This window comes from Phalacrocorax aristotelis, chromosome 2 (assembly GCF_949628215.1).
Source record: "Phalacrocorax aristotelis chromosome 2, bGulAri2.1, whole genome shotgun sequence".
NCBI classification, from domain to species: domain Eukaryota; kingdom Metazoa; phylum Chordata; class Aves; order Suliformes; family Phalacrocoracidae; genus Phalacrocorax; species Phalacrocorax aristotelis.
This window is the reverse complement of record NC_134277.1, coordinates 87,948,102-89,094,264: the sequence shown is the minus strand read 5'-3', so window position 1 is coordinate 89,094,264 and position 1,146,163 is coordinate 87,948,102. Positions and strand designations below refer to the sequence as shown.

General features: G+C 40.5%; 10 protein-coding genes and 1 long non-coding RNA gene across 28 annotated transcripts; 3 read left to right on the top strand and 8 right to left on the bottom strand.

The window, feature by feature from the left end:
• Positions 1-20,667: 20,667 nt before the first annotated feature.
• On the bottom strand, positions 20,668-30,846 carry LOC142053132 (serine/threonine-protein kinase SBK2-like). The gene is made up of 4 exons (XM_075084292.1): positions 30,621-30,846; positions 22,778-22,973; positions 21,844-22,046; positions 20,668-21,596 (listed from the first exon to the last, which is right to left on the bottom strand). The coding sequence occupies exons 2-4, from the start codon at positions 22,962-22,964 to the stop codon at positions 21,027-21,029; spliced, it is 960 nt and encodes a 319-aa protein (XP_074940393.1). The 5' UTR covers positions 22,965-22,973; positions 30,621-30,846; the 3' UTR covers positions 20,668-21,026.
• Positions 30,847-49,880: 19,034 nt separating this feature from the next.
• LOC142053129 (carboxymethylenebutenolidase homolog) lies at positions 49,881-59,016 on the bottom strand. 3 transcript variants are annotated; one of them, XM_075084286.1, is made up of 9 exons: positions 58,842-59,016; positions 58,346-58,429; positions 57,329-57,787; positions 57,031-57,096; positions 55,078-55,300; positions 54,182-54,289; positions 52,961-53,103; positions 51,397-51,488; positions 49,881-50,384 (listed from the first exon to the last, which is right to left on the bottom strand). In XM_075084286.1, exons 5-9 carry the CDS (start codon positions 55,290-55,292, stop codon positions 50,205-50,207), a joined length of 738 nt encoding a protein of 245 aa, XP_074940387.1. In that variant the 5' UTR covers positions 55,293-55,300; positions 57,031-57,096; positions 57,329-57,787; positions 58,346-58,429; positions 58,842-59,016; the 3' UTR covers positions 49,881-50,204. The 3 variants fall into 3 exon arrangements, with proteins under 3 accessions (XP_074940387.1, XP_074940388.1, XP_074940389.1); XM_075084287.1 differs by having other exon boundaries at positions 58,346-58,534; positions 58,842-58,951; XM_075084288.1 differs by lacking the exons at positions 58,346-58,429; positions 58,842-59,016 and adding an exon at positions 55,507-55,559 and having other exon boundaries at positions 57,329-57,417.
• On the bottom strand, positions 58,976-70,943 carry LOC142053131 (carboxymethylenebutenolidase homolog). Of its 2 annotated transcripts, XM_075084290.1 has the most exons (7): positions 70,793-70,858; positions 67,676-67,851; positions 67,343-67,565; positions 64,530-64,637; positions 62,695-62,837; positions 61,553-61,644; positions 58,976-60,875 (listed from the first exon to the last, which is right to left on the bottom strand). In XM_075084290.1, the coding sequence occupies exons 3-7, from the start codon at positions 67,555-67,557 to the stop codon at positions 60,696-60,698; spliced, it is 738 nt and encodes a 245-aa protein (XP_074940391.1). In that variant the 5' UTR covers positions 67,558-67,565; positions 67,676-67,851; positions 70,793-70,858; the 3' UTR covers positions 58,976-60,695. The 2 variants fall into 2 exon arrangements, with proteins under 2 accessions (XP_074940391.1, XP_074940390.1); XM_075084289.1 differs by lacking the exon at positions 67,676-67,851 and having other exon boundaries at positions 70,793-70,943.
• A 3,359-nt stretch (positions 70,944-74,302) lies between these two features.
• On the bottom strand, positions 74,303-79,933 carry LOC142053922 (carboxymethylenebutenolidase homolog). The gene is made up of 5 exons (XM_075086151.1): positions 79,625-79,933; positions 78,874-78,981; positions 76,857-76,999; positions 76,360-76,451; positions 74,303-74,700 (listed from the first exon to the last, which is right to left on the bottom strand). The coding sequence occupies exons 1-5, from the start codon at positions 79,828-79,830 to the stop codon at positions 74,521-74,523; spliced, it is 729 nt and encodes a 242-aa protein (XP_074942252.1). The 5' UTR covers positions 79,831-79,933; the 3' UTR covers positions 74,303-74,520.
• A 20,481-nt stretch (positions 79,934-100,414) lies between these two features.
• Positions 100,415-155,918, top strand: MARCHF6 (membrane associated ring-CH-type finger 6). 4 transcript variants are annotated; one of them, XM_075084285.1, is made up of 26 exons: positions 100,415-100,491; positions 105,186-105,282; positions 106,145-106,218; positions 114,958-115,101; positions 118,230-118,302; positions 120,102-120,270; positions 121,437-121,629; positions 121,921-121,982; positions 125,626-125,658; positions 127,319-127,370; positions 130,647-130,705; positions 131,315-131,395; positions 132,593-132,661; positions 132,780-132,854; positions 133,688-133,822; positions 134,309-134,428; positions 136,610-136,710; positions 137,407-137,544; positions 139,326-139,527; positions 143,837-143,906; positions 145,074-145,255; positions 146,648-146,782; positions 148,863-148,952; positions 150,281-150,413; positions 151,362-151,497; positions 153,317-155,918. In XM_075084285.1, exons 1-26 carry the CDS (start codon positions 100,473-100,475, stop codon positions 153,405-153,407), a joined length of 2,733 nt encoding a protein of 910 aa, XP_074940386.1. In that variant the 5' UTR covers positions 100,415-100,472; the 3' UTR covers positions 153,408-155,918. The 4 variants fall into 4 exon arrangements, with proteins under 4 accessions (XP_074940386.1, XP_074940384.1, XP_074940385.1 ...); XM_075084283.1 differs by having other exon boundaries at positions 145,059-145,255; XM_075084284.1 differs by having other exon boundaries at positions 100,439-100,491; positions 105,183-105,282.
• A 4,452-nt stretch (positions 155,919-160,370) lies between these two features.
• On the top strand, positions 160,371-170,374 carry ROPN1L (rhophilin associated tail protein 1 like). 4 transcript variants are annotated; one of them, XM_075084278.1, is made up of 8 exons: positions 160,371-160,426; positions 162,589-162,746; positions 163,371-163,394; positions 164,816-164,939; positions 165,111-165,272; positions 167,580-167,755; positions 169,632-169,718; positions 170,137-170,374. In XM_075084278.1, exons 2-7 carry the CDS (start codon positions 162,616-162,618, stop codon positions 169,693-169,695), a joined length of 681 nt encoding a protein of 226 aa, XP_074940379.1. In that variant the 5' UTR covers positions 160,371-160,426; positions 162,589-162,615; the 3' UTR covers positions 169,696-169,718; positions 170,137-170,374. The 4 variants fall into 4 exon arrangements, with proteins under 4 accessions (XP_074940379.1, XP_074940380.1, XP_074940381.1 ...); XM_075084280.1 differs by lacking the exon at positions 160,371-160,426 and adding an exon at positions 160,560-160,786; XM_075084281.1 differs by lacking the exon at positions 160,371-160,426 and adding an exon at positions 160,859-160,880.
• Positions 170,375-171,416: 1,042 nt separating this feature from the next.
• SNRNP48 (small nuclear ribonucleoprotein U11/U12 subunit 48) lies at positions 171,417-180,468 on the bottom strand. 2 transcript variants are annotated; one of them, XM_075084276.1, is made up of 9 exons: positions 180,143-180,468; positions 179,955-180,068; positions 179,706-179,766; positions 178,906-178,980; positions 176,054-176,242; positions 175,011-175,132; positions 174,456-174,571; positions 173,254-173,418; positions 171,417-171,700 (listed from the first exon to the last, which is right to left on the bottom strand). In XM_075084276.1, exons 1-9 carry the CDS (start codon positions 180,176-180,178, stop codon positions 171,661-171,663), a joined length of 918 nt encoding a protein of 305 aa, XP_074940377.1. In that variant the 5' UTR covers positions 180,179-180,468; the 3' UTR covers positions 171,417-171,660. The 2 variants fall into 2 exon arrangements, with proteins under 2 accessions (XP_074940377.1, XP_074940378.1); XM_075084277.1 differs by having other exon boundaries at positions 173,254-173,415; positions 180,143-180,451.
• Positions 180,469-230,344: 49,876 nt separating this feature from the next.
• On the top strand, positions 230,345-273,456 carry ANKRD33B (ankyrin repeat domain 33B). The gene is made up of 4 exons (XM_075084275.1): positions 230,345-230,943; positions 257,385-257,514; positions 263,163-263,303; positions 270,276-273,456. Exons 1-4 carry the CDS (start codon positions 230,515-230,517, stop codon positions 271,124-271,126), a joined length of 1,551 nt encoding a protein of 516 aa, XP_074940376.1. The 5' UTR covers positions 230,345-230,514; the 3' UTR covers positions 271,127-273,456.
• Positions 273,457-291,952: 18,496 nt separating this feature from the next.
• On the bottom strand, positions 291,953-347,372 carry DAP (death associated protein). The gene is made up of 4 exons (XM_075084274.1): positions 347,198-347,372; positions 340,579-340,675; positions 296,817-296,859; positions 291,953-294,810 (listed from the first exon to the last, which is right to left on the bottom strand). Exons 1-4 carry the CDS (start codon positions 347,250-347,252, stop codon positions 294,691-294,693), a joined length of 315 nt encoding a protein of 104 aa, XP_074940375.1. The 5' UTR covers positions 347,253-347,372; the 3' UTR covers positions 291,953-294,690.
• A 93,121-nt stretch (positions 347,373-440,493) lies between these two features.
• Positions 440,494-1,127,154, bottom strand: CTNND2 (catenin delta 2). Of its 8 annotated transcripts, none has more exons than XM_075084265.1 (23): positions 1,126,793-1,127,121; positions 1,000,026-1,000,159; positions 863,999-864,111; positions 765,839-765,873; positions 765,241-765,357; positions 744,341-744,513; positions 735,315-735,882; positions 713,619-713,813; positions 695,065-695,317; positions 618,686-618,818; positions 596,521-596,734; positions 579,682-579,865; positions 544,406-544,523; positions 540,272-540,457; positions 529,733-529,906; positions 518,449-518,599; positions 481,938-482,148; positions 478,458-478,542; positions 471,962-472,087; positions 457,891-458,017; positions 452,652-452,783; positions 444,656-444,729; positions 440,494-441,685 (listed from the first exon to the last, which is right to left on the bottom strand). In XM_075084265.1, the coding sequence occupies exons 1-23, from the start codon at positions 1,126,827-1,126,829 to the stop codon at positions 441,425-441,427; spliced, it is 3,801 nt and encodes a 1,266-aa protein (XP_074940366.1). In that variant the 5' UTR covers positions 1,126,830-1,127,121; the 3' UTR covers positions 440,494-441,424. The 8 variants fall into 8 exon arrangements, with proteins under 8 accessions (XP_074940366.1, XP_074940372.1, XP_074940367.1 ...); XM_075084271.1 differs by having other exon boundaries at positions 735,315-735,447; positions 1,126,793-1,127,087; XM_075084266.1 differs by lacking the exon at positions 1,126,793-1,127,121 and adding an exon at positions 1,105,909-1,106,047.
• On the bottom strand, positions 449,195-452,645 carry LOC142053123 (uncharacterized). Its single transcript, XR_012659094.1, has 2 exons — positions 451,100-452,645; positions 449,195-450,379 (listed from the first exon to the last, which is right to left on the bottom strand). It is a non-coding gene; the product is annotated as an uncharacterized LOC142053123 (long non-coding RNA).
• Positions 1,127,155-1,146,163: the final 19,009 nt, after the last annotated feature.

The following is a 1,146,163-nucleotide window of genomic DNA, read 5'->3' as shown; positions in this document are numbered from 1 at the left end:
TTTGGGTTTTTTTTCCTCCCAAGGACAGGTTTTGACTGTAAACTGCCACCCAATTCGGAGGCCTCTAGGAACACGGGACAATTAATTTTTAAAAATGTGAAAACATGGTTTTGCTGATGTGACTTACAGAAATAAAGGGTTTGTGCTGCATGTGTAAATACTTTCTAACGTCAACCAGATCTTAGTATGCGAAGTCTGAAGCTTGGTGATGGAACTTTGATAAAATTTTAAGAAAAGGAAGTCATCTTTTTAGAGGCTCGTGCTACTGCTCTTCAACATAACAAATGCGTAGCGTTGGCATTGTCCGTAATCGTTGCATGGAGGCGGTTGGAGGACAAGCAACTTTCATCACAGCATGCAACACGCAGCTGAAAGTATTAAACAAAATCAATGAAACCAGTGCAGCTCAAACTGGTACGCTGTCACAGCTGAGTTTGCGCTCTGACAGAACAGTGGGAATACCAGCATTGTGATGTTGTGCTGTGGCCTGCCTCTGTCAAATAAAATTGAGTGAACGTATCTCAATAACAATAAGGTGGTGGGAGACAAACGGTAATACTCAAATTAATCATGGTGTGCTTGTAACCATTGGGAAATAAAAGCCTTGCCTAGCCGTGGGGGGGGGCTGTGGGGTCCATGGATCCAAGCTCTGCAGGCTCCGTGGTCCCGTCAAGTACTGCTCTGTCGCTCCAGGGAAAAAGCGAGGTTCACCGCTGGAGGGCAACGTATGCGTGTCGCTGCCTTCCCAGGCTGCATCCAGATTTTTTTAAAAGCGAGCTGAAGCAGCCCACCAGGTCTTTCCCAGCCATCAGGAGAACCTGAATCTGTCCGAATTCCTCTCAAGGGCTCAGTTATTTGACCTGGTTTTGTGACTGGCCCCGTGTACCCTCTTAAATCCACGTTTTCGCATCTTCCTAGGACCCTTACCCTGGCCGTGCCTCTTTGTCCCACTAGTTCCAGTTCCCCTGTTACCAGCCAGCTTTTCCCAGCCTCGTTTCTTTGTCTCTCCTGCTGCGTTCCTGGGCCTGGGCTCCTTCCATAGAATCATGGAGTGGTTTGGGTTGCAAGGGACCTTTACAGGTCATCTAGTCCAGCCTCCCTGTGTGAGCAGGGGCATCTTCAACTAGATCCTCCTTCGACCTCTTGCATCTCCAGGCTGACACAGTGCTTGCATCAGCTCTGCAGGCGCAGGAGGCGAGGCTGCCAGGAGGACAGCACGCAGATTCCTCTTGCTCCCTCCTGGTCACACCCGCCCACAGCAGCTGCAGGGTGCCGTGTACCCAGGTCTGGGCTTCTGACTGGGTGCACTGTAATGATTCAGAGAAATCAGCTTGGAGTGGAATTTTTTCCAGAATAGGGTTATTCCAGAACTGTGAAACAACATTCGTGTTTCCCTACAAGGTGACATTTCTCAATACAAATGTATTTTTCCTTTGCTTAGGAAAAATACTAAGCTGCTTGATCATTTCTGACTATGTTCTGCATGGGGAAAGATGCCTCATAACATGAGCAGTTCCTGTCCGAACAATCTGATCTGACAAGCTTACAGGCAACCACAGATAGGGTCTCAAGTGGAGCAAGTCAAGCAGTCTTGCTAGCGTGTGGGTCTGCTAGCTGTCTCTGTAATACCAAGACACCTGGATATTAGGATACCTAGACCCAGACCTACCTCAGCTAAGCTGACTGGCTCCAGAACCTGCCCAGGCTGTATGTCCTTATGCTAACTGGGCTGTACAGAAAAGAGGGCACCATGGGAGCTGCTCCCCTCTGTGGCAGAATGGCATGACCGTCCCTCGCACTGTTAAAGATGACTCTCATATTGGCTGTGGGGATGGTTATTACATCCCCCAGACTCTTACAATCATCCAAGGAGGGATGATTCCATTGTGAGGTTTGGGTCTGAGGGACTAGCCTTGTTTGTCCTCCCTGCACAGAAGTACTTCTCCATTTCACATCTTGGAGGGTTTCCCGGGAACTCTCTGCCAGGGAACATTTCTCACCATGTTAAAGAGCCAATTAAATGGACTGACAGTGTTTGCTTTGTAAACAACTCATCTCTGTGATACAAGAGAGACAGTTTGCTAAACTCAAAAGACTGGGGGGTAAAGCTTGAGTACGTTCTCTGTGAGACATGGACCCTGCAATACCTGCCTGGTGTACGTGTACTAGAATCCGTAGCCTCATGAGATTCCTCCCTGAGCTATTTGGGACCAGTAAGTGTGTGATGGTGAGGCTCCTGCCCCACAGTGCTGAACGGCAGCAGCATGGGCATGGAGAGAAATAGGCCTCTGCCAGCTCTCTGGTGTCTGGGAGCTCATGGAACATGGGACACTGTCAGGGCCCTGGGTGCTCTCCCCTTGCTCCCCCCAAGGGCTACCTGTGCTCAAGGCCAGCTCTGCCATGGCACACCTGTCTCACCTTGAATCAGACTGCTGGGGAAAATGCTGGGGGGTGAGAGAGAGCTCGGAGAAGCCCTCCCACTTTTGCTCCATAGCTGCATTTAAGTTCAGGCCCATGCCTTTTCTCCTTGCCTGAGCTATGTTTCAGCTATGCCTGTGCCTTGCTGATACCGATGCTGGTTTGACTTTCTTCCTGGCTTGTCCCTGTCAAGTTGGGCTTTCCTTGTGATCTTGACCCTTCACTGACCCTGGCCACCGTGGTTGGACCTGCTCTGCTTTTCTTGCAGCGATGTCGAGGAGCTCTGGAGAACAGTAGCCAGAAGTTGTCTGGAAAGAGCTCCTCAGAAGACCATTGAAGGAGCCCTTACTCTTCAGGATGGGCAGTGGGAAGTCAGCTCTCCTGCAGTGTATGAGCAAGAAGGGCTGTGCAAGCAAAGGTGGACTGAGCAAAGGAAAGGTGGGGAACTTCAAGGAAATCAGCACAACCTGATCACTTGCTTACAGTGAATGGTGGGCACTTGGGACTTCAGTCAGGGAAAGAAGAAAAAAAACATTAGAATTAGGAAAACAGATGTCAATGTAAGTAATGATATCAAGGACTGCTGCAGGCATCAGGTCTGTGGGATGGGCTACTACCATAAGCCTTCTCTCCCTCTCAGAAAGGTCGAGCAGCTGAGTAACACAGGATTATAAATGCTCTGTGTGGATTCTCTTTTTCTGTTTGCAGTAGGGTCCATAATGGGAGACAGTGTTTCCTGCCAACCTGAAAAGATCACAACTGTAGCAGCTTCATCTTCAGAGTGTCCCAATGCACTGGCCAAAGACAGAGCAGCAACAAGGAACTTCAAAATACTACGAATGAACTAAGACACTGGACTTGGTTACTCATCTGTACTGTGGTCACGTCTCAGGGATTCACATTCTATTTGTCTGGAGCTTCACTTCTTCTCTGCCTCCATCAAAATCAAGGGAGAGTTCTTTCTTCCTTCTCTGCACCAACTGGCTGTGCTGCCAAGGACTATCCATTCCCTTCCCTGAACCCCAATGTGTAGTTTGGTTCTCAAATCCATGGGGGAAAAAAATATCAAGGAGCACTAAATGCAAAGTTTCCATCTATCTGCAGGCACCTCTTAAGTCAAAATCTGTTGAAAGCTGGAAAGTGTCTTTCAGGAATGATCACCATATACTTGTCTTTATTTTTACAAAAGACAGGTCATTGGATTATGTTAGACCTTTGGTCTGATGTGGTACAGGCATTCTTATTATCTAAGTACAACTACGTTGCCACAAGCTTTTCAAACTCTGTGTTATAGATAAAACTAGCTGATTTAAAGAACGCGGAATAACTGGTTGACACTGGTGAACTGGCAGGTTGTTTCTGATTCTTATAAGGCAATTGTCAAAATGTGCTAGTTTTGACTGGCGTAGAGTTAATTTTCTTCACAGTTCACATTAGCTTGTATGGGGCTGTGTTTTGGATTTGTGCTAAAAAACAGCGTTGATAACACAGGGTTGTTTTAGTTACTGCTGAGCAGCGCTTACACAGAGTCAAGGCCTTTTCTGCTCCTCACCCCAACTGACCAGCGAGCAGGCTGGGGGGGCACAAGAAGCTGGGAGGGGGCACAGCCAGGACAGCTGACCCCAACTGACCAAAGGGATATTCCACACCATGTGATGTCATGGTCAGCTTATAGAGCTGGGAGAAGAAGGAAGGGGAGGACGTCTGAAGTGATGGCGTTTGTCTTCCCAAGTAACCATTATGCGTGATGGAGCCCTGCTTTCCTGGGGATGGCCGAACACCTGCCTGCCCATGGGGAGTCGTGAATGGATTCCTGTGTTTTGCTTTGCTTGTGCACACAGCTTTTGCCTTCCCTGTTAAACTGTTTTTATCTCAACCCACAAGTTTCCTCACTTTTACTCTTCTGATTCTCTCCCCCATCCCACAGGCAGAGAGTGAGCGAGCGGCTGCGTGGTGCTTAGTTGCCAGCTGGGGTTAAACCTTGACAGTCCCTTTTGGCACCCAATGTGGGGCTCAAAGGTTTAAAGATAACGACAGATTTGATTGAAATGTGCTAGATTGAATTTACAGCTGTTATTGCCATTTAGGTATTAATGGGCAGACTTCTGTGCTTGCCATGGGGCTTGCCTGCCTTGTTGTATATTAGAGTCTAGTGCTTGTTAGTGGCTGCTTTTTGCTTTCACTGCTTGCTGTCCTCCTGTGCTGCTGACCACCTTACTCTGCTCTGCCTGGGGACATTTTGATAACAGCCATGGCGATGCACCTGAGCTCACAGGTGGCCAGGGCATCGCCGCTGTTTCTGTGCTGCTGGACAGGCTGGAACTCCAGTGTGAACTCGAGTTGAAGGCACTGTGACCTGTGGATAAATCCACACAGGAGCAGGACACCCTGAAGCATCTGTGGCTGTGGATGAGCCCATGCCAGAGCAGGTACATCTCAAAGTGGCTGTGGCTGTGGTTATGTCTGTGCTGCAGCAGGTTTACCTCTGATGGAATTGTGTCCCAAGGATAAGTCCACGCTGGAGAAGGTGCACCTTGAAGCATCTGTGGCAGTGGATAATTCCATGCTGCACCAGGTACACCTTGAAGCATCAGTGGTTGTGCATGAGGTCATGCTGGAGCACCCCTAAGCATGTGGCCATGGATAAGCCCATGAAGAGCACATACACCCCTGGAGGGACTACAGCCATGGGCAAGGCCATGTTGGAGCAGGTTTACTTCTGAAGGGATTGTGGCTGTGGGTAAGGCCATGCTGGAGTAGGTATATCTCTGAAGGCATTGTGGCCCATGAAGAAGGCCACGCTGGAACAGGTGCACCTCAGAGCGACTGTGGCTGTGGATCAGCCTCTGCCACAGCAGATGTACCCCTGGAGAGGCTGTGGTGCACAGATAAGGCTCCAATTGGTGCAGGTACAACCCCGAGGGCCTGCAGTCTGTGGGTAAGTCCAGACCAGAGCAGGGGCAAGGGGAAGATTTCATTGCAATGTTAAACCCGATGGTCTGGTCCAAAGGGACCAGGGGTAGAGATTGTGATGGAAATACCTTTAAATGGTTGTAACCTGGGATTTGAGTTGCATGTTATGGAAATTACTATAGCAGGAACCACCCGAACCAATGGAGGACAAGCCTGACAAGAAGCTGCGCAAGTGCAGCAGTGACCTGACCTGAGCTGGCTTTGGTGCCCAGTATCTCCACATAACACCCCACCTCTCCTGTCCTGAGTGACCACCATAAGAGGTGGAGCTCAAAGTCATGGACTGAATGAACTCAGTGGACGTTTTGTGGACATTTGTGAACACTTTACAGACATTTCACAGGGGTGATCCATAGCCTGAGGGAATGATACCTGTGTATTGTGTCAAAGCAAGGGAAGGGGGTGGTGGTTAATGAGGATGTATGGGATAGTGTGGGACCTGAGCATGATCTAAGTGGTATGGAATAAGGGGTGGAGAATGCACTGGTTTTGCCTGAGGTAGAGTTAATTTTCTTCCTCTGTATAGGGGTGACTGATACCGGCACAGGTTGGTTCTCTGGTTCAGCTACAGTGATTGTCACCGGGGTTGGAGTAGCCACAGTGACTCTTGCTGGTGTTTGTAGATGTCTAAGACTTTTGAAGAGGCCTTCAAATGTACCTCTTTTGCTGGAACATAGTCCAAAGTTAGAGGAACAGTACATTCTTCCCATAGCCTAATTTCTGGCAGAAAACAAATAAAATTGGTTTATATTTGGGTCAATATTGTACCACTTCAATAAGCCAAAAAGCTTTAACTCATTAAAATTAAAAGAGATGCTACTGAAGCAGCATTGCTTTCCCTCTTTAAATCTTTTTATTAGTTGGATATTAAATGAACAGTCTTGAAAATATTTTCTTGAATTCACATTTAATTTGAACTGGTTTGTTTTTAAAAGAAAAATAAATATTACCCAAATATTTAAAAGTCTGGTTTGAATTTAGAGATTTTGTGATTTCTGATACAGTATGGTGCCTTTTTACACCATGCAAAGAAAGCCGTCTGTTTCTCTAAAACTCCTAAGTAACCAAGCTGATTCCTCAGAAATGTCATTTATTTTTTCACTCCAGATCAGGAGGGAGTGTTTTCCCTGCTGGCGCGAACAGAGCCCATGTACAAAGGGGACTATCTGGTGTCACCTCAGCTGCTCTGATCTCAGGGCATCAGGGTCTCAGACTGTCTCAGTTTCAAGAAGCTGCTTTGATTTATGTGCCTTATGGCACCTAGTTCTCAGAGTATCGTAAAAACCCTGTCCGACATTAAAATTGCTGAGCTCCCACTTTCTAACTGAACTGTCTCGTGGTGAACTTCTCTGCCAGCTGCTCGTATTCATCACTCACTGACCCTTCCCATCACCCATCTTGCAAGTGAAAAGCCCTCTGCAATCTCCTGACCTTTCTCCCACGCGTACACCACTGACTCCTCTGCTGCCTGCTGCCAGGTATGTGTCCCTGTAACCCACTGTCAGGAGCTGGTGGTCCTCACACTCAGCTGGCTTTTCCAGTGAACATAACACTTCTCCAGGGACCCCTAAACAACCTCTTGATGTGCTTGCCCCAGGTGGCCATCGATTCTCCCTGCTCTCTACTGCTGTTTGAATTTGAGTCTTGGTCCGAGCTGACATTAGCTGGTTTCCTGTTCTTCACATCCAGCTACTGTGCTGTCTGGCATTTTGCAAGTGCCTCGACTAGACGGTTAGAAATGAGGTCTTCTCATTAACACGTCTCTTGTAATTGGAAGAAGGCCAAAGTCTGGGAAAGTCAAGTTTCCAGCACTGCCTTTGACTTAAGCGCAGCACTAATAGTTCAGGTTAAGTGAGTGTGAGTGCTAGTGGCTGGGAATGAGCTTGGAGGGACAGAAGGTGATGTGTGGTGAGCACTGGGGAAGAAGGAGTGATTGAAATGACTGAAAACCCACTTAGGAAAGATCCTTTACTGAGTAACTTCAGCACAAAGTTGCAATGGCACATCCTCTTTACACTTGTTGCGCTGCCTCGCTTTTTGGCTATGTTGACTCACTCTCTAAGAAAAGCTACTGCTACAAATCCCATGGGGGCTCTCTTTCTGAATCCCTAGAAGCTGGGTCAGGCTCCCTCTCTTCTCTTGTTCCTTCATGCTGGCACCATGAAAGTGCCTAGGAGATGGACAGATCAGCACAGCCTTCTCTTCCCTCCCTTGACAAAGAAAGTTTGCAGAAACATCTTCTGTTTTGCTAATACAAAAAGTGTGTACCCTCCAGCTCCTGCTTGTTTAGGAAGAGTAGACAACATAAGCAGAGATGTGCCTTTTTCAAAACCGAGCACTGCATATTATTGCTTTTGAGTAGAAGTGCAGAAGCTAACAGGGGCAACAAAGTTCAGTGGATGTTTAGCAGTGATTTCATTTCTTGGCTGAAAATAAGCATGGGAGAAGATGAAACTCAGTTCTGGAGGGAGCAGTTTAGAGCTGGTGGAAAACAGGTCATGTTACTAAGTCCCAGGCAAATCTGGATTCCTGAGGCAGGGGTTAGTGAGTATGGGTGTTTGAAGCCTTGGCGCACTCCCAGCACTGGAAGCTTCAGCTACTGCAACTCAACAGTGAGAGCATCTGAGGGACTGAGATATGGTAATGAGAATCCGTGACATGAAACAGTCCCTTTAAGGTATTGTAAAAGCCAGATCCCACTTTGCTTCAAGAAGTTGCTCTGTGCATAAGGCAGAATGGGGACAGGACCTTTGCACACCAGCAGTAGTGCAGTGCGGGATTATAATCCTTACCTCCAAGCCTGAGCTGTAGGCTCTGCTCTAGGTCATTAAAGGAAGATGAGCTAGCTCCTATGAGGGTTTAAGTAGTGCCACAGATGACATAGGAGGGGTCTTGTTGAGCACACAGAGAAGGTAATTCAGTGGCTTTGGTGTCCTGATTATCCAAACCAGAGACCTGATCCTGTTGGTTTCTGGTCTATGTGCCAGGATTTCCATGGAAGACAGGACCTGAGTGACTTGTAGCAGTGCATGCCCAGGCTGCGCTCCATCGTGGAGCAGGGATACGGAATGGGTGTGAAAGAAGTAATTTACATGTATCCCACTTTACGTGCTGCCAAAGTTTACCAGCCCCTAATCCAGGCACATTGAGTTTATCTTGTGTACAGTTTATTCACTGACAGAAAATGCATACATTTAACCTCTCTGTATACTAACGTAACTGAATCTCATGGCAAAGACGCAGGCCTGAAAAAGTGGGTTTAAGAAGACTATAAAGCCCTTTCTCAGGAACTACTCATAGCTATTCCCTAATCATCAGCCTACTCAGCAGCACTCTAAGGAAAGAAAATGTGGGGATGTGAAGGCAATCCAATTGATTCCTCAGCTCTGAGGCTGAGAAATCTGTCTCAAGACATGTACTGGGTGAATACCTTTCTTAAATACTTCTTTTCAGCCCCAGGACACAGGCAAGAAATTATCTTCTTTAGTGACTGCCCAGACATGACTGGTGCGTTAGTGCTTGCCTGACAAGTTATGGCGAAGAGTGAGTTTTAGTCTTTTAATCTAAGTGCTATACGTCTACATAAGCTCTTCCCTTGTCTGCAGGCTGACAGGTAGTAGCCCTTGGTTCCTAATTGCAACAGAATTATCTGGCAATGAAATCGTGAGCAAATTTATCACTGAAGTAAATCCATGTTCAAATCACAAAGACAATGAAGCTAAGGCTAATGAGGGAAATTAGCAAAGCAACAGCTCTGTGAATGAGCATGGGAATTTCTCCCAGCATCCCATGGGATCCTGGAATAAAAGGAAGTGCCAGAAAAGGAAGCTGAACACTGTCCGTCCTAAAGTGGCCTGCCTTGCAAATGGTCTGGTTTTGCTCTTGTTAAGGAAAGGTTCCTCACCTCTAGCAAGGAGTTTCCCATTTCTCTTTCTTTTTCTTTGCCATCGTCTGATTAGGATTACCTATGAGAAAATAGCAAATTCCCCATGCCATTGTCCTCAGACCTTAAGAACAAGCTGAAAGTTTAGAAGCAGGGATGTGAAAACCAACCTAATCCAACCTGAGCATTGGTCCTGACCTGCTACTCTCCCCTGCATAATTCTTGCACATGGATGCTACCCAGCCATCCTCCGCTAGCAAGCCAAAAACAGCCCCAAGAGCCACTGAAGAGCAACAAAATCTGTATCAGAGCTTGGCAAAATAAGTAGCTATGGCAAAAACTGGGAACTTGGCAAAAACTTGCCCTTGGTTTCCCCAGCGTTAGGACTTTAGAGCCTATATGGATTGTGCTGAGGTATGTGCTTAACATTGTTAATATAAGGTCCAAATTGCATGACTATAGACTGGTCAATTTTAATCAGGACTTGAGAAATTAACCATTTGTGCCCCAGGAAGGAACTACTGGAGCTGTTCAGAGGAAATTGTTCTGACTAAACAGAGAGGTATTGGTTTTGGTGCATTTCTTTCATTGGGAGTACAACTCCAGCAACAGAAATGCCCCAAATATTTTGCCACTGTGGAAATACTGTGTGGGGTTGTGCAGATAGTAATCTTTGTTTGACTGCATGAATTATCAGCCAAGCAGCCGAGCAAAAATGATTGCAGCTACAGCAAAATTCTAATGTCTTTGAATGAGACCAGCTGAAACTTTCATGTCATTCTTTCTATAGTGATTTGGTCTGTAGCAAGAGATATGGAATTTAAGCTGCAAGTATGAAACTCAGATTTGTCCTAGAGTTGTAACTGTTGCGTAGCTGGGTGGCGGGGCTCTGTCTGTATCCACACCTAGCATACTTAAACCATTAATTTCCCTGGTGGTCCAGGAACTCCCTGGCTATTCAGCTGCATTGACGAGGCAGTGGACTGATCTGAGACAGTAGACTGACCTGAGACCAAGCAATCAACTGAACTCCTAGCCACCTTCACAATTAAGTCTTTGACTAATTGCTGCAGGAGTCTCCAGAAGGGAATTTTGGACTTCCCTGGAGATCCCGCCAGGCAGCTCCTGCTGTGCCCAGTCCAACTGATAACGTTTCAGTGTCTAGATTAACATCCTGGGTGGAGAATATGGCTGTCCCAGACACTTCCAGGGGGGATCTGATATAGCACTGATCAATCTGTACATAATTCCTACTTAGGGACTAAAGGAATTATCTTCCAGAGCTGTGAGACTCGCTAGAGCTCTCTATGGGAAGAGACTAACACCAGGTCTCTTCTGGATGAGCTCAGAGGGGAGCTACAGTCTCTGCTGGACTGAGGCAGTGAAACACAGAAAGCCGTATTAAAATCCTTCATATGTTGGCTGAAATCACATAGTAGTGAGAGCAAAAAAGAAATACTGTTTCTGACCTCTGGAGGCAGAAGGATGTTGGCACACACAACGGGAAAGCGATGGCGACCCCAATGCAGGCAAAGTAAGGAGTCCAGTGAATCGTAAACTGAAGACAAGGTGGAAGGAAGACAAGGCTTTTTATTCAAAGAATACAGTCCCAAGCTGAAATCCAAGGGGTGGGAGCTAATGGTAAGAAGGGAAGGAGTGGAAAGGAAAATGAGAACTCTGGGCCAGGGCTTCGATTCTTTGATTAACTCTGGGAGAGCTGTGATATGTGTGCTGGTTAAGGAGGCCTGAAGTCAGGATTACTGAAGATTGTTCCCAGCTCCTGCCTGCTGGGTGACCTCAGTTAGAGCTCAGGACTTCGCTCTGTGTCTGAATTTCTAATCAGTAAGGTTTCCACTCATTGAACCAAACTGATTCTTGGAGGTGGGTAGCCAGTTACCTTCCCCTCTTGAGGTCCCATCATTCTTTTGGTCAGTGCCACCTGGCAGCCCTCATATACCACGTGCCATAAACTCATCTCTCTCCCACAGTGATGGAAGGAAAGGAAAGGACAGGGGCGTCCTGTTACAGCCAGGTTTCTGCCAGCCCTATCCAATTCCTGACATGCCCTTGTGCAGCCAGGAACCAGTGGGAGGGTGGCAGGCTGCTCAGGGAAAGGACAGAATCGTTACCTATCATGGCTCCCACTTAATCCCCAGATTTCCATTATGGAGCAGTACGGAAGAGTCCAACCAGTTCAGCAGTCCCTGGGGTAGCCCAGCAACAGTAAACTCAAACAGAGATTGGCAATGGCTACCTTCAAAGACATGCAGAGAGTCGTCAGGAGATCCAGCTTCCCTCTGCCCTCACCTCCTCCAGCGCTGGGAATAGAAGCCGCCCAATCTGCCTGCTGAAGTCCACTCCTACCCTGCTACCAGCAGTACCCAACCAGCAGCTGCTCTTCTTGCAAGTGTTTTCATATGTTTCTAGTGGTAAACAGTCCTGGTGGCATAAAGGTGCTGTAGTCTTCTCTGAAGCACTATGAGCAGTATAGGTATGAGGGAGGGGAACCTGAGGACATAAATGCACGCCTCTTCTTGCTACAGCTCCCCAGATCAGTGGTGCAAGGAAATGAACTGATTCAAATGAGTCATGAGCGAAAGAGAGTAGCACCTCTCCCAGCCAGGTGAAAGGAGCCATTAAGATGTACACTGAGCACCCCTCTATTTATTCTTGACAGCTTAAAGTCTTCCAGGTTTTTGTATCAAGGGATACTTCTTTTGCAGCAGGTTGACCCCTATGGAGGTGAAATAGCGGATGGGCAAGTGATACAGAAACAGGGCTGAAGGAGTGAGAAAGATGGAACAAAGAGCAAGAAAGGGAGAGAAAAGAAACACTACCACACAAGGAAGATCCCTGAACGCTCCTCAGGAGCTGAAGGAGAAAAAAAAGTCCCTGTTAAGTGCCTTTCTTCAGCATGAGGGGTGCTGGGCCATAGCAGCGTGAGCACTGTAATACTACCAAAGCCTCATATACATGGAGCAGCTACCACCACCCAGCTAGGGTAATCTGTACCCTTGAGCATAACACAGCTATGACTGCCATGCCTCCATGATACACATGTGGCTGTATGCAATAACGCTATGAGCCCTGGCTAGGACAGTCTTGTGCCTGTCTGTGGTCAGAGGCATCGAGTAAATCTGGTGTATGGTGGAATCCCTGCACTCAATCTGTATAGACCAGTCCAAAGCGATGGAGGTTTATCCTCTGCTCATCTTGCTCAGTTTCAGGGGTTTGGGCATATAAGCACATCCACAGCCACGAGCCTCAGGGAACTGATCTGTAGGTGACAACAGGGCTTAGCATATCATAAAGGTACAAGCAATTAAACGTGTTTTGGTTCCTACCAAGAGGGCTGAGCAGCCAGATGTTATCCAATAGCTTCAGATTGGGGTGCAAGGTAAAGGAGAGGAAAGCTCTGCAGAGGAATTGTCAGGAGTTAAGCTTGCCCAGGATGCCCCTAAGGAAGAGGATTATGAGTTAGCTCTGTAGTTGGCAATCCCTGCAAGATTTACTGTCCTGAAGAGGAAGATGATATAGTTACTCAAGGCAGAGCATCAGCTGCAATACCTGTTAATAGCAGAACAAGGGGATGTGAAAACCGTCACTTTTTCCCTACCTGGCTTTGGAGAGAGCAGATTCAGTGGATGTCAGCCAACGTCTGCACGTTGCTGCCCTTGCTTTGCTTCCATCTCCTACTCAGCCAGTGGAAGGGAAGATAACCAGCTGAGGCAGGTGCAGAGCAGCACTGGGGACAAGGACAAGGGACTCAGCTGCCTGCTCACGCAGCCGTTCGCAGACTTCTCAGCAGCCTCTAGTCATGGTAACAGGACTGCTTTGCCTGAAGCCAGCTCTTTATAGCTAGATATCAGATACAAACTGAAAAGCAGACTATTTTATCACTTACGATAAATTTTCCCCTGAGCATCTCACTTACTTAAATAAATCTGTTTGGTCACAGATCACGTTTTTCACTATCCCCTAAGAAATCTGTCAGCAAAGTTCAGGTGGAAGCTGCACTCAGTCAAAGTTAGCACACGGAAGGTGGCTACCAGAGCCCAGAGTGGGAGCTGGAGCCTGGTGTGATTCCACCCTGAGACACAGGAGCCAGCCAGAGACATGGGTTCTTCGTGGGGTGCTGCTTGTAAACAGCAAAGAAGGGTTAGAAGTTTAATTAGTCCGTGTGACAACTGTGACCACCTTCTGTCACCACCCTGGGCCAGGCCAAATCCCCCTTCCTCCCTCTTTTGCATAAAGCTGGGCCAAGGCACAAGGCTTATAAGCATGCCCAGCTGTCTGTCAGCCCAGGGGAAAAAAAACCAAACACACCCACAGCAACAGGCAGGCCTGTATATGGGCAAGCCCAGACTACTGGCTGGCATGGCTGGCTGTCAGACCTTGGATGGGTTGTAAGTAGGGAAACCTAGGATACTGGAGAATTGTTATGGGATTTAGTAGTGGTCAGTCCTCTTGTGGTCAGCACTGATACAGATAGCCCACAACAGCACAAGAAGAATTAAAATTATAGTAATGGTAGCAAGGTACTGTGCAACCCAAGCTACAGGATGTGAAAAACACTGAGACTGTTCCTTTGATTTGTCTATGACATTTCCCTCTGGTTCATACATCTCCAGTCAGGGACGCAGGATAGAGGAAGAAGGCAGCTAGAGGTTGAAACTCCATGAGCTATTGCATGTTTCCCAGTCAGGGACCAGGTGTCTTCTGATCCAGCCACTTTCAATCCTGCAGCTCTTTGTCCTTTGGCATGACAATAGGACTTTATGACTTCTCATGGCTTCTCAGCTACAGGCAGATCTAGAAGACATCAGCTTGGTTGCAGTTGCCACCAGCATGCCCCTGCATGAGTAAAAATGAAAGGTAACAAATTCCCACCACCTTTATCCCTCAGATATTCTCTCTTTCCATCCTTGTGCTCAGAAGGACAGTTTTTCAGAATAGGGTCTTGTTTGGTGATTTTTATCAAATCTCTGTCCTGCTTTGTCTTTGAAGTGAAAGTCAAACCTTGAGAACAAGCAGTGCAGGAGGAGGCAGGCACAGGCACTTTGCAGTCTTGCATCTGCCTTATCATATTGCCTGGCCTGGGATGCTTTCCCCCACTCATTTTTGGGATCTGGTGCTCAGTCCCTCTGCAGTCTCAAGACCTGACATCTGTGTGCAGAGTGGGAAGGGTCACACAGGATGGTCAGCATCTTGTTCAGGAGACAAGGCTAAGAGGGAACTCTGAGGAATATGGAGAGTTACTCCTTCACTACCCTTCCTAAGAAACTTCAGTCACAGTCCTAGTAATGATACTTAACACAGTTTAAGTGGGAAGGGATGGAAGTAACAGTGTCAGAGTTGACAAGGCAGAAGGAAGGTTATAGACCGCAAGCTTCTAGAAATGATGCCAGACACCTAACTGGAGAGGTTCTGAAGACTGGACCTCTGCCCTGCTTCTGATCACTGGTCAGCCAGTCCAAAGGAGTGGCTTTCATTAGTCTTCCTGTAGAAGGAGGAGATTACATCAACCCCAGTATCCAACCTGGTCCTACCCTCCCTTCTATGTCCTGAGTCCAGCCAGCATCACAACATGGACTATATGTTGGGGACATTGCTGACCTGTGGTTAGCCCAAATAATTTCCCCAAGTGCTCTCTTCAACAGTCAACATTTTAATTCTGAGATGACTCATCTGTGGCACTGTTTGATCATTACCACCACCTGGGGCAATCACTTTCATATCTGCCTGCATTTTCCCATCTCTGTCTAGCGGACAGTTTCCTTCCACTTCCACTTCTTCCTACCAACAGTTCCTAATTGGAAGGAGTGTTATGACCAAGTGACCTGTCCAGTTAACAGATCCAGGCTCAACTCATCACGCTGCCCCTGCAATACCAAAGTGCTGATCTATGCCTTCCCTACACCCTGCAGGCTCCAGTCAGCATCGCAGTCCCCAGGCTGCTGCTGAGTGTGACTATTCAGGAGCCATGTGGAGTGTGTGGCAAAGAGGGAGCAGAATCCATAGTGAGGTGCACAAGGGGATCCAGAATCATAGACCATGCATCCTGCCAAAAGCTATGGGATCCATGCTCCCAGCCTGCACATGCAGTGTGCTGCGGGCACCAGGACGCTAGGGCCTGGACTGACACTTCTTGGGCCGTAGTCACTGCAGCCAGAACTCACACAGTGCAGCGAGATCTCTAGTTACCCAATTTATCTCTTCGTTCTATCCCAGAAGGAGTAAAGTACCGTGCCTTTCCCTCTCGTCTGGAGCCACCTGATGCCTTTTTGGACATGACACCAGATCCACCCCATACCTTGTGCCTACATTAGCTGAAACGTTGCCCTTTATGGCGCTGGGCGCCTGGCCAGCCCTGCTGCAGCCAGCGGCTGCGCGTGCAAAGGGCCAGCATGTTTGCACGCAGCTCCGTTCCATTCAGCCTCTCCCAGCAGCTGCTGTGGGGGTGATGGGGACAAGCAGATCTGTTTTCAGACCCCCTGGGGATAGGCTTCAACAGGTCTGTTTATGCATTGATTTAAGGAATCCAGCTGCAATTAAGATTAAGCCACTGGAAAAGGAGCCTGGGCTGGGGACTTGGCTCAGGGCAGGGCTTTTGCCACTGTGCTCACTCCTGTGCTTGCTTCATTGTAACTGTCTGTACCACCAACACAAGCAGGGTGCAGTCAGCACTGATTTCATCACTTAGCTACGTAACACAAAACTTTCTGGCAGCAGAAACCCATTCTGCCGGAGCCTCAAGGCTCTGTGATAAAGGAGGCAGAGAAACAACCCTGGTCATCACCACTGCTCACTGCCAATAGCCTCTGTCACATCATCTTTGTCACGCAGCACCAAATCCCTGATCCTCATCAGCATGATTGGCTCCTGCAAGAAACTAGCCTTGGTCTTGATGGAATTGTACAGTTTGATATGTTTCCCCAAAGATATCAGTGTCCACCAGTTCAGGTTTGCTTTAATTTGGAATAAACCCTAAAATCTTGCTAATCCTTTCTTGTCAAGCCAGTTTTGCATCTTGTGCCCAGCTCTGCTGAGGCCACTGCCTGCCTTGCTGAGCAGTTCCAGAGCAGAGCTACTGGGAGCCCCACACTTCTCCAGCTGCAGCACAGACTGTCTTCAAAATGAAAAATGTTGCAGAATCACACCATGGTTGATGCTGGACAGGACTTCTGGAGACTGCCTAGTCCAACCTCCTGCTCAAAATACAGACAGCTAGAGCACGTTGACTAGGGCCTTGTCCAATCAGCTTTTGAATATCTCCAAAGACAGAGACACTACAATCAATGTTCCAATGTTTGGCCACCATCACCATAAAGCCATCTTTCTTATGTTTAAATGGAATTTCCTGCATTTCAGTTTGTGCACATTGCCTCTTGTCCTGTCACCCAGAACCAGTGGGAAGACGCTGGCTGCATCTTTTTTATACCCTCCCATTGGTTATTTATACACATTGATTAGAATAAAAAGAAAGCTCGTTTTAAAATAACCACAGTCTAACTTTACACAGTAGCTACATCAAAAATAACACTCTCTGCTCCCGGGTGAGGTTCTAGCTCTGCAGCATGCAGGAAACAGGAAAAGGGAGCTAAATTGGGAAGGTGACCAAAGGACAACATGTCTCTCTGTTCAGTCCTGAAATACATTGCTGCCATGACCCATTCTGAAACTAGGAGTGAATATCCTCACCACCATCTTCTTTGCATGATATCTTTCCTACTCTGATGAAAATTAGAATAGAATAGAATAGAATAGAATAGAATAGAATAGAATAGAATAGAATAGAATAGAATAGAATAGAATTGAATTGAATTGAATTGAATTGAATTGAATTGAATTGAATTGAATTGAATTGAATTTCAGTTGGAAGGGACGTACAACGATCATCTAGTCCAACTGTCTAATCACTTCAGGGCTGACCAAAAGTTAAAAGCATATTATTAAGGGCATTGTCCAAATGCCTCTTAAACACTGACAGGCTTGGGGCATTGATCACCTCTCTAGGCAGCCTGTCCCAGTGTTTGACCACCCTCTCGCTAAAGAAATGCTTCCTGATGTACAGTCTGAACCTCCCCTGGAGCAGCTTTGAACTGTTCCCACGCATCCTATCACTGGATACCAGAATGAAGAGATCGGCACCTCCCTCTTCACATTCCCTCCTCAGGAAGCTGTAGAGAGCAATCAGGTAGCCCCTCAACCTCTTTTTCTCCAAACTAGGCATGTCCAAAATCCTTGGCTGCTCCTCAGAAGACATTCCTACCAGCCCTTTCACCAGCTTTGTTACCCTCCTCTGGACTCATTCAAGAACCATCACATCCTTCTTAAATGGTGGGGCCCAGCGCTGCACACAGTGCTCAAGGTGAGGCTGCACCAACACTGAATACAGGGGAATGGGCACCTCTTTTGACCGGCTGGTTGTACGATGTTCAATGCACCCCAGGATGAGATTTGACCCCTTGGCTGCCAGGGCACACTGCTCGCTCATACTGAGCCCACTGTCAGCCAGCACCCCCAGGTCCCTTTCTGCAGGGCTGCTCTCCAGGCGCTCCTCTCCCAATTTATACTTGTGTCCAGAAGTATAAAGAAGTATAAGGTCCACCCTGACCCTTCTCCAGGCTGAATAGTCCCAGCTCTCTCAGCCTCTTCTCCTATGACTGTTTCTTTCCATAGGCAAGAACCCTCCCTACTGCAATGTTGTGTTTGGCTCCAGCCTCTCATGGTTGCTCTTGGACCTTTCTCAAATTAAAGTAGGTCATTAGGAGTAGGTATTTTCTTCCCAGTATTTTATGCCATAACCAAACCCCCGTTGAGTCCTCCTGTTTCAGATAGTCTAGCTCATTACTTTCTTTAAGAAGACTTTCTTACAGCCTTAAACCACAGCCCCAGCATGGTTCTTTTCTGACCTGTGTCCAGCTTTGCAGCTTGCTTGTAAATGTGGTACCATCCCCAGGACTGCCCTGTGTGGCATCAAGCACTGATCACTCTCTCCTACTTCCCACACTCCTATTTAGGCCAGCAGGAATCTTGCTAGCAAGATTTTGCTGGATATTTGACCACCTTGAGTGTCTGCCCCTCTGTAGCTGTGCAAGGAGTCCATTAGCCTTTTTTGACAGAATAACACAATGAGAAGTGTGTTATGATCTTGTGTATCTATGATAGATATGATCTTGTGTATCTATGACTTGCAAAGTTTTTTTAGGGGTCCTTCTGTAAGGACGCCTTTTATTCCTAAGTGTTCCTACCTGAATACATTTCCCCTGCCTGTAAGAAAATGTATTTTGTTTGAATACACCCAACTTACCCAGTTATCCAGACCTCTAGGAGTGGCCTGTTCCTCTTGCTGTTTATCACCCTGTTTACATTTGTGTCATCTGCGGGGTTTTACCTGCAGTGGTTTTGTATTTACCTTCAAATCATAGGTGGAAATGTTGGCCGGTTTTCATTCAACTATGGATCCCTGCAGAAACCAACCAAACTAACCAAAGAGCATTCCCAACTGACAATTATTTCTTCTGTCCATTGAAAGTTCTCAGTTCACTTAGTGTATGCTTTATTGACCTTGCATAGTACATCTTCTTAATCAGTAAAGCATCCTGTAATTTTCTTTATGTCAACAGGTCATGCCTCAGAGAAATTGTGTACCATAACGCTATGAATTTACTTTAGCAAACACAACTATATTATCAAACAAAATGCTGAGTGTCACATTCCAAGAAGCCACATTCCTGTTCTATAATTCTCTATTAGCAAGCATCTGTATCAGATTCCCCATTATTTTTCATTGGATAGTTGTCTGCTACGTGGCCTATAGATTCATTGGTCTTAGTGCTTCTCCACTTTAAACACAGGAAGTGTGTTGATACCTTTACACTCCTCTGCTATTCCTATAGTAATCAAAGAGTAATTAAGGCCAAATCTCAGCAGGCCAGAGTTGAGCAGCATTTATTAAATTTTTGGGTAATTAAATATTCTAAGAGATGGAAGAAGACAGAAGAAAACTGTACCTTGAACAGGGTGAGCATGATGCTGGTTGATAAGGTATGTTGGGGAGTTGGAAGGAAGACACAAGAGATAAGTGATGTAGGAAGCAGGAAATGTACGAGAGAGTAGTATGGAGGTCATGTTGATGGCAGAGGAATGTGCAAAAGGTGTTTACTAGGTGATGGATAGTAGAAAAGGTAGTGGTTACAAAGTTACAAAGTTACAAAGGCACTGAGAATAGAAACTGAGCTGGAGATGCTTCCACAAAGAGGATTAGGCTAAGAGCTGGAAGGGATTACCAACAGCATAATCCTGAGGACTGGAAATAGGTACCAAAGTAAGAGCTTCTGACCCCTAATTCTCTCCTTGTTACCTCTTTCCAGGATTAAAATGTGCACCTAGAAGGACATTGGTGGTTTAGGAGAGGTGTGTTGCTTGGGAAGGGTTAAAGTGGCGATAGGAGATGGGAGATGGAATGTCTTCTAGAGGGGTAACCAGGCTCTAAAAGAGCGTGAAGAACATTCTCTTAGGACCTGAAAGCAGTAAAAGGGAGGAGGTGTGCTTGGTCTGGTGTTGGATAGACTTGTAAATGGTTCCTTGGGACAGAAGGATTCAGGAGAATAGTAGCAGGGAAGAAGTGGTAGTGGAGGCTTGTGCAGGGGTGGGGCTAGTTCTGTGAGGAGGGAGCAGTCAGTCTGGGGGAGGATGAGGAGTGAGGAGTTTAGGACTGCTGGGAGGTATCACTAGGGGAATTTTTCTGGGGTTATTTGTACAGATAAATTTATGCAACCAGTGGTTACATCTCCTCTGTTAGCCTTTCCCAGTGATGCTCAGGCTGACCACCCTCACAGTGCACAGTGCATCAGCATACATGAGGACATTTGTGGCAGTGAGCTCACTTTTCCACTTGCACCTAAGCCACTTGAGGAGAGAGAGAGGTTTACTGAGCTTCAGCAGGGCTGTCAATGTTTGTAGAAGGCCATTTTCCTGAGTGACAGGAACTAGAGGGTGACACTTGTGCAAACTGACACTAAGACTCCTGCTGCTAACAACCCTCTGCACAGAAAAGCCCCTGCATGGCAGTGGGCAGGTTACAGTGTTCCCTGTGGCTTTCTCCGACACCTCACCTCCACAGCTCCCACCACCTTCTCAACACCATTATCAGTCCCCAGCTACCATCCACAGCCACATGCTGGGGGCTCCCCAGAACATCCACCCAAATAGCCTGAAGCCACCCTCCAAGGGTCCTGGTGGAGACCCAGGCAGCATCCCAGCGTGACCCTTGCCTTGTGCAGGTTGTGCTGAGACAGCCACAGGCTGCCCCTGCTCTCCCACAGCAAGCAGGCCCCCCACATGCATTTTATTATGAGGGAAAAGAGCCACATACAGAAACACAAAAGTGCATATTTTGCTCTATTTTGAGACAAGGCAGGTACTGAGTCCCTAGAAAACACCCTGGAGTCCCTGTGGCCAGGAAGCGAGTGGGTGCTTCACAGGCAGACAGTCATTTCTCAGAGAAAAAAGAGATGTTTTCAAGCCCCAAGGGAGCACAAGGAGGTGGCACTGGGCAGCACTGAGCCATGGATGAGGACCATCAGCTGGTGAAGGAGCCTGGCTCCATAGCAGCAGGGACAGTACTGTAGAGAAGTTGCTCTCTGTGTCACCATGGCCTTTCACACATGGGTCACCATGGTGCCTCAGAGCTCGAAGCCCCTTGCAGGGTGAGACCCACCTTCCCTCCCTCCATAGGGAGTGGGCTCTAGGGCTTCACCGCAGCCTTCTCACTGCCCCCATCCTCCAGCCGCCAAGGGCAATCGACGTAGCGTAGTGCCCCACTGACGGGGCTGCGCTTGGCCGGATCTAGGGCCAGCAAGCTCCGCAGCATCAGGGCAGCCTCAGCCGTCAGGCGTTTCCAGTGGCGGGGCAGGTCCTCCTCCAGGCCCGTCTCCTGCCACAGCATAAAGTCCTCAAAGAAAGGGTCATCTGGCAGGGTCTGCTCCCAGGGGAAGTAGCCAGTCAGCAGGCAGAAAAGCAGCACACCAAAGGCCCAGGCATCCAAGCTGGTGTCGATGGGCACCCCCTGGGCATCAGCAGTGTTGCTCAGCTCGGGAGCAGTGTAGGGGATTACCCCAGCCACCAGCTTAAGTTTAGTACCCTTGGGCCGTGTAAGACCAAAGTCAGTCAGCTTGATGCGTCGACACTCAGGATCAAACAGCAGCACATTCTCAGGCTTGACGTCACGATACACGAGCCCTCGGCTGTGGATGAACTCCAGCGCGCTCACGAGCTGCTTGGCGCACTGCTTAGCAGCTGGCTCAGGGATCCCATCCTGCACAGGGAGAGAGGCGTTACAGCACACACGGAGCACCTTGGCAGCCCTGCCAGCAGGGCTATCACCTGTGTGCTCTGCGCTGGGGAAGACCTTTGCATTTCTCATCTTGCAAGCCTGAAGCTACTTCAACGCTGTAGACCCCAGAGAGACCCACAGCGCATTGCCTTTATCTCCCTCCCTCCAACCCAGCCGGCACAGGGGCCAAACACTGCAGTTCCAGTCCCCATGGCCTTGTAGCACTCACCCGGGGTTTGATGATAGAGATGAGGTCTTTGTGCAGTGCTGGTTCATAGAGGAAGCCATAGTACTGGCTGGACTCGATGGCAATTCCAAACATGCCGATGATGGCAGGGTGGGTGGCGAGGGAGAGTGCCACACAATACTCATATAGGAAGGTGTGCAGCTTGGTACTGGCTTTGGGTAGCAGCTTGAGAGCCATAGGAGTCCCTGGGGGTGGGGAGAGTGGGTTAGACTCCCCTGAAAGTCACTCACACCAAGGCCAGACAGAGAGGGCACTGAGCAGCCATGGGTCCAGACACACACAGCCACAGAGGGGTCTCTGACCTGAAGCTTCGTGTGGCTATATCATGTAGACACCAGATCTGGGACCAGGCACTGCAGCCAGATTTTTGAACCAGTGAGTTTTGAGCCAGTCAGTGCATGCACAGGAGCACTGGGCAGAGCAAGGGAAATTCAGGCTATGTAGGTCCATCAGTCTGTGTTGGGACTACTGGGGAAGAGTAGTGCCAGAGCCCTGTGGGCCCTCATTGGCCTTAACAGCCTTGGCCAACCCCACCTAGAACTTCCATTCACACCCTCTGTCCATAGGCCTTGTGGCACCATTTAAGCTCAGGCTTGGGACTTCACTGCCTGCCTGAGCTGTGTGGTGGGAGTGCTGGTTTCCAGCTATATCACATCCATGCCAGTGCCTAGCTATGAACCCTATTGTGGAATGACTTCCCAGCTTGACCTTGGACCTGCCTCATCACCATAACCCTGCCTTATGTTCCGTCCCACCCCCTGGCATCACCTGCTCCCTGGCTGGGGAGGTCCCTGCCCTGCCAGTCTCCTTGGACACCCCCCACCATGCCTGGTGCCTGGCCCCAAGGAGCCACCAGCCCACCAAGTGCCCTGGTGAATGGAGAGGAGGCCCTCATAAGGTGCAGTTGGTTCCTTACCTCTCTGCCTGTGGGTCACTAGCATCACGTGGCCATACTTGCCCCTGCCCAGCTCCCGAATAACTTCATAGTGCTCAGCCACCTCAGTGCGCACCAGGCTCTGAGCTGTGATCTCCAGGAGCTCATCTAGCACAGTTGGTGCCGCTGTCCCTGCTGCTACCTCAGCTGCAGCTGAGCTTTCGGCCATTGCTGAGTGCTGCAGAAACACCACAGCCCGAGTTAGGAACATAACAACATGCACAGAGGAAACTAGATCAGACATGACATGCAAACTTTGTCATGGCAAGGGATATTTCTGCCACTTGGAGCCTGAGCACCCTCACAGCTGTGCTAGAGTTGAGCTTGTGCTTTTATACAGCACACCTCTGGGCAAAGCCCTCCATCGTATAAAAGGCCACTGTATGGAAGGCAACATCCATCAGCCCGCTAATCCTTTCTGGCCTCCAGACAGATGCTTGACTTTCTCTAATTGTAGTCTCTGGGGCCTCTCATTTCAAAGACGTAGATCACCTTTTTGTGTCAGCTGTACTAAAGCTTGGCCTCCCAGACCTCTTCTTATTCTAGGCTCCAAGGTGTCAGGCAACAAGCAAAACAGTTACAGAGTCCCAGATTATCAAGCGTGACCAAGTCCTCTTGCTCTCCTTAGCCTACTGCAGCAAGACCATGTCCCGCTACTCAGAAACCCACCCCTACTGGTTATTGAAGAAAGTCCTTGAGGCAGCAGCAGAGACAGACTTGCCCCTTAGGCAGAGGCACAGCTAGTCCATGACAAAAAACGATTTCTAGTCAGAGGCAGTGTGCTCTGAGCAAGCCAAAGAGAGCTCAGTGTCTCACACACCTGCTGACATTTCTGACCCAAAGTCACTCATCTGTGCAGCCAAGAAACTTAGGCAGGAAGGAAGCTGGGACATCAATGGCTTTTTGAGCTACAGCCAGCTGCTTCAGACCTGTTTCAGAAAAATGCTTTTTTCAGTCCCCCCCAGCCAGCTACAAGGCAGCATTTTAAGGCACCTGTGGCAACACTCTCTCCTGACTACCCCCCTGTGCTCTGAACACAGGCACCCCAGGCCTGGGAGTCCCTCCTGGCTTTGGAGCAATGTCACAGAACCAGAGTCACAGGATGGTTGTGGTCAGAAGGCACCTCTGGAGATCACCTAGTGCAACCTTCTGCTCAGAGGAAGTTTAACTAAAGCCGGTTGCTCAGGACCCTGTCCAGTCCAGTTTTGAATATCTCCAAGGATGGAGACTCCACAACTGCTCTGGGCAACTTCTCCCAGTGTGTGATTACCTTTATGGTAAAAAAGGTTTTTCTTATGCTTAAATTGAAATTCTGTGTTTCAGGCCCACTGCCTCTGTCCTGTCACTTGATATCACTATGAATACTCTGGCTGTGTCATTTTTACAGGTATTTATGCACATTGGTAAGATGATCCCCTTGAGCCTTCTCCTCTTGAGGCTAAACAAGTCCCAGCTCTCTTAAGCTCTCTTTGTATGAGAGATGCTCCAATATCTTAATCGTCTTCATGGACTAGATTCATTCCAGCGCGTTCACATCTCTCTTCTGCTGAGAAGCCCAGAACTGGATCCACTACTCCAGATTTGGCCTCACTAGTGCTGAGTAGAGAGGAAGGATCACTTCCCTCAACCTGCTGGTAGCATTTTACCTAATGAAGCCCAGGATGCCACCCAAGAGCCTGAGGGTTGCAGATTTCTTGGATGTGTCTCAAACACTGTGCAGTGAGACAGAGCTCCAATGTAAAACCAGTGGCTCACCTCTGCACCTACAAACTCAGGATCTCTTTCCATTAACCATTCTGGCAGACATGATGCCTTTTGGGGGAGGGAATAGGACCTTATGTTGTTAAAAAGGAAGATGGCATCCTGAGAATATGGGTGGGAGCAGAAAGAATGAAGCCTTTTCCCTTCAACTTCTTCAACTTCCAGCCCCCAGTGCTGCTAGATCTGGTAATTCTTAAGAATGCCGTAATTTAGCAACAGAATTATACAAACCTAGGAAAACTGCAAAAAGGCTGGAGTTGTACAGGAGACTGGGGCTACTTGTGGGAGAGTTCCCCTTCTTCTCCCTTCCCTTCCCTCCTAGACTGCATTGCTAAGTCTTATCCAGTTCAGAAGTACCAAGTAATTGGCACTTCTTTTCTGCAAAGGCTTTGGTTTGGTGTGAGAGACAACAGCAGTCAAAGCTCATAGTCTGTAGGGAGTTCAACAATGAACAAGTGTGTGCATGGGAGGTGATTAACGGAAGGCTGGGGAGAAACTCACAGGGAAAGATGGTCTGGAAAGTATTTTAGAGGTTTTGCTTTGATGTCCTCCTCTTTGCTGACCAGCCAGCACAGCTTGTGAAATTCCACACAGCAAGGGCATCGCAGAACCCGCAAATGGACCCACTCTGTCGCTGACACTTCCAAACTGGTGGTGCCACATTTAGGTGTTAAAACAAATAGCTGAAAAAGCCTTTTAAAGAGTCCTAGCTAGGAATATAGAGGAGAAACTTAAAATGTAAGAGGCATTTGAAAGACATCGACCTCCCCGTGATATTAGATAGGCTAAAGCCACACTAAACGGGGTGGAACAACAGGAGAGATGTCTGCTTGTCTTGTGCAGAACACATTAGATTTAAATTTGTGAAAAAAATATCAAAAGACCACTTTTGTAAGATAGCGTTTCTCCTACGTCAAATTTATGGTCATATACAAGTCCTTGTCAGCAAATGGTTCACGATGTTCTCAGATAACTTAATTTCTCAAACTTGAGTTAGCTAAAATTTCTTCCTTTGTAGGCTGGCCACCTGTTAATGCTGTCTAACCCAAAGGTTAAAATCTTCTCGTTGCAGCCACTTAATGTATTATTCATTAATGATATAATTTTCAAATATCTATTTAATAATCTCTTTTTATTTGTACTGAATTATTTATTATATGATTCATTTATTCTGTTTTTTATATGATTCATTACTTTGATTTACTGTGTGAAAACTTGCTTTTGTGAATGGGAGGATATGCTTCTTTGTATATTTTTGGCTCTTACTCCAGCTTTGGGAGTCAAAACATTTGAGTCCATAAGCTTCTGCAATTAAAAAAAAACCAAAAACTCTTGTGTCCTTCCAATCCACATTTCAAGTGAACTGCAATATAGGTAGCAAGGATCCTTACTTCCATGCATGGCCCTACTGGCATGGGAGGGCAGATATTCTGAGTACAGAGTAGAGCATCAAAGTGAAATAGCCAGCTTGGAAAAATGGATCATCCAGAGGATATGGGTAGAGTGTCCTGAGGGACAGTGACAACCCTGTGGGTCGATCAGCCTCCATATGAAGGAAGCCCCAGCTGCAGTCACTCCAGAACAGTTTGCAGGCTTTGGTCCTTACTGCCCTTGAGGAATCTGATTACAGGACACAGCCCATACTTCAGGAAATAACCAAAGTTGTCAGGTCTTTCTCTGAAATACCACTGCCATTAGCTAGGAAGCTAAGCGAAGGCCAAAATTGGGTCACCGCTGAATAGAGTGTGCCTGGGTGCTCTGCACCTACCTCTGTTACCTTCTAGCATGTCATTTGCCCTCTGCAGAGTGACAGACACTGGGGAGGAGGCTACCAGAGCCCTGGCCAGGATGCACTCACCATTTGGCTGTGCTGTATTGAAGGCAGCTGGCAGGATCCTTTTCAAAACTGTTCTTTCCTCCACTATCCTTCCTGTGCTTCATCACTGCTAGAGGTCCTGTTTCCAGGCTGTCAACATGTGAGAAACCCTAATTCCCCAGAACAGTCTCTAATTACAGCAGCAAGAAATTCACATCCTTTCCACCACTGGGAGATGCTTCCCAGCTTCCTGAGGAGCTGAGGAGGTGCTAGCCTATGGAGATACAGTGTCTTAGTCCAGGTAATGTTATTCTGGTTATTCAACCCAAATGATTAATATATTTGGCCCAGAAAATAACTTCATACATGTCAAGAGCCAAAGACAGTGTAATCACTATATATCAGGGACAGATGACAGACGACAGAATCACAGAGGTGTTTAGGCTGGAAGGGACCTCTTGAGATCATCTAATACGATTCCCCTTGCTCAAGCAGTGGCAGCTGAAGCAGGTTATCTAGGAAGGTGCCCAGTCAGGTTGTCAGGTTTTTAATATCTCCACAGATGAAGACTCCACAATCTCTCTGGGCAACCCAGCAAGTTGTTTCACACCTTCACAGTAAAAAAAGAAAAATAAGAAAAAGCATTTTCCTGTGTTTAGATGGAACTCCTTGTCTTATAATTTGTGCAGTTTGCCTCTTGTCCTGTCAATGAGTGCTACTGAGAAGAGTTTGGCTCCTTTTTCTTCATTCCCTCTCATCGGGTGTTTATATACACTGATAAGATCCCCTCTGAGTCTTCTCTTTTCTAAGCTGAAGAGTTTCAGCTGTCTCAGCCTCTCCTCATATCAGAGATGCTCCATTAAAAATGGCCTTGAGCATATGGTATGTAACGTCCATTTTCTTGTCTGACCTTTTACAGAGCTTTAATCCAAAAAAAGCCCCAACAACATTTGGAGCACCTCTTAGGAAAAGTCATGCAGTGTTGGTTAACTATAAAAGACAGTGTTAACATTCTTGCTATTACATATTTATAGGATATCTTAATCTGATTTTAATATCAGATTTAAAAATCTGATATCTTAACCTAATCTGCTGCTGAAGTTTCTTGGCTAGAGAAAGGAAGTTTTAATGCCTACTGTATTTCTCCTGACTCTCACAGGGTTTATATGGACTGTGGACAGAGGTACCACCACAGCCTACAAGAACATATTTTAAGCTACTTAGGTTGAGTAAAACTAGCAGGGTACAGCCTGAAACTCAGGCTATGTATTTAAGCAATACTTTACTTAGGCTATATATTTAACCAACAGTTTACTTAGGCTTCACAAACCAGCTGGCACACTGTGCTTCTGTAGTGCTCACATCAGTTAGTTTAAAAACAGACAGGATGCTGCCAGAAATTGTAGTCACATTTTGAATAAACTCCTCCATGCTCCCTGAATAAGACACCTCTCAGTTTTCTTATTGGTTAAATGCCTGCAAACAACCTTTTGTCCAGTTCTCAGATTTGTTTTATGGTTCTTCTCTGAAGCCTCACCATTTTCTATGTCTTCAATGTTAAAACACCGACTGCTCCTGGGGGAATGCCTCCTGTGATGCATTCAGCTAGAATTACCCTCTGCCTTGTATTGTGGCCCCAAGATGTCTTTTTGCAGAAGGACCACACTGAGAAGCTGCACTCTTTTACACATCCACTATGACTCCAGACTTCTTCCAAATTACTAGGGTTTTTTTTAAGGAAAACTCCGCTTCCTCTTCACATCCTTTTCTGGGTGTTGCCTGCTTTGTTTCTATCTGAATAGTTTTGCACCACCTTTAATAAAGCACATTTTGCTCAGATGGACTTAGTGTATCAAGTAATTCAGATCACTTGGTGCCTCTGTTGTTATCAGACCATTTCTGTCTAGGGGCTGTGTAAAGATCCTACCTGTGGTGGTTTTCCATCAACCTCTAAATCATTGGTGGGAGTTCAGAGAGGTCCTCAGGATGGTATTGCCAGCTCAGTCTGGCAGGTTCGTGCAGCACCTGCCAGAAACGTCTCATTCACTGATCGTTTCCTGAAAGCTATCTGCACAAATTCATCCTGGCATTGGTCAAAATCAATAAGCCACACATTTTAAATGGATTTAAAGTAAGCCCAGTATAGTGGAAATTATTGTATTTTATTGGTGTCCACACCCTACACAATTAATTTTGTGAAATCTTGACTCTGTTACAATAGTTTTACCCTTGTCCATGGTCTAAAAGAAAGCACTGAAATCATCCAGAAAATGTTTGCAAATGACACAAATTGGGTTTGGGTAGATAATGCATTGCTTGATAAAAGTAGTGCGTGTACATACACGCATACAAAAGTGTTTCAAACGAGCAAAGAAGCCAGGAGTTTAGTCTGGCATTGAGTGACAGAAAAAAAATGAAATGTCATATTGATCAGACAAATCTAAGTTCTTCATGCTGCTTTCTAGGTAAAATGGTCACTGTGTAAACCCAGAAATGTAGGTCTGGTATAGCCTTACTTCCTTTGCAGGCCTTAGTACATGGGATGATACCGAATTACACTAGAAATAACCTACAGCAATACAGATACTCGTCTTAATGACACAGATAGAAGTCTAAGAGAATAACGGTATAAGGGTTACTGATGTTGCAAATTCCACTTTTGCATTCACTCTGCTCAGAAGAATGTCCAGAAAGCATGAGATGCAGGGAACATCAGCAGTGAGAGGCAAACTAGCATTATCCAGCTGCTGAATTAAGAAAGTAAGCTTCACTGTAAACAAAAAGATAGATACAGCCATTCAGCGTTACAGAGACTAAAATAGATTATAACAACAGAAGAGATCTGTTCTGAGATGATGTGCCTCTTACAGTGAACTCTAGTTCACTGATGCATTCACTGAACACAGATGCCCCAAGACAGCCTGAAATTTAATCTCTGAAAATCAGCTGAGTTAGGAAAGCTGTATTTCTGAAGAGCTGGCCACCTGCTAATGACTTCTGCACTAGAATTGAGAATATCGTGCACCAGTGGATTTTGTATTTTTATTAGAAATGCATTCCTTCCATTTGTTCTGCTTCGCATTCTTCTTTGTCTACTTTTTTATGATGTTTTTTGAATGTTAAAAATATACTGAAGTGAAATCCTGGCTTCTCTAGGGTAAATTTCCTGAACTCTTCTGGAGGCCAACTGATAGGTCAACAGAAATAGCTATTGGGTATTTCTATCTTTTTAATGTTATCAGTAAGACCACAGTTCAGCAAGCTAACGCTGGTGTCTGCAGTTTGACGGAAAAAGAACCAAAGAATCATGAGAATGACAACAGGGCTGACAATTGCGGGGGAAACTTCCAGGGGAGCAGTCTTGTTAACTTATCAAATAGATAGTGAAGAAGTGACTCTATCATCTGTATGTACCTTTGTGGGTACTAGAATTTCACTAAAGAGGGCTCTCCCAATTAAGTAAAAGCATTACAATAAAACCAATAGCTGAAGATGAAATGAGGCAATTTCAGACCTCAGCTGTGGTGCAGATTTTGTGAAAAAGGATATCTGTCCCTAAAAATCTCATCAACCTGTATGGAAGAATATCCTTCCATCTCTGGAACTTTTACCTCAAGAATGGTGCTTTTTTTTCCCTAAAATGTCCACTCTAGTGCAAACCACGTTTAATACACGCAAGGAATCAGAATAGATTATCGCAGTGGTTGCTTCTGGCCTTACTGCTGATAGATTTATGAGGTTCTTTCTAAAACTGGTCAGCAGGCTAGTTCGTAATCTCACTGCGGAGAACCACACAACTGCCCCCTTCGCAGAAATGTATATTGGTCTTCTTGGTCAGAAACACCTAGCAGCCTCCCTGGAGACAGCCCCATAAGCCTCTCCCCAGCAAGCAGTATACCACAGTCTCCATGCAGCAGCTTCCTCGGACAGAGATCGGCAGCAATCTTGCATGAACCAAGCCACATCACACCCTCCTCCCAGCTAACGAGCCAGCACTGGGGCATCATCCCACTGGACACAACCGGACCCAAAGCAACCTTTCAGGGCAGAGCCAGCTAACGAGCTCACCATCAACCAGATTTGGGAAATGGGTGCACTCCGCGTTGTGCCGGCAAGCTACGCCGGAGTCTCCAAAATCAGTTTGTGAGGATTGGGCGCCCTTTTATGTTTCTGTCCAGTCTCCTTCATCCTGCCACAGCTGTAACTTCTCTTCCCACACTCCCTCCCCGTCTGTACCAAGCCCCTCACCTTCTCCAGCAGCGCAGCACTGACGGCCGGCCGTGGACTGCCTCGCTTCCCCTGCTGCAGCCTCTGGGCTGGGTTCAGCCGGCGCTGAGCAGCCGGAGTGGGCTGCCAGGCATTACGGGGCTAAGCGTGACGCTCCGCCCCTTCCCCCTGTCTCTGGTCCTGGGGGCAGACTGCCTCCCTGCTGAAGGTGACCTCTGGGAGGGAAGAAAAGAGGGGTAACAGGGAGAGGAAGGGGGTTATCCATCTGTCCCATTTATAGAGGGGGGAGGTGTCACAGGGATTAGGGTGGGGTTGTTGTTTCTGCTCTAACCATACCATCATAAGCCCCAGGGACCCTTCAGCTGACCCACCCTTTTCGGCCCTTCCCTCCAGCTTGGTCTGTCATTACAGCTGAGGAAGCAAAGCAGCTCTCTAGGCTGGTGCAAGGGCCGTGGTCTGGGGCTGTGCCAATGGTGTGGCCATGATGGCAGGGCTCAGGATGACCGTGGGCTGCCAGCACTTGCTCTTGGCCACCAAAAGGGCCAAAGACACATCAGCCACAATTGCCTGTGCCAGTGAGCATTGGAGACCAGGCACAAACCATAAGTGTTTCTAGGTCCCTTCATGGGGCCTGGTGGGTCCGGCTCCTCACACACACCAGTACTACAGACCATTACAAGGAAGGAGAAATTATTAATGGAATCTACAATGACTTGCAGATGTTTCCCCTATTCTCAGTACCTCCACCCAGACTTTATTCTCACACCAGAGTCCTCTTTCTTCCACCTGAGCGTGAAAAGTAACACCCTGCAGGTCCCAGACCTTGGCTTTGAAGCACAGGGTTTTGCTCAAAAGGAGATGGACCAATTTGCGTATCAGAAGCAGTGATACATGCAGCTGTGATGCTCGTGTGTCACTGGTCTCCATGTTCCCTAGAGCTAGAGCCATGCAGGGGACCTGCAAGTCTTAAGCACCTGATGAGCCCCTGTGCTCCCTCTGGGGGCACAGTATGGAGAGCAGGACTGAGAGAGGACAGAGGTGAAAGACACTCTAGCAGAGGAAAACAGAGCAGCCCCCATAACCATAAGTACTCTGAGACTCCAGCACAGGACTGAACCTTCTTGCCTGCTCTCTGAAGGGAGGGGAATTACACCAAGGCCTTGTCTCTCAGTGCTCTGCCCCACATACAGGCAGTAAGGTGAGATCACTGCCATCACAGACCCGTGACGAGCAAGTCCGCTGCCACTCAGGGATGGTGCAAATCAGAAGGCAAGAGAAGTAGCACAGTCAGGATCCCAGCTGTCCCTGTTCTTCGGGATAAGAGGTGGGGAGTGAGGCTATGGTGCTGATGACCTAAAGGTCTGTGCCATTCAAGGCTGCCCCTTCACACTCAGTCTCGAAGGATGTTCCAGTGATTGGGAAAGGTCTTCAACATACAAAGTCCCTACAGACAGGAATATTACAGCTGAGGGTAGTGTGAGTATATAGGATAAACCTCTCCAATATCCAAGGATTCAGCACTGGGATAAATGGTGTAGTGCAACCACTGCTCTCCAGGAACATGTCCCCTGTATTTTCTGGTCTTCTAGGGGACAGAATGGGTGAGACTGTTGCCCCTACTTGAGACACAAGTCAGAAGTCAAACAGAAGTGTCTCTGGGGATTTGCTTGAAGTCACAGGTACAGGACAACGCTGGAAAAGGAGCCCAGGTGCCCTGACAGCTGAGTTCCTCTCTCCTCCATTCCAATCACTAACTCAAACCTGCTTCCAGATCTAGGAACAAAACACAGTAGTCTTCCTGATTTTCCAGCTAATTTTTTAAGAGACAGATTTCTTATGTTTTCCATTTCTACCGAGTGGGACCTGCTGAGTGGTTTGGCTCAGAGAAGAGACCTCTTTCACAGCCTTGCCTGCAGTGTGCCAACACATAGCAGTTTGGCTGAGGCCTTGCCCCCTACCTGCACTTCATCTGACACTAGATCTGCAGGGCTTATCATGCATTCCCATGACACAGGGAAAATGCCACATACTGCATAAAACATGTGTGTGAGACTCCTGGCTGTCTGTTCCCTGAGGATTGGGCACAGAGCAGCTGTTGGAGGTCCTAGGGCCTCCTGTCCTACTAGCAAAGTCAACATTTGTGCATTGCAGGACCTCTGTAATTTAACATCTACACCCATCTTACCCATGCTACACACATTTTGTCCTCCTGGCAACCAAGATATTGGTCAAAGTCGTCACTGGCAGAGCTGAAAATGTGAGGTAACCAAGGCAGCGTTTGCCTTTCGGAAAGTTGGTCCCAGGCCATGGACTTAAGAATACACTGTCTCCAGACATCCAGAACAATTTGCCTTCAGCACTTTAAGAAGACCTACAAAGCAAAAAGCAGTAAGACAGGTGGAGAAGGCTGTACTTCTGTTTCAGAGTTACCCAACCCCATGTGGCTCTTTAGTTTCCATTCTGTACTATCAAAGGTGCCAACAGCCTCTAGGGTGAATGAAGACCTGATGCCCATTTGGGCACAAGAGGCTTATCAGCAGGGACATATATGAGAGAAAGCTGCTGAAATAGGAACATGAAGCTCCTTTACCAGGACCTAAAATGGCACTGCTCTTTTCAGGTTGTAGTCTATGGCAATACTCAGGTTGTCTATGTATATTCAAGCTGACCATTAGCAGCTTTCAGAGCAGTCATGATCCCTTCATTTCCAGCACTCAGTTTTGCTCAGAACCAGCTTTGTGTCTCATGCTGAAGTGGGATTGGCTCTTTGACTTTCCCCATTGCTTTCCTACTTCTTCTTCTGTTAATAATTCTGTGAGCTGCCAACACTTTCCTCCCCTCCAGCCTCAGCAGCCAGGCAAGCAAGCCAATCTGCAGGGCCCTACAGGGTGGGGGCTGCCTCCTGGACAGAGAGCTGGGGCCCTGAGATCTCCTCAGCACAGGCAGGGTGCTCAGAGTCCACCAGCTGCACAGACCATTTGTGCTCTGAGGTCATTCAGCGCTACCCCATCGCTGAGGAATCTGCTGGCCGCCTTCCTGACAGCACCATACAATGTCCCACCTCGCCTGCCAACACAACATGCTCATGCTGAGCACAGGCCCTGCTCCCCAGAGGTGCTTCTCAACCATGCAGCCCAGCTTCGGCAGAGCCCTTCACACCTGAGACCTTTGGTCACTCACTGCCCACCATATCTGCTTCAAATCATCCAGTCCCATTTCATCCTCCTCCCTTCACATTGCTGTTGGGTGCATTGGATGCAGAGTGGTTGCAAGAGGCAGTGCTAATACACTGGTATCCATAAGCATTGATACCAGTTCCTTGAGCAATGCTGGGACGGTGCCCTTCCGCCCCAGCACAGGGACAGGGACTCACAATAGCTGTATTTTTAATCTTCTCTGTTGTGATGTCTCCCAGCCTGACATCCAGGGCTTAAAACAATATACAATACCCAGTATCCAGGATGCACATCAGCCTTCTCCCTGAAGCTCAATGACTTATTTGTCACCACAGGTACAGGTAGGGACTGTCCAGGTGGCAGCTCATCCTGCAGGACCTGCCCTAACCTGGTGAGATCGTGCCATCACAGCAGGCTGAGTTGGCTGGGGCTCTGGATGGCTAGGAGACAGATCCTGTGGAGGGAAGGGTTTCAGTGGGGCTTTCCAGGAGAAAAGGCTGAACGTGTAGAGGAAGAGCGGTGTGGCAGGGACAACATGTTTTGCTGGGAAAGCTTCCTTCTGTCAAGGCAGAGAGAGGGGCTAGCTGCTCCTAAGTGGTAGAAAACCAGGAGACATGGAAGATAACGAGACTGGCAGAGTAGGGGCTCGTCAGCCAGGGCTTGTCCCACAACATGGGAGCACAACATGGGAGCAGGGCAGGCCCAGAGATGGGAGTTGAGTTCAGCTGAGAGTCCAGATCATCATGCAAGTTCGTGATGACAAAGCAGGTGCAAGGTCCAACTGAGAAGTTGATTTGCAGCTCAAAGCCAGTCCCAGTGGTGGTGGTAGTCAGTGCCAGACACAGTCCAGTGATTGCCAAGCAGGTTTGAGGTCAAGCCAGGAAGTCAGTCCAAGTGTCAGGGTCCAGAAAAACAGCATCTATGGCCAGAAACATCCATGAAAGAGATGGAGACAGACCACACTACAGCTCAGTCAGGGACTAAAAGCCCAGGGCTGAGCTGAAATGGGGCTCCTGGTCCCATGGGCAAAGGTTGCAGTTGGAGGCCCAGGTGAGGCTGGTCAGGGCCATCAAGTGCCCTTGGGGCAAGGCAAAATGATGGTTCCTGCCTAACTCTCAGTTTTTCAGCAGCTTCATGCCTGCTGCTAGCAATGGGCTGGAAGGCAAAGGATGCTCCCACTCCCTGAGAAAGGCTGATCCCTCCTGTGCCTCACCTCATTTCTACAGCTTCATCTGCCTGAGGTACCAGGCCAGCACCCTGCAAAGCATCTTCCACTAAACACCATGCAGGGACCGCTGCTGCTGGGACATTATTCCCCGTGTCAGTGCCTCACTGCGTATGGACTTCTTCTGGGGGCATCCACAAAACTGGGAGGGAGATGCCCCCCATGGGGTGTTAGCGTCAAGCATCTGCTTTCTGACAGGTCTGGCTGGGACTGCTCATGGATGCACATTTAAGGTACACAAGTCATATCATCACAGAATCATTAAGGTTAGAAAAGACCTCTAAGATGATCACGTCCAACCAGCAACCCAACACCCCCAGGCCTCCTAAACCATGCCCTGAAGTGCCATGCTTACATGTCTTTTGAACACCTCCAGGGATGGTGATTCCACCACCTCTCTGGGCAGCCCGTTCCAATGCCTGACCACTCTTTCAGTAAATAAATTTTTCCTAATATCCAGTCTAAACCTCCCCTGATGCAACCTGAGGCCAAGTCAGCCGGGCTTTGGTGCTGGCCAAGGGCATTGCAGCATCACAGTGCCAGGAGGCCCCTCTCAAGGCCCATTCATGCTCCCCGGGCTGCTTCAGCCAAGGTCAGTCCTAGAAAAAAGTTTTGTCTGATTTTCTCTGAAAGACATCCAGCTACATGGGCTCCTGGCTGCCTGCAACACTGCCTTCTTCTCTAAAGAAAAGATGACAGAGGAGAGAAGCTGTAATAGCTATAATAAATAGGTATAATAAAACCTTGAGGGGAATAAATAAGATGAAAATAAATTACTGCTTACTGTATCTTCAAAAGACAAGACACAAGCACTAGAGGCAGGTCCAAAACAAGCACAAGACTTCCTCACGCAGCATGCCTTCAGCCATGGACACCTTGCCTCAGGAAAGCATGAGTAATAAACCCTTATGTGGTTTCATAAAATAACTGGATGGAGACACTGCAGAGGAAAAGCACAATTAAATATAAAAATTCAACATTTGTCTCAGACTGCTGGAGGCTAGCAGAATATTTGGGTGATTTACTTCGTACTTTCTTGGTCTTATACCTTCCACAAGGAATTTGCCACTGGATGGTCTCGCAGCCAGGATATAGCATTAAATGGTGTTTTATTCTGATCTAGTTCAGTAGTTGTAATTTATTACACCAATGAAATGCTATGGTGGCATGAGTATTCTGCAGCACCCTTTGGGCAAAGCTAGCAAGGCAATAAGCACCATTGCCCCACTCTGCAACCATTTCTCCCAAAACAGCCCCATGGCTGCTATTTAAATAGCTGGGGAGTGATTGTCTGTGTTGGGCTAGCTTGTCACCTTTGCAGCCTTCCCTGCTAGGGTGACAGCTTTCAGATGTGTTGAGGACATAAGATGGGAGGGAGTTTGCCTTGTGGGTGGAACAGAGACCTCACAGGACAGAGGGTTTCCAGAGAAGGAGTGGATGCCCACCCTAAGCAGTAGCATGCAAGATTATTTGTCCTTTCTCTTCAAGGGCTACCTGTGAAAGCACTGTCTGTGGAATGGTATCAGAGGACTGGGCAGTGAGCCAGCCTTTCAGAAAACATTTGATTTGGTAGCTGAGGAAAGCTCTCGGCTTCATGTTGCAGAATTTGGTGAAAGACAGATCTGCATTCACCTTATCCACCACCTTCAAGATTTTATAAACCTCACTCATAACTTCTCTCAGCCTTGCTGTCTCCAAACTGAAGAGCAGTGGCCTTTTCTGTAGTTCCTCATAAAGCAACTATTCCATTCCTTTGACTGCTGTAGCTGCCCTTCTCTGTGCCTTCTCAAACTCAACAATGTCTTTCTTGAGACCAGAACAGCCCCCACTGCTCAAGATCAAGATGCATGGAGGTTTTATATAGTGCTAAAATTGCACCCTCTACCTGAGTCTAAGTACCTGTGCCAATGCTGCTCAACAATTTTAAGGCTGCTGCTGCATAAGCACATTGTATAGGGTAATAAATTACAACTCCAGGATCTCCCTCCTGATCTGCTACTGTAGATCTGAGCTCTGAGTTCAGCATCATGTAGGAATGTGCTGTATTATTTTCCTGAAATGTATTACTTCACATGTATCTAGTTGAAGTTCATCTGATGCTTTTCTGTCCAACCACTTCATTTTGCGGGATCCTTCTGCAGTTCCTTGCCATCAGAACAGTATTTGACCACCCCAGAAAAGCTAGTATCAACCTCAAACTTGGAGATTTCACAGTTCAGTCACTTCTGTGGGTTAGCCATGAAAAGGCTGAATAAAACTAGTCCCAGGACCAATCGCTAGGCTATCCTCACTGCATATTCTTCTCCACCCTGAGAAGTGTCCCATATGCTCTACCCTTTGCCTCTTGTCCTTTACCCAGCTTTCATTCCATAAAAGGACCTTTCATCCAACCCCATAGCAACTTATTTCCTTTAGTAACTTCTAAGTTACTGTTACTAGTTACTAAGTTACTAAGTTACTGAAGAACCTGTCAATGGCTTTTTGGAAGTCTAAATGTATTATGTCTGCTGGATCCTCTCTATTCATGTGCTTATTTTGAGACCCTCACAGAACCCAGCAAAGCAGTGATGCAGGATTTTCCTTTACAGAAGCCGCACTGACTCTTTCTCAACAGATAGTTATTCACATACTCAGCAGTCTTATTCTTTATTATAGACACCAGTCTCTTACCACAATGGAAGTCAAATTCACCAGCCATTTTTTATGGTGGGGGTTACGCTGGCAATCCACCAGTGCTCTGGCACAGAGACATTAATGACAGGTGTGGCCAAAAGTCCACAGTCCCACATTTGAATTCCTTCAGGACTTTCAGGCAAATGTCATGCAGTCCTAGTGACTTATTAACATTTAAAGTATCTGTCTGAACTCACTTCAGATGAAGCTGTCTCCTCTGACCAGTCTACTGCAAATATGGCATCAGGAGTGGAAGTGTCCCCACCAAACAAGGCACTCCTCTGCTGGAACTGTATCCCAAGGCTTCTTTCCCAGACAAACATAAAAGAAAGGAGTTTTAAAGCTTCCTGGACTCCCCGGGAGAAACATCTGAAGTCTGATGTCTTGGCAAATCCACCTCTCAAGAGCTGAATTCTCTTGTCTCTTTCCCAGAAGCAGGGCTGCTGGTGTGGCTGTTGCTGCATCTGCAAGTTGATGTTATTGAGGGGCGGAGGCAAGAAATCAAGACTGGTCTGGAAAAATATAATACATAGAAACTGGAGCCAAGGGACGATAGGGGGTGATATTAAACTAAGGAAAAGTGTATTAATTGTATAGATTCATTTATCTGCTTTGAAATTCAGTTCCACAGAAGTGATCTGTTAAATCTAAGCCCTTCTCAACTGGGGACCTCCCAGGTTCTGAGCTTCAGCTTTACTTCACTGTGGTCCAATGATCCATTACTGGCATGAATGACACTAAGTAAATACCTAGATACCTGGATGACTGAGGACCCGGGACAAAAGTGAATAGGGAAAAGATGCAAATATGCAGACAGAATCAAAACAGACAGACATTATCGGATGGACAAGTGGTGTGAGGGGTATGGATTTCAATATAAACAACCCTGCTCCACAGAAAAAGGAGGAAGGACAGTCTTTGGCTGCCTTCAAGCAGCCCCTGATCCCTGCTAGCCTGGGTTTACCTTCATGCTATCCTGCCCTGTAGGAGCTGTAGAACCTGCCTCCTGCTGTGGTCCCTGGAGATTTTTCAGTTTGCGGAGCCCATCCAGGGAACAGCCCTCTGAGGGATGATCTGCTGGCATGACACAAGCCACAGGATGCCCAGCTGTGCTTCATCCCTAGAGGAGCTCTGATGCAGTTTAAGTCTTCCAAAGAGGAGATTTCATCAGCCTCTGTGACCACGTGAAAATTGAAGCTTCACTCATGGGAGGTTCAGAGTCTTCTGCCATCAGAGATTCAGAGAGAGCTGCTGGTGCTAAAATGTTAGCAGTGATTGTTCCAGAGATGAAAGGAACTGATCCTCCAGATGAGCCCTGATCTACCCCGCCTTTATATCGTGTCATAACTGGTGACTCCACCAGTTCTGAGCAACCTCACATACATGGTAAAACATTGCCACACTTTGTGGAAAGACTTTTCCTTTCTAATCCTCAGTTTCTAGTCACAGAACCAGGCAGAAAGGCTATGCCCAGGATAAACATACCCATCCTATTGTGTCCCGAAACATTCAGGTTGTCATCTTGTTCATGTTATTGTGCAATAGAAGGTTCTTCTGCAATGTTTTTTCCTTACCAGAAGGCTCAGATATTATGAGTATATTTTTCAAAGAAGCCCGTAGTTTTGGCTGCTTGAGTTGGACAGCCCAAGCGTAAGCACCAAAGCTACCAGCAAGTCACAGTGCACACTAAAGGTGAAGACAGCAAACAATGCTCAGCACTTCTCAAATTCATACTTTCCTTCTTCCTAGCTGGACCCCAAAACTGTGCTCATAGTCAGAGGTCTAAAAGCCAGAGATGTCATGTGAAGCAGTAACATATTATTTTGGACATATGGCAGTACAAACAGAAAGCTGTGAAAAGATGTACTGAACAGGTTCGGAAAACTCCTGAGTAGGCTTGGCCACTAGGAGCAGACATACGAAGATGCTAAACCAAAATGTATTATCTAACCTGTGCAAAACAGGGAACAGAAAAAGAGGTTTTGGCCTTGAGTCTGTCGTGGTTTAGCCCCAGCTGGCAACCCAGCACCATGCAGCCGCTCGCTCACTCCCCGCCTGGTGAGATGGGGGAGAGAATCGGGAGAGTAAAAGTGAGGCAACTCATGGTTTGAGATAAAGACAGTTTAATAGGGAAAGCAAAAGCTGCGTGCAGAAGCAAAGCAAAACAAGGAATTCATTCACTCCTTCCCATGGGCAGGCAGGTGTTCAGCCATGTCCAGGAAAGCAGGGCTCCGTCATGCGTGACGGTTACTTGGGAAGACAAATACCATCACTCTGAACGTCCACCCTTTCCTTCTTCTTCCCCCAGCTCCACATGCTGAGCATGACGTCATACGGTATGGAATATCTCTTTGGTGAACTGGGGCCAGCTGTCCCAGCTGTGCCCCCTCCCAGCTCTTTCTGCTCCCAGCAGAGCACGGGGAGCTGAAAAACTCCTTGACCAGTGTAAGTGCTACTTAGCAACGACTAAAACATCTCCACATTATCACCACTGTTTCCAGCAAAAATCCAAAACATAGCCCCGTACTAGCCACTACGAAGAAATTTAATTCTACCTCAGCTGAAACCAGGACAGAGTCACATCTTGTTCTTTCATATCTCCATAAATCCATAGTAACTCCACCAACTACAACAGAACTGCTTCAATTTGCAGCACATTTTGGCTCAAATCGCACTTATATTCCAAAGGAGATAAGTTCAGAATTATATTCCAACAAAATTATGTGTAGCAAGAATAGAAACTAGACCTAGAATAATTAAAAATAAAAACCCACAACCAATCAAACAAAAAACCCCACAGCCAACACAAAATAGTAAGAACTTGGATCTGCAGTTCATTTTTTAAAGGATTTTATTTCCTGGGCACTTTTAAAGATGTTTCTTTTAAAAATTGGGGGAAGAGGAGGATTGTCCACAGGCTTTCTAAAACCACAATGCCAGTAATTTCTGGAGGAACCCAGAGTACCCAAAGTGACTCTGTATCATTGCCCAACCATCTAGTTTCCTGAAATATGTGACATTGCTGCTTTTTACCACTGTGAATGTTTAGTTCAGTGTCAGCTCACTTCTGCCGAAAAAGCTCGCAGTGCAGCTGAGCTAGCAGAGATCACGGGCTTGCTCTACAGGAACCTGGCCTTCCCATGAGGCCACATCTATATAAGGTCAGTTAAGTCGTCCCTATCAACACCAGACTTTTGCTCAGATGAAATTAAAAGTGCTTTTCCCCACAGCCACTGACCCAGATTTTGAACATGGCCAGCCGTCAGGGATAAAACCAGGTCATTAAGTAGATACTTTGTTCTATTAGGAAAGATGCAGATCAAAGCCTTTTCCATATTACCCATATAAACTCTTTAAAAACTATCTATTTCTCGGGGCCCCTGCACTGTACTCCACTATTCCTTCAGATCAGGAAATGGCTAGGGCATTTGTGAGCATGAATTAGGTGCCTCTGTGTAATGTAGCCCAGTGGCTCTCAGCCACAGCTTGGAAAGCTGAAAGATCTCCAGCTAATGCACTATTTTCTTTCAGTGATCTCATGTTTAAAGCACCAGTTCCTTAGTCTTAGGCTCTCCCGTGGGGTCAGTAAATTCCACATTCAAAGAAGATTTTAATTCCTTGATGAGTGACAAGCTGGAATGGTGATTTGAGTCTTACTCCCTCTCTTGAGCGGTGAATGGAGCATCTTGTCATTAGTACATCGGACAGATGCTATCAAAGATATCATGGGAACAGGAAACACCAGAAGTTTGAGCCAGCTGGAAAAAAACAAAAATTTGTGATGGTCCCCTCTCCACCCCATCAGCCTGCAGGGATTTCCGGTGAGCCCTCCCTGACTCACTCCTACTGGTATAGCATGATACGGTGCAGACGTCTCTCTTTTCCTTTCTCTTCCAGCTCTTTTCCTTCCTTCAGACCCACCATTCCCCAGTTTGCCTGAGGGGAAGAAGGAATTAACATTTAAAACTTGTTCCACTTTATTCATTCCTGGTTTATTTCCTACTCCTTGAATTGCTTTCCAGAATCTTGTCTTTCTGCTGAAACATCCTGACATGTTCCTCTTCAGCCCCCTTTGCCTGTACCACTTGGCATCAGCCCAGCAGAATAAGTACATTTGGGGAGGCAGTGAAATTAGGGCTCAGCAAGGGAAGAAGGTGGGGAATATCCCTGAAAAATCCCAGATGCACATTTTTCGCCAAGCTGCTTTTGTCTTACTGAGGATTAACTTCCACCATCCTACCAACTTTGCTGTCTACTTCCTGCCATTATCCTGGGTTCAGCGCTTCCTGGGAATTTAGGAATTTAGAATGCGCTTTGGCATAAGATCTACAAATCACCCAGTAACAGCCACAAAGCAACACGAGACCACCTGTCTCTTTCAGTGACATTGCTCGCACCGTGATGGAGAAAGGCTTAGTGACAGCGAGGAGTGTTCATCTTCTCAAATCTGTAGGGCACCTGGAAACAGAAACGCCCCCTGCCTTGCCGATGCAGTGCTGACCCACTGCCTCTCCTTTGAAGCATATCTCCTTTTAGGTCTCTACACAGAAGGGCTCTACCTTCACTTAGTACTGCTGGCTTTTTGCTCCTCTCCAACTGAGGTACCTCTGCTAACGTTATCTACTGTTCAGCCAGAGCTGATTCTTGGCCTATTAAGTCAGGGAGATGGAGGGGAGGCATGGGATACCCATGTCTTTTTCCACCCTGACACTCCACTTCTGCCTGTCCTGCCTTATCACCTGTCCCCTACACCTTCCACTTGTCTATTTGTTTTTTAACCCCTCTGTCCTCACAGACAGACAAGACTTATTTAACAGATCCTTGGCAAGCAAAATAAATCTGCACAGGTAAGATGTATATAGACTAGTGAAGGTGGTCTTCAAGGGTCAGGCTCAAGTCTGTTTTCCTCTTGTTCACAGTGTCTCTTTCCCCTCACTTTGAGGCCCTCAAACCCTCTACTCTTTCCACAACACTGATTTTCATCAACAAGCATCACTCTCTGCTCTCTTCAGTGCCTGTCTCCCACACCTTTCCTTTCACAGCCAACCGTGTGCTCCCTCTTCATCCCACCTAGTAACTCTTTACTCTTCACCAGTCCCAGTTTCATCAGAGACTCCTGCCTCCTTCTTCCCTGCCCTACTGGAAGGACCCTAAAGCTGTGCCATCTCTTCCTATTCTTTGGTCCCTGCTGCTCTGCCTGTAGCCACCTGCCATAGGTAGCTACTTGCAGGCATTTAGTCTGCAAAAAGAGAGAAAAGTGCGAAAGTGAGGTGTTATACAGACAGATAATTAGGGCTGGCCCCTCAGCAGTATTTCACAGAAGCAAAAAAAGACAGGATTATGTGCACTCTAGCTGTGTCCTGTAGTACAAGCCCAGTCCCACTTGGAAGCTCTTTGGCTGTGAATAATAATTTTGATCTGACATAACCTGCTAAGACTGCTTAAGCAAAGCGCCCTGCTGACAAGGCTACTCAGCTTTAGCCTGGCTCAGGCTGTGAGCAGAACAAGTTCATGGCTGCTTGCAACAGCTTTGACAAAGCCAAACACAACAGTGTCGTTCTCTGCCTTGGTGTTACACAGCAAAGCGACATTAGCAGAGCGCGGGCTGGAACTGAGCTGCAAGAAACAATATTACTGCAGTGCATCGTTACTTTCATTTTCCTGGCTTTGAGCGATATTATTGATGTGATTTTGTAGTTGCATTAGCAAAGAGGGTTCCATCATTTTATTTATTTAACTTTTCTTCCACTATTTATTATATTCCACTATAAAGAGAGAACATTTCTCTGGTTATCACATCTGAAAACACAGCTGTGATACACATCCTGTATACATCAGGAGCGCACCTGAGCAAGAGGAGAGGTCTACTTTACTTTTCCCTGTGGAGCCAGAAGTTGATTTTCCCTGTCGTGGACAACAGACACAAGTGAGCCTGCCCCGTTAATTTTGACCCAGATTATCTGTGTTTCTCAGAAAGAAAAAATTCTGAGAGAAGTTGGAGTTAAACCAGCTAGGTTCAGCAAAACAGGGAAAACCTGGGACAATGGCAAGCACTCACTCTGTTCAAGCCATCTGAGAAATCACCTTACCTTGTGCGTCCTACCTATCCTGAGCTCCCAGCTGCTGCACACAGCTACTTGCAGTGACAGTCCGACTGACAGGGAGAGTTGCAGCAGCTCACTGCTCTCTAAAGCACCATCACAGAGCACTACAATGTACAGTGTTTGCAAATAAATACTACATGCAAATGACCCCTTTCCCCTGCATCTCTTTCCCATTGCAAACACCGGTGCCTAAAAATTACCTTCAGCTTTTTGCTCAAAGGAGTCAGAGGAGGTAATAATATTTTTCCTCACTTTGTTGTTCTACTGAAGGCCATGGCATTTTTACTTGTAGTTAGCTACCCATCTGCGGTATCTTGGCAACTTTCTTAATTTTCTAAGGATTCTGGAAAAAAAAAAGAAAGAACCTTAAAGAAATCTTCAACAAACTGTAAGCTCGGCACTATGAAGAAAAACTAAAGAACAGTTTAATAGTGCAATTGGTATAATTTTCAATCCCCTTAACAAATAACATTATCATAGCTTTGCTGAAGTTCATGGCAAACTACCAGCCCAGATGCAAAATTTCCTCACCAGCTCTTAATATAGCAGTGGCAGGAAGGGGAGGAAATGTATTGCCACAGGTGCCACCATCTGCTCCACGGTCTAAAAGGGGAACTTGTTTCAGAGCTTTATTAGCCCATTCCACTCCCTGCTTTCTGAAATTAAGCATTCTGCTATTTGCTGGACTTTGATAAACTTCAGTGCCAAAGATGAGAAACGGGCAAATAATTAAAATGTGCTGAGGAAGGTTTCTGAAGGCGTAAAAAGGAGACAGGCACATAACTCTCATCACTCTTCCCATGGGAGATCTGCAACAAAGCACTCTTTGTGGGTCTACTTTTATTTTTTATCCTAAATGAAATTTGATTGTTTTGTGTCCCTGTGGCAAACCTGCTTCCTTGAAATATGGTCCCCTCACTACACCTTTCTATAGGCTAAGCTACCCCTTACTGTCTGCAGTGAAACACATTGAAAAGCCATTAGCTAAAGGAACAAAGTCCAGTTTGATTAAAACCTGAGCTAGGCAGGCAACTATAGTCCTAAATAACAAGCTTAATAAGCCTGTGGATGTGGCCAAAACGAGTTACAACAAGGCCCTCAGATGGGCTGGAGCCGACTCTATGGGTGCAGTCACGTCTACCACGTTTTCCATCAATTCCCCAGTTTCCATCAAATTCAACTTCTGGTCAGTCCTCCAGCCCTGAAGCCTCACTAGTGTAGCACAGCAATCACTTGGCTCCCTCCCTAAGGTCTCCTCTGAAGAAGGCAAAGTCAAAAAACCCCTCCAAGACCTAGCAGCAGAATTCGTCGGAGCCAGAGGTTGCAGCTGACTCACATCAGCGCAGCCGAGGAAGGTGAACTGCTCCTCACACTAGTACAGCTGGCACTGTGCAGGGGGATGTATTTTTAAAGCAAGTGCACAGTCTTTTCTAATCTAGCGTAAAGCAGAGATGCCATCCTGCCTGCAGGCCAGAGATATTAGACATTTTTTTATACTGAGTGCACATTATTTTATAGGAATATTGGCACTGCTGTATGTGTGTTTGTGCGCGTGCACGTGTGCATGCGGTGGGGAGTGCTTTTCTTTGTCCTTATTCACTGTGGCCTGCACGCTGAACGGTCATTCCTGTTTGGAGTTTAGGAGTCAAAAGACCTGAGGAAAAAAAAAATTATGAAATGAGTTTCCCTTTTAGACACCACATTAAAAAAAAAAAACCAAAACGAACAAAACACACCGATAAATGCTAACTTGACAGAGGAATGCAGAAAATGGAGCAGAGTCATCAAGTTGATTAAAATTTGTTGCCATAAATATTAAACTGAAAACCCATAAAAGAGCTCCCACTCAATGTGTAAAAAAAAAAAAAAAAAAGTAAGCAAATGAAGAAGAGCTAAAAGTTAAGTCTGCTTAATATTAAACCTATTAAAGGTATCAGATGCTTCCAAAATATTTGTGCTAAATAGCAGAAATCAAGACCTGGAATTCAACTTCCAAGAAGGCAAAGGATATAGTGGTTCATATTAAAGCTGTGGTTTAGTATTTTCTTTGATATAAAGGATCTCAGTCTTCCCATGAAGAGGAGATTACCAATGGAGGACAGGATACACGCTCTTGTTCTTCAGGACTCTGATGTCACTATGGTTTTTTGCCCTATCTATCTCCAGCCCCTGGAGTTTTCCTTCGGGAGACCTCTTTCACTTCAGTCCATACAACTTTCTTCACTCAGGCATCAGGGATTCCTCACATGCAAGCTATGAGCCTTCCTCAGTTTAATACTTTCTCAGTGACCAAAATTCAGTCTAAAAAAGGTGAGATTAGGGCTCTTCTAGGTTTTCCCTTCCATTTTGTCCATATGCCATGTGACTACACCCAACGGGGTCTCAGTTCCCCATGTCCCCAGGGTTACCCTCAGCCCATTCCCTCTGTCCTCCTGCTCCCCTGCATCTCTGTTGTCCCCAACATTTCCTTAGTCCACTTCCCTGCTGTATCCTCTGGCAAGCCCTCTGCAAGTGGTTCAGGCTTTCTGTGTGCTGACCAGCAGCCTAAACAACAGAGAGAACAGATGAATCCACACCACACTATTTTGCTCAGTGCAGTGAGTCTGTCTCCCCTGCACCATCTGCATTTTCTAGAATTGTAAAAGAACTAAATAGCACTGAGGACTTCACTGTTCTATCAAATTTGTTTGGAATTGATCAAAGGGCTCTGTAGTTACTAAGAAGGAACTGGCAAGACAGCACAAAGCCCAGGGGAACAAAAGCATCTGCATGAGGTCCCCTGATCAGGCCTTAAATGTCTACTATGTCTACCCTAATGGTTTTTCTGCAGCTAATTTATCTTATATCAAGGCTGCTAAGTTCAGTAGAACCAAACATTAAAAACCTGAATTTGTCATGTCTAACCTATACACCTATACGTCAGTGCTCTCTAGACACAAAGGATATTCTCAAACGCAAGTTTTGAGAATGGGTGTGTGCGGTTTTAGTAAAGGAAATGCTAACACTGGCAAAATGTTTGAGTTTTCCGTCTTAGATGCCATATTTCTACAAGAACAAATTCTTAATAAAATACAGTACCTGTCTGACAGCAAGCCACTGAATTCTCCAAGGGCAATGACTTTTGAGAAAATGCTCCTCAGTTTCACAGTCTTCCCCCATCTCAGGAGAAATTTGGCAAAGCTTAGCCCAGCTCCCTGAAACATCTGTTCATTCACATAAAAAACCAAGCTGGAATGGTTTGCCAGCCAAGATATTACCTTCCAAGAAACCAAGGCTCTTTTATTTAAAATCCATGTGAGATAATAGTTGTAGGGAGCTCAATTTCATCACCTCTGTCTGTTCTTATAGCAACCCTGATAAATTGGGCAGGAATCCATAGCTGGGAATTGAATTCACGCATTACAGGCTATCTGTCTGAAGCAGATACCCACATTGCTTTCTTCTGGGAAGGTTTGTGTGATGTTATCCTCCCTTTACCCCAGAGCTACACAGGCACAAGCATCAGACGTGCCTGCACCAGTGAATGGAGGTGTCTGCAGTTCTCCCATGTGAAGTTTTTTCTCCTCTGTGCTGAGTCCAGAACTATGTCAGGACTGGCAGAAAGCACAGAAGTCACCACCCTGCCGTTCCCTCCGTCTGTAGGATCTGCACAGATCCAGCCCAAGGGCAAGATCAGGGAGGGCATCATGGAACTTCTCACCCCCGATGTAGATGGACTGTTTTTACCAGCATGACTCATGGCAAGAACACCCTGCAGACCTGAAGAAGCTGTCCTTGTGCGGGATAGACCCACTAAGAACAGTCTTATCTCTCCTGAAATCAAACAGCAAGGAGACAGGAACATGATGTGCGGTGCTCAAACCAAAAAACAGTACTAATCACTGACCGAGGGCATAAGCAAGGGAAGCTTCTGCACTTTTACCTCAGAGGTCTGTGTGAAATCTTTTTGAAACACATGAGCATTTCTTTAGTATCAACTCAGTGTGGTGCAGGGAGAACTATTCTTTCACGGGGTATACACGGTGCATTGCAGGAGGAAGGGAAAGGAGTGACATGAAGAAGAGGTTCAAGACGGAGGGATGACTGAAGAACTGCTGAGGATGTGGGACCTGAGGTGGGACCCACCCTGTGGGAGACTCTGAACTCTATAGCGCCTCTGCTTCAGAGAGACACGTGCGGCTGTAGCTCCATCACTGACCACTTAGGGCTGCCCTGGCATGTGCCCCTGGCTGGAGGGGAGCCAGAGGGAAGGTGACTGCGTGAGGGAGCTGCCAGGCATGGCTGGCAGAGGGGCCTACAAAAAGAAAAATATTGTGGGGCAATGGAAGCAACTGAGGGGCTGCACCTTGAAGGATAATATTCTGTGAAAGCTGTAAGGACTCCCCGGGCTCACAAGTATTTCACTGAGGGGAAACTGGGCTGTGTTCAGTACAATATTTTAACTGCATCACAGATGCAGGCAAGACCTCTCCATGTGATTATTGTGGATTACACCGAGAGAGATCAAAGGAGCAGAAATACAGTGATGTTCCCCTAGTCACTAGGGACGGGCTGTGCCTTACCAATCCTGATGCCTAATTAAGTCACAGTAGAGAGAAACCTGATGATATTGGAAGGATTTGTGGAGGTGAAGAGGTAATGTTGTCATCCAGGTTGGTTTAGATTCAACTCTGAAAAAGGGGCAGGGGGCAGGGGAGCTGTCTGAGACCATGAGAGATGACAGAGGATTTGCAGCGAGCTGATTGTGAAATGACATGATGCACTTTCCTGAAAAAAAGGGGGGAGGAGTATCAGAAACTCAGCTGGTGCTGGGGCTTCTGATGAAGATAATGTGAGGGGAAAAAGGAGTGGAGGACACTGGTGCTTAGTAAAAGAGACATTATTAAACATCAGACAATCCTCATGTGGGGGAAGGGCAGACAGCATAGCAAGAGGCCATTGCAGCTGCATGCAGATGTCTGCAAGTGTTTCAGAGTCAAAAAGGAGGCTTACAAAGGGAGGAAACACAAACATGTGTCTGCGGACAACAGTAAAGGAACAACACACCCCACAGTCAGGCTAAAGCAGTAGCGTAGCTTACAGCTATCAAGTGACACAGCACTAGTAGTAAAAGTATTTGTTAATGTATGAAAAATGAGAGAAGGGCAAAAGGAAAGTGCTGGCTGTAAGCTGGAAGGAGAAGTAATACCAGGAAGTCTGGTAAAGACTGAAATGTCCAGAGCCATTTGGTTCAATCTTCACAAAGTTATTTTTAACCATATTCTGAATGAAATTAATTTTACAGTGGAAACAGGAGTACAGGTGTATGGAGGGGGAAGAAAAAATAAAATACAATAACTAGATATGGGCAAGTTTGAAATTCAACTCGGGGAGTTTAAGCACCTCTTTGAGCCATGAGCCACGATGCCTCTGACTGCACAGGCAGGCATGCAATGTCCCTAGGGAATGGAGGAGGACAAACACAGAGGCCAGCCTTTCCGTTGAAGAAAAGCAGGCACTGGTAGCAGTTTTAGGCTACTGGTATTGCCTGAAAGATATGAAAACAGATTATCCAGAAGCCAGTTGATAGACACGGAGTAGATAATAAGATGCTAAAGAAAATTAACAAGGGGGCAGCCAACAAAAAACTCCTGCCCTTCTGAGCTCCCCCTACTAGACCAGTCTGGAAATGGAAGGGGAATAGGGATTGGAAGTCTCCACTCCTATTTTCTCTCTATGCTCTGTGCACGTCTGATGGTAGTGTACTATTCCTACTTTGTTCTTTCTCTTCTGAGTTTCCTGCACTTCATAGTCTCTTTGTGTCCTACCCTCCTCCCAGGTGTTCAGGTCCTTCTTCTCTGGTCCTGCATGTTCCTCTAGTCTCCTCTCCTCAGTCATGGTTCCCAACTTGTTGCAGCCCCCTTTCAGTCTGCATACATTTCTTCCCATTGTTCTTCCCCTTCCCTCTTTCTAGCTCTGCTTTTATGAATCCTGAATAGGATAATCTGTTTCCAAGAAAACATCCCAGCCTTCCAAACCAGAACTACCTTTATCTCAAAGCTGAAAATCTCACATCTCAACAGCTCTAAACACAGCTTTTAGGAGGGCATTTCACAAGCATGGGCAGAGTTTCAATGATTTTTTTATCATATTAACATTAATACAAAAAAGTGAAACTTTCAGGCTCTAGAAAATAGCCAACCTGATACTAATAATTTTAAGAGACATGAGATCCAATTTTAAAATCTTCTTTTATATTTATAGCTTTCAGCATTTGAAAAGCAATTTCTAATCATCAACTTAGAAAATAAATGCAGATAAGCAGTGTTACTGCAAAAGAGTTTTACAAAATAATTTGATGGGTTTAAGAACATTTTAATCAATATAGTCTGTATTATTTTTTTGATTTCCTACAACAACTGATTTTCTTGGGAGGCATTTATTTATGCTAAAGATATTTATTCAGCCAGTTGATCATATCCTTTCTTCCTTCCTCAATATAAGGTTTATCTTGAGGATTGATATCTTCTCTTTTGCGATGTACAAACCCATGCGTCTGTCCAGGGTAGATTTTAACTTCATAATCAACTTTACAGTTTTGTTTAAGCTTCTGCTCCAGTAGGGTCACCTGTAACACAGAATGTTCCATGTTGGCTGAGCATGGAGTTAACATGTTATGCATTTGCAGTCCTCAAATTGTCCTGGATTATACTTTTCTGGAAGACAGACAGTGTGTCCTTGCCATCATTTTCTTTTCTACTGATTTTATACCCAAATGCATTTCTGTTACTACACTTCATTTATTTATCTAGGCTTTTTTCTCCAGCAAATTAACAGCATCTGACTGTATAAAACTGCAAAATAAGTATATGGGTTATTGAAATAATACCTGTAAAGGTAAAAACACCTATTGCTCAGTGTCATGAGGTTAGCATGTAGTGCTCACTGTACAAGTTACTGTTGATAGACCTCACAAAAAAGAAATATGGGGCAAGATTTTGAATTAGTTTGAAATTGAGGGAGGCAAGGGACAGATACAAAATCAGCAGTTCAAAGCTACTGACATTTTTAGCAGGAAAATTAAAGCCAATGCCACTCAGTGAAAGTGTGTCTTCCTCTCTCATCCCCTTGATAGATAAACACCTTTCTCCAGTTATTCTCCACCTGTGCTCCCCAGGAAGGCTGTTGACAGACTACCAGAAAGGAGAAGCTCTGCAGGACAGTGGGAGAAGGAAAAGGATAGTCACAGGATTTTTTAATTCTCCTGCAACTTGTGATTCCACCAGCACAGGTGGGGACTTCAGCTGATTTTATGCACCATCGGTATGATTAAAGAGGGTCTCCTATCTTAAACTTGACAGAAGTCTTCCTTTGGATTCTTGCCCTTTTCCTTCTACAAACTCTCATATATAAATCATCTATATTTTGCAACAGAAACAGAAAGCATTTTTTTAGTGTCATGGTAAAACTTTTTGATTTGGGGATAAATGACATAAATTTGCTTAGAGCTACTGTAAGAGTTAGTGAAAGAAGAAGAAAAGTGCAAATTAGTTTTCTACTTTCTCTAAATTAAATATCAAATTACAAAAAAAAAGCATGAGAAGCATTAGAAAGATAAACATCTTTGATGGGAAATTCACCTGCTCCAATGGGATGTAGTCATCCTTTTCAGCAAAAATGAAGAAGGTGGGATGAAGCAAACTGGCTCTGTCCTCAAAGAACCTGATCACTCCTAGGGAAGAATGAGAGGCATATACAATGAGTCATGCTACTTAAAGTAGTTAAATCACTACCAAAGCTATACAGTTAAAATAAAAGTCATTCTGATCAGCTAGAGATATTCAGCTTGTAATGGAATTAAACACACTTTGCTCAAAAGTCCCTTTTGTTGTGAGAACTTCCTGTGATTTGGGATGTCATTAAAGATAGAAAGACCAGTTGTGTCTGAAAAAGTTAAGGAAGCATTGTTACATTTGCCCCATTCTTGTGGTTTTCTTTGGGCATCTGCTTCTAACGACTGTAGAGACAGGGTCCTGTGAAAGATGGACACTTTGAGCTGCTCGCCTGTAGCCTGGCATGGCCATTTTCAAGACAATTGTAAATATCCATCATTCCAGACACATGGTTAGGATTTCAGTGTACATATATTTATATTGATAGAAATTCAGAACAAACTAATATTGTAATTTTGACTGTGCAAATATATTTGAATTTAGGTAACAGTAAAACCAACTAGCTACCACCCTGGCCACTTTTTTCATTATTGAAATTATTACAACAGAAATGTAAAAAATTAGCAAGTAGCATTGGTGAATTGACTCAGCTGATCAGCAAATCGGTGCAGCAAAATAGTCCCCATAAACTTTCTGGAAAAAATACCTTCAACTTCCTTTCACCTCAAATGAATATAAGTTGTCCTGGGTTATATAGAAGTACAGAGTTTTATAACAAAAACATTAAAAGTAGCATAAATACTTCAAGAATGGAAGTGTGTGAGTGCAAGGAATAAAACAGAGAGCTAAAAAATTATTCATATTAGTAACAAGGGGCCACTGCCAGGAGTAACATTGAGGAATAAGGTGTTCATGTCATGACTTGAAGGTCTGCAGCCTGTGCAGCCCCCAGCCCAGAAGACTCATTGGCAAGAGACCCTGCACTTTAACAGAAGGACAGCAAAAAGGTTGCAGCGTATCACTACTGCCATGTCTTTCTCTGTTAGCCCAACAGGGAAATAGAGTACAGACATGTGTGTCAAACAGGTTTTCCAGAGCATGAAACGCAGACGGTGCGCAGCAACCTGTCCTAAGACTTATTCAGACTGAGGTAAGCAAGATACCATGGTAAAGATCCACCTCATAGTAACTGCTGGCTCCTAAAAGATATAAAAGATATGCCCAGAAACCATTTTGTCATCACCAGCCAAGAAGAACCTGAGCTGTAGTGAGGCCTTGGCATTTGGTGTCCCTTGTACGCTGTGTTGAACAGAAACGATCCTGGCCATGCCACTTGAATACATAGATCTTGCTGGTTATGATTAAGTGCAAAAATGTGAGTGTACAAAATCAAATTGCTTAAAGATTTTGTGTAATAAAATCACCTTCTTTCATAAGATGTCACACCAGCTTTGTTATAGTAATACTCCTATAGAATAAGTTCCTGCACTGGTCATGTCTGCTCAGAACGTAATAGGTATTTGAGACTTACCATAGAGGGACACCCCTGTCTTTAAAAGAGGATTTTTCAGCATCAGATGATGTACTGCTGCTCCACCCCAGCAAAACCCAATGACACCAATCTTCTTTGCACCACATCGTTCACTTAGATATTTCAGGATGACATCAGCTTCTCTGAGACATGTAAATGAAAGTGAATTAAGGCTCTACCTCTATTTCCCTGGCCTCCAAGGTGGCTGCTGCTCAGAGACTGACTGGGCATCAGTCTGCTTATGGGAGATGGTGAACGACTGTCTTTGCATCACTCCTGACTTCTGTCTTTCCTTCACTAATGAAACTGTCTTTATCTCAATCCATAAGTTTTAGTGCTTTTGTTCCTCATATTCACTCCCCTGTCCCTCCTTGGGGGGGAGTGAGTGAGTGGCAGTACAGGTGCTTGGCTGCTGGCTGGAGTCAACCCACAACACTAGTTTAGTATTAATCACTTGTAAAATACAAGAGAAAATCCAGGGGAGTAGACAAAGGAGAAAATCAGTCTTCCTAGATCACTGTTACTAGAACCTAAAGGTGATTTTATAAGCAGCAGTCCAATTAATTTCACAAATGGCAATAGCTGTCTTATGGGCTAACACCAAAGTTTGAGACACACAGCCAGTCAAGAGCATCACATTATCACAAATGTGATTATAGGTAAACTACCTCTCATCGAGGAGACAAATATTTTTCTGAAATTGTGGAAGTAAAATTGAAATTATTGCTTCAAAATCAGCAGTAACATTATGCAGTCAAGCTACATGTCAGATAAAAATGGGAAAATATAGCTAGAAGACTGGGAAAGTAGTATGCTTTGAACTATCTGGGACCGGATGGGGAGCAGGACCAATGTTCTTTAGTTAAATAGTGTTTGGTGACTACGCTTGCACCCCATCTGAAATCCATGGAAGTTGTGCCTGCCTGCGGGAACTGAATCAAACTGAAGTGGAAGGAGTGAGCTGCATTTTCTAGCCTTTGCCAGTTCTTTTCTTTTGAGTCATTCATCTCACTTCTACCATCTGCACGGCTCAACAGTGGGCACTTTTATTCTCGTTCAAAATTCTACTTTTCTCCAAAAAGCTCCCCTCACATAACTAAAAACTTGACCCATGAGCTGCATGAAATTAATAATTTAGGAACTAATCCTGCGTCTTTACTGAGGCAAAGATTCCTACGAAAGAAGGATGTCCACTTGCTTGACAAGGAACAATGATTGTACATGTCTATTTTGCTGGCATTTCGGGTCTTCAGCCAGTTATCGAAAGACGCCCAGTCATTAGAAGGCTTCCAAGCTTCTTGTCCCACAAAAAAGTCTGGGCAGATGGCTCTGCAAGAAAAAAGAAAACATTTTGATGCCCATGAAATAATATTGAGAAAGGATTAAAGAAAATTCCATGTGTACTATACAACAAATTCATTTTGTTGAATATGCATAGAATTTAATCTACATCAAAGCACTGTATAAGCAACCGTCATTATTACTCTGTGCTAATAAGGAGATTTAGCATAACTTTTGGAACATTTTGCCCTGTGAAAATTCATTCATTTATTTGACAAATTGTTAACTGCAGTTCAAAATCCTTGGTGGTTTCCTACCAAATTTCGAAAACAAACAAACAAACTACAATTTACATGGCATTACCTTCATTTGGGCTAGAAGGAATGCTAACATAGTAATACAGGAAAGGGGACATCCAATATGCTTTTCACATATTTGATGACTTGTTTCTTTCTTTGGCACAAGCTGATACACTTTATCTTCATGGAATGACTTTCAGCTTCTCTGGAATTTTTACTGTAAGAGCAAAGTTGCACAGATGCCACGTTGGGAGGGAGGAAGCAGGCTGCTTCAGGCTCATGGAGGATGAAAGACGCATAACAAGATTTTCTGTTTTCCCTCTCTTCTTCTGTGCTTGCCTACTATCTCATTACGGTAGGACTATTTAACTGTATTAGACTTCTTACACTGTTTTAACAAACAGGAAGCTCTTTAGAGAAACACCTAAGTGAAGCCTATGAAATTATTTGTGTTGGTATGGTTTGTATAAAAAAAAGGAAATGGTTCAACAAACTTTCTTATTGAAAAGACACTTCGAAAACAGTAGTATTTCTTACATGTATCCATTAGCTGCAAGCATATCAGCCATGTATCTGGTGTTTGGGAGTTGCCATCCAAATATATCATGAATCACAATCACAGCTTTGTCCACGCTGGCAGGTGGTTTGCAAACGTACGCCTTGATGTGCTCGACTTGTACTTCCTGCCCACGGCCTCCATAGTCAAACCTGTCTCCAATATCACATGGGCAGGGCCTCGATTCATTAGCCATGTGTGATACTAAAGAACAAATAACATTCAGATGTGAATATCCCAGCATACCATACTGAAAAACATTAAAACGCAGCAGTATCATAGATTATCGAATTTTTGAATCATTACAGTAGTATTGTGAACATACTGATTACTGTTAGATCTAAAATGCAACATTGGTCAATAAGCCCCATTGGGTTGTTTTGTATAAATAATAATCTTGTTGAAGTTACTTATGTTATGAACTCTTCAGCAGGGACCTGGTACATACATAGGCTTCTGCACCCTACAGTAATAGAGTAAAAATAAAGTTAAGACCAACTAGCCAGGCAACCATCGCAAGTTATTTAAATAGCGATGAAGCCAGTTATTTCACTCTTCATCGTGAGGTGCCCCTGTCAGGAATGCATAACTTTCTTTAGTATAGACTGTAACGGCTTAACACAGGACTTAGCATTTTGAAGGGGGGGGGCGGGGGGAAGAGTTACTGTGTAGAAAGATACAATTACACTTAGATTAACTGTGATATTTTCCTCCAGAGACTTAAAATATTCCATAGCTGACCTTTTCAGGTCAAGAAATTATTTTTCTAAACCAGCTTTAGCATCAGATACTGCAGACTTCTGAAGGAGGATACTAAAGGGAGGTGCCAATAAAAACATATCAGTGAAAGCCAGAGTACAAAATTATATTTATCTAATATTAAATAAGGAATACATTCAACCCCCAAGACAGGAAAAAAGAAAACTGAACATAAGGAAAGAAGCTTAAGTTGAGCCAAATATTTTATGAACAAGGTAACAGTAAGACACGGTTAATTTTTTTACAAACTATTGCTTAAACAAAAATAAACAAGTAATTCACAAAGGTCAAAAAATGCCAGCCAAATATAACACAGATTTATGTAACTCTTTGGTCTCAAGTTAATGATTTTATGCCACTGACCTTAGGTTAACCAGCTGGGTGAACTGACTTCATATTGCTGCAAAATTACTCAAATAACATATTTGAATATGCACAGAGTATCTCCAAATTATTAAAGAATGTGGAGATAGTTTAGATAAAGCTTTACTTAAACTGTCTACAGGTAAATGGTGTGCACTAAGAGAATTTTGCTAGTACAGAAACAAGGATGTTCAAACTTGACCATGCCAAACATACAGAGAGAAATGGGAAAAAAAGGGTTACTGAACAGTCCCTGCAGTAGCAGAACTTACATAATTGTGGCACTAAAGGGACAGCTTTAGGAAAACAAGCAAGCAACCAACTTTAGAGCCAGGCAATTTGCACAGATTTCCATGGACCAAGATGTTCTGGATTTGCAGGATTTAAAACTGAGAATATCCCAAGCAGTATTAGCAGGGATAGGGTTGCAGATGTCGGGAGATTTCATTTTCACAGATCAATTCAAGACAAGCTCTATCTTACATGAAAGCTGTATTAACTCTGGGAACATATTTATACTAATCCTCTACATTTTTTTTAATAAGCCACACCCACCCATAGGTGTTTTTTCCCACATGTAGTCTCGCATAGAGGACTTCTAATTTAAAATAAGTCTATCAGGAAAAAATGAATTAATAGATGAGCATATAAGACAAAATACAGTTTAAATATATAATAGGAGAGAGAAGATAACTAGTTTCCATCCACAAACATTTCCTTTCGATTAGACCAAAATATTAAAAAAACCAGCAACTGAATATTAAAGAAACATGTATTTCAGAACTCTAGAAGCAAAACCACAATTCCCTTACCAGTCAGTATATCCTTTCACTTTCAACAGACTCTCCTGAGTCCTCCTCCTGAGAGGTCTTCCTCACCTCAGGAGGGAAAAGAAAAGGTTTCTGAATCGTCATCTCAAACAATTAGGGAAGAAAGTAGCACCCTGATAGCATTTAAATGAGCATGCACTCTTCAAAAAAGCACATAGAAAAAACAAAAGTCCCCCAAATATGCCAAGTCAGACCTCAGCACGCACTTGTTTTACATTTCGCAGGAGGCAAAGCCATAAAAGTTTTTAAAAAAACAAAACAAAACAAAACCCACACATACCTGTAGCGCAGCAAGCGAGTCCGATAGCAGAGGCAAGTCGCAAGAGCTCTGCGTGGATGTTACCTCTGAATGTAATTCCAGAAGAAAGTGCTAACTCAGAACGAAAGGGGTGAGTGCAAGGATCAGGTTTCTTCAAATAAGAGTTACGTAAGTTGCTGCCTTTACCTTTGCATGTCGCAGAGCCACAAAGTTGACAGTTCACTTAAAGCCGATAATTTTATTGATGGTGTAGGCAGGGTGTGCTGCTGCGAGGAGTACTGCTATAAACCTTCCTTTTAACTTACACAAAACAGTATTAAGCATTGGAGGTCTTTTCAGGTTAGGAAACATGTTGACTTAGCTGAGCCACTCATTTAGACAAAACTTTTTTTTCTTTTAAAGGGCGTTCCTTTGTTTTCAAAGGTTGGGTTAGTATCACTTTTAAACATTACGTTGGCATTATTTCCTCAGACTATTCATCTGTTGGTAAAAGACATATCAAAAGTCATCAGTGGGGTGAAGTAGTGAAGCAGACACATCGTTTCAAAGCTCTATGCAAGACAAAGCTTATATAGCATAGGAAAAATACTTTATCTTTCAGAGTGAAAATAAACACATAAAAAGGTAACAGTTTCATAGATTGCTGTGCATGTCATTATAATAAGTGTTTAAAATGCCGATACATTATTATCCTATCACAGGACATTCGATACATTTTTTTTATTTTTGAATTAAAGTCACTGCCTGATCCTTGTAACCCTCCCATCTCTTGATTTTCTTTTTATTGGATTATTAGAATTATTCTTTAAAGAGCTTTATCTAAGGATATTAGCAATCCAAAATTCACTGTTTCCTCAGAGGCACGTCTGAAATGTAGCACTAAATGCACATTAGTCTACCACATTTTGCCTTGGGAAAGTAGCCAGCCTTACAATTTAGTCCTCATATATAATCTGTTTTCCCATATTCTAAATAACTTTGTCAATGTTATTTATTTACAATTCCTAAAATGAAGTCAAATGAATGAAAAAAACCTACCAGAGAATTCCAGAGTGAAGTCATACAGTTCAAAACCCGACCCTTTCGCTTTGGTTTGGATATTTGGCTTTTCCCACTTGTATACTACAAACAACAAATTACAGCACACAGGGGGCTTAGATACTCCATAGCAACCTCAAAGAACAGTTGTAAAATAAAAGCGAGGAAAATTGGCAGTTTAACTCATTCCTAGAAAAGAGAAATGACAGCAATGCTTGCAGAACCTCCTTTCCGCTGAAGCTGCTTAACCACATTTCCACTCCCTAGTCACAGTAATGCAGCTCCAGAATTTCTCCCATATACAGAGGACTATTCCCCTTTACGTTAATATTAACAATAAACTTTAGAAATGGCTTTTAATTTGATTTCCTGTTGATTCCATATTCCTTGCTAGGCAATCCATGGAGGTTTTTTTACTTATAAGTCAAAACTTAATTCAACACATTCATGATCTCTAAACGTGCAGTTGGTTGTGCTTTGTACTGTAAACACGTACCTCTTTTGGATCCCGCATTTCCGGCTCTCAGTGACTTAGAGTTTTATCGTGAAGATGCGGATGTACTTGTAGTAACTCGTAGCTACCATTTCACTTCAAACAAATGCTGCATCTCAGTTCGGTTTTTTCTTTTTGCTTAGTCAGGGTGTCAGTGTTACAGTACACATGCCACTCTGGTATTTATGAATGACTGCTCTTCTCTAAATAAATGACCCGATCGTCCTCTCGCACATTAGCTAACCGTCTAATGCTGATGGAACTCCATTAATGTGGAATCACCCCAGGTTCCACACTGGGGTAACTAAGGTACAATAAACTTCCAGACCTCTACCTTCTTCCCCTGGAAAAAGGTGTTATAAGAGCTGTATCACCCAGGTAACAGCTGGATCAATACATTACATATGGATGGTATCATATGAAAAGCAGCACTTAATCAGCAGCCGCAGACCAGAATTCTCTGAAGACCTCCCCACAGGGAAGAGGGGGAAGACCTCCCCACAGGGAAGGAGGACCATTAGCAGCATGTAAAGGAAGAAAACATGGATGGGAAAAAGCAAAATAAATTAAAATCCCATTGAGAGAGAGATGGTTAATACATACTGTTGACTATTTTTAAATTACACAGCACAACATATATTTCTCTGATAGCATAACAGTTTAATTTGAGAGATTGTCATTAGTAAAATTAAGGCTTTCCTAAATTCCATTTTCTTCCCATTAAATCACATAGCAGTCTTTACCAGTAGCACTGAGAAGGTCAAAAGGGACATACATTATTTTCTTTTTTCTTCTCTTGTAACTTTAGAAGTACCAGCACCCAGTGAAGACACTAGGCAGCTGGTTTCAAACCAACAAGCACGAGCCTATCTCCCCATGAGGCATAATTAAACTAACTGTGGAATTCACTGTCTTAGGGTGTGCTAGAGGTCAGTGTTTCAAGCAGGTTCAAAAAGGGACTGGCAAATTCACAGAGGTTAGGTCACTGGTGGCCATTCTACATGCTGCTCTAGTGGCAACATCCAGCTCAGGAACCCCCTGAACGGCCGGCTGCCAGGGTGCGGAGTGAGAGGGGAAATGCCCTACGCAGCCACTGCTGGCCACTGACGGAGGCTGGGTGCTGAGGTAGATGCAGTCTTGAGCTGATGCAACACAGAGATTTTTGTCATATCATCAATGGAAAAGTTACATTAAAGATACATTGCAGAAAAACATGAAACAATGCTTTAAGCAGCAACCATGGTTTGTAAGCCACATATTAAAATGCCCTGCCTCCAGATTGCATTGTACTTCTGAATTCCTAAACTGACCAGGAAATCATCTATAGAGTTGCACAGAACCAAAGCTAACCTGAGAAGGTAGTACCCCATCTGAGTAACCCTAGCCACAAGTTTTGAAAGAAGACATGCCCGCTTATGTCACCTGTTAAATGCACATCTGCCACCAGGGTAGAAGTCAAAGAAGTTTAGACTTTCAAAATGAGCTTCACCATACAATGTATTTGTCCCTGAATTTTGGGCTTGTGATTTATGCGGAACTTAGATGAACAGTGGCCTTAATACACAAAGAGATTAATTTACCATCAGCCTACCTTACTTGGAGCTTTACGATCAAGCTCAGGGAACTGGAGAATATTAAAACATCACACTACTAGGTGAAATCTGAGACTTCTTCAAAAGAAGAAACTATGAAAGTATCAGAGAAAATCTACTAACAAAAAAACATCTAAAATATTCTGTTTGCTTTTTTCTTTAATTTATATTTCAGCAAACTCCTCTCCAATTTTCTAAAATCTGTTACCAAAAATCTCCAGTGTATTACATAATTGTGTTACAAAGTAAGTTGCTTGCTCTTCTATTAAATGTATTTATTCAGCCAGTTGATCATATCCTTTCTTCCTTCCTCAATATAAGGCTTATCTTGAGGATTGATATCTTCTCTTCTGCGATGTACAAAACCATGAGTTTGTCCGGGATAAATCTTAACTTCAAAATCGACTTTACAATTGTTCTTTAGCTTCTGCTCCAGCAGAGTGATCTGTAGTATAGAGCATAGTAGTAGTTACATTAATATAGCCATATTCCATGCTGCCAGCCCTCAGCTTATTCATAGCTTACCTCCCTAATTTATCATTCATGCTAGACACTAATAACCAAGCCCCATATGGGCAAAACAGAAAGTAAAATTATATAAAGAAAAAACACCTTTGCAGTAAAGGGTCTATAAAATTTGTTAGAATATAAAGGCAGGTCCAACAACCTGCAAAGATATGTATATAACAAAAGTATTTCCTACCTGTGAAATATATGACAGTGCTAAATACACTATAACTGAACAAAAACCTTCTAACAGACATCTATGGATGCAGTTTGGCATATCCTACACAGTTTATGGGTTCCTAGGACCAACAGAAAACAGTGTCATACAGCAAAGGATAGCTCCCAGAGTAGAGTACTACAAAACAGCAGTGGGATTTTGATAAAACTTTGTTACCTGGGTTACTAGACATACTTTTACAAAAGGAAGAGACTTAAGGGAAAAAAAATCTAGTTTTCATTCTTTGTCTAGGTTACATTATCCCTTCTATCTCTTGCTCCACCTCTCTGCTTATTTTTTGACCTTCAAGCACTATTATGATGCTGAGTTTTGACTCCCAATTCAGGATGGAAATATAACCATGCCAAAATGAAAGAAGATGTAGGTTATTAGCATACCTGATGAAGGGGAATGAAGTCATCTTTTTCAGCAAAAATGAAAAATGTAGGGTTCAGGAGATTAGATACATCATCAGAATCCTTGATTAGTCCTAGAAAACATTGAAGTAACAAAGAAACTCTTCAATTTTTATCTGAAATGCAGATTCAAATACAACACACTGCTTCTGAGGTGAAGTTTTCATGTCTCATGCAATATGTAGCCATAAATATTAGCTTTACTTTCAAGCTACTGTAACCATGGCTCCTAGAAGAATAGCCTCCTAGATTAAAACTATTTAAGTCAGCTTGAATTCTTTTGAACTGACTGAGAAAGCCAATGCTTTATTAAGTAGACCAAAATTTGCATTCTGAGAACGTTAACAAATGGCAGCTTAGCTATCCCAGCTTCTTGAGCAAAGCATAAAAAGAAAGCTGGTGTTAAAGTAACCACAGTCTAACTTTACACAGTAGCTACATCAAAAATAACACTCTCTGCTCCCGGGTGAGGTTCTAGCTCTGCAGCATGCAGGAAACAGGAAAAGGGAGCTAAATTGGGAAGGTGACCAAAGGACAACATGTCTCTCTGTTCAGTCCTGAAATACATGGCTGCCATGACCCATTCTGAAACTAGGAGTGAATATCCTCACCACCATCTTCTTTGCATGATATCTTTCCTACTCTGATGAAAATTAGAATAGAATAGAATAGAATAGAATAGAATAGAATAGAATAGAATAGAATAGAATAGAATAGAATAGAATAGAATAGAATAGAATAGAATAGAATAGAATAATTTCAGTTGGAAGGGACCTACAACAATCATCTAGTCCAACTGCCCGACCATTTCAGGGCTTACCAAAAGTTAAAGCATGTCGTTAAGGTCATTGTCCAAACGCCTCTTAAACACTGACAGGCTTGGGGCATCGACGACCTCTCTAGGCAGCCTGTCCCAGTGTTCGACCACCCTCTCGCTAAAGAAATGCTTCCTCATGTCCAGTCCGAACCTCCCCTGCCTCAGCTTTGAACCATTCCCATGCAAAATATCTCTCTTCATAAGCTGACAGCCTCATTTGAAGAAATAATGCTAGATCAAATACTTAAACTACACAATATACATATGCATATGTACCTGTTTGCGTTACATCCTTGTATTTACCTACCATAGAGAGATACACCAGCTTTCAATTCTGAGTACGTCATCATCAGGTGATGTACAGCAACACCACCCCAGCAAAAACCAATGACCCCTAATTTCTTTGCACCACACTGTTCCTTTAGATATTTCAGGACAGCATCAGCTTCTCTGGAACATATAAGCAAAGGCAAATTAAGTGTCCATAGTAAAACCAGTATTTGAAAATATGAAAAGAATATGTAGAGATGCATATAAGTGTCCCTATATCATACTGCTATTATATTTTCTTTCATATACTTTTAATAAACCATTATCTCAGACAAATATGAGCAATTGCTAACCTGAAATTATGAGAAAGAGATTAAAAAAAGAACTGAATGGACTCAAATAAAAATGCGACATGAAAAACATACATCGAAGGAAACCTAAAGGGATGGAATGGAAAGTAGATGATTGATTAAACACCTACCTAAGAGTTGTAAGAGCCTAAAATTCTCTGAGAAGCTGGATGAATTTTTGCTTTGTAAACATAGATAGAAAAAGTAATAAAAACCTCTCTAGAAAATACTATTCATTAGACAGTCAAAATGCTGACAATAACTCTAAGTTAGCATCTGAAATATTTGCTGCAGGAAAGTCAATGTAACCAACATGGTAGACATTTTCAGAATTTACAATGTAGCTTGAAATACAGTTTGCCCAGATGCTCTTTTCTGAAAATACCCATTTACTCCTGAAGCAGGTAACACCATGCAGAGGCAGTAAAGAGAAAGTATTGGTGGGAGAGAGGTAGCAGTTAAGTCTTTTATATCACCTCAGGACTACATTTTCAGCCCCAGTGCCTTGACCCCTGGGACACACAAGCTGGCAAGACATCAGCCTCGCAGATAGCACATTATTTGCCAACACACAAACACACACAGAGAAGCAATTAAGTGCCAAAAAATTCTTTCTCCACTGAGCTGACACTTGAAACATGTGAATTGCCTGTAAGAAATGCCAGGCAGAGCCCAACCCCTCCTTCCCATTGCAGCAGAGAGGGGACAGATTCCAAACTAAAAAGTTTCCACAACAACTGACCCCTCTGAGACAGGAGCTTTCTGGAAATGATTCAGTTATGTCTCCCATAACCTTCTCACCAAATACCTAAGCCCAGAAACCTTCAACATAGCTACTCCCAACAGTCCAAGAAAGATATTTGCTCTCCCAGGAAGTTAATTAGTTTGGCCTCTAATTAGTCTGACCCCTTCTCAGTATTGCCGTGCCAACAGCTTCCTTCTGTGTTATTAAGGCAGCCGCTCCTTAATAGGGGCTCTGCCTTAAGGGCCCCTGGCACTGCCGCTGATACTCCTCCTGGCTCCCAGCACCCTCTCCCCTAGGGAGCTGCCAGCCCTCACTGCACCCTACGAACAGGTGATCCAGCTACTGGGGACCAGCTGCCCCATGCTGGGCAAGTACAATGGTGCAACCAAAAACTTTTTTTCTTTCCATACAACATCTTAAAGTATCAGTCTGTTACACTCAGTGGAACTTAGGATGAGAATTATGCTTTCTCCCTCCTTGTGCCACCAGTCATTTTTAAGCCATGCTTTTTGAGGCAGAGGAAGCAATTGGCAGTCTATGGTATCAACATTAGATGACAAAATGCTTCACTAAGCCACTACTGCAAGAGTTGTCCTTGAACTCTGTTCAAGGCAAACTAATAGGTCACCGATTCCATCCATTTCTAAAGAGTAATTTAAAAAGGCCACCTTCACTGGTACATTGGCTGCACCTAATCTCAAAGGAAAAAAAAAAGGAAAAAACCAAGCAATATCTGACAGCAACAGGCAATGTGATATCCAGCTTCTGACACCTTACTTGTTTATTTTCCTGGCATCTCGAGTTTTCAGCCAATCATCGAACTTGGACCAGTCATCAGAAGGCTTCCAAGCTTCTCTTCCTGCAAAAAAGTCTGGGCAGATGGCTCTGCACTCACAGACACACACACAAAAAACCCAAAATTGAATGAATTAATCAAACACTGAGATTTTTTTGGCCCTTCATGGCATGGAAAGTTTCTATCCAGGCATAACTTTGTTTTGATTCCTTTTTTCCTAAGAAAGTAATGTTTTTGAACATCATTGTTAACTAGTCTACAGAAATGCCTATTAGCTTTAGAAAACATTTATAGGTATCTATATAGGCTCTTTTCAATGAATAAACCACAAAATACAAATTGTGGTACAAACCTGGAAAATAGAAGTATTTTTATCCCTAGTATTTTATCTGTTTTGAGTACATAATTTGAAACTATACAACAGTAAAACAATCGATTATCTTTTAAAGGATGGTCAAAGTAGATCCTGATTACAACAATTTTAGATTTTGCATACAACATAATACCATTTAACATAAATCCGTCATTAATGGGTTCCATTTAAATGAAGACAATTATGTAAAATAGTTATTTACTACAGAGCACATCATAAGGCTTACTTATGGGCTAGAAAAAAAACCCACCTGATGGACTGAGGTCAGCAAAGAACAAGTGAAAGGAAAACATGTGGGAAGAAAGGGAGGAGTGTTTTACTGTGGACATCATTTGGTGACTGGGAAAAGGGAAGTACAGTAAGAGTTCAGTCAGTACTAAAGAGTTCCCACACCACAGGGGTGCCCAAACCCAGGCTCAGGACAACCTCAGCTGAAATGTGTTGTGTGACCAGGAGCAGAGCTGTGATGGTGCAGTCACTAGTGGATAATATAGTCTCCTCATGCAGAAGAAAACAAGCAGGGACTCTAGAGGCTGCTGTCACTAGGTCACACCCCCAGATGCTGCTGTGTGATCTCCCAAGCCCAGCCCACAGGGAAGCAATGGGATCCCTGGGAAACTCCTATCACCTTTCACTTATTAAATGCCTTTGGTTCTCCCCCTCCTCAGACACACAGTATGTATCACACAGTGAAATTAGTTAATCTGTTTGGCCTAAAGCAGACCAAAGTATGTTGCAAACTTTTTTTTTCCTTCTTACTGTGTTTTTGATCATTTCTGTAAAAAAAAAAACAAAACAGTGACATCCATAGCACACTTGTGTTTGGAAAGGTATGGGCAAAACTGCACAACATTTGGATACGTACCTGTCAGAAAGGGTACATATTGCTTTGAAAGTGAACCTTTCCAAGCCCACGTAGAAGAACAGGTTCTTCTCCACCCAAACTAGCCTGGTAAGAGACTACAAGCTATCAGTCTTAATGTGGTCTCTGCAATACAGCTCCCATAGCTCCTCATCCCATAGAGCACTAGGGAAAAATCCAGCTATTTTCCTCTCAATAAACACTGGTGCACCAGTTCAGCAGCATCTTGAAGCAATCAGGGAAGACACACATGGCCTCTCTTCATTCAGACACTGCTGCCTGAAAACTCTCAGCTCTCCTCCTGCCTGCAGCAATGGGGACACCACCCATCTTCCCTTGACTGCTACAATATTAACAGTACGGGCGGAGGGAAAGGAGGTATTACAAAAAGAAGTATGACATGGCATGAATCACAAGGAAAAATCACAGGAATTAAGGTAGTATGGAGAAATACCAGTTCATCAGGCACTGGGTACTTTTGACTGAGTGGACTCTTAATGTAGTAAGGAAGCGCACTCTCATACTAGCGATTTGCCAGTATTTTGCACAGCCTGAAAGGTGTACATCCAGTGTCATGCTGAGAATGATTGCATTTAGTCACAAGACAAACATAGGAGCAGAATAGGGGATGTCAAGTTCTCAGGGAAGACAGTAGAAAGGAGCAGACTACAGACCAATTCATTGTTCCAGTGTAGCCAAAACCCCTAACCCTCACAAAGGTAGTATCTTTATCTTGCAGAGACATAGAGCTCCTTTCAGCTCCACAGACAGATCTCAACCACATGGCAACTGTCTGCTGACATCTGACTTCCCTCATGCTCCATAGGCTGAGAGCATTAAAGGACTACTCTCTCAAAACTAGACCACTACAGAATTAAGTTGAGTTTTGCTTTTGGAACTGCAGGCCAGTCTCAACCCTATAGGAATGCTTGTAATGTATGCTGCAAATACAGTACCTTGCAGCATATCAATTTATTGCAAGACATTGTTGCATTTTGGAATTTAACTGCTGGAGGGCATCAAAAATGAATGTAAAAAATTTGCAGGATTGCATTGAATACCCCATGCGTACATATGAATCATTCATATGCACATATTCAATGTGCATATCCAATATCATATTCAAAATATATGACATTCATTCATATTTCTGATGGTGACAATTTTTTAAAATCCCATCATATAATTTAGCTTGAACGACTGTTTATTTTAAAAAGACTTCTAAAAACAGAATACACACTTGTGTTTCAGAACACACTAGCTTTTTAAAGCCATCTCACATGGCTGGGAAAATTATCAGAATCACTTTTTACTGCATCCTGCTTTCAATATTCTACACATCCTATGTGTGCGGTCACTCCTGTAAACAGCGAAGTATGAAAGAAGCATGCTGTACTCTGCAACATTGCACAGCAATGCTCCTTTGTGTTTTTGTATTATGGAAATATATCACTCAAGCTGCCCTGGTAAGTTTCCTCCCATATATAGGGATAACAGTTCTAATGTAAAGCTAGAAATCATTAAGAGTGGGATTTCTTGGAGAAGAAAAGATTTCTTACATGTATCCATTAGCTGCAAGCATATCAGCCATGTATCTGGTGTTTGGGAGTTGCCATCCAAATATATCATGAATCACAATCACAGCTTTGTCCACGCTGGCAGGTGGTTTGCAAACGTACGCCTTGATGTGCTCGACTTGTACTTCCTGCCCACGGCCTCCATAGTCAAACCTGTCTCCAATATCACATGGGCAGGGCCTCGATTCATTAGCCATCTAGGAATCTGCAGGAAAGCAAAAAGGACAAAGAGTAACATAATTTATTTGCATGAACAACTGTGATTATGGGTCATAATCTTCATGCAGTCCCCTCCAGACACCTAGTAATACCCACCTGACACTGCAAGGTTAGAAGTGAAAGCTCCAGCTGCTTTTTGTAAACAGGCTCTTGACACTAGCCCTCTCTGGTTGCCACAAATATTCAGGAATTCCAGGTCAGTCAGCATAACCCAGGAGTAGAGTAAGGCCAGAAGAAGGGCTTATGTCAGTCCGCCATTCCTGGCTTTGTGCCTGGAGCAATCCAGCATGTGATAACTACATTTCCATGTGATGTCCCCACACACTTTGCGTCATAACCTCCTTTCATTTGTCATACAGCTCCTCCTCACAGGCTGGCACCTGGTAACCTCTTGCTGTTACTCCTGTGAGACCCCACTCTCACCACACTGCTTTTCTGACTACTTTTTCCCCTTCAAGTTTTCATTGTGCATGTCCCCTTTCCCCTCCTCCATGGGGAATCCAAGGCTGCTGCTGCTGCCTACACACAGTTTGCTGGTTCATTATATCTGGTGCTGTGCGCAGCCCTTTCCCAGGGAGCACATCATTAACTGGCATCTCTAAAAGTTTTAATAAATCAACTTGAAGAAGCTAAATCAGCAGAGGATTTTCTCTGAGAGCTACTTACTATGTAATCTGAAGTGAGAGTGGCCAGAGGAATTCAGAGACACACACCGGTGTTATACATATAACATACCCTCATACATCACAGAAATGACACTTCTTTAGAGACACACATTTTAACAGACAAACTGGAAACTACTCCACTTCTCCCCAAGTGAAGAAAGGTTTCTGAAAACCTTATGACCTACGAGGCCTTCTCAGAAGAGTCCTTCAAGCTCAGTTCCTTTCAACTGGAGATAGGCCACTGTAGCATCTTTTGAAACTCAGGTAATTTCTGGTGCCCCCTACTCTTCCTCCTCCACCAAGCATTAGGTAGTTACACACACAGCCTTTTTTCTACCCTAGTCTGAGAAGCTGTTTAACCTAGCTCTGCTGTCACTCTTAACTGATCAAAAGGGCACTGTTTTCTTATTAACGAGAGCTAGTCTCTCTTCCCATGTAAATGCATGCACTGGAATGATATTCCTTGGTCTGGCTGCTTCCCTTACTAAACTGAAACACAGCATGCTGGCAATAAAAATCAAATGCATTCTTCAATGCTTAACCATTTTTTGCTGGGGATGTCTCTTAACCATTTATCCCCTTCTAGACTTTCTAATTAATTCAAACAGATGTCATACAAGACCTTTAATGCACTTAACACTTCCTACCCTCTCAACTTCTCTGCTACAAATGTGTGTAACATGGTAAATGGTATTAAAAACAAAACAAGAAAACACAGTGGACAACAAAACAAATTACTCCAAATCCTGCCTCTTTACACCAGTTATACTCTTTACATAGGACAGTGTGCTTTGGGGTGACACATGGAGAGGTTCCCAGCACCAAGAACTGGCCCCCTTTCAGGACGTCTCTCAACAGTACCTTTTTTGAACAAAGCTCGTCTCCTGACCTTCTGCAATCAGTCACCACATAATCTCCAAAAGATGCAGCTGGAGTTTAACTTGCCAGTTAGACTGACCAGTTAGACTTTGCCAGCATTAGAATGAGGCAGAAGTACCTTTTCCAACTCTCAGGCAAAGCAAAGCTGTGAGACTTCAAACCCACTGTGTATAATTGACCAGACTCGGAACAACTCTCCTACCATCACACTTGCCAGCTGTTTTCCTCATGAGCAGCTCATCTGAGCGGAAAGCTGACAAAAATTGATTTCTATTTAAGTAAATGTCTTGTTTCTTTTAAAATAAATCTGTGTAAAAATACGTGGTAAAACACAAGCTATGTTTAAACAAAAATAACAGTATTACCAAGGTGTAATAAACAAAACCAAGATGCTGCATCAATAAGTTTTTTTAAAAATGTAAAGACTCAAAGAATGTTTAGGAATTATTCACAGAAAGGGGAAAAATCATCCTGTACTGCTGAGGCTATCCCTACAAACATGCCAAAATTCACAGCATAACCTTTCTTTGAATAGAGTGAATGCTTGGTAAAAAATACCCATTAAAATTACATGGATGCAGATTTTCAGAAGTATGTAAGAATAGTTCACAGAAGGGACTAACAGAGATGTTGAGCAGACCATGAACAAAACAGTTTTTTCTCCCTGCACCCCGTAGAATTTATCTGGTACAGCTAAAATTAATTTACATAAAAATTGCAGGAACACAGGATGTTAAAAGTTGCTTATTTTTTTAATTCTAATTTTCACCTACATGTAATTCAATCACCACAAATTCAATGAGCAGAAGGTTGTTAGTTTAGGAATCTGACTGTATTTGCAGTTTAGATCAGCTCTTTGCACTTGTAGTTGAGATCGGCTCTTTGCATTTGTGAAACTTCAAATGAAATATAGTTCAAACTTGTCTGCGGCTGAGACACACGAAGACTTTTAACATATTAACTACTCAGATTTGTTCTCCACCTAAGAAATCAGCTGCATTGCCATCTCTTTTGACTTTTCTTTCAAAGCTCTATGAAGTATGAATTGCATCATGACTTCAAAATGTTGCACGCCTTGCCTTTTTTTTTTTCCCCCCCCAAAATTTACTTGCTATACTTCATGGTCTCACAGTTTTAGACACTTTGTAACATTTTATCAAGCCCACGCATGACCTATTTAAAGCCCAGATCTGGCACTTCCATTGCCTTGATTTACCCTTCCCATTTTCAAGATTTAGGCTATTGCATAAGCCCCCTCTATAAAATAAAACCAAATAGTGAAGCAATTTTTGTAAGACCCAGTTTAGGCAGGGAGTCCAATCTGTGAACTTCTAATACTGCGGCCATAGCACAACAGCATCTGTGCTGTTCTCCCACCCACGGTGATGAGCCTGAGCCTACAGCATCAACACAGAAATAGGCAACAAGACTCGAAACAGCTCTAGTTTGAAACACATCTGTGTCTTCCCCTTCATCCTTCTATTCTTCCCATTGCTCAGAAACACCTCATCAGCCCTTTTCCTTCTTCCTCTCTGGCATGTCATCAAGGTGGCAACTCCCCATCTTCCCAACCGGCAAGCTCTGAACCTCACGTGATAGGAGTGCCGGACATGAAACTAGAAAAAGTGGTCTCTGCAAGAGTCTATATTGTAACAGAGGCTTCTCCTACCTTTAATGAGCGCTGGTGACACTTGGATGGCAGAAGTTCAGATTTACTAGCTGCTATTCTTTGAATGCCACCCCTTCAGTGGTATGTCTTTGGATTGCTTAAGGTGTGTCCCCTCCCAGATGAGTTTTAGTTTGCTGAGTCATTTTAATGTGATTTTACACAATTTCACCAATCAAATTTAAATAACAGTGAATCACAAGGAGATTCACAGAATGACAGAATCACAGAATGGCAGGGGTTGGAAGGGACCTCTGGAGGTCATCTTGTCCAACCCCGCTGCTTGAGCAGGCACACCCGGAGCAGGGGGCACAGGAACGCGTCCAGGCGGGTTTTGAATGTCTCCAGGGAAGGAGACTCCACAGCCTCCCTGGTCAGCCTGTGCCGCTGCTCTGGCACCCTCACAGGAAAGAAGTTTTTTCTCATATTGAGGTGGAACTTCCTGTGTTCCAACTTGTGCCCATTGCCCCTGGTCCTGTCGTTGGGCACCACTGAAAAGACCATTTTGGAACTAATACTGTTTGTCATGGTTAAAATTCCCTTAAGCAGCTCAGTATACCTCTATTTATATTAGTTTGTATGACAAAAAAAATATCTTACAATGAGCAAGCATAAACAGAATACCTTCAGGGTACAATTCAAATCATGCTTCTTCCAACTCATCGGCTTATCAAGTTTTAATGATATCCCAAAGCAATCTGATTTTGCCATGTACAGGAGATAGACCGATAAACATTCAGTAGTGCAAAATCAAACACAGGGTGTGACAATGTTGTATCACAACCAGGACTCCCTCTGAAGAACTCAAAAGTCCTAAGGCGGAGGTGACATTCCACCTTTTATCATAACCCAGCAGGCTACAGTGCCTTGCTGCAGGCAGAGGCAACATTCAGCAGCTTTGCTCACTACAGCTTCCCACATACTAGGAAGCCAGGTTCCCTCTGACAGTGGAAATGGACCCATGGACCATTACCATAGGATTTGACAGGGACCATTCAGAGTGTTGATTATTTCAATTAGAGCCGAGCACCTAAAAGCCTTCTTCACGACAGCCAAGGAGAGGGGCCCCATCTTGTGGACGTTTCCTGGAGCGAGGATGGCTGTGAAGCTGTTAAACACAGCGCTTTTAATGCAGTACTGAAAAGCTAGCTATGATAGTGATCTGCATCGGTTCTCGCCTAAACTAGAGTTACGTCTGGGCTGAGCAGCTAGGGCTTATGTGCAGAACATGCCTCCTTTCTTCTGAGGCAAACCATCCTCCCCATTCCGCACGTGTGAGGAACTCTGCCTCTGTATGCCATTTAAAGACCTGGAGGAAAGTTTACGCACTGCCTGCAAACTCCTTACCTGTGCACTGAGGAGGGGGGATGAGGGCAGAGGGGAATGAACTGGGGTGAGTTCAGGGCATCCACCACCATCATGGTCAGCCAAACAAGCCTGGGAACAATTTATCAGGGGCCCCAGAAGCCATGGCACCCATGGCCACATGCTGCGAACGGCAGGAGAGCCTCGATCCCCAGCATGGCTGTAGGCACCCTGTGCCAGCCCTGACAACCCAGGGCTCAGCGCATTTGGGGAAGAGAACAGGCAGTCTTTCACACCTCTTCTGTAAAAACTGTTTACACAACTGCAGCTGCGTCCCACACGTGCTATCCCACAGCTACAGCACCCAGCTCGTTAGCTTCATTTAAGCCAGCTCCCCACTGAATGCTTAAAGAAGCTGTGTAGTACATGGGAAAACAAATGGGAGAAAGCTGTTGCGCATACAATGTGTGTTTCTAGCCCACTCCAAAGAGGTTTTTAACACCAACAACATTTTTCAGTTCAGGACAAGCTATAGCAGACACTGCCTTCCCAGCTCCCTCAAATTTATATTTTCATGATTAGCAAAAGCTTCATCATGCTCACACCTCGTCTCCTAGAAAAATATAGAGCACTGCCTTCACAAACCCACAATATTTGGAGGATTTTTCTGAGGTCATGAAGGCACGCAGGGACAGGAATGGTGCTGAGGGCCTGGAGCTCTCCTTGGGGTATGCGGGAATGCTGCAGGATAGGAACCTGGATGTTTGGCTACATGAGATACAGCCAGTGACCTGGTACAGCCATTTGGGGACATGGGCTAACACAGACTGGGGTTATCATGTAGAAAGCACCAGGTTGGCATGGGGATTTAGGGGGTCAGAGGACTTTTCAAGGCATCCCTGGAAGTCACCTCGTCCAGTCTCCCACAGTGGGCCAGGACAGCTTCTAAGCTAGACTGCACCACTCAAGGCTTCACCCTGCGGGGTTCTGAAAGTCTCCAAAGAGGGGGACCCCACCACTTCTCAGGGTGGGCTGCTCCAGAGCTTGGCTGTGAAACACCCTCCCCTCCCCAGAGCACAGCGGGAGAGAGGTATGTTCGGGCATTGTACTATTGATCTAACTATTGAACATCCTCCATCACCACATCTATAGCCATGCCTCCACTGAGGCAAAGACAGACATACTGACTGCCAGTCCAGATAGCTGAGCAACATGCAGTTTGTACAGTGCCTCTAACTTCATAACTTCTCACAGCAGTATTGTTTACCATACTCGGTCTGTTGAGGTATGCGGACAACCCACATAAGGTGACTTCATAATTGCACTGATAGTACAGTGATGTGTGAAACCGTCAAACATCCCTGGTACCAAAGGGAAAGTAATATCCATGCAGATATCTAGGCTTGATTTATGGCTACATTAACAAGGCAACAGTGTGAAGAACTGACAGATGTTGTAGAAAGTAAAAAGGGACATGGGGCCCTTAGAGCATCTCTGAGTAAACCCAAGTTGCCAAGTCATTACCAAGTCAATGAAATAAAAATGGTCAGCTTGTCAGCAAAACTGGAGCCCCTGCCAGGGTTGTTTATTGTTGTTTATATGGTGTGTACTTGTGAGGAGATAAGGATGATAAAGGGGAAGAACTTGAGAGAGGAAGAAGGGATATAATGTAAAGAGAACAATATAATCAGGACTGAGTGGGGGCATCTCCCTGTCAGCCTGTGCCTGGTTTGGACCAGGACAATAAACCCACTGTTTCCACAGTGTTCATACCTGGGTTACTTCCACAGCCAGGAGGGACTGGTTATGTTTTTCCCTGATGTTGGTGAAGGAATACTAGAAGTTCCCTTCTTAATATTGCCAAGGGAATACCTGAAGGTTGCCACTTAACAACATCATTCCTTCCTAAATCCTTAACATTGCCAAACGTTTGTTTCACACATGGGAAATTCTGCTCAGTACAGCAATATATTGGAGATAAGTGCTTTGTAGTTAATAGAAAAACAGATTAAAAAAAAGTCTGTATGCAAAACCAGGGTACTTCTGTGTTAACACCTATGATCACCAATCATCACACCAACATAAATCCTGAAACTACTCAGGTAAAGTCAGGATGAAGTCATGCTTGCTAGCATAGACAAATGGATAAACAATATCATTACTATTGATGTCATAATGCAGAATAATGAAGCAAACACAAAGCAAGATAAATGCAATCAACTTTTAATGACTAATCATCCCTCAGTCCAACTTTGATTTCACAATCTTGTTTGTTTTGTAAAAAAATAATAAAGAACTATAAATTAAATTGTTCCCATTTTTGTTTTTAAACAATTTTCAAAACCAGATGTTTTCCCTTGACCATTTTCTTCTCTAAAATATAATTAAATACAGATCTTGCAGCCTAGTGTTACTTTATGCTTTTGTCAAATAAACATTTTGATCCAATCAATCATATCCTTTCTAGCTTCTTCAATATAAGGTTTATCATGAGGTTTCATATCTTCCGGTTTCAACTGTGCAAACCCATGAACTTGTCCAGGATAAACTTTAATTTTATATGCAACTTTACAGTACTGTTTCAACTTCTCCTCCAGTAAGGTGATCTGTAAAAGAAAGCATTCTTCCATTATATTGTGGCTTTTTTTCAAGTTTGCCAAACTTGCTGTTTCTAATATCACTACATCTTTGTCTTTTCTTGACTATCACACCTGAAGCAGGCTCTGTTGCTCAACAGATGAGAAAACCCCTCCTTGGAATGCAAGACTGAAATGCTTTTTTAAAGTATGGGTGAGTCTGAGAACCTCAACAGTTACTGCAGAGATGGTTTGGTAAATCTCATTGCCATAAAGGAACGGGTGCACTTCTATTCAGAGACTTAATATGGTTTGTAATCTAATTTTAAGCTCTAATCTTGGGAGAAAATATTCCCTAAACCTCAGTGACTCAGTCTAAAATATTTTGATAGGCTTCGTAACAGAGTTTAAGAAAACACAAGGGGGGAGCTTAGTTTACTGAATAACAAAAAACCACTGCTCTCGCATAATCTTTTGATGATAAGTACACACATGCTTACACACAGAGAACTAATCACACGATTATGCACCTGTATAGGTGTAGTCACATTTTTGTGCTCATTTCTATTAAAAAGTCAGAACGTAGGAGAATGAACACTTATTCTGCCCCTGCAAGCTTAATTCTACCCATTGTGCAGATTAGAGACAGTACAGTAATTTACATCATGTTCACATTTTTTTATATAGAGCCCTTTATTGCTTAGCGCAGAAAACAGTGTATCTGAGGACATTTTTTTTTAACACAGGCATTTTTATTACAGAATCTGCACAGATAGCTCAGAGAGAAAGATTCAGGAGAAAAAGGTATGGCTTCAGTGTGTGACACACGATGGAAAAAATGTACTTATGAAAATTGTGCCCCTGGGAAAAAGCCACTTTTACCCTAAAAAGGTGCCAGGGAGTGAAGGGTTTGTTCTCCTGTGCAGGGGAGACACATATCTGATGTACAGATCAACATGCTGAATAACACAGTTAAAAGTAAATACTGATCGGCCTCTGCACTCCCAGAGCACACGGCCAGTTCCCCAGTTAGGCCCTGCTCCTACACAACAGACTATGCTAGAGGTGGTATGTCATCCTTGTCACTGAAGAGAAGGAACTTATGCACAGAAGAGGGCACCAGTTTCCTACCCATATATTTACCCAGCCTCTCAGATATGCTTACAATAGGGGTTATATCAGAATATAGATGTCAGTCAGGAGTCAAAATAGAGTCCACAAATTATAATGGTCTTAGTTAAAGTTCTGACACGGTTCATTTTGTCTTCTTGTACCAAAAGCAATTACTCATTGGTCCACATCATCAGAAAGCTCAGTTACTAGGCTGAAATTATTTTTTTCCATTCAAAGTCCAAATTCAGTGGTTTAACTACCTGTTCTCTCAACCATAGCAGTAGTCGCCAAGCCTTTGAGATGTTAGGCTCACACCAGTTGAATCTCCCTGCCCAGTTTCACACTCTGCTTGTCCAGCCACTCAGAGACAGATGACTGATCTTTACTGCATTTTTCACCTCAAAAAAGAAGCTTTGAATAACCTAAGCAAGCTATGGGGGAAGTTGCAATAGAAGGAAAACAATCCACCCTGTCTGATTTTTCATATCTGAAAATGGTTTCTAACAAGCTAGGATTTCTGTGTGGGATGAAAGAACTATGGGAGAAGAAAAAAGCATTTCCAGTAGAACATCTTACCTCATCATAAGAAATAGTGTGGTCTTTCTCACCAAAAATGAAAAATGTGGGATTTAATAAATTGTATCTTTCTTCAGAGTCTCTGATGATTCCTATAATGTTTTTGAGAAACAGTCTGTTAGTGAAGTTAACATTCTTGCAGGATAAGTGGCAAATGAAACATTTCTATTTAGGTTTACTCGTTATGTAAATTTTTAGATAAGGACAGTTTCTATTTAAATGGAGAAAAAAGCATCTGGAAAACATAATTCCCCACTTCCCAAGCACTAAAAAACATTAGAAAACCACTGTGCAAAAGGAAGCTTTTTTTTTTTTCTGGTTTACAGCATTCTTAATTTTTTATACCAATATAGCATGTTGCTGAAATAACCATAATTAAAATCTGCAACTCACCTTTGAGTTGAGCATTTACAAAAATTGTTACAAAGCAATAACTAGACTTACAAACTATGCATAGTCATGTGAGCCCATGTAAGTTTTCATGTGTTCTACACTACCATAGAGGGACACCCCAGCGGTTAATTGAGGATTTTTCAGCATCAAGTGATGTACTGCCATTCCACCCCAGGAAAACCCAACGATACCAATCTTCTTTGCACCGCATTGTTCCTTTAGATACTTCAAGACAACATCAGCTTCCCTAAGACATATAAACAAAAGTAAACTAAGGAATCTATTGCAGAAACAATACTTGACAATTTCAGAAGCAAATTAAAAGAGATACATGACTTTTTCTGCATCTGCACCCCCAATCATTTGGAACAGAAAATACTTATAAAACACATTTGAGCCCAAAGCAGTGGCTTCTGTTCTTAAATGGGAGTTAACATCTCTGATCCTAGTTTAGGGAAGTACAGGTGTAGGTAGTTAAATACTTACCTGAATCGTGACCTGCTCCTTTGTTTTCAAAAGAAGCAAATTTTTAATTGAATCACTTTGTCTAGGACAGGACAACTAAAGACAAGACATATCTGCAAGTAGAACAACACCTTGCATTATGGATTGTAGGAATAGATAACCTTCACTGTGCTATCTCTACAGAGTCCACCTGTTTAGATAAGGGTTCATCCTGAGTATGTCATTCCTTTTGCATGAGTTAATATTAAAATATCCTACCAGCCCTACATGCAATAATACTATACCAAAGCAGCAATTACTCAAAATTAAACTGTCAGTAACAATAATGTTTAAAAAACAGGTATTGCATGAGGTAAATGCAAAAAATACGCAAATTGTTTTTAACGTAGGCCAGAGCAGGTAATTTTTTTTAATTGCTAACTTCCTAGTTTTATCTTTCTTATTATCAGCAGAGTTTTAAATGAACTTTAAAGGCATACTGCATATACAAATAACTATATTTTCCAATATTCTGCACATTAGTATGGTCATTGCAGGTTTGGTTAAGCTGAAAAAAAACAGTATGAGAGTGACACGATCAGGAGATCATGTCCTAGGCTTGTAGCATGTGCACTGTGAATGGATGAGCTCTCTCAGGTGTGTTTTGTATGGAAGGATACTAAGTCATGGGCGTGTTGCATTCTTTGCGCGCTGAAAGAGCAATGGATCTGACCTTGAGAGCAACTACAAGTGAACCTTCAAAAGACAGCACAGGCATGTCCTTGAGGTCTTAATTGTCTAAGACAATGCCCGCATATCTGCTCACTCTTGGGAGTGGGATTTTTTACAGGTGTTAGTCATTCATCTTTTCAAAAAATTCAGTCACAGCTTCTGCAACTGTATAGTAAAAAGCTTTGCTGAGAGATGTTGAAGTTAGGCTGTGACTGCTGGGGCCTCTTGAGAGGGTCAGAAGAATACTTGTGGCTTACAGGATGATAGCTGAGTAATAGGGTGACACTGCCTCACTATCATCTTCTGAGGTTTAGGCTGTGGTGATAGATACTGAAGAAACAGTATTTCCTCCCATAATTCAGGGAAGCCTTGTTACAGGCACTGCTAGGCTCTACAGATAATGGGGCCTCTATTTCACACTGAGAAAAACAGTATAGGTGATCAGATGTATCTTAGGTTTTGGGCAGTCTTGTAAATTTTCATCTAGTGCTGCTCAGGAGAATATGATCTGTACCTAGCATTATCTACAAGACAGAGAGCAAGACAGGCAAGTGACAACTGGCAGATAACATGGGCGCTTCTGGAAGAGTTTTCCCCCTTATCCTGAGGAACTGGAGGCAGAATCAACACTTGTGGGTGAGAGTGCTGGGTATTTCACAGCCCATGAAACACTGGCTATGAGCCTGTGTGGCCAGTATAACATAGTTAGAAAAGGGCCCAGGAAAACAAGATGGGGACAATAAGCAGAGTGACAGATGGAGCAGATGATCTTTTCCAAATCCCAGCCAAGGCAGTGCCCAGAACCACAGAAGAACCTCCCAGAATAAGCAATTCTGTGTGTGCAGCCAGCTTGCCCTACTGTGAGGTGCTGCTTTTAACATTTCATACAAACTCCCCTCATTTTCTGGATGCTTTTTAAAGTTCAAGTACAAATATGTTTCTTACTTGTCTACTTTCATAGGATCATGATCTTTCATCCAATCAGCAAAGTCAGCCCAGTGATCAGTAGTTTTCCAGGGCTCTGTCCCCTTGAAGAAGTCTGGGCAGATAGTTCTGTGTGAGACATGGAATCAAGTCAACTTTCACATCCAGATGGGGAGAATCTGTGGATGTTTAAACGTCTCCTAATGTATTCTCTACTCCAGAGTACACATCTACACAGTTACTATCTGAATCATATCCTACTCATCCTATTCTGGCAATCAGCAGAGCTAAAAGTATATGTCTGTCTACAGAAAAAAAAAAACAACCCACAAATAAACTCTCATTATTTCCCTAGACATACTTAATACAAAAATAAAGGGATTAAGCAACCTGATTCTATGTAAACACATATATATATCTCCGTTAGTAAAAGCTAAAGCAACCGTTCAAAAGGTTTGCTTCTGAAAAGCTTATACAACTTAAAGATAGATACCACAGTTTATCTTTTAATCGCCCACGCTGCCACATAAGTGCACACACTGGCACTTCATGACTCCTCGTGGCTTTGTGCTCAGGTAGCCATTTTTGATGGGTCAGTTTTAGTAGCTTTGGTGGCCTCATGGGAACATTTTGTCCCTTTACATTTTTATTTGCTCGGACTGAAATGGTACGGTTGCCCTGTGTGTATAGGAAACATCACATGCCGTGTCTAACTTTGGGCTGGTGATCTATCAGTGCTTTTATGAGGCAGAGAGGAAAGACAGTTACTTACATGTATCCATGACCTGCAATCAAATCAACTATGTATCTAGTGTCTGGGAACAGCCATCCAAATATATCATGAATCACAATCACAGCTTTGTCTGTGAAAAAAGATGGCCTACAAACATATGCCTTGATGTGCTCAATTTGTACTTCATGTCCAAGGCACCCATACTGAGATCTTTCTCCAGTATCATAGAGAAAAGGATCAGCCATTTGGAAACCTAAAAAAAAAGAAAAAGAAAAGAGAGCAAGAAAGTAAAAATTATTTGTTAACACAAATTTTTAAGGGTGAATAAAATCTGCAGAAAGTAGTTCAATAACTTCTATAGATAACATTGACATCCTTGTCTGAAAGGAGAAAGTAGAAAAAAGCAAAACCAATGTTCCAGTGCAGAATGGCTTTTAGTCCATAATGTGTTATTAAGCTGTGAATGAACAGAAATACCAAAAGTGAAGCTATAAAATTATGAACAACCTGCACATGTAGGTTGTGACTCTCCTGTCACGTCTGTTTTGCTCCCGCGCTGTCAGTACTTGTGTGAAGCAGTACAGCTTCAGATGTCACTCTCTCCCCAGGCAAGGGGCCATCATGCATGTCTTCATGGCGAAACCCATGCTGGTTTCTCTGAATTTTGTGGTGGGTAAGGGCCACATCACTCAACTGCTACAGAAAAGCAGTGTTCAGTGCTTCTCTCAGCCCTGGTGCATACTAGCTAATCTGTGCTTTCGGTAGCAGCATCACAGCTGTTCTGGGAGCCAATGTATCAGGAGCAGTTGGTGAAGGACTGCAGTACTGATTTGTGAATTAGCTTCCAATGCCTTGGGCTCATATGCCCTTGAAAGGGATTGCAAGAAAACAAATGGATATGCAAATCTCATTCAAAATATGTGAGAGTATTTGCTTTTGTCCCTTCTCCAAAAATAGTAATGACAGACAATTATCCAGAGCTGTCTTAGAGATTAAAGTCAAAAGTTGTTCTGACTCTCTGTGTCAGGAGCTTGGAATGGACTCTGCAAAAAGTAGAATGTGTTCCTGTAATTAAAAGTAGTGTTATAATGCATCTATACAAGGTATCCAATTAAGTCAGCAGGGGCAGTGTTAATAGTAGCATTTCCTAGCCATGTACTGACTTTGAAATTGTCCTTGGGGATGCAGTACATACACTTGCATATACATTATGACTCTCTCTGCTTCATCATTTCTACATCAGCCTATTATTTCTGTTTGTGTTGTAAGATGTTCTTTAGAAAACAATCTAGCGTTCATAGAAGTGTGGCAAATTATGGTAGAAATGTATACCTTCCTCAGCTCTCCATGAACCACAGCAACAGAGAGCTAGGTTTCCCTGAGTAATAGGAAATTTTGCCTAGGCAATATGGACACATTTGGAACCATGGTGCAGGCAGACTGAAGAACACAGAGTCACTGCCGCAGAGACTCACCGCTTGCTTATGCCTGACACAACACTTCCCAGCTTGCATGATTAACACAGGCTGAAAAACAGCATCCAAATTTTATATGCATTTAGACTGCCTTATACCCAAAATAATCAGCCTTCCCAATGTATAGTGCAGAGACACTGTTCCCCCTCATCCTCTCCCAACCCTGGGGCTGCTGTCACCAGGTCTGGCAGGTCCAGCACTGAGTTTGAACAAATATGCTTGATTACAACCATAACTCTGGCTGGTAGAGATACAGGAACTGGGCAAATGTGGCTTTACTGCTAGAATCAAGCTGCTTCAGAAATAGCCATGAGGTGGATGATCCCCTGTGCTGATAACTGAGAGCTGATTACATTTGTTAATTGTTCTCCCACCTTTCTCAACATCTGAATATCGGGGTTGGTGCTAGGAAGCATAAAGCAGCCTGATCTTCAGGACTAAAACTTCCGTTGTTTTGGCATTGTATGAAAGTGGAAGTTGTAACACGCATGGGAGAGTATCTCCTACTTTAAGCCCCACATAATAGGCCCGAACTTGCTTGAGGGATGTCTGTTTATGCAAAAGTACTTCCTATCTCTTTTTTTTAACATAAGATGAATGAGCCTGTTGAAGTGCAAGAGGCTGCCTGGAGAATTCACAGGCACTCCCAAAGACAGCTAACACCACTGGCTTCTGAGATGGCAGCTAAATCTTACCCCACTAAGGTCTTTTGTTCAGAAGGGCACAACCTATGATGTTCCCTTCAAGGAAGTCGTGTTTAGGAGTCATTAAGCTTTGCAGTAGTTGTGAAACAGCCTACTGCTTATCTGTTGGTTGCTTCCCAGAAACCATTTCTTTGGCCTGTCTTGATTGGTGCCAGCCACCTGGCTCTTCTCCAGGCACCAGGCTGTGGAGAACGTTACTAAATAGTCAGCCACACCCAAACCTCTTAGAAGTCTTTGATGGGATCCTGTTCAGTCAGAAGCTTCATTTGTTCCCGCCCAATTTGTCCCACGCAACACGGTGTGGCAAAGCCATAAGCCGGGATATTTCCTACCTGTCCTGTCTCACCTCATTCCCTCTTCCCACCGGTTTCATCCATTACCCTTTTCCTTTTCCTGCTTTCCCCATGGCACAGTTCCAAGCATGCAGCATCTCACCTTTACACCCCTCTCCTCGTCGCTGAGTTCCAGCACAGAGGAGACATGGGGCCTGGCACAAAGTGAGGATCAGGGGAGAAACTGACTGCTGCTAACAGGAAAAATAGAGTGATATCCATGAGTCTGCTGTCATCCTTCTGCTCATCAAGAGTTCTTTTTATAGCTTCTCCTTTTCACCAGTGGTTCTGCTCTTCATTGGGTGTCTCAATACCATTCAGCATTTGTGCAAGTAACAAAAACTGAGTAGAGTTATTTGCTATTATCACAAGGCAAAGGTGGGCTCCCTTGGGTGTAGGACAGACCCAAACTATTACATTTTTAGGGAGCAACAACTCACATGGTTAAATCCTGCTGAGTCTTAGTTTTCAATAAGAAAAAAACAAATCCCTAGTTGGGAGGTGGGGCTAAAAATTAAAAAAAAAAAAAAACGATGAGGTAAAACAGGGGCAAAGGTAGTCCTAAGGATAATCCCTGCTTCTCCGAAAGTGAATATGAGCACGTGATCTCCAAGTGCTGTGCTCTTTGGCAGGACCTTGGATTAGTGATGCCAAGATGTGACATCTCTGCTGTTTTCCTGGGTCCAGTGATAACATTTTAAACTCCAGCAGTAATTTATTTCAATGGCAAGTGCTCCAATGGACCAAACAAGGAAAAGCATGGGAATTCATTACCATAATTGCAAAAGAAATTACTATGGTCCTTTAATGCGATCTTGCTACTGATGGAAATAAAATGGTTACCAGTGTCCTCAGAATTATTGCTGTGCCACAACTTGCAGCAAGCACTCTAAATGAAATCTAGTCTTTCCCAAAGTTGACACCCTTTATCGTCACCTTATCCACTCCCTAAAACTTGTCTTTGTGCATTTTTTTACTGAAATGAAAGTAAAATTCTCACTTTAAAGGAGTGGTTTTTGCTAAATGTTTCATGCCTTTTCAAAGAGCTATATCTAATTGCCTAGCAATTTCAGATTTCTCCATTTCAAAACAGTTAAAAGTAGTTAGCCTTTCTCTGCTGCCAACTCAGTCTTTATGGACCAGTTTTCCATCACGTACCTGGAGTACAGGATCCTGTTTTAGCCCAGTTCGCTGCTTCTGCTCAGAGCAATACCAGCTAGATTTCTCTAAACCCAAGAAGAAGAAAACCAGTTCTGCTGACAGTTTTGCTCCTGATGCTGCTCATCCAGTTTCCAGGTGCTCTTCAACTCTTCTACAGACTTTGGGATTGGGAAGTGAGGAGGAGAGGCTTAGCACAGGAGTCATCCCAACTGGAAGGGGTGGAGACAGATCATGCGGAGAGGCTGGGTGCAGCAGGCTCCGCATCAATTGCCTTTTACTCCACCTTTTATTTATTTATTATTTAATACATTTAGAAAGCAAGATGCACACAAACACTATTGTTTTTTTCATCTCTCTACATATGTGTAATTCCTAACAAAATAGTACGGAGAAGTTAAACCGAGGACTACTGAGTGATCTTATCGGCACACTTTGGTTTTGTGGGAAAAATTCCCTTCCAGACCTGTACACTGCACAGGAAATGATGTGTGTGATGCAGCCATTTAAGATACTGCAGAATCTTTGGACCTCAGCATTTATAGCTGAGACATTTAGCATCAGTGGTGCATTTGCTGATGGACTGTTAAATTCAGAGATGCATTTTCTTAGGGTGTATTCATGCACTTTTACAGTCCATAATAAACATCTTTAATGGAATTTGTGCCAAATTAAGATGAATCTGTCCTGGCAAACATGGAGCATAAATAAATTATGGAAGTCTCCCTAGCACACAGATTAAACATATTACAGCCACACCCGCAAGTATTCCCAACAAGTCCAAAAGTGTTCCAGGTTATTTTTGATTAGACTTGCTTTCAACAAGTTAGAAACATTTGCGTCTGAGCTGGTTCTCATTGATGGTGGCTCATTTAAATTTTCCATTCCTATTTCCATAACAGCCTTGTATGCAAGGAACATTAGCTTAGCCCTGAGGCTGATGTCTACTCTAGCTTTAATATTCTCTGTGTGTGCACATGGTTTTTGTGTGTGTGCATGTTGGCAGGGAGGAATGAGAGAGACGAAAGAGCTCAAAGAAAATTACAGTGTCATTTCAAGTCAAAGATCAATAAAGAAATTTTGATCCTAAGTGTATATGACGAAGAGGTCCCAGTCACTCTGTAGATCCTCAGCAGTATTCTGTATGGTAGTGACCACTGTGTCATCTGAGGACTATGTAAAACAGGTGATAGTTGGATTCAGTTCACCAAGCTTCAGACATTTACAGTGAGGATGTCTACATGTCAGCAAGGTATCTACACTCCCACAGCTATCATTAAGGTTTACGGCATGATTCACACTCTATGGGTGTCTTCTTCAGAATGAAATGGATAGTCCCCTACATGCCACCGGCTCTGCTGATCACAGAGTTTAATGGTAGCCTACCCACCAAGTGCAGGTGTAGATTGCTGTGCTGAGTGCATCATCAGTCAGGCAAGATGAGTCCCACCTCTGTGTGCTGTGGGAGCTACACACAACTCAGAATTAAGGTTTGCCATGACCAGACAGAGGGTGTTTGTCCTGTCATACCTGTCAGTAACACATCAGGATTGTATAAGAAACCATTAAAAACACTGCTTGTGTTGCAAGGGAGGGAGCAGCAAGACTTCACTGAAAAGATCCAGCTTATACTTCTATATTAATGGCATCTTGCTTGAGCTTGTCTAACCCCAACTGAGCGGGCATGCTGTACTCAGTACCACAAGACTGAAGAACTGCCTTCCTACCTTGCCTCACCAGGGCTTGGGTCCATCCAAGCTGCACTCCACTGTGAAACCGATTGGGCTAGCAGAAGCAGACATCTGATCCCACTTGCATCTCATGACTGTAAATCCTGTCTTCGTGCTCAGCATCTCTAATTGGGGGTGGATAGGGTGAAAGAAGAGCAAAGGACTCGCTCTGCTGTAATGCAAGCCTTCACCTGCACACTGTGATTATATTTGACCAGCAAACCCTAAATCATTTAGGTCTCCCATACTTGAAGAGACTGTCTCCTTTCTCTGTAAGATATAATCACCTCTGTAATAGACTCAGAATTATGGAGTTCATTGCACACATGCATTTCCTACATCCTCTAGCAACTTATAAATTTATTTTTTAAGGTGGCTGTGAACATCTCTATGTTTAGGTTTAAAAAAAAAAATAAACAGAAGTCAGAAGACAGAAGACGACAGACAAGGGTTGGAATGAGCACAACAGATTCAGTTGTTCAAACACACAGTGGTCAAACTTCTCCTTCACCTGAAACACACAGCTGGTTTTTGCTAGGTTTTATTTTTTTCCTGATGGTTTGCACCAATACTCCTCCAATTGCTCCTCCTGGTTTTATAGAAATGGGCATGGAATAAAACCCCGAAGTAAATCCTCACAGCTGTTGGCTGCATTTTATCTGTATGTTAACATAAGAAATAAGATCCTACGACATGCAAGCCTGCTGTCCTGAGGCAAAATAGAAAGATACTCTCTCCCAGACAACTACTGGTAGATAAAAACCCAGAAAGGCAAGTACTCTACTGTCATCTAGTGCAGAAGTGAAAGAATCCAAGGGAGAGACCAATGGACAGGCTTAAACAGGCCCCATTTACCGTCACCTGGTACAGCACTCGGAGTGCTGTTGGTAGCAACAGACTGGTCAGATATTTGAAATCATTACAAATGTTGTATTTATGTTGTGAAAAACCTATTGAAAGTGCCTATGATGAGTGATGCTCTGCTTGCAGCCTGGAAGCTGCAGACAAGGCAAGGGGGATGGCGAGGCTCCCCTCTCCTCTTGCATGGGTCCTGCCAGCAATAGCAGCCTTGTTAAGAGGTTGCCACTGCTGAGGGTACCTCGTGAGAAACCAGTGGAGAGGCTTTCAGAAAGGTTTAGCACAGAGGCATGGTGGGATGGGGTCAGGCCAGCTCAGCTCTGCAGGGCCAGCTGTAAAGTCAGTGAGGGCTCTGAACACAGCACCTGACCTGAGAGCAAGAGGCATCCTTTGGGACTTGGGCGGCTACAGGATGGGGACCATAGCTAGCCCCTCTCACACAACATCTCTGAAAAAAGAGGGCCTAATTAGCGGGCTTGTAATTTGGAGCTGGGTTTGTGGCTTTTGATTCTCTATGTCGTTCTGATTCCTTTCCCTCCATCCAGTAAAAAAGCTGTGTACCTAAACTTGTCTAGTGAGTCATCACTTGGGAGTGAAGAAATATAGTTTAACAAATCTGATTTCATTTTCCAGGTTTCTGGCTTCGGTCTCTAGTCAGTGTTTGAATAAGACCCTTGGAAATCGAGCCAACTCTTGTTATTGCAAATCAAGGCCTGGCAGGAGGTTTACATGTTCAGATACTTTCACTGCTATCAGTGAAAACTAGTCTCACACTTACAATTTTGCTCTTTACCATTTACCTAGCATGGGTCTCTGGAGTTCATGGCTGCCTTTGCCTGGAGCATTAAAAAAATCTCCAGGAGTTCCCTGATTTGGATAGTAGTGAACCATACCCAGGCTCTTTCTCATGCTTTCCTGTGTGTCTAAGAAGAAAGCTTCCGAAGCCTCTCCTCTGTGGGAGTGACCTTATCTGCTTCATCTGGTACGGTGCTGGCAGGCACTGCCATGTTCCCTGCACCGAGCAGAGCACACACCTATCCTCACAGGGCACCAAGGCCCAGGCCAGGTTGATTGTTGCTTCTTTGCTATTAATCTTTGCATCTCTCACCCTGCTCCCACTCCCCTGTGCTTTTACTTGCTGCTAAAAATAATGGACCGAATCTGCCATCGTCTCTCCCCTTTGGCCACCTCTATCTTGCATCCGCCCCCTTTCCTGGCTTTCCACTCTACTCCATTTCTGTAAGTTATTTGACGCCACTGCTGTCAACTGGTTTCTGGTTGTTCCTTTTAATGGCCCTCTGAGTGTCCCGTTTTTCTTTTGGGTAGGCTAGGGTCATCTCTCAGAGCATACAACTACTTTTCTCCCTCAAATCAAAAGTATGGCTCTGACCACAGGGACAGAAGGATGATCTGCAAAAAAATGTTTTCAATACATATGTTGCTAATTTGCTTGTTGGCTTGCAGAACTGGTTGACCCAACAGCTTCTGTGTTTCTCATCCCTGATTTGGATTAATTTTTATCATTTTATCTAAACTAAATTTGCATGTTTAGCCTTAAATTTCCTATTTTTTGCTGAAAGAGCTTGTGGGTTTTCAGAGGGTGTGTTCTGTGAACTTTATAGCAAAACGGTGGAGTATAACTTTAATTATGCTAAAGCCATAACAAGAAAACTATTTTAATATTGCAGGTGACATGCAAAGAGGCATATTAAAATTACCTAACCCTGTCCAGGTGTTTCTAAGTTATTCAGTAGCTCATCACATTTTTAAGAAACACTTTTAATGGAATTTCAGTACAAGGCACATGATTCGTAATAATAATGAATATTAATAGCAATATATAGGGAAAATAGCGCATTTTGGAGCAATAGCTCCAAAATAGGTACCCAGATCAGAGGCAGCATCACAGTTGCACTGAACCCTAGAGACATGAGCAAGACAATAGAAATAAGGTTACATGGATAACTGCATGGGTTAAGGGCTGATTTCCTTAACTAAAAACCTAAACATCTATCTTTTGTATGGTTTAAGAATATGTCTATTATTTTTTCTTACCAAATATTTTGTCATCTTCTCTAAAACTACAAAAATTTGGAATCCAGAAATAACTAGAAAGTACTTCTTTTTAGTTATCCACCACTCAGACTATTACATTCAAGGATTAATTCATTCTACATATTTAGTAATGGAAAGCTTAATTTTGTATGCAGAATTTTCCCCATAAAATGTTGATTTAAAAATACATATATTTGGTCTGGTTTGCTCCAGGACACAAGTCCCTTTTCCTTTTTCTTTTCTTTTTTTTTTTCTTTATTTGGTATGACTTGTCTCATACAAAACTCATCTAATGCTCATTTTATGTTTCAGGAACTTTCTGGGATTAATCAGCTAGAAGGGGGTCATTTTCTTTGCTTGTAATTGAGGCTGTGTTTGCACTGAGGTACAAGCACAATTTCAGTCTGCACCTTGCACCAGTAGAATTTACCCCACTTTGCAGAAGAGGCAACTTTCAAGAGTAGGCACCTGGCTTCTCCTCTGTGAACTCCCAGTGTGCACTTCAACAGTTTGATTGGACTGAGATTTTCCAAGAGATCTTTTTTAAAGCCAAGACAACCCCAAAATTTCCACTTTCATATGATGTCCCACAGGTTATACATCTTCTAGATGAACTTTTAGGGTTTTTTCCCAAACTGGAAAAAGGGGAAATGTTACTATTATCGCTGATTATTGAACAATTCTGGCAAAAATTACTATACTAAATCAGTGTTGTAAACTCCAAATTTTTAAACAGAGTGCCAGGAACAAAAAATCTTTTTCCCATGTTTGCTCGACTTTAAGAGTCCTGTTTTACAAACATGTCTACGCATTAGTAATCTTGGACGGGATCCAGACAGCTTTGGACTGTGTCCCACAAAGCAATACAGATGCCCAAGTGCAACATCAAAGCAGGAAGTTTAAGGAAAGTAAATATAAGAGCTTCTAATTATATTACAAGGTAATTAGCACACATAAATCACTTCAGAGCAATGAAGGTACTTTATTAAATACGTTTGCAGAAAGCACCCACTCTTACCCTTTTCCTAAAGCGAAATAATGAACTTTGACCTAGAGGGAAGAAATTACATTTCAGTGTAATCCTGTAAATGGTTGAGTCTGTGCTGGGAGCAAGCACACCTACCCCACAGTCTGTGCCAGTTTCTAAGAGTTTCTAAGAGTCCAATAAGTTTCTAAGAGTCGCTGAGCATAAAGTGGAGTAAACACATAATAGAGGATCTCAGAGAGAAAAGGGGTCCAGGCAGGGAAAGGGCCAGAACACCGCGTGTCTCCTGCTCAGCGCTGCCCAGGGCAGGCACAGGCAGACACACAGGCAACATGCACTATGTATGGAAGGGAGCACTTGGGCCGGGGAGGCCAACCAGACTGCGGTCACTGCCCTCCCTATCCAGGCCAGAAAGAATATCTGCTGTGTGTGGCATCAAACTTCATGGTGTGGAAGAGGTTGTCTACCCCTGCCCGCCCCAACATCTGCCCCTGCCCACCTGGACAGTTAAAACTTTTGCAAGGGCAATGTGTGCTGAAGCAGTTGTGTCAACAAAAAGTGAACTCCCAAGATCACTTATCCACAGCTAACTTGTGGACTAGTGAGTTTCAAACTGGAGGTTTCAGCAAGGAGAAAGCATGAGCTTAAGCAGGAAACTTCAAGGCCTGATCAGATTTGCTCTTAAGGGCTGATATTACCACCTCCAGTCCTGACAATTTCCAGCGTATTTCTTCCTTCTGGTCTGAAACAAATGGACCTCAGTTCTCTGACAGATCCACAATGAGATCTCAGAGAGCTGACAGGTTATGGGCTGTGAGGCAAAAATCTTAGGGCCACCTTATTCAATCCTTCACAAGGTTCCTCTCTCAGGTCTTTGATCTTCCCCTTTTTCCCCACAGGAAGCTATAGAGATGATGGCGTGTCTGTACTTGACACAGCAGCTACCGTAAGACAGGCCCCTTCCAGAGCCCTGTCCTGAGCTGCAGCTCAGACCTCGGGCCAAGCTCATCTGTTCAGTACAGCCTGTTCTCCTGGCTCAAGAGGAAAAACCAACCCAAACCTGAAACCCTTCCCCAGCAAGCTGGAATCAAATCCCCACTCACCTGCCTGTCTTCAAAGAGACCAAGGGTATGCACCACAACTTATTAGCTTCCCCAGATCTCCTGGCTTGCTTGTAGGTTTGCTTGGAGAGCTGAGATCCATTTTTTGAGTGAAAACACTGCTTACTTCTACCAAGCCAGACCCCAGTGGGTTTCCTTTCCTCCTTATGCAAACCTTCTTGTAAGCTCAGATACAAACAATAAATGAGTTCTTCAGTGTGTGGATGATCTTCAGGCTTGTTACATGGATTAAGGTGGGGCGGGCGAGAAGGGAAAGGAAATTAGCCATCTTCTCCACAGAAGGAATTCATAGTGTGTTTCTACCATCACACACTTTTTCGCATGAGAGAGCGATAGATTGACATTAATGGGATAGCATTTGTGTGAATGTCTATACAAAAATAAAACTTGGATATAAAGGAGATAGGAATAACACTGTGGAAGTAAGTCTTGGATAGGCTGGTCCTGAAAGAAGGACCCAGGACTTTCTACCCAAGACATATGCCCTCAGTGTGGCCTTGAAATTTAACATATATATGCTGCATCAAAGATCCATGTACAAGCTACTGCCCCACCACGCTATTTGTGTGGAGACTACCATACCCACATGCCTACTTCTTACCCTCTGTCTTCTCTGGGAGATCCTGCCTTTGTACAGCCACTTATATTTTCATGTTAGCAGGAACCAGAAGCCTGATTCCTCTCATTCCAGTCAGATACCAGTATACTATTAGCTATTCTAACACTCCCTCTCTGGTTTTAAGCAGAAACCGGTGTCTGCTGCTGACCTCTTCCCCTGAAATTTCTTCAAAAGTGGCACCGAAACTGAATTTTTATCACATGGATTTTTCTGATTATATGTATTTATCCTTAAAAAAAACACAGCCAGTTTATTTTAGTTCCCTAGAGTTAAAATCCATGGTTTAGCTGAGCACAACCATTTCTGTATATTAGGCAACAAATGATGATAAATTCTTTCCTGTGAGAAAAGACATAAATGCCAATATTTTAAAACTTAAAGCTCTGAGAGCTAAATGAATTCCCAGGGACAAATACATATTATGTGACTTGAGAGCAAACAGTAAGCACGGCATGAGTCAGAAGAAAAGCAATGAAACTGCACATTCCTCAGTGAACTTATAAATTATGCACATAGAAAGTCAGAAATTAAACAACAGACTCCTGCTTTGGCATTTGTAATTAAGGCTCTTCATTACCAAGCAAGATGCTTTTATAATATAGGTTTGTTAAAAGGCCTATTTTATGTTTTCTGCTTTGATGGGATAAAAAGTTGTTGTGAAATTTGGGAAACAACTGGTTTCCCTAAGTGCAAACTAGGTTCTGCACATTTCACCTGGGTACAGTTCAGAGTAATTTTTGATGTGTTTATGTTCATCTTTCAGGCAATTGAACTACTGGCAGTCATGTTGCTTACTCCTGGAAACCTCCCAGAGAGTCTGCAGACTTTAAAGGCTGTTAGGAATTCTTCATATTCTTTAGATATGGTATCTTTTTGAGGAACACCTCTTTCTGTGATTTCCCAACAGCAGCTGAAAGGCAACAATTATAAGCTCCTTGTCACACTCATAACTTTCTATTCTCTTTCACTAAATGGCTGTCCATTTATCTTAAATGCAAATTTTACGAAGAAGAAAATATATTTTTTTCTGAATTTGTTTTTCCTGAAAACAAGAAATATATGGCTTTTTCCAGCTCCAGATTTAAAAAAAAAAAAAAAAAAAAAAAAAAAAAAGAACATGACTGAGATGCTGAAGAAGAAGCCAAGCTCAACCAAATCTCAGAAGAGCCAAGCCAGTACATGTCCCAGTCCACACCACTTTCCCAAGGCCCCACTCACTTTATTCCCTGGGTTCCGGGAGGGACTTCGATTTGCCCATGGAGCACAACACTAAATATATACAGCAATTTTGAAAGTACAATGGATTTAGGATGGACATCCAGGAGAGTGAAAATTTGTATCTTTCAGCTTCCAACTTTCATTAAAATACATCCCTATTAAATAACAAAATGAGTATGCAAAGAATCTTACTGAGTACTCAGTTTGTCTGTAACAAGTTGTTTAATGATCTGAAATGAAGTTGCGGCAGAGAAGGCTCAGATAACAATGTCCGTTACAATTTCCTTTTCTGAATGAGAGCAATTCATCTGTGAGAGGGAATTTTATAGATGCAAGGTGTCTCTGTTGTCATTTTTAGTGAAGCTGAGTCTTCCATGACATGCAGCAGCATTTCAGAGTTGAACCTTGGTTTATGGTTGGACTTGATGGTCTTAAAGGTCTCTTCCAACCTAGATGATGCTTTGCTCTGATAGGTGATACTAAAGTGCAGGACATTAGTAAATACCTTTGAGAAGTTGACAGAGATCAATATAGCAACTGGAATATAGCAGGTAGAGAAAGTGTGATGTAAAAATAGATGGAAAAGTAACTGAACTGTACTTCCCCTTTAGCAAATGTTTTGTTGCTCTGCGTGTTATAAATATGGGTTTTCAGAACCAGAACGTGGTCTTTAATGCCTTCTCATGTGTCTTTCAGTGACAATCTAAATTCAACCCTTTTCTGGTCATGATAGCTGACCTGCAGTTGATCCCACATCCAAAATCCACATACTGCTGGACCGAGAACATTTCAGATATAATAATGAAAGATATATTAACATAAATACACCAACATATTTAACATAAGCGTACATTTTCAAAAGCCAATTTTGGACCGCACTAAGAAAATTTGAAGCAGAAAACCAAGTGCAAGTGCTCTTTGCTGTACAGATTTCCAATCCATCTACAGAGGTCCCCATTGCTTAGACAAACTAGACAGGTCTGGGTCCCCTCTCACCTGACCTACTTGGACTTCCTCCTGTCATAGCAAGACCAAGGCTGCTGGTGAGAAAACATCAATTCACAGGCACATGCTGCTCAGTAGGGCTGTGCTGACATGCTGCCAGACCAGACCCAATCCTTTACAGCCATGCTCACTCAACACACTCCTCACGTGAGACCATTTGGTGCATCAGTACTGAACAGAGAGCAAGGGCCAGTCCCTGGGCAGGAGCTGGGACTGCTCCCTGCTGGGGCTCGAGGAGCATCACTCTTTCTGCAGCTGACTGGAGGCACAGACCAGCAGCAGCAGATGCATCACCCAGACACTCCTGGGGGAAGCACCAAGCCCTCGGATCTTTCTCCCCAACCACCTCCAGACCCAGCTGCGCACAGGCAATGACTGACCCAGCTGAAGGGGTTTTGGCAGTCATGGGATGTGATCTGGGGGTTATTCTAGTGAAGATACAGCAAGATATGGCAGCCTGAGGCAGGACAGCAGATCAGCAGCCCCTGATGACTCACTCATTCAGCTGCCACCAGTGCTAGCAAGGTGCAGGGCAGCTGTGCAGGATGCTGCTTCAGATGGTGAAGGCTTCAGACACATGGAAATGCCATGGGGCCTCTCAGGTAATACGCTTAATCAGGTGGCAGCATTCAAGGTAATAGGCTTCCCAACATCTGCAGCTGTTCATTTCATGGACCGTCAGCTTGCCAGATGGCCCCAGCCAGGTGCATACCACCGTGGTCCCTGCCTGGCTGGCCCAATGCAGGCTCCAGAGACACTCTTCTCTGTCACCCTCTTCTCACAGTCGCTGAACCACCTCCTGGGGCTGGAGCAGGGATGCCCTCTTGTGGCACCCATGAGGCTCTGCCACCTCTCTGGATCTGTCCACGCTCCTGCTCACGGTCTCCAGGACACAGCGGCCATAAGGCTCTTTCACTGTGCGTTCCATAATCTTCCTATGGACTGAGACGAGGCTGCTTCACCTGTAGTTCCCTGGATTCTCCTTCTTTGCCTTGAGGGTGGCTGTGACACTTGCCTTTTGCCCGTTTTCAAGGACCACCCTCTATTACCAGTTCTTGACTTCTAGTCTCTCTCCTAGTCCTTCTTCTCTCAGTCACCTGCACATGCTTATTTTGGGCATGCTATTCACCACAATCGTTTCCGCCACGCTTTGCATCTGTACAGCTCCTGGCTGCTGTTCCCACAATCCTGCATGGCAGGACCCTAGTACAGAAGGAGAAACACCATTTGCCCAGCGTCAGCTTACCCCCATCGGGAGCAAGATGGAGGGAGGAAGAGAGTTGTCCATGAGCCTTTGCTTTCCTTGAAGCAACCACGAGGTTCAGGCCTCCTGGAGAGCTCCTTGCCCTTTGCTGTATAAATCCTCCCCTGCCCTTCCATACAAGCGGGATCAGGAATGGGCTCAGGAGGACCAGGACTATGTAAGGAAAGTAGAGATAGTGCATCTCCTCAGGAGGCTATTAATCATTTGAAGGCCCCTGCTTTCCTTCCTGGTAGAAGATCACTGAAAGAAGAGAGGAAAAAAATTAAACTTGAGGATTCAGGGAAAAGCTAAAGAGAAGGAGAACCCCATTTGCTACCCTGAATATGAAAGTCCTGCCTATAAAATTTGGTACAGGTTTTTGACAGTAATTTGTGTTCTCAGTGCTCAGTTGATAATGAATCAGGAAATACAGGCTCTCAGAAGACTCTTCCTGCTAAAGCAGGGATAAGCTAAGATGCTTACTTCTAAATTAGGGACTTTTCCAGATGTCCTCCTTTGAAAAGGACAGATTGCAATCAGGCTTGTTCTCAGGAGCTGAATGGGGATGCTGAGCTAAGCTGCTCAGACACTCTTCAGACCCTCTGAGGACAAGGCCATGAGAAAGAAATACCATGTACTGCCATTTCTGTGTGCATCATCATCTTTGTGAGATGACTCTTTCTTTAGCACCTGAGGCCCTTTAGCAGGCTGAGGCCCTGGCAGAGGCCCATCTGACATGAGGATTGCATTAAAAAAAGAGTAAAACAAAATGTTTAACTGATCCACAAAGGGCCCAAAAATATAGGTTTTGAGTAGTAAATGTGTTTGAAATTCCATGTCAGTCACCCAACTGAAAATCTACTTCACTGAGCCAAGTATTTTGTTCTCCTCTTTAGACATCAAAAGCATCAAGTGGTTTCTTCACTTTATTCCCTGACCATACAGTAGAGGCAGTACACACAGGAAATGCATCATTGCCATAGGGAAACAAGCAAAAGGTGGGATTTATGCCCAGTTCTCAGTGTGCAAGCTACAATGAAGTAAAAGTTACTACAGAAATCAGACAACTTCACAAAATGGAGGTCATTGACTCTGATTAACCTGCAATAACTCTAACCTTTAGACCATAGCTCACTTCTCTCTGGCCAAGACAACTCCCATCCTTTTTCCTGTTGCTGCAAATATTTGAGAAAAAGCAATGACAATTCATTAGAAATCTAAGCATTCCTGTACTCCCCTCCTAGTCAGTGCAGGAGAATCAGAGGCAATAACATAGTTGTCATTATAGAAAGTACCTGGAGTGCCTATTTGGATCATTCTCCACAATAGACATGTTCTCTTTTTGGCAATGCTCAGTTTTAAATGAAGTAGAACTGAACCACACCTTGAGGAGTTCAGTTTAATTTGGTTGGCAGTCATAACCTCTGATAACATGTGAAAGGTCAAGAAAAAGTTTTCTGGTGAAATAAGATTGTTCCTGATAAATACTGAGGATAATTCCTAACTGCTGTCATCTGTAAGGATATTTCCACAGATTTTTAAAGACATGAGAACCAACACGTCCTCAGAAGGACTTACAAGCAGTTACTTGGCAATGCTAACATGTTTCGCACCACACCCTCTATTACCAAGGAGAAAAAGGAGAAGTATGCAAAAAAAAAAAAAAAAATCATTCTAATCTAATGACACAAATATCTAACTATCTAGAAGTTCACTTGAAGTTGATGGAAGTGTTTTAGGTAAAGAGCCGTGTGCCTCAAATGATACTACAGTAATTAGGAAGCAAATACAGCCCTTTTTTTTTCGTTGGTTCTTATGGTGGTGGTGGTGGTGGTTTGGGTTTTTGTTTTGTGTTTTTTGGGTTTGGTTTTAGTTTTTGTTTTGTTGTTTTTTTCAGCCCAGGAGTCCTTCACCGAGCAACAACATCCACAGAGCAATGAATCCCAGGTAGGCTAATAACAGCCATTGGCTCTGCTTTCAGCATGACAGCGGGATCCCAACCAAGTTGGTAGGGCCTATGTATTTAAACAGAAAATCTACTGTAACTAGTACATGTCAAAAGATCCCTGCTGAGTTTAAGCGATGTAATTTGGTGATGCACATTCTGCAGACCTTGAAAAGAGTCATGAACTTTTGCAAATATCTCTTTAATGCGTGGAAATAGATGTGTGTCAATCATCCAAGTATTACCTAGCTTCTTGAAATCTAGACATAGATAAACACCCTGGATTTTCTTCTCAATCAAGCCTCTTCAACAGTGATTTCTCCTGTATATCATTTCAGGCTAGGTTTTTTTGCACTCTAGCAAAACCTCACCTCTGTCTGACAATGGTAGCGGGCATAGTTTTTTTCTTGGTTGAAACATTAATAATCCATAAAACAAACCCTGGTGCATAGCCAAGCATCTCCTCAGACATATTTTCTAAAATGAGCAGATCTGGAGCCTATATCATGGCAGTGTCTGATGGTGCTGAGCCATTATGTTCATCCCTAAATGTATGTTCGATGCCATAATGCTTCGTGTTTTATGGCATACAGCAGGTGTGCAAAACATGAATCACAAGTCACATTTTCATTCAGGAAGTTTGATTCCTCAGGTAGCTACTAATCATAACCTAGATTTGGTAAGAGGCAAACACCAGCTGAAAGGAAACACATCGGTCAATCCCGAGGCTTCAGAGTCAGTATCTACCATCAGTCCAAAAGCCTGGGCCATCCTCCTGGTGCAGCAGTAAACATTAGTGCACACGCAGTACTTTTGAGACTACTTCTCTCCATCTCTGTGCCAGGAATCCGCTGGCACAGCAGCTACCTGCTGGTTAGGGCCAGGTTTACGAGATGGCATGCCAAAAGGGCCAGTCACCAGGAAGCGCGTCCTCTAAAGGCCCCGCAGTGCACAGGGAAGATCCATGGTGGCAATGGCTTTTGCCCTGTGTATTTGTCGTCCTCAGACCTTTGTGCTTTCTGATTTTTCCAGGCTTATTTTCTGTAGGCCATACTTCGCGCTGAACACCAGAGTGCTTGCTCTAAACAGTTTTTCTCCTGCTATGGAAACTCCAGACCTCCCTAGCGGTGGTGCATCAGTTGTTTAGGAACCAAATACATGTTCATCCCAAATACTGCCTGATTTTTTAAGATAAACTAACATCCATTTGGTTTCCCTTAAGATAATCCATTTTGTTTTCCACATTTCTGAAACTTGCTGTTCATAACCACTGAACCATTTTTGTGGAGAGAGTCAGGCGGACAGCTGAGGAAAAAAACTAGGACAGCACCGAAAAAAACCAAACTGGTTAAGAAAATAAATGCGATTTGAAGTGTTCAGCTAAAGAAAAACAGAAAAGCCTTAGGTTTTGCCGTTTGGCTTCTTCAATGCTCCAAACTTTCAAAACAACTCTAAAAATGTAAGGGAATCATTTTTATTGTTTCTATGAAGGGGGGAAAGATGGAAATGTCGTAGTACAAATGCTGGATAGTTTCAATTCTGCAATATTTATTTTGTATTCTCTTAAGAGAACTTTTGGAAAAAAGACAATGTATTTTCTAAGCATTTAAATCTTACAAAACCAAAATGCTTTACCGAAATAAAACCATGTTCAAAAGAATCTTGTCTTTTTTCCGCTCCTCCCATCCACTCTAAATATGCCCTTCCTTTTGTCATAACCTTCCATGATTTGGGGTTACAGCTATTACTGCCTTCAGTTTCCACCTGCAAAATGCCCATATTTCCTCTGTTATCCACATAATAACTTACTTGGAGCAGAGATATTTTTTCCAGTATGTTTGTTCCGTGCCTGTTGGCGCTAATTCTTGATCTCAGTGACAGTCAGAAGCTAAGAACATTCTAACATCCTCCTCTGTACCAAAAATTAAAAATTACTTAAGCTGTGGGTATTTCTCAGGCAAAGAACACCTAACATATTGCTAAATAGTTAATGATTAATAATATGTTCATGAAAAACACCAAGAAAGTTGAAAAAGAGAGATTTAATTTAATTTAACTTATAATAAAATATTCAGGTTTTTTCCTTTTCTGTTTAAATTATATTATGGCCTGTCTTCAACTCATGTTTACCTGTAAGCTATTGTGTAGCCCACCCAAAACACTGAGTAAGAACAAAATTTGGGGATTAATTCTCTCTAAATGCTGAGAAGATTGCATACATATAATGGTTGCTAGGTAATTTAAATGGCTGAATAGATTGGCAGAGATAGGAATGAAATTAGTTCCTGGCAACATACAGCAACTCACTTCAAAAGTTTTCATTTAATTTAAAAAAGCCTACCACGAAAGACTGAAATTGGAGAATTATACACATTAACACTGCCATGGCCTTTTTAATGTGAATGATAATTTAGAGACTTTTATACAGCATTTAGTTTATATTTATCATAACAGAGTAACAACAGTGGCTACATGTTTGGGGAATAAAGAGTGGTAATTATGAATGTACTTGGAAATTGAAGTGCCCCATTTCTTAGTATTTTCATCTGTTTTTTTCATTGGGTTTTTCTTGTTCAGACAAACTGAATACACTGGCATTTCTTATATCCTCAACACTACACTGGTACTTTTTTAATATGCCAGGATGATTTGTCAAGATGAAAATGAGCTTACTTTTAAAATAAATTCTTTTTTTTTTTCAGTTTTAAGTGGGAGTTTTTTCACCTTGCCTTTCTGAGAGGAAGGTCACAGAAGTGCTGAATATGACAGCGTTGCCCACAAATGTTTTATTGCAGCACTTTACTGTAATTATACAGCTACTGGAGAGACACACCAAGCCTTCACATTTTCCTGATTTTCTTCTTTTTTTTTTTTTTGCTTACACAAGCCGGTATCATATATCCTACCAGCAGCTCTGGTGCTTGAAGAAGGTAATCTTGAAGGTACTAATGTGGTTAAATTTCGGGGAAGATAGTTATAAAATTGTAACTTGGGCATGCACCACCTCTGCGATTTAAGTCCAGACTTGAATTACCCTCCACTCAGCTGCTGACACTGCTGTAAATTACTAAAGGGTTAAACTTGCAGCTTGAGCCATTATTAACCTAAACCCACATCCTGAGAAATACAAATGACGCAATGAGCCAGCTTGTGAAAGGAATTCAAGGTTCACGAGCTGAGAAACTTCAAGGACCCGTAACAGAAAGAAACATCCTCCTGCAAGAAAGATCAAGGGGCACCACAACCATGAAACAATGAAACCAGAGAGAGTCACAATAACTGGGGGGAAAGTAATTCCAGTAGTGGGAGGTCCCAACCACTGACTTAACTGAGGGATGAAAGGACATCCCCCACCCCATTCCTCTTGAACATGTGCAGTGAATTAAAATCATACTGTAGCTTTAAATTTAAGCAAAGAAGGTATGGACCAATGGAAGAAGGAGGTACTTAGTCAGGTCAATGATTATGTATTAGATAGGTGTGATGTGTTAACTTTCATGTATAAATGTCAAAAATGAACTCCAGTATGTGTGCTTGTTAAGAGGAAAGATCCCCCATACACCCGGTGCCGAATAAAGTAATGCCTGCTCTTTAACACACCCAGTGTTAAGCAGTTTTATTCCCAGTTTTTGGTGACAACATGATGACGGGGCCTTAATGCAAAGGACTTAATGACTGGTTGGACAGGAAGGGTCATATGGTAAAGGGAGCTGAAAGTTGCTACGACTCATTGATCAACCAGAGGGGTTAAGATGGGTGGTAGAAAGGAAAACTAGCATAACACACACATGCATTTCATCAATACAGAATTTCTGTTTGCCCTTAATACAATGAACTTCTGTTTTCTTCCTTAATAAGATTCTTGTCAACTCATCTAAGAACACCTGGTAGCTCCCTGCGTAGCCAGCAGAGTACGGAGTTGTAACATGCGCTGCCTCAGCCGCTTAGACCAGCGAGACCTGAACACAGCAGTGATTAAGTTAAAAGAGATGTTTGTGTTCTACTGAAGAGTTTATTACTCCTGTTGGAAATGTCAGGCCCAGGAAGGAGAGGTGGGATTCAGAGGAGAGCGGACAGCTTCCCCCCAGGGGAAGGGCCACAGGGAATCCCCGGCCTTCCCATTCCCGGCCCCTGAAGCACCGGCCCTCCCGAAAGCTTAGCCGACTTCGCGTATGAACGCGGAGTTTCTCTTGGGTTTGGAGCAGAATTTAGAACCGGTTTTATCTGTATTTTTGCCCAACTTGCGCGCTTTTGCCGGCCCCGGGCGCGGCGCGTGTCACCCGGCCCCACCGCCCCCCGCCAGGCGGCGCCGGCAGCGGGAGCGGCGCTCTAGCCTCGCCGCCTCGGTGGCACGGTCTCTAGAGCGCCCGCTCGGCTTGGCGGCCCCGCCCCCCGCGGTCACACCACTGGCTCGGCCGGCGCTGCGTCAGCCAGGCAAGATGGAGACCGCCGAGGAAGGTACTGCGGTCCCTCCGCGCCCCGGCCCGGCGGCGGCCCCGCCTGCCCAGCCCCGAGGGGCGGGGGCGGGCCTCGCGGGGCCCGGTACCCTCTGGGCTGGCCGCGGGCTGTTTACTCCGGGAGGGGCTTCGCGTACCGGGGCTGCAGGTGCCCGGGCCGCCCCCCCTCCTTCTCCACCCCCCGCCCGCGCCCGCGCTGGCCTGCGCACGCGGGTGCGCCTTACATAACGGCGGCCGCTGGGAGCCGGGCCCTGCGGGGGGACAGGTGCCGTGGTCACAGCCCGGCGCGGGGCTGGCCGTTACCGGTGGCGCTGCCCTCGCGCGGCCTGGGGCCCGCCGGCCGCCTGCTTTTCGCGGGGGGCCGTTGCTGGGGGGGAGGGGCGGGGGGCGAGTCGGAGGGGGGGGTGTCCCAAACGGAGACCCCGGCGCGGCGGGTGGGAGCCGGGTGCTCGCCCCGGGGCAGCGCAGGGGGCAGTGAGGGGGGGGCCGCCCTGAGGCGTGCGGGATCCTCCCCGCCCCCGGTCCTCTCCTAACCGGCAGATGCTGTAGTACCCCGTCCTCTAACTTGGCCAGTTTTAAATTTTCACTTTCAGCTGAGTAGTAATAGCAGCTTTAGCAAGGTTAACTTTGTTGCATGTGCTGGAAAATGCACTTAAAAAATCGAAATAGTAAAACGATGCAGAAGCTGACACGTTTGTCTCTTCTACAAGAGACTAATACAGAGTAACTTGCCTTATTTTAAAAATGAAGTTGTCAGATCGTAGTCGTGTTTTTTGTAATGGGTAGTTTCTGTTCTTAAGAGTACTGCTTTACTTGAGATAAACGTGTATGTTTTGTCAGCAGTTTTGCTGTGCTCAGGTAGCGTTGGGGCACCCTGTAGTTCAAGCTGATAACGCAGAACTTTCATAAACAGGACTTCATATGGTAGCGTAAACCAAAATAAATAAAGGATGTGTGTTGTGCCTATGCTTCTTGCAGTATTTGAGCTTTGTTTGTCATCTTAAGCAATAACTACAAAATATATTGCAGCAGCAAGACAGTTTAAAGGAAAGCATGTTGTGTCTTGGCTTTGTTACTTTGGCATCATTATGAACGTAGCTTTTTATCTAGTGGCACTTGATTTTCCAGCTCGAGAGGATTAAAAAGAAGAAAAGCTGGAAAAACACAAAACATTGGATGAAATAATGCAGCACCTTTGTGGAAATGTCCCTTGGGTTGTGCTGTAGACATCTTTAGTGCTTGTGAACACAGATGGTTTATCAAAATCGTAGTGTTTTTAAAATCTAACAGCTTTTAAAACTGCTTGCTACAGCTCTGGCATGCCTACACTGTTGAAATTAACAAAGTGAAACTTTCATTGCTTGGCCTTTGGTTGCTCAGAAAACCTGGGTTATTGCAGGCTGTGAAGTGGATACTTGGAAATGACCAGCTGAGTTCGCACCACTCTGGTGGATTTAATTCAGACAGCACAGTTGCTAGTTATGGGCTGTTAACAGTGGCAGTCTTTGATAGTACCTGCTTTTACAGGACTTAAGTAGATGAAGAGAGACCAGGAAGAGGGGGATCTTAGTTGCATCTTAAGGCATTGTCTGCTTTAAGTAAGCCTTCATGTTAAACTCTACACTTGGAATTTGGACTTTTCTAGGGGTTTCATACATATATATGTATATTAGTGCATATATATATATGTATACATGCACACAAACGCATACAGGTGTAGCCTTAGATATTATGTTGTAGTCTTATCAATGTTACCCTCAAAAGCTCTGAGTAGTAGGATGAAAGTAACTAGTCTGTATACTCACTTTCCATAAATACCACTAGAATGTTACAACTTCTACAGTTTCAAACTTCAGTTCCTGCTGTTAGAATTTCACGACGCTTGCCAGAACACTGAAGAGACTTCCCAAGGTTAGAAAGCTTTAAACACTAGTAGCAGAAAAGACTGCATTAGTGCCTTAAAGAAGAGGAAATCCGTGCTGCAATATTATTGGGTGCCTAAACTTCTGCCATAAAGTGCCAAATGGACTTTCCTAACTATTGATAGCCCATTAACGAGGTTACGGCCATTGTGTTTCTGATGGGTTTTGTGCTTGACTGAATTGTATTGTGGAGCTAGAAACCTTAACTGGATGGTGAGAGCTGGGGTGGGAGAGGCAGCTGAGGCCAAGAAGGGTCAGACCTAAGTGGCAGCTTCTTCCCCTGAATGTGAGAGTTGCTTCTCTATAGCACCTGAAAGCATCAGATACCAGGTTTTGCAGATGAGAGGTACTTTTGTTTGTGGTGACATCAGTTTGTTGCTAAATAACTTAATCTTCGCTTTTGGATATTACAGTGGTGAACATTCAGTTAGAGAGGTGATAGGCAGAGGATCATTCTCTGGGGGAACAAAGAAGAGCTGTGTTACCCAAGGTCATTCTTTCCAAAACACATGCATGAAGAACAGGATGAAAAGTACGCGTGCAAGTAGAAAAAGAACGTCTGTACACGGTGGAATTGCCTCTGAACATGGCAGTAGGTCATAAGGTGCATAGCTTTATGTGATGAACCTCAGTGGTGTTTATGGATTTGAAGCTGTCAGCTGCTTAACAGTCCAGACTATTGCACTCATAATACATTTATTTGGATTTAGAAAACGAGTGGGAATATCTAGAACTTCTCATAGCCTTTGGAAAAAAACAAAACAAACCAAAATTTAGGTTTAACTTCTAGCACTAAGCTAACCAAGGAAGTCCTTTTCCAAATAAAGAATTCATTTGCTTTCAGTAAGGCAAATTATGTTTTTTCCCCAACAGTCTTGAGAAAAAGTGATGGGTCTGATGTGAAAGTCAACGGACCATTAATGAGTGGGTTCAGAGAGCTATCTCGGGCATCCTTCAGAGAACCCTATGCTTTTAACTTGCTTTCTTTGGTGCCAGGGAGTATTCTTAAAGCAGCAGTTTCACATCCTGTCTCTTGTGCTGGCTCTAGTGCTTGCCTGACCCTTTACGAGGCTGATGCAGCGTACAAAGTTGCCAGCTTACTGCAGTGAAATAGCTCTGTTTGAAGGCATGCTGGAGGAAGGTGGGCATGCCACAGCTGGTGGGCAGGTCCTGCCTGTCAGTTGCAGCCACCTGCCCTGTGCAGCCATCTGGAAATACTTGTGATGTTAAAGGAATCATTTGTTATGTGAAGCACCGGTTCTGGTCCTTCTTGTCAGCAGGGAAACCAGGGGCTCTTCACGCTTGCAGCAGTATGTTGTTGCTCGATACGGCTGTGACGGAAATACTCTTCATGTCTCTTTGTAGCATCATTGATGTGGTATTGAATACATGTTTCTGTTAGTTCTAGGTTTTTAGTCTGCATGTATGAATTCCGATCTGTGTTATATCTACAAAATTATCTTTTTTCTTTTGGGTCGCTTGATTTCTTATGCTTTAGTATAGAAACTGTTTTAATCTGTGCAAACTGGGGATATGGTCATATTTTGACTTCTTTGTGGAAGTATGGTCTTATTTTAATGTTGGTACCTTTTGGAACTTTTTGTAGAAATACATTAACTTTTGGAGATGTCAACCAAGAATGAAGATGGGTAATTCAGACTTGAAATTGACTGTTTTCGTTATTCTTACGTCAGTACTTTTAAGTTGGTATTTTTCTAACAAAATCTGTGATGTGTATCTGTTGCACTCTTGCAGGTTTGCCGAGTGGTCGTTGATAGAGAAATAATTAACAAAAGAGAAAATTGTAATCTTAAATCTTCTACAAAAATGGACGTTTTATGTTAATTTCCTTAATAACAGGAATAAAAGTCCAATGGTATTAAAGGAGGAGTAAAGGAAAGATACCACGCATCTGTCAATAAGCATATAAAATACTTGATCTTTATTTATATTTGGTTGTGTGTTTAAATGCTCTGGATAACCAAATGGTGATAAAATAGACATCTGTTCTTTAGAGGGAGAAGTTTACACTCACTTTGTCCACAAAACATCTTGCAATCTTTAGCTGTGAGAAAATGTCAAAATAGAGAATAAAGGAGGTACAGGAGCTACTGAAATATTACTGACATTGAAATTATGAAATAAGAAACAGAAAATGTCTTCCCTTTTGTGTCTGGACTGTAGACTGCTAAATGGATAGCCTTATTCAACTTGGGTAGCAAACTCACCAAATACCTGCTTCTGTTTATTACGACGTGTTCTTTTCCCTTTCATGAAGAGCACCAAGGAACATCCACGTTAGGTTCAAGAGTAGCAAATGGTGTGTTTAAGTCCTTGTTAGACATTAGTAAATCTCTTCTGCTCAGCCTCCATTTGACTTGTTCAAAAGTCAAATGGAATTTTTCCATTTCAAAGTCTCCTCTTTGGGGAAGATTATCCTTAGCAATCTTTATGTTGTTTTAGTGATAACTTTTTTAGGCAAAGAGCGCCTCTGCTTGTAGTTTGACTGTGTTTAAGTCTTCAAGATATAACAAGACATGTTTTGGGTGTTTTGTAACATGATCAGGCAGATGATAACGTTCTTGTTGCTTTTTCTCGTAATCTCTCAGTCTTCATTTCTTGCATCAGATGAAATCTGTCTTTCATACCCTTTAAATTTATTCTTGCTTCATTTTGGTACATGGCAAAGTTTCTAGAATTTAATTGTAGAGTTTGTCTTGTAAATTTGAGTTCTTTAAGCAGTAGTGTTTAAGCTTTATGTTCTTGTCAGCAGATATATGCAGAGTCTGTCGGTCTGAAGGAACTCCTGAGAAACCCCTCTATCATCCATGTGTGTGTACTGGCAGTATTAAATTCATTCATCAGGAATGGTGAGTTTTGTGTTTGTGGGGTTTAAAGTTTTTTTTCTTAATAAAACACATTGACATGTTTCTAAAAACAATACTTCCTAAATCTTCAGATTAACTCGTAAGAAAATCCAGTTTTCAGCAGAAATGTGTTAAGGCTTTTTATGTTTTGTTTTGGTTTTTTTACATGGTGGTTCATTACAGTTCACAAAGAATTTAGTAATTATATATGGAAAGAAAGTACTGATAATTGTGTTTAGGGGTACGGTTCTGCTCATATGTCTGCTTTATGAAAACTAAGCAGAAAAATTAGTATGGTGGGGCTTTTTCTTCCCACTTATAGTTGTGAATAAAAAGATCATGTAACCTTATAGCAAGAAATAAAATTACCCTAGTACTTTTTGGTCATTTCGAGGTGCATGATCAGGGAAGTGCTAAAGTGAGAACTGTAATTCTAGTCTATAGCACACACTCCTTTTGATGGTATTTTAATAGCCATTCTTTCACCAGTACAACAGTTCTAAATCTTAGGTGTGTGCCTATATGGGTCATATCTTGAAATATTTATAAGGACGCTAGTGGGTGTCCATGTCAGGATATATGTTTTGAGTTATTAGCCTTTTCAATGATGTGCTCAGAGAATGTACTTTATCAATAATGTGATGTAATTGAAGAGTCGCTATTACTCATAGTCAGCTTACCTTTTCCACTTTTTGGAACTTGATGGCCTAAATGGACTTAATAAACATGCTAATTTAACTCCTGCTTAATAGTACCAATATCCTGATTTATACTTGAAAACAGAGAATTGGTGTGTTTTCCTTAATGGAGGGATAAGGCGGAGAGGTGTAATAGTGTGTATTAATATCATCACTTTTTATTGCAGCTTAGTTCAGTGGCTTAAACACAGCAGAAAAGAATACTGTGAATTATGTAAGCACAGATTTGCTTTCACACCAAGTAAGTATGTTTTACTGCTCCTATTTTTTCAGAACTATTTTTGTCTTGGTTTGTATGAAGTGATTACTTTTTCATTCAGCATGATAGATCCAAACTTGTGTTTGAACTTCTGTATTCTTGTTTGAATTGCAATTCTTATGCTTATTATTGCAGACTGTGAATTCTTTAAATAATGAATAATCTGATTCTTTCATAATCTTACGTGAGCCATAAAAGGAAGTATTATTCTGTACCGTTTCTGACTGCCTCAGTCCCATTCTTTTGTTGCCAACATTACAGCCTATAGCATGTTTTCAGCTTCATTGATAAATTTAAGTGTTTGGAAGTCTGAACGTTAAGGTGAAACCACAGTAAAATTTTAATTTGGAAACCAGTTTTCAGTTACCTTTGAACTACCCACCTGTAACACTACCACGTGACTTCTCTCAGTTTCAGTTTAAATGGTTTTGACAGATTAGGCAAATGATAATTATTCCACTAGCGTTTCAGCCAAGATACGGTAACTACCCACTAGTACATGCCCTTTTATGTTAGATTCAGCTAAAGAAGTTAGGCAACTTGTGATAAAGAATGACTGTATTTTTCTGTAGTTCCCAGAGGATTCTTAATTACATTTGAACCGACAGTAGTAGTAGAAATAAGTGAGGTCCTTTGGCTTGGTGGCAGGCTAGGCTCATTTAGTATTGTCAATTTATTGACTGTTGAACAGGTGAAGTGGTTCTTATGCTACATATTTTTCTCATTAAATTTATTTGTGCTGGTTTATTCTTTACAAATGCTGAACTTGGTTCTTCATGGTGTAGATATGTAACTTAAATTTTTTTAAATTGATGGGTATCTGCACTGTAGATGCTGTCTTTTGTTGGCAAAGATGATGAGGTTTGAATGTTTTAGGTGTGCGGCATGATAGTGTACTTTACTAGTTTTCTACATTGGTAGAGAAAACTGAGGCTATGGAGCCAGATGGTTTAGTGTATGTATTTTCTGTTCCAAAAATCCTGTAATCCGCCTTCCTTCTATATATTGAACATCAGAAAATTCTGTTTCTGCCAACAATTATTTAAACACATTAGACTGTACATTTCACTGCTGATCATTTTAAAAACAATATTAACTGTCTTACCACTGTGAGGAGAACAGCGTATTTTGTTGATCACAGCAATGCTTTAAGGGTATTCTTTTTAAATAAGAGACCTGTATAAAAAAAAAGTAAGGGAGATGTCATCTGCTTGCAGGTTTTATTTGTTAAACTTTTTATAAAGGTGTTGTATTGCTTCTGTTAGGAAGCTTTGCAAATTAAGAGTGATCCCCAGTTCTGGAGCTCCCTACAAGCAAATTAGCCAGTCTCAAAATTGTATTCTGCTACTAGTTGTTAAGAACTGTCTAGTTTTATATGGAACACAAAGACAAAAAGGTATAGTGTTTTCCTTAAGATATAGAAAAAAAAGAGGATGAGAAGTTCTAAATTAAATGTACTTTATGTGTGTGTTACTATTGATAGTAGAAAGCTTATTCACTGCCCTTATCAACAGAGGTGTCCCTGCAGAAGTTTAATCCTTGACTGACATAGGTGTTACCAGCACAGTTTGTAATGTAGTTCCAGATTACAGACATGTGAGGAAACATAATTAAATTACTATGGCTTGACAAGTTACCACTTCTCGTAAGGGCCTTGAAATTGGTAATAAGTGAGCCTCTTTCTTCCCCGTGTAATAGAGTACTTCCTCCACATGCAGCCTCCAGCAAATGTCTGCTTATCTTCCTGCCACACACTGGCCACTCCCCAGACTGAGCACCGTCAGCTGCTGATGTTCTCTTCTTGGCTTTCCACATTGCACAGTGTGTTTTGTTTTGGTTTTTTTTTTCTACCAGGTTGCACTCAGTGGTAGCATATGTTGGGTACCTAGCACAGATTCCTCCAGCGGTGTCTCTTGTTTCATTGTTCCCCTTGCACCCAACACTCATGCAGTTATGGTTTCCCTTGCTTCTCTTACCCCTCTTTATTTGGAAGATAATTTGGATGTCCAGTCTGGAAGCTGGATCTGTTTGTGGGAGCTGGGAAAGAGTCACAGGTGCTGGAGAGAGAATGATAAGGCAGAGAACGGGATCGATGTATATGCCAGTCATCCAAAGAGAAGTTGGATCTGGCCTATAACCATGGCAGGTTTAAAGCGCTTTCAGATAAGTTAATTCACCATGGGATGTGGTATGTACATAATTAGTATCTGTGTGTCAATGGAGGGGCACTAAGTTGAGAATAATAGAGCAGCAATACCAGCAACTCCTCTTTTAGTTTAGCTTGGTTTGCTTGTTAAGGCTGTTGCTGTCATTCTGTCAAAAATGCTCCTTTGCTAGTATAACTTTGTGTATGGAGCATTCATAAAAATATTCCTAGTGTATATATTCTTTAAGTCCTTCACTCTCTTTAAATTCTGTAACATCTTGTGCCTTCTTGAGCATTGAGCACCTGAACTACTAGGATAGTTACTGTTTGTAAGGAAGGAAGGAAAGAGCAGAAGGTTCAACTTGCATCTTGACAGGAGTACAAAGGAACTGATTTTTCTTTCGAATACTAGCAACGTTCTCTAAAAATGTTTAGTCATGTAGGCAAATGACTCAATTTCCAAATGCACACTTTGAAGCTAAATTTTATATGTTTTAAAATTCATTCCTTTCCTGCAGTTCAAGTTTGAATTAATACAGCCATTAAAAAAAGCTTTGGGCTTTTTTTGAATTATGTCAAGGTGCTTCTTCATTTTTAACATGCACATCTTCTTTCTGACTTTTTAAAGAGTGGCAACTCTGTATTCTTTCCCTCCCCACACATGCACTTTCCTTTGTTATGTGCTAGGATGCACTTTTCTTGATGTCACACTAAACATTCACAAGCACTGACCCATAAAGGAAGGTGAGGCTGTATTTTCCATGAGAAGATAGTCTTCAAAGCTCCTCTTCTCTGTAGAAGGTAATGTTAACATAAATACACAAATATGGAAGTAGACTAACCTGATCTTTGGCTGGAGATGGGGATGGTTTGAGCCTTCTGCTTCCTAAGCAGCTGCATTATTTGTAAGTGGTCGATATGATGTCACAAGCTTAATTAAAACAAAGATTGTAAAACGTGAGAAAGCCATGTGGGTGGGATGTTCTTCAATTTATAAATTATTATGATCTGTAATAAGCTTTTGATTTATGCATCTAAAGTTGCTAAATCAAGGCGTGCATACACTTGGAACTCACTGTTGTTGTAATCCTGGTTTGTTACTGTTCTTCCTCTTTAGTGTTGTTTGCCACCTTTGTTCACATGTAACTTAATATGAAAGTTTGTTGGATCAGGAACTATTTGTTCATGTAAGTCATTTGGATGATTGAGCTCCTAAGCTATCCTATAGCACACTGAGATTCTCCATATTAAATACTTAGGTGTGGGATTTTTTACATAATCTGTAAGCCTTTATACTTTTTTGATGGTCTTAAAACCTTCCGGATGTGACTAGCATATCTAGCTTAATGTGAAAGAGTTCATGGTTCATAGATTTTAAGGCAAAGAAAGATGAGTATCACTGTGACATAATTGTAAAGTTTTAAATTATATATTCATATTTTCAAGTAACTTATGCAAAAATGATGGCTTAGTAATTGCATGTTGTTTGTAGTAACACTTAAAAATTAAGTTCCAAACTTCTGGATCTTTAATTTTGTACAAAATTACCTGTAGGAAGCTATGTAATTATACTAAAATGAGTGACCCATTTTGTTGGGCTTGCCACTCAAAGTAATTAAGATTTTATTGAAGGATATAATGGGCTAATTTTCTTACCTGTTCATTTTGACAAACTTTAACACAGTAGTCCATAGCTTCAGCATTTCTAGAAAGCCTAGTTAGGAAAAACATAAATTTCTGAAACAAAATGCTACATGCTAGCACGGAATCCAACACATCTGCAGCCAGCTCCAGGGTGTGGAGTAAACATGCAGTTGAGATATATATGAATGTCACTTGATATGATTTTTTTAGACCCATTGCTTGCATGGGAAGGAGTGGTGGTTTTTGCCTTTTCCCTTAGCGGTCTGGAGCAAAGTCTGCGTATGTCTCAAGAGTGTGAAACACAGAAACATAGAATGGTTTAGGTCGGAAGGGTCTTTTGAAGATCATCTGGTCCAACCTAAAGAATAACTCACAACCCCGGCTTTACCAAGCCAGTGCTTTAACCTGTGAGCTACAAAACACAAGGTTTTTACTTACGAATTATACAGTCAATTTCATGATCAGTTCGCAAGGATGACTGAAGTGGCATATAAATGGCTTGCAAGTGTAATAGTAAACAGAAAATCTACTGGTAGATTTTCTACCCGTAGAGGACTGCAAGTGTGGAGATTCTGTGAAGTAGTCTAAGTGACAGTTTTACCTAACCTAAGAAAGATGTTTTGCTTTCTTCAACTAGGCATGCACCTGTTTAGGTTATGGGCAAATAAATAGGCTGACTTGGATAGGGAGTGAGAAGTGGAATAGGATCCAATTGCATTGTGAAAGCCGTGGAGAAAAATAAGACTATTAAAAAGTTTTGAGCCTTCATAATGAATAGTGGTGGGGTGTTTTGATACAGCATGTGTCAGAAGGGTGTTGCTTTTCTAGTGTCTTTCTGCACCTCTGCTTCCCTCAGTGAAAAGTAAGAGGATGCACCCATAGAAAGGGATTCGTGGGAGGCATGAAATCTGTAGGTATAACATAAACTGGTAAAATACATTTAGTATCTTTATTTCCTTCTGGGGGGAAGATTGGCATTTTCAAAATGCTACTGGCTAGTAACATGAAAAGTGTGGATAACGTTCCATTGTATTTTATACTAGCTTATAATGATCGTATATTTGACTTCTCTGCAAATGTTTGCATGCTTCAGAAAGCATCCATCAACTAGCCATAAATGGGGGAAGCAAACATTTTTAAACCTGCACAACCTGTTCTCATTCATTGGGAGTAGCCCCTCGGGAGACAGGAAGAGTCTTGGACCATTGTATTGGGATCAGTTACACGCTGCTGATGACTTGTTGTGGAGGTGGGTTTGTACAGGAATTCTGATGCTGGTGTGGGACAGGAAAGAGGAGCAAGAGAATTTCAGCGTTAGGAAGAGCCTGGTGTTCTCTGTATTGGTTGGGTTTTTCTGCTGTGCAGCTGGCATTTATAACTACAGAGAGTGCCAGTGCTCCTGATGTGGTGGCTGCTTTTTTCTTCTTTTTTCTTTTTTTTAACACAAGCAACAAAAGTGAAGTCTGAAACTATCCAGGTTTGCTAATATTTATAATTATCATTACATATTACATTATCATTACAGAACACACAGGTATTCAAAAAGCCCCTGTTATTCAGATAGTGCTCTGATGAGAGCTCCTTTCTGTACTGCCCATGTCATGACTAAGTATCTCTCATATCTCCTTGCAAGGGAAATTGTGTGGGCAGTATAGTTTTCATTTGGATTAAGCTTTTGTACTTTGAAAAGATTGGGAAAGAGAAGTTAAATTGGAAGTGTGAGGTTTTTTTCTTTGTAAGTTTGGTGGGAATATAGCATTCAGGTTCAGCAGATTGTCCCTGCTGTGTTTGTCAGGGTATAGTTGTGTGATGTTTGTACTAAATAGCCTCTGAGGAGATGGAAATGATGAGAAAGCTTCCTGTAACAAACTTAATATATCACATTGGTAAGCTAGACCATTGGGAATTTTTTTCCCACTTTCCTGCTCTGGATTGTTTTGTCAGCTGAAACCTATTGACAAACAGTTTCCCTGAAAACTACTAATCATCATCTGCTTTCTTGCTTGTTTTTTGTAGGAGAAGGAAAACTTCTAAAGACAGCCTTGTGTTTTACTTACCTTACTTGTGGCAGCCTAATAGCAGATTTTTGTCCTGAGCTGTCTGTTTTGGGGAAGCAAAATTAATATTTGTGTTCCTGAAAAAGTTAGGCTTACGGGGGAGGGTGGCGTGTGTAGAACAAAAACCCACCCCCAGAAAACAACCAGCCAAACATGGCCTGGACAGCTCAAAGAAGTTAAACTAAAGTTATGAAAGCTCAGTTATACTCAGCCAAAGTCTGTTTGAATTTCATGCGGTAATAGAAAAAACTGTCACTTTAATTGGCCTTTAGTAGAGTGATTTTTATGTGGAGGACCTGTGGTAAATGAGGCAGGAAATTGGTTTATCAAACTGATTTATGAAAGATGACTGGTATGGGAATTAAGGGATGGAGGAAGGATAAAGAGGGCAAGTGTGTGAAAGGGAATGAAGAGGATATATACAGTGGTGGCAGGGGTCAAAGTCTCAGGCCTCACAGAGGTAGTGGTGAGTGGATGAATGAGGGTGGAATGTAGAGAGAAAATGGTGGTAGATGACAGACACAAGTAGGGGGATTAGCCATGAAAATCACTGGCAGCAAGCTTCAGTGCTGCAGTGTGCTTGCACAGAAGGGGCTCCTTTCATGCTAGGAATTTTTGCATTTCACCTACCCAAATGTTGTAGGACATAGAAGGGCTTTATTTTATCATCATGGTATAAAGCTTATAGGGGTAGAAGCTTTGTATATGTTGAGGTGTGGCACTGAGTAGTAGCTACATTGTGCATTTATTTGTATGCTCACTTGTAACCCTAAAGCCTTTAGAAAAATGAGTTTGCAGAGGTGCTAACACTTACAACCACTTCACCTTTACTGAGTTAGGATAGGCATCCTTTTTTACAATCCCATGTGAGTATTCAGTAATTTCTGAAAGATGCATTTTTTTAAAAAATAAAACTTTAAACCCTCCCAACTTACCCTAAGAAATGAATCATTAATGCATAGTTAATGTTTTCCTTGTAGCCTCTTTTGCAGTTCCAAAGTGTTGATCAAAATATACTTTTCTGAAAACAAAATAAAAGCCTCAGAGTATCTGCTGAGTTCAGTTTCGTCTGAGTGATACCATAAATGCCTAGCAAATACACTCTACGTAGGTGTTCTTGTAGAACCCTTAACAAAGGTCTACTTGTCTCCTCTGATAATTTTCCAGAATGTTTGTTCAGTGTGAGCTGAGAGATTGTTACTAAGTCTTCAAGTGGCATTTTCTATGGTACTACCAAATTGTATACTAAATGTGCTTCTGTAATAGGAAAATCATAAATTGGTAGAGAGCGTGAAAATGTTTGTCCTGCTTCGTGTACTGCTCTCTGTTCTCACAGCTACACTTCCCTAGCGTAGTGTAGTTTTTAGTCCTTTTATTTAACAAATTCCAGTTCCTTGCCAGATACCTGACAACTAAGAACCTTTGAAATTTAAAAGCAGTTGCTACTTGTCTTATGATTACTGTTTTGTTGTTACTTTGTGTCAAATATAGTCCACATGTTGTTGAAATACACCAAACTCTCTACATTCGTTGGCTACTTCCTGTGTGTTGATACTGCTTTTCTACATTCTGCAGTTCTCTTCACAATACAGAAACTTAGGGGAATATCCCTGGAGAGAAGAGGGGTGTTTTCCTGTAGAGGCTTCCGCTCTGAGAGGAGTGAAAAGATGATTAGGAATGTAGGTAAAGGTAGTAGGGATCTTCATTAGAGAAAAGGTGGGATGCAGGCAGATTGCATGAAGCCATGTTTCTCAGACTTTCAAGTCAAAGGATTGTGCATTAGAGGGAAGGAGAACTTTTCTCTAGTAGTTGTTAAAAAATTTAGTTCCCTTATGTAGTTAAAAGTATGATATTTTTAAAAATAGTCCATTAATTAAATGTGTTATCTTCAAGCTTAGCTGTTTCCAACATAGCTGTTAAACATCCAGGCCGCAATGTCTTTGTGCAACTCCGAACTATAGTTTATCTTCATTAATCAAATCTTGTCATTGATACTGGGCATTACCACTTCTTAGCATGCATATAAGTCTGTAGAAGCTAACTAAATGTAATGAACTTGTTAGAGAGAGGTGTTTTTTAACTGTTTGCAAAAGAATAAGCCCTGTCACCATTTTTCTTGGCTTTTGAGTAGGGATGGGTTTATGCAATATATAGGTGTTGAATTTAAAAAGTCAAGAAAGTTTACTGTTATGAAAATGCCTATACAGGCTGAGAGATTTGGTCCTAATACAGAACATAATGCAACTTAGAAAAAATCTTGCATGGTATGGAATAGATATCTGTTGAATATAAAAGTCGTTCTGTGTAAATTTCACTGTCAGTAGATACTTAATCAGTTCCCTTCAGTTTTCCTGTCTGGGTGGTACTTCCATTTTGTTGATCTCTTTCTTATGCTGTTGGATAGTAAGTGGAATCTAAATTATCTAGCACAAAAAATCGACAGTATACAAAAATGCTACTTGTTATTGTTCCTTGTGCTCGTTCCTTGAACTTTGTTTATACGTAACAGGGATATCTTTGAGGTAGTGCTGAGTGGGATGGCTGCTGAATTTAGAATCTTCTTTTTCTTGCAGGCTTGAGCTTATTTTGAGATAATCAGGGTTTACAGTTGATAAATAAAGCTATTAAGAAAACTCTAAGTCAAAAGCTAGCAGGGAGTTTATTAATTTTCCCATTCTACTCAGTATACAATGTAACAAATATGTGATATGAAGGCTTTTTTTATTTGCTTTGAGTTGTCTCTTGGGAATCTACAAAATATGCTTATTCTTCGAGTAAGCTTTTGTCAAATACAAGTGTTTTGTAGTTGGCAGGCCTTTTACATAAATGCTTATTTAAAGGAAGAACTGTTTCATAAGTGCCTTTTCTACACAGTTTATTCCCCAGATATGCCTTCACGGCTTCCAATCCAAGACATCTTTGCTGGACTGGTTACAAGTATTGGCACAGCAATACGATACTGGTTTCATTATACACTTGTGGCCTTTGCATGGTTGGGAGTAGTACCTCTTACTGCATGTAAGTATCAATTTTTTGTACTGTAATACTTTTATAGGCAGGAAAGCAGGAAAATATGCCACTTCTTGCAACAGAGTTTTATGAGACCATTGTTGGTTTATTTAAATAAAATAAATCATAAATTCAGAGACATTATTTCACTTATTTTCACTCAGAAGTTCTAACTATTTGGTGCTTAAGCCAGTAGTGCAATGCAAGAAAGTGTTAAGAGGAGAAAATCCATAAAAGGGCTTTTAAATGTCTTATTCCAGTAAAATGCCTCTCTTCGATTATCTTCTACATGGAAGTTTTTATTTGCTGCCATATATTAATATTAGATTAGAAGAATGGTCCTGGTTTTTCTAACCATCTATAAGTGAAAGTGGAATTTTTTTTTTAGTATGAAAGGTGAAATTCCTATATAGTCATACATAAATTGATTACTAGTTACAGTAGTAGAGTTTTACTAAAGGAATTGAGCAGAAAAAGAGAGCACACACTTCATTTACTGTAGTATCCGGTTTGAAATTCACTTTTCAAATACAAATAGAAGGAGAACTATTGATGTTTCAACAAGGTAAAAGTACGGAGAAGATGGAAAAAGGCAAAAGGGATATAGTGTTCAATCAAGGAAATGATCGCAAGTGCATCTTTACAAAAAGTAATATACCCCTTGAATAAAAGAGTGGGGAGCCAGTAAATGCATCTCCCTAGACAGTTTGTCAATATGTTCTGTGCTTTTATTCGTAGCTGGCACTGGCTTAGTTTGAAAATACCACAATAGTGGCATCAGCCATAAAAGTATGATCCTGTTTCTGCAGCCTGTCCTTCCTGTGCAGGAAAAGGAGCTTTTCTGGGCATGGAGTAAACAAGATTTACATTGACAGTAAAAAATATTTCAGATTTCTTCCTTTGGTTTTCAGACTAATCTTGGTTTTCTGCCATTGTCTTTCAAAGTGCAAATGTGTTTACTTCTCTTACTAAAACTTCTAAAGGACAGCAAAATCAAATTTAATAGATTAATTAAGGTCGTTATGTTTCATAACTGTCTGAAGACCTGATATTGGCTCTTCAGTAATACTGAAATGTTACCAGAAGTCACCACCTACTTAGCTATATAGTTTGGGGTGGCTTGTGGTTTTTTTACAAATGTCTTTGTTTTTAACACTCATATACTAAGCCAGCATAACTGACCTATGATTTTGATTTACAAGTGACCTTTTTTAAACTTTGTCTTAATTTCTGTTTCTAACATTGCACATGTACCCCTGTTAATGGATTCCTTCAAGAACTAATGTAGTGTGAAGGGTAACATATCTCCACAGGAAAGATACCCAACATGATACAGCTATTCAGTCTGACAAACCTTGAAAAATCTATTTATTTTTGAAATTTGTTAGGATCTGTCTTGTGGATGTGATTTTTGTATTGGTCTTGTCATCTTACATTAAATGCCTTTACTGTAATCTTTAATTTTCTGTAATATTTTAAAACTTTTTAATGTAATCTTTTTACCTTCCCCATTTCTGTCATGGCTTACATAATTATGTGTGGCTGACTTCACAAGGAAATATTCTTCTCATTATTTTATATCTGGAAGAAAAAGGTGCAACATAAAAATGTCAAACATACCAAAGGACAGGTATGGTTGAACAAATCTCACTTCCAGATTAACGTGCTAGTCATGCAGTTATCGCATTGTGGGATAAATTCTATGTTCCTTTTTGGCAATTTCACTTCTTTATTGCATACCCATCTTATATGGTTGAGTAAAAGAAATTTATCTTTCTGTGCGTACCCTCAGCCTAATGCCAGCAGCCTCTGATATGCTGTCGCTATTCTGTTAGCACAAAGCGTACTTACCTTAGTGGATGAAAAAAAGTAGTTATATAATTTGCTATAATCTGTTCAGGCCAGTTTACTCTAAAGTGGCCTTATTCTCTGCAATAATTGTATTTAGCTGCATGGTTTCTAGAGTGAAATACCCAAGCTACCTCTACAGTACGTGGGGTGAGAGAGATGTACCCACGGAGTAAAGTTAATGCGTACACTAAGGCAGCAGGAAACGCTGGAGTGGGAGTTGGATTCTCTGAAGTACCTCCTTTATCTCAAATTTTAGAAATCTCTGCTCCCACACCAATATGGCACATGATTATATTTTTCTTGAGTGATTCTGTTGCCATTAAAACAAAGAACAAAAAAAACCCAAACCAATATAGCTATAGTTTCATGTAATTGTATAGTGGCTAAAATTGTAGAGGTGTGTAATAGAACTACTTAAATTGGCATAACTAAAGTATGAATAGAATTGTGTATGTGAGCACCAGAAGAACCAGTGGAAGAAGGGCTAAAAGGAATATTTGCTATTTGCCAGAGTGCACTGTATATGTGATTTCAATCCAAATCAAGAGGGAAAACAAACAGACTAAAGATAAGGTGACAAGAAGATGAACAACAGAACTGGAGTTACAAGATACACAGATAAGGAAAATAGGAGAACTGAATTTCTGCCTGAGGCTCAAGAGGGATTAAACAAAACAATGAGGCAAAGATCCCAAATGGTGTCTACTCATGAAGAGTACGAAAGGCAAGTTTAAAATTGGTTCATAAATACCAATCAAGAAGAATGCAAGAGATAAAATGAGGATTTAGTAGCTGGTGTCCTTTGTCTTCAGCGTTGCCCACAAGTGATCCTGTCCAGACCACTTGCGCGTACATGTCTTAGTGCTTGTATGAGAGTCAGCAAGTGAAATATGTGAGGAAAAATAGCTTGCTTAGAGATTTGAGTAATAAAATCCCCTTCTTACTCCACAAAATCTCACAATGAGTTTTGTTACTGTTTTCCTACCGGTGTAGTATAATCAGGAGTTACAAGTCTTGTGTTCTTCGACCTTTTCAGCCTGGCAGAGTTCACAGCAGTATCCTACCCCTTTGAAGACCCCCCACCATGTAGCTAGATAATAGGCAGAACTACTATTGTTCCCCATGGTTGTATATGGTCTTGAGTTACGTCAGTTCACTGAAGTTTGAGATTTTTTTCTTGTCATAAATTTAGTTAGAACAGGTGAAAAGAGGGGTACCTATGGTCCTTTCCAAGTGAGGCTATAACCAGAATCTAATTTATACCATGCTTCTGTTGCTTCATGCAGGTCGTATCTACAAGTGCTTGTTTACTGGCTCTGTGAGCTCGCTACTGACGCTGCCATTAGATATTCTGTCAACGTAAGTACTTAAAACAGTTTGATAAAATAACTTTTCCAGTCAGATTACTGTGAAAATGTTTGCTTTGGAACTTAGTGTCCCTTTCTTCAGGTTATGTTTGTTATATTCCATCATTTTATACAAGCAGTTTCCCATTACCCTTTACGTAACAAGATATATGGCCAACAGTATTAGAGTAGAAATCATTTCACTTCGAAGTTCTGTTATTCAGGATCCTTGGAGATTAAAAAGTGACTTTACAAAACAGGCCCTGGTTAATGAAGATTTGTATTTGATGTCAAGAAAATTTACACTGAAAAATTACACTTAAATTAAGAAATGAATTTCCTACAGTTTAAATCAGATGCCACGTAGTAGAATATTAATAAATATTGGTAGTTAATATTAACATTACATTCTGTTTGCTTTGTTACGTTTTTATATTTTGATTTTTATCCATCCTGAGTCTCTTATGTGATAGGGATTTCTTTTTTTATTGTCTTGCTTTCTTGCTGTCCATATGCTATTGAATATTGCCTATCTTTGTCTTTTTTAAATCAATATTACTTAAAGAATCAGTAAGTACCAATGCAGCAGTTTCATGCTGGTTCTTACTTTTTTCACTATATTGAACCTGAGGAACTGAAACTCAGTTTGAGTAGAATCAGTTGCAAGACAAGCAAATTTTGAATGAACGCCGTGTGCAGTTCAGCTAAGTCATCTCAGTTGGGCTGTTAGATTTGAGACATCAGGTCATGTTAATGTTTAATTTTTATTAATGGAAGGAGATGCTCACTTGAGATTAATAACAGTATTTTTCCTCTTATCTCCCAGTAAGTGTAGATTTTATTTTTATTTTTCTGAGAAGAATCTGAAACAGCTGAACCTAGAGCACCTCTTCTTGTGTCCTTCACAGTCTAGGGAGAAAACAAAGGACTCAAGTATGTGTTAGATTTTAATGGCATGTGAAGCTGTGCTTTGACATGCATTTCTCTGGTAGAGTCAATTTCAGTAGCATCTTGTGTCTTCTTTTTATTTTGGACTTCCTGTCCCTGTGGTATTCACTGTGCTGTGCAGGCACAAGTGTTTCTGTGGCTGCATGGAGAGCCAGACTGATACTACTTTGGGGGTGGCAGAGTACTGTGGTGGCGTATTTCTTGTCTTAAATAACATACTGTAGTTGGATTAGGATTTTTTTAAGTATAGAGGTCGTATCTGGGGTAAAAGACTACCTGAAATGTAGAGCAGTGGAAGGCAAATCCTGCAGTTCCATTATTTTGGTTAGCATAGCTCAGCAGAAAAAATGTTTCCATGGACTGGATATTATGCATGTAGCCATTTAAACAGACCTTTTACTGTAGCAAATCATTTACTTAGCAACTATTATGTTTCCTTAGCTATTCTTGAAGATTTTTTTTCCTGAACTACTCTTGAAGCTTTTCTTCTTAATGAGTTGGATCCTGTTTTGCAGGAATATTTATGTTTAAACAGTATTAAAATCACAAGTCAAACCAGAGGGAAATAAAACCTTTCCAAATCTGCATTTATCTTGGCACTTAAAACTATTTGTACACAGGTACATACAGCCTTTCTAAAAGAAACCTTTGAGCAGATTTTTTTAAAATTAAATAGAAACTATGTCTAGATACTGTCTTCACCTAGACACATAAATAAATCCAGCTTTTTGCACAAATACCAGTTTATTTGTTGATTTGGACTAGGAGAATCTGTTTGTAGTAGTTAACAAAGACTAAGTTTAGTCTTATTAGCAAAATATCTTTGTCATTCATGTGGGTTTTTTTTCTTTCGTTCTTTAACAGGGAGAACTTACTGGCTGACTGTTTGCAGGGCTGTTTTGTGGTAACATGCACTCTCTGTGCATTTATCAGCCTTGTTTGGTTACGTGAACAGATTGTCCACGGAGGAGCACCACAGTGGTTGGAACAGAATCAGCAACAGCCACTCAATGGGGTTGGTCAACAAAATGAGGTAAAACCTGACTGCTCAGTAGTTCATGACAAATTTAGAAAATGTGTTTTTGTGGATAAATAATTATCAGAATACAACAGTAATGTTTTACTTCAGGGTATCTTTATTTGTATGTTAGCAGAAGTTGAACGTGTTCCTTTATAAACTCAGTGACATTGTTATGTTTTTGAAGTTCTGTAAAATGGAGTGTTAATGGATTTGTTATAGTATGATTTTTGTAACGTAACTTTAACATTGTTTAGATTCTTCTGTCTGTATCTCTACGCTTTTTTTAAGATAGTTTTGCGCATGTAAAGCTGAATTGTCACCCATAGTCAATGAAGATGCAGCTTGCTTTTGTTTTCTTTCATAGGTATGTCAGTAGTTCATGAGGTAACAACTTACTGTTCTCAAAGCATGCGGAGGAGGTTTGTTGAAACCTTTGAGGCTGGACCTTCTCTGCCATCCCCCAGTCCCCCAGCACACACACATGCACCCCTTTAGTGCTTACAGGAGCCTCTTCAGCAGGAGAGGAGATGATATAAGCAATACATGCATAGGGGAGAAATAATTAAAATTTTGTTTTCTTTTGTAATAAATGTCAGGTTTTTAAAGACAGAGATAGAGGTCCTCAGCTTGATGACTGACTTGGGTTGTCCTTGAATTATTGTCTTTCTAATATAATGATAGCTTTCATAAGATCAAGAGTTCCCCTCTATTAAGCACTGGTGAGACCAAAAACAAACAAACAAACAAAAAACACACCAAACAGATGGGGGGGGTTGGGTGGTGGGGAGGTGGTTGGGGTTTTTTTTGTGGTTTTGTTTGTTTTACCTGTAAGTGTGATAAACCTGTTCTAGTAGTTGATCAGAGAGGTTGTGAACTCTCCATCTCATTATTCAAAAGCCAACTGGAAACAGCACTGAGCAGCCTGATGTAGCTGACCCTGCTTTGAGTAGATGGGTTGACTAGACGATTTCTAGAGGCCCTTTCTAACCTCACCTATTCTGTGAAGAAGTCTGAATGTTTCTGTTCCTCTTTTAAACGGTTTAGTGGTCCCAGATTTAATGCTTGTCTGAAAAAATACATTTAACGGTTTTTTAAGACAATTTGTTTTTTCTATGTACGGGATAAAAGTATGGAGAGAGTTGATCAATTTAACTGAATAATAAATCCTGTTTTTGCAGGCTCAGGCTGTTGTAAATGGAGGTGTTGAAAATGCTGTGCTTGATCAACCTGCTAACCCACCTGCTGAGAATGTAGTTGTGGGAGAGAACCCTGAAATTCAAGAAGAACAAGTAGATGAAGAGGAGGAAGATAATGAAGATGAAGAAGATGCTGTAGTAGAAGATGCAGCAGATGCAAACAATGGAGCACAAGGTAACAGGTGACTCAAAACAGTAATGTCCTAGTTCTTTGCAAATATAAATTAAACCATTGAAAACTGAACTGTCATAACTCAAGGAAGCTTTGTAAATTCCCACTTCAGCTTATCTTGCAAATTTCATATCTTTCTTCTGAGTGCTGAAGCATTTGCTTGCTGAAAGGCTATTAGCAGTTACGAGTTGAATCTTATGCACTTAAGTCTGTTCATTTAAAACATAGCATGGAGTGGTTACATCTTGGTTTGGGTGAGTCTAACAGCTGTAAAAATGGCCATTGTCTCCGCAGATGACATGAACTGGAATGCTTTGGAATGGGATCGAGCAGCAGAAGAGCTTACTTGGGAGCGAGTGAGTAAGAATAATTTTCTTTAATAATTCAGACTCATATTTGAAATTATTTGTAGCATTGTTGTGTTAAAATGCATTTGGGATAGATTTGGATACTATTGTTTAGTATGAAAACTATCAGTAAGAGGCTTTAGTGACCTAAAAAAGTAATTGTACTAAAAACCAAATGTTATGCTACTATCAAAAAGGCATTTCTTTGATCTGAAATATAGTAGCAGCTTAAAACATGTTTTAGGACAGACTTCTCTGAAGTCTTCAACTTGGTCAGGTTTAGAAATGAATTGTAGCTTCCATTGAGGATGCTAGGTGAGATTAGGAGCACATGGGTATTGCATTATATATATTTAATTTTTGTTTTCATGAAAGCATTGAACTAAAGAGAGAACTAGAAATTTTGGTTAATGTAGTTTATTTACATGTTTGGTTAAGATAAATTTCTTAGAAAATGATAGAGATTTTAATGTAACATTGCTTCTGTTCTGTTTATGGATTACAATATTTAGATTACAATATGGATTACAATAATTAGAGCGTGAGATGCATGTAGACTGTAATCATAGAGTAGTGTAGAGACTCAAGAACTAATTTTCTTGTGGCTGGTTTAGAAATAGCCAACATTGGGGTTAAAAGCTCACTGCATGCAGCAAAATCTGCCTGAAGGTAGATAGAGCAGCTTCATGTGATTTACCAGCGTCACTAGTGCCTATGGTAGACAGTTGGAAAGCTAGTCACTGTATTCCTAGGCTGTGATATAGTTGTTGCCTTGATTCAGTGTAGTAGAAATACAGTTTTCATCACAAGGGACAGGTCTTGACCTTTTTTTTGTAACTAGTGAAAACTTCTTAGTTTGTTTTGGAAGATACTTAGTGGAAAAGGACATACAGAAATTCAGGCTTCTGAACCGTTCTACTGTGTACCTCAAGACAAAAGTGTTATATTTCTGAACCCAATTTATGTGTTGGGAAATGTTGATGCACTCCTCAGTGAAAATATTTTGGTGCCTCTCCATGAATATAGAAATCAGTTTCAGCAAGCTCTCATAACTATTTCCTATTGTAGCCAATAGACATCTAGTTGCATTAAGTATCAAAATGGGGTATGCTTTTCTGCTATTTCATCTTGTGAAAATAGCATGCAAGCTTTCTGAATTTTCAAAAATACTTGCATCTTGGTTTACCCTGTAAAATATGTGAAAACTTAATATCTTAGTGTAAGGAACCTAGTGCAAAATCCTAGTACAAAATAGCCTTGAACCGAGTACTTTACAGCAGTAACTGTGAAGTAGGAGTCTCTGGATTGCAATAGTAAGAAATCCTTGAAGTGGGGGGCAAAGGAGAGTTTTGTTTTGTCTCTGCAGTGAGCAGGGACATCTTCAACTAGATCAGGTTGCTCAGAGCCCCGTCCAACCTGACCTTGAATGTCTCGAGGGATGGGGCCTCCACAACCTCTCTGGGCAACCTGTTCCAGCACTTCACCACCCGCATTGTAAGAATTTTTTCCTTATATCCAGTCTACATCTACCCTCCTTTAGTTTAAAACCATTACCCCATTTCCTGTCACAACAGGCCTTGCTAAAGACATTGCCCCCATCCTTCCTATAGGTCCCCTTTAAGTACTGAAAAGCTACAATAAGGTCTCCCTGCAGCCTTCTCTTCTCCAGCCTGAACAACCCCAGCTCTTTCAGCCTGTCTTCATAGGAGAGGTGCTCCAGCCCTCAAGATCACTTTTGTGGCCCTCCTCTGGACCTACTCCAACAGTTCCATGTCCTTCTTGTGCTGGGGGCTCCAGAGCTGGATATAGTACTCCAGGTGGGGTCTCACCAGAACAGAGCAGAGCAGCAGAATCACCTCCCTTGACCTGATGGCTACGCTGCTTTTGATGCAGCCCAGGACATAGTTGGCTTTCTGGGCTGCGAGCGCACATTGTTGGCTCATATCCAGTTTTTCATTCACCAGTACCCCTAAGTCCTCCTCCTCAGGGCTGCTCTCAGTCTCTTGATCCCCCAGCCTGTATTGATACCAAGGGTTGCCCCAACCCAGGTGCAGGACCTTGCACTTGGCGTTGTTGAACCTCATGAGGTTCTCACAGGCCCACCTCTCCAGCTTGTCCAGGTCACTTTGGATGACATCTTGTCCTTCTGGCATGTCAACTGCACCACTCAGCTTGGTGTCATCTGCCAATTTGCTGAGGGTGCTCTCAATCCCACTACGTCACTGATGAAAATATTAAACAGTACTGGTCCCAGTACAGACCCTTGAGGGACACCACTCATCACTGGTCTTCATCTGGACCATCAAGTCATTGACCACTACCCTCTGGATGCGACCATCCAACCAATTCCTTACCCACTGAACAGTCCACCCATCAAATCCATATCTCCCCAGCTTAGAGAGAAGGATGCTGTGGGGGACTGTGTCACAGCCCTTACAGAAGTCCAGATAGATGACATCTGTAGTTCTTCCCTTGTCCACTGATGTAGTCACTGTATCGTAGAAGGCCACTGGGTTGGTCAGACAGGGCTTGCCCTCAGTTAAGCCATGCTGGCTGCCTTGAATCACCTCCCTCTCCTCCCTGTGTTTTAGCATACCTTCTGGGAGGATCTGTTCCATGATCTTCACGGGACGGTAGTTCCCAGGATACTCCTTTCTACCCTTTTTAAAGATGGGCACAATGTTTCGCTTCTTCCAGTCCCCAGGGACTTTACCTAACTGCGATGACTTCTCAAATATCATGGAGAGTTGTGTGGCAGCTACATCAGCCACTTCCCTGAGGACTCTGGGATGCATCTCATCAGGTCCTATAGACTTGTGTATATCCAGGCTCCTCAGGTGGTCACGAACCTGATCTTCCCTTACAGTGGGAGAGGTTTTATCCCCCTGGTCTCCATCCTGTGGTCCATTGGCTTACGAGAGGTTACCAGTGAACTGAGGCAAAAAAATTGTTGAGTACCTTAGCCTTCTCCTTGTCTGTTGATGCTAAGCCACCATAGATGCTCTGGTTTTGGCTGTTCTGTGGATGAGTCCTGTAACAGCTGTGCAGAGTGATGGAGGATTTGTCTCCTGTCTTCCCTAGCCGTAGACCAGTTCAGTTCTAAACTTAACAACATACAGTGTAGCAACAATATCCTGTTGCTACACTATATGTTGTTAGCTGCTTTTATACATTGAACGTAAAATGCTGACCTTTGACTTCTCAATGCAACATAAACTTGTATTTTGTAATTAGGAAGCAAAAAAAATTTTCCTCTTAATATTGAGTTGTTTAAACATGTTTTTAAATAACAGTTCAATTGCTAGAATGTTTGACAAGGATTTTGTATTTACAAGAGTCTTCAAAGTCTTGGAGAGAAATAGCCTATAAATTAGTTGATTATATGTTTGGTTTGCCATATGTAAATACATGTGTATTAAGATATTCCACATGTGTATCACTGCCTTTGATTGCCTGAGTTTACTGTGTCGAACAAGAACATAGTTTCTGTCTTCATCTTTAAGAATTTGTCCAGGTTCTGTAGGACGAGCAATAAAAGAAGCTTTTGACCATATTGGTTGTTAAAAGTTGGTGTGAAAGAGGCTTCTATGAGGCTTATTTTAGATGTGTTTTGCTTAGTTTTTCTGATGAGTAAATTAACTTATCTTCACAGATGCTTGGACTTGATGGATCTCTGGTCTTTTTAGTAAGTGAAATCATGCATTCTAAGAATTTCTATAGAAGGCTTTTATTTTTTTAAGCAACCTGTATTTTTTAAAATTATATTCTATTTGAAGTCCCTATTTTCGTATTATATATATTCTTTAAAGAGGCTTTCATATGATGTCATGTTCAAGCAAACTGTCTTTTTTAGGAGTTTCACAGAGTAGAATTGTGTGTGTTTGGCATAAAAGTGGGATTTCATAAAAGACACTGGTAACTTTGGATCACGTACTCCACTGTAAATAAAAATTAGAACCTTTAAAAAAGTATACACTGAAAATACATGCCTGTTCTAGCCTTAAGTTTTTCTTGTTATGTTATGATTAAAATAGTGTCATTCAGACTTCTCTGATTTGCCCTGATACCACGAGAACACCACTAGTGAGTTTTTAGTGAAGACTAGAATTTAAAATTTAAGATCTTCAGTTATGTTTCTTGACTTTATTTGGGGTTTTTTGTTCCTCCTTAGAAGTTTTCCCCTCTTGAATATTATTTTAATTGGTATCAGTATCAAATCTTTCTTTAAAATCTTCACAAAAGTCAGTCTGTCTTGTGAAGCATGTATTTTTTAAATTGGTTCCAAAAATCTTTATGATAATTTAGTAAACCACTCCTAAAAAGGCTGTTGGCTAACTCTTGTCTGTGGATGAACCTGTATTGATTATCTCCCTGACAAACTCTTACTTAAATAATGCATAACTTCTAGTGGGCTTTGTTATAGCTTATTTGAAGGGCTCGCTCTGCTGCTTATCCTACCTGACTGTTGGAGATGCCTAGCTCTGACTTCAGGGTCAGGGGAGAGAGACTGCTAAGAGTTGATGGCAACAAAACTTTAGCCCATGACAGCTACATTCATTGGGTATCATCTGCCAGATCGCTTCTTCTAAAGAGAGAAGTCATTTGTATTTTAACAGGAAAAATGATCTGTACTCTCTTCCAGCAGTATAAATGTTAATTTATTTAATGTGTGAAAGAAATATAATTCTTATATGAATGCATTTATTAGATACTGTAGTGGATAAATGTCTTATGTTTGAACTAAAATGTCTCACTAATGTAATGTCTCACGTTTAAAATAATGTAGCTTATTATGTCATTAGTGATTGACCTTAAATATTGATATCAAGAGGACTGACATTCCAATGTACTTATGGCTGAGTTCACATCTTAGCTAAAAGTAATATTTAAAAAATAGACATGCTGTCATTTCTAGAGTGGGAGCTGTCGGTTTTCTTAATGGATTTCTTGTGACAAAGTCTAATTGTTAAAAGTTCAGGTGGACATTTTCATTTATAAAACAAATATCCACACATTCCATATAATTCTTTTTAAGGATGGAACTATTTATATTGATTTTAAAATAAAAGCTTATTTTTACAAAATAAGAATGTTAAAGCAAATATAGGTGCTCTTATCTAGGCAGATGGTCCAGGAATGTAAGCAGATGCTTTCACAATCTGTCCTGCATGTTTTGGTCTTTGTGTTAGAGCAAATTCCTTGACTCTACAAGGTGTCTGAGGTTGGTAATAATAGGCAGTTGAAATAAGAAGTTTAGAAACAAAAGTAAAGTCACTTATTTAAATGACTATTTATGTACTGTTTCCTTGTCGTCTTCCTCCCTCCTTCCCCCAAACTCCTCACAGGAACATGTCTTTTGGGTGGTATCATTAAATACGTTGTTCATACTTGTGTTCGGTAAGTATCATTTGTTCTTAAGATTTAAAAAGATCCTTCTTTGTGAAGTGATAATGCAGGTTAATTTTAAGGCTGTTCTCTAAGACTAAATTGTGACATCTAAAACCAGAACTACAAACGAACTGGGAATGTGAGTAATCTTTGTTTCTAGTTTTGGAATTTTAATTCCTTTAAGTGAATAGGTTTAAAATAGGAAATCTACAAAAAGCTTAATGATCTCAACCAAAGCACAGAAAGTAATACTTGTTTGGAATACTGTTAAATTAAAGGAGGAACCTCCTGGAATGTCATTTATGACCAAATGCAGTACTTTTAAGAATGGCTAGGATATCTTTTACTCATTATAGTTTTCTCTGGATATAGGTAAATCACTTTTTCCATCAGTAATCCATTTTTGGACCTCAAAATTGGGGAGGGCGGCATGCAAGAATGTAGCTGACTGTAGAGTTGTCAAATATACTTTCAATTTATGTCCAAAACAACTTTTCTTAGTACATACAACTTTGACTTAAATTTTAGAAAATACTAAATTCTAATCAGTGGTATATTTTACTTTGTTTTCCTTTCTCCTTCCTGTAGATGCTGAAGTTGAACTGCAACTTTAAATGTTTGCAAGACTCTGTCTATTTCTAGTAGAAGATAGGAATATTCCCATATTCTGATTCCATGTATAGTTAGCACTAGGAAAATTTTTTGGACGTAAATTTGTCACAGCTTAAAAATAATCCCCAAACAGTAGGTGTATATTTCTCAGTTATTTGAATCCTAAAACAAAAGGGTAAAATGCCTGCCTTATTGTAAAAAGCAGTAAGGCCCCCTTCAGAGTTTCTGAACGCCTATTTTATATTTACTGCTTATAATATGTAGGGTAAATTTACATTTCCACTCTGGTTTTATTGCAGAAAGGAGGGGTAACAAGTATTTTACTACTTTTTCTTTTAACCTTACACCTGTTGAATGACATGGGAGAATAACAGCTGTTCCCTGTGCCTCGGTTTTGCCTGTTTCACTGCTAACAGAAGCTTCTTGGATTATGGTGCTCAAGCTTATTAGTGTTGTTAATTTGACACAGCTGTATGCAGAAGCAGCAGCATTTTAGTGACAAGATAGAGCATTTTATATACTTGAAGAGATACCAGACACAAAATTTCACTTGCTTTGAAGTACCAGTTTAGAAAGGGATAGGTTATGTTGCTTTGGGTTTTTGAGTGGTCTTTCTTGGCAGAATATTTGAGTTGAAAAAATGAAGTGATACTGTAGCTAAGAAATTTTTACTGGCAAAGTAAAGCTCACAATACCGAACTAGTGTTCAGCGCGTCTAATAACTGAAACGAACTGGCAGATCAAAAGAAAATAAGAATTATGATGTACATTTAGCTCACAAAAAACAATAAGTGGTCTAATAAGAGTTAGAAAATACTTGGATTATTTCTGATAATGAATCTATTTTGACCTGTAGTTATCAGAAGTTAGGATTTTTAGCTGCTATAAAATTTAGGCTTTTTTAATAAATAGATAACTATGAAATTTCTAAATCTTAATTTAAGTTCAATGATAAGTGAGTAATAATAATTAATAAGGTTGTCATATAGAAGTGTTTTTCAGTAGCTCTAAGTGTGCTTTAACAAGTGGGAAACTAAGTAGAGAAGGGAAGGGGAATGACTTTCCCCAGAAATTGAGCAGGAGATCTGGGAATTTAATTTGTGCATCTCAAACCTATTTTTACTATCATTCCCACTAAGTAGTACTGCCTAATTTAGAACTGCCAAATCTCTAGTTAGTCGTAATTATGGTCCTGGTGAGTTCAAATGTCACAGGAGGTACTTCCCAGAAGATAAGAGAAGGAAAGCATTTGGAACCTTAATTACTGGTCCAGAAAATCTCCTATGATGTTATCTTGGACAAGTTAATTAAGTTCAACTTAACTCATATTTTCTATATCTCATTTTAGTACTCTCATAGGAGTCTGTACTCCTTTAAAAGATAAATTTCTAATAGATCCATATTAATAAAAGCATAAAGTTACTTAAAAACATGATAAACTGCACTATAACCTCATAAAACGCTATCAAAAAGATACAACTTTTAAGTCATGAGTCTGTCTATAGGAGTTGAGTAAATTTTTTTTAAAAAAAATCTCCCTTTTCTTTCTCTTGGTCTTACTGGGCAGGAGAGCTCCAGTCCTCCCTTTGTCTTTTGCATTTTTGCTCTTCCCAGTAATTTCTGACTTCTCTGAAAGGGACATAAATTAAAACTTTCTGATCATGCAGTAGGATAATACAAGTCCTGCTAAATCTTTTCGTAGTAGTTTTTTGTACATACTGGTCATATGGAAATGAGGAGGAGAGAGAAGACCATCAGGCTTTTCATTTGAGAGTATGTTTAGTCCACAGTAGTCCCCATGGATTATCATGATATAGTGAAGGCAGTATAGGCAAAAATAAAAGCTTGCAATTACTGCAGCTCCTTTACTTCTTATTGGCTGCTTCCACTACTGAAGGAAGGTGTTTGAGTTCCTAGTTTGGTTAGAAGACCACAGAGTGAGCTAAAAAAGCTACTTGATCCTGTTGCAAATACACAGGTTTCCAAAAAGGGGGAAGTGCTGCGGTTTCTAATTCATTCCTCCTGAGACCTCAGAATTGGCAAGAGTGAGCGCTCAGGAATGATGACAGTTCTTAGTACATTAATTCAAAGTACAAGACTTCTCAGTTGCTCCTTATCCCTTCACTGAAGCATTGTCTTTCTCCCCCTCATCTTCTCTTCCCTTTGCGTAATTCTGCAGGGCTTACATTTTTCACGGTATTCCTAAGAATTAAAGCACTAAAACTGACACCTTGCTAAAGCAAGTCCCATCTGACCAAGATGTAAAATGGCTACCTAAGTCTTTTAGTGCATGAGAAAGTGAATATACAGAACAGGTTCCTACAGCAGTCTGAGACCAATACCACCCTAGTACGTAAGACTGAGAAATTTAATTTGCACACAGCAAGATGAACTAAGAGGGAAAAGACTGCCCTTTTATTCTGTGTAGTTATATATTGTTCATAGTCTTCAGTGTGAATTCAGATGCAATTTTCAGTATTTGTAAAATTATATAACCACTGCAAATACTTGCACAGAAAGCGATTTTTTTTTTTTTTAGCTGTTTTCACAGAATTGATGAGAAGCAGAATAATCACTGTGTTACAATACACATCTTGCAAATAAGGCTTCATTTAGCAGTTTTCATGGTCTTTCCCCCCCGCCCCCCCCCCCCTTTCTGCTTACATTATGCAGCATTTTGTCCATACCATATTGGTCACTTCTCCATTGTTGGCCTGGGCTTTGAGGAATATGTAAGTACTATTTTATAATTTCAAAGTTAAAAAATTGATACTGTTTATTTAACCACAGTATTTTTGTGGCATCCTTCCACTTTTATTTGTGATCACAAAAGTAACTTGGAGTGCATCTCATGGTGTTTTTTTTCGAACCTTTTTTTTAATCTATGATAAATATTCTCTGAATTTTTCCCACTTCCATTATTTATGTTTCAAGTGAGGTTTCCTCCTTTTACTAAAAAATGCATACATTTTTGTTTTGGTTTTTAAACAGCCTCTTGTTCCACATGTACATTCTTAATTTGTGTACTGAGTAATTTTCATAGACGTTGATTATAGGTAGTGAAAGCTAGGAGGTAGTGAGGTGGTGTAAGGTGACACTTTTTGTTTCACGTAATGATGTTCTTTCACGTTTGAAGAAAGTAGTTGTTAGACTTTTCCAGTAAATGTAAATATTTTCTACTTTTGAAGGAGACACCAAAAAAAGCAGTAGATCATTAAAATACGTAAAAACTAAAGAAAATTGCCATTCTTGAGGAGTAGAGATTTTGATTTTAATTACATAAAAGGGAGATGTAATCTTTTAAGAGACTGAAACTTTCCCTTTTTTCCTCTCCCCTCCAGGTTCAAGCATCTCACTTCGAAGGCCTGATTACAACTATAGTCGGATATGTTCTGCTAGCAGTGACTCTAATTGTTTGTCATGTATCCTTTTGTCAGTAGTTACCTGGTTCAGATTTTATGTGTAAATCATTTTTCTGGCTGTATTTTGAGGAGGCACAGACATGATGCAAATGCAATTAGTTTACCATTTTGCTCTGCTCTTTTGGTGAAATCAGAAGACAAGGTCTCTTCTGTTCTCTTGTGTTCTTCAGAACACTTGCACATGTTTAACAACACAAAATCATAGGCTTTTGTGCTTGCTTGAAGGCCTCCAACTAATTTTGAAGGTCTGTCTGAGAAGATGAGTGTAGAACCATTGTGTTTTCCTCACTGTCCTTACACTATTGCTGAGGGCTATGTAATTGCAGCAGAAAGAAAAATGGGGTTGTGAAAATAATGTAGGGTATGATGGGAAATTCATTCACATCTTTTTGATCCTACCAGATCCTTAGACTGTAGGTTGTTTTAGTTTCTCTTGTGTCTCTGAACAACTGCAAGTTTGCAGCAAGGATTTCTTTGAGGTGATAACCCTCATTATTACAGAGAAAATCAAGTAACGGCAGAGTCCTGAAAGCTAGAAGGATTTGGTCACAAGTAAAAAGTCTGCATTCTAGCTGCGTGTTTTTAAAGGGACTGCACTAACTTCAATTTGAAAGAATAAATATTTGTTAGCAGTTTTCTGTTCAAGAGTACACAAAGCTGACATCAACTTCAGACCGCACTATACCAATGTGCAATGCAAATGTGGTAAAACAGTTGATTGGCATATCTCTGTTTTACCTCCTAAAAGAAAACAGAACAACCCCCCAGACTGTAATATGCATCCAGCTTTTGGACAGGGTAAGAATTTGGTTCAGACTGCGTGAAAAGGAAAGCTACCACTTAAGGTAGGCCGTCAGTTTTGAAACTTGCTTACTTGTGGCAGGCATGTTCAAAGGCAACTGTTTGTTTATTTTAACTTTTGGATGCTTAAATTAAGAAGGGTGGTAGTATTATTATTTATTTATTTGCTCATTATTTCTGATGCATGTTTGGGGGGGTTATCCAGCACATCAGATTGGGACCTCCAGAGTCACAGACAATTTTGAAAATAGAGCCCTGGTAAAATACATACTTCCTATTTCACTTCTGTCTTTTATAAAATTTCCTGTTCCTAAAAGCCACAAAATAGTGTTTCATATTAATCAAACTATGTTATAAAGTATTTTTCAGTATTGTTTTCTTGACAAAACTATTCAGGGTTTGGCAGCACTTGTTAAGTTCCAGCGATCACGTCGTTTATTAGGAGTTTGCTATATTGTTGTCAAGGTAATCCAATTTTTTTTTGTGTGTAGCAAAAAACCCTCTCAATTTAAGCTTACATTATAATTTTCTTAGCAATTTCTGTTAAACTAGTGAGATGTTCTTGTTTCTTTTTTTCCTAAAGGTTTCCTTGTTAGTGGTGGTTGAAATTGGTGTGTTTCCTCTTATCTGTGGCTGGTGGCTGGATATATGCTCTTTGGTAAGAATGGAAATAAATGGGATAAAATATATTTAACAGTGTTTCTATTTAAAGGGGAAAAAAGTTCTGATGAGAAGACCTGTTGATATAAATTTGACAGCACTCTTCTGTTTTTATAAACACCGTTTTTCCAGAGGGAAAGGGGTTTTAGGTACTGCTTAATGCTAATTTTATTTTCCTTTATGTTACTAAATACAAATTAACATACTACTATTAAAATAATATCCTAATCCTTTTTACTACATCTACAAGACTCCTGTGATAATGAACTTACAGGCAAACCTGTGTACTGAATAAACTTATTTATAGCCATCTTATGTGAAATGGTAATGGCTCCATATTTTAATAGTTGTCCAATCTCTTCGTTTTGAATAACATACATGCTGTGTTTGCTTGGATTTGAGAAGGACAGTTTTTTCTGCCCTGGTAAAAGAAAACCGAACTGATTTGTCTCAAATGGAGACACTTAATTTCTTCTAGCCTTAGTAGAAATAGAATTTTGCTAAAGGGAATAAGTATTTGCTTCCATCACAGTGCCACTTCATTTTGAACTGATCTATAACTTACGTAGTGTACGTTAGTGTTTGTGTTGACTTCTTTTTTTCTTTCTGTCAGAAGAAATTGATCAGAAATTGATCTTTATTTGCTGTTCCTATTGCAAATTATTCCCTTTTTTTGCTAATTAAATGCTATCATTATTTATATGTTAGCACAAGGCAGACATTGAAATTAAATGCCTAGTAGTATGTATGAACTACTGTATGAGTACAGTATGAGTAACTGTGGAGGTTTGCCAAACTTTATTCATAACTGTTTACTACTTAACCTTCTAGGAGATGTTTGATGCCACTTTGAAAGACAGAGAATTGAGCTTTCAGTCTGCCCCAGGTACCACAATGTTTCTGCACTGGTTAGTTGGAATGGTTTACGTCTTTTATTTCGCATCCTTCATTCTTTTACTGAGAGAGGTAAGTCTGTAAGAATGAGATTGGGGTAATTAACATAGTTAGAGGAGTTTGCATGTTGAACTGTTAAATCTTTCACATGTGGGTATTGCTGCTACTGTGTTTTGTGTGTGTATATTGGATTTCAGCCTTAACGTAAAAAGGGCCGCACTGGTACTTACTGCGGTGGAAAATGATGATTTAGAGGATATTTTACTTAGAGATTTTTAGTTTACAAAGACTCCTTAAACACAGGTGTTGCCTTCAGTGAATCCAAATATATTTCAGTTGCTTAAGATCAATTAATGCTTGAAAATTAAGCTTGTAACTGGTTATTGCTTCTCTAATTCTCTATGATAATGCTTCCTTTGTTCTATTTCTGTTCCATTTCATTGAACCTTGTTCAACTAATACCGCTGTTATGTTTAAAATGTATTTGCTTAAGCAGTGTTATCCAAAATGAAAAAACACAAAGATAACTTTCTCTTCATATATTGTTTTCTATTTCAGGTATTGAGACCTGGTGTCTTATGGTTTCTCAGGAACTTGAATGATCCAGACTTCAATCCTGTGCAGGAAATGATTCACCTGCCCATTTACAGACATCTCAGGAGGTTTATCTTATCAGTGGTAAGGACTTTTCTCAAAAATTTATTTGGAAAGAAAATGTCATATGTTAGCTCCCAGATATGCTACTGCCTATTTAAGGAGAAATATTGTCACCATGAAGATGATTAGACACTGGAACAGGTTGCCAACAGAATCTACATCTTTTGAGATACTCAAAACTCAACTGGATAAGATTCTGAGCAACCTGATGTAACTGGGTCTGCTCAGAGCAGGAGGCTGGGGTAGTTTACCTGTAGAGGTCCCTTCCAAAGCAAATTTTTTGGTGATTATCTTCTTGTTATGCAAAATTACAGGAAATGTTTGTGTATTCAGACAGCAAATGTCTATTATGGATATTGTATGTCATGTAACTCTTTCCTTATGCTTTTAGTTACTTCAGTAAACACTGTGTGTCCAATCAGCTAATGTAATGCAGCAGGGGTGGAGTAACTTTCTAGTTAAGTTTTTTATTGGATTATGCTGATCTGGTCAGTGGTGTCTGTTTCCAGATTATCATTGTAAAATATTGAAAACAAAGTTTTTTCCTTTTTGTTTGTCTGAAGTTTGCCTAGCATGCAGTAAGGGAAGGCTCTCAGGCTGTCTCTGACATAAATGTCACATAGATGTGAAAACTGACGTACCAGAAACATTATTATTTGACGTACTGTATTAATACACCTGAAGTGCTTTGAGCAGTGGAAGCTTATAGACACATCTTGTTCTAAAGGGCTCTCTAACAGACTGTGAGAGGAGCTGACCTGTCTGCCTTTCAGAATATTTCTTCCTCAGATAATCATAATGCTTTGGCTGCCTGAAACTTTGTGTCACAGCAAGTGGCCCAAATATAAGCAAAGATCTGCTTGTTACTAAAAGTCTTAGAGATTAAGTTATCAGGCTGCATTGGAACTGGCAGCTACTTGAACTTCACCTTTTGATTTGCTTAGCTAATTAATTCAGAACTCTTACCACCCTCATGCAGAATATGGGACCCAGAATGGTGATCATTTACAGCTTACCGTTTCAAAAAACACGCTTCTCAAGCTTTGTTTCTTTCTCAATATTTTTAAGAAATTTCTTGCAGAGGACATAAACTATTAAGTTTCAAGAAGAATGGGATTTTATTTTTTCTTTTTTACATAGTTAAACACGGATTTTGCCTTTTTAGTCTATAGTGGTGCATTTATGTGAAGTGTAAGAATGTGTTTAAAAATGTACTCAGTTTCTAATCTGATTCCTTAAGGAAACAGGATTTCTAAAAGTGCATGGTCTTCATGTACCTGATATTCCCTACTAAATTTTGATCTTTCATCCAATTTAGAATGTGAGGAAAGAGAAACTGAAAGAAAGATCTTTTGAGGCTTCTACAAGTTGCTTGAAAACTCAGCCACTAAGGAAAGAGACGAATCCAAAAATAGTAATTCCAGTGCTGGGGGAGAGGGAAGAAAGTAGAACGGTCTGACGTGATCCTAACTGTCAGCTGGTCAGTCAGTGCTTATTCAGACACAGTCTTATTTGGCGAGGGCATGATAGCATATTGGACTGCCTGGGATGGAGTTAATTTTCTTCATAGTGGCCCAAGTCCTTCATTGCTTTGGATTAGTGGCTGAAAGAGCATTCTAACACACAGGTATTCTGGCTGTAGCTGAACAGCACTTGCACAGCGTCAAGGCTTTTCCTCTTGCGTGCTCTGCCCTGTTCCCTTACCCTTCCAGCGAGCTGGAGTTGGGAGGGGGGCATACCTGGGACAGCTGACTCAAACTGACCAAAGGGGTATTCCATACCATGTGATGCCATGCTGAGCAGTAAAAGCTGTGGGAAGGGAGGAGGGAGGGTGAATGTTCATGGTTATGGCATTTGTCTCCCTGAGCGACTGTTAACATGTGCTGCAGCCCTGCCTTCCAGGAAGTCACTAATTATGTGTCTGCTGATGAAAAGTAGCAACTGAATTATTCTTTGTTTTACTTGCCTGCACAGCTTTTGCTTTCCCCATTAAACTGTCATTTTCTCAGTCCATGAGTCTTTTTGCCTTCCTTCTATTTTCTCCCCATTCAGCAGAGAAAGGAATGAGCGAGCATCTGGGTAGATGTTTGACTGTTAGCCAGGGCTAACCCACCACACAGAGGAAACATGTCAGAGATGGGTGGGAAACTAGGTTTGGGATTTTTGGTATTTGGACTAACTTGTTTCACTTCCTTATTGCAGATTGTCTTTGGATCAATTGTACTGCTCATGCTCTGGCTTCCTATACGCATTATTAAGTATCTCCTGCCTAACTTTCTTCCATATAATGTTATGCTCTACAGGTAAGCATTTAATTTTAAAAAGATGGGTTTTTTCAGTCTCCCTATAACTAGAAAACTGTGTACTTACACTCTTTTAGCATTAATGTGACGTTGGTATGTTTTGTTTGTTTTCAATTAATTTAAACTTCATTGTTCTAGAAAAGTAAAAAGATAAAGGATGTGGATACATCACACAATTCGTCAAACAAAAAGCTACTAAGGAAAATAAAAGGCATTTTGTATTACTTCCATAATGATAACTATTTGGTGCTTATATGCCCTCGACACACTTTCCCCTTCAGCTTTTTGATAATGAAGTTGCTGCCGTGTTTTTCACATTCATTCCTGATTATCGTTGCTTCAAGATTAAAAGTATGCCTGTAACTGCATTTCTTTTTAATGATAGCTCTATCTTTCTGTTTCATTGTTGTTTCAGTTATTATTTGGATAGAAGCAAATAGAAGAGCAAATCGTATTCTTTGGTATCTTTCTCAACATTTTTTTTCTTAAATTTCATGTGCACTGTGCACCTAAGTGCCTAAACACTCAACCTGTGATCAGAGTAGTATGTAAGGAAAAATGTCTGCAAAAACCTAAGAATTGTTCCTGTTGGCATCCAACATACTTTTCTATTGTGGTGTTAGTATAATTCAGTGTAAAAGTCTGCTATCAGAATGTTCCTTATGTTTGATTTCCTACTCTTCCCATTGTTTCTAGTGATGCTCCAGTAAGTGAACTTTCGCTAGAGCTCCTTTTGCTTCAGGTGGTACTTCCAGCTTTGCTAGAACAAGGTCATACAAGACAGTGGTTGAAAGGTCTTGTACGAGCATGGACTGTTACTGCTGGCTACTTGCTGTAAGTACAGAAAGTCAGACTCAGCTACAAATGTTGTGTCCAGCTTAGCCTTTTAATGTGAAAGCAGCATGCTTTTTCAAGAGAGTTATCCCAACAAGTAGCTTGAATTAGCTATTTTACATTTTACAAATAAATATGGGATGAGAAACTTGTATAGTGATTTCCTATGGAAGCACCTTCTTCTAAGATGTAGTTGTATCTCCTTCTAGACTAGTCTCTGACAAGTAATTCTTTTGCTGCTGCATTTTATAGTACAGCAGTATTACAGCATTTGCTTAGTAAAAAAAAAAATCTATAAAAGTATGACTGACACAGCTTGTTAACTTTCTATTATATGGAAAAAATTAGACACGTCAGCAGAGCATTTCCATGAGTCATCTAAGTAAAATTCATGTGCAGATCTTGCATTTCTTGCTATAAGTGGGGGAGGGAAAAGCATTTAGAACATTAAGCTGAAGAAGTGAATACTTTTAAATTGGGGATTTTGAAGTCCAGTCTCTAAAGAAGGATAAACTGTATCTTTGTCAGCTGAAGTAAATTATTATACAAAGTGAGGTTCTTTAATTTAGACTGCCAGGCAGAGTTCTAGGAATTAGAATTATTTTTTAGTTCATATGTTTGTCAACTTTTAAATTTAACTTCGGAGTATATTGGCATTCTCCCATCATGTATTGCTCATTGTGGGCATTAATATTATTAGGATGAAGATTTATTCTTTGCTAAGTTATGTCTGAGACTCTGAGAAAATTAATGAAAGATTTTTTTTCTTCCACTGCAATCCAAAATATTTATTTTAGCTTTTCATAAGGAAACTCTCCACCACTGTTCTTAGTTTGCATTTTGGGAAGTTATTTTTGTAATTAATTTGTCCATGTTTTGATAGTGTTTAAGCATGACGCAAGAAGAGAATTTTGGACATGATGATAGAAAGGGCTTTCCTTTCTCCACTGTTGCAGCTGTTAAGAACAATTGTGAAATATCTCTTCAGCAATTCTAGCTGAGCAAAGATGAAAATCTTTTCCTCTGCTTTTCTTAAAAAGCAAACTGCTGTGAAAATGTCTTCATTGCCTGCCAATAGAATATCTGCATGCATCTTACTGCTGATAAAAATTCTGCTAAAGCTGAGGAAAACAAACTTCTAAATGTTCATATTGGGTTTTCTGGGGTTTTACTCAAATATCTGTTTGTTAATGTTCTATGCAAGAAATATCAATGGAATACTTTTTAAAGTAGATTGGCTCTTCCTAGGATTGATATTCTTAGAAAGTTGTGAACAGATTTTGAGCAATTTAGAAACTTCTTGGAAGACTCTACCGGACTGTGTACTTTTGAAAACATGTCTATAGCAATACAGTACTGTCCTTGTACAGTTTAGGTTTGAAGGCACTTGTTTCCAGTAGAGCTTAGTAGCAGTACAATAAAAGCTGTCAATTGAGCTGCCTGCTTATACGAACTGAAATATCAATGCAATTTTCCATTTATATACACCACTTTAATACCAGATGTTGTTTCTAAAGCAGTCAGAGATAAGCGGTCTTCATTTGTAGCTGTATCCCCACTGCTCTGATCTGCATCCACACTACCATTTTTCTTAAGTTCTGTGTTCAGGATGACATTGAGTACATTACTGGCAAATGGTTTATTTTACTTGTGATAAGTAAATTCTGCCAGTACTCTTGTATGAGTTTTGTACAATTTGTACTCATTCTGAGTAGGCCTGTCTTTGTGTATGATTCTCGTTCATACCAAACAGAACAAAACTGAAATTTTGATTGTTACAGGGATCTCCATTCTTACCTACTTGGTGACCAGGAAGAGAATGAAAACAATGCAAACCAGCAGCCTAACAACCAGCATGCTCGCAATAATAATGCCATTCCAGTTGTGGGAGAAGGTCTTCATGCAGCCCATCAAGCCATACTTCAACAAGGAGGACCTGTAGGTTTCCAGCCTTATCGTAGACCTTTAAAATTCCCGCTCAGGGTAGGTATATCTAACACATTACAGTAAAAGGGAAAAGCATTTGGAAGATGGGTATAATTTTTTTATAAGAAAGATTTGGCCCACATGTTATTAGAAGTCAAGTGGTGGGTCATGTTGGTTTTGTTTTGTACAGTTTGCATCTTTCTAAAAAGTAGACTTACCGTTATTTTCACAATATTTTTTTAGCCTGTAACTTAAGACCTTCAGTTACCATTTATATAATAGATCCCATATGTGTTGTGTATTATCTATTAGTTCATATCTTATTTTCCTAACAGTAATGGAGAGAAATATAATAACCCCTCAGCAAATGGGTAGTCTGGGAGTCTCTCTAACCAAGCCATGGCTTTCAAGAGGGCATACTGAAGTCTTGTAGCTGAAGTGTATTTTAAACTTCTTTTGCTTTATTAAGAAATTAAATTGAGAACTTCTCTTGTGTCTATATTAAACACAGAAAGGTGTTACAATACTTGGAAGTTCTATATCCCTACAGTTACAAAGGAAATGTTGTTGGCAAATATTTAACTTTCTAGAATAATACGTAGGTCAAACTAGATAAATTGTTTTGTTGTTACCAGAACTCTGAGTTAATAAAATATAAACTTAAATGCAGCTCATTTACCATGGTTTCAGGTATAGCTCAAGAACGGAAGTAATGGCCGAAGTTAGAGCAGTGCAGTATTGCTTCTAAAGTTTCCTTAAAATGCTGAATCCAGCTGAATTCTTGTAACAAAGTACAAAATAAAGCTTGCTTCCCCCCCCCAAAAAAAAAAAAACCCACCTCAGCCTAGTAAAACTGAAAGCAAATTTGAAAGTATTTTAGGATTTTACAACTGTTGAGCTTCTGGGTGTTTTGAAGCTGCGGCTTCAAAAGTGGAGAGAGTAAATTCCCTCCACTGCTGTTTTTACCCTCTGAAAGGGCTCTCTACAGGAATGCATGAGCTACAGCACTGTTGTAGAGGAAGCAGTGGGAGGAAGTAGCTCAGGGATGAAAAGGCTAGGGAAGCAGAATGAATTTGCCCCTCTCATAGCAGCTGCTGCTACATCAGTTTGGTCTCAGTCAGAGTATGCTCCGTCTCCCTGTTATGACCAATTTAATCTAGCATAAATACACACTTACTTCTGAAAGGAGTAGTGCCAGTCTTCTTCCCATGGCAATTGCTCCTTTCTTCCCTTCTCAGTCTATGCTGGAACACACACATGATGAGCTGGAACAGGAAACTGGTCCTGCTGAAAACTGAGTTAATATGCAGAAGACATTAGTTAGACACATTTCAAAGTTCAGATAAGACTTTTGTGTTACTTTTAAAGAAAATATGATACTTGCGACATTTTCACTTAGACTGAGTCAAGTTCCTATGAAGTTACTGGGATGACAGACAGGTTAATTGAAATTAGTTCCCTGTTTGGCTGCCAAAGAGGCAATTAAAGTGGATTCTCACTTACTGTGACCTGGCAATATATAACAACTGTAATGTGCACATGCTGCTTTCAAGGAAGGGGTGTGTTAGCCTAGGGACTCATTAAATCCTTTCTAGAACTATCTTTGCATGGGTTGTTTTATTTTTTGTGGATGCATATAGATGAGGACGTGCTGAAATCTTCTCTCCCCCTCTCAAACCATTGCATAGTATAAGCTTTCAGTAATTCGGGGTGCTGACCTTGAACTGGTGATAACAACTAAGCAGTTCCATATTCAGCTGTCAAAGACTGTTTTTTCTGGTCTACTTACCTTCATCTAGACATTTTAAGTTGTTCTTTGGAGACTTCCACAGAATGTAGAAATAAAAAGAAAAATCTGATTTAATAGAATTTCTTTCCGTTGTTTGCATCAAGAGATGTGACAAGCACTTCTTGCACAATCTCAAACACATGGTAGCTCACTGATAGGATTCTGTGTCCCTGGTTCCACTTGTTTGCAACATCTAAATAATGAATCATTCAGGATCTGTAGGTGCTTCAGTTGTGATTTTTGGTATACTGACCTTGGTTCTACTTGGATAAATTAATCTTAACAAAAAAAAGTGTCTCCTGCACAGACTTTCACTGTGGAACAACACCATATTTTGATTATTTTCTCAGTTGGAATTTTAAGAATTCGAGAAGGGGAAAAAAAAGAAAAAAGTATAAACATCTGATCTTTCTATGCTTTCATTACATTTTTTTCATTTTAACCAAGTTGTGAGAACGTAGAAGAAGGTGGTTTATATTCAGTTTTTATTATGTATAAATGTTTTCCACTAGAACTCACTATGTCCATACGAATTAAGCAAGCAATCAGAACTGATCCTTCATGTTATTTCAGTTACAAATAAGCATGTAAAACTATGGGTTTGATTTTTTAAAAAAAAGTTAAGTACATACTGTTAATCTCAAACAAAATTAAAAGATCAGATTTTTTTTAATTATTCTACATGAAAGCCTATCATCAGTTTTATCAGGCAATCTAGACAATTCTTCCAACTCATTCCTTTTTTTAAACAAAGGCTGTCTTGCAGGGACCTCCCAAAGCCTCTCCAGAACAAATGCTGATGTGTAGAATTTGTTTTGCCACTACTGCCTTGCCTTTCTTTAGCCTTCCTTTTATGATCCATAGTTGTCAGCAGAGCCTGCAAACTCTGGCAAGCTTTCTCCTGAAGATTTTTAGATTTTATTGCTTCACTGTTGATCCTTTAAAAAAAAAACAAAACTATAAAAATATATTTATAATTACTTTTCATAGATTTGATATGCTCTTTCTAAAATCCCTTTTGGCTTGTCGTCCTGTAGGTTTGAATTTCACTTACTAGACTTTATCCATTTTCTGGGTTGGGTTTTTTTTCCTTCTCCCCACCCCACCCCCGGATGTTATTTCCAACTTCTGCAAATATCTTATGGAAGCCATTTTTATCCATTTTTATTTTACTGTTTACTGTGACAACTTTGGGGAGACTGTGCTAAACTTCCACTTCAGGGTACCTAAATCAATCTCCTGTGAGCATTTTTCCTTTTTACTACTATTTTTCATATTCTTTTAATTAACATCCTCATTTTAGCTAGTTTGCTTTTTTGAAATAATATTTTGTGGTGGATTTTGGAGAGAGGAGGGCTGTCCTTGCAACATCTTTGAGTCTGAGTATATTGCAGTCACTGTCAGTGCTGCTTCTGTGATATGAATGACTCGCTGCCTGTGCGTTGTTTTGGTCCAAGTCAATAGTTGCTCTTCCTCTTGCACATTCTCTTGCTCACTGATCCAAGAAGCAGCCATTTATGGCGTCTGAAAGCTTCATGTAAGCTTTAGTTCTTCATGTGTTGTTTGTTCCCACACGGACTGACTTTTCCCCAGCGTTCCCCAAGTAACTATTGGTCCCAAGAAAGTCACACCATCTGTTCCTCACCATTGAGAAAGGTGTTTGGGGTTTTTTTGCCTACAGTCCAGATATCAGCTACTTTGGCTTTCTTCTTTCTGTGTTTGGGATACCCAACCCTAAAGAGAGTATTCTGTGAAAAAAGGGTATGTGGCTGTCACCTGGCAAGTAACAGGGCATTGTGGAATCATCCCTTTTCACGCAAGCTAGTGTCTGCAGAATCACAAGATTTTCCTTCCTTTAAGCAGTGCTGAAGATCCTAACCTAGAGATGAGGCTGATCTGCATTGTCTCCAAAAGTCTTAAATCTGTAACACATTCTCCACTGTAATTTTCTCTTAGAAGTCTGTTATGATAAGGTGTTCGTTTTCCCATAGTAGGCTTGCTTGTTGTGTGGCTTTGATTAGTGAAGCAGAACTTCATAGCACGTGGTGCTTTAGACATTCAAATATTTAAAGAAGTCAAGCAAGTACATGAGAAATCTCTGACAAGATGTAAACCTGACTAAGGAGCCACCAGCTTTGCTGTCAGCTGTTGGTCACATAAACCTGAGGGCATGTGGAAGAACTTTCGCAGCAAGGTTTTCCTTATAAAACCACTGACTTGCTTATCTGGCATACAGAGCTAGAAACCTTTCAGGGTTAACTGAGAATTGTTGTGTTGGTCAGTGCAGAAATAGAAATTATTTTTTTAATGTAACATAACAAAGAACTTCAGTCATTCAAATGTTCGTTTTTACTGTTGTGAAAACTGATATGAACTCTTTGAAAAGAAATACACGATACTGTGGGTGTGCTGCATGTACTGTGGATAGGTTTCTTATCACTTATTTATGCAGTGAAACCTCAGTTGGTATTTGAACGTTCTAGTTTAGTCGCCTTTCTAAGATGGTACATATTTTTGGTTTTTTTGGCTTTGGTTAAGTAACTTTCTTAAACTGTTTCTCTTTTTTCCATCTTTCAGATATTTCTTTTGATTGTTTTCATGTGCATAACATTACTGATTGCTAGTCTTATCTGCCTTACCTTACCAGGTAAGTCTATTATTATAAAACTGCCATTAAAAACAACTCATCATGTTGCCATGCTCAACAGTAACAGATCTTTTAACTTTAAACAATGGTTTTAAAATGAGTAAACGTGGAAATTTCTCTCATTTTTAATGGTACATCATCAAATTTTAGCAGTCTAAAATCTAAATGATAGAGATAATACCTGTATTTAAATGACAGAGATTGCAATTTCCTTTGTTTTGTTGTAGAATACTTTTAAGGGCAGGTCTCCAAGTACTGAGACAACCTCTACAGTAGCATTGAGAGAAAAAGAGAACTGATAGTCTTGCACCTGCGTTACCATTTAGAGAAGGAAAATGTATAGGTTGTTACTAGGTCTTCTACAGTATCTTCTTTAATTAAATATTCTGAAGGTGTCATCATGACAGGTCACTAGGAGACTTTGAAGTGATATACGTGCCGCTTCCCAAATATGTATGAATAAGTACTTTAACCGAATCAAAAGCGCTTTGTAGGTTTCTCTTAATAATTTGGAACAAACTAAGACATGTAAACTTGTTTGAATTTTATAACCTGGCTACTGTAGCGCCACATCATTTTTACCTCCTTGTAAAGGCAATCTGTTGTGATCAGAGTTATGAATTTTGTGATGGTTTTAATAGTAGTACAAAAATAATTCCACTATAATATAAGTGAATAGAAACACTATTAAAAAATGAAATGGAGCAAATGAGTCTCATGTTCTTGTCAGAGAGCTTCAGAAGACCCATCAGTAAGTCTTAAAAAATGATGAGGCAGTGAAGTAACCCAAACATAGCTCATAAGATTTAAGTTCAAGCTTATGCACTAATCCATTATTGCCTTTGGAGTTCTTAAGATTAGTGTTTAGGCTCTGCATAGTACAGTATTCAGTGCTTTGTTTTGCTGTAGTTCAGTTCACATTGCTGGTGTAATGAAATTTTAGGGGAAAAAAGCCCTCTACATGTATGTTTGGCATCATCTATTTAAGTATTTACGTAGTGCTTCACACCTTCGTGCCTTAGGGGTATAGTACCAAAATGCTGTTTTATGCTGAGTATTATCTGTGCATTGATATTTAACAATAAAATTGATAAGTGTTTTTTAATAGGCATCCTTTCTTAATACATCCAAAAGAATTACTCTATTTAACAGTGTTTGTGTTTTCAGTATTTGCTGGCCGATGGTTAATGTCATTTTGGACGGGGACTGCCAAAATCCATGAACTGTACACAGCTGCTTGTGGTCTTTACGTCTGTTGGCTAACTATCCGAGCAGTGACAGTGCTGGTCGCCTGGATGCCGCAGGGTCGTAGAGTGATTTTTCAGAAGGTCAAAGAGTGGTCTCTCATGGTGAGTCTTGAGAACGTTCACTGACTTATCAAAAAAGTAGCTAACAAAACGTGCTGTTTCAGTTTTGCTGGCAGGTTTTACTCTGTAACGTACACTTCATGTTCAGACCATTTTGAAACTTTTGCAGCTTAAGTTCCCATTGCATAGGGTAACTATCTCCGTAAGCCATTTAGCACAATGTTAAGCAATCAGTGTAAATAAGTTTGCGCTTATATGTTTATATATATGCGTACGTTTTTCTGTTTTCTTTTAAAAGTGACTATGTTGCATTATATTACCCATATGTCATGTGTGCTCAAATACATTTATGTTTTCATGTACACCTGGAAGATTAAATATTACTCAATTAGCAACTTGACATTATCAAATAAAAAAGCTAGGAAAGCTGATAGATGATGAAGAATGTGTCTCTACAAAGAAGCTTGATGCATATTTTCAGAAAGATCTTTGATTTGTCAGATCTTTGTGTTACTCGGATTAATAATTTTAAAGAAAATATCCTTTTTTATTACTGGGAGTTCAGATTCTTACCATGGCAATGAATTTAGAACCCACCTTTTTATCGCGGTTTCAGTTTAGAGGATTTCTGTAGTAGATTTCTTGCCTAAGTATAGTAATTTTAAACATTCGAACATAAATGGCATCTTCTGATGGACATGCTCGTGTGTTTATTGGACTATTACAGACAGAAGAGCGGTATAAGTATGTATTTCATGTACTACCCTGTTTCCCAAGCATCTCATCCATCATTTTCGTTTAGGAAATCTTAAGTTTCTTTAAGAAAATTCAGAGCTAAAATGTAATGCTCTACTTGTCCTTTGTCCCTTCTCTCTTGATCATGTTAATTAAGTCAAACTAGTTTTGTATCTAATTTTTGGATGATGCATGTAAATTAAGCTAATTCTAGAATAAAGAAAGATTCAAGCATGGTAATCTAAGTCTTTCATTTTTAAGTCAGAAATATTCCATAATGAGTTGAGTTTTTAAGGTTTGGTTTTCAGTGGAGAAAAAATCAGTTTTGGAAAGATTCTTCTCCAATTTTCCAACACAGAAGAATACTCAACGTAATGAAGTGCCTCTGGATAGTATTCCCTACTGATAACAGTCAAAGGTGATTTTTATGGTTTAAAACCACGTGGACACCAGTAGGCCCAGTCATGCCTTTTTCTGGAGGGGGCATGGAGTAGGACCCAATCTTGAAAACTCACATTGCAAAACTACATATGTAATAAAAATCATTTCTAGGGGTATGTATGTATGAATTAAAGGTCTGTATAGGGGTGGTTTTTTTTGTCCAGCTCTCTCTGTTTGTGTAGTTTAAGTTACATTTTGAAGTTCAAACAAAGAGTCCTCTGATAAAGACATCCAATGAATGTGTTTGGGTTTTTTTAGATAATGAAGACTTTAATAGTGGCTATACTGCTAGCTGGTGTGGTTCCACTTCTGCTCGGTCTTCTGTTTGAACTGGTCATCGTTGCACCTTTGAGAGTTCCTTTGGATCAAACACCTCTCTTCTATCCCTGGCAGGTCAGTTGCTGCCATTCTTATTCTGCTTTCGATACATTACTTAGAAGGGAGGGGTATGGGAGTTCTTGTTTCATGTTGATTTAGTGCTTCAGAGCATTTCCTATGTTTCTGTGTGGCAGAGAAAAGACAGCTGGTCTGGCTGTGAGGATTATTTAAACCAGAAGGATGTGCTTAGGGATTTTAAGTATGAAAAGCTGAACTTTGTTGGATGACATCAGAGGATCTTTGCATTTTAGTGATCAGATAGACACTTCTTTTCTGTAGCACAATTGTAAAGCTGTGTACAGAAGTTAGTATAGCTGTATGTATGCACGGACTTACACATTCTGTCTGACCTTTTCTGAAAGCTTTATGCCTCCAGTTAGGCAGCAAGAGGTTCAGTTGATCTTTTTATCCATACAAGGTTTTAATTCAACAATGATACACACTATGAATGAATTTTTGATATGCTTTAGGATCATTCTGGTTTTAGGTTGAAATGTCAAATCATTAATACAAGATTTTGTGGTAGTAGTGTTCTGTTTTTCTTTTAGTCAAGTCTCACAGGTTAAGGGAGTGCAAACTTTTTTCCTGCAAGTCGGTGGAAGAAATGAAGGTACAGTGGATTGAGTGACAATCACATAGTGCATCACCTAGACTGAATTATGACAGAACTTCTAACTCAAAGAAACCCGAACTGAGGGAACCATAGTTCAAAAGATTTAGAATGCATATTACTAAATAATGAGAAAGTGTTCAGGGATAGTGATTTTCTAAGCTGTCCACAAACAAGCTTTCATTTACTTTCAGTATCCAAATGTTTGAAAGCCACAATACAAAGAAGAATTTGACTGCTAATTTAAATATTCCATTATTGTATAATACTAGTATACTTTGGAGGTGTCTAAGTAAATGACTAGTATGTCAGGACATCATGTGACTGCAGTGGTAGATGATCATGGTTTCCAAACAGTTTTGGAAAGAAACCGTAATGCTAGGGATTCTAAAAATTCTTAATTTTTGAATGTTAGTTCTTTAAAAGTTCATCATTAAATATACTGAAAGATTTTATTTTCATGTGGCAGAGCTTCCTCAAAATATCAGATTAGAGACTTGTTCTAAATTAATAAGGAGCTACTGAAATTGAGAATAATTTCCATTACTCACAAAAGAGCATGGAGTTACATAAAGGTTACATGCTTGAGCAAACACAAAGCAACTTTAACACTTACTTGTTTTTGTAATAGGTTAAAAAATTTAAAAACTTATCTGGGGTAATACACATGAACAAAAGACGTATTTTTAAATAATTGGTTAAAGAAAATATATTGCCCCAGCAGTTTAAGAAAGTTAATTTACCTATGATGTCTTAAGTCTTACCAGTTCTGTAGCTGTTTATTCTGCCTTGTCAACCTACACTTGGCATTCTATTTTTGGTGGTTTTTATTGAAGAATCTCTTATAAATGTATGTAATCCAGAAAGGACAGACTCATGACGTGCAGTGTTTACTGCCTGTAGTTATATTGTGTTCTTTTAATTCCATGCCATGATAATTGTGGTATATGTTAAAGCATAAATTTTCCTGTAAACAGGATAACATTCTTTTGTGAGGAGCATTGCTTTGCTTTGTTTAGATTTTCTCACATCAGGTTGGGTTTTGCAAATAACTACAATTTAAAAGAAAAAAATCTTTTTTTCCTGACTTATGTGAGCATCTTAGTATCTTGTTTCTCTCCTTTTTTTTAAAGGAATCAAAATAACTTATTTCTAAGTAAATGTTAGCTTGTGCCAGAATGTTAGTCTGTTGCTTTAAGTAAGTGTAATGCCTTTATTCTGTATTTGCCTTTGGTTTAATAGTAGTAGCTGATTTTCCTGGCTCCAAGGAGTTGAGTATTTTACAGATGTCAGTTAAACTTGAGAGCGTTCTCTTTTTGTTAGGCGTTTCCAGATGTTATCACCTCCTGTAAACAGTGTCCCATGTAAAAAGAAAAGTAATTATCTTTTCGCTTATAAGTAATATTAACAAGTTGCTCTAAAAGCTTTTGCCTGTCAAACTATTTAAAAATATGTTAATGATAATGGTCTATTTTTTAAAATTAGGACTGGGCTCTTGGAGTTCTGCATGCCAAAATTATTGCTGCCATTACACTGATGGGTCCCCAGTGGTGGCTGAAAACTGTTATTGAACAGGTAGGAAAAAATTGTTCATGTAAATTAACTGTATAATACACTTTGAATGTTTTTTTGACTGTGTAAATCAGAAAGCAAGTAATGGAGTAATTTGAGTAATTGAGTAAAACTCAACTAGTCTTGTAGAATCCTTTTAAACTGTATAGCCTAATCCATTAAGGTACACCTAATGATAAAACAAAAATAAACCTCAGAAGTCCAAAAATCAAGAAAATGCATATATGGGTATATGGAATTTAATCAGGTTTCTATTAAAGTAAGAAACATCATTATTTCTTCAGATGAATTCACGTGTCCAAATAGAGAATTTCTGCCGTCTCCAGAGCTGTTCATAGATGAGCCACATGAAAGACAGCATTTCCATTCCCCTTCAATTATTAAGCAAGACAGAACAGTTTCTGTGAGCAGTTCTGAGTTGCTGTCTTTGACAGAAGTTTTTTTCTTGATTATAACCTTTAAGTTCTTCAGTTGTCGTCTCAATGAAGTATCTCAATTGCTTGTCAGAAAGTAACTTTTCAGCCCTGCCCTATATGTAATGGGTACGGTGCATGTCCTGACCTCTGTACAAAAGGTGCCTTTCTAGCACATAGTCTTGGCTGTTAAGCCATTTACTGATCACTTCAGGTGTCACACAGGAGAAATGTGGGATTAGTTCTGTGAGTACCTTTTGATGCATACCATGGCTCTTCCTTCTATTTTGAATGCTCTCCCTGGGCCTGTTTGTCATACACACACATTCTCCTGAGCCATCCTGAGGCTGTGGGGCAGAGCCATCGTCTAGCTGTAGGCGGTAGCCATTTGAAATCTGTCTTTGCCCATGATCAGTCAAGTCATGTTGAGACCTTAGCTCCTCGAATTATGGAGGCCCAGTCTTCAGACACAGACTGCACACGTAGAGGCTCTGGTACGCCAACCAAGCACAAAATAAGATCCTTTTTCTGCCTGTGTTACCAAGTTTAATAGATTTGGTCTATTAGAACACACAGGATCCTCTTTCAGCAAGGTAACAGCACAAAGTGATCCCAGGTCACCCACAAAACCATCTATTTAATGGTCTTTCAGCTGGTCTCTTGCACTCCTGCAACCAAATCACAACACACTTCCAGATTAAGTTGCTCTCCTGGGCACTATTTAACTGATTTCCTGGAATCCACATGATGTAGATTGGCACAGAGTCTTTCCTTCTTCAACTGTGGCCGTCATGGTTTTCAGGTTGGGAACGCCCCTTTCCTCTCAAGGAGAATAGTGTAACCTCGTAATTATTAATGTTAGTGCAAAAGTGTGGCTTGCTTTATTGTTCTATTCTACTTCTAACTTGTTCTTCTTAGGTATATGCAAATGGGATTCGCAACATTGATTTACACTTCATAATCCGTAAACTGGCAGCACCCGTAATCTCTGTTCTGTTACTTTCCCTGTGTGTACCGTACATCATAGCTTCTGGCGTTGTACCTTTATTAGGTATGTATACATTCAGAATATCTTTTTATCATCTGATGCTTTAGAGTAATATAAATATACCTGTGGAAATATAACTTGAAGCCCCATGTTATTAACAAAAAAAACACCCACCTATTCTCCCAGTAAGTGTGAATGCTTAAGGATTGCTGTGTCATCCTAAAAGTTTGGGGGGTTTTAAGAAATGCAATACATTATTCTGACTGGCATTTTAATAAACCAAGTGCACAATACATCAAGAGTATAGGACTGCATAAGATCTAGCAGCAGAAACGTAGCTACCTAGCTAGTCTGGGAAGGGGATGATTAATTCATTTCTTTGAACAATCAACCTTTGATTTTAGTCTCCCTTTAAGAGTTATACTGAGCTGAACACAACTTTTCTGACTTGTCAGATTCTAAAGGAACAGATAAAAATATTGGGTTTGTTTTGAGGTTTTCAGTAGTAAAATAAAATATAAATTGTAAATATAGTTTATTTTTTCAGACTTTCCTACCTCCTCATAATTGAGGGAAATAATTTTATTAGAAGCAGGTAGATGTGCTTTTTCGTCAACAGTTGTCTTTATAGCTAGTTACTTCTGACACTAACAAGATGTTCAAGAAGTCCCATTTTATCTGTCAACCTCAAACTTGAATGCAGATTTCTATAGTGTCAACTTTTTTTCTGATACAAGGTATATAGAAGTCAATAAGCAAGACGGGCTGATAAGCCCAATTTTTTTTAGTGTGGATTTTCATTGTGTTAATGGAAAACTTTCAGCTTTAACGCTTCAGATGAAAAAGAAGAGCAGCTGTCACATTGGATCTCTGAGATCAATGGATGTGTTATTTATTTCACAGCCCTTATAAAGTTACAGCATAACAAGAAGTATAGAAGCAGGTACAGAAGCAGAAATGTGTGTGTTACTTCAGTGTTAGATTATGTGAGGGTTGTGTCCTGTTTTGTAGGAGTTACTGCTGAAATGCAAAACCTAGTTCAGCGACGGATTTATCCTTTTCTGCTTATGGTGGTGGTTTTGATGGGAATTCTGTCCTTCCAAGTCCGCCAGTTCAAGCGCCTTTATGAACATATTAAAAATGACAAGTGAGTATATACATGTGGGGTTTTTAATTTTTCCACTTTAAATTGTGATACCTTCAGCTTAAACTCGGGTATTGTAGATACTTTGGTCTAAAAGGGAATTTAAGAAACTTTCTAGACAAATGACCCTCTGAAGCAGACCTAAACTGTTCTTGGCAAATGTTTTATCTGTGGTTCAGGGAAGCACAGGGATAGACTGTCTTTATAGAGAGAAGACTCTCCACCCCCCTATATCTAACCTGAATGCTTTTTACCACAAATGAAGCTGATTGCTTGTTTGTCTCCCCCTCTGTAGTCTCGAAGGACAAGTGAATGTAATAATTTATGACATACCTGGAAGTAAAATAATTTCTCAATCTGCTGCTTACAAAACCATTTCTCCAACCTTTTCTGCATAACTGTTTTTCTGATTCTTTCTACTTGTTAGTCCAATTAACCTGTTAAAGAACATTCTACTCTCAGTAGATCACTTTATACTTTAGCACCTCTTATTTGATCAGCTGATGTATATCCTGTTTGCCACCTGCCTTCTTAACACGTTCTGCAGAATTTGGCCTACTGTGGTATGCATAGCTGGTATTTATATTTACAAGTGGGTTTTGAGCTAATCGTTAATATCTTTCAGGCAGTATGTGTATTGATTTGCAACTTAAAATAATGTTACAAGTTGCTTTCTTGTCTAAATAAGCCATGTAAACAGTACACAAAGCTGTGAAAATATATCTAAGTGAAAATTACTTTGATATGAAATTAACATATTATGTAGACAAGGAGTTTGTACAACTTAAGTTAATGATCTCCTTTCAGGAAGTAAGCAAGTGTAGTCATGTTAGCCAGTAGAGATCGATGGTTTAGAAATACACTTAGTTAAATCTTTCCTGTAACAAATCTCAAAAGCACATACAAGTTTTTGTGACATTTTGAAATGTACAAAAGAGACATGATGGTTGTTCGGTACCGTGAGAAAAGGAGCGGTGGTGAAAAAGTTTCTAAATGAAACAGCAGGTTTCAGGGGAAGAGTCCCTAGGTGTATATTGCTCTTCTACATGTAGAACCAGGATACAAATGGAAGTGTGGAAAGGAATTTAGATGGCAAAAAGTAGGAGCGTGGAACAATGACATAGAGGAAGTAAGGAATAATGTGTAAGGTAGGAAAACTGCCAAGCTGGTGAGATGTTGAAACCGAATTTAAATAAAGGAATCTTGCAGCCCTTAGGCTTGACGTGGAGGGGCATTAGGATATTTTATCTCCCTTTAAGAAAGATTGAGATGCAGTACAAGTCCTTCCTTTTCAATATTTAATTTTTTCAACTAGGGGTTTTTTTCATTTGATATATGAGCTGAGCTTCTCCTACTCTTACCTGATGCATGTTCTGCATCCGTGGCAGATTCTTTTTTGAACTTAGAACCTTATTAGCACTCTCATTTGGTTATATATCTGAGTTGTTGGTCAAGTGGCAGTGGCTCAGACACTGCAAAAATGCTCTTAAAAGTATCATCAAGCAAAAGGGCTGGGTATATAATGCAAACACACTATTTATATTTCATATCTTTATTCAGCTTATTATCTGAATTGTATGACTACTGAAGTTAAGGCTGTGAACACAAACCTGTAATGTCCGTATTCTGTTACGAAATGCCTGAATGTTGTGAAAAAAGATGAGGATGGTTGAAGACCATTAAGGTGGGAGGGATCACCTTGTAGAATAACTTTCACTGAACTGAGAAACCTACTTCTGCAGCAAAGGAGTGAGAGCAGATTTGCATTAAAGAATCACATGAACTTCTGTTCCATTCTCACTGTTTTTTACTATAATCCCAGGTACCTTGTTGGGCAACGACTTGTGAATTACGAACGGAAGTCTGGTAAACAAGGCACGTCAACAACTCCACCTCAGTCTTCGCAAGAATAGATGGTCATATTAAACATCTTGACTTTCCCTTTGCCTTTACATGTCCTTTTTTCATAGACTTTTCTTCAGTCTTTGGATATCTCTCCCAATACTACTCTCAGCAGAGTTTTGGCTTCTGTTAATAGCATCCAGAAAGCAGTTAAGGCTCTCTTCCTTATCTGCATTTTCTGATGTTATCAATGCTGTCTGAGGTCTGTATATGTGTAAATAGAAGCATCCTGACACCCTAAAACCTTGGATTAAAAAGAATGTGCATTGTACATCTTTAAAAAAGTATATTAATTTATTAAATCTAGTTGTCACTTTATTTTGGACTGCTGTTCTGTTGACAGTGTGCCACAAAGCAATAGTGCGAAGAGGCAAGATGTTTTTATAAAATCTGGAGATTACTTTATGGTGTTCATAACAGTTCTTATTGTAGTAATCTAGTATGATTTTTCATGAGTGGAAAGGCCACACGGAGAATATCAGAAGTAAATAACTGTCTTACAGTCAGCAATGAAGTGGCTGTGGTGAGAACATAATGAACTATGTATCTTGCTGTCAAGTCTTTTTTATTATTTTGTATAACACCAAAGCTGTTGTACATTTTCTATTGCCTGATTGTTTTTCATGTGTCTGAGTTTGTAATATTGTACAGTTGATGTTAAATCAAGAAAATATTTCCTCTTCTGAGAATTCAAATGTACTTGTTGAAGCTCAGCTGGGTTTTTCTGTTTGGTTGGGGGTGCGGGGTTGGCTTTGGGAATCAGGATTTCCTGAACTGAAACAGTAAACTTACTAAGGCTAGGTGATGGAGGCATTTAAAGGTACCAAGGAAAATTAGATAGGTTCACAACTTAAATTATAGCCAATTTCTTATCAATAGTAGAATTTTTCAGGATCTCAAGAGGAGAGGTGAACCTTATCTGATGTGTTTGCACAGAAACAAAGAGCATCGTGTAAGCAACATTCTGACCTGGTCCTTAATTAGAGAGCTTGAAATCTTTTTTTCTGTAAGTTACCAAAGCTGCAAATTGTAGTACGAATTTTATATTGCACAATTACTTAAAAAAGAGAGACCCACAACAACAAGAAAATCTTTCTTTCAGAATTGGTTACTGTGAATTTTTATGGGAATAGTAGTGAGGAATTGATTGATCACACACCATTTATTGCCTGTTGGGCAGGGAAATCCATATGCTATTAAACAAGCAACGAAACATTAGCAGGTTTCTTTGCATGGACGCAGTCAAACAAGAGCCACCAAACCAAGTCTGTATTATTTCTATATGTAGATAGGGTTCTTTTGCGGTAATGTTTGGGGGTTTTTTATGTAGATATTTTAAAGAAAATACATAACAGTATCACAAAGCTTTAAATAGCATCAAATCACATGCTTAGATTGCAGTATCTTTCCTAGATTAAATGGGGGAAATGTGAGTATCCATTGCAGTAATCAGAAAATTGATGGAACATTTAACTTGCTACTCGGTACACTGTCCTTCAGTATTCTGTACTTAACCATATGTGTATATAATTAATACTTGAGAATCTGGCAGCTGCTCTGAGATTGTCATCTCCATTTATTGATGTTGCATCTCTGATCTGGCATGTTTTGACCTAATGTGGTCCAGGCTGTGATGGTGGTAGTGCACTTTTTGGTGTCTGGACCCCCATGTTCTAAGGCAGTGAGCACAAGCCAAATACATATGAATCTACTGGCCGGAGGATTGGGCTGTCACTATCAGAAAGTCAGAAACTACTATTTTATGAAATTACTGTTGTCCTGATGGTTTTGAACCACAAATATTACCCTTTGGAGTGGTTATTAGGAAATTTCCAGTGAAATGAAATCAGAAAAATAACCGAAATATTTCTCTCATTCACTGTTGTTGACTAAATGCTAAATTGAGTATTCGCCCTGTATATTTTTATGTGCATAAATGCTGCATTTGACTATTCACAGTGGTGTACATTGTGGGACAGATATATTTTCACAAGATTAAATTCACTGGTAACGTACATTCTTACTTACGCCAAGATTCTTTTTTTGACGTATCTTTCATAAACAGTTCGTCTTGCCGCTCAAATATTGCAAGCACTACTGTGCATCATGCAGAATTTGCAGTAGTGTGGTTCTTGTAACTGTGTTTTTATCTAGACAAACTGGTCTTAACATTAAAATTTATTAAGAAAAAGCCTTTGTGCTGTTCCTTACTACTGTTGTTTTACAAGTCATGACAGAAAAAACTGAATTGGGCCAGCCAGTCATGTAATGTGAACTCTAACTATTTTAATGTAGCTTACATTATCTGTATTCACTCTTTGTTATTGAGAACTGGTTTCAAGTCAAACCGTTGTGCTTGCTTTTGCACTGCTTTACAGATCCCAGGTGAAGTGAAGTTTGTTTCTGAAACTGTCCATTGTGAACTTATCTCCTTATCTCCTTATTTTTACATGTGTTTCGGGAAAGAAGATGGAGGTTGTAAAGAACAAGAATTAAATAACGCTACTTTTTTATTGTTTCAAGTTTTAAGTCTGCCTTATTGTGCTGTGTACTCCTCTGGTATGGAAACTTGATAGTAAGCATGTCAGTTAACTGGCTGTTACCAAGACAGCTGGCAATCTCTGTACCAGTGGCTTCCATCTGTGCTCGAGTAATGCAGCATGCAGTGGTCTTACATTGCTCTTCGAGTGGGAAGAATTCTGTGTGCATGTGTGCGTGTGCTTTCACCACAATTTGTGTTGACCTTGGGTCTTGAATGGAGCGGTTGTAGATGCCTCCTGGCTTAATTGTATCCCCTTTGTGGTGTTAGGTATCTAATGCCCTTAGTCCTTCCACAGGCCTTCATCCAAGAACTGTCAGGTGGCTCCATAGCTATCTTTTCCATGCTGAAAGAAGTTAATTGCAGCATGGCTCTGACTGTTTTTACACAGAGTATTTTATATTGATTAAAAATAGTTAAAACTCTGCATCCTTGCTCTTGACTCCCTTCTCAGCTGGGTAAAGCCTAAGGTGCTTGTTTTTGAGGTGCCACTGGAACGTGTAGCTATTTTCTGCCAGTAACTTCCTCAGTAAGATGCCAGCTCCAACACCAATCACAGCATTCACGTCACTTTTCAGCTGAGTGCATTAATTCTTTCCTTGCTTTCCCCTAAGCTTGAGCAAACATCTTCATAAAAATCTGCACAGCAGCCCCACTATTCTTCAGAGAACTCTATAAAGGGCTTTTTACCTTAAAAAGCACGAGTGACAGTGCTTTGCTGGTTGTTTTGCCTGACATGCTGGTCAAAGTCATTTTGTTTCTTCGTACTCCACTGCCTGTCTGTTGGTTTAGACTAGAAATCCTTTGAGGGGGGGTCAGTGTTTCTGTTCTGCCTGTCTTGTCATCGGGCACTGTGCAGCCCAAGCAATGAGTGGGGTTCTTGGCAGAAATGAGGATACAGATAAACATTAAACAGAGAACTGAATCTTGGTAGTATAATGAAGGTCAGGATGCCAAAAAAAAAAAAAAAAGCTGTCCTCTGAAACAGATAAGGAAACAACTTTTACAAAGTGTAACGGTAAGTTACAGCTCTCTTACTCTGTTATTTCAGTTCTGAACTAGAGTAACCAGAACTGAAGAACTGCATAGTTATTAGCAGTTTTATTAAATCTATGATTATTCCAGAAAAGCGATGCCTGTGGTTTTAACTTCTTTGCTTAGAAGTCACCATAAATTGAGAAACAATGTGCTGAAATCAAAGTTACTCAATCGTGGAAATTTTTAGAAGATGGTATTTCCAGAGGTCAAGTACTATTCCAAAATAAACGGAATGTTTTGAATTCCATATAATACTGAGGAATGAAGAAATTACAAGGTTATTTCACAACTCTGCACATCAGTTTGCTGCTTATTTGCTTTACGTGCTGAGTAGTGGCTAATGCCAAAGCTGCACGGGTGCTTTTTGTTTCCTCCCCCTGTATAAGGAGAAATCAAGCATATCTGGAGTTGTCTGACATCGGGGGGGGGGGGCGGGGGAGGCAGGGGCACTTAACCTTACTTGTCTGATTTATCTGGCCTTGCTTGGCTTTCAAGGAGGAAAATGAGACTGGTTTTACCTAGAGAGAACTGACTTCCTTGTTGCTTACAAAAATGAAGATCTCTGCAAAGCTCATTCTGTGTATTGAATAGAATGGATGTATCAGAACATCGAGAGTGAAGGTCTACATTGGTGCACCTTGTTCTGCAGGTGCAAGTTGTGCAAGGGGCTGGGCTGGGTTCGGTAAGGAATGTGCTGAATCTAAAATTACTGCTGCATTATGAAGGAGCGTTCATGGGATATTTAGGCTAGTTGTGACCAGGAGCTGTGGAAGCAGGAAGCAGCAGCAGAATTTCTAAGCAGCGGATACACTTTAAATGCTCTTAATTGGTAAAATGCGGGGGGGGGGGGAAGTCCTCCGTGTCAAGGAAGAATCTGAGTTACTTCTTTCACTGAGGCTACACTTGTATATTTACTGCCGGTGTTGTCAGAGTTTGATCAGTTTTTTCTTAACCTAAATTGTTCAAGCCTTACTGCTTTCTACAGCTTTGGGCCAAAATTCTCAACATTTGACCCATCAATGTCCTTCTCACTGTGCCTTTCTGAGATCCCTTTTTCTTCCTTATTGAAGGGGATTTGTAAGTAGTGTGGCTGTTGGGTCAACCTGCGTAATCCTGAGTTTCCTTAAACAACGTTGCATTAACCTGCCTGTAATTAGCAACACCACCAACCCTTGAAGCTGAAGCCACCTTCCCTCACCTCCCTGTTGATCGTAATTTTACTCATCAACTATCTCTGAGGTTATTCCACTCTATTATTTGTTATACTGTCTTAGTCGTCTTCTATATCCATGAATTACAGTAATCTTGAAGCAGATGTTTTAGTGTAATCACATGTGAAAAGCATGCTACTTCTAGCTAAAAAATATTAGTTCCCTGAAGTATAAATGCCTTTTTAAAAAGGACTCGATATCCCAATATGCCAAACTTAAAACATGAGTAATTACGCACATACTTTGTGTTAACACAGGATTAATGAGACAAAAATGTGCAGTACATCTGGTTCTGCTTATAAATCAGGAGACTGTAGAGTAAGGATGATCATAAATCATGTAACTGCTGGTTTTTTGCTTTTCCCCCACCCGCAGTAAAATGTGTGCTGATTTCTGGCCATTCAGGGGCAAAGGAGAGAGGAGAGCAGTGCCCACGCTCCACTTCCTGCAAAGATCAACAAGCATATCCGCAGAGTGTTTCCCATTACTTGATGCAGTATGTCTTGTTCATTGTTGTTACACGTAAGCATTTATACAAAGATTAATTTAGCCATGCCTTTATAGATTAAGCATGTTGCGGAGCAGCGTGCAATTGATTGGTCTCTTATTTTGCAATTATTTTTCATTCTTGCATGAAAGTTTTTAGCCTTTAGCTTTTTCCAACAGTTTGCAAGTCATATAGAAGAATGAGTTTTAAGAATACAGAGATTTTCATGAAATACTCATAGAAAATCTTTCCACTTAGATGCTGCCATGTCCCATAATATGGTCTGGCAGCTCTATGCATGATTTTGCTGCACTGGACCAAATAGCCAGAAGAAGTGAGGGTGTGACATTTACTGTTTGAGCATCTTTTAGGATAGTTCCAAGTGTGTCTGAGGACTGCGGATCATGGCAAATGTGAAACTTCTACTGTTTACTTGTTATCCCTAGACACCTTTGAAAAACTGCATTGTGAAATTAATTTAATTCCATTCTGTAAACCCCTGCAGGACAATGTTTGCTACAGTTAGTTTTTTGCCATAGTGTTCTTGATCGTTTTAAAGTGTCCACCCACTTAAAAGAACAGATAAGTCGTATGTTAGAAGTTTGCTGTTTTCTTGCAGCTGTAGGAATCTCCAAAGTATTTTGAGGCCCAGTACTTGGCCTGTAGTCTATGCAGGGTACGCATGTTTTATGACAAAATTAAACCAATGTTAAAATGTGTGTGTTTTTTTCCAGAGACACTATCTTTGTCCTGCATGGCCTTCCATGTTCATCAGTGGGGACATAATGTGGATCAAGAAGGGCTGGCTTCAAATAAGATTGTGTTCTTTTTTGCTAATGGTTTGGCCTGTTTCATGCGTGCAGCACCTAAGTTTCTTTGGAGCAAGGGCTTGTGAAGGCTTTCTGAAGCGAATAATGCTATTATCAAGTTCATTTGAGTGCTCTGGCTACTTACAGTCCACGTTAGAAGGAACAGGAGGGGCACTGCTTTATAATGAAGACAGGAGATGCACTAGTGTCTTTACCGAGGATGCTGTTCAGGTTACCTTGGGTGCTGTTTTTATCTGCAGTGGGAAGAGCAGAGGTCTCGTAGTCCTTCTCCAAGATTTTGGCATGGAGCGGGTGCTTTGGCTCCTCTCTGCTCCAGAGTGGCCTACACTTCCTTGTCAGCCGGTGCGGGGCCAGACTTGGAGCAGCAGGTGCTGAGAAGCAGCTGGCACTGGCTGCGCTGGCCGTGGTGGGAGCAGCCAGCAGCGGTATGCCTGTACTGAATCTCCAGGACCTGGGAGGGTGACTCCAGCAGTGGTGCTCCTGCTCACTGGGCTGCAGTGGCCAGCCGGGCTGCTGTTTGAAACAGCAGCTGCTGTGAGTAACAGGAATTTTAAGGAACGTCTATTTTGCAGCTCAGGCAGTGTTTGCTTGCGTCTCATCCAGGCTTGGAAGGGAGGTATGACAGAACCAAGGCCCCGACGGCCGTGCGTGCTGCACCAATGCCGCCAACAAACGGGCGTCGGGATCGGGAGGACAGCGGGGCCGGGGGCTGCGGCGAGCCCCCACCCAGCCCGCCCCGGACTCTTTAGCCTTGCGGTGCTCTGGGTCTTCTCAGAAGTGTGTACAAACCAGGTGTTGCTCTTGCATTTTAAACACCGTAGGCAGCACCCCCCTCCCTCCCCCGTGCAGCAGCAGGCGGGCCTGCAGCCCGCCCCGCCCCGGCCCCCCCGCGTTTCCCGGGCAGCGGGGCCGCGGCCGGGGGCAGGTGAGGCGCCCGGCCCGGGCCTCCCGCCGCCCCGAGGGGGCGAGGCGGGCGGGCAGTGCCGGGGAGGCCGCTAGGGGACGGCCCGGCCGGGTGCTGGCGTGGCGGCGGGGTGGGGGTGGCGGGCGGGGGTCCCCGGGGGCGCTGCCCGCCGGCCGGCGCCGTGAGGCGGCGGTCGGGTCCCCCCTGCCCCGGCCGCAGCTCGCCCGGGGACGGTCTCCCGGGGGTGGCTGGGTGCGGTTTGTGCCCCCCGTCGTCGAAGCGGGAGCCGGGGCGGTGCAGCCGGGCGGGCGAGCCCCTCCCGCAGGCCGGGCCGGTGGGCTGCGGCCCCCAGAAGCGGGGGACGGTACCCGTCGTCTGCAGGCACGTAGCTCTTGGGTTTAGCTTCGTGCCTGGAGCCCCTGGGTCTGGTTTTGGATGCGCGGACGGAAAAACAGAAAATAAGAGCGAAGAGGAGGTGGGAGATGAGGTGACCCGTGTGGGAGCACAAAGGGCCGGCGCGGCTGCGGCCCGGTGGCGGCAAGTCGCGAAGGCCGGCCAGCCGACCCGGCTGCCTTTTCTTTGCCCGTCAGGTGCGGGTGCGTGCGGGAGGCTCCCTCCGAACATCAGGAATCGCTTTCTCGCTGTGAGGGTGGCCCAGGTTGCCCGGGGGTGTGTGGAGCCTCCCTCCTCGGAGACATTCAAAACCCCTCTGGACGTGGGTCTCGGCAGCCGGCTGGAGTGGCCCTGCTTGAGCGGGGCTGGACCCGGTGGCCTCCGGAGGCCCCTGCCACCCTCGGCCCTTCTGTGGTTAATGGCTTGCTGTAGAAAAGCAGGTCTCACGCCTTTCTTTCCTCTCTACTTTTTTCTTTTCAGATTAGTTTTTTTTTTTATAATTTTCTTTGACTGCTTCTCAAGGGGTATTGCACATACATGCATATTCCTTCCTCGAGGTTTATTTTTTCTCTACCTTACCCTGAAATCTCCAACTTTTTGCCTTCAACTTCAGTCCCTTGGCCAGAGCTGTTTTGAATCATTACTGAAAGTGTGTGACCAATGTAGTAACTAAATGCATGCACTGAACTCTGTCACCGATGCAAATTTGCTGCGTTGGAGTAATGAAGACACTGTATCCTGTCTGTGTTTCTCCAGAAATTAAGTTCTGAGTATCGTTTAATTTGGGCCACAGCAGTCCCATTGCTTAATCGCTTTTAATTTTTTTCCCAGAACAAGAAAATTCACATGATAGGGGGAGAAAGCCACCTGCCAGATAATCTTATTTTCATCTTAAAAATTAAAAAGAAAAAAATCTAAAGGAATAAAGGATGCTGTTACATTAAGTCCTTTCTTGATGCTGTTGCTCTCACTGGCTTTCCCTTCTGCAACTAGCTGATACATTTTCAGCTCTTGTTGCTAAATCACCTTAAGTAGACTGTTGCTGGTCCTTTAAATGATGAGAGCGCAAAGATTTCCCACCAAACAGGATAAGGACCATACAGTAACCTACGTCTGTCCCTTCTTTCAGATCCTGGGACGCAGGATTCCTTGCAGCAAGGAAGTTACAACCTGAATAAGACAAACCTACCTGTAGAGCTGTATGAGCAAAGTGCGATGTGTAATTGCAGCATACTTCTGTATTTTTTTGTCACTCTAACTTTTTGATGTAAAGTCTGCCAGGAGCACAAATTAGTAACTTTTTGCTACAGTGGTTTTTGAATACGTAAACATAGTAGGAACTTGGCAATCTGCATACTCTAGCTTCTATACAAAAATGACAAGACTCCACTTGGCTTGCAGTAGCGAGTTGTCACCGTAGCAAGCTTTCACCTTGGCACGAGTGGTGTGATTTGCGTGGACTACCTGTTTTACAAAATCGTATTGTGGTAGGTTTGAGGAGAAAAATCAGTTTAAAACTATCTAAAGATACCTGTTAAAATAGTAGTACTCCTTACCCAGAGATGTGGTTGGTGTCCAAGCTTCAGTCTTTCACGTGGTGTTGCAATCAAGTTTAAGGTGTTTAGAGACTTGCAGTGCTTGTCCGAGTGTGACAGTTTTCCAGTACTCCCAGCAGTCAAGTAGGACAGGAAGGAGTTTGGGTATAAGCATTGATCCCCACCATATGCACGCACAGTTTTTCATTCACATTCTGCTTCCGTGAAGCACTGTTTTATTATTATTTCTTCCAGGTCCGTGTCACCGAACACGAACGGACCATGCCTCTTCCGGAAACCATGTTCTGCGCTCAGCAGATCAAAATCCCCCCTGAGCTACCCGATATCCTGAAGCAATTCACCAAAGCTGCTATTAGGACTCAGCCTCATGATGTTTTGCAGTGGGCAGCTGCGTAAGTAGGATGTTCACATAACGATGCAGCACAAACCTTGCTGCTCCTGTTTATTGTGCAGTGGAGCTGGCTTGAATATTAAACCAGCCTGTATATTGCATATGCACCTCTGTGCATTAATGCGGCATGTGAGCCTTTTAAAAATAGTATAGTATTTGACTTATTTTCAGTTTCATTGAGGTTTAGGACTGTTGTATTTCTGGAATAGTTTGATTTCCAGATAGAAGAATGCATCTTAATTTTTTTGTTCTTGTTAATTGCTCTGCCGTTTAAGACCAAAGAGGTCCTTTAAGACCTTAAAAGATCAAATGTTCTGGTTTTTTTCCTCTCCTGTGAGACTTAATTCAATTCCTGGAATTTAAAGGAAACCTAGAAATATCTTTCTAATTCTTAAGCCTGCCTAGGTGTCATCGTTGTTGTTGTTGTTGTTTCCAGGAACAAAATTAAGGAATCTCTGTTGATGTTACTGAAATAGGAAAAAAAGCCTAAAAAGTTGTGACTTCTAGGTGATAGTCCACATAATAAATCCCTCATCATAAAGTTGGTTTAAGATATTTAAATGATTCTTCTTTTTTTTTTTTCCTTTCACCTCAACCACTCACTGTCTTATTTCCTGTTCTACAGTTTGTGTGGACAAGCTCTTGAAAGGTATCTCTGAGATGTTCTCAACTGGGGGGATTTAAAAAGTCCATGCTGTGTATATGAGGGAGGGGAGGCTGTTAATAAAACCAGGCTGGAGTCTGGCTAGTCCATTAAAAAGAAAAAAAAAAAAACACAGGAAACTGAATCACTACAGCTGCAGTGTTGGGGAAAGGAAGCAGGGAACATATTAGAACAGCATGGCATTTCTTAGGAACCTGATGGAGGTGGGCTGCAGCGTGCCTCCGGGCGGTGGGTGCGCAGGGAGCTTGCCCCAAGCTAGCTTGAGCCTGCTGGGACGTGGGGCTGCTGAGAGCAGGGGCAGCACGGCGCTGCCGTGGCCACGCTGCCAGCCAGACCCTGACCTCTGCTTAAGATTAAAGTTAAAGATAGTACTACCTCAGCTGGAGGAGCCCCCGCAGATGGGTACATGGCGGCTGCTGATCACACACCCCTTTCTGGAATACGCTCTGGTGCGAGAGCACCTGGGGCAGAGCAATGTCTGGGCCTGGAAGCCAGGCGAAGCAGAACAAGGCTGTGGTTTCACACGTGCTGTTGGTGGTGTAGCGCTTGTCCCTGTGAATAATCAGATAGGGAAACAGATCCAGCTGAGAAACAGCCTAGGCGTTACACGTACGTACATACCACGCGCCTATTTCTATACAGCCACACTAGTTCAGTTCTGCCGTGTTGCTTGCTGTGCATTTTGACAAGTATTTGCACAGTGTGGGATAGCCTGGGCATGGACGTGGGTGATCAGGGCGGATGAGGGGAGGCCGAGTGAAGAAACGAGTGAAGTTAGACCTGCTATTGACTGAATGAAAACTTTTTTTGCACAGTTCAGATTGCTGGTCAGTTCTGGCGGAGGTGGTTGCTCTTAAGGTGATGGTAGCCTTATAATTAACAGGATGTGCATCTAATTCCCTTTCTACTCTAGTCTTAAATTTTTTTTTTGAGTGGACAGAAATGGCAGAAACACTGACAAGAGAGTTGCAGCATAAATAGCCAGTTGTGCTTTTCACATAGGGTGTGAGAGGAATGTTAAAAGAATCAGCCCTAAGGTCCTCGTCAGTCAAATGGGAAACGCCTGCGCTTTGGTTTGCAAGCCCACTTGGATGTTAATAAATCCCTCTCTGTCTTTGCCGAGAAGGGCTGAGTATGTCATGCACAAAGTAAGTTAAATGCCTTAAGAATCATTAGACCATCATAACATGGAGTGTGTGAAGTCTAAAGATTGTGGCTTTCTCTAAAAAGAAGGGTGGCATCTGGGCACAGGGCGCTGGGAGTCGGGCGGGCAGGAGGCTTGCCGAGTGCTGCTGCTCCTGCACAGGAGCGTGCGGATGCATTCACCGAACTGTAAGAGTGTTTACTTCTGTGCAGCTTGTAATGGCCACGGTCACTGAAGTGTGTTGCTCTTCCCATTTGCTTAGGTATTTTTCAGCATTGTCAAAAGGCGAGACCCTTCCTGTGAAGGAGAGGATTGAAATGCCTTTAGCGACAGAGAAAACAGATGCTGGTTTGACCCTAGGACTCCTTAAAATCTTGCACAAACAGGTACAAACTGGCCTTTAACAAATGCACAATGCTGTCGAGGAACACTGATGTGTTGGGGATGGCTGGGGAGACTGACTGTCAAGTATTTTATGTATTTTGGGGAGGGACTGTGTCCCTAGCTTCGTTCTGGTTTTTGGAGTTCACATTGCGGTACCATGATTTTGTTTAAAGCTTTCTCCCAAAGGCACAGTGAAAGTTGCAGAACTGAAGGAAAAATGGAAGCACTTATGCTTGCCAGAGGAGCAACTGAAAGCTATCCTGCAGCTGGATGACTTCGGCGAGGAGGTGGAATGGATGAAGGTTCTCGCACTTGGGTGCAGCGTGCTTGGTGGGGTATGTTCACAGCAGGAGCCCCGTATCCAAATGCAGTCATATATGATTGTATATGAGGTAGACTATAGAACAATGAACGCAAATGGAGTTTGGGGAATGGTGATGGCTTTTGCAGCAGCTGTCAAAGTGGCTTGCATGTTTACTTCTGCTCCACATCAGCTTTTGGTCAGGGGAGCTTAACCAGGAAGAGGGCCAAGTCCTCAGTTTACTGGGATGGCAGTAGAAGAGCAAGCATGTCCACAGGGAGCTTGGACCACGAGGGGGAGGATGATAGAGGAATGATGCTTATGGCATCAGTGTAAATGTCCATGGAGGAGAACTGGAGGGAGAAATTAAAACATCAATTTTTAATTGATTGTGCAGTCAATTAAATTTTCACAGAAGCAGTTAATGTTACTAAATGTACATTTAATTCTTTTAATGTCAGTAATAAAACCTCAGCAGGGCATTTCAACAGAATGAGAGATTATAAAATGCACTAAGCTGATGTTCTTATGAAGTATAATATTTTTAATGACTTCTACAGTGGGGAAGAAGGGGTACTAAAAAGAAAATACACGTTAAATAATATTTTAAGAACGTTGCAATAGCTGGAAGCCCTGAATGTTAACATGGCCTGGCGATGCAATCGTGTATATGTGTATTTATTTGTTTATTCATTTCTGTATATTTCTTGATTCCAATCCCCCTCCCAGTATAATTTTGTAGTTTGGGTTCTTCATATTAAAAAAGTACTTATTTAAAAAAAAAAATCAAAAACACTGTCAGAAACAGCACTCTGATGCAGCTAGGCAGTCTAAATTTACCTCCATCTATCCATCCTTTCAGATATTAAGTGAATGACTTGATATCTGCTCTACATATTGAAACCTAAACTTAAGTTTCCTAAACCAGAGAGGAAGATGCACACAATTACATCCATTTTCCTGCAGCTCTAAGTTGTGTTCATTGTCGAATAGGGTCACAGGTGAGATACAAGAGTGGACAAGTATGAGCTGCTTAAAAACACTATAGTCAGATTCTGAAATTTCTGTAAAAGCACTGATGTATATTTACAGCCTTGGAGAAGTGACCACGCAAGTAGCCTGCTAAACTGTCGGTGATGGGTGGGGAGACGGACGTGAATAACGTTGCTGCGCTGTGAGAGCGAGCGAGTGGCAGCTTGGAGTGGCGGGAGTGGGAACGGCAGTCGAGCGGTGGCAACCTGCAGAGGGTGGAGTCTGCCATCACGGAGGCAGCTGCCTCTCCTTCCCCACAGAGGCCTCCCCGGGGGAGGAACTACATGAAGTAACACTGTTAAGGGGTTATAAAATGGCACTTCTCTGGCCTGTGTTCTAGATCTTGAACAGATACTGCATTTATTTTAAACGTTGGTGTTCTACTGTTAGGAAAGACTTATTTTTTACAAAGTCATTGCTTGCTTATTAATGAAGAGGTAAGGATAAATTTTGAAAAAGTTATAGCAAAAATATTACTACTTGGCTTTAAAAAGGCCTGTGTGGGGTGTTTTTTGGTTTTTGTTTGCTTGTTTCTGTTTTAATGGCATCCAACCAGTCTCTGACTCAATGAAGCTCAATGCTGGATTTTTCCATGCGTTTCCTCGTATAGCTCAGCATGCACAGGGCACTGGATTATAGGCATTGTTCTGAATAAAGGAATTTTTTTTAAAGTATATTTGGAACAAATACTTTGAGGCATGTTTGCTCTAAAGGGAACTTGGACCTCACTTGGCTTTGACTCAGTGCTTTTTCTACTAACTACTAAAATGGAACTCGCATACAAATAGGGAAAACAGTAAATATCAACATTCCTAAAAATTAATATCATACTATGTCATAATAAAAATCATCAAAACCATAAGAATTTTCTGGGTTTTGTAGATTTGTCTGTCTTAACTGCTGCTGAGAATTCCTTTAGATCCATTGAGATAGGAAACACATACATATATATACATACACACCACACACACACACACAGTGATGTTTGAGCTTTTACAGTAGCAGGATACAGGATACAGCAATTTGGCCATATTGGTTGATAAGGCTCAGACTACCCTGTGCAATCTTAAAACCTCATGGGATTCTGGTAATTTTTACTCCTGTTTCTACTAGAACTTTATTGTTGTTTCCACCACTGGACCTGCACTGGAGGGTAGACTTGGGGTTGAAAGCTGGGTGATGATAATAAAGCCTTTGTCCCCTTTACTCTCACTTCCAGTGGCTTGCAGTGCCGAGTTTGTCACGGTATGCAAAGGATGTTCCTGGCTCTGATACCATTCCTTTCCTTTCTTGTCTGAACCCCCTACAGTCCTTACTGAGTTCAATGAAACACGCCTGCGAAATCTTAACAAGGGACCCAGAAGGCGGAGCAGCTCGTGTTCCCTTCGAAACATTCTCGTTCCTCTACTCCTATTTGGCCAGTATCGATGGAGAGATACCAGAGGAGAAAACTGAAGCATTCCTCCACGGAATTAAAGAGCAAGCGTAAGTAAAAATCCATGCACAGAATTTGAATGTATGGGTCGACTCTGGGTTCTCCACAAAGCTTCAATTTTAGGTGAATCATGTCTTTACTTTGGGCATAGCCACAGTGACAGAAGTAAAGGTTGACCAAGGTTGTATTGAAAGTGTACCCAGTTATTTTTCGTTAAGGGGTCGACATCAGTGTTTGAACTGTTAAATGAGAAATTATTATTTATCCATCTTTCTTTGAAATATTGGAGTCACTACCTGGTGGTATAATTTTCCCTGTAGGAAGCAATCATATACAGGTTTGTATCATCTGCACGTTACTGGTTCTGGAACTGGCAGCATCTTACGGGCTGCTCTTTTGATTTAACATAGAGAGTAAATGAGAGAGAAACTGGGACTCCCCACACGAAGTCTGAAGTTTCTGTCATGTTTCTTCTGAATACTTCTCCCTAGACATTTTGTTGGGGAAATATTTAGCTTATACTTGGTCTTACATGGTTTGACTCTTCTGTTTTTGTAGTATTAGCTCTGCTAAATTGTCCTTCCTGGAATGGTCTTAGTGTTTGTTGCCTTCAGTGGATATAAAGGACAAAGGCAGGACATAGTCTCACCTGAATAGTTCATCCTGTTTTGCTCTTTGTACCAAGTTGGGGTGGTTGGGTACATTTCTAGTCTGTCGTGTTTCTCTTTCTGCTTGCTCTGGGGTTGGCTTTAGAGTTTGGTATCAGTCTTGTCAGTAAGCCATGAACTGACGTGGTTCTTCACAGCAGGCGACGTTTAGGTTGAAGATTAAGCAAAACCGCACCGTGTGGCTATCCGTTTTGCTGTCAGCGGCAGCTGTGTTCAGGGCTTTTCTGTGCTGTTGCCTAATCTTTGGCTTGCTGCATAACAAAGAGGCAACCCTGTTCTCAACCCTTGGCTTCATCCAGTAGTTTGTTACCAAATGATGGTTTCTCCCGATATTATTAGGTGTCCTTCTTACAGGACTGGGTAGAGAATACCCTGCTGATGATCAGGCCATTCGGAGTGCACTGCCATTTTCTGATGCGCTGTCACCATCGTTGGTGCTCACAGCTTGCTTATTCTGAATACTTCTGGACATCTGCGCTTCCTGATGACCAACGGGGTATTCACATAGTTTGGCTACCTCTTTTCTTGAGCACACCAACGCTATTCTGTTGCTTTAGGCAGACAGTTGATCATATTTTTGTCAACAGCAGCAAAAACTTAAAATTCATAGGCTTGTGCGAACAGCTCTGCTCTACTAGGCCTAACTCCTGCTAACTGCGCCTAACTCCTGCTAACTGCTACGGGTGAAAAATCTCATCTCTAATAGACTTGGTTTGATTACATGAAGTCTTGTGCCCACAAAATTCAGTGTCAAAACCCCGTAACTTTTTAGCAGATGGAGTAAGGGATTCATCAGGATACTGCATATATTCCTGCTAGAATTAGCATGGGATTAGCATTAGGAAAATGACAGTGTCTTCAATCCAGCTCTGTGATAAGCTCCCACTCATTTTATCCATAGTCGCACATAGGTCACAGAAAATGCACTTTAACCAATTTTTGAAGACCTGTAACAGGCTTGTCCTCCAAGTGCTGCCTACATGGCAGGTTTGCAGACAGATACTGACCCTTCCTACCATCTATCGGGAATTGGTCTTTCTTAGATTGCTACCACACCCACGGGAGCTCAAAAACGCACAACCACACAAATGAACTGATTTTTGTCATTACAGTTACCAGACTGACAATTTTTAGTAAGAATCACTTTTTAATCACACCACTCATTTGCAATTAAGATAACCCTCAATTGTATCTCATCCAACACACTGGAATTTACCACATTAAAGTGTTCTAAAACATATGGCTTATTCTTTTCCAGCGAACAACAAAATGGCATGGTGCTGCTCAGAAACTTTCTGACCCAGCCCTCAACCCTGTTTTGATCAAGCCAACTTTCCAGCACCAGGTGAGAGGGGAAAAAAAAAAAAACAACAAGCAAAAAGGAATAAATATGCACAAGAAAATAATTTCTGTGCAGAGGACTGTTATTTGCACGTTACAATACAAGATGATCCTCTTCTCTGGCACTTCCTTTTCTTTATCCCACTCTTGAAATTAACATCCACTGAGGGGCTATCGAATAGTGGTTATACTGTTCTCCTGCCTCCCAGATGCTGGTGCTCACACCTCGGGAGCAATACCCTCACTCCTTTGCTTACGTTGCGTAAAATGTATTTTGTTATGGATCTTCCCACCTAAACTTCATAAGTGATTGTAAGAAAAGTAAAACACAAAATTCAATTTAGAGAAGATTGGATGGCTGTAATTGGTGCATTTCTCATTATGCTTCTGGATAGCTCTAACCTTTTTTGACTCTTACACAGATACAGCTTGTCACATGACCACCATGTCCAAACAAACAAGCTCTAGTAAATGAACAGTTTTACCAAGACTTCTTCAACATGAAGAATGCTGTGGCTGAGCTGCTGGAAGAAACATCAACTCAAGAAAGGGTAGCAATGATTCCACATTGTCTTCTCTCTAACTAGCACCCTTTCAGAACTTACATATCCTTTTCAATTCTTAGATGGACTTTTCTAATTAAAGATCTGTTTTAAAATAGATCTTGTTTTCTGACAGTAAAAGTGTTTGTCACATAGGTAAGGAAATGCCTGACACCTAGTTCAGTTTGGTTTTGAGTTCAACAGCTGTAGTCAGTAAAGAAATCTAAATCATCAGAACTAGACTAAGTATTTAGTGACAGATAATCGTACTTAACTGCAGAAACAATTGAGACAAAAGTCAGGATACTAGTGGCTACAGTAAAACTGGAGAGAGTGCAGCACCAGAGGCCAAAAGCAGGAGCGTATGCGGCGCCCTCTCTGGCACCTTGATCAAACAGAGAAAGTACTGTAGGAAAGATAGGTCTGCAACCTTGTTCTTTTACAGTTGCTTACTTTGTGAAGTAACAAGCTTGGCTGCCAATGACTGACTGTGCTGTAGCAGGTTGTGTGAGGAATTAACAGGACTAGAAATTGGTATAATAAAAATACCACTGAAGTTAAGTGGAGTCTTCCTGCACACCCTTACTATGTACCTGCTTGTCTTAAGTCTTTGTTTTATTAACCTCTATCACTAACGTTAGCCTACAGGATGGGAACTCCTCCTTGTTATTTTCAGGGCGAAATGGGTATGCACCCAGTGTTTGAAAATGGCAATCGATAATGCTACAAGCGTCCTTGGTGCCTCTGCACTACTTTCTACGGAGAGCTCTATTCTTATCATCTTTGCCAGATGACACTGATCCTAAATTTCTTTGAGCATGAGCTTGGGAACAGTAACTTTCCTGTTAGTGTGGTTTTACTGCTAGCTGCAGTTGAAGATATTTTAGCCTGTTGGAGAACTCTGAAATCTGCCCTCTCATGTCTAGTACATGCTATAACTAGGCCATAAGTGCTCTCTCTGGAACACTGCTCCCAGAGGCAACAATGTCAGGTGGGAGGGTAAGAGAGGGGCTCTCTTCATGCCTTTTCACTTGTAATTGATCCTAGACTCCCAGGCATTAGCTCTCTTCTACATCCACTAACTCTGGGCCAGGAAGGTGAATTAGTACAGCCTCTCACAGATTTCATCCTTCAGCCTTGTCAGACTAAACTCAAATAGATGAGATCTCAATATCATTTATTAATAGATACATTAGCGTTACACACTTAGAGGTTTTCTGATATATACTGCTTCCATCCTGACAAACCTTAACGCTATTTCATTTTTGTCTCCAAGCACAGCTGTGAGGCAACACCAATGTTAAGTACACAGTGTTACTGTCCCTGGCACAACAGCAGTAATGATAGTTCCTCTCCAAGGAATTTTTTGAACAGCTGACAAACAAAATAATCAGGTTCTTGTTTCTACTTTCTTCTTTTATGGTTGTGATATTTGTCTTCATCCCTGAAACAAAAACACAAACATTGTGTGTGCTGTTAGGCTCAGACTGACAGAATCTGAAGAGAAAAAAAAGACAGACCTGGAAAATGGAAAGCTCTCATTAAATGTAATCACGTCCTCTTCTAAGGAAAGAAAGTAAACAACTTTAAGACAGTTTATTTCCCATGCTGTTGTAATCAAAGTCTTGTCACGTACTGCCATAGTGGCAATTAGTTTAGGAAAATGGCATCACTGTGTAATGAAGCCAGCTTTGATATAAGCTGCATTCCCATCCATGCAGTTATCTATAGCACTTCTTCCCCACACACTAGGGACAGTGCAGCAGCTCTTCTGCACAACAGCCTAAGTCTTTGCTCAGACACAGGTCCCGCATACCTATGGGCTTGCAGATGCAAGCATGCCCTTGTTGACAGTACTACAAGGTGTGGCCTAGATTTGTTTTCTTTTGCCTAAATATATGTCCCAAACTACTGAAGACCAAACAGCATTGCTTTTCAGCATCTACCACGGAAAACCTAGTCAAATGATTTTATGTATATACATATATACAGCTGAACATGAGCCAGCCGTGTGCCCATCCTGGCTTGTATCAGGAATAGTGTGGCCAGCAGGAGCAGGGAGGTGACAGTGCCCCTGTACTCGGCACTGGTGAGGCCGCACCTCAAGTACTGTGTGCAGTTTTGGGCCCCTCACTACAAGAAGGACATTGAGGTGCTGGAGTGTGTCCAGAGAAGGATAAAGCTGGTGAAGGGTCTGGAGAGCAGGTCTTATGAGAAGAGGTTGAGGGAATGGGCTTGTTTAGCCTGCAGAAGAGGAGACTGAGGGGAGACCTTTTCACTCTCTACAACTACCTGAAAGCAGGCTGTAGTGAGGTGGGGGTTGGTCTCTTCTCCCAAGTAAAAAGTGATAGGACAAGAGGAAATGGCCTCAAGCTGCACCAGGGGATGTTGAGATTGGATATTAAGAAAAAGTCTTCACTGAAAGGGTTGTCAGGCACTGGAACAGGCTGCCCAGGGAAGGGTTGAGTCACCACCCCTGGAGGTATTTAAAAGGTGTGCAGGTGGGGTGCTTAGGGACATGGTTTAGTGGTAGGCTTGGCAGCATTAGGTTTACGGTTTGACTCAATGATCTTAAAGGTCTTTCCAACCTAAATGAGTCTATGATTATTAGTGAAAAAAAATAATCAGATTAAGTCCCAGTGCAAACTAGAGCAGAAATCAGGCAGGACAAGTACACTTAACTGGTTAAATGGGCAATATGTTGATCAAGAATTAAAATACCCTGCAACAGTACTGCACTAATCCTGTAGCTTGCTGTTGTAAGTGTCACCTTTCAGATGTGAGAGTAAATTCTGAAGTCAGGTTCATAGTTTATGATCTCACAGCAAATTCTGTTTAGTATTAGTAGCCTCATGCCGCTGGCTTGTTATACGATACATGAGATTAGCCCAGCTTTAACTGGACTAGATATTCTAATTGTCTGCACTAAGTCCCATAGCCAATGGCTGCAGCTGCCTGACTCAGAAGCAGGAGTCAGCTGCCACTGTTTTTGCTCACCTCTCTCTTTTTCTCCAAGAATCTCTGTCTTTGCCTCTTTCGTGACTCCTTTTCCGTTTATTTGGACTCCTGCTGGTCTCTCTCCTATGTCTGGTGCGTTCGGTATCTTTATAGCTTCCTCCTGACTGCCGTGACTCCACTGAAGCTGAACGCCTGTCTTCCCTTCTGAAAAAAAGTTATTAATTTTAGTCAATAAAAACAGTTTCACAGTCACTATTGTTTTCAGTATCAGTTTTGTAATATAATCACCTAATAACGGTGTAAGACAGAGGATATATCTTTTATGAAGCCTCTCTATCTCCCTAGTACAGTACCTCCCAAAAGAGGCCCGAAGTCCATGCTCTTACATGTGCACATCTCAGTATGTATTTAATCCAGTTATTTCTTATGAATACTGCCCCTCACTCTCACCACCTCTGCTCATGAAACAGGAGGCAGTAGAAGGGTTTCGCTCTGTTTTGCTTAAAATCCTTAATTCTTCAACCACCTGCCACCTACAGTTGGAGAACCCAGCAAGCCCGATCTCCTGTATGGCCTCGTTGTTCACCATCCTTTTGATGCTGAAAACACACACCTCGAGTGGCACTTTTTAGTTTGTTTCAATAACGTTTTCATTTCAAAGATCTCCTGAAGAAGCACAAATAGACTATCGCTAGGTCATTATTCCATTTTTATTTCAGTGACAAATGTTTGGGAGAGTGTGCAGTGTTGCCTGACACATAAAATACACTCCCCGTTAGCACCGCAGCATTTGCGGTGATAAGAACTGCAAAGGGTCCCCCTATTTAGTAAGTTATGAAAACCTTTTTTCTGAGGTATTTTATATATTTTATCTACCATAGCATTTCCTGTCATGTGGTAGGGAAGGGGAAGAAATTGTGTACTTTCAAGTTTTGTTCTGTCCCCACCTGACATACCTATGCACCTGGACACAGAAGGAGCAATATTCATTCCCCAGCTCCACTAGAACCTACCTGTTCACCTGGATCACTTGCAACTTACCTGTTTACCCCTGAAAGAAAGTTAATAATTCATTTTTCCCCATCCTTCATGCAGACAGAGCTTCTCAAGCAAGAGGTTAACAGGATTAGTATAAAATAAACTCTTTGTTTCATCAGCCAAGGTTATTATATGCTATTAAAAAGAGGTAATAGGATAACATTACAGGCTGTCAAGCTATGAATTTGCCAGCTGTGACGTACCTTCCTGAAGATTTTGACTTCCCTCCTTCACATGTGTCTGCATTATCCAACCTATTCTCCTCCTGCCAGTGACTGCTGAGTTCTTCCATATGCACACCAATCACATCCCGAATCACCTGGAGATGAAGGCATATTAAAAACAACAAAATAAGGCAGTATGTCATGGTAGTGGCCTGAATAAGCAACTGGACAGCAGAAGATACACATATCAACAAAAAATTCCCCCAAAACCTACACATCAGGTGCTCTGATGGTAAGTCTCATTTGCAGAAATAGGCATTTCAGCATTAATTTAGTAGCATAATTTTACAACAGATGCTAAACTATATCTTACTGCTATTTGCACATTCAAAATTTAATAGTCAGAAACACTCTTGTTACTTGTAGCTTGCTGCAACAAACCAAAATGAGAAGAAGATTCCTCTGTAGTTTGCAATTTTAATAAGGCAGTGGAAAAAGAGACATTTTCCCTGTCTGAAAGGGTATACCATTGCTAATGCTGATATAAGCACATTTCTTTAGCACAAAATCATAGCTTTCTCCTCAGATACTCACCTCAGTGTAAGACTTCTTTGTTATATGAACATTCTTAGCCCTATACGACTGCCGCCGCCTTTTGTAGTCTCGCATTTCAGCCAGAATTTCAAGATGGGACTTTGGACCTTTCTGACTATCATCTAGCAAAAAATTGGAAGTAAAACAAATGGTCATTAGCAGGACGTTAGCACCTGCAGGTATGAACGTCTGGTGCCTCAGTACTAAGTCTGAAACATAAAACATAAGTTTCTCCAGTATTTAGTAACTATTATGAATTTAGCACAAGCTTCCTATCCAGCCATCTTGCTACCTGTTTACACAAGATTAAAAAGCCACCAATCAGGTGTTGTTACATGATCTCAGTCTCTTGACAGTGATCCAAATCAATATAGGGCCCTGTGATTTGGCCAAACACCTACAAAATACAGGCCTTGTTTTCAAAGCCAGTATTACAGTAAGACACAAAGAGTGAGAAAGCCAGAGCATGTAAGACGTTTACCTGTGCAGATGACAAACACTGTCTCCTACCTCCTAGGCACAGCAGGGCCCACAGGATAACACAGATGCTTATGTTGCGCTTGGTACAGTTACAAACTGGCAGGACTCAACAAGGATGAGAGGCCTTGGTCCAACACACCCATTTATATATTGCTCAAGAGCCCCATCGGACAACTGCCAACCTTTCTTGCTCAACTTTTACTCTTAAGCGATCTTTAATCTCATCATCTCTTATAGCAAATACTGTTCCAAGCTGCGCAGTAAGTTGGCAACATTAAGGAACCTGAAGTCAGTTGCAGCAAAGCCAAAAGATCCATCCACTAAGATACACCCAATATGTGTGCCAAGAGCAGAGTACCCAGGCTTCCTCAGAGGGAAATAATCATAAACGATAGCAAACTAGTGTTTTCTGATGCCAGGTCTTCGTTGCGGCTTTTAAGAACAGTACGCTTTTCACAATAAAAATAGCACAAGCAATTATGTTTGGCTTTCAACAAAACCCATCTAATGACACAAAGTGAAAGTTCTGAGCCATAAATTCAACAACAGACTGTTCTTCTAACCTTGGGTGATTTTTGCTGCTAAATCCACAAAGAGGTCACTGTCATTTTCCGTGATCTGGGATCTAGACCTCTGTTTCTTTGTTTCCTCAACAACATAATCATAAAGAGCAAGGCGATCAGCTTGAGTCAGGTCACAGGTGAAACGCTTGTGATTTTGAGGAACTTCTACAGGCAGCAATGAGTAGGATCCTGGAGGTTGAACAGACAGCTGTTTTTAGTGAAATAGCATAATTATGCAAGAAAACACCGAGAAGCTCAACAAACAATGCAGAAAACACCCATGCTGTTTTCACCCTTCCCCTATGTATCTGTAAGAAGTTTCATCCTTCTTAATTTCAAAGAAATTGCTCAAAAGGGGAAAAAAAAAAAAAGGCCGAGTCCCCGCCCCAGCCCTACAGAGGTGGATAACCTCTCTTGGCTGCTTATGCTGTTAGTTACAGGTTTTCATATGCTTTGAAGGGAACGTACTAGATTAGATCAAAAGGACACGCTGTACCATCCCATCAATTTCAGCTCTTGGCTTACAAGCCAAAGCAAGAGAGGGGAGGCTGCAATTCTAACTTGTGAGTTTGTCTGACTCCTGAAGTTTTCTGTAAAGTACCAGCTGCGAAATACCTGTTGTTCTGCCAACAGGAATGGCAGCTTCTAGGAGAGTAGACAACTGGGCACTGTGCCGGTCTCACTTGCACTATCACTTTCTCTACAGAGCTTTTCTGGCAGACTGCCACAGGCATTCATAGCTAAAAGGGCTACAAAGGCACTTTTAAGATGCCCCAGGTTAGTTCAGATAACTAACTGTGAGGTTACGAAAACAAACACACTGCCTGCACATTCTTCTTTCCCTGAGTGATCAGCCCAGTACTGGCTCTTCCCATTCCCCAGTTAAAACTCACTTCTTCCAAACAAACAATAAATCGATTGTCAATCCATTGCAACATCAGCAAAGCGACTTCCCTACAGACACAGGATGCAGTATTCCAGGATACTGCCTGCAGAAAAGCATTTTACTCAAGAGCATTCGAGTGCCCAGCAACCATTGACCTGGCCTCCCTAATCCTGCTCCCCACGATGCAACCTCCTTCCTGCAAGGCACAATCCAACACAGACGTACGTCTCCAGGCAGACAACAGCCAACACATAAGAAGGCAAAGCTACTGCTTCTCTAGGTTTTGCAGTGCTAACAGGAAGCCAGGCAATCTTTCACATCCTGCTTTCACTAAAGACACCACAGAAGAGGAAGAGGAGTCACAATAACTCTACATTAACAAACCTAAAATACAAGATCTCACTACTGTACTCTGAGCCTAAACCAGAATTTTTCTAATGCGAACTAACAGATTTAAACATGAACACTAGAATTTTATTTTTAGAATGCACTGTTCCTACAGGGTCACAGAAGCCCACAGAAGTGCCCTAATAGTTATGTGATTTTACAAGAACTTCACAACTTGTGATTAAGACCAGCTTTCCTATCCTATGATCTAGCTATAATATTATAAATAGGGTTAGAATATTTTTAAAAAACAAAGAAAATTATTTCATTTGACACAGCTAGTCAAAAGGAAATTTACAATGAAAAATGCTTTCCATTTGTTTCTGTTGCCAGAGACTTCAAATTAAACAATTTCAAGCAGTAAATCTTACAACAAAGATGCCACAATGAAAACCACCCCAATACAGATTTAGTGTTATCTTCAGAGAAATGCAAGCTTGCAGTGAAAACAGGACAGCAAGCACTGGCATCTAGTGGCTCACTGATATATCTTTGCAATGCACCACTTGATAAAGGGTTTATCCGTTTCCTCTCTGCTCGGACGTGCTTGTGTCAAATTAATGAGTTATCACTTCCCTCCAGAGAAAATGCACCCGATGTGCTCCAAACACAGTGCCCATCACATGAAAGCTCCTTCCCAAGTAACTGTTAAGGCTCCACTTGCTATGCCGGAGAAACAAAGACAACATAAAAAACTATGCCTGAGCAAGCGCTGCTGTATTTGACCCTTAGGAAAGCAGAACAAATGCACTTTTCCTTCTGCACGCACACATTTACCAAACCAAAGGACTACAGTCAGTAAATGCTGTGCTTTTCAGGTGTTGCAGTAATTTCCAAACCATATGCTGCAGTTCTACAGTGGTTTCTATAGGTAACTCTACTTTTCTACTCTGTCTTGGTCTGAATGCTAAAAGAGAAGCATAGCTCAGTCTCAACCTGGTCCCAAGACTGGTCCCAAGACCCACTGAAAAATGAAACGTAAAGGAACTGAGGAGTTGAGGGCAGTGGCAAAAGACAACATCATATTTGCAGAAGTGTCAGCATATTTCTTATACAGCTTCTTAGCACAGTCTTGGAACAATCCAAAACAACAATACACGTTGCTTGGGTTTTGATCTCAGGAGTGATGGGCAAGCATATACAGCTTATGTCTAGCAATTAATCCTTAAACAAAATATTACATGAAGAACAAGGCTGGAGGCAGCGTTAGAAGAGTTTGGGCCACAGCGAGCAGAAGGATAGCATCAGAAAACACAAGCAGAAAGTAAAGTGTAGGTGGTGGGATGGGAAGTGAAGGACTAGCGCTTTAAGAAACTTGTGAATTTCTCAGTGTTGATTTTCCAGTCCTGAAGAGAACTAGAGGTGTGAGCACAACAGACTCAAATTCTCTTATCTTGTTGTCCTGAGTAGATAAAGTAGTTATACTCCAAAATATACAAGAGAAGGAATATTAAAAATAAATCAAAAAAATTCCTCACAGCGGTTCACAAGTAGAACAAAGGAAGCTGCAAGGGGGGAGACACGAGCAGCTCTCACGTAAGAGCGGATAAAGCTGTCTCAGTATCTGCTTGCTACTCACCTTCGCTGTAGCCGGCACCTTCTCTCACACTTTGAGCTCTAGCTTGCTTAACAATGTGAAACTGTAGATCTTTATCTGCAGACAGAGAAGACAAAAATATCACAGGACTTTTACATCAAGCATTTGGTAGGATTAGTCTTTATACCCCAACCTCTATTATAAGACTTACGGTATGTTATAGAACATTGTAGTTTTATTTATGCATAAGGGAGAGGCTGATCTAAAAGGATCATTTTAATCTATTCCATATTTGAACTGAGCAGAGGCGGGGAAAAAAGGGATTTTTCAGGTTATAGGGATATGAAAAAAGAAATATATGTATATTGTGATTCTGTTCTGTACCATTACTATACCCCCAAACTCTAGGGCCATTTTTTCCTCCTGCTAAGCATATGTTTTAACACGCTTCTAGTACTTGATAGAGGTGAGCACTGGAAAAACCTAGAAAATAACCTAAGAAGGGAAAAAAAAGGGACCCTCCTTGCATTTTATGATGAAAACACCCAAGTGACCTACAGAACAGAATTACACGGTGACAGATGCATAACGATGATAAATTAAGGCAAAGCACAATGGTGAGAAAATAAACCTACTGATGGAAACACAAAGTTTTTCTAAGAAGCCTTGGAGAAGTTATGGCTGGCAAAGCAGCGGGGGGTGCTACCGCAAGGACCTGGACTCTGCCCCCCTGGAGATCTCCCCCCGCCCCCTCAACCTCTGCCCCACCCCGGGGTCCCCCCATCTCGGGTCCTCCCTCAGCCCCCGCTGCCCCCCTCAAGCAAAGCCCCGCTGCCGCTCACCCATGGCGACGGTGGGAACCTTCAGGTTTTCGTAGAAAAAGCTGGAGTCGTACATCTCGGCCTGCGGGACCAAGAGGCTCAGCCAAGGCCCCGGGGCCGCCCCCGGCCGGCGGGGACCCCCACCCCACTCCCCCCCCTCAGGCCGCCGCCGCCCGCTCGGCCGGGCAAGCGGCAGCCCCGGGCCAGCAGCGCCAGCCCCGCGTCACCCCCGCCCCCGGTAACCCACCCGGGACCGGCCCGGGCGCCCACCTCCTCCTCGGCGGAGTAGCCCATCTTGCGAAGGCGGCACGACGCGGCATGCCTCTCCAACGACGCCCGGGGGACGCGGTGATGGACGTCGTAGGGGCACGGCACCCGATCCACCTGCCGGCGGGACACGGGTCAGGGCGCACCGCCATTCCTCACCCCCCTCCCCGCCGAAGCCCCCGCCGCCTTACCGTGTCCCCGAGCCAGACCGCGCACGGCGCCGCCATAGCGGGGCGGCCGCCGAGGCCACCTGATAGCGGGGCGGGGCCGGGCCGGCGCCATGTTTATTGAGGGCGCTCCCGCCGCGGAGGATGGTGGGGCTGCGGCACCATCTTGCCCGGCGGCCTGTTCGAGCCTTCCTAGCCTGGGGAGGGGCCGCGGTAGCCCCGGCCAGGCGGAAGACCGGAGGAGGAGCCGGGGCGGCACGGTGTGCACAGCCTGGCCTCCGTCCCCTCTGGGCAGCCGCGACAGCCGGCAGGGCCCGCAGCGCGGAGGCGAGCGGGCGCCGCCTGCCGGCGGGAGGAAGCACCGGCGGTGCCGGGAGGCCGCGGGTCCCGCCGCACCCCCACGGTGCCGGGAAGCGGCCGTCGCGGAGCCGGGAGCGGGGGGGCGGTCCGCAGCGCCCGGAGGAAGGGCCGCGCCCCAGATCGTGCTCCCGGGGCGGCCGCCCGTCTCTCAAAGGCGGCGGGGGTGGCTGTACGCCGGACCGAGGCCCGGCGGGCACCAGCAGCAGCCGATTGCCCAGGGCTGGCACCCGGGAAGGGGCCCCCTTAGCCCCAGGGCAGGGACCTGGGCTGGCGGCCTGAGGAGTGTCTGAGCTGGGCCTTGGGGCACGGCCCATGCCCTGCAGCCTCGCTGGGGTACCTTCCTGCTCCATTTTGGGCTTTTTGCCATAAAGGAGCCAAGCAGACACTGAAGGCATCCCACTTTTTCTTCACTAGACCCAGGTCTGAGCTGCTCACCAGCTTTAGCAAGGGCCAAGTTTCTTATCTGAGTGCTGCTCATCCCTACGGGGCAGGAGGAACATCTGTCTCCTCAATGCCACTGAGCCCCTGACATGTTTTCCTCTTGCAACACTAGGAACACTGTGCAAGACAGCAGCCCCTCCGGCAGCCTCCTGCCCTGTGCGATGTGAGAGGATGTGTGAGGAGCACACTGTGCAGCGCAGGGCCAGGGTGCACTGTGGAGAAGGAGCTGGGAGTGCTGGTGGACAGCAAGTTGACCCTGAGCCAGCACTGTGCCGTGCCCTTGTGGCCAAGAAAGCCAAGGGTGTCCTGGGCTGCATTAAAAGGAATGTGGCCAGCAGGTCGAGGGAGGCTATCCTCCCCCTCTACTCTGCCCCAGTGAGGCCACATCTAGAATACTGTGTCCAGTTCTGGGCTCCCCTGTTCAAGAAGGATGTGGAAATGCTTGAGCAAGTCCAGCAGAGAGCTACCAAGACGATCAGGGGACTGGAGCATCTCCCTTATGAGGAAAGGCTGAGAGACTTGGGTTTGTTCAGCCTGGAAAGAGAAGACTGAGGAGGGATCTTGTCAATACTTATAAATATCTGAAGGGTGGGTGTCAAGAGGATGGGGCTGGACTCTCTTCAGTGGTGCCCAATGACAGGACCAGGGGCAATGGGCACAAGTTGGAGCACAGGAAGTTCCACCTCAATATAAGAAAAAACTTCTTTCCTGTGCGGGTGCCAGAGCAGCGGCACAGGCTTCCCAGGGAGATTGTGGAGTCTCTTTCCCTGGAGACATTCAAAACCCACCTGGACGCATTCCTGTGCCCCCTGCTTTAGATGTACCTGCTCAAGCAATTTGGACAAGATGGTCTCCAGAGGTCCCTTCAAACCCCTGCCATTCTGTGATTCTCCCCAGCACCGCTCCCATGGGCATGCAGCACGGGGGTTGATGTGGGAGGCAGCTGCATGACTGCAGCACACCCTGGAGAGTCCTGCCCACTGGACTGGGCAAAGTTAGGAGAGCCTTCCCCTAGAGACTGGGGGAGCATCAGGACTGTGATGTAGGATGAGGAAATGATGCCTGTCCTGAGGAATAAATTTCACATGACTGACGTCTGTACTTGCCTATTTTTGTCATCTATGAGACAAGCACATATGACTAGAAGGAAGAGTGGGTTTAACAAGGCCGGGGGGGAGCCAGCATGACAGATGTAGCTGCCAGAATGACTCTTATATCTGCTTTCGTTAGCAGATTACAGCCCGTTCTCTTCTGCACAGTGAATTTGAGACTCAGCTGGGATTTTAGCCCTTTGAGAGATTTTCTGTCTCTAGCTGTGTTTGCCTGGGGATCTTTGACTTCATGCGATACAGAATACTTACAGTTGAAGACTTCCCAGCTGCCCTTGCAATTTCGTCTATGCTGTACTAGAGTAGGCTCGCTAACATTAGCACATTTTATCAAAAGAGTAATATGAACAGCTCGGCAAAATTGTCGTGACCATCTCCACTGGAAAACACTGTTTATTCAAAATTACAAAAGTCAAGTTCAACAAAGTATCCAAGCAGATTTTTTTTAAGAGTAAAGATTAAACAACATTTTTATTTTTTTAAACTTATAATTTAAATTGGTAGTTAAAAAAATTAAGATCACAGTAGATGTTTTGCTCTGCTCAACAACAATACTTTGAATGATTCAGAATGATCTTAGGGGTTTCTTTTCCCCTAGAAGTACCAGTTCCTAGGATAATGAAACAATTTTAAAAATTGTCTCTTTTCTCTTCTTTTTTTCCTGGCCTTTATGGATTTGGGGAAATGGCTGAGAAACAAACCACTGGAATTAATGCTCGCCTTTCCAGAGCTCTGGGAGAAGTCCTGTGACACAGCATGTCAGTGAGGAGGCGGCTGGTGCTAGGCAGTCTGGTCATCCCAAAGCCCAGGTAATATTACAGCTCGCCCACACGGGGCAGCAGAGATGTACCTGGACTAATCAAAATAAGGCTGCCACGTGGAGACTGAGTGCTCAGCTTGCAGTGCTTAGGTCACTGTCAGACCCAGAGAGACATACCCATGGTACCTGGGCTCTGGAGAGGAGCAGAAACCCTCTTGAAAACTGTCTGACAGATGTATTAGTGCAGACAGACCACGGCAGGGCCTGGAACAACACAGGGCTAAGATTAAGCCTCTGGAATAGGTTTACAAGAAAATTAAGGTCAATAGATGAACCAAGGCCTTTTAGTACAGCAAGGTATTCCAAGGCAGGAGTAATATCCATCCACGAGTCACTTTGCTGCTATGTATTCTGGCTGCAACCTTTCCAGGAGCAAACTGACTGATGGGAGGCAAAGGCCACCAGCTTACAAAAGTTCACAGCACCATTTTTCCTTCCAGGCAACTCATGTTGTATCCCATCAAATAAGAGGTGGGATCACCACAGACCTTCAGCTGCATCATCTTTCCCACCTGATTCTTTCCAGTCTGTGGCATACCTTCCTCTCCTGCACTATGGCGCTGTGCTGGCTGCAGGCCAGTGAGGTTGGGACTTTGTCATCAGACGACGTGGTTAATAATGTACCATCGAGTTTAGCACATCTCGGTCTCCATGGTCCCTTCTGAGGAGGAGAGAGGAAGCTCCACAGCTGTGTTTCCCAAGGCAGAACTGCTGCCTGGTTGCAGCTTCCCAGAACGGGAGTACGTGAGTACGGCCTAATGCCTTTGCAGAGCTGCAGTGCTGAGTGTGCTGGTAGGGTGGCAAAGCCTCTTCTAGACAGCTTTCAACCTGCAACAAGATTTTTGCTGGGCTCCACTCCGATATATTTGGCAAAGTTGCAACCAACTTCTCAGCATCTAGTGTAGCAAAGGGCATGGAGAAAGCAGCCAGCGCCCGGCAGCCCACAGTCTGTCCTGCAGCAGGGGATTGCTCCCCCAGGGCATATGCCATGCAGAAACTGCCTCAACCCTAGCAGGGCTTAAACCTCGGCTGCTTTGTTAACACTCACCTGCTGGCCTGCAGAAACAGGGACATCAAACAGGGAGGTGAGGCGTCCCAGCACCCGGGTGGTGAGATTGACTGTGCTGATCTCAGAGCAGCTCTGCTAGTTTGCCTTTGTAGTGATACTGCCTCTTCCCCCTCGCCCTGACAGCCCGCGTGTCGAACTCATTTTCTCCAGGGAAGGAGATGTGGTATCCAGGCTGATAACATGGGCGTCAGTCAGCAAAAGATACTTAACTACAGAGAGATTTTGTAAAGATGAAGCAGAGAGACACTTGAATTTCAATTTTTTTTGTCATTCCTGCTATCATCTCAGACTTCAGCTAAGATGCCACACTCAAAATCTGTAGCACAGATTCAGCTGAATCAGCTTTGTTATCTACAGGGACATGAGGTGTCTAGCACACATGAATCAATTTACAGAAATATTCTTCATGGCATAGGCAGATTTTTCAAAATTCCCTTCACCAGACCCCTGAGCAGAGATTAACTTTCATCATTTGCTCTCTGAGTTATACTTTTGTTGCCCTTCCAGCTTGTTCCAAAGTGCTGATGTGGAGCAATACAGGTGCTGGTGGCAACCAGAGAAGCCAGAGACTGCTCAGACGTCACTTGATCCTCTGCTAGGTGAATGGTGCTGATTTATTCCTTCAGCTGTGTACCACTCAGAGCCTGCTACAGGTCCTTGACTCCTGGATCTTGATGCTTAGTCTTTCGTAGCTTAGTCCATTTCACAATTACAGCTTAAGGTATATTTTACAAACTGCAGTACACTGGACACTTCCAAATTGATTTACAGGCAGCAACTCCAGCATCTGTTAATGCCTTATTGATTCCTCTGTCTGTATCTCCATGTGATCTCTCATGGATTCATCAGATTTAGATCAGTTCAGCAGGTCGGTATCACCCTTATCTTTAAAGATAAAGCAATTGAAAGCTTGGCGTTGTCCCACGCGCCAGATTTGTATGGAAGCTACATAACCATCTGTGCTTAAACATAGTGACAAGGCGTGTTGCTGCAGGAATATCGATGGAAAACATTCTCATTTGACAGAGCTGGAAATTCACTGTTAAACAGCCAGAGGTAACGTCCTCTTGCACACTGAGATTTTAATATGTATGGTTTTGAGCTTGCATAGGTTTTTCCGTTTAAGCCCTATCACCTTCACAGTTGCTGCACTGAGATTCTTGATCCTTTGCCTGCTCCCTCTGCCCTTTCTTTGCTCTGAGCTTTCTAACTGGGCAATACCCACTGCCTGCTCAGGGCCGAAGTTCCCCGTCTGTCTTTTCCTCCTGGGTTGTTAATGGCCTGGCGGGCACAGTCTGGCATCTGCTTTCAGCACATTCATTTATTTAACACCTGTTGTGATTAAGCATAGTCCCTGCAGAGAACGAGAGCCTCTTCTGCACTTTTTGTCACAAACGCTGCCAAGATGGAAACCAACTAAACCAAATTGCGGCCGAGACTCCACAACTGTGGAAACTGGCAACCTCTGGCCAGTGACTTGGTCCCTGCTTGTGCTTAGCTGTGCACAGCAGGCATGGAGACCCTTCCGGCATGGGGCTGCGTGAGGTCTTTGCCAGGAAGGAGAGAGCAGCCTGCGGGTTTTTTTTAAAAGCATGCTATTGGTGTACAATTGATGTCTGCTTGAAATTAAGAGATAACAATTTACTCATCCACTTGCTGTTTCCATGTATCAGTCTTCTTGGGGAGGCTTTATAGCTCTGTGCTTGATGTGAGGCTGTGTAACATGTCCCAGCCAGGAGCTTGGGCTCTGCCTTAGCTGCTGAGCAGCGTTGTCTTGCCTAGAGATATATCTTCACTAGTGACTGTGGGCTAAGCAAGACAACCCAAGCTTCACAGTGCCCCATGTTGCGCTGAAAGTTGCTGCGCTCTGCTCACTGGGGCTACAAAACCACTGTCAATGTCAGCCAGCTGATGCCAATGAAGAGGCAGCCTGATGTATTGGGTTTTCATGGCAAGGTTTTGGTAGCAGGGGGGCTACAGGGGTGACTTCTGTGAGAAGCTGCTGGAAGCTTCCCCCATGTCCAACAGCCAATGTCAGCCAGCTCCAAGATGGATCTGCTGCTGGCCAAGGCTGAGCCCATCATTAACCTGGCCAAGCCATCTCATTAACCTGCTCTTATTTGATTGGCAATGAGTTAAACTAATTTCCCCATGTTGAGTCTGTTTTACCTGTGACAGTAATGTAACTGCTGAGTGATCTTTCCTTGTCCTTATCTCATCCCACAAGCCTTTCGTTCTATTTTCTCTCCCCTGTCCAGCTGAGGAGGGGAGTGACAGAGCGGCTTTGGTGGGCACCTGGCATCCAGCCAGGGTCAACCCACCACACCTGACATCAGGCATAATCCAGTATAAGTGTGCACCCCTTCTGGCAATACCCACAGGTACTCTGGATTGCATGTAGCCTCAGGCTACAGCCCCAAAGCCATTGGCATGAGGACAGGTGTAGCGGGTTTGGGAGAGGTGTGAGAGAAGCTGAAGTGGGGCCTCCTGTGTCAAAATTCTAAACCAGGACTTTAGATAAAGGTGCTGGGTGTATTCATCGGAGGGGGTCACTTGCTAGTGCTGCTTCTGTGGGAAGGTCTGAGAGCAGGGTCTGAGTGTCCAACAGGCAGAGGACAGCAGAGGCACCAATAACACATGGCCACCTTTGAAAATGTATGTTTTACTGCCTCTTTGCTTTGTTTTCCGCAGTAACAGGTCCTCACCCCAGACCAAGAGCTAATGAATTAAGTATTTGTTAATTTGTTACATGGCTGAAAGGTGTTACCCAAATTACATTTCCCTCCCTCTGTGAATGCATCTAAGGCTACAACAGCAGATGAATGCTGCTCTGTGTGTCTCTGTCCCAGCTTTCTGCCAGGCCTTTGTCCTTCGGTCACTGTTGCCCCTGACTGGTGTGCATTAATAGGTTTGTATTTCCTGAGCATGGGGAACCTGCCCAGGTGATCGCCTGCCAAAGATCTGCTGGAGTGGGCAGTCCCCTTGCTGCCCACTCAACCCTTTATCAACAGGAAACATGGAAGTGCCTTCCAGGGAGAGGGACACCATCCCTTCCTTTGTGCCACCTGCAACCTCTGAAGCACCTCACACTACCAGGCGAGCCAGCTGAGTCCCAGCCCTACATCGCTGCACTGCAGACAGCTGGAGCCCTTCCACACTCTGGCAGATGAACTGCCACATAGGGCAAGGCAACGGGGAGCCGAAATGGCACAGACATTACAGCGCTCTCAGCACTTATACCACTTCAAAAGCTTCAGAGCAACACAGAAATCATGTATCAACTGCATGTTTCGGCTGGTGCTGAAGTCCCCCTTGCATTTGCCATGTGGGCATGTCCTACCCACTCTGTGCTGGTACAGGGAACCTCAGCTCCTCCGCTGGGCGCCCTGTGGATGCCCCAGGCCACTGGGGATCCTTGGCCTCATGGGATCAGCGGGCGATGTCCAGACACATATGGATTGAGCCACCTGCTTTAGCTGCATCTGCGGACTTGTACAGCTTTAGAGGTCGCTTTGAAAATGTGGCCTATCGTGATCAGCACTATTAGTGCAGTGAATAATGATAGCTGTCCCTAGTTGTTGCCATTTTTTCTCGTGAGGGTACGTGAAACAAGCTGTATTACTTTAAGCTGAAGCAACATTTCAAAGGAAGTCCACAGGAAGGAGAAACTCCCCCACAACAATTTATTTGGAAACAAGAGTCAGCAGATGCAATAACAGTCCAGGTTTTATAACAAGCTTAATATTCTGGGTGTGGATTTGCAAGTGCTGCCTACAAGCATCCTTCCTCCCGCAGGAGGATTAGCACAGGGGATTACAGATGCCCTTTGAAGAGATTGGCGTATGCTCACATGGTCACACTGTCTCAGGCTTCCCAAATGCATGGGGGCAGGGAGAAAGAGAAAGCAAGCACAGGGGAGAAGCAGAGGTCCTGCTCAACAATTGCCATTGGGGAAAACACAATGTGGCTTTAGCTCTCACAGGGACTCATAATTCAAGATCACAGTATTTGCTGAGCTCATCAGTGATGGGATTTCATCAGGCTCAGCACAAAAACTGCACCCCAGCGACATCACATTTGGAAGCTCAGCCTCTTCACCGAGACACGAAACAGAAGTGCTGCTTGGTCATGTTCAGAAATGGCCCTCAAGCACTTGTGCATGCTTGAATTACAGCATCAGACTCCATGTCCTGGCTAATGTCTCCTGAATCTACACACCGAGGAGTCATTATGAGTTTGCAGTTGAAGTACTGCGCTCAGCACACACACACACACTGCAGTCTCCACATCCCTCTGTTCCTCAGTGCAGGGTTCTTTCCATCCTCTGCTACTTCTTTGCAGGCTTTCCCCGCATTTTCTGTCCTGTCAGGCAGGTGGTTTTGTGGTCATCCCTGCCTCTGCGGTACCCCCAGCTATCATGTCAGCAGCTGTGTGCTCCCAGGTGTTTCTGATGCTGTTCACTGATATTCAAAACCTTCACTGAAAAGTAGGAACTGCTCCATTGTGCCGTTACAGTATTACCTCCAAACAAGCAATGTTCCTCAGCCGAGCAAAACACCCCGTTTTGCTCAGCCCATCATTTCTGCTGCATGTCACCTAACAGGTGCTTCGTCTCCCACAAGGCACAGCCTTCCAAAGCAAGCAGTGGCCTGACTGTAGTAAAAAGGAAAAGCACCCACCCTCACCCACTTCACTGGGTGTGTCTTCCGTCCCAGTGCGCACACACAGCACCCCGGCACGCACTTCCCTGCAAGTGTGCATGAAGAATAAGGTTATTTTCTTTTAACGGTTGTTTATTCCACTTTCCAGACAGTCAGGCAGAACCTCCTGTGTGCTGTTCTTTGTGCCTGTCAGATGCATTGTGAAGTGTCTCACCGTCAGATATATCTCTCGCCCACCAGAGCAGAAGCAATATAGAAACACTAATAGGATGTATCTTAAGACATCTCCATTCATATCAGCAAAGGCTGTTAGCAAAGCAAAAGCACGTCAATCATCAATCCAGGGTCCACCTAATACATGCATAGAGTCATAAACTGTGTTAAAAGAGCTACTTTAAAAAACTACATCGTTTAAGCCACAAACTCAAATGTAGGAAAAGCCACATTTGTAGCTGAGGGTTCATGCATGGTGCTGCAGCCACTCACGTCTGCAGCACATGTGGAGAACAGCAGTGCCTTGGCGAGTGGGCGGCAGATTGTATGTATTGCATGTGGTAATGCCCTGGCAGAATGAGCTGAATTAAGATGTCACGCACATGGGTATGAATTACAAAACTATGGGTAAGGCTGCTGGGCACCAGGATTACTCTGGTCTATTCCTGGCTCTGGCAACAGAGTCTTAATGGGTATGTCCATGATTACGAGCAGGATAAGCAAGGGCCCACGGCTGGAAGGGCTCCCTCTGATAATCTATGTGGCTGCCTCTAGGAGATCCACAGCTGTTCTACAAAGCCACACCTCCCATCCCAAACCTGGAAGGAACTCCCTTCTTGCTGAAGTAAGGGAGAGGGTATTTGCATGTCTTACAGGAACGGAGATGTGGCCAGGTAAGCCAGGGTACCTAAACTCAGTCTTGCTTTTCCTAGGTGCCTACACAGGAAACCAGAAGAGGAGTCAGGTAGAAACACTGATTTAAACCAGGTAGTCGTACAAGATATAGTAGTGTTGTCTGTGCTCTTAAATTCGGCATTCAGTATTGGAAAAAAGCAACTGCTATTGTGTACCATTGAAAAATGCAAGGTCCTGAAAAGCAGGCTGTTTTTTGTTTGCAGACGTAAACCTCAGTCCTGAAGATTCAGGATCCCGTTCCCCGATACATGAGCTTCCCCGTTATTCCCGATGGGATTGCTCAGGTGCAATCACCCAGGCAGCAGCCGCAGGGTGGGAAGCAGAGCAGAGCTCCTTGGCTGTCTCCTCTGCCTCCTCACCCTGGGATCTGTCAGGGCAGCAGAGCAGCAAGTTGTAAACACCCGGCTACTAAAAAAAGCCTTAGCTGTGGCTCCTCTCGCTTACAGAAAGCAAGCCTGATTACTGGGGTCGGTGCATTTTTTTACCGATGACTCTGTGGTGCAGAAGCGCGCCTTGGGTTGCACCCAGGGTTTGTCGCTGCTCACGGCCTGGTCACGCTGATAAACGAGAAGGCTATCACCAGTTTACCCCAGTAAGCAATACTTGGCTTGAGAGCCAAATGCCAATCGATCCTTTCTTAGAAAACCCAGCTGCCCACGATGGCGGCAGAGCTAGAAAGCGTCTGGCGTGGCAGCGCTCCTCCTGGAAAGAGGGGCACCGCTGCCCTGGGCGTGGGGCGGTGGTACCCGCCAAGCACCTCGGGGGGCTTCCACGGAGAAGCGGTTTGTGCTAAGCACAGCGGGGGGAAGAGCAAGGGCAAGTTTTGGGAGGGGAACAGCTCCGGAAACGCTTCCCTTGCCGCGGCCCGACGCCAGGTGGGGCTATGGAAACCGCGGGGAAGCCCCGGTGCTGCCGCGGGGGGCACCGAGGGGCTCCCTTCTCTCAGACGAAATGTGCGCCGCTGGGACGAGCCACCCCGGCTCTGCCTCGGCGCATCCCTGCCTGCTGCAGGCAGCGGTAGGGGATCTCACGCCTCGCTGCCTGGCAAAGGCGTAGCAACACGGGTGCGGTGGTATTTCAGTAATGAAAGAGTTGCACAAGCCCTTTCCCTAAGCTTCTGGAGGGGTGTGCTGTCTTTACATCCGCAGGGGTAACCCTCAGGCTCCTCCTGTATGAAAGTGTAAATCTGGAGGGCGACCATCGCCCTACTTTTCCCATCTTACTGGGGCTTTTCTTTCCCAGCCCCACAAGTGACCCTGGAAACCTTCCCTGGCCCACCGGCAGCCCAGCGCTCTCCCCTCGCTCTCCCGCCGTCCTGGGGGCGCAGCACGGGCTCCGGGAGCAGCCCAGGAGGGCAGAGGCCGGTGCTGCAGGCGCGTACTTACGGCCTGGCTGTGGGAGGGTGGACAGGAGAGAGGTCGCAGCTCTCCCGAGCCCCCAGCCAAGGGGCTCCCCAGCCAGCCCAAGCCATGCAGCATCCTGCTCACAGGCAAAATGGAAACGCTTCCAGGCTACGTTTGCATTTTGCCTGCATTTTTCCTCTCTGGGGCTGTGAAATAGGGACACAAGCAGGTTTCAACTGGAGGACCTTGTGCCAAACTCAGACTGAAGGCACCGCAGGACAGGCTGGATGGCTGCGCCCAGGCAAATCCTGTAGCAATAATGTGCCATGAGCAATTCTGCAAAAACCCTGTTTCCTGCAGCCAGCAAGTGGGCTTTTTTTGCTTTGAAATTTAACATCTTGAATTAAGATCGCTCCTGTGTTTGTCACCGGTTTGGTCTATTGCAACACTATTTCAGACAACACAGAGGATATTAGAACCTGTCAGCTACTCCTTGATCTTTTTTTTCCCCCCTCAGTTTGAAATGTGAACTGTTTAAAGCTCAGAGGATTTCACAGGATTCTGTTCGTTATGAAAAAATGACAATGGAAGCAAGGCAAGGTTCCTTCAGCTTGGCGTTGTTCTTCTGTTTCTAAAAATCTTCCCCACAGTAGCAATTCCCCAGTCCGGCATTCTCCAGCTCTTGCTCAGAGTCTGAATTTATTAAAAAAAAAAAGAAATATAAAATTCCAGGAACAAAACAGGCCTCCAGGTTCATCTGTCTGGAGATATTTTTCAGGGGCTCTGAGGAATTTTCTAATATCTCTTTGTTTCCCTTATACTTCTCCAGCCTCGCTCATGACCTGTATGAGTTGGAAGAGATTTTTAAATTAAAGAGAAAATCCCCAAGGAAATGAGACAGATTTAATTTTTATATATATTATACACATATATATAATGTATATTTATAAATTATATATTATGTCTATATTTAAAAGGTCAACAGTATGTATATATACACATATATATGTATGAATGTATGTGCATATATGCATAAAAGGTCAACAGTATGAGTAAAGAGAGTCTTGATATTTTTAGCTGTTCTAATTGAAAAAATACCGGAGGTCACCTAGGATGACAGTAAGGGCTTGTAATCGTTACCCTCTACTGCAGGTTTTATAGGCTTACCTGCAGAAACTTTCCAGCTTTGGAGAAAATCCCCACACACCCTTTTTCCACTAAGCCTGGTAAATTCACCAACACTTCGTCATGGGATGTTTTCCATCTAATTGGGGAGTGGGGAAACCAAGAGCAGATTACAGTATGATTTTCTCCAAACAACCCTAATTTAAAGTGAACTAAAGGGCCTGTGTGAAACCAATCAAGGAAAGAAAAAAGAGTGAGGTGGCTAACAGATGGTCCTGCAGTTAGGGGAAGCTCTCTGAAATGAGCTCAGACTAAGCTATTAGAGGCTTCCAAACAAGTAGGACAAAATAGCTGCTGCTAAATGCTGGAACCATTATCAAATATATAGATTTGCTTGTAAATGAGAATGTTTCTACCAAAAGCAAGACTGTAAAAAGTACAGCCTCCTTATTCTGCATATATTAAAAGTGCCTTTATGAAAAGCATGCATTGCTTTTTTGCTTAAGTGCTGACAATGAACTTTTATAACATACCTATCTTTGTCCTGTCAGCCCAATACAGGTATGAAACCAAGAAACGCTTGGTTTATCCTTCTTACCAGGAGGTCAGAAAATCTGGTTGCAATAGTCTTAGTTGTATTCCTGTGTTCACACCTCATCTAAAGATCGATTAAGGCCCCGATCCAGCAAAGCACACAAATGCACACTTAGCTTCAAGCAGGCCTTGATTTATAGTTTCAGTGACTTCAAATCAATGGGAAGAGACGTGTGCTGACAGTGTGTGCTGGAGCCTGCCAAATTCTGCATGTTCTGACATCCGTGTAGGTCATCCTTGGGAGAGCATCAGTCTGCGTGGGCAGCCGGGGCAGAAGCAGGACTCAGCTATGACTGACTATGCGAGAGGATGAACTTTCAGATTTTGAACAAAGTTTGTAGTCACTACTTTTCCCACCTGCAAACATAGAACAGTGTCAGTGCAACCTGCCAAGTCTTGAATTCTTCTCTTGTTGCATTTTTTACCAGTTTTGTAAGGATGTGAGGTTACGTGACCATGTTCTATGCCTCGCTGCTTTGCCTTCTTTTCCAATGTGCCAGAAGCAGGGTTTGAATTTAAACTTGACAAATTGGAAAAGGAGACCACAAAAAAAAGAGGACAAATTTTGTCAAGACAAACGCAAAGTACTACCCTTGGGCAAGGCAGGAATAATCAATTTCGCTGGTACAAACTGGGACAAAATAGCTAGGAAGCATTGCACAAAAGGTTCTGGCAATTACAGTGGACCATAAACTGAGCACAAGCCTGTGGCAGACTGCTGTGCAATAGGTGAGCACTATGCAGGACTGTATGAACAGGAGGATAGTGAACAAGACCTGAATGTCATTCTGCAAGTACTTCTTATGTTCTGTTGAGCACTTGTAAGGCCCCTGCTGGAGTTCTATGCCTGGATTGGGCGCTGTCTTTCAAAAATGAGAGAGATCTGGAATAAAGTGATGTCAGTGAGGCTGTGGAAACTCCAGTGTTGGAAGCTTGTAAGTACAAGTTAGCTAAATAGTGAACCAACAACATCAGTAATGTTTACTCCTATGCCTGGGCAGATGTCATCCTGGGGTTCATGTCACCTCTGAGGTGACCAGACATAAAACAGAAGTTGACGGCACAACGAGGCTGTGTGTTTGAACTTCAGAAGACAGTGTTATCCAGGTAACTAGTATCACCATGCTCATGTTAACAGGGTCTGAGAGTCCCTTAATTAATTGCATGGGAAAAATCCTGAGATGGGGAGGAAAAGCATAGTTGCCAAAGATCTCATCTCTTGTAGAAGCCTGGGAGCAGCATCAAGGAAGAATCTTGTGGAAAAACAAAGCAACCCTTGAAATCATCTGGACATATTTTTCTACATAAAAAGCCTTTAGACAGTGAAAGCATGCTATGGCAGCCCCCTGTCAGTTCTCCTTTCTCCGTTTCACCCTTTGTGATTTGTAGGCAATAAGGAAGATCACTGTGCTGCTCCTCTGCATGGGCATTGATGGTAGGGGTCCTTCCTGTGTTCCCCTGTGGCAGGCATTTCATCTTTCCTCTGCAAAACACTGTGCAGGAAAAATGCAAAGGTCCAGCAGCACAGATTAGCTAATGAGACTATGCTGTTGGTCTCCCCAGTGGAGAAGGGTGGTGGGACAGCAGGGATGTTCCTGCCTGACCACGCGTTGCTGAAGAGAGACTTCCACAAAACCAACAACACGGTTTCTTAACAACACGCCACCCAAGTCCCTCACAGACATGCTTGGCTTTACCCTTCTAATCTTGGTAGCAGGGAGGAAAATCTGATTGCAGTTAATCTTACTTGACAAATGGAGAGCGGAGGCAGAGAGACAGCAGGGCTTGCTGAAGGCAGTGATGCAGCCGGGCGGCAGAGCCAGGATGAGAATTCAGTCTGACCTGACTGGCACTCCCCTGGGGGGGCATTGCTTCAGGTGGGTTACACCTCCCATTGCAGCTGTGAGTGAAAACACCGTAAGTATCCATAAAGAAAGCAGGGTTGGTTTTTTTTCAGTTCTTGCTCAACTCTGCAATTACCAACACAATCAACAAATATTCATATCACTTTTGCAAATGAGTCAGATTCTGCATTACATACTGTGTCACGCTGCTGTCGATGTCTGCTCCTCCCGTGCTGCCACATGCAGAGCAGCACTCTGGCTATCTCACACTGAAAAGGAGATATTTTGGTAGCAAAAAGGAGACCTGGTGAGCAGCACTGCTATTGCACACATCAGGCTGGAGCGGGGGTGAGGAGAAAAGCAGACAGAGGGGAAAGGATAATATTACACAGTATGAGTAGTACTCTGAGATCTCATCTTCTATATATGTAGCAGTACAAATAGCTTCTATGTGCTGGTAGGAGAGAAAAAATATTCCTTCATATATGCGTGCGTAGAAAGAATGAGAAACAACACATGATCATGTAGTACAAAGTAAATTGCAGTTAATACCTAGATTTTTCAGAGGAAACAGAGATTGGTTTTATACCTACACTTCTATTGAAAAGACTATGGAGAGACAGACTATTTAACTATTCATCATGCTCACCATAACTCTTTGCTCCTTTTCTTTTAAATGCATATAATTTTAAGCTGCTCTATGTATTGCTTTATGTACTTTTCACTGGCCATGTTGGAAGGTAAACTAGCCCTAGAATAATTGATTATCTCAGCTGTAAGTAGCACAAAGGCTAATAAAAAGATTTTTGCTCTTTTTAAGCTGTGATAGCCAATATGATGGCTTTTTCTAAATCACTGTTTTAATGGTTTTGCTATTTCAAAATATGTTCAGCTATTTTGCTATCTTGTTTTGAAGCTCGTTACTTCCCAGTTGGGAATATAGCAGACTGTGGGCTGAGGCAGCTGGCAGATGGACAGAGAGGAAGAACTGCCATCCCTCAACAGGCTACACCCACACTTGCTGGGGAATTGGTTTCCTCAAAGCACAGCCCCAATTTAGGTTAGCTGGCAGCAATTCAGTTTTGAAGAAGTCTTATGATACCCAGTGTTAAAAGAAACAGTCAAGAGCTCTAAGATGTATTGCTACATCTCACCCACATCTAGAGCAGCAAACCCCCCTTTATCATCTTTTAATGATAGATTAAAAAAAAATTCTATCACAAATGAAAACAGTATTTTCCCTCCTCACATTTAATTTTCTTATGTTTTAAGCTGTGCACATTCAGAACTAATGGTAAAACCCACACAGCTAATTTTCATTTTGGCATGATAGCTGCATCAAATGCTTGAGACAGTGGAAATACCAGTTACTCCAGTCAAGCTTTTTGAGGGGACAGGAAAGACAGAAGTCCAGGCACTCTCTTTTAGAAGTCTCAGAAAAGAAGTAGTCATAGCGGACTTTTGAGTGATGAAACATGGGGATTCTCAAGGGCTAATTTAATTGGTGCTATCTACAACAGCAGCAATAAATAGGGCTTATTCTGATCTTCCACTTCAGAAACATTTGACTACGCAGCTGGGAAAGTGAGTTCCTTGCGCGCATACGTGCCCTGTATTCCAAAAAAGACAAGAAAGTGCTCGCTGTACACGCGGGACTTGACTGTGCAGTTTTCACACTGACAGCAAAACAAGGGAGCGGACTGGAGGACCGCAAAGCTGAACCATAAACACCGCTGCTGAACAAGTGCTTTGGTTTCAGCTGCTGTTTGGAGCCCTGAAAGGTACCATACCCGCTGGCTCACTGGTGGCTCCCCTTGTCCCCTCCCAGTAAGCCCTCATTCAGCTGGTGTCAGACTGTGGTGGCAGTCCAGAGAATGACGCTTGTGAATGTAAAAACAGACAAAATGTCAGATCACACATGGCAAAATTCCCCTTCCACTACCACTGACCTGTTAGCATAAAAGCATGAAGAGTGCTGTGCCTTCACCAACATTAGCCATTATGAATGAAAAAAATTAATTACTTCTCTCAAGACAGTTATCCTGCAGTAAAGTTGACACTGCTACATTTTGGTAATTATTTACTAAAGACAATTTTTAGACTACTAGTAAGAGTGGTGCTTTAGGGGCTTCTGTCTGTCCAGTCAGAGGACAGAAACTACAGGTACTTTAGGGAAGCTGTTAATTTCTCTGTATTCTCAGTGCGGTTGCCGGCTGTAAATAACCATTTCCAAATTAAGGGAAAGGCATGGTTTATCCAGGAGACCTTCTGGGATTTAGAGACTCATTGCAATAGTATTCACTTGGCAATCACAGTGAGTTATTGGAACTGCCCTACACTGCACTACTTCCTAAAGTGGAAGCTGCCTCAACTTTACAGGAAAATAAAGCATACGAGCTAAATTAAAATGAGCACTGGGTCCTCCCAAGCAATTTTCATTTCTGCTTTAGGATGGCTGTAGTCCTATGATTGACTGATCCCATGCAACTGACTGCATTGGCATTGCATACAAATTAAGAAACGCACTCATATACTGTAAATTACAGGACTAGAGCCTTAGACTTTAAATCTTTCAGGTCAGGAGACCCCTTTTAGCAGCAGTTATATACAATGCATAACAAAAACCCTACGCATAGCATAATAATGGCCTACTACATCTACTCATTATTATTGATGATCATATTATAGTATTATTAACAGTTTGCTTTATGCCAAAATTTCCCCAGAAAGCAGCTGGATTGCTGAAGGCACTGAAAAGTTTTCCTTTGCTATCATAACCTGTGGCACAAATACAGAATACTAAAACCCTCTTAAAAAAGCAATACACAGGCATTCTTAATCCTCTTATTAAAAGGCACTTTCTTAGGGGGAGGTTAATTATTTAACAAGCAATTTAATTCACCTCATCAACCCACTTTGGTCTTCTGCAGCTGGATGCTGGGGGCTGCTATGCCTGCTCCCAATCTGCCAGCCCCATACAGCCTCAGTGTCCCCAGCTGCTAGAGCTGTGGCCAGCACCCACCCAGCCCCAGACACCAGCCCTGCAGCCATCCATGCTGCAAAGCTACTGCATGGTCCCTGGCACATCGCTCGCCTGCACCGGCCAGCACCTGGCCAAAGAGCTCCCAGGCACCGGACAGGTGTGAGTGGGGGACTGCTCCCATCAGCCGTCTGGATGCAGCCATGTGGCTTTGGGAGGTGGGAGGGAAGAAGCGTATGCATGCACACCTGTACCGTGTCAGCTAGGCTCAGAAAACAGGACTTGACCTGTTTCAGTGACTGCCACAGATGTTGCTTGTGGGTCTCAGGGCATTGCAGCACTCTCTCACCTCTTCATATCTGAGCACACTACTACCCCGACTGGAGCCCTCATCTACCCACATGTCCAGATCTGGGACACAAGTATACATTTAGGCATGCGTTTTGGCTTTTTTTTTCCCCACCTCAAGCACAGCAGAGGCAAAGCTGGCGTGGGCACTATGCTCCCTTAAGCAACCATTCAAGCAAGCTCCTCTCTGCCGAATTGGGGGAACGGCAACTGGTATGGCTATATGTGTCTCACCTGAATCTACCGTCAGAAGCCCTTGCTGTAAAGTCACACGAGATGGCTATAGGGTCCTTAACAGGAATGGATTTATTAAGAGCATGAAAACTTCCCGCTTTAGCACTGACTGATACAGTCTTGCAGTATTGAAAGAGAGTAGGAAAGAGAGTAGAGTAACAGATGTAAGGACCCTCATACAGCCAGTTTGGGATTGCATCTGTCCTCATTTAAAAAAAAAAAAGAAAACCAAAAACCAAACTCAAGAAAATATGTTTGCATGTAGCAGGAACCTACTTTCAGGAGGTGCCTGAGCCTGGGCTGCCCTTGGAGCAACACAGGGACACCACATCATACAAGTGATTCAACAAAACGGGCAGATAAATCAAAAGGGCAGTGATAACCCCAAGCATGTTTCTGTGGCAGGGACCCTCTTTGTGGAATTGTAGGTCTGCGTCCCACCTGCTGACCTCTCTCCCACCTGATCCCTCCAGCACCTGCTATGATTTAAAAGTTTTTTTTAAAAAATCAGCATAATCTTTTATTTTTCCAGACCTCTCTTTCATAAGTCTTCCTTGTTCAGTCTGAGCAGATTCCTATCTTGTGACTTTGCTGGTAAAAGACTATTTTTCTAATATTTAGAGCAACTGTCTTTCTGTGAAAGAGCACTGTTGCTCTATGCGCATTGGTGTTCATGTCCAACACAGAGTAAAAGGACAGATTAGGCAAACGACTACCTTCTGAAGAGAAACCTGTGGTTCAAAACAGATGAATATTGAGACCACCAGGAGCAATTAATACCCAAGCTGGACATGCATATTTTCTAATCCAATGCACTGTATTCTACTCCTAAAAGTATTGTAAAAATTATGGAAAATAAAAAAATGCTTTAAATGGCCATTATAGACGGTTAAGCATACTTTAGCAAGACAGTATTATGCCTAAAAGACAACTAGAGTCCTATGAAAGAATCAAGGGAAAAATTAATAATGCCAGAAAGAAAACTCACTGCTGTGGAAACTGGTCATTAGCAATATGGCAGTACTGCAGCAGTTCAGCCAAACAGTCCAATTTGATTGCCAGCCTGTTGCTTGTGAGCATTTTCAGGATGTGGCTTGTTGTAATAACTCACAGGTTTTTTTTTTTCTTAACACTGAGGTTAAATCTGATCACTCTTAATATCTGTTACTAGTAAAGGAATATCATGCCTGAATAGTAAAAATAAACTGTTACTCACAAGGTTTTTAAATACGGACCTATACATTTTATAATTACATTTTCAATAGAAGCCTGAATCAAGGCTTATATGTTGTTTTTAAAGTAAAAGCATGTGAACTGCATGTGATCAGAACATTTGTTCAAGTTTACTAGAAGATAAATGGGTTTGATTAATAAGTACCTTCTGAAATACTTTAATCAGAAACTTCATGTCAATTGTTCTAACACATGAAAGATCAGGAGAAATGGAGACTCACCAATTGCTTATTAGCAGCATTCAAACCTTGTCTGCTTCTGCACTACAAACTTTGCTTTGGTAGATTAAAGAATTTCTTGGCTCCTAATCCAGATGTTATTTTCTCAAGGAGCTTTCAGGAAAGGATGGCTTGTAGCTAGTAGAAAGGTCATATCCGTATTTCTAAATGGAACATAAATAATTGTGATCTCGGGGAACTCATTATGCTCTTGGTTGCTTCACTGTCCTCAAAGAAACTTCATACGTCCTTTACTTTCATTTAATGTGGGGATTATTTCATTAAAACTTATGAACTTCAATGGAAGGTAAGACCCAAGTACTGTTTCTTTTCTCTTTAGAAAATTTTCAAGCATAATGAATTACAGAATGGCAGGGGTTGGAAGGGACCTCTGGAGACCATGTTGTCCAACCCCCTGCTTGAGCAGGCACACCCAGAGCAGGGGGCACAGGAACGCGTCCAGGGGGGTTTTGAATGTCTCCAGGGAAAGAGACTCCACAGCCTCCCTGGGCAGCCTGTGCCCCTGCTCTGGCACCCGCACAGGAAAGAAGTTTTTTCTCATATTGAGGTGGAACTTCCTGTGCTCCAACTTGTGCCCATTGCCCCTGGTCCTGTCATTGGGCACCACTGAAGAGAGTCCAGCCCCATCCTCTTGACACCCACCCTTCAGATATTTATAAGTATTGACAAGATCCCTCCTCAGTCTTCTCTTTCCAGGCTGAACAAACCCAAGTCTCTCAGCCTTTCCTCATAAGGGAGATGCTCCAGTCCCCTGATCGTCTTGGTAGCTCTCTGCTGGACTTGCTCAAGCATTTCCACATCCTTCTTGAACAGGGGAGCCCAGAACTGGACACAGTATTCTAGATGTGGCCTCACTGGGGCAGAGTAGAGGGGGAGGATAGCCTCCCTCGACCTGCTGGCCACACTCCTTTTAATGCACCACAGGATACCATTGGCTTTCTTGGCCACAAGGGCACAGTGCTGGCTCAGGGTCAACTTGTTGTCCACCAGCGCTCCCAGCTCCTTCTCAGCAGAGCCGCTTTGCAGCAGGTCAGCCCCCAGCCTGTACTGGTGCGTGGGGTTGTTCCTCCCCAGGTGCAGGACCTTGCACTTGCTCTTGTTGAATTTCATGAGGTTCCCCTCGGCCCAGCTCTCCAGCCTGTCCAGGTCTCATTGGATGGCAGCACAGCCTTCTGGTGTTTCAGCCTCTCCTCCCAGTTTCTTATAATCAGCAGACTTGCTGAGGTTACACTCTATCCCATCATCCAGGTAATTGATGAATATATTGAGCAGGACTGGACCCAGTACCCACCCCTGTGGAACACCACTAGTTACAGGCCTCCAACCAGACTCTGCCCTGTTGATCACAACCCTGTCATTCAGCCAGTTCTGTGTCCACCTCACTATCCACTCATCCAGCCCACACTTCCTTAGCTTCTCTGTGAGGGTGTTATGGGAGACAGTGTCAAATGCCTTGCTGAAGTCATGGTGAACAACATCTACTGCTCTCCCTTCATCTACCCATCCAGTCTTGCCATCATAGAAGGCTATCAGGTTGGTCAAGCATGATCTTAATGATGAAGTTAAGTTTGAAACAAAGTAAATTTTATAATTTTGCTTCTGGGTGAAGAATATTTTCCTGACTTGGCTCTGTTTGCTGATGTCGACACCATGTGTCAGCCCCAAATTAAAGTAAACTCACTGCACCATTCACAATACAGCCACCTCTATTTTTAGGATCAGTGTGCACACAGGCAGCATGCTAAGTTAGCCACATGTAATGTAAACCTTTCCGGCTGCTGAATTAAAATTACATGTATAACACCATAAGATGGAGTCCATCAGTCTTCTAGCAAAGGCCAGACCACTAGGGCTGCTGAGTAGTTGCCCATTTGATGCAGTGTGGCCATTGATAGCGCATTACATACAAGGCTACACCTCTGTGTTAGTCTCAGCTTGTGCCATAATCAGGAAAAAGTTTTTTTGATGCTCTAAGGACTGTTTTTCAGACACGCTTCTCTCTGTACAACTAATGGGCTCAGACAGCTCCATCTGTAATGAGCATATTCTCGTTAGAGTATTGTCTCAAGGTAGCACTCTGCAAATTTACTTTTCTGATGCAGTCAAAATTTGAAGTGAAATACCACAGTAATGTGTAATACATTTCTAGTCTTTCCATCAGAAAGCCCTGTGGCAGTAACAGGAAGAATCATACAAGGGTTGAGCTTGGAAGGGACCTCTGGAGATAATCTGGTCAAACCCCTTGATTAACACAGGGTCATCTAGAGTAGGCTGCCCAGGACCATGTCCACGCAGCTTTGGTAATCTCCAGAAACAGACTCCACAACCTGTGCCAGTGCCTCGTCACCCCCACAGTAAAGTGTTTCCTGATGTTCAGATGGCATCTCCTGTGTGTTTCATTTTGTGCTCATTGCCTCTGGTCCTGTCACTGGGCACCACTGAAAAGAGCCTGGCTCCATCTTCTTTGCACCCTCCTTTCAGATGCTTATATACTTGTTGATAAAATCTTCCTGAGCTTTCCCTTCTCCAGGCTGAAGAGTCCTAGCTCACTCAACCTTTCCTCTTATTGGAAAGTCACTCCAGTCCCTTCATCATCTTTGAGCCCTTTGTGTTAATGTCTCTTTTGTACAAAGGGGCTCAGAACTGGACACAGTATTCCACATGTGGCTTCACCTGTGCTGAGTAGAGGGGAAGGATCACCACCCTCAACCTCCTGATAATTGTTTGCCTAATGCAGCCCAAGATACCATTTGCCATCTTTGAAACACAGGCACATTTCTGGCTCATAGTCAACTTGGTGTCCACCAGGACTGCCAGGTCCCTTTCTGGAAAGCTGCTTGCCAGCTGGATGGCCCCCAGCATATATTGGTGCACAATGTTGTTCCCCCCCAGCAAGGTGCAGGACTTTGCACTTTCCCATGTTGAACTACTTGAAGGTCCTGTTAGCCCATTTCTCCAGCCTGTCAAGCTCCCTCTGTATAGCGGCACAACCCTCTGGCATATCAGCTACTGCTCCCAGTTTGGTGTCATCTGCACTCTTCCCCATCGCCCTTATCATTAATGAAGAAGTTGAACTGGATTTGACCCAGTATTGACTAATTTTGACAATATTAGTACATTGCTAATTACCAGCTTCCAGCTAGACTTCTTGCTACTGATCAATTCCTGGCCTCAGCCATTCAGCCAGTTTTCAGTCCCGCTCACTGTCTGCTCAAACAGCCCATACTTCATCAGCTTCTCTATGAGGATCTTACAGCAGACAGCATGGACAGCCTTACTGAAGTCTAGGTACACAATATCCACTGTTCTACCCTCATCTGCCATGCCAGTCATTTCATCACGGAAGTTTATCGAGTTGGTCAGGCATGGCTTTCCCTTGGTGAAGCTATGCTGACAACTCCTGATGACCTTATTGTCCTTCACATGCCTGGAAATTATTTCCAGGATTAGCTGCTTCACCACCTTCCCAGGGACTGAGGTAACACTGACCAGCCTGCAGTTCTCTGGGTCAGGTCCTCCTTTTTGCAGGATAGAAGGGACATTTGCTTTCATCTATTCTTCAGGCACTTCTCCCAGTCACCATGATCAGGGCCTATGGACTTATGTATGACCAATTTGCTTAAGTATTCCCTGACCTGATCTTCTTCCACTAAGGGTATATCTTCCTTGCTCCAGACTTTCCTCCTCATCTCTGGGACTCCTGAAGACCAGTATTACTAATAAAGACTGAGGCAACGGTGGTATTCAGTAACTCAGCCTTTTCCACATCCTGTGTGACCAGGTCCCCAGTCTTACTGAGCAGTGGGCCCACATTTTCCCTAGTCTTTTGTCACCTTTGTACTTATAGAAGCCCTTCTTGTTCTTTTTCACATCTGTGGCCAAATTCAATTCCATTTGGGCTTTAGCTTTCCTAACTTCATTCCCAGATGCTAGGACAATGTCTCTCTACTCCTGGTGTTACCCACCCTTGCTTCCATCCTCTCTGTGCTTCCATTTTGAGTTTCACTAGGAGCTCTTTGTTCATCCATGCAGGCTTCCTGGCATTTTTTTTCCTGACTTCCTATTCATTGGCATGGGCCACTCTTGAGCTTGGAGATAAGCCTTGAATATTAACCAGCTTTCTGGGACCCCTCTTTCCTCCAGGGCCTTATCCCACAGAACTCTTCCAGGCAGATCTTTGAAGAGGCCAGAGTTCACTATCCTAAAGTACAGGGTTGTGACCTTGCTTTTTATCCTCCTCCCTGCCCTCAGGATCCTGATCTTCACCATCTCAGGGTCACTGCAGCCAAGGCTGCCTTTTACTTTCACATTCCCAACAAGCCCTTCATTAGTGAGTATGAGGTCCAGTCAAGCACATCTCGTTGTTGGCTCCTCTGTTGCTTAGATGAGGAAGTTACTGTCAATGCCCTCCAAGAACCTTGACTGCTTATGTCCTGCTGTCTCTCCAGCAGTTTTCAGAGTGCGGTGGAAGTCCCCCAAGAGGATCAGGGCCTGCAAACATGAGTCTGCTCCTGTCTGTAGAGGGCCTCATCCACTTGGTCTCTCATCAGACAGCCTGTAACAGACAGACACCCACCCACTATAATGTCATTTTTACTTCTCCTCTCTCTAATACTAACCCATAAGCTCTCAGCTGGCTTCTTATTCATCCCCAGGCAGAGCTCCATGCCCTCCAGCTGCTTTCTCACATAGAGGGCAACATTTGCCTCCTCGTCTTCCCAGCTTCTCCTTCCTAAAGGAGCCTGTATTCCTCCCCATTACAAGAATCCAGTCACAAGAGTCATCACACATCTCTGTGATTCCATAGCCCTGCAACTGCACACAGATCTCCGACTCACTATGTTTATGCCCCATACTGTGTGCATTGTTATACAGGCACTTCAGAGAAGCACCCCAGCATGTTGAATTTCTGGAAAGGGTTTGGGGGATTTCTCCATAATGATACCTTATAGGCACTTACATGCAAGTGCTAGAGACAACCCCATTTAAACCCCATTTTCTTTATTTTGCATTCCATTTCTGTCACATCACCCCATGCTCTTTGCTCATGGACCCTCTCCAGCACTCCCTCCCTGTCATTCTTCCTTTAACGCCCTCTTTATGAGGTCAGCCATCCTATTGGTGATAATAGCTTTGCCCTGCTTAGTAAGGTGGATCCCATCTCTCCCAAGGAGATGCTGATCTGCAAACAGGGTTCCATGGTTACAGATCTCAAAACCCAGTCTCAAACACCAGCTCTGCAGCCAATTATTGACCTGTACTATCAGTGTCTTCCTCTTCACACCTTTTACCCCTACAGTAAGGATATTAAAGACCACCTGGGTCCCCATGCCCTTGACTACTGCCCCTAGAGTTCTGTGGTCACTTTTGTGCCAGGTTTCCCTAGCAGTATCATTTGTGCTCACATAGAATAACAGCAGGAGATAGCTATCAGAGGGCTCATGATCTTCAGCAGTGCCTCCACAATGTCCCCAGTAGGCAGCAAACCTTTCTTGATGGTAGGTCAGGTTGACAGATAGGTTCCTCTGTCCCCTGCAGCAAGGAGGCACCCATTACATGGACTCACCATTTCTTCCAGGTGGCCTTGCATGGTTTAGGGTCAGGTGAACCAGATCCTTTGCATGAGTGCATATCTGTCTTCTCTTCAACTCTGAGGGCAGTGAATCTGTTTCACAGTTGTCAGCCCTTAGGTGGGGCGGGAGCCTTTCTCTTGGTGTCAGAAGTCACCAGCTTCCATCCTTCCCCTTCTCCAGCAGCTTCACTTGCTTAATATTAAGAGTGGACACTGCCTGCTTCTCTGTTACAGTTGGAGTCTGGGGCTTTTCAGGCCCTTCTGCTGCATTTCAGCAAAGACCCCATCTATCTCCCTTTCCATACTTTCTAACACTGCACAACCTGCTCCCTTCCTCCTCTACTGGCAGCACAGTTCCTCCAAGATGATGCACACCCTGCAGGACAGCAGGCCATCTCTCTGGGCATCAGAGAGAAGCCCCAGGCACTCCCTGCAGCCCAGAACTGGAGGACTGCATCTGCAATCCAGAGTTCAGTCTACGTCAAAGCCTCTACCCTAGCTGCAACAGCTGCTCCAACATCTGCTGGGCAGACTGCCTGGTGGCATGTCACCACCATAACTGAGAACATTACAGTGGTAAAAAGTCAACTGAGGCCCCATTCCTTATACCCTGCTGCACAAACTGCTGCCTCTGGGAACAGTGTACTGGGCCAAGGCTCTTATATAGCCCTCACCTGAGCACCAGCTGCAGATTCTCTCGCTCTAACCAGGGGCAGCTGCAACAAAGGCTCTAGGCACCCTGGGTCAAGGGCAGCTGATCATGTTCATGAGAAGCTGCTAGAGCTTCCTCAGGCCCACACCCTGGTGTCTCCCCTTCCCTCGTCCTTGCCTGGCAGCGGTAGGCACCCTCCAGTTTCTCAGAGGTTTCCCAGCCATTCCCCGTTAATCCTGGACCTTGTCTGCAGCAGGTTCAGAGGCTCCCAAAGCAGAGTCCAAAGACTGCTGCCCAAATGGCTGCCTCTGTTGGCTGAGCCTAATAATATCATATTAAAATCTCCAGCCACTTGTTCCTAGACACCTTTGTGGGCTCTGTGTGTCTTAACTCAAGTATGCGTTTAATCTGTGTGAATAACCTTCAAATGTATTATGTATATATGTAAATGTATTATATATATGTAAGTCTAATATATATATAAATTTCAAGTCTTCTTTCTATTTGAGATTTAGACAGCCTAAACCTTGCTTGGCCTCTCCGATATGTTCAACTGCCCGTCATCAGCACTAGTGTATAAACATTTCTGGAGAGTGTTTTTGAACTCTGATTATGTTTGGGACCCAAAAAACTGCTCAATATGCAAAAGATTAAACCCTAGGGAGTTTAAACATAACACCATAAGAATAGCTGTACTGCATCAGACTAATGGTCCATCTGAAAGTGTCCTATACCAGATGCCTATAGGGGAGCATAGGGGCAGGGCAAACAGGTATAGGTACCTCACTAGGCTCCAGAGGTCTGTGCAGCAGAGAGAGTCTCCTTAGCTCACTTTATAACCCCTCTGCCCAACCACAGATTCAGGCTGGGATGATTTAGGATTTATTCACAAATTCAGCTTCTTTGACCACGTGAATCATTCAGGGTTTACTGACAGCCATTAAAACCAAGTGGGCAAAATGTTTTATCTTTTAGAGCTATCCTTAGGGTATTTAATTAAAAATAGGCTCCTGACCAAAAGAATTTAATCAGATTATCTTTTGTGAAAGCATTACTGTGAAAGAATGTAATTGCTTGGAAAAGACTTATTCCATAGCATGTTCTATTATAAAAGCCATTTCCCTTCACATTCCAGGTGTTCAGCCGAGAAAAGAAGGACCATAGCTGAGCATATGGCTTTTCTTTCTGTATAGTATTTCAAGATGATTTGACAAGTATTTGACAAAACTGCTATGTTTTGCTTCTTCATTAAAGCAGAAATTAAGCTCTTGTCTCTGGAAGGCTGTGATAACCAGGTTAGTACTGAATTGTCAGTGGCTTTCTTGAAAACAGAGTGAAAAAAAAAGACTTGAACTGCTTATACATGTCAGAATTTGTCTGATTTTTATTGCACTTACTTTACTTAAACATGTAAGGAACACCGTGGAGAAATCCCATCATCATTAGGATCGAATTCAAAAAAATTGTGTTGGTGTAAACAGCATTATTGGTGTTCCACTTCTCTTGCAATTCAGTCAGTTGTCCATGATACTTCAGCATGTCACATTCATGAATGCATTCCTCCTTTAACACACCTGTGAATTACAATTATTCACATGTTTATAGCTAGAGAAATGAGGCCCAGAAAGAGCCAGTGATCCATCTACAGCCACACAGAAAGTCTGCACAGCATGAGCCTCAGTTGTAGTCTCAAGGTAACGTGTTAACTAGTCGCTGGAGCATCCTGACTCACCACCCACCATCCCTGAAAACATGGTTTTACAGCTGAAAGCCCAAGCTGCAATCTTCACAGACTGCAACACCTGGTTACCGAGCTGTTCAACACATAGAATTTCTGCTCTGCAATGATACTCCGGCATTTGCAACTTCAAATTTTTATATTACAATTTAGTACAGAATAAATTAATTAATAACAATATATTCCAATATTTTAGTACCACATATAGTCAAAATGGAATGCATTACAGTTTTAAGTCAGAAAAATGTATCTTGTTTTGCTTCTGAAGTTTTTTTTAATGTTATTGAAATATTTTGGTGAAAGTGAAAGCCATTGTATAGATTTGCTCCCATCTAATGTGTTGTTAAGCACACCGCATTACTGCAAAGCATCTAAAAAACCCTGCATGTCTTTGGTAGGAAACATCTCTTTCAAAAAACATCCTCCAGTGCAAATCACCATTTAATAAGATCTTGTAAGCAAAATGCTTTCAGTTGTATTTGTCCAATCTTGTTGTTGGCAATGATGTATTTACAGCATAATCTTTATCCAACACAGTTCATGAATGGACTAAGAGAGCAACAGACACAGTTAAAAATTACTGTTACAACAATCCTCAAAACACAGGGTTTGGGACACTTACTGGAAACCTGTTATTCCCCAAAGTTGTTCAGCCATGATGCCATCTCATCGCAAGGAAGAGCGAGTAACAAAGCATCAGTGTGTGACACAGTTCAGGTAGTGTGTCTGCCTGTTTCTGTGTGTATATTCCAATGGTAGCAAGTCTCCCTCCACTTACAATAGGTTTTTTGAAAGGATAACTTTACTTCATGAGTAAATCTCAGCAAGAGTGACATCTGCTTGATGAATTTGGGCTGCCATCAACTGCAACATGGAAATAACCCCCCCTCACCACCACCATCAGCCCTCTATGTCATTGTGGCTATTTGGTGTCTATTTGGAAAGCTCTTCTGCCTCAGGCTGCTCCCAGAAGCTGCGTTATACCTCTTGGCACTGAAATCTATGTCGCTTCCGGTTGGAATTCAGAGATTTTGGGCACTGGTAGAAATTCTCAAGTCTCTTGAGCAGACTCTGTGAACCTCCTTCTGGTGAAAGGCCATTACTTACCCTACCATCGTTCAGTGCTGGCAGAGGCTTGCCTGCCTTTTGTGCACCTTTTTCTCTTCCACATGTAGGTTCCACTCTGGTCGCTTAAGCAAATACAAGTAATTCAGAGGGATGATAGATTCCTGCTCATTTGAAGTCTTCTGCAAATTCCCTGGTGCCAGACTTGTACCATCTCCAGCCTCTCCTCAGAAGAGAGGCTCCAGTTGAGACAGAGGAGCTAAGACAGAGAAGATCCTGAGAGGGCATAAAGAACAAGTGTATGCTGAGGCTGAGGTCCTTCTCCATTACTCAAGGTGAGACACTTATCCTGCAGCAAAGAAGCACAGATGCCAGAGGAGTCAGGGAAAGAAGGGGCAAGTGGGGCTGAGAGTCACTTATTTAATCACTTTTTGGCTGGAACAGTTTCTCTCAGATGTGGCTCTCTGGCCTCCATTTGTACATACCTGGACTACCAGTAATTAATACTCCCTAAGCACATTTGAACTGAGTGTGCTATAGAATTGAGTAGGGTTTTTTACCGAATTAGGGGGAAGGAACGCATTACACCAGTAGTCCAGAGACTGCATTACTTTTATTTGGGGCACAATTCAAGGCAAATTGTTCTTTGTTAGTGCCAAGTGCTACAGGGCAGACTTCATCTCCTTACTCCATAGGTTCTGCCGTGACAGATGAGTGGTTCAAGAGAGGGGGTGACTTGTCTTTCCTCCAAACTACTCCAACTGCAGTAGAGTTGTTCAACAGTGTAGTTTAAAAGAAAATTGGGCAGCTAGGTTTAGACAAGAAGGGAAGACCATTTTAAAGGAGGAGCAATGAACACTGTACTTACCTCTCCACTGATCCAACCTGTTTGCATCAAAATCTAGGTGCAAACTTGCTCCCTTTCTTTGCATTGGTGTCAGCCTGATAAAATTCGTGTTTTGCTTACTTGGTCTTTGATAGACTTCTTTTAGATCCAATTAAAAAAAAAAAAGCAAACTTGTTGCTCATTTGCCCAAAAATATTAGCAAGGCTATTAGGTTTTATAAATCAAACATAGCATACATGAAACTTGGCTCACCACCTTGATTTTGAAAGAAATGTCAGGATTGCCTTCCCATTTTCCCTGTCCCACCTCCGTAGTTTTTACCATCTCTTCTGCCTTCTCTGCCTATGGAAGCTGAGGCATAGGTCATGGTCCCCTGACTAATCAGCTGTTCCGTCACCTCTTTTACTGCCTTATTCTCCAACTAAAACTGATGCAATTTTTCTTAATGGAGAGGGAATCAGTAACCCAATTAAACAGGGGAGCGTTTTAACCTCCTGGGGAACATGCCATTCAGAGGCAATATTTTTGCTCAAAAAATAATTAACCTCTGTGGAGCATGGAAAGCACTGAAGCTTTTCTCAGATGTCAGATACTTATTTTTTTACATCCCTTGGTGCCTTTATTATGCTGAGACCTCTAATGGTGCTATTCTGAGTCCAATGGGATATTAGTACTAACACAGCCTTGCCCTAACACAGCCTGCGAAGAAACAAGATGTCAGGACCTTAGAAGTACTATGTGCCAAAAGACACCACACATTGCGTAACAGCATACCCCTCCATTTAGGCAGAGACTGACCTTTTCAGAAGAAAGAGGGCAATAGACATTAATTGGAAAGAAACGCTGATCACATTCGGAGTCGTGGCTGAACTGCCCTACTGGTAGGAGGCCAGACTTCCTGGGTGCAGGTTCACAACACCCTTGAAGCTGTCTACGCCCACGAGTCCTAATGCAAGTCTGATTTGTAAGTGATTTAGATGTTTTGTTAAAACCTCACTCAATCTGTGGGACCACTTTTTACTCTCTTCCTATCCCAAAAGCACTGAATGCTGACACCAGAAGCACTCAGTCTGCCTGGATGGTGTGATAGAGATGTACAACTGTTACAGTAAGCACACCCCTCTTGTTCTCCAGAGTGCAGTATGGTGGCTAGTGGCATTACCAGACCTCCCTCCTGTATGTATCACTAGCTGTGGGTTCAGCTAGGTTACATTAACCTTGGCTTAATCCATCACCATCGCTGAGTAACAGCACAGTTATTATCAAATACTTGGTGTGGTCTCCTTTCCCCTGGAAAGGGATTTTTACTTTCTTAGCTGGCCCCTTGGCTGATATAATTCTGCAAGAGCCTGGAATAATATGTTCTTCACTAAATTTGCCATATAATATCCTCGCCAACATTCCTTCAGATCAATGTCCAGTTTCCCTCCTTTATCCCCCCAAAACAGTGCCTTTGGGTAAACTGTGTCTTTCATCATTCAGCATTTGACAACAGTAAGTTTATTCGCCACACTGAGAAGGAAGCATTTTGTTTACTCCATATATATCAAATATTCTAGAGAATTATTCCTAGATTAAGCATTAGGAAAGATGGTAATGAGAGATTTTGTTTCACTGGACAACTAATTACACTTGCTGGGGATGGCAGCTTAAAGAGTAATGTAAACAAACACAGTGATGCAGTAATTCCCCTCAGGACACATTGTGTACAGTTCTGTAGTGAACAAAGCCAGCTGAGACCCTCTGGGCCAAAATGTCATTACTGACATTAAGAAAATACCACTGCTTGCTGATTTATGCAAAGTCCAGGGACCCATCAGAACTAGAGCAAATGTTGCCTGTAGATTTTAAGTCCACCAAAAATGCAGTTTCATACAGTTTTTGCAAGTATTTTTGTCATTCCCATGCTTTATTCTAGAATAAATGAAAAATGTTCATTATTTCTTTCTTAATTCAGCCACTAGGCTAAGAATATAATTATTTACAATGGAACAATGGACTTCACACTACAAGGTTGCTAGAAGATTAAAATATTGACCTTTTTTTTCCTTTTTAAAATTTAATATGCCTCTACAGGGAATATCTAGTTGCACGAATCTTACAGTTCTCATGCATGTTCTTTAGCACCTTTTCTTTCAGCCCTTAGACAAATCCTGAACAGTTCAGACCAATGGCAGTCTCCACATAATTTGTATAAGAATTATGCAATTCTCCCTCTTCAATGCCACTCAGGTCTGCAGCACTGGCAGAGCTGCAATACTCAAGCTAACTGCTAAAAAGCTAAGTAAGATTTTTATTTCTTAATTTTGGGTGGCCACAGTGCAGTACCTGTATCTGGGCCAGGTGTAGGATCCGCCTAATGCTGTTGGTGGAGAGCAGTCACACCTAGTCTCCACTGAGTGTCCTTGTAAGACTCCACTGACCGCAGCTGGAGCCCACATAACTGTCTCAGATGTAGATATAGGTACCTCGTTGCCTTGTGGACATAGCAGAGCATCCCGCCACCCTCCCAGCTGCTGCACTGGAAGGGTACAGGTATGCTGTGGGCCCTGCATCATATCTGACTACATGTAATCTCATGTAAAAATCCCAACTTCATGCAACATGGATTTAGGGAGCTCAGTGCCATTTAGATCACTGATCTGCTCCTATCACAGTGTAAAACATTTTAATGTAGACAGAGCCTATGCTGTTAGATTCCCTAAAGCTAAACAAAAAGTATCCCGTCCACTTCTGCTCTGTTGATCTTATCAATCATATATAGCCACAAAGCAATCTAGAAAGGTTTTTCACACCTATGGTCGGAGCTGGTTTCTGTGCTGTATAGCAGTAGCAGAAATGCTGCAGATGTCCTCCCCCCACTAAAACACGCAGAGAAAATTGAACCTCAAAGCAAATCCCCAAGTTTTTAAATTTCAGCTGTATCCCTGACTCCCAGCCCCAGCTTAGCAAGTTTAACTAGCTCATGCACAGCACCATGCTGCTTCAGTCCTGGAGTGATTCAACTCTGCACCTCCTGGTTCTGCATGGCAAAGGTGTGGGCAAGCCACAGGACAAGTAAGACTGCAGACTTCTGTGTTTGCAAGGCTTTGCCATGCAAGAGGGAGCAGCTCTTTTAGGGATGCTGAACTGGTCAAAGCTTTCTGTGTCTCTTTTTGAAATACCTCTGGCTCCTGAGCCAATACCATTTTTATTCAACATTCATTGTATTTCTTTGTGATTTCATGTCATGGCTTACCCCTTTCTGCTCTAAATCAAGATGATTCAGATCTTCCTGTATTTCTTTATGTGCCTCTAGCTGACCAGTGGTTGTCTGATCACACTGCTCCCACAGTTAACCACAGCAGGGACTTGCTGGAATACCTCTAAAACCCCCATCCGACTTCTGCACCCAAGTTCCCTTTCTAAAAAAAACACCAGAGTAGGGATGAAAACTGGTGCATGTCTTAGCCCCATACTGGAACAGTTGGATCATGCACCCAAACCCAAAGCTTTAAAAAACTTCACCAAACTGAAACTCACTGCTCCAGTTCTTGGAAAGTTTTCCACATTCAGGCACAAGAGCTGCCTCCTCTTCTGACAGGGGCATCCACTTAGGATGCTAACTGATACTGGAAGATCATCTTTTAAGTGGAGAACAGTTCCTCGCTTGGATATGCTCCAAAGTTAAATTGTTTTATTCTCACCTATAAACCGGATCTAAAATGTGGATGGTCAAACAGCTTTAGGGGCAATCCCTTCTTGCAGGAATCTCAGGCCAACACTAAGGCCCAGTGCCTCAATAACTGGGTACAATAGAGTAGCAACAGAGTAAGCAAACTCCATTTACATCAGCCTTTCCAAGGAGCATGATTCCTCCAAACAACTTTATAGTATCTAAATATTAACAAGGTACACAACATAGCAACACAGCAACTCATATACAAATTAAAATAATTTGGAAGACTAGCACCACCAGCCCATATTTTTCTCAACATTGTTGGCTTCATCTTGTCAGTTCCTGAATCATTTTTCTTTACATCACAAAACCTGGAATGACTGAACAGCCTTGCAAAATCTGTGGCTATTTCACTAGTTACTACAGCTTTTCCTCATTTTTTAAAAAAATAGTCCCTTTTTTATTCAGCTTCTACAACTTTAAGCAGAGGAACAGCTCCTCTTCTTTTTCGATTTTCTTTGAATGTCATTTACGCATGATTCTGTTAGGAATAAAGCATAGTTAAATGAATTTCTTTTGTCTGTGGTTAATATAAGCAGAATTAATATAATTGAGATGGGAGTTCCAAATCCGACCTGCCTTTCAATTTCTTTCAATTATGTTTCATTAAAATTATTTTTTGTCATTGGTGACATACCTATGTCATTGGAAACAGTTATGTCACGTTTATTCATCAAGGCAAGAAGCCAGCTTCAAATGATAATTTTTTACCATACCAAAGCCATAACATTTCTGTAACTACATTACTGAGCATTGTTATTCATTAGATACAAATTTCTTTGTGTCATTCCTGAGTATATAAGTGCATTCTTCCCTAATAAAACTCTTGGTTGCACCACTTAGTTTGTACACAATTTTTTTACATTGTGTTAAAGGATAATCAATAGCCCTCTACATCTTTGTATTCAAATGAGAGGCTATTTTTGGGACACAGACAAGAATTGCACACCACTTAATTCTGCTCTAATAATATTTGTATCATTTAGGGGAGTGGTCATCTTGACAAAAAAACATGCAAATCTGATCCAGCCATGGTGCGTGGAATTCCCTTCCAGAGATGTCAAAGTCACCAGAAGCTGTGTAATTAGCATCACGGATAATGTTTGTTTTTCAAGTTGCTTACAGTTTTATAAAAATCTTCGTATGAGCTCTCCTTAACCTGTTAACAAAAGTTATAGGCAATAAGATTGTATGCATGCAAAATGAGTGTTCATTCCACTGTTTTCTCCGGTTTTATCATCTGAATCCCATGTCTTCTGAATCTTGTGATTTTCTGATTTTTACTGCTATAGTAAATTTTCTTTTTTAATTACTTTCTCTCTACATGGCACAAAGACATCACTGAAAAGCTCAATACAGAGAAGCTTTGCAAGCTATTCTAAGAAAAAAACCCTGAAGATGATCCAAAATCAAGTGAAGTTTGTGAAAAGCCTCCCTCCCCATGTCCTTTGAAATAGGTCCCAAATGAGGCAGAAGGAGGTGCTGCACTTTTGTGCCAGACTCCACTCCCAAAAGGAAATCAACACTGACCCAGCTCCAGCTTTTGTTCCTTGCACAAAGCACTGGAGAAGAGATGGTAACACCTTGGCTTCTCACTCAAACAGTCCAAATGATGAGCCCAACACGTTTATGCAGGAACATATGTGAGCACTTATACGCCATCCCTGTTTTTAGAGACTCTCGCTGTAGGAAAATGAGAAAATAAACTACTTAACTGCGCAAGTAATTTCAGCTGGAGCCGATTATCCATCTGCAAATACAGTGCAGCCTGGAAGCTTTGCCAATGACAGATTAAGGTCAAACAAATGATCATTCCTACGAGATACACTCCTCTTCCTAAATGTATTTTTCTTTCAATATGTTGTGAACTGCGGATCAAAGAGCCTGTGATAATATTATATTTGCATAAATTTCTTGTAGTGAAGCTACAGCAAGCTTCTGGAATAGCACTGGGGCCTAGACAAGCCAGGCAGTATGTTTAAGACAGAGACTGGTCTAAAGAGCTTACAGGTGAAAAATATTTTCCCCAAACTTCAATTTGTGCTGACTTTTTTTGCAGAAGAACTTTTCTAAAAGGTGTTTAAAGATCAGCTTGAGACAGCTTTGAAAATCCCAGCCTGCGCAGTTGTGCACAGACACACAAACTATGTGCAACTAAAGACAAGGTCTTAGTATGAAAAGTGTTAAGCAAACTCAGTTATAGGGACTGCCACTCCTGCAGCCCAAAATATAAGATGTCAGAGACAGACAGGTAATTAGTAGCATTTAATTTTATAACTGGAAGGTTACGCAAAGGTAATTCAGGTGTGTTTCAGATTCAGACACAGGTCAGATACTAAATAGGTGAGCCTCATTCATGCAGGCATATTGCTCAAGTGTTTTAAATCTTCGCACAAGCTGTCTTGTCTTTTACCACTGCTCTGACCATGAGAAAAAGCTTTCCTCAAAGCCAGACACAGAATATGTAAATTGAGGATGATAACACTGACCTCTTTTCTTGTGTAGAGCACTTTAATACCTACTGATGAGAAGTGCTGCCTGGAAGCTGGATACTGTTACGTAAACAGAGCATCCTCACGCCAGTAATCCACAGATGTCTCACAAATTCTTGTGTAACGGACTGACAGGCGCGGTGCGTATGTTGCCTCCTCTCAAAGAAGCTGCTTTGCATGGATGATAAGAGCCTACTTAGCCTGTCCCGCAGTAGCTGAGCTCTGACGATGCCCCATCTGTGCCGCACATGGCACAGGTAGGAAAAACAATAGCATGTCACTGACTGATCAGGGAATACAGTGCAACGCCAGGCACTGAGGAATCACGACTGAAAACGATTTCAGCTACGCTTTTGAAGGCAGGGCTGGTAAAATAGGAGTTTGCTGAAAGTGAAGGCAGTCTGGCAGAAATTCAGATTTTTTGAAGGTAGTTCAGAAACTATATTAGTCCCCATCTCTCCTTAACTTTTATATTTCCTAGTAAAAAAGAAAGCAAAAGAAGTGAATATGAGAAGTGAAATAAAGCCTGACTTTTTAAAGAGAATTATTCACTGTGAAACAAATTTTGTCACACGCTAAGATAGCTTTGTCAAAGGAGATGAAGCACAAAGAGACAGGGGGCATAAGTGCCCACTAATTTAGAGTACGCTGCTGGAGGTGTTTAGGACCTGGGTTTTGTCAGTGTATATAAGGCAAACAATGTAAATGTATTTAGATGCTTAACACAGGTGCCTAATTACCTTCAACTTTTCCTTAAGAATTCCACAGGATGCTCTCTCTTTAGCATAGGTATGTTTCAGCTGCAGCAGTGAATGATCAGTATTTTTGAAAAATGGATCAAGGACTTGAAAAAGAAGGAATCAAGACCATCTGAAAAGCAGGAATACACAGCTAGTGATCACTAGTCGCCTTGGCTGAAAGGCTGAAAGGGCTGAAAGATGACATGGCCTGGAAAAATAAGTCATCAAAATATTTACAGAAAGTAAACTTTCAAAGAGGACACAACAGGTTTTTTATTAAGCCAGAACAGCATACTTGTCCTTTCCCTTTTTCCCTTCTCGAAAGTAGCAAACCAAATTAGGGTGAAAAAACTACAAAGTCATAAAAGCAACCTTTCTAAAACCTAAGGATTTTTGCCTGAGCATTTAAAACTTGATGAATTTTTAAGTAACAGACAGAGTTCCTTATAATGGGAAAGTGTTAAGCTGCCTTAATTACATCAGGACCCAAGAGGCTGAATCTCTGTTATGGAAGGCTTGATATTGATCACAAACTGCAGAAACTTCTCTCTTAAAGTCCTGCACAGATCTATAGCTAATGAAACCTGCTCCCGGTAATGAAAGGCTGGTCAGATTAAATCACTTTATTATGTCCTTGGGCCACACATGAAAAGCTTGCAATACAGGAACTGAAATTAAAGGTAGATGCAAAAAAGTAGACAAGAACTTGTTGGGTTATAGATGCTGGACTGCCTATTATTTCTGAAAAATTATTCTGCCTATATAGCAGAATAATGGGGCAATACAGTGTGGGAGTGCCTGTTGTAGTACTAACCCATAAATATATGTTCCTCACCAGAACTGTCAGCCAGGTGCACTTCCAAACCACTGATTCCTAACTGCTAAATTTCAGATTATGCAGAGTTTTTACTAATTAATAAATAACTTGCAAAGTCATTGAGATACTATTGCACCATAACTGTCAGCAAGCATTGGGAAAGTGGGATCTATATGCCAGATTGCAGGAGAACTAGCTCAGACAGGCCACAAATTTGGGGATTACTCCCAATTTGTGCATCATTTTGTAGGAAATGCATCACAGTGGATTCACAGATTTCAGGGACCACCACGCTCATACTTAGCAACGTAAATCACCAGATTATCCTCAAAATCATCAGGTATTTAAAATAGCATACTTATTGTTCCTTTTATGCATCTTTCTAGTATAGAAATGTAATTTCCAGATAAGCAGGTGATTTCAGGAGCTCTGACTTTGAGTGAAAAATGGGAACATCATAAGACTCCATTGGAAACCTAGACAGTTGGTTTCACAGGACCATGGCCTGTTCCTGTTATTCACAGGGAGTTTTCCCACTAGTATGTATCTTGTTCTCAGAAGTTACTCCCAGTGGACCTCAAAACTTTCCAAAGATCATTAATATGTCTTTTACCATCAGCCTTCACTGAAACCTCCGCTGGAACCCTCCAGTTATGTCAGCAGCCTCCCTGGCCACACGGACCTGGGAGGTAATCCCTATTTCAGAGTCTCCAGCCTAGGGACGTTACTGGTATTGGCATGCAGAAGGCAGTCCTTGCGCTCTCCAGAAGAATGAGGAACCTTTGCTGGCACCATGCCTTGCTTCCCAACCAGACCAGAACACCACCACCAGAGAAATGTGCCCCGTTCCACATTTCTGATTAGCTTAAATGCTGTAATTTAGAAAGCAGGTTATCAATTGACTTAATGAACGGTTAAAATTCATTTTCTCTCAAATCCCTGCTGACAGGCCCAGTGTATCCTGCTGAGTAGCCTCTGCCTTATGTGTTTTTGAGCTGTGGTGCTGGGCTGGGAAGGTCTCCTTACTCAGTCCATCCCACCCACTCTTCCTCCACCCCTGGAGGAAGCAAACCCACCCGTTGCTTGAAGCTGGGTGTTTCATTGACGGGGGTTTGTACCATCTGTGGTGAGCCAACACACCACCACGCAGAAGGAGAAATGCTACCTATTGCAGCACTTGTGCCGGCGCACTTGGCATACGCAGCCCAAAATGACTCACTCCAAAACATTTAAATGGGGAAATTATGTGTGAATTGAACTTGGCTCTCACATCACTCAGCTCTTGCAATTCTGATGTGTTTTAAAGTGTTATTAATGCATTTGTCTTGCCTCCTAAGGGATTTACGAGGTGGAGGTAAACACAACTGGGGTGAAGGGCATGGAGGATACCACTAGAAGGATCCCTGAATCCAGGCAAACAGCGACTGCTGCCACTCTGGGAGAGAAGGAGGTTGTAACCTGCTCGCAGGCAAGCCAGGTGACATGGCTCTCCCCCCTGGTGCACAACATGTTTGTCTCTTCTCAGTCCCTCTCACCCGGGTGAACCCAGAGTCCTCCTCCCCATCCCCAGAGGGACTGTGCTGGCCTCGCTCCTCACTCCCCTGGCTGTGAAATCACCTGGAAAGCTCACTCAGTCTGCTCTCTTTGTGAGTGTCCGGAGCTTTCTGACTGCGCTATTCAAATATTTAGGAATGCCTTCTGTGGTATAAAGCCAACAACATCCATTGAAAACATGCATATGAGCCAAGATATACCTGTTGCCCAAGACTCTGCCCATTTTACACCATTGCATCTTGCTACAGAAGTTGTCCCAATGGCATCAGCAAAGGATTGTCTCTGCAGAAGGTAGTGGTGCTTCGCACACATAGAAACAATTGAATCTCACCAACATTGCTGTAGCAAGTCCTCATTGAAATGACAATATTTCTTAGTTATTTAAAGGGCATTTAATTACCTTTCACAATTATAATTCTAAAAAAACCCACATTTTTTTTTTTCACAGAAATGCAGGGGATGCTTTCGGTTCCAACACAAGGAAAGATTTATAGGTAGCACAGTTCCAGAGCTAGGTTTAATACAGATACGCAAAAGGCAAACTTGTAAAACTAAATGTTAGATCTATATTTTTTTCAATATTGGAAAAAGTATTTTTGACTTCACTAAGAACAAACGTGAGGTGCAGCAGAAGGGATTTTAAGTTGAAAGCCACATCGCTATTTTTGATTGTCAAAAAAATGTGGCTTAACTTTAGAGCACGCTGTACAGCATAGCACAAGGCAAAAATCTTACAGCAGTGCTGACAGTTTTGTTATAGCTAGGGTGGGTTTCCCTATCTCAGTAACCTTATTTGGAGATATTTACCTTTACAACAAAAATCAGCAACACTTTTTCTTTTTTAAATGTGTTGCATCCTATTATTCCCAAAACAATATTTTCAGCAGGGTTTGCAATCAAACACAGTTCAATATACAAGTCCCTGCTGGTAAATCTCATTGCTAGGTGATACGCAAGATGCCACTTTTATACACCAATCAACAAAAAAATTAAATCAGCTTGCTAGCAAGTTCTCAGTTGTCTCTTACTATTTAGTAAATAAAATCCCTCCTGGAAATTTCTAGGAAAAGCCAAGGTCTGTTTTTCCTGTTTGCATTCTGAAGCGGCATTTTTTCCAATCAATTAGTTCACACTGAGCCCTTGTACCAATTACGTTTCATTATGTTGCTTGTAATGCTAACATGCTAACTGGCATAATGAAACTTTTACACGTAATACAACAAACTGCGTTCACAATTAAGGCAAAGCATGTACCTTTCCTGGACTGCCAAAATACTCTCTCCAGGCTTCCAATGGGAGAGTTATCATCTGGCACAGCAGCGGCTCCCAGCTGGTGTTGCCCCATATCGACTGGCCACGTGTGGGGCAGAACATGATCCGGACGCTCAGTGCCTCCAGGCATGACATGCCACCTCCAGGCAATAATCAGAAAGGAGATACCTGACTTGGCTCTCACTCCTCTGCCAGGGGAAGAGAAATATACAGCACGAGGGGGAGTCAGATCATGTGAATGCAGCGCTAAGACAAAGGAAGCGCCTGTCTTCTTCCACCGCTGATTACTAAATTAGGCAGCATAACTGTATTTTCTGTGTCATGTCTGCTGAAAATGGAAAAACCTCTGCTTTGGCACATGTCTTAATGTGAGGGAGAGGACTAAAAGGGCCAATCAGTCCAAAACATTCAAATTTTACAGTGAAACCCCCCAACTTTTAAGAGTGCTACAAAATCCAGGCATTCATGCAATGCATTTGGCGTGCCATGTGGCCGGCACTTCATTAACAAATTACCCGTTAGCGAAGAGAACACACCAGTCATGCTGCTCCTGGTCTGCATCACCACTCGCCACCATGCTCTGGACTCCCTTTCAAACAGGACTGCATGGATGCAGGGAAGAATTGAGTGCAAAACCTCTTCTAGAGAGCTGCGTTGTCTGGCCCTGCCCCTTCCCTCCTGCTGTCCTCTGGGAAAGCAAGACCCTCTTTCTTCCCACTTCTCTCTTCACCAGGAAAGCGCGCGTTTTCATATTTTCCACAACCACCCACAGAGTAGATTTTCTTTTTTTTAAGTTTTGTACGCAAGCTCCTTCATCAACGTGAGACAGACCATAGTGAAGGAAACTGAAGATACCTAAATACAACTTAACTTTAAGGGCAACCAAGGTATTTAAGGAAATTTTCCTCCTAAGACCTTGGTACTACACAACCGCAAATAGAGGGGGGTAATTTAAATGCAAATATCTATTGCTTAACATAAGGCAAAACTCTAAAACCTAAAGAGATTCAGGATATCTTTGAACATGACCTAACTTTGCCCTAATCATTAAAGCAAGAATGTTTAACTTGGTTACAACATTTCTGGCATATAAATAAGTGGTTAGATTTCCAGGATTCCCGAGAATGTGCAGTTTAATTTTGTAGTTTCAAAAGTTCACAATTCACATCACCAATTTAGCTGTTGAAGTCCAACCACAGATTTTAAATTGGAAGTTGTTGGCCTTGACCTCTTTATTTCAGTTTCACCAACTGAAAAGCAGAGATAACAATACTTACCTATCTCAGTGTCTTCTGAGTATTAATTGCTGCTTCTGAAGCAGTTAGGCTATGGAAATTTCATCCCTCGATGCTGCCTTCTTTACAGAGGAAGTTAAAGACTTTCTTGTTGCTGGGTATGCACGAAGTGATCAAAAGGAAATTACACTAGGCTCATAGGATGTTTCCAAAGAAAATACAACCACACGGAAGCATCTATTTCCTTTGCTGAATCAGTGACAGACTTTATTTGGAGTTGTAAAGAAAATAGAGGCAATGAGAACAGTGCAGGAAGCAGACACTGCACTCTCCATTTGGTATCACTTGTTAACCTGCTCTATAGGGGGGGTCAGAAAGGCCCTCCATACATGCCCTCTATGGCGTAATATGCTTTGAACAATGGCAGCATTTTCATTCTTTTTGATACACTGCATCCATCCAGGAGAGTAGGGACAGTAACAGAACTGAAGCCGATGGAACTGCGGGGAATGTACCACAAAAGTGTAGTCAGTGTAATGCACTGACTTACCCCTCTAACTTCTTCTGTAGCAAATTAATGGAAATATATTTTCTTAAGTGGAAGAATTCTGATAAAAAGAGATGCAACAGAGCAAGTAAGGTATTTAAAATTGTTTAAATAATGATCACATGGGAGGTATGGTTTCTAAAGAGGTACATTTTACAGATACTCTGCTTTCACTTGAGCATCTCCTGGGATAAGTCCCATGATGCTTGTGATCTCTGAAAATTGCATTCTGAAAACACCAAGAAACAGGGGAACCATTGGGTGAGATGAGCATCTATTTATTTTAACTTGGCAGTATGGCAATTTAAAGGGTTTCAGGAAAACATTAAATAAATAATCTCATTAAGGAGCATTGAATTTCTGCAAAGATGAAAATTAGTATGATCCTGTTAGAGACAAGGAAACCTAATAGATAATATGCACAATATGAAAATAATAATAGCCCCACAGTTATTCTATGAGTTCCTAAAATGTTTCCAAACCACATGTACCTTTCAGGGCACTAATTCTCTAAATTGCTTAATTACCTTTCCAGAATGTTTAAGCATATTTCTCTTTCAATACAAGCCTCTAGCTCATCATATGATTGCATACTCTGGTGAAACACCAGTTAACACCAGACAGACCAGTTATCTCAGGAAGAGGTGGGAGAGGAAGAACAAGAAATCCTCCGAGCATGATTCATTGCACATACAAGGAATCACAATTCCAAATACAGGGTGTTATTGTTTTGATACTGTACAAAGAAACAAATGCAATCTCTGAAATCCTGTATTGAAGCAACAAAGTGGTCTTGTATCCATGTGGCCTTGTTGGAGACCAATTTGTTTCTCAGTGTGCTGGTTTATATTTAAGGATGTAGAAGAAACAGTCAGAGAAAAATCCAATATACTGAATATAATAACTGTGTTTGTCATAAAGTGCCATCTACAATATTTGCTGGTCAGCATTCATTTTGTTCTGAAAAGAGAAATAGTTCCAAGATGACCACTTGTAACCCTTGATGGAGCCACACCATAGGTATTCAGACAGATTCCTTTAACAGCCTCAGTGAGGAGCCACACCCTCTTCCCCATCTGCCTGGCTGTACAGATTTGGACAAGCCATTGAAACCTTAAGTCATTTAAAGCACTTGAGTAGTGCCAAAATAAGACATCTGTATGTTTGAAGTTATATTATACAATGCTCTGCTGCATTTGAATAGTCTCTAACTCAATTTCAGCACCTATAAAATGAGCATGATATTCACCTTTACAACATGAGCTGAGATGCTTTGCTGAAACATGTCACTCGACGCAAGTTATATTCTAAAGCACTCTAAATTCTCACAGGAGCATGGATAATAAAATGAGATGGTATTTATGAATAAATTATGGCAGCAAAACTTCTAGACTTTCCCTTTAATTTCTTTACTTTGTGAAATTATTTCTGTTTCTGCTTTTGTATCAATGTTTCTCCAGTACTGGATTGCATTAGATAGCTGCGTCCAACCCCCAGTTTGAATTAGACAAAACTGAAATAGAAAGAGGATTAAAAACATAATATTTCAGAAATAGAAACTGGGTCACGTACTAAGGCTTTCTCCGGGGTTTGCCAGAAAAATTAGAATTAGGATGAATTCAGCACTGCCTTCCTTACAGTTTACTGATGTGGGGCAACAGTAAGGATAGATGGACACATATCTCTGATACTTCCATGGCTTGAAGTCATACACAGGTGTGGATTCATGTGTAGAAAACTGTAATGTCCTTGGGTCCCAAACATCCCAGGAGTAGAGAGATGTACCATTATTGTTGCTCAGGGGCAAAACCTCAGGGATAGAAAGGCTTGAAGCCCCCACAGTCATGCAGGAAATCTGTAGAAGAGGACTGAACTGATCTTAAGCTTCAGAAGTGCAAGGGTAGATGTGCTACACATTTTCTCCACGTGGAATAGCATCAGCAGGCTTATTCATACCAGTATCTATCCAACTTATTTCTGGTTGCATCATCTGACAATAAAGGAAGAGGAATAATTTTAGGAAAACATGAAGCAAATGTGTGGTTTATTCCTTGTATGTGGAAAGAAATTCCTTTGGGGAGGAGCAAAAGATTTTGGTGTAAAGATAACATTACTTCTGTATTTTAGATACCCAGCTAAGTGACACGTTTTCACACACGTATGTGGGGAGTCTTCTGCTACACTAGAGTTCAAAAATAAAATAACAGTTCACAAATAAATTTTCATGCACACTAATCCAGTTAAAAAAACCTGATGATCCAATAATTATAATTTAGTAATGGAATACATATGGGATTTTTTTTCCCGGAATAATTTTTATACATGCGTTATTTGCTAGTATTGTGTTCCTTTGGTAAAAGATATAAAAATACAGGAAATGAAAATTAAACTTACCATTTGAGAAACATTTTGTTCTCCTACTCTCAGTCTCTGTTAGTCCAACGAATAAGACAGCCATTGACATTTCAAACAATGAATGTTTCCACATTATTATGTGCATGTGTAGCATTTTAAGAAATCATATGTGAAGTAAAAAGAAAAAGGAAGCTTTTTAAAGTGGAGATTTCTCTAACCCACTCTTCAGAGATGGCAGAGCCCTGGACAAAGATGTTATTCAAACTTCTGTTTCCCTCAGTATTTTAATAAAGCAACATCTGAAAAATAACAATAAGTTTTCATCATTTTTCTCACAAGGCATTCCCTAAGATAGAAATGAAGGGAAAAATGAAAACAGAAGCTCCATGCTGGATAATTATTGAGAAGCCTCAAGGATCCTCACCATCAGCACAGTCTTCAGTAGTATATATTTGAAAACAGCAGCTCTGTGGGAACTCAAACTCTATCCATCTCTCCCTCCTTCACTTGCATTTGCTCCTCCACTGTCAGCCTTCTACCCACCACCTTCAAAAATATCAAAACAGCATATAAAAGCACAACATTAGCATATTTGATGTGCCTTACCAGTGCTACAACAGTTGTTCTTCACAGTCCTGAGGAATCCAAAAAGAGTTAATTAAGTGGCTTCCAAACTTCCTCCAGGGAAGCTGAGCCCCACCAACCAGTGCAGAAGAGGTAGGTGCACACCTTCCAGGTGCTCCTCGCTCTCAGGGAACACCCCTGCCTGCTCAGGACTAGCACAATTTATCCTGAGAAACCTACCGGCTACTGACCACTGCTATCCTCAGGGAGCTCAGCACTGGCAGGGCCTGCAAGGTTCGACTACAAGCTAAACTGAGATTAGCTAGACCCAATACAGTGCCTTGAGGAAATAATATTTTTCCGGAATAGGTTATGCTTTTGATTTCACGTAGAGACAAAATACAGATTCATGTTAAAAGCAGAACACCAATTATTTTCATTCATAGCTAGTAAATGAAATTACAAGAACAAGAATTTTTACGCTTATGTCCCGTCCTTGTATTAACTGCACAGAGACACCAGTGGGCTGGTATTACAGATACTTTAAACAACATTTAATCTGACTGAGCACCAGCTGGAAAATACCAGCAACTGAGAAAGCACTAACATTTAGCAAGATGATTGCTAATATATCTTATCCTCTGGCTCCACTCTCATCATTCAGCTCAAGCCTTTGGTTTCTAGGAAACATATTGCAACTTCCACTCATAGCTCTTTAGCAGATGTTACTTCTCAGATCAAGCAGGATTTCACATCAAATCTTGGCCAGAGCTTAGGAAAACTGAGGCTCCAACCCTGCTCCTTCCAAAGGACTTTGTAAGCAGGGTGGTCTTAGCAGGTTCTGCTGAATCTGTTCATTTGTAAACGCTCTTCCCACCTACCCTCCAATCATGTAAATACGATAACAAATGCTGTCTCTCTTTGTCTCTTTCTCATTGATGGGAAATGTTTCCTTGGTGATCTCTTCAACTTAATTCTTAATCTTTACCCTGAATGTCTTCTTCACATGTATCCCACTAACAGTAACACTCAAGTACGGTACATCACCTGATGTCTTTTGACTAGCTTAATTGCCCTTCTATGCCCCACAGCAGCTAGCAGGTTTACAATCCTGCTACAGCCCTAGCAAAGCATCCAAATAAAAATACATTATTTGGCATAATAAACATGGGATTGGATTTATTAGTCTGCCAGCCCTGCCAAGAACTCAGCAACTCCAGGAACCAGTTTGCTTACATCTGTGTGTGAATATTGTATTGAGACTAACTTCAAGCAGCTGGTTTTTTAAGCTGTGACCAGTCTGTTTTGAGGACCAGAGCAAGGCTTGGAGGCAGTAATGCTGAAAGCACAAATTGCTCTCAGTCTGTCTCCAAAAATCAGAAAGATGCTGTCAGTAAAAAGCAATACCCCATCTCTTTTAGTGCCTTGTTTCCCTCTGTGCCCATGTTTCCTCCTCGGACACCCCCATGGTACGTGCCGTGACCTGCAGCACAGACCAGGCTAGCTTTGGGGTGATGCTGGCTTACGTCATGCCACCAAACCCATTCACTGCATTGGCCTTTTGGAGACTTCAGCTCCTATCCCGTCCCTGAAGATGGGCAGATTGCTCGAGGGAGGCTTCCTTGTGCTCTGAATCCTTCCTTTGGCAACTCTGGTGGAAGTGCCAAAGAGCAGTCCAGCGCCCACAGATACATCTTCTACGCATCTCAGAAAAAGAGCTTTTACAAGCCATTCAACAGTGAAAGAAAGGAAGGAAAGGAGACGGCCCTCACGTTTAACAGTGTGGTATTGCTACGACTGCTTGTACTGCCAGGTAACGATACGCTGCTCCACCCTTTCATGTGCTCCCAGCACAAACCTACAAAGCAATGGGTGAAAAGCCAAACGGCTGCAGAAAAACCTATCTGATGTGCAACCGAGAATTTGTAAAACCCTTGAATCACTCAAATTGCTTATGTTGCCAGGTTGTGGGAATACACCGGGCAGGTGCATAAACAGCGGAAATGCCTTACCAACAAATGTTAACCAAGCCTCACATTCTCATCTGGTAGAACCTAACCAGCTGGTAAACTAAGGAAGAGAGGAATAAACCTTAGAATTTCAAAACTGAATGCATAGATGTCAGATGGGTAAAAATAAAACTTAAACAGCTTTCTTGTTACAGATACCTAAACAATGTAAGCAACCAAAATTTTATTTTAGTTTAGTTTAGTTTAGTTTAATTTTTATTCAATTTTATTTTGGAAACCAGTGGTTTTGTTCTGACTAGATTTCATTTTTAAGAATACTGGCAATAACTTTCAGTGGGTTGTCAATTTTTTCCTTAGGTTAAATTATTGAATGCGAGGAGGACACGTAACACTCACTGAATCTTCATACGAATTTTACTACTGCACATGAATCTCATTAAATCTCAATCTCAGAATTGTTTATAAATTAAATGGCTTACAAACCTTAATGAGGCAAATTGAGAGCACCCCATGCTACAGTCATTCCAAAAATCATTTTCTTCAAGGGAAGCTCTGTCTGCACAGGGACAGGTGGTACCTGCTCTGGATACTTTAATTTCCTGCCTTGTTAATTCCCAGCAATAAATTTTGATGAGATACTGATGGTGATAATGACTAATAATTCTGGGCCGTTTGCTTTAAGATTGTAATCTTTATTTCTTTGCTTTTATTGCAAAGTTCATAAACACCAGTATTTAACTTCAGTGATATTAACTGATATCTTTTCTAGATGAAAGGTTTGAGGCTGTCCTCTCACAAATGCCATGAAAATGGCTTTTTTATATATATAATTTGAAAGCTTTTGCAGACTTATTCTATGGCCCTTCTTCACATTGTTTTAATTTGATTTGCAGACTGAAGCACAAATGACAAGAAACCCTGTTTGCCATGTACAAGCTGTGTCACTGAAAGGACTGAGAAACCAGGCATAATCCATTTTAAATCTATAACCGTGCCCAAACAGACTAGCCTTGGTGGGAACCTTTATGCCGACAAGACAAACGACTGCAGCATCATCTTAGGGAACCATGTAACAGCTTATGCCCAATTAACCGTACCTTTCTGCGGTAGTTTACTGCCAAGCTGCACAGAGATTAAATAATTTGAACTACAGTCTCAACAGCAGTTGTAAAAGTGAAAAATTCAATGGCAAACACAGTGCCTGCTCTGTACTAGCCTGATACCTTGCTTTGAAAGCTCCAGCAATATAGCACTGTTCTTTGAGAGAAAGGATGAAAGCGTTGAGCTCAGGCGAAAGAAAAGAGTTTTCATCTCTAAGGTCCCCGCGGAAGTGCTACAGCTGTAGGAGCGAAGTGATTCATTTCTTCTCCATTAGTAAGCCAATAAGGTAAACCCTGAAGAGAGGATTAAAAAAAAAAAAAAAAAAGCATGCATTTTCAGAATCAAACATTTTTCCTTATATTGAAATACCTGTTGTTTTCCGACCTGTTGTTTTCCCTCTAGTTAGAATTAAGGCTTTTCAGGTTTGGTTGGAGTCTCATTTGCTATTCAAAGTTACGGCTGCCTGCATCTTTGTTAACATATTTCATACAAATTTTAAAAAACCAATATAGTAAATTAAGTAAACCTTTATTCTTGTGACAGAAACAAAGCAAGTATGGTAGGTATCATAGATATGATGAATCAGTTCTTACAAATGAGCTGAATCTTCACCCCAAAAAATTTTGTTCCCCTCTGGTTAGAGTTAGTTTTTTTATTTTTCTGCTCTTCAAAGTTACTACAGCCAAATGTCTTCCTGAGCTGTAATGACAAATTCAGGCTGAGACCAATGCAAATGCTCCCCGCCAGCTGCAGGGTCTCAAGGAAAAATGAAGCTCTTCCATAAGGCAGGTGCTACTCTAAGAAATAACATTCTGTTGAGCAAAGCAGTGGCCACGCTAACTGAGCAGGAAACAAAAAACTAACTGAATGGAGCCCCTAAACTTTGTGAATGCAAATACTTAAGAAATTGATAGGCAGTAAGGGTAAAACATTAATCCTACAGAGCTGTCATGCTGCAGGTAATGCCAGCTCGGAAGCTTTTGATTTGGGAACAGACACACACAGCAGTACCAGAGTAAGGGCCTTTCTTTGCATAAAGAAATAACAAAGACAGGCAGCATCAGCACGAACGTTGCTGGTAGTATACGTCAGCCATGATCTCAGAGGTGTCTGGAGGTGAGAGAATAGTTTAATCGCCTTTCTTCCCAGTTTAGCTTCTTTGCAGAAGCAGCCAGTCAGGAAGCTATTCATTACTAATTCTGGTTACAGATATCCTTCTGCTAGGTGCTGGGCTAACCTCCCCAGTTAGAGGCCAGCAAGAAGCCACTGAGCTTTGTATCACCTGCAGCATCTGGTTCACATGATGTTTTCCTGAAAGACTACTACTACTGCTCAGGCCCCTTTACTCATAGTTACATCTTACTTTTCGTTCATACCTTCTTTTAATGTAAGAAGTGTGCACCGTACCCTGCCTCATCTCATGCAGAAATACAAGTTCGTGACAGACAGATCGGGACTCGGACCCTGGACATTCACCTGCCGAGGCACATCGTATGTATGAGGTTTACTTCGAAGTGCTGTTGAAACCAAATAGCCTGTTTGGTTGGCCAAAAGGCTTTCCCCCACCGTTTCCCTGCTAGCAAATGGTGCTACTCCATGGCATTGGAAAGGGAAGAGAGGTTTCAGAACTGTGATAAAATGGGAGCTCAATTTATACATGCATTATTCCTCTCAATCTAATCTGCAAATGCCTTCCATAAAAAGTATGTGCTGGCCATCTCTACAGCTGGTAAACTGTTGGGGCTGTGTTATGTGATTTAATGAATTATTTGCTTTAAAGTAAGCTCTCCTTCCAAGCATTCCAATTCTGGGTAATCCTTTTCCTTAGTGTCAGTATTTATTTCAAAGTAAGGATTCTACACAGGCTACTCATATTCCTGAGAAGTACATTCACGTACATTGTCATGATCGCGGCTTTCAGGACCCCGCAATTTGTGCCGAAGGGCCAGCAGCAGCCTCTCCCTCACCTGCCCCAGCTACCGCCAGCCCTGCTCCCCCTGCCTCTCCCACCCGCAGGTGGGCTTGCAGTGGGTGATCTCTCCACACAGCCACCAGTGGGACAGGAAGCCCGCTGCTTGTCCAGGAGGCATGGCGGCTCAGCGGGCCTGCTGCGGGGCCTGGAGGTGCTCTGGAAGTTGGTGTTTCTCACCGGCCAGCCACAACCTGGCTGCACGGCATGCAAGACAGAGCGAGGCAAGGTGAGGCAGAGTAAGGCAAAGAAAAGCGAGCCAGAGCAAGGCAGGGCAAGACGAGGCAAGGCAAAGCAGAGAAAGGCAAGGCAAGGCAAGGCAAGGCAAGGCATGCAAGGCAACTGGGCAGCTGCCGACCCGCTGCCCCCGCCAGCCACTCTTGCACCGCGCCCCTGCTGTCAGCGCGCTAAGCCGGAGCTCCAGTCTTCTCAAAGAGGAGCTGAGCGGATTTAGGGGCCAGGCGTTCTCTGACAGCCTCCTCTCCCCAGACCTGCCCTGCCTGCCGGCAGCCTCTCCCCCTTCGCCGCAGCCGCCGCTCGGCAAGCGGGGCCGGCCGGGCCCCCCCGGGGAGACCCCCAGGGGCAGCATGTCCCGGCCCGGGGGCGGCCGCCCGCCGGGCTGCTGCAGGGCGACCGGCGGGAAGGGCCGGGCACTCGCCTGAGGCGGGGCGGAGGGATCCTCTGCCCGCCGCGGATCTGCGCGAAGAGCCGCCGGTGGGGCCGCGCTCGGCGCAGGGCGGGAGGGCGCTGCCGGGGGCACCGGGCGCCCTGAGGGCCCCCCCGGGCAGCGCCCCGCCACCGGCCGGCGAGGGCGGCCCGGCGGGGCCGGTGGCCGCTCGGGGCGGAGCGGAGCTCCCGCGTCCCGGCGCTGGGAACACCATGGTGCTGCTGTCGGGGGACGGGGAGCAGCTGGCCGGGGAGCGGGTCTGCCCCGCCCCGGCGGCGGCGAAGGAGATGCCCGGCGCCGAAGCGGAGAGCAACCCCGAGCAGGGGGCGGCGGGGTCTGCCGCCGAGGGGCTGGACGAGGACGAGGAGGAGGAGGAAGAAGAGGAGGAGGAGGAGGACTGCGAGGAGTACGAGGACTTCTCCGAGCTGCCCGACACTTGCAGCATCGCCTCGGACGACTCGTTCTACCCGCCGGGGCTGCCGGACGACGACGAGGACCGCTGGTCCCTGGAGGGGCGCGACAGCCCCGAGGCGCTCAGCCTCTTCCGCGCCTGCTGCACCAACAACACCGTCGTGCTTAAGGCGCTCATCCGCCAAGGCCCCGAGGAGGAGGAGGTGCGGGAGGCCGACCGCAACCGCCGGGTGAGCATCCGCGGCACCCCCGTGGGGCAGAGCCGGCGGAGGGCGGGGGCAGCCGTGCGTGGGTCGGGCGGCACCGCTCCCGTTTGAAGGGGCGCTGCTCCCGTGGGGGACGGGACCCCACGGAGGGGGACGGGAGAGGGGCGCGGAGCTTCGCCCCTGCCAGGCGTGACTTCCCGCCTGTGGCAAAGGAAGGGCCCGGCTTATGGGAAGAGAGAAGTTACGGGAATTTATGGGAAGAGAGAATCCAGTTTTCCCGCCAGCAGTTTTGAGTTGGGTCTTGTTTTCCGGCAGTTTATTGAGGAGAGGAAGCGGCTTCGCCGGTAACGGTTGTGTTCAGCAGGGCTAAACTTTCCTCTTGGCTGGCCAGTCCATCCCCTGCAGCACTTCACGCTTTTCACCTTGGGAATTTGAACAACCGATCAAAGTTTGTGTTTTCCTTTTATTTTTTGCCTTAGGTCCCCCAAAAATGTAAGCTTGCTCCCATTTCCTAGAGTGACAAGCAGGGCTTGGGGTGTTCTTGTGCTAAAATCAGACTTTTGGGAGTTCTCCTGGTATTTGTTTTGTTGCTGGTGAACTATTTTTGGGTTTTGTGTCAGCACAAGGCTTGTGGCTCAGTTGTTGCCTGTTACTTAGTTGACTGCAAGGACAGAAGTGTACTTCACTTAAATCAGAAGGTGAAAACTTGGGAAAGACTTCTCAGGTAACGTGTAATTGGGATGTTTGAGCAACGATACTGAAGATCAGCAGCACCAACTCCTCTCACTTGTATTACTACAATTTGTATTAAAATGAAGAAATTTTTACTTGTTGTTGATGTAAACAATCTCCAATTTTTTTTCTATGACTAGTCGATGACAGGAACGTTTTGAAAGAAAGCCTAAGTAATTTTAATTGGGCAAGTGACTTGTACATTCTGGCAAACTAAGTGGTCTTTGCACCGAAAATAATGCAATATTTTGGGTTTGGAGCTGTTTGGGGAGGGGCTTTCTTGTGTCTTAGATGTATGTACTTGTAGGGTTTTTTTCTACAAAATATCTTTACCTCCCCACCAAAGGATTGTTTCTGATACAAATTTTTTTGGTTATCTGATTTATGCTAAGCTTCTGCAAAAGGTACAAATGGAAAAAGTTGAATTAACTTATCTGAGGGGGCAGCAACCTTTGGCGTGGGGGTGGGAATGAGCAGCAGAGGGTAGGAATGTTTTAAATCTACTTTTCTGCCCAGGACAACATAGGGTGTAGTTACACTCTTAGTCAGTAACATGCGAGATCCAAATGTACATTACAGGAGACTTTGAAGATCCTGCAGATACACCTACCCTGTGTAAGAGGTCTGGGCTTGAGCTGAAGCCCAAGCCCAGCCCTGGCGCTGCGTGGACACTCACCTCCCCGCTGAGGCGTGCCTCAGGTGTGTGGTGGTGGAGAAGGTTTGGCCCCACCATACATGTGGCATAAAAGACCAAGTGGCCTAGGGCTGTCCCTTCTGAAAGGGTGGCCTCCCCACCCAGCAGAGGGCACGCAGGCAGCGGTGAAGCTGGAGGCATCTTCTGCTGCAGGGACGGGGTCGTGTAGAGCTGAGTCAGGGGTATGAACAAGGTCAGGGTAGACATCGACCCTCATCCCGCAGCAGCTCCTTCTGCAGAGGTCATCAGACCAGGGTTGTGGAAACAGCGGATTTACATAGCTGGACAGCGCTCCCTTCATCATCCCGCTGCCCAAAAAGCAAGTTACTCTGGTTATCTCTTTGGCTTCCTGGAAAAGAAACAAAATTGTAGCTTGAATCCAAACTGGAAGTTCCTCTTATTTGTTCATACTGTTAAAAAGCTTTTCTCTACTTAAGCAAATATTCCATTTGACCTGAAATTAAACTTTGACATCAAATTACCTTTTCTGCATTTTTGATGAAAACAAAGGAGGTCTGTAATTCAGCAACTTCTGGAAGCCTCATTAATGATGTGGGAGACATAAGTTCAGTTTCTTCCTCTGCTTGGGGGGAAATGAACCCTCACAGCAGTACAGAGCGGGACAGTCTAACTTTTCCAGTCAGATGTAAATGGGGTGGGAGCAACCTTTCTGCTGGGAAGCTGAAAAGTCAGGTGTGACTGCAGTCCCAACATCTTGCGGCAGGGCGGGCAAGCCTGCGTGCTCCTCATCCCCTCTTTCCTGGGACGGGAGCAGGGGACCGGCCCGCAAGCTGGCAGCCTGGTTAAACTGCGGTCTGTTTGCCACAGGCTTTAAATAAAATGTAGAAAAACCCCACCGATTCCTCTTCTGATTTTGTGCATCTAGTCCCAATTTTTTTCCCAATCAGTGCTGTTCAGAAAATGAGGACAAATTCACATTATTTTGCGAAAGAATAGCCCCATTTTTCAGACAACTTTACCTGACAAAAGGGAAGTTTCACTCACCGCTTTTAACGCCCTTTCTGTGGGATTTTTGCAGCTCTTGAATTGGCACGTCATATAAAATCATTGTGCGTTACCCATAAACAAAACTTAATTTTACTGCCAAAAAGTAACTGAAGGAGTTACATACACCACTTGTGCTAATAAAATTTTTCAGTTGCTGAAATCTGTACTTTTGGCTTTCAGAATCTTCTTTCACCAGGATAACATTTGTTTACAATGCTATCTGGCATGCATTTATTGGGAAGCATTTTTTTTTAATGCTATGAATAAATAAGGTGAACTTTCATTTCTTCCGAGGTCTTGTTTCTTTTCTGTGAGGCAGGAGAGAGAAGGAAGAATAACTTGCTTTTTGAGAAGTGGGATGGGGAAGGGAGGGCTGTCCAACTGAGTATATTAACTATTTTCACAACCCTGATTTGATAACCTCATTTAAGTGTGTACAGTACAGTTTCATTTTCATAATTTTAAAATTACTTTTTTTCAAAATAGACAAAGCATGTAATAGGTTATGGTAGTAAGACAATGCCATATTTTGATCCTGAAAGTAACTAAACTCAAATCTCAAAGCATAACATGACAAAGAAACTTCCTGATGGTTAAATTCTTGAAATTAATTTGCGTGCATACAGCTGGACTTTTGCCATCATTTTGATTTTGAATTTTTTTTTACCTTTGTCCTAAAGCAATTCAATATGTAAATTTAAGATTCAGAAGGAATTATTTCCCAAATGCTAAGATCCAGAGGTAACCTTACACATATTCCTCGATCTTTTTTATCAGAATACATTAATTCTCTCTTTTGAGACAACTTGCCAAGGCTGGGTAGTGGCTTTTTGTGACATTTCTGCAGAAGCCCGTGCTCTGTTCATGAGCTCCAGAACCACCTGCCAGACACAGGTTTACATTAAATTCACCTTCCTGCAGTAAAGCAGAGTCAACAACATCCGATTTATTAGTCACCACATGTAGCCTGAAGACTGGTACCTTCCCTGTCTCATTTTCATTACTGTTGAGACAACAACAGTTTATATATCATTGTCTGCGTAGATTCCCCAAGGAGTCGATCCCTGCATTGCCGTTGCACTGCTCTCTGTATATAGAGTCCTGAAAGACTGTCACAGGACTGCTCGTTCCTCTCCTGGCCAAATCTAATAACAAAATATTTGGAAAAAAACTGTGACAGCATATAATATACTAATTTTAGATCATGCAGGGGTGGCCTCTCATTCATTAATGTTGATGTAGTTACTTGCCTCATGCTGGCAATAAAGAGGGATTTGCAAATATGTATGAGGAAATAAAATCATGTCTCCGGTGAAATCTCCTGACCTGGCTGAGACCAGAGCATCGTCCGATAGTGACGCTGCTTTTCTCCACGTGCTGTGGGGACTGGTTTTGCCTCATTACTAGCCACGTTTCCAGAATTCCAAATATTTGCATCTGATAAGTTTACATCACTTATTATTAAATCTTGCCTGGAGACCAGGTTTATATATACTCAAAGGCAGAGTTTCAAAATCTGATGTTACCTAACTGCAGAATGAAAGCAAATTTAGAAATTTGCCATGACAATAGAGGAGGCAATAAGCGATGGGGGAGAGAGAGAAAAGAAGGCAAAGAACATTCCCATGCCAGACTGAAAATAATCACTGCAGCTCATCTCAGAAAAGTTTTCTGTTAACCATCTATGTGATATAGTCTGTATTACTAGGCATTCTGTAACTCTGTAGTTTAAAGTTGATATATGTGTGACAACGTTCTGTTGTAGTCTTTTCATTTTCTATGTCATTGTTCAATGAGCCTTTCGTCTGGTTCCACAGATAACTAGGAACCAATCTGCAGTTAAACTGTTGTTGTAAGTAAGTATACTGTTATATAGTGGTAATCGTACCTTTGTGACCTTCGTTTTGCCTCCTTAAAAGATGTGAAGACAAAATAATCTATGTGGCTCCGCTTGTAAGCTCTTTCTTCTCCTTTCAGAAAATATTCATAAATCCATAGATGAGCACAGTTAACTTTTCCCATCAATGCTTTATACAGGATGCTGTTGATCAGTACTGCTCTGGAGAAAGTTTTCCTTTGAGGCACAATTGTTCTGCAGCTCTGTCACCAAGTGGGCCTGGATTTGTTTGTTTGCTCGTCTCTCCTTTTTCTGCTGAAGGAAGAAAACAGGGTTTTGAAGGCTGTTGTTGTTCCTCTTGATTTAAATTTCTTTTGACTTACCCTCTCATGATGCTTTGTCGTGGTGAGGGACAATGATGCATCAAAATCCTGGAAGTTGCTATTACTGAATAGACAAAAATAAGGTAGCGATGTCCTGACTAGAAACCTACTTGAAAAGCTTGTGAGAACGTAGGGTTGTGCCAACCGTGGAAGTAAGCCCAGAGAAATAGGAGCAGGAGAGGAGTTTCCAGGGAGGGGTGTTCACACCATAGTGTAGTGCATGAATTAGGAAGATGGTTTCCCTGCTCTCCTCCTCTCCTCAGCAGAGCGGAGTGTGTTCCTCTGGAGGATGTTTCAGGTATCTATGTTATGCTTATGCTTTCACTGCTGTCCCCTCACCCTCTGCCAAAAAGCCTTCCTCTGCTGACTTTTGAGAGAGCTTGCGGTCTGGGCACATGAGACTTACTGTTTGGGCACAGTGAATACCTCCTGCAGTGACTCGCTGAATTGGAGAGCATCATCAGCAAGTGACCCCCTGCATCGAGTGGAAATGTTTCTCTAAATGTAACCTAGGTTTCCTTGTGTGTTGCTGGCTGTAAAAGGGCGTTTTGGAATGGTGTCGCTCTCCCAGTCTCCTTATTGGACCTATGAACGCCATTTGAGGCATCAGATGTGTCATACTGGTCTCCCTGCCCTACGCTTCAGACTGCACCTCAGCAAGGCAAAGTAGCCCACAGGCTTTGTACTACCATGGCAAGACTGCTTCAGGCAGCTCGCCCAGTTTAGGGAGCATTACCCTTCAGAGTTTTTCACAGAGAGATGCATGTTGAATCCTCCATGAAGTTGACACCTGAATTTCTTTGCCAAAGGGCGGTGCACCTAAAATTGTGACTGGCTGAGAAGGGCAGGGAGCCAGTGGTTCAGTTCCCACTTCCCAAGTGAGGGAATATTGTGCTGGATAATGCTTTTCTGGAAAGTCACGTATCACAAAAAGTGCCAGAGCTTGTGTTGCGCTCCATTAACCCATTTTTATTTTTGTTATCTTCACAATGCTACTGTGCAAAAATAAAGAATTAGGAGTACAGTATTTTGTGGTGAGGGATAAAGATCTCCCTGTCACATATTGCTTTTCAGTTATTATGGCACATTGTGTAAGTCATCCCATGTCAGAAAAAGCATTTGAAGAATGTCACCTGCTACAGTGCTGGGAATTTTTTTCATATTTTCATAGGCAGTTTCAGTTCCCTCATATTGTCTCATACAAGGTGTTCTCATGGGAGGGTTTGTATTGAAACTTAACATCATGACACTAAACCACGAAAGGGTATTTTTTAGGGTGGAAATAGTTTCAAAAAAACCCTAACATCAGAAGTAATCTAATTTAAATCCTTCCAAAACATACAGAAATACCCACATGCACTAAAGAAAGTCTCTGGAAATAGGTTTGTGTTGAAAAAGGAAGTGAGTGAGCAAGGCAAGGCATAGTAGATGTCAAAATACAGAAGCTGCTCAAAACAAGTTGGGAATCCTTCTAATATTGTAATTGCAACTCAAAGGAAGCCATCAGAAGGGAGTAGACCGAGCATGGAAAATACGAAGTCGGTTGACTAAGTCAGAATTCAGTGAACTAATCGGAGTGTGGACCAGATTGATACAGAAGGCACTGGGAGGCATCGTCAGAAGAGCGTGGGCAGGTTAGCTGCCTGCCTGCCTGGCCTTATCTGCATTCATCTGAAGTGTTATGTGAGTAATGCCTTTGTAAATCTGGCACAGGAACATATTCTTTAAAATAACTTAACTGAAGAAGTATATGCCCGGAACATGATTTCTATGGATTTCTATTAATTGTTCTAAAGGGGACAATTAATAAGGGACAGTGAGGGTGCTTAGATGTAAACAATGGAAATGCAGGTCTTTAGCAGACCACTGGAAATGTATGACCAGATCTGCGGCATCCTCCATGCAGGAAGATAGACGGGTAGTAAGATGTAATAATAGACAGGTAGTCAGATACGTTTTGTACTTAGTGTCAAAAGCAGCATTAGCTAACAGATGTAACTCTTACTGAAATTGATAGATACAGATTTGAAGACCTCACCAACGTGAGAAAATTGTACAAGTTCAGTTTCAAGTGATGCAGCTTGTAGAGAAACCAGATGAAGAGTAGTTTCCTTGAAGAATTTTGACAGGTTGCTTAATGTAAGATGTATGGAACAGGAGGGATGTTTTCAGCCTGATGGTAGCGCAGAAGTAAAGGTCATAGCAATCTTGTGTTCTAGTTTAAGCAGTGTTTCATGTTAGTACCTTAGATCACGTATGTGGACTTGCAGAGCTCCTGAGAGATGCAGGGGTGATCATGGTTACCCAGCTGAGCACAGGCTGACTCCAGATATAATAAAATATAGCTGCATTTAAAATCTAATGATAGTCTAACGAGACAGGTTGTCTGGGACATCTGACATCAATAATTGTGGGAGATCTATAATGGTGCCTTTAATAGAACATATCTGTAACACAGGTAAGAAACATAACCTCAGGATGTCTTACTGCATTTTTCCAGGATAATTTTTGAGGTTTATTTCACAGTGCCCAATGTTACACTGCTAATCCCTTCAACCCATTAGGAAATAAAAATTTATATTCTCATGGAGGAATTACTCAAGAAGGAATATTGACACTAATTTTCTCTCTTAAAAGTTCCTAAGAACCTTTCCCTGAAATTTTGTTAAGGCATAAAATGCTCTCCAAAATTCAAGGTTTAGTTAAAATTGTGTTTCTTGTAGCTTGGTATTTTAAAAGGATTATTTGGAAGCAATGCATAGGTATTGTAAATAGGCAACTTCCAACAAAAGTTCCTTTTGATGCTGAAACTGCAAAGAAGAGGAGATCTAAAAGAACTTAAGAGGGAGAAAGGAGCTTCAGAAAAGTCCATGAAGAGCAATCATCTTGAGAAAAGTCAGGTTTAAATCCTGCAATAAAGGAGGTGGAAAAAGACAGTGACATTGCTCTCCTCCTTGCTTATGCTGGAAATCAAGACTCCCATACAGAAGATTTAGGTTTTTAACTGCTGCCAGACACAGGATAAGAAAACTCTAGAAGCACCCTGGGACATGAAAAAGAAACGTATTTTTGCTTTTTGTTGACTATCCCGGCAATCCTGTATCTTCTAATAGCAGGAAATGAGCAATTCGTAATAATTTCTTCCTGGTTCTGCTTTGCTTCCCTGCTATTGCTCTAAATGTAAGTGTTGCAGTTCTGGCTTTTCAGCTTCATAAAGTGGTATCTTGCACAGAGCGTTGGTAGTGTCGAAGGTGCCTTAAAACTGGACCTCTCCAAAAAGATCTGGGGTTTCTCCTTACTGTAAGGGATGGCTGAAGTAACCGCTGGTTGACGTTGCGTGGTGGCTTCAGAGAAGTTGGCTGTGCTCAGCTCGCTCCCGTGAGGCTCAGTGGTTACTGAGGGGTGTTCCAGCTGGCCTGGCTTTGGACTGAGAGTCCTCTGAGGCAGAGCCAAGTGTCCTGCTACTTTCCAGAATATAGTCATGTCTGTGACAAAGTTTGTGTGGCCTGAAACCTGTCAGAGGTATTCAGTACTTCTTCCCGGAAAGGAAGAAGGCAGGGACTTCTCTGAAGGGATGGGTGCTTGGGTTTTGGTTGTATTTACAATTCACCCCTAAGCAGAAACCGGTCACAAAACTTGGAGCTCAAAAACTATTTTGGGTATGAATAAGTTTAAAAGGGGTGATTGTAGAGACCCCACATCTGGGATGTGGGCAGCATGGCTGTTGCAAATTCAGAATCAGAAGTTGAGAGGCAGAGGACATCTTCCATTAGTATGACACTACACAGAGCTTCACAATCCCAAAAGCCTCCAGTTGCTGTTCTTGCTGCTTTAGGTTTTCCATGCTGTATTTATACTTGTTAGCAGATTTTGTCTTTTTTTTTTTTTTTTTTTTTTAGAGAGGATACAGTAAGACCAAAACTAAAACAATCTCTACCTCCATGCTGGTTTTTGGTGTTACTCAGGCATTCATTTTTGAGCTGTTCAATTAGTTTCAGTGTGCATCAGTATATGTAAAGAATGTGTGACTATATGGAGAACCCCTGCATTGTTTTCATCCCAGCAACTCTACTGATACCTGACATACCAACGTACGCACCAGTGGAAGCAATTCATGTCTGGGTACTGTTGTTCTTTTACCTTCCTCTCATCGAGTGCTAAGATTTCTAACCTACAGAAAAAAAATTATTTTCCAGTAGCACTTCTCCATGAGACTAAGGTAGCACAAATGCTTCACCTGAGGGGTGTTTCAAATCTTTGGGTAAGGAGTGCTCCTTGAATTAGGACACTACTCTCTGTAGAAATTGCTTTTCAGGCCTCATGCCTGACCTGAAACAAAGTACATACCAGTACTGTTTCTTAGGAAGAAAATGGAAGTTGAAATAGACAGTGCTGCTAAGGAGCATCCGATTGCTCTGAAAAACTGGGTCCTGTTGAGTTTCAGGAGCCTGTAGGAGCTACTGTGCTTCAAGTATGCTGGGAAAGGAAGCAGGTCCAAAACCCCCAAATTCCCCAATCCCTCAGCTCCAAGTTAAGTACTGGTAAGGCATTATCTGTACCTCGTCTATCAAGGCTTTAGTTCTCAAGGCAGGGTCCCTGAGGAAGAAAGAACAAACATTCCCATCTCAGGCACTGGGTTCAGCGTGCCACAGGAGAGGTGGATTCAGGTGCCAGCTGCGAGGGACAGCAGGTCCCCAGTGCCACATCTTTCAGCATCATCAGAGCTTAACTCTGAGCTCCCTTCACGTCCTTTGGTCCTGCTAGCCCTGGAAGCGCCGATGTGGGCTGTGGCTCTTGGAGAACCAGAGCAGGCGCTGCCAGGTAGAAAGGCAAGGATGAGGACACTCAGCCTCTCATCTGGTAGTGCCCTTTTCAGACATGTGAGGCTTGCTTGTTTTTCACTCAGTCTGGCTTGTCGCTGGGTTTCAGGGGACATTTCAAAAAGAGTTTTGAAATATGTATAAATGTTCGCTTTTGTGCGTGGCACAAGAACCACTTGACATTAATTTTAGTCACATTGTCTTGTGTGTGTGCTCGGGAATAACATAAACTACAAAAATAAATACTAACAAATGTTGAACAAGGAGTACGAGTAATGAAAATATCTACTTGGATCTATCCAGACATTTCAGGAGGTACTATTATGTTCAAAATATTTCTATTACTTATGAAGAGATAGACTGAAAGATAAATAAAAAACAAAGCCCCTTTATACATTTTGGTAATGATTACTCTGTAATGGAGACCAACAAAAATCAGGTGATATATTGTAATACTGTTATGTGTTGGTAGTACTTCATCTTCACAGAGAAGAATGATAATGAGACTGAGCAGTAAGTTTTGTATTACTTTATGGGTGTTGGTTGCTTAGTGCCAGATGAGTCTGATGTGCATCAGGTTTATTTTAAATTACATTTCATTAAAACACTTTTTTCTTCCTCTAAAAAAAAAGTGATACATGATCACCAACTAAAATTCGCTGTTAATTTTGAAATAAAGGTTGATTTGGAAAGCGTCAGCAGCCTTTTACTTGTAGCATCAGCAGCCCTTTACTTGTAGAAAATCCCATGGGCTGCGTGTGCATTGCCAGAGGAAACCACCTCTGGCGTAAGAGCATGTGTGCTGCTCAGCTGATATCCACCCTACTCAGAATTAGCCTCTCTGGAGTGGACCAATGATGTCCACACAGCCAGCGCTTGGCCCAGGTTTTCTCTGAATCCCAAATGATTCTCCTAATTTGTCTTTTTTTTTTTTTTTTTTTTTGTCTTTTCAATTCAAAGTGCCCAAACCAACTTGGTTTGTTACATTACGGTTTTGGAAATCATTAACCATGCTGACACTAAAATTTGCACATGCTGAATACTTATTTCAGATATGACAAGAAAGTTTTCAAGTAGGATGACATAGATAATATGATGCTCTGTTTTTTCCCAAATTGGTGTTTTTTGAGCTCTGCATGGAGCTGGGAGGTTTAATGCTGCTGAGATTTACTATTCTCCGACTGTGCACAGATGGATTTAAGGGTGCTTCTAAGGGTCTTACTGCTGAAGGAGGGCAGCTAGTGCTCTGTATACTCAGTTATGCTGAAACAAAAAGAAGCCAAATGACAAAAAGCTGTAGATTAAATATTTAAAATTTAGCATCTTGATTGTGATTAGGTATATTTAATCATCAATCAACTCTAAAAATACCAGTCTCCTGGTTTTGCCTCAACATCCTGCAAAACTGCTTGATTTGTCCACAAGTGCGGCCTGTGAGTGATTTTTAAATGAACAAGGGCTAATGTTATAAAAATTACTGTTATTAATTTATGGGGTGGAGGTGTAATTTTTTTTTGTTCAGTGTAATGTACGTAATAAGGCTGCTCAGCTGAAAATTTACATTAGGAATGTCATATGTTGCTAATAGCAAAATGCCAAATTTTTAATGTAATATTTAGGTACACCAACATGTACTAGCTTCCTTTTAAATACATAAATACCTCTTAATCCCAGCTTTTTATTATTTTTATTACTATTATTCCTGTTCACTGATAACCACCCTATACTTATCCAATGGTTGGAGAGTTTCCTTCTCTATCATGCTCTTCACCATTATGAAATAGAAAAATTGCACAATTATTAATGGAATCTTCTTTGCAATATTTCTTCAAGGTAATTGTGTTTCTTTCCTCCCATCACTTAGCAAATTCCAGTGCTTTGGAGTTGGGCACCACAAAAATGAAGAACACTTTCTATACCATTTCAATGGACAAGTGTCTCTAAGCAACCAAGCCTATTTCAATCAAAGGTCCTCATTTACCATACAGGAATCTCTGCAGCTGTTGGTATACCTTTGTTTATATCTTTAGTAGAAGTACACTTGCAGCTTTCTGAACTCGTCAGCCTTTTTCCCTAGATGGAGCTTTCTATTAGCAACAGATCAGCCATGACAGCTTGTGTGGCCTGCTGCCATACTGAGCTGATGGGAAGGATCCTCCTGTAACAGAAAACCAGAAAATCCTGGAAAGCAACACAGACAGCTGATGGATGTGCGGGCCCATTTGCTAATTCCTAATTTTTTCAAGACATGGATAATATGGCTGCAGCTAAATGCTTAGTTATGTGGAAGTGCTAGTCCAATAATTGCTATGATGTTTGGCCAGCATTGAATGCCATAGGATATAGTCTTCTTGTGAACAGTAATAGCTGTCGCAAATTGAGATGGAATGTGTCAGGTAGCCAATATTTTTCTGTATCCTTTTATATAAAGGTATTTATTTACAGGTCTTCAGCTGAGAGATTAGACAGCTTTTGTGATGAGTTTTGGGCATAAGAACATGTTTATTTGCTTTTATATGCTGTATGGCTTGCAGCCAGTTAAGCAAAGAAAAATCCTTTTTTTTAAAGGATGTAGTTTCCAACTGTACATTGAAAATTCCCTATAAACCGGATATCCCTTTTTTTTCTCCAGGGACCTGAAACATCATTCAAAGGTCCTTTGGTATGTTTAAATACAGTTCTCATTAGTGAGCTTCTATCAACAAAAATTCCGTCCTGCAGTTAAGTGGTGTCTTGAAGCACCAAAAGACTCCGTGCCAGACTGTTGTAATTCTTCGGCTGCTGTGGGGCTCGGGGGCATGTCAAGCTCACTGCAAACAGCTCTGAAAAACCTCCATCAGCTGTGTTTGATACATACTGCTTTCTTTGTAGCATGTTTCCTCTCAGCAAAAGGTGTTCTTTTGTTAAGGAAACTGTTTTAAATGTCTATTTCTCTCATGGACATAGGCCCTTAAATTAAAAAGTAGATTGCTTATATGAAGTCCTGGAATCCTGACTCAAGAGAACCTGTTTTGCAGTTTACCCAAATATTCTCCAATTTTATGGGGTAGAAGAACAGTTTCTAGATGGTTTGACTGAAACTGTTCTATAAAGTGGATCTATTGTATTAATGAATTAGCAGTTTTTTACAAAGGCTCTAGTCTCTAGTAATTCCAGACATTTTAATATAAATGTGAAATTAGTCCTCCCTCTTTTTTTTAGATATTTAATTCTATCTTCTTTACTTCAAATTCAACGATGTATTAGTGTTCAACCCCTCCCTACGTTTCACTGTTGTTTAGGTGAATGGGCTGTACTCATTGGAAGATGAGATTCTTAGCTCCAAACAAAGAGGCAGAAGATGCCTTCCCACCTTTATTACATGGAACTAGACACTCAGCTGAGATAAACAGGGTGGTCACAGGCTCTGTGTGAGAGGCAAGACTGCACCAATGCCAGGTAGAGCCTCACTCAGCTCTTGCCACTGGGTAACAGCATTACGAGTGTGTGCTGCATTTGCTTATTAAACTCAAACTGCAGTACTGTAGTTGACTTGAGACAGATACAATGGTGATGCTACTGTCCCTCACTTGGATATTCTGACTATGATTTTCACCTTTGCTGAACTGTCTGCTCACACACTGATACCTGCTACAGCTGCAGTGGATGATAAATCCTTATTTAGCCAACTGAGATAATAAAAGAGAGAAATTTAAAATGGGAATGCACACTTAAAAAAAAAATAAAGCTGCTTTAGAACTATCTTCAGGATTTTTGAAAAGTTGAATCTACAAAAAATAGTAAGCTACCAGAAGAAAAAAAGGTCCCCCCTGAGCAGATTAATTCCATGTCACAGTGTGTATTTTCCCAAAGAAAAAAATCAGGCAGACCCTCTCACATCACTAGGATAAGCCCATTCCCTAAACATGGCACTAAATTAATGTGAGGCTACTTGCTGTGACTTGCAAGCCAGTAGCAGCAGTGTTCCTGATACGGCCAAGTGCTATCCTCTGATCTTTCAAAAATGTAATTCTGTCTTTTGCTAAAACAGATGCACTTTTCACAGGGTGATGCTAAACATCGAGGAAGTAACCATTACTTAATGGGAATTCTGAGGCACGCTGGATTTCCTCTCCAGTGGACGTATGCAACCTATTAGTTACTATTCCTAAAATAGACAGAACTGTAGTTTGATGGTTTTTATAGCAGGAATTAGTTCTTGCTCTCTAACCACCCTTGAACATTACGGAGTCATGAGTACTCTCAGGTGTAAGTCACAAGAGCACAACCCTCTTTGCCCTTGATCAAAGTATGCTTACATAAAAACGAGAAAAGTCTATCTGAAGCATAATCCACATGTTCAGCTGTAATTGAAAATGTTCACTATGCATTACTTGAAAATTACATACTTCCTTTGAAGGTAATGTTTTCACCCAGAACTGAAAATCTCCAGTATTCAGAAAGTATTAATTTACCAAGCTGGTGTTTAAACAATTACAGTTATTAGTGCCTCATCTCTCTTTGTGGAGATCCACTTTTCAGTGCAATTTCTGGAGCACTCGTAATTGGCAGCACATAGGTGGGAAAGAGTGAAAGAGTTCTTACAGAGTCAGGAACTGTAGCACTTACGTCCAAGCTTCACAAGCCTAAATCCAAGGAGTAATACTTAAAAAAACCCAGACTTTGGCCTCCAGCGTGGTCATCTGTGGTATTGCACAGTAGCTGCATTGCATGGCGCTGTGAGATTACAGGATTGCAACCCTTTAGGGTCACAAGAGTTGACACTAATCCATACAAACCAAAATCCACTTTAGGTCTCTGAGTGAAAAATAAACACCTCCCATCAATTCACCACGGATGCATCTATTGCTTAAAAAGTTTATTTGTTTTCTAAGGGGAAGCAGGATACTTTTTAAAGGTTTATGCTCAAAGAAATCTTTTGCCTTGTTGGAGCTGGAGAAAAAACAGGAAGGGCATAACTGAGATGAAAGCCAGTCTAGGTAAAACCAGATGCATATCCTAGATAAAGGAAGCTCTTTCATTGTGGAAAGCATAATAAGGGCTTTCAAGAACCTGGACGCTTTAACATCTGACAAACCATTGCTACTTGCACTAGCCAATGATAGTCTGAAGATACAAGCTAATGAGATCCCATCACATCTTTGCTTGATAGAAATAAAATAATAACACCTGTTCCAGCTGGAGAACCTTCTTGTCTGCCAATAATATTTAGCATACATTTCTTCCTGAATATCAGTATTTAGCTTGTGTTTTCATGAACAGCAACTACTGATTGTTGTTACCATGTTATCCTCTTGATTGAAAAGAGGATGCTGACTCTTGCTATGTGATAACACATCTAGAGTGAAGTACGTAAGGTGAACCCTTACTAGCCTAAATACTAATACACTTCTGTCACCTGAGAATCACTTGCCCTTCTGCTGTACAAGGACAGCTGGTTTTCTCCCCTCTCTTTGTTTTCACTGGGGGAGAAAGTTTACCACAGTTTCCTGGTCCATTCAGGTCAGTTCCAAGATCAATAAGCCTTATTATTAGAAGATCCAAGATCAATAAGGAGAATTATTATTAGAAGCGGTATAGAAAAGGAAGTCATGAGATTCAAAAGCCAGAACACAGGGGAGGTTGGGAAGAAGAGATAATGAGGGTGTTACTTTTCCATTGATGTAATTATGAAACTTACTGACAGATGTCAGACTAAGATGGAGACTGGGCCTTTATTGCTCTTACAGCTATTTTAGATCAAAGGGTAAGTAAATAGGCTGATATTTTTGTGTGTGGTACTGTGCAGTGTCATGTGTAGTGTGCAGGCAGTTCCCCATCGCTGGTGTCCCAAGAAGCATATGCAGTTGCTCCTCTTGGTGAGTATAGGGTCTCTGCAAAGAAGAGCTTTCACCCTAGTGGGGTTTCATCAAGTTGCTTTCCTTTTGAGGAAAGAGACCTTTTTTTTTTCAGTGGCAGACTAACCACTGATGGACAGACCTCTTCCTGGGCTCTTTCTTTACAAGGTTTGGGTCTGGTGTGATTCCATGACCAGGAGACTCAGAGAAAGCAAAACAGATTTACAGAAGATGGAGGAAAGGAACTGAAACTTCTTGGGAAGGTCTTTCCTGATATAACTACAGGAGCTCATTGCCACAAGAGGGTGCTTGCAAGCTCATCACTGGCCATGCCTCTTCAGAGAACTCCACAGTGAAAACGTGCTGGGGCCTTTAGAATGTTTAAAGAAGAGACAGGTTACATACAATGATAGATTATGAGGGAATAGAAGGTTGTGCATTTTTCTCTCAGCCAGTGTCAAATCGAAATTTATTGTTTACAAAGATTTTGTGAATCATTACTTTTGGAGAGGTCTCCTGAAAAAACTATGCATTCAAACACTGTGTTTAGCTTCTTGCAACAGATCTAAGTTACAGTCAGCCTGTGTCTGACAGAACATAACAGAAGGGAAGATGTATCTGTTAAACACATAGAGAGGAGTTGAATGGCATCTCTTAAAGCCAAAGGAAGTACTTTTGACAGTTATGTCAGTGCACAAATTGCAGTTCACACAGCTTCCGAACGCACTACAAAATATGTTTTTAAAATGTTGCAAACTCTCCTTTTTTATCTTAAATGTGTGTGAATATATGTATATATTTAGAGACCGGAAGAGAATTAACAGTAGTGTCTCTAAGGCCCAGGACTTGGAGTTCAGATCTAAGCTGATTTCTGAATGTTCCTGAAGGTCTTACGAGGTGAGAGAGTGAACTGGACTGAAGACATCTCAGGTTTGGATTATGCTGTTAGATGATCCACCTTTGTCATTTTGTTTAGCTCTTAGGAGTTTTGCCTTTCTGGAATAAAAAATATCCTTCAGTGAAATAACTGATAGGAAGACTATTATTGTAACATTGGATTTTGAAGTAATCTGGCAAGCAAGAGATTCTCCAAAAATATTTTCCGTATCATTATTTCGAGGAAAGGTATAGTTTGAGCCTTATTACAAACTCTCTTTCTTTCAGTGGTTGCCAAACCCACTGCAGCTTTCTACAGCAGTTGGCTGGAGCAGCAGGAGCTCCCAGCCTCATATATTCGCAGGAGGAAGCAGTCAGCACTTCACTGTTTTAAATCTATTGCTAGCTGGAAACACCTGTTCCAAGCAAAGCTTAATAATGTGCTGTTCATTTAAGGATCCAGAAATACATTATCCTTGTTCACAGGATGTTTTACAGCCCTTTGAAGCCTTGCTAAATGTGGCATAGCAAGCCAATGAAAGACAAAGAAATGAAATTAAAATCAGCTCTCTGTTTGCTGGGGCAGGATCTTGATGTCAAGTGGGAGTCTGTTACATTGCCTCTTCCAGCCCTCTGCAGTTAATGATTTGGGTGGCTAATATTTAGGGCACCTTAACGGGCAGACACAGGATTTGTGGTAGAACTGCCTTCTGGGATCAGAATCCTCTCATTAAAGTTCAGCACATCATTTACATTGTTTTGTGAAGTCAGACCTCTCACTTTTTTTCTTATAAATATCTCTTCCCTTACTTTTAAGCCAGAGAAGGGTGACCTGCGTCTAGCACAGATATAAAAAAAAAAAAAGGCATAGCAAAGAGGGATGTATAAATTTGTCTGCCATATATCACGTGCTATTACTGTCAACACTATAAAAACTTAGCACTAACATTTGACAGTATTAACACTGATTAGTATGTGCTATACAAACAGGAAACCTAGGATTAGTAAGGCCACATTATTTGTCAGGGAACATCACTACTTAGTAGTTGTACCTAACATGACAGTCTAAATAAATGTGAAAATGTGAAATTTAACCTTATAAAAATTGTGTTACTTACTCTACCATCTTTCCACAGTATTTCTTTTCCTTTACAGTCAGGCACCCCATAAGCAGAACAGAGAACCGCTCCCTGAAAATTGTATCCTGGGCTGATTTCCCATATTACTGAATCCAGAGATAATGTCCTTTAATGTATGGATAATGGCAATAAGCTCCATAAGGTGACCTGTCAGTTCACTTTAAGTATGTGTTATTTTTATTAAACAGTATTTACTTAAAGATTCCTTACATATTCCTTTTCTAAAATTATACATTCTTTACTTCTGCTGTGACCAGAGATCTCACATACATTGCAAAGCTTAACTTCGGACTGATTTGGCTACATCGCATATCAACTTCTGTTTTCAACTGTAGAAAAACGATCCTGGTTTCCTCTCTTTCTTTAAAAACTTATTCATTTGATATAGTGCTTTGTTGCACAACAGTCTGCTGTCACTACTAAAGGCATTCCTTCTACCTGATGAAACTTAACACTGATGAGGACGTTCCTAATATAGTCTTGCTGGGTGTTACTGCAGAACAATACTTTATTTTAACAAGATTTATCTTGAGCACGAACGTGTATACCTGCTAATATCCTGATCAAATATATTTTTTAATATATATATTTTTTTTCAGTGGAATTGCATTACATTTCCTGACTCAAGTGCCTCAGTGTTAAAATACACCTGAGTTAGTTATAGTTGCTATTAGCTCTTGTCCACATGTTCAGGTCTTCAGTTCTTTGTTTCAAGCTGAGGTTCAGAGGGGAAAGAACAAGAAAACATTTTTCTTCTGATAATACAAATCCAGTTAGTACTGTTTTAAGAAGTTATCACCAAATGTCATCTTAACTCACAGTAAAACAGCTGGCAATGCAGCCCAGGCCTCCTGCAACTCAGTCAACACAGTGTCCCTCAGCTCATAATTTTTGCAGGGCTCTTTCCACTGCTAGATGTAATCCTGAGTGCCCTTCGCTTCTGGCCTCCTTCTGCAGCGAAAGGGGTGGCCGAGAGGATGTCATACAGCAAGGAACAAAGTGGCCCTTCCCTCCAGTGGCTGGGAGAGGTGCCAGTGGGCATCAGCTGTTGGTCAGGCGATACAGTCAAAATATGTCTTCTACTTCAGCAGCCCTTTGGACATAGCGTGATTTGGGGGAGGCACACGTGGGGCGAGAGGCGGCAGCAGATGCTGTGGGTGAAAGAGTGTGAGAGCGAAGCTGCCTTTTGTGGCTCCTGGAGCATCCCTGGGGGGACAGGATGTGGTGAAGGGCTCCTGAGCAACTGGATGTTGTCTCAGCCAGGGTTTCCCTCATGGGAAGATGAGGAGAGCTCCCTGCAGGAATGAGAAAAAAGGATTGCGGCTTCTGGTGTAATGCTCCAGTTTTCAGGTTTCCCATGGGTTGAAGATGTAATCATCTGACTTCTCAGTCATCCTCTCCCCCCAGCTTTGGTCAGGGGAGCCATGTCAAGAGGCACCTGGATGGCTGGCATTAGGAGAGGACATCGGACAGTGCAGGAGCTGGGGACATGTTCCAGCCTCCTGTGGAACTGTATATGACTCCCAAATACCCATCACCTCAAGGGTTTTTGATTTCCCATTGAATTATTTGCTTTTATTATGTGGCTTGATATTAAAAAAAGTAGGGATGGGTTAATCCCTCGTAAGTGTCTCTCAGTATTGCCATGTGGTAAAACAATTTGTTTCCTATATATCCCACCCACTGGAACACCTCTGGCTGCACAGCATGCGTTTGCCTGCCCCTCATGTGTCCCTTATGGCCCCTAACAGTAGCTTCCTGAGATTTCTGCCAGCTGCTTATATCACTAGTAATGCTGAAACTGATTCAAGCAACATACATGTTGGTAAATAAGGAAAGTCACACAAATTTTACTACCTTTTCTTGTTGTCTGATTTATTACACAAGTGGCACTAGTTTGCTTTGTTGTGTAATGCAAGCTTTTGCAGGCATAGTAAAATGAACTTTCCTGGGACTATTTTTAGAGGTGATCATAGGGATTTGGATTAGAATAGATTAAGTAAGGACTTCTGCAGAGATGATACATATACTAAGCTATACCTTTTCTTAAAGACATGTGGCCTGACTGGTACAAGAGGTGTTCACGAAGTAAGTGAAGTCAAGCACGTCCCACAAAATGGAGGGGGAAGATGGTGGGTTATCATCTGCATGTCCATGGATAGGCCCATGTTTTTAGCTAGCAGTGTGCAATTCATGATGGGAAGTGAATCTGTGAGCGTTCATAATGGTGTGAAGTGAAGGTGGCAATTTTGTGCCTTCGATATTCAGGCACTGGAAGGGGCAGTGCCGTTTAAGCTTGTTTTGGATACAAGACTCTGCTTCAGGCTACTGTGTTCCTCTGCAGAGGAGGCAGAGTGTTTTGCATGCCACCGCTCCATTTCTGCTCAAATACTCTTTTGCACTTGTCTGATCGCTTCCCCCAGCAAAATCAGCATCTCCCCCCACACTCCCCTCCAGGCATGTGGGGTTTTGTGCGAGCAGCAGTTGGACAAAATTTGTTTCAATTCTCGGCTCTTTTTTGGTTGCTTTCCCAAGATAAATTTGTGTGTGACTAAGTTGTTGCACCCCCTTTTCAAAAAGGTCAGCCTAAATTATTTTGTGCAGATAATATTAAAGCTTGTGTGCTTGATGGATTTCTGTAGCACATAAACACCACTTCTCATGGGACTGATGACCTGAATAATTACCTCATCTCAGTCACCCTTGATCTAACCAGCTAAACCAATTATAGTATAAGCTCAAGCTGTTTATGAAAATTTCTCAGATTCATTTATGCAGACTGGAAGGTTTCGTGCATTATGCAGAAATTAGTATACAGCAGATAGTGATGCTCAGCACTAAATTTTGCTCCTTTTTACTACAATGTAAATTTAGAATCTCTGTTAACCCAAGTTTCACAAAGTTGCAGAGTTTTTAGTGGAGATGAGAATTTCCCTCAAATAATTTTGGGAGATTTATCTTGAAATATTTGACCTTTTGTTTTTTTCCTTTGTACAATAATGAATTATGTAATAGTGATAGTTATATATAGTTCTGTTACAATAGTTACATATAGCACAAAATATTAAACATATGAGTTATTATTTTCATAAGTCAACAAGAAAACATTTAAATACAACTTTTTATTCCTTTATATTTTATTATTCTTTCATTTCTATTACTCGTAATATTGTTTGTATAACATGCTTTTAACTTAGACATAATTTTCATAGTTGTCTCTACATATGATTATGAATTAAAATGAATCATTATCTCATTTAATTCAATTACATGCAGTTTTAATCATTGCTGTTAAACCAACCTTGCAAAATTGTCATTAATACTTACAGGTGCATACAAAGCAAACTGGACAGTTGTTTATTACGATGCTTATAAAAAGCAATGGGTAATGTCAATTTAGTCTTTTGCCAGATCCATTTTTGTCTGGAATGTAGATGAAAAGCTATAATAAGCTATTTTTATTCTCAGCATCTTGATGGAAAATAAGTTGCCTGAAGAGATTTTTTTTAAAGCTAAAACAATTGCATGCTGTATGTGATTTGCTCTGCTGTTCAGCTTGAGTTCATTATTGATCCTCTAGTTTTTCTTGTGATCTCTGTTATATGTAATGATCTATTGTACAAATAGCCTTACATCTGTAATTTCGTCATAACATCTGATTTATAAAATTGCCTCCTGAGATATCCATGACCTCACTTAATCAGACACATTGTTATGTCATTAGCCAACACAGGCGAGCAAAGCAGAGTTTATAATGGCAGCACTCTTCCAGTCTTATATGAAATCAAAGGCACATGAAGAAATATCAGTTTAAAAGGAATCAAAAGTTTCCCAAGACTATTTTATTCTATTACAAATGTGCACATTTTGAGTTTATGCTTTTCTAGGAAATTTTAATACCATACTTTTAGTCTGATTACAGAAGAGCACTATAAAACTCTTACACTTTGTAAACACTGCTTGAGGAAGGGGTTGCACCATCTGATTAACTTCAGGTAGTCCCACACATGAAATTTCCATTTTTGTACTCTGGAATGAAATTAAGAAAATTCATAATACTTAGAATATGTGGAAAATAAGTAATCTATCCCAGACTGACTGTTTTGTCGTATCTTCTAAATAAAGTATTGTTAATTTTGCTCTGTCACTTCAAAACAAAGGGGGGTCTTTCAAAACTGTGCTAGTTATATTAAAAAAAGGTGGAAAGACAGAGCCCTCAATACCTGGCAGTGTTATGGCTTCTACTTGGGAAAAAACTCTGTTACTGAGCTGAATTTCAACCCCCCCTTATGTGGAAAAATTGACAGTAACTGTTCACAGAATCACAGAACGGCAGGGGTTGGAAGGGACCTGTGGAGACCATCTTGTCCAACCCCCCTGCTTGAGCAGGCACACCCAGAGCAGGGGGCACAGGGACGCGGCCAGGGGGGTTTTGAATGTCTCCAGGGAAGGAGACTCCACAGCCTCCCTGGGCAGCCTGTGCCCCTGCTCTGGCACCCTCACAGGAAAGACGTTTTTTCTCATATTGAGGTGGAACTTCCTGTGTTCCAACTTGTGCCCATTGCCCCTGGTCCTGTCATTGGGCACCACTGAAAAGAGCCTGGCCCCATCCTCTTGACACCCACCCTTGATATTGATAAGATCCCCCCTCAATCTTCTCTTCTCCAGACTGAACAAACCCAGCCTTTCCTTATAAGGGAGATGTTCCAGTCCCCTGATCATCTTGGTAGATTTTCTGCTGGACTTGCTTAAGCACTTCCCTATCCTTCTTGAACTGGGGGGCCCAAGATGTGGTCTCACTGGGGCAGAGTAGAGGGGGAGGATAACCTCCCTTGACCTGCTGGCCAAACTCCTTTTAATGCAGCCCAGGATACTGTTGGCCTTCATGGCCACAAGAGCACAGTGCTGGCTCATGGTCAGCTTGTTGTCCACCAGCGCTCCCAGCTCCTTCTCAACAGACTCACTTTCCAGCAGGTCAGCCCCCAGCCTGTGCTCGTGCATGGGGTTGTTCCTCCCCAGGTGCAGGACCTTGCACTTGCTCTTGTTGAATTTCATGAGGTTCCCCTCGGTCCAGCTCTCCAGCCTGTCCAGGTCTCGTTAATGTAGTTAATGTTAATGTAGTTAATGTGATGGATGACTTATGGTTTCTTGTTTGTAAAGCAGAGTCTGTATGCAATATTTGAAAAATTAAATAGGATCTGTTGCAAGCCTCAGAGAAGCCAGCAGCCCCAGCCTCCTGTAGTGAAGAAATCCCTTTTCCTGTAGTCCAAAGGCATCAATTTCTTTTCTTGTTTAAGGTCTCTTCTGCACAGGGGATCAAAGCATATATTTTTTTGCCTGTTCTGTTTCATTGGTCTGGGACAACGATGGGCAGCAGCCCTGGCCACTGATGAGAAGAGAGCGGGTCTTAGCTGAGGAAACAGTCCTTGAAAAGTAGGGATACTGTGCTTGCATGCTGTGACATGTGTATAGTTATTCCTTCTAATAATTGATTATTACTGTATATTAATGGGAATAGTTTGAATTTTTATTACGATTTAAAGTAAATGGTGGTTGAGGACATATGAAAGGGAAAAGAAGGACAAGCATGCTGTTGAAGGAGAAAGGTTGAAATCTTAGGGGGAGGATATGCATTTAAGAATTACCAATATTCCTTCTCCTAAAGCATCCCACATGTAGTGAATATGTCTGAGAATTGATCTCACTGAAAAAATAATAGTAAGATTCATTTTTTAAAAATTATATAATTTTTTCCGCATATACTGACTACTTCATAATTGTATTATGACCCTTCGTATGAGGACCAAAATATTTGATGGTAGAACACTAACGAGATAAAATGTCATCTCTTTTCTAAGGATAACCAGATTATTTAGGCTTAAAATTTTCTAGCTAAAATTCATTTATACTTCTTTGTTTTTAATCTTTTAAAAAGACATTCAGTGCACAGCTGCATTTTTTGCAGACTGCTGTGATACAGGCTACTGCTTTACCGATTGCATCAAAAAGCAATTTGCTGAAAGCAATTTTGTATCAGCTATATTTATTAATTGAGATTGTTGAAAGAGTTTGTAATATATTATGGCTGTGGATAATAGTATTCATTGCTGTATGAAGGTAAAGATTCCAGTCTAATAACTCATGTTGCGATTGATTGTGTGTCCTGGCTGATCAGCTTGTACTAACTTCCAGCAAGCAGAATAAAGGCAGTGCCAGAAATGGATGCAAAGAGGAAAAAAAAGAAAAGAAAAGGGCAACCTGAAACCACAAATTATCATGGTATCCTTGAACCAGGATTTGGGAAATAACAGTTGAATCCAGTGCTTTTTTGCAATTTTCATTCTAAAGCTGTAGCCTCCTGCACCTCATTTCAATATCCGATACATTTGCAAAAGTTCTGCAGAGGAAGGCAATCCCTCAGCAAGCGATCTGTCTCACCCACCTCCCGATGAAACATATAACCAGTGAGGGTAACCAGAGAGCGCTTGCATCAGCTTTACAGCCCTGGGCGGTGCTGGGAACTGTGTGGCAGTGAAACGACTTGTTTTTATGTCCTTGTGCAATTGCTCATTTTGCTTCTCAACCAGGGAGTGCTGGGCATGCTCCATCGGATACCAGCTTCTCACACTCTTATCTGAACCACTTCAGATTCATACAGCCATCCTCCAAAAATGATTTTCCGTGTTACTGCATCATGTAATCCCACAGAAAGCTCCTACTCTCCGTTGCCTTTCCTTATCCTTAAGCAAGCAGTCTTTGATAGCATCTTTGGAAAATAAACTTTAGGAAATGTTGATACCTAAGTAATCCTTCTGGTCTGCAAACTCAGAACGGTGAAAGAGATTGATTCTGAGATTGTTTGTGTCTCACATCTGCTGAAATCAGAATGCCAGTGTGTGTTGGATTTGTCCTTAGCAGTCTATCTGATGGAGGTACCCACTAAAAGTAGGAAAAAATTCCCTGAATACTGCAATGCAAAAGCCTCTCACCAAAAAGAGCTAATGTTTGCTGTTTGTTATTGTTTGTTTTACTGTTTTATAGTTTGTTTTTCTTTTAAAGAGAGCAAAAAATGAACTTTTTTTTAAGTATCTGGTAAATACTTTTAGAACACACAAATGTCCTGAGAAAATATATTGTGAAAATATCCTTCAGATACTGAGTGGATCAGTTTTTTTCCATTAGAGATGAAAACTACTTTAAGATATTCTTACAGCTTTTTGGAAATACCAGCCTTCAGAAATGCCAATTTTTTCTACCTACTTATTGTCAAGAATTTTAGGTCTCCAACCTATCATACACTTAGCTTTCTGCTATCATTAGTAATTGAGCTTTTTTTTACTGATTGGGTGGTGTTTTAAATCTGCAGAGTTTATGGAATTGTAAAGACCTATATCCTGAACATCAGGTGAAAAATGAAATTACGGAAGAACTAAAATAATACTCAAGTCCCTGCCAAATGGACACTGACACAATTTTTTTTAATGTTAAGAATGATTGCATTGTAGTAGAACTTGTATTAATTGGAACAATCACACCAGGAGAGTACATACTTTTTATTGACCTATTTCAGGTCATATGTGGATATATGTCTGTGCATATATATGCACACCTATATATCTATCTATATATCTTTAAGCAGAATTGCTACAATTTCAGTAGAATGGTTTGAAGTATTACAGGTGCTTCACAAGGAAATGGAGATGCTCTTTATAAAGAGGTGGTGAGTGTGGTTTCATACTGAGGACAAGAGTGACTTGAGAATAAAATAAATCAGAGTAATAATTTTATCGAAAGATGTAATTAAGAAATACTGTGCATAGCCTGCGAGCATCCCAAAGAGTTGGCTGCTTCTGTTTCCCAGTGAAGCTGTTTGCCACTGAAACCAAAAGGACTATCCAGAATAACTATGAAACGGGACACTGAAATATTAACTAACTCGTTATAATGACAATAAATCAGAAACCGCAGCTGTTGTCATTTGGCGAATGGCTCTGTCTCAGAAGTGTCCGTGGGGGAAAGAAATAAAGAGTGTTTATGCAAGAACAGTTTAGAAAAATGGTGAAGGAGTCAGGATAAGCCATTCTTTTTTCATAACTGGGTTCTCATTCTTCCTAGTCTTTTGTGGTTATGAACTTGGAGCATGTGAGAGTGCATTTTAGGTGGGCAGGGTTACAAGAGAGGTTGAGATTTGTGTCTCTGCCCTTATCTTTTCAATAGTCAGATACTGATGCTGAGCTCAGGAAAACTGATTCATGTGTCGGCAATGAAGAGGGACCACAGGGAGCACTGAGTTATCTGCACCTGCCGTCCTCTACGCCTGTCAGCCCCGTGCAGATGAACACCGGGCTGCCCCAGTAATCCTGAAGACCAGAGATAATGGTTTTAATCCTAGTGGTCGAGTGAGCAGCCAGGAGTAAATACTGTAGTTCCATTTAATTAATGACAAATGTATTTTGATGTATTTTAGGGAAGCTGTCAGTTGGCCACTGTGGAATGAAATGCTAGCTGGATACCGAGTTATAAGGTTTACCTGCTGGCTTGGCTTCCTCCTGGAAGTTTTACAGCTTCCAGCTGTTATAAAGCACATTAAACAGGAACTCTAAAAGCAATTTTATTTTATTTATGATTATAAAAAGGTCTGGTTATATTGGGAAACCTGAAGTATTTAAAGATAGCAACAGGCAATATGAACACAACTCCTGCCTACCACTTCCCCTTCTGAGAACAAAGAGTTGTTTTACAGAGAATTAATGTTCAGATCAGGTCCAGTACATCTTACTTGCAGGGTTCATTTTATTATATAATAAAATCTGATATATTCTCATTTGGATCTAGATTATATAGTCATACAAGCATAAGCCATTTATAAACAGTTACTTTCCAAGCAGCGTAATGTAATACCTATTCTCTTAGGTATTTCTGAGGAGTACCAAATGTTACTCGCCAAAGGGCAGAGATAAAAAGTGGTGTTTGGGATCTGAACATTGTGCCTGGAGCTAATCACTAGTTATGCTGATACCTTCTCAGTTCTTCATTCTGAAAAAAAAAACCAACCTAAATAAAAAAGCAAACTGGTGTGCTTCCTCAGTGAAGTTTTCTGAGTCTGGTAAACCTAACTCTCTTTATATTGTACTTACAGAATGGTCTTATCATTGCCTGTTACCAAGGTTATGTGGATATTGTGATAGCCTTGGCACAATGCCCTCACCTTGATGTGAACTGGCAGGACAACGAAGGGAACACGGCTCTAATTACAGCTGCACAGGCAGGTAAGGCTCTTTGTTTCACCTCTTACATACAGAGTCTTAGGTGAAGTGTGCGTTGTGGCTGTTATTTTTAGGATTTTGTCAAAGCCCTAAAATAAATTAGTTTGTATAAAATAATCCTGCAAAGCCCACTCCCAAATAAGTTTGTCATTATTTTCTTTGAACTAATTAATCTACAGTAATATTTATCCAATGGATTAAGACAGAAAAAAGCTATAAATTTCTAGTAGATACCATTAAATATTTCAGCTTAAAAATAAAGAAAATCTTGCCCCAAGTGTGCAGTTACTACACTTTGTTCCTTTAAGTTTATTTTCCTATGTTTGTTCTGGCAAGCAACCAGTCAACATTGCAGTCATATAATGTGCTCTGTCAGTGCTTATAGCCTCTCTTTTCTCATGCTTGTTGCACCTACCTCATGGGTCTGTAGTAATTGCTGGCTGTAGGAAGATGTATCATCATTAAGAAATATCTTAGCTGCTAAAACATGCTTCAACCACTCCACAGTTAAAAGCAAAAAAACCCTATTTCTATAGTCTCAGCAGGAATCAGTGTTTGCCAATGGTGCTTTTATAACAGACTGATTATATTGACATCGGCCATGTTTACCTTCCTGTAGACTGGAGTGAGAGCAGAGTTTATCCCCAGGTTTTCTTTTATCCCACCCAGCAAGGTAATAGTCTGCGAACAAGTGTAACAGATTACATAAATGTAAGAGATGCTCCCAAAAGAGTTACTAGTTTCAAGTGTAGGGTTAAAAAGCAATCAGTCAGTTACTTCTGTTAAAAATGTAACACTGTGCTTTAACCTTGAAGGGAAGCTGTAGTTTCCCCTTGCAAGTGTTAACAAAATGCTGAAGGATGTGAATCAGGAAAAATTTGACCAAGGGGACCATCCTTTGTGGTCTAAAAGCTGTTCCAAGGGCTGCCTGGCTCCGCATCCATGGTTTTCTTTGAATCCCTCAGGTGTGCTCCTCAGAGGCAATCACTTTATGAGGAAATGCATACTTGTTCTTTATCAGGTATTCTCACTGGTGAGGAATATGGGATGTTCATGGGAGTTCATGGGTATTCCCTGCAGGACCCTGTCCGTTCTTCTCTGGCTTCATGGAGGAAACAAGTTTCTGTCAGGCAGCATCAATGGACATCCCATGTCCAGTTCAGCGTGTCTGAAGACTGGAGCAGTTAGGTTTTGATTTTAATTGAGTAATATTGCCACTAGACATTTGCAGGTAATACCAAACTTTGCTTTGTGTTGTACCAAAAAGTGAACTCTGCTGAAGAAGCCACTATGAGATAGGTCTTGAATACTGGAAGAAAGAATTGGGACCAGAGTTGTCACTTTCATAGCACAGTCATGGGTATAGTAGCTTTCCAAAGAAAGTGGAGAAGCCTCCCAAACTCTAACCTACTTTATTTATCTGCCCTAATAGAAATTTGGACTACAAAAGGTTTAACTTTAACACTGACTCCTTCATGGCCTTTATAACTCATGATAATGAGCTCAGAATTAATCCAGGGGGCTGACATTGACTTCTCAGTCTCTGCCAGTACTTGCTATTGATCCCCAAAGCAACTGGAAATGTCTGTAGTCAGCAGAACGTATACAAACTCCTAACAACTTGGATGTTTTCCCCTGCCTATGATAATCCTGAGCTACAGTGTTGACACCAGTTATTTAATTCATTATCACAAGACACTGCTGTAGTGTTAATAGAGATTACCATGAGGTTAATATTGCAACCAGAGGAGCTACGGTGCAATAGATGCCACTTAATTATTGCTGAATGTTAAGTAGTAACACTGAGGAGTGTATTATAAAGAACTGAAAGCAAAGCTTATGTGAGCTTTTCTTTAATGGAGGGTTTATTTAGCTTTTTTTTCTACCCTTAAGCCACGGAAATATTAAAATTTTTTTTCCAAATAAATTATTCCAAGAGATCACTGTTATTTATACCAGAAGTATTGTTTTCCCTGTAGAGAACCTAATAGCAAATCCACATTTCAGTTGATTGTAAGGTGATATCAGAAGGTTTCAGAAAGTGCTTCCATTTCAGTTATGACCCGCTGACCAGGTGGGCCATCACATATGGCCAGACACCAAAGAGGAGCTGGATGGCAAAGAGGCCGCAGCCCTGAGGGGTCATTCTGTGTGTTTCAGAGGCTGCATCGGTAACACTAGGTACAGGTATGAAGGGAGATGACAGTGGGGCCTCTTCACTTTTGCTAGAGGAGTTTAAAATCCACACCTGTCTATGTTGTTTCATGACCGCTCAGATGTGATGTTCAAATCTGAGCATCAGGTTGATTTAAATAGTAGCATTTTAAAGACCAGCTAGAGCCTCAGGAGTTAATTCAGTTCTCATATCCATTTGCTTTTGATAATTTAAGATCCTCACCTTAAAGTGTCTAAAGCTGAAGTTTTTCTGCATGGGTTGTCCTGAGAAAGATAGGCTGGAGGGATCAGTGAAAAGCAGTACTTTTTAAAATAATCTTGTGAGTATAGAAAAATAACCTCAAAGTGCTCTGCTTAGTGTGTAAATTTCAGGTTTGAAAATTGGTCTGCTCACTTGCTCTCTCAATATTTCTTGCAGATGTGGCATCCCTTCTCAAAAAGATCTTGCCTTCCAAAACGGTAAATTTGTTGCAGCCTGCAGCAGGTGGTGCCCAGAAATGGGTGGTGATGCTGTTAAAGCAGAAGCAAAATCATTAAGCATCAGTACAAAGACAATGCAAAAAAAAAAAAAAAGTGAGATTGATGCAAACAAGAGTTTGAAATAACAAGTGAAAGAAAGGAAGGAAGGAGAGTGGTTTCAAAAAAAAGGGAAAAGGGAGGGAAATGGCATTAAAATCTTTTTCTGAGTTCTGCCCTCCCTGCTGCTGCTGGGGACATAGCTGCATCACTGGCAGCGTATGGTAACTGGCATTCACTGGTGTTTAGAAAGAGTCGTATTTGCTCTCAAAGTATAGATGTTTTATGTTACAGGGACCAGTTTGGGACAAGGCTGTAGAGCTGGGAACACAAAGTGACAGGTTATCCCAGTTTCTGCTTATTAAAGGGAGACATGAGAACACAGCTACCTAAAGCATCCAGAGGATAAGACGTTCTGGGTGTCTTAGGTTCCACCCATCCGTCAGAAAGCATTTACCACCCATAGACCAAACACAGGCTTTTTGCAGGTAGAATTTGAGATTGTGATGTTATATGACAGAGCATCTTCCTTACTGTGCAGCTTATCATTCTGCCTGCATTACATAGATTATTAGGTAATATTGTCATCATTATATGCATTTCCTCTGTGGCAGCAATTAAGTGAATTAAGCTGCTACAGACATCTGTGCTGATCTGTAAATATGGCTCACAAGGCGAAGAAATGTACCCTTCGCATGCCAGTTCTAGTAGAAGATAGATCTGGCTTACAAACAGCAAGAGCCTGATACAAATTCAGTATGACCAAACTGGCTGAGGCCAGGCTAATTTATTTTAAAGCTGTGTACGGCTTTCATAGCAGACTTTAGATCATGGAAAACTCACCTGGTTTACGATTTATATAGACACTTTTAGTTCACCCAGACAGAAGAGAACTGAAGCAAACTTTATGGCCTTAAATCAAAAGCATATGACAGGGTTTGAACAAAAACTTGGCAGCTCTGAGTTTTGCTTTGAATTTGGTATCTGTTTGAACTTGAAATTTGATGCAAACCTCAAAGGACAGAAGCTCCTGCAGATTAAAACTGAAGTGGTTTGCAGGAATCCCTGAGACACAAAACTTCTGAGAATCACAAACCAATTCATTTTCTTTGTTATTTTATTGCTGGGGGTTTTTTAATATCTCATTTGAGGCCATCTGTAGTCCCCTGAAGAGTTTTGGCTGAACAAGGTCTTTCAGGATTGACTCTTAGGATCATCCTAGATTTCAAAAGTCTCTTACATCAGCTGTACTTTTGGCAATGTAATAAATGCTCAAAAGTCTTCCATCTGATTATTTCTCCTTGTTTCAGTTCCTGTCTCTGTTTTTTATGGTCAAAAAGCAGTATTTCAGCTATTCCAAAACCTTCATGAAGACACACGCTCTACTTCGGTGAAACAGAGCATGTCCTGCAAAACAATTTGGGGCCAAAGAGTCTCCCTCTAGTAACCAGTATCCTGTTAGGATTTGATCTTATGCCATAAAGTCAGTGAAGCTGAGGCCTCTGTACTGTGTAAGAAGGACAGGGTCACTTGATCCTGCCTTGAACCCAGTTCACTTTTGCTTTATTCAGTTTCTTGCGCTTTGCCGTATCTTCATATTTCATTTGCATCAGACTGTGCAAGGTTCAGGGAGCTCCTTATTCGGTTTTCTCTGGCATTGCTAAGCTGATCTGCGCTATCTCTGCTCCTGCTCAGATTTCAGGAGAGTTTCCAGTTATGCAGCAAGGTAGCAGAGTCCAGCAAATTCTAGGAAATGAAGAGTAACACCAGAAAACAAATTAATTGGTAAAGATTTTCTTAACTTGCTTTTCCAAGCGAATGCAGGACTGTGTTGGTACAAAGCAAATGCTGACGAAATCTGCACCAGATGTGACACTATAGATGTTAAAAATTCTCCTGTATGAATTATAATCTGCTTCAGTAACATTTCTAGATGAATTTGAATGACATGCATCACAGAGTATTCAGCTGGACTGCAGAGTGAGATGAGAGAGTATTTTTACAGCTCCTAGTAATTAAATTGTAATTGTTGCAGCTGCCTGACAGACTGCATTATTTTATAAAGCATCAAAGCATCATAAAATGAATGACAAGTGAAGGGAAAACTGTTTTGAATGAGTCATAATGGCACTAGATACTTGTCTTGTTCTGATAGTCCAATTATAAAGACTTGATGTTTTAATTGGTCTTCCAACCATTTAGCCAGAGATGTCTTCAACTACTTGGTTCACCCTTGCTGACACCAGTTCTGCTGGCACACAAGGCACATGAATGGCAACAACAGTTGCTTTTAGAAGCAGAACTCAAGTCATTTATCTTACTAACAAAACTGAACATCAGCCCCATTTTCTTGTTGCTGGAGAGTAGACAAGTGGCTTCAGACTGTCAGATGGAAAAATAAATATGTGGGATTCTCTGCAAAACATTTCTTTGTCTCGTATCAGGCCTGGCACAGCCTGAAACTACCACATGTAGTCACTTTTTAATGAAGCACCATTATAGTAAGGCTCACATTTACTGGGGGACTGAAAAAGCTGAACCTTTGCATTCATTTCCCCCAGGTGATGGGTCCTCCTCCCATAAGCTGTAGGAATTCCCTTTGCAGTGCTACTCAACTGAGTCAAGAAACTGAGGCCCCTTGCAACCTCAGAGTGACCATCTCTGGTTTTCAATTATCCCCTTACCTTAAATTGACTTTTCAGAGAGGAGAGCAACTTGAGAGAAGGTGGGAACCCAGGTTTCCAGGCTCCTAGCCCAACACTCTGGTCACAGGTCAGAGCCACTTAACCCTAAGGCTAATGACTGCAATGAGTGGAAGAGGATATGAAGAAAAGAGATCTTCTTATTAGTTATCTGCATTTTTTCCAGGTATCAAATCTGCAGGAGTAATTTTTGGTTTAACCTTGAGAGAGCATCTTAACTCTGTGACATCTTTTCTCTGCTTTTTCATTTCTTTAAAGGGCACATAACCATTACAAACTATTTATTGAACTATTTTCCTGGGCTTGATATTGAGAAGAGGAACGTGTTTGGATTCACAGCACTGATGAAATCTGCGATGCAGGGTCGAACTGAATGTGTGAAAGCCTTGATGTTGGCAGGTATGCAAAGTGCTTCGATGCTTCTTCATCTACTTGTAAATATTAGACACTCACACGCAAACAACCAAGAAGAAAATTGGCTCTTGGGGTGTTTAGTCTGAGAGGTGTGGTGCACCCTTCCCTGGAAACGGGTGCAGCTTTTAAATAAGTCATAGATAAGGCGGTGAAGCCACGTGCTGCCAGTGCAGGAGTGCTCAGTTTGCTGGTGGAAACTCGCCCAGGATCTCTCCAAGACCTCTCAGTGTGAGATTCGTTGTCTCCAGGAGAATTGGGGGAGTGTGATCATCATGATTTGTAGACAAAGAGTTGATGAAGTTCATGACACAGCTAGGAAAGGCACACAGGTCCCTTGCTGCTAGCTCTGTGGGTATGACGGTGCAAGGGTGCGTGATGGTGGTGGGACCATAGCCACACCTCGACCTCTCTCTCCAACCATGTCATGTCCTGGGACAGGGAGTGGAGAGGTTTGGGGGCTCTGGCTCCTGCCAGAATTGGGTGTAGGGTTCATATCCCACGGAGGACATTGGTAGGAAATTTGGCAACGTAGGGAATAACCTCTCTTTCTAACCCCTCCACAGATCTGAGTTGCATCTCCAAGTTTATGGGCAACAGGGCACCAGCAGGTCTGTATCTGCTGCAGGAAGAGAGTCATGGCACAGGGATTGAGCAGGTCCATCTCTGCCCACCTGCCTCTCTTCACATCTGAGGAGAGGAAATAAGTTTCTTGCCATTGGCTCCTGACTGCTGTTGAATTTCCAGCCTTACACATTGCGAGGTGAAGGGTTCCTAGAGAGGAAACTCAGAAGGATGAGAGGCACTGGGGCAACAACCTCTACAGGAGCAGTCCCAGCATACAGCACCTTTTGCCACAATGTTTTATGTTTTTATTATATTAAGTAATTGGTATATAAATTATTAGCTAGTAATTAAATAACTAATATATATTAGTATATATTCTTGTATTACAGTTGCAGATATTTGACACAAATAAAATATTATGGAAATGACAACAGATTGCATGTGGATATTGTTACTGTCTAGACCAAGAATCCTACAGGTCCGTTTCATTGAGAGAAATCTTGAATAAGTAGTTTATTTCAGTCATTTTGCTGTCACAGCAGTCTAACCCCTCATAATCAGAATATTTTAAGTTGCAGGCATTTATCAAGAGTAATGATATTACTTTCATTCATTTTCATAATATCCTTTTTCTAGATGTTGATATGACACAGAAAATATTTGGATGATGTGGTAACCAGCATGTTATTTTCTGCAAGGTTCTGTAGCCTCTTGTCCTGGAATCAAGGCTTTGGAATTGGGTCATTCACTTTGGAGTTAAATTTTATGAAAAAAAAATTATAAAATGACTGTCAGAGCTAGAGTACTTCTAGACATGGATGCACTTTCTGAACTAACACATACGTTGTGCAGATGCTAGTTCAGAATTTCTCAGTGCCTGTTGTAAATTATCACTTAAAATGAAACTTCAATCCCAGGACCTTACGACTTCTCATATTGACGTTGCAGTACAATGGCTTTCTATTATTATCACTGGAGATCTGACGGAAGCTTGTTCTTTCTGTTTTGGACACTAGAAGCTATTTCACAACCTTTCCATCTTTATAGATAACTCAGTCCTTGTTATTCTACTTCTTATACAAAAAGTATTGATATCAAAGTTCACTATGTGGTTTCCGCCTCTGGCATCTGAACAACCACCTTCTCATTTTCATGATTCATAAAAAAGCATAATACTGGGGAGAACAAACCTTTAGCCAGCCAGAAAATGGCTTTGTTAGCCTCCATATCAAGTTTACCTACAGAAAATTCTATATCAGCCTGTTTGTGCATCAGAGATAGTGAGGATAATGAAGATCATCCATTGGCTAAAGCGACGTAGGGTTAATATACTCAATGTTTCTAAATTGCAGTTTATATACATGTTTTGGTGAGTATTTTGCAGGTCCTCACATTTGCAGCTCAAAATAGGGGCCACAAAGGTGTGGTAAATTGCCTGCACTGTTTTAATATTTGATTATTTTCTAGCACTGTACAGCCTGGTGAAACGGAGGGAGGGAGCTGCTCATTCGGAATGGATTTAGAAGTAGTTTGGGACTTAAAGGATACTGAGTGGCTGCTGACAATAAAGTGCTAGGTTGCAGAAGAAGGTGAAATAAATTGTTATTAAAAGATTTGGTGAAAAAATAAATTTCACAAATAAACCAGCAAAATTCTATGTTAAAACATAAGAATGTACGGAAATATAGGGGGAAAAACACCCATAACCAGCTGTGGGTCTACTTGCATAGCTACAAAGCAGGTTATGCGTCTTCAGAATATAGCCAGGAGGTTTTTAAACCCAGTATCTGTTCAGTGACTTGGGCAAGACTTCTGTTGACTGGAACCAACTTATGGCAGTGCAGGAGGTGAGTAAAGGACAATAACTCGCCTTCCTAGCTGCCTAAGCATGGATTTAACACAGTCAGATGGGGATGAGGTAACAGCAATGTGTGACAGATGGCTGGAGCTGGATTGTCAAAGTGACTGCTCTTTCCGAAATTTGAGTTCGTGGAGGGTGGCCAAGGTCAATCACTACAAGATTAAGGCACTCTGAGACACTTGGCCATAATGTTTGCTCTTTCAAAGTGAGTCTTTGGAACATGTGAATTTGGTATTCATGAGTGCACAACGAGTATGGGGGGAACCCAGTCGCTCATCGGCAGTTTGTCACAGGCTGCTGCGCTGCCAGGACCGCGCTGCTGCCAGCATTCAGCAAGCGAGCCAGCCCGAGCAGGAGCACAGAAACGCCGGTTGTAATTCACGTGTCAAGCCCTGCTGTAATCTCCAGCGTAAACTCAGTGCTGCTTTAGTGAAGTTATCGGAGTGGCTCTGGATCCTGGAGACTGGGCTTTAAATACTGCGTATAAAACAGGTCAGTATCAGATGCCTGAGCTCTTTCACTCCCTGTCTTTAAACTCAGGATGTCAGTTTTGCATCTCAAGGGACATTAAACCTTCTTAATCAAATAGGATATTGATATCCCAAAAGGGCACAAGTATTCAAAATAGGTGTGCTGAAAATTATCTTCAGGGCAACTTTCGTAGGAAAATCAAGGCACGTGGCAAATGCAGTTTTCCTACAAGAAAACTTGTAGGCTACTGAAATGACTATTAGTTCAGTAAGACTGCTATCACCTTAAAGAAGGGACATGACTATTCACATCTCTTCCAGATGAGGCATTCTGCTGAATGACAAGTTTGTTCAGAAACATCTCCTGATTTGTACAGAAAATCAATACCACTGTAGTAAATTTCACCTTAGAAGAGATTTTGTGTTACCAGATACAAAGTCAGCATCGATTTCTGTTGAAGGATCTGGATTTCAATACTCTGTAGTATTGTTTTCTGAGATAAAGTTTCCGAAACACCTGGGAACGCACCTGTCAGGGGGCAGCAGGAGTGGGCTTCTCCTCAAAGGGAGGGGAGCCGAGGCAAGGCACACAGAGGGACTAGCCTCATCAACAAAGGTGCTTCATGAAGAAATGGAGCAGGGCTGGTGACAATACCCAGGATCAGCCAGTACTGCAGTCATTGCCAGGCAAGTCCATGGTGGCAAGGCAAGTCCGCAGGGACAAGGCAGGTCTGAGGTCAAAACAAGAAGTTAAGTCTGTGGGTCAGGGTCCATATCAGCGAGGCACGTGGTCAGGTACCGGCATAGCTCAGGCAAGGACCAGAGCTGAGCGTCTGAGCTGCAATGCAGCCCCCAAGCAAAGGCAGCGAGACCCCAGTGCACGCTTTCTCACACAGCTCTTTTTGCACAAGTCTGATCCAAGGCCCCACAGCTGCACCCTATCAGAGCTGGCATGTCTTTTTCTTGAAGATAATGGTAAGCAGCTGTCTATACCTCTTCCTGGTTTACAAGCAGAGCATACTATTCATTAAAATTTATATTTGGAGACAATTCCTTTAACAACACTTCTTTTAGTAAATCTGTGCCTGTTACCTGTACAACAAAGAAGCAGCCTCCATGTAATATGCCTTGTTCCCGGTCAGCTCTAGAGGGAAGGACCAAATACACAGGCAAGTGTTAAGAAGGGGGCAGGACAAGAGGCTGGCTTGAGATGGAAGAGCTTCAGGGGTAGGAAGTTTGGGTTGAAAAAGTCTAGTGGAGCAGGAGGACATGCCTTTGTACATCTTTGTTCCTCCCCTCATTGGTTTGTCTGGAGCTTCTGCAGTCATGAACTTCTTCAAACCCAGCTGCCTCTGAGATCTCACGATCCTTTCTTCAGTCCACAGTTAATGAACTCTGATTTGATTAAATCTTCCTCTTCTTTGCCTTCTCTCTGCCTTCCGGTCTCTGCCCCGTGCTTAACCCCCTGCTGTGTCCCTGTGCTTTCTCTCTGAGTGATCATTTCTGCAAAATTCACTGAAACTACACTTAAACTGAGATCAGCTCTTTTGCTTAGGTTGTCTCCATCCACATTCACTCTTGGGCTGTGTATCTAGCATCGTCATTTTAGGAATTTTTTTTCAGAGACTTATGAAACAACTGGTACTTAATAGACTTAAAGCTGAGCTTTCCCAATGCTCTTCTTTTTCCTCTGTTTTTCTGTAATGACAAAACATCCTTTGTTGGGAAGGTTGTACTGGAGCCGTTGGAAACTGGTTCCTGGTTACCATTCCTTATGCCTAGTCCCCGTTATGCTAGTTTAAAATGCTGTCGCCAAGATAATCCACCCTGAAAATAATAATAATTTAGTATGATGTTTTAGTATGATGTTTTAGTATGATGTTTTTCTGGCCTTTCCTCAGGTCTCGGTCTCTGGACATTGCTTCCAAAGCAATGGGACAGAATGTCTTGTCTTTTGTGGCAAGATCTGTGTACGTCAGTTTTGTGTTGGCTGTTTGAAAATGGTGCTTGAGCTGATAGAGAAGCCCTTCAAGAAGTCAAATGTTATAGCCTGTTCATATCCCAGTTTGAAACTCTATCAGGAAACCTGGAAATTATCTACAGGGCCAGTGATACATGTAAACTGCACCTGAATGTTAAAGAGCTCAGTTATGTTGAAGGCACCTGGGCAAAGTGCCCGTGCCTGTCCCAGGGAACGTGCTGCAGATCTGCTGAACAAAGTCGACATTCTAGAGCGTGCAAAGCTCTGTCTGAGATCAGTCAAAGTTTAAAGGCAGAATATAAAACAAAGGATTTGCAGCTCAAGAACATGAGCGCCTAAAACCAGAGACTATTCGCTCATGCTCATTCTCCTGTTGATGTCGTTCATGCAGACAGATACACCTATATTCTAAAAACACCAAGATACGTGTGCCCAGGTGATATGTCCAGGATCGCTTGGGTGCGACGCAGAGAACATGGTGCTGCTGTCAAGTCCTCATCATGTGTCTGAGATTCTTTCTGATTGGCAACGGCAAGCTAGTTTTTGGACAGATCATCTGTGCCCTTTAGCAGTCATTGGCTGTAACGTGTTGGTCCTTTGCGACAGAGTCTTGGAAGCTGACTCCAGCTTCCAAAAAGACTTGTTGCTGCTCATGGTTCTGCAGCCACTCTTCCGAAGGGTGCTGTCTGTATTGAGCTTCCTCTGCCCTTTACAGAGCTCTTCTGTGTGAGCAGAACTGGGCACATGACATCCTCGTTGACAAATGCCCACGCTCCACCCTAATACCAGGACTAAGAGGACTTCCCTGCAATTTTCTGGTTGCCAGAGAACGTGGCAGTATTGGCTGCAGCACCACAGAAGGTGTGAAGGCTACAGCAGAGCAGACTAGGATGCTTGCTCCTCCTGTTACTCTGGTATCCTCTCTTCAGGCAGCCAGCTGCCCTGGAGAAGAGGTAACCCCATTTGAAAGCAAAAGAGTGAAGAACAAGGGCAGAAGCCCATGTGAGGGGGCTTATAGGAACGTGGAGAGATCAAAAGGGAGGCAGAGCTGAAAAAGGATGGAGAAAAATATGGGAAGAAAGAATGGTGATAGGGACAAACATCAGAATTGGGTGGATAAAGATCATAATTTGAGAATGGGGGAGGACAGGCTGAAAGGTAATATCAACTAGACATCATTTTCTTCAGGGACCTAAAACTGTACTTCACATGCCTAAGGCCCTGCTGTCTAGCATGTGTCCCAGGTGCCTCTTACGGCTGGTCCACTTGGGGGTGATAGCATGTTTTTGCTAACAAGTACTTCATTTTGTCAGGGGTGGCAATCTAAGCTAGATGAGAACAGCTGTTCTGGACTCAGACCGAAGGTCCATCTCACCCGTTATCTGGTCTCTGACATGTATGGAAACTTTCCTTGTATTTCATCACCCTTGTCACCATCCTCTCAATTTTCCTTAATTCTATGGTGTCGTTTCAGAGATAAGAGCACCTGAATTGTACACCTGGTGTTTTCTCTGGGTTTTGCCTGGTTTTTCCTCTATTTTTTTCTCTGTTTTTTTAATGCTTTCCTAGAAATTCCATGTATAATTTTCATTATTTTGGCCCATAGTGAGCACTGAGTTGATATTTTTGTGGAACTTGTGATCATTAGTCTGATATCTCTCTTCTGAGTGGCAGCGATCAGTGCTAAGTCCATTATTCTGTGTGGGAAGGATTTTTGTGTGCAGAATTATTTCTTTCCATAGTCATCACTCTTTTCTTACAAGCCTGACTGAATGGATTTTTAAATGGCAGGAAACATTCAATGCAGTTAAAACTCATTATGTCATTCTTTGCATTGTTTTAAGAGAATTTCCTATATACAGCCTTAAATCTTTTTTTTTTTTTTACTTTTTTTAAACAAATCAAGATTTCAGAAAGTCAGGAACCATGATCTTTCCTTATTGCATGTTCATTTTGACACAAATATTGTAGCATGTCATGTGTGACTTTTTCTTGCAGGGATCTGCCTGATTCGACTCTGTTCATAGCAACAGAAGTGAGGGCAGTTTCAGTAATTAACACTAACTGTTCTTTTTTTCAAGGGGCAAATGTTCATGCGACTGACCCAAGCCGTGGACTGACTTCATGGGAATGGGCTTGTTACACAGGAAGGTCAGAAGCTGCCTTCATCATGCAAAAGCTGATGGACAGGCCATGCCCGGAACAGTTTTGTGATCAATATAAACCAGAATGGCCAAAGATGAAGGAACTTCTTGCCAAGGCTGCAGAGCCAAAAAGCTGTTTGCAGAGGATTTCTGAGTGCATGAGGGCAGCTGTCACATTCCGGTCTTTCTATGGCCCAGAAGAAGATGGGGTCCTTGATCACATGGTGAAGGTGACAACAAGCTTGAGCAGTCCTTTCATTGCTCTGTCATGCCGGACTGTGTGCCCAGGCAGCCCGCCTTCTGTGGGGAAGCGCAGGCTGGCCGTGCAAGAAATCCTTAGGAAGCAGAGAGCCGAGGAGATCCGATCTCAGGACAAAGACCACTTTAGCAGCTACGAGAAGCTATTTCAGAACTCCAAAGTCACGCTGATCCCCAGGAAGAAGGACCGGCGAGCCAGCCTGCAGCCCATCAGCCTTGCAGTCTCTCAGGTGAACACCATAGCCACTAGGAAAACAAGCCTCTTGCCGCTGCACCTACTTAGACGGAGCAGCGTCAGGCCAGGATTTGTCATCCCCAAAGTCCGTATCAGCAAGGCTCCTCCACCCACCTTCCAGCCAGACAAGGCGAGAAGGAGAAGCAGTGCAAAGGATGACCCCTATTTGCAGATTCCCAAGTGGAGATACAAGGAGCTAAAAGAGGAGCGGAAGAAGGCAGAGGAACAGGAGAAGAAAAGAGCAGCAGAGGCTCAAAAGCAGAGGCAGGTGTCTCCTGCCAGATCCAGGACTTGATCTAAAGGCAGTTGCTTAGAAGGTTTTAGAGCCATTAGTCGTGTTATCTGACCAGGATAACAGGCTGCATGCCTTTGTGCATGCCCACTGCTCACAGAGCTGGAATACTGAATAATGGCCTTTAAGGTGCAGAAACAGAGCAATGCCTATGCCACAGTGTGTCTGATGGTGGAACGTGAAGCTGTTTTGAGGTGGAAGACTTACTGAGTTTACCTGTTTGCTGTTGATAGGAAGTTTTAAGTGGTGTAGTCCATTTGCGGTTTTCTTTTTTTCCAGTTCCAGGTGAATGACTGAGAAACAGCTTGAATAACAACATGTGTGTGAGAGGATCATATTTTGTGTTTGTTCATTTTGTAACGGACAAAATTAAGGAGTTGTCCTTTTGACACTAGGCATTCCTCCCTCTCCTTGCTTAGGTAGACATATTGCAAGGTTTTATAGTAATAATGAAAAGTTTAAAATGTACCGCAGTGTTGGTGGGCAGTGAAAATCCAGGTCTACAATTGTTTTGAATATACTAAGCACTTTATTTTAATTCCAGTAATCAAAGTTAAGACAGGATAGGTATTAAACTGTACGGCTCTGTACGGTCTGTATGGATGCAGTTCTTAATGCTGTTGTTTGTTGAATATAAAAAGGGCTGCATATGAAATATTTTTGTTGTTGAGGTATTCACATCCTCTGCAAGTATAAATCAGGGGCAGGGACTGATTTCTTTAGAGCAACAGAGAAGCTGAGCTAATTTTTGAATGCCACCGTCACCTAAGATTTGCCTCCCCCATTAAGTTTCCCTGTATCCACTATCTGTTGTCTCCTCTTTAGTCTCAGGGATTTTTTGTCACTGGGTTTAACTGTGAAATAAGGGAGATGTTGAGCCACAGGTGGGCTTTTTTTCAGGTTGAAATTTTAAGTTCCTGTTAAAAAAACCTACCAGTTTTATTGTGAGCCTTTCCATATTATAGCCAGGACAGGAAAATTACGCAGCTTCCAGAAGTTCAAGCAATTTCCCCAGGCATCAAGTAAGTCCAGCCATATGCTATGAACATCCAGACAGAGATGCAGTGTCAGGCAGCTCAGCCACTGATGTTTGGAAACCCTGGCCAGATGTCATCGTGAGCTTTGGTAGCATGCCTCTGGGTGCCCGGAGAGGGCAGTACCTCTGTCTCAACACTGGGAGAAAGCCTTCCCTAGTACATGAGTGCATCTCAGAGTGGCAGTTCCCACAGGTTAATGCAGGTTCTTGTAGTCCGTGTTAAGGTGTCATTTGGTTTTACCAGCAGCCAGTCTGAGCGGCATGCCAAACCCTGGCAAATTCTGTATTTGCTGTATGTTTTCAGCAGGGCTGTAAACCTGATGCTTGCTGAAGAAAGATCACATTCATGAAGGTACAGGACGAATGTGAACAGCAAGTACAGCACATGCTCAGGCTATGTGTTTTGCTCAGGCTTTGCTCCCATTTGAAATGAAATGTGCTGAGGTGTGTCCTCCTGATGGTGTGGCTCTGCTGGAGCCCAGAGAGACCACAGCGGCTGCTGTCACCAGCTTCTCCCTTCAGTTAAAGAGGGGAAAACTTTTCCATCATTTACTCCCACAGCACAAAGGCTGGCCACGGTCTCACTGAACTTGTAATGAAACTGTGCATGTCATGGGAGAAATAAATTCAGTTGATTGAAAACTAGTGCCCAGGTTAGTATTGCTAGCTAGCGTCTGCGGGGTCAGGGCTTGACAGAGGTTACGGCAGACATGTGAAACAAGAATTTTTTCCATGCAGTCTGGTCTTTGTACCTCTTGCTGGAGTAGCTGTGCTGGCTAGAATGCATTGCCAGGTCAGAGCTGGAGGAATATGCACCTGCTAATAAACCTCCCCAGCCCTGTTAATACAGAGGATTTTAGTCTGCAAGTACATCAGTGCTGTGCAATTCACACCAATTTTGTAATGGATTTGGTGTGACCAGAATATAAGCTGAATGCATTTCTTTGGAGAGGAGTAAGACAATCTTTTAGTCGTCTGTGGCAAAGATATCAGGATGGATTTTTTTTTTAAGTGGTACAGTGGATTGAATGGTTTAACTATGAATTTTTGTTTACTGCCAGCCCAGTGTACTAAAGATTTAGCATTCAGATTCAGTATCTGAAAAGCAACCTGTGCTGCAGGTGAGCACTTGAATTTGCACTCTCAGTAGCACTTGCAGGAGACATACAATTGACAGGTGCTCTCAGGGATTAATGAACAGTACGTTAGAATTAGGGGCTGAAAAATGAAGCCTGTTTTCTAACCCTTTGTATTTTACTGTGTATATGTGTGTAAATATGTGATATTTCCATTAAAAGAGGCATAAGCTGTTAAACTTATTTGGCAACCTTATTCTTCAGAGCCGTTTGGAGACGCTGCGTTTTGCTTTTCAGTGGGTAAAAAAGCCCACCTCCTTTCACCAACGGACTAGTCAGCACCATCTGAAAGCAGTTTGGTCTCCTTGGAAGGAGCTATTGTGGGTTAACTTCCACTCCTTGTGAATTTTTCCCTACAAGTAAAAGAAAACCACTACATTTGTCCTGACATCAGGCCTTGGCTGGTCATCTCAGTGGAGAGACAAGCCGTTGCTTCAACGTCCCCAGCCACATTGCTCTGCTGCCGGCAGGCAGTCCCCCGGCATCCTTATGGACAGCGTGGCCCCATGCATGTAAAACCTTGCACATGCTAGGCTGGGACGTGCAGGCACACGTCTCTGTCTCCTCATTGCCTTCCTCCCCTGCTGCCTCACTGCCCCCACCCTGGCCGCCTTACTCCTCCTCTTCATCACCATCCTCACCCAAAGTGCTGCACGTCTCGCTTGCTTTTTTTATTGTCTGTCTGAAGTGTCTGAAGGCTGCAGTGGGCAAAGCTTCTGCAAAACATGCTTCTGGAAACCTGTGGCAAATGGACCATGGCAGGGAAGGAGGCGCGCACCTGGCTCTCCGCCAGCCATCCGTCCCCCTTGAGCTGCTGCCACTGAGGGGGATTTGATTTCTGTTGGATTTCAGCATAAATAGAGTGGTTTGGTTTGTGTTTTGTTGTTTGGTTGGGTTTTTTGTGTGTTGTTGTTTTTCTTTTTCCCCAGGAGACATCTAACTATGAAGTGCCAAGTAATACTGGCTGTACTTCAGATCACTCCTGGTTGCTCAAGCAGGATGATTTACCCCCTGAGAAACTCACAGGAGCCCTTGGCAGCACCTCCTGGCAGCTGGAGCCCCTGAGGAAACGCAGAGGCACTGCTGCAAGAGGATGCGCCCACAGAAGAGAAGGGGACACTGATTTGTAGGGTGGAGGAAGGCTTTCTACCTGCCTTTGATGCCAGGCTGCAGTCTGGCACGTTAGTGGGAACGGTGTTCCTGAGCGTTGTGACTGAAACTGGAGCGTGGGCTGTGCTCGCCTTCATGACCATTGCTCATCTTGGTACACTGCGAGCTTTGGCGTGACGGGCAGCCGCTCATCATCTGATGCTCACTCGCCGGGAAGCACCCAGACCGATGGGCTGACTTCCTTCTGCAATAAGCAACAGGGATTTAATATGATGGTGGAAAGTGAAATCCCAAGCGCTTCCCGGTGTTCTCTAAAATGATATTGTGCTCTTGTCTCTGGAGAGCAAGGGTGTCGCAAGGAAGAGACCACCAACCCCATGGGAGGTTTTTCAGATGGGAACACAGAATTACATGTAATTGGCTCCTCATGTCACTATGTATTATTCATCCAGGGTTTTTTTATGCCAATGAAACTGTTTCTTAAGCTTTGACAAAAAACCTCACTGGGCATCTTCACTGAATGCCTTTTTCTTGCTAGTCCTGAATGCTCATGCTGTCCTGCTAAGGGACATATTAAAGCAGCTGGTAAAAAAATGACCTGGAACAGAAAAAATGGCATATGGATATGCAGTATTCTTTGAGGGTATTTCTTTTCTAGGCATCTGCATTTCAGCAGGAAACTTCCAAAAGCTGTGACTGAAATTAGGACCCACTATGCAGGCTATGCCAATTTGCAGATGGTCTGAATTGAAGACTTCCCTCTTTTTCTGTAATTCATGCAATGCAGCCTGGTTTTGCTAGGTCTGCTCACTGTGCCTCACAACTTAGTGCTCCACAGTTTGGTTAGGTATCAGGAGGCTGCAAATGGGGAACAAGCTGGAAAGGGCAGTCGCATCCCCGTCTCCTGCCCACGTGTTCTTGCTTGGCTGCAGCAAAACTGGCATTTTGCTGGATTAGTATTCTGCCAATTTAATGAGCTAAACAAACTCACTCGAGGCAGTGCAGGGGAGCAAGGAAGGGAAGGGACGAGACAGTCTCGCTCAGAGCCAGCAAGGTGCCAGGTGGCTCAGCCAGTGCGCCAGGCGGTGGCCAAAGCAGCAAGGAAAAGCTCCCCGGCGCAGGGTAGGCAGCTCCTGAAAACATCTAGCTGTGTGACACGCAGAGGTGACACCCTCTTACAGGTAATTCTGTCTCTTCAGAACCCCAAGGGAAGGAGTTTGCAGATGCTCAGGAAAATTACAGCCTGTCCCCTCTCCGCTCCTTTGAGTCCTCTTTGGAAAGATTAAAGGAGCACTAGCAGCAGAGGTGCTTAGCAACTTCAGCCATAAAGTAGGGCAGAAAGATATTGATGAAATAGGAATTATCCTCACATTCTTCTTCCTTTTAAATCATCATGGGTAGAATTACAAACCCATATGGTCATTTGGTTCATTCAAAGACCTTCTTCATTACTTCGATAATTACTCACCCAGAGAGCGCATTCAGCAGAGAGAGCAGCTGAGCAGCCAGCCTGCCGTCTTCTCGAGGCAAGTGAAAACTGGACTGACAGTTTGACAGACTCTCCGTATGGTAAATTTTACAACTAAATCTTTGAATTCCAAGTCACTGAAAACTGCTAAACTAATGTTATTAAGCAGTGGACAGAGGTAATCCCTGGAAGAGGGGCAAGAGGTAGTGGAGGCAGTGAGGATGAAAGAAAAATACGTTCATGTCTATGGTGTGTCTCTGATTTAAAACAAGATTGCCTTTTTGGCCCCAATTTTTCTGACTGTTGTGTAGACAAGAGGCAAAAGCAGCCATAAAGGCTTGCTCCCATCTGCTAGGGAATATATTTTTTAAAAAGGAAGTGATTCAATTTGAGCCTCCTCAGTTCTTAGTATTCTCTTTTGAAGATTTTTACTCAGCAGTGACTTTGGACAGAGCTGTAAAAGACTTGATCTGCAGCTGGGGAATATGCCTCCAACAGCATCTTGAAAATAAGAAAGCCAAATAAACCTGTCACCCAGCAGGCTGGCCACCAGGGACCCTTTCTAGGCTGTACAGCATCCAGCCTACCAACACATTATGCGTTAAGATGAGTACAAAAATCAAACTAAGAGCCCATAACAAGCAACATCACTTAGATCCTTCCTTGTGTGTGTGTGCTAAATATGTTCAAGGTGCCCAGGCCCGCCCTTTGGAGAAATAATGCTGGCTGGAGGAGCTGGAGACCAGAGGCAGCCTGGCCAGAGCAGTGGCAGGCTGGTTGTAGGGTACACACAGGTCAGACAACGAAAACCTGAAATCAGCTCGTTCAGAACAGGAGACGCCATGGAACTGTTTTCATTATGGACATAGTCCTTAAGTGAGTCCAAGATTGCACCTCTGTGTTAATGGGGAGGCCAAGAGGTCATTTCTAGGGTGGTAAACACAAACCAGAGCTGTGAGGCAAAGGCTTCCTCTGATATAAATCCCAGAAATAAAACTCTTCAGTTACATAATTAACTCACACAGGGATAGTCCTGATCAGCTCAGTTTGACTGGCTCCCCCCAGGAGCTGTAAACATTGTCTAGCTGATGATCCTGGGGACACGCTTTCTCTAGGATCTCGCCCAATCCAAACAAGGAAAAAAGAAAAAAAAGTGCTCATCATCCCCAGGTACCATTCCTGTCCCAGCACCTTCTCTGCTTGCAGAAGGCCATGGCAGGGTATTTCCAGGGAAAGACAGTTTGGAAAGTCCACCAAGGAGTAGGACAGAGAAACTATATTCAGAGATGTAGTGTTTGAAGTGTTTCTGACCAAGCTCTTGAGTCATCCAAGTAAGCAAAAAATGTAAGAAAGATACCTCCAAAGGTATCACAAAAGCTGTCACATTGTTACAAAGAAGCCCTGGAGAACATCTCACAGCACATAAGAAGGGCCAGCTCGCCTTGCTTCTACCTGGAGAATTGCTGTGTACAGCTAAATATGGCATTTAAGGAAAATCTCATAAACTCCGGACCCTTTTTGCCTTGGCTGTGGAGCTGCTGACCACTGAGAAGCACAAATGACGTCAGCCAGAGCCATGCTTAGACTGAGACAGGTTTTATAATGCTAAATACGCAGAATAAGAACATCACAAACCTGGAAACGGGATGCTCCAAATCAATTCCCTAGCTATAAAATACCTGTATAATTAAGTTATATTAATTATACGTGATATTAAATTAAATTTTACCTACCTATAAAACTACTTATTGGTAACATAGTCATATATATGTGTCACTCATAACAGATGCTGCATATATATGAATATCTATAGATGTTATATACATTTAGAAACATATAAAATGTATACATATAAAAGGCCTCTCACCTGCCAGTGATGATGTGAAGCACTCAAATATGCTAATGATGACTGTCTCTAAGAAAGCTAGCATTAAACAATTGTTCTGTAAGAGGAACAAATCATTCAGGGTATAATATGGAGGCTACAAAGAGAAAACAGGCCAGCTGCCTTTTCACTGAACACTATGGAGCGCTTGCGTGGAAAGAGGCAGGGGATTCTGTGAAACATCATACTTCATCGGGTAATTAAAGTTATTATGCATATTAATTTTGCCTAGTCAGGTTTAAATCTGGCACTTCTCTTGGCACATTTGAATTTACAATGTTCGATGCCATTCTTTTATGGTTATAAAACTGTGCAGAGGTTTGTGGATAATTACTCGGCCAAATGCTGCTGTTTCAATCCACTCTCGGGAAAACAGAGAGGTTGGGGAAATGGGTTCAGGTGGGTCCTTTTCCCCTTCCCATCCTAGCAGCTTCCCACATGAATAATAGTTTGCTACTTTGCACAAGCCCTTCCTCCAAAACAAAAAATAAACAGAAAACCTCAAGAGGCAGATGTGCAAAATCGGTGCTAGCAGGCGCCATCCTGGATGCATTCAGTGCTTTCTCACAAGGCAGTGATGGAGCAGTGAGTTCTTGTAAATGAGGATAAAGGAAGGGACACAGGAACTGCTTGAACATCTCTATGAGTGTGTGTGTACGGGTATGGTATTTTTACTTTCATAGAATCACAGAATCATAGAATTGTGAAGGTTGGAAAAGACCCTTAAGATCATCGAGTCCAACTGCTAACCTATCACTGCCAAGTCCACCACTAAACCATATCCTCAAGCACCACGTCTACCCTTCTTTTAAATACCTCCAGGGATGGAGACTCAACCACCTCCCTGGGCAGCCTGTTCCAATGCCTGACAACTCTTTCAGTGAAGAAGTTTTTTCTAATATCCAACCTAAACTTCTCCTGGCGCAGCTTGAGGCCATTTCCTCTCGTCCTATCGCTTGTTACTAGGGAGAAGAGTCTGACCCCTGCCTCGCTACAACCTCCTTTCAGGTAGTTGTAGAGAGCGATAAGGTCTCCCCTCAGCCTCTTCTTCTCCAGACTAAACAGCCCCAGTTCCCTCAACCTCTTCTCATAAGACCTGCTCTCCAGACCCTTCACCAGCTTCGTTGCCCTTCTCTGGACACGCTCCAGCACCTCAATGTCCCTCTTGTACTGAGGGGCCCAAAACTGAACACAGTACTCGAGGTGGGGCCTCACCAGTGCCGAGTACAGGGGCACGATCGCTTCCCTGCTCCTGCTGGCCACACTATTCCTGATACAAGCCAGGATCTAGTTGGCCTTCCTGGCCACCTGGGCACACTGCTGGCTCATGTTCAGCCGGCTGTCAACCAACACCCCCAGGCCCTTTTCCTCCAGGCAGCTCTCCAGCCACTCCTTCCCAAGCCTGCAGCGTTGCATGGGGTTGTTGTGACCCAAGTGCAGGACCTGGCCCTTAGTCTTGTTGAATCTCAGTGCAACAGTAACCAAAATCTGCTCAGGGCAGCGTTAACCACCAAATGTGCTTTCTGAGTCTCTCTATGCAGCTTTCTACTGACAAAGGTGAAAAAATATTTACTTTCCAACCACGTGTGGCAGTAGGAGCTAAGGTTTCCTCATGCTGCCATCGTACTGAAGCCAGCCTCTTGCAGAAGCCAGTAATGGAGGGATGCTCTGCTGTACTGTGTGCCAGCATTAATGTGACACAAAGCACTAAGCAATGCCATTAAGTAATGACCCCACTAAAAGTTCTGTTCCAAAACAAGGTGCAACAGCATTTCAAAAGAATATACAAATGTAGTTGTATTGAAAGCAGGCTTGCTGTTTTATCAGTTTGGCTGCTTTCCCAGGGAAGTACAGTGAAATAGTTGTCACCCAGGATTTACCCAGTTTCCGTGGAAGGGATATGTGGGCTTTGGCCACCTCGTATCCTTTTCTAAAAGCTGCAGTCATGGCCTCCTGAAGTGTATTGTTAGAAGTGAAATAAAACAACATCCACTTGGTGAGCAACAGAACTTAAAAGACCAGTCATATTAAACTAATTTTGCTTTGTTTTGCTCTCAAAAATTTGTTTAGCAAACTCAAATTTAACTAACATGCTCAGTTAAAAAAATACTTTGTGGATGTTTTACACAATCACTTTTTCACGTGGGGTTTATTCTTTGTATGATTAACTATATTAGCTTTTTTCTTTTATGTTCATGGGCCCAACAAGCAGTGTTTGCCTGTGGTTTCCCAGCCACTACAAGGCAGCTTTCTGCAAGTGCCATTTTAGGCTTACTTAAGGTTTTCTGCACCAGCACTCCGGAGAGTCTGCACCTGCTCTTTGCTAGAAGAAACTCTGCCAGCTACCGAATGGCCGAGCCACAAGAACGAGGCTTTGCTGTGTGACAGCAGTCATCTCCGTCACAGTGACTGATGGGCACTAGTTTTGGTTGTATGCTCAAACTGGTTCTGCACGTTCTCACATAATCACTTGCCCAAGATCTTGCCCATTTATGAACCCTAAATACCCTGAACTGTCAGGATTTCCATGCCTGACTAAGCTATTGTGCTCAGAGAAAGTCAAGGATAAAGTGCTGGACTTAAACTGCATGTTAGCTGTCCAGAGAAGAAATAGCCGGGTACCGTGGCAAGGTCTTATCTGTATTTAAAACCAAAATAAAAAGTTAAAAAAACAGTTGAACTGGTTTAACTGAAAAGTTAAGCTGAACAAATGTGCACAGACTCTCTTGGGTTGGTTTTAATCTGGCTAATATTCTTAATTATTAGTTATAATTATTATACAGTATGTTATTAAATATTAATTTGTTCTTTATATTAAATGTTAATAGTAATAAATATCAAAGATAAATAAATATGATTAAATACTCTATATTATATAATATACTGTAATAATTATTAATAACAATCAGAACCAGCCTGAGATTAAAGCAGTATAAATCATTCACCCTGAAATCTGAGTTTCCACCTAGACAGTTGTGGCAGCTTAACTAAATTGTTTTCAATGGATGGCAGAGGGCTGTATCCTTGATCCAGGGGAAGGCACTGCCCTGAGCTCTCTGCTGACCCATTTCATTGCAGCTCTGATTTTTGCAACAGGACAGTAAGGTACTTGTTTCTCTTCTAGAGTTGGTTGTTGATGAGTGCTTTCATACACGGCAGAGTCAATAGCACCTCCTGGAACCGTTCAGTGCCTCTTGCTCCCCTGTGGTTAATTGCCAGTCTGACTTTCATTAACGTGGCTTGCAACTGCCAAAGACCCCTCCCCTCGCACAGTCCCCAGCACCACGCTGCAGCTTTGCTTTGTCATTTGGATTTGGGGAACTTTAAACCCTACATGCAGCGCCGGATAAGAACCGCATCATCACGGTCCTCCGCAGAGAACTGCTTTCTTTCCAGCGAGTAAAACACTAGCTTAATCTTTAATTCAAGGCTGTCTTTTGAGGCTCACAGCCCCAGCTCAGGAACAAAGTGAGCCTGACAACAGTCGGAGGCAGAAGATGAAATATTAATCCATGCTTTTGTGACATCCAGGCTGGATTATAGTAATTCCCTGTCTGCAGGTCTCCCGAAGGCCGCCTTCTACAAAACACAGCTTGTACAGAAGCCAGCCATGGGATTTAATCGTGTGCTGCAGACAAACAGCCCACCTCCCAGACACTAAGCTTGGGGCTTGCTTGGAGACCTCTATTCCATCTTTATCTCCAGGTATGTGCTTCAGTTGCCAGATGTAGAGCACATCCATAACTGCAGCTATTTTTAGTCACTAAAAAAAAAGGTCTCAGCCTGTACAAGAAAGAAAAAACCACAGAAAATCTATGAACATGGGAGGCAAAATCTACAAACATGGTAGGCAAGCTCTGGCTCTTTCCCTTCTAAACCCATCATCCCAGGACACAGGACATGCTACATTGGTTGCCCTTCTTTTAGGGGGTTGAGAGGCTTTTCCTCAGGGCAAGAATTAGTTAAATTGAAAAAGCAACAAAATGAGGTGGATGTGAAGAGCTGAGTGTTGTACACCAGTCAGCTAGGATATGACCAAGGTAAAGAGAATATGAAGTTGGGTCAGAGAAAGGAAGCCACCACGGGGGATATGGCTGAAGAAAACATTAAGGGAAGAAAACAGATTAAAGCCAACATAGCCATCCAGGTACTTCCAGAAGCATCAAAGCTGCAGCTGTTCCTCTGTTGACACATGCTGGATTGAGTGCAGGGCTTGTTCCAGCCAGACTTGCTTGTCTCCTCTGTGCCTCAGTTTCCTCATCAATTAAACAGAGATATTTTCCTTAATCCCAAATTAACTCATAAGGGTAGCTCCTGGTTATCCGATAATGAGGGAAAATGGTGGGTGGAAAAACCCATAAAACCAAAACCACATAATGAAAACTACGTCAATCAAGCAAATAGAGCACGTGTCATCTATTGGCTTTGGAAAACCATGTAAAGCTCTTTACAGGTGGTAAAGGCAGTTCGGGTGGCAGGGGCCAGAGTTGAGCCTGGGGCAGTCCCGATGGTAGGCTACAGGTGTCAAACGATAGTGAGGCCGGACACATCCAGAACGTAGATCATCTGCTGCTTGTGGCTGGAGGGTGGCTGAACCTGTACAGCTTCTGAAGACAAAAAAAAGTGTGAGAGTGCTCATGCATTCCCCATAGTACAGATATATACTAGTAAAGGTACCATCCTTCCAAACCCATGGAGAAAAAAAAGAAAAAAAAAAAAACCAAAACAAAACAAAACACAAACCTACTCCCCTTGGAGTAACAGGAAGCTGATAGTGTCTTTGTCCTGTTTTTCCCACCAAGTGTTTTCCTTAGGTAAATGATTATTTTCTGTATAGCAAAAAGTTCACTGAAAGCTTTGCCTAAAAATGCAAGACTAAAAAAGTTTTGCAGCATATACCACCATCACACCCTACTTTTCTGAAGAGCTCCAGCTTTTGGAGATTCCAGTGGGCTATTTAACAGATTTATGAAGTTATGAGAGCGAAAGCCAGGTCTGTGCAGTCTAAATGTCATCAAATCCCTATGTTGCCATTTCCCATTAGCTGGGCTCTTCTGAAAGCCTCATGCCAGCCAAGGCTACACATCAGGGAATGACACTTAGAAGGAATTTAAATGAACCCAGGGCAGGAGAAGAGAGGAAGGCGAGGCAGCAGCAGCAACCCAGCAGCAGCAAGTCAAACAAAGCCAGGTTCTAATTTAACCGTGATAATCTATCTCCCACCAGAATTATTTAAAAATCCCGTTAATGTGTGGACACGAATCTTCTAGGCAATTGTGGGTTTGCACACACCCAAAATAGCCTTTGGATTTCTAGGCGCAGGGAAGAGCAGAAGAAAGCAGCACTTCCTTTGCTTGTGGCCTGCCAGAGCAGGCCTGCCTGTCACATCACAGTTATCAAACCCAACCAGCTACCTGATACTACAGCTTATGAAATGAGTACGAGATGCTCTGAGCATGCACTGATAAATGCTTTAGGAGAAGAGCAGATATTTTACTACTTCTAGTCTGGGCAAGATAGCTTTTTAAACAGGCCGTGCAGTGTTCAAGCATCGGATTGTCTCAGTTCCTTTGAGCTTGTCCAGAAACGTAGCTGAGGCAGGTGATGTTTGGGTGGGAGTGTAAAAGCTTCCTAGGCACTGTGAGAGTTACGAGTAAGGATGAAACAGAAAGCAGTGAACTAGGCCCTGGGGATCCCACAGCCAGCTGACCCCCAGCCTTGTCACAGTACTTTGGGAGCGGCTCATACCTTTCCTAGAATTCCTTGCAAAGTGTTTCTGCTGATTTCAGTTAAACTGGTGTCTTTCGCTTGAGAAAATATCTACTGAGTTAGGCAGTGAATGCTGGGATGCTGGCAGGGCATGTAGCTATTTGAGGGCTTTTTTACATCTGTTTTCACAGACAAACCCTATTAAATTGTAACAATAACCACATGCATTTTCTCGGTAAGCGATTGATTTCCATGAAAGATAACAAAAGCTTCCGCTGAAATGGGCGAGAAATCCAGATACCTTAAAATCTGAGTCCATATTCTAAACACCCTGCTCTAGGCATCACTGTAAACACTGCTCATTGAGGCACTCAATGTGTGCTTTTATTGGGTTACTCATAAGCATCACCAGCAGAGTCACATGTGGTGTGTAACCTCATGCATTTTATGTCTGGCACAAAGTCAAAACATATCCCAGGATCCAGAACTAAACACTCTTGTTCTCCCCTCTCCCATCAGCTGCTCACCAGCAACCAGCCTTCACAGACTGGCGCCTGATGGCTGGATGCCACCGGTCCCCAGAAACGCCCCATGTGCTGGGGCTCTCCGAGCTGCCCGAGCCCTGCAGATCATGTAGGGCAGTCCCCTGAGAAGTGTCCTTGGCAGTGGCCCTCCAAACACCTATATCAATAACATTTGGGTGTAAATCTCAGAGACCCTCACGAAGGAAGGGTAGAGAGATCATATTCTGGTCTTCCGTGCTGGTCTCTGGCTAAGACCAAGGGCTGTCCACTGCATCATCCGTATAACTGACTGGGCAGAACAACACAGGGAGACTCACCTCTAATCTGAAAGGCTGTCAAGAACACTCAAGAACATTTTCTGATACTTCATAAGCTCTTTTAGGCTTTGTTGGTGCTCAAAGGCAGCCTTGAAAAGCCTTTTCTTTGAGCAACTATTCGCTTTTTTCCCCCCAATGTCCGAATCTCTGCCATGCCCAGACTCTCCCAACTCAGCCAACTCCAGGGGAAATTTCTGAGCAAGCCAAAGGCACCTTTTTGGCATTACTGTTTCTCCCCTTGCTGAGAGGCCCTCATCTGGGATGTCAGCAGCAGCGAGGCACAGCCAGGAATGTGCCTAGCTCCCTCCAGGAGAGTTAAGTTTCAGGGAAGTGGGACAGGGGAGTTTGAGAAAGGAGTCACCAGAAGACCATGCAAGACAGTGTGCCTACCTGCTCTGCAACAACTGAAGAGAAGGGTGAGGAAGATGGGATCTGTGCTTACAGAAATGATGGAGCCAGGCAGTGAAAGCTGCAGGGCATGCATGCATGCGTTTCTCCCTGTCACAGTCTTTGCATCCACAGAATATAAGCTCATGATTTGCTTATTCCAAGTGCTGTAAACAAAGTAGTCCTGCACAATTATATGAGCTGCTTTTACTTCTTTTCTGAATGGCACCTTCCTTAAGAGGTCTCATTTCCGCTCTTTCCAGGCCCAACTTCAACATTTCCAGGGTGCATTTCCAAGAAGGCTGTAGCATTTCCTGCTCAAAATATCAAGGCTAGTTCAACCTAGCTGCTGCCATGATCTTTTGCTAATATCTTCTCCAAATTCCATTTGTGTGCCTAACCATCCTTCAACAAATCCACCGAAAATGCCTACGTGACTCTCAGTATACAGCGGCAGTTTTAGGGAGTGAAAAGATGTATGTTCAGCTTGAGGTCTCCCCCATGGATGCTCTCCCAGCCACTACTTTTAGACGCCTCCCACACCTGGGCAAGGTCTCACCTCTGAAAAGCCTAGCCCACCATGAAATACCAGCAACTATACCAAATTTAATCTGGGAGTTTGCCAGGCACTTGCAGGAGCCAAGCAATGGTATGGCATGACAGCCTGTCTTCGAGAGTGGCAGCGCTGGGAAGTGGGATGCCAGCAGATAGGACAGGCCTACATGTTATACACTGCTGCCTCTGAGTCACTCCAGGTCCCACAGGTTTTGCTTCCAAGTCCCTTCTCCTACCCCTTAGCTGACATATTTGCAAAATCTTCCCGTCTCTCTTTTCTCCCTTGTTGTTGCTGATGGGAAAGGCTGTGAAGCCAGAAAAAGGCTCACCCAAATCCACACTGATCACATTGAAGTGATGCCCCAGCCAACTCCAGAAGATGCTATCAGCAAGCTGCACTGGGATCAAAGATTTGTTCTTAAGAAGCATTTCTGTTAAGCTTGCAGAGTAAAAATAAGTTCACCTTTCCTTTCATACTTGAAGAGCTTTTGCTGCACAGCTGATGGAAAGCAAAATGTCTTCAGCTGTGTTGTTATTAATGCCAGCAAATATGGCTGAAAATACACAGGGCTTATATTCATTGCTTGTAGCTTGTATTACCCATTAGAACTATAATGCTATCAAAGTAATATTCTCTATTTACATCAGCTCTAGCATTTTACCTTGAGTACATATTATAAGCTATCAAATGCAGTGGCCCATAATGAGCACAAAGATGCCATCTTTATTTAGACACCTTTCAGAGCAGTAGTGCTAGGTCACTAATGCTATTTAGAATTGCTTCTCAAGGTAATTGGTACATCTTTTCTTCCTAAGTGCTGTGCTTTAATCTTTTCACTCTGTAATCTCAGCCTCTTACAAACAGCCCCAGAAATATATGTATTTTCAGAACATAAAGGACAATAAAACAAGAGTGAAGTTCCTGCTTGACTGTGACTATTAAAAGCATTTCAATAGTATCTCGGGGCTGAGCAGATATCTTGCCAATTGCTTTGCAGCCTTCTTTGGTTATAGGCAAAGCAACACATCAGTAAGGAGAAACTGCAGAGCAGCAACCCTGGGACTGCTTTTGTAAATTAATGTGGAGTTTATATCATTCCTCAAAGAACAGCTGTGGTAGGGCTTATGTTTGTTTCTGCTGAAACATTCTGTACACTCATTTATTATGAATTGTAAAATCAGGACGTTTCCCCCTAGTTATTAAAATAAGGTAATACTGAATTATACATCATGTATAGGTAAAAATGTACATGTACACCTGTGTGTCATAACAGTGGTTTTTCTCCTTCCTTTTTAGTAAGCTAATTTACTCTGAAGCATTTTGTTCAACTGCCTTCAGAATAACTCAGAGTTTCACTCATACCATCTTTCCTTCTAGACTCGCTATTCCAGCAAGGAGCACTGCATAGACAGGTGCTCCCTCTTCCAAGGAGCTCTGTTGAATTCCAGTTCCCTATTTTTGAGATCACGGGACCTACAGGACGACAGGCTGGTGTCATATTTTGCATGACAAATTTCATTTCACTCTCTGAAGGCAGGGATTTACAACATGTTTGGGAGTCAGCAAAAAGCCCAGAAACCAATGTTAAAACAGCGGCTTGGTAGCCAGCAAGCTGCAGAACTGAAGGTGAGACATAAAATCATCTAACACTGACATTCCTCTGCAGAGCTCCACACACACAGCTCACAAAGCAAAGGATCTGCCTGCAGGTCTTCTCCATCATTTTTCAGGTTGATATGCCTTATGGTGTTTGAGAAGAGAGGCATTTGGAGGTCTCAACCTTGTAAAATATCTAGTTTGACACTCCAACCGCGCAAAATAAAACTGGAGTTACCTTCATTCTTTGGTCAGTATCACTGAATTTAACAGGACTCTGTAAACACAAAGTAGAAATCCTCTCTGAAAGATTCCCATCCTGCATGGGATGGGAAAATAACCTGCCTTAAAGGAACCTACATCTGTAGGAATCTTAAATCTCCCAGGAGGGAACTCCTTAGATGCCAGTGGTAACATTTTTTTATACCTTTTAAGGTACTGATTCTGCCTTTTAACCTGTTCCCACCGAACAAAGTCATACCTGTTGTAAAGGACCGACCGTCAGAGGGTGACACACGCTGCATACAACGACAACCAGGAAAAAAAATGCGTCTGTGAACAAACTAACCATACAAACCTAGGAGGGAGAATATTATGTGTCATGATAAATAGTCAGTGCCACTCTCTACTTTCCATAAATATTTATCTTAGCAACAATTGGCTAATGGTGAACCAGCTATTAGCATGCAAAGTAGAGCTCTCGTACTGCGAAGTACAGGTTTCCAGCGTGTACGTTGTAGGAGCTGTTTGGTGCGGTGAAAAGCGAGGCTGTGTGTTTAATGAACATCCTCATAATAAGCTCGATTGAAAGGCTTATTTAAGGCTTCAGCCTTTCATTCCAGGCCCCTCCAGCTGTCACAGTTGTCACATCAGCAGCGGGGTAATGTTTATTCTGTTCTGGGTGATAAATCAGGCCCTAAAAGAGAATTCTTGCATTTGCTATTCTTTATATTTCATCCAAAAAGTAGGAATTAGATAAGGAATCAGCTTCTAATGTAGGGTGTTTTTTTTTTTAATATTAGCAGCTCAGATTTAACACAGTGAAAAGCTACCTGCAAAAAGGACGTGAAAGGTGTTCACCCAAACTATGTATTCCAAGGAATCTGATGTCACATTGCTTAATGCCTCCAAGATTAATAAAGTATTAGATTTTAGATTCTAAAATTGACTGTTCTCTCTCTTTGTAGTTACACACAGACAAGAATTTTAATTAGGTGTCAGTTCAACTAGAATATGTCTCAATTCCACATCCTACACGGGTGTACACCTAGTGCTGGCTTTTGCACAGAGAGAGATAATATATTTTTATTTATACAAAATCTTGTAGGTCAAAAGAACCAGAAGCGTGTTAAAATATGTTTGCATTTGGATATTTTCCTCATCCAAATGTCTCTCCCACGCAAAATCATTCAAGGACATGTAGATTTACAAGTCAATGAATTATACTTTCAGTATATAATTAGGCAGTGGAAATTGAGGTCACTGAGCAGCATAAGAAACAGTCAGTGTACAGTTCTGAAACGAGATGATAGCTCAGTTTCTTTCCTCTCACATCATCTTCTAACAACAGTTTTACAGAGCACAAGTGGATCCACTTCCGTGCTGATCCCCTTAACTATTCTAGTTTCAATACTTAAGGGTTCACTGCTTTAGTCACAGCTCCTGTTCACTGCAGATTTAAATACATCAAAAAATAAAATCAAGTGCGCAACATTCCACCAGCACGTGCCCCAGTCTGCTGGTCTTCGAGACAGAAAGCTACAAGACCGCCAGCTTCCTCAGAGTTCCCCGCTACCGTGTTACAAACCCAGCTGACCCACCCTGCCGCTGGGGACGGACCTGCTTGGATCCAGAAACCGCAGCTCCATTCAGTCCACGCTTCTGTGATGCTCCAGTATCGGATGCCAGGGACAACAGAGGGAGGTGAAAAACACCAGGCCCAAATCCGCTATCCCTACCAGCGTCCCCTACCTCCTGCGCCCTCCCCTGGCAGCTGAAGGTTGCCCGCTGTTCTATACCACTCACCCGCCTCGTGACCCACTTCTGCGGGCTCTCCCTTTACTCCTTGACCTTTATCAGCGTTAAGAGTTTCTTAGCAGGAATTTGCTGGCCATGGCTCCTTTTGTGAAAATCTGCTCTTAATTCACAGATGCAATCACAGATCAGAACAGGTTTTTTTTTAAAGAAATGAGCCATGAGGTCTGCAGAACTCGAACAAGTGGAAGGTTAACCCTCACTGCAGAGTGATACATCACTTGAAAAATGAAATGAAGCCTAAGATTAGTTGTACGTGACCTTAGAAAAAAGGCTTTTTTTAAAATACTAAGCAAAGTTTTCAGAGAAAATACAGCAGATTCACAAGTAAGTGTAAAACAAGGAGAGAACTGATGTCCCTCTTCCTTCATATCCAAACATGGCACGTTGGTGCAGTTTTATGCAAAAGGGCATAGAATGTGTCTGTGGTTTCAGTCATGTCAAACACGATGAGATACTAGCTATTTCGGCTGCTGGTGGCATGCAGAGATTAGTAGCTAACTTTTGCTTTCCATTTTAACTAAATCCACTGTTCTGTATTTCAGGAGGCACTTCTGGTTTAAGAGGGAAGCCAGGTTAGTTGCCGTGCTCTCCAGTGCACTTGCTCTTCCATATGTTAAGAAAGTGATGTCATTATCCTTCTTAACGTGGTATCAGACATCCACTGACATTGGAGAGAGCCTAAAAAAAAGGGCTGGTAAGAAGTTATTTTACGTACCTTCGTGACCTGCCACTTAGCACAAAAAAAGCATTAAAACCATTTTGCTGAACCAGCTTCAGTCACAACATTGTGAGAACACACCTAGGGGAGCACACGTGTCCTTAACTGCTGGCTGTGGAGAGCTCACAGCTCGTTAACAGCTAAACAATTTTTATAATCCTTGAAAATCACTGTGGATTACAAATGCTTTTCTTTTTCTAAAGCCGCGAGTGACCTACAGAACGCCAACCACTCGAGTTTTCTAAAAATAGCTCCACTGCAAGCTGGGCAGCAGAGACTATATTGCAGGGCTTCTTTCAAGGTCACTTACAAGATCTATGCTTGCAATGGCTCTAGTATCTGCATTTCAGTTTTGTCCCTGACCGCGGTGGGAGTGTGTTTTGCAGAAAATCATCAGCATCCATGCGTGCCCATCAGCTCCAAGCAGTAATAAGTCACATTCTCAGAAAATGGTATTGTATTATTGTTGTTACCTCTGATCAGCATCCTGAAGGGAAGGGAAACAGTCTTTGCAACAGAACTGTTTCCTTAGTTCATGGAGTGCTTTGTCAAAAACATTCCACCTCTCCTCTCAGGCTTCCCATCTAAATACTAGAGCTACCATTTTATGAAAAGACTCCAAAAAATAATATACACTAGATGAAGCCTCTTCTCTGATGGGGCATGAGGAAAACCAATAAACACATATTCTTGAAGGAGACTCAAGAACACAGCAGCAAGAAAAATACAAACCTCCACCTTCCTAAGAAAAAACATGAGCATGCCAGAGATGTGATAGAGAAATTTTGAGGATAAGCAGAATTCTTCAGGAAAGCAACTCAGGTCCTTAGTAACCACCCTTACTAATTATACAAAATACAGTCATGCACAGCACTTACCAAACACTACAGCTACAATGCAGAGATATTTTACCCACCTGTCGAAGAAGTCTGATGAAGATTTACCCTTGTAGACTTGACTCAGTTTCTTCTCCTTGAGGCTTCTCCAATCACTATGATCTGGATTCCTCTTTTACTGACAGAGCAGGTAAGGTTAGCTGTAACCAGTTATATGTGTCTTTATCTTGTGAGGGAGGAGGTTTGTGTGCAAATAAATTCAACTAGAACAGAGATTTATATTCTTAATTCTTCACAGCATTGCAGCATCTGACCAGAAACATCTCTTCATGCTGCAAAAGTATCTGTTTCCTTACTGACATCCCCACATTTTCTAAAATGCAATTAACATATCTTAATCCTATAGCTAAAGGCATTGGCCTAGACCTAAATCTCAAACTTCATATACCCAAATCTGAAGGGGACAGAAGTGGTTTATAAAATCCACACCTCCCTCCTCTGTGAAGATGGTAAGCATTCACCAAAAAGTTACTCAAGGACAAAAAAATGTACATCCAATCCATCACCTCCACCTCTGTATGAACAGATTGCTGTGAATATTTTAATTAAACAGCCAGGAGCACGTGCTGATCATACTACCATGGATAAGAAGTACAAGACTTATGTTTCAAGACATCCGATGACAAAAGGGTAAACCATAGTGTTGAAACTAAAAGTAAATAATTTCTAACTACTAATCCCATTTGCAATACTGCTGGCAGCGGGGCCATGGAACTTGGAATAATTATGGAAAACTCAATCAGCAGCAGCCCAGATGTCCTGCACATGTATTTTCCCTAAACTTTAATGAAAGAAGACTTTTTCTGATTAAGGTAGCACATCATTATGTTAGTGCAGGGTCTAAGGCTGTAACTTTGCAATAGTCCCAGGGATGTAAACCTATAATACCTGCACTGTATCACATATATTCATTGTATTAGGTACACACTACACATATACTAAATATAGGATGCCCAAAGTATCAGAAAGCTTCCAGAAACACCGCGGCCATTTCTCCAAACTAGTTCATGAATCACTTGTGTCATGGCATGCACGATGTAATGATAACTACAGTTTCATGAGCAGCTTGCCGCTTCTTCTGATTACAATACTTTCTTTTACTGAAAGAAGATTAGAACTTGAAAAGCAATGGAAAATGCTAGATTTCATTTCCCTTACCATACTGATTGATTACCAGATTTAGATTCTACAGCTTCGTAAAGATCGCGTGAGGATCTCCAATTTCATAGTGGAAAACAGCAACTCCCGCTCTAGCTGGTAGCATCTAGTTTTTATTTTAAATGAGACTGGACTATCCAAACCAGCTCATCTGCTGTGTCATAAAACTTCCTAATAAATTTCACTATCTATAAAACGCTGATTAGTCATGCAGCATTCTGTAATAAAATCCCATCAACTCCACAAAACCACACCCTGCTGATTTACATTGTGCTTACAGAAAGAAGAGCCCAATATACAACTTCATGCTTTATTGTTGCATTATTGCCACATTGACAATTACAGAACATTTCTTTTGCAATCATTTCAAGGTAACACTGGAATATCTCCTGTGCTTCTATGTTATTGTAACATATTTTCCAAGTATCGACAACCACCAGTAGGCAATCCAGATCACCAGTTATGATTCTTTATTTTGGGCAATGTAATGCTTTGGTAAGGACACCTATGTATAAACATGGATACCTCCCAACAATATATGCTTTCATACAGAAACATTTTCTAACCATATAGGAATTCTTGCATTCTAAAAGCCACTAAAGATATCTTGATAGTCATACTCCATTGTGCAAACTTACATATCCACCTAAGTAATCAAAGACAAAATACAGGTATTGTCTATATATGCTGTATATATTGCATTAACAACCAGGAGCAGTAGTTTGTAATTCAAAAGCATCCATGCTTTTGAAGAAAACCTACTTTTAGTATTAGAATGGAAATGTGGTGCTGCTTTCAGAAGAGAGAAATACATGTTCCTACCAGCTATTGCTAGACACAGAGCAGAGGTACCCAGCCCCACCTAATCGCCCGCATCTACACTGAGGTACGTTTCGTTTCCCACTGCAGTCAATGGAGTTGAGAGTGATCCAGCTCATCTTGAAAGACACTTCCATTTGGTCAAAGACACCATACCTAAACTCTACCGACCGTCTTGACTACATCACCATTGACTACAGTTGGAGTCTAGACACTACTTCAGATGTGGGCACAAGACTATCCAGCTCACCGACAAGCCAGCAGCTGCCAGTACCAAGCAACTGGGATGATCTGGTTCGTTGCTGACACAGCATGCTGACAGCTACTGGCTGCACCATCGACGAAATGCCACCCCGTTCTGTCCTGATTCTGCAAGTGTTCCTGCCAGAAAATCACCTTGTGCAGATACTCCACAAGGCTCAACAATGCCACCCTATGAGTTACTTATGTGCGAATCACTTGTACTCTCATGAGTGGTTACAAACAAGGCCTCAGACGTACCGACATCAGAAACAGAAAGTATTTTAAAAATTATGCATATTCTAAAACAGAATAATTCTTGCAAACAACACTCGTTCCTTAAGGCAAGTATGGTTATCTAATTAAACTTGAAATAAGGGCTGCATATACAGATTGTACATCCTTCTTGGGTGTAGAATAAATATATCCATGCATATCCTTTGCAAAACATCATTTCCACTTCAAGCCTCTGAAGAGATGGAAATGCCAGGTCCCTCTCACCCACATTAAGTGAGTTATTCCACTTGTGAAACGGGCCATTATTTCACATGATTTTGTTGTTGATGTTTTAAATCTGCTACTCAGGGAATAATTATTTAATCTGTAGAAATTTTAAAAAATATTCTTTTTAAAACTCTCCTCACTGGTTTTCTATACTATTTGATTTTAAACGTAAATGAACTAGTAAAGCTCCAAGTGACCCCGAACTTTCACTGATTTGCCAGGTGAATGTTTGCAGCACCAGCTCCAGTATCCAAGTTTTTGCCATTATCAGAAGTTTTATAAACCTAGAGGGTAATAAGGGCTGTACTGTATTTATAGTCAGTAAAAAACAGAACTACATTTCAAAAATGTAGGAGGAATGTTTAAAAAATTATTTTCCAGGGTTTTACAGAGATAAGTTGCAGAAGGCAAATGACAGAGCTAAGTGATTTTCAATTGTGCAATCAAAAGATTTAATTATGTGGCCCAAACTAATTCAATCGCTCTATTTGGAAAGTAACTTTTTTTATTCCCTCATATCACTACTGTCCTAATTCACAATAAGAAGACTAGACAACAATATGATGCGTGACAGGGGTTGGGTCATAAAGTTAAACACATTTACTAATGGTATCTCAAAGAGTGATCTCAAGCTGTAAGTTAAAAAAGAGAACAGATTTTTCACCAGTTTATTTTAAGTTCAATTCTGGAGGGTCCTGAGCTACTTCAGCTTGCTATTGGAATAGAGAAATTATCACCTCATAAAAATACAGTCCCCAGTGAGACCCATGAGATCACACATCAGTTGCCTACAGCAGCAGTGTTCTTGTAACTCTGATTTCTCTCCCTCTCCATACCCACAGACCTCCAAATGGAAGAACCTCAACAAGACTGTGCAAGTGCAAATGGGTGTAAAGAATCAGCTAGATTTCTGCCCACATGAGAATGTTTTCGGGCCCTTTTATCATCTCACTAGCTGAAATCAGAGGGCACAGCTATCGGGCTGTAACTCTGTAGGATACTGAAGACTGCAAAGGTTCTCGGTAATCAAGACAACCGCTGATTTCTGTCTCAACACAGACAATCAAATCCCTCCAGATAGTAAAGGTACCAGTACAAAAGAGCTGTTCTTCCTTACCGGCTTAGCATAAAAACTACATTAACTATCTGCTATTGCAATGCCACAACTAAAAGTACAAGTTTTAAGCTCATTAATCATATTATTCATACTAAAGTTTTGTCTTGGCAGTAAGAAAATCTTTTAAAAAAACCACCCCTGATCACCAAATACTTAATAGGGAATTCTCCATCTGGGACAGCAACTGAACAATGTCTTCGTTCTTATTAATCCTTGAGATTTAAAGTAAAAGAAACAGCATATTATTCTAGAGGTCAATTTTACTGAGTTGACAGTGTGAATCCTAAAGGGTTTTCATCTTCTCTTGAAAACTTATTCACTGGCGGCAGTTTGGCTGAGATTTTGATGGAGAGCTCACTTGCGAGGCTGGTGGATGTGCTGTTTGACATGTTGTGGGTGAGGAAGCTTTTCCACAGAGGGATGTGGTTTCTGATGAGCCACCTGAGCCGCAGCTGGAGGGAAGTCCTTATCGCCCTGTTCAAAGAACACACCAGGAAAAATTTAAGAAATCTTAAAAGCACACTTTCCAGTTCAAGTGGATCTAAGTTTTTAAAAGTGCAAAGAGCAGATGGAAAACAGCGTTGCGTGTTACTCTGAAGTCCCCCTGTACACACCCGATCTTGCCATTCTTCTAGCCCACTTCAAAATTTCACTTACGCAAGTTTCACTTCTTGCAATTACACACACAATCCAAGAACACAGTATCTTACAGTGATCCAAGGGAAAAAAACCCCTTTCCTATCTTCAGTGCTTAATGGCTCCTCAGGCTACACCATTTTCACTGGCTCCCTATAGTCACGTCTCCTTGACCTATTTGGTTTTCACAGAGCAATCAGAAAGAGGAGACTATTTCACAAACAAGGTAAGGCAGCATTAAAAAAAATTACCTGCAAAAGGAAACCTACTGAAGGAATGACAGTTCAGTGGGAAGAAAGGCAGGATCTAAAACTACTTCTGACTCAAATCTTAGGGATAGCTGGCTTTTAAGTTTAACATGCTCTTTTAGCCAGGTCTGCTAGTCTTAGTTCTCACATGCTGCTGTTGGACAGGCTCAGTTCAGGTGTAACCCTTATGCCTCCTATTTACAACTGTCATTTCTAGGGTCAGTCCCACAAGGTTTTCAAAAAGCAATGGGAAACAACTACTACCAGTAACCAGTGTTGGGGGGTGGGGGAGGGAGAACAGCACCACAACTTACCTCTTTAGAAAATGGGACAAACATCATAAGCCAGAAACTGTATTCCACTGGCTCACAGGGTGACAATCTCACACAGAGGTATGTTGTACAAAGCTGATGTCTCAGACAGCTTATTTCACACCTGACCCCATTTTCAACCCACTCCAAATTCTTCCTTTCTGTACTTACAGAACTTTTTTTTTTTTAAATTTTGATCACTAGGTTAACTTTTTACATTTTTTCACTTTTTCTCTACTCCAAGTTGCTTCCAGCTTTCAATGATCGTCTCTTCTCAGACTTGACATTTTCTTCTTTCCCCCGATGCTGCTGTTTGTCTTTTCCATACTGCTCTGACTCCTCACACCTTGTTGTCTCAAACGGGTGCTGTGAATGCACGCCTACTAAACTGGGGGCCTTTGGTTTTTATGTCTGAGATTTCCTACATCGCTCAAAAAAAATCACTACCCTACAACTGTTTAAGTGCTATCAAAATTACTAAACTTTAATGCAATAATTTGTTAGAAGTAATTAGGCATCTAAATGCCTAAACAGGTATCTACCTTGGTGCAGATGGAAGTCCAGAAAAATACAGCAGTGCCTGTATACCACCCCTACAGGCTGGGGAAAATTGCATCAGCTCGCTCTTTCCACCTACATGATCTGGCACAACCAAGCATCTTACAGGTAAACCACCCCATTACACACCCCAGCGATGTAAGGCCGTCATGATAACGGCACCCATCATGTAAAGCCACGATAAAATCCCTATCAACACACACGGCTTGAATTACTGATCATACGATTAATGGCTAGTTAATACTAATGATTTAGCTCATAGATCTCGAGGTCCTGCCTGCTGTTAAAATCCAGGAAATAATGCCTGGAATCCCAAGTACCTCAAGGCACGTATAGCAGCTGAAACATGTATCTTCCAACACACATCCTTACAGGCAGGAGTGTCACTCCTCATCACAGACCAAGCTATAGCAGCAGACTCACATGCAACTGTTTTCAAACAAAATGGATGCAGTAATATCTAGATTAGGTATGAAAAAAAGATCCAATAAACTTAAAGTGCTAAAATTCAAAGTAAAATGGAGGAAGTAATTTTAATAAATCATGTCAATTTCACACAAAACCAAAAAGAATGCTCAAAGGGACTTAGACAAATGCACAACACAAAGCCTCTTCTCATAAAAAAAAAAGGGGAACGAAAAAGATTAATTTTGCTCTGATCAGTGATAATTCTGAAAAGCCTACAATCATTTTTATAAGATTGAAAGAAATTTAATGGTAATCTTACCCTAGCAATGACACCAGAGATGAACACCGCTGGTTTAGGTGGGCTGAAAAAAAAACAAAAAGAGGAATTACTTGTACAAATTATTTAGAAGGAAAAAAAAAAGAAAAGTACATCAGACACACAATGCAAAAAAGTGGCATTTTTGGCAATTAACGAACGTTTCAAATAGACAAGACGAATTTCCTCTTCAAATGACTATTGCCTTATTAGTACTTATTGGGGCCAAGAGAACAGACCTGTAGGTTTTGGCTGCTATTACTTCACATTAATTGTGACAGCAGTAAAAGGCTACTCCAACAACACACTGTTCCTTAAAGCCTAGAGTCTTTGTTTGCATTGGATTCTTAATCCTCAAATTTTATACATAAGCTGCCAGCAGTACTTTAGGCTTAGTATATTTGTATTACAACAATGAAAACTGTAGATGGACTAAACTTACTGCTGTGATAGAAAATAAAATAAAATTCAAGTTTATATCTGTCAATCAAGTGGATTAAGATTCTGAGCCTCAGAAAAGAAACAAACACCCAGTACTTTAAATATATGCTGGAACATCTATGAGTTATCGACTCTTACACAGAAGAAGAATCATGTCTGCAATAAAACAAATTTGAAAAAACATCCAGCAAAGCGTGCCCTGCTTTTTCAGTTGCAGACCTCCATCCATGCCAATAGGAACAGGCTCTCCACAGGCAGAATTCAACTCTGAAGCTTGGCCAGCACAAGGGATCAGCTTCCGTGGGCCACTGATCTATTGAAGTGACCACCTCTGTGTGGCAGCCAAAGCGCAGCCACATCTAACAGTTCACCCCTGGAGGCAGGCATTGCCACAGTGTCTGAATTACAAATAGTGAGCAACTTCAGTGGTCTCCTGGGCAAGTAAAACCGTACACCTGCATGCAGTCTGCAGAAGGATCGAGACCAGGAGCTCCAGAAAATCTCCACAATAGAGGTAATACTTCTGTAAGAAAACCATGTAAGCTGAGGCATTGCAAAGCGAGGGAGGGTGTGGAGGTAAAGTTGTGCCTCCAAGGTCTCAAAGCAGTTCATTAATTGGACTATGAAGAGGGTCCCTACCCTGTGATGTTGTGTTGTTCCAACCTCGTCAGCCATAAAGCAAACACGAATCAAATAATTTATTAGAGGAATGATACTGATTATTATGATGTACTTTATAACTACACAGCTTGTAAAGATTTATTAATCTGATGTTATGTGAAGTTAAAGTAACAAGCAGCACAGTACCAGACCTTGATATAATGCTCTAATAAATATTGCCTGAGCCCTAAGTCACAGTATTGCTATACAGTCTCTGAACACCCTAGTGATTTAACAAGACTCCTCATCCCTTTGAGAGATTTTTTTTAAAGTCAGAAAGATGGGATTAGAAAAAAGGAGAAAGGAAGTTCTGCTCAAAAATACCTCAGTTTAAGAGTACCAGTGGTATTTCCTGCAGAGAAATGATATTTTGATACTCTATTAGACTTCTCCACTCTAATTTTCTGTTAGTATAAACCAATAACAAGCAAAGATCAATAGCAAAACACTTTCATTTCATCCTAACTGTACTGAGCCAATTAGGAATAACATACTAACATGTTATTACTATCTGCATGAGATGTCCTGGATGCTGAGTAACAAATTCAAAGAAATAACTTTGAGGAAACACAGATATACTGCAGTGGCTCAAGGTACCATTCATAAACTAACACGAGGACATTATAAAGGAAATGAACAGTAAATAAAAAAAAAAGTGTGGCAAGTTATTCCTCAACTATACATGTAATCTGGCTTTAGTCACACTCACAGAAAGTTATTTGTTTGACATTGTACTACTAACAATACCGGAGAGTGAGAAATTCAAATCAGATGGATTTTTTCCCTTGTATTCTTACTATCACCTTTCAGTGTTCACTCTGCTTGGATGACGCATGAAATTCAAATCAACATTTCCCCAAAAGAGCATGTATTTGCCAAACATGCTATGGCTTGTCTGCTTACCACCAGACTGTATTATCTGCTCTCTGTTCTATACTTCTTGCTTCAAAAACAAGTCAAATACTCCCTGGTTTTGGCCAAAAATGAAAACCAGAAGGACTCTCTGGCATAAAAAATGGCTGTTTCAAACACAGCTTTTCCTGCTGCAAATCATAAAAGTCTTCTCAGAAACCCTCATCTCCCGTTCAAAATGTCATGCTATTAATATTCAGAGGACCTGAGCTTGCAAGTGCCAAGTTCCCTGGGTACGCCGTAAAGCTGGATAAAGTTATAATATTTGGTACATTTTCATACTTGTTTTTACTCCGTTGTATGTTCTTTTGTCTAAGGAACTAGGCTGAAGATCTTTTCAGGATCATTTTCAGAATCAGTTAAGCTAAAAATCCAGTCTGAGGTTTATGTTTCAGGTACCACTGCAGAATCAGCTAGCATATCTTTATAAAGACAACAAAAGACAGCAATACCATTTTCCTGGTAAAAATTATATCCTGCAGATAGAAAGCATTTATCTTGAACTCTGCCATGAAAAACATTTAGCCTTGTCTGTATGCAGTTGGTTCTGGGACTGTCTTCAGTTGCACTGTCTTAGGAACAGGACGCGAATTAGGAGGACTATCCCACAGGTGTGTGGTAGGCACCAAAATGCCTCGTACCAGCTCACCTAAGGTTAATGTGGAACATTTTAGGATCGAACAGGGCAATTCACTGACACATAGGGAACAACATAATGGGAAACCAGAGTTGTAAAAATGTATGTACATTCAGACACAGCTGGAACAGATTTGTCCTGGACTTTCACCTTTGCTGGTCCTCCCCACAGCTTTTTGATTGGACTCTTCTTGTGTTAGCTTTCCAGCTTCTAAATGGAAGAAATAATGGGAACACTGATGTGGCTTCCAGCTTGAGCACTTCTACCCTCCATCCACAAAGATCTTTTACAGAAATCCCAGCATTCATTCTGGCTGACCTGAGCTCCCACACTCAGCTGCAGGTGCACACTGCAATGAGGCGGCACCTCTCCAGTTAACCAATTACAAAGGCAAAACGCTCCGCTCCTACAGAAGACACACCAGCTCATTTTCAAGCATCAATTATTCCCTAACAGGAAAAGAGAGAGAAAGCTGGCCAGAAACATGAATGATTGAGTGTGTCTGTACTTACATTCTTTGTTAAAGCTACTGGCTTTCCCCCCATTTTGACTCTATTACATTGTCCCAGAAAATATCTTTAGAAAATTAATATTATCAGTTATCTTTGATGATCTATAGAACCATAATCAGGCCAGAGCATATATAATCACACATCTATACTAATGAAGAACTCAAAGGATCAGGGAAAGGCCTGGATAATCAGTCACTGATTCACGCTTTAATTTAATTCTTAATGAAAGAAATCTTTCTACAGATGAACTTCTTTGCAATAAATTCAATCTCTACTGCCAGACTCTCAAATCATTGGCTTCTGCAGACCCAGATTAGCTGCCAGGACCATAACTCTGTAATTGCACTCTGGGACATCTACTGAGAATCCAGTGTGTTGCAACGTCACTCATCTTTCCTGAGAACCCACCGAAAATAGAAACAAAAATGGAGAATATGCACAGGCTATCATCACTACATTTGTAAAACACTTTCACGTGCTTTAAATTCTATTGGTGTTTTATGCAAAGCACAACCTACATTTCTAGTATTTTGTAAGCTGTAATGGTCGCTTTGAGGATACACTTAATCTGATGAAAATTGGTTTGACAGATGTTGTTTTGAAGATGCAGCATTCCTTTGTCTAGGCATCAGTAAACAGAAAGCAAAAAAAATATTTCTCCCTGACAAAACCTGATTTTGTTCACACATATATATGCTTTACAGCTATATAATGCACACATTTAAAGTTCAATAATAGCCACCGCTGATATTGTGTAAGGAATACAACAGCGTGTTTGCTGAGACCGCTTAGAGTGTGTGTCAATACTTGCAGAGAAAATCCTTATTTTATTATAACATATGGAGAAAAAGAACACATCTGTTAAGATCTGAGCGTTCAAAGAACTTATCCTGATTTTACATGTGTGATGCTGCTAAGAAGTGCACCTGTTTAACATCAGACTCTCTACTGGATTCATTTACCCTGACTGTATTCAAGTAAAGACTTCTATTATTTCATAATACTTAGCTTAAATCTTTATCTGACATTGCAAGTAAATCACAAAGAAGATGGAATACTTGAAAAGATCATTAGATGAAATGAGGTATTAATAATGCTAAAATCTTACGCCTTCACCTTACAGGGATTGGTTGAACTGAAGTCTGACAGACATACTGTAAAGAAAAACACCGAGACATTGGAATTACTGTGAAATCTCCTACAGGCCACAGAGCTTACATAGGGCAGATGGGTATTTATCCAGCTCCATTTAAAACAGAGAAACTGAATAAATTAATTTTCTAAGTTAACAGGGAATTTATAGTTATTAACTATATCTAGCTATATCTGCACGCTATGCATGCATACCTATATAGAAGACACAGATTCCCAGCTGTGGCACAGCATGTTCCCACAGCCATGCAGGGGATGAATGCTTGCAGTCACTCTCCTGCTTGCACCATCTGAATTGCCTGCCCCACTGTCACCTGATGGGGTGGATCCGAATCTGATGCTGGTTTCCAGTGGCAGGTTGAATAGCAGATCCGATCTGGAGGAAAGACTAAGAGTGTCACTCACAGTCCGATCCAGGACAAAAGCCTATGTTTAGAGTTGACTAACCAGGAAATAGAACCACATGTATTCACCATCCCTTTCCACAGGAACTATAAAAGCTCCTGAAATGGGTCTTTCTACAGCCAGCCAGTGCAGAAGGCTAGTGCTCCATATGTTCACTGGTGATTAGAAAACCCAAAACAACATGCTAAGACAAATTAAAAATAAGAAAAAGCAATGGTAAAAACAGTACCTCACAGTATACCCCATTTAAAATACTCTATTGAGTCCAGGAACACCATAAGTAAAGAATTAGAGCAGAAATAATTATGGGAAAAATAGCTGAGAGAGCATGGAGAACTGTTTACATGAGGAAAGAGCGAAAAACTATTTGCACACAGTATAGAAAAGAGTGAAGAATACTGTTCCCATTTACCTTCTTTATAGTATAAGTAGAAAGTGACACTTGAAGAAGATGACGACACACATTTAAAACTAGTAATAGCAGATACCTTTAAAATACCACAGAATTAATGACAGAACCTCCTGAAAATAAAGCAACATCAAGAGTTTAGTGAGATTCAAAACCAGAAGTAGACATTTATATATTGCAAACCCATTCACATCAGTTAGATTAGAAATGCGTAAAAGTTATATGAATGCTGATGCTCCAGGGCTCAAGTTATCCTTAAACTGACCACAGGACTACAAAGAAATCTCTTCTGTGCAGAGGTTAAATTTTGATGTGTCATTATCCTTTCTGCCTTTGATTAAATAACATAAGAGATTATTTTCTTGATACATCTGATTCATCCAAAATTAATCTACATATTGTAAATCAGGGTACAAGCACAGTATCAAGATTCCCAGTATGCCAACATTTAAAACAGGTTAGCCTATTTTAAAATGGACATAACTACAAAGATGCAAGGCTTTTGCTAGGCTATAAGATTCTTTGTCAAAATAGGTTAAAAAAACCCAAAACACATTAAAAACTTGAAAACTACATTAAACTAAATGGGAATGATTCACATTTGTCTTTTCATACTCATGGGAATTAATCCTATGCCTTATCACTGGTGATCACCTTTTGTTGTTTAAGTGGGCCTGGCAAACAGACGTATGAAATATAAAAGTAACAGGATGGCGTGCTTTTCAAAGACTTAGGAACCACAAAGTGTGTCACAATATTTAACTACCAAAGAGTAGTGGTGGAGTTCGTAATTTGGTGCTTCCTTCCTTTAATCAAATCATCCAGTGGCATGTACTGCGACTCATAGCCGGCCTCTGGCAGGGGAAAGCAAAGGAGAAACTCCTGCGACAGGCTGCGAACCGAAGAGGCACCTACGCAGAACCTGCAGCTGCGCCCAACCCCCTGAACCACCGGGCAAAGGCAGTGTGCGGACGGTACACACCTCATCCCCCCAGCACCCCGAACCAGCATGGGCTTGAAAAATGAGCAGAACCTTCTACTGAGCAGCTTGCCCTTTATTTCCTTGCTCATTTCCAGATACACATTTCATTCACTCATTAACAAGCTGCTTATGCGAGCAAAAGGAAAAACATATATGGACCGGTATGATCTGTGGTTACCTGCTGATCCCCCAACTGTTCCCTAAGTAGAGCAAGTTTTGCTACTTTCTACCTTGTCCTGGCATGATGTTCACTCCGTGAACAGAAAGTTCTCCACATATTCTGAGCAGATTTTCTTCTTCAGCCAACAAAACTTCAGACTTTAATCTTGCCCTTATCTTTCTGGAATTAAAAGCATTTTGGACAGTTGTTCAAACCATCCAGCTTAATCCTCAAGGTTGCTTGGGAATTCGTATTTTCTGGATATGAAACATGAAAGCTAACTAGTCTTAGTTTCAGTTTAACACCTCTTTAAAGACGTCCAGATACTTCTTTATAGGGATGCTCATTTGAATTTACATAGTTGCCTTTGATTTTGGCATTGTCTGCGAAAACAAATTCCAAGATGATTAAAAACACACTGAGATGATTAAAAACACATTTCTCAGCAATAGAGTAAAACAAACAAGCACACTGCTCATCAGCTTGCCTGAAATACTTTCCCATTGGTTATAACATATTTAGGGGATTAATTTTCTGGACAGAAAAGTAATAATTAGTCTGACTGACTACCAGAGGGAAATACTCTAGCTGATTGCATGGGGACATAGAGTATCTGATATTCTGTGATCATTTACCCTGTTGAGGTCATTTATTTATCTGCCATAGCTTTCAAAGCTTTAAGATCACCCACAGGATGGCACTGTTGAACCTCTGAGTATCACGTACAGTAAGTAGGGAACAACCTCAAAGAAATCCAGGTGCTGTGGCGAATACTAAAACAAGTAAAAAGCAACACTTCCCCCAATGCCAAATCTTGATGAAATGCAGTACACACACACACAAATTCATACACGTACCTACAGACACTACTTTTGAAAAACAATTTTCTTGTCCCCATGTGTTAGTCTGCACCCTGATATATCCCATGAGAGAGCTTCCAGTCTGCTGAATTGTTCCTCTTCCTGTGCAGGCAAAGTTAATGTGTTTGAAGGAAGAACTCAAGGCCCTACCACAAAATTTTAATGACTATTTGTTTTGCTGTTCACATACAAGCAAACTGGGTCTCCTGATCTTTCAGTAAGGTGGTAAATCACTGGCCATTACATTTAATAGCAACTGATTGACATTCATTGTTCTTACATTCACTGTCAACGTATTGCAGCATATGGCCTGATTAATCTCACCAGCCTCTCATTCATCTTTGTTTTTAGTGCATGTGTTAGCCATAAAAGAAAATTATTTAAGAAATATATCCACCATCTCTTATCTATATTGTTGTACATGACATAGCTATCAGAGGGTAAATTTCTCTTTCATGCCTTCTTCTGATCGCAAAATGAAGATTTAAGTATTTCACCTTTTCTATTGACTCAGAGGATTTAGAAATAGTCCGTAATTCTCCAACTGCTGGCTCATTTATTAGGGGTCAGCACTGTTATCGCAGTATCTACATTAGCTCTTAGTGAACACCAGTGACAAACTTCTCACAGGCAGTGACTGCAGCATTAGCCCACTTAGTATCTGTAGCCACTTGACTGTGGAAAAATGAGAGCTATGAAAACTGACGTAAAGCAAGCAGTACTTAAATGGTGACACAACTCAAAGGAAACTCTAAAATAAGGAACGAAGAAGGGTAGACTAACCATTTGCAAAATGGCCGAAGATCAGGGTACAAAGGGGAGAGAGGACCAAGCCTCCCACGTGTTAGTCAAGCGCTAACGAGTACCCCTGTGCGTGTTCCCACGACAGTAACACACTTCCATAGTGAGAATATCCGGACTGTGGAACTGCGCTGCAGGGTCTCAGCTAGAGACACACATTAGCCAGTTACAGCACAGCTGTAGCCCCTCCATCTCCTAGCAGGTGAAAGATTGAGTGGAACTGGAAAAATGGCATGACACTGCACTAGGAACACATGATGTCAGTGCAATGAAGGAAACACAGAAGGTATAAGTTAAAAAGAAGGTGAAAATCATCTCATCCCTGCCCAGGTGAATCTGTGTTTGTCTCAGATACACACAGCAGTAACCCAGAATTTCCCAATCTTTCCTGTTAGAGTTCGCACCTGAATCTTGCTTTCCAACGTCTCAAGCCACTAACTATTCAATAGATGTGCACCTTTCACTCTTCTACTGCTTTGAACAATTGCAATATAATTCCCATGACCCCAAACTACACTGCAGACAAAGTCAAGTGTGCAGGCATGCATCTGCACGTGCATAAATGCTACTTCATCTTCCACAGCCACAGCACTATTGTGAGGAGTCTTCTCTACACAATTTTACACCATGCATTCTGCATGCTTTCCATTCTGCAGGCGCACCCCACTGTTATGTGAAGCTCTCCAAAGCAAATGCAGACTAAAATCAGCATTTTTTAAACTTCCTTCAGCTGCAATCAAGTTCTTACCCATTTCAATGAGCTACTCCTGGGAAAGCTCTGCGCACAATAAAGGGTGTCGTGGAAGGTCATGAAGACACACTGGTAGTATCACACCCTGTGCTGAAGATTGCGTGAGCTGGCTGTATTGGCCAGGAACTTGCTTTAGTTCAAACCCTGCCAAAGTTATCGACACAATTCCCCGTATTCTCCAGAGGCAAGTGGCATTTCTGGATGCATGTGTCTTGTCACAGGACTAAGACACCAGTAAATTCTGGAAGCTAGAATTCCTTTTAATTCAGACAAAGAATATTTTCTTTGTTTTCTAAGTATGCAATATCATATTTAGAGCTCATAAAGGAACAACAGAAGACAGAATTAAACTGAAAATATTTTTAACAGCTTATTTTGAATAGTAAGAAACCACCTAACCTCCGATAAACATAGCCCAGCCAGGTTTTTAATGTGACAGGAGACAAGGAACAAAGTTCTCTAAATGGGATTCAGACAAGGGTGCATCTTTGTTTAAATGAACTTGGAGAAATTTAATTTCTCCACAGAGAAACTGGCCTCCATTGACCTGAGAGGAAGCAGCCAATTCATTCCACTACTACCACTACTACACCTGCTGCTGAGCTGTGGCGGTCAGAAAGGCAGCATCTTCATTTTCCATCTAGAAACAGGCTGTTTTCTTCCTTCCATATTTATTTGAAGGGTTTAATCCAGAAGGTCAACATCAGATATTACTACAATCACCTGCAAAACTTCCACTAATGTCAATGGGACTGGAACTTGGTACCAAGAAAATACACAGAAAATGACCTTGAAGAAATCAATAGCAATGGGATTCAAAGCATTACAGTCTGAAGGATTTCAAAAGAAGTTCTCAAATGGTGAGCTTTCACTCAGTGTGAAATAAATGTCTACCTTTTAAAGTGATAATAAAAGCCATGACAATGCAAATGGGTAACAGATCAATGTGCTGTTAAATCTGAATAAAGTTCTATAGTACCACCATTCATTTCAATGGGATGTAGAAATCTTAAGGCAACTACAAACTCCTGAATGTCAATACCACTAGTGATTTTTCTGTTAATTTAACAAAAACAACTGCTAATTTTCTAGTTCAGTCTGTTAGATCTGTCACTTCCTTGTGCTCCATTTGTCTGAAAGGCTTTTAATTGCTTTAATAATAGCTAAAGTAGTTAATTTCCTTAAAGAAGTACCATAGCACCTGCAAGATGGCAGCTAACCAATTGGCAACATTACTTTCTACCCTACAGAACAAGGCTAGAGCACATTTTTTCTGTTTGTGATGCACGTGTAGCTTTGCTTCTTCAGGACAAATAGATCAGTCTCTCTGAGGAATGAAAACAAAACAAGCATGCACGGTGTCATCTGAGTTTGCATTTATTAAACAGCAGCAATACTGTTGGTTCTTTATACTGGCAGCTTGTACTAGTATTTTGTACCAGTCATTTCTGCACAGAGCACAACAGAAAAGGAAGAGAGACACTAAAAAGGACTCATTTTACTTTACCCACCACCTGGTGGCACAGTTCTGGCTAGAGCGCTGTCTAAAGTTGTGTTCCTGTAGTTCTAGCCAAAGGGTGTCCTCAGCAAGAACGCAGTTTTTCCAAAACATCTGCCAGTGGTAGTATCTCTGGCCACTGTCTGCATGTTATGACAAATGACAATATAATAATGGGAGTTGACTTAAGAAATCATTAGCCTACTCACCATTGAAATCAGGCACAATGGGCGTAAGTAAAGTGTACTTATTTCAAAAAGTTAGTTTAGCAAAAAAAATTTCTAGAGATTCCTCGATTCCTCTGTGTGCTTCAAAAAGCCATTTCTGTCATCCTGTGTGTACTTGGACATATAAACATTTTAATTAGTAGTTTTTTATTTGCCAGTGAACCAGGATATACCTCTTGTAGAAGTCTATTAACATGCAAATGCAGAGATCTCTCCTGATTCAGTAGGTACTCTATGTAATTCAACAGAGCAATGAAGCCCCGGTATATCAGTGTGAAAATTAATGGAAACGTATGACACCACAATTGGATTTTCAAACAATTAACAAGTGAAAATGGTAACTGCCACAGTAAGTGCACCTTCTATCATACACAGAACCAGGTGCGCGCACTTGTAAATGCTATACTGCATGACTTTTCATGATGTGGTACGACTTACTGACAGCTTATTCTTTTCAAATTCTCATACTTTGAAGAAAAACATTTTGTATGTAGGAGATGTTTCCACCACAAAAATGTATTTCCCATTATTTATCTCTTAATTCTGTTACATTTTCTTCTTTCCTTTCCCACCATTACGACTCCCCAATCTACTGGGATGTACAGCTAAACTTCCGTGTAATGCTGACTCTCTGTTTTGAGAGTTCAGTATAAAATGCATCCCCATTTAGCTTTCATTACAAAAGCAAGCAGTTAGAGGGAGCTCAAGATCTGCAGGAGCAGGAACCAGAGGAAATTTTTTAATGGTACTTTTTGGCAGAGCGTACAAGGAAGGTAATCATGATCTCGTCCTCCTCTCCATCCCCTCCACCTCTAGCTATCTCTAACAGCCTCCTAACTCCAAGGGCTAGTTCCCAAACCAATAGGTTTTTTGGGCGTTTTTAATAACAGCACGTTAACTATGTACAATGAAAAGTTAATCACCAAACTCTTTATTTTCTAAGGATTGATGACTTTGGATAATGTATCTCCAAAGCCAGTGCTTTCCTGAGAAAACACCTCTGTAACTTAAAGCATAATGACTTCACATGCAAATAGAGAAGATCAGGAATTTGGAACTTGTAGCAACCAAATTTTGCTGCAGGCTGGAGTGTAAGATAATGCACTGCCTGATTCAGCTGAACTCTTCTGAATTCACATGATCTTAGAAGCAGCTGAAAACCTCTGCAACGAGAAGCCTTAAAAATACTTTAGAACTGCACCATTTTGGATCTTAAGTTTCTTTTTTTATCAAAGACTTAGGGAAAAAAGTTAAAGATACACCAGCCTGAGATTGCAAAATCAAAGAATATCAAGAAAGAATTCAAATGGTTAACCTGCTCGCATCAGGAAGACATACGATGAAAGACTGAACAGTGAGAGAGAGTAGAAATCATACTGATAGAAATACTGTCTCTGAGAAAGGTCTTACACTCCATTAAGTCTCTAAATTCTGGTTTCATAACTTACAATACAGAAAATCTTAAAAACTGGGCACTGAAAAAAGAATTTAAGCTTTACTTTAACTGAAAATTAGAGATATTATTTGAACTTGATATTCAGATGAGACAAAAATTCTGAAACATAAAATAACAAAGATCAATGGAAAGCAACAAAGCTAGATGTAACGATAATGTGTTTTGGGAGGTGGTGTCTGTCTATGGCCATTTCTTAGTCTCACAGTGATTCTTAGAGCACCTACCACATGGTAGGTGCAAATCAAGTGGTGAAGCAGGACTACAATTCAGGCTGTTCTCAGGCACATAATGCTGGGGTCCAATGAGTATCTACCCTCTGATGGGGGCTGGAAAAAAAAACAAACCCAACCCTACTGATCAGGTGAATTACTACAGGTTTTTGGTCACAACCTAACAGTTATGTTTAAGAACTCAAAATAAGAACACACGAAGCCAAATTTATACCTGATATACTTACTACTTTTACTTGTATTCACTTATAGTCATAATCCTCCTTTCACATTATTTCCTGAGATGACATTTAATAAAGTGATGTGTGCAAACTTTTAACCAGCAAACAAGTTTGCACACTCCTGTCATTAAATACCTACCCATCCATTTTGAGTTTACCACCACAAAAAAGCAAAAGGCCAGGTGTAAAGAGAACATCTTTAATTTATCAAAAGGCCAAACCATTTTCTAATTTTCATCCTCTGTATTTATGGCAAAATTTTGTATTAAACAATGTGGCATTCCTATTATTAACCTGCGCTTTCAAAAGAAAAGGCAGACCTCTTGTGTATACTTGCTCGGAATACTTGCCGCTATGACATTAAAATTGACAGAAGGGTATTGGGCTCCTGTCATATTTATTTAAAATCTTTATAGAGAAGAAGCCCATGGAGACATATGCTAGGCACCCAGATGACAGCAATGCTATTGCTGCAACATAATGGCCAGCTGCAAACTGAAGTTTAATTTCATTTTTGTCTATCAGACAGTCTCTTCTAGCTACTTCCAGTTGCAACAGCAGCAACCCTCATTCATTACTGTAACACATCAAGGGAAGTAGAAAGTAAAATACTGTACAGGAGGTTTAAACGAAAAAAGCAAGCTTTGTTATAAAGCTCTGCTGTTAAGAATGGTAACGTTTCCTGATGCAACATGGAGAGGATAATAGCACAATCCACAGTTCAGAAAAAAACCACGGTGCAATCATGCTACTTGATCTGTGAGTGGAAGTAAGTAGGAGGACAAGAACAGAGAGCTCAAGAATTTTGTCAGTACTGGGCAGAAGTACAGTAGGAGAGGAAACTGTAGAGGCAAGGAGAGAGAAAGGATGAGGAAAGGGGAGTTAAAAAAAAAAAAGGAAAGGAAAAAGGGGATCCTCTCCGTTGGCAGTACTACTGAGTAAGTATCAGGAAAAATCTCCTAAAACACAGTGGAAGTAAAAGCTCCTGTGACAGGCCTAGATGACAGGGCAGAAGACACATCCAGTGACACGCTTCATGTTAAAAGAACTAAGTATCTTGTCTTCTGGACAACAACAACACTAGCAAAAGCATGCGAAAAGACAATGCAAAAATGCTACTGATTTGCCCATGAAGTGCTTTGATGTAGATACTGCAGGGTATCAGTAACAGGCACGTTGCCACAGGCTTACCACTTGATCCAGACAAAGAGCTCAGCTATGACCTTGTTAGGCATACAAAGGGAGACAACACTGGTGCACAAATATATTCCCTCCTCCCCCTTTTCTGTGTGGGTGGGCTAATTACAGTCACGTGTATGCAGTCCCCCCCAACACATTTTATTGATGTCACATGGAAAAATAACCCAATTGTTTTGTAGCCTATGCAGAGAGAAGGATTCTCATTCTCTTGAAAGAGAACACCAAAAGACAGATTTGCAACTCCTATGAAAAGCACTGATAAACCACCAGCAGCAATGAAACACCAGGTATCTACGTATGAGTTCCAGTACCTGCTATTCTGCTATTTCCAGGACCCTGGTTTCCCTACAGACCACTGGAGGTCCTCAATCTTTTATGAATCAAAAGGTTACGGCTTGAACATTTGAAATAGCAAGCCCACAACTGTCCACAGCAGAAGAAAAACACGTGGGAAATTTCCCAGTCTCTGTATCTGCTCTGTGCTGGCATGGTACAACCATGATGTGTGACAGAAATGATATACCTAGCATTGTGTCAAAGGGGGAGCTATGATCATCTGTAGATGTAACAGAAGTCATGCTGATTTTAGCCTGCATTTGCTTTGCAGAGCTTCAAGTAATAGTGTTAACACAGAATGGAGGAAACACTACAGAAAACATGAGCTAAGCCAACTGACTTAAAGTCCACCCTGAAGTAATTCCCTTCTGTCTTTCCCTAGGTCTCACGGACTGGCAAGCAGCCTCTCATAACTTTCTTGTCCACCAATCAACATTCAGAAAGTCTCATTTTGATTTCACTTAGTGTTATCTCACTGTCACTCTTGGCAGATGAAGCAATTTGATCAGCTGTTACCATTTCTTTTAGGTATGGTAATCTTGAGGAACAAATTAATTAAAAACCTAAACCAGGCTGACAGGTGTGACTATTCAGTGGTGTTTTTTTAATGGAAATGCATATTTAGAACTTCAGGAAGGCTTGTAATTATTTCAGCTAGGTCAGGTCCTGGATCAGATCACAATATTAACACAGCAATGTGAAGGTGTAATTTGATGGTGTTTATGTCCTTAGAAAATCTAAGGAAAACCTATACAGGATCTCAGCTATTGTGCACATAATGCAACAGTTTCAAAAGCAGTTTGTAAACCTGAAGCCTGGATATTTTCATTAATATATACCCTGCTGCAATTTCCAAAGGGGTTAGGCATTCAATTTCACTTGATTTCAACAGGAACACTGTACCTCTGAAAATTGAGTACAGAGTATCAAGTAGGGTACCTGTACTTGAGAAACCACTTCTGAATTTTCAATAGAACATGTAACTTAGGCTGCATAACCACTGTCAAAGCAGCATGACAAAAGGAAACATCTGATATAGTCCTTGGGGAAACTGAGAAAAGAATTTCAGCACAAATGCACAAATTAAGCAGGGTAGAGCAAGAGAGCTGGTTGTCCACCACATCATACATGATCCTGGTTTTTAGACTAGCTAGTCTAGGTTTTAATAGCTAACTGATATTTTTCAGTAAACAATTTAATTGCAATGATAAGGAAATACAATATTGTGCAAAAAGTGGAATTGACAGCCCAAAAGGTCATAGTCCTTTTAAGTACCAAACAGGCACCGCAAGCAGAGGCCAACTCAAACACCATAGCTAATGTGACCTTGTCCCTGGACCTGCACTTCAGTACCGTCCCTAGAGGTTTCCTGACTGCAGTGTAGGCTCTGTTAGCAGTGCCCATGGGCAGATGCCCAGCCACAGATCACACTCTCGTCACTACAGTGATGCACTGGTTCAGTACTCAGGGCAGGCTATCTCTGGAGGTTCAAATGCCCACAGTACTTTGCAGCATGTTTCACTCTGAAGATCACTGGCTTCTTCCTTTGTGGAGCATGCCACTGCATATATATATTTTTTGCACACAAAACACACTCGTCTGTTACTTGCACTCTGTCGATCAGAATACATATTGATACGCTCTCCCTGAGCCTTCTCTTCTCCAGACTAAACAGTCCCAGCTCTTTGAACCTCTCTTCATAGGAGAGATGCTCCAGCCTCTTCATCATCTTTGTGGCCCTTCACTGACTGGACCCCCTCCAGTAGCTCCAACTGTCTCTTGTACTGCGGAGACCAGAACTGGAAAGTCCTCTGGCATACTGGCCACTCCTCCCAGTTTGGTATCATCTGTAAACTTGCTGTGGGTATGCTCTGCCCCATCACCCAGATCATTAATTAAGATGCTGCACAGGATTGGACCGGACCCAGTACTGTCACCAGGGGCACACTGCTAATTACTGACCTCTAGACTTCATGCCACTGATCACCACTCTCCGAGTCTGGCCATTCAGCCAGTTCTCAGTCAACCTCACTGTCTGCTCAATCAGCCCATACTCCATCAGCTTCTCTATGAGGATCTTATAGCCGACAGCACTGAAAGCCTTCCTGCAGTCTAGGCAGACAATATCCCCTCACCTACCAAGCCGATATTTTCATCACAGAAGTTTATCCAGTTTGTCAAGCATGACTTCCCTTTGGTGAATGCATGCTGACTACTCCTATCACCTTGTCCTTCATGTGCCTGGAAATGGTTTCTAGGACTAGCTGCTCTATTGCATTCCCAAGGACTGAGGTGAGGCTGACCAGCCTGTAGTTCCCTGACTCCTCCTGACTGCCTTTTTTGAAGTGCTTATAAACATTGGGAATCTTCTTTCCTTTGCTCAAAGAAATACAATTCTTACTCTAAGAGTTTCTCTAAGGTGCTTCAAGAAAACAAAAAAGCTACTCTAAGGGTGGGACTGTAATGTCAAAATCATAAATAAGATATTTTCTTCTTCAAAGATTTTATTTTCATTTAGCTTTTATCTTACTTGAATCTTCTAACTGACAAATACAGTTCCATATAGAGCAAAACATTGCAAGTTGAGATAGATACATTGGATTATGCAGTGATTATTCTGCAATAAATACCAAAGATAATTACAGAACTATGAACTCATGTGATCATGATATCCACATTTACTTTTTTATGGTTTAGAATTAACTATGTACATGTACATTCCTCTATCAAAAGCAGCAGAATAGTGGATTCCAGCAGTATTATACGTGCCTCGCTAAAGAAACTTTTGATATAGATAGGGCCTTAAAAGTTATTATCCGCAAAAATAGTTTTTATATACTACTATTTGCACAATGGAATTCAATTTCCTCCTTCCTTGTGTTTATGAACTCAACTTCTGTGTAAAACAATTCAACCTTCCTAATATCCTCATCTAACAGATGAGAGACTACCGGGGTATGGGAACTTCAGGAGTTATTATATGGAGACATATTTGAAATAAGGGGTACATGTAACACTAGAAAAGTACTGTATTGCTGATATAAGGTATAGATAAACCTTGAGCTCCTGAAACAACCTGGGGAAGATTAATGTAAAATTCCTGGAGGGTAAACAAACTGGGAAGCATGGACCTCCACAGTCAACACTGTTCATCTTCACAGAAACTGTGTGGATTAAGAGACATTAAAAACTTAACAGAAGGTTGGTGAACTTGTGACTCAGCAGCATCTTAATAAAGTCCCATGAAAATTAACTTGTAAACTGATCTCTACTTTCTTTTTTCACTAGTGTTCTCACCTCAAAATAAACGGTACAATGCTGTTCAAAGGTTGGCTGATTGCTGTTTAACCCCACTCTGTGGGAGACCAACGTCATGATAGAAGCAGTGAAGTCTCTGTCAGAGTTACTACAGTAAATTACAAATATAAAGACTTTAAAAATCCAGTTCTCAGAGCAGAGAATAGGGAGCCACTGATAATAGTGACACCATAAAAATAGTTCTAAAACTGCAACAAATACACATAGGCAAACAAATGAAATTACTGTCTAGGAACTGCCTTTTACTTTAGTGGGCCTGAGATGCTTCATCCTGTTTATAGCTTGAGCACAGGAACCTGCAACATCCCCTTAAAAAGGAATACATAATACCCTTCACATCAGAGCTTTGTTCCAGCTGAGATGATTTCCATAGCCAGGAAAAAATGCACATTTCCTAAATCAGACCAATATCAACACTTCAAATAACAAGTTTCTCTTACTGTAAGACATAGGGCCAACTTTTTTTTCTACTGAAAACACAAAGCTTTGAATTAAAATTTCTGTCCATGACAAGTTATCCTTATGTTTACACAACAGTCCAGATTTTTAGACCTTATTATCTGAAGAAAAAACACACTAAGGTAACCTCAGGCCTTCTACTTTTCTGTGTACTCAGGTCTACTAATCCAGTGCATAAAAAAAAATTTCAATACATAGCTGGACAGCTATTCCCATGCTGTACTTTGGCAGCATTAATTCATGCACTGCAGACAACTTTAATTATGACAGCTTCATCGAAGATAATGCCTGAGTGAGAATGAATCCCCTTATGCATGGCAAGAAGTGCTCTCTGAGATGCCGAACTGTTTGGTTGCAACAGACAGATGATAATCTTACATGTTCTGTATTACTATCCTCTGAATTTCAAAAAACACAAGAAAAATTACCTGTTTCTCCCAGATACCTTAAGATCAGTGGACTGATCAGCTAAGGGTTGTTTTCTGGGATCAGCTGATTCTTGGCATTCATCAGCTAAGGGAAGATAAACACAAAACAGATAAAGACCTTGGAGGATATGTACAACAGAAGTCACGTGGTGGGACTCACATGACATTATTCACTGGAACACTTCTAGCTATACAGAAATCAAAGCCTGTTACCTCTTCACTTGTTAAAAATTCATCCCAATAGTTCTTGAAATATTCATGCACGACTGACACCAGAACCGAGACAGTTCCCACCAGGACTTCGACTTCCTCCACAGCAACAAGGTTGCCTACCCTCTGCAGGTAGAAGTCTCTACCACAGAAAGTACTGATCCCCTGGAAAACAGGGATGTAGCCCAGCTGTTTGAATAGCTTCACGGGAAGGTAAGTTGTTCTGCCATACTGAGTGGAAGCAACTTTAAGAAGCAGGAGCATTGCCACAGCTTTTAAGAGAGTCTCAACCGCCACTTCTTTGTCAAGAATAATGTCCTCTCTAGCATTTATGAGCGTGGCAAAAAACCATGAGGTCCTGAGGTGACTGCATAGGTCCCATGATGGCCTAAGGACACAGGCAAGGCAAGATGTGTAGGCAGCTTCAGGTGTGAAATGGAAGTCTGAATATTTCAAATAAATAGAGGTCCACAAGCCCAAAAGCTCATCTAAATTTCCAGCTATGTTAGTAGGTCTAACGAGATACACCATCTCTACTTGCATGTACCTGCCACACACCTGCTAAGGCAGAGTGAATATAGTTGATCCCGTACACGATTCCTCAAAGCTTCACAAGCCAAATGGGACTGTCCTGCAATTTCAGCAGACAGCAATATTCCCAAAAACAACACATAAAACACCAGCCATGCCTCATCATTATTGCTTCTATATGCTGTCCGTTCTATACACTATTACAGAGGAAAACCACAGGAGACCTGAGTGCAGAAAATCTGAGCTTCACAGGCCAGGCAAGAACAGATGAAGACAAAAGACTGGGATTTGTGAAAGAGAGGTAAAGACACTTGAAGCTGAAGTGGAGAGAAACCTAACACAGAGTGCTAAGTGATGAAATACAAGCTATAGATGATGAGGCTGAAGAAGAGATCAGACTAAGTGTTAAAACTAATACACTACATTTCTCTGCAGGAGTCCTGGTGAACAGCAAGCTGAACATGAGCCAGCAGACTTCCCTGGCAGCATATAAAGCTGGAAGTATTTTCTGCAGGAGATTGTCCCCCTCTGCTAGACCACATCTGGAATACCACGCCCAGTTCTCCCAGAACTGGGAGAACTCCCCTAGCATAAGACATCAATAAAGTGGAGTGAGCTCAGTGAAGGCCATCAGGGTGCTCAGAGTTTTGGACCACTTACCCTGTGAGGAAAGGCTCAGAGAACTGGGTTTGTTCAGCCTGCAGGAGCAAAGGCTTTGGGGAAACCTAGCAGCAGCCTGCCAATGCCTACAAGGAGGTTACCAAGAAGACAGAGCCAGGCTCTGAACAGTGGTGCAGAGTCACAGGACAAGAGACAAAGGGGTTAAGTTGAAACAAGGGAGGTTCAGATTGGCTGTGTGAAGAAACATCATCCGGACAGTCAAGCAGTAAATCAGGTTGTTCATTAGGACACTGTAGCCTCCACCTTTGGAAGTCTTGAAGACCTGCCTGAATAAAGCCTTGAGTATTCAGTCTGGTCTGACTTCATAGTTTTAACCCTGCTTTGAGCCTGAACTAGAGATCTCCTGAGGTCCTCTCCAGCCTGAACTTCCCTATGATGCAGAGCCTGGACTGTGTTCATAAGATGCTATGGTTTATAAGAAGCTTAGAAGTATACTACTTTAAACCAGGCAATCTGCACAGGCAGTTTATTTCTAATAGTGACCAAAAGCAAAGGTTTAGCAAAAGTGCTAATGACTAAAGAAAGTATACAGTGATCACTTCCCTGCTATTAACCTTATCAACAGCTCTTTGTCTTCATCTGTTCCCATCCAGCTCAGCAATCAGTTGAGAGATTTCTGAAGTCTCACCATTGCCTTTGCTGTTAGCATACATCTGAAATCATCTCCAAAATTAACTTCCACTCCCATCTAGCATGTGTACAGATAGAAAACAAAATTCTGCTAATGGTATGTACATTGTTTAAAATGAAAGAGGCTGTGAAACTGATAAAAGAGTAGAATAAAGGTGTGTATGAACCGGATGTTACTTAATAAAATTTAGATTATTCTACTCAATTTGTCTACTAATACACAGCTAATAAACAGAATTCACAAATTCCATTCAATGCTCAACTAATTTCTTTTATATTTATCCTCATATAACTCTTGTCTGTCTTCAGCAAACCGAACAGACCACTGGCAATGAATGAGGATTATGCAGAAGGAGATCCCCTTGCTGTAACAGTTAGAAAGGGTTTAGCAAATAAGCTAGGGAATGCTCAAGAGAGAAAACATCTAGGGCTAAGGGAGTCCAGTGATTTCCCAGAGAATGTGCTAAAGCTATACTTAGCAAATCATATAACCAAACTTTTCACAGATTATACTTTTTTGTTTTGTGGGGTGTTTTTTGTTTGCTTGCTTGTTTATGGTGTCCAACTTGAGATCTTTGATTCAAAAAAGAATGGCCAACACAAATGATGGCAACAAGAGCTACGATTGGAAGATACAAAAAGCTACATGCAAGCTAAGTATTCTAATACGACTGGGTCAAGCTGGACAGTCAATTAATTGTACATTCTGCACTTTAGCATTAAACTCAGCCTCTTCATACCTTAAGAATGTTTTAAAAACAAACTGATGCTGGAAGCATCACTTATAAGCACCATGAAAAAGCACATGAGGAAATTATTCAGACACTGCTGTGAAAAAAGACTTTTAAAGTGTAATAAATAGGAATTAGAGCCACAGGAAATTCAATGGGGATTATAAAAGGTTGAGTCAGTAGCTGCTTAATGGCATAAATTCTGTGAAATAAAGCAAGTTCTGAAGAAAACTTGGAGAGCTGATCATGCAACTAAAGTCTGTCAGGGAATACGTAGACGGGAACAGATTCAACCCTAATTCTTAGTTCTGGGGGTTTTTTTGGTGTGGTTTTTTTTGTTTGTTTGAAGCCTTAGAGTTACCTTAAGACAACTTTTGCCCATATGAAGCTTCTGACTAGTATCATTTAAGTGTGATGGTCTAATAATTAAGAGAAGTTAAGTCTGAAGCAGTTGTTACAAAATTCACAAAGATGTCTGAAAGAATGGACAGATTTTCTGCACATCCTGCTGCTTTTAGAAGAAAACACCAAACGAAAGCTCAACAAAGGTTAAGTAGATTTTTTTTTTTATGCTTAGTTTAACCTAGCCATATTATTCAGGCTATCTGAAGTCTGTCTTGCAGCAAGGTAAGGAAAAGGAAGATAGCTTTTTTGTTTTGCTGAAGATCATTTTCACAAGAGGTCCACGGTTGCACATAGCTCATTAGATGGTAAATGTGCATGGGATGAAATCTTCTGCAAGTTTGCTTTAATAAGCAAAGCAGGAAACAGGTTTCATCACACAGCATCACAGTGACCATCACACTGACGAAGATTTGTAGATTGTTATATTCAGAGAATATTAGTTACCTAAGCCAGAAAGGTAAGTGACAGTAGTAATGAGCTGTCATCCTCTGCACTGGCCAGCATTGCATGAGGTACAGACACTGTGCTAGTATCTTCTGTCTAGTTCTTGGCCACAAAGGAGCAGCAGAATTACAAGCAAATATGCTTTTCTGCACTCCTTTCTGTTTCTCAAGTTTAATCCTTTCTGCCATTCCACTTTGAATCTTCATTTTGATCTCCTCCTTCTTCTCCCCCTTTCTACCTATCTCATTAATTTCACCAGGCCTCTCCCTCAGTTCTCTGCCCTATCTAGTGCGGTCCAAGTCTCTCTCACACTTAGACAACTCCACCTTCCCATTATCTTTTCAGACGATTACAATCTTTTCTTCCACAAGCCTCCTCCTACTCCCTGAACCTCCCTTCTTTGTCCTAGAAAGATATTCACCCCCTCAAGATCTTGAATTCTTCACCATTTTATCTATCTCTGATAAATTACTGCTTGGAGAGGTTTCTGATATTTCTAGAGTCAGGATCCTCTGTTGGTTTATTTCTTGTTGCAGGATCAAAAAGGAACTTCAGGAAGTGGAACATTTTCCTCCTGCTGCTAACCGGTACCCCTCCAGAGCTGACAGTAGATTGCAAAGAGAGAAAAAAAGCAATTCTTCAGGAAAGAAACAAATGCCTACATATATATTTAAGTGTCAACTTAACATGAAAGTTTTGCTAAAAATGTTGCTGGTACTGTTGTGCAGTGTTGGCCGCTGTCACAAGGCAAGAGCTGATAAACGTTGTCACTTCTTCAGAAAATCTAAACAACTGCTGGAACAAAGCAAGGATAAGAAACTGGTGGCAGCAGTAAAGAAAACTGCACTTAATCCAGACTGGTGCCTGAAGTCCTACCTTCCTGAGAAACCATTGTCTTTTCTATTTCAAAGCGAGTCTCACAGCAGTGTTTGGCAGGCTTCTTTTAATTTTGGAGAGAACTGACTGCATTCTGTGACTGCCTAGAAGGTAATGCCTCATTACACTAGTTTGAAGTGATAACAATAAAACTTTGATGATTCATACAATTGGTTCCAAGTTTATCTATGCCAGTTACCAAGCAGCTCTTTCCAGTCTTCGTTTTGATCAGAGAAAATGACCTTGCTGTCCTTTTAATACCAAGTGTAAAATAAGCTTTCAGTTAGTTCTTTAAAGTTCAAATTATTATAATGAAATCTCGTATGACCAAAAATGCAAATTAATGCTTCAGTTCTACAACTTGATAGTTTAGGGAGTTCGGATTGTTCTCTGTCCCAGATATACTAGAGTAGAGAAAATATTAACAGGACCAAAAACATCGGCATAAACATAATATGTTGCCTGAACCAGCAATATTTTTATGCCTATGTTAATTAGAAAAGATTATGAAACAAGAGTACAACAGTTTTTTAGAAGCATTTGATGAAAAGAGCACAAAAACTTGCATTATTTCTACATAAGCAAAAATTATAGGCAGCTGTTCCTAAAAACATGCATGTTTCAGCTCTTCCTTTCTCAATTAAGTCAAACAACAGTTAGATAATAGAGCTGAAAACGATTTGGTACCAATATATTTATCACGTTTCCCAGCACATCAAGCTGTCAGGCTAACAATTAGTTTCATTTCAAATTAAACCTGACAGGCAATCCCCTGGTGAAAGAACATGTGTTAATTTAACTAAAACACATACCTCTTCTCTTTCAAAATACCTCCTTCATCAAGCATACCAGCTTTTGCAATCTCTCTTCCTAGTAGGTGATACTGCTCTTCCTGTCATCCCACAAATTCTTACTGCAAACACAGTAAACCTCTAACTTACCCTCAGGTGGCACACAAAATGAAGATTTTTTTTTTTTCTCCCCTCCCTAAAGAAGCAGACATGAAATCTGGACTTCGGTGTTTCTGCCATTCACTAGCATAGCCGCCAATAATGTATAAAACCAGAATGGGAGAGAGAACTTCTCTTACATTAGCCTGTTAAATGAGGATGACAACACTCTCGGAGGGACTGACACTTAATAAGCACAGTACCCCCTATACTTCATTGCTTACCCTCAGGCAGATTCTTCATCTATCTGTGCCCTTACCCTTTTGCAACTGAGGTCTACGAAGTGGTTATTGCTACTTGACCCTGGAGCCAAAGTAACATAGTGAAGGCACCTGATGTTTAGCTACTGGAACACATTGAAGAACAGCTGTCTTTCCATATCTAAGTGAAAAGAAACAGTCAAAGAAATGCCAGCAAAATTAGCCTTGAAGATTTGGTATTTTTAATTCAGTATCAGCCAGTGTTCCCTCTCGTTCACAGACTCATCTTGTCTCAGGAAGAGGTGTCAGACACACAACAGTAAGCAAACTATAGAGGAATCTGATTATAAGGAAATTTCTCCCTACTATATCACATGAAGGCTGGCATTTTTTGAGGAAGATAGTTCATACATAAATGAGACTATAAAAATTGCTATTTTAAGTCTTTCTTTTTAAACCCTCCAAAGCTCCAATTTAGAATGACATCAAGTTTCTAGGTCAAATGTGCTTCAGCCAAACTATTTTTTTTCTTGGACTTTTAAAAATACAGGTATAAGCTATCCAGTGGTCTGAAATGTCACTCCACAAAATAGAAAACAACATAATTAAAGAACTACCTGTAGACATAGAACCACAGAATGGTTTGGCTTGGAAGGAACCTCTAAAGATCATCTAGTCCAACCTCTCCTGCCATCAGCTGGGACATCTTTAGGGTTGCTTTGACCAGGTTGCTCAAAGACCCATCCAACCTGGCCTTGAACAATTTCAGGGCTAAGGCATCCACAACTTCTCTAGACAACCTGTTCCAGTGACTCACCACCCTCATTGTAAAAAAAATTATTTTTATCTAAGCTAAATCTACACTCTTTCAGTTTAAAACCATTGCTCCTTGTCCTGTCACTACAGGTCCTACTAAAATGTCTGTCCCCATCTTCCTTATAAGCCCTCTTTAAGAACTGGAAGGCTGCTGTAAGGTCTCCCCACAGCCTTCTCTTCTCCAGGCTGAACAACCCCAACTCTCTCAGCCTGTCTTCACAGGAGAGGTGTTCCACCCCTCTGACCACTTTTGTGGCCCTCCTCTGGACCTGCTCCAACAGGTTAATGTATTTTCTGTGCTGCAGACCCCAGAGCTGGACGCAGCACTGCAGGTGGGGTCTCACCAGAGCAGAGCAGAGGGGCAGAATCACCTCCCTCGACCTGCTGGCCACCCTGCTTTTGATGCAGCCCTGGATACAGTTGGCTTTCTGGGCTGCAGCACTAATTGCCAGCTCATGTTCAGCTTTTCATCTGCCAATACCCCCAAGTCCTTCTTGGCAGGGTGGCTCTCAATCCCTTCATCCCCCAGCCTGTATTGATACCAGGGGTTGCTCCAATGCAGGTGCAGGTCCTTGCACTTGGCCATGTTGAACTTCATGAGGTTAGTACTAGCCCACTTCTCCAGCCTGTCAAGCCTGCTGATCAACCTCAACTCAGTACTTCTGCTCTCTTAGGCAGAAGTGCCAAAGTATCTGGCAAAGCTGATCTTTCTCTTTTTAACAGACTTGGAGTATGTCGGATAGATTTTCATAACCTCCTCAAGGCACTCCTGCAGCATGTTTTATTGAGGAATCTCAAGTTCAGCAGCTATGTTTACTGTATACCAGGTAAAGATAAAGAACATTCAGGACTTACAGATTAAAACCAAAACTCTGCATTTGGTTCATGAACTTCAGTAAGAACCAACACAGATCTCCACAGAGCAGTGCCATAGTTACACTTAAGATGCAGAGGTTTACTTCATAAATACCTTGTGGATCTGTGCATTGGATACAGATTCTCAGTGAGCCCTGATGGAGCACAAAGCAGTGGAGGAAGGACATTCGTACCTCAGTGGTGACATCCCTGCACTAGGCAGCAAAGTGAAACAAAAATTTGCGGATACTATCCTTCAAAGTCCGAACCTCCCCGTAAGAGGAAGCGGAGTATCCAGAAAGTTCCCAAAATAAAACTCAATAGCAACAAAGTCACTATTAAGCAGGCATCCTTTATTACAGCGCTGGGCAGCACTGGGGATTGATCCACCATATGTGCTCCAATGATTCGGTAAACTTCCAAAGATTATATGCTATAAAGTCATACATATTCATAAGATTCTCAAGAATTCATTAACATATGTAAAAGTTAACTCTGCATGCATAGTTGTCTTTTTAGTGGTCTTTGGGGGTCCTCCAGTGGTCTCTGATGGTCTTCCTCACCTATCCACTGGTTGAACTCTGGGTTTCCTTTGCCCATATATAGTCATTGAATTAGCTCCTCAGGCCTTTAGCCTTGGACTGTCACAAGGGGCTGATTTAAACTAGTTCCTCGAGTGCTTATCTCGGCACCGATGTCCTGAGTCTCTGTTATCAATGAATTTACAAGCTTATTCACCATCTTTTTTTAATCCTATCTGGCACCAAGCTGCATTCTTCAAATCCCTGAAACTATCTTTGCAAGGGAGGAAACCACAAGAGAACAAGGATGCTTACAATAAGGCCTAAGTCAAGGACTGTCAGGGGTTTAGTTCTTTCATTAGGTCCTAAGTTTAAAAGCAGATACAGAGGGGAAAAGAAGGGTTTAAAGCTTGCACCTTCACACCTCAGCTTACCCTAAGCGTGTAACAGTAACCTGCTTGCCTTGCAGGGCTCCTCAATAATATCTCATCTCACCTGGGCTGAGTTGAAGCCAGCTTGTTGTCCTTAAAACATGCCTGAATCCCTGAAGGATTTGTTCATATATTACCGAGCACAGGAGACACTGCAGATACCCGTTGCTAAAAATCTAACATAGCCCCTGAGGCAAAAGAACAATTGTGTGCAATTCCTCTTGGATGATCACAGACAGATGGGAACACAGTACAACAGCATTTCATGACCAGCTTTCTTCAGAGGCTGCTTACAGAAGTAAACATTTATGCTGCTTTTGTTTACTACAACATGATCATGAATTAACGCAGTCGTAGTTTCTAATTCACAATCAGTTTTATATAAATGGAATTATTCACCTCTATAAAAATGTGAGGGGAGAAAAAGAAGTCAGCTTGTCCCCCTGCAAGGCTCTTAAATCTTTTCTATTCAAGAAGGTATCTCAAGTTGTAGTTAGAGGGTTAGAGGTTAGTCTGCAAATCCAAAAGCATGACAAGCAGGTTCATGGCTGGTCTGGAGAGTAAACACAGGGCTCAAACTCTGTCTATCAATAACCTCAGGCAACAAATTCCTCCTAGCTGCTGGAAGTGGAGGAAGGATGTTAATTCACATTCTGGCTGCAGCCTAGACTTCACTCATTTTATCTGTTAACCAGCACAAAACAGCATTAGCCCACGGCCACCTGCTCCAAGGTGAGCTTGTAACAGAGGCAAAGCTACCCCTGCAGAAGAGATATTTAGCTGTTTTACCAGTTGTCTGACTCCACTGACAGCACACTGTCTCTCCCTCCACCTTTCTTTCTCTCCCTACCACCACACCAGAAACAGGAATCCAGTCAAGATGGCAAGGTACTACCTGAATATTTCAGACCGTAACCAGACTGCCAGCCGCTCTGAAGTGTTTCAGTGTGCAAGGCAGGGCAGGCTACAGTGCCACTGAAGGAACCTTCATTGGTTTCTCACATTTCTGTGGTATTCGATCATTTTAAAAAAAAAAAATCTCTCTACATACATGCAAACCAGTCAGTTTGCTAGAAGACCTACCAACAAAACTTCAGTGATATCTTTGTAGCTCATCTGAGAAAGGCCACACAATAAATATTTCTTTTCGTTACCTTGTATTTTCATTGGATGTTCCAGTTGTATTATGGAATAGCGTAAACAGAAGCATCCCACACCACCTCTCTACATGATTTACTGATACTTCTATTAGATCCTTCTTATTTCACAGTACTACAGAATAATTTAAATTGGAAGAACCTTGTAAGCAACCAGTCCAACCTCCTGCTCAAAGTGCAGCACCTTGCCATGCCTTGACCTGACAATTTTTGAGTATCTCCAAGGACAAGGATTCCAAAACTCTCCAGGCAACTTTTTCTGTGGTTGACCACCATCATCACTATGTTGGGTTTTTTCCTCTTATGTCTGGTCAGAATTTCTCTTGCTGCCATTTGCAGCTGTTGCCTCTTACCCTTTCATTGCGGACTTCTGGGAAAAGTCCACCTCCACCTTTTCTGTAACTCCTCATTAAGTAGTTTATTTACCAGCTAACATGGTGATCAGGCTCCCTAAAAGGACTTCTCTTTGCAAGTTTCAAATGCATTTTGAAAACGCCGGTATAAGAAACCAACTTCTTTGATCAACCTCTGTTTCACTAACATGCTAAGATACCCTAGTAGGCAAGAATGGCTTGGCTTTTGCTTTCTTAAACTATTCTTTCATGTCATTTTACCACTGGTGTATCTGCACCCAGCCCTGCCCTGCGCCATGCCAGCTCAGTGACCCCTCTCCCCCGGCGGCCTCTAGCCCTGGCTCACCACCTCATCTACTTTGGTGAAGGCAGCCACCCTGGTGACCACCCATCCCTGCTGGGGTGCTGTGGGGCTGCGCGTTTTTCTCCAGCAGCTGCTCCTGCCACACCACCTACTTCACTTGCAGTATCTTTCAGCTGAAGTGAGTATGGCTAGCACAAAGGTGCCACTAATATTTTTGACTAAAGAAATTGCCGGATTCCCTGCAAAGGCTTTTATTACTATAGCTGACTCCCAGTTTATGGCCAGTCCAAAAGATCTCCTGCTTTTGACAACATGCTATTATCCTTAAGAGGCTTTGATTTAAGACAATAACCACAGAGTAATTTTCCCCCTTGAAATCCTACCAAGTGTTATGTAAAAAAAGTTAATTACCACACGGATTAACAGACATAAGAATACTACCCTTGTCAGGCTTACCTTTATGTTGTAGTAGAGGCCACTAGTTTTGGCTTTTCCTCCCCTGGCCATCAACTCCTGGATTGGTTAAGGCTGGGGTGGGGATTAGGAAAACCAAAATAATGGAGGTCCTCGCTATCGTGCACCCTTACAGGGAGAGCTCTGAACCAGGGCATCGTGAAAACACAAGTGAGCAGACAAGTCCTTCCTGAGGTCAGACCTACAGGCCAGCTTCAGGTCAGGTTTGCACTTTAAGCCGGGTGGTTGTGATCTCGTTCCCAGAACGGAGCACCACCCACAGCCCAAGCACCGACCCTCAGCACTCACCAGCCTTGCCAACACCCTTTGACAAGAGGCTGCACGTCTTCAGAAGACACTTCTTGCCTCAGGAAATGCTTCTGTTGCTCTAGCTTAGGAAGATTTACATTTTAACACCATTGAAGAAGTGTCTCTGGTCCCAACTACTGCACGGACATGTGACAGACGTCAGTTCTGATCATTTCAGGTTTGTTTGTAATTACCAGCTGACAAGCGCTACCATGGAAGTCAATATTTATGCTACCAATACTGCTTCTACCAAATGTGAACTCTTTCAGGACACTGTCTCCAGAACACCATCATTTCGAAATTATTTCAAGATGCCTAGCAGCAGATGGACCACAGATTTGCATCCTAAATGAACATTATCACGCCAGGAGTGCAGGGAGCAGGGGGGTGAGGAGAAGCTCATTACTGAGTATGAAGAGTCATGAACACAAGTACTACACACTGAATTAAAGCAACTCTACTCTGCATAAAGATTTTTCAGGCTTCTTCCCCTACAGCGATATTTCATATCTTCCAACAGTTTACTTTACGGAAGTGAAAGTAAGTGACGGATGTACAGAACCAAATTAAACTTTCAGATCAAAACCATCCATGTCTTGACATCTATCCAAAGACTGACTAGCCTCACTAGAATTTATCTGCAGAGACTATGCTAGTTAGACTAACATGTGGCACTTCAATTTTTCATCTATATTTACCAGGTGGTTTTCTCAATTTTCAACTGGAAAAACACAGACATTTCTCCACAAAGTCTCTGCCAGGTTTGCAGTAAAATTCTTTTTTCAGATAACTCTTACATTTGCTTCCCTTTTACATATTTCAAAAGCTAAACCATGCTTTTAGGTGGGTTTTTTCCCCCTTTTTAGCCAAACTGATTTTGGCAGATCATGAATCATCAACTAACACTGCAACTCTTATCTCCTTTCATCTTAAGAAAGAGGAAATCAAACTGAAAAATGTATAAATCAAGGCTCTTTTCTCTTTGCGTTTCTTGTGTCTGCTAGAAAAGTTCAGTCTATATTTATGCCCACAACTACAGTCTAAAGAAACCAGGAAAGAATTAATCATATCCAATTTATGCCACATATTAAAGATAATGGATACAAATCTAAGCAAAGCCTAGGAGAGTTAAGGTGCTAATTTGTATACTGCTATGCCAAAACAGAACTCCCGGAAGCATTCCTTAGCAATCAAATCTTAAAAACAAACCAAAACCAACAAACCTATATGTATGTCTTGAATTCCCTCCCTCCACCCCAACTACTTCTCAGAATCTAGCCAGAAGAGAGTTCCTGAGGTACTGTAAAGAGTATCAGGGTTATGTCTGAGCAATTAGATTTACATTTTCTCTAGCCCCTTTTGCCTGGGGAATCTTGCATGATTTTAATATTGTCATGTGCAACAGCAGTGAATCCAGAGAATAACACTGCTTTTGAGCTGTTCCCTGAATTTGCTATAGAACCTACAGATATGCTAGAGACTAAATAGGCGTAGGATACAGAGACTGGATCCTCATCTAAGGCTACAGAGGCAGGCCTGCTGACACCAGCTGAGAGTCTAGCCTACTTAGACTACTTACAACAGGGTTAAGAAAAGCAGCGATTTTTCAGAATAATTTAGAATTCAGTTTTAAAATGCCTTCCTAGAAGGTATTCTGATGCAGGCTTCCAATTTTTCAAGTCCCTAAAAATCAACCCCAAATGTTCTGCAGACTACCACAGCAGTACTACTGGATTGCCTCCATGATCAACTCATGCCATCACAGCCTCTGAGAAGCCAAATTCCCAAGTACTACTTCTCTTATTCAGTTTCAATACAAAAATCTTTCACGAGATCACCATTTCCTCCCAACACACGTCTGTTGAAATGGCAACTGATGGTAACGTTAAGTCTGTCTACAATTAGCCGTACAGTGTTAGACCACATATTCACCTTGCTAACTCTCAGCAGGCAGCAATGAACACGCAGGGAAGGAGGTGAGGACAGAGCATGCAGAATGCTCCCAAAAGCACTCTCCATAAATCTGCTGCTCAGAAACTGCCCAAGGCAGAGGCTTGTATTCAGTAGCCCCCAACAAACTATTTTTCCATGAATTTTCCAGGAGTTTTTGTAATCCAGAACTACTTTTTGTAGAGTTTAGTGATGTGCTTCTGACATTCCTCCCCATTCACAGGGCATTTAACTAAGCGAAACAGCTCTGTATCACCTGCAGACTTGAAGATTCACTGTTTGCTTCCATGTTGAGGGCACTGACAACAATCACTGTTTGCATATATGGAGTCATACATTTACCATTGCCATAAACATAGCTTTTGTTTATTCATTCAAATCCTAATGCATGAATATTTGCCCAGAAGCTTGGCCTAGCACTGCCTTCCCTACAGAAAGCTGAGATGGGCTATGGAATCTCATGGCAGTAAACACTCACTGAAATTATGGCAGACTAAAACTGTGAAGATTCAGTAACTCCAATGTTAGCAGGCATCATTATAAAGGCTGTGAAAATCTGAGATGACTTCTGATAGAAATTGTGCTGTTAGGTTCTTTCTACAGACACTTTGTCCCATTTGATAATGTTTTTCACCATATCTGTAGTAACGTAATTAAGTAAAAATGAATGCCACTTATCTCACAGAAGCTATTTACTTGCCAAGGTTTCTTTCTTAAATAAGTACAAAGAAATAACTTATTAAAAGGAAATATTAAAAACAAGCAAATAAAGAGTTAACTTGTTTCAGCAATGTGAATGCTGAGTTAGATTCAGCATATGAATCTATTATTTAATTCCTTTGCATATTTTTGCATGACACCTAGTGAGTGTAACAGTGTTAGAAGAGTTTAGCTCAGAATTTCTAAAGAGAAAAGGAGTGGGTTTTCAAGGTAAAGTTACTGTAAAGTTACCACAAAATATAGATTATATATGTTGGCTAAATATCTGATGCAACTAGTATTAAAACCTGAATGAACAATCAAGTGAAGAAAAAACCTTCCAGTCTATTTGGTATGCGCAGAGTTCCAAAAAATCCAAACAATGCTCCTCATTAAATAAACTGAGTTACCATGGGATATTAGAGAAGACGTTCTCGAGGATCAGAAACTGGAAATAAAGCACAGGAATAAATCAAATATCGTAATGATGGAGGTTAACAGTGGGAACCTGTCAGAATCTTAAAAGGAGGTCTGAATAGTGAGACGACAATATACGTTAATGTTAGTGAATTATTCAGGATAAAAAACCCCTGAACATATACAGTTACAAGGGATCTCAGAGGAGTGATGGTACAATAAAGTGAAAGAGAAAGATGACACCTTGATAAATGCAGAATATACACACTGGGAAAAACAATCCTAACTGTATGTACCTAATGATGGGCTCTAGAACAATTGTTAAACTCAAAAACAAACGTTGGAACCACTGTGAAAAGATTTTTGAAATCAGCAGCCTAATACCCTAAAGGCAGTTAAAAAGACAAGTGGAACACAAGAAAAATCAAGAGAAGGAAAAGAAGCAGAAAAATAGAACTATGCCGGTGTTAAAGTCTGGGTTACGCTTTTACCCTCCACACTGCAACTCTAATTATCCCCCCACAAAAAAAAAAAAAGATAAAAGAGAACTCAAGGAAAGATATACAGTAGAGAAGGTAAAGCAAATACAGTTATTCACTATTTCTTAGTATGTACTTGGAGGGCACAGGAAAAAGTCACTCAACAAGCAAAAAGAAAACACCTTCTGCAGCGCATACACTACTTAGACTGTGGTGCTACCTCCACAGGAAGATGATTATCAAGGTGAGAAATGTATGTAGCAAAAAAGACGGCTAGGGAAATAGGAACTAGGTCCAACTGCAGTAATTTAATATTATTAGCAAGTTTCTAAGCAATAATTTGAATTGCTAGATGCTGGGAGAGTTCATTGGGCTCATTCTACCCCGGCCCTCCTTGTACACTGCCTCAAAGTACCATCTGTTGGGGAGTGCCACACAGGCAGGCAAGGACAGACACGAGCTCCCCACTGGCCCTGCATGATCATTCATAGTCTTTAAAACAGTAGGAGGAAGAGATTATAATGAGGTTATACCTCCCCCTTTCCTTCGTTGTATGAATAGTTCTTTATTTTTCAGAAGACATGGCAACAGGCAGGAGTAAGCATTAACTATAAGTTGTCCTAAAAAGCCATTAGCTAATAAACCTACATAAATTTAAAAAGAAATGCTGGAGAGGAAGACAAAATCTCGTGCATTAACTGTGAGCAGTTATCTTCCTTTTCCTCCTCCTATTGGCAGGGAAAACCAGTGTACATTAACTTGGCAAATTTCCTCTTCCCAGTAAAAGGTATTAAAACCTGAAAGAATTATCAAAGCAATTAGAAAAATTCTAGCCTATTTTTTATGCACAGATTAAAAAAAAAAGCCGAAGCAGCCCTTCATTAAACTGAGTTACTATGGGATATGGCAGAGGATGCTCGAGGATCAGAAAATGGAATAGCCAAAAAGAAAAATGAGACATCACTGCTTTAAAGCATCTATGTCTATTACATATCTACTTCCATCAGAACTGTACAGCTCCTAAACACCAGTTTTATTTCTTAGTCTGACACAGAAAATATAAAAGAGCCAATTCCTGATTATCAGACCAGCTAAGTTGTTAGTAAGCTCTGCACAGAAGGAGGAACACATACACAGAGGTCTCAATGTCAGAACTCTTTTCATAAAAAAAAAAAAGGTGATTTTATGAAAATACTACAGGAAAAGGACAACGAGCAATCACTAACTAATATGGAAATAATTTCAAGGGTAAGACACAAGAGAAAGTAAAAACATCAACACTGGGAAACATTGTATCATAAAGGGAGATCCTCCAAAGGGCAGCAGCAGGAATAAAACATACATTATCAGCAGGACAGTAAGTTTTTTGTAATTGTGCTTGCTTACAAGATATGAAGGAAAAATGTAGTATTAACTTCAAAGCCATCTAGAGGTCATCCAAACCATCTCAATACAGGGAAGGAACCAGAACAGCTAGTGTTATCAGCCTGTGTTGGGAGAAAACAGCAGAACACGTAGCTCTGCTCCTTAGAAGCTTTTGAGGCATTTTTTCCCCCATTGTAAACTGGAACAAGAAAAAAATCTTTCAAACACACCAGCAGAAAGAGAATTGTGTAACATCTGAAAACAGGAAATTAATTCAACAGCAGTTTTTAAAGCAATAAGTAGGAATCATACAAAAGGATCATAAAATGCTAAATTTCATTTAGTCAAAAGCCTTCTAAATAGCCTTATGTGGAAGAATTTAGTTATGTTATTAGTGTCGCTGTTGATACAAAACACCATACACATGGCTACATATACTTTTCCTCTAGAACAGAATCACAAGTTACCATGATCCCAGAAATAAAAGAATCACAGAACTGTAAAAATACCCAGTTCCATCACCTCCAACACAAAAGCAACATTTTAACAAACAAGCTAAATGGGGCTGTGCATTAACTGGTCAGTTAATTCATCAGTGCCCTACAAAGTCAAAAGTCTAATACATAACATGCAAATAAGCTGCTTATTAGAAACAGTAACGTGTTGCATATTAGGAAGCATGCTAATACGTTGCACGCAAAGCCAGCATATTTCAAAAAAATCTAGCAATGGCAGCTTTCATAGGTAAGGTAATGCAAAGTACTCTTGATAATCCTAACAACCTCCAAATGGTAAACACAGTTTATCAACGCGTGTTCTGAACGCTAATACAAGGTGACAGTCTCAAGAGAGTGACCATCAGGACTGGAAGACAATCAAGCTTATCATTTGCTTACTGAATTATTTTGAAGACTTTCAGTAGTTCAAAATACTTTCAAAAGAGACACTACAACTTAAGCTGTTCTGACAAAAAACAGCCTAGCTCTTTCACTGTAGTACCTGGAGCTGCTGCTTTTTTTTTTTTTTCAATCCAAAAGAAGGCTTTAGAGTAGGCTTTGGAAAGTGGTGACAAACATTCAGCACTGCAAAGTACAAAAAACCAAAAACAAAACAAAAAGCCACCCCCAAGCCAAACAATCCATCTGTCTTAAATACAATCCTCTGTATATGTCGTTTTCCCAGAGTGACATTTATAATTTGAGAAGACACCTAATGAAGTCATACCCTCAGCACACCATCATTTGCAAGCTTAATGCTACTTTCCCCCACCCCAGACAGGATCCCAAGGCAAGCAACAGGAACTCAGTCTGCATGGATGCCTCGAGACTCAGGGAAGGCAGAGTCCACCTGCTGCAAAAGACGCCGGTGAAACCAAACACTCCGGGGACTCCAGGAGTGTCTGATTCAGTACTGCACTATGGGGTGCTAGAGGAAGCATGCCATGGGTGTCTCCATAACTGAGAGCTAGCCTAGTATTTAATTATGGCTCTAACAACCTGAAATCATTAGGGAAAAGAATGAACCACTTTGGTTGTACCCCACAGCAACAAAAACAGCTCCTCTCTGAGCATGTTAACAGCCCCAGGCTCACCGTGTTATATATATGCTAAGGAATGAGTCCCAGAGAAACTGAAACTCATCAGAACTAAGATTTCTGTGAATGTTGCTGAAGTATTTTTTACTAATTGCCATTTAGTAAATGGCAATTAACAGGTGCCTGTGACCAAGATGCAATCATCGAAATGTTACAATAAAATCCGAAGGCAGCAACCCTACTGCCACAAACAGTTTCTCACCAAGTGCTGCAATGAACATTTCTATCAACTGCTAGAGGAGACTAAATAGAACTCTGATGATAAAATAACAAATGTTTTCAGTGTTGTCTTTAATTGCCTCTCATAGATCTATTGCTTCTAGTACCAGTGTGCTGGAAGCAGCCAGGAAATCCCCTCTTGTTTGGCCCAGTGACAATTAACGAATTATTAAAATAAACTTCAGAATTATATTAAACTGCTTCAAAGTTCAGTGCCTGCTGTAGCTGAGGCAGAAGAAACTTAAAGGAGAGGAAGGTGCTACTTGAAAAAAACCAGATCCCTCCCCTTGGCACACATGGTGCCAATCTCACATACCTCCTACTCATTTTCAGCTCATGGTGACTTCATTTCAAACATAGGGTTTTGGTTCTAAATAGATGAGTTAGCATCTGGCCCTCTGGGAGCTTTTTCTAGTAGAAATTCATACCTTTAGGTTTAGAAATGCTTCCAGTGTTGCAAACACTTAAATAATAGAGATTCAGGCTTAGCTGGCATAATGAAAAGCATTTGATTACACTTTTAGGTTTGGAGATTTTGGTACTTTATAATGCCTATATAATATCTGTTCCAACACTGTCTCTGCCTTCAAACTGGTATGATAACCTTGATTCCATGTATTCTACTACTTCAGAAAGATACGAAGAAAAAAAGCACAAAGCAAAATGCCACCACTCCAGCTATTACGTAAAGATATTTTACTTATCCATACAGGCGTGGAATGCCATGCTAACTAAGCTGTGCCACTCACAAGATACTACTTCCCTTCCCATCCATTTTCCTCGCACATACGACTAAGCTCTTCTCACTTTTCTCATCACACAGAATACAAATTATAGACTTCTATTCTTTTAAAATCTTTTTCTTACACCAGCTTGGCTGACAATTCAGCTCAGCTTTCCAGCTAATTTCATAAGACAGCATATGTTTCTTTGGGACTGAACCCGGCTCTCGCTGAGCTGGATGGCGTATCTTCTGTTCAATTTGAGGGGGGGAAATATCAGATCTTTTTTATTTCTTTCACACATGCACTCAGTAGTTCAGGAATATGAAAAGAGCTATCCATATAATGTCATAACTAGCACTTACACTGATGGATTTATCAACCTACTGATTCAATCATCAAGAAATACTGGAAGCATGAAACAGTCTTTCAGAAGACTCACATCTTTCTGTATGAGAATGCTTCATTCATAATCTTGTCTAGCTTTTTCTCCGTTCCCAACATTCACAGATATTTTCACTTCTTAAATGGAGTTATTCACAGCCTCTTTTCTTGCCTTACAGTAGTTCTGCATTTAAAAATCAGTATTACATATTCTATTCTCTACAGTTAAATCTATAGCCATATATGCATTTGATATGGTTCAACACAGGTCATAGCAATTACTTTGCTACTTCTGCAAAATAACGGGTCATCTGCAGAAGGTGTTGTCTTGAAAAATCACATGAAAATTGCTAATATTGGTTTTGGGTTTTATAATTAAACAAATTATGCATATGTAAACTTTATTAGACTTGAGTATCTGCTAATCATAACAAAGCCATGAAGATTTATAATCAGGTGGGAAAATACACTGAAGGCAGTATCACTTCAGTAAAGAAGAGTGTGCCACTATTAAGAAGCTATTACCTTAACTGCAATGTGAATTTAAGTCTAAAATAATAAAGATACCAGGGAGGGGGAAAGCACTAAGCACAGAATCTTTTCAGTAAATAAAGATGTTTTGGACAGGATAGGAAGCTATTTCCCTCACTGTGCTGTTCTGTACTCTCCTTAATAATATTACAAAATTATAGTTGCAAGGGTTTTTTTACAGCTCTTTTGCCACCAGAACTTCCCTTTTAGCCTTTGGAATATTTAACTAAGTAAAGAAAAAGTTACAGTCACACCAAACTTGGTATGACAGTGGGATAATGCCCAACGTTTGCAGCAGTTTGCATCTTTCCCAGAAACTGCAAACATGGTGTTCACAGCTACGTTGCTTTTTCATTGCACTTCCCCCAGACATTTCATCCTCTAAGGCCAACTGCCTCCAAAGCTCCACATCTGAGTAATGAGAGCTCAAAGGCCAAAGCCATGAACAAACACCCTCAGGAGTCATATCCATTATATCCACACATTTAATCAAGTTTCAGTTTTTACATGGTCAAGCACAAACCAGCAATATACAGTCTGCAAACATAATCTCTGTGTAAAGCCACATCAGCTCACCGAGGTAACAGAATCAGGCCCCAAAAAGGTGGATGGGGGGGAAGAGGTGGTTAGAAAAGCAGGGAAGAAATGTGAATTCTGTCAAAGAGGAGGATCTGGATGCTGACAGATACTTGTACTTCATATCAGTGCACTCCTTCAGATCTGCCCCCACTGACACAATAGCCCAAGGGACCTTTTAAGCCAACACGTAAGTGGCCCTGCTGCCAGAAAGGGAAACTCAGTCAATCCTCTACCCACCAAAGCTGCACATTTCCTCTCCAAAAACTTAAGCAGAAGATGAAGCAACCTATTTGTCCCAACCTGTCCTTTCTTTTAACCTTAAATATTCATCATGCTGAGTCAATGCCTGCTTGCTTTTCCAATATGTTGGTTTTCTAGATGCATGAGCACAGGTAAAGAGGTCTTTTTTCAGCTCTCTGTTGGTGAACTACATGGAAGGAACACTATTCACTCTGTTTATGGAAGTACAAAGCTACTCATTCATGGAGGTTTGGCTTACATGTTTAACAACTCACTTTTTGTTGTTGTTTTGCTTAGAACTCCCAAGATTTCCCTCTAACACCTGTAGTCTCTGCAACAAACATTAGAACTATCTGGACTGAAACATCTTCATCCACAATGGAACTACCTCCTACAGGACTTGTGTGCAAGCGAGCTAAACATTGGACGTAATTTCCCAGGTCTTGGCTGTGCTGAATTGCAGCTATTCCCAAGTTAAAAGCTCAGGACTTTGACTTCACAGTTCCTGCCCCAGCTAAATAACCACAACAACAGGGTAAAATACAAGGAAGAGAAACAGTTTCAAGCATTTCCATATTTAGGCTGTAAACAAACATACAAACCTGCTCTAATGGCTAAGTTGTACTTAACATTTTTTAAAATTATGTCAGTAGTTCAGACAACAAGGGTCATTACAAGGCATAAACTAAATATATTTCAATGACAGCAGAATCTTCAGTGTCAAATGAAAAATAGAAATCATGCCTGTGGCTTATTTCTTGTCAGTTGCAACAGAGCGAAGTGAGGGAGAGTAAAAACAAATTCACTCCTGAATGAAAGTATATACCCACAGCCTGAATTTTTGAGATTTCCACTGCACTTCTAAAAGAAAAAGCAGGCACAGCTTAACCAGCTTATTCAGACTTAACAAGTAACACAGAGCTACCTGAAGGATGACAGGGGCCTTCAACAAATCCTGTCTCACCACGGAACTGAGTAAGTACTGAGACCGGCTTTTTGACATAAGGACTCCCGTATGCTTCATTAGCATGATTTTGCTCTTGAGTCACCACATGTTAGATTACCCCTTTTTTTTTTTCTTTTTCATTTGCCCAATGAATATAGCTAAGGACAATATCCACATCCTAAACTGAATTAAAATCCAGGCTGCATAATTTATTCTTTCTAGAGCTAACAGGAAAGTCAGACATAAGGCTGGATTCACAGTCTCCAGGTAAGTTTAAGATACAAAACACATACCATTTGCATATGTATACTGAGAAACCACTCTAATTGCATTTATAGTCAGTACTTACATCACTGTAATTACCCACTTTGTTTCAGATATATAACAAAAGACGAGGAAAGTCTTTAGGCATGAAAGCCTTTGCAGTTTACCCTGTTTGTTATAAGACCTAATGAGCCAGGCATTTGCTTTAATTTTTTTTAATCCAGATGCTGATATATAATTATAGTGTCTTTTTCTTGAGGTCCCAGACTGAAAATTACTGAAGCTCTTGTGCAAAACCGAACAAGAAGCTCTCACATCAAATTATCTGTCTTTCAGGGGTATTTATTATGGCTAGAGTCAGATGCTGGCACAGGAGCGTGCGTGATATTGCAAATCTCAGTTCAACATGCATTCTAATAAAGCCCAGGACTATGAGTAGCCTGCTTATTCCAAATATTTTCTATGACAACATACATTCCTCAAAAATTATGGTTCTATTCATAACCCTACCTCTAATGATATGTTTCACCTTAATCTAGCATCACAAAAAAACCTTCCGGCAGCAATTATTATGACTGTCAATCAATCAAAACTGAAACCATATGCAGAAAAAAACCAAATCAATGCAAGTCTTAGGCAATTACAGAAACATAAGAAAAATCAAGAACAGATCAGACCAGAAGTTCATCTAGCCAGCATCCTATCTCCCACCAGGCTGACCAAAATCACTGTTGTCATGAAGAACATGTGGGCGGAGGACCCCACCTCACAGTCAAGTTTACCGCTGAATCTTGACCACAGTGGTGCCACTAGCTTTGGATGCTACACACAGTTTTTTAGTTCATCTAAACCAAATGATGCAATCCCTCCCTTCTTTCATTGAGTCTTCTCCATATTATCACATCCAGCTATTCCTTTAACTGTATTTATACCAGACATATAAAATTATTTCCATTACCACTCAAGGCTGAGAACTGCCTTGAAGGAAAAGTTTGAATTCATATAAAATCATCTTACCACATATTGTTTTAAGGGATCACAAAACACCACTATGACAAGTCAGCCTACCATTTCATTAAATGGTAGCTTGTCATAACAATTTTATTTTCAGAACCAGACTGAATAAAATACTTTGCAGATTAAATTACAGTAACCAGATAGCAAGTTGTTGAACAACTGAGAAAAAGAAATGTCGAAGAAGGTATACATAGTGAATATTGCTTTAAAGTCACCCTTTATCACAACACAGCTACTTCGGAGGTGTTTACCTGTATCAGCTTTATTTACATTAAGATGAGAAACACTGACTCAATGTCTTTCTCTGCAAGCACACTGCAAAAACAATGCCAGCTGTGTCTGAAACCACAAGTACTTCTATGAACTTGCTGAGCAGCTGCTGAGATTCGTGCCATCGTGGGGAGGACACATACTCCCAGAGCTCCCAGGGAACTCTGCTTGAAATCATGTGCCACAATTTACTACCAGTTCCACTAATCTGTCCTCAACTAAACCTGCAATGAGATTAAAATAATCACTAGATCATCCTCACTTCCCTCTTCACACACACAAATTACTCTTCTGTTTTATTACTTTCTCTCACATCATTGTCAGCTGCCCACATCACTTGGTAAGAATTGCCTGAAGGGCTGTTTGCTTCTTTTGACTTTGAATGCAACAGGGAGTAGAGATTGCATCATTATCACCCATACTACCTTAAAATGTTTGTCTTAAAATGGCAAAGACTGAAACCATGAGAGAAGAAAGTTAAAACCGTAGATGTCCCCTTGCTTAGCAAAGGGACATAAAACACCAGCTAGCAACGGACCAAGAAATACATATATTGGTGCCAGAGAAACCAGAACAGAACGCTAGTGGCCTCTTCTCCCCATCCTGATAAACCCTTCCCCAACTCCTGATAAACCCTTCCCCAACTCCTGATAAACCTCCCTCCACAGACATTGGAAATCCAAGTATATTAGGACACCATGAATCACCAGGAACAGACAGACAGAAACTCCAGGGTACTGCACCTCCCAGCGCAAAAGCAGAGGACATGCTGCAAATGTAATTTAATTTTGATGAACAACAACTTTATGTACTATGGCCTGTGGAGTTTGCTTATCCTCTCTATGGCTAAATAACTCCTTGCTCACACCTACAGCTTGTACAGCCACTGGCTGCAGAAGTACTCCCACAGGAGCCTACAGCAGACACATTAAACCCTTTTCCTCACAGCCACAAAGGTTTCACAGCTCTACCAGGAAAGCAACTTCTCTCGGACTTGTAAACCAACTTACGGTTTTGTTTTATAATTCATGCTGGTTCCCATCCAGCAATGTTCCTTATGTCCTTCCTGCCACTTTCTTTCTTAAGAGGATTAAATTGAAGAAACAAAAAGTTCAGACCAATGCTTTTTGTATTAATATACAGGCTCAAGAATAACAGTACGCACAAGTGCCTAATAGGGACCGATAATGTATATTACACAAAAAAAAACCCAAACAAAAAAAGCAGCCCAAAACCCAAACAACCAAAAACAAACAACTGATAAAAAAAAAGCCAAAGCGAAGAGCACACTCTTAGTGCATATTTTGTCAATAAACTGACCAGGTAGCTGAGAGAATAGGGGCAACAGTTAGCTACTTCCTAGTTAATAAGGTAGCTCTAGAGGTCATTAAACTTTCTGCTCTGCCTTTAAAGCATAAAAATTGCTCCTGGACCTGCTTTACAATATTAATACACAGTATGTATTTGTTAGCATCTTAAGACCATGACTGCACTCCTCCTCCTGATCATTCTGTTGGCCACGTGTTGTTTTGCACTGTGGATCGGTCTCAGGGCACCTGACCTGGACTGCTTGCAGATGACGCTGAACTGGAACAGGCAGTCCAAGGAGACGCCTAACACACACCAGCTAGGATTGGTCCTTTAGTCCAGAAGGCCAGACTAAGTAATTTCCAGAACACATGCAGTGTGACCATGAAGTCCTCAGCACCAACTGTTTCCCCCTGGAGATCTGCTTCTGTTGTGCCACAGCACTTGCTAAAGCAGGCACAACCGTAAATACCAAGGTTAAATTTTAACTTTTCCCTACACTATCTGAGTGATGGGGAAAATTATAATCCTGTTTTAAGAAAGCAATAAAGCAGATAGCTATACTGTAACAGAGGTTTAGATCTGTGAACAGGCATAAGAAGTCTTCTCATTTGGATCCTAATGAGATTCCTTCACCGTGAGGCTGACATGCCAAGGAAATGCAAGAATAAGTAGATATATAACACACCTTAAATAAAAGGATGTATCCCCAAGCAAAGTTTAAATTAACCACAAGGTACGATTCCTTCCTTTGGACAAAACCTGACTGCTATACAAACTCTGTTCCAACTTACATTCCACTGAACAGAAATACAAGATGACCAATTTGCTTAATGAAGAAAGAGCATAAGGTTTTGTTTTCCTGCCTTTTATTAGAATATATTAATTAAAATTACTCTTCCCTTCTCATAAATGTGTTTCCTAATCAAGCTGTGATTTAGTAAACAAGCACATTTGTTTTTAATTACACAGATATTTTCACAATGCCTATTTATTACCATTGTTTCACATGTAAAATAAACATCATATAAGTCAGCCTACTTACCAAAGCACAAGAATGGCCCTCTGTTTTTTTTCTTTTTCTTTTTTTTTTTTTTTGCCTTGAGCAAATAGCAAGGACAAACTCATGCAATAAGCTACTACATAAAGATTTCAGGTAACTATAGTCTTGGCTACAAAATAAAACAGCTGGCCAAGGAAAGCAGCACAAAACCAGGTGGCTTTTGTATGAACAGAAATACAGCAACAGCCCATTGAACCTCCCTGTTTTCGTTTCTACACAGCAGCTACTAGCAGTTGTAAGCAGATTTATTAATCTCCAGTGACAACCGTTTGCTTTGGTATCCCTTCACCACTAAAACTGCCAAATTCCCATATAAATTAAAAGCAGATAATATTAATAGCATTTATTTTTCCCTGTCTTTTAAAAAGCACCGTCCTGCCAAATACCTTGCAGAGACAGGAATATGAGGCAGAGGATAGAAGGAATCACCTAGCACACAGCAAAATGACCTCACATGCAGATTGACATCCTAATGCTTGTGACCAAATGTGCCTAGCCTCTATCCTTCTGCACAGTGTCAAATGGTGTTCAGAGATTTTTAGGAAAGCTGATGTCTTTCTTCAGCTGTACTGTTTTCTGTAACCTTCTCCTACCTGGCAGGATAATTTAAATGAGGCTCAGCAAGGTAAAAATTCCCAAACTCCCCAATTCTCTCGAAGGAGCATATATTTTGCCACTGCTTTAAATCAATTTTATGATTCAAAACCAGCCGTATCCTTAGTTTGCTATCTGCAAGGTAAACAGAACTGGTGATGAGGTTTAAGGTCACAAAAATCTGCTGTAGCACAGCAAATCAAAATGCTCACCTGCTGGTTTCCCAGTCTTGGTCATCCTTATCTTTCTCCTCTTTTGCATCAGAATTGTGTGGGTGTTTCTGCACAATCCGCATCCCACCAGCTTTCACTGGAACGAAAATTAGAGAGACATAACAAACTTCAGTCAAATTGGCATAAGTAAAGAACATTTTAAGGATGACTCTCCCCTCCCTTCCCCCCCAATATTTTAGCAGTTTCATAGCAAGCACAGTTTGAAAAAGGGGCCCAAAAATGTTTGAAGTGGCAAGTGTGAGGAACAGCTACTTCAGGACTGCATCTGCCATTTTCTTTCACATCATCCCATCTTTACTCACCCTGAGAAGTTGCAACTCATTTTACCACCTGCTTCCAATACCATTTTAGAAAACTCAACTCTTTGCAGCAGTCAGAACAAATAGAGGCGATGGCTTGCATAACACTATGCAAAAGGCCACAAATGTGAATGTTAAATACTCCCATAAAAGAAGAAGGGATGAAGAATCTCATTTGTCATTTCAAGTTAAATCCACAGCTACAATAGCGTTTATACATGGAAGTACTTCATGAACAGTATAATAAAGAGCAAAGTTTAGGAGGACTCTTAACTTGCAACAGAGCTTTTTGTTTTGCAAGACAAAAGTATTTACCATATTTCAAATCCTTGTCATGATTTAGTTTTAGAAATTATCCAAACATGAAAGCACCCCTTTGAAACACAAAACAAGAAGTGAAAGCAAATCCACTTATGTTCCTCATTTATCCCCCCTAAAAAAAGCAAAATATAAAATAGGAACCAAGCCAGGCCTAACACTGCAGCTACTAAGCAGAGCAACAGGCAGGCTGTTCTTGATCTGCTTTCTGTTTTAGTATTGTACTTTTCTTTTTTTCTTCAACCATTGCTATACACACATCGTCTTATCTTATGCTGCCCTGTAAGCATCTCGTTAGCTAGTTGGATGGGTTACATTGCCATCAGCAACCACATCAGAAAACCACTGTAGCAGTCAGGAGTCAGTAAAACCACCTACAGATGCATTGGTTTGTGTTTCGCATTGCCATGACACAGTAAGTCTGTGGATGTCCTCGGCAGAGATGGCACAGCCGAGCAAAGCAGGATGCCAGAGCAGCGCTCAGAAGGAGCTGAAGCAGCTTGCCAGCACGGCTAGGGGAGGCTGTGCTTCTGACAGCCCTCCTGTGCCCAGCCACAGAGGGACTGAGGCACCTCACAGCAGGTCAGTGCTAATCCCTGGAACCTAGACACAGGTTTAGTTCTCAGTTCTTAACCAGGACAGCAATGGAAAGGACACTCCTGTGCATAAATTTTACAGGTGAGGGAAGACAAGCAGTAAAGAGAAAGTGACCTGCCCTAGGAGAAAGCGACAGCTCTTTGGCCCTGGGATTTTAAGCTTTGTGTAATATTTAAAAGATAAACTTCTGATTCAATAAAGGGTATTAACTAAAGACACAGATCAACAGACAAAAACCAAAGAAATATCTTTTAAAACCTATCAAAACTGTGTCCCCTTATCATGCATTAGGAAAAAAAAAAAAAAACACACAACAAAACCAAAACACTAGCCGTTTTGTGTTCTCTCCAGCATAAAACTTACAATACTTAAACTGGTAAGAAATGTTTCATATGGGACAAGGAAAGACAGAAAGGTTAGGCAACAAAGAAATGCTGTTTTAAAAATGAAACAAAAATGAAAATTCCTATTATTTTTTCTTGATGCAAACTCCTTAGAAATTTAAGTTTGCTTGCAAAAGCAAATGCTCCGAGTTCTGTCAAGTGCTGTCTTGATCTATCATCTCAGTTAATCAAAGTGATTGGTACGTTTTATTTACATTAATTTACAAATTGAACATCACTGCAAAATCAGTTCTAATTATTCCCTTTCAAATTACTTTTTCTGGAAGATGCTGTCCCCACAGCAACACCTGCCAGGTTACAAACAGCACTTCTGGACAATATGCTACACTTCCATGTGCTTCACTGTCAATAGAAAACTAAACTAAACAACGCCCAAAGATTCAGTGCTAATTTAGGTGGTCTAAAATCCCTCTCTTCTCATACTGTATATCATCAAGCCACAAGCTGCTTTTTTTCTCTTTACCTGTCACTGGCAAAGATATGCAGCTAATGTGTTCAGATTTGTCCGTACGTAGAATTAACAAGGATTAAAAAGCAAATAATAATAATAAGCAAATAATATTTAGTAATCCATGGTTGCTGTGCAGATCTGGGAAACCAAAAGAAGAATCCAGACAACAACTGCAGTAATAATTTGTATTTCTGAGACCACAAGTGAAATAATTAGATGAGCATCCCATACGTATAGCTGATGTACATCTCTGCCGCCCAAGACACAGCATGCTCATACCCAATCTAGTTTCAAGAGACTTATCTTAAGAAGATAAATACCTAGGCAACATAATTCACCTTCCTTTTCAAAAGGTTTCAACCTAGCTATACTACCTCGGGGTTAGACAAAGAGAAAAAATTATGATTGCATCCACCAAGCTAAAGAAAAGCCCACTCCATTTGTGCAATTTTCTTGTGACTTGCAAGATTTAATCTATTTCTTACTTGCCTAGCATGTACTACATAATTTGACAGATGCTTACCACAGTGATTTTGTCACTTAGAAGTCAGATTCCCTTATAGTAAGTCCTGCACAGAGCAGGCAGAGGATTTAAATAACTGATAAACCACCTTCCAGAACGCTGCCAGAAACCAGTGCCCAGAAGAGGACAGTTTCAACAACACCATGTTGGGATTAGCAAGAAAGCAGCTCCCGCTGTGCTGAAGAGGGAGCTCGGGCTGCAGTTGCTCAGGAGAGGCCAGGCAGCACCCGTGCCGAGGCAGGAGGGGACTGGGACTGGCTCCCAGTGGTGGCAATGGCCAAGAGGCCACCAGCCTCTAAAGTGTGAAATAAAGAGGGGATCATCTGCCCAAGAAGAGCAACAGGACAAGTCTGTCTGCCCCACTGCTGGATAAGAGCCGAGTTTTGGATTTTAATTATTATCTGTCATGTTTCCCGCTGCCAAGAGACAGACGGGACTGTCTTGTTTGTCCTGTGGACAAATGCCAGCCTGTGCTCCTCTTAAGGGTATGACTACTCCTTTTGGAAATGTACTGAAAAACTGTGTTAATCAATTACCACTCAGGAAGATCTAGAGCCGGTAAACATTCTCAGACTATTTACCCTTTTTCCCCCCCCTCCCTCTACTGCTGTGCTTCTTTCAGACTGCTCCCAGCTTCTGAGACTGAATTCTGAAACAAAGCCCACCGAGTCACGGCTCGCACCAAGTACCTAGAGAAGCACCGCAGCTCTGCGATGGCTCCAGCCCCAGCTCATGCAGGTTGCAGACCCGAGGCAGTCCCTCCTGGGGAAACCTTCCAGCTCAACCCAAGTTGCCCGCCGGTTACAGCAACTGGCCAGGAGCTTTTAAGAAATCCAGAGTATAACCAAGAGTTTTAGCAGCTTCCCGTTTTCCTTGAGCATCATATTAAATATTAACACAAAATGTATTTCTTATGTACTGTATAACAACAGATTCCATTACATTGCTAAGATGCATGAAAAGCCAGGACCAAGGGAAAGGCAAAAAACTGCCGTTCTGCAAGCTTAAGGGAACGTACGTTGCTGTCTGACGAAACAAGAATTGAAGTAAGAGTTATTACATTTCACATTCATTTCACAGAAATCTTGGCTCAGAGCTATATTTTTTTAATGTAGGAAAAGCACGTAACTATTTTCATGAACCTACTGTAAAGCTTTGTAAATAAACTACTGACACAATCACCTTGCTTTATTCCTCCACAGTCTCTCCTAGAAGAAATGAACAGCTAAAAGCGTAACTACACAGACCTCTTTAGATGGACTGCAAGCTGTACAAACCTACTCAGCAATGTATTATAGATGCATTGATCTCACCGACGGATATTTAATCAAGCTTAAGTTGGGGCCTCTTAAGTTTCAGAAAGGAGTTCAAAGTCGCTTCGTGCACCCGTTACCAGCCTGAGGTCTTGAGGTTTCTTTTCATTATCCTTTGTCTTTTCAAGTGCTTTTCTTGTCTTTTTTTCCCCCTATGTGAAAGATCAATGCAGGGGGGTTGCCAACAGACTGCACGCAGGCAGTGAGGGCTAACAGGGCACATGAAATACAATGTATTTGTCAATTCTGCTTCAATGCAGTCATCCAAATCCTTCCTTTTACTCATCTAACTCATACTCAGTGGGGTAAGATGCATCTGTAACTACACGTAGGGCGCTCTTTATAACCAACCGCAAAAAAAACAGAGCTTTTAATACATTAGTAAAAAAAGATCCCCTATTCACGTCTGCCTTGCTAGGAACTTGCCTTGTTATTTATGAACACAATTCCACCTGCATTTATGTAGTCATGTTTATTTTTTTTAAGCATTTTTTACTTTCATTGTAACAAAACTTGTTTGTAAACTGTCCTGTTGCATTGTATTAATATTCAAGGATCTAAACAGGCTTCAGATAGAGGCTTAAAACCTAACTTCAGCCCCCCTAGAGTAAATATAAACTACTGCTAGTCAGCACATTTATTATGGATTTTCCAAGTGCTCAAAGACCACAGGGCGACTTTCCTCTGCAAACCAGCTCAGAACCATCTTCCAGAAATAACCTCAAGATACTATAAAGCATTACTCTTTTTTCCTGGCTTCGAAGACAGACTTGGTGATCGCCTTCCTTCCAAAGCTGAATTTGTACATGCTCACAAAATCCCTCAGGGATGCTAACCATCTTAAAAGGCACATAGCTGAAAAAGTTCTTCAGTTCATATGTGGATGTATGTTTTGCAAAGAAAAAAAAAAACACTGAAATACTCTGACAGCAAGGGAAACCTGTACTGCACTCTAGTGCTTTTGCACAGCGCATTGCTCTTTTCTCATGTGGCCTTCGGAGGCTCACGTCAGGTCTTTTTAAAAAATTCCATTTGTTTCAAAAGACACGTTTTGAACCAAAACTCTCAAACATGCAACAGCATCAGAAAACACGGTTACAAAGCACTGAACGTATCTGGTATTTATCCTTTGTTCCCTTTCCATCGATGACGGCACAGCCAGAAGTCACAGCTAAACCAACCTAGGGCCTTAACCATCCCTTCCCGCCGAAGCTGACATTCACCTGACCACAAGGTGAGGAGCCAGCTCGAGGAGCCATGGCAGCAAAAGCTGTCCACATTGGGAAAGGCGCTTTGGTTTTGTTCCTGAACCAGCTCACCAGGAGGTCAAGAGCAAATGCCGCGACAAGGGAGGCTGCAGAACTGGGATGACTCTGCTCAGCCAAGGGATTGGGCTAACTGTACTGCTGAACCCTATCTGCCAGGCAAAGGAAAGCCATTATTTCTCACCTTTATTATCTATTTAAAGGAATTTCAGGTCCTCACTATGAAAAGAGCAGAATTCAATTAGCGTTCAGAAACTGTTTTCAAATCCAACTTTACATTTCATCAGCTGATGTGAATATAAAACTAACTACCCCGTGAATGAGGAATGTCAGCATTGTTTGACTGAAACTCTTAAAGACTCCCAGCTATTCCACCAGGGAACACTAGAACACACATGAAGAGTTGCTGGTGTTGGGACCAAAGTTCCCTTTTTTAAGAAAACTGTAATGAAGAAAAACTAACAGTACTTGAAGGAACAAGACGACGTGGATACTTGGGAGTAAGCGAACCCCACCTGCGTACGGAGAGGAGCTGCCGTCTGTGGAGGGCGGCAGACGAGTGCCCCACCGAAGGCGACGCGGAGCTCCCGCCCCGAGCACCGGCCGCGCTGCTCGCCCGCCAGCACGCAGCAGCCGGTGGAAGGCGACGGAGCTCCTTCGCCGGGCAGCTAGCAAGCAGCTTTGCCTGCTGCTAGCCTGCCAGCCTCCAGAATCAGAGCTGGGAGCGCGCAGCCTGCTCCGGCACCGTAACGCCCACGGGCAAAATGGATGCACCGAGCGCTATCAACTCGCACTTTGGCTGTTCACGCTCAGCTGGCGGTGCCTTGCAAAGAGCCGCGCCGGCTGCGATGCGGCCGAGGCTGCTCCTTGGCCGCTTCCCGCCTTTATCAGCCCCAGGCGGTGGTTTCGTCGGCCTCCCCCGCCTTTCGAGGACGGGATGCCCTGACGGGCGAGGACCGACGAAGACAACGCGATCTGCCTCCCGGGGCAGAAGGCGGAGATGCCGAGCGGCACAAACCCGACGGAGATTCGCCTGCAAGCGCAGCGCTCCGCTGGGAAACGCGGGGCGGGGAGCGCCGCCCCGGTGCCGGCGGAGGCTGCCGGGGGCAGGGGGAGCGGCGGGGGAGCGGGCGACGGGCAGGCAGGGGCCGGAGGGGACCCGGGCTCACCTCCCCGCGCCAGAAGCCAGATCGGGCGTTGCTCTGGGGCGCGGGGAGCCCCCGGCGGCGGGGCCCGGCAAGGCCGCCCTCTGCCCCGGGCAGCGCCCGCCGCCCGCAGGCCGGGGACTCCGCGGGGACCCGCCGCCCGGCCGGGCTCTCCCGGAGGCGCTCGGTCCCCCCGGCCCGCGGCCGCCCCGGCCCCCCCGTCCCGTCCCGTCCCCAGGGGTGGGAAGAGAAAGAGCGGAGAGACGGGACGCGGCGGCCGTACCAGCAGGAGGGTGTCCGGCCCGCGTCTCTGCTTTCTCTTTGGGAGGCGAAGACATTTTTACTGTGGCAGCGGCCCCGCACCGGACACCCGGACACCCGCACCCCGACGCCGCGCAACGGCGCTGCCCCGCTCCCGCCCTGTCAACGTGGCCGCCGGCCGCTGCCGCCGCCAGGACGCGCCCACCGAGGGGCGGCGCCCGCCCAGCGCCGCGGACGTGCCGCCGCCGCCGCCGGGCGGGGCGGGGCGAGGGGCGGGAACCGAGCCGTGCCCCGCCCCGCCGGGGGGCGGGGCCGGGGGCGGCGGGGCGTGGGGGTGTCGCTGCCCTGCGCGGCGCCTGCTCGGTTGCTATTTCAAGCTCTCGCCATTTCTTGTCTCCGGTTTTGTGTCTGTTTGTTTACCTAGCGGCTTGGGTTGTATTTTTTTTTTAAAAATTTCTCGTGATCCTTTTTGCCGCTGCTGGGCACGAAGTCAGCGCTGCGAAACCGCCGGCCCTCCGAGGCCTGCCCCGCCTATTTTTTTTTTCCTTCCCCCGAGCAATAATGGATTCATCTTATGGAAGCGGTTCCTGCAACAGCCTGGCTTTAAAACCCCGCTGGGACAGCATACGCAATTTTAGAGGGTTATACGCCCTTTTATTGAATTGCAACGAGAAAACGGCGCGGGCAGTTAATGTGATTCGGAGTTATGTGCTTGTACACTTCAAGTAATGCTTCTCATTAGTGACTAATTGGCAATTCACGTCTTCCACTTCATTTCGTTCTGCCAAACCACTTACACGTGTGAAGTGGGACGTATAGCGCTCATCTCGCCTGCGCCTCGGGTCTCGTTGCCTCTTTCTTTGACATCACAGTGCTGATTCGCACCGGCTTAAGAAATTGTTCAAATGCTTCACTTCCATTTTCCAAGTTATGTGGCAAGGCAAGGAGCACGATATCTAAGTTAAATATATTAGCAGCAAAGTGTAAATCATCCAGGCTGCTCTGGTTTTCTTTTATTATTTGACATAAGGAAAGCGAGCCCCCCAAAAGATGAGTGTGTGATGGTTGGAAGCTGAACCCCCCTAAAAGTGCCATACTAAACACCACGTCCCAGGTATGTTACAGGGAAATTAATGTAGTAATATTTTAGTTATTTGCTATCACTCTTTGCTACAATTATATTACCACTGTCAAAAGACAAGCGATGGGTAAATATACGGGCGGTTTTTGGCAACAGTCCGAAATATAATCACACGATAGTATCCTTAACAGCCTGCACAAACAAATGTTATAAAAATGCTGTAACTAAGTCCTTACATTTTGCTGCTGGGTAGTTTCCGTTTCTTACACATACGGCACTTCAGAGTCTTAGATTATATTTTGAGCTTTGTCACCTTCTCTGTAGCCTAACACAAATGGCTCCAGTTCCCTTTCTGGTTTCTGTCAAAGTCTATCCAGATTATTATCTTTTCCAAGGCAGAATTATCTCCTAAACCGAAACTTCAATGCTTCTTTGTAAACTGTCCTCTGGATTTGAATTAAAAGATTATATTTTCAGTTACTCTTGGTTTTTGCAGGTATGTTTGGTTTGGATTTCCCTGTGCTGGTTACCAGAGTTGTACGGGTTTTTGCTGTTGCAGGTTTAAACTAAACCAGCTGTTATAGAATTGATTTTAAAGAAAATGTGCTTTATGACATAAAAAACACCACAAGTTAATGGTTTCTCTCTAAGAATCAGTAATAATTTAATATTTCAGTGCAAAGATTTGGTACATGGAGGTGCCCTGGAAGAAATAATTACATCAAAGATGCACCTTGGCTGTTCGTGTGAAAGCTGGCAATGTTTTTTAACATTACAAGACTTTGCATGTCACCATTAACACAAGTACTTGTATGAAGGCTTGCTGCGGCTTCACGGCTAACATATGACATCCGCCTGAGTACGTCTCAGAAACGCGGGGCCGAAACGGGATATTTCCTGCAGTGCATTGGGCTTGGAAGCTGGGATCCCAAGGCAAACCATTCTGGTGCAGAAGGAGCAAGGACTGGAAGACGGGAAGAGAGATAGAAAGAGGAAAAACAAGGTGCAGGAGGACTTGGCATAAGCGGGCAGAAAGTTGAGTAGAGGGAAGTGGAGAGGTGACATGAGAATTGCGGAAGCAGAGCGAGTGCCGCAGAGGGAGGAAAGAAACATCTTTTTTAAGTCAATGAAGTAGAAGCCAGGGAGAGGGAAGGATCTTTGCTGCTTTCCAGAGCTGGAGGTTCTCAGACCTTGCCGTACTTGTCAGTACATATAATTACTCGTTTCCTCAAGCGACAGAGGCCTGTGCAAATGCTAAGTTTCTGCGCTTGCAGAAGAATTATGTAGGTGGCAGTATGATATTGTAGGGCAGAATTTAGTGTTCAGTTATTTATTCCATTATTGTTTTTAAAATTTTGCAAGAAAAGCAGAAAGGAGACAAAAATCCCAATTAAAACAAAACAAAACAAAACAGAGGTTTGTAAAATCAAGCACCTAAATGAGGAGATGCCGTAAAGGTTGTGAGAGAGATTTCACTTTTGTAAAACGTTGTGATTGTTTCTTTGGTAGATCTAAGGCAGCATAGATTTCTCCAGCTAGTGGCGGTGCCACAATATTAGTAGCAATCTCCTTCTCCATTATGCCAATGTACAGGAGATACAAAGGTAGGTGACAGGCATTAAAATGCGAGGAGTTTTCAGTCACTTTGTAATTTCCAGCAGTCACATTGTTTGTACCAGCATGTGCAAATGGGATCAACCGTGGGAAACTGGAGGAAAACAGGAAGAGTTTTTACAAAAAGTTGGCCGTGGAGTAACTTCCTTTGCCAAGTCAGCCACGCCTGGCACTGACACCCCTTTCCCAGCGACTGTAGAAAAGGCAAGTCTCTACTGGAAAACTAGTGAATGACAGCATCACAAGGCAGGGCACTGAAATGCAGCAGCACCGTGAGGGAAGAATGAATAAATCAGGCTGCTTCAAATATTTGTATTTCATGTTTTAACATGTTTTGAAGACTGGTGGATGTTTTAGAGTAAAAGCATTTTTGTGAAGGATTCCACAGCACATGAGCTCTCTCTTGAGCTCATGATTGTCAGCTCAAGTATCTGTGACATTATCCAGCACAACCAACAAAGAGTACTCTCTGGCTACTACTGATTTTAACTAAAATAGCAAGCAGGAAGAAGCTACGTCTTTTGTGGTGATGGTGCAGGTGAAAACCTAGCTCCCACATTAAAAACAAAAATAGAACCAAAAATAGGAAAAGAACGCTTTACAGATTCTAAAAGCTAGGTTAAAAAAATCATGTGAAGAGATTAGATAGCAAAAATAAAGCATGCATATAAAAAGCAGTTGCAGTTGCAGTTGGCCCTTCACAGCACTTCTTACGGTAATACCAAGTTCTTATTTTTGTGCTTTATAGCCCAAAGTATGTTCAGTAAGCTATTTTAAAAATAGGCAGTCTGTTGAACTATGATTAGGAGACCGTTTATGTCTATTTTGAAAATACTCCCCAGTACTTAACAGGCGACTGCAATTTTGGTGCTTTCACTGGGGCCTGCAGCAAAGCTTTGTCTTCTTTCTGAAAATACTGAAACACATCGAAAAGCCGTTTCTGGGTTCAAGTCAGTGGGAAATCATAATAATTCAACCTAGGGTCACTCAACACTTAAAAGGCAGTTGAATGTCTTGCCACAACCCTCCTGACTTCTGCTGTCATTCCCAGCACACATATGTACATGCATGCTGTAAATCCTCTGGAGCAGGATAAACTGCTCTGTATTTAGCTATAACGTGGACAAAACTCTCTCAGCGAGTAGTTTTTTGCCAAATTTATAGATAAGCATAAGTCAATGAAAACTACTAGCTAGTTTTGATAATGCATCCCAGATAGTTTCTCCTGAAAATAATTAGTTGTTCTGAAAGTTGGGCTGGTTTGATTCAACAGCATGTTTTAAGATTTTGCTATTTTTAAAGATAAAAAACCACTGAGAAACAAAATTATCTTTCTCTTTTTTTTTTTTTTTTTCCCCAGCCAGTTAATAAAAATAACAGGTTTTAGAATCATAGAATGTCCTGAGTTGGAAGGGACCCACAAGGATCATCAAGTTCAACTCCTGCACAGGGCAACCCCTAATTCACGCCATGTCTCTGAGGGTGTTGTCCAAGTGCTTCTTGAATATCACCAGGCTTGGCACCGTGACTGCCTCCCTGGGGAGCCTGTCCCAGTTCTTCATGTAGTTCTAATATTTTGTGACATTTTTAGGGTAGCATGTTAAGTGTCTGAGAAATGGTAGACAAACTAAAGGGTTTTCTTTGGGATTTGATCCTTCACTTTGACTTTCTGAGTTTGCAGATTTTTACTTGTGTATGGCACTACCAGCTACTCCAAACAATGGGTTTACAATCTGATACAGTCACAGGATGGGAAAGTTCCCTGCTTTTCTACTTCCATGGAAATATATAGAGACTTTGTCAAAAGCCAAATAATGGTTGTTTCTGTTCTGTCCCCTGCTACTCCGGATTAAGAAAAAGGTGCCATTTTTAAGACTATGGTTTGCTAGGAAATCTTCAGAGATTGTGCGGGCTGCCATCCAAAAAGGTGGTTTTGTTTTAATGTGCAGATCTGGGGAAACAGTTTGTGTAAGAAAGCAAGTAAATTTGGGGCAAGAAGTTGCATGTGCTTTAGTATCCACTTTCTACTCTTCCCTTCCCAACTGTTGTTGCATTGACTGAATGATTAAAATCACTTGGGTTGCCAATGTTTGCTGGTTTCTCTGTATCTTGATGATCTGATTGATTCCGTGTTGTTATTCTAACTGCACTGTTGCTCTGACAAGGAACACAAATTCATTTGCTCTCTGGATTTACTAATTTGGTTTTCCAGGAAAATCTATATAATTCATTTTTTTCTTTAGAATTAGAATAAGTTCCCACCGGGGCAAACATATAAATATGTTGAGTGTTAAAAGTTACTGAACTGAATCATGATGTAATTGTAAAACTCACACACTCTTTTATCTTAGTGTTTTATCACATTTCCTTGGAAATGTTTCTGCTAAAGAGTGTACAACAGGCCTGTCTCATCAGAAAGGTGGAATGATATTTTCATAAAGAAATGTTGAAACCTTACATTGCCACTCTTTTGTTATATTGTCATTAAGTTCAGTCTTTTGAGCTATTATCAAACATTAAATCAGCACAAAAAGCAATTTCTCAGTATGATGGATTACTGTTGAGATGTGAATCAAATTCACAAGGTTTCTAGCAAGTGAAGAAGTCGCTCTGTATGCCTTTTTCACAAAAGCATTCTGGTTTTGTTAAGAGTTATCTTAGATGCAATTACTACTTTTCACGTTTGCTTCTCCCCACTGTTGTTCACAATATTGTCTTAGCTATTAAGATTTAGACACGGTGCATGCTAGAGTGGCATAGTTTGTATTAGGTTTCTTTTCTTTCAAGAACAGTTACAGGTTGTTATTTGCCATATGGCTGAAGTAGAAATTTATGTGGACTTCTCAGGGGAATTCTGCCTTTAAGGAAAACCCAGATGGAAACTACTATCACAATACAGCCTCACATTAGGCTAAAATTTAGTGTTTTTCATTAAAATCTTTATACGTGTCTCTGCATTCTAGGTACTCTCTATATATACACACACTATATACTATACTATATACTAAAAGGAAAATAAAGCAAAATTAAGTGAATAAAACTGTGACTTTACCGGGACTTTGTGCTACAAAATGTCACTAGTCATTCTTCCTCTGATTCAGTGCAATTCAATTCTGTCTTAGGAGGCTACTCACAGTAATGACACTACAAGAGCATTCTGATATGGAAGATTAATAAAGCCATTTATAGATTTGAAGAAAGGAAGGGAGAAAAGATGGAGGAGGACAGAGGGAAAAAGAAAGAAAGAAGGAAAGGAGGAAAGAAAGAAGGAAAGGAGGAAGGAAAGGAGGAAGGAAGGAAGGAAGGAAGGAAGGAAGGAAGGAAGGAAGGAAGGAAGGAAGGAAGGAAGGAAGGAAGGAAGGAAGGAAGGAAGGAAGGAAGGGAGGGAGGGAGGGAGGGAGGAAGGAAGGAAGGAAGGGATGGAGGAAGGGAGGGAGGGAGGAAGGAAGGGAGGAAGGAAGGAAGGGAGGAAGGGAGGAAGGAAGGAGGGAGGAAGGAAGGAAGGGAGGAAGGGAGGAAGGGAGGGAGGGAGGAAGGAAGGAAGGAAGGAAGGAAGGAAGGAAGGAAGGAAGGAAGGAAGGAAGGAAGGAAGGAAGGAAGGAAGGGAGGAAGGGAGGGAGGGAGGGAGGGAGGGAGGAAGGGAGGGAGGGAGGGAGGAAGGGAGGAAGGGAGGGAGGGAGAGAGGAAGGAAGGGAGGGAGGAAGGGACGAAGGGAGGGAGGAAGGGACGAAGGGAGGGAGGGAGGGAGGGAGGAAGAGAGGGAGGAAGGGACGAAGGGACGAAGGGAGGGGGGAAGGGAGGAAGGGAGGAAGGGAGGGGGGAAGGGAGGAAGGGAGGGAGGAAGGGAGGGAGGAAGGGAGGGAGGAAGGGAGGGAGGAAGGAAGGAAGGAAGGAAGGAAGGAAGGAAGGAAGGAAGGAAGGAAGGAAGGAAGGAAGGAAGGAAGGAAGGAAGGGAGGGAGGGAGGAAGGGAGGGAGGGAGGGAGGAGGGAGGGAGGGAGGGAGGGAGGGAGAGAGGAAGGAAGGAAGGAAGGAAGGGAAGGAGGGAGGGAGGGAGGGAGAGAGGAAGGAAGGAAGGAAGACGTCTAGTGCAACAGGGAAAATAAAAGCGATCCTTTGGAGTTTTTTCATCCAAAGATCTCAACATTCTGCATAAAAGCCATCACTTTTCTCACCCCCTGCCTTACAAGGGGTAAACGGAAGTACAGAGTGGTAAAAATAAGTTGCCAAAGCCAAACTAGCAACAGAGATGAAAACAGAAGCCAGGCTTCTTGAGGCACAGATGTCTCTGCATTAGGTCTCATTAGTCTGGGACTTAGTAAAGGAATTGCGTATTTTATCATTATCGGTAATGGGCTATACTGCTGCCCAGTTAGAGGGTCTTGTTCTTCTAGCTTGGTAGATGGCAAGGCTTCCCTCCACATGAGTATGCACAGCCCCTTGGGTTTTTTGAGTCCTGTGGAAGCTTCACTGCCAGGGGAAATGGGGTCTGCAATTGCTCTGGGAAGCTACTGGTATGGCTCCCAAATGAGGCTCAAAAGAATTAGGTATTGTACTCAACTTTGGGTCATACCACTTCTCTGTTCCCCTGTTTCCCATCCCATTCTGTCTTTGAGACTGCAACTGATTTGGACCTGTGGAAGCTGTGCTATTTCAATAAAGAATCAATGTTGGTTCAAAAGTGAAAACGAAAAAAAGTCAAACTAATCTAAATTCTTAGTGTTTCCAAGCACATTGGATTTGGTAGGGGTTTTATTTCTAAAAGCAGTTAACATCAGAACATTGCAGTTTTTGTGGTTGTGATATGAACTGAGAACCTGGCTGACTGCAAGCCTTGCCGTGAGCACTCATCACAGAAGTGAGGGTTACTTAATGTCCGTATTTCATATTTAGGGTCAGATACGACATCCGTGGTAAATAACACCAAACCTCATTGATTTAACTATCTTCAGGTTCTTTCTGTTGTTTCATAGAAATTGTTCCTGGCTTCAGAGGGAGTTTTGCATGTACCCAAGTATGGACAGTTGGCCCTAGCTTCTAGGAAATAACCATTTAGGACTGTAGGGTTGACTGTTACAGGTGCTAAACAGCTGCCATTAATACAACAAGCTCTTCATAGGTCAGCACCTTTCAGTAACTGACAGGGTGACTGTCTTGGAGCTTAGGCACAAGCAACTGCTCCTAAGACACAAAAATGAAGCTGGTACTCAGCTTCCCACAGTAACAGTACCTGACATAGGCTTTACTTGACCCTGCTTTATCCTTCCAGGAGAAAGCCAGACCTATCCTAAAACCCACTTTTTCTCCTGGAAAAGCCTTAGTGCCTTAGTTTCAGACCTTTGGTAGTTGACCTAAGATTTCTGTTAACTTTGCAGCAAACATATAAATTTCAAAGTTTAGATCTTAATGCATTATTTATTTCTGTTCCTTCCAGAGAACATTAAGTAATAGACAAGAAATTATATATCGTGGTGTATATTTAGTCCAAATGTGTCTTTGTCTAGAGTAATGTAGTCGTTTTTTAATCTTTGAACTGATCTTAACACATAGCTCAGTTGTAAATCTACCCAATAATTTTCCTTTAGAAATACTACTTTACGTTACAGAGAGAACTAATTGCTAAACAGCAAAAATCGCTTTTCAGTTGAATTCTAGATGCCAGATTTCCAACTATAATTCTTTTTCATTCTTATTAGAAGGAGTCTGAGTGTGTCAACATTCTTATTGATGTTTTCTGCTGAATGCTTTGTTATAAACTGAACATAATTAAATGTAAGTAGACTGGTATTTCATCACAGCTCAAGGGTATAAAGCTAACACATTCTTTCTCCTGTTATCTCTCCAGTCCTTTTTTTTCTTCGTACATGAAAAGAATGCAAAGTATCAGCATTCTTTAGGGTTGGGAAGTCTTACAACCTCTCCTTAGGAAACTGCAATGTTTGAACCATGGTGTAAGGGTTGTTTTGCTTTTCAGTTGTGTTCCAGAATTATGTCAGTTTTAATGAGTATATTTTCAAAATACATGCTGGCTGAGAGCTAAAGGTTATAAGATATTTTTAAAGTATGCATGTATATTTTATTTTTCTTTGCACAAAGATTCAGTTTGTTTACCAGTTTTCAATTTTTCCACTTGTCCAAACTACATAATTTACATTAATTTATTTTAGTTGCTAGTGTTACAATTTTTGTACTTTTCACAGAAGTCTAGGTTTGTGTTCAACAATTGTGCTGTGTTAAGCGTTTATCAGAATATCATTGGAAGGTTTTTCATGCTTGTACTGGTTCTGGATGGGATGGAGGTAATTCTTGTCATAGCGGTCCCTATGGTCTGTTTTTTTGATTTGTAACCAAAACAGTGTTGATAACACAGTGCTATTTTGGCTGTTGCTGAGCAGTGCTTGCTGAGTATCAAGACTTTATCTTTTTCCCACTCTTGTGCCCCGCAGTGAGTGAGAGAAAGGGAGGGAGTGAGCAGCTGTATGGGGTGGTTGGCTGTTGGCCGGGGGCAACCCACCAAAATGCTGTACTGCAGGAAGCTGAGTACCAACTTCAGTCATGTTTTAAGAGTGGCTGCTTGTGCCTAAGCTCCAAGACAACCACACTGTCAGGTACTGAAAGGTGCTGACCTATGATGAACTTGTGTTAATGGCAGCTGTTTAGCACCTGTAACAGTCAACCCTACAGTCCTAAGTGGCTTCCAGGAAGATTTGTTCCCCAACTTTTCCATGCCTGGCTGACCAGCCTGTGTTTCTCCAGATCTTTTTTCTTGCCCCTCTTGAAAAGGGATGTGACATTTGCCTTCCCCAGTCTTCAGAAACATCCATGTGATTGCCATGGCCTTTCAAAAGTGATAGAGATCTTGCAGTGACAACAGCCAGCTGTCCCAGCACTGTTGGATGCACGCCATCAAGTCTCATATGTCCAGCTGGCTTAAGTCATCCCTAACTCTGCTAGTTACCCTCTACCATGAGTAATGCTTCACTTTTACTAACTGTTATTAGGTTCCTGGTACACCTGGCAGGAAAACATACCAGTAAAAACTGAGACAAAAAAGCACTGAGTACCTCACCTTCTCCATATTCTTTGTCACTAGGCACCCTACCTAGGGGACCTACAGCAGATCTAAGTTTTCCCTAGCCTTCATTTTGCTGCCAATGTACTTACAGAAGTCCTTCTTAACAGACCTTCCTAGACATGCTATTTTCTCATCCAACTAAGCTTTAGCTTTACTAATTCCATCCCTGCAGATAGTATAATGTATTATAGTGTATAAGGATGTAATTAGATAGTATGTACATACACATATGCAGCTATATCTAGTAGAATACAATAGAAGTACTATACAAGGTGAAGAGCTAAATGCAGAGTGGATCTGTCATCAGACTATGTGTAAACAGATTTTTTTATATATTTAGAAATAAAATTAGAATACGTAGAGGTATATTTGTTGCATTTATAGCAGGTATGGATAGACCAGTCAGACTGTCATATCAGGGGTCACTTCAGTTTCTTCTCAAAACCCCAAAAGAGCAATAAAATATACTTTAGTATGCCTCACATGCTACATAACTAATAGCCACGTGTGAAGGCAAAGGTCTGTCTAGCCTAATGAGTGAAGCTCTGTAACTGCCCATAAGTATGAGGCCTGTATTCTCTCCACTTGTTTCCAAGAAATCCAGGCCTGACCATCTCTCAGTGCCAACTTGTGACTCGGGACTCCTACACCATTCCATAGAATGAGTCGGTCCTGTACTCAGAGCAATGGCTATGGACTTACCTTCTTCAGTGGATGTTGCCAGGCCTCCTTGATGAAGAGATCCATATTGTGCTACATAGGCATTGCAGAAGTCATTTTCCTCCAGATTTACCTTCCCTGAGAGCCTCAAAAACTCTTTGGAATGTACTTTTGTAGGTGCAAAACAGGCCTGCATCCCTTGACTTGCCCCTTACTGCAAGATCCGTAGGTGCGAAGGTGTTGGTTGCCCTGAGCAATCCACTGGTTGAAGAGTTCATTCCCAAACAAATGTGTTGTCCTGAAATTGAAATTAATTGCTTCAGGTAAGTTTACTCAGGCCTGCTATGTCCTTATGTGGAACAAGGTGTAGTACCATCAGCACTGCACCATAGACTCCATACAAGTTTATGTTATGGTGAATCATGTTGCTCATTAACAGATAAGCCTCTTCTGTATCTGACCATCAAATTTTGCAGGGGTTAGTGCACAGTGCCTTTATGCAATCACTACCACTATGCATACAAGATCTAAGTGTCCCCCAGCAACACCTGCAATTGTTTGATCCTTCTTGGCCCCCTTGTCCTGATTTCTCTCTGCTCCTCCTGTGGCAGCATGGGTTGGTCCTCTACAGGTGTCTACCTTGTTTACCTTCCCAAGGCAGCTTCTGAGCAGAAACTGTCTTCTTATGTGGCCACAGGGACTTCTTAGCTCCCTGCTACCATACCATATCGTTGTGTAGTATTGTCCTTTCTTCCCTCCCCTTCCAGCAAATTTCTGAGGGCAGTAAGCTGCCAGAGGCTTTTCACTTCCCATTTCACTGCCTGTACTGCATTTTGATGAACTAGCAGAGGCTGTACTGGCCACTGAGAAACCTACTGACATTGCTTTCTTGAAGAAATACTGTCCCTGGATCCTGAATCCCAGCAAATTGAAATCATGATGGTGAGCTGATAATAGCTGAAATAGCAATTTGCTGTTACAATTTGCAAGCCATGTTACAAGGCCATGGGGAAGAATGACTGATACTGCTAGGTCAAGGAAAATGTGTATCAGAGAACTAATTGAGGGTCACTACCATCATTTGTGGACAATGTGCAAGGATAAGATGAGGTCTGAATGGATTGTTCTGAATTCATCGCATCCTTTTGTCGATATCTGTCCTAGAGGAGTAAAGGGACCCATAATCCTCTTTGCAGCCACCTCATCTATTTTTTTTTTATAGGCCATTTCTCTCCAACCCTTTACTGATTTTAAATTCTTGGCTGTTACAGTACTCCTGGTTCCCCCTTCAAGGACAACTCTGCCAGAAATATTGTCTCTTATGGTCATCCTGAAGAAGAGCCTTAGGTTCATACAGATTGACAGGGAAAGTTCTGGCTCCCCAGATTACCTCATCCTTCTGCCCAAAGATTAGTGCTTTTTCCTTGCCCTTTTCATCTATTCCTTATCATCCTACTTGCCCTTTTCCATGGCACAAACTTAATCTTAGTTTCCAAACCTGCATCTGGCACAGCAGTGTGAAAGTTTATAAGCTGTCCAAAAGACAGTGCTCTACATTGAAACTGAACTGCACTTTTGCTGTCATTATCAACAGCCACAAGTCACACTTCACTCCACTGTCCCTTGTCCATCCGTTAATTCTTGTCTAAATTCAATCACAGGTTAAAAGCATATCCTTCAAAAGACTCTATGTGGCCTGCCTCTGCTTCTGTAATGTGTGTTGTTAGCTCTGGCTTCTTCTTTCTCTGCTCTGTTGCTATCTTTTCCCAATGCGGCAATGAAAATAGCTCCATATGGTCCTGTTCCAAATGTCTCTCCAGAAGATTAGCTGGTCCTACATATTGCAACCAACTCTGAACACCTGATGGAAATCCCTCTACCAACAGATTGTTCAGGAGGAAATGCCCTGTTTCTTTGCTCTGCTTAGTCCCATGTGTCAGTTAAATACCTGTTGTTTTGCCTGCCTTCTGTTCACATAATCTTGTTTGTCCTTTGGAGACAATCCTGGAATAAAGTTCTGCTGCATCAAACTCACCTTCAGCAAATGAAATATATATGAAAAACATCTAGCTGCTTTTTAGTCCCGTGGGCACTTCTTATATCTCATGACTCCCAAGTCTCTAGGGAAAAACACAAACTAAAAATCCCAAACAAAAAATCTCACACAATCCTCAAGTGCTTCCACTCCATCTGTTGGAGTGGGTTTTGTGGCCTATTGCCCACACTCCTTGTCCCACCTGGGCATCTCTGCTCTCCCCTCAGCTATAAGGGGCTTTACCCTGGAGATTTGCTCGGCAAAGGCTGGGGCTCCAGCAAAGGTAGCCTGTGCCTGGAGGACTTGACTGTTCCTGCAGTGGCCTTGGGGTGCTGCTGCAATATCTGAGAAGTGCTGCATGAGAGCCTGCATGCTGCAGTGCCCCCAGTTTGCTGCATCACGGACCAAAAGTGAATCAAACCCTGTGCTATGAATGGAGCTGTCAGCTGGGAATACTCTTCAGACATCTCATGGCTGACTTACCCTATGAGGTAGAGCTCAGTTGTGCCTGATCTGGTGATAATATCTGATAGACAGATGCAGCACAGTACATTGTTATGTTTGTATAAAAAATGGGTGAAGACTTACATGAAATAAAACCGTCTGATAATGCACACTGACTTTCAGAAGTATTTTTGGTTTTGATCAGGTAGGAAGAGAAATGTATCAGTTGGTAAACTGATTAACAGTCTGCTGATACTCAAGCCAAGGAGATGACTATGTTTGGCTTGCCAAAAAGAAAGCAGCATTTTCAAAGAGGCAAGGGCAATTAATAGTCAAGAAGAAGATCCAAAATGAAGGATCACCTTTCGCTTAAGAAGCGAAGGTTCAACATTTTGTGGGAAGGCAAATCTGATTTTGAACACATCCTTAAAATGTGTTTAAAGTGTATTGTGAAAGGTAACATTCTTCCCTGAGCCAAGATTCCCTTCCACAAAACCAACCTGTGAATGTAATTATTTCAAGGCTGGATTGTCAGGCAAGAGGATGTGAATTGCTAACAGCCTCACAGCTGCCTCATAATGGGTGAGAAGAAACTTTAGAGCCAACATAAATAATGACCAAAGATCTGCATTCATTTTCCATTTTGTTTTGGCACTTTGACTTTAGAAAATTTTGCAGCCACCTATTTTAAATTCTGTAGGCAAACATTTTTCTTCCCTTTTACTTTAGCCTTGCTTGAATTAAGGATGATTTCATGGTAAATAGCTGACTTAATCCCATAGGTGCAGCTAACCTTAGAACCAGTTTACTAGAATATTCTTGCAATGCCCAGCATCCCAAAGCACTTTTTTTTTTCTTTCTGGAGCTTGTCAGATAGGGGTTTAAGTGGAAGAAGCATTTTCTGGTGACTGGTGCTAGTCAGGGAAGCAGCAGAATAGTAGACGAGAATGTTTAACCCAAGAATTCTGCCAGTTTGGGTGTTAAAGCATTTCCTAACACTGAATGAAATGATTTTTTAAATGTCAACTTTCATAAAATTAAAAGCATGCAGCACTGTGAGAAGCAGTAGGAAAATGGTCTGTTACAAATATTTGAACTCTTGCTGAGGTATCTCTTTTCCTTTGTTCTCTCTGGAATAGTAAAACTAACATCTCTATTGAGCTTAAAGAACCGGGCCAATCAACTATTGAACACAGAGCATTTGTTGCCTAGAGGAATGAATAATTAAAGTAGCCTTACTAATATGATATCAAAGGGAAGGAAATGTAATAGCAAATATGCCTATGCATGGGGGGTGGGGTGGGTGGTGGAGACAATAATAATATCCTATCAGGTCTGCTTAAGTGGCTCACCCACATGAACCTGAGCTGAGGGTGCAAAATGAAATGCCTAGTGAAAACAAGCTGACTGAGAAACCAGAATAATTTCTTTTGCTGGGAAGAGAAGTGAGATGAAGGCAGAAAAGATTTCTGCGCCTATTCAAAAGAAAGCAAGGAAAGTATTTCTAGCTGAAGATTTTGGACTTAGAGATTAAATCGCTGCTGCTAAGCTTGGCTATTCTCTAAGGTAATGAAAGATTCAAGCTTGTATTTCTGTAACTTACTCAGTATATCCTCCCTCTGAATATAACTTACGCAAATCTAGAGGTAGAAATCCATTTCATTTTCTATTCACTGTCAGAATATTTCTTTTTAATGGTTATTCCTCTATTAAAAGGTAGGAATGTGTTGGGGGGGGAATCTATATTCTGAAGACATTCCTAGAAGCTTGGTTACATTTTTGAAGGGAGATGCTGTAGACTAGCTGTTCCAAATTGCTCTAGAGCCAGTGCAATTTGCAGAGACAGCGTGGAAAAAGCAGGATAAAAAGGGAAACAGGAACCGGTGAATAGGAAGTGTAAGCACAAAAACATTTTTTGAGATTGTTGAGGTCCCTAGAAGCTGCAATGAAATTTATGCAAGTTTCTGTTTTGGGAAACAACTAAAAACTGTGCTTGCAATCAGAGATAGAAGTGTGGAAGGATGGGGAACAGACAGTATAGAGGAAAAAAATAGGGGATTGTATATATATATTTTTTCTTATCTTACTGAGTATAGTTTAAAACCTTTTCTCCATTAGAAAGTTGCACTGGTCTGTTTAGGTATGCAGTTTTAAATAAATAGCACAGGTATACTTATTTGTGCTTAAATCAATTCCTTTTGTTTTTAATTCAGGACAATGAAAAACTTGCATATGCTATACCAAGTAAGAAAGTCTACACAAGAATTTACATTACTTACACTGCATTGTTTTAAAACCTGGTTTAAATTAAATCAGTGCATCTTTCTGTTGTAAAGAAGGCTTTCAACATGTGCATTGTCCACATTAGAGACAAACCTGATAAAAGGATTTCTCTGCTGAGGAAGCACAACTGAAGATTCATCATTTTTCAGAGAAGTACTTGGAGAAAGAAGCTAGAATTCAGAAAAGTTGACTGCCTTATAGGAAAAAAAACCCAACAAAACACCACAAACAAACAGGAAATTCCACATACGCAGCGTGAAATGAGACCACAAAATCAGGAATTAAAGACATTGAAAGACAGAAAGGCCAGTTCAACAAACAGCATTAAGGAAAGCCAAGATTATTGATACAGGCAGAGAAACATCGCATTTAGCTTGGTGAAGAAACGAATTGACAAATTCTGAGAATTTAAAGTGTGTCATGCTTAACACTCTGAAAGATGAAGGAAGATTCAGCGACATGGCTTTGTTTTTAATGGATTGAAGCAAAGTCAGAAAGGCTGCTGGGTGTCCGTGCCGTAGGTAAAGAAGAGCACACACAAAGTCACGTTCATCCCTGCTCTGTTCAGCTCATAAGAGAACAGCAGTCTGGACTTCAAAGAAATCAATGTCGCATCCTGCTGCGAGGTGGGCAGATCATTGAAAATCTGGGAGAAGGAAACAGAACTCCTTTCTCAATAGGTTGACATGGAGATTTTCTCTTCTCCAGCAGTTCATATACCTTTGTAAAAACATAGTAACCTGTAGAAGGGAGTCCGAGTAGAAGGCATACTGTACAGATCTAGGAAATAGTGCAAAACAGAGAATTTGAGAAGACATAAAGGGCAAATTTTGCAATAATTTTACTGAAAAATTTCCTCCTTTTTCAACCATGAGAGAAATATGAAAAGGTAAAGCATATGGGATTCGCTCAGTAACACAGAATGGCAGTGAAGGGAAAAAAGCAACTCGGACAATAAATGTAAGCAGGAAAAGGAAGAAGGCATAGCTGAGAAATAAGAGAATCCATGGACTAAAAATGCCTAGTGGTAGTAGTAGGAGACCATTACATGGCTGACTGCAGACTAATTGCATTTGTTCAGTCATTGTGAAAATGGATACAGATGGGATGCACAAGTTTGGAAATATCCTACTGTTAAAGAGAAAATAAAGCAAATGTTACGTGATAAGCCATTACCTAAGATGATGTTGTTGGAGAGAACTCAGAAGATCATATGTCTAAAATAAAAATATTCTTTTCTGCTTTAGCAGCTCTTTGAGTTAATTTCTACTGATTATTTTCCATCAAAAAGAAATGTGGGGTGGTGACTGGGGGGAAAAAGGAGACGGCAGGTCTTAGCCAGTGAGATAGGTTATCTTAGTCTGCCCCTGACTGAAGTAACATAACACATAACTCGCTTGAAACAGAACTTAGTTTTGTGGAAAATCTGTTAGAGTTGGTTGCAGAGCTTCAGTGGCTCAGTGAGTATTTTGCATTTTCTTCACTGCTGTGGTATTACAGGTTCTTACTGGGATGCCTTTGAAGTCAGGGTCTGGATTTTACAAGATTTTCCTGAGTAGAAGCAGCTGGGGAAGCAGCTGATATCGAAGTTAACAGTCCCTCAGCGGTCTGAATACATTCCAGATTAAAAGGGAGAAAAAGGAAAGCCCAGACCAGTCTTTTGTATCTGGTTTTCATATACTGATAGTACACCTAGTGGCAACTGGGACTCACAGCTCTTATTCCTGACTGCTCTGATTTTATTACATTGTTCCTGGAAAGTTACATCAAGTCCCAGCAAATCTCGTACTGGTCAGAGGGAAAGCATAAAGCATAAAAACTCTGTCTCCAGCTGCATAAACAACATAGTGGGAGTCCTACTTAGTTCTCAAAATAGTAGAAGATGGCTGAGGTATGCCAGGGAGGAAATCTTCCTTCCCAGTTAGTGTCCATCATTTCCCACAGTTCAGACAGATTTACCAGTCAGAGACACTGGGCAGCCTTTGGGTCAGATGACTGGCACCTCATTCTCTGCAGCTGAAGAAGGACATGTGTTACCCTTCATTAGAGAAATCATAAGATGCGCTTGGCAGTGTGTTCCTCTGAGTAGGGTGACTGTGACATTTAGTGTCACTGCATTAGAGAGCTACTTCACTTTCCATCTTCGCACCCCAGGTAAATCAGCATTACTCACACAGTTTTGTGTTTATTGGTCTCTTAGAAACACCTTGACACAAAACTAGTACATTTATTTTTTTTTTGCAAAATGCTTTGAGGCTGCTGGATAAAAGCAGAAAGAAAATGCAAAGGACATTTTGTGGATAGATTTAAGTCTGAAGATTAAAATACTGCATGGTGAGCAACACTGAGGCATTTATGGTACTTCTTCAGGCTCTGTCAGTTACCCAAATAAAAAGTCGGAAGTGCAGGCCCCTGAGCTCTGGTAATTTAACACAAATTTTCATTCATTTTGGCTAAATTGCTACACACTGATGCAATCCACATTAATTAGATAAGCTTAGGGAACTCTCTGTACTGCAGCAGGAAGAACCTGTAAGAAAGGACCTTACGGCTTTTGAAGATAATTCTAGAAAACCACAGGAAAGACTAAAATTTTACTGCAGAAACTCAGAAAATTGAATTGTCGGGAAAAAAAGAGCTTGGGAAGAAAGGAACAATAGGGAGAGGGAGACAGAGCCAGTGATAATCGTTTCCATGTAATTTAGAAGAAAGAGGAGGTCAGGCAGAGCAGTATACACCAACGAATTGTGTCTGAAGCTTCACAAGTCAGAAGGAAAAGCTCACACACTTGCTACCAGTAATCCATGCTTCTCACATTTAGCTGACAGCAACAGGGGAGACTGAAAAAGCACTCCTGCGGGTACATAACTAAGAAAGTTTGGAAAGCATTACTATTCACTTGTGAAAGACAGATATTAAATATTGAAATCAATTTAAATGCAACTGTTCTGTTCTAAGTCAGAGAAAATCCACAAGTGCATCAAAGACACACGAGGATTTTGGTAGCAGGCTTTCCAAGGAAGGCACCCAAAAAGCAATTACCCGAGGTGTAATATCTAAGCATCCATCAGCCGTGTCTGAAAAACAGGTCCTTAAGCTGGTATGGCAAAGGCACTGCCCAAACGTGTGGGCTGTGACTGCAAAGGAGAGGCTTTAACTAGTGTTCACTGACATGTATTCTATGGACTCCCAACCTCAGAGGTCTTCATGTGATCTCCTGTCTGATCCTGTAACAGACTAAGCAGAGATGCCTAAAACAGGCTACATATTTCACAGTGTCACTAAAACCATGAGTCGTGTGGCCGAGCGAGAGCCGAGCTTCCCAGTGGGCTGGCTGGAGGATAGAGGTTGCTCGGCAGGGTGGAGTACAAGAAAAACATACTACAGAGTGTTGCACAAGCAGTCACCAATAACACTATAGTCTTACCTAGTGTTTTACCATTTATCTAAAGTCCTTGCCGTCAAGATTTGCACATTTACAGGAACCTCTTACTTATTTCACTTTAGAGTATTTAGCTAACTATATATTTTATTGACTTTTTTGCCCTGGAATAATGTGGTGGTGTGTTGGTTGGCCGTGTCCCACTTAACAGCTGGCTTTTACTTTGTGTCTGGATTAATTGTTGCCTTTTCTGTGCCCCATCAATGCACAGCTCAAAGTTACTAGCTGCTGGCTGGGCTGGGACTGCCCATTTCCCTCAGCGGGTGCTGAAGCTCCTCTGCTGGTGACCACGCTTGAATGATGGTGCCCATGGGTTTGTTACCCGGCTTAAAGCCCCTCTGCAAATGATTGGTAGCAACTGCCTGTCTGAGCTCAGAGGCCCAGCTCTGCTCTCCCATAGTCTCCAATAGCGCAGTTCCATTGTCCTTGCTGCCTCACCAGCTGACCCGAGATGGCCAGAGCTGCGGCGAGCAGTCAGCGTTCTCCCTCACAGTATTTAATGGTTGATTCTGTGGTGTTTCTTTCAACTCATGCTGCATGTATGTTCAGATCAAACCAAACTGTCGTTCAAGGCTCTGAATGTTTCAGTGAGTGAACCATCCCCTTGGGTATCATGTAATCTTTTCATGAGTTAAGTTTATTGGTTGGGGGATGTCACTGGGAAGAAGATCCAGAGCAGCAGCCTTCTCTGTGTGACTGAAATAGGGTCTGGGCAGAAGCTACCCAGAAGCTTGACCTGATAGCAGCTTTAACTTTCATCCTGGAAGGTGAAGTACAATCCTGAAAGTGTATCCTTGCCTGAGTCTGAAAGTTTATTTGGACATGGAGCCGTATTGATGATGGCTTCTGGTAGTCATGATAAATGGTAGCTTGTGGTCAGGCCGAGATGCCTCCCTGCTGCACATAGCTTCATTGGTTTGTGATATTTACTGAAAATTCACTCTTTGTGATAAAAATTAATTTGTATCTTTTCTCATTATGCCTTTGACATTTGATTTATTTAGAGTTTCTGCACTTTAATATTTCATTGTCATGCTTAATCACCCCTCAATAACTAACATTTACAGATGTTCAGGGACTTCCCTATCTTCAGAGAAAGCATTGACCAGCTGCATTTTTAACATAGCACCACAGTCTCACAGTATTTAATTAAATACCCAATTAATTTAAATTGTGAAAATATAAATGGGCCTTTTGCTCTCAAATTACTCTGCTAAGTAGTTATTATCTAGCAAAGTAGTTATTTAGCTAGTACATTTTATTTCAGAAAATTCTTTATAGTAATTGCCCGACCTGATTTCAAGATGTAGTAAATACTCTGTCTTAGCCTTCACATCTTGCCAAACATTTTTCTTGCTTTGGTGACATTTCCTACTATATATATTTATCCTGATACTTGGGTCATATGTCCGGTAAATTGAGCAGAATCTTCAAGTGGCATGACTTAGTTTTTCATGGTACCAGTCCTTAGGGGATACAAGTAATATGTCTTTCACAGGTTAAAAACAGGATTTCAAGGGTGACAGGTTTTAGGAAGGTGTCCTTAAGCGATTATTCCTATTATAAAGCACTGGCTTTTAGAAACAGACTCTTCATACTTTATGGAAAATTAATGAATGAGAAATAGAACCAAATAGAAGTTGAGTATTAGTTTGATATGCACTGCATGGCAAATTCCAGCAGGTTAGAAAAAAGAGCAGCTGGGTAGATGGCATATGTGCTTATGAGTCTGGTTTAGTTCTCTGCACCATGATATCTGCAATGGCCTTAGGCAAGTCTCTTAAGAATGATTCTTTGGAGAGAATCAGTTATGTGCCATATTGCCTAATGTCATAGCTCTTAAGTTTGAGGTGTGCAGTCACTTGAGTGGGAGTTCTGACTAGGAATCTGAAATCAAAGATCCCACTTCCTCTGGTGCTTGTGGAAGATTCAAATCCACATCAGTGGTTTTCTAGGAGAATATCCCCAATGCTGAACAGTTTGTTGTTCTAATGGAAGGGAGTAGGAGAGACTGTTCCTTCCAGGATTCTTGGCTGTACTGTCTGGAGCACACTTAACCTAAGGATCCATATTATATTTAGAGACAATTGCTCAGCCACAATGATGTGTCTACCAATACTCTAAACAGGGCTAAACAATATTCTGTGGCCCTGCACTTTGTAGACCTGGCCTGGCTTGGCTTGGCTTGGCCTGAGTGCATCCACGACATAGCAACTAGTCTTGTGTCCTCCATGAGGTACTTCTGTGGCTCCAGAATATAAATATTATGTTTCTGCCTATCTTTTAGCTCATAGTGTCTGAAACAATGACAGCGCTGTAACTCAGCCTGTCATTGCTGAAAGAGAAGGTATGTGTTACATGCATTATGGAGTTGCATGACAGCATATAAAAATGAGATTGCACTGTCACCTGCGATTGCACTGAAGGACAGTGCAGGCCAGACAAATGTGGTACAGTCTTACCCACGCTGCCTAGTGTTCTTGGTCTTTGGTTCAGCTGTCTCAGAGGCTGCAGGGAGGCATGGGCAAACCCATGCTAGGGAGCATGCTAACAATGAGGCAGTAAGAACAGAACAAGGCAGCCACAGAGTGCTTGAACATGCCTCTAAATCCTGTCCTAGTAAGGTGCACAAGCACGGCCGAAAAAGGATCAACGTCAAGCATCTAAGTAGCTTGACTGCTGGAAACAAAAATGCTCATTGGAGTAGAAAAGAGCTTTTAAGAATTAGGTGCTTAAATCGATTTCTGGCCTTTCTGTGCTTCAGCTTATCAGCTCTGAGGGTAGTCACATGCCCCTCTACTCAGTGTTGTGAGGGTGAATAATACAGCGATTTTACAGGATTCAAATAAAAGAATAATGAGGGCCAAATAAGGACTTTGAGTAGTTTGACCATGAGAACAGTAATGCAGTTTGACTGCAGTAATATCCTTCAGTGTCGTAGACTATCTTGGCTCTGTCAACTGCAATTAGCTGCAGTATTGTAAATTGACCAGAGTATTGTGTTGAAATTTTCTGATTCCAGATACCTGTGTAGCCATCTGGATGGTCACTAAAGCAGTAGTGCGTGGCTAAACCTGATTCCTCTGATGTGACTGTTGATGACAATACAAAAAATTGATATATGTAATTATCCTTGCCCTCCCTTCTTTCATTCAAATCTCCCACATTACTCAACAAAGTCCTCAAAGTATAGTACGTTAGCTTCTGAGGTGCACTGAGGTCCCAGGTGGGCCAGGCTCTTTCTGCTTCACACTATAAGCTACATGACACCACTATGAAATGGAACGCCCTTCAGCCTCCCAAAACTGGAGGTTCATTGCAGAGTAATGTGTTCATCCCTTCCCAGGCTAGACTTAGTTCATCTTATGGTATGCTGGATAGCAATCTGTCTGATGCCAGCATTTGACTGCTGTTAAGTGCTGGCAGAAATCCCAATTAGTTGTTTTTCCCTCTGTAGACAAGAGAAAATATTTTAGGTGGCCTCTAGTGTGTTGCTTTTGGAGTGCCTTTAAATCTTCTGAGCTTTATGGAGCCTCTCTCCTTCAGGCTTTGGTGCTGTTTGTGTGACGCACTGCTTCCAACAACCATTTCTTTGAAGGACACACCATAGAGGAGCTTGGTCTTTTGCCCAAGCACATAACATGGCAACATTTTATTTTAGAAATATTAAGGCCTTTGCTTGGGGTCACTGGCAACTTTGTGAACTAGCAAAAGGGTTAACAACTTTAGCATTTGAACTGGAGTGTGTTGACTCTGTTGCAGGGAAACAGGATCTCTGGTTTTGGGAGCTACATGCTCATTTCCGAGGTGATGTACTTCATTGGTAAAAGTACTCTGTACTGTTCCTCACAGGCACAGTACTAATGCTACTAATGCTGGACCAACAGACTTGGGGTAAGGCCCTGAGCATGGTCTGAGACCTTTCCTCCCCTCCTCTGATGAAAGGCAGCTCTGCTTAAAGCTCCCTCAAATTTAAGCACCCCAACAGCTTTGCAGCTTCACAGAGTAATGCTGCACAGACTCAGCCCTGCTGGAAGCTTGGCACTGCAACCACCCAGAGCTCCTCGGGGAGTGAGCCCACAGGGATGCACGGGAAATGGGACAGCACCCCTGCTAGTAAACAAAACAAGGGAGGACACAGGTTTGCAGGACACTGCCTGGTGGCTGTCTAGACCATTTAACTACTAGTGTGTTCCCCCACCCAGACTTGGCCCATGTTCCTTGGTATTCCCGGAGATGCTGCTGGGACACAGTTCAGAGTTAGCAAGGGTCAGGAACTGTTCTTAGCTGGCATTATGGGTCAGGACATGCTGTTTTAGGAAGGAAGTGTTCAGCTGTATGCATACCAGTCATGCCATGGCATTTGCTCTCAGGCCCAGAGCAGGGGGATCTAGGTGATGATGGGATTCAGGAATGAGAAAGAATCATTACTGCACTTTGGTGGACAGTATGTTGACACTGTAGTGAGGGGTATGTCTGTCCTTCACCTCATCTGGTCTCACTTCTGGCCCGCATGTACAAGGTAGAGTTGAAAGGGACCTTACCAGCTGGTTTCCAGACAGGGAATGGCCTGACAGCAGGGGAGAGTGCCTTCTAGCCCCAGTCATGCTTAAGAAGCAAGCCTCCCTGTCGTGTGTCCCACACACCCCTCCCAACCTCTATGCCCATCTAATGCACCTCCAGGATGTGTCCCAACATGTAGCAGAGAGTGAGGATCCCAGGAGATCTGTAGCAGTGGGAAGATTCATTGTGGTTACAGACTGGCTTACCTTCTTGGAAATTTGCCTCTACAAACTGAGCTTCAACAGCCATCATTTCTGAGGTTGACTTCTAATGCTCTGATTTCCCACCTCGCCTGAAGTTGAAGGACTAGCTTCAGATTGGCTTCCTAGTTTAAAAGAGAAAGTTTCTGTATAGCAGCTCTGGACTAAGTTTCTGCAAATGGGAGTTGTTTGGTGGCATGACTGTCTTTGTGAAGGGAATTTCTGAAACTATTATTGCTCCAGCAGAGAGATCTGGACTGTAAATTGTTTAGCAATTTGTTGTTTGATCATCAGCTGATATGTTTTTCATTCTGCTCCCATTGTAAGACTTGACAGCTTTGCAACTTAAATGCCATGTGCTAGATTTCTAAACTGTGCTTTAATAGAGCACAAAGTCTAGTCATGGCCTCAGCAGTGCAGATTAGGAAACTGGTTAGATAAGTGATGGTTAGGTGTCAGTGAACTAAGTCTATCAGAAATCAAAGCTATCCTACACTGAGTTCATTTTTATTGCTTTTTTTCAAATGTGAGCAAAATTTCTTTGTACTCAGAGGCAATTTTATAAAATTTTCAGTCCCTCACTGCACAAAAAAAATTCCCTCTGGCTGAAAAAAAAACCAAAACAAAACAAGAAAAGAATCTATAGTAGTTTTTTATCTGGCATTTAAGATTAACAGTTCTACTACAGGAAGCATACCAGTTGCAGCTTCTCTACCAATAACTGGGTGACGTGGCTTTTACAGTTCAAAGGCAATATTTGTATAATCAAGATAATTCCCCAACAATTCAATGCAAATTTAAAATTTTAATTAGTAGTATTTTACATTTTATATATCATTATTCTAGACAACTTCAGGAAATCCAAGTAAAATATAAGCATATAAATATATTTTTGCAGATAATGTTATCAGAATGATAATAGGGTATGTGGATCACAATAATGTATTGGTGTTATAATGTCTGTGCCCACTTCAGATATAGAGTTTCAAGTTGTTAATAAGTTGACCTGAAGATCTTTTTAAGCCAGAGAAAGCTGCATATTAAACATACAGTGCTATTAAATTAATATTAAATGGAGTTACAGTCCTGCCAGAAGCAAAATTCTACTACAGTGACAAGAGGTTTTTATTACTGTACATGTCCTACACTGTAAACAGTGAGAAAAATGACCATAATGATACTTGGTAAACTTAGCATCACTATACAACAGAAAATATAAAAGGTAACGTACTGTCCTCTACAATTCTATGCAGTCTTATATATACACTTTAGCTTTCCCCTTTGAATCTGTCTGGTGATAACTCATCAATCCTTTGATAATTATTGCAAGAATTGTCCCTCAAATGGTGATAAATCTGATGCCTGTTATGTGTGGATGTTATTTGCAGTGGTTTCAATGAAAATGCAAGGAATTCTCTGAAGGGTTTTGCAAGCAGTAATTCAGATAAAAATCTGTTTAAATAAACACTGTGGGTTGTTTACATTTTGAGATTATTATAGGACTACATGCTATAATATGACAAATATTAGGTCCTATGGAGTCTTTTTGTAACTAAAGGCTGAGTCTTCATGGAATAGTTAGCAACATTTGATAGAAGTTGACAAAACCCCCAGACTCTTGATTTTGTTTTCATCAGGTACTACTGAATCATGTTTCTGCATTTAGAAGTCTTTTGAAATAAGCTTAGCTTTTACATTTTATCTTGGTATTTTTAGCTAGATAGGGAGGAGCAGAGCTTCATCTTGTTAAAATTGTTGAAGAATTTCAAAAGACAGTAAAGAACTGATGTTTTATCCCAATGAATATGTCCAAGATTTGTATCAGAAGTTTTCAAAGTACTGGCTGTATACTTCTGTTTTCAATGTATGTCGCCTCCATGTAAGGTCACCCTCAAATACACAGAATATAGCCTAATTTTTACATCTAATTTTTACTGTTTTGGAGAACACACTGAAACTACAAGTTGGCTTTCCTCTGGTATTTCCTTGTAATATAATGGGAAGTCTTGCCCTCTGCTATAGCTTCAGGTGACAAGCAAGCCCAATCAGCCTGGGCAGTACACTACGCTAGTATAGGATTTGTTGTACCTGGCATGGCAGTGGGCAGTAAGGTGCCAAGTCAAACACTGACATTCTCAAAACTCTGCTAATCTGTTTCCTGTTTGTGGAACTATCTCAGTTCCTCAGACCTGGAAGTTTCTTAGAGTGAAGTTCTCACGGTGCCTAAGTTTCTGTGGATGAGAACTCACACAGCTGCTTAGGTACAGCTTGTTAGTTTTGTGTTGTGATGGACTGATAGAGACTCTTCAAGAAGAACAGGCTGGGAAGGCAAGAAAGAGGAGTTGCCCTTTGTGTGGAAGAGCAGCTGAAATGCATGGAGCTATGCCTATGGCTGGGTGATGAGCCAGTGACAACTTATGGGTAAGGATTAGTGGGCAGACCAACATAAGTGGTGTTGTTGTGGACTGCCTGATCAGGAAGAAAAATGAGACAAGTCTTTCTTCAGACAACTGGAAGAAGCCTTACATTCACAGGCCTTGGTCCTCTTGGGCTCTTTAACCACCCTGATATCTGCTGAGGGATAACCCAGCAGGCCACAAGCATTTCAGGAGCTTTCTGGAGTGCATTGGTGACAACTTCCTGACACAGAAGGTTGAGGAGCAACAAGGAGAGACACTCTGCTGGTCCTGATACTTATAAACATGGAAGGATTTGTAGAGGAAATTAAGGTAATCCTATTAGAGGAGTCCAAGACTGTTGGTCAGTATACAAGTATGACCTCCTCCAAGCTCAAGAATGATCTGTCTTGATGAGGAGGATATCAGGTACAAGGAAGACATGGACTTACTTAAGAGTGAAGAGCCACAAAGATGATTAAGGGACTGGAGCATCTCTTCTGTGAGGAGAGAGTGAGTGAACTGGTACTGTTCAGCCTGAAGGAGAGAAGGTTCAGGGGAGATCTTATCAATGTGTATAAATACCTGAAACGAGGATGTAGATGAGATGGGGCCAGGCTTTTTTCAGTAGTGCACAGAGACAGGACAAGAGGCAATGGGCATAAACTGACACACAGAAAATTCTACTTAAACCTAAGAAAAAACACTTTTTTTACTGTGAAGCTGAGTGAGCACTGGAAGAGGTAGTCCAGAGAGGTTGTGAAGTCTCCATCCATGGAGATATCAAAAGCTGACTGGAGATGACCCTGAACAACCTGCTCTAGGTGACTCTGTTTTGAGAAGAGGGGTTGGACTAGACAATTTTCAGAGGCCCTTCCAGACTCAGTGATTGTTTGATTCTGTGATTCTGTTTTATCTCAGTTTCCAAGGTGCGTTTTTCTATCTCACAGGGACACTACAAGAGATGATGAAGGCTCTGAGGTGCTTAAACACTGAAGTAATAGTACGAGAAATTATCTATAAAGCCTAGTTTTGAAAATACAGTTTTCCCTGTAGTATATTGAAAGAAGAGTCTGGTGATGTCTTCATGCCTAAATACGTTGCTCACTGAACCCTGTGCAGTTTCAGGTGTTTTAGGTACAGTCATTTACTATTTGCTCAGTAACAGAGATACAGTTCAGGCTGTCCAGGCACATTTAAGAATTGTATCAGGAACTTAAAATGACATGGAGTCAGCGCAGGGAGTGCTATACTAAGAGTTTCTCATCTTTGTTTTCTGTCATGTTTTAGCAATCATTTCGTAGACTGCACTGCCAAGATTCAATTCTGGTACAAATGCAATCCATTTATTTATTTATCTGTTGTAAGAGGAAATTTACTTTGGTATATATTCTAAGTAACACAATAGAAATACTCCACAATTTGAAAAGCCTAATGTTAAGTTACACTGTGTTATTGTTTTCCTGTCGTGGAATATTTCTTCATTGCCAAGCAGGGTACATTTCTGTAACGCCATGGCAGATTCTCAGTGGAATGGAGTTTTTATCTATCATGTTAATGAATGGTTTAATAATACAGTAAGAAAGACTGCTCACATAAAATGCTTTAGTGATGGATGTCAGAACAGTTTCTAGAATGGATTTGTTTTAACAAAGGCAAATGTGCTTCCTCAGGCATCTGTGGGATTGGTACTAATAAAAGGAATGAACGTCATTAAATTGGTAACATCATGTGCCTACGCTTTTATTACTCTTACTTTTTCTTTTATTGCATTTTACTAGATGTTTTTGAAACATGAATTGTAAAATACTCCTTGTCACATTTATTGGTAGAGTTGAAGGACCTGTGTTCATTGCAGTGTTCCCCACAGTGTGTTCCCCTTGTAGCATGTATTTAAATATAAGCCACACACACACAGAGGTTAGAAGACTGCCACTTTGTCTATTAGACTGATGTTCCCTGGGAATAATCAATAGCAAATGATGATGCTATAAAAAAATGCAATTACTGTTCTGTATTTGAGAGAGTGTTATAAGCTTTTGTTTGTTGTTGTTTGACTAGCAAGTCATGGCTACACTTTGAACCTAAGCTGGAATAAAGGCTCTACCAGGCAATTTAGATTATTATCCTAAAATACTAAGCGCAAAACCTTTCTTCTTAGTGGTTCTGTAAAGATATAATTAGAAAAGTTATGTGTATTTTTTTCTGATAGGGTGCACAGAAACAAGGCAGCTGTGGGAAGGAGAAGTCCTGAGTAAAAGTAGAAAAGGAAGAATAGATTTAAGGACAGTACAGCTTTCCTTACAATACAGAAATCCGTAGGATTATAAAGTAGCACCTCTTGGTGAATGCTTCCCATTGTAAGGTTATACTAGTCTCTAAAGTCATGTACAAAGCAATTTTGATTAGCAGTCAATACCTGCAAAATATCTAGCCTTTCATTTGCTTGCTGAAGTAGAAAAAAAGTTGCGAATTACATTTTTCTTGTATAAAAACATAATAAGTTATGTATGTCCTGTGTGCATCCCAGGTAATGCACTTGGGAGCCAATTTCCTCCATGCATGAAACTCTCATTTATTTGAGCATAGTAAACCTCAGATTAAATTATTTATTCAGTCTCCCATTACTGCATTTTTGCTGCATAGGAACCAAGCAGTTGCAAGATTATATGAAATATATTTCAATTCAAGTCTGAAATTCAATTCAGTTCTGGCAGTGGCCAGCACTTGGTGCATCAGAGGAGGGCAGCAAACAAACAAAACAAGATCTATAGTTCAGCTATCTGATTGTGTACTACTAAACAATTAGGGGAGAAATTTAATCTTCACTCTTGCCAAGATGATTATTAGACCTGGAATAAGAGATGTGAATGCCCCTGTTTCTGACATTTATGTCCTAATTTTGTGCAATATGAATTTTTGGACACCTACTGCTGGTAAAAGAAACATCTAATGTAATATATACATATAATATATGGACGTATGTATGCACAGCAAGTAAAAATATACATATATGTGCATATGTCAAGTAAACCACAAGAAGAATACTATATAATTTTAGTCAGGCATAAGATATTTATTCCGAGAAGTCTTCCACATTGTTAGTTTCATTGATGAAAATAACATTTAAAGGTCAATTGCAAATTATTTTTAAAGTATTCCTTTTCTGCAGTTTTTGCTTTGACAGCTGTACTCTAAAGCTTTGAGAAGTTTCCAGGGGAACTAATGGCTACAAATGTGGCTGATAATTGAACAATACAATTTTATTTCCTAATGGTACTACTAAATCTGATTGGCACGGTGCACTTCCTGAAATCTTTGTCTTTAAAAAGTGACTCTTCTTTCTTCAATTCTATAAGAAATACATAATTAGACCTCATTATTACACAGAAACATGGTTTATCCTTTCTCCTACCACTCTAGAAAGCTGGAAAAATATGTTTACAGGCAGACCCATATAACTACTTGGATGGGATTTAGATACCTGAAAACACACCGCAGTCTTCAAAAACCTGTGCTCTGTTCATGCCTAACTCCCTGAAAGTCAACTTTTTTATTTTTTAATATCCGTATTGCGCATGCACTTCTGCTTGTGAGCAAACTTACAAGTGTTTCAGTCTTGACAGAGCAGAGCCTCTCGAAACCCATTCATGCATAAGCCCCATTAGCAGCCATTAGACAGGTACTTGGCCACCTATTTTGCCAGAGGGACCCTGTCAACAGGGACTGCCTAAGTGCATTCAATGGCTGGTTATCTGCTCGGAGCGCAGCAGTGGCTGCCATTCTCCTCCACTTCGACTCGCTTCTCCTCAGCGGCTCTGGTGTCAGTACACTGGCTCAGCCATTCTGCCATTCTGAGTCCCTAATTTTGCTTTGGAGAGTCTGGTTTTTAGAATCCAGCCTTGGCGAGACATACATTATATGATTTGCACCTTTTCTGTATTTGAAGCTTCTCAAAAATGTCCTGTAATTGACTGAATAACCTGAGCGCTTAATCTTGTAAATTGGCAAATTTTTAACATAGTTTATGATTTCCTGTGTTTGGTATTTTATGTATCCAGAAACCCCAAGACTTCTGTCATCCAAACAGGTTCCCTGAAAGCAGGAATTATTCCCACTTCACTATGCTAATCTACAAATGCTGTTTTTCTTGGGATGGACATTTTCCATGACATCTCAAGCCTTGAGCTCCCAGCTAAAAATAGCAGCAGGGATCCCAGACATGCCAGTCGTTTTTGCAAGGCAGCTTCTTAATAATACACCAGCTGCAGGAGGCACAGATACTGGAGGGCAAACCCTCCTGCAACCTCTAGGGAACGATGGGAAAGGAAGCCAAGAGGGCTGTGCCAGGCGTGAGGAATCAGCAAGGCCCTAAAGAGGTCCATATGGGAGAGTTATGGTATAAACCAAAAGCCCCTGGAGATGGGGGAAAGGAAGTCAGGTGGTGGCGGACAAAGAAGGAACCACTACTAGTGTAGTGGTTGCTACTTGCCACCTAGGGGGGCATCAGACAAAGTGAAACTGCTGGCAAGTTCATAGCAAACACATGGAGGCAATTTCCTATACATCAGGTAGCTCACTTTCCAAATGCCTTTGCATCAGGTGGTGCAAATGCTGGGAGTTTCTGTGAGCTAAGGGTTAACTGGACAATACTGGGGGGAAGAATATTAATTACCTGAAAGTTATCAAGTACCAGGTCGCCACATCTGGCTCAGGTGGTCCCTGAGTCATAAGCTGCGGAACGCTGGGAGAGAATTTGGGGAAACTGAGCCCATTGTTGCAATCAACATCTCATTATAGGCATATATGTGGAACCAATAATTTATTGTTAGCCCAGTTAATAACAGTTAACCTGTTAATTAAAAAGTCTACCTGTAAAAATTATATAGTTAATATAAGAAAGCCTCATTAATAATGCAATTAAAATTGTTATACTAGAAAACTTACTGATATCTACCCCTTGTCTCTGATGTTGTTCTGATGTCCATCTGAGTGCCAAAATAAAGACTTGAGTCTTCCTCAAGATGAATGGTGGGAGTCAAAACAAGCCATCAGCATCCTCAGGTCTCAGCTGGGCACGGTGTGGTGTCCATGATGGGCTGTCCCTCTCTCCTCAGTCTTGGGGTCTGCTCTTGCCTATTTTCATAAGTTTTCATATCACAGCCTGCCTCCTTCTTCCTGCTTCCCAGGCAAACTTGGGAGCCACACGCTGCCCTTCTCCAGCATTCCTGCGGAGGGGCTGGGTTTTATTCCAGCAGTGACTACATAGGGGTGCTCTGTCCCAGGTGTTCCCAGAGTGAAGCCAGCCCAGGGGAGGCCACAGGCACGTGGCCACCAGGCAATTGCTGCCACAGCTAAAACCAGCTCCTGCCAAGGCACAGCCAGACGCATCCTCTCCAACAAGCCTCTGGCTTGCGGTAGTGATGGAAAACCAGTATTTACTGGGTTGCAATATGCTTGCCCTGTGTTCTCCTCTGCTCTAAGTTTTGGTCAGTTTTTCCTAGTTTAGGTCATTGTCACAAATAAGATACAAATTGTTGGACTTTTGGATCAACCTAGTACAGCTGCTCTTATTTGCCAATGCAAGGTGCCTTCACCTATTTATGGCTGATTAGCTGAGGGAAGGGGCCATGAAGGGGGAACCAGATCTCCAAAACTCACACTGGATCTTTCTGTTCCTCCATCCCTAGTTAACAGATATTCTACAGATTACTTCCAGTCACTCTTGAGTCTCTTCCAATCTTCCCCAAAAGTGTAATTTTTCTGTGGAAAAATCATGTTGCCTCAGAATGACAACAAAATAAGTGTTTGCCTTCTTTTTGGATAGAAAATTCAAGCATGGCTGTACTACTAGGTTTAATCCCCTGTAATCCAAGGGGAAGTGGTTAGCAACCTGTTACACCACTTAGACACACACAAGTCTATGGGGCCGGATGGCATCCACCCAAGAGTACTGAGGGAGCTGGCAGAAGTGCTCACCAAGCCACTTTCCATCCTTTATCAGGAGTCTTGGCTAACTAGGGAGGTCCCAGTTGACTGCACGTTAGCAAATGTAATGCGTACCTTCAAGAGGGCCAGAAGGAGGATCTGGGGAACTACAGGCCTGTAAGTCTGACCTTGGTGCCAGGTAAGGTTACCTAGCAGATCATCTTGAGTGCCATCGCACAGCACATACAAGACAACCAGGTGACCAGGCCCAGTCAGCATGGGTTTGTGAAAGGCAAGTCCTGCTTGACTAACCTGATCTCCTTCTTTGGCAAGGTGACCCACTTAGTGGATGAGGCTGGGGATGTTGTCTACCTGGACTTTAGTAAAGCCTTTAACACCATTTCCAACAACATTCTTCTGGAGAAACTGGCTGCTCATGGCTTGGATGGGTATACGCTTTGCTGGGTAAAAAACTGGCTTGATGGCTGAGCCCAGAGAGTTGTGGTGAATGGAGTTAAATATAGTTGGTGGCCAGTCACAAGTGGTGCTCCCCAGGGCTCAGTGTCGGGGCCAGTTCTGTCTGATACCCTTATCAATGATCTGGATGAGGGGATCAAGTGCACCCTCAGTAAGTTTGCAGATGACATCAACTTGGGCAGGAATGTTGATCTGTTTGAGGGAAGGAAGGGTCTACAGAGGGATCTGGACAGGCTGGATCAATGGACTGTCAACTGTATGGGGTTCAACGAGGCTCAGTGTCAGGTCCTGCACTTGGGCCACAAGAACCCCATGCAATGCTACAGGCTTGGGGAAGAGCGGCTGGAGAGCTGCCTGGCGAGAAAGGACCAGGGGGTGTTGGTTGACAGCTGGTGAATGTGAGCCAGCAGCGTGCCCAGGTGGCCAAGAAGGCCAACAGCATCCTGGCTTGTGTCAGAAATAGTGTGGCCAGCAGTAGGGAAGCAATTGTCCCCCTGTACTCAGCACTGGTGAGGCCACACCTCGAATACTGTGTTCAGTTTTGGGCCCCTCACTACAAGAAAGACAACTGAGTTGCTGAAGCATGTCCAGAGAAGGGCAACAAAGCTGGTGAAGGGTCTAGGGCACAAGTCTCATGCAGAGAGGTTGAGGGAATGGGGTTGCTTAGCCTGGAGAAGAGGAGGCTGAGGGGACACCTGCTCTCCCTCTACAACTACTTGAAAGGAGGTTGTAGCGTAGTGGGTATTGGTCTCTTCTCCCAGGTAACAAGTGATAGGACAAGACGAAATGGCCTCAGGTTGCACCACAGGAGATTTAGATTGGATATTAGGAAAAATCTCTTCACCAAAGTGGTTATCAAGGACTGGAACTGGCTGCCCAGGGAAGTGGTTGAGTCACTGTCCCTGGAGGTATTTAAAAGATGTGTTGGCACAGCATTTAGGCTTATGGTTTAGCGGTGGACTTGGCAGTGCTAGGTTTACAGTTGGACTTGATGATCTTAAGGGTCTTTTCCATCCTAAATGATTCTATGATTCTATGATTCTACTTCTGCAAAGCCTTGAACCAGCTCTGCCTCAGGTTAGAAATGTGGGATTCACATAATATCTTTACTCAAGCTTCATCATATATTTTATGCAAGGAAATTCCCTCATAAATTAATGGAGTAAAAGCTTTGGAGTTTGCAATAGTTGCAATAAAAATATTGTTAATAAATAAGCCTCCAGGACATCCACAGTGCTTTCAGAAGAGATAAGTCTTTCCTCATTATACTAAACTTGCAGAAATATTTTCTCTACTCCAGCAGGCCATATGTCAAAACAAGACTACAGCCTGCCACTAAACAAAGGTACACAACTTCATGAATAAAACCTTCAGAACACACAGTTTTGATTGTGCAAGAATTGACAGAAGTAGAGAAGATGGGGCCTTCTCCAATGTGCAGGGCAAGTCACCAGATCATGGTGAAAGATGGTTCTGCCAGACTTGGTTCAACATTGGCAGTGCTCCAATTTTGCTCCAATTTTAATGTCTTTTGTGCATTTGTCTTTACTCAATCAGCATAGTATGTCAAACCCTTCAGGTACAGAGAGAGGTCTGTGACCACATGTATACTGCTCTTCCAGAACAGCTCCTGGGCTTCTGAGTGATAAAAAACAATTGTGCTTTGATAATACGCTTTAACCTCAGTAGTTTGCTACTATTTTTCTATTCTTTGCTACTCTTCTTTGAAATCAAATTTAAATTAAAAGCAAGAAAAACGGAAGACTTGACTTTTTAGTTATTCCTGGACTGCTTGGCTAGAGTTAGGCTGTCAGATCCAGATCAATAATCACATCTGACAACTTCAAGTGAAGGTTTATGCTTGACTAAGGGGAAATAAAATAAAAGATAGTGCAGAAAGTATTTATTTGCGGAATGAACATTTTTCTCCATTACCTTATATAGAGGTGTCACAGAGATAGACTACATACAAGACACTGAAGCGTACTAAAAAGGCCACAAAGTGTTTATTTATAGACAGTTGAAATATTTCCCAGAGGCCTAACTTAACTGCAGCACCCTTTTTATTCCAGTGTAAATGGACTCTGATTTTAAAGGCAGAATCTTGCCTTTAATATACACCTAAGTGATCTTCATCGCCTCTCACAGCAGAAAATTCCTTTTTTTTTTTTTTTTTAACAGTACGCAAATATCTTTCCATTTCAGCACACAACACAGGCAGAATAAAGGCTTAGGGGCAGGTGTGTGCCTTGCAGAAAGAACAGGGAAATGCTTTAACCCTATATTTAGCAGCACTGAGAGAAGCTCAGCTGTGAATTTTCTTAAGAGTGAAACACCTTACTCTGTCTAGATAATTTCCCAGCCTCTAAAGGATGTAGAGAAATTAAAGTACAGTTCCAAGTGGTCTTTAGATTTTTTTTTCTTACAGTTAATATGTAAACTGCACAATAGCACTACAAGTCTTGCATTTCACTAACTACAAGACAAATGAATACTACTATTCTCTTGCTACTACTATTCCAAGTGCTTTAACTGTTGACAAATGAAAATAGTAATCCATACCTCCCATTGGGTTAGTTTTACGCTGAAGTGTAGTATTCAGGTTAAGGAGATGCTTGATACATCTCTCTCAAATTAACATTTTCCTTAATGTTTTGAAATGACAAACACAGATGGATTTCTTTTAACTGACCTTTATGCTTGCTGAAGCCTCTATATCTTTTTATTTTTGTTAAAAGCAGTTTTAAGGTTTTCCAGTAATTATTTATTGCTTATATAAACATTAATGTTCAAAATCTATTCCTCATTTCAATGCATACAACTTTTTTAGAGCAAGTCTGTAAATTTGTGAAATTTCTTGCTCTGCCCATTCAACATGGCGAGAACCAGCTACTTTTAGCAGGCAGTCTGCTTGGTAACTGAGAAAAGCAGTTCCTACATCGAGAAGCAGACAAGAATTCCTTCTTCTTCTGATGTTACTTATAAAATAATTTATTTTTCAATCATATGCAGGCATTCAGGTTAGAGTAAGACTCTACTTTGTGGGAAGGCTTATGAAGCAGAAGTACATCCTATATTCTAAAAATATTTCTAGTCCAATGCTCCAGCCACACTAGGATTTATGTTTCTACTTTGGCAGGGCCCTAATGTCAAGCACATGGAGGAGTGCTTGAAGGACTGGACCAAGCTAAGATAAGAGCCAAGAATAAGCATAAAGTTCAACAGAGAGGTGGGGAAGACAGGCAGAACAAAAGTATAAGCATGTGGTAAGAAAAAACATCTATGAGAAGTAAGATGGCTGTGTTTTATTTTCAATTTAATTGAAAAAATACCAGACGTAACCTATGGAAAATGCTACAACTAGCAAAAATAAAAAGTTGTATAATGAAAGGCATATTTCTGCTATGAGTTTTGTCAAAAGTTGCTACAAATACTTGGCCTTCCTCTAACATAATTCATATTTTATTTCCTAGGGTCTTGGCAGATACACGAAGCAAATCACAACCACACTGAAGGTTTGCGCTTTCAGGACACCTATTGCAAATGGGAGCTGGAGAAGCCCCAACTAAAAGACATCCAATTCAATAAATGCAGCATGCTCCATTATTTGATGTAGTCCAACTTGAAACAAACAAGGTCCTGATTCTCTATGATTAAAAAACGTAATAACCTCCGAACACTTCCAGCAGGAGACGATAATGTCTTACTTTTGCTTACCTATGTTAGAGAAAAATGAATTCAAGCTGGAACCAATGCTGGAAAGGTGGTCTATTAGAATTACGAGAAAAAGAGAGGTTAACATCAGAAGGCTATTCAAAGAGCCTTATTAGGAAAAGGAGTATGAATGTTACCTAAAAACCATCAGGGTGCAGAGTATATCAGGAGGAAGAACTACCTCAAATATTGGACAAGTAGGAGAGCTATTCACTGGAGCACTCAACCAGGATTTCAAAAGATTCAGCTTCAACTGCATCTCCACTGAAATGTGGATAGTGACCTGCAGTTTCTTTCTGCCCGAGCAGGTGGCCAAATCAGTAGGTTAGAGGCATGTTTATTCTCTCTCTAGTAGTTTCACATGAAGTGTAGTGTAAGAGGGGAAACAGTGTACCCTACAGCCTTGTACACCAGAATGCTGCAGCCTGGTGGCTTCCAAATTATTGCACCCCAAAAAAATATGAATGCTCCAGCTTCTTCCCAAGAAGAAGGTGGGAAAAGGCTGCTATAGCAAAATATATCCATTTACACAGCCTTCATCTCCAATGCAATACAACACAATTCACTTTGGTAAGCCTTGCACTTTATTTGGGATTTCTGGAGCCGGATGGTCAAAACATTTTCCTTCATAAGAGGTGTATCAAGAAAGAGCTGAACCAGAATCTCCCAGTTCAAGTAACTGTGCTGTCACATGCAATCTATTTCTGTCCTCTTTTTTTCTGTGAGATACTGCCTTTGGCACCTGACCCTGGGAGAAGATGCAGGAGCCTGAAGAGAGCCAGACACCTTCTTCTTCATTAGGGTAAGGCATCCAGGCTCTAAAGATGGAAACATGTGAGGCAGACATCTTAGGGTTTTTTTCCCTTTTTGGTTAGGTAAGCCAGCTGCCTGGCAGAGCCAGCCAGCTGGCTTGTGTGGATCCCTTAGGCACGTATCCTTCTGTCTCCATAGATTATACAAAGAACGTAAGCCTGAAAAAAACTTCCATATTCTACCTCGTTGATGGCTTCATGACACCAGTGTTCAAGATTTAAGAGTATGAGAAGAAAAAGTTGTGACAGATGGTAGTCAAATTGCTTCACACTTTACTGGAAGGTCCTCAGATGACAAAGAGTGTAGCCTAGTTTAAAAGTTTCTGGATGCTGATGGTGGAGATTATATAAGGCTTTGGTTTAATGGAGGTTCTTGCTTACATAAATGTAGCTGGAAATCTTGCAGTCCAGTTGAGGTATTGTACAGAACACATCTTTATTCTATTTTACAAACCATCTTATACTTTCAGTACATATATACATAGCCTGTAAATTCAATACACGATTTTTAGTCCATCAGTGTTCAGATGACTAGAGGCCAAGATGTTCTGATCTCAGTATAAACTTTTCATTGTTTTGTCACAACAAACTTGCTAGTCTAAAAAGCAGTCACTGAACACAGTGCCACTAGCTTTGCCTTGATGTTTTTTCTCCTCATGTCCCATTTTCCCAAAACACACAGCAAAGTTATAAAAAATTGAAAAGTAGAACTATTAATGAGTCTCAGCCGACATGACAGTTTTTCTTTTTTTGTTGTGCATCAAAGAACCATGCTTTTTTTTTTTCCCCAATGTAGCACAATTCCTTAAGGCATCTAATCATAAAAATGTTGGCTCTAGTCGAGGAAAGATAGTGAAATGTTTAGCCCAACCTAAGTCAAAACCTATTGAAAAAACCCTGTCAAGAACATAGTCTAATGCTGCATTCCTTGACCATGCTTTCTTCCTGTGCAGTCTGCCTGTAGCGTTGTAATTTGCAGCCAGATCTCAGAATTCCCAGAAGATGGCTGCTGGAACTGGTGAGCAGCTAAAAAGAGCATCAAAGGTAAAATTACTAACACTATAGTTGAAATGATATGTGAAAAACTGGAATAAAAAAAAGGTAATTACCTTTGAGATGATTGCCTGAGCAAAGGCAGCATAACGAGCACTACAGATTATTCAGAATTGGGGGATTTAGTTTAGTTTTGTTCCTAAAATAGTATGCAGATTATCTTTTGAATATCTTCTTTTTACAGTCTTTTGAGTAATCCCATGAACATCTGTTTAGCCCACCTAACACTTTGTGCAAAGAGCCCAGATGACTGACCTGCTGTAACCTCTTTCCAGCTACTACCCCTCATCTAGACTGCTGTCAGAGACTGACACTACTCTACAATGGCTGGAGTTAATGAATACATTATTTTCTCTCCCTGTTTTTAGGACTTCACTGCAAAAATAGCAGTGAATAGCGAAGCTGCAGGCAAAAGTAATAAAGACCTTAATGCATGAAAGGACAAACAGGAGGTAATTCAATATGCCTGAGATGTGCAAGACTACATTACAAATTAAACACAAAGGATTTTACTACGTGATATTTCACGTGTTTGATTCTTACTTTCATACGCATGCCTAAAACCTCTGGACATTCCAATTTTCTCCTTACATATAAGCCCATCTTCTGAACATTGAATTATTTTAGTACATGGGCAGTTTGTAGCTGCAACTGTACCTTTCTGTCTGCACCATTACACAGACAACTGTCTAAATTACTCATGGCATGGTTTCCACAAGTGGTTTCTAAGAAAAGGAGAACACTGCCTATTCTGAATTTTAGTTTCTATGAGTTGACATTCTTTGTATTATTACAACTGAGGCTTCAGAATTGTAGAAAGCAATATTTTGCTTCTGCATTTCAGAATACAGCCTCATGTCTGTGTCCTCTTGTGCACTGCTGCTTAATTGCCGTAATTAATCCTTAAGTAACTTATCCTTAAGTAATTAATCCATAAGTAATCCTTCTTTGCTATAGTCAATATGTGCCTTACAACTATGCACTGACAGAGTTCATGGAATCATGGAATGGTTTGGGTTGGAAGGGACCTTAAAGATCATCTAGCTCTGACCCCCTTTCCATGGGTAGGGACACTTTCTACTAGACCAGATTGCTCAAAGCCCCACCCAGCCTGGCCTTGAACATTTCCAGGGTTGGGGCATCCATGACTTCTCTGGGCAACCTATTCCAGTGCCTCACCACCCTCGTAGTGAAGAATTTCTTCCTTATATCTAATCTAAATCTACCCTCTCTCAGTTTAAAGCCATTACCCCTTGTCCTACCGCTATACACCCTTGTAAAATGTCCCTCTCCAGCTTCCTTATAAGCCCCTTTCAGGTACTGGAAGTCTGCTGTAAGGTCTCCCCACAGTCTTCTCCAGGCTGAACAACCCCAACTCTCTCAGCCTGTCTTCATAGGAGAGGTGGTCCAGCCCTCTGACCACTTTTGTGGCCCTCCTCTGGACTCGTTCCAACAGAGCTGAACGCAGCACTCCAGGTGGGGTCTCACAAGAGCTTAGAGGGGGATAATCACCTCCCTTGACCTGCTGGCCACACTTCTTTTGATGCAGCCCAGGATACAGTTGGCTTTCTGGGCTGCAAGCACACATTGCTGGGTCATGTTAAGCTTCTCATCAACCAGCATCCCCAGGTCCTTCTTCTCAGGGCTGCTCTCAGGCCCTTCTCCACTCAGCCTGTATTTGTGTTTGGGATTGCCCAGACCCATGTGCAGGACATTGCACTTGGACTTGTTCAACTTCATGAGGTTCGCAGGGGCCCACCTCTCAACCCTGTCAAGGTCCCTCTGGATGGCATCCCTTCCCTCCAGCGTGTCAACTGCACCACACAGCTTGGTGCCGTCAGAAAAGTTGCTGAGGGTGCACTCAGTCTGTCACTGGCAAAGAAGTTAGACGGTGCCAGTTCCAATACCAACTCCTGAGGAGCACTGCTCATCACTGGTCTCCACTTGGACATCGAGCCATTGACTGCAACTGTTTGAGTGTGACCATCCAGCCAATTCCTTATCCACTGAGTGGTCCATCTGTCAAGTCCATGTCTCTCCAATTTAGAGACAAGGATGTCATGTGGGACAGTGTCAAATGCTTTGCACAAGTCCGGGTAGACTGGTTTAATTAATTAGCTTCTAGCATTTCTGGGGGAAAGTAGCCATTTTTTATCTCATTTGAATCGTGAAGTATTCAGGAAAAAGGCTTATGGGAGACTCTAGAATGAAACCTTTCTCCTTTGTGGACCCTCATGTGGAAGTCAAAATCTTTCTTAGTCAATGTGTTTAGCTGGTGTATTTTGGATCACAAAGAGAATCGTTTGGTGCAGTTCTGAAGCAAATCACATTTCCATTTACCAGCTTTTGCTAATTTCTTGGTATGACTTAGGTGCACAGAAACTAGATCTACTTGGCAAAAACTCAGTTGGAAGTTCTTCTTCAAAAAATCACTCTAATGCTTAAATGGGGCCAGTAAGTTCTGAACTACTGGGTGGGACACATCCAATTTTCCAGCATAACAGTTTTTCTTTAAAAATGTTTGAACTGCACATGTAGTGAAAGCACTTGGGCCAGGGGATGAGCCTAAATTTAATCTGAATTAAATTTGCTGTCAGGGAGCTGCAAGAGCAGGCTGCTCCTCAAGGGAACGTGAGCTGAGGGCTGAGGATGATGGTGGGGCAGGCAGGGGCAGCATCATCAAGGATAAAGGGGGGCAGAACAACACACCTGAACAAGAAGAGCACCGCAGTAAGCAGGCTCAGCTGACAATGATCACAAAAAATGTCTGTAGTGATGAAGCAGATCTGAGGTCAAGCCGGGAGGTCACATCAGTCAGGCAAAGACAGGATCAACAGGATTCATGGCTGGGCACAGGTGTACCTACCATGTAGCTCAGGCAGGGAGCAAGGACCTGAGCTGAAATACAGCTCCTAAGCATAGGGTGCAAGCCCCAGACAAGGCTTCTCACAGCATGTCTGTTTTCACAGCAGAATAATGCAAGGTTTCACTGCTGCACCATATCAGAGGTGATCCTGAACACAAGAAGCTGAACTGTATTTAGCAAGGGAAGATGTTGCAGATCTTGTTCATGTACTCCTGGCCGATTTAACCCAGGACTTGCAGGTTCTTCCAAATAGGAGGAGACTCTATGAACTTTACAAACTGAGCAGGAACTGGGCTTCGTGAACTGTGAGATAGCGATGCAAAGATTTATAGGTAATTTTATATTCTGTCCCTCATTCTCCTGTCACATTTGAGGATCTCTCTTCTGACTCTCTTTACTCTTCCTCTCTGTTGCTATTTTGTTCTCTGAACATCCAGATGTTTGTTTCATCTTGCCAGAAACTGATAGGCGTTTCACTAAGCAGGTCATGTCTGGGGTTTTACCTTTTCTCGTGTGGGGAAAGACCCCATGTAGGTTCATGGGAGCTTTCCCCAAGCAGTCTAGGTAGCTGCTTTGGGCCAGCAGGAGTGGAGTCTTTCTAAGGAAATGAGAGGACTTGCTTGTTTCTGTCTGCAGAAAGAAAGAGAGGCCTTGCTGAGTATTCTGTGCCATGAAAAGAATTTCTGCATCAGCCAAGATTTGTCTGAGCATCAGCCTGAGATTAGCTGAGGCTCAAATTAACTTTGTTCAAAATTTGGCCTGCCCCACAGAAATTCAGCCCTTGTTTCTCAGAACCTTTTCCAGGTCTTAGGTCCATGTTAAATATTCCCACCACAGTGTCAGGACCAGACTAATTTTGCCTTATTCCTTATTTTGTCTTGAAGTATCGTGTAATTATTCCAACCCAAGCAGTGTATTTATGCTAATAAACTGAAATCTAGATGTACTTTTTGTTGTTGTTTTTGTTTTGGTTTTGTTTTGTTTTTTAATCATGATGTAGGACTATGAAATCATTAGCAGGTAATATCATTTTGCTGTCAGTAAGTCACCAACATTTGGGATGGTTTGCTCTTTTCCCATCCACCATGGTAAGGTTGACATTTGAGGTGCATGCCACCACACTCTTCTCACAAAATGCCAGTGAAGTAATTCCAGAGCAACTCCACTGATTCCAGTGGAAGTGGGAAGTGTCCAGTGCCTTTGAAAATCAAGCTCCTTATTTAAAGACTTAACTCCAGGCATGCAAAGTCTCAGCAAAGCTTATCTTTCAGTGCTGAAATCAGAGGATGATAAAGGGGTATGGAAGAGAAGCATGGGGGAATGATACAATGCAGAGACCTGGCAGCTGTTAGGCATGCAAAGAAAAAAGAGGAAAGAACTGTGAATCAGGCTTTGAAAGAGCTTTGAGGGAATGATTTGAAAGTCACAACCCCTCTTTCAGGCAAGATGTCCCAGCTGGATTTCAAAATTTTATACAGATACCCTAAATTCTTAAGGTTTGAAGTCCTTGTTATAGACCTACTGGCAGAAAAAAATCAGGATGTGTTCCCAGTATTCCCAGCTACTCTGACTGTCTTGGGCAAGAGAGTGCCAGGCAATTTTGATTTCCAGTTCTCACTTAGGATAAAGCTAATTGTACAAAAACTAGCAGTGACAGAGGTGTTTAAATGAGGTAATCTGATGAACGAGAATAGAAAATCTTTTATTATGGGTGGAAGTTTCAACGTAGAGACTGCAGTGTATATACGTGGGAAAGGACAGAGAGGATTATAAATAAGAGCAGAATTAATTCTGGTTTTACTGTCCAACTCAAGGTGGTGAATTTGAGAGCTGTTCTACTGTTTCTATTATTACCACATGCCATGATTAGATTCATTGATGTCAGGATGTAACAACAAATTCAGGCCTTTAAAAAGAAGAAAATTTTAAATTTAGTCTATTTATGATACAAGTAAGGGCCTTTGAAGTCTGACAATTTCTGCCATGAAGGTGAACAGGGTGTAAATCTATGGACAGAGACAGACGTTCCCTGGTAAGTCAATCTTTTTGAGATGGACCTGCCAACTGTTGATCATCTTAGCAGTGGAAGATATATATGGTCGCTCAATAGAGTTCAACAATTATTTTGTAAAGCAACAGCTCCCTCAGAATCCCCCTCACCTTCTGCATATGTTTGTACTCAGCTCTGAGTCATTGCTGCATGATCTGGTTTTTATATCTGGGAAGTCAGTCCACTTCTATCCCATGACCAGGTGTAATCTGCCAATAGTGTAGTGTGATTTCCCCTGACATGCAAAGGCCTACACGCCAATGACATCTCACTTATCAATGCTGCAAGGACTGGGAAGTAATTATTCTGGTTTTGCAGTTATTTGACCTTCTCCTACTCTTCTCCTATGTGAGCGCGTGCGCGTGTGTGTGTGATTTTAAGGCACTTACAAACAGCTCCATTTGTGCTGAAGACTCAATCCATGACACAAGTTTCTGAATTAGCACAAGCTGAGAAAGAGCAGATGAAAGACAAGCGGATGGAACAAAACAGTTGTGAAATTCTCCTTTTCCTCCATTGACTTAATGATGGGTAATGACTTCCCAGTCTGTTCCTCAGCCATTTGGTAGAGCTAATATGATGGCATATTTTTATATTTTTAGTTAATCAGTAATTATTATATTAACTGCAGTTTGTGAAATGTAGTGAAAAAACTCAGTGTGTCAATGTGTTAAACAGAGGTGCTAGAGCATTCCATGAGGCTGAAGCTTCAATTATTTCCTTATTTACTAGGCATAGTACTCTCAGGTTAGGCCTGAAAATCAAAAATAATAGCATAGACTGATGTGGCTCACGCAGGGTAGCAATGCCCATGATATAACCAAATCTTCACACTAAATATACAAAGTCCTAGTAACATCCATGTTAAGTGTAAAAAAAAAAGTGTCTTACCAGAGAAGGAACTACAGTGTAATTACTAAATTGTTTTGTCTCCAGAATCTAAATTGGTTTTGTTTTCAGCCTTGCTGGGTTATTAAGGAAATGCAAGCACATATTTGATAATTCATTAATACTTATATTATATTATTTGGAACATATCATTACTTTAGATATTTAATACATTGTACATGCCTGAGTTTGAAGGCAGAGACATGTTTATGCTAGAAGAACAAATCATATATTAATAGTTCCTAGTATCATTCCCATGCATCAAAGTCATAAAAGTACAAAGTTGAAGTGCTCCGTAAGCTACAAGGGTTTATTTTATAGCTAAAGTAATACTTTAAAGCTAAAAGTATTATTTTATAGTGACAAATTTTTCTCTTCTGATATGAGTTCTTTTGAATGAATAGTTTGACATAGAAGATAATGGCCAGTTCAACGGCACCGGTGCTGACTCCCCTTCCCTTATTTGAGATGAAATAAGTCACTGAGTCCTGACCAGTCCTGCCTGGACTCTCAGGACTCCAAAGGATGAAATATGCTATTTGGCTGGAGTAGCCCCTGGCATTTACAGTTTTTGAAATCAACAAAGGCTGCTGCTGCCAAAAAGATTACTTTCTGTAGTGTCACTAATGCCTGGGAGCCTGTGTAGAGCAATCTACATCCTGCAGTACACACACAAGTCATGACTACAATAACCCAGAGAAACCCTCTAGCACCCATGACTTAGTGAAATCTTGTTTCAAGCTAATCTGCAACGAGAATGCAATCATCATCTTCACTCTCAGCTGCTCTGTTTCTGATAGAGAATGCCAGGGACCAGAAGTGCACATCTGAGGCACCTTCAGGCCGACGTGCAAAATTCTGTGCTACAGAAAATCCCTGTAATGAGAACTTAGTGACTTGCCGGACGTTCTGCTTGGAGGGATATTATCCATGCTTCCTCTTGAAAGAACTAAATCCTCCCTTTTGAAACTCTAAAGCCCCTATAATGCAGTAATCATCACAGCTGTGATAGTGACAGATGGTCTCAGATGCTATGACCCTAAAAAGTAATATATTCAGGGGTATCAGTGAACAGGTCTTCTTACATGTAAGGCATAGGAAGTAATAATTTGCCATTGAGTTTGTTGGTCTCTTTGCTGTAGTTTCCAGAGGTTTCAAAATGGAAATGCCTACTTAAAAATACCTTCTTAAACAGTATATTCTACCTGATCATAACTGAAGAATTGCCTTGCGATTCCAGAAGCTACAGTATTTGAGGAGGCTCTGCATGGCACAGGGTCTTCCAAGTATATCAGTTTGCAGGACTGAAGCTTTTCTGAGCTGCCACCGAAGGGAAAGATTTGAACAGCCGTACAAATAATATCATAAAGATCTGGTGTACTTTGCTAAGGTTGCGTTCATTGCTTAAGGGCCACGTTTTTAGGCACTCACTGAGCTGCCTGGATTTTGCCTTGCTACACAAATCTTTGCTCACAGACTCCTGGACTCACAGACTCTTGGAGAAAAGCCCTGCCTGGAAAAAAGACATCCGATGCTTGTTGCAATTTAACAGTGACTTTATGTCCTTGTGGCTACAGTTTTATTTAGTATATATTTATATCTAAAGATCTCGAAGTAGCTTAAAAGTAAAAAAAATAAACCTAAGAGAAGTTGTGAGGACCATCAAATCAGAGAAACCCTGTGAAAGAAATGGAAATATTTTTAACCTTTCTGCCACTAAACTCCTCCCTTTTTTCAAGATGTCAAGCACAGAAGAGTTTTACACATGAAGTTTGCCATCTTCCTAACCCTCCTCCTAACTTCTCAAAATCAACAGTGTAGAAGACTGCAAGTGTATGGCACCCATGTTCCTAACACACCCTTTTGGGTATGGCAGGCTCCATAAAGATGCTGTAAAATCAGCCATAACTAGATAAGGTCCCATCGTAGGTATGGCCCTAGGTAGTCGTCTGCCTTCTGGTTAAAGCCATGGGGAGACTAAATGGTCACTGGTTAGGAGGGGAGGAGAAGGAGGAGGCTGCCTATTTTGCCTATGCTCAGTCCTAAAATGCCAGGCTGGCCACTGCTGCTATCCTGGAGGTACCAGGCTTTCCATGAGATGGGGACCCTGCCTCCTCCCAGCAGTCATGGTTGCCACCTCCCCACTTCCTGCTCCCAGGCAGGTCTATGAGTAGCAAGCCCAATTCTGCAGGACTTATTTTTAATGGCAAGGGATTGGTGTTGGTCTGTCATCCTTGGGTGAGAAAAATTAGATTTTGCATATATTTCCTATGTCTTGAGCCAGCTCTGCTTATGCATGTCACAGCCGGAGCCTGATGATCGTCATCATTTAGGATTTGGAAGACAGCTAATTCATAAATAAAATATCAGCTATACAAATCAATGTAATGCTTCTCTGTGAAGTAGTTTAGATGGCCTGAGACAAGCTCAAAGGAAATGAAATTAAGTCACCTGTAGTACATGGCATAATCCCCTTCAACCACAGATATGCATCTCCCCATGATCAGAGTTTTCTGGGGGAAACTTCAGCTTGGTGAGGGTTGTGAGCCTTCCAGAGCTTACTGAACCAAACTCCTTGCATTTCATACTCATATGCCAACCATCATGAGCAGTAGTGGTGTGAAATGGAAAAAACAGGCAAGGGACATCAGAAACGAGAGTGTTGCCCAAAATACTTAGAGGGAGCAGGTTGGTATGGTGTGATGAAAAATTAGGAGCTGAGGTTTTGTGACTACTACAACGATACCTTACATCACCCAGAGCACTGAGATGGCACTATTGGACATCTCCTTGTGGTCAGGACATCAAAGGAGTAGTTAAAAGCTGAAGTCCAGTTTTAGCATAAACTAAAAGACTGAACTTTTTCAAACAAAGAAAATTCAGGATGAGAACAAGCAGAAATAAAAGGACTTCTAAACAAGTTTTCGTTATACCACCGTGCCTTTGCAGGGCAAGTCCCTTCTTCAGGCCTGCTACTTGCTAACTTCTGGCTGTAACAAGACCTACACCACTCCTCTGGCTCTGTAGAAAACAATCCTTTTCTTGTTACCAGTCCATCTGCTTTTTGCTTTTTTTCTTGGCCATTTTGCAGGCTCCTTGCTGCATGACTGCCTGCTCCCTGCCTCCCTCCAGCTGGGCCCATCCTGACCCCTGACATTTCCCCTGGCCTTGCTCAGTGGCTCCCAGGGAAGCACAATCTTCTGCTCCTTTTGAAGGTTCCTCCTGACTCAGACTGCAGCAGCCAGGACAAGGCTGTGGTATATACACATTATGCAGTAAACCACAAACACAGGAGGTGTCAACTGCCAAAGCTATCACTTCCTTCAGTTGTCGCTCCATTGTTTTTGTGGGTCTGTGTGCAAGAAATGGCATGCATTAATACCTACAGGGTCTGTTAGAAATACTGTTTCTACGAACAAAGGCTATAGTAAACACCTATACTAACACATAGGTAACAAGGAGACTTCACTTGCAGAAAAATAGCATAACAAATAATCAAGCAAACTGTACATACACGCCTAGAAGATAATAAGGTGAGGTGGCACATCCAACATGGACTTCTCAATTTGTTTTTATTTTATGCCAGAATTACAGGTCTGGTATATATGGAGGAAGCATCAGATTTCATATATCTTGACTTTAGAAAGGCATTGTCTTCCATTACAGTCTATAAGTAAGTTAAAGAAACATGGACTACTACATGAATTAATTTTATACAGGGGAAAAACTGTCTAGAAAATGAGACACTGTTGTAACAACAATTCACTCTCAAAATGGAAGAAAATACATCAAGCAGCATTCCACTAAGGGTTGATCTGTATACAGTGGTTTTTTAACATTTTCATGAATAATCTGGATCAGGAAGTTTGGGAACTGAAAGTGAGACAGTGGAATCAATGGAAGGGAAAATATGACTACTGAATCTGTAGATGGTGTCAAACTAGGAAGTACCTCAGAGAGCAAGCTTAGGATTCTGGATAATTTTCTTGAACTGGAGGAATATTCTGCAAAGAAGACAGGGTACCATTCAGTTACAAGAAGTAATACACTTAGGCAGGAACAGTCATTAATGTAAACAGAGAAGGAGCAAGAACTGGCAAGAAATTGTTCTTGAGGAAAAAAAAAGATTTTATAGTGAAGAACAGGTCAGCAGTGTCACTTTATTGCTAAAAAAAAACAACAAAAAAAAGCACTAAACCCACTATACTGAAAGATAGTTTCTCTTTTTATGTCTATATATATAGGTAGAGAAGGAAGGGATTATAGCTTAAAAGACTGAATTCCACTGCAGTCAGCATTGCCAAGGTCTCAGCAGGAGGACTATGTCCACTTTGGTGACATGCTTTAAAAAGGGTGTGCAGAAAAGCATTGCAGAGACAACAATGAGACCACTGTAAAACAACACCTACAGAGAAAAATTAAGTCAGCTGAGGTTATTTAATCTAGAGAGGAAAATGCCAAGGAGAGGCATAATAACAGTCTTCAGATGTGTAAAGATGTTGCTGCTAAAAGCAAGTGAATAAGCTCTTCTCTGCGTCTGTAATAGGCAGGGAATAAAGTAATAAGTTTAAACTCAGGAGGAAAGATTCAGGTTAGACATCTGGATATCAGGCATACTCCATGTTCCCACAGAAAGAAGAAAATTTAAGTCAATTGAGGTTGATTTATCTCAGCAAGGGTACTGCACAGAATGGGGACTCAGGGAAAGATCAAAACTTTCCTGACAGTTACTGAATCTGATGCTACTCTACTGATGCCAGGGAATGAAAGAAAGGGAGGAAATAATACGAGTTGTGATGTGGAGAGAGGAGAGGAGTACAGTGTAAATAACATCGCAAAAGAAAGATGAAAGAGATTAAGTAGGAGGCAGTAGGTGAGAGAAAGCAATGGGGAATAAATTAAGGGGGTGAGGGGAAAGTAAGGATGCACCCAGAAGATAAAAAGGTGAGGATGGGGTGAGAAAGAAAGGACCTGGAACAGAAGATCCAGTCCTAGCTGGATCCCTTTAGAGGTCTGGGGTATAGACACAGAAAGATGGTCAGAAAGATTTACTGCCTCCCAGCCATTCCCAGACCACACTGCCTTCCAGATGCTTCCATAAAGTCCTCTGTCTGCATTCTTCTGTGTTCAGGAATGACCCTGAAACTGACTGGCAGAGAGCTTCATCACTTTCTTCTTCCTTGTTTTCGCACAGCAGTTCATTGCACAGCCCCAATATTTCTCAGTCACCGTTCTCAGAGATCAACACTTTGGCAAACCCAGCCTTTTCTGTGCTTGGTTTTGGGTTCCAAGGAACTAACTACTCTGGAAAGCTTAATAACGAGCATCACATAGGAATTCTCCAGCAGGAAGTTGGGGGATAAAGTACATTTCTCCATGGCACTGTTCCACTGGCTCATTCCTTCTTTTTATTCCTGCAGGCTCCTTCTTTACTCATCCCATACATCTGAAAAGCTGTAATGTGGGAACCAAGGGTGCTATAGGAAACAGTGTAGTTTGATGCCTGACTGCCTGTTCCATCTGCACACAGCCTTCTCCTCTCACTTCAGGCACTGCATAGCAACTAAGGCCCAGGAGTTACACATCCAAATAATACTTCTGAGGGTCTGGCAGTAACATGCTGGTATCTTTAACTGATACTGTAGTATAAATATAAAATAATAATCATAAACTTGCAGATTATAGTTAACAATACTTGAAACAAGGATGTATAAATAGCACAGAGATGGTTGCCCCTTTTGGGCAGGTAGTTACATGCTCCCACTTTTTCTGTGGGAGAGGAGAAGTATCACCAACCATGATGATTTATTTGTGCAATGCTAGGGTCAGTGGCAAAATTGCAGGGAGTAGAACTATCAAACACGCAAGAGGGAAAAATGTCAGAGCAATTTGCTTCCCGTGGCACAAAGTGTAGTGTTGTATCTTTGGACTGCCAAATATTTTAACTGCTAAGATCACGCAGAGGAGGCATTTAGAGTTCGTTGCAAAAAAGCCAAGTTCTTAAAAATATGTTTCCCCATTAATGCTTTCAGCCACATGTCTGGTACTCATTTATCAGCTAATTCTCTGCAGGTGCATTGTCTTGGAAGTACAACTTTTTTCCCCCTCAGTTAATGTGATGAACAATGTTGTCATGATGAGCTTCAATAATTTTCCCCTAGCCAATAATTCATTGAATTACAGCCAGACTAGAGGAACTTCATGGAGTTAGAAAGAGCCCCCAACAAATCCTTCTGTGAGAAGAGGAACTGAGCACTCTGGTGCTCTATTGCCCAGGAAAGGGGTAAGATAATGTGACACCAATTTAAAGAAGTCACAAGCCCAGACCTGCTGAAGTTATTGTGGGGCAGGGGGATGTTACTGTAAGCCAACACTTTTCACCATCTTAGGGAAAAATATACACATGAAAAATATAGAAGCCTACAGTTCTTATGAAGCCCTGTTCCTCATGGCTTTTTTTCCTTTAGGGAATGCTTTCTAGCTGCATTATCATTAACATCAGTATACTTTCTGAATGCAGGTTGTTTAGCTTGTTAGCAAAACTCAGAGAAAAAAATCCTGGTAATCAACATTAAGATCTGTCAGGCTGAAGAGAAAGTCATGAACACAAGCAAAGCAAGGTAAAAAGGTCAAACTAATACCAAATAGTCTCCAAATCTTGTGTGCAATAAAGCTCTCAGAGGCTGAACACAAAGCCCTGCTTCTGTCATTCTACCCATTTTGGCCTGTTGTATCCTCACTTTTAAGTCTGTTTCCTAATCACAAAGGAAGGAAAAATGAAAACGGACAACGCTGAGGTCCCAGGCACAGTGCCTCTCCCCACATCCTGGACTGACACAGAAGAGCATCCGTAGTGTACAAAGAAAATGTGCTAACGGGCTTATTTCCTACCCCACCCCCACCCCCCTACCCCCCCCCGCTCAGAGATAAAACACAGCTTTCCTGAAAGGGACTTGCTGTTAGAAGCTGCCGTTGAAGTAAAGTAGCAGCAGGTTGCCGTCGTTTCTGGATTTCACTGAGACCAGAGGAAATTATTTTCTTGTTTTGAACAGCAGATAAAGTTCTGCTTGAAAACAAAATTCAAAAGTCTTAAAATATAAATCCACCTCCCTGCTTTCACTTAATTTAACAGGTTCTCTCCCCTTTCTTTCCCCTGCTAACGGAAATGCACTGCTCCACTAAGATTTCCTCACACAGAGATCATGAAATCTCAGCTCGCCATCTTCCTCCACTTTTTCAGTGGGAATTTTCAAAAAAGATGAAAGCACTAGAAAGCATTTGTTAGATGTCCCAGGGTGTTTCCTCCATATTGGAAACTAGAGAGTCTTACATGAGAACAAAATGTATCTTGGTTTCAACAGGGTCTGCATTAACAGAAAGACGATCTAACACTTTTTCTTTTTTCTTTCTGTCTCAGAGGGGGTTTGTGTTTACTTTATATAGATTCAGCAATCCTTAAAAAGAAAACTATGTTTTCTACCCTTCCCAGAAATGGAGAACCATCTTTCACAACTGGAAAAAACCAAGCTACTCAAGGCTCATTGAACATAGCTAGACAGGGCAGCTTTTGAAATTCCCCAACACACTACTTTTCATTTAATCAGGCAGATTTTTATAGAGAAGGTTGTTCATGAAGGAATAAATATGAAATAACAGTACAGCAGGCACAATATTCCTGATGGCTGAAGTGAGGTAACCTGCATAACTAGCTATTTAAAGATGGGAAGCTGTGCAGCGTTACAGGATTGGTACTGGACAAGAGATTGCAATGCTTCTATGTGCCAATGTGCAGAGAAAAGCAGGGGGTGGATACAGTGACCTTGGGTGCTGTGCCCTGCCATTTGTCTTGGCGGTGTGGTACTGCCAGAGGCTTCCCTGGGTAATGAGTTTCCATGGTCTCCACTCCTTTATTTCTCCTGGGTGTACTACAAGCTGGTGACAAGGATGTGCCCTCAGTCTAGCTTTGCCATGCCTGCAATGCACACTGGGGCCTTCAGTTCCTCTGACTGGATCTGGGTGTTGGAAATTATATCCTTGCAGTCAATGACAAAGAGCTTTCTGAAGTATGAAGGTATGCATTGCTTATGTACTGCCTTGGAGCAGTAAGCCAGCTTGTACTCTACATGCTCCTCTTTAGGGAAGAAAAATGACATGTTGCCCCCACTGACATTAAAAAGCTAGACCAAATGGTATATCTAATTGAATACCTTTGGACATCCCAGGCAAACATCAGACAGTCGAAAGAACAGTGCACAGCTTTTTCCAGGGAACTGATCATCACTTGCCTGTCTGGAAACAGAATAGATGCTACGCGCCAAGAACATCTCAGAATAAGAATGGTGACAGAAACAGTTCAGAGGGCAACCTGTGAAAATTTACAAAGCTAACACATGTGGAACTGCAAGACTGCAAATCCAAAACACACCCAAAAATTGTTTTACGTGTGCAGTATACTGTCAATTACTGAGACGTCTTGCACAAAATATGCAGATACTGCAGAAACAGCAAACATTGTGCTCAGGTTTGCCGCAGAGTTCAACTTAAAGTACATGAAGTTGCTGTAGTAGACGTGCTTGTGCTGAGCAGGAATAGAACCTGTGTCTGCTGTGGATGGAAGGAGGTGTACTGTTAAGGTATATCAGGACAGCTCCAGATCACTAAACCAATGTTGGAATTGACCCAGTCATTTCTGTACATATTTGAATCCATTATCCCACGGTTCTTTTGGAGTTTATCACCTTTTTTAACCTATATTATGTGGTTGGTTGCCTGCATGCAAATATGTCTTTTGATACCATTATGCTGAACCCTGTATAATGCATAGTTGTACTGCTGTGCTAGGCAGAGATTTGCTTGTTGCACTTAATATGCAAATAGCAATTGATGCACTGCTTCAATACTATCAAAATCCATTAAAATGCAAACTGCCGTTTCAGTTATTACAGGAGACAATACTGTGAAGGTGCTTGGTTGTGCAGAGTTTGCTAAAAAAATTAAAGTTCAACATAATGTGGCTTTTGTATATATTAAAAAAAATCCCTCTGGTTTTGTGTGAGAGAGATTATTGCACAAAAGCTTTAAAAACTCACTCAAGTTATTTTGTGGTTGGCTGGGGGTTTTTTGTTTGTGTGTTTATTTTTGTCTCCTAGGTTTCACTAGGAGGTCTTTTCATTCATTTAGGAGAATCAAATAAAGCTGTGGTGCTGACAGCCTTTCAATCAAATCAAATCAAATCAAGCTGTGCTGCTGACTATCCAGGATGGTCAGGGGCCTGCAGTTAGAGGGAGTTGGGATTGTGTAGTCTGGAGAGGAGGAAAATAAGGGGCATTGTAATAGCTGGCTACTTCAGGGAGAGTTTCAGATGGGACTCAAGGAAAAGCTTTTTCACTAAGAGTTCAGTGCAGCAGAGGAATAGGTTACCTGGGAATGTGGGAAACCTCAAAGATTTTCAAGAACTGGCCTGACAAAGCTGTGGCTAATATCGTGTTGTTGATACTTTTGCTTTGAGTGGCATGTTGGATTAGATAGCCTTAAGAAGTCCCTTCCCGCCAACATGGCCATGATTCTTTGATCTGTTCACCAACCTGTAGTACAAATGAGAGCTTTTGTACCATCAGCAATCGCAAAGGCATTCTAGATCATCTATCCACATGAGCTCTAAGCACAATATAAATTTCCCAGAAGGACTGTTTTACATTTTTTCTGATGAGGAACTGTTCCAACGTTCGCTTTTCAATGTTACTTTCTGCTTCAGGTGCTTTAGGCTCACCTAAGGGTGAGCTCCTGAAATAAGGACATATGCAATAACACTTCTGCCTTCTGATATAGACCTTCTGGTGATTGTTGTTGTATTCAAAAAGATTGACTAAACACTTGGGTTTTTTGCATAATGATAACATTTGGCAGTGCCAAATATCTTTCACTACTGTGTTTGTTGCTACCCATAGTAAGAGTGAGTCATTGCCCTAATGAATAAGCAGCCTAGGGCAGACAAAGAATGGAAGAAAGGAAGTATGTAGAGTGGGAAACTGAGACAGGGAGATATGCCATGATTCCCTGAACATTGCTTAGAACTGGGAAAGATGAGGTATTAGATAAATGCTATTCTCCTAAGATCTAGCTCTGTACTACTACAACATAGCTATCTTCCAAAAATTGTTAACACTGGTGGGATTTTTTTCCAATAATGAATAGAGTGGAGTTTTCAGAAAAACATATTCTTTAGCCTCCCAGGGAAAGCAGACACTTTCATAATGCTTTTGATGAAGCGTCCTGGGTCTCTGCCCTGCTGCACAGGCAGAGAAGTTCCCACAGATTGTTTCATAAAGAACTGCAGGCAAGTTTTTGTGACAGTTTTATTTCATTCACTGCCTTTGAGAGTGTACACATGTTGCCCAGGGCAAAGGCACAACTCAGTGGCAAATTACTGAAGTCACAATTCATGTTTGGATATTCTAACAGCAGAGTCATGCCTGACTCATTTATAAAATGGGGGAGAAACAATATTGTCAGTAAACCAACCTGTGGATCTAAAGCTATGGCTTGAGGTGTACAAACACAGGAAAGAGTCCCCAGTGAATCCTGAGCTTATTTGTTTCTTGGGTTTAGCTGATCTGACAGATTTTTCTTGTGTTGTTCTGTAGTTTCTATAAGCCAAGGGTGAACACCAAGGCTAGACATCTCAAATATTGTTTCCTCCTTTAGGAATTCCAGATTCTGTTCAAAGCCCACCTCTTTACTTCTATATATCGAGGCGAAGTGCTGCCTACAAGGTGCTTGAATAAGTGCACTTCAGCTACCAGCAGTAGGTACATTACAAAACCAAAATCAACCATTCTACACAGCTGGAGAACAGCATAGAGAAAGCTTTTTGGACACTAGGAAGATGTTGGTGTGGATACTGTAATAATACACACAGCTATATGTTCTCACACATCTTCACAATTATGGAGAAGTTTCTGCAAAGCTTAATGAGAATATGGGAACTTCTGTTCTGTGAGCAGGTTCACAAAATGCACGTGCCCCAAAGCCCTTGTTCTGCTCACTAGTTCCTGTGAGAAAACATATGATGTATGCCCAACTTTGCAAGAGGAGTAATCTGTGTGGATTTAAAAAGTGACTGGACAAAATCATAGTAGAAACGGCCCATTCACAGCTACTAAATATAGAGACACCAGTTCTGGTTCAGGAAGACCCCAGAGGGATGTCAATTTACCGGAAGCTGTTTACACTCAGAATCTATTTACACTCAAAACCTTGTTATTGGCAAAAGGGAACACAGTTTAGCATCAGACGTACTGATGTTTTAACAGTCTAGTAGTCCAAATTACTAGTGCATTTACAATAACGTGCACTCTGAGTCCAAATTTAATATAGAGAAACCTCATTAGTAATACAGTTAAAATTGTTTTACAAGATGTATTGATGTCTCCTCTTCTCTGATGCTCTGAAGGACCTTCCAAGGTCCCTCTCGGTGTTAATGCCAAGGACCTGAGTATCCCTCATGAAAAATGGAGTGGGGTTGCAACAAGTCATCAGTGCCCCGAGGTGGTTGCTGTGAGCAGTATGATGACTGTGGCAGGGGGCCCTTTCTCCTCAGCCTTGGGTCTCTTTGGGGATATTTTTATATAATGTTTTATCACAGCCTACCTCCTTCTCCCTGCTTCCCAGACAAGGTTTGGGAGCCGCACGCTGCCCTCCCATACCCCAGAGGGGCTGTTTGTCCTGCACTGACTAGGTAGGGGTGCCAGCCCCCTGCCCCCAGCACTCCCAGAGTGAAGAAAATGGAGAGATGCAACAGGCATGTGGCCACCAGGCAATTGCTGCCTTTTACTTATTATTGTCAAAGATCACATTTACAGGGCTACAGCTAGGGGGAAAGTTTAAGAAAAAATCGCCCTTGTTGTACATTAACTTACTTTGTAGGCTCTTCTATGTACATTTGCCATTGGCCGCTGCTGAACTGAGGATCCTGGACTAGACACATGCTTGGCTTGACCCACTGCAGTCCTCTTTATGTCCCTGTAAATACAGATGGAGCCAAGAGCCAGTATCCTGTCAGCTGTACATGATGCCAGTGCCTCTTGGCCTTCTGTGTTTATAAAACAATGACCTAAAAAGCACATCTTTAGCAGGGAAGCATCCTGGTTTGTGCTTCCTTTTGTCTGAGGGTCTGACAAAACAAAGGGAAGAAGGGTGATATTAGTGAAACGTGAGGGAGTTTGCAGAGCTGAGGGCATTTTGTGGCAGGGTGAGGAGCATCATATGATACTGAACATGTGGTGGGAGGCCAGGGAGGGTGACGTTAGCACAGGATTGGTAGGTAGGGAATATGGGAGAGCTGAGATGGTGATGATTCCTCATGTAAACTTCACCTTATGTCAAGAGGAGATCTGCTATAGACTTTAGTAAAGTCTTTAATGTATGCCTCACTGACTCATCAGAGAGTTCCCGTTTAGGTACCCAACAGAAGTTTACATCTCTCAGCTGAAGAGTGATAAATGTAAACCCTAAATTATGTAATAAAAATTATAACCTGAAAAAATAGGCTACACTGTAACCTAACTGAGCCCTTTTTTGTGCCTGCTGAAACATGGAAGCTTCTGTATAGCAGCACAAATCATTTCAATGTGGACATAGCAGTGACGGCTTTTCTTCATTATTTTCACTTTGCCTGTACTAATTGTAGTGCCCTTTTAAAGTATACATTTTAGGAGGCAATTACAATGCTTGTTGGGAAACCCAAATCTTCTTAGCATCTGTCTCCTTTCTCTTCCTGTGATGTTAATGTAGTGACAGGATGTCTTTGTCCTGCTCCTTAAAGAAGTGCAATCCTTTCCTCATGGAGTTAGGGCAGCAACAAGTTATTACTCATGACTTTGCTTGTCAAGTCTTTTCTCCACAGAGAATGGGTTTTCATGTTGCACTTCTCCTATTCTACCATGCATTCACATGTTTAGGGATACATCCATCATGGGAATGAACCAGAGTAGCTCCAGTGACATCAGTGGTTCAGATTTTGGAAATTAGTATTAATCTGACCCATAGTGACTTTTTGATATGTTGTGTATTAAAATTGTGTATTCAGTCCAAACATTTATTTTCACAACTCAAAAATATAAGAAACTTCTGTCTGAACGCTTTTATTGTAATATGCTTTTTTGGACCATGTTACTAGGAACTCGGTGAAGGTATTGATCCAAAAAGAATAGGGCAATAGGGCTACATTTTTATATACTGCATGTTGGCTTCATAAGCCAATTGATCTAAACAATCTGCTTCATGCTGAAGCATGACTCTTTCAGTGTTAACTGTTACTTTCCCTCTGTTATTAAATTACTTTCTAAATGAGATATGTCTGATTAAATCATTTTAAAGACCAAACAAACAGCTCTAAATTTGATTAATTTGCTATTCATGAGTCACACAAGTCAGAAGAGGCTTTGTTTAGCAGCAAATTGATATTAAACAATGCAAGTTCATGTTCATACAGTATCACTGAGAACCCAAAGGGAATATGCCTTACTCAAATAGTTTCTGGCTGACAAAGAATAAATCATCATGTTTATCAGTTTCGTCTTGCCTGCCTGTACTGTAAAAAGTTAGGAATATTTACACTTAATTCATTGTGGTTGCTGAGGTGCAAAACTTGTAATCAATAGAAGAAGCAGCCCATACTCCTCTCTTTTTTTTTGAAGAAAGATAAAGATGACTACAGTGGAATTACACTGACATATATTATCATGAGAGAAGGGTCAGGCCTCGACATTCCTGAGATTAATGAGAAGCAGCAGCAAAGACTGTCATCTGTCTAGTAGTTGTTGTTCTTTCTTGCTTTTTTTCCCCTCAGAAGTCTTGCTTTTAAAGCCTCAGCTCCTGGCATCGTAAGACTGTACTAGGGTTTTACCTTTCTTTTTAAGACCATTTTTAAAGTCTTGGAGACTGCTGGACATCAAGGGTTGCCTGTCATGTCACTTGTGTTTGTAGTTAACACTACAAATGACCCACACAAACATAAGCTCTTGACCCTTCCTGATGTAGGAAAGGAGAACCAGCTCTCATGGCTGCCTCCACTCAGTGATGTTTTCCAGGCTCACTTGAATGCCTTCTTGCTTGTCAGGTGTTTGCCTTCATCTTGTCCTTTTCTTCCCTTTAGCAAGACTTGTATTTTAAATGTCTATATCTAGCATAAGTATTGTCCTTTATTTTATTAACCCCATAGGATGAGACAGAAGATCATGAATAGTGACTATTCTGACACTGGATATCACTAAACATAATCATGGAATTTATGCTTTATTGTCCTAAAAGACAAATCCTTGGTTTAAGAACAGTCATGTTAGCTCCCTTCATAGTAAACAGGAAAGAAAATAGGCACCTCCAAAACATAATCCCTCTTTATTATGGACGAAGCCTAAATAACTAGCTTAAACTAGATGCCTCATAAATGGCTGCAGTTTGATGGGATGTGTCTCACCCCTGTGTCTGAGGAAGAAAAGGAGCTGCAACATCTGCAGGCTGAAATTCAGCATCGTGCATAATACTCTTAATGGGGAATACTTGAAAATTCATCACTGATAGCTCACCCAGAATTGCAACAACAGGTCACTGAATTGTTATTTATGGTGAAGCTTATTATCATTTATCCTACTCAGGTTGAGTGACCTTGGAATTTTTGCTTATCGGACCCTTGGAATTTCATTTATTGCCTAGTCTCTGGCAAGAGAAGGAGTCCTAGCTACATGCTCTGATTGTTAATGTGAGCAGCAGAAGCACTATTCACTACGGCTCTCTAGCTCTTCATTTTGGCTTTTTGCCGTTGCCCAATGTCGATGGCAAGGTGTTAGTGACAGTTCCACTTTCTGAAGAATGGAGGAGCTACTGGGTTTCAACCTAGCGCAGCTGCTGCTGTCTAAAGTTTCTTCTGTCCTTTCCCCCCTCTTTTTAATTCTTCTCGTGTCTTTCCATCTGTGCTGACTTTGGCTGGGATAGAGTTAATTTTCTTCACTGTAGCTGGTATAGTGTGTTTTGGATTTGGTATGAGAATAGTGCTGATGGCACATTGATGTTTTAGTTGTTGTTAAGTAGCAGGGAACTTGGCAACTTAGTGTTGCTAAGTAGTGCCTATACCAGTCAAGGACTTTTCCAGCTTCCCATGCTCTGCCAGGGGCACAAGAAGCTGGGAGGGGAGGGGGCACAGCCAAGGCAGCTGATCCAAAAACCATCAAAGGGATATCCCACACCATATGACGTCACGCTCAGTATATAAATATGGGGGAAGAAGAAGGAAGGGGGGGACGTTCAGAGTGATGACGTTTGCCTTCCCAAGTAACCGTTACGTGTGATGGAGCCCTGCTTTCCAGGGAATGGCCGAACACCTGCCTGCCCATGGGAAGGAGTGAATGAATTCCTTGTTTTGCTTTGCTCGTGTGCGCAGCTTTTGCTTTACCTGTTAAACTGTCTTTGCCTCAACCCACAAGTTTTCTCACATTTACTCTCCCAATTCTCTCCCACCTCCCACTGTGGGGGCAGTGAGCAAGCAGCTGGGTGGTGCTTAGTTGCCCACTGGGCTAAACCATGACACCATCACAGGCACCATGAACAAAGCTTTCAAGGCAGGGTGCCACAACCCAGAATATAGCTATGAAGATACAGATACAGAAAACATAAAACCATGTATAGTGTAGAGCACTTCTTTCATTCTGATCAAATAAGTGTAACCTCCCTCTCTATTCCAGAGAGACCAATTTTTGTTGTTGTTTTCTATCCAGTGCAGAAGACTTTTTTTTTTGTAAAATGATGTGATTTCCCACATAGTGGAAAATCAAGTTCCCAGGCAGTTGCACATGTAGATAAACACACAGACACAGTGGTACAAGCTAAGATGACAGGGCATTCTGGCTTTTGCTGACTTAGATTGGCTTGACCTTGCAGCTGCAATAACACCCACCCTGTGAATGCATTTTTGTGCACAACTGCCTATAGATCTTAAAATGCAAGCATAAACATAAAAAAAGGAATATGGGTAGCCCTGCCAGTGAACCACTAAGTAGCATCCGGGGGCTAGAACTTCTTTATCCTGAAGTTTTCCTATTTTGAGGCAATTTAAAAATTTAAGATATTTTTGAGCATTGTTTAGTCTAAATGGCTATATTCTGAACACCTCAGTGCACAGAAGAAAGTTTTTCATAGTTTCATATTTATATATGATCTCCAAGTGGTCATATCACCTTTCCCTGGAACTGCAGTGTGCAACTGCAGAATGTCCCATTTGTTCTTTTCATCACTTCATTGCAGGGGTCCACTCGATGTCCTAGCTTAGCTCTTTTACCTGCAGCCTTGGATAGAAGCGCATGTTGACACTAACTTCATGTAGATTATCAAGTCCTTTTTGTATATAGACAACAGCAACTGATTATTCAAGCCAGGGTTCCTGTTGGAAGTTAGGCAAGGCTATCAAGACAGCAAAACACACAAAAGCCCCTCACTTAAGTGGTAACTCCTCCAGTCCATCCCAAACCAACTTTCCATATTCTGCAAATCAGCTTTACCTACTGGTTGTCTACAACTGATGCCTTTCACTGGAGAAGAAAAAATACCTAAGAGGGAAAGTTTTATTTAAATGCTCCTAGGTAATTCATGATGACACCCAGACAAGCAGACATGAAGGTTATCCCAGAAAACTCCAGTTTATTCAGTTGCCACAGCTTGCAATGGCACTGAGAATAGAGATGTAGAAGGATTTGATTGCAGCTGATGCCAAGAAAGGATTTAGTGCTTGTGATTAAAACCTAGGTAGGTCTGAAAGCCAGGCTTTACATACAAAGAAGCAGCCGTGGTTCCCAGAAGTGACTGTGCTTCTCAGCAGCATGTGAAGCTTCCTTGAGGAAGTGCTAAAAGAGCAGAACACAAAAAAGCACAGTTTGTTCCCTGACTTTCTGTTTTAAATGCACCTGACTTGTACACTGCTGAGGAGAGCAGTCACTTCTGGGAAGAAAGGTCAACCTAAGAGGCTGTATTTGTCTATTTGTTTTTCACAAAGCTTTCTCCAGGACCCTCAGGAGAAGACCCTAATGTTCAACAAAAAAGGAAGAAACTCTCAAAATGCTTCCCACCTGGCCCTTGGGCATGTGAACCTGAATCCTCTCAAATACTCCAGAGAGGTTATCTGAAAACCATACTTGTTGTGAAAGGCCACCATGGTCTTACTGCTCTGTCCTACAGCCCTGATGTCAGGGTACCTGAAAAGACAACCCCGCACAGGCTCCCTCCAGGCAGACCATGCACTTCACGGTCCCCCCCTCAGAGAAGGATCTGTTCACCATCTGATGTCTCCTGCCTCTGAAGTCAGCCCCGTTAATACCACCAAAACATATTTTCCTTCCACGCCACTAGCATTCCTGGGAAGTGATGTTAATATGTAAACTTGCTCCCTTCTCCACTCGTCACACAAATATACAGGTTAGCACACCAGAGGCTTACAAACAATACTGAGATTTTAATTTTACAAGGGCATTTAGTCTTTTTCATCTCACACATCACTCAGCTATTTAATTCCTCAGAACTTTCACTTTGCTTCTTCCCACTTCTGCAATTTGGCATAGGTAGTGTAAAAGCAAAATAAGTTCCTGTTATTTTCAGATCAGCTCTCTGCACTTTCCTTCGTTGTTTTAAATGGTATCCATTTCTTTGTCTTATGCACTGTGTAGTATGCAGTCTCTGTGGACTCCGCAAATTATTTTCTATAATGTCTATTGAAAGGTAATCTACTCAAAATGCAGCATAATCTTTCCAGGCCTGACTCCTTCATTTTTAAAAAGCATATATAAAGATAACCAAATGGCATGTCACATGGGGCCTGTTCATAACCTAATCAGGCAGTTTCAAATTTGAAACACATTATTCCAACAGCAGCTTATATAGGTAGTTGCTCATCATTAAGAAAATAGATATTCTGGTTGCTGCTGGATCTTATACCATCCACATTCTCTCTGCTTTGTAGATCAATGGAGAATTACTGAGTCCAGACACTTTTTTCCTGTCCCATATAATTTAAGCAGGTCTCTGTCAGCTGTTTGTAGGCTGTATTCAGAGAACCAAATCTTCAGATGTTTGAGTGGCTGTGTGTTCAGAGAGATGTCCTCCTGCTTACCACCTCTCAGGAGATCCATCCAGGACCTGGGCAGGTTTCTTCATATGTACAAATGGAATCAGCCAAATAACAAAGATTTCTGTATCTTTGGATGCTTTTCAGGTACTTTTTTATTTCATTCCTTTGATCATTATTTTGAAGACACAGATTGTTTCCAAACACCCTGCAGTTATGCTCTTCTGCATCTGCAAATGCATTTCATAACAACTTCAAATACCCAGTCATGTTGGGAAAAACTGTGGCCCTACACTGCTCTCTTTTTTCCAATATGCTATATTGAATGGCAGCCTTTAATTTTTCAGATCCTTGATCTTTAAAGAGTCAGAATTTGAGACAGAAGAAAATCACTATTATATGTTGCGTTTGTAAACCTACTAGGCCATTTGTATTCTGGCTACTATAATACATGTGCACAGTGTATCCTTGTCCTTCTTGCATGACAGCAAAGATGCACCAAATTACATAAATATGTAAATACTTAAATATATAAAAACTTTTCCTCACTTTCTCCCTCACTCCTTTCAAGCTACACTTTTCATGTACTTTTTGTATACATTTCCTAGTAAATCACTCTAATCAGAAAAGGTCCGTGCATCGTTTCGTGTTCACCAACCCAGCAGGATATTGGAGTCATAAGTGTATAAGCACGTGCAGCTTCATACCTCCTGTTGCTGCATGTAAAAGCCACTTCACAGAGCAGTGGGCGACAGAGACAGGTCCTCTTTTGCAAATGCATAAGACTCTGCTACCTGTACATAAGGGGAATAAACTTTAGATTTACAGCAGTACAAAACTTGTGGCTCAATGGCACAGATGCGTATGCACATAAGAGAGTACATTACAGCATATTTAAGATTATGTCTAATTTCCCTTCCTCACTAGCCAGGTTATTTGCTTGGTCATTGTAGCTGTAGAATAGTATATGCTTACAGTTTTGAATTTCAATTTCCAAACACGATGATCATGCTACAAGCAGATACAGAAGACAATATCCCAGATGAAATAAAAAAAATTACATAAATGGAATTCTGAGAGATGAGACTAGGTTTTTTTATTAATGACTTCCTGTGCTCTGTTCATTTCTTCTTTACATTAGTGGTAAAAGACAGTTATTTTATTGCAAAACTGATGTTGTTTAGAAAGAGCTTCATGTTACTCATTTGCTTTAACTGTATGTTTGACACTGTTAACAGCTGGATGTTTATTGCTTGATACGTGGTCCTAAAATTTTATATGAATAACACTGCAGGCATAACTCAAACATTAACAAGCAAAAGGGGACACGCTTTAGAGCCATAGCAGTCACATCTTGGTGTCCTGGAACCTACATTGCCAAATCTTGTTCTTGGCTTTGGTCTCCTCCTAGCAGTATGGGGCTAAATGTTACTTGCACTGCTGAAAGCCATATTTTATTTTTCATTCATTTGTTTTTCTCAGGAGCACAGAAAAGTTACATCTTTCTAACAAGCAGGCCTGCAACCACAGAGCACTTTAAAGAGAAAATATGCTAAACATCACCCAGGCAGTAATGACATTAGCTTACCAGCAGCCTGCGAAAACATTCCCATATAACAATCTGTCCAGAGGTCACAAAACAATAACACTTCTTTTGAAAGTAGACCTGAAACTGTACCCTTTCAACTGTAAATATGTTAATCATCATTCAGGAATACTGATTAGACTTAATGTCAGTAGACTTACAGACTAACTTAACCAGTTTCCTTGTCCACCAATCTGTTGTTCCATATGTCCAAATCTAAGCAGAGAAGTGTCTCAAGAGACAGCAACACATTTTGTGCTCTGAGGCATCCATCACAGCTGGGGCTGGACTCTGCCTCCTGAAATGCTTGCACCAGTGCCTGCAACTTCGCTTCCCCTAAGTGGCATCCAAATGAGCCTGCCTACCAGAATTACTCAGCTACCTCAGTTGACAGAAAAACGTGGAGCGGTCTTACAAATTGTGAGCCTTCCTTCGAAGCCAGTCAGTTGCCGGACAGGTGATGGAAGACACCCAGCCCAGTAGCTAGCCTAGACAAGCTATTAGAAAACACCTAATGGTACAGGAGCTGTTGCACTGTCAACAAACATCATAAGCAATGCCTTGGTTTATTCTCTAAGAATGAAGACGTGATAAATGTGCAGAAGAGCGCTGAGACACAGCAGTCCCATTTGCCTTGCTTTTTCATGGCACTGAATGGAAGTCTAGACAAGCAACTTCCTTGGAAGTGAATAGGAGATGTGGTTACATGCATTCACATAGCTGCCAAGAACGTTGATTTGTGCACCTGTTTGGTCCATGGCTAAGAGGCCTATACTTGACTCAAATACAGATTATGCTTTGCTTCTTCCCCAGAAAACTGATTTAAAAAAAAAAAAAAAGCTTCCTAATATCGTCTAAAATATCAATGAAAACACCTTTCGTCCCCATAACAGGGCAGGCAATCTTTCTTCTTTAAGAGATCGTGGGGCTTAAGGCCAATCCCCAGTATGCTCCATGATGTGACCCTTTCAATGCAGCAGATGTTTAAAGTTGCCACAGGCAAGCTGGGGAAGGAAAACCAACTAATGTAATCTAATCTAAATCTAATGCTAATCAAAGAGCAGCCCCAGATCAAAAGAGAAGTCCAGCTGGCTACTCACTTTAGACGTGGGGGTTTTTTGGCAGTTGCTGTTTAGGGAGAGCAAGTCTATCAGTATTGCTTCCACTCAGAGACTCCTTCTTCATGCAAAAGAGCAGCTGATGAAAGGAAGTCAAGTTTGGAGAAAAATCTTGTGATGGGGAAAGACTTGTAGAGAAAGGATTTTCCTCACTAGGGTTGATATGGATGCTGTTTCAGTATTAGCAAGAAATGGGTATCAAGGAGCCTGGAAGAGTATGAAGTTCAACCATAGTCCCAGATATCTTCAGGACTGTATTTGGCTAAAATTTGATGTGTGGGACATGAACCCGACTCTCTTGACTAAAACAGCCTTTGGTCTCTTCATCTGTGTACTTGGCTGAACTGCCCTCCTCATAACTTTTTCTCCTGAAGTAGACAGAAAATCCCTCTTGCTTAGCGCCTCTTGCAAAACTGTGATCTAAAGGAAGATTTTGCATGTATTTTTTAATATTTTATGAAGTTTATATTACGGATATATAATTAGAAAACATTATATCTATGAATGCTGAGTTATATTTCTGTAAATATGCATTATACAATATGTAGTACACAGATATGTGACACACTATATAAATATATGATAAGAAATCACAAAGCTTTACAGAAGAACAAAAAAACCCAGACACCTTTGATTTGCTTTTCAGGTTATATTTTATCAGTGCCAGTGCTTTTATTGCTTTCAACTTTCCCTGGAAAATAATAATTAAAGTTTACTCCAGACCATGATTTCTAAGACTCAAATGAATTCTTTTCTCTCTCTTTCTCCTGGCAACATTCTGTGTCCTTTTGTAACCCAATTTAGTTCTACCTTTCAAAAATGGCTGTCTCTGCCTAGTCTTTAGAAATGTTTCTCACTTGTTTAGATAAAAGTTGTCACTAGGCATACTTTCCATTCTTTTTTTCTTTTTTTAATCACTTTTGCATATTCCTACTCTCTCTTGATATACACAGTATAGCTGAGCCAGGCAGGAGCTTCTTTGGGGCAATGTTTATTTAAACCTACTCATAGCCTTCATGCACTTATTCCAGCACCTGAGTGCTGTGATAAGTAGTATAGTGTTTGCAAGAAACCCTAGCATGTACAAAAACACCTCTACGGATAAAGAACAAGGTAGAAATATATATATGCAGCTGGTCCCGGTAGACCTGGCTGAGGTTTGGAAGAGGAATGGAAGTCAGTAAGAGAGTACAATATGTTGTTCTGTGTTTTAGAAATGCTTGTGAAGAATGCCAAACTCTACAAAATTTTATGATTTGGTAACACCCAAAGAAGACAATACTCCATTGTTTCTGTATATGCTGAAATTTCTTCAAAAACTGGGCATTGCTTTGAACAACAAAATGAAGAAGACACTCAGGGCATACTTTGTATGTCAAACAACACACAGTTTCTATACCAAATAAAATTTCTGAATGGGAAGATAGGGTATACAAAGAAAAATCAAGAGTCCAATATAAAAAATATTTCAGAAATGCCACATGTCTTGCTCTCCTTGGCTTGGGTAGCCCGATCAGACTTTATTATTTCATTTCAAAAGGAACATAAGTGAAATAGAAGTGTTTGGCTTTAGATGGGCAACAGGAGATCAGAGAGCTGGAGCTGCTGCCTGTGTGAAGGGAGTTGCAAATGACTCTGGCTATTACTGGAGAGAGTATTGAGAGAAGATATGATAAGGGAACACAAAATACTGTTGCAACTCAGAACAGGCAGCTACAACTCAGGAAAGAGATCTTGGAGCCATTGCTGGCTGTTTTCCAAAATCACTGACCTGCTGTGCCACAGCAGCCAGAAAAGACAAGGCTCTGGGGATGATCAGGAAAAGTATTGGGAGTGCCACATTTGAAGAAGGATGTGGTGATGTTAGAGAAGGTACAGAGAAGAGAAACTGCAGCAATCAAAGTGATGGAGGGGTTGCTTCATAGGGAGCAACTAAAGAGGTTGCGGCTCTTCAGTGAGCAGAGGAGGAGATGGATGGGGGATACAACTGAGGTTTACAAAATCACAAAGGCAGTGACTGAAGCAAATGGAGAACATGGCTGTTAACAAGATCCCATGAAGTACTGGCACTGGGGATGCTTGAGGAAACTAGTAGGAGACTGGTTTAAACCAGAGAAACGAAAGCACCTCTCTGGGCTGTGCATGGTGAGCATCTGGGGTTTGTTGCTGCAGGATGTTCTGGTCCAAAGGGGAGAGGGGAGTAGTCAAATTCAGGGTCTGCAGGTCCACACACATGTGTTAAGGGGAACAGGCAAGGCTACGTACCCTCTAACATCTCTTACACACAGCCCCAAATGCTGGAGCGGTATGAGGAGGGTGGGCTGCAGATAGTGGCAGCCATGTGCCACCTCTAAGAGGCAGGCTGTTATTCTGAACCCATCGGGCATTTTATACATTCTTAATACATAATATAGTAAAGGGTAATTGGAAGATCTCATTACCACCAGTCCATAAAATGTAGGTAAGGGGACACTTTATTTATTCCATAATCAGCAGAATGTAAGCAAAAAATAGAAATTGTTTTGCATATTCCAAGTTCATGGAAATTGTTGTGAATGACATGGAGTTAAGTAGGTCATCCAGCTGAGACATAAGCCTATCCACCAATTAGGGTAACATCAAGAGGGATATTTGTCAGCTAATCCCTGAAGAAAGGAAGAGATTCTTTCTGTGTATGACTTGTTAATCATGGTATGACTTGGGTTGGTTTGTTTGTTTTCTGGCACATTTATTCTCTTGCCCATGTGGAAGAAGGGAATTAATTCACCGTGTATTGCTGTCACTTTCTACTCAGGCAAAGGCTTTAAAGGGCAGGTGGTGGAAGGTAACTTCCATAAATGCAAATGTATTTACTTCTGCTTCCTTAACTGTGGCAATTATGAATTCAGGAAAGGTTCCCATGTTCAGTTCCTTCAATGCAGATTTTGGCTCACAGAAGAAAGCTGATGGACTTCATTAATCAGGTATATTTGTAAGCTTCCTTCTTGTAAATATTTTCTTGAATCTGTATCTCTTCAATGGTCATGTTTGCCAACTTTTTGTCTTTCTTATTATTGTCTGCCACTGTATGGAGTTGATTTTCTTTTGCTGTTATATTAGAGCAGCTTGAGGACCCGTACTGCCAGAGTTGAGCTCCATGATACTGAGAGGCAAGAAGCCATGACCAGTAAGATCTCCAGTAGCATGAGTGAAGTCCTCAATCTGATGGCTGGAAAACATTTTATAATTACAAAACAGGAATGAAACCCCAGGTTGTGACAACATTTATGGTTTTGTATGAATACACAATTTTTTACAACTTTTTACCATGGATGAGGGAAAGACTGTGGATGTTGTCTGCCTGAACATTAGCAAAGCTTTTGATACTGTCTCCCACAGCATCCTCCTAAGGAAGCTGGTGGCGTATGGCTTAAACAGGTATACTCTTCGCTGGGTAAAAAAACTGCCTGGATGGCTGAGCCCAGAGAGTTGTGAATGGAGCTAAATCCAGCTGGCGATCAGTCACAAGCAGTGTTCCCCAGGGCTCAGTTTTTGGGCCAGTCTTGTTTTAACATCTTTATCAATGATCTGGATGAGGGGATCGAGTGCACCCTCAGTAAACTTGCAGATGACATCAACTTGGGCAGGAATGTTTGAGGGAAGGAAGGCTCTACAGAGGGATCTGGACGGGCTGGATCAGTGCACTGAGGTCAACTGTATGGGGTTCAACAAGGCTCAGTGTCAGGTCCTGCACTTGGGCCACAAGAATCCCACACAATGCTACGGGCTTGGGGAAGAGTGGCTGGAAAGATACACGATGGAGAAGGACCGGGGGTGTTGGTTGACAGCTGGTGAACATGAGCCAGCAGCGTGCCCAGGTGGCCAAGAAGGCCAACAGCATCCTGGCTTGTGTCAGAAATAGTGTGGCCAGCAGGAGTAGGGCAGTGATTGTGCCCCTGTACTCGGCACTGGTGAGGCTGCACCTTGAGTACTGTGTTCAGTTTTGATCCCCTCACTACAAGAAGGACATTGAGTTGCTGGAGGGTGTCCAGAGAAGGGCAATAAAGCTGGTGAAGGGTCTGGAGAGCAGGTTTTATGAGGAGAGGTTGAGGGAACTGGGGTTGTTTAGTCTGGAGAAAAGGAGGCTGAAGGTATACCTTATCGCTTTCTACAACTACCTGAAAGGAGGCTGTAGTGAGGTCGGTGTTGGTCTCTTCTCCCAAGTTACTAGTGATAGAACGAGAGGAAACAGCCTTCAAGCTGCATCGGGGGAAGTTTAGATTGGATATTAGGAAAAATTTCTGTAGTGAAAGAGTGGTCAGGCATTGGAACAGGCTGCCCAGGGAGGTGGTGGAATCACTATCCCTGGAGGTGTTCAAAAACTGTGTAGATGTGGCACGTCAGGGCATGGTTTAGGAGTCATGGTGGTGTTGGGTTGATGGTTGGTTTTGATGATCCTAGAGGTCTTTTTCAACCTTAATGATTCTATGATTCTATAAGAAATGTTTTGCTGGGACTTTGATTTAGAGAGATTTTAATTGCTACTGATGTTTCTGGAAGACATGTAATTGTTTCCCCTGTAGCTTCAACAAACTTGTACCATTTCTGCAAAATCTGAGGAGTTGGAACAAAATTAAGCAATTTCAGAAACTGTTTTTTATTCTGCTAGGGGAAAATGCATTACAAAACCTGCTAAATTTTAAATATTTTATGTTATGGACCTACTCTCCTATCCTAGTAAGATCCAAAATTCTGACATGCTTTCATCTCAGTTCATACCTAGATAATGCAACAAGACAGTCCACATGTCCTTGTGGCTCTTTGTAAACGCAGGTGCCTTGGATTACAGGATATACCATATCTGCAACTTTCTTGTTTCGTGGTATCTATGTGCAACTCTTGTGCCAGGACCTGACTGATAGCAGTAAGGGCCCAGTTCAAATTTCAGAAGTCACTAATAAAACATTGCATTCTTGTCCAGAAACTGGGGGAAATTAAATTAAACCAGCAGTTCCTCAATCACCTAATCTTCCTCCCTTGTGAACAATGAATTAACTGGCTTAAAAAAAGAGCACAACATAAAGAAAGAACAGGAAAAATATGCCCACAGATACATTAAAATAAGACATGCTGTATGGTTCTGTTTTATTAATCTCTTCTCTCCATCAGCTGTCAAGAGGAGAGGCTATTCTACATTTTTAGGCATCAGCCACCTCAAGCTCCTGTGCTAATACTGAATCCCTCTGCCTTGACAAGAAATGGGGCTGTAGCTGCAAATATAAAGAGAAGGAGCAGTAGCACCTTCTTTAAGTGGAAACAAATGGGGTTTCTCTGGAAGGGGTGCAGCATTTTTATGTGTGACAATCTGCAAAAGTTTGTCCTGCCAGAAAAAAAGGAACAAAACCTAAAAACTTTCCTGCAAGTCCTTTTGTGTACTTGCAGTGGCAAAAAAAAAGTTTAAGTGATAGTTGTGTCATCACCCAAGAAAAGCAAGAGTGCATACAGGTAGCACAAGTGTTGCAGGGGTTCAGCCCACATGCAGATGAGAAAGTCATATCAGACAAATCCATTCTGCAAACTCACAAGCAATGTTACCTCCAAATTCCAGAAACAGGGTAGTGAAGGTGGTTGGTTTTGCCTGAAGAGATCTTAGCAACAGCTGTAGTTTTGAAAGTAGAAGTCCAGGACCCAGTGATGTCAGAGCAGAGACCGTGCAGTTCACAAGAGGCTACTGCAAAGATTAGCCATCAGGCTCCAGGTAATGCACGAGGTCGGGGACAGAGGATGTGCTGAATGTGCCCAAAAGAAAGGCTGGAGACCTCCAGATATGTTTCTTGGAAGCAGTTCTGCCCAGAGACACTTAGAGAGCAAGGACAGGTAAATTGAAGTCTAATGGGACAAAGGCCCTTTAGCATTTACCACCTTATGCTCAAAACTGCATGTGACAGGACTCCAGATGGTGTACAAATGTGAAGAGGATTTGCCTGGACCTTTTCCTGCAGTGAATTCCCCAAGCAGCTTTTAAACTCAGAAAAGCCCAGCTTCATTACAATACAAAACTCCACTGCTTGCATTTGTGAATGGAGGCAGCACAAAGGTACTGATGGGGTTGCAACACCAGAAAGGGCAGAGCCAAGGAGATATAGAGAAGGGTAAAGATTTGGCAGGAGTGGTCAGTATTCAGTCAAATTTGTGTTGTTTTTTATAAGTACCTGTAAGATTTCAACTGTCATTAAATTGAGTTGGAGTTGGAAATATTCCCTCAGCTACTTTTCAATGCCTCAATAATAGGGTTTTTTCTTTAGAGAAAAGTTTTGTGTTTTAATTAAGCTCAAAATGTTGGCTTCATGGCTGGTTTTCAACTCCTGCCTTCCATCCATACTGCCTTTCTAAAGAGATCTTCCGCTAAGCAGCCTTCATCTCCATGTTGTAAGACTGTGGTAATTAGTTGGAGCTTTGCTGAGTTTGTGGAAATCTTATGAGTAAAGTCATTATAATAGAGTTTAGTGTTTCAGCCTCTTGCTTTTTTTTGCAAGACTATTGGCTTGATAAAAGAAACAGATTTTGACAATGTCATGGCTGTAGATACTTGAAAAATTGTCTCCAAGTTGTTTTCTTAGTTAAGTGTACAGTACAGTCCCTTATTGAAGGAGCACAGTGACATTGTGGGTAGGAAGTCGAGGGATATGGTGACAAGTATGTACCATTCAGCTTAAGTAGTAAAGCACACACTGTCATCAATTTAGTTATCAGGCCCTAGCTGTGGATAAAGTCATATATTTGCATCTTGTTACCACTTTTTGTGGGTTCAAATTTGCCTCTGTTATTAAAAAAAAAAAAGCACCTGCCTTCTCTATTCTATTCACTAGTGATTCAGACAAGGTAAAGTAAGTTGTGAATTTCAAACTTAAAGAAATTCATTGTTATTAATAAAAGCATAGACCTAAAGGTCTTTAGAAACAGTGTCTTCAGCTCCCTCCTATGAAAAGTGCAATCTCAGAAAAATAAATCCCTCCCAGGCAAATTGGGCATCTGCCAATGCAGCTGTCTGTACACTATTTAAAGTAAAATGCTTTGGTAGAGTAGGTAATCAGCTGGTGCTGGAAGGGGCACAACAAGAACAGAAGAAAAGATGGATATGTTTGCAATAAAAGCCAGCTGATGGGAAAGCCAAGCAAGTGTTGAGTGAGTTAGAGTCTGGCTGAGAGGGATACCAGGTGTTAATGGGCTCCAGTGACTGGAGTGACTTTTGAACCAAAAGGTATGAAAAAGTCAGGCCAGCATAGGGATGGCTGCCTGCTTAACTTCCACCTTAAACATCATCTGATGGGGAAAGACAGACAATGAAAGACCAGCTTGGGTTCAGTATTCAAACAGGACCTCAGAATTAATATGTTTTGATTTCCAGTAATGACACCCAAGGATATGTAATGGTGTTTAAATAAGAGAGTCTATAGACCAGGCTTGTCCATCTGTCTTGATAAGAGGGTTAATGGTGGGCGCCAAAGACAATTTGTCAGTGTATCTTCTAAAGCCTGTTTATTTCACATAGGAATTGATTTCAGACTTGAAACTCTTAGGGTCCGTATGGCTAAATAAAATCTCAGTGCAACAAGTGAAGTATGCAAATCACTTTATGACAACTGTAGCTCTTTTTATTTCAGGAAATTATTTGCCAACAGGCTATGAATTTTGAATTTGTTCCAAAACCAATTTCCACAAAATTTTAGCATAATTTTTGTCAGCTTGCCATGATGAGTATTCGTTTGTGCCATATGAATATTCATTCAAATTTGCAATGATGTTTCTCTCTACTGATTTGGCAACAATCATATAAGCAAATAGTTCATTGAATATGTGTAATTTTTAAATACATCTTTGGTCTGAAGCCTACCAAGAGCACTGCAGCACTGAGAAAGTTTTTCATCAGACACTTTCAAAGGTATTTGTGGTAGTGGATCCAATGTTTGGCTTTTGATAAAAATTTGCCACCCCATTGCTACAGCAGACTCCAGTCACAGCTTTGCATAGCTGCTGAAGTTTGAACTACTTGATTTAGTAGTTTATTCATAGACTGAATAACGTTTTTGGTAAACCATCTTGTGTTGCCTATAGGCATGGCTGTGTTAAGTGTTACACGCTTATGCAAGATGCAAGTTTTCAGCGAACATTCTTAAAGGCAAGGTTAGCAAGGGGATTCCAAGATAATATAGCATAATGAGGATTATGTGTTGATTATGTTTAATGCCGACAATTTTGATTTAATTATCTCATTTCCTGGTAGAAAAAATAAAAATGAAAATGGATTTTCAAATAGAAATGGATTTCAGAAACAAGAACTTTTCCATTTTCCATTGCCTCCTGTCTTCTTACTATACTCATGTATTTCATTTTATACTTTGAAACAAGGGAAAAACTATCTAAAAGTACATTTATGTGTAATACTTTTTCTGCTGCCTTCACAATTTTTTTTATGTCTCCCCAGCCCTCAAAGAAATCATAAGGTAATTGTGAGGCTTTTCTTCTGACTCCGAATTGATAATGACACACAGAGACTCGGTCTCATGGTAGCCTTTTCAAGAATACTTTCTATCTGAAAAAAGTGTTCATAGAAAGATAGTAAAAGTGATCCACAGATATTGTAAAGGTCTAGTGAGGTTCAAGCATTTCTTTGATAAAATTTTCAGGCAGCATATTGGGAACTTGTCTGTAGTGATTCATTCTAGAGCTATTTTCCAGTTTACAGTTTCCACAATTGTTTGAGTAGAGTAAAACCTGGGCACAGAATAAAAATGAAAGAACAGTAAAGCTTCTTCACCCTGGGTTATATTTAGTGTTTGGCAGGCTGAGAAATTTATCATGCAACTGGAATGATGAGTTTCTATTGTCATAATTGTTCTGTATGTGAGAAGGTGTTTCTAAAATAGAACATTTTGGATGCAAAACAAATGCATTACAATCATTGTTTTATTTGTCTTTGGTTCACTTTGTTGGCCGTTTGATAAACAGAAAAATCATTAAGTATTATGGCCATGTTCATTGCTAAACTCTGCAGATACAAAGGGGCAATAAGCATGGCTTGACTAACTGTTTAACACGATTTACCTTTTACTTGGATTAATGGAGCACATTGCTTAATCTCCTGCTCAATATCCCCCTTTATTCTTAAAGCAGGTAGTAACTGGTATTCAAAGTATGCAGTGGGTCTGGAAGTGAAATCAGACATCTGCTATGCGTGGAAATGAATATGTGTGTGTGTGTATATTAATAAATAAATATACGCACATATATAAAAATGTGTATGCATATATGCATGCACCTGTATGCACATGCATGTAGAAGCAAATAAAATTTTGCAAAACAAAGCCTATTCTAGATCTTCAGAATAACCCCCCAAATCAACCAGCTAATGCATTCGTCTTAAGAGTTTTATCTGATTGCACTGCTAATATTTCCATGTGGGGTTTGGTTTTTTTTTTTGAAAATAAGAAAGCAATTTCCCATCTGAACCTCCCCCAATCACATTATCTTGCCAGACAAGACACAATTTCTCTTCTTTATTTTCCATTTCATGTTCTTTCTCAAAGAAGCATCTCCGTCTCCTTCTCCAAAAATGTAGGGCTCTGACAGCTGTCTACTGTGAATTGATTTTTTTTTCTTCTGGAAATACAGCATTCCTGACAGCCCAACACCCTGTACTGCGCCTGCTTTGTAGTTTTAAATTCTCCTTCACCCTCCACATCCATTAGTCACATTCTCTTCCCTGTGGTGGACCTCTCTAAGTTTATCTTGGGCACCATGATGAATTTACCCTGTGCTGGTTAATGATGTACTCACAGAGTCAATTCATAAAACCAAGTTAGGTATTTATTAAGAGCAATGATTGAGAGGTGCAATTGCACCTGCCTTCTAGCAGTGTGTACACAGCCTTCAAATCATGCCCTCCTCAGACCTGGACCCTCTAATTCCTGTGCAGCTCAGTAGCTAATTTGAAAAATAGCTTGTAACGGCTCAATTTCTCACAGTTATTCTACTATCAGTATATCACCGTCATATCTGTATGGCACTACTATAAAGTCACCTGTGAAGCAATATGTATTTAGTATTTTGCAATGGGGCAACTGGCCTTAAGACAGCATCTCAAAAGTGTTATATTAACCTGTGCAATTAGCATGGTGTTTGCAATATAATCTTCTAATTAATTAGCTTTGCTAGAAATCCCATCGATGCTCCTCCTTCCAATAAAGAAAAATGCCTTGGAGGGAAGTCTCTCCTCTGCTTTTCAACAGAATGAGCGAACATTTGGGCAATATTTTATGTGTTGTTGGATGTGAAAGAAAAGTGTCTTGGAGAAAGTGATTGTAAAATCTGAGTAAAACTTGCCTGAACCTGTGGCCTCCCACTTCTTTACTGAAGTGTTGAGCTTTACAAGCTCAATAAGCAAAAGCATGACTCCACTTCTGAACTTAATGTAGCCAACAATGTTTGGGCTTGCGCGTGAGCAATAGTAATGCCCAAACTGCTCCCTTCTCTAAAGAGAAAAGGAAAAGCCCCATCCATTTGAAGTGGTCTGAGGCAACTCACTAAGGGTGGGCAGTCAGTGACCACATGGTTGTACAAAAAAAGGCAGCAAGCTGACAGCCAGCTCAGATGGATCTTTCAACTGAAAACCAGGAGTTTTTTTCTGGAAATAGAAATTGTTCTCTTTTACACAGTAGTTAATTCTTCAAAGCGTGTGTTCAACGAGGTTACTAAAATCCATTTCTGTGCAAATGATATGAGACTTTTGCAAAGTGCTGAAAAAAATATGTAACTACAAAAGAAGGCTGAGGACTCTGTCTTCTCACAATTATAGCAGAGTCTGAAGAACTTCATTGACTTAATTACTGTCAAAAACTATTTGAACAGTTTTGAGTGTAGGGTTGAAACTACATCTGATAATTGCTCTGGTTTGAGTTTGATACTTTGCCCTAATCAGGATTTTTAAATTATGGAGTGTAAGTGAGCAAGAGAAACCAAGGCTGTTTACCTTGTCAAGCAGAGGCATTTCCCAGCGTGCCCTGCTTCCCAACTCTTCTTATTGCTCCCAACAAGGGTTGTTCAGAAACTCATTGTGGATTTCCCCTGCCTTTGTGGATGGTTCCTGTTTTGGAAGAGCATCAGGATGTTGAAGCATCTTCCTGCTATGAAATAGGGGTGTGACCCTGGCGAGCAGGACTGGGGCATCCGCAGGGTTGGCAGGTTAGACTGAGTGCTGTGACCATCATTTTCTCATTCTAGTATTGAACTTTGCAGTCTTGATGGCCCAAACTTCTGCCTGTGATGTTATTATGAATCTGTAGATAACATACATTAAGTTCTAATTGGATTGGATCACCAACAACATCAAAATTGTGCTAAGCCAGCTGCTGAAATAAATACTTATGTACCGAATATGCATACACAGACACACGCAAACTATGAGTATATATAGATAATATATATATTTGAATGACAATGCACAAGTCTTTAATAACACTCTTTAAAAGTTCTGTACTTAATTTTATTTTCACTTTATCTCGGAATGTCAGCTTTAACTTTGGCTTTCAATATTTTGGCTTTTGTTGTAATGTTAACAGAGTTGGTTTTGGGTTTTTCTATTAGAAAGGAAATTTTGCTTTGAAAGTGAGGTTATTATTTATAGGTTCCAAGCCAGGTGCTGTAAATAGACATCAACATGATATGATATAAAATGGAAATAAAAATTGAGAGAGCAGGAAGTGTTCTCAGACAATTAGAAATTAAATCTTTAAATATTTCAAAGTGGGGGGTTTTTGTGAGTAACAATAAAAACAGTTATATGCCTGTATGTTGGTCATATAGTCAAGTTTAGGACTGATTTTATGAGGAAGCTGCCTATTGGTTTTAAATATAAAAGACTAATAATTAAAAGTCAGGATTTCTGATGTTTGTGTTCATAGTATAACCAAAAAGCATTAGGTTTAAGTCATCATTTATCCGTTATGAAACTCTTAAATGATTATGTGTCACCCAGTCAGGACTCATGGTGCCTCAAGCTCTCCAGCTGCACAAGAGACCAGACCACAACCTCTGCTGAGGCAGAGGTTCCTTTAGCATGTTGAGTGGTGGTAATTACAAAACACTTACCCAAATCTTATCAGGTAACAACCACCTTTGGGTGGCTGGGGAGAACCAGTTTCCTTTCCTGCAAGTTTCTTCTTGCTTTGATGCAGGTGGTTGCCAGGGTGTTCAGGTTTTGGGCTGGGAAAGACACTGTTTCCCAGCCTAGCCAGCAAAAGCAACACCTAGCCTGTGTCCCTGTTTCATGTGTCTGCAACTTCTCTGCAAGTGTTTTCAGCACTGAAGGTACTTCTGACTTGGGCTGTCACTCATAATGGTTGGACCATGGGTCAGATCTATGCAAAGCACATCACCTGTAGGAGACGTGGGCGGGCAGCACATAGGTACAATGCCTCTCCTTGGTGATGAAACATGGTCCTTTCCTGGCAGCCTGAAAACAGTGACAGTTGCTAGACCCAGGAGGGGCCATTTCCCTGCGGCCATTGCATGCTTCTCTCGAAGAGAAATGCCATTTGGTTATCAAAAAGAGAAAAAGAAAAGCTGGAAATGGAGACCAGTCTACAACGCAGTGCTTCCATACTGAAATAGTATCCTCCGTGAGAAGAGACATTGCTTGCCATATCAGATGTTTTATGACTGAGGTGCTAACCTCTGACTGAAGGGTCTGTTGGAAAAGTCAGCAGACCCTTACCTAGAGCTGAGCAAGGTCATTTCTATAATACATAGAAAACAGGAATGTCCCTTGGCCCAGACTGGATGAGACTCATAAACAGTGGATAATTTGAGGCAAAATTAAGCTCAATGTAAAAAATTCCCATCCTGTGGTCAAATACATGAGACGTTCAAAATTTCAGAAAAGAACTACTTGTGCCAAGAGGATGTTATCTGTTGTCAGTGTAATATATGTCAGATGCCAGAGAAAGGCCTGCTTGATGATCCTGAAAGCTATAAAAGTCTCAGTGGACAAATTACAAGCTGCTTTACTGAGCAGTGTCTAATATTACAACTGAGGTAGCGTAAAAGCAACACAGGAAAACCCCACCACATCAATATGCACCCAGCTGAGCTTTAGTGCCCTGAATTGTCCCACACCAGGTTTTCATTTGGCTCATCTCTCATTCGCACTCGCTACCAGTCAGAACAACATTACACAACAGGAATGCCATACAAAAGTTTTATAGGTTTTAAATATCATGTCTGGCATTCAGGCTGCAGGGAGTGAACACAATCAGATCAACCTAAGGAAAAAAAAAAAGTAGTTTTAAGCAGGAATTCCACTGATTTACCTGGAAGTGATGGAGGAAAGGAAACTGTGGTCTGTGTTTATCTTCAGGGTAGAGGCACATTTTGCACCTCCAAAACCCAGCCAGAAGTTAGTTATTTCTGATCCTAGAAACAGTGCACAGCCTTGAGCAGCTTAACACCTTTGAATGGTCCCGCTGAGCTGTGGGTCTCTTTGGGTAAGCAGTGGTACTCACATGCCGAAATATCTGCAGGATGAAGCCCAAATGATCAGTGACAGTCCCAGACATGGTATCTGTAATTCCCATTTCTAAGGCAAGCTGAAAATAAACAAGCCTGCTGTCCTAATTATATAGGGAATTGTGCTCTGAATCACTGTAAAATTGTTTAAATCATAATAAAAATAAAATCAGATTTACAGGGCTTTTTTTTTTTTTGTTTACTTCCTAGAACGTGTCTTATTTCATTTTTTCCTCACTGACCCTGAAAGCTATTTCATTTTCATATTTTACCAGGGACCCACACCCTTTTGGGAAGAAATAAGTGATCTCAGATTGGGAAGGCTTGGACAGTTCCTATTTGCTAACTAAAACTGGAAAAGGTCAGCCTTGACTTTGGTCCTTTAAAAACTAAGCTCTTATGCATTTCTGTTGTTGTTGTTAAAATATTCTAAGTACGCCTCCAAAACCTCCTAAAAGTGAAATTAACATCTGGTGCAGGAACTTCCATGCCAACATTTAGCCTCATGGCACTGCATATTTTAGCCCAAATTTCACCTCAAAATGAAAAGGCAGAAGGGACAGCAGTGATTCAAGACCTGTCAAGTTATGCTTACCTGTCAGGTTGCTTTCTATCATCTGCCAACTAATTAAGCTAACCTTGTCAAAGAATTAAATGCACTCAAGTGAAATGACAGAGCTTTAGATGTTCTGGTTAGAGGTTATCCGTTTTCTCTCTTCTTGGCTGCAAGTGGCTGTCGCACACATGCTTTCTGCTGCCCCGCTGAAGTTATTTTCCATTGCAACACTGAGACATTGCAAAGATGATTAATCTTTCCTCTTCAGAAAGCCCTTTTCTTTCCTCTGCTTTCTTGTTGAATTTTATGCACAGTAGCCAGACAAAACAAGGGTTGTACAGTGGAAGGATTTTGGGTAGTAAAAACACAACATAGTGAGTCAGGGTATGGTGCCCAGTTTCTCTGGCTTTACTACAAACATACTGTGCAGCCATCAGCTGCTTGGTAGAAGATGTATTTCAAGAAAAAAGATCAGGGACCAATTTTTCCAAAGGAACTCATGTTTGCTAATGAGATCCTCTGAAAAAATATCTGTCCATGAAAATTGTATTTGAAGTTTTAAAGTGCTGAGCATTCTATAAAATGCATTAAATGTTTGTTAGGTTTACCTGTGTGCTTTGCATTATCTTGAGTCTTCACCCAGGTAACAGTGTTTTGCCACTTACAGATATCTGGGGCAAATTAATTCGTTGCTGTCTAGAATACCATTGCAACATCAGAAAAATCGCTGAGACAAACCCCTTGGGTGGGCAAGAACATACCCTATTGCGTATGTGTAACCCCATTTTCCAGGTGCTATTGACGACGCCTCTGAGATCTGTGATCTGTTAAATACAACTAAAGTAGATGGGACAGGCTAGGATCTACAGGTAAGTTTTCTGCAAAAAGTCCCCAGTACTAATATTGAGGCTGAATTGGATAATAAAGTTTACTTGAGTTTTTCACAAACAAGTCTAAGAGTCTGTTGAGTTGAAAAGATGGGGACAATCACTTGAACAGTGAAAATATGACAAGCGAGAAAGGAAGCCCAAGATGCAGTGTCAGCTAAAAGTGGAGTTAGCAGTGAATTTTATAGCTCTCCAGGGAGAGGAAGACTCAAGACATAGGAAAAAATCATTTGCAAGCTCATCCAGGCAAGAGAACAAATGATAAGGGATGCGAACACACTTGCTTACGTTAGAGGTAAATAAGGTATATTGGAAATGAATGCTGAACTAATTAGCAATGCTTGGAGTGATTATTTTGCAAGAGTACCACATGAAGAGAATGCAAGAGAGGAATTAAATCATGTAAATCCAACCAGGATGAGTCTGGCTGTATTTAGAAGGAGCAAGTCATAAAAGCAGGTAGGAATATGAAAGTGAGGAAAGTCTCATGATGAAGTGCCAATACATTTGCTGAAGTGACTTGTTATGGAAGGCATGTTTGATTGCTTTCCTAAGTCTGAGGAAGTACTAAACCAATATTGTAAAAGCTTTGCAGAGTGTATATTTAAATGTGGAGAAGAATTAAGCTTAGCACAAATTATCCAAGTGAAATGATGCTGCAGAATATGAAGCCTTGGCATAGATTACTGGAAGCATCTGTAGAGAGACTGAAATTTAGATGTGTTAGACAGTTTCACAGTAGGAAAGAGTGGAAAGCTTGCTGTATGTATTTTCATGGAAATTTAGGTAAAAGAGACAGCTACTGGAAAGGTCTTTGTAGATGTGGAAGAGACACATGCTCATGTAATGAGAACAAGCAAGTTGGTTTGGAGACCTTTCTATGTGCCAGCTCTGCCAAAAGATGTGCAAAAAAGTGACAAAATAAGAGAACTACCACAGAACATGCTATTACTTAATGAGATGCAAAAGTTTGTGATGGCATATTAGCCAAATGTTTATGATGGCAAGACTTTCTTGCGTAGGCATGGGTTAGAGTGATTGTTGGTTAGACTGAAGCCTTGACGTGGTGAAAGGCATCCTCCACAAACGAGAACAAAGGACAAGACCTTAGAGGAGACAGTTCTAGTACCTCTTTCTGATCACTTTTTCATTGAACCTTAGCTCTGTGGTTTAAGTGCAGTTCAGATTGACTCTATTCCTTAAAGATGGTCTCAGCATGGAAAATCAGTATGCTTCAATTTCTGGAAATGATGTTGTTCAGTTGATCAAAAGGTTGGCTGCTCTGTGAAAGGAAAAAAGTGAGTAGTGGATTTTAGTTCAGGTTGTTGCATTCAAAGACAAGCAGAGGGGTAAAAAAAAGCCCTCAACTTTGTTTGGGTGGCATATATGCACCTCAGGACTGTATTAGTAGGATAGTCCTAAAACGACAGTTAAAGAGACAATTGTAGGACAGGCCATAGGCCTCACATTCAGACAGGATTTAGTAGCAAGTGAACTTGTAGGAGATAGTTGGCTACAGACATGGTAAAGAAACATGCAGATGTTGCTAACTCCATCTAAGGAAAACTGTATAACAGAAGAACTTTAATGATTTTTGCTTCTTCTCTAAAATGTCTGTCATTATCAAAAAGTACTGTAACCTTTGGGAATACAAAACACAGGGGAAATATATTTGGCCCTTCAAACACAGGCAAATAACCTGTATTACAGACATGTTCAGTTTCCTCATCTTTTCATAGCAAAAACGCAGCCTGTATATATGCGAAGCGTAAGTGTAGACAGACAGTAGAGCGTCTCTTTAGTTCTCCCACCTACCTTTTGAAGCAGTAGAAGAGCTTTGTTCCAGCACCTTCGATGATCAAGTTTATGACCACGTCAGCCTGATTATGACCATCAGTCAGGCTACATGTTAAATCCTTTGCAAGACAGGCATCATATTGTCCACTTTAGCACTTCTTCTGCTAGGCAAAAGGGGCTGAAAGCTGGGGGTAAAAAATGGACCTTTCAAATGGAGAGTCCACTGCAATTACTGAATCCTTGACTTGTTCTGCATGCTGCCACCAAATACTGGGGCTTTTTTGTGATGTGGTTTTGTCTGTGGGTATCGCATGCCCTCCAAGCTCAGCCCTATAGATACAGGATGGTATTTAAGTGTTAGGTATTCTCATGACAATTTTCTTTTACAGACGGCTGTTAGAAGATAAAAGCCTTTGAAACACAACTCTCTCTTCAAGCTCTTAACCCTGTGACTAGCTACTGCCTTGTTAGTTCTCTAGTAAGTTATATACTATTTTGGTCTCTGTAATTATTTTCTCTAATATTAATCTACCTTACAGTTGGCATCAAAAGCCATGGATTTCACTCACACTATTTTTCTGCAAGAAGAAACGATTCTTTAATATGCAAATCAGAGCAGTGAAGTTGGATTAATTTAGTCAGCATGCCCTTGAAGGAAAGAAAGGCTTTTATGAAAAACTTAAGGTTGCAGTTAAGTTCCTAAGCATGATGAAAAAACTACTTAACCCTTTAGAACAGATAAGGGGGAAGACCGTTTCGTCATGGAAAAGAAAACATTCCTACGGAGGATATTAACAAAAAATGGGAGCTAAATTATTGGGAGGGATGATATGCAGAAACTGAACTGTAATTCTGACAAATGCTGCAGCCTTATCTTTCTTATTTTGTTGGACAAAATGCACATTTGAACTCTAGTTAACAGGGTAAAACCACCTGTCCTCATAGACACGTTGCAGGAATCCATCTGGAAGACACCTTGACAAAAGAAGTATTTCTGTGCTAACTGGTGTTAGAATCAGCAAATACAATTGACTTCAGTTACATTGCTATAAAAGCATAGTGGACCATAAGCTTTGAGGCCTGACGTGGGATACTGCCATATAGATTCTTCACAGTTTGCAATGCAGACCCAGGCAAGGAAGATTTTTCTAATGAGTGTGGTTTCCCTTCAGGACTGAAAGGCAATATTATCTTACTGAAATTTGTTAAAGACTCTCTTTAACAAAGCCCTGTGCATGTGCTTTTCAAAAAAACCCCCCACGTATCTAGCCAAAAAGCTCAATTAAAATGGATGTTTGTGCTCAGAACTTATTCCTCCAGCCTACACCATGTTGGGGAATCCAAAACAAGAGATGCTCCCTGCAAGACAAAATGTTTATTGACTTTGATTGACTGGATAAGCAAGTGAATCCTGGAACCAAGCTTTACCCAGGATGAAGAGCTCTAGGCACCAGCTGATGTAAATCCAGTGTTAGGATCCCATTTTTACTTTTATGAAGACAATTAAGACAGTTTATAAAGAACAGAGCTCCAGTGCTTATTGAACTTTATGAATTGATCACACTTCATCCTTGATGCTTCCTGAAAGCAATAGAAAGCCAGTTATGCATTATTTTATTATCACTGTTAGGCATAAATGTCTTCAGTGAATTAATAGAAATTGCAGACAAATATTTTGTTTCCAGAAAAATCAATATAATCCATATTGTACTACTTAGCTCTATCAACATTAAGGAAATTAAATAAGTAAACAATACAAATCAATTATCAAATATGTTAAAATAACATTCATCATCCTTTCAGGAGACAATAGCAACAGCATAAAGAGCATAAAGGAGTAAACCAGTATTTGATCTTATCTATCTACACTGAATTCTGTCTATATTTTAAAGCATCTGTCCTATTCAGAATCAGTTTCAGCAGGCCATAAGCAAAGAGGCCTCTCATTCTGCTTTTAGAGATCAAGAAGAAAGGCTGACTCAGATAAATCTCCACCTGATCAAGTGTGATACTTTCATTGTTTCATGGAGATCCCCTCAGCTGGACCTAGCCTTCAACAGAGCTTTTGCTCCACAGGCTGCTGAGACTTTTCCCGTCAAATTCCAGCATGAAAGAATGCTATGTGGCATTTTCCTCTCCTGAAAACTTCTGATTTTATTGAAGTTTGACCCTGCATTAACGGATGTGTCCAAGGAATTTTTCCTTTCCAGCTAAGTAAGGCAAACCCTGAAGTTGAGCAGCTCTGCGACTTGGACAGCTGAGAACTGACTGAAGCAATATCTTATCAAAATAATCTTTGAGGTCCTTGCCTACAAACCCACAGCCATAGGTGTGCTAGGGAGAAGCCACTCCCCTTCTGATGAGTTTTCATTCTGGGATGGGCACAGGCACTACACCATTTTACAGGCCTTGGGTACTATCTGTGGTGCACAACCACCACTTGACAATGCTTCCTGATTCTTGATGTAATTTTAGCAAGATCTGACACATGTGAAGAACAGACACACCTTCAGAGCTAAGCTAATTTTCCTTCTCTAAGCTTGCCAGGCCTGAGAAAGGTCACACAGGAGCTCATTCTGTCCAGAGCATCCTCTTCTGGTATCTTTCCAGTGGGGGAAAAAGCAGTATATCTCCCTTAGATATATGCTGTTAACCAGGTTAACATCTGGTCCCTGTTACTTCCCCTTGGGTTGATTTGCTCATGGGCACACTTACGCTCTGTAATGCATATCAACTTGGCCTTACATGCAGTTCATGTGCTCCTTTCCTCACTTATCGCATGCTATTCATGCCTTAATCTACAACTGTTTAATTGGTTATACTTTATCCCTCCTGTATTTGGATGAGTATTTTTGCTCGTGCTGACACCACAATATTTCTCAAGGCTAAGCAAAACCTCAGCTAAGACATATAAATTCTAAGACGGTCAAAGAAAGATGGATAACAGAGTTGCTGTTACAAAAGTTTCTAGGATGATTTTTGCAAATATTGCTGAAACGGGTTCAAGACCAGACAAATCCAGACAGGGGCTGAGGCTTAACACATTCTGTTATTGTTATAAAGCTTAAATCTTACTATTAATACAAATACAGCATTTCCATTAATATTATAATTACTGCTTGACAGCCTTGCTGACCTTGGCCTACCTCTGTCCCAGTGTCTGAGCTCAGTGAAGGCTTGGTTCCCCCGCAGCTCTCGAGCCTCTGCCAGTGCCACCCATAGATGGGACGAGCCACGTTTCTGTCCTGCCGCCACCCAGATGTGGCCACTCGCTGGGACTGCACCAGAGCACAAACTGCTGCAAAGCCCTTACCAGTCCCACCTCCTCTGGGGCAGTAAGAGTGGCCGGTGCCTCCCGTCCTGAGCAAAGGCACCGAAAACACGCAGCAAACTGCACGTCCAGCTTAGCAGGCAGCCGTACAATGTTGTGCAAAGACCTGACAGACTCAGTGCACCTCTACCTCTCCGGTAGGCACACTGCCTTTCATCCCGTTCTGTGATTAGGGGGGCTCTCTTTAAACCGTCTCAGGCCCTTTGCCTTGCAAGTCTCTTCCATTACATCAAACCGGTTTGACTTCATTAAGCCTCAGTTAACTTCAGTTCCGAGTGTCAGTATTTCTTATCTTCCTTACTGACCGAGGTAGAATAACAAGTCAAGTTTGCAAGGACTTGATTGGCAGTAACAGGAGCAGCAGGTACATTTAAGGAGGTTGCTAATAAAACACTGGCTTCAGCACCCTTCAGAGGCATGAGAAAAAAATCAAGCTGAAAACATTTTTGCATTAAATAAGCTAAATTTCTCTCTTTGCCATGGTGCACCCATTGTCTTAAAATATTTTATTGAAAGGGAGAAAAATAAGAACCTAACAAGGAGATGAACAGAACAACTCATTGTGCCCCGTGCTGTGCTGTGCTCTGCCAGCTACTCCAGCCAGCTCTGCTAGTTTTTTCTGTTATTTCACCTTCCCGCAGAACTGATACATTGATTAGGCCCTATGAAGTCCTTTTGCATAGAGGACACTCCTAGAACAGCTTCTTCACTTTACGGTTGAATCCAAAACTCATAAGCGTAAAAAAGGTCTTGACGTTTTTCTTTTTTTAGAGTGTTAACTTTTGCTTCCCAGGACTGGCTGCTATTGCTTTATCTTGGAGCACCCCAGACACCTAACTGGCCTGGCCATCCATGTACCTACAGCTGCAAACCTTTCTCAGCTTTACAGTGTGTTGTCATTTTCAGCAGAAATGCCTCCCAAGCCCAGTGAAACGACAGGCGCCAGCTATCCCTGTTACAGGCCAGACCACTGGTCACCTCATTTATCTTTCGTTCTCTCCACCACATCTTCATAGAGCACTTCTCCACTTTTTACCTCCTTTTCTCCTCTGGAATAATTTTGCAGGTAGGATTGCTTGCTTTTAGGCATCAGCCACTAGATCTATCCAGATGGCACAGAAGAGTGAGGAGCACCTGGTACATGATAGTTAATAGTGTCTGAACTACTGCATGTTTCCAGAGGGTTTGTCTAAGCTGAAATTGCCCCAAAGTGTTCCTGCTGTAAAAAAACTTCTTCTTCTATTGCCTTTTAGCCAAAATCACATAACGAAACTACATTGGAGCTGACACACTGAAAAAAGTAGAGCTAAGATGTCATTAAACAGTCTGAGATGCTCCTAGTTCCAGGCAGTGACTGATTTCATATAGCGGGTCGGTCACATCCCCTTTCTGCCCTTCCAGCTCTCCAGCCCTATGTGGGGTGGATGAAGGTCTTGGAGGAAGGATCAGGAGTTCGGCTGTGGCAAGACACAGACCTGCTGTTTTGCTTCCCAGACACACACTTCTTTCCTGAGATTTCATGAAAATATTGTTGGCCATACTGTAGGGCTCCTTCGGTGCCTTGACAGATGGCCTTGTGAGAGGCAGTAAGCGCCATCAACAAGGCACAGAGTAAATCCCTGAAGGTAAGAGAGTTCCAGTCTTTCTGGGATAATTCATGATTTCTGGGCATGGTATTGGAAACACAATAAAAGATTATATAGTTAATTTCCCACTTTTTACATCCCTTAGTTCAGCAGGTCAGGCTTAGCTGTGACTGAAGTTGCTCTGGTTTATAAAACTGCTTTTATTTTTTAAATCAACGTTAATACAGCAAACAAGCATCACTCTTAAACTGTGGCATGGCGGAGACAAGACAAATGACAGCCATCATTTGTCAGTTTAGAAAGCAGCTCCAAAATCTTCCTGTCTCTTAACACCTGTTTAACCTCAATTTTGCCAATTTGCACAGTCATTAATTAACTATGTATGGTATACACAGCTACTCTGATAGATCTGGAATTTCACAATCTAGTAGAGTACATAATTTGCATTTACATCATGATGTTGTTAAACCAAATCATTATCTTACCCTTTGCACATACATCAAATTTTGGGAAGTCAAAGCAATTTATCTCTAACTGTATTTTTCGATTATATATATTAGCATCACTTTTCTTTTTACTTAGTCAAAACACATTCCACAGATAGTTACATCAAAACTTGTATTGCCCTAAACCCTAATTATCAGAAGTAAAAAAACAGGGTAAAAAAGCCCAAACCACAAACCTTAGCTGTGGGAAGGGTAGTTCATACTTTCCGCTGTGTTCACAACTGAACTGCTGTTTTAATTTTCCTGGTTTCTGGCTTCCAACTTTACATTCCTTCTTACTAACTTAAAAGACATTACTGATGCCTGTATGCTGGCATGGAGCCCTCCTCCTTGGTGGAGGCTGTGCAGTAACCCGTGGGCAGAACCTCCCCACTTGGGCAGTCTGTAGCCTCCTGCCCAAACACCACCTCGCTGTTTGCCCAGACCTGAGCCTAGCTCAGGGGCGGGAGCTGCTGCCCATGCTTTAATGTGCCAGCAAACCAGGCATATTTAAAGTTTCCAGTTTTTGTATTTTAAAATTTGAGCAAAATGCACATTTTTTTTCAGGACATATAATTATGAGTTTCTGCTAACTGAGATTTTTTTTTTCTCTCCATCGCAGATAAGCTGTAACTGCAAGAGCAGAATGAGTTGCTGACATGGCAAGCGTTGGCTCCACACCTGGCTTTTGGCAATAGGAGTGGAACATGACAAATGTTACATTATTAAAAAGGAACCGGAGGAAAAAAACCCCAAACAGGTGACCTCTTCTAACTGAAGGTAAAGCAAAAGAACCTGAACTCGAAGACCCCTGGCTAAGCGGCAGCAGAAAGGTAAGGCAGTGGTGCCGAGCTCCCCGAAGCTGCAGCGCCTGCAGTGCTCCTCCTGCTAGCACTCGCCCCTCGGCTCGAGCACCTGTGCCCCACCAGGGCCTAAGATGCCTCTGCCTGCTTTTGCCCACTGCTGCCGTCCCTTGGCCGCCAGCCCCCGGTGGCCCCACAGGCAGCGGGCGGCCCCACGTGCTGCCACGGCTCGCCCTGCTTGGCCCCACGGCTGAGGGCACCCCAGAGGCAGCGGGCTTGTCCTCAGGAGCTTTTGCACTCTTTGAACTCTTGACTGAGGGCTGGTGTGTCTGCGTAACAGGCGGCTGTTATTTCGAAAGAACCAGCCACTTGTTCGCTTGTCTGTTTCCCATGATGGCGAGCCTGCAGTGGTAGCCAGGGTATTAGAAGTGGCGTTTGTCACATTTCGTAATGTGGCAAATGTAATTTTGCATATTTTGATTTGCTTAATGCTGCCACAGCACTACAGTGAGTGGCCGCCTTGTTCATAGCCACAGGCCTCAGGCAGAAACAAAGGCAACAAAACCCATCATTCAAATATTGCATACAATGCAAATTCCCCTCCCCTCCTGCCATCCCCCAAAAAGTCAAACCCAGGGTAGCTTAGAGGAGAAGGTTGTGGGGTTTTTTGGTTTTGGTTTTGTTTTGTTTTGAGGGAAAGGGTGTAAGTCTTTTTTAAAGGGTCTTATATTTGCGTACAGTAGATGCTCTTTTTTTTCTCTATCAGTTGATGTCAAACAGCGGTAATAATTGATTGTGTCTGTACATAGTAGCCTAAATTCTCTGCCACACGTTTTCTCTTCAGCCCTGATGTGTTAGTTATTGTCTTGCTGGGTGTGGTTAGTTATCAACATTTTGTGCCTATACAACGTTTATGTAAAATAAGTAAATTATGTAAAATGTAATTCCCAGAGCCACTGGGCTATGTATAAATGAAAAGGCTTATGTGACTTAATATTTTAATCGAATTTGTGAAAAATAGTGAATCACCAAACCACTGCTATTTCGCTTTCCTGGATTTAGAGGCAAGCTTCAGATTTTGCCTGCCTGGAAAAGAAAGGTATTTCAGTGTCCTAAACTGCCCATCCAGATACTGAAATAAACTGCAACAATCAGTCACTGCAAGTACTTTTTAACTATGTCACGCTCTTAAAGCAGTGAAAATAAAATTACAGAGACCCAAAGGCTCTGTAGCAAATTTTGAGAGAGAGGTACTAGCAAATAACTGCTTTTTCACTCCTTTTCACTATTAGAAGGTTGTGGCCTTTGGCATGCTGGCATGAGCGGCCTTCAATGTGCTCATTCTTTGAGAAGGTTGCACCAGTTCTTCACCTGTTTTCACTTTGGGCCTCAGCTGTGGCTTGGTGAAGCTCCTGGATGTCTTTCCAGGGACTTTTGTGGGATTTAAAATTAGAGGTAAGTTAAAGGTTTTACACTTTGCACGAGTTTAGCATGCGCTTTCTTCTGGCAAAGCAATGCCAATGCCCACAGAGGAAGGGAACTGCTTTTAAAATTACTAATTAAATTACTAATTAGTAATTACTAATTACATTAAAAATACTAAAGGGTTTGATTGGGGATTAGGTTTAAGAGCAATGCATTGGCGTGGAGTCTTGCTAGAGTACTGTGCCTGGCTACCATAAGTACTCATGCACGTGACTTGCAGAGGATTGTGGTGTGCCGATCTTTTGCATGATGTGGCCCATCTGAGATGGTGCAAAACCGGGAGCAGGTGGGGTGTTGGAGAGAAAGGCCTTGAAGTGCTTGTGTTAGATGGGGTTGTTTGGCTTGGCCCTCAGAAGAGTGGAGCAAGAGTTAAGAGCGAGGGCTCCTAACCCAGGCTAGCAAAAGACATGATAATCACCGCTTTTCTCACTTGTGTTTTAGAACTGCCTGGAAGGCAGGGATGCCCCCTCCCTATAGCTGCCAGCTGCAGGCTTCAATCCCCCTGCCTGGGGATGAAACTCAAGTCTCCCACTTTCAGCCTAAATGTCTGAAACTGGCTTGAGGCCACTATTTAAAAACTGGCTAGTCCCCAAAGAAGAGCCAGCACTGCACAGTTCTTCAGCAGCTGTTGGTGCGCGTCGGGCCTCCAGGGAAAATGCTGGGCTTCAAATTGCAAGTGGCTGGAGCTGCTCCTCGGCAAGCCCAGTCCCAGCACCGGCACCGGTCTTTGCAGGGCCGCTCACACACGCGCCTGCACCAGGTATTGTCCAGCTGATAGTAAAGGGCCTTTGCAAGGTTGTCCCCCACATGCACCGTGTCCGTGTACCTGCTGGGGTGACCACATGCTGCCGTTGAGGATGGCGGGGCAAGGCGGGAGGTTTGCAAAAAATTGCCTCTGTTTCAGCTGCTTAATGTCTTTTTGATCTAGTCTTAAACTTTGATCAAGAGTCTCATCCCCCTCCTCTCTCCTTGACAGCAGTAAGCAGTCTCTGCCCTTGTGCCCGCACCTTCTGCTGGCTGAAGTGGGAAGCCCCCAGCAGTGACCGGTGATTTCCCTCTGCTGCTCCCTCCCACTTTGCTAGCATAAAGCTTGGCGTGCATCATGTTGGCACTATTAAATGTTCAGTACATTAGCTTATATAGTAATATTTGATGTTTGATGATGACAGATAGTAATATTTGATGATTTTGGTGCATAAAATCTCTTGTTGGGTCCACTCCACTGTTAGTAATTATGGGTGTGTTTCTGTCTTCACGCACAAGCTCTGACTTTCTGTATTTTGAGGCCCCTTGTTTGTTTCCCCCCAGCTTGGATTGCTGTCTCCATCCCTCCCGCTCCTCTCACCACTCTCTGTGATACAAGCAATAACACTAAACTCAGAGCTCTTTCTGCCTGCTGGCAGGAAGGGGTGAGTAACAGGGGCGGGGGAGTTGAGAAAGCCTCCCTTGCAGTGCACTGGCTTGCACAGCCTGTGCTGTGCCAAGGTATATAAAAAAAGAAGCATTTCTGACTTGAGTGGCAAGTCTCCCCAGTGAGACGCTTCTGCAGGCTAATGCAACCCAGTCCTGGGAAACATTTTTCCCCAGAATGATTCCTGAGCCCTTACATGCACTGCACGCTGGGACTACAGCAACGCACGAGTAAATTAATGGCTGGCTTTTCATTTCTTGGCCGCGCTCTACGTAACCCTGGGGCCAAGATCATATTTTTTACAGCATGTTCCCATCCAGTGGCACCAGACTTGAGCTTTTTAGTTTCTCTACAGGTGTAGATAAACTATCTCTCTCTAAGCGGTGGCAGCTGAGCTCTTGCAGCCATAATTAGGCGTGAACTGGGTGTTCTTCACAAAAATACCTTTCCCCTTCACTTGCTGTTGTAGATTAGGCTGTGCTCATAAACCTGGTGGAGAGGGAGGGGCAGTGAATGACTTCAGAGCTGGAAGTTAGCTATCCGATTAATAGTTAAAGTAAATAAATCGCAGGGGTTTGTTGGCTGTGTGAAGCTAGGCATCAATCTATGGAGTCAACTTCTGAGTTTAAACATATTGCACTATGACCAGCGATTCTCCACAATACAGTAGGATTTATTAATAGAAAATATGTCAATATGAGTTTGTCTTTGTACATGTTAGCCACATGTACAGTGAAACACATTTTATCTCTCAATCTATATTGTTATAGTTCTTTTGTGTTATCTGACATAACCATTTATATTTTGGGCTTAAATATGTTATTTGTCAAAATGTACTTTCAGTGTTAATATACCTTTAAAATCATAGTTTATCTTTTAAATATTGAATTAATATTTTTTTTTCAAATCAATATTGCTTATGTTAGTGCAAATTTGTTAATCTTGAGATAGGTTAACCATTCCTTCCAGACCATAAACAGCATTTAATAAAACAGTGAGATTTATATAGCTCTACACAGCTGAACAAGATTGTAATATGAAGCTTGTTAAAAAAAAAAAAATCCAACATTTTACAGTACATCAATTGCATTTTATACATTTTTTTTGGAACAGTTTTGTTTCTTCTCTATTTCTGTGTGTGATCTAGTACAAGAATGAAGGGAACAGCAATAGGTAATGATATTTTCCTCAATAGTAAAAAGAATGCGTCATATATATCTTGCTCGGTATGGCAGCAGTGTTGGATTTCCAAGCCTGGAAAAGAAGCCAGGTAATTCAACACCTTCTCAAAACTCAGTACAGCAAGAGTGAACGTCACCAGTCGGAGCGCTTGCCACTACAGAAGAATGGAAACAAACCAACACAAACTATAGACAAAAGGTATTTTATGCCACTTCATCGATCCAGAATCTCTCACTTGAGCAATGGTCAACGTTTGACTCCAAGTAATCCCTAAGAGGACCTGAAAGGGGGCAATGCGGGCATTTCAGTAGTTTGAAGAATGGAAATAAATCCAACTTACAATAACCTCCTGTCCTAAGAACCTCAAACAGAATGACGGATCCCCTCGGCTTGTTGGCAATCCTGCGCCTGGAGAACTGCCCCAGCCTGGTGGTTATCAGGCAGTCAAGAAGAACTTCAAGTTGCGAGTGACATTCTTTATTAAAAAAAAGTTTTTATACTGAAAATGTGCTTTGTTCAAAAGAGCACTGCAAATGTCACTTATCTTATTAAAATCAATGTAATAAATAAAATATAAACAACCTGTGTCCAAAACTATGAATAATATTTTTATCTACCTCACTATACATCTGGCCCACAGTGCCCCTCCCACCCACCCTTTCCTAAATTTTTTAAAAATTTTTTTGCATGCGATTTTTTTTCCCCGTTTACTACAAAGAGCAGATAAGGTTACATATCGTACACTGGGAAAAGCTGCCAAAAAGATTAAACTATAGTCCTAGATTACCGATAAACCAATTCTACGTCACAATACCCGCCTGCGTGAACTACTTGGGCTGCGTCCTATAGAGCAGGCGATGACTTGCGAGAGACTTCTCCCCCGTGCACAGCCAGAAGTGTGCCAGGTGATGGTAAGACTATTACAATGACTAATCACAGAAATGTTTGCAACCTAAACCAAATTCCTTAATTGTAATTTAAGCAATTTACAACTACTCCATTTGTGGTGGGTCTTATGCTGCGAAAACTGTATGCTGAACTGTTGCCTGAACCAAAGAAATGAAGAAACGCTAGATTCCTTTTTTTCACTTCCAGAATCCCAAGAGCTGAGATGAATATGCCAGCTCTTCTGGCCTCCTCGTCTAGTTTTCTTTTCTATTTTTTAATTAAAAAACCAAAAACAACAACACAAGTCTGTCCCTTACATTTTTTTTATTTTTCAGGTTTTTACTTTAAATGCCCAGAACTTGTTGGTGTCTTTCATATTGGAGGAATGTGTTTTGGGTATTGGGTTTTCTTTTTGGTATGGGTTAAAATAAATGATTGTCCTAATGGTTCAGGAATCGGACTCTTCTACAGCCCGAAGAGTTTGGAGACTCCAGACTTAAGTCTGTTGGGTCTTTGCTTTCCATTCCCTCAGGGAGATGGCAAAATCAAACTCTGCCTTCCTTGAGCACTTGCTGGTTGGTGGCTGGAGAGTAATGCAGTTTCCTCAAGAGAAGATCAAGAGATGCTATTTTAAAGGAAATGGCACCTAAGGGTGAAGGAGTCAGTGAAAAAAGTCCAACAACCCCTTCCTTTGTGAGTACGTGGCCTAACGATTTTGAATTGCTATCAATGGTTAAGGAAGTGAGTAAGAGAAAGCACATACTGGAGTTTCCGCTGTTTAAAAAAACTGAAAATCAAACAAAAACTGAAGCTTGAACAAGGAAAACATTGGATGGAAAGAAGTCTTACGCCACACAAACGCACACACTCAAACACACACACGCACACGGAATACTATGCATACGTGGACACGCACAAGTAAGAATGTGTATTTGTATGGTAGGTTCTTGGAAATAGACATTCTTAGCAAATATGGATGACAGATCAATTGTAATTTATTTTCTTTTAACACTGTATCATCATAAAGAAAACTGGTATAAATGAAAAAAATCTATTTCAAATATCTACATCTAAAATTTTAGGCAGTGAAAAAGCACTTTGTTGACAAGGAGTGTGGAATGATGAATGTTAATTGTCAGAAACTGCTGGATGCCTTTTTTTTTAGTTGCCACGAACAAATTCACATATCAGAACGAACAATACTGCTAAATAGTCGTTTTAGGTTTTTTTGATTTTTTTGATTTTTTTTTTTGTTAAAACGCACCGGGGAAAAGAAAACAAAAAACTGGAAATTCATACATCTTTCAAAATTTGAAATTGAAGCAATATTTAGAACCATAGATGAAGAAACACTGTGGCATTGGTGTAATATACACAATGCACTTGTTTTTTTTTATCTGTAATGTACATCAAATACTTTACAACAATGCATTAACAAAAGGCAAGAAACATCTTGCTGTACAGAGGAAACCCCAAATGCAACTTGAAGCCTAGATTCACAATGAATGAGGATATTAAACAAAGTGTGAGAAGCTGTTCCCCATAAAGTATGTACGCTGCTCAGTTACTTGTGCTTAACTCTTGACCCACATCCACTGTCATGTTCTCCCTCCTTCCTTCAGCCACATTCATTATACAGCACCGAACCTTAGACTCTACAGGCCAACAGTAAAGTTGCCCCACACTGTAAAATATATATATGTATATATATATTTCTTTCTAATTACTCCCAGGTTTAGCTTTCGTATCTTTTAGCCTTCTAAAAAAAAATCTCTTAATTTTTTCCATACTGGCTATCTGGGCCTTCCTATGGAACAGGCTTTAACAAACTAAATTTGCAGGAAAAAAAATGTCTTGTGGTATGCATGCACATGCACAGTTCCTGGAGCTTTTGTATCTGCCCAAGTCTCAAACCCAGGAGTCGGGAGAGGCTGGATAGTGGCTTGTTTCATAGTTAAGTTCACTATAGGGACGAGCAGCTGAATAGAAGTCGACGTAGTTGCCAGTTGACTTTAGTCCCAGGTGCATGTTGTATTCGCTTGCAGGTGGACGATGATGCACTTGGTCCTCAAAGAAGGACTCATCATAGTTTCTTGTTGAATTCTGAAACGGCTGATATGGTTCATAATCTTTTCTGCTGGGCTCCTGTGGAACTGGCTGTGTTGAAACCTGAAAGACAGTAACACCCACAGCTTGTTAGATCCAACTTATTGTGGGCAACAGGATGGAAGGAGGAGTAAATCTTACTCTGTCGTTATCATGCTGGAAATAGAAGTCGTGCAGTGTCTTAACATCTGCTCAAAGTATTGCCCGGTAGTGAATTAATTCTATAGCTGTGCCTTGTCATTACATTTCTTTACATTTATTTATGCAATATTCTTATAAATACTTCTATTATTTCATATTATTGCTGCTAAAGATGCTGGTCTATTTCAAAAGCAGTTTGAGCAGTGTAGCTTACAGTTACCTTCATAACTATAATCTGTGTATAACTTCCTGACTGTTTTGCAGCTATTTAATGCAAACATTGGTGGCCAAAACTCAGCCTTGAAGAATCTGAATGGAAGCGATATACAATCCAGAGGTGCTAAACATTTTGCAGCTGCCTTTGCCACAAGTGAGATTTAGAGTGACAACGTATCCTTAAGAACCATTCACAGTCTTCCGGGCACTGACAGAAGATTTCAAGCTAAGTGCCCCGAAATGTGTTCTTCTGCTACTGTTAAGCAGAACCATCTTCTTGCTACCTCCTTAACACGTTATGCTGGCAATCCTGTGTGGTTGCTACATTCCAGCAAATGGCCTTGAACCCGAAATATTTACGACATGCAGAAAAAAAAGCTCAGGCAGGCCCCTAACCTAAGCGTGCCAAGTTTTTTTCAGACAGCCCTAGTGAGCCTCTGTTCTTACATTTGGAGCACTGCCTTTCACTCTGTGCCGCCTCTATTAAGCCTGGGTGGACTCTGTGACTGCAAAATGATTTAGCCTTTCAGTCCTCTAATGGTTGTCACTGGGAATATTGATGCTCAGGCATTGGTGCCGGAAGACTTTGCAGAGCCTGCTGACTCCGCCACAGTTAGCAATGCTCCTTCAGGAAGACAGGAACAGTTGCCCTGCTGTGTCCCAAACTCTGTGATACTCTTTCAAAGCGTGTCTGCATTGGAGTCTATGCGTAGAGTGCAAAAGGATGCCCACGTCCTTTAACAATCCTGCAAGTGATCTTACAATGCTGGGCCCAATGTTGGAACAGCACAAGGGAGCACAGCTATTCTAGTTTCTATTTCTAGTACTGCTGTCAAGGTGTGTAGGACTTCGAGCCTCTTGTTTCATTTCACATATTCAAACACAGATGTTCAATTTTGGACACAGGAGAAAAATTCCGTACTAAGCAACCTACCTATTTATATGCCAAAAAGTTAGTGACGGTTGTTTTTTGAGTGGAAAATAGGGGACCGAAGCAGTATTTCTGGGTTATTTTTAGCTAAAACCATTATTTCTGATACGTCAATCATAAACCTGACATTGCATTGCAAAAGCAAGTGGGAAAAGGCAGAAAATTGGTTTTGTTTTTTGGTGTTGTGTTTGTTTTGTTTTGTTTTTGCTCAAACTCTCACCCCAAAAATCAAACGAGTTGATTCATGAGTGCAGTTAGAGTGCACCTGCTGTTACAATAGCTCATACCCTTATTTCCTCTAAATATCTTGTTAATTAGAAGGGCTTCATCTCTTTAAATGCAATAAAAGCAGAAACACCTTAATGCACTGAACTGGCTCACACAAAGAAGAAATATGGTGCACCACAGGAAATACTGGCTAATTAAAAAGCAAAATCAATAAAGAGAAATGGGGGGTACAGAATATCAGAAAATCTCTTCATCTTGAGTTTGTGGATTAAAACTGAAATATCAGTCTCTTAAATTGAAATTCCAGGTAACCCAGTAAAAATTTTTAGAGAAAAATATTTTTTCTCAGTTTTACTAAATATCCATTTACCTGTCTGATACTACCAAGTGCTTTCCTTAAATGTTTTTTTGTCTCATTTCTCTAGCTGAAAAATGCTGTACGTTTTGCATATTACATAGGGAAGTTGTGAAAATATTAAGGAGTTGCGATAATTAAATATAAAGTAGCATTACACATAATGATGAAACAAAAGCCTATGGGTGCAGAAAAAGGTCGGATTCCCAGGGACTGAGGAAATACTGTACTGGAAATACCAGCTATATGAATGCCAGACGTGTCAACAGTGCAACTTTTACTGAGTGTATTAGCTTGGCACCCATGCTGTCAGTTCCATTTTTTGTAATGCCCACCTTATCCAGATGTACTTATTGCTTTCTGGTTTTCAGGGACAGGACATTTTTAAAAGAGTCCCAAAGCTCTAGACCGAATGGCTTGGATGTATATGCATAAGAAAGTGTCCTCACCGATGAAATGCTACATTTTCTCTTGCCCATGTCCCAGTGCATACATTAAAAAACAACCAAGGAAAACGCCTTGTTACAATCATGCTTCTGGAGCGACTAAATGGCGAATCTGAGGGCTTCTGCTACCCCTAAGTGTCGTGTACGCATCCCTGCAAAAGATAGAGGGAGTTCTTTCTCCAGGACTGTTCAATACTTGAGTTTCTGCTGGGATGCCTTAGCACATGAGCCACGTGGCGCCAGCAGTGATGTTGAATTTTATGATGGCTATATTCAAGTAATAAGATGTGACCAGACTTAACCAAATTCATTGGCACAGGAGAAGATGAGATACCAGAGCCAGTAGAAGTGCCCATTAACATCAGCTTGGCTTTTGTAGTGTGTGTCACACATATCCAGAACTGTAAAGGCATTCAGGTCTCCAGCCCCTCTTGATTTCATTATGAGTTCTAGGCTTAGACACCTTAGATAATTTTTGTGCATCTGCTGTCATAGCCTTCTGGATGGTTTTTGAAACTCAGGCTGGAACTATCCATTAGCATAAAGAACATAGCTTGTCTGAAGCCAGTAGAATAGCTTGCATTTGCGCAAGCAGACGACTCGGTTCCTCTAATCTAGATTTACCAATCTTTGAGATATTTTTCTTAGTTTCCATGCAAGATACTACACTGGTCTTTTGCCATCTGGAACAGTAACATTTTAGTCTCCATACTTACCTGGTTGTGTTTGATATCTTCAGCAGGTGCACCGTATGAATTCCTGTACAAAGTTGAGATTCCAGTGTTCTGAGCTGGAGAAAGAAAGAAGGAAGGAAAAAGCAGGTTTACCAGACATACCTATTTCATCTCAAAATGAATTCTTAAGGCTTCATTAAATACATTATGCAGTACCTGTTTCCCGTACACAAAAATCTTTAAAAGCATCTGCAGACTTCTATCTTCTCCTCCTTCCACTAAACAGTCCTACTCTTTGCTTTGGTGTACATGCACGTACATAGTATACACTTACTAATGGTAACAGGTGCTATGTCATATTCATACCAATCTTGTGCACTTCAAATATAAATCAACAAAATTATTTTGTATACAGCTAGCATTCAGTAATATATTGCAGGTTATATACGGGATTTTATATCACACATACACTAAACAGGTAACAGTTTTAAATATTGAGATTAAGAAAATTCTCATTCCTTTCACTTCAGCTGGATGATGTTACACCAAATCCTGGATTATTTATCCTACAGTGCTTTTGCTACATGATGAAATTATTCATGGGAAAAGTGGTTAAATGCAACTTAAAAACAAGTTATGCCAAAACGTAATATATAGGTATACTGAAGAGGTCTGGCCAAGATAGTCTCAAATCCATGAACTGCTGTCACTTTCTTCTCAGACCACAGAATCACAGAATCACAGGTTGGAAGGGACCTCAGGGATCATCTAGTCCAACCTTTCTAGGAAGAGCACAGTCAAGACAAGATGGCCCAGCACCCTGTCCAGACAAATCTTAAAAGTGTCCAACGTGGCCGAGTCAACCCCTTCCCTGGGGAGATTATTCCAATGGGTGACTGTCCTCACTGTAAAAAATCTTCCTCTGGTGCCCAATCGGAATCTCCCCAAGAGAAACTTGTGTCCATTCCCCCTTGTCCTCTCCATGTGACTCTGTGTAAAAAGGGAGTCTCTGTCTTCTTTGTAGCTACAAATGTCCTACTGCTAAATGCAGTCCTACTAGATGTCCTACTACTAAAATGCACAGACAAAACTGAGCTATGAGTATGAAAGCAGAAGTAATTCTAAATACAAGAATAACATCATAAAGCTTTGCAAAAATTTGTTTCCCACCCTATCCCAAATAAACACATAAAAAGCGAAAGATTTTCCCTGCAAAGTTGACTTCCCTGATCACTTTGATTTGGCTATCTAGCTGAAGCTTAGTTTGTTGGTAGAACTAGAAAGACTGTAGTTATTTCTCTTACTTGAAAGAATATGAGGATAGTATTTTTTGTGGCTGCTGCACACGGTTCTTACTGGGCATGCATTATTAACTTTCCAGACATTATAACCAATGATTTGATGCTGTCATGAGTACTCTCATTACAAATGCACATGCCTGAAAGTAAAAATTGAGTAGCTGTGAATCAGAGTCACCAGCGGAATTGAAACATGTGCTCACGCACCTTCTCTCAGGTCTCTGTGCAATGGTATAAAACCTGGAGGCACCGAGAGCTGCTTTCAAGACCTTCACAACTCAACACCTTTGAGGGTGAGGACTGAGCGCCAGAGCTGAAAGGTGGGTATAGGGTCCACGCTAGTCACATCACTAAGAAGAACCACTGTTACTGAAGAAGTAACCATTCCTTCTTCCTTTGGCAACTGCTAGCACGGTCCCCAGTGTGTACAATGGCCTCTTTCTTTCCCCCAGCCACCGCACCCTCTATAGAGAAAGGAATGGCACAGTCTTTAGTCAAAGTTGATTGTAATATGCCAATTCTGATCTTCAGATCGCTACAGGTTCCATGCTGAGGGTGTAATTTTTGTCTGAGTATGATGCACTGTTCCACATTGCTGCTTTACACACCTCACATGGTGTTCTTAAGGATCTCCAGCATGTTCTTGAAACAGAATAAAGACAGGGCTTATATGGTGGGGTTATGAGCCTTAACAGCTGGAAAAGAGATTTTGCACTTGATAACCATTAACTAATTATTATTAATTAAAAACCTCTGTTTCTTGAAGAGCTGTCTGCAGTTACTGACACAGTCCATAGTCCTGTGTAGGAAATGGAAAAGAGCTCTGGAGGTCTCCAAGAAGCAGGATCCTTTCTTTGAAGGTGGCAAGAATAAGAACTCTAGTAACAGATGATGACTGCTCTTTTCTAGTGTTAGGTAGTCTCAGTTCTGCCTGTGTGCCAATAGGTGGTAACAGATGGAAATGATGACTGCTTGAGTAGTTTTGGTTTTGGCCATAGCTGTTAGTACCGAAGGGCCGATCTGCAGAGGTTCTCTCTGCTCAGGCTGCATTTTGTCACCAAACTTGACTGATGTGTGACACGTACTGTTATTTCAGATTTTTTTTATATTCCAGCTGCATCTCTGCTGTCGTGTTTGCACATCCCCCTCCCAGTGATAGACTTTGGTATTAGAGGAGTCTGCATCAGCATTGCTATTTCTGGTGCATCTTATGAGGCATGACTCTCAGCAGTACAACTGCCAGATCTTTCCTCAATACTATCTTTTTAATGCTGTTTTTCTGAGTTTTTTGCTTGCCCTACAAAGTGCAAATTCCTCTCCTCAAGATCTAAAGATACGCAGTGTTTCAGCTACCCATTTTGCAAAGTGCTACTTCTTGAAAAAAATGAAAGTGATATTCAACGTGTTGGACTCTCCTAAGCAGGGGAAGAACTCCTTGTAACCATTTTGTTTTCATGTAAATAAATTGCAAGATAAGCAGGGTTGAAGTTTCATGTGTGCAAGTTTTTAAACAGGGATGAATGAACATATTCAGTCCAGACAGGACAATACTATTCATGGTTGGTTGATGTCAAGAATAAAAGACTGGTATAAGGTGCAACATCTGAGGGTTTTATGAAGAATCTGATGAAAACTAGCAAAATGGACACATGCTAATTTATATGTTGTTCCTACAAGCAATTAGAGAGACTTTAAGGAAGGTCATGACCTTTCCATCTTTTTACAGGTATATAGAAAGGCATACAGTACCTATGTGCCACTAATAGCCGTGACCATTATAAAAACAGAAATAGTACCGAGTTGGTACCGAGCTGACCAATGCTCTACTATGACATTTGCACTGCTGTGCTCAGAATTGTCACATGCCAGATTGAAGACTTACAGTCTCCCAGATCTCATATTCTGCGATGGAAAAACTGATAGTTTCAGCTTATGAACATAGCTGCAAGGTCTGTGTTGCTGATTTCATTGCAGTGATGCGGATACAAATTCGCAAGTTTAAAATGCAAAAAAATGTAGTAGCCGTTTCTTAACATAATAAAAAGAACCACAATGACACATCAAATGCTTGGAAATGAATGCCAAGAGTTCTAAACCAAGAAATCTTGGCTTAGTCTAGCTGGGAGGCTGAGATAATTCTGTCTCTGCAGGAAATGTAAGTCAAGCAATGTAGCTGCTAGCAATGCATGCGGCCCCTGCTCCAGCACTTGCTTCTGAACACTCAGGCGCCATCCCTGGGAACTCCATTCCCCCTCTGCCATGCTTCAGTGAGCAGTTGACTCTTGCTGTCCAAAAGCAGAGGGCAAATATAAAAGAAAGAAGGGAGAGAATGAGCTAGATGAATGGACAGGTATTGTGTGGTTAGTATCTGATTTTTGCTGTTAATCTTGTCTAAATACCATCCTAGCAAAATTATCAGAGAGAAAGAGGCTAATGAAATAATTTTCTTTTTTAAAACATGGCAAAGGAAGGGAAAATGGTACAAGGAGCAAGGGATGGAGATTTTCCAGCAGCCACGCTTCCTTACAAAGATGCGAGAATTGTAGCTGCAGACGAAATGATCTGAGGAGTGATGTGTGTGTGTACATGTGTATTTTATGCAGTATCTAAACATCAGTACATGATAGTACTGAGAGGTACTTTTTACTAGGGAAAATTGTGAAGGTTCTAAAATGAGTACTATGATCAACCTGCAGTACTTTGTGGTTGCACTGCATAAAGAACATTATAGAAGAATACCTTCCTTTTTTGCCCCCCTTGAGTTTTCAAGGTGATATTGGTAAAAAAAAAAAATCATGTAGTTCCCCACAGCAGTTTTCTGCAAAGCTGACAACAGCTTTGAAAATTATGTCACTCAGTGGTTTATGTGACAAAGATATCACTGACTGAAGCCGCCCCCATATATCCCAGTCACTTGATTCATGGTTTGACATTCAGCTCTCAGTTCTTGTAAGTACTTACTCTGAACACATTTACAGACACTTTTAAATAAGAAGGTGCTAGCCTTTTGCCCTCACAAACAGACTGATAGTAAGAAAGGGAAGCTCAGCTGGACAGGTAGTCGTCCTCATCTGGTACTGCATAACCTGCTTTTTCTGCTATAAGCTGCAGGACCCCACTTTCTAAAATTTAGTTCAAGACACTAAAGGAAAATGCTTCTGTGCCTCACAAATCTCAGCTAACAGAGATCATTACTCGTCCTACCACTGCCACCTTCCTGCGTGGTGAAAGATGAGGTAAGGGCATGACAAAAGATAACAGTGTATTATCGTTTCTTATAGTAATAATAAGTTCAAGTAGCCCAAGCGTCTGTAGCTACTGTACCAGATGATGGTGGGTGGTTGTGTTCTGAATGCGCAGGGACTTGCAAGTTTGTATGACAAAAGTGTAGGTGATTGATTTTTGACAACCAAAAGAAAATAAATTAATCAGAAGGTGTTTCTGCTGCTGGAAGTGAAGATACAGGGTGCAGACTGTAATGTACATATTAGTTCAGTGAGGGAACTAACGGAGTAAAAGAAACTTTAGAGTAGGAGTCCCATGATAGTATTCAGTAATGTTATCTTCCCTGTTCTGAAGGAAAACACCATGGCATAGTTATCACATGTCCTTATAGCTCCTGTTTTTTTAGAACGAATATAATAGTTTTTTGTCTTAAAAATATACTTTAGGTGATAAAATTTTATTATCGGTTATTATTTTCTACAGAGAAGAGATGGATAGTAAATATACAAGACATCATAAACCTGTGAAGGGAAGAGGGCAATGAGAACTTTGATATTGTTCCTCTGTTTTTTGGCTGTCCTTGTGAAATCAATATAAGTAATCCTCTTCAGCCAAACTCCTTACTTCATAGATTCTCCATTTTTCCTAGGGGTTTCCTGACAACTCCCCACAACAGCAAGAAGCCAACATTTCTACTTCGAATATCCATCAAAAAAGCTTCGTTTCACTCCCAGCCAAAAGGTCATAAAATTTTTGAACTATAAACTGAGAAGAGCTTTGGAGAAGAGCATGGAGGCTGTTGTGGATAAACTGGGACTACAGCTGTGGCTCTACATTCTGTGTGAATCCGTAAGTCAAAGAAAGCTTTGTGTAATACTTCAGCTTGGCACAAAATACAAGAGCAGCTCAAAATATGTATATGCCAGGTGGAACCTGAAAAAACATTTATCTAAGTCCCAGAGGCTCTGTGGTAGTATTAGCTGCAATGCTCTATGATGCACAAAACGAAATACAGGCACTTGCTACATGAACTTATATTAGACCACCCAAGTAAAGTCAAACTGTTATTAAAACCACAAAATATTGCTTTTCTATTGTTCTTTAATGAAATATTTTATGAGCTACAAAAGTTACATAAATTCCTTGTTGAATGTTCATGAGTTAGACTCCTTCTGCCGTTTCCTTTTGTTCTTAAAACAGTGCTGAATTTGAGCTCAGACCAAATAAGCAGAGATTTGATGACCTGAAAGAAAGAGAAAGTGATTTGTTAATTTCATATTAATTTGTAAAATGGTTGTGTAAGGTTGGGAATTATCATTAAACTTTTCAATTTGATTTTGGTTTTCATTTTTCTCACTGAGCTCAGCAGCTAGAAAAATAGTCAATAGCTGAGCCTGGTGCTGAGTGTTTTGAGTTTCCTTACTAAAAGCCCATCCAAAAGATCAATAAGAACAGACAAAATACAAACAGATATTAAAGGAAAACACAATGCAAAAGTCAATGTGGAGCAAAGGTTGCTGGGGAAGTACAAACCTCATGATCTGAAAATTATATTGAAAGAGAAAGGAAACAAGGGAAACAGGAATGGGAGAAGAAAAACACTACAGTAAATACAAAATTAAAAGGGACGGGGGAAAAGAAAACCCCAATTTTTTTCAAGTGTGGAGAGAGACAAGACTATCTGAAACACAGATTTTCCACATGGAAACCCTTATTTTTTTTGTGAACCTTCTGATATAATCTGGTAGTCTAAATTTGCAGATACAGCTAGAACAAAATACTAATGTTTCTGCCCTTTCAGCCTGCTGCTCTTACTCCTGAGATTCCCTCTTCATGGATCCTTGACGAAGTGGTGAAAAAAACCACAGTCCTGTCCTTCACAATCACTGAAGTATTTTAGAGAACCACCTTGTGCAGTGACTATGAAACACTCAAAATATTACAGATACATAAAATGCAGTACCTTGTCTGAATCTGCTGCAACCTCATGTAGTGCGCTGCAGGTGCTGTTCAGGGCACTCCTCATTTCTGTGGTTTCCAAATGCTCTTGACTCTCATTCCTCTTCTTCAGATTTTCACTTTCATGCTAATTCATGTTCCGTATTGCATTTTCACACAAATTCAAAGGCTGGCCTTTAGGTTTTGATTACACAAAACGTATAACACAGTAGATGTAGCAGGAGTATCATCATATCCTAAATACTGTCTTGAAAGCTAGTATGGATGGCATGACGTTGAGTCAACATGCTAATGGTGTTTGCAGTGAGCTGAGGGACACAAAGACTTCTTGCATCCTCTGAGCAAGACCTCTACAGAGGGTGCGGGAAAAGGTAACAGGCATTCAGAAAGTGCTGAGTGACTCCTCACTGTGATTTTTCGCTTGCCCTGAGGTAGCATTTGGAGGAGAGGACACCATGATGCTCAGCACTGTATAAATGTATGAAAACGTTCAACAGAGGTTATACAAGCCTGTGCAGTAGTGATGGAGACCAACACATATTTTGCAAGAGAATTAACAAAGAAGTGGAGTGCTAGGCGAAGCACCCAAACTTTTATAATTACTGAAATGCTAACAGGTTAATGAGCTTACTAGGGGAAAGAAGCCTTCAGTGAAACCTGCAATAGATGCCATAACATACACAGAGAAAATTGTCCCATTTACAACAGCCCAACTGAGAAAGTAACAGGGACAGACTTTACAAACTGCTACCACATTTCCTATGAAAGAGTGATGTGCAAAATAAGCTAACTGGTCCTTGAAAGCCATTCCCTGCAAAAGATAGATGTTAGGGATCACTACACATACTCAACCATCGTCATACTTCAGAAACAGCACTAGGTAATACAAGGTGGATTTACTCACTGCCTTCTGAAAACAAATCTAAAATTAAAAAGAAATGTAAAATTGCTTTTAGAGCCTTTCTTCTGTGAAGAAACAATGATCTTCACAAAACATTTTCACAAAGCATTGTATTCATGAAGATCAAATATTTCTTCAGTTGTATTTCTCAAGGTGGCTAAATCTCTAGAATCATAGAATCATTGAGGTTGGAAAAGACCTCTAAGATTATCAAGTCCAAACGTCAGCCCAACGGCACCAGGCCTCCTAAACAATGTCCTGAAGTGCCACGTCTACATGTTTTTTGAACACAAACAATTTGAAGCAGAGGACAGATAATGTTAGTGACATTCAAACTTCTGCTTATTCATTGCATTTAAAATGAAATAATCCCAGTTCAATCTCAAACGCATATCCACATAAACCATACTTGTGCAAAGTCACACCTCCAACCCACGCTGGAAAACCCCTTGACTCGTCCCAGGCTTAGTAAGCAGCAAGCCCAAGGCACGCCACCCAAGGGTTACAGGCGCTGGATTTGGCTCGTAGCCCCAAAATAACAACTGAACCAAAGCAGGATGACTCTTTTCTATAGTACAGTAAACCCAGCGAAGCCTGTAAAACCAGTGGTCTGTCACAGATGATTTTTATATATGCTATGCAAGCATAATCTCACCTGTCATGGTGTCTTTCCTAGAAGTATGTTCTCCCTTATTTCCATGGTAAGTGGCGTTTGTTCCAGTTGATTCATAGTCCGTTTTTCTTTCTTTTAGGCTGATCATTTCCCGAGGTGAGGCTGGGGCACTTGCTAGATCATAAAAATGGATTTTTTTTTCACCACGTATGACTGAATGTAGTGTTTAACTCTACAGTAAACATTTTAGTGAAGTCTGTATTTTAAAGCATACTAACATTAAGCTGTTTGAAGAAACACTACCCCATTATGAAAGAAGAGAAAAGGAAAAAGGAAAAGGAAAAAGGGAAAAGGGAAAAGGGAAGGGAAGGGAAGGGAAGGGAAGGGAAGGGAAGGGAAGGGAAGGAAAGGAAAGGAAAGGAAAGGAAAGGAAAGGAAAGGAAAGGAAAGGAAAGGAAAGGAAAGGAAAGGAAAGGAAAGGAAAGGAAAGGAAAGGAAAGGAAAGGAAAGGAAAGGGAAGGGAAGGGAAGGGAAGGGAAGGGAAGGGAAGGGAAGGGAAGGGAAGGAAAGGGAAGGAAAGGGAAGGAAAGGGAAGGAAAGGGAAGGAAAGGAAAGGGAAGGAAAGGGAAGGAAAGGGAGAAGAGGAGAGGAGAGGAGAGGAGAGGAGAGGAGAGGAGAGGAGAGGAGAGGAGAGGAGAGGAGAGGAGAGGAGAGAAGAGAAGAGAAGAGAAGAGATGCTGTTATTCCAAATACAGGACAAATATATTCATGGGGCAATCAACTCCACGCATCATTTTCTCTCTGAATGTTTTATTTTTTCACTTGCACCCAACACCTAAGATCATAATTTTTAAAAAAAGTACAATAATAATTACTTTTTCCCTTCCCCTTTAGCTTTTTTATTTCTTTATTTTGTCAAAGCTTTCTGGTATAGGCAACTCAATTTTTTTCTCAAAATAGTTAATTTGTTTCTGTTGAAAAGACCACTAACTTTCAACTGCATGGAAAACCCCTTATAAAATGGTTTCCTCCTTCCTCTGCTGAAAATAAACAAACCCACTAAATTATTCTAGTGGGGACAGGAAAAAAAGAAAGGTGTTTTTCATAGAAAACATATAGCAAAGAATGCCTATAATTTAAAGGTAATTTGAATAATATCTCTGTCTTTAAATATATATGTATGAAAAACTGCCATTATACCAACAACTGCTCCTTAAGGTATCATGAAAACGAAATCCTTTGTCACCGATACTTGTGGTATGGATAAAAGGAGGAAAGAATGAGGTGACGAGGAGAAGAACTGGGTTTGTACTTGATTCTCATGTGCTGGAAAATGTGAAGGTGATCACTGGCACTGATCATGAAGACTTAGAGCTTGTGATGCTTATGAAAAGGAGAAAAGCAGAGTAAAAAATAATGGCTTTCAAGTAAACTGACTTCTGTATATTTAGGTGTTAGTAGACACAATGCACTTTCCCTGTTGTGGAGGGCAGGGGAAGGAGTATAAGATGAGTGAGCACCCCAGAGCCTTGTGAAGGTACAGTGGTACAAAAATAACTAAAGTGCTGGTGCTTACTTCCACTCTTTCACCTGCCTCCACCCAGATATTTGATATGTCAAAAGAACCTCAAAAGCAATAGCAATGTCCTTGCTTAAAAAAGCAAAAAAAAAAAAAAAAAAAAAAAAAAAGTAAGACAAGCTCATTTGTGAAGCTTGATTATGAGGTACATCTTTCAGCATCACTAAACTGTTACATTTTTTAGTTAAGGAGTAGGGGAAACACAAGTGATGTTGAATTCAGCTTAGATCAGATCTGCTGGCCCTGGCCTCTGAATTTACAAAGCAAATATGAGACAGCTGGTTTTTCGTATGAAGCCACTAGAATTGGGGATTTCTTTTAAATTGCTTGTCAGTAGTGACGAAATTCTAAAGCTGATAATCCAGCAGTTATAAAGAAATGTGACATTAAATTGCTGTGCTGGTTTTGGCTGAGGTAGAGTTAATTCTCTTCGCTGTAGCTGGTGAAGTGCCGATGGCGTGCTGATGCTTTAGTTGCCGTTAAGTAGCAGCTCGGTGTCGCTCCGTAGCGCCTGTAGCAGCCAGGGGCCTTCCCAGCGCCCCGCGCTCTGCCACGTGGGCGGGAGGCTGGGAGGGGCGGGGCCACGGCCGGGGCAGCTGACCCCGACTGGCCAATGGGGTGTTCGTTCCACACCACGTGACGCCGTGACCAGTACGTTAACGGGGGCGGTTGGTGCGTGGGGGTGGTTGTAGCTCAGGGGCTGGTGGTGTTGGGTTGGTGGGTGGCTGCATCATGTGCGGTTTGTGTTGGTTGTTCGTTCCCCCCACCCCCGCCTTGGGTTTTGCCTCTCTTGTTATTTTCCTTTTAATTGCATCATTATTGTTGTTGTTATTATTGTTTTATCTTATTTATTAAACTGTTCTTATCTCAACCCATGAGCTTTCTCACTTTTACCCTTCTGATTCTCTTCCCATCGCGCCGGTCACGGAGCGGATGAGCGGCTGGGTGGGGCTGAGTTGCCAGCTAAACCACAACAATTGCCAAATCAGCTAACAGCAACTTGAGTCTAATAGGGAACAAACCAGAATGCAAACCCTAAAAAAGCTGCTAACACAGGGATGTATTTTGTTTCACATACTCTAGTAATGCTTTTAAGCACTCTGGTGTTTTGAACAAAATTGACTGATAAAGACAAAACCATCTCTCTGTTCTCTGTGGAAATTCTCTCTCTCTTCCCCTGTGACAACAACAGCTTTGTGGTAAGTGTTAAAATCCAGAAGTGCCCTCTTTCTGACTTGTTACTGGAAGCAGACATAAAATTATTGGTTGACATTAGACTGAAGAGTGATATCAAGGCTTTCTGCTCCTATTCTTAAAGGACACAGAAGACAGAGCTCTCTACGCTAGTTAAAGCATCTTATCACCAAGTCCTAGGGATGGATGGGACATACGAGTTCATTTACTTCAACTCTTTACCCCAAGGTAGTATCCAGTATACCAAAATAATTCTTGACAGATTTTCATCTAAAACTGAAGATCTCTAATGACAGAGACCACATAACTGCTCCAAGCAGTCTGTTCCAGTGCTTTGTTTCCCTACAGTTCCCTGATGCCTAGCCTGACTCCTTGCTGCTCGTTATTTCTATTTGTCTGCTATGAAAGTAGAGAAAGTTCATGCTGTTCCTCTTCACAGCTGGCTGTTACATGCTTGAATACTTGATGCGTACCTCTGCCCACTGCCCCCATCTTGTATCTCTCCTATTCGAGTTAAATAATTACAGTCCATTCACCGTGTCCTCATATCCTGATTTCTCCGTCTCCTGATTCATGTTTGCAACTGACAAAAATACCTAAATATTTTCTAAAGAGCTTTTGTCTAGCCAGATATTCTCCTTACAATTTATTTGAAAAGAACTGGATCTTTTTTTTCCTCTGGACAGTATCTCCAGTTTCTCAAGATCACTCTGAGATCCAGTAGTGCCCTTCAAGTTACACGAGTTCCTCCCAGGTTTATGTCACCTGCAAAGGTAACAGGCATTCTTTGTATATTATCTGTGTCATTCATGAAACCACCGGAGAGTACTGGACCCAAGGCAAACCTCCAAGCAAAGCACTCTTCCATTTTGGCAACAAGCAATACCCACTCTTTGCAAACGATTTTCAGTCAGTTTTGTATTTACTGCACGTGACATTCTCTGGACTGTTTGTTAGCTTGCCCTAGCTCGCCTATAAAAATCTTGTGTGAAAGAGTCCTACTGATTAGATTTCATTTACTGACTCTTCTTTCCACAAAGTGATTTAAGTATGTTGCAGCAGGAACTCAGGTGGGTTTTATAAGAACAAATTGTATCGAACCAAAGTTTGGAGTTAATATGGATACTACCAGACAGACAGTAACTTATACTACTACGTAGGAATAGATGCTTCTAGATTTAAGCAATATCTTATGTTCCTGCTGTCTTTGAGGTGCTCAGATTGTGATTATTTGTTCCAGCAATTTTACAGAATGAAGTTGAGCTGATTGGTCTTTAATTACATGGGCTCCTCTTCCTTCAGAAATGGCCACTATACTTGTCCTCTTCCAGTCTTATGATAACTGATGATGGCAGTAAGATTTAATCCAAAGTTTCTTTAAGTACATTCCTCAAGCAACAAAGTAACACAAGTGAGGAGACAGTTCTGTCAAGAGACAGAACTAAGATCTCAGGGCCAGGCATTTCAAGTGTCTTGCACTTACAGTCAAAATGAGATTTTGGAGAAGAAAAAAAGGAACAAGAGCCTTTTACGGACTTGTGTAATGACAGTTTTTGAAAACTGAATAGCAGCTCTCACTGTACTTCCGCCTACATTTAAAAATTTCCTCAGTGGTTGTTCTGCAGGACTAAGATGCAGCTTCTAGCTGATTAACAGAACAACTTCCTTAAAAACAAAACTATGGCATAATGCTGACGGCAATAATCAGTTTGGCCAATTTTAAATCTAAACTCTTGGTATACCTATGAATGACAGGATTTGATTGAACAAGTAGGAAAAAGCACATTGAAAGGCTGACTGTTCTACTCTGTTTGTCTTAGATTTGCACTGGGAATGGTTTTATCTAACCAAGGTATGTTCTACCTTAGAATAAGCTGAGTGGAAAATGCCCAGAGTTCTGAATAGAAAAATTAATTAACACTGTGGCATAAGTTGAGATACTTATATTAATTCATTGTATACAGAATTAATGATAGCTGGCGTAAATATGCCGTCAATGATACGTGAAGACCTGTAGTTAGTCTTCTGTGAATCTTACGTATGCGTGTGTATGCACACTTACATACACATATAACCAGAATGAAAGCTGACAAAAAAATAACGTGGATCCTTCACCTTCTGCTAAGTGTGCAGAGTAGTCATAAACAACATAGCAGTCTTCATGACTAGCAAAGTGAGTAACCAAATTTCCTCATGCTACAAATGGATGCCACTGCCCTGAGATCTAGTCCGGTAACCCCAATCAGGAAAACACTGCATGAGAATTCATAACAAAAAGTTATGAAATATTCTTTCTGCTGTAAAACTTTGCAAGGTGTTAATAAAAATACAATTCAGTAATAATAAAAAATAATAAAAAGGTAATTCAGGTAGGAGTAAAGAATGTATTTTGTGCCCTTCCACCATTGTTAACAATAAATCTGGATGCCAGTGGCATTGCTTAAAGAAGGGAAATTACACTGGCGGATTATCTCTGTCTTTACTTCAGTCCTGAAAGCCTTGTCATACCTGAGCGGTTGTTAGGAGACATGCGCACGGGAGAGATGGAGGGCGTGCGTGATGAAGAGTACGGTCTTTGCCGATCCCTTTCTATTGTTGAAGATGAGGCTACAAAGTGATACTGCGACCATCCGTCCTGCAATATCAAACATTGCAACAGCAGTCAATGAAAACGCTATACGGTTTTCCATTTTCAGTACAGAGTATTTTCCTCTAGTGTTCACTACATACCCACAAGTGGGCTACTATATTTTCCTGCTACTGGGTGGCAAATATTCTTAGCGGCGCAGATTATGACATGCTGTCTGTACTGACACATCAGGAGAAAAATTAAAATGCAGAAAGTTCTGTAAAATAACACATTTCAGAAAGAGTCAAGTTATGAAAACAGTGAACAACTTTTTAGGCTATTTGTTTAATAGTTCTGGTTTTTTCCATGCCTCTATTTTCACATTGCAAACAGCGTTCTGGTTATGAAAATATTCCAAATGGGAAGACTGCTTGCTTTTAACTGTGAAAATCCGTTTCTGCTTTAAGTCATTTCTATCTTATAAGGAATTTTTGGAGTAAGGAGATAGGGAAAATTCAGGGTTATCAGAATTATTGTAACTATTTGGGGTATCTATATTCTAGTTGTATTAACCGCCCATTTGTTCACACAAGGGAAAAAGAATCAAAGCATTTTCCTCATTGCACTTTTCTCCAACATGACAGAAAGGAATTCTAAGTGTTCTATTTAAAACTGTGGTAATGGTGATGTATTTAAAAAAAAAAAGAAACAAAGTAATACAAACACCAAAACCAGCCAGTTCAGAAATAAAAAAGGAGAGTTTTAATAATTCATGTTTTGCTCGTGTAGCATAATATAATGCAATAATCCAAAATAATGTACTTTACACTTTTAAAAGGATATTAAAAATAGTTTGAAAGTATAATGAAGAGACTAAATTGACTTTTTCTAGTGCTCTTATTAAATGACAGTATTTCAAATGTCTTAAAGTATTGATAGATTTTACCTGTCTTTAGTACTGCTTAATGTTAAATCCAAATCAGTAACACAGTTTTACCAGTCTTGCACTGAAGGCACAAACCTTTTAAAAATGCCTTCTTTCTGCTGAGCTCAGAGGAAATCGAGTCAAGCACCTGGCATGGCGCTAAACAAAATTTTTGCAAAGAAACACTGAATAAAAACAAACACAATATCATATTACCAAAAAACAACTGGAATTTTCCTCTTGCTTACAGAAAAATAATTCTCTGTTGGGGCAGTAAAGAATATTCCCATGCCCTACCTCAGGCTACTGCAGGCATCCAACCCTGAATCCCACCCCCTGCCTTTGCCCAAGGCATCTTTGTTCCCTCCACAGAAACCACAGGCACCTCGCTCACGCAACTCCAAGAGAAAATGGCCTGCAAATCCCTCTTCCACTAAACTTTTAAGAAAGAGAACTCAGCAAGAGTGTGACACTTTCTCTTTTGAAAAACAGCACAAGAAAGGAAGATGCTTGTACTTGATGCAGAGGGAAATGTTCTAAGTAAATGAGGGTAGACAGATGTGACACCTAACTACACATTCTGAATGTCTGTACTCCTTACATAACGCAGTTCTATAAACATGCATGTGTCTCAGTTGTAATTTCAAAGGAAAACAAAAGGAAGAGTGAAGTCTGGGCCATAGCCTTCACAGTCAAGTCATGACTTTCCCTAGAGTCGATAGTGAGCCTTCATCCACAGAGGTCACTCATATTTAGGACACTTCACTGAACCACACCTGACATTTCTTGATAGCCATATAAGAAAATATAAGTAAGAGAAACAGTTAAATAATAAAAAATAGTAAGAGCAACTTGAAAAAAGAAACAGTTAATCTTTAATGCTGCTTGCTTAACCTAAAAGTTTCTATATCCAGCCTTTCATTTCCAACAAGCAGCTTCTACACAAGCTTCATCCTCCAACCTAGAGGGGGGATCAACAAGAATGCAGACTAAAACATCTGTAAAGCCCTAACACATTAATGCCAAATCAAACTGGAAATTATTAGACACTTTTAAATATATATGTATATAATATGTATATATAATACATACATATATTTGAAAATAACTAATAGTTTATAGTTATAATGAATAGCTTAACTCCAATAATCTTACCCAAGCATCAAGACTGTAAATAACATACTTGGCATTATTTTTACATCTCCTGTTAACTTGCACTGTGATTTCTCTGCTATAAAAATGAAGTAGTAAATGTGTGAGAAGCCCATGCCTTTATCCTGCTGAAGAAAAATGATTCCCTTCTTCCTCCTTCTCTGGGGTCAGAAGTTCTTACCAGAAAGGTGACTCTATAATTCGCTCTGTAATAGTTTTCTGATCATTTATTTTCTTTTAAACAGACCGCTGAAGAGGAAGATACCAAGAGCACAGACTCTAGATCTGATAAAAGGAGAAAGAATAGACTATTTATTACTGTCTGCCTGCAGAAGGAGGAGACATCAGCCACGCTTAGATAGTGCAAGTAAAAAATGCTTCCAGATTCGTGGATCTGGATGCATGCATGACCAGGTACACTGTCCTTTTGCACTCCTGCTTCCCTCAAATAAATCCCTGGCGTGTGTGTCAGAAAAAAGTGACCTAATTCTTCCCCTAAACCCTTCTTCCTGTTGTCTATTCCATCTGCATTGTTTACATTAATACCTGGACCCTGGCTCTGATGGGAAGCGGATGAAACAAATCCCTGTTATCTGAACAGTCCCACAGACTCTACAGGAATAGTGCGTGTCACCAGTTTTGTTCTGCAGAATATCAACAGGTAGTCTGTCAACACTGCTTCCTCAGAGACAGCACTGCAAGGTGTCTCAACAGTGAGGGAGCACAATCCAGCTGTAGCTGGGATGCTGACAATAGCATTCTTCTGTGTGGCAGATGTTTTTCCTCCTTCCCCTCCCTGAAAATTCTCATTTTTCTCTCTGCTGAGAGTAGTGCCTATAATGAGGTCTTCAAATAAAATCTGCTACAAACTTCCAAGTCTGCAAGCCTGATTAGCTCAATAAAACAAGTCAGGCAAACAATAAACTCTAACACAAGTATTGTGGTGACTCGGCATCACTTTTGACTAAAGGCATATTGCTATCACTGTACAACAACCTTCACGGTGTTTCTCAACAGCGTTACAGGCAGCTCCCAGACCTCACAGTATTTCAAAACCCAAATACTTTTAAGTCATCTATCTTTAGCTCTCCTCTGCCGCAAGGAACAAGCTTCTTCCCTTGGAAAGGTAAACAGTTTGTAACAAATTCATTAAAACCATCCCCATCAACAACTCCAAAAGCTATTAGTGTTAAATATTGAAACTAATTTTTAAGAGCCTAAAGGGAGTATTTTCAATTTAATACCGAGATAAATACCACCTGACGTGATGGCTGCTTTCATTAGTTTGTTTCAGCTCTAGTGCCTGTAATGAAATTTAATTAAATTGATTTGGGTACTTAAAGGTACAGTATATAGCAGTGTCCTGCAGAGAAGAAAGATAACTCAAAAGCAAAGGGTGTGAGACTGCATTTCAGAAACCAATTTACCAGCCACAAACGTGATCTAGGAGAGGAAGGGTAAGACAAAAAGATCTGACAAATTGGAAAGAAATGCAATGCAATTCTGTTACAGAATGGATGCACTTTAACTGGCAGCCATTAATTAATAGGTGGCAACGGCACACTACAGGAGGGCACAGAACCACCAGAGTACAGAAGTACCATTATACGTTCTTATTGTCTCTTCCAAGGTATCTTCTACACAGTATTTCTCTCTATTTTGACTATAATGAATATATGTATTCTCCCTCGATTATACTCCATAAAGTCCAAACACTAAAGCTTGATTGGCAGTGACATGTTTCTGATGATTCATTCCTGGGAAAGCTGCAGGGATTAGATTTGGGTTGGGGGCTGGATAGCCACTGTAGAAAACCAAAGTGATATTGTAGTCTCACTGCTCACTTTCTACCAGGCTTCAGGAGTGAACGGGTCCTTTGTCCATCTGCTCAGCTTTAAGTTATTTTGAAAATAAGTAGTTTTCTTCAGGCCCATAGGAACTAATTATTTTGCCAGGGTGAGTAAACTTACTGTGCCAAACACCTATTGCACGTTAGGAAAATATAATTTGGGTTTTCCACATTATTCTTTTTGTGTTTAAAACGTAGGGGAAAAGAGAAAGCAATTTTTCATTGTGTTTGCAAGAATTTTAAATTTTCAGACCTCTCTGTTAGCAGACTCCTTGACTTGAGGAGATGATTTGCAGAGGTGGGTGATATCAGACACACCGTTTTATCACTTGCAGTACAGTAAGAGGACTGAATGAAATTAAGCCCTGATGGGAACTGACTCCATTCTGACACAATGGGAAACTGGAGTTCCTGCCTGAAGAATTCACTGACGAGAGAGGAAAGAGAGGGGACCAGATAAAACGTGGCCAAACAATGTGTGGCAGCACTGGGGAGAAGCACTGACATTGGCAGCCTCGGTGTGGTGCCCAGCTGGGATGGCCTTATGGCATCCAGTCAGAAAGAAAGACCACATCAGCTCATGGGCTAACAGCCACACAGGAAAAATAAAACCAAGGCCTCCCCTCTGACTGATTATGCTGATTAGGTGCTAAGAAGACACTGAGTTAAAAAGCACTGAGAGTGGTTTAGAAAAACTGTACAGTGGCTGCATGCACATCAGTAACTCTCAGTGCTGAAGAGCGTAGTCTGCCCTGACTCTTGCCCACTGATGTCCTAACATTGTCAGGAAGAAAGAGAGCAACTTCTTGGAAGGAGAGAAATCCCACTAGGGAAAAGAAACAAAAATGCAACAAATCCAATAATGAAACAGCTAAAACCTGAGGAACTACAGAGAACGTTGCACCCTGCCCCCCCCCAAGTTTACAAACTCTCCAGCATGCTACTTCTTGCTTCAGGCCTGATCCTCTTGTGACTTGATTTAATAGACATTCTTCCAAATGACTTGAAGCATACAGGACTAGACTGGTATTGTTATCCTACTTCCTTACCTATAAGCCAGCATTTTACTGGTTCCAGGAATTAAATGTAATAATAACTGGTTCTATAACGGTAATAAGCTGTGGAAAAGTGAAGTTTTGATAGGCAGCCACTTGCAGTAATCAGTAACTAGACCTACCACGATGTTCAAAGTAGGTGATACAGCAACAAGGCAAAGTGCCTGTAAGTACATAACATAGGATCTACTCGCTTTGAAACTCAGCCAGACGTTGCTCTGAGTTGCTGATGTTAGTTCTTTCGCAAGCTGAAGCTCTGCTGTCAGGTTAAATGAAACATCCTGACTGGTGTGCACCTGTGTGACACTGTCTAGAGTAAAAGATAAATCTGATGTGAATTAAGTCAAGGCTCATCAGACTTACACAGGTCTGGGCAACTCTTCACTGGGGATTTGTTGTCATGATGCTAATAAGACATAACAGAAATTAGAACTGGATCAGATTATCTACATACATCGACATATGAAAGTTACGTGCGTGACTTGACTGCGGTGAGAAATCTGAAATGGTAACGAGGTTGGAGTGATACATATAGGTATCTCACAGAGCTTGTAAATGGGATTTTTGAAATAATGTGGTTTAAATGTTCACCAACCACCACACTTATCATTAGGCTTTCTAACCTGGGATCGTATTATTTTAATACAAGATGAAGAATAAATAAATTTCCCAGTGCTTCTCAACAGAGATACTGAGCCTGACTTCTCTCCCTCTGCCAGCCCCATGGCAGCGGAGCCACCTGAATATTCAGTTTCGTAGCAGGACTGCTCCCCACATGCCACCAAGGTAGCTGACAAGGAAATGTCAGCTGCTGAAGGAGGGATGGAGAGATGACTGTTCTGTAAACAAAGCTCCTGCCTTTGTATTGAAGTGTATTCACTTTGGAAGAGGGATTTCAACTAAATCCTTACAACTTCAGCAACTCTGGAAACACTCTTTAAAACCAGAACAACCAGTTTTAGATCAATGATCTATATTAAAAATAAAGGTGTTCTTCCATTTTTTCCTTTGAATTTACTGTGCCAAATCCAATCCTATTATCAGTAAATGATTCCTGAAAGGATTGTCCTTTCTGAATTTGTTTGTGTTGTTTCCAGGAAAACTCAAAACCAGCAGAGAATTCCTGGGCATTGATCTGCTTTATGATCTATTCTGAATAAATCTAGTGCGATACAGACACACCGCTTTAGTCTCCTTTCTTATGATGTGCAGTGGGCTTGACCTCAGCACTTCTCTCCTTTTTACTCTGAATTTCAATGTACAAATGGCTTTTACTTATAAGCGACTGTTTCTTCATCCCAGACACAGCAGAAGTTCAATTGCTTAAGAAGCTGAAAGAGAAATACATATTTAGGGCAGCACGAGGCTTAAAGAAGGGCTCCTAGTCGGACAGTCATTAACCACAGCAAGACCGTCTGGCACTGGATGAGGATTATTAAGTTTTCTGTAGGCTCTTTAAAGTGACATTTTCAGAATCAGTGGTTAAACTCACTCTTTTTGGAACAAGGCGCATACCTCCCAGCCTCCATCTCAGCTTCTCTGAAAGCAAAGCCTGTATTCCCCTATTGCCAGCATTCCACCCCAAAATCATTTGGAATATTATCTCTCCCTGGTTTTCTCTTGACATCGCACAGCCTGATGTACTATACTCTTCTGAGAGTATCACCCAACTTTTTTCTTTCAAAATACCACAGATGGCCTTGGCCAGTTTTCTCTTTTCCAAATGTTTTTTTTTTTTGGGTGCAGAGTTATAATCTTCTAATCACATACCTTCTAGTGTAACTTTACATCTCATCCCTTGCTTGTGGCTATGAAGAGACACATGATAAGGGAGAGATATGTTAATTACTTGCCAAATCTATCCAAGTGAGAAACAGCTAGGTAACTATCCCCGGTTGTTTTATATAGTGCAACTCTGGGACGTTTCAGGAAATCACTGAGGCATTGCTTTACCTATCCATAATTAATTATTGATTTCCTGTTGTGTGAGCGGTGAAGATGACAAGACCTAATCTGATGAATAAAATAGCTATAAAAAAAGAGAATCATATGTGAGGCAAAGCATGAAGGACAAGACTTCAGATATAGCAGAGTTCATTTTTCATTTTGCTGAGGTTACATGCAGCTAAATAATAAACCCTTCAAAACACTGCAATAAAATGAAATAAATTCATTTTTCAAAGCATTACTTTCCCTCTTATACAGAAATAAAATTGTTTTAATATATTTTAGAGGAAATGAAGGCAGTATTTAGCTAGAATTTCTGTTATTCTCCTGTTATCCTCTGCATAAAGCATGTAAGCTATAATTTAAATTTTTAGAATCACAAAGAACTATTTTTGCTTGTACCATGTATGCACAAAAACCCTTTGCATCCAAGAAAGTGTTTACAATAATTTTTGACATACATAGTCATTTTCATTTCAGTAATGCAATTTCACCTATCTTAACATGTTTATGCCCTAGAAATGCAAACTCTGGTTCTTGGCCACAAAATCTTGGGGGTCAGACAAATACTACTTTATGGCCAGGGTCAGTTTCTTAAGCCTACTGTCCTTATAAAGACTAGAAATTAATCAGAACCTCTTACTCTTACTTTGCATACATTAAACCAGAAAATCCACATAATAAAACTCTTCTATTTTACTTGTGAACATAAAAAATGAAAAAAAAAAATCATTATCAGAATAAAATTTGCACCGTTGTCTCTTATGGTGAAGAATGTGGCAGGACTGATAGACTGACTGTGATCAAGAGCCAATAGGACTTTGTGCTTCCTGAAGAGCGGCACTGTAGTTGAAAACTGGGGATGATTTTATTCAAATATGTAGCTGCCTGACAAATGAGGAATCAGCACCTGCTTGGAAAAATCACTAGATAAACTCATGCTGTCCTTTGTTTTAGATCAAAAGTTCTTGCATAAATACACTTAAACTATAGAGTTAGAGATCCCAGTGATTATTGCCAAGCTGTATGAGTTTTAAGGATATGCTGCTTTGAACATGTAGTTTACCAACACACAGAGACATTAATAACAAGAAATGCATATTCTTTTTTACTGAAATACCTTTAAGAGTTCTTGATTCGTTAAAAAAGAGCTTTCACAGAATGACAGAATCACAGAATGGCAGGGGTTGGAAGGGACCTCTGGAGATCATCTTGTCCAACCCCCCTGCTTGAGCAGGCACACCCAGAGCAGGGGGCACAGGAACGCGTCCAGGGGGGTTTTGAATGTCTCCAGGGAAGGAGATTCCACAGCCTCCCTGGGCAGCCTGTGCCACTGCTCTGGCACCCGCACAGGAAAGAAGTTTATTCTCATATTGAGGTGGAACTTCCTGTGTTCCAACTTGTGCCCATTGCCCCTGGTCCTGTCATGGGGCACCACTGAAAAGTCTAGTCCCATCCTTCCGACACCCATCCTTCAGATATTTATAAGTATTGACAAGATCCCCCCTCAGTCTTCTCTTGTCCAGGCTGAACAAATCCAAGTCTCAGCCTTTCCTCACAAGGATGATGTTCCAGTCCCCTGATCGTCTTGGTAGCTCTTTGCTGGAGTTGCTCAAGCAGTTCCCTGTCCTTCTCTAACTGGGGAGCTCAGAACTGGACAGAGTGCTCCAAATGCAGATTCACTAGGGCAGAGCAGAGGGGTAGGATAACCTCCCTCGACCTGCTGGCTACACTCCTTTTAATGCAGCCCAGGATACCATTGGCCGCCTTGGCCACAAGGGCACAGTGCTGGCTCAGGGTCAACTTGCTGTCCACCAGCACTCCCAGGTCCTCTCAGCAGAGCCACTTTCCAGCAGGTCAGCCCCCAACCTGTACCGGTGGATGGAGCTGTTCCTCCCCAGGTGCAGGACCTTGCACTTGCTTTTGCTGAATTTCATGAGGTTCCCCTCAGCCCAGCTCTCCAGCCTGTCCAGGTCTCGTTGAGTAGCAGCACAGCCTTTAGTATGGTTAACTCAAACAGGAACATGCTATTGCACCAAACCATACAACTCATTTTAGAGGAAAAACAACTTTCTCTAAAAGCACTTTGTAAAACTGAATGTAACAGAAACAATTTAGAAACCGCCAGTGAAAGTTTTAATTTTTACTTTCTGCAGGAAGAAGCTATAGCTCTTTTATCAAGACAAACAGCATCCACTAATAAATGAAGTAAACTAATTCAGAACAAAGCACACATACTACAAAAGAGACTCCTTCCAAAATACAAGGTTCCTTTCTCCAAGTCTGAAATGGCAGACATATTTAGGCCATTTTTGAATTCTCTTAGCAGTTTTAGGAAGAGAAGAGGGAAGAAATGAGAACTTCCTAGAAATTTTTTCCCCACTCATTATTAGATCAAGTAGAACATCAAAGAACAGAAAGTAGGATATTGATGAATAAGCTTAATATTTCATTGAACTCTGATTGAGTTTTCATGTACTGGCCACGCACAAACACTTTTAATCGCCTTATAGGACACAGAAGAACGAGGATGATGATAGTGGAAGTACAGCAACACACAGAAGCATCAGCAAAAGATGCCCGGTGTTATGCATCGGACCATCACAGCTAGACTGTTCACCTCTGAAAAGAAAACAAGCTTTGATTACCATAGTAATAAATATAATTTCATTTCCATCCCCTCTGTGCTTCTTGCGTATGCTATTACTCCTAGTAAAAGTTCTACTGATCTGATTAATTTGCAAAACTATAAGCAGCCATCGAACATACCGGTTCACGTTTTCTTGGAGAAACCGAGTTTCTCACCCACACTCTTTACCACACATGTGCTTTTATCTGGGTCTGAACCTAGGTGTCAAACATCAAGCACAGAGGTTAATGAAAAATAATATTTAGTTCTGAATGGTAGAGATCATGTTCCTTGAATGAATTTTGGAGACAAGATTGACATGAATTAAAAATGGTTTCTCTTAGCATGTGTCTTTAAAAGACTTCTGAAGACCTTTAGAATGACTTCTGGATTCTTTTCAGTATTGTACATCTGAATCCAGCTAAACTCTGTTTGCCATTAATTAATGTTATTTTTATTTGTTTTAAAAATTTTAATACATTATTTCAGTGGACTAAAAATGTTCCCAGTCCCAAAAGGCATGCAGATGATTTTCTTAGGTATCTACTTTGTATTCAAATATTAAAATCCAATCTTATTCTGAGAAACCGTACTTTTGAGAAGAAAAATTCTGTAGATGTGACCTTCCACTTATACATAACCCTCCAGATTCTGGATGCCTACTCGTATCTCTACCCTAAGGATATTTCAGAAACTTCAGTTATACAATTCCCTTCAGAAAGAAGGCTCAAAGTCAAAGATACTGACTCCTGGGCTGCATTTTAAATTTTCTTGTCTTCAGAAAAGTTCAAAAGGTGGAGTACTTTAGAGACAGACTTTACACAACTATGAGATTAAATTTCTCTCTTCTAAATCTGTACTTAGTAACCTTAAAATGGACTTGGGTTTTCAAGTGAAAAAAACCTAGTGGTTCCCACATAAGTCAGCTACAGCTTACCACGAGACTCACTATCAATGTTAAGGATGCTTTAGAATAATTTATGTGTATGGCTTATCCTAGAGAACTGTTTGGACAAATTTTCATTCTTTTCTTATTTGTTTAGCACCTCTTGAGTCTAGTAGGTTTTGGATGAGAATGTTGTCAGCTTCCACACACCTCTTACAGATGATGTAGAAGAATTATTGCTAAGTCTGGTTGTTGAATTACCTCTTGCTACAATGTTGAATGTTAAAGAAAAGCGCTATCATGCCTTTAAGGCCCTCATGGGAAAAGCAATAGTCAAGCATAGCTGCAGATACTTTCTAAGCTTGTAGCTCAAACCATTAAGGTTTATTCCTTTAGGTATTCCCAAGCTCTATTTGCTCAGACATCATGCTTTAAGGCAGCATCTTCTACACACACCCATATTCATGCATACCTATACGTATATGCACATATAGATATTCACCAGCAAAAAAGCTGATATGTCATCACACAGACATACAAGTATTTGAAAGGAGTGGGGTGATTAATTTGGCTTTAATTGAGCTTGGTCATCACATCTGATTTTTTTTGGACACTATTCAGTAAAAAACCCCGCACCAAAACAGTGTAAGGATGGGCAAGATCTCGCTTCAGCCATATAGGACTGTTCTCATGAAAATACTATAGACAGTATTGAATCTTCAGTTCAGTGCAGACCATATCTCAGATTACTGCCAATATTTTAAATACAATAGCAAACATGGAAAATGCTTTAGAAAGAAACATATAAATACTGAGATAACTAAACATGACTAAAGGAATGTAGGTGATACTGCACAGTAAATAGAACTTGGACTAGAGTATCACAAAGAATTTAACTATGTAATATGCTAAATGATTAAAAAAAAGTCTATTATATACTAAACGTGATGGAATTCAGAAGCATAAAACATTTGAAAACATCTCCCTCTAACAGTTGATGCAGAAACATGACTTTTGGTGCTTCATCATGTGTTGTCATTGTCATAGAGGTAAGAACATCAATATTTTGGATTCCAAAAGATTTTCTACCTTCTTTAGGCCATGTAAAATACAAAGAAAATTGTAACAACATATCAGCAATCCCTTCTCTTTCTAGTATTGTCTGGTACTGTTAATAAACACAAAGGGCATTGAAAGGAACTAGGAAAAATATTCCTTGATATGATGGAAAGCTAGGAAAATCAGAGCACAATCTGCTTGATTGCACAAGTGAAATGATAATTATTTGTATTAAAATTGGAAAAACATTCAGTCTGACTTAACATTTTGTAATGTTTTAGATAATCTTATTTTCTAAATTGTTCTTAAAACTAGCCAAATAATTTAGAATGATAATACAGCTAGTTGAAGACACTTAATAGATTTGTGTTATGCCAAATGCTGAGAATCCCTCTCCCACCTCTTTTTTTTTTTTATTTAATTCAAGAACAATTTATATGCCATTTTTCCATGTGTGAATACTTCTGAATACTTCTGCATATGCCAAAGTTTTTACCAGTATAGCTCAGCTCAATTTATTTGCACAATTTCCTCTTTAGGCTTCATGATTTTGCTCACGATATGTAAATTCCTATTGCACAGACAAACAGGATATTATTTAAGCAGGCAGCTGGCAATGAGAAAGCCACAAATGTCAAAATTTACTTGACAAAGTTTTGAATTCTTCTTAAAAAAACAGTCCCTGCAAGGGCATATGCAATCAAAAGAGGAGGTATGTTAAATGGTAACTTTATACTATACAGTGATGCAGCCTAGTCCTAACTGCGTTGGAAAAAGTAGCATCAAGGTAAAAAGAAAAAATTTCAGACTAAAGCATCATTCCTCGCTGAAGAAGCTTTGTGTCTCTAAGGAAGAATGTGAAAGGGTTAACAGATTATTCTTTGGACTGCAGCTACTACTACCTGTTATTTCCTGCAGAACAGAAAATACGCCTTTGCTTTAATGAAGAAATACTTCATATTTGCACATGCATTGGGAAAGGCAAACCTGTCTTACATGAACACTGGAAACTAATACACAACATAAAATGTAGAATTAATAATAATTCAACACAGTCACAAAAAAATCAGTAATACCAACTTTTTCTCTGGTACTGAAACCAATGACAATTTCATGATTAAGTATTTAACAAGGTTGCCATTTGATAAAAAGCCACATTTAAAATGCTCACTTAAATGTGAATAACATGTTTTTAGGCAAGAAAGACTGAACAGAAAGAAAAAAAGAGAGAGAAATTATATATTTGAAGACTATAGTTTTTTTTGTATATTTGTTATGGAATCTCTATCTTACAAAATTACTCAGGTGATGCTTTAAAAAGGCTTGAATATGTTAATTCCAGAGAAAATTTCCACACTTCCTTTTTTTTTAAAAATCAATTTAGGAATTTGCTTAATTCCTGATTAACAAAAGAAAGTAATGCTGTATATCAGATGATGAAATGTTGGGCGTTTCAAATATCATATTCCCGTTAGCTAAAGATTAAAAGGATTTACCCTAACCTTGAAACATACTTATGTCTAAAGTATTTAAATGAGATCTTCTCTGATGTCTTCTCTCTTCCAGGCAAATTTAGTAGAAAAAAAAAAACCCAACTAAAAGAAGTAGCATAACTACTGTGTCCTGTGTGACCAACAAATACATGTTAATTCCTGTTTTCTCTACATATTTTATCAGAAATAATACACAGACATATATATGTAAAGGTTTATACAGTGTGGTTTTTAAAAATTTATTATATTTTTTTTCCAAAAATGCCAGTCATGTTTTATTATGAAAAAAATACTAGGAGGAGGAAACCAAAGGACTACACTTGGTTAAGGAAACGGAATTTTAGTACATAAAATTAAATAGTGCCTCTAATAAAAAAATGCCCAGTCATGTTAATACTCATCAACTGTATATGTGAAGGAAATCTCCATTGTTCTTATTAATAGAGATTTTGAAAATCAGCATTTTAAGAATTTAATTGACTCCTGGACTCTCTGATTTTTCTATAGATATCCTAGTTTACCCGGGATCTTCTTATTGAATTACACAGCTATTACTTTTTCCTTAGAGGTGCCATTGGGTCAGAAAAGAAAGCGAAATGCTTGATAAATTTAATCTGCTACTGCAGCACAGTGCTTATCAATAACTGCCTTTCTGTTAGAAAGGTTCAGACAATCAAAAAAGAGATTACGGAAAGCCTAGAAAGCTTGTCAGGGAACTGAATGTAATGCACTTGCCCCTCTCTCTGGTATATGCTGTCCTCAGAGAGAGCAAAACTCTGCACATCTTCCTCACTCGGCTGAAATGAATGGAAATGCTCTCGGTAAGTCAAGCGAGACGCTTTCCATCTAGAAGCTACAGGGTTCAGTAAACTAAATTTTATCATTTTAAAATATATACTCCAGTAAGGTTTTGTTACTTTTGATTCAAATGTCTACTGTAGAACTCTTCTGGGTACAAATCTCAGTATGCATGAAATATAACAATTCAACACTGGTCAGCTGACAGCCAGAATACCTGGGTTGGGGAATAGATTCTGGTTTCTTGGCTCTGGGAGAGAGTATGCTGAGCGTGCCATGACCCAGAGTGGTGGGTTGGTGAAAATCCTCTGTCATCAGTCACACTGAAGCTTGGGGCCGCCCACTGCCATAAATCAATCAATCAGTCAATCATTTATTAATCAGGTATTTGCATTTTCAAAGTTGATATAAAAATGGGCTCTAGACAATGCCTTATCTATAACGATAATCTAGTTTTATATTAAAGTGGGGGGTTTACCTTAAATTAACCCATCCTTTTTCTAAAAGAGTGACATATTAATCTGAAAAAGGCCTTGCCAATTGTACAGAAATAAATTAAGCCCTGCTGAAAGATCTGCACTGCAAAATACATATGCTCATGAACAATCTGAGCACATGAATAGTTCCTTCAACTCCAGCCATTTTTTTGAGGAACTATTATGTTCTGGATTTGGAATTTAGATCCTTAATGTAGGGTTAAGTTCTGCATAGACCTTTCCACTAGATAAATTTAACCTAAAGACAGCATCTTTTTGGGGGATGTCTGACTGATGATAACCTTCCCAGAAGAAAATCCAAATGGTGTATTTTGAGTCTACATGATAGCACGATGCAATTAACATTTTTAAAGGGTGAGTAGGCATATTCTACTTAAAAAGGATGTTAGATTCTAAAACTCCTTGATTAGGGTTTTGAAGTTTATTGCTGGCAATTTTCATGGAATATTTAGCAATAAAGGACCTGCTCATAGAGTCATCATTTTATTATTCTGAAAGTCACATGAAAAGAGTCCTCTTCTGGATCCAGACTGGCTTAACTGCTTCTAAGGCTTCGGGCAATTCTAAATATCTTTTCCAGCCAATGACAGACAAGGCCATCTTCAGAGTGACTACTGTTCATTAAATGCCTATCACAATAGTATCCTTGTAGTAAATGGCACTCTACACTCTGAAGCATGACCGCCTGTAACAGCCTCCCTGGTTTCAAATAATTGGTTGTCTTTTTATTCATATGGCAGGTGAATAGGACAAACATTATTATTCCATGCAGAACAGAAACCTACAATAATAAATGGAAAAGAAAAATAATTTCTACAAATTTATTGTGATCTCTACTTATATACTGGATCTCTACTTATATACTGGAAGACAGAATAAGTGTAAACATAATGACAGAATGTAAACATATTTTGTTGAAGCCTAAGTGGTTAGGCAAAGCAAACCAATTAATAGAAAACACATTCTCCCTGACAGTTCCTCCAGCTCTTTAATATTACACACATTTAATGCTAATTGAAGCTTGTTTTTTAGCTAATAATTTTTCTTTCATGTTAAACTCATTTAGCACAACCCTTTTGCTCAAATTTCCTCATGTAATTTAACAAGCTATCTGTGTTTAAGAGTAGTTGGCTATTTTCTTGAATATTGAGATAGACAGAGTTTACCAGCTAATGGAAATCTGCTCTTACACTCACATCTGTATTTTCTAAGGTGTCCCCAAATCTTCAACCAGCTAAGAGCCTACAGACTGGAGTGGGGTCCAGCGTTCCTCACTAGGAAATATGTGTATTTAAAGAACCACCGTAGCAGCTCCTTTCACTTTGCTTAGGTGGCTAAACATAAATGGGACAGGACCTCTCTCTGGAGACTGCAAGCAGCACTTAATTCTCCTGCTGTCTGTACAGGAGACCAAATACTTGAAGAAGAAGGGAGTACCGCGAGTCTGAAGCACCAGGACAAGCAGGATAGCTCCCCTACCTGGTTTTTTCTAAGTGCTGAGTCACTGACCCACCCACAGGGCTATGGACCATGTGAGCATCAAGCACTTTCGAAAACCAGATTTTAAGTATTTCAGAATGGACTTACGAAAACAGAGGCAGATAAATGATCAATTATGAAAATGTAAGTCTTATTTGTACAGAACGAAGAAGTTCATAAATGACATGACATTAAAGTCACTTTTTTGGGAGACAGTATTTCATCTACTGATGAAAAATTGTGACGATCACTTCTTTCTTACTTCCTAAGCTTTAGCAGTATTTAGAAATAAAACACATGAAATCATCCAAATGTTGTTTATATATGGGGCTGAATCTGAACCTTATTTTCCTCATGGTGGGAAGTTTTCAGGTTAGATTTCTGTTTCAGCCGTTGGTCAGCAAACTAAACACTATTTATCACGATTAAGTACTGCAAGTTAAACTTCTGTGATGACTAGTAGCTCCTTCACTTCAAGACTAAATTCATTGCCTCCTCTAGGTCTGTCAAGCTGGTTTTTTTTTCCTCTAAGTTCAGGACTGGAAATATTTATGCTTTTAATAATTTTCTTCTTGTTGACTGTGTTAGGATAGTGCCAAATTAACCATACCAGGGAACTAAATCCTCTTTTTTCCCCAAAGCACAAGCCTACAAAGGACGGTGAATGCTGTTACCTCACTCACAGCACTGAACGCTGTTTACCTTCTGTGCCTTTCCCATGCCAGCGCAGCCTAACAAGACTGTGTGTCCCATTAAAGCCACAGCAGAGCTAAGAACTGGAAAACCTAGTACACTGGATAGAACCTGTCAGTGGAGGGTACAGGGCATGACATAGCTCTGCAGACACAGTGCATAACGTATTGTGGACTTACAGGGCCTTCCAAATGGAAAATGAGACAACAAAGCCAATGACTCCTCCTCTTCCTTGAGTTTGCAACTCAAGCTGTAGGAAGTTAGAAATCTATCCATCATTCTCCTGAGCCAGAAAAGCTACAGTCCCCACCTTACCATGCTTCTTATAGAATAAAAAGCTATTTGAGAAGAAAGACCAACAGTTCAAAGAGTGCAGCTCCTGTTGTATTAGCTATTCATAAACGGGCATAATGTTCCTGCTCCAGCAAACTGAATGAAAGCAACACAGAAACCTTCAATCCTTACTTTTTATAGGATCCTGGGAATCCCAGGACACATTGGATGCTGCAGACTACTTAACCTGTCTCCCCAGTAAAGTGCAATTGGTTCTGAAAGTTCCAGCTCTTGCTTTTGGGGCCTTCCAGAAAGGACCTATGAAATCCATAGGGCCTTCTCACTACTTTCATTGGGAGCAGGATGAACCCACTGTAGAGAAGTTCCTGGGTACCAGACCCATAGGTCTGGACTGTCAGAGCTAAGCTGCTTGTAGGGTTTGTTCTGCCTTTCCCTTTAAACACAGCCCATGAGCTAGCCTGAAACTCTTTTCCCTGAAACACAACTCTACCTTAACTTGGCTTACCAGATTTAATTTTCTCTGCTTTCTACCTCACTGACTTGTGGAATAATTTTGCACTTTTCAGGATAAAAAGGATGGATAGGACCTCACATTTTTATGTTGTCAAAAGATGCTGTTTGTATTCTTAGCCAGATACACTATGACCTTGAGACAGGGTATACTGCTTGATTTGGTCAATGAAGGTAACTGAGTTGTTGCAGTTGCTGCTGCAGTTTTTGGCTTTGAATACACCAGAGAAATGGGCCATATCTGTCAGACACTGAGTGGCACAATTAAATTTGTGCACACTACTATTCTTCTTAAGCAACATAGCTGAAGCTGGCACTCTGAAATCTCTTAAATTTGGGCTAATTTTTATGCAACAGCTGATTTTGACAGTGTCCTTAGACACTGCTTAATTTAGGTTTCACTACATAGGCTTATTAATGTTATACCCTTGGTTAAAGCTGAAGAGCTTGCTCACCCACGATGGGGCAGAGCTTGCAGGAAGCATTTTATACCCTGCTTAGGGTGGCCCAGCTACACGCACCAGGTGGGGACTAGTTTCTGACTCCTGCACTTCTCTGCGCTTCACATCCAGGAGTTTATCAGGGAGTGCTGCAAGTGCGAAATTGGTGCCTATGCACTTCTTCACTTTTGGCCTGTCATAGGTCTGGCAAGTCATTAGGTGACACACCAATCCTCAACTCTGATGGACTTTCCAGCAGTTTATATTCTGCCAGCTATGGGATGATTCCTGTAATGTTGAGCAAACTTAGAAAAGTGAACGCGTTTTTCATGTTTTTATTGATGCAGTCATATTTGGACTAATCTACTGACTACTACTGTATCAGCAGTAAACATATATTGCCTTCTTTCCCCATTAAGAAAAAGGATAATACTTCTCTTAATGTCTCCTTACTTACTCTACTGTAAACATGGAGCTCTAAAATATACCACAATTCAAACTATTTGGTCACACTGTTTCTCAAAGAGTGAAGTAAGTGCTGCTATTTTTTCTTAAATGTGATGTGATGCTTGTAATTTCCTTGTATTACAATACAAAATTGTACCTCTCTGTAGGCAACCAATTCTTTGAAAGTAATTGTATAGCTGCTTCAGTACATAGGAAGAAATTGCTGATGGTTATGCAATGGGATTCACCTGCACGTCATAAAAGGCTATGCAAGTGCAAGGTACTGCAAAGTGCTGATCCTATTATACTGCCAACTCTATGTTCACTTGTTTTTACTAGCAGATTGCACTGACCCAGTGTCTTTATATTACCTAACTAGCTGATTATTTGTATAATGCAAACTTTTCTAATTATTCTATCATAAAAACAGTATTTGCCCAACAGTGGTGAAACTCAGCCAGCCAGCATAAGTCAGCCTACTATCGGCAAGTTTAATAAATATTATGGACTTTAGAAAGATTACTGTATGTCCTTTAACAAACAGGAGTTTCTTAAATTAACTATCTGAACATATTTATACAATACTTAGCAGCATATGTAATGGCATATAATGAATGTATAACTATGTAGTGGAGACTGACCTTCATGTTAAGATTTTGTGATGCCTGTAGGAATTAGCCAATATAGATATTAATTAAATTATTCCTGAAACAGAGACAATCAGTCTGCTATGAGTGTCCTGGAAGCTACCTCAAAGGCTAGCCTGCACTATTTTCCATACCACAGGTATGTATTTGTGGCTGCAGAAAATGTTCTTTTAAGCATGCAAGGTACTTGGTACCCAAACATGCTTACTATGTAAGTGCATTACCAGGCATTCACATTGTCAGCCAACAGAATGTCCTTTAGGTAGCAGTATACTCAGAAGCCATACAGCATACAGATTACCTCATGCATGGAGCAACCCCAGAAACTGCTTTTCCATCACAGCATATATATATATACAGACAGAAGGCTGGAAATGAGCCAGACATTGTAAGAACTTTTAAGAGATTATGGTGCAATAAAGTTCAGCCTCTACAGTGCAGCCACCCACATGCACAGAAGTCAGGCTATGCACACTTCCAGTGTGTTACTGCCTTGCGTCAAGAAAAGCTTCCTCTAGCTCATGTTTGTTCCCACCTCTTAATGGGACAGTTGAGTATCAGCTCATTACTTGGAACATCTTCACATATGGTATCCCTACGGCTGCCAAGGATGACTGAAAATACTGGAAGTGAACAATGGGAGAGACTCAATAATCATCTTCCTTCCTCCTCAGACTTGACAGAAACAGGACTGAGGCATGCAAAAGAACAGCATTTCAAACAGAAGGTCAGCTTCTGCCAGTTTGAGATTTGGTGCATACATTTCACATAACTAAGTTCTTTTCTTGTGCAAAATACATACAGCACAGACTACGCTGCTGTGAACCTTCCCTAATTCACCATTCCTATGCCTCAGCCTTAAGTAGGACCTGAACTATTGTGCCACATGAAGTCTTAGCTCTCTTTGCTGGTATTACCAATACAAATATCAATTAGACCAGCTGTGAAATTCCATGTAGCAAGAAGACCTTTGAGAACTAAATCTGCAGGCTGATACTGACATGGAGTGTAATTCAGTTTGGAAAAATTCAGCAAGCATTACTTTAAATGTTGTCATTTATTAAGTAAACACTTATGTTTTAAAAGCTATATAGGACATTGTTTCACAGGGCTGTGATTCATTTTTGAAGAGGTTAGCAGGCCTGTGGGAATGGTATGGTACTACAGACTCCGTAGACTGACTGAAAACCAAGCACACGATGCTATTTTCTGCCACCTGATTGGAAGTGAAGCTATCAAATTTCAGCCCAGCTCCACATGTAACTGGTCCCTAAGCACCACTCCTTCAGATACTCTTGTTTACAATCTCATGAGGAAATTTGGGAGCTGAAGGGCTGGAAATCTGGTAATCTCCTCAGGACAGGGTGCGGAGGTGTAAGAAGGAAAGGTACAGTAGGAGAGCTTGCATAGGTTTGTTCTATGAACAGAGGACTTCACCCTCCGGGGCCGTAGGATCCAGCACTTTCTGTATGAATTCTTTTGAAAATCAAATTCACATCCCCTTTTCACCACCATGAGTATTTTCAAAAGGTATTTCTGTGCTAAAAGTAGAAACAAGGGGAAAACCCATAGCTCCAAGTATCTGAATTTTAAACTCTAGGTGAATTTCCAGTTCACATAAATGCTTTGGTCTAAAGTCTCTCAGCCCCCAGATTTGGGTAACCATATGAAAGATGACAAATCTAGAAAAAAAACCCATGCCTTACCTTCTTGTAGAGACTTCTCAGGTCTCTGTACTGCCACATACTATTGAGGACCTGAGATGCTGCTTTCACCACTTTTGGCGAATGCCTGTTACACACATATATTAAAAAGGGAAAGAGAGAGAAAGAAAGAGTGAGAAAGAGACTGTTAAGTACAAGACTCCATTCAACCCAATTTTCAAATGCATTGCTATGGATTTAAACCCACAACCAAAATTGTGTTTTAAAGGTCCCATAATATCTTTGGTTGGCATCTTGGAGACCAATGTGTTTTAAGCAAGGGCAATACATGTTGTTTCTATAGTTCTAATTATTCAGCGAGAAGCAAAATATGTGTTCCTCAGCACACTGAGAATAAGGATTCATGCCGAGAGCATAGTAAGAGGAATGGGAGAGGCAGCAACTGGCAAAATTGCTGAGGACCCAAATGGTATTAGGTATGTATGATGCCCTGGCTATGACTTTTGGCATAAAGGACAAGAAGTTAGAGCCAGAATTTCTTTCTCTATAAGCTGCCAAACATCAACTCATGACAGCATGCTCAACACACTAAGCACTTCTTTGCAGTGGCCAAAAGAAACAGTCTAGATGGGTGATGAGCACTGTTCTTGAAGCAGATCCAAGATGCAGAAATACAACTGACTATAAAAAGTCACGACAAACTTCATTAGGAATCCAAATTAGGACTTGAATCTTGCTTACACCACTACCCTTTAATGATTGCAATGTATTGTCACGTTGATAACCATGCATAACTTCACATGGACTTTCTCTTCAGGAAGGTTTTGAAAGAAGCTCTAAACTATTGCTGCAATCAGTTGGAGTAATGTATTCCTCTTGGGATAGGTAACTTTTAAAAAAATCTAAAAAAAATAAATAATCAGAGCGTATTCGGCTCAGTGAAGAAGGGTCAAGTAGAAAAACGACTGGGAAGATACCCCGCCTATTGAGGAAGCATACACTGTGTGGTTAAGCTCTTATGCTGTACCAGTAATACACACAAAGCAGTAAAGAGCTGGAAAACCTTGCAAAAGCCAAAGTCTGGAGTGAGGATTGCTAGAGTTCGGGGCAGTCATTGAGGTGATTCATGTTTTACTCAGAAAAGGCACATGGATTGCAGAACCAAAGAGAAACCAGAAAGCCAGCAGCGTATGTTACTGGTTTGGGCAGGAATCTTCTCAGGGGTCAGGCTCTGGTGCATCCTGTGACCTCTGAGAAGGACCACGGGTAGGCTGACACTCAAGCTGGTAAACAAATGTTCATGATACAGCTGATTCAACTAACTTATACAGTATTTTCCTAGTAATTCATTTGGTGCTTTTTTTTCCCTTTTCTTCCATTTCTCACCCAGAGTACAGCAGTAGGTGGGTAATCGGTGAATAAACAGCAATTTGATAAACCCTTTTAAGCATAATTGTTTTTGTTGTACTCCCAGCTGTACTGCCTAGTGGGGTGCTGGTAGCATGGAGTAACCAGAAAAATAACTGTGCCAACTGTACTGTGAGTACTGAGGAGGAAGAGGAACTATGTGAAGCCAATACGGGCTTGGCCAATGTGACCTTATGAACACCAGTTCTCTTGTGCTGTCATACAGGGAAAGCGTCAAGCCCTGGGCATGTTCCAAAGGCTGGCGGGGCCAGCCCCACACTCCTGGCACTGATACAGACCAAGATACACGGCTAGGCTAGTATCCTGTACTTGTAGAAGCAGACGCTTCACACTGGACAAGATAAATGCATACTAAAGTTTTTTCTGGTATTAAACTGAACATGCCAGAATTTGCTATCAGTCCAACAATGAGCAATTCTGATTTTTAAACAATGGATTACCTACAACAAACTAAAGCAATGGTGCACAATATTAACATTTCTGAAAGTTGAAAAATGAAACTTTCATTTAAGGTAAGCATTTGTAGCACTGTGAGTTGACAGGTTTTCTTGTTCTAGGGCTCTGTGACCTCTAACAGTAATAACACAGGATTGCAACTCAAAGTACTTGAGAGGAGGCATACGTATCATGATTTGGGAGGGCATTCTGGAATTACTCAACACTACCTGGGTTAAATGCTTTCATTCAACATAGATATGACTTTCACAGTTATGAGGGATACTTGACAGGGAATTATACCCTTCAGTCCTCCTAAAACTGCCTGTGATACTTTGACAATTTCAGACTCAACAGGTATTAAGAATCTCTACCAGATAATGAACAGGTAGACAAATGCATTATTCTGAGGAAAGACACACTCAACTTAGGAAAAATGGGTATGAACCTGCTTGCAATATCAGTACATTTGATTTAGAAAATAGAAATAAAAAATGTAAATAGATTTAACCAAAATAAAAATGCAAATATAAATAAATCAGCAAAGCATGGGAAGCTCTGATAACTGGAATCACATACTTTGTTATGCTACTACTTTTTACCTCTTACAATTAAAATGTGAGAATGTTTCAATAATGAATTTGGTATGAAAAGGGTGACAAGAGAGGAAAAGAAATGTCATTAATTTATATTGGCAATGCTCCAATCACACAGGCGAGCATAAGTTCTCACACCAAATGTAGGGTGCATAAATCTTTCCTTCAGGTTGCGGCCTAGCTTTGTGGGGCTCTTTTAGAGCTCTGATGCTGCAGCAGGCTGTGTGTTGACAGCTTCGAGTAGGTGGACTGATGGGTTTTGTACACTACAGTGAAGGCTTTTTGTTTTCAAACTGCCATAGTCCCATTGCACTATACTTCTGCAGGTTGACAGATGTGAGAACCAGGCTATCTGTTTTAGGCAAAAGAAGGATAAAGAGTGAACTCTTTATGAAGAGTGCTTACAGAGGAAAACAGACAAGATGAAACCATAGCTGCTCTGAAAATGTCAGTCATGTGTAAGATTTTTGCATGTTTTGGTGCCTCGCAAAGTAGCCTGCAGGTATGCTAGTGCTCTCTCAGAAGCAAGGTGTTGGGGAAAATCCATGGACCCATGTTTCTACTATGCCCCACCTTACCAGCAGGCCAGTGGCAGAGAAAAGTGTGCTGTGAAGAGGGACAGTGACTTTACATTCTTCATTCCCAGAGAAGAGGAGCAGTGACAGAACTACGGTGAGGTCCCTTCCTTTCACAGGATCCTTCCACCCGCATGTCACCCCTTCTGCAGGGTGAAATCCAACAGCTCTCGCCCCTAATGTTTTTCAGGATCTTCTGGAAGTGCTTAGAGGTAGCGGTTACTGTAGATAATTACTCTTCCTTAAACTGCACATGCAGTGCACTCTGTGCACTCTGTGCACTGCTGATGGTACGTCAAAAATAAACCACAGCAGAGACTTTTTTTATTGGTATTGTCTGCTTCTTGTCACCTTTCACACTGGGCATATGGTTTCTGATGAAACTAAAGTATTCAACTCATGATTGCACAGAGGAGGCAAACACATTCAGGACTAGTAATAACTACTGGAGATGTTAAAAAAGGTGCAAGGTGATTTGCAAAACATACTTGTCTCCTTTACTCTTAGATATGCCAACCAGTTTCTCAATGCCGCCTGCGTCTCGTAAGGCCTTTGCATTCTCCATGTTTTTTGTGATGACTTCATGCAGAGTGCAGCAAATGGCAGTAACGGTGTCATCAGACATGGCCTTGCTTGCTGAGCTGTTGCTGTTGTTAGCGCCTGGCAGTCGGTGGACCAGATCCCTCATGGCATACTTGCCTTTGTTGAAAGAAAATGAAGGGAGAATTCAGAAGATACAGCAATAAAGGGTGACGGAGAAGCAGCACAGGGAAAACACGCAAGACTATTAGCACCATTTTCATCATTGCATGTAATCTAATTGGCTACTGATACTGTTTGGGAGCAAGCCACATTTGTACGATTGCATGTTCAAGCATTTCACACATTAGGGACTCTGCTACTATTTCCATATTACATCAGTTGGAGACTTTGGATATGGGCTACATCATGCCCTTAGGAGAATGAAATGATGATAGTGAAGGTCAAGTATATGTATAAAGATAACCTGAATACCACAACTTTACACAAACTGGCAAGTCATCGCCCACCGTACAACTCATAACTCAAGTTACTATAAATAAAATGTGCATCAGTTGTTAAAAACACTACAGTGAGTGCAAAGCCAATGACGTTGTTATTTGTGAAAAAGTCTTCTCTGAAGGACTAGTTTCACTGTACAAGTTTAATTCTATACTACACACAGTAATTTAACTAGGTTTATCTATCACTGTTTCTATGACCTTATTCAGTGCTCGGAGATGACACTGCACTCTTCCACACGCCCTTAGTTGTATGCATGATACTGACCAGAAAGGAAGCCTTTCTGAAATCTATTCCTGTATGATATTTAGAGATTATTTTTATACAACACTAACTTCCAGAACTTAAAATCTCCTAAAATGAAAGGCGCAATGAATTTCTAAAAGGTCACATTGAGCTGAAGACACAAAAAAGAAATTGTTATTATAACTTTTTCATGTTTAAATGAACAAAGACTTTTTTGCAAAATTACACCTGAAAAGTCATGTAGTGCTTGTGAAAATAATACAAAAGCAGCTTCTGAGAATTTTTATATATATATATATATATATATAAAATGTAAACATATATAAAAGTAGGGCAGTGTTAGCACCATACGAGAAGCCTCACACCAGTTCTAGAGGGTCATTGTTATGCTAAAATGGCAGCTCAGTCCTTCAACGTGATGAAGTCAAGATCACAGAGGGCGAGGGCCTGAAGAAGTTGCTGCTGAGGTCAGTGAAACAACTCTGAATCACCTTCAGTGCAGCTGTGCTAGGAATTTGCATACAGCAATCACCATGAGAGTGTATCACGCAGGATGAAAAGGACAGGAAAATTGGGAAAAATAAATATAATTAGTAATCTAATCTACATCACATTTTATGAATGAAATAATCAGGTATGATTATTGTATATAATATGATAATTTAATCAGACTTTTTTGATCTTAAAAAAGTTGTGATCAATTAGTATTTATGAGTACTTATTAAAAATCTTATTTCTGAATTTATAAATTCAGTTGTGTGTGTCCATATTTGAAAGAAGAGATAAGAGGAAAAACACATCTTTTAACTATCAGATGTTAAATTATTTGTATTTTGCACAATTTTTCATGCTGTGTAGAATTAGAGCCAGTCATTTGAACAGTATATTCATAGTACGGATAACAACTAAAATCTCTGTACTGAAATGCTAAAGGTTATCAAATAGATTTTGTGGTAATGTGAGATTTTAGAAACTACTCACTCTATATCATGTAAAAACATTCCTGATTATAAAAAACATAACATTACCAACAAAATGTGTGCACTAGGATTTGAATCTTACCGGTGTGCTTTCATAGAAATACAAATCTTGTCCTCAAACATATTTATTCCTTTGCACTTACATATTTAATTGGTCATTTGCATCGTTAGATTTTCGGCAGTATCATTAGTATTAGATGTAGCACAGATGTTAACATCACTTTCCCTTTCAGAAATGGTTTGTTTGACCAAACTGAAAAATCTTTTCTTCCCCTACACATATATGAAACATGATTCAAGAACAGCCTGGAATGCTATTTACATCTGCATCAGTTTGGTCTTTGTAACATGAACACATTAAGAGTTGCTGATCACTTACGGTGATTATTTCAGTCTGTAGCATCTAGGAAATAAAGCTTATGCATCAAAAAATAAAATAAACCATGATTTGTTATAGCTTTTACTCTTCTAATGCAGTGTCCGCCTCAGGTCAGAATTACAAGTAGATAAATCAGATTAGTGAGACACACTGCTTTGCTCTGTACACACATCCAGAACAGACCGATGTTCGTTTTTCCTTTCATAGCTCACTTAAAGTGCAATGGAGCATCTCACTGTCTCAGTCCTCTGGTGGAACCAGATGACAGTGATCATTCCATTAGCAGCCAAAGACCGTGTCCCTTAGCTCTGGGTATATGGAAATCTGGATGGCTGCCCCAAGCAGATTTCTTTCCTGGAGCTGGCTTGGTATTCCAGGCAATAGTAGTCATGCCAGTACACATGCCCAGGCACACAAAATGCTTCTTACAACAAATAAATGCTTTGGAGCTATCAGGAAAAGCTCAGTAGGAAAACTAAAATAAACACTATTAAGCATGGTATAAGCATTCTGGACTTATTAATGCTCAACAGTTCTAACACTTCTGCTGTGCACACACTAAAGTTAGGCATGGGAAGATCAAATCAGTATTAGATACTTCAAAACAGTAAACCAGGCCTTTTATAGATAATGTTTAACAGTGGGATGATAGAGCACCCTGTATTTGGAGTGGCTGTAGTAATTCCATCTCAATAATACCATTCAATTCTTAATCAGTTGCATATTTAATCTGAAATATATTTTGAGTTGTTTTGGTTTGTTTGTTGGTTTTTTTTGGTGTTTTTTTTTTTTTTCCCCCTACAAATGGCATGAAATAGAGCCTTCTGATAGAAAGTTCCAGATGACTCACAGTGTAGACCTAAAATGTAGCCAGCATATTGCAGCTGTGGCAGCTGTGCAAGCTGGTGTCCAGTTTGGAGACTGCCCTATCAGAACCTGTAATGACAGTGCCAGGCCCCTACTCTTGCCAGGTGCTGCCCGTGATGGAGCCAGGCTTCCTCTTCCCTGCCCTGTCCCCGGGTGCAGCGAAAGCCAGAACTGCCACCTCCAACAGAGCTCCTCACACATGCAGGTGAAGCAGCTGCCTGCACAGATAAACATAGCTGGTCAAACTGTCCTTCCAGAGGTTCATCAGAAAAAGGTGGCACACCAGTTGGAAGAACAGGGGAGTGGCCGTGCTATAGAGTTGATCTAAGCCACCGTTTGTATGGTCTTAAAGTCTATTAACAAGTGTGACTGTTAACATATTTTCTGTGGTTTTAGTACTTCGAACACTTTGTTATTTGAAAATACATTTGGGATGAGAAGAAGCCCTGCCTTAGCCTTTAAAAATGTGTCATTAATTTAATTTAATTCAAAACTTATATTGAACTTATATTGAAAAAGCAGTAAATTTGCTTTAATTTAGAGTTAAGTCATGAAAGTTATAAGTTAAGGACTGTTCATTATACTGTAGAAAACATTCCACAATCGCTTGCATTCCAAATGCATTTTCTAAAACTATCCGCAGTTAATACATCACTGCATTACATTCACAGAAAAAAAATATCAGGTATCGGTTAACTTCTCTTAATTAATTTCCTTCCCTTCTGTTTTACAATAGGCATGAAGGAGAGAAGAGTCATGGTTTTTAGCATTAACTACAAAAGAAATCTTCAGTTTAGAGTGGTGTAAATATTGAGTAAAGCCAATCAAAGTACAGCTACCTCTACATCAGCCCAACACAGCTGACAACACATGATCCTTCACTTTTGCATTAGTGTTTGTTACAATCTGCCGAGCGTTTGCACTTAGAATTATTTTTTCGATGTTATGAGCCTCTTCTGAAAGCAGACTAAAATGTATAATGGAAACTAGTCCTGTAAGGTCAGGAAAGTTTTACCTAGCACTACCAGTAGGAAGGCTGGGAAATTCAACTTGCACTCAAGTCTTCCTGAGCTGAGGAAGTGAGAACTGATGAAGGCCTTGGGAAGAGAGGATGATGTGTGTGAGAATGGCATTCAAAATAAATAGCATTGTTAATTTTTGTTAGGGTCCATACAGAACTGCTTTGATCTACAAATAAATCGATTTTTTATTTGAGTATTACTACACATTATAAGACCCAAAACTGATATGATGCATAACCACTTGCCTGACAAGGAAAAAAGAAATCATATTCATTTGTTCCATTTCACTCATAAAGGAAGGAAGACAGACATGAAATAGCCATAATTCGTGGGTGGTGCCACAGGAAAAGGGTTGTCCAGTAGGTGTTTGGGACAGCACTTTACTGACACTATACATTTTCAAGTTATTTTTCTAAGATAAGAGTTTTATCACTGTTTTATATTGAAAGCAGGATTTGTCTATCATTGTACTCTAAGTCTTTGAGTGTAAGATGATAAGGTTTGCTTATTAAACATTTCAACAATGCAGATTTAGCATCTTTTCCCTTGCATGATAAAGTCTCATTAGCACCTAAGTACACGCCTCTGTTACTTAATTCAGGAAACTTTCTCCTTCATAGGATCAAACTGACAGCTGTCCTAAGAAAGATTCTGCCTTCAGAGCAAAACCATAGAGCAAACTATTCTTCTGGTAGATTTAACAGGAGCAAAATCATCACAGATAAGGTTCCGCTTCTGGAAATATTTCCCTACTATTGCCTTGAGACAAACTCACTGCTGGTGTAACCCCATTGACTTCGTTTCCATTTTCACCCATCTCTGAAAAATTACTTTGACACATTGGTGCATTTATTAAATAGTTGTGGCATGGTTCCTAGTCTGAGAGAAGAAGACTAGGAAAATTAACCTACTGAAAACACAAGAAACCTCAAACAGATATTAATTGAAAAGAAGAACCCTGTCCTAGAGGCAGAGCTTGCTCTAATAAAAGTAATACACCATTTTTTCCCCCTCAAAGACAACCATTAATTCACATTGTGTAGCTGGATAATACAAAAATAGCAAAATGCCACCATGTTTTGTTTTAATGACACAGATATCCTACTCCAGAACTACTGGTCACAGTATATGTGAATTTTGTTCTCTTGGTTCTAACACGTGTGCTCCACTTCAATTTCCAGACATACATGTTTTTGCACATTTTCATCACCCTTGTGTGTTTTTAAGACCATTCAACCTCAGTATTTCACAGCCTTTTTGGAAAGAATATTACTGGGAGAGCTTTTATTATTACTTTCCATCATTATTTAATAAATGTGCCAAAACTGCCTATTTAATTTGAGTGGAACAAAGTTTGATCATGAGTCAGTGTATTCAACATAGTCTAATAAATTAGAGTGTATTTATCACATGATAGCAGTGGCAGAAATACTTCTGTATTAGATAAAGAGTTAATTTGTGCACCATGCTTTCTCTTGTCAGATACTGTTTTTTTAAGGTGTAACTGATAATCACTATTGGTACTAGGGTAGCATCTGAAAGTGCCCCTTAGGGTCCAGATGTCATTGCACCAGAGGAACCCTATCCCTTCTCTGAACACTGGAAATCTTCAGTACATACTGAGGTGCAAGAGTGAGGTGTAAGAGCCCACAAAAAAATGATTAGGCTTAGTACAGTATGTTGCAAACTCAGGACTTGGACTGCCTAGGCAGTAAAGGTATTATGTAGGCATCAGAGTAGCAGTGAATCCCACGTGATTTAAGAGGGTAAAAGTTTGTTACTTTTCATAGGGAGATTTTCTTCTGCCACTGAAACACCCGAGGGGCAAAAACTATCCCAAATTTTAAAGGCAAAATAGATTAAGAAATAAGAAATGCTGTCAGACTGGGTCTTAGAGGCAAACACATGTAGTTTTTTGTGGGACAGAGGAGGAAGCAAACTAAAGAAGATGAAGCAGGCCAATGCCAGAGCTGTTGGGCCAGCAGCGAAGTTAGTGATGGAAGGAGACAAAGTTGTATTTCTGAAAGCAAGAAAGGCTGCAGTGCTGAGGTTGAGAGACACTTGTCCATGTGAGTAGATGATTACTCCTCAGAGTTCAGGGAGCACCAGGAAAGGTGTAGGTGAGTCAAGAACAAGAAATAATCTACCTGACGTGGTAATGTTGGTTTATAAAGGATGACTCCTATTTCAGAAGACAGAGCACAATCTGAAATAAGGGTTGTTAGCCACCCCGAAGTTTAACACCCTCCTGCTCAGCACTGTATGTATGTATGTATGACTGCCTCCAGACAGGCTTTGTACCACAACCACTGAGCCAGTGATTTTGCTATCCACCCCTGTCCATAACATATAGTCTCCAGCACTGCTGACTGCAGCCTACATTGCATGTGAAGGAACTATAAGTTAAGTCACAACAGTCTGTGTACAGCAACTCTCTCTTCCCTTTGCCTGGTGACTTCTGGTTTGACATGACTTAAGCTGTTGACAGGGCAGATTTATGTAACTCAAATGCAGTGGCTACTGTCAAACCCACATGGCCTGCCCAGTGCTAGCTGACGGTCTGTGATGTTGCTCATCGCAATAAATCAGTTTCAAGTTCCTAAGACCACTGTGCATGAAGTCGTACTGGATGAGGAAAGTGGAATAAAACCTGAGCAGTAGGATTGAAAAGCATACACCCGAAAAACATGGGCCCCACCACTTTGAGCAAGTGTCAGAGAACAAAGGATTTTGGATCAGTTTGGGATTTAGGTGTAAAAGGAAAGCTAAAACCATTTTTTAGGCATGTAGGGGGCAATTCATGTGTCTAAATATAGGGAGCTAACACAGTTTCAAACACCCTTAGACACCTGAGATGCCTGCAGAGTTTGTAGACCTATGGAAGATACACAGTCTTTCTGGAAAAGCAGCTGAAGACAAGGTAGGATGTCCTACGGTCTTTAATGTTTAGGTACCTGAATCTCACTCCCTGTGTTTGGCCAAAAATGTTTTTAGGTATCCAAGACCTTTTACTTCATACCTTAGGGTTGTGCACATACGTCTGTAATCACTGGCACTTCAGAGTAAGTGCATATGAGGACATTTCACTATATAATGTTAATCGACTACAGTACTGCAATTATCCCTATCCAAAAATCTACCATCATGTCAGTTCAGCCATTTGTAAGGGAATGAGCGATGAGTTAACTTAGAGGCACCTCAAAACTCGTGGGCTGGAGCCACTGCTTTAGCTGCTTCACATTAAGCCTAGCCTGCCAATTAAATTGGGATAATGAGTGCTTTGAGCTAGAGAACAATGCCGGATCTCTCCTTGTAGGTTTATTTGAACTTAAATTTTAAGACGCTGTGGAGATAAATTATTTTTGGAGAAGACAGAAAGAATAAAAAATGTTACACACACATGCCCTCCTGTACCCCCAAGCACCTAGGTGCACTTTGCTGATGGCTGCTGAGACAGAACAAAAGATCAGGTGGTCTCAGATTCTCTCTTCACCTCGGAAAAATGATACATAGTTTTCACTTTTCCACCATCTCTGCTGACAGGCAGCAAGATTTCAAGATGTAAGATTGGTATTTGGTATGGACGCGACAAAGGAACAATATCTTCCTTGATGCATTGTATGTGACGTGCCATTCATTGGTGTTCTTTTTTAAAAATCTTTTTTATCAAGAATAAATTCAGCCATAGGTAGTGTAGCATATAAAGCCCTACAGGGAGCAGGAATAGTCATCTTTTACAGTTTCAAGGAAGGAACCTTCAAACTCTCATAGAAAGATGAAAGTACGTGAACCACCAATATCTGTGTTGGCAATGTCAATTGAGATTTGCTTGTAAAAGAATAAAATATCTAAAAGAGTAACCAACACAGAAGCCTTCCTCTTTTTTAAAAGATTAAAGATGCTGGTTCTCTATTTTGCAAGAGAAAGGTATGGCATGAGGAGATGTAGGAATGACAAAGGGCACAGCCACGGCAGTGGTGGAAGAGCAGTACATACAGAAGCTAGTAGCACTGGACAAAGACAAGAGAGAAGCGTTTTGGTATTTCACTCTGAGCATGCAATGGGAAATGACAACTGGGTACAATGCAGTCACTGCTTTTCAGCAAATTGTTTTTTCAGATATGTTTCTTTCCTGTAGCAGCATTTTAATCCAGCCCCCTTCCTCCTTCAGGTTTTCTGCTTCCAGAAACTCAATATCTCCATTTCATGTATTTCCTGCCTCCCTCTGGTTGATCAGTTTTCTTGCTTTCGACTCACCTTCTCAGAGCTGCTCCCTGTCCTCTCTATTACACGACTGATATTTTTCTTCCTTGAGCTGCACATCCCCTCAGCCCTTTGAGTCTTAACCGCTAAGCTTTCATGTCCCTTCGCCACCTCTTGCCTATCTGATATTTAAGTGCATATCTCTGCATCTGCCCTGTCTGCCAAGCTTTTCCATTCTCTCCTCAGACTGGTTTAAATACCTTCAGTTTGATGCTCAGCTAGATCCTCTTTTTGTCACACCTCTGCACACCCATGACCCCTTAAAGGCTCCTGCTTTTTAATGTTCTGAACTAAAGGAAATTTCAGCTAGCTTACAAGGTAGATTTTAGTCTTGAAAATACTGGTGCATTTAAAAGCTATTGCTCTTGTACTGCTCTTGTTGTCTTTCTTGTGTATCTCAATTCCACAGGCAGCTATCTATTTAATCTACTGTTACTCCTAATACTGATTTTACTCCTCTCTCAATGGAATACCTTAATATTCTGCATTTCTCTCACACAGCAAGACTGCAGATATTCAGGCTTTATATTAGTTTTCCTAAGACCTAGAGTTTAAAGAACTTCCAGGGCTCTTTCACTGGCCACGAACTGCTAATTCATACAGCATATCTGTCCCAACGTGTGCTTTAAAGGCTAGATCTATGTCTACACTTTGGATGCAGAAGCCCTTCCACTGGCTCCATCGCAGCTAATGCCAGAACTGGAGCAGTGTATTGAGACCCTGCTGTACATCTCTGCCTGTTTCATCTGACTTAGCCACCAAAATTGCTGGCTTTTTGGCAATCATCATGGGATACATGCTGCCACTGAAAAGTGGATTTCTGGAGAAACTAGCTCTCCTTTGGGGGAGTAGATGTTTGCAGCAGAACAGCCAGAAAACTATTACAGAAATGGATTTATGGGTACCATGGCCAAATGGGAGTTTCTGTTTCTTAACAGCATCTCTCACCCAGCTCAGTGGATGGCTTCTATTTTGAATGCTAATCCATGTATCAGCTGAGCAATCTCTATCCCTTCTGTCTCAATATGGAGAGGCAAACCAACCATCGAACACAGGCAACCCATCTCAGGGTGCATTCTCCAAACTTGCAACCTGGTTTTGGAAGATTAATTTTGGAAGAGTTATAAGTATAATTTGTTGACTGCCTCACTCACACTGGGACTATAAAAATGAGTCGGTTCAAGCCCAGGTTGACCTGCCTCATTATCTGTTGAGGTGATAAGCCAAACAACTACTGGGTCCACAGGAGGCAAAAAATCTTCACCAATAAGCTTCTTTGTCACTCTCCACAGCAAATGAAGCAGCATTTTTTAAGGTAATTTGTCACAAACTCACAGATATTACTGCTCTTATGTTGTTCCCCCTCCCCGGCCAGAAAAATTTGGGTGGTGGCTTTGGCTGTCTCCCTTGAAGTCTTAGCTATGGTAGGTTGGCTGGGAACAAAAATGACAGACTGAGGCTTTATTGTTCTTGGATCTAAGGAATTTGATCTTGCATGCTTGGATTTTACATCCAGAACGGAGGGAGCCCATTTGGGCAATCACTCAAACAATTTCCTTTTAAATTCACTTTGTTTACATTTCCTGCCAAGTATACAAACTGGAAAAAGTATGGAAAGGAGTTGCTAGCCTACCTGTTGACCCAGGTAGTGCAAATATATCTAATTAATCAGCTCCTTTACACACCAACAGCTTTATTTCTCATTTAGACTGCACTGTCATCTTTCCTTTCATCCTTCCACTAGCTTGAGGTAAAAGATTCTGCAAAGGGAAGTGATTCCTCAGTTTAATTGCTGCAGGCTAGGTTGTCTGATTACTGGAGCTGGTTTTAGTCCCTTGCTATCCTCTTCCCTGCTCCCTGCAGAGAACAGAGCTTTTGGAAGGCTGAATTTTAAAAAATATAGTCATTTAATTAATGTTATGATTAATCAGTGTTTCTGAAGTGCTTTGAAGAGGAAAAGTGCTATGTGAGTGTCGAGTGGAATTTTATTTTATCTGTATTTCTGAGATAGGATAGTGTTTCGTTAATAGTCTGATTCAAGGGACTTTAAATTAGGCCATAATGAAGAAATAAGAATGTAATCTATTTTTGGAAAAATAAGTTTAGGCTTCAAGATGTATGCCCTGATCAAACACCCATTGAAACTAATGAGCCTGTCTACCTGTCAGGAAGTATTAAATTGGATTCATAAAGAAGTAGCTTTTCTTTTCTACTTTGGTTTTTACTTTGTGTCCAAACCAGAACAAGATTCTGACAGGAGACTGATGTAGCCAGAGTGAATTGCAACTAGACATTATCCTGCTCTAACTGTCCATAAAGCAATTGCTATTTATTTGCTGCTATTCTTCCTCTTCTTCACTTGCGCTATAGTATTACCTGAAACTAATGAACAAATTTGTCCCCACCGTATGGTCTGAAAGACTGATTATTTTTGCATGCTTTTATACACAGTTATGGCATTATCATAGTGAAATGTACAAAAATTCTTATGTTTAGTAATGTACATTTGAATATGAATGGATACCAAAAAGATACTTATGATATGTTCTGCTATTAAAGTTTAAATAAGATGCATAGATGTAAACGCGTTAGCTCAATAAATATAAATGTTGGTAAAGTGATAGTGTCTTTTGAAAATAACTCTTCCAACATCAAAACCACAGCAGGTCATACTGTAATGTGCATATAGGCCTTAATTACTACAATGTTCAAACATTTCATAAGTCATCACCATGAAAACTCTACATGGAGCAGTTCAGATAATCAACCTGTGTGTGATGACAAAGCAACAACACTGAGGGTATGTATCAGTATTTCATATTGTATGATAGTTAAATAATTTATATTTAATATCAAAATCCTGGTTAGTATCTAAGGCTCAGTGAAACCATACACTAACTTCACAGATGTCAACATCTGGGAGAAGGACAGAAGGGGAAAAAAAAAAAAGAACAAGTAAAAGAATAGCAACAGGAAAAGTGGTAGCTGTTTAAAAAATATTTTTAAAAACTTCAAAGACAACTTATCCCTGAAAGGCTAAGAGTATAATACAGTATGTCCTTCTTTTTCTGCAGCTTGGAATTGTTAGCAAAGACCTTGTAAAGACAGAATGTCCATCTGTTATGCAGCAATGTAACTAAAGCAGACTATACACAGGTCTGCCATAGTAATGAAGTTACAGGTATGTTTATTAGAAATGGGGTCTTTCACACTGGTCATGCGGAAAGTGGACAGGTAGCCAGTTTTAATAGGTACTTTTTAGAGGTCAATTCTTTTTGCAGATAACACTAATGTTCTGACTCCGTTTAATTCCTGTTCTTGACAGAGTGCTTTGTGTTCTTAGCAACAGAGTCACTGGAAAAGAGCAAATGATATTGTGGTTTTAGATTTTAATTCACCTGAAGCTACTGCTGTTTAAGGCCTGAATACCACAGGTACATAAGCAAGGATATGGTGCAGAGTTAAAATAAGCTTTGCGTTGTCATGGGAAGGGCAAAAATGCATCTGATAATCTTCCTTACCTAATGTATATTGTATTATTTTTTGTTTAGACTACAACATGACTAGTTTTCACATTTGTCATAAAAAAAAAATTTCTCAGCTCTTCTTAGTTGTATGGCTCATTATTAGCTGTGTTTAAAGAAATTTTGACAAATGAATCCTAGTCCTGACTCCTCCATCAGAGTACAGATCCACTAGAGCACAGTTCTGTTCATGCTCCCTCAGGAGTGGGAGTCAAAGGGTTCACAATGTGACTTGTTTTTGGGTTGTGCTACTGCTGTTCCTTTCAGGGTAACAGCTCCAGATCGCATCTTCAGTCTAGATCAGGTCTTTTCTCTAGTGGCTCTCAAAGAAACCTTGCCTCCAGACATCCATTTGAGCATGCTCAGTGCCACTAAATAATTGCTTTTTTTAACCTGAGTCACAGCTGCTCACCTACATCTAAGTAACACATGCAGAGAAGATTCTCAGGACTGTGCACTCTTACCTTGATGGGGATGTAATTGCCCACATGGCAGGAGTCAGAGAATCCACACATTAGACTTGATATGCTAGACGTGTTCCCCTTGGAGATCAAGTTGGACAGAGGTGATCTGCTTAAGGCAAAGCCCATAACCTCTTAGAGCCTTAAAGTTCATCTCTCTCAGACATCTGCAACATTGACTGATCTCTGCTGCTCCCAAAGACAGGGGTAGAATTGGGCAAGTTTTCCAAAAGTCTTCTCCTCTCTCTGGACTTGGGGAAAAGAAGAATCTGCCGTAGAGCAGCTGGCTCCCGGGCTCCACGTGCCTTATTCTAAATGATCAGAGTACTCTGAAAGGCTAGGGTGGGTCAGAGTAAAAATTTTACCTGTACTCAGCAGCCTTGCTACTTCCCTGAGACATGGCAGAATATAAACTACACTCTGTATTAGGGGAAGGATGGGAGATTAGGTCTGAAGTGCTAGTAAAGACTTAACAACAACAAAAAAGGACAGCAGAAGAATAAATGCTCTCAGTCCAACAGAACAGGCGAGAGGTCAGATAGAGTGCTCACCTTCTAACCACAGGAGATTCAGAGGGCAATATTCCCAAAGGTAAACTATTTCTTGATACATTGCTCCACTGCAAATGATAAGTTAAATTTGTAAAATATCACGTTCCCTTTGTGAGAGCACTGTTGTTGTGTCACCTTGAAAAATTTTGCACACAAATATATGACTTTGCATATACTCATGCTAATAGTATACATTTTCCTTTAATTAAAATTAGCACTCTGATTAATTGCTAGAATAATCCTGAGTTATGAAATCCAAATAATGTATAAAACATATCACTTTAAGAGCACCCCGAGTAGCACACAATCTAAGAGATCCTGTAACTTTTCTCCTGAGAGGAGTATGTAACGAGGCAATTTATTTTCCTCATGTTGCACATTATATCTACCAAACAGCAAGTGAACTCTGAATACCACCACCACACATTCTTTTGGTAGACAGAGCTGAATTACTGCCTTATGCTGCAAAATCTGTAAACTTGGACTAGGAGCTTTTTTCTCTTTCTCATGATTGTAGATGACTTCTCAGGGTTTTGAGAAGAAAAGGAAATTCAGAGCTTGTATCTTGAATAAAATGCAAGGACAGCCATAAACTAACACGGTGATTCACTGAATAATTAGAATACTAAGCTCCTTAAGTTAGAAAGACTAGCCCACCTCTACTCCTGTTCCCCAAAGGGCTAACTATACAAAACTGAGATGCAACCATGCATAAATGACAGGTGCCTAGTTTAGTCATGCTTGACTGTAGACCTTGATTCTTCTGGTAGCAAAACTGATGCAAAAATTGATGCAAATAATTTCCTTGTAAATCATAGAACACTTGAGGTTGTCAGGATGCTTTAGAGATCATTTAGTCCAACCCCTTTGCTCAAGGTAGGGTCATCTTGGTGTTTTATATTGAGATGGAATTGCCTGTATTTCAATTTGTGTCCATGACCCGTTGTCCTGCACTGGGCATCACCAAGAAGAGTCTGGCTCTGTCCTCTTTATACCCTACCATCAGGCATTTAGACACGTGGAAAAGATCCCCCTGAGCCTCCTCTTATCTAGGCTGAATAGTCCCTGCTCTCAGCCTCTCTTCATACCAGAGATGCTCTAGCCCCATAATCATCCTTGAGGCCCTTCACTGGACTTTCTCCCATATGTCCATGTCTCTCTTGTACTGGGACCCCAGAACCGGACCCAGTACTCCAGGTGTGGCCTCACCAAGCTGAAGTAGAGGGGAATGATCACCTCCACTGACCTACTGGTAACAATCCCAGCACAACAGAGGAGGTTGTTGGCCTATTTTGCTGCTGGGGCACACTGCTGACTCATGGATTTTTTCATATTTTTCTTGGCAATTAAAGCAATGGAAATGCAGTCAGTACAGTGAATGTGAGACCATATTTTTTAGGCCCTTACCCTAACTCTGGCCACTAATCCTAAACCCTCATAACCTGACACCTAACCCTTACCCCAGCACCCTCCTCTAATCCCTAAAATCAAGCCCCATCGCAAAGCCAAAGGCCAACCCCCTAACCCTTTATCTTATCCCCACCCTAATCCCTTGCCCTGGTCGCTAGCCTTAAATTGCTCTCCCTAGCCCTAACCCTAGCCCTCACTGCTAGGGGCTACACCCTCCCCCCAACCTACACCCTAACTGCTTACCACAAATCCTTCATGGAACCCCCAACCCTCACCCAAAGCCCTTCTCTAGCCCAAAAATCTAATCCCTCTCTCTGAAAGGCAAGCTCATCCCCCTCGCCCTAACCCTGCGCAGAGGCTCAAAACTTAAGCCCAACCCCTCCTTCTTGGTCCTACACATTCAGCCTCTCTCCTGACCCCACCTCTCAGGTGCCTGTGCCCTGGAGGTGGAGGTGAGCAGAGCTGGCCCACTGAGGCAGAGGCGGGGGTGGCAGGCCAGAGCGGTGGTATCAGCTGTGAGGACAGCTGTGCTGGCAGAAGCTGATTGGCCAGGCCAGCAGGCAGGCGTCTGTGAGGTGGAAGCTGATTGGCCAGGGCCACAGGCCGGCATTGTGAGGCACTAGAGTGACTCTGCAGGCAGCCTGGGGGAGGGCAGAGGAGAGGCAGGGCAGGGCACGGGGACATGGCAGGGGCTTGGCACGTCGGGGGGGTCCTCGTGCTTTAGCACGTGAGTAGGCAGGAGCTGGAGGCTGGCAAGTGAGGATACTAAGGGTGTGAGAGAGTTAGGCCAACAAGGAAGGGGGATTTTGCGGCTGTAAGGGGGATTCAGGTGATGGAACATTGAGTGTGAGGCCACATCTGTTAAGCCTTTACCCTAAATCTGACCGCTAACCCTAAGCCTGACTCCTAACTCCTACCTCTACGCCCATCCCCTACCCCAATCCCAAACTAATCTGTGACCCCAATATCATAAATACAAAGTCTGAGCCTGTAACAAAACCCAATAATGAATAATCCGGTAAAAGAAGAAAATCAGTTGCCACAAGAGATATTTATAACTGTCAAAAAAGAAACAGCAATTTTTCGGCATGATCTTGCTCTCATAAAACTGAGCAGGAGCAGTGAGGTAAGGCTTCATTTATCACTGTCTCAAGCCAACATTAGTCTTTGCTATGTGAGAAAATTAAAGATTTTGCTCCCGTTAGCCGTGTTTTTTCTGCAGCACAAGCTGGTTCCCAGCTTATTTGACTTAGCAGAAACACCCAATTAAAATTCCTGCCTATGAATAAAATCCAGTGTAATGCGGCTGGAGGATAGTGATGGATCTGCTGCAATACACTAGCAAATGGCACGGGTCTTCCCTTTGATAATGATCCTAAATACTCTATTTAAATGGCATCACTAAACTCATTATATCTTAAATATCATAGCCCTACTCTTAAAAAAAATTCCACTCAGATAAATGAAACTTTTGTGAAAAAAATGAGGGAAGGAGGGAGAATATTAGTATTGGTATATCAGCTTTTGAGTGAGATGCAGTTAACAGCAATATCATGCAGTCACGTATTCCTTTAAACATGAGCTCCTTATCTAATCAGCAATACAAAAATACTTGCTGTCATGTTGTATGAAATTTATAGCAGACAAACCATACTGAAAAGATTCTTTAAAAATCATTAATATAAAGCACACTCTTACCAATTATGTGATATTCTATTGGATATTTCTTAGCTTCCAGATTTATTGACATGCATATTCTTATCTTTGAAAACGTCCGAAATATATCCTCAGTACATATTTATTTCAAATATTAAAAGTAAACCTCCTGGAGAATATCTTGGAACCTGTCCCACTTCTGAACTACGAAATGCTCTTCTGAAAACAAATTAAAGTAGATAAATCTGTCATTTATGTTCAAGTTCTCTGTGTCCTGGAATTATTTTTCCTTTCAGAGACTGAGCCAGATAATGCTCTCCTTATAATTCATAGAAGTATTTGATTTTAGATACACATTAAAAACTGTTTAAATTAATAAGAAGTATATTTCATAATTACATCTAGAATCAGCATAACTGAGGTTGGAAAGGACATCCGGAGATTGTCTAGTCCAACCTTCCTGCCCAAAGCAAATGCAAAACCAATGCAATGCAAAAACATCACAACAGACAGTTGCATATGTTCTTCAGGATCACAATGATTTGAGACCTTCACTTGAAGCCTCTGTGGTTCAGGGGCCCTGTAAATACACTTAGATGAAGTATCCTCTTAGCTTGCAAATGAGAGCAATACACTGTTTGGAAGATAAGGTAACATGATCTTGCAAAAGGAACGAATCAATTAACTTCCTGGGACTTGGAAGAAAGGAAGAAAAGAAGTCCAAGAAAAGAAGCGAGATGAGAGAAATGGCAGGTTCAGCAACCTGAGTCACCAGAGGCAGCTCTCTGAGTCTGTTTTCCTTACATTTTCAAACTGCGCAATTCCCCAAGTTCATCTGACCACCTCACCTGTTCTGACTCACCTATCCTGCAAGAGTTCCGCACGCACTGAAGGACCAATACTCAAGAGCACTGCTCTATCCAGCAAGATTAGTGTGTGAACAGCTCACCTTGGATGCTTTCTCCTGGGCTCCCTCTGCAATCTAATCCAGGCTGTGCCACAGGACTGGTAATAAAGAAAGCTCGTGTCACCCCAATTTTCAAATTAGTACCACTGCTTCTGAAAGTACTTCCATCAATTTTGTAATAACAACATGCTTTTATAATGCATTTTAGCTGATGATTTCTAGGCATTTTCTGCACATTAACTGTCCCTGACAATGACAAAGACGTGATTATTCGTTCAGTTAAGGAAACCAAGGTGAGACAGGCCAATGACCAACTCAAGAAGCCACCTAAGACTTAATGGTTTTCCTCCTCAAGAATGACTGAACAAACCTAGAGAACAAATATCAACTTCTTCCGACTTCTAGATGTGATTTTGTGGTGTTTGCTTTCTAAACCATTTAGTTCTCCTACTTTGTTTACTTCAGTGGCAACTCTACAACAAATCTCTAGCCACACAGCTTCTAATTACAGCATCTTATTAATACTGACAGGCTAGTAGTTACTGATCTCTTATGTGTTAAGTAGATTTTAGAATAAAAAGGGTAATGAAAGACAACATTTGATTTCCATAAGAATGTGGAAATGGTTACAACCAAGCTAATCTCTAACTCTTAGTCAATCTTTGTCTGTTTGAAGTTTGAACTAAAGGTGCAGTTCCTTTTTAATTTCTCTTTCTAATAACTTTGCCTCAGCTTTGAAGTTTCTGTAAGCTGAGGATAGCTTATCAGAAAAGTCCCAGTGAATGAAAGATGCTTAAATAGGGCTACAAGTGAATGAGATGAATTTCAGTCTCCCTAGGAAAATGCTGAGCCCTTCAGTATAAGGCATATACATACTTGATCCCAAGGCACAAGAATGGATTTAACTATAGTGGATAATACACAAAAATCCATCCTCAGAACCCCTGCCTCAAAGGCTTTGCTCGTGATGTACTCGGTATCTTGGATTGTTAGTGGCTCACAAGAGAGGAGGAGACATGCCATTTTCTTTGGGGCTTGATTTAGACATTGCAGTACAGTATTGTACAACAGAGGATAACACCTTTAACTGCTGAAGATTTACTACCTTTATAGGGAAATTATACACACTGGCTTTCCAGCCTATCTGATATCATCCTGTTCCAAAGGAGCCTGCTTTTGTCTGGCTGAGGGATGCAGCTTATCTGTTCTGTTATTCTAATTTTCTAGTAAAGACATGAAGGAATTATCAGAACTGGATTTTTTGGTTGGTTTTTTTTTTTTTGGGGGGGGGAGAAGGGGGAGGGAGGGTTGGAGGGTTTGTAGTAATGTAACAGTTTACAATGGTGCAATGATACTATAGTAGGACTCATGGTGGCTGGATTCTAACAAAATAGAACAATGTTCAGGGTGTGGGCAGACATCCAGCATGCAAGTGTGAAAATTTACCAGAAAATGCTTGGGAGGCTCAAAATGTGGTCATTACTGGGCCAAGTCAGAGCTTTCCACCCCTCAGGTCAGCTGCTCACATGACTTGTTTGAGTATGCTCTGTTAAACAAAAGTTTGTCTGTAAAAGGAAAGAGAAATTTTTTGCTCACCCAGCTCATTTTGATCAATAAGTCAGGAAGTGCTGACTAACACAAGTGGTTTGACTGTAGACGTGATGTGTTAATGAGAGGCTGGAGGGAGCTTAAGAGCAGGAATATCTTCTGCCACTGACTGCCTCAGGGTGACTTACCATGTCTTAGGTGAGGGAACAGTAATTTCCAAATCATGCTAACTCTATCAGCTGAGAACCTATAATTTTAGAGTGAAAATAGAAATTCCACTATTAAAGAAGGAACTGTTTTATATTTAACATGAATTTGTTTTTGTTAAATACACTTAGTGGGAAAAGTGCAACATTTGCAAAGGACCAAAGTGACTTAACTGGCATCCAACTCTGGTTTTCAGAACAAAATAGTCCCTTTAAAAAAGTCTGCTTAGAGCCTATGACATGACTGAAAAAATAAATTCGGTTCTTAATTCATCATCAAGCACCGAAACATTTTACCCAGATGTTATTAATATGGTAAAAACCAGTTGCACTTTCATTTTCCCTGTTCTGTTACCTACAAATTGATTTAAAGTAAACCTCACCATTGTTTGACATTGTTATGATGATTAGTCCATAAGCACCGTACTCACTCTACCTTAATAACGCTGCTTTTTACTCTGTGTTGAATCCTGCTTCTCAGATATTTGATGGAAAAATTCCTTTTAGCTTCCATGAGGGTAAGATTACGCTGACAGCTACAAGATCTTATTCTGGTTGTTGCAACTGTGTTGTATAATATGTGCTTTTTAAATGAATGGAGTACCTTTCTACATGCATGTGTACTCCTCAGCACACCTGCCCTTCCTCTTTGGTGCAGGTAAAAGGTCGGATTAAAACCTACATGCCTGCATGCATGCATACATACAAACACACACATATATATTTTGTGTGTATATATTCACATACATAAAGATTAAGTTAAAGACACTCTATATCAATTTAATATGGGGATAATTTTGCAGATGATATACAGAGGTGAAGTTGAAGAAAGTTACAATGAAGAAGAGAATGAAAATGCCTTTGGACATAAGAGTGTTTGGGATTACATTTCTTACAATGACCAATTTTTTTCCATGCATTTGCAATAATTTAAAAATTCCTGTTATTGCTATAAAATTGCATTATATATCAGATCAGAATCTATTAGTCTACATGTGATTACTAAGATTAGTTTAATAACAGGCATCACTACTGAACACTAGGGAAACGACATTTATTCCCACTGATTTTAAAGTAACCAATTCCAAAGACAAAGACATTCCACAGTATTTCCCTTTCAAAATCTGCAAGTAAAGTGCCTTACTAAAAATGCAACATTTTGAGCTATTATTATCATTCCCTCTCTGGTAAATAAAGCAAACTCCTGTGTCTAAGTAAATTTAGTGGCAATTATCCTATTATGGTCTTGATTCCACAATAAGATGATTTGACCGTATACTGAAATTGTGGTTTAAAATTTGGTGACACTTGTCCCGAAGTAACTTAGGTATATGCAATGATGTCACTGAGGTTGAACACATTTAAATTGTGTTTATCTACTTCTAATTTAGGAATTACAGAGTTTACTCTGCATGTCTTGAAATAACAAACATGACAGTTTACCCACTTCTTACTCACTACAGCATCCTTACTGGGATTTTGACCAGATAGGTGGATGATATGGTGGGTGGAAAACTGGCTGGACTGCTGGGCTCAGAAGGTGGTGATCACCAGTACAAAATTGAACTGGCAGATGGTTACTAGTGGTGTCCCACAAGTGGGGGCAGTATTGTTTAACATCTTCATTAACAACCTGAATGAGAGGATAGAAAGCATACTCAGAATGACTGTGGACAATATGATGTTGGGAGGACTAGTCCATATACTGGAGGGCAGGGCTGCTGTTCAGATGGACAGCTGAACAGGAACCTCAAAGTTCAACAAAGGTAAATGTAAAGTCCTGTACCCAAGATGAAATAATGCACTGCACCAGCACAGGCTGGGGGTCAACTATTTGGAAAGCAGGTTTCAAAAAAACCTCTAAAACCTAGAGGTGCTGTTGGACAAGTTGAGCATGAGTCCACAATGTGCCCTCGCAGCAAAGAAGGCCAATGGCATCCCAGGTTGTATTAGATATGAATCTAGACAACCAATCACGGAAATTATTCTTCCTTTAGACTAAAATAATTCTGCCTCTAGACTGCATCTGGAGTATTGCATCCAGTTTTGCTCTCTCCAGTACAAGAGAGACAATACAATATTGGAACAAGTCCAGTAGAGCACCACAAAGACAGTCAGGAGGCTGAAACACATGGCATATAAGAACTGCATTTTCTGGGTCCAAAGAGGAGGTTAAGGAGAGATCTTACTGTTGCCCAAAACTGCTTAATGGGATGGTGTAGAGAAGATGGAGTCAGGCTCATCTTAGACTTCCACAGTCTAAGAAAAAGAAGCAAAAGACACAAGCTGCAACACAGGACGTTCCAACTGATAAAAGGAAGAGAATTTTTACTACGAGGGAGGTAAAACGATGCAACAGGTTGCCCAGGGAGGTTGAGAAATCTGCAGCCCTTCATCAACTGGACAAGGTCCTGAGCAACCTGCTCTTACTGGACCTCTCTGAGTAGAAGGTTGGTCTAGCTGACCTCTAGAGGTCCCTTCCAAGCCCAATATATTCAGAAAGACCAAATTCTGTCTTTTGTTGCACTGGCAGACTGAAGCCTTCCCTACAAACTGAGAAAGTGAGTTTATTTTTTAAATGCATTTTCTTAAGTTACTCAGTTAACTTCATTTTCTAGGCTTACTAAAGGAGGTAAACTGGCACAAGATCATCTAGTACCCACATGAATTTCATGGTATATGCATCCCAGACTGTTAGCAGTTAACAGTTAAGACTGCTCACAAAGACAAGTAACTTCTGAATTTTATTGGTGATTCCTTCCCTGCGCATTCATTGGGGTTTATAAAGCACCAGCAACAAGGCAGATTTTATTTCCATTTCTTTCTGTAGGGCAGGGCTCCACAATCCACTGAAAATTCTCAAAATGATCTCTTTGGAGGTGGTTCTCTCATTAAATTTGTTCAAAATCTTCATTCTGGAGTACAGGAGGGATCATGTCTAAAATATTCAATTGTCTAGTTTCTTTTTAAAAAAAGGAATGCCTTCAATTATAAGTTTTAACAAAGTGCTGTATTCTTTTGTCTTAACCTGATCTTTCCGTTTGCACTACGCATATTACATTTCTACACAAAAAGCATGGGCTCAAGCAGTTATGCATGTAAGTCCTTTCTTAGATCAATTCCTGAAGTCTGATCTATCATTATAAAGTATTATAAAATTGCTAACTCTAGGGGGTAGTCATTGTATCTTTTTCATGTTCGAACAATCTCCTGCATAACACAGCCACAAGAGGAAGCAAAAGGAAAATGAAAAACATAATAATACTAAAGATTGTGTCAGTAATACCAGATTTCAAATAATTTCATAGAGATGCCACGGAGAGATGAATGGGACTTTGAAGCTGATTGTAAGGGTTCTCTAGCCTTTCCTTGGGAGGAAAACTAAATTTATTTATTTTTGTTTAATTGAGCCCATCGAGATATTAAGTACCAGAATCACAGTCTTACCTTATGGAATTATGATAATAAGGCCCCTCAGCAAATTGATTATTTCCTCACTTATCTCAGATGATGAGAATTTGTTACCCTTTTAGTATTTTGTAACTCTGTATTACAAAACTGCTTCTATTCAATCCCAGCAGGTATAAGCACGAAACAGGTCTGAATTCTTTAAAAAATTGATTGTTAAGTAGGGGTGCAAGCTGATTTAGTCTGAGACCTATTCACCTAGTATCCAGAAGAAGAACCCCAGAAATGAGCAGAAAGCTAATACATAGAGACAGTGCTTCCAGCCAGTCCCAGCCAGTGCCTTTTTAAAGGTACTACATGCACCTAAAGGTACAATATTAATGAGGGAACACAATAATTCATTTGTACAGGATCCAGCAAAAGACCATTATTCTGCTTTCTGTAATCAAAAGGAGACTTGAAGTTTTACTAATGTTATCTGAAACAAGAGCCTTTAACACTAAAACCTGTCATAAATGGTAGAAACAACTGATGTATGACTTAGTTCTTACAAGCAAGCAAATACTACAACGAAGTACTTCATGAAGAACAATTATTCTGTAAGAAAAGAACAGCACCTGAAGATGCCATGAAGAAACCAACACATATGAGACTGAGTTCCCTTTTCATAACTGTCAAAGACTAAACTAACACTAGGATCACCCGTATTTTGGCACAGAATGCATATAACCCAATAGAGAAATGCAATCACCTTCTGCATATACTGGGGCAACTACTGACAACCAGCAACGTTGTGTAAGCATGTAATGGTCAGGAATGGAAAGAAAAAACTAAATTCAGTGTAACTGCACTGAGATTTATAGAATTCCAGTTGTAAGAATCAAGACATCTGTACTGCTTCCTAATCTTGCATTCTTCGAACACTGACTCTCTGATATCTTTTACCTTTGTCATATTTTTATCCTGGAAAAATGAGACATTTTACAGGGCAAATATTTATCTAATGGATGATGACAAACATCGGTGTTGCATATCCACATGTATTTTACTTCCGTGTTAGCCTACATTCTGTCAGCATAGTCCTTCTGTGCAGCGGCACAGAAATCTTTGAGGTCCCTGCAATCTGAATTTTCTACCAGTGTCACCTTTGTGAATGATTCTTCATTTTTAAGCAACTGCCACTCTGAAACATGCAGAAGACAAGTTTAGGGACACCAAAATAGAAGTCTGAGCATGTCCAAAAGCCTCATGTGGGAGACGGACACGGCATACAGCCACTTCATCTGTTAACATGTAACACGGGAACCAGGACTGTATGAGATTTTGCAAGAACAACTGCACTAAAATGTAGAGAGTGCAAGGATGTAGATGCACAGAGAAAATGACTTTCCTCTATCAAATGCTAATTCACCTGCCATGTTTTACTCTCACTGACATGTGTCATGAATAGGAGTTCTAGTTTCTTCAAAGCAAAGTGCTTTTAGTAAAAAATGCCATATATGTAATTTCTATCATTTGAAGATCACTTAAGTTGGTAAGGATTTCAGGAGAAAAAGGTTATTTTGCATCTTACATAGAACAAAACTAGCTCACTGTTCCATGAACTGAAGCTGATACAAAACAGGCTGGAAACATCTGTTTTGATACACTTCTCTGTTAATGTAAGGCTGTCACAAAACCTGGATTTTCAAAACCACTTTGCAGATTTACAATAATTCCTCATGGATTTAAAAGTGCTTTTAAAATTACTTTGGCAGTTTGTGACATGTGCATTTCTACCTTTGTATGTTTTATGGAATATGCGACTGAATTATATGCACTTTTTAGATCAGAACTCCAAATTTTCAAAAGATAAGTAGCACCTCTCAGCAGGAACATACTGAGAAACAGAGATGAAAATTAATATTGAATTGTTTGAAATGTCAATCTTCTGAGTGGGAAAAGTGGATACAGTTATAGTTTAATTGCTTTCTACCTTATGCAGAAGAACAGAACGGAACAGAATTTGTTTCTCTCAAACAAAATGTAAGGTGCAGGTTGGGGCACTTTCTTATATGTGAAATGCACATTAATGAAGTGAAAAGGCACGTCCATTGGCTGCGTGTTTTTTGGTGGTGGTATTTTTGGGAATCACACTGAACCTAGGCTTCCCTGGGCTGCTTCCACAAGATTTTGCCAGTTTTATGACTTGCACTCAGAATTTAATCTTAAGTAATACTGACTGTGAATACAAACTTATAAAACCTATAATAAAGACTTTAAGGCTTATAAATCTTAATCCATTATCTGGCATAATTTAAAATTACCGCTATCATCTAGATAAGCTGTCATGGTGCAATACTGAAGATGGTTCTCTTGAGACTCTGGCATTTGAAATAGAAACACAGGCATTTTCCAGGCATTTCCTCATAGATTATTCTACTGCAAGGAATAGCTGACCTGGGGCTGTGTTGTGTTTAGTATTGTGAAGCATCTTGATCTTATTTTAGGGAGATCACAGAATCACAGAATGGCAGGGGTTGGAAGGGACCTCTGGAGATCACCTTGTCCAACCCCCTGCTTGAGCAGGCACACCCAGAGCAGGGGGCACAGGGACGCGTCCAGGGGGGTTTTGAATGTCTCCAGGGAAGGAGACTCCACAGCCTCCCTGGGCAGCCTGTGCCCCTGCTCTGGCACCCGCACAGGAAAGAAGTTTTTTCTCATGTTTAGGTGGAACTTCCTGTGTTCCAACTTGTGCCCACTGCCCCTGGTCCTGTCATGGGGCACCACTGAAGAGAGTCCAGCCCCATCCTCTTGACACCCACCCTTTAGATATTTATAAGCACCTCAGTCTTTTCTTCTCCAAGCTGAACAAACCCAAGTCTCTCAGCCTTTCCTCAAAAAAGACATGAAATGTTGTGTGATTCTTTGACTTGGCATTACAATGAAAGAGAGATCTGTGAAAGTGGTATTCATCGTTACCCTAGAGCTGAGCCTTGAAACAATTATTTCTGTTGTTTTGAGTGACAATGAAAAATTGTAGTGCCTTTTCACTAATTGCCCCTGCAAAGTCTATTGAGCTAATTAAAGGGGAGCAGGACAGTACTCATTGTGCTTTATCAGAACAAATTCTGATGGGATACTACTTGCTTATCTTCAGTCACCCAAAAGTTAGCCATCAAGTGTCTGGCTACTTCTCTAGGTTCTCACACAGGACCCATTCCACTGTAAGATCCAAGACTTCAGGTGATAAAGGTAAGTGGGATGAACTCCTACAGGTGCCATTTTCGCTCTACTGTCCACAGCAGAAGCCTACCCAACTAGCTGAAACACCAGGTTTTTAGATGGTTCACAGCAGAGAAAAATCCCTCCAAATCCAGACAACCATACTTAGGCAATAGGGAAGTTCAGATGTAAAAGTCTTAATCTAGTCTTGAAAATGCTTGACTTTGATAGTAAAAAGGAGAATTTGGTTTTACCAACCTTGTTTTTCTCCCTGAATCCCTTCACTTGAGAACGTTACTTAATAAGAAATGACTGAGGAAGCAAACCTTTCCTAACCTGTAAAACTATCAGGTCTGTTTGTCAGAAATATATTTGAGCTAAACTGGAGCAAAAGACAATGCACGAGTGGCTGAAGGCAGGTGAAGAGTCAAAATCTCCTTGACACAATCCTTTTACACTGTAATTGAAAAAAGATCAGTTTAAATTCTTAGCTAACTTATGTATACAACACTACAAACCAGGGAGCCTGGACTTTGCCATGTAGGTGTTATAAAACATCAAAGCTTAATTATGCATTTACCAGCTTACCTAACATATTTTTCTTCATTGATATAGAGTAAGGAGCACCAGCTATTAATGCATGACCATATCTTCTATTTCCTAAATCAACTTCTTGATGACAGCCTCTTCTTATTCAGGTACCTATTTATTGTAATATAGGTTTTGCATGGCTCAACTATTAAACACAACAAGCGACGTGCAATAAAAACTGACACAGATTAAACAAATTGCAGCATATATTCTGTGTTCACCTTCTTCTGAACAAATGCCTACGATTCCTGATTAATGCTTTCTGGCATCTTATGCATTGTGAATTTATGTCAATTTAACATTTCAATGCTTAAGATACTTTATAAGTCAATTAAGAATGCAAAAAAAAAAAACCAACCAATCCAGCATCTCTCTTTCAGATCCTTGCAGATGCATGTGTGAGTTCAGAAGTGCTCATATTTAAAAATGAGAGAAAACTGCATGTAGACACTCTAAGTAGGATGAAAGGTGCATATTTGATTTAATCATCTCCCAACCCATCCCCATATTCTCTATCAACGTACGTTACTAGGACTTAGAATTTCTAATAGCTGCTCTTCTTGTAACTACAAAAGGGAACACTGTTTCCACTTGCATTTATTACTAATACTGAAACAAAGTTACAGTCTTAAAATGCGGCCACGTTCTAAGATAGGAGAACCCTATATAGTTATTTACGCTCCAAAAGAGTCACGTTTTGCTGTGAGAATGCAAGTACTTGTTTCTGACGTGCTTTCAGTGTAACAGCTGAAAGAAATCTTTCCAAATCTGAATCAATATCACACTTTGAAATAAGATACCTGACCCTGCTTTGAGTGCAAGGCTGGGCAAGATGACCTCCTGAGGTTCCCTCCAGCCTGAATTTTACTGTGAGTCTAACAACTCATTAGAGCTGTGAACTCCAGACATGTATTTCAATCAAATATTTTCAAGTTTAGCAATAAAACTCTGAAACAAACACCAGTGATTTCGGGCACCTGAATAGTCCCACATTTCTCATGAGATGGCAAGGCATACACTCACTGGCAATTTACACATTCCCTAGAATTTTTTTGTTTCTCAACAATAGTGAGACAGTAATACAGGGTGAGATCCATTTTATGGCATGTTAGGTAAAATAAATCAGTCTCAGTCAACTATAAGGGAGTCTAATACAGGTATCTTATATTGGACAATGAACTTTTAGACTGCTAGCAAGATTAAGCAGGTTCCAACACACATTAAGTAACAATTTAATTGATATGCTATCCTTGAATTTTGTATATATCTTGTAACTGTATTCCCAACAATTGAGTAGTGAATTGAGAATAATTCAGTACTGACACCATGTAGCCCCCAGTTCAGGCACATTTTTAAAAAAATTGACCCCTGCTACAGGCCCTGTTTCAGGACTTGGTTCAAAACCTTGTGAAGGTGGCAGAAATTGTACCACTAACTTCACTTGTCTGAACCATGCTTTTACAGAGATAGCCACAAAAAGGATGTCTTAAGTATTGCAACACTTCAATTCTTCCCATCAAACTCCCTAGAATCTAGAGCCCTGAACAGACACGTGGATCTCTACACATTTTAAGGGAAGAGATATATAAGGCATGTTCCAGAGGTCATCAGCTCCACTGCAGGCATGTTCCGCAGCAGAGCCAGGGATCGTGGCATACAGGAGGTTTCCTGAGCCCGGGAAACCCCAGGGGAGTGCAGAGACCTGCCTGGAGCCGGCAGCTTGCACGAGAGCAGCTGACGAGGTGTGGGCAGGGACAGGAGTCACTGGGGTCACTCTCCACTCCCACAAAAGGCAGCCCCAGGGAGTGCTGCGACCAGGGCGGGCAAACAGGGTGTGGTGCGGCCGTTTGCGTGGGAGGGTGCCTCTTCGAAGGAGGAGCATTCCACTGGCTGAGTGGGAGGCTTGAAGTGCGCAACTGGGCACTGTTCTGTGACCATCTGCACAGGTCAAGGGCACTCATCCTCCCTTGTCTGAGAGCAAAGTCTGCAGGTCTGGCTGGGGGGTCTGCATGATCTGCCCCAGCAGTGGCTGATGCCTCCACCCAGGCAGAGCCTGCCTGCAGGCAGGAAGTGCCTAGACCTTTCTCCTGGGGCAGGGACAGGCAGCAGGCCTGCCTGCAAAAGGTGTGCCCAGGTGGAGGACCTACTGCAGGAGGTGGCTGAGCTGCAGGAGGCAGTGAGAAGGCTGCGTAGCATCAGGGATGCTGAGGAAGAGTTAGATAGCTGGTTCCAAGTGCAGTCTGCAGTGGACCCACAGCCCCCAGCCAAACAGCCAAAACCTCCCCCACTGGCACACACAGAAGGGGCGGGGGGCAATAATGCAGGAGAATGGACAGTTGCAATGGCAAGGACCAGCAGGAGGAAAAGACTTCCCTCGAAGCCGGAGGTGCCTTTGCAGAACTGCTTTGCTTCACCTCTCTGAAGACTGAAGAGGAAAGACCCATCATACCAGGAGACATTGGAACTGAGTAAGGCAGCCTGATCTGCTACCTGTATAAAAACCAGCATGGCTAAGAAACGGTGATGGGTGACAGTAGTAGGCAACTCTCTTCTGAGAGGTATGGAGGCACTCAGCTGCTGACCTGACACACTCTCTGGAGAGGTGTGCTGCTTACGTGGGGCTCATATCAGGGATGTGACTGAGAAACCACCAAGCCTTGCACAGTCCACTGACTATTACATGCTGCTATTGTTTCACGTGGGCACCAGTGATACAGCCAGGAGCAGTCTGTGGAGTACCAAGGATTACAGAGCCCTGGGAGCAGTGGTAAGAGACTCTGGAGCACAGGTAGTTTTTTCATCAGTCCTCCCAGTCAAAGGGAAGTGGTTTGAATGTGCCAGGTGAATCTGGTGAATCAACAAATGATTACAGGACTGGTGCCACAGCCAAGAGTTTGGCTACTTAGATCATGGGACTCAGTTTGAGAAACCTGGTTTACTAGAGGCTGATGGGGTCCATCTGTCAGAGAAGGGAAGAGCATCTTTTGTCACAGGCTTGCCAAGATGGTGAAGAGGGCTTTAAACTGAGGTTGCCAGGGGAGGGGAACCTCAATCCATCCCACTCCTACCAGTTTGATGCCAGTGCCAGCAATAGATGCCCAGAGCCTGGAGAAGGGTGACAGGTCAGCAGAAGAGCACCTGAAGAGCAGCACAAAGGAATTCCAGCCACTCCAGCCAGTAAGTCAGCTTCACCAGGGACTCAAATGCCTCCATGCAAATGCACATAGCATGGGGAATAAACAAGAGGAGTTAAGAGACATGTGCATGCCTGCAAGGCTATGATCTTATTGCCATCAAAGAGACATGGTGTGACAGCTTCTATGACTGGACTGTTGGAATGGAAGGATACAGGTTCTTTAGGAATGACAGGCAGGGGAGATGGGGAGGGGGTGTTGCCTTCTATCTCAATGACCACCTGCACTGCATGGAGCTTGGGCCTGGAGATGGATGAGGAGCCAACCAAGAGCTTATGGGTCAGGATTACAGGGAGGGCAGAGACAGGTGACATTATACTGGGGGTCTGCTACAGGCCACCCAACCAGGAAGAAGGAGTGGATGAGGCCCTCTATAGGCAGATAGGAGCAGCCTCATGTTCACAAGCCCTTGTCTTCAGGGGGGGCTTCAACCACCCCGACATCTGTTGGAGGGTCAACACAGCAGGGCATAAGCAATCCGTGAGGTTCCTGGAATGTGTTAATGATAACTTCTTTCTCCAAGTGATAAAGAAGCCAATGAAGAGAGGTGCTATGCTGGATCTTGTTCTTACCAACAAGGAGGGGCTGGCTGGGAATGTGAATCTCAGGGGCATCCTTGGCTGCAGAGACCATGAAATGGTGGAATTCAAGATCCTTCATGCCCTGAGGAGGGTGCGCAGCAAGCTCACTACCCTGGACTTCAGGAGAGCAGGCTTTGGCCTCTTTAGGGATCTGCTTGGCAGAGTACCATAGGATAAAGTCCTGGAGGGAAAAGGTTAATATTAAAGCTGGTTAATATTAAAGGACCACTTCCTCCAAGCTCAGGAAGAGGAAGTCAGGCAAAAACACCAGGAGGCCTGTGTGGTTGAACAAAGAGCTCCTGGACAAACTCAAACACAAAGAGGAAGGCTACAGAGGGTAAAAGCAAGGACCAGGTAGCCTGGGAGGAATACAGAGAAATTGTCTGAGCAGCCAGGGATCAGGTTAGGAAAGCTAAAGCCCTGAAAAAATTAAATCTGGCCAGGGACATCAAGGGCAACAAGAAAAGTTTCTATAGGTACGCTGGTGATAAAAGGAAGACTAAGGAAAATGTGGGCCCTGTCTGGAAGGAAACAGGAGACCTGGTTACCTGCTATATGGGGAAGGCTGAGGTACTCAACGACTTTTTTTGCCTCAGTCCTCACTGGCAAGTGCTCAAACCACACTGCCCAAGTTGCAGAAGACAAAGGCAGGGACTGGGAGAATAAAGAACCACTCATCAGGTTTGAGACCATCTAAGGAAGCTGAAGATGCACAAGTCCATGGGACCTGATGAGATGCATCAGTGGGTCCTGAGGGAACTGGCAGATGAAGTTGCTAATCCACTATCCATCATGTTTGAGAAGTCGTGGCAGTTCAGTTCCCACTGACTGGAAAAGGGGAAACCTAACCCGCATTTTTAAAAAGAGAAAAAAGGAGTAACCAGCGAACTACAGGCCAGTCAGTCTCACCTCTGTGCCTGGCAAGATCATGGAGCAGATCCTCCTGAAAACTACGCTAAGGCACGTGGAAAATAAGGAGATGATTGGTGACGGCCAACATGGCTTCACTAAGGGCAACTTGTGCCTGATGAATTTGGTGGCCTTCTACAACAGGGTTACAGCACTGGTGGATAATGGAAGAGCAACTAGCATCATCCATCTGGACTTGTGCAAAGCATTTGACACTGTCCCACATGACATCCTTGTCTCTAAATTGGAGAGACATGGACTTGACAGATGGACCACTTGGTGGATAAGGAATTGGCTGGATGGTCACACTCAAAACAGTTGCAGTCAATGGCTCGATGTCCAAGTGGAGACCAGTGATGAGCAGTGGTCCTCAGGGGTTGGTATTGGAACTGGCACCATCTAACTTCTTTGCCAGTGACAGACTGAGTGCACCCTCAGCAACTTTTCTGACGACACCAAGCTGTGTGGTGCAGTTGACACGCTGGAGGGAAGGGATGCCATCCAGAGGGACCTTGACAGGGTTGAGAGGTGGGCCCCTGCGAACCTCATGAAGTTGAACAAGTCCAAGTGCAATGTCCTGCACATGGGTCTGGGCAATCCCAAACACAAATACAGGCTGAGTGGAGAAGGGCCTGAGAGCAGCCCTGAGAAGAAGGACCTGGGGATGCTGGTTGATGAGAAGCTTAACATGACCCAGCAATGTGTGCTTGCAGCCCAGAAAGCCAACTGTATCCTGGGCTGCATCAAAAGAAGCGTGGCCAGCAGGTCAAGGGTGGTGATTCTCTCCCTCTACTCAGCTCTTGTGAGACCCCACCTGGAGTGCTGTGTCCAGATCTCGGGCCCCCAGCATAACAAGGACATGGACATGTTGGAGCGAGTCCAGAGGAGGGCCATAAAAATATCTGAGGGCTGGAGCACCTCTCCTATGAAGAAAGGCTGAGAGAGCTGGGGTTGTTCAGCACAAGAAATCCACAAAAACCTTTAGGTAGAACTGTCCTCTTCTTTTTCTGAAGGATGAGTGATCAAAATACTTCCAGTCTCTAAAAGCATCTTTTATTTAAGCACAAAAGTACAGGCCAGGAGGCCAAGAGAAAGAATGGTGCTCTTAAATTACTAGTGCAATACTTCTCTCAATCAACATTGACCCAGAACAGCATTAGAAACCACTGTCAGGATAAGAGAAAACTGATAGAAAGACCTGAAGCATAAAACTGTGCACTGAAATGTTATAAATTTTACCTTCATCTCTGCATTCACTCCAAAGCCCGTACCCTGTGGACTTATCACTAAATAGTATGAAATGCAATACTAATACAAGTTCCAAATTGTACTTCAAGAGGGCAAATCCTACATTGTATATATTCTGCTCTACATGAATAGTGACAAATTTCTTATCTGGCGCAGCTTGAAAAATCAGCTTACCTCTTCTGAAAAACTACCTATTGCACTTTAAAATGCCACAGCAATTGTCATTTAAAATCAAAGGTAAATACTGTGCACATACAAGAACAAATGCAAATGCAAATTTTGGGGACAGAGATTCATCCTTTAAAAATGTCACTGACAGGGACAGTCTGCACTTGCTTGTGTAGGTATAATAACAAGTCACATAGTTTTCTATTAACTGTACATTTCATATTCTCTACTGTTAAAGAGGTCGTGGATGGCAGCAGACTGTGACTGCTGACTGTGTTTCAGATAAAAGGAAAGTGAAGCTGGCTTGTTCCCCAAGATCGAATGGGGAAAGCATTCGCACATGCAGAGTGGGGAGAGGGGCTAGCAAGAAGGGAGGCTACCGCACCAGTGCGGGCTGGGAGATTCTAGGGAGGAAAAGAGTTCATCTAAAGTAGGGCAGAGGTGTACAGTGCAGGCTCAGATGATCCACAGAAAGTTTCCTAGAAGCTCAGAGGACTCTGTGGAAGGTGTCTGAATCAGAAAGCCACTAAAGGTTGACAGAGCAGACAGCAAGTAAACAAATTCATTCCGCAAAAATGCTGTTTACAGAAGACAGATTTATTTTTAAGCCTTTCTGTCCCGCCTAGCTGATCCAAGTTTCCTCGACTTAAAGAAAAAGCCCTCATTCAAAGTTAGCAATTTTTTTACATCATTTCAACAAAATGTGGTTTTAGAGAATAAAAGTCAGTAGGTGCGCTTACTGTAGGGAAGATGGTGGGACAGCTCTGGCTTGAGGTGCTGGCCTGACTGGCATCATGTCGTGGCACTGCCAGAAGCAGCAGGTCTACTACTCAAGTTAAAAACGACATTCCTGGGGAGGGGGGCGGAATAATGCCATATCCTCAAATTAAGGCACCTATATAGCGCTGAGGGACAGAGGAGAGTGGGTTTCTTGTTCTACTTCACCCTCCTCCCCCTTTTTTTGAAAGAGAGAGACAGAAAGATAAAGGAAGAAGGACGAGCCTGGGGATGACGTAACTGCACAGAATTCATCAACAAAGCTCTTGGAAGACCTGTGGGACAAAAGTGACTTTCTTCTATCTAAGTGAATGATCAAAAGCAAGAAAAAGTGATTCTTGGCCAACTCGGAGGCATCTAGTGGGGCTGGGGGGAGAAGCTAACAGCCCCATGGAGAAGCTTTGTAGAGACAGAACCTGCTTCGAGGAAAGAAAACAAGCCTTCCAAAATGCTTAGAGAGCATGTGAAAAGAAGCAGGAAGATGCTGGGGTACTAGAGGGACACAGGGGTGCCATACAGCCTAGCCTGCTGAAACCAGAGAAGAACAAAACAGGCAGTATCAGCAGTGGGTCTTTTCAAGACTCACAGCACCACTTCCCTCAGCTGTGGCACTGCTGGGAGAGAGAAAAGGCTGATAAACCTTCCCATGGTGTGTGCTCTTGGGAAGCCACATAGAGCAGGTACTATGTCATGCAGATGAGGGTCCTGAAAGGCAAATGGAGAATGAATGGGATCTGACCACGACCAGGAATGCACCTGGGCAGTATGCCCAAGGAGGGAAAACTAGGTGCTGGATTACTTAGTGTCAGTACTAACTAGGCCAGGTTTACCATGTTTTGTCTGACTGCAGTTTCATTTTGGAAAGAAGAAAGATGAATATGCCCACTGTCTTGGCCTAGAGACACATGGCATAACGCAAAAGCGATGGAGAAGAAAAAAGAGGATCCTATTAAGGACATGGAACATGCCTGAAATTAAACTCAGGAACACTTCAATATAAATTAAGAGAATGCTGTTATGGGGATGGCTCAGCTAAATTATAAGAGAAGCCTGGCAAAAACCCTTAACAATGTAACAACACACTTGCTAGATCCATGCAAAAACCAAAACAGATTGGTCAATTCAATGAAGCCTAGAAAGAACCTTTTGGTCATTTAAAAAGAAGGGACTTTCTATTTGTTTTGTAGTTTGGTACAGGTGAGTCTGGATTTTAGCAAGATTCCTGATACATCTGTCAGATGCCTCAACACTGATTTATGGGTGCTTGGCAGCAGCAGAAAGAGGTATTTCATTTTCTGGCACATTTCAGTAAAAATTTGTCAGCTGGGAATAGAATCACAATATCACTGAAAAGAAAGCTTTATAGATGCATTTAAAAAAACCCAACTCAGTTCTACTTACATAATTTTAACTATATATACAGTTGGAAAATTGACCTTTAAAAAAGGTTATTTTAAGGGGTAAATTCCAGTTTGTGAGGTTGAGCTTGTCACTGCAAGAACATGATGCACAAACAAAAACTGCAAAGAGGAAAGATAACCAGGATGTTGATTCTGCTTAGGAAGACAGATGCTTGAGTGACTAACCTCCAGAAGCTCCTTTTGAGTCCTCCTTTCCTTAACAACAGCTAAGGCATCTTAGAACACATGGAACTGTAATATTCACAAAAATGGACTGCCTACAACACGAGTAGAAATCCTTGACAACTCCAGGTGTTTAGCATTTCTGAAAATCAGCTCTATGATATGCCCTATTTGCTAGAAGGTATTCAGCAGCAGGAGAAATAATGACCATTATTACTGTTTCTTTGAAGTTCAACGACGAAAGTCAACAAAAGAACATATAAAGATCACAGCTGAAATGGTTCAGGAATTACAGTCATAACTTCCCTGTCATGTTGGCATGTTTGGACTTTTAAACTGCAGCAAATTTGTATTGCAGTTATAAAGTACAATTCCCCAGAATCACCCCATGAATAAGTTAAATCTGAGCAGCACTGCATAGCCGTTACAGGTTGGGTACATAAATAAATTTATTAGGTAATTACTTTCAACAGACTCTTCCCACCTTTTTAAAATTAATCTTTGTTTATATCACATGTTCTCCAAGAATTCCATAAAATATTAAAATGTGGAGGTTGTGCAAGATTATTATCCATAATTTACTGAATATTTTGAATGGTACATCATATTAAGACAGCTCCTCCTTCACATGTTGAGCCTTAGTTCCCTAAATGAAATTTGCATATTTGGGAAAGAAATAAATCTTTCATTTAAAAAATAATAGTCAAGCACAGAAAGGGTAACCATATACAGTCTAATTCATGGCATTACAAACCATGCTTATACTCCGTAAATTCAAGTGGAAAGTGTTTTTTGTGATGTCAATAAGGGGATAGGAGAATATGGAAGAAAACTCAGCATGAATGTGTTTTGTGAACGCTGTAGAGGAAGTCCCACAAATAAAGGAATAAGATGTTAAGTAATAGAGACTATGACTTAGTGTAGACTGAATGTGGAGGTGGATCATAAAAAAAAAAAGTCTGTTATTAATCCAGATTAAATAGCCTGACATACTATCTTCAGCAATAATTTCTACTTTAAAATTCCTAGAAAACAACAAAAAAACACTTAGAACACATATGCAGCATCCTGCTTCCTGAAAGCTGAACACAAAGCATCGAACAAATCTAATTTCCTGCCAGTTTTATCAACTACAACATGAGCAAAAGCTGAACATGCAGGCTGGTCTTGCAGGTAAAGCATCAGTCTTGAGTTCAATCCCTGGGCAATCACAGAAGGTTTACACTATTCACCAACCTCTACCTCTATTTGCTTTACCACATTTTGTCAGTGAAGACTCTCTAGTTCGTACAATATGTGAGGGGAGTGATCGCCTTGCTTTAACAACTTGCAGAGCACTGCTGTAATGAAGCACTAACCCTGAGATAGCGCTGGATACAAATAATAAAACATTATGGTCATAAGCATCTACTTGTGGAATTCTACAATTGAAAGCAGAGGAAAATTAGGCTGTAATGATAACAAATCAACAAGTTCACAAAAATTAATAAAATATATGCTCTTAATGTACAGGAGGAGCAGAAATAATTTTGTTATGGCTGCTGAAATACTTCAAAACCAAGGAAGCAGTAATTTTTCAAAGGTGGAACATGAAAATACAAGTTCAACGATCCACAGTGGTTGGATGAATTTAGTCTAAAAAACCCCCACCAAAAAATCGAAAAAAAAGACCCCAAACCAAAAACCCGAACCCCCAAGATCTTCGCTTACCATACCATCAGAATTCAGAGGCAACAACGATTTATGTAAATTTTTGTCCCCTTCCTTAACTACATATGTGTTTGCGAATCAAGCACCTCCCAGTTCTCTTGCTGGAGCTATTCACCTGCCCAGTAAATTCATGGAACCACCTTAAAATCTTTAAGATTTGTCACTATCTTTAAGATTTGTCACTTCATGACCGCAAAATTACTTGCAATACATAATCTGAGGATCAGGAGTGGCTGCTCTGCCTAGATCCTCGATCTGGAAGACGCAAGTGCTACTGCCAGCCTAGGAATGAAGTGCTAAAGCAGAACAAAGCCATTGCTTTTCTGCTGGAGATTACAGAATGACAGATCATGAAACATTGCATGATGTTTAATTAATTTAACAATTCCTTGCAATATAGCACTAAGCTGTCACACAAAATGTGAATATGACACGTTAGAGAAAGAATTAAATTGTGCTAGAAATGTAAGAATAATTGTTTTCATTATGCTCATTCTGCTGCAAACTGGAAAAAAAAACCCTCAACAAACCCACAGAATATATAGATTGTTTGGAAAGAACATACCTATTAACTCCTTATTTCTGACATCTAAGGCCATGTTTCGTAAAGCTGTAGCAACTGCACATACCACCCGGTCATTGTCTATTCGAAGCAGTTCCACCAGGATTGGCAATCCTTTTTCTTTGCGGACAGCAGCGCGGATATACACTGACCACTGTAAAGACACATGGGAGAGCATGAAGAAGAAAGTGAGAAATCCACTACAGAAAGCAAGGCATCTCAGGTTATAACAGATACAGGGTAAGGGGTAACTGAAGCATGTTGATGCAAACTCAAAAGAGAGAAAATAATTGCATTTATGATGCTAGGCAACCACTTGATTTGGAAATCTGCACTAATTCTTTATGGTGGCAGAGAAATTAAATGATGAACCGACTTTACTCCTATCACACCTGGTTACATTTTTACAGCCCAAGTCTGCAGACCTCTTGCTTTGCATCAGCATTTTCTATGCAACACCTAATGATGCTTATTCACTGCTAAACCAACAAAATTTATATTACAAAACATGTTGAAGAGGTCTGAGTATTTCTTTGTTATTACCATAAGAACGATTCAGTCTAAAAACATGAAAATGCTGTTATAATTTCTCTTGTGATTGTCAACTTGTTCAGAAGGAAAAATGAGGACAACTATATGTCTGATTTTGGAACTGGTAGCCGTCCTAACCGGAAAACTAAAGTACATTGAGGAGTTAAAGTTTCACCTAAGAGTTGATCTGAAGCAGGCACAGGCTTGTGCCGTGCTGAGCTGGATGTATCATGTGGCTACACGATAAAACCAGCAGCTGATTGTATTGGAGAAGCCTTTAGGCATCTCCCACTTGGGAGCTGGTCATGACACCACTGGCATGCCCTTGTCTTTATCTCAAAGTGAAGCAGCGTGTTCTGCTGTGAACATCCCTTTTGTTTGACAGTAGAAATGATGAATAGTGTTGTTTACTTCTAAGAAAATCCTCTAAGAGCTCTAAAGACTATCATGCCAGTGAACTCCTCCATGGATTGGATCTGTGCAGTGTACCATGACAAGGAGGTCCATCCAATGCTGCACAGCTTGGGTTCCCAGCATCTGAAGGGATGAAATATTAACTATACTATCCTCTTTTTCATTCCACTGTTAGCTCCAGAAGTTGGAAAAAATGTAAACAAGACCAAAACTGTGAGCTTGTGGTTTGAAAATCTACCGGTATTGCCAAATTTGAGATGTTTGGATACCTGCAGGATTTGCAAGTCTTCTCAGCACAGTCCACTTCAAAACAAGCCATCTACTAGGCGTATATGCCTTGCACATCCTGAACTCTCCTCTGAAATTGTCATAAAGTTCACATTCATGCTCCTCATACTGTTAGTTGAAAGGAATTTGTTGAAGCAGAGCGTCTTCCTCCTTTCAGTGCTTGGCAAGGATGCTTATCCTGCCATCATACCTGGATGGTGAAGACATCCAGTTCTGGAAGCCCTTAGCCTTTGAAATATTTCAAGAATTTCAGAAACTACGACGATAAGCCTTAGGATTTTCAGATCATGATGACTCTCCTCTTTTGACAAACCTTCCCTAACGAACAGTTAGTTCACACCTTAAAAGACAGTTACATCGCAATAGCGTTCCTCCATAAACAGAAAGAGTAAAAACAAGTTCTATGAAATAAAGCATTCGAAAACGGTAAGCACACTCACTGTCAGCAGACCATGCTTAACCTCTGCATATGGCCTCTACTTACCACAGCTGAAGTGCTCAATTTAAAAGCTACCATCTGTTTATTCTATACACAGGTGCCTTGAAGAGCAAAAGCCAGAATATATTTTATGATAGCAACTGTAGATACAGAGACAGACAAGGGCTGCAGCGTTGCAGTATCTGGAGTGCAAATTCATTCCAAGTGAAGTCATTCAGGGGAAATTGGGAAAACGGAAAAGAAACCAGCATTTAAACAATACTATTTTATTATTTCTCCTCTGTAGCAACCACGTGTAACAAAAGCTAGCTGGCTGGACTTTGCTGTAGATTAAAGTGATAACGGTTAGAATAAGCTTTCAAGTCAGGTAAATGGGACACAGGGTTCCCAGCATCAGTGAGCATAGTAATGTAATACGTCTAAAACATAAATTGTCCATCATTTTCTGCAGCAAAGCAAATAGCTTTTGGGTGAGAGAAGAAGTAGTAGCAGGCTGCTTCATTGATCTTATTCTATGCTCTCTCCTTCAGCCTCTGGTCTAGAACCGGTGTATAGGATGATCACCAGATAAAAAACCAAAAACACATCTTAAGGATCAGTGAGTTCAACTGAAAGTATCTGCTGAAAAATAATTTATTTCCTGTATCTTGATTTTAATGGGACGTTAAATATAAAGGATGCTATAAAAACACCAAATTAACCTTTCTAAGCTTCCTGTTTTAACAACATGTATTTACCTGCCAGTTAAATGCACTCTCACCTGCATTGGGGAGTACGCAAAGCAATAGCTTTTTGCACTTAAAAACTCCCGTTGCTGGATTTTCTACACATCTCCCAGGGGAGGCCTCCACTGTGCCTTCTGTGATTACAAGGTGACTGCCGGAGTGAGAGTTCACGGTAGCAGTGAGACTATTCTGAGAAAGTAGCAAGCCTGCCTGGTTGAGGTGACAGTTCAAGCTAGCAGACAGTATATTGAAAGATGTTGCTGTTCATCGCCGAAGTACATCACAGATGTAGTGCCTCCAATATGGATTACATGGGAAATCACTGGGGGTGTTTTTTTTTTTTTTAAAAAAAACTTATTTGTGTCTATTCAATACCAGAGAGAATCTAAAATGATTTTATAGATTATTCACTATATTAGAAGAACCTCCATATTAAAATCTCAGTAAACAGCTTTCCTTTGAATTTTTTTAGTCAGCTACCAAGGGAAAACACAAGCACTTGCTTTATGAAACCCAGGTTCAGAACAGACTTCTTGCATTGTAGTATTTTCTCCATCCATTACAAAACAGAAGTCTAAAAGAAACAAATTAAGAAATGGATATTTTTAACCCCAGGGAGAGCAGAAGACATTATAGAAACAACACTGAAATAACTCAGTATGAAAAAAAGAGGAAATATAAACCTCCTTACTGAATAAACGACATGCAAGCCTTCGGCATCTGTAATGAACCAATTAATTTGATCACAATAGTAAAAAATACCTCTGAGAAGTTTTCAGAGGGGAAAAATCCAGATATAATGTTTTACAGATGCACGTATGCACATGCATACATAAAACAATGGGGGAAAGAGAGAAAAGTATGTACAAAACCTCTCCTCTCCCCTGCACAGTCCTCACCCCCCACCTCTCTCGTTCCAGAGAATGCCATCCACTTTGGGAAAAGTTCACAGACTCCTCAATGTGTGATTTGCAATCATTTCATCTGCATTTTCAAGTCATGCACCTTAGGCAGAAAGACAGAAACATCTATTAATTGTTTCAACAGTCTCCAGAGAACTTCCCATATGGAAAGTGGTAAGAACTGTCTATGTCTCTTTCCTTAAGCTGCCAATTAGGACAAGTCTCTGCAAGCAATTATGCTGCGCTGTGTGGGTTTCAGGAACACTCAAATTGAGATGCCTCAAAACGGCTGTTTTATTCTTGCAGAGAATGGAAAAACTGATTCGCTCTTGCGTATACTGATGATCCTTTTGTTTGCCTAAAGCTATCGTGAAATGTGCCTGCATTTCCACATTGCAAGTCAAGTGCCAATATAAGCTTAGTGAATTATGAGAGAGATGAAAAATAATAAGAACTAAAAGAGACAAAAGGTTTGTTGCCTATCAATAGGTAAATGAGGCACTCTGCCAATATCCCTAATCATCCTGTTACTCCACAAATCAGTGGCAGTGTCAATGATCAAATAACTGCTCAGTTTGTAAAGAGAAAGGGCTCCTATGGGAACAGCAAACACTTTAGAGGGAATGAGGAACAAAAAACCCCAAAATCCTTATTGCAGGCAGGCTAAATTATCAGAAACAAGCACAGGAGCCAAAATCTATGCATGAAATACTCTCTACAGATAATTGAATTCAGGGGGACATAACTACCATACATCACTTTGAAGGTACCTAGTGCATCTCTATGTCCACTTTCATTAGTAGTTCCCTTTTTATTTTTGTCATAGTAATTAAATAGAAAAATACAGTAAACCAGAAAATTATTTTTTAGTTTGTCACAGTTATTATTATAAAGGACCCTTTCCATAGCTGAATGCCTCTAGGGATTAAGATTACATTAGGCTGAAACTCAAGAAAAGAGTAATTAATCTAGATAAAACTTACTTTTTTTTTTTTTCAGAAAAACTGAAAAGCGTTTAGGCAGTTAACTCTTTTTAGTGTTTCATATGGTTTTCTTTATTCTCCTACAAAGCACCACCAGAGCAGATCAAACTGAAAAACGAAGACATTTCCAGGACAAAATGAAAAAGAAAAAAAAACCACCAAAACAAACCCATAAAAAACCTCCAAGGAATACCAACAATCATATACACTTGATTTTTTGAATGGATTCACTTTCCTGCCATTGACATCAGTGTTACTGGAGTACCTCCAGCATATTTCACCATCACATCCTTCAGTTTTGACTAGAATTTGCATTGTCTCAGTGCAGTTCAACACTGTAATTCAACGACTCTTGAGATCTTGAGATATCGAATGTTACAAGGAATTGCTGAGACATAAACTACAAATTAAAGCCAAATCAGGGGAGTGAGCATGACAAAGCAAACTAGATTACCAACAGAACCAGGAAGATTAGAGAGACTCAGATTTTGCAAGAAGAGGCTTAGAAAGGGGCTGTCTGCTAACAGTAGTGGAACAGTAGACCATGGAAGAGAACTGCATGTTAATGATCAAAGATCAAGGAGTAATCAAATATCAAAATTCCTCTGTGTCTGATCACACTCAATGTCATACATGTGTCAGGAAAAAAGGAGTATTTTTACGTTTTTATGTTCCACTTAGAAAATTACAGAGCTACTTTACTCAAATAACTCTACAGAGAACCCTGAGAAGTCACACCACCTGACAGAGCGCGAGGCTCTGAAATCTTAGTTATCTTTTTGCAATTGTGATGACAGCGAGCACTTCCCAGGGACTTTCTGCTCCGTGACTACAGTGTTTTGTTCTCAGAAATGATCCCATCTGGTAGGCCACCAGTATGTTCTCTACATCTTTGTGCTGGGACATGAGGAAAGTATTAACTGGTTACTGTCCTCTTGCTGCATGATCTTAGTCAAGCTTAAAAAGAAAGGAAAAGATCTGGTGGGTAAAGATATAAAGTTAAATAAATAAATTAGAGAAAACTAAAATTGTGTTAACAGAAGATATCTTAAATATTTGAGGAAGGTAAAGTTCAGAAGGAATTGCCCTTGTGCCTCATCATTCTTGGTTCTGCAGTACAAGTATGTACTCTGTATTCAAAATTATATGAGAGCCATTAGAAAGAATTTTACAAAAATTGTACTTAATGTCATTAAAAAAGAAAGGCTGTGAGACAAAACTGACATATTTCATGGGAAGCAAACTGACTGAGTATAGTAAGGGATTACTTTGAGCATGAATTCACCTTCAGGTACTGTGCTCTCATTCCACAAACTGATGTCCATGCCGATCTCCTCATGATGTCTGTGATATGGGTGTTTGCAGCAGCAGGTCTTACTTCTTGAATATTGTCCTGTCCCTTGAATTTTATCTTCCCTTCTACAGAGCCAATATGTTTCCCTGTATGAATTTGTGCTGCCTCATCTACAGGGGGGATTCCACCCAGGTAAGAATGCCTGACAGAATAAAGCATTGGTTATTTTAAAAATTTGCCTTTGTTGATTACGTGATGTGTTATAAGCATTCTTCTCCATCCTATCACATAAGGATTTATAATATTAATATTTTGGAGAAAGTGAATGTAAGCCTTTTCACTGTAATACAAAAAACTTTCTCCTGGAACAGCCCGATGAAACTCCAGACAGTTAATATGTAAATAACTATAGTAATAAGAAAAGTCTGGCAAGAAACCCACAATATGTCCTTGCCTGATAAGAGGAAGATTGATAACCTAGATGTCTGCTGCTTTAGACAATAATTACTCATTATCTGCAAGTGCCTGGATGGTAAGGAGCTTGAAACTCTTTTTATACTACTCTTTGAAGTAGCTGCACTGACCTTGTGACTGAATCAGTCCGTTTTATGTTTTCAGTTTCCTTATCTAGTAATTTACTTAATGGAGCTCTTGCTCCCATGAGAGTCAGATTTCTCTAGGATGGAATTAAGAAAATAAATGTAGTTGCTCGCCTAAGGAACAAAGATTGAGATTGCATCTAGCTATCTCACGAGATCAGGCCAATGACCCACAAATCCCATTCACATGGGCACTGTACCTGCTGGGGATCAAAGGCAGGGACATTCAGTTGTCTAACCAGAGAGCCTTATCACTCCCTGCTGAGTATGATCAAACTCAGCAAACTTCACTTTCATGGAAGTGAAAGGAAAGGAGGTAGAAAGAACTAGCCAAGGAATGCTGTGGCCTCACATAATTGCAAGACTTAAACAAAGCAGCACTTGTTCTTCATGTTAAGGAGCCCAAGGAACAAACAGACACTCAGGAAAATGAAGCTGGCCATCCTGTCATTAAAGCAGATGAGGGAAGTTTGTAAAGCCTGAGAAGTAACTGGGACAGACGACTGGGCACACAGAAGGGACTCACCGATGCCCAGAGGAGGTGTGCTACCTGTTCTAATGTAAGACATTACGTTGCCAACAGAAACAGTAGATCTTGGTACCTGCTTTTAAAAGATAGGTATTACCTATACAAGTTAAGACAGTATTTTAAAACAAAACAGGATCATATGAATGAAGAAATTCTTTTTAAGGCTTTGACAAAACTAAGGAAATGCTACCTGTGGTGACAACACTGTGTTTTAACTGCCTGTAACAGAAAAGATAATATTGTAGGACCAGAGGCAATGGGAACAAACTGAAAGACAGGAGGTTTGCCCAACACCAGGAAATGCTTTTTCACTGTGAGGGTGACCAAGCACTGGCACAGGTTGCCCAGGGAGGCCGTGGAGTCTCCCTCTTTAGAGACATTCAAAAAACCACCTAGGCATGGTCCTGGGCAACTGGGTCTACATGACCCTGCTTGAGCAGGGGGTTGGACCAGATGACCTCCAGAGGTAACAGGTATTGCAGAAACGTCTCTGGCAGATAAACTGACATCAACCTAAAATCAGCTGTTAGATACATATAGACGGACACAGTAATGTACAGATATCCCAATATCTCCTTTCTTCCTGAGAGGGAAATTTTGTTCAGAAGGGACATAACCTTGGATCCTGGACATCGTTAACTGTAGGACATTTTGCATATAAATTTTACATGCTCAGTATATTTAATGTATTAATAGCCTATTGACCAAGGTGAAAACTAAAAAGAACTTGCCACCTTTATTTCCACCACCTAAGGAAAAATACCCATGCCAGATTACATATAAAAAGTTCTATGGAGATTTCCTTTTATGAGATAAGTCTTGTAATTTTATACTTTGTAATTTTTTTAATCCAAGGTATTAAAATAAATAATGATATGAGGTTGCAGAAAGGACTTCAGGTTTGAAGTGTTATAGTGAGAGAAATTTCTTAGCAAGCAGGCAAGTGGTGTCTTCAGAATACAGTTGAGTGAGTCAGCAAACCTATTTTTATTCGCGCATTTTTGCACAAACTTGGTAAAAACTAAATTAAATGGCAAGAAAACTAACAGAGCTCTCAATGAAAGTAGATACCTAATGGGAAGTAAAGAGTCTCCGCTGCTTCCAAAGGCATGTCTCAAGGCTTATTTGCTCAGTGAAAACTCCAGCTAAGCCTGATGTGGAATCTGTTTGCCTAGACTTTTGCCCAAAGGCTGTCAGGTTGCATGTGTACTTGGAGTATGTACTGACAGTGGCCATCAACCCCCTCAGGAGGGGGACATGCAGTGACCAACTGCTAGCATCACAGGCCACTGCGCAAAGCAGTAGTCACCCCTTAAATATATCCTGGCAGTGATGTGGAAAACCTGAATTTGTCAAATTCTGCCCCAAAGCATGCATATTTGGACATCTCCATATATATTATTTCAGAAGGGCTATTCATATTATGCATGGATGCATCAAATAAGTATATGAACAAAAAAAGAGAGATCTGTGAGGATACGCATACATTTTTCCATGACAGGAATGGGTTTGCTTCCTTCAGATTCCAATACCAGTGTCCTCCCTATGTCACGATGTCTTGGTGCAGAGAGTGAGATGAATGAACTTCCATATTCACCTGCAACAGCCTCTTCCAAAATGAGTTCTGCTTTGATATATGCTGCCAATCTCTTCTTCTGAACCAGAATATACACCAAAAACAAGATACGCAGATGTGATCTATCCCAGGTTAAATTTTTGCATTGAAAATATCCTTCCTCATATCTCAGATCAGTATCCTGCTTTATTGGTAAACCTTCATTTGGACCCTTTAATGTATTTGTCACCAGTATGCTCCTTTTTTGATTTGTTAAGATTGTCTTGGCTCTAATAATTGCATAGACCAAATATTGCATTAGTCATTGTAAAAAAACAAAGTTTACTTTGTAGATGGGTAATATATGGCAAGGCTTTGGTCCAAAGTGTTTTATCTTGACAGAAAAATTATATGCAAATGTATGTATGTCATACTTTTTTGGCTTTTTGTCAGCACTTGGCTTCAGAAGGAATTCCTACAACTGAAACAGTGCTGAAAATGTCCTACAGATTAAGATTTATTATATGCATGTGTTGATGTTATGTACATGTATCAGTGAGAAACTATATTTCTTGAAATAATGAAAACTTTCAGCCTCTCTCAGTTTTTAATCCTTAACGCTATGTACTGCTGCTTGCTTTTTGTGTTTGAGATTTTCAAAAGCAGTCTAGCGGATTTAGACACATATCATCTGTTAATTCTAGTGGCAGACATTTATCTAAATCCCCTACAATATTTTTATTTTTAAAAAATTATTCAGGCTTCCTATTATCTTCTCACTTTCCCTTCATAATGGCATTGGTTAAGCACTCTCTGTGTTAAAAGTGTTACCTCTCGGTCACCAAAGAGGATTAGACAGCTTTATACCAGAGTAACCAAAAGGGTGAAACAGCTAGGAAAGAATTATGGAAGTGCATCAACTCCACTATATTTTTTTCCAAACGAGACCTTATCTTTGGAAGTGTGTGACCTTGCCTGGTGCACTGGCTGCTTCATGTATTCTGGGATTCTTCTGGCATTAAAATAATGCTAATTGGAAAAAACCTCACAGTTGCTATTGCTATTAATATTAATGGCAACATTATTTATTTTAATGCAGTTTGCTTTTTTCTCTCTTTCAGTCCATCATAAACTTCTTGAAAGATTTAAATTAAAAAAAAAAAGATCTTGTCCCAGTCTTTATATAATTACAATTTCTTGGAGGAACTAAAAAAATGAGAATCTCCCTTAGGAATAACCTTTTCTTTTAAGAGTTTTCTACCTTTTATTTCAGTCATTTTATATCCAGAAGACTGCAGCAGTGGAAAAGAGAGGTCAAAAGGTAGAAACATCAATGCTTGTGTAATCCGCAGAGAGGATTATTCCCCTCACAAAAATGGCTAGTATGACATGTGAAATTAAGGATATTCATTCTGTGTCTGCACATCACTTGCAATGGAATTGGTGAATTTTTAGAGTAACATGAGAACAACTGAGCTTTTCCCATGGTATCAGCACAGATAGTACTAAAGTTCAAATCAGTTTTTCTAACCTGGCACTTGCCATAGAGCTCTGTGGAGCCTTCCTTCCTCTTGCCACCATATATTTCTGCCAACTAAAGATGACAGGTACAGATTTATTAGAAATGGGAGAAGGGGCACCACTGGGGCTTAGCACTCCTATTAGTCCTGGCAAATATGCATGCGTCGTTTTCTCATTTGGTCCAGGGCTGCACTCAAAACCAATGAAACCAAATAAAACACATTTATTGTGTTTCTGTGCCAGGATTACATGACCTGATGTGGTCTACAATATGAGAATAATAGAAGTATAATGATTTTCAAGCACAGTGTATATGTAGCACTTTGTAGGACAGAAATCACTGAGCAGATACTTTTGTTACTCATTTCATATGTCAATGAATGCAATAGTCAATGGCATTTTATAAGTTTGGTGGGCTCAGAAAAAAATCACATGCCTCTGAAGATCTACTGAATGTGCCAACTCAACTTCCAATAAAGCTTTACAGGGAAAAAAGTTAACTTCTCAGCCTCAGACCTAACGTTTTGAAATGGATGCCTCATTAGATTGGTATTTACCTATCACATACGAATGCTGAAATGCTTAAATACCAAACAGGATACCTTCTGAGATCTAACTTTGATAGCTGTATTTCCACATACATGCATGTTTTCATAGTGAATGTGAAAAATTCCCACTGAGAGTTAACTTAAAATCGAGGCATTAACTTCATACAATAGGCCTAGATAGATAGTACTTTCACCCAATCAAACCAGTTTGCTATCAGGAAAGTGGTAAAGAAATTGCCCTAAAAAGTAAATTGGACTCAACTGTTATATTGAATTCTATTGATCTGTTCTAAGTTTAGAAATATTTTCAGAATCAAATAAATGAGTTCTTCAATTTTTTCTCAATTCACTGCAAATAATAGAGAGAAAAATTGGTCTTTTGATTATATATGAAAACCAGAATGAGCTGGAATAGAGTGCCTTGGCTAAGCATTTCCTTGCTTATTGTAGATATTTAATCATACGGTCGACATTTTAATAATGTCTGATTTTTTAAGAAGTAGATGGTAAGATTTCTTGTGTTGGTGTCACATGATTTATAACTTGCTCTGCTCTTGCCTGGTTTCTCTTAAGAGACAGAATGTCAACCAGTTTCTGCAGTGACGAAACAATATGGTTTCATTTGACTGTCACTGGTGATATTTTTGGCTCATTTTTCATGGCTCTGTCACCCCAGATTCATAAAGACGCTGCTTCTCCTCATTTGGATATTGGTTTTCAGTGGCAATTTTTCATACTTGACTTGACCAATGTGATTTTCACTGCTGTATGCTGACTTGTCCTATGATATAACTACCTGTATCAATTCAGAGGACTATCTCAAACTTGACTGCAGATAGTTTGGGGAAAACAGAGGGTTATTCCCCTACCAGGAGCATTCAGATACATTTATATCACCAACTCGCTGCCATCTGTAGGGGGTTTTGAAAAGGAAATACATATCAGGTTAATATTCCTACCTTCCAACTCCCAGCAGCCAAGTTCTGCAGTGCCCCTGCTGCCCCCTCCAGTGTGTCTGGATTTGAGCACTCAGAAAGAAGTGTGAGGTAGGGTTTGACTATTGAAGGGTGCCACAGCATCTGGATTCCTTTGGGTGGTTCTGCACAGTCTGGGAGAGGTCCTACGCCATCCCACTGTTGGAAAGTACAAATCAGATTGTCAGCAAGGAACAGTGAAATACTTGACAACTGCCTCAGCTGAAGCTATAACATCTACGTCTGTGTGTGTGAAGGCATCTGCCCACAAGCAGCCATTCTCAATTTTAGCTTATCATGTGATTTCTCATAGAGAAACCGAATTTCCTAGTCAACACTCCTTACAGAGGAGCTATAGCATTGGCAGAAATCACAGTGTTTTAGCTAGTTGACATAACAAACACATTTTTCACTGCATTTTTTTTTTTTTGGGTGGGAACAGAAGCCCAGTGAACGTGAACATATCTTAAGAGGCAAATCTAGAACTTGCATATGAAGAGAATTTCCTTTTTCACATCCTGCTTAGTTCTCTGCATTCTCTCTCTTCTTATAAGTGGGCAAAACCAACAGCATGAAACACTAATGTGGAAACCTGTATCGTGCAAGGCCATGAGCCCGCCAACCCCTGAAAGGCCCAAGTGTGACATGTCTTCTCCAACTGCTCAACAACTTCTGGCTTCTCACCGTGCAAATTCTGGAGGTGTTCAGCCATACAGCCAGCCAGCCGTACAGTCTGAGGCTCTGATGTAGTAGGTAGAACCACCTTGCACAAAACATATTCTTCCTCTCATCACATACAGGGCTTTGCCAAGAAAATAACCCGAGTCTGATATCCAAAACTGTTAATATTAACTCCTGGACAACAAGCAGGTTATTGCACAAAACCCACTCCTATCAGAAAGAGAAACTTTATTCCAGGAGAACAGTGATTCACCTCTACAGTGGAATGCATAACACTTGCACGTAAGCATGAAACATCTTAAAAAGAAGGCAATTCAAGGACATTTTTTGCTTTTTTTAAACAAAAGTAAGATGTGGAATACACTTTTAAAGATATTTTAAATGTGATTCTAATCTATATATGTAATATATATATTTATTTGCTTTGAACAGATAAAGGGATTTAGAAAATTCGTAGCCTTAATACCAGTGTGAAAAACAAGCCCTGACTTTTTAATACAATCTCTTTTCTAACACCTCTGACATGGACAGATTGCATGATACAATACAAAGTACACACTTTAAGGCCAGAGCTTACTGTGATTATATAGGTAAAAAATGTGTATCATAACATTAAACATCTACTAGACATACATAGACAGCACAGGCCAAATTACCTCCTTGTTTAGATCTGCAACAGTTAATCTTCCTAGCTGATCTAATGAGTTATGAGTCAAACAACACAACAATACTTGCACTGGGAAGACCTAGATTCTGTCATTTTCAGGAAGTGGCAATCATCATTTTACTTAAGCTACCTTCAAAAATCTACATATAATTTTGCTAGATTACCACCACTAAGAATCCAGAACACTGTTTTTTCTAAATTAAAGCAGGAAAAACCACCAAAATGGAAAGCTAGTGAGACCATTTAATACACATGAGCAGTTACTCAAAACCAGAATGCTGCTCAGATATGAAACTCACTGCACTGGACAAAAGTTACCATAGTTTAAAAGAGTGGGCACAGCAATATCCAGTGGTGCCTGAGGAACTACAGGAAAATTGCTTTCTGGAAAAAAAATCCCTTCCAATAATACTATTACAGGGCTATGCCTTTGAATTTTTTAAATACTTTTCTGCCATTAAACCCATAGGTTGATTTCACTGTGTGTGACTCCGTTCTCCTTTTTCCTCTGTATAATCACCACCCTTGCCAGAACCGACTTCTCATCAGCTCATGAAAAATACATAAAAACTGTCTTCTTATTTTAACTCTCAGAATTCAATAATTTGTGCTCTCAGAATTTTTCTGAAAACAAATGAGGAACATGTCTTACAGGTCAAATCTGACCTCACACCAGATTTGGACTTCGTACCTTAATAAGTCCACTAATGAACAACTTGCTACATCCAAGGGCACAAATTCAGGTCTTCATCCATCTCTTCCCAATTTGCACGAATTATGGACACATTATGCAACTGAACAGAGTTTGCACAGGGTACTTATATTATTTCAGGGATGAAGTACATATAACGTATCAAACAGATCGTCCCGATACATTTTTTTGCACACATGTGAGGATATAACTTTGTTTTTAAACTCAGGTATTTACAATCCCAACGGCTGCTAAAAAGCAGCTGATATAAAGAGAGCTGTATATATGTTCATGTTGTGCTGGTACTTATAAAGCACTAGAAATGATACTTGCAGATAAATTAATATTTAATGTGGTTTTGCTATTCTTCCCAGTAATGAGAAAACATTTAAAAAAATAGTGAGACAAATTACTGCCTCTCCCTGCCCTCCCTGCTACTGTCTTTTAGCACGATTGTATTCATTTATCACCTACTGTGGGGGAAGACGCTTTTCTCAAGACACCTGATGCCTCAGGGTCCTTGTAAGGGTGATGGAAGCCTTTGGTACTGCATGTGATATCACCTGCATGTGATAATGCATTGGATAACGTCCTGCAGTATTTTTCAGCCGTGGTGTGTGTGCCCAGAGCAGCTGAGCGGCATGCACAGGGAGGGTGTCGCTGCCAACCACACATAACATACACGCTGTGCCTATGGTAGCCTCTCCAAGGTCCTGTGATAAAGGGAGACAGAAAAGATGCTCCTGTAGCCACTTTCTGGGAGGTAGAGGGCACAAGCAACATGACCTGCCATGCGCTCCCGGTCTCCATGTTTCAGCTCCTCTCTGTTCCTGCATGTGGGATCTCACCTAACCCTTCACTGAAGGGCTTAATGGCTTCTGGCACCTTCGGCGCAGCTGAGACCAGTGCCCGCAGCTGTACAGCCCAACTGTCGCAGGGCATGCAGGACTGATACAGGTCAGAAAAGAAGCTATTACAAACGAGATTTTCCCAATCTTCACCCATTTATTTTGTATTTTATAAATGTAAACATCAGCTGCCTGGGCGAAAAAAAGTATTTTCGCCAAAATGATATTACAGTCCATTTTCTCAAATGGTGGCTAAGGCATGGCAGAAGTTGCTTTGTAGTTCACATTGCTCAATATTAATGGACTGAGGAAGTGTGCTAAACAACTCTACTCAGTGAATTACTGAAACAGTTACTGTATTGTTGCAGACCATCAGGAATGATCAGTAAGGTCTATTTGAGATAGGCTGTGGATGTATTAAGAGCCTCTGAAAAAGAGGACGACTGTATGCAATTACTCTTCCCAGCTTATGCTAAGGAGGGAAAAAAGTCATAAACAAATATTCCTTCCAGGTTTCCCTCCTTCAGCTGAAATTACCCACATATATTGTGGTTGAAGCTGACAAACTGTTACGTGGGTGAGATACAAATCTCTCATTTCCTGAAGCTGCTGCAAAGAAAGGATGAAAGTCAAGAAGAATAAAAAGTCCAATGTAAAGACCTTTAAGAACAGAGTTTTGAGAGTAAGAGTACTCTAATAAAGTTTCCAAAGTTTTCATGTTACTAAGGAACTTTGCGAGCAGGAAAAACTCGTTGAGATGCTCCCCTGTGCTACAGAACGGATTACTTACCACCTTCTTTCACATTTTAATGAGATCAAATCCATGTTTATAGTGTAGTTGTACTGAATACCAGGGAAGGCTTTAACTCAGTAAGAAGAGTGCACTCTGTATTTTGGGTTTTTACTACCAACATCAAGTTCGTGGGTTTTGTTATTAAGGAGTATCACATGATGATAGCTTTTCCTGTGATAACTAAACAACAGTGTTTTATTTTCATCCATTAAATACGAGTATTTTCCTTTCCCCCAGTCTCTGCAAAATACCACTACTAAAAAAGGAAAATCTAGGAAAAAACTCAAACAAAACTCAGCAATGACTAAAACCATCTTGATCTCTCTCCAATGATCCTAGACATTTGAAATAGTCTGATAATGCTGTGGCTATGCTCTTTGTAGCATCAGTGACAAAATTTATATCAATAATTAAACAGTGCTCACCAAAAGCATTTTTGAAACGTCGAAGACTTTTAAACTAATAGGCCCCCTAAGAGGACAATGATTTCTCACCCTGCATATCTTAGTTGCTGTGGCAGTCTATGCCAGCTGTCCCGAGGCATATCAGTCCAACAGCCTCTTTTGGAAACGTTTGTCCAAGAGATGCATTGGCCAATGCTGCCAAGAGCAGAAATCTAAGGTTAAGCAACAAAAATTCATCAAAATCACAGAGCTTGCTTTCAGGGGTGATGGGAATCCATGCAGCTGATACAAAGGAGGCAGGAATGCCACTATTTAAATCAAGACAGATTTCACTTTAGACATCCAGGCCTAAAGAAAGGTGGAGAATATAAATGAAGGTGTCTACTGACACAGAGGCTACAGGAGTAGCGTGGGAGAGGGCAGAGCTGCTATGGTCCAGCAACACCTAGTCCCAACAAAACTATGCAATTTTTTTTGATACAGTTTATTACATAAATAACAGTAACCTCCCCAATTTGATGCAACAATATTTACAATTTTGGGAAAGGTGTTTGGAATGCTTTCAAAATACTTCAATGTTTTGAATCTTTATAATTAATCTGAGATATGAATAAATCTAATTTATACTTCAGATTACATATGACATTCTTAAAATAATTGTCAATGCCTTTATTCAAGTTTTTTATATTATAACACTTAGCTAAGAAAAATAATTTAATTTGATTTGTGTATTTTGTCCTTGCTTAAATCCAGACCCCTCCCAAATAAAACAGGATGGAGTTCAATCCAGGGACAACAATCTTTGGCATCTCACTACATCTCCTTCTCCTCACCCCTCTGCTTTCCATATGAAGCTGAAACTAATGGGCTTTGCACTATATTCCGGAAATTGAGAAATATTAATTATGTTTAACACCTCTGTAGTTCTGACTTTGAAAACAACGTGGTCATACATTATACTGAGAGATTCCCCGGGTATATGAGACGTTTCTGTGTAGGCAAGCAAGAATTTAGAAATGGTTGCTAAGAAGCTCTGGAAGGAGCTGCTCAAGAGGGTTGATTTCCTGCTACTCAACACTTGGCAGAACCACCTTGTGCAAGACAAGGAAGCAACAAGTGGAAGCAATATCCTTCCTGAGCAGAACATACTGGCAACACAGCCTTTCATCTCTAATCTTAGATTAGATTATTAGCTAAACCTAGGAACCACCACCATTTCTCTGTTTATCTGCCTATTAATTCAGCAGACTATTGAAATATACTTGGTAAAGTAGTCTCACCACATAAAAGGCATATCTGACAGCTTTATTTTTTATTCTTTTTGAAATATTATAGCCTTAAACCCATTATTTCACCTGGATAGAAGAATTTACAGCCCATTTAGCAAGCATGCTAAAGAGGTGTGCCAGTGATATATAACTTGAAATGTTGCTGCTATGCCTTAAGGCTCCCAACAGAAGGTGAAAGAGAAGGTCAGGCTCATTTCAAAAGTGTCACTTCCAATCAAAAATCAGATTTGGGGCTAGATTCTGGATTGACAAGAATGATCACAGATGGGAACTCGAGAGAAGCATGAAGCCAAGAAGTGAGCCTGTTTCTTCTTAATGAAGAAAGGAAATGAAATAGTGCCACATGTACATAATGGGCTGCATAACAAGAAATAAAATAAGGATTAATGACAACTGCCTGGCTCTTTCACTGAAATTGGACTATACATCTTATTTCCCCTAACTGCTTTTTGTCGTAATCCTCGTTCCTCATACAGCTTAAAGAATAACCTGTTGGCAGCAGTGAGCACACCAACAGCGGCAACAAAATTTTCAGCAGTGGAAAAATTAGTTTCTGTTGAAGAGTGACATGATACAAGGCAGGGGGGTCAATGTCTATGATGCCCTAGTCAGAGGTGAAGGCCTGTACAGCTGGAGAGCTTTGTGGGGTGAGGGCTCCATAACAGCTGATCACAGGTAAGCAGCAGAGAGAATATAACGAACAACAGCGATGGCAGGGAATTACAGTCCTTGGGGCCTGAGACAGAAATAAAGTCAGGCGAATCTCACTTATTTTTCCTGAAGCCTTTATAGAAGTTTTGCTTTCTGTTTCTCCTTAGAATACCAATGTCATGCCTGGCTTTTACTGAAAATCTTTAGAAGGTTTGAGTCTCTTCTGGCATTAAACTTGTGTAACAAAGCATGTGCCTCAGGAACGTGTCTGAGCTCTGGTAAACCACCAAAGAGAAAAAGGACTGTGGGCTCTTTCAACATCGCCCATCTTTATTCTGAAATAAGAACACTTGTTTCCTGTGATCCCAAGGGAACTCCTTAAGTCAAGTCATTTGAAAGGTGATATTATACTTAACAAAGAAACATCTCTTATTTGATTTCAAGATGTAGAGAAGTTGCCATTGGTATAGACAACTGATGCCATGAATGAAAAATATATTCCAATTTGTTCTTGAAAGGCCTTTCCAAGAAAACCTCATTCTGTATTACCACTGCGTTCTGTTCTTCTCCCCAAATAACTTATGTGCAACTACTACTGAAATATAATCTAGAGAAATAGGGATAATTGTTTCCTAAATCATAAAACAAAGATATTAACTTCTACCTTCTTTACAGAGAAAACCAATGAGAAAGTGACTTTAATGTTACAGGTCTCCTGTTTTATGGTTTAAGAAACAAACTCCCTAGCTGTGTATGAGTTTTTTTTTTTTAAAGTATAGAAAACTGTTACTTTATCAACATCTGCTGTCTAAGAGGATACATCTGGTATTATTGCCAAATTACAGTAGTTTTGCTACCAGTAGCTTTTAAATAAGTTGATGACTTCTATTCAAAAATTAAAGACCACCCCATAAATACCCCATCACTTCAGGAGGAGTTCAAGAAAATAACACTTGAGAAACTAAGTGAAGGATGGAAGGAGTATACTGTAGAAGGAGAATTTCACAATTGCGTTTACTAAAATCTGAACATTTTTTCCCCACACTGTTTGGTAAACTTTTTCCAACCTTAACGATCCTATGATACTGAGGAAGACTAAGATAGCCAATTTCATTATATGAGAACCCCACGCGCTGCCAAAAAAAGAACAATACCTATGCTCTGAACATGTATTTTCTGGGGACACAAAACATAGCAGGCCGCAGAACTGGAAACTACTCCCGTGTACTGAGGTATTGCAACTCAGAGATGTGTCTGTGCCCTCTGCTTCACCTGTCGTGAAAGGCAAAACTCTCAAGTATTAAAGGAATCACATAGGTAAATGACTGGAGTTTTAATACTGGGCTGAACTCCACTTCATGTATCTGTAAGCAACAATAATAAGGAGCCTAAAGAAAGATTTGTTTTCACATTTGTGAAGAACTTTCCCAACAGGTAACTAGGTTTCTATTGTCTAGCATGAACAATCTATTACAAGTAGCCTGAAGGTCAATGCCATCTCTTCACAGGGCATCTGGGTAACTGACTACTTTTATATCTTTTTCTTCTTCCACTTCCTTGAGGTTTCCTTCCACAGGTTCCAAACCCACAGTGGAGTGCAATGCTTTCAGTGTTTCAGATGTTGTAAATCATTGCTTCCTATGAAGACAGCATGCTGAGGAAAGAACGAGATCTGTTCTGAGGGACAGAACAAGCAGCAGGTAACAGCTTAAGCGCTGCAATTGAAAAGAGATTATGAAAGGCATTACCTAGAAAAATTTAAAAGCCTAGCAGAAAAATGATGAGATTACTGTAAAAGAATATGTACATGTGAAATACACAGGGCAGCAGTCAGCACACAGGGAGACCATGTATGGTGAAAGGACATGTGAAAACTTTCTCCCACAACCTCCAGAAAGTGTTGATGAGCTTAGTTTACATGGGGTAAATTCTGACTAACTTGAGGAACACAAGACAACCCCGTTGTTAGAGTCTCTTGCCTGGGAAAAATCCCAACCCCCAAAAACCACCCAAGAATAGTGATATTTTCTTGACACACAGAGGAACAGTAAACAGAGTGTTCCGGACTGTGACACAGTCCAGAAGAACATGATCTGGGCTTCCAGTTAGTCCTACTTTTCAGTAGTAATGAATGTGCTGGGGTCCTGAAAAACTGCAAGACAATGACAGAGCCAAAGCAGTGTGGGGTTTGTTTTTGTTTTTGTTTTTACATTAGTGGACTGGGTGGTTTCCAGAAAGAAATCTGACTGAATATAGTGTGTGCTCATTTTTGCAAAATAAATGGACACAAAAATTACCTTTACCCTTACCTCCGTTTGGGTTGGAGTCGAGCTCCATGCTATTAATATAAAGGCACAGTTACATGAATAACATTATTCTGTTTTTCTTTTCCATTTATGAGAGTAACTTGGGAGAGCTGTTTCTGGCATGCTGATCTTGCTAGCAGACCTCAGTCACAGTTTTTTTTAGTAACATTCTAGTTAACTTGATAAAATATGTTAAAATGTTTGGTACGGCCAACAACAGTCAAGGATCACGGGGTGAGAATAACTCAAACTGCAGAAGGCGGCTCACAAGGCTCCCTTAAACTCCTGAACTGAATAATAGCCACAGGTGAGAACTTGTATGTGGCAAGATAGGGTAGGCTGTCCAGATTTAAAGGAAAGGAGATGAAAGCAGAAAATTCATTAGAAAAATATTTCTAATGTTTGTAAGGAAAAGTGGTCCTGTGCACCACAAAATTAGTTCTAGAAAGAGTAAATTTATTGCCTTGCTGCAGAAAAGCTTACAGAACATAAACCTGAAAATATGTGCATAGTCTTACTTTTCTTTGGATTTTGAAAATTATATTAAACCATATGATTAGGCAAACACAAGCAGATCTGAAGAGACCTTTACCATGCTGCATGCTGATAATGAAGGCTTATAGAAACAGACAGAAGATATCTAAGAGCAGGCAGAAGCACATATATTATAAAGGACATCAGCCAAAAGAGATTAGTTCTTTGGCCTGGAGGAGGAGGAAGATCTTTCATAGGGAACCTTTAAAGTACAGACAAGTCTGACAGGAACAATGAAACAATCATTAATACAGAGTTAAAAGTATGAACCTGAGATCCAGAAATCACAGAAGGAATATATAAGAAAGATTTTAAAAAGACTATATATAGTGCACGTGCGTGTGTGCAGATGTGCGTGTTGGTAAACAGAGCATCAAAAGAGAAAGGTGAGTTGCAGTTTGACCCATTCATATCCAGACACACTATTTTTGTTGTTGCACTTTGAATAACTGCAAGTGCGGTGTGTGGGAACTGTCAGTTCAGGAACAGGGATGGTGACTGCTTTATGGGGTAAAATTAGCTTTCTTTGGCACTTTTTATCTTGCTGTAGCCTAATACAGGAATCCCAACAAAAGGACACAATAAATTCAAGTTATCTGATGACTGCAACGTTTAACTAGAAAAATTGAAGTCTTACTAGTCAGGAATGCTGCATTTTTCAGTACCTGCATCTTAGCTTGTTAATGTGCCTATAACTTTTCCACATTAACACAATTTGCCTTTATGAACTCAGGAATATTTTCAATACTGGTTTACATCATTTATGCAAATACCCTGTGCACCTAATTGCTTATTCAAATATTTTGTTTGAGCAATCTGAAATAGAAATAAATGGCAATGGAAAAGACAAAGTCTAGGAAGAGATGGAGAACTGCCTGCTGTCAGTACAATTCATTTGAAGCAGTTCATAAATCAGTAGCCATTCTCATTGTTATTTAGTGTGTGTACTGATACGTCTTTCTCCGTGACATCGTTACCAGCATTCCCCAAATTTTAAGTTGTTAATGGGAAAACAAGGAGATAAATACACTTTGAAAGTCAACCTACCTATAGTAAAACCTGCAGCACCTCAAATAACTTCAGGAAACTGCCAAGACTGTACTTCACAATTTTTGTTTGGTAACAATATTAAATATACCAAAATATGCATGCTTCTAACATTCACTCATATTGCTGGATTCAGACCTATTTTTTTCTCAACATGTAGAGGCAGAGTACAAGACTAACTTTGAAGCAGATAAATATACAAATGTAAGCCTGATGTTTGCTTACATCAAGGCCTCTCAACGCACAGGTGGCTGTATGGAAGTACAGTGTAAAGTATATGCAGATTATATTTGAATGTTAAGACTTACACTTTTCATTATAAATGGCTTCCTTTAATAGACTGAGCAGTTTACAGTATTTATGACATTCACAGTGTACACACGACTACAGCTTCCAGATGTCACCACATAATGTGCAACTTTCTCAAGCAAACGTATTTCCTTTCGTTACTCGAGCCATACTCTGCTCTAAGCTCTCAGCTAATTAACAAAGGCAACAGTTTTGTATATTATGCATCATGCACTTTATTTCTAATACAGTGCATTAATCATTTATATTTTAAATGATGGGCACGTCAACCACTCACAACACAGCTGCAAGTAACTTTCATTACCTGATCTTGTGATTTCTTTTTCTTCTTCTTCTTCCCCCAGCACCCTGAACTCTCTGTGTCTTTTCCATTGGCATCACCACAGAGTAATCCATCAAGCTCATCTGTTCCCATCTGCTGTCCCTGAGATGTTTCTGCAGCTAGCCTGTATGAGAGGTTCCTCAAAATGCACACACAGTTTTCAACGGTCTGAAAAGTGTGACCAAAAAAAAAAAAACCCAAAACAAACAAACAAGCAAAAACAGAAAACAAAACCAGAATAAAAAAGTTAAAATCCTTCCTTTGGCCACTCTGTGTACAAAACAGAAGAAATATCATCGTTCTTTGCACACACATTTTCCCCAGCGCAATACTTTGCTCATTTCTGAGCGCTCCCCAGGTAACCACAGCTTAAGAGATTTAGAAATTTTTATGGAAAGAAATCAGTAGTCTGGACAGTATTTTTTGCATGAGGTTTTTTTATTGTCATTCTGAACTCATGCTGGAGCCTCATGTGAAATAGAAGCTGAGATAAAAAGCAATCAAGAGAACCTGAACACTCGCACGTAATGTCGGCAAACTCCCACCTCAGTGAAAAGAAAATGCTACAAACAGAAAATAGCAATAGGTTGTGGGGTGAGATTGTTGTTTGGTTTTCTTTTTGTTTTTCTTTTTAAAGAAAACAGAAATAAAAGTTATTTCTGGCACCCTTTCCATGTAAATTACCAGAAAAATGGGAGCCAGTTTCCATTTCACAAATACTTGTAGCCTGAACAGATGATGTTTCTTGAGTCCCAGAAGACTAGAAATCTCTTGCTGCTTTTACTGCTTCTAGCCAGGCTGCAAATAACTTGTAGGCAGCCTTTCCCTTTAATCCATTTATTCCCCCAGTAGGTTGTGCCTTCTGCAAAAGATGGTGGAGGGCATCCAGAAATTGAGTGAGACCCACTGGAGGAAAAAAGATGGTACTGCTAATTCAAGATAATTTCTGCAAGTCAATACTCACTTGAAGCCTCCTCATTTATTTGGTTCAATTCGGTTTGACTACCCTTAAACAGGAAGGACATGTGCTTAATATTCTGGAGGCATGGAAAGCGTGGTTAAAAAAAGCCAGTCTGTATCTATGTATATTTCAACTGTTCCTAATGCTTCATGGAGATAAAAAGGGATAGCCACTACACTCCATCTCTGTTGCTCCATTAACCCAGAATGGAATTACCATGAGGCTTTTGGCTTGATCATACTCTACCATATTTACCAGTGAGGCAAACAGATGGTGCTTCATTTACTTTCATATACTGTATGAGCTTATGCCAGGGTTTTTGCCAGACACATGGTTTTTGAGATGACATGAAGTTCCAGAGATGACACTGAACAACACTCAGACTCATTGACAGGATTTTTTATTTAATTATTTTAAAAATGTAAATGAAATTTCACATTACACTTGTACTAATTTGAGATCTCCAGCCAAATAAACACATTAGAAATAGATATGTAGAGAAGATGAAACTTCTTCGTGCACCTTTCTACCTCAAAGCTTTGCAGATCTCAGAGTGGCCATAAAAAGTTTGCTACCTCTGTTACTTTAACATTTCTGTATTTGAATTTTATTCACTCTTGCTAATATTTACTTCTGCACATCCATAACGTGCTGAAGTTGAAGATTTGCATTTGTTAATTAGGATTCTGAATTTTAATTCCCCTTTTTAAAAGTAATAGTTTTCACACTTAAAATTCTCATGTCAAAAAAAAATTAGTTAAGTCCACTGCAAGGACTACCTCAAACTAAAAACTGATAAGCAAACTCCCAAGCCTCAAATGCAACCAACATCTTCACACAGGTGATCTCATGCAAGCCAAGAAAGCTAGTTCTAGTCATGCAGCTGCATCACTCCTTCTTGACTTGTAGCTTTGAACTTTCAGGGGACCTTGTATTCCTCATTCCTACAGATATTTTTCAGTTTTGTCATAAGGGGACTAAATATGAGTTCAATAGTCTTAATAGATCAAATTAAAATTATGAACAGTAACTTTGTCAGGTAACCATGTCTAAGTCACTCATTTTTAACATTTTAACTTGAAGTATCATAGCTTTTTCTAATTAGACATCTTTAAGAAACAGTGCTGCTAAGATGCTTGTAATGCTGCTAAGATTTATGCACTCGTGACTTTACCAACACAAGGAACGACTGATAACAACCAACCCTGCATGCACTTGGAAGCCCCCCATCCTCTTTCAGAGCCTGCAAGAGCAGGGGCCTGTTTTTCAGTATTTCAGTTTTTAGTCACTAATAGTATTACAAAATTATCTAATAGTGAAACTGCCATGGGATTTGGAGAACAACATTTATAACTTTATTTTAAAGTTCAATTTACTGTTATAATAGCACCATTTTTGAAATGATTAACAACTGATTTAGAGCCAGTTATTTAAATATTTTATTAAAATTACATTCTACTTTGGGATAAAGATGCAAGGTAGGAGGCTATGCTATGGTGTTTTGTATTTAGCTGCACAACTGCTTTATGTCATAGAGTTAAAAGCCTGTTAGACAGGAGGTTAAAACTACTAAGGCAGGGAGGAAAATTTTCTCTCATTTCTTCATTTTCTCCTCCAGATATATTACTTAGCCTGCAGTTTTTCCCAGTCATACCAGCTACAAATGAGAGTATAAACAGAAGAGTCTGTATTAACAATAAGAGGCAAAACAGGGCGCTTACGGTGCTCCTTATTTACCCTTTTTAACAGTAAAACGATCTTGAAATCAGCAGTTTCTTTGTATGTAACCCAACTAAAAAAGCAGCAACTGAACTGTGAGATGGTGCTTAAACTGAATTCCTCCCTCCCTTTTCCTCCGTCCACCTCCCACTCTGCTCCCATGAAGCCCCTCTAACATAAATCAGGGAGCTTTGAAACAGTCCCTGGTTCAGATCTTCCAAAGCTAACGAAGCTAAAAAACACCCCCGTGTTTGGAGGTTGCACTGCAGGAGGTGGCAGGGAAGGGTGGGAAGCAGTCAAATTTGCTCTGAACCCTGCTGCAAGTGCAGTATCTACCTTGTGGGAGGGCCTCCCCTGATCACCACTCTGATAAACTTTTATTAAAGTAAAACTGATCAGAGACTAATGCATTGTGGAGTTTTGGGGGTGGTTTTTTGCTTTTAATAAACACGAAACAGGCTGCTATCTCAACACCACATGCAACAAATCTCTCATCATTCCTCCCTCCATCCCCTGAATGCAGGGGCAAATTTCACCTGTTTGGTTCAGGCTAACAACCAGAAAGTTCTGGAGGTTACCCTTCTCCAACCTATAAACCCACAGAGGTCCATGGACAACTACCTGTGAAGGATCATTTGGGAATGCAAATCCAGTGGGCTTTAAAATTTTTCTGTGTAAGAAGCTACCCTCCTGTGCTTCTTAGGGTTTGCAAAAGGACCGTGGTTGCCCTAACGCAGCAACTGTAATTAATTTAGCACCACATACTGAAAGCAACAGGTATTTGCATCTAGCCTTTTTCTTCTTCTCTGGAATACTGTAATGTATTACAAATCTTCAATTTGTAAATGCTCGAAGCCTTTTTAATTCGGCAGTGCCTTTCAGCTTTGGAGGAGCACATCCATACCCTAATACTTCAGAGAAGTTGACATTAAAGTACTTCCTAAAAGAGTTGTTATTCAAAGCATTTATTGATCCTCTTCAAAGAAGAAATAATGTTGATATTGCTACCAAATTACCTATTAGTTGTGCAGGTTTTTTTAGGGGTTTGCTTGCCTTGTAAGCCTACCTCACTATTGTTAGCTCTGTCTCATACTGGGTACTGAACATCAATTTTAAGGTGAACCTGGCAGAGCAGCGTAAGGAAGTTTGCATGGAATATGACACACCTGCTCTTAAATCGGTCTTGTATTTTCTCCATTAATAATTCAGGTGAGAGGATAACATGCTTACCTGTGCACACTACACAGTTAGACACAGATCCAACACTTAGCACACAAAAATACAGAGCTCAAGAGAAGGGAAACAGAAAAATGGCCTAAATTATACTTTGCTAAGGCATCCCTCACAATGCATTTTTTTTTAAATTGTCACTTCATAGCCTGATATACCCTTGAATACCTGGATTTCTTGCTTCTCAAAAGACAAAGATGACAAACCTTACTATCAATTTCACTGCTCCCCAGAGCAGACTGGATCACGTACAGCAATGCATCTGTCAGGCCATCACACTCCCTCATTCTTCTGCGGGCCTCCTCTCCAGCAGAGCTGACATTCCTGTAAGGCAACAGCAAGGGTCACCACCTCTACAACTCCCCAGCCCACCTCCCCTCCAGAAACACTCTCACAATTAACATACAGATATGAACACTTGGTTTTTTTTTTCTCCTTTCATTAGTTCAGAGCTGTGAATAATGAAGACAGCTGTGAATGAGCTCAGGAAATGTAACACAGAGGGGAACAAATGGAATTCATCAGGTCCTCCACAAAAAGGGCTGAGAGGCCAAGCAGCATGCGTCCACCTGAGCTAGGAGACTCATGCCCTATTAAAATTTGGAGAAGGGCTGATCATTTTTCTTTTTTTTTAAAAGTAGGTTTTGGATTTGTGAGAAAGCGTTTTAAAAATGTGGATATGTACATACAAATCAGGCTTTGAAAAGTCTAGAGGTTTTGCCAAAGAAATCTCCCAGGATTTGAAGAGCTCAGCAGTTAGGGCTCTTAACCTGAGAGAAAAATCTTATCAAAGCGTACCATAAAGCACCTGATATTGCTTGCTTCTTATTTTACATGAGTGTTTCCTTTTCTCTCTAATTTTCAGAAAACATTAATGCCTCAATCTTCCTCTTATGTAGTTACTCACAATTTGTTTTACATTGCAAAATTTAAAACCTCAGCTTATTATAATAATTGTGTTCTTCAGACAGGGCCAGAGGACCTTCTGAATGCTTTTATAAAAACACAATTAAAACAAAATTTACTACATAACATAATGTGTCATAAAGTTCAAAATATTGATATATAAAGAAGCAAATATGTAAGTATGAGCATATATAAACAGCATCTATACTTGCTAACATGAAGCCTCCTTGACAAAAAGTGTATTCAAATTTGCACAGCAGTTTTGATTTGGAAATGGGTGAATTAGCAATGTCAGGAATGGGGTAAAACTTTTCATGCAGTCTCCTTTGGTAGGGGAAGACAACCCTCTGCTGAGGTGACCCATCTGTAGCTCCTCTCTCCCCACTACTAGAGTTTTTACAAAGAAGAATAGAGAAGAGCACACCAGCCCTACGTACTTAATGCCAATTTATGGAAACAGAAAGGAGGCCATTGGCCCTTTGATTTGGGAAGAAGGCAAGGCGCTTTCTTCCTCTTATGCCATTTTCAACTGCCTTTGCGTTAAAGATGGAAAAAGGACAAGAATCCTGGGAGGAGGGAATGAATTTTAGATGGAGGAAGGTGAGAGGACTTAAGAATGGGTTTCCTTTCAATTCTTTCTTTGCTCTGTTCTGCCTCCTCATCATCTGAAGAAATAATTTCTGTTCCCGCAAAGCACTAGAGAGTTTTCCTAATCAAATAATCTTATAACTGAACAATCCCCCAGCCCCTCCAATGCAGGTTCCTAATTGATTCTGCTCCCTAAACACACATGATTTTCCATCTATACTTGCATCCCCACAGTCTTTATTTGTTCTGCTCTCCCACATACAAGCTGCCCCAATTAATTCAATACCGTTCCCTTCACCTCTGCAGACAGCCCTCCAAAAACCATACAGCCCAGAAGCACTAGAATGAATTCCTTTATCTCCCTAGCAAACAAATTCATGCTTACCGTTCTCCTTGAGACTCACTAGTTCACCCCACGTAATGCATCAGAAGTGTCCCCTTTACACTGGCTTGCAAGTTTTATGTTGTCTTGTTGTTCTTCTGGTTCCCTGAACTCCACACCTCTTCCCCCTCTCTGCTGCTCCACAAGCAGCAGATGAGGGGTTTTACTCCAGTTCACGGGGAAACCCTCTTCTGCCATCCGGGAACTGGGATCTAGAGAGCATCAACTGGAAAAAGTCTTCCACTGGCTCTCCCTTTGAAGTGACGGAAAGCATTTATCTTCTCTTTGGGTGACAGAAATCAGAAGGTAAAATTATAGAGCATGGTTTTCCCAAAACAGTGCCCGTGCCCTGTACTGGCAGGGCTGGGGACTCTACCTAAAGTGTATTTTGAGTAGACTGTCCCCTTATGAAAGGCAACAGCTCCACCTGAAATTCCCGAAAGGCAGCACACATAGGAAAAGCAGAATCATGGATCTGAAAAGTGCATTGGGGGCGGGCAGTGCAAACAAGGGGGATTAGTTGACTTCTTTTATCTGAAATTCTACTCTCCCACCCTCCAGGAAGATAGAGATAAAAAAAGAAAGAGTTATATCCAGCCCTAAAAGAATAACTGCACAGATTACAATAGGGAGATGCTGAGGAACTGTTCCCAGCACACCACCTTTCCTCGCACCACTATAAAAAAAAAAAAAAAGCTGAAATATTACTGAATCCTTTTAAACAGAACTAGATGTAACAGTCTGTACTAACATGATGTGTCCAGGCTCCTTGATTTTCTGCAGTTACATATACTGAGTGTAAGCTTTCAAAATACATAGACTTAGACATTGGTAGAAACAAAGAGATACATTCTCCCTGATCTTTTCATTGAGGTGATTTTTCCTTCTCTCTAGCATGGCCAAATGCACGTCACCTTGACTCTCCAGAGCCTGCATAGACTGGCAGCCTCTCAGTTCCTCTCCAAGTTCACCAGAAACTCCTCTCACCAAGACAGAAATTCAGACAACCTTACAGTCCCTAAGCTGCAAGCTGCCTCATTCATTTCCAGACAAAGAATATGAGGCCTTTACACAAAGTAATACAGACACAGTAGGGGCACATCTTGCACAGAAAATGCATTATTTCTTTGCCCTGTGTGGAGGAGCTGTTGAGTTCTATCAAAGGAATCATTGTTAACTGAGATCCTTCACAGAAGGTCTCTAATATCACCATGTTCAGTCTATGTAGTTCTTCAAAAGAGAAGCAAGTTCCGGATTACTTGAGCTGTCAAAGAAAACATGCTGCTGTCTTAATTTTCTTATTTCCTGTTGTTAATTTTAACATGCTGTAGCTGTCAGTGTGGCAGGGAGTAAGATGTGATTTGTCATTTTTGAATTTACAGGTCACTGTGCAAACCGTAAACCAGAGCATTAGTAGTATCTACTATTGGTAAAATGCCCCACTAAGTAGGTACATATTTTTCCAGTGTCAGTCTCCAAACATGTTTTCTGGATTTTTGAACAGATGTGGAGATACAGGTTTTCATGAAAAAATACTTTTCCATTGTAAAGGCAGCCCAGAAAAAGCTTGATTGCCTGGTAAATTCTGATACTTTGTGGAAACTCTGCTCACAGGGTATATGTGAGGTGTAGGCTGACATTTTGAATCTAACAGGACCAGGAGTCCTTTAGACCTCCATAAACCAGTAGAATTAATTTCAAACGGAATCCAGTTACACAGGAATACCAAGAATACAGAGTGCTGGAATAACTCTCAGTTTAGTCAGAAGGTCCCACTCAGACCTCCAAAAAACAGCTAACGTAAACAGCCTCTTCTCAGGAGAGGAACACCAAGAACAGGCAGTCAGAACAAGAGCTCAGACCTGTGGCTCATCAAACTGCTATTTTCTGAACAAATGCAGACCAATTTTGCTAATAATCTAGGAATGGAAAGAGAACGACAATGATCCAGCTTCAGCTTCGTGGGAGGATGTGTTGCAGCTATCATGTCATCACCTGATAACTAACAGCAGGCATGATCCTCCACACGTACATAAGGGGTGTCAATCCAATGGTCTATGGATAGGAAGTGTGCGGTATAAAGGAATGCACTGTGCAACACACACTTGATTCCTGTTAACCCTGGCACTTACCTTAGTTATTCAATATAATTGGTGGGATGTGAGGTAGGAGATGATGGTTGGTGCCAACCAATTTCTCCTTTAGGGTCATTTTCCGTATGTGCATACAAACTGTGGGAGGTTTCAAGCAATATCCTTATGACTCTAAGATAACTAAGTTCACCTGCCATATCCAGGGGAGGGAGATTGAATTCTGTGGAAAGATCATCCAGACAGCCAGTGTGCCAAGAGACATGCCCTCTGGATATGGGAATATTTAGGAAGCTGTTGATGTTACTCCCAGTGGCAGTTCTACAAATCTCAAAGACAGAATTAAAGTACCTACAGAAGCAACTGCCCTCCTTGAGCATGCTCAAGTCACACCAAGTAGTACAACCTTTCCTGTACCATCTACAGGTTTGCAGACTGCAGATCTCACTGCAGTCATGTAGGATAATCATTTAGAACAAATGATCTGTATTTAGCAAAGATGAAATTGAGATGGGTCTTCCTCAAGGCCCCATGATAAAAAGAGAATACATGTTTAATATCTAGTACATGTAACATTCTTGCTATGGACTGACATGATACAAGAAAGGACAGACACAGGAAGGACAATATCCTAATTCGGTTGGAATGCAGAAGTTATGTTTGGTATGAAACTTCAGAAAGGTCCAAAGCATACCTTTATTCCAAAAAGTTTTGGACTGATATTAACAGTCACAATCTTTTTCGTCCTTTTGCTTGTTATAATAGCCACCAGAAGGAGATTTTTCACAGAACAGGGGCAAAGTTTATATAAACGAAGAATTCAAAAACTTCATTAATGTTGTATGAAACACTTTTATGTTTCCCTGAGGATACCTAGCAAGGGAAAAGCCCTCAGGAGAATACAGAAGAACTGAGTTGTAACTGATGCACTGAATACTCATCTTTAAAATACATATATTAAAAAAAAAAACCACACCCAAAAGCCTTGATACTGGCATCCTCTGCATGTGCTCTCTTATATGTTGCCTGTTTTTATTTCTGTCTGATTGGATAAGCATTCTACTTCATGGACAGAGCCTCGTCTTAGAATCACAGAATCGTTAAGGTTAGAAAAGACCCTTAAGATCATCGAGTTCAACCACTAACCTATTGCTGCCAAGTGCACCACTAAACCATATCCTCAAGCACCATGTCTACCCTTCTTTTAAATACCTCTAGGGATGGAGACTCAACCACCTCCCTGGGCAGCCTGTTCCAATATCTGACAACTCTTTCGGTGAAGAAGTTTTTCCTAATGTACAACCTAATCTTCCCTGGCGCAGCTTGAGGCCATTTCCTCTTGTCCTATCGCTTGTTACTTCGGAGAAGAGTCTGACCCCTGCCTCGTTATAACCTCCTTTCAGGTAGTTGTAGAGACGATAAGGTCTCCCCTCAGCCTCCTCTTCTCCAGCCTAAACAACCCCAGCTCCCTCAGCCGCTCCTCATAGGACTTGTTCTCCAGACCCTTCACCAGCTTCGTTGCCCTTCTCTGGACACGCTCCAGCACCTCAATGTCCTTCTTGTACTGAGGGGACCAAAACTGAACACAGTACTCGAGGTGGGGCCTCACCAGGGCCGAGTACAGGGGCACGATCACTTCCCTACTCCTGCTGGCCACACTATTCCTGATACAAGCCAGGATGCCATTGGCCTTCTTGGCCACCTGGGCACACTCCTGGCTCATGTTCAGCCGGCTGTCAACCAACACCCCCAGGCCCTTTTCCTCCAGGCAGCTCTCCAGCCACTCCTCCCCAAGCCTGCAGCGCTGCATGGGGTTGTTGTGACCCAAGTGCAGGACCCGGCACTCGGCCTTGTTTAACCTTCATACTGTTGGCTCCGGCCCAACGATCCAGCCTGTCCAGGTCCCTCTGTAGGGCCTTCCTGCCCTCCACCAGATCGACACTTCAACCCAGCTTGGTGTCATCTGCAAACTTACTGAGGGTGCACTCAATCCCCTCATCCAGATCATCAATGAAGATATTGAACAGGACCGGCCCCAGCACTGAGCCCTGGGGAACACCACTCATGCCTGGCTGCCAACTGGATTTGACTCCATTCACCACCACTCTCTGGGCTCGGCCGTCCAGCCAGTTTTTAACCCAGCGCAGAGTGCACTTGTCCAAGCTGTGAGCAGCCAGCTTCTCCAGGAGAATGCTGTGGGCAACAGTGTCAAAGGCCTTACTAAAGTCCAAGTAGACAACATCCACAGCCTTCCCCTCATCCACTATGCAGGTCAGGTTAGTGGGGCAGGACCTCCCTTTCTGGCATACCCAGCCCTATCACAGGCTGTAGTGAGTGGTGATGATTTTCTGAGCAGGTCGGCAATGTAGCAGATGATCACATAAGAGCTATTACTTTTCCTGTGTACTTCCAGCTGTTTCTATAAGCATTCAGGCTCTTTGCTGCAAGGGTCTAATATAGCAACACAGACAGCAAAAAGAAGCTACCAGCACCATGCACTTATCCAGCAAGTGTTCTCACAGTCATCAGCAGTCTATTGACAACTATACAATTTTAAGGGCTTTTTGTAATGGACTAGACCTTGAGTCACATTGGCTTACCTGTAAGTATTCAGTGCAGCCTTTGGACATACAGTAGATAGATTAGCTGTAGTAGTTACGTTTACTACTGTAACTTTTAGACAAATTCTAATTTTTTAATCACTATTTGTACACTAAGACTTTTTAGAATTATCCATTACTGCTGAAAACTAAACCAGCTGGTAAGAGTAGCTATTTCTCAGACAACATGCAAATTTAAACAAGGCAGTGAGGCAAAAATAAGAAAACACAAGATGGTTCATTTTAGTTTTTAAGAGTTCCTAAGTGTTAGGCTTTTAGTGACTACAAAATCAGCTTATTGTTTGAAGTAAAAATAAATTAAAATAGATTTTCAGTCACTGCCACGGATCTTCCTTGCAATTTTGCCTGATTTGAATGACAGTTCAATGTAGTATTAGCAAGATTAGCAAGATTTCTTCTTGCTAAATGTTCTTAGTACCAGTTGTAGCCTTCTTTATCTATAAATTGGTCTTCAGAGGAGTAATAATCTATCAATCCTGCATGTGGATTAAGAATAACACAGGGTTCGGGTCAATTGTGTCTTGTTAATTAGAAGAGCTCAACTTTAATTAAAGAAGCAATACTGTTTTATATCAACGAGGAATTTGGCCCCAGATCTTCATCTCTTAGGTATTCATTTAATTTTAAAAGCATACTCTGCAATTAGACAAACATCTGACAGTATAATGTGGATACAGTCTTGGTTATTAACCTTTCTATCAAATGCTACGACAATGTGATTTAGCTTTGATTATTCAGCTGTACCTTTCATTTTCAAAACATCAGAACAATTAGCCTACCAAGTCAAGCACTCAACAGGTAGCTTTTACTGCTGTGTTTCTGCATGTCCAATCCTTAGGCTAAATGCAGTGTTTTTAGTGACCGCTGTGTGTGATCTGTGAAGCAATTGACTTCTAACATCATTTTTGGCTATTTTGACATGTTTTGCAGAGACACATGGTAGAAAGATAACATAAACTGCCACAAACATCTCAAAAGAAATTGTCTCCCTAAAAGAAAATAAACAAAATTTTACGGCATAAAACGGTTCATGGTATAATGAGCCATAGCCTCATCTGAAAGAAACAAAAAAATATTTCTAACTCCCCTCCCCCTTTTCCTATGTGTTTTCATCTGAAGTGCAACTTCTGTTTAAATACTGTGGACAGAATTACATATAGTGTATTCTGTAAATACTTTAAATTATGGTATAAAAAATACCATCTGCAGCAAATCTCTGATCTGATATTTCAAGTCTCTGACATGTAGTATCTGGCTGCACAAAAATCACTGCACTCATTAATGCTCAGGGGCTTATCCCTATACTGCTTTGAATGCACTACCTGCAGGAGGTGAAAGTCAGTTTGACCAGAGTGTTCATCAGTTAGCAAGAGCTGAAATATTGTGTCACTTACAGCCCTTGGGAAGAAGCTGCTGCAGTGCAGACTCTGAAGGTCATAATGGGAACAGTTTAAAGATGTTGATGTGAAGACATTTTTCTCCATTTGGAATTGTAATATTTCCAACTCGATTCTTTCCCAGAATTTAATCAGATGCTTTGAACACCAATGGAGCTCTAAATGTGTTAAAGACCTATTGCACACAAGCATGGTGTGGTGTGGTGGCCCCGACCAGCAGCCAAGCACCACACAGCTGCTCACTCATGCCCAGAGACTGCAGCAAATATAGAGATGAGGAAAAGCAGACTTCTATTTTCAGTAGAGTCTCTCCTTTTTCCTCCTTATCCGAGGGAGGACAATAAACTGGCCAGTCCTAAGACTTTCAAATGGTTGCCTTTTCCACTGAAAAGCACAAGGTTGTATGAATTTAAATGAGAAGACGTCAGGTATAATTCAAACATTACTTTTGCTTCAACGTACACTGGACATGGCCAGTAACACTTTGCAGATCTCAGGAGGTCATCATCTGAATCCCTAATGGCAGCATCCGAACCGTTCAGTTATCTGACTGTGCCATAACCACCGCATACAGCCTCTCACTTTAAACCACGTTGGTATCTCAGGACTGGGAGAATGTAAATACAACATGTTAAAAATGCTAAACACTATAGCAAACCATGATAAATTACAGAAGTAGTGGACACAGGAATAAATAAGATATGCTAGAGGGAGTTAAAAGGGCTGATTCACAATCCTACCTTTGCACTTTGAAGATGAAATGCATAAACAATAAGCATGTTAACTAAGGCACAGTTTGATTGATAGTCTTTATTTCACTTTTCAAAAGACTTTTGACGAGATATCCTAACAAACGCACTTTAACGAGAATAAGCAACCATGGGAAGATGGATAGGTAATAGTTAAAATATAGGAAATAAATGGTCAGTTCTCACAACAGAGGTTCGTCACCAGTGGAATGATTTATTCATAACATACTGGGAACAGGAGATGAACAATGAAATGAAAGTTTGCTGAAGATACTGAGTTATTCAGAGCAATAAGCTCAGTGCTGACAGGGAAGTACTACGGGACTTCAAAATTAATGTACATAAATGTAAAGTGATGTACGTGAGAAAAAAACATCCCATGTATTCCCTAATTTTACTTACAATATGTTGGGCTCAGAACTGACCACTGAAACCTCAGAATTATAGCAGACATCCATGAAAAGATAGCTCAATACTCAACAGCAGCCATGTGAGCAAAATGGACTGTAAGGCATATAAGGCAAGCAACATAAACCAAAACAGAGTATACCACTGTATGCACCGTCCTTATTACAATGTGCAATTCGGATCCCCTCGTCTCAAAAATGATACAGCAGAACTGGAAAAGATTTGGAGAAGGGGTACACACTTCCACATTAGGAACAATTTAGTAAGCCAGAACCCAGCAGGTTAAAAGAGTGACCGATATCAGGAGTGGAAGAATATAATAAAAATTTATGAAATCCTTATGGTCAAGAAGAAGATGTACAGAAATCAACTTTTCATTTCAGTTGAAAACTGGGTGTCACCAGATGGAACTAGACAGGGAAGACTTAAAACAAAAAAGGGGAAGTGGTTGAGCGAAGTTGAGGTGCAGAGGTCCTGCCCAAAAGAAGATGCAGCTGACAAAAGTGTGTATGAGCTCAAAGGGAGGCAGGTTCACGGAAGAGAAATCTATTAAGTTATTAAACCCAAAGAAATTGCATCTGTTTCAGGAAGACTGGGAGCCAGCAAGAGGTTGGTAGGGCAAAGAGGATAAGTGAACCTGAAAAGGCACAGGCCTCAGGAATCCAGAATCCTGGATTTAACTCTGGAAACTGCTTTGGGTCTCTTCTTTTGATCTTTACGCATAAATGGGACACTGAGGTGTCATTCAGTCTCCCAGAGAGGACAGGTGATTTGAATAGCTGCCCAACAGCTGGAGAAGAAAGAGGAGTTGTACGGCATTTCAGCAATGGTTTCTGCATCAGTACGCTTCCTAACTTTTGTTAAATGATATTACTATGTAGAGTAAACACAGCTTAGTATGAAAGAGGAAAGATTGTGGACGGTCCAGAATGTTTCTGGTCCCCCATTGCTAGTACTGCAAGAAATGGAGGTGCACCTGCAAGGCACAGTACAGCAGCCAGTGAAGACACATAAGCCAGCTCTGAAAGAGCTACAAGACTACTGGTACGGGCTTCTCACTGATTGCTTCTCCACACAGCTGACCAGCTTAGCACAAATGCTGGTGCAGCCATGTTGTTCCTTGCACCTGAACTAATGTCCCAGCATTAGCTGAGGTGCTTCTGTTCTATGGAATTTCTTGCCAGAGGACACTGCAGCTTTTCATGTTTGCATGGACCCAAAAGCAACAGGACAAATTCGTGGAGAAGGACGTAACTGAGGCTGTTAAATGCAGGCATCACCTCCCACGCCAGCTCCCAGAGAAACACCTACGTGGCTGGTGGGAGCATACCCTGAGGATGTATTACTGGTCTGATTTCTTCTTCCCTGGCCATCCACCTAGTCACTGTGAAAAGTCAAAAATATTGTGTCAGATGCTTCAGTCTTGGAAACTAGTCGCTCCTATTTTTTTAATTTTCCTGCTCAGCTTGTTATCTTATTCAGAACAAACCCATTGATCAGACATAAATGGTTTTCAATTACCCTCGTACTACCTATTATTTATCAGATTATTTTCTTCAAATGCTTATAAACTGGTCTCTTCTGATGTTCTTAATTGCCTTCCTCTACATTAGCTGTTCAAGCAATTGCTAAAATATTAAAATTTAGGTTATTTGTTCATCATTTCTATGTCTACTTTTCTCCTCTACTAAAAGACGAAGTCTGTATTTGTCCTGTTTAGTCCTGTGGGAAAGTGTCTGTCTTGCATGAGCTGCACTAGCAAAAATACTTCAGCAAGAAGGAAAATATTCCCCTTTTAGTTTTTGTAGGCTATATTCTCAGGAAACACTTGGCATTACAACTGCATTAATAAAAACAATTGAAAAGAAGCTGACAGGATGCTTTAGAGGTCAGAACAAGCATAAAAAAATACTATCTGTAAAAGACAGTAATTTACTAAGTGTTTAAAAATACTATTCTGACTGTATTTATCAGCATGTTTTACACTGCTGAGATCACTTTATAAAATCCTTTGACTGTTACTTCTCTAATATAATTTAAATTTTTTAGTATTTGTAAAGAAGAAAAATCACTATCCTTCAGCCAAAATTTTAACATATACAACAGCTGGGGAGAAGGATTTTCTTTCACACTTGAAACTTGTGAAAAGGAATTTAGCCAACTTCACATAGTGTGTGAAATTTCTTGCCATCCTCTGATATGTTTGACCTTGTTTTAGTTTAAGAACAACTAGTACTAACAAATGAAAACAAAACCTCTTGGTTTTGACAGTTCTTTCCCCTTGACTTACTCCCAGCTTTTCAGGGATACACGTGAGCCTCTTTTCTACACACCCAGAAATAGTTTGAATGCCTGAGTTGATTATAATAAAAGTGCAACTTCAGAATGCAGCATGGAGCCAAAATGCATTCCTGGCCTGCTTCCAGGTTTTACTCTAAATTGTTTAGTGCTAACAGACACGTCCTAGCTACAGAAGATATATCTGTTTCTAGAGTAATAGGTAAGGACCAGACCATCACATAAAATTAACAGTTAAAAATAAGCATAATGCTTTTCCAAAGGAGCAGTTTGCTTATTTGATACAACTCCCAAACCAAAAAAATCTCTGAAAAAGTTTCACAAGTGTAGTTTTTGGAATCAGAAAAAGCCCCACACCAAAACCCACTGAAAACACGCTTTTTTGAAGTTTATTTCTCAAATACCTTGCTTTCTTAAAGGAATAGTTTGTGCATCCCTTCTTCTCTCTGTGAAGAAATAATGAACCCAAGAAGTCCTCAGAGTTTGTACTCTCTGGAGCCATCCTCTGCTCCATTTTAATAAGGCACTTAGAATCGGGTCTCCAGCATGCTCAGAAGGCTTTGCTGAAAGAATATGACTGTGCTACTCCACAGAAGCAAAAATGAAGGAAATTTGAAGTCTACTATCTGCATGTAAACTTTCTCAGTCATTTGACTGCCTTGGATTCCAGAGAGTCTCAGCTGCTGTCCATACATTCTTTTATTTGCTTATTTATAAAAGAAAAAAGTGTTTTAATTAGTAAATTTTAGTTCCCTGTCTTGCTGATATTATTACTTCGGTCTCCTTTTTTGTTCATACATACAACTGCAACACCTAGGCGTCAGTCAGTCTCCCAGACAAAACAGGCAGTTTAAATAGCCAATGTATAGCCTGTTACGTGGATTAAAGTCCCTATGCCAAATAGGCCTGTTGGCCATATATTTGAAGGACCTCCTAAAGTTTTAGTCACACAAATTCCGTTGAGGGCAATCAAGCCTGTGCAGTAAAAAAACCTCTGCCACAACTGTCAAATGCCTTCTACAAGATGACACAAAAGACGAATCTGTGATTCGGGTATAAAACCAGTAATTTTACAGTCAACTGGGCAGATGATTATATTCCCAAACAAGTAGACACTTTGAAATGGAGGCAAGCTAAATGAGACCTCCTAGTTTGACGATACACAGATGTGAGTGCATGTCTATGCAAACACAAAAGCTGTATCTTAAAAGTGCAGAAAAAGAAAAGTAGAGCTTATTTTGTACAAATCAACTCGGAATAGCATCTGTATGAGGGCAAACTAGTTTAAATCTTGGGACAGGATCTCAAGACACTGTCACTTTGGTTTCTTACTCTGTTAGACAAGCATTCTACTTGGGCTAGATGACAATTCAGATGTGACTTCCTAGTTGTACAAATATGAAAATAACTCATGCCATTACAGATCCATTCTGGGCTCCACTTTGACATAAGATTCTATTTTTTATGTTCTAATTTTTACTTTTCCACTTGTTATGCTGATTTTCAAATTGACACTGTTGTCACTGAACCAAACAAGAGAGTTTTGGATCAGGTATTACAACATATTGCATATTCCTCTCGTATAGTTCAGTGGGCACCTAAGCTCAGTAAATCTGTTTACATGTGCCCTTGGGTTTGAAACATTTAAAAGCATTATTAGTAATGCACTTCTTCTCACGTCTTATAAATCGAAATATTGGAAAGTTATACAGTTCTATTGCTTTGGTTTTAGAATCAAGTGGAAAAGATAATCACCAAAATCAGACCATAAGCAAAGTAAATAGTTACATTTAGCAGAGTTACCAGTCTGAAAATCCTATGAATAAAGATTAGCTTCCAGAAAAAAATATATGACTTGCAATAAGCAATCCTATCAACCTGGGGGAACAAACAGGATCATGACTGCTTAAGTATGATGAGTCCCCTACCCTACAAAGCAATCTCCCTGTCACATCTGAGTTTCAAGTGCCTTCCTGCATCTATTTTAGAGTCTTGAAAAACCATTATCAGTGCAGAGCCTTGAGAAGAAAGGATGGTAAATCAGCTTTGGTTGTTGACTAATCAGATGAGCACCAATTAATTACAACACCAATCAGTTCATCAGATTATTAGGTTCATCTCTTTCTGATCAGCTACTTAGAAATTTTAATACAGAGGATAAGAAGTCACAAAGCAGAACGCTCATTATAATATTGGAAAGTACGGAACACTACTCTGAATAAAACAAATTAAGTTACAGCATAGCATAGAAAAGTAGAAGTCAAATGCTTTTTAACTGTGGGCATACTGATACTCTCAGTGAATTGACTGCTATGGATATTTCTGTCTGGAGTCTCTCTCCAAACCTGAGGCATCTTTCTCCTCTACCACACTAAAAATCCTTAGAAATGCTGTCTTATATCTCATTTCTCCCTGTTCCTAGTCTAGACTACTTACTAGTCATCAGTTCTACCTTTTGTTTTACTGTCGTTATCCACGTGGTCTATATTACCAGCACTTCCTGCACTATTTTCAGTTAAGCATCTCAAAACTCATTTATTATTTGCTGGCGTTATTTCTTTCTAGTCACGTAATTCATTATTATGATACTGTTCCTCTGAAATTGCATTTTACTATTTCTAGAACAATCGCTCCCCTCAATTTTCTTATTTTTATGTTTTAACTCCATTAGAAACATCAAGATATCTGCGCTGTTTCCCACTAATAACACCTCAGTGTTATGATTTTTTAAGGTAAATCCCTGTAAAAAACCCTCATTATCATAAATTACCTAATTGTAAAAAAAAAAAAAAGTGATGCATAATAAATTATAATCCTTATGCTTTGGCTAAATGTGTCTTCAGCATAAGAAATAAATATGTATGTTCATGTCCTGTTTTCATGACAGTTAACCTGAAATTGCCAGAGTATGTATCCTACCTCAGATCATGTCACTTTTTTCTTATCTCCAAATGGCTTTATGTGCATACTGAGAGATGATGAAAGAACTGACCCTCTAGTGTGCCCTTCAGCCTAATGAGTCACTGTGCATCATTGCTGCTTGAAATAACCTGTAAGAAAAGAAGGGAATCACTCTACCACAACCCTACTTATCCCCACCTGGACCGTGCCATATAAAACGATGAACAAACGCTCTGCTACTAGCACTATTGTCAATGCCCTCTACCCCTGTGGCTTATACCCCAGTGAGGGTGTCTGACAACTCAGCTCTTTGCAGAAACAAACCTCTTAAAAAACCCTACACTGCCCTGTCTCAGTGTCCGGCGCTGTTGTATGTTACAGTAATTGCTTAGGGGGCAGAGATTAGTTATTGTCAGAGATTTCATTTATCTCTGTCCATTTTAACACATACCCTTTGAGGCAATTAACTTGTTCCTGTTAAACACCAAATTCAGACTTCCCATTGGTGCATCAGTGCTCATGAAACTCGTGCATGAATAGCAGGTTCTCTTCCACTTTGTCATTTACTTTGCCACGAAACGTACTATTACGCTTGCTTTCAGATTTTTTTAACCTCCCATCTGAATATGTATACCTTTAGTACATTCCTGTATTTGCTTCACCCTTAGTCTCCCTATGAATTGAACAAAAACGCTTGTATGCAGAGAAAGGACAACCTCCTCCCTAACCCTCCCCCCACCCCCAATCCCCAAGAATGGACTTTGCAGGAGCTGTATGTATCTCACTGAGCAAAGGCTTCTACAGAATCATTGTGTTCTTTATCTCACGATCACTTTTGTGCATCCCATTTCCATCAAGTCTCACCTTACATTGGGGCTTTACTACATGTTCTTTGGGCCAAGGGGCAGACTGTATTTCTGTTCTAAAAACCCGCGACTGGCCACCAACAAAAGAGTGGGGGCAGAATTATTTAAACTGAACAACCAAAGTTGTGAGCTGTTTTCAAGTACGAAGTTACTGATGCTGCGGCAACTTTCAGTCTCAATCTCTCGATAATTATTCCTACACTAAGGGATTTCTGCAGTTGCGCTTATTCTTTAGTTGACAGATAAGCATTCCTTGAATGACAGATATTCAGCACCCTCAGACTTGCCCCCATGTGACCTGCTTTTACCACACACCCAGTGTATAAAGCTCACCTCTAACACAATGCTTTGACTGTCATGGTGTTATGCCTGGGAAGAGTCTCATCCTTTGTATGCTTTGTGTGCCAGTCAGAGACCAAATTAGCAAAAGGATAATTACAGCTTATAAAGGTGTCTGTTCTTTTATGAATAAACACTCATTCTAATTTTGTAATTATTACTTTACCCTTCTTAGTTAATTGTCAGTTACTCAACAACATAGCTTCCTCCGGTACAGTGCAAACACAATTCCCAGAATGACAGTAAAATTTCCTGTATTAGCTATATAAGAATGCAAATTATTTAATACAACTTTAGGAATCTCAGTGTTTATTCCCCAGCTCGGAGCTGATTTCCATTGCCAAATCTTGCTGAAATAAATATGCTAATACCAAATACTAGTGGATTTTTTTTCCCCTCCTGAACAGGTGGCTCTGGTAAAATCACATTCCATCAAGATGATAACTGCATGAATCAAGTATCGCAACGTTCCAGTTCCTTGTGCTTGAGTTATCTTTCTGCCCAGGGCAGGAGGGATAGGGAAGGTTCACGTGATCATAACTGATAAACTACCTGTCTGTTTTGTGTGAGACGATTCATTTATGGGCACTGCACTGAGAAAGGCAGAATTACCCTGCAGTTTATTAATTATCATTAAAGCAATTCCTATCACTTCTGTATCATTTGATTTATCTCATTTTTTACATATCTACCTTCTCACCTGCCAGCTTTACATACCAGTGCCCACAGCCCAGGACCCCACTGCAGCTGAGCCCAGAGCCATATTCCTGCCCCAGAGACGCTGCATCAGCGCTGGTCCCTGGCCCTCTTTCTGCCTCGTTGTTTGGATTTCCTGCCTTGGCCTTGGACCTGGCTTGATGCCCTGCTGTCACCTGATGCTCCCTGGAGTGCCAAGAGCACCCATGCCTGTCCCCCCAGCTCTGCTGCCCTGGCTGAGCCTGCTGGTGAGGGCATTGCCTGTCCACATTACAGCCACCCTCAGCTCCCAGCTCACCAACCCCAGGGAGCAGCCCTGCTCCTGCTGCTCCCTGGAACAATTCATTAGGTAGCTGACTCTCTCTAATCTGCTCTACTCGTCTTGATAAGCCTTCTCTTTTCACTCCTAAAGCCACTCAAGACTGAGTAGTCCTTTTGGTTAAAGGCCTATTATTCTGAATGTTAAGACCTGTATACTTAACTGGACTAGGCTGAAATTCATTGGCTTCTGCAAGTGCAAAGTGTAAGGTCTCCACCTGAGATCCCCTGAATCTCAGCTCCTCAATAAACAAAATGCCTTATCACGTCATGTTTAGCTATGTCATGTTTAAAATCAGCTCTTGTTATAATTTTATGTATGCATACACAGGAGGGTCACATCAGTCCTGTATTTTCCTCTCCGTCCTGTGGATTTGGTTCTACGGGATGTTATGCTGCCGAGGGCCCTATACTACCCTCCCCTGCCATGTGGCATACACGTATTGGAGGGGCCTCAGTTGAAGATCAACCTCTCCTCCTCCCCACACTGTAATCAGGGTCAGACGATGACTTGGGCTTTGCTGGATACAAGTGCCTCTCCCTGCGTCCTGGGATATTGGCAGCAGGTAAGCATCCCTCTGAGCACAGCTCTGGGAACAGACTTCTTAGCTGTACGAGACCACACCAGCGTACAGATGAAGGGAAGAGCTGTACACCTGCACTCCAGAAACACACACTGGCACCGACGGATGCCACCAAACACAGCAGGAACACAAAGGCACTGTACAGACTCTTCTGCTGGAGGAATCTTACAGAAAAGTTATTTGACTTTCATATGCATTTATCCTGCACTAACTTTCTCTGGAGACATGCGGTCTACCCTGACAGTATTCACAGGGAGAATTACTGACGAACAGCTATTCTGCAGTTCTTTGCTTTCTGCTCTCCCAATGTCTAGACAAGTACCTGAGACAAAACTCTTGGTTACAACACCCAAGTTGTAACCCGTACTTAGCTTGAATCTAATTTTTTAGCCTACTTCTCACCAACCGTATCTGCGCTCTTGCCTGATCATTTACCTAAAATGTTGCCCTCAGCATCATGGTATTAAGCCACACAACACCACTGTCGTGAACGTCATCCAGTCTCTGAGAATGTCCACGGAAAGCAGCACCCTGGCAGATGGAGAACATGAACCTCAGTGTTTACCCACACCTTTTGTGGCTGTGCTGGGCTGTTCCAGCTATTGCCTCCGCCAGCCAGCAGTACTGCTGTGACGACTGCACCCAAAGCCACTCGAATGCATGAGGGTGAATGCTGGAATTTCAATCTACACAGTGAAAACTTTTCTCAGAACATGCCTAATTACACTGAGCTGTTTAACGTTTATAATTCAGAGGGCCAAATCTCATACAGTTGCATTTGCTATAGCCTCTTACAGTAATCATTCCACAACATTCAGTACGCCTTCCTCTTTCCCCAATAAGTTGCTTTAGATGCCTTAGGTCTTCAATGTACACGTTTATAACCCAAACCCCATTCAAAGAGCGTCACTACAATCTGCCCCAGAAGATTTAGGCAGCCTGTCATACCGTAAACTTGCTTTAGAAATCTGCCCCAATAACCGAACAAAGCATAACAGCCAGATTAGCCCTGTGGTGGCAGAGGAGTCAATTGCTACTATGAACACCCAGAAAGAACAGCAGTAACAAGCATAAACTCTGAAACTACTTCAAAGATCAAATGCAACCAACTTTGTCTAGTTAGCCCACTAATTAAGTCACAATTATTTTAAATAACAGCAAAGAGTTCCGGAAATATTTCAGTATGCAAGTCCAGAGTACTCCAGAAAAATATGGAGGTAACAGTGAGACCAGAAAAAAACCCACCTAAACGTTCCAAAGTCATATTAGTTAGGAAAATCAATTAAGGAAAAATCCTCTGAGTTTCCCCTACCTCCATTCCTTCAAAAAATGTAATATTAATATTTTGCATATACTTTGAAGTTTTATCTCAATTTTGAGCAGATTTAATTGATTTTAGAGACTTGCAAATAGCACTTCAGACACTGTGCATGTAATGGTCAATATTTTTCTAGGATGGCAATTTCATTTTCATGTAAAAAATTATGGACAGCAGCTTGTAACTGTACTTCTGAGATTGTCTGTGCTCTTTTCATCATAAACATATATTTGAAATAGTGGGAGTTATTAACTGACAAAAAAAAACCCCAGCCTTTTTCTTCCAGAAGAATTGCTTCATCAATGTCTTTCTGATCTGGTTTTTTTTTTTTTATCCCACTTCTCTCTTTTCCATTGTCACACTGTATTTTTGACTTTCACTGGGTGACAGCCAGCAAAGAATGAAATCTAATTAACATAAAAATACACATTGCTTATGGGATGAATAGAAGTTTGTTCAACCAACGCAATGTGCTGCCACACAAACAAGCTGAAAATGTCCTTCCACAAAGAGTGCACCACACTGTGCCCCCTCCCAAAGAGAAGCTCAGCCCACTCCACAGGCAGCCTGGCCCCAGTCCTCTGCCGTCAGCGAGGGGGGTCTCCGTGGGGAGCTTGGCAGCCCCTCTCTAGCTGGACACTTAATCCCATGGAGTAGGCTGTTTTGCCACTGAATTCACATAGCAGATACTTCTGGTGTGTTTCAGAATGCTACTATAGTACACAAACAGTACACTTCAGAATAGATTTACAGAGAGCTTTCAGTCATTCCACAGTCAGTTTCATTAAAATTAAGTTTTCTAGAATCACCCCACTGCATTTATGCAATGATATTTACACGAAGAGCAACAAGCAGATCTCCCTTTACTGTATGTCTGAAAGGAATTCTTACTTTGAGAATTAAATGCCACTTAAACACCTTGTGTTCAAACTGTCTGCTTAGTGTTTCAAGTCATGGTGATTATTTAATTCTGCAGTGTGTGGAACAGAGTGTATTTAAATAAACATCTTATTACATATGTCCAATGTCATAACTACGCATTTCAATTTAAAATCCCATCAAAATACCGCTTACTAATTCACAGAACTTTATTTACTTCATGAACTATTCTATGATTTAAAATTAGTCCTAACAAAAATTAAGGGAACCAAATGAACACCCATTAACCTACACTACTGCAATTAAAAAAGATGTTTCAAATAGAAATCTTTCTCTAGCTGTTTGTCTGACATTTGAAAGTAATTATACTTGCAATTGCTAATCAGTTCATCATTAGGAATTGTAAAATACTTTGCAGAACATTACAGAGAGAAAGTCAAGTGCTGAAAACTTAATACCCAAAATAAGTTGGCCTCTGCAACCGTAATTCAACCCCCTTTTACAGAATGATCGTGATATGTTGTCTACACTCACTTTTCACCCCCATAGGACTCCTGCCACATCCACTGCACTGGATAGACTTGCTTGATGTGAATCAGAGTTACACTGCAGAAGGGGTTGCTTTCTGTTAACCTGCTTGTCTCTGCCAGCAAGTACTCCATGACCAATCCAAGGGCAGAGAAATAAAGGCCCTGAGAAGGGAAAGGAGGTAAGGGAATTTCGTTCCTTTCCAGATTTTGTTTCAGAGCTTGCAGTTTCTGTATTCCTCATTTTCCAGGGGCTTCACTTGAAACTCTGGAGTCACTCACAGAATCTCAGAAATGCTGGTTGGAAGGAACGTATGGTAAGTCACCCAAGTCTAGCCTGCTGCCTGAGGAATGACTATCATCAACACAAGACGACATCAGCAGTTTTGTTAGAGAGCCTTGAAGACATTGAAGGATGGACATCCTACCACCTCTCTGTTCCAGTGTTGCACTATCTTCCAGATAAAGCATAATGACCAATTTGAACCTTCCAAGCTGAAACTTGCATCCTCTTCCCTGCACCCTCTCCAGTTTCTGAACATCTTTGTTGAACTGGGTGGACCCAAGGGTGGACACAGTACTGCAGAAGGGGCCACACCAGTACCGAGTAAAGGGGAAAAATCTTTTATGGACCTGCTGGCCACAGATGTAACACAGTGTCATGGTTTTAGCTGGCATAGAGTTAATTTTCTTCACTGTAGCTGGCATAGTGCTGTGGTTTGGACTTAGTACGAAAATAATGTTGATAACACACAGATGTTTTAGTTGTTGCTGGGTAGTGCTTAAACTAGAATTTGGTAGGAGTGTCAATCTGCTCAAGGGTAGGAAGGCTCTACAGAGGGATCTGGACAGGCTGGATCAATGGGCCAAGGTCAACTGTATGAAGGTTCAACAAGGCCAAGTGCTGGGTCCTGCACTTGGGTCACAACAACCCCATGCAGCGCTGCAGGCTTGGGGAGGAGTGGCTGGAGAGCTGCCCAATGGAGAAGGACCTCGGGGTGCTGGTTGACAGCTGGCTGAACATGAGCCAGCAGTGTGCCCAGGCGGCCAAGGTGGCCAACAGCATCCTGGCTTGTATCAGGAATAGTGTGGCCAGCAGGAGCAGGGAAGTGATCGTGCCCCTGTACTTGGCACTGGTGAGGCCACACCTTGAATACTGTGTTCAGTTTTGGTCCCCTCAGTACAAGAAGGACATTGAGGTGCTGGAGCGTGTCCAGAGAAGGGCAACAAAGCTGGTGAAGGGTCTGGAGAGCAGGTCTTATGAGGAGCGGCTGAGGGAGTTGGAGTTGTTTAGCCTGGAGAAGAGGAGGCTGAGGGGAGACCTTCTCGCTCTCTACAACTACTTGAAAGGAGGTTATAGGGAGGTGGGTGTTGGTCTCTTCTCCCAAGTAACTAGTGATAGGATGAGAGGAAACGGTCTCAAGCTATGTCAGCGGAGGTTTAGATTGGAGATTAGGAAAAATGTCTTTACTGAAAGAGTGGTCAGGCACTGGAACAGGCTGCCCAGGGAGGTCGTGGAGTCACTATCCCTGGAGGTGTTCAAAAAATGTGTAGATGTTGTGCTTGGGGACATGGTTTAGGAGACATGGTAGTGTTGGGTTGAAGGTTGGACTTGATGATCCTAGAGGTCTTTTCCAACCTTAATAATTTTATTCTATGATTCTATTTTATTCTAGGTACAGTTAACAACCAAAGTTAAAATGGAAAGTATGACACTGTAGTTGAGAATAACAATCTAAATATATAGCCCAGGCCCATAGGAGGTTTATACCAAATCCAATAGTCTGTACTGCTGGCTGAAGTGTTAATGTGAAGCTGCTGCACGTACACCTACCCAGTGTTGCAAGTTAGCCTCCCAGTTCTACTGCCAACATCATTCCTGTTTCCTGCATGGGTATCAAGGACTGACAACAGTCGTATTGCTCTGAGTGAGACAGCAGCAGGAATTGTGCTGAGGCCACTAAATCAATTTCACACAAACGATGGAAAGAGCAGAGCAAAATCCAAACTGTCATCAGCTGGAAACTGTTCTGTTTCTCACTACAGATTTTGAGCATGAACAAACATTTATTATTGATAAGGAAATAATTTATATTTTACTGAATACATTACCTTCATAAAATAAACAGCACAAGGACAGACCTCCAACAGAGAGGAGTAAGTGTGAAATGCATGATTAAGAAGGAAAGGAATGAATAAGCTTAGATGGCTGCCAAGAGTCACATTCCCAAAACTGCTGCATGTCTGCACCAAGGAAAACTCCAGTTATTGAAAAGTCATTGGAAATATGATCAATCTCCTCTCCCTTCCCTTCCCTTCTCCTTGTTTTGTCTTGTCTTTTTTCCTTCTTTCTCCTTCTTGGAAGGAGGGAGGGAAAAAAGAGAAGGGAGGGGAGGGGAGGGAGGAAGGGAGGAAGGGAGGAAGGGAGGAAGGGAGGAAGGGAGGAAGGGAGGAAGGGAGGAAGGGAGGAAGGGAGGAAGGGAGGAAGGGAGGAAGGGAGGAAGGGAGGAAGGGAGGAAGGGAGGAAGGGAGGAAGGGAGGAAGGGAGGAAGGGAGGAAGGGAGGAAGGGAGGAAGGTTGGTTATTATTGGTATTATTTGAAAAGAAGAAGAAAACTGGCAGTTAGTTTCACTATTACCCTCATTCCTGCTCTTGATTTAAGAATGGGAGCCATTAGGTTAGCTTGGCTTATAAGGAGCAATGGAAGTAATTTACTTTTACTATGTGGCAGCTACCTCTAAGGTTTTTGATAGATGAAGGCCAGTACATGACAGTTATTGGAGTATTAAAAATATTCCAGTTCTTGCATATTTGTTTTTACCTATTATGCCTGATAATACAAGATGTGGTCTGCATTAACATCCAAACTCTCTGTGTACTAACTACAAAATAATTTATACAAAGTATCATGCTAAAGCATGATCAATTAAAGTTCTTACATACTTGGAGGAGAGGAAACAATGATCACACCTAGGATTACAACACTTTCACTTTGTAAACTCTAAATTTAGAGCTTACATTATAAAGGTAATTTACAATAATGATCTACCCAAGCCCTTGAAGAATGGCTGACTGTCTAATACATACACTAGCAATAAAACATAATGATAGGGCTCATACTATGAAAAACTAACATTTGTTTACATAAATTAGCCCCTCTTTAGTAATTACACTGTATGTCTGCAATTAGGTCAAGCAAAATGTAACCCAGGCAGAAGCAATACTGCATCCATTATAGTCTAGACAGAGATATGTTGGAGAATTATGAAGGATAATTAATCAGTTAATGCTTTCCACGTGTTTCATGATATGTGGAGCCACGTTTCTAGAATAAAATGTTTGTGCTAATGAGGTCACTCTCTACTTTCTTAAAAGAAATACTACCAACTGCTGCTGCTATTCAGTCCAGAGACAGTATGGAAGAAAAGAAAGCAATCAGTGATATAAACACATACAACCCGCTCACAGAAGCAGACACATCTTTCTTCCTGGTTATTAACAAGTAATGATATATTTTCATTCTAGATAATACTCATATCAAAGTATTTAAAGTACCTATATGTTTGGAGGAGCAAATGGTAAAACAAACTGATTATTTACAGAATGTCATCTATGTATACACAAATGTGACATAGAGGAGCAGTGTGCATCTACACAACTAGCACTTAATTCATGTGGCTAGTCAAGCAAGCCACCTAAAACAAGTCACAAATTGCATTCATAATCAAAGGAAGGTCACGGATTTCTCCAAAATCCTCACAGGTGAAGATGCTGCCTACTTAACTTTGGGTACCTCAGTTTTCTTGATTAAAACCCAACAAATGACACGCAATGAAAAAGAAATACATTCCGAGAAATCTGGGATTATTTCAGTGTCCAAAGACTCTTTTAGTCCACTTTTCTACAATCTAACTGAAGGCAAAACCAAAATTACCAGTCCTCTCGAAAATAAAGCCAAAACAAAACAAAAAAAATCAAACACATTATTCCTGTAAAAACAATTAAAAATCCCCACGTTGTTCCTGTAAATCGTCCAAAATTTCAGTTCAGAAAAATGCATCATTCATGTGAATTTCTCTTTCTCCTGTTTCAGCGCTGGTGATCCCAGTGGCAGCCACACTCCAGCTGCTTTTGCTGGTGGATCCTGTGTGCCTGTGTGTGGATTAGTTACTGAGCTCTTGTCCTCAGTCACCTCTGCACCTTAGTGACAGGGAAGGGTGACACAATTGTGCCAAGGAGTGGGCGAAGGAGGACTATGCTGTTTTCAAGATAGATGATGTCTAGCGTAGAAGACATCACCCTGCTTACGTCACCGTCCTTACTGTGAAGTTAACAGAGCTGCAACTTCCTTCTTAAATTTGTCCCAGGGGTTGATCATTCTCTTGTGCACAGCAAATAGTCGTATACATTCATAAATGTTTATTTCTGCCACTTGATCATGCTGTAGGCGAGTGTAAAGAGAGTAATTAATCTCTGCTTTGCCCCCTTTATTACATAGGGTATAAAAAGGATGACCTCCCATCCCCACCTAATTTGTTAACTAAATACAAGATCCCCCTTGTTTCTGCAGGGTCTTCTGAGGGCTCAAGCTGTGCCCAAGGCCAGGCAGCCTTGGGTCTACCCACTGACTACGAGTGCTCACCTGAGCAGCCTGGAGTGCAACCAGACTGCGAGCACAAGCAGTTAACTGTAACAAAACTGCAACTAAAACTACAGATGACAGTGCATATTTTCTCATATTTGCATAGATTAGAAGACACTACTTCTTAGCACGAAGTCTGGCAGCCAAAGAGAGTAGGCATCAATCAAAATCAATCAATTTGACCAGTCTACTGAAAAAGGTCCTCAATACAAATTAATTATATAAAAAGAACACAGGGAATTAAATTAACATTTGCATGTAAATATAATATTTTTATTTCTAATATATTATGTATTTTTACTTCATTAGTCGATTAAAAAAAATCATCCACATTTGTATATTCACAATACCTACACTATGCCCCTTTATGGCTATCTTTTTTAAAACACTTTCCAAGCATTGTACTTTTGCGCATATTAAATCAGATATAAAGATGGATGAATGACAGCAGGGGAAGAGGAGGAGGCATATCACAATGCTACTGTCCTTCAAGAGAAAACACTGAAGCTGTAACCAACTAACTATAATAAATGAGTACCTGTCAAAAAGAAATGAGCTGTGAAAGTAAAAAAGCTACACTAGGATGAATACTTCACAAGTACTTTGTCACAGAAATCCTCTGCATGTAGTGTGCAATCCTAGGTAAAAATACTATCAGCCAGATGTTAAATGTTTTTATATAGTACATGCCGATGCAGTTAAAGTACAGGATTATTATTTTTTAAAAAAAGATAGAATGTGTTCATTCTTTCCAAAGGATACTTTCTCAACAGTAATACAGAACTTGAAAATACAATATGAAGCTAATTTAGGGAAGGCAATAGGAAAAAAAAAACCTAAAACCCACAAACCTCTAATATCTTTGCTGAACTCATTTTTGAAGAGGGAAGCCTTCTACCCAGCCTGCCGTATTAGAGAGAAACTTAGCACAGACTTTGCTGGCAGAAGACAGGAAAATCCTCTCGACCTGTTCTGTTGTTGCAGTGTCTGCAAGGCTCTGTGCGTGTCAGTAGGCTATAGCTAGAAGTCAGCATCACCTTGCACCTTGCCCTAGCTTTGAACCCTCTCACTCCACATGTGTGAGTGTTAGATTTTATCATGTCCAGAGAAAAATTCAAATTGGATAAAACTGATGAAACTGAATTAGTGATGGGCATCACATATTTTTTACTTCAGTCTTTATAAAAGTCTCAATTTACCCCAAAATTAACTGTCCAATTTGCTAATCCTCTCAGAAAGGGGGAAATCCATTTGATTGCAAGTAATGGACTTCATTTTGCTTCTCAGAGTGTTCTTACTAGCCTGACCTCTCTACTCAAGGAAAAATCTTACAAAGTTCTGTCTTCTCTATGGAGATCTGTAGTGACAGAAAGAACACAAGCTCAACGCTCACTGGGCAAAGTTCCACAAAAGATGACATCTAGAAACGATCTGCTGCTTTTCAGTCTTCAGCTCAGACATCATCAGTGGACTGTAAGCTAAGCTGGCTTGGCAGTCTGCAGCCTATTCCATCACACCCCCTAAAAGCCATATTTTTATTTATTTACTTACTTCATCAGGAGGCTTCCTGGGGAAATATTTCCAAAACAGATAAAAGTAATGAAGTGTGGTTAGTGGAGACTGCTGGTCTTAGAGCTTCAGTGCTAAGGATATTACTGGAGAGCGTTTCTCGTGAGCTCTCCGTAGTTCACCAAATGGGGAATGCCATCAAAGCCTTCTCACAGCAAAAGACTTGAGCACTGGCTCAACTTGAGCTGCTGGCATTAATTACTCTTGTGCTTGAAGTGAGTCAGTTCACATGCCCGAAACATTCTGAAAGGGGGTGATAAAATGTTTACCCTGTGATGTTGGCTGGCTTATCCAGAAGGATGAAGCAAGCTCAGCGTACTTCAAACAGACATCTCTACTGAAAATCCTCAGACTGAGCAGAGAGACCAAATGATCTTCTACCTCCTAGGGGCAGTTTCTTCAGATTTGAAGCAGTCTGTCATAAGATAATGAGGGAAAGCTGCACAAATATGCCCTGCCTTTTCTTCAATATGCAAGGCCATGTGTTTTCACATGTCCCGTTTTCATATTGCCTAGCAATTCAAACTGTTTTAAGAGGAGAAAAGCTAGTTAATGGACAAATCAAGCGACTACGACCAGAGAACCTCAACGTTACGAAATATTATTTTAGTATCTCTGGTGGAAATGAGTGGCCATACAAACTCTGGAGGATTGTGTTTCTTATGTTCCTTGGGTAAATACAACATCATCCTCTAGCGTCAGCCACCATGTCCATGAGTGGTGCTACAGAATTGTCACAATCACTTTTTCTCTCATGCTGAGACAATATTTTCTGTGGAGCCAAACTATACCGGTTTTTGAAAGTACCCATTTGAAAAGGACTGTCCAGGGTTTTGGATAGTCAGCAAAGCAACAACAGAGGTATACTCTAGTTCCCACTGACACCTGTGGCCCTTGTGATTCTTTCCAGAGAGTTGAGACAAAATTGGCTCCAACTCTTCAGCCTCCCACGCAGTGACCGCATGGAAACTCTGACACATTCTAAAATACATGTGGTGCTGCAGAGGCTTTGGGACTCTCCCAAAAAGAAAATAGCTGTGCCACTGTGCTACTCAGCTCTGCAGCTGGCCAGTGAGAAGGAGGCCCGTTGTAGTCAGCTGGACTTGGAGTCAGCCCAAATCAAGTCAGCAGGCCACCAAGATTCAGATCATACTTTATTACAGTGTCTGCCAAGCTAACACTCACTACCACATAAATGAAAACTGTCCTGTAATAAAAAAAAACAACCCACAGAATCTAAGCCTTTTCACAAAACAAACAACTTCACTTTCTTCAGGGCATTCGCATCCACACAGCTTAAACCTCTGACAGAAGGAAATGTAAATTAACACTACCTAACCATGCAAATATGAGTGGACATTTAATTTTCACATTAGGGACCAGTTAACAGCAGGCATGCAAACTGAAAGGAATTAAAACCACCAAAAGCTGTGAAAATAGTAATTCAAAACATACTTGAGATATTCAACACATCCCTAATCCAAGGGCAGGGTACACACCATAAGCCATTCAGCCTAAGAGGCAGCAGTTCATAGTTTTGTAATCATCGCTGAGCCGAAGAATATCTTAAGATGAAAGCAAAGGTACTGAGGCATATTAATTCTTTTCATATGTGCCTGTATAATTTCCAGCAACAGTAAATTAGTAAATTACAGGAAGAACACACTCCTGCTAGAGCAGCAAGTAAATATTTATAACTGTATGACACCCAGTGAAGTTGTTGGGTTCTACCCTTAAAAAACCCAACGTACATTCATGTTAAAGAGAATAAAAGAACCTAGTTAAAGAATAGGAACTATATTTCAGCTAGGTCCTAAATTATTGGACTCTGACATATAGATCCAATATTTATAACTTGTACCCAGACATGAAGCCCCACTGAAATACAAACAAATTTCCTTGTTTGCCCAGGGATCGCTTAAATAATATTTTGAAGATGGATGTTGACAGATCACTTTTTTTTTGGCTATCTCAGTGCAAAATCAATACATTGGGAGTTTCTTCTGCATTTGAAGGCAGATTTAGGCAAGGCAGCCCAGCATCTCTTATCAGATAAAAATGATGGAGGAAGTAGATACACCATTGAAGCTTGTTACACAGTTTTAGGTATAGGAGAGCAAAAAGGGTCTGGAATTATGCTGTATTATTTTTCAGACCAAAGGAGAATACAAAAGGCGTTCTAGAACATCAGTTTAAAAACAAAATTTCTGGTTGAGATTTTGATCAACTTGAGCCCAGAATGAACTTCCAGAGCTTTGTGGAATTTGTAGTGTAAGTTCAATAGGTTGAAGTAATGCTTTTACCAGAAATGCTGAAAGAGCATTGAACTTCAGAGTGCTATTTGAATACCACTGCTATAATTAATACAGTATGACCTTGTATAAACCTTATAAATTTGTTCATGAATATGCAAAGTGGAAGAAACTGCACTGTGAAGAAAAAGTGGGGTGCTTAAGTATCTGACACAGCTACACATTTATTTCTGTTGGCACCTTTCCCTCGAGTATCTTCTGAATAAAAATATTACAGCAGCAATCAGAGGACACTGATCTATTCATACTAAAACCTCCCTCTCCCCCCCGAATCCTAACATTAGATTTTTATTTCAGCTACATTTCTGGACTACTGCAGCATTCAGTAAGGAACAATCTCTCTCATATCTTGCAGAAATTAGCCTCTGAAAGTTTATGCTTAACTGGGATGCAATCACTGTGGCCTCTCATGACTGGTTTGTTACTTTTTTCTAGACTGGACCTTTCAGCTTCTTGAAAAGGTGAAATACATTTTCTACAGTAGACTGACTCTTCTTCATTTTTTGTGGATTTTCTGGTTTTGTTTTGTGGTTGGAAGACCAGGAATATGGCTGTGAACATTACACATGAGCTAGCGAATGTTTTAGGCCTTTTTAAAAATACATTTTTCATAGTTCATGCCCATTAAAGCAGCCTGTCTGAAAGTTCTGAATTGGGGTGCCTGAAATTTGACATTTAAACTCAGCAACAACATCTAAACTACAAATGGTTTTCAGAGCTGGTAAGTCAGTGATAGTCTAGAAATACTCAAAGCCTCTAAAAAAAGGCTCTTATATAGACAACTACTCATTGATTAAAATGTCTGCCATTAGGTAAATGCAACTTAAAGTTTACAGCTTGTTTTAGAAGATGAGAAACAGCAGTTCAGCTCGTTTTCCCTCCTGTGAACTATGTTCCCGTATGGTACTCTGGGAGGCATTATAAAGCTTATTAAAGACAGTTTTTCAAAATCCATCATGTACAAGTAATACAGAACTTCTGAGCTAATATATTTAAAAGTAAGCAATATGCCATTCAGCTTCAGCCTGGAAAAACAAGATATAGAAGTTGTGATCAAGATAACGTCATTTATATTAAATTGGAAACTATCTGGTAGTCATTCATACAGTACATGTCAGGAATCCTTGGTTTCTTCAAAATAACGGAGAATTGACGTTAGTCCCTCAGTTCCTCCACAGCTTGTCATTGCTGGGACACAGAAACATAAATGATATAATTTTAATACAAATTTAAGTTTCAGGGAAAAGGGATTGAAATTCACAGAACCAGACATTAAAAACCAAGCTTTTCCTTAGCTTCTTGACAAGGCTTTTCTCTGCACTTCCTTCCAGCAACAGGTCCTAGAGAAATTCCCAAGCTGAGGAGAGCTGTCAGGAGAGCATGCGTTTGTTTAACAATGGACACACCAGTATAGCCAGTATAACCCTGGAGTTTAGGAACTCTCTAACTGGATTCAGTGTCCTACTTGTGGCCAAATGAGTTTAACAAATGGTGTGCGACTCTGTAGACTATGTAAAACATAATGTGTTTCACTCCAATACATTCATAGAATATAGCTTGAAAATCGGCATCAAATCTGCTGGTCTGCTGGTCCTTGGATGTTAATTATACCAGCTTTGTAATTCCAATCGCTCAAAATGTGTTAAAAATACAAGAACAGTGATGATTACCCCTTTCTCCAGGATAAGACTGGATTTGAAGAGGCTAAGAGAAGGAAAAATTGTGGGTTTGGATTTGGACAGTTTCCTCTCCACAAGTGGATAACCCTGCCTCGGTATCCCTCTAGGTAGTCGTCTCTCTCCCATGCATCTCCCTTGCAGGAACTGTTTCTTAGTAAAAGCCCCTCCCTTGAGTAGGCTGCCAGTGGAAATACACAATTAATATGAGTTTTGTCCTAACTTTGGATTCTGACTGGCTTCTTAATTGAGCGTGGGCTTTCTTGTTATCTGATGCACAAGACTGCAAGGTCAGCCTGAGAAGTGCTCCTGGGCTTTAGAAAAAGCAAGGGGGACTCTGAAAAGGGCTGGCAAGTCCGAAATACACAGCGATGGACAAAATGCAACTGTTCTGCTGATAGAAGGAGAATCACAAAATCAGCAGCAAAGGTCTTGGTCCTACGGTAAGAAGCCAGCTCCATTTATACCCAGGCAAAGATATTCAGAGTTTGTACCAGTCAGTAAAGACAGAAATATATTTTAGCTTCAGTAATAAGCCCTTTTATATCTATATGTATAGGCATATATACACACATACACATATGTACATGTATCAGTTTAATTTCTTAAGAAACATCTATTTCACATATATATCAAACAATGTTTTTTCATATATATGTGTATTTCTTAAGCAACTAAACACAGGATGGATATACTGTCTGTGTTGTTTATTTTATGCTGCTCCCACATCTTCTTTTGTCAGTATGCAGCAGAGTGTTATATTCAAAACATATTATAGAAGTTCCCAAGAATATGGATCAATAGACATTGGATGCTTAGAAGAGAACTGGAGCAGAAATAAGATGGTGGGATAAATGCATTAGCTGTTAAGTGTCTGTGAAACAGATCATTCATCCACAAAACAGTTAAAAACCTGGTATTTAGGCTTCATGGTTAACACAAATTGTTTTAACAAGGTAATTTGTTCCTTCCAAAAGTTGATCTATCCACAAAATACTGCTGGGTCAGTTACATTCAATTCATATTTTAAAAGCACTTTTCCCCTTTGCTTTTCTACTCTGAGAGCGTGTTACATATTTTTTCAGTTGAAACATAATTCATGGTATTTTGTGAAAAGTTTGACAAGTCTGAAAGTACGAAGTATGAAAATCTGAAAGGTATGGGGGCTTTATAAACAAAAAATTCTTGAGTTACTCTCCCATACAATTTCTAATCAACTAATGGGGTGGGAAGATACGTATTTTAATAGATCTTTGATTTTCACAATTGCCCCTGTACCTTCACTCTCTGATGAAAAATTAAATAGAACATGAAAGAAAGAAAATCACAGCATTTTATGATTTTGTATCCAAAACCACATTAGAATCTTAAAGCAGTACATTTTTAAAATTCCTTAAAGTCCTCAGATGAGATTCTACTAACCTGAATTCATTTTAAATTCATAGCAAAAATAAGGCTCCAGACTGTATATCAAGAAAAAAGATTTTTTAGACGATCTTTGGACGGAGATTTAGTTTGGCGATAAGTAAGCCTGACGCTGCAGTTTAAGACAACATTGTACAATGTGTTTCCTCTTGATTTCTGAATTTCAGATTAGGGATTGCAGACCACCCTATAAATAGCTGGGATTCAAAATTCAGTTTTCACTGACTTTCCCTAATAAGTCTAAATGAATCAGAAACTATAAACCAAAGATACAGCATTTCCCTAATGCAAATGACGCAGTCACAGCTGAAATCCAAAAGAAAAAAAGTCAAACTTTCACAGAGCTTAATGAGTTAAGGTACTAGTATCTCAGTGGGGAAGCAAGTAAATTGGGTGATTACTCAAAAACATCACACTGAGGTCTGGCAATTTACGAAAGATGAATACTAAGAATAAATATGTAAGTCATAGGTATAATGCAGTATGAAGAGGTTTGAATTATCTAAATCATTTCAAAGTGTTCAAGTTATGCGAAATTAATTAGAACAATATTGTATTACAACCCACCCCCAATCACAAAAGTATGCAAAGTGCAGTTTGTAAGTAACCTCTTCAGGAAGGAAGAAAATAACAGGAAAAGAAGGACCGACCATTTTTGCTGCTGTTTTTCATATGATTTCATACTGATTTCAGCTGCATTACTGTGTGACTGGAGTTGCAGTATTGGCCTCACATAGCATAATTTTAAATGTATTATGAACTTTCCTAACAATGATAACGAATAAGCAGAAGAGAGTACTAAAAACTATAGTTAATAAGCAACTTCTAAATTGAAAAAGCATACAGAGCTCTCATCAAGAAACTGAGAAAAGGGAAGATCACCCGAATGAATAATAATTCATATACTGTAGTGAAAACCACAAACCAAAGATCTGACTATTCCTACATAATAGCCATTGCAAACTATTTATTAGCGTTGTATATGGGATGGATTTTATTACAGCACTTATCAGACATTATTTAAAGCTTTCAAGAGTGAATGCATCAAAAAGCCAAAGATGCAGAAGACTGAAGAAACCCAGAAGCCTCCCAGCGTATTTGTTAGCGTTAAACCTGATGTAATACAACCTGATGTCTCTAAAATCTGTCAACATTAGAGATTTAGAAGTATTCTGAAGACCACTAGTTTTCCTGTGATACTGAGCGCTGTCACTGATAATCCTGATGCAACTGATACTGACCGGTGTCCCTTCAAGACAACTTCAAAACAACTCAAACAAAAAGAGAAAAAGAAAACGGCGGAGGACAGCCTAACCAGAATCCCAGAAGAAATTCTCCCATGGAAGCTGACAATGGATTTTCCCTTTACCATGTAAGCACAGCAGCATCTCAGCCAGCAGTGCCATTACATCATCTTGCTTTTCAATTCCTCCCCATCCAGTGAGATCTTGAAATGGAAATACAAGGCTTGTAAATAGTCACAAGTAGAGAGTGTGATGGCTGTGCAGTTCACTGGGGGTAGTGAGTATTTGAGGAACACTAGCTAAGGTACTACCTGCATAGAGCACGTGCTACTCCAATCACCTCCAGTAAAATGCAGAACTTTCTAGTCTTTTCTTTCTGACATTCATTTTTCCCTCCACCCTGCAGTCCGATTATCTTAGCTGAATACAACACAAGAATACAGTCACCATTTCAGAGGTCAGCTGACACTTTTCTCCCTTGCACAAACTCAAACCTGATATTTTGTTCAGAGAGAGATTTTCAACAGTGACTGGGGAAAGGTAAACATGAAAGCTCCTGCTGGTGTGAAGCAAAAGTAAGTTCAACCCTCTCCAAATGTTCTGGCTCTGCCAAAGAGAATCCACACAGACTAAGTGGGATGAAATTATCTAAAGAAGATGGATGAAGGCCAAATAAATATGGGGAGGAGAGAAAGATGCATCTGGGAAATAAGGAGGGTTTGAGATCAGAAAGATATTAAAAAAGCCACACTATGTTTGAAGGGCCTGGATTTAGAAGGAAGACCAACCTGCTCAGGACAGCCATTTGAATTATTACAGCTACCTGGGAAGGATTCAAGAGTTATAATATGCACAGTCTTTTGCAGGCAGATATGAGCTTATTTGGCACGAGCTGACCAGAAGCCATTCTGCTATGACAGCATCCCATCAAGCACTTGGTAGTAAGCCTTGCTGCAAAGTAGTGTGTATTAGATCAGGCAACGTACCATTCTCATGTGGCCACATGTCCTCAGGCTGACCCAGAGTGCAGGCTACAGTAAGCTCACATCAGTTTGCAAATGGGCGTGCGCATACACTCACAAAAAAAAAAAAAAAAAGAAGAAAGATTTCAAGACCAATGTGTAATGAATCCATCAAGTATGAGGTAGGATGAACCGAGGCTTGCATGATCAGTGATGGACATCAGTCCTTAAGAAGCAGTGGGGAAAAACTGACAGGTAAGATAGAACTTATGGTGTGGGGAGACCAGCACTAAACATGCCCTTTCAGATAAGGGGCACTGTGAAGCCCCAAATTGATAATGGACACTTCTTTTAGAGGCAGCTTTTTAACTGAGATAGGTTAAACATCAAAGGTGTAAAAAGTATAACCATAGTACACATCTTCATGGAACAACTTCTGTCACAATGATTTAAGCAACTTTTTTTCTAGTGTTTTGAATGTAATGCAACACAATTATAGGACCAAACTATTTTCAAAATCAATACCACTCGGATACAGATGCCTAGCTTCAGTCATATATCCAACCATAGGTGGTATTCACAGGTACATACTTTAAGTCCAATACAAGTATATTTGCAATATGGAAGTTATTACCTTCTGTATTCCCCTCTCTTCTGATTATATATAAATTGTCAATAATTATCACTTTTTCCCTTAAACTTTTCAGATATTACTTCTAAAAGGGAGACATTTAATTTGATGAAACAGCACGAAGAGAAAAAGGTGCTTGCTACAGATATGTGAAAAATACTGCTATTTTACTTTGCCTCCTAATCAGTGGGGCTTTTTGTTTTGCTCTTTGATGGATATCTGCTTTGAATGCAGCATACAACATAGACTGTATTACTGATACGTACTATTTACCTAATAAATTTTCTGTGATGTATGTAAAAAAATTAATCAATTTTCATGTCTCTCAGACAGATTACAGAATTGTCAATATAAAAAGAGTAGAAAGTCCCTTGCCTACTATGTTAAAATATTTCAACAAAATGATATGTATTGGAATTCAGAAATTGCTATGACTCAATCCTTTTGTAAGGCTTTGTCAGAACTGAAACTCTTCTTACTCATCCTATTTTTGTTCTCACATCTACAGCAATTTTTAGGAACGGACAGATCATGTTGCACATATTTATATAAGTGCACCTTGGTGTTCCATATACAAGTTTGGCATATAAACATAAATATAAATAAATACCATGCTTGTTAAGGACCTATTTAAGTATCCTAGTTGCACAATGTTAAATTGGTTGGTCCCTTATTGAAATCCACTTCTCATCTTCACAGGGCAGAAAAAATCTACTGCATATATTTATCATAACTTCAGCAATGGCATCCAGAACCTGTAAGGCATGTTATTTTTTTGAGCATCTTCATTACTTCTTGTGCTGATTAAATTGGGTGTAATAGTGAGAACATATTGACTTCACTTAAGCAACTGGGGAATGGGACAAATCTACAAGGAGAAAAACATCTGTAATGTAAAAGCTTGGATGAGAAGATTGGCCAAAGCTGTTAAGAAAAGAAAAATGGAAAACCACAGCAGCACTTCTAGAGATTGTTTTTTGAATGGCCTGAAGCTTGTTTTGTAATTAATTTCAATTTTCTTCACAGCACTGAGAGTCACCGTCTTCACTGACGCACACACCAATTATTTACTTTACAGATGCCTAAGAATGAGAAACATCAATTCAAGCCAAAGCACGATGATTAAGGCAAAGCAAATGTTTTGCAGTACTCACCTTAGGCACCCAGTGGCATTGCGCAGCACCTGTGATGAATGGAGTTGTATTTTATGATCATCCTGGAGTGGAGAGTTTTCCCATCCAGAGTGAGGGATGATCACTGCATTGGTCAACACTGCGAGGGCATCCTGGATGATTGGCATTTTCAGTGCATCACAGGAGGATAGATTCCAGAGAACTCCTACAAAAGAAGCAGATTACTAATAATTAACACATCTGCAAAAAAAGACTGAATAGGTTTTGTTTTTTTAAAAACCAACCAAAACATTTCACAGCATTGGTGTGCTTAATAAAGCTGTTTCCATCAAGAAAAAAATAAGACTACATTGTAAATGGGGCTGAATGATACCTGCAGACTTTTGCAGTGGGAATACAGCTTTGAACACACAAGAAGTAGTCACAGCCACACTGAATATTTCTCAGAGCTAAGCCTAGAAACTGAGCAGCCGGTTATGATCTAGGCCTAGTTAGGCTGTGAACCACATGCGGAATGAAGGAGTATTACATTACATGTAGTTTTAGGGCTTGGACTTCAGATTTCTGCGTTCTAAATAAAATTAATAAAAACCAATAGCAGAAAATAGCAGTGATTTACTCTATCACTGTTGATAGACATGCATTGAGACAACAAACCCCCAACACTTTCTGTGATGTTCAATGTAATGAAAGAGAATGTCGGTATTACAAGCAAAAAGACTTCCTTCACAATCTGATACAGTAGTATGGTATTATCCTGGCTTTCAACAAGCCATTTTTCATTTTGTAAATATTTTACTGTACAAAGTTAGAGAATACTACCAATTTTTGCATAGAAACAACAAGCTTAATGGTACAACTCACAAGGAGATTTAGTAGAATTTAAAAAAAACCCCTTCTGTTAAAATTCATCATGTGCCCAAGAAAAGGAAGAGCAATCACAGAATCATAGCATGGTTTGGGTTGGAAGGGACCTTTAGAGGTCATCTAGTCCAACCCCACCCTGAAATGAGCAGGGACATCTTCAGCTAGGCCAGGTTGCTCAGAGCCCCGTCCAACCTGACCTTGAACGTTTCTAGGGATGGGGCATCTATCACCTCTCTGGGCAACCCATTCCAGTGTTTCCCCACCCTCACTGTAAAAAATATTTTCCTTATATCCAGTCTAGATCTATCCTCCTTTAGTTTAAAACCATTACCCCTTGTCCTGTACGAAACAGGCTTTGCTAAAGGGGTTGTCGCCATCCTTCCTATAGGCCCCCTTCAAGTACTGAAAGGCTGCAATAAGGTCTCCCTGCAGCCTTCTCTTCTCCAGGCTGAACAACCCCAGCTCTCTCAGCCTGTCTTCGCAGGAGAGGTGCTCCAGCCCTCGGATCATTTTTGCGGCCCTCCTCTGGACCCGCTCCAGCAGTTCCATGTCCTTTCTGTGCTGGGGGCTCCTGAGCTGGACGCAGCACTGCAGGTGGGGTCTCACCAGAGCGGAGCGGAGGGGCCGAATCACCTCCCTCAACCTGCTGGCCACCCTGTTTTTGATGCAGCTCTGGATACGGTTGGCTTTCTGGGCTGCAAGTGCATAATCAAGAGCCCAAGCTTTCTGAACACAGCTGCAAGGATCAGGGCCATTGCTGATGTGCCACACATGAAGCAGGCAAGAAACTGTTGAGGGCAATAGAGACCCTGCTTTTCATTCCCTCATGTATTTGTGTATTTGCTGGAAAAGGACATTTGATTTTCGTGCTGTGCCAAGAGCCTACTGCTGCTGGCAGCCACTAGTGAGGGGGGAACCCAGAGGAGGGCAGTACCCTGCTCTGAACAAGCAGTGCCCTTTATTTTTGCCCTGTGTCCTCTGGGGAGAAGCTGTAAGAGTAAGCCTGCCTCCTCCTCCCTCTCCTCTAGAGTCCAACCCTACTCCTTCTTACCCTCCTTCCTGTAGTGACAGCAGTGTGCCACACACCTAACCTTGAGGGGAAAAATTCATTTTTGCCTTTACAGCTATCAAGTCAGAGACAGAGAAAGATTATCATCATCATAGACATCAGGTTACAAATATGAACATTACAGTATCAAAAGCCAAAGTGAGTGGTGGTGGGAGGAAACTGTTAATGACCTTATGAATGTAGACTCAGACATTTATGTAATACAAGCAGCAAGAACACCACTTGCTCAAGGCTTTCTTTAGCATTGTGTGTTTTGAAGGAGAGGTGTAATTAACATGAATCAAGCTACATTTTTTGTTTCCCTTTAAAATTGATTACCTCTGTGGGGAGACTGTTTCAGTTACACAATTTCATGTTTTAATTATTTTATATGGAACTACATGCAAATACAGTTATGCAGTATAATGTAAAAATTTTGCTTAGCATACCAATAAAAAAACCCCCACCTTAAAATAATCTCTATGTGGTAAACAGGCAGAAAATGACAGCTGTTAGCTACAGACCCAAAAAAACCCCAAACCAAAAGAAATAAGAAAGGTGTTCATTTTCACATTTAAGAATTGCTGCTTTAAAGGGAAAAGAGTCATTGTTTGAAATCTGTTCTGAATCCCTTTATGAAAAGTAATACTGTATTTAAAGGAATAAAGACCTTCATAAAGATATTCATACTCACTTCTCTATGAGCTGTTCTTGGTAAGCTTTATTGGCGAATCTACTATTCCTGAAATACCTAGTATTTTGCTGGTTTTAGTCAGTACAAAAACCAATGTGGTCGCCTTTTTTTTACATTTATCTAGATGTGTAAATTTTGTGCATGGCATTGAAGCAGAGAATCAGGATGCAAATCTTTCCCCCTTCGAGGTCTGATTTAGATCTTACGCAAAACAATGTGTTGCTTTTTTGTGAAGAGGTCCTATTTTGGAAATAAAACAGAAAAGAGAGCTTTCATGGCAACAAAACAGAACTTTGGGCTTCAAGAACTAGTCATAAACTGGAATAGCAGAAAAAATACAAAATAAGCAATCATAAGAGCTCTGCCTGGCAAAAGGCTTAAAAATGTGTACATACACTATTTTCTATTTACTCCAGCTTCTTGCTAATTAAAAGTAAACTCATATAAATACCATGCTAAGTTGGTATTCAGCAATACTTGAAATGCCCAGAAATATTCTTTAAGTCCTTTTCCTCTATTTAAAATCCACTTGACACTGCACACAGGCTTTTGCTGAATAAACTGCCATAGTAACAGGCGAGCTCCAAATCCAAATAAAACCCTACATAATTCACCCAAGAGCCAAAAAAGTAGGGTCTGGTTTCACTAACTGGAAATCAAACCTTCACAGTAAGAGGATGAAGGGATCACCAGACTAAATTAGCTGTTCTACCTTCTCCTAAAATGATTGTAAGTCAAAGCAGAGTCAAGCAAAACGGCATTGCCCAGTAAGCCTGACACTGTCTACAAAGTTTCTGCACCTCACACAAAACTTTAAGGAGTAAGATAATCTTCTACTGCCCTAGAACAATGCCTTTTATCTGATTTTAAGCCTTTGAATAGTACCAAGTACATTAATGGAAAAAAATTTTTAGTGGAGTCTGCTACTTGCTGAGGTTGGTATTTTAAGAGCCTCCTTGTTACCCTTCCTTAATTAAGGATTTGCAATTATGAAAGGGCACTGGCAATTCACTTCCAGTGACTTTTGCTGAGGACAACCTGGAACTAGATTTACATGGGGTCTAAGATGATGATCCATTCCCTTGACTTTGCAAGGGGAACTGATAAAAACCCAAACCTTTTAGCTGAGGTATCTTCCATGATGGAGCTACCTCTTCTCCATATGACTGTGAACATATCTTTCAAGCATGTATGCATTACATACCCTTTAAGACTACAGTAAGGAGCTGGTACTAAGATAATTTGCCACCTTACTCCGAAAGGCCTGACTGAATTGGGTTTCTGAGCACAATAAGCAAGTTTGGAATACCCTCAGAGATGCCTCGACTAAACCAGGTTGATGACCCTAAATCATTTGTGCGTCGTCAACTGCCCACAGGAAGGGAAGGGACTGGACTCGGCATACCAGTGGTTCATCACGAACAATGGAAACCATCCTGCTGGATATGGATTGGAAGAGAGCTGTTAATCCAACAGCTCAATAGTCCAGCTCAACAATTCAGCATCCATAGACTAACTCTTGGGAGAGAAGTGGAAATAAGGAACTCAGCAGATCAGTGTTGAACATTCCCTTATCACTTGCGTTCATAGTATCTTATTTCCTCCTTTCTTTTAAGGCTGTGATGCATTCAGAGTAGGCGTTTTGTCTCCCCATTTGCAGATCACCTTAGGTTGTGTTGGATGCTATGTAGAAGGAGGAAAATAGCTATACCAGTCTGATCATATCTATTTGCATGTTGAAGTTTTTCACCCTTACATACAACAAACTGAAGGGAGCAGGAAAAGTACCTTGTAATCCCATTTTGAGATTAAAACTAAGGAGAAACTGGTACTGAAAGCATTTAGCTCGTTCCAGTTGGAAGATGGATTTTGGGTCTGAATACCAGTTACTAGTCTTGCAGACATCAGATAAAGAAGGACTCTTAGAGGAGTCTATAGGAATGCTTGCTATGGAGATCTTACTGTACCAAGTTACATCTTCTAGAGTAGCTTATCAGAGGATGTGCATCTACTATGTTCAACAGGTTATTTAATGCACTAAATGTAAATCATCTTTTCTAAGAAGACCTTTCACAGATAACAGCAGTTAAATTTAAAAACTGGTTATAAATATTGAGAAAGGTTGTACTCAACCTTTTCAAAGATGTAACTGTACAGATGTAGTTCATAAGGAAAACTACACATAGATCTTAGTTAAGGCAATTTAAGTTTGTTGCTACTGGAAGAGGGAACTGAGGGAACAGAGAACCAGGAAAACTTTGATTTAACTTTCTCTTAGCCAAAATCCAGAAGATTGAAGACAAGACCAACCCTTTTAAAAGTGCAGTCCAGGCTGACGAGCTGTTACTACTGCTTAGCAGACAGAACTTATCCACCATGCTTTCAGCTTAGAAACAGCACTCCTTTTTACATAAATTAATTTAAGCTACTGCAATAGATAACACATCACTTACCCTAAAAAAGCAAAGCAAAATATTTTAAAAATTTGAAGACACTCAACTTAATGGAGCAGTCTGAGCCAAAAAAACATCATCTCTGAATCAGGCTGGAGCTCAAACTCATCCTGATTAAACTCTTCAAAGCATTTTTTAGCTAGTGTTTTACTTAGAACTGGTACTTGCATATGTATATCTATAGTCAGATATAGCTGAAGACTTGATGAGCCACATGCTACCCTTATTCCATTGAAAGTTAAGAAAACGAAATCATACACTCCCATGCAAAAAATATCACACTAGCAAGAGAACATGTGCAAAATCAGGAAAATCTAAACAATTATTCAGTGCATGTTTTAATGCTACCTCAAATTATTACTTTTATATGTATAAACAAGCCCCTTGGAACAACTTAGACTACAAATATAAATGGAAACAAAGAAACTGGAAAAGTCAGCTTTTCTAAAAAGCACTGCCCCTGCCACACTGCAACTATGTATTTTATTTTTTATTGCATTGCAGAAGATGTACTTTGCCAAATAAATTACAGGGTAAAAAGTATCATAAGTAAACAAATATTACTGGGAGAAACAAGACTGATTCTTCACAATTTGGCATGTTTAAGTCAGCCTTAAATTTATACTAGAGATTTTTCTTATTCAATATTCTTTGTTAAAAATTAAGATCTAAAAGTCTTCCAACTCATCTAGGTTTTTCTCTTCCATCTTACCAGTTTGGTCATGGACTGATGTAGGTGTCATTTGGTAGAGCTGGGAGACCCTGCATCCCAGTAAGAGCGAACACAGCTTTGTCAGGCTTTTCTGACTATATGATGAAGGCACATGGGTTCTTCAGGGAGCTTCCCTCATGAACATGACTATGAGGATCGAAATCTGAGAGCTAAATACCCTGCACAGAAGCCAAGCACAAGGGATCTTCTGCTGGAGTCCTTAGGAAAAGCACCTTCTACCCAAGCTCTCAAGCACTATAAAAGTAAGTTGCTGGCTCTTACTGCAGCTTTGACATTCAGAGGCCCCTGTAACTGCAACGCTGCTCTGCAGAGCTAGATCTGCTCTGTGGCACCAGGGTGCGGGCTCCTGAAATACTGCACCAGTCCTACTGAGTTCAGGGCAGGGACAGAGATGAAATCATTTATCTGGCTCAAAAATGTACATCTGCTTAAATACAACTGGTGTGTAAGAAGCACAGGAGCCACCCCACAACCTCAGGAAAACTTAACTGATATGCTTAAAAGATGCTGAATGCCAACCACAATAGCATTTCTTAACATTAAGAGCAAGAAGGCTTTACAGCTAGCTCAACTGCCAAGGTGAGGAATTGGTCTTGGTAACAGACTTTCTGTAGGAAACAAAAAGTGGCTGATTTGAATTCTGGCACCTGAACAATTCACAGCTCATAAGACAGCTCCTTAAAAGCCCACTTTAAAAATGGCATAACAGAAGAGGAAGTTTCACCAATTTTCTTGAAATAATTTTGCAACTGGTTACTGAATGAATACCTGTGTGCACCTTCCTGTAATTCACTTATTTACATGCACAGAGGTGGTTTTCTATCTCTGTATAAGATGACCCATGAAAAGTGCAAACTGAGAAAGACTAGGTTTCAGTGAAAGCCATGGGCAAGCAGGAGTTTAAGGAACAGCAAGCAAAGCTACAGCCAGATGAGTTTTCTTCCCTTTGCAGCCACTCATAGCCTTACAAAGGAAAATAAGACTAAAGATTATTGGTGGGGTTTTCTTTTCATTACAAACAAACACAGCTTGATATTGACTACATATAAGTACATGACTACATATAATATAAGTAATACAAGCATTTCCTCTGAAAAGCTAACTCTTTCTTTCTCAATTACTGGTCTTTTCATTCCAAAATTACACCTAGGATTTTATTGAAACAAGTAGAAGGGACCTATTTTAATATTGCTTGCAAACAAATCCTGTCCAAATGCTATTGCATTAACTGAAAAAGCCTGTATTCTTCTCACAAGACTGAATTTTGACCTAACGCTGCTGCTCGCTCTCTGCTGTATGCTTCAAAATAACGTGTAACTGTGGAAGGGAAGAACTGTCAGAGAAGAATGTTAGACAGTCATTGTCTTCAATGTTAGGCAGCAGAGGAATTACTCTAAGAGTTGCATTAAGTTACTGTGGAAAGACCAGTGGTTCCTGCTTAACTTGTTTTCCTAATTGAAGAAATTCAACTGGTCCCATAAAACACAGAAGCCAAACCAAATGCAATTAATTCTAAATGAGAGAAACACAGGAAAAAATAAATCACCTATTCAAACAAATTTTCACCCTAATACATGAATGGCAACACCATTCCCAATGAAATACCTCATCAGATACCAAGGAAATAAAACAAGGATGCATATATGAATGGAAAGATTTTTTTCCAATACTTACACATTTTACTGAAGAATTTTTTACCCAAAATCAAAATATAAAAAAAATGTGTTTGGTAACAGACACAGAGAACAAAAATATACTTTTTTGAACTGAATACCACGCTCTAAGTACCAAACTCCTTTCTCATAAGAACCAATTAGGAAGTTAGTCCTATCTATAAAGTCAAATCCTATCTAGATGCAAAGTGAAAGGCTCAGTGTACACTTACTAAAAGAAAAAAAAAAACTTATTCACTAGCCACAGCTTAAAATTACTATATAAGATAAAGACAGCACTGAAAATAGGATTACTGGCAGTGGGGGGGCGGCTGGCCTCTGAACCTAAAAAATGAAATTAGTGGTCACAGTGTAAAAAAGTAATTTCATCACAAAAAGAAAATGTTTCAGCATATTCTCAAACCTTCATTTTGTATAAGAAAAGTGAAATATTCAGATCTGTTTCAAACAAACCTATTTTCAAAAGAAAATTTAAGTATTCTGTGTTGCACTTGGTAAACGTTTTGAAATACAGGGTGGTTTTAAACTGCAAGTGTTTTAATATTCCATGATTCAGACAGTGGCATCAAAAATATCTGCTGAGTTGAATTTTTCCAAAGGATTACTACTTGCTGAGAAAGTTCAATGCAGCTGTTAGGTCAGGCCATATGTTGCAACAGATGTCCTCTATTTATCATTCCAGATTGCCTTGTTTGATCTTTCCTCTTAAACTTAGATTTGACCAAAGTAGAAAAATACAAAAATCATGTATGTAGCATATCAATAAGCAAATTATGAAATTGTTTTCATTGCCACATGAATCAAAGCGAGTTGAATGAATTTTCCATAGCAGATGCATCTCACTGATTGCACAAGGGAAAAATGGTTATTTCCCACTTAGACTTGGAAGTTGATGTGGTTCATACATGGGAGTGATCCCAGTGCCAGAGAGAAAATAAGAGTAAAAAGGGACCACCTTGGGTTTTGTGCTGAGACTGAGTGTGGTGAACTCAGGATGAGTGAATGGGAAGTTGCCTGGGAAGTGAGGAGGAGGAGGAGGCAGGCTGTGAAGGTAATTTTCATGAAACCAGCCCCCAGCAAACCCCTAAGTGAGAGGGAACCCCCAGCCAGGGGCATCGCACTGCTCCCAGCCGAGACCTCGGCACCCCGGTGACTTGTTCTGGCTCTTACACCTTGACCTCCAGGGAGACAGGCACTGCCAACACAAGGAAGGTTTTGTATCGCCCTTTTATCAGTGCGTTCTCTTTTACCTATAACAATACTTGCAGTGCAACAACTTGCAGAATACATCGGTGCCCCAGCCTGTTGCTATGAAGGCAGACCAAAAGATTTTAGAAGGCATCTGTTTTAAAGCCTCTTCTTATTTGACTTGGAGCAGCAAGGGGTGAAGTAGTTAATCTGATAATTCATAAAAAAGTTGAGAATGATTCTTCATCAATACAACAAATCCTATCAGTGGGTTTTCCCATTTTCAGAGCCAAAATACTGACAGCATATTGAGAAAGGGTGCAAAGATTGCTTTATAATTAGACAGTAAATTGTAATAGATTTTGTATAAAATGACTCAGTTAAACTGTCAATATTGTTTGCATAAGTGTTATTTGATTAGACAGCATCATTTCTGAAGCAAAATAACACAACTTATTAAATTACTTTCAGATTTGCTGTTACATACGAACTATAAATAGGATGTGTTTTGAATGGCTCTGGGATGTCTTGAAGATGTCATAGCCTACAGGTTGGAAATCAGTTCCCCAACAACTTACAGGTGTAAGCTGTACAGCCTTTTACCTTCCCAGTTTGCAAGGAAAATGGCTATGAAGATTTGGTGTCTCAGTAAGTGACTGCACAATGGATTCACAGGATGACTTTATAAAATGCCAATTAATTCCTGTTCTGAATTTGTCTGGAAATCACTTCTGCATTTCTAGAAATGACGACAATGTTATCTGTAGGTGATGCTAAAATCTAAAATTTAAACTTTGTCGTACTGTAGTTGTACTGTAAAGAACAATGGCGTTCCTCCTTACATGGCTGTGCCTTCGTACAGCAAATCCACTGAGCCTGAAATGTCGGCTGATTAGTCTGGAGGATTACAAATAGATATTTAAAGCATGTTCTTAAAATTATGATGACATAATAGTGATTTTTGAAGACTTTCTGTAAAACCTGCAAGTAACTGATTACTGGGGTGGAAAAGCAGAGTTACCCTGCAGCCCGCTAATCATGCTATTGCCATTGTTGGTAACAGGGTTTGTGCTACCTTGGTGACACCTCTGAAGCTAAGTTGCTTGAAGTTGTGGTGGGGCACTTGGACTTTTAGATGGATCAACTCCAACAGCCACTTCAGCAGGCCAGGTGGCTGCATTTGTTTTGCTTTTGCTTAGGTTTGTATAACCGCGTGGCATAAGCAGAATTTTATCAAGGTAACAGTAATAAGTAGGTTTTTTGCATACAACAATTCCCTTTTCCCCATAACATGATTTTAAATGTAATAGCAAGGAACCATAAACTATTCTCTGCAAAGTTTGAGCTGTGCGATGAAATGCATGTTTATACTGCAATCTGAGACTTGCAGGAGATTTGACAGAGTTGGGCATTTTATATGAAATTCTCACTGGCTCACAAAGCTCAGGGCAGAGGCTGAAGAATTCCTTGTATCTCAAACAATGGGAGTAACTATCATGTTACCTTTGGGAACTGAAAAGGCTTTTGTACTTGAATAAAGGAATATTATAATATGCGATTCCTCATTCAGTCATTGGCTTCAATCCAGAGCAAATGGATACGAATTTTCAGCACACAAGTAATTTTATTAATGTTCAAGACAATTGTTATTTAAAACATCTAATTAGAAGTAAATTAGTGCAAAAGATTTAATCAACTTTTAAAATTGATTGTGCTTACAATTGCATCCATTTAAAGAAAGAGTAGGAAAGATTTAGTAGAACTAGTACCCTTCAAATCTCCCGTTTGAATGAAATGCATTTAAAACATAAAAGCAAATTTTAGTGCCTAAGCAAGTAGATTTGAAAATTGTGAATCTTACCCTCAACCTATTATTTCAAATATAATTAAGGTTAAAATCTGTAAATCACCTGCTTCTGTGTTTAGTAAGTTCCTCTAAGCACTTTTTTAAAGTTATTACAGGGAATTTGCTTCTCTGCAGAGGAGAAACTAAGCAAGAAACGAATGAACATCTTTTCTTACCAAAATCAAAACAAACACTTCAGAAAGCCATGTTTTGTTCTAGCAGTTATCCATCTCCAGACTTAAGCTAATTCCTTGACTTCACAGGACATACTGATCGGATGTTGGAGCTGGAGGAGAAGCTAATTCACAGACCTGCACCTCAAGAGGCCTTTGTTTACTTTCTGCGTTTATCCCATGTCTCCATTTTCTTTAACTACGTAGAGTTATGAGCCCCAAATGATATTTGGCAGTCTTACTCTCTTAGCTAGGCATATATTGAACGAAATTTACATCAACCTTGCAGCAGCAGTATTATCACGGTTACACCATCATGACAATTTAAGCACATAGATGGCTTCTCACACTGTGTTTGAAAAGTTTGTGATATCCAGGATGCGTATATGGACCTAAAACATATTATATCTTTATAACCTAATTTTCAGTTAATGCAATACCAAAACCCTCTTTTTGGTTCCAAAAGCAACCCACTTTACACATTTATCTTCCTACCTATCTTTTTATACTAACTATCAAAGGCTGCTAATTAATTAGGCTTTTCACTGGCCAGGCTTCCTTGTACTTGCATAGCTCCATTACAAAACTTGAATATAACTTAAGAAACGGGGATATTTAATATGATCAACGCTGAAACGTCATATAATATAAATCCTCAAAAAATAGGGATATAATAGAGATTTTAAGAATTACATTACGGTGAAATATTATACGAATGAAACTCATGGAAGAGTTTGATACTTCTTTATTTAAGTCTGTGGGAAAGTCACCTCAGAGTGGGTTAAAATATCCTTTACTAATTTTCAAATCGCATTTCCAAAGAGCAACAGGGCTACAAATAGTTGCCACCTCTAAATGAAAAGTTTATATCACAATAAAATTTCACATCTGTGTTTACACACTCCACTAACCAAGCTAATGTCAAGGGCACTTTTGCAGAAAATTATTAAATTGATAAACTGCTTCAAGATCCTAAGTACTAAATAGTCAGCCCTTTGCCATAATATTGTTAAATATGATTTACTATACAAAAAATCACAAATATAATGCCTTACAAAGTCCAATTAGAAAATAACACCACAAATAGAAAACAACTACAGGTGTGAGATGCTGACTTTGGGAACCCCCAACAGAAGAACTGCCATTGTACTAGGAAGTTAAAAATTCTAAAGAACTGGCCGGAATCACCTAAAAAGATTTAAATCATAATAAATCTTCCACTGAAGTAAGCCAAAAGGTCCATTTAAATAGAATACTCCCTTAAACCTGCTTTACGCATCACTGCAGGCTCACTGACTTGCAATTACACTGATTAGCAGAGACACATGCAAGGCTCAAAGGAACCTTCTGGAGTATCTTGACCAACCTGCTAACAACTTAGGCACATACTAATAAGAAGTATGTGATCAAGAGGAGGTTTAAACTGCAGCGGTTACCTCAAACCAGATAGATATAAGGAGGATAACATATAATTGCTTTCAGTAACACTGACAGACTATCAATAAGGTTACAAATACCTGATTACAAACATGTGGCATCTACTAAAAATGGAACAGAAATGTAAAACAACTGCATAATTATGTTGCATAACATGGGGTGACAACAGACGACCAACCAAGCCAAAACAGGAACTGGCCACAGCTGATACTAAAGGCAACACTGATGAATATTAGAATCAAAAATCTGGGAAGTAAATGAAAATTTTTTGCTGTCCAGCCCAACCATGGGCCAAACTCACTTGCACAAACCAGTGCTTCTTTGAAAGGAACGTTATATGCAAAATGTCTTATAATTTTTTGCAAGAATGGAATATATGCTTTTTAATTCAGTGAATAAAAATGTGAATGAAACATACAGAATCTGTATCTATCTACATATGGTATATATGTATAGTGTTAGTTTATGCTTTTTAAATATTTTTTGTAAATGATAACTTTCATAATTTATATATTTTCAGTGGGCAGTAGTTAAATCTCTGACACCTTAACGTCAACCAAAATAAGAAGCAGGGTGGCTGCCAGAACAAGAAAAGACAATTCCCCCTGACATTATTTATAGCCATATTTCTTTTATCATCTTGTGCTTTCTGAATGTGGATCCTACACTTTCACCTTTCAATCAAATACGGTACATATGGTTTGAAAACAGGTGATACAGTCATATAAGGGGCCTCTTTAAACGGAGTTGTTTCTAATTCAGCTACCTCATTGTTCATAGGAAGAAACTGTGTTTCTATTTGCGATGGATTTTGTTTGTCAAAACAAGAAGAATAGCAGTTGAAATCATTTTGTCTGAGACAGGTACCCAGTTATCAGATGGAGCTGATGGAACAAGAAGCCAGTGTATGTTGTCTAGCAATAACTGCTTGACTTCACCTTCTCCACAAGGCATCAACAGGATTCTTCTGTTATCCTGCTAACGCTTCATATTTTTCATGTCACTTTTTTTTTCATTATAGTAAAACAAATAGAAAGAATGCTAAAATTGAATTTTGTAGAAGGGTTCATAATTAAATTTAACTCCGGAAAGGCAAGAGAGTCACAAATCAGCTACTCGTTGTCATTATTAACAAGTGAAAACACTTTTTTTTCTACCATCTGCAGGATCTGTGCTAATTTTGTACTCTGTTCTTGTCTATATTTATTAAGAAAGTGTTAACATTTAATTATTTTAAAATAGAAGGCTTTTATTTTTTTCCCATTAACAGGAGCTACTGTGGAAAATAGTAGCACAGCACTGGGGTGAAAAGATGGCTAAATTAAGTATGATGCATCCAGCTTATACTGACTTCTTTTAATTCACAGACCTACGTGAAACAAGATTTTGTAATTCAGATTCTCCTTGATGCTGGAAATTACAAGAGGCTGTAGGTCATGCTGAAATCTTTATTTCTATCAGAGTATTTCATCTGCATAAATGTATATATTAATTGGTATACCTCAGTTCATCCAGGTTCTTCTCCTAAAAAAAAAAAAAGTGGCTGTGGAAGTGTTTCTGGAAGAGTAATCTTTTAATATTTCAGGAAGCATTTCCTGGGCATTAACACCATTTAATTTCATAATAGCCAGGCAGCAAACTTCCCTCATGGCTTCTACATGGGATCCTGCACCAAAACCATTTGCTCCATGTAAGAAAGCCTTGAAGCTGTATCACTTTGCAATAAGGTTCAGTTCGCCCAATCCACAAATTTGAGCATGGTACGGTTTTCCAATACAAGCCTGAGTCCTCTGCTATCAAGAAGGAGAAAGATGAGATAAAGGAAGAAGTGAAAAACTCCATTTTGGAGAGATTATGGCAGAAAGAAATCTCTGGACAAGAGGAAAAGCCACAAATGGCACTGAAGGCAATTCTCACAAGCAAGGAACTACTGGGATAGAAACCTGGTCTGCAGGTTTAAATACCCTTCCAAAACCAGTCTTGAGATAGCTGGAAATTGAAATTTTAATCTCTTTAGAGAGAAGCAACAAGAAGGAAGAAAATGCACATGTTTGAGGAAGGAACTAATATTGTATCTTTCACTCTGGTGGGCATGTGCTTCACAGTACTTGAGCAGGCAATGAATGCTTCGCTACTGTTCAGTCAAATTGACCTGCTAAAAACCTCTCCTGCCTTTACTTCTTCCCTCGCAGCTAAGTGCCTACTCAGAATAATTCACACCTTCGTCCTGCCAGATTTCTGGACAGGTCATTAAGACTTGATAGCCTCAGTTCCCCATCTGTACAGCTGAGATAAAGACATTTCCCCACCTAAGAGAAGCTCTGGAGGGGTATTTTGGGGTGGCGATGACAGAGTCCCTGCAAATTCCAAAGGCAGGAAACTTTGTGTCCTTTCTAAAGTAATAAACAAGAACAGCTTTTAGGTAGACAGGATGCACAATCAACATGAGATGGAAAGGCTCAAGGTATTATGTTTACTCCTAAAACACACATTTGCTATTATTTTCTCTGTACTCCCTTCAGGCTATGGTGGCACTACTGAAATAATTATCTTCCTGCCACCTCAATTCACAAAGCCTGACAGGAAGCAGAAGGAACTTTAATTTTCCCTTGTGCCTGCCACCAAGCCAAATTTTTCATTACTGAGGCAGCTGCTGTAGGAGCTATCTTTCCTTCCCCAGAAAGGACAGAGGTAAGGAATTTAACTGAGGCAGCCATCACACTACAACACTTTACAAAAAAGAAAATGAGCATGGATTCAGATGTGCAATTCCAGCCTATTTCCTAAAAGATGCAAGATGAGAGTTGCAGCTATGAGCATTGCTTTGGAAAGGAGCTTTGCAGAACACTACCACTACCGGGTTTGCATTTTCAAAGCAAGGGCCAGTGATATGCATTCTGAAAGGCACAAAACCCAGCCAGGGCCAGCAGTGGCCTTCTGGGATATACTGACTATGACAACAACAAAAAAACCCCAATACAATACCAGACCCAGGAATAAAACCTTGAAATACCACTGACTTTGTTTCCATTCCTCAGGGTCACCATCCAGCTCTGCTCCCCTTTCATCAGCATTTCTGATTCTCCCCACCCATGGGAGCTGCACCTACCCTTACAAAGGCTGGTTACTGCCTAGCACTGATGGTCAGCACCTGCTCTTCTTGGTAGTAATAGTTTCAGGTCATGCTAGTGCATGCATCCTTTCTTCCTGTGAGAATTCAGGAAAATTTAACAGCACACTGTGCAATGTAGGGAATGTAAACTGTAGCCTAGTATCCTTTCTTTAAATGACCTAATGATATTAAGTGTTCCATCTACAGACAGCATGGGAAGTGCCACTGTGACTGCTGAGGTGCACTGCTGATGTTCATTAGCAGTTTGCCACTTACTACTCAGAATAAATAGGCAGAATGTTCCCTGGAGCCAGGACACAGACAACATAACTAAGAAACAAAAAAAGTATGTTGAATTGAAAGCAGTGGTTACACTTTATTAGATCTGCCAGTAATTCTGTCACTCTGCAGGAGGCACCATCCAAGCTTGTGTAACCCACTATCTCTGCCCCATTAATCCTGCCTAACTAGCACGAGATGATAGGTGTTGTAACTAAGAAACAGAACGAAATCCAAAAATCTACATTTAATAAACACCATGCAGTTCAGTCAGACACCCTCAAGGAAGGAACCTGGAGTCAACCAAAGGACGATAATCTTACCAATTGTATCCTAAATGAGGCCTGACCCACAAGGGTAAGTAATTTCTGGAGATGCACAGATGATAGTGTGTACTCTGATGGTTCTATGACAGAAATGAGAATTTTCTTACATATTTTAGTAGGAAAATCATAATGGAAATACAGGCATTGTAAAATAGGATAATGAAAAGATCTTAAGATTTTTATTTGTAGCATTAAATTAATCACCACGTTGATGTTAGCACTCCAACAGAATGAAATCACAAAGAGAAAAATCAGAAGAACCCATCTAGCTTCTGTTTTGCATTTTAACTAGCTTAGGGGCAAGGGGGAAAAAATCTCCAAACATTTCAGACTGGTGACATTTGACAGCATTTCTGTATTTCTCAACCCGCCTCCCCACCCTGAATTTCATACGGGAAAAAGTCCAAACAATCTTAAAAAGATCAGATTCTACTATATCAAGAAAAGAAATAGACCCTAACACCACCTGCATGCCCTCTGTCTAACATGCAACACATGGCATGCTATCAAATTTCAGAAAAAAGGCTTCAGAAGATGATGTTGTCCATGTCTCCAACATGCTTTTCCATTTTCCTATCAGAACCACTAGAAAGGTAAAAAAAAACCCAAACAAATCCTCCTTCTCACTCTATATGATATAAAAGAAATGAATAACACCTTCTAAGAAAATTCAATAAATCCAACTTTGGCATGTGCAGCCCTACACCAGACAGGAGGGAGAGCAGAGGATTCCCACTACAACGTATCTGTGTACAGAGCACATCTCCCGCAAGAGCATTCATGGCTAACCAAGAACAAAGTGACCAGGAACCATAAGCATAAACCATGCCTGCATCTGTAAACTGTATGCGTAATATTGAATAAAGCTCTTCATACATTACATATATCCAAAGGGCTTGGAAGTGTTTGGTTACAGCAAAGAAGATGGTAATAAAATGAAGAGTTACTGACGGACCAAGTGGCACGCGGCACAGAACTGTGCTTGCAGGGCCTAAACAGAGTTTGAACAAAAAATATTGAAAGATTCAAACCTGTGACCAGTTCTCTGATTTCCAAATCTGTAGTCTTGCGGAGTAACCGTACTAATGCTGGGATACCACCACAGTTTTTCAGAGCAATTTTGTTGTCATCATTTGCCTTCCCGTATACCAAGTTTCTCAAAGCTCCACAGGCACTACGGTGGACTTCTGTCATCCGATGGTCCAACAGGTCCACCAGTAATTGTATTCCGCCTTGTCTTCTTATCTGAAACAGGCCAAAGTGATAATGATAAAATTAGGGAGTGAACGCCGGCATTACGTATGCTACCCGAAGTAAGCAAGCTGTGGTTTATGCAGGCTATGCTCCAGCAAAGGTATGCGGGTAGCACCGCAAAGCTGCTACATCGTACTGCTTCGATTCCTTGTATTATTTTTTCAGTGGCAAAAAACTGTACAATGACAAACCTGAACCTCTGTAAAAGCCAAAAGTTAGTCAAGAGCGTTGCCTCAGCAAGATCTCTCAAGGTTCAGCAAAGTTTGCCTTGGCAAGGGTTTCTCCTGTGCTGGAGAAACATCATCTGCTTCAGAGTGTAACACATTGCAAGCTAGAGGAGAAAGCACAAACCTATGGCAAACAAACGAACAAAAAATCACAACACAATAAAGCTGCTAGGGGTCCCTCCTTTCACATTTAAATACTTGGAATGTGAGCAGCTACTGTAGTCTCTGTAAGGATGCTATATCAACAAAATTGGGAAAAGTAAAGATGAAAGGAAAAGGAGGAAGTCTGCATAAACATAAAGACAAGGATGATGCATAAATCATTGGATGCTTGTCCTATTACGATTGAGGGTGACCCTTAAGTGATGCAGGAACAGTGTCTTTTACATTCCTAAGGTGGCCTACAAAATTAATTTCTAATGGAGTATCTTATATAAAATATAATTCTAGAAAAAGGACACAAAAGTTTGAGGCAAATGATCAAAAAAAGTCAAGAATACCATGAAATATTTATTATAAAATCTGATCGCCACAAATCCATCCCTAATGTTCTCTCTCACTATTTGCTCCTCAAACAGTAACTAGTCTTAGATCTAATTTTAAGAAACTAGACTGTTTCATAACCAACATTCAAGGAGTACAATGCTCTAGCTTCAAGTAAGTTATATAGACACCTCTGTCAAAAAGTTTCTCCATGTGTGTTGCTGGCCAAGGCCTAAAGCAAGCCAGGCACTTCAGCAGGCCATTCTACCACCTCTAGCAATATTTTCTGTAAAACATTAAAGGAGAGACAGCTATAGAGCGTTTTCAATACTGCAGGGAAAGGTGAGACATTAATTTTACTATCAAAGTTTATGGTGAAAAATTTTCAAATCTTTGTGAAGTTGTTTTTGTATGGGCATGTGTTCTTAGGGCTCTTTGCAGGGGGGAGGCTTGGGAATAGGAAATGGTTAAACAAAGTGCACTAAAATTTACTAAGAAATTCATGCTCTATCTAGTAACTTCAAGATATTTAAGTACAACTGGTGTATGGCATTTCATGAACCTAACACAAGCTTCACTGCAAATAACGGCTGAAAAAAGATTCAGCCTTTGAGGTTCCAAAATCGAGCTATACAAAATTAGTCATTGATAAAACAGAACTTCTCTCTTTCTTCTACTGGCTTATCTGACATGCTCCTATTTTTGTAATAACAGAAATACCTAGTAATAGAGCAGTTTTGTAGCTAGTAAGTATATATAGTGAGAGAGTATTAAATGAAAATGTTATAATGCATATACAGTTACAACACACCTTTGGGCTAAATGTCAAAGTGATAGTGTTTAAAGATAAACCAAGATATTATCCCTTAAACAGGCATTATATTAGTATATCATATCCAACCTTCTGAACACTGTACAGCAGCCCGCACTACGCGGAGAGTGCAGATATGAATGGACATTACTACAATATACAACTTCAGGCAGAAAAGTTCATTGATCTTTGTGAGAGCCCATGTTTTTACTGCTCATAGAAACCATGACATCTTTTGGTTTAGAAACCAGAAAAACAAATCAAAGAGAAAGTCATTGAAATACATCTTGCTGATCAAAACTTTACCCATGTGAACAGGATGACTTGCAATGAAATAATTTGCTCTTTTCCAATCCAGGAAAAAACTACCAAGTTCACCTGGGAGGGGTGGGGGGTAGGGTTGTTTGTTTGCTTGTTTTTACAAACCGTCACCATTTAAATCTTCAGTTTAAAATATGTTCAGTTCCTCTGCTAACCAGATTCTCAAATCAAGCATACTACGTGAAGAGCCACCTACATAACAAAATAGATGACATTTATTGAAACAGACTACGAACAAAAATTTATGCATCAGTTCTACAAAAGGTGAACCAGCCACTGAGCTTCACACTGCAACCTCTGAAAAGAAACAAGATCTGATCGAAAAAAGAACACATTTAAAAAATAAACGAGTTGTTCTGGTATGATGAGTAATATCAGGAACGACAGAATGAAAACACGCTTGCTGATCTTTGTGTTTCATATTTTTAAAGCACAATATGTTGAATGAATATTTTAATTGCTTCACTGGTAAAAAAAGACTATGAATGAGAGAAAGTATTAACTTTGTAGCAAAAATCATTCTGCACACTATACATCTGAAGTCTCAAAGGGCTCTGCCCCCATTCAGAGGTATGCTGTGACTCTGCTATTTTACCCTCTCCAAGTGGCACAGCCAAGTAGCATCTCAAGCTCCTTTGTAGTTTCTCTTGTGGGCACCCTCAGGTGACAGGTTTTGCTATCTTCTGCTCCTTTCTAAGGGAAAATGTGTGGTTCTGTCACATGCAGCCGGCATTCCTGAGCTGTACCTTCCCTTTTCAGTCATGGTATCCGATAGCACACTAGTATTCAGCTCATGCAGATCCTCCTCTCCCAGAACCTGAAGTCAGCAGTAGACGGAAGTGATTTAAAGATACTTGCTTAAAAGCAAGGACATTAAATATTAATCTAAAATGCATTTCTGTCACAAAAAAAAAAAATATGGGTAATACAACAGGAATGAAACAGATGTTATGTAACACTCCACCTAACTTGACAAAACTTCTTAAATTCTACTGAACAACAAACCTATTTTTACCTGGGTAAGAGAAGACTTATTTTGCAAACTTCATTTGAATTGGAATTTGAATTCATTGAATTAATTGAACTTGCTTTGAGGCTCGGACACTTGGCAAAATAGCAGTGTCAGGCAGGCAGAGATTCTTGACAACTGGGAGCTCAGTTTCTGATGCTGTTCTTTATCTGGATTACCGTATTGCTTTGGTTTTGTTTTTCCAACAGCCCATTATTCACCAGAAGTCTCACCCCAACTTTGTGTTTCCATCACATATCTACATAGCTGTTTAATAATATATTCTCCAGCAGGTTTAACTGTGCCTGACGAATTGTGAGACACTGATGAATGTCATCAGTATCTATTTACATTTATGGAAACTGAGGCAAAGGAAATGAAATTATTTGTTCAAGTTCTTTATGGAGTTAGAGCCGCAGCTCGGAGGACAGTTCTGCCCTAGCGAGTCTCCTGGGGCAGATCTCAGCTGAGCTAAGCTCTCACGGAGTTCCACAGCAGAGCTACTGCCAAATGTCTTTGCCAAGAATACTTGGATGGGTGGATAAGCAGCAATTTTCACCAATGGGGCATCAAATCCCACTCCCCCAGAGGACTTTCCAATAGATACTTGTCTTTCTCCTGACTTTATATGAAAAGAGCATTTCTTAATGTAATATTGATTGACTTATCAGTGGCTACTGCCTTGCTACATCTAGGAGAAAAAGAAAATAGAATACGCTTGCCTGCTACAACCAAATAGTCAACATAGTACCAAGTTATCAGGAGATACAGGAGACCACCTCTGCTCTCACACAGACCAATTCCAGCATAGCCACTTCTGAAGCCAAAAGAATTACCTTCAACTCTGCAGCACAACTGAATTTGCCCAGTCATATAATAAAGTTTATTCTTCCTGTCTTGAATATATTGTCCTATCAGGGTCAGGAATGACAGCATGCATAAGCCTGTATTCATTGTTAAGCTTTCTCAATAACAACTCAGTGTAAACCTGTGATGATCAAAGAAAAAACTGAAAGAATGGAGATTACATTAATTTTGCCATGAAAAATTTTCCAGGGAAGAATGCACAAAGCTGCTTTCCTCTGATGAATCACGTGTTTTCTTTTTCCGGCAAATTTTAAAACTTTCCTTTCAAAGTTGGCCCTCCATCATTAACATTACTGACTCCTTTCTAGTCAGAAGAAGTTGCTCTGGTCAAGTCCCATGATGCCACAACACAGACAGACAGGGCATGAAAAGGTTCCAGAATTTCTGGTCCACAGACAGATAAGGGTACGCTTACGGCAGCACGATTCCAGAGCCTTTTCCTCTGGCATTGTAGGAGGTTTGTTTTTGCATTGCATCTGAGAACATATTTGTATCCACGGTATGTGGTTACAAAGTGTATTTTGGCTTGAGAAGGGGTTCAGACCACTGCTGGAGGCAGTGAAGATGTTTTCCATGTCCTAATAAGGAGAGCCTGGATGTCTAATGCCAAGAGCCTTTGAGAAATGTAATTTATCAGTTTCAAGGCTGACTTTTGATTCAATGGATTTGGCTTCAGCAGTCAAGAAGCCAAGATCAGTTCAGAGTCTGCTTACCACAACAAATTTTCCATGACAGTGGATTGTTAGTTATTTAATCTACAAGGAGTTACACATGACCAGCCTGAAGCACAAGCATTGGTAAAACAAGTCAATAATACATTGATCATATGTCTGAAACAATATACAGTTGACTACTGTATGACTTTAGCATATGAATTATTTGACAGCTTGATCTTCTAATTTGATACAAGAGATTGGATGGATGTGGGGAATAAAAAGAAATGTAGGATGTGAAGGATATGTAGATACCTGGAATGGAAGGACACTTGTTTTGTGAAGACATCTTGTCAGTGGCTGTCCAGCATATAAACAGATATGAGACAGGAAAAGTAATAAACCATGCTTATATATGCAAACTCTATAGAAGAGGCAACACAAAGATGGTCTGTGAAGTCACTGGTTGATGGGCTGCTGAAGGAACTGCTTGAAGGCTTGGACAGGTTCAAGTTGAGCTTTGTTAAGTGGTAAAGGGTTGGTGGTTACACGCAGGGAGAAATGAATGACAAGGTTATCACAGGTCCTACGGGAAAGAGCATGCTTATGGGATGGTATTAGGGGATTGTGGCAACATGCAAAACTCATGGGACGTTTCCAGACACATCCAAATGCATGGGGTAGGAACAACATGAAGAAATAGAGAGATGGGCGTGATGAAAGGGGCTGGGCACTTATAAATAACTTGCACTTCAGTATGCTTGTCCGGCAAACCCTGTGCCTGATCACTGCAGCCTGTTTTAATTTCTTATTAAAACTAATTCCTAGCAATTCTCCTGGATGAGGACAGTTTACATTCTGGATCGGCATAATGCTAGTGAACCTCGAGCTGCAGTAGCTGATGAGCAGGATGGGAGATCTGGGAAAGAGCTATCAGAGACACCATAGATACAGGGCATAGATACCTGTGAGACCAGAGTCTGAGGATGTGCTACCAGACAGACCAAAGGTCTCAGCCAGCTACCCAAGAGACCTCTTTGTGCCTGCATGTGTGTGAGATGAGATCTTCCAGAAAACTTTGAGCCTGATTAGCTGGAGATTAAGGCCCACATATTGTTTGTGTTTGCATGAGTGCTGCTTTGTGTGCACGGGGTGCCTGTGCAGGCACTGTTCTCATGTTTGTGTTGATCTGTGTGTGATCTAAGCTTCTTTAACATCTATACCTAAGAAAATTAATAGGGACACTTTTATTTCTACGATGATCCATATCTGATTAATTTCTCATTCATTTCTTGTAATAGTTTTGTAGACATATAATTTAGGTTACTATATACTGCACAATACTTGAAATTTTAACTGGGTTGCACATTCAGCCTTGTATCATGTTTATTGAAAGATACAGAACAAGGGAAACCACCGTCTGGCTTGTTAAGCTAGTCTAACAGAGAAGTGTCCACCTTTCGATGCAATGCCGTTTGACATGTCCTGCTCCACTTCCAAGCAGCAGTTAAGAGTTTGGTCCTGATCACTCTGAAGACTACTAACACTAATTCCACAGATGGGAGCAGGCGGTTCACGCAGCATTCAAGCACTACTCATATATATAAAGGATATGTTGGAGTCAGTGGATCAAATACAGAGCTCCATTACAAAAAAATCCAGAGACCTCCCTGAGGTATATTCAGCTCCCTTTGAGAAAGATGTTTGGATCTACAGCTCTCAGCATCTTTTCCCTGCTTTGTACTACACTGGTTAAATATAACCTTTACTCTTTTTGAGACTACTCTGGTCAAAGGATACTTTCTGTGCTCTAAAACGAACTGACAGAAGGGCAATTCATGAACATGGGACCTCTCAAGGCAAAAAAAATACAGTTTGAGTATTGTAGGAAATTTTGCAGCCTCCTTTACCTTTTAATTTTCATGACAGATGCATGCCAAAGCTTGCACAAATCATATCACAGCTTGAAACTCAATTATTGTCAGATGTAAGCAGTAACAGCACCACAGTCCATGACCTTAATTGACAAAACATGCTACCTGTCACTGATTCAGTGCAGAAGCCATGCTGTTCCTCTGGGCTCTCTGTTTGAAGTCTTAACAATCGGATGTGAAAACTCGACTGGCTCGCTTCCTTGGAGATGGGGAAGCTTTGCCCAAAAAGTGAGGATAACCAGGACTGTCAGACTGAGCAGAATTCATGCTTTGACTTACAATCAAAAGTACTATTTTCTCACATTTAGGAGGACAGATAACTTCTCAAATGTGAACAAAATATAGGTGAGCGATCTTTCTTTGTATCAAGGTATCAGAAGGCTGGCCATGGAATCTGGCTGTTGCTTATGGCTTTGCAACAGCAGAAGCATAGTCAAAGCAAATAGACATTAGCTATTTTGACTATTCCTACCATTTGGAACTCTATTTTGAAATAAAAATCATTCTATTCCTCCCAGCAACAAAGAAGAGAAGCAAAATCCTCTCTTTCAATCACTGCATAATGGAAATTGCCTCTTCCATCCCTTGCAAGGCTGTAAAAATCAGAGCTAGAGATACAAAAAGGAAGAAAAGTGAAGCTTCAAGTTTTAAACAGTTTAGCCAAAGACTGTTAGATAATGAAGTATTCCAACACAGCCTAAAAATATTGCTGTGACAGGAACCAAAACACCCTTCCTCTTCTATTTATACTCAGCAAGTGGGTATCTGAGATATTGTTCAAATTTTGCCAGTAACTGGAACATCCTCTTCTGCATTTAATTCTGACTACCCTGCCTTACAAAGCAAAATATAATGGAAACAGAAGAGGATTAAGAATAGGTGACAAAAGTTGTTAGAGACTGACAGAGTGATAACATGTGTGTCTAAAATAACACAATCTCCTTTTCCCCGTAAGACATTAAGTGTTCCACTATTAACAGCTCCATAGTCCTAATTCAAAGATTAATTCATGGTTAAATGCTTACTTTCCATGTTTTTCTTAAAAATAACTTTTGAATAACTCTTCATGCAAAGAAGGAGAAGGAAATCTAACAACAATCAAGCTTTTTTTAGACATCGTAGATATTAATTGCCAGCTTAATTGACATAACACACTGCATCATCCACCACTTATTCTGTGACATTTCCATTATTCAGAAAGCATGTTTTGATATATCAAAATACAAGTGTTTAAACACATGGAATTATTTTAGTGCCACTATATTACATATGGAACAGAACTAAAAAATAACTGACTGCTAGCACAGGTGATGGTATATAGCCAATAAACCTCAAATTAAAAGTACAATTCAATTAAGTCCATTTCTGGAAATTTTTAGTAATAACTGGTTTTAATGTTCTCAGATTCCCTTTCTCTAACTAGCAGAATAAGTGCTTATTATTTCACACACAAGAGGATTCCGAGCAATTCTGTTCCAGGGGTGCGGGAAGGAGAAGCTACAAGTGAGCAGAACCAAACGTCAAAAGCATATTTAAACAGTGGCAGGCAGCGTGGCCTGAGACACCGAGACAGCCTTTGACTACGGCCACCCTCCTCCTCTCAGGCTCACGCCCTGAGCAGACCGGTGCACCCACGCAGACCAGGGCACTCCAGGAAAGTCCAAGAGGCCGCTGCCCACAGAGCAGCTTGACCGCACTGACACACAGTTATACGCAGTATCCATGAAATTATTTAATTTGTAGATTTTCTTAACTGCAATTCCAAATCCTCTCCATGAGACCTCTCTGTTACTTACCTTTGCCTTGTTTACGTTACTAAAATGACTTTCATCTAAGAGGAGAGAAACCACTGTGTTTTGGAGGTGAGTTCGAAAGATGGGCAGCCTCACTGCTAGCTAGTTTCAGAGGGCTGATTCCTAAAACTGAAAGTGTATGTGAAGGGAAGAAAACAAATCTCCATCAAAACAGGACATAGGAATAGTTTTAAGTACAATATGTCTCAGAAGATAAATGTACTAGTTCAAACTTTAATTCCTCTTCTGACGTGCCTATGGAACAGCAGGTAGACAATACAAAATTCGTACATTGCAAACACATGTGAGATTTATTACAGACAAATTTACCTGTAACATCATAGGGTAATTTAGTCTCATTAGCAAAGTAATTTGCTACAAGTTTAAAAAAGTGCTGAGCAATTTTAGCTTAAAATAGAGTGGAATGTTATGCAAATTGCTCCATTAGCACTGAAGTCTAATTTGTTTAGGGAATCTAAATCAGGTTTTGGATCTAGGTCCCATTTAAGAATGGTTTTGTCATTAGGACTTGTTAGTCAGACACAAAGGCAACATAAAGCTGTGAATAGACATAATTTAAATAAATTCAACCACTGGTAAGTATACAATATTCTGCTTTAAGTTAAATTAGAATTGTGCTCTGTGTGCTAAACTGCAGCATGTGGAGAAGGAAGGGGATCTTTAGCTTGTGCTGAAGGAAGAGGATCTTTTTTCCGCGTCTGTAGAAATCAGGTAGGTGTTTGAAGGAATGGATGTGCAACACATGAGGGTGCACAGCACGGGGTCAGTACTCAGAAGCTCTTCTTCTGGGAGTGGATATTCTACAGAGTGTACATTTGTTTTTCCCTGTGTCTCTTAAGTGACCTCTTTAGATCTTGGGATCTATGTGTGGGGTTAACAGAGATTCATAACATGTTCTGAACAGGAGGAGACTCAAAATCACGTTCTAAAAGTGTCCTGAAAAGGTATGAATAAATGTGCTGCTTTCTCAGTCAGTAAGCCTTAATGTATTCTGCACTGTGATACATTTTGGTTTTCATGCTTGGTAGGAAGGCTATGCCTATTATAAATCAAGGTTTTAGCATGATATTATTTTTTACTAAAAAAATCTCTGGCTAGGTGTAAGTTACCTGTAACAGTAAAGCACTTTACCCTAATACTCTTAAAAAACTTTACATTTGTAGGCTGACACAAGCATCCTATTCTAAAACTAAATATCAAAACGGGATCATCCAAATAACACTCCCAACTGCAGGTGTAGAGCTGACCTAAAGTGCTTGACTGACTGTAAAGGTATGAAAAAAGCGATTTTCAATCCCACTGTAAAAAACAGTATCTCCTAAAATGAAAAGATTGGCATCGACCTGCATTAACCAAGCTTCTCAGCTTCTGAATCACTGGGAATATAAACTAGCACTGAGGAACACACACAAATTAGGAAAAACACACACAATCTGAGGCCCTGAGAAAGTATTGTAAATACTTGCTTTTAATTTGAGGTCTTTGGTTTTCGAAACAGCCAAAAAAAGTACAATACTAAAGAAGGTCCAGCAGTGTGCCCTTTATAGATAATACAAGGGTAGTATTAATTCAGGATGCAGAAGACGTGGCATTACTCAAGCACTGATCTAGTACTGTCTGACGTTAAATGAAAAATGATGATTAACACCAACGTTTCAGATCATTTACTTTCTGGTATTTCAAAAGAATTAAGCATCTATTTCAGAATGAAGGATCATATTTATTACTTGGGGAAAATAAAAAAAAGAAGTATATATTTTACCTAAGAACACTTGGTATTCCCTTAACCAGATTCCTAGTGAAGTTAAAAAGATAGAGAATATTCAACAACTTCTTTATGTACAGAAAAAGTAGGTTTTTAGACAAATGCAGTAGGACAGTTCATCAAATATTCTAACAGTAACAGAGGACAGCACCTTAGCATTAGATGAAAATTTCTGAAGCTGTAGTGAACTATATTCAGGTTAAGCATATTGTTAAGTTAGATTTAGTCAATATGAACACAAATACCATCTTGGAACAAGACGGTCACCGATAAGACCACAGAAAACTCTTCTTCAGTCGTTTAAGCCCAACAACAACACAACTCTATCTGATGTTTCAGCTCTAACTGGAAACTCAAAATGATCCTTTTTTGATGCTTGCTGTAGCTATCTCAGGTAGTTTGTCTCACAGAATAAACAACATTCCATTTCTTAGATTAAAAATATATTTACAGTTTATTAGATCAAGCACCATATGGCCCCAATGACCTCTGCTCCCATGACACTCTCTACTGCGACTTAAACGAGGTATTCTCTCCTTCTAATTGATGTACTAGCCTCCAAAGACTCTCTCAGTCGCATGAGAATTTTCCGTCTTAGAGCTGAAGTATTCCGGGGGCCAGTTACTGCCTCAAAAGCTAATGAATGCATTCTCACAACATCCCTCTACTGTAGCAAGTTTTACTAATAGAAACTCAGGCACATAAAATTAAATTATTTGCCTAAGGTCAGAAAGGCAGGCTGTGGCACAGCCACGACTACGACCTGTAGTTTAAGTTCCAGTGCAAAGCTGCACTGCAGAATCTTTCCTCTGTCTCCCCATTTACATGAGTATTTTAAGTGGAGTAAAAGTCAGCACAAGTAAACCGGCTTCATATCTAATGTGATTTGTAATACCTACAGTTCAATATGCAAAATTATATATATATATAGAAGTATGTATTATAAGTGTGTGTGTATACGCACACATATATACACTTGCATTGGTTTGAATATTATTATTTTTTCCCCCTTTGCCTAGCTTTGCCTAGCCTTCTAAATCCACAACTTCCTTCTGACTTTTTTCTAAATCTCCTGTACTCTTTCAAATAGGGGAGGACCATAACTTCACACCGTGTCCAGGACACACATAACACAGACTTGCAGAAGGCCCCAGCAATGTTCCCTGTTTCGGTCTCTATTGCTTTCCTGACACTTAGCCTTCTATTTGCTTGTTGAACTGCCAATAAGCTTGAGATGATGCTGTCCAAAAGCTGTCAAGACCTCTCTTTTTCAATCACCAGTATACAGACAAAGCATACAGAAACGAGGAAGAAGCAAAATAACCATCAAAAATAGTGCCACCTCTGCTTACTACTCTATAAAGCTTGTAAGTTGCAGCAATTTTTCAGTTATTCCTGGACATAGGAATAGCAAAGTAGTTTTTTAAAAAAAAAAAACCCTCACTCAAACCCCTGTAATAGTTTTGTATGTGGAGTAAGGAGTGTGTCCCTTTCTTTAGGGCCTTGCTTGGTTAACCATATGCCTGCAATATGTCTAGTGAAGCAAACAGCCAGACCCAGCAGTGCTGCTGACACTGGTGGGCAGCATTCCCACCTGCTCTTCAGCAACTGCAGTAGCAGCAACAGCTCAAATATAAGGGGCTGATTTGGACCTATTGTGTTATTTATCATTTTGCATTAACTATTTTCTTTATATGTGTTAAATGATCCTTATAGTAGACATTACAGTCCCTATTTTTTTATACAGATGAGTATGCAGGAACAAATAAATTCTCTTTGCAAAGCTAAAAAAACCCTGGTATTATGTTCCAAATAACTTTTCAAGCCATATCTCAGAGATGTAATACCTTTCTCTATCTGCCCTAATGAAGGTCTCTACAAGATACCAACCTTAGAAATGTCAGCCATTTGTCAGTAAGCAGTAGTTTTCCAGGATGAGGAGAAGGAGGGAATCTGGCCCATGACCAGTACAAAATGTACAAAACTTCAGAATTTTAAAATGGATAATTTTTAATATCTTGATTTTAATTGTCTTGTTTTTTCTTTTATTCCTTACGTGGTATGACTCGTACCCTGAGTTATACCAGTGTAAACCATGTAAGAGCAGCATTGACTTCAGCAGCGTGCTATAAATTGAGTCTGAGATTTCATTAAGGATGCTCTTGTTCAAGCAACTTCAAATAGTTTTCTGCAGTGGCTGGATAGATAGGTAGGCATTTTAATTTTAGAGCCTTAGGTGTCCTTATGCCTCTGCAAACCTGTGCCTTCTGCTGCAACCACTCTCGGTAGCTTAGTAACAGCCATCTCTCTGTATTTTTAAACACATTTTGGAGATTGGCTGATGGTCTTTACCTTAGATGTTTCATTGGCATGGCCATTTTGTCAGAACTACAATTCACCTTACTGAAATCATTCTGCTGCCAACGTTTTTAGTACAGATATGTTGAGAAAGAATCAAATTACAGACACTGATATCAATCTAGTTATTTTATTTCTATATATAGTGTGCAAAGCCTTACTCTGGCTTGCTGGATGGTGACAACAGTAATAAAAAAGTATGCTCTACAAGAAGAAAGTAATCCTCTGCATTCACACATCAGCCTAATAAATCAGAGAAGCAATTGGCAGAAGAGTTATGAATAGAAAGAAATCCATAGCATATATACTAGAATATTATAGTGCTTGAAAAGGTTGCAAATATACTTATTGCCCGTTCATAAAATGGGAACATCACATTACCTATGTCAAATGACAGTGTCTTTTAGTGTGTATTGCCTTTCCTTCCTTACTGCCTAATAGTTTCAAATACAAAAGATACAGCTTTTACAAATGTTTTAATACAACCGGGACATTTTTTCCTCAGACCAGTGGAGAGATTCATGACACAGTGCAATGTTCTTACTGCACCTGCTGCATTCGTCTTGCGTACATAGGACTGATTATTTTTTTTTTGTCTCCTCCTAGCTGCGTGAAAAGCATTATCACCAGATGTTCACATCTGAATTTTCTGACTATTTGAATTTATTGCCTAATATTATCTTCTGTGTGGTTTACTCATTCAGAGGCAAACTCTGGCTGCCCAGAGCTGAAAAAGACAGAAACCTTTAGCCAGTGTTCTCGTCTCCTGCGAGGCATACACTGTAGGAGTGAGCGCTAAACCCAGATAAAAGGGGATCTAGACAGTTTTTGTTCAAGACCTCACTCACTCCCTTGAGCTCACAAGACAACCAGTGCCAGGCCCCTAAATATCAGCAAAACAGAGGTCAGACTCTGTATTGCTAAGATGTTTGCATCTGTTAGCAAACTGCTAACAGTTTGCAGCGTAGTGCATAAACAGGATAGTCCAGACAACAACAGCCAAGCTGCAGTCATCCATATAAAACATGGACAGTCATTAATAATTAAAAAAAATTATTTTGCTTTGCTTTGGCTTGAAATAATCATTGCTGACTATTTCTTACTATCACAGAAAAATGTATCTTAAAGAGGAACTTCAGGGAAAAGTGGGCAAAATTTTGTCCGTTTGGCTATTCCCTGGAGAGGGAACAACTGGGTTGTGGCAGGTGAAGGGAACATGAAAACAGTGTAAAGCGGCATGTGGGGTAAAAATACTGACACACATTCTCAATATTAAGCATGCTATTTTGCACAATAATTATGTTTGCGGTCATTTTGTAAATTCATTTGATTCAGTCTCTTTGCGAGATGAGGGAGAATGATGTAATGTTACAAAATGACTGAAACAACAGGAAGGCAGCAGGCAAAGCACTAATTCAGAAAAAAAACAACTACTAGATGTTCCGTTATGTTTATAAAATAATATACTCTTGTTTATTCACTTTTAAAACTATGTCACTTTACAGGACTCATACTGTACTCCCAGTTGAGGCTGTTTTTCAAAAGAATAATTTAGAAATGTGAATGCAATAAAGCCAAAGCATCAATCAAGATCCTTAGCAGAGCAGAGGAGTAAAAGACATGAACTGGCCCTCCCAGTCTGCCACTACTTTGCTGTGCAGTCTTCAGTTAACATCCTAACTCTTCAATTTCCTCTTTTAACCAAATGTTACTCTGGTGGGACTTGCCATTAATTAATTTATTTAACAACTGTAATATCTCCCTAATCTTACATCAAGTGAAATATATGCCAGGTGCATAGTAAATCATTATTATAATTCAGGCAAAGTATCCTGACATTGAAATCAAGAATTACCATGGTTAAATGACTGCAGAGGGATCCCAGAGTGTAAAATGCCACTCCTTACTCCTTCTGTGCTACAGAAAGCACAGATTGTGGGGACACAGCAGCACTCAGTGCCATTCATTAATACTCAGTCTTAATAAATGTAAAGACTGTGCACAAAACAAAGACATGCACTCTATCGTCAGAAGGGATAAATGTCATAAAATGATAGTGCATAAATTAGTGAAACAATGGAGAGATGCACTCAGAGATGCTTTTGAAAGCAAGATGATCAGTCTAAGATTTAATTCCCTGATAGAATGTGGGCTTTTATGCTTTTTTTTAAAAAGAAGTGGAAACACCTAAAGTGAAGTCAAAAGGCCTACCATTTTATAGTAAACCATGTTACTGGAATTTGTTAGCAAAGTAAAGACAATTGATTAGCAAGAAAAACGAGATTGATATATTCTGATAAATATTATTTAATAGCTCAGCACTGGACTCTAGATTAGGAGAGATTAGTGGAAGTGTGGTTTTTATTATCATTACCCTAAATAATAATGTTTTAAGACCACTGTTAGTGTGAGTGGTCTTAACAACAGTGTTAACGTATATTATTGTGTTCACACTAATGCAGCCCTTTCTGCCTCATCTCTTTTAGTTAATATTAAAGAGGGAAAATGTTCGGTCACAGGGTTGTATTACAGGCCATGAGCTAGTGCTTCTCTGCTTCACACAATTCAAACTAGAAGAGGAGAGAGGGTATCATGGAGACAGCATAAAGGGACATCCAAAGCAGACCTATTAGTCACTTCAAACTGGCGCTGCAGTTACTGAAATGCTATCAGATATATCCTCTTGAACACCTATCAATAGAGAAGAGCTTGAAGTGCAGAAATCATTGTTATACTCAGGAGAAACAGACCATTTACATCTGCCTGCCTTAACACAGAAATACATTTCAAGCCACCGACTGCTGGAATAAATAAAATAGAAGGGAGCAGAGAGATTACAAGAGGTTACATAGATCTGAAGATAGGATCAAATGGCACTGATTGAAAAAAAAGCAGCAACAGCAGAAAACAAAGGTTGCTTTCACAAAATCTTCTCCTACGGAAAGAAGGTGAGACAAGCCGTAGTATATCAGAGTGATGAGATCTTGATCGTGGGGAAAAAAGGGCTTTGTTTCTATAAATCTAACAAATCAGAGGATTCATCTGTCATCTGTTCCAGGTTTGTGTTTTATGAATCTTCCAATAGGATAGGGGAAAAGGTGTCTTCAGCCCTATATCCCACCACAAATTAATGTGACTGCAAGAATGCCACAAGATGCACGGTGGCAAGCAAATTGAGACAGAAAGACCACTGGGATACAGCCTTGCACCTTTCCCTCTCAAACTGAGGGATGGGAGAAAGCAGTGATATAGGACATCATATGAGAGCCTGTCACCCATGAGGATCCAGTATCGTGTGTCCAGCCCCATGGAGTGTGAACCGCCGCAGTCTCCTTTGGGCAACTTTGCACCTCCTGAACCAGCTGCCATCACTGGGTGCTGCTTTACTGCATTAGAGTAATTTCTACAAGTAAAAACTACACAAAAAGTGTATTTGAAAGGGACTGACATTTACTTGCACAGGTGAACACGACTGCCCACGGTGATGGGCAGATAGACCCAAACTGTCCTGCATGCAGTAATTTAAACATAGGTAAGCAAAAGAATGAACGTATCAGTGCACATTTTGGGTATCAGGTGCAGGCAAGTATCCCTTCATACAAACAACCATCATTAAAATAGTAAATTCCTTGTGAAGCCATTTAGGGAAATATTTCTCAAACTGTGAGATTTTACCCATACAGATGTTTAACGTATGAAAATTATGGTTATCAAAGTACTAATACAATGTTTATAACTGAGCAGGGAAGTATAGTTTCTCCAAAAGTATGCAATTATTGTCTGCACTAAAATGCACTCGCAACAAATGTTTTAGAGCCTCTCTGCAATTTTTACATTACTTTTCAGTAGCACCTATGAGATACTTCTTTCATTTAAATTAAATACCATGTCTATATCATCTTGCATGCAGAGATTAAAAGAGTTTACATAATGTTTTTAATGGAGCGTTGACACTACCATCACCAGACAAGCCAAATCCCAGCCTTGAACTGAAGAGATTTTAGAGGAAAAAGAAAGAGAGAAGAGGAAGGCTGCGGGAAGGCACATGCAAAACTATAATTCTTTCTCAAACACATAGGAAATGAAAGATATTCTGTTTTCTCTGGGACCCGTTATGGAAACAGAGGGGAATCTTGCAGAACACTGTAGAAACAAAATCAAAATATCTGTCAAGGATGATGAGAGCACCTCCAGCCCCCCTCCCGGATCCTTCAAATGTTATGGAGTGAGGAATTCTGTCAGCGTTAGCCAGCAGGTCTAAAAGCAACATCATGGACTGTCTGTCCAACACCCCATACTAAGTGTAAGTAAGTATTCCTTGGGACAAAGCCATGCTAGAAACAGGCATTTATGTTACCTTGACCATCACGGATCTAGCAGTACTGTGGATGACATCAAAGCTACTGCAACACTGCAGTCATGTGGCTTATAGATGTAAAAGAGATACAGGAGAGAAAAAAATGGAAGATGACGACAATAACTTATATTATATGATGAGATATTTTTTCTTATACCATTCATGTTCGTATTCCATTTCAACCAGATGGACTATCACACATTTAACAGAATAGAGGACAGGAAAGAAAGATGTATATTCAACAAGCCCTCACTAATAATAATAAAGAGCAACATAAATATAAAAAATATGAAGATAGACAAGAGGTTAGTATAGTCTATGATGCTGCTTGACGTGGAAAGAGTGGTGGTATCGTGTTGGAAGGGTTTTGGGCACATTCTGAAGAACTCACAGAAGATGGTTTTGAGCAAGTTTTGAAAAAAACTGTTTTCAGCGTGCAATCACTCATTTTTTTAGAACACCGTGCAATAATGCCCGGACTGATACTTTTCTTCTAAGACTGTGTGAAGTGAGTACATGGGAATGCTCTCCAAGATAAAGAGAAAACTGTCTGATCTAGCGAGGTTTACTAAGGATGCAACAGGAGGCTTCAGGCGTTAACTGTTCTTTCATTTGTCATCTTTGCATGATTTTCCTGAGATGAGAACCTCATGTGCTGTAGCTTTGACGGCAAAAATTAATTTCCTAGCTTGCAGAAAGGAGTCATTGGTGCCAAAAACCCCGAGTGACCTGTTACACCTTTGCAGCTGATGGCAGGCTGCCATTTTCCATGAGAACAAAATGGTGCTGGCGTGTGAAACTGCACAATTCAATCCTTTTTTATGGTGACCTCATGCAAAGGAGTAAGCTGTCATTATAGGAAGAAAAATAGCTGTGGAAGAATGAATCCTGTGTTTAATAGAATGTGCTCTTTTAAAGAAATGTTCTCTACTGACTATTTTAAAACACTTCTCTTTTCCTATATCCCCTGCCTGTTCCTTCTTGGCATCCAGGACCAGCTACCCTGGCTCTGCTCACAATCTCACCATTGTTGGTGTAAGAGCCCTCTCCTAAGGAGAAAAATGCCATCTGAAAGAGCCTTCTTGTGCTCTTCTGCCCGATTGACTTTTCATTTGCCTTCAAACATCTGATCAAAACTTCTTCCCTCTTCTTCTTTTGCCTTTTAGTTGCATTCTTCACTGTCATCAGTGAAAGAATAATTTATATAATGAATTGCTAAAGTATTGAGATTTTGAATTTTGGAATTATCATGCCTCACTGTAATGGACTGCCTAGTATTTTTACAACCTTTAGCCTTGTGCCTCACTATGTCCCCTTTCATGTATGTGAGAGTGTCAGCGAGGACTGGTCACTGCTCAACAGGAGATGAAAAATCCAACTATCAGACATTAGCAAAAATAATTAAATTTCTTCAACTCCATTCTAATGTCTCCTGCACCACCTACGCACCAAGCACAGGGAATAAAGGTAGAGAATGAAAAGTGCTACTGACAGCAGATGTAGTGCCTGCATTGCAGTCAGCAATACTTAAGGAGACTCAGGAGTAGCACTTGTGGAAAACTTTCAGGTAAGAGCAGCAGTTACAATCATACTTTTAAATAAAGACTAGCACTGAATGGTTTTGAGCAGCATAGAAGTGGCAGCATGTGTAAGAAATAACAACACCATCTTGATCAACAGTCAGCGTTTATTGCATTTACCTATTACCGTACTGGTGTGTTCCGGGCTGAAGGGGAAGAAGAAAAATTCTACCAAAAATATAAACCTAATTCACTCTAGAAGTTTTTTTTGTGAAAAAGTAAATGACTTCTGATGCCTTAGTTGCCAGCCTGGGGCATCTTCACATAAACAGTTACCAGCTTTGTCTGAAAGTCCTTTAAGTTAGAGAAGGGCATTTGCAGACCTCACTGGTCTGAGAGAATTGCTACATCACGGACTGAGCGGGGTGTTTACACTTACGTAGCAGTAAAGGTACGTTTAGAGTGATGTCCTCAAATTCAGAAGTATGCCTGTGATCAACATGTGTTTTAGAAATAACACCTACCATAAAGAACACGGCCATGAAGGGAAAAAGATGTCTCATTTCCCTAGCCATACTTAAACATTTTTGACTGAATTTCTTTTTCATAGTTGTCTTTATAGAGTATTTCCGCTTCCTTTTCTTGAGGGGGACAGAGGAAGCAAGGGGTAGTATTCCACACTTCAGCCACAGAATTTCAAGTATTTTAGAATAGAAAAACATAATGGTAAATCCATAAAAGGTGTTAGGAATCTCAGAGATGCATATAGTCATAGCTGCTATTTTCTATTTCTGTTTAAATTTTAGTTGACACTGTTCTACTCAAAAGGAATATAAAGGCCTTCGTCCTACCAAGTACACGAGGAGAAATTTTATACAAATCCCACTTAACTCTTGTGAGAGTAGGACAAATTCACCAGTATACAAAAACAAAACTGGAAGATTGACAAGATGGACAGGTTCAGAGGACACATCATTAATCACCTTTTTGGCAGGCAACAGTATAAATCATGCTTAAAAGAATCAAAAAAGGCCTTTCAGGACAGTTATTTCCAGAAACCCTGGATAAAATAGCCATTAAATGCAGTGTGATAATTTGATGCTCATCAGTGATAAAATGAAATGAATGTTGGGGTTTTTTTCTGTCAGGTAACTCCAGAGTTGAACCTTTAACAACTGCATTACATTTCAAATTCAATGCAACCAGTAAATAAACTAAACTGTTGCATGTTATTCATTCTCTGTGCATGTGTATGTTCAAGCCCATGTTACACATTAACACTTAACAAATTATTTAGTGAATTAAATTTGCTTTTCCCTCAGTGCCCGTCAGGCATATGAAATACCAGTTTTCCTAACTTACACATGCCTATGTTCTTCCTTTCTCCAGGGTTTGAAAGACCACCAAGACAGCTTTCTTTCTTCAGTCCAAGTCATTTGCCATGGTAAAAAAGCAGAGTTTTCTGTGCTTCAAAAGACTTGTAATTTTTCAGCTTTGTAATCTCAAACTTACACCTGTCAATTACTAATTTGACAAGAGGTTGCAAGGAAAATAAAAATCAGGATGTGTCCTGGTGCTTCTTTTCCCTGCAGCTTGTGTTCGAGCTGGTGCGTTTCCCTGTGACCGCGTGCGGCAGAACTGGCACCCTGCTTTCCATGAAGAAGGAATTGGGTATTAAATGTAGTTGTTCTCGGACAGAAGAGAACTGACCAAAACACACAACTGCAACACACTTTGCAGAAGAGTCAATTTTGATATCAGCTCCTATTATTTAGGTCTTAGTTCAAGCCATAATTCAGACACATCCTTAATGGTTAGCACATGAGTTGTCCCAGGTAGGTTCAACAGCACCACTCAAACTCTTCTGGTGGGCATAAGCCTAGCAAGAAACTGGATATCTGCTGTGATATTCCCTTATCGACAGGATTTTGAACTCCTCACACAAAAGGATCTTCAAGAAATTCTTATTCAGTGGAGAGCTCAAGCAGACCCTAAGGACACTCTCGATCGCTTTGGGTAGATCCTGATTCCAATAAACAGAGAAACTGTTTAAGTGCTCTGCTGAATCATGGTCTAAATAAAATAGGACTTATCATTAAATACTATAGGCTGGTAGATAGAAAGATACAGACAGAGATAAAATAGTTTGCTAGCATGGGATGCTTTAGTCTAAAAAGCTTCACAAAGCATTAGCAAAGTAGACAATATATCTCATTTTTTGTCTTCTTAGAAAAATCCACTGTACCAGAAGTCTGAAAGCATATTCTCAAGTGGACTATTTAAAAAAATGTATTTTGGCTTGTTTCAAAAAACAGTTTATGTATTATGGAGTGAGGAATACATCAAAGCCCTGAAAAACAACAAATGAAGGGGGGGAAATCTTCGTTTTTACTGTTATCCTTTTCCAGAGAAGAAGCTCGGAGAACTGCCTAGTGCTCTACTGTTTTATATACTTACCTTCACCTTCACAAAGGCTGATGTCCTAGTGAGATGGGTTAGATCAACAACAATCAGTCTTCTTTTCCCTTAAATGGTTAGCAGTGAAAATCAAACCATCATCTCTCAAATGTGATAGCTACCTAAGGGCTCTCAATCTATGGCTAACAGGAGGAAGCACAGATTGTACAATGAACAAATGGCTCTAATCATTTAACTGCCTTTCTCAGAGATTAATCAGCTCTTTTATTGAAAAACTAATTTGTGAACCAGGATGAGAAAAGAGTATGGAGAGAGTGTACAGTTAAGATTTTCAGCAATACATGTAACAGAGTTCTCTTTTCCAGTGCACAAACATTGTTCATTTTAACATTAATTTAATTTTTTTTTACTATTATTTCTAAGATGTTTGAGGTGATGTACACAACCAGCGCAGTTCTGCCAGTGCCAGCGGGAAAGCCGCTAGAGCCGGATAGACCCACGGAGTGATACGTGCTGAGGGTGAGGAAAATGAAGCACTAGCAAGCCAGCATCACTGCACAGTTCTGACAAATAAGCAATAGCAGATCCTGATCTCAGTTTACCTTTACACACCAGGCTAAAGGATGCCAGTACAGGCACAGATTTATGTGCACACCACATGTCCCTGATAAGCAGTATCTCTGAGAGGGCCAGGGGAGGCAGCTGGGGCTGGTAACAGCTTCACTCATTCAATTTTAATTGACTCCTGTGTGTTTGTCAGATCCTTCAGAGCTGCCTTCCTTCTGTTTTAACTTGTGCCAAAAGCTGAACTGGTTCCATTAACAACAGGGAACAAGCAAGCAAGAAGTACTGATCAGCCACAGGTACAGAACAAAGTCTATACTGCTGTTCGAGTTACATTTTAGATACAATCTGCACTGAATTTCAAGATCATAGACCAATGATCACATTTGAAACTGCAAACCCAGAGAAGTTAAATTCTATTCACACAATTACACATTAAAGCAGGTTTTGATTCAGAATCCTTTTGCTTAATTTTCATCGTCCCTGTTTGTATTTATTGTCCAAACATATCTCTCTCTGAAAATCCTAAGGAAATGTCCATATGCTTCTGTGGAATCAAGACTATACCATTAGCTGTTTACTGAGATACTACTGATACAGTGTCTGAATGTTATGCAATCAATCAAAATATTCAAAACCAAACAAAAAGTGACACTAATATTTTATGCATTTTTTACTTTCTATAATGGTAACAAATGACTTAAGTGAAAGCTTGAGTAAAATGGGTCCAGACATTTATATGTGATTCCTTTTGTAACTCTTTTTAAAGCACATATAAATAATTGGTGATGATAAATGGCAGACAGCATCACTGTTGAAAAAAAGGGTTTATAAATCTTACCTCTGCTTTTATTTTATTGTCTCCGAAACAGAGGTGTTGTAAGTAGGCTGCAGCATTGGACTGTACTGAGGGAAACTGATGCTGTAACATTTGTATAACTTCTGGAAGCTCTGGATCTCGCCATCCGAACTCTCTGTGCAAAAACAAACAAGAAAGATTAGCCAAAAACTCTGCTATTAGTGGATAAGTATGGCAACAGTTGGGCCAACAAAGAAGACAAACATGTTTAAGTAAAATCTTGATTTTCCCATTATTTTGAAAGCAAACATTAAATCAAATATGAAGCTATTTTTCACTTTAAACTCTACTTAGGTGCAAAAAAAAAAAAAAGGTTATATAAAGTATAATTAGAGTAAATAACTTTATGGAATTAGGCCTCTAACTGCTAAAGTTTCCTAAATAAAAAGGGCTCTTTGAAATCTTAATATAAGAAAAGAAGATACATGCTCATACAATTATATGTTCTCTATTAAAATTAAAATATGTAGGCTAGAACCAGAACCACAAATGGTTTGCTTTGAAAAGACAATTTGTCAGGAAGTCCTTTTTACTTACTGCTATCTTTATTTGATATAAATCGCTATCTTATACAGAAAACAATGACCTATTTTGTCTTTTGGTTTGTTTTTCCCAGATATGGTCCATGCTCAATGTAAAACTAGTATAGAGATCTGGCCCTCCTTGAGCAGGGTGTTGGACTAGATGACCTCCAGAGGTCCCTTCCAACCTTAGCCCTTCTGTGAATCTGTATTTTTACAATTATACAATACATATTTATACATCGGATTACTTTTAAATCTTCATTCAAACTACCCAATTTAAAGCAGACAAATACAAGGACTCGGTCTTTGCACTTTTCTTTAAGCCAACAAAGCATGAAACACCATTAACATCAAATGAAGCAACTGAATCCAAGTGTGTTGAACAAACCTCAGCAGGTATTCTGCAGCTTCCAGAACTGAAATTAAAATCAATCTGTCACTTCAGGTAAATTTTTCCCCTGTGTTTAGTGTAAGACCATTCACGAAAATGGCTTTGGACTTTCTGTCTCAAGAGCCAGGCACATACACAGCCACTCTGCATGAGATACTTAATTCTCACATGCTTTTCCCCTAAGAACTGATTTTTTGTGCCATGCAAATATTTTCACCATCTTCCATCTAATGCTACATGTACAAGGTAATAGAAATTATGGGAAAGTGGTGACTTGTGAAAAAGGTTGTAGGTTCTCTGTTGCGGTTACCATGATCACCTGGGAGTTCACTGCCAGAAAACTCCACAAGAGCTGTTGCAGAGTCCAGCCGTAATATTTGTAAAAATATTCCTGGTCATTAGTTTCCTTCCCAAATTATGGTGATTCTGCTGCACTGAGGCCAAGCATATATATGTCACTGGGAGAATTCACCTACGTTTGAGCAATGCTTATAGTAGCTCTCCAGTCTGTCTCAGGTAAAATCGAGCATCACACTTTAAGTACAACAGTTGTCCAAGACGTTCCATTGAAACAAGACTTGTTTTACAATAACAATGAATTACTACAGAACAGAGGTATTGTCTGTTCTGTTCTCTTCTCATACGGGTTGTTTGCCAGACTGAAAGTTGGCATTACAGTTGTGTCTTTATGAAGATCCAGAATATAAATAGAAGTTGTAAAAAACATATACTCAGAATTTCATCAGCTGTTTCTCTTCTGACAAAACAGACATTAACTCACGCATATTAAATACCATGTTAAGTGGTTAATACAAAGAAACCATGAAGATGGAATAATAAATCACACATGGACTATTCCAATGAATCTGGAGATGATGGAGACCGTTGGGAAGCTTCTACAAGAAACCTTTTGCATATGTTCAGAAAGATCTTAACAACTGAATTTATATTTTGAAAAGTCAGACAACATTGTAAAAGGTATCAGGGAAGGCTATAAACTTCAGCAGCTGAAGATGGCGAACACCACATTTTCCGCGTACACCAGCTTACTATGACTTTTTTAAAAGGTGAAAAGGAAGTGATTCTTTGGATAAGAACTGTTTAAGAATGGGTAGTACAAGCGTATAAACAAATCATAAATTGACAGAGGTGATAGAAACAGTGTTATGTGACGTGTTAGCTTCCTCCTGTACTTGCTTTCTTACAGTTAACCATGTTAAGACATGTTAACAGGTTCTTCAAACACATTAGACCTGCCTCCTATACACAGGGCTCTCAGCCAGCCAAAGTAATCTTCCAGAAAATAGTTTTAAATAAAAATAAAAATAATAAAAATCCCCCAACCCACTAACCTTACTGAGGACAAATTTATTATCCTAGCTCCACTTCTAATTTATTCTCATTTTCAATCCTAGACGCCAAGTGCAGGTGTTGGTATTTTGGAAAGGATACAAAAATACCAGAAGAAAACAGCTTGTATGACAAAAAGGGGGAATATTTGAAATAAGTTGTTTTACACCCAATAACTATACTTCACAGTGTTGGAACTTCTACCACCAAATACTCTCCCAAAGGAAATCTCCTCCTTCATAATACGTGTACTACTTGAACAGAGAACAAACAGTCTGTTATGAACAGTAGTACACCATGGAGCCTGACAACCAGCTCTGGTTCTTCTTCCTCTTGTCCTGGAATCCAGGCCAGAAAGGGCAATGAGGGGGCAAAAGGAAAGGGTCCCATAATCAAAAGTTCTGGTTCTGGTGAACCTGTAGTCTTGACATGGCATTTACACACGAACACAAGGCTGTGTCTACTTTTCCCCTCTGACCTCCAAGAAGAAAAGTTAGCAAATAAGTGATGTATGAATACTTGTTGTAAATGGTTGTGTGCACATTGGATGTAAGTAGAAAATTAATTCAGAAAAGAAACCCTTAACACTGAATACTGAGTTTGTCATGTAACCAATTTTAGGACAGATAATGAACAAAGCAGGACAAAAAGTTTAGAAATTTAGTTGCAGTATGCACTGTCATTTCAAGCAGATGGTCTCCAAGATAATTATATTTTTAGTAGTTTCTAAATGAAATACGGTAGCTATATAAAACAAACAAAAACTTCTGTCAACAGTTAAGGCAGCTTGAATAATTGTGATAATTTTAGCAGCCTTCAGGGCAAGAAGAACTAGTTTCCAGGGGTTTAAATTTTTCATTTGTTTTATACAAGTCTCTTTTAGGTGGAAAAAAAAAGGGACATAGAGAGAGCAAGGACTATTTTTTTAAGAACCGCAAGCTAACAGCTCTATTAACATTTACTTGAAAAATTTAGTATATTTTTTTTTAATTTGGCTTCATTATGAAAAGTTAGGAAGGCTACTTAATGAAGTCAACTAGCAGAGGTCTTGAAAAAGGAGGAGGACTTGAATTTCTTGAAGACAACGGTACAAAACTATCTGGAACATTTTGCATACATGTGGGGGAACTTTCAGGCCATGGCTCCAAGCGTACCTACAGGACAAAAAATACATATTAAAACAGAGGGTCAAACAAAAACAGAAAAAAGCTAGTAGGGAAGGAAGGTATGCTGTAGAAGTCAAGAGTTGGAATAAACTAGGTTGCACTCTGGAAAGGTAATTGAAATTAGATAGCAAAGTATCTTTTACTGCCTACCAACAAAAAGCAGTAGCAGGGTCAGTACCTGATGAAGGTAAGAGTCACACTAAAGGAAGGGAGAAGGATGACGAAAATCAAATCTACCTCCAGTTCTGTGAAACATCTGATATTGTGCCACATGAAAATTAGTTAAACTGGCAACATAGGAGGATTCAATCCATAGTAAAATTACAAAGTAGAATTAAGCAAAATCTGAAAATGTAGTGAATAACCTAAACAACCCCTAGCTAAGCCTGTGTCTTTTATTAACATCCCCATGCTTACAAAATCTGAGCAAAGCGATCCACACAGATGGTGAAACAAGCCAGAAGGCTGGAGTAAATCTGAGGAGGTGCGTGGCATGCAATTTTTGAGAATGCTATCAAACAGTATCTGTGTAGTTGATCCAAAAATGAAGAGTAAGCTAGCATCTGTACATTCAAGATTTTCCGCTATTGCCTCTGTTTCCCTTGGAATACCAACACTAAGCTATTCAGGTCAGCTAAAGGCTTCGGTTGGCAATATGGGTTTTTTCCACATGAGAATCACAGCTGTGCAAGAACTTCACAGCTTTGGCTAGAAAGCAGCATTTGCCGTGCCCTCCAAATATTTTGGCAGGTTGTAAAAGTGCATTATTTCTAGGAAGTGTCCTCATCTGGGAGACTGACCAGAGCATATCAAAGTGTTTCAGCCTCTTTCTTTGATGGAAACTGTGCTCTAGGAATGTAGGATTGATCTAATTTTGAATCCTCCAGAAGGTTTTAGCTTGAAGTGGTGACTAAGGCAGATGTTCCATGGATTAAAGCAGGCTACTGCTCCAGGGGTGGAACAGGACGCAAAGGGGAACGTCGAGTTCTCTGTAAGCTGGCAATATGTATGCCTAGACTATCGCAACAGGCTACACTTTATCTGTGAACAGCTGAAAAGAATCAACAAGGAGTTGGATATGAGACAAAACAACTCTGAAATCGAGCAGCAGAAGCAGCAGCACCAAGAAATCCAGGCTGACTTGGGCACAGCAAGTATTGTATCAAACCAATTCCTGCTCCTGCTGCCATATTGCATACATGTCAGAAAGTAAAGGAGATGCAGACTTAAGAGAGATTGTTAGCAACACAGCTGAGTGCACCGGCTATGTGGGAACACTTAAAGGTGCTGCTGAATACAGAGTACGTACTGCATCTGAATATTTGCTTGAATTATGTCAGAATTTTCTTTTTCTGCTACTGCAAATGCTGATGACACACAGAAAAGCAAAACCAAAATTCCTGTTACATCTATATCTGCGCTGACTTTAAAAAGGCTACAAAGTAAGTTTTAAAAGAACAGGTCTCCAGTTGGTAACTAAGGATACTGATCGCTTCTACATAGCATAGGAGAAGCAGGTGTGATGGCTCTCGCTACTCTCCATCTATTGGTCACAGTGAATCTCATGAGAGCTTGGGTTCTTATTTCTGATTTACATTATTAGAGCAGACCACATCTGATCAAGCAGTTGGCACAGGCAAGCACTGACACCCAGAGCTATTCCTGTCTCAGCAGCATTCCCCAAAGGCAGCACTGCAAAGACACCTGCTATAAAGAACCAAATGCCTGACAAAGACTGAACTACTACCAAGCATTTATCAGAGAAAGAGAATGCACAGTCGTCATTGCAAAAGTGTATGTTTAAACCAGACTGGTCCATATGCACCTGCCTGCCTTAATACACATGCGTTTAGATGAGTCAGTCTTAGACTGGCGAAGGAGAGGTTTTCACATAAGAAGTGGTGCTCAAAGGCAAAGACAATACAATCTGAACTAAGGATAATCTTTCCTAGATTTCTAACTCATATACATTGTGGCACTGGTAATGCCAGTCTACCAGACTTTTTGCTGAACTTATGCCTACAGAGATATACCCTTCAGTTTGCTAACACCCCCCCCCCAAAGAAAGAACATAAATAAAGCCTGAAAATTTATTTTGCCTCATTTCTGAAAGGATAGCTGTGAGAATGTTTTTTTCTAGTAAAAAACAAACTACATGTAGGTCAGAATCAAACACAAGGAGAACTAATCAAGACCCAAGAGAAGATCAAAGAAAGAACTACCTGCCATGTTTAAAGGGAGAAATTTACTTCTATTAAAAATATTTGGAAGGGAATATACCAATACTACAAGAATCTCTTTCTAAGGACTTTATCTAAGTATATTTAAAAAGAGCAAAGACAAGATGTTAAACTTAACTGGTAAAAAAAATCAGAAATACCTATACATAATCCACAGACAAGGATTGTGCTATAAAGAGGAAGAAGCCTCATTTTCTTTCTGTGATTCTATGACAGTTGGTTGTAGGGGAATAGACAGGGATCGGCGACCGGAAGATCACGGGATGTGACGGAAAGATAGACTCCTCCCCACAGGAGTGGCAGGAACAGGAAGCGCAAGAGCTATATAAGCGTGTGACGCAGTTAAATAAACGGACATTTTGTATCCATCATATTGATGTCTGTGCATCACTGTCCCCAGGGTGGGTAGGGCCCTTTGTCCCGGAGATATGCGGCCCAAGATAAGTTCTCCCATAGAAGCGTACAGCTACAGTTGGTCAAACAAAAGTAAATACATCCTTATTACACTTAATTTACTGGGAGTTAAATATGAAGTATTTCCTTAAAGTATTTTCCCTTTTTCCAACATTCTTCACATATGCAAGCATATACATATACACCGATTGTCAGCCTGGTCTGAATGATCTGCTACAGTTTCAGAGGAGGCATTTCCTTTGGAAATGTTACACACAAGTATTGATTGGGTGCCTTTAGCACAGAATTTTAAGATGCAAAATACAGAGATGTCATTCTCTATTCCATTCACCACGGAAAACCCTTAACACCCTTCACCATATTGTCTTCTCTAGTCAAACTCAGCCAAAGTGTACAACAACAAGCAAGATCGCCTTAATCTTCAGCCCCACACTGATAGGAACAGCATATATCCAGAAAATGTTGTAACAGCAGGTTTGGGCCTAATACAAACCCCTTGGGGCAGTAATGAACCCTTATGAGCAGAGAGCTCTCTGTACTTCCGTTTTGTCTTTTCAAGAAAGATAAACCAAAGCCAGACTACAGGAAAAGTCAGGAACAACATAATCTGACATAGTTTAGGCTAAATTTGGAAGCACCAGAAATAAGGACAGAGAAAAGGCACCGTACATGTATCTTCTATGAGTAAAAATGTTAAGTTCTAATGAAACAAAGAAATCCATCTACGTTATTGTGTACTCCAACCTGAAAACTGCAGCCTGTGTGGGGTGCTCTGTATGACTAATGCAAATGCATCCACTGTCACACAGAGTAAATGTACACATCTCACCAAACCTGCAGGTCTTGAATCTCACAAATCTTTGCTCTTTGCTTCTTCCTCTAATGGAGTTCTTAACATGATCTGAAGAGCTCCTGTTGTTAGAGCAGCATGTTTGCAAAATGGCTTTGTAACATTAAAAAATGATCGCAATAACCTCCTCATTGCTGGGTTGCTTAATTTGTTTTTTTAAATACACGCACAACTGTAAATTTGATTTGCAGGCAAAAAATTATATGAATGGTACAAACAGAATCGGAAAAAGGAGGAGACGTTTCACTACAGAGTCTAGTGACACTTGAGGTATGAGAAAAGTTGATTTCAGAGCTTGTCAGCACTTGAGCAGGCAAACGTTAGAAAGTTATTAGTTTTCACTTGAGTAATACCCTGGATCTACTTACCCAGATATACTGTGACCTGTTAGTATACACAGTGTTACGATGCTAATTGCCATACCTGGAACCACGTTACCGGATCAATAATTTCACTGATGCAAATGAACAACACTTTGCATTCTGGCAATGTACCATTTACATATACCATTTACATAAATGAGCAGTCAACAACATTTGACTGCACTTGAATATATACTTTATTTTTAGTTAAACATGTAGCTTACATCTTCCCTAGATTTCAAATTTAGCACAGCTGAATGTAAAACAGCTGTACAAACATTTGACAATCCTGCCGAAAACCTGGATGCTGCTCCTGGGTTATGACATTTTCCTTGGTTTACATTTCCATGTGGCCTAAACTAGAACCACCACGCAGTAGCGATTACCAAGATTCATCACAAATGTGGTTTTTACAATATATTTGTGTCTGCTAATGAGGTGCTGAGGAGGATGTCCTGGGGCAGCTGCACAGGATCCCTGTCCAGCTCTGCCAAACAGCGAGGGAGATGCTCAGCGTGTCCCAGGTCTTTAAGAGAACCATAAACCTGAGGTCTCAGGGCTAATCCAGCACTTCAGAAAAAAACCTCTCTAATATAGCAAAGGGCTAAAACTGACCTGCACAATGGCAAAAATACCCTCCTGAAATTCTGCCTTTGTATCCTTTGTATGTTCTCCGATAAGGCACCACTTTTCTGATTTTACATTATTACCTCTGATTTAGGTTTTAAAATAAGAAAACCATAAGAAGTGACCTTGTGAAGAGGCAAGAGGTGAACTACTTCAACATAACAAAAATGGTCTGGAGGTGAAGCTCCAGCCTTAAGAGGAAAAAATTTTAATGACGATACAGTTGAGTAAAGATTATCTAATGACAATGGCCCACGTGGTACTATTTACAGCTCTAGGTTACTGCCTCCAATACAACAGGTTTACATTCAAAGGTATAAGACTTATCTGCTCAAAGTGCCCTGATTTCATTTACAAATGTCTAATTGCAACATATTTATGAAACTTTAAGAAATAATCTTTCATGCTATTGATACTGATCTATGCATATTTAATTCCCATACTCCCAGTGAGAGAGCTTTTTAGAAAAAAGTGGCCTGTGTCCTGAGGTACCCATACCCTGCCATGGATGGTATAAAGTTATCTCTCCTCTAGACTATGAGGCAGAGAGCAGAGAAAAATTATGCACTTTGGTGCTTTAGGATATCTTTCATTTTGCCATTTGTACTATTTGGTTTGGGGTTTTTTTGTTGTTGTTAGAAAGTGGTATTTGTCTTTTGAGGCTGATGAGCTGAAAGAGCCTTGAAAAATTTGTTTCATCTCTTCCTCTGCAGGCATTTGCATATACAGGGACTGCTTCTGCAAAGGTGAGTAAGAGGCAAATTAGGTGAGCTATCAAGATGTCTTTAAACTGCCTAATTTATCTTCCTTCTCCCTGCAACGCATAACATTTTTCTGACCCCCTAACAGAAGGGCTTTATAGTAGCTTAATACATTGCAGCTGTGTAAATATGCCAAGTTAACCCTTCCCTGAGCGACCAGCTCATACTTCCTTCTCTCTGTCTACAAGAGTTCACGCTTCACAGGGAAGATTATTCAGAAGATTGTGAAATGTTGCTCAGCAGTGGAACAGCTGTTAAAGATGTAGGTAAGCTTTTCTCATAGATCAGAAAGGTGGAAACATAGACAGGAGATTAAAACAGTAGACAGACCTAAGGGATTCCAGCCTTGACTCTGTCATTGACTTACTTTGTCAGACACAGTCATTTACTTTAATGCCTTTCTCTGAGGTTTGATAGATTCTCTGTCTCTGGAGACCTGTAAATCAAAATTGTCTCCTTTTCTAGAACTAGTGTTTCCATTCAGAGACTCTTAAACCTTTCTGTATTTCAACAACAGGAGAAAAAAAGCTTTTGAGGTCTTGCTCCCATCTGGCCATGTAGAAATGTATGCTTTCCAAAGAACAAATATTACTCCAAAAAACCCCTGATCTTCGTGCAAAAACGGGAGAAGCACTTCGGAGAGGAAGACATTTATTTTATTTTACTTCCCCACATGCATCAAGACACCTAGCCATTGCAGCTATGAAAAAAAACCAAACAAGCAGGAGGAACAATTTACCATTAGCCTAACACCACCAGTGTTAACAATTCAAACCATGCTCATCTGCAAGAGAGGAAGCTGCCACACAAAATACTCCCTGAAAGTCTCACAGCATCCACATCACTTTTTTGAAATAACCACCACAAGAATTACCAAAAGGTTTTGGGGCACTCCACCTCTCTCCAGTTGAAGCTTTTAATGTCATATTATTAAACACAATGTGTGTCATGATAACAGACGTGGCAACACACAGATAGCCTCTCCTCATTGCTCTCTTTGTTTGATCAAGCTTCTGGCTCCAGCAGATATCCCGAGTTGCAGGGCAGTGAGAGAACTGCTTCTACCCTTCTCCAGCAGGGATGCTGGACACTCAAGCTTCTTCAGGCATGCAGAAATAAAAAAGCAATCAAACTGGATGTTTCCCTCCTATCCACAACAAAAAGCACGGGCAGATTGCCATCCAGGTAGCCTGTAGACTGCCACGGCAAAGCAGGGAGCACCACAACCAGAAACTGGGTATTACAGTTTAGCACAAGCTGCAGAAATATTTTTTACAGCTGGGGTGGGGGCAAGGGAAGGGTATCCATCTCAAATATTAAAAGATATCAGTCCTAAATATTTTGTGCTATCTCATTCCTTACTGATTACTCCATCAAGCACGTTATTGGCTTACTTTGTGACTGCACGGCAGCAACTCTCATCTTATCTCCACACATACATGCCCAAGTATTATTCTTATCTATCTAGCAATTTGCAGCACTCCCTGTCTTTCTGAGCACAGTAAACTCTTCAAAGTAGACAATCTTTTGATCCTTAAATAATGACTATTAAACAGTAAGACTTAAAGGTGCCTCAAAATAACATACAAATTGCTAAGCCCTAGAATTTGCCCTGAAACACTCAAACACCAACTCTGGAAAGCCAAGAGAAAAACCTACATAAATTTCTAATACTGAATTAAAAAAAAAATCAAATAACAAACTGCTTTCACTTTCTTCTTTTTTTTCACAACTAGACTCCTATTCAATCTTTCAGAGAAACAGAGGAACTAATTCTGTTTGTTAAAGCTGCAGGCTGCACAATTCTATAAATGCACTCGAATTTGATCTTCTTGTGAAAGGGAAATATAGACTAATGACTTTTCTTTGCTGCCCTTACTTCAGTTTTTATTAAGCATGAAAAAAATGGTCTCCTGCATGTTAACTTGATGTATCTCAACGCACAACCACCAAAACAATGTAATAATGCAAGATACATTTGACACTCAGGAGACAGAAAGTTCATAGGATCAATAACAAAGGAGTCAAACTCTTAAACTGCTCAAATGGAAAGGTGTTGGATGGAAGGAAAAATGTCCACTAGTTACGAGTAGTGACACCTAAATACTATTGTTACTTCCCATCATATGCCTTTCATCTACTTCAAAGCACGGTAAAAATTCTAGGGAACTCTGCTAATGCAGTGCATAGATACCATCTTCATGTCTGGTATGGTAAAGAGAGACAGAGCTTACATGCCTCTCACAGGGGAAAAATTTAAAAAGTGGCAAAAGTTAGAAGAGCTGCTATTAAATCCTCAGCTCTAGTTTTCAACTCTCTGAACCGAATACACTGATTCACTGCTAGCTGACTGCAAAAGGTTTTCAAGAATTTAAAAATGCAGAGGACCAGGACAGTATTTCAGGGGAGTGTATGAGAAAAGAGACCTTCTGGGCCAGCAAAGCCAATTTCTGACTGCAGGTGTCCTGCTATTTGGCACTTACGGTGCAGCTTATATTGCTCAAGCTAAAGATGGCCTCATGTACAGAAATTTTAATCAGTCTCAGATTTTGTTGACACCAACAAGAGTTCAGTTTATGAATGACAGAAAAAAACCCCAAAGATTTCTCACACATATCCATTCCGAAGGGGTGCTTTTTTTTGTTGCTCTTTCTAACAGGGTGTTTCAATCGTGTCCTCTTCTATTCAAAGCCCCAACAAACCTAATACGTATCCCCCTTTCCAGAGTACTAAACCAGAAAACAAGGCTGCACTTCTGCACTTGCAGGGAGGAATAAGAGAAGAAAGGATGGTTTCTAGCTGGGTATCTAGCATGATAACAATTCTATTCTCTTTTTGGGCCATGGGATAACCCAGTGTCTCCACAACGACACAAAAGCCAGCAGAAGATGACAAGCTCATCAATGGACAGATAAGACTAACAGAAAGCAGTACCAGTGCTACCAGTACAACATAAGGGAAACTACTGTGTCATCAACAGAATCAGACCAAGAACAGTGTGTCTTACCTAAAAAAAAAAATTGCAAAAGCCAAATCACAGAATCACAGAATGGCAGGGGTTGGAAGGGACCTCTGGAGATCATCTTGTCCAACCCCCCTGCTTGAGCAGGCACACCCAGAGCAGGGGGCACAGGAACATGCCCAGGTGGGTGTTGAATGTCTCCAGGGAAGGAGACTCCACAGCCTCCCTGGGCAGCCTGTGCCCCTGCTCTGGCACCCTCACAGGAAAGACGTTTTTTCTCATATTGAGGTGGAACTTCGTGTGTTCCCACTTGTGCCCATTGCCCCTTGTCGTGTCACTGGGCACTGTTGAAAAGAGCCTAGTCCCATCATGCTGACATCCACCCTTTAGATATTTATAGGCATTGATGAGATCCCCCCTCAGTCTTCTCTTCTCCAGGCTAAACAAACCCGAGTCTCTCAGCCTTTCCTCATAAGGGAGATGATCCAGTCCCCTGATCACCTTGGTAGTTCTTTGCTGGACTTGCTCAAGCAGTCCCACATCCTTCTTAAACCGGGGGGCCCAGAACTGGACACAGCACTCCAAATGTGGTCTCACTAGGGCAGAGTAGAGGGGGAGGATAACGTCTCTTGATCTGCTGGCCACACTCCTTTTAATGCATCCCAGGATACCATTGGCCTTCTTGGCCACAGGGGCACAGTGCTGGCTCAGGGTCAGCTTGTTGTCCACCAGCACTCCCAGCTCCTTCTCAACAGAGCCACTTTCCAGTAGTTCAGCCCCCAGCCTGTACAGGTGCATGGGGTTGTTCCTCCCCAGGTGCAGGACCTTGCACTTGCTCTTGCTGAATTTCATGAGGTTCCCCTCAGTCCAGCTCTCCAGCCTGTCCAGGTCTCGCTGGATGGCAGCACAGCCTTCTGGTGTATCAGCCACTCCTCCCAGCTTGGTATTGTCAGCCAACTTGCTGAGGTTATGCTCTATCCCATCATCCTGGTTACTGATGAATATGTTGAGCAGGACTGGACCCAGCACAGACCCCTGGGGAACACCACTAGTGACAGGCCTCCATACAGATTCTGCTCTGAGTTCTGTTGTTGAGCCAGTTCTCAGTCCACCTCACTGTCCACTCATCCAACCCACACTTCCTTAGCTCGCCTGTGAGGATGCAATGGGAAATAGTGTCGAATGCCTTATTGAAGTCAAGATAAGACAACATCCACTGCTCTCCCTTCGTCAACCCAGCCAGTCACACCATCACAGAAGGCTATCAGGTTGGTCAAGCATGATCTTCCCTTGGTGAACCCATGCTGACTGTTTCTGGTAACCTTCTTGTCCTCTACATGCCTGGAGACGACCTCCAGGATGAGCTGCTGCATCACCTTTCCAGGGACAGAGGTGAGGCTGACTGGCCTATAGTTTCCCAGGTCCTTCTTCTTGCCCTTTTTGAAGACTGGAGTGACATTTGCTTTCCTCTATCAGAGGAAATCAGAGAAAAAATATTTTACATGGACGATACTCAGAGTTTATGGCAGAAGTAGGCTGTAGATTTTAAATAAATGCAAAACAGTCTTCTCATATTTATACTTGATAGTTTTACCTCAGTAAAATGCAACTCACAGAAAAACATCCTTTGAACAGGTAAAACCAGCCCCTCTCTTAGTTGCCATCCTGTCAGGATACAACTGGGACACAACTTCCCTATCCTTTACAAAAAGAATGAGGCTGCAGACTGTTCTACACAGCACTTCTGCAGAATGGTTTCCAACTGAACTGTGAAACACTGTCTACATCTCATAAATCCACTTCAAAAAATAATCACACTATTGATTCAGGGCAATTGCCCTTATTAATGAATGAGAGAAATACTGCCAAGGATCTGCCATTTAGAAATCAATATCTTAAAGAGGTCTTGAAACTAGAATATTAAGGGAAAATATGTGCCTCAACCTATCTAAAAATATTTCCTAGGCCTGTGGAAGTACAGCTACCTAAAGAAGAAGGATGAGTTAGTTGCATGGTACTTAAGTTGTATGGTACTTATTTCTATGCAACAAGTTCTAGGTGGGATGTTTTCATCTGACGTACTGAATTCTAGTGCCCATTACCTTCACCAATCCAAGTATTCAGCTGGTGTGTGATACCCTGCATAGTCTGCCAACTGCAAGAAGTACAGACTGTGAATTACACCTTTCCCTTTTTCAGAGCTAATTCCTATTCAGACTTTGTGTAACCTTTTTCCCCCAAAAGTTCCATATTTAAGCTGAAAGGACAACGCCACTCCCTCCGACTTTGAAACTGTTCCCTATGTGTTCAGCTGACAACACTGACTCCAGCTATAAAACCAGCGAGTATTTACAACCTATAGCTCTAACATGAATGATTGCCTCAGACTTCAGCGACCTAGCTCAGATCATGGTTACATGCAACTAAGCAACTGATATCAGAGCTGTTTATAGAACAACTTCTGATATGTTTATAACTCAAAGTAGTTTAAGCTATGGTTAAAGACTTTTATTGATTCTGTAGTATATGCAAGACATGCAGCATGTGTAACCTAAATCAATCTATTTGCTTTTGACTAGATCATCACTTAAGAAATTAGATTTTGATCTAAAACACTCCCAAAAATGAACAGTCGGTTCATTTGCTAGACTGGGGAAAATTGTAATGATAGGTGAGTGGTTCCAGTCATCTCTATCGACCCGCATTTACAGACACTGAACCCATTCTGGTAACCATTTATTTCCTTCCCTCTTGTCCCCTGAGATACACTTGGTTCAAGGCTGGACAGCATAACGTGCTTTATGGAAGATAGGTACATGCTTGCATGGAACAGACAAAAGAGCTCTCTGTCTAGGGTGGCAATCAACTGCCTTTCACAAATGATACAGAAGCAAACTCTGATTCCCCCCCCCCCTTTTCCTTTTTTAATAGCCACTGATACCTGCAAGCAAAAAAATGTTTCTTACACATCCATAATTTTCATTTTTGGTCACCATAGGACAAATCTGTATGATTTTGAAATTCATATTTCAAATTGTTGCTGTAAATTTTGAAGCCAAGTTCAAACACAATGAAGTTCACATATTCTTCAGCTGGGCTGTCTGCACAAGGGGAGGCTGGGAGTGGGAAAAGTCTGAGATTTTTTAGGTCCATGTCAATACTTGCTGTTGGTAAGTTTTCTTCTAATGGCAAATATGAATTCACATAGGAGCTTGTGTTCTTGATATAACCTGATAAAAATGAAACTGATATCCAGTTTCATTAAAACTCAGTGTGCAAAAGCCATGGAACTGTTCTGCAACAGAGGATATTATATCTGGCATTATTTATTTATTACTGGAAAAGTCACTATATAGGGTATTGAAATGATTTTTCTCCGTTTAATAAAAATACCTCCCTCTTCTATGTTTTTTCATTTGAGCATAAAGAAAGGTGATCGTACAGCGAAGTTCTGTAGGCTACATTGCAGATGACATTCAGAGCACACCACACTTCAGTTTGAGACTGCACTTTTGAACCACTCCTTTAATTTATACTGCAGTCTCTTTCACTCTGAAGTCCATGGAAGAAATAATATGCTCACAGGTGGCTTATAAAAGATTTCTATATATGAATTTACATGGGCAAATCAAATGGCTATACTAGATTCTCCCAGAAGCTGATACTATTTTACATTAGATATAATGTTCTGCAGCCTTCTTTTCACACTCATGGATATCTGAGAAGTACAGCAAACATGTATTTTTGGAACATACAAAATTACATGTTTATTGGCAAGCTCCTGAAGGGTCTCAGTCTTTCAGAGGGGCATCCAGACAGGACTTGGAAAATACAGTAATTCAGCTTTCTTTGGTCTTCAGTACTTTACCATGACTATGCACCTGCAATACTCTACGTGTTATTTAGCGTGTATGCGTCCAGCGCCTATGTGCTTAGGCATTTCCTCCCTTAAAATATACTGAACACAAATTTCAGCTTGCTGACAAACATGAAAAATAAAGTTAGATATGCACAGCAAATAAAGTCTCTACCTTCATTTGCTACATAATGAGATATAAAATATTTCGCCTTTTGTGGAGAGCACAAGACATAATGATGCCATAATCACTTTAGTACAAATTACAGGTATGTAACTGTCAAACTATAACAATAAATTTTACTTGTACAATATATATTTTAAGTAGAATTAAAGTTAAATATGTTAATTAGCCTCTTGCGCCCATGGTAATTTCAGAATAGGAAAACTGAGAAAAATTCCAGCAAAACAATAATTAAAGAGAGATTCAGAGTACGCTTCCCATTGGCTTTGCAATATACTCATTTCCCAAGCTTCTGTATAACTGAGTACATCCTTTTTTTTAACTTCTGCGAGTAAATAGCAAAACTAATTAGCTGCACACTATTAAGTTAATGCACATTTATCTAAAACAATTCAATTCTGACTGTGAAATAATCTTTCTAGCCCATAATTACACTCCAGCTTAATTAGCATAATTTCCGCTGCACATTCTTTAATAAAGAAGCTGACATAAAGGTTGGTCTTAAATACCGAGGATATTCTAGACAAGTATTAAAAGGGAGACAGGCAGAGCTGCATTAAACACCTATTATATTATTAAGATAGTACATGTAAATGGAATACGAATTCAATACTATCTGAACTATCACAAGCATCTGAAGATACTTTCTCAGAAGATAAGCAAAACACTTGAAGGGCTTGAGATGTCCCTCAGCCACCTCAGTAGAAGTGGCCCCATATCCTTTGCGGCTCTTCATCCCGTCACTGCATCTTGTCCTCCTAACCAAGGGCAGCCAGCAGATTACTCGTTATCCCATTCAGTGTATTAGCTTCCTTTAAAAAGAAAATGCATATGATCTCGCATCTCTTACGCAAGTGCTGGTAGTCAGTTCCCACTGAAGAGAGTCGCTGTAGGTGAACAGACAGATTGGTTTCCAGGTTCGTTTAGTGCTTGGTTTGCTGGTGAGGATTTATCAATCAGAATCCCAGTTAGTAGCAATTGGGCCTCTTATGGACACTTTATGCCCTGGTACTTGGGCTGACAATACCAAACTAGTTTTCTGTGGGCCAATGTGGACAACCTGTATGAGGAGGTATGTGGACAATGGCACCTGAGTACTGCTGTGCTTGATGCGAACAAGGAGGTTTGGAGGAAAGGCTCTGCCTCCCCTCAGCAGAGTCCTCTCAGTCCACTCTGACTCATCTTGTTCTTCCCTTGCCTAAGCCTGCAATGTGCTGGGTGTCAGCGTATATCAGATTTATACATCTGGGCTATGAAATGTAACCTTTGCCATAACACAAACAGCCACAAATCAATCCTGACAGTGAAGAACTAAAATAAAAAAAAAAAAAAAAATCTTGCTTGTGTCTTCATCTAGATGTTTCTGAATAATGGTAGTTTAAAATGAACTGTTATCTGAAGTATTCTTGGGTTCTGTGAAGGATTTTGACTAAATATATGCTGTTGGTGATGATGTCCTTGCACTTTTCCATAGTTATGAATGGTATAAAGATAATTTCAGCTGTGAAGGATTACCATTTATTGTGCGAGACGATGAAAGACATTGACTAAGATTTTCAAAATCACCAAGGTGATTTAAAGCCAAAGTCCTATTTTCATGTAACCTCATAAAGGATTTTAATTTAATCAGGTTTCCAAAATGCCTAAGAGTCACCTGAAAATGTAGACTTCAGCTTTTAAATCACACAGGCTCTTTTAATAACTTTACTTGCTCTAATTAACTTTTTATTTTGAGGTTAGTACTATTAAACAAGACCAGGACCAAAATGATCTCTGCATACTAATCAGTCACTGACTCCTGCTGCTGGAAGGTAACATGTGCGCAGATGTCCTAAAAATTCAACGTAAATTCAGAGCAATGGAAACTGATGAATCAGTTGTTGTAGTAAAACAAATCAGCAATACCTATTTTCAACTTATTGCTTCCTTAGGAATACGTACAACTAGGCAAGCTCTGCTTGATTAGAATTTAAGATAAGGAAATACATCATAAATGAGGTTATAAAATAACTTTTATTTTTATTCAGACATATAAATGATGCATCAACTACTGTCTCCAGACGATATAAACACAGACAGTTCAAGAGGTCTCAAAACCACAAGGAAAACTGAAGATGCCCCATGAAGGTGCTCTGCTGCTGTGCTGCCTTGCCCCCAGGAGTGACACAATCTGATTTTGAGGCAGCCCCCTGCTTTGGCAGAAGAGGGGAGAGAGGCAGCAAGGCCATGGCTAACTAGTTCTGCACCTGCAAAATCTGCTTGGCCTTTCAGCCCAGGGCTGCTTAGGAGGGTGGTCCCAGGACAGGCATCTTGTTCCTGTTCTGAACCAGCACCAGCCAGGTCTGCTTTCGGCCACAGCTTTGCAGCTCCCATCAGCTTGCAATACAAAGCCAATGGCAGCTAAGCCTTTTGTTTAAAGCCACCCTGTGAACTGGAGTTAAACACCTAGTGTGTCAGAAGCCAAGTAATAACCTTTTCAAGAAGGTTAACTTTTCTTGTTACAGTTAAGACCAGAACACACAAGCAATAAAATTAGTCATCATTTCTAAGAGACTTTAATTATCTTTTCTAATAGAATTTCATTTTAGCTATCTGTTTAAAATCAGGTTATCTAAAAAAATACTCAGGTAGCAGAGATTATCGAAAGATGCTAATGACTTTGGCTGCCAAACTAGGAGCCCCAGTTGTAAATGAGTCTCCTTCATCAACCTGTGCACCCAAAATCAGTGCATCTAGAATTACTAGCCAGTTCTGAAAATCTTGGTCTGCTATGTTTGTCTTGTTCTTTCTCCCTGACAGCTATTTAGCTCTGCCAATTTTTCTTTCCAGAGCATCAGAGCACTGAGAAGAGAAGAAAGAAATTCTGCTTCAGCCTTCAGTCCTGCAGCTTTGAGTCAGGAGATAGAGAGTTATGGCTTGAAGACATGAGATAAAAGCAAAGCAATATACTCAGCCACAAACTCAATGAATTAAACTAAGAAAAAAAAAACCCTGTAGGTCAGGCAGAGATCATGCAGAATAAGCACAGCAAGAAACAAGGGAATGGGAGGCATAAATGTATTGTTATCTTTTCCATGTCATTTCATCCCTCCGTACATCTGTTTTGCTACCTATATAAAAAGGCTCTTCCAAACGATTTTTGAGAGCTTGCTATAAAAACCACTACCTCCAGGGCAAAATATTATTACCAGTGCTGCCATAGAGGTGCAGAGTAGTCACCCAGACTTGGATGGTTTTAAAGAGGGTGAAGATCTAAGACAAAAAGAACCATCAGGAGGCAGATTATTGATGACAATTTGTTAAGCAAGCACTGTGCAAATAGAAAATAGAGAAGCTTAGTAAAAGGCAATGTGTTTCACATGCCTAAAGAGGTTTTGTTTTTCATTTATGTTGTCAGGTGTTTTCCTCTTGCTGTGAAAATTGAATTTCCTTTGAATAGGTTCCCCCAGTACTAAGAACGGATGCTGACTGGAGAATATATACACGATGCATAAATAAAGAGAGAAAGAGGCTTAAAAAAAATTCCTCAGCTTCTTAAAAATAAACCTAGTGTATGCAGCTGCAAGAATGGTCAATTGCAAATACTTGCTGTGGACAGCACTTAATAAAATGACACCTTAAGCCAGCATTTTACCTGTTCTGTTACCAAGCTGCCAATAAAAAATGTGAATGCCTCTCACAGCGAAACACTTGAGGAGGTGTCACGACTGTTTCAGCAAGTTACACTAAACAAGTAACACTAAACCAAGCTCTTGGTTTTTAACGTGATAATGGAATGACTCATTGATACCGAGATGTCAAAAGGAAGACTCATCTGCCTGAGAAATGGGGTTTTACTTTACTTATGCCAAATCTTGAATGGGTCTGGGATGTGCAAACAGTACAGCTGAGTATTTATCTGATACCACTCAGCAGACTCACCAAAATCTATTAGCCTTTATTGTCATCTATTCAGCTGTCTCAATTGTTTACCAACTCATAAACATCTAAATAGTACTGCCACCATCTTCCATAAAAAACACTTCCACCATCCACTATAACCAGATAAGCAGCTTACATTTCTGGAGAATGCTGCTAGTCTTGGCACTGATTTCTTTCTGGGTCAAAAAGGGATAACATTTTGAACTGTCAAAATTTTAGTTAGCAACACAATTGCTTAGCACTAGATTTACGTTTCAGACGTTTAAATTTTTATATTGAAGTAACATACTTATGTGGCATGTTTTTTTCTATTCTAAGTGATAACAAAATTAAATTATCAAAGAGTTTCTTTTTGATTGAAAGTCATTGCCATAAATTTTATTAATTGCAACTTATGTGTTGGAGTTTGGCATCACATTTTGTCCAATGTTGTGTTTTTTTTTTTCATAAATGGTATCTACAACCATACAAGGTACAGCATCAGAGTCTCAGGGGCCTGCTCCATGAGGAAAGTACAATGTAAATGAGGGAGAACTAGGAACGTGATATGGGTTTTCTGTTATCCTGAAGAAGACTTTTGAGAGTTCGAGATCAAATACGCTGTGTGCCTATTTCATGAGTAATTAACTGATCCTGGAACGAGGACACAAGTTTGGTAGAAGTGCTCTGGGGTATCGACCAAGAAGTAACACTAAACCAGGAAATAGGCAACTGAACTAATCAAGCCATTTTCGATCTTCTTTTATTCACAGTTCTAGTAAGTAATCATCAAGAATACATTTATTACCACATTAAACCTTCTATTATGTCTTTCCATGACTATCTTTGGCTGATTGTAAAACTCATGAGCCAAACGACGTTTCCCTAACTTTAAGAGTTTATTGACATACTGCAGGGGTTACCTTCTTCTTGCCTTCCTCCCATTTCAGAGTAAGGGTTTTAAGGAAAAACTGTTTGAGGCGGCATGCTGTGAGGAAAAGTTACGAGCCCTGCACATTTAAAACACACTCACTGCCTGTTTCTCTGGTGGGTGGTCAAATTTCCACAATCTCTAGGTATGACCGGACTAATGGTCAGGCAGCTCCCTAAACACCAAAGTGTTAAACCAATGAACTATACTATAGTTTATTGTGATGATTCAGCATAATCTGAACAGTCCAAAGCCCCATTTGAACTCAGGAGGAGGCAACATATGAATTGCCCTCTGTGACTACTTCATACTGTGTAAACTCCAGAGAAGAGGAGAAGTCAGGCAGGGACCTGCCCAAGCTGCTGAATGTTCCCGTGGAAGGAAACCTGCACCTGCATACCCAGACCGTGACTGGATCAGGGGTGTCCAGCCCTTAGAGATGCACTGACTGAAGTAGCTGCTGAAATGATGAGAGCAGTTTGAGCAAATCCCACTTTGCAGGGATAAAAGCTCATGAAATTTTAAAGAGCAATTTCATTGCTCTTAAAAAAAAAAAGGAAAGAGAAGAAAAAAGCATGGCACCCACCACTACGTTACACCAAAGCTGCAGAGTATCATATCTGTCCCTCTATTCTAAAACCTTCAGAGGTTTTCTAGAGTCATGTAAAAAACTTGAGGCATTTTAAATGTTTTTAATGAAATCCCAGGAATTAAAAATCCATGACAATTCAAACACCTTCTACAGCTGTAATGGAGGCAGAGAACTAAGCAATAATTATGAGTATTTTCATGTGATCTGTTTTGAACCATACTGCATAATGATGTTTTAATGCTCACTATTACTGAAACTCAGATGGGATGTCAGAAGAGGGGAAGACCATCTAGCACACAACTGAGTGACAATGAGACTGACAGGGCTTACAAAACCTTATGTTTCTCTGAGAGATGTTCATTTGGCAGTGTTGGAAGCTAAGGAGCAAAGGACTCCAGAGAAAAAAAGAATTACTTGATTTCAGTAAAGACTTAGTTTAAGCTATATTTAAGAGTAAGCTGGCCTTCAAGTATCTGTTAATACCAGAGTTCCCCTTTCAAAGATGCGCATATATATGGCAAGTAGACAAAAAACCCACCAGATATTTCCCCTTCCTGAAACTAAACCAAGAATAGCTATATAACTATCTGCTCTAAGACTGTTGTCCTACCACTGGTAGGACACTGTCCTCTGACTCTTGCAGAGCAGGTAATTAGGAAATTACCAGATTTTAACTTCGTAAGATCCACTGAGATAAGTCATGATGAGCTGCAGAGCACTGCAGTCCTGGGACAGCTTCCTGCCAGTACAGGAAGAGGATGCCAAGGCAGTGTCGGCAGCCCCTGAGTCACAAGAAAGCCGTACCATAAAACATCCCCAAGGAGCACTAAAATGTGCAGTCAGCCTGCAAAATGTGTGCTGCAGGAAGTTTTCTTCAGTTAATCACTAAGGTTTCTGCATTTCCCTGTAATGTTCTAGTCTAGCTTTTTGTCTTTAAACAGAATATTCATGTTCTGCTACTGTTTTTATTTCAGTAAAGGATGTGAAAGTAGCAGAGATGAGTTTTCTTCTCCTTTAAATAGCCATCAATCTTAGATAAAGATGCAGAAAACCTTACAAGTTAAAGATACTATTCTTTTCTTTCTAAAATCTTTTCCACACACGTTGAAACCAACAATTAACAGTGCTAAATTTTGAGGAAATGCCAGTATACTAGAAGATAATGAGGTCCAACTGTCTAGTCAGGCACAGAAATAGGGAAAAAAATACAGCATCACCAGCTTTACCATCATCAATTAGCTTTAAAAAACCACCAATGTGTACATTGGAGGTTAAGCAAAAGAAGAATAAAACCAAATGGTGTCCTTCTGCTCCGTTCAACTGGACCCTGAGGATTCATCAAAAGTTTTTCTAACATACTTAACATGCCTTTCCTATTATATGTGGAAAAAATAGTTGTAAAATCATTTATTTTAGTTTATATATGACACTCATGTTTGAACACTTTTTAAGCTAATTCAAGAACAGAGAGCTCTCTGAAGTGGATGAAAAATTAACATAAATAAAACAATCTTTACGTTCTCAAACACAGCAGTTAAAAAAAATCTTTGCAACAGGAAGCAGGTCAAGCTGATACTACCATCGCACAGAAGAGTTGTGTCCGTACAAAGCATTCTAACATGTGCTGTTGACGCTTGGGAATAAGAGAGCTGTGTCCTGCTTCACAAACAACTGAACTGAGGACAGTCAATTTTTGGAAGGATACCATAGCTTTGCATTTGCAATACTTATTATAGAGTATTCTGAATTTGAGTTATGTCGACTGTCTTCTCGTTAATACAGCACCCACTTAAATGAGTTTTCTTCTTTCACTAATAAAACAAGAGGGACGGTATATACCATTAACATCTCTGTGTTCAAAGTTTTCTTTCACAGTGTATATACTTGGCTGTGACCATGAATTCAAATCAGGTTTAAGACACTTGCATAAGGAGCTATTTAGCTCTTAAATGCTTCTTAACCCTGGCTACGTATGAGGCAAAAATGCAAATGTTTACATTTCTTGGCAATAAAATGAGAAGTCTCCCCATTACATTCTTGGTTCCTTTCTCACTGTAATAGAAATAATACACAAAATTGACACAATTAATACCTAAGTTCTCAAGAAAAAAACTACTAAGACTTTTAAATACATTTTTATTGGGTATAGTACAGATTACTTTTTGGTTTATTATTTGCATATGTGCAATTCCATGCATCACAGTATGGTAACCATTGATCTAAGCAGATTTTAAGTTTTTGACAGGTTACCAGGTATTTTTCTTAATTGAACTTAAGTTCAGCTCAACTGTTTGGCCATACAGCCCTTTCACCATCCATCCAGAGCGAAGGAAAACTTGGGGTCAGCGTATCACACTTAAAACCTGCAGTGGGGTAGCCGCTGGCATTTCAGCTCAACGGGGAAACGCGTGTATTTTAACTGCCGGAGCTACCCAGCTCTGAACACACGCCATTTGTGTGCAATGACATTCTGTTAGCAAACTGCACTACTGAGCAATCCCAACTTTATTAGATTCTTAAATCCTAATTTGTTTCAGGTTGACATGACATAGTATGTTTTGGCTCCTGCTGTTAGTGATATTGTTGCATTGAAGGAAAAAAAAAACCCTCTGTATCTTCCCACACAGTCAATGACTGTGAGAATCTGTGTGCTAATGGATTATTTTTTTTCTGCTGCTCTGGAGTGTGAAGACATTAAAATTTATCTCTACCACAAACAGCATGAATGAGTATTTAGATTTTCTAGTAGGGCTTTTTTTTTCTTTTGTAGCATTTTCATTGTACAAATATACATTTTATCTAGACAATTATATTTTTCTAAAATCTTCAGTCTTCTCTTACATTTCTAAATGTCGAACACTGCTGTGGATCACGTAGCTAGGTCATTCTACTTGTTTATAAATCCAGTGTGGTAAGTTAGACTGGCACTGTTGGGCAGTATGGAAAATGGCAACTGATCGTGGAGAATCATAGATATGATCTGAAAGGCTACTTGTAGCACCCTTGTTAACACTGTTCAGGACTGACAAAGCAAAAGCTCAGATGACAGACAGTAAGGACTAACACACTTCCATGGAAGAAAAGACAGAATGTGGCTAATTTCCATAATTCCATTTAATAAAAAAGGCCCAACTTTACAAGTGGGAAGATTCTCTAGTAAGAAAACATGGCTTACTGCTGGATTAGGGTTTAAGAAGCCACTGGGGACTAGCACATGTGGACTAAAACCTTTTAATGCACCACAAATAAAGGTCCATAGTTTTGGAAACAGCAGTAGTGGAAGAACAGACACTTTCTGATTCTCCTGATACATGGCATAAAAACATGTTTTATCTTTTGTAGCTAAAAAGAATATGAAATATATAAATCAATCCACTGCTTATTTTACTCACAAATGGTAATATTAATCCACATTATGTTCAGAGCGATGAAGTGGTTGTCATCAAGGGGTTTGGCCTGCAGATCCTTGTCACTTCAATAAAACTAAGATCTCTGGCTGCATATTCTTTGGAAGTTTGCAGTATGATATTGGAAGGTCTGATGAAGGCAACCAGACCTGCAATGGGCAGGAGATAATATTGGCAAATCTGGGAGGCAATTCAGGATTTACCATTTGAAATGATAAAGAACTTGTGAAGCTAAACCAAAGCCGTCAAAAATGCCATGCTAAATTATGTGTTAGAAAGCCGGAAAAGCCTTTCTGGGTTGGGCTAGCCAATCTGGGCTCATCTCAGCCACTCCTTCCAATTACCTCCTCCTTTTTATTGTTGTTATTGACCACCGAACAGCCATTTTAATGGAACAACTTGTTATCACTACAAGACCCTTGTTCTTGCCTCGTACCAGCTTAAAACACATCACTGTACATGTGAGGTCAGGATTTTTACCACATACATCAATTTCTATCTACCCAAAATGAATTTAATCTGATTTTGGTGTGGTATGCAATTTTTTTTCATTGCCATTTCTATTTGGTTGATGTGAACATGCTACAGATATGAGCTGCTTAGATCTACTTTGAAGACCTTTTAGAAAACAGGCATCACATCACATAGTTTCTAGGGGATAAAAGAGTCATCACACTATAGCCTACAGTCTGGCTATTTTGAGTGCTCTTGCTACTTTTGGATGAACATTATCTAGTCCTGGCAATTTGTTATTCCTAGTTTAGTAATTGTCCCCCAAGTTTTGCCACTGATAGCATGTTTTGAGACGGATCCTATGATAAGTACATTTCCCCCTCCCTCAAAAAGGAGGAGGGAAGTGAAAACTTTTCACTTGCTCTTCAGACATTTGATGGAAATTGCTGTGCTGGCAGGGAAATTCAGAAAGAAATAAATGGTCTTCTAGTGTAACACACAGTGTGATTGACAGCTTGAACTGACTATTGGAAAAGTCCACATGAACAATTTTATACTGAGGGCATTCTCAATGACCTGTTTTTATTACGTTCTTCTCCATCCCACATAAGCTCTAGCCACTTCTAAGCTTTGCCTATCTTAATTTCAGGATGTCAGAGACCAAAAACTTGTACCATTTTAACTGACCATGACCGATATTTTCCCAGCTAGAGAGCTGACTATGGATTGAGAACTGGCATATATGTTTATGCCATTAAGAACTGGGGAATCGGGTTCCAGGCAGTGTGGGCTAAGGGAGCAATGAAGCCTACAGTGCTTACTGTTTCTCACAGCAACATGACTGAATGGCAGATCCCCTCTTCAGCAGCAAAAGAAACCTGGACATTTCCTTTGTACATCCAAGAAAGAGAGAATAGGAAACCTGAAAGTGTTACAGACCAGGATTACTTTCTCAGTCTTTGTCATGAGAAAAGGAGTAAACCAAAAGTTTGAGCCGAGTGCTATGGAAATGTTTATCCTGTATTACGGATGATATGACGTAAAACCCCATACTAGACTCACTGGATCTAGCAGGTGTAGTGCATTATGCTGCGGACAATCCCTAAAACCTGCCTGCTTCTAAAAACACAAAAAGTATTTTAGTAAAGGCTAGGAGTTGCTATCATGTCAGAATTTCAAGTTAGCTTTCATAAAAATACATTTAGTTTTAAAATTTTACAAATAGAAATTCTCATTTCTTATTATATTCTATCGCCTCCACAAATGAGAAACCACTTTGACATATGATTCAGTCTCATATCTATTCACTAGGCAGATTCACTTTGTGATTAATGATATTTAAATGTTACATTTACATTCTTCCTACTTCTAAAAATTGCCTAATAATTAAAGTTGTAGAAAATCTTTTAAGAAAAACCAAAACCAGAGAAGACATCTCTGGTTTGGAATTTCATTGATAATTTGAGGAATACTTTATATCCACTGGACAATAGATTAAGGAACTGATTTCCAGATTTGAGAACACCGGTTTCACTTATGGCTCAGTGCCTATCAAGGAAAAAATTATCAAACTTAATTTTATTTTTGAGATACCACATTATAAAAAATTTTAAAGGCAAAAATTGAAATAAAATCTGAGGTTAATGGTTGGACAGTGAAGAACTTTTTCATTCTAAATACTGTGAATCAGAACTTCTTACTAGTCCTGTCTTGAGCTCCTTCACATAAAATTTGCAAATATTATAGGGGAGAGGAAAAAATGGGTAAGTTGGATTGAGGGGCTCTCAGCATTCCAAGTTCTTCTGTTTCCTCAAGGAATTATGCAGACACTGATCACATTCAGCATATAAGTCCTGGCAAACCTTGTTTTCTTAATAAGGAGGAGATTCTTTCCTGACTGGAGGTATAATTCGGATTAACAACATGATGAAAAAAGAGCTAGCTAAATGAACATAAGCTCAAGACTAATCGTTATGGTAGTTTCTGGAACAATGTATTCAAAGAAGGAAGTATCTGATTTTTAGAGGAGCTACACTCTCAGTATTGAGCTGTGCAGGCATGTGGCACTTCTGGAATGTAATTCCCTTCTAATGTATTGCTAATCTTTGATCACTAATAATTCACTTCCAATACATTGAACTTGAGCTTTGTTTTACCTGCTTTGGTCTTTTCATTGAAAAAATGCCATAAACAGGATCTTGGTAAGTCAACTTATAAAAGTAATTCCAATTCTATATTTTAATATTCATTTTAAGTTAATGAGAAAATTCATAGATTTGTTTTTAACAGCAACAAAGGTTTGTGATCTGCTTCTCCATTATTTTCAGATTTTGCAATTTGCTTCTTCAATGAAGAGTAAAAGTTTTATTTACATAAACACAATTATTTACATTCTTTCAACAACTATTTCTCAGATGAACTGGAAAACAATTACACTCTGAATACCCAAAGGAAGAACAAAATTCTTGAAAACAGCAATCCATACAGAAAATTTTAATTAGCGTTTGCTTTTCTGTTTCAGATTTAATGCACAGAGGGTGCCTGTCTGTCTTCTGACTAATTCTGAAGAGTATCTTCTTGCATGATAGTCTTTTTAGATTTCAAGTAATGCTTTTTTTTGCACCTGACCAGTCTTGCAAACTACGGTAGCTCAAATACCATACCTTTCAAATATTTCATTTGCCATCTACTATCCTTACTTCTTCACATTCTTTTTCATACCCATTATCAATTTGTACATAAATGTGAGTATTTTACCTATTGACTCTTGCAGTTCTTCTATATTTCTCTATCCTTCTCCTGAGGTACTGGCAAGGAAGGCTTCTGAACCAGAACTGTGCATGGCTTTCATTGCTGTTCTTCCTCGCTCCCTCTTCCACTTTTTTAATAAGGACATCTCATTTAGAATGATCAGATAGAGATTCCTTTTTTAAAAAAAAAAGTATTTTCCCACAACCTAAACCACAAGCTTTAATAATCATGCTTAATTTAATGCCTCTCAACAAACTCTTGGAATAGATGACAATACTCAAACTGAATATTTGTGAATTAATTTGAGTCACATTTCATGAGGCACAGTATGAAATGCAAAACTACATCCCAACAGATTTCATATGAAAATATAAAACCCCCAACATACTACTAAAATACTAAAATTGCCAGACAGAGGATTCGGAAGCTACGAAACACCAAAATTATAGATCCGCGTTCAGTTTTCTGTAGTACAAACATCAAGACAATCATAATGAAACAATGGTCACAGAGATTTATGATTGCTGGAAATTTACAATTAGAGTCTGAAACAGTTCTTTAGGTAGACATCCAGGCTACAAATGAATAAATATAGCAAGATAAAATAGGGATAAGTAAATGAAACAATGTTTTAAGACTTGTATATTGGAAAAACTCATGTCATTTCCACATCTATATGTCAAAGTCTGTTCTGTTGGAACACTGCTGAATCATTCAGTGTTCAGTGGCTATGTATCGTTCCTTACGCAAGACTCATTCTGACAAAAATCTTTGAAAACACAAGTTTTCTATTCTGAGCAAAAGAAAACAGAATAATGTACTATTATACTGCAACCAAACACAAATATATAGCCACAGTAATGGAAAACAAAATATGGGTATGAAAGCTCAGGAAGAGTTTCTATGAAACACCTGAAGGACCACAACAGCTATTCACAGCTTGGGATGCTTCAAGCCAATTCTGGAATTAACTCACAGAACTACCTTTAGTTAAACTGGGCATTTCTTGGTTTAACAGGGTAAGAGTGCACATACAGTTTGCTCATTTGTGTTATGGATGATGGACTTTTGCTCCAGTGGTTCCAAGTGGTTAAAGCTATTCAGTCCAGTGAGGCTGAGGTCACAGTTTCTGGGAACAATAAACTCCACACAAAGAGCTAACACAGGATGGATGCATGTTGGCATGGTCCACTCAACAACTCAGTGTTCTTGATAACAACTTATTTGAGAATCCTGGTCTCAGAGTTCAGAAGAGATAATGGGAAATTCTTAGGGAGAAAATTCAGAGATGCCCCAAAGAAGGTGGACCCAACCAAGCCTTGCCAACTCCAAGAATACCCTCAAAAATGGGGTGACTGTTGATCAATGCTCATGTTATGGATAAGGGTGGCAAGACAACCTCAAGTTGTGACCTGACTTTCTTAAGTGAGACTTAAGTCACACTCTTAAGTGTGACTGATTCCTGATCAGACGACGTAGCTAGTTTTGGTCTAATTTCCTTCCACTAGGGAAGTTGTGATCTGTTTTTTTTTTTTTTTTCTCTATTTTGCCTGTTTTATAATAGAGGCTTAAAAAACAAGAAAGTCCCTACTACAACTCCCCCAGTAAACTGCTTGTTTAAATTGAAATGAAAACTGTCAGAAATTCTGTTTGGTCTGTGGCATATTGTTTAATGCTCTTCCTATTTTCAAAAAACAGAACCTGTTTCCCCCCCTCCCCTCCCCCCCCCCCCGGTAATTTAAAATATGTTATGTGAATATATTACTTTGTTGCAACATAAAATATTTACATGTTTTTCTTTTGTCCCTCCTATCAACAAAAGCTCAGTCTTATCTCTGAACATTGTTACTAAGATCAAGGACAGAAATTCACTGAGGAAAGCACTGGAGGTGGCAGGAAGGAGGGAAGGAAGGAAGGAAGATGCAGCTGAAAATCTGAAACTAGAAGCAGGGCAAGAAGTCCTTGCTGGAGCAAAGCACGTCCTAGCATAGAGTGAGTAGAGCTGTTGGAAACATAAATGCAAGTTTGGATCCAGGGGGAATTTGGCAACGTCTAGAAATTTGCCAGTCAGGTGAATCACTGTGATAGAGAAATCATCTTAAAGAACCGCTGTTACACATCCAGATAGAAAAATAAAGGTAGAACTCCAGTGAGAAGGTGTCTGTTGCACAACTCATACAAACACTTGCCCCCTAGGAAAGCAGCCTTAATGCACCATGAAGTAGACAATGTCTTTGGGAGATCCTTTGAGAGGGCTGGGCTGAAAGAACTCAGAGAACCACAGTCCATGGGCCGTAAGTAGCGGTTTCAGAAACACTGGTGAGCAGTCTGGTCTCCAGAGAAACCAAGTCCTCTGAGAAAGAGGATGATCAGGCTGGTAAGGACATCAGTAAACATGATCCATGTTCCTGGATCAGGAACATCAAAACCCAAGAACAATCCAGACTAACACCCATGACATCATGTGGCAGGAGGTCATGGCATTAGACCACTGATGGGGAAATGACTACAGTGCTGAGGCCTTTCTATCAAAAGATGACCATGCACTTTTCTGTTTTGGAACCAGGGACGCACGATGAAGGGAAGAGGTGGGTTGTTACAGTGGGATTGGCACCTAGGGACTAGAGGTGGTCAGGTGAGTTTGCAAGACCAGAGGGCACCATGCAGTCGCTTGCTGGATGCAAAGGTTGTATGAAGGGCACAAAGGTTCTGGATCATGAGATAAGAAGCACTGGGTTCAAGAAGCCTGCATTTCTGCTCTCCATCGGTACCAGTAGCACAGAAAAAAGGCAAGAGAGAATTATTAGAGAGAAAATCTAGGACCCCGCAAGCGAAGCTGAAGACAAGGTCTTCCATGTACTTGCATATCACAGAAGACTGTAAACAGACAGAAATGCAAAGATGCTTGCCTAAAAAGTGAGTTTTCATATTCATTATGGAGTGGAGACACTTCTGCATGAGATATTAGAAGCTGGAAACAAGAAGCCTGTACTGGAGGGATGAAGCTTATTTGAACCTTAAGGGAATTAACCTTTAAGCACTTTGAATACAGAAGGGCATGAGTGAGCTTCTCACTGGTAAGTGGGGGCAGAGGGGAGGAAAGGTAGAAGATGGTGGCTGCAGAATACCACATGGAGTAGAATGAAGCTTCTACTATTAACAAAGACAAAGAAATCGTAAAACTCCTGCTTAAGGAGTCTATAACAGAAGGTGCAACTGTTGATTCTGTGGGCACGCAAGCTCTTGCTTGAACACCTGCAACTGAAGAGCCATTCCATAAGTGACCAGAATGTACTTTGGTTGAACATCCCTATTGTTGTGGTTTAACCCTGGCCAGCAACTAAGCACCAACCAGCCACTCACTCAATCCCCCCCAGTGGGAGAGGGGAGAGAATCAGACAGGTAAAAGTGAGAAAAACGAGAAAACTACTGGGTTGAGATAAACACACTTTAACAGGGAAAGCAAAAGCCATGCACACAACCAGAGAAAACAAGGAATTCATTCAGGACTTCCATCAGCTGACAGGTGTTCAGCCTTCCCCAGGAAAGCAGGGCTCCATCACACGTAACAGTTACTTGGGAAGACAAATGCCATCACTCCAAATGTCCCCCCCCTTCCTCCTCCTTCCCCACCACATGCTGTGGAATATCCTTTTGGTCAGTTGGGGTCACCTGTCCCAGCTGTGTCCCCTCCCAACATCTTGTGCACCCGCAGACTGCTCGCTGGTCAGGTGGGGTGAGAAGCAGGAAACATCTTGACTCTGTGTAAGTGCTGCTCAGCAGTAACTAAAACATCCCTGTGTTATCAACACTGTTTCCAGCGCAAATCCAAAACATGACCCCATACTAGCTACTATAAAGAAAATTAACTCTATCCCAGGCAGAACTAGCACACGTGTCAAAAATGAAGGCCAGAATATACTCCATAGTCTCACTCAAATTCAGAGAAGGGAACTACAGAAGAACAAAAAGATTTTCTTAATAAAAAGGGTAGCTAAGATACTTAGTGCAGTATGAATGCACCCTTAGGACACCATACAGAAGGTGCTATGGTAGTGCAAATCCCCTGTCAAAACGAGCTTGAGGAAAGGTAAAAAGGAGCTAAAAAGATGAAAGAAGTTAATTTTCAAGAAGTGCTTCTGAGGTCTTTGAAATCCGTTCATCTAAAAAGCACATAGCTAGTGAAGTTGAAGAATGAAGGAGAACATGAGAGTGGGTTTAGATCATCAGCTCAAGGTAGGCATAGTGAAATGATGTGATTCTGCCTACAGGCAGATAAAACAGTAAAATCTGTCCCAAGTGTGGTGTAGTGAAGGGGAATTCAGAAGGCATCTAATGCACTGACTGCATCATATCTATGAGATGACTCAGTAATAGAAGAACCATTTGCATAGAGTTGAAGGATAACAGCAACGTAGTATTTAAATTGTTTTGCAATGTGTAAAGTCAGTAAGAATCTATGAATGGAGAGTTTTAGGAATTTTTGTGCACTTCTCAATTCATTCCAGGAGCTGAAAATACTTCATAAACATCAATTTACTGACATGGATGAAATGGTATGGTTTGAGAATGAAGTCACATCTGAACTGCGACTCAACAGTTACCTAACACAAGTTTCCAAATGCTCAGAAAGAGCACATCATTATTTCAGTGTAAGGCTAGAATAGACTTTTGGAGCTAGCTAATAATCTCACAGAAGGAACAAATAAAGCCAGAGACTGTTAATGACTAAAAGAGTCAGGGCTTTGGATTTTCTCCCTGTGTGCTGGCACTCCCCTACCATCACTTTGGGCTCTGAATCAGACACTGACTCAAAAGGCAAAGCTACCCTCACCTGTTGCCTTCCCAGCACCATTCTTAGAAAGGCTGTATCGGCACATGCATCTGGCACATCCCTGTAAAAACGATAAAATCTGAAGGGATGGAAGCACAAGCTGGTAGGAGCAGAAAGCAATACTACAAGTTAAAGGGGGAGTCACATTAAGAATGCTTTTGCTGAACTAATCACCGTTTTCAAATCTTTGTTGTCTAAAGGTATACAGAGAGCAATAATGAACTCCAGGCAGGGATTAATGAATACCTGCTGACTTCCTACCAAAGCAGCAATTGTCACATCTTTACAAACAAATGATTTGCAAAAGCTAAAGATTACGAAACCTTCTGAAAAAAGTACTGCTGTGAAAAAACAAGGGGAAAGGGACAAATGGGAGAAAAGAAAGGAATAGCAAGGAACTCTAAAGTAATAAGCCAGGAAAGGAGTTCAGCCTCTTGGTTCTTTCCCTTTAGAAATTTTGTACGACTTGCACTATCGGTTCAATAGTTAAAATGACTCGTCACTCAAGAATCCTTTGGCCAAAAATCAGTATCTAAGTCCATCTGAAACTGTTTAAAAGAAGAGTTTGAGACCCTTCTTAAAATCATTAATTGACCTTATTCTAACTGGTGACTGCATGTGGTAAAATGAGATCACTGGCATATGGTGAACATAATTTAGAAAAAGGCAGGCTGAAATAAATGTCTACTGACCATCATGAATGACTATTAACCACCACAGTACTTTCACAGCTACTTTTTCAACCTTTTGCTAACTACTTTTTATTGAAATTTTTACCACATACTTTATGAAACTCAAATGTATGATTCCAAAATAAACTCCGATTATACATTAATCCCAGTCCTTTCCATGCCTTGTACTACTGAACAAGTCATTAAACTTTTACAATCACAACTGGGCAAACAGTTGAAATGCCAGACAAATTACTGTGCCATTTTTGTGGATTTCCGGCACCAATGTTACCTCTATCACGGTCATGTTCACCAACCTCAATCAATTCAGAGCGAGAGGAAAGAGATCAAGATCATTAAGTACCATCTTGAAACATGAAAACTCAACGAACTGCAGTTGAGTTAACTTGGACAATATCTGGAACCCTCAGTACTGAGCTGGCACGCATTTCTGAAGTGCATAAGCCTCTCTGATTTAAATTATTTTGACCTGTTCGATAAAGTCACACTTGATCATCTGTATTTAGACTACTGTACTGAGGTATGTGAAAATAAACTCCACATATATAAACAACAAAATCTAAGCTCTACACTATATTCAAGACCTCCTATATATATTGAAAGTTAGTGCATTTTTAGTTTTACCCCAAGTAAATCATAGCACGTAGAAACCTGACAAGCAATTTAAATTGGATGGCCATTGCTTGAACTCATATTCTTTCTTTCCTGTTCAATCAGGCTGGTGTGACCTGACATGCTGCCACTGAAAATGTGGAGAGGAGACTCTTGGTAATCGCAGTGAAAAAATATCGAAACACAAAAATTCACCCATAACAATACTAGGGAGAACACTGGGTCCCTGATATTCTTTGGACTGTCTGGGATTTGTCAGCCTAAAAGGCAAAAATCTAACTGATACTTCTAACATTTGCATAGGTACTGAGCAGTTTTGGCTTGGGGAAGCATTGCATTTTGAGAGATAACCAAAGAGATTCTAGAAAAAGCCAAATTATGAAACTGAAAACTAACACGTATCAGGTAAGTTTCTTAATCTGATTGGAGAAAAGGAATTTTTTAAAGCTAATCTCAAAAACTGTAAAACCAACTAAGAGAAATCCCAAGATTATCTGGTTTATATTTTAAAATAAAGAGGATTATCCTTGTTAAAAAATGCACATGAAGCTTGCCTTTTCAATAATTATTTGCCTGCTGTTATACCAGCTGATTAGTTTCTTTCACCTAATTACTATGGATTTTCACAGTACATCTTCCCATTTTTTCATGTATTACCCCCACTTGTATATAATCACAGCAAGATGGTCTAAGATGCCAAGCAACAGTTCCTCAAACAGCAGCTCCATGATTTCAAGCAATACAATGGCCATGTGGAGTGGAAATGAAATTCCATCAGGAATATATTATTAAATCTGTAATCCAAAGGTGTTTTCCTAGGTACACACTCCTGAATCCATAACTGCATACATTGTGAATTAAAATTATTTATTAAGTGCATGATTATTATTCTAGAGCAATCCCTACAGGAAGTAACTCATAGAAATGCTATGTTACATATGCTATGTAAAAAGCTGTCCAGCTTACTATGCAATGACTTTCTTTAAAAATCAAATAAACAAACAAAAAAACCTTCAGAAAAAACTGTAACAGGAACACAGCATGCAATGGCCGTTGAACTTTCCTGTGGGATTTGTTTAAAATAGAAAAAGAATTTGCTATAAAAAATCTCATTATATCGTCATTATCTGATTTTGTATTTTTTATTAATTATTAATTTAACATTTAATTAATTCATGTTTATTAAATATTAAGCTAACATTAGTTGCTAAATGCTAAGAAGCACTACTTCTATATATATTATAGAAGCAAGGTTTCAAGAAGCTATAGGGAATAAAACCAGCAAGATATACCAGCAAATATCAAGCAAACGTCAAGTATAACCCTCAAATGCAGCAGAGAGATCATTATTTAATTATTCTCCCTTTTTTAGATCTACTGACTGAACAAAAGTTTTAAAAGAAATAGATGAAAACACAGGTGAGGAAAGTAGATCACAGAGTTTAAGCTCTGAAATTATTCTACTGGGTCACTGATTTATTTTTCTTTTTGTTTGTTTTTTTTTGAAAGATAAACCCCAAACCAATATTCCACACAAAACGGAAGTAACAATGAAGACAGACGTATTATTAGGCACAAAGATACCTGTCGCTGAAATACAGCACCTCCCAGACAGCAAGCATAAGGGAAATTCTGGTCTCCATCTCTCCCCCAGATTCATACACAACAGTGTTGGCAGGCAAGTACTTTATGCCTGAAAGAATACCAGTGCAAGAAACACTTGGCATTCTGGGCTGCTGTAAACCAGCTCCAGTTAGACTGCTAGCTAGCTTCATGCTGACGAACTGCTGCATGACCTTTCTGTTTTGTTTATAACCGCTGTTCACGTTTTTAAACATGTTCAGATGCCGTTTTCACATTGCAAAACGGCCAAATTCAATGGCTGCCTGCAGTCTCTGTTCTGCTTAAGACTCCAGAATACTTTATCAACCATGCTCATAACTGCCTAGAACATCCTTGCACTAGTGACAGATTCTGCCATAGAGTTTATCTTCTTTTCTAATCCCCCTCGCCTCCCCGTAAAATTTCAACAGCATCCTTGAACTCTGATTTGCTTAAATGCAGAGGAACCGATTACTAACATTACAAATCACCTAAAGCAAAAAGTCTACGTTCTCTCAAAACTGTCACAGGGTTTAGTAGTCTTCATCAAATCCCAGTAGACCTTTTCCTCTCCTCCTCCTGCAAACCAGCAACACGTCTTTGCAGGAAAGGGCAGTTCCTTCTCCCCTCATCCATGAGTGAATGGCTCTGGAAGGCAGCTCTCTGCGCTCCCATCCTGTAGCCCTGGAGAAGGAATCCCAAAGGTCTCTTCTAGTACGGCTATTTCCTACATGAATGTCTCTGTCTTTAGATAAATAAATCTGGCTCATTTCCCCTCGAATACATTAGTGTGTGATTTCTTAAATTCTAAGTCTAATAACTATTTTGCCCCCCCTTTTTTTTAATCAAAAAATAATTGTGCCAAATCATGTTGTTCTCTGTCCTGACTGGTAACTACAAGATTCTTCCATTTATAAGATTCCATCCATGCAAAACAAAACATAAAATTAAAGTTAGCATATGTTTGTCCTCTTTCCACATCAATAATGAAGACAAAGCCGGACTGCTCCTGGCTTGAAGCTCGTGGGACCGTATGCTTTGCAGTCTACCTTTACAGCACTGTCTTATCTTTTATTCTTTAAACAGTGTTTAGGTTTTTTTTTTTTGTGTGTTTCCCTATGAGATCAAGTTTTTGTTTCAGCTACTGTGAATTCATGACAGACGGCATCAAATGCCACACAGACACGCACAGGCTGCATCTCCTCTAATTTCTTCCAGACAGTCTATAATTTTCTCATTTTTCTCATTTTTCTCAGGTTTGAAGAGTATCATTGAAAGAGTCCTCAATTTTTCCGTACATGAATGTACAGGCATGAATTTTACACAAGTAAACAAAGCATGGTTGACATTCAGTTATCACTGGAAACCTGGCTCAAGCTCCTCAGAAAATTCCAGACACACATCCTTATGAATACTCATTTACTTGTAAAACTAACTTAAACAGAGAGAATGAAGGCTAATCAACTGATTCATTGTTGGCATTGTATCCTCAGCTTTGTCACAGGACAATGGTGCTACAGCTAGAAACAAACTTCAAGTTTTAATACTGAACTGACCACAAGCCAAGATTATTTATGTTAGCGTAACAAGTGAACAACTTGAGAAACTCACCACTGAACTCCAGTGTAACAGGGATGGGTACACAAGATGGAAGTGAGGGCAGGCTACAAAGGTGGAATGCAGAAATACTGCTTGACATGCACAGGTGCTGTTAGGAAAGCTAAATATGAGCTTGAGTTGAGATGCTACATTAACAGTAAAAGGATGAACAAGGAAAATGCAAGCTCACTGCTATATCGGTAATCACAGGCACAGACAAGGTCCAGGTACCCGATGCCTTCTTTGTCTTAGTCTTCACCAACAAAGTCTCCCAGGGTTCTATGTCTGCAGCAAGGGTTCAAGGAGGAGAGAAACTATCAGCAGCAGAGGAGGATCAATTCAGGGATTACTTGACAAATTTAAACTCATACAAGCCCATGGGACTAGAAAGGATGCACATGATGGTGCTGAGGAGGCTTGCTGATAACACTGAAAGGCTGCTCTTTGTCATGCATGGAGATTGGCTGAGGTCCTCAATAACTGGAGAAAAGAAAACATTACACTGGTATTTAAAAAATGGCAAGACAACAAACCAGGGTACTACAAGCTAGTAAGCCTTTCTTTGGCACTGGGAAAAATCATGGAGTAAGTTGTCTTGAAAGCCACTTCTAGGCACAAGAATTAGAAGTAGTTTATTGGGAATAATGAGCCAAGGGTAATCATGTTTGACATCATCATTACCTTCTGTAATGAAATAACTACATCCATGGACGAAGAGACCCACGAGTATCATTCACCTTGATTTTGGCAAGGATTTGACATGGTGTCCATGTTTGACTAGCATCCTTGTATCCAAGCTGGGATGCTATCTAGCCAAGCAGACTTAATTTGTACTTGACCTGAAAGCTTGTTACAAGTGGAGCTTCTCAGGGGTCTCTTCTGAGACCTATCCCCTTTAACACCTTTATTAAAGACAGGAGAAAACAAAATGCACCCCCATCAAATTTGTGGACAATACCACATTGGGGAAGAACAGTCATAGAAACACAGAAAACTGTTAAGTCAAAGGGAACCTCATTAAGTTATTTAGTCCAAGCCCCACTCAGAGCAGGTCTAGTTAGATCAGGCTCCACAGGACCTTATTAAGATGAGTTTTGGATATCTCCAAGGATGGAGATTTCACAAATTCTGTGGATGTGTTCCAATATTTGAACTGCATGATAGAAACATAAATCTTTGTACTTAATCCAAAATTCCTGTGTTCCAACTACTGCCTGCTGCCTCTTATCCCTTCTGGGTGCAACTTTGAGAGGTTCATGGATACTCTTGCGGACAGGTATGTCATCCAGAGGGACCTAGGCAGACTGGAGGAATGGGTCACCAGGAACCTTACAACATACAAAATGGACAAATGTAAAGTCCTTCTAGGAATAAACAGCTGCAAGGGTACAGGCTAGGAAATAACCGTCTGGGGAGCAGCACTGTGGAGTGGGACCTGAGGTTCCTGTAGGACAGCAAACTGAGCATGAGACAGCAGTGGGCCCTGGCAACAATTAAGCCTAACCACACCCTGGCCTGTATTAACAGGAGTGTAGCCAGTACCTCAAGAGAAGGGATTACACTCACTGGACTGCGTTTGGAATGCATCCAGTTTTGGTCCACAGCAATGTAAGATACGGTAAACCAGGAGGAGCTCAGTAGAGGGCCACCATCACAGGGCAAAGATCTGACACAGCATATGACGACAGGCTGGGGGAACTGCCCTTCTTCAACTTGAAGAAAGGACGGCTTATGGTGGGCTTTGGACCTAACAGCAACCTTTCTTTACCGAAGAGGAGGTTACACAGAAGATTGAGCTAGGCTCTTTACTGAAGCCCATGGCTGGAGGATAAAAGACAGCAGTCAAAATATAAAATGAGGGAGGCTCTGACTTGACATAAAGGAAAAAAGTGTTCAATATGAGGAGAATTATGCACTGTAAGAGGTTGCCTAGGGAGGCTGCAGAATCCCTGCCCTTGGAGGTTTTCAAGGCACATCTAGACAAAGCCCTTGAGAAACCTGGCCTAAAGTCAGTGTTGACCTTGAGAACAGAGTTGGATTACGACCTCCTGAGGAAGTGGAAAAATTCTATGATTCTAAATAGATCTTTTTAAGAAAGCAATAACCTGGTAATTAAAACCAAAGAACAACAACAGAAATACACAACAAAAAACCCAACCACTAGTGGGAAAGCCATCTTCTGTTTGGCCTATATAAAGTTTTTCTAGTTAGTTAGAATTAACATCACATCATCAGTCTTAGTGCTCATATACTGCAGAGTTATTAAAACACTACTAAGTTGTTTCCACATTAATGAGTCAATAATTTAATAATGTTTACTCCATAAGATATAAACCACTGATTTCTTTCCTCTTTCTATGATGGCACATAATTTCTACAGCAACTTCTAAGTAATAAATTCAGCTCTTCATCCTTTAGAGGTTAAAATGGTGTATGGTGTCATTTTTTCCGCTTAATAAAACAGATAAAAAAAGGACTTAAAATTTTATTATTTTTGTTTCTTTTTTTGTTTGTTTGGGGTTTTTTTTGGAGAGCAAGAAGCAAAAAGTGTTTCTTAATGTAGATGGCCTATCTAACCATATCCCACATATCCTTCTAGTTTCTTGGCCAGCACTGGTACAGAAAAAAACCTCATCAAATGTGTTTCATTTACCTTTAATTTGAGAAAAATATTATATGCACTAATTTCCAAATCCTCATTAACATTAATGTACCTTTGCAAAAGCAAATCTCTTGAATGGATAATGACTAGTTGTGTAAGAAAGGCCTATTCACATGAGAAAGGAACACCAAATACTTACCATCTCAAATGTTTCACCTTAAGAAGTATTTTTATCGTGTCATCTGATGATGATTGAACAGGCAAAGATTTAATTTGAATGTCTTTTTATAATTAAGCAACAGGCAAAGCAATACAAGCTGTTTCTTCCTACTAAAAATTATTTAACAACCAAATTATATTATGTAACAAGCTACAAAAGCTACTTGGAAGCTCTGTTTAATTGCAACCACTCATAGCACTAAGGTGACTTGCTCAATGGGATCACAGGGGCAAATGAAAACATTAAGTAGTTTAAAATACCTTTTTGTCCTAACAAGCACTTTGCTTTTAAGGATTCTCTTGCCCACTGAAAAAAAATTTCAGCAGTGATTAATGTTTGCCTGCTTTCATACAAATAGGAAGAAAAACAAGATGTAAAATACACTTAAGTCTCTCCTGAACAATATTTACCTCTTGAAATATTTATAAAACAACCTGTTTATGATTTAAAAAAAAAACAACCCCAAACCACAAAACCAAACAAAAAAAACCCCAAAACCGCCCAAGTGAAAATTTTATTCCAAATTATGGCAAAATTTCTAGAAAATTTTTTATTATTACCAGCACGAATATACACTACTAACAAAAAATTATAAACTCAATTATCTTTCCATAATGAATTACTGCAAGTAGTTGATCTTAGAGATTCATAATGTGCATTAAATATTAAATCAAATAAACTATGTAAACTGATTATTATTTGTCATTCTTGGTTGGTTTTTTTACATGTAACTGGAAGGTTTTTCAGAGGTTTCACATGACAGAGCTACAGGTTTTCAGCCCCTGAAGTTAAAACATGGGCTGTAGGGATAGAGATATATCCAATACTCCAATTTTAAATTTAGATTTACCATTGTTCATCCTCAAATTGCCTTTCGAAATAGAAGACCGTTAATTTTTGTATATCGTAATCACCATTTAACTACTAATTCCTTTGCAAAATACTGAGATGTTCATACATTATATACTTACACATTAATGAAAGTTACCAATGTGATCTGAACATGTAGAGTATGATGAAATATTACAATAGTACACTTTAACTTAATCTTGACCTTTTTTCACTCTAGCCTCTGTCCCATGTTGTGCCAGTAAGAATGAATCCAACATGGCTTTCCTAAACCATGGACAAACTTTTCTGTCAGAACTGTGCGACCCACTCCACCATAATCTACTGTGGTAGTGGAATAGGATGTGAAGTATGAAACAACTCTAACAAACAGGTCTGGAGCTGTCAGCTAGCTACCATAACAAGTACGTTTTAGTATCTGGCTTACTTGTGTTCCCTGGTTTGCTCCTTAAAGATAAAAAAAGATTATTGAGGATTTGCAGTCCTGTACACTTAGATGCCAAAAGTCTACTTTACAGAAAATTTGACTGCTTTTGTTGTTTTAAACCCTTAACATTATTAGTGTTTCAGAACCAACAACTAGAAATGGTAACGCAGATCATCAACAAAAAGATAGCAATACCGTGAGCTCCTTGCCAAGTGTGAATACTATCTTCATAACTTAAGTCCCCCTGGGAAAAATATGTACATATACATATAATATGCATAGTAATAGATACTGTATGTATACTAAAAGATATATATACAACTACACAGATATATGCATATGTATATACATGTTCATAACTATATCCAACTACCTGCAGTGGTATGGATGAAGGGGAGCAGAGTCATCAACTCTATGGTATTTCTGTATCTGTTTACTCTGCTAATATGTGAAAACTTATCCTGGGTGTTGGATTTGATCTCTTCCTTTAACGTGCCATTTGGATTAATTCACTAAATTAATTCTGTGGTGTTCTTACAAATACGAGGTATTTAACAGGTGATTAATATCTACCAAAATCCACAAATGGGGGGGACAAAAAGCCCAAACCTATGAGGAAAGAAATAGATATTGATACTGTGCCCATAGTATACACCACCTTTTGAAACCTGCTGTGATTTGGGCCCACAGTGAGACTAAGCTTGCATCATAGTCAATCAATTATAAATAGAATTAAAAACCCCATTACTAAGGAAAACCACATACTCTGATCCTAGAGGAAGGTAATGCATCTCTAGCCAAAACTGCAGAAACGTTTACTGTACCTTTGTTTGAAGTGCTGATCACAGCTGCTGGGACTTGTCTTGCATCAAACACACAAGAGTCATTTAGGTTGGACAACAAAAACCTATTGGGTTAGCTTCTACAAGATTAAACACTACAGCAAGTGGTTATTAAAGTTGGCAGAAATGTTTTGCTTGTTATTTTTTTTAGAGGGGACGGAGTAACCTCAGATTCAGCATTATTTGTTCCGTAGTCATGTTCTTCATATTCAAGGAAAACTGTGAGCAACACACCCAGACTGAACACATTCTTTCACAGATGTTAAATTAAGCTCCTAATACTTTGTAAAAATGATATTAGAAACGTAATTATTCTTAAGTGAATATTATGTTGTGAAATAACTATCAAACCATTAGGTACATGCTCAGAATGGGCCCTCAAATAGATTGGTCATGGGTACATCTGAGACTGACAAACCCTGATAAAAACTGCAGTGAAATAAAGACATAATAACTGTGCATTAAATCTCAGATAACCTTAATGTTGAGGGTCTGAATGAAGATTTTGCTTTTTCAACTGATGTCAATGCCTGCACAGAATGGAATTTACCTTTCATTCTCAAAAATGACATGTGATTCTCCACACTTTTTGGTCATCCTGTGGTCCCTGTGACAGGTGTCAGAGTGGCAGGCCTGCATGGTGACGTTCTCTCTAAGATACTGGGGAGAAAGCTGTCTCTGGCCTCCCATACATGATCTGGAGGAACCAAATCTATGGATCAGAGGGCAGCTCGGAAACCAGATCCAGTCACATGTTGCATGTTTTTCTGTCCATTACCCCGAAGCACACTGCAATATTGTGTCTGGAACTGAACACCTATTCTAGGCTTGTAATACTACTTGAAAGCAGCTGTGATTTTTGACATTAAACAGTAGTCTCCGTACCCTAACCAGCAAGTAAGCATAGACCACACACTTACTGTCAATTACCCATCAGCTTACGTGCTACGTTGTATATCCATGAGGTCCACACACCAGTGGCAGTTCCTGTCAAGTGACATTATGACTCCCTACGACAGCAGTCCTCCACTCCCTCTGCCAACATTAAAGATAAGACTTCTAAAAACATAAAACCAAAAATTATTTCACGGAAGATCATGCCATAGCCTGTATACAAACAGCCAGATGGGGAAACGAGGCAACTTACATCTGCGTAACGACTTTAACTGGAAATGCTTTGCAAACGCAGCATTAACAGCATGTAATATATCATTGTTACTACAGTGGCATCCCCAAACAGCACTGATGGGATCTAGGCCTAGTTATAAGATGTACTCTATAAATGTATATGCAGAGGCATAAACCATACTTTAAAAAACCTTTCACCTATTACAGAATATCATCTACCCCAACTGACTACAACACAAGGAAAGAAAACAGATGGTTCAGATGGCAACTGTAAACAGATTTTACAGATAGTGAAACTGCTCCTAATTATATCAGTTTTTGAGATCTCCTGCCACACCTTCACAATTTATAGTATGTAGCCCCCCTCACCTCCCTGTAAAAATATCTATAGACTCCCTTGCTTCTAGTCCAACACCTTCTCCATCAACCGGAGCTTTTTCTTGCTCCCTCTATTCTTCCAGAAGGTATGGGAAAGGGTTTTCCTTAGCTACTGTACAAATTAGGAGAAGACCACAAAAAACAGCAACTGAAGTAAAAATCACAGTAGTGGGAAGGTAAAGTTTCTCTGAGGTCTTGCCTTAATATTTTCTCTGCGCACAACAGTACCTGCTTACGTCTTGACTAGTCTCTCAAAGAGCCAAGGAAAAGGGGCCTCAGAGCGTCACTGACTCAAGTCTCCTGCCATCGGTAAAGGTGGCAAGAGGGCACCTGAGTGCTGCTGTCTCCTCATTTTGATGTCGTTGTTCCCTACAACACCTGTCACCCCATATTTTAATGGACAATTAGCGGTCAGTTATGATAAATTATTTAAGCTTTTAGTATTTTCATTTTCTCTTTACAGAAGAAAATTGAAAGCTACTTATTATCTCATAGAGAAAAATGGCTATTTCGTTACCTACAAGGTACCTTTCTAGGTGGTGACCGTGAGTAAAGTGTTGAAAAGCACCAGCCTAATTTAAGCCTTTTCTTTGCTTTGACAAGACTGAATATTTAAGAACTGTGCCATATATGTTATGATTGGAGTTTTTATGCTCCCCTCCCCAAATAAAAGGAACATGCATGTTAACAGGAACCACATACATGGATCTATATTGGAAACACACTCCTTTGTTCACAAAGTAAGCAAGTACATACACCTTTCCCTTGTGCTGTGACACAAAGTGTCAGTTATATGCAAAACCAGACAGAGTGCATACACCTTAGGTCCAAATGCTCTCCTGAAACAAGATTATGTTGAGATCATTCACTGTCACAGCTAAGTGAAGCTTGCAGCTGGGTTTCACTACTAATCTTCAGCCTAGTTTAACAATGAATGTTTTTCTTTGTGAAAATTGAATTTTGTCATTGACAAAGTGTACATAGTTTAAATCATACTTTCATTCCAAATGCTTCACAAAGAGTTTGTTTGCATTAAGCACAAGTTGTTATCACGCCATCCTCCAGAACATTTCAGATGCGAGTGAAGCATTGCACTCAAATAATTCAGTATAATGTAAGATAATGTATTACAATGGCATTTACAATCCTAAATACCTTTCATTTCATTTTCAGTGCCGTGTTCTGGCAATATTTTGAAACTGAGATATTACACTGGTGGATGTATTCGACACTGATTACTTATGAATCACAGAAACACAAGAAACCCAGACTAAATGAAATGGACACATTGGGGAAAAGTGCTCAACAACCTTTAAGCAAGCAGAACAAAAAGAAGCTGTTCATACACACCAGCATTTGTGTTAGGCTTACTTCTTTTCTTAGCAGTTGTATTAAGACTTTGATATATCTGAATTGAGTTTAAAACCTAGTAAATCTTACCAAATTCCATCATAGCCTTAGTAACTGAGGAAAACATTCTGCTTCCATGGGAAGCGTTGAGAAGTACTAAATCTGACTCTCCTTCACGGACTATTTGTCTCCCCATGCCAGTCTTCCTTTCAAGGACAATGAGAAACAATAATGAGTTGAGTTCAGACTGTAGCAAGGTGAATACAAAGTCATCTGAAATTTAAATCGGTTTAAGCTGCAGCTAATTAGGAAACCAATGGATATAAATAGGGAATACAGAAAGTATTTAAAGAGTACTAGAAAATGATGGATGATGATCCAGAAAGGAACAGAATGCTTTCATGAAGAATAAAGACAGAACAAACAACTATGCAGGGACAAACGGACAGCTATCAACGTTCACAATCTGATCCCATGGCACATTTGCTCACTGCTTTATCTTATGTAAGTCCCTAGCTTCCCACCCAGCTCTCCTTTTTAAGAAAATCTACTCTGCCTTTGAGTATTCCACATAAGAATATAAAATATAGTGAAGAGGACTTTGGTCATGGAACAGTAAATTAATGAGCATTTTCTAGCAATGCACCATAATACCCACAACTAACTGCTCTGTATTTCATGTAATTAACAACATTTTTCACACCTAGACTCTCTAAAAACCTCCAATTAATGTATCTCAAATTATTCATTCACGTGTGTGTGTATATATATATACACACACACACCCCCAAACTGCCCCCCCCCCGCCCCCCCACCGTACTCATAATCTTTTCTGAAATGTATCAGTCCAGTCAAACAGCTAACAAGGGTGACCACAGTGTAAGCAAACTCGTCAGAAAATTCAGGTTGGAAGTACACCAGAAGACCATGTAGTCACATCTCCTGTTCAAAGCAGGGTGAGCTTCAGACCAGGTTGCTGAGGGCTTAAACTTGACAGGTCTGGAAAATATCTAAGGATGGAAACTGCAGCACCTCTCTGGGCAACCTGTTCTGCTGCTTGAGTTTTTCTGTGGTAAAAAAAGCTTTTCCTGTATCAGGTCTGTACCTGTCCTGCTTCAAACTGTGCTGCCCTCTTGTCCTTCTAGCATGCGCCAGTGTGAAAACTCTTCTTAATAGCATTCTCTTAGGGATTGGAAAGCCATCATTAGATTAATCCCAAAGCCTCAACAAGCCTCATTCTCTCTTCACAGGATGCATGTTTTAGCCCCATGCCCATCTTTGGTGTCCCCTCCACTGAACCTGCTCCAGTTTGTTGGTGTCTCTCCTGTATCGGGTGGGGTGTGCGTGCAAAAGTGGGCACAGTAATTTACATGTGGTCAAACAAGTCCTAGGTGGAGGAGGACAATCACTTCCCCGATGTCCAGGCTGCGCCCCTGTTAACACAGACCAGGGCGCTGTTGGCCGTCCCTGCAGCCAGGGAACACGGCTGGCTCACGCCCAGCTTGTGCCTGCCAAGGCCCCCAGGTCCCCTCCCGCAGAGCTGCCCTCAGCCTGGCAGGCACCAGCCTGCATCACTGCATGGGCTTATTCCTTGCCAGATGCAGGACTTGGCCTCTGTCCTCCCTGAATTTCCTACGGTTCCTCTGCTAGTCCATTCCTACAGCTTCTCTCAGTCTCTCTGGATAGCAGCCCTGCCCTCAAGGGTATCAACTAGTCACCCTAATTTGGTGTCACCTGCAAATTTGAGTATAGTGTTCTCTGTTATTTCCACCAGGTTATTGATAAAGATATTAAGCAGGTCAGGTCTCAAGATATTCTACTTGCTACTACCCTTCAGGTATAGTACATCCTTTAATCACCACACTCTCGGCCTGATCGGAAAACCAGCTTTCTACCCATTGAGCTCTCTTCCCATCCAGACCATAGTGTCCTAACATAGATAAAGAAAACTGCGGGAGACAGTGTTGAAAGCACTGCTAAAGTCAAAGTCAATGACATGCACTGCTATTCTTCCATCCTCAGATCTAGTCAGTTTATCAAAGAAGCCAACCAAGCTGGTCAGAAGTCAAATCCATGCTGACTGATTCCAATCATCTTTTCCTTCAAATGCCATACCTTACACTAGAAAGACCCACTACACCAGGCATGTCACTTTTCAGACCCTTTTCATTAACTCCGTGGGCACATAATTTTAAAACTCCTAATAAAAACAAAACAAAACACAAAAAAACGCCAACCCCCAAAACCAAAACAACACCCACAAAAAACAATTCTGATGTCAATGGATGTTCTATGTGGGGAACAGTCACCCCAAACCGATCCACTGTTACTAATCAAGTTACTTCCCAAGTTTCTAAGAACTTATTGCCTTTTTATAGAACAACTTTGTTATTTATCAATATGACAATGTGTGCTACAGACATAGAACACAGGCCTAGAAGTTTTATAAGTTTAATAAAAAGCTAAGTAAAAGTAGCACATGAAAAGAAAGTACTTATCATCTATTTATTTCAGGAAGGTAAAAACAATATAATATTCCCCACATCTCTAACGGGCAATCCAAAAAAGTGATATAGACTGGAATACTCACCCTCTAATTTTTGTTATTGTTTTGTTTATAAATACGTATTTATCTCTACTACATTTGTACCTAAACCCCCTACAAGATCATCAAGTAGATCTCAATAATGGAAATAGTAAGACATACTATTTCTTTGGTTCTTCCATGTGACTCAGTACTAACATCAAGTAATACCAATCTTTACAATTCAGTGCATAATTGAAGGTAACAGAAGGATTTAAATAGGGTTCAGATTAAATCTCTTGCTTATCACACCCAGATAAACAGCATGGCTCTATCTGCTGAAGACAGGTTAGATTCGTGTCAGGCAGTGATGTAAAGTCACAGGAACAGAAACTGAAAGCCTAGACAGGATAGGTGCAGTGTTGGGACTAGACTACCAGTCGCCAGCTGGAAGGGTGGAGGCAACTGTGACAAGCACAGGGAAAAGAGAAATCTTGTGGCGGCAAAACCCACGCTCCTAGCAAGGTGTACATCTATACCAATGAACAGGGGAGGGTGATACTAACAGTAATTTTTAGACATCAGCAAAGTTGGTGCGTAGAAGGGCTAGTCCTTGCCAATCCATGTAGGGAGTATAACTTCTGTGTCGGTCCTCACTTGTGCAAAGGTCTACTCCATAATATCACAGTCAAAGGAACAATCTACCAAGAAATCATAATGTATACACAGATCAAACATCTCTGCAGCAGGAAAGCCTCAAAGAAATCACTACAGTTGTGTTTGATTTCAAGGAAAGGAATCACATGAGAATAGAGGCATGCTAACAAGAGTTTGAGAAGAGCAGCTTAACGGTCTCTCTAACGTCAAGATTTCACACTATTTAGGACATTATACTGAGGTTTGAGACAAATGAATATAAACTAAAAAGAAGGTATTGTAGCTAAAACAGCAGCGAAAAGGACGTAATTAGAGGTTAGGAAAGCAGTCTTCAGAAAACTTGGAACTGTGTTTAAACCAGAAAAAGAAAATACCATGAACTACCACATTAAATGTAGAAAGTGATGCAGGTCAAAACAGCAGATGAAGAACAACTTTCAGAAAGTATAAAAGCCAATGATAAATACTTATTCAAGCACATATCAAGAGCTGAAAACACTTCTAAGGAGTATGCGTCCAAAATGCAAGGTGAGGTATAAAAGAACGTTCATGAAGACGAAGGCGAGAGCAGAGGAATTGTCCACAGTCATTATTTCTATGTACTGTGTGGAAAAGTTGAGCAAGTTCTTTCTATAGAACTTTCTGAGAAAATGGTCTTAAATTCTGTGCCACAGAAAATGGGATGGAACAACTGGATGAAACACAGAACAATGCAAGTGCCAGGTCAAGATGGCATTTGCCCCACCACAGCAAAACAACGCAAGAATGAACTAAGAGAACCACTAGCTGGAGCGTGCAACTTCCATTTAAAAATATATGTGTATTAAGTAACTAGAAGGTGGATAAAGTAATGTTAATTAAAAAAGAACAATGCTGCAGGGGATATGTGAGGAAACACAGGCCTGTAAAAGTCTGGCCAGATTTTTAGGAACTATTCTAAAAGACTGAATTAATGACCACTTGCAAGCATATGAGCCATTGGAATCCTGTGGAGAAGACAGGGCGTGCACTATTTTTCCAAAAAAAATCAAAAACCTTAGATTAGAACAGTGTTCTAAGAAACTATCAGCTCAATACTGTGAAACATTGGTGAAATAAATATGAATTCAGTGCTGGGGAGCCAGTGGGTGTTCTTGCTCAGCCACTCTCCATCATCTTTGAAAGATCGTGGAGGAGGTGCCCAAGGACTGGAGGAAAGCCAGCGTCACTCCAGTCTTCAAAAAGGGCAAGAAGAAGGACCTGGGAAACTATAGGCCAGTCAGCCTCACCTCTGTCCCTGGAAAGGTGATGCAGCAGCTCATCCTGGAGGTCGTCTCCAGGCATGTAGAGGACAAGAAGGTTACCAGAAACAGTCAGCATGGGTTCACCAAGGGAAGATCATGCTTGACCAACCTGATAGCCTTCTGTGATGGTGTGACTGGCTGGGTTGACGAAGGGAGAGCAGTGGATGTTGTCTTATCTTGACTTCAATATGGCATTCGACACTATTTCCCATCGCATCCTCACAGGCGAGCTAAGGAAGTGTGGGTTGGATGAGTGGATAGTGAGGTGGACTGAGAACTGGCTCAACAACAGAACTCAGAGGGTTGTGATCAATGGAGCAGAGTCTGGATGGAGGCCTGTCACTAGTGGTGTTCCCCAGGGGTCTGTGCTGGGTCCAGTCCTGCTCAACATATTCATCAGTAACCAGGATGATGGGATAGAGCATAACCTCAGCAAGTTGGCTGACAATACCAAGCTGGGAGGAGTGGCTGATACACCAGAAGGCTGTGCTGCCATCCAGCGAGACCTGGACAGGCTGGAGAGCTGGACTGAGGGGAACCTCATGAAATTCAGCAAGAGCAAGTGCAAGGTCCTGCACCTGGGGAGGAACAACCCCATGCACCTGTACAGGCTGGGGGCTGAACTACTGGAAAGCGGCTCTGTTGAGAAGGAGCTGGGAGTGCTGGTGGACAACAAGCTGACCCTGAGCCAGCACTGTGCCCCTGTGGCCAAGAAGGCCAACGGTACCCTGGGATGCATTAAAAGGAGTGTGGCCAGCAGATCAAGAGAGGTTATCCTCCCCCTCTACTCTGCCCTAGTGAGACCACATTTGGAGTGCTGTGTCCAGTTCTGGGCCCCCCGGTTTAAGAAGGGTGTGGGACTGCTTGAGCAAGTCCAGCAAAGAACTACCAAGGTGATCAGGGGACTGGATCATCTCCCTTATGAGGAAAGGCTGAGAGACTCGGGTTTGTTTAGCCTGGAGAAGAGAAGACTGAGGGGGGGATCTCATCAATGCCTATAAATATCTAAAGGGTGGATGTCAGCATGATAGGACTAGGCTCTTTTCAGTAGTGCCCAGTGACACGACAAGGGGCAATGGGCACAAGTGGGAACACACGAAGTTCCACCTCAATATGAGAAAAAACGTCTTTCCTGTGAGGGTGCCAGAGCAGGGGCACAGGCTGCCCAGGGAGGCTGTGGAGTCTCCTTCCCTGGAGACATTCAAAACCTGCCTGGACGTGTTCCTGTGCCCCCTGCTCTGGGTGTGTCTGCTCAAGCAGGGGATTGCACACGATGATGTCCAGAGGTCCCTTCCAACCCCTGCCATTCTGTGATTCTATGAATGTGAATTATTAGGAAAACATTGTAAGATGAAGGAGTCATCATCGTTACCTTAGTATATACATCTATGGTATACCTACGTCTTGAATGCAGTGTATTGTTCTAATCTCCCTCTCAGAAAAATAATAAAGTAATCCTTAATAAAAATTGAGAAGGCTTGCAGGGAGCACTGAAAGTTAAGGAACAGCTTCCATATTATATACTACTAAATACATGGGGAATGCCTCAATTTGGAAAAGCACTGGGTTACACGATACATAGCAGAGATCTAAACAATTAGGTGCGAAATGCAGAAGGGGAATATGGATCTATTTTCTATAACTGCATCCAGTACCAGAAGCAAGGGTCATCAAGTGGAACTATCAAGTAGAAGTTTCCAAAGAAATCTTCACTCAAGGTGCATGTAAGCTGAAAAAGTCCTTGCCACATGATGGATGCTAAAGCTTTTGTGTTCAAAGAGAGATTAGGCACATTGAAGAATGGCAAGTCCATAAAGGAGTCCTAAGTGTAAAACTGCCAGGTTCCTGGCTTATGATAGTTGGTGGGAAGTAGAAGAGTATTCTGCGTAAGAATAGCAGGCTTGCTCTGTCCTCTTCCCCAGGTGTCTTAGTGTTGGCCTCTGTCAGAAAAGATACAGGGCTCAACAGACCTTTGATCTAATTTAGAATTTTAATTCTGATGTTATGTTGCTTTCTCTTTCAGAACACTACAACAGCAATTCGGGGGAGGGGCATGGATCTCTCTTGCATGTTCAACAGTGGTATAACAAGCATAATGTAAGCAGCCACTGTATAATAGATGAACATATATGTCCTTTAACAATACTGCTTTGCGTAGTGTTATTTCACACCAGTTCTTATAATCTCAGCTGCCCTCGTACCCTGCGATAAAGGCAAATCACGCAGTATACACTCATTTAAAACCTAATGAAGGCTATGTTTATTAAAGAAAAAAATGCATAAAAGATAATGGAAAACAATTAGGGAAGTTAGCACAATATTTAATTGTGCACTTTCTATATGTATTTTGATCAGCAGTATCTTGTCTTAAAAAGGGTGTCTAAGCCAGCTCCTCTCTCAGTCCTTAAGTGGCAACTGATTTCAACGTCAGTGTTAGTATATTCAAAGCCATAGAGAGCATAATAATGCTCTTCCCTGGCTATAGCTATAACTTTTGCCAGTCAAAACGAATGCCTGCAAGAAGACGTTCCCATTGAAAAGTGAAGAAAGAATAACAAAATATCATGCACCATTTTCTTAAGCACAAGTTATTAATGCAAATTTTTATGTGGTTTAAAAATTATTATTCAGAAGAAATTGCCTGCATCAAAACCAAATGCCATTTTTCAGAAGTGTCCACGGCACCTGATTACCTCTGCTCCGAACACTGATGACAGTAATTGTTCAAGTTTCTCACTTTCAGTCCACCTCCAGAATCCCTGCGAACACCTCAGGCAATTCAGTCTTATTCTTAGACCACACAGGTGGGTCACATCCTCTTCATCTTCTCCCTCCAAGAGAAAGGAAGTCCTAAGGCAGTTTCCCTTCTCCTCCTTTCACTGAGGGACTGGTCTACAGTGCACATACCCCAAGCAAACTTCACAACCAGACTCAGCATACACACATTGAGCAAATCTTTCTGAAGAGAAACAAGCTTAATACCTCAAGAACAGCCCCCTCCATACCTGCTTATGCTGGTTTTATGATTGCTTCTTCCTTATTTATATGAATAGTGCCATGCTTGTAAGCGTAAATAAGCTGCAAATGCTGCTTTTGCATATAGCTGTGTAGGTGCCATTACTGTACAGATACCTCTCTATTTCCAACCTTTAAAGACCATTGTATGGTCAAGACTTTCTTAAAAAGATTCTACATCTCTGCCTCTCTCTCATATGAGGGCATTAGAGAAGTCTCATTTCAATTCATTGTAAGCATCAATAGGTAAAAAAAGAGTTAAAATATTTTCTTGCAAGACTACTGAGGATGCTGCTTTAGGATATTATGGATCTTTAAACTGTATCTGACTGCAAACAAAGGTCCAGCCTATGCATATTGATATTCAGTATCAATGACAATCCTTATAGGAAAAGCAAAGAAATTGCTAATGGTGCAGTCTGATTTGAATTTGCAAATAATATTCTATCTGACCCCTGGCATCAGCTGATCTTTTTAGAAGACTGTGCCAGCAAGATATGCTAAAGCTTCTTCATCAGCTTGATCAATCTCTTAAGTTAGCCTTTTTCTTATATATGTGCTTGTGTCCATGCACACGTGTGAACGACAACTAGAGCCCTGAACGTTCTCCAAGTAGCTGATCTGTAACATTTTTGTCAGCTATGGGGAGATCTCCGTAAACGTAAACTGGTATTTCTTGTCACCTCTCTAGAGATGGGGGTGGGGGCGGGAGGGGGAGGCAACTCCAGTGAAGAAGACAGGCTGAGATGCCTCCTTTGCAGAACAGATACCCCTTAAGTTCAGAAGCTGGGCATTTAGTCACCTAAGGTAGCTGGATGATGTGACCTTGTTTCAGACAGACTGTTAGCCCACAGTGACAGGCTCATCTCTTACACATTGCTACATAATTTAATCAGTAACACCCTTCCTTCCCTAAGCTTCAAAAGCACAGGAGCATTTGCCTTTGTATAAAAACCTTATGTATAGTTCAACTATCACCGTTTCCCCAAACTGAAAGAAACACCAGATACTATGGCTGTGGAAAAACACCCTTGAAGAAAATGCACTAGCTTTGAAACACACTTCTTTCATTTTCCTTCATTCTTAAGAGCCTTTTTCACAAACCTAGGCTTCAACAAGTTGCAAAGTCCAGCATTTCTTAACTAAGCTTTTCCCTTTAGTGACAGCAGCATTTCTGATAGCAGGTGGACTCTCAGGGACAAGGACTGCTTTGGACTTTGAACAAAAGAGCTTATTGTGCCATTATTCTACTCTTCTATTTTATTCTGGCTAAATCTTCTGGATTTCTTTAGGAGAGTTGCAATTTTAGAGATAAAACTATCCCCAGAGTCTTTGGCATAAGGAATGACATTTTAAAATCTAAGCGGTCACTTTTATCAAGGAAAACAAGATATATGTGCAAAAGGAAATAATATTTTAGGGTAGATGCTTTAGCACATTTTTCATGCCTCTTCCGTCTTCCAAACCTTATACATCTCAGAAAATCAGACTCTCTTTCAATAATCAATTTTATTTCCTAAGGGTTTGTCAGCATCCTCAGATTGATGGCTTTTCAGCACCTGTTTGAGAATCAGAATAAATAGAGTAAAATATTATATCCTGAAGGTCCTTCAGAGAAGGATTTTCCAGGAAGATATCATGTTCTTTGCCACTCTCTCACTGCCTTCATATGAAATTTGGCTAGGAGTCTTTCTTGTTGTTTGTTTTCTGAAAAGCAATAAGTACTCAAAAAGATGTTTTGACTCTGGCCTGAGAAAATGTCTGGTCGGTCATGACTCTGCTTCACTAAGCTCCAAGCTGAGAGACACTGACTCACTCTACAGCAGCTACCTCGGGAGATTTATACAGCAGCCAAGTAATGATGAACCCTCAACATCATCCTCCCTGAGCAGAATGAGGGTATACAAGCTGAGGAGTTATTGTAGCAAAGCTTTTCTACTTCAGATTCTGAACCCTTACAGAGCAGCTGTTCTGACTGATCCATTAACTTTCTTTATAGCCACTGGTCAAGCAGGAAAGAGGAGTTGTCCTAGAACAGGATACCTCAGAGTGTCATAGTAACTCAGATTGAGGCAACCACACAGCCACGCTTGTTCTTTCCCAGTGAAGAACCACCTTTGTAAAAAGTCAAAGAGATATCATGCTACCTAATTTCCACATTATGCATCCAAATTCAAGTCTAGAGATAAAATAATTATATCAGTCAAAGCTGAGTGACTGGCAGTGTAGCAGGCATATATTTCAATTGCAGCTAAGGGGGTGCAACCCTACCAGTGTAGCTCATGAGCCCTCGGGTCATTTGGACCTTACTCAGTCACCATGTAAACAAACCAAGTGGTGCTGACTTACGGGCAGTTTCACTTCAGGGCTGAACTCCCTCTCCTGATTTTGTCGGAGTAATGCTTCAGTCTGTAGCGCTGTACCTATTTCCTCTCCTTACCACAAAACACTTTTGGTGGCCGGGTTCTTTTAGATAGTCACACTGTTATTAAATGATACAATCAAGATAGGTAATCTAGACATAAAACCCTGTGAAGAATAATGTGTTAGAAAAACTGAAATAATCTTAAGAAGTATACCCTAGTAACATCTTGTACTAAACAGACAGGAGGCCATATAGCTAACAAGCTTCCTAAGCATTATCAGTCTAAAAACCTTGAAGCTTTATGGCTTTCCATGTTGTATATTATAACAAAAATAATTAACACTTTGGAAGCTTACAAACTAATGTATATAAGGTAAGAAATGCTCAGAATTGACACAAGCTGTTTTCCCTTTTGGATTTTATATAAGCAAAGTCTGTAAGCAGGGCACAAAAAATTCTGTGGTGGGAGGGTGTAAAAGAGCCAGACGATGGGGAAGCCCCCTAGGGAAGTTGATTTTAATACAGATCTTGCACTGTACTCCAGAATATCATGGTGTTAGAAAAAATTAGTACATTGTTTTATCATCTAAAAACCCAGATGGCCACCAAGGAACAGTTGTTCAGGATAGACTCTAGTATCCCACAGGATTTTCAGTTTAATAATATGAAGCCAATTATAAATCTGAAAAAGTAAGCCAACACTTTTTTTTTTGATCTGAAGTCTAGTTCATCTTTTTCAATGTATGGAGAGAGAAATATGGGTATCAGAACAAATTAGCATATTACAACTCTCATGGATAATTTTCAGTGTGCTATATGACAAAAATGTGTCATGGCAGCTACTTTTCGAATGACATGAGAGTCCCATCCTGCATAGGAAATGTTCTTAAACATCAGAACTTGTAACAGGAAAGTAATTAAAACTGCTGGGGTTTTTTAAATGCAAATCACAGTCTTCAGCCTTTTCATTCTTAGGGGTAGTCTACTGCTATTAAAAAAAATTCTATGTCTGCATTTAACCTGTGGCCAAAATGACAGGTGTATAGCCATGAACCTAATAGTTTTTTATGGAAGCTGGGCAACAAGATTTCATATGCAGTACAGGGTTTGGGTTTTTTTTGCCAGATGATCTTATAATCATGCATGGCTGAACAATGCAACTACAATTTGGAAAGCTACTCACAACTCATTTGTACAAAATATCGCTATTCCTGAACCTCTAGGGAGACATAAAGCAGGTTTTTAACCACCACGAAGCCAAGCAGACACGGTTTATAATCAAACTCCGTCTAGCAATCATCTAAGGTAAAAAAAAAAAAAAATCGAAAACCCAACCAACCAACCACAAAAAAACTAAGCAAGCACCTTTAAGAAGGTACTTTCAACCAGTGAAAATAAATTCCAAACAAAACACTCCAGTCAACCCCTTATCCCACTTCTCAAAACACTATCAACAATTACAGGATGAGTTCATCCTGAGGCATGTCTCTAGTGAAGCCCTGTACATGAACTAGGAGTACGCAGTAACATGACTTCCTACCTGCTACAATGAGTTAAGATAATACTACTTCAAGAAATTTCCAAGGAATTTTCCAATCAGCAGATAGGGGATTAAGGGGAATAGGCAAACATCACTGGGCCTGAAGCAATCTGTGACAAGGAAAATGTGGATCACGGCTTTGCAAGCGTGGCTGTAGAATAACTTGCAAGAACACATGAAAGGGATTATGTAAAAAATACAATTTATCTCAAAGTACTGGAAATAAAACTGCAATCTGTATCAAAAATCACTGTTTATAACAATCAGAAAAGCCACGTTTTGTTTTACAGGTAAGGTTGAAACTGGAAAATACCTAAACAAAAACTATTACGTACTAAAGCATGACTGTTGTTTACAAGCCGAACTGATCGATATATGCTGGGGCTGCATAGCAGCGCAACGGCCTTCCTGTGACGTGACACAGGCTGAGCTCTGTACTAGATAGCACAAACAAAAGATGAGGGGTGCCACCTGCCTTTTTTATCCCCCCTTTTCCTTCTCTGTAATTCCCTTCCATCATATCCTTTCTTGGACTTCTAGGTTAAATCTGTTTCTGTGATACACACTCACGCACATACATAGTCACACGTGTATCACTCCCTGAGTATGATCAGTCTTCTACTGAAGACAACAGCAGAAAGCAAGGTCAATAAAATTTGCAGAATCAGAAACAACCCATGCTAGAAATAATATACTCTGTAAAAGCAGTCATGCATTCAGGTACTGTGCTCTGGAAGTCCCAGAGACGGGTATCTTTCTTCCACATACAGCAAATAGATTTTCTTGACAACCTATGACAATTTTTCTTGGAGAATTCAGTAATTTCAGAGCATGTGCAAGCTGGAGTTTATGCTGACAATTCAAACTAGCTTTCAGCTATAGCTGCCTCACCTACCCACTGAGACAGCATTGGTAGCCTCACTTTTCAGACTGCTTTGCAGGAGAATCTTAGTTCTGCACATTATTATCAGAACCCAGGCTGCCTGGCTCAGGTTTGTATTATATTACTTATGCTGCCTGCACAACAGTAACAGTACCGCACACTCACATTTAGTGAAAAGTGGCATCATCTTCAACACCAGAAACTTAAAGAGGGGTTGAAAACTATTTCCATTCTGTTTTATGTCGCTGGACCAGTAAATTTTAGAGCATTTCTTGTGAATCAGACACTCTACCTTCTGCTACAGATGAGTAATGATTAAGTGTTCAAACACAAAAGGTGTATTTTGTAAATAAAATGGAGGTCTCTTCTCACGAGACCTGTGAAATACTCAGGAATTTATACAATGTAATCTCTAAAAAAGCTGGGTATATTAGCTTCATACATTGGTACGAACCAGTTTAAATAAGTAAATGATTGTAATCATTGTGAAGTCATTAATTTCCAACCAATACAGGTTGCTCTGATAGGGACTTATTAGCAAAAGTATCTACACCTCAGCAATATGTAAGCCCAAAAGAAACTCTGATTTTGGTTATGTAGCTTATTCTTAGCTCTGTTATCGTGAGTACTCATGACACTCACAAAACCTTTATATCAGTATGATCAACTTGGTATCAAAAGAATTACTCATGCAAGTGACTGCAAGCAGGGATTAACTTTTCCTTAAAAGACATCTCAGACATGGTTTGCTACTGCATCACTCTTCCCTTCCACCCCAATCAGGTTCCATAAAAATGAACATCTGATTGCCCAAAACTATAAGGATTTGGGGGTTTTCCCCAATTTTGCATGTTATGTTTATTTACTACACTGGAAACAAAACTTTGGCAAACAGTCAGTGGATGAAATGTCAAGTTAGTAGCTATTGCACAGAAAAGTGGAAACGTTCATCAAAACAAACAGCAGAGTTGAAATTAAACAGTAAATCAGCTTGTGAAAAAAGCTGTCCTATGTGAAAGCATTAAGAAACCGCCTCTTCTCAGCATTTTATATTCCAGATACTCCTCAGATACTTTATACACTCAAGTTCTATTAAACAAAAACTTTATTCATGTATTTGAAAGCACAGCTTAATATTTTAGAATGCAAAGACAAATGCAATTGTGCGACTCCCTTACTTATAAATACTATAGAAGGGCACATTCCTTAATGAATGCATTTGTGTGCTTCTTCGATCATATAAAAATAAAGACAAAATATAGAACAAAATAAATCTGTTTGAAATAATTTAGAATATTTAATTTGTTTTGTAAATTCAGAATGAAGACACAAAGACAATCTCTGAACATAACAGCAAACATTCAGGAATGTCATATTTTAATAATTCATGGTTTTGTATTATCTTCAACTTTACTATCTGTTGTAACGAGAACCCTCATGCCCCTTGGTGAGTGCCCTTCAATGGGAAAAGGCAGACTTTATCCCTTGTTCTTGGTCTTTTTGAAGTGCAGAATTCTTCTGCAGGACTTCCAAAGTTACTAAGACTGTCAGCTTGATATAACCTAAATCAAGTAACTGCAACGTCAAGCCACTGCTTTCAGGTCAGCCTTAATTCTGAAAATATTCATTAGCTTTCCATGACAGAGGATTCCTGATCCTTGCTTCCTACCCCCACCCCCCCCTATATGGCATACCATAAATTGCACAACTCTTCAATTCTGCTCCAGTCTTATCAGTTTGTGGAGTGACAGAGGGAGGGAGGAAAGCAAAAAAAGGCATCCTCTCCTAAGCACCCCCAGCTAGCTCAAAGACCAAGTAACCAAATGCGAAAAAAATTATTTCCTACCTATAAAACAACCACCAATAATGTTATAATCAGGGTTTGTGCGCCTTTTAGTCATCAATATAATGTGCCTATACTCACTAAACTCTAAGGTGAAGTAAGGATAAGTTTATTAATTATACAATATCCATCCATTAACTTTGATAAATGAAATCCAGACACTGTTTCCAGTGTTGTTTCCCAGAAGTCTGATACACACAAAGGGCTTCTACCATTAACTAATCCATAATTTCCCAACAGCAGTTTACTGTCAACACTCACAGGTTCTTCTACCAACTCCAACATGGCTTTCCCTGTTAGATCTGCTCCTGAAAACTTGAGGCTCTGCCTGCTAGAAAATTGCCAGTAAGGAAAATTCAAATAATGAAGAAGTTGGGGACCAAATTTTGATATAGCATAGGCATACTGTGTGTAGTATAGCAAGGAATATGCCCCTTGGCATGTGTGCACCTCACTTTCACTACTAAATTTAAGTTGTACGTTGTCCTATGGGTTATTCTGAACAGTAAGGCATTACAGCCTTACACTTCACAGCTGAAGTGTCATCACACTGCCTCTTCCAGCCTTCCTTGCATGTAAGCAAGAGTTCAGTTTCCTTCTCCTAGATACTCACAGCATTTCACATAGCCATAATGAAATTCTGCTCTGAATTCCTCTTCCTTCAGAGAAGTTAGTTACCCCAAGAATAATTTTGCATCCTGTTTTGTGCGGGGGGACAAAAAGGTACGTGCATGAGGCAAGGGGACAGAATTCCCACTTGAAGCAGAGAATGCTTTAGAGTTGAGAACCATGGCGGAAGAGCTAGCTGCACACCCTGCCACACAGCACATTGGTAAAGGCTCCAGAAATGAGAAGAAAGGGGAAATAAAGGCAGACACCAATTGCCATTCCAAGGAAGAGTTATTTGTCAGGACACATGCATGCTGCAGGTCACCAAAATGCTAGATAGAAACTTCCATGTCCTGCCGGTTAATACTTCAAATTTGAAGGGTTCAGAAGCCTAGGAGCTCAGAAATACCTCTTCGGATGGAAACAGCAGGAAGCCAATTTACAACTACGAATACTGCTCTTGGAGTTCACATGAGAGTCTACATTACTGTAGGTCTTAAGCGTTTTTTATGCTTTTCCCTTTGACAAATTCTGAAGAAACATTTCCATGTCAATCTTCTGACCATTTTAATTCATACTAGTTTTGTATCTGTCACTCTCCCACATATTTTTAGTTACTTGTTAAACATCACTCAACTACATCTAGTTGAAGTGTCAAATGAGAACATGACAGTAAGAAAATACCTACTCTAAGGACTTCAGAGACTGAAGTCTTTGGCTTGCAGGTGAGGTACACACGAGAAGGATTCTTCACTTGACTCTTATTAGGTTTGTATTATTACAGATTTTTGAGATTCCTCAGCATTACCCAGTAAAAATGGAAAATTGGCTTTTATTACTTCCTCTAATTTCAAGCTTCCAAGGAGAGTAGCCTTCCCTAGCATAATTCTCCATTAAGCATGTTGGGAGTCTGCTTCCTACCCAAAGGAAGGAAGCATCTTCTTACGTGATGCAACATGCAATCATTTTAAATTACTCCACAACTCCTCGGCAAAAGGGATTTTAACCTAAATAATAAAATTAAAACCTTAATCAGGAATAATTGTCCTTAAAAAGAAATATTTCTGCTCCATTCAAACCTAAAAGCAAAGCCCAAATGAAACAGTACCATATGAGCAAATTATTAAATGTCATTTGAAAAATAGTAACTTTGCTGTCCTACACAGCAAACTGCTCTTTTCACAAGGAAGGATTTGGTCACATTTTTTTGAAATATGTAATAAATACTTATGTAATATGTAATAAATACATATATGTATTTAATACAAAAAGTATAATTACTCTCTTAAGAGTAATACTCTTTAAAGTATTAATACTCTTTAAAGTTCAGGCAAGTTAAGTTCTCATTCATAGGTCTTCCAATAAAAGCAACATCTCCTAGCAAGCAAGTTAGCTAGGACTACCCCAAAACCTATTTACTCCCTTACCTCTTTTGAACTGAAAAGCTACTTTCTTCTTTATCATAAACTCAGTCATGAAACAAAGACAGAGGACTTAAATCTTACACAGTGATTTTACTGGGGTAGAGCTTCCAAATATCACACCCTTAGTAATACACCAGGATTTCTTAAGACATATCAGCTGACAAACCAAGTCAGAAGAGTCCCTGTCACTTCAGAATCACACTTATCACATATTTCGGTTATTCCTATAATATGCGTACATAAGTAATTTGGTGCAGCACATGTCAGTCTGATCACTGACCTGGATTTGTATTAGTGTGCGCAGTGTCTGAGGTAAAGTATTAAGCTACAGCAACTCAATAATGTGGAACCAAGGCAATAAAACTATTTATTTAAATACTCAGATTACTTTTATTTGTTTTAAACAAAACATCCATACTTTCTCTGTATTTGAAACCATGGAAAAAACATGCAATTCTCTGTAGCTTGGCCATTACTAAAATACTGAAAATGAATGTGTCCATTCATTGAGACGTCTGTCAGTGAAAGATACCACAAATACAACTGAATTAAAACGGTAGTGCAGTTTCCACTTTATAAACAGGCAAATCCCAATGGAATCAATGAAACCAACTGCTGCAATTGAATTTGGGTACATACAATTTGCAGCTCCTAAGCTCACCGTTTCAAAGCAGGCGGAGAAGGTATTTTGGACAGACCAATACAAAGACCATACAAGGACATGGGCAACGGCTCAACCTGAAGTAGAGAACATGAATCACAGCCATATACTTCCTGAAAACAACACTGGAGAGACCACATCCTTTGAACATAAGGCTTCTGTGTGAAAAGTACTGGAGAAGCTGGGGTCTGTGTCAGGCCAAGTGCTTGTCACCATCTACAGAACAAATTTGAGCAGCAGGCAGCTGTACTGGCAAGGAGACTCCACTCACACTGTACCTATCCCACTTTTATAAACCAAAGTCACCCCATGTGCCTCTCAACAAAAATCATACCCTGCTCCTGTGCCCTGTATCCCCACCTGCGCACACACACACACTGACAGCATACAGCTCCATGGCACGCATACATGGATTATGAAGCCTATATATTTATAACATATAAATACTATAAACACACACACACATACTTTTTGTGTACATATGTATATTTGTATTTATAGTATATACACAAAGACTGAAGGTCCTACAGGCTATGTAAAGGCTGTAGGCTGGGTAGAGGCAGGAGGTCTGCCTCTACAATGTATATTACTTAATACTCTATACGTACATAAATACACACCCATATATTTACATGTGTATATATATAGTACACTAAGCTTAGCAAATGCTAAGTGTGGAGTGGTCAAGAAAACAGATCCCCCCCGCCCCTGAGTTAGTTAACTAAACTGAAGACTTGAGCATTTAGATTGTTAGCCTATTTGAGAGATGTGTTGTTATTCCAGCAGCCAAGCTTTCACAGCGGTTTTTAGTTTTACAAGATGACAGCATGAGTTTGTTGAGTACAGTTGGCTACATTTTCCACTTAGTTTTCATAGACATTCAAGATCCTTCAGAGTTGTTCTGCCCTTTGCTGCGCTCTTAGAAATGCTCTTTTAACACCAACCTTGAGCACATATTTGTCTATGTCTTCCAAGAAGGTTTTCGGAATTTTCACATGACATCCTTCCTACGGGCTTTCACAGCTGATCCAGAAAGAAACTATCCCCTTTCTTAATCCTTGGGCGTTCTACTGAGCCATACTTACCAGAACAACAGTGAAACAGACTACATTAAAAGCAGTCCAGGGATACCAATCATTACTTGTTATGAAGAATAAAAGCTTTTAACTGATTTAGACAAGTAAATCTATTGACTTAATTAAACAATTTAAGTGCTTTTGTTTTTAACCCTGCCTTCCCTTCTACTTTCTCTTGTTCTTCATCCGTCTACCTTTCTGCATTTCATTTCAAATTGAACATGAGCTTTTTGGAACAAAAGGAGTGCAATTTTATGTAATCGTAGCATGTACAGCAAAATGAAACCACTGGACCATTTAAACACTAGCAAGATGTGCAGAAACAGCAGCACTTATCCATGTTTTTACCTTTGTTTTATGTATTAAAAGATAACGCAGGCCAGTAATTCACCAAGCACTTTTCATAGCCTCCATTCCAAGTTGCACCTTCTCACAGGAGCTGCATCATGTCACATCACTATCACGTGAATATATTGAGAGAAATAAACAAATATTCGCACCACTCTCCTTTTCAATGGGATCCTAAGAGGATTCGGTATCACAAAGCCTAAATTTTACATGGGCTTGGGGAGAACAAGGAAGCAAATGTTCTTTCCCTGAGGTAAAAGAAACAAAGTCAGTGATCATACTTCTTACAATCCTCCAACACACTCAGTTCAAAGCAACCATCTCCCTTTCCTCTGAGCTTTCAAGGCACTCAGTCTTTGAATTCCAGAAAGCTCAAAAGCTACATTTACCCTTTTTCCTGGCTTTTATTTCAAAAGAGCATTATTAATTTTCTGAAGTTACTAACCAAAACCAAATGCCAGCATAAGAAAAACTTCTACTTCCTCTACTAAAAGTTTATTTACTTTTCTTTTTTATCACTGAGAAATGAGTTCTACCTCCAGCCTTACTAGAAAAATCTGAAACTTGTTTCTACGTAGGTTTAATTAAAATTTTAAAGATGGATCCACGACATCCAGATTGAAACAAAATCCTTACTCTACAAAGGTGCTGGCAGTAGAAAATACTTCTCTTGTTACATTGACATCTTAACATTTGAGTGATAAATTATTTTAACAGACAGTTATTATCCAAGAAATGTTATTTTCTTGTTTGAATCTAGCAGTTCTATCTGCCTGAAAGTCGAAAAAAGAAAAAAAAGAAGCACCCTGAACTGCTTCTACCTGTTGTGAACAGACTGAGACACTCAGCTGTTGCATTTAGCAGAGGTAGAGGGAAACTACAAGAGCATTTCTGAGGAAACAGGCTGAGGAGATTTTCTCTGCATATTTCTCATTGCACATTTTTGTGAACTTGACAACAGTGCCTTTTGAATATTATTTCCCCCTACACAGGCAGTTTTACAAAGTGGAGAAAAATACGTCGGTAAAACCCCAGCCTCTGCCTGTACTGAGGACAGATGTTGAGCCTTAAGCTACCATCACTGAATTTCTGAAATTCACTCGTTTTCATCTTAATTCAATAAAATCTCATATGAAAGTTTTATCTTCTTAATTTTCTTATGAAAACTAATGGGGCTCAAAAAAACCAAATTTACCTCTTAATCACTGTTGATCAAGACTCACTGTTAAATTTCAATTTAGAAGTTTCTTTGCATTGTTGCATTTACTCCATTCAAAGTTACATTACAAATGGAATTTCCTCTTTGAAAAGACCACAAGATTTAGCTTATATTGCTTATATTCAGCAGAACTGGGAGTGCCATGAGCTTAGCTTTCCCAAGAAGCCTGTGATATCAAGGAACTAAATCAATACCACGTGCAGAGAATTCTATTATCCAAAGAAGTTTAAAATGGTCGAGAAGTGAGCTCACAAATAGTTTATTTTAAAACGTTTCTGAAAACTGTTTTGTGCATTTCATTATTCTTCAGGCTACACTGAAATAGTCAACACAAGCATGACAGGCTACCCTCACTATTCTGCATGTCTCAGCTCTCATTCCTCTGCCATCCATTCTATTCTTAATTGTACAGAGGCAATATAAATAATGCTCTGAAATAAATTTGAGAGATATTGATGCATAGATTGTTTTCCTGATTTCCCCCCCCGCCAACCACTCTTCTGAAGGAAAACAGCTCCATCAGGTCTTCCCTTCACCCTTCCAAAACACTTATTTTTCCTTTTAGCAATTAAGTGCAGACTTTTCCTTAGCAGTTTTTTGAAAAACAGTTGAGAAGCTGACTCCTATCCTGTTCTTACTACTAATTTAAAAAACAAACAACCCCCAAAACACCCCAAACCACAAAAACCCTTCACTGAAACAGAGTGAAACTAAGTCATGTTTAACATGACTAAAAAGCAAAATCTAAGCCAAATTCTGATTTTATTTTAAAATAGCTAAAGGAAAGAAGATATAAGCTCAGTATCAGACAGCTTTACGTCAATGAATATGTAACAGAACAGGAAAAAGGCTTCTGCACTCGCATTTTAAGTTATTCTGAGAAGCTGTTCGCTTTATTATTATGAGGCAAATTTGGTCTAGTAATAAACCTGCTAGGGACTAGGAACTATTAGGCTCAGTTTCACTGTACCTGTCGGTACAACTGATATAATTGCAGGCATACAGGGGGTGATAAACAGGTTCCTCTATGAAAGTATTTCCACCTGGCTGACTTCAAAACAGTGCGAACCCATAACTGGAAAGGAAGCAGTGGAGAGGTGTTCAGCATGCATTTTGAGACACCAGCTCTTGAATTTCTCTGTGAAAGTCACACACCTGCATTTGTCAACAAAGAAATTTAATTTAGGAAGTTCCCCTGTGAAAAGGCAGCCCCTTTTTCCTACACAGCATAACCAAACTGCTCTAAAGTCTCCCTTACTAGAAGTAAGAACTAGACCCCCATTTTTACTGAAATAATGTATATAACCTTACATACTTTGGAAGGAAGCTTTTGTGCTTTTTTTTTTTTTTTAGGAGGGGAGATTCTGGTGTGTAAATTGTGCAGAAGCAGAAAAGTAACAGATGGTTGCTGGAGCCATGCCACAGAAAATGCAGCGGCTGACAGGATCTGTTATCCCTTAGTGGCTGCAGATAAAACCTTTACAGTTTAGGATAAAATTTCATTTAAAAAAATGTAGCTGCTGACAAATGAAAAAAACCCAAACCATCCGCTACAGAAGACCATGCAAAGAAGATTTCATCCCGCAGAGAAGATTTAATGTATTTAGAAGAATTTCTATACACATGAGAGGAAAAGCTTTGCCTAAACGGAGGTTCTGTGATTTGGCTACCCATAGCAAACTCCGTTCTCAGCTAGGATGGTAAAGCCACATGAGAAATCAAACCCCCTTCTCCTACTTCTTCCTAAAAAAGCTATCCAACACCTAAAGGATCCTCTGTGCACCAATTTCTGTGAAGTCAGAGCTTTACAAAGCATTTGGCAACTATTCCAATGCAGAAAAATGTCAAACCTTCCCTATTAAAAGCTATTGGAAGGAATCACAGAACTACACAGAAAATTCAAAAAGGCATAAAACTGTTATCCCTTACAAAAGCCAACATCTTGCACGGGGAAAAAAAATGCCATCCATTTTAAGGCCATTCAAGACCATAAATTTAGGTATGGCGATAGGAATACCTGCATAATTATACAATCACATCACGGAACAACAGAGGCTGCTTCTATCCGTGCATCAGTGGACGTGAATTCCAACTGATTAAAACAGATCAAACATTTTATGTCTTCAACTAAAGTAAACTTTATTAACAGCAAAACATCCATTGTGAGTAAGCCCAGATACCGACTCTCTGCAAGCAGGTAACTAACCATGCACTCCTGTTTCAGAGATACGCAGTTCAAAGTATTGAACCAGAAAGAGGACAGCAAAGCCATAATTCAGCCAACAGGAAAGGACCAACTCCACAGAAATACAAAAACCTGCAGGTTGCTCCAGTCTCACCCTCTACCCGGAGTCCTAGCAGGTGTCTCCTGGGCTTCACTGACGTGGTTCCCTCAGGTCCCCCTTGCAATGCAGCAGCAGCCCCAGCCTCTCTGCTGGCGACCCTGTCACCAGCCACACCTGGCAACCCCTGGCTGCACACGTGGCATCGCTCTGCCCTTAATACAAGGTGCATGGGATCAGCAGGTCTCCAGTCAGCACCATTTCCCCACACAGTCAGTGCCATGGGTAGGTCCCCTCCAAGGAGCGTTCCAACAGGAACTGTGGTCACAGGCTGTGCCCATCTCACGTTGTGACCAAGGAAAAGTAACGTGGTAATTTCCCAGCCGCATCAGTGCCTTGCGCGTGGGAAAATCCCAGGTCATGACCATTATACCCAACGTTTCACACAGTATCTCGGGCCTTAGGCCAGAGGAACTCAACCCTGGTATATCTTCCTGCTTCATTTTTGGGACATGTTAAGAAATAAAATAGAATTTTTTTTTTCCATTGTTCTGACCCAGGTAATTTAAGGTCAGTTCCTTACTCTGCCACAAATCATTTGATACAAGAAAGTCATATGATATTCTGCTCTTCAAGAATAGGAGAACCCCACACTGCAAAGCTGTTGTGGAAATAACCTTCCTGGTTTTTGGAGGCACAGAGAAATCCTAGGTAGAAATCATATTGGTGTTTCCATAAGGAGATAGCCAGGAATATGGAACTGCAAACACTGCATTTGTTTGCAGTGCTCTGAGAAAAGTTACCAAGCCTGAATATTTTAAGGACAATGAAATTGCATAAAAAGCAGCTGTAGGAAATTTAGTTCCTGAATCTTTCCAGGACTCACAGAGAATCAAGACAAAGGACCACTTTTCATACTAGTAAAAGGACTGGAACAAGTGAGGCTGACTGATCAGCACAGCTTCTGAGAGCGTATAACACAGAAATATGACACAATCCTGACTAACAGGAAGGTAAGGGAGTTGCATTTACTAAGAAACTGTGTTATACCTGTGTTGTCAGTATCCATTCCTCCCACTTCCACCAACATATACGATTACTTTTCTTTAGCCTGTTCAGCTACCAGGGCCAAACCTTCAAACTAGGTTTTTATATTTGAGATGCTCAAATTCAGATAGGTGGAAGGAAAAACATAGCGTCAAACAGCATAAAAACAAAAATCAGCCCTCCTCTTTGAAATGCAGTATATGAACCAAATATATGATGGCCTGGTATAGAACAAAAGGATTATCAAGCTAACTTCAAATGATTTTTACAGAGTAAAACGCTAAATTTAAATACTTTAGTCTTTAAACTTGTGTAGCTCATTTTGGGAAGTAAATTACTTGGTTTTACCTTGTAAAAGAGTTTGCACAGCTCCTCCTTTCCCCACACGTGCCTTCCTCCTCCATATTTTTACCTTTAGTATATTCAGGAAACCTAGAGATCTCACTCTGTCCTTTGAGTTAATAAAAACCCTTTCCATTTCTTTCCAGGTCTTCAGATATCCAGATCCCTCCATTTCATTACACGGTAAGGACAATCATGACCCCCAAATTATTAGAGGTGGGTGGAAAGCTAAACAGCAAGTGATCCCACTGTAGCTGCAGTGGCTTTAAACGAGCAAACAGACAGAGAAAAAAAAAAATAACAACCCAAACCCAAGTAAAAAGAACAAGTATTTCACAGTAAGTCTAGAGACTAGGATTCTCCCTGGCAACAATGGCTGTAGGATTTCCATGGGATCAGTGGTGGCTTTTGCTTCCTAGGAAACCACTTGCTTAATGTTAAGAACTGTGATGCAATGCTGAACCTCACTTGTTCATCAAGCTCCTGGAGTGGGGCAGCAGAGCAGGGTGAGAAAAAAAAGATCTAAATGAAGGTGGTGTGATGGTCAAAGGAACAGTGATGTACCAGAGAAAGGCAGGTTGGGGCTGGACTTCACATCAGGCTCTGCTCTTGAGTGAGCTGGCAGAGATTGGTCTACTCCCATCTAACATATTTAATCTATGTAGAACTAGAGTTTTTAAAGTCAGGCTCTTAATTTCCAAAAGCTATAAAGTTCCCTAGAAACTAACAAAAGCTGTTGATCACTCTTTCCCTTCATCATTTTTAGGTCAACTCTAACTAGAAGCATTATTTCAGCATACTCTTGCTGCCATTCTCTTACAAAAATCTCCTGCACTCTTAATGATGCATTTTGTACAATGGCTACAAAATTAGCTAGCTTTTGTTTTCTGCTTATAAAATAGTTGTAACAACATCATACTGAAGTCCAGCTTCAGAAACTTACAACCTTTTGCGTAGCAATTTATGTCTCAGTGTTGAGGATGGTTTTCAGTTGCTTATTTTAAAAAGAAAATTTGAGATTATGTGTCCTGATTTTAGCAAGCTTCTTCAAAATTTTCCTCATTATCTTCTCCACCTAACACACTTCCCTCCCCTCCCTCCCACCACGTTTCCCATGGAAATAAGAGCAAGATTACCCTTTCAACTTCAAAGTATCTTACAAATTTATCTTACTCTCAACATCCCTGTAAACAGTAAGATCATTATTATCCATTTGGCTGATGAGATGTCCAAGAGCTACTTCTGAGAAGCTTCTTACGTGCTTTATCTTGCCAAGAGATCGTAACAGCTTACATGAGCCCAGTAAAGCCTGAAAGCACGGTTCTTCCCCATGTTTGTAATGTCTGGTTGGAAAATATACTTACAGCATTTTCTGGCTCTTACAGTCTGTCATCACAGAAAGGTACCACGCAGATTTTGCATCTGTCAAAGTTTGCAAATGAGCCACAGGATACTGAGCAAAATGTGTGGCAAACAAAGGCAGAAACTGCACTGAAACTTATATGCACCATTAGAAACTCGGCTATGCTGTTCAAGAACCAGAAATGAGCTATGGAAAGTATAAGGATGAGGTCCACTGTCCACCTGCTACTTCCTGGATGAATGAAGCCATTAAAATACACAACAGATTAAGAAACAAACAGTGGAAAGGGCTTTCTTGGTGTTCTTCAAGTGGCAGACCAGCAGTATTAGGGGCGGGGAAAAATATGTAATAAAATTGTCCAAAAAGGAGACACTGGTCTCATTTCCCCCCAAATATTGTATGTGCACTTATCAACAATACGTGGAGCTCTTGCCACTGTCCTCCTGAATGCCCTGTATCATTGACAAGCCCGCAAGTGGCCTTTCACTTCCCTCCCTCTAGCATAAAGGAAGGGAATTACCTTCTGGTGAAGGGAGAAGATTGTAAGAGAGAAACTTTCAGATCAAAACAAGAGATGAGGCATGCATCATCTCTCTCAAAATTATACGCTGTATACTGCATAAATAGCCTACCAAACAAAATGGCTACATATAACCTGTTCTATTCTGCTGATGGTTTAGGAACTGTAAGCACTTCTGGACAGACTCATTATTCAAAGTACCCGGACCAGCTTGCTACTGTGACATACTGAAACTGTGGTGTTCTACGATTTCAGTAGGGCACGTTTGTTAATGATAGGATCAGACTTTTTTAAAGACAGGATGGCAACAAAATGGAGTGGCCTCCTTCGCTGTCAATAAAATAGTACTAGTCATACGGGAGAGGAAGTGGGTACTAGTGCTTCCTGAGCTAAAAGCACACTTTATTCCTGTGGAGTACACATCATGGTTTTTTGTTTGTGTGTGTGTGTTTGTTTTCCCCAAGCTTTACCCGCAGAGAAAGGAGGTTTCTAAACAACATGGGGCAAATCCTAGAGAGAAAAAAATAGCAAATAGAGGTGGATGCTTCTGTAAATACTAAACTGCATTTGCTGCACTGTGAAATGACTGGGGTGCCTCTCCAGCCATTTACAAACCACCTTGATGTAAACAGTGGGAAGACAGAAACTGTTGGCATATGCAGCAATGTGCTCAAATACACACAAAAATAAGTTTTCCAAGTTCTGGGTACCACTCCTCTACTTCCCCACAAGTTGACACGTGCATGGACCAGTTAGCTCCACATCTATTTTGCCATGCTCAAGCCAGAGCTAAACATTCTTTAGGGAAGTCTTTTCCAGCCAAAGTTTCCAACTAAATAAGTCTCCAGAAAGCCAAAATTAACAGACTGTAGGATAGTTTCTGGATTCCCACCTGACTTATTTTAAGGAAGCAGCTTTATCCTTAGTTATCCACAGCAGGAAGGGGAAACAGATTGATGTTTATTCTATCATACCTGCTGTGTTTGGGGGGGTTTGGGGGGGGAGAGAGAGAAAAAAGAATCACAGAATAGAATCATAGAATCATTAAGGCTGGAAAAGACCTCTAGGATCATCAAAACCAACTGTCAACCCAACAGCACCACCATGCCTTCTAAACCATGTCCCCAAGTACAACATCTACACGTTTTTTGAACACCTCCAGGGATGGTGATTCCACCACCTCTCTGGGCAGCCTCTTCCAATGCCTGACCACTCTATCAGTGAAGACATTTTCCCTAATATCCAGTCTAAACCTCCCTTGATGCAGCTTGAGGCCATTTTCTCTCGTCCTATCACTAGTACCTCGGGAGAAGAGACCAACACCCACCTCGCTGCAAGCTCCTTTCAGGTAGTTGTAGAGAGTGATAAGGTCTCTCCTCGGCCTCCTTTCTTCACATTAAACAGCCCCAGTTCCCCCAGCTGCTCCTCAGAAGACCTGCTCTCCAGACCCTTCACCAGCTTTGTTGCCCTTCTCTGGACACGCTCCAGCACCTCAATGTCCTTCTTGTACTGAGGGGACCAAAACTGAACACAGGATTCAAGGTGGGGCCTCACCAGCGACGAATACAGGAGTACGATCAGTTCCCTACTCCTGCTGGCCACACTGTTCCTGATACAAGCCAGGATGCTGTTGGCCGCCTTGGCCACCTGGGCACACTGCTGGCTCACGTTCAGCCGGCTGTCAACCAGCACCCCGAGGTCCTTCTCCATTGGGCAGCTCTCCAGCCACTCCTCCCCAAGCCTGTAGCGTTGCATGGGGTTGTTGTGACCCAAGTGCAGGACCCAGCGCTTGGCCTTGTTAAATCTCCTACAACTGGCCATGGCTCATTGATCCAGCCTGTCCAGATCCCTCTGCAGAGTGGGGGTCGGGGGAAGAAAGAAAAGAAGGGGGGAGAAAGAATCTTGTAGTTCACGCAAAAAGTTCTGGTCTAATTTCTTTCCTTTCATCAGTGGAAAGAGAGCCAGTTTAGAAGTTTAGAAGATAGACAGCACCATCATATTCTGCTTAGGAGAAAATTAAGGCGAGCAGAGGTAATGAAATGGAAAGTTGACTCTGAAAGTGCAGAACAGAGCAGAAACATCTCAGGGTATTACAGTTAAATCATACAATACCTGGAAAACTCTGTCGCTATGCTGACCCAGACAGTTCTAAAGGTGAGAACCACTGCCAGATAGCTGGTTTTAAAAATTTTGTTCTCTGGTAAAGTCACATGATTCTACTGCTAGTGGTTTGGGGGGGGGTTTGTGTGTGTGTGCTTGTTTTTTAAGAAGAACATTATTGCAGTCTGCTCAATAATGAAGAATGAGCTTCATTAACCAAACTACCCCATTTCTTCTAAAAATATAGTTTTAAAGGTTCTGAAACACGTATCTTGGGAAAGGGGATGCCATAAAGAAAAACTGTAAGTGTTGATCAACATAATTCAATGCAATATGAAAATGGACATCTGAACTCTGCAATTCATTTTGGTAGCCTTAATGGAGTGTATTTCACATAATCCTTGCTGTTAATTCGGCTTCTTGCCAGCTTCTTTGCAGGAGATGATGATGTGTGTATACTGGTATGCAAATAAAAACAGGTAAGAGGAGGAGTCACAAAACAATGAAGGAAACATGTTGACTCAACCCAGCAAAACAGACACAGTGAGTCCATAAACAACCAAAACGACTGTTACTGCAATACTTCATTGGTATGAATTTAACTGAATGATGTGAAAACTATGTATTTTCCATCTGTTATACAGCAAGTGTGATTTACCAGCAGCGGTACATATACATGGTTTCTTAGTAGGTTAAAAACTCAAAAATTGAAGTAATTTACACACATTTGTCAGGTTCATATTTTGGAGTAAAAACCGGAAGGCACACAGACTGACAAGTGGATACCAGCATTTCTATTTCTAGGGCTCCCCTGTTCCCCTAAAGTCTAGGAACAGACAAACCTTACATAATTTGTTGGTGCGAAGGACAGTTTCATCTTTCTTAATTGAAAGTAGGTTGGAAAACATCACATGAACGTACATTTCTGGTATTTTAAAATACTCCTGACTTCTCTCATTCACAGTTCAGTAAGAACCAAACCCAAGAAAATAATTAGAAAATAAATATTGTATTCTTTCCCTCCCTCCCTATGCCACTTTTTCATATATGAGATTATGGCATGAAACAGTTTATATCACAGGCCTGGTGCATATTTCTCTTCCTTTTTGGACATTAAGTAAATATAAAAGAATGCTCTGAAGAATCAATCTGTAAATTATCTTTGATATTCAACTTTTCCATCTGCAGAATTTAGGTTTTATTTCTGACAGGTGATAAGGGGCTTATTTCCTTTTTAAATAAATCCTCAGACTCTCCACCAGTATAGATGTATATAGTTTTTACCACCTGTTATATGAGATCATATCAGCTAACAGTCTACCTGCATAAATTAAAAATTATCTCCTACCACAAACTTGATAAGAAATATCTTGATACTTTTTAAAAATAGTTTGTGTCCTAAACTTTAAGTTAATGAACATTAAACTGCATTTTATGACAGCTGGATGACGCAGAACAGATGTTGAGCTAAAATTTAATTTGCCAAATGTCAGCTCAGAACACGTATGTAAAACTGGAGTATTAGTAATCCAAACTACGTGGTGAAAACAATGCAAAAAATAGTCAACTACTTCAGTGCCTGCCAACCATTTTTCTGGGCCTTCAGATGGAAATTCCCCCTGAACTGAAGATTCCAGAAAATAACGCTCAGTTTTAGGAACTCTAATTGCTTATTAGGATGAGTACATTCTCTTCTGGGTATCTACTTCTCATCCTGAGCTCGCTGGCATATAGCAAACACTAATCAAAAGCCTGCAATTAGTATGCTCTTGTCTTGCAGCTTTTCCTCTGCCAGTGAGCCTTTGTTTGGACCTCTGGTTGGACAGGTAGGCTCAGTGTCTGAAAATGATGCCTGCCATTCCCTGCCATGATTCGTGTCAGTCACAAAAAAACCCAACCAGCCAGCAAACCAAAGCAGCAACAGGTCTGTAAGGACACTCAAAACTTAATGGTTGACAAAGCCCATCTGCTGACCAACATGTTTGTTTTTTTCTTGCTGTGCAAGATAAAAATGATAACCCTTTGAGGAATACAATACAACTTAAAACAGCCACTGTTTTAAGTCTTTCTTGTGTTTGGGCCATGTCTTCCTTTTCCTAATTAAAGCCAGTACTTCAAATTACACTTCCCATGTGCTACCCTAAATAATTCCTGTCTTTCCATAAGATTTTTTTCAACCATCTGGAAAGTCTTCTGTCCCCTCCTTTTCATACTGGTCATTTATCCACATTTTTGTAAGCTATCCATAGAAATCAACATGTTAAAAGCCTCCTGATTGCTTTTGTTGCTTTTCTCCAAACTCTTTCCAATTTTTCAGTGCCCTTCCAAGAGGTGAATGGTCAGCAACTGCTGTAGGCCACAGAGAATTTCACAAGCCAGTCTGCCCAGGTGGACTATAGCTGCTAGGAACTAAGGCATAACATAATCAGGTGTGCTTCTGACATTTCTTTATAAGTATTATTTGAATGAACAAGTAATGGCAGCAATACCTAATAAGAGACGCCACACAGAGTCCATGGATCAAATGAATGAGATCAAGAGTAACGCAAACCTCTTTTACAAAAATTTTGTCCAAAATTCCCAATCCATCTAATAGTAATTAGTAATAATATTCAATGATCTTTTCTAAAGAGTTTATGATATTTAATTGATACCCGGATGCCTTCTCACTCTTACTTTATCTATAGAAATCAATACTCATGAATGCACAAATTGTATCACAAGATGAGAAAGAACCAAAAAGCAGGCAAATGAAAAATTTGCAACAGGAAATCTTCTTTTACAAGCATATATCCTATACATTAACTGATTAACAGTTGTGAAGTGATAGCAGAGCAACTAACCAGAGGTAACCTTATCTTAAAAAGATACTACATCTAGGACTTGTAGAGATGCTGTAAATACGTCTTTCCTGGCTACAGGGAATAGCGCCTTCAACATCATCATGCTTCTCCTAAGAACATTTCATACAGATTACACCCATCTCTCCTCTGGTTTAGTGCACTCCTAATGTAAGTTTCCTTAAGTCTGAACACGAGAAAATTACAAGGTAAAGCTCTTTTTCCTCCATGGGCTTTCATATTCTGGAATACAAACATATCAAAATACCAAGGTTTCGGAAGATGACCGTTTCCCTCAGGTTACCAATGTTTGCTCTGGGGCAGGGGGGAGAAGGGGAGGAATTCAGTTTATGGTTTTTTTTTTTTTTTTTTCAAATTTCTGGAGGAAAAGCTAAGGGCAGGGGGAGAAAGTTGAAGACAGAAGTTTTCTCTACAAGTAAAACTCTGCAAAAGCAGAAGTAGCTGCAAGCAGTGACGTTTCTGATATGCCACAAAATTTAGCTGCCATTTGTGTTTCTGGCTGTAGAGACAGAGAGAATTGCCATTGTGCTAAAAAAGTAGAGAGACCAGGTTGCGCATATTTGGTTTTTAATGCAGGGGAAGAGGTCTTTTCAAATTGTTACTTAAACACCTCCAGCATTTTTTGCTGGGGGCAAATTTTGGGGCTCGCAAAAAATACATAAATAAATCACACCATCTGCCATAGAAAAACCTTGCATAAATTAAAACTTTCAACAAGTCTAAACTGAAGTTACCAAAAAGACCTGCTTTCTTTTCCATCAGAAAACTGAACAAAATCACCAAGTGCACTGAAGATTACAGTTAGCATTTCATTGCTGTTACTGTGGAAGTCAAATCATTTGCCAGAAAACTCTCTAACCCATCTGCCTGCTTGGGGTATGCATGCCTATAAAGTTTCCTCCTTGCACCTTCCCTAGGTATATGAGGGCGGTCATGCCTCACACCAACGTTAAAAGTTGTGCTATATATTTAAAAAGCATGCACAGCAACAACCGTTTCTGCGAAGCTGTAATACATACATTCTGTACCACGTACTGGCATTGGAAGCCTGCGCAACACGCAGGGTGAAGCATGAGCCTGATTACGTGTTGCTTCCACATTGCTCAGTCTCATTGCCTGATACCAGAATATCCTTTTCTGCAGCTCTTATGAATATTTACTGCAGACAAACCAGGAACTGTAACAACTTCTGCCCAAGGAGCAACTAGAAAATTCAATTCACAATGGTTACAGAGTCAAAACAGTCATACAACTCCTCTCATTTTCAGAGAAAATTACTTTTCATAAGCTTTTGAGGGGTGACACGACTGCAAGCAGCCTAAAACACAGACGCTCAAGACCACACCTATAATTTCATTTCGCAGAAGAGCTCATGAGAGCCTTCCAAGGTAAAGCATTAGGACAAAGCTGTTATGCAAACAAAACCTTTCATGTACAGTCACGGGAGTTTTTTTGGTATTCAACATGAGAAACATACAAAGCAAACTGCAATTACAAACCTTTGCACGAGCAAGACATAGTAGACAATTAAGGTTTCACCCACCTGGGATCTTTCTGAATGCTATCAATGGAAGGTGACCTAGCCAAGGTCCCTTCAGGTGGGATGGCTGGCCCAGATTTGCTGTATGGTGATTCAACAGAAGGACAATACTGCAGCTGTCGGTAGGGGTCTGCGTAATTGGAGGCTGGGCCGGCTGCATAGCTGGCCCTCTGGAAGGTCGCTGTTGCGTTCTGTGTGCCGTGTTGACTGCCTGTGCGCTGTAAGGGTACGGAGTCGACACCAGGGGAAGATGGGGCTACGACAGGAAAGTAGGGACAAAGTAAAAAATTGAGGACCTGTTCACAGAAATGGTTAACCAGGTCTAGGCAGAGGAAAAAAAAAAAATAACCAAAAACACACACATATAAAACAGGGGTTCAAAAAGAATGAGGAAAAAAAAAAAACCAAACATTGTCATTTTCAAAACCATTGAAGTAAATAACTGTCAAGTGAATTTCTAAATGACATGCCACTTCTAGACTAGAAGACCTTTACACCAGTTAAACAGACTGTAGCAGTGCATTTTCATTTGGGGTTTTAACTGCACTAACCTGAAATGAAAAAAGCGCAGAAGCAGCATGGGAATAGTCAAGCTGAGATTCACAGCCACCACTGAGTGAGGCTTTTGCAGTCCTTACAGGAATGGCAGTCAGTCAGATCCACCAGCAGAAGGAGGGTCAAACCAGGCTCAAGATTCCAAACTGAGATGGATGACTTTGTGGCGGATGGAAAGACAGCCATAGCCATCCCAAATTTGCAGTCCTGGTGCTCATAAAGCAGGTAAAACCAGACACCTACTACGGAAAATTGCTGTGTATGCTTCGTTAACCCATCTTCCGCATATTTCACCTTAAGTAATACTTAGAGGACTGCTACTGCTAACTCAGTCTGAAAAGGAACTAAGCACAAGGTGATCACGTAGATGTCTTAATGCACACCAGCAACGGCTGTGTTCACATCCCACAGCTCAAGATTAACGCATTACCAGTTTTGAGCGGCTTAACCAATAGATTTAAACTGACTTAATGCTTTTGCAATTCAAAAATCTTATTAATCTCTCTTGTAGCCCATTATCTTTCTGTTACAGTACTGTGTGCTGGCGATCCAGTCTGCTTTATGATTCTTACTAAACATGCAGTATTTCTGAATCAAAGTCCGGTTAATGGCAAAAGGGTTGTCACTGTAAGGGCCAGAGGACCAATATGCACATGATCTGTGGCCTGGAAACAAATACAAATTAAATGCTGGCTCTGCTCAGAAGGAAATTTGGACTGTTTGAAGTGGCACATGAAGTCATGGTGGCTCCCACTTCCCCCTGTCCCAAGACAACAAGAATATTTTCACCAACAGGAGCGGGCCCGGTCCAGGACTATTTTTAGCTGGGTCAAATTCATATGCTAAACTGTAGGCAAAACCGCATATTTAAGAGACAGGTTTTCATAATAGATTTCCCAAACATTTCTCATTAACATGCACATTTACATTTTAAGAAAATATTTAATATATTATAGGTCCACGAAAGGGACTTTAAGCATATTATCTCAAAGTGTCAGCAAATAAAATACAGTGAGCTTTAAATACAATTCTAGCAGTTTTGTCTGACCTAGTACTTGTCAAAGTTACAACACTTGAAAATATTAAATTTGTATCCAATCTTTGCCTTACTTTTAAATTTTTTTTATGGTTCTGAAGTACATAATTTTACAATAACAGGTACTGCCTTATAACTTTGTTACAAACATATGTAAGTGGGATCACCCACTTATCTATTGCTCCCTCACTGGGAGTATTCAAGGTCAGGCTAGACAGGGCTTTGAGCAACCTGATCTAGTTGAAGATGTCCCTGCCCAAAGCAGAAGGTTGGACTAGATGGCCTCTAAAGGTCCCTTCCAACCCAAACCAGTCCACAATTCTATGATTTTGTTAACTTACACATATAGCAACATTTCACAAGTATTGCTTTTGTTTAATTGCTAGTATATTACTCATTTCTTAAGGAAATGTAAGACACATACAGATCTTTTCAGAAAACTGCATCAGTTAAAATGCAATAATAGCATTAGCATTCTGAAACATCCCATGCACAAATCATGCTGAATTCAGTGTTAGGAAGACACAAGAAAAGCGTCACATTTTTAACAGAAATTACACATAGTTCAAAACCAAAATTTGGTGCCTTGTGAGAAAGAGTAAAAAAACCAAGGTAGAGAAAATACTGGAAATATTTTCAAGTGAAAAAGCAAAAATGTAATTGTATATTGACACAGCATATTCTTAAGTACTGCCCCTCCACAGAATACGCTGCTAGCTATTGACACATTATATGGGGAATTGCAAAAACCCTACAACAGTAATACTGCTGGAAACAAGAACCTCGCTGTAATGTAGATTGCTTTGCAAAATATTCCACTCTATTCCCCTTCCTCTCCTTTCCAAGACAGTTCAATGGAAATCATGTTTGTTTTTAAATACTTTGAAAACTTTTTTCTATTTTCTCCTTTGTGTTGTTATCAAAATAGGTATTTATATGAACTGAAACTAGCTGTCACCCTAACACCTACACGCTTTTTGAGTCACCCTGATTCATTTCTCAAATTATCTTCCTAGCAGACTGCTACTTCCTGTTGAATTTTATGACAATGAACACAGAAGTGCCATAGTCAGAATATGAGAATGAGACAAATCTATGACTTAGTTAAACATTCGCAAATAAGCTTGTTTGGCCAGTGTTACCCAGATCTATTAAAAGAAAAAACAAAAATTAACCCGAAGAACTAACAATTAAGAATAACTTCTACGTCTAACTGACGACAGCCACCTTCATGGACTGTAAAAGGGTTAAACTTCAGCACACATCTTCACACAAAAAATTTCATGTAAAACTGAATCAAAGCCATTTCCTTCCAATACCTTACTCTTGCTTAAACAAATCCTTTTGGCAGCCAGACTTACTGACTGAAGTGTGGCTCTTTAGGCTATGGTAAACTTTCCATCTATTGCGATCTCCCTTCTATTTAGCTATTAAAACAGCAAAGCCATAGTGATTATGTCTTTTAAAATAAATAAATTCAGAAGTTCGTTTGCCACACAGCAACCAAATCTTCAGTGAACACAGGGGCATCCAGAAGGCACACACTCAGGGTGGACCAGAAAGTGTTCACGTACCAGTTATGTTTGCAGATGGTCATGCAACCGTTTTACATGTTTTTAAATAGAAGACACTTACCCCCTTCTGTAACTTTTGCATTTGACTCTTCTCTCAAATCAAAGGCGAGCTACACCTTGACCAGAATCAGCTCAGCGTGGGTAAGAGGCAATACTACTTTGACAAGGGTCAGGGGTTTGCCCCAGCAAGGGAAGAGAGGGGTGGGAAGGAGTCACAGCAGAAGTGCTGTTTCTGGAGAAATGGGCTGCTTTCCCCTCTCCCAGCATCAGCCCACCTTTCCTGGGATCTGGCCTGGTTGAAGCACTATCATGGCCAAGTCACACTGTTGCCCTGGGTATATGGTGGATCCTATTCTGCCTCTGCATAAAGGTAAAACCAAAAGTCACAACCAGACTGTGAAGGAGCAGGTCTAGTTTTGTGGACATCTTGACACCTCATCAATTTAACAAGAAGCTTGGAGGTAAAGGTGCCCACAAAACTAGACCTGCTTCTGGTCTTCAGAAGTCCCAAAACTGACAAGGAGATCAAGATTAAAATCAATGAACCAAAAGACCTCAAAACTTTACTTATCCTGTATCTTGCTTTACCTAAGTGATCCTGTGCGAAAGCATTGTTTTTAATAGTGACTGCTGCCCCCACTTTTTAAACTTACATGGAATTTCAGTGGTTCATGTCAGATAAGCAAGTCTCTCAGGTTCTGCTCTGCTCCTTTTGCACTGGTCAACCCACCTGCGGCTCTTTCCTAGGACCACTTGGCACAGTGGCCTTGCAGAGGCACAGGGAGAAGGCAACTGGCATCCTGCTGCCCCTTCCAAGCGCCCCTCTCCACACACATGAGAGGGGCTTGTAGGGACCACAACCTGCAGCGCTGAGGCTGGCTCACACTGACGGCAGGATCACAGCACCCACTCTCTGCTGCAGCTAGCAGATACTGACTATAGTAAATAACAGGCTCAGTAGTAGGCCAATAAACCTCTATGCATTCATGAAATTTTAAACTTCAATGTAAGAACCATGCCTGAAGAGGAGAACCTTAATTTTGGGTTAAGAGAAGGGTTTCATTGAGAATTTCCAAAGCGAGTGTTTCACACTGTGCAAATCAATAACTATCGCTGCAGTGAAGAGATTTCAGTTTGTCCACTAAAGATTTAAGATCTTTTTTTAAATCTGGCATGTCATTAATACCTCAAAAATACCGTATCATCCCAACCCTTCACTACTGCAGCACCAAAATCACATCCCCAGAAAATGGAACATCTGGGGTACCACGCAGACATTTAATGTTCTTACAAATCTTTGCCAAAGAGAAAGCCCCATTAACTATAATGAAAACCCTCCAAAGACCTGATGTATGCCCTGATTACAGTTCTCTCGATTGCATAAATAGCATATAGAAAAGCCAGCCTTCATAATTTTCTACAGCTTTTGCACAGCATTAACAAAGATACAGTGACTTTTATATTAATGCTGAAAATTTAGGTGTGTTGCTAAACATGCTCACAGGCTCATAATAAGATACAACTTAGAAATTCACTTTCAGATTTTGTATCTTCTTTTCAAATCTGTGACATCTCTAGAAAAAATTAACAAAACCCAAAAAGCAAGAACATGTTGATTTAGGCAGAGATACTATTGCACCTTACCTAAGGATCTCAGGGAGACCAAGTTCACATAAGAACTGCTAAAAAGTTCAGACTTTGTAGAAGTCAGAAGGCATTTTGGCCAGTTAACACACGCAGGATCAGAGGTTCAGAAAGCATAGACACATTTATGAGACTTATCTTGCTACATCTTCTTGATGAAAATTACTTGGCTGATGCTGTTTTATTCGCGGATATTACCTTGTAAAATTTTCCTCTTATTATTCTATATTAGACATTCAGTTCCTGTGTTTCCTGTGATAACCTTCTCCTTGTGCCTTTCATACAGATTTCACAATTCTTTACTTCCCTCCCACCCCCTCCCCCCTTCTTTTTTTTCTTCACTGATTTATGCCTGCAGCTGATTCTTACTCTCATGGGAAAGTTGAAAATTGAATCCCAGTAAGAAGTCCTTTCAGTGCAAGGTATGTCCACCACCCTTCAATAGGTTCATAAATGACACAAATGCAGTGCATTCTTTGGTAGCAAATATATAAGAAGATTTATAAAACGGATACTTTTCCAATCTAATACACCATAAAAATAACATAGTGCATTCTTTGTCAATTAGGAAACAGAATTCATCAAGTTTGGGGGATACAAACACTTTTTATCTCTAAATGTTAAGTGAGCATTTTAGAGCATGCACCAGAACTTTAACAAAATGGATTATAATCAAGCTAGAGGCAAATCAGCAATCCAAAGTAACAAGCACGAGCAGTCGAGTCTAACACTGTTCAAGATGTATGGTAATACATATATAATAATAATTATAAATTTGCTTAGCAGTTACTTTTAGCAGCACTTTTCCACATTATAAGTGTAAGATTGTAGAGAAATATATGGTGGGGGAACCTGAAAATATTTACCAAAAGAGGACAAAAGAATCATAGAATTATTAAGGTTGGAAAAGACCTCTAGGATCATCAAGTCCAACCGCCAATGCAGCACCACCATGCCTTCTAAACCATGTCCCCAGGCACAACAGCTACATGTTTTTTGAACACCTCCAAGGATGGCAACTCCACCACCTCTCTGGGCAGCCAGTTCCAATGCCTGACCACTCTTTCAGAGAAGAAGTTTTTCCTAATCTTCAATCTAAACCTCCCCCGAAGCAGCTTGAGGCCATTTCCTCTTGTCCTATCATTAGTAACTTGGGAGAAGAGACAAACACCCAGCCAGAAGTCCTGTGTAGATTGGCAACTTTGCTACATAACTTCTTGGAGTTGAAACAGGAAAAAAACAGTCAAAACTGCTGCAACCTTCCATTCCCTGTTTTCCATTTTCTCCTCCCTCAACTTCTCCATACTCTTTGTTTTGTCCTATTTAGTTGCTGATCTTGCAATCAAATCTCTAGTCTCAAAATACTCAGCCACAGAGAAATAAAAAGAACCTTCTAGGAAATCTTCCCTTGCATCCTCATGGGACAGGCTCTTCTCCACCTATTCAGCCTTTGCTCTCAACACATCAACCTTTTAGGGCTTCCAGGATTGCAAACTCCATAGAGTCAATTGGAAAAGCCTCTTTCCCTCTATTAGCTCCATGTCCTCTCCCTCTCCCAGGGATTTCTAGTCATGCTTCAAAGGCTCAGCTAGCCTTGTTCTAATTCTTTCCACTGTCTCCAGCTTTCTAAAGATGCTCGTATTCTGCATATATCAGGGCAAATACAACCTTCTTCCCTCTAGTCAGCTCCACCACGCCCAGCTCAGAGCCTTCAACAGCCGGCCATGGCAAATAGCCAGTCTCTGTATTGCACCAGGTATGTCATTTTAAGGGAACATAACATGCTGTGCAGGGGAAATGGAAGCAAACAAAAGAAATAGATACTGAACAGCATGGTACTTAGGAAAAAAGGTCTATTTTCCACCCACAAACATGTTAGTCACAATTTCCTCAAGTACTGGTTATACCTGGATGTCACACCTACGTGTAATTAGTGTGTCTACATGCTGTTGCAAGCATGTATTCCATAATAATTTTATCATCAGATGTTTCCATGACATGGTACGGAGGAAGCCTTTTTATCAAGGCAACATCAATGTCTCTTTAAGATGCATCAGAAGAGATTTACATCGCTCGTACTTTCCCTTCCCATCCCATCTTCAGACCCAAAGGCAGCTGTTTAGCCGCTATGCTGTGACTTCTACGGGAAACAGTGCATCTCTGAATTAGTTAACAGGTACATTTCCACCGCTGGCAGCTGCAGAGTACTAAGCCTAATGAAGACCATAAACATACTCAAAGTGATTGCGCACGCCAGTAATGAATTATTACCCATTCGCTATTTGATCCTTTCAAAAACCTTAAAAATCATTGCCTGACCATTGCTGTATTTTCACGCCACTGTTCTGAGGGAGAAAAGCTTACTTCATAGAAACCAAGGAAACATCACTTGTGGTCTGCATATTGTCATGTTCAGTAAATACTCTTCTAACGCAAAACCTGGCAATCTTTGAAGACTGAAGAACTGAAGTTGCTACCGTACTGATATATCATTTAATTTCCATTTTCTAACAGCATTCTTTAGAATTGACTCTAATTGTTACAATAAGGCTGAATGTTCCTTTGCTTAGAAACTGATGTTTTTCTATAATGCAGAAAGAATGAGTGAAAGAAAACACTGCTTCCTTGGTTTCTGAGCTAGTCCTCTGTTTACAGAACAGCTGGTATCTAGTCACACTGAAGGCTTTTTCTCTATATTGTTCCACTCCAGTTTGCACATTCTCACATTGTCTGTGTCTTGGTTTGCTTTTCATGCTCATTTTTTGTTTGAAATAGATACCTTTTTCCTTTTATTGAACAGTTCCATTGGGTGAATGTGTATAACAGCCATTGCCTAAACCCTAGCATATGGAATACTTTTCTTAATCACCAATTTAGACTTGGCATTTCTTTACTAGTAATTATTGTATTTATGGGTTCAAGCATGTTTACTTAACTGGTGAAATCACCTAATTAGGGTTAGCAGTGGAAGAAAGTACACACCTTGTGAATAAAATAATCTATAAGGATTTTTATACCTCTAAAGTAAATTTTAATGAAGAAGTAGGTAGACAAGTAATTCAATGAGCAGCAACATAGAGTTTGTATCTTAGAAATTTGTATTTCTGTTCAGTTGATATGGCGCCTGAGATAAATGAGTTCCAATCAAAATTTATTTGCAGCTGTGTTCGATGTGACTTCAGTGAAATCTGAAGTCAAAACTTGAACACAGCCTCCTTCACAGCCAGGTCTGTTGCGCCCAGCTCACATCCCCACACCCACAACCTTCTCAAATTCTACATCCTTCTCTCCAGTCATCCCTCACCATCAAGTTCCAGAGTTACGGGGTGTCCATCATGGTAATACAACCTGTACCTCAAAAGCGTATATAGCTAAAGCATCATTCTGAAATCCCTGTAGACTGAGGGGACACCAAGGTTTTATGAAGCTATTAGGATTCCCCAGGCAACTACATATTTTCAATTATTTCAGACTCCCAACTCTCAGACTCAAGACAGGAGTAACTTTCTTCCCTCTTTACAAACAAAGAGGGTAGAAGCCATGTTTTTGAAGTTTTCAGTATTAAAAAACACAACACTCCTTTCCACCACCAGGAACTGACTTTATTTTAAGTCTGCCAGATTTTAATATTCACTAATATATGCAACTTCCATTCTTAGACTCAGCTTGTAGCATGTTTCAGTGATGCTGCTCTGCAGAAAAAACAATGGTGTGTCCATATAATGCGATAATCAGATGCCAACTTTGGCTGCTAAAGGTGTTATGCCAAGATCTTTTCTCAGTTTGTCTCATCTCTCTGAGATGCATCCCTCAGTGTGGGGACAGCATGCAGATGAATGTTACGTGAGCATTTAAACAGAGAAAGCAACAACTGCCAAGCCCCTTAAAAGCAACTGCCCTTTCAGAATTTGAGATACTAAAGTTCATCATGCCAGTTTCCTCACTGGAGATAAAATTCAACCCTGAGCAATGGCGCTATACAAGACATACATATCACTTTCTTCCTCTTTGTGGTACTACATGGTTTCACATTGTGCGCATGGGACATAATGACCGTAATGATTATAAAACCCGATCACAGCAAAACTGCACAGACCACATTACTGCACACAGATGCACCTACTGCAACCAAATTTCTGTCTTCACTCCAAATTCACCTTCTCTTGAAACCCCTTTGTTAAAAGTTTCCTGTCCAGCTGGCCAACATAAAACGGAGCATGTGGATGAAAGCCACAATTGTTATATAAAGAAAGTATAATTATGAGACAATATCAGATTAACAGCCTGCACTGCATCATGCTACAGCCATCAAGCACATGGATGTCTTTTCCTTCAGATTTTGACTTCTCCCTATTTATACACTATAAACCTAAGTAATAAAATAGCTACTAACTGGTATTCTTTAGAACACCTTACTGAGGTTCACCTATTCTAGTTAATAGTTTCCACTCCGGTGTAAAGAGTTATTTTACTATTAAGTTAACCACATTTGTATTCCAGTGGCAGACCACGTGATATGTTCACCTTAAACATTAACCTGACTTCTGCAAATGATAGTTTGAAAGTTCCTGGACCCATTAGAGTAAAAACTAACATCTCTGAATACTTGCTGTAGTCATTAAAACTCCAGTAAACTGCTGAAATTATGATAGAGGAAGAGACTACCTCTAAAAGTATACAGGCTTATATAAAAAACATTACAGCCGGAGTTAAAAAAAGTAATGGGCTGGTGATTTTTAAAAGAGTGCCTTTAAATATAATGCTGCAGAAAGAATGATCCTCTAACAAAAGCATTAGTCGTCTTGAAGACATTACTGGGTAGTTACCTCAGGCACTGCATTGTCTTTTTGTTCAGCAGAAATTTACAAGGAGATTTATGAAAGGTGTTTGAATTGCTTCTTATTTCATGAATGACAGCCTTGTATTTCTACACAACACTGAAGTAAATAAAGGAGAATGGATGTAGCCCTGCATCACTGAAGTCTAGTGTGACCAGGCTTTAATCTGAGACTACACCTGTCCAGTAAATAGATTATAAATACGCAGCCAGTTTCTGGCACAGAGTAGACACTGTATTTACCTAACAGTGGCATGTGAGATTTACAGGGTATGTACTTCCCTGACCAAGGTTTTATAATCACAATTCTCCCTCAATAGGTGGCAAAAGCCAAAGGACATCTGAGAAGCATTCAGGTATGCTCCAAGTCATTCTTCTATTAAAAAAGGAGATTAGAAGAATTAGAAAATACATAGGACAAACCACAAGCCTCTGGAGGTATCCTGTTCATGGGACAGAGGAACGAGGCTGTGGATACTGGCAATTTAAAAATTTCTATTCTGAGCAATGGTGAGATCTGGGCTGTCTTCTGATGGGCAAAATTCCTCTATGGAACCCAGCCATCAGCTCAATACTTTGAAGCTATGAATATCTCATTTGGAGAAATGCTTCTCCACTCTAAGGAGCATATTGCTTACAGATTACAAGGTGGTTCTTCAAGGTTTTCACCTCCTGCCACTTCCTCCCCCACTGCTCTTGTCCACAGCCTTACAGTGATGACTCGATACCACTGAAGTTGAAAGCAATGTCTTTTATTATAGTCCCACCAAAATTTTATTAGGAAGGAAATAAAATTTAAACTAACTGAATAAATAAATATTATTTCTCCGAGAAGGTGCCACTGTACCTGGAAAAAGAATCACCTAAAAACATACACAAGAATATAACACAGATAAGGCTATGCCAGACACCCCAGATCCGTCAAATGAAATGCGATTATGACTTTGCATTGCTTTGAGGTGATTTGTTATTCACTACGCACATCACTACGGTATTTTGTGCTCAATTTACTTTGCACTGATGATTTGTTCCCCACTTGTTTCTCATAATTCTCTCTCTCCCAAAGCAATGTTATCAAGTGGATGTCAGTTAGGAATACAGGTCTATTATCACAACATTACCAAACTAATAGAGATGCAGTGGTAGGAATCATTTTCCTTTTCATTTTCCTGAAAACATGATGTCCTATAGCCAGAATTCCATGCTGTGTGATTTACCAGCATGATCCTCAATTAATCTGCAGCTGTGGCATAACAGTATGCCCCTGCACAGCACATCAGCTTGTGCAAGACAAAAAAAAACCCAAAACAAACAAATCTGTCTCCCAACCAGAAAAAAAACCCCAGAACCTAAGCAGAAATAAGCAATGTTTGGTATTTATAACCTAACTATTGCACTTCAGGACTGAACAAAAAACTAAATAACGATTTGAGAAGCAGTGTAACAGACAAAGGGTTTAATCCAAATGGGGGAAGTCAAAGCTGATTTTTCTGTTGCTCGTCGTTTTTGCCAAAGTGACAACTTTAAAGCCAAATAAAGAAAAATATATTTGAAACCAAGGTTCCCTTTTTACTTTCAAGTAAAGTATTTGTAATACAGGAACTAGCATGTAACAGGTAGCTTTTCATGAATAGCTAGGTGCTCCTCTGAAACCAAAGTAAAACTATACCCATGCACTCATTGATGCTCACTTTAAGAATCTGAAAACACCTAAATGCACATATATAGGTATTTTTTTCCCCTCTAACCCCCTTAAAACTCCTTTTCATCATTAATCTGAAGTCCATGGAATTACAAGTGATAAATCTGGTTAACTAAAAGCCAGTTGCATGCTGAGAAGCAATGCTAACACAACCTGAGAAAGGGTGAGAGAGCTGTGGGGCAACCAGGATATAAACTGCCCTGTGGAACCTGCCACTGGTGACGTGCAAGGGTGATGAAACCCTAGAACAGGTTGTGCAGAGAGGTGATAGATGCCCCATCCCTGCAAACATTAAAGGTTAGGCTAGATGGGGCTCTGAGCAACCTGGGCTAGTGGAATGTGTCCCTGACCATGGCAGGAGGGGTGAACTAGATGATCTTTGGAGGTCCCTTCCAACTCAAGCTATTCTATGATTCTGTTACTGTTATAGACTACTTTATAAGAACTAAAAAAGAAAAACCTTACAAGGTTAAAAGTTTAAAGTTAAAAACCTTAAAAATGGTTAAAGAACAGTTTATCTGTAAAAGCAGACACAGAAAAACACTATCAGTTTGTGATGCCACACGACTGCAATAAAGTAGGCTTAATTATTGTTGAAAAAAAGAGTAAATCACTCTATAGGACACAGACATCTAACATTTTTCATACGGCCAATTTCTCAATTATTAGAAAATTGCTTCACAACCTGAGAAAATCTTCGCCTTGAAATAATGACTTGTAAAAATATCAAACGTACCCAATACTTTATTACATATGAAGAAAAATATTTACAGTTTTGTGAAGAATACATACTTTGGCTCAATTCATGCATCCTTTGTGCTCCTTTTCTAAGGGACAGCAAAGGAGCTAAGAGACATGACAAAATGTTGAGACTCAAAGAAAGCCTAAGCTGGACCGGCATTAAAAACATGCAGCAATTGAAGTACTTGGGTATTTGCAAGCAGCATTATGTGGTCCATGCAACACCTTTCTCCATCCTTGCTGTAAAAAACCTCAACTGGGGGGGGGGGGGGCGGAAATTTACTTGTACCTCCTCAGCAGTTACTGTTCCCACAGACCACTGGCTCCCTTGCTGGCAAGGCAGAGCCGTTTGGCAGCAGAGCAGCACTCCCTCCTGGAGCAAGGCAAGGTCTGTGCCCCACCATGCTGGCAGCAAAGGGAGGGCAGAGGCAAGGAGCTGGCAGCTGGTGCAGCTTTCCAGCAGCAACTCCACAATGTCAGACTTCTGTCTGCCAGGTCAACATGATGGAAGTTCAAACAGGCTGGACCTGTGGCTGCCTCTTCTACAGGGAGAGAGCCCCCAGGGACCCAGGGAGTGGGGGTGAGCGGCACATGAAACTGGCACTGAGAACAGGAGGCGATCAGACACTGAAGAGCTGGGATTGCCCTACTTCACTTGTGCAGTGCAAACAAGGAGAGGAAGAGGTCAGAGCCATTGGGTACTCACAAGCAACAAAACTAGCAACCTCCTCTCCCTGCAAAAAACAAAACACAAACCAACAATGCAGTCAGTTTTGTATGGGCTGTTCCTGTCTGGGGTGGCAGAAAAAGGGGCTTCTCCCTCTCCTTTAGGTCCTGAATAGAGACCTCATCCTCACTACAGGCACTCCATAAGATGGAGCAAGGAGGCAAGAAGAAAAACAGCCCAGCCATGTTTTGAGAAAGCCACCAGCCTGGTGACAAGAGAAGCAGTGCCTGTTTTCCTTGTAAATCTTCCCCTCAGACACTATGTAACCTCCAGGACAGCAAAAGTCCGGACCTACTGCAGCACAGGCAAAGCAGCAAACGCCGGCACAGCTGCCTGCATCCTCTTCCCATCCCTCCAGCAGCACATCTAATCCATGAAGAAAGACTGGACTCTGGGAGCTTCCCCTAGCCCACTAAAGCAATACACACTTTTACAGGAGAAAGGCAACGTTACAAATAACTAGGAGCAGCGCTTGACATAAGGCAACCCTTGATGCAGACTCATTTCCGTCAGTGAGTGAAGAACCAGGCAGGAGTGGGAAGGAAGGTGAAGAAGAGGGGGAGAGCACCCGTCCAGAAACACAACGGTAATTCTTACCTTCAGCAGTTTGACTAAGCTGCGTCACAGGACAATGAAATACAGAGTGTTTTCCCTGTTGCTGGCATGTGCTTGAACAGAAACCACAGCCAGGAGCAACTGGTAACTCTTCCCTCTGAAAAGGAGCCCCCGTGACTTTCCACAGCTCTCCTGACAGCGCTCTCCCCCTGAACAGAAACGCAGCTCACAGAGAGCCACGTTTCTGGTTTGCACCTGCCATCACAAATTTCACAGGACTCTTCTCTTTGATCAGAACTCTCCACCACGGCACCCAGGGAGTGGTGCAGCCCATGGCAGCACAACTTTTGGTAACGGACAGCTTCAGACGCAGTGGTGCACTGACAGAACCACCCAAGCATCAGTGGGAGGAACCTCAGGGAGACCTGGCCTGAAGGAGAGGAGGCCATCAGAGAGGCTGGAGGGCAGCCTGGCAACCGCCTGCATACACAGGGACATCGGGCAGCTTTGGAGGTAGTACAAGAAGTGCTGCAGGAGTGCCCCTGCTCCACACGTGCTCCCCAAAAGATAACCCATTGCAAAAGGGTGCTTGGCAAACCCTTCAAGTCCTGCACTAAGCCACTCTTCAGAGGCAATGCAAATTTTGACTGCTTACCCCTTCACTATTCAACCTCCTTTCAATAAATCTTTCATTTCAGGGTCCTCTTTTTAATATCAGCAGTATCAACCACAGACCCTACTCTTCCTTTTCCTAACCCTCTCCCTGGGAAGCACAGAAGAGTCCTCACAGTGCCTTGCATGCCACATCTTCACGAAGGAGGCACTTCATCTCAACGCACCCAGCACTCAAAACCAATGCTAACTGGCCACATGACCATAAAAAGCTGTTGGACTTCCCACGATTGAGCTGTATCACAAGGCCTTCCCCACAGTGACCTTCAGAGGTCAGAGATAGAGACTGTCCTCAGGCTGTGCATCCCAAGGTGATCCTTAAGCTTTCTTCAAGGCCGTCAAGGTTCCCCAGGTGCCAGTGAGATGCATACATCCTTCACAGAGCTGAGGAGGACAGTTTCGCTCCTCTGGTGTAATTGCTGGTTCATCATTGCCACTAGCGTGTGGCTGGGGACAAAGATACACGTCCATAGCCCTTGAAACCAGTGAGTGCTCTTAAAGTGTGAGCACTCTGCAGGTTTTGAGGTCTAAGTGTCCTCAGCTCACCAGTGTTACCCTCACCTTTAAGCAGCAGCACTTATTTCATCTCATAAAGCCCCCGTTTGTAGAGAGTTCAGAATAAGCACAGACCTCCATTTACCACCCCTCCCTCCCACACCACTGGGGAGAGCACTCTTTTCAAGGCTTTTATTAAGTTTATCTGGAAATCACATCGTTTTTACAGAAGGAGGCTCATATCTTTCACTGAGGGACCACAATGAAAGCAAGCATCGTTACAAGATTCCAGACAGTGCCGGCAGCCTCCACAGGGTGATGGCAACTGGTCCCACAGACCCCACTGCTGCCAAAGCTGTGCTCCTCTGCTCCAGGTCGTCCGTGAGAGCCCAGAACCTGAGCAGCAAAGCCGCTTTCTCCTTAAGGCAGCTATGGAAATCCCAGGCTTGCAAAATAGAGAGATTTTGCCCGCTTGGGCTTCTTTCATGTTTAACGTGAATTAAAAAACCAATAACTGAGGACTAAATCTCTAGTCCAAACTTCTAATTCTGCAAATAATTAAATCATCGCTGATTCTGTGTCCCACTCTGGCTGAAAGACAGTCTTTCCCCCCCATTAGGTAACAGCCCTCTTCAAATTCCAGCCTTGTTCATGTAGACACCCCATAAATAATCTTATCTCTACTATTATTAACTTCGGATTTAAATTCATAATGCAAGGCCTTTAGGTTTACAAGGAAGGCAAGTAACACATCTGCTTGGACAAAAATTATTAGTGTTATTTAGTTTGGTTACAAATACAAGTTTAAGTTTCTATTCAGTAAGTAAACTGATTTGTTATTTATATTACATCTGAATACTCCCTCCAAGCACATTTTTTGTGGATTCCCACTTCAGTAATAGAATTTCACCTTTATTGCTACTTTCAGCGCAAAAGTTTAGGCTGGTACTTTTTTGTATGAGAGAAGGCATTACCATTTGAAGACAAAAAGGTATTTTAAAATAAAAGCTAGTGATCAAAAAAGCCTGTGCAGCTACCTCTGTCAAGTTTGAACATTGTGTTTAGCTTAGACAGAATGACAGTAAAATACCCAGTCATAATTTAAAACACAAAGTGATGAAGAATTCACCCTGCCCCTAGCAAAAGGTATGCTAGTAAAGAAGGTCAGTAAGCTCCTACTATTTTGTACCTTCTGCAATATGCAGAACTATTGTCATGGATTTCATTCATAGGTGAAATACAAGGAAAATACAGAAGTTAAAAGAAAGCAAAACAAAAGCCACCACCCAAAAAACAGTGAGTAAATCAAACAAACTTAATTTAGTTTACCCTATAGAGAAGTTTTAGCTTAATGAATTTGGCTCACTGAATGTTGGTTCACCTAGAGGATGAAAACGTCTTGAGTGGGCTTTATCCTTAGTTGTGTAAACATTCCTGAATGGAGTATTTAAGAGATCACGAAAGAGAAAGAGGTGATATCTGTATTAAAAAAAAAAAAAATCACCACCAAAAAACCACTTCCATTCTGAGAGTCACTTAATCTTCCATATTAAGTGAAATGTTCAAGTTCAGCAAGAATGTTCTCTTGAGAAGGGAAAAAAAAAAAGTAAACAGTTTGCAAGTATAACTTGCATAACTTTTGTTTCTAATGGGCAATGCTAGCTACAGAGAGGAAAAAAAATCCAGACTTTGGACATAGTCCTTAGTCTAAGTTTGCCTTCCCTTCTTTTCCCCCCCCATCAGATGTGGAAAAGCATGCACCATATTCATGATTAAAGGTACTGTTGTAATAGACAACAGAATGTGAACTATGGTGTATGGTCTATAACTGAGCACGCTGAAGTCTTAAAGCTCCCCACCACACCCCGTCCCACCCCAGTGTGATTCATGAACACAGAAGATACAGGCCATGAACCCTTGGCATATATCTCCAAGGAGTACACAAAATCTACACCCCTCGTATCTTATACCAAATAGTCAAGACAAATAGCTATTCAGTCCTACAATAAAAAACAGTTAAGACAACCCAATGAAGAAATAAAAAATTTTATGTGCTAAACTTCAGTTGAACTCCTTCGCCTCTGCCAATTTCTGCTAATTTCAGAAAAACTGTCCCCATCAGAAGGATATGTTCCTACAGGCATTTGTGGCAGAGGCAGAAGGAGTCCAAGAGCTGATCTGATCCAGCCCAAAATTCCCTCTGAGCACTGACAGCTCTTCAGCCTGTTGTGTGAAAGGCTGACAGCATCTGCAGCTAACAGCCATTGACAGAGCAACAGACTAATTGGCCTGGCGTGCATCCACCTGCTTTTATTTCCCCTGACCCTGATGATAGGGGTGGAGGGTGAAAGCTAAGGAGGATCAACCCAACACAATGCTGGACTGATGGGGCTGTTCTTCAGAATGAGCCTGGAGCAACGTTCAAATCTGTATCTCAAAGAGCAAAACAAAATTCACCTTCACAGGGTGCATTTCTGCTACCCAAATCAGTGTACTTTTTCAGTTTTTCCTCTTCCCTTCTGAAAACCCATCTTCAGGTGTTACCCACTAACATCCTGCGTCCCAGTTTCATTCACTATAATTGTGATCTATGTTGACAGGGTTTCCTTCCTTATGGAGGTGTTGTGAAAATTACAGTCACAAGACAGCCTGCTACTGCAGCACAGAGAACCAAGGGATATTTTGCAAGCAAAATAAGAAACCCCCTTCAGGGCACGACTGGGAAAGAGAGCACTGTATAGGAAATACGAGGTGGCCACATGCGGACATGAGGCTTAAAGTTCAGTATAAATAGTTGCTTCAATCATCATCACTGCCTTCACTGCTCAGCGATTTAGGCAGAGGTCTTGTCCCCTTCATACAAAGAATAGTAATCTTTTCTCATATACACGTATGACTCTACACAAAACACATACTATGGTAGTTTCTTTAACAGGAAGGACATGGTGTAATGGTGTTCTTCAAAAAGTATAAAGCTGTTACAGGTATTGAACTGGAGAATTCTGTGGAAAAACTACAGGATTTTCTCCTGTACTTTGAACACTCAAAACTTGCATAAAGAAATCGAAATTTTCAGACATGCAAAAACTGCCAGCTTTTGCCCTTGGAGAAATTGTTTTAAAAATAATAATAATAAAAAAAAAGTTTTAAAAGAAAGCAAAGCACCTTGCTCCAAAAAGTACACTTAACTTTTCCTTACTGAAAATGGGAGTGATCTGAGAATGGACATAATCTTCCCTCTTTGATCAACACAGCAAAGATAAAACACCAGAAATACTTACAATTCCTAAGGCAAGTTTTCTACATCTGCTTTAGGCTATTTTGGCTGTAGCATTTATGTACCCTAATTATTTTGTGCATTAAAATACCATAAATATCCCTGTTGATTTGTGATCTATTTGTGGGTTTCAACATACAGCTGTATTTCATTTGGTTGAGAGGACATTCTGCAAGTAGGACTTGTACACCATTTCATGGACAATCATTATTATTTATGGATGATCCAGTGATGCTAACAGCTTTTCTCTACACCATAGTTCAATTTTATATCTGTATACCTATACCTAAGTGTACATCTGTAGGAGAGAGGAAGAACATTTACGTATGATTCACTTTGAAAGCAAGTGAACAATCCTCTGGCTTCATGTGGAAGGAAATTTGCAGTCCCTTTGCAACACATAAAATACCTTCGCAAGCAAAAAAAACCCAGGACTTTCTTTAGCGACAACAGATTTTTCTCAAAAACAATACACAAGATTAATTAAAATATTTTCTCTCCTTATCAGTAAGCCCCTTCCCCAAATTAGCTTAACCAATTGTACATACAGCACAACATTAAATATTTCTGTTTTGTGCATGCCTTTGGGGTTCTATTGATAGCTGCCATCTGCACAAGGTATTTTGTTTGACTGGCATGCACATAATACATTTTGTTTAGCACATCAGAAAGACAAGAATTATTAGTACTGAAGAATAAGGTATATCTCAAAAAGACAACCATGCAAGCTACATCCACCTACCTGTACTAGTGCGATATGTGCCTGCGTGTGCTGGTTGCAGAGGGTCCCCCTGACTCTGGCTGAGACTCCTCATAGGGGGCTTCTGATAAACTCTGTCTTCGTAAATAGGATCTATATGGTGTTCTGGAGACTGCAGTGCCCTTAACTCGGAGCCAAGGTGGCTGTGCTGGCTGCTGTAAGATGCCCGAGACCCAGCTGCAAATAGATTTAAAAGCCATTTAGGAGAGAGAAAACAAGTGACAAATACAGGATCTGACTTTATTAAAAGTTTACTTGAAAGTAGCACTTAAACACACACAAAAAAAAACCCCAAAACAAAGCAATAAATGGTTTCAACATACAACTAGAAACAGCATGCAAGGGCAGCAACAGCTCCAGTTAATCACTTTAGTTGTATCATCCATCTGCCTGCACCTACTCTAAAACCTCGTTTCTTCTAAGGCAAGTACATATTTTGGAGAGAGAGATATCATGATATCATCTCTTCTTAAACAGAGACCAAAAAACCCCAACCCCTCTCAGAAAAAAAAAGGGCGGGGGGGAACAAAAACCCAAAAACCACACACATATACACAAAAAAAAGCTGTGCGATTCAGGAATGCCCCAGACCACAGGGGTCCACAGAAGAACCGGGAATGGGGGAGAAGAAAGGTTCTGCAGTCAGAACTAGTTTCACATGTTATGCCTGTATCTTAAGATCTACAAATGAAATAAGGTAAAGCTGATGAATAGATGTAGTTATACAAAGGCTGATCTTTTTGCTGCTTCACTAAAGTACAATAGAATGGTCATGCCTTATCAACATTTTGCCCTCAACAGTTCAAAAAAAATCATATTGCTAAGACTTTCTACAATTTAAATATCCTCTGAGGAGGAATAAATTAAACATGCCTCCTAGAAAAGCTATTTTAAGATACAGTGCTTTTTTTCTTTTGTAAATAACAAGATCAACTGGGATTGTATCAAAACATTTATTATTAAAAATATTATTTTCTAACATGCTATTTAAAAAAGAGACTTTATATTTCCAGCTGTGATTACTTTTGCCACTTTAATCCCTTTGTCACTTAGGTACTTCAGTTCTGTGGTACATTAGCAAGATTCCCAGGAAGAGTCACAGGGAAGCCATACAAATATTGCACATTTTGAAGACAGGAATCAAGCAAGTATGCAAGCCACACTTGACAAAGGTTAGGTCTATACTATGAAACAGTAACATGCTATTCAAATATACAACTGTTACACCCCTTGCTGATAATCCTGTGAAGTTAAAATCCTAGATGTGGGCGATGTTCTACTAGCTTATCTTGTACTACTCAGACCATCACTGTAGTCATTCCTGCCGAAATTCCTAACACATTCATTATGTTGGCATTGGTTTTGTTACCTAAACAAACACTAAATATTTTAAAAATGCAAAGCACAGATATAAATTTATGTGTGATAGCAACATAGGATAGAAATGAGAAAGATACACAGGCACAACGTTACTTAAACTTTAATACAAATTGTCTGGAGGGAAAGAATAATTTATTCCACTTCCTCCCTTCTGATCAGCTTGTGCCAAAGACATTTTCTTCTGAATTTTTCAACGTACGTGCATCTTTCCAGTGGAATACCCTATTTGCATATTTTCCCCTTCAAATATTTTTCAGACTGACTTGCCATTAGCACACCACTGAAAGCAATTCTGTTGCTCCCCTTACTACAAACTCTGCCAAGAATCCCAAAGACATATTTTATCTATAACTACTGCAATTATCCAGGAAGTTGATATTACTATTACAGAATTATATTCTTCATGGTCCACATTTTCAAAATGCGCTTTAACTCTACGTCTTTGAGACTGATTCTCAGAACAGCTGAATGGCTCCAAAGTATAGTATCCTTCAGAGTGGCCTAAAATATAGCCTGTTATGATTATGTCCAAATTTCACTGAGTACTTGGTTCTATCTGTATTCAGACAAAAAAATATAGAAAAATTGAGTGCAGCATTTCAGACGTTCACCAGTGTATCAGGCTTGCTACAGAATAAAGAATTACACTCCCTTCTAGAAGTACTACGATTCTTCTGTCCATTTACAAATTAACAATGCTCTTTGGAACAATAGATTTTCTTCTTAATCCTGCTTCCAGTTCTCAAACAGTTACGCTAGTCTTCCAGTTGAGATGGGCTTAATTCAACCTCCTTCATACTCTACCAGTAGTTCTGAATCTGCAAGTGCTAATACTAGTCTAACACTGAACAGAGGTCTGGAATTTATTATGCTAATATTAAAGAGAGGTTTATTGCACGCTGCACATGTAATTGAGACTGTAACACTACTGTACTAAACATACATATAACCAGAGGAACTTCTTAACAAAAACACATTACAGTGCAGGCAAACAATACAAGGAAGATGTGACAAACAATAAAAGAAAACCAACACAGCTTGCCTGAAAAGAACGAAGTGGCAATCTAGAAATAACCTAAAGCCACCTAAGCAACAGGATTATGGGTAAACACCCAAAAAAAGGTTCAAGAATTAAAACTCTCTCATGGAGTAACTGCCACTGTTCCTCTAACATTTCAAGAAAACAAAGATTTCAAGAGGTAATTAAATTACTTTCATTTTAAAAACATAAACACTTTCAAATCTCAGAATCTAAGGCCATCAGAACATGAATATAGTTTTTAAAGCATGTTTTCTAAATACCTTCAGTTTCAAGCAAAACTGATATTTTTCTACAGGCCTCAGTACGCAATTTTACTACACTATTTCCAAATTACCAGATATCAATATTTAAACACAAAATACTAGCGCCCTTTAAAGTTCTTCAGTCTACTTAAAAAAAAAAAGTCAGTGAGTTTATAAAAAGGTGGACCACCACCTTCATTTTTAATGCTTCTATTAAGTTGGTATTTCAAAAACTGGAATAGCAAGGTCTGTTTTTCATTAAAATCTCTTCTGCATTGCTCTTAAACTTCTTATATGTATTAATTTATTCAAGTCTCAATTTAGGAGTAACAGGTTTTTACTGAATGTTTTATTTAAATATTTAAATCAGCTAATCAATAGCTATCATACCAACAGTTATCTTTGCTGCTGGTGCTGTATCACATCCAGTATAGCTCACACAGATAACTTCCAGGAAAACTAACACACAATTACAGCTGAAGTCAACAAAAGACTTACAGATTTTTATATCATTTAAAAAAAAGGGGGGGCAGGGGGAGAAGTGTGATGCATTTCAAACAACTGCATCCTACCTCATCTACACACTCAGCCTCTCTACCATATTCTGCTGCTACTTTGGAAGGCACTGGAAAAACGGTTGAGATAATTGATCAAAATGAAGACCGTGAACTCAAAGAATTGATGCTACAGAAAAAAGGAGGTATAACACACCTGCCTGCATTTTGGGTTAGCAGCAAACAGCTACATCCTTTACTACCTGAAGCTGCAAGCTGATCTGTAGCATTTGCTTCAAAAAAAAAACAAACCAGAACAACTTGCATTAATGCAGTCTAAAGCTCACAGAGGTCAGAAAAGCAACACAGTCATGATGGAAAAGTAGCAATCAACATACTACCAGGAAGGAATAAAACATTGGATTACCAAGGCCCATCAGCATTCTCGCAGTCAAGGAGGCTCATCGCCCTCAGAAGTGGGTTCCCTAAACCTAAAGGCATCATTAACACATGGCTCACCCCAAACGGCACTTGTCCAAAACCTGTTCTCAACCAGCCACCATCCTTTCACCTCACTAATAGTGCTGTGCCGCTCTGGGTTGCTTGAAAGCAAAGTGGTGATGTGCCATCAAGGCCACATACAACCCTCCTACATATTCTGAAAAATGGACCCATCCCCCCTCCCTGGCCAACCTGTCCCTAACAGCAATGCTGTTTTCCCCTTGGGGAAGTATAAGGCATCAAACCCATTCAAAGACAAGCCTACGTATGAGTTCAAAGACAAGTCATTATTAAATTTACAGTTCTGCAAGCTATTAATTACAGATGATGTATTTAGCATCAGAGCAGACACAGAACTCCTATGACCATGGTTGTGAAGGAGTGGGGATTTGTTTCCCTTCTAGATTAATTAAAAAACCTCCAAACAAAACCCAAAAACATTCACAGAATCCCAGGTTGGAAGGGACCTCAGGGATCATCTAGTCCAACCTTTCTAGGAAGAGCACGGTCTAGACAAGATGGCCCAGCACCCTGTCCAACAGACTCTTAAAGGTGTCCAATGTGGCAAAGTCAACCACTTCCCTGGGGAGATTATTCCAATGGGTGACGGTTCTCACTGTGAAAAATTTCCCTCTTATGCCCAATTGGCCATTGATAAGAACTAAATTATTATTTAGGTTCTGAAGAAACCACTTCATAATTAAATCCTCAAATGGTCCAATCTTTAGTTTGACAAAAGACTGAGAAATTATTTGATGGCAATGCTGGAGATGCATCAAAGCAGAAAGTATGGAGAAGACTAAAAGGCTCTAAAATAGCTGCAAGGGGCATCAAAAGCGAAGCAGAGAAGTAAAAAGAAAAAAAAAGGAAAATCAAAATAAGAAATAGGGTATATTTATCTTTTTTAAACAGAAACTGATGAACTATAAGAACAAAGCATATGGAAAAGAGAGTCTTCTGAAGTCTCCAAGGCTGAAAGCTGATAGAAAGTGGAATGCCCCTTCTTCTACACCACTGTGGAGCTTGTAAAAATAGACTGTGGTCACGATTCAGCAGGGTTAGCTTGTGAGCCCCCAGCCAGGTGAATCAGATGAGAGCAATGACGATAACCTAGAACTGGCCAGAAGTTTCACTATATGAAAATACCACGTTCCTGCAACCTTTGCTCTCCTCTCACATTCAAGAAGGGCAATAGAAAGAACCCAGGAAGACTGCAGCCCTATCTAACTGTATCAAAAAGACAATCTCCACCTTTTACACTTAAAAAAACCCAAAACCCTACTAGCTGAAGGTTTCCAAATTATTCACATATGTTCCTCAGTAGTATAGGGAAATGGTTGTTTCCTAAGATGATGTTCTTTGACAAAGTCTCACTTTCCACAGGAAGAAAAAATACTGTAATCAGACAAGTGTAACGTGAGAGAAATACAGAAAATAATCCCCAGTTGCTCTTTAGAGCGTATGTGGGCTGTCATGGATGGAAATAAATACAACAGACACATTTGAATGACACCGTTAATCTGACAGTTTAGGTCAGTAAAGTAAACTGCTATATTGGCAGCATTTTTCATTTCAAGAAACTGAAGACATTAAAAGCATTCAAGTTAACGGATACACAGGCATTTTTATATGCTTTAATAAAGCCTGGACAGTTTTTATTTGTGTCCCTTGTGAAAGCCTTTACAGCCAGTAACGTGGCCTGCTGCAGCTCTAAGAAGGAGCCCTACAAATTCATGATACTCTCTAAACATCTCTAATAGCAAAAGCATACATTACTGCCCTCCTCTCCAGGATTTAAGAGCTCATTGGAAACACGAAACATGCAAGTGATCTTCTCAACATGAAGAAAAACATCCAGATTTGACCAGGTAAACTATTCAGGCCTCATTTAAAAGTCCTCCATCACAAAATATATTAATTGAGAGTCCTGTTAAGCAGTTTCCTTACGACTATGAAACAGGAATATAATTAATGAGATATGAGGTGAGGATGAAGCTCAGTGACCATTATATTACCACTTATCAGGAATGTGTTTACACCATTAAACTTAACTGGGTTGCAACCCCACACATTTCAACATACAGTTTATCTCTGGCTACTTGAGGCTCTAAGTATCAACCTCAGACTCTGAACAAGCCACAACACATTGCTCTCGGGAGATCTGATTTTCTAACAAAGAGGAGTGACCATCCACAACTGGCTGTATAGATTTTTAATTTCAAATACAATGACAACATTGCTCATGTAATTTGCACCGAGATTTTCTTAGATTACAAGTTTAAAAACAAACAACAAAACCCAACCCCACACAATGGTAAAATAAGCCGATCGGTCAGATAAGAGACTGCGGCACAGAAACTAACAGAGCATCACAGCAATTTTGTAGCGTTGGTATGTTGCATGCTTTTCAGGGGACTGAAAGAACTTTTTTATTTAAATGGCACATCAGGGCTGAAACCCCTTTTTGACATGAATTTCTCTTAGATGTTTGCCCTGAAATGCTAGTGTCCTTATTAAAAAAAATTATACCGTACGTCAGGTCATAGCTTCACTGTAATTCTGAAAAAGCAACATGTGAGAAAAAGGATATGAATAGTAGGATTTTTACTCCTAACTCATATGCAATGAAAGCTACTTTGCAGACACTAACCTGGTTTACTTTACATAGTAAGGAAGCTGATGTGCACCCGAGTGCAAAATTAGAAGTGAACAGGGGGGAGAAGGAGAAATAAGTCAAACGTTCATAGCTGGAGTTTTGATATTGACCTCCTTTTGCCAGAAATTTATGCAGAAACATCTCCAAAATGCTTGTCTGACTACATGCATCTTCTACTCACAACACTGAAAAGGGCAGTATGTTCTACAACAAAAGTTAATATAAATAAAACTAATGAAACTCAAATAATGGGAATATACCAGCACTGTGTGATGAAAATTATGCTACCAAAGAAAAGGATAACATATCTAACCCAAGTAGTGAAAGCAAATACAAATTGTTAAGACATGACAGATGGGTAAATTAGCCAGTAAGACATGAGAGGCCATATGGCAGTACCAGCTAATACACACCTTAGGTATGCTAGCTTGTGTCCCTAGCATACCAATGATCTGCATTTACCAGAACCAAACAACAGTCTGGACTGAATTCCTTTTAATTGGGTTTAGATTTTTCTTAAACACAGGTTTCTCACCTGTTTATAGATTTTACACACACACAAAATGTATCAATTTGTGCCTGAAGCTTTTCTTTCCCCAAATATTGAAATTAAAGATTCACTAACAGAAGTTCAGAATTAGATTAATTTTTGTCTTTATACTCTTTTTCTATTCTCACTACACTATTCTGTCCATGACTCAGGACTATTTATACAAGTAGAAAAGGAAATAATGCCATCGCTAAATTGACCTATTACACATGACGCTTCTCAACTTACGTGAATCTCTGGACATCTGGAAAAAACTTGGATGGGCTACTTTGGCATCGCTGGTCCACACTATAAGTGATCACCACAAAACAAGTATGTGCTACAACATACAAGCCTCCAGAACTGAAAGAACCCACTAGCCTAACCTGCCAGTGTTTTAGGCTGCTTTTCCTCAGGTTTTCTACTTAAAAGATTAAAGTGTAATATGATGCATGGCCTGGAGTGTTTCTTGCAAACTATCATTCCACTGTCAAACCTATCAGCAGTTTCACTGTCAGGATACTGCCACATTCAGCAGTATGGCTCACACTGTAGAATTTCCCAGACATAATTTGTCCATTAACCAGATTAAGTATCTTAGGAAAGTCTCCTCAGAACAGATTGGCTTTGGCTGCTTAAGACACACTGCAAAACCAGCCTCTGACCTAGGGTTAGCACTTTTCACATCAGTGCTAAAAATAAGAAAAGGTGGTGGGGGGGCAAAAAACCTGTAATTTTTTTTTTAAAGAGTAATAAACAGGCCCAAAATAAACTTTAAGGATCATTTGATAAAGCTTGCTATGTCTCGTAAGAAGTATCTCGGTAATTTCTATCCCTTTTAAACTAGTTTTGAACCACATTTGAAATTAATTACACTCCTAAGTAGATATATATAAAAGAGAAATAAGGCTAAAAATATTTTCCTAAGTTGTCTATGGTTACTTTTTAGTCATGCAGTGCAACTTAACTGCAAAGTATTGTATAATTATTTCAATTCTACAAATCTAGGAAAAAGAGGGAAAAAACCCACACAACATGGTTCTGTGTTTCCTCACAAGCATTTTCTTTTTCCTGCTACTGTCCTCATTCTGTTGAGGAGCATTCACCTGCTTCAAACATTTTATCAAAAATAAATTGTAGTGGAAAAAGAGAAGTGTGACTGGGAGCAAAGAGATAAGAGGCAAAGATAGCCAGGAAGAAACAGCAGATTAAATGTGACAGACAAGTTCAGGGAGATAATTCCCATTTCATTTCTGATCTGGGGAACTGTCACTGGAGAAAGAACAAAAAAAACCAAAACACTCTCCCAAACCAACCGCTACCACAGAGCAACAACTTGCCTTCAGCAAGGCAGAAAGCGATAGATTTTTTTTTAGTGTTTTTTTTTTTTTAAAACTATTAACTGAATGACCACATTGGGTGCCTTCTGCCCCCCTTCCCTTAAGCTCTGCCTCTTCCCTTCCCCTTGACCCTGCCAATTTTACAAAAAAGGGGAAACGAGTCCTATGCACAAATGGGAACAGATACTGCTATCCAGTGATACAAATCACCGTTTCTAACTTTCCTGCTCACTAACCGCTTTGACTGAGGGTTGGGTGCCTCAGCAACAGGATGATGTTACTAAGCAACAGCCGTGCATATGCTGTTTGGAAGCTCACCATAGCTTCACGACAACTGAAAATAATATCAAGCCTTTGCAGCAGAATAGTTCTTCTTTGAAGTTTTGCTAAACATCTTTATCTTAAAAAGGATAAAAGTTTATTATTTTGAGCTGTACAAGCCTGTGTTGCACCATGGGCTCCATGCTAAAGCAGGTGCTGTGGCAATACATTCAACTCAGCAAGTAAAGGAACAGAAATACTAGTGTATTTGGTAAGACATGCTCCAAAAGTAAGGATCCAGAAAAAAACACCTCTGCAGGATATTGTGCAAAACCCTACAGTTAACACTTCTCTGACAAGGACTGCAAGTCAAAAGGAAGAACAGTGCATCTCTAATTCCCCAAAGCTGGGTCTTCCTTCCTCCCCAAGGCACAAGGCCATGCCAAGGCATACTTGGGGACCCAATTCCTGCCTGCTAAGCAGCAATGTAGACTAAACATCCAAAACCCCATAAAATCTTTGTAGAACAAGAAACCACTTCCAGCAGCACGAGTGATTTGCTAAAAAAGCATTGCAGCCTCCAGGAAAATGAATCAGGTGCTATTCCACTGATGCCCACCAGTGAAAACTTAACTTTATGATCATGTTCAACATCGTGGAAAAGCACAGCATCTAAAAAAAACCCAGCAATTCACAACCCTTCCCCCAAAACGAGCATTGGCTCAGTCAACCTTAAACGGAGCAAGTTCTCACAGCAGCTCTGGTGCAGGGGGAAGGGGAAAGCCTTTCTGCATCAACTCCTCCCTGCGCATAGAACAGAAAGAGCTTAAATCTAACTAGACATAAATGTCTCAAGATTGGCACAGAAAATTTGTTAAGGAACGTGCTTTGCGGAACAGTGGTTCCCAAATGGAAAGAAGTCACTGTGTAACACTGTGGGAAGGGTAACACTAGAAAACAAAACTCGCTTGGGTAATGAAGCATCAAGTCTGTCCAACTACAGTATTCCTTGACTGGCTTTTACTGGGCAGCCTGAATCTTTGATGTAATTGTGCTGTCATTTCTGCGAGTTCACAGTTCCAACAAGTGGTTTTCCTGCTAATAGGGAAAATGCAAGCAGATAGTTCAAATGAATCTTGACCACGCGTGAATCTTTTTAGAAGAATTAATTTATGATGAATATTGCGTATATTTCTTTTGCAAGCCTATGTTCCAGTCTCTTGATATATGCAGTTGAAATCCAAGACACCACATCTGGGGTTTGCTCACAGAAGAGTGTTTGCAACTTATCTTTTGTAATTCCTTTTACAATGACACTGTGTATTATTAGACATGTGAACAATATTAACTTTTGGAGATTTTATCTGTAACACTTTGTACTCAAACTTGCATTTCACTGAGAGAATTGAGAAAAGCATCAGATAGCCTCTGGGAGGAAAAGGTGTTTAATATTCTATCAAAGATGACTTTACATAAAAGAGCAAATGCTTTCTCCTCAGTGAGCATTTGCTTGCAATCTCTGGTTTCTGAAATCTAAGACTTGAAGTCTGACATTCCAGAGGAAAAAAGGGGGTTAATTATCTTTGTTTTTCTTTCAATGCCACATTCAAGAAAGGGAAGATCTCTTTGGATATTCTGTCACACTCAATATTACTCATCAAGTTTGCATTATCCTTTTGAGACTCTCTATATTTAAAAGACGAGAGTGAAAACATGGAGCTTTAATTAAATGTATACATAATAAATTTGAATACAATCTAACTAAAGAATGTAGTTATGCCTATAAAAAAGTTCAGACCAGCAATTATCCACTTCTACATTTATGTTCAATAGATTATCATTGCATTATTCAAGCTGGTTTTAGGTTATTCCTGTTACCTATACATCGAGACCTCTGCTACAACACTTAAAATAATCTCCTATTATTAAAATCATTATAATCTAAAGCAATTCTAACAGGCTTGCTCTAAATAATAGAAAAAATATGCTGAATGTAGAGACAAAGAAAAGGAATACTGTTAACAGCATGATGATGAGCATTTAGGCATCAACTTCCAAAAACTCAGAAAAATCTCTTACATAAATCCTTCCACAATAAGGAGCAAGCAGAAAAGGAAATGGATGGCTACAGATTTTTTTCCAGGAACCTATTCAAACAAACAAAAAAGGCAAAAAAAAAAAAAAAAAAAAGAAGAGAGAGAGACAAGAAAAGAAAAGAAACAAAACCAGCACAACAGACTTTTAAATGTGCCGTTAATCTCACAAATTCAGATTATCCCTGAAAAGCATTGCAAGGAAAGCACTGTAAACTGAAAGAGTCCTGTCACTCGAGCAGAGAGTCCATGCTAAAAAGAAATGGCCATGACAAATGCTGCAAGAGACAAATGGTGACAGAAGGTCATCAGCAAAAGGAAAGCAGACTTCAGATAAGAAACATAAGAAATGTGTTCACAGTAGTTTGCAATAATCCACTGCAAGGGTTCAGCTTCAGGAAGGGCTTTAACAGTACTTTCAATTACAAGGATGAGAAGTCCGAAGGTGACAAACACTTGAGGGATTCTGAACTGTCCCATAATTAGTTCCCGGTTATTTATAAATGCAAATGGACATCATTTGCATGTACAATGGTTGCCTCACCTGCAAAGCCAACACTTCCATGGTCACAGGGCTGGCTGAAGACATTTGCATCAAGTTTTGCCTGATTTTACATAAGCAGTCTGAAACCTACTGCAGACTGAGAAAAGCAGTGGCACGCAATCCATCACAATCTTGATAAACTTCAGAGAAAAAGAGATTCTCAGCTAAGACAGTTAAATCTTGAATTCATAGACTCGCAGAATAGTATCTTAAGCAGGGCACGACACAAATTAGACCACTTTGGAGAAGACTGATCAGTTACATTCAGCACTAGCTTCAGATTCTTGCCAAAAGCAGCTCAAGGTGCAACACAGACAAGGATGACATGAACTAGACAGGAACTCCAACTTCAGACTGAAAGAAATGCAAAATGTTGATGAATAAGCCTTAAAAACTTTGAAGCTTGGTCAGAGAGCACGCAAAGTGCAATCATGGCTCAAGAGTCACTCTATCTTCAACAGTGCTACCAATTTTAATTCTTCAAGGGAAAACTGATGAGCACCAGTTCACAAAGATTCTCCAGCCAAACACATCACGGCTGGTTAGTCAAAGCCCTAAAACCAAAGCCTGCTGGTGAAAACAAGCCACTCATATGACACCTTTTGCCCTCACCCCCTCCTTGGTCAGATGCTACTATCCTAAAAGCTGCTAGGGAATCGACTGATCTTGCCTTTGAAAAAATACTGGCAAATCCTTCATCAAGTTACTTATTCTTACCAGGATTCAGCAGTGTTGATATATAACCTCCATTTACTAAAAGCAGCTACATAAGGTAGCAGCCTTTCCTCTGTCAAGAAAAGAAGGAAACACACTAATTCAGGTCTGCGTACAACAGGCTTCCTGATTTCTTGATCATCTAGGCAGATCAGTTCAGAAGAGGGCTGGAAAGAGCCTCCCTTGCCCACAGAGGGTCACAATTGTATATAGTTCCCAAGATTAAGTCATAACCTGAAGTCCCAAATTTGCTTGTTATGTGATCAGGCCATGAATATTCTGTTATGTTCCTAATATAGGTGGCTGAGACATACTGTAGTCAGCAGGTGACCCAGGTCTTTTCCTACTATTGTTTTCAGCCAAAGATGCCTAATTTGTAACTAGCTATTAGGTGTGTTATTACTTTGGCTCCAATTCTATTCTTTGATCTGCAAAACTCTTTCTACACAGGATTTATCTTCCTCTCTTCAGAAAACGCCTCCTAATATTCCACTACTAAAAAGCTTCCTTGGCATATTTCAGGGTTTTATGCCAAGACAATAAAATGAAAAAGTATTTTTTGAGTGGCCGAAAGAGTTCTCCTCATGGGATTTTAGTAGTAGCATCCTTCCTTTCCATTAATTTGATTTTCAAAATGACAAACTGACAGTGCTGCTTTTCCCAGGTCCCTGCCCAACTACATTCTTGCAAGAATATCCATCTTCTCTAGCTTAACTAAACATTTCCCAAGTGGCACTACAGAAAATGCATGCTCAGAGCCCCGATAGGAAATAGAAAGACATCAGATATAATCTAAGAAAAGGTCAGTAAGCAGGTTATTCCAGTACAATCTGGTTCTGGTGAACTCATGTTGCAAATTATCCCTTTAACCATTTATCACCTTCATGTCTTGTATTATCCTGACTATCAGCTTTTGTAGTAATGGGCAACAAAGCACTGTGATTAGCTGGTCTGCAATTTTTCTTTTACTCGGTCCTCCCTTTCTTTAGGGCATGTTAGCCCCAAACACGCAAAGGGCTGTCATCTTGCCTCCCTCCACCTTCTCCCCACCCCCTCCCCTAAAAAAATATCTGAAAGAGTCCAACTCACCCTCCTTCACAGGTCATGCTCCCAGGCCTTGGATACAACACCTTTGAAGAGCTTATGGCACCTTTTGGTGAGCAAATGTAAACATAGCTGCATCCCTGCTGAACTGGGATGCTCAGGGAAGGTGTGGGTGGGGGAAGGACCCCATGGAGAGGAGTTCCTTTTGTTCTCCAGTCACAGGAAATCTGCCCCAGTATCACAAGGCCACAGCTCCCTCTCCACCCTTGCTTTCCTCCCAGGCAACACTTTTTAAACCCAGGGAGAGCTTTAGTCCTATGATCAAAAGGTTTTACTGCCCAAGAGCCGCACAGCTGGCTATCTGATAAAAGGGATGGTTTGCACCTGGGTTGGAAGGGGAGGGTAGGGGCTGTAAGGCAAGATACAGACACACACTATGGAAAAGATAACTATAGAAAAGCTTATGCAAAATTTTCCTCAGAAAAGTGAGGCTTGCCTCAGATTTAAGACCACATGTATTCAAACTAATATGGCACTTTCCTATTCTTCACTTACACACTACAAGTTGCAACTTGATGTACTTATTAAAAATCTATGTCATCCAACTGGCAGCTTCATATGCCATGCCTTATAATTGTAAGATTAGTCACCACTTGGTCCTTCTCATTTCAGCATATTAAATTCTGACTTTAGCTTCTACCCACTTATGATAATATACAGTTCCATGAATTCATTATCATTAGACAGTATCTCTCTGCCCTCCGTAACACCACTTTTATAAAACCAGAAAGTATTCTGCTGTTCTGGGCCTGTACCAAGGTGATCTTCAAGTTTGACCCTACGATTACAGAAAAATTGCCTCATTTATCTGCCATGATTTCTCATAGAGTGAATTTGGTCCCAGGTAGTGTCTGGCAGCCACCACTGATGGCTAATGCATTTCACCTGTGAGCACTTTGCATCTCAGCATGGGCAGCCATGGGCACCTCCCCACACAAGTTTTGGCCTTAAATAAAGGGAGCCTTCCTCAGCTCCCCAGTTTGCAATCTTCTTTCTGCCATAGTTAATGACTTTACTTTCGATCTGCTTTAAAGCTGGTGTGTGCACACAATAACCAAAAAGCTATTAGATACCCCAACAAATGAATGCTTATGTTATTGATGAGCCCTGTACTGACTTCCTAGATCTCAGCTACCCCATCTACTGCAAACAGTTTGCGTGCTATAGCAACTGGAAAGGATGAAGTTTCTACCACAGTCCAGATGAAAGTGCATGTTCTTGCTTCTCTTAAATACCTGAAGACCACGAGGGACTAAATATTTCTGTCACTATTTACTGAGGCTTTCACGACAAACATTTCCAGGCTATTGGATAAGGCCTTGCAATGGGGTTTCAGACCCTAAGGAAGCTACAGCTTCCACATGTACCCTCTTTGCCCCATGTCCAAGCAAGACAAACACAGTGATCCCAATTCAGATTGTACAGCACAAGCAAATAATTCAACTGATGCCACAAAGGCCTGAGTATCAGAAATCTGAGTTGCATGGGACCTTGCCTAGTAATCCCTATCCCATACAACAGCGCTCCCTTCTTCTCTGAACACGTGAGTATAAGGTCAAAGACATTTGGGATGACCCAGAATCATACGCCTGGCAACTGAAGAAGACAACAGATATGCGAGGACACTACTCAGATCTGAGGGCAAAAGGGGTGGTAACAGGCACAGACAAGACTTAGCCTCATTAGCATGCCCTCAATACCCAAAAGTTTGGACATATCGTAGTTCATGAGGACCTTTCTGTCATCTCACATACTAAAAATAATACAAATCAACTTTAGCAAGACACAGCTATATGAATTGGAGTGTCAACACTGGCTAATGTATTTCCATTGCTCTAAAAAGAAGTTCAAAAAAGTTACATTCTCAAAACACTGCTCTTTGACCTCATATATTTCATTGGATTTCAGTAGCCAAGAAAAACTGACAGAAGAATTCCAACTCCTCAGATTAATCATCTTTCTGCTACGGACACTGACTCTTCTCTGCTAGCTTTTTGCCACCTTCAGCTCCTTCTTGTGCTCCTTTTCAGCAGGTATATAAGCACAGACTTTTTAAACTCTGCCCTGACGCTCAAGAAATTCCTTCCAGGGGCTTGCATGCTTCAACTTGAATCCTGCCCTTCTTAGGTAAGCTGCTAAAGTTCAGGACCAGAGGCCAGAAACTGCACGCCAGGTTGTGCAGTTACAAGCAACAGCACAGGCTTCAGTACTGACCAGAAGCGTATTTGATGTTACTTTCTCCTAAAAGCCCAGAGCCACTGCCACTCAGTTTCCCACAGTGATTCAGTTAAAATACTTGCAGCTTCATAACAGTTGAATCTATTTTCAGCAATGCTGCAGACTGGTTTTCTTTGCCTAAAAGCTTGTTATTTTGCATTATTATTTGATTTCACACCCCTCTCAAAGACCGTCAGGGGGATCAGTCAAACAATTTCCCATATCAAGAAGAAGGGAAAGGCTATGGTCAGTATGAGAACAGGACCCAAGTTTAGACATCTTTGTAGCATTTGCTCACACAGCAAGTCAAAGCTCAAGCTCATTAGCTTAAAGATATATCCATGTACATGGGGTCACTGTATGTGGCTCTTGTCAATTACCCCTCTCCCTCTCTTTCATGTAAGCTAGATTTGAAAGACGAGGGAACAAAAATCATGCCAATATTAAAATATTTCAAAGATATCCATCTTATTCATTCTGCTTTACTGCTGTAGACTGTCCATTTTGGATACCTTGTGCAAGTTGGAATTGAGCACTACTGTAAATGTTTCAGTTATAACAATTAATATCATAATTTTCTCTGAAGGAATAGGTAGAACTAGTGGCAAAGAAAAGCAAAGTGAACATCAAGCTGCGCATTTTTATCAGCACCAAGGCCAATATCAGCACTTCTAACCTCCAGGTTACAATGCGGAAACAAATAACTTGATATCAGAAAGATACCATATTATAAGCATCTGATTAATACCTGAAATATTACTGGATGCATCAATATATATTTTTTTTCTTGTTTGAAAGAAAGCATCTCAAACCAAACAGAAGTAGAAGGAGAAAAAAATTCTAGGACTGCACTGCCTGTCCCAGAGCAAAGAGGCATTAACAATGTGTAAGGGCTCTGACAGCAGATAAAGGTATTTTCTACCTAATAAAAACAAACAAGAAAACAAAAAACTTAGGAAAAAATCTATAGAAAACTATTTTGGTTAAAATTAATGAATTGATTTTGTTCTATATATAAAAGAAATACAGAGTCTGTAAAAATACAAGAAAAATAGTTATGGGAAACAACTGAGTGTCCTTTTTGTTATAATCAATCATATGGATAGTCCAAGTCTCACAGCTTATCTTAAAGACAAGATTTTTCTTCCATACCTGTCCAAAGAAGTACAACCGCATATCACACCTAGACTGTTTTATTAGCTCAGCCCTGAGTCTCAGGTGGGATTTTAAAGCACCGAGAACTTTTAATTCTGGGGCAATTTAGATCCATTTTAGAACCCAACCAAAGTGGGTTAACACTTTGCTTGTACCTTCCTTATCTGAAATGCCCTGCCCAAAAGCTGAATGATGATGCATGTGGTGAAGTCTTGTCTGCATTTGTGAATGTTGGTGGGAATTTGGGTTTAACGCAGTCAGTCTAAAATAATCTTTTACTTACATCCAGTTTAAAACCCTCAAAGAGGCTAATTTTAACTCATTAGCAATAACATTGATTTTAATAATACCTAACTTTGCTAGGAGTTATTTCTTCCCCATGTAGCAGTGTGAAAGAAAGGGGTGGGTGCATGTATGCTCACAAACAGTAATGCAGCCATTCTAGCACAAGTACTTAACACAGAGTGATTTACTGGAGAATTTTAACACTTAACCAGAAAATTTTTTGCAAAGATGGCAATGAACCGGCGATACATAGATGATCCAGTATTTTCATGCAACTGAAAGGAAATATAAATCCATGGTAGTGGTAACGTATATCGGTTATCCCATACACAGTTGCATAAGCTGATCTGTTCTGTGCCTGTATGACTGCACACCTAAATGCTAAAGAACGTCAACACTCGCCATCAGATAGCAGTCCTGCCATAAATCTCAACAGGAAACCAGGGTTCAACACATCATATGCAATGAAAAGCATACAGAAGGAGAAAGGGCAAAGGAAGGTCCCCAGCAAAGAAGAGGAGCAAGACAAGACAGATGAAGGAGCAGAAGGGACCAGTTAAGACCCTGATAAACTTAGCACTCTTTGCTCAAGAAAGAGTGGAAAGCATATTTTATATATTAACCCATGCCACACTTTATAAACCAGTGCTATTTTTAGTATTAATACTACACATGCATAGAAACAGTCCTAGCTCAGAGAGGACAAATTTCTTTCCTTTTTGGTTTTACAGGGACCCGAAGGAAGATTCTGTTAGCAAACATGAGGCTGAGCACTGAAGTTTTCAGCAGCACACAAGGGCTGTCTGGGGATGGTACATCTCTTGTTTCAGTGGAACGTCACTACATGAAGAATAGCTGCACAATATTCTTTCCACCTAACATTACAAAGTGTTTCACAGCAACACTCATTTCTTAAACCTAACCTTTCAGTACAACTGATGGAGCATGATGCAGTCTTCAAGCATATTCATCTTCCTTTGAGTTTTTTGTAATAAAGCAATGCATAAAATTACCTGCCATTGTCTTACATGTCCCCAGCCTTCCCTAAGCCTGCATGAAGAGGCTGGAGTGGCTCTGCAATGCCAGGGCTGCTCCTGTCACACAACCTGAGGCACAAACTACCACAACAACACCCTTTCACCGCCTCCTCTCCTTTTGCTCCGAAGCAAACCCACCACTCCTTCAGTACTGTCTATCTGATTCTGACCAGCAGGAGATGCTTCAGAGGACCCTGAAGAGTGGGTACCTGTGTGATGACCTGCCTCCTGAAAGGGTTTTCCCATGTTTCTGCTGCTTTCTGTCCTACACACTCCTCTTTCCAGGCAAAACAGGCTGCTATTGCGAATTCGGCTCCTGGCGTGGAAGCTGCAAGAAGGTATTTACAAACTCTGCTTTCTGGATTCAGATTGTTGCGTGAACAGACAGTCGAGTATGCTTTGGAGCAGTGCAGATCAGAAAACTACTTCCAAAACTGTAATTGCAGATCATAGCAATGAAGCAGCTAGACTAAGAACAAACATGGAAAGCGTACACTCACAAGAATCACTATACATGCACGTACACACACACCCATACACGTACATGCTCGGCTGTGGTAGCAGTTCAAGTGTAACTAGACCAAAATCCATTTCTGAAGACGTTTCTAAGGTTACTTGGTTAAAACTGAGTCACTGCATGCTGTTGCACGTCTTATTTTAAATTCAGGATGCAGTCTAAGAATTGCCATTTTTATAATTTCAAGTTGTTTCATAATCGAGTTTGTAGGGAGTTAATATAAAAATGCCATCTCTTCAAGTAAATCTTGCACAGATTCAGTTTTGGGGAGTGTATGTGTGTATCATACATTTTCAATTACAATTTAAAAAAAAAAAAACCTGATCATATCTGATAGTGTTCTCTTAAACACCTAACCCTGGTACGAATATCGTTCTGTTTGTTTGGCACACTGAGACCCAGTAGTGTTCATGAACTAGATAGCTCCAGTACAAATTTCTAATATAATCCAAAAAAATTAGAACAAATGCATTGTTTGGATCCCCAGTAATTATCACAAATAATTATTTTTTCTTCCCAGAGATAAAAAAAAGAAGATTGCTTTGAGTAACATCATCCCTGTGATGACACATACATACCAATGCAACTTTGCATTAATCACAGTAGGCAAACCATCAATCAGTGCAATTTGACAACTATTCTCCAATCCTCCTCTTCCTCTCTCGAAAAACAACAAAAAAAAAAACAACAAAAAACCCAAACCAACCAAACAAACAAACAGAATAATAACCTAAAAAAACCCACCAAAACAAAACAAAAAATCACCACCCCATCTTTGGATGTTGTGAACAAGAAGCAAAAACCTCATTTATTGAACATTAGATTTTGAACATACAATTGCTTGCACTCTTGCTCAATGGGTTTGATTTCTAACACAATGACTGGAAAAATCCTGCAATCATATACTTACAGCTCAAATAGCAAACCTTTTCTGAGCAAAAATACCTATGGAAAAGAAAACAAGATTGCCTTACTAGTACCTATAACATCTGATCCCAGCTAACTCCAAAGCATATGTTAATTTTAAGCCTCTGTGTACTGTTGACTTCAGTGAATCCAGTGAAAGTCTAGAAGATTAGTCAGGCACTTAACACTGCTAGCAAATGTGTAACTCCAGGATGGTGGGGAGGCCATGAGGAACCTGCTACAGAATGGTAATGGAAAAGAAGGGGTGGGAGCACACAACAAGAAACTTTTGCAAAAGAACGGGTCATGTGATAGAGCTCCTTTCAAGGACTACTTGAAAGGCATGTCACCCCTGCAGGGAAAAAAAAAAAGAAGGTACTTACTAACATACTGTGGCTTCCACTTTGTTGTTGTTTTTTTTTTAAAGTAGCAGTACTATCTCTGCATGTCTGTCACCTAATACTTGAAGTTACAGGATCTTCCATTTGCTATAACAAAGACACTGAGATTCTTCTGCACATCTTAAAAGCTAATGCCTATGAGATACAGCAACTCAGAAGCTCATTATGTTTGTTCTGATCGGTGCAACACTTGGAAAAGTTATTGTTGCTTTACCAATTTTTACAAAATCAATAGCAAGTTCAAACGATCAATCACTACTCCCCTCCCATACTAAAATCCACACAAAAATACACCAGCCATTTCCTAAATGCGTACATCTATAAGCTTTTCTTTCACCCAAGCCATGAATCGGTGATAAGCAACTCCTCACAGTAGGTTCTAAAAAGAGGCAGGGAGGGAAGTACCTACACTATACAAGATGCAGAAGCCTTATCAAAAGCTTTTATTTAAAAGCAATCCAAGAAAATTAATGCCAGATTCTTAACTTTTATTCAAATCAAAGTAGAAAACCCCATTAGGAACGCCTGTACAACCACTGTTGGCCAAAAAGCCCCCAAAAGTCCAAATCCATGTTGCAACTTGGGTCTCGCATAGGAGGAACAGCTTCTCTGACACTGTAGCACTTCAGAGTCATTATGATGGGCCTTAAACCCTACAGAACAGGTTTTGACCAAGCTATCATCACAGGCTTAATGTTGAAATGCTAAAAAAGATGCCTTCTTCAAAAAACAAAACCAAAGCCCCAGTACAATACCAATTCCAATGCTAGAAGTACGTAAAGAGAAGTATGGACTGTGCCTGTCAGAAATCTCCCAAAGCAAAGACTTCGATCCTAGAACAAAGGTAAAGTGAAGTCAGGGAAATACCGGTAGTTCATACCCACAGGTATACAAGTTTTAAATTGAATTATCCTCTGTTCCTTTGACGCTGAGTTTCCTCCACACCTATTTAGGCTCAAACAACTCTTGCTATAGGATGAAGTTGCAAAACTCCCTAAAACACAAAACCTGTGACAATTCTACATTTCCACTTTACTCTACAAAGGCACTATTTAATACCTGTGGCCAAGAGTGTGTTGGACTACAGCGGAGAGAAGTTATACAATTACTAAATAAACCGCTTTGTAATTTGAGAGTGAATATTTGAAAACAGGGTTGATGTAAGCATCCTGAGATCTTGGTTTTGACATCATTTAGTGATGCTATCCCTTTACGCATTCTGAGCTTCAACAACAGTATTACATAAACAAAACCAAGTTTTGAAATCCCTTTAAACAGGAAAAATCCCCATCAAATAGTTCTTAGAAGGAGAGACAGTAAAACTGTATTTTCTTATCAGTTAATTCAATCTACACGTTTAGACACACTGGAATTACCCAGGATGGCAACAACTGCTGGAGCAGGGGAGGGGAGATGGGCGAGAGGAGAAAGGGGGGTAAGAAGAGGTTTTAACTCCAGTAAGAAACTTGTGTACCTGCCCTGATAAACACAGCCAAACCTCTTTATGTATCCTATTTATCTTCAAATCTATTTATGTCGCAGAAGAGAACATATGAGCATAGCAGCTGTTACTATAGCAATGAAACTGGAAATTTTGAGAACACAAAAAAAAACCCACCCCTGAAAGATGCTCAGTTTAGCAGAGAGATGGTTGAGAGAACACCGCGCCAGAGTCTCACCTCTAGGATCTGGTCAAAGTCTGCGGTTACAGAGACGGCAAATCTGCCCTAACAGCCCGTTCCCTACAGAGCTCCCGGAGCCCAACAACCGCTTCCTATTACTCGGCACAACTTGGTCCAGCGGGAGCTCCTGCTAAGTCACCCCAAACTTGTCAAATACCCCGGAACCGCCTGTAAATCCGGCGGGGAGAGCGCTTCTCTGCAAAAGGCTGACAGTTTCGGATCGCGGCAGAGAAGGGATTCACCATAGTAACACAGACACACACCGGCCCCCGCCCCCTCCCCGAACCCCGGGTAAGAGGACGGCGCCCGGCGCCGCCAACCCCGCGCCCACCTGCCCGCACCTGCCCACAGGCGCCGGGCCGAGGGGCCCGGCCGGGAGAAGTTGAGGTACTTTCCTCCCGAAGGAGGAGCAGCCCGCCTCTCCCCCCATGCCGCTGCCGGAGCGGAACCCCCAATTCCCCCCGACCGCTTTTCTGTCAAGCCCACCCCGCTCCCTCCCTCCCGCTCCCCTCCCCGGCCAGCAGCCCCCCTCACCTCCCCCCCGCCGCGTCCCCCCCCCAGCGGCGGACGCGATTTACCTGCGAGGGAGCCGGGTCTCTGCAGGGTGGCGGTGGCGTACAGCTCCTGGGAGTGCTTGCTGTACTGATCGGCAGCGTGAACCAGCCGCTTGGTAGGCGACAGGGTGGCGTAAGTGCCGATGGTGGAGCTTAACTGGTGGATAGGAGAGGAGGAAATGTTAGACTGGACGGTGGGCGGGGAGGTCACTCGGATGGGGGACGGCGACAGTCCCGCCGAGGAGACGACGATGTTGATGGGCGAGCTGGTGCTGTAGGACTTGGCCAGGCGGCTGGGGGACTGCTTCGGGGAGGAGAGGCGCTGCGCGGTGGCGTAGGCGGCGCCCTCGGCGGCGGAGCCGGCCCGCGGCAGCTTGGTGGGGGAGCCGCCGGGCTGGGCGGGCAGCGGGGAGCTCACCCGCTGCGCCGGCAGCGTGGAGCTGGCGTAGTAGAGCGCGGCGGCGTGCTGGGGCTCGGGCAGGTGGAAGGCGCTGCCGTGGCTGGGCGCGAAGGGCTCCCGCGGCTGCGGGGCGGCGGGCGGCGGCGGCGGCTCCGGCCCGCCCGGGTGGGCGCCGCGGCCCCCCGGGCCCTGCTGCGGGAAGGAAAGGCAGAGGCGTCAGCGGCGGGGAGCGCCCGGCTCCCCTGGCCCGGGGCGGGGCGACGGGGGGGGCTGGCTCACCGGAGGACCCCCCCCACCCCACCGCACGCAGCCCCTCTTTGACCTTAAACCAGGCCGGCGCCCAGCGCCCTCGGGATTAAGGGACTCGTTAATCTCCTGAGGCGTTTCCAGCCTTTGAGGGGAAAAACGGCCGCCGGCTGAGCTGAGCGGCGCGAAAACTCCCGCTCGGGGCTGAAGGCGGCTGCAGGGCGGGCTGCGCCGGGAGCTCCCGCCCTGACCTGCGCTCCGGACCTACCCTTAAACCGGGCATGGGTTAGCCCGAGACCAAACAAACACAGAAATACCTCCTCCCGCCCCCCAAACTTTCTTTCTGCACGCGTCAGAAAAGAGCACTTGAAGCCACGGAAAGGGCTTTAATCGGGTCACTTCCCTCACAGAAAAGCGCTCGGCGTCCGTAGAAGGAGCGGCACCGACGCCGCCCCCGCCTTTCGCTGCGGCTGCTGCCGCCGCCGGCGGCGCGACAGGGCGCGACCGGCCCCTCCGGCGGCGGCGGCATCGCGGCGCTCGCCTCAGCCCCGTCCTCGCCTGAAGGAGCGGAGGGGAAAGGCAGCACCCGCGCCGCCCGGGGGGAAGGCAGGCCGGCCGGCCGGCCGCCCGGGCCATCCCCGCCGGCGGCCCGAGAGCGCGGCAGGCTGTCGCCTCTGATTTATTTACGAGGCAGAAAGGGGAAGGAGGCGGCGGGAGGAGCGGCCGGGGCCGGGGCGTCCCCTGGGCCGCATCCAGCGGGGCATCCGCGTCGCGGAGAGAGGGAGAGCCCCACAGCGCCCGCCGCCCGGCGCGGCGGCGCAAAGTTCCCCGTTAAGCCCAGTAACTGAGGGGGAGGGAGGAGGCAGCGGACGAAAACCCTCGGCGGATGCTGCCCATTAGAAATCTGAGTTGGGTGTCTGGGCCGCTTCTGCAGCGGCTAAGGATGGAGCTCGCCCTTACGCACAGGCGGCTTCCTCGGCCCCCTCCCCCCCCCCCCGTTAGTTTTTTCATCGGGGATCTTCGGCTCAAGAGGTCATCTGTGAATCTGGTAACGTTAAAATCCTCTAATAACCGCACCCCGCAGCGAGCGAGGGAGCTCAGCGCTCCGCTGGAAGACGCGCTCTTCTTTCAGATGCTATTTTATATTTTCTGTTTATGCAGGGGATTTGCTTGAAGCCTCAGCAAGCGCTTCAGATCCCAGGCGCTGTCGGTGCAGTTTGCATCAGCCTGACCAGTGCTTTGCCCAAACACAAGCACATGCGCACCTCTCGGCTACCGATTTCCTTAGCGAGAAAAGCCTTTAAAACGTGAACGACGAATTTTGTGACTCGATTCGAAGAGGTGCAGGGAATGCTGAAACCAGCGTGTTTTCACATTTAAATAGCAACGTGGGTTTTTAGTAGCATCCTACAGGAAAAAAACAAGTAAACAAAAGCACTACCTTCCTGGCATGAAACTTGATTTATTTTCACTAGGATACCCAAGGAAGGATTTGGTCAGGAACCGAGAACTAGGTAAAATAACTAATCGGGGTAAAGAATAAATGAGGTTCAAAATGCCAGAAATGTGTACTTCTTACTATGTACACCCACTGGAAATTTTTCTGTCCATTTTTTTACCTTTGAGGCCCCGCCCCTTGCCTTAAATGCTTTGCATCCGGGGAAGAATATGTATTTTTCTAAACGTGGACAAGAAGCAAGGCTTTGGAGGAGCCCCTCCTGTTGCTTTGCTCCCAGCTGCTAGTAGCACAGAAGCCAACAGCACTCACAGCATTTAGGTGTCTCAAGGGAGCACTGCTGGACCCAAACCTCACGGGCTTCAGGCGGCTTTTGCGCCCCAAAGAGGGATGGCCTTATAGATAAATGTAATGTAAACTGTTCCCTCCAGCCACCCTGTACGGCAAGTCCCAGGTGGGCAAGGGGATCACAGATGTAAGTGGCCTGCTCACTGTTGAGTTGAACTGTTTCGATTGTGACCACGAGTTACAGGCACCATGGCACCACGGCACCACGTACGAGCCTTGACATTTTCATAAATGGTCAACAAGCTCAAGCTGCTCATTTGAAAGGCTCCTAACGAAAGCCAGGAAGGCAAACTCTGGGAACATCGATGAACTTTTTTTAAAAGCTACTTTCACGCTCAGCTACTTACCGTCTCTGCTTTAAACTGGAAAGAAGGGCTAATCTGCAACTGACTGTCCAATAATGTCTTTGACAGGAGTACAGTTTTCATCTTCCAGGCTTAAACTGCATGGTAACAACTTTTATAAAACAAAAACAGGCTGGCAAGATTTAAGACAACATGGAGAGTGCAAGTTTTGCACATGACGAAAGGTCGTTTGAACCAGCTACATTATCAATTGATATTTGTTAATAAATTTTACTTTTTGGACTGTTAAGTGGCATAATAATGTATTTCGTAATATTCAACATTGTTTCAAAATCCAAAGTCTTCTGCCATGTTACTAGTGTCTTCTGCAACTTTGTCACTGACCGTAAGGATTTTAGGCAAGCACTGCCATCATGTATACAAAATTTCTTTTTCTAATCTATACTGCTTGACGTGTCAAGGATTTAGAGTAATTAATTTCAAGTAAACCAATATTATCCCATATTCCTAATAAATTTTTACAAAGCTGCAGGAATCCTGCAAGTACCAATTCAAAAACAAAAAAGAATTCCACTTCATGATTGTTTGTTATAGGGAAGAAGGTGTAGTGGTGGGACACAAGAATTAAATGCTTAATTAAAAATGCAGTGTATAGCACTTCCTAAAAAGCTGAGCATTTGCTCTGTGTGAAGGAGAGAACTTTTGGATGAACAGATTGCAGTGAAAACATTAGCATGCAGTATTTTCTAGGATGTGACTAATCTCAGACCTGTCTTAAATTTACTGTGAGGTTCTTATGTTTTATCAAAGGGCCAAGTGTGCAGTCACATTCTCCGCTTGTGTTTTCAGAGATAAGATGCGTTTGTTTCTCCCCATATTTCTCCCTGTCTGTTGCTTAAGACTATCCTACACACATGTCATTGTTCATCCTGCAATGTGACATTACGCTTCATATGGAAGAATGAAATACAATGGAATTTTCCCCTTATTATTCCATTTATCCATTATTGTTGTCAACCTGATAATGAAACTGTGTTTAAACAAATAAATTGAGAGTAAACTTGATTCCCAGATGTTATATCCTCCTGCATCAATCTATTTCATAGATGTGAACAAAAATCAAGGACTTTCTTATTACATCGCTATAAATATCTACTCTAAGACTCAAAGATTTCATTTTTCTGGTATCCCAACGAAAAGGAGCCCAATTTGCTTATTTGGATTCAATATATGGGTTCTGATATATATTATTCTTTCCCATGTAATCTTACTAGAAAGATGATTCTCTACTGATACGGACAAAATGAGACCTGTACAGAACTCTCTACAGAAAATTATTGAGAGGGACAAATAACTGTGTTGAATTATTTATTCTGCCGAATTTTTTTTCACGGGTAAGGAATTACAAAATCCTAGGTGGCTGGACAGCTTAAGCAAAACGTTGGGGTCAGCTGCTAATTACTGAAACATCAGCACGCTGATTCTTGGAGATTGCTCCCAGTGGGAAAAACGGCGAGTAAGACCAGCAAAACCTGAATAGCAGAAGTCTCAGAGAACAAGATGACTATTATGAACACGTTAGCAGGTGCGGCAGATCTATTTGGTATATCATCTAAAATCCGTTCGAACTGTTTTCTTCTCAGGCATGCCAGAACACAAAACCAAAACCTGGTAGGTTTTTTGCACCTATGCTTCATAATTCACAGGTGCTAAGGAACAGAACTTCTGTCAATGCAATGGCTTGGGTCTTAGAAACAGAACTAAAAACATGAGGAATGACAGAATGATACAATTTCCAGGAAAATGCTGGAAAATTTGAATCACGGTACCAGTTACCCTTAAGAAATGACAATTTGTGCTCAATGTCCCGTATACTTCTCCGACAGATAACAGAAGAAACTGAAAAGCCATGTTACATTTGCGTAAGTCTGCATGCCTATCTTAGGCCTGGATGAAGTTGAATCCACAAGCATTTTCAGTTTAGCATTAAATGCCAGCACCAGTTTGCAGCTCGTTTTGCTCTCTGGAACTTTCAGAGATCGCTTGGCCCTTAAAATCTCAAACAAGGTCATATCTGATGACTATGAACATAGTCATATACAGTACGCTGTTGCCCATGAGAAGACCCTTTCTCTTGATTCTAGGGAGGATTTTCCAAATGGATGCTCAGGTTGTGTGGAAGACATCCCTTCAGGACGTTGGTGGGAGTTGCTAGCTTTAGGTAGCAAACTTGGTCATCCTTACCAGGGTTTTCGAGAGACATGGGTGGTCTTTTAAGGGTCCAGCTCTGAGTCACAATCTCAGTGATGCTCTGCTCTTTCAGTGACTGCAAGACTTGCCAGTCTATTGAGGGCTATATTTTTATCTATCAGCCCAAAGAACCTTCCATACAGCTTCACTCGAGGTATCACTCTGCTCTGGTCCAACGCCTCTATCAACACTCTTCTACGAAGGGCAGAAGAGGGTATAGAAAACGCGTAACATTCTGTAGTCTTCGGGATGCAGACTTCAGTCCTTGGGCAGCACCTGTGGAAGGGTCTTTCTTCTGCAGGACTGCTTTGCTGTCATTTATAAGTTCCTGACCTAACTAGGAAGATGCTACCTATTTTCAAATGCACTTATACGATAACAGATGCCAGACTATTCCTCTGGATCCCTCAAATGTAGCCTATTCCATCTGTTTCTCCAGGTTTTATCACAAAGGTCATGGCTATACTGTGTTTGCAAAATACACCCCAACACTATTAGGAAAACTTGTCAGCCTAACTGATCCTAATCTCAAAGGTCATACGTATAGATGAAGGTAAGAAATACCACTGTAGTCTTCTACATCCGCAAACAGAATTGTGTGAGATCCTTTCAGAGTGTCCAGAGATGCTCAATCTCTGGTTTTAAAGCAGCAATAAAAGCTGCAACCACTACCTGTTGTAGGATCAAACCAGCATCATGCAGACCAGTTCTTCACTACCCTAAACTATACCAGTGAATTGTTCTCTGTCCGTGTCGTAACAAGAGTAATCTGTCTACAGGTTTCATCTGCTTCCTTTAACGACAGAAAAATTCTCATGTTCGTATTTGAAATCCAGTTTTAAACACGACATCATCTGCCACGTCCTCCCAGTCATGAAGTTCTTATTTTAGATTGTGTCTGGGTAGATTATCAAGCAGCCTATCACCTTGTGGCACAGACCGCTGATGGTGGGAAAAGCCATGAGTCTAACCGAAAAAGGCCAGTATACAGTTTTTGCTGGACAACTGAACACATTCTTGTACTCATTTGCTAATATTCTAAAAAGGGCTAGAGAGGTGCGGTGGTCTGATGAATGACAAACTTATGACTTGTTTATAGGAAAATGGAGACAAGTTAGAAAATTAACTGTTAAATAATTTTTAAAGGCTTTTTTTCTTTCCCTAATTCCATCTACTTTTTGTTTTTAAGGGTTTTCAAATCCTGTGCCGGCCTTGTCCAGAGGCTTCAGGAGCATGGGATAATACAGAGTAGGGAATGACCTCTGTTGCTACTTCAGCCTCTGAAAAGACTGCAGCATCACCAGAGGCTAAAGAAGTCCTCATCCAGAAATGTAAACTAGTTTCACTCCCTTTCCCCTCCCCTTGCAAAGATATGGCAGAGCATGTGGAAGAATACTCTCGGTAGTACATGCTATGCTTTATATTCCTACGATATCTACAACGTAAGCTGACCATTCTCAAGATGACAGTAAACCCAACCAATCAGTTGTTCACAAATTACATTGTCCAAATAGAAGATTCACTGTTGAGCAACTGATCTGCAAAATCTGCTACTTTTTGCAATAAGAGCCACTACTGACTCTTCACAAATAACCTTAATTGATTAAGACAGGATATATCAGGATCCGGACACCAAGTCTGAAAAGCTGTTTTCAGTGGGGAAACAAGAGTAATTCCCTGGCAGAGGAGCAGTTGTTGCTACGAAATCCTATTCCAGTAGCATTTAGAAGATAAAAGTTTCGTGTTCTGAAGTACTCAAAGCGGTGGAAACACTCTATGATCTATAATGAAGTCCTCCAAATTGACAAAAATGTTAGATTGCACTTTGCAGCGCTATACAGGAAGTCCCAAGACTAATTAGTTTCTCTTTTTTATACAATTGCATTTTCAGAAATTGTTCTTGCTGTCACAGCTGGCCTTGGGACTATTTACATATTTTTTTTCCAAGCATTTGGGCTATCATTCATGTTCAGAGATAGCTATATTCCTGGCACACAAATACCAAAGGAAATTATCACAATCTGAGCAGTTTTGACTCCTGAGGCTTATTTTAATTATAATTAGGGATAGCAAAACAATTCCAAGGATTGACTTTTTAATTTTAACTTTTGACTCTCCCTCTTCCTGTTTACCTCTTTTAAAACATCCTTTATATGCTTTTCATGGTATTAATTCATAGTTTATATAGCTGTTTGTTAATATTTCCAAGACACATTTTAATTGACCTGAAGTTGTCAAGCGTCCTTTACAAGATGATGGTGTGAAAATGATGTTCTGGGATTTTTTTTTTTTTTTCCTGCAGGAACACCTACCACACATTCTGGAGGAACACAGGGAGAAAACCTATTTTCTGCCTTCTCAAACCAAGAAAAAGAAAGGATAGGAAAGGTTGCCTTGCTAATTTGCTAGTTACCTTTCTGAAGGTAACTGGTTCTCTGTGAAGTAGATAGTTTGTGCGAGCTTTTCAGTTCTGAGCAATGGCTGCTCAGTGTCATTTCAATTAATCTAGATCATTTTTTCCGCTCTCCATAAATTCATCCTTTTTGATGAATGAGTATGATAAAATTTATATTAAGAATATCACTACTTCTAACCCCTAGACAGTTGCACACTTTCCCTTCCTGCCTTTTTTGTTTTAGATTCTTTCTCCTTCCCCTCTCATTTTTGCTTTGTTTTTGTTTCTGTTGCTCTGTTGCTCTCATAACCTGTTCCTTTTCTATCATCTCACTTTTTCTAGCCTCCTTGAAGGATGCATCACACCGTTTCAGGCTAACCCCCAGGGTATGATGCTTTTCACAAAGCACAACTCCTGATGACATCTGCCCAGGCTACAACTGGATATTATAGCCTCCTTTTTCTTTCTAGCTGGAATCCTGCTCTCCTGCTGGCTCCAATCCCAAAGAACATCAGGGAGGTCCTCCTTGGTAAAACACAGAAAAACCCTGAGGCCTTACCACTATGCAGGCTCATTTTAAACCCTTTAGAGAAGAAGAAAAGTACCTACCCAATTTGAAATGAAATTTAACTGTGCTTTATTTCATTTTCAGTCTTAAGAGGATAGGGAGCTTTTCTGAGCAAATTGAGAGAATAGAATATTGTACGTCTCTCGGTATCCCACAAGCTGTGCAATGACTATATAATACTTGAAATCTCTTAGCAATTTAAGGCTTTGAAATTCAAATACTACTCGCTTCTACAGAATCCTGAACTACAAAGTGTCCCAGTGTCACACTGAGATGGTCTGCTTTGATGGGGTGGTTAACATCTATATACCTGCATAAATAACCTGAGCTGACCAACGAAACCCAGTCAGACCTTGTTTATGTATAGAAGCATGAACGCTTCTAGAAATTTTTGCCTAAACTGAAGCTTAGCTTCCCAGTGAGAGGCTTTGATGTTGTAGTGAAAAGCACAGAAGGCGAGAGGGTTACATGTCAGAGCCAGGAGGGATCATTTAGACAGGAAAGGAGATTTACAAACTTTTCATGAGCATCTGAAACAATCTTCCCAAATGTTTGAAACATACAGGTGGCTGTCTGGTAAGTTGCTTGGCTTTCAATATGGGGGGGAAGCAAAAAATTATTCTTACGCTTGGGATTAGGCCACAACACCAGGCAATGCGTGGTGTCCCAAGCAGGTTTCGCATGTGGTGTCAGCCTTGCTTTGTTTTTGTTTGCTGGCACTCACTGCTTTCAGTAATATCCTGATACCAACGCAGGGAGGCCCTAATCCTTAGTTAGGGCTCAGCCACAGAAATTTTCAAACTTAAATGCCTGAACATCCTATTACCAAAATATATATGCAACTAAGTAAAGCTGGCATGTAAATCTCCTTTTAATCAGGATTATTTTATTACCATGCAAGTCAACGCACTTTAGATTTATGAAAATCAAGGCGGTAACTCCAACCCACTGCAGATACATTGAAGAAGAGAGAAAGTAAAGGCAGACATTTGCGCGCTGGGGGGCACCGAACAGCTCCGTTTCCTGGGAGCTACCCCACACGATTTCAGATGTGAGAGACCCGGGCTGCTTAGGACACGTACCTGGCTGTAGCTCTGGATGGCACCTCTGGCCTGACTGCTGCGGGCCGGCAGCTGGGCGGCCGCTGTTTCGCCCAGGGCGAGGGTCTGGTTGCTGTGGTAGCTGGCCGAGTACTGGAAGGACCCTTCAGGTTTGGAATTGAGCTGGAGTGCACTCTGGGAGAGGAGGCTGGGCCCTGCGGGGACAGGATTTGGGAGCAGTCAGAAAGTCTCAGTGAAAGAGCATACCTGTATTACCTGTTGAGTGAGCCTCGAAATTAGCAGATGTTCGTGGCTTCAGCTTTTCACCATTTGGCTTTTCAGTAATAAAAATCACATACCTTACATTGTTTCTTTACTGCTCAGTCATCATTACTATTGCATTCAAGCTATAGACCACATTGCTTTCTTTGCAATAAACGTATGGTTTTTACCGGTGCAGAAGTTCTAAGCCTAAACAAACCCAACTGTACTAGTCGATAAGGAAGTCTTGGTTTTCAGCCTAGAATAGCCGACAGTTTGGTTTTGGTTTGGGTTTGGTTTTGTTTTTTCTTTTCCTAAGGTTAAGTCGTGTTTATTTCACTTAATTATATCCAGTCATTCTGCATGGGAAATGCTAAGTTGTCTCTCCCTGGGCCCCCAGCATATTAGATCTATTGATTGCTGCCACTCTCTCCTGTACACATGGTGATGTAATAGTTTGGTGCCTGTAGGGATGGATAGCAGCCTTTGAAATATTAATAGCTCCTTTTATCATGTAGGACTCACCCTGATCTCAGTGAATCCTTGATGACTGTTTTGTCAGCCTATCTTATCTTCCCCATCACAGCACTGTGCGGCAGGAGAGCCAAGTGCGGGCAGCGAACTTAAATTGGGGCTGCCAGACTGAAGGGCATGTCGGGAGCACGAACAGTGTTACTTTCCAGTTATTTAGTTGTTCCGTGACACTGAGACATGTTCTAATATTCATTAGCTTCATGTACAACTGATTTAGGTTACCACATACCCATAGCAAATTCCCCTATTTTTGCGCCAAGAGCATGTATCAGACAGGGAAAGGCTCTTCCTACACCGTGCTGTCGCGTGGTTTAGACGTGACCTCCCACAACTGCTTTCAATGGTGAGCTCATTCTGTCTCCATACACAGAGAGCTACATTAAAGAATATCCACCTAATCCTCCCCTGTGCCTTCACTGATTTTAGTCTCTTCTAATTTTCAGTATCTAGTTCACTCTTCCATGGTCTCCAGGCCCAGCAAGCGAGTACAAGAGGAGAGGAAAGAAGAGGGTTATGCCTTGGATATTGCATGAATTACAAAGAAGTCTACCTTCAACCCAAAAGCTATCATCTATAGCATATCCAGCAGCTCCACGGGGGTGATAGGTTCATCTTCTGGTTAGCACTAACAAGCTCATGAGAACATAGAAGGTGACACAAACCTTAAGGGATGTGAAATGATTACCTTGTTTTGCCCCTACAGAACATGCAAAAAGTTCTGTTTTAAAAGACTCGCAATGGCAAAATTCCAATGAATTTTACCAGAAGTTACTCCCGGTACATTCCTGATTCAAAAGCCAAATTTTATGACCTTTTAAGTCTTTGCTATAAGGATGTACAGCAGCTCAAAAAAGATTTCCACTCAGAAAATGTGCAAACAACCCACACCCAAATTAACACAGAGAGTATTGTTCCCCCTAGCCTGTTTCTCAGAAATGGACGAACCATTTTAACCGATATTTTCCAAAATCCAACCCAAACCGCTCATATTATAAACAAGTTGTAGTAGGCTATGTAAAGTGGAAGTGTTTGCATCCAAGTGTAGACTGGGATTATGACACTATTTTACATATCAAGACAATTTACACAGGAAACTCAATTGCATTCATCAGAATATTCCAGATATGGGACAAATTTAGAAAATAAGTTCTGGTCGTTCTATCTTCCTTACAAGTACAGAAGGAGGCAAGGCTCCATGTATGCTGTGAGGTTCTTAAATATGTATCACAGGCACAGGAGAGCTGAATTTAATCCTGCATGGGTGCTTATAAATCCAACATTTGGTAGCTTTCCACTCCCTGACTCTGCAAATAGGGCTTACAAAGCACTTTCCATTTAACTGGTTTTGTTGCAAATTTTGTTCTTTAATGGAAGAAATAGCCACAGAATTTTTTTTAAGAGCATAAAGAAATTACAGGCTTAGTTTTAAAATATATCTGTAGACTTTATTTTAATCATTTGGATTTTGAATTTTCAGAGTGAATTTGCCTGTGATCAAGTGACATGATTAAGTTCAGAAAATTCACAAAAGCCTAACTTTCCCGGGGGGGCAAAAGTTGCAGCAAGAAAGTGAATTTTGTGCATGAAAGTGTTTGTACTCATTCTGAAAGAAATTATGCTGTGACATTTCTAAAGCTTAAATAATGATTAAACTATCACATGCTATGAACTCAATATGTTTAAATTTTCATTGCATCTGGTTTTCAAGTGTTCCTTTCATATTACTATGGCTCACTAGGGGATTTACATAGCCAGCTAGAATCACATACATGGGTTCCCGGCACCAATTAACCTAAACACTTCCATGCACTTTAAGAAACTTATCCAAACCATAGAAAAAAATTTTTAGTAAAAAGTTTGGAGCACGCAGTTTTAATTTCACTAACTACTGTATGGCAATTTTTATTTGGTACCTTAACAAGCAGTAATGAACAATTAAAACTTACATGCATCCCAATGAAGTAATTACAAAGTCATCTGAGAGAGGAGCCAGACAGATATTTAAATTTTGAATAAGCCCACATTTCTCAAGCAAGTGCGGAACAGTTGTGGCTGCTCACCTGTAAATAACTAAGTCTAAACCAAGTGTTCAAACTGCAAGATACATTTGAGCTCAATCAGCATGATCTTGAAAAAACACAAGTTCCTTTTTCAGGTTTTAGGGACTACAAGCAGTCCTGTCTTGCCTGAGAGGGAAAAGATGGATCGCTTTTCTCATTAACATTGTTGAGATTTCAGTCTGAGGGCAAAACCAAACCTTCTGAAAAGCCCACGGCTCACCCAGAAGAGAAGTGGTTTGTTTGTGTACTTCTATACGCTGATGGCTCTCAACAACAAACTACTGTTTCTTCCTGGCCAAAATTGAAGCTCCGTTGTGTTGGTATAAGAAAGTATTCATGCAACTATTTTTCATTTGTTTTCAGAAGAGTTAAGGCAGCTGGAAATTCGCTTTCTTTCACTTAGGCACTGGAAATCGCTAGTTAACTACGAGAACGAGTCAGTCTTATTTGTTCCCTTAATGCTACATAATTAACTTCCAGTCTTCAATTTAAAATAAGCTCAAAAACAAACACTTCCAGCTTCATAACATTTAATGTAGCAGATACCGAGGATCTGTAGTATTGCTTTAAAAATCCGTGTTACATTTTGTTTCTATTTGGGGTTATGGGGAAGATATAACTACCTGTTTTCCCCTTTGTTTTTTCACGACCACAGGAAAAAAAAATTCTATTTGCCTTGTGAAAGAATATTACTGTTGGATTATTCATCATGGATAGTACCAAATTTGCACTGATTCAGTCAGTGTCACTTTCCTCCTCTATTATAACAGTACAGATATAAATGCAAATTCAGGAGAATAAGAGGCATCATACTGCAGGAGGCGCCACTGTGGACTAACTTAAAAAGATGGAGCAGGGTGTAGTTTGGTGGACATGTACTGCAGACAATACCTTCCTCTTCATCTTAACCTTGAGCAGAGCAGTGTGCGAGGCTCCCCACCTTCCTCACCTTGGCTGCTGTAACGCAGCTCAGTAAGGAGCTCAAAGGAGAGGGAGAGGGCGTGCGTCTTGCTTGGGACACAGGCACGGTGCACTTAAGCTGGGGAAAGCTGCTGGAGCACAAAAAAGACCAGGCAAGAAGAGAACAGAGGAGGATGAAGGACATGCCTACATCAGAGAGCCAGCCCACAATGAAGCCTCAGAGGTGATGGAGAGCAGAGGGCTTTTCTAGGAATCAGAGAAGGGAAACAGGAGTCTCTTTTGTGGTCTGGAGACCCAGGAGCTGGCAGGCATGGCAGAGTTAGAGGAAAGGAGTCACCCATTCAGACAGTGGGGGGAGGTGGCAGGCTTCTCGTGAAGCCCTTTGAAGTAGTTTGTATTACCCACCCCTCTTACTGGAAGTTATGTTGGCTATATATGGGTATTATTTTTCTCTTTCAAAAACCTAATGGTTGAAGAGATCTGGAGCACCTGAGAGTACCTGGCACGCACACTTCAAGCAAAACAGGGAAGAGGAGCAGATGCACTGCAGGACTTGGCCCTACCCTGAGCCTTATCACTAAAGAGAGCAGCACTGAAGCCCACGCTTGCTACCTTCCTGCCATATTGCATTTGACGAAATAAGCATAGCCTGGCATTACGCTGAACGGGCTAATTCATGGCATTTAGTACGTTGCATATGGCAATGTAAAATGTAAATGTAAAATGTAAACTGGCGGGTTACAGACTCCGTCACAAGCCATAGTAGAAGGAGAGCTTCCACAACATCTCCCTGTGTCTGTCAAGGGGGGAGTCAGGGAAGCGGGAGGCAAAGGCTGCAGCATGACCCCCACCATGCGCACCTGGGGCTGCTCCTGTGCCCCTCACCTGTGAGGGATACACTATTGCACCGGCACTATTTCTTCATGGGCCGCTGTTTTTCTTTATGAATAACAATACGATGTGCAATGCTGCAGTAAGGTGGAGTGTAGCTATTTAAAAACCAAACCAAGGAAAAGAGCGGTCTTAAATAATGAGATTATTATTAATTCAAGGACAGGACAGTAACAGCTGATTACGGGAAACCAAACTGACACAAAGAATCCAGGTTATTATTATCATCCGTGTCTGGGTCAAAAAAGGGGAAAAATTGACATTATTAAAACATTTGTCCTTCTTTTTTCAAGAACAATATTTTCTTTGGGAATAAAATCTTTTGCCTGTCATTTCTGCTGTTTTCAGACCACCTCTTCCTTCTTCCATCATTCACAGGAAAAAAAAACAACCACCAAACCAACCAAGAAAAAAAAAGATCATAACCGAAAACTTTCGTTTTGATTTTTTCTTTAATGATTCTTGAACAGTAAGTGTTTGCATGCAGAAATACTTTATATGGCCATTTCAGAACAGTTGAATACTGGAATACTCAGTACCTACATGTGATGTTCTAGCTCCACCAGTGCTTTCTTAGGCAATAAAAAATTAGTTACAAGTGAAAAATAAATACACATAAACTTCTAATTATTCTACTTCCTATGCAAAAAGTGACAAGATCAGCGATGCCAGTTCTAATTGACAAAGGAAATAGACCAAAACGTGCTCAAGACCAGTAACAAACAAACAAGAAGTAAATAAAAAAATAGAAGAATGGTAATACAACTAAATTCCACCACTGGGATTATTTTACCATATTTCTCTATTTAGGTCACCCCTTAGATTTCCTTTTTTTCCAACCACACTTTGCAGCATACTTAAAACAAGATAAAAGAAGCTTTCCATTGTGTGATCAAAGAGTATTTTGCTTTTAAATAAGATCCTGTTCCTCAGCAGAAACATTTATATTCACTTGTGCAATTGATTTTATACCTACATTTAATCATAACAATCCCACTTACACATTGAAAAAAGGTCAAAAATGTTCATTTCTATATGCTCAGAAACTGCCAAGGGCTAAGGCTACTATATTAAAATCCACTGGAATATGCTTGCAGATTTCAGTAGGAGTCAAATCACTTTTTAAGGTATTCTAAGTGTATTAAAAGTGGTGCGTGCAAACAGAGAAAATGTACCAACTGAGTGTACAGTATAAAATCGATTTTTAACAAATACAATGCTGGTAAAAGAGTAGCTGTATTATTAGAAATGTTTAGCAGGCCACTAGATCAGCACCACTGATCCAAATTTTAAAAGCATGTTTCTTTCTGATAGTCCTGTGACAAAGAGGGATTCAAGGCTCCCTGGCATTGCTAAACTCCAAGAGAACAGCACGTAGCTTTCCTTTCCTCACTTGCTTGGAAACAAAACCCAAGAGAAGCTGGATGCTCAGCTGACCACCATGATCCACAGCCCCGGGTGGCAAGATGCCCAACTTAAGCACGGAAAAGATTACATTTTAGAAAGAGAAGAAAAAAGAAAAAAGCAAGAAACAAAGACCAGAGTGCATCAGCACAATAATGAATTATAATTCAATGCATAGTCATTAATACTGACTGGAGTTTCAGTGAGAGATTACAAAAAATAGGCATCAGCACTGACAGTAGCTGAAAAGACAGGGAACTTAATTGGGAATCAGAGCTGGCTGGTCGTGACATGTTTTCTTCCCTTCCCCCGGAGGGTTAGGCCTTGCGGGCTGACCACGCAGGTAGAAGAGCTCACCCGAATCATAACCCATAGTGGTCATAACCTGACGACTATCTCACGTAAGAAACCCAGTAGGAACTTGGGCTGTAAGGAGCTTACCAGTGACAGAAGCTAAGCAGTTTTCTAAGTGCTGTGAGACTGGTCCAGTACCCTTACACTGATTAGAGGTGGGGCCAAAGAAGCACATTCTATTACATTTTACTATTTGTAATATTACTAGGGTAACAAACTGGCTGGATGGCTGAGCCCAGAGAGTTGCGTTGAACAGAGCTAAATCCAGTTGGTGGTTGGTCACAAGTGGTGCTCCCCAGGGCTCAGTGCTGGGCCCAGTGTTGTTTAATGTGTTTATCAATGATCTGGATGAGGGGATCCCGTGAACACTCAGTAAGTTTGCAGATGACACCAAATTGGGTGGGAGTGTTGATATGCTTGAGAGTAGGAAGGCTCTTCAGAGGGATCTGGACAGGCTGGATCAATGGGCCATGGCCAGTTGTAGGAGGTTTAACAAGGCCAAGTGCTGGGTCCTGCACTTGGGTCACAACAACCCCATGCAACGCTACAGGCTTGGGGAGGAGTGGCTGGAGAGCTGCCCAATGGAGAAGCACCTCGGGGTGCTGGTTGACAGCCGGCTGAACGTGAGCCAGCAGTGTGCCCAGGTGGCCAAGGTGGCCAACAGCATCCTGGCTTGTATCAGGAATAGTGTGGCCAGCAGGAGCAGGGAGGTGATCGTGCCCCTGTACTTGGCACTGGTGAGGCCACACCTCAAGTACTGTGTTCAGTTTTGGGCCCCTTAGTACAAGAAGGACATTGAGGTGCTGGAGCGTGTCCAGAGAAGGGCAACAAAGCTGGTGAAGGGTCTGGAGAGCAGGTCTTCTGAGGAGCAGCTGGGGGAACTGGGGCTGTTTAGCCTGGAGAAGAGGAGGCTGAAGGGAGACCTTCTCGCTCTCTACAACTACCTGAAAGGAGGTTGTAGCAAGGCGGGTGTTGGTCTCTTCTCCCGAGTTACTAGTGATAGGATGAGAGGAAATGGCCTGAAGCTGCCTAAGGGGATGTATAGATGGGATATTAGGAAAAATGTCTTTACTGAAAGATCTTTTCTATTTTATCCTGTAGCGCCATTGCTGGGTCACAAAGCTGAACAGCCAGATGAATGTGGGATTCTTGTAAAGGAGGAACTCATAGAAAGAAACCAAATAAATTTTTCCCTGTGGGGATACCAATGACAGCCTATCCCTAGTGTCTGCCAGTTGAACATCAGAAAAGTTATTCCTATTTGCTAATCCTTAGAGTGCAGTATGTCATGGAATACTTCACAAATTGTAGCTTCACAGTGTGTAATAATCCAAGATGATGCTATAGCAATAGTATGGTCAATCTTCAAAACAAAAAAAAGGCTGAATTATGAAACAGGACTAATATATTACATTACAGAGCAGAATTCTTCATTGAATGAGTATTCAATAATACATGATCTGCTAGTTGTTCAATTATAAAATAATTACTGTATAATGACAAGTTATGTACAGTACTATATTATTACAAGATAAGAGCATGATTAATGTAGTATCCTAAATCTATGCAATAATTACTCCTGAACTGGCTAAAATAACTACACTACAAACTACTGACACATACACCTAGTCAGTCCCCATGAGATAATTGGCATGCCTGTTACTTAGTTTTTCATGTGAAATTCTCAACAAAAGTAAGGAAGTGAAAGGACAAGGATTTTTTTTTCTCTCCTTAAGATTTAAATTCAGTTGGCTTACCAGGGCACATTTCCTTCTCCAAGTAAGTAGTAACGAGGAGCACTACTGTTGTGTTATACATTTCCATTTGGTCAGTCATCTATTGCAACGCCAGTTCTAATTGACAATGGAAATAGACCAAAACGCGCTGAAACGAACATTTAATTAGCTCCCATACCAATTATAAACAACACTTCACTCACCTTCGATCAACTGACAGAAGTAGTAATGATAAATTATAGAGCAAGTGTAAATAAAGTGGTTTTAATTAGTGTAATTAATCACTTCACACATTCTTCAACCTGCTTTGCTCATTTGGATAACAGTTGAAAGAAAGCACTAGCAAAACTCCTTTAATGTCCTTTAAACATTCATTTACAGAGTTAATAGGTTGAGGCACCTCACATCCCAGCAAGAGGAACCATCTCCTAACTGTTAGTATATGCCTAATTAAGGATTTCAAATACCAAGAAGTCATCACTTACTGTTTCTTCTGCCTCTCAGGTGATTTAGTTTGAACGTTCAATATCGATTCCTACCCTACAACCTACTTTTTTGTTAGTTCACTTAAGTGTGTGTACTTGTGGTAAGCAGTTGCTAACTGCTCCTAAAGCTGGATTGTATTTGTTGCACAGTTTTGCAAAGGAATGGATGACTAAGAAAAGATGCAATAAAATAAAAGATCATGTTAGGTATCTGTAAAGTGGTCACGCAATTTCTGAATGTTCAACTGTATTTGGGATGCTGGGGGAATCCTGGAACTAGACTGAAAGAACAATAAAACCAGGGATAGCTCTTGATGATAACCTGCCAGTGATGTTCCACAGTATTTGACAGTAAAGAAGAAGGGATGACAGTTAAAGGCAAGATGGACAGACCTGCTCCCAGTGATACTAAATTCTTTGGCATCTCACTGGTCCATCTGTTTTCCAAGTCCTGCTCCCAGAACTAAGCTGCATATCGGGCTGGGACCAGGAGTAAGCTTTCCCTCCAAACTGGAAGGGTCAGAAACATCTGTTTGTCTGTTTGTTTTAAACGCCTCCATTGCAGTATGCCCTATTTTTGAGGTAATCTGAAACATTCCTTGAAGAAACTCTCTCTTGCTGAGATGATGTGGGTTGGTTTTGGAAAGTGGAGGAATTGAGTGAAGGGAAGGGAAGCCCTGCAAGTGCCTCAGGGGGTGGCAAGGAGCAGCCACCATGCCACTGAAATACAGACATCCCTTCCCTCTTCCCCATTTTCTAGTCTCTGGGGGAGTTGCAGAAAGTGCAGGTGGAAGCAGTGGCGGCAGGGGGCAAATGTGGGGGAAAACCCCGGGAACTAGATGAGAGACCTTTGTGGCTATCATAAAAATAGGGTGCTTTCTTAACTGCAGGCAGAAAAAGGAGAGATTAAACCAAGGCAAAACTTAAGATCTGAAGATGAAAACAAATCCTGTCAGCTTCAACTGGTCAAACAGATTCTTTAGGAAAAGAAGGACTTTCAAGCCAACTGTTAGTCAGGTCTCAAACAGAAGATAACAAGTAGCTATAATATAACAATAGTAATAAGCATTGCCCTCAATGTCCCTGGAAATCCAGGACTAGTACTAGAACAATAATAGGAAAATATTTCAAGATCTAACTTCTAGGCGATATTAAATATTAAAGATATCAGTACCTTTATATTACAAGAAAAAATGCCAAGCCTCCAATATAATAAAGGTATGCCATGCCCTAATAATGAAGAAAGTTGGAAAAAAAAAAAAAGGGGGGGGGGGGGCAGGGGCAAATGCATATTTAAAATGAAGAAATTAATAATGCTTTATATGCTAAATCACAAGCAGCTCCTTTATTATGAAACAAACACATCTCTTTAGATGAGATGCAGCAATTCTTAAATGACTACACTGAAAACAAACTTGTTTTGCAAAAAAGGAAAGTAATTTGTATGCAGTACCATGCTCTACCAGCATTAAGAGGGCCATGTTCTACCTACGAATACAGAAAAGGGCTTTAGTGTTGCTACCAAACCTATTCTTAGGCACTGGAAAACAGGATTTGGTGGAATCCATTCAGCAATGTAGAATAAGTTAATTTTCATCCAAGAATTCTATAAATGATATGTATCTGGAGAAATGATGCAAAAATGAGGCTGATACCATTATGTAAGAGAACAATACAAGGATATCCCTTCTAACTCTCTTTCTGACCTAATTACTGTTGGAATGAAAGATGAAGAACACTTTATTTCAGGGGTAAGTGAACTGGGAATAAAAAATAGTTTCATTAGATGCTGATTACCTTTTGCTTTTTACACAAGATAAAAATTCTGCCATTATTGTACTGGGAAAACAGAGGTGCTGGCTAGGATTTGAAATAATCAGTTACTACTCCAAGGGACAGAAAAGCACCACAAATGGCCACAAGAAGTAATAGAAAAACATAAGACATGAAGTGCATAGAAAAAACTAAGGCCCGCATTCCACCCTGAGAGTAAATGGTTCTTTTTTGGTTACTGAAAGGTTGGGGGATTTGGGGGTTTTGTTTTGTTTTGGGGTTTTTTTGATGGCCATAGTGAAATCCCAGAGTCAGGGCAGGGAGGATAGCACCAATGTCTAATTCAGAGAGGATGCCTGACACTACCCCGTTTCCAACGCCTGCGTAATTCTAATGAAGTGCCTCCGAATAAGAGGAAACCCTGTGCAATAAAATGCGGACTACAGAGTGGCAAATGTGGTCTCCTCTTAGTGTTTGGTGGAATCATGTTTCAAAACTTTGGCACTCACAGAATATAACCCGGTGGTTGAAAATCTCTAACTGTGCACCTGTGAGGGACAGGAAGAAAACCAGAGAGAAGCAAGTACTTTCTTCGATAGCTGAGCTTAGTAAGGAAGTATTTAACAGGGAAAAATTTCTTTAAAAATAGATAACTTTTATGGCAAAAATTGGTAGGTGATCAAGATAATAGAATTTCCAGTGAGTTTACATAAAAGTCTTCTGGAAGTTAGGAAACATGTTGCGAATATGAAATACTAGCAGACTCATGAAACAAGGTAACACAGCAAAGCCTAAGCAATCTTGACCTAACAGGATAACTTCAGTGTTCTTTACTCAGATAGTGTGTTTCACTTTCTGTACCATACCACAGATAGCATTACTCCAGGTGTTTGTATGAAATGGAATGCAGGCACATCTTCTCTCGTCAGCAATACTTGGTAATGTTTGACAGTAGGAAAAAACCTGGAGCTCCCTCACTAATGAGAGAAACTACTGAAAATGCTAGAGAACAAGACCTAAAGACATGCGTGAGCAAGCAGGTTTAAACATGTTTAATCTCAGAATATGGAAGTTGCCCTTGTCCTTGGGTTTTTTAATAGAAAAAGCTATCCTAAATTTAGATTAAAACCAAGGAAAACCTACTACTGCAAATTTTTAAATGACCCCAAGATTAAACAACTTCTTTCCTAGAAGATTAATCGTATTTCATGAAATTGCTTGCTAAACTCTGCAGATATCGAAATCAGATAGTCTCTGAAAGACATAATTTATCATTGGCCATTAGGATGATTTGCTTTATAGGAACAATAGATAGAAATAGCACAGGAGCAAGATGGGCAGCAAGGAAAATAACTAACATTTCTGCACTACAGAGGACACAAAGAGGAAAAATAATATCCTTTAGCCTTCCATCTAGGGGTATCTAAGGATGATCTGGAGCTCTTTTGTCACTAAAATTCCTGCTGGCACTTGTTACACCTCCGTGAGAGCCCCTGCCAACAAAACCTTGTCAGTGGCCTAAGGTAGACACGATGTGAATTACACAAAGAATACAAATCACTTCTTTCCACAAACGTCATGATTTGCTGATGGTGACGATGTTAATTCTGTGAAACTCTGCAGGTGGTACCCAACGCTAGCAGTGGCAGAAGTCACCCAATATTTCACTGTAACAGAAGTTTGCTATCTATCAGAAGATCAGACTGTGGAACTACAGGAGAACGGTACCTGAACTGGGCTTCTGGATGGCATGAGATACTTTTCTGAATGTGACCACAGAAGAAACATGCATGCAGGAGGAGGCACTGCATGCAGTGACACAGACAGCAAGCTCCGACTCAGAAGGAACTGTCGTGTTTCCATTTGGGAACCACTGAATTTTGGCATAAAGAATTGTTATTTTTTAATTTGTGTTTTCATTACCAGTCTCCCATTTTGCAAAGAATAACTACATTTAAAATGGAGTGTGTGCTTTGTTTACAGAAAAAAAAAAGCCAAGTAAATGAAGAACATATTTTGCATTATTAAATCTTGATTTTTTTTTAATTTTATACCTTTGAAGACCAACTGTGAATGTCAAGTGTTCCTAGGCACCCTCTGTGCCTACTGCAGCCTAAAGCTGATAGTATTGAACTACTGTGTTCCCTTTTTATTTCTAGGAAATAAAATCAGATGGCTATAAACATCACAAAAACATGACTCACATGGAAGCTGAATGCATTATCAGAAGTCAAAAAATTAGACAAATCTATTCTGATAGACCTAAACTAGACTGTAGAAAAATAATTTTAAAAGTGCCTACCAGCTTCTGCCTATAAAGCATATAAAACTGTTCACAGATATATGGATCTAATACAAAAGGCATCAGTAGATCTTTTATGCTATTACGTTGTTCTATGAACCTAACTACTAGCACAAAACAGGTTTCCTCTTCTCGTGCAAAAACTCCATTTTTCCTGACCTTTGACAGGCTTAAATCTTGAATCTTTTTCTGTCCACAAATGAAAACGGCTATTTGGTCTCTGAGGCGAGCCAGTTCAGAACGTTTAGCACTGCCTCAGAAGTCAATTAAGAAGCAAGTGAAAAAGGTCATAATTTTATTACAATCTTTTTCGTCTGCCAGAAACTCCTCTGCCATAACACACAAAGTATGGCCTTTTGCTTCTGCTGTCTCTCTCTGTGTCCACAAATGTGCTCTACTCTCTGCTCTCGCCTTGTACTCAGAAAATGCATTTCTCCATTTATAGGGCCAGAATAGAAAAAAAATGGAGGAAACTCCCTACTTCTGCCTCATCACAGAAGTCACAAAAATCCTACTTTACCGAGAGCTATGTAAACTGCATGTAGCACAGAAAGACCAAACCCAAAACCATACCTGCCAAAATTTTCTGTTCCATGTACATCACTTTGCAGCGGCTAACCAGCCAACTACCTCTTTTTCAAGGCTGCATCGACACAACTGCTTATGCTCACGAGCTGGCACCGGCAGATCCCAGAACGATGCGGCTCTTGGCACTTCTGATTGCGCCGAGCGCGCGGGCGCTGGCATGCCACTGAGGCACGAGTAGGGCGAGTGGTTTATCAGTCTGTCGTGAGGATGTGGGTGCATTTGTTTCCTGGCTCCTACAACAGACACAATATTTACTGATGTTCTTTTGCGTTGTAGGTTCAGATGCCAAAAGTGTTTCTTTGTTCTGCTCCTACAGATGCTACCATAAGTCACTGTCATTTTCTAATGAGTTTCAGTAACAGCTTCCTGCGGTGAATGAGGGAACACCTGGTTGCCTATGCAGGATTTGTGTTTGCCACAGGCTAAGCATTACAAGCTGATCACTACGTCCTTTCCATCTTTGATGTTGCTACTAATTGTTCCTGCCTTCCTGGTCTCGACTCTCACCTTTCCATTTCTCCCCTCCATATATGTTTAACCTGCTGTTACCACTCCTGTGTTAATTTGACATTCACATTTTGTACTACGTTAATAAAACTAGATTATGAGAGGTTGTTTTCTTTAGGCAAGGATATTAAATCTGTTGCACAGCATAAAATGACACCAGGTACCAAAGCCGGATTCATCTCAGGACAAGCAAGCTCAGAGATACGAAGTAATTTCGTGATATTGGTATGGAATTTGTACATAAAAGCACATTTCAGCTTGTACACATAACTAGAAATAAGGAAACTCCGAGAAACATGCTGCAGGTGACAGCATACTGAAACAAAAAATCAGCCTATAGGCTGCTGCACAGAAATGGAAGGAAATCACAAATTACTTAGTTGTGATCTTGTCATAGAGTTACCTCTGGACTCCCAACATGACACACCAATGAGTAATGCGGATTCGCTTGAAGTAACGTAAGCATGTAAAAAGTGATGATAGGAAGGCCACTTTTACACAGAAAGTGTATTTTGATTTTTTTTTCTTTCCTCTGAATCATCATCTGTTCTGGGGACAAGACACTGATGCTTTGTGTCATGATGTGGGAGAACAGAAAAAGTAAAGGAACTGTAAAAAGAGAAGATGGAATTGAAACAAAAAGGAAAGCAACAGACATAAGGATATGGTAAGACAGTAACGGATAATTTAGGGAAAGATGGGACAGCAAGAAAAGGTGAGAGAGCACAGTGAAGGAGAGGGCTGGGGAGAGATGCTAAGATGGCGTGAGTGTCTCTGGCTGGAGATTCCTTCCTGAGGAGAGGAAATTGCAAGAGGCGGCCTACAGCAGTTTAGGTCCAACAGTAAGGGCACGTACTGGACCGTCACATTTTGAACAGTACTGCTGCCAGTGGCTTCTAGCACTTTCTCCCTGAGAATCCTATACAGCCCCCCAGACCAATCTACAGAAGGGCCACAGAAGAATTGAGGTGATTGAAGCCCTGCACAGGAGAGTGCCCACAGCAACCCCTGTGCCACCCCTGAGGAACCAGGGAAAGCAGAAGCTGCTTCCCTGAACGGCGATGGTTCCTTCAGCCTTCACCAGGGCTCCTGCTTGTAAACAGACACACAAGAACTTGAAGACAGGCAATGAACTAAAGCAGAATGAGATCAGCTGGACCCGAGTCACAGTCCCTGACACTCCACTGTCAGAAACCCGCAGCGGACCATGGCTGGCAAAGCAGAGACCAAAGCCTGCCAGGAATCCCGGTGGTGAGAACCCATACTGTGGCTCTGCTCCTATGTTTCACTCTTTGCAGTGGTCTCCTCCTGGCCGCGTAACAGAAGAGAGGGAAAAGGAAGACTTTACTCACATTTTTAAAGTGAGAAGACCAACATGAATTTAATAGGATGTGACATGTCAGCAACAAAGACATGCCTGTTTTACCTGGCCCTTACCACCCCGGTACCGTGACAAGAGCAGAGGTGATGGAGTAATGAATGACAGTGTTTGAGATACATCTTTTCATCTGATCCAAGTCCCAGTACCGTTGAACTCTGCCTCTGACAGAGGATGAAAACAGTAAAGTCCAAGCTGAGGATGCTCAGCAGTGACGGAGCATTTCCTGAGGCAGTACTGGCTGTCAACACTGATGCTGAGAGCTGGTTCTCGGGTCAGCGCTAGAGCCTGCTTTGTAGTATCAAATCTTACTGTCTTAGCAGGGTTTGGCGATGAATCTACAGAAACTTTACATGGTCAGCTATTTTGCAAAGACATTAATCTCCTGCTGAGAACTGCCCCTGGGAGCAGGTCTTGGTGCTTGCTACCAGCCAGTGGCTATTACAATGTTAAATGACAGGATAATTATTTCATGCTCACTCTTAGGGTGATGAGGGCCAGAAGGGGGAGGTGGATAAAGGAAATAACATCTTATCACCATTTCTCAGAAATCTAAGTATTTAACAACTACTTCAAAAGACTGAAATTAATCCCCAGTTGAGACAATTTCTGCACAACTTGCTCTGTGAGAACATGCAACGAATAACTGTGAGACCACCCTTTAACAAAAGGTGTCCTTTCAGAAGATTTCCCGCACTACATATGGGGCAAAGGTGACTTTGAAACCCCGAAGTTTTGAAGCCAAGATATTGAAATGGCTTGTATTAGAAGAGATGGATGGAATAGGGAGAGGCATCCAAAATGCCCAACTGTAAATATTTACCATGAATATAGTACAATACTGACAGAAGTTTCATCAATAAATCAAAATTTCCTCAGACCTCATACTCTGAGAGATTTTTCTGGAGCTAAGAAAACCATTGAGTCAGACAACTGCCAGGTTTGCATTAATTCAGCAGAAAGAAAGGTGGTGTGGCCCATGTTATGCACTTCTGCTGCTCCAAAGACTTCAATCCTAAAAGGAAAGAGGATCACACTCACTTCCTATGTGTTTTTCAGATCTGAAACGTACTCAAAAAGCACAGGATTTTATTAGTGTGTATGTTTATCAGGAGAACCCATGAGAACACCTCCTTTGTGTGCATAAAGAATGACTCAGCTGGATCGCCCTAGCTCTCAGAGCAGATAATGAAATGGAAATAACTTCATCTATCTACAAATTGTGAGGTCCACTGATGCCAAATTTCATCTCATTGAGCATGTCAGCCATCTGACAGGTGGCGATTTCACAAAGCAAGAGCTATGGGATGGCAAACATATAAACACACATCCTTTTACACATTCATTGTGTAAATAGTGCATTTTTTATTTCAATCCATTTTCAGTATCCATGAATAAAACAGCTGATAAAGGGTGAAAATCATAAAGGTTGAACAAGGAGTGCTCTTTCAAACTGGGACATCTGCTTTCACACTCAGTAAGGAGGATCTATCCGATTGTAAAAAACTGCTGAAACAAAACTGAATTAAGAGAATAAAATAACAGCTCAGCCCATCTTTTTAGCCTCAGAATTAGACAGGTTATTTAAGTGAAAACCACATCTGTCTAGTACAACAGCTACTACTATTTCATGTGATAAAAATAATCTTTTCTTGCAACATAAGTCATTCTGCAGAGGAAAAAAATTGACATCTTAATGGTATTACTACCCATTTGTGCTGCATTTTGGGCAAATAGTTTCAAGTGACTACAAGAGTTAATATATTGTGGGATCAAGTCCTCGATGGTGAGCCATGCTTTTTGTTCCCTAGAAGGACTGAGACATCCTTAACTGCCTGCATTTCTGTCAACATGTAGCCTCAGTCAAATGCACTCAGAAATAGCATTAGCCAGGAAGACAGTGTTATTTAATCTATATTGTATTTATTCCCTTATCAGTGTGTTGAATTCTGTAATTAATCCTGAGCACCAGGACAATAGGGTCACAGATTTAAATAAAAATATATTCAGAAAATTTTGTGGAAAAAACTGTCTGGAGTATTGGCAGTGTCAGGTGGGAAGAACTACAATACCAATATAAACCGCTTATTTTTAAATTGAAGTTTAAAATGTTAGCATTTCAAAAATACCAGACAATTGGAAAACTGATCCAAGAGGTTTTCTGATCCATGTCAACAAGAACTTTGTGGCTGCAGTCAGTGGTATCGATTCAGAGAGCAAAGAAAGAGGGTTGCCACATGAAATCATTAAGCAAGTGAAAAATAGTGAAACGATTCCATTTCAGTTAGAAACTTAAACACCAAAAGCTCCATAAATCTGCCCCATAATCCTTTTAAGACCAGTCTTATGTTCGTTTTGTGGAGACTGAAGCAAAGGAAATAACATGAAAGATTTAAGTATAGATACCTTAAATTAAAATTAGAGACTTCTGTATTAGAAGACATTTGAGCCTGTGGTTTAAGTTAGGAAGAAAGTGCCGATGGATTTGCTCAGTAATCTCGGCAGTCCGTCTAGCCCTCGTCTTGTTAATGCCATGACAGAGGAAGTAACTGTTGCCTGTGTCCACTGCTGTAGCCTGTAAGGATTCCGTGAAGTCTGTAAGGATTTGATGAGCTTCAGCTAATTATCTCAGAAATGGTTTTGATGCTAGTATCACGGCAGTCCTCCGATGTGGCATGCTAATGACCCACAGGGATAGGGGTACAGGGGAATTAGTAGGAGGGAAAGAAATACAGGACCAATATCTTCCTCTTGTTCCACATTTATCTCACTCTTACGCTACCCATCTGTAAAATCCAAATTTACAAACATTGGCAGGAAAAGGTTGTTTGGTCCTTAACAATTGCTCAGAGGCTTCCAGTTTCTCTGTTCACAGGGGATGGACATCTGGGGTCTCAGGCAGTTACTCAGGGCCTTTCCCACTTATCTGCAGGCCAGACTGCAACCTTACCAAGCCTTAATGACAAACGTCCTCAGCAATCACCTTTCTTCACTCAGAATTGTATATCTGTGTTTACTCTCCTTTTTCCCATTAATCTTTCTACCTTTTCAATTGTTCTTACATGCAATGGGGGGAAAAAAGAGGAAAACAAAACAAAGAAAAAAAAGGAGATGTACTGACTAAGTAGTAAAAGGAATTAATCTGGAGTAGTTGTGTGATTTTAAGACAGTGGTGCAGTGATGGAAAGGGGAGGAAAAAAGTACCTTGTTTCCTTCATCCCCCATCTTTCCAAGCTTTCTAATCTGAAATATTAATTTTTGGTCTCCACAAGACATACTTAATCCTCACAACACATTTTTATCACGTCTTTCCCCACTAAATTAACCAATTCTGCCATGAAAATACCTTTCCTGAGCTACAGTCACTATTCAGTACTCCTGTGTCTTATGTCTGTCTGAAACATCCCTAGTATTATCCCTGTTCTGAACTAAATTTCTCTCCCCTTCATGTTTTCTCCCCCAGTGATTTCAGGTCCTACACTTACTGTGCATTCCTGTCCCTGTCCCAGGACTCATCCCTAGTGTCTTATATGCAATTAGCTTGGCTCTCACATGTCTGGCATTTCCCCTGATCCTATTCAAAGTGACAGTTATTTATCTTCATTTGTGCAAAAGCAGTATTTTTGAGTTGCTGTTGGAAAGAGGTAATTGTGGAAGAATAAAAAGTTTCAGAGAGGAGCAGCCAGCTCTGCAGTCAGCTCCAGGCTGCCACGCTGGGTGTTACAGCAATACACAGCAGGGAGAAGGATGGATCAAGTGCCCTCACAGTGGCACTGAGGGCCCAAGCTGCTCCCTAGGACACACAGTAGCTAATGGCTACTGCCACTAGCAGCAGCCTGTACCTGCCCACCCTCAGGGACTGAGGGTACGTGTGGACCACTGTCCATCTGCTGGTGACATCCTCACAGATGCTTATGACAGGCTGAACTCCCCTCTGACTCCACAAAACCGTGTCAGATCATGTTTGATGTAAACTGGAGTGACGCAGTGGTGACATCTACAGCTACTTAAAGAGAAATCGCTGCAGCACAGGGAACTGGACCACAGAGATGCAAATTCAGGCCTTAACTCAGCTGCAGCTTCTTGTGTAATTCTGGAAGATTCCTTACTTTTTGTTTCTTTGCCTATAACTGGAAACCCGTGGTTTTAGGTGGTCAATTTATACTGAGTTGGACAGAAGAAAGAGATGGGCAACAGTGCGGGACCTTCCCTCGGATGCCTATAACCTTGTCCCAGGGTCAGCGCAACCACAGAAAACTTGTATGAGAGCACACAGCAGTCATGAGTCTGCCCGTCTTTGTCTGATAATAATTACTTTAAAAACAGTGATCGCTCTGCTTGCATTTTGCCAAATTAGTAAAAGCTTTATATATTTTTTTTTAATTTGTTGCTTCACACTCAGTAAAGATAATTAGCGAGCATCTCTATTAGCAATAGAGAACCCCTCCTGTGTAAGCCCCTTTCATGTGACTTGTCCCATTAGCCTTCTTCCGCGACTTTTATTTGCTACTAAAGTGATGTTTGGGATTTAGAGTATTATAACAGCCGCCTGCTATGTGACGACTTTTTAAAACTAATTCTGAGAAAATCAGAGTGCGTGAAACCGAATTGTAAAGATTATGACTACAGACACACTAATCCCCTGCAAAGGCAGAGCTACTGATAGATTAACTTGTTAGACTAGATGCACACAGTTCAGAGAAAGAAGCTGTGGTCACGTCCCTGGGCAGGCTTTCATATGATGATTTAAAAAGTCTGCCTCAGCTACACTAGAACTGCCATGGCAGGCTGGAAATGCTCTTCTCAGAGTCAGCCTTGTTACTTAAAATACAGCTATGCAGTCAAACTGCAGTAGTAAACATAACTAAAATTGTGAAGTTAAGAGGTCAAAAGTTAGGAACTGTCAGACTAGGCTGCCTTTTCTGAATCATCGCCCTTCCCCTCCTTCCGTGTCTTATGGCCAGTGCACACAATGCAAACCTATTCAGTGCTCTGTGGTTGCCTCACTTTTTACTGCATGACCTCAGGCCTTCACTGAGAAATGCCCAATACAAAGGGAAAAAAAAATTGCACCCTGGTGGATCATTCTATGACACTCAATGTTTATTTCAAATACATCACAAGTAACAATTTTTAGAATACCTGTAAAGTGAGACATTTATATAGATCTCATTTCCTCTTTGGAGATAGAAGGAACTAAGACCAAAAGTGTCTATGAAATACAAATGCTGTGTGTGAGGCACTTCAGAGTGAGTTTTAGATTTCCTTTGATATCAGGCTTCGTATATTTGAGGCTGTGCTTCCACATGTCCAGTTACAGCTGTTTGTTCTCAGCACACCTGCAGATTAACTGGCAAGACCTAAAACTAAGTATCAGTAGAAGATACTTTGAATGATTTCACAACTATAACATCAGAACTTTAGGACATGAAGGAGGGATACAATTAAATTTTAAGTGCAAAACTGAACTGTCTAATATGGGATTTTTGCTTTCATTTAGTATGTGTGTTATCCTCATTGTTTAGAGAAGTCAGAAGTGCTCCAGATGAAATCCATCTCTCGTACGCCACGCAATCTGAGCCCTAGTTTTGGGGTAAAAGGAGGCGATTTGCCTGCTTGCAACTACATAGTCTTCTGCCAAAATCAGAAAATAATCAAGAAAAACACTTTAAGATATGCATTCAGTTTTAAAGCATGAAATGTTACAAATATGTCTGGGTTCTAGAAAACACATTTCCAGTAACTCACTTTCACTGGATGAATAGTCCTGTGGATCAAGTATCCCTGATTCCTGCAGTGATCTAATACAGGAGTCCACCAGCTCCAGACCAGTGGTGAGCTCATCTTCTATGTCCTTCTGACCATCTGCAATAAAATTAACAAGATAAAAATGTAAAAGAAAGTCAAGAGGTAAAATGAGTTACAAGACAAAAGGTAAAACTAGTTACATATGACTAAGCATTCCCAGCTGATGAAGGAATGGGGAACACACCAAGATCACATAGTCAGAGGGGGCTGGCCATATTGGAAATTATGCCATCCTTTGAAAGCATGGCCTTGGATTAATAAAAGCAAAATGAGAAAGTTCAGGTCTAACCTTAAGCAAAGTTAGATAAAAATTTAGCAATGCCCTCTCTCAAAACTCTACGTTAGTCTCAGTGTTCCTTCTGGCAACCCTAACAACTCTTGCCAAATTTAATCAGTTTTCATGTAGGGTTTTCACACACTAGCAATGAAAAAAATATTGCATGAATAAATGTTGTTTTCCCCCCTCCATCTTTTTTCGGAAATATGATCATTCTGGGAGAGAATATATGTAATACATATATGTAGATAAGTACATTACCTTGTGTTTGCCAGTGAAACTGCTCTTCTGTTGAACTGAAACGAGAAAAAAAGTGTTACTTTTTAATTAAATGATTCAGTAGTGTGCCGTCAATATTCAGATCTAAATTTATTCTGAAGGAACTGATTCAAGAATAAAGGAACTGACTTAAGAATAAATAACATACTTAAGCTATGTGAAGTATCCTTTTACATATTTTTTAACGAATGATTTGCATGGCATTTATTCAGCAGGAGGAAAGCATCTTAATTAAGTAATTTTAAAAATATATATAGAAACTGCCCTCTTCCTCCTGATATACAAATTACACGATTTCAAAGCAAACACATTAACATTTTGCAACTTTTTTGGATCCTTCTATTTGCCTGATTTTCCATTTTAATAGAGAAAGTTATAAATTGCTTTCTCAAGTGAACAGTTACATGCAATTTCTAAAAGAAATTACGAGTATGATTCCTGATTCTACTGATCATTATGTGCATTTTTATATTATTCAAATGTGCAGCTAAGTTAATTCAATTGGCCTACACAAGAGAGCAAAATTAGATGTATTTGTGCTTCTGTGTACAAGCACTTAAGCAATGGAAGGTCTTAATTTTAAAACAATGAGCATGCACACTAGAGGATGAGTTAGGTAGGGTTTTTTTTCCTATAAAATGAATGATATATTCAATTAGCCAATGAGTACATGTTCCTCCAAGGCATAATATATTTATGCTTCGATATAGGTCTTTATCACATGCCAAAAATATAAAAAGGGTTGAAGTTACTCAGTAATAATCATTCGTTTGATAACAGTGAACTATTATAGTCATGATTAAACATTTTTCTGTACATTTTTACAAGATATTTATAGGGGAGAACAAAATCAACTGTTTCATCCATTGGTAAAAAAAAAGAAGACAAATTATCTTAACTTTTCAAAGTATAAATTTGTTTCTTTCTGATGTTGAGAATAAATGCTCTTTTTAATGAGCAAATGGATTTTAAATCTTGAATTGTTTTCCTTTTTCCCAACAGATGCTGGATCTCTTCTGAATATGTATCTATCTTCTGAACAAGAATAATGTAAATGAAATGAAATGCTTCTTTTTGGAGGTCTCTTTTTACAGTAAAAGAACTTGGGTTAATGCCCAATTTACATATAAAGAGTTCTAAAAGGACAACTTGTAATTTCTAGCTGGCATCAAAGGTGTTAACCTGACAAATTCAAATCTATACATCATCATCCATTTCCAAATATTCACCATCTGTGGTTTGTATTGACTCACGGCAGTAAGAATTCATAGATCAAGAAGCTAGCCCTTCGATGAGACACTCAACTAAAAAGCCTGCGTTCAAATCCACTTAAGTTAATAATAATGAATATAAACATAGCCAGAGTCCTCTGGCAAACAATAATGGCAAAGTCCTATACTGGAAGAAATTAATTTTAATTACCTTTTCAAATGGAGCCCTAGTGGATGGTGACTAGGGACTGTGGCTCTTTTTGAAATATTACATTTTCCAGTTTGAAATTCCTTTTCCCTGTTTTTCAAAATCACTAAGCAACTGCAGTTTCAGCTGATACACTGGGATTTGAAAGCGATCTTCCTTTCTGGAATTCACATCACGCATAATAAGCAATATATTACTTGGCACTATTTTTCCAATATATTTCCAATATATTACTTTCCCCGTTCCACTATCCAGATTTCTGTGTGATAGATACCACCTCAACAGACAGAAAAGAAAGTAATATCTCAGGTGGCAGAATTCTTGCTGGCAGAATGAATTATTAAATGTTGCTGGCAAGACACAGATGTAAAAGACTGTGCCACCTCATCCAAATCAGTGAGAAAAGAAAATCAAGCCTGTGCATAAAGAGTGAATTATCATTTCCAGGAATTCCAGCTTAGCCCTTTTTAAGCAGTAAATCTGTATAAAATGTAGAAGTTCATTATTGGCATAGTACAGATAGTATCAAATGAATCACTGGTGGCTGATTAGTAGTGATGCCTATTATCACTAGGCTGACTTCCATAGAAACATTTTAATGTATTCACCTTAAGAAATCTTAGATGGGAAGGTCTAAACAAGGATTGCTATAAATTTTGACTATAATTTGGCTTCTCCAGTTTTAGTCAGGCTTCTCCCCATAACTACTGTAATGATCTTTTAATAAATACTGTAACTTTTATAGTCACTGTAACAGATTCGCCATCAAAATTTTCATCCTAATACTACCTTGTTATTCAACATATGGAATATGGAACCGGCTGCCCAGGGAAGTTGAGGAGTCACCATCCCTGGAGACTTGCATACGTGGTGCTTAGGGACATGGTTCAGTGGTGGACTCGGCAGTGCTTGGTTAATGACTGGACTCAATGATCTTAAAGGTCTTTTCCAATCTAAATGATTCTCTGGTTCTATATTAAAATTGATTTGCTCCTTACAAGGATATCAATATATTCTGGTATGAGTATGTTTCCCCTAGTTAAATTCAGGCTCTTTAGCTTTTAAACGGTCCAATACAGTTGCATGGTACAGTTGCCATTTCTTGGTTACAAACCAATGCCTCAGTCTTGCAGACAAACACACAGAGGGTGTCCCTAGAAACGTCTTATTAGAATTTGACATAGTTGAAGTTTAGATACCCTGTTTTAGTTTTTTTTTTTTTAAATGAGGTTTTCCTGCTATTGGCCTGAAAATGACTCCTGACTGAAGCAACCTGACGTGTCTGTGCAAGGAGCCTTTAGGCTGTCATACAACTGTGCCAAATCTGCCTGAGTGAATAAAAGTGCTTTTTTTTGTGTGCTTTTCTTTTAGGTGTTTTCCAGCTTCACAAGAGATCAGTACAATTGACTGTATACTCACGTCAAATACATGAAAGGAGAAAAAAAATAATTAACAGAAGTATTCCCCCTAATAAATTTTTCAGAATGTTCAGCAAAATAAAACTTTCTGCTTTATAGTCTTTCTCAAGAAAAGGTTTTAAATTCATTGTCAACCACTTTTCTGCATATTCCTATGCCTTATTATATGAGTTTGCAAACTCTAGCAACCTCAACTAAGGAAGCGGAGCAATAAAATACTTTATTGAGAAGTTCTGAATTATACAAACCTGTACCAAACTTTGAGTTTGAGGAGGGAGATTTTAATCAGAATTACATTAGTATAGTATGAGAAAATAGTAGCATAAAATACTAATGTGCTGAGAACTCAGGCAGGTATAATTATTACCTCCCTGAACCCAAAATCAGAAGAATAATTATCATTTATGTGCTGTAGTCTTCTCTCATTGTTGGTAGTCATTGCATCCTATATCAATTTCAAATGTTCTAGTACAAATAAGATGACTGTTCTACTTAATCCTATTCAAGTAATATAAAGAATCCTGTGTCACCATTCAACTCTACAAAACATTCATCCTTCTATACTTATCTTTGTACTTATCTTCTATACTTGTATTTGGAAAATACGGTTTATTGAAGGAAAATCCCAGGGGACAGAATAACTTAAGAATGAGAAGATAATGCTAAAAACCAACAAACAAAAAACTCAACCAAATGAAAAAAGAATACTGTCATATGTTTAGTTCTGCATATTCATCTTAAAGCTAATAAAACTATCTTCTGTAAGGATGCACTGTACTGTGCCTAAAACTTTACCTTTAATAACCTCCACTGCAAAGGAATATTCTAGTAAAAGTTGTTTTACATCCCCAGGCAAGAATGAGCAAAGTAAATATCCAGAGTGGTCATCTTGATTCCAGCTGAACTCACATGTTCCCATCTCTGCACGCGTGTAATAAAAGCACTGAAGCAGTGAGAGATCTTCTGTGTGTGACTCCTGCATGCTAGGAGGACGAAAGGCAAATGAGCATAGCACAATGGGCGAAGCTTGTTTTGGGGAACTTCACATGAACAGAGCACTTGAGGAGCTCTACCTGCCTCTGCACAGCGTGGAAAGATCAGAAGCATAAAGTGTTGCAGAAATGCAGAGTATCTGTGGTCAGCAAAGGATGTCTGACTATTACCAGAAATCTGTTTACATCACGTTTATCCCTTTTTTAGGCACGGTTAGAAAAATCCCAGTCTGAACTCCAGTGTTTCTATAAACATGCAACAAGTTGGGCCTTTGGGAGCCCTCATTATTTTTCCCTCTATCTCAGGTAAAGCTAAAGTCTTCAAGCCAAACTTGATAGGAACTCAGCGTGACAAGATGGGTTCTGTGGAGACAATGGTACTGTCCCCCAACAGCCAGCACCAACAGAACAAGGTAAGCTATGTGTGACCATCAACCACCTCTCCCCACACTTTACAGGAGTCTAAAGCAGTTTTGGCAGCGTACAAATGAATGCTCAAAGCAACACCAAAACACTGCTTTCCCGGACCATGCTCACGAGCCATGTTTCTGTAAAAGTAACGCTCACGGGAGATAATCCAGAGGTGTGGAAGGCTGCTGAGCACTTTGGCAGAAGAAAAACTGCCTACGACATCCTCTGACAGTGTTGCTATGGGGTGTGTACAAACACCCAAGGATTCGCTTTCAAAGCAGGTGCTGGGGAGCAGCAAGGGCACCTTGGACCCAGCTGAACTCCTGGAAACGGGGAGTGTGCCCGTAGCCCTGTCAGCAGGGACAGCGGTGTGGCAAAGGCAACTTACATCAAATCCCAGCCCAACACATATATTTTGCATGCTACCCAGTCACAGCAGTACTTGCAGAATCGCTTGGGTTTAGTTGTAGACATTACATGGCCTAATGGGATACCCAAGTCCCTTCAGATGAATGCCTCTTGATAGCTTCTGAACCATCCAGTGCAAGAAGGAAGTTCACTGCACTGTATACACTTCTCCTGGCAAAGTATTTATTATGCAGCCTGGGGAAATTAATTTTTCTTATCCTATGCAGCAATACACATCAGGGCACATGCACATCGGGCCATATAATTTGGTTATTCAAGTCCTGGGCCTTACTGCTACTCAGAAGAACACCACAGAAAAGAAGCTAACTTCTTGCTGTGAAAGGATGAGGGTCTTCTTTCATTTACTCTTTCTGAGACACCTCTTGATTTATCAGGCAGCCTGCAGGCTGCCAGGGCAAACTCAGAGTTTTGTACTCCTTTAATTAACCAAGAAATGTTTGTGTGTCTCTTCTTTGTGTGAAGTAATACAGTTTACAGTTGTCACTCATTTTTGGAGAAAGTGCTATAGCTATCTGCTGCACAAAAATATTTTTTTTTATTGTTTTCTGAAACAATTCATGAAATTACATCTAACACTACTATAGAACAGCTATGAAAGGATTTTTACAAGGAGTTGTATCAGCATGTGATCTTCTCAAATATTTCTGCAATGAAGCCACACAAATATAATTACAGGCAGATACTGTCTCACTGATTTTTAAATTGCTGTTCTGGCTCTGGAAGGTGGAAGAAAAAAGATTCAGAAGCATTTCACAAAAAAACCAAGGAGGCTGAGAAACTAATACTCCATCTAAAGCAAAGGAGAAGCAGATTTTAAATCAGCAGTACTTTTCAGGTAATCTGCAAAATAGTAAAAATCTTTAGTATCAACTATCTGGGTGTAAAAAAAAAAAGACCTAAGAATAAACTTTATATTAAGTAATCCCATTAAAAAGTACCAACCCCTCAATAAATTACCATGGAAAAGATCAACCCCCAAGTGCCATTTTTTTTGGTGCCCAATTTAAAATTACGTCAAAATCTCTGACTTCCGTAGCCACCTCTACAGATGTGACACAGTAATGTCTCTCAAAAGATTTAATCTATTTATTCACACTCTATTAGTCAGCTATGGTATCAACCTGGCTAGAGTGTCAAGAAATCCTTTTGATGTTCCAACAAACCTAATCCAGTCCCCTACAATGATCCTGGAAAATTAAAAAACCCCAACAAACCAAAATAAAGAAACAACACCCCGCACAAATCCACACATATTTTACTGATGGCTGCTCTTTTGTACCCTCTGAACTTCAAATGGACTTCTGAAATTATTAGGAAGTTCTTAGCTGTAGATAGATGCCAGAAAACCATTCAGGTGGTTAATTCCCACCTTTATCAGAAAGGCCTTGCTACAAGTTCCTACAGGGAAGGAGAATTGCCTATTTTTTCCCCCAAGCAAATTATTGTTATTCCCTCCGTTTTACAGAATCAATAGCGGAACTTTGTGGATGTGCTATGAACGTTTTGTACTTCTTTCCAATGATGCAGGGAAATATTCACAGCCAAATTTTCTAAAAAGTACCAAGATCAATGCTTTCCTCTGCAGTTAATACTCACAGAAGTTTGCAGACATTATTCTCCTTTAAAAGGAACTTTTTCACTGCTCCAGCCCTATTTATATCCAATTTTCCTATACTGATCGTCCTTAATAACAACTGTTCTATTTCTTATTTAAATGTGATTTAAAGTTCAGTGTGCTACACTGCTAATAGCACTATTTAAGTACAGAGCATGCACAGAAAGCCAGCAGCAGTCTTGCATTCCACACAGCGCGCTGCTTAGGTGCTTGCAAAGCAGGAAGCAAAGGCTGCTATTTAATGGAGAGAGCATAATACAGTCTGTTTCCCTGTAGTTTTTGACCGTTGCTCCTGAAACGGTCAACAGAGTATGAATTAGTTGTGGTTTTTTTTTACTGAATTCATTTCACACATACCGACTCCCAAAAAAAACATTTACTGAAGTTTTGACTCAACTTAGCCACCTAGAAACAAAAAACTTGCTACTTAGCTTGCAAGATCAGCCAGTTTCCTTTAGTTTCAGTTCTGCAGAGAGTTACTGGTGTGACAGCGAAGACAGAGAATCCTTTCACAGTGGAAGCCTGCAAAGCTCTACTATTCCGAGCAAAAGATTTTGCAAGGCAACACATGCAAATACTTATAGTTTATTTAACTTTAAACTTGGAAGCAATGACAGCATTAGGGAAACAAGCATTATATGATTGCCCTAGTCTCACTCTTCCTTCAGTGTCCATTCCTGGTCCCTATGTATCCCAGACAGGATACTGGGCTACATAGACCCTAACTCTGAATCAATAAAACCAGCCTCCTATTCTTATTTAGAGAAGCTAAAATCAAATCAAATGACTTTATTTTATAATTTCTCTTTATTAATTAATTTTTAAAAGGATGATGGTTTACAAAAAGAAGGAATTAGGGCTGGATTTCTACTAATGTAATAACATTAGTTCTTCCTGTTTGCTTCACACCTATTTTCATTTGAGAAAGGAGCTCACTTCTAAACTGAACTACCTCAACAGGAGCAGAGCAGAGAGAACAGACTGTTTTACCAGGAAGAGACCTACAACAATCATCTAGTCCAACTGCCCGACCACTTCAGGGCTGACCAAAAGTTAAAGGATGTTGTTAAGGTCATTGTCCAAACGCCTCTTAAACACTGACAGGCTTGGGGCATTGATCACCTCTCTAGGCAGCCTGTCCCAGTGTTTGACCACCCTCTCGCTAAAGAAATGCTTCCTGATGTCCAGTCTGAACCTCCCCTGGAGCAGCTCTGAACCATTCCCACGTGTCCTATCACTGGATACCAGGGAGAAGAGACCAGCACCTCCCTCTCCACTTCCCCTCCTCAGGAAGCTGTAGAGAGCAAGTAGGTCACTCCTCAGCCTCCTTTAAATTTTAAATTTTGTCACTTCTCCACAGCGCAGCAGTTTAGATAGTAGTGTACTATCATATTTCCTCAGCCACAGTGGTGATATTTGGATCTGATCCAAACACAATAAGCAGCTAAAATCATACTTGGAAGGAACTTAACTGCTCAAGAAATAAATCAGAAATTACAAATTAAAGAAATGCAATAGTGGAGAGGTCTCTGCCTTTGGTGCCTAAATCACAACGTAGCCTATCAGTACCTGTAAAACTGTATTCTTCAAGCATGCCTTATAGACAGCATTACACAGAAAATATCGTGATGGTTGTCATGGTTTAAAGAAAACAAGACAACACCCTGAAAGATAAAATGAGGTCTGATTTCTTCTTTGCCTTCTCCCTCTTACCCCAAAAGTTCAGTTATTTAAGCACTTGTGCATATTGTAGTAGGACTAGATATAATCCTGTTTTTTATTCACCTGTGAGAAATCAAAGCAATATCTAAGCTGAGTGTAACCATCAGACTATTCCCTATCTTTCCTGTGAAACCTCAATCCTGTATAGAACACAACACATTATTTTAGTTAAGGAACTCCATTATAAAAGACGTCACAGCAGCTACCTTCTCCTTGCACTAAGCTTTGGAAGACAGCTTCAGAGAAAGGGTGCAAGGCAGTAATACCCACAAGAGCGAAGAGTTTCCCAGTGGAGCGGAAAAAGGTACTGAAGATCCAGAGGTGAGACTGAATTTCGTGTAAGGTAGCTTAAACATCCTGCCCAACGTTTTGGCATTCAGTAGGGAATATTCAGTGAATTGAGGTCGATTCTGTTCTGAGGCACAAAGTTCCCTAATGTATTGTACGAGCACTATAGGAACTCAACCCAAATCATGGATGCACGGAGACAGTCACCTAAAAATAAGCATTACAACACACTTTTTCAGTACCTTTTTGGTTCTGGTCTTTGGTACCGGAACATTAATTTATAAAGAATTATGGTGCAATATAAACAGAATTCCTTTAAGGAAAGCCACTTCTGATGAAGATACTGCAATATTTCTTGCTGGGATAGCTAGCTGCTAGAGCAGGTAAAACCCCCCTAGTAATATGAAGCTCCTCATCTTCTCATTACAGGCAAACACAACAAGGATGCCCCTTCTGCACAAGACTTAATCCTTAACAGGCAGATCAAGCCGAGTGCCTCATGCTGACCATTGTTTTAGGTAAATTATTTTAAGCATGCCCATGCTTTTATATGACTATTTCAGCTACAATATTTGTTCTGTGTTGTCCTTGGTAACTAATAAGAAAGTGATTTTCCCTAGGTTTTGAAGGATGATTCAAGTTCAGCACTTCCTTAAGGAATGATGCAGACAGAAGCCAGACGGCCTCTACTTTAAGAAAGCGCATTCCACACAGGAAACTCCCAACACACAGATAGCCTGTCACGGCGTGAAACTGCACATCACAGCCCTTCCCAGTCCCCCTCCCTTGCAGCCTCTTCACATTAGCTTCACTCAGCTCCTTCCAAGAGACCCCTTCAGGGCTCTTCACCTTCGCCTCTTTCCATGTAAACAACTCTCTCAGTTTCTTTCCATTCCTTCTGCCCTCTTACAGAGGAAAACACAAAGCCAGGATGTTTGTTCTTCTCATTTAGCTGATAATTTTGCTATTCCCTTTCCTGCAGCTGATGCCTGTTTGGGGTAGGAGCAAATTCCTACTGTGCCGACATCGTGCCGGGAAGTCCCCTGTAATTAACAAAGAACATTCTTAATGTAAATATATGGTCTGAATTTTGACATTGAACAGACTGCATGGTGCATGGTAGTCATCCCTACCTTACATGTTGTCTTTTATTTCTGTATCCTCTACCAGATGTGCGGACATGAAACATTGCCATAAAACAGAAGAAGATTCTGCAGGGAGCATGAAAGATTTTGCTGATCCTTTTTAAGGGAATATTAAGTAAATTATCTGAGGTGCACATTTAAAAAGCCAGGTTTAATAGATAGGTTGAACAAAATCTATTTTGTGTTGAGATGAAGGGGGAATAATCATAGAATAATTTAGTTTGGAATGACCTCTGGGCATCATTTGGTCCAGCCCCCGCCCAAAGCTGGGCTGACTTCTAGACATAATGTTGTAGGAAGGCATGTGGGAGACTCCTTCAGTATTCTGCTGTTCACAAATGGTTTAGGCAATTCTCATTTTTGAAGAGAGAAAATAGAAACTGATAAAACATAAAGTTAGAAAAGTTTGCTGAGCTTAGATGAGACAACTGAAGACTGAGAAGGGAGGACAATTGGCTTTGTAACACAGAAAGGCTAAACGACAGGAGAAAAAGAAATCGACGAAGGATACATGTGGGACAAGAACAAACAGGTTCAAACTGGTCATTAAACTTTTTGCTAGGAATTTAAAAATGGTACTGAAACATCATGGAAGCAGCCATCCCCACCCAATCCGAGTTGCGCAACCTGATCTAGCTGAAGATGTCCCTGCTCAGTGCAGGGCGGTTGGACTAGATGACCCCAAAAGGTCCCTTCCAACCCAAACCATTCTATGATTCTATAATTCTGTGAGATGGCGAAACCGTACCTGCTCTTAGGAGGCTATTTGATAAGTTTATTAGAAAGAGATGATGTTAGTTTCAGCTTTGAGGAATGGGACTACATCCCAGGATGGTCCCTCCAGGTCTGTATTTCAAATAATCTTAATCAGTGATGCTGGCAACTTGGCGATTGTACATAAAATAGTATACCACCAGAAACACTGAGCAATGGAGAAACTCAGGTGCTCTAGAAGCAGGCAGTACCAAGAATCACATATGCAAGAAATTATGAGTCTTAAATTTACATTTCAGTGGATGAATGCAAAGGCAGCAGAGAACTACTTTCTAACCTAAAATGTTGGATGAATGTAAAGGTAATTTGGCCTATTAGGTGGGTGATAGCAGCTGGATCAACCTCTGAATAATTGCTATTGATTTATGATTTCAGCTATGGGAGTGAAAATCCTTATTTGTAAACTGCCTGTTTGTATACAAAGTTGACAAATTATCCAAGTAACTAAAATGGCACATGGTAATAACAGCTATTTAGCTATATGGATAACCTTTAATCACACATTCATTACTGAAAATGACTAAAATTATATTAATGCAAGCTGACAAAAAATAAATTTAACCTTTAGACAGATTTGGTGCTTTGCTGTAAGCACACAGTGTTTTCTTCTGGCTTTTTCCACCACTGAGGCTCAGGGGGGAAAACGAGAATCAGTTCCCTAAGAAGATAATATTTGTTCCATTATTCATTGCCTACTAGTAACTAAAGAAATACAACACAGGAGACACTCTGTATGTAAAATCAGGCTCGTAAGTCAGACATTTGGTAAAGACAGATGTAAGAAATACATCATAATTCTATTTTAAAAAATAGTATGTAGGCATTAAAGAGACCATTCCTAAAAAGTGAAAGGATATCTTTGTGGAAGCTTGAGGAAAATGATCTTCCAGATATCATACCGGTAATAGTAAGGGCAATAATATTTTGAATCATCTTTATACTTAGCAGAATATTACAGTATAAAACGTTGTGAAAGTTACTTGACAACAAAAACAATGCTTTGAGATTTTGTTTTGTTAACAAAAGGATGAAATCACCTTTCTACTTAAACACACTCTACATCCAGAAGATGAAGTTTCACAAGATGATAGTTAAATATTTACTCTTTTCATCTTGGTATATGTACATAGTCTACACATTTCAACACTGAGTCAAAACTTTGCAAGAGAACTTTGGCAATGGGATTTCCTGATCCTGTGTGCACCGATCTATACTCTGAGGTCTGCCAGCCAGATAAACCATGAAAGACACAAGTAGTCAGAGACTGAAAATCAGATCAAGACAAGCGCTTAGTCAGTCTTAGAAGTTCTACTCACGACTTCTTTCTTCCATTTGGCTTTTCCATAACCTATCTATTGCTCACTGTCTGCATATTGAAACAAATACCAAATCCCTAGTCTGCACCTATTAGCATGCAGCTGGTGTTGCTACAGCTGAATGGCAGATTTGTTCCCTAAACCTTGCTGTGCTTCGGCTCTCTCGCTCCTGTTTTGGGCAATCCTACTAATGTTAATGAAAAACAAAAGCATACCTCTGAATTTCCATATTATTGTTCCTTCAAGCTGGCAAAAAGACCATCTTTCTCTCTACAAATTGGGGAGACCAAAGTCGAGAGTAAATTGGACCAATAGTGAAAGCCACTTGTTACTTAATTACTGCAAGATTTTCTGATGCAAATCTGGTCCTAATACACTAGAGAAGTGACTTCACAAATATTACAAGTTCTCATGTAGCATTCAAAAAAAAAAAAAAGAAAGAAAAGAAAATGCAGGAGGCTTAGCTATACACGTTTATCACTTGTAGAAATTAAAGAGGCCAGTTAGTCTATCACTTATGGTAGCACTGAGGTCATATCTCAGAACCTCTCAATAGAAGAATTCAACTGCTGAGATGGCTTGCTTGATAAAACCAAATTCTACCTATTGCAGTCCTCAAAGTGTTTCAAATTAGAAAAGTTGTAACACTTGAAAGTGTTAAGATAGGGCACTGATCTTCAGTCTGCTCAAGGGGCCATCTAGTACTTTCTGGAAAGTCTGTATAATCATGCAGGTTAAACCGTATTAGATTAAATAAAAGCCCTAATTTTCTCTGCTGACTCTGCTGCAAAAGCAGACAAGGGAAATGAAACACAGATCTCAACTAACTATCTGAGCTTTATGTTGGCAGATACATTTTTTTAAAAGCCCTTTGTTTTGGTGAAAAGGTTCCTGAAGCACAGGAAAATTAAGTTCTTGGCCACCTATGCAAATCGCTCTCTAGGATGCCTCAGCATCACTTGTTCAAAACAATTAATTAGAATTCTTTCTTCCCCATGGCTGGTAGATCCAGAGTCCAGTTTTCACCACAGCTCATGCCACTAAGTAGTAATTTTCCCTCCATGGCCACCCTAATCACATGTTCTATCATCAGAAATATTACATATTACATATACATAAAATTTACCAGCTTATATTTATTTTAGCTTTCTTTTCTCTTAATTACACTAAATTAAATCTTGAGGGGTTCTCAAATGAGTTATCCCATCATTTCACTAACTCCGCAACTTCTTTCTTTTAAATATCTTAATCTAGGTTTAAAAACTGATTGTAAAATTGAGAATCTTATATTACTTGTTTAGCACATCTCAGAAACAGTGCAATCAAAAAGCTAAATCTGTTTTCACTGGGAAAACAGAGCTAATATGAGAAGAGAGGACACTGATTAATTGTTTTTTTTCCCTGCATATGAATCACATAAATCTGTTGTGGACTTGACAATATTAATTTCTCACAGTATAGAAAGCTAAAGCTCACAGCTGAAAACAATTAAGAAGGCAACGTGTTTTGTGGTCATTTTGAGGAAGAACAGTGTTTGCAAGTTAGCTTAAGGGCAGTCAGTGTCAAAAGCAGAGGCAGACTTTTACTCCCAATCACTGAGCTCAAAGCAGGGTCAATGAGTGCTGGTTGGGAGGTAGTACCAGTCATCAATTGTTAAAAATTGTGTCTGGATCTTAATGTTTTTCCATTTCAAAGAATATAATGAGGAAGGAAAAAGTTTATAAAGAAAACATGAAGGGACCCACTGATAAAGAAAATGTTAAGAACCTCTAGTGGTCAAACAATTTCAACTGTACAGGACAACTGTATGGCTCTGACTGCAGTACAGGCAACTTTGCAGTTAGGATGGGACTGGAAAAAAAAAGTGGTCAATATACAGCCAAAAATTATATCTGGCCTGTTTTCAATAAGAAAGATGCACTACTGAGGGATCCTGGTAAGGAGAATTCAAAGAATACAGTATACTCTACATCACATGATGAACTATAATATCTCCACTCCAAAACTGAAGTAACTGTGATAATCACAGATTTTATTATTCTATCAAGCTGGGTATGGCACTTTCTAAACACACACTACAAAGTATTGTACCTGTTTAAGAAAGGGGGAAAGAAACTAAACCAACCACAACTTAAGCCTAGGCTGACTTCCAAAGTTAAAAATTCATTAATAATTTGAATTGTAATGGTCAACAGGAGAATAAATAAATACACTTGATTTTATTAAGGTTTCACACAGCACATAAAATGGTAAATTTCTCTCAAAGAGTAAAAAAAGGGAATGCAGATGTAATATATCCATCAGTCATTTAACCCATCATGAGATGGCATTGCCAAGTTAATAGCTTAAAAAATAAAGTGGGAAACAATATAAGATTTAAACAGCGGACCTAAAAAAGGCCCAGTCAAGTGACAACCAGTGGTGTTAAACTGAACCTGAGCAAGAGGGAAATTACACAGAAATACTCAAAAATCAGTCCTGAGGGAATATAGTTTTCCACAGGAGTGTGTAATACAAATTTAGCCACTTTTAAGATGAGGCAAGATCAGTACCTGAAATGTATTAAAGCAGTCTTCTGATATCAGATAAGACTGGACTTTTTGTTCATTAGGTTAAATCCAGCCTTATCTTACCATGAATTGGATGTAATTTTTTGAGGAAACTAAGGCTGAAAATTGTCTTCCTTCTCATTGGACAAGTACCTTCTGCTCCCCCCACCCCAATGAATAAAGAGGAAATGGGTTTTAAATGGATTGTTGAAAGAAAGAAGGAATTCTGAAAATACTTTATGGTCAACTATAAAATAGAACTTATAATAGCAATACAACTTCTATTACTCATAAATAGGTTTTTAATGATCTTTAATACTCCAAAATGTACTGCCAATAATATGGCTAGTCAAATGGAGAGACATTGAGGAAACCAAGGTTTACTATAATCACCCCTACATGCATAAAACAGTAAGTTAAAACATTATTTGGCCCAGTATATTTATTAGGCTTTTATTCAACATGGAAACATTGTAATTGAAAGGGAAAAAAAGTACAGGATAGCAAAGAATAGACACAAAGCTCTATTAGAAACAGAGCTATTTGTTTCCGTAAGCACCACAGTATATGCACGTTCCATTTCCACATTGCAGCATATTTTAATCCTCCAAGATGACAAATAAAATTACTTTTAATTCCAGATTCCAAGCTTCAATGAAAATAACTGCCTCTAGTCTCGGAGAAAGCAGCTCTTCATCTATGCACATATCTATCTATCTATCTATGTTTGTATACATACTTATAGGTGCATACACATAACATTGATCCGTTTAAGTACTTGCAGATCCTATCTCTTTGTATGAATCTTTTCTATTAAATCGAATGTTATATATATATTTAAGAAGCTGAAACAAAATATGGCAATTATAAACATTCAAATAATTCTGGCCACATTTTAATTATCATGATGTTAATATCTCGCAGCTATTTATAAAGACCTGTTTCTAAAAATAAATACTATTTTTCGCAAATTGCATGTGAAGTTTAGGTGATGCACACTAGTAGTGGATAAAAGTTTTCTGTCCTATTTTTTCTTAAGTTATTTTTTTCACTACTGACTGATTAAATTTGAAAACATGCTCTTCTGCAGCGCTGTGAGCCCAAAACACCTTTAATGTTTCCATATTACAAGGAAAAACTGTCTCCTCAACACTCACGTGCACTACAATACAAAATCTGCTTTACAATAGCAGAAGTGCTTTGAAGAATTAATGTATAATTAAAAAAAGAAAAAGAAAAGTAGCCTGCACAGGAACACAGGTACGGCTCCAGCACTGACTCCTCTGTACACCACGTCGGTGCCGGGCAGCTGCAGAGCACGGAGCTGGAGACACTGACAAGAGGTGACCTCAGCATGACTGCCAGCACCCTCGCCTGCCTTAACAACAGGGCAAGCTGGTCCAGTGCTGGGGGGAATCCAGAAACACCCAAGCACATGAGTGAGCATATCAGCAGTACTAGGGGAGAAGGATCAAGAAGTATTTCTCAGCAAATCTGCATGAGGAAAACTCTCCTACAGCAGATGGTGTTTGTAAAAATGGTGGCCTGACTGCCTAGTTCATTCCTGTCCACCCTAACCCAAAACAATAGGGTCTTCTGACAGAACTGAAATTTTGCTGCTAACTGCACCTGTACTAGAAGTCCTATCTTTACAAAAACCTTTAACATGAGTTGGTTTGGGGGGTGTGTGTGTGGTGGTGTTAGATCTTTTTCTTTCCTTTTTTTAGGACTATTATCTCTTTCTCCCATCTTTTGCCTGTTACAAAAAGCATTAACAGAACCTGTGACGAGACCAAGCACACTGGAATCCTAAACGCTATCTATCCAGTGGATAAATGCATTTATCTCAAGCAATTCATGGATTCTTTCATTTCTTCCTAAGCGGTTCAGATTTTACTCAAATCAGTAGGAGCTGAAGAAGGTAGATTACTATGCAAGTAAGGTTGTCCATAAAACATGACATTAAAAATGGTGATTTATTAAGGAACTTGATTCCAAATATATGAAGCAGGTATGTTTTCAGCATGCCAGTAATTAAATTAGATACATAAATTTAACTTCTGTAAACTTAGAATCACAGAATCATAGAATCATTAAGGCTGGAAAAGGCCCTTAAGGTCATCGAGTCCAACTGCTAACCTATCACTGCCAAGTCCACCACTAAACCATATCCTCAAGCACCATGTCTACCCTTCTTTTAAATGCCTCCAGGGATGGAGACTCCACCACCTCCCTGGGCAGCCTGTTCCAATGCCTGACAACCCTTTCGGTGAAGAAGTTTTTTCTAATGTCCAACTTAAACTTCCCCTGGCCAAGGCAAATTGGAAAAAACAGGTGGCTTGTTCTGGTTTGTACAGCGTGCTCCACATTAATGCTGGTGTCCTCCTCACCAGGACATTACGTGTAAGAAGCCTGGCTGCATTTAAAATCCAGCCTGGAGTTGCATTTCAGACAGGAAAAAGAGAAGGGAAATGTAACTCTATTACTTCTAAACTGTGAACATATAACCTGCTCCTTCACCTGGATGTTCACAAGTCCATGGGGCTGGATGGGATCCACCCGAGGATACTGAGGGAGCTGTCAGAGGAGCTCACCAAGCCACTGTCCATCATGTATCAGCAGTCCTGGTCAACCCGGGAGGTCCCAGATGACTGGAAACTAGCGAATGTGACACCCCTCTACAAGAAGGGTCGGAAGGAGGATCTGGGGAACTACAGGGCTGTCAGCCTGACCTCGGTGCCAGGAAAGGTCATGGAGCAGATCATCTTGAATGCCATTATGCAGCACATGTGGGACACCCAGGGGATCGGGCTCAGCCAGCATGGGTTTATGAAAGGGAGGTCCTGCCTCACTAACCTGGTCTCCTTCTATGATAAGGTGACCCACTTAGTGGATGAGGGGAAGGCTGTGGACACTGTCTACTTGGACTTTAATAAGGCCTTTGACACTGTTGCCCACATCATTCTCCTGGAGAAGCTGGCTGCTCACGGCTTGGACAAGTGCACTCTGCGCTGGGTTAAAAAACTGGCTGGACGGCCGAGCCCAGAGAGTGGTGGTGAATGGAGTCAAATCCAGTTGGCGGCCAGGCATGAGTGGTGTTCCCCAGGGCTCAGTGTTGGGGCTGGTCCTGTTCAGTATCTTCCCTGATGATCTGGATGAGGGGATTGAGTGCACCCTCAGTAAGTTTGTAGACGACAACAAATTGGGTGGAAGTGTCGATCTGGTGGAGGGCAGGAAGGCCCTACAGAGGGACCTGGACAGGCTGGATCGTTGGGCTGGAGCCAACGGTATGAGATTCAACAAGGCCAAGTGCCGGGTCCTGCACTTGGGTCACAACAACCCCATGCAATGCTACAGGCTTGGGGAGGAGTGGCTGGAGAGCTGCCTGGAGGAAAAGGACCTGGGGGTGTTGGTTGGCAGCCAGCTGAATATGAGCCAGCTGTGTGCTCAGGCGGCCAAGGCGGCCAACAGCATCCTGGCTTGTATCAGGAATAGTGTGGCCAGCAGGAGCAGGGAGGTGACAGTGCCCCTGTACTCGGCACTGGTGAGGCCGCACCTTGAGTACTGTGTTCAGTTTTGGTCCCCTCAGTACAAGAAGGACATTGAGCTGCTGGAGCGTGTCCAGAGAAGGGCAAGGAAGCTGGTGAAGGGTCTGGAGAGAACAAGTCTTAAGAGGAGCGGCTGAGGGAGCTGGGGTTGTTTAGGCTGGAGAAGAGGAGGCTGAGGGGAGACCTTATCGCTCTCTACAGCTACCTGAAAGGAGGTTGTAGCGAGGCAGGGGTCGGTCTCTTCTCCCAGGTAACAAGCAATAGGACGAGAGGAAATGGCCTCAAGCTGCGCCGGGGGAAGTTTAGGTTGGATATTAGGAAAAACTTCATCATCGAAAGGGTTGTCAGGCATTGGAACAGGCTGCCCAGGGAGGTGGTGGAGTCTCCATCCCTGGAGGCATTTAAAAGAAGGGTAGACATGGTGCTTGAGGATATGGTTTAGTGGTGGACTTGGCAGTGATAGGTTAGCGGTTGGACTCGATGACCTTAAGGGCCTTTTCCAACCTTAATGATTCTATGATTTGATGATTCTATGAACCTAGAATTGCTGGGACAGGAGAAGGGGCAGCCCATGATACCATCTTCTTAGGGTTGAATTATGTTTTTGGCAATATATTTGAAAGGAAAGGATTGTTTTAATTTCCTCTTCAGCAGAGGGCAACAAGACATATGTGGCACCACTTGAAAAGCAGCCAAAACTCGACAACAAGCCTACCTTCACTCCAATTCACTCTTTAGAGCTCTGACACAAGCTATGCATGTGACAGATAGGGCAACCTTTCTCAGAGCTGCAGAAGAACAACCTGCCAAGAACAAATGGGGCATTATCTAAAGTGAACGGCTATCTGACAGGAGCCGGCCTCCTTCCCCTTTTTCCTTCAAGCCCTTTGTAAGTTTATGTTAGAGCAAAGAATAACCACAGACTCTGTAAAAGAGAAAAAAACCCAAAATATTTCCTTGCCAGTCTATTACTTGCTACAGGGCTCTCAACATAGTTACTGTTTATGGCAAATTCAACTTCATGGGGGCTGCTGACTGCGCACTTATTTTGGTATTGTCACTTTCTTCCACAGGGCTCAAGCTTATCTGTTTACACAAACGAATTTGTGACATCTGCCCTATTATTTTATGAAAGCAGTGACCACTTGAAAATGAGTCTGTAGAAAGCCATGCCCTACCATGATGTGGATTATACCTGCCCTGAATTCACTCTTCTTTCTCCCCATATCCCCGATTGCCCCAACCTTATTTTGTAGCTTACCTGCCCCTGGCAGGAACCCCCCAGTTTCCACTGTCAGACTCCATATTGCTCCACTGCAGTGTACATTACCTGGGTCTGCATCTTAACTTACTGTGTCAAAATGAAAGCAAAATCATACATTATGAAAATATCTTTCAAAAGAAAGATCTTTTTGCAGCATATGCTGTTATTTGTCATCTAACCATCTTTGTTTTATGTGGTAAAAGAGTCACCACATATCAGAGGGAATTGATTACAATATGACTTTATTGCATGGCCTTGCTGACAGCATATTGTAGAGACACATGGAAGTATGTGACTAATTCAGGTTTATACACATGCCTACGGCACAGAGAGGTAAGTCTGAATCAAACAAAGGCAGAACTAAGGTCAAGATCCATGAGAGCTATTCTGACACTCTCATAATGATGTGCTTCTGGGGAGTATGAAGATCTAACAAGTCACCATCGGAGAAACGGAGAGGTCCCTGTTCTCCACCAGCAGCCCTGCAGAAAAACTGTCATAGCTTCTCTGTGGCAGCATTTCGTCGCAGCTCGCAGAAGAGAGCTGTGCTGGAGAACTGCAACAGTGGGCTTCTCTGCCAGCAAAGTGGAGCCATCAGCCAAGGGTGACCACAGCACAGCTACTGCACTACTGCAAACACTCTTCTGAGCCTATCACGCTTAATTCAATGCATTTTCATTTCCTTCCTGTTCAGTGATGAACTGAATGTGGGTAAAATGCCCTTCACTGGAGTGCCAAATAATAGTGCTGGCCTTACCAGTACGAACTCCTATCAACTTCTCAGGCAAATACACTAGCAAGGGTCAGCATGCTTTGCGGGTCCCACTCATGCTATATATACCAGCAGCTACTGGGCTATGGAAGTCACGGGCTAATAAACCTAACACACAACTATTTTCCCCACAAACTGCCCAAATCTATGTAGCAAGTTCTACAGAGTTTTACAGCAGAAAAATATTTGAATAATTCTATAGGCCTAGAATATGGCTCGATCAGTAGCTAAGAGAGTTTTTGGTTGCCTTTTTTTTTTTTTTAATTTTATTTCTGAAGCTACCATCACTCCACACATCACAGTTTGACTCATATTCAAAATTAATTTAATCTCATAAATATTCCAGTCATAAACATTTTATTCTCTCTTTCTCTGACTTCCAGGTTTAAAATCTAGTCTACTATTTTATTGATTTCCAGCTTTAAGGTTGTGAGGAACACTTTGATTTTTATACAAATGGATTACTGGATCCACAGCTGTCAGTAATATTATGGCCAAGACCTTTGTAGTCTGAACCAAACTACAGAAACATTTAAACAGAGCCTACTTAAACAAATAACCAATACATGAATATTCTTGACCAAAATAACCAAGATGGTTATTTAATAGGCTTTTATTGTCCATTAAGTATGAACTCTGAAACTGTGAACTATTATGTATAGACATGTGTGAAATATAGCTTAAGTACAGCAGAAGTAAATTAAAGATGTATTTCCTAAAATTTCTCTAAAGCAATGCATATAAAAACATTTAAACAGAATGAGCCACATACTTCACTTCAGAATCAAACACAGATACTAGTAAATTTAGGAGAGGTTATGTGTGTGAGGTAGAAGGGGCATATAGTGAAAACCAGAAACACATGCTTGAGATTATTTCCTTTCCAGTGAGATAGACTGAAAATGAATACATTTGGTGCTCAAAATGAAGTCACAATGAGGTCTTACATCTGAAAATCCTCATTTATATATGTATTCATAACTAGTCTCACCTAAGTTTCGAAGTCCAATATCCTTTACATCCAAACTGCTGTTCTGAATCCCCTTGTCTAACTAGGTGAAATTCAGAAGTGGTCTTCAGTTGTTTGTCTGCAGCACATCTATCCCCTAACGTCTATCCCCTCTCTCATCAATTCAAAGGAAAGGCAGCTGGGTTAAAATACCACATGGATTAGTATCAGTGTGGATATGAGCATTTTGACCATCATAATTTAATTACGTAGATGATCATAGAATCATTAAGGTTGGAGAAGACCTCTAGGATCATCAATAGGACAGTGCAGCCTCAGCAAGTTTACAGACGATACAAAATTTGTGAAAAGTGTTTGAGAGACCAGAGGCTTGTGCTGCCATTCAGAGAGACCTCAACAGACTGAAGAAATGGGCTCACAGAGACCTCATAAAGTTCAGCAAGGGGTGTGCCACGGGGAAGAACAACCCCATGCACCAGCACAGGCTGGGGTCTAACCAGCCAGAAAGCAGCTTTGCAGAGAAGGACCTGGGGGTCCTATTGGATAAGTGCAACATAAGCCAGCAGTATGCCCTTGCAGTAGAAGGTGGCCAACAGCACCCTGGGCTGCATTAGGAAAGGCACGGCCAGTGCGCTTAGGGAGGTGATCTTTCCCCTCTGCTCAGCGCTCGTGAGACCACACCTGGTGACTGTGAAGCCTAGGCCTGGTTCAGTTCTTGGTTCCCCAGCACGTGCCCCTCAGCATGCAGTGAAGACGCATGGTTCCCCATTACTTGTTCAAGTAGTCTGCAAAGTTTGCAAATCCCACCTGTCCCATTTTCCCCTGGCTGAAGCTGAAGTGCTATTTGTCTCTGCCAACATATGTATGTAGCTAAACATCACAAGGAGTTAATGCACAAAACTGCACTTGCCATGAGGATACAGGGAAGCTACCGGCAGGTATGGCACTCTCTGACTACTTAATGACATATGGCTTCGTTTTGATCTACTACTTGGTTGCATACAAGGAAAAGATGTCATGTACCTTATAAGCCTTTCTGAAACAAGACTCTAACTTTGCTACAAATACAATGGTATATCTTCTTTTAAAATACTACTGATACCTTTAATAAACTATTTAAATAATTGTTAGCCACTTATTTATAAGTATATAGTTTTGTAACTATGTATTTTATTCATCTGTCAGTAAGCTGCTCATATCTAACTTTGTCTTATTTATGCAAAGCTACATGCTCCAAAAACCACAAATCTTCTTATTTTCCATCTTAGCTACTATATTTTTCCACAATAATGTCCCATCCCTTCTGCTTGCTGCCTTGCTGTTTGCTATCACAATCAGAGACCTAATTAAGGAGACTTTGTATCATTAGTTTTCAAATTAAAAATATTTGGAAGACAACATCGACACATTTTTCAGAAGACAGAAAGTGGTGTTCACATTTGCAAAATAAAATCCAACCCCAAGCAAACCTTAAAAAAGAACCTGAACAGAACCACACTGTCCTGGAACTCGGGTTCTTTTGTGTTTCAGAACTCAAAAGGGTGATTGCCCCTCATCATCTCATGGTCAGCTGGAAGAAAGGGAGATATTATTTCAAACTAAGAAGACATCCTGAAAATAAGAAACGTTTGCAGCTCCCAAAAAACCTTGCCAGCATATATCAACTTAGCCGGATCATAAGCAAGCATCGGAAATACCATTTCTATTTTCAGAACATCATGCATCCAGGATGAAAGCTGGGTTCCTCCCACAACTAAATTGCTCAGTAAATCTTATATTTCAAGAACAGTCTTATGATAAATGTCAATTTTGTGCTAACTGCATTCTGCAAATATTTAAATTGAGACGTGTACAGAAAACAGATAAGGAAGACTTCTTTAAAGTGAGGATGCACCTTGGCCAAGCAGGAAAAACATATAAGCCATGAGCTACAGGTTAACATTCAGTCCAAACTGAGTTGGGAAAAGATATTTTAGCATAGCCTGAGATCTATCAAAAATAAAATATTTCATAGAAGTGGAATACTTAAACATGAACCTATGTAATACTACAAAATAATTACAGTTGGAACTTAGGGAAAAATTAATAGACAGATGGTCTCCACTCTCTACCCTGAAAAGTAAAAAAAAAAAAACCAAAAAAAGATGATGATGATTCTAATCCCTACACAGCCCACTATTTTTAAATTACAGATTTTTGTGATGTATTAAAAAATAATCTGTTCAAATCAGATATACACAGAAAACAAAAACCTTGTCAAAATTTTCTGCAAATGTTGATTTAAGTTAAAATAATCATTATCTGACACTTGTACTATTAGAAATCTTTTCTTTCCTGAAAAGTGCGGCACCAGCACTCCTTTCTCATCCAAACAGTAGGTGCTACTAAATAGCACCTTTTTTGAGTTATGTCAGGACAGAAAATAAAAAATTTACAACCATGAGAGAAACTTGCTTATCATTTAAAACAATAAAAATATTCCATTATTAGGTTCTGAATCTCAGAACAGAATAAATACCTACCATGATTACTCCTTCCCTAAAACTACCTGATTTTTTAATACCTGTGTTCTTCTAGAGCACTCAGCAGGGCACAGGCAGATGACAGGATGAGGACCTCATTTTATTGTCTAAATTGGAATCCAAATTGGAAAGGCTGCCTCCTCAGCTAGCTGGTCTGTGGATCAGAATTGAGTGGGTAGTTTTAGTTCAATTTCTCCACAGACAAAAAGAATAATAAATAAAGAAAGACACCTTGTTTATCAGTCTTAGTTCAGCACAAGGCAGGCCTGGAGATGTTCTCTATCTCTATTACAAGACATACTAGAGTATATTCTTGAAAATAAGCAACCCTACCAAATGGTACCTGAATATTCAGGGTTTTAGTCTTTCCTATACTTAATATCCTCTTCATGAAGTCAATATATTTCTGTTGCTTCTGGATAGTTGTGATGTATTAAGACAAACCAGAGGCAATTAGAGCAAATGTTATATATGGAAATTTCCAGTTTTGTAGCTGCATCAAATAACAAAGGCTAAAATCTGAGTGGTACATAATAAGTATTGCTGGTAGAAAGCCATTTATCAGAAGTCAGGATAAAGCTACTGAAGATGCAGATACCAAGTTTCTCTCACTTGCAAAATACTGTCAAATCATTATGACAGTGCATGCACAGCTGTACATAAATGTTTAGTAATGATGTTGGCAATATTGCAAGGAAGAAAAACAATAAGGATGGAATAAGTGCCTCCAGAGTGAACTTGACAGAAAAAAACAGCTTTTTCTGCAGATATCTATAGATATTAAATATTACAATCGGTTATTGAATTAAAAAAAAAAGAAACAACTGAAGGCATTTTACAGAATAATCATTACGAGTAGGCCAAAGAGAATTTTGGCTAAAAAATTCAAACTGCATAATCAGGTTGAGAATACATATACATAGCTTGAAGGATTTTGGTTTTTTAAATGAAAATATTAGGGGAATATTTTTCTGGATAACATTACTTACTACCCAGTGTTTCTTAAGCTCCAACTGCAAAAATCTATAACATATTCGTTAGATGAAACTATCACATTTTACTTGCTCCACAGAACTCATGTCTCTCCTTGGGTGTAATTCTGGATTAAAAGATTAAGCTAAGAAATTTATATTGGAATTTAATGTTTTAACAGGCAACTTTGGACAGGGTGGGATTCTTGAACTCCCCTATCAGCTAGAGAGAACAAGCTCCTAGAAGAAGTAACAAGCCACACTTTGGTGGATCAAAATTTTGAAGCGAAGAAGCCAAGCCCTGCCAGTGTTCAAAAGTGTTTCCTTAAAGCTAAGGAATGGTGAGATACATTACCACTGTATGTCTCACTCAGAAAAGTCAGAAAATTTGCATTTAAAAGAAACTACATTCTGTTTTACAAAGGCAAAGGCCAACAGTAAGCACATACTGAAGGGTAGAAGCTATGTTGTTCAGATGAAAAGCCTGTTTTCTCCTTGCTCATATCTCTGAATATTATATATTTTAAAATTACTTATTGTGAGTACTATCTAACTTAATCAGGTTAATCACCATTGAATATCGCAAAGTTCTGTGATGCTGTATTGTTTTTTCCTTAAGAACACATTCACCAGGAGAAATGGAAGTGATTACATGTAGAGTTCCCACCAATGTGAACTATATGCATGTAGAAATACTTTAATTTTCATATTGTGCTTTTGCTAGAGCGATAACATGGACACTAGCATGATCTACATGCTCCCAGTTCCTTAAGTATTTTGGACAATTTCACATAAACAAAAAGAATGGTACCGTATCTTGTTAAATCAACAAGATTGTGATGCTATTTTTTTGATGATAGAAGAAAGAATTTCATTGAAAAAGCAAAAACAAAAAGGTCTTGGCTTTATTATAAATGACTGTAACAACTGTTTCTCTCAATGTCAAATACAATATCACTTACAGACTTGGCAAAAATATGCATACTTTTGTGTTTACTGTTTGGGGGGATCAGGCACCCTAACAGCAGCCTTCCAGAGAAGTCCCTGTACCCTTTCATGTCTAGATTATACGCTGTGTGGTAATCCAAGCCATATGGCTCCCACCTACATCTCCTTAGCTGAACTCCTGAACAGGGCTGTCAAGTGAGGAGAGCCTGCCTAGATCTGTGACCCCTTCACAACTGATCCTCAAGTGTAACTCAGTCAACCAGTGAACAGTATTCCAGGTTGTAGGAATTGATGAACTTACTCCTGTGTCCCTTTGTCGAACATGGTATAGAAAGTATGGTTGCCTAATACTGTGTCTGGTAGTTTAAAAAAAAAGGTGAAGCTGGCCTCCCTTCCCCTCAGAACTTGATACTGTCACCAACATTTGAACATCATGCGCCCCTGCAGGCATATTACAAGCTATAGAAACAGGCTTGTCTCAACTGAAAAGCAATCTTCACACTGCTTTGATTCAAATGTGAGAATCTAATATATCATACAGGTCAAACTATTTAATAGTTTGAATAATGAAAAAGAGAAGACTGGAATTTTTAATGGAAAGAGGAATATTTAATACAGGAAACTCGTTATTCAATTAATGGACTAATTTATTCCAGGATCTTTTACAAAGAATGGTGAATTATTTACAATGGATAGACAATGCGACATCATACAAAGCTACAGCATATGAAGGGCAGTTGCAGTAATTCCAATACTGGTTCATTTGCTCGTGATCTCAAACCCTGCTGCCTCAATGGACTTCAAAAAAGCTCAAGGTTAATCTCTTACACGATTTACACTTAGAAAATGTAAAGATTCACAATGAAATTTAAGCCATACAGTCTAATTAGTAACTTATGTAAAAGCGTGTATCCTATTAAGACACAACAACTGTAAACATAATGACTGGATGTTTCCTTAGCATGTAATATTCTACAAAATACAATCTCAACAAAACTTACAACCCAGCTCATGCTTCATCCATGTATACTTGGAATCTAAAATGAAGAACCAGTTATTGGTACAACTCAACAAACTCTGAAGTTTCTCCCTGCCTCTTCAGGCTTTAGACTATGTAGCTACTTTGTTCACATTACTTGTAGTCTAGTTATTAGACCATCTCTTTGTTCAAACTGCAAATCGCTTTAGTAAGTTCTGGCAAAAAAAAAAAAAAGTGTATATTATTCTAAGCATAAATTCTGAAGTAAATCATGCCTGATTAACAGCTGTTGAACCTTAAACTCTGTTGTGGGGTTATACAACAGCCAGGAGAAACAACAGCAGACTAAGATGTCTGTGCTCTCCTCACACTGAGAAGACAGAGCAAGTCTAGATGAAAGATTTTTACAATTTTTGCTTTAGTCTACCTTATTGTTCTTCCATTTGCTGAAACTATTGATGGATCTATTAAGAGATGTTCTGTTTGCATTGCCCAAGCTAGAGCTGGTCCCAAATGTCAGTCAATAGAACTTTACCAAGAATAGGTATTATCAAACTCATTTGATGGCCTTCTTAGACCTGAAGTTTCATTTTTTTAGACGTAAAGGTAGATACAGCCTCCACAATGCCATCTTGATTAATATTTTCAGTTAAAAAATAGGGCAGCACATATAGAGAAATGGCTGGCATCTTCACTAGCAAATGGAGACAGTTCATGGGATAGCTAACATTTTCATTGATGAGCTGGAACTAAGCATTATAATGACTTTATAAAGCTTGCTGATGACTGGAATTGGCAAAATTGTTAGGTACAAGGGGAAAAAGTAGAAAGACTGATTGTGATTACTTTCATAGGTATAAATGTATTTTATTACAGCCAAAAGAAGAATAATTCATCAAACAATAAGGAATGCTGGTCATTCCTGCATAATGGAGAACGTATCTCGGAAAAACAGTGACAGAGGATTTTAGGTATCACGGTTAAACATCTAGCTAGTTGTGAGTGATGTGTGGTGGCAGGAAGAGCTAATATAAAAACCTTGGACATAAAAAGAGAATAAAAAATACTGGAGAAAATTCTATTTTGGTAGAAGTGTCTCAAAAATATTCTTGATATTTAAATATTGCTTACAGACACCGAATTCAAAAGGGGTCATTAAAAGAACCGGAGAAGAAAGTGAAGAATAATACAGATTAAACTGATGAAAATGCCTCTGTATGACCTGTATGATTAAAAGGCTTAGTTTGATCAGTTAATCAAGAAGATTGAGAGGTTGTCTGATTACAATATGTATGACACTACTTCTCCCAGTCAAGGGATTAGGGTTTTCTTCTAGCACAGAAAGCATAACAGGAAAGCATTACAATAGCAAACTCTTCCTTTGAAAATCTGACATAAATATTCATGAAGGTAGCTAACCACTAGAGCTACAGACTACCGAGGGCACTAATAGACTCTCCATTCCTTAATGCCTATAAACCAAGAGTTTGCCTTTCTCTGAAAATTAGATTGAGGTAAACACGTGTTACTCAAATACAGACTTAAGATAAGTGAGAGGTCAGATGCGAACACTTAAAGGGTCATTTCTGTCCATGAAACTTTTAAAGACTGCACCCAGTGAGTATCCAGGAAAACAGTCTATCCATGCACAGAGTTTTGTGATTATAAAGAAAACCAGAAAACCAAAGGCAAAGGTTAGATACAATTTTAGCCACTGATACTTAGTAAGTACATTCTTGAACTTCGGTAGCATCTATGATGTTCTGACGGACATGGCCTAGAATTCACATTCAACTTCTCTCCTGCACCTCCTCCACCATCAGAATTCTGCCCCACTTGAAAATCCTACAGCTTGAAACTCGGTCTGTGAGACCAACTAGTTGCATAAGAATGGCAATTAGTTTGTACAGCATAGTGCTGAAGTGCTCTACAAACGCCCAAACGAGCTAGACCTATGTGGTGGGTTGACCCTGGCTGGATGCCAGGTGCCCACCAGAACTGCTCTCTCACTCCCCTCCTCAGCTGGACAGGGGAGAGGAAAATATAACAGAAGGCTCATGGTTGAGATAAGGACAGGAAGAGACCACTCACCAATTACCGTCATAGGCGAAACAGATTTGACATGGGGAAAATTAATTTAATTTATTACCTAACAAATCAAGAGTAGGGTAATGAGAAATAAAACCGAAGCTTAAAACACCTTCCCCTCACCCCTTCCTTCTTCCTGGGCACAGCTTCACTCCCGATTTCTGTCTCCTCCCTCTGTGTGGCACAGGGGGCTGGGGGCTGGGGTCAGTTCATCCCATGTTGTCTCTGCCGCTCCTTCCTCCTCAGTGGGAGGACTCCTCACACTCTTCCCCCTGGGGTCCCTCCCACACGAGACAGTCCTCCATGAAATAATCCAATGTGGGTTCTACCCACAGGCTCCAGTTCTTCACAAACTGCTCCAGTGTGGGTCCCTTCCACGGGGTGCTGTTCTTCAGGAACAGACTGCTGCAGCGTGGGTCCCCCATGGGGTCACAAGTCCTGTTAGCCAACCTGCTCCACAAACTACAGCAGATATCTGAGCTGACAACTGGATAAGCTGAAAATTAGACTTTGGACCTTAGCAAACAGCTTGTCCTATCCCTTTGCAAAGAATCTTATACAAATATTTTTAAAGGACAAAAGTGCAACAATGCATATGTTGGAATCATTTAGGTCTTGTACGCGCTTGCATAAGAGGTTTAGACTATTTACTTCAAGTTTTCTTAATTCCCAGCTGATACAGAATGAATAAATGTTTTTAGCTGCCACAGAAAATTATGAATTAATGGGAAATCAGGAAATAATAATCAAATAAGGGGCTAAAATTCATAGCTGCAGATTAAGTGTCTATTTAGTTCTGATTTCACTTAAAGCATTATTATAATCACAAACACATACGTATGCTCTTCCATGTAGCTCATGAAATTGGCTGGATGATTACAAAGACTTAAAGATGAAGTGCGCTACAAGGGATTATTCTAACACTTGATTGGTTTCAGATAGCTGCAGGGCTTTGACAACTGATACTTGGCAGATGTGCTTCCATTTTAATACTGTTTATCTCCAAGTGATCTACTTCAAGGCATTTGGTCTTTTATTTGGAATGTGTGATTTTCTTCTGTAGGATCAGGCTAACCGTATGTAACCACTAGACTGAATGCACTGAACTAGAACTGTTAACTGTACGAAAACTGTAGACTTAGCTTGTAAAACCTTAAAAACAGGATTCATAAGGATAATTAATCTTAAGACATCTGGCTCAAATGCTAATGCTTAATATTTTGCAGGCTTTGAATTTCTTTTTCATGCTTGAGATTTGTGTGCTGTCACATAAGCATTCTTCTCTGTGATGTTCTTTCTGTTAGAGTAACTACTAACTTCCTCGTTTGTCCTCTTCTCGTTTTAGGAGAAGCTGGGGGAGACCAAAATTACCATTCCTCCTCATAAGCCTTATATTCATTCTGGGTCTGCTCTGTTGAGCAACTAAAATAATTTCTTGGTTACTTTATTCTCACAACCCATGCAAGGCTAGGTACACTAGTGGGTAATGGGCATGCCTCTGTGCCTTCCGGGACTTCAATAAAAGATGTGTTTGTCTAAGTAACAACTACTTTTTTTTTTTTTTTTGTCCAAGGGCCACAAATGCCACTTGGAGAATATCCCCAAAACACATGACCTCAAGTCTGGCATTTGTGCATTGCCACCAGCACACTAGCAGTGATGTGTAAGAAAGACCACACCCACAGATCCATGCCTGACGATTAAAAGAAAAAACACAAAACTTTTGAACAGAAAGCCTGTTACTTTAAAAAAAATCACCACATTTGATAGATAAAAAGTGGTTAAAATCCTAACAACTATTTTAGGATATTAATATTTTGCACAGTAAAACTACTTCACATTCTGTAAGAGACATCATCCTGAGTTGAGAATACTGCCTTTACTTGATGGCACCCTGGATGGAGGCTAGAAACTTTCACCTCACTGTGCCACTCTATTGAACAACCTTCAGAGAGGCAGTAACCTCTAACAACAATTCCAGTTACACAAACCATACTCTCATCTTCCCACAACAAAAGACCCACTGTTTTCTTTTACCAGGGATCAGAGCAATGACAATTAAGACATCTTTCCATTTATATTAATATATTTGCTTACCCAAATAAAATTTCACTTTTAGCAAACATGGGGATGGCCATAAGGGGGGTGGGGAAGCTTTATATTTTAAATGTGTTTCAAATGTACATTTTAATGTGGTTTCAGTCCTTGAAATCACAGTACAGAAACAGTCCTGGAAGCACAGATGGGAATACAGGTACCTCACCAGCTGTCAGAATAATGGTCCTTGACCTCTTTCCACTCTAACGAATCTTCAGTTCTGTGTATAGTAGAACAGCCATCACAGGAAGTATAAACATAAATCTCAGCAAAAATAATTTATATGTCTGGTCATTAGAAAATTTTCCTAGCAGATTGGGGAAATGAATTGGAATTGGCTGTAAGACATTTTCTACCTCGAGCATTGAACACCTTTTCTGGTGGCCTTTGGAGATGGGTGGAAGATATCTGGTACATTTTTTAATATACAGAAAAAGATTTAGGCCAGCGTACCTCGGGTAGACAGAATTGACCTCCTGAAGCTTGCAGTGATGGACCTAAAATGTGACTAGATGTGTACAGCTGCATTCTAATATGCTGTGAATTCAGGTGATGCCCCATTCAGTATGCTGACTGTTTCAGATCACACTGAGAAGCTCTCAGCCTCATGTGGTTTAGATCACAGCCACAGTAAATTAAAGACAAGTTATGTCCATAGTAAGCAGCACTTACACTCGTCGTGGCTCAGCGCACTCAACAAAAACTCCAGACAAGGAGTTTTTCCAACCAAGGACACTCAGCAGATGTCTGAGAGAGACATCTGCTAATGCCACTGCTCTGTGCCTCTATCTGCCCAAACCACAAATGCCAGAGATAAGCTTGCAGACCCTTCACACATGAAATTAAAGGTATCAACATGAAAATGAGTTGCAATCAAATGTAAACACACTAAAAGCTGTGAATCTTTCCACGGTTGTCCAAAAGATAGGTTGCCATCATTACTATTATGATGGCCTTAAAAATATTTGGCTACATGGCTTCAGTATAACAACTTATCCTGAGCTGGACTTACACTATTTTTCTGGAAACTGAGTATTACAAAGAATCTCTTTTAATATCCCTCAAGCATATCATGACAAATCTTAAAACGAAAACGCCGGTTTTACTGAGCTAAAATTCCACTTATCCTCAAAGTTTTTATCAAAGCCATAGGATTTGACTCTCAGCTAACAGATGTCAGAAGAGAGATTTGCACAAATTTTCAACACAGGAAAAGAAGACAGGTAAGTCCTTGGCAGCTAGGCAGCACAAAATAAACAGATCATTCCTTAGAGGTATTTCAAGAAGCAAAATGGAAAAAGAACCAAAACTTTTATTTTGCTTTATACTATAAGTTATTCAACATTACACTTACCTTCATGACCACTATACAATCAGGAACCACAGATACTGTCTCAGACTTGTGTGCTTACCGTTTTTAAGGTTCTGTGTAAATACAGCGGTTAGCCATCCGAAGAACGGTCATCTGACTTATGTTAAAGGAAACTCTGGGGAAAGCCAGTGCATTTGCCTCAATTACTCCAAAACAGTATTTTGGTGTTATGCATATTTTGGATAACTCATTCCTTTTCTATCTAAAATTCTTTACAGGTAGGCCTGTACCACTTTTACTTGATTTTCTACGGTGGTAGCAATGTTACTGAGATTTAAAATCTTGAAAACCGTGGCAATTGTAAGAAGGCTAAAGTATTTCTTTTTCTTTCTAAAGCATAAATAAGATGCACTGTGATCTTAGCCTTCAGTACATGAATACCCAAAGGTCCTGCACTTGGAACACAGGATTAAAAAGTGCTCAGAACTTTAAAATCTCCTGTTGAATACATTTGTGATTACAGATGGTTGAATGTATATAATGAATATTTGATTCCTCTTTAGTGCTTTATACTATGCATTCACCTGATGCTTAGCTATATTATTTCTGCCTAAATGATGCTTCATTTTACCCCAATCTGAAGTAATGCAAACCTTAAAGCAATTAGTAACGCTGCTGTCACTTCTATGTTTGTTATAAAAACTGAAAGTTGCTATATATGTGTTCTCTTAGATAAACAGGTAGAAAAGTTAAGACTATTAACCAGTGCTTAACTAGTAAGTAATAACTAAGACTCAGTTGCTTGGTTAAAGATGGCAGTTTTTTAAAAAGAGAGAAGAAAGATACATTAGAATTCATGTATAACTTCCAAGTGACTTGGCAGAGGAAATGTTTTTTTGTTTTGGTAATGAGAAAAAATCAGCCAGCTGTATTTTAGGCCTATTTTTAACTAACTGCAGACAACAACAACTTCACTTCAAAGGATCCATTTTATGTCTTTCTGTACATAAGTTCTGGAGGAAAAAAACTGGACCTGTGATATAAAGAGCAAAAAATACCCATAAGCATATATTACCTTCTATTCCCTAGCTGAACTTGGGATACACTTTCTTGCATCCGTCCCTATCTCGGAAGTCTTAGACCTTGGACTTAGCCCTACATTTATAATTCATTTTAAACTGTTGTACCAAATCTGGGAATTAACACCACAAGGCCAATATTGTTGTTTTAGTAGTATTCTTTATATTTAAACATTTTAATTGTAAAGGGGTATAATTGTACCATCTGCTTCTCACTGATTTACAAAACAGAACAATGTAAGAGAATGGTCCAATATGGTACTGTATATAGAAGACAGGACTTCTTTCATCATTTTCAACACCTGAAAAATGCACCTTCCTACACAATAAATGAAGAAGAAAATATTTTAATTATTTTAAAGCTAAAATTGAGTACTATATTTAATTGAGAAACAAGCATGTTTTTCTCCGATAATTTCTATGTTTTAGATACAGCTGTATTTATAGGACCATCAAGCAGGATTGTTAAAACTGGCTTGCATTATTAATATTAAAATAATGCCAACTTAATTCACCTCACTAAATAAGTTCCCAGCTTACCACACTTCAAAAGAGAAGGGGTTACAAAAAAAAATAAATGTTTCTACTATTTCTCTCAGAAAGACAGACCATGGATAGAAAGTTTGATTGATATTTATCAGTTCCTATCCCTTCTAACGGGACAGTAGCCTAGCATTCTTGTACCTTCTTCTCCTGGAAAGCCACTGTTCCCCCCAAAATATTTCAAGCACTTGCTCAGTCATCACCTGCTGTCCTTGGACTTAAGAAGCAGAAAATTAGACCTGCTAGGGCACCTCTTTTGGCTCTGAAGGATAGCATCCAGACACAACAGATCTCAACCTCAGGTTTCTTGGCTTATTCAAAGACATTCCCTTGAATAGGTGACAACTGTATCTTAAGCCCAGAGCAACATTTTTATTAGAGAAGCAAAGTAATTTCCAACTGGATAAATATTTGGCAGCATAGATTTTGTAACATTTGCTATGCTGTGGTCTCTTCTACTCAGGAAAGGAACATCTACAGGCATGAACATGAATACGCAGTGTTCACTCTTACCCACTTTCATCCTTTCTGGAATGGAGATTCCTTTCCCAGTTGTAAAGATACTACTGCTCATAGAAGGGAAAATTAGGAACCATAAACACCTTCCTTTATACATTTTACTGACAGATGTCAATGCTTGTCTCAAAAAGTGAAATAATATAATTCACTTCAGCAAAGGAGAGTTGGCAAACCTTACAGTGGTACGCTCTTCTGTTGTGGTGTAACTGTTTTCCCCTCTTCTTTTCTAAACTATTACCTATTCTCACATATAATTAGCCTGACATTTCCGTCACCGTATTAACAGGAGTCACAGCCTGGGAAATAAGAGTAAGGAAAAGAACACAAGCTGAGAATGCAAAAAAGCTGCAAGAAGCGTGGCTTGGAGAAAAACGGTTGGAAGCGCATGTATGAAACATGAGGCCATGGGAGCCAGCTTACAATCACTGAAATTCAGATCATGTTTAAGCTCCAGACGAGGTGACATCAATTTTAAACACATGTTCATAATTGCAGAGGGAGAGAAGAAAAGAGCATTGGGGTTCTACAGTTTTTTAAAGGCATTACTCAGATGAATACTGTATTCTGCTACTTAAGAGTCCTGCTAACTGTACAGCTAAGCTGCAGGAGTATTGTGTGTAAGAAGAAAATTATTTATGGAGATGTCTTACTGTTATTATGTACCAAATGATGTACCCGGCTAAGGAGAATGTACCACGTACGTATGGATGGAAAGCAGAATTATTTCAGGAAGCTTAAGAAATCATGTCCAAAGTGAGTAAACATGCCTTGCAGTCATGTATTAGCGTATGTAAGAGACATGAAGATTCACGCTGAAAGTCAGCAGGAGGTCAGGTTTTATGACAATCTTTGACCTAAACCTCATCCTCTAAACCATTCAGATCCTAGCACAACGTCTACTTTTCTGCATTCAAGCAAGGCACGCTTTGAGAGGAGAGGTAATTTATTAGAACAGATGGCACACAAGCCCTTCTTCAAGTCCTGCACCACCATCACCACTACCACTACTTTTTTTTCACAGAAACTTCGTGTTCCTGGTAGCACTCCCAGTAAATGAATGTTAAAATTGCCAAGAGAGCTTCTGCTGCCGCCTGGGTGACTTCACTGACAGAGCTTTTAGATCAGAACAAAAGTATATCAGATATCGATTAACATGAAGACCATCTAAGATATGTCAGCCCTTAGAATCAAATTTAAATAGTAAAATTCTAAGGAAAATAATTTGCGGCAAGGTTCAAATCTTTGATTAGCTTTTTTACATTGAACAGAAAACTGTTTAAAGTAAATGCAGATTAGGAATGAGGGACTTTCTGTGCTAATTGATTTGGAAGAGGAACTAATGCTAGTCAGCAAATCAAGATTTAAGACTACATCACACTTGGATAAGTAAAAGCCAATGAAAAACCTAAGAACTTAGTTACTGCAAATTATTGAAGCCCCAGAACTAATTTTAAAGTAGGTTGAGGATGAAATGCATTAATCTTGAGGGAAGCTAGCAGGGGTAAATGCACTCCACTTGCTTAGTGAAATAAGAACAGTCATCTGTAATTTTCTGACACAGGAACATTTTATTTTGGGAACTAAGTACATCACTAACCATGATCACAGTTACTGATCATCTGTGATTGATACATCACAGATCATAATTATTATAAACTGTGATATATTTGCTAACAGGTAAAAAACCAGACTGAATAGCAAGTCCATGTATTATTTTTTCACCTATGGCAAATAACTTGCTGAATAAGAAGAGAAGGAGCACTTGTTGCTCAGTTTACAAATAGGTTCGAGACACTGGAATACAATACCCCGAGGAAGTGACTACTAATCATAAAGGTATCAGGTCATCTGGTAAGGAACTTTACTAGTACTATATCGATTGAGGTTAACAATTACTTCACTCAAATCAACATATTGTATTATTTGTACCAGTAACTATTACAATCAGTAGGATTTCCCACATACACCACCCCTTTAAAAAAGTTGCATTAAAATGTTTCACTGTTTGCACATAAATTATAGGAAGGAGAGAACATCTCTTTCACTGTATAACAACTTGTGGATTTTGAAACTTGCAGGATATCCTGGTAGTTTGATTGTAGAGGCATTGATACTGGTTTTCTGAATTCTAGTTAATTATTTCAGTTCTTACAGTTCTCTCAATTATTGTAAAGCATATCTGTGCCCTCTCCCCTTTCTGTAAACCTATTGTTTCCTCTATCTTCATTTTACGTAACTTTCTTCCTCTGAAATTGATAAATTTCTTTTTATTATTATTATTTTTATTTAACCAACCTTCCTAACCCTAGAACTAAGTAGTTTTTTAGGTAGCATTCACACTTGTGGCCAGATACAGGATTTGAAGCCACTGCCCTCAGATAAGGACACAGTCCTTCAGAGAGTCACCAATGAACTTTCCTTAGTAGAGGTAAATTGGATTATGGATTATCCAATCTCACTTGGGAGTAGCCCATTTTATTTCCATAGTGAACAGATCAACAGTGCCTCCCCGAGCCCCACTACTCCAGTTCAATGACATCAAATTAAAAAGTGGAAATTACCTAAAGCAATACAGATCAAGAAGAAATTTCCTTTTGAGAGATTAAAACCAGCCATGTGAGGTTTGTTTTTGGTTTTGTTTTCCCTTTCTGTCTTCTTTTCAGAGCAGCAAGAGAATGTAAACTGTCCAGCAAGACAAGCAGCGTTATACATTGCAACTTCACAATAGTACATGCACTGGCGAGGCAGCTCTTTTGGTCAGATGGCATAAGGAAGGTCTCAGAGGAAAAGTGTGGTTACAGGCTGCAACCTTCAAAGCTTTGGGAAAATGTGCAGAGGCTTCACACCCAGCTACAGCCTCAAATCTTTGACCAGCTCATTCCCTAGCTGGATGGTAGCATTTCAGTAATCACCTTCAGCCTGTCCTAGACATGGGTTACATCTTTATATGGACATACCATGTTGCAAATGAACCTGCAGCCTACCAGTTACTCCTGTAAAACTCTTCAGTTCTGACTTGGATTGCATCTCCATTCCAGGCTCTCCCCTCAGAATCTTCCTGCTACGCCAAAACACAAACATAACTTATTGAACCAACACAGCCTTATGCAGGTCAGCATTTCCTGCATCCCCTAGTGAAACTGAAGATGAATGCAGTGCAGGAGAACCCCTGGCAGCTGCTTTGTCAATTCGAAAGCCAAGTGACGAGAAAAAATAGCTTAGGAGTTTCAGACTAAAAAATAACACAGTATTTTTGCAGAATTAGTTGTTTGTGGATAAATTTCTTACACAGTGGTCTACCTTTTTTTCTTACACTAAGGAGATGAACTATATGTGATGGCTATATATATATATGAATACCTCTTTTATATTATACAACTGAGATCTACATAGCTTGATGCTGACTGCTACATCTAAGTAATATATGCGCATATGAGCATGTAACTGCATATTTTCAAGGCCTATCATGATTCTACAAGTCACATTCAGTGACATATATGCTAGTAAAATGCTGCTAGATAGAACACCAAGAACCTGCATACAATTATTTTTCCTCTTTGCTAAAGCTTCATAGATGAATCAGAGCAGACGTAAGACATCGCACACCACACAGAATTAATTCAAAGCTATTGAGACAAAGCCTTTTGTAAGCTAGGAAGAAGCAGAGAGAACTACAGAAAAGCCTTAACTTGGCAGAGGTGTGCTTCCTCATGTTAACTTTTCCCTTTCCTCACAAACATGCATGGAACAAACTATAACAGCAGACACACCTACGAAGTCCTGCCTCAGGATCCAGCTTGTCCACTTCAAAGGTTGTAGGGAGCGACAGCAATGCTTATTGAAGTACTGCTGCTGGGGAATCCACGAAAGTGTGCAGGCAACCAACTTCACCCATTTTAACATGAAGAATAAAGCAGGTGTAGGACATTAGCCCCTGAACCCAGCATGCATCAGCTCAGGACTAAAGGCCTCAACTTTCTTTCACTGATTCATGACAAAACTTTTCAAAATATGCAAGTCTACCTAAAGGTAAGAAAATCATAGCACATCTTTTTCTTTTGTACTCTGTAAGACTTCGTGACTTGCCATATTTTTCTCTCAATTCTTTCCCTTTAATCATGGCAGCTATTTAACTTAGATAAATGGACTTTGTGCCTGTGATTCCAAATTATCAGTATCTAATTTTTATGCAGTTATTTGCTACGAAACTCAAACATTAACCATTTATGGGACACCACTGAGGAGAGTGACTGTATACATACATATGGGGAGACCTTATCGCTCTTTACAACTACCTGAAAGGAGGTTGTAGGGAGGTGGGTGTTGGTCTCTTCTGCCAAGTAACTTGTGAGAGGAAGAGAGGAAATGGCCTCAAGCTGTGACAGCGGAGGTTTAGGTTGGCTATTAGGAAAAATGTCATTACTGAAAGAGTGGTCAGGCGTTGGAACAGGCTGCCCAGAGAGGCGGTGGAGTCACCATCCCTGGAGGCATTTAAAAACCGTGCAGACATTGCAGTTAGGGGTATGGTTTAGGAGGCATGGTGGTGTTGGGCTGATGGTTGGACTTGATCATCTTAGAGGTCTTTTCCAACCTTAATGATTCTATGATTCTATGATCCAGAAAACAAAACTATTCCCATGTATTGACTCAAATATATACTTCTATACTTCATTTCATGTATAATTTTCTCTTCATAGTCCTAGTATAATCCACATTTCAATTCTTAATTTTGTTCTGCAAACAAGCCCTAGAGCTGCAAGAGAGAGGATGATGACTTCTTCCAACTACAGCAACAAATTAAATTGCCTAAAAATAAAAGGTATACTCCAGGAGTAAAAGGCTGCCTACAAGAAAAATGAACAAGATCTTACATATAGAGTTCTTTCCATTCACTCACTGAGACTGGACTACTCAGATTTATGTTTTATAATTAAACTGCACCATAGCTATTAGAGATTCTGGGTGAGTAGCTCCAAGGAGTTGAAACAACTGATAAAATCTTTCCAGCTTATTATCGTTTCTCATAAAGGTGACACAACTTTTTTCTGAATTTGCAGTCAGGGAAGATGAACCAGAAATCACACCAATGATGTAGAAGACATTTGAGAACTTGTCCTCTCTAAAAAGAAAGTGTGCACTATGGTTGATTTAATATGCAAGATTATGTTTAGAGATGTTGCTATGGGGTTTCTTTGTTTGTTTATTTATTTATAGACTATGCCTGACCAAAAATTGCAAAGAGTGCCCGAGAGAGAGAAGGGAAGTATGGCAATTCCATAGGCATCCATTAAGCTTTTTCCTCTCAAATGGCATGGTCCTGCTAGAGTGAAGAATGCAGCGTAACTGAATTAATAAAATTTTAATATGCCTTACAATTAAATAACTTACATTGAAGCTACATTGTTGATAAATGTATTTTCCACTGACATCAGCATTTGTTTGTGTTGAAGTTTCTTTAGCCTAGTGACATTTGAAAGCAGCAAGTTTTATTTCTAAGAGAAATTGCCTGGGCTTACTCTATTATGATTTGACATTTACATCGCAGTCATAGCCTGCAGCTCCAGCCAAGATCAAATCCCCACTGTTCATTCACATATAAATGTATGGTCCCTGCTCCAGAGATTTTAAATCTGAGGTCACCTGCTAAGCCAGCTACAGAAAACCAGAGAATCTAAATAACAAATTACCAACGTAGATATTTAGACAACTGCAACCCTGAGGTTATTGCTACTGACAGAGAAAAGTGTTAAGGAGGATTTTTGCTTCTCACAGTGAAACTACTTTTTGTATGCAGCCCACATAATCTGGGTAAATATGCTTCCTAAAATGGAAACCAAGCAACATGGATTTGTCATGTGGCCTAATATTTGAATATAGCACTTTTTCTTGTGTGTAAACGTCATGCTATGATTCAGACCACTGAGAAAGGGTCATTAATTTAGAATTCAATTTATTTTACTTGTACATGAAAGGTTTGCATTACCAATTTTGCTGAAGTTTTATTATGTTTACTTTGATGAAGGCACACTTCTTAGAAAAATAGGTTTTCATTTTCCATTTTAAAAATGCAGGAGTTGTTGAAGTCTGGACTTGAGCCTGTCTTTTGATTGTGAAATACACCTTAACTTGATTTCTGTTTCCCCAAGATCATACAAATTTTTAAGGGTTGTCTGCAGGCCAAATATCTTGATTCTTTTTCCTAATGCCAAGGCAACTAAACAGTGAACTGTGTAGCTCTACTTCTGTATTGGCTGCTTTTAGTCCCTTTTAAGATTCTTTTCTCACTACCCTACAATATGCCCACATATATTTAGAAGTTAAATTCAAATATATATCAATACATATACCAAACACAGAGCTCTCAATACTTAATCCTTCAAGTTATTTCACTTTGCCTAAAGTCTGCTACTTGATTGAATAGTGCAGCCTGCCAGTGAGTTGTGAGCATCCAAAATTCAATTGTATCCTACTTGGGAAGCTCACACAGTGGGATGCCGATGAGGTTTCACAACTCTCCTTCATTCTGTTTCCCATGAATAGGTGTCCTTTGCAAGAAACTCCCTGGTGTCAGATAAAACACCTCCAGGCGCCAGCAGCATGATAGAGGCAGTACTTTCTGAATCAGTGTAGCAGCAACTGCCGGTGTCCCAACCTGTTCTAATGCTATAGCAGCTTAAGTAAGACCCATTCTTTTTCATCTGAGATTTCCTTAAGCATATTAATGAAAGATTTTGCCATCTGAAACACTTCTTTAAAACCAAATCTATTTAATCTATTGCTTCTTTCTTTGGAAGCATACCCCATATAGAGGTTCTCTGCAGTATGTATTTTCAACTGTTTTCTTCAAGACTGCTAGACTGACAGTATATACAGTATTTTCTTCTATATTCAGCTTGTTTATATGTGGAAAGACAGTAGGGTTTTTCATAATTGTACTAGTATTTTGTAATTTATTTGCAAACTACTACTCTGAATACTTAGGAAAATCAAAAGACTTGTTTTTTAAGGCTGGAGAGCTTTTACTTTAAATGTCTTTTCCTGACTGCTTTCATATGCTGTTTTTGACAATCCATCATCACTTCATATCAGACAGAGAAAAATGAAAAAGGTAGATATTTTGCTCAAATATAATTTTGTAGTGGTTTATCATTTTTTGGGGGGGGGAGGAGGGGAGTATGAATGTTAGAATTGAATCCTACTGCCTATAAAGAGACTAAGAAATTTAGCTTAAAAACCTAAAAACTTTACACTGTAGTATTTACAATGTGAATTTGCTTATTGGAATTTCCTTTTCCTTCATCTGCAATTAAGTTTGCAGACTTTCTGTTAAAAGAATGCTTTCTTATTAATCCAAATCTGAATTAAATTCCTGAGTTAACTTTTACTGTTATACTTGGAATACTTTTTGCAATGCTATTTAAATTCCTTTATTGCATGACTGCACATCTCTGTTGTGAAAGACTTTGTTGGTTTGTTGGACATACTTCAAGTCCCATTAAAGATTATTCAGGATTTTGTTTCACTAGTTATTTTTCCACCAGAGAACACAAACTATTTTGTTGTACCTTTTACCAATCTTGGTTTGATGAATTTTATGCTTTCAGGTCTTGGTTTCAAGTCATTTGCCAATTAAGTTGCTCAAATACATTCCTTACTTATTAAAAGTGGCTGCATTTTCTGCTTAGTTAGCAATAGTGGATGAGCCTACTATGAATACATAATGAATTAAAATAACAACTGAGGCCTTAACTATTATTATTATTTTGTCTGATTTGGTTTATATCAAGACCCATACTCATAGTGAAATCCTTTGAACTCTTGAAGTTTATGAAGAAACTGAGATGCCATTTTCAAGTTAGTGAAGCTCTGAAAAACTTTTAGGCTTTGTGGTGAAGTTAAAATAAAGTATTACTGTCATAAAGCTCTTGTTACTGTAGGGTCTGAATACATTTAAAACTCAGCCAATAACAGAATGGATGTCTCTGTCCCTGGCCTAGCCTCTAGACAGGTCTGTTAACTATCATTCAGGTGAACACCTTCCAGTGTTCTCCCACCTGTCTTCACCTTTGAAAGTCTGTTGAACTGTGAAGTCCTACAAAAAGTTCAAATTCTCCTGAGGCTTCTAATTCATTAATGATGACACCCTCCCATTCACAAAAGAGGGAAGGGAAACACCAAGAATAAACTGTAGGGAAAGCCAGCATCATTTCAGCCCAGTTGCCAACAATTCTTTTTTTCACATTTTGGCCTTTTTGAGTGGAGAAAACTCAGGTGGTGGTCAATAAGGAAACAAGACTTGCTCATTTCAGTTGGCCTCCCTACTGAAATCCCTGTGATTTTACTCTACTGGACTTTCCACATACACCTACAGCAGTGTTAAGCCATGGTGACCCTTCCTTAGTGTTGCCACTTATCGATACTGATTGTATAACAAAGGCTCTTCCTTCAGTTTCTGCTTCAGTTTTTGAAAATATGTCTAAGGTGTACTAACATTTTATTGCAATGCCCGTAGTATCTGCTTGCAGCTGCTTTTTTTTTTTCCACTAGATGCTGCTAATAAAGTCTTCGGTTATCATGGTTGGTCAATTTATGAGCTGCCCAGACATGTCAGGACCAGAACAGGCCCTGACTGTCCATGCCCAGTCTCTCTTGGGGCTCCCCCCACCCTCCCCAGGGCCCGCGAACCCACTGCAGCCCCCTGGGGCTGCCAGGCCCTGCCCCAGTATCCCACAGCAGGGCTGGTCTCCATCTCCCCACAGCCCTGCCCGGCCATGGGTCCTGCCAAGCTCGGTCCACCCACTGGTCCACGTCCCAGCCTGGTCTCGGCCTGCCCCATCCCCAGAGAGGTGCCCGGTGCCTGGGGCTGGGGCTAACCCCGTGCCCCCTAACTGCCCTGCTTGGTCCAGCAACTTGTAAGCTTGAAATCAGCCCTTATCCACCACCTTTGTGCCGCCATCACTGCAAAGCCAAGCCTTCAAGAAGCTCATGGGCAACATGCCCCTTCAGAGTTTGTGTCAATGAATGTATCAGTAACGATGTAAGGCACAGATGCTATTGAACAGTTATTTGCAAAACAACCCAAAACTTATTAAGTAAGATGTTTTGCTTTGGGCACACACACACAGAGACCCAGATCTTGCATAGAGGATGGCCAGTCGCTGTCTGAGTGGCAACAGTAGGCGCATCTGCAAGCACCCCTGCGGTGGCATCTCCATGGGCTTGGGCGAGACTCCCAGAAATGTTCTGCTGCATTCTCACCACCCGTCTAGCCCCTGGTTATCTCCTAACGATCTCAGCTCTGTAAAGAAGACTTCCTGGAGTGACCATTTCTGCATCTGAAGAAACATTTTCCACTCTTTAGAATTATCAGTGTGCAGTTTGGTGAAATTTGGCTGTAGGAGCTGCCTGGTGACAGCCACTTCCACGGCAGTCGCAAAGAGAAATGTTGAAATAACGAGACCCTAATTCTGAATATGGCTAATCATTTGGATTATATATTTTCCGTGTAGAAAAAAGCCTAAGTGCTTATTTTAAAATAATGATGGTCTATTTTACTCAGCAGCAGTGTTGTAAGACCAAGTTAGGTGAGTACTGAAAGATCAATAATGCCAGAAATAGACATATTTTTCTCATTACAATACTTATTTCGTAGCAAAGACACGGCAAGGTGTTTTGTCAAATAACACGAAAAAACAAGGCTCAGGCCCATGAACTTTCGCCTTGTTTTCTGAACGTTTAGGCGTACATGGATACGCAATACTCATAATGTCACTCAGAATGAGAAGTCATACGTAGTCCATCTTGGCAAAAGTGAATGTGCTAAAGAATTAACAGCAACCCCCAAAACTCAAAATCAAGCAGCATATTGGTTGGTTGTTTTTCTTGCGAAATGACAGTAAGAGGTGATCTGAAAGTCAGTTTGCTAGAAATGGATTTTGATTCTAGGAGAATCAAGCTAAATTTTCCTGCTTTACAACATGACCAAATCCGTAAAAAGAAATTTTGACACTGTGGCCATATACATGTTATTGACTTCCTTAAATATAAGACAAAAAATGCTCACATTTATATGCAAAATATCAAACCTCATGCTGTATCACAACCTATTTCATTTAATATTCAAATACTTCATTTGTAGTTTGAATTACCTCATTTTCACTCTGTCATCCTTTCCAGATGTCTATTACTTGCTAAAAAATATCACTTAAAAATACAGTAAGAAAAGAAAATTAGTTAATTAAGAATTTTTGAGTCTTTGTTCAGGCATAGTGATACAACATGAGCATTACAGTGTAAGAAACAAAGTGATTTTATACAGCCCATGGACAATTATTAAAAATGCTAACAATCTCTTGACAATGTTAATAATTCTTTGATGGCTATGACCCCCTGGGGTTTTCTTTGGATTAAAGTGATTAATGTTCATTTCAGAACGGTAGAAGGCATTTAAAACCCCTGGTAAGGAAACCACTAGACATGGGCAGTTCAGTGTCTTATATTCTAAAATACCTTTCCTGGTGAGGAAAAAAAGTGTTTTCTAGAGTAAAAAATTGAATAGAAATAATTGCAGGGCAGCAAAGTAAATTATGTAGTGAGTCACACTGATCAAAGCAGCCCTGTGGCATTTAAATATTCACTGGAGTTCCTACGTCTGCGAGGCTTTTCCTGCTGCAGAGATGATACAGCGTTATGCAAATTTGCAGTGGTAAAAGACAATTTCCATTAGCAGCAAGGCTGCTAATTTTAATAGGTCTTTTGTTAAGAAAGACCTATTCACTGAGTGGTGAAAGTGTGTACTATGCACGAAAGAAAAAGTTCAATAGTATTATTGACAGATGTACCACTTAGTGCAGACTGTGTACACAGAATATGAAAAGCAGTGCTGCCATCTCTTGGTTGTTTTCAGCTGTAGTACACACACAGTGTATTTGTCACATATTTAAAAAAAAACCCTGCAGAAAAGAATGCCACAAGACACTGTTCAGCAATGTCCAAATTACAGGACGTGAAAGGGTAACTTGTGAATATTTCAGTAAATGGGGCTACTCCTACAGATTAAGCTCATGCCTCCCTATTGGCCATACAGGAGACATTTATACAGTGGCAGGGTTTTTTTACCCTCTCTCTTCTTGACTTTGGGGTAGTTTTACTTCCTGGAAAAAAAGATCACATTTGGAGTAGACAAAAGGAAAATGTCACAGAGAATATTTAGGATGTTATCTGTTAAATTCTAAGCCTAAAAGCAGGTAAATCCTGCAGGGAAGATTTCTGCTGGGATTCAGATTCTTTTTCATTACATTTATATTTGTTATACATATACATACATGATATACAGATATACAGACACAAAATTTATTTATATATACAAGAATATATAAGCAAATTACTTGCCTTGTTACACTGGAGGAACAAAAATCAATTTGATCAATACGGCACAAATGTTGGGTCCTTCCTTCTGGCAGAATCCAAAAGGCAAAACTTGCCAATAAACCATCAAAATCAGAGCCCTGTCTTTTCCTTCTTTCTAGATTTCAACCCCCTTGATATGCAAACAAGGGTAGTATTGTATTTCCTTCCATGGGAAAAATATAATAAATCATGGTGCAACAGACACCCACATACTGTCTCTCTTGGGAATTACCACTCCTAATATTCTTAAAATAGATGCTTATTGCCATGGCCCTGTTCACCTAAGCTTTTGCTTGGATATAAAGTTTTGAGACCCATAAAATCATCCAGTCTAAATTGCTTTTTAAGACACTCCAAAGAAACAGAACTTGTGTACATAAAATACTTGAGTATTTTCTTCCTACACCTCAGGCCTCCCAGATGTCCTTAGTTGTAAATCTAAAACCTGATTCAGTCACTGGTCTGTCTTAAAAACTTGGTTAAAATGTTTTCAAGAGCAAATCCATTGGACATACAAATCCTGCAAGTCACAAAATTCAAAAGCACTTCCTGAAAAATTTATCTAATTTAGGTCTGATTTCTTCATTTAGTTCAAAAATGATATACAGGAAAGAAAAAATATCATTCGTTATTCCAACTTCAAAAATTAAATGAAGGTGCTTCATAAGCTACCTTCTGTTACCTTTGGGGAGCTCTCCCTTGCTTACCATGCAACTATAGAGACATTAAGTTTGGAAAGGACCTCTGGAGATCATTGAGCCCAACTCTCCACTCAGAGCAGGTCCAATTAGATCAGGTTGCTCAGGGTTGAGGATTCAGTATGTCTGAGGGCAGAGATTCCACAAGCAAACCATGCACCTGTTCCCAAACCTGATCACTCTTGTGGTAAAAATAAAAAATGTCCTAATACCTAATCAGAACTGCCCGTGCTGCAGTTTGTGTCCATTGCCTTTCATTCTGTCCCTGCTGGCTCATGTCCCACTTGCTGTCCACCAGGTCCCCTGAGCTGCTTTCTACCCAAGCAGCCCCCGCCCCGCACTGTTGGATGGGGTTATTCCATTTCAGATGCAGGACTTAAACTGCGTGCAAAATGGGAAGAACTGCAGGACATAAAGGGCAATTGTCACAAGTGATTAAATGGAGTACAGGGTGGAAAGGTAATAATGAAACATATTCTTTCCACTGAATACCCACATCTAGCTCTTTTTACAGCAGCTATTTGGCAGCTCAGTTCTTTGTAACCTAGGGTGCAGGTACAGGATGGGAAAGGCATCAGATTATCAGTTATCTGATGTAGCGTGACACCCAAGTAACGAATTGCAATTTATAATACAACTCTGTCACAGCTTACTACTGCTTTGTTTCTGCACGGGTAGCTATGACTCCTCTGCTGCCTTTAGATTTGGACATATGCGATGCAGGTAAGCACTCTGGTACTGGAGTCCCTCTGTATGTAGTAAGGGAAGAAAAGGAGAAAACAGAGAAGCCAAAACACAGAAAGGAAAAAAACACCACCACCCAAACGTGATTAACAGAATTTAAAATCTACCATTGATCAAACTAAGACATACTGCCTGTCGCTGCAAAAGTTGTCTAGCAATTGATATGTCAGGTACCATAGGAGTAGAAGAGGAATGCTCTGCTACTGATCTGCATGGAAACAAACCCAAAAACTTTAGTACACAGTCCAAACTTAGCTGATCAAAACTCTTTATCTTAATACCAGGAAATCCTGTATTGTATATAAATATTGGTACATTCAAACAATTCAATTGGTGCACAAAGTCAGTCATTCATCTTTTTTTCCTCCAAGATCCCAGCTTTTTTATCTATGTGGATGTAAGTAAAGATTGCCTTTACATGAAGAAACTCGTACTTAAGGCTGAATGGATACATGTACCTACTCAGCTGAGGTTTGGACCTGACATGTCCAAAATAAAAAAGGATCCTTAAGTCCAAAGTTTCCTTAACTACTTAAAACGTGAAAATTTGCAATGGAACCAAGCACCCGTGAAATATACCATTCTGAGCCTACTTCCCAAATATTATTGAACCAAATGTCCAATAATAAAAATGACAACTAGTCCTTGATCAGACTATATTGACTAGTCACAAACATGACAAGAGAAACAAATAAGCTGTGGCAGTTGTAGTATTATGTCATTAAACATGCAAATTTTACTTCTAGGTGACCATTAAGAAGAATGCATAATCAGCTTTTCTACTCAAATAAATAATGTTGTTTAGGAGAACTGTTTAAAATAATTTTAAAAGAAACCATGAGTAAAGGTTTTTAAGATGTTATATGCTGGTTGTAATATTTTACCATATAATTCAAGCACCATTTGCCTTGCAAATTAGTGTTTCAGTTAACAAGTGGCACCCAAAGGGCATAGCCTTGTAGTAAGGAATTCACCAGATACAAGAGCTGTAACTGTGCAGCCTGGAGAAGAGAAGGCTCAGGGGGAATCTCATTCATGTATGTAAATACCTGAAGGGAGGGTGCAAAGAAGATGGAGCCAGGCTCTTTTCAGTGGTGCCCAGGAACACAACAAGAGCCAAAGGGCACAAATGGAAACACAGGAGGTGCTCTGTGAACATCAGGACACACTTTTATTACTGTAAGGGTGACCGAGCACTGGCACAGGTTGCCCAGAGAGGTTGTGGTGTCACCATCCTCGGAGATACTCAAGAGCTGCCTGGACACTGTTATGGCAGGTGGCTCTAGGTGGCCCCGCTTGAGAGGTCCCTTCCAACCTCAGCTACTCTTTGATATCAAGTAGGCAGAAGGACAACTTGCACATAATATGGCATCGGTGTCACAGTACCAAAAGCAAGCATCCTGTACTAACTATAAGGAGTTGATGACAATATGTAACCATCAAAATATTTGAATACATTATCCAAGCTATAAAGTATCATTTCTGGATGACAGTTTCTTCTGTAGCTTTCTAGAGCATTATGTTCATCAGTTTCAATAAAATTTGGGTCATAAATTAACCACTTTTCTGCAGACAGACATGGTATTAAGAAGAATGGTAATTACTACAGTGTTTCATGTAGTATTGACATTCCACAAGTATATAATCAATTTAACTACGAATTTTTTAAATAGTACCAGTCTCTGACATTGCTTTTGTCTAGCATTGCTTTAGTTAAGATATCTAACCTGGTAGTTTATCTGATGGAACCAACAATAACCTGGAACTAAGTTTTCTACTTACTTTTTGATGAGACACCTCTACTCTCATCAGTGCAGCAACGTATTGTCAGTATTGTGAGTGATGGTGGTAATATGGAATTATCAGTGTCCTGTCACTCTGTCGCTTTCTTTACAAAATATGCCAGATGGTAGAATTTGCCAAGTTGCTCACCACCCATACAATGTTGAATATATAGCACCTAAATAATAATGATCCTCTAAAAACATCTTTCTTGTTACTGAGACACTAGAAAGGAAAACATTCCAACACCATCAGTCCAGCAATGTGAACAGGTAGAAATATATAATGCTCTGATGATGCACTTCTGATAACAGGTTCTCCTCCCCTGAAAACCAAAGGAGGCAATACTGAAATGTGCCCTAGAACTCTTCAGAAAAGGCTTCTCAAAGCTTCACTCATGAAGGCCCATTTTATGGGTGGGACATTGTACCAAAGGGTAATGCAAAAATCACCTGTAATCTAATACTGTCATTTTTTTTCAGTACCATCCCAAAAGACTTCCAGGCTGCAATATGGGAATGCCTGATAGTTACTATTACTTAATGCTTTCACTGAATCTCATTTTTCTGCTATATCTTATTGTTGGGGATCTTCTTAGGAATCATACTGATATTATTTCCTATTTTTATTACAAAAAATGGGGACAGCCCCTAACTCATGTGACATTTTCAGAAACTAATCACATTTATTTATAAAGAGAAATATAAACAGGTTGAGGGCAGAACTGTTGACTGGGAGAATAAAATGGAGTATCTCTTTTACAATTGTTTTATTCACAACAGGTACTACCTCACTGCTCTTTGCTAAGATGCATTCATGGTTTTCTCACCTTGTACTTAAACTAAGACTGCCTTGCACAATGTGTAAAGTTCAGTTAATGATGGTTTTGTCCTATATAAGCTCAGAGGGAATATTGCTCTTCCTAAATAAAAATGTCAATAGTTTTGAGTTTAAAGGTTTAAAGACAGCAGTACTTTTATCGTCCGTGAAGTGGCCAATAATAATGGCTTAGCTATTGAAATGATTAACACATGCAATAGAAGACACAGAATGTTATCCTCCAAAACTTCCTTAGTGCAGCCCATTTCTCCCCTTAAATTTACAAAATTTCCTATTTTAGAAACCCAGCATGGCTTCCAGGATTCAACATAGCCCTTGGCTATTCTGTAAACCCTGTGGCCACGTGCAGGCTCTGGAGTCTCTGCATCCTCCACTGCCATGACTCAAATGAAGCCAGGCAGTATCAGTTCTTCCTAACTGTCTGTTAACCACAAAAGTTTCCTTAAAAAGAAATCAGTTGCTGTGGAGACATCTATAGAAAAGGAAAATCCATCAAAATTTTGTCACTTTCCTTCACATCACCATTATAAGGCTAATAGACAGTGGTACATTTTGTACTATTTATCCCTATCCCCTTTCTCTGCACTTCTGAAGTGAGTTCTCCAGCTATAATGAAGGTGAACAATAAGATGAGCCCCTAGAAATTCCAAGATGAAAGAGTCTGTTACAAAAGGATGATATTTTCTTTAATTTCCAGTGTTAACCCATTGTAATGTACTATTTGAAGTCAGTTCATTTTCCTAGAACATCTAGTTCCACAGACAGGAACCTTTTACAGACAAGTTTCCACAGGCTCTCCACCTTTAAGAATGAGCTTTAAGCTTAAGAGCTTATGTTATCCACAGCTGCGATAAGGATAAAAGCAAGCTTTCTACCGGCTAGGTACCAGCCCTCTTTGATAGTGGCCCCATGGCATATTTTCTCCTAGGGCCTCATTTGAAAAAAGATCTGAGCCTGTCTCAGGCAAAGTTGTTAACTGGAAGCCAAAGAAGAAAACCTCAAAGGAGGAAACTGAAAATATTTTCAGGAATGTGAATGAGGCCCATTTTACTGCAACATGTGCCTCCACGCTCCAGGACAGATAGAAGTGTTTGCCATGGATGTGGCAATGATTTTAACATATCTATGTATTTTCAATGTTTTTGCATTACAGGTGTCTTATCCTACTTCCTTAGAGTGCCAGTGCAGGATATGCATTTTCAGGAAAATATATGTGACCAAATCTGTGGACCTTAAATTATAACTGTGAATCAAAGAGGAAATTATACCTGCATTGTGGCTGGGTACCAGCGCTCTGTCCCTGTGCACACCCAGGACTCCAGTCATTAGTTTTCTGGGTCAACCAGGAAGAGCCAGGATTGGACAAACACAACTGAGACCCTGGACTGATTTGAGCCAGTGGACTGACTCATCTCCAAGCTGGCTGTTTTCTAACAAACTAATGTCCATGAGTGTCCATGCAACAAGTATATCCAGCTGGTCAGATACTCTTGAATCAAGCAGGAACATTTCTCAATTAGGGTGAAAATTGCTGAAGGGCTGTTTCCTCTTACCTGCTCCACCTTCCTGGAGAGCAGAAAGGAATTTAAATTAATAACAGAGATGTATTAGCATTTTCAACCAATATGGTTTGTCTCAACTTACTGCTACACCCTGTACAGAAAACAACTTTCTCAGATGAAAAGACTGCTCAGAGTATTGCTGAGAGAGTCCTCTGACTATCCAGGAAGACCTCAAAGCATCACATGGAGGTGACCTTTTCATTTACCAGAAGGAAAGATGACAATTAAAAGACATATCACAATCATAAAAACATGTTGATTTTGACAAAATCACAGCTCACTTCTTAAAACCTGTGTTTATCTAAGACTTCAACTCTCTGTAAGTCCAATGCAGTCTCGCATCCTTAAATGTAAATTAGCTGTCAAGGTACCACCAAGAACAGTTGTTTTTTGCTGAGGATCTGGAAAGTGAGCTGATCACTTCACATACAAGAAACCCATAGCAAGAGGCTGCCCAAGCAGAAGCTCAGGATCTACTCAAAGAGTCTGAAGCTAGCATTTCTCTAAAGAAAGATTGTTTGTCAAGGTGATACCAGGTGAAACCTAAACCAATATGTAATTCAGAATGCAGCAAATAATAGATTTACACATTTAGTCCAGAAGGAGTAGCTGAACTAAGTCTGATAAGTCAGATCTATCACCTGACTGATCAGTGAAGAAATGAAACCCTGAAATAACCATTAAACAGAAGGTGTTAAAAGACTCTCCAGAATGGTATGCTTTCCTAGATGCAACTAAAGCTGTGTTTATAACATTATTAGGCTCTAACCTACGCAGAGGAAAGGTCTCATAATAGATTCTAATTTCTGTCATCCTCCACTGTGCCAGGAGCTGTTACACTTTGCATGTCATTAAGAGGTATTGTAATCACATAAAACTTCAGTTTCTTCTAAAACTCTAAGGGGCACATACATAATTATCTATAGTGGACCTATAATTAAACAGCTTTCTTTTAAAAACACTTCCATTTCAATTTCTAATAAACCATGTTTCTTATGAAATTCACGAGTAGCAACTTCACCCTTTACTATTCACACACCATCCTGGATCTTGTGAGATGCTTCTACTGTTTATTAGACATCAGTTAACCTTGGGATAACATCCACCTCAGAAATAATTATAGTGAACGAAATTATGTTTAGCAATACATGAAAGACCTAGACAGTTCTGATGAGAAAGAGTATACAGCTTAATAGAGGTCCAGGTTTGGGGAATTGCATTACCGCTTGCATCAGCCTAAATGATCCTACGACAACCATCTCACATTGACACAGCTTGCAGATTTATGCACTGTGTAGCAAAGAGCCAGTCTTATCACAGCTCATCCACTATCAAGTGTTTGGAAAAGATAAGAATTCATTTACATTTTTAATGACGGTTCAATGTCTTGACTTCTTTGCAGATGCTACATTGACAAATACAAATTATAGCTGCAAACATTCACTTCCTCTAGGCTTACTACATATATTTTGGGCATATATTTCTTCACTGAAGATCAAGTACTTGTATGGCACCAATTGACACAGGTGAGTAATTATGCAGTGTTTAAAGTTATATTAATTCTTTGATGGAGAATTTCAATATATCCTACAACCTCCTGGGTCAGAGGATTACAAGCTTTATTTGTATTCCAAGTCCACCCTTTCTGTGACAGAGATCACTAAAAAGGGTTGTCAGCTGATATCCACAACACAGAAATGAATGTTCTCCATCCCTTCTTTTCCTCCTTGTTCTACTCTCATCAGGAAAACAAGCATGGAAGACTGCAACAGCCCACATTCATTTGCTAAATTACCTAGTTATTAATGATAACTATTGGGCAGACATCTATAGGCCTTAATGCTTCGTTTAGTTTTAACAGATGCCCATCATCGGACCAAATGTCCGTGTTCAAAAAAAAGTATAACAACATGGGTATGTGACACCCTGATAGAAGAACATTCACAAAAAGACAATTGATTATACTTTGAATGACCTATGCACTACATATTTGCCTTTACATTCTCATATATAAATATCAGAATACTACTTTCTTAGCACAAATGTATCTTTAAAAAGTGAATTAAATCTCCTAGGAAGTTAAGCTGAGATGAAGAAGAATTAGCAAACATAAGAGAGTTTCAAGGCATTTTATGTTAATTAAGCATTTAGTTCTGAGACATCTCATACCATCATTAAGGCTAGAAAAGACCTCTAAGATGATCAAGTCCAACCATCAACCCAACACCACCATGCTTCCTAAACCATACCCCTAACTGCAATGACTGCACGGTTTTTAAATGCCTCCAGGGATGGTGAATCCACTGCCTCTCCGGGCAGCCTGTTCCAACGCCTGACCACTCTTTCAGGAAAGACATTTTTCCTAATAGCCAACCTAAACCTCTGCTGTCACAGCTTGAGGCCATTTCCTCTCGTCCTCTCACAAGTTACTTGGCAGAAGAGACCAACCCCCGCCTCGCTACAACCTCCTTTCAGGTAGTTGTAGAGAGCAAGAAGGTCTCCTCTCAGCCTCCTCTTCTCCAGGCTAAACAACCACAGTTCCCTCAACCTCTCCTCATAAGACCTGCTCTCCAGACCCTTCACCAGCTTCGTTGCCCTTCTCTGGACATGCTTCAGCAACTCAATGTCCTTCTTGTAGTGAGAGGCCCAAAACTGAACACAGCATTCAAGGTGCAGCCTCACCAGTGCCACATGAACACTTCCTTACTCCTGCTGGCCACACTATTCCTGATACAAGCCAGTATGCTGTTGGCCACCTGGGCACACTGCTGGCGCATGTTCAGCTGGCTGTCAACCAACACTCACAGGTCCTTCTCCACTTTCCAGTGAGCAGCTTTCCAGCCACTCTTCCCTAAGCCTGTAGCGTTGCATGGGGTTCTTGTGACCAAATGCAGGACCCAGCACTTGGCCTTGTTAAACCTCCTGCAGTTGACCTCGGCCCATCGATCCAGCCTGTCCAGTTCGCTCTGCAGAGCCTTCCTACCCTTGAGCAGATCAACACCCCCGCCCAACTTGGATCCTCTGCAAACTTACTGAGGGTGCACTCAGTGCCCTCAACCAGATCATTGATAAAGATGTTAAACAAGACTGGCCCCAACACTGAGCCCTGGGGAACACTGCTCAATACTGACCTTCAACTGGATTTAGCCCCGTGTACCACAACTCTCTGGGTTCGGCCATCCAGCCAGTTTTTTACCCAGTGAAGAGTACACCTGTCTAAGCCATGAGCCACCAGCTTCTCTAAGAGGATGCTACGGAGACAGTGTCAAAGGCTTTGCTAAAGTCCAGGTAGATAACACCCACAGCCTTTCCCTCATCCACTAGGTGGGTCACCTGGTCATAGAAGCAGATCAGGTTGGTCAGGCAGGACCTGCCTTTCATGAAGCCTTGCTGGCTGGGCCTGATGCCCTGCTTGTCCTGCACTTGCTGGTGAGGTCACCCAAGATGTATCGCTCCATAACCTTTCCAGTACCGAGGTCAAGCCGACTGGCTTGTAGTTCCCTGGAGCCTCCTTATTGTAGGTGGGTGTCACATCAGCAAGCCTCCAGTCATCTGGGATCTCCTCTGTTTACCAGGACTGCTGATAAATGATGGAGAGTGCCTTGGCGAGCTCCTCCATCAGCTCCCTCAGTACTCTTCGGTGGATGTCATCTGGCCCCATAGACTTCTGAGTGCCCAGGTGGAGCAGCAAGTCGTAAACTGCTTCCTCCTGGATTATGGGGGGTTTATTCCGCTCCCATCACTGCCTTCCAGCTCAGGAGGCTGAATACCCTGGGGATAACTGGTCTGACTATTAAAGACTGAGGCAAAGGCGGCATTAAGTACCTCAGCCTTCTCCTCATCCTTGGTGGCACTGTTGTGCCCTGCATCCAATAGAGATGGAGATTCTCCTTGGCACTCTTTTAGTTGTTAATATATTTGTAAAAATACATTTAGATTTCTAGGAATATACACTGAGTTTATGTGATTTCTTAAGACTGTACTCATAGTTGTAGGTATCCTGAATTAAACACTAGTCACTCACTTTAAAGATGTCAACTTCTTATACTGTGTGACTACAGAACATTAACCATCCAGGCTCAAATCTCAGTTGATTAACAAGGCAGCAAGTCTTTTGAAGGATTTGTTAAGGCATGGTGGATAAAGGCATTTATCTAAGTTCCATGCTGACATACAAAATACATAACCTCACTGAAGTATTTAAATCAGCTCAAACATCTTATATGATGTGCATTGTACAGCAGCTATTTCAAAAGTGCAACAGCAAATTCCAGGAGGAGTTTCCGCGGAAAACAGCAGCAGCAGAAGGGAGAGGCTGTGCAGCACTCCTTCCACATGGTTAACTTATTTACAATTCCATTCTACACTACAGTATGTTCCACTACACTGACAGTTATATGTAATTCTCACTCACACTACTGCTTTGGTTTTACACCAAAAATGTAAGAAGTGGAAGTCATTCACTGTTGACAGAATATACTGTAGGAGACTAGACTATGTTTTGCTATAATAAAAACTAACAGCTGGATGTGACTTGTGAAATTTAAGAAACTTTCACAGGATGTGTCTGAACATACAGGCATAAATCAGGATGCAGTATTTTATTACAGTATAAAAATTGCCTCAAAATTATCTACTCTATTACTAAACACAACACTTAAAACAGTAAGACAGTAGTATTTCACAAACCTGTAGCTAAATGGAAAACTTGGTAATACCCAGTTAAGCTAATTAATGTGTGTCCATCAAGAGTAGATAAAAAACAAATAAGTATTTGTTGGGCTGTGTATTTAGTATTTGCTAACAATATATTTGTTAGTAAACAACATATTTGGTTCCTTAGACTTAAAACTCTTAATTTCTAGATTTTTCCTCAGAAGTCAAATCTGCCTTCTGTTTTATATCCCTTCCTCCTACCATATAATTATTTATTAATTATAATTTATTTTAGAATTTTATTTGCATTCTCAGGCATTCATGTTTTACATTAAGAACTTCATATTTGTACAACTATTTTTAATTGTTTTCTCATGAGAGAATGAATCATCTGCATCTAAGATGATATATCAAATTCTCTAGCTTCAGAAGAGGCTTAAAGTAATTAGGCCTGTAACTGTCTAAAACCAACAGGAATTGATAACTCTATCAAGACTTCCTTGAAAATGTTAATCAGAAGATTGATTTATTAATTTTTTTAATTTTTCTTCATTTACCTAATGTACTTCGTACATGCAATCTTAGTTCTTGTTCACATTAGCCATAATCTTTTTTTCCCCCACAATTTTGCAACATATTTTTTCTATTGTACATCATCCCTCTTTTTGCTTCCCCATATTTTTTATGTTCACTCTACATTTCCATTTCATTTAGGCAGAAGGCACAATGGCATGCGTGGACACAACCTGTATATGAGGCACATGTGTGGGCCTGTGTGAGGCAGAAAATGTGCTCGTGCCTTCTAGGATGACTGAGAAAAGCACTTCTCTGGCTCAGTGCTCTCAGCTACACACAAAACGAAATCACAAACTAAGTCTCTATCCTTCTACATCTTGTCAGCAATGATTGGAAAGATATCTTATTGCCATAATGAAAACACGTTTCATCTGCAGACATCCCCCCTCACCCTGCAAAGAAAGGAAAGAAAGAGGAAGAAAAGCCAGGCACTCACCCAGGCCCACACTGAACTACAGACTTGGAATTGCAAAACTGAAGTTAAATTGAAAAGGTCATTCCAGCTTGTGAAACCAGTGAAGCAAAACCAGATGCTTTAAGCATTTTCTCCAGTCCTGCATTGAGACACTCCACTCTTCAGACATCTGTCCTGCTAGTTGATCTATTATTGGCAGGTTTTTATCACCAGTGCACTTAATTTTTTCTTAATTTATTGAAGTTGCAGAAGGTTTCTATTGCTAGCTTTTGTGTCCCTCCAGATTGATGCTAAATAAAGATGACAGTCAATGTCCACAGTATAGTACACATTACTGTATATATCAGACATTTTTATCTGTAAGGTTAACTATTCACAATACACTAGAGACTGTGTAAACTTGATCTGAGTCACTGTGGCAATAATAACTCCTCATTTTGGCAAAAACATTCCAGTGCAACATTTGAACTATTTCAAAAATGCAGTCAAAGAACTCTCCGTGTTTGCTGTCCGTGCCTTGTGCTTTTAGTAAAAAAATATAGATGTAGTCACTCATGTCCAATTATCTAACTGGAAAGACAACAAAATTATGCATGGCACTGGCACCCCAACGCCCCTTCAGGGTGGTGAGGAAGGTTGCCTTCTTTCTGAGGCAACCAGAACGGTACCGCTGAAGCCTCTACCTCCACCACTTATTTAACTAAGAGGTTTAAATAGCACTGGTCCCTGCACTCAAGGAGTTTTTTTGAATTGAGTTTCCTCCCTTTGACCTCTAAGATGGAGCATTAGTAAGTCTACAGGGGGTGAAACAAGGCATTAGTGTTGTTCTTTGACCATTTTTATTTTTTAAGGAGATTTTAGATAGCCAATCCTAAAATTGCAGTAGCACCTCTTTATGCATTGAAATGCAAGTATTGTACACAAGCACTAACTAAATACATTGACAGAACAGGATAAAATTTGACATTTGGGGAAGTAGGAGCTGCTACTAAATCAAATTTTTAGAGTGGCATAAAATTCTGACTTTAATAGAAGGAATAAATCACCTAGTGTATATTCTGATACTTAATTGCGTGCCCTGCAGCACAGCATCTGTGTACAAACTAGAATTGGACTAGAAAAGAAGGAATAATTTTCAGTAAACACAAGTGGTTAGAAATATGAAAGTCACTTATGGAGAAAGGAATTATACACATTCTGGAACCATTAAAAAGCTGGGAAAAATGAAGCTTCCCAGGTAGTTCTTAACAGTTCTCTTGACTGAGACAGTTTCAGTTCAGCACACCCAACAGCAGATGTATGGAAGACAATTCTCTCTCACTCAGACAGACAGAGTCATGAACATTGATTTAAGTTTCCAAGAATTTAAAATTCCTTCAAAGAATGTCATAATTCTTGTTGTCACAGTATTTTCCTCTACTCCCTGATATAATATTCCACTATTTCAGAATTTCAATTGAGATATAAAATAGGTATCTACTGTTCACTTATGTTTCACTCATTTAGGTCCTCTAGAAGAGCAAAATTTTTACTGAGACACTGACAAGACAACGGAAGGGAAAATTTAATAAAGTAACAGGTAAATAAAGATGTTCAAGCACTTTCCTCATGTGCTCTTTAGTGTTTAAAAATATGAGATAGCTTAAGGGTCCACACTGGTTAACCGGTTTTGTATGTTTCTGATGGGGTGTCCTTCAGATCCTCAGAAGGAACGTTTGTTATGCTACAAGGTGTGTTTTTCATATAAAAATCCTGCCAGTCTGGGACATCATGCTGAGCACACGCACATCAGTGATGAAGTTTTGATTAACAGATGCAGGATAGGGCTCCTAATGAGGTCAAGATAACTTCCTGTCTGATGGATTTACTTGAAGGCTATAGACTCAATAGCCATCAACACATTTAATGTCAATATTTCAGTGTTTTGGAACAGTGTCCCAGATTCAGTGCTGTCAGACATAGCTATAACTTCAGTGAAATCCACAGACTTCCATGCAATTTTCAGTGGCTAATTTGTTACCTTGACAGAGTGCCTGTTGACACATGACTGAGTTTTGTAATGTCCACAATTAATGACGTTTACAAGCCAGCAAAACCACAAAATGGGGTTACACAGTAAATAAAATCACAAAAACTAAATATTGTGCATGGAAATGGAACCTCTGTGTACAGAGAATAATGACAAACTGAAGTCAAACAATCATGCATGAAATTTACTATAGCTAGTTTCTCAGAAATGCAAGATTTTCCTTTTTCTCCTCAATATAAACCTATCGCTCCCATTACGGTCCACACTCACACTTTACAATTCCCCTCTCTTGAGAACCCAGAGTCAGAAAGTGTTCTTGAATTATTTTATCAAAAAATGGATTTAAAAATCCTCATTCTTAAATCCATAACAGTTCTGGAAGTCACTACCGGCAAGTAAACTGACTATTCCCCTTGAGGCATGTGGGCCGAAGACCACGATTTTGACTGTCAGCTGTAGCCTCAAAAGTGATGACTGAAAGAGTTTCAACTTTTGCTTGATTGTAACTGCACAGTTGAACCTGGAAAATATAAGTGAGTGCCAGAAGTGGCACTCAAAGATATGCTTAACTTGAAACAAATGCTATCAGTTCTTTTCCTGAATCAAGGCCTTGCTTTTTTCGCTCCTGAATTACAGAAAGGATTAAGTTCAAGTCCTTTGGTTGCACCTACATTTCTGAAATGTTTCTTGTCAATCACTGGTTGTAAAAGTAAAATGAACAGCAGTTAACCTTTAACAACAGAAAAGTTTGTCAAAACTAAAGGCATTCTCCATACATACGCATTTTATTTCTCTTCTTTGTGGAAGCGCCTCAAGTTGTGTGACTTTGGAAGTTATTCAAACTTATTTTATCATATCACCGTCACACTGAAAGAGACAGACGGTTATAGGAAGCATCATTTTGTTACACTGTAGCCATTCTCAGCTTTTCTCCCGCTGACCCCCAACACACAACTGGAGTAGCCATCAATAAATATTCTAGCTATTTCTTCAAACATGAAATACAGGCATATGCTACTATCCCAACATTTGTTCTTTTGAACGAGCCGTTGTTAACAAACTCTTTTTTTTCTCTCAAGTCAGAAAAATGACTACAAGCAATACGGATAATCTACAGTATGCGTAATTGCATCCCTTGTCATCTGTCAAGCTGGTATTCAGACAAAGGTATTTTCCTAATGTCATAGAATCACAGAATGGTTTGGGTTGGAAGGGACCTTTAAAAATCATCTAGTTTCAACTAGGTGACAATGAGGTGGACTAGATGTCCAAACTGATGACAATTACTACTGGCAAAATTAGACAGATATCTACACAGACTTAAAGGTGCAATAAATTTTAAGAATAATAAAAATTGAAATATTTAAAAAAAGAGAATTCTTTAAAAGCTGATCAACTTCTATCTTTTCCTTGTAATTTTACTTGCTCATCTCTTTATCTAAAAAAAATTTTTTTTCTCTTCTCTTTTTTAGTTTTTGTCTTCATGCTTTTCTTTTTCTGCATATGTAAGTTCTGATCCTGCTGCAAAACCAAGGTATATCAACACACGTGACAAGATGAAGTGCTCATCTTGTGCAGGTATGGTAAAACACCAGCCAACCTGATTGAAAAAAAAAAAAAAATTCTTCACTCTTCATAAAGGTGAAATGGTGCAAATTATACACAAAAGCCTCCCTGAACCTCCACTGGCATGCAAGAAAACATCAGCACTGGAATTAAAATAGCAGGTCATACTTTCTGGACTACTGTCATGGGGTGCCAAAATACTCACACATTAGTTACTTTTAATGGGCTTCTTTTTCTCTCCTTGTGTGTAAGCACTGATGTCTTTTCCTCTGAAAGACGGTTCAGAGTCCTGGTCTAAGATGATGAATCTGATTTCCTGGACATTTAGAGTAGCTGGTTGCTCAAAAAAATAATCTAATGTTTCCCAAGAGCTCTGGACCTATTGCATGGTCAGAGTGCTTTGGCCCCACTACGCGTGTGCATTACAGACTAGACTTCATGTACTGTGGCTATTGTGTGTGACCCCCTCTTGATGAAATGACCAATAATGCTAAATATAGGCTCGGTCACTGAAGCACAAAAACTAAAATGTGCATTTTGTAAGGAACAGCATTATCACACGTCCATTTTCCCAAATAAATGCAAAATTCTTTTTAATCATCACGTTAAAGAAGGTATGCAAAGAAAGTGAAGCTAGAAGTGTTGCAAAAAGAGTAGCAAATTTATATGCTTCAGGCCTTTCATTCAAATAGTCAGTAAATATTTTTTTCTCCTTTGAATTACACTATGCCTTCACTTTTGCTTTTATTTCCATACGGGACTTTAATATCTTTGAATCTTAAGCGAGTCTGCAAGGTAATACAGAGTTAACAATGGGTATTTAAGAGGCATTATCATGGATAAATTTTTGTTCAAATAAGAGCAGCATCAAATAAGTTTGTTGCACCTTTCCAAATTTGGTCACTAAAGTGTAAACATTCAAATGAAGAACTATTTGCCGATGGCCTTATCTCTTCCAGAGGATACTGTCACCGTAGAAGGCAAAGTGGCCATTTTTGAAAAAGAAAAGACCTGCTTTATTAATAAAGCAGGACAAGGAGAGAAAACTGGGTAAAAGTGGCCTAGAAATCCAAGCGATTAAGTTCAAAGCCCAAGGGCTTCAAAACTGATGTGTTCAGTGGGGGAAAGGTTAATTTCTTCTGTATATTTTGTATCCTGTTTTTTCCTGGTCTAGTTTCAGAAATCACGTCACAAAATCTGAGCTCAAATTTTTAAAATACAATTTATTACTTCAGAGAGTAGATGGGCATCTTAGCTTCTACTTGGCCAACTTTAAAAGATCTAGATATAGCATAAAGTTTACAGCTAATTAACAGTATCAAATAGCTGAAAAAAAAAAAAGAAACAAAAAAACCTTTTAATATATCATTTCTAGACTCGTTTCAACTATGTAGCTATATGGGATTTCTCTTCAACTCAAGAAACCCTTTCTCTTGTTTTTGAACGAGCTGGCATTACCTTATCTTCAGCAAGGCACTGTAAACTAAATGTGAAAAGAGGGCGCTGAGTTTTACTCTCTTTTTCTATTCTGCTTGTTTGGCCAAGATTTTACTCACATAATGCCTTACTTTAGCAAGCAAAGAAAAACATTTCTGGAAATTTCAAAGGTAAAATTTTAGACACACTTTTCTTACAGTTTTCTACTTGGCTTTGTTCCCCTTTCTTTGGCCATTCTTGTGTATTTACAGAGTTCAGCTGAACCTTCTTTTCATGGAAAATTAAGCCCATGCAGTTCTACTTTTTGATTTGCCTCCTAGTGTTATCAAGGTTCATAACAACTTATGTAGCCCTGGAAAATCTATAGTTTAAATACCACTGACAGGGATCACAACATATTTTGTTAGGAGTTGGGAAAAATAAATAAAAAGTATTTTTTTCAAACATCAACACAAAGTAGGGCACTAAATCACAAATTAGTTTGAATAGCTAAATAATTTCTTGTTCAGAATATATATGAAACTGATCAAATGGTTCAATTACTCTCAGGATCTAGACACGCAGCCTGTAAGTGAGAACAGAAACAAAGAAAACATGCAGGGAGCCCAGGTGTGCAGTGCAGTTTTAAAAACAGATGCTTAAAATTAATACTGTGGTAAATATTAATTTTTTGCTTCAACAATTTACCAATGCTTAATTTCTTTTGATATGCAATAACATTTAAATAGTGTCATGTGTCAGAATCCAAACAAATCTTTTAAGCACTTTCTTTTAAGTTCTGTTTTTCAAACATTTGGGTGGTGGAGGGTATTAGCAAGGAGCAGGATAGTGGAAAAAACTTAGGATTAAAGGGCTTGTATGTTATTTTTTTTTAAAAATCTATACAAATACGAAGTTTTTTTAGCAATAGGTAATAATTTTGTCTACTTATTTAAGGATTTCTAAAGTTAAAAGAACACTGCTGAACTAACCATTTGAAAGTGTGGAGAAAAAATGGGGGTACTAACAGTCACAGGTAAACTGTAAAGTAATAGGGGGGGAAAAACAGCCAAGCTAAAAAGGTATGCAACTTGAAGTATGTCTACCAATTATGTACTGCATAGATATTTGACAAATTCATTTGACTCAACTTGTGAAGGAGTACAAAAGATTCAATACATCATGTCAGTGCCAGCATTTTAGTGAAAAGCTCATCAAGTCTGAGTCCTGACAGCCATTCAACCTGCTCCTGCCTGGTCTGGGGAGATGCTCTGAAAAGTCACTCGAGCAACCATTTAGCACAGGGCACCTTTTCTCGTTTCCCGGCATTAGCAAGTTTCTGTACTGCACAGACCCTCGTTAGCAGATGTGGTGTAACACCACGGAGAGAGCAGCCACTGAGAAAAGCTGTCAGAGTTGCTCTGAGCTGCTGAGGAAAATGTCCCTAATCCCATGCTCGGAATTAGGAATTTTCCTCCCCCGTCTATTGTCTCTGAGAAGCAGTGTGAAATTACACAAAAACTAGGGTAGCTTGCTCAAATGAAGAAATAGCAGCTTTATAAAGTGCCAGTTACCAGCAAACCCATATCACGAGTAGTATTAAAGTGTTCTTCTCTTTGATTGTCTACTGCTAACAGTAGGCCTTTAAATTCAAGCATAATTAAGGCTGCAGCCTGTTATTCCTGAAGTCAAGGGCAGCTTTGTTTTGCCTCGGCCTGAACTGTTATTTAGCAATTGCTGGAAAGCAACAAGCAGCTGCACGCTAAGCAATTCAACGACTGTTGGGGAAAACTATCACCATATACCTCTGCGAGGCTTGAACTCTCGGGGTTACATTTTGCTGCCTGGAGGGGCCAGGCTGGCCAGGTAGCGGGGCTGCAGCTGAGGGCTGGAGGCTGTGCCTCCCTGCCAGGACATGCAGGGACACCACTGAAAGATGGATTGCCCAGTGGGGCAGGTGGCCATAGCAGGATGCGAGGTGCGAGGGGAAAGAAGGGGAGCCAGAGGGAGCCTGGAGGAGCCGGACTTCAAGGGTGAACGGAGGGGAAATGCAGTAAGCCATGGCAGGGCGGGGAAATGTTCACAGTTCCCTACAACTCAAGGTCACCAGCTGGCATAAAGCAAGGCCAGAAGGACTAATTCACTGTACCATGACACAGTGGGAACCACTTTCATTTCTATGCTGTTTTTCCTAGTAACTTTGGAGTTTTCTCTATTTGAAAGATAAGTATTCTAGCTTTTTTCTCTCCTCCCCCCCCCCCCCCCCCTTTCGCCCCCTTCTACATTTAAAAGCCTTTTTTGGTCTTCTTTGGGGAGCTCATTTTAAGGAAAAGGACTAGGCTTATTCATCTCACTCGAGATCTTGTCACAACCTCCTACAACGTACATCTTCTAACGGCAAGATAACTTCAGCAAAACCAAGGTTCTGTTCCAATGCATCATTTTAAAACAGGTACCACATAATTTGTGGCTTAATGCCTTTTCCTCTAGGAAGCTGCAAATGGAAAGACGGGTTGGTGGGTTCTTATAAAACAGAAGTTGGAGTACTGGGGTAGTATAATCTTATTGTCAGGAAGACTTTATCCTGTATATGCATTTCAGGTCCATTACCCTTGACAATAAGCTACTACTTCTACGAATCATTTGGGTGTCCTAACACTTTCAGATTTTGTAGAATTTTTTCCATGAATAGTTGAGGCTGCATATCCCGTAACAATTCTTAAACTGCTAACACCATTTCCACAAATTAAAGTCAAGAAAATGTTCTGTATTAACTGTAATAATCCTGGAATTTGGCAGTATTTCTTGAATGCACTTACCATTTCAAAATAAACCTTTCCAAGTGTACTTAAGTGGAACAGTTAAAAAAAAACACACGCAGCAAAGATGTTTTAACTTGGCATGCAAATCATGCACCACTCAGAACAAGTACCTAAACAACAATTTTACAGCTACAAATAGATTTTCTTCATGCCCTGTTTTGCCTCTGAAAAAAAAAAGTCCAACTTTTATTCCTGACAAGTATGTATTAACCTAAGTACCAAAGTAAATTGCCCTATATAAAAATCTTGAAATTATTTTCTTTACTATGAAATAACCACCAGTTTTTCCTACTCACTCCTTTCCAGTGCATCATTAATCTAGTCAGAAAAATAAATAAATAAAACAGCGTAAACAAAAATGCCTGAGACACCCATTGTAGGTCTTCACTGAACATAGAGACAGTTCCGATTTAAATGCGTTTGGGTTTTTACTGAACTGCTTTGTGCTGTGTCATTGTTCTTGCTGCTTTTGGCTGATTCTTGTTACCATTCTGCCTGACAGAGGGACTGCTGTTACAGTAAATAGATCCCAACACCTGCCAGAGTTCCCGTTGATCACAGAAGTTCAACATTGTCCCAAGACATTATCAGAATAACTAGAAATCTCTCATTAAGGTAATTATTTAACTGTAGAGAAACGAAAGCAGAGAAAATAAGAAAAAAACAAGCCTTAATAGCAGCTGGTGCCTTTAGCTGGGGTGAACGCCAAAGAAACTTCGAAGCGGAAAAATACCCCAGCAGTTCCCTGCAGACTCCCTGCCGAACGTCCCCATTATGTACAGAAAGCTTTGCACAGCCCTTACATAAAACACTTCCTTGATTTGAGTAATGAGGTCCACAAAAACATGACACTAAATATCTATTCTGTTACATCCTGGAGGCAAGTCACACTTGTCAGCAACTCCCTGAGGACAAATCATTCCACGTCCAAAAACCTACCCACTGAGGTATGCCCAGGACCCCAAAAACCTTCAGGCATGAGAGCCAAGAGCATAAGCCCATCAGGGCAAATGAGCCTGCTCCAGCAGGGAAAAACTACCCCATGCTTCCCAGTCATAGAAACGGGAAGCCCTCCCCAGTGATAGTGTGCAGAAGGAATGGCCCGGGAGGCGCAGCTTGCCCATGGCAGTGCAAGGCATCGCAGTCAACTTGCTCTGCTCTAAATGCCCACAAGACGTTTCCTTGAAAAATCTTCCTGCACAGTGTTAGCTGTTCCACAAAATTTACTACTGTGGTGTTGGACTTGGAGTGCTAGTCCTTAAAAATGAAGAAGCAGGGAGCCTCCATTTATCCCTTTGGTATTTTGTTTCAGACCACAGAATGGATGATTTCACTTGTGCTAATACTAAAGTCAGCATCTGTGCCAGATCTGGTAAATTCAGTGTTTGAAGTCCCATTAATGGTTTACAGAAACTTCTTTGTTGGAGGTATGAGGAGTGTAAATAAGGAGATGGGAGGAGGAGTTCGTGTCCTAACCTGAGCTTTCATGGGTTGACTCGACCTCCATGAGTCAGGGAAGTGACTAACAGAGGCAGCCCACAGAGACCACCTGGCTTGCCTTCTACCATTCCCTACCTACTGCCTTCCCCATGGCAGAAGCGGGAGGGGTGGTCTATGGATGGTGATTTTCTGTAAGAAGAAAAAATATCCCTTTGTTGATAAAAGCACATCCAGGGACCTGAAGATCTTAGAACTATTTCCTTTAGATTTGCTCTGTGGCAGGAATAAGGTACTGTGCCTACAGGTACTTGAAAGAAAATGGCAGTCTCTGGAACAGAGTTTCATGTCTGCCTTATCACTAATTGACGTGTATCGTCTGCCTCCGAGTTGGTACAGAGCAGAGATTAAATGCCATAGATCTGTGAATAAACAGTACGGACAATCAGAAATATACTTCTATATTTTTGTTTTAAAATTTTTAACAGTTCTTGCCCATTTCATGTGCTACAGAAGATACGCCACTAGATTGTCTTTGGAGCTGTATCAGGAATGTTCTTACTTGGTTAGATATTAGTAAAAAGAGCATATCTTCTAATCACCATTATGTAGGACACAGAGATCTCACTTCCCAGTGACTGTCAGGACCACAACACACGCTAGTCCGGCTTTGTGCGGCAAAGGCCAGCTCTGAAACGCCTTGGCCAGCCTTGAAGAGCTCTTCAAGTGAAAGCTGGAAGAAGACTCAGCGGCTGCCCTACCCTTTGCGCAGGAATGGCTGTTGAGCTGAGGCTGTCATGCTTGACCCTCATCTGAGCTATGCTGCAGCTGCACTGCACGTGCCCATCCCCAGACACGTACCCCACTGACCCAGACCCAGACTAACTCCTCAGTTCCGGATTAGTGTCTCTGGGCCCACCGGGACCATGACTCGCTGACTCGTGTTCCCAGCTTTATCTCAGACCTGCATCATCACCACAAACTTGTCTGGCCTCTTCACTGAACCTCACGTGACCTCTTCTCTGAATCCCGTTCCTCTCTCCAGACCTGCCCTGCTTGGGTCCTGCGGGATGGGGCCTCAGCTGGCGAGTCCCCTGCTCTACCAGGCTTGTTAGCACACTCTGCCCCGGCTCCCCAGCCCTGCCGGCACAGCCATCCCTCCCTGGGGCTGACAGTAATGCTGGAACTGGGAGTACAGACCGGATACCCAGAAAATAAAGGCCTGGCACCGTGTTAGAGCCCTGCCGAGTTGGAAAGAGAATCCAAGAGCATCCTGTTAAGTGGTAAGAAATACTATTTTGTAGTCAAACACTGTAGCCTTTGTAAGGGATGCTGGCAGAGCAGCAAAGTAAAACCTCTCAAACAGTCATTTCAAAAGCAGAATTTATACTCCTTCAGCTTGACACTGAGCAAAAAAGAACCTCAGCTCCCCGCAACTGTTTGTGGTGTCGGATGATCCCGCATGACAGGAACAGACTGCCAATGCATTGATCAGCCTGTTCACAAAGGAAATCTTCTAGGTATCAAATTTTAGTACTGGGCCAGTAATACAGCAATTGAACATAACCACTGAATTACAGAATCATGATCTGAATGACACCAAAAGCAGAGTCACATACACAAGAAAACAGTAAAAGATTTCCTCCATCCTGAGCGAAATTTAACATTACTGAGAAAATACCCTTATTTTGACAAGGAAACAAGTGATGGGCTGTAACACCTACAGAGATGAAGACAGCCTCCAAAATACTGTTCCGTTCAATCAAAATACTCTGAGCACTTTAAATTCTTAATAAAGAAACAGTTTGTTAGATAAAGAGTTATCTCGGGGCAGCATGGTTCTAAGCATCGACTAAGAACGCTCAGTGCCATGCAGTATCTAACACTTACTGTAGACTATAACCCCTATCCTGACACTGGCACTTGACAAGTGAACAAGCTGACAAATTTGCATTTTCTGATTCTTTCCAAGTTGCCAATTTTAACGTTGCCCCATACAAGATAACAGAATATATTCTCCTCTTCCTTCTGTTAGTTCACAACTTAAAATAACACCATACATCAAACCCTGGTACTTGACGTAGGCATGAAAACTTGTATTTCCCAGTGACAGTAGGAATGCACAAGTTCTTAGAACCATGGGTTGACAGAAGAAAAAGGGTGAAAACAAGAGAAAATATGGGCCAACTAATTGTCCTTCATGCTTTTCCACTGGAAGATATTTGAGCTCATTAGATACATCTCTTAGCTTACTCTGGATGCATAAAACCAGTCAGAGCCACAGGTGCAGAACCCTGGAGACAGCTGCTGAGATGATTTTGTGAACTGCTTCTAGCATTGCCATCACAGAACGGTCTGTGGCTCTTCCGCTGCCATGGTACATAACAGCACGTACAGCAAAACGTAGCACAGAGAAGCCCAGCCTCACCGAGAGTGGTGTTCCTATGGTCAGGGAAGAAATGAGGAGGCTCAGCTAGCTCAAAACAAAGGCACAGCAGTCGCCTAGGCAAGGTGGCCCCTCAGCCCCCAATATGCAAGCAATTCAAGCGCTTGGGCAGCGGGTCAGCTAAAAGGAATGCATTCAAACATTGCTACAATAGATTCTGAGTTATAATTTAAACCTTCTGCCTCCCCTTTACCTTTCTTGGTCCCTTCACCCACTCTTGGCATTTCAGTTACAGCTCAATAGGAACATTTTTTCTGCAATTTCAGAGCTGAATTACCCTGGCTCTGCCTTCCATGCCCAGAGCAAGAAGACCTAGACAGGAAGAGACAGTATATGGAAGGTACGTGTCCTCTTTGGAGAGTTACGTATTGAGTTTGAGCAGCCATCCCTGAATCACTTACTCTGCCACAATAAGCATCCTTGAGATTAATCAAACCATCAAAAGAAAGCTGTATATGGACTGGGATTTCTTCCCAAAAAGCACAGCAATGACCTTTCTCTAAAAAAAAAAAAAAATTAAGGAAGCCTCTCCATCAGTGACACTTACATTACTTGGTATTTTCACAAAGAACCTAAAACATGTGTGGGTACTGAGATGTACTTTTTGAGCTCAATTTACTGATAAGTTAAATTGATGACTGGGTTGACAAATTAATCTTTTCTGAAAGATAATCAAAATGCATCTAAGTACTTGCTTTACTGTACCGATATCAAACAAAATTATTATTACTTTTATCAGTCATTTAATACAGTGGAACCAGGACCCCTGCACTATAACCTCGACGCAAAACTTTTTTCTCTCATTACAAATGCATGTTTTGGCTTCATCCCCATCTATTATTTTTCCTGATAAATTCTTCAGCAGGAGGCTACTGTCACAGACTGAATACCAAATTCAACTGTCTTCTCTTAAGTATATCCAAAATACAGCAAAAGCACAGATGAAATATCACGTTTCATTATATTGTAACTTACAGGCGCCTTGATGGGACACAACAAAATCTATTACTGCAAGTGAACAGGAGTGGAGAGGTCTGCATGCTTTCAGAGATATTAGAACTCATTTTTGAGAATATCTAACATAAAACAACGCATTTATTTTTATATTTAATTTCTTAATACCTTAAACTGAACAGCAATTTTGAACCATTCTTAGAGCTTATCTGTCCTGTTTACAGAATGACATAAATATCTGTAGAAAAATATCACCTGACCATGTTATTAAGGATTGTGCCTTATAAAATATAAAATACTGTTACCTTGGGTAACCTTTAACACAGATGCTACCTATTTCACAATTGACTCCATAAATATGGCATCATACAGAGATCCATGCATATCAACAGCCCCACAGGGCATTCTAAATTGGCTGTGCAATCTGCTGAATTAATAAGAGCAGTTGACAGACTTAAAGGCTGGTTTGCTCTGCCTGTATCAAGACCGGACATTCTTTCCCAAGAGCCACTTGCTGACAGCAAGGAATGGGTACATGCAGGATCAATCCTGGACTCCAGCTCCCTCTCTGGAAGGACATTTTTTCCTACTCCTCTGCCTTTTCTCTAAGCCTGACTTCCTCTGCTTTAGAGTGCCAAGCTGTTCTTCTCAGTCCTACCTCCTCCCCAGCTCTGACTTCTTAATCAACAAGTACTCCATATACTTAACTGGCTCTGGTATTCGTTTCTTAGGGTGGGGAGAGTCAGACCCCATCTTCCTGCATAGCAACATGTAGGTTCACTTGGAGCGTTTTCTTCCACTTTGATTATAACTCCAGCACCTTTATTTTTTCCTTCAGCCTTTCTCCCACAGCTATATAAATATGATTTCTGCTGTCACTAGCACAAGGCCAGAGGCTTGGTGGGCAGCTGGCAGTGCAGGCTCTCAGGAGGTGTCTGGCTCTGCCTCAGTGGGAGCTGGTTTTAGCCATGGCAGCAACTACCTGGTGGCCACGTGCCTGTTGCCTCCCTACACTGCCTTCACTTTGGGAATGCCCGGGGCAGGGGGCTGGCACCCCTACCTAGTCACTGTGGGACAAACAGCCCCTCCGGGGTCATGGGGCCAGGGGAGGGCAGCGTGTGGCTCCCAGACTTTGCCTGGGAAGCAGTGAGAAGGAGGCAGGCCATGGTAAGACATTACATAAAAATATCCCCAAACAGAGCCAAGACTGAGGAGAAAGGGACCCCCCACCATGAACCTCCCCCAGCAAAGACCTCAGGCTGCTGAAAATTCATTCTATTTGTCCCCTCCTTCCTCTTCAGAAAGGCTGATGCTGTCAGCCCCAGGACCCAGAGGAAAATGGGAAGAATACACATAGCAGCACAGTGAAGGGGCAGCTACTTCAAAGCTTCTCTTGTATACAAATTTTACAGATATTTTAAATGAGGTTTTTCTCATTTAGTTAATTTGGACTTCTAGACAATTAAAATATTTATTTGGCTAACAAGAAGTTCCTGTTTATATATATCTATTGGTGTGCTCCCTTTTAGTGATAACAAGATTTTGAGACTAACATTCATCATTTTGTGCTGAAACAGGTTTTCTCTGTCTTTAATCTAATCTGTCTACCCACTTCCTTTGGCACCCATCCACCTATCCTAGTTCCTTTTATAATCTCAAGTTACTTTTTTCTTAAGTTTTGGTACACCGTTGGTTTCCAGTGTTTGCTCAGCCAGTCCTACTGTACCTTCTCCTGTTCCTCACTTAGCCTCCTTGCCCTGCTATTGCATTCCTGAGCCTCTCACCATTAAACATCCATTTACATTTCTCTGCCTCCTCCTCATTCCTACTTTTGCTCTGTTCACTTCCTATAAGACAGTAACAAAACACAACGAGAGCCAGATGAAGACAAGTAGGAGAGATCTGGAAGCTTGCGGTTTCCGCACAGAGCAGACAGACCCTGCTGAAAAGGGTCAGGGGCTGCATCTGCCCTCCCCCGATTTGTCAAGAGGATGCAAAGAGGAGTTCTCCCACCCTTTTGGAGAGGCCGTAGCTGTCAGTGCAGAGGTGCAAGAGCTCAGGAAAAACAGAGACTGACTTGTTTGCTCAGGTGAGAAAGAGAAAGGAAAAAATCCATCAATTCTGCCTCATAAGTTTTTAAAAGATGAAATTTACCTATATTTAAAACCAGGTTTTCTCACAGTATCTGCTCTTCCCATTTGAACTGTAATTAATCCATATCCTTTTATCCCACATAAGCCAGATGCTACACTTACCCTGAGCTGCAGTTGCAATCCCGTGACATCTAAAGGTGCTAGGTTTGAAAGAGTAGCAGTTTTGGTTTTTTCAGCTTTAAAGAAAAAAAATTATGGCAGAGAAAGAAAATGTATATATGTCAGGAGCATTTTTCTTCCATGAAAAAAAGATGTAGTATGGAGGATTTGGTAGTCTCAAAGCAATTTTGCTCTGCCTTCAAGAACAGAGAAGGCTGTCATTACTTGAACTACTACACTGAAACTGATTTATACTGGCCACTATAGTAAAAGACCACAATGCAGCCTTGCAGATCTACACCCACACTTCCTCTTCTTTCTGTTTGGAAAAGGTTTGCAGAGCTGTAACAGCTCTACATAACTGACCCTTTCTTCCCTGTCCCTTTAGAACCCTCCTAGGGGCCTGAGATTCAGTGCCTGTTGGTGCATGTCAGGTGCATCAGTCCTCAGGAGGAAATAAGCCACACCAGACACTGCACTGAGCAGCTAACGTAGTTGAGAACACAATTTCCCATAAAGTTGTTCTGCACTTGGAAACTCTGTGGAAGTTTTTGAAAATATGAGTCTAGAAGTCATGAAAAACAAGAATAGGACACCTGGACTGTAGGCCCTCATCACAGGTCCCACAACACTGTTGGGCATTCGGCATATTTAGTTCTACATTAGAGGATTTCCTCAATACTGCATGGTTGGGAACTGTCTTAGAAACTTAGAAGCTGGTTCCTACTCCTGTGGGAATGCCCATCCCCTGTGGTCTTCCCTGTAACGGGTGTGTCGGCCAAACTGAACACATCACAGAAATACCATCGCTTCCCACCATATTCACTCCTTTTACATAGCACTTACATCTTCAGTGATGTCAGTCCTCTCACATGCCATACTATTTTGCTGCAATTTTAGCTACAGGATGATAAGAAATATGAACTGTCAGGGTTTGGATGTACCTTTTTTTTTTTAACTGAAGCAGTGGTCTCACCATTATTTAATTTAAAAATTTGTTTGGTGGTACCATCAACATATTCTGGAATACACCTAGATTTACTAACAAAGTAATTGTTTTCATTCATGTCATGATAGAATGGCTTCAATAAAAATAATTAGGTGGCTGCCGTACTTACACGCACAGCATTAACATTTGTATATACACATTGAGAAGTGATGTTCTCTACAATGAAGCCAGAAACCCTGGGATCTCATAACATGGCTTCATATTGAGGGGCAGCCAAAGCTCAGAACAAAACAACTGGAAAGGAGCAGATTTAAAGCACTGAAGTTGCCTACCTAAGGATAATGTTAATTATGATAATGATTTATATTGTACTGCAGGGACATGTATAATTCTGTGCTGACTAAAATAAGAATAGAAAAATTGTAGTTGGCTCAGTCTTAATTTTTCAGACTTAGCTCTTTTTTTTCAATGGGTATAGGGGGGAATAAAAAAGCAAATACTCCAAAGCAAGCTACAGAAAGGTGTATAGTAGTTTTGGGATTGAAGTAGGGAGCAGTCTGGGGACACAAACATTCTGTGTCAATGGTGTATACATACACACACAAAGGCAGGAAAAAAGATGAATCATCCAGACAGGTTCAGAGGCCCAGCTATGCTTCCCATTGCCCCGATTGTGGAAAATGGGAAAGCAGCCGTGGGTTGTTCACCGCCCAGTCGGTGACAGCAGCTGGGTTCCAGCGCCCGCTCCTCACTACAGGGAGAAAGGCACAGAGAGGTGCTTTGGGTTAGTTTCTTCTTGGACTATTATTGATTTGTTCTGCCATGTTTATCCCGCTTTTTCAGTGGGATGGAACACAGAAGGGCAACCAGAAGAGGCCTCTAGAGTAGTGTCACCTGACACTATGGGGACAGGCAGGTTCTTTGTGGACCCTAGGCAGAATGATGATGGCACCAGGGGCCAGGAGCAGGAGGTACTGGTCACAAATAGATGTGGGTCCTCCTTGGAGACTGCAAAATTTAGTTTGTGGTAAAATGCTACGTATGCAAATGCTCTGGAAATGATGATCACCTAAGGGGAATTTTTCTGTAATCCAAAAATATGACGACTCTAAGGCTTGTTCTAGCACAATCCTTAAGAACTATTCAGAAGTACTGCCTTTGTAATTCCTGTGTAAAGCTCCATCAGACAAACTAATATACTTCAATATAACCTGTCACAACCTTGCTGGACATATTCACATGGATATTTTCCCTTGGAGAAAAATAATTTCAGTTTCATGAATGGTAACCATGGAAATATCAGATCAGCCAAGGCTTCAGAGGCCAGACTTGTTTATCAGATTTCACTTTCCTAAAGCGTGTTTAATATAATGGATATAATAAAAATCAAGTACATTAAATTGTCCAAGCGTTTAGTTACAGTCATTTGACATAAACCTAGTATTAAACCTGGACTGTCCTAGCTAGAAGCCCTCAACAACTCCAGGATATAACCAAGGCCCAAGGATCTTCCTTTGTATCTGCTTCTTTCGTGAATGCTCTAACAGTGTATCGGATGCATTATACTGTTGAATACAATGCATAAACATTATCTGCTATTTTCTCTAAAAGTTTATGTGGTTAGCTATCTTTCCTGGCTGCTGCACTCAGATTTAGAGCAATTATACTGAGGGAGGAGTAAGGGCTTCCAGGATGAGGCAGAGAGGGAGAAATGCAGAGAAGAGAGGCTCAGAGCAGAAAGCAGACCTCAGCCATACTGCAGAGAAATCTCAGGGCGGGGGCGGGGGAACAAACCCTTAGGAGCCTAGAGGGATTCAGTCCAGAAAAATCTCTGACAACTGCTACTGTACAAGGAGAAAGGAACAACTTACAGTACATGAATACAAAGGGCACACTTGATTTTAGAACTTTGACTTTAATCTGCCTATACACCAGCACTGAGACTTCTCAATTTCCAGAACTAACATGCTCTAATTAGATAACCTTATTTCTAACAAAATGTATATTTAGGGAAAATAATACTCTCCTGCCTTTCAGTATGTTTATTTTGAAGTGAGGTGAGAGTAGTTCCAGCAGGAGGCTCAGATTCAATCATAGACTGAGCACTGTTTGAATACGATATTTTAAGTAGGGTTTTTCCCCTTAGAAAAAGACAAATGGATTGGAAAGAAAGCAGATAATGTGGGTTTTGTAAAGTATAAGTAGAAAAATACAATGTACAGTTTCTCTTTTTATCATCTTCTAAGTACAGACAGACAAAAACAAATTAAAATTGGTAAGAGAATTGACCTCATATTAAAACTAATCTAAAGATTTTGGAAAGGCCGATAAAAGAAGCATAAGCTTAGTGGTGCATTTGTTACTGTATCTGCCTATGAGTATCATACTGACATGTAACAGTTTGCTATTACTTTCTGAAATTCTTCCATTCTTCTCAGAAGGTCAACAAATGAAACAAGGACAACAGCCAGTTGCTTGTCCATTTGTCAGGAGAGACCTCCAGGAGACACCTGAAAACATGAAAATATTTATTATCTGCTGCAAAAAAAAAACAAACCTGAAAAATCTGAGGCATTCCACCACATACTTTAAACAGTGAACCCACAGCTATGTAAGTTCTCAACCAGCAGCAACAGCGATAATCTCCTCTGAATAAACTTACATGCTTCTCCTTCAGGGTGTAGTTTCATATTATACTTAATTCAGTCTAACAGCAGGCATAGGCCAGAGGCGATGGACCTGCTTTCTCCCTGCTTTTCTGCCTCTTCCCTTGAGTTAAATTTAGCAATTGTGCAACTCTGTAGTGACTCCCATCAGCTTGCTCACAGGTTTTCATGAGTTAGCTTTCCTTCCAAGCAGGGATGATTTACTGTGACAAGACAGACTCAGAAGAGGAAGCAGAAGGAGCACACAAAAAGTGATGTGACCATGAGAGGGCTATTGCTCCTTTCAGTGGCAGTCGTTAGACCAAACTAAGCATCATATGAACTCATGTCCTAAGGCTGAAGCAGTAGCACGATTTGGATTGAATCCATGACGTAATGGCCCTACTGAATGGTGGTTCAGTCTGCAGAACAGCTGCACTGCATGCAAACTAGATTCTTTTAGGAGGAAACTTAGCTGAAAACATTGTTCCAGAGGTACACCAAATACCCACTAAGCATTCACATGCCATCCAAAATGCTCTTGAGAGGTTTAGGGGCTCGGACGTACTCTGCAGTGATTCTCATACTACACTGCAATGTGTGAGCTGACCAGGTGCTGCATTCTCATAATGAAGATGAAAGCCCTGGTCTTTAAAGATCCAAAACAACCACCAGACTTTGGGGGTAGCAAAATAGATGTCTCTCTGTTACAGAGATCCTGAGCTCATTTTCACATGGGAACAAAGCACTAAGCTTTCCACCCATTTGGATACCCACACCCTCAGACCCAAGATCACCACACAAGAGTCCTCAAGGAGAGTGAACTTTCCAGCATTGCTGAACCCCACGGAAGACCCTTGTGAAGAAACATTCAGGGACACATCTTTGGTCTGCTCCGTGCTGCACACTGCGCTGTGCCAAGGCTCATCAATTCAGCCAAGGAATCAGGCAGAGCAGGGTGGTGGTAACAGTCTATCAGCAGTTCCAAAACAGTGAAGTAATCAGGTCCAGGATCCATCTAGAGGCTTCAGTCACAAGCATCAGGAGATAGGGCTGGGGACAGGACAGAAGACAAGCTATAGTGCATGTCCAAGAGGTCCATCCAGGAGACAAGCTACCAATAACGTATGCCCAAGGTCCATATAGGTGACAGTGCCATACAAGGGACAGGAGGCAAGGCTACCTACAATGGGTGTTCAGTATTCATCCAGGCGACAGGACTGGAAACAGGTACACCTACAAAATGGCTCTGTGCCCTCAGGACACTGACATTTGGTCTCGTGTCATACATTTTCCAGCTGAAGGCTAGTCCACAGGACAGACATGGAAAGTTTTCTAGAAACCTGAGCATTATTAGTGCACCATTCTGCAAATTTATCTTGCAGGTGGGGGCAAGGATACTCACAGTGTTCATTTATTACCATTGGCCCCTGAATGCCTGACTGATACTAACATCACAGCAGACAAAGAACTCTACCATAGGTAACTTACATTGCTCTGGATAGGGTAATGAAATGGAAATTAGATTAAGGATACCAGTGTATAGTAATGTAATGTTCATCTCAAGCACAACCTGCCTATACATTTATAGAGTGACATAAGCAAACTGAAAAGTAAGTTCTGTGTCACTGCCACTCTCACAGACAGTCTGCAAGTGTAGTCATCTTGTAAAAAGCTCAGAGAGAACAAATATACTGTCACTTGACTGCAACACTTGGTAAAAATTGACAACACTATCAGGGAAGTAGTATACATTTTCTGCAGGTAAAGCACTGGAATGCATTCAGAAAGGCTTTTCAGGTCTAATTAGTTCAGAGAACACTTAAACAGTTCCCATTAAATAATTCCTGGCCTTTTCATTTGATATATATTTCTTCTCCTTTAAATGTACTCTAAAAATGCCTGTCAAAGCCTCATGTTTAGAGTCAGTAGCTTCCACTGAAAAGTGATCTTTCCATAATATCATTTACTTTTTATTACACAGTTATCCTATGTACAAGGGAGAAATGATCGGTGCCTTGCTACAGTACAGTAACTGTTAACTGATATTTCTTTACTATACAAGAACAAGCATAACCTACAAGTATCAAGTGCAAAACACAGATTAAAACAATGGAAAATTCATAAGTGAAATAAGAATCAAAACCAAGACTTGGTGTTCTTATCAGATTTTGAAGTTAGGATAGATTTTAGTACTTTCAGGATGATAAACACCAGTTTAACCCTTAAGAACAGCTGCAGAGGCTCACAAAACAGCAGAAACAAAGGGTATATCAGTCTGTGGACCCAGAGACCATCTGCAAGCAGACTACCAGTTACGGTGAGATATGAGCGTGTGCTATGACCCCGCACACCTTGGTTTCAACTTGAAAGAAACATGGCTAAATGAACAGTGATGGAGCTACAACCAGACACCCAGAACTCCACGTCTGGACAACTGGTGGACAAGTGCAATGAGACAGAATGACTCTGCAGGGTAAGTACAGCCAGTCACTAGAGAAACCTTTCAGCAGCTGGCCACTCTGTTCCCCAAATTGGAGTATTGTATCAGCATGCAGCCTGCAGTTACTCTCAGTGTGTTCAGACTCTGCAGGTTAGAAACTCAATTTTCCCTCTAAACTGCCACATGACGCAGATTTCAAGAACAGAGTATTCTAAAAGTCTACACTCAAGGTATCAGTAATTAAAAACAATGAGTTCCACATGGAAGATGTTTTATTACAATCCCTTAAATATAAAAAAAATAGATTGTGTTTTTTAATCAGGAAGACAGCTTAAAAGTAATAATTCTTAAGTGGAGCAATTCACAGTATCCAAAATATTATAGCTGTGAACATAATTGTGCACTATCTTTAATAGTTATGAATTATTTGGAATGCTTGAGCTTTTAGCTTTTTCTAGTTACTACGTGTTCAAAATCTCAAAGAAAATCTGGAAATCACGGAAGGACTCACAAAACCCTTTTAAAGAAACACATGATATTTTCATTAATTAAAAGCATGATTTTGATTCAGAGGAAAATAAAAAAAGCAGCTATTTCTGTAAAATATATTTCCTGTAGTAATTATTCATACCTTACGAACTTAGCTGAAAAACAAAAAAATTCATATGCTATAACAGTGAAACAAATTTGATTTGAGCAGTAAGACATTTCTCCTCTTATAGTAATACTGTGAAATCCCTATGGTTGCTATAACTTCTAATAATGAAGTGAGTTTGTTTCATCTTGGTTTTCCCTATATGTCTTTTTTAAAACATCAGAACTATTTAAAAAACCCAATGCAGTCAAAACCGGCATTTGAACTGAGTTCAAAAAGTAGGCAATGCCATTTTGGATGTTGTATTTCCCATAAGAGTCTGTTTGTCCTCATGTATTTGAATATTTTTAAATGTTAATAGCTTTGCCCCCGATGCTACCAAAAGGCCATCAAGATGACAGTGGAAGAGAGAAGAAAAATCACCCTGACAGCACATGCTGTCCTGTCAAATAAGTAAAGAAACTTTATTCTACATTCATTTCTCCTTCCCTAACTCCCCGTTTCTTTCACTGCAAGCCTTCTGAACAGGCCAAGCTTTTCCGAGCAGTAGTTGATGGTGAATCTTTCCCATCAGGCTTCATGCTATCATATTGCGAACCCATACACCTAAAAGATCCTAGTTTTAGAAAGTGTCCAACTTAAAAATAAAAGAGGTATCACAGTGTGACCATCTTGGCAGAGCACTGATGCCACAGAAGAGAATGGATGCCTTGGCAGAACTGAATGCTTCATTTAGTCCCTGAAATCTTCCCTTCCTCCATGCAAATAAAGCTTCTTGTTTCGGTTTTTTTTCCCCCATTCCTCTGCATGTGGGACCATCTAACAAAAGAACTGAAAGAAGGAAATCAACTTGTCTCCATGGGGTATGGCATCTAGGTCCCATCCTTTTGAATAGAAGCATGACAATTCAACAGAGAATTAAAACTTCAATATTTATCTGTACAAACTGTGTTAGGAAAAGCACTTAAGATTTCACCTTTCTGAGATAAAAAATGGTCCGATAGAAAATGACCTTGAATTTCTGCCTCAAAACTCTTCAAAATCTTATTCCTACAGATTATCAAAGGTCTGAAGTTCTAGATAAGAGAATTTGCAATCTAGCACAGATTGTTTAAATTTAGCTGTCATTGTACCAGCCTTTTCAAAGCCTCTGCATTCTCTTGCAATTCCATCTTACGAGAAGGACCAGTGGTCAAACCAGTGCTGCAAGGTGGCATTTTTTGGAGATTAACCTCTAACCATGACACAGTAAGTCAAAGTAGATATTGCCAAGCTTGTGAAAATCAAAACAGAAGGAAATCTACAGAATGCACTATTAACCCCACGTTTAGTATCCTTATTTTTACTTCCATAGTTCTCTTCTGTAAGGATTATACAACAGCTCCACTAGCAATTTAAATAGGCAAAATCAAAGGTCATTTTCTAAGTTCTTTACCCAAGCAATACCTTTGAAATGAATGAGAGGTCACTGAATTAAAGACCAGCTGTAGGACTTGTAACTTCCATTAAAAGGCCTGCTGCCTGCTTACAAGTCACATTGCACAGTATTCCTCTTTGAGATTTGGCTGCAGTAAAATCAAACATGAGCTGAAACAGATTTAATGATTTAATTTTTTAAATAGATTACTTGCAAACTTTAGCAACATTGGTGCAATACTTTCAGACTGAGCAATTCAAAGGAGGCGAAAGGAGGAAGGCAAGCACATTTCATTGAACAGATAAAATGTCAGCTGCAATAAGTGCATGTGGTCACATATAGTATTCTATTTATAGCTATTACCAAGAAATAATAGCATATAATATTTCTGACAGACCTTCACGGAAGTACCTAATTCACTCAGACTGCAAGCATCTATGAAAGCATTATCGTCTTTTCCAAACTTTACTACCTGTAGTCTTGCAGCCCCAGATTCTGACCTGGGACCCATTATCGAATGTGCTATGTTAGCAGAACACAGATGAACTATGTACATATTTTTCACGTCATGAAGTGATGATAAAGCTTAAGGACACAAAGTGATTGATAATTCCCGCAGAATCTAAGAATGAGATACCTCCAAAAGCCAAAAGAGAAAGTAAGAAGGAGATTCTGATTTAACTGAAGGCAACAGACTGGAAAGGTACATATTTATTCCTAGATCAGCTGAGAACCAGAGATGATCAACAGAGAAAAAGTCCTCTGTTCTTTTAGACCCGTATTATTTTTCAGAGAGGGTTAACTGGTAAGGATTACAGTTATTAAGACATCAGAGCCCTTGGGTCTTGAAACTCATGAATATGATGTCACTCCGATAAAATAAATTATTTACCTCATCAGACATTCCAGGGTGGCAAAACCACCAAATCATATGGAACAGATCACTACTCATCAAAAGGCCTATACCTTTCTAGTATCAATAAAAGAGAGGAGGAGGGAAAGAAGGAACAGCTATAAATACAACAAGCAGCTAAATCAGAACTGAAATGTTAAGAAAAAATATGGAAGCAGTAGAAATATTAGATTGCAAGAAGGCCAGAAAACGATATTAAGAATATCCAGTCATGGTTTATACCAAAATAAAAGTGTACAACAGATTAATTATAATTCCTCCTTGTATACACCATCAGCTATGTTGATGCCAGAAACAAATGGCAGCTCAGAACCAAAGCACACAGATGTCTGCTGGGGCTTTGCAATGCAAGAATATGTCAACATGAGTGGCTCATGCAGCACTGGGGCAGAAAGGTCCTGCTCGACCCAACGTCATTTCGGTTACAGCCTTGGTGTAACCAGTCCTGATCCAGCTACCAATCTGCTCTGTGTTAGACTTCATCCTACACCGCACACTAGACAGGAAATGTGTCTGGTAGTTTTTTTAATGAAAGATACCTACTCTTATACATCACAAGCTAAATTCAAGCCACTTGAACTCTGAGCAGCAAAACAGTAACATTGAAACAACTTATTCCTGTGAACAATTTGAATAAAAAAGCAAAATAAACCTTTAAAATCCTATCTTAATCATTGGATTAGTTTAATACTATTTAGCATTATTACTGCTTAGCATCACTTAATATAGCTTTAAATTATAACAGGATAAAATAAAAAAAACGTAGTAGATAAAAAATTTTGTACTGCAGGCTGGTTGCACTCTTAATAAATGATGTGCTACTGTTAAAATACTCAGGTAAATGTAGTACTGTTTTTCACTAAAGTCAGCATTAATGCAGAAAGCTGTACATTAACCGCAGTATATTTCTAAATGAGTAGCCACAATTATATCTCTTCATTGTGTATATCCTGCATTATTTTGAAGAAAACAAAAGTCATCTATAGCCTACATTTTCAGCAAATGCTTTAAACGACCAAAACCTGACAAGGGTTATATTATGCATGATAACAAGGCTGTCTAACTTTTACTCTTCAAGAAATAAAAATCATGCTTATTTACACATCGTTGATGTCAGGAGGTTCATGTCACAGATTCTCTTAATAACATGAACAAGGGCATTTACTGTAACTACATCAATATCCCTTTCTGTTGTTGGGTCTTTTTTTTAAGCTGAATATAAACTATCATCTAAATTCATTACAAAGCAATAAAGCAACTGATTATCAGCGCCTCACTGCAGAAACAGAGATTAATCTTGAAACAGTTGTGTATTCCTGGGCTACTAAAATAAATACATTTAGAGGCATTAATCTATTTTATTTTTATTTTCTTCCTTTCTCCGCAAAATGGATCACTAAAGACAAAAGCTAAGTGATTTAAGTGGAAAACCTATGTAAAAATTAAGGCAGAAGGCATGAAAAAGACTTTTGGTTAATTCTTCTTTTCATAGGTGCTAAGACTAAGACTTTATTTTATTTTATCAGTAAAGTTGGCTGTAGCAACATGGATTTAAAAACAAGTTCAGAATCAGAACAAAATTGAGTTGTAGTACAATCAGAGTCTTATAGTAGTAAGGACAGTAACCCTCAACCTTTTGCTATTTCTGTAGCTTCTGATTAGAGCCAAGAATAAAAACTCAAGGAAGGTGAAGGCTTTTAAAAGTCTTCAACTTCAAAAGTAAATGCTACTGCCTTCTTAATTACAGCACTAACTGAAAACACTTGGGGGAGGGAAGTTCAGAAGAAAGGAAGGGATAAGTGAATGAAAGAAGAATACCCCATAATAAAAGTACTACTGTTTTGACATCTAACTTCAAGTACTTTTTTAAATCAAAAGAAAAATCTGGGAAATGTAAATGCTGCTACGGAAGCTGTTTCAGACTGACTTCTGTAATTTACTGCATAAGCTACACCTCCCTTTTCAAGAGCAGAATTATATACACCATTACATATGGGTAAGCTGTATCTCTTTTGCTCGTTTCTTCAACAGAACTAACACGGACGGACAGAGAAAATTAGAAAGCTTTTTGCAAAAGTTTTTCATACATGAAGTCACTTATGCCCTGATGTTTACACACCCCCTAGGAAGGAAAATGCAATATATTGTGATGTAATACATTTAGCAGACTAGGATAGAAAGCAGAGGTAATGATTACTTCAAATTATTAATAGAGTCTTCTGTTCTCATCAGCAACTTGCAATGACTATTTCCTCCTAACAACTACATTTATCAATTTACATACACTGTATTTCATTGACGAATTATTTGGCCATGAACATCCAAAGATGTGCCAGAGCTTTCTGTTAATCAACTAGAAGGGGAAAATTGGATAGCTGAACTACAAAGCACTGATTATAATTGGATCAGTTGTATGAGTGTAATAATGAAAATTCTTGTAATGTTCTATATCTACTAGTGTAGCATTTTGACTAAAAGTGACTCAATCTAGACTAATGCTTCCAGATCAAAGTTGTTGAAATGCTGTTATTATATTAGGTTGAAGTGGTTGAAATGAGTTTAGATTAAAATACTACTTACACACTGGGTTTTAGAATAAACAACTTTCATACTGCGCAATATAAAAGTAAAAGGGAATGATTAACTGCGTTACACCATCCCAACTATATATGCCTCAGCTTACAGAAGAGAAGGTATTCCAGCACAGGCAACTACTTGCCTTTGGAAGGCAAAACCACATCAGTGCCGTGAGTTAAATCCCAGGTGCAACACTAACTTATTGTGAAGATCACTGTGCGTGTATTATTCAGTAAAGCCATAAACTGAGCCAAAAATGAAGGATGGCTCTCTTTTACACTGGGAGACTGGGGAAAAAAGGCAGTGACAGAAGGGGGAATAGAAGAAAACTACAACGTTGGTGTGACAGTTGTTGCTGCATTCTCTATACGGTGCCCAGCACTATGAAAGGAAGACTGCAGCCTTCAGATGGCCCAGATGAGGGGGAAACTCCCACCTGCCAGTGTTATCCTTCCCTCATGGCCCTGCAGCTTCCTTGCTTTCAGCCATGTCGTCGTTCAGCCTCAGCTGGCAACTGAACACCACGCAGCCGCTCGCTCACTCCCGCCCCACACCCATGTGGGATAGGGAAGAGAATTGGACGAGCAAAAGAACTTGTGGGTTGAGATAAGCACAGTTTAATGATTACAATAAAATAATAATGATGATTATGATAATAATGACAATAATGTTAATATAATACAATGGAAAAGGAAGGGAAAGGGATAAAAAAAGGGAAAAAAACCACAGAAACATGAACGATACAATCGCTCACCACCTGCCAACCGACGCTGCCCGTCCCCAAGCTGCGTTTGCTCCCTCCCTCCCCCGGCCAGCCCCCTCCCCCCCCAGTTAACATACTGGGCATGACGTTACATGATATGGAATATCCCTTTGGCCAGTTTGAATCCGCTCTCTCAGGTGTGCCCCCTCCCCTCCCGGCTTCTTGTGCACCCAGCAGAGCGTGGGGAGCTGGAAAAGTCCTTGACTAGTATAAGCGCTACCCAGCAACAGCCCAAACATCTGTGGGTTATCTCAACATTTTTTTTTCCATGCTAAGTTCAAAGCACAGCACTATACCAGCTAGATCGAAGAAATTTAACTATATCCCAGCTAAAACCATGACAAGCCAGCAAAGGTATCTTGCCAATGATGCTGTCTTTGACTCCTTTCTTGCAGGGCCTGACCTACAGCATGTTTGCTTCTACCACGTTTCAATCAGACACCTCAGTGGAAAAGTTATTACCACTGTGAGATTAGCAGCCTTCCATCCCAGTGGTCTCCAAAGTGGCGTGCACGCATGCCAGGCACCATGCAGGAAGGGAATACTTTTGTACCATTAATACAAAAAAGAAAATTTAAAAAACCCCAGTGTTTATTTCATTTTTCTCTCATCCTTTTATAATTTGTTTTTGTTTATGTTTTATAAGGTTCATAATATATTAGCACAGTAGTACATGTATATAATCTGTAAATAAATATCCATATGTTGCAGGTGAATGCTCAAAAATGTTTTACTGATAGGGGTGCACCTGTGGAACAAAAAAACCTAGTTTGTCTGGAGCTCTGGGAAGCCTTCAGGTGGCTGCATTTTGACTTACTCTCTGTACAAATGCATTGTTACACAACTACTGCTTCATGACCATTTCATTTCTAAATTGCTCTGGGGATAAACCATGTTTCCGTGGAGGGACAATGTTGTCTACAGAACCAATGGCTTTTCATAACTTGCAAAATGTACATCAGGAAAACAACTAGCTCTCTGCTTATAATAGCTGAAGGCAATCCAGTGGTATTGTATCAACTTTTGCTGCCTAATTCTGTTGTTGCAAAGATTTGTTTGAATCCCTACCAGGTACTCTCTGCTTCTCATTTCTCTGTACAGCGTTCCAGATACGCAGGTATCCTACTAACCAGATCAGGAACTGACCTACAGATGTGATGACTACCCATAGCAGCAAATGAAGCCAGTAAGATCTCTTCAGCAATCGGTCCTAGATTTCTGATTGAGTAGCCAGGATAAATGGGTATTTTCAACTTTCATCTTTGGTCCTCCAACTGTTAAAACAGGGCATAATACTGTTCCCTGACTCCTCTGCCTTACCCTTCTGTCCTGCCCTTCTCTAGACTCTGCCCCTGTTTCATTTTCCTCATTCTGCTCCATCCCACTCTTCATTTCCCAGACCCTCTTATTCTGGTGTGCGACTATTAAATACAAATCTTCACTTTATAGACTGAATATGGATTCTTCCAGGTGCCTCATCCGCATTTTGAACAAAGGTTCCTCCTCCCCAAATTTTCCCTCCATACATGTATGTAACTGGAACACTAAATGCACCTGGAGGTCTGCTGCTTGACCTCTTGCCACTGGACTTAGAACACAGAAGGAAGGATGGGATAACACAGAAGAGACACCCCTCCCAGCTCCAATACTGAGCCCCATCATACACCAAATTAGGTAGACAGCAACAAGCATTATAGGAAAATGGGGGTTTATCTCTGTAACTCTGCGCAAAGGAATGTTTAGTTCCTCTGATAATAGCAAGGCCTTTTGGTGCAAATGTATAACAATAACAATGAAGATGATCAGTTGAAATTCCCTGCAAAACCTCAGTATGTGCATCTTGAGTAGGAAATATTCAACCTGGAAAGTGCAGCTGGGCAAAATATGGAAGAATTGAAAACTTGGTTTAACACAAACCAGCAGGCAACATTAATGACAGACGCTACTACAGCCTCTGTCCATGATTCCTCAGAACTGACTCCTTGAAGCACCTTGGGTACCTTACTTCTGTTTCAGTGTGTGATGTCAATTGCCCATGGCCATTAAATACTGTCACCATGTTACAGAATTTGTTCTCACCTGTAAACTAGCTACTTCTAAGACATCACAAAAATGGTACCTAGTACCTTTGACCCATAAGCAGTAAGCACTAAAAATGAGCTTGCCTGGACAAGTTTTATCCAAATTTCCTGCAAACACTCTAAATTCAAGAACTTTGTAACAGTAAGGCACCTTCCATCAGCATTATCCTCAATCTTGCCTTCCTCTAAACTTGCCGAAAAACATTTCAACATCTGATAAGTAAGGATGGGGACAAAAAGAACGCTGTCAAATTATTAAAGCAGAGCCCAGCAAGGTATCATAAAAAGGAGAGCTAGAAGGGCTGTAGAGAAATAGTCTTGTCACTCATGTCCCATTCTTGATAGATATTCTACATGTCCTTGAGCTTCAAATGATAGTTTTTACAGCCTCCTTAGGCAATCTATTACGGTGCATATCCGTCCTTAATGGTAAATTGTATTGCTCTAATTTTTCAACAAATGTCTTGTCAGAAGTAGCCTGAACACAGAACCTCACTCTGTAAGATATAACTAAGTTTGACATTAACAACTTATTTCCTAAGATCAGTATTTCCATGTTTATTTCAAATTAGTGCAACATTCAAGTGTCAAGCTTGCAATAACACATTTAAATTGTGAATGCAATAATTGGAAAGAGTTTTCAGATATCTTTGCATTATGCCAGAAGTGCACTAATATAGAGGATACACTGTTAAAGACCACAGTCTTTATTGGCTTACATGTCAGTAAATGTTGGTATGTAAAGTACCTGCTGTTTTTTCTGTTATCGTCATTCTACATTTTTCTGGTTTTGTTTTTCCTTTTTCCTGGTATTAGTGAAACAGAAGAAATAAAAAACTTGAGCTAACTAAGAGAGAATCAAAGTGACACCTGACAGCCACAGATAAGGCTGTCAGCCTATAAGATGCTTTCTTAGGGCACTAGAGAGAAAAATATCTATATCCTTATTGTCATAACTTCTCTGCAGTAACTCTGATGAGATTAAAATAAAATCTGATACCTTAATTTCATAAACATGCCAGTGTTATGAGTTTGGCAATGCTGAATATTACTGTGTTACTGCTCTCATGGAGGTGATATCTCAGGAGGATAATTGGCAAGCAGCAGAAGAGCGAGAGCATCTGTGGAGGGGGTGTTTTTAAAGTCTTGTTGGAGTTGTTGCCTTTAGAGACATATCTATCTGGGAATGATATGACCCATAATACTATTGTAAAAGATATGGATGTACTGTAAAAAAGAAAATTACACCAGACCTGACTGCTTGGACATTTGTTGGAAATTTGCCTTTCAGCAACAGAAGCTTATCTGCTGCAAAACTGTGAAACTCGTTAGTTCCCCGTAGAGGATCAACAGGACTAATCTGTTTTCTTGATGTGCCTCATTGGGGAGAACCAGCACAAAGCCCCCACAAATATTATATTAATAGAAGTACAAAAAAGTTGTATAACCTTTTACTTCATCACATTTTCTTGCTTTTGTACCAACTTCTTCTCTCAGTATTTTTTCTTCAACTGTTCTCCTAAATACTGGACTTCCATACAGTGTGGATAGACAGGCTCAAACTTAACGTTGCGTCAGGTTGCTCTGAATGATCAGATCACAAGTCTGATATCTTAATCCAATAAACTGTCAATCTGCACAATATCATTACAGGATCACATTATTAATAGGAATTGTACCAACTGTTCCAAGCACAATTTATTTCCTACAATGAACATTTTCTTCAAATCTTCCTTTTTTGGTAGCAGTCTCAAGCTAATTTATTGACCAAGTCTAATAGGAGACAGAGTTCATCACCTTTCAGGTCTCTACATCTCACAGCCGAAAGATCAAAAGATAGAAAGTACGAGGAGTGTTAGACACTAACGTCAGTATTTCCCTGATTGCTATCTCTTACTTCTAGAACATATTCTCTTACTCAAACACTCTTACATGTGGCAGTAGACATAAAGCGAGCGACATCAACTACCGATGTCAAACCAGCATAGGAAATTAGATTTGGTATATTGCAACAGTTGCCACAACAAGCAGAATCTGTCCATTTCACTTCTTGACAACTTACTGTATTTCACAAAACTCTTCTTTCTAAGCAAAGATTTCAGAAGTGCCTAAATGCTTTGTTTAAGCATCTAAATCAGTAGTCTGATTTTCAGAAGTGCTGATTTTCAGCTCTTTCTTAGCAGGCATGCATTATCAGTGACCATCATCCGTCAGCTAGCAAGCCAACACCTAGCAAGTCACCAACGATTTTTGTGGTGGGTAAGTAGATTGCTGGAGAAGATCAATAGTATGGAGGAGAATCCCTAAATGACTTACCTAAGCTATAGACTGAAAACTGACATGAGATAAAACAACCCGCTTTATTAAAGTGGCCAAGCATTCAAGCCACATTGTTCATTCTTAGTTGATGTCTGACAAAGGCTGCTTCAATTTCAATTCTTCTAAGATTACCTAAATTAACTCCTTAAGGATTTTTCATGCAACAAAAATACCATCTCTTCAACTTTTTCTAAGAAAATCTCTCTGGCTTTGTTTTGTTGGGGGTTTTTTGGTTGGTTGTTGGTTTTTTTTTTTTTTGGGGGGGGGGGGGGGGTGTTGGTGATGGTGTTTTAGGGGGGTTTAAGGGTATTTTTTTATTTATTTATGCCTTTTAGAGATAGCAAGGAACTCAAATAATGCAAAGACTTCAAAGAAAATATTGTTATAACAAATGCACATTTTCCCACCATTTTGGCCTAATTGAATGGTTTTTTTCCGGCTCATTTTGTTTCCATGCTGGTTTAGGAGCATTACAACCAATGATACATGATTATTAAACATGGAAGCTGGCTTCCTAGTAAAGAATGTCTGAGTTTCTTTCTCTCTACTACCTTGAAACCTACAACATGTTTTTACCAGGATATACGACAAGCCCAGTAACACATGAAAAGCTTTATACAATATCTGGAAATATATCAGAGTACCACACTTAGCACTGACAAAACATTCCTCATCAACGTAGCTACATTTGTCCCCAAATCAATTTTGTACCTATTCAGGTTTTTAAAATGGAACTGCCATCAAATAAGACACAGGATAGACATGAATCAAGTGACACAAATAAATACCAACAGGCCCAGTGCAACGTTTTCCTTCTGCACACTCCAGACTGAAGAATTCTAAGGGATAATGATGCTCAGTATTGATTCCACCAACATTAGCACTGTCCTTCAAAGTAACAGTACATCTCTGAAACAAACCTCCTGCTCTTTTCCACTTCCCAAGCTTTAGTCTGCGTCATGAAGAGGTCCCGTGGCACAGCAACTGAATTGTTTTCAGAAACTAACCTGGAAGACGCTCTGCAGGAGCCTAGCTTTGCTTCAACAACTAATGGCAGGCCAATCCATGGGACGAAACTAAAAAGTCTGCTATAAATCCCCTCAAAACACTTACAATATGTCTACTGTGTTCTCAGGACTGTGTCTTTCCTTCTCTGAGCCCCAAGAATTGTGCTGCACTCCTGCTAATGCAGACACAGCTATAAGCTGATTAGGTTTGAATAAAGAAAAAAAAAAAGGTCTCTGTCCTCTGATTTCTCGTTTGACTTAGTTTATCTACGTCTAAATAGTTCTTCATGTTTACCCACACTGCTTTGCATGGATCCTACATAATACTTTTGAGAAAGAGGGAAATTATATATGCTGTACTTACATCTCTTCTGCTGTTGGCAGTTCCTGTTAAACAAAAAGCTCTAAGGTAAAATTTGATGAGTAAAAGAGAAGCATGTTTATTATGGTTCTGGGGGGCTTTTTAGTCTCTTTTTCACTATGAAAAAACCTTTTAAGATGTTCTTGACTGCAAAAGAGAAACTAAAATATTTAGGAAAAAAATGTAATTTTTGTCATATATTCACAAACTAAGGAAGGAAATCACCTGTGATATACTCTGCCCCTAAAATGTTCTCCTGTTAAACAGTTCTGAGTTGTTATATGATCCCAAACTAGTCAGAGCTTCAGGATGGATGTGCATAGATCTTTTTCAAAGACAACTGAAAGGCTCCTACACAACTTCCATTTTCCCACACAACTTTTATTAGAGTAGAAAATAGAAACTTAACATTTAATCAGAAAAATATCAGAAAAAAAAACCACACCCCCAATCCTTCAGACGAAAAAAGTTTATATCCCACTCTTTACCCATGTGTCTTCACAGCTGAGTGCTTGCTTTTATAGAATCATAGAATTGTAGAATGGTTTAGGTTGGAAGGGACCTTTAGAGGCCATCTAGTCCAACCCCGCTGCAGTGAGCAGGGAAATCTTCAACTTGACCAGGTTGCTCAGAGCCCCATCCAGCCTGACCCTTCTAGGGATAGGGCCTCCGCAACCTCTCTGGCAACCTGTTCCAGTGTTTCACCACTCACAGTGTAAAAATTTTTTTCTTTATGTCCAGTCTAAATCTACCCTCCTTTAGTTTAAAACCATTACCCTTTGTCCTGTCACAACAGGCTTTGCTAAAGGGGTCGTCCCCATCCTTCCTATAGGCCCCCTTCAAGTACTGAAAGGCTACAATAAGGTCTCCCCGCAGCCTTCTCTTCTCCAGGCTGAACAACCCCAGCTCTCTCAGCCTGTCTTCATAGGAGAGGTGCTCCAGCCCTCAGATCATTTTTGTGGCCCTCCTCTGGACCCGCTCCATCAGGTCCATGTCCCTCCTGTGCTGAGGGCTCCAGAGCTGGACGCAGCACTGCAGGTGGGGTCTCACCAGAGCGGAATAGAGAGGCAGAATCACCTCCCTCAACCTGCTGGCCACCCTGCTTTTGATACAGCCCAGGATATGGTTGGCCTTCTGGGCTGGGAGCGCACATTGTTGGCTCATGTCCAGTTTTTCATCCCCAGTACCCCCAAGTCCTCTTCCACAGAGCTGCTCTCAATCCCTTCATCCCCCACCTGTATTGATACCAGGATGTTGTGGTTTAGCCCCAGTCAGCAACTAAATACCACGCAGCCGCTCACTCACTCCCCCCACCCCTGCAGGATGAGGGAGAGAATCAGAAGAGCCAAAGTAAGAAAACTCATGGGTTGAGATAAGAACAGCTTAGTAATTGAATAAAATAATAACAACAATAACAACAACTTGTAGTGAAAAGGAAAACAACAAAACAAGAGATAGAGAAACAAAACCTGGGAAAAACAAGTGATGCAACCGCTCACCACCTACTGACCAATGCCCAGCCCACCCCCGAGCAGCGATTGCTGCCCACCAGCCAACTCCCCCCAGTTTATATACTGAGCATGATGTCATATGGTATGGAATATCCCTTTGGCCAGTTGGGGTCAGCTGTCCTATCTGTGCCCCCTCCCAGCTTCTTGCACATCTCCTTGCTGGCAGGGCATGGGAAGCTGAGAAGTCCTTGACTAGTGTAAGCACTGCTTAGCAAGAACCAAAACATCTGTGTGTTATCAACATTACTTTCATGCTAAATCCAAAACACAGCACTATACCAGCTACTAGGAGGAAAATTATCGAAGCTAAAAACACGATACTAAATTTAGTTGCTCTTAATGAGTAGAGCAATCTCTGCATCTTTCTAATGGGTTCCACCTGACCTGGTCATTTATAGCAACATAAAGACATCATCAGATAATGGGGAAAAAAAAAAACAAACAACAAAACCTCATAAAATGATACATATTCTGACTTGTAGAGCTTGTGAGGAGCATTTTCAGAAACTCACATTTTCAAAAACCTGCCTGCTGTTATTGCCATTTTTTATTTCAAATGAACTTATTAATTCAGTTGACAAAAGTTTATCCAAGCGTGACTTGTTAATCTTTACACAATCCACAATGAAGATGAGCAACAGTGTGTGACAAAACTTTGAGCTTCTTCAGCTTCCGAAATACTGAGCAAACACACATTGCAGAATGAGATGAATTTTTAAGCTACAGCATTTGCTGTCAAAAGTTCAGTCGAAATCTTCTCTGTTCACCGCTGAAATGCCAATCTTCTTAAAGAACATCACTTTTAAAAATCTGAATGCATTTCTTGAGTGTAGTGACTATTAATATCATGCTCATGGCTTATGTTTAAAAAAGCAAGTACAAAAATTACACCTGGCATTTTCATAAGTAATGATAAAATATTGATTCTTTTTACCTCTGCTCTGAAATAATTCTTTTGCATTTTTTCTTTTTAAAAGTTACGTTTCTAATTTACATTTAATCAAAAGGGTTTTTTTATTTTTGTTTTAAATTTATAAGCTTCCCAGTAACCCTTGGAGACATCACTGTAACTAAAGCAATGTGGGGAAGTTTAAGATATTTAACTGATAACTTGCTGAGTTGATGAGGAACCATAATGCAGGCAAAACAGTTTTCCAGTAATGTTGGTATACAAAGTTTACTTGAAAGTTGCATTATTTTCTAAATATGACTGTTGACCAAACTCTTTGCATACAAACAACTGTTCTGCTCTCATAATATACTAGAAACATATATTTTTCTTTTGGCTCATATTTCTGCTCTAGAGTCCACACCATATATTTTTCAACTTTGTTTTTTAAATACCTACGTTCACAGGGAAATGCAAAATAGACATTCATTGGTTTAGAGTTTTTTCTTAAATACTTGAAGAATTTCATGTAGGAAAAAATGTAGAATTTTAATACAACTATTTTCCTAGTATTTATGTAGAAATAATCATAAAAAGCACAGAAAAACTTAGATAGGAAGGGGAAGTCATGTGTTTAGTATCTCCAAGAATGGAAACTCTACAACCTCTCAGTGCACCCAGCTCCAGTGTTTAACCAAACTCATGTTAAGAAGTGTTTTCCTTACATCTGGTCAGAATTTTCCATGTTCCAACTTGGGTCTGTCACCCCTCCTTCTACCACGATGCATCTCTGAGAACAGTCTCACCCTGTCTTCTCTACATCCTCCCGTTACCTGGTTATAGACAGAAGAAAGACCCCTCCTGAACCTTCTCTTCTTACAGCTAAAACCCCTTGTTCCCTCAGCCTCTTCCCACACATCGTGTGGTCTCTAGTGTGCAACATTCTTGGCAGCCCTGCACTGAACTTGCTCCATTATGCTCATGTCTTTCTCACACTGGGGAGCCCAAAACTGGTACTTACGATGTAGCCTCATGAGTTTCAAATAGAAGGGAGGAATCACTTGCCTTGATCTGCTGGCTACACTTGTGCTACCGCCGCCCAGGATGCAGCTGGCCACCTTTGCTGCAAGGACACGCTGCTGACTCACGTTCAGTTTGTTGTTGAAGAGATCCTGCAGGTTTGTTTTTTTTGTAAAGTTGTATTCTATCTAGACAGCCCCTGGCTGTGTTGTCACATAGGGTTATCCATCCTAGATGCAGGAATTTGCATTTGCTTTTGTTTATAAATTTCAATTTCATAACATTCCACTCAGCCCATTTCTCCAGCCTGTGCCGGACTAGGCTGTGGCAGCCTCACCTCTGTTGGGCTACTGGATTTGTCAGCTCCTAATATTAAATATCTACAAAGGCTTTATATATATTTCTACAATAAGTAGCCTAAATTAGATCTAACACCCACAGCTGTACAGGAAAACTTTTAAACTGCAATTTTATTTACTTGACCAACATGGCGGAACTTGTCTACCTATGTCACAGTGCATTTCACCTACCTCTTCAGTGTCCTTGAAATGAAGGATCTTATGGGTTTATCAGTTCGACTTGCTAGACATTTTTTCAGGGAATTTGCAAAAATTGTATCCTCCTAAGTAAAACATCTTCTTCCCCAGTAATAAACTGTGAATAACATATGCATCTCTGAGAGAGAACTACATTGAAGAAAACATATACAAAGCAGGTAAACTTCCAAAGCAATTCAGTAAATTAGATTACAATTTTGCTAACTGTAAAATACAGAAACTTTAGCATGTTCTTAGGACACTCATGCACAAATACCATTCTTTTCAGAAGACCCTCAATAGCAAATGGCGAATAACTTCTACTAATTTCAGTGGGGGGTTGAAATTTGGTTGAGAAAAATTCTATTGCCTAACCTATTTGCAAACTATGTGTTCAAAGAGAAAGAGTAGGCTATGCTTGAGCTACGTTTCTGAGTTCAAACAGTAAGGCTTAATCAAAAAATAAGTAAAGAAACATAAGTCGCTCATGCAAAACTGGGATAAAGAATGTGAAACAGAAACTGATTTTACAGCTTTAAGGATTTACTAATAAGTAAGTATAGTTCTTCAACGAAGTCCAAAGCATATTTGTTTGTGTAAAGACACAGCTTCCATGTATGTTACAGGTATATGCATGCAATCTATTTTCTTGCTTGTTCAGTCTTTCCATTCTGTGGCACTATTTTGTCTGAATTCTTTCAAAAGAAAACATGAAAAAAATGTGTCTGAGTCTTCAAAGTGCCTCAGAGATTTTGTTTTAATCTCTGCAAGGAAAATAAAAACCACTCTCATTTTAATCAGCTTTTGTTTTGAGGAACTACATGATATGGTCATGGGAAATTCAGGAGTTTGAAATACATGAATATGTGCTTAAAATTATCAGAGACTGAAGACCCCAAAGATATGCAGGCATCTAATTGCCCTCTGTACAAAAGGGAGTGACAGACTGATGGATCTGGCCCAGGAGGAATAAGCACCTAGCCAAAGGGATGGAGCAGTATAGAACATCACTTGGCTCCTTATGTAATGCAAGATGAAATTTTAATACTCAGCAGGCTGAGTATTGAACAGCTCAGAGTTTGCCAACAGGGGAACACTGTGGCATGGAAGAGTTCCCTAAGTTTTGTCCTACTTCATGGTCTACGCATTTTACCTGGCTTTATCAGAAGCCATTGATTCCCCCTTTGATTCACAGGCAAGAACCTGTTCCTGAAGAGAAGGCACTCATGTCCTTTTGGTACAATTCCTAGTGAATATGGTCCGCTAACCCTCTCAAAAAATGACTACTGATCAAGGAGCTGACAAAGAAAATTTATTTAGGGTATTTTGATGGGGCCCAGCTGTGAGATAGGTAGGCACAAAAATTATGAACACTATTAAAGCTATGGTGTTTCCTCACATGCCCAAAATCGATTCTTCAAGGTCAGCGAATGGTGCTGTGCAAGAATGAGTGTTTGTGTCCCTTCAGTTAAGCAAGACTTGTCACAATCAGAGCTTTGGATAGGGCCGTCAGTTCCAGCTAATCCAATCTCTTCTGAACAACCTGGAACATCTACAGGCAAACTACACTACAGAGATATCACTTTGTATCACAGAAACTACAGATGCCATTCTTCCTGCCTACTTAGACCTGCCTCTCACCAGGCTTGATCAATCTGAGCTATCAAGCTATACCAGCGATTCCTGTTAGGGATCTAGGCTGCATAATTTTGTGCAGAGTTGCGTTGTGCAAATTCACCTCACGCTACTTTCTAGATCCTGATTTCCATGACAAGGAAAGGTTATACAGAAAGTCCTTAAGGACTGAAAATTTTACCACATGGAGCTTCACAGTACAGCTGGATACACAACTCCTACAGCCAAGCATCAAATGTGCAAGATGAGTACAGAAAGCAAAACTGAAGCTAGACATAAGAGCCCTTTAGCATGTTCCTAAAAACCTGGTTGCAAGGGCACAACCTTAAGACATTTAGGAAGACTCTGTGAAACTACTATCCCAAGGAGGTAGAGCTGAGATCGATTTGCCTGGTATCTCCACGATGAAGGACGCTGTAAGTACTTCTTGTGCATATCTGCAGTTGTTTTAAGATATTAGACCCAGATACGGCAGAAAACACCACTGTAAGCTGTTTTAGCCTGACTAAAATTGCAAATAGGGATAGCTGTTCCATGTACTAGTTTTAGATACTTGAGTACTAACAGATATAGGTAAAAAATACTAATAACGAAAATTCCTTTTAGATATTTTGAGTGAATTACTTTAAGGGGGGGGGGGGAATCAAACTTCCCAATATTAAAATATGCTGATTACAATCAGTCCAGTCTGATTATTCCTTGATAAGGAAACACAACTGAATAATAAACCTAGGTGTCATCAGAAAACAGTGACATCACTGAAGAATGTATATTCACTTCTACTGCAGACTTATAGGTAGGATTTCACTTTGAATAATGACAGTGTTTAAAATAAATGTAATTGATTTAAAGATTGTTTTAAAAAGCTCTTTACCTACAAAAGCTTAGTAATAACAGCTCTAAGTTCTGATTTTAGTTTGTGTTCTGCCAGAAAAGCATGCTTAAAACAATTACTTAATTATTCAGTAGTTGAATAAAATTAACATAGCAAGGTCTTCAAATTACTCTGTATTGGTAAGAAACTTATTTGCCACAAAATTAATTACCTTGTTTTAAAGCAGGTATGTCTAAAAAGCTTAGCTTCACAGGGGGTCATATCTATGACAAAAAGTATGTTTAAGCAAGCCTTTTCTGCTCCTCCAGACTCCAAAAGACTTTCAGAAATCAGATACTTTTTTTCTTAACACATACTATTTCACTACATAATTCTTTATCTTCCAAGCCTTTGTCTCACTATACTATGTCAAAGGAATATTCTCAAATCTAGATGAGCCAGTACAGCAGTCAGTCTGATATTTAACTTCACTTAATATTCGTGTTAATTCTAACCCCTCACGTAACAATTTAGTATTTTTAAGACTAACAGAAAATCAAAGCTCATTTAATACATACGGGAGAAACAATGACCCAACACAAACTAATATAGGATTATTATTTATTTGCTTTTTAAATCACTTGCCAAGTCTAAGAACAGCTATCTTATTGTAAGCTTTCAATGTTATCTTCTGGACAACAGTATTTCAAGTATTTTTAAAATATATTTTTAGTTGAAACACTAGAAATTTTAACCTCTCATATGTAAAACATTTCTGGGGCAAATTACAGATGTCAAAAATTTGCACAAAATCTCCTCAGTTATTCTAGGTACTAGTTTATTCCCCACACAGATTAGCAGTCAAAATATTAAACTTCTCAAATAACTGGATTCTCTTGAGAAAGAGCTGAGTGACCTTCAAACCACTGATGACTCAAAAATATAACTTTACCAATAGGAAAGAAGTTCACCAAGAAAACGTTTCCTTCCAAACAAGAAATTTCCCAACCTCCATATCACTGGCTGGAATAATCCTAAAATAATAGTATTATTCAAACATAGTTCAGAAAGCTTTTCTGAAATGCAGTCATACCATACTTATTTAAAGTGCTGGGGGAGTGCACTAAAGGTACAAATATAGTACTGTACTGCATTGCCAAATATTACTTACTCTGTGCTTAAATAATTCTAAGTAAAATAGTTTCTCTAATGTTAACATAAGTCTAGTTGCTGGGGAAGATTATATAGAATAAATTAAGATTTTATCTTAGGGAGTTATTACTCACTTGATTTATTAAGAATGTTTATATTTAAGTCAATTTCATGTACAGCTTTGCTGAATTAGTGGAAGATTCTTCTGACTTCTGTCATTTACATTGAACTGTTACATTCAGTATTTTTGTTGCATCTTTGGCATTCTACTGAATAATTACTTCCTACTTATCATGGAAAACAATCATTTATTTGATTGAAGTGTAGTCTGAAATGCTTAAACTGAAGAAGAGTTGCTTGCAGTACTGCCAGATATTTTTTGCAGTTTTTCTCCAAGTATCACATAAAACTTGGCACTAAGCTTGGCATTAATCTGATGTATTCAAAAGGTATTACACTTAATATTTCCAACGATAAAAACAGAAGATATGTCTATGCGACATATATTTTCTCCTTGATCCTTGAAACTCAAAAATACCATCACCTTTTGTTTATCAGGTTCACCTGAGAAAACAAAGAAACTAGTATCAAGAAGCTCAAAACTACAAAATCTTTACTCGCACCAAACTGACTAAGAGATCAGCTTGTTTTTGATACAAATTCTTAAATAATCTCACCACCATCCAAATAACGTACCAGAACAATTTCTTAAATTAAAGAAAGCCAATGTTTAAAAAAAGACAGCTACTCATATCTTATCATTATGTTTTGATGTCAGGTCAGCAGCTTTAAGTAATTCTCTCTAAAGCTTTTAATACCTTGAATGATGAAATCATGATAAAACAGGTTCACACAACTTACCAATATATCGCTGCAAATATGATGGTAAAAAGCTCTTGCTGAAAATTACAGCTGTATTGATAGTGGAAACAGGAGTTTTGCTTTTAATCCATTTAGTCTACAGCAAATCAATGAATTCCAAATATGACTACTATTTTGTTACTGGACAAAGCAGATACCAAATGCATGGAATTAAGCCTCTTCTTGAAATTTTCTTTTTAAAAAGCAGATCAAAATGCAAATTTTCAAACTGTACCGAAATCCTACGCTCCCTGGTGTATAATTTTTTTACAAGATGATGATCATTCTTGTTCTCAGTGGTAATTCATAACAGTGACAAAACTCATTACATTACAAAGAAATAAACAATTTGTACATTACCTAATGCTGCTCATGCTTCCAGTTTCTGATCCAAGCTTACATCTCTCCAGCTGGCTAGCTACAATCTGACGTTCTGCCTCAAGTTCTCGAGTCAGTCTCTCAAACTGCAGTTCCTGAAAAAATAAACCATTTGTTTTGACTTCTCTTGTGATTAAGAAGGAACTTCAGTACATAAAATTATAATTTGTGAAACAACTATTAGTATAATATCTTATAGAAGGGGGGGGGGGTGTCTTTTTAAACACATCTGCAGTTCACATTTTTGTGGTAACACCTACTCGTTCCTTCATTCACTCTAATGATATATGTCATGGAATGAGCCAGTTTATCAGGAGTGGAATTTCCAAATACATTAAACAGTTTAGGCCTACATAAAAATCACTCATAGTTCATATACATGTCTTAGTAGTATACAAAAGTGTTCCTAACAAGCTGATCTAAGTGTGATCACAAATGAAAATAATTTGTGTTACTTAAAAAAAGATGCAAAGTTCTGCTGATGATCATGTGGTGACAAAAGCTTTTGTACTCACAGAGACAATCATCACAGTACACACGTATGAAATAAACTAAATTGAAGGTGTGTTTTTATGGATTAAATACAGTTTAATTTCCACATTTAATGATGCGCAGAAGAGAAACTCAAGTAGTTATGGACAAAAGCCTTGTTAAAAAGCCTACCGCTAATTTAATGTATTTCTTTTTATTCTGTCAAGGAAGCCAATCCAGTTCCACCAGATAAGATTTATCCACAAAGCTTACAAATGCACTTCTAAAGAGTTTTTGGTTTTATACACAAGAGATTATTTTTTTTAATTTAAAAAAAATGAAGAAGCAAAACCAATACAAGTAAATCCCTCTATTCCCTGAAGAGCTATATTTCCCACATATCGTAGCAGTAGTTTTATCAAATTGAAACACTTTTAGGGAATTATGTTTGTTGTAAATTTGCCAAATGTTGCTGCCCCTTCATTTTGGTCATAGTTACATTAAGTCTTTTTCACAGGTAAACAGAAACAGCTGCATGCCTCTGGGTTTTTTTTTGCTTTGTTGAAGGAGAAATATTTTGAGAATCCACTTGTTAAACTATTCCTGTGTCCTCACAAATGCACCCATTACCTCTTTCTCCCTCTCCTTTTTCAAAAAAGACCTCCATGTAATGCAGAGGCGTGGGAGAGAGTCCGTTAAGTAACTCCCCAACAATGTCTTGCCCAGCAGAAAAACAGCGCTGGAAATTGCTTGGGTCACAACTTATGGACCAGCAAGGGCCATGGAAGAACTCTGTATTTGAGAGAAAGGACGAAGTGGTATAAGTAGAGAGAAGGGTTCAAAAGTCTTCATCCTATCTGCTACCTAAAACTTCTGACCAAGAAGCCAAGGGTAAATGGAGGCATTAAAATTTTCAAATCTCTGAAACAAGACAAACGATAACTGAAATGGAAGACAGAAATGGCTGGTGGTTGTTTTACCTAATTCAGATGGAACAGTCCTCTTTGTTTCGCTTGTTATTGGCATGGAATAACTTCTGTCCTGCACTACGAGTAAGGGGGTAAGTCCATGCAGGTTGTGTACAGCATGAAATAGCCGCTGTATACTTAAATGGCCACTGACTATTTGACAAAGCCTACTTAACTCCTTATTCATTATTACAACCAAAACTATCTGAAGTACAAGAATACTATCAAGAGTCAGACTGATGTAAAGAGCTAAACATCACTGTTCACTGAATGTTAATAGTGAGTTAGTAATCACAGTTAATAATATTTTCTGAACTTTTTTGTAGTACTCAGAAATGTCTTTTTCATCAATGTTTGTAAATAGGACTATTAAAAATCACCTAATAATAATCACCTATTTCATATACACCTCCTTCACAGAGAGCATTTGCCTCTCACCTAGTAGAACCAATTGTCTGAAAAGCTGAAGAGACCGTTCATCAACTTTCCAAGAATTATTATTCAAATCCTGGCCTTGTTTGCATAGAATAATACCCTTAATGCAGAAAGGATTGTAGCAGAAAGATTACTAAGCATGTAAGGACTGAGAAATTTTGATAGTATATAATTCCAAACAAAACCAAACAGAGCATTAAAGATTACTTTCAAAATAAAGGCAAAAGCTTTAACAGCTACTGTGTTCCACTGCATTTTTAAAGTTACTTGATTCTATCATGACAATGCTATCAATGCACATTTTGATGCTTAGCATACGTTTTCATCCAGCCAGCTTCAGTTCCCACCATCCCAGGTGAGGCAAGTCAGACATGTTCTTTGCCACGGCCTAGCAGAGGGCACGTTTTTAACCCACCTAGTGAGGAGACGCAGCTGTCCTCATAACATTACTAAGAGAACATAAGAATCAAGGACTTGGGAGCTAATGCTTCCAACTGTCCACACTGTCATTTGTCTTCTCCCAGACAGACAACTGCAGCTCACTGAGTCCTTTTACTCTAGTAGGTGTGCAAACAACCTCTCTCCAGCTCCCTTTTGTCCATGCTATCCCAAGTCAAGTAAATACAGAAATGCCCCCAAACCTATTTTATTGAAAAACTTTAAAAGTAAATAGTATTTTGCCTTTTTCTTTTTTTTCTGCTATCTACATTGTATATCTTCTCATACATTTTCTATGCTTTGTATTCCTTCAGTTAATGACTCTGGTTGACTACCTTCCAGACACTTTCATTCATATTTCTTACCTACTTACTCCTTTCTGTTCTCTTCTGCATTCCATCTTTCTTTCATTTCCTAGCATGCTTCATGACTCACTCTCCACTAATCTCTTTTAGTCCCACTACACAAATTGGCACTCTAGCAAATGCCCTAAAATGATCAGTTTAAGCAGCCTCTTTCTGTCTCTCAATAATTGGTCCCTTACCGAGGGAACTCTGCTCTTCATAAGGTGTAGAAATTAGTTTTCTGGTTTCACTGCTCACATTATTTAAGTCCTGCCCTGCAGACATGACTGGAAAAGGACAGTTGTGTGTATGTTCCTCCTCAAGCAGGAAGCAAAGATGTGCTGGATCACTTAAGAAAAAAACGTTGGGTTTCTAATGCATGAAAATGGCTAAAATATGTGAACAGTAACTTCATTACTAGCTTGAATTAATTGCTGCTATTTCTCCCTTAATTTTCTTCTGTCAGGTACCATCAGAAGTTAGGGATAGAAGGAAGGAGATGGAAGAGGTGGGGGGAGGGATATGTGAAGGGGTAGAGCCAAACAATTATTACCTCAGAATTATCCTCTACATTAAATTTAACAAACAACTGTGTTAAATATTCCCTCGTGTGATGACAAAAGTGCAGGTCCACAGGGTTGCCTTTGGAACGAAAGAAGAAAACAAGAATTCAAGTAAGAGTCAGTAGAGTCTGCTATCCCTCCATATCAAGAATCCCAGGCAGAAAACAAATAAATAAGCTTTCTTTTCTTTGTTTGGGAACCAGTGAGAGTGACTAATATTTGAATAAATCCATATGTTTAGATTTCAAGCAGCTGTCACAGTGCAAGAAGACAGAAACTAGAAATAGTATTTGCTTACATTTGATAAAAATAACCACTGAACCCAACTCCATCATTTGTCTTATTTGTTCTGTTTACAATCATTTTCACCAGTTCATGCTATGTTGTGTTATTTTCACAACTTTCCATTATTTATCTGCATCAAGCTAATCGGAACATCAAAATTAAAAACAAATTCTTACCCACTGATTATGCAAATCTGTTGTCAAGACAATTGCAGAATGAAGAACTGCAGAAACTACACTGCAACATCAAAATTAATTTAAGTAATTCCATGTCAAGTGCAGCTTCATGGACCATGCTACAAAGAGCAATAATGCCAAAGCAAGAGCACACACAAAGGCACTGCAAAGTGAAATGACCAGTCTGGCAGTCCTTAGCATTTAGTACCATAAAGGGTGAGGGAGTGGTAAATCAACAGAAAGATTAGAGATCATGATGAGAGTAATCCAGAAAAATCATTCTAGAGAGAAGCTTGAAAAGGGAGGAACTTCATGAGAATTTTATGAAAATGTTTTGAATGTTTGGGGCACCACAGTACATTAATGATATGAAGCTACTAGAGAGTGTCCAGAGGAGGGCCACGAAGTTGGTGAAGGGTTTAGAGGGGAAACCGTATGAGGAGTGGCTAAAGTCATTGGTTTGTTCAGCCTGGAGAAGAGGAGACTGAGGGAAGACCTCATCAAGGTCTGCAGCTTCCTCACACGGGGAGGAGGAGGGGCAGGCGCTGATCTCTTCTCTCTGGTGACAGATGACAGGACCCAAGGGAATGGCAGGAAGATGTGCCAGGGGAGGTTTAGGTTGGGTATTAGGAAAAGGTTCTTCACCCAGAGGGTGCTGGAGCACTGGAACAGGCTCCCCAGGGAGGCAGGCACATCACCAAGCCTGACGCTATTCAAGAAGCACTTGGACAACGCCCTCAGAGATTTGGTGTGAATTTGGGGTTGTCCTGTGCAGGGACAGGAGCTGGACTTGATGATCCTTGTGGGTCCCTTCTATGATTCTAAGTGATAAAAGGTGTTTAGATCTCCTAGGGCCTGAAGCAATTTATGTTTAAAAATTTTATTTGTCCACTACCACGAGGTTTTTGTAAAAAATATTCATTATTCCATAGATGGCATTTGGACCATTTGCCTCTGTAGTATAAGATTTATATTTTATCTACCCTCTGCAGCCACCAAAACTTCAAGCATTAAATAAGACTTGAGTCAGGTCATACGTTTCACAGTGGTCCAGAAGCTGAATAAGCCTGATGGAAATCTTCACAGCCTACAGACAGATTATGAACTCCTGAACTCACAGCACACCAAGTAAGAGGTTATTTGGTTATTTTATGCTTTGTATCTGCTGGGTGGTCTGTATTGACCCATTTGGATATTGGGAGGGGTAAAACAGGTCCAAAGAAATTTGGCTGATATTAAGACTTGATCTCACTTTACACTGTCCTTTACAATCTTAAAGCAATCCTTCAGTCCTTTCACAGAGAGATGTGTGTTGATGCTGAGCAAAAGACACAGAAAAATCAGTAGAGATAGTAAAAAGCAGCTAATACAAAAAAACCAATATATCTAAATTTAGGCTGAACAGCTTTGTGGATTTATTGAATTCCCAAGAATCTTAAGGTCATAACATTAGAAGAGGAAAAACGTTCAGCTTTTGACTGTAAATAAGCTATATAAAAACAAATTGGTGCACTGATGATCGTTTGAATCTTCAAATACAGACAAATAACAGCACTGAGGTAAGGCTGGGAATCCCTGGTGAGATGAATAGAGAAAGCCTGATTACAGCTACACAAACAAATAAATCGTCTCCTGGATTGAAGTCTTTCACAGGAATATCTTAGAGACCACAGAACTTCCTAAAGTACATAAGCTGTAGAAATGTACAACACTGGCACACTCTTGTTGTAACCTATTAAACAAGTAAAACTGCACCTCAGTTAACGTCACAAGTAATATTTGTATACTGCTACGCACATCCTACGGCATCATGCATACTTGTATATAATGCACATCTATAAACGTCAAGTAAATGCCATTACTTAAGAGTGGTGTTGGTAATAAACTGTTCTTAACCTATCATACCAGACATACATGAGCAGCTGAGGACACTCATACTTCCTGAAGAAAACAGCAAAATCTAGGGAAGTTTAACTTGACTGAAATCTAGGGACAGCATCGACACAAACCAGGCCTGACAGTCCACCCTGTAACTAAAGGAAAACAGAGCGTCTTGATGTTTTGAAACAGGATAAAAACATCACTAGCAATGTCCCTATCCATCTGACGCTCAGTGTTGTTCAGGAACTTCAAAACTAGCCTTTACAATGTACCATTTGATTCTTCCAGCTTGTCTAGTTTCACCATTGTTTGACTGTGTTTTCACTTGTACTGTTCGTATCCTTTTTCACTGGATTGTTTCATTCTTCCCTTTCACTGAATAACATGGGGATGAGGGAAAAAGTTCACAACAAGGTAATAGTCAGATGAGCAGAGAGGCGGCAGAAACTCAGCGGTAGATATGTTGTTGCAGGATCTTAATGGAGGCTAAAAAAGAATTAAGTGTTTGTTGTTTGTTTTGTTTTGTTTTTTAAAACAAAACAAAACACACTTGTTAACAGCTATGACTGCACGTATATGCAATGGTACATTTCCAGGTAACATCAACCTGAAGGAGGCAATTCATACATTGGAGGGCAGGACTAGCATTCAGGGGAACGTCGACAAGTTGGAGGTGCAGGCCAATGATAGTGTCATGAAGTTCAAGAAAGAAAAATGAAAAGTCCTGCATGGAGGATGGAATCCCATGTAACAGTACAGCATCTCCACAAAAAGGACCTGGGAGTCTGGTTGACGAGAAGTTGTGACTCAGCAGTCCTGCAGTGATGATGGCCAACCAGTTGTTTCGTTGCGCTAGCAAGAGAGCTGCTAGCAGAAGGAGGAAGTAATAGTTCCCTTTTATTTGGTACCCCTGAAGCTGCATTTTGAGTACAGTGCCTGGTTTTGGCCACCAGGAGAAGAGACATTACAAGATTTTGAAGCAAGTCCACCAGAGGGCCACAAAGACAGTTAGAGGATTGAAGCATATGTTGTACAAGAAGAAGCTAAAGGAATTTGGTTTGTTTAGCATAGAGGAGAGAAGGTCTAGGAAGGATCTAATTGCAGACCTGTACTTCTTACTGGGGGAGTATAGTGAAGACATCACATGGCCCTTGTCAGAGGTATACAGCAAGTAGACAAAGGCAACTGTATCAAGTTGCAATGAGGTAAGTTCTGCCTGGATATAAGGAAAAAACTCACAAACAAACGAAAAACCCTCAAACCCCAAAACCAAGCAACACAGCAACGGTGGTCAAACACTGGAACAGGTTGCCCAGGTAGATTGTAGAATCCCATTCTTGAAGATTTTGAAATCCAGCCGTACATCTGATCTAGCAGTGAAGCTAGACCTGTTTGGGGTAGACCTCCAGAGGTCTCTTTTAACCTAGTTCTTCCATAATCCCAGAACTGATGAGTTCTGGAAAATTTTCCAAGCCTTTATGCCAATCTGTATTGTGGATTAGAGAGCAGTGGCTATCAAATCTCTGACCATCATTGCGTGTACATAAAGACACATCTGACTTGATGTAAGTGCTAGTATTTTATCAGCCTGAACCTGTATTTCTCTAGCTTATTCCCTCACCTGATCTGAGGGTTACAGCAATCCCATGCTTCTTTACGAGAGATTAGCACGGCATCTGGGCTATTATGCATATGGATTATTAATGGGGTAAAGAAATAGTTTCGTTGATTATGGTGTTTAAAAATAAATGATTCCTTCTTTTTCATGTAAGATTACTTCAAAGAAGTCCCTTTCATGCCTTTAACAACTTTTATAGAAATCAGACCCTATTTTATTTTCTATTTTTAGGACCCTGATACAAATCAGGTCACAACTGCATTCATTGCATATTTCAGCTCTCCAGGCACACTGCCCTGTTCCTCTGTGAGTTATAGGCAAGCCTTGCTCTTTGAAGGCACACTGCCCAATTGCCTGGACTTCTGTTCTGAGGGAAATTGTGTTATTTCTTCTCCAGTACAATCACCAAAGTTATTCAAATTATCTCCATTTTTCTGTTATAAATTGCCTGATCCTTTTTTATCCCATTTTTTCCCTCTCTGTTTTATATTCAGCTTTAGCCTTTTAGCTCACTCCTTTCTTCTACTTCTCACTAGTTATTGCATCCCTTGCCAACACTCCCAATGTTTTATCATCCACCATCACTGCTCTGCTGCTCCACTTCCTCACATGCAAACTACTTCAGCCCCCAAAGTAATAAAGTCTAAGTAAATGCCTTGGATTGTGTGGTGGGTTGACCCTGGTTGGATGCCAGGTGCCCACCTAAAGCCGCTCTATCACTCCCCTCCTCAACTGGACAGGGCAGAGAAAAATATAACAGAAGGCTTGTGGGTCAAAATAAGGGCAGGGAGAGATCACTCAGCAATTACCATCACAGGCAAAACAGATTTGACCTGGGGAAATCAGTTCAATTTATTACCAATCAAATCAGAGTAAGGTAATGAGAAAATAAAAACCAAATTGTAAATCACTTTCCCTCCACCCCCCCTTCCTCCCTGGCTCAACCTCACTCCCAATTTCTCTACCTCCTCTCCGCAAGCGGCACAGGGGGATGGGGAATGGGGGTAGGGGTCAGTTCATCACACATTGTCTCTGCCACTTCTGTCACAGCAGCCTCTTTTGGGCACATCCACCTGCTCTGGTGTGGGGTCCTCCATGGGCTGCAGGTGGGTATCTGCTCCACCATGGACCATCATGGGCTGCCGGAGGACAGTCTCCCTCACCATGGTCATCACCACAGGCTGCAGGGGAATCTCTGCTCTGGCACCCTGAGCACCACCTCCCCTCCTTTACTGACCTTGGTGTCTGCAGGGCTGTTCCTCTCACATATTCTCACTCCTCTCTCTGGCCGCTCCCCCCCTTCTTAAATCTGTTATCCTACAGGCACTGTCGCTGATGGGCTCAGCCTTGGCCAGCAGTGGTCCATCTTGGAGCCAGCTGGCACCGGCTCTGTCAGACATGGGGGAAGCTTCTGGCAGCTTCTTATAGAAGCCACCCCTGTATCCCCCCTGCTACCAAAACTTTGCCACATAAACCCAACACAGAGTGTTAGGACAGGACTAAAACTACTAAGAGCTTTCTAATCTCATACTTTTGCTTCTCCACCCTCTGCAGCAGCAATTTAAGGAGGATGTAGGATAAATTGACTTTCTAACTCACTAGTTTTGCCTTGTTTTAGGGCTGTTGTTTACTGTAAAGCTCAATGTAGGAGCAAAACAAAACCTCAGAGATGGTGGATCTTCTCTAAGGGCAGTGAGAGAAACTGAGCTGGACTTTAGTAACAGAGCCTAACTCTTCAGCATTACACTGGCCCAAGTTTGTAATTCTCATTTACTTCTCAGTTGTCCAGGCACAAAGATTTATTACATCTAAGTAGAAAAGGGTAATTCCATTTACAGTAGCAGTTTTTGGAGCCTGACTTTGCATATTCAGCAAACCTAATATAATAGACAGAACTGTGGACTGATGCCTTTTGCCTTGATTTTTCCAATACATATCTGTAGGATAATTTTGTTCTGAAAAAAGCAACACTCCTCTTGCAGCTGGAAGATGCTTTATTATGATGTAAAAAATATTGGTAGGGTTTAAAGACGTGAAAAGCTACGGAAGTGAAACAACGTGGTTTCAAAAAGTGAAACCTCTAAAAATGTTCTAGACATTGAAGCACTGAGAAAACCTGTTTTGATTCTGACAACATGTTCAGCTTCTAGCCTCCCTTTTTTATCTGATCTGATCCATGATCTGATGGGCATTACACCGAGATGTTAGCAACAGATACAGAGGTGTCAGTATTCACACCAACCTATGTGGATACCAATAACACACCACACTTTTTGTGCAGTCTATCTACATGTTTACAGATCTAAGGTCCCCTCCAACATTTTAGTCATGGGGTTCTCCAGTTCCCTATTTATACATCTCTAAAGTAGTTCTCCCTTCCACAGTTTAAGATACACGTCACCCTAGGCATTGCGTACAGATGGAGAGCTAGCATTAAAAATCATTACCTTTACACTTGTCCAGAATGGTCTAAGAGATTAGAGACATCTAGTCCCTTCCTCTTCTCCTGCTTCCATTGGAGAAATAATCCTGGTAAACAATTTTATCTTTTGATTTTCCTTGCCTTGTAAGAAAGACTGATTTCTCAATCCATACATAGACTGTCAGTGCAGCATATCCAACAACAGACTCCATAATTGGAAATTATCCTTGAATCTCTGAATTAATTAGAAAACTAGATCTGAATATTGCCATGAGTTAACTATTAAAGGACTAGTCATTAGCATGTTAGTAAGGGATTCAAATGGATCCTATAGGATTTTGTTTTTTCTTGCCTTACAACTAACAACATAGAAGCTTGATATTCTGTATACTTGCAAGACTCAGTTTGCTACACCAAGTGTGGATGGACTTTCAAAGAAAGAGAGGATTACAATGAGACCATAAGGACATTCAGCACAAATACAGGGAAGTTAGTAAACAAAAAAATTTATTATTCTAGCAGACAGTACATTGATTGGTCAAATACTTCAGTTATTACATAGAATCATAGAATTATTAAGATTGGAAAAGATCTCTAGGATCACCAAGTCCAGCCGTCAACCCAACACCACCATGCTTCCTAAACTATGTCCCGAAGTCCCATGTCTACACGGTTTTTGAACACCTCCAGGGATGGTGACTCCACCACCTCTCTGGGCAGCCTGTTCCAATGCCTGACCACTCTTCCAGCAAAAACCTTTTTCCTAATCTCCAATCTAAACATCCCCTGATGCAGATTGAGGCCATTTCTACTATTATTAAGGAAAAAAAAGCAGTCTTTCAAACAGCATGGGCTAAAAAATTTGAACTCAAGAACTGTAAACCCTTGAGATTTGCACATTTTCTTGCACAGATGATTCTATGGCAGTAGCAGTTAACTTTCATAGCCCAAACTATGCTTTTGAATCTTTCCTCTTTTATTATGAAGAGGAGAACTAGTAAAATAATTAGGCAATTCATTTGTTTTCTGGCCACCCTGCAGAAGTACATCAGATTAAGGAAATTCCCAACAGATTCATATGTTCCTTATGAAAGAGAAAAGCAATTAGTAATGAAAATGTTAGTTTTAAGAAGTATCATTATGATCTCATTCTCCCAGTTTCTGGTATGAATAGCTCATCTTTTGAACAAAGTGGAAAGGTTTTCATAATGAAATTACAGTCTAAAAATTACCTGTTTGAAAACAAATAGGTAAGAAACACGCAGTTCAGGATAACATTTTTAGTATGGGCAAAGGTAGGAAAAGATATTAGAATCAAATTAAATAATCTCACTGAATAAAAAGACCTTTTACACATTGACATATGGGTTAACACAGTACGGAGATAGCAGTGCTGGCTGCCCATCAAGATAGAGACATATTCTAAAATAGAAGTACAAAATGTGATAGTCCTGGGAGTCCAAGACGACCAACAATATTCTGGGCTGCATGAAATGGAGTGTGGCCAGCAGACCAAGAGAGGTTATCCTCCCCCTCTACTCTGTCCTAGTGAGACCACATTTGGAGTACTGTGTCCAGTTCTGGGCCCCCCAGTTTAAGAAGGACAGGGAGCTGCTTGAGCAAGTCCAGCAGAGAGCTACCAAGATGATCAGGGGACTGGAGCATCTCCTTTATGAGGAAAGGCTGAGAGACTTGGGTTTGTTCAGCCTGGAGAAGAGAAGACTGAGGGGGGGGTTTCAACAATACCTACAAATACCTAAAGCATGGCTGTCAGGAGGATGGGACTAGGCTCTTTTCAACAGTGCCCAAGAACAGGACCAGGGGCAATGGGCACAAGTTGGAACACAGGAAGTTCCACCTCAATATGAGAATAAACTTCTTTCCTGTGCGGGTGCCAGAGCAGGGGCACAGGCTGCCCAGGGAGGCTGTGGACCCTCCTTCCCTGGAGACATTTAAACCCCGCCTGGACGCGTTCCTGTGCCCCCTGCTCTGGGTGTGCCTGCTCAAGCAGGGGGGTTGGACAAGATGATCTCCAGAGGTCCCTTCCAACCCCTGCCATTCTGTGATTCTGTCTTTGATTACCCCTGTAGTTGGTACAGACAAAAAAAAAAAAAAAAAAAAAAAAAATCACACAGCAGAAAAACATGGCACATTAACTGAATTTCAGACACCATCACAGACAGCTGCTTAGGACGCTCACAAGAAAAGATTCGATTCTTCACTTGGTCTCAGGTAATGTACAAAAGGTGGTTTGACATCTTGCAGCTGAGAAGCTACTCTAAGTGGTCAGTCTCAGCTGAGATCTAACATCCTTACAGAAGGCAGAAAATCTGCCAGTTATGAGCCACATAGAAAGATAAAATATGTAACAAAAAAAAAAAAAGATTTTGTTTAAAGCTAAGAGTTAAGTCCTCATAGGCAGTATGGAAACTATTCGATGTCCCCATATTGGAAGCTCAGAGCCAATGCATTGTATCAAGAAAAGCTTAAGATGTAACAAAAAAGTTAGCACAGTTAAACAGGAGGGCAAAGGAAGTTGTTAGAAAGAAACAAAAATGCTCTTTCTGAAAGCTGAAATCATCTTCAAATGAAGAAAATAAACGCACCATAAATGCTGACAGGTTAAATATAAAAACACAAGACAGCACAATATGGTTCTAAGGGACAAATAGCCAAAGGCATCAAAGCAAACAAAAAAATCTTTCTTCAAATGCATCAGGAGCAAGAAGCTGCCTGGAGTGTCTGTAGAGCCACTGGGTGATGAGGATATAAAAGGGTTCATTGAAGAGAAACTAAATGAATGCTTCAGAAAGATTTTTGCCGTTTCATGGGAAATTCCCATGCTAAGAACTCACTGAGGGAGTCTTATCAGAGAATCTGCCTGAAATTGAACTGACTGTACAATAGGTCGTGAAACAAACTGACAAAACAAACAGTAACAAGTTGGAAGATCAGATGGTATTCGTTCAAGAGTTCTGAAGGTACTAAAATATACGTAGCTTAAAACAGATGTAGTACCTGAGAACAGGAAGACATCGAATGCAATGCCAGTTTCTGGGGAGATCTATAAGACTACAAAGCAGTAAGCCAGAGAGTCATATCAGGCAAATTAGTGGAGTCTATAACATGGAACATAATTAGTGGACACTGCCAAACATGAACTACCTATCCAGAGTGTTTCTGTATGGATAAGTACTTTCTTAAATAGGAGGTCCAGACTAGAAATAAGTGGTAAATTTTCACAGTTGAGAATGTCCACCAGTGAAGTTCTGGTTCCGTGTTCCACACTGTTCAATACATATATAAGTGACTTGTAAACAAGGAATGAACAACAGGGTGACCACGTTTGGCAACAATACAAAATTATGCAGGACAGTGAGGGTGAAGGGTGACAACAGAGAATTTTAGAAGGATGCTTTCACAGCCTGAAAAACAGGACACAAAGTGGGAGATGAAATTCCCTGTAGATAAGCAGAAGGTGATCCTCACGGAGCAAAAACGATTCTAACTTCACATGCCCTTCAGCTGCCTGGAAATGCTTCCTCAAGTTAGATACTTTCTCCCAGAAACAAAAGGCTGACTGGTCTGTAGTTTCCTGGATCTACCTTTCTGCCCTTTTTGTAGATGGCTACATTATCTGTTCTTTTCCAGATATATGGAATTTCCTCTTACTTCCATGACCCTTCAGAGACATTAAGGAGTAGTGATGATTATCAGCCAACTCTCTCAGCACCCTCCATTGCATCCTATGAGGTCACACAGGAGTTGTACCTGTCCAATTTGTACAGGTGGTCTCTCACTTGACCCTCCTCTGCTGTCAGTGGTTCACCATTTGCCTCCTCGTTTCTTCTTGACATAGAGTTTCGGGCCCTGACATTATCTGTGAAGCCAGGCTGAGTGCCTCAGCCTTTCCTGTGCCATTTTTTATGAACTTGATGACCCTATTCAGCAGCAGGCCTACGTCTTTCTCGTACTTCCACTTCCTACAGAAGTACCTGCAGAAAGTTTTATGTTATTCTTCTTATCTCTCACTAGTTTGAGCACCAGCTGAGCTTTTGCCTTCCTAATTCCATCTCTGCTCACTAAAGCAGTATTTCTGTATTCCTCTTTGGGAGTTTACCCCCTTTTGCATTGCTCTAGTGCTCCTTTTTTCATCTGAGCTTTCATAGTAGCTCAGTTTTTTTCCAAGTGATTTCTTTTTATGCTTGCTCCTTTTCCTGCTTAGGGGGATAGACTGCTCTTATGCTTCAAGAAGCAGTTGTATTGGGAAATCTCCCAAAATTCCTGAGCTTCTTTGCCCTCCAAGACAGACTGCCATTGGATCCCTCCTAACAGTTCCCTGAGTGAGCTGAAATCTGCTCTTCTGAAGTTCAGGTCCTCCTCAAGCCCTTTGGCATCTACACTCCTATGGCTGCTGCAGCCAGTGCTGCTGTTGATATTCGTATCTCCAAACAGGCCTTTATTATCAAGCATTCAGTCCAGAAGAGCACTGTTCCTAGGTGGTCCATCCACAGTCTGCACAAGGAAGCTGTCCTCAATGTACCCTGGAAATCTCCCAGATTGCTTGTACACCACCATGTTGCTTTCCCAGTAAATATCAAGATGGTTGAATTCCCTTTTGAGAACCAGGGCCTGCAGGTCTGAGGCCTCTTGGAGGTGAATGAAGAAGGCTTCATCCACGTCTTCTTCCTGGTCCAGTTCTGTAGCAGACAGCATGAGGCCTCTCTCACTGGCTTTGATTTTGACCACAGCTGACCTCTGTTTATTAAAATAGTTCTTTTACACAGAGCACAACCCCTTCTTCTCTTCTACCTATCTTCTACACTTTCTCATTTTCCTTATGGTTTTAACTGTCCATTGTAGGACTCCAGACATAAGCTCTCCCACTGAGTTACTCTAATCCCAATGACATTGTAACTCTGTGACTGTACAAGGAACTCCACTTCTGTTTTCTTCCCCATTGCACTAGGGTTGGTGCACAGGCACTTGAGATGATGTACCATCTGCTCCTTGTCTCTGGGGGAGTGTGGTAGCCTCCCCTACAGCTCTGCTCCACATATGATTCCACCTTGTCCCCTCCAGCCTTGACTGTCTCCACTCTGCCTTAACCCTCATTTAAAGTCCACTTCGTTGTTCCCCAGTCCACTGGCAAAGGCATCCTTGCACTTCTTTGAAAAGTGGATCTCTTCGCTTGGTAGATCATAGTCCCTTGATCGTGGAAGAAGAATGACTGTCAGTGACACCACCTACACACCTAGGTGTTGACCTAAATGATATGCCTGCTTCTGCCCACATCATTCCCTGGCAAGACTGAGGAGAAAACAACCTGAGTGTCTGTCTCCTTTACTTTAAACCCAAGACTCTGCAGTCCTGGTTAATTTTTTTCCAGATCACACTTTGCAGTATCATTGGTGCCCACGTGGAAGACTAGCAAGTCCTTGGCCTTGAGGAGTCTTGGCTGACTCTCTGTGCTGTATTTTGACTGAAGGCATGCAGCAAACATCACATGACTTTGTGTCAGGTCATCAGATGCATACCCTCTGTTTACCACAAAAATGAGTCTCCTGCTGTTAATACTCGATACTTCTTTTCCCTGAGAAGTTAGACTACTTCAGCTGTTGGCCTGGTTCTCTCTTCCAGGGTAATGTGTTCATCTTCCCAGTCTATTCCCAGGACTCCATAGCTGTTCTTCAGCTGAATTTTTCCTGATGAGGGGAGAGCTGCTGCCTTGCTGCCAGAGGTCACAAGCTTCCAGGGTGTCTTGTTCTGTGCATTGCTATTCCTTCCCTGTTTAAGCTTGCCTCTGTTCTTCTCTTGTCTGCACACTGAGGCCTTGGTCCTTCCCCCTGCAGCATCGCTGTTTGACATCCTTTTAGTTTCCTGCTCACTCACCCTGCTGCAGCATAACTTGCTGAGCTCTGCCTGCAGGTCTTATGCCTGCCAGCTTCATGGTCCATCAGGCAACAAGTCCCACAGGTGAGGTCCCCACCCTACTCAGCCCAGCGAGGAGTACCAGGCCCTTCTCTCTGTCCTTTACCCAAATGGCCACATTCCCTACAGGAGCTCTGCTGGTCAATGCCTCTGTCATCTTAGGAACAGCTCCGTGGGCTGCCACAGGAGTATTATCTCACTAGCATTTGATCATCAGCTTTTCTAACAAGATAACAAGCACCAACAGCCTTATGCCACTGAATAAATTCATGGTGTGCCAACATCTTGAAAATTGTGTGAAGTTCAGCTCTTCCCATGTCTGAAACGATGTGCCAGAACTGAAAACCTAGAAAAATGGGCTACAAGGATAACTGAAGGTATGGAATAGATTCTGTACAAGGAATAATGAAGATAGGAACCTTCAGTCTGGAAAAGGGACAGCTTAGGGAGGACCTGGCAGAGGTTTACAAAAATCACGTGGCACATTCACTAGCTTTTCCAGAACAAGAAGTAGGACATATCAAACAAAGCAAATAAGAGCCAGACTTGAAAACAAGTGAAAGAAGATAGCTCTATATGTAACAGTCATGTTTTTGGTGGTTACTAAGCACACTGGGTTGTGGAAATCTGAAAACAGGTGGCTTTTCAGTACTAGGAGACAGTATCATAAGTTCTTGGCCTCTTCCTTCAGCATATACTCATGGTCATTGGTAGAGACAAGTTGTCCAACCAACAATGGCCATTCTCATTAGTGAAACATATGTTTATTGCCACAAAGCAGAAACTAGAAAACATAATGAATCAGGTTTTTTACATAAAAACAGATTTTAATCCACAAAACATCCAGATTGGGAATCTGGGACATTTCTCCAATAAAACACAAAACAGTTTTGCTGTTGAGTCCTCAAATAAACAAACAAAAGGACTCCCAGATTTGCACTACTCGTTCTAAGTAAAACTGTGAATTGAACAAAAAAATTAAATATACTCTACTGGACTGGATTTGTGGTTTTGACTCTGGGAGATAAAACACACAATCAACACTTGCTGCACTACAAAATTACCAAGACTCACTAAAACAGTGGTGCTGCTTCCACAATTACAGAACAGATTTCAGTTCAAAGACCAGTCAGTTACCACCAAAACACTGTTCAGAGAACTGTCAGTAGATTAAAATGGACAGAAGCATCTCTACAGGGGTGTTCCTTTCAAGAGGGATATCAGAGTTATTGCTATGACACAATTGTAAGAGAGCCATAGGAATCATTGTTACTTTCACTGAATCAGACGAAAGAAAAAGACAAGAGAAAGGAGAGGAAAAATAAGGAATGAATCAACTTGTTCCATAACTGCAATCAGTATATTTCATTGACGTTAATATGAAAGTCACCTGAAATTCAAGACTTTATTACAGCAAAGCACAGTGATCAAAACTGTCTCTATCCCAGTGTGATGATCGCAGGAACCTCCCAGCAGTGTTGATAACCCCAAAGATTTTGTCCAAGACCTGGCACATACAATGCACATCACTAAGGCCCCCAATCCCACGTGCAGAACAAGCAGGTAGGAGTCACAACTCAAAGGAAAGGCATAGTAAATAAAAACAATCAGCACACGCTCAATTTAAAATTTAGTGCTTTAAGGGAATTTGATGGCAGAAAGGGAGTTTGAAATTATTTCCAGTCATGGTTTCTGAGCTGTGGTTTAGAGCCATATCTGTTCTCCTCCACCCCCCCCCCACCCCCCACCCCCAATCTTAAATCTGATGTCTCTCCCTGCAGTGGAGATTTGGACTGGGTAAGATGCAGGCTCTCTCCTCCCCACATCTGGCAGCGGCTGAATGCCACACACATTCCCTCTTTTGAGACTGCAGGCACCGTTTCCATGGCAGCGCCAGGAGAACCACTCCAAACTGGCCAGGCAGAGAGGCAAGGAGAACCACTGGCCTCAGCAAAGCTCCCCCTCTCCTCCCTGAACAAGGCATTCTGAGAAATCAGGTGTGGAAGCGAAGCCGATGGCGCAGTCTGGGAGGGATTGAAGGCACAGGCAACACCACACAGCATGGAAACCTCCCTTTGTGTCTGATGAGAGCCGCTGTGGTCCAAACACAAATGATACAGCCATTCAAGTGCCCAGTTGTGCAGGTAAATGGAAGGAGATCTGCAATGGACGGCAAGCGCTCGACTCCCCTCTGCTCCCAGGTCCAAGAGTAGGCAGCCTGTGATGCTGTGGCAGTTGTATTTCTAGCCACTCCTTGGTTAAGGGGAGGTAGAGATGTGCACTTACCACTAACTGGAACAGCACAAGCGGACCTCGTTTTTACTTCACATGTCACCAACACCAGACATGTGCTACCAAAGTATTAACTGGATTTTCCAGCATCTTGAGACCATGTATGTGTTGGGATTGTTTTGTCACAGCCATATGATCTGCACAGGTGAATGTCTCAGAGACAGAAAGGAGATGAAATGTGACACTTCTGAACGATCTTGGCTATCCTGAAATAACGAGAATCTGGAATTGCAATCTATGCTTGCACAACATATCAAAGACACAAGATTACTCTGGCCAATTCCAAACCCCAACCTGCTCACAAACCACGATGCAATGTATCAGGACCACACATAGGTCCTAACCACGCATGGCAGGTATCTTTACAGGATCACAGAAGGGTTGAGGTTGAAAGGGACCTCTGGAGGTCATCTGGTTCAACCCCCCTGCTCAAGCAGGGCCACCTAAAGCCAGTTGTCTAGGGCCATGTCCAGGCAGCTTTTGAATACCTCTATGGAGGGAGACTCCACAACTTCTCTGGGCAACTTGTGGCAGTCCTCAGTCACCCTCACAGTGAAAAAGTGTTTCCTAACGTTCAGATGGAGCCTCCTGTGTTTCAGTTTGTGCCCATTGCCTCTGGTCCTGTCACTGGGCACCACTGAAAAGAGCCTGACTTCATCTTCTTTGCACGCTCCTTTTGGGTACTTATATACATTGATTAAATTGCCCCTGAGCCTTCTCTTCTCCAGGCTGAACAGTCTCAGCAATCTCAGCCTCTCCTCACAGGAGAGATGCTCCAGTCCTTTCATCATCTTAGTGGCCCTTTGCTGGAAACCCTCCAATATGTCCATATCTGTCTTGAACTGAGGAAGCCCAGAACTGGACCCAGTGGCTCCAGGTGTGGCCTCACCAGTGCTGAGAGTGGAGGGGGAAGGATCACCTCCCTTGACCTGCTAGTAACACTCCTCCTAAGGCAGCCCAGGATACTGGTGGCTGCCTTTGCCACAAGGGCATTTTCTGGCTCATGGTCAACTTGGTGTCCACCAGGACACCCAGATCCTTTTCTGCAAAGCTGCTTGCCAGCTAGGTGGCCCCCAGCATGTTCTGGTGCCTGGGATTAAGGGGCATACCCCTGTCTGCAACTAGCATAACCAAGGTTATGGAAGCAAATACATGTCACCTGAGAAGCAGAAAAATTTGACTAGACAGCTGCCATGCACACAGTACTAGGTAACTTTCTGCACCATTAAAATTACTCTCCCTCCCAGAACAACTCTGCAGTAAAAAAAGAGGATTTCTATGAGTCTTCCCATTCTGGCCATTGTGAGAGGTATAACTTTTCCCTTGCCTGCCTGAGGGGTAGGAATGGATAGGATGTCCAATTATATGAAAAGTTATATGGGAGAATATTATTTTTTCTGAACTGATCACGGATGGGCCATCTTGTCCTATCTTGCAAGGTTCATTCCTCTCTGCTCACAGACACTCTCCAATTCCAAGAATAGCCTGTCCCGTGTGAAATGCTAACTTGCCCTACTCTACCTGAGAAGCTACACTGGATATAGTGCTGAGAAGCCTCTTTGCTGAATAAGCCTGGCTCCTTTGATTCAGACACTTTCCAGGAGAGTCTCAGCAGCCTAGAATACACAAGTTCCAGCAACATTTGCAATGCTAAACTCTAAGAATAGAAGAAAGGCTGCTTAATTTTCTGGGCCTGTTCTGTTGTCTGTTCCTTGTGTATTTTAGAATATCCAACCACCTGACAAGCAAAATATGACATCAAACTTATTACTTAGCAAGTGCTGGAAATTTATAAAGTAACTTCCTCTTTGTCTTAAAAAGGAAGAGTACATCTTTAGTGTACCAAAATCAGGATTTTAAGCCAAATTTCACCTCTACTGAAGCTTGCTTATTATTGTGCTACTTTCCCATTCCTAAGGCTTGATTTCTATTTGGTAAAAGACATTACATGGCTGGCAAAGTGTGTATCATTTCCAAAAGCAAAGTCATGGGAATTAGAATGAAAGAAATAATTTAATGGGATGCATTGACTGTAGTCACTCTACTCTACTTCATTTCCTCAAACAAGAGGCTGCATTGACCGGGAGAGACATTTCTCTGGCTCATGTCCATTGCAGAGCAAAGTCAGAAAGAGAGAGACAGACAGAAAGAAATACAGCATTGCCTCCCTTGAATACATTCATGAAAAGGGGGCAGAGACCTTGCAACAGTGTTTGGGATGTCTTCAACACCACCATCGGAATATAAAGTGCCTCTAGCCACCTTCCACATCTCTTTTTGGAAGAGCAAAGCCCTCCACAACAGAGTAATACCACTTAGAGAGAAGGATTTTGAAAAGTTAACCCCTATAAATCAGCTACCTTCCCTTGAAGCAGCTTTATATCTCCACACTGCAAACAGTTTCTATCTTTTGTTGTTCCAGTTCATGTCTGACACAGGAGAAGAGTAGGGAGCCCTTTCAGATCCATTACTACCATAAGCATAAGGTACAGTCTCTACAGGTCCTTCCTGTCTTCCCAGGCAGTCTGGAAAACCAACCCTAATTCTGTTACAAAGTTTGGCAGCTTGATTATTGTCAGTACTGGACCGAGGGGAGCATAACCTCTTGGAGGTGTGCTGAAGTGGATACCAACCTTTTTTAGGATTTTAGTTTCCTTTCCTGAATCTACAGAGCACATCTCTCAATCCAGTGAAAAAGGCTCTGTACCTGCCAGAGAGTTTACGGACAGTTTTATGCACACCACTGCTTCGGGCACGTTTGGTACCACGCTCATCTGTCTGCTCCTCAGGAAAATAAGGTGACAGGTATCTCCATAGCAACGGAGTATGCACAGCTCTGGATACAGGACTTCAGGCAAATAACTTTCAACTATGTTTTACCTAAAAAAAACACTCTACAGTTAGAATCCCACTCAAATGGAGACTACAAAATTATTTACAGTGAAACAAACTTAAGCCTGAGAAGCAGTCATGTGAGAAATAACACTGAAAATAATGGTTAGCATGATGGGAACTATGGACCTAAATTATAATTTTAAATATGTAGAAATGGGAAACTTTGGATAACTACTGTTGTCTATTGTAACTACTGAAAATGCTAACTTTTTAATGACAACCACTGTATGCAAACGATCTAATTACAAACATCGACACACAATGCCTTGTTGAAAAACAGGGGGAAACATATTGAACAGCTTCGGATGAAGAAAAAAATTACACTTTGAAAACATTCCTATGTATATGGAATAATGAGGCCTCATAATAGATGCTGGATCTTATTTACTAAAGTTTTGCTCTTTGATTCAGATGTTAATTTCACGCTGCATTAAATGAAGAACAGATAAAACCCCTTTTCTTTAAATACTCACATCAGCTTCAAAATTACAGTTTGATACATTTTTTAATTAATCTTACAAAATACAATCTAAATTTGCAAGACATGATTTAGAATTTCGAAGAGTTCTAGTAGTGGGAACGAAGAGAGAAGAGACTGGAGCAGATAACAGACATGGGATGCTCTATCCATATCCACATACTGACAACAGGACTTCCTGATTACATGACAGCTGGATTCATCACCACTTTCATTCATACATAAATGGACCTGAAGAACAATGACTCATAATTTAACAATCTGACTAAATGTTTTCAATAATTATTGATGTATTTTAATATTCCATCGATCAAGTTTAGTCAATGTTCTATTTCAGTAATGTCAGAACTGACTATACTCCTGGCACACACAGTAGAAAGCCAATCCGAAAAATAAAAATCATTCTGTTAAATAAACCTAGAGGCATTTTTTTTTAAGGGTGAAGTTTGAAAAGTGTGTAATTTATCTTCTTTCTGCTTGTGAAGGTCTGAAGTATCCAGTCTCACTGCAAGAATAACCTGCTATATGTCAAAACCACAAAGCAATTCATCCCACTGTAGATAAACCTAACACTCAAGTATGGCTGGAAAGAAAGATTTAAGGGGGGAAAAAAAGTTCAAAAAAATCTGCAGCTAAAACACTGCAAAATACAGCTGCTACAACAGGTGGACTGTTTTGTTTAGCAGCCTCCCATAAAATCCTTCTCTGTGACAGAGCAAACCACAACATGACAGTAGATAAACTCCATTAGAGTGAATTTAAGTACATGTAACCATGTAGACAGAATAAGGCAGACATCTGCCCATGTTTTTTTCTATACTTTGCTGATGTTGCTATCATCTGGACACATTATCCACATGTCCCCTGAAACCATGTATTGCAATTTCCATCAACTGGAATTACACCTGCTGAAGAGGGCAGAACTGATCCGACTACAGCTTCTCCTGCTATTGAGCTTCAGCCAACAAGCTGTCCATGAATCCTGCAGAGGTTTTGGTAAACTGGGCCAAACTGGTTTTTTTTTTTAAAATCAGTTTTCAACCTAATTTAAAAGAAAAAAAAAAATACTGTTTTTCAGTTATACTGTGTCTTTCTCGTGTGTGTTTCAAAACATCAGTGGAGATCAGCATGAGGTAAATGACAAAAATCATAATGAACATGAATTCCATAATATATAAAAAAATATTATGTCATGACAGAAAGGTGTCCTGAAGCAATAAGGACAGTGCAGGCAAACAATAATGATCGGGCTCATTGGCATGCTGACAGTCAAATAAGGGCATAGGAGATTTTAAGCATTCAAAACACTGATTGCTAACAGCCAACTGAATCAACAGTGGGATTCAATAATATCAAGTCAATATTCAATGTTGAGTACTCAATAATAACCAAAATATTTTTTAAAATCACATTTTTTGAAAGAAGTCTGCAAATCAGAAATATAGAAAAAACACTTTATTCTGCATGCATATATAGACAAAATAAAGCCTCACTCAGGTGAATGCAGGCACTATTTGCATGTGCATTTCTGTTTAGGAGGAAGTAAGTCCACTTATCTCTAGTATTGCATTTACCACAGCCATATGTGCAATTTCTAAGCACTTCAATAGCTAAAAGAGAACTTAAGAGTTTAGTTCTGGTTTTAGATGAGCTCACGTAATTCCTAATGAAAAACATACCATATGGTTCAATACATACTATCAGATAAGAGAATGACACCCCTAAGTCAGAGCAGCATTTGAGAACTTAGCAAGCCTCTTCCACAGCAGGACCGGATGGCAGGAGCGAACACAGAGCAAAAGTTTAGAAGGAAGAGCTGTGGCATTGCCACGCTCAGTTACTCCCAAAGCAACAGTTATCAAAGCAAATGTTATGTTTCTGAAAGTTGCATAAGCCACAGAAGACGACTCTCAGAGTCAGGAGACCCAATGGAAGTAAGGGCACCCTGCAGCCTGCCAGAACAGACACCCTTCCCAACCGCCTGAGACACCCACAGTGGTCTGAGCCACCATGGGAACATTTTCAATAGGAGAACTCTTAAACAACCCCAACGTGATTTTGACTGCTGCCCTAAGGATAGGTTTGTGCTTGCATGCTATATTGGACACACATCCCTTACTTGACTTGCTGTCATTTATTATGGATTATGATAACTGACTGTTTCCTTGTCACTTCTGTATTTTTGAACCAAAACATGGGCTGCACATACCCAAACTACTTGAGAACAAATGCAAAAGTTCATACAGCATCCTCTTCAGCATGCCCTCCTGCTATCTTTACCACGCTTTTACTGACCCATAACTCATATAGGCTATGCTGGAATCAGCCAGCAGCACTCCAAGGACTACATCTACCCGGTGAGGTAATCTCACCTGGCTCCCAGAAATGCTGGCTGCTTAGCAGACTAACCGAACTTTTCAAGTTGCTTCTGGAATTTGTGCTTCCTAGAAAAGCGGAGAAGTGCAAACTCAAGTCACAGATGTCAAAATTTTTTAGCTCAGATGCTGCACCGTACAAACAAACTTACTAGCCATGTACCTGAACATCCAGGGAGTAACAGAAATGGCCTCCAGTTGCACTGTAAGCTGACGGCTGCTGTCCTCTGCTGTTGTGAGCACAAGTGATGGGTGACTCTTCTGTAACCTACTTGTCTGCATACAGTAACAATGGCTTACAGTCCAAAGTATGTAGAATTTTGGTACTATTTAAAACAGTACACGTCTTAATCTACAAAATGCTACCATTTGTGTCTTAGTGCGTGCACCTGCAGGAGAACAGATGACAAAGAAGCCATAGCTGAAGTTATTCCTCCTGTTTCTCTCAAACATCACCAAGCACATTCAGAAGGCTGAGGTGCCTTGTGTCTTTCCAGATGGCAAGGGTATAAATATCATTTCATATACTTAGTAGACTATTGGTATTTCCAGCATATTAGTACAGGTGGCATTTTCTGCAAAGAGAGAAATTCATACGTGTATTGCACGTGCTCTGAAGAAATGCTACCTCATTTGTATGCAAGTCATCACTAACCTATGAATAAACTGACAAATGTAAAAAAAATATCCTGCCATGATGGGCTAGAGGAGGCAGCCTGAAGATGCAAGTTTCAAGAAGGTGTGATCACAAGAGCTTATCCATGAAAGGAAATCCCATAACTTTTAAGGAATGTGTTCAGGTAATCCTCCAAATAGTCTGTTGCCATAGTCCAGAGTAAAAAGTTTAACTTTTCACCAGTCTGTTGACCCATTCCATTTCGGTGGAACCTAATACTGAGATGCATAAAAGGGGCACTGGAAAGGTGCTTCGGTTTCATTCAACATGTGGTGGATCTGTAACCCTTCCTAACTTCATCTTTGCTTGAGGCTGTCTATATACTTTTACTGCTCTGTTAAAGTAAGAACAGCCTTTTCCTTTGGTTGGAAGAACCGGTATCTGAGCTATATGTCCAAATGAAAGAATGTATCGGCAGTACCTTTTAAGAACATGTACGTTGTTTCCTCCTTCCCCTTCTCTCCCTCAAGTCATGACTTAGCTTTAGGTCTCCAGCATGGAGGTACAGCTACAAAGTTCTGGCCTACTCGGTCAGCTGAACTGGACAGTGTGGCTCCTCACAACAAATGAATGCAAGTCTGATTTTCAAAGTAAAAGGTACTGTAAAAATAACAGTTTGCTGTGTAAAATGTCATTCTTCAAAGCCAGGCAAGTTGTGCAATAAACACTGGGAGAGTATATAGATGCAAGTTCTAGATTAAGTTCCTGTTTAAATGCAGAGCTACTTTTGATGTGGCTAATTTTGATACAATTGTTTATGTCATTCTGCACTGTATGTATATATACATGGGCTTTTAAACAACTGCAGAAGCTTACTGAAGAGGGACAGCGGCACTTCAAAAAGTGATGCTTACAGGTACACTAAAAAAATGTAAACATTTTTGTGGTAGGTATTTATTAGAAATAGAGTACATAGGATACCTAGAGCAACAGCAAAATTATAGCTGAAAAGCTAACGAAGTAGTAGTTATTTCACCTATGAAACAAAATTAGAGCAATGCTCTTTAAAAACCAAAAAAACATGGATCGCCAGCATATCAGCGAATACAGCTATCTGTAGTAATGGGAAATTGGAGGTATATCCTGATCTCCTCTAAAAAGGGGTGTGAGAAATAACTAAAGCCTAAGTTCTATGACAAAAAATGAATGAGAAATCTATATACTCCATTTTGTTATTGAAGAAAATTCCCCACCCATATAACTACAATTTCACTACGTTTCATATTTTGGTAGTGAATACAGTCTTACAGAAGATCTACTATTTCTCATTAAAATTACACAGCATTGCTGCATCAGAGCACACAGGCTTAAAGTGAACCGAGGCAGAAAAAAATTATGAAGAAGGAAATACGATTAATGTAGGGGTTACTCCCATGTAATATGTAATGTAATGTTAATCTTATATGAGAACAATTAAAATAAAACTGCTCTAAATTCTTTTCTATATGTTTGTTCAATTAATGGTTTTGGGAAAGCAAGCTATTCACCTAATCCTAGCACCACCATATCATTTACTAGGAATGATTTTTTATGCATCTGTGCTTGGTTAAAATTAAACAAAGAAATTATGAGTGTCGAGCACATGCCTTCCAGTGCAATGTCTAACCCTATGACTGTTTAGAAGGGAACAAATATGATTAGGATGCTGTGAAGTTATTTATGAAAGCCCAAGGGCTACCACAGTCTATATAGGAGGGGTTTTTTTCCTTTTTTAATCACATCATTCTGAGTGAATGATTTCAAACAAAATTTAGACTGTAGATAAAGCTGGTGACGTTTCACCTCCTCCATAGGGTATGCCAATATGTGGTTTAGTAGACTATATATGAAGTTACTTAAAGCAGTCGTGCAACTTGGTTTCAGCAAAAAGCACAAACCCTATCAATTCTGGAAGCTCAGGTAAGTCTTCCACAACTACAAGGGTACCACAAAGCAACCCAACACAGACTTACCTCCTCTAAGTCAGCCAAGTTCCACTAATTTCAGTAGATCTTGATACCTCATTTTAAACCATCTGAGAACTTGTTCCAGTTTTTACTGCATATCATTGATTAGGAAAAAAAAAAATACTAGAGTAAAATAAAGGACCCACAGTCTAGGAGTATAGGGCTGTGCACAGATAATGGCTTTGAATGTCAGAGAAAGACAGACACCGAAAAATAACTGAGCCACTGTGCAGAGTGAGATGAAGAAAAGGAGCATAGCACAAGCACAAAGATGAGAACTTGCTCCTCACAGAAAACTGACATTGAGCCATGTCTATGCTTGAGCCTCAATCTGAGATTTGGCTATTAAATTTGTAGCACATCCAAAGCCAGTTGGGAGACTCAGCTGTGGAGCCAAAAGAAATCTAATCTGAAATCAGGGCAGGGCAGATGTGTAGCACTGCAACCCTGAAGAAAATAAAACAAAAAAAAAAAAAAGAAATAATTGCCAGAGTGTTTGTTGGGGTTTTTTTTTTTGTTTAAAACCTCTGCTAGCAGATCTTTTTGTTTTAATTCTTTGTCTTTATTTATTGACAATTAATCATCTCTTACAGGAGAATAATTTTTGAGGTTTTCTAAATTAAAGGTTTCTAGCAACAGGCTGACTTTTCTCTTGCTTAAAGGCCAGCTTGTGAGAACTAACAGCTTTGACAGTCTAAAAGACAAAAGCATTAGAAGGTTCATGCTAGACTGGGCCCAGTGACAAAATATTGACCCTTCTGAAGATAAGCCATTAAAACAACAGCAAAAAAACTACAAGCGTGTGATATCAGCTCTTCACTTTTTTGTTATCTACACTTTAGCCAACAGCATCCCTCTGATATTATCAATGATGGACTCATCTTCATATTCTATGCAAGAGAGTTTGTATCAGGTTTTGACATGTCCCTTTTGCACATTCATAAACTCTGACACTTAGGAAAAGCTGAAAGAGTTGGAAGCACAGAAGAACAAACTCCATATTGGACCAAGTCAGCTCAGGTAAGAAATCAAAATAGAACTGCCTGTAACTGAAGAACTAAGGTTACCAATAAATTCACCCAAAAAACAAAGAGTGGAAACCCAAGCTGCAGAGGCTAACACAACCATGTCAGACTTCAGATTTACCACCAATTCCAACTGTGCAGTGGTTTCACAGAACAGAAGTGAGCAACTGCACAATCAAGACCATAATAAAGATGCTGTTACCTTCTACACAGTCTGCTGGGCCATCCTCCAGGCTAGACATGCAGTCTACCTTTCACCGTGGCAGCCAACATCATCTTTGAGCCACTGTTTGTGCAAGTCTAACAAGGAACGAGTACATGTTTCAGCTGAAATAAAGGCCCGTGCATATGCCAGAATGAGAGCCTGTATGTACTACCAAAAAAAAAAAAAAAAAAAAGGTTAGTTTCCTAAAGAACTATTTGCTATCACTCCAGATGTAGGTATCTTTACACAACACTTGTACAACCCTAAGAGAATGGTAATAATCAGTATTAATTTCTTTATTACTCCATCAAAATATCTTAGCACATGGTGCACACATGCTCAGTGATAATACTATTTAGAAGAATGCAAGTTTTCCCTTCAACCAAAAATTATCTATATTCATCACTACCAGGAAAACTGAGGCCACAAGAAAAACCCAACATGATGACACCTGTCAGAGTGCCTGTTGATCACCAAATGATTTAATGTTATAACTCAACAGTTCAAACAGATACTATTTCTCTGCCTATAGTTTTAGCAGAAACTGCCAATGAATGCTTACTGCAGTCTCAGTCGACTTTTACAGCCTTCCAGCTCTTAGCTTCTCTGACAACTTCTAAAGCTGCTGAAACTATTTGGCTTCAACACATTTCGGTCCACTGAGAATAAAAGTTTTAGAACTCATCTAAATACAAATGATACACAACTGTGATAATTCCCAGACAATATAATACTCAATGTATAGACATTTTTCTTATCAAGTCCCAAGTTCTGATTTGCTCCACCACACTGCCACAAAATCAAGGACCTTTGCTGAATACCTCGGCCACACACACTGCCATTAGAAAGCACTGGGCACAGGGTGTGTTAAGGAGAGGATTACTTCAACTGACATGTAGTTGTGTTTCCAACTACTTTTTCTTCTGATTCTGAAAACTGCACAGTTCTGTAGCACTCCAGATTGATAGAGATGTGTTGCATGTGTTCACGGCTGGGAGGACGTAGTTCCTGGTTTAACTGTCAGGTTATCTTTTTCAAAAGCCAATTAATGGAATGACTGTTCCAAGAATGTCATACAAAGGTCTTAACCTCTGGCAGAAACCATTTATAACAGCATGAACCCCCCTGATAAGAGTCTTCTGAAAGGATCTCTTTGGATCTCAGAAAGAAATATGTTAAATCTCTCATTAAATTTATCCCAATTATTTCCTACAACATCAATCTCTACTAAAATAAATAAATAAAATCAAGAATCCACCCCCAAAAAGCCAGTAACTGCTTCAATATACCAGACTTAAATGTAGGGATAGTAGCTTCCATCAAACGCATTATGTACTCTGCCATCTGAACGGCCTGTCCAGTGTCCGCATTTTAAATCTAGTGCATGCTGTTAGATGAGGGCCTACCATTTTCTGTTACCTCTGCCTCTCCTCATAGGCTAAAGAAAACCCCTAATATATTTAAAGTACAGATACATGTACGGTTTGTATACATACGTATTTGTATGTGTGCACACACACAAACGTAGCACACAGTGTCACAGGCCGATTGTCTGGAAGGCTGCTTAACGCATGGAGAGAGAGTTTCTACTTTAAGTAAGTATCACGCTACAAAAATGTGTGTCAAGACCTTCTACTTCAGTAGGTTATTAGGATTAATTTTTACCAATGACAGAAAACTATTTTATTGTACCTCTCTGTTAGTCACTTTAGGATTCAGCAACTAGAAGACTGAACTTTTTTTTTTTCTGAAAAAGTAGAAGAAAAAATAAATTATATCTTTTGCTTACAACTATTTTAATGAAAGAATGCCCAAGCTACTGAACATCATTAGTCAGTACACATCAACAACTATTACCTGTATAATAAAATCACTGAAGTAATCCCAACTTTGCCTTGAACTTCCAAAAATCAAGATGTACAGGTATGGTTGAATTAGTTCAGTTACTTAGAAATCAGTGGAGTAACACCAAAGATAAATTTGGCCCATTATCTACCTGCACAGCACAAATGAATAATGCAAATGTGTATGCAAAGGACCATGAAGTATCTTGGCTTAGCACTGCATTTGAAATGTATCACTAACTTCCAGCTTCTTGAAATATTTATCAACCGCAGGAGGTTCCACCGAGAGCACACTCTATTAGGGACTTCAGTGAATTTTTATTTCTACACCTGACTCAGAGGACTTTAGAGGAGGAGACTGGAATTAACTGCTAAAACAACTTCAGGTACTGCTCTGTCACCAAGGGCTCCACGAGTCCCTTCACAGCTGTTTCTGAGTCACTTTATTGTTCTTCCCACAGCTGAGACTAACCGAGGTCTTTACACAGCGCGTCTTAGAGGGGAGAAGAGGAAGGTAACAAGTTTCTGGACACGTGACTCCAGAAGACACTAAAATTAAATTGTATGCAATTAGATAGCTATTGGAAGAACCCACAGGAGCGAGCATGCTTTAAGACACCACTGTCAACTCAGAAGTACCATAAAACAAGTTAAGCAGTCTTATTAAAATCAGTCTAGTGGTACAAATAAGTTGAAATGAGTAGTTGGATCAACAAAGAACAAGCCTGGATCAACAAAGAACAAGCCTGGATCAACCGTGCAAAGCATTTAAACTACTGACCACCCGTCAAACACTGAATTAGTTTTACTAATCTTTTTTTGAAATGAAATTAGTTCTTGATCTTGAAGTAATTAAAGCAGTTTTATTGGTCTATTAAAGATTGAAACATCTGAAGTAAGATTTTTTTCATGCTGAATACTCTGGAATATGTGTTAAAAGGAAAAAAAAAAAATACAAACAAAAAAGCCCAGGCCTTAGCTTAAGACTGAGCAGTTAAACCAGTTCGATCTAGAAAATCCTTTGTTTCAATTTTAACTAATAAAAACTAGCAGTTATGACAATATCAGAAGAAAATTCCCTCAAAGCCATACTTTTTTTTCGTTATGGACTTTGGGAGGATACATGCATATTCATTTAATCTGAATAATGCAATCGCCTGGTAAAAACTATTACTATATAACAACATATTCCTGCAGTGTCTTGAGTCGGGGGGTTGTTTTTACATTTTAGATATTTCGCTTGGATTCGGCCAAAAGGTCAAACCAGTAAATAAACTGTTACCTTAACAAGCATAGAGATCTGTGTCAGCAAAGGCTGTTGGGACTTTTTCACATAACTGACTTCCGCATGAAATTAATTTATTTAATCCCTTGAAGAGTCAGTCACATTTCCCGGGCACTTGAGCTGCACCAGATAAAACTGGGAGATCATAGCCATGCATTATTTTCACTAATCTTCTGTAATGAATTTCAAATTAGCTGACCCATCTACACACAAAAAAAAAATCTACCTGAAAAAGCTTGCTAAAGACTTAAAGGTTAAACATAATTATAAGCGATGCAAATCCCATTCTCCGCTATTTAAGACTATAAACTGGAAAAGAGCTATCACTGCAGTTGATCATCTAGTATTTATTTTTCTAGGGGAAAAGTACAAAGCAACAGGTCTGTAAGCTCAAAGCACACACCTACAAAAATACGTTTTGCACCAGAAAGATTAGCCCGTGAAATTATTTTATCTCAGTGGAATTACTGTTTTTCTCAAACTTTGCTTTAGACAAGTTGCAACAAGAAATAACCACAGCCAAATAAAGCGTCGCTGAAGACGGACATGAAGGACTTCGCGGAAACGAGGCGTTTCCACTAGAGAGTAACATTTACTTTCTTACCTTTAATAGGCTTTAAAAGTATTCGGTTATCTTTTTTTTTTGAGCCGAGAACCCTCTTTTTCAATGAAGACAAAACCCGACCAAAACCCACCAGCCACACGTCCGACTGCATTTCACGTGGGCTTCAACATCCAGCAATTATGCCCCCTCTACACCCTCGCGCACCCGGATTTAAGGCATTCTGAGGTCCAAAATATTTATAAGCCGTTCAGAAGTGACGTTTAAACCAAGTTATACCCTTTCTCACGCAATCTCTCATGTCCAACAAATAAATTACAAAGGAGCCCCAAACAAACGGTCTGTCTTCAACTCTTTACCTTTGTCGCCCACTTGTAAATTAATCTCCTTAACCACTTCGGCGTTCGCTGTGGGAACTCTCCTCAAAGCCGAGCCGAGCTTCCCTCCCCTCCCCTCCGCAACAGCAGCAGCAGCAGCTCCTCAAGCAGCTCTACTCATTTTTGTTTGGTTGCTGGTTTTCTCCTTTTACCACTCTACAGAAACTCGGAAAAACCCCGGCCGGCGCAGGCTGCCGGCCATTCTGGGCGCTGGGAGGGACGGCGGCACCGCACCGCACCGCGCCGCGCCGGCACCCGGCCGCTCCGAGGCCCGGCGGGACGGGGCGGGGTGGGACGGGACCAGCAGCTGGCGCCGGCCCAGCGGGGCAGCGCGGGCAGGGCAGCGCGGGCAGCGCGGGCCGGGCCGGGGGAGGGGCGCGCCGACGGGCACAAAGGTCTCCATGGCAACAGCGGGCCCGGCCACCCCCTCCCCCCACCCCATGGCCCTCATTCATGCGACACCTCGTCTCCCCTGCCCCGCCCCCCCGCGCCGCAGCCATCGCCACCGGGGGGCGGGAAACAGCCCTCGCCCTCACCCTCACCGGGAGCGACGACGGCGGTTTGGACGCGGCCTGACCGGCAAGGGCCGCGGGCCGAGGGGGGCCGCTGCCCCCGCCCGCCGCGGGTCTTCAGCTTTGTTCTTTCCCCCCAGGGTGCCGATCAATCTTCATACATATGTATTTTTCTTTAGGTTTTCTAATTGAGAGAACGAGTCGATAAGCTGCTGTAGAATCTCAACATAACATAGCTTCACACCGAATTAATTATACCCCTCGTTGTTTAGCTTATCAGTCTCCTATAATACAAAGCAGTGTATTTCGGGGCACAGGGTTTTTTTATTTTTCTTTTAAACTTCTGCTTTGCAGACTGTACAACCTGAAGCTATGAAACTTCTCGTTTAAATATACAGGCATCTAGAAAGTAAAAATCTATGCTCAATTTTTTAGAAGCATGTAAAATAATAAATGGCAAGGTTAAAAGCTGAGGCAATGGGCACAAGTTGGAACACAGGAAGTTCCACCTCAATATGAGAAAAAACTTCTTTCCTGTGCGGGTGCCAGAGCAGGGGCACAGGCTGCCCAGGGAGGCTGTGGAGTCTCCTTCCCTGGAGACATTCAAAACCCCCCTGGACGCGTTCCTGTGCCCCCTGCTCTGGGTGTGCCTGCTCAAGCAGGGGGGTTGGACAAGATGATCTCCAGAGGTCCCTTCCAACCCCTGCCATTCTGTGATTCTGTGAAAATGCCTGGCCTGGCCTCCAGCACGGATGACTCCAAGGCCCTGACACACAAGAAGCACCTTTATGTACAGGATTGCTGCAGCGGAGCTCCGCACATACACCCTGAAGCCTGCAGGGCCTGGGGTCAAGGATTGAGATGCCAAAGGTGGAAATGAGGCTCGAGCAATATTCATGACAAATTCCTACAACCCCATGCAAGACACCTGTAGACGTCATTATGCCTGTAAAACATTACTGTCGTTCTTTGGAGAGGTGCAAATAAGTAATTCAATTATTCCGCAAAAGTCAAGAAGACCTAACTTGATTCTGAGCATTTCTTGCTGCAGTGCTGTACCCATTCTGCCCATTTCAGTCTTTCACCTCCTGGCGATCCGACCACTGGAAAGAAACAACTGTTTAATTATTTTATGTCCAAAGGTCCTGTCAGGAAAAATAGCCTTCCCTTTCTGTCCTAGTTTCAGCAAGGATGGAGTTGATTTTGTTCACAGTAGCTAGTATGGGGCTATGTTTTGGATTTGTACTGGAAACAGTGGTGATAATGTGGAGATGTTTTAGTTGTTGCTAAGTAGCACTTACACCAGTCAAGGAGTTTTTCAGCTCCCCTAGCTCTGCCGGGTGCACAAGAAGCTGGGAGGGGGCACAGCCAGGACAGCTGACCCCAACTGACCCAAGGGATAATCCACACCATATCATAGAATCACAGAATCATAGAATCGTTAAGGTTGGAAAAGACCCTTAAGATCATCGAGTCCAACCGCTAACCTATCGCTGCCAAGTCCACCACTAAACCATATCCTCAAGCACCACGTCTACCCTTCTTTTAAATGCCTCCAGGGATGGATATGACGTCGTATAAAGCTGGAGGAAGAAGGAAGGGGGGGATGTTTGGAGTGATGGTGCTTGCCTTCCCAAGTAACCGTTACGCATGATGGAGCCCTGCTTTCCTGGGGATGGCCGAACACCTGCCTGCCCATGGGAAGAAGCGAATGAATTCCTTGTTTTGCTTTGCTTGCGTGCATAGCTTTTGCTTTACCTGTTAAACTGTCTTTGTCTCAACTCACAAGTTTTCTCACTTTTACTCTTCCAATTCTCTTCCCCATCCCACCAGAGGGGAATGAGCGAGCTGCTGCATGATGCTTGGTTGCCGGCTGGGGTTAAACCATGGAACTTTCTTTCACATAAATATGAGTTCATATTAAAAAGCTTCATGTGAATAAACCACATCAGCTTAGACTCCAAAATGAGTCCTTCCCTTCTCGATGTTTTTAATGAAACTAATGTGATCATTATACCCATCGCAATTTTTAAAAAATGTCATAGCACACAACCTTCGTTATTTGCTGCCAACGTTTAGGTTAAAGGCTGAAGGATTGGCCTAGAGGTTTGCATTTTAGCCTTTACTTAATTCCATATTCAATCCAGATCTTAAAGAAATGGCTCCTTTCTACTTACAAAGAGCCGCCCCCCTTTTCTGAACCACAACAATCACATTCCTAGCTTCCGCTGTCATTAAGATGTACCATTACCGATTGGAAGTCATAAAATTCCAGTGCACACTTCAATAGTCTTCTCTCAAAGTGTCACAGTGAAGCTGAGGTCAGTTTTGCTTGATTTTACAGGACACAGTATATGCACTGAGGAAGGAAGAGTGACATTTCAGGATCTGAAGGGGAAAAAAACCGCTGCCTTGGCTTCTACCAACCTTCCCTGGGTTTACCCGCGCTCCCTGGGGCAGACCTAAGCACAGGGGTTGCCCTCAACTTCCCCCGCAAAAGGGGACACAGGGAAGAAACAGAAAGCAGCTAAGTAGGTTCAGAGGTTTAGCATTAGAAACTTCTTTTAAACACCTGCTGAGGCCAATGCAATAATAATAAAAAAGAGGTCGCAATTGGCTGCTTCTCCCAGAGACTTCTGGAAGGGGAAAACCCCACATTTAACTGTATTTCTAATATTTCAAGGAAGTAAAAATTTTTCAGGGGGCCAAGGATGGAAAATTACATTGTAAAGCCCTTTATTTTAGCTCCTGAATTGCAAAGCTACTAGCTTCCTTGTAACTCTGCCAAGCTGTAAGTGTCATTTAAGGAGAGAAACGCAACAATTTATTGCTGTTCTCCACTGCTGCCTATGATGTAGAAAGAAGACCGTTTGTGATAAATTAAAGGTCACAAATAAATAGCAAATTAATAGAAGAAAATCTACTCCACATGAAATAATATCTGAAGGGGTAATTAATTACACGGCAGTCTGAGCATGATCTCTTTCACTAAAATGCTGTGAATGGCTATCCTGTTTCATTTCCATGTGCTAATATTCATCACCGTCTCAGGAAAAATCTGTTGAAAAATTAAGAAAACAGGTACTATATAGGCATTGCACCTATTGCAGCACTGCACTACACACACGCAATTATGCAGTGTATTTCATAGAGAAATTTAACCTATCAATAAAATTCAAAGGGATTTCACTCTCATTGTGAAGACCAATGATTGGTATTAAAATGGATTGCCACGTATTTATGAAAGAGTTGTTCAATAACTTGACATTTGTACAGATTGCTATCTTTATATAACAGGATTCTATCTCATAAAACTGATTGATGAAAGGGGAAGAAAGCTATTTTCATTCCAAACCCATATACCCTTCCTGTCATTAGAATATGTGCTTTTTCTGAATCACAAAAATTCCTATACACTTAAAATTGATCAAATCCTTAAGTGCTCTGTTGATGTTTGACTTACTGTATGCTGAAGCTGTGCAAACTTCAAGAGTTTGGACGAGGAGAAGTGGGAGGAAATCCTATAATGTATTTTAGGCTTTCCAGTAATACTTACTCAAGGAAAACTGCCTTTAGGTTGGTATACTGAGAAAGGAGGTTAGGTGCAGGATTTTTCTATTGCTTATGTAGCACATGAGCAATTATGTCTGAACCACAATTCAGATTTTTTATGCTAACGTCCCCAACCCTACTTTAACCCACACAAATGCACACTCCCATCCTTCCTACACTGGTTCTTCAACAATCATTTAAAACATCTCCAAACATCAACAGGGTAGCGACTAGGTGGATTCTTTATAATTCAGATGAAAACCATCAATACTCAAATCTATGTTTTTCAGAAGAGATAAATCTGTAAACATCTCAAGGCAGCTGTACGAAGGCCAGAATTAAGAGCTAGCCTGTGCTTGCCTGAATGTGTCTAGTGAGCCAACAGGATGCACGCACAGGATAAACTGACATACAAAGCAGAAATAAAATTATTTCATTTAAAGTCCAACAAGTATTTACTGCATCAATTTGGTGGTGGTTTCTACACTGTATCGTGGGGTCTTTTCCCCGCCCCCCCCCACTAAACCCTTTCTGGGGCACATTTAGCTGTTCCGCTGCTGGACAATCTATGCATCTGCAGCCAGAGATCACTCCGGAATCTTTCCCTTTTCTCTACTAACATTTTCTGGTTTGTGACATTAAAGATACCATGAAATAGCACTGCAAGTACTGCAAAACATCAGATGTTTTTCAGAAGCTCAGGCCTGTGTCACAGTCTCTTATTGTGTTTTATTCATGTTTCTCTCTTGATTTGGTAACACTGTGGGGAAGACCACTCTCAGAACAAGTAAGGGTTTTGTGTGATACTGTGCATGGTGGCTCTGCAGATCCCTACCATTTCTCTTCCATGACATACTCAGCTCAGGCAAGCAGTGTAAACATGCAACTTTGTTCTTGCATAATAAATGAAGAAAGTCTTTCTTGGGGTCTGAATACACAGTAGTGTATAGCACTTATCTCCACCAAGTTTTGCTCTTTATGTTCTGCAACACTAATGAATAGCAGAATTCTTTTAAAAAACATTCAGGCCACAGAGACTATAAGACTTATTCTGTTACACTGAGTGCACCCTCAGTAAGCTTGCAGATGACACCAAATGGGTGGGAGTGTTGATATGCTCGAGGGTAGGAAGGCTCTGCAGAGGGACCTGGAAAGGCTGGATCAATGGGCCGAGGTCAATTGTATGAGGTTCAACAAGGCCAAGTGCTGGGTCCTGCACTTGGGTCACAACAACTCCATGCAACCCTACAGGCCTGGGAGGAGTGGCTGGAGAGCTGCCCTGCAGAGAAGGACCTGGGGGTGCTGGTTGACAGCCGGCTGAATATGAGCCAGCAGTGTGCCCAGGTGGCCAAGAAGGCCAACAGCATCCTGGCTTGTATCAGGAATAGTGTGGCCAGCAGGAGCAGGGAAGTGATCGTGCCCCTGTACTCGGCCCTGGTGAGGCCGCACCTCGAGTACTGTGTTCAGTTTTGGGCCGCTCACTACAAGAAGGACATTGAGGTGCTGGAGCGTGTCCAGAGAAGGGCAATGAAGCTGGTGAAGGGTCTGGAGAGCAGGTCTTATGAGGAGAGGTTGAGGGAACTGTGGTTGTTTAGCCTGGAGAAGAGGAGGCTGAGAGGAGACCTTCTTGCTCTCTACAACTACCTGAAAGGAGGTTGTAGCGAGGCGGGGGTTGGTCTCTTCTGCCAAGTAACTTGTGAGAGGACGAGAGGAAATGGCCTCAAGCTGTGACAGCGGACGTTTAGGTTGGCTATTAGGAAAAATGTCTTTCCTGAAAGAGTGGTCAGGCGTTGGAACAGGCTGCCCAGAGTCACCATCCCTGGAGGTGTTCAAAAAACGTGTAGACATGGCATTTTGGGACATAGTTTAGGAAGCATGGTGGTGTTGGGTTGATGGCTGGACTTAATGATCTTAGAGGTCTTTTCCAGCCTTAATGATTCTATGACACTGTCTGTAGGAATAACCAATTCAGTAACATTAAGAAAGAAGATGCCTAAGCACTTGAAGATTTGCTAACCAACTTTGTTAAAAGAGCTGCCAAGACATTTCCTGTTATTTTGTATCAGCTTTGTAAGTATCCTGAAAGTTTTTCAACACTCAGCAAGAATTTTGCAGAACATGAGCCACTTTTAAGTCAGACAGTAGAAAACAAAACAATTTGAGGTTTCGGCACTTCCTGCCCGCCAGAAGTAAAACTCACTCTGATTCCAGTAGGAACAGGTTTAGGTCAACTAGAATTATCATGGAGACCTAACGCTTATGGAAGTACTGTACTTAAATCCCAACTGATTGGGTTAGTGGTTGTTTCTCTGAGTTACAAAAGGATTTTCTGGATATGCTGCTCAGAAAATTTTTGAAAATGAAGACCTGCAATTTTAAAAATTAATCGGAAGTTTCTTACCAGATTTCTAACAGCTGTACAGTTTAACTAATTGTATGTCATTTTTTCTGTTTCAAAAGTAAGGTTATACTTCACAACAATCAAACCTGGAAGCGTCATCTCCTGGGGCAGCATGCATGACCAAGTCAAGCATCAAAAATACAGCTGAATTCTGAAAAAAGAAAATGGATTTTGCCTTTTGCCAAAATCTGCATTTATCCAGATAACAGCTTCTCTCCTTTCAGCTGTTTTCCTCCTGTGGAGCCCACGCTTCTGATACCCGAGCATTCTTTTAGATTTCTTTTTTGTGCTGATTGTTTTAAAAGCAGTATGAAATAGCTTATGATTTTGCTATGAGATAGGTATACTAGCGTGTCCATTTGCAATATGAAAACACTTCCCGTACTGCCTTCAGCCAGCTTCATTTTCAGAATTGGTAATCTGGAGGCAATATGTTTTATCATTCCTAGACTGACGAGCAGCCCTTTTTATAGGGTTCGTAAATACCTCTCATACTGATGGAAATGACCAGCCAATCCTTGAAGAAGGGTTGTACGTAGTGGAAATTGCAAGTACGTGCTACAGCGAAACCTGCAGGTATCTGACAATGACAGAGCTATGGGTAGGCTGGTAAAGGCACAGATGTTAGAATCGCTTTATATCACACGTACAGTTTTAGCTTTATTCTTGGTAATTGACATGGCTGCCACTTAATTTTTGACCACCCATGATTTTTAGGTCATCAAAGAGTAGTTATTTCTGCTGCTGTCCGTATTTTGAAATTTTAATAGAAAGTAAATGGAATTATATTTTGTGCCCCAAGCCTTGGAGACTTGTATCTCCTATTTTCCTTTCCCATCTGAAGTTAGAATTACTTTTTTGTAACTCCCGTTTTCCTTTCTCCCTGTCCAAAAGGGACCATTCACGCACTCACCTTCTCATCCGTCTATAAATGCTAACAAAATAGAAACAAATCTATCCTGGATAAACCCTGATAATGTCAGTGGAAACTGTACCTAAACAGGCATGCTGAAGATAATCCCAGATTCACGGAGAGAACATGGATGTCTGCAACATCACCTGTTCTGTGCAAAGCCTTGTTACAGAAAGCTGCTCTGAGTGCTGTATTAAAGAAAGAGAGGTGAGATGGGTAAAAAAAAGGGGCAAAAAAGTAGGCTATTCCAAACAGTGTAATCTGCGTAGTTTTATCTGTTGTTGATTTAGTCACCATCAAAACCACAGGGCCTGACAGATAAACTTAATCTCAAGAAACCCATACCAATTGCCTCTCATAGGCAAAGCTCAATGCTCTACACTATTTAAAAGCTGTAATGCAAGCATGAAAAGGGGCACAGAAGCCACAACACTAGGGAAATTTTTCCCCTCATTTTCAAGTCTTGGTTGTTGACCTACACAGTGAAAATAGGAGAAATTGGAGAAATTTTCCCCCAATGGAATATTCTATTTCTACCATCTATGTGCATTTATGGCTGTATTGTTATAAGCAAGTTTGCAGTCTGTAATTTGTTAACAATATTTCATCTTGAACTTCTAGTTAAACCAGAAGAAAACTGGTGCACTGATAGACATGACTGCTGGTTAAGTCTCCCAGAATAGATCAGTGGCCTGTTTGCTGCATCAGAAAGATCCGCTAGATATCCTGCGATGCTGAATACAGTGCATGAGGGTAAGAAGGGAGACTACCAACTCACTTCCCTTTCACATCAAAAAGTTGCTAATAGTATTTCCTGATCAGCCAAAATTGGATCAGCCATGACGATTCAGAGTTCAAAGTTTCACTTCAAATCCTTCTGACACATAATGCTAGCTGAAACTATTAGAGGAATAGAAAAAGAAAAATTGCATCATAGGCAGTGAAAGACCTTTTTTTCCAGCCAGCAATATTACACTGAAGAACTGAGAAAGAAGGGGTGCACAGTACCTGTGTGAGGAATGATCTTCTACTTTAGCAGAGAAAACCCTGTAGTAAGATCTGCTGTTCTAAGACACCAGTATTTTGCACAACAGTAAGAAATAAAAGGCAGGTGCTTCTGTCACAAGTGCGTTCTTATTATGTCTCACCTCAACAATTTACCTGTCACACTGGCAATATGGAACCATGGAAAACGAAATTAACGAGAGGATGTGCTCGGTTGTATAAAATCTTGGAGGACTGGGTAATGAGTACTATTTTCCCCTCAAACATAGGATTCTTCTTAGTTAAAAATTATTCTTTGAATAAAGGAAACCTCACAGTCACTCTGCTTAATAGCAAAGTAAGTCCAAGGGAAAAATGCTATATCAGAAAAAGATTAAATCTATATTGGAACTAACAAATGGAATGTGAAAATGTGCTTTTACCGCTGTGCACTCCATTGCTGGTGTGGTGAACAGTAACAGAAATGATTCATCACCACAACACAGAACAACGTCTGTAACCCAATTTCACTCGCTACATCTTGTATGATGTATACAAACGTCAGGTAAAGTTCAACATCTGTGATGCTGACGCTTTGTAATAGTCAAACATTATGATGGGTTTTCTATCAAACTAAAAAGAGTTCAAGAACCAAAGGGGTGCTTTGAATCTGCAGAACAAGCACACAGCAGCATTGTGTGTCATGCACAGTCTTACGCACTGTCACTTCTTCAGACTCCGAGTCACTTTGAACAAGTTAGAAGGCTTTTTAAGTCTGACTTTGTGTCACAAGGCAAAGAAGAAATATCTCCTTTTATCTGGGAAGTCACCTCTGACCAGGAATAAAGACTTGCTGCTCACAACAGGTTATTTTTCCTCTCTCTCTGAATACAAAAATACTCTACTGGTCTGGTAACATAAGGATGCTATCTGCTCCCAAAAAGATCTGGAAATAAACATTATGCCTTTCACCCAAGAGCATGGTGCGATATACAAGATGAGAACAGATGTGATATTTTGTACATAGAACAGAGACTTGGGTTTTCAAGCAAACCAGAATACAAACAGGTCAGGAGCTAGTAATCAAAACAAAAATGTAACAAAAATCCATAGAGGGAGTGGAAAATATTGACAAACACGCTTTTCATTAGAAAAGACTTTTTTGCATCAATTTTTTCATTAAGCAAATCAATCAGAAGTGAAGATATACTGAGAGCAGCACCATGAAGCAGCAGAAGTTCAACAGAGAGAAGCTGCGCAACCCATTTGACCTTTTGCCAGACACTTTACCAACTCTGCAGAAATGGGATATTAAGCAAATAGCCATAAAATAGGTTGAATTATTTAGCAAGTGTGGGACTTTTAAATCATCCTAGGCTATGACCTACCTGTGTCAGCGAATCCGGCTGCACTGGAAAACAGCGTCTACCAGGACACAGCCACGATTTGATGGGAGGGCAAGAATGAGGAGGAACTCTTCAGGAAAGCCAAAGTCTGTGTTCAGTTCAATTAGTGGCAGATGTGACTAACATCTTACAGGGAAAATAGAAGTGTTTTTAAAGTCAAAGATACTGGGGGGAGAAATTGGAGGAGGGTGTGAGAGAGTAAAAAAGCTGTTTCAGGCTTCTCTTTTGATAGTTTCAAAACTCCACTTTTCGAAAATGGCTGTATGCTGCTGATGGTTTTTTCCCATGTATATTTAAAATGGACATTATGAAATCATTGGGCACAGACATAACGTTAACAACGTCTCTTTTTTCATGCAAAATTTCTTTGACAGCTTGGCATATAGTTAATCACTTTTTTAAACTGAATGCACCCCATCACAGTGGACCTAATTTTTCAATCTGTCAGCCAGAATTTGTCATTAACAAACTTTACAAAACAGATTAAACACTTCACTTTTTTCTCAGGCTTGTGACTTGCCAATGGGCTGAAGAAAATGTGCATTTCCAGCAAGATTAATGAGTAATTATTAGTTGAGATTAACCTGTTATATAGATTTAATGGATTGCTGTATCGGCTGTGGAAGTTCTCAGAAAAAATTGATGAATGATTGCCACAAATGAAAACAAGTTAACCTGATCAGAGGGAGTCGTGGAGGCTGAGGGAGAAAAGAACAGGTAAAAAGCAGGAAGAGAATTGGATGTTCAGAACGGTTTTTGAGCCATTGATACTAACAGAAAAGAGAGAAGCGCTCATAAATGACTGCACCCACCATTCATTTTGGGGTGACAGGCACATTAACCTTCACTTGCTACAGCAATCATACCAGGTACAAAATAAATCTATTTCAGAGAGTTCTTTGGGACAATCATGACTGCTCGGCTACCGGGATTTTGGTTTAGGCTTTTAATCAGGTAGAGGGTGGTTGGTTTTTTTCCTCCAAAAAGGACACAGTGCACCTGTTTCCTAAGTTTTATTAAGGATATAATGATTTTGTAGAACAGGAAGATACGGAAGATCCTCACTAACATAGCAAATATTCAAGGCCTCAAATTCTACCTGTAGAACTTTTTTTTTTTTTTAATATTTGCTGCAAAACCCAGAAACACTGTTACACATGCCTGAGAGAAAGCAAATTAGCCAGTGATTAACAGCCTGATTAAGTGACTTAAACTTCTGCTAACATCCTCCAGTCAATCATGCATTCACTCTAATATCTTACTAATGCTACGTTTAGATAACATGCTTTCCACACTGTCTTCACTCTGCAGCTCCATCTTTTTCCTCCTCTCTCCTCAATCCCTCCCTTTACATTTTCCTTCCCTTTCACTTTTCTCACCTCCCTCTCTTTAGGCTAAGTCTGGTTCCCTTAAGAAACAACACAAAAATCTCAGCAACCCTCTGCAAGCACAGTATTCTCTCTGCTGGCATGTTATCTCTCTGCCTGTCCCTCAACCAAACCCAACGTTTTGGGGAGAAAGAACACCTACTGCCTTTTCTGTACATGCTATTGGAGACTATGATGCCAGTTGCTCATAGTGTAGTAAGCATGAAAAACAGTAGTATAATTTTTTATATCCAACTTGCTTTCTAATTGTCTCTTCGCACTTCAACATATGGCACAGGACAATTATCATCCCCAAAACCCCATGCCCCCAAAACACCTGACCACCTCAATACAGCCTGGAAGCCAGACCTGTCATTTATTCCCCATGCAACACCAACAGGCTGCAGTGCCAGACCTTGACTGCCCACTAGGGACCCACGCCCACACCCCTGCCCATGGGCCCAGGGGCTCCATTTCAGCTCTGCCTGGGGCACCCAGTGCTGGCCCCAGTGACCATCAGGGAGCAGCAGGCCTGGGGCTGCACCGGGAGGAGGGAGAGGGTGCCTCCAGCATGGGCAAGGCAGTGTCCTCCCCAAGCGGGGTGTGGTCCTACAGCATCTCTTGTTTTTGAAAGGTGCCAATACATATCACTGCCTACAATATCCTTCACCCCACCTTTACCTGCCCAGTCAGCCATGAGTAACTTTGCCCTAGTGGATGATTATTTTCCTGTGCACAGAGTGCTCCACCACGCTATTTTCTCCTCCCCCTTAACAAATTTCAAGAGATTTTGGTCGTTGCCTTTTCCCATGCAGAGACACAAATTTATTGCCTCCCTTCTTTTTTTGGCAACACATTTTGCAAGAGTTTCTGCTTTTGCCCTGACCCATGCCAAGCTGTCTGTCAGCCTTTACACCTTGCCTATGAGTGTTAAATTCAAAATCTGTTCCCAAGCTTTTTGAGTAGCTGCACTCATGTGACATGTTTATAGCTACCAGTAAACTAAGCTGATACACTGTGTAGAAAACATTAGTAGAATCTACCTAACGGTAACTAAGAGACTGTTCAGTCTAAGAACTTTTATTTTTGTATTTGACACCACATTACCTCTATAAACTGGAAGATGCAAAGTTATGTTATGTTGACCCACATAAGAGCTCAAACTGACTTACATTCAAAATAGCTGCTGGGAGTGGGCACGGAACAGTAGCAACACATTTCCCAGGATGTCTTACTAGAGTAAGAAAGCTAACCTCCTAACGAGAACCTCTTCTGGCTGTATACATTTATAAAAAGAATGGATAAAATCTTCCCTAACTCATGCCTCTTGAAACGTCTGTAGAATACCTGACAACAGCCATATCTCAGGGAAAAATGCTCTCCTTTCCCTGGCCTCCAGAGGAAAAGGGTTGGCTTTTGGGTGAGTTCACAGAACGGTTGATAGGGCCCAACTACTATAAATGAAGCTGCCTTCTACGCTTTGCTAGTGGCAGATGGACTTTCTTTCAACTAGGACATTATGGACTCTACAACTGAGGGTATGAAAGAGAACAGGGGCTTTCTGCATGAAGAAAAGGAATTACACCTCCCTAAAAGAACCTTGAGAGATATTCTGCATGAATTTGGGGAAATTACTTTTAAAATAACATTTCCTTCATGATGAGGAAGATGCTTACTGCACAATTCTAAACTAAAAAAAAAAGCTAAACTGGCACATGCTGGTTTTCTTCCACTCTGAGACTCAAAGACCTGCTTGGAGGAATCCCATGGGCTAGGGCTCTAGAAAGCAGGGGGGTTTAAGGACCACTTCCTCCGAGCTCAAGATCAATGCCATCCTATGAGGAAGAAGTCAAGCAAAGGAGCCAGGAGACCCGCATGGATGAGCAAAGAGCTTCTAGAAAAACTCAAATGAAAGAAGGAGGTTTACAGTGTGTGGGAAATGGGACTGCCCACTTGGGAGGAACATAGGAACATTGCCAGGGTATGCAGAGATGCAATGAGGAAGGCCAAAGCTTACTTGGAACTAAATTTGGCAAGGAACGTCAAGGATAACAACAAGGGCTTCTACAAATACATCAATAGTAAAAGACAGACTGAGGAAACTGTGGGCCCACTGCTGAATGAGGTGGGTGCCCCAGTGATGCAGGATGCAGAGAAGGCGGAGTTACTGAATGCCTTCTTTGCTTCAGTCTTTGCTGCTAAGGCTGGCCCTCAGGCATCCCAGCCCCCAGAGGTGAGAGGGAAAATCTGGAGAAAGGAAGACTTCTCCTTGGTTGGGAAGGATCCCCTTCATTGAGGAGGATCGGGTTAACAGTCATTTAGGCAAACTGGATCCTCACAACTCTGTGGGTCCTGATGGGATCACTCGCAAGTGCTGAGGGAGCTGGCAGCTGCTGTCCCTAAGCCACTCTCGATCACGTTTGAAAGGTCATGGAAGATGGGAGAGGTGTCTGAGGACTAGAGGAAAGCAAATGTCACTCCAGTCTTCAAAAAGGGCAAGGAGGAGGACCCGGGAAACTATAGGCCAGTCAGCCTCACCTCTGTCCCTGGAAAGGTGATGGAGCAGCTCATCCTGGAGGTCGTCTCCAGGCATGTAGAGGAAAAGAAGGTTACCAGAAACAGTCAGCATGGGTTCACCAAGGGAAGATCATGCTTGACCAACCTGATAGCCTTCTGTGATGGCGTGACTGGCTGGGTCGACGAAGGGAGAGCAGTGGATGTTGTCTGTCTTGACTGTCTCCCATCACATCCTCACAGGCAAGCTAAGGAAGTGTGGGTTGGATGAGTAGACAGTGAGGTGGACTGAGAACTGGCTCAACGGCAGAGCTCAGAGGATTGTGATCAACAGTGCAGAATCTGTATGGAGGCCTGTCACTAGTGGTGTTCCCCAGGGGTCTGTGCTGGGTCCAGTCCTGCTCAAAATATTCATCAGTGACCAGGATGATGGGATACAGTGTAACCTCAGCAAGTTCGCTGATGATACAAAACTGGGAGGAGAGGCTGATACACCAGAAGGCTGTGCTGCCATCCAGCGAGACCTGGACAGGCTGGAGAGCTGGGCCGGGAGAACCTCATGAAATTCAACAAGAGCAAGTGCAAGGTCCTGCACCTGGGGAGGAACAACCCCATGCACGAGCACAGGTAGGGGGTTGACCTGCTGGAAAGCGTCTCTGTTAAGAAGGAGCTGGGAGTGCTGGTGGACAACAAGCTGACCATGAGCCAGCACTGTGCCCTTGTGGCCAAGAAGGCCAATGGTATCCTGGGCTGCATTAAAAGGAGTGTGGCCAGCAGATCAAGAGAGGTTATCCTCCCCCTCTACTCTGCCCTAGTGAGACCACATCTGGAGTACTGTGTCCAGTTTTGGGCTCCCCAGTTCAAGAAAGAGAACTACTGGAAAGTCCAGCAGAGAGCTATGAGGATGACCAGGGGACATCCTTATACATATCTGAAGGGTGGGTGTCAAGAGGATGGGGCCAGACTCTTTTTAGTGGTGCCCCATGACAGCACCAGGGGCAATGGGCACAAGTTGGAACACAGGAAGTTCCACCTCAATATGAGAAAAAACTTCTTTCCTGTGCGGGTGCCAGAGCAGGGGCACAGGCTGCCCAGGGAGGCTGTAGAGTCTCCTTCCCTGGAGACATTCAAAACCCACCTGGCCGCATTCCTGTGCCCCCTGCTCTGGGTGTGCCTGCTCAAGCAGGGGGGTTGGACAAGATGATCTCCAGAGGTCCCTTCCAACCCCTACAGTTCTGTGATTCTGTGACTGGGTTTTGTTCCCTGTGACCAAGGGAGAGCAATTCTGCTCTCACTCACATACAGGCATATCCCATACATGTTGGCTGGAGCTGCTTTGCAGAACAAAAGAAGAACTGATTCTAATAGACCCACATGGCTTTGACAGCATGCAATTTGGCCTTTACTAATTTTAACAATAAAAATCAATGCAAATAAACTTTTAAACTCAGAATAAATGATCATGGAAAGAAGTTATACTTGCATATTTTCAAAGGTTGAAACAGGTAAATATTTATTCAATACTGGTATGTATGCACAGCTGCCACATGCATCCCAGGAACAAATATACGAGCAGAAAGTGTTGCACCCATTTAAATCACTTTTTCCATACTTGAAAAGCAATCTTTACACAAAGGAGACCTAGAGATTAATGCAGCTTAGAACTTTACAGAATATTATACTACTTTTAACTGTAGGTAGTACAGCTTTCTAGCATGTAATATATGACAACCACCTCAAAATACCACGATCTTAGAGACTGCATTAATACAGCAGATGTACGAAAAGGATTATCAAAAAGTTGTGGGTTTTTAATGAAAAGTTTTTTCTCATACTGGGTAAAACAAGCAGAATTCTGAAGCATCTAGAATTTCAAGCATGTGTAAATAAGTGATAATCATAATTGATACTCATGTCCATGTTTTTGCTCCTTCATGTTACTGAAGACAATGAGAAAATGAGGAATGGTTCAGTTAAAAGAAAAGTCTTTTGCCAGCTGTTTGGCAATAAGTAGTGGAATAAAGTCAGTCTGGAGATTAATTCACACTACTTCATAAGCCTAAAACAAATTACTTAGCTTGTGGGAACGTAATTGAAAGCAATGACTAAGGAGAATGTAGAGCCCAGGGAGACTATTTCCCCAGCTCCCATGGCCTGTGGGATATTCGCTGTTAGTGTTACTGCGGAGAATCAAGAGCAAGTGCTCGTGGAGGTGTGCTTGTTGCCCTGCTCGTGGGTAGACTTTCACTGAACAGGATGATGACTTGGAAACACTGTCTTAGATGTCACCTATATTTCTTAAACTGTTCACCAATTCACAAGCAACATCCTTTTTTTGGGTCCATCATGGCCTTTGAAACATTTTGGGAACCTGACACCAAAGACCGTGGAACATTATGGAGAAGAACATGAACCAGGAAATCTCAGTCATTCAGGAAGAGCAAGGCCTTTTCTGGGGCTTTTGTCTCTTGATGACAGCTGCTACTGTTATTGAACCAAAGAGGTAGGCAGCGTTTAGTGCCGAGCACAAGGCTAGCTGCAGAAAGCATTTGCTTGCTTTGTTTTTCCTGATTCTCTGCAACCTAACGTTTTGAAGCTGTTTTTCTGATTTTGCCTTTTCCCAGTTTCTTTCTCCTTTCTCTCACAGCTTTTGCTGTTTCTATGAGAGTGTCTCTTTAATTATTTTCCTGCATGCTAAACTATGCTTTTCCTTCTCTTAAATCTAAAACTGTATTAAGTTCACACAAAAAACTCGAGAGCTACTATGCAATATTTCCTCTTTTTAATTAAGATAACTACTTCACAAACCTATTACATCCTATTGCACCCAAAATGCCAGGTAATTTTTCAGTTCAGGATTCTGCATAAAACAAACAAACCCCAAGCATTCTACTGAGTGCCTAATTAAGGAAAAAATAAGGAAAAGATTCAAAGCATTCATGTTTGTGGCCCATACGTCTTCTCATCTGCTGCTATATCACTGGAGATAGAAGTCTCGAATACCTTAATAATTTCTTTTATTAACAAAGATGTTTTGATTTAGCTAAGACAAATATCTAAGAGAAAAAAAATAATGTAAAATACTGTGTGCCATATGTAAGACAAGTCATATTTTTCTCTAGGTGAAGACATTTTTAATTTAATAAACTTACTATGATTAAAGTCATAAAGTAGATGCTGGCCATATCGAGAGGTTAAGCGTCAGTAAGGAGCTCTGTTTAAAAGTTAACAATATTACATGGCCTTATAATATGCATGCAACTGTAGATTTAGAAAAAATATATGAGTATTATTTATCTGACTATAGATCAAAATACACTGATTCTTTTCTAGAAAAATACACTTTAGAAATGGGAGGAAGTTCATAAACCCAGACCACCCCTATATATTAAAAAAATAATACTTCTTTGTTGAAAACTGAAACAGGCGAGAGTCACACTTCTGAGCTACAGAAAACACTGGAATATAAATATTTAAAATTATATGAAGATAAAAGTAACAATAAAAAGCTGTATATCAGCTTGAAGCATAATTAAAAAGCATACATGGAATATACACAAGAAATTTTAAAGTACAAGACTGAACAGTGACACTTCATTTCAATTCTACCATTATTTTGTATATTTATAACTAAATATATGAAAAATACAGTTGCAGTATATAGTACTTTATGTAAAAATCTTGCAGTACGAGACAAGTTAGGACTAAACTGTTGTGTAGAAGATAAGGAGAACTCACTTTTTACTCCGTTATCCAAAATAATTCTTTACTCTCCAAACACAAAATGCCCGTGGTGCCAGTGCCTACTGTAGGAATTAGGAGGAGGTTAACATACAGCTTCATCGTTTCACTAGTTGGTATTACTAATGCCAGTCACATGTTCAGCAGTTGGATAGCATGGCTAGAAAGCGTTACACATCCCCTCACAGTTACATTAAAACAATTAAAACTTTAATTCTTTCAATGACAAGGAATTTTTAATTAAATTATAAAATGTCAGTTAAGAAAAGTAAAGGCAATAATACCATTAAAGTAGCAGCCTATGTTTTCAACTTCATTAAAGGCTATCAAAATAATTATGGCACAGTACATTTATTATTTTCAAAATGCCTGAGATATAAAGAATAGTACTATGAGAGTATGACACATGCCATGTCAGGCTGTGTCTGTCTGGAGACAAAACATTTAATTTTTAAAAGAAAGTTACGTGGCTTTAGCCCTGTAATTGCCTTAGGTATTGTAGGTTTTGCATAAGCACTCAACCAAAATGGCACTGCCGTACACTGCATTTTAAACTTATTTTATGCATTTTAAACCTGTTTCATGGAAGGTTTTTAAAACCAGCAAACCAGAAGATCTGCTGTTTGATAAAGGAACAAAGCTTTCCTAGAATATTAAGTCACCCCGATGGTAGGTATTGAGACTTATTTTTGGAGAGAAGGATGGCAAAGAATTAAAAACCACTTGTGTATATCTCTCTTGCATGGAAAACTTTGTTGCTTTAAGTCCAATCATATGAAATAAAGAGTAAGAAAGGAAAGTATCTGTGTCATGAAAACAATATTCAAGCCAACATCAAGACAGAAATGTACTCTAAATGCAATATTTCCCGAAAAAATGAAGCTTTCCTTTCTTCGCTCCTTTCCCTCTCATGGCCTGACCTCAATAACCGTGACAGCTCGCTCACTCTCTGAAAAACAAACACTAAAATCCAGTTTCTCCATATTTACAGGATCAATGCTGCTAGAAGAGATGAAGTGATTGGAAAAACTACAGTAGATGTGCAATGTCAAAAATTTGCCATGCACAAAATAAATATAAATATTTCTACCTCAACCTTGTCCTCTTTTTTATTTCAGAGGCTCTTTGAACCTCCGGTGTGCAATCTATACACACAAATCTGTCTGAGCAGGTGAGTTCCAGGTACCAGGGTTTCGGCAAATGGCCATTCACCATGTTACATGTTTTGCACAATGTTTTCTTTTCAAGTTATGAATGAAAGTAAAGACTGAGGTTGTAGCAAAGGACTAAGGAAACTGCAAAAATCTAATGAGTTCTGTGAATTATTCTCACAAGCACGTACTCGTGTACTTCTAAATTCTCCTGATTTCCACATAGTAAAAAGCATTTTCATAAGAATGAATGAAGCAGTGATAATTCCTGTGCTGAATAGGGAGCTCGGGCCTTTATCAGCTCATATCACACCAAAAAGACTATTAGGAACCTAATCCATTGGGGGGGGGGGGAAAGAGGGACATAATTTCATTATTATGTACCTCTTGCATCATTCACTTAGCGCTGTTGCTACACACGGGATAGCAATACTAACATTTGCAATGGAAAAACAGCTTCATTCACACCTTTTAGCAGAAGGATAGCTGAAAGATTATTTTCAGAATATACTGGTACCTTCAGACAAAGATCTTTTCATTCTTTTGAAGGCTTCCAACAACGTTGTGCAAACTTTTTCAGTCTTTTAACATTTTTTCACCCACTCATTTTTGTGCCATTTTACTGTGCTTATTATTTCACAACTTAATATTTAAATATAATTTTAAAAATGAAAATAGTTACCGGTTACCTTGCAAAATTTCAGTTCTTTCTATTTCACACATTATATTGCCTTAATACTGTTGTTTTCCACCTTACCTGAGACATAACAGGAAGACTTGCAGTATGGGCTTTCCATCTCCATACTAATCTCCAGAGTCCTGCCCTAGTCTCAGCCTGACTTCTCTTTACAATGAACGTAATGTCATGTTACTTTGACTTATGAAGGTGAATAGTGCTGGGACAGACTCCTTTGTGAAGTTCCTACTGACAGTTTTTTGCTTGGTTATTATATTTGGAGCTGAAGATAGAAAATAACATAACATTAATAATGATGCTGATGCTTCCAATTGGCATTGCAAGCTGTGTGACTGGGGGCGCTAAGCCGATTTGGACAAAAAGACTGACAGCAAAAATACAGTGATGCATGTTCTAATCACAGACACCAAGGGCCACGCTGCCTCAAAGGCTGATGCTGCTTCCCAGCAGGTCTCAGAGCATTTCACTGCACAGAGGGGTTAAGAAAGCCATAAAGAAACGTTATGGTGGCAGGCACATCCCTGACATAACTCAGCACCCCTTTGTTTTCCTCCAGAAAGGTTTTGCTAGTGCACCAGGAGAAGAAGGATGCAACTGGGGGAAAGGAATAACATCTGGGACAATGTTATAACCCCACATCTTCTGCAGCTGCATACACAGGAGCTGAGAGCCTTGAAATGTTGTTGCTCGCTGCTGGGAGAAGGTACACTCTCCAGAACTGTCAGAAGACCAACAGGCTAGAAGGATAAAAATTAAGCCAAAGGCCATTAGGCCAAATATCTCCTGAATCCAGTCCCCAATTTCTGTATTCAGCTGAAGTCAGATGAAGGATTTAAATTATTTCCAATTAAAAATAATGAAAATACTGTCACACTGTAAAAATATTCAGAAAGTCATTGAGTACTGCTTCTATATAATCACAAATATGTTGGATTCTAAAGCTATGACTTTTCCTGTGCAACTCCTGTAATATTTACTCTTGGTGCCATCTATAGGTAGTCCTTACTGTAAAATGTAGTCCATTAAGATAGTGAAAGGTGCAATGATCACTGATACATTTTTTTTCTACTACAGATGCTGCTGAGCTCTTATTAAGCAGAATTAAAATCACAGTTGTTTTTAAATTACATCTAAGAGTGATTTACCTAAACTCAAGACTCCAACTCATCTTCGTTTCTTCCCATTTTTCTAATTCACTCAAATAGCCATTGAATGTGTTAAAATTAAAATTGTAATCTGAGCAGAAAGTCAAGACACAAGACCCAACCTAAAATAGCTATAGAAGTTGAAAATCTATTTCTTCAGTCCGCATACTGTAAAGATGTGGTGTTTTGTGCAGGCATTGTTCAGCTGATATGAAGAAATACATATTCTGAAGTTGTACCTAGAAGAACAGCAAAACAAAACCTTCTAATCCCCCCTTCCAAAACTCCTACACAGAAAAAAATCATCATCCTCTGCCCCACCAAAATGAAAGGCAAAAGAAATGCTTTATTAATAGGCCATGAAGAAAGGAGCACAGTAAAAGAACTTTAATATATGCAGTGTTATTGCACTTATTTATAATGTAGCATGTCTTGCACACATGAACTGTCATGATAACTTAGATGTATTATGAAGGGGGGGAGAAGAAATCTGTTCCTGAAGTCCAAATGCAAAACCTGTACTTGCCATAACCTAAACAGAAAAAAAAAAATCATTGGTTCCTGTGCATGTGGTGTGAACCAGATTTCAATTCATTTTATGAAACCTAAAAGCCTTAAAGGCAAAACTAATAACCAAACCCATGACACTACCCCATATTAATTTCAGGCTCATGATTGGTTTTGGTCTCTCAGCTGCACTAGAATACCTTTTACAAACTACAGGCATTTCCCGAAAAATTCTTTTGAGTTGTAACCTTTAGGAATGACCTATTTTAAATTATTACTTGGAAGAAACAGTATGAACTGCTTCAGTTATGGTATATAATAGAGTCTACATGAGAAGGAAAAGCTCTTTAGTTGACAGTTTCTTTAGTTCATCTAGACTCAGCTGAAGCAAAGCAAAACAAAATGAGAAATAAGATGTAATCCTTTAACAATAAAGGAAATAAAATATTAGAGTAACTTCCCAGCATTGTACTGGATTATGCTTTACTTCCTATTTTCAGATTGACTGTCCTTCTAAAATGATTCAATAGGTCATCCACCGCTTTTGAGACAAATACTAGGATTTTTGGCTGAAATCTTATGGCCTACAAAACGCATCACAGGTTATCAGAATGCCCCCCTTTACTCTTACAATCTAGTAAATCAAAATCTGAATGGATGACAGCAGAGACATCGTATGAAGACAGTTGTTTATAATCATAAATACAAGCGGGTAGGAGGACTAAGCAGACAGAAAAGCCTTTTTACCTCACATATACACCTTTAGAAGGTGTATCACCACCCTTAGGATGTGAGTATATTCAATTCTTGCATGTGTTCTGAAAGGTACCAACGTAAACAGTAGGTTTTCCATGGAAATGTGTAATTAATTTCATTCAACCAGAAATTATTTAAGATGTGATAGAACTAGAAAAAGAAACCAGAAAAAAAAAGGGGGGGGAAGGATTTTCACAAAATCTTAAATTGTGTTCTTTTATATCATAGGCAACAATAAATACCTTTAACGTCCCATTATTAGAGTTGTAATGTATACGCCAAAGACAGGCAGAGGTATAAGACATTCTGTTTCCAAATGTGGCATAGCATACACAGTGAATTGAATGACAAGCCTCTACCAACATTTTCATGGCTTCATCGAGCCCTGCCAAGTACCCTCCTCTGGCATCCTTCGTACCCACCATCTATTCCCTGTTTTATACGTACCCTGGAGTCCAGATTATTTAATTAGCCAGTAAACACTAGCAGGGAAAGGTTTGCCTGTTGCTCCTTTTGACTGTTCAACTGCATGTTATCAGCTGATTACCTGTGGCCCAGTGATGCAAACTGATTACCTGATTTAAAGCCCTTAATTAAATAGCCATTCATTAAACCCACAGTTAAATAGAACACATGATATTTCATAATTAAAACAAATTGTTGTACACAATATCTTTTAATTCAATAGATTTGTATGACCCGTTAACAGTATATTAAGCTTGAATACAAAAGAAGTGCTGTGACTGAAGCAAAACAGGGATATACCATATGCTTTGAATGGAAAATAACTATTTAGCAACCAATAGCAAGTTATTATTTATAATAGCTATTATAATTTCATCTCACTTTTAAACTAGCTCACCACTGTCTCACTCACTGGGCCCAGTTTTTAACATCTGTACATATACCATGTGTTTTCCATGAGGTGATGGCTGCTCTCTAAATAAGATATTTGACTGGGGCTGCCATCTACTATTGTTAGAATAAAACAATTCAGATTCTCCTTGTCAGAATATAAACAAGCACAAAACTATTCCAATTCAACGTTAAAGCAACTGAAGTTGTTTCCCTTCCCTTGGTAAATCAGTTTCCTTCCTAGTCTTTTTCCAGCATCGCTGTTTGTTTTTTGAGCTCCAGCGCTGCTTCCTTTCTCTCTCCTCCCGACAAGAAGCACGGAGCTTCCTAGTGTCATCCTTGTCACTCGGCCATGGCAGATCTCCCTCCTGAACAACTCCGCTCCCTTTTCCTTCGCCATCTGAGGCTAGTTAGGTCACACTAATTTTTCAGAAAGGAAGCTATTTCTTTTTCATCCTCCCATCCTCCCAGGACAGTACATGGACCACTTGGACTAAACGTAAGATGAGATATGGAAGGGAGGTGATTTTTATCACACCAGGGTAAAAGGTAAGATAAAAACAGCTTATGTAACTCAATACATCAGAAAAAATACCACTACAAAATATCTGGTTACCTTTGGCCATGATACATACGAAAAACAACGGCCTTTTTTCAAGGGTAAAAAAAAAGTTATCTTTAAATCACAAGGCTTTTGCTGGTTTATTCTTCAACAGCTCCTCCACTGCCCTATGGCACACAGGTAGATTTTCACTCTCTTATGGAATAAACCCAGATCAGCAGTGCGAATTCTGCCATTTTTCACAGATGAAGCAGGAAAGAAAAAGATGATTTAACACCTTTCCTCTTCACATTCAAAATCCTCATATTATAGAGAATAGTGACTCAAGAAATTGAAGTATGTTTCAGGTGAAATTTTTATTAGAGGGCCCAGAAAAAAAAAATAAATTTAATACAGTATGTTCTCTGTATTATACAGAGTATTTTGGGTTTTATATTCAAAGTAGGCAAATAATTTCCTGGTTGGAAGCTTCTGAATAATGGTGCTTTCCTCTATTTTGAGTTCCTCTAGTTTTTTTTCTTCTGTCAATTAAAAATAACCTGATAAAAATAACTTTATAAAAAATAACTTCATAAAATGCTTATAGTTTAATCCTCTAATGAAAATTAGCTCAGGGTACCAATTTTATTCAAGTGCATTGTAAAATCTTACCTACTTGCTGCTAAAAATTGAGTTATCTGAAAGTCAAGTCAATGTCAAATTAAATCTTGCTTTTATCTTGCAACAGAAGGCTCATGAAGATCCGAAGAGCTGCAAGATTAAGGCAGCATAACTAATAACTGATACAGAAGAACAATCAAGTTTGATTTTACTTTTGGGGTACAGCACTCTGTGCGCACCATGGAATTGGACTCACACCTTGTCCAAAAGTTTCAAGCTCCATTAGCACAGCTGCCTACGCTAGGGCTAGAGCCGTGACCATGAAATACAGATCTTAGTAAAGCTGCAACCCATATTTGTTACACGACAGTACAGATGAAGTGTTTTTCCTTACTTCTGCAAAAATGAAGGCAATTCTCAGACAGATAGTCATAAAGAGAGTGTTACACTCAAGAACCCGGTCTTTTAAAATAATCTTAATAGTATATACTATTCACAATCCATCTTGACTGCTGATAACTGCTATTAAGTTGCAGGCACAGTGCAACTACAAACTTAATCATCAGTAAACCTACCCTTTTCTCACTTTTAACTACAAACATCAGCTGAAAGGTCTTGCTACATGCCCTTTATTTACACTATTCCCAAACAACCTTTCAACCCTATTGGATTACTTATCAAGGAGACACAGATCTGCAGGAATGAGAAATCTGTCTGCCTAGGCATCAGCCTCGATCTCAAGTGAGAAGATTTGCACTAATTTCAGGGGTCTGTGGATCTGTTTCTAAGCTACAGTATTTATTTCCACACAAGAAGTAGTTCTGAGAACATACCAGTTCTGCTGGTAATGGCATATATTATTTAATACTCCTGAAATTGTGGCCTATGCTAAAAAAGAGAGTCCATTTCTCAAATTAATTTATTCCTGTATAAGTGCTGTGTTAAAAAATTAATATTTTCCATTAGATAAAAATATAGTCCAGTAACAATCACTACAGTTCTTGTAACTCCCTCCCCTCTTTTTCCCCAGGGAAAATTGCATGAAAAACCAAGCTAAATGGTAAATGCAATAGTAGCCAGACCAGGCCTGCCCTGACTCCCTGTTCCTTCCCTGTACCCCACACTTTTCAGCCGTCACCTCTCCCTCTCAGTGTTTGTCTCCATCCAACTACTTCCCCACTCAAATAAAATAGGATCACGGAACTTTCACACTATTTCTTCTATTACTCCTGTTTGGTGCGCCCCTCATGCTACATATGCTTTAACTGTGTGGCCAGTAAGCCGTTCAGGATTGGGCAGGAACTCTTTTCTGCTTTCTGTCTGCCCAGTACTTAGTGTGACAATGTTCAACCCTGATTGCCTAATCAATGTAACAGCTAAGTCTAGGATTATGATTCAGGTGCGGCTAAATGATCTCTGTTACAGTAACATCTGTACACCCATTTTTTTAATGTATTTCTCCTTATGCACTCCATCAAAAACAAAAAATAAAAATCACATAAGCATCTAGTACCTACTCCCTTGTCAATTGTGTCCCAGCACCAAAATCCATCATTATCTCTTCTCTCAGGACAAAATTCAGCCTCCGTATCATCAACATCCTTTTAAGTGCTCCCAATGGTCTTGCTTTTGATGCCATAGCATCTAAAACTCTAAATACAGTATAATGTATCAGTAACCACTCTGCCTCCCGCTATTTCAATAACTGTCACAACGAATATGGAGAGCAGCTGAACTGACCTACATCATTAGTCAGTCATACAGTTACTTTATTTTTACAGCATTGGTAGAATGGGTTTGTTCGCTGTATTTTCAATCTTTATTTTGTTGAAATAACTATAATCTCTGTGTTGTATTTTCACTGATATGCATGCGAAAAAAACCTGAAGGCCTTTGAAATCAACAAATATTTTTTAAAATCTGCTGTGCATTCACTTTCCATTCTTCTCAGAGTCTGAAATATGAGTTGCTATTCACATCTGAAACCTCCCTCTCATTGGGTGCAAGCGAAAAACTGCTAATATTTCAGTGTATTAATACAGTGGATTAAATTATTCATTAGGAAAATACAGTAACCAACTATAAGTAACTTAAGTTGACATAAATTTGCCAGCATAAAGGAATGATCGGAGAATTTTCATAATATTTAAGAAAAAATTGCTTAGAGCATGAAAAAAATCATAAATAGCTTTAATGAGAATATTGATCCGTTTCCTTCTTGAGCATCTGATTTTGAGAGGCATACAAGGCCAAGAGTCCAAGAGCACAGGCTAGAGCATAATTATTCAGTAAAAACTTGTCCCATTTACTGTCAGAAAACAGACCACAAGAACATTGACAGAGTTTTTTCATGGTCCAAAAATTGTGAGTAATAGGAACCGGCAGTGTAATTTGCTACTTAGAGAGTGCCACCATCTTCAGATGAACTTGCAATGGAAAGCAGACATGACAGCAGTAAAGAATGACTTAAAAACTAACTCCCCCATCTGCACATATAGATCCTCAGAAAATGCCTTCTTTGTGCATCAAAACCCAAAATTGTTCAAAGCTCTTAAATAACTCAATGAGAAATTGTTTGGGTCCTTTTCTTTGCCCCCATTCACCAAACCAGAGGTAACAAATTGTCACAGATGTGCTGCTGAACCCTACTAATCCGTTCTTTGCAAAAAAGATTTGCTTTGGTGTGGTAAGCAAAATGTGTAAATTTTCGTCCTAGAATAGCTGAGCCTCTTGCCTTGCATGATGACGGTGGGTCGTGAAGGGTAAAAAATTTGTCCTGACCAAGCGGACCTGCATTTTGACAGTCTGCCGACCATCACCTAAGCTTGTTCTATTGTTCAGGGATTTCTTACGTAACACAGTCTAAAAGATTAGTAATCGGCAAGAACTGACTGGAGTCGATTTAGCTAACAATTTAAATAACAGAAATTTAAAAATGTTCCCAATAAAATCCATTTACCCATCCTGTGTGATTCTCATCTATAGCAAAAGCTATAGAACTATGACGGAGACGTTGATATTAAAAGTATGAGGACACCCTAGGAACGGGCAACTGCCCAAGCCAGCACATTCTACCATGACTGCAAAGGATGACAACACCAATTAAAGGGATCACTCTGTGCACTCTATTAGATAATTATCCAGATAAGGTCAAGGCTCACATTCTCCTCAAGTGCTTTGATAATGGTTTATTACAGCAGCCCATTTCAAGATACATTAGGCTGACAGCTGGTGTATGGAATACATTTCAGCACAGCTGCAACAAAACAATCTGGAGGTTAATGGGGGGGCCCAGCAGTCAGGAAGGCAGGCTTCTCCTTTCCCCACTTCCTCCGCAGGGGCTGGGAAAGCGGCACATAAGGCTGCACTTCCTGCGCAATCCCAACAGTATATGCACCCCAGTGTGCATGACTTCTGTAGTCACAGGAGACCTGGGCATTGAACAGACAGCTTCTGTATCCATGGGGTTCCTGTTGATGGGCTTTGAAGATAAAATGTCTCTTGCAGCGTTAAGAGTCCACCCCCGAGATTCTTGTTATTTGCACAAGCCCTGCATAGACACCATAGTCAAGCCCTACATACTAAAGCTATTTAATCGTTCTAATGAAGTCCTCTTTCACTCTATATTTATAAACCTGACTTTTCAGAAGCATGTTGTCATGATTAAAAGCATTTTAATGTTGTTAGATATTTAAAATTAATTAATGCATATATGCACTTGTAAACCTCTAGCTAAAATACAGAACTTAAAAAAAAGATATACTTTTTCATTCAACTGATTTCAATAAACTTTGTATTATGCCTATTGGTGCCACTCTTTGCCTTTCAAACACCTGCTGTAGCTGTAGACTGTGTTCATTCAATATTAAGTCCTGCTTACAAGAATTTATTTATGGATGAAGTCTTCAGAGAAAGCACATTATGATTTCCCTATATAATGAGAGCCCATCTTAGATTTTTTTAATATTCGGTGAAGCCAATATAACCAAAGTTAGCTTCTTAAATCCATACTTGAAGCAGCTGTTTAAGTGACCTCAACTGAAACAAACAAACAAAACAAAACCCAAACCAAAAAACTTTGCACATTTCCTTCTGACTTTAGTGAGAGCTGCTGAGCACTCAGAACAGAAAATCAAGTCACATATCCAGCTGCCTTACTGTGATTTAATTCATCACGCCACGGTTCAGAAATCATGGTCAGGTAGATTTTAAATCAAATTTTCAAACGCAATCTTCAGAGGTTTTTCACCTCCCAGGATTTCACTTCCTAGATTAGAAAAGGAATTTGGCTCTCTGACATCAGTGAGATTGCTCAGATTAAAAAAACAAACAGACTGTGCTCTCTCCTGTCTTAGATTTAACACTGTCCTATTAACTCCCTTCTTTGAAACTCTGTCTACACGTCAACTAATTAATCCTTACAACACGGTGGGAAGAAAATACTCCATTTTACAACTAGGAGAAGAGAAGCAATAGCCACACCTGCAAAAAGAAGCGTGTCACTGCAAGCATGAAAGCTCAGGCGTTCTGTCCTCAATCCACATCCCTAGATCTGGGCATCCTGCTGCACTGTGCACACTGGCCCCGTAGGCTGTCCTGCTCAATCGTTTATCAAGAGCATAAAGTAAGTGGTGGCACTGCACATGCATCACAGTCTTGCTGTTACTGCATAATCTTTTGATTACACCACTCTGTCAAGTGACTAAAATAGCTATCTTGAGACAGCATGCTATCTTGCAGGACACCTTTTGAGTTCTCACAGTAATTCCCTCTGTAACAAGAAAATTACTCTCTACCTCCAGTGAAAGGACACTACCAGAACAGGTGGGCCAATGAAAGGGCCGGCTTCAAATGGTTTCATCAGTCAGCCTTTTTTTCCTGTTGGGAATTCGCAAGAGATCATGACTGCTTGTTAGTTCACAGTGTGCTTTATGATTTTGCTTGTGAGCCTAGAATGTCAGCTGCCTAAATTGTGCCTATTGTAAAAAAGGGATAAATATTTATCCCACTGCAAGATGCTAAGATGCCTGGATACACCAGACATAGGCCCTAACCATGCACAGCAGGCATCTCCACATGATCGCAGAATGGTTGAGGATTGATGGGACCTCTGGAGGTCATCGGGTCCAACCCCCTGCTCAAGCAGGACTACATACAGCCAGTTACCCAGGGCTGTGTCCAGATGGCTTTTGAATATCTCCAAGGATGGAGACTCCACAGCCTCTCTGGGCAACCTGTGCCAGTGCTCGGTCACCCATACAGTAACAAAAGTGTTTCCTGATGTTCAGAGGGAACTTCATGTGTTTCAGTTTGCGCTCATTGCCTCTGGTCCTGCCACTGGGCACCAATGAAAAGTGCCTGGCTCCACCTTCTTTGCACCCTCCCTTCAGGTATTGGATGACATCCTCCCTGAGCCTTCTCTTCTCCAGGCTGAGCAATCCCAGCTCTCCCAACCTCTATTTGTGTTAGAGATGCTCCAGCTCCTTAAATGCCTTGGTGGCCTTTCTCCAGACTCTCTCCAGTGTGTCTGTCTTGCACTGGGGAGCCCAGAACTGGTGTGGCCTCACCAGTGCTGAGCAGAGGGGAGTGATCACCCCTGCAACCTGCTCGCAACGCTTTGCCTAATGCAGCCCCGGATTCCATTTGCTGTCTTTGCCACAAGGGCACATTGCTGGCTTGTGGTCAACTTGGTGTCCACCACGATGCACAAGTCCTTTATTTGATGCGATAGCAGTGCATTTGGAGAAATAACAGTGGCACACCACAGCAAAATTCTGTCCAGGCTGTAATGATGATGGATATTCAGAAAAATATGTGAAAAGCTGTCATCAGACAAGTTATAATGCAGCAAACACGTGTTGGGGCTTATCTGTAGTAAGAGACATTTCAATGGCTTAAGTTTTTCTAAATGACTAGTTTCCCCAGAACTGCCTAACTCCTGTTCTTGAAGCTTAAGACATCTCGCCCATAGCAGGGTTTTACTTTTCTTATTAGTTTCTCCCTTTATATTTGTGACTGTTAAGCAGTTATTCACTATGTATAATTTAAGAACAGTTTGATTTTGAATTTGAAAGCAAGAATACAAAGTTAAGTCGTTCAGGTGTTGAGTAATGAATCCAGCAGCCGTGCCCATGAGGCACCATTTTGAAGATCTGACTGTACCAAAAGAGAAAAGCATGCTATCTATGAATGAAACTTTTGGAAAATATTTAGACAACTTCTGCCTGGGATCTTTTATGTGAAATATTTTGTCCTTACCATGGTAAAAGAGTACGAAAGCCAGTATTTAGAATAATGTTAACCAGAAACCTTTAAAGTACCTTTTAGACCAAAGCACTTCTGCTCTTCACGGTTTCCCTCCTCACTCTTCTCAGCACCACAAGCCTGACACATTCATATTACAGGCATTCTCCTGATAAATCATGCCTGCCCACCCACCAAATATGCACTAGATGAAACATCTCCAAGTACAGGTGCTCCTTACTCCAACCAAGACCCTTTGAAAAGAATGGTGTACAACGAGCCAGCTTGCCACTTATATCTTACGTTATATCTAAGAGTACAAAATAATTTTTTTTCTCACACTAAATTAGCTTAACAGAACAGACCTTTAACCTTATAGGAATCCAACATATTACAAAGTGTTGGAGAAATCCAAGTTATGATCTGTAAAACATTAACAGTAATGACCAACACTACACATACAAAAATTTAGTGAGAAACAGCCTAAATTTGTGTTGTACAGTAAAGAAAGGGTTGAAAATCCTATTGAAAACTGCTGGTACTTCACTGTTACAGTAAAAATCAAAGAAGAATATATTACCTGGTATACTTAAAACAGCACAATTATTTTTCGCTCTCGTAAAACTCACTCCAAATCTTTTGCGAAAGTTAGATTCGTCAGGACCCAGTGACGTATCTGCTGAAATTTTCAACAATCAATTAAAATAAAAAAAAAAAAAAGAAAGATTAAAACCGAATTAGGCTAGGACAAGAATGAAGCTTACGTTTATTTGCATTGGGATGGACAGAATATAACTTGAAGACACCGTTGCTAGGAAATGGAAGGATGGAAGAGTAATGCAATTTCTCTCAGTTTTTCTCCTGGTAAGGAGCAATTGTTTATTTGCTTGCATTTTAGTAGACAGAATTTCAGGCAATCAGTGTTATGTGGACAGAAGATGAGAACAAAGTTATTTACAATTATTAACAGATCTATTTCACATTAAAATAAATTATCTAACATAACAGAAAACTTTACTTTCAATTCTTCTGCTGATTATCATATGTCTGTATTATGTGGTCAAGTTGGCAACATAAAGATTCACATTTCTCTTCCTATTTCTGATTACTTGGCTGAAATAGTTGTTATTGCCACACACAATAAACCTGCCTTTGTCTTGGGACAGTCTTACATACAACAAATTCCCTATTGACTTTACTAAAAAGGTCAATGCATATTTTACTTCACAACAGTGGCATACTGCAGTATAAATAAAATCTGGTTATAAAGCTAGACTGTAAGACAGATTTTTAGACAGCAGTCCTGCATGTTTGCAGAGAGAAGGTCAACTTAACAGCAAATACCAGTCAATCTGTAGTGACTAATCTGGCTGCTAAAAACGAGCAAACAAACAAAAAAATTACTAAATGCTTGAACTGACTGTTCTCCCACCTGACGACTCTGCCAAAGTGGAGCCCTCACCGGATTACATGGGAATTGGAGGAATGCCTCAGCGAGAAGTAGCAGAGACTACTCTTACAAGAGTTTCAATGCTGCCTCAGAAAGGAGTAACATCCATTGAAGTCATTTAAATTTTTGACAATGAAAATAGTAAAAGATACAGGAAGTTAGTCACTTAAAAGAAGATGAGCTACAAAAATATTGTTCATTATTTTTGTCACACTAAAATATAAAAAGTATGCCCTTTTGATCAGGTACATTTTAATTCAGGGAAAACTTTTGCATCTAAGTAGACGACCCTAGGTTAAAATGTTTTAACAACTAATTTTTTCATCTATATAGTTGCTTACAGTTCAAACATGCTGTAAGGGTTAACACTATTATCAGTACAATGGCATTTCCTCATTGTAAATGCACAAAATAGAGAACATTGGTTGAAGTGGCAATAATTACAAATCTGAAAAAAGTTTTAAAGTGGATCCATTGCATAGATTGTTGAAATGTTAAAGCAATTAGAACAGCTTTTTTCAGTAGATTAATTCAGGAAAAATTCCAAGCAATGGTGAAGTAGCTCTTGGGAAATAATTACTAAAATAGTAAATGGAGTTCATAATCAACAAAGATGCTAACTTAATGAAGCACAGTTTCCTCCTGAATAGATGATATGTCATGTCACCTTAACCAACCTATGATACAGGTCACTTGAAATGGTATCTGAGAAAAGAAAACAAACTACCACAGGAACGCTGGCATACAGATCGCATTCCTGCTGGAACTGCTTTAATTTAGAGAAGCTGCAGCTACTAATCACTGCAATTTACCCTCAAGACAGCAAAGGACATAGAGGTAGGAGGAAGGAAGGAGAGAAAGAGTTCCAGTTGTGATATTATCATGATAGCTATGAGACCAAGGACTTCAATAACTAGTTCCACCAATTTAAAAAAGCTGAAATGTTATTCTAAATAAATGCTCAGGCAAACTTCAAACAGTAAAAATTTGGGCCAATTGTGTAGGCTAAAGCTAGGAGAAGAGATACATGGCAGAACCCATTTGCTATCTATGAGAAAAACTAGAACTTTTGTGGTATATTTAAAACCTATTTTGTTACAAATCAACAGATTGCCATATTGTTTAAAATCTGTAGTGGAATTTTTTGTTACCATCCAAATACAGCTTGGATGCTGCCATTCAGCATGTTGCAGATAGTCTTGAATCTCTTAACATATCCAAAAAAACGGGAGCCCAAAGTGCCAAGGCAAAAATACCACTTCTGAAGGCTATGTTGCAGTATTTGATTTGATACAACTGGGAGGATTGGTGGGTATCAACCAGGCTCAAAGTCCACTCCCCTCCAGTTCAGAAGGGTCCTAACAGGCAAAACGAGGTTGCATTAGGAATCTGCTCTAGTGCCAGCCCTTCTCTATCTCAGCTCGATGCCACCATCTACGTCTCCAGCTGCTGCAGCTGGACATGCTATAGCAGGGGAGTTACACTCTAAATACCATTAGTCTGTTCAACTCTTTTAATAGTCATAACGGTCTAAAGAAAACCTACTGCTTTTCTCCAGGGCTGTGCTCACCCTTTCGATGTTCCTCTGTGTCCTAAGGCTGACAGTTTCGTTCTTCTTCAACATGAATGGCGGGAGAAACACACAAGTTCTGAGAGTCCTGAGGTACTTGCTGAGAGCAGTACAATGTTCACAGCGGGGGTATCTTCTTCCTAAGTCTTGGGATCTGCTTGGGGCTATTATACAGTTTTTCACCATAGCTTGCCTTCTTCTCCCTGCTTCCCAGGCAAAGTCTGGGAGCTGCACACTGCCCCAGCCCCATGACCCCAGAAGGGCTGTTTGCCCGCCAGTGACTAGGTAGGGGTGCCAGCTCCCTGCAACAGGCACTCCCAGAGCCAAGCCAACTCAGGGAAGCCACAGGCACGTAGCCACCAGACAACTGATGCCATGGCTAAAACCAGCTCCTGCCAAGGCAGGGCCAGACATGTCAGACCCTGGACTGTCCAGTCAGCACCAAGCCTGTGGCCTTTTACTGCTAATGCCAAAATCATGCTTACTGGATTACAGGGTGTAACCTCTAAGAGTAAGACTCTACCCCTGTAGAGTCTGCTTCTGGCCTGCTTAGCCAAAACAAGACTAAATCTTGTGCAATACAGGATGAGTCAACGGCAGGAAAAACAACTGTCTAGTGTTTTTAATTTGAAGAGAATGGCTGGCAGAAAGGGGAAGACTGCTCCCACAGCACCTTGGCTGTTGAGCCAAGTTAATAGGCACAAGGATACAACAGCTGATTAGAACCTCTGGTGGGGAATATTTTCTGAGGAGAAGCCTAATGGACTGCCTAGGAAGACCGCCTAATGGGACATGCAGAATCCAGAGCTAAATGCAGATAATGGGGTGGGCACTGGGTTGAGGTTTTTCCCATCCAGAGACATAGGACTACAAGGCACATTTCTGCATGGGCAGCTCTGTAAACATACCTTCTCAGTGGAGTCAACAGCAGATGCTCAGACGGAGACTGCAGCTGCTACAGGGGAGGCTCCAGCACACAGAGGCCATCTAGGCCCTGGCAGACAACCCTCAAGACAAGGGTCACAAAGAACATGCTGTATCATACCAGACAGCGGAAAGGTTGGCCAGCAGTGACAGATCCTGGACACCCACTTTGCGGTTTTGCACGCACATCCGCAGCGTACTTGCTCAGGGGGGCAAAAGCAGTTAAACCAGCTACAGCTGGGGATGGAGTTCAGAGTCTGGTTTGGCTGCTAGATGCAATCAGCTTCAATAGCCTTGATAGTGCTACAAAGGAAGATGCTTAAGGTCAACATGTTCTCCATAATTCCCTGGCACAGTAAAAACACAGTGATATTCAGGTTATGAGACGCAATTCAGTGGGTGTCCAGCCCAGCTTGGCAGACTGGTGACCTTACACAAACTACCCAACATATGTTCTTTCAAAAACAGCCCTGGTTTATGCTCTTTTAAGAACAGCTGAATTTAGTCCACTCTAACCCAGGCAAGAAGTTATTTGCTTAAGGGACTCTATCTCCCTCTTCTGAACTCAAGAGTAATTGCATTTAAAGTATTTTTCTCCTGCTACTAGCAGACATTACTGTCATGTCTGAACTCAAAGATGAATAAGGGGAACAGTGGCAAGGGGTAGTGAGTTGCCTTGAAAAAGCTCATTGGCTTCCAGATGTCAGTGCCCTGAAGGGGTAATCCAAGCAGGATCAACCCAAGTGGCTACGGCAGATTGCCCGCTCGTTTGTGATGTTGTCCACCTCTTGGGCACGGCCACCTTTGCAGAGGTGCTCAGTGCAGATGGTATAGCCAAAGCAGGGTCAGTACCTAGCAGTGAATTTCAGATTTGGGCTTGGCAGATCTTAAGCTTTGAGGGAAACAGGTTGAAGTCTTAAGGAACCTGGCAAAACTATTTCCCCAACACAGCTTCTAATGAGATTGGGGAATGCCATTTCCCAACTATGGCTCTACCTATACAGTAATTATGTCTGGATCTTTTACACTGCAAGCTGTGCCTTAGCTGTCACTTTCTTGTGCTCATAACATCCTTTTGCAGAACCTTGGGATCTTTATGGGTCAGCAACAGTATCAGTTAACAATAATTTAATAATTTTTATTTTTCAGAAGTTGCTCCAGTATGAATTTGGCCAACTGAATCCAGGCAAGACAACCTTGTTATCTAAAGACAATATAATTACAATATGGAGGAAAGATATAATGTTCTGTGAAACTCTGGGAAATTTGGCTCACTACTTCTTTGTCACAGCGCAGAACTACAAAAATATGAGGGGTTAAACCTAGCAATTTAATCTTTCTCTTTCCTTTTAGAAAAAAAAAAAACAAACAGAAAATAAAATATACAGTTGGAATAATAAGTGCTTTGCTTTGGATCGTCCTCGCATAATAGGAAAATCTTCATCAACAGTTAAATCAAGAGATGAATCAATGAAAGACATTGAAAATAATTCCATTAATAGGATATGGAAGTCTGACAGATATTGCCAAACCAGAAACAGGATACACATGAAGTACCACTTCACCAAGAATGTAACCTAGTGTGAGTTTACCTAGTTTCTTTTACTGTTTCAAATACAGATATTATTTTTGGTTGGAACAAAATGTCTGCACTGAAAAGTATCCAAAGAAGTCCTGCTGATTTCATGAAACTTTAATTGCAACAGTAATTGCAAAGGCTTATCTTATTTGAAAAGACTATTTTACTGATCTGTTCAGGCAAAAATTAGAAAGTTCATCCTAAATTGTTGTAATACCTATTACTTACTGATGAATTAAATCCAGGAATAAAGAACAAGAAATATGGAAATAACTGCAGCTGAATCCAGCCCTTTTAAACGGTGAATGAAAAGGGGGGGGGGGGGGTGTTGGTGTTTTAACAAACGCTTATGCCAGGATAAGATGGCACCTGTATGTTTAGCTTTCTGAACAGGTGGAAGGATTATTCATGTTTGTTTAAGAACAGACTCTGTCATCTTCATTTATAAATGTAATTGCTTTTCTAGGCAAGTAGTCCAAGTCTCCCTGCTGCAGCTTTAATGTGGAATAAGGTATAAAACACTGTGAATAAAAATGGTAGGAATTGGCACAAAGTCAGCATTTTCATTTCCTTTTGTGAGAAGCTAGATTTCATTTACCATATAAATTATCAACCACCTTTTTAACATGGTTATAAATTCATCACAGTTATTTTTCTCTTTCAAAAGCAACTGCAGCTGAACGTTAACAATTGCAATAAAACTAATTTTAATTTAGGCGGAACACTTCTCAGTCAATCCTTTACAAAAACACAGTTCTACTGCAGAATACATGTTCTGTGAAACCTAATGACCTTCTAACGTAGTAAGAAATGAACCTAATATACATAAATTTAGGATGAAGTTTCAGCACAGAATTCTCTCTCATTGTCCTAACTGAAGTTTTTCAAATTTATAATGTAATGATCAAACATTCCATGATCTAAATGCACTAAAAGTTTTCATTAATATTCATTCATTACATTTGAAGCACTCAGGTAGAGAACTGCAAGGACACTCCACTTGCAAGTGATCAGAAAGCGAAGAAGTTTTACTTGTGCCGTATTTTGATCAGATCAAAGAGTCTTAAATTGCATCAAATACATTAGCTCAAATTAGCCCCTGCTGCTGCAGGAAATCATACCAGCCACTCAGGAGATGGCATCCCTATGCTCACTAAGTGAGCTGCTGCGAGACCGATGGCTTCCGATTGGAGACCAAGACAGGGACTGCAACTGAGGGGCAGGGGGGGAAGAATAATCACAAATAATTACTGCTCTTTTAGCATTATCTTCCAAGCTAAGAGGGAGGAGTAGGAATCTTAGCTCAATTTCAGCACTGGAAAAATATTTTTCAGTGAAATGCCTTCTACTTCATTCTCCTTTGGAAAAGATGGTTGGTATTTACTACTGCTGATGTACAATCTATTCTATACAAGGGGTTCTGTTTAAAAGGCTTCTAATTCAGTGTTAGGTTGCAGTTTGGGATATTGAAACTCTTAAATCATTAAAATCCTTCACCACGTATTAGGTGAGAAAGTATTACGTTTGCCATTTTCTTGATAGGTAACAAGACCTAAATAACTCAGGAAATGCTGAATCCAAGCCTGGTATAGTAGCTTCCTCTATTATATATTATCTTGTGTATTATTTCACTCTTTCCACCAAAAGAAAGAAAAAAGGCAATAGTGTATTTTTACACATGGTCAAAAATGATTTCACCATGTCAGCTGCCGCAGCTAAAGCACTGCAACTTCTCCAAAACTGAAAATGGAGTAAGAACCCCCCTACCAGATTTTATTACCCCTAGCTGTGGTCAGTTTACTTTGCTAGTGCATCTGCACTGCCCCACAAAAATCCAGAAAGATGACACACTGTCCAGATGCATTATCACTGAAGGGAAAACTTGTTTGGACCAGCAACACTTTGACCATTTCTTGCACCAGAAAAGTTATCAGTTATCCTTGCTAGAAGATGCCAAGAGGTGCACTATCTATTTATTAGAAGAAAACCACAAGCTGCTAGCCGGGAAACCAGCCTCCATGTTCTAGACTAATAGGGAAATAAAGGGAAATAAATCCTGGCCACTTTTGAATTTGGGTGTGTATTGCTGAACCTCATAGTGGAACTGAAGAGAAGGGAAGAATTTAAGTTACTTTTCCAATGCTTTGTTCAGATCAGAGAAACTTTTCAAGCATTCAGACAACCTGCCCTATTGCTTTAGTCTTCACTGCAGCAAAGCATTTAAACACATAGTTAGTTTCAGTTGCCTTTATTGGGATTTAAGGGTATGTTAAAGTGCTTCTAATTGTATTCTGAATTGGCATCTCAATGATTAACAGACCAAGAATATTATCTGTTGCCATTACTGGGAGCCCAAAGGGATTTCAGGCAATGGTGTGGCCTGTCAGGAGATGAGAAACTGCTTCACAACAGACCAGAAGACATTTCAAGCACGACATTTTTAACTCCACCTCTTTAAAAGTGGATCACATGTATTTGGAAATCAACATGCATGGCAGCGTTTCCACAAGTTTCTGAAATACCTTTTATGATATAATTTTTTTTTAAATCCAGTTAGGAAAGGTGTCATTGAAAACACCATTCACTAATTTTATCCCCCTTCAAGTTAATTACTGCCATGCTCCTGCAATGTAGGAGATCCTGTGTAAGATAAAAATCACTAGATCTGTGTTTGAAAAATACATATTTTATAATCACAAGTACCACCTGAGTAATGCTAACTGAAATGGATCTGTGAAAGACTTCCTACATGAAGATATGAAGGGACTTTACATCTTGTAGCTTTCTCGTATCAGGAAGGAAACACTCCTCCCACCCGACACAGAAACCTTTTTAGGGAAGCAGAGAAAGAAAAGTAGATTTATTTTTTTTTTTTTTAATTTACAGAAATTAAAATATAACCATGGGGGAATACTACTGCAAGTAAGGGCTAGTCAAGTCTATGGCTCGAGGCCAGATAACGCTGTGAAACTTTTAATTGCTATTATGTAACACTATAGGTACTTAAAAAGGCATTTAAGGAAGAAATTCCCTATTCCAGATTTACAAGATACTCCAATTAAATAAACTCCCCAGGAAAAAGAACACCATTACATAGTATTTTAAGTGAATTCTTACTGATCAGGAAGATAATTCCTTGTGAATGACAGGTAATTGATGCATTACAGAGGCAGTTAGGCTGTTCATAACCTGAGAAGTGTCATAGAAATGCTCCATCACAGCCTGAAACTACTAAATTGTAAGACCCTTGCAGTGACTTTTCATGTAAGATTACCCAGTATTGCAGTGGGTGGTCCAAAGCAGCCCTGTCTTCACTCCTTATTCCTGTAAGAGATGTGGCTTATTTATAATACCATTAACTTATTTTTAGACATTATGGCAACCTCCACCTGCAATACTAGCTCCTGCAGGCGTAAAATTAGAATCTGTGTTTCCGGGGCCAGCACATAAGGCTCACATTCAAGAAAGCACTTAAGTAAATGTTTTACTTCTACACTGAGCTCAGAAGCTTTCCTTCAATTGTTAATTGCCTCTGAAGCAGATTTTCAAAATATCTTCTTTAGTAAATGAAAAAAAGCCCACCATGTGGACATCAGCTAGCAGAAAATGAAGCATCCCTGTGGAGTGAGAACTGCTCTTATATTAAGCTCAGCAGGGAAACTCTCAGATTTCCTGGCTTGCTGGTACATTTCTCACTTTTTGCCAATAAACTCCATACATTTGAAAAACCTGATAAAAACACGTCACCGTTCCTAAAATAAAACACATTAAATTGATTCCCATCACACAAGGCCTATGACAAGGCAGGCAGTTAGGTAAATTTTGACAAACTTTTGGAATACTGGTCTTGGTCGCAAGAACAACCCTATGCATGCAAAATCGCTGCAACAAACCATTTCTTCCTGACTACTGAAAAAGAAATTGCTGAATTTCAGTCTTCTTGATATTTAGCAGCTGACAAAGTTTTCCCATTCAAACAAAACTCAGTTATTTAAACATCTATGCAGGTTGAAGTAAACAGAAATCTCTCCTTATTTAAATGCTAGCCGTGTTCTTGCTGCTTCCAACAAAAAGTGAAAGTTTTGAAAATAAGGTTACATGGATATAATTTTATTGAATGTACTTCTCTTCAATGCTCAAATAAAGAAGGGTTGCAATGACACGGAACTAAACAAAGCTTATCTTTTGGGGAAGCTGACCAGGGCCTCTGCTAGGGCACTGGTGTGCGATTACAAGCTGGAGTCTTTAGTTCAGCTGAAGCAATAATAGAAAACGGTGTAATACACACAGTTCAGGGGCTTATCCTCATTCATACAACTTTTATTCTGTTGACTACCATGGGCATGAAAGTTTGAAATACTGGTTTTACTTCTTACTTCTGAATGACTTGTTGCACATTTGGATTGTACATCAATGTCCACTAATTTTAATTTTAACAACCACTTATGTCTGGGAGGGTTCCACTCTTCAGAGCCATTGTCGTCCACCCACCTCCTACTTGGCCCAGAAGTCCACTTCCACTTCAGTGTATAAAGGAGGCTTATAAGAAAGACAGAGAAACTTTAACAAGGCCTGTAGTGACAGGACATGGGGCAAAGGTTTTAAACTGAGAGAGGGTAGATTTAGATTAGATATAAGGAAGAAATTTTTTACCATGACGGTGGTGAGACATTGGAACAGGTTGCCCAGAGAAGTTGTGGATGCCCCATCCCTGGAAGTGTTCAAGGACAGGCTGGACGGGGCTTTTGAGCAACCTGGTCTAGTGAAAGATGTCCCTGCCCATGGCAGGGGGGTTGGATTAGATGATCTTTAGAGGTCCCTTCCAACCCAAACCAGTCTATGATTCCCTTTTGTCTCCAAGGTCTATGACTGCGAGTCCTACACAAATGAAGGTTTTGACAGCCAGTTTATCAGGTGAGGAAGAATAGCCATTTTAGCCTTGAAATGTCTTATTTTCTATGAATGGAAAAAGGACAATGTTCGACTTTTGTCCAGTTGTGGGGTTCTGTACTATTGTGGGGTTTTTTTAACTGACTTTGAGATATTGTCAGTCTTCCCCATTTCTGTGTGTATCATGAAATGATGCTGAAGCCAACTGAATATTGTCTAGTCATAACCCCTTTTATTTCTTCATCTTTTTAAAGCATGGGGTCAGTATCAGTTTTACTTGATCATATCAACCTTAGTTTTGGTTCTCCATTTGCAGGGAAAGTAATAAAATTCAAGCAAATTCTTTCCTAACAAACATATTTCCAAATAAATATTGTAATTACACTTTTCTGGAATACCGCAAAACAATTTGGTTTCCTGCCTCAGGCAGTTATTGAGTTAATAATTTTCTAAAATCAAAAGTGGAACTGCTGAAAAAGCTAGCTTCCTTTCCGATATTCCTAAAGACTTTCTCTATTAAAAAAAAAAATCCTCCTATTTTCCAAAGGCTCCCTAGAGACAAATTGTCTTCTAAACTTCAAGAAGAGTTTCTTTTGTAACACAAAGGTGACATAATAAAATCTTCCTTCTACTCTCTCAGCTTCTCTTTAACCAGACATATTCCATCAAGCATCCTCGAAAAACTGACTGGAAAAAGCGGCCCTCTCAGCTGACTGAAGTTTTCCAGCTCACCAGTTTCATTGCTAAAACTCATCAAGTCTAACCATTTTAGTTATTTATAAAGAAAGAAAAAAATCCCCTCACTTTTTACTGCTTCATCCTTGAAGACTGCTTTACTGTTTAAGCTTTAGTGTCTCAGCCCCATGGGCTGCCATCATCAACCCATGTAGAAAACAACAATAAAATGAAATCACCCATAGAGGTCATTCTTTTTGTCCTGTGATAATATGAAGAACTAGAGGACTAGCAATGAATTCCAGAACTTTAACAACCTGAGTAAATTGTGAGAATGAATATAGGATATGACATTCATTTCACATGAGTCAATGCACAGAGATGCAGTCTGAAATCTGCAAAGATATCTTCCTGTTTTTACGGAGGAAAAACGACAAAGGAAGGGGATGATTGTTTTTAGATGCATCTTTTTCAATAAGGTAAAAATCGTTTTTTTAAGATCTGAAGAGAGTGTGAAAGAGTCAATTAAATACCATCTGAATGAAAGCACTCCAAAATCGTAACTGAAGACCAGTGACTGGCCCATGGCTTCTGATTGTTCCAGTTCCTCCCTCCCTCCCTCCCTCTTTTCTTTTTCTTTCCCTCTCTCCCTCCCTCCCTGCTTCCCTTCCTTCCCTTTTCCTGTTTTGTCCATTTTGTGAAAAACAAAACCAACACGCCAAACCAAATCCCCAAACCTGTACCCTAAAACTTCCTACACAGCTAATTCTTGAAACAGATTTGTAATCACTCAAGCTGGATGGTTACAACAAAAACACTAAACAGCACTACCTTTTGATTGAAAAAAACCTTCAGTCAAGCCTGACTCATCAAAATGGTGATGTGACTGACAATTTTCATTCATAGATTTCATCACTATAACTTCAGATAAATACTAGCGTTACTCTTGTGATAGCACAGAACTCAACATTAGAAACCATACAAAGGGTCAAACTGTCCAAGCCCTCAAGATGATCTCTTAATGACTCAACTTCAAGGACCCAGACGTGACGTCACTTTAAGCTTTTTATAGTACTATAAAGAAGAAAGCACAACAGATATTGTAGATCCAGTAACTACAGAATCTTCAAGGCTTTCAAGTTGCTAATGCTTCCTCACAACATGGCCCCACATCTGGTTTTCTTTTTTTCAGACACCTACAACTGACACCTTAGATTCATGTCTGTTGCAGAAATGCGCATTGTCTCTCTGTCCGTGCACTCGGTTGCCAATTTGTAATTTTCAGAATGTTAAACCTGAGTTTCCCCAGAGAAAAATCCATAGCAAACATGCCTCGAAGCAAAGGAACCCATTATGTAAACTATCTTAATAATAATTCTAACATATTTCTGAGTAGTTTTATGTTTTATACAGAATCTCCTTTCTTTTCAGAAAATAATGTTTTATGGCTTTCAATTCCTTTATTTATTAATTCATTTCCTGCGTTAAATAAACCAGGAGATATATATGCCACATAAGTGTAAAAAATCATGCCCTGCTTAGACCGTTATATATTGCAGTAAAATAATATTTTGCAGGGAATAATCACTCTCATGACAGAACTCATTGCAAAGACAGGAACACAGCTTAAGTTGGACAGATAAAGGTTTTGCAACAAAGGATATGAGTTAGATGATAGTCAAGGAACAGGTATGTATGACAATGTATGATGCTTGAAGAAGAATGAACTCTTTATTTATACTGCTAAACCCAATGTTAACCACAACCAACAGTTAGATGAAATCAAGCTTCTAAAAAACAAACAAAAAACCCCACTTTGGGTTACACATTTTTATCTCTTGCTCATACTGTGCTGACATCGTAACAGCAGACTAATACACCATTTTTATTAATGAGTTCCAATGGGCTTCAACTAATCTCGGAGTCTGAGTTTGCCAGATTCAATTTAAAGACATGAGAGAGAGCCGTCTTCTTCCACATGTTGCACTCAAAGGAGACAATGTCTACAGACTTATTGGAAGGGACAATGACAAGGAAGGTACAACATTACAATAGAGTTAAGCAGAACAGTTACTAACCAGCATAACACTAAAAATACTGCTGCCTTCTAGCCAGGCCTGGACTTTAGAGTGGACGAAGATGATGATGCAATATCCAACAGTTTTTCTTTGGAAATAAGAAACAGTAGCATTCTTCTTATTGTAGAAACTGAAAGCGGTTGCATCACATTACCATGGGACCATTTATACAAAGTATGCAGGAAAACCAGGAGAAATAGTAATCAGAAAATATGTCACTGACGTTGTGAAAACTAAAGTTACCATTTCCTCTCTCCTCAACACGCAAAAAAGCATGTTCTCACCAGTGATTGTATGGCTCTTTCTAACTTTAGAGACTTTAATATTATGCACTTTGAAAACTGCACTATATTAGCTTTTGAAACAGAAGGGTTACATCCCATTTCAGGAAGCAGCAGCAGCTGAACTAATTTTCATACCTTTCCACAGAATCACAGAAAGGTTGAGGTTGGCAGGGAACTCTCGAGGTCATCTGGTCCAACCCCCCTGCTCAAGCAGGGCCACCTTGAGCCGGTTGCCCAGGACCACGATTTTTTAATAACTCCAAGGTGGGAGACTCCACAACCTCTCTGAACCAGTGCTCAGTCACCCCTGCAACACAAAAGTGTTTTCCCCCCTGCAAAATAATAGCGTTAGATACAAATTAGGCGTGATAGGTATCAGATTCAAGGAACATTTTCAAAAAAATCTGACAGGAGAAATGGTAAGGAAGTACCCCTCCTTACCAGTTTTAGCATCGACTACTGATACAGTTAACAGATTGTTATTTTAAAGGGGAATTTTCCATAAAGAAATAAATCCTATGTTTTTCACCTAAATTTTTTATGTCTCCACAAGATACCTGAATAAATAAATCAAGATTTTTGAGAAAAATTTTACACATCTCTATCAGCTACATTTGAGTATGAACCAAAATCATCAGAGAAAATTCTGAAGTGCTTAGAGCAGAATGGGAGGAATACGTCAGCAAGAGACATCGGCAAAGACCAACATCATCTCGTATTCTGCCTTCTATAAGCTCTGCTACCTGCAGAAAACAAACTTCTGAAGAAAGACAGCAGCAGTAAAGGAATAAACTAGTGATGGCAAGCCACAAGGCTGTGCAAAGAGAAAAGATGAGCTGCATCCAATTCAGCAGCTCACAGAATCAGAAAGAGGCATCTTGTCCCGCTTAGGAACCGGCCCTGCCTAACACCAGAAGATAACCAGAGTTTGGCACAGCAAAGCATAATGTTTACGTGACTTGTGCCTGCGCACTCTAATCACAGAATCCCATGCAGGCCTAGGAAGACTCCATACACTCCTGATCATCATCAGTATTTCATCCCTCTGCAAGGAAATATGTACGAAATACCTATCTCCTCAGTGTTGATCTATGCACAGAATGCAATTGCCGTCAGTTGCCTCCTTAGCTTCAGTGAGAGAAGCTTGCGCAGGGGATGCGATGCTTCCAGCTCTATAGGCGTCAGCATGTTGCCACATACTGAAAGGTACTTTCTCATTTACCTTTGGAAAACTTTTCCATCTGCAAATAGGGGAAAGATACATCAAAATGCTATTACCAAGACTGTAAAGAAACTCATTCAAAATTAGGAATTATCACCAAAAAATGTTCAATGAATTATAATAGTTCTTTTTTATCAAGGAAAGTCTGCCTATTTCAAAGAATAGGTTAGGCATACCCTGGGGATACCCAAGTTCTGCAGTCAGTGATACTATTTTCTTCCTTATTTGTTGAGGAAGTTATAATTTACAGTCTTGCCTTTAATTTTAACGCATGAATACACGGACAGCTAGATAGTTCAGGCAGTCAAATGCTGTACTAGATTAATTCAAACAAATTTAGAACTTTTCAGAGGGAGTCATCACAAGTTGTGTGTTCCTCACTTACTGCTTCATCCTAAGTAAATGGAAGTTTTGCTTTGAATATATAAAATGCTATATAAATTAAGTACAATAAAAGGTCACGTTCTAGGAACCTCAGGCTGGTAATACAAAGCAAGTAGACACCTTTGACTGTAATTGCTCAGTGTCTCAGTTCCCCATCACTGAAAGGCAGAACTTACATTCTTCCACTGTAGTATTAGCGTGTGCTATTGGAAACTGTCATGGAAAAGCCAATGAGGAAATTTTTAAAATCTACCTCAAACCACAAGCCAAGTGGTAATAATTAATAGGACCCAAGGCTGAATGAAGGTAAAGCAAATTACTGAATAGCCAAGTGAATACTAAACACTTTATACATTAAAGAAGGAAAATGCTGTGGAAAAGTGTGGTGTGATCATGTAACAGATTATCTGAGTGTGAACATAAATAGCTACCTGACAAATCTTAATCCTAATGGCTCAAGTTTTGAGCAACCGATTTAATAACCCTGAGTTACTTCTGCTCTCTTTCTTCAACCATTTGAAAACTTAATAATATCGTATTTGGTTCTATTGTCCAAGTTTCATAAAACAGCATGGCCAGGCGAATGTCATTCAACTTCTCTGAAATTCACAAAGTTCCCATTTCCTTGCCTTCAAATAACTTTCTACCAGCATCTTCATTTACCTCCTACTCCAGAGTTCTTTCTGTAGGCACTTATCTCTAATGTGAAAGCCTGTCAAATTCTTTTCGAAATGTAAGGATGCTACATCCTCTAAATTTTCCTCGTCTTTCTTACCACTAATATCTTCGAAGAACTCAAACAGATTAGTTCAGCATGACCTCTTCTGCCTGAATTCATGCTGGATATCCTTTAGCAAACTGTTTCACTAGGTGTTATTCTGCCAGATCTTTAAAAAGATTTCAAAAATTTTCACATAATATGGGCTTTCGGATATTGTTTCTTCATTTTTCTCTCCCTTCAGGCAATTATTGTGCCATCTAAGAAACCTTATGCATTGTATCAGATATTTAATTAAACTTCCTAACATCAAGTGAGAGTTGAGCAGGGTTTTTTATAACATTAGATCCTTCGCAGGTAATTTAACTAAGGCTATATCTGTTCTCACTGTTCTGCATCTCAGGTCTCTGCACAGAACTTCTGTACTTGTTTCCTGCACTGTTTGAAAGCACTGTATAGTTTCAGGTAGTAAGTAAATTGGTCCACGTTCTCAACAGATAACCGAGCCCTTGGACACATTTTATCCACATGCACTTTTTAAGCAGCCAAGGTGATTTGAGTTAGTGTTAGAATGGAAAAGAAAATGAGAGGGACCCATACTCAGATCACTTCTCAGTGCCTGAGATTTTTGCAACTCTTCTCCTGAGCTGTGTTTCCCTACAATTATACATGACTGCCAACAATTTTTAGCTATTTTCTAGCAATATTTTCAGGGCAAGAAGCATACCTTGACATGCATACCACCAGACAGAGAAGCACACTAGCATTAAACTGCATACAGGCAGAGAAGGTGGGGTAAGTAGGAGCACGGACAGCAGATAGGAGCGAGACTACTGATCTCACAGAGAAGAGAGAGCTCATACGGAGAGTCAAACCACAGCAACAGATCTGGTCACCATTATGAGCTACTATAGTTCTCTTTTTTCTCTTAAATTGTGTGACTGTTTCTTCTGTGATTTTAGCCCCTTGTCTCTCAAAACCAATATTTACTTGCAATAAATCCATATTTATCCTCTGTAAATAACAAACCACCTCACAGCACACCTTCGACCTTAATAATACACATTTAGGCCTGTTTTTGCAGTGACTAGCTTATCTTTTTCTCGGCCTCTCCTTGCAATTAGAAGATCTACCTTTCATGGTTGCTGTCATCAATTTACTAGTTCTCTATTTCATTCTTTATGCTTATTCTACAACATTAATACTAAACCATAGTGTTCAGCTCCTTTCCTTATTTCTTTGCATTTTCATATTCTCAGTGGATTCTTAATTCTACTAAGCCACAATTATTTCTGTTCCTTTCTCAGATAATTTAGGTTTTCAGTATGACTTCCAAGTACGGATTACTCAACACTTTTAAATATCTCTTTACCTTCTAATAGGGATCTTTCAGATGTTACTGAGTTTTCCTCACTTCACTTCTATTCTTTCAGGGTCTATTTTTCTGAAGTATTTTCCTACGACTGCTTACGGAACCCATTTTTGGTATATTAAATTCTACATGCTCTCCCAGATGAGCTCTGTTTATCATACTTGACTTGATTTATCATATCACAGCCGGTAATTTTTTAAGTCCACTGTAGCCTTTGACTTTATTGATTGTTCAGTTTTCTGCGTCTGAGACTGAAACTGCACTTATGGCTTAGGTGATACTGTCATGATGTCTGGTTCCCTTTTCTGAGAGGGTATTTCCCTGCAAAAGAGGAAGCCACTTCTGGCCTTTTGTGCTGCCCTGTCTCTGTCTCTACCTCTGCCAAAGAATTCTGACAGCTTTGATTAGTACGGGGTCAGGACAGGACATTCATTGGCATCACTGGACGGGAGTCCCAGACCACGTGGCAAAGCTTGCTTATTCTCCCCTCACACGTTATTCTCCTACCTCTCTCTCTACCTCGTTTTTCATTGCATTGTTCCCTTTGCACACTCCCATCTCTGAACTACTTCTTATCTACTTAAAAACAAGAAAAGACTCTTTTCCAGCTCTGTCATTCTGCTCAAGAGGATGGTATCCAGCATCCAGTACTGCAATACACTGTAAGTCGGGGTCCCATCTTGGGGTTCGCTCAGGACATCTTGCAGTGAAGTGGAAGAGGCTGACAGTGCCCTCGCACGGCCTCATGGGCAGCATATTCTTTGTACCAGCTAGACCCCGCTGTGTGTACCAAGAAGCTCCTGCTAAGCTGTTGTACTTATGAGATCATTTGTGGAACACAGTGAACAAGAGTTGCTTGCCTGTGTCCTTATTCTGTATTTAGCTGTCACAAATTATCTTTTTGTGCCAACTGCTCAGTGTTTGAAACCACTGTTCTTTTTTCTGCTTTTGCTTCCTGCCAGATTTTCCTATTACTCTTATAATTATCTACTTGAATGAATTTCTTACTACCAAGGTATAATGGAATGGTTTAAATGAGGAAGTCATCACACAATCCAAAGACTGAATAGGTTAAAGCTCGATTTTATAACACCTATATTTACATTTGTTGATCATTATATTTTATAATATGAGAAAAAAACTACAAGAACCTCCTAATAGTATCTAATTCTTAAGAATGGAAGTATTATATTATTTTCCAATGACCTTTAAATATCTAAATCAAATTAATCTATCCTGGGCAACTAGCCTGAAGATAATGAAGTGTGGCATTTGCAGGAAGAACAGGCCTTTTGGTATTATTCTTTATCTGCCTGTTTGGAAAGTGACTATAACAGCAATGCATTCTTTCCATTGCTTGTCTTTTTTTCAGGGACAAACTCATATGTATGCATATCTAGTGCCACCTTTTCTCTCACACACACACACGCTCACGCGATATACCTTCTTTGCCAATTTTATATGATGACACAAGCTTAAAATCAACAGCATAGTGTTTTCTTCAAACAGTTCTCTTCGAGTTCTTTCTGCGTTGGTACATTGCAAATAAACAGCTGCGCTCACCAAGTTTATGATCTAGGGCAAAACATGAAATCAAATCTCCACCAGGGACAGCCTGATTAAAGGAACAATCTTGTCCTCTGATTTCAACGGCAAACATCAGTCCTCAGTTCAGTAGAAGTGTGAAAAGTGTTAAAAAACCAGCTTCCATATCTGAGGTGTAGATTATATTCCTTTCCTTGTTATATTTTTTCTTCTATTGAGCAATTTGAAATATCTGAATCCCCATAAAACAAACAAACAAACAAACAAAACCAAGTCCACTCTAAAATATGTATAAGATGAAAAACATCTTGTCCAGAGTCTATTAATTTTGGGGGTTTTTTTTTGGAATCATATGAGGGGTAAGATTACCAAAATACAGCAAACATTTTTAAGAAGAGGAAAATCACATCCTTGATTTTCTGCCTTTTCAAAGCTTCACAATCTTTTTGTATGGATAGAAACACCCTGGCAATCAGACAATTTTGTGTAAAAATCAGAATTAAAATGTCATTCTTAATAAGACTCATTGTTGCTCTCATAATTTATCACATTCGAAATGTAAAATTCCTAATATACGCGCTGGCTCAAAACCAAACAATGTTTATTTATTGATTTGTCTTGTACAGGCATGCTTGGATTTGGTTGAATCCCTGCAGCAGTTTGTGGATTATGCATGTAGAAAGCAAAAAAACCCTGTACTGAGTATCCACACATACACACACATAAAAAACCCTACACATGAGGCTTATCACTTCTCTACCATTTGCTGTGGAATAAAAAGATAAAATTTTCACTTCTGTTTCAGCCAAGATTGCCAATTCAGCTTGTAAAATCTAAAAACAAACTAATGTTTATTTGAAGTTCTAAAGATTTATTTAAATTGTCCTTTTTAATGTTCCCTCTTAGGCATTCTGCACCTTTCAAACACCTTTATGCATAAATATCGATTGTGGTATACAAAGGCTGCTGCGTCTTCTTTTTCATGGTTCTTTGATTTAAATCAAAACAAAATTAAGTCACTAAGTTTTAAAACTCTTTTTCTATGGTTTTTTACATCCTCCAAAAGTGTTTACTTCCTTCGGTTGGTAACCATTAAGCCATAGTTCATTTTTACTTTAAAATAGCTAAATATGGATATAACTATTAAATACAGAAATGAACAAGCAAGGTTCTACATAGTAAGGCTGGGGACAAAATTAAAGCCAATTAACAGATGGCTTAAAAACTAAACGAGTAATTCACTTCATTTTTAGTAAGGACAACTGTTTTGGAAGAAGTGAAAGGAGGATGTCAAGTGGAACAAGGATACGGAAACAAATAGCGACGTCCAAATTGGAAAAAAAAATATATTAAAGAAAAAATCATAACGCTTACCAGGCTCAAACCAAGAGACTGTGTAACCTCATGACTGAGTACTAATGCAGCTAATGAGTACTAATGAGTAACATAACGTTACTCAATGACAAGTAGCAGCAAGTGCATCAAATGACTGTAAAACATCATAATTATGCTTCAGAAGGGGAAAAATATCTTTACAGACAACTAGAGATACATTAAACATCTATTCATGACAAAGACCAAGAGGTATTTTCACACAGTGCTTTTGGTGCCTTGCCTTTTGTATGTCTAAGAGCCCTATAGCTGTGACTCTGCATCCCTTCACCCAAGATGTGCGAGTGTTTTCTAGAGCCTCTCGGGCAGTATTTTCCTCCGCTGTTCTCATGCAATTGCTCGTGCCGTTATTCCCTTGGCCTTGCACCTGCAAACCCCAGCAGTGTCCTTGTGGTGGTTCTGAAGGGCAGCGACTGCCACTGGTCACTCCTTTCTCCCCCTCTTTTCCTAGCTCTTCGTTGTAGCTCCTGATTTACAGTTGGGCGAGCAATATATGCATGCAAAGAGCTTAATAGCCAAGCAATGTACAGCACCTTCTGCTTATCTAAGCTTGCTCCATTCAGCATTAACAGCATCATATGCAGGAACAAATCAGCTGGGAGTCTGAGTGTGTCCTGAAGAAAACTGCACAGTTACTCTGGGGAAGATACTATGGGGGAAAACACCTGCTGCGCTGGAGAGCACACACAGGGAAGGATGCTCGCCTGGGGGCCCCCTGGCGCTTCTCCTCCCAGTGGTCACTGGGGGAGTTTGCCCTTTCTCTCTCATTCCCTCTCCAGTCCTCTTTTCTTTTCTCCATTTTTCCCCAAAACTAACTTTCACCATTAGAGTCAGTATGTGCCATCAGTCACAGATCCCTGCTAGTAAATCTTCACACAGGTGAACCTGTCTCAACATTTTTTGTGTAACAGCCTGGTTATCTACCCCAGCACAAGACTGGCACTTCAAACTCAGAGAGACTCTGCCACTCTTATGTCACTGCTAATAAAGTTTCAAGATGACCAAAACGCTTCTTTACTAGTGTTCTTCATTCTCGTTTTCTTAACCGCTCACAAAAATAATTTTGTCAAGAAAAATGTTTGAACCAAATGCCAAGTAGTCTCAAACATGATTTTACTACAATATAGACAGGAGACTTTCAATACACTCTTCGGTGCAGTCAGTGTATTTTGTACTTATCCTATAATTTCAACACATATTCCCTTATTTCTGATACCTAAAATTCACAAGACAGTTTAGAAGCCCAGTGTGAATCATTACAAAACCATTATGATAGATGGTAGGTGCTCACTTCCTTTTGAATCCAAATGTGTTGTCACAGTGAGGAACCTTATGATTTATCCGAAATGGGAAAAAATTGGTAATGGAATGCTTCTCTCATACAACCATGTACGCTGGCAAAGACAACAAATGACAGAAAACAGTACCCATGCTTTCAACACACAACTTTTTTCCTGCTAACATCCAAATCAAGAGTCTTTGGCTGATATTGGCTTTTTGTAAATTCCTTTGGTCATCCACCACCACAGTGGTTTCAGCAACATCATTGTACTGGGAAAGAATTAAGCTTAGATTATTTAAATATTAATTGGAAACAAAATTCTATGAAATCCTCCTTACCATAAGTATCTGTTGTCAGCGTGGAATGCATCAGAACTTATTTTCTGAGATTCTGGGCCTTCAGCTGTTTTGAGAAACTACTGTGGGTACAAAAGTCAATCTTCCCCATAAGAGGAAGATTCTGGCCCCAGAAGAGAATGTCTTCTTTTAGTTTGAGGTTGCTATAACTTCTCAGAATATATTTCCAAGAGGATGGTCAGGTTTTTCTCACTGGCAAGCAGTAAGGAAACTTACCTGGTCATCTTCATTACAATTCAGATCTGGTCCCCTCTTCTTTCAAAATATGAGAGACCATAACATGAGATGAGTAATGGGAAGCTTAAAAATGTAGAACAACTATTTGAAGAGCAAATAAGCAAGACAGAAAAATAGAATGTCTAAAAGGGAAATATGGCTATAGAAGAGTAGATAAGGAATTCTCTTCCAGTACAAGACCAAATGAAGAGCTGTGGCTGATTCAAAATAAGGCAGTGGTTCTCCTGACAAGACACAGTGAAGCTGTGGAAGACCTTAGGATACGGTAGCTGATAAAAATGTCATGAGTTTAAGGGAGGAAACTTCAAAATGCATCGCTTCTGGTCCAGGAAGTAAAAAGCATCCTGGGGATGTATCAGTACATACTTACTCTCTTGTATTCCTTCTTCTAGGCATGTGCTTATGACTGTTTTTGAAGACAGGATACTGAGACAGGTGGATCTTTGCATTAGCTTGGTGTACCATTGCTTATATTAAGTACAAACTGCACTGCTGTAAATCAGTAAACCTAATCCTTTTGTATTATGAAGGATTGCTGTGTAATAAAAATTATTTTGAAAAATGACATTTGAGATTTTATTACTATTACTTCTCAAGTGTGTTGGACTGGAGAAAATATTTTGTAACAAGTAACTATATCCACTTTGGCTTCCAAAATAAAAGAACTTAGAAGGTTTATCCAAACAAAGAATTTTCATTTTAAAATACACTACACAGAGTAGAATAATCTTGATGGTATATCTGTAATAATTCCTACTATGGTTTACCAAACCTTATTTACCTTTAACATTAACAATTTGCTACTTGAGTCTGAACTTTCATAGCTTCAATCTCCACAGTTTGGGTGATTCACTTCTGGCGAACTGCAGAATAACCCTGTTTTCAGATATCTTCTTCCTAGACAGATACCTTTAATTCCTTCTTGAATCTTTCACCACAGAGAAAGTTTTCTAGACCTTTGGTCATTCTCATTCTCTAAACACTCTTAAATTTACCAGCATGTTTCTTGAAGAACTAGTTAGTATACTTCTGCAGGAGTTGAATTAAAACAAAAGACTGTTAAAAACAACCACTCCGCTCCAACTAAATAACCTCTCTTGGCCTCAGAGTCACACTAGGAACTGTCCCATCATGACTTACAACCATTTCCACAACAAAGCTGACTATTTTTAAGTATAGCCTGAAGCCTCTGTATATACAATATACAAAGATACATCTATATATTGATACAGATATCTATGACAGATGGCTTGTTCTTTGTCCCTTCTGAGATAATACAGATAAACCTGTCTGTAAATTTACCAGTCACGACTGCTCCTTTACCAACAGCAAGTCCTTTTCAATTGTAGTGTTCATCCTTAAGGTACCTCCAAATAGTTTATTTTGTCATCTGGGACACGACTAAAAAAAGTGGAACACTTACAAAAAGAAAAGCCAAAGTTACTTGCTATCCACTAGACATCAATGCATTTGATAAGCTTTTCCCTAATAACTTTGAAATTTATCAAATACCTGGCTTTTAATTTATTTGATGCATGCCATTTAGATTTATCAGTAGACAGGTAATATCAAATCAAGTGGATTAGAAAAGCCTGTTCTACCATTGCTGTCACCTTTATCAATGCAATTTGAATTAAACAAAAAAAAAAGTACAATCATCTTCCTTCTAAAATTCCTGATTAAATACCAGTGATTCTACTTCCCCTTTGAATTGTGTAGTAGTACTAGAACTAATAATCACAACAATTTAAAAAGCTTGTTAATTGAAGTAACTTTTTGACTGTGAAGAGGCTGTGTAATATCAACTCCTATTATCCTTCAAAAACCACTTTTTTGTTGCCTTATCTTATTACATTTCTGTTTATAGTTCTTACCACCTATTCAGTTTTCTAAATTTCTCAGATTCCTTCTGATTGTATTTAGATCCACTAGCTTGAACTTTTTATCTATTTGGATGTATACACATACACACAAATGTATACATATTTTCAAACTGCCTTCAGATTGCATTTTTCTTGCTGCTGTTCTTTCCTATCCCAGTTTATTTCTAACCAGCATTATTTCCTCATCACCTTAAAAAATTGTTTCCCAATTATTATTTCCTTTTCTTGTTTAAATACTTTATTCCAGATAATGTGTCTTAAAATGGTTTTCACTGCTACGAAATTGGCTATTTAGAAACAACACCTATCATTCTTATTGATTTAGATTTTAATCCATCTCAATGCAATAATTAATAATCCAGTATTTTATACAGATCACTTCATTAACCTTTATTTAACAGGTCAGATGCAGAAGGGATCTCTGAATCATTAACTCAAGATGAAAAAGTAACCTCTCCATACTTATGATCTGAGAGCTCTGGGCATACTAATTCCTTTTGCCAGTCAGCATTTGCTGTGGCAGGACGGGTTTTTTAATTGTGATTTTCTGAGCTACTTGTAACTCTGGAAGATGATCATACATGAAAGAAACCTTAAAACCTACCTCACTCACTGATATTTCAAGCCTTTGCATTTCTTTTGTGTTCTTCACTGATCTTAATAGGCCTTTGCCGTTTTTGCTCTTAGCCAGTTTCACAAGATGCTGCTCTTTTTTGTGCCATGAAATTCTGATGTATCCCATCACGCATGTTTTTACTGTTCCAAATTATTCACAAGAATAAGTACCAGAAAAAAGAATGTTTATTAAAATGGAAAGTCCCAATTACACCGTAGTTGATACAAAACACATCCCTGATCCAAGGGGAATCTGCCATGAAAAGTAAAAGTAATCCAGGTTCAAGTTAATTACTTTGACAAGTAGTACGTGGCATCACAAATACCAAAGGTAGAACAGATCTTGGAAAACAAGTTGTATAAACATCAGTATGGAAGAAGTATCACAGGGAAGAGATTTCAGAAGCGTTATGGTCAATGGGGCAAATCACCTGAACAACTCTATGAACAAGAATCCCATGAAATAGAGTTAAAATATTAAGAGATGCAAAATATTTCTTAGAAATTTATTTCTGCTGTAGGGTGTTGCAGCCAAAATATAGAACTGACCAGTTAGTCCCTGTGTGATGAATAAAAATTATTAGGACTATTTCACTTCACTTTTACCACTGAAAAGAACAAAACACCTAAGGTGTTTTTTGCACTCTTCTCAAACATACTGATAAAATACTGCAATTCTGGTGTATTTCACTTCAATCAATTAGGGTCCTCATTCTTTAAGCTGTACGGCCCTGGAGTAAGTGTGCTTATTCTGAACTTCTGTATCTGAAATAAAATCTGTAAAAATCTTCAAATTCTGTGCCTAGCTTGAGAAAAGGAGCAGGAAGCTAAAATACGTTTGAGCAATTTTAGGTTTATACCAATCTTCTGAAGGGTTCCGAGATGAAAAACAGAAAACAAGTAGTGTGGGATGAAAGAAGATCAATGAAGGCTGCAGAAGTATTTAATTGATTGTCATTATGAGCTGTAGTAAAATAGAGATCAATTAAATTAGAGAATTACAAATACATGTAGTAATAATAATATTAAGCATTTTTAACACTTGTCTGAAAAGTGCTTTGCAAACAATTAATTAGTTTGTTCAAAAGAAAAATATCACATAAATTATATTGGGGGAGAGTAAAGTTATGAAGGCCAGAAAGTTGGTTTAACACCATTTTTTCCTTCACCCTTTATTTTAGAGCAGTATTCATTCTAGCGTAATACAAAACAAGCTACCTTAGAATACGAAGTCAAGAAGTCACCGAGTGAAAACTGGCTGTGGCTCAACAAGTTTGAACTACTCTCTAATTATAAAACACTCTTTTGGCTCTTGATGACTAGCTTATACATAGCTGACACTGTTTTCCTAAATGACTGGAGAAATTCAAATGACAGAACAACGATGTCATGTATAAATGAAGTAACCTTTTGGCTTTCAAAGAAATACTTCATATTTGTACAGTAAACTGTAAAGAAAAAGAGACAAATTTATGTAAATGTAGATTTTTAGCCATGCATATTATGATCTGAGCCTGTGATTCAAATGCATTTTAAAGCTGTGTAAACCCATTAAACAACTTAGATTGCTGGAAACAATACAGTGAATGCAAGAGTAAAGAAAATACCCAAAGCGGGGTGTTGGAAGTCAAACACTTGAATATGTATTTAAGAAAAATAATACCTGGAAAGCTTAATTAAACAGTGGTGGTTTATGTTTGTTGGTTTTTTATTTACAACAAATGGTAATTTCTCCATTCTGTTGGTAGAATACAAGCATACAAGCAAAATGTGGTTTTATGCCTTTTTTTTTTCTTTTTTAAGAGATACTGTGAATACATTAGTAATGCCATTCGGACAAACAATGCAGACTCAAACCAAATCCTCTGATTTGCTTCACTGCATTTCCTACATGCTTGCTCAGTTCTCAGAGCAGTTTTGTGAACAAATTAGGTTTTAGAAAACTAAACTAGAAACACTGCACCAAAGTGCTCTACAACACTGATGGGGATCATCAGGTCCAAACTCACATAGACCTGACACCATCATATGCAACTTCAGCACCACTAAAAGTTCTTAAACCACTGCAAAACATGAGGAGGTTCCTCCACCATACAAAGTCACTGCCAGTGACTGACAGTCCTCAGCTCTTTCTTCAGCTCAGTTGCTGCTTCTTCAGTCACACACATTTCTGGTCTGAAAACCTTTCTTTTCTTTACACCTGCCCTTTCTTCTGTTGCAATCGCACCTTGCTAAACTTCGTTTTTGCTACTATAATTTATTATCCCTTTTTACTTTCAACTGCTTATGAATCTTAACCTCTCTGCGAGGACTGCGAGTGTCTTGGGCAGTATCTCAGCCTGGCGAAAGCACCAGCAAGTTTCTAACACATGACTGCAGTCTAGTATGAGTAGAATGCTTCATTAAACAAAAAAAGATTATGCCAAGTTTCTTGAAAACCAGGAACAATAATCAGATGCTGAGGTCAGCAAGGCAGACTTTAGTCTATAAAAAAAAAAGGGCTTCACATAGGAGCATATCACTGAATGCTCCAGATTATTTGGCGCACATCCCTGAGCAGTACACGTTGTTTGGACTCGAACAGCTTGGCTTGCCACATGGGAGGATCTGAAAAGTCCACACCATCCATCACTGAAGTATTACTTCCTTACACGTTTATCCTTGGGGGTATGGGGACAATGTGAGGCAAGTGGCTGACACAGGCCAAAATATATCAGTGGATCATCATGAGTTGGGAAGGGCAATCAACAGCTCCCTTTGGTCTCTGCTTAGTGCTCAGTGCACCACAGCACTTGGACACTGCTTTCTGTGCAGAAACACTTTCTAGAATGGAAGTTGCTCCTCTGTGAGGCCTCTTCAGACCACAGGTATGACCCTTTGCATGCTGATGATCCGTCATAAGGTGGGAGAAGCATAGCCACTCACAGTGGAGAGAAACGATACCTTCTGAGAGTTGGATACAGTGTGGGAAATAGGATGGAAGCTCTTCTCTCGCTAGTAAGATGGGGAGGAAAAGACCTACTTGCTGAGAGGGTCCCTTTCCACAGGCCTGATGAGCTGGTTCTGCCCTTGGTTTAGCCCTTATCAAGAAGCTGCCCTCTCTCTTTCTCCCGCTGTGGCCACTACTTTCACATCCTTTTTCATGCCTCCTTTGCGTTCTCTCTCACGGCACCTACTTGCAGTTCTGCTAGCAAGCAAAGCCTCTCCCCTTTACTCCTGAATAGTGACTGCTGCTCTCACGGTTCTTTAGCTCCCTTTCCACTCCCTCCTCCTTTCCCTGGGTAGCAACTTGCAGAGCTCCCAGCTAGCAACTGGATAGCAAGAAGATTCTCCACTGTTAAATTAAAAGGTTAAACAAAGAAAACGCGGGACTGTGGTTGAATGGGGTGGGTAACTAAGTGCCAGTGGATTCTGCTGAGGCTCCTGGGCCTCTGTGCTGAGAAGCAGGGTTCAAGGAGGAGAGGAATTAACAGCAGTGACTGATGATCAGGTAAGGGATTACTTGGGAGAACTTTACTTTTGCAAGTGTGTAAGACTTGTTGCACTGCAACCAAGGCCGCTGAAGGAGCTGGCTGCTGTCACGGCAAAGCCAGTCAGCCTCACTTCAGCCCAACAGAAAATCACAGCGCCAGTCCTCTTGGAGCAAGTTCCTGGGACATGAAGGACAAATGTCTGTTTGAGTAGGAGGCTTCATGAGGTGCCTTCCAACCTCAGAATATCATCTGGAAAATTTACAGGCTTATGCCACCAGCAGTGTTTTCTACATCGGAAAGTAAAAAGGTGTTCAAGTAAATGTGCAGATAATGGAAGTATGACAAAGAATAACCTGACATTACAGAAAAGTCTAAATACAGAAGACATATGGAGTCCATCAATGACTGCAATTTATAAAAGAAATGCCAAGTGTAAGCTCCTTTTCCTGCAATCTTATTGGCAATCTGCATAAACCAAATCACAACTAGAAAGAGCAGCATATCAGAAGGGGCACTGCACAGCTACATGTATAATCTTGGCAGGTGATATGTATGTACTGTGATGGAATGTAAAGCTTAAGATAAAAAAAAATCAACTTCTAGTTGTTTTTATGCTTATAAACATTACAAATATCAGATATTGTTCCCCATAAACATAAAGAAACCCTTTCAAGTTGAAATTTTCATTACTAGATATGATAAGCACCAAAAATAAAACATAGATGGGAACAGATGACAGTAACATAGAAACACTGAGCACTTGCATAAAGCCGATATAAAGAAGCCTTAAGACTTCTGGAGACTGGGGTATGACAGTATGCCACTAGTAATGAGCGTACAGACAGCTGAAGTACAGTAACAGTGATCTCTAGGATGAGACTTTGCACCACTGACACTGGATGTCTGAAACAAAATGTTATTAATGACGGAAGGAGAAACAGCGGTGGGGGCAGAATCCAGTAAATGCCAAACCCCTTTTTATGATATCCAAGAGAATAACGTCTTGTACGTTCACAAGCTTCCCATTAATGCTTTCACACGACATTTGAAGTGTGATTACTTAAAGACACAACTGAAAACAAGACTGAGCAGCTCTTTCCTTGTCCTTTCACCAACAGTGCTACTAACTCTTCCTTCATCTTTTTAGGTTCTCTCTGATAGTACGACCTAAGACAAGACAAGACAAGACAACTGTTCTACTCTTCAGGGAGATTCCTTCCTAAATCGATGTACGAACTCGCTGCTTAAGTAGCGCATATAATTTGCTCAGCAGCCCCACTCATGAGCTTCTTACGCTGTTACTAATACCAACCTTTTTGAAAATATGAACACTTCAAGATGCCAAAAAAAGCTTGCTTCCACATTTTTTGCCTCATTTGATCTGAGATTCTCACGATCATGTATCTTTCGACGTATACCAAACTTCCTATTCTCCCTCTTGGTTTTTTTGAGTTTTGGTTTTGGGGGTTTTTTGTACTGATTATCATGCCTCCCATTCTCTCTTTTTGAAAGCATTGCTTTTTAAAGAATTCAATTATCTTAAAAATACCACCCTTTTCTTATTGGCAATAACCCCTCCTTGTTTTCCTTCCTGCATTTGCTAAATTCAGAATTGTTTTGTTTGCCTTGACTAAGTTTGCAAAATTAGGGGGGGCCAAGAAGGTATGGGGTTTTTTTTTAAGATTTCATGAAGGTTTGGGAACAGAGCACCACTGAAAAAATGGTTATTATATGCAATTATGAATACATATTAGTATTATTAGTATTATTATTGTTTTTGGTACTGCTACTGTTAGTAGTAGTACTGCTACTACAGAACTGAAAAGCTTAGGTTTGGCTAAGTATTAAAAATAATAACGCTTATAGGAATTCTGTGTCCCCCTAATAATTTACCGGATTATAGAAAGAGACAGGATGTCTCTATCAGTCACTGCACTAGTTGGCAACACAGTTGAGGCAGAATAACTTAAAACTGCAGTACTGCTGACAGTGTTATGTATGAGAAAGAACATGCAAATTGGTCACAATCGAGCTAATCAAACATGTGTGGCAGTGAAAGTTTGAACTGAAAAGTGACATTTTACTTAATGGCAATAATAATTAGTTGTAGAGTTACTTCTGCCTTTGGACCATAGGGATGAATGAGATGACCTCACAGGTCTCCTCTAGCTCCATTTTTTAATGATTCTGTGTAACAAACTGAATGAAACAATGTGAAATGACAGATTAATCTTTAAATGAACAATAGAAACAGTATCCAATTCTGTATGACTGTATGGATTATGTTAATACAGAAAAAGAGATACAAACTAAATACACCGTGAAAGCTTACAGTATTAAACCTTTGCAAACAGCAGCCTCCTTCTTACTAAAAGGAGCTGTTGGCATTATTGGTAATAGGTCTGGCTATAGAATTCCTACGTGAAGGGCTAAAGAAAAAATAATGACCTTCTTTTGAGAGCAAGCTATCATACTGCATTATCTTACTTGGATATTGCAAGTGAGTGTTGATGTTGGGTTCCCTAAAGCAATTCAACAGAACTAATCAAGCCTAATGCTGTGGAAACACAAGACAAAAAAAGTTTGAAAAAAGACTTTAACCATCTGCAGCAGCTTGGGGGGAGCATTTTGACTATGAGAAAAAAAAGTGAGACAAATATGCTATATTCTACATCAGTCATTTTCTACCATTTTAAAAAGCTTCTTCCGTTTAAAGTCATTAGCCACAGCTAACATGCCATCCAGTTGATCATCCTCTCCAAGCCTTCATGCCTTAAATTGTGATTTTTGAGACAATAAAGTAAAACAAAAGGCTTTAATCTAGGGTAGAATAGTAGTTACTGTGGCTCCAATGAAATAAAATACATAAGCACATACTATACGCATCTGTTTGGCTCAACACATTATTCACAAAGCAGAATTTGGGGCATGCACTTAATACTAAATTCATACTTAAACTACAAAATCAAATATGTGATTGAGTGACATTTCTAAGCAAATAACAGAAAGAATACAAGCAGCCTTGTACTGTCAGATGTTGTTTACAAAAAGAATTTCAAAACACAATGAATTATTTGAAGAGAGAAAATTTGGGTGCACCTGTTAACATTGAACGGGACTGCGTAATTCTGCCACGTGAGCAAACTTGAGGGAATCTGAGACAAAATTCCATCCACCAAGAGAAACAGGACTGCATAAGCAGAAGCAGTCAGCCAATAAAAACTACTGAGTGATCAGGCTTTCTGCTGTTTTCTAACATAGAAGACATCCTGAAAAGCGCCTTGGGGAGTCTGTTCTCCCACAGATGCTTTTCAAACAGGTAGTCAGACCGCTAAAGAGAAAATGAGTTTGTGTACTTCATTTCTACCTAAATTTTGAGATAAAAAGGATTAAAATTATAAGTCACAGTCATCAAAATACATTTTAAATGATGTGATAGACTATCTTCCTAGCTAATTGCCAAAATGTTATCCTTTGACAAAAATAGTTCTTTTCCTACTCAATTGTAAATTGGGCATGAATAATTACACTTTCTGTTGTAACACCTATACATTGCTGCATACTCATTTCATCGTTCTTATGATGAACGTGTTTGTGAAGTGCTTATCTGTACTGCAGTTAGATTAAAAATACAAAAGCATACAACATGAGAATGTACCAAGAATGATAAAAACGACAAAAATGTCTTTGGTCTCTTAGATACTGAGCTAAACTGTAGCAAAGCGGGTATTTTATATTTTTTTCTGCACGAAATTGCTCACATTGTATGGTGAGATGCTACGTACACGGCTATGAGCTTTTGTGCATAATGTTAGCTTTGGCTGTAACTATTTGTACACTGTCTGGAATCCTTGGTATAGAAGTAAAGTTTGGAGAAAGCCCTTAATGAGCTCTTGGTCTATGCTAACCCATCCTGAAAAGGGCTTCTTTTTCTCAGCTGCCTCCCGATTACCAGTAAGTGAACAAAAAAACCCAACTGTTTGGTGTGCAAAACAGTAAGGCTGCCTCACACACGACTAGCTATGAACATCTTGCTGGCCCCTGTGCAGGTAAATACCATAATTATTGTCCCTGCCTTCCCACTGTTACTTTGTAATTCAATAATAGACCATCTGTAGCCCACTGCTGGTGAATCATCTTGTATCTTAATGCATCATTTGAATTATCTTCATACTATGTAGTGGACGTGATGTAAACTCTATAAGCAAAATATTTAAGAAAGCTAGCTGGGTATCTAAGTAGCTGCTCCTTATGCTACTAAAGGAAGGTTTATAAAATACTGTAAACCAATCATATTCAGCATAAGTGTAAATAACCACAGAACATGTCTACATAGCCATACATGCTATTTGTTATTAATAAACAATATAACTTCCCCTATATCACCAAAAATTTCAGAGATGTCCTTGCAAGGGAAATAGAAAACAGCAAACAGAAAACTAGCTATGTTCTCAAAGCAGCCCATTCCCCTGATAGCTGTATCAGACGCCAAGCTTAAATCATCCAGTTAAAAACACCAGAACAGTGTACAATTTCTCTAGATACCATCTCTGGTATCTAGTGGTATCTCTGGTACCTCTGGGAAGAAATGGGGAGGAAGCCAGGCAAAAAAAAAGAAAGCCCCACATAAAAAGCATAACAACAAATAAAATACAGAATCCAAAGTCTCATTTCACAAACCTAAGCTATTAGGAACCGAATTGTTAACAGCCATTTCCAGTTCTTCTCAAGAAAATGTAGTATGTACTACAGAAAGCTGAACCTGTCTGAGTCTGCAGCTTGCTTTCGAAAGCTGCTTGTGATTTTGATCTGGACTCTTACTTCAACCTGGGTTTATACTCATATTATCCAGCCTACACTTTCCCCGAAATGATACTTACGAGGAGTTCAGATCAGCCACTTGAAGTCACAGACCAAGGAGCTGGGAAGGTAAGGCAGCTGCGGACATACTTGAGTTAGCTTACCCAACAGTAGTAATCTTTATTTTTTTATCACAAAAATCAATTTGAACTTTTAAAATTGGTACCGAACCACATTCTTTGAGACTTAAAAATCAAAGTTTGTACTTCTCCAGATTAAAAGAAACCCGCATCATAATAAAAGTAAAGCCATTTTCTTTTGTGATTTGGCCACACAATTAAAATACAGGCTCTTGATTTTACTGCTTATTCTCAGTATGAAATTGGGAAAAACTCCACCATTCTTATCCCTGTTGACTTACTATTGCATCAAGTCATGAAAGGGAAAGAAGCTTCCCATCCATTTAATTTTGCAAAGATCTAAAAAGTGATCCTTTTTTTTCTTAACACAACAAGACCCTCCAGCAGGAGTTACCACTCAACAGTGTGTAGGATACAACCAGACATTTTTTGCTTTTAATCTGGTATAGTGAATATAGAAACCAGCTACTCCTGGCTTACGCCAACTCTTTTCTTAACTATGGGACTCAATTGGTAGCAGTTTCTAGAAGCCCTGCTAAGCTGACACCAAAAATTGACAGCTGTTTTAATGCAGGATTTCTGAAAGTTTTAATACATTTTATCACATTGAAGCCACTTTATGATTATACATATGGGGCTTGAAATCACGTTTGCTTTCTTTTTTTGACTCATTTTATCAAGACCTTCTCTTCTAAAGCTGAAATTTAAGCCATCTATAAAGTCACCTACCAAATTTATTTGCATATTTAGAGAATTAAGATTTTTCAAGATTACATAAGTAGATTTTAATAAATCTGTGATCCTGAGATATTTCGCCTCCCACTTTGATTTGACATCTTGCTTAGAGCTGATCTGAAAAGCTATCATTTTCTCTATTCTGAAGCATTTTTATTACCTTGTTCTATCAGTCTACTTCATCATTTTCAATTGTATTCAGCTCTCTCCTGAATGTGTTAACATTCGTAGATGACACACGTTCCTTGTATCTTTATTAAAATTAACACACCTCATTTCTCACCTTGCTTCTGTGTCAGTTTTTGCAATAATCTTTGCACATAAAAGGCTTTGGTAACTTCTCACAGTGTCTCTATTTACGATGCTCATTGTAGTTTATAGGCCACACGTGAACAGCTTGCCTCAATGTGTATAATCTGCATTTCATTTGAAGCACTTAAACCTGCAAGGGGCAAATATATATTACACACTATCTAAGTGTTCAGGAAGATATTTAGTACCTAAGACGACTACTTCAGGCAAATTATGTGAGCTTAACACAGGAACAGGAATTGCAACACCTTGAACAACGGTGTCAGCTGATGCTCAGAGAAGTTCAGGGTAGTATTCAAGTAGCAATTAAGTTTGGTGGAGTGAGATTCAGGAAGATATGCTGCGGTTGAGGTATGCAAAACGCCTAAGGAAGATGTGTAAAATGTGTGTAAAAACACCTAAGCCAAGTTCAAAAAGTATTAATTCACCTGATCAGGAGTAATACTGTTGAAAGATGGAAGAAAACAATGACCAGCAGACCTAGACTAGACAATAATCTCTATTAAGCATCTCCAAAACCTAAACTGGTTGATGCTTATAAAAGACCAGAAGAGAACCAAAGGCTATGAAAAACAGTATGAAAAACCAAGAATGATACAGCAAGCTACCTAAAGAAGAGTGAAGTAAGAAACAGCTCTGACAAAATTAAAGATTTCTTATTTATAACAAATCTCAACAAATTCTACCTATGTGAGGCATGGGGGAGAGGGGGGGATAAATCTTCACCACCTAAAAGCATAGTCTTTTGCATTTCTGAGAACAGAATGGTACAACCTCTCTAAAAAGAAAATGTTGTAAGGGTAACATCAGATCACTGAAGTGTGAGCATTACAACACATCTTTCAAATGAGAAGAGGCAAAAAACAATGGTCCCTAAAAAAACTCACTCACTGTTTCTTCACACTAAGTGTTTTAATTTAAATGGAACAGATGAAGCAGACTTCTCAAGTTTGTTGTTTTTGCCACACTTTTCCAGGCTCCAGTCCTACAGTTATGTAAATTCTGTACCCATTATAGAATAAAATAAGCTTAAGGGAGATACAAATGTTATGTTTATCTTTATCATTATTTGCTAATACATTAACTAACTCCAAACTCTATGGATGATGGTTGGCACTTATGTTTCTATTCTCCTTCACCTCCATGTCACGTACAAAATCAATCTGCGTTCCCTCATACCTCAGTACAATGCAATTTATATGGGCTACGAAATAGGAAGAATGCAGTAAGCAACTCTGTTGGAAGACTTCAGATATGTCCACAGAACGTGTTGGTTTTTTTTTTAATTATAGGGGTTAAACGTAATTTTGACTTTCACAAAGTGTTTCATTGACCTACTACTGGGCAATAACTGAGAAAATATATAGAGCCCTATACAATCAATGGTTCTGTCCACACACTGTGTAGCTAGAGCAACTCTTTTTTTGTTAATTTGTTGGCTGGTCTCTTTTTAAGACACAGAATGGTCAAGAGCAATCCTAAAGTCACTTGGTCTGTTCAGCCTGGAGAAGAGGAGACTGAGGGGAGACCTCATCGCAGTCTGTAGCTTCCTCACAAGGGGAAGAGGGGCAGGCACTGATCTCTTCTCTCTGGTGACCGATGATAGGACCCAAGGGAATGGCAGGAAGATGTGCGAGGGGAGGTTTAGGCTGGGTATTAGGAAAAGGTTCTTCACCCAGAGGGTGCTGGAGCACTGGCAGGTAGTCAAGGCACCAAGCCTGACGCTATTCAGGAAGCACTTGAACAACGCCCTCAGAGACTTGGTGTGAATTTTGGGGTTGTCCTATGCAGGGACAGGAGTTGGACTTGATGATCCTTGTGGGTCCCTTCCAACTCAGGACATTCTATGTTTCTATGAATCTTCTAACAGAAGAAATGTGCCACAGTTATGCTGAACACAGGCACCTATAAACCAATCAAGTGTCCCACTCTCTAGAAGCTTCCTCTGAATTTCTGTTTGAAGCTTGTCAGCTGCCTTCTAGCACAGTCAGATAAAAGGGAAGATCATTTGTGGGAAGCAGCTACCCAGCAAGAATGGGGCACTCCCTTTTCAATAGTTCTGGAACCAAAAATAGTACCATTAAAAATGTAAAGCTATTAGGATTATTACTACAGAATCATGACAAGGAGAGAGATCATGAAGGAAATCAGTCCTAAGCAAGATGCAGAGAGCTGCCAAAGAGGGAAACAGCACCAAGCATAAAAATAACAGAGAAAAATCTTGGGTTATTCTCTTGTTCTTCTTTAACTCTTAATTTGTTCTCTCTCTAAAACAGAACTCCATTTTAATTCTAGCTAAGAAATCTTACACAAGGTTTGAATAGACAAGCAAAAAAATTCAATTTCTATTCCTTCTCTTGTCTATTTTGTGATCTTAGACATGCAGTTTTAGAAGGTTGCTTCCTATTGCCTAAAAAACCCCGAGCATTTGAATTTCCTTCATAGATTGTTCTTACGTACAAACAAAAAATTCCAAAATAAACGCTAGCTATACTAAAAAAAAAAACAAAAAACCACGAGTAGCTTCAACTACATAAGGAAGCAAGAAAATTTAAGGAACTGAAGTGTGGGTTCAAGAAACAGTATTTGTAACCTTGAAAAGATTGTCTATTCCAATTACCTTGACTTGCTCTTGTCATGACAAGTTGAAACACTCTAAAAGAAATCCCCCCTTTCTTTAGTTACAATAAATGCATATTCTCCCATACAATCCTGGAAATGAAGTGAGCACTTTAGATTTTCACTAAGTCTATACTATACATAATGAATCTCTGAAAGTCAATCAAAACCAGGTTGTGGGTGTTGTTTTTTGGTTGTTTGGTTTTTGGGGGGTTTATTTGTTTGTCTTGGGTAGGTTTTTATTGTTGGGTTTCATTTGTTTGTTTTGGGGTTTTTTTTGTGGATCCACCTTTCTTCATTAGTATCATCAAGAGAAAATAAAAGCGTTGGTTTATTAAGCATAAATGTTGACACTGAGAATTAACATGTAACTTTGGTTCATTAGTTTACAAGGTACACAAAGTATGGGGATGTACATTGCATGTCTGAGTTATTCAAGTAGAAAGAAAATCGTATTTCCTTTGTGAAACAGGTTTCAAAGTTTATTTTATTTATTACGCTGTACCTTAGGATATTGGCCTTTTCAATTCACAACTGATTTGACAAGGACAGAGTTCAAGTGATAATTAGATTCTCGTTTATTGATTTTTGGCTGGTAAGTAACCAACCTAATCTTGTTACATTCTGCCCTAACTTTGAGCCCTTTCATGATTGACTATTCTGGACACGTATTTGAATTGCGTAGTAGCAGAAGTGAATGTGACTCATATTCTGGCATGTAAATTAGTATAGCAATTCAGCCAGTCCAATACATACACTGAAACAGTTGCTTTTAGTGTGCTTACCTTGCGCTGGTACACAAGAAACGGGACCTGTACTGAAAGGCATTCAGGAAGCTTATGGGACAAAACCATTCTTTCTTTCCATTGCCTTTTAGTATGTTCTATTGAAGAGAAGATTCAGATGACACACAAACTCTTAGGGTACCCACATACTCCAAAAGCAGAAAGAAAACCTTATCTGGATTATTTGTCGAAATATTTGGTAGTATACCCAGCTTAAACAGTAAAGATTGGCCTCTCCCTGCTTCAGACATGTAATTGTACTCTGTAAATGTTGGGTAGAAGGAGTGGAAAGATAAGCCACTGACAGCTACTAAACTCTGTTGCATGGGATTCAAACTGACAGATTAAAGGAACAATAAACCGTATCTGTTTCCTGTACTGGCACCCCACATGGAAGGAGGCAGCTTCAGTTTATAGGAGGGGATGGTTGCACCGGCATGTGACTCTGCCACAGAATGCAAGAGCACCTGCTGGACTAACCAGTGTTAACAAAAGGCAAAGCCACCTCAGCCCATGTGGTAAGCCTTGACCCGCCTCACACCTGTCACGCCATGCTCTTGGGCCTGAGACCCCCAGTCGTTATATAGAGAATGCCTACTATTTTTTCTCGGGCTGATACTGCAATTTAAGTTCAGCAAATTATGTTAGCTTATCATGAAATACGAATCTATCATAATCTTAATCATCAAAAGTTATCAACCTAAAGGAAGAGGCAACAACTTTCTGAAATCAGAGATATTTTCTGCATCTGCTTAAGGAGCCAAAAGGCTGAAGTGTCTGGTATACTTCCTTAAATTAAAAAACCTCTCAGGAAAGTAGTATTCACCATGATTACATCCTTACAGGCAAACAACAACAACAACAACAACAAAAACCACAACATAGAAAACCAGAAGGATAAAGAAGACACTCCTATGCAAATTCCCTAAGTTAAGAGAGTTGTGTCTTTTCCAACCTAGGACACTGAGAAACTATTTCTAATGTAAGTGACAGAAGCAATGGAAATTACTTTCTCAGCCAAGCTTCAAAACTATTCGTATCACAGCTTAGCGGCAGAAATTCTGAATCTTCAGAAAAATAGTAAGGATATTAATTTAACTAGGGAGAACTGATCAAAACAATTTCTGATCAATCTGAGATGTACAAGTAAGTCAAAAATCACTCCTAGGCAGCAAAACAAAACACAAACATTCTGCTACAATAAACCCTACACAGCTAGATAACTTGAGGCCAGAATGTGATATCATATCAACCCTAGTGTGGTCTTAAGTACAGCACTACTAACGTTAGTTGATAAAATGAAACTTAATTAATATTGAGTGGGTATTCAGTGTAGCTTCTAAACAAATTCATTAACAAAGCAACAAGATTACAACACTAACCAAAATAAAAAGACTATATATATATATATATGATTTAATTTCCAAAGTCAGTTAAACGCACATCCTTTTAAAATAGAAAATCCTAAATAACCCCAGTGTTTTCATTACAGCCAAGATGAACATTAGAACTTCCAGAAACCAGATAATATGAAACCATTTTACATCTTTAACACAAAGACAGGTAGGACAACTCTCTTAAAAATATTCCCTACAAAAATATCTAGTATCACCACCACCGGACACTCTATTATGTCTACACACATATTATATCCACTCTTTACCTCACATAACCTCCATTTTGAAGCTCTTCATACGAAGGAAATTTATCACGTGCAAACAAAGGAAAAGAATGAGCATTCTACCTCTCAGCATCCTTAGGTACTGATGTCTCAGTTTTTTATGACAGGATATTTTAGGAGTAACACAGATGCAATGGTCATTCCACCATTGTGGCTGAGAATACGGGCCTCCCTTTTTGGCCACAAAACTAAGTCCTCTTTGGTGGAAGGAGTTAACTAATGAGATAAATGAATCCATATTAAAATAAAAAAAATCAAAAATCTTGACCATTGAGGAGAAACGCAATATAGGAGAATAACACTTTCCCTTCATTACCCCTTACCTTACTTCCCCATACTATGAAGTCTGTCAGTCAGTTCTATAAAGGTAGGATTTACTCTCTAATCCTATTTTACTCCAATTACTCAATGCCACTCTGTGACACACATTTTATACCCTTTCTTCCCACGCAGGGTCGAAACATAGTTGCAGAGATCCAAGATCAAGCTACCAACCACGGTAAGGCAGCAGAAGCATTTACTTAGTATACTCCACGAACCACTATATAACATCTTTATGGAGGGATAGTGTTCTTCACCAGATTTAAATGACTGGATCAAGACATGAAATTTAATACCTTCTACACAAAACTTTACGTCATATCTCTTTAACAACAAAATTAACTCCTCTATGAATATTTTCAAAAATGTCTGCTGGTTTTATGTAGTTTACTCCTGGTCTAATTTGCAACGTATCGCTGTGGAGATATTTTGATAACTGAAATCTGTATGTAATTACTGTCAAAATAACGACTTGCATGGGTGGGTTTCTTTTAAAATCACTCGCATGTTTTTGTCAGTTTTTACCACCCTTCAATATGTATACTAGAAAATCAATATATACAGTATAGTTGTAGCCCCTTTCGGTAACAGCTGATCTCCTTACCAGATGACTCAGCGACCAGGCAGGGAATCAGAAACTAGGAGCTAGGAAATACCCTGCAAGAGCTATTCATTTGGCTACTGAATCTGAAAGGAGCAGAGGCCCATGAGGGATTCGAAGAGCATGTTTTATCAAAACATGCCTGTAGCTACACAAGAAGCACAACGTATGAAAGAAATCAATATTACCTTAATCCAGACTTTTCAGAGTTTGATGCCTTAATTTAGGCTTGTAGATCCTTACTCATTCACCAAGTATGTAAGGTGACTTTAAAATATAGAGCACTCGCAGTATCCAATGACATCAGTACTATCACAGGGTTCACTAACCAAAACCAAAACCCTTTTCTTGATGCAAATATTTTAGTGCTTACACAGAGGCTCAGGACTTTAGAAACCAAGTTTGAGAATCCCATGTTTTCCATCAGTTTTTGCAAAACAGTATGTTCTCAGTTACGTGAATATTTCATTTTGCTTGTATTCATATAGTTACATGACTTTGAATATCAAAGCTATTTCTGACTATTATGGATAACAGTTGTGTTTCCTCATTAGCAAAGCATATGAAGAAAACGTAAAGAATAAAAGCAAATAACCCCTCATCCAAGCCTCGTCTATATGTAGACTAAACATCAAGTTTGAGCAGAAATATGTAAACCAGATCTAAAATACGAATGTGGATATGTTAAGACAGAAATGCCAAATTTACAAGCCAACATTATACTTCATGCATCAGGAATTTAAAAGGGAATCTGTGAGGCCGGAGCTGCACTCTGCGTTCTCACAATCTAACAATTACCAATAGCAATGAACAAACTTTAAAATCCATCAGGAAAATAAATCTGGCATCTTTTTTTGACTTCAAAAATAGGAATAGCTTCCTCAGCTTTTTTAATGGCACAGAGCTTGACAGCACAGAACTGAAGAGGTCTCATTTCTCCACAATATGACAGAGTTCAGATGAATCAATTACCAACTGAATTTAAGGTATTCTACAGCTGACTTATAGCTGATACTTGCACTTCAAGAATATTGGCATATGCACTGCAGCTCTAATATTAATACGAGTAAATCCTAAGGGAATATCAATACCAAGGATCTACCTACACACTTCTTTGCTTTTAAGCCCACTCCCCCAAGCCGTCTCCACGTAAAATACTTACTGTGTGTTTATACCTGCTCACCCATACTGGTCTATGGATGAAGTTAGCAGCTTTTATTTATAAAAATAGACTGTGACATCCACCTGGCTGCTCAGCAGTGTAGCTGCTCAGGGTTATCAGCAGCGACACTCAGGATTTTGCAACCATTCGGTACCACGCTGCTGCTCTTCAGGTCTCCCTTTTACTTGAATTAACACCTGTGTGACATTTGAGAGGCACAATGGGACAAGCTCTTTGCCCTTTACTTCACAATGTCTGTTCGATTGCTGCAGTGCTCTGGTCGTGCGTCCCAAGCAGTGCTGGAAGGTGTCACCCCATCAACACTGCGGTCTGGACAGAACGTCGCATCAGAGCTTCTAGTCAACATACAGGGGGATTTTGGCATAAATGTGACTTTAATATTTTAAGCTAAATTTTTAACTTCCTGACAGCTAAGCTTGATTTAGCACACAGAGCTGGTGCTTCGATATCCAATTACCAGTAACTGCATTCTCAAATACCTACCCCTGCTATCTGTAGGTTAAAAACTGCAGTCAGGTTTCAAAATCTGTCTTTAAAAGCATAAACCAGAATGCCTTCTAAGATCTATGGCTGATGGTGACTTACCAAAATGTTTTCAGTTATGTAATGACCAACTTGTAAGTCTGACATAAGCTTCACTATACAAAAATAGAATTATTCCTGCATTCAAATATAGTCTGCCTTGAAGATTTCAGTGAAATGGAAGTGTGCATTTGGAAAGCAGCTGTGATAAAGCATTTAAGGTTGTGTGGGTGTTGGTGATAGGGCTGTTAAGGTTATATGGGTGCCCTATATGGGTACCTTTTCATATCACAATATGGCTGACCTAATTTTAGAAAAAAGAGAAATAGCTGAGACTTCATGTATTTAAATAAGGCACATATCTTGCCCTATGTAATGGTCTTGATTTGATTCCCTGAAGAACTCTTCTAAATTACTACATTACTACATTACTACATAACTCCCCTAAAACTCTGAATTCTGGAATATTCAGTATCACTTATTGTCATCTGTATTTCAAAACAAACAACATACTGGCTCTGTTGTGAGTGGGTAGTAACAAGACACTGTTAAAAGGAAACATTTGATCATCATATGGATTATAATTACGATCATCTTGAATACCACAAGGACTAATTAAACATCACTTAGATCATAATAATAAATATTTGGAACAGAGTAACTGGTGATTCTTTAAGATAAATGTGTTACTACAATGGCAGGTAGAGACACACTAGGTATGAGAAGTTGCTATACAAAACAACTACAAATGAACGTAACTGATATTTTTCAGGGCTTTTCCTTTTTAGTAGAGTATAATTTAAGATTCAGTGATCATACAATATATAAAAGCCTTGTGAGGTAGGTAGATGCAAATGGTAAAAAAAAAAAATCTTTCAACATTTTCTATACACGTTTCTCAGTTTGCTAATGTAGGTCCCCTTCTGAAATACCTTTATTTTATGTAAAATTTCCAAATCTGTGTCAATACCTAAAGCATTTTAGTCCATGAGATTTTTAACTGAAGAACTTCTATTTAAAAAATTCATTTGCCCTCAAGACCTCAACTTTCCTGTCCATCAATACAAAACACACATATGACTTTTGAAAACAGAATCCAAAGAAAGCCATATTTTTCTCCAAGATAATTGTCAGTATTAAGCTCCAAAAAGAATAGAGCTATGATTCTGAATAATTTTATTACTGACTGGAATGCTAAAAGCACTAGTCAAATGCAGCTTTGTTGTACTGCATCTATAAATAAACTGGGCTAAATTACAGTCACTCCAGTGATGCTGAGGGTAAATGAGAACAGAACGCAAACATTTCACATTGCGCATATAGCATCTTTCGTATAGAAGCATTTAATACTGTTTTTTTCACATAGTAACCGTTACGTAGAAACTGATGAAAGAAAGCCCATCTAAAAGTCTTCTTTGCACATGTGGAAGTGTAAGCTGGAACTGCTTCTAGTTTATATGCAGTTTCCCAGTTTTCACACACATGCAGTGAGCGTTCACATAACTAAAGCTAAATACTTGTGGAATAAAACTCCCTCCTCTGTCAGGAGATGGAAGCAGACACAAGCTACAAAGAAGGGGTTTGAAAATAATGCCTGGGCATACAAGAATGGTATTAGGAAAGGCCAAAGCTGAACTAGAAATAAGATTTGCAACAGAAATTAGGTACAACAAAAAGACCACTACATTACTAGTAAAAAGTGGAACAAGGAAAATGTGGGACCATGGCTGAATAGGGTGGGTGATTTAGTGACAGCAGATATAGATATACATTGAGGTACCTGATGCCTTCTCTGCCTCAGCCTGAAGGTGAACCAGCAAGGTCTCCCAGGCCTCTGTGCCCAGAGGCAGGATTTGGAACAGAGAGGAAATACTAGCAGTGAAGGAGGATCAAGCCAATTATTACGAGAGGGAGATCTTGACCCACATGTGGGACATGAGGGGCTTCACCCAACCATACTGAGAGTTGTTTGATGTCCAAATCCAGAAGGATAGCTGGGTCGTGGATTGGAAGTTAATGGGGAAGGTAAAGGGTGGGTACAATTCTTCGTTTTGTGCTCATCAGAGGGTAGGGGAAACGAGTGTCTCAGACCTCTCAGTGTCTTTGAGCCCTTCTCATTTCTGCTTCAAGGGACTTGGATCTGATAGCCCTGTCCTCCAAAGGCATAGGTTCCTTGTCAGTGTAGCCAGAAAGGTGAGCTCCTCCTTTGTCCTTCCACATTTGAGGAAACACAGCCCTGTCACACTGTGGATGCAGGTGGTCCTGAAATCCACATCTGCTCCTTCGTGAGCAGAGCATGAGCCTCGTCCTGAGGGGCACCCTGGGACGAAGTGTGGAAAACAGGCGTGACCAGTACCTGAGACAGGCGTCCCCAGAACTAGGAGATGTACTATCACAGAGCAGAATAAGCCTTTGCCCTTTCTAAATCTCTAGATAAAGCATTCTCGGGCATCTGAGAACCCTTTGTGCTTCCGTCTTCTGAAATTTCCATGCTTACTAATATTCAAAATGCTTGTGTTAGTGATTGAAATTTGGGAAGGGGGTGGTGAAGGGAGGGAAGGAAGAAGGGGGGAAAAGAGGGAGGAAGGGAGACTGTTAAAAATTATCAATTTTCCTTTTTTGTTTGTTTGTTTATTGGTTTGTTTATTGGGTTTGGAGGCTTAAGCAAAGGCTTTCATCATGTTCTAATTACTACACATTTTACACGTTAACATCGTACAGGTACTATAAGGAATGAGCATTCAACAAAGAAATGTGGCCTACAAACCAGTGGGATGTAACTGTGTTCAGAGTTGCATTTAGGCTCTACTCCCTGTTTTCCCATGTGACTAAGACTTCAGTGTCTCCCTTTCCCTTTTACTTTGTTGCCATATGACAATTATAATCCTCTGTGGACTTACTAAAATGGAAGAAATGGTCAGAGAGATTCATAAATTCTAAATTTTGGCATCATTTAACATTTAAACTAAGCTAAATGACAAACTAGTTTTTGCTGTCCACATAATACACTGTTGTGATATACACACACAGGAAAAAAGAGGCACAGAAGAGAAAAAGGACAATGTTTAGAGTATTATCAGCTTCTAAAATGCCTGAAAAATGTTATGGGCGAGGGAAAAGTTAAAAGTTATGACCTATATGTTGAAAGGGATGAGAGATTAGGGAGTAGAGCAGGGTAGTTAATCAGCTTAAATTTAAGAGTTATATGCTTAAAATTATTTTTCCCCACAGATGCCTAAGCTGTTAAGGCTGAAAGCAAAACTGTGATTTCACTCACCCGTCTCATTAAGCAGTCAGGCTGAAAAATTCCAGCTTCAGCCACTCCCTCAGCAGTGCAGGGTTGAGGGGAGAAGCCCTTGTTATATTCTTGGCCAAATCATGGTGAGAGCACTGCCACAACCCCTGGCTGCAACCCCTCATATCTGCCCTGTGTGCTCATGGCCTCCTGAAAGAAATACTTGCATTACATCTTACATTAATGACAAGGTACATGGTTAAAGCATAAATTTGGTCAATGCTATCTATTGTCTTTGCAAACCAAATGCAATTACTCATGTACCCGGAAATCTGGCATTCAAGTTACCTGAATAGCCAGCACCATTCCCCTTCTCCAAAGACTGCTTCCAAACCTTCATGTTTTTACTAGAAAGCCACACTGAACTGATAACTGAAACACCCAGCTCACTCTATATAAAGAAAATAACCTCTTATGCTTACACTGTTTTCAGCCTACACAATCCCTCCCATCATATACACAAACCCATCCACCACAGCATTCTTTCTTACCCAGCATTCCACTTAAGGACCTCATTTACCTTTCACCTCACTGCTAACGATCTCTAAGGAAAAGGCCACCTATGTCTGAACTGTAAAAAAATAATTTGAGAGAAAACTTCTGTGTACATTTGTTTGGGTTTTTTTGCTTTATTCTGACTTAATCAAAAATAGAGATACTATCCATACAGCATTCCCCTTGCCAAAAAAAAAAAAAAAGTAATGAAATATTGTTTAAAATGAAGTAAACCTGAGTATGGGAAAGAGCCCAACTCTTCTGATTTGACCCAAAATGTGAGAGTCCATGGGTTGTGTTTTAAATCCTTGAAAGAGGTTAAGTGCTGAGATGACTTTATTTCATTCAGAAAAGCCTTCTAATATGTGGGATACTATTTAATTATGATGATAGTATAGTTCTATCATCACAAGATGATGTCATGATAGTCTACGATGACAATTTTATATAGCAAACTTTCAACAGTCTAAAAGAAACAACTTTGTAAACACCCAATGAATATAATTTCACTAATAATAACTTTTGCCTTTCTACCACGTGTCCCTAGAAAACCAGGTATCAACGAGTAAAATAAATTTGTATCAATTACAAGTCTAACGACTTGAGTGTAACTTCTTTTACAACAAGTACTTGTGAATGAAACAGGTCAAACTTTACGGAACCACAACTCAATAGTTCAATTTTGTACTGGAATTTTAGGTTCGCCTGCTTTTCACAAAAACTATTTCAGCAATCTTTCCTTTACATACAAATCAATGTAATAGTTATAAACTTAGTACCTCATAAAATACAGTGTTTTACAAGGAAAAGCCCAGAGTTATTGCACCAGTTTTCTTTATGTGATGATTACTGCTCAGAAGGCCTAAATGGTCTACAAAACAAGGAAGGTTTAAACAAAAGCTTTACCTTTTTACTGCAGAAAAAATAATCTCTTTTCTGTAATTTGAAATTAAGAAAGGCTTGGTGTTGTGTGGGGTTTTGTTATTTGGTTTGGTTTTTGTTCTGGGTTTTTTGTTTGTGGGTTTGTTTTTGGTTTTGTTTTTTTTTTAAACTTAAAAATTAATGACCTCAAGTTGAAACAGAGCCTGGAATAATTTCACCACCCTGAAAAGCACTTGAGGAAGTTAGAATCATTTAAAAGTCTATGAGCTATGTAATGAAAACTGCATTTCAACATGACATTTCCTTATTAGCACTGCCCTCCACAGTCTTTCAAAAACAGTTTAAGCACCATCTGAGCTTTGTATCTATCAGTTACAGACATGCAAATCTTCCTTTGCTTCCCAGAGGTACATCGTGAACAACTAGACACACAGGTGAGATTTGCAGCTGTATTCTTTTTGCAGATACGAGCATGCTTAATGCAGCATGCAGTTAAGAACAACTGCAAAGAGAATAAGCATCCTAATGACTAATCTCAGTTTTCTGTAGGCAGGTTTAACTGTTCATCAGCATGCTGCATTAAGTCAGCTCTTAACAGAGACACCTGATAACTAGGAACAAGGTGTAAACTCTCTTGAGGGCCCCTCTACAAAGCCTAGCTCTGCTCCACTATGGTCAACATTGAAATAGAGCCAACAAGGTGGCTTATAACCAAGCCGAGCCTTAATTAACAAGGTAGGTATTTGAATCATGAACCCAAAGTTCACGTCCATGGAGATTTATCAGAACAGTCTTGTTGCATGTACAGGGGACCAATTAAGTTGAAAAGCCATGTGTGAGCAAATAAACTCTGGCTCCCAGAGCACTGTAGAGCTTAACATGCAGAAGTTACATAGGAGTCACGTCAGAATTAGCCAGCCCATTCCTGATGCCTTGTTCAGCATAGACTGTGCTATACACGGGCTATCCTGCTCCTGTGCAGCTGTACCCAGGACATGTGTGTGCGCGCGCTCAAGCTCCCTGGTGTCTATTTCTACAGGTATCCCAGGGGACAGCTGCATTTCCAAGGGTACCCTGACACAGGATAGCCCCATCGCATATCAGGTAACAGGAAGCCGACTGTATTATGGAAAACAGCATCCTACAAAATATGTTTACTAAAGAGGGGGTATAAAAGCAGAAAAAGCAGAGAATGCACCTAGGTGAAAATGCATAGGTCTTTACTGACAGAGTAAAGAACAATTTCTTTTTTTCATGAGTTACAGTAACAGAGAGCAACTACGGGTGTTGAAAGACACTGATTTGGCTTTTGTATTTGCAAGTGGCTATTTCCTTGAGTTAATATGGTCATCTGAAAAAGATTCTCATGAATAAGGACATCTGAAAAATCTGAAACCTGCCCATACGGTAAGCAGACTATACAGCAAAGATCCAGATTATATAAAGTATATTTTATTTGAAATTTAATATGACATGGCTTTTCAGACAGGAATGAATTAAGCAGAGAACTGCACTAAACATCTGTTCTGAACTTTTAGTGTTTACAGGGGTTAGTACACACAGGATCAACGCATTAATTAAGAATAATGGGTATCATTTCAGATCAGCTTTCAATGTAACTTAATGCTGCACTAGGGTCCCTCAAAGTTATTTGTGTATGCCCCTTTAGAGGGCTATTTTAGCAGTTACAGAGTACTGCACCACAGGGTGTGTGTCTGGTGACAGCTCTTTTATTCATTTACTAGCACAGAGCTGGAATATGTTTAAAAACAACTGGAGTGTTCAGTACAGCTTGGACATTCCCTTGCCTCTGCAAGAATCCTATACTCCCTACTACTATTACCAAGCACCACCCTTCCAGGTACTTGGGTCACTGAGGTAAAACACCACCTAACACAACACAAATTGCTTTTAAGCTAAATCAAGCTGACTTTGATTTTAACAAGAATTTGAGTATTTTGATTTTAGTGACACCCATAAAGCCTGCCACCCTTCATTGTGCTTCTTGAAGTTGGACAGGCTGAGGTCTATCATTTCCCCATGAAAACAAAACCAAAGGAAATTAATGGCATTGGCAAAAACTACTGGTACTCATTTCAGCTTGCTTATTATTTTCTACCCTATCCTGAGCAGGTGTCATGCTAATTTTTTTTTCTGCCCAGGTAAAATTCTGCCATTTGTGCCACCGTATTCAGGTTTTCAGATTTCTGCACAAGCACAGCAGCATCCAGAAAAGTAAATTAAAAACTGTACCTCTGCTGGCCTGTCAGCATTTCTAATAAGACTGTTATTTAAATTTAGCTTTGACAGCAAGTTAAATATTAGTTTAATTGCAAATTACACTCTAAATCAAATTTTCTAGTAGGGGCAATGAATGTTTGCTATTGAGTGATGGTTTAATTTATTTCTTACACAGACTTAAAAGACTTCTCTTGCAATTGTAACTCAAAACAAAGTGGAACAGACTGAATGAGAAAGAACACCTTTGCAGATACAAGTTCAAAGGGAATTTTGGGCATTATAAAAACACCAACTTAAAACACATAGGTTGTGAAACGCAAAGACCAGAAGTACCTTTTGAACTTTTTAAACTGCTAAAGGAAAGAAAACAAAGTAATTGAGCAGGAACAACAGTTGAGAGATTGCCTTTACATTATGTCTTAAATAATTCCCTGAATAGTGTAAAAAAATCTGTCAATCACTTAAGAGTTTGAGGTCAATCTTCCCTGTGGCCACATACTGCTACTACTACTATTAAAAAAGACTGGATTCCCCAAAACATTCAAATGTGAACATTGACTTTATGTGATTGCTAGATGCTTCACGTGGCTGGTTTCAAGATATCCCATCACTACTGGTTGTTAGATCATTTATTTACACACCCAAACATGAATTTGGTAGGTCAATATTAAGTTTAAGAAACAAAAAAACCCAGCGCACACACAGAGATACCATTTGCATCCCCCAAAAACGAATACTACTAAAATTAACAAATTCTATAAGAAAGGAGTGGAAGCAATAATGCCTCATTCTTCTGCCCCCTAAAAGCCAAAACAACTTTCACGTACACACCCCTGCTCACTGCTTCTGGGTGCAACACTCTGCGTCACGGATTCTGCATTTACAAGACTGGGGTATCAATTTGACTACCAGCATAAGGAGTATCATTTACTGCCTTTTATAAGCAGTGGTGCCACTTCCAGTGTTCTAATGGTACAAAGATTTAGGTCAATGATAAAAACGAGGTGGGGGCAGGGGAAGGGGGGAGTATTCACCCACTACGCTGAAGATCATGTTTCTTAAAAGCACTAGGAAGTAACAGAGAAACTTTAAAACAACTTAAAATACCAGTGGCTTCAGTGGCTGTTTTATCTTTCTTTCCCAGAACATTCTGAGAAAACTTCCACAAGCGATTACTGTAATCTTGCCTTATTTTATTTTTCCATTGAAATAAGTGGCATTCAAAAAATATGTAGTACCCATAGAAATGCTTAATTCTTTAACTGAGATAAGGGTTTGGTTAGGCTTATTTGAAACTAAACTAGGAATTATTTCTCATTCTGAGCTTTGTAAAATAATTTCATAGTAAAATACCTAAAAGGAAAAAATGTTATTTCTGACAAATGTTTTGTCATTAACTACTCATAGTGTTAACTGAAATAAACGCTAATTTTATCCTTTATGTTTAATCTAGAGAAATCAAACTTTTTACTGTATTTACATTTGTACAATCTACCTGTATTGTGGCTGTTAAATGATGTCAAAAGTGGTTTACTTTTATGTCAATAATACTCAACCTCTGCTTCAAATATATAATTTTAACAAAGTTAAAACACACACATGAACAGACTGAATATATAGTACCTGCTTATTTGGTATACAAATCATCATAAATACAGACAGTTATTCTAGGAATTCTAATATTTTAGAAAAATTAGCTAATTTTAGATATTATAGACTATTTCTTACTTTAAGATTCTGTAACAAACCCTGCAGAGTTATTTCTCCTGTAAACCAAAATTCATTCTGAAGAATTCTCAAGAATATTACGAAATCCTACTTTTATTACTCCTAAAGGGACACGGCAAAGTTTCCACAGACTTTGTCCCTACCTACTTCAAAAGGCAGGTAAAAATGGAAGCCTTCACTCGTTTTCTGTCACATTTCCTGGAAGCTCAGCCTTCTTTGCTCTCTGGTAGTTGGAACAAAAATGACTGTTTTCATCAAAAGAGACATGCCTTTGCTTATGTGGAAGCGTCAAAACGTAAATTCCTAAGTCCAAAACCTGAATGATTAAGTAAAAGCAATCCAAAATAAAATACAAGGATTGTTGTTGACCTAACAAGGAACAGTCACATGACTGGTACTGCAAATCATGTCTGTGGGAAGCTGACTCTCTCCCTCACAATACAGGAAAATAACTCCTTACAGTCTTGCTTCTGTAGGTACCGCTATGGCAACACAAGGCAAGACGCTGTCTTGGTTCCCTTTCCTACAGGGAACAGCCTTGTAGGAGTCAGAAGCAGACCTTTCTCTCTGTATGAGCTATTATATAACCTATCAGTGCCATTGAAAACACTGACACTTTGCCAATTCAGTTTGAAGAAATACTGTAGAGTTCCACTTTTCACATTCTCTCTACATCGTTCTGCTTGATGCAGCGTAACGTTGACAGAAGAGCGTTTCTTGCAACAAAAGATGAAACCAGCTGTTACCATATGTGACTCATGACAGAAAATATACTAGTATGCACAAAACTAGTATGTGTGAACTTTGAAACAAACCACGCAGACCCCTGAGCGTTATTTTAACACTTAATAATACTAAGAAGTTCAAGTCTCAAAACATTTCAGTGCTCCGTACCCTCCAGAAAGGCAGCCGCATATTCATCTCCCCAGTCATGTAGCGGCTGTTCCTTACAGCTCAGCCAAAGAAGCGATGGTGCTATACATTATATTGCAAGAAAAGGAAACGCAACGCTTAGTGTAACAGCAAGTCAGCAGCACGTGTGCACCGTCTTGCTTCCTCTTCCCAGGTAGCTTGTACGAGGCAGTCAGGTATGTGCTGTTCCCAGTGCCAAACCATTTACTGTCATACAGCGTACCAGCAACAGGCAGAGATAAAGGATTTAGCTAGCAGAGTTGAGGACTGCCCCAGGTATTCACACAGGAATTGAAGAATCAGCCATAACTTACTCAAAGAATTGAAACAAAGAGTAAAATGCCACATTAAAAGAAGAAAGGGCACAGCAATATTTTTTCTCCTCTTGAGACAAAAGCATATTACCTGTGTAAACCTCCATTTTGTATTTATATATCCATGTAGGAACAAATTCACCCTACTCTCCAAGCAAGTGAATACAACAACCTTTTTCCTACAGTGCAATAACTTATTATTCTAACAAAACAAACAAACGAGGAATGATTTTAGCAACCAAAAGCTTTCACCCTCTTAAAATTTGCAGGTAGGAGGAAAGCATTTTTAAAAACTATTGACAGGTTTACTTGGAGGATACACAGGCACATCAGGCAAGAACATAAAAAATGACAATTAAATCAGGAAAATATGGTTTGAATTCTAATGTTTTACTAAGAGCAGAGATAAAATATTTAGATGTTATTTCAAAATGCCTCTTTTATTTATTACTGTCTTTGCTTGTTTCACTGAAACTGGTACTAGGCAGAGGAAGTATAAATACACGCAAAACCAAAATAATCCATAAAAAACACTGACAAGATTTGGATGGCAGGTATTTTTCCTTGAAACTTCCTCTTTAGTTTCAAAAACTGCCATTAACAGAAGCAAGAGGGGGAAAGAATAAACAGCTGCTCCAGTTGTTGTTTGGTATTTTTTAAAGTACTAAAGAAACAAAACATTAATTCCATTACCTTGGGAATTAAAGACCCAAAAGCAACCAATAAATTGTTACAGATTCTTTTCTTTACAAAAAAAAAAAAAAATCATAAATAATCACGTCAGATTTGATCCTTAATAGTGTTCTGGGGAATATAACGCAAAAATACAAAATACATATTCAAAAACTGTATTATAGTTCTGCTTTGTCCAAAACCTATAGAAATGGTGTTGAAAGAAGGAAGCAACAGGGACTGAACTCAATTCTTTTACTTCCTAATGCCTGCTCCTGGTATTGTTGCCACACTTCACATAATAAGTGCATGCGTATGGCCATAAAATTGTTTTCCTGATTTTTAATTTTATCAGATTAAAACAAGTACATTTGTTTTAGTGAGCATAAGACTGGCAAAGGGGCTTATTGGTAGAAGTACAACCAGTACATTACTAATGTATTATTTTACTGTCCCTAAAGGTGTGTTATGCTGTCATAGCCCAACAAGAGGAGTTTGAATACTTATGATTTTGCAGTACAAGAAAACCCACAGCTAAGGAAGAAAATTCCTAAACTTACAAATACAACTGAAATACTTTTAAGACTAATCATTTTTTAATACGTCTCAGACACAACACCCCAGGAAATGTTAGAAGTATGATTTTTATGTTTTAAAGACTTCATGATGTCCTTCTGACAGACAAAAATTGTTTATAAAACTTTAAAACATTTTTGGAATGAAAGCAAAATATGATGTATGGTTCTGAGCAGCATATCCCTTCACCTGTTCTACTGCTAAACAGTCTTTCATTACCTTCAGCCTAGGATGGTTCTGCACTAAAAGTACCTGCTGTCCTTTTGTGCCTACACAGGCTACAGAGTCCTTCATGGCTATATAAGCTGAAGGTGACTGTACTTAATGGCAGATACCCAGTCCCATGACTTCCTTTAATATACCTGCTGTTTCATGTCTCTTATCAGCTGTGTCCAAAGCCTAACCTACGCTGTGACTTTGTGACTCCGTTGCAGTAATAAGACTGGTACACAAGTCAGTACAGACATGCTGTGCATGTGAAAGCACACGCTGTCTCTTGAGCTCTCACAAGTAATTCCATTCTCAGAAGACTGTTTACAACACTACCTCGATCTGTATTGCTTAAGTCAGCCTGCACCACTGCTAAAAATCTCAGGGCAAATCAGCTTCAGGCACAGTTTTTGTGAACCTATGAAGTAGGGACCCCAGAAATACTACTTACTAAACAAACAGACTGAAGAATCTCAGATGGACAGCTTCCTTCTTCTAAAAGAAAATGTTAGTAGTGGCCCACACTAAATATGAATTACAAGCAGCAGCTGAACAGGTACAACCCTGCTGGACAGATGTCACTCCACTCCAGTCTTTATGCCTGCTGTAATACTGTGGAATGACTTAACTGCAGAGCACAAAAGGGCTCATTCGGGAACCTTAAATTATATGCTCCTATGTATAAAAAAAATAAATGGTTTTATTGTGATATCCAATATAAATTTTCAACCACAGCTATTTCTGCCACAATTACACCTGCTCAGCTAAAATGCATTAAGATACACTTCTTTTATGGCAAGACAACTTAAATATCAATGAAGCTTTCTGCACGCTGGTCCATTTGTAGAAGACCGTGGGAGCCTACACCCCTCCTTGACTGCAGAGGACAAGGAATGCTCAGCGTCTGTGAATAAAGAAAATATCTTTTCTTGATTTTTTCCAGGTTTTGGTTTTAAGATTCCTAGTTCAAAATGGTTCCATTTTGAGGAAATCACTTGTATATTGGTTCTGGCAAAGTTCCCAACATCTATAATCAAGCCCATTTTTTCCTGTTTGCGTATTACTGCAAGTAAGGATGATGATGCAGTTCAGACTCATATCACTGCAGCTGTGCGACTCCTTTTATTTCATTTCGTTTGCAGTGATAACTAATAAAATTCAATGAGCTTGTAAAGGAGAAAGTAAAGACAGAACACAAACATTCAGAACTCAGAGAAAAATCAGACGGCAGATGCATGAGAACAAAAGGGATTTTGCTCACTCTTCCACAACAGTACTATGCTACAAGGGATAAAATAACCTTGCAGTTTTCACTAAATGCATCGAATTTTGAAATGCATTTAATGAATAAGGTCCTTGAAAACAATTTCATCTTCAGGTTAAATAAACAACCATAACTATTTTTATATCAGTACGTTGGTAATATTTATAATCTTCACTGTATATATATTACACTTTCTTATATTGGAATTGGGTTGTGTAAGTGGTCTAAGAATTGCTTCTGCAAAGTGCTTAGATAACATTAAAATCTTAGCTTTACTCATCATTAGACTCACTTTAAAATATTCCACTGAAATACTTTCTTGTCGGGAAATGCTGGTTAGTCAGGATCAAGGTGTTACCTTGAAAGACAAGGCGGGGGAAGTATTTCATTAAGACCAAAATGTTTCATCTAGAGCATTTTTGGAAAATAAAAGTAGTACTTTCTATTTTGGAAAAATAAATTTGCACAATTCTATTTGGAACTGCGTGATATAGAGCACAGGATTGCGCAGAGCTTAATTACATTTTACTATATCATAAGACAGGAAAACTAACCTTGTAACTCAGTGACAAGTAGTCCTCAAAATATTAGCTAAGCCTACCCATCACACCACTTTCTCTAAATCATCAATTATACGCTATATAGCTTTCTACTGAGACAGAGGTATTTTAATACCTTCCTCAAGTAGAATGAATTATAACATATTTCCATTTAAAAATTATTAATCTGAATGCTTAACTGATCATTTGCTTTCAGATATTTCTCTCTAGCTTTCAGATACTTTTTTTCTAGCCATTGGGGGGGGAAAAAAAAACACAAACAAACAACAAAATTCTGTTGAGACATTAATTTCTCTTTTTAGGTTTTGGGGTTTTTTTGGCAGCAGACCAGCCTTTTCAGAGTCTACTGGCATTTTACAGTCTTTTAAAATTACAAAGATAAAGATAGCTCCAAATCCTCTGCCAGCCTAACACATACAGGTGTCTTAACCTTGAGACCCACCATAAGTATGAAATGTGTGAAAAACTAGACAAAACTGCTCTGAAAGCCAAACAACATTCTACATACTTGAAGATACATAACATGTTATCAGTAAAAATACTTACAAACGGGTCATTTGCTGTATGTATGTATAAGATTATGTAAATACAACGGCCTACTTCCTTTTCATACAGGAAAGTATGTTTCAGCAGTAGGAAAAAAAAGAAAAATTATGTAGAGTTAGAGGATTTGGATATTACATAATTTACATTTTGAAATTTTAATGTTAAAATTGCTTTTATACTTTCATATAAGAGTTCATTTTATGTTATTAACTTCAACTTCATTTGAATCCCAGTCTTCAAAGCTGACTCAGAATTAAAACCAGGATTCAACTCAAATCTCTAAGCCCTCTGTCTTGCAAATAACTCATATTAATATCTTCATTAGTTGTAATATGATACTCAGGTGAGTATAGTTAGTCATGCTCAAGGATCTGCAGGATTAGATCCCTTTCCGGATTATATTTACACAGAAACAGGTTGAAAATTTAACTTCTAGCTATTCAAGGGAATACAGCTGTTTATTTCACAGCTACAGATTTGACAATCTCTTTCTGTCTATTCTGCACATCCTCTGTGGTAAGTAAATACAGAAGAAAGGACTTCCGAGATACACAGGTATAGCCAAGGCTGTGACAGGGAGCTCAGACAAAGAACCAAATAACTCTTTTCTGCCCAAGAGGTAAGATCATTTCACATTTGCCATAACCAGACGCCTACATATGCTTTATGACCTCCTTTCGTATCATTTCTTTTTGTCCCGTTTCTTTTTCTAACATCCCTGTAGCTGGAAACCTTTAGTATCTTTCACAGCTCAGAAGGCTGAATGCAGCTTGGGTCCAACAAAGGCACCACAGCAACTTTGGAGCACGTAGAAAAGGTAGGTTTTATGGAGTTAAAACCCAGAAGGTAGAAATATAACAAGACAAAGTCTTGCACCTAAGGAACTGTGGAAGGATGAGAGGTCAAGAAGAGACAGTTCAGACTGACTGGGTTTTATTCATTCAGGTGCAGCACCAAGCTTCCACCAGCCATTCAACACCCACTGGGATCTAGAAGCAATTCATGTCCTTCATTTCTTTACTTCTGGAACTGCAAGTGCTCGAAAACGTGGTGAATTCATCTGATCACATGAAGCCAGCTCTGGTCTTACTTTGCATATTAACACAAGCTCAGTATTAGCCTTCGCAGATACTGAATGGCTGCCAAGCCACTGAGAGCATGCTACATCTGTATTATCTATGTTGTTCCATTACACAGGGTATGCAGATAAACAAGTCTTCTTTAGAAGAATTTACTCCTAGAGATTGTGTTAACTTATTGGAAAGTGTCAAAGGTACTGAAGATTAAGGTACTCTAATTCCAAAATTGCATGGCAGCATCCACAGGACCCAGCAACAGGAAAGGATTTTACTGTGTTGGGCAAAAAAATGCTAACATAAAGAAGTGAGCTTTTTATACAATACACATGTTCCTCCTGCAATAAAACAAATCTCACTTAAGAAAAAAAATTAAGACACAAACATGGTAACTGGGTGGCAGTTCTTGCACTGCAGAACTATGGCTTCATTAGGGCTAAAATTAACAAGTGCAGCAATAACCAACACATCATAACTAACAAGATTGAAAAACCTAACCCTGATACTTGGAGGTTATTAAAGGAAGGATTTTGTCTTTATTCAACTATTTTAAAATATGTTCAGAATAGCACAACCTACTGAAAAAATAACACAACATCAGATGACATCTGTAATCCAAATCTAGGCAGTATCTCAGACGGAAAGCATATTCATTTGTGTGGTAACCAAGAAAACTATCACAAAAATAAACAGGAAAAACTTCATAAACTCACTGAAGACAATAAGGCTTTACAAGAATATGAAAATGCAGAACATACTTCAGTTTTACCAACACTGATGCAACAGAAGGAATTGGAGAAATGAAACTTTAACTGTAAACAGACTGCTGTAGAAAACACTGGTACATAGTTCATTAGACAACGTAGGCTGCAGCAGGCTTTGCAGAAAACTTCATTATTATTATATCCCCCTTCTGGGCACTGCTTAAATACATTGGAGTCAATAGGGTACAGCATAGAATTGAAAGAAAATATCCATTAAAAGCAGCACAAATGCTGAAACAATACTGTTGAACAACGTCTCAGTATAAACTACAAGATGCCCACCAAAAGCTGTTGAAGCATGGATTTCCTTTAATGCATCAAGCATTTCTTAGGATTTAACCTGGAAGAAAGGAGGGAGGGAACAGCTGTTGGTATATGGCTGCTGTATAAACAGTCAGATAATGCAGACAGAAACAGGCCACAATCCCACTATTGTTGCATGAAGTCCTCATCTGGAATTTTGACACTGGCATTTCCTCTAAATAACCCCTGTAAGAACAATAACCATCTCTGAGTTGAACAATCATTTATTTTCATGGCAACCACTTCAGTATTATAGAGATAACAATCAACGTACTATATCCTAAAACCCATTACTGCAACGATTACTTTGTGTTTCTCCCTTAGCTCTAGAGAGAGCTGACAAACACCAGGAAATACCTTGCTGAATCCAAGGATTAACCCGAAGAATAGTCTCCTGCAGACCTGATCATGCATTCAAAATGTGTTGACTGTTCTCTGTGCCACTGAGATCAAGCAGTCAAAGACAGCTAGCTTATTGCAGTAGCATGAAGGGTCACTTGGTTTTCTTTATTGGGAATATCTTCCCCTGATCTCCGATCTATTTATTTATATGCTATACACAGACTATGAGGTGATTAATTTTCCTGCTGAAGGCACAATTGACTTGCCTGGCTCCATCTTCTGTGACCTGAGGTGCAAGTCACATGGGGAGATGCAAAGTGTCTATGAATTAGTTCTGAAAGCTCTGAAGGGAAGGTTCAGCCCTCACAAGACAGGAATCTTCGCCATATCAAAGTGTGCAACATAGTTTTTGTACCTATTTTACTCTTCTCCAGGTATTCAATCTGATACAAGCAACTGACACCAAAAAAAAAAAAAAAAGAAGAAAAAAAAAAGCACCCTACCGCCCTTAAGGGACCCATACCGGCTCCACTTGTGTATATATACATGAAACCTGTCTAAAATTCCCAATTAAAACAATGTAAAATAACATAGAGAGCTAAGGGATTGTGAAGAGAATGGATCAGTCATATAACGGTTAACAAAAAGGATATTAAATCTAAATGTGAGGCTACCTTTACACTTTTTTATTACTAACATCAAGAAAACATTATTTATTTATTTATTTATTTCCATATGTTGCTCTCTTGAAAATATTAAGGTCTGGTAGAGATTGGGATGTAATAGCTTGGTCTCTAAAATCTTCTTAGAAAGTGAAATCTTTATGTAAAAATAAAGACAGATAATATCTCCAGGGAGGAAAAAAGTAAATCTTACCAAAATCTTCAAGTATCCCATTCTGCGTTAGCTAGTTTTCCCCTTCATCCACCAATCCTGTTGGCTGGCCTATTATTTCAGTCCTTACCACTTCATACAAACATTGAGAAGTAATGAGATTGGTCTTTAATAACTAGCTCTCCTCAGTCTCTAATCTTATTTTTTAAAGCATTAAAAGCTATGTAATGAAATTGGGGGAATTTTTAAGCCACATTATCTTCCCTCAAAATATATTTTACATGGTCTACGTACAAAGGTGTAAATTATAATTTGATCAAAATTGTGCATTATCATTGAATTACTATAGAATCATCATACAACCACAGAAATTCTGGCTGGAAGTCAGCTAGTCCCACCTCGCACTAAAAATATGATCATTTCAACACCAGATGAGGATTTGTGTAGTTGGCAGCCTTTCTGGTCACCTCTTCCATTACTACAATATCCTCTTAATGAAAAAGTTTTCCCGTGTCTAGTCTGAACTCCCCAAGCTGTGATTTATGGCTCTTGTCCCTTGCTAAACTGTATGCCACTACCGAGAAAAGTTTGGTGCCATCATCTTTGCCATTTCCTTTGAAGTTATTATGGGCTTATCTATGAAGACCCCCTTAGCCTCCTCATCACCAGACCCAGCTCCCTGAAAATCCCAGCTCTGTAACCTCTCCCATCACATCATGTGGTCTAGGCCTCTGACCAGTTTAGTATCCCCCCTACTGGACTATTTCCAGTTTCTCAACATCCCCTCCCTATTGAGGGTTACCAAAATTACACACAGGTGTCCAAGAACCAGCTTTACCAGCTCCAAGTAAGGGTGGTAACAGCTTCCTTCAGTCCGCTAGTCATGTTCCTCCTCCCTTCTAATGTAGCCCAGTACATAGTTAGTTTTGTCTGCACTGGAAGCGCAGCACTGGCTCACACTCAGCTTGACCTTCTTAATGATTGCAGGTCCTTTTCAGCAGGGCTGTGACTCAGCCAGGTGCTTCCTGGCCTGGACTGATGCGTGGTATTACTCTGCCTCAGATGCAGAATTTTAGCCTGCTCTTTTTTAAATACCCGAGTTTCCTGTTGGCCCAGTCCTTAGTTTGTTCAAGGTCTCAAGATACTTTAAGACTGAAGCTCTACTTCGGCTTTCCAAGCATTACCCTGATTTGACATCATTTCCAAATTTGCTGAAGATGCATTCTGTTCAATCCTGTCATCCAAGTCACTGAAGAATTAAAGCATGAATACCAGGATCAACTCTTAAGATATTTCGTTTCTTACTCTCTGCTAACTGGTCAAGCTATGTATTACTATCCTGTCAGTATTTTCAGCCCACTCAATAGCCAGCCCATGCTTCCTCAGCTTACTGTTGGCAACAGCATGGAAGAAGGTATCAGAAGTCTTAAAAAAGTTAGTTACACCATATCACATGTGTTCCCCTCATTCACATTGTCAGACATTTCATCCCAGAAGGCAATCAGATTAGCAAAACACTAACTGCACTTCAGAAATCTGTGTTGACTCTTCCTATTTACCCTCTTTCCCTTCACGTATCTAGAAGCCAAGACAACACGTTCCATGATCTGACACAGCCTGTAGATGCCTGGACCATCCTCGTTATCTTTCATAAAGACTGGTATAATGTTAGCCTCCTAGTTCTCAGGACTTTCCTCAATTACCATGTTTCTTCTTGGACAATAGCTGCCTTGTAACTCTACCACCTGAACAAGCTCTTGTCAATCTCGGCATAGAGCCCCAAGAAGCCTAATCCACCCACTTTCTCTAAACAGTGCCTAACCTGTGGCTCTACCATGTTACTGTCCCTTGTCTGGGAACAGCTAAAAAAAAAAAAACTGGGAAATTTCTGCCTTTTCTGTGTTGTCCACCATTAGATTGCCTGCAGCATTCATCCATGGACCCACATATCCCTGCGTTCCCTCAGGGACATACTTGCAGAATCCCCTTCCTCTTACTTTATGCTCCCTGGTGCAGCTCCAAATAGGCTTTGGCCTTCCTGATTTCAATTGGCCATCTCCAGAAAAAATGAAGGAGAAATTGAAGTTACCATATGAAGCACTCTACAGCAGAATTACATTTGACTTCTACATCAGATTATACGTAAGTTTAGAAATCAAATTCTATATTCTTTGAAGGAATGGTGCAGGATTTTTCTCCACTGTCATCCAGCAGGGAATGCAGATGACAGATTTCTGCAAAGTCTCAGGAAGCTTAGCAGAAAAAGAAACGAAAACAGATGAGTTTTTCCCTACTATAAAATAGCTAATATGCCATAAAAAAAAGAATACAGCTGATGATGATCTTTTTAATTCACTTATTAAAGTTAATGGAATTAAGTAAGCTGTCTTGTACTCTGCTTTTCAGTAATTAATAGAAACATTTTAAAATTTGCACGGTATTGTATTATCTAAACCAATTAATCTTGAACTCCAGCGAAAAAAGGCAGTATTAGACCACAACTGCAAAGACACATTGTCTCCATAATTTGATGACTCCTTCAATATCTACTAAGAAAACAAATGCTAAGAATAAATACACTCAACTAGGGAAGAATATATCAAGAATATTCAAACTAAAATCAAAATTATTTTAAGTAACTTGTTCATCTTTGTCAATGTTAATACAATCCTTTTCAATGTTAACCTGAGGGTTCCCAGTTTTCTTAAGTCAGCCCATTCATCCCTCACCTACCACCATCACTGATAAGCAGAAGAACCTCTACACTTATTTCTCCCAAGTAATGCTCATTACTAATGCAAATTAGGGATCAAAAAGACAACTGAAAAAAAACATTCAAACCAAAGTCTGACAAAATAGAAATCTTCACAAATATCTAAAATACTGAACAGGAGTTATAAATTAATATGCTTTTATTAAAATACTTTACTTCTCTGTATGCACGCATATGCACTGTGATACTAAAAGGAGCCGTTAACTGTATTCGTACGTACACGAACCATGCAAACAGCACAGGTACAGCAGTAGTGCTCATGTATGTTAACAATACAAGAGTCATTAGAAAATAATGTATTTTTTAAAATATTCTACCAAATGAACCAGAAAAACATTATCCTATGACATCTTCACATCAGGGAAGGCTTGTAATAAGGATTATATGCTATTAAAAGAACTAACAGTGAAAAAAATTAAAAGGGCAAACGTTCAGGTGCTTAAGTTAGACCCACAGAAAAGCTTGCACCTTTTTTTCCCTTCAACAGTTGGCCTCATAAAAGATACTACCTATGCCTATAAATCTTGCATGGTAACTACAGAATAACAGCCTACCTCGTTAAATACAAGGCAACAAAAAAAATATCAAGGGATGTTATATACCATCCAAATTTAGAGTCAGAAACCATGAAGTAGCTCTTTGCATGAGCACAGATAAACTGAGAGGGAGTAGACACAGTTGTCAACACAAGAAAATCAAAAGCTAAACAGTATATGGTAGGGAAAACTGAGAAGAGTAAGCTTCCCATGAACCTCATCATAGATGAAATGGGGAGGGAACACATTGGTTTCTGTTCAGACTAAACTGATGACAACCAGACAGATTTCTTTCAATCCTTTTATTCCCAATGTGTAAAGGAAACACAACGAGGTATGACCTTCCCAAACCAAAGTGCACTAAAAGTACCTGCCAGTGGCAATTCTCTCTCTCTCACATAGAAACAATCTAGCAAGATTCTAAGTATTGGACAAGCCAAAAAAAGGGAATACAGCTGCATATCAGCCACATACCACTCATGCAGAATGTACTTTTTTAATTTGTATGTTTAGTTTTTTTGACATTTGTGGAATAAACTCTAGTTCACTTTCCAAAATTAAATGAAAAGCACTCAGTGGACTTATCACCAGCCTTTAATATTCACCTATTACTAAAGAAATACGTATATTTATTTGAGTCACTAACTTAGCTCTTTGGCACTTAGGTAGGCATCACTGTGGCATATGCTATCAATGAATTTGTATTTCTCTGTCTGACAGTGAATCTGGCACATAGAAGTACAGCACCAGCAGCAATGCTGATTCAGTATCAGCGAACAGGCACTGCATCAAACATCAGTTTGAGCGGCTATCAAATTTATTAGGGACAACTGTCCATTTTCTACAGTCCATCATCCAGCTTCAGCATGAAAAACCTCTAAAGGGGATGCTGGTGCTGCATGTAAGCTGTGGGGTGCTTACAAATCTTTATAGATGGCAGTGGGGAAAAGGCACTGTTATGTACGCCTTTTACAATGCTTTTCAATCCCAATATGCATCACAGTGGTACATTCAGTCCTACCTTCAGAGACAGAAGTACTTACCTAGTGTCACACCTGGTTTTGTAATACGTTTGTTGTGCACACATAAAGGACGTAGGATGAAATTACATTGTTAATTTAATCTCAAGAATTTATTCATTATTTAAGTAAGGCTTTAAAAAAGCAGGCATAAAATATTGGTTATTTTACAGATGCAGCAGCATACATTGCGGTCAAAGGTTTCAGAAAGGTGCCCATGCACACGCTGCAGCCAGAGCTGCACCTAACCCCCTTCCTGCAGTTGCAGCCATACAGAAAACACAACCTACTGCAGGTTTTCCCATGCCTGGAAACCTTTAGCTAGCAGAACAGCATCTTGGAGCTGTACCAGAAGGCTGCCTTACGTTGTGGCAGGAATGCAAACTGGTTGGTTGGACCCTCCCATAATTTGTGGTAAACTAACAAAGAACAACCTAATCCAAAGAATCATCTGTTTTCACAACACAGGTTACTGAAAACATATACTAAGATGAACAGTACCCTCTATTTTCTGTGACAAAGGAAACAGCATAAACTGTGCTGGAACAGGTTTTCATGTGCAACCTCTGCTTTGTGAAATAAAAATAGAAGTTTTAAAAAATAAAGCAATAAAAAAGAGATCATTTAAAAGGTCCTTTTTCCACTCCAAACAAAATTAGTAATCCTGTGTTAATTCAAAATTATTCAATCCTGGAATGTCAAAAGTTTTGAAGATATCAATTAATCAAAAATTTTTATGCTACTGGTTGACAGAAGAATGCAATAAACCTTCCATTTCATCAAACCCAGTACGAAACTGAGAATTTTCATGTGAATCTGCTGACTTAATATGAAGAATCAAGCCTATTTATAGTATCAGATGCACTTACCCTCAAGTGCCCTGTCAACAAAAGCTTCAGATAATGTCCTACATTGACAATGACAGGAACAAAGATGTGTGTAACTACATACAGGAAAGACAATATTAAAGGGGGAAAAAAAATCTTCAACTACTTTGAAAAAGGAAAATATTGTTTTCCAGGGGTACCCATTGTAACACCTGAAGCACAGATGTACTTCAGTAAATAACTATACACTAAAAGTATAAACAGGATTTTACCAAGACATGTTGCTATGCTGGAATCAGACAGGAGGTGGAAAATAACATTTACCAGTTTCAAGGCAGCATACAGTACAATTCTTAAATATACCTATTTACATCAAGACTCTGGAAACTCTGAAATCCATAGAATTGAGCAGGTAAAGGTTAGAAAAAAATTCCATTCTGCTTCCCCCCCACCTTTTTATTTTTCACTGAAAAAAATTTGTTGGAAAATGCTTAGCAATGTGAACATAAACTAAAAGACTTTTTAGATTAAGAGGCTGGTAATGGTATACCAAGGGCTCGATTTAAGTCTTAATTATACAGCCAGGCACATAATTGCACCGTGTCACTGTTGGGGTAGATGGATGATTGTGACTATGGGATAACACTGCAACATGAACTGCACCTTAGAGTGATAGAATACCTCACTAACCAGCAAAATGTCATTCCAGATGAATCAGATCATTATACTGGAGGGCGCTAGTTACGCAAGGAAAGAAAGCTCAACACAGGCAGGTGCTAGTTATGCCTAAGAGATGGGACTGTCTGAAAAATGTGAAGAATAACGCTTTACAAGGACTTGAGGAAAAATGTGGCAACTGAAGGAACAGAGATGAAATCTGAGGAGTGTGGTTCACAACTAAGGAAACAGACTACAAGCAGCTATTTGCTATACGATGACCCAGACCGAAGAAATTGAGGGAATACTAATAGAAATATTGCTTTCTATGCTGTCAAGTAAATGACCAGTGGTGGTTCTTCACTTAAAAGAGCTGGTGTCACATGTTAAATTTACCCAAAAAGGTAAATTTCTGCACATGAGAAAATAAGATTTCATACTGAATTATGAAAAATAAGGGGACAAAGGGTTGTGACTGATCAAAGATACCCCGACCCTCAAAGCCCCCCACATACCCACTTACACACCCACAATGGAGTAATGCTCTGAAGAGATAAATAAAGGCTGCATGACCTGAAGGCTCAGGGGAGAATGACATGATTGATGACAACTGTTGAAAAGGAAGCCAAACTCATCTCAATGTCAAAGGAAACCCAAGGGTGCCTTTGTTTTAGACAAACTGACTACATCAGCAAAGTATTTCAAACATTTGCATAACTGCCTGTCCCAGAATGAAAGGAACGAAGACCCAAAGCTAAACAAAACTAGTTTTAGGGGTGCTTCTGGTTAAAATAACTTCTATATGAACTGGATCTGCTTAGAAATTATGATCCTATAACTCTAATCAAGAGTATCTTTTACTCATGTAACTGTAATAGGTGTTTAGCTTATTGTTTCATACTTTTCTAGAGCCCAGTCACTCCTTCAGCAAGTGACTTTGCCTGCTGTGATTCCACTGACAATTAGTGGCTGACAGTCGCAGTGCAACAGCAGAGACTGGAGGCAGGTGGGCCCAGCTGGGATACACCTCCTGCCAGAGAAGCCCCACTCCCCAGCGGTTGCTAGCCTTGAGCTCCAGGCACATAGGACAGCTCCCTCTATCCAGCTCCATCCATCGTGGGGCTTGCCGGCTAGCTTTCTAAGAATTCTATGTAGCACTTAATGAACCAAGTAATGGCTCAGCTTCATACCAAATTTGCAAGACCTCAGGACTGAGCCTTGCCAGGCTGTCTCTGGCCAAACTTTTCTTGACCTGCCTGCAGCTTTGTTTTTCTTGGTTTAGCTGTAAGAGTCATTTTTGTAATCGAGCAGGTGCCTATGGCTAATTTGTTAAGACCATAGTTTATCTACATAGAAATATCAAGCAGCCATTCTGTGAAGAGCGAGGTATTAAATGCCACTAACAGGTCTGGCGTGACAGCGGCAGCCTTCAGAAGTGAATGTAGAATAGCACAGTACAGACATGAAGGGAAGAGATGGGCCACCAACTTGGCACTGGAGAGACCACGGCTATAAACAGGTCAACCAGACCTGCATGAGGACTGTATATGTTGTTAAGCCCAATATAAAAACCAAACAATAAGCAGAAGAGCTCTGAAGAAAGCTGTGGGCTTCAGCTGAGTTCAACACACACATATTCCTCTGTGGCGACTGGGGGATGCTCAGTGTCATGATGGTAAGCATATTGAAGATAATGAGATTCACTTTTATATTGTGTCAATTGTATATTGCAATTGTTATACTCCACTAAGTATAATTTCTATTTAAACTGTGATTTAAGTGCATTGTTGTGTCACTGTGCTAAATCAAAATCCCCTGTAGCTGCAAGTAACTTCAGATTAATTAAACTTTGTACTATACATTAAGGCCTCCACATGTGGAATATCTAAAATAACATGGTCAAAGAGTACTGCACTATGACAAGGTCTCAACAACAAAGAAAGATAACATCCTAGAAAAGAGATTTCAAAAATTAAGCCACTATCATCTCATCATATCTACCCCTCAAAATAAATAAAAAAAAGAAACCCAAACAAAAAAACCCAACAAATCAGCCAAACCAACCAACCAACCCACCCCAAAAAAACTTCCAATGAAATCTTATACAAAATAAAAAGGAGAAAAAAACCTCTTTGGGCCTCAGGACTTGGGTTTGCTGTTTGCATAAAAAAAGAAAATGTATGAATAAAGAGTAGCAAGGAACCCATGCAAAAAAGTCTGGCTCCACTCTTATACGTGTTATAGGTTAAAGCCTCTCTCCAAAACAAAGTGAGTGATCTACCAAAAAGGCACTGTTAACCTTTGAGGGAAAGAATTATGAATTAAGCAACTGATTTGTGTGGAACTTTACTAAGAATCTTCAAATTTTTTTAAAGGTTTATGTCTTTTGCTGGCCTTTTATCTCTTCACATTGGAAAGGTTCTCGTCAGAGGCAACTACAGAATAAAGTTTCTGTCACCAGAAATTTCAGAGATAAATACTTCATTTTCACCTCAGAGGAGAAAAAAAGTACACACCACACATTGTTAAAATCAATTTATTGTGTGATTTTAAACTGGTTTAGTGTTATTATAACTACACAAGTTAAGCTCATTAGGGTAGTAATGCACCTTAACTCTCAGGTGTAGATTTAAGTTTAAACTTAGCTTAGCATTTCCTGGGTTCTAGTTTTCTTGTTTGAGGATAAACAGAATTGTAACATAGTTTATCAAAACGTAACATGTATAGCAAAGATACAATTACATTTAGCAGTAAATGCATCAGGAGTAGAAAATGCCAACACATGAGAAAACACACAGAAACAGATGGGGAAACACAATAGAAGTATTCAAGTTTTCAAAATGACAGAAAAGGAACAAAAATTGCTAGAACAATGACGAAAATTAAATCTCCTTCAAAAATCCCTTTCAAAACTGAAGTTTTAGAGCAAGCTGCATGAAAAGTACTGGCAAGACAAGATAAAGAGGAAGGGTCACTGTGGAATCTGGAGAGTGCTTTTAGTGTTTTTCTTTAATTTCCACAGAAGAGAAGACAGAAGAAATAAAAACAATCGCTAGCTGAAGTGTTCACTGCTTGGTCTTTTGGCAGCACTTTTTTTTCTTGGTAGAAGAGGTGTGCAGTTTTTGAAAGCCATAGGCCTCACAGCTTCTTATATTTTGTATGCAAATGAAAATTACTATTGTTGGATATTGCTTAATTCAAGCATAGAAAGAGAAAAATACTGGAACCAGGTGAGATAAATAAGTCTCAGGAACATGAAGTATACAGAAACTGTGACTGTGACTTCCTTTTAAACAAGGAAGTGGGGCAGAGCTGGGGAGACACACCCAAAACCTCAGTTCCAAAAATCGCACTTCCAAGTAGTGATGTTATGCTGGACGTGCTGAATCAATTCTAAATACTACAAAAAGGTTGACTAAACCCATGGTTTCAAGTACATTTTTACAGCATCTGTGCTAGAAAGTCCAATCCTTGAAAACACGTTGGCAAATTGATCCAACCGCCCTTCGCCAAAAAGGAAAACACCACACTCAACCTTCTGTAATAGAAAGCTGCCGCCTTATCCTTTCGGGTGTTTATTTCCAACTCACTCTGCTCCCCAGCAGCATTCCCCACATGGCTGCTTAAGCCCACTTTTGTCAGTACAACAGAGGCAGCCACGTCAGTACAGGAGAAAGCACAACTTGACTAGCTACTTCTATCTCAAGTTCATCTACATCTCCCTCTCAAGTGACTTTAGGGTGAGGTCGAGAATCTATTCCACTATGCTCGTTAAAAGACTTGGGTTTAGATGTGAAAATATTTTACATTTTAAAAAGCTCCAATAAATGATACCAGAGAAAAAGAAATCAACAATGTTAAAATGTTACAAATGTAGTATGGTAGAAAGTTAGAAATTTAATATACTAAAATTTAAATTCTATTGAAATTGAGATCAATATTACTACTTTCTTAGGGTATCTTTATTGCAAGATTGAAATTCTTCCACTAATGGCAAAAAAAAAAAAGTAAGTTAAGGCATAAGTGCTTGTGGATCAGCAGAAGTGTGTTCAAATACTGGCTGAATGATAAGAAAGGGTATTTTGCCTTTACTTATGATGGTCTTTAGTAGTGCTTTAAATTAGCATTAGACTGAGCTGTCATTAAGTGGAATTCTACTCAGTTTCTCTAAAATTCTTGGCTTTGAACTACTAATTTTTTAACATTAAGTCAAAATAGCATTATATTTAACTCTAATTTTATTCTGATATTTGGCATTTTCTTCCCTCTCTTCAAATACGGTTTTGCTGAGAGGATATACTCTCTAGTACTCTCCCATCAAACTAAATCTTCACAGAAGCCCTTCCACTCCCAGGTCATTTCAAACAATCCCAAAAATATGTTTTTTGGAATTATCACCAGATCCCTTTATCCAGGAAGAATTTTTAGTTTCTTCATACTGCATCTACTACAGCTACTGCCTCTTTGGCATGACTTACAGGATACAGGGTTCTGAACAGGAAATACTTGTCTAGGTCTCCAGCCTTGAAAACTGCTGTGCCCCAAAAAGCACAACATGAATACACTCAACAGGTGTTTCAAAGAGCTATGTGAAACCAGTCCCAGACTAAATCAAGAACCTGAGAATCTTATAGAGCAGGGCATATAGTAAGGACATTAAATTATCTCCTCCTTCACCAGCCACCACGATGACATTCTTCAAAACTTCTCCACTCAACTCCCCATTTCCAGTAGTGGAATTGTACATCTCAAAAGCAATCCCCATCACCTTGAGGATGTGCCTGGGAAGCACTAGCTGTGCTCACAAAGCTTTGTATTTCAATAGTATGTTGGTCCATCCAGCCACTTATATGCACAGTATCCACTGTACAGACTTGTGATACTCAAAACATACCATACTGCCAAAGTCTAGTTCTTATCTAAAATCAATATATTAATGAAAATAAAAGATGTCAAAAAGGAAGAGGAATTTCCCTCTGGAATATTTTAAAACCTCACTGGAAGCAAGGGAGTTCTATTACTAAGGAAGTGAATATATTGACATGCTACGTAGAGAGATGATGACAAAATATATATTGATTATGATTAGCATGGGTCTGACATACAGCTGCTAAGACTTTTAAAGGCAGAGATAGAGACTGATGCTTATGGGGAAGCAAGAGATTAATATATCATAATTGAACCTACTCTAGCTACTGATCTTAAGGTTACTAGAGTAACTACTGGTTCCTATAAGGCAAGAATGACCTTTGATTTTGGTGAATATCCTATATTACCACATGCATGCAATATATTAGGGAAAACAGCTGCAAAAGTCATTCCATGATCAGACCTGGGGCCCAACAGTTGGATGACGGTATGAAGTGCCGTGACCTGCTGGTCACAAGTTTCTTCTGGCCTTAAAACCTTAAAAAAATAGTCGGAATTGAAACATCCATCTGGATATGTGATTTTGTTCTAAAACGTCAATCACGATATAAAGACATGGGAAAAACAATCTGGCAGAGCCAAGAAAAAAAATTAAATCTTTCAAATTCTACAGCCATTTCTATCTGCAGTTTTACTTATATTTACATATATAAGATGTACATGGCATACAAACCGTTTCCAAACAGTACTAACACCTAACATACAGTTTCACTTAGGTCATGTATATTATCCTTACTTAATACTGACATGCATTACAATGCTTAGTCATTACTACCCCATATGTGTTTTTTAGTCTAGTTTTAACCACATTGGCAAACGAGTAGCTTTCTAATGGAAAAAGTGGTAAATATTTAAAAATAACAGAAGTTACTTTAGAAAAAAATATAAGTCTTATAAAGCAGGGATGTTTTTGACCCTAAAGATGACACTATCATTCTCGTTTTAACAAAAAACAAAGAACCCCACCAAAAACTACAAGCAACCACCTCAAAGACTTCTTTTTCCTCTGGAATCAGCATTATGATTTAAAGGATGTATTAATCAATCATTTATTCAAACAGTGTGAGAAATATTCAAAAATTCTTAGAGCTTAAGCTCTTTCTGGAGAGGAAAGGAAGACGGGCATCTGGAAACAAGTATCTTTATTTGAAATAGGAAGATTTAAAAAGGATTCAAGTGAAATATTAAACATTACACAACTGTTTCTTTGCATAAGTTCGCTGAAAGTGAAAGATCTGTTCTGTGAAACAGGCTACTACTAAGACACTAAAGGAAACTAGAGCCACAAAGAAACTAAAACAAATGTACAATACTATTTCTCAGTTGGATATAGTTGTCGGTGTTTCAAGATGGACCTCCTCTTAGGAAATTCTTTTGTCTCATGTTCTCCGAGTGTTTTTGTTAAAAAAAGATCTGCCAAAACAAGCCTGTGCTAGGTCATTGTCACTATATCCCTCCTCGGCTTCCAAGGGAGCAGTTTATGTATGCCAAGAACCAAAGTACTGTGAACCACATAAGTCTGGAGACTTCCAGGAAAAACATAGCTCTACTACCTATTTACTAAAAAGGTTCTCCAGCAGCTATTTCTACCTTCAAAACTGCATTATCAATAGCTCTCTTCCCAGGGATTTTATAACACTGAGTGAGATCAGAAGTCACTTGCATAAGTGGAAATTCCCAATCACAAATGTATCATGCTTTTTGCAGAAGAAATAGTTGTATCTATCCCATATGTTCTCACAAATCATAGAGCCCTGATCTCTCACTGTCTGTTGAAGAATTTTTCCCGTAGCTACAGATACAAAAGCAGATGACAAAGCAGAAACAGAAATTGCCTTATGTTTTCTAAAACCTATGAAGCATGGGGCCAAATATGTTTGCCAGTACATAAGAAAGAAAAAAATTCTTCTTCATACACAGATATTTAACCACATTTTATACAGCACGGAAAACTATCTGTCTAGTGGTTTAACACTACTTGACAATTTCTCTTTAAAGAACTTGATTCTGACTGTCTAAAAACAAAACCAAAAAAAAAAGAAAAAGAAAAAACCCCACACACTTTCACAGAAGTTATTAACCCTTCCTCTCATGAGGACAGTTTGAGAACACCTAAGCTGAAGTTCACTGCCTGGCATCCCATGATTTCTTAGACATACAGTGTATGATTCTGACCTCCCCTCTAGCAGTGCCTGCTGACCTTAAGAAGGTTAGCAGCATGGGGAAAAAAACATGGATTCGTATTCTTTATCCATCACTTCTTAATTGGATCTCAGAGGTCTGAAATGAAGAATGATTCAGCACACTTGTCCAGAGGTAAAACACACGTGAAATGGCTTATACATTAAAGCAAGGAGTTCAGGATTTTGAATTACTAAAATCAACCTAACTCACCAACAAAAAAATACAGCCTTCAATTTCTATCTTGACAGAAATCCTCACCTTGAAAAGCATGTGGCTAAATCTTCTAATCCAGTCATGACCAGCATGAATGTCACTTTACCTTTGACGTATCAAGCACAACTTTTTTAGACCACATAAATTTTTTACACCCAATAAATCTGTTCCTCAGAATGGGACAGCACAGGGATGTGTTCTTCAAACTAAGCACAGCAAAGCTTCAGATTTTCTGAATAAATCATTTATGTTTCACATAGGAAATTTAAGTAGAGCAAATAAATATAACATCTATGACTTCTGCTCTGTGCCTTCTTTCACATATCCTGCCCTATTCAAAGACTGCAAGGACCTGTTAGAATGAGCAATAACATAAATCCTGCAGTTTACTCTGTTGCAGTCACTCAGACTCTGTTCTAGTTATTCATGAGAACATGTGAAGTTGCCACAAGTGTTCCAAGATAATTAGAAAAGGAAACTTTTGAAAGAGTTAAGCATCAGCACAAATTAAGAAAATGTAACATATGTAATTCATCAAAACATGCCTTAATTATGAACTCAATCATCTTTTTCTTTATTAGCAGTACTTCTGAATTGTCTGTGTTCATGTTTCTAAAACCCTGGGTATATTTACAGCTACAGTCAAAGGACACATACAGCAAAATCACATACCAAGCAGTAAAGTAATTCATTCCTCCTTCTAAAAAGCAGAGGGCTACCCATCTGGACAGTCAGAAATTTACTTCATTTACTTCACTAATGCAGAATCACTGTAATGCATTTCATCTGCCTGAAGCACAGGATGGTGGCCTTACCTAGAATTCTCACAACAGAACATTAAATAATGGCAGTCTGTCAGAACACATAATATTGTGGGCAATAGAAAAAGCTCAAAAGCAGCTTTGGTTTGTTGGGTTTTGGGTTTTTTTTTCTTTTAAATCTTTACTACAAAATAAAGAATGAATATTGGAGTTACAAGGCTTTCCCAGCAGTGAGTGTGGCCGAACATAAATGTGTGCCATTAAGCCGAATTGACTGAAATCACCATATACTCTGAGGAATGCATTCAGATTAAAAAAAAAAAAAAGTCTCATTTTTGAGCTTAGTGCAGCCTTCCAGCTTCAAGACAGGTCTGAGTAGAAATCACCTGTCAAGAAAGTAGTTTACTTAACGGAATACCTGTGAAATTTTAGTACCCTGTATCACAATAATTCAAGAGATTATCTTGTTAGTCAGCAGTATCTTAGGTTAGCTGGCTAGACTGTTCTTGGTGATAAGGGAATGCAGAACTCCTTGACTACAGACTCCATTTTGCTGTGGTTCACAGGAATCAGAAATAACTTTGCTAATATTTTACCACTTAAAACCCTTTTCATCTAGTGGATTCAGCACCGATTCCCTCTAGTACTCAATTCACTGATTCATGGGGGTGGGAAGTTCAGCTGCAAAATACGTGACCAGGTATAAACTAGCAATATCATCACAAAACCCAACAACAAAGACGACCTTTGCACTATTCAATACTGTGTTTCACACTCTAACAGGCAGGTGCAGCGCATCTTCTACGTATGTAACTTCCCTGTACATTTTTTCAACATCAGAGAGTAAAAAGCTGACAGGTATTCTTCAAAATAATACAGTAACACAGGCTGAAAAACTGGTACTTGCCCAAGTAATGCTATTGTTCTACAAGAGAATACACGTACAACATCTAAACCATGGGTAATTCCAATACAACAACATGCCATTAATCTTAAGACAAAACTTCATGTTGCAACCTTTCTTTCTTGCACTGCTCTTTTCAGAACCAGAAAATATCACTAACCTTTAACACCCAAAAGACAGAACTAGTACATATTAAAAAAAAAAAAAAAAAAAAAAAGAAGAGCAAGGTCACAATTTTTATAAAAGCCCAATGACTCAACAGCTATTGCTCCAATGGTGTTAGATATTATAAGCTGAATTCATGCATTAATTTTACTAAAGAAGCAGCGACTATCTTAGGCAGGGAAAGACCACTACTTTATAATTGGAGAGCCAATTTAGACACCTTCAGCAAGGAGAAAGCTGACTAAAAGCAGCTATCTTTTAATGTCTCTCTTTGGGATACCTGTTGCTGCTGTTGAGCCAAATGAGGTAGTGACGGAGACCAAGTGTTTTCATGAAGTGGGTTATTAACCACCTCCTAATGTACAAAGAGGCACTAAGCAAAACCTCGGACACTCAGCTCACAAAAATTTATATTAAAACATCCAACCCTGACTTATTAGAATTGAGCAGAGAATCACACTAAAGACCATTCTTTCAAAAATTTCTAACACATTTGGTTTAATCATCCAAGGCTGAAAGCCTCTGTCCCTACACAGTTTTGCCCTAAAATAATCTCACATCAAGTTCTACACACACACAAAAAAACCCCCAAACCATGTATATGTTAAATTTTAAGATCCTAGGATTCTTATAAATCCTTTTAAGTAAAAAGTCTAGGATAACACATCTTCTCCACAACTACTCATTTGTATGTATTTCTTATACGCCGTGCCTATATGCTGTAACTCCACATGCAGATCGACAAAAAAGCAGAGCCCCCTGAAAAAAAACCATCCACAGTAAAGAGTGAAAGTGGAGAATAAAATGAACAATTCAAATTATATTAAATTTCTTGTAGGACAGCACATGGAAGTGTACTAAGACATGAAGAAACACTTAATGTTCTTCGCAATAAGCATGTGTGAACGAAATTATTCAAGATACCACCTATGAAAACTTTGCAAAAAAACCCACTAAATCATATTACTGGTTTGCAGCCTGCGGATGTGGCACTTGCATACCTGTTCTTTAACTGAAGCTAGAATGGCAGAGGTTGTCTCAGTTTCAGAGCCATCACCATTGGATGTGTTCAACACAGGACTAAGGGAACTTGTCTTGTCAGAAGACGAGGGCTGGTCTGGAACAGGCATAGTTTCTGCAGTTTACAGAAAAACAGAACAATTTTGTTATTAGAAACCTGATACATATCAGAAATCACATGCAGATAAGAATAATGATACTAATTTAAGGAAGAAGTTATAGAACATGCTTCTGTTCTGTAATACAGAATTAATATATCACTTATGTAAAACTAAAACTAGTGTTAAATTAATTAATAAAACAAAATATTAAAAAATCTCTCAGTCCTACTCCAAAATATTCACCACCGTACATTTGGAGAGGATTCAAATCATTTATAGCTGTGATTTTTGTATAGTATTCCAGTGGCAGCATCCAACATGAAATTACAATATCATGAAAGTAATGAATCATGAAATGCTTTGCAAACAGAAAACCAACAAATGATACATGAGAGAAATATAAAACATCTAGTGTTGATTTTCTAATGTGCATGATTATTTAACACGTATTATATTTTAAGCCTACATAACCAACTTTGCCTTTCTTCTAGTCTAGAAGGTGGTTTTGACAACATTTTGTCAGAGTATTTTTGAGAAAGAAAAACAGCACAGTAGTTGTTATGCCATTTTTGAGACCTGTTACAAAAAAGAAAGATCCTTAGCATGTGAAAAAATTCCTAGTCTTCTTTTTTACAGAGGAAAATGGTGGTGGTCTGCAGAAAGATTTATCTTTCTGAATGCTAAGCTATAGCGTAGCATCTCTGTTTAAATGTCACAGCAGGCACATCTCTGCAGGCAAGCTGTGCCACTTTCCAGAAGTAAAGGAGCAGAGAGGCTGCTTGCATGGTTATGCACAGGTGAGTTAAGGTAAGATCACGTTCATGTGGGAGCTGGCCAGAATTCTTCTGTGGAAGAGAACTGGCCCACAGGCTGCCAGCTGGATGGCCCTCCGAAAGAGCAGTGGAGACACTCAGAGGGCTGTCATCACAGGGGTCACACGTGCACGGCACCCGCCATGCACATCAGTGGCAAAATTCCTGCCTTGGCTCTGTTCTGTTTTTCAAAGCCCATGTTTTTATAAAATAGAACTCCTTCTAAAGAAATAAGTCTGAAAAGAGTGGGAAAGGGTAGATGGTAAAAACAAATATAAAACTCAATACACAGAGCAAGCATCCCCACAAGAGTTTGCCATGGAAATTAGGGCTTTAAAAGGGGAGATGATATTCTATAAAGCTTTGGCTCTGAAGCCACAGTGCTACCCAAGAACTCTCATTCAGCCCAGCTGGGCAGCCTTTTCCAAAAGCTTCCTGAAGCTCAGAACACTGGCATACACATGCAAAGCAAAACCATGAAAATGTAGATTATTTCTCATAAAAGAAGTCTCCCTAAATTTCAGGCCAGATCAGATTATATATTGAAGCACGAGATCATATATAATTTTAATTAAAGAAGCTACATATTTTCATATGGCTCACTTTTTGTAAGCATATTATTGAAAGTGGTAAATAACTGGCTCTGGAGGACATTAGTCCTTGCTCCAGGTACATACACTATTTGAAGTTAATCTTTAAAAACTCAGATGATATACCTGTCTCCTTCTATCACAAGTACACTGTACAAAACTTGCATATGACTCCAACACATCAATCTAAAAGGACTTTCAAATTATTTTCCTTTTTTTTTTTTTTTTTTTGGGGGGGGGGAGGGGGCGGGGAAGAACCAGCTTCTATTATAGCAAGGTACCTGGTTTGTGGCATACAATTAAAGTTGCTACTCTCTTGTAAAGGCCCACAAAAAAAGACATGTACACACACAGGTATAAATGCTTATTCTTTTAGCTTACTTTCAAATAATAGAATTAATTTTTTACTAAATTATTAATTGCATTATCATAATGGAAAGCAAAGTCCTTTCTTTTTTTTTTTTTTGGTATTGCAATTTACCTGAAAAAATTCAAGCAGCCTAAATAGTTCATTTTGTAGAGCTATATTTGGAGAAAACACTGGTGTCCGATGCTCCTTGCTATCAACCGCACAGCCTGTAAAGTCCAGCTAAGAATTGTGCACAGGAGCGAAAGAGATCACAGGATTCAGGAACACGAGTAAGGCCATGTGAAGTGGTCCTACCACCCCTGCAGACACACTCCGGGCGGTGGGAAGCAATGCTTCCCGTTCGGGGCGGCTCACCAGGGAGACACGTGGAACTACAGCAGCATGCAGCACAAAGAACTGCCTCCCCAAGACTGCCCTGGGTTGGGAAGAAGCACCAGAGCTGGGAACGAGGCGCCTGCTAAATAGTTTCAGACACACTGGCTGAGAGCAGCTCCCCTGCTGCAGGACTGCTTTCTCTGCAGTTGCGGAGAAGCTTCCTGGAAAAAGCCCCTTTGTCTGCTGAGCTCGCCCTCATGCTCCTCCAGGGCTGCCTGACCCCTGGCAGGGAGGCTCTGCTGAATCCGCCTTTCCATAAACACTAGCCCAAAGAGATAAAACGCAGCAAACTACACAAGACTAGGAGACAAGAACTCCTTGGTCCTGCTCCCATCTCTGCAAGTAACTGTCATTTGAGGTCCATTTAAATTTTCCTCTTCACCTGAAAATTAATGACTTACCTGCTCCCCCCCAGCCCCAGCTCCCAACCACAGCACACAGTTACTGGGCCTGACTGGTAAGACACAAACACCACCTGGAAGGCCTCTGGCCGCAGTAAAGGTGACCCTCATTTCCATATTGCATCTCTCTGTATTGGGTAAAAATGGCAGGGTTTTGGTCGGGTGCTTGTTTGCAGGTGTGGAGTGCTGCAGGGGTGTCGGAGGACCTCACCATCAACTCACCGAAGGGACCAAGCCTAACACAAAGCGAGGGGATGTGACACCAGGATGGGGGGAGATGCCTTCTCTGTGTTCATCTAATCGGTTGTCCTCTTTATTTTTCGATACCAAAACCAGTAATTTAAAGCTTACATTAATTGGCAATATATCTAATTAAGTGATATTCCCTGGCTCAAAGACTGGTTTGGGCCTATGACACTCCCTAAGAGCAAATCCAAATGAGGCATGGTAGGTTTCAGTGGCTGTTAGTTTTTCAGGAATATGGGGGGAAATGAGCCTGCCTGAGCTGCTGGAAAAAAATTTACCTGCTACACAAAAGGCCTGCCCTAGCACAAACACTCCAAAATATTTAAAGGGTATTTGAGAGGGACAGCAAGGCCACACGGTCAATGGGGAAACTGCTCAGTGGCTGAAAAGACACTACTGATAAGACAACACCAGTGACTGTGTGTTCAAAACAACATCATCTGCGTGATACAGGCAGCAACTGCCTGCTGCTATTCTGAACTTGTTCTGGGACTGTATTCAACTTCTGTAAATTCCAATATTTAAGCTGCACGTTTTTGTGAACACTTTGTTTCCACCAAAGAACACTTAAAAAAATGCTTTAGTAATCCACAGTTTTGCAAGATTCCCCCCGGGGGGGGGGGAATCCAATTACACAACCAACTGCTGCAATAAAATATACTTGCTTCATATAGGCTCAAAATCTGGACAGACAGTAGCTAATATTCTACAACCACTGCATGTTTCCAGAATTTTGAGTTTTATAAAAATATAGCTCTTAAGAGAAAAAAAAAAAAGGAAGAGAAAAAAAAAGGCACACTGTGTATTCTCTTCATCTAGAAACAGAAAAATCACAAGAAATGTCCCTGACGTTAAACGTGATGTTTTGTGCACCTATTAAAATATTTCTTCTGGACAGAGAATATAATTTCTAACACCTATCTTATTAGCTCAGTGTATTACTACAGTTTGAGGGGTAAAGATTGCAGCCAGTTGCACTTCATAAGCTAGTGTTATTGAATCTACAGAATGATGTTATCCAGATGAGCTGTTAACATTATTTATTTTAATATTTTTTCATTATACAAATTCATATGAGAAATACCATATAGAGAGGAAACATACAATGAGTTTTCGCAAGCAGCACAGAAGCCACTGTTCCAAAGGTAGTTATATTAAAAAAACCATACATGAATCAGAAATACCGTTTCAACAGCAAATACCAGCCCAGCAAAGGCCTGCTTTTGCACTAGTCCACCTGCTCAGAGTAGGTATACCTTTTAATTTAGCTCTGTCTTCAGTATAAGAAAGTGGACGTTCTCAGCTTTAACGGGACACTGTAGAATTAAAGAAAGTAAGTCTGAAATGGGCCTCCAAGGCCCCAGACCACTACCAAATCTCTAGAAAAGGCATATTTTTTTTCCTAAGTCATTCTGGATATTTAATACGCTTAACCAGTCCTTCACAGCTTCCCTCACTGCAGCCTCCCATGGTGCTTCCTCTGTTCCAGGGCTCCAGCAGCCCTACCAGTAGAAAAATTGCTTTAGTATTTAATATAATATACTTAAGCTCAGTGTTTCCTCTACGATCCAGCATGGAGACCAAAAAATAAAAAATAAAATTAGAAAAAAGAATTATTCCATCAGTCCTCTTGAAAAAAGCATTATCCCACATGATGATGACCACTGTATCTTTCCTTCTGCTCTGGCTTCTCTTGTTTAGAAAAGCTACCCCAATTCTTTTCATTTTTTCCTCATAAAACAGGCTGGCTGATAGCCTTTTAACCCACACTCATGGGAGCTTAACACCAAAAACAAGACGAAAAGTAGAGCAAGCAAGTATGAGAAGAAAAACGAAAATTAAACAGCTTAACAGAGTACACCATAGCTGAATAACTACAACACAAAGTAAATCTGCTGCATTTAATTTCCACAACAGCAACGATATTTCGTATCAGAGTCACAAAAATACAAATGAGATCCTGTAAGTCAGAGCATATACACGCTCCTGAGAGAATCAAATTAAAATCTTAGACGATCATAGATAGATGAACAGGAAAAATACTACCAGCCCTTTGGGAACACACTGTCAAGTCAGACATAAATAATTCATGAATTCCCGTACTCCACAGCGCCGGCAAAATTCTATCAGGAGTTTGACCCCTTTTTTTGTTGATGATGTTGTTGCTGCTGCTGCTGTCCTTCTAAGAGCATCTAAAAATTTTCCCTCACTTTAATATAAAGAAACCCCAACCCTATAAATCCAAAGAAAACCGTCCTCCCACCATGTACCGCGTGCAGGTGCCCGGCTGGCGGCACCCGGGTCGGTCCCTGTGAGGAGCTCCCCCGCGCCGGACACAGCCGGTTCCAGCCGGCTCCAAGGGCCCCACCGCAGGGCCCGGCTGAGGCCCTCAGCCACGGGCGGGCACAGCCGGGGCACGGAGGGAGGCAGGGACGGGGGGCAAAGGGCTGCCCGGCAGCCAGGGCTGAGGGGAAGGGGGTGAGAAGGAGCCCCGCCAGCCCCGAAGGGAGAAGAGCGGCGGGAGAGGAGGAGGTGCTGTCGGCGCCCCGGCACAGATTCCCCGGCGGGACGGCTGTTTCCCTGCGGCCCCTGGGAAGGCCCCGGGCTCTAGCAGGGGGAAGGGTGAGGAGGAAGGAGCGGCAGAGATGGGCTGCTGGGGGCTGGCCGCAGCCCCCCGTTCCCCGTCCGTCGCTCTGCTTGCGGGAGGAGGTAGAGGAGTTGGGAATGATGGGGTGAAACTAAGCCTGGGAAGAAAGGGGGCTTGGTTGGGGGAAGGTGTTTTAGGTTTTCTCTCCGTCCAACTCATTTTAATTGAGAGTAAATAAAGTGAATTCTCCCCAAGTCTAGTCTGTCTTGCCCATGGCAGTAACTGGTCAGTGACCTCCCTGTCATTATCTTGAGCCAGGAGCTTTTGCACCTTATTTCTCCCCTGTCCTGAGGAGGGGCAGAGAGGGAGCGGCTGGGTGGGGTCTGGCAGCTGGGGCAGGTCTGCCACCACACCCCATAAGGTGGTTTGACTTCGATGAGAAAGGTGGGCAGCAGAAAGGGCTTGGGTTTTTTGTTTTGCTTTGGTTTTTTTCATCTTGTGACAACATAGATTCCTGGATAGATACAACCTACAGCTGTGTACACTATACAACTATAGTCTATAGCTGACAACTACCATGGTCACCATGAGCCAATGAAAGCCATATGAAATCTCATCAGATTAAGATTCCTGTTAAATCACTATTAAGTACAGTGGTAGAAGTATTTAAAAAATTGGACAACATAAAAAGACCAACAACAATCTCTATAGCTATGGAAAAATAGTATGATAAATGCAATGAAAATAAAGCCAAACTATGTAATTGAATTCCAGTTTATTGTCTGGAGTACAACAGAGATGGGCAAATACTGCTCAGTGGGTAACTGAATCAAAAGAAACTCAATAGCTTATGTGGGTACGCTGGTTACTTTAACTCCCCATGAAAATAACTTCATCAACACTTTTATTCTTTGCTATCTACTTATAGCTCCATAATCCATATCCAACTGCCAGGCATCCACCTCATTCAGTATAGCAACTGATTTCAACAAAAATTGTTTTTCTTGTTTTGTTTTTGTTGTTGGTTTTGTTTTTAAACTCTTTGGCCTTTATGCCTTTGTAAAATATGAATAAAATCAGTTGACAGAATTAAAAATTATTTAACATCATTAAGAAAGCCACTACATAAACCTTATTTATTTGGAAAAACAGGTTTAAAAATCGCTTTTGTCATGTAGCTACTTGTCAAAAACTTATAATCTGACCTGAGTCCAACTAGAAGCATCACTCCTAAGATAAACAGGCCAGAGATGGTCAGTGGTTTCATTCCTGAGTGAAAAGGTAAGTAAGAAATAAGCTATTTCTGAGAGAGTTAAACCCCACTTCTCTCTGAACTCAAGCTATGGCTCTGACAGTTCATTTGTATCTTCTCTCATTAAGGCACCATCTTGACGGAAAAGCACACATTGCCATTCCAGCACAAAGGGAATAAAAGCCCCAAATCTATCACTATGTAAAATTCACAGAATTCCAATGAAAAAGCAGTTTCTAAACAAACATTTTTGCAATGCCTGGAACCTTAATATGACAAAGTTGTAAGTCTCGGAGAGACTGACCATCAGTAAAACCAAGACTACATTACTTTCATTTTTCTAGCTAAGGGGTTAAAAAACAACATAGAAAAAAAAAAGGCAATAAAAGGGTAGATTATATCAAGATGGTCTTTTTCAAAGAGCTGAAATAGAAATATCACACATTCAAAATAATTGCACTTTTTCAAACAATTTGCTGATCTTCACTGCTAAATTGTATTTATGGTATCAGCTCATTAAACATAACCAGGAAAGGGAGAAAAGGGAACGGGGGTGGACCTCTTTTTTAAAGCTACTTTAGAATCACATAACATCTCAAGTTGGAAGGGACCCATAAGGATCACGGAGTCAAACTCCCTGCTCCTTGCAGGACTACCTAAAACTAAACCTTATGACTAAGAGCATTGTCCAGACGCTTCTTGAACTCTGACAGGCTTGGTGCCATGGCTGCTTCCCTGGGGAGCCTGTTCCAGTGACGGACCACCCTCTTGGTGAAGAACCTTTTCCTAATGTCCCATCTGAACTTCCCCTGATGCAGCTTCATTCCATTTCCTCATGTCCTGTTGCTGGTCAGAGGGAGGAGATCAGAACCTCTGCCACCACTGCCCCTCTTGAGGAAGGTGTAGCCTGTGATGAGGTCATCCCTCAGCCTTCTCTTCTCCAGGCAGACCAAACCAAATGACCTCAGCTGCTCCTCAGAAGTCTTGCCCTCTACACACACTAAAAAAAGTAAGAGGTTTCATTAACTTTTAAATGCTTACTCAAACCAAGCTCTCAATGAAGTTCAAAATGATTTTTCAGTTTTTCTTGCATTTCTTTTGAACATCTGCAGCTTTGCTTTTTCCAGTGAGTTCTTTGGACTCTTCTGGAACAGGGACCTTGTGCTGGTAGCCCTTTCTTGGTCCCATGAAATTCTATTCAAATGTAAATGAATGATGAGGCGGTTTATATATCTAATTCCTTTCTTACAGATGCATCATGTGAAAAAAAAAAAGGATACAAATTGGATTACTAGATCCCACAAATGTCTAGCAACAGTAATAACATGACATTCAGAGCTGGGAAATAAAAGATTGTAAGACCACATTCCTTCTCTGATCCTTAGGATGGCAGTGAATACTGGATGGCGGACACCATTCCTTGCAGCAGGACTTCAGGCCTTCTCTGAGGTAATACAACCAACTTAGCTAGTCCCAGAATGAAATTGCAAGTCTTTTCAGGCTGAACTGAGGCACAGAGGTACAGTCTACGCTATACATAAATTCTCAGGTAAAACAAAGTATTTGTATGATTTATAAATGCACATGAAAATGGTCATGTCAGATGCTGTGGTTTCACTTCAAAGTTAAATTTTGCACACACTGTCATATAAATTTTAATCATACTGGGCATGGATTTACTAAGTAGGGAGCTAATGAGGTGTAGCCATGAAGATGTCACTGGTAAAAGCATTTTGGTGACAAAGCCCACCAATGACATATTGCCAGTCTTTCTCAGATAGAGTGGCTGCATCTACCTTTCAATGATCTTATTCTCCTTCACCTCCACATCAGAAATGGTATGCTTCATTCACTGCATCCATGTAGAACACTAAAAAACCCCAGAATTTAAAAAGCAGCCGCATCAGCTGTAAACCGAGCATTTCACTCCTTTTCCAACTTAAACTGCATTGTTTTAATAGGTTCTTTTATAACCTATGCTTAAAGAAAAAGGGAATATTGCTTAAAGGGGGAGACTTTCATTTTTAAGTGTTAGATTGATTCTACCCTTCCAAGCATAGAAAGTGTAGATAAGGTTAAACAAAGCAAAACAAACAAACAAAAAAAACCAAAACCAAACAGCTGCACAATGACTGGAAATCTACAGTAAAAGCTGCCAAGTTACCCACTACATTGGCAACTGCATCAAATCAGTGGAATCAGAAAATCCAAATATGTTTCTTTAATTAAAGAGATATTGCGGTTAGGAATATGTGCTCCCCAGTGGGTTTTCTCTGTACAATGAACCATTAATCAGTGAGAGCATTCATTATAAAAGTGTAAGTCGTGCTGTCTTACTGCACAGCAATCAAATTTGGCTTGTTGCTGAGCTAATCTGGAGAGCCATGAATGACACTGAAGTAGTTTCAGATAAGAACCAGTAATTTAAAATAATCCAATATCCAGTTATGCATCTAGAAATATTTTTTGTTTCCCTTTCTCTACCTTAGATATGCTTTATAGAGATTACTGTATGACTAGCATTTAAAAATATGCATTTCAATTGTTCCTATTAAAATGCCTCTTTTTTGCTATTGTTTCAAAATTATGGGGACAATGTCAAATGAGAATACTTGAATACATTCTTTTTAACCTAAAACTGCATGTTTATGGCAACACTTAAATTTACTGTTTATAATTTCAGGAACTCATATTAAGCAAGGACTAATGCTGATGCTGTTTCTAGCAGTTTTTAATTAAGAAATAAACACATAAAATACTCCTATGTTCTTGAATATAATAATTGCATGATTGCCATAAATTTCTCTATTTCTCCCTGCATATATGAACAAGAGTTGTTGTTTGAAAGCCTACACTTGTGAACAGCTCCATCACACTAGCTTCTAACAACTGTGGTAAGTGGGGGAAAAAAAAAAAAAAAAGGTTTGGCACTGTATCTATGAACATGAAAACCACCAGCTTTCATGGTGTTCACCAAGTCATTCTGATAAGCTAAGAATTCAGTGAGTGTAAGTTAGGAGCCAGAACAATATACAGTAGCCCTGGCAGTTCTTGCAAATTACCACACAAGTCATATTTGGTGCAAATATGGAGGAAAAAAAATATTTTCATTATTACATATTGTAAAGCCAATTCAAACACTATCACATACATCTGATTATTAGACTAACCAAGATGTTTACAGTAGGGTTTTGGAACGAAGTCCCAACTGGAAGAAGCGGAAATTGGCACTGCTTGAGAATTTAGACATGCAAGGCATCAGTATCAGCAGAAAGACGACCTATTGCATTCCTTTAGTAATGTCAAACCATGGAGGTGTCTGAAGGCTGAGACAGATTGGCTCTAGGCAGCAGAATACATACCTAGAAATGCTGTGTTAAACGTTTCTGCCGTGAAGCGGAATCCTTCACCTGTGCAACAGTGAAATGGTAGGAAGTCTGTAAAGGTGGTCCCTCCCTTCTCCTGCACACATAACCATTGAAATTGTAGATTTCCTTTACTGTCCTATCTTAGCTGACAGTTTGATACAATTTGTGGCTGGGTAAGTATTCTTAAAAATAGGTTGATAATCTCTTGAGTCAACAGGAAGATAAGAAAATCTGCCAGACCCTGCCAAATACCTCAAAGAGGAAAATTCCTTCTGATTGCCTAAGTAGTTATCACAACATCCTAAAGCATATATTGCCTATGTTTAAATTACTAGATGGGAAAACAGATTAGTTAAAGGAGACATTATATCTTAAAGACCTTTGCAAAAGCTTAAGCTCAATTAGGGGTCAGGGATATGAGGGATCAAGTCAGCACTCTTATACTAGCTAACCATTCACAGGGGCTTTCAAAGAGCAAGGCCTCGTTTGCTTTCTGGGATTGTTCTTTGTAGAGCCATCCAGTTGCCTGTTTACTAAACTAGGCAAGCTCCCTCTTGTCTTCTTTTGTGATTTGAACTGTTGCATTCTCAGTTATTTTAACCATACTATGTAGGTATTTAGGGCCTCTAAATGGATAAGAAAGAATCCTCTGCTTTTAAATTTTAGGTAAAGTAAAAGTTCAGGTTCAGTAAACCATAACATGTCCCTTTTTTTTTTTTTTTAATACTGCTCCTTGCATAAGTGTAATATAAGGTATGAAAGTACCTGTCGCTGTAAAGGATAAAGACAGCCCTATTCTAAACTGCGACTGAAGAGAAGCTCTATTGGCAAACATGCCCCAACACTTTCCTTGACTTATCCTACCCTAAAGTCGTACAAATAAATATGCAATACCTAAAATGGAAACCACAAATTTTGGCATATACATAACCAGTGTATATGAAACTTTCTTTTCCCTTCTCTTCTACAGATGCCTGACTCAAAAAGACATTTGCTACAACAATCTAAAGACTACAGCTGAACAGGAAAAAAGTGTCTTCCTCTGGGGACTCTCCACTCCTGGCCTGAGTCTGATCAAAACATCTCTATTTTCCTATTCTCCAAAGACGAAGCAAAGAGAAGGGTCGTATGTACACAGTAGTCAATTCTGCAGGCTGCAAGAAATATTCTCCTATCACTATCTACATTAACCAGTGTCAGAACACTGGACGCTGTATGAAACCTAAAGTCTTCCCTAGAGCTTAAGCCATCTGCAACGCTTCCAAACTTTTTAGTTCAGTATGATCATACTAAGTAGTATTTTGCTCAAGTAATATGTCATAAAACAAGGCAGTTTTGCCTTTTCTCTGGAAAAAAAAATTAGTTAAAATCTCAGGTACTTTGAATTACTATACGGCCTTCCTTCTTACACTCAAGCAAAAAAAATCTTCAAAGATTCCCAATGATTTTAGCAGGATAACTCAGAAGTAGTGTTTAAGAGAGAAAAGCTACAGCGTTTAGCCCAAAGGACTTTGAAAAAAAGGAAAGAGAAAGATGGCCTAATTGTACATCCCTTGCTTTTTTTTCTCTCAAACTTGAGTCAGCACCAGTGCTAGGACACGAATATTTAAAGATGAGGCTCAAATCACAGAGACAGCGCTGTGTCAGGTAACTGCCCCCAGCCCCCTTCTCTGTCAGTATATTATAGCAACTGAATAAGCGATTAGCCAGGACAGATAAACCACATGCTGGCTGGAAACACGTTCCTACTTCACTGGTACTGAAACCAACTACCTAATCTGTAAGAATTTACCCTAACCAGCTAGCATCTACCATCTGATAACTGAGCAACCTCCTAAAATTCTTATGGAAATATTTCACAGCTGGAGTCAGCAACACCATCACAAAGAGAAGCCAACATAAAAATTCATACTCCTGCCAATATTTTAGGGATCTCAGCAGGAGGATTTACAATAATTTATTTCAGTTTTGCTGAAAAGTCTATTCATAAATCGAGAAAAATTGTTCCATTCATGGAAACCAATAAGAGAATATTGTTTGCCGGCGTTACCAAGGGAACGGGAGTTCTTACTTCAGTGACAATGCCAATATCCTCAAGCATACAGAGCAAAATGCACATCTACAAACAAAAGCCAGAAACACTCCTACAGTGAATTCTTAAAATCCTGTATGACCTAGATGCCATAAGAGTAGGTGATTCTAACATAATATGGAGCGTTCCTTTGTATGGTTTTTTTTCATTCATTGGTCATTTATTGACTGGGAGTGACTTGAAAATTTAAGTGACAACATGTTCTGGGTATGGTTGCAATGGAGTTAATTTTCTTTATAGAAGCTCACATGGTGGTGCTTAGGTTCAGATTTGTGACAAAAACAGTGCTTCAGCTACTGCTGAAAGGTGCTTGCACAGCATCGAGGCCTTCTCTGTTTCTCACTCTGCCCTGCAGCGAGGCTGGGAGGGGACACAGCTGGGGCAGCTGACCCCAGCTGACAAAAGGGGTACCCCACACCATATAACATCATGCTTAGCAATAAAGCTGGGGGACGGTTTCTTCAAAGTAGCTGTTGCCTGCGGCCTGGCTGGGCATTAGTCTGCTGGTAGTGAATGTGTGCTTTTGCATCACTTGTTACTTTTTTCCCCCTTTTTCTTTCACTTATTAAATTGTCTTTACCTTGACACACTAGGGGTTTTTTTTTCCATCACTTTTCCAATTACCTCCCCCATCCTGCTGTGGGGGGTTAACAAGCAAGTGGGTGGGGGCTTAGCTGCTGGCCAGGGTCAACCCACCACACACCATGACTAAGTAATTCCCTCCCAACACCACCAACAGTAATAAACCAGTCTGTAGCGCAAGAGATGGGGTCAATGGCAGCAACACCTGAGGACACATCTTCATTACAAAGAACAGAAATAGCAAGGCAAAAGCAAGGCAAGTAATCCACTTACGTTCTGTGCCAAAAGAGACTGTTTTTTACTACTACTTTAAATTTAAATTGCAGGCTGATTCATGCTGACTACTCTTAATGTTCCCCATGGCTCTGAACCTGACGTAGGATAGACAGTTCTGGTATTGGTGTAATCTCAGAACTAATCTACTTCCTCACTAATTCCTACAGTTAAGGAGCTTACTTATATATATCATACTGAATTGCACAGATCCTCTTTGCCTCATGTCTAGCTCCTATTAGAGCCAGACAGCAGAATATATACTTCCAAACCCCATATAACACTGTGTGCTGTGTACGTCCAGACTAACCTTCAGAGGCACAGATGATATCTAGCGGTTAGGGCTGCTCTAGGGAACCAATGCAGCCGTCACTCTGGGACTCCTTTCATGGCTGTATCCCTCTAATAGAGGGCTGGCAGAAGAACATGAGGTGTCCTCCATTTTTCACTACATGCTGAAGTAGAGACCTGCTGGGGTAAGGATATCTTCTTTTTTAAATGGCTGGATCCACCTTCCCCAGCCCAAGACAAGGACGAAAATCAAACATTTCCTTAGCATGTTCTGAAGAGCTGAGGTGTGTCTGCAGATAGGGAGACTGCCAGGCTTTTCTCTCTCCACACACAGCATCCTGCTGTGTGATATTGACAGAGCTGTCTGGTGGACAGGCAGAGTCCTGAGCAGTACTCCTAATGGGAACTCTGGCTGCTCATCTCCTCACTCCTTTTGATACAGGCTTATGAATACAGCCCAAGCCCACAAAAAGTACCCAATCCTACATCAGATTCCTGTGTGGTAAAATGAGCTGAGAATCCATCATTTTAGAAGTGAAGTTGGGATGTTGTACTCTCCTTCTTCTCCATAAGTGCATCATTTTATATTTATCCACATGAATTTTTAATCATCCATTATTTTGGTTTTTTTGGCTTCCTAAACTCTTTACAATATTTTGAGACCCTAAGACATCCCCACAAAGAATGGTTGCAGTATGGTAAGCTCCCCAAACATACTTCATGGCCAAGAAAAATTTAAAAACCCCATTAGTTTTTCTTCACGCTCTGTAGCAGTCAGCGTGAGTATTACCCAGAGAGGATAGCTGTTAGCACGAGCCAGTACATGTTAACCAGCTCTTCACTGTGGCAAAAGCAGATGAAATATAGTCAACCACCTGTCCCAAAGAACATAATAGTTTTTATGTGCTGAAGAAAACAAATAGCCAAGCTATGCAAACAGCCTGTTGATCGTCAAAACATGCAAACATGTCCAAAAGTATCTGGAACAAGCAGATTGTGAGCAGCAACAGCAGCAACCACAAATCAGAAAAGAGCACCTTCTCAAAGGACTAACGACCAACGCCATATTCCCTGCCCAATCCTGTAACTAAGGATTCTTAATATTGTGGGAAACCAGAGTACAAAGGAGAGAGGTGAGAACCTCATGACCCTGCACCAGAATTTGGGACCATCTCATCACCACTCAGAGGACCCGAGAGCACCAGAGCGCACGCTGGGCCCCCACGACCCCACAGCAGGTGTGCACACAGCCCAGCTGGAAACACTGTGCTGTCCCACCTGACTTCTCTCCTGGACTGTGCTCTTTCCCCATGGAAAAGGGAAGGTGTGTAAGGAACCACTACACTAACCTGCCCAGATTTTTCTCCTGGACCAAGTCTTTTTTTCCCATGGAACTGAGAAGTCACGTAATTCTTAAAACTGCATATATATGTGATAAAAGTGTTTTGGTATCCAAATCCATTTAAGTCTCCGTACTGTTATTTGGTTGTAAATGGCAACAATCTCTACTGCCCCTGTTCACTGCTATCCCTACAGACTTGCTGCCAAGCTTCTTGCTCCAGACATTAGAAAGTTTTCATTAACTTTTAGGCCTTTTCTTGTTTCTTAAGCTTTTTCTAATCTGCTTGTTATGTTTCTACATTTATACTGCCAAAGTGCAAAAACACTTCTTCTTACGCTGGAACTTGATTCTGCTGGATGCCCACACCAGCTTTCTGCTTTCTCATGGTACTCAGTTGTTTGCCACTCCCAAGTCATGTCATTTAGGTAATCTCTATTCCTCCTTCAAATAATTAGCCTTGTTACTGACCACTTTCAGCTTGCTTAAGAAATGTTCTTTCCACATGATCTTCTAGGGTTGAGCTCCATATGATAGATATTTTGACTCTCCCAGTTTCATCATCAGTGGAAAAATTAGAACACAAGCAGGCTAGTACCTGCTTTCCTGACAAAAGGTTTTGATCATAAATACTTTTTAAACTGAGGGCTTCGTTGCTCCCAATATACTAATTCTAAAATCATACCTGTACAGCTCTTTTTCTACGCTTGTTGTAAGTCTAGTTCACCTTCTCTCTCTCTCTCTCTCTCTCACCTAATCAGCAGGTTAATAAATAGTCATACCTGAGCACTGGCAAGTGAAAATGTTTTAGTTAAAGTCTGTAAGAAAAATAAATTTTCTTTGTCTATATACATTTATATAAATTTTCTTTTTCTATTAAAAATTATTTTATTAGAAGAAAAACCACAGCTTTTAGATCAGAAGACACATGATATGTTCATATGAAAGCAATAAGTATAATGCTATGAAGTTTGAGAGAAGACAAAGTAATTTTGTCCATACAGTTCTGCTTTAGCATATACATGGACTTTGTACCAATGCCGTAGTTTTCTTTGTGTGCATGATTGCTCATAAAACTGTAACTCCTAAATTGGTCACATGAAAAGGCAAATGTATAGCTGAAATGACAAGTTTACAGAAATACAAATGAGAAAATAGAAACTTCTCGGCTAAGTAAACATGAAAAATAAACTTCTGTTACCAAAAAAAAAAAAGAACAAAAAAATACACCTTTAATATGAGATGGCAGATTTGTAAGGATCTGCCTAGTTTAACCACAAAATTCAATGGCATTCCTGACGCTCTGTGCATCTGAGATGCTGGAAAACTTTCTTTAGGTAATGTGTATGTCCTACCTCATTATTTTAAAGTGGAAGTGTATAAGGAGTGTTACTATATCAGCCATCCCAGTACTCTTGAGAAAAGAAAATGCTACTATTCCCTTTTTACAGAGTGCAGAGACACAAAGAGGCCAAGTATCTCACCTAAGGCACAATGGAAATCTAAAGTAGATGAAAGTTGAATCCAGCTCTCCTAAGAGTCAAACTTTTTTGAGGTATATGACAGTATGTACTGATGGAATTTCTGTTTTGTTTTCTCCATTAAATTGTACAATCCTACCTATTTTTCTAAACTGCATGCAGAGGAATATTTTGTGTGCTCCTAAGCATGGAATCTGGATTTTCATAGAAATAAATGTTGAAAGAAATTGCTGCTGAACCATCAACTAATAAAGTGCATTAGAAACACAAACATTAAAAAAAGCCAGCAGCGTAGAAAACTGTTTCTGGATCTCTGCCTGCCAGAAAGCAGAAGTCCTTGCATTAATGCATAATTTTTTACAAAATATACTTTACATACACAAATGAAGATTGCAAGTTTGGATTTAACTGGAATATACTTAAATCAACAATGATAATCATTATAAGACTCTTCTAAATCTGTTTGGTTGAAAACCTATGGCCAGATGTTGTGGAATTAACTGAGCAGTTTACAGTAAAGTACATAAAATAAGACGCTGTATGTTTTGTCTGGTGATATAGAGAGAACAATCATTTGCATATTCTTTTCAGTTAGTCTGTCTGAAAAGTTTGGAAATTACTAATCCCCTCACATACGTATTCAAACACTCACATAATTATTCAACCGTACCCAGGGTCCCTATGCAGTATGTAATATCTATTTTAGTTTCTTTCTGGCCAAAAAATGCATTTACCCAGGAGATAGCTAACTGACAGAAAAGAAAAAAAAATATGTTTAAGTTGTGTAAGACTGTAATCAGTCTAATAGTTTCAGTCTTCACTCTGTCACTTTAAAAAGGTCTCAATTTACAGTGTTATCTTTATACACATGTTGAGGATATTCTTAAAATATATCGGACAGGAACACATCACTTGCAAGACTTGTAATGGAATGGCTATATTAAGTCTTTCTTCTTCCTGTTTTCAACATACCAAGTTGAATAATCTGTTAAATGATAGCAAAAACTGAGGGGGGGTGGAAATACAGGCACACCTAAACCTTTGCATAGCGCCCTCAGAGCCAACTGTCATTTAAGAACCCCTGCCCACCTTCACCACCAGCTAGGAATTCCTCATCCTTTGATCCTTCCAGATAAGGGACTCTGAAACTTTGTTTTAAGAAACTAATTTTTCTGAAATGTTTTTTTCCTGTTCAGCAGTAGTCTAGAAAGACTAGAGAGTGACCAAAGAGTGCAACACAGCATAAAGCATCTCAAATATCGACAGGGACGCTTAGATCAGCATATAGAAAAAGCAGAGAGAAGTTAGTAACTGTAAGTGGTAGTCGCAACTTGCAAGGTCGGAAGTGCAGAAAATGTTCAATCAAATATTCTTGCTGCTAAGTGACAGAAGATGGAAAGTAGTCTATCATAAGGATTCTGCTGTTGCTTAAGAAGAAAACATACAACATTTCTCCAGACACAAGCTGAATAGACTTAAGTGTGAGGGAGACTCAGACTGATGGTTTGAACTGTGTTTGTGAAGAACGTACGTCACGTCTTGCTCACCCACAGCCATTTCACCTACAAGACCAGAGGTGAAAAGTAACCTCACCTGGCACCAACAGACTATAGAATGTGATTCTTAAAACAGTGAAATGCCATAGTAACTCACCTAAAGGAACGGTCCCCACTGCACTGTCCAAAGTTCAATCAAATCTCTTCCTTCAATGTCAGGGATATGTTGCCTGGAAAGCCACAAAGTTTCCTAGAAAGGAGATACTAGACCCTTTTTCCAGTGATAAGGATAAATAGCTCCACTAACATAGCAACATTACACTGGCCTTCAATCTAATAATGATTACTTTTTTACTGCACCTACAAGAATTCCAGGCAAGTGAATTTGCAATAATGTTCTTAAAAAGCCTAAACCTAGGGTTTGCTTTTGCAATACTCTAAAATCATTGTCTTCTCCTAGGGGCCATTTACTTTGACAGAACTTACCAAGAACATATGCCAGTGCAGAATCTGGTTCCTAAACAACAGGCCATTATTATTAAAGGATATGCTAAGATAACAGAAACAATAATGAAGTTGTAGTGGCAACTAGGCATAAGCACCAAGTCAGCACTCCCCTCAGTAACTTGTATTTAAACCTGCTAGTTGCACAGAACTGAAAATTGCCTGTGACTTGTCTGTTCTAGAATTTTATTAAACACTCTGTAACCCTATTTTCCTAAATCAAAGTTATTAGTGGTAACAGAAAAGAAATCAATATATTCAATTTGGTGCATATCCTCTAGCATCTACTTCTCCCATGTATTGTAGCCCTACAAAGATACACTACTCCTTTCTGTTTTTTAAAACACACTTTCATGGACTGACTACTTCTGTAGTAGTCAATCCCAGTCTCCATGCAGATCGACTTCTTTTAACCACTCCTTTTCAGAAATTTAATTTTCAAACAAGAACTATCGTCTAACTCTTCAACAAAATTAATGCCAAATTACTGAAGTGTTTTAGTCCTTAAAATTGCCTCACTGCCTATTGTTGAATATAATACAGGGTAAACTGGAACAGTATAACAACTGCTGTCCCCCATTTTCATTGTGATGTTGAGTTAAAACGCCATTTAATTCCTTTGCACTGTTAAGTGGCTGGAACAGCAGCAACATCCACCCAAAGCAGATATATTTCACTGCACATGCAAAGATATGCACATAATTGCTTAAAGTTACAGAAGTTTTCCAATGTCTGTTTCGGCTGTCTACGTTACCTAGTTTTAACCAACTACATACACACTATATTAATGTATTTACAGGATGCTCTGATCTACTTAGATCTACAGAACCTAAACTGTATTTATGTCAAATTACACATCATAACAGAAAATCCTGTTTCTCTATCTTAAAAAACTGTTTGCACAAGTTAAGCATTCAGGGATGTACTGCCAGGGATACATCCAATGATTCTGGGGAGGAGGCCAAGGACTTGGGCAGGAAGCCAAGAAAGAAGGTGCCAATCCTCCCTCTGCCCCCTCTTCCCTCTCCCACCCTCAGCCAAGGTGAGAGGCACTGCCTCCTGAAGCCAAGCAGGTGCAGAGGGGAAAGGTGCACAGCGCAGACCTGAGACATCACAGCTTCTAGGAAAGCAGTCAGCAACAGCAGGGAGTTAAGTTTGCTGGAAGTAGTTTTCAAAAATGGCTCTGGTGGAATTCACTTATTTCAAAATGTAAAGCTGGTGAGAAAGTTTCACAATTTTCTTTCTAGCTTTCTCTTTTAGTTACAGGCAGAGCTAGCAGTGCTTAGCACTTCTCATTTTAAGGTCCTATTTTGAGCCTCTTACACTTTTCACAAGCTCAGTTTGGGCTGAAATACTCCATCCAAGCAGCTGTCTCATAATTAAGCACATACACACCCCAGTCTTAAACAGTTCAGGCATTTCCAAGAATTGTATTTCTGGAAAGTATCTTTTGCTGTTTGCATTATAAAAAAGTCTCTCAAAAAAGTGGAAGCTCTGGCAGGGTTTACGTTCTACAGGGCATAGCAGCAAAATTATTATTTGTATTACAGGAGCATCTAGAGCCTTCAGTGGCAGCTGAGGATCCACTGGCCTAAGGACTGTACAAATTAAGAAAAGACAAGGTTAAAATATAACAACATCATACGCGGATCTCTACTGAATTCAAGGTACTCAATCAAACGGGCACAGAATTTAACTTACGCAATTATTTCCTGACTACAAAATAAATTATTCAGACCCATTATTCATAAGTTATTTGATACTGTTATTTGATAAGAGACTTCAGGCTTGTTAGTCCAAACATGCACAGGAAAAAGAAACTCAGCTGGAAGTTTACTAGGCTGCAAAAAAAGGCAGCTAGGAGGAGCAATGGATATTCACAGTTCTGAAGCCCCCTCATACACTTTACAGTGACTAAAAGCTGAAGCAGTTCAAGCTTCATCATCTCTTCGTGGCCACTTCCTAATATTAATGACGACTGCTTCCCTCCCACACTGTTCACTTTCAAAAGCAAACAAAACAAAAAAGTCCACAAAAAAAAAGGCAAGGAAACCCCCAAACCCTCCACAGCTCTTTAAAAACATAAAAGCATCATTTAAAACCCTTTAAAATAGGCATCAAATAAGTGTTTTATGATCTGCAAACATCTGCAAGATTTACCAAGTGAAAATACTAGACACAAACACAGTACGAGGCTAGAAATAACTATTCATTTCCTGTGTTCATGATTATCCATTTACTTTAATAACAGTGTTAGAATTTGCTAAAGGTATTTGAATATACAACTCCAAAAGAACAGTTATTCTAATGAATCCTCTGGACTTAACATTTATTACGCGGTTGCCCACCAAAGATAAATTTTAACAGCACAGATGGCTCTTTTCTGTCCTATACCTTAAATCATCAGATAAATTCTCTATATTGAGCTGATCCAGTGTTACATTCATTGTTCAGCTACAGGCAGTCTTTGGATGCTAGGCATTATTGCTATCTCCTTTAACCCATGAGTTCAAGCTGGGCTTTTACAGGTGCTTATGAATTACATGAGTTTTCTATGAAGTATGCTCCATTCTGCCGCTAGAAGAAAGAACTTGCTTTCAATTACTTTCTGAAAGAAAAGAAAGAAGTAATACTTCAGATTTCATCTGATTTAATCTGAAGTGGATACAAACTCATATATCTGACCTATCCTGAAAAGCACTCACATATTGCCAAGAAGAAAAGAGGCCTGTATCCAATGTCAATCTGTTGGGTCTAGATACTAATCAAGAGAAAGAAGCAAAAGAAAAGGAAATTCCAGAACACGTTCAGAGACTTGTCTCACATGCATCACTTCTACAGTTTCCACAGAGCCTCCCAGTGATACCCACCCTACTTAAATATATCTCTGGCCCATGAAGTAGAGACATCATATATAGATAAGCCTACGTTTCTTACCAGTCGTTAGAAAACATAAGTCAGAAGTAAGCTTAATAGAAGTATGAGCACTTCCTGCACAAATTTAGCATGTGGCCCAAGGCGAAATGTTGCTTCACTGTCTTTTGTTGACAACTCTGAGGTTGCTGCTAGACTCCAGTACTGAAGTAAGAAGGGAAGTAATGTTTCCTGGGTTATATCCAGCGAAGGGGAAGATTAAGAAAAACCACACATATACACACGCATGAAACCCAACCCCAAACCAGGCACCATCAATCCACACCCCCTGCAAACAACCCAGTCTGTATCTCTAGAAATAGAGACACCTGTGTTTTCGACTTCATGTTTCCAATGAGTCATCCCACCAGGTACATATCTGCACTTTGGGCTCCAGCTGGGATACAGTCCAAATGCTCCACAGAAATGAAAATCTGCATCAGCTACCAACAGCCCCAAGGTGGATTTAAGGAGTTTAAGATAAACTTTTTTTCAGTTGGGCTCACCTCTGTTTCTCCAAGGTGTTTCAATGATGTTCGGGAAGAGAAACATAATACAGAATGAGTCTGGATGCAGAGATTTGCAAAACAAGCATATAGAACTAGTTGTCCTGTAAGAGCTAGCTGCCCATAGTCTCCTCCTAGTTAGGATAAAACAGGTGCTTCTGCAGAGTGATTAATTCTGTCACAAGACAAGCTGCTAAGGCAGACAGGATGACTCATGTTTGGGGAGAGGAGGAATCATCTCTATTACCTGTAGCGGGTGCCTAGGCAACTATTTTAAACTCAATTACTACCTTTTCAGGTAGCTAAAATTAGGTGAGATGAATTACATCTGAGATGCAGAGTAAATATACCAACAAACAAGCTCATCAGGGAAATGCTATATAATCACAAGGTTATTCAAAACTTCTTCTGGAAAAATGAGTATAAATATCCAGTACTAGAAATTGTCCCTGACATGAAAACATCCAAGCTTTCCCTATACCTTTTCTGTTTCATACACAGAATTAAGTATCATGGGAGATTTTTTCATACATTAGTTTTCAGCAGAAATATATGTGCATGCAAATTCAGTACAAAAATAATTATGCAAAGTATGCAGCATTTATGATGGAGTTGATTGGTTTTTTTCCTTTTGAAATGAAGATGATATAATACTCCTCCAAGCACAGGGGAGGAGGATTTATTCCTAACTAGAATCCCTTACAAAAATGACATTAAGTCCCTTACAAAAATGACTTTTTTTACCTGTTCTTTAGTTATGTCTGTGTATTAAAATGTAAGAACTCAATCAAATGAGTGCTGAATGACAATATGAACAAATCTATTCTCCATAATATAATTATTTTTAAAAAACATTATTTTGGTTTTAGCTAAGAAGTTGGATATTAATAAACATGCAAGTAAGAAGGTGGATGTTAATAAATGTGCAAGTATAATATGAACAATGATCATACAGACTTAATAATTCACATCAGAAGGGACCTCAGCACGTTTTCTTATCCAACATCCTGATCAAAGCAGATCAGGATGATCTGCTTCAGCGAGATGATCAACCTTCAGACCAGGTTGTTCAGGGCTTTGTCCAGTTGGCTCTTGAAACATCCAGACATGAAGGTCTCTTCCACTGCTTCATGAACTTTTTCCCCTTTAAGTCAAGTCAAAATATCTCCTCTCAATTTACTCAACCTCCAGCTGTACATCTCAGTGAAAGAGCCTGCCTCCATCTTCTTGATAACTTCCTCACAGGTAAAAGGCAGCAGCTGCTAGGTTCCCCTAAGCCATCTCTTTTTCCAGGCTGAACAAGCCCCATTTCTCAGCCTCTCCTCACAGAGCAAGTGCTCTCGCCACTGACCAGCCTGGAGGCCCTCTGCTGCATTTGCCCCAGTTTATCAATGTCTTTGCTGTATTGGGATGTCCCCCAATCCTGTGCATGGTAGTCTAGGCACAGTCTAATGAGTGCTCCTATAAAGGTAGCCCCTATTAATGCTGCCAAGGCATCCTGCCAGCTCATGTGCAGGTTGCTGTCTACCACAACCTTCAGATCTGTTTCAGCAGAGCTGTTCCCCAGCCAGCGAGTGCCCAGGATGTACCAATGGTGGGAGTTTGTCCATCCCAGGCTCAAGGCTAAGTTATTTGCCCTTGAGAGTTTCACAAAGTCGCTGTCAGCCCTCTTTTCAAGCCTGTGTAGGCTCTTCTGTATGGCAGCCAGGCCTCTGAGCGCTCTGACTGCACCTCACAATTTGTTGTCATCCACAGACTTGACAAGAGTGCCACGCATCTCCTCCTCCATGTCACTGATGAAGAATTAAACAAGACAAGGGCACAAGACACACCCCTGGTCTGACGACCCAGACAGTTTTTCATCCATCTAGTAGACCACTCATCTGGGATGTCAAGTCCCAACCTGGAGACAAGGATGCTGTGGCAGCCTCTGCCAAAGCCCTTCTAAAGTCCTTCGTTGAAAGCTTTCGGGTAAACTAGAGAGATATCACATAGGATGGAAGGTCCCTTCGTGAGTGACTAATTACACAAGAGAGAACAAACAAAAGTAAAGAGAGAACAACCTCTTCCTATAGAAAGGACTGACAGATTCCCAGAGATAGCTGGGTTGCGAGCTGGGGTGTTTAACATATTCATACCGCTCATTCCCTCTTCTGGATCACAGGAGGTAATGAAAGTTGCTAATGATACTAAACTGAATGTATTACAGAAAATGGCTAATTAGGGAGAACTGCAGACGACCTTACAAGACTGAATGACTGGGCAATAACCAGCAACTGTTGATCTGCATCTTGAATTGTGTGAGCAGCTCTGGTTCCCCTGCGTTAAAAATGTACAGCCGAATTGGAAAGGCAGAGAAGGGCAACAGAGACAACCAGAGGCACAGAATGGTCCCCACACAGGGAACAATGATGCATGCCAGATCTCTTTGGTTCAGAAAAGACAGGGCTGAGGGGTAGAATGAGAAAACTCTAAAATCCTGGGTGATGCAGGCAGGGCGAACAGGGGATTAGAACAAGCAAGGACAGCAGATGAACCGAGTGAGTGGTCAATTCCAAGCAGACAAAAGGAAGGGCTCTTTGTACATCACTGAGCTGTTGAAGTCCTTGTGAAATGATCCTGCACTTGTTAAACAAGCACGTGGTTTCGTGTGAGGAAAAACGCACCGAGATTACTAAACAAACCCACAGAGCCACAGTTTCTGAAAAGTCCCGGAGGCTGATAGTGTGCTGAAAAGATATGTACTGTGCACTTGCCTTGTTCAGATCTTCCTTTCTGATAATCTGTCTTTGACCACTGTTAGGGACAGGAGAGTGGGCTAAATGGACCCTCAGTCTGATCCAATACAGCCGTTCTTAATTTTTTTCATGTTGACTTCTTGTAACACCCAGTTCAAAAATAACTGCACTAAATCTAACCATGGGTGTCTACTGCCATTTGAGAGGCCTTTGGGTAATCCTGCCTGGACTCCAGGTGGCACTCCGGGAGGAATCTCTTGTAGGTCCTGTATCCTATCTGCTATGCCAGAACCAGAAATACTAGGGACGACTCAAACGGCATTAGGCACCTATGTCAGGGTAACTAAATTGAGCCCTCCATTCCCAGAACACAGTGAAACAAGAGAGAAATGCCATATAAAGATCTTAATACAGAGAAAATATACATAGTTTTCATGGAAAAACATTGTTTTCCCAGCGCACGCCTAAATCAGAGAAAATTTATTACACCAGAGCTCGCTAGGGAAACAAGGCATTTATTTTCACTCCATGCTGTGCAGATATGGAATGGACTTTGTGCATAACCAAAGGAGCACTGCAACCCCTCAGTGACTGCAAGTTACATGAGATCTAAGCAATGAACTATGGAAAGCTGAAAAGGCTCAAAACCAAATCTTACTAACCAAATGGACAAAAAAAAATGAGCAGAGCAGAAGTCACATTGAGCAACATGAATATGAAAAGACAGACCAAGCAACCTTGATACTGGCAAGCATGTTGACAGCTTCAGGACTATGCTACTGATAAATTGATCTATTGTGAGCAAGGAGACAAAACAATTTCTACGAAAGGAAATTCAGATTTCTATCCCTCCTTTTTTAAAGGGTCTGACAGGGAATTTGAATATAATTTTTGAAACATCCCACACAATCAAACACTTTGCTAAATTACTAATTTAGAATTCCTTTTTATACAAACTGTATTGCTTAAACAGAACATTTGTAAATTCAAGAATACTTGGACAAATACTGTTTCAAAATTGTGTTTCACATGCTAAGCTATTTTACTAAACCTCTATAACTTAAAAAGCACCACGTAAGACTTTCAGTCTCTCATTTCGTTAAAAAAAAATGTTTTTTTTCCCTTGCCTGTTTAGGCATATAATGTAGCCAGCACACAGGACAAGAACCATGACCTACTAAAAATGCTAGGTCTTGCAAATACACAAAAAGGAAGCAAAAAAGATTCCCAAGCACTCCATGCCCCAAGAATTGCAGAAGTGTCCAGCAAAATACGCAGAATTACTCGCAGGAAGCAATGGAGCAAGACCAGAGCACATGCTAAGTGAATCAAAGTTGCCTTCTTCAGAAGGGCTGGTGCTCAGGAGTTACAAGGCAGGATGCCATTAGTCTGTCACATTAGAGAAGCACACCAACTGGAACAATCGCACATTATTAAGCTCTATTTGAGCTGGTGGATGTGAACTGAGCTGTTTCTGTACAACAAATCCTTGACATAACTTTCTGTTCAATATTTTATTTTTGTGTTCAGACACACATTGCGGGGTGATATATGTAATTTTTTAAAAAATCAGAATAATTTTTGAAATTAGGACTGGATACCTTGAAACTAAGGTCCAAAACAAAAACCTGCAACAAAAAGAAATGTAAATGATATTCATATTACTTAAAATTCTACTTTTATATTGCACATTCAGGGTAAGCAAAGTTATACGTACACAGAATACAAATAACACACTGATTATACCATGTTATGGAGAATGCAGATTTAATCTGATAGTTGTAATGTCAAAGGTTTCCTCAGAACTGAGATTTTGCTTGACTGTTTACATGAAGAATTTATATACTAAAAATAATAATTCTCTGAGCACGAAGGTAATTGAGCACACGTAACTTACACAACAGAAAACCAGACTCCTCATCATTTCTCTTCAAAACTCTAGCTGCATTACAAAGCTTCTGCCTATCTGAGATAGCCCATTGTAAGGGACTAGAAACTTGTCTCAACATTGTCAGCAGAACGGCTTGACTACCAAGGCTTCACCACGACAGCAGCTGAGGAAGTTCTACCCAGCAGGAACATATATATCTATATCTTGTTGTCTCGGAGCGCATAGGCCTAGTCCTCTGCACATGCGCCTGGCCCCAGGGTCATCTTACAACAGATGGGAGGGGGTCTTGGACCCCCTGGAACCCTCTGGAACCGTTGAGTACCCTCTAGTGATGATATTGCGCATGGGCCCCACTGCCGAGTGGGAGGTGTGACTATGCAAACCAGCTCACTGACTACGTAACGGGACAATGCTATAAAAGGCAGAACCAACGGAGACCAGCTGGAACGTTCCCCCACCGGACTGACGAGACATCGGACTGACGGGACGCCGCAGATCCGTGGTGGTAGCTATTGGAACTCTCTCCCTCTCTCTTTTTTTTTTTTCCTCTTTCTCTCCTTTTCTCTTGCGTACTTGTTGGTGACCAAATAAAGTGACTTGGCACTTGACTCCGTTCTGAGTCTTAATTCTGTTCCCGAGAATACAACAAACCTGGTCACGATAACACATCCAATTGAACATCACTCAGAAGTTAAGCCCAGCTGCCCCTTGCCACCCAGAATTATCTGAGGTTGGTTAGAAAGCAAGGGGGTTCGTGCAACCCAACAGTGGATCGTGACACCCGTACCCAGTACGAAGGAAGGAGCCATGTTCACTGAGCAAGAAAAAAGCTCTATCTACACTCGGTGAACCTGTGGTCTCTTGCACAAGATTGTGAGAGGGACATCAGGATCAACAGTGGTGCACAATCTGCTGCCTGCTCTGTATTGTCCTACACAGACTTTCATCAGTATTTGCCAACTGATAAATGATGGTCAGCTAGATCCAAACTGCTGGACTGAAAATAAAAGACCACTCCATTATCAGAGCTTTGAATTATTCCATTTCCTATAAAAGTCTCCTCCTGCCCACAGTGCAGACACCTTGGGGAAAAAAAATATTGAGAAGAGGTGATACTGCAATGATTTACAGAGATATGGAATTGGTACTATATGAATTCTCTCTTCTGGAACTAAATTTTTCAGTCATGAACAGTTTGAAGTCTGAAAACAGGTACACCAAGACGCATAACAAAGATTGTACATAACAAAGATGAGTACATGCAATGAAGCCTTCTTACAGAGCTAAGCTTTACAAAAGCCTATGTAAATGTTTTGTAATGCATTAACAGATGTGAAGTATTATTTTTCTTAATTGAATACAACTTGCAAAGCAGCACCACAATGTGCTGCTTCGAAACACTTCCTTTTTTTGGTGACTTCGGTAAGAAAAAGAGAAAACAAAAACCAGGCATTTTACCATGCTCATTATTTGCTTATTAGTATTGACAGTGCTTCCTTATCCTTTACAACTACAAGCCTTGAGATCAGCTGGTTGGGCAGACTACTCTGAAAAGAGAACCTCAGCAAAGCACACATAAAAATTGGTATAATGGAAAAAAGATGAGTGATTCTGGAATGTCTTCTCTAATACTGACCTCCAAAACTAACACGAAGCAGCTACCTTAGAAAAAAATAAATACCACAAAGTACTGCAAATTGTTCAAAAGTCTTCTAAAGAAAGGTTCTTCCCCAGATATCAGGTTTCACTGTAAATCTTATTATATGCTTTTATTTTAAATTGTGAATTCTCTGTTTCTTTGAACTGACAAAGCATCACACAAGCTTAGAAAACCTTCATACACTTTTTTTTTTTAAAAAAAGCCCTTTGTTAGTAAATGTGTACCTGTACACAGCCACAATTTTTCCAGTCCAGGTAAAGAAGGGATCTGTTACGTGCTGAGTTAAGGTTTGTACAAATATTTTCTGAACCTCAAACCTCATTTTTCTGCACCGACTTTAAAGTGTGCATTATATTTCATAGCACATAATGATCCAGAAAACATTGGTGTTCACAGTCACAAGAATAAAGCTAATCTCCAACATGAATAACAGCAACTATATCCAAGGGAAGCATGTCAGGCAATCAGTGTTATTAGAGATGAAGAAAAACAATACATAGCTCAGTTGAAAAGAACTAGTATGTAATTAGCAAAGATCAGGAGAACAGCTAATGAAGTCTAGGATATCAACAGTTATAATCTAATGTCTTCATCAGATAGTAAGACAAAAACATTATTGGACAGAAATCTATATCCTTCTGTATGCTGAAATTGTACTTCAAGAACCTAAAGGAAGTGCTTACAAAGTCAATTTTTGGTAAAAATCAATCAGTCCAGAGACTGTAGAACTGTAAAGGAGTCCACCCGGGAAGTCTATCAATCTGCTTGGAAACCATACACTAAGCAAACCATTTACTTATGGTAAATGGTAAACGGCCATACTTATTACTGCCATGAGGTGACTTGCACTTAGTGTGGTCAGGAGATTAACACAAGACAGAGAGAAATAACGAAATTACTGCTGACAGCAGCCAGTCATTTTGAAAGCAGCTAATGAGACCAGGCAGAGAGCAGGACCGATTAGACCAATAAGAAGACTTCCAGCAGAGCTGACACACAGAGACCCAGAAAAGCGCCTTCCTACTGAAGACAGAGCTGAAGGAGGATCCTGTTGAGGAGATCAGCATCTGAAAACAATTTCTAGTCTCTTGGTTAAGAGACTGAAAGACAAATCAGAGAAGGAATGGGAAGCCATAGAAGATGATCTTAGCATATTGGCTCACATCCTTTCACTGCAAAGGATCCACACACACTCAAGTTGGAGAAAACCACTGAAGAACAGGGATTTGTCTGTGTCCCTCCAACAGTGAACAAGATCCACTTCCACAAAAGCTTTTGGATTTGCTTTGATTCCAAAATGTTCATTATGCTCAGTTTTTTCTTAGGGAAATGCTGAGCTGTCGTATGTTGGGTAGACATCCCCATTATCGTTCACTATGCAGCGAGAACCTCATGCTAGTTTTGATGCATTCATCTTCAGGGAATATTTAATCTCCAAGTATCTTCTCAATGAAAAAAAAAACAAAACACAATTGCAAAGTCCAGTGCTTCGATTAAAAGTTTCTGAAACATTTAGCACTTTTATACAGTTGCGAGGTAGATCTGGTGAAATACAATATATAATGATAATATTTCACCTATCTATAGGAAATCACTCTTCTGGCTTGTTTAGTGCAATTCTGGTATTTCCCTTTTCTCCATCACTAAGACTGATATAAAGAAATCATCTTCTTTCTCCACCCTCTTTCACACCCTGGGGATATAGATGAGTCATGTAATTTCTGCAAAATTCCATTTTCCAAGATACCTTGTACATACCTTACTAGTAAAGAGGCTTGGCTGGGAGAGAAATGCTTTCTGCTTTTGTCTTTTTTTTTTTTTAAATTCCCACAAAATTATACCTCTGTCCTATAGCTGGGATGAACTAAGATTCGCTGATTCTTCATTTCACACTTTACAACAATAATTTCCTCCATTTAGAAACACTTCTTTATTATTAGTTCATGGTTTGTATTTATAGAGCTTGTTTGGTTTTTTTGTTTCTCCTTCCTCCCTTTTTCATATAAACACATTTCTTTCTGCTTTTGATCTTTAAATGGTAATTCTGTATTCCACAGTGATCCCACATTCTGTCTGTTACAAGCCCGTGCTTGTCAACTGCAGCTATATTTTTACTTTCTCATGATTTAGCTGTATGAATGTAAGAGGTAGCTTCCTTTATGAAGAAGTCCATTATCACCTTGTAGGCTAATAGTCCCTAATTAATTGCACGATGCCCTTTCATGATCTCCCTTGTCTTGGCTGTCAGCTCCTGCACTGTGCCTTGCCCTCAAATCTGATATATTTTCCTCCTCAGCAAAGATTACACAAACATTTAAAGTACAGAGTTGTCCTTAACAGAAAGAGTTAAGCTGGTTTGTTTTACTTAGTCATTTGTCAGATGCTTCACAACCTTCTCAGGCTCAACCTAGAGAACAAGGAAGATCCTCAAAGGCTTTCAGCTCATACATCCTTTTAAGTTTTCCACCCAAGGGGATGTCCCAGCCTATTTAGACCTTCACCATAGCAAGTTCAATTACACTGTCACAGGTCCCTGAAAGTGTAAGGAGTTGGGGCTGCCTTTTAGATCTGCTTCATGGCATCACTGTAATCTGTTGTTTGCTTTTCATTTCAACAAAAGAGAGCTTAAACATAGGCCTGCCTATCATATCTTCCTTTTTCCAGATCTGGTGTTTACCTTTCTCATCCCTCCATATTTATCTCAGAATACTTCTGAAGTATGGAGGATATGCATCCCCTTTCTAAATGGCTTAAGTTACTTTGTTACACCTGTCTCACACTCAGTTTTTGTTTACCTTATTCAAAGGCCCACGTACATTTGACCTTCCTACACACCTTCCCACAGAATTCTCGTGATCATTTTTACTTCAGCAGTTAATGCCTCTCCCTTCACCTTTGTACCTTCTTCTACATTGTCTGTCTTTATCCATAAGCTCATCTAACATCTGTAAGATCATCTAACATCCATAAAAGCATAGTCACATCCATCCAGTGGCAGCAAGACGTAAAAATTATTTCTAAAAACAGAAAGATTTGCACATTTTGTACTTATCCCAAGAAACACATTTCAGCATGGTTAAAATTAATTCAGAGAGCCTGTCTCATTTTTTCTCCTATGAAACTCAAAGGCAAGTATCATGCTGTCCATTTGGTTAGGAATGGCACAAGCAAATTTACAAAATAATTGCTAGTTTGACTTCAATAATTTTTTCTAAAATATTTCACTGATGTTATACATAATGCGGTTGGTTCTCTGCCTGTGGGTGGCTTTAAAATTTCTCTGGCACTAGTCTCTTACCTTTGTCCTTTGTCTACAAGTGAACAAGAGAATATACACTATCCATGTTTTATATAAGTACAGATACTTTTCTAGGCTAACAGCCTGCTTTCCTCCTTTAGCATAAAATCCTTCCATGATCTGTGTTTCAACAAAAATAGAGATGGAATCCTACTTATCTTAAAATCAACTTGAGCACTGCTTATACGTGCAGAAACAAACATTTCAGGAAGATAAAAATGCATTAAAAAACAGACTTCAAAATCGACCAGTTATGTGGCTCTCAATATACTCCGTACTATCACTGATATTTAAAGGGCAATGTCTCACATACAGTGGATACCAATGCTCCCTTTCAGAGGCATATGCAAAAGGAGAGAGTGGAGGGGGGGAAAAAAGAAAAAAAAAAAAGGAAATCTTTCTTTGGATGTAATTTCAATAGAAGCAGAATAAATCACAGATTTTGCTTTCATTTTCTAGTCTGTGCAACTCCAAGTCTCTTTAGTGCTCTTGTCCAAACTCCAGTGAACATTAGGTTTTGATTTCTGCATAATTTCTTATTTCTATGCAAATTCTCAAATAATCAGCTACATAATTTGGTTGTCTGATGTACAAGATGTTCTGTTTCCAGCAGAAACCCCAAAACTTGCTTCACTAAGCTAGTTTGAATAAATTTGTGTTTCAGCTTTTACAAAACTGTCTGAGAATTTATTCCATGAGACTAGAAATCCTGTACTTGGTGCGTAACAGCCTATACGAGTTCTGCTAGAGGATAAAAATCTTATGAAATGACAGGTAAAAGATAAGAATGTTAGCACATGGTAATGCTACATACAGAACGGCTTTCTTAATAATGCTGAATTCAAGACCTTGACCAAGTAATTTGAGCTGCATGTCTCAAGTACACATACACTTGCAATTTAATTTTTTCCCAAATTAAAATAATAAATCCCTAACCTCTGCTGAGGGGCACACAATCTTCTTTTCCATTTTCCTTTTGCCTTTCTGCTTACTTCATATGCTCACGAGGAAGAGATACCGGCAGTATTTCGTTCTCTCTAATTCCCGTGATCTCCGTACCTGTTGTGACAGACTGGTCACCGTGCCAGCAGGAGCCCACCCATCTGATGGAGCAGAGCTGAGATGATGGGCTGCGGGCACATATTCTCATTCACAACAGAACAGGTACCTATCAACCTCCATTTCTGAGGGTGGCTTAGACTGCTGATTTAATACATGTTTACAAAAAAGGCTTTCCAATGCTGTAACTCAAGGCACAGCGAGGCAGGCATCTGACAAGCTGAAGTATGTTGATGTCAAGAGAATTACTTGAGCACTGGTCAAGCTTTTATGTCTACATGGCCATGGTGAGGATCACCTCCAAGCAACACAAGGCTATGACACTACAGACAGATGAAGTAATAATATTCTTAAGCTGATGTGAAAAGAGCACTTACACTAGGCACTGATTTTTACCATTCGCTTGCAGAATAAACTTTAGTAGAGTTTTTCTGCAACAGCTCAGGGTAGATGGAATTGTAGAAACTGTATTTTAAAAGAATGTTGAAATCTACACTATGAGGCACAAATGAAGAATGAAAAATATTCTTGAATACTCCTGCCCTAAGTTCAAAACAAGCCACTGAAAATCCAGTACCCAAACAGAATACATCTCAAGTGAAAACTGAGGAGGGAGACGGGGGGACACGGGACAAGAGAAAAAGGCAAAAAGAAACTTTGGACCTTCACAGGATTGGTCATATCTATTGCATCCAACTGAGGCAAATGATGAACCCAAAACTTACATGTGAATTAGCACAATGTGTCTTTTCTGCAAATCCAAAAGCATACCTTAAGGTCTTCCACAGAATTCTAACAAACAAAAAGCAAACATCCTCAGATTTTAGTGTATCTTAAGAATAATTCGCTTTATGTAAATTTCTGCACCAGTGTGAGGAAACATGTAGCTACACCGGACCATCAAATAATTCTTACCACAAGAGTAGCCAAACTGGGTTCTTAAAGCTGTCTGTCACTTGGATATTACACAAACGATCAAGACACAGCCACGTTTTTTCTCCAGGGAATTTGACAACAACAGAAACCAGCACCAGAGCAGCGTTTAAAAACAAAAGAAAATTTACTCCAGAAATCAGGTTTCCTTTCTCATGGAACCCATTTTTAGGCTCTGTACTGCTGTGCCAGCTGGTAACACCTGCCATCAGAGCCTGTACAAGGTATACAGTTCATAGTCTGTTAAAATATAGTTATGCACTGGACTACACGGACAGTGTTACAACGGTGTCTCATTCCAGTAAAATTAAGATGTTAGTGGACATGCTGAAAGTTTACTTCCAGTTTATATTTGTCTTTTAATAGACAGGCTCAACACAGATGAAGAAACTCATCTCCATGCTGACATAAAGTAGAAGGAAGGGTGATGTACATGTCCCAGAAGGATGGCTATCAGTAATTGAAGGGAAAACACACCGATAACCTAAATAAAGTGATTAATGGAAGGTATTGCTAGCAACATTTTTTAAACTAACTCTACATAGGTGAGTCAATAAGGTTCCTAACTAATGTGGCTACTTTGCATCAGTTTCTGACTGGTAATATAACAAAAGCAGCACTCTGTGACAGAGGATGTTGAGTTAAAATCGTTAGTTCTAATGAAAAAGCTCCAGATTTACAACAGCACTACTGAAAGCAGAACAGAATTTAAAATCCAGATCTTGAATTCAAAAGCTCAATCCTGAAATGGAAGCGTGTACAGAAGGGCACATTCATCCCTTTCAAAAGAGGAGAAAAAAAGAAAAAAGAAAAAAAAAAAACAGTGTAACAGTATTAAGAGCAACATTCTTTAAATTTCATATATTCTATTGGTTTAAATGTCACCATGTCTTTTTCAAGCTTCCACAAAAAGAATAACTGTTGTAGGACATGCACTTCAATGCAAAATAAATGGAGGCATCTTAGGAAACTCTCGCTCAAAGACAATTCTTTTGAATGAGAACCACGATTTTGGCTTTTCACCTAGCATATATTTACAGAACATGAAAATATAAACAAGCTGGGCAGATGCACTTTCTTTTGTCCTTTCTTTTGTCTCCCTTTAGACAGGATACAGTGGCAAAAGGCAAGCAACCAAAAACATACTGTTCCCCTGGCTTTGTCACCTAAGCTGACATTTACAGTATGCATATGCAGTACTAATAAGATAAAAGAATCACAGATGCACCATTAATTCATAAAAGCATCACTGTAAAAAAACAAATGTGAAGAAAGGAGGGCAATTGTTCCAAAGCAGTTTATGATCCCAGTCCGATTAGAATTTGGCAGCAATCCCTCCCCCGCCCTTCCCGCTTCAGTTATACATTGAATCTGCAGTATTTTGACCCACCAAGCCGTTTTGGCAGGAAACAGAGGCCCCTCTTTGACATTACTTCCACAAAGTTTGAGTAACTTTGAGGATTTTGAAAGTTGGAGTACCTACTGTTAACAATTGTTTGGGGAGAAAAAGAAAATCTCAAATACACTTTTTTTTCCTTCTGTTTTGACCAGAGGGAAAAGCTCTCAGCTCTATAAATGCTGTTACAGCAGGAGCCTAGTGCAAAGCCCAGCACAGCCAACATCCACAATGTGCAACCGGCACCACTTAATGTTCCGGCTTCACTTGGCTTCCTATTATTTTCTTGCAGTACTTTGTCTGCTAACAGTCATTTTTCAACTACTAAACTCCATGGTTATATTCAGCAATACCACCAGGATGGCTTCCTCAGAGAAAGAGATTTTATTGTGACTTAGAGCGTAATGTTTTGACCCTGTTTCACTTTTCCACCAGTGAAGATAATTCACACTGATTTCATTTTTACCATAGCCATAGCTATTATGCTTAATATCATCAATAAATTAGAAGCAAGTCATTGGCTTATATACTTAAGAAAAAATACCTCCAGTATACTATTAAGTATTTGTTTTCTCCTTCCAGGCTTTTCTGTTAACAATACAAATTAAAAAGTTAAATTAGCTCTGCAGTTCTTTACAAATATGTACTTACTTCAAATAATTACTTTTTTAAAAAAATAACTCCCACTGATATTACTCCAATTGATCATTTGTCAAGTGTATTTTTATTTTTAAAAATATAAAAAATACTTTAATTTAAATAAATGTATATTTACATTATGCGGGATTGTAGGTTTTGTAGCTATAATTATTTTAAAGAGGAAATTCAACTTGGTATAGTTGATCAGCCTAATTCATTCACTATTTGAGGAAAAAAAAAAATTCTCCAAAATCATTGCGTATGCAAAACTTGTCAAACAATGCTAGAGTGTACACCTTCCCTATGAAGACAGGCTGAGAGAACTGGGGTTGTTCAGCCTCAAGAAGAGAAGGCCCCGGGGAGACCTTATATAAAGGAGGCTTATAAGAAAGAGGGAGAGAGACTTTCTACTGGGGCCTGTAGTGAAATGACAAGCGACAAGGGTTTTAAACTGAGATAGATTTAGATTGGCTGTAAGGAGGAAGTTCTTTACAATGGGGGTGGTGAGAGACTGGAACAAGTTACCCAGAGAAGTTGCGGATGCCCCCTCCCTAGACATGTTCAAGGCCAGGCTGGATGGGGCTTTGAGCAACCTGGTCTAGTGAAAGGTGTCCCTGCCCATGGCAGTGGGGGTTGGAATTAGATGATCTTTAAGGTCCCTTCCAACCCAAACCACTCTATGATTCTGTGACAACATGACCCTGATCCTTCTCTCAGCTATGACCCTGGCAACACAAGAAACCCAAATTATGGACTGGCAGCTTTTCACAGGGGCTAGTATTTTTCCTAGTTTTACATTTAATGTTTATATGTATGTATGAATTAATGAATGAATGTATAAACACCCACACATTCTCAAGTGCAGACTAATTCTGACAACCTAATTAGTTTTGACTTTAGCTCTCCAACCTTTGGCTTTGAGAGCCCTCTAAGAGAAGAGGATACCCCTGGGTCTTGCCTCCTTGTTCCTAGCATCCCTTAGGAGGAAAAGAAAAAAGTCACAAAGCCCTGAACTTATACCCCTCAACCCACAACAATTTCTGGGTTGGATCAATACCTTTAGGTAGCAGACAAGCACTCCAACCTTTGTCTCCTCTAGCCATTTTTTCTTAAAATTGGAAATTAAACAGTCTATGCTTTAGAAAAAGACACTTTCTGAAACCCTCTCTCACATTCTGGCTCCTTTGTTTTTGTTGAGACAAGGTATGGAAAGAAGGCAGCTGTTCCTGCTCTTCTTGGCATATATGTAGCAGATGAGTAAGATTTTCATCACCTTACAAAGCTAGCGATTGCTTGTGATGGGTTTCTGTCACCTCCCATTATTTGGTCTTTCCAGTAGTCCAATGGAAGTAGTTTATGTCTGAATAAGCTGAATCTAGAATGCAGTCTTTTAGGACTAGCTACAGCTATCTCGAACCAAGTGCAAAATTAATGCCATACTGAGCAGTATGGTCATAGAACAGCACTGAGAAAGCATCAACAGAAGAACAGAGTTTTCTAATTTGATGAATACACAAGCCCTTGAATTGCCAAGAAAAAAAAAAAAAAAAAGGTAACAAAAAAAGGGAAACAGAAGAACATTTATTGCTTTCCAGGACATAAAGGAGACAAAAAGATGCAGTGCACCTAGAGGGTCTACTTAGGGTCTGAGGGTATCTCACGATGCTGATACTAGATCTGGGGTCATCTAAGGGAAGGATGCTTCAGGTATTTCAGATTCAAAAAGAAAGGACCATACCGTGGGTTTTCAGCCTCTTTTTTTTTTAAAAAAAAACAACAACAACAAAAAAAAAACCCACAAAACAACCCACACGTGCCCACCCTCACCCCTGGTTACTTTCTGGGAGAAAAGATAGAGAAAAGCAAAAGGGTGAATGGTTCAAGAGCTATGATTTCCAAACTGAATGGGATTTATGAATTTTGTTTATTTGATATTCCAGGAAACAGATCCCTCACAAGGTCTAAACTTTCTCCCATGGATAGTCTAAAACACAGTCAGCTTAGTGACACAGGATTCTACAGGACAGCTCACCTTGCTAGTCCGTGAAACGTCTATGGACGATGACATCAACAGCACTTCAAACCTCATTTTCCCTGCATCACAGGGAATGCAATGGCAGTGCAAAAGTATCAAGTGTAAGACAACTACTAAAGATAGGAAGATAAAGAAAACACATTGACAGTGGACGGAAGAAATACCCTTCACCAGCCCAGCACACCATTATTTCACATTCTGCCACGTGTAGAACGCTACCATCCGCAGCACAAGAACTTCTGGAGATATCAGTGAAGCCAAAGATAAGAAAATAAAATTTTAAAACATAAATCAATCCATAACAGCAAGCCACAAAGAACTGTCTGGACAGTCAGAAAAATTATAGAGAAAAAGGACAGGGAAAGGAATATGCAGTATCACCGCTAAGAAATACCAGACAGAAAGAATGGTTTTCCTTCTAAGATGCCTTACATGAGGGTGAAACAAATGAAGATGCAGAAGAGAAACAGGAAGGAGTGGTAGCAGTAGATCACCAGCTAGCACTTCACAACAAAATTATGCTCGAAAATATACTATAGTACACCTCCTCAACTTACATGGGAGGAAAAGGCAGGCATTCCGAGCTGAATCACATGTAGAAGAACACTGAATTTTGCCAGCCCTTTTCAAGACAGTCAATTAAGAGAACGGAAGGATTTCTTTCCCTTAGGAAAATCACCATTCTTTTCCCAGTCTGGAAACAAGCAGTTCTCCATAAATAAGACTGCTGAATGCTTTAGATGCACATTATATATATATTCTTACATAAATATAAATATAAATATAAATATAAATATAAATATAAATATAAATATAAATATAAAACCCAAACATGAAATGAACAGCTAAAAACCAGGATGCCAGTTGCTCATGGTCAATAAACTTAATACCTTACGAAAGAAGAAAGTTGTCACAAGTAGTTTTGTCACTGGTGCTCTTAAAAGTAAACTCAGTGATAAACTTATTTATCACCTTCATGCAAAGGTAGCAGGTGTAAAAAAGTTTTACAGCAGTTGAGATTCCCTCTCAAAAACATTTTCCCAAAGAAAAATTACCACAGAAATATGTACCACTGTTCCGAAAATGGAGTGAGGAGTCTCATTTCTACTTCTAAGGGTAAAACTTTTGGCTCCCAGCAAGACCTTCCGCTGTTTAAGGGGAAACCTTTCCCCAGCTTTAAGGTACACTGAAAATATTCACTCATGCAGATGCCTTTCTAAGTTTGACACTCCTATACTCAAAAGTCCTTTACTTTTCTCACAGCATTAATACTACACAAGCCATTCTGATTGTTGATTTACACTACACTGCTTCTTTTGAAAGAATATTGGGGCCTGACCTTGAGGCTATGTTGTAATTCAAACAGGTCATTCAGACTTCTGTTATGATTCTGAAAACAATATCCAGTACAAATAAAATGCATATTTTATAGTCCTTACTCAATATCAGTTAATTTTTGTACTGTTTTGTCTTCATTTTCACTATCTGCTCATAATTTCTTTTACATATCAGTAAGTTTAAGGCTATTTTAACACAGGCTCTAGAAATAATACTGGGTATGGATACATGTTGAAGCACTTCATTGCAAGTTATTCCGAGCACGCATTAATCACATGCAAAAGCAAAGGTAGCTCAAATATATTCTTTGTTTGGTGACTACCCTTGTCCCAGAAGTAAATGATCAATAAAAAGACAGCGAAGACTTTGACCACAAAAAATCCACATCATAACACTAAATCAACAGTCATTCATCCCACCTTGCATACATTCATGTATTCCAAGTTGTGCCTGAATAACTTTATGACTTTACATTTTTGGTATCTTCCTCTACACTTGCTCAGGAGAACATCAGTTTAATATTACATCTGCCCTGCCAACATAATCACTGAGGTTATGCACTAGATTGTGTCTTAGAGGAACAGGAACACAACGGATTATGACCTTGAAGGCATAAGCACGGGGAGCAAAAGCAAGACACAGGGTTTTGGAATACAGAGTATAAGCTTAGGCGGGCCAGGAGTTGCAAGGAGTGCCTTGATGAGGGCTTTTCCGCCAGGCAATCTTGAGGAGGAAAGAAAACAAGCAGACAGGCAAAAGAAAGCAACTTACTCTGGCTTGTCTGAGGAAAATCTCAAAGCAAGAGAATTCACGTTGTACCTGGTTTTTCTTATGAGGCCCAGGACACTTTTCTTCCTACTAGCTAGGCAACGTGCTGCAAGGTCACTTCCCAGTTTCTGCGGGACCAAACCTTGCCGGCTCTGCAGAAGGAAAACTTTTTCTCTCTCAACAGCACTGATACCTTCCAATGAGGATGTAATGCTTTTACCTAGATAAGATCTACCCAGCTCCACACAGAAGCCCTAACCATCAAGAGAGGGAATTTTGCAAGTTTTCCCAAAAGAAGGGTAGGGTGCTGTATAACAACAGCCAAAAAAATTTACAAGCCAATCTAAGCTCAACATAGGATAAAGTTCAGATACTTAATTCAAATGTGTCCTATTTACTGCAAGAGCACAACACTGATAAAGATCTTTGAATGTTTTATCATAAAATACGGAATTTAAGTTCTGCTTGTCATGAACTATTCAGAGCCTCCTTAACTATGGAAGCGCCAGATATGCTGGTTTTTAATCTAAATTATATCTGCCACTTAATAAATTACTCAAGTGCTATTCAGGAAGATAACATTTCTATTTCAAATAAAGAAATAGTAATACTATTTAAAGTCAACTTAGCAAAGCAGTTATCACTTCCAAATATACTACCAGTTTGGTTACTACAGAGGATATTTAAAGAAAAGTAGTCCAAACATATATCCACATATTAGTGTCTACAATTTCACATTTAGAAATGTTTTAAATATTGATAAAATACAGCCAAATATACAATAAAAAGTATTGCCCAAACATAACAAAGGCTTAAGAAACATCAAGATAACTGATTTACTGCTGTTGAAAGCTTGCATGGACTGCTTTTACACCTGACATTTTTTGCTCTGCTCACTAAAGTCAAATCTGTCTCCTTTACTTTGGGAAGGAAGGCAGTAGATGAAAAATCAAGCATCATTCTTGGTGAGTACTCTTGGAGGGCCCTGAACTTCATACTATTCATGGCTGATAAGAATGTTTTGACAGAGGTTTGTTGTTTGGGCTGATAAAATGTTGACAGGAAAATGAATTTGTTCAACCTAGACCTATACAAATTTTTTTTTAAATGGCAAAATGTGAAAAGACTACATGATACCTGCAAGTCAGGGATGGGTTTTTTTGTTTGCCTTTTTAATACACACAAAAGTCAGTGAAATGTGACTTCTGATGTTCTAGCCTAGGACTTTGCTGTAAAAACTGTATCATGCTATCTATAACAAGGTACATGTGGGGGGTAAAAATACAACATGTATTTTATGCTGTGTTGCTGCTCTGTGACAGCTGGCAGTACATGTTCTATATGAAATACCCAGTGCTGGGCAGTCAATACAATTGCAAATTACCTGGATGCAATGTCTTTTCGAAGACTGACTGTCTACCCTTCTCTAACCCAACCAAAAAAAGTGTTTGACGGGTTCCAAGCATTGTATTTTCCGCAGCCAGGAGGGGGAATTCTTGGCAGATGATACATATCTCTGGGATTTGCTGCTGGCAGAAATGAATTCAAGTGCAAACTTGGCTACAATCAGAACAAATTACATGGCTTCCCTTCACCGGGTTTCCTTCTGACTACAGGCTATGACATCCTGCAGCTACGTTCACTGGCCAGATGCTATTCAGGTCCTGATCTTTCAAGATGTAGGTAATGTGGCCAGTATCTTCATTTTCTCTCTTAATAGGAAGCATTAACACCTCAAATTTATTCTACTGAGAGGTATACACAGTGTGGCGACTGTCATCTTCTAAACCTATCCAATACACATCACCTTATGAAATATTAACTCTTATGAAATGTCTCCCAAAGATGCAATTATCTACTTACAGTTTACATCATAAACTGAAATGGGTTAGCAGCATGGCCACTTCCAGAAAACTGGTTTGCCTAAATTAAATATTGCCTCCACAGAAAAACATATGTTTTTTTGTAAAACTACAATGCCACCATTTAAAAAAAACAAACAACAAAACCACAAAACAAACCCCAACAACAACAACAAAACCACCCACCACAAAGAAACCCCAAACACCCTTAGATCCCCCCCAAAACCACACCAAAGACAGAAATAGCTAAACTGGATGCTAAACTAGTTTTATCTTTTTCTTGTTTTGAATAAGCCAAGATGATTACAGCAATTATTTGTGACTTGTGTTTAAAAGGAGACAAAGCGATTTAAAAAACAAGCTCAGGGTACCCTTTCAAAACTTAATTTTGTATAGCGATACCATCCAACAAAAGCTCACGGAAATCAAACATCTGCTGTACCTTGTCAATCATAATTCTTTTGAAACTGAGATCAATGATGCTGCAATCTAGAGTCCTGTAAAATAATTTGTACATACATCATTCTTGCATGGTGACCTGGAAAACTCTTAACATTCTGTTTTTGCAGTTTACTTGAAACTGCATGAAAGATATCTCCAAAAACATTTAAGTGAACTAATATAAAATAAAGCTGTTTTGCTAGGAAGACAACTCTTACCTAAAAATGTCTTACCTATACTGTGGGCAGGGCCTTAAAGGTATTTAAATCACATTATGAAGAAAGCTTTTTTGCCCCCTTAACTCAAATTTATCAGATTATGAAATTATCAGAATTAATCAAATATTTTTTTCAACCAAGACTGTCAGTTCTGTACCATATTATTTCAAACAGTACTTTGTAATGGATATTAATTGTGAAATATCATCACAGAGATATACAAACTACAAGCTGCCAGCTTTTAATCAGACCCCTGACCTTCATGAAAACTGCCAATCATGTACCACCATTCCGTTTCCTCCAAGCTTGGCTGCCAGCAGAAGATGTCAGGGTGGAAACACGGACACATACTGTCGTGACAGGTAAGTATTTTGCTACATTTATACTGCATTTTGAGCACGACTCTCAGCCTACATACATATCCAAATTCTCCCATCATGTATGTATTGTCAGCACAAGGTTGAATTGCACAGAGATACATACGAATGGGAACTCCTGGGTCTCGTAACCACACAACTTCAGTCCATGCTCTTCAATCATGAAGGCAAAAAGAGAAATTAACTCTTCTAAGTAACCATCATCTTAACATGCTTACCCTTACTGGAAATACAAGCACCTTCCACACTCATGAAAAACGAACTTATTGGCTCAATATGCACATCAGCTGAGGTCTGACTTTTGTTTTTGAAAAATGTCTCATACTCTAATGACATTCATCTGACAGCATCATTATCTGTAGTAGCATCTTTATCAAGCAGAAATCATTATTTTGCTACAGCTTTCTATTTCTCTGGTCAGAATTTTAATGAAAGAAAATCAGCAGTCACAAGAGTACATCTTATTTATTTTATATCCTTGGAATTTAAGTGTTTATTAGGTGTTGTTTTAATTTAAATGGAGATAGATGTAAGACTGCAATAGCTAAAACGGCATCAGAACTCAGCTGAGAGGACCCTCAAAGGAAAAAGAATGGGAGAAGTTTTTACAGGACACTGATTTACAGGACTCTCTGTAACGTCATCAGAAGGAGGATTCTGCCCAAAGATGACAGACACACAACCCATAGGTAAATAATGTTACACCAATCTCCAGACCGGTATCAATTTTACTGATTTATTTTTAACCAGAGACTACCATGCATATTATACCAATTCTACTCCACCAAACGAAAGTATGCATTTCTTCACTACTCCTAGAGGAAGGAGAACAGGAGAAGGATAAGAACATATCTGTGAGATGGCAATAATTGTCTGCTTGTATGCTTTGTAGAAAACAAAACAAAAGGAAATTGAGCATAGTGCTTCAAGGTAACCAGCTTAAAATATCTAACTACTGCAATTATCAGAATATATTTAAATTAGCAAAGAGCTTTAAGTATCAGGTATGCTTTACTTGATTTTCTCACAATCCAGCAAATAAGACCAGTGCAACAAAGAGTAAGCATCACTTGGGAACTCATTACTAAAGCCACCCCAAAGTTTAACTTTTGTAGAGTCTATTCCCTTAAACACGTAGTTAATACTATCATCAATGCCTCCTTCTCAGTTTCACACCCACTAATAAAATCTGAACCCAGTTCAAACCGTAACAGAGATTGAATTCATCTAAACTGGCTTCTTTTTCTACTCTTCGAAAACTGTTTCTTGCCTCTACTGCTGGTAACAGTAGTCTCTCAACCTCAAACATAAAAGCTATTAAACACTCTATGGGAGTAACACTTGTCTTGCCTGGGCAAAGTATAAATGGGCATGCTCACCACACCATCTAGCAGGATGCACTGCTCAGAAAGCATTTTTATTTGGTTTTGCAATGAGTTGCAGAATTTTGCAAGAGTTCACATTTAGTTAGCTATACACTTAATTGGAACTCCTCAGTATGAAAAGTGCTTTATCATAATATAGTTTTGAGAAAAAAAAATAATTTTTTCCCTCTTCTGCCATAAAAACATCTCTCCAGAAGGTCTCCAAGAGTTGCCTACTTGACATCTTGGTAATACTTGGTATTACTTGGTAATGTCAGGAGCTCAAAAAATTCCTAATTAAATAGGAAATAAGAAGTAGAATGCAAAACCACAATAAACCCATGATTACTTCTATTAAGAAAATCTTGTGTTATTTACTGTTCTGCCATGAAAACAACAACTATTTTCTGCTCTTTATGCTGGTCTCAGAGCAAATGCAGCTATTTAATGCACTAAAAGCACTACTGTTGAAGGTACCAACATACTTCATAATTTCACTGTCTTCATTTAATTACATAACAATAAGGTGTCATATCCACAGATTTACAGATCACAAATTTGTTACAAGCTGCAATTACTGTTTTTCAACATTATGACACACACTTAGACTGCATCTGCAATAAGATGTCATTATAGCACACACAAAAAGGTAGGACTTTTTAAATTTACCTAAAGAAACCTAACAGGTTCATATATCAACAGAGACAGACTCAGCAACTCAAGAGTGCATCTTAGTGATCAGACTTTGAAATAAGTATCAAATTATCATTAAGTGGCTTTTTCTTTGAGGCCCGTTTCAAACAGCATTAGTTTTTACTTATTACATTTTAAAAATAGATCAAATTTACTACAGGTACAAAAGAAAAAAAAAATGAAGTGCTATAAAAAAAGTAAAATTGGAAAAGCTACTGAAAGAAATCAAAGGTAACTCCTGCCAGATTTCAAATGAGCATTTTTAGGAAGTCTGGGCAGGGGAGGAGAAGAGCTTGGCAGGTAGACAAAGGCCATTTTTCCCTCCAGCTTTCAAATGAGCAATAAACTAAAAGCTATTCACTTCCATCTCTCACTTAACATAGCCACAGTCAAAGCAATGATTTCTTTGCTCAGATGAAGTGCCCCTTAAGCATGCCCTAGATTTGCAATGAATTCAGTGTGATTTTAGCCATACAACTTCCACTGACTTAAATGGAAAATGCATGACAAAAAGACCAAGCAATTTTATATAGAACTTCTCGAAATGATCACTAGACTCATAGGTCAGGTTTTGGAAACCTTAAGGCATTTTTTTTTTTCCCCAGCTCGTACCACCAGCAAATTATAACACATGGCATTTTAATTTAAGTATACGCATACAAAGAATTACAGCAACTGTACTTGAACTACAATAAAATTCACCCATTTAGATGATTAAATAAGATGGGATACTTCCATTCACTAGGCAATTAGTTTGCTCAATTTATTACCTTATATTAGACCTGGAACATAATTAGTATCCCCTTTTATATTTAATTATGAAGAAATATACAATAAAAATAAAGCATACATTTGTATACTTGCAGTATAGCAGTGGTTTCTTGCAGAGATCCCAAGAGACCAGCTTTCAAATCCAGCTTGAACAGCTAACACCATACCGATGAAATGCTTCTACATTAGTTTCTTTATCTGTTTATGCTTTTTGGAAACAGGAACTGTGATTACTTCAGCAAACATATGGGAGCTTTAAATAAAGGGGGGAAAAGAGTAGGGTTTGCTTTGTTTGGGTTTTTTTTAAATAACACATGTAGGCAAAAGATTTGAAATACGTAATACCAACAGTTTGGTGCTGTTCAGCTATAATTGTAGAGGACTTAGATGAGAAGCACCGACAAAGTCAGTCAGACTACATGCATGAAAGGGGGCAGAATTATCAGTCATCTAACATGGAGCCTTTATTATAATTTTCATACTTTTGCATAAGGTCAAATACTAACTTAGAACATTTACTATTTGAAGAAATATTCACATTAAATACTAAATCTATTTTCAAAGTTATTGTATCAGTGGAATACATTTGATAACAAGTCTTTGTTCACTGCTGCAGCATTAAGAAATCTTAAACTTCTCCCAAGTTGCTTATCTTTACAAAGTTTCCCATCAGAAATGGAAATACATTAAGACAGAGAGTAAAACCTAACCATAGATGAAGAATAATATTTCATAGCTATGACTTATACTTATGTGTCCAGTAATGGAAAATAAATGGCTTTCAGTAGCAAAAATGCCATCAAATGAGAGAGTTAAGACCCATACCTATTAAGCCTTTCTCCCGTGGCATGCCTTTTGCTCTAGATGCTAAACTCATGTGGATGAATAGATTTCACACTGTTTGGAAGAAACAGTTTTTAGACAAAAGAGAGCTGGCATCCCAGGCTTTCAGATTATGAATTTCCTACGGCAGACTGGGTCACTAGAATTTTCCAACTCATTCGCTAATCACACCATAGCCCAGTTTTCAGCCTATGACTTGGACTTCACGTTTCTTCCTATAGGGCAGTGAAGCTGATGAAATCTCTTCCTGAAGGGATCAGCTCAAATGAAACTAAATGGAAGCCTAAGTAAGAGCTCACCCTTTACCTGCAGTAGTAACTCCCTACAGTTTGTGGGAACCTTAATGTGAATCTGCTTCATGCAGAATACTGAACCCAAATCAGCCTAAATTCTGAAAAACATGGAGAGAATCCAAAATAATTTTTGCACTTTTAAAATTACACAGATTTCTAATTTTTGCACAGTTTCTGACCAGAACAAGACAGCCCTGGGGCTCCATCCAGGAACCACAGTGCAGCTTGTATCTTAAACACAACTCAAGTCTGCTCAAAACATGGCTGATGCTCGCAGCGCAAACAGAGCACGTTTTGTGTGCAGGTGTCATTGTTGGGGAGCGTTAAATCATTGCATCCAGTGTTTCATATCACTTCATTAAGTTTTACTGTATATGTAACAAATGCATATCCTATCTTTAGAATGAGTAATAAAACCAAGAGGGGTAAGATGCTGCTTAAATAAAGCCAACTTGCAAATTCAGCAAGCAGAGAGGGAAAACGCCAAGACAACAAAGAAAAGTGAAGAGCAAGAAAAGAAGATGCAGTTCCTTGAGTCATCTCTTCCTAAAGCACAGTGCTGAAGCATATGTTAGAAAAAGTGTTTTCGTTTGTGGCTGTTTTGTGGGATTTTTTTTGTTTTGTTTTGTTTTTAAATTGTGCCAACAGTAAATGGAAACACGTACAGTTTATCACAGCCATGCTTGGATTTGAACTTCTAGCCTTTCCTTAGTCCCTGGCTCAATTTAATGGCGCTGGACACTAACAAGGCCAATTGCTTAGACCCCAGATTACCAAAGACATAAAAGAAATGCCTTAAAACAAAAGGCTCTGCAGATAGTGCAAGCAGTGAACAGAAGCGGATGAAAGCTGTTTTATCCCCTCTAGGAACAAACAGGGAAGGAACTGGCCATGGGTAAGGCATCTTATCACTCTGCTGGTGAGATCACCTAACAAAGGTAGCACTTGCTGTGCTTGGCCTCCAGAGAAAAACAAACCAAACCAAAGAAACAAACCAATGCACTTCCAAGGCACATCCTCTGTCCTTCATCTCTCAGATGATTAAAGTCAGCTGCAAAAGTAATTTCGAAAGAAATTAAGGAGACAGCATTAACTTTAGTTCCTTCATAAATTTCACAGGGACTGCAGGCAATTTGAACTACATGAACTTCAGGGCAAAATGCCAGCTCAGTCCCCACCTTGCATTACCTCCTAGTACTTGTAGTTTTCCATTACTATTACTTAAAAAACAAAAAAGCCACAATGTTGGAGTGCAGCTCTAGTTGAGTGTTGTGAAAACCTAGTGGACAGCAATTAGTCATCCCAACAAACAAGCATATGTTGCAAATTTTAAAACACTGTGTAATTAAAAAGACTCCTTTAAAATGCTCACATATGGTGCAGCAGATTCACTTCTAAGAAAAAGTCAACAGTTTTCAACTGCTTAATTTTTAAACAGCCTCGCAACATTACATTTTCTCCTCTTCTTCCTTTAAGAGATGCACCCCCACAGGGTCGTACCATTCTCTGAACTGTCTTTAGACCTCTGCTAGTGGATGAAAGCTGAAACTGTAGACTTCATTATGTTTAAACAACAAACAAATTTTAAAAAGAAGCCAAACAAAAGCACAATATCAAATAAAGCCAAATCCATCACTTGAGTATTTCAGGATGAAATTATATTTTAGCATGAAAAGAAAGCATCTAAAAACTCATTAAATTTTCCCAAATGCTAGTTTCCATCTAGCTACATGCCAGTCAACATGTATGATTTTCCAGGCTATCAAGTACTGTATTTAAGCAATTTTTTCTCCACAATTAAAAGTTTTGTTGTATTCAGCCCCAGAACATGTTTAAGGGGGCGTGAGTCATTCAATTTTTTGGTTGTTTTTTTTCTTTTTTTTTTTTTTTTAATTTGGAAAGCTCCTTTAGAAGACAACTAGCAATTTTATGTTTCAGAAGGGTTCAATAGAAACCACTGTCCTTAACAATTAAATAAACTGGAATATGAAATTACATTATGTTTTATAAACAGAATTTAAAGTCCTGCTGAAGGAACTCTGACATCTTTTCCTCATCTCCCTAGTTTCTTAATGACACCTTAATGAAGCTTAGAGATAGGACTAGTTGTATTTAATTAAAACTAACATTGCCTGAGAGGGAATTTGATTAGCAATAAGAAAGGTCGTATGACTGTGTCTACAGAGGCCTGGGTCCTATCACTGCCCTTCTTAGTTCACCTTGGGTGAATCGTTTTTTCTCTTCTCCTCTCTGTTCCCCTATCTGTAAACCTGGGAATTAAAGAGAAGGATGAAAAAGATACTGACCTCTGTCACAAAGTGTCTGAATGCTAAAAATACTTCCTTTTTTTTTAAAGTGACAATTCCACAGACATTTCAGATAACAGGGGTCAGAATGAATTTTAAATACATCAATTTGCACATCCAACTACTTACATATGCATTAACATATGAACATTTAAATCAATGTTAGCAACAAGCGTAGTGCAAGGTTGAATTCACTTCACAGTAAGTCCACAGTTGTTTTAACAATTTTAAAAGAGCTCCCCTCATTTCTAGCAGAGACCATGCTCTGTGCTGCATCCTGCACTATGCATACCAGTAAAATGCAACTTCTTTCCTCTGCAAAGAATTTTTCTTCAATAGGAATACTTTTTTTAATTGGAAGTGCACATTACATTTTCCAGAACCTGGGGGAATAAAAACAACTGGCTTTCTCTTCTCTTCTCTTTTTAATGGACAGCCTGAAGTCCTCTGAAAATAGTGCTTTGTTTACAATGACAACATTAAACATTGCAAGCAAATACAGATAAATGAACGTGATGAGATATATCAAATTTATTGTGATGGAAAAAAACCTCTAATTAGAAAGCAAGCTGCATTAAAAGAGACAGTACACTGTTTTACTTAAGTAATCCCCAGCTTTTTTTTTTTTTTAAATTAAAAAGTGAAGATATAGGAGAGGATTTAAATAATAAATATCATTAACAGTGTTAAGTTTTTAAAATAGATGCATTCTTAATGAAGAAGACAAAATCGTCTGGACGATTAAGACCACTACAGTGCTGAAAATTACCATCCTCCAGACAGCGCGTTCTGCTGCCCTTGTTGTATACAACAGCCACAAATCTTGATTCAGATGTGAAAACGTTGCTCTTGGCAGAAACTTAAGTTTTGCACCATACAAAATCTGACAATCAAAGTTTGTTTTTAAGCTCTGGGAATCCTACCAGCTGTTTAACCATACCGATTTGAATATCATACTTCAAAATAGCGTTTTACTGTCCAGTAAGATCCAGTAAGACCACTGAAATCTTCACGGTACTGAACGACGGTACAGGCAAAATACTTACATTAGCAGGTCCTGTAAATGATATTATGTAACTTTATTAAATGTTTTCACTCATCAAAACCCATACTGAGTGTACACCTTCGCCACCAATTCAGATGAAAAAGCCTGTTTCATTTAAGGGAGACACTACATGGGCAACTCTGAGCTTCATGTCATAAGAATTACAGCAGAAGAGTATTGAAATTTTAAACTTAAAAGCCTTTACACTTATTCTTTAAGGTCACCTTCACAAAAATAGCACAATGGACTTGGTTCAATCCATATCATTTTTCTGTTAAGATTCAGAATTGATTCCATAATCATATAAAAGCAGGCTCAATACGCAATTAGAGCTAACTGTTGCCCTTGCCACTGAAATGCACAAAGCAATTTGTGAAGAAAAAGAAAAATAATTTTTTTTTTTTGAGGTTCACTGCTTAAAAAGGTATTTTCCATAGTAAATGACATTTCTTGGCATAATTCTGAGAACTAATCAGATCAGTTTCAAGAAAATGTCAAACCATTGCCCCAGGCAATGTTCTGAAAATTAAACTAACATTGCATTCAATTCAAAAGAAATGAATTACTTTTTTCTAATGAATGCTTTTTTATAATAAAAATGAGCGTGTTTGCCATTTAATATAAATATGTTTTCAATTACAATCAGCTCTACTGTCTTGAATATCTTCAGTGTGATAACCAGTAACTTTGATTCTAATGTTTCACATAACGGGCAAGTAACAAACGTATTTCTGATATGGTTACATTTTAAGAAACTGGTCTTCTGATAGACAGTTTGCCTGAACTAATTTTCATATGAATGTATATCTCTTCTGCAAATTCCGCACTGCACTTCAGAAGGACAGGACTAGGGACAAAAAAAAATGTATTTCGAGCTCACTAAATGAGCTAATGACCTGAAGCTGCAATATTTTGGAGCAGAGTAGAATACAGCAACCCAAAAATCCTTTTTACTTTCCACTTAGAAATCAGCATGGTTATAACTACAGTGAAAGATGCTCTGTGTTATCAGAACAGAATAAAAATAATCCCTCTACCATCTCACATCACCACAAAATAAGCTGGAGAAACACGGTCTAGATAAATTTTAAAAAGCAAATATATGATTGCTCAGAACACAATAGCGAGGACAGTTCTATAGGGTAACTATCACAAGAGAAGGATATTTTGAATGCAATTCCCATCAATCTGATCTGCCTTTATTCCCAACACCTAGGCAATCGACCGCAGTTATTAAACTTGCAACTTGTGTGATGGAGTGCAAGCACAACGAAAATGGAGTTAGAATCCAACATGGTGTCAGGAGGAAAAAGGGATGGGACCAGGTCCCATACGGACAACTGCCGGATTCCACATCAACAGCAGAAGAGAAGGAAGCCCTGTAGAGAAAGGTCAAGTAGCTACCAGGTGAACCTGCATCAAAATCATATGGTTGTGAAAACACCACACTGACATGTACAGACAGCAGCAGGTCTACCTCACTTCTTGCTCAGCAGTGTAAACTGTCAACGGGAAACACGAACATCGCCAGCAGCCTCACCCTGTTCCCCCCTCTAGCAGATCAGGATGAAGGTCCACTAGCGAGAAACACACACTGCACATACCTCCAGTAAGTGGCCTGACATACTTAATCTCCCCAGTTAACTTGCCTCTGAAGTCTTTCGTCTCCAGTGGCCTCACACACAGACACCCCCAACCTTCCCCCCCCCCCAGCCCTACTGCCTCTCTGGCGGTTGTCCTGGATGTGGTCACTCCAGCAGCCAACGCCTTCAGGTGCTCAGCACACACATACCTGGCTCCCAAGGCACTTAACCTACTCGCTGGCTAGAACAACCCTGAAATGCCCTTCCCTTGCAACCCATAATGTGCCCCATACCCCTCACACACACACCCCGATGGGTGCTCCAGAGAGCCGCTCCCATTGCCTAACGGCGATGGGAGCCAACCCTAGGCCATGGGGCTAATATCCCTCCTGGGACAGCCCTGGGAGGGGCTAGGGCAGGGGATCGTTCCTCTGAATGAGATATTGGGGTTCCCCCGCCTGCCATCACACCTCTCTGTTCCTTCATGCATGTGGAAATGTGTCTTTTATCATGCAACTTCATATTCTGAAAGGCACGGTCATCAGCTAAAAGAGTGTAAGCAATGCATATGAAGAAGTAAAACACAGCACAGAGTAACAAGGAAATAACCTAAAAACATTGAAATTAGTAGCCTGTGAATAATTCAGTTAAAAACGTAAGAGTATAGAGACCAGAGAATTTAGTGACAAAACTCATACTTTGAAAGATATTTAAAGTCATGTGATTCACTGCTATGAAATATCCAACATTTAGAACCAAGTAGGTGGTAAAAAGGGGCAGTTGCACTATATTATGTATTTAACAGTTTATACATATCCAATCTATTGTTTCTTCCAGCAAGTCAGTCTATCGATCTAGGATCAAAATGTTGTTTACAAGGTTTCCAAGTTCAGATTTGCCAGGTACCAAAGGTACTTCATCCTCTGCTCAGTTCCCAACCCACCCCATTCCAGACCAAGGTATTGGTTGTTCCCATGTACTTGGTTTCTGTCCATGCTTTTTGTTTGGTTTTTGGCTTTCTTTTCTAAAGGGAAAAAAGAAAAGAGAAAGTGTATTGCCCAGAGGCATGTGTGTTACTCCAACAGCACCTTCACGTGCTTGCTTTTTCAGGGGCTCTAAAGCATGGGTCCATAATATTTTCAGAGACAAATGAGAAGGGAGAAAAGAAGGATGAGATGGCTGCTAAGCTGTAGCTTCACACCTTTGCATGTCAGGGCCGCGTTCACTACCCGCAAGGAATTGTTGTAATGGAATGAAGAAGAGTGCAGGTATTTTTATGCCGTTATCCAGCACTTACCCACAGAAGCAGCCAATTAATTTCTAAACACAGACTTTACTCATTCACCTCAAGTATTTAAGAAGTTAAAATAGTTCTCAACTCACCAAAGATAATGCTCATTACATGACTTGGAATTCCACCAACTCAAAGTCAATCTCTCTCATTAATGTACTTTAAGAAAAGAATTTTCAAAAAATCGTTCTCTTGCTTTGCAAGAAACTTAAAAGTCTTTTCACACAACTGCTAGGGAAGTCCAGCCAAGGCTTCTGAGAAACAAGGTACTAGGTGGAAAGATTCAGCTTTTAGAACAATGTAAGCACGATTGTTTTGGGTTTTTTTTTCCCAACCAGTGGCATTTTAGTTCTCAAATAGAGAACTCTCAAAACTCTCAATAGAAAACTCTCAAACATCAAATATTTTCTCATCTAATCAAAGACTTTATTCAAATTGCAAATTTTAAAACCTTATTTTCTCTTCACTTGTGAAGGACAGCATGTTAGACATCATACCAGACATATCTAACAAATAGACAAGACAGCTCATTACCTTGAAAAGCTAAGTGTAACACACAGTTGCAAAAGTATCTTAGCCTACTTGATGGATCTCACTGTTGCAGGTAGAAAAATATTCTGAAAAGACTCTGGCAGGTTTATATTGTGCTAAAAATATGAAGGTCCTTAAGAAGTACAGCTACAGACTAATACCGAGTGGCAAAAGTGAAGCCTGAGCGACGACTCAGACTAGATGTCAAGATGTCTATGGCACTTTTTATTTATCTTCTAATAACTAAGAACTTCTATGGTAGCTTCACCGATTCAGAAATACAAAGCAGTCTGTTGGCAAACACAGAATTACCTTTACATTCACAAAGTGTAGAAGCACCAGAGCAGACAGAGCAAGTCAAGGGGCTATGTAACACCCCATGCACAGTAGCAGCTGGCATCTCCCACACCGTCAGGAGAAAAGAAAACAGGACAGCTCTTTCGGGTTATGGGGATTCCTTCTGAGGCCGCCCCTCCTACTCACAAAATTCTTGCCATGCTCCCAAAGCTGTTGGGCGGGGGGGGGGGGGGCAGGAAGGAGATAAAGGTGTCTATTTTCCTTCCTGTCACTATTTACATCCTACTAGACCAGGGCTAACATAGACACTACACTAAGGTTAGTAACAACTGCACTGAAAATAAGGGAACAGTGATCAAGAAAAACAAAAAGCAAAAACCCAGAACGAAACCCCTGGGAACTCTTCACTGTATATGCAGATTGTCTTAGACATTTAAATAAAAGGATGTGAAAGCCATTTGTTTTAAAGAACTGTTATGCATATTGCCAAAGGAACTTAAGTAGAGTTTCACACTATTCTAAATATTCTATAGATTGGGCTCCAACCGCTTTCCTGTTCACAGCAGAAATGCTTAGTGTTAGACTGGGTGGCTAATAAAAGTAAACCATGAACATTGCACATGGGCAAAACTAAACAAGAATTGGTTTTTTAGCAATTAGCAATTAGGTATTTAAAGATCTCAGAAAGTAACTCTATGCATATCAAGTAGAGAGTGAGTTTATTGTTTTTCCATGCCTCTCCTCCTGTCTTGGTTTTCTGGACAGCATTCTGCAGCAAGCTCTTTGAGCTCAGTACATCTCTTCTTAATATCTAGAAAACTATCACCTTCCTCCAGATATATCTCAATTCCTATTTGTTTGAAGTACAGCACACACTTTTTCACCTGAGGACTGCAAAGACACACCTTGGCCTCTGATCAGCTAACCTATCCTTTTACAAAATGAGAATCAATAAATTCCCCATATTTGCCTAACTAACAGCAACATTTGAAGTCAGGAAAGTTTGGTGGCCCCAAAAAGACAGCTAGAAAAATCAAAACATTCAGGGATGAAAGTCTTCCCACGCTAAACACTACGTCTTTTTTTCTTTCACTTTTCCATGTTCCTTTGTCTTGTGTCCTGCTCCCACTTCAGCTATCTTTGTAGAAGGTACAACTGATTAAGAGAGAGCTGCATGTGTTACAACACAACCACTTCATTTTCAGAAGCAGCAGGGGACCTCATCTGAATTTCATAGAATCAAAGGCTAAATGAGGTTGGAAGGGGCCTCAGAAAGTCATCCAAGCCAACCTCCTGCTCAAAGGAGGGTCAGCTATGAGATCAGCCTAGGTTGCTCAGGACTTTATCCATCTGGGCCTTGAAAACCCCCAGGGACGGAGGCTGCCCAACCCAATCCACTGCCTGGCTGTTCTCATGGTAAATCTCTTTTGCACCAGAAATAAAATTTTCCTGAACCATGTAAATGAAGCTGGATTCGTTCTTTGCAGTGACAGTTGTATGATGATAGTTATTTTTCTTAGACAAGAAAGTGACTCTATAAGTTTTCTATATGAAAGTTCTTTAGAATTATTTTAGTTGGTTTCAAACAGTATTTGTTTTATCCTTTTGTATTTAAGTTACTCATCTTTTGGTGACCAAGCATAATGCCTTGTTTAGAAGTTCTTGTGGAAAAAACTAATCTGTCACTATCACAGGATGATTTTATGGAAAGTTTTAAAAATGCCAAATGTAAGGAAAGTTGGAAGATATAGACTTTAATAATGCTTTACCACATGGATGCTGCTGTGTCAGCTACCACGGTATGAACGAGCTTGAAAAACAGTGTTTAATATTCAGCTCACCAAAAGCCTCCACCAGCAGCCTAAACAGACCAAAGGCTGGAAAGTAACCAGTCAAAGCCAAACTGTGGAGACAGGGGAAACGCTTGGAAATCATCAATTTAAAGAGCTGTGTCTCAGACTTGGAACCACCGGAACTGATAATATCTGATACCAAAAAACACTTAGGGGAGAAAGGAAACTTAACTATGCATGCAGTTTGAGAAGAGGACAGCCCTTTAACCAGCACAGGCCTGTTACTCCTTGAGTTACCTGAATGCTTCATTGCTGCCAGTCATATACGAGAACAAAATCACGTGTCTCAAACAGGATCCAAATAGTCCAAAATACACTGGCTCATCTACTTTGCTGAAAATACATTAGTAGCTATCTACTAAATTGCGCACCTAAATGAAAAGCAAAACAAAAATAAGAACACACCTGAAGAGCTAAATCCTCCCTTAAAAAAAAAAAAGTTTTCATTAGGTTATCCATTGCAACCAGTAAAAAATAAAAATCTGAAAGTATTAGATCATGTACTTTAAGCAATTTATTCACAAGGACAAACAAAATACTTGTCTACAAGAAGACTAGAACAAACATTTTTAAAAATCCCATCACTATGAAAACATTTGTTATTGCATTTATTACTCTCTTCCCTCATTTATTTCTAGCAAGGTCAAATGTCAGGCTGTATTAGTGATCTCCTCACATTAACTAATTGCTGGCAATGTTTCTACTGCCATAAGAAAGAAAGGTCACTGAATGATCAATGCCTGAAAAAACTTACACATTCTTTATGAAAAAAAGCGAAGGAAAAAGGGCACTCCTGGCTTGTTTGGGAGATGCAGAGATTTCAGTGTAGACTACAAATCAGCAGCAACGTGACTACAGTAATCTCTGATTCCAACCACAAAATTTAAGGGAGTAATATTAGGGGAATACATACTGTCACCATTTTCTCCATAAGGTGTACAGGAAAATACATGCTCAAAATACACGCTTCAGCCATAGCTTTGGCTAGCCATTAAAATGGAATATGCAGTAAGATTCTCCAGGACCTTAATACCATTGCCTTCTGCTGTGATCATTTGTCGAAATGAGGGTTCCTTTGATTTAAAAAGGTTGTTCAGGAAAGCTAAGATACAAGCAGAAACACAATTCAAAACTGATGACCTGGAATAAGAACATACATATCTAAGAGTCTACAAATTCTCTGAAGAAAAAAAGAAATCTGAGATTTCATTATTTGTAATTATATTATGCATCCAATTATGAATAGGTATAGGCCCTGATCTGCAGAAATAGATTGTCCTTCAAAATTATATAATGACTGTGTTAGCTGTCTCATTTAGAGCTACATAAAACGGGAAATATAGCTTTCTTTAAAAGCCCCTTTGTTTGTTTTTTTTTTTTTTAACACAGCAATTCAGAATATAGACAGTGACCCAGGTATGGAACTCTGTCAGTTTAAATTCCTGGATTACAGTTTACATCCATTACATCCACAATTTTACTTCAGTGTTTTCAGTGTCGTCTAATATTTGAATGTCCTCCAGAGCACTGATACATGGACTTTTCAAAACAATTTCAATTTTGTTACACTTAGACCTAAACCCCTTACAAAGAGGGGATTACTTTTCAAACTTATCAAATGTGAATAGTGATAACTTCTATTTGTGAATCAATCCCAGTTTACAAATGAAACAATACAAAACTCAGGTGTTACTACTTTTACTAAAAATTGTATTGATTTAAACCTTACCGATGTAAGCAGTCACATACGTGCAGGACTAAGCTACATTAAAGAGAAGGGGGTGCGTGCCAGATTTACAGAAGCACTTACATACTTAAAATTAGTAACATTGGGGACTGAAGTTACACATCATTCTTTCCAAAAAACAGGACAGATAGTCTCACACATTCTCATAGTAAAGGCTGCTTGCCTTCACACCCTGAGGTAATCCTGAATGTAGATCTAAATCCCTAGCTGCAATTGTAATGCAAAGCAATCTCAGTGCAGCATACCTGTTCTATATAATAGATCAATCTATAAAAACCAAAAATAGCTGTATAAGTTGATATGCACAAGTTAAAATGCAACTTTGATTTTTTCCCTGAATAACAGATTTAATTTTACTGTGCAAGTGAAACTACTGAGAACTACTGAGAACTGTTCTTAAGATACTAAGTAGGCTGAATAAAAAGAATACCTCCTGTAAATGCTCTATTGATAAAATAATTAGAGTAATTATGTGTCTATCAAGGTAACATTTTATATTAAATAAGGAACAGTATATAGAAGGACAATTTTCCTCGTCTGAAAGCAGTAGTAATGTTGGTGTTCTACTCTACAGGCACATCCTTCATGTCCATTGAAAAGTCACAAAAATGGATCTAGAAAGACATCATGATACACACGAAATGGGTATAAAACTGTCAAATATACAGAGATGTGAAACTTTCTGTTTAATGGGAAAGAGCAAAGACAACACCTATGAACTGAAATGACAGTGAAAGGACAGTTGATAAACCCAATGCCAAACACATGGTGAATATGTTGAGTTCTGATATCCATAGGACAAAGAACATGCACTGAAAGAGAGCCTCAGGAACACTTCCAGAATGAAAAAAGCATTACTTTTTAAATCAATTATCAATAACCTAGTAGGTTATAGAAAATCTTGATCTCCATAAGTATATGGGAACAGATAAACAAGACAGAAATACTCTCTATCTGCTAGATTAAGAGGCAGACCTCAAGAATAGCTAGATTGATATTCTGAAACCATTTCAAGCTTTTAACAAAGATGCTCATCGACAGCAGCAATTTAACAAGGATGTTTATTCATCAGTGGACATCTTGCTTTAAAGATATAATAATGTCTAAATCAGAATTTTTCTCAGTTTTTCAGGGAATGACAACTACATGAACTGGGTTGAGCTCCCTGTTTCCTGAAACTGCCTCCTGCAAAAGGTTTTTCCAGTTTTCTTACCCTGTTACTGCACTACAAAAAAGCAGGGGAGTTTAAAAAAAAAAGAAAAAAAAAAGATGGAAAAAAATCTAGGCTGCAGAATGTGCCAGACTTTTTGCTTCATTTACAGATTTTTAGAATAATTTACATTTTGGGAAAACCCTCAAAATGAGGACCAAGCTACCCAAAGCTACAGGAATCTGGGTGTCTGCTGTGCCCTTGGAGGAATTAGAATGTAAGTATCCAATTCTTCTTAAGCAGAACTATCAATTCCTGGGCAACATAAATGCATCTTAGTAAAGTATGACACTATTACTCAAGCTGAAGTTGTTTTTTCCCCTAAGACGTATCAAATAAATTTTGGTTTAATAAAAAACATAGTAAACAAAGTTCCCTCTTTTTTAGTGATCATTATTATCAGAATTACAATATTTCAGATTATTTTGGTTACAGCTTAGCAATAAAACTGAAAACATAGTTTCACATAGCCCTAAAAAAATCAACAGGAGAAAATAAAGCTAAATGACTACATTTAAATCTATTTTATTCTATCTCTACATGTGCAATATGCTGTGCAATCCCACGAAGGCACAGTCTTGGGGGAGATCCGAACTGCTGATTAGAAGAGATTAAGGATAAATGAGAGACTAAAATGTAGGCATTTTGGAGGTTTTTGGTTCAGGGGGTTTCTTGCCACTACTTTTGAGCTTCTTTGTGTTTTAAAGCAAACATAGATCATACATCTAAATCTGCACTTAGACGATAGAAACAGTAAATAAATGTGTTCTGGTTTCATCGTTACCTACCACTTGAATGAAGACAAAAATACATTATGCTGAGAACAAGAATTTTGGGATTATTTACCCACACAATCATATATTAAAACAATTTCTGCACCAGAGAAAGCAGATTATGGAAAAGCATTATATTCTACCATCAAACAGAAGGAAATTTGTGCAACCAGTACTGGGTCTTTTTTAAGCAGAGATCCCCGATTCAGTGCACGTGTTTCAAGTATTTACTGATTTAGACTGCACTCTGAATAATAATGTAATTCGCATTTTACTACTTCTGAGAAATGACAGTGACCTACTCTGTTTAGCTGGATTCAAGTTCACCAATGCAACAACAAATAGGAAATGTCTGTCTCAGAAAGACTGGGGGAAATATTTGGTTCATTGGTTGTTTTACGGAAAAAAAGGGGTTCCTACTAGCATTTTTGTTTCTTTTTACCATAAATTCTAAGAAAACCATCTGTGAGGTGCCAGGCAACATGCCAAGGAATTCTCTGAAGTACAAGTCATTGTACTTGTCTTGTACCTGTTGAGTCACAGGCAATTCTCAGTATTTAGAACAGATCATATCCAGATCAAGATATTTGTCCTTGTGGGCTAGTCTGTTCCTTAATTTTAATCAAAAATGGAAAGGTCCTAGATTATCCCCCGTTACATTTGGCTTCTGAGGTTCAGTCAGAGGATGGGTAGATGGCTGAAACCATCACACAAGCCAACTTGAATCTTTCAGAAACCTTTCAACGTGCAAAAAACCAAACGTGAATCCCAACACCCCACCCACTTCTCCAAGGATCTCATTCTAGAGGAGCTGCCACACCATCTAAAAAATCAGTTTTGCCTGCTCCCCTTCCCCCACCCTTTACCTTAACCCAAACTCTCTCCCTGGGTGACCTCTGACATAATTTATTTTCTGTTGACAATTTTAATACTTTTTTTTTGTGTGTGTAAATGCCAGCTAATCACAACTGTGAGGTTTTCATAGTGTTACATCTCAGGTAAGGATAACAAAGATCCAGAGACCTTGTTCTGATGCTTACTGCTTTCTGTATCATCCTTGCACTGCTAATGTTGCGCTTTCATTTTTCACGTAAGTACATGTAGTCTTAAAAAAGAAAACCAAAATCCCCATACACTCACTATTTGGAATAAAGACTGTCTTGTTTTATAGATCATTATGCTGCTGACACAGTGAAACCACAGATACTCCCTATGGTACATATCCAACATCTGTGTGTACCTACTCATAACAATTAAGAATGAATAATTTTCTAACTTACAATTACTCTGCGTTTTTAGAGCCGAATACACAATTGGTTTCAGCTGGGGCAGGGGGAGGAAAGGAGGGGAGAAGATTTTCCTGCTAATGTTTGAGGATGTCATCCTGCAATTAAAACTAGACAAGCATGAATAATATTCATCCCACTATCGCAAAAAATTGATAGAAGCACTGATTGAAGATACGGAATACAAAATTTTGCCCTCATAAACAGGTGTCTTATTTAGCATTCATTTTATTTGAACTTGTCAGCAGTGGGGTAGGGAGCAAAGTTTTGAAACTAAGAAGTCCACAGTGCAACAGGAGATTAAATAAGAGGAGAAGAAAATGGGGTTGGCTATATCAGCAACCTGTACTTCAAATTTGAATCTTCCTCATATAAAAGAAAAGTCTGGGAAGTTTTATCTTTAATACAGATTCATTTCTGTCATCTTGTAATTATTCTCCAAGCTGCCTTTATGCTTCCAAGTTCCTTGAATTGATATTTGATAGAAATAAAGAATGAAATTATCTTCATCATCCCCAATTCTTTTAACATCCTTTGCTCCCTCTTTCAGAGTTCTGAAAACACTGAAGGACTGCCCTGAAAACACTCATACTGAAAGGTCTGCAAAGTAATCCTTCTAAAAGTGGAGTCCCTATTACTTTTTTTCAGAGCCAGAAAGCCTTCAGCACTGCCTGGTCTAACACCCTCTTTTTTGCCTTTTGTTATTCATTACTGATTTGACTGATAGTGCACCATTTGTCCCCACTGCTCCTGATCTGTTTGGTCTGGTCCCTCCTTTTCATAAGGGAAATTTTATTTTTGCTCCACCATGGAAATGCTGCAATACAACAGTTCTCTTTTTGGACTATGATGTGATATTTTTATTAATTCTGTTACCATGGTAAAGTTCTAAAATGACAGATTTCAAGAAAACTAATAAAGAAGGAGTAGTGCCACCAATTCAATCAGCTCTTCCCCCCCCCCAAAAAAAAACCAAAACAAAACAAAAAACTCAATGAATAAATAAATAATACAGTTCAGGTGAACTTTTAGCTACTCAGAAGGGACACAATCACAGAGGGATTGGGGTTGGAAGGGACCTCTGGAGATCATCTGGTCCAACCCCCTGCTCAAGCAGGGCTACCTAGAGCAGGCTGCCCAGGACTGTGTCCAGATGGCTTCTGAATATCTCTAAGGAGGGAGACTCCACAGCTTACCTGAGCAACCTGTGCTAGTGCTCGGTCCCCCTCACAGTGAAAAAGTGTTTCCTGATGTTCAGAGGGAACTTCATGTGTTTCAGTTTGTGCTCATTTTGCCTCTGGTCCTGCCACTGGGCACCACTGAGAAAAGCCTGACTCCATCTTCTTTGCACCCTCCCTTCAGATATTTATATACATGGATGACATCCCCCCTGAGCAGTCCCAGCTCTCCCAGCCCTTCCTCATAGGAGAGATACGCCAGTCTCTTCATCATCTTTGTGGCCTTTCATTCGACTCTCTCCAGTATGCCCATGCCTCTCCTGTACGGAGGAGCCCAGAACTAGACACAGCACTCCAGGTGTGGCCTCACCACTGGTAAGAACTATCTCCCGTGACAGGCTGGTAACACTCCTCCTAAGGCAGCCCAGGACACTGGTGGCCTTCTTTGCCACAAGGGCTCATGTTCAGCATGGTGTCCACCAGAACGCCAGGTGCTTTTCTGCAAAGCTCCTTTCCAGCTGGGCGGCCCCCAGCATGTTCTAGTGCCTGGGGTTGCCTTTCCCACTTGTGGACTACATAGCCAGGAGACACTTGTAATGTCACATGACAGGCTTTTCAAAACATGCCAGGAATTACCTCAGTGGTTTTCAGGCAATAACTGTGGAGGGGTGAAGCAGAGATTAAGTTCATAGCACTTGCTTAGCTTCTCAGCTTCTGTTACAGTCCAGCAAGTCCTGCTTCATTTTCACCCATTAAATAGACTGCCTCTAGGCATGCAAACTTGGTAGCCTCGCATATCCATTCCTCACTGGTTTGTATCTCTGCTTCTCCTTGCCCTTGCTCCTTTCCTTGTAAATACTTATACCCTTCTAACTGCATTCATGCTGACATGTAAGGTAACATAAAACTGAAAAATTTTCTAGACCAACAGCTGGAGTGGGAAACGCTACTACTATGAAGCAGGATGTAGAAAAATAGACATGTCACTAAACCCACAAACACAATCTGTGAAGAATGCACCAGCGTTCAAAGCAGAGCAGCTTTCCACTTCCCCAAAAGAACTCACAGGATTTGTCATAGCAGATCACGTTGCTGCTCTGTGAAATCTGGCATTCAGCCTCCAGCACCAGCCAATACCTGATGCTACACAGAGAAGTGAGTAGCAGCATATTGCACCTGGCTAATCTTGAGAGATTTGCTCTTTAATTGCTAAGCGGAGCAGAAGAGAAACACACTGAAGTTCATTTTGGGCTACATAAGTCATTTTGCTTATGTTCAAGTTTAGCAATATAGACACCTTCAGGTGACACCACATTAAATGCAGTCAATTAAAATTAGCTTCTTGCATTTAGTTGATAGAGCCAATTTAGACAAATGTTTGAGTAGCTACAAATAATATAGCCATGCCTCCAAGCTAACAGTTACTGATGTGACATCCCTAGTCACTACATGAACAGATAATGCTGAGGAGTTTGCTTCACTATTTTTCGCTAGGCAGGAGGAAGGGTGCATTCCACAGGCACACAGGACTGCTAAAATTCTTCTCTGGGCTTCTGTAAAATTACTGTCCTTAACAATAAGGAGGTTAGCCTCCTTCCAAAACTCTGGAATACCCCCATGGAACAGAGTGCAGCAAACAACAACAGCAACAACAAAAATTGTTAAGGATTATCACATCTGGTTCTGGAAAATTTTTCTCACCTGTTTATTTTGCCCCCACCTTGTCCCCAGGCCCTCTTATCTCCTGTTTCTGGGTCTCTCAGAAAAAACTCACAACAGATAAATTTCCACAGAAAATATCACTCATTGTATCCTGAAATAATACTCAGGCAGTAGAAAGGAATGAGGAGAGAGAAGCCACATTTTTTTAGTGAATGGTTACAACAACTATCTTTGACAACAAGATATGAAAGTCATTTATTCAGCCCAACACAAACATAATGATTTCATGGAAAAAAAAATGAGAACCCTTCATAAATTACTTCTTATGACTAAATTATGCCACATTCAGCTCACATTTTTCTCAAGTTATCTCATTTGCTTTACAGATTGATGATGGTCTTCATGCCCAAGCCTCCATATTCTACAGGATAAACATTTTCAACCTACTCATCAATCTGTCACATTCCTCACGTTTTATGACCCTCTTCAATTTACTCAAACTACTTTTGTTGGCAGAGCAGAATACAGTGCAATTGAATTTCTCACCGTTTGAGATAAAAAAGATGGACTTCATCCTTCCTTCCTCAATTATTTCAAGCAGTTTTATACAGATATGATACTGTATATGGTCTTGGTAGGCTGGTTTGTGTTTTGGGGTTTTTTAAATAAGACTAATTTTGGTAAATTTTAAACGGCCGAAGACTGAATTTGAAACCAGAAGGAAATAATTACATCATCACAGAAACACAATGAAGATTTAACACATTTTCAGGACACTCCCACTAAACATTTCTTGTTATGGTTAGCCTTTCACTATTAAAAAATCCATCCTGGACCACTTCAGCTTGTGAACTAAGATCCTTAGACTCAGGAAAACAATAGTCAAAGGTCTTCTAATCCTAATAACTGACTTTAGCTTGCAGAAATTGGTATCAGAAGAGGCTACTAGCATGGAAAAGACTCTCAGAATGACTACTAGCTTAGGGCAGTGTTATCTCACTATGATTTTTCCCAGGAAGGCAGTGACAGATAGTATGTGTCCAAATAAAGAGGGATTACTCTTTAGCATTGGTGGGTTTATTATCATTGCTGCTAACTTTATTTTTGTTGTCAAACTACCGCCTACTTTTTCCATCATATGTTCCTGAAAAAGCCATTCATTGTTTGGTGTGTTAGTTATGTAGTAAACGTACATTGTCCAACCCTTTCAGATGTTTGTGTTCAACATAGAACTTGATATCCAGCCTAGTACAGAAACAAGCTATTTCCAGTTCAGCTCTTCTCCCTTCCCATCTCTGCCACCTATTTTGTTTACAAAAGCTTGTATTTGTAAATGCTTCTATCTACTAAATGTTGCACTAAGAGATAACAAGCTATTTGACTGAACAGAGAAAAACTGAAGTTGCCAGGAACCTCTTACTCATCCTCTCTGATATGAGGAATTTGAAAGGGTATGTTCCTTAGCCAAATCAGAAAATTTTCAATAATCTGGAGCATCATTAGCTAGGCCATAATTACAGATCTGTATCTAACCTTTAAATGAAGAAGTTTAAATGAAATGAAGAAATGTAAATAACATTACAAGGTGGGATACTGAAAAGTTTCATATTCAGTACATCTAGTGAAATATGAATTATACACAAAAGTGAAGCCAAACTAAGTTGGAAATTACAATGCAACTGTTAAAAGATAATCCTCACATATTTACAGAAATAATACACTCTGTGTTCTACACCTTGATATATTAGTGAGTAGCAACTGCACACAAGCAAAGATAACTAACTAGCCTTTCCAAGTTCATGTCCACTCAACCTCATTTGAATATGTTTACATGTGCAGTACTAGAAACTCAGTAGAATAGTCTAATGTCTAAATATCTACCTGTGTTTGCAATACCTTTTTTTTTTTTGGCTGATGCAAATCTCGGATATTATAAGCTGATACACGTAGACAAATTCTTATACCTGTATAAAATCCACAGACCTGGTCTGAAGGCTCAGTCTCACACAGACCTATGTCATCAGGTAGAAATGTACAGACTTCATCTGTCAGGAGTCTATCAAACACCATATTTATTATACTGACAATTACAAACTACGTTTTAGTACTGTACTCAGTATGGCTCAGTCTGGCTTCAACAGAATGGGATCATGAAAATTACAGCTGTGTACACTGCTGAAATTTCCTCTTCTCCTCCATTCCCTCTCACCTCCCAGAAAAGACAACCCCATTTCAACATTTCCAGCAAACTCCATTCCCCACCATCACTGGTCTGCTTCCCATTTTCCCTTACAGCTACCATCACCTCCTTAAACTGCTGTTGTCGGTTTGGCTGTCAGCACTGACCACATCAGATACCCTAGAGATGGCTCTATGCAATAAGGATTAAAAAAATAACATTACAAGGTAGGATATTGAAAGGAAAGGACTGTATTACACTCACCTTCTAGGAAACAGAATCCTGAGGGTAAATGTTCAAAAATTGCCTCTGGAGCTGTAGTGACTCAGATCTCAAGTAACCCCTGTCTGGAAGTGCAAGGGGATCACATTTTGCGTGGCATCACTTGATGTCAGGTACCATCAGCACTGATAACCAGATGGGAAGCAATAGCTATCTTACCTCTGCAATGGAAAGCCACCAAAGTACAGCACTTTCAAAGACGTTCACTTTTCACATTAAAAGCTTACTTGAGGCCTGAGGCTAATTTCTTTAACACCTGTGGGGTGGTGGAGAGAATCAAATACAGGCAGCAGTGGTGTTTACAGGCTTGACTCCAGGAGCCAGGTTTCATTAAGCTGTTGGAGCCAGGTGACCTATCCAAGACCTACCCCGCTTTTACAGAGCAAACATGTACTAGTTTCAGTGGGACTATGCTATTTACATATTAAGACCATAGCACAGATAAGACAGCACCACATTTTGCCAGAAAGTGTAATTCATCATGACATATTCCAAGAAAAATTTAGAAACACAAAAGGTGTTTCTAAGTGAAAAATCCCACGTTGTATTTCTTAACCAAACCTGAAGACAAAGAAAAATCTGATTATAGTTATATAGAAGAAGATGGTAAGATTAACTTTTTAAAATATATCAATTATTTATTCCATTCTACTGAACTAGATATTTAAAATTGTATAAACTCCTACACAGCTTTCAGGTAATTTATTTATTTTCTAGTTGCACACTTAATCATATTAATTTCTTGTATATAAGGACAAAGTATACTGACAGCGATCCAAAAAAATGGTCTTCATCCTAACTGCTCGTGCCATCAGAAGAGATGAGGGTGCTGTACTCAAGCAGCTCTGCAGTTGGCACAGCTATCAAGGAACTGTCACTGACGCATAAGCAGCAGCAGCTGCAAGGCTGCTCTAAATTGAGCCAAGGACTGAAGAGATCTGCGATACAGATGCATAACAAAATGATGCTGTAGTTTCCATATTGCTCATCATCCCCCAGGAGTTCTCAACCTTGGAGGCATTCGCATTCAGGGCAAGTGCCAGCCAGCCTTCCGCTCCTTCCGTCAGGCTGCAAAAGTAACCACGGGGTATGCATTCAGTGAACATGACCAAACTCCCTGCTAGGGCAACTTCTCAGAGAACTCCTTCCTAATTTTGCTACCTAGTTCAAACCATCAGCCTTGACCTTCACCTTTCCAAGCTCCCATCCTGTTTCATTCCTCTTCCATCTTTTCCCATTATAGAAGAATTTATAATTTGCCATGTCAGTGTTTTTCAGCAATTTAATAGTTCCTTAAAAAGCCAATTTAGGATTAAATACCCCTTCTGTCAAACATTATATAACTTTTCCTATTTAAAGGCAGTATCAGTGCAAAGTAATTTATGATTTCAGATTAAAGACACTTCAAAACAGTGTCTTTATCATTAAATTCCACACTCATAAGCTTTCTTGATCTCCTTAATAAACTTGCTACAGATAACTTGGGGTTCTCCTCTGGGTGGTAGTGGAAGAGAATCCATCCTCCTCATCTTATATGCCCTGTCTTAGTAACTTTTTAGAGGTGATCCCTATGTCAGTACTGATAGCACCAAAATATTTGAAATTTGACTGTAGAGGGTCTGACATTACTGCTGCTATTAACTGAAGAGGGTCCAGTGGCCAAACTGTAACAAGTAAAATGTAATGGTATTTATTATTCTTTTTGGGTAAACAAAACCCACATTGCTTGAGTGAGGTCTCTGTGAAAGCACGCACGAACAGGTCAATGCTCTGCCATCAGCTTCCACACTAACCTCAGCTGAATATCTTGCTAGATATGCATCATTGCAGGAGACCATATGCATCAAGTTCTTCACCCCAAACCAAATCCTGTTTCACTACCATGATATACGTGGGCAGCTCCTAAATCAAAACAGAGTATGTTCATTCTGATGTCTCTTACCACCACAGTTATTTCCACTGGCTGACAGAACTGAAACGACAAACTCCCCCTACCGTAGCAGCAGTTACACAGGCAGAGTTGCCATTTTACCAGCATAACTCATTCCACAAAGGAATATGAAATTACATTTCAGTCTATGGTAGACTTCCCAGCAAGGTTCCCCTGCTACAATCACATCACAAAGGTTCTTCAGTTTAGGCTTATCCTTAGAAGCCTTTTTAGCTCAAACAGGTGTTGATAGTTACACTCAAGCCCCCTTAGAAACTCTATACTAAAAAGAACCATCTTCTAAAGGTAGCGACACATGCATGTTGTTCAATGCCTCTCTGTAAAAGCCATTTCAGTAGAGCAAGCATGCTGACCCTTGAAAAAACAAACATGCAAAGTGATCCATCTACCAGCTGAGAAGTCTTAGGGAAGGTTGGTAAGAACTACCAATTTCAATGAGCTCCCACTGAAAGGAAGGTCATGCCTAAGGCTAAGTGATGTCTTCTGATACGTACACCCAAACTTAATAGTGGTTTTCACAAATGTTTGTGCTGCAAGCCTACAATGAAATATTTTGAGTTTCTCTCATGCCAAAAATAAATCACTGTTTCTACTCAATGTAAAAATAAACCAATAAATAATTACATACAGAATATCTTTTGTGCCAGGAGTATATTTTTTCCCTGTCTCCTCTTCCCTCTCTTTTCTTCCTCCTAACATCAGGACACTAAATTCTGAAACTCCTGTGGGTTTTTTTGTTTGTTTAATTTTGCCTTTGGTTTGTTTTTTAACTAGGAAGACAATCCACTGTCACATAGCAGAAGCTAGATGGTGGATAACCTGTGTCAGCCTCATACTTGGGGCATGGTGGAGAGGTGCAGCAGAAGAAGAAAGGAAAGGAAGAAGATTGAAAAAAAAGGCTGCACCAATAACACCAATAATTCAGGAACAAGCACTGTCACATGTTTTGATAAAATGATGTTTACATTTGGTTTTGGTTTTGGAAACATGAGGAGTTTCTGATCCTATAGAGAAACAAGCTGGAAAAAAAATTATTCACATAAGACTAACCTGTCAAGTGTAGGTTTTATGCCTAATAAAGACATATGTAAAGTAGGCAGAGACTCTGAGTTTCTTAAAATACCATCTTTTAAAGGCAATTAAGAGTCATTCTGATACCAAGTGTGAGGTTCTGACTGAGAAAGAATTTTCAAGTTGGAAAATTAATTTACAGATATTCATTAACTCTCACAATTAACACATGATTTCATCTAAAACTTTTCATTGTTTTGTGGGTTTTTTTCTTCTTTTAGCTGAAGCATCTGAGCTGCAACCCCTCTGTCCATCCCCAATACTATCCATCACCTTAATCAGTTCTGGGGTTTAACCTCTGAAAAATAGATATCATTTCTAGCTTTCTGTTAGTGACCCCTAATTTTTCTTCCCTTGACTACGTGACTGGTTGCAAATACATGTTCCAGAGCTACACTTGCATACAGAGCCAAAAAAACCTCCTAAGATACATTTAGATTTGTTTTTTTCTTGATGTTTACAAGCTTTACAAAGGTACAGTACTAGAACAAACTGACTGAGAGGGCACAGCCTCCCTCAGAAGAGTCAGGGTAATCTCAATTTTTCAAGATTCTTAGCAAAGAGGAGGAAAATGGACTTGATTCTGTCCATGTGCTACATAAGGCCATTTTTACATACCTTGGGGGAGGGGAGTACATACAAATTTTTTTTAAGATTTCAATTAAGACCTTGAGATTGAATTTTTAGATTTAAAGAATACTTAAGATTTTCTCACTGTGCCTTTTCTGTTCGTTTAAATGGAAAATTTATCTAAACTGAAAACCTGCTGAGTACTTTTTAGCTAAGGTAATTATTCCACTTGCATAAAGTAATGCAAATACTCCTTAGGTAAGTCTAATTTGGAACATAAACTTGAAAGTTATTAATTTACTGGATGATTTGTCATTAAATGGTGAACCAATTAAGTAAAGATCCTATCCTCTTTTTAAAGAGTAGTACTTCCAAGTCAGAATGATAAAGCAAACCGAGAGCTAATCAGGCTCAGCACCTTAATAACACTTGAGTTACTTCCAAAGAAGTAACTGTGTTCTTGGTCAGAAAATAGGTCAGAGATCTATAGGTCATATGAACTAAATTTCTGCTGCAACGTATTAGAGCTTTTCACACTTTAAAAACTGTAAAGTTCCATGGGAAAAGACACCCAGGTGTTGGTTGTCAAACCTGTTGGCTAGTCCAAATACTCAGCTGAAGCAAGCCAAACTCCTTGCCAGGATTTCTGTATTTAAGCTTCAGCTGTATGTGAATCTTTCCAACATGTAGAAGGCAGAGCCTGAGCTTGCACTGGCCACTCACGACTAACAGCTCCGTGGCTGCTGCAACACAAGCCTGGAGCACCACTTAGTCAGATAAGCAGGCCTCAGGAGATCTTGCTGTTGGCTGGCACAGTTAACTGGTAGTCTAGCTATTATCGACATAGGCTTAAGTGATCTACTTCTCTACTTTCGGATTGGAAGCATCAACATGCACTGACTGTGATGTCCCAAGATGTACCCCAGCTTGCAGACTAAAAACTACCCCTGAAAGCCTTGTCACTGCTGTGCTCACCAAGTGACACATCAATAGCAGAAATGGCTCATTATCAAGAAAATGCTGCATTTCCTTGAGAAATGTCACATCAATTATATGCCCACCTCAGAAGCGAGCATAGTTCCAAAAGTATTTGTAATGGCTGCTCAAACGGATTAAAGACAGCAACACCACTTTATAGGTCTCAAGCCTGGAACCAGTAGTCTGATCTGATCACTGTAAGCTCAAGAGCCCCCCAAATGCACCCTGGGCTTACAATGAAAAAGGACAACCCTTGTCAGGGAGGACAGAGGCATAGGAACAACAGCAGCACAACCACCTCATTATACAAGGATTAGCAATGATACAACATTGAGTAGTGCTTACGTTAATCAATCAGAGTGTCATGGTTCAGCCCCAGTCAGCAACTAAACACCACGCAGCCGCTCGCTCCCTCCCCCCACCCCTGTGGGATGGGGGAGAGAATCGGAAGAGCAAAAGCAAAAAAAACTTGTGGGTTGAGATAAGAACAGTTTAATAATTAAAATAAAATAGTAATGATAATGATTATGATCATCATAATAATAATGGTAATATAATAAAAAGGAAAAGGGGTAAAAAAACCCACAAGCGATACAACCACTCACCAACCGCCAACCAATGCTGCCGGTCCCCAAGCTGTGAATGCTGCCAGCTCCCCCAGCCAGCTCCCCCCAGTTAACATACTGGGGAAGATGTTACATTATTTGGAATACCCCTATGGATGATTTGAATCCACCCTCTCAGCTGTGCCCCCTCCCCTCCCGCTGCCTTGTGCGCCCGGCAGAGCATGGCAAGCTGGAAAAGGACAAGAGGAAATGGCCTCAAGCTGCACCAGTGGAAGTTTAGGCTGGATATTAGGAAAAACTTCATCATTGAAAGTGTTGTCAGGCATTGGAACAGGCTGCCCAGGGAGGTGGTGGAGTCTCCATCCCTGGAGGTATTTAAAAGAAGGGTAGACATGGTGCTTGAGGATATGGTTTAGTGGTGGACTTGGCAGTGATAGGTTAGCGGTTGGACTCGATGATCTTAAGGGCCTTTTCCAACCTTAACGGTTCTATGATTCTATGAAAAGTCCTTGACTAGTACAAGCACTACCCAGCAACAACTAAAACATTGGTGTGTTATCAACTTTATTTTCACACTAAGTCCAAACCACAGCACTATGCCAGCTACAGTGAAGAAAATTAACTCTGTCCCAGCTAAAACCATGACACAGAGATAAATCACTCTATCAGGCAGCTCTGCAGCAACATACAATGACACCTCTCAGTCCCTCATTTTCACAGGCTTGTTGAAAGGGAGATGTTGAAGTAGAAATGTTTTCAACTGGGCCCTTTCCAAATAAAATCTGAAAATGAAAAGAGTATAGCTGATACAGAGACTTATGCAGATTTTTTAAAGACATCTTGTATAAGAGTTATCAGGCAAAAACTGCTCCAGGTATTTCAATGAGATACGGAGACTGAAAGAAAGATAACTGTAGTGTTTGGGGGGGCAGGGAATCAATACAGTCTACTTAGAGTAACCTTTATTTAAGACATGTTTGATTAAGGACACTGTCTCACTTTCAGATTTCAGCTGGGCACTTTTTTTCCCCAGCAGTAGAACTGATGGAGGGGTGGGAGACGCTGATGACAGAAAGCTTTAACAGGGTTTTCACAAGACTTGAAAATTTCTTGAAGTAGATTATTCTAACAATTCAGAGCTCTAAACTGCTTAATCAATTTTGCTACACAAGGTTAAGTTGACAGACATTTGAAAAAGAAGTCTGTTAATGCCTGAACTACACCTGGCTAGGGAAATAAAGCTTAGATCCAGATTTAGGTTTACTTCCTTTAAAAAATTTAGAATACAGTTCTTCATATATTTCTCTCAAAGAAGAAATATTAGTCAATATTAAGTAATACCACTAAGAACCCACAAAATCTTCCCTCCACCACATTTGTACAGAGTTGCAATTAAAGACTTATTTAAGCAAAAGATCTTATTAATGGGTTGTTACTCTCTATAAAATCTATTTCAGTTCAGTGGCCTTGATTAAGTCCCAATTTATAAGACTGGAAAGAGGCCAAAATAGGAAATCGGTATAACTCCTTAACAACACAGATTTTTTTTTTTTTTTTTTGTAAGAGAGCAGTTCTGAAATAGATTACAAAGCCTTCTAATGAAAATCAATGCCCTTTTAAAGTTACAGGCTTAAAGCGCAATCAAAGATTTAAAATGCCAAAAATGGCAACATGAACTTCAAACTTTGATTTGCTCTTGTGTACCCAAATTGGCCTGGTCAGTTCATAAGCTTAAAGCAAAAAAAGTGACTTTTTGAACGGCTGCTTCCATCACTGATGTGAAGTCCAATCTTCTTCGCACCTGCCATCGGCATCCTCACCCCAAGCACCTCCTCTCCTCAGCTCACACGGTGCTCACACCATGCCACGCTGTGCCCTTCCTCTTTGCAGCCACAACCCTGGCAATGGGCATCAGCAGCCCATGGGCAGCTTCACAACCCAGGCCCCAGGGCTTCACCACAAAATGCTTTAAAAGGTCACAGGTCTGTAACTGCAAATATTGATAAGGGTCAGGAGGGTTATTTCCTATAGCTGAACACGGACTCTGCAATGACCTATTTTCTACAGCTTAACAGGAGCTTCGTTTGCTACAGCTTAATGCTGACTTTGCCATGATGTGCTTTAACCATACTGTGATAAAGGTCTATGTGAAATTAAGTAGTCCTTGTGCAATTACCCTGTGAGCCATTTAGAAAAGAAAGAGTGGCTGAACAGACTGCAAATATATAAAACCAGCCCCAAAGATACCCGAGACAGAGGGGGAAGCTTCCCCCTCACACAGACAGTATCACACCACCCCCAGAGAACAGCCAAGGATGCCAACACTCCCCTGCCCCGCTGCCCTTGAAGAAGACTAACACCACTGACTTCAGGACCCAGAGGGATGTTGCATGGTTGAATATGACATAAAAGGTGTCAATACAAGGACGTTTATGAGTAACAACTTTAAGCATACTGTTAATGTTTATAACAATATGCTTATAATAATGGGGTTTTGAGTCCAAGATAAACTGCTATTATCAGTCCAATTAAAGTGACACTTCCTGACTAGACTGCTACAGCTTCAATTAGACTAGCAAATTCTTGGCTTCGCATGTAGTGTGTGCTTTTTGACCCACGAACTACATGAGGTTCAGTGCAACACTGTACACTTTTAACCATGATTGTTTAGCTTCTGCTTTCTGTATTCATGAAGACGACACAGCCCTCTGCTCTCCCAACAGCGCTCCCATTTCCTACTCTCCCTTCAAAGTGGAAGAATAACCAGCACAGTAGCATCTGTCTCCTTTGTGTTTCCTCTCCTTGTCTGTTGGCCAAAGAAACCAAACAGCACCATCAACCACCACCACCCATTTTTCCATCCTCAGCTAGCATGAGCACTGATCCCAGGGTGCTGCCCAACAGAACTCTAACAGGGAAAGGAGGAATGCACACTGCATTGATGCAGTCAAATGTAATATAGGGGTGCAGTGTATATAAACAGTAGAGATGCTTTTTTAATGCATTCACTGCACTCAAAAGGTATGTTCTTAACCACGCATCCTAACTTCTTTAACATGACTTTTTATCATTCTGAATGAATGGTGAAATGAGTACCAAATACTAAGAACATATTGAAAATTAACCTTCAGGAATCACCTTTACCTCAGTATCAGGATTTTTAGGTGGAGTGCAGTATCTGCCATCCTTTGGAGTTCACTTTACAGAATTAAAGATTTAAGAGGTCAAGTAAACTATATGTTAGCTTAGGAAGACTAATGCCTTCCTGTATTTTAGGAAATTAGTAACGTTAGTGTATCAGCCTGCCACATAAGTAGCCTTTAATCCCTAACAGATCTCCTACCTGCAAAAACAATATTTTTGACCTTTGCATCACAGATTGAATTCTTAAAACAAACTGACCATTCTCTGTAAGAACGAGTAATTTCTTTTTACTCTTAACTGTTTTAATGAATAAAAACATGTTATTTTATACACAATGCGAGTATCCATTGTGAAACAGCACCACTGAAGTCAGTTAAATTTACTTCTGCTTATTCAACCTGCTCATGCACTCACACTTGAACTACTCTGGCCGTAACTACAAGCAGAAAATGAGAGTGGCGAATATTAACACTCTAGGTCTTCCTTGATCTGCTGAATAGTAGTCCAAATACAACTATAAAGACAGGTTTAAACAATTTTCCAGTACAAGTTTTTTTTCTGATTGATTGTGGAGGTAGAAGGCTGTTCTGCAAAACATGCACAGTCTTAGGTAATTTACACCACTATGTCATCAAGGAGAAAGTTCAATTTTCAGCAGTGAAAGGCAAGTTCATTGCTCTTTTGCCCCCCTCCCCAATTCTGTACATGGCAGCAACATAGACAAAAAAAACCCAAATTAGTATTTGTTAATGGAAATATTTTGCACAGCATCAAGTAGCACCCCCAAAGATGAGTCACTTATCACTTATTTTAGAAATAATCTCAATTTTAATGTATTTTAACCCATCAAAGAACTGTCCCCCTACACACTTCCAGTTCTTATTATCCGTAACTGGAGACGTACCCATCTTTTTCACTTCCAGCGGCAGAAGGTCCACTCTGAGAACAGCGAGTTCTTCCAAACTCACTAAACAGACAGATGTTAACCTATAAATAGCTATAAATACCCTTCAACCAAATCATATCACTGCCAAAGAGTACACTACGTGAAATTTCACTCTCCAAAGATAATCATTTGTATGCCAATAAAATATTATAAGTAGGAGCTTACAAAAGAGGTGACAAATTAAATCTTGAAGCACTTCCAAAATAAAGACCACAAATACCCCTACACCAAGTTCAAATAATCAAGACAGTTCCCAGGAGAGACACAGGCATCAGAAAGAGCTGGAGAACAAACTCAACCGAGAACGTGAAAGCTTGCAGTAGCATCGACGGTACCTGAGCACCTTCTTCACCAAAATGAACAGAAAAGAAATAAAAGGAACAAGATGCAGTCGATGGACTCCTAGATATGGGTCAAGTGTTTAATCCCCATTTCTTCTCGCTTCACCTCCCCTGCTTTTCTCCCCCCAGTATCTTCTCAAGTGCAGCTGACGAGCAGGACATGACATCTTGTTCATTATAGGCAAGCCGGGTTTCCAGCTCAGCTTTTTCCATCTGAGATCTCCTTTTTGGTAATGACACTGACATAATAAAAATAAATTCATTTGGGCAAGGAGGATTTTATTCACAGAATAAGCTTAATTCAGAAGAAACAGCAGAAGTACTATCAATTTTAAACAGTACAGAAAATAGCCATACAGAAGTTGAGAAAACTGCAATACTGCTTCCCCTCGCCCACAGTCTCTTAAATACTGTTGTCTAAAACCTATAGTTTCTCCCCATTTAATTTACAAGCTTTATCTTACTTTACTGTTGCAGCTGATTAAAAAGCCTGCATAAGAGAATGAGAAAACAATATGAAGATAATCATATACTATTGCATATAATGAAAATAACTGAAGCCCAGGCTGCTTAGATTCCTATTTAAATCAATTTTTCTCCTCAAGGAGCAATGAAGAACCTTTTCCTTAGGCGTAATTTGAGGCAGACTGGAACCTCCTCGTTTTATTTTAAGATGACACCCTAAATACAAATTATGATTCTTTAACATAAGTCCATCACTACAGTGTGGATCTAGCAGCCTTCTTAATGCCATTGCTGCGAAACCAGCTACAGGAGACAAGTCTCTGCGTCAGCTGTCCCCTAGGCTGCTCTCACTCCCTGAATTGCTAGGAGAGAGCAGTAGTGACAGCCCTCTCTGTTGATATTATTCTTGGTAAAAAGGTTGAAGAGAATAACATAAATAGCGTCGACAGTTGTCTCCTGGCCATGCTGCCGAATATCCCAGGAGAAAGGGCAAGCTCTAGAATTTAGGTACTATTTGCATCCCCAATGTTCCTTTGTGTATTTTTATTTCTGGCAACAGACATGCACAATACATTTGTATATTTAATGAAGGAGGAGCGTGGAAAATGGTGAGAAATATTGTGGTGAACTTAAAAGAGTTGTGAATTGCAGCCGTTTGTTTTTCTCTTCTCATCCCCAGTTCTGTCTGTTCCTCAATCCCAGCTCTAACAAGGTGTAAGAATTCTTACTCTCTAATTCACCCAGGCAATACTTACCAGGGATGCTACAGTGAATAATTATTTTTAAGTAAAGAAGGAAATCTTTATAAAAAATAAGATATAATAATGTACATTTCGGGGGGGGGGGGGAAGAAAAGAAAAAAGAAAAAAAAAAAAAAGAGAGAGAGAGAGAGAGAGAGTAATGAGGGGGGTAAAACCCTGATCCCACTGGAAATCATCCAGAGGATATTTATCTATGTAAAGCAGGCAGAAAACAAAGATGTCTGCATTATATTATGCTTGAACCTGCTCAAACTACTTCAAGAGATCTCTTCCCTTAGGGCACACAGTTAGGGACAGCCGCACCGAGCCACTGGCACTTCAGCACCATGCTCCAGAACCCCTTGACGGTTCTGGACCTTGACTCTCTCCATTAACAGATTTTGCTTCAATTGTTTGCTTGAATTTTTTCTTCCTTACAACAGGAAAAGAAGTGGATACTTAAACAAAATAGTAAAATAAGACGAAAATTATGTATTTTTGTCTCGGTAGTCAGAGTTCCAACAATATCTTATTGGGACAAATAAATTGAATGTATGCATACAAAACTGGTGTATTCACATAGAAGACAAGCCTTCATTTTTCCTAAAGAGAAAGTAAATAAATCTGTCTAAACTTTGGAGCTCACATTCCATTAAATACGATCTTAACCACGAAGCTGAGCAATTTCAGAGTTGTATATCTGTTTTCAGAATAGATAAATGCAGAGAAATACAATCTGTTTACATCTCATGACAGATCAACCTGTTGTTTCTTGGTCCTTATGTGCTCCAATGCTTAAGCCTAACATTTACAAAAAAAATTATTCTAAAACCAGGTGGTTACCCCTTTAGTTCTGCACTTCTTTCCCTTAGCATGTACTGACTCCTACCCTCACCTCAAACACAGATTGCCAGCCAGAAGAAATGTGCCGAGCGCCACCCTAATGGTCCGTCCAATAAAAAACATGCAGTCTGTGCATGCACTCCTTTTCTGGAGAAGAATATTTCCCAGAACAAAGAAACACAGAAGAATGGGATGCTCCTAGGGCATTTTTCCCTAAAAATGTCTCCACCAGTAGAATGGCACGGAGCCATCGTGCATATCTGCACTTTCTCAAAAATGTACCCTAGTTTAAGTTGAGGAAAAAGCAAACCATTCAGGAAACTCAATTTTATTGGACTGAAATATTTGATAATTCATTATTTGAGATTTTTTTTTTTCTGGAGTATCTCCTTATTAGCAATAACCCTCTTGTTCACCAAACAGGTTACTAAGTTAAATGGAAATTCTTCAAAAATGCTCAGCGTGCCAGTTTTGCAGCACTCCTTTTTCTCCACAAATACATTTCATATTGTTTTACCATTTACTTTCTATTATAGTGGCAACAGGGAAAGATTAATTATATATTCATGTTGCAGCTATGAAATTTAAACTCTTCCATTCTTTCACAGAAAAATTGTCTCTTTTCCAGTGGAGAAAACTCCTTTTAACTGTTTTACACACTGGTATTACCAGAACAAATTGCTCTGTAATGGCTCTAAAGGAAAAAAAAGCAACAGTTCCACAGTCACTGTGCAGCTTTCATTGGGTGCTGAAAAGTCTGAGTCAGCTCAAAAAAAAACCCCAGTAATTGCTGGAGGATTCCTGAAACTAGGTGTTGGCTCGGAAAGGTGTGACTGTTTTGCTGGCTATGCAATCTCTTCCCTCTGCTTATTGTACCGCCATGCCATCTGTCAAACAGACCAAAAAAACCTAACCTGATAAACCACAGAACACCTTTTACCCTACCTGTGCGGTAACTGGCAGCTCAGACTAGGAATTTCTGATGAAGGCACAAGTCCCACACAGTATGCGTTACATATATAAAAATGCAAGACGTAAGGAAATGCCTGATCATCATTATCCAGATACTAGAAACAACGGATCAACAGAAGTAACTGCTGACAAAAGAACAAGAATTTTGCCAAATGTTCAGTGAGGGAAAGCAGATAACAAGGAGTGAATTACGTTATGAATATGAATTTCCAAGATTTTTCTCTGTAGTAGTATTTAGAGGTTTGTTTCTGCAAGTCCTTCTCATGCCAGCAACACCACTGATTGATTGTTTTTAAAGTCTCAGTTAATGAAACCATTTTCTCAAACTTGATTTAACAAACTAGGAAAAAAAAGAAACATCGGGGAAAACCACCAAGAGAAACAAAGACAGGAAGAGGGAAACTCATTGTATGCAAACTACAGGTAAGTGAAGGGAACTAACAAATATAACTATATATATTGTTCCTTGGTATTAGAAACAAAAGATTCTTGTGTGGTATAGCTAGAGGTGTGTGCTGCTGCTGCTGCTTAGTAGTGGTTTAGTCCTATCAGAATGTATCTTATCACTACAACAGAAAAGCAGCCACCAAGATCAAGAAAAGAGTTACAGAAAAACAGATTAATTTCCAGTTTGACAAACTGAGGATCGTGCAGTCTTGAAGTATTCCTTTAACGATGTTTCTGCAATAGCCTCTATAAGTCACTGTTTTCAAAGTCATATTTGACATCGAGGAGGAAGCTGAAAAATAAATTGAAGCCCTGATATGACAACAACTTCCATACGAGGTCAACCGTGAATATTGTCATGCGCATGGCTTTGAAGTGCCAGAAAGTTACAGGATGACATACAACCATTTTTAGTACTGAATGTATTTTTAACGATTTTTTTTCAGCTTATGGTTGTACATATCCTAAACCACACTTGAAGGGGCAATAAAAGTGAAGGAATCTGACCTAGGAAAGACGTTCAACCTCCACCACCTTCATCTGCAAATGTTTTAGGGTTCCTTTTGCAAAACACCACTGAACACACCCGGCAACAGATAGAAGTTCCGGTGGAGGCATGCGAGTAGCACACAGGGTCCTCCTCTCCTTGTGACTGACACATCCACTATGCTAGAGAAAAACAACCCACAAGACCAATGGGCTTCAAAACATCTCATCTTTGCTTTGCCCTGCAGAAAGGCTCGGAGAACCAGTTCCCAGCATCATACAATTATAATCCTATATCCCTGTGAAATGGATACAACCAGGCAGCTGCAAGTACTACGATCATCTTGCAAAACAGTACATTAGTTTTGAACACAAACAGATTTTCTCAGAGTCCTCTAGCAATTAATTTCTAAACACAAAAAGTATTTGAGTGCCCCAGTACCTACTATTTATCTTCTCATTGACACCTTTTCAGAAATCAGTGTTTTTTTGTTTTTTTAAAAAAAGTCACAGGCTTCCAAAATGAAAATTTTCTTCCAGCATAATTGTGACTTCAGCTATGTTATTGAAACTTGTCACATATTTGACGATCAGCACACACAGAATTATTGCACTGACTTATTAACATCTTCCATAAGCAATTGCTTCACTGTGCCTTTCCCCACATCCTAGAGCAGCACTTGTGTTATTTAGGGCTACTTTATCCTAACTTAATACACAACCATATTTGCTTCAGTTAGAAGTAATCTTCCTGTACACAGTGATGTCATTTTTGATCCTCACTAATAAATTATAGTGAAGACATTTTAGTGGAAGATACATTCAAATGTCACCTGTTGTCTAAATCAACCTGTTAACGTACCAGCAACATTCAAGAGTTCAGTAGCTATTTTGCCATTTACCACATGTACGAAATATGAACTGGTTCATAAGAATTAGTCACTAAGCACATCTTCATCTGACATTAGCTGTCAGTCATAAACAGCTCATCAACTCCATCGCTGAGACTATTATCCCCAGAAATATTTTAAAATACGCATTTGATCTTTCAACAGGAACAGACTTCATATGTGAAAGATGACATTGTTCAGAATACTTCATTTTCTTTCTCCAAATGGTTTCAGAGCATTCCCACAAATTCCCATTATGCCATTTCAGGCTATTTATTAAACTCTTATTTTTGCCATTTGGGTTTTTTTGTGTGTGTGTTTTTTTAATTTAATAAAAGCAATTCTAATTAATGCATACAAATAAAACAATGATCATCTATCTGAGTTGAACCACATATTACAAGTGGATGTCAGAGACCACCAAGAATGATTTAGTGCACAGAAATTGGCACTAAAACAGAAAACCATATATGGTATGGAGACCTCCAGTATAGAGGCAGATAAGTCATCTACAGTCTTAAACACATTTTCTATACAATGCAGTTGCATAAAGGATGCTAAAAATAGAAATGAGTAGAGTGTTTGCCAGTTGATTATTCACAGCTGAAAACAAATCTTTGAGCTTACAGCTTTGGGAAACAACATGTTTATACAATTTATTATTTTTTTTTTCATAAAAGCTACCACAATGTACCATTTACATTTCAACCTTTCATTTCACTGCCAAGTGTTTTCAAGTAGAAAGCATAAAGTGAGCACAATGGAATAACTGTATTTAGGTGCTCTTAAGTATATATAAAAATCAAATTCCATTAGTTATGAACCTCTGCGATCCAGTAATAGACATAATCTTTTGTCATTGACTAGATTTATGTTTTTTTTAAATGGATGATTAAGTATGTAAGACCAAAACCAGCTGAACAAAGGAGTGTATTTGCTTAACTGCATCACATCTTTGGCTTTACAGTACATGTGCATAGGCACTTGTTTCTTCCAAGTGTTACCTCTTTTGCTTAAAATACAATTTAATGTTGCTTTTTGTCATGCCACCTAAAGATGGTAATAGCAATAGCTTTGAGGATAGTTTAAAACCTCTATATTTATTTGTCAGCCAATGCCAATGCTGAAAACTGGAAATTCTTTTGATTAATTAGGTTTTCTAGGGATAGGAATCTTCGTAATACTGCCAAGCTTTCTAAAACATGGTCTCTGGGTGTTTGAGTGGACAAAGACCACCAAGTAAAATAAAGCCGTCAGTTAAATAGTAGGCATATAAGCATAAACTTATAGATCAATACAAAGGATGCAGCATGTGGGAGACAACCGTCTTCCAGCCACAGGCATAATATGGTGACTACTAACATTTGTTTCAGCACTGAAGGGAAGAGGAGAACCATGTGTCAAACACCAACAAAGAGCATGCCAAAACACAGCCTATATTTGTTTGGAAAACTTCTTATGGCATATAGTTCCTTTTTTAAGTTTTCAAGTTTTCATTTTATAAAAATGTTCCTGGCAGATGTAGTCAGGCCCACACTTCCCTTTCATTGTCCTCTGCGTCCCACCCACACGCTTTCCAAAGGTGGCTGCTGGATGATATACCCCCAGAGCAGATATAATATACATGGAATCGGCAGTGGAAAAAAGTACATAAAGCTCTGGAAGTTCATTAGTATTTCTGGAGGTCTGCTCCTACATCTCAGGCAGTCATCACATATTTGCTATTAACATAAATTTATTCAAATATGAAGAAGCTGTTATAGCAGTTCTCTATCCACAGTTTTTGAAACATGTTGTGATGATTAAAAATCCCACACGCATTGAGAAAAAGTTACAGTGAATAAATTTGTTACAATACCCTCATACCCTATGCTCACTTGCAGCATTCAAAGCACATTATTTTAAATTACATGCCCTTGATTCTGTACTGGATATTTTCTATAGACTATTACATACTGCCACCGACCACATCAGACAAAATTTGTTAATTTAAAAAGCTCGTTTTCTTGGCTTCAGTTGCCTATTCAGGTTGTCCAGTAAGAGATTGGATCTTGAATATTATTGAAAGTGATTGACCACTGAATACTTTGTATGCAAAAAATCACTCGTGCTTGATGTGTTCTCGGAAGGACAAAGTAGTTCAAGTGCAATTTCTTTGCAGTCTGAAATAAATTTTCCTTCTGACCTGATTACATCGAAGTATCATAAAGTTACTGAGATAAATACCTCTACATATATGATATGCCTACTGACATCTTCAAAGGACTTCTATTTTCTTAACCAGAGAAAAATAAGCTTACAACAGGATGCTAATTCTGTAGGAAAGATCCAATGATAAAACATTTTATTGCCAGAAGGAACACTGAACTACTGTTGAATGTCAACAAAACTAGTAGCAAGGTGGAACCTGCCTTGGTGGCCTCTTCCAGTAAAAAATGTCTTTTTGATTTCATGCCTTTATGATCATTCCAGGCTCTCAGATCATCAGTATTAATCAACCATCGATCAGTTGTCAGACTGTGACAGCATGTCATTTCAAGGTTTGCAATTTTGGCAAACACAGTTCACATTCAGGTAATAGACTGATCCTTGAACCAGGCCATGGAAGTTCTAATAGTCAGGTAGAGTGTCCTCTCCTGTCTCCAGAACTAGTCAAAAACATCTTTTCTCTCATATACTCTTCCAAAGTCTGTGGTAGAATCCTTTTTAACAGCTCTCAATTGATTTTCTATTTTCTATTTTAATAATTTTCTGTTATTTTTTCAAATATTTTTTAATATATGAGTATTATTTATTTATAGATTGACAGCTGCAGCAAGCAGTTCTACCCAAATATCTTTATTAGGGGAGAATAATTTTCTTGTATTTTCAACCTGTTCCTTGGTTACTGCATTTGATTTCCATGTTTGCCTGCTAACGAAAGAGAGTTAAGAGCTCCCAGTTCATATCCTCCATGCTTCCTGGGATTTATCTCACATTTATTCAGTTGTCCCTTCTCTAGGCTGTAGATCACAGCCACCCACCACCCCTCACAGGGAAGCTGTCCCATATTCTGAAACCTTTTTCCATTTTCTGTACTTTCTTCATCACTACTGTACTTTCGGATTACTGCATAAGTCTGGTGATCACGGGATGAATCTCTCAGAAACCTGAAATGTGGCCTCTTGAAAACTATTTGACATCTTTTTCTCAATCAGCTACAAGGAAGTAAGCTTATCTTCTATAAACCATGACCTTTGACAGTAAACATTCTGCTTCCCAGGATCTTCTTTGGTTCATGGAATCATTGTATAAATCATGTTGGAAAGGACTTTGGTGGTCATCTACTCCAACCTCCTGAAAGCAGAGTCAACACTGAATTCAGACCAGGTTGCTCAGGGCTTTGCCAGGCAGGACTTGAAAACCTCGAGGACAGAGACTCCACAACCTTGCTAGGCAAACTCTTCCAATGCTTAGTTATTCTCACAGTGAATGGGTATTTCCTGTTAAATCTGAGCCCCTTATCTTCATTTACATACATTGTTTCTCATCTTCCGACCAAGCACCTCAGTGAAGAGCCTAGCTCTGTTTTCTCAGTTGCATTCTTATCTGTATTGGAAGGCTGCTATTAGGTTCTCCCCTGCCTGGAAGCATCTTCTCCAGGCTGAACAAGCTCCTTTCCCTCAGCTTCTCCTCATAGGAGGTACGCTTCAGCCTTCAACTGCTTTGGTGGCCCTCCACTGAATACATTCCAGTCAATCAATGACTTTTGTTTACTGAGCTGGAGGGAGGAGGTACGGTGGTGTCCAAACCTCAACAAATATGCCGGGTGTGGTCTGATGAGTGCCAAGAAAAAAGGGAAAAGAAACACTTCCATCCGTGTACTGCCTAATACAGCCCAAGATCCTGTTAGCTTTCACTGCTGCCAGGGCACACTGCAAGATCGTCTTTTAGCCTACTGAACCTGAAACAAGTTTGCTCATCTTTTGCACACTCTGATGAGAAGTCTGACATCATTTCTTGGAGAGAGGCTGCACTTTTACTTACATGCTTGCAACACTGTCCTTGACTAGACTTTCTAGGTGCTACCACAAAATCAATTGCTATTGCAAAAAAATGAATGAAAATTTATCCTTATCTTCACGGCTTAACGACATTCAAATACAGCAGGGAAGCATGTGAGTGACTTTCTTAGTTCAGTTTCCATAACCACGCCTGAAGCAGTGGAGAACAGCTCAACTTGATGATTAGGGACAACCGGAGAAATCACAGGCATAAAAACCCCTGCCTTCCCAGGAGCAGCCCTCCTTGCTTTTTCTACAGTGATGGAGGAGTAATTCTACTGTTCAGGAGACTGAGGAAAATGAGATTGTAGAGATTTGATTCTGGCTCTGACAGGTATTTGATTGGGGAGGTTACAGGCTCTAAAATGTTTGGAATAGAGATTGTACTTGAGTATTGCCTATGTTTAGGGAATACATTTGCCAGACAGACAGTAAACAGTGCGGAAGAAGAAGATATCAGCTAAATAGAATAATAATTTAAACAGCAGAAATGCTTGTCTCATATTTTGTCAAAAATGCAATTGCTTGCTGTAGTCTGACATGTTAGAGGCTAGGTTCTTTTGCTTGAACTGTTCTTGACAGATTTTAATGTTAATTGGTCTGGGGAAGATGCCAGGCAACCTAAAACATTTGCTGGAAAACAAATGTGAAGGAAATATGGCTCAGGGTGGGGAGTCTCACAATTCACTTACAACAGCAGAGAACAAGCACCATTCTCTACAGGGAATGACAGAGCAAGCTGAAGAAAATAAAACAATTTTAAGAAGTGGCAAGCTACAAGCAACTCTGCCACAGGATTTACTTCCTGTACATTAAGCAGCAATAAAACATTAATTTCACTATAGTAAAAATGCTGACTATAAGCTCCAGCAAGGTCTCAGCAGAAATACAAAGCAGTTGCAGTCAGCAGGATTTTTTCTGTACACAAATTACCATTTATGGCTAGCTAAAAAAAAATCTCAAGAAGTCAAAAGCAACGGAAACTGAGTTATGAAGGAGTCCATCAGAGAACAGGTACCAAAGGTTGCCTCATCCCACATACTTAAGGCGCTCATCCCAACTGCTCATTCCTCACACCATGACTGCAAATACTAAGCTAGAACAACTGAACCACAGACCATCAGCTTTCCTGTCAGCATCTAGTAATGTCATTGTACCTGGACACATTCAACAGATGTACAGCAACTACGGTATTTCTGACCAAGTCGGGGCCACCATTTCTGAAGGAAGGGACCTTTGAACAACACCCGCATGCAGCACAGCCTGTGAAGCCAGCAGTATTTCCGACTCCTCAGGGCATGCTCAACAAAGAGCTCTGTAATTCCTGCAAAACCCCTTCTCATGCGAGATCAGCATGTCTTACACTTAGGAAGAGGTAAGCATCACAATATGAAACAAAGGGTGGGACTTTGTATCACTGAGTACTCTGGATGTCCGATTCTCATTCATTTTCACTAGAACTGTGTGCACTTCTCTGTTTAACAGACTCATAAACTGATGAAAAGTTGAAAAAACATCTCTGAGTAAAGCTGCACAGCCGTGGAGGTCTGGACAGAGACTTGCCTCCCAGAGCTAGTAAGGACACAAGAGAGCATGCAGCCTGCTGCACATCCTTTGTGTAATACAAACTTTTAATTTCCACAGTCTTTCCATTTGCTCTCCTGTCTTCATGTTGTACTTCCGAATAACAGCTAAACTAAATCTCTTTCTCCGTTAAGGAATCAATATATTGACATTAAGAGGATTCTGGCCAAAAAGAGAAAGAAAATGTCATTTGTGCCATGTACAAGAATGTGGAAAAAAAAACTGGCTCAAGAGATACAACCCTTCAGAAAGAAGCAGTGAAACACAGTCACAACCAATGCAAAATATCATCCTTCTCTTTAAGAACAGCAAATAAGCTACACAGACTATCAGTCTCTCTTCCATTTACAAAATAAACCAGCTATTTATCCAAACACAAAGGCTCTAATGTTAACACAACCCACTGTTTCACAGACAGAGGGAACAGAGAGATGGCAGGAAAGGAACAATAATTCTGTAACAGCAGAGAATGAAAACAAAAGTGAAAGGCTTTTTTTCTCTTAAATACAACTTAGCACCCACAGATGAAGAAGGGAATTCTTACATATACCTCAAAGTTTAAAAAAACATCATCTTTTAGTCTAAATCTGCCAGTAAAAATAGCTTATAGCCACCAATTGCTGAATTAATGATGTGTGTATAAAATTCTTATATTTCTTTGAAAGCTAAAATTCATCATTAAAAAGCTACTCATTTTGTATCCTCTGAAGTTATTTCCATCTTTAAATTCATGATAATTTTTAAATCATGAGATTAATTTTAAACATAAGTATTAAGTTTAAAATAAAAAAGAATTAGCAATTAAAGAGTTTTACATAGCACCTCTGACATTATGCCACCTGTATTTAAAAAAAATGTTTATTTAAGAAATTGTACTGATGGTTGTCTAAAGTCTACTACAGGGCATTCTTTTGTAACTTATTCTTTATATAGTACCAATTAAGCATTAACACTTACCACTACAATGAAATTGTGTCTACGCCTTGTAAGAGGATCATCTTTATCACAGAAAAACGTTTAAAATACAGCTTACTTCTTGAGACTGCTACTAATGAACTACTAAGAACTACTGTGAATTCATTAACACTATTAATTCCCCCTGCCCCTCAACACAGTAGCACAGAGACCCATCTGGCTTACTTTGCAGAACCAGATCCTAAGAGAAGGCATCTTCCCATTTACAGGGAACTACTCCAATGGCCAAATCAAGAAAACACCTGCTCACTGAGCCAATGCGCTCTTCCAAAAAAATCTCCACTCCACTACCACCAGTTTCAGGCTGGTTTTCAGGAATAACTTTAAAATGTTAAGCAAGCTTACCCATGTGATCCAACTACAAAATATAGTGGACATTTAGCTCTACATTTTCTTTAAAAGAGTATTTCAGAGAAAACAATATTGAACCCAACGAATCATGTCCTCTAGTGGAGACATCAAAAAGATCTATCCTGCTCATATTTGTCAGTAGAGAGACTGGAAAATAAAGACACTGGTTTCATGATTCTCTCTCTTCTGGGTGCAGTTGTTACACAGCTGCTACAGAAGCTTGTAAAAGGGTTAATAAGTCTCATATACTTGAAGACAGACATACACACATATTGTATCACAGCAACATATACCTCTCTGCTCTGCCAAGTGAGACTGAACAACTGGGCTTGCCCATGTATTGCCAAGATTAAGATGAGAGGAAGTGGCCTCAAGTTGCACCCGGGGAGGTTTAAATTGGATATTAGCAACATTTCTTCACTGAAAGGGTTGTCAAGCATTAGAACAAGCTGCCCAGGGAAGTGGTTGAGTCACCATCCCTGGAGGTGTTTAAAAGACGTTTGGATGTGGTGCTTAGTGGTGGACATGGTTTAATGATGGACCTGGCAGCGTAAGGTTTGCAGTTGGACTCGATGATCTTAAAGTTCTTTTCCAACCTAAACGATCCTATGAATGTAAATGTTTCACAAAATCATGCTTCAAAAATGCAGAGCAGCATTTCTGGAATTACCTGGCAGATGGCTGCTTCAGACAGGTCTCCCTGACCAGGTTGGGAACTCAACCCATTGCCCACAACATACTTAATGCTCTGGTTTGCATGAAAGCCATGAAGACCCAGTCATCCTTTAACATATACAGGAGTACCTCTAAACCAGAGAGACGCAAGCCTAAAAGCAACAAGGCTGCCTCTGGAAGGGCGGGTGGGCAGCTGCGGTTTTATCCTCCCATACACAGACCAAAAGCAAATCACTCAAACCCCTCAAAGTGACCTGATACCTTTCAGTGCTTTTGAAGGAGCAACTGTAAGAAATATAGCACCACACTTGGATACTGCTATAACAAACCTGACAAAACAGAGATTAATGTAACTATTACCCTAAAAAGAAAAGCTCTATCCATTTTACGTAAATATTCATTGAACAATTTGTAAAACCAAATATTTCCACAGCTAAAATCTGATTATGGTACCGAAGTTCACAGAAATCTCCTAAGCTAGGAGAAATACAAGCCCAATACTTTACCATAAATATCGACAAAAATGATTTTAAGAAGCAAAGATTTTACCCTGTCAATTCAAAGCAGGCTTTTTTGGTTTTTTGTAACTTTTTTATGGTCACTTACTTTCAAAGAAATTAGAACATACAACTCTGAACTCTTTGTGTCCCATTACCCCCAACTTAGCAGCACAACCACCCTCTTAGTATTCATATACTTCCACAATGCAAATACAAACTTGATGTTTCTATCCAAGATTCAGTCCAGCAATGCTCTTCGCAGCCAGCTAGACTAGTCTGCCAAGGCTAAGCAATTTCTGTCAGCCTTGGTTTTCACTAAGAAAAACATTTATTGCAAGTACAGTTGGTCTGTACCATTCTCTACAAATCACTCTACGTTTGCCTGCCACACAGGGACAGGCACGCCCTACACAACAGTGGTTCCTTCTAAAAATTTTGTACTTGAAGCAGCAGAACACCAGTACAATGATGCCTGCAATTAACAGCATGCATACTACATCTTTTTACTTCATCCTAAATTCTGGCACTCACCAAGAAGTGTAACACTTTTTAGCAGACTCAGTGTGGTAACAGCAGACTCCCTCTCACTTAGCATCCACAAGGCTCAAGAAGATATTTGGCTTTTAAGACAGAACAGCTCCTAGCATGTCCCTTTTAGAGGGCAAATTGATGCTTCACCTATCATCATTTTGGTTGGGGGGTGGGGTGCTTGTGTTTTTTGTTTTTAAACATCTAAGTTGTTCAAATAGGGACATAACAGAGCTGTAGCAACCACTTCTCCATCTCCACTAGTGCTGACTGGTTCATGGATTTAAATCCTGTTATTTGGGATATGACCATGTCTGCATAAATCTCTTGTGCCTTCATCTCCCAGATTCCTCATCTTGGGCAGAGGCTCTGTAATGGATCAGTGGGGAATTCAAGAGCAGAGTAAGTGTCAAACAATCACCCCACAATAAATAATAGTGTAATAGGACTACTGTAAAGGACAGCTTTTTGATAGGCTCTAAAGTGTCTTCAGCACTAGGCAAGTACATTATTTAATCAACCATGTTGATATACCATACATTCAGCATCTCGCTAATTGGGGCGCTCTGCCCAGTTAAGAAACAGTTCAAAGCCCCACTGAAGCCAGGCTCAATGACTCTAATTAGTCTGCATGAACTAAGTCAGCAAAGCTGAATAGCATGAAGGCTATGCTGCTTCACGTAACATGTCATTCATAGAAACAGCCATGCCTTTCCATTCAAAAGTATCACAACATTTTTAAATACAAGCATTTTGCAGAGTTAAGACCTTTACATTATTTCAAAACAGTCAAATGGAGAAATCAGAATAAGATTCTTAGCATTTGTTGTTTATTTTGGACAGTAAAAGGAAAAGATAATTGCTTTCTTTTAAATACCAACTGTATTTCCAGTAATTTACCAATATTTGGATTGTTTTAAACTGAAATGACCTAAAATTTGCCAGATTTCCAGTGTCAGAAAAAAGATTATGTGCAAAACGGTTTGAGAGATTATTAAAGCCCGTGACATCCATAGCATTAAAAGAGCCCAAACAGAGCTCAATGTTTTGCAACACAGCATTAAAGAACAAATGGAAAAAATCTGATACCATGTAGTAACAGAGATGCTACTAGAGCTTTCCACCTCAGCAAACACATCAGATATTCAGAGCTTCATAACATCACTTAAAGTATTTAGTCTACAAGAAAGGTAAAACACTAACAAAGAAAAAACTGAAAAGTTTCACCTAACAATTCAACTTACAATTCACCTAACAATTGAGAATGATCCAACTCCGACGGCCACCTGGAATACCCAAACTCAGCAGCCGAGAACCCAGTGAATGAATAAAAGCACCAGATCCAGAAAACGTCGTTAGCAAGGCAGTACCTGTGCAACATGCAGCTACTGCTCAGTCTTGAGCAGTAATTCCCTAGGGCGTACAAAATAAAGAAGACAGAGTATGGAAGAATCACAAGCAAGAGTAAGACTTATAGATATCAATGCATATGTCCATAAACACACAAGTGTCATGAACATATAGGATTTATACACTCTAAATATCAAAAAGACACTATCTATTTCAAGTAGTATTTGACATAAAACTCTGCCCCAATTAAAAAGGCCAAAGCTGTTCTAATAACATGAAAGGGTTCTTCAGGTATGTCAACCATAAGCAGAGAAAGAAGGAAAAACATAGGCCCACTGTCAAATGGAAAAGGAGAGTCAGTCACCAACGATGCTGAAAAGGCAGAGGTCCTCAACACCTTCTTCACCTCTGTCTTTACCAGCACTGCTGGATCCCAGGCTTTGGGAATGAAATTCCCTGTTGATCCAAACACCGACCCACCATCAGTGAAGGAAGAGTTAGTACATGAATTACTACAGCAGCTTGACCCCCACAAATCAATGGGCCCTGACGCCATCCACCCGAGGGTGTTGAGAGAGCTGGCTGCCATCATTGCAAGACCATCCTCCATAATCTTCAAGAAGTCGTGGAGAACAGGGGATGTCCCAGAGGACTGGAGGAAGGCAAATGTTACCCCTATCTACAAGAAGGGCTCAAGGGAGGATCCGGGTAACTATAGCCCCATCAGCCTTACTTCAATCCCTGGGAAAGTTATGGAACGAATCCTCCTGGGGGCCATCACAAGTCAAATGAAGCACGTGATTGGGAAAAGCCAACACGGTTTCATTAGGGCAGATTGTTCTTGACAGACCTGGTGGCCTTCTATGATAAAGTGACTTGCCTGGTTGACATGGGGCAGGTGTAGGACATTGTCTACCTGGATTTATCCAAGGCTTTTGATACTGTCCCCCACAGACTCCTCCTGGAGAAATTGATGCGTTATGGCCTAGGAGAGTGATCTGTACAGTGGGTGGGGAACTGGCTGACAGGCCGCACCCAAAGGGTGGTGGTAAATAGCTCTTTTTCCAAGTGGCAACCTGTCACTAGTGGAGTCCCCCAGGGATCAATATTGGGCCCAATGTTATTCACCATCTTTATAAGTGATCTGGATAACGACATCAAGTGTAGCCTAATGAAGTTTGTAGATGACATCAAGTTGAGTGGGGAAGTAGACACTCCAGGAGGGACAGCTGCTCTGCAGGAAGATCTTGATAGGCTGGAGGAGTGGGCCAGCAAGAACCTTATTAAGTTCAACAAGGACAAGTGTAAGGTCTTGCACCTGGGAGAACATAATCCGGGAGTGCAGCACAGACTGGGATCCACCTGGCTGGAGAGCAGCTCTGTGGAAAGGGACGTGGCGGTCCTGATGGACAGAAAGCTCAACATGAGCGAACAGTGTGCTGCTGCAGCCAAGAAGGCCAACAGGATGCTGGGTTGCATCAAAAAGGGCATTACTAGCAGAGATAAAGGAGTCATCATCCTGCTCTACTCAGCGTTTGTCAGGCCACACCTGGAGTACTGTGTACAGTTCTGGTCCCTGCTATGCAAAAAGGATGTGGACAGGCTGGAAGGGGTCCAGAGAAGGGCCACCAAGAATATGATCAAAGGACTGGGAAGCCTGCCATACAAGGATAGGCTGGGAGAGCTGGGTTTGTTCAGCCTTGAGAAAAGAAGGCTCAGAGGGGATCTCATCACCATGTACCAGTACTTAAGGGGTAGCTACAAAGAAGATGGAGACTCCCGTTTTACAAGGAGTCACATGGAGAGGACAAGAGGGAATGGACACAAGTTGCTCTTGGGGAGATTCTGATTGGACACCAGAGGGAAATTTTTCACAGTGAGGACAGTCAATCATTGGAATAATCTCCCCAGGGAAGGGGTTGACTCGGCCACGTTGGACACTTTCAAGATTTGTCTGGACAGGGTGCTGGGCCATCTTGTCTTGACTGTGCTCTTCCTAGAAAGGTTGGACTAGATGATCCCTGAGGTCCCTTCCAACCTGTGATTCTTGTCTGGCCAAAGCAAGGCCAAGAACTACATTCGTATTTGTGGAGAAATATTCTCCAAAATCCAAAAGTATTTTATGATTGTCAACATTTTGATGCATCTGGGCTTAAATGTTACACCTCTAGCAAAAGTAATTGCAATAAAGAAAAAAATGTTTAGTCAAACTAGATTTATTAAATTCAAAACTTAACACACTGTCAGCCATATCAAGTAGAAAGCTGAACTCTGGCTGTGCAGGATGTTGCCACAAGATCTGGAGCTCATTTTGGACATAATTTGTTAAGCATCACCACGCAGTAAGCCATTTTTCTCATCTTCAGACTTTTCTCAGTATTATTCAGTGCAGAGAGCCAGACATTTGCTTACAGAAGTCATCCCTTCCTGCATTGACTACACTCTGCATTCTCCTCAGCATTTCTCCTTCACCATCCAAGGTCATCTGTGTCCACCACACCTCCTCTCCCCCAGATAAAATACCGTTATGCCATCTAAACAGACTGGGAGCTTAAAGTTATTTGAGTTTAGTTGCACTAAATGAACGACAGTCTAAAAGCACACACTCTTCTTTTTAGAGGGAGCAAGCAGAATTGTGAAACTCTTGAGTCAGTAACTTTCTAAACTAAGCTGTATAGTATATAGCAGTTTTCCAAAGAAAAATAAAGTACTTTATAAACATGTACTTGGACAATGTGGTTTTCTACCTAAAATGTAAAGTTTCTCAACTGCTGAAAACCAAAAAGCTCCTAATTTTGCTTTCAAAGTTGACTTTTTTCTAAACCTGTGAGCACGCAAGCCTTTGTCAGTGCTTTCATCAGTAGCTGTGGGTTATAAAGCATAAATCAATATTGTTTCAATACCATATGCATGCTAAATGTTTTTTCTATTGACAGCCATATTTTATAATTATTTGATGGTCATATTTTATAGTTGTTTGTATACATATTTCAAGATGAGCTTGTGAATTTAAAATTTCTGCTACGTAAGCATTTCAGGAGAAAAACTGTGCTCACAAAGCAACATAGGACTCCTTATTCTTTGCACTAGTATCCTAGTCACTGGTTTTGATCTTTGTTATCAAATTGATTTATTAAACATACTTATATTACACAAGGATGATGATTTTGCAGACATAAAAATATTAAAAGCTTAGCATCTTTATCCTGCAATAGAACCTCGAAGAAAAATAGAAACAGGATTCACAAACAGCAAAATCTTAATCTTAAATTATTATGGAAATGTTTTTGCAGTAATTGTATTAAAAGAATATTCCTGTCTTTTGAGATGCAAAATATTGATTTGTGCTAAAGGAAGCTCATTTTTCAGCAAGAGAAACTAAGATGCAGCAAGTGACTAAAAAAAAAAATCCAACTTTTTCATCACGCAAGTTAATAGGGATGCTGGTCTTATTCGACTAGTAGTGGCAAGTATGTCACTAGTGTGGTCATCAACAAAAAGTGATCAGTCAATGGGGTTGAGCTTTCCTGGTATACTTTTGAAACAAACACATTTCAGCCTTCACAACAACAAGGAACTAGATATGTAATTCTGTGCCATCCCTGAATGCCACCAGCAGATTGGCCAGTCTCCTAGAAAAGCTTTCAGTCAATCAAAGCAAGTCAAAAAAAGACAAACCAAGAAACAGCAGTAAATGCAACCAATACTGAGGTTATATGTTTTGTTTTCAGGGTATGGTTTTAAAGATGATCTCATTTATTAATACTCCTACAGGTTTACCAGAGGTCACTAGCCATTCACTTTACCTATTTATTTAAAGTTAGTCTAACTCTGGAATGTGAGTTCTCATAGTATAGTAACAACTAGCAGGAAACCAAACAAACACTAAACTTTTCTGTTCAAATGAAAAATTACAGATAGACTTAAGACTAGTTCTGCTTTGTCTCCCCCCATATCCTTTCAGAATCTAATCAAAATAACACACAGCTTCTTTCAGAATCATGGTGGAATAATGAATAATTATCCTGATCAAGTAACTTTCTCATATGTTGTAGAAAACAGTATTTTTAAAAAAAATTAAAGAAAATGTGATACTAATTTGTGGCAAGAAAACAGCAATACCTGAAAGAACAAACAAGGAAAGTAAGAAAAAGCTTAGACTGTGTAAGGCTGCTAATGTGCTAATTACTCATTTACCTTGTAATCTTTATATCTTCATAATAAATGCATTATTGGATGGATTATCCACAGTATCTTTCAGACAACTCAATTTGTTCAGCATCATTAAGACATACCAATGGAATCACTTAAAAATATCCCTCTCCTACTTAAGAAAATTTCAAGTCTACACCCCTGCAGCTAGAACAGATGACCAGACTCAGGCAAATAAATCATCAGTTTACCGCTGGTGAAAACTCATTTAACACTTTTAGGGAATTATCTGGAATTGAATTTTCAAGTTAATTGCCTTATATCAAATCAGCTCATAATTCATGTACACAACAGAAAATTTTTCCACTACTATTTGCTTCAGTAAATTCTACTAATCTAGACTGATCTGTGATGCAAAACAATATTCTGCCTCAGGACAGACAAGGCTTACACAGGCATCCCAGTGGATCAGCTTTTCTAATACTATGTGTCCAGTCTCCCACACTTCACTATGCCAACATGCATGTCATAGTACACACTTCGGCAGTTTTGGGGAACAGTGCATATACCACATCTTTCACCTGTGAGCTGCACGATAGAAAGGCATGTACAATTCCTCACTCTAGGGCTGGAAAGTCTTTACAACCTCTTAAGGGAACAAAAATGGAGTGGAACCGTGGCACTGTCACCACCTCTGCGCAGACCTATGAAACTTCTGCTACCACGTGTCCATGGTACGAACAACCAACTAAACCTTGTTTCGGCAGAACAAAGCATCTTTAAGTGTGCTGGAACATGTAGATGAGAAAACCTGACAAAAGCCCAAGTTAAAGAATAAATTAAGAAAATATAAAAAAAGTTTTAAAAGACCTAGAGCCCAACAGTGAGCAGTGACAGAGACAAAGATTCTCCACGTGTGAAAAGTGGCTTGTTTCACAGAGAGTACCATGGAAGGGGATGCAAGTCAAACCACTGATGTTTTTTCCTGTTAATTCACCCAGCCCGCGGCATGAGATGGAAACAACAGAGTAAGAAATTAACTATTACACATTCAGTAGACCACAGATGACTCTGAAACACATAAGATTGTTTATCATTTATCTCCAGCTTCCATTTTTAAAGAAGCATGCAGCTATTCAAACAAAAAGAACGGAGTCAGCCAAAGCTTTTTTCAAAACATACAAGTAAGATACAGCGAAACCATCTCCTTTCTTCACTTAAAACAAAACCATGAACAACTTTTGTTATTGCATAAGGGTCTCCTGCAGGAAGACACACACCAATAAGGCCCCCTACCTCCTCACACCCCATCCAAGCCCACCAAGCAGCACCACTCACACAAGCAGCACTCCAGGACCAAGGCACTGAAGAAGCTTAACAACATGTTGGTGATTAAGTTTTTCTGTTTATGTTTTTTTTGTTTTGGTTTGGTTTAAAGGTTTTTCCAGTCCTTAACTGCTCACAGATGGGATATTTGTGGAGAACGTATGCAACACCCCACAGAGACCACATAAGACTCCCAATAAGCTTTAGTTATGTCAAGAGAAAGGCATGCAATGGTTCACTGGTGAGCAGATGCCAATTGCTGTCTGTATGTAGGAAATGTTGCTGCATTATCACAGTGTTACTGTAGCAAATCTTATAGGAGAGGAAGGTGATTTTGTTTTAAAACAAAGCTGTCTTCACTCACTCACGCTCTCACTTCCACACCCAAACATTCACCCACCCCATGACGCGTAGGTCTGAGCAGCCTGCCCAGTAAGGAGGCTGCAGGACCAGTGTTGCACTGGCGCCCATCCAGGGCTCCATGTGGTGACCTAGGAGCCAAGGGGCTCCCAGGATAAGCCCTCCTCCTGCTGGGATGGCAACCACAGGCAGCTCTGGGTGGGCCTTTTGCAGCCTTCAGGAGCTGCCAGTGATCAGCCTTGCCATCCCAAGGGTCATCAGGGCTTAACCACTGTCCTTTGCCTCTCGACATGGGTCTCGGGAAAAATGGCATTTAGACCCATCCATTGCTATAGCCCCTTTCATGTAACTTACTCCTCCCGGTGCTTCCGCACCCGTACATTCCTAACCAGTCACCTTTAAGACTGCTACTGCAATCCCCTACACATGCAATAGGAGGGATTAGACCCCACTGATTTATTCCAGCTCCTCTCAGTCCATAGCTGGTACAGGAGACTATGGGAGAATATCTTCTGAAAAATAAAATCCATTGTGGGTAAGCATGCAACAAATAGCCTTTTACAGAATTTTCTTCCTAATCCCTTTGTACTTAGCAGACACCCTGAAGTATAAGGACATATTTTCTGTTTTAATCCTGTCTAAGGAAACATTTCCTTGTACTTACAGTTTTTAAAGCCTGGTAATCTTTTTGCTCTCCAAATCTAATTTTTTACACGCATTTATCACCAGTTACTATGCCTCATATAAAAAAGGCTGATTAACTTATTTATAAGTGGAGATAGGACTTAACAGCATTTTAATGTCCATTATTTTGTTCCATAAATATATCAGCCAGGCACAAGAAAGTAGAGGCTTCCACAATCCCGTACACACAAAGCTGACTCCTACTGCATCCACTGCTTGCAGCCTACTTATTTTGCTGCTTTTGCTTCTCATCTTGCATTAAGGGAATAAAGGGCCAAATGCAGGGCAGCGCATTACACTGGAGGAAGCAGCAGCTTTACATTAAAAGTTTTATCACCATCTGCAAATTTACAATCCTAACTATGTCGATATTTCGGTTTGCTTGATTCTTTTCCAAGCATTCCTTGATGTAATTTAGAATCAGCCTTCTAGCTGAACTGGTTTCTTGTGCAGCTAGCTGATGCATTTATTCATTAGCTTTAGCGAAGCCCTAGGCACAGTGACAGTATGAATAATATACAAAGTAAAGCCCAACACGCTCAAGAAACACCATAGTTTATTAAGGAAAGTAAATAATTTGGGGGGCGGGGTGCTGGGGTTTTACCCTTTCTTTTTTTAAGAAGCATGTACAATCTTGATAGACAGGATAAGCTCCTTTTTTTTCCCTAGGTGTGTGCATATTTGGCCATAAATCAACTAAAATATGCATAGCATGTTCTATTCAAACATTCCCATAAAACTGCATACACTTCTATTAGTTTAGATTTAGAGAAATAAAATCCCTGAATTTTAGTTCTAAAGTCTATTCATTCTCTATGATCTCCAATAATTTCGCTCGTAACTCACAAAGGGAAGAGGAGGTCACACAAACCTTGTCAAAACATAATTGGAAGCAACAGCCTGAATTCATTAGTCCTATAAACTTTGAATTTAATACTACAGGACAACATAAGCAGTAACAAGTATTCTTATCAACCTTAAACATATCTGAATTTTTCAGCCAAGTATCTTACTTGTAGTGTGGCTTATCCTCTACACTAGATAAAAAGAATCTTGACCTATAATACCTCTCTACCCCCTTCTCTGCCTCGGAAGAGCAGTTTACCTAATATTTTTCAGCGAAGTTCAGGTTGTCTGGTCTTTCCAGTAGTATTCATTTGGTGAGTTTAAGGGGGGGGAGAGGGTCTGGGGATAGGAAGAAGGCTTTCTAGTGTACTACCATTTAACACTCATTTAAAGAAAAAAAAAAAACCAAAGAAGCTGTCAGCCTGTTTCAGTACTGCCTCAACAACATAAAACCAAAATAGACACAATCCTTCACTATAATCTAAAACCACATATAAGTTTCTGGACAGGTATAAAGAAATATACAGTTTCTTCTTTTTCTTTTTAATGAATAAAGAGAAAGGAGAAAACATTTTGTACACAGAGCATGCCAGATACCAAGTAATGCACAGGATTTTATATTTGCTTTATGACTTACATTCATTCTAAAATACCACAACATCATTCTCACTAATTATGTTGTGGTTTTCCTTTAGTCATGATTGTGTAAATTTCAATTTAAGAAGTGCACACTGGGGTTAAGTACACAGCAAAAATGTCAAGAGTCTTGATGACCCTGGTATCACAGTATTCCACAGGTTTATCTACCTCGAGATCCCACTGGACACCGAAATCATTGGCAAATAAGCAGCATTTTCTCCAAAGTTTACAATGGAAACGGCATACAATCAGTGTACACACTAGCTGATGAAGCTGGCCGTTTCAAAAGACATTGTAGTATTTTTATGCTTTATTTTAAACATCTGAACATTATATGGCCATGTCAATATGCAGACCACTTTATCCCCATAATGTATGAGGTAATTTTTCTGATTTTTTAAAAAACATTTACAGAGTAAACAGCAACACCCACAATTAAACTGAAGTGCCTGAGATCATTAGGCAGTATATACACAATCACTCCTCCATTAGCTCTGTCTTCGTTTGAACAATGAAAGATTATTTACAGATGCTGAATATCATAATCGGCCACTCTTTACTTTCTATAAACCGGTGCCATATAAAGAAATGGACAATTGCAAACAGGAAATAAGGAAGAGGGAAAGACACACAAAAATTGAAGAAAATGGAAAGAATGCAGCAAAAGAAAAAGAAAAGCAACCAAAACACCCAGTAAGAACAAAATTAAATATATCATTTTACAAGAGATTTTTAAAAGTTTGTTCCTTACTCAGCCTCCTAAAATCTCACCTGAGCTAATCCAGCACTATTAGTTAACATTTAGTAATAACCCATCAGTCCCTACACTGAAGATCTTATCGCAAACAGTACTACTTCTGGGACTGTAAAATGTCAAAAAACTTCCCCAAATTCAGTTAGGACTCTGCAGTTTGCTGCCACAACAGCTAAGCCCAGCAATAAGAGGTCTCCCTGCCAGGATGCACTTGAACAAAAGTTACTTCTTTTATTCCTGTCTTATGCCCATCACTTAGATTTTTAAACCAAGGAAGTGTCTTTTTTTCCCAGTAAAATGTGATGCTTTCTTAATGTAAAAGTCACCCAGTCTTCTCTGAGGACCTCCTAAGAGAGGAAGGTCTAGGGAGATGCATATCAAAGCTCTGGTCACCTCAGAGCTACATGGTCAACGCAGTCACATTCCTTTAACTCCACGGGTTTTCCTCACTACTTTCATCCTACACGCATAAACAGAGAGTCAACCACGTCTGGTTTTGCTGTAGGTAGCAGCATATTCACAGCAGCTGTGATTTACTTTGGGTGCGCCAGAATTGCAGGATTACAAGCAGAGGCAACTTCCATCATCACCAAGAACCTGGTGTTCCCCAGCGAGCAAGATGCTTCCATCTTAGACTTGAGCACCACTTGCAGTGGAACAGGACACGCAAATAGAAAGCCTGTCACAGAGGCCAGAGTACTTCCAAAACCTGGCAGTAATCTAACACACCAGATGGGTAACTCAGAGATGGGACCACCCGCTCAGTGAAAAGCTCACTTTGTCATGTCCTGAAGAGAGCACAGACCACTTGGACTTAGCGGGGGAGGAAGACAAAAGGCACTTTCTCTATGGTTAAGGCACATTCCTATTTTGTTCGCAATGCTATAAAAACACAAAGAATCCAGTTTACACCAAATATCTGCATCCTTCAACGTGACAATAAAAAAATAATTAATTTAAGGACACCTTCCACACTTACAGTGAAATGCATCTCAGCCAACAGGCCCAGCAGAGAGCCTGAGTTTCACACAGCCCTCGTACAGCCTTCAAAATATTAGGGAGTTACGATTCATGTAATCTACAGACTTTCTGCTGAACATATGAAAAGGGCATATTTCACAGCTACAGCAGAAACCCAAGCTCCTCACATTAGGAAAAAGCCCAGCAAAACACAGAAACACAGAGCTGGCCTTTGCTTGCTGACTCCAGCTAAGGTGCCTGACTGCATTGATGGACCACTGATGGGCTTGCTGCTTTGATCAATACTCATCCTTACAGCCCTTTGCTTCACCTTCTCAGAAAGTTTCAAAAAATACCATATTTACAACACAGTTCCTCTGCTTGGCCAAAAATAGTTTTCCAATCCACTAAAGCAGGATTTAATTTTTAGACTGTGGGAAAATCCGGATCTCAGTGAAATGTTCTGTTGAAAAGAGGCACAAAATAGAACAATGTTTCAAAAGGATTTTTTCCCCACGTTAAGAAGTATATAATACATAAAATGCAATGCCTCTACTATTGAAACAAAATGTTTCATTTAATTTAACTTTTCTATTTTATCAAAATTTCAGAAACTCCACATTTCCATTCCGTTGCAGCACTTGTGATACTTAAGCTTACTAAAATATAAGTTAATATCTGGTAAAGATCATTTCAATTTATAAAAGGTTGAAGGTTGAGAATGAGTGAATTTATTTAAAGGTATACTTGAAAATTTATATTGACATTTGAACAAGAGTTTTCTCTGTGCACACCAAAATAGCTTGGCTCTGTCACCTAGGCACCTGAGAAATCACACACTTCTAAATAACAGCAAGCAGATGGGGTAATTTATATTTTCCAAAAATTAGCTGCAGAAGCTTATTAAAACACTGTAGTAACGTGCAACTTCACATTCTTCCTCAAACTTCCAGACAAATATGACATTAAATGAAAGGACGCATTTCAATTTAACATTTCAGAACTAATTTTGACTAATTTTAACTGACTTCTGAACAGTGTCTGAACTGGATGCAAATGACAAATAGTTGGCATTTATCTGCAAGTGTTGTTCCTGCATCACAGATACACTCATCTGAGACTGAAAAAACACACTCCATCTCTTCATAAAGTGGAAGCAGCTGCAATGACAACTGATTTTTGGCAACTTCAGTCCCTGTCTACTTGTAGGTACCAGAAGCAGCCCCAATCACATATTAAAACTAATTAACAAACCCAATAAACTACACTATAGCAAATACAAATGCCAGCTTCATCAGCGAGAGCAAACACCTAACTTCTACACTGCATTTCCACAGCAATTTTGAAAGCATTTTATGGAAGGAGGTAAGTAGATCTGTCCATACCTCTCAGATCTGCACAAGGATCTTACACCCCATCTTTCTCATTTAATTGCAAAGGCAGGTCATCTGGGCTCTGGACATGAGACTACAGCATTAAAATAAACCTGAACTAATTATACTGCAGGAGCATCATAGCTCAGCAGATCTCACAGACCTCAGCAAATCACTGACGATAAGATTCCACCTTGAGGCAGTGCTGCAGAATGGGAGATCTATGCATTTTCTTCCATAACTTTATACCAAGCAGAAAAATTTTTGTTTCTGATGACAGGAGATCATGCTGTGATCGGGCCCCAGAATATGAGCAGTAAGAGAGAAGTGCTGTAACAGCAACATTACCAGTACAATGCAGACCACAGCGGGAAACAAAATCCTTTTCATGCAACTTTCTTGCTCTTTATAGTTGAGGAACTTCAGAAGAACAGGGCTGACCAGATCCTGGTTCATGAGGGATAAAAAAACCCAAAGATCTTCTTGAGATGGTCTGAAACAGACCAGATCTTGAAATACAAGATGATGATTATTTTTGGTCAATCGCCACAGAGCACTTCAAAAGCACATTAAAAATGAGGAAGCCATCATACATGAGAAATCCACTAACAGCAGCAAAAAACCTGCAGAGACTTTTTTCTTTTGTACCCTTCCTCCTACTGAGGAGGGAAATATGCTGCAAGAAAAAGCCATGAGATAGGACATGGATGCAACATGTCTTGAAACTTTAACAACAAGTGTGGGAAGCTGGAAGAGGAAGACCTCTTCGATACCAGCAGCAGCAGTTCTGGTGATTCCACACACAGAAGAGACCACAGAGCCCATCATGATGCCCAGGGTGGAGAAGCAACAGATGGAGTTTCTACGAGGAGAGGCAAAAAAGGCTGCACCCTTTCTCAGTAATGGACTTGAGAAGGATGGTAACTAGTTTTCCTTTCCCACAGACCAGCAACAGCACACATACCTCACTGCTTAGAAAAGCAACATCCTTAAGAATGTTTAAATTAAGCAAATGTGGCTGATTTACAGGACTCGCTTTTTATCATCAAACCCTACTCAGTTTCGGATTGTCACTAGCACCACCACCATAAGCAGACTTTCGCCTGGTAGGAATCGACAAAACACATATACCGATCAGCACAAAATGGTTCCTAAACTTGTATTTTACTTTGCTAATTATCAAGGGGTAGAGCCTCCCAAAGCAAGCCAAGCAGCCTGACAGCCTTCCTGTGCCAAATTATTCCTAAATAATAATAATAATAATAAATCCTACTACATCATTATAATAGTAAACCTAAGCTTCCTAATGCAAAGTGCTGTAATGCTGTCCCAAGTCGGCAGACGAAAAGCTGAATTAATCTCCACTGTTACACACAGGCTTGTTAAACCACAGCAGAGTGAAAACAAAAAGCCCATGTTATTATCACTCAGCGCTGCCACTGAGAGCCCAGTGGGGAGCCACGACACCTCGCATGAGCCACGCTTATTTCACAGCTCTGCTGTTGGCAAGACCCTGCGAAGAGCATCTGAAACAAGCGGCAGAGTTATTCATGAGCTAAATGGATGCCAGAAACGCCACATACAGGGTAAAGGAATAGCAAAAGAAATCTGCACCTCTCTTTTCCTCTGACAGGACTAGGAGGTGGAAGAGACAGATCTGTTACTCTCCATAATGATGTCTGCTTTGGCACGGAGGTTTCGGCCACACCACAAAAAGGCTTCCACACTCACTCGCATCCACTGTAAACCTGGGCTTGAGAACATGGAAAAGCCCTCTCACTGCCAGAGAGAGAGGGAGCTAAGAACTTTTCCTGCACTTCCATGGATCAATACATATATCCTCTAAATGCCAAAACAGCAAAGCCATTTTACAGGACATATCCTCACAGCACACACATAGTGGAGAGACTCCCTATAACAATGCCCTAGACGGATATTAAACTAGCAGGTGTTCAGCATACATCTGGGAGACAGACAAAGCACTACTAATCTCAAAGAAAAATAATGCAGCGTGATAATGTGACATCTGGCCACGCACAATAAAAACACTGTAAAACATTTATTCTTCCCTATAAGCAATGAATCTTTTAATTATCCACATCAAAACCAGGTTCAAAAGATGACAATGAAAACCTTGGAAACAGCTGGGAGAGACTGAATTTTGTGCTTAGTGAAAAAGGATGCTTGTGGACCTGATTCTGTCCATGTTTATCAAGTTGCCCCCTTGAAGTCAATGGCTATCTGTGCACATTTGTATAAGCAGGATTCTAAAAGTGAAAATAAAGTTCTACCAACGTCATTTCAAATCATGTTTGAATCTGGCTTTGTTCTTTTGTTCTCCTCTTGAGCATTTCTGTAGCTTTTTTGTGAGTTATTGCCCATTCTTAATCCATTCAAAGAAAAGATGGTCTTAACAAGTCTTTAACAAAAAAGAAACCATAAGATGTGATGACTCTTTGCACACAGCAAGTGCCTATGTGGAATTAGGTCTTTGGACACCAAGAACATAAAAATTAATTATTATGAAGGCAGAAACAGTTTTTCATAGACTAAGCTAAAATAAACAAACAAATAAACCCAAACAAAACAAAGACCACACAAAAACCACCCCAAAACCTGCACCCTAATAAAGCTAAAATGCCCTTCTGAACTAGTCTGAACTCCACTAGTAGCCAAGTATTAATGGGTGTTTTTTTAGAACTAACAACTGGGTTATTTAAACAACCTTGAACAGAATGCAAACTGCTTTTTATAGTGTCTAATGTGCTTTTTGCGGAACTTTCTGCTACATTTTTGAATGCTGACAAAATACTGTTTCATGCTTTCCGTAAGTCAATATATTTCACATTAAAAAAACCAAAACCAAACTCACACCCTCACAAGGGTATTTTTTGAAGATGACTATTTTATTTGTATGAAATTGTGAGACATACCATTTCACTCTGAGGTAAAGCTAGTCTTACAACACTAGCAATTAATCACTAATTCCACTAACTCCTCTGTTATAGTCAGAGTGAATTTTAATAGATTTACCATAAGGAAGGATGCAGAAAGCAAACTGTCAGCAAACTGGACTGAATCTTGTCCTGATTACTTCAGCTTGGGGATGTTTCAAGACCCCTTACATAATGCTATTTATTTCACCTGACATTGCAATTGCTCTTTCAAGCATGATTTGTATAAATTGAGAAAGCATCTTCAGTTCCCTTTTCTGAAAGCCTTATCTTCAACACAGCAGTTCCCCTGCAAGAGTGACAGTTCCAGACCTGGACCGTGCTGCAAAGCTGGTCCTTGCACCTTTCAGAAGACACTACTTATCCAGACCACGCAGCCTAACTGCAGAATAAAAACCATGTCTCTCTTGGCAAAGCCCAAACTAGCTCAGGAAAGCTACACATCATTTAAATGACTTCATGATTTATCCACTGCTTTGAGAAGCTTTGATGCTTTACCCAAAAACCTCAGAGAATAGTGCAAGAGGCAGCTTATCTCTTTGACTAGCAGGTAGCTGCTCAAGGTCCACCAGCACAGAGCCCTTCAGAGAACAACGGAAATTCCTTCTAGACTTTGAGGCTCCACTTCTGCCTGAAGCAAGCAGAAGGAGACCATAGTCATAGTTTCTTCCAAATTCTCTGAAACAAACACTTGGTTGCACACACTACTACCAAAAAAATCGACAGAAATAGAGTCTCTTTTAAGAGGCCAACAGCTTGACAATTCAAACAGGACCATGTTAGCATCCCCTGAAAAAAAAAGGATCCTATGAAAAAAGGCCAAAAAAACATCCAAAATACAACTGAAGGCAATGCCACATCTCTCCAGGCAAATATGAAGCACTTGTGCACTGAAATACTGCTTGCAACATGAAGTCCAGAGTAAAAACTGACTCAGAACTTTATTCTTGTGATAAATAGCCCAATGTACTTTTTAAAACCCCAGAAGTAGTACTGCCTTTAAGTCAGGCTTCTAATTAGCCAGTCATAATTGAAATATGCAGCTGTTAAAACACTGAGTATAAAAATAAGCATGAAAATAATTTTCTACTTGCACGTGCATTTCTCTCTCAATTAGTTATGAGATTCTCTACTTCTGAACTCCTAGTTCACTAAAGAGCTGTCACTACTATAATTGAGGGAAAAATACTGAAGTCTCATTATTATCTGATCCATTTCAATTTATAAGTGTAAATGATTAAAAACCACAAAAAAGTGACAGTTTTGGTCATTACACTCTTACAAGAATTACATGGTTCTAAACTTCGTATCACCATATAAGAAATCATTTCTGCATCATTTGAAGGTGCTTAGGTTACATTGGTCATTACTCTTCAGAGAAAACACAATCACCAATTGCCATTATATTTTTGGGGAAACTAGGATTTAAAAGACTAATGCATGCTGTCTTGGAACGAGCTGGACACAGACACTCAAAGGACCCATGTGCTTCCTTTACTTAGGAAGCAATAAAATGCAAAAATTATGGTGCTGACAAGCCCCCCATTATTCATAACAGGTACTATAATTTCCCAAGAAATATTTCTAACCACTGAAATTTTACTAAATTCCCACAAATGCTTCCTTTGACAAGGTATTTACTAAAGTAAATCACAAGAAATTACCTTGTCAAAGGAAACGTTTGTGGGGAATTTTGTAAAAATAAAATGTCTCCACCTGAAGTGTGGTAAGAAACTATAAACACTGTATATATATTTTATTATACTATAAAAATCTTAGTGTCATTACTAATTAAATACTATAAATACTAAAAAATATAGTATAAACTGAGATCACTACTATAGTCATAATTCAAAATCTTTTATTTCAATCGCCATGCCAAAACGCTTAAAAAAAACAAAAAAACCCCACCCAAAACCCAAAGCATACAAAAAAAAAACCCAAACTCACAAAAACCTCACAAGCATTTCCATGTACACACCGAATAGAGTTTATAATTCCAGGACCTTCTTCACGTTCTTGGAGATTTAGATTGTTCTTCCTCACACAGAGTTAAATGACATCATGATGCAGGTATCTGACAGTAGGACCAGCTGTTTAAGTACCCCCTCCCTGCCAATAAAAAATAAAAAAGTAACAAGACTCACTCTTGACAAACAACCAAATAATTACAGCTGGATAGAAACAGTGAGACATGGACTAGAGGTAGATACAGAATATTACCGATTAATCAGCGCTACCAAGAGTAGGATTTAACACTAGATGATATGGCAGAAATTCATGATAAAGAGAGAGCTATCACTTTTTATTGCTAATAACTCTATGTCTGTGTACCAAAATTTATACAAATTACCCTAAATTTAATTATTTATCCTCAAGAAATAAAAATCCAGTGGTATACGAGACACATCAAGGCTTAGAAAAGAGAAACCTTAAAACCCAAGAATGAAAGTTTAACTTGTAGGTGCCTAGGTTGTTAAAAAAACAAAAGCTACTCACTAGACTGTAACAGCTGGATTTTATAAAAGTTGTCTATAGTTTTTACTGCAACATTAGGAAGTGATCTCTATTTCTTAAGTAATACATTTGGAGAAGAACAAACTAGAAACATCAATCCCTTTTTTTTTCCTCTTTAAAACATAAACAAGTGCCCTCTTGCTCTTCATAACATAGTTAAGACATTTAAAATTAATAAAGTTTAATTAGCACACCTGAGAAGCCTAAATTAAGTTTCAGACGTGCCAATCAGATAAGTGGTCGTAGCTGCAGAAGAGACAAGTTCACTCTTAAATTGCAAACCAAGTATCACCACACTTTAAAGCTGTTCGAAACCCATGTTCTACACAGTTGTCCAAGCCTACACTGTACTGATGCATGGAAGAGCTTAAGCCTCATAATGTTAGTTATTTATGTTACCAGTAAGAAACTAAATGGCATGTATCATTTTAAGTATTTGGATATGCAGGTATTGCCAAGTACCAAAATACTCACTAAGCCCATACTGACTGTACAGCCAGGTTTAGAAACAAGTTCTGAAGTTATCGTGACAAGAAAGCATTATATACAGTAATCCTTAAGCTAAGGTGCAGAGGTGCTCACACCGGTAGCTGAACACAACGGCATCGTTTTAGGGCTACCTCACTAAAGTAGTTGAATTATTTTACAAAGTCATCACAAACATTTATTACAGAAGAAAAACATAATTTGAGACCAAGTTCTGTCTTCCTATGTTCCTCTGTCTTATTTGGTGCCATCACACACACACTATGAAGAAATTCACCTCTATAGCTTAGTGAACAACTCTAGTAGAAAAAAAAAACTAACTCCAGCTTCAGCAAGTTTCGTTACCACTTACGCTTCTTTAGTCTTCTTCCCAAATAAACTCTTACCACATTCATTAGGCAATAAGTAAATTAGCTAAAATTTGGAAGAGACATCTATGACCATTAGTATTCTAAGGCAGATCTCAAAACGAATGGACAAACGAAAGACCAAAACAGCACACCAGCGAATGCATACTTGAGTACCTTTTATTGTATATTAGCAAGGCTCTTATTTAATCCAAAGTCTTCCTTATACCCCTAAGAAGTGGACAGAAGCAAAAACCTAGAAACAGCCAGAAAAGGCAATTAAATGCTGTGATTTCCCTTCTGGCGCTAGTTTTGAGGAATATTTAGAATCAAGACATAATTCAGACAGTTCTGGAATTTTGGGTGGAGAAAGAACGAGGTCCTTAGGGTCACACATGAGATTTTGTTTGATGAGTTTCTTACATTCCAGCGTCAAGAAATGCAAGAAATAAAAACAGGGTTTACTGTATCTATATGATTCTCTTGGAATCATCCCAGAAACAGTGGTAATATAAGTAATACCATCACTAATGTAACCAGTGGTAACGTAAGTAGAAATAAATTAGCTTAAGTGTTGCATTAAAAGAAAGGACAGAATATACAACTAATACACTAAACACTAGTGAGCAACTGAGAGCAATTCAAATAACCTCTGAAATGCCTCAGTTCAGTAATGAATTCATGGATGTAAGGCCACAAAATACTATCATTTGGTCTGACAGCCACAATAGAATAGTTTACCGATCTATTTATGTATTTTTTTAAAAAAATATATATAGCCTTCAAGTAAATACATGAAGACTAATGTCATTTGATAGTTTTATTTCCATGATGAACTACAACCAGTATTAGAAGTCTACACTAATTTCGAAAAAATAAGTCTGTTTACTCTTAGCCTCCAACTCTCATTGTTTTATTTGCTACAAAATTAAGAAGCCCTCCACCAGAAATCACTTTCCTGTGAGATACTAGCATATTGCAATCAATTTACCCCCTTCAGCTGGCAAAGGAATATAGCTTATGCCTCTTTATCATCTTCTGCAGGTGTGTTTTCCAGATCATGATGCACTCCAGTAAGACCCTTCTCACTACACTTGCAATGTCTCAGCTGATTGCACTGTAGGGTAAGGATCCTTAAACTCACAGTTATTTGAGATCATTCAACTAATTTTTAATCCAGTGCATATCATGTGATTTTGTTTGGAACAGATTCATCCCTCCTCCCTTTTTCCTAATCTCCAAACTTTTGCTCCTTCCTAGAAATGACATCAGATTTTCTCTGTGCTCTCAGGACTAGCTGCATAAATAAAATTATCTTAACTTTTTGTAAAACAAATTGATTCCATTAGTCTTGCCATACTAACAACTCTATATTTACTGGGACAACCTTTTTTCTTCAGCTAGCCTTCTCTCACCATTTCCACCATGTTTCAAAATACGCATCACCAGTTAAGAATATACACTAACATTTTAAAGACAAGTTTTTTTCAGGCACTTAATTTTGCAATGTTCTTAAAGTCCTCTTTAGGCACATCATGTCATTTATACACAATACAATTTCTATAGACTAAATATTGATCTTGATCGTGAACCACTATAAATGCTCTGTTAATACATATAAATTATTACATTCATCAGGCATTTATTTAATTTGGGGCAAATCTCACTGGTTTTACTATGTAAATAGTCCCACTGATGTCAACAGAATTTTGAGAGTAAATATAAACAGGATTTGATTGCGTCGAGCAGAATATAAAGATACAAAGAATTCCCATACCTTGAGGGGGTGTGGGACAATAGTCCTAGGTCATATACAAAAGCCCCAAACAATAATGTGCTATAGCAGAAGTTTCCAAATACCTTAAGGACCTTCTTACCCAATTTTTAATCTGGGTTGGCCACTCCAACTTTGATACACCACCTTATTTTTAAAGGCACACATCTGTCTACAACTAAGTCTGTTGTGGTCGTGTACAAGACTGCAGTTCAGAATAATTTCTAGGAATACTTCAAACTACAAATACATGAACGTATCCAGGTATTTTTGGCACATCTATATGGAGGAAGACAAGAAACAAAGCAAATTTTGTCTTCTGACAAGGTGCAGCAGCAGCAATTACTAGCCCTCCAAACCTAGTGCTTCTGGTAGCGTCCTGTTCACCACCAGCTGCTACTGATTGGCAGAGACACTGCTTTATATATAGTCCAGCTGGCAATAGTTCGTCATGCTGTACATGCTTAATTGTTATTAAACAGTATTTCTTTTAAAAATCTGGTTAATTTCTCTTTAAATGTGGTTACATGTCAAGAAGTCAATTAGGAGTAACTATTTAGAGAACCTGTTCTGGAGCTGTCTCCACTAACGAACATCTCCCCTCCCTGCCTTTTTTTTGTTTAAATGCTGCATGTGCCTAGAAGTAGCTTGGGCTTTTGAAAACCTGGCAACAGTGCAGGTCATAATGTTGGGCAAGATTAAGGGTTATAAAGGAATGGAAAATCCATAATTTGTTATAGGAACCTATATGCTGTTACAGGAAGCCTTGGTCAAAGAAACAGTATTTATCTTAGTGTACGCTCTGTGTGACAACAGAAACATCATGTATTCTTCCTGTCTGGAGAAATTATGAATAAAGATTAAGTATGTTTTTAAAAAAATATCCAAAACCAGTCCTGTCAATCATCCAGTTAGTGCCTAGTATTAAAAAAGTCCAACAAAAATTACTGTCATCGCAGTAGAAAGATTTCAGAACCAAAGTTAAAGGAGCGGGCATTTCTAGGGCACCTGAGTTACCATGAGCAGGAAGAACTTTCAGGAACTGAACTTTGACCTGCATTTCTGACATTAGTAGTACAGGACCTAACAGCTTCTCTAACCAAACCCAGTTTTTTGGCACCCTCTAGAGGTTTTGCTCCCACAGAGAAACAACTTAGAAGATAGATAATTATAATTATCATAAAATTAGGGAGAGCTTACAATCCAAAACTCCAGCCTGTAACCAATGGAGACTGGCACAAAAAGGCTCACACGAGAATACAAAACCAAAACATTAGAGGGTCAATTCTGGTTTCATTCTGCATGATCCGATTGTTCATCTCATCCAATTCACTCAGGACTTCTGAGTCTATAGGAACAAAAACTAGAAAAACACATCACAATTAATACTATCCTGTTAAAAGACAGGGAATCTAATTTTCACCACGTAACTCTGGAGCTTTATAAAAATTAATGTTTCACTTAGTTTATGAGAAAATAAACCAAACCCAAAGACAGCTAGCAAAACAATACATTACCCATCTATGTAACGCTGTAAAATAATATTCCTAACCTTTAGTGTCACACAATTTTTTTTTATAAATTGGAATTTAAATTTTATTCATGCTCTCTGAATAAAGCAGTGTTAATCACCCAATCTGTCACCATTTGTCCAGCCACTTCTCCCTTCCCCACAAAGCCTGCCCATACAAAGTTTGAAGGGAAAAAAATTACTTTCTAAAACAAAACTATGCCTTCTGACTTTTTGATCAAGCTGGTGTTAGGATGCAACCTCCTATATTATATAATGAGGAACCACCAGTTCAGATCTCAGTAGATCATGGTCTCCAGGTCCAAGACAAACGTGCTCAAACATTAAGCATTCACCTTCTGCTATCATCACCCCATAAGTCCAAAAATACAAGGTCTTTCAAGCAGTTGTGCAGATTTAAGCAACTTCCTCCAACCAAAGCAAGAAACAACAGCTCATTTAAGATTTTTCATTATGAAAGAAAAAAATAAAAAACATTTTACAATCTGAATTTTAAAGAGGCATTTCCTATCATCAATAATATCACAAAAAAGTAAATTCCAGCTGTGAAGTGTTTATTTCTAGGATAGTTTGAAATTGCAGTCCGTTAATCCAAAGCTTTCTGACTCTGAGACTACTGGTCTTTTGTTGCAAACATCTCTCCTTGTTTTTGCTGAGAAAGCAAATAAAAACCACATGTATCAGAGAGTGAGTGTCCAGAGTATCCCAGGAGCAACAGAAAAAAAGGAGCATGCTACATATACTTCTCCAGTTCCAGTATCAGAGTAATTTGAGACATACACATCACTTTACTGGAATTAGATTGCCATATCAGTGACTGGTAAAATGAAATGAAGACCAAGTGCTAACAAAGTCATACAGCATCTGCTTTGGAGAAGACTGTAATGAAACTCTTTAAATATCTTGATGATGGCTCCTCAGGGATCCAGGCTCTAGCTACTGTGAGTTTTGAATTTCAGGAGACTAGCTTTTGAATGTAGAAGAGTTGGTCTCAGGCAAGGCTGAATGGTGCTACACAGACACCCTTCCTGAAGGTATACAGACCCCACTAGAAACCCTGCAAAGCTTTGAGCTCCTTTATTATATCTAAGTTCTCAGGCAGCATCAGAACATTCATTTGCCATCTGCCTGCCAAGAAACTTCTCCTGCACACTGGACAAGCCACAATGCAACTGACATCCTTGGTTTCATTAACACAGCCACTGTTCCGTCTGAAGACCGCACACAGACTCCCATCTGCAGAGAAACCAGTTGCCTAGTGTGTTGAGAACAAGTTCAGTGGGAACACATCAGGCCCATACCCAAGACCCTTCCCTGCTCCCAGACAGCTTCTACTCCCTGTTTAAAGCCTTGTTCCTCATTCTACATTAAGTAGCAGTTAAACTGATACTACAGCCCACTAATACCTGAACTTCTTTGAGACAATACATATGCAGAAGTGAAAGAAGAGTTATGAATTATCTAGAAATGCAGCAGAACTGCACACAGCTCTTCAGATGTGGTCTCACCAGTGCTTTGTAGAAGGGAAGAGTCACTTCCCTCCACTTCATGGTGATGATTTTCCTAATGCAGCCCAGGAGGCTGCTTGGCCTTCTTTGCCACAAGAGCACACTGCTGGCTCACGTTCAACTTGCCCAGCAGGAACCCCAGATCATTCTCTGCAAAGCTGCTTTCCAGCCAGTTGGCCCTAGCATATTGTGGTACAAGAGGTTATTCCAACCCAGGTGCAGAACTTGGCATTTTGCCTTGGTTGAACTTCACAAGGTTCCTGTCAGCTCTTTTCTCCAACCTGCTAACATCTCTCTGAATGGCAGCACAATCCTCTGGCACATCAGCCACTCCTCTCAGTCTTGTATCACCTGCAAACTTGCTGAGTGTAACTCTGTCCCATCACCCAGATCACAAATGAAGATGTTAAACAATACAGGATGCAGTATCAACCGCTGGGGAACACCATTAGTGACTGGCCTCCAGCTGGACTTCATGCTGGACCACAGCCCTTTGAGTCCATTAGTTCAGCCAGCTTTCAGTCCATGTCGCTGTCCATTTATCTAATCCATACTTCAAGAGCTTGTATATGAAGATGTTATGGGAGACCAGCAAAAGTCTCCAAAAAGTCGCAATAAATGACACTCACGGCTCTCCCTTCATCCACCATAGTCATCTCATCATAGAAGGCTATCAGGCTGGTAAAGCATGACTTCTCCTTCATAAATTGATGTTGACTACTCCCAATCACCTTCTTGTCCTTCGTATGTTTGGAAATTATTTCCAGAAGGATTTGCTCCATCACCTTTCCCAGGGACTGACGTGAGGCTGACTGGCCTGTAGTTCCCCAGATCATCCTTTTTAAAGGCAGGAATGACATTCATGTTCCTCCAGGCCTCAGGAACCTCCCCTGATCACCATGACCTTTTGAAGATAATTATTAGATACTTTAAAAATCCTACTTTTGCATTATTGTAGGAGACTTAATGTAGGTGATGGGCAGATGCCATGATAAAACGCATCAGTACAAACTCCTCCACTTTTCAGTGAGCAAATATACTGTTGCCTACAAGCTAATATTGAAATCCAAATCAGCTGTTTATTAGCATTTCATTAGATACATTCTTACACCTGTAACAGAGACCACACTGAAATAAAATGAAAAGCTCTACTGGAACCATCCTGAAACAGCTTGATACTTGCCTGATAATGAGATGCCACAGAATTTCATATTACTACAGCCATGAGGAGTGAGCTCTGGTTCTCTGTCACTAACAACAGCCTGTGCTTTAACTCAGCAAAAAGCAGTATCCAAAACAAACCAGCTAGTAGCTGAAAACACAGGTAATGAAGCCTACAGCAAAGCTCCTGAGAGCACACTTGAGTGATGTCAGGGAAGAGTGCTCAACTGTGGAACAGTCAATTGGAAGAAGAAGGGGAAAAAAAGAAAAGAAAAAAGAATCAAAGACTATCCATTCTCTTGAGCACACAATAAAAAAAAAAAAAATTACCTCTACATATGCAGAAGTGAAAGAAGAGCCTCTACCATGGCTAATGTACTCTGCTATATCCACATGTACTGGTAAACAAACTTACCTCCTAGAAACTATAGTTTTTAAACTGAAATTTCTCTTCAGATTTTATCTGTAGGAAATATCATTGTCATTCAGATTGTATTTACCCTTTAGAGGTGTAAGTGGTTTGTTAACTACACAAAAGTCTTGCCGATTGTAATCTGACAACCTAGAGGAACAATGGATAAGAAAAACAAAGACATGCTGTCGTGGTTTAACCCCAGCCGACAGCTCAGCACCACACAGCTGCTCGCTCACTCCCCCACACTCTGGAGAATCGGAAGAGTAAAAGTGAGAAAACTTGTGGGTTGAGATAAAGACAGTCTAACAGTGAAATATCTGAGATATTTTTAAAACAAACAAAAATTAGAATCGTTTTGTGAAAGTGAGAGAAAATTGCTGAGAGATTGCCCAAATATTCTAGGGTTTACCTTTGCTAATTATTTTGCTGAAAGAATTTTTAATTACTTCAACACCAACTTGACCCCTATTTGAAGAAGGCAACCTATGGATTCAAACATCTGTCCCTCCTCTTCCTGGTCTGAGACTGCTTCTTTTTGCTTGAAGGAATAAAGGAAAGGACTGGAAAGAAGTTATTATTGGTACCACAGCAAGGCTTGAACAGGAGCTGGCTGCCCAGTTCTCTCTCTTAGTCCATGATGAAACAACAGCAACAGACTTTTGCTCACAAATGCGTTTAATACCATTCCTTATACACTCTGTGCTAATACAGCAGTATTAATGCTGTAGTAAGGGACTAGCAGCAGGGTATTCGCTCATACTTGAACTTTTTAGAACTTTTTTTAAGGAAGGGACACAAGCTCAGTAATGACATTCTCTGTTTTGGAAAAAAAGCCTCTTGCATCACACAAAACATGTAGTTACCTGCTTGGGAAAACATCAGATGAAGTCAAACAAAAGTTAGTTTTATGCCATCCATACACTGAGAGGAGTATAACAAGACAAGTACTTGCCTAAGCAACGTGGAAAGGGCTACATGCTCTAAGAGACAGAGTACATAAGCAACAAGGATCCTAGTTTCATGCTTGTACCTGACCTGTTTTCAGCCACCCTAGACTTGTTTCCCCTTCAGCCACTGCATTAGCTAGGTTTCTGAACTTTTCAGCACAAGGACCATCTGCGAGTATGTTTTGGACAGCACCAGTTCAACAGGGTTGTGATCTAAGTTCAGTTGTCAAAACACTGATGTAGTACAAAATAAAGAGCCACCACTATGTTTGATTGCTTAGATGATTGATAAATTAACATTACAGCCTGTTACTCCATCTGCATTCTTGCATATGGTCTTTCATATACGGTACAGCTAAAGAACCTATAGCACACAATTTTCTAAACAAGCCCTGGGAGGGAGTTGGTTACATGCCACCCTGCACAGGAAGACAATGTTGAAGATAGTCCTGACTGTGGTTCTTGTGTTTGTTATTGCTTGTAAAAGGTCACGGATTAACACAGAGGTGTTGAGCTCACTCCATATTTCAAGGTGGGAAACACTGGGATATTTACAACGAGCTTCAAGCTCCTGTTGTAACTCAGGTCTGAGGTCCAGTTTCATAACAGAGTTAGCCTACTGAAATACAGCATCAATAAGAGGTGACTACACTTCCACCCAAACATTAAGAAGTTTGGTTTCATATAAGAGAATGATAAGAAAGCTTGAAATCAGAGCTGCAAACAGAATGACTGAAGGAATTCCTGGGGCTTCCACCACAAGCTAGCCTGCATCTAGAGGCAGCAGCTTCAGTCCCTTGACAATACCTTTTTGCACCATAAAATTATTTCAGCTCTAAAGTAGTGTCATAAACTGCAGAGGTGTGCAATATATAACGCATGTACACTTGTTAACAAGCAATAGCTCTCACATTCTGTCAGAGAGCAGGAGAGATCCCAGATGCTTAAAATAATTTTTAAAAAAATATGCAGCAACAGAATTCACAAGGCAACAAAAATTTTTATTATATTCTATTTAAGCCATTAATGATTGTTTCAATTCAACCAAACACAAGGTCTTTAGAAAAGAGGAAGCCTGTCTGACAGGAAAAAATAATTAAGAGAGATGCAGCACGGCTTTATACGCCTGTTGTATTTTGGCTAATATTTGAATGCCATATTTAGGTATTAATAAAAACTCTGCATATATATTCAAACTTCAGAAGTTTTGTCCATAGAAATGCTCAGACCTTAAATTGTAATCCCATTTTTATTTGTCTTTTCTACACATACGACAAAGATGAAGATTAATACATCAAAAACATTACACAATGTTCTATAAATTCATTCAAAAGTCACCTTTTTGAAGAAGCTCTAAAATGATTCATGTGCAAAGAAGAAAAAGCTTCCTTTCTCCAATTTTTTCCTGTGAAATGCAGATGTATAGCTGTGCTTCAGAAATACACTCTATATCTAAAACCTGGTATTGTGAAATGAACCACAAGGTTCTAACCCTTTCACATAAACTACTCTAAGTTGCACATTGAAGGGAATGGAATACAAAACTAAAATTATTTTAGCTATCCTCAAGCTCCATTGAAGGAGTAGAGGATTTATTGCAGTGATGTTGCCTCCTTTAGCTGACCCAAAACCAAACATATGTCTCAACTCGAACTATGCCAACAGGCAAGGTTCTTTATGAATTATACAGGCAACCCGAGGTGCTGTGGCTACCACTTATTGCTGAGGTTGATTTCCCTTCTGAATGGGAACAGCCACTGAAAGCCCATACCACGCTCCTACATAGACATTTCTGCCTTTACAAATGTTCCCCCGCCTTGATACAGACCCTGAAGTATGTCTGTCTGTTTTATACCATCTACTTAATTTAGTTGTACCATAACTACAGTTATTAAGTACTGTAGTCTTGTTGTTTCACTGTAAGAAAACAAATATTTTTCCTTTAAAAAAAGTAAAGAACTTTACCTAACCTGAGTATCAGGTGGCTACCACACTTCCTAGCAACAAGAAAAGAAATTTACACAGTTCAAATTTTCTCTCATTTTTATTTTATGACTTTTATTCAAACAACAATATGTGCATTCAACAAACATACAGAATAATGGGTATTTCTAAATGTGTTGTCAGTATCCAAAGCTTGCAGTTCTATCCTCAGATGAATAGAAAAAGTTGAACCTCAAGTCTAATAGCTTATTCCAGACCTGAAGACAACAAACTCAACCCAATTTTCAGTGTGAACGCCAGTACAGCTTCTTTGCAGGATGACAGCATCCTAACATGTACAAGACATTTACCAGTACATGGTTTTGCTGGATAGGCAGGTAAGCATGAAAGAAGAGTGGAACCAAAAACAGCACAAACCAATATCACCTTGAACATGCGCAGGGGAGGAAACCTGGCACCTACTTCTCTAGAGACAAACAGTTCAAGAGATTATATATAATAAGGATTAACCTGGATCCTTATAGTCCACTATATAGGACTAATACATTTCAGAAAGTGGATCAACAGGTAGAACAGTTAGGGAAGTACTTTTAACTTTGTAACCTCAAGAGCAGCCTGCCTTTTCCTTCCCCTTCTCCCTCTGACTTCAGTTCTAGGGACTGCTTCACTCTTCCACTTGTCCCATTCCTCCTGGCCAGCTTAGCTTTTTCATACCAACCACTCATTCTCTTTTGTTAAGCAAAAAATATCACTATATTGCAGAGCACTACAAATTAGACACTCCTAAATAAAACCATGTGACAAAAAATCCCTTAGTTTTTGGCCACCTGCCAACACTATGTAGTTATTAAATCCAAAGAAGAACCAAAGGACTATATTTAAATAAAGATTTATTAGAAAAGTATTTGAAAAACACGGATACTTAAACATTATAATGAGAACATATACCCTTCAAAAATCAGGATTCTTTGGTTCATTATTAGAGTCCCAATATTTTACTGGAGGCATGCTAAATACATTATGAAAAAGTGAATTTAAAACCAGCATAAGGGTGAGAAATAATTGCTTCATTCCCAAGACAACATATTTCCCTAAACTTCATTACTTGTTTTAGAGGTCTATACGACTTTCTAGAGAGCAATACCATTTATTGACAAGCAAACTATGGCATCAGGTAAACAATACTGCTCTACAGGTCAGGAAGGATACCACTTTAAGATAAGTTAGCTAAACAAACTGGCAGTATGATTTTTTTTCCGTCTCTTTCCCACTCCTCCACCATTTTTCCCCCACCTAGAACTCATATTGATCAAATCTGGAAAATAATCATTTAACCCAGTACGGCAAAAGGTACGAGTTCTAAACAATAAAAACCACTACTCAGATTACCCCAGTCCCTCAACCTCTCCTCGTAAGACCTCCTCTCCAGACCCTTCACCAGCTTCCTTGCCCTTCTCTGGACACGCTCCAGCACCTCAATGTCCTTCTTGTACTGAGGGGACCAAAACTGAACACATGCATTCGAGGTGGGGCCTCACCTGTGCCAAGTACAGGGACATGATTGATCGCTTCCCTGCTCCTGCTAGCCACACTATTCCTGATACAAGCCAGGATGCTGTTGGCCTTCTTGGCCACCTGGGCACACTGCTGGCTCATGTTCAGCCAGCTGTTGACCAGCACCCCCAGGTCCTTTTCCTCCAGGCAGCTCTCCAGCCACTCCTCCCCAAGCCTGTAGTGTTGCATGGGGTTGTTGTGACCCAAGTGCAGGACCCGGCACTTGGCCTTGTTGAACCTCATACCGTTGCCCTCAACCAACCATGTTCAAACTGTGTTTTCCTTACTGTACCTGTGCAAGATGTCCTGTAAGAACTGGTATGCTTTTGCAAAGAAAACACTCTTGAAAATGTATTTGTAAAAGTATTTACCAGAAATCATCAGACTGGCTCATTCACCTGTGTTAAGACAGTGAATTAGCATCCTTCCTATTCATTGACAATACAGCAACTATGTCTTCCAGCGTGTTTGCCTGTCCCTACCTTCCTCCTCCAGGCTTTTTCAGTTTGCTATTAACAGTACCTCAGATCTCTTTCTCTGCTTTGAACACTAGATACACATTAAAAAAAAAACCAACAACAAACAAACCACAAAAGCAATATATACTGCAGAGTCTTTGGCTCTTTGTCAAACATCATCGCTCCAAGTCTCTTCTGTCAATAGATTACCAGCAATCTGTGATTTGGGGACCTGAAATACTGTCATCACCACTGATCAAAAGCCAAGTAGCTCCTCACTGGATATTTTTAGAGGGGAGACCATGCTGAGAGTCTCAGAATGATCCATCAGCAATGTCAGCTGGAGGACTCCAGTGGGCAGAGCAATGTGGTAGAGGAAACCCCTGGCCCGCCAGTCCCAGTTTGAATAAACGTCATTATGTAGTTTGCACACAAACAGGAAAATCAGGTTCTCTGAAGTGACTCTGCCCAGCACCCTTTCCAACTGAAGGACATCAGCATGTTCAGGACGTCAGACAGAGACGCCAGACCTCAAAAATCCAAGATGTCCTAAAAGTAGGTTAAGTTTATGTGGCACTTAGCTGGTATTAGCATATTCCTCAAATATTAATGTTGCACTTGCTAAAAAACACCCAAAAAATCTTACTTTGGCAATCAAACTAAATAGGTTTACTTTATCTAACTGTGCAAAGTTCTAGCCATTCCAAACTAAATTGAAGGCATAAAACATGGTCAAAGACCAGAATTTTGTTTTTACCACTCAAAAAGAGGCATTTTCTCTTCTTAGTTTGTCTTTTTATACTAATACACATGAAATAGGAGAAATATTTATTACCCACTCCAAAAATTCATGTCTTCAAACAGACTGGGGGAGAGCAAGAATTACAAAGCTGATTAATCTTGGCTACTTTTAATTAAAATATATTTACAGAGAGGGAACGTTTAAGACAACTGATCAAAACTCAACCTCAAAAAGGCAAAAAAGAGATGTAAAGGTGAAGTTTTACACCATACCTTTGCGTTTCATCCACATACAGCAATTGCTGCACAGTCCTCTGCTACATAAGGTGACATAGAATATAAGGAAATGTTTGTTTCTTTCTGAAATGAGGAGTATTATTCATCCTTTGAGTGCTCATTATGACAGTCAGCATTGAGAATTAAGTGCGCGGGATCCCAGCGGAAACACTCAGAGGCTAACAAACTTCCCTAATTTGACCAGAAATGCATGCTTTGGAATTTGTTTTTATTGGAAAAAAAAATGTAATGACACATTAAGAAGACCTATTTACCTGAGAGTATTAAACAATTGCTTAACAGAATACTGCATTAGGCTTCTCAGATATACTATGGCTTCTGTTCAATGCTCTCATTTGTATGAAAAAGATTTCTTGGTATCATGACTCCGTTTCTAATGCCAGTTCTTAAAACCTGCGATTCTAAATTTACCCTTTGACTATACATGCATGGTTCTAACTAAGCTCAACCTGCCCATCCTTCTTTGAAGAGATTAAAGTCAGAGTCCACCAAGACCCTTGAGGCTTTGTGCAATACTTCACTTGTTCTTGGTAAAGACAATAGAAGTCGGAAGTGAAAAATAAGTGCAATAAACTGCCAAGCTTGTCAGAAACACTTTTAACCAAAAATAACAGACTTGCGAACCTAAAAAATCTTTAAGGGACCATCATATTTATAGAGGAGAAAAGGAGGAAATGGTGTTGCATACCTCATATGCATTCAACTATAGGATGCTGTATGTCATTAGTAAAATAAAAGCACATGTAGTAGTTAATCTGTAGTGAGGTCTGCGCCACATTACAAATGCTATTTTTCCCAGTCTGAACCAAACTTTACCTTCAAAAAATCACGTAGACGTACCTGAGAGGCATTTGGGAATTTGTTTGGGATCCCAAAGCAGGATTTACAACCCTATTACTCAAAATCCTTCTGTTGGGCATAAATGCTACGGCTGTGGTTTAACGACAAAGAAATCAAATGCAAGTGTCTTCTGGTTTTTTGATTGTAATGATAATTTTGAGAATGCATTAGGCCTTCTATATTTTTGACACTTATGTAGAAGAGATGGTTATCACATTTCCAAGTTTTCCCCGCTACCACAAGATGACATACATCAGCACTGCAGCGGAAATCCATATATAAAGTCACATCATTCTTGTAACTTAAGCTTCAAAACGATTTGCAGTAAGAATAGCAAGAGTGATGCCCTTCATCAATTACTGCCAAGCTCCTTCATTAAAACACAAACTTTTTTAAAATACCCAAAGCTTTTCTGTTCTATTTACTGCATTTCTAAGCACACTAGGTCAGACAAGGTTAGCCACTGAACTGAAGGTTCAGGTTACCATCATGTGGTGATCAAGGATACAGGTACTTCATCAGAAATATTCAGAAAGTTTATCAAATTGATTAGTCATATTTGGCAATTTGTCAAAATGCTCCTAGACTGACCTAGATTTTGATTTGTAAGAATTCACTAGGTTATCCACTCTGTATTTAGCATCTACACCATTTAGGAGCCCAACTCAACCTTCCGTGAGACTTCAGCTTCTAGATAACACAAAATCTCACTTTCAGAGATACCATGCCATTCAGAAATGAGACAATGCCATTAGGCATGTTCAGAAGCTGTCCTGAAGTTGAGTTTTTGTCAGAAATATAAGTGAGAAAGAGACGGGCATTAAGAACGCCTTCAGGTATCTGCTTATTAGAACAACTCAATTTCTCTAAAAATACTCGTGTAGAAGACAACAACAAGATTTGCCCAAGCAGGCTTTCCATGTCTGACCTTGAGCCATTTCCATTGTTGAAAACCTTTAAGCTGTTGTTTCCTTAGATAACTGTTCTCTGACCTTGCCTTCTGCCTTCTCACTTTGCTTTTCACTGAATATGAACCTCCATATCCAATGTCATGCCATTTTTCATGCCAAAAAATGAGCATGAAAAGATTTTTGCCCTCTCATATGCTAAACAGGTACAGCAAGCATCAACATCTTGGCAAGAAGAATGATTATTTTGAAACAAGCAAAACAAAAACCTGCTTTCAAAGAAACCTGATTATTAGCCAGCCAAGCACAACATTAGGAGAAAATACCAGAATGCCAGGACTTGATTCACATAATCGTGTATGTCATTCCCAGAGAACTGCACTCATTTATACAAGTTAGACTCTTCACTCAGATAAATCTAAAATAATGTAAATATTTTTTTAAAAAATAAATGATCTGTAGATTAGCTAGCACACCGGAAATACACACACTCATGAGTTGCAGTATTTTGGTGGAAAACTACAAAAAATATAATTGTAAGGTTCACACATTCTGTTTTCAACACCCAGTGCAGATTTTCTTGCTTTTCAGATATCTAGCACTACAAAAATTCTAAAAGTTCTCTCACAGGAAGCAGGAATTAAAATATAACACACTCCTCAAAATTTATTGTCTGGAGCCTTGAGTTACCCCTGAAACCCTTGCCAGTCACCCTTCCAAACTGCTTGCTGGTTGTACTGGAAGGCCTGTGCCTTTACAGGATGGAGGTTACAAATTTTAATAATCCTAGTAGTACTAAAAGGTACAGCAATTTTCCACCACCACACTGAAACTTATTTCTAATCATTTCCCCAAACATCTTAGTAATTTAAAACAAATTAAGCTGATATAAATGAATACATAAGAGTTAAGTCTCATTCAGTGCGTTTAAAACAATCCCCATCAGAATCCCAATTCACACTACCTGCCTCATTTCATTTGGCTCCCTTCAAAAATTCAGCCTTAAAGGGATATTTTGGTGTTACTTAATTGATCAATAATGAATGTGTTAGGACAGAAAAATGTACCTACGGCTGAAAAAATAATACATTTAAGTTACACTAAGCAGCCAAATTTAAGTTTTACTGTCAGTTTCCAAGAGTAATTTTCTTGACCAAAAGGAAATTGCTGTACTGTGAAGATTTCTGGGAGATGAAGAAATCAATTGCAAACTTGGCAAGAAAAATAAGAAAGAGTGGGGGGTGGGGAAGGAGGTAGAAGAAACATGGGGGAAAAATGCAAAATCTTCCCCTAGAGAACCTTTCATGAAAATCCCTTTTGGCTCTCAGATGTTCTTGATTTGGATGTTAGTACTCAAAGTGGACTGTGCGTATTTGTGGCTTCTCAAACTGAATGAACAGAAGTGGAAAATAATGGTTTGTTATACAGTAGAGCTATTATGGCTAATGCAATAAACCATCATAAAATAGTTTTATCACAATGGTAACATGATGGTAACATCAAACACAGTTATTTTATACATGAATTTTAAAAAGTTACCACCTTTATGGTAGGTCTGAGAAGTACTAAGTTTTAAAGTTTCATTAGAATCCTGATGTTTTTTCCAGAAACTTCAATAAAATAGGCAGTGGCCTATTTTACAAGATAATACATACTCTTCCATGCTTTATGTCTCTTGAAGTTATTGCTTATTACTATAATTGAATTTTGTAAAGTAGAACAGGAAGATTAAGAGCCAGTAGGATGCACTAGAAGTTAGTGTGCCAAGAGCAATTTAAACAAATATTAAATACTTGTTCTCCTAGATAATGAGGTGTTTCTCAATTTCTTGGTTTTACACTAAACTGGCAACTAACACAAGAAAAAAAAAATCTATTAACGTGGCTAGCAGTTTACATATAATCAGATGCCATATTTCCTTTTCAATGCTATTGAATTTAAATTCTGTCCAGGACACTGCCAGAGAATCTGGTCAGGCAATCTGCTTTTACAACCCATTCATGACACCAAGTTAGCACATCCCAAGGGGATAGAAGAAATTGTTTCAGTGTGTCATGCTGCCTTCAGACTTCTTTCCAAGTGAGCCTAACTACCGAAGAGCCATTAACCAAAGGGTTGTGTGGTTCTGCAGCGCGTGAGCAGAGGATTGCCCACCTGTCCCGCATGGAGACCTCCTACTGACATAAGAGAAATAACATTTCCCATCATGCCCCCATCAAAAAAAAAAAGAAAAAAAGGAAAGAAGGTCAGAAAAATAATGTTTTTGCAGGTGTAATGACTTTTGTCAGGAAAAAAAGCGATCTCTTATTAGAGCAAATGTGGTGTAGTCCTATTTGAGAGTCATTCTGTCATTTAAAAAATAAATGCAGCATATTTAAAAATGCTGCCTCCATTAAGGGTTATTGTTTACTTGTATGTTATTAATAATCAGACAAGTAAATTTAATAATATGCAGTTAAATAAGCATCCAAAACTCTTCCTGTAATAAGATCTTACCTTCAAAGGAGAGAAACAATCAATTTCATTTTTGTCAAACCTCAGCTGTAACTTGAAATATCAAACTCTTCATGGCTTACAAGTGCAATCAATAAGAATCAAAACCACAGGTCCTTATTTAAGTAAAGAGTACTGTAATAATGTATTTTCCTTATTGTGCTGATACTTCTGAAAACAGTTTCTTCTAGGAATTGTTGAAACGTATGTTTGAAATCCTAACAAAGACATGCTGGAATTTCCACAAGTGATAAGCTCTAAAAAATCGTATCACACTGAACCATGAAATAGAATATGTATCTGAAATTTAGTGCAAAATTTAACATTCGTGAGCTCTGCTGATTCTGTTATCTGCTCCATTTACATGCCAATCTACAGCCCCACCTAAAAACACATTTCTTAAAACCCTTAAAATAAGCTGCTCTGGCACCTACTTTGTAGCATAAGTTGATTTTACACGTGTCTTGAGAAACAAATACTTATCACACAACCACAGCCATTAAATTGGTACCATCCATCAGCAAAGTTATGCAAATCAAAAGTATGCAAATACCTTTTTTTTTATTGCTACTCTTTCTAATTTGTGCAGCTGTCTGTCAGAGTTCATCATGTGAGGATGAAATTATTTTAGTAGCATTATTCAAAAAACCACAGCAAAAGTCACAAGCTTGTGTCACTGATGAGCTATTTATTGCTTTTAACGTCCGTTAAGGTACCTGGCAAACCGAACTCCAGCACTGTAGCTGGAGTTCCCTCTCAAAAGCATCTTTCTTGCAATCCACAAAAAGTCATCCAACCAGCATTCAAAAATAAATACTCTGCTTCCTACCAGCAGCTTTGAGGGGTGTTTCCTTTTGTACATATACACAGCACAGCCCCACTACTCCTTTCTTCAGAACCTCTCTTATATAACAGACTGCAAAAACCAGCTCTGAACAACGTGATCAAGATGCGATCTCCTGTTTCGGTACTACAACATTCAACATAACCACATTCAATGCAGTCCCAAGCCATTAATCAACTCCTTACTAATGAAGATGATCTATCACAAGTTTTCTGCAGCTTTGGAGGATGCAGGCTGATAAACAGTCAAGGCTCCCAAAGGGTCAAGTCATTCACAGACTGAAAAAAGAGACAGCAACTTGGCTCAGAATTAGTCTTGCAAGGGTAGCTGAGCATCACAGAATGTCCGCGCTTTGCGTATGCATCTCGGTCCTCCCAGGTAGTTTGGGTTTAGGGTTGGGGCTCCTCCCCACTTAAGCTGTGTAAAGGTAAATAGGGCTGGAGAAAGCCCTAAAGCTGTTTGAGTCTCAGAGGCCCACAAGTGGGATATGCAGCAGCTTTCCCTGGAGACCTGCACCTCACCCCCTCACGCCATCTCATTTACACACTGACCAACTCACTAGGCTGTTTGAAAAACATCAACGCAGCCTACGTGACTTAGATAATCAGTTCACTTTTTAAGACAGGACGAATACATTCTTAAATACAGGATGACAAAGGTGTTTTTCCCTCTCTTGAATTTGCGAAAGCCCACAACAGACTTACATAAACTCCAAATAATTCTGGGTAGTCCTCTCGCTATCTTGAGGTACAAAAGTCTTGATGTACCCTACGGAGAGGTTTGCTGCGAACAGCAGCTCAGGCCGATTCACTGTTTTCACTTTACATACAGACTACCTATAGATACTGTGAAAATAAACCTGCAATGTGAAGTTTTTACTTCATCTTGTTAGTGCCAATAAAAAGGCATACATGTTTCAAGGGGCACGAATAGCAGCAACTACAGCCGGCAAAGTTAACAGCTGGGTGTGGATTAAAGGGGCCTATTCGCTTCTAAATACTGTCTGCAAGTTTTGGATATTTTTCTATAATGCACAGGGTTAATCATGACACCCTGAATCCGAACAAAGCACACCATAACACTAAAACTAGGAGAGAGAAAATGTCTCTGCACAAGATGCCGTATCCCAGTCTTCCATGTATTCGTGCTTCCAATCCCTCCGGGGGAAATCTAACGTGGTTTCTAAAACGATCCCTGAAGAGGGCTTTTTTTTTTTCCTTCCCACTCTTCTCCAAGATCCCCGGCCAGATGAATCTGTGCATTACATGTTCTGCCCGTGCCGCTGCACCTCCTCTGTGGTGACTTGATTCAGCTGAAGCTACGCTTTGACCGATCGATGCAAGCACATTACACACCAGACTAACAGTAAGGTAAGGCTAAAGGAAAGAAAAGCATCTTTCCTTTCAGCCATTAAATATAGATCAACGAAAACATCACAGCGCACATCGCGGCTCCCCTCCCCGCCTCCACCCCCCCCCCCCCGCCCGCTCCTCGAGCGCAGGATTTCGCAGACGGTGGCTTCAAAGGAGGCACCAAACACACACCCCCCCGCCGCACACACACACTCACACACACACACACAGAGCCTCACACACACGCTGACACACACTCACACACACCCCCAGACCCCCGCCGCCGCCCGGAGCCGCCCCCGGGCCCGGGCACCTCCCGCGGGGGCTCCGCGCAGGGCCGTGCGCTGCCCCCGCCCGCGGGTCCCCGGGCCCCTTCTTCTTCCACCACCTCCTCCTCCTCCCCGGCCCATGACTTCACCGCCGTAACGAGTACATTAGTGCACGGCGTCGGGAGACACGGTGCCGCGGATGCCCTACATAAGCAACGACTAACGTAGAAAGAAAGGGGGGGGGGGGGGGGGGGGGGAGGCGCGGGAGGAAGAAACAAGGGAAAATAACGCACTTTGTCACCTCTCCGCCGAAGGCACAAACGCAGCTCCCCAGCAGCCCAACCCAGCCCGGCTGCCTCGCCGAGGGGAGCAGTGCAGGAGCCCGCACCGAGAAGAAATATCATCACGCAAGCGGGAAGGGGGGGGGGGGGGGGGGGGGGCCGGGGACCTGGCACCATTGCGGTGCCTGTCGTACTCACCGATCGGCGCCGATTCAGCCTGCTTTCTCCCAAACATATACCAAAACCCAACAGCAAATCCTCAGTCCGCTAGGCAGGGATGGGGGCGGGGGGGGGGGGCAGCTACGGCCCCGGGCTTCACCGCAAGGTCCTGACCTTGCCCAGATGCAGCATCTTCGGCTTGCCCCCCCCCGGGCGTGCGTGTGTGCCGGCGTGCGTGTGCGCCCCTGTGTCCCCGCGTCCGTGGAAGCGCGCCGATCCGGGTCGGAGGGGCTCCGCCGCAGGACAGCTGCCCGCTGGCTGCCGGGGCGAGGCGGAGCTCGGCATCCACCGCCCCGCCGCTCGGGCGAGGTGCGGGGCCGCTGCAGCAGGAGCAGCAGGAGCAGGAGCAGCAGCAGCAGCAGCACGGCGGCGGCGGCGGCTGGGGCAGGCTGCGCGGCGCCGCCGTAGCGCAGCGCGCCTGGCGGGCGCACCGGCCGCGGGATGTGGCCGAAGGAGACACAGCCACAGCCGCCGCCGCCGCCGCAGCATCTGCCGCCGCCGCGCTCCCGCCCTCCCGCCCTGCCTCCGCCCCGCCCTCCCCCGTCCCCTCCCCGGCAGGAGCGCGCCCGCCGCGGCCGAGCAGCCGGCGCTGCCGAGGGGAGGGAGGGAGGCAGGGAGGGACGGCGGCCCCGCTCCCGCTGAGGCGCCGCCGCCGCCGGGCGGGGCCGGGTCCCCCGGCCTCCCTCCGCAGAGGGGCGCGTCCCCGTGTGCCCCCAGCCCCGCCCGCCCGGCCGGGAGTTGGGGGCAGGCGGGGTGGGGGGCTTTGGTGTGCTGGGGAGAGGGGAGGCGCAGGTGTCGGGGCGCGCCCCGCGGCGGGGACAGAGGGGCAGCCCCCCGGCAGTGACAGCGGGTGCCCCCGCCTCAGCTTGGGTGCCCGAAACTTGCGGTCTGGCAGCCAAAATGGCAAGAGGAAGAGGGAACGCAAGAGCTCATTCCCCTGCTCGTTCCACCCTCGGTTCTCTCTCCCCGTCCTTAGGAAACCTAGGTGGAGAACCTACCATGTTGTCAGAAGTCTTGCGAGCAAAGAGGGTAAGGAATATGGAAGTCGTGTTTACTCCTATGCACGCTTTAACCCTTTGCTGAGAAACTCACCTGGAAGTTGCCATTCCATTGGGCCTTTTAACTTGCTGCGCGGAGTTTTGGTATCTGAGGAGAAACACCGATTTTTTTTGTTGGTGGCGGTGCCGCTGCCTAGGGCAGTCCCTGCCAGTTCACGCTCGCAGGGACCCCAGTACCAGCGCGGCCGCCGGGAAAGCCATTTACCCGGCGGAGCCGCGGGGGCATCGCTGCAGCCGGCGGCGTGTCCCCCCGCGCCCACGGCCGCGACACCCGCGCGGCGGGGACGGGACCCGCCCGGGGGCCGGGCGGGAGCGGCTCCGCGGGGAGCAGGCGCGGGTGAGCCTTGGCTTCCCTGCCGTCATCCTGGCGGGTGATCTCCCCTCGCCCCTTTCGCGACCAAACCGCCGCTGAATAAATCACAGCAGGCGGTTTATTAACAGCCGTGGGTATGAAAGACGTACCTGCAGGCGGATTCAGCCGACGCGGTAGCGATAGGGACCGCCGCCGCCGGGCTGCAGAGCGACTCGCTGCTGCCACCTTTCGCTTGGCGTGTTCGCAGCTGCCCCAAACCCGCCCGTAAGCAGGAGCCTCGCCTCACCGGGCGTTTGAGGTGAGGGTACCCGCGCTTCGCGTCACGCCAAGGCCAGAGGCCACCTCTTCCCTTCATTGCAGTGTTGTGCCCAGCGCCAGCAAGGCTTGTTTTCTTCCGCCTGCGGTTTCTTTTGTTTTGTTTTGTTTCCTTATACAACTTGTCTTCATTTTACCTTTGCTGTTTACCTGGGAAGGATTAAATGCAGAATTTTGTGCACGCTGCCTTGAGGCCAGCTCATGCATCAGCTATCTCTAGCCTCACGATAAGCACGCTTGTTTTCGTCTACTCAAAGGTGCACCGGAGGAACAGAAGAGAAAATTAGTTTTCAGAGAAGCCCACTTCAGTGATTCTAGAAGCCATAACAGTTAAACGAATCTGTAGTAATTAAGAGCTTGTCCATCTGAATCTTTTCCTCATCTAATGAAAGAAAAGTTGATTCCCCTGTCTTTGTCCAAACTTGTGACAGCAGCGTCAGGCCTGACCTGGCCGCCTGAGGCTGGAAAAATCAGCAACTGGAGAAATAAAACTGCCTGCACAGTAGCCTAGCCCATGGTTTGATGATTAGGGCCCTATCCTGGGAAGCAGACTGCTCTTCCAATCTGAAACGCCTAATCAGACATGGAACTCGGCTCTCTCATTTCATGACAAATGTTCTAACTTCCAAAGTACTGCGGAGTAAGGAGAGACAAGCAGCCACCCTTTCACAGGGAGAGAGAAACAAAAAAGCAGCTCATCATCTGCATCTGGAGGAAGGACATAATGTCTGTTAAATGCAGGACAATGGGTTTGTGATTCCCAGACTGAGACAGCCGTCTAATTCTGGACTGAACATAGTGTATTACCCAGTAGATACCTAGAGTCACCATCTTACTGTTCAACCTCAAGGTGTACTTAGTAATAAAATTACTGGGTGTCATAGCATCCTAGATCCACCACAGCATAGAATCATAGAATTGTTAAGGTTGGAAAAGACCCTTAAGATCATCGAGTCCAACCGCTAACCTATCACTGCCAAGTCCACCACTAAACCATATCCTCAAGCACCACGTCTACCCTTCTTTTAAATACCTCCAGGGATGGAGACTCAACCACCGCCCTGGGCAGCCTGTTCCAATGCCTGACAACTCTTTCGGTGAAGAAGTTTTTCCTAATATCCAGCCTAAACTTCCCCTGGCACAGCTTGAGGCCATTTCCTCTCGTCCTATCGCTTTTTACTAGGGGGAAGAGTCTGACCACAGCTCACTACAACCTCCTTTCAGGTAGTTGTAGAGAGCGATAAGGTCTCCCCTTGGCCTCCTCCAGCCTAAACAACCCCAGCTCCCTCAGCCGCTCCTCTTAAGACTTGTTCTCTACACCCTTCACCAGCTTCCTTGCCCTTCTCTGGACACACTCCAGCACCTCAATGTCCTTCTTGTACTGAGGGGACCAAAACTGAACAGAGTACTCGAGGTGGGGCCTCACCTGTGCCAAGTACAGGGGCACAATCACCTCCCTACTCCTGCTAGCCACACTATTCCTGATACAAGCCAGGATGCTGTTGGCCTTCTTGGCCACCTGGGCACACTGCTGGCTCATGTTCAGCCAGCTGTTGACCAGCACCCCCAGGTCCTTCTCTGCAGGGCATCTCTCCAGCCACTCCTCCCCAGGCCTGTAGTGTTGCATGGGGTTGTTGTGACCCAAGTGCAGGACCCGGCACTTGGCCTTGTTGAATCTCATACCGTTGGCTCCAGCCCAACGATCCAGCCTGTCCAGGTCCCTCTGTAGGCCCTTCCTGTCCTCCACCAGATCAGGACTTCCACCCAACTTGGTGTCATCTGCAAACTTACCGAGGGTGCACTCAATCCCCTCATTCAGATCATCGATGAAGATACTGAACAGGACCGGCCCCAACACTGAGCCCTGGGGAGCACCACTCGTGACTGGCCACCAACTGGATTTGACTCCATTCACTACTACTCTCTGGGCTCGGCCACCCAGCCAGTTTTTAACCCAGCGTCATGTGATCCACCTTCTGCAGCCCAACCTCTTCCCCAGAGCTGAAAGGTCTTTCTGTCAGTAAGGGGAGAGGAGGCAGAAGGGCTAGAAACAGACTTTGTCCTCCTTTCATTCCCCTTGAAGTATAGCCAGGCTGAATATATATAGGGGCTGAATGTTCTGAGACAATTTCTAAACCCTAATCCCGTGCAAGAAAGTAATCTCAATCTATCTTCATGTGACCCAGCCTAATAAGCAGTATGATGTCAACTCAGCTGCAAGTTACAATCTAGTTTTAATAGTTCAAAACACATTTATCCCTATTAGTGTCAATTGTAACGCCAAGCCGTTCTCAGAATGTATCCCTTAATACATTTAGAGCTGCAAAAGTGTTCAGGGTCAAGGTATAACACTTACAAAACTGTATTGTACTTTTTGGATTCTTTTTCCTTTCCACTGCACTTGTTCATTGAATAACTCCATCTCAACGATAAAGACCATCCTGCAAAAGGCCAAGTAAAAATCTTGCCACAGATTCAGAAAATGATGCTGTTTGAATAACAGTTAGTGAGACCTTGTTATACTGATTATCTTTTTATGTAATCCAATTATGTGTGAGTTTTACTTAATGTTTTTCCACAGTGTAAAAGACTGTCAGAGTTCAAGGAACCAGTAGACCGAGCATCTAGTTAGACATCGTATTGCATAAGACTGAGATATTACCTACCCTGAAAGCAAAATGAATGACTTGGCATATCTTGCAATTATGGAGTGCTGGGTCATTTTGTAATCTATTCTCTATTCTTTTTAGTCAGTATCAGGAAAGATGAAACTAAATTTACTTGGCTGTTAACTCCATGAACATCACGCTCCAAAAGTCACACAATTCTGCTTTTTCCAGCCAGCATGGCATTAAGTTCCTGGAGACTGTTCGTTTGTTTTCCCAGTGCTCAGGAGACTAGCATCTCATCTGACACCTATTCATATCCTTTTTCTCAGTTTCATGTGATAGTTACACTAGCAACCATTGTGAAACCCCAAACCACTGGAGCCCCATGGGTATACGATGAATAGCAAGGACTCCTTACAAGAATCGTCCTGCTCCTCAAAGCTTTTGCTTAGTTTTCTTCTGCAGCATGTACATTAACGTTTTAGTGTACAGGAGGACAATTTGTAATATTCCTTGCACCCATACCTGGAGTTTCTCTAGTATGCCCCTGGTGCATTTCAAGCAGCTCCCCCACCGGCTGCACCAAGGCTGAAGCCATGGATGGGTGCTGTCCAGAGAGCACTGTTTGCAACAGAGACCCAAGGTCCTCTAGCAGGCCCTGTACATACTGAGGCCCAACAGCTACTGTGAATTTCAGTGCTGATATAGATGTCATATGGACATAGAGTCCTGAAACCTCAGCAGATCTCAGAAAACTGAACCCCACTTCTCCTATCTTGGCACTGTAGCAGTGAGTGATGTAGATATTCCCTCTTGGAACAAAGGGCATTTCAGCCAAGTGGGACAAGAACCAACACTACTTCATTCCCTCTCTTTCCTCAGCTGAGGTCTTTTGTAGTTCATAAGAGTTGTGAAGCAGATGCCTGATTGTCTCCTGCTTTGACCTGATATTCCTCTTGGTCAGGCCCAAGAATTTTTCTCAAAACAACATTGGAGTGTACCAGGTCATCTGGTTCATGCATGTTAACCAGTCTTACTGCTTTTATGTTTACCAGTTCTCCTGCATAATTGGGTATCTCTAGTCCTATACATGATTTGTAATAGAGGGAGATGTGTTTGTCACCGTCCTGTAGAGTTTTCAGTCATAATCCCACTTCCATGAACTAACTAACTCTTTTTGGCAGAATAATTTTCAGCAATGAAGGAGCATCGATTGCTGCAGTTTAAATGGTCATCTACGTCAGAGTACAGCGGATGAGTATGCAATGGATAGGTGCAATACTGAATTTTCCTCATGAGAGTTTTCAACACCACGGTTTTCTACCTGGGAAATCAGATTTTCACAATGATGTTGGAAGAATGGAAATAATGAAAAAATGAGCAAAACAACCTTTAAACAATTATAAATTGTCCAGCTTCGTACCTCTGTCGAAGGCTGTCACTATCCTTCCATGTGATTGTAGCCCTTCTTTTAAATACCTCAAGAAATTATGTGGAGTACATGGGGCAGGATGTGTCTTCCTGTTCTGCTCTTGCTCTTTTGGTTTCAGAATAACAGCTGTTGAAGGAAAACATGAATTTCTTCCTCTATGCTTTTTCAGCAGAAAAAGTAACTGCTTATTTTTGTCTAATCCTGTTATTTAAATCTCTGTATTACTGCACATCTGACCTCCTTGTGTATTTTTAACTTAGTGAAAAACAGAAATATATGTTTTTATCAGCACCACCTGCTTAAATTAAAAAGGAGAAAATAACTGAGTTTAGTATTCTCTTTCCTTTCATGTAAGAAAAAAAAAAATGGAAGTAATAAACTGTTAAGTAATACGAAGTACTAAGAGGGAAATAAGATGTTTCTAAATCCTAATGTAAATATTTCCTTTTTTTTCTTTTAAACTGAGACCTTATTAAAGATGTGTTTAATTTATTTAGCAAGTGATTTTGGCTGGATTTTGGAATTCCCACAACTTCTGCTGTGGCCATACACAGCAAGAACAACTGTAGGTGTTTGAAAATAGCATAGTCCCAGCATCAGTCCTTTTGGAAAGATGTTAAAAGTATGCTGTGACAGCACTCATCAGCTCAACAGCCAGAATACTTTTCAAGTGGTAAAACCTTTTAACTGAGTTACAAAAAATCTTTGACATTTCCCATGTCAGCTGTGTCCCTAATATAAGTTACTGTTGTCATATACAGAGTTCAGATGGCAAATCTTTTCCTTTTTTACTCCAGGATATCAATTTAGAAAATCATCATAGATTCAGTGACCTTTGGTTATGTTTATGTTATTTTGTGATGCCTGGGAGATTTTTCAGCTGTTATAAAGTGACAGGGAATAGTACCATGCCTTTGGAATTCTGAACGTATTCTGCAGAAAAAAATTGGTGGGCAACTATCCATCTTTGGATTCTTTTTTCCTATTGTTTATTCCAGTGAGTGACTGCCAAGGTGGTTGACAATTTAACGCAATACTGCATCAAGCAATTATGTGACAGTGTAGACTCTCATCTTCATACCTTTAGTATTCATTTTAAGTTTAAAATGGACTTTGATTTTGCAGGGCTAGGTCTCTGTTTCTTTTAAAACAAAAAACCTGTTAATCCACAAGGCCAAAATGTGAGTGATCTCATCTTGCTGCCATGTCATTTTAGTAATCCATAGTGGCTAAAAAAGAGCCTTTTTTAAAAGCTACAGCTTTTGTTTTTGTATGCAGAGCTCAAAAGGAAAAGAATGCCTCTTTATGGAATGCAATGTGTGTTTATAAGTATTAAAATGCAAGCATTATTTCAAACAATAAGTAAATCTTATCTTTCACTTAGGTTTCATGTGTAGAAGTAATGGTCAGTATATTATGGTGAAGAAAAATACTTTGATAGGTAAAGGCTACTTCATTAGCAGTTGTTTAGTGACTTGTCCTTCAGGTATAATATTGCATTAGTCTATTGTAAGAAAAGTGTTCTGCAACTTTAACAAATCTAATAACAATCTCAAAGTTGTTACAGTGGTGGGGATAACAGACCATTAGTGTGTTCCATTTAATATATATATGAGGCAGTCATTAAAACAGATGACTGAGGGTCAGGACCCTCAGTTATGGGCCTTCACTGAGTCAGGACACGTCCATAACTTCAATACAACTGGTTTCTACTTTTTCACTTACAAAATGGGGATATCACACATGCTAATGGACTAGACTGAGATCTTTGGATGAGGGACAACATGTACAAGCAAGATACAAAAAATCCCTGATGATAGCCAGTATACGCCAGAGCCAGAGTGGGCAAATACAAACAGCCACCACAACACAAACTGCAGTGAAAGGCAGACTGCACTGGCTATGGCTGTTATGCTGGGAGGCTTCTCTTCTTCCACTGGTTTGTCAGGTAGTCTCAGCTTTCCCTCTTATGAGTAATCAGCAAAGAAACATGCTGTTACTGGAAGAGGTGAGGTTGCCAACTATATACTGCAAATTGCTGTATTTTGTTGTGGACAATGGCCAAAATTATGTGCTCCTGACCATTATGGTAACTGTAACTGACTACTCTTTCACACCAGCACAGAGGGTGGAGCTTCATTAGCCTTCCAGAGCAATGGGGAAGGCTCTTCTACTTACTGTATCACAGGTGCCTCCTTTGCCCTTGATTTCCTGTCCCTGTAGGTCTACCATCACTTGCTTTCTCTTCACTGTTATTGTCTACCACAGCCAGCTCTGTCATCCTTCAGATTTCTTTCCTTGTTGCTATTGAGCTCTGTACAGACCTGTTGCTACTTTCAGGTCAAATTTCATTTCCAGTACTCTATTGACTCTTATCCTAAAAGACTATAGGGACTTGCATTCTTATTCTTAGGGACCCTGTTTTCCTTCTCTGTCCATCATCACATTCCCGTTTTCCTTAAGCAGATGTAGGAAACTATGACTACTGAGCAATACATTTAGATTTAGCTCTTTGCTTCCCCTGAAGCATTTAGTCCACTGTCTGCACCTAATCTTCAGTGGCTTAATGGAAAGATGGTGTATAATTAAAGGGTGAGAATACAAGACGATTATACATCTGGCAATTCAAAACTGCTGCCTCTTCCCCCTCCTCCCCATCATTCTTGAACAGATGTTATGACAGAGCTATTACTTGAGGAATTTTGGGGTATGTATGAAGGGTTGCCAAATTCAGTGGAGTTTAAAGCCCAAGAGATTTCTCCTACCCAGTCTGTTTTCTGGTTTTCCTGTTAGTAGGATCATTTGTTAGCAAGGCTTAGCATGCATTCCCAATAGACACAGGCACAGTACACACAGAGCAGGCCACATAGATGGATAAGGTGTGCACCCACATAAACACCAACGGCACTCACACAGAAATGAACAACACAGTGCAGTCCCATTTCCCCTCACTAGATGATCAGTTTACTAGTAGACATTCATACACCTTCACTCACCTTTACAGTCACTCCGAAGTTCCTGGGTCCCTAGATCAGATAAGCCTGCCCAGGATCCGTGTCCAAACCCGTGGTCCCCTTTAACCCATCTCCATGTCTGACCTTGCGTCTGTCCAGAATTAGGTCTCTTCCAGCTTGCCAGCCAGTCCAGCTTGAAGAGTGCTAGTGAGTCATCTCCACACATCTCCAGACAGAGAGCAAGGTCACACAGAAAAGAGTGAGGAACAGGGCTCAGGAAGGTAGGACAGCCTGCCGTGATCAGGTGTGGAGCTCAGCTGGACAAGGGTATTGACCCTTTCCCTGCCTCTAGTTCTTTCCCCTAAATATCCTGTAGTACATTTCACCCATTCCTATAAGCCCCTTAAAGACTCTGAGAATAAGTTTGCTTTTTCCCATGAGACCTGTGACACTCTTGTTCCCCCTCTGCACCCTATCAGTTACAAAAAGCTGGTGGGACTTCTCCAAGGCCTTGAGTGATTTGTTCAGTTGTGTTCCCTCACTCTATGACCTGAGAGATCTGATCTTTGATACTGTCTCTGTTATCCCTTGTTCCTTCGGTATGTGTATCTAGGTGGGGTTTATTACTTTTTCTGTCTCTTCTTTTTGTTTTCCAACAATATTCTCAAGAAATGTCCTTACATTACAGGTACCTACATACCCTTTACATTTCACGCAGCTTTTACCTTCCACATATCTTTACAGTACTTACTAATATTTCTGCTTAAGAAAACTGATCTACAACCAAAAAATAAAGCCAATCGTCTTTTGTTAGAGTCATTTATTAAAAAGATTCTGAGGATAACATCACCCAACGTTCTTCTAAGCAATACAATGTGCTTTTTGCAGTCTCTGAAGAGAGCAACAGCCACAGAAAATTACTTTGATTTTTGCACAGTATTTTACAGGTAGAAGAAATACACTGATATTAAAAGAAAAGCACCTCTGGTAACAACAAATAAGTAGCCACTTGTATTATATCATAATTAAAATGAAGACTCAAGAACAGCTCTGGTTCTGTGGGCTTTTAAAATACCCAGTAATCTTCAGATCTTTTAAGGCGGCTTTGACACCTTTTCCACAACAGCAACTGAGAGAGTCTGCGTATTCTGCACAGAACTCCTAGTACTCAGCAAAAACCTGAGAGCCAGAATATTTTAGTTGCAACACTCTACATTTCCCCAAGTATCTTCTTGAGCTGTTTCTTGGCAATTTCACTGCTGTAGTGCCTTATGTGAGGAGAAGTTGCACATGAGACTTCATTTCACATGATGTTCTTCAGCTGCGAATCTGAAATTATTGAAAAGCTCAGTTTTCATAATTATTTTCTCCTACAGAAAGAGGATACTTGATGAAGACAAATTGTTATGTGAAGGAAAAAAAAACAAAGCAACTGAACAATTTTGTCCCAATTTTGATTGACTAAAAAATTTTTACCTACAGTAGAAAGCTTGTCAAGATATTCCGTAGACCCCAACTCCTTCCCAGAGGCACGTTACCCTTCCCTGTTGTGTCTCCATGTGACACAAGCCAGACCTGTTCCCTCACCTTGAGGCAATCAGAATTTTGAGTGAACTATGGATTTGATGGACTTCTTTGATCTAGAGCTCAAAGCAGTCAAAGAGTGGGGAGGTGTGATTTAAAGTCATTTTGTCCGTTCCAAGAATTAAATAAGAAAAGCAGAACCTTTCCTAGATATAGGAAAATACATGGTTTCTGAACGAAATGGCACAGATTTTTACAACCTACAAACCTTAAAAATTCCTGTGGAAAGGACCAGTATTGCATCTTATATAGTGCAACACAAAAAAAGAACATATATTCCTAGAAATTGGTGATGGTTTTGTTCATTGTAGATGCCTAAGAGTCCATAGATTAAGGTAACTGCCCTCTAAAGTCCATCCCCACGTGCTGAGACAGCCAGCCAATCTAGAGGTCAAGATATCCACCAGTCTACTGCAGCTCCACATTGAAAAACACAGGGAAGGAACAGTTGCTTCTGGAAGGAATATTTTAAAGGGTATGTATCTCTTGCTCAGGTTCAAAAGTCTAATAAAGAACCATTATTGTCCAGATAACTGTTGTTTTCTGTATTGTCTTCCATGGAGTAGATCTCATCCTTTCCCAAGTGTATCTGAAGCCATTAATTACCCAAAATTAGATCTTACCTTTCCTAAAATATTCAATGTACATAGTTGATATTAAATTTTCTCCTCCTTTCCTGGTATATGGAGAACAAGACTGGATAAGAAGTGCACACTGTGGACACATGGATGGCTTAGAAGTGTGCTGTCTTTCAGAAATGATCCTCTGAGAGTAACCTTTTATGCACACATTGTTTATCTCTTCCCATAGGACTGATTTCTAGCAGGCTGCTTTTCACCTTTTACTTGCAGAACTGCACACAGCATTTCTCAGTACTGAATTTACTGTTTTGTCAGATCATTTCTGCAATTTGTCAAAGTCATTTTGAATTCTAATGTTATGTTTCAACATCCTTGCAGCCTCACCTGCTTTTCCATCATCTGTGTATTCCATAAGCTTGCATTTTACTTTAGGATCAAATTCATTAATGGCAAGATTTAAGTAAAACCAGATTCTGAGCAGACCTCTTCTACTGTGGGTGGTAATTCATTGATGCCTACCCTTCTGATTACCGTTTTTCAACACGATTTACTCCCACGCTGTAGAAGATTTTATCCAGATAGTCCTGCAATAAATTTTGTCTAGATCATGTCTCCCTAACCTGCTTATCAGTGTATCATGCAGAACATCATTGGAAGTTTTATTATTGTCATTACACGAAATGTGTTTCTGTGTTTCCCTTTTATCCACAAGTCTCGTTACCCCACTGCAGAAAAAAATTGTATTGATTTGACACCTTTAATTTTTTACAAATCCACATTAGCTGCTATTAATGCTGTAATCTTTCAGTCTCTTCTCTGCTTGAAAATGGTTTAGTTACTTGTATCAGGGTTACCCAGGGTCCACAATGAAGCTGAAAAACCTGTAAAATCCCCATTAAATCCTCCAGCTAACTTCCTTTTACCATTCTTAGGGTTAGCCTGCAGTTAGGCTGCCTCTTGTCCCTATGAATTTTCAAAAATACCTGCTAATGAATGTGTCTTTTTCAGCCAGTTCCATAAATAGTTAAGAATGAAATTTGTCAGGGCCAGGTGATCTCCAAACAGTTATCTTACCAAATGTATTCATACCTGTTTTCCCCTTGCTCTAGGCTGAGATCTTATCCCATTGGTGTGAAGTAATCAGTTGTGGAAGCCGATGCTGACAGACGGGGGATTTGGGGGAGGCAAGATTCAAAAAGGGCATGAAATACATGGGTTTTCTTAGCTGTTCATGGTTTCCTTCTCTGTTGGATAATAAGCCAGGATTTTCTTATACTCTTCTGCTAGCATGCTGTGCATTTGTTATTGTGATATGTCTCGTTGGTTTCATGGGGTTTATGCCTTGGTCTGTTGTTTCCACATGCTTGCCTATGTTATTTCGTATTCATCTTTTACAATCTGATTTAGTCTTCACTCCTGAATTATTCTTTTGGTTGAAGTAACCGAAGAATTCATTAGTTAAATCAATCCCTGCTTATTCTTCCTCTTCACTGCTCTATAAGACTGGGTGAAAATATGATTCTGGCTTAAGAGTCATGTGTAACCTGACATTCTTTTGGAACAGGTGATGCCTACACAGAAGTAGATGAGATGGATACAAATTTAACAGAAGGGGATATATAGCTAAAAAATACAGAGTTGGTTAGCTTTTTGTAAATCAGGTGTACATCTTATTTACATAGCATGCAGAGTCACTGGAATTGTTGGAGTTCATCAGTTAAATATTTTAAGATTAATACAATAACCTTGTCTAGGAGAGCATTAATGCCTTTTTTTTCTCACTTGTTTTTATAAAGTCTGTTTTATAACCCTACAACTAGTTCATTAACTCTGTTTCGCAAACAGTGCTAATACTAGTCAATTATACTAGCTAGCATTTGACAAGACCTAGAAACACCTTACAGATACCAACTGAGTCACTACATGAGCAGGAATTTATAGGTACGAACAATGCTGCCGTTTCCATTTACAAGTGTTTCTGACTGTTTTTGTTTTGATTACTTACACAGGCACATAAGCGGACTCATCAGTGCACTGTGGCTTGAAAGTTGACTCAGTCTGGCAACTGATGCATCTACAGAAGATCAGCTTGTTCCTTCGTTAAAAGCCGTCACTACAGCCTGTAAGAGTTACCATAATTAATACTTCAGAATTCAGTATTGCTGGACAAGGGTGGGTCCCCTTATGCTGAAAATCTTAAATAGCCTCAGTGTTTACATAATAAATTACATCTGGCAAGGTACAGTATCTTGGTCATTTGTAATTAATAATATTTTTTATTAGTTTTGGAGAAAAGATTACTATTTGCTCTGAAAAAAATAGATGTAAAATAATATGCAAGGAAAATAAAAGATCTTAAGTTTGCGCTGTCATACATGCAAACAGTAAGCAATGAAGTAATGTCTGTATTACATGCCTCAGGCTGTGAAATATTGCCACATTTTACCTGAGAAGGCTTTGAGAGTCCATCTGACCTCCCATTCTTCTGGGATTTAGTCAGAAGAGAGAACTCATCAAACCTTCTTGTCCTGAGATGCACAAGTGAAACTCCCATAGCACTACAGTGCCTGCTTGTAGCCAACAATATTTTTTTACTGAACCTTTAGTCTCAAGACGTTTTACAGCCTTCTTTTTCTATTGGATTCACCTCTGATGTACCTGATTCATAAGTGCAGTTGCTCTTGTGCAGAGAAATTCCTTACCATTTCAGGAGAACATCAAAGCAGCTCTCTATCAAACTCCAGCCCCTACTTCATGAAGCTTTTCCCATGCCGAGGAGAACATAAGGAACCTTTATATTACTGAAGGTTGAATATGTAATATGTATTTCAAATTCACAGAACTTAGCTTTATAGAGTGTAATGCTCCCGCAGGCATTGACTGAGAGTAAAATGGGCTAGGTTTAATTTCTAGCATTTCTTACTCACACACTCAAAGAATATGCAGGGGAATCTAGTCACTGGCTAGTCACTGCTCTGCTTTTGGGAGGCGCAGTGGTGGCAGTGCTCTGGGCTGTTGTTTGTAGTGGCTACGTTGTCTGCTACTCTTCTTTCTGCTCTGTCGGAAGCTATCACTATCACAAGGCAGAGGAAAAGGGTGAGCCAAGGAAGGGTGGAAATTGTCCATCAGCTTAGCGGGTGCATGCATGTGCATTTTAGAAACCTCTTTTGTCCTGTGGGTGATGAAGGTCTCTTAAAATCATGGGGGCCAAAATTGTTTCTTCCCACCACATGCCCGTGGCCACACAAGCGTGCCCAAATGTACACCTACATCCAACGCACCAGGAAGGAAGACTTAGGAAAACATGCTCATTACTGGGGGGATGGCATTCTCCTATTGTTTCAATGGCAAGATAGGGACCTGGAAATCCTTCACCCTGCACCTGTGTAAGAAAGGGGGAAGAGGGAGGTGGTTCTAAGGACACACCTCAGTTAGGCAAGTTAAAAGTTTCTGAACCCCTCCCTCAGAGGTCCTGGAAAGTACATCTCCTCCTCCGCTTTTGGAGCCAGGGCTGCCCAGTCTCATCTACTGGCAGACAGTAACAGTAGCCAGGAAGAAAAGCAGGAAGCAACTAGCAGGGCTCAAAGCAGGGGACAGAGCACCCCAAAACTACTGGGGAGTGTCCAACACTCTAAACAATAGGTCAATGTCCCCCACATCTCAGAGACCTGGACCGCACAGGTCACGTGGGTGCTCTGGCTGTAACTGGAAGAAGGTAAATGAGCTAGGAGAGGGCAGCAGAGGGCTGGGAAATATGGGCCATGTGTGCTCTGGACGTAGTCAAACAGTAGGGAGTATGCAGCCTGTGCAAGAGCTGCTGTCACCTCTGCTGTAGGGCCTTTTCCCCCTCTTGTCTGCCTGATTTTCAATGCAGTGGCAGGACTTGCTTCTGATTGCATTAGAGCAGACATTTTTGTGTTTTAAGATACAGTCAGGTATCATTTTGGACACCATTTGGCAGCTCCTAGAAAACAAATAAGGGTTTTAAATCTAGACACAAAATGAAGCTAGTATTATTTTCAAAGGGAAAAATGCTGAAAGGTTTTTCATTTTATGTTTGAAAACCATCTTATCAGAATGTGCCAGTGGTTAATTTTCCTAACATTTTATATGTGTAACACAAAGGGACAATAAAAAATTGGGAAAGGTAAAAACAATCATAGATTGTTAGATAGACCATATGGTGAGGGCAGACCTTGAAGAACAATAAAGTCATCGTCTCCTGGCCTTTAATGTTCATTTGTTTTCCTGTTTGTTTGTAATGTGCCCTGTGGCAGCATTATAAATCTTCTTCCTGTGTAATAACTCTTACTACTTCTTTTCTTGCAATTACAAAAGGTGTTTTATGTTTATCAGCCATTCCAGACAACACAGATCCTATCTAATGTATATCTGGAGCCGTAAAAAGATTGAGTGTATCAGTGCCTCATATAGTGTGATACATAAAATCAAACATTAATAAAGGCTTTTGACAATCTCCATCTGCTTGATCTTCACGCTTCTCCCTCTGCTTTTTCAAGAGATAAAGTCTTGAAATATTTCAACATTTCCTCTAACTCATCTAGCCTGCTAATTTTTGTGTAGATCAGAAGAACTCAATTTATGAGTTACTTAGTTCTATGACCAGAGCAGAGAACAGTATTTTTGTTGAGGTCATGGGTGTTACTTTTGTGTCTCTGGAGAACATACAGAAAGTATCTCGGAACACTTCTGAATCTGAGGATGAGTTGCTGCAAAGAGTTTACTGTAGGGTCATGGAAAGCCGTGGAAAGTGTGATTACATATACTGAGATGTAGGAGGAAAAAGATTGAGAAGCTCTTGAATAAAATATCCAGTTATAAGGCTCCACTTGAGCTGAAAATAGAATTACCATTTCACTGTTACAAGCATAAAGTATCAGTGCAGTTTTTCTTGATGCAGTTTGTTGAATGTCCATCTCAGCAGCTAAAGGACAGGAACTGCAGAAGTCGATCACAAGAATTCTCTCTTCAAAAGTGTAACCTTCTCTAACATAAACTAGATCAAGAAAATTTAAAAGCAAGTACCTAAATTGATATTTATGTCTCTAGATTTAGACCCCTGACTTAGCAACTACAATTCATAATGATGCTGTGGCATAGTAAAAAACTAAAATTGGAACTTACCAGGTTTAAAAAACCCCAGAAAATAGGAAGTATGAATCCATAGGGTGAAAATGGTCAGGTTTTCCTCAGTTCTAGTTCTCGCTTGCCTTCCACATATTACTTGCTGCTCTCCTGTAAGCACAAACATTAGGCTACAGTCTCATGGTCTCAGTGAGTTTAATGTAGAAGAAATAGATTTAAGATTCATACAGGAGAAAAAATACTAAAACTATGTATTTTTGATATGTGAGGCCTTGCAATTAAACACATCTCAAGAATTTCCATATAATACAGGGAAATCATTGAAACAATTCAACCATTGCCTTGTATTAGTTCTCTTTTACATAAGCAATTTTTTTTTTTCATTTGCTAAAAACAATAATAATCTTATTTTTGGAAAGATGGAAAAACAAAAAACCGATAATTGGAACATGTTCACATCATGTTAGGAGTAACAATTTACTGATATTATGAACTGCCTTAGCCTAGGTTAAACTTTTATTCTTCATGAAGACATAATCTCATGTCCCACAGAGATGAAAAATCACTTAAATGATTGTACTTTACTGTGCTTTTATAGGTGATGCCATACATGCCACAAAGAGATCTTTCTTACCAATTTTAATTTTTTATAGATCCTAATTCTGACATACGTTAGCAAGGTGGAATGTATTTTAAGAAGAAATAATGTAACTCTATCTGTAGAATGAATGTATTATGAATTCCTTTTCATTTAATCAAACTGCTTCCTGAATTTTCACAATGTAACACAGCACTTCTTAAAAGCATCAAAGCCAAGTAGTACCAAAACAAGCATCTGTCCGCTATTTATGAATGAAGAGCAAGCAGGCAATTTTATTTTTGTTAATTTCCTTAAGTAAGGGCTGCTTCCCTAAAACTGTAGCCTATGGTTGTGGCAACAAAACAACTTAACAATATACTTACCAGTGGACTATGGACTGGTGTCAGTGCAGGAAGTATGTTTTGCTAAAATAGAAGCTATGGGTATTTCTGTAATTCCAAAAAGGAGCCCCACTGAAGACTCTAGAGATCAAAGAAAAATGGTAGGTGTCTAACAGAATGTTTCTCCCACCCTACCAGTGTGTTCATCACTGGTTCATAAACAAATACAGACAGTAGGACCAGGTAACCTGTTCACATTTCCCAGACTGGAAAAATGTCATTGCAGTTCTGCTACAATGATATCCCCTGGAAAACTCCTGAGGAACTTTCTTGCTGAAGTAGCTCTGAGGTAACCTTTTTCTGGCTCAATCCAGAAGGAAATGTCCACAGAGTTTGCACAGCACTTTTACTGGTGTTCATGTCACAGATGTCTCAAATAGCTTTAAGGAGGTTTTAAAGACCTGGTTGGACAAAGCCCAAAGCAGCCTGGGCTGTACTGAACATTGACGCTGCTTTGAGAAGGAGGTTGGGAGTAGGTGGTTTCCCTACGAACCTTCCTAACTGAATAAACTTCTCACTCTGTGACCTCAATCTGATTTTTTAAAATGTTTTCCTTCCTTTCCTAACTGAATAAACCTATCACTCTGTGACCTCAATCTGATTTTTAAAATGTTTATTTACAGTCAAAAACCTAAGCAAAAATGTGATAAAGTATTGCATTACTTATGAATCAAAATTAATTTTCGGAGCCTGCAGCATTTTCTATTTTTGACGTATCAGCGTAGTTCAAAAGTAGCTTCTGGACCAGACGTGGCTTGTGGGATGCTTCTGGCTGACTGCCACTCACCTAGAGAGGAATGAGTAACAATTGTTCAAAAAAAAATCAGTGTCGTCTAAACATCCAAATACCTCCATATGTATTTGATCTCTCCTTCCTCTCTGTAGCGCTCTGTCTCTCTTTTTTATGTGATCTACTAAAATGTCTTTTGTTCTTAAGTGATGCTTCTATATATTCTGCTAGGTCAAATTTCATTTCCTTGTCCTACTTTATGATCACTGAAATTCTTTTATTCTTTAATGACTGAAGAGAAATTGGGTAATTGTCATTGTATCTTGAAACTGCATTACACTAAATTTTCTTTCAATTCTAAATCTGCATATCTTCTCCCATATCTGTTAGGAAAAAAAAATTATAATAAAATGATGGTGGAAAAAAAAGGTGGAACCATGTGTTCTCATAATCCAGACAAAAAAAAAAAATTGTTCAAACTTTGATTTTTCTTCTTTTTATGCACAATTTTGACTACAGTGTTAAAAAATAGTATTCTGGGGGGGTGGGGGAGAAAGGAGGAAGTTAAAATTCAAGGGTCTTTAATGAGGCAATGCGCTAAACCATCAGATAGTATTCTGCTGTTGAAGCTGCCATAATTTTTTCATACACACACTGGGAATGATCAGCCTGTAATTTTTTCTTGTTGAGTAACTGATGTGTGCTAGCACCTTTATTAAGCCACAAGGAATTCTCATGGTAACAAGGTCAATCCTCCAAAAGGCAATGAAACCTCATATGCACTTTCGTCTCCCCACCGCTTTTGTCCATCATCCACCTGGAAATTCCTCACTAGTGAAAAGAGGTGGAGGAAGACCTTCTTGCATTGTCTGGTCAGACTCTTCAGTGAGAGTAAATGCACATGACAGCACACCAAAGGGTCACTACTTCTATCATCCTTGACAGTTCTACCATGACGCTTTAGCATAGGGCTTACAAGTGGACTTTACCTGCCCAGTCCACTCATTATTAGTTATTTATTCCCTTCTCATTTGTGTAGATCTCACATTCCATGACTCTTAAAAAAGACCTCGTACCAATATTCTGCCTTCCAGGCCTTTCCCAACAAATGGCACAGGATAACTCTGGTTGTTTTCCCTAGCCTCGTTCAGACTAAGCAAAGAGCCTCTCCAATGCTTTCCTCCCATTTTCTTGTAGTCCATAATTCCCGTGTTTGTCAGAGGGTCCCATTTGTACTACCAGTCCCAAAAGTGCTTAGAATATGACTATTCCTGATTTATCTTAAATCTATCTGAAATTATTCATAAACTAATAGGCATAAACAAGTGGGTGTGTGCTTGTTTGTGCATGCCTGCACATGCCTGTGCATTATAGGTATAAACAAAGGAGAGTTCCCATTTTTATGGGAACAGCAGTGCTTCAAAGTTCTTGAAAATGGAGAAAATCAAAATATCAACACTTTTCCTTAGCAAAGTAAAAACATCCTTTTTATTTATGAATGCTACTTTTTGCATAGAAAACTTACCTGAACAAGACAGGCCCTCTCCTGCTAACTGCAAATCTCCTCTTTCCTGCTTTTAAACCTAAAACAAAGACTAAGAACAAAACCAGTAGCTATTACAGAAGAATTTTTCTAGGTGAATGGTTTCTGTCAGCTCCTTCTGGACCTTTTCCAGACTAAGATGGC

Excerpts from the sequence above, each read along its gene's own strand:
- LOC142053132 (XM_075084292.1), bottom strand. The coding sequence starts at position 22,964 with ATGGCCGAAAGCTCAGCTGCAGCTGAGGTAGCAGCAGGGACAGCGGCA. Across the intron at positions 22,047-22,777 it reads AGTGACCCACAGGCAGAGAG|GGACTCCTATGGCTCTCAAG; the intron begins GTAAGGAACCAA and ends CCCCACCCCCAG. Across the intron at positions 21,597-21,843 it reads TCTCTATCATCAAACCCCGG|GATGGGATCCCTGAGCCAGC; the intron begins GTGAGTGCTACA and ends CTCCCTGTGCAG.
- LOC142053129 (XM_075084286.1), bottom strand. The coding sequence starts at position 55,292 with ATGGCTAATGAATCGAGGCCCTGCCCATGTGATATTGGAGACAGGTTT. Across the intron at positions 54,290-55,077 it reads CTTGCAGCTAATGGATACAT|AGCCATCTGCCCAGACTTTT; the intron begins GTAAGAAATACT and ends TTTTTCTTGCAG. Across the intron at positions 50,385-51,396 it reads ACTACATCCCATTGGAGCAG|GTGACCCTACTGGAGCAGAA; the intron begins GTGAATTTCCCA and ends TCTGTGTTACAG.
- LOC142053131 (XM_075084289.1), bottom strand. The coding sequence starts at position 67,557 with ATGGCTAATGAATCGAGGCCCTGCCCATGTGATATTGGAGACAGGTTT. Across the intron at positions 62,838-64,529 it reads GATGCCAGGAAAATAAACAA|AGAAGCTGATGCTGTCCTGA; the intron begins GTAAGGTGTCAG and ends TATATGTTCCAG. Across the intron at positions 61,645-62,694 it reads AGCTGGTGTATCTCTCTATG|GACTAATCAAGGATTCTGAT; the intron begins GTAGGTAAATAC and ends AATGTTTTCTAG.
- LOC142053922 (XM_075086151.1), bottom strand. The coding sequence starts at position 79,830 with ATGGCTGATCCTTTTCTCTATGATACTGGAGAAAGATCTCAGTATGGG. Across the intron at positions 77,000-78,873 it reads GATCCTATGAAAGTAGACAA|GGAAGCTGATGTTGTCTTGA; the intron begins GTAAGAAACATA and ends TATATGTCTTAG. Across the intron at positions 76,452-76,856 it reads CGCTGGGGTGTCCCTCTATG|GAATCATCAGAGACTCTGAA; the intron begins GTAGTGTAGAAC and ends AAAACATTATAG.
- MARCHF6 (XM_075084282.1), top strand. Across the intron at positions 127,371-130,646 it reads GTTGTTCATACTTGTGTTCG|CATTTTGTCCATACCATATT; the intron begins GTAAGTATCATT and ends TACATTATGCAG. Across the intron at positions 137,545-139,325 it reads GTTACTGCTGGCTACTTGCT|GGATCTCCATTCTTACCTAC; the intron begins GTAAGTACAGAA and ends TGATTGTTACAG.
- ROPN1L (XM_075084278.1), top strand. The coding sequence starts at position 162,616 with ATGCCTCTTCCGGAAACCATGTTCTGCGCTCAGCAGATCAAAATCCCC. Across the intron at positions 164,940-165,110 it reads TTAAAATCTTGCACAAACAG|CTTTCTCCCAAAGGCACAGT; the intron begins GTACAAACTGGC and ends TTTTGTTTAAAG. Across the intron at positions 165,273-167,579 it reads GGTGCAGCGTGCTTGGTGGG|TCCTTACTGAGTTCAATGAA; the intron begins GTATGTTCACAG and ends AACCCCCTACAG.
- SNRNP48 (XM_075084276.1), bottom strand. The coding sequence starts at position 180,178 with ATGGCGGCGCCGTGCGCGGTCTGGCTCGGGGACACG. Across the intron at positions 180,069-180,142 it reads CGGTCTGGCTCGGGGACACG|GTGGATCGGGTGCCGTGCCC; the intron begins GTAAGGCGGCGG and ends TCCCGCCGGCAG. Across the intron at positions 174,572-175,010 it reads CAAAGAAGTCTTACACTGAG|GTGATTCGGGATGTGATTGG; the intron begins GTGAGTATCTGA and ends CTTCATCTCCAG.
- ANKRD33B (XM_075084275.1), top strand. The coding sequence starts at position 230,515 with ATGGTGCTGCTGTCGGGGGACGGGGAGCAGCTGGCCGGGGAGCGGGTC. Across the intron at positions 257,515-263,162 it reads AATTACAGCTGCACAGGCAG|GGCACATAACCATTACAAAC; the intron begins GTAAGGCTCTTT and ends ATTTCTTTAAAG. Across the intron at positions 263,304-270,275 it reads GAAAGCCTTGATGTTGGCAG|GGGCAAATGTTCATGCGACT; the intron begins GTATGCAAAGTG and ends CTTTTTTTCAAG.
- DAP (XM_075084274.1), bottom strand. The coding sequence starts at position 347,252 with ATGTCTTCGCCTCCCAAAGAGAAAGCAGAGACGCGGGCCGGACACCCT. Across the intron at positions 296,860-340,578 it reads CAAGACTGGGAAACCAGCAG|CCCACCTAAACCAGCGGTGT; the intron begins GTGAGCATTTTG and ends TTTTTTTTTCAG. Across the intron at positions 294,811-296,816 it reads TCTCTGGTGTCATTGCTAGG|GGCGATAAGGACTTCCCTCC; the intron begins GTAAGATTACCA and ends TTCTTTGAACAG.
- CTNND2 (XM_075084265.1), bottom strand. The coding sequence starts at position 1,126,829 with ATGTTTGGGAGAAAGCAGGCTGAATCGGCGCCGATCG. Across the intron at positions 1,000,160-1,126,792 it reads GGCTGAATCGGCGCCGATCG|AAACTATGCCTGTTCCAGAC; the intron begins GTGAGTACGACA and ends TGTAAACTGCAG. Across the intron at positions 452,784-457,890 it reads GTCTCCTAACAACCGCTCAG|CAAGTGCCCCAGCCTCACCT; the intron begins GTATGACAAGGC and ends TTTATGATCTAG.